Source organism: Pongo pygmaeus, chromosome 4 (genome assembly GCF_028885625.2).
Source record: "Pongo pygmaeus isolate AG05252 chromosome 4, NHGRI_mPonPyg2-v2.0_pri, whole genome shotgun sequence".
NCBI lineage: Eukaryota > Metazoa > Chordata > Mammalia > Primates > Hominidae > Pongo > Pongo pygmaeus.
In genome coordinates this window covers 135,516,727-136,648,094 of record NC_072377.2, presented here as the reverse complement: position 1 = coordinate 136,648,094, position 1,131,368 = coordinate 135,516,727, and the positions used below count along the sequence as shown (strand labels likewise).

The following is a 1,131,368-nucleotide window of genomic DNA, read 5'->3' as shown; positions in this document are numbered from 1 at the left end:
GGATCAGGATCACCAGGAAATCTCCAGACATGGAGAGCCAGTCTTTCTTGTGAGCATCCAGTAAAGGTCTGTGGAGAAAAATGTATGAGAGAGGTGTGAATTTTTCTTGTGTCTGTGACTCCCAGGAATTTCATATTCACACATTAGCCCACAATTTGCCTTTAGTAATTTAAAAAAAAAAAAAAAAAGCTCCAGTCTGCAGCTCCCAGTGAGACCAACGCAGAAGGTGGGTGATTTCCAACTGAGATGCCTGGTTCATCTCATTGGGACTAGTTAGGCAGTGGGTGCAACCCACACAGAGCAAGCAGAAGCAGGGTGGGGCATTGCTTCACCCGGGAAGTGCAAGGAGCCAGGGGACCTCTCTTCCACAGCCAAGGGAAGTGGTGAGGGACTGTGCTACCCTCCCTGGATACTACACTTTTCCCATGGATTTTTGCAATCTGCAGATCAGGAGATTCCCTCATGAACTTACACCACCAGAGCCCTGGGTTTCAAGCACAAAACTGGGCAGCTGATTGGGCAGGCACTGAGCTAGCTACAGGAGTTTTTTTGTACTCCAGCGGCACCTGGAACCACAGTGAGACAGGAGAGACAGGAGAACCGTCCACTCCCCTAGAAAGGGGGCTGAAGCCAGGGAGCCAAGTGGTCTCGCTCAGCAGGTCCCACTCCCATGGATCCCAACAAGCTAAGAACCACTGGCTTGAAATTCTCACTGCCAGCACAGCAGTCTGGAGTTGACCCGGGATGATCGAGCTTGGTGGCGGGAGGGGCATCCACCAGTACTGAGGCATTAGTAGGCAGTTTTCCCCTGACAGTGCTAAGGAGACTGGGAGGTTTGGAATGGGCAGAATTTACCACAGCATGGCAAAGTGACTGTGGCCAGATTGCTTCTCTAGATTCCTCCTCACTGGGCAGGGCATCTCTGAAGGAAAGTCAGCAGCTCCAGTCAGGGGCTTACAGATAAAACTCTCATCTTCCTGGTACAGAGTATCTGGAGGGAGGGGCAGCTGCAGTCACAACTTCAGCAGACTTATATCTTTCCTGCCTCCTGGCTCTGAAGAAAGCAGCTGATCCTGACAAGGGGGATTATGCCAGCACAGTGTACCAGCTCTGCTAAGGAACAGACTGCCTCCTCAAGTGGGTCCCTGACCCCTGTACCTCTGACGGGAAGAGACCTCCCAACAGGGATCAGCAGACACCTCATACAGGAGAGCTCTGGCTGACATCAGGCCAGTGCCCCCTGGGATGAAGCTTCCAGAGGAAGGAGCAGGCAGCAATCTTTGCTGTTCTGCAGCCTCCACTGGTGATACCCAGGTGAACAGGGTCTGGAGTTGACCTCCAGCAAATTACAGCAGACCTGCAGAAGAGGGGCCTGACTGTAGAAGGAAAACTAACAAACAGAAAGCAGCAACAACAACAACATAAACAAAAAAGATCCCCACACAAGAACCCCATCCAAAGGTCATTAGCCTCAAAGATCAAAGGTAGATAAATCCATGAAGATGAGGAAAATCCAGTGCAAAAATGCTGAAAATTCCAAAAGCCAGAATGCCTCTTCTTCTCCAACTGATCACAACACCTCTCCAGCAAGGGTGCAAAACTGGACAGAGAATGAGATTGATGAATTGACAGAAGTAGGCGTCAGAAGATGGGTAATAACAAATTCCTCTGAGCTAAAGGAGCACATTCTAACCCAATGCAAGGAAGCTAAGAACCTGATAAAAGGTTACAGGAACTACTGACTAGAATAACCAGTTCAGAGAGGAATATAAATGACCTGATGTAGCTGAAAAACCAGCATGATAATTTAGTGAAGCATAAACAAGTATTAGTAGCCAAATCACGTGGAAGAAAGGATGTCAGAAATTGAAGACCACCTTGCTGAAATAAAGCATGAAGACAAGATTAGAGAAAAAAGAATGCGGCCACCCCGTCTGGGAGGTGAGGAGCGCCTCTGCCCGGCCGCCACCCCGTCTGGGAGGAAGTGAGGAGCACCTCTGCCCGGCCGCCCCGTCTGGGAAGTGAGGAGCGCCTCTGCCCGGCCGCCACCCCGTCTGGGAGGAAGTGAGGAGCGCCTCTGCCCGGCTGCCCCATCTGGGAAGTGAGGAGCGCCTCTGCCTGGCTGCCACCCCGTATGGGAAGTGAGGAGCGCCTCTGCCCGGCCGCCCCGTCTGGGAGGTGAGGAGTGCCTCTGCCCGGCCACCCCGTCTGGGAAGTGAGGAGCGCCTCTGCCCGGCCACCCCGTCTGGGAAGTGAGGAGCGCCTCTGCCTGGCCACCACCCCGTCTGGGAGGAAGTGAGGAGCGCCTCTGCCCGGCCGCCACCCCGTATGGGAAGTGAGGAGCGCCTCTGCCCGGCTGCCACCCCGTCTGGGAGGAAGTGAGGAGCACCTATGCCTGGCTGCCCCATCTGGGAGATGAGGAGCACCTCTGCCCGGCCGCCCCGTCTGGGAGGTGAGGAGTGCCTCTGCCTGGCCGCCACCCCGTCTGGGAGGAAGTGAGGAGCGCCTCTGCCCGGCTGCCCCATCTGGGAAGTGAGGAGCACCTCTGCCTGGCCGCCACCCCATATGGGAAGTGAGGAGTGCCTCTGCCTGACCACTCCGTCTGGGAGGTGAGGAGCGCCTCTGCCCGGCCGTCACCCCGTCTGGGAGGAAGTGAGGAGCACCTCTGCCCGGCTGCCCCGTCTGGGAGATGAGGAGCACCTCTGCCCGGCCGCCCCGTCTGGGAGATGAGGAGCACCTCTGCCCGGCCACCCCGTCTGGGAGGTGAGGAGTGCCTCTGCCTGGCCGCCACCCCGTCTGGGAGGAAGTGAGGAGCGCCTCTGCCCGGCTGCCCCATCTGGGAAGTGAGGAGCGCCTCTGCCCGGCCGCCACCCCATATGGGAAGTGAGGAGCGCCTCTGCCTGGCCACTCCGTCTGGGAGGTGAGGAGCGCCTCTGCCCGGCCGCCCCGTCTGGGAGGTGAGGAGTGCCTCTGCCCGGCCGTCACCCCGTCTGAGAGGAAGTGAGGAGCACCTCTGCCCGGCTGCCCCGTCTGGGAGATGAGGGGCACCTCTGCCCGGCCGCCCCGTCTGGGAGGTGAGGAGTGCCTCTGCCCGGCCGCCACCCCATCTGGGAGGAAGTGAGGAGCACCTCTGCCCGGCCGCCCCCTCTGGGAAGTGAGGAGCGCCTCTGCCTGGCCGCCACCCCGTCTGGGAGGAAGTGAGGAGCGCCTCTGCCTGGCTGCCCCATCTGGGAAGGGAGGAGCGCCTCTGCCCAGCCGCCACACCGTCTGGGAAGTGAGGAGCGCCTCTGCCTGGCCACCCCGTCTAGGAGGTGAGGAGCGCCTCTGCCCGGCCGCCCAGTCTGGGAAGTGAGGAGCGCCTCTGCCCGGCCGCCCAGTCTGGGAAGTGAGGAGCGCCTCTGCCCGGCCGCCCTGTCTGGGAGGTGAGGAGCGCCTCTGCCTGGCCGCCACCCCGTCTGGGAGGAAGTGAGGAGCGTCTCTGCCCGGCCACCCCGTCTGGGAAGTGAGGAGCGCCTCTGCCCGGCCGCCCGGTCTGGGAAGTGAGGAGCGCCTCTGCCCGGCCGCCCCCTCTGGGAAGTGAGGAGCGCCTCTGCTCGGCCGCCCACTCTGGGAAGTGAGGAGCGCCTCTGCCCGGCCGCCCCGTCTGGGAGGTGAGGAGCGCCTCTGCCCGGCTGCCACCCGGTATGGGAGGAAGTGAGGAGCGCCTCTGCCTGGGCGGCCCCGTCTGGGAAGTGAGGAGCGCCTCTGCCCGGGCGGCCCCGTCTGGGAAGCGAGGAGCGCCTCTGCCCGGCCACCCTGTCTGGGAGGTGAGGAGCGCCTCTGCCCGGCTGCCCTGTCTGGGAGGTGTACCCAACAGCTCCGAAGAGACAGCGACCATCGGGAGCGGGCCATGAGGACGATGGCGGTTTTGTTGAAGAGAAGGGGGGGAAGTGTGGGGAAAGGAAGGAGAGATCAGATTGTTGCTGTGTCTGTGTAGAAAGAGGTGGGCATAGGAGACTCCATTTTGTTCTGACTAGGAGAAATTCTTCTGCCTTGGGATGCTGTTGATCTATGGCCTTTCCCCCAGCCCCATGCTCTCTGAAACATATGCTGTGTCAACTCAGGGTTAAATGGATTAAGGGCGGTGCAAGATGTGCTTTCTTAAACAGATGCTTGAAGGCAGCATGCTCTTTAAGAGTCATCACCACTCCCTAATCTCAAGTACCCAGGGGCAGAAACACTGCAGAAGGCCGCAGGGACCTCTGCCTAGGAAAACCAGAGACCTTTATTCATGTGTTTATCTCCTGACCTTCTCTCCACTATTATCCTATGACCCTCCCATATCCCCCTCTCCGAGAAACACCCAAGAATGATCAATAAATACTTCATAAATTTAAAAAAAAAAAAAAAAAAAAAAAAAGAAAAAAGAATGAAAAGGAATGAACAAAGCCTCCACAAAATATGTGACTATGTGAAAGGACCAAACCTACAATTAATGGGTGTACCTGAAAGTGATGAGGAGATTGGAACCAAGTTGGAAAACACACTTCAGGATATTATCCAGAACTTCCCCAACCTAGCAAGACAGGCCAACATTCAAATTCAGGAAATACAGAAAACACCACAAAAATACTCCTCGAGAAGATCAACCCCAAGACACATAATCTTCAGATTCACCAAGGTTGAAATGAAGGAAAAAATGTTAAGGGCAGCCAGAAAGAAAGGTCGGGTCACCTACAAAGGGAAGCCCATCAGACTAACAGCAGATCTCTCTGCAAAAAACCCTATAAGCCAGAAGAGCATGGGAGCCAATATTCAACATTCTTAAAGAAAAGAATTTTCAACCCAGAATTTTATATCAAGCCAAACTAAGTTTCATAAGCAAAAGAGAAATAAAATCCTTGAGAGATAAGGAAATGCTGAGGATTTTGTCACCACCAGGCCTGCCTTGCAAGAGCACTTGAAGGAAGCACTAACTATGGAAAGGAAAAACTGGTACCAGCCATTGCAAAAACACACCAAAATATAAAGACCATCAACACTATGAAGAAACTGCATCAACTAATGTGCAAAATAGCCAGCTAGCATCATGGTGACAGGATCAGATTCACACACAATAATATTAACCTTAAATGTAAATGGGCTAAATGCCCCAGTTAAAAGACACAGACTGGCAAATTGGATAAAGAGTAAAGACCCATCCGTGTGCTGTATTCAGTAGACCCATCTCATGTGCAAAGACACACATAGGCTGAAAATAAAGGGATGGAGGGATATTTACCAAGCAAATGGAAAGCAAGAAAAGTAGGAGTTGCAGTCCTAGTCTCCGATAACACATACTTTAAACCAACAAAGATCATAAAAGACAAAGAGGGGCATTACATAATGGTAAAGGGATCAATGCAACAAGAAGAGCTAACTACCCTAAATGTACATGCACCCAATACAGGAGCACCCAGATTCATAAAACAAGTTCTCAGAGACTTACAAAGAGACTTAGACTCCCACACAATAAAAAAGGGAGACTTTAACACCCCACTTTCAATATTAGATGGATCAAAGAGACAGAAAATTAACAAGGTTATTCAGGATGTGAACTGAGCTCTGGATCAAGGGGACCTAATAGACATCTACAGAACTCTCCACCCCACATCAACAGAATATGCATTCTTCTCAGCACCACATGGCACTTATTCTAAAATTGACCACATAATTGGGAGTAAAACACTCCTCAGCAAATGCAGAAGAATGGCAATAACAGTCTGTCAGACCACAGTGTGATTAGCATTAAGAAACTCACTTAAAACCTCACAACTACATGGAAATTGAACAATGTGCTCCTGAATGACTACTGGGTAAATAACAAAATTAAGGCAGAAATCAAGAAGTTCTTTGAAACCAATGAGAACAAAGAGTCAACATGCCAGAATCTCTGAGACATAGCTAAAGTAGTGTTAAGAGAGAAATTTATAGCACTAAAGGCCCACATCAGAGAGCTGGAAAGATCTCAAATTGACACCCTAACATCACAATTAAAAGAATTAGAAAGCAGGAGCAAACAAATTCAAAAGCTAGCAGAAGACAAGAAATAACTAAGATTAGATCAGAACTGAAGGAGATAGAGGCACAAAAAACCCTTCAAAAATCAGTGAATCCAGGAGCTGGTTTTTTGAAAAAACAAACAAACAAAAAACAACAAAATAGATAGACTCTTAGCTAGACTAATAAAGAAGAAAAGAGAAGAATCAAATAGACACGATAAAAAATGATAAAGAGAATATCAGCACTGATCCCACAGAAATGCACACTACCATCAGAGAATACTATAAACACATCTACACAAATAAACTAGAAAATCTAGAAAAAATGGATAAATTCCTGGACACATACATCCTCCCAAGACTAAACCAGGAAGAAGTCGAGTCCCTGAATAGACAATAACAAGTTCTGAAATTGAGGCAATAATTAATAGCCTACCAACCAAAAAAAGCCCAGGACCAGACAGATTCACAACCAAATTCTACCAGAAGTACAAAGAGGAGCTGGTACCATTCCTTCTGAAACTATTCTAAATAATTGAAAAAGAGGCACTCCTCCTGAACTCATCTTATGAGGCCAGCATCATCCTAATACCAAAACCTGGCAGAGACACAACAAAAACAGAAAACTTCAGGCCAATATCCCTGATGAACATAGATGAGAAAATCCTCAATAAAATACTGGCAAACCAAATCTAGCAGCACATCAAAAAAGTTATCCACCACAATCAAGTCAGCTTCATCCCTGGGATGCATGGCTGGTTCAACATATGCAAATCAATAAGCGTAATCCATCACATAAACAGAACCAATGACAAAAACCGCATGATTATCTCAATGGATGCAGAAAATGCCTTTGATAAAATTCAACATCGCTTCATGCTAAAAACTCTCAATAAACTAGGTATTCATGGAACATATCTCAAAATAATAAGAGCTATTTATGACAAACCCATAGCCAATATCATACTGAATGGGCAAAAGCTGGAAGCATTCTCTTTGAAAACCAGCACAAAACAAGGATGTCCTCTTTTACCACTCCTATTCAACATAGTATTGGAAGTTCTGGCCAGGGCAATAAGGCAAGAGAAAGAAATAAAGGATTCAAATAGGAAGACAGGAAGTCAAATTGTCTCTGTTTACAGATGACGTGATTCTATGTTTAGAAAACCCCATTGTCTCAGCCCAAAATCTCTCTAAGCTGATAAGCAAATTTAGCAAAGTCTCAGGATACAAAATCAATGTGCAAAAATTACAAGCATTCGTATACACCAACAATAGACAAGCAGAGAGCCAAATCATGAATGAACTCTCATTCACAATTGCTACAAAGATAGTAAAATACCTAGGAATCCAACTTACAAGGGATGTGAAGGACCTCTTCAAGGAGAGCAACAAACTACTGCTCAAAGAAATGAGAGGACACAAACAAATGGAAAAACATTCCATGCTCATGGATAGAAAGAATCAATATTGTGAAAATTGCCATACTGCCCAAAGTAATTTATAGATTCAATGCTGTTCCTGTCAAGCTACCACTGACTTTCTTTGCAGAATTAAAAAAACTACTTTGAATTTCATATGGAACCTAAAAAGAACCCGTATAGCCAAGACAAACCTGAGCAAAAAGAACAAAGCTGGAGGCATCACGCTCCCTGACATCAAACTGTGCTACAAGGCTGTAGCCTTGTAAGCAAAACAGCATGGTACTGGTATCAAAACAGATATATAGACCAATGGAACAGAACAGAGACCTCAGAAGTAACACCACACATCTACAACCATCTGATCTTTGACAAACCTGACAAAAGCAATGGGGAAAGGATTCCCTATTTAATAAATGATGCTGGGAACACTGGCTAACCATATGCAGAAAACTGAAACTAGACCCCTTCCTTACACCTTATACAAAAATTAACTCAAGATAGATGAAAGACTTAAATGGAAAACACAAAATCATAAAAACCCTAGAAGAAAAACCTAGGCAATACCATTCAGGACATAGGCATGGACAAAGACTTCATGATTAAAACACCAAAAGCAATGGCAACAAAAGCCAAAATAGACAAATGAGATCTAACTAAACTAAAGAGCTTCTGCACAGCAAAAGAAACTATCATCAGAGTGAACAGGCAGCCTACAGAATGGGAGAAAATTTTTGAAGTCTACCCATCTGACAAAGGTCTAATATCCAGCATCTACAAGGAACTTAAACAAATTTACAAGAAAAATCAAATGATCCCATGAAAAAGTGGGCAAAGTGTATGAACAGAAAATTCTCAAAAAAGACATTTATGTGGCCAACAAACATATGGAAAAAGGCTCATCATCCCACCATTAGAGAAATGCAAATCAAAACCACAATGAGATACCATCTCATGTAAGTCAGAATGGTGATTATTAAAAAGTCAGGAAACAGTAGATGGTGATGAGGCTGTGGAGAAATAGGAATGCTTTTACAGTGTTGGTGGGAGTGTAAATTAGTTCAACCATTGTGGAAGGCAATGTGGCGATACCTCAAGGATCTAGAACCAGAGCTACCATTTGACCCAGCAATCCCATTACTGGATATATACCCAAAGGATTAGAAATCATTCTACTATAAAGACACATGTACGTGTATGTTTATTGCAGCACTATTTACAATAGCAAAGACTTGGAACCAACCCAAATGCCCATCAATGCTAGACTGGATATACACCATGGAATACTATGCAACCATAAAAAAGAATGAGATCCTCTCCTTTGCAGGTACATGGATGAAGCTGGAAGCCATCATTCTCAGCAAACTAACACAGGAACAGAAAACCAAACACTGCATATTCTCACTCATAAGTGGGAGTTGAACAATGAGAACACAGGGACACAGGGAGGAGAACAACACACATCAACGTCTGTTAGGGGGTGGGGGGCAAGGAGAGGGAGAGCATTAGGACAGATACCTAACGTATGCAGGGCTTAAAACCTAGATGACGGGTTGATAGGTGCGGCAAACCATGATGGCACGTGTATACTTGTGTAACCAACCTGCACATTCACATGTATCCCAGATATCAAAGTAAGATTAAAAACTAAATAAATAAAAATGAAAAAGACAACCCCACAGAAATTATTTTTACCTGCTTCTGTGTTGCCCAGTGTTTCTTGCTTTTGTGTTCTGCTGCAGATGACCCAGTGCTCATGTCCCATTTCTCTTTGGTGGCATCTATCTTTCCTTACATTTTAGACATTTTTTTTTTGAGACGGAGTCCAGCCTAGGCTGGAATGCAGTGGCAAGATCTCAGCTCACTGCAACCTCCACCTCCCAGGTGCAAGTGATTCTCTTGCTTCAGCCTCCCGAGTAGCTGGGATTACATGCACATGCCACCATGCCTGGCTGATTTTTTGGTATTTTTAGTAGAGATGGAGTTTCACCATGTTGGCCAGGCTGGTCTTGAACTCCTGACCTCAGGTGATCCGCCCACCTCAGCCTCCCAAAGTGCTGGAATGACAGGCATAAGACACCATGCCCAGCCCGTTTTAGACTTTTTGATTGCCCTATGATCTCAGTTCTCTAATGAGTTTAGGAAAAGTTATGATTTTGTAGTTTATCTGGCTATTGTTGCTGTTAAGGTGTAATACTCATCCCAGCTTTCCACATCCTGCAATTCTTTGTGTTTTAAGAATTTTTTTAAATTTATACTTTAAGTTCTGGGGTATCTGTGCAGAATGTGCAGTTTTGTTACATAGGTATACACGTGCCATGGTGGTTTGCTGCACCCATGAACCTGTCATCTACATTAGTTATTTCTCCTAATGCTATCCCTCCCCTAGCCCCCAACTTCCTGACAGGCCCTGATGTGTGATATTCCCCTCCCTGTGTCCATGTGTTCTCATTCTTCAACTCCCACTTATGAGTGAGAACATGCAGTGTTTGGTTTTCTGTTCCTGTGTTAATTTGCTGAGAATGATGGTTTCCAGCTTCATCCATGTCCTTGCAAAGGACTCATCCTTTTTTATGGCTGCATAGTATTCCATGGTGTGTATGTGCCACATTTTCTTTATCCAGTCTATCACTGATGGGCATTTGGTTTGGTTCCAAGTCTTTGCTGTTGTGTACAGTGCCACAATAAACATACGTGTGCATGTGTCTTTATAGTATAGTGATTTATAATCTTTTGGGTATATACCCAGTAATGGGATTGCTGGGTCAAATAGTAGTTCTGGTTCTAGATCCTTGAGGAATCACCACATTGTCTTCCACAATGGCTAAACTAATTTACACTGCCACCAACACTGTAAAAGTGTTACTATTTCTCCACATCCTCTTCAGCGTCTGTTGTTTCCAGAATTTTTAATGATCACCCATTCTAACTGGTGTGAGATGGGTATCTCATTGTGGTTTCGATTTGCATTTCTCTAGTGACCAGTGATGATGAGCTTTTTTTCACGTTTGTTGGCTGCATAAATGTCTTCTTTTGAGAAGTGTCTGTTCATATCATTTGCCCACTTTTTAATGGGGTTGGTTTTTTCTTGTAAATTTGTTTAAGTTCCTTGTAGATTCTGGATATTAGCCCTTTGTCAGATGGCTAGATTGCAAACATTTTCTCCCATTCTGCAGGTTGCCTGTTCACTCTGATGATAGTTTTTTTTTCTGTGCAGAAGCTCTTTTGTTTAATTAGATCCCATTTGTCAGTTTTGGCTTTTGTTGCCATTGCTTTTGGTGTTTTAATCATGAAGTCTTTGTCCATGCCTATGTCCTGAATGGTATTGCCTAGGTTTTCTTCTTGGGTTTTTATGATTTTGGGTTTTCCATTTAAATCTTTAATCCATCTTGAGTTAATTTTTGTATAAGGTGTAAGTAAGGGGCTCAGTTTCAGTTTTCTGCATATGGCTAGCCAATTTTCCCAACACCATTTATTAAATAGGGAATGCTTTCCCCATTGCTTGTTTTTGTCAGGTTTGTCAAAGATCAGATGGTTGTGCATGTGTGGTGTTATTTTTGAGGTCTCTGTTCTGTTCCATTGGTCTATATATCTGTTTTGGTACCAGTACCATGTTTTGGTTACTGTAGCCTTGTAGTATAGTTTGAAGTCAGGTAGCGTGATGCCCCCAACTTTGTACTTTTTGCTTAGGATTGTCTTGGCTATGCAGTCTTTTTTAAGGTTCCACATGAAAGCTAAAGTAGTTTTTACCAAATCTTTGAAGAAAGTCAATGGTAGCTTGATGGGGATAGCACTGAATCTGAAAATTACTTTGGGCAGTATGCCATTTTCATGATATTGATTCTTCGTATTCATGAGCATAGAATGTCTTTCCATTTATTTGTGTCCTCTTTTATTTTCTTGGTCAGTGGTTTGTAGTTCTCCTTGAAGAGATCCTTCTCATCCCTTGTAAGTTGCATTCCTAGGTATTTTATTCTCTTTGTAGCAATTTTGACTGGGAGTTCACACATGATTTGGTTCTCTGTTTGTTATTGGTGTATAAGAATCCTTGTGATTTTTGCACATTGATTTTGTATCCTGAGACTTTGCTGAAGTTGCTTATCAGCTTAAGAAGGTTTTGAGCTGAGACAATGGGATTTTCTAAATATAGAATCATGTCATATGTAAACAGAGACAATTTGACTTCCTCTTTTCCTGTTTGAATACTCTTTATTTCTTTCTCTTGCCTTATTGCCCTGGCCAGAACTTCCAATATTATTATGTTGAATAGGAGTGGTGAGAGAGGGCATCCTTGTCTTGTGCTGGTTTTCAAAGGAAATGCTTCCAGCTCTTGCCCATTCAGTATGATGTTGGCTGTGGGTTTGTCATAAATAGCTCTTATTATTTTGAGATATGTTCCATGAATACCTAGTTTATTAAGAGTTTTTAACATGAAGGGGTGTTGAATTTTGTCAAAGGCATTTTCTGCATCCATTGAGATAATCATGTGGTTTTTGTCATTGGTTCTGTTTATGTGATGGATTACGCTTATGGATTTGTGTATGTTGAACCAGGCTTGCATCCCAGAAATGAAGCCGAGTTGATTGTGGTGGATAACCTTTCTGATGTGTTGCTGGATTTGGTTTGCCAGTATTTTATTGAGGGTTTTCGCATTGATGTTCATCAGGGATATTAGCCTGAAATTTTCTGAATACCAAACCCTAGCCTGTCTCTGCCAGGTTTTGGTATCAGGATGATGCTGGCCTCATAAAATGAGTTAGGGGGGATTCCCTCTTTTTCTCTTGTTTGGAATAGTTTCAGAAGGAATGGTACCAGCTCCTCTTTGTACCTCTGGTAGAATTTGGCTGTGAATCTGTCTGGTCCTGGGCTTTTTTTGGTTGGTAGGCTATTAATTGCTGCCTCAATTTCAGAGCCTGTTATTGGTCTTTTCAGGGATTCGACTTCTTCCTGGTTTAGACTTGGGAGGTTGTATGTGTCCAGGAATTTATCCATTTCTCAATTTTCTGGTTTATTTAGATTTCTAGTTTATTTGTACTTTCGTGGGATCAGTGGGGATATCCTCTTTACCATGTTTTATCATGTCTATTTGATTCTTCTCTCCTTTCTTCTTTATTGCTCTGACTAGCGGTCTATCTATTTTGTTGATCTTTTCAAAAAACCACCTCCTGGATTCATTGATTTTTTGAAGCGTTTTTCATGTCTCTATCTCCTTCCAATCTGCTCTGATCTTAGTTATTTCTTGTCTTCTGCTAGCTTTTGAATTTGTTTGCTCTTGCTTCTCTAGTTCTTTTCATTGTGATGTTAGGGTGTCACTTTTAGATCTTTCCCACTTTCTCCTGTGGGCATTTAGTGCTATAAATTTTCCTCTAAACACAGCTTTAATTAAATGTGTCCCGGGGATTCTTTACGTTGTGTCTTTGTTTTCATTGGTTTCAAAGAACATCTTCATTTCTGCCTTAATTTCGTTATTTACCCAGTAGTCATTCAGGAGCAGGTTGTTCAGTGTCCATGTAGTTGTATGGTTTTCAGTGAGTTTCTTAATCCTGAGTCCTAATTTGATTGCACTGTGGTATCGAGAAACTGTTTGTTATGATTTCTGTTCTTTTGCATTTGCTGAGGAGTGTTTTACTTCCAATTATGTGGTCAATTTTAGAACTAGTGCAATGTGGTGCTGAGAAGAATGTATAATTTGTTGATTTGGGGTGGAGAGTTCTGATGTCTTTTATGTCCACTTGGTCCAGAGCTGAGTTTAAGTCCTGAATATCCTTGTGAATTTACTGTCTCATTGATCCATCTAATATTGATGGTGGGGTGTTAAAGTCTCCTATTATTATTGTGTGGGAGTCTTAAGTCTCTTTGTAGATCTTAAGAACTTGTTTTATGAATCCGGGTGCTCCTGTATTGGGTGCATATACATTTAGGATAGTTAGCTTTTCTTGTTGCATTGATCCCTTTACCATTATGTAATGCCCTTCTTTGTCTTTTTTGATCTTTGTTGGTTTAAAATATGTTTTATTAGAGACTAGGATTGCAACTCCTGCTTTTTTTGCTTTCTATTTGCTTGATAAATATTCCTCCATCCCTTTATTTTGAGCCTATGTGTGTGTTTTCATGTGAGATGGGTCTCCTGAATACAGCACACTGATGGGTCTTGTTGACTCATTATCCAATTTGCCAGTCTGTCTTTTCATTGGGGCATTTAGCCAGTTTACATTTAAGGTTAATATTGTTATGTGTTAATTTGATCCTATCATTATGATACTAGCTGGTTATTTTGCCTGTTAGTTGATGCAGTTTCTTCATAGTGTCGATGGTCTTTACAATTTGGTATGTTTTTGCAGTGGCTGGTACCAGTTGTTCCTTTCCATGTTTAGTGCTTCCTTCAGGAGCTCTGGTAAGGCAGGCCTGTTGGTGACAAAATACTCAGCATTTACTTGTCTCTCAAGGATTTTAATTCTCCTTCACTTTTGAAACTGAGTTTGGCTTGATATGAAATTCTGGGTTGAAAATTCTTTTCTTTAAGAATGTTGAATTTTAGCCCCGACTCTCTTCTGGCTTCTAGGGTTTCTGCAGAGTGATCTGCTGTTAGTCTGATGGGCTTTCCTTTGTGGGTAACCAGAACTTTCTCTCTGGCTGCCCTTAACATTTTTTCCTTCATTTCAACCTTGGTGAATCTAATGATTATGTGTCTTGGAGTTGCTCTTCTCAAGGAGTATCTTTGTGGTGTTCTCTGTATTTCCTGAATTTTAATGTTGACCTGTCTTGCTAGGTTGGGGAAGTTCTCCTGAATAATATCCTGAAGTGTGTTTTCCAGCTTGGTTCCATTCTCCCCATTACTTTCAGGTACACCAATCAAACATAGGTTTGGTCCTTTCACATAGTCCCATATTTCTTGGAGGTTTTGTTCGTTCCTTTTTATTATTTTTTCTCCGATCTTGTCTTCTCACTTTATTTCGTTAAGTTGATCTCCAATCTCTAATATCCTTTCTTCTGCTTGATTGATTCAGCTATTGATACTTGTATATGCTCCATGAAGTTCTTGTGCTGTGTTTTTCAGCTCCATCACATTATGTTCTTCTCTAAACTGGTTATTCTAGTCAGCAATTCGTCTAACCTTTTTTCAAGTTCTTAGCTTCCTTGCATTGGGTTAGAACATGCTCCTTTATCTCAGATGAGTTTGTTATTACCCACCTTCTGAAACCTACTTTTGTCAATTCATCAAACTCATTCTCTTTCCAGTTTTTTTCTCTTGCTGGCGAGGAGTTGTGATCCTTTGGAGAAGAGGTTTTTTGGTTTTTGGAATTTTCAGCGTTTTTGCACTGGTTTCTCCCCATCTTCGTGGATTTATCTACCTTTGGTCTTTGATGTAGGTGACCTTCGGATGGGATCTCTGTTAGTTTTCCTTCTAATAGTCAGGGCCCTCTGCTGCAGGTCTGCTGTATTTTGCTGGAAGTCCATTCCAGATCCTGTTTGCTTGGGTATCACCAGTGGAGGCTGCAGAACAGCAAAGATTGCTGCCTCTTCCTTCGCGAAGCTTCATCCCAGAAGGGCACGTGCCAGATGCCAGCCAGAGCTCTCCTGTATGAGGTGTCTGTTGGCCCCTACTGGGAGGTTTCTCCCAGTTAGGATATATGGAGGTCAGGGAGCCAGTTGAAGAGGCAGTCTGACCCTTAGCAAAGCTCGAATGCTGTGCTGGGAGATCTGTGCTCTTCAGGGCTGTCAGGCAGGGACGTTTAAGTCTGATGAAGCTGCACCCACAGCTGCCTCTTCCTCCAGGTGCTCTGTCCCAGGGAGATGGGGGTTTTATCTGTAAGCCCCTGATTGGGGCTGCTGCCTTTTTTTCAGAGGTGCCTTGCCCAGGGAGGAGGAATCTAGAGAGGCAGTCTGGCCACAGTGGCCTTGCTGAGCTGCAGTGGGCTCCACCCAGTTTGAACTTTCAGGTGTCTTTGTTTACACTGTGAAGGTAAAACCACCTACTCAAGCCTCAGCAATGGCGGATGCCCCTCCCCCCACCAAGCTCAAGCATCCCAAGTTGACCTCAGACTGCTGTGCTGGCAGCGAGAATTTCAAGGCAGTGGATCTTAGCTTGCTGGGCTCCGTGGAGGTGAGACCCACCAAGCCCAACCACTTGGCTCCCTGGCTTCAGCCCCCTTTCCAGGGGAGTGAGTGGTTCTGTCTCGGTGGCATTCCAGGTGCCACTGGGGTATGGAAAAAAAAAAGTCCTGCAGCTAACTCAGTGTCTCCCGAATGGCTGCCCAGTTTTGTGCTTGAAACCCAGGGCCCTGGTGGTGTAGGCACTGAAGGGAATCTCCTGGTCTGTGGGTTGCGAAGACCGTGGGAAAAGTGCAGTATCTGGGCCAGAGTGCACCGTTCCTCAGGCTCAGTCCCTCACAGCTTCACTTGGGTAGGGGAGATAATTCCCTGACCCCTTGCGCTTCCTGGGTGAGGCAATGTCCCAACTGCTTCCGCTCGCCCTCCGTGGGCTGCACCCACTGTCCAACCAGTCCCAGTGAGATGAACCAGGTACCTCAGTTGGAAATGCAGAAATCACCCGCCTTCTGCATCGATCTTGCTGGGAGCTGCAGACCAGAGCTGTTCCTATTCGGCCATCTTGCCAACTCTCTCTTAAGGATTTTTTACTATAATCTATTTCATATGTTCTACTGTATACAATGCCAACTGATGTTTGCTTTTATTTATTTGCAATTTAGTGACTTTAAAAAATTGAGATTTTTGTAAAAGAATATTTCTGTTCTTATATCATTGCGGTCAAAGAATATGGGCAATAAAATTTCTGCTTTGAGAAATTTGCTGAGATTGTTTTTATGACTTTTTAAGAGTAATGTATATCCAATGTTTATATGCTATAGTGTTTAATGTCTCTCTTAAGCCAAGTTTATTAATTATTAATAATAGTCAATTTCTCTGTCTTCTTCATGAAAGAAATACGTTCATGATGTTCATTATTATCATGGTTTTATCAGTTTTTTCTTGAATTTTCTTTATTTCTTGTTGTTTTGGTTATTTTGTAAACTGTTATTCAGCCCAGAAATTGTTAAGAATGTTTGTCTTCATTCTGTATTATCATAGCAAAATAGTCCTCTGATTTCATTGTCTATTACTGCTTCTGATTTCTTATTTTATGTATTTTTGCCCATCTATTTTAATCCATTTGCTTGTGTCTATATCCACTGCTAAAACCCAAGTCCACATTTACTGTGATCCATTTTCTAGACTATTGACATAGGTTCCTACTTGGTGTTCTTGCCTCGTCTTTTACCTACAACAATTTATTGTTCATCCAGCAGCCAAAGAGAATATTTTCCAGCCAAAAGCCCTCTCATGACTTCCCTCACACTTATGCTTCTTATCATGCCTTACGTATATATGTATAAGCAGCCCACAGCATACTTCTCCACCCTCATCTCCTACTGCTCTCCTCTTTGCTCACTGTGCTCTAGACATACTGACCTTATTTCTCCTCCTTAACTATGCTGTACGTTTCCCTCAGGGCCTTTGCGGTAGCTAGTATCTGTACCTAGAAGGCTCCTTTTCATGATAAATGCTTTTTTTTCATTGACGACTGAGTACACTTGTCACCTCTTCAGAGAATTCTTCCATGACACCTAAAGTAGCCATTCCATCACTAAGTCATTCTTAGGTTTTATTTTTTCTTCAAAGCATTTATCAATATCTGAAATATTCTTGATTGTTTATTCTTTGACTCAGTAAAAGCGATTACCTTGTATGAGTTGTTGACTGTTATTTTGCTGACATCTGTGACCCTGCACATCTCAAGCAAGTGACGTGGGAGTGGGAGTTGTGATAAAGTCAAGAGTCAGGCCTAATATAGAGAATTGTCTGTCATTAAAAGGAGGTTCTCCAACCTCAGAGAGTCAGAGGAAATGGAGACTGGTCTAGCTATGTCTGAAGGTAAAATAAATGTATTTATAAACTAGAGCCACCTCTCAGTTATCTGTATGATCCCAGGCAGGAACACTTAGCATGGTTTCTGATACAGAGTTGGTACTCAGAATGCATTTCTTGAAATGAATCAGAGTATACTGACTGATTGCTATATGCCTCTGTCCTAGGTGCTATGGGAAATTCAGGGATAATAAAAGCACAGCCCATCCTACAAGGGGCTACATCTAGCAGGGGATATTAGCCATTTGAAGAGTTAAATAATAACAAAAGATTTCTCAAGAAATCTAGATGTGCTGAAAGAAGGGAGGGCTTCCTCCAAACTGGATAGTTGGGGAAGGCTTCCAAAAAGGGACAATATTAGCTACATCTTGAAGAAGTGGTTGGAAAAAGGAAAGATGTGGTTTGGGTGGACTAGAGAGTGGGAGTAACTGATAAAGATGATGTAGAGGCCCTAATCAGCATGACATGCGTGGGAGAAGTAAAAGGGTTCATCTGGGGTAGAAAAGCATACAGGGCATAGAGTACTTAGGTCCTGACCCAGTGAGCATTCATCTTGATTGCTAAGCTTAGGATTTGGGCCTTTACATTGTTTCTACAGGAAGGTACTGGAAGCCTTTGAGCCAGGAAGAAAGAATTATAGTTAGAAGTGCTTCAAGAAGTTCTATTCTGCATTAGGACAAGGGCTGTTAAAAAGAAAAAAAAAAAAAACAAAAAAAAAAACTCCATTGATGCAAGATGTCTCCTTTTGTCTTTTTCTGCCTTCACCGCATCTGCCTCCCCCCACCCCCTCCCTCTCTCAATGTGGTCTCACTGTCACCCAGGCTGGAGTGCATGGTGTGATCACAGCTCACTATAGCCTCAAACTCCTGGGCTCAAGCAGTCTTTCCTCCTCAGCCTCCCAAGTAGTTACAACTACAGGTACACATCACCATGCCTGGCTAATTATTAAAAGTTTTTTCTTGTAGAAACAAGGTCTCGCTATGTCACCCAGCCTGGTTTAAACTCCTGGCCTCAAGTGATCCTCCTGCCTCAGCCTCCCAAAGCACTAGTATTACATTCATGAGCCACTGCTCCCAGCTTGCCTCTTCTCTATTTCTTCCCTTCCCCCAACCTGGATCAGCCTCCTGGGATATTCCCTAGAGTGACCTCTGATTACTACCATCCCCAAAGCAGTAACAAGGTCAGCACCAGACAGTTTACTTGCTAGTGGCTGCTGCAGTCTGAACCCTGGCTAGCATGTCAGATATGGCAGAGATATTAGAGTTTTCCAAAGGGGAATTCTGCATCCTGGATACCTGAAATAGAGACTATGTTTGGGGATAAGTAGACTACTTTGATGCCTTCGGTGTTGAACTCATGGGGTTATGGGTAGCCAGGGGCATTATACAACATCAAAAAAGCTTTTAAAGGCAATCCCTTACTCACGAGGTATTTCCTGACCTCAGGGACAAAGCATTGATGGAACCAATACAGAAAAAGGATTTTCATCATCCAGGCCTTCTTCTACAGCTGAAAGACTGGCAGCTGGTATACCACTTTTCCCTGCAAGGATTGGGAGTTAGCAGCTTTATAGATAAGGGCAATGCTAGTGCTTGCTTCCGTTCCTTACTAATAAATATCCTTTGTGACACTTTTTTTCATAATAGGGCATTTTTGTCTGTATTAAAAACCTGTTGTGGCAGGTATCCTTTCTCCTCAGTGATTTTCTTAATGATATCTGGGAACCTGTCTCCTGCCTTTGGTCAGCAGAAACTGCTTCTCCTATTACCTTGATATTTTTAAGGCCAAACCTCTTTCTAAAATTATCAAACCATCCTTTGCTGGCATTAAATTTTTCAGCTTTAGATCCTTCACCTTCCTGTTTGTTTGTTTATTTATTTAAGACAGAATCTCACTCTGTCTCCCAGGCTGGAGTGCAGTAGTGCAATCTTGGCTCACTGCAACTTCCACCTCCCAGGTTCAAGTGATTCTTGTGCTGCAGCCTCCTGAATACCTGGGATTACAGGCATGTGCCACAATGCCCAGCTAATTTTTGCACTTTTAGTAGAGATGGGGTTTCACCATGTTGGCCAGGCAGGTCTCAAACTCCCTCCTGACCTCAGGTGATCAGCCCGCTTCAACCTCCCAAAGTGTTGGGATCACAGCCATGAGCCAGTGCACCTGGCCTCTTCACCTTCCTTTTGGTTTATGTTGTCATATAATGACTCTGCTTTTTCTCAAGTCACAGTAGGGTCTATAGTTATACCTTTCTTCTAGCAATCCTCTACCCACATAAAGCTGCAATTTCAATATGAGATAAAAAGGTATTTCACAAAAAAATGCAAGGTTTTTGCACATGGTGACATAGCTGTGGTGATGGCTTCATAAATTTCATTTTCTTTTTTAACAATGGTCCTTACACTAGATTCATTTATCTTGAAATGGTGGACACACTGCAGCTGCAGACCTCAATGTACAGTACATATTAATGGATTCAGTTTTTCTTAATGTCATGACTTTTCTCTGCTTCTTGGGAGCACTTTCCAGCATGGTTGGAAAGTTGAGGCCTCTTTCAACTCATTACTCTTTCTTCCTGGGTCCCTGTCTATGGAAAACAGGTAAGTCAAATTTCAAAACTGCACTATGGTTCCAACCATAGTTTCCTTTGGCCACTTGCTAAAGTGGGACTTCTCACTAATGGGAGTAAAAATGAAGGTTTTATCCAGATACCAGCAGGATCACACTGTTCTGCCATTCGGTTTGCTAGACTTGTTTCATATAACCCAGTTTCACTAATATAGCACCTTTCCTTGGGCTTTTCTGAAAATATCACTTGTACAAGATTTTTGTGTGTGAGCAGATTCTTGAGAAGACTTGTGGTGCCAAATGTGTTTTATGTTGCCATGGTGCTTGCTCTTAGCTTCATCTGTCATGAGGGTTTTGTTTCTCATAGTAGTGTTTTCTCCTACCAAATTCCACTACACACATCCTCTCCTACCCTTCAGTCAACCCTGCCCCAAACAAACAGAGCAATTAATCTAGAACTGTGTTGTCCAGTATAGTAGCCATTAGCCATATATGGCTATTTAATTAAATATGGCCAATTAATTAAAATTAAATAAAATTAGAAATTTAAAACTCTCAGTTGCCGTAACCATATTTCAGGTGTTCAATAGCCACATGTGCTAGTAGCTTCTATATTGGACATTGCAGATATACAACATTCTGATCACCACAGAAAGTTCTATTGGATAATGCTAATCTAGAATAATACTGCCAAATTCCAGCAGGACTATCAAGGTAGATGTAGGTACTCCAAGGCACATTCCTATCACGTTCCCTGTTGCCACTATAGAGAGTATAACTTCTTCATTAATCCAGTTGTCCATCTGGTAACTGTTAGATCAGGCAGACGTGCACATGCACGCACACACACACAAACACACACATTAATTCTTACAGACTGGATATTCTAAATTTACAAGAAGGAGGAAAAGCATTTTCCTAATTGCTCCAAAATTTTCTCTACCCATAATAAAGCGAGTACCTTACATTATTTTGCAGAGAAGTCCCTCACTTTCAAATTGTGCCCCCTTGGGCCTGGCATAAGTGAGAAAACAAACCCATTTCTGAAGCTATTTCATTTAATGAAAGGTCACTCAGCTATAAAAGGATGCAAAGAAAGCTTTTCTTATCTATTCCTTTTAAGACCTTAATTATGTTCTCACCTTCTCCCCAGTTCCTGCTGAGTCTCTAAAGGTAGGAGTGGGAAGTCTCACATTGGAAAGGCCTTCTTAGGTGCAGTAGTATTTGTTATTTTACGCCTTAACCTCAAAGGAAGTCCTTCTTTTTCTTGGGATGGAGCACTTTAGTTCTCATAACTCTTCTCTGAAGTCATTGCAGAGTGGGTGGAGGAAGGTGAGGGTGATGCTTTGGTCTGAATTTTCTTGGTAAACTTACAAGTGGATCTATCAAAACCAGAGGGTTTTTTCTTAACCACACCACCCCCAGAATTCCATTTCCTGCAGATGTAGCAGCAGCACGTCTAGCCATCTTGGCCCAGGCCTCTGGACCATGCCTTGGGACGGCTCTGCCCTCTGCCTTGAGTTCCATTAGAACTTCTCCAGTGGAAAGAGTGAGTTACTTTGCCCTGGACTGGTGGGCAGGCTTTTTCCTCTCTGACTTGGCTAAATGAAATGGGATTTAAGGTAGCTCTCCCTGTGGGTAAAAGACATTTTGCTCTGTGCTAGAGAAAGAGGTAAGTGGTGGTTTCATCTGCCACTACTACCTATGGATGTGAACAGAACCTTTGCTCCTGATGCAGACCCCTGGGCCTTTCCCAGCTCCTATTCTGTTTTGACTTCTGCACACCCCTTTTTCTGACCCTGATACTATCCCAGATCATTCTTCTTTCTCTAATCCTGCCCTTGTTCTAGCCAGTGCCCCAGACCCAAGGTGAGCTAAGGGACAGTCTCTCAAAGTCTGGACAGAGAGCCTCAGGAAGTTGGGGTGTGGCTGAGAGAGGAGGGGAGTGCAGGGGGATAGGCATACAGACTCTGAATGCTTGACCTTCTGTGGCCTTCCTTGTTTTCTGTCTTTGAACTTATTTCAACAGAGGAACCCTTATCATCTAGCCCTGTGGCTCTCTAGTACCTTGTACCTGCTTCCTGTCCCATAATTGTGGGCCTTTAGCTGTGGTGCAAATGAGAGACCCATTCTCCCACCCTCAGGAGCCGGGAAGGCCCACCAGTATGGCAGGGATGCCTAGGCAGAGATATACAGGAGAGCAGAGGTGTCTGGAGCTAGGTCACCGGTGGTCAGCAGGGCCTCCTGCAGAGGGAGCAGCCTCCTTTGGCCTTTGCTTGGCTGACTTCTAATGATCCTGTAAAAATTAGTTTTGTTTTTTAAGCACCCCAATGATGCATGAATACACTCTTTTGTCAAATCTTAAAAAGAGAAAATCCTTTCTTTTTTTTTAATAAAAAAGAAGTTATTTAGTCTTAAGATTGTAAAATTGTAAAGTTAAATAAAGTGGCCGCCCTTTGGCAGCCCTGATTCCCATCCCCTACTCCAGCTTCTACAAGTAACCCACAATTCTCAGCTAGGTGTATATCCTTCCAGATCTCTTTCTATACATTTACTTTTCCTTATTGTTTAAACCAGTTTGAGTTGTATTTTCTCTTACTTAAATCTGAAAGTGTTCATAACCAATTTAATAACAATTGCCTTAGTGCTGTTTATTGAAAGGTTCTTCGTTTCATACTGACGTAAAATGCCAGTTGTGTTAGACCCTGGCCAGGCGTGCTTCCTCAAAGACCCAGAGTAAACATGAACTGTAAACTCCAAAACTGTACAACTAGTTAAAGAAAGATTGCCCAAGATACTGGCAACAAGACTTTCTAAGGCCTAGGATTTGCATATTAGACCTGTGCAACGTGGCTTACTGAAGAACAGAGTTCTTGCTTTCTTTGGTAGTGTAAGCTCTTTCTGCTGCTCACACAGGAAGGACTGTAAAGGGCAGTGAGGGCTCAAATCTGGACTCTTCTGACATGAGGGATATCTCATTTTATGCAGGCTGCCAAGACCATTGAACTTGGAGGATGCCTTTCTGAGAAAGCAAGAAAGTCAGTGGGGAGCTGCAGCCCCCACATGCACCTTCATCTCAGGAACATCCTTTGTACTTTTTTTTTTAATATTGTGCAGAGCTGTGTTTTTTTTTTATTATACTTTAAGTTTTAGGGTACATGTGCACAACATGCAGGTTAATTACATATGTATACATGTGCCATGTTGGTGTGCTGCACCCATTAACTCGTCATTTAACATTAGGTATATCTCCTAATGCTATCCCTCCCCCCTCCCCCCACCCCCCACCTCACAACAGGCCCCAGTGTGTGATGTTCCCCTTCCTGTGACCATGTGTTCTCATTGTTCAATTCCCACCTATGAGTGAGAACATGCGGTGTTTGGTTTTTTGTCCTTGCGATAGTTTGCTGAGAATGATGGTTTCCAGCTTCATCCATGTCCCCACAAAGGACATGAACTCATCATTTTTTATGGCTGCATAGTATTCCATGGTGTATATGTGCCACATTTTCTTAATCCAGTGTATCATTGTTGGACATTTGGGTTGGTTCCAAGTCTTTGCTATTGTGAATAGTGCCACAATAAACATACGCGTGCATGTGTCTTTATAGCAGCATGATTTATAATCCTTTGGGTATATATCCAGTAATGGGATGGCTGGGTCAAATGACATTTCTAGTTCAAGATCCCTGAGGAATCGCCACACTGACTTCCACAATGGTTGAACTAGTTTACAGTTCCACCAACAGTGTAAAAGTGTCCCTATTTATCCACATCCTCTCCAGCACCTGTTGTTTCCTGACTTTTTAATGATTGCCATTCTAACTGGTGTGAGATGGTATCTCATTGTGGTTTTGATTTGCATTTCTCTGATGGCCAGTGATGATGAGCATTTTTTCATGTGTCTTTTGGCTGCATAAATATCTTCTTTTGAGAAGTGTCTGTTCATATCCTTCACCCACTTTTTGATGGGGTTGTTTTTTTTCTTGTAAATTTGTTTGAGTTCATTGTAGATTCTGGATATTAGCCCTTTGTCAGATGAATAGATTGCAAAAATTTTCTCCCATTCTGTAGGTTGCCTGTTCACTCTGATGGTAGTTTCTTTTGCTGTGCAGAAGCTCTTGAGTTTAATTAGATCCCATTTGTCAATTTTGGCTTTTGTTGCCATTGCTTTTGGTGTTTTAGACATGAAGTCCTTGCCCGTGCCTATGTCCTGAATGGTATTGCCTAGGTTTTCTTCTAGAGTTTTTGTGGTTTCAGGTCTAACATGTAAGTCTTTAATCCATCTTGAATTAATTTTTGTATAAGGTGTAAGGAAGGGATCCAGTTTCAGCTTTCTACATATGGCTAGCCAGTTTTCCCAGCACCATTTATTAAATAGGGAATCATTTCCCCATTTCTTGTTTTTGTCAGGTTTGTCAAAGATCAGATGGTTGTAGATATGCAGCGTTATTTCTGAGGGCTCTGTTCTGTTCCATTGGTCTATATCTCTGTTTTGGTACCAGTACCATGCTGTTTTGGTTACTGTAGCCTTGTAGTATAGTTTGAAGTCAGGTAGCGTGATGCGCCAGCTTTGTTTTTTTGGCTTAGGATTGACTTGGCAATACGGGCTCTTTTTTGGTTCCATATGAACTTTAAAGTAGTTTTTTCCAGTTCTGTGAAGAAAGTCATTGGTAGCTTGATGGGGATGGCATTGAATCTATAAATTACCTTGGACAGTATGGCCATTTTCACGATATTGATTCTTCCTACCCACGAGCATGGAATGTTCTTCCATTTGTTTGTATCCTCTTTTATTTCCTTGAGCAGTGGTTTGTAGTTCTCCTTGAAGAGGTCCTTCACGTCCCTTGTAAGTTGGATTCCTAGGTATTTTATTCTCTTTGAAGCAATTGTGAATGGGAGTTCACTCATGATTTGGCTCTCTGTCTGTTATTGGTGTATAAGAATGCTTGTGATTTTTGTACATTGATTTTGTATCCTGAGACTTTGCTGAAGTTGCCTATCAGCTTAAGGAGATTCTGGGCTGAGACGATGGGGTTTTCTAGATATACAATCATGTTGTCTGCAAACAGGGACAATTTGACTTCCTCTTTTCCTAATTGAATACCCTTTATTTCCTTCTCCTGCCTAATTGCCCTGGCCAGAACTTCCAACACTATGTTGAATAGGAGTAGTGAGAGAGGGCATCCCTGTCTTGTGCCAGTTTTCAAAGGGAATGCTTCCAGTTTTTGCCCATTCAGTATGATATTAGCTGTGGGTTTTTCATAGATAGCTCTTATTATTTTGAGATATGTCCCATCAATACCTAATTTATTGAGAGTTTTTAGCATGAAGTGTTGTTGAATTTTGTCAAAGGCCTTTTCTGCATCTATTGAGATAATCATATTGTTTTTGTCATTGGTTCTGTTTATATGCTGGATTACGTTTATTGATTTGCGTATGTTGAACCAGCCTTGCATCCCAGGGATGAAGCCCACTTGATCATGGTGGATAAGCTTTTTGATGTGCTACTGGATTTGGTTTGCCAGTATTTTATTGAGGATTTTTGCATCGATGTTCATCAGGGATATTGGTCTACAATTCCCTTTTTTTGTTGTGTCTTTGCCAGGCTTTGGTATCAGGATGATGCTGGCCTCATAAAATGAGTTAGGGAGGATTCCCTCTTTGTCTATTGGTTGGAATAGTTTCAGGAGGAATGGTACCAGCTCCTCCTTCTACCTCTGGTGGAATTCGGCTGTGAATCTATCTGGTCCTGGACTTTTTTTTGTTTGGTAAGCTATTAATTATTGCCTCAATTTCAGAGCCTGTTATTGGTCTATTCAGAGATTCAGCTTCTTCCTGGTTTAGTCTTAGGAGAGTGTATGTGTCGAGGAATTTATCCATTTCTTCCAGATTTTCTAGTTTATTTGCGTAGAGGTGTTTAAAGTATTCTCTTTTTTTTTTTTTTTTTTTTTTTTTTTGAGACAGAGTCTCACTCTGTCGCCCAGGCTGTAGAGCAGTGGTACAATCTTGGCTCATTGAAACCTCCACCTCCCAGGTTCAAGCAATTCTTGTGCCTCAGCCTTTGGAGTAGCTGAGATTACAGGCACACACTCCCATGCCCAGATAATTTTTTTTTTTTTTTTTGTATTTTTAGTAGAGATGGGGTTTCACCATGTTGGCCAGGCTGATCTTGAACTCCTGACCTCAAGTGATCTGCCTGTCTCCCAAAGCGCTGGGATTACAGGCATGAGCCACTGCGCCTGGCCGGTTTCTGGTATAATTCTTGATCTTATTAAGGATGCTCCCTAGTAGTCCTAGTAGACAAAGAATTTTTCTCATAAACGGATGTTTCTGTTGAGATGATCACCTTTCGATTAACCAATTATTGTGGAGAAGTACATTGGTAGATTTTCCATAATCAAATTTGCATTCCTGGGAATGACCCTGCTTGATCACGATCTGTTATTCTTTTAATTCAATTTGATAATGTCTTATTCCTACTGAGTTCTACCTCAGTAAAAATTTTCACCAAAACAGTGCCTAGCCTCCAGGCTGGGTGGCATGTTCCTTCTCTGTGCACCCAGAGCACCATGTCTGTCTTTTTCTAACACCTCTCTAGTTTTGTACTTACAATCTGGTATTATAATTACATGTCTCCCTCAGTGGAATATGCCATTGTTGAGAGGCAGACTTTTGTCTTCTTCCTAATTGTATCCTCAGTGCCCAGATAAGGCCTGACTTAAAGCAGGCCTTTGGAAAATATGTCTAGTCTGTGGGAAAGTGCTTACCATTCACCTGACAGGGACAAGTGCCAAGTCCCCATACTAGTTTAGCTTTGTGGGCAGAGCCCTGGCCTTGTTGGTCCAGCTTATCATGAAGACAACAGCCATGTCAATACTGGTGGACCCCACTTGCTGTGGGAGCTGGACAGCCAGATATGCTCACAGCTCCCTTCTCAGTTACACATAAAGCTGCCTGTGGGGAGCTCAGGACTCTCCATGGGCCTCCACATCTTCAGGCTGAAGATTCTCCATCACTTCCAAGAAAGCACACTCAAATGTGAAGGCAGATAAATCATTAGCACCTTGTGCTGGGGCTCGTTACTGTTCAACAGGGGTTCTCTTTCTGGGAACCTAAGATACTTCATGTGTACCTAGCAGCAGCTAATGGGGGTGAATGGAAGTGGTCACCAGGCATTCCAGTCACCCAGGGATGCCTGGGTCCCTTTACCAGGAAGCAGCGAGAGAGGCATAATGGACACAACTCTGTCTTTCTTATAGAAGACACCTATTTCAGGCCAGGCCTTTATCTTGCTGAAGCTGACCCCACTGAAGGGTCATTGTGCTTTGGTTAGGAAACCACTGCAACCAAAGCCATCCAGTGACAAAGTAGTGGGATCCCTCATACTGGAGCAGGCAGACACCTACTGTCCCAGTAGTCTCATGTCAGAAATAACACTCAACATACATTGTCTTTTGTGCCCAGGTTGGGAGCTGGTCTGTGAGGACTGAGGGATCCCAGGTACCTTGAGTTCTTGTAACCATACAGTGGATGGACACAGACGCAGCACCATCCTGGGGCTGGCAGATACTCCATGCTCATCGGTGCCAGCCTGCTCATCAACAGAATCACCCACCTCCATTCTGTCACCCACCAGGTATTTACTGAGACTCTTCTACATGACATGTGCCATTGAGGGTACTGGGAGAATAGCAGCAGACCTATAATACAAAAGCCCATGCCCTTGAGGGGGGCTGCCTGGTTTCCAGGTGCACCCCCAGTTTATCTCATGGTTTAGGTGGCACTATTTATGACTCGCCAAGTTTGTGACAGATGATCAGTGTCTTCCTTCTGTGGCTGCAGTTTATCTGTGCACAGATGCTGGCATCCTTCAATCCAGGTCTCAGGTTTGGGTCAGGGCTTAGCTTGAGGCAGTAGGAAGAACAGAGCTCTCTGGATGGTTTAGGCAAGCTTGTCCAACCCATGACTCACAAGCTGTATACTACCCACGACAGCTTTGAATGTGACCCAACATAAATTGTTAAACTTTCTTAAAATATTATGAGATTTTTTGCTTTCTTTTTTTTTGCTCATCAGCTATTGTTAGTGTTAGTGAATTTTATGTGTGGCCCAAGACAATTCTTCTTCCAGAGTGGCCCAGGGAAACCAAAAGATTGGACATATCTGGTTTAGAGATTCAGATGGTTTCTTCAACTTCAGTTCTTGGTGTACAGGGATGGCCTCTGACTTGCTCCACATCCTCAGTCCGGCCACCACCTGGTTTTCTGCACACAGGAAACACTTGGCAATGTTGGCTTTAACAATGAGTGAGAGCCAAGTGCCAAGTGCTGGGCTAACCTCGCTCACAGCCAATTAGGCATAAAGTAACCAGGGCTGCAAGAGAAGTAGAAAGAGATGCAGATGCTCCAAGGAGGCCAGACACTTGCCCTCCTCTCTTGGTGAGTCCTGTGCTCAGAAGGGGCACAACGGAGACGTGCTTGGGCTGTCCATGCGGCAGTCTCTCTGCGGTGGTGGAGAAAGCTCTGGCCTGTGTGTGCGGCGTGCATGCAGGGGAGTGTGCAGATGTGTGTGTATTTGCCTGCATGCATGTTCACATTGGCTCTGGTCCCCACAACAACACCATTATAGGGCCCTGCTTAGCCATCCTTTCTGCAGTTGGGGGAAAAGGGGTTCCTGACTGCTGTGTCACTTTTGGATAGTGACTGTTTTTTGTGTGCAGCACTCCTACCTCACCTACCCCACCCCTAGAGGCAGGCAGGGTGATGACTGAAGCATCAGGCCTGTGGTTTCTGTAACAGGAAGTGATTTAGATGCTGAAAGCTAATTTTAGATGAGTTGATATGGGGTTTTTAAAGAATCTTTCAGGGTTGGTTTCAGGCTCAAGGCTCAGCCCCCTGCTCCTCTTGCCTACAGGGGACAGGCAGTTTCCCATTGTCCTTATCACTGTCTAGCTGGGTAAACTTACGCCTAGCTGGGCAGGGCTCTTGGGTAGAAAGCCAGTGCTGATTTTTCCTGGATTTCAGAATGTTTACGTCATTGTTTTTGGCCTTGAACACCAGGCAGAGTCCTATGACTCAGCACAGGCCTGGCTCTAGGCCAAGGAGATACAGGACCTCTTATCCCTGGAAGAGGACTGCCTGGAGGCTCCCAAGGATCTTGTTAGGACAGAGATGTCCACCCTCACCCAGGCTGAGGCCTGGGCCAGTGGTCAGATGAGGCTTCTGGGCCAAAAAAAGTATCATCTTGGGTGGCAGACACTTAGGTGGGGCCTCTTCTCCCAGTCAGCCCTGTCCTGAGCCTCTTAGCAGGGGCAGCTTTCTGACCCAGGTGCCACACTAAGGATCCCATCCTGATTGAGCCCTGTAGATTGGGACTCCTGATAGCAGCAGACACAAAAGAAACTGAGGAGTAGGCACAGAACTCTGAGAGTCCTGTCCTCCTGGTGTCAGGGTCCCACTGGTTGGGGACCTTGGAGCCTCGTGGTTTCTGTCTCTGCCAAGGCCTGAGCACACGAAATAGAAGGTTGGGCCTCTCTGGTCACCTCTGCAAGGTTCTTCAAAGCCCATTTTAATCTGTTGTCCCATTCCCTAGGGCTTCCACAGCACCCCTATACCAGAGAATGCTGCTCCCATTATCAGAGAAGCAGCCAAATATCAGCATGCTAAGAGAGATGTTCCAGGGTTACATAGCTTCACTCAGGCAGCATTGGAGCCAGCCAGGCCAGGAGCTGACCCTGTCCCATACTACTGATGGGATGCCCAGAATTCAGGGAAAAGAGCTCACTCTGCATATCTCATCTAGACAGCAGCCAGCCTCATGAACCCCTACCACAAATCTGGGACCTCTGGAAAGCCAAGTATAAGTCTCTGCCAGTTCTTAGTCCACCCCTTGTTCTGCTTTGTGGTGAGGTATAGCTTGGGAGATGAGGCCAGGCCTATAGGTCTTGGTTGTACACAAGAAGAAACACTTCTGCCTAGAGAGACTGTTGACAGACATTTCCAGGGACACACAGCAGACAGCCTTCATGGCCTTTGTGACCAGTCGGTCCCTTGTGGAAGACAAGTAGGACAGAACAGATGACTAGCCCAGAGCCAAAACTGAACTCAGACCACAGAAGAGGAGAGCATTCTCACAAATGCTCCAGTGTTTGCAGCACAATGACATAGAGGTAGATGGTGTGAGCTAAGCCCTGTTTTGAGAGTTCCATAGAAGGTGTCTTTGACCTATTTTCAAGGGCTGTGGTGGTAGGAGGAATTTTTGGCCACATCATAAAGAGTTTTGTGGCCACCTCTGATATACCTAGCTCAGGAAGTTGTAATTTTCCATGATTAGGTTATTAGTCACCAAAGTGATTGCTGCCCCCAGACCCTGGCCCCTGTGCTGCAGGAGGCTGACAGAGATGCCCCTCCAGCACTGCAGCCCTGCCTCCCCAGCTGCAGGCCAGAAGCCAAGGAGGCCCTGAGTACTGATGTTGGGTCCTCTGGGTGCCTGCCTTGTTTGTGGAGCCCCACAGCCCCATTCCAACTTCTTGAGCACTTTGCCTACCCCAGGAGATTTAACTGGGGCAAGAAATCCTGTAAGATCTCAGCAAAGGGATGTGGGTAGAATAACTCCCACAAAATCTACTCAAGGGAAGACCCATATACTCCAAGGTATCAGTAATGGTGAGGGAGCCAGTCTGTAGCTTTCTAGGACAGTTTCATTTCATTTTAAAAATTTAAGATGAAAGAATTTATTAATGGAAGTAGTTCATGAAGCACTTTCAGGAAACCACACAGGACTCAGAGCTCCTTGCCTTTAGAAAGATGGGGCTGTGTCAGCCTGTGTGGCATTTCTACCTGGACTCCCAGGGTGGGCTTCCCTTAGGAAGGGAGAATTAGGTGCAGCACACCTCTCTGTGGGAATCTCACCTGGTGAGCCCCTTCTCCCAAACTCCTAGAGTGTCTCACCCCAGCTTCTGGGCTCGACTGGTGCCTCTGAGGAGCATACCTGCTGTTGGAATTGGCGGAGCATTGCCAGGCTGAGGAGCAAGGAGAGCCTGCCCCTGGGCCCTGCCACCAAAGCCATGGGGGCAGTCGCATGCTCTGCTTGCCAGTTGGTGGCATTTAGGTGGCATTAGGAATGTTTGTTGTTTCTAATTATTTGTTTGTTTATTTGAAAGTAATCCTTCTTTTTCCAAAGGCCTGCATGCTGCCTTGATTCTGGAGGAGCCAGGGATTGGCCCAATGACCCAAATGTTTGGAAGTCTTTAAGGGCCCTTTTCATGCCTGTGAAGTCACAGAAGTAGGTAATCACCCACCTACCCTCCCCAGGTACCTGATATTGATGTGGGTCAGAGGGGGCTGAGAAATAACTCAGCCTCAAAGCCTTAGAGCGTGTTCTCAGGGTGTAACTGCCTTCTCAGGGTATAACCGTCATCTCAGGATAGACAATTCAGGAAGAGGATGCCTTGCCACACATGAGGAAGTGGGAGTGGCAAATGAGCAGGCATTGCATTCAGGGCAGGTTTAGAGGAAGGTTTGGCAGGTGAATGATGGTTTGCGTACAAACCACAGACAAGAAATTGAGAGGACAACTGGGTATATGTGAGGTGACTACTCTGCCCTCAGAAAAGTGGAAGTCTGAGTTCATGGGGGAATGCCTCTTAAATAACACAGATGGGCAAACTCCAGACATTAGTGAAACCTTCTTTGTTAGACATTCTTTTCAGAGGTTTCTCATACTTTCCAACTTACCTTAATAAACAGTGCTGACCACAACTGTTACCTTTCTGGGTGACTCAGGGCCAGTGCTCAGGCGGGCTACCGTGCGTTCAATCCAGCTGAAGATGCAGGTGCAGCTGGAGGAAGGACTAGCCCTGAATGGGCACCAACCCCAGAAGAATCCACTGACTGTCACTTAGGCAAAAGTTCCACAGTCACATTGCTTTTGGATCCTCTGCCTCATTCTTCCTGAGAGGTATTTGGTGAAAATAGCCAGACCTCTGGAGTGGGAGACACCTGACTCCAGTTCCTGCCACTTCCTCCTTCCTACTAGTTGCCAGACCTTGGACAGTTTGGTAACTTCGAATTTGCCCCCATCAAATTCATTCATTTACTCACGCACTCACTCACTCATTCACTCAACATAAATTCCTGAGTAGCTTCCATGTGCCAGGTATTAGTTTAGGTACTTGGGAGTGATCAGTAGAGGAAATAGGTAAGTGTTCTGCCTTCAGAAATGTGTATCACAGCATGGGAGGTACAAAATAAACAACAAAGCTGTTAACAGGTTAGAAAGTGGTAAGTGCTGTGGGAAAAAACAGAGCAAGATAAGCGGTGCTTGGAGTGGTGGTAGAAGGGGCTGCAATCTTAAACAGTATGGGCATGGCAGATCTCTGAGAAAATAACATCTGAGCAAAGACTTGAAGGTGTTGAAGGCGTTAGCCCCTTTTAGGCACAGGGAAGAGCCAGCGCAAAGGCTCTGAGGCTGGTGTGTTCAAGGAGCAACATGGAGGCAAGTGTGGCTGGAGCAGAATGAGTGAGCAGAGAGGGTCACAGGGGAAAAGAGAGTGACGGAAAGATAAAGGGGAAGATGATGCGGACCTTGCAGGCCACTGTGGGAACTATGGCTTTTCTGTGGTAAAACACAGAACTCCAAGAGGGTTTTGAACAGAGGGGTATGATCTGACTAGAGCATAACAGGATCACTCTGGCTGCTGAGTTGAGAATAGATTATAGAGTAGGGAACAGGTAGAAGCAGGGAAATTAGCTAGGCTTCCACTGAAGTATATTCTAGAAGATAATAGTGGCTGGAATCATCATGGATTCAGTGGAAGTGGGGAGAAATGAGAAATGTTGGATTCCGGACCTATTTTGGAAGAAGAATCATCAGCATTTGCTGATGGCTTAGATGTTGAGTATGAGAGAGAGATCAGAGTCAAGGATGACTCCAAGGGTTTTTCTCTGAGCAGATGGAAAGAAGGATTTGACATCAACTGAGACAAGAAGACTATACGTGGGGCAGGCATGAAGGAGAAGATTAGGAGTTCACTTTCGCACACATAAAATGGGATAATTACACTTCACAGGCTGTAGTGAGGGTTAAATATAATAATATATGAAAGGTCTTAGCACTAGCAAGCTCTTAGTAAATGTCACTTTCCCTTTTTCTTTCTCAAAGAGATGGTGAAGCATGAACAGTTGGGGTCCCCAAACCAATTTGACTAATTGCCTTTCTGTAGAAATAATGTGCCAATCAGATGCCAAGACAGCCTCCTCCCTGTGGTTTTCTCACTCTTCAGGAAACTTTCACTGTTGCTAACAGGGTCTTTAGATTTGTCAAAGGTTTCTCGGTGATGTTGACACACTGGTGTGATGATGAGTTTCTGCATCAGGGGCACTGTGGCGCCCAGACAGCCTCCATCTATGTGCTCACCGTTTCCATATCAGTCACTCTGCTGGTGTCACATGAGCAAGAGGCATGATCTCTTCAGCAGAACAGTTTGGTTCTACAGACACACACCCACATCCATATCACTCCTTGTCCCCCCACCCCCAGGTTGTTATGGGACTGTTGAAAAATTACTTACCTATGAGGTAGGTACTATTATTCCCATTTTATAGATGAAGAACAAAGGTTCAGAGAGGCTTGTTATATGAATTAAGTGAATGAGTACATGCAAAAATGCTTAGTACCACTGTGCCTAGAACTTAGTAAATGCTTGAGAATGGTTAACCATTGTTAGTAAATGTTAATCATTGTCAGTAGTTCAACAAAGGAAGGATTTTCTCCAAAACTACACTTTTGTTATAAAAGATAGTAGGCTGACTTAACATTAGGTCACAACTTTATCTTAGCTATTTGAATCATTTGATTCTGAATAATACTGTTGGCATGTGGCACATTACAATTTTTAAATGAACAAAACAAAAAAGGTTATAGTCTGTATAGTAGAAGCATTTTCATACAGGGAATAATTGGATATACTTGACTTTATGGATGAGAAAATCCAGGTACCTGGAAGGATGCTACCCAAGGGCCATCTTTGGATATGGGATGCTCTTTACTTGTTTGAATTTTTAACAGTAAACTTAAATCATTCTTAGGACAACAGGCTAGTTTGTAAAGATGTCTCTGAAATGTCCGGTAAGATTTGTGTGGTACCTGTGTGATTAACTGTTTTCAGTGGTTACATTGCTTCATCTGAGGGGCCATCTGACTGTGCTGACACCATGATGGACAGCCCAAGGCAGGGTGTGTGAGATAGTGAGGCCTAGCAAAATAGATTCCTTAGAAGTGCCCAAACTTCCCTCTTCAGCTGAGGTTGGTGACTGCTCAGACCCAGAGCCGTGCACACGCTTAGTCATTTGATCACTGTCTGAGAAAGCCTTCTCTCCAGGTAGAAGCGTAAGAACAACTTGAGGTTTGTAGTATCTCTCTCAAGCTTGTCCAATCCACGGCCTGTGGGCCACATGCAGCCCAGGACAGCTTTGAATGTGGCCCAACACAAATTCGTAAACTTTCTTAAAATATTATGAGACTTTTTTGTCTTTTAAGCTCATCAGCTATCATTAGTGTATTTTATGTGTGGCCCAAGACAATTCTTCTTCTTCCATTGTGGCCTGGGGAAGCCAAAAGATTGGACACCCCTACTCTATACCTGGTTGGTGGTGAGTGAGGGCTCAGGTAAACATGAGACATCTTTGACAGCTTCAGGATAACAAAATCTTTAGGTCCAGAAGTTCTGCTTGCAGGCCTCCTGTAGAACTGGCATATCTGAGAACAGGAATCTCATCTTTATTCTGTTTAAATCCTGGAGATTTGATTCATGGCACCTGCCAGTGTGGACATTTGCATGTGAATCTCAAATACGCTGGCTTCATTAGCCTGCAAAACAGTTCAAGAGACAGGCCAAGTTCCCAAATGTTCTCTCAAAAAAGCTATAAAATTGTGCAGAAGCAAAACATTTGAGTACCTGCCTTTCAGCCATGATGTTTTCTATATTGGAAGCCTAGTATCATTCTGATTCAACAACATTTTCCTGGGCTCATTCTTAGAGTCCAGGGAAGCCCAGTTTGAAAATGGCATAATTCTCATACTCTCTGACCATTGGGGTTCCACTACCGGGTACCAAACTGTGAGGGGGGATATTACTGGATGTGTCACAGACATCCACCCTGCCCCACGCCACTGAGATTTGCTGATTGGAGTGACTTTAATGGATAATTTCTGCCCCAACACTGAATGCTCACACAAGGCCCTTGACTCTTCCCTGACATTCCCATTTATGCTTCAACTGTCCTTGCTTCCATTTCTGTCCCCTTCACCTTGGCATCCCCAGCCCTCTGCTTTGATATCTTTGTGGCTTGGATGCTGAGTGGAGAGGAGAGCTCTCTTTGGTGGTGAGCAGGAGGTGAATAGTGGACCTCTGATGACAATTGACTATCTCTCCTCCTGGCAGCCGCCTTCCCTCGGCTCTACCACTACGGCTGTTCAAACATTCCTCTCTGCTCTCCCCATGGCCAGGAGCTCAAAAGCTGCTACAGACCAGGAGGATTCCAGCTTGGGCACCTTATGACCAATGGGCTACAACTTTAGTGGGCATCATCTGGGCATCAGCTTGGATTATGACCAGGTCAAGGGGCTGAGTGCCAGGCAGTCAACAAGCAACTGCTGTGGCGTCCACCTATCAAAGTTCTGTCAGTTCAAGATACAAGACCACCAGGCTGAAGGGCACTTGCTGCATGTCAAGTTCAGTTCTTTTTATGATCAGAGTCAGAGTTCCCTGCAAGTGAGGACAGAGCCCAGCTAGACCTGGCTCCAGTGCTCCCTTGCTGTCTGTTCCCACTTCCTTCTGGATACTTCTGGCCCTGTCCCAGGGCATTTGACAGGGGCCTCCAAGTACCTAGGCCAACTGAGGAGCAGAGGTAGAGGTGTTGAAAAGCCTCCACCTGCCAAGACCTTGAGCACTGAACCCAGGCAGCCTCCTGTGCCCCAGCCTCTGTCCTCTATTCCTTTGTAAGCCCTTCTTTGACCACTTCTCCCCCTTTTTACCCTCACTCTCTGGTTCAGGCCATCAACTCTGGAAAAGCAAATATAAAAACCTTCTCACTGATCCCCTTACTGACTTTTGGCCAGCACAGTAGCCTGAGGGATCCTTTAAAAACATAAATCCACCTCCTTCTTGTCAGTCAGGTCTCAGCCAAATGTCACCTTCTCAGAAAGGCTCCCATCGACCATCTAAAATCTTCCATGCCATCATCACATATCCTATTTATTTTATTTTTATTTTAAAAATAGGTTTAAAGGGCACAAGTGTGGTTTTGTTACATGGATATATTGTGTAGTGGTGAAGTCTGGGCTTTCCGTGTAGCCATCACCTGAATAGTGAACATTGTACCCAATAGGTAATTTTTCAACCCTCTCTCCCTCCCATCTTTTGAAGTCTCCAATGCCTGTTATTCCACTCTGTATTTTATTTTATTATCTCCACTGACATTATCTTGAGCATTCTTTTGTTTACTGCTTTACTGTCTTCTTTACTACCTTGTAAGCATCAAGAGGGCAGACAATTTGTCCCACTTGGCCCTAATGCCCAGGACAGTGCCTGATAACATGGTAAATTGGTACTCAAAAAGTATTTATTGAATGAATGCATGAATGAATGAATTCATTCTTAAGAAGAGCTCACATTGCCAGTCACTGGGCTGTCAAGCAGTCCTCAGGCTGACTTGAGTGCTGAGTGGAGAGGAGAGCCTCTCCTTGTGGCGAGCAAGGCGTGAGCCTGCCATGACCCCAGGAGTTACGGGGCAAGGCCTCTTGGCCTAGTGGATGCCAGCCAGTAGGCCACGTGTCTCTTTAAAAGCAACAGGAAGCCAAGTCCTGGAGATAAGAAGTGTGGCTGCCAGTGTGATAGAGGTGGGAAGAGAGCTGGAGGGTGGAGAGGTGGGGGCTGCCGGGCACCTCTGTGCTGCTCCCTGGGGATGCCCAGACCTCTGTGGCTGGCTGGCCAGCACCACATGCTTCCTGTGGAGAGCAAGGAGAGGAGATCCCCTCCAAAGGCCCTGGAGCTGGGACTGCCCCAGCAGCCTCACCCTTGTCCTCACTGTGGTGGTGAAGACACAGGGCTACTGTCCCTCTTCTCTGCCATTCATGGACACTAGGGCAGCTGCCATAGGGCAAGTGTCATATCCATGTGCTCTCTGCACCTGGCTCCCTGTGCTCCTCTGTGTTTTAGACTCTTCATTGGTACAATGGATTCCTCCACACTGGTGATTGTGGAGTCTGGGAAGTCTGGGAGGAACTGGGGACTGGGGGCTAGAGTCTCAAGGAGGAGTGAGGGTCTGGAGGGCTGAGATACTAGATATGAGAGGCATCCCGGGTGTGGTGGATGGACTGGCAGGGGCTAGCTAGCATTTGGATGCAACATAACAAAGACCTGGCATCCCTTTCAGTGTCTCATCCTGGCTGGTTGATGCCAAGTAGCAGGAAGAGTGATGAAAGGGCACCTGAGGAGTCTCAGAGACTTTGGTTTAAGTGTTGTATCTGCCACTGTCTGGCAGACAAGTCGTTTCTCTGCTCACAGCTTCAGTGATGCGACTGTGAAAGGGGTCGTGTTCTCTCTCTCACATGATCGTGGTGAGCATTAAGGAAATTATGTAAATCATTTCAGTGACTCTTCAGGCTTCAGCTCCCCATTCCTGCTGGGGTCATCTCCTAGGATAGTGAGGATGTCTGTGGACACAAACTAAGGAAGCCAGAAAACCGCTGTCCTGACTCAGTGTCTTGCCCCACCCTGGCCTCTGGCCCAGATTCTGGAGGCCTTAGTCAGGGGGTGGGGGTCTGTTTGCCCAGAGCTGGGGTTTCCCTATAGATCCTGTGGGACAGAACAAGTGCAGCCCACTGGAAAGCCCTTGAAACAGTTGGATGTCACCCTGTCTGAGAGGAGCTTAAAGCTTCCAGAACGGACTGGTGGACTGGTTGGATCCGCCCCCTTGGGAAAATCCAGGCATGAGCTGTCACCTGGACCTGAGTACAGTTCCTGTCCATCCTGCACTAGCAAGGCCATGGGGAACGCTCAAAAGGGGAGGCGTCCCCTGAAACCTGCTCACTATACAGCCTGTCCAAAAGTCCCAGCCCCCAGCCACCTGAACTGCCAGGACTGTTCCATTTCCCTATACTCCACAGGCCTGCCCCAAGGCCCCTGCCAACAAATGTCACTTCCCCACACCAACCTGCTTCCTCCAGGATTGGTATTTTCTGATTTCTATGTCTTTCATGGCTTCTTTGATGCCACCGCTCCTGTTTCTCTTTCTCCTCTGTGACCAGTTCTTACAAGCCTCTTACACAGCTGTCTCCTCCTCTGCCCATCTTCTAGGTTTCCAAGTTCCTTGGGGCTTGGTACTTCTCTCTTTGGCTACCCTACAGGTCTCAAACTTGTGGTCTAAAGGCCAAATCAAGGTCTGCTCCCTCCAACAAGGGTCCCTACCTTTTCTTAACCTGCCACCCTACAAACAACACCTCAGACAAGTGGTGTTCCCAGACATGTTTCTGCATGCCCCTCTTTGGGGAGAAACTCCACGATTATGGAGCCATCCTAAATGCGAGCTACTAGGTCCAGATTTCTTTGATCTAGCTTCAGCCTATCCCTGCCACACCTCTTACCAGATCACCTGGCCTGGTTGAAGGGCTTTCTTTAAGGCATCCCATCACAAGCATGTTTTTCTCTGCCCCTTTGCCACCTGGCAAACGACTCCTCCTCCTTTCATAGACTGACCAAGAAACTATAGCCGCCCCAACCCAGGTGGTACTGAATCTGCTCACTACTGCTGGGGACAAAAGCTGCCTGACAGGTGTCTTTGATACCTGGTGGCTGAGATACAGTGAGTACTCAATATTAGATGGGGAGAGGGACCCTGTAGCCATTTCTCCTGAGGAGTTGAGTACCTGAGAATGGCAGGGTGAGGCTCTTCCCTGGGCTTAGAGTTGCCATAGGAAAACAACAGAATCCCAGTTGCCAGGGTTGTGGGGGGAAGCGTGGTTTGTAAGCATCAGGCTCTGACCCATCTGCCCAGGGACAAGATTTGTACAGGCTTTTTAAGGTGGTCTTGTGGATGCTGTGATACACAGCTCAGACCACCCCCCCAATCCACTTTATGAATGAAAGATTTATTTCACCAGCTGGTGGGAGAGCTGCCAGAAGACAGCCCCAGCTGTCAACCCTATTTTGAACTACTGCTAAAAAATAATTGCCTTGTGTAAGGTCACACCTGCTTCTGTAGGGAGCCCACATCTACCAATTGATAAATATGAAGGTATAAAGGCTTGGCTCCATCTCCTTCTTGAGAAAACTCTGAAGGATCATCACAGATGAGCGCTCCTGGTCTCAAGCTGGAACCTCGGCTGGAATTGCATGGTAGCTCCACTTCTCCTTTTGCCTATTCCTGTTTCAGTCCTCATTTCCACTGATGTTGACCCCAAGAGCTTTTCCTAATAAAGGTCCTGCATGCTCATATCCTACTCAGTCTGTTTCCTGTAGAACCTAATCTATGGCATCTGGCTTTAGGAGTGACAGGAAAAAAATGAGATGCTAAGATATGATTTTGGAGCTGGATCATCCGCTGTTGGCTGCCAATGAGGACTCCCATCACAGGTGGCAGGTGAAGCAGACAGCTTTTGGCCTATGGTAATAATTGTTAAAACTTTTACCTATGTTGGAAGAGAATGCATTAGGTGGTGCAGTGCCTCAGGTGTTTGAGAAATATGGGAGAATTAGCCACTGCAAGGACAATGGAATTGCTAAGGTTGACTAACTTTCAGTAAAAGATAATGAAGAGCTTAGAGTGATTAATTGGCAATGAAAACATAAGCGTAAAAGCCATAGGCCTCTTTGTGGCATCTGTAGAAAAGAAGAAAAAGAAGAAAAAGCAGAGAATCAGACCCAGACTTTTATCAAAGTAGTTAAGCTTCAAAGAAGGTTATATTCCCAACCAAGGCAGGTCTTCTATGCCAAGGGCAGAGCCCTGGTTGGGGAAGAATGAGACCCTGACACGTGGGATGAGGACCTCTGTTGCACCTGAAAATCTTGAATCCTCAGATTTCACTAAACACTCTGGACCTGCAGAAGTGACCTACTCATCCCTATTAAAAGCTAGAACTTGCTTCTTACTTTAAAAAGAAAATGCGGAGGCTTCTGTCCTGCAAGACATGCTCTCATTCCTCCAGAATTTGCTCCCATGTTACCTCTTTGTGCTAGGCCAATAACTAGGGTTAAGTCAAAACCTAACCTGACCAGACATGCTGAACTTGCTAGTGTAGAAAAGGACTATACCTCAAAGGAAATTCTGGTCATATCCAGACAGTACTAGCAGGAGCTTGGAGAGTATGCACAGGACTGGATTCTGGACCAAGGGGGTGGAACAGAAATTTGAACAAAAGAGTTTATGGATATGGGAACATTCTTCCAGGATAAAGTATTTAAAACTGTGGCAAAGCCCCAAGAGATGGTGCAAATACATCGTTTGGATGGCTCCTAGAAGCGTGGAAAGAGGATGGCCCATATTAAGTGAGGGTAGCCAGAATGGCTGTGGCAGACTATGAAGGACGTGGGTGTGCAGGAATAAATATACTAAGCAAATTCAGAATACTCGCCTGAGGGCCAAGAAGATACCAAAACAGAAATGTATTGGAAAGAAGGGCACCAGTATCACCAAGAACTAAAATGGTGGCTAAAATAGGCCTGCACTGACAGGAAATGTCACAGAACTGGGCTCACTGATAGCAGTAGGGGCGATAGGACTCTGAGATAATAGAGGCCAAGTCATAGCACCTAAACCTCACAAGTCTGATGGGCTCAGTTGTCTGGGTGGCAAGATTGGAATGGCTGTTAAGAGGGCCTGACTCCTGGGGAGTTATGGAAATGGTTAATAGAACATAGCATCTGGAGGGTCACAATAGATGGCCAGCCAACACTGCTGCGGGTTATTCTGTGCAAGAAAAAGAAATCAATCATGGATAATGAGTCCAGTCACCCCAATAAAGAGTAACCTGCCAAGTTTCCAGATCTGAACCAGTTTTCAGACTTAGAACCTACTGATTGAAGAAGAAGCCAGATCTCACAGAAGGAATAGTCCCACACCACCACAGCAAGTGTGCATGATAATGATTTCCCCAGCCCTTTCCCAAGGGGACCTGTGGGCATTTAACTTGGGTAACTACATACTAGGAAAGAGAATATCCTAACATGTGAAAGACTATTGAACCCGGGATTAGAATTGACATTGTTACCTAGGTACCTGAAGTGACACCAAAATCCTCTCATTAGAATGAGGGGTATATGTGGGCCAGGTGATAGATTCCTGGCCTGAGTTCTGCTAATAGCAGGTCCTCTGGGTCCACAGACCCACAGTGATATAATCAGATCAACACACTTGATAATTAGCACAGCCCCTACATTGGGTCCTTGGCCTGCATGGTAAGAGTGATCATAGTGAAGAAAGCCAAGTGGAAGCCTTCAAAACCTTCCCATTCCAGCCAAAATAGTAAATCAAGAACAATATCACATTCCAGGGTTAATGGCAGAAATTATTGCCACCATTATAGACCTAAAAGGGAGTCCATCATATCTTCATTTAATTTACCAGCAAAACCCAGTTAAATCCTGAAGATGACAGCAAGCTACTACCAATTCAATAGTAGCCCCATTTGCAGCCACTGTGCTTGCCAAATGTGTCTTCACTACAACAGATTAACATGGGCTGAGGTATACAGTGTGTAGCTGCTGATTTGGTGAATCCATTCTTTTCCACCCCTGTTAGAAATTGTTTGCATTCACTTGGGACAAACAACAGTTCAAATTTCCAAGGCAAAGTTAACTCTCCTGCCCTCTGTCATAACATAGTTCCAAGAAGTCTGAACCACTTGGGCATCCTGCAGAACATCACACTGGTCTACTCTATTGATAATATTATGCCAGTCAGACAAGATTGGTGGCCATGGCAAGACACATGCACTCCAGAAGATAAACCCTATGAATATTCAGAGCCTGCCACATCAGTAAAGTTTTTAGGAATCCAGTAGTCTGGAGCGTGCAGAAAATTCCCACCAAAGTATAGGACAAATCACTATATCTTGTACTTCCCACCATGAAGAAGGAAGCGGAATGTTTGGCAGGCCTCTTAGGGTTATGGATGCAACCTATATGGATGCAACCTATTACACACTTTGGAGTATTATTCTGAACCATATACCTGGCAGTGACACAAAAGCCTGCCATCTTTGAGTGGGGCCCCAGGCAGGAAAGGGCTCTTTGGCTGTAGTACATGTAGCCCTGACATGTGGGCCCTATGAGTCATCAGATAGTGTGGTTTTAAAGGTATCTGTACTGGGAAAATACACTGTCCCTAGGGTTCTGGAACAAGGCCATACCATCTGCACTGGAGAATTACATACCTTTTGAAAAACAGCTCTGCCGTGCTTCTGAGCCTTGGTAGGCCTGGAGGGCCTGACTCAGTGACCGTGCAGGAAGAACCACCATGATGAATTGGTTTTTGTGAGACCTACTAAGCCATAAGGTCAGGTGGGCTCAACAGCAATCCATCATAAGATGGAAGTGGTACAGCTGGAACCAATGAGCAGGATTGGAAGACACAAGTAAGCTGCAGGTGCAAGTGACCCAGAACCCTGTACCGTCCAACTCCAGGACACCAAAACCTTCCCCCAGCCCACATCTATGGCTGCATGGGTGATCCCTTGTGTCCAGCTGATGGAAGACGTAAAAGCTCAAACTTGATTCCCAAATAAGTTCAGATACAATACTCGGCCTCAAGGAGATCAAGAGGCCACCCCACTGCTAGTTGACTACATTAGCCCTCTTATACCCCAGAAGGGCCAATGATTCATTTTGACAAGAATAAAGACACAATTTAAGCATGAGGTTGCCTTTCCTGGCTGCAGGTCTACAGCCAACATCACTATCCAAGGGCCTTCAGAGTTTTTATTCCCCTGGTATGGGATCTCACATAGCATATCAGACTGAGGGATCTACTTTATATCAAAGAAAGTGGAAGCACAGGTCCATGACCATAGGATGTGCTAGTCATATCACATATTGCACTACTCAGGTGTTGTCAGTTTGGTAGAGTGTTGGGCAACAGCCTGTGGATGGCATAGTTGAAGCATCAGCTTGGAGTGCTACTTTACAGGATAATGAACTATCTTTCAGGATGCAGTTCTCACTACAAATCAAAGACCTTATATGGAGCTGTGTTCCAATAGGTATAATACAAGAGTTTCAGAACCAAGAGAGAAAAACAGGAGTGGCCCCCTTTACTATCATTCCCAGTGGCCCACTTGGAAAATATATGCCTCCCATGCCTGCAAATCTGGGCTATGTGGGTTTGGAGATCCTGGTTCCCCATGAGGGAACATTTCCAGCAAGAGTCCCATTAGACTATCAGCTAGGGATGCTGCCAGGGCACTTCAGCCTTCTTGTGTCTAGGGACAAGCAGGAAAGAAAAGGAGATACCATCATGGCAGGGGTACCTGAGCCTGATCATCAGGAGGAGGTAAGACTACACGGTGGAGGCAGGGAGGCATACATGTAGCACCCCGGTGATCCAGTTGGATACCTCTTTATTACTCCCTTTCCCAATTTTGACAGTAAATGGACAAGTGCAACAATCCCAGCCTGAGATGGAATCAGACCTCTTAGAGATGAGGGATTGGGTCATGCTACCAGGTAAGCCACCAGGATGAGCAAAGGTGCTAACTGAGGGTGAGGGGGAATCTGGAATGGATAGTAGAGGAGGAGATGATGAGTGTCATTTGTGGCCCTGAGATCAACTGCAACAGCGGGGACTGTAGTTCATTGTGACCCTTCCTCTTCTAAGTCTCCTCCCAGGAGTAGAAGCCTACTGGAATCATTGGTGTGCTAGAGCTGGCTACCTGCTCGTGAGATCCCATTGCTAAAATTGTTGCCAGTCTGTTTTTAAACCATTGGTAGTGCACCAATGGTGGGAGTATTTATACCATGACGGTTTTTTTTTTCTGTTTTTGGAGAACCAGTTATTGATAGCACAGTACTGGAATCCTGGAGGAGCTGCTCCCAGAACCAGTGGGAAGTGTTTATATGAAGAAGTGGATCCAGAAAGCTCAAGGGGTGGACTGTGGTGGAAGCTGTGATATGCTGCCCTGAACACCTTTCAGGAGTCAAGGTCTGATTGCCCCTGCTGAAGAAAATTTCCATGCCTAAGGTCATGCTTCCTTCCACGGGCAGCTTACATCCAATTACTGATCAAAATGAAGGCATAAAAGCTTGACCTCCTTGCCCCAACATAGGAAGAGTCTGAAGGGCCATCCCTGCTCTAGAAGTCTCCTTAGGATCAGCTGAGACTTTTGTTGTGACTGTATCTTGTCCAATTTCTCCCTCTGTTCAATCCTGCTTCCTTCCCTTCCCTTCCATGAGCAGTCCTGCATGCCAGTTTCTGTCTCAGAGTCTGCTTCCCAGGGAACCCAACCTCAGGCAGGCAGCCTGGTCATGCTTTCAGCACAACGGTCCCCTGAAAGTAGAAAAACCTCAGCTCACCCCAGGGGGGTTCTTGGACCCTACAGACTCAGAGCAGAGTGTGTTCAAGTCAGCCTCAGTCTCCGCAGCTATGAAGGGGACTAATCACCCCATCCTCACCTGGCCTGGAATTGCTCCCCTGGGTCAAAACCTTTTAGGCCCTCAGGCCTCTGGGGCCTGGAGGTCATGGGGGGTGGTGAGAAGAGAAGCCGGCCAGGTGGAACTCAACATCCTCTGATAGTCGTGCAAATGCCAGACTGTAGCCTCTGCTGGGCATCACCCCCTGTGCCCACAGAGTCTGGACTCATAGTGGTTCCTAAAAAGACCTTTTCCACGACAAGCACAGCCACCATGCTGGGAGTAGGTGGCCCCAGGAGAAGAGATATCGAGGAGGCTTTCTCTGCCCCACAGGCCAGGAAGGGGAGGAAAAAACCAGGAGAATGGATTGATTCTTGAGTCTGACTCCAGGGACAGTGAGGGCCACAGCCTGCTACCTTCCTGGGACTTGTGGGGTTGAGGGCATTGTAGTCCCAGAGAGATGGGTCCCAAGAGTCCCAGAAAGTCTCTGATCGCAGTGCCAAGGGGAGGAACCTCAAAGAATTGGGATCTGCAGTCAGGGGCTGAGGTCAGAGACAGAATGGCCACATTTTAACCTGACCACAGCTTGCAACTGCGTCTCTGTCTGTCCCTGCCAGGGGCTCTTACCAAGTCCGCCATCTCCTCTATGTCTGTCAGTCTTTCACTGCCAGCGTTTCCTCTTGTCTCTCCATCTGTCCTTTCCAGGCTCTCGCTGAGTCTAACTGTCTGTCAGTGTCTGTCCATTTACTCATCACTGCCAGGAGCCTGAGCTATGCCTATCTGTTTGTCTGCCCCTGTCATGGTCCTGCTGTGTCTGTCTGTTTGTGACTCCTGGTCCTTCAGCCTGACAGAGTCTAAGGTCAGATGCACCTTCCTAACAGGGGGGTTCATTGTAACTTGGGCACCTGGGCCCACACCCATTTTTGTTTGATCTCAGAGCCCAAGGCTGCATATCTCTGTCCCTCAGCCCCATAGGCACAAGAACCTTTGGTGTGACCATGGCCCAGGGTATGGCTCGAGGCTCTGGCAGCTTCCTCTGATTTCCACCTGGGTTCCAACACTGGTTGCTGCGCATGTCCAGGACTGGATTGGTGAGAGGAGGCATTAGGGTCTGTCTGATTCACAGTGCTGCCCCTAGCCCTGAGAAGAGAGAGAGCTTCCATTTCAGTTGAGGACTAAGAGGCACCCACAGAAACTGCCCCAGAGAGGTCCCAGTGGGAGAAGGGACCTGAGGGCTATGGAGTTCACTCAGGGACAGCTTCCTGGAGTGTGAGGGGAGAGGGGAGACTATGAGTTATCCTGTTATTGTGTTGTTTCTCACTGGCTCCAGCCCAGTTGCTGCTTCCCTGGCCTCCCTTCCCCACCCTTCCCCAGCACATGGCCTCACCCTTATCCAGTCTGGTGGAGGAAGAGGCCTGGCTAGGAGCCAGGGCCTCCACCAGGAGAGCTTGGGGCTGCCCCAGGCCTAACTGGAGGAAGTGTGACACATTCCCAGAGAGCTGGGCTTCCCTCCCTCCTGCAGCTTCCTTTGAGATGGTTCCCGAATCCGTTAAGTGGGAAAAAGAGCTGGCAGCTGTGCTGGTGTTGGGCTCCTAGTTCCCCTGGCTCCTGGATGGCCCCAAGGGCCTCCTCTTGGCTCCCTCACAGATGCTATTTTTGATAAGAAGAATGAAAACAACAGCCCTGGCTGTGTACTTTGTACCTGCTTATAGCCTGTTGCTGATCTTGGTCCCAAGAACATTTTCTAAACTTTGGAAAATTGGATGTTGCCTTTCCATCTGGACTTCTATAAAAGCTGTGTGCATTTCTTTTATTCAAAGGTGAAAAGAGGCTCACTTTCATCAGACTCTGGAACATAGTCACTGCTGGCACTTGATGCCATGCGGGGCCCTCCTCCGAGCTGGGGGATAAAGCAGTAGTTCAGAGCAGAGACCCTCACAGTCCCCTGAGGAACAGATGACAGTCCACCCCTGTGGTGTAAGAGGTGGGCAGGCAAGCCTCAGAGTAGGTGTTGAGAAAGAGGGGGCCCCAGTGCAGGACCTCTCCACCTCCCACTGGACATTAGTCTTACCCCATTGTGGGGACAGATGTCACCCATTTGGCTGGGGTGCATTCCAGGCAGGGGTAGCAGGTGATGGTGGGAGTGCTGTGGCTGGTTCGTGTTACTGGGGACCAGGGCTGATATGAAGGAGATGGATGGTGAGTAATGAGGCTGGAGGTATCTGCAGGGGCTGACGGGGCCAGGGCAGTAAGGGAGGGTCTTAGGTCAGACCAAAGGGCTTGGAGTTCATGCTGAGCTGGCAGGTAACCCTGATGACACACAGCCAGACTAACCCCTAAAGTATAAGCTCCTCAAGGGCTGGTTTCCTTTCAGAGCCTGGCACAGTTCCTGACACTTTGTAGGTGCTCAGTACATATTTATGTAATGAATTAATGGGTGGCTGCTGTGGGGAGAGAAGCAGGAAGGGTCTAGAGACAAGGCCTGTGGGTATTTGGGGTGATTGTCTGCATTAGTGAGGTGGACTGGGTGAGGGCAAAGCCATAAAGACAAAGAGAAGTGGGCAGGTTGGAAAGGGGCTGGGAAGATGAATGCACCAGGACATGGCAGGGGACTGACTAAGGGACCAAGACCTCAAGAGGAACCCAGGACAGTACCCAGGTCTCTCCACTTGGTTTCTCCACATAGGATAGCAAAACATTACAGTTTACCTGGAGCCTCCCAGAGTCTCTGAGACCTTGTAGACAAGGGCTGCACTCCACAGTGTGCTGGCAGTGACACCATCCACATCCACGTCAAACTGGGCCCTTTGTGAGCTACCTCTCCCAAAAAGGAGATGCAGGAGTAAATAACGTAGAGAAGAATTTCCGGTAATGATGGGAGCATTTGGGAAGCAGGCTCAGATCATGTGAAAGAAGAGGAGAGTTCCTGTATCTGGTGGATAAGCAGTGTCTACAAAAGGCAGGAAAACCAACAGCAACATTGTTTATGAAATACTTTTTTTTTTTTGAGGCGGAGTCTCGCTCTGTCACCCAGGCTGGAATGCAGTGGCGCTTTCTCAGCTCACTTCAAGCAAGCTTCACCTCCTGGGTTCAAGCGATTCTCCTGCCTCAGCCTCCCAAGCAGCTGGAGACTACAGGCATGTGCCACCATGCCCGGCTAATTTTTTCTATCTTTAGTAGAGACAGGGTTTCACTGTGTTAGCCAGGATGGTCTCGATCTCCTGACCTTGTGATCCGCCTGCCTCAGCCTCCCAAAGTGCTGGGATTACAGGCATGAGCCACCGTGCCCGGCCAGGGAAAGACTTTTCCTTGGGAAAATATTTAATATTTGTCAGCAGCTAAAGCTAGTATTTAGCTAAAGCTAAAATATGTATATCCTATGACCTAGCAATTCCATGTCATTCCCAGCATTTCCAGAAGAAAGGTAAACATATGCTCTCCAAAACATGAGTGCAGGAATATTCAATGAAGCTTTATTAATATTAGCCCAAAAGTGGAAACAGCCCAAATGTCTGTCAGTAGTAGAATAGAAATTTTTTTTTTAATTAAAAAAATTTTTTTTAGAGACAGGTTCTCACTTGGTTGCTCAGGCTAGAGTGCAGTGGCATAATCATAGCTCACCTTAGCCTTGAACTGCCGGGCTCAAGCAGTCCTCCTGCCTCAGACTTCCACGTAGCCAGGACTACAGGCCTGTGCCACCATGTCCAGCTAATTGTTTTATTTTTTTGTGGAGATGAGGTCTTGCTGTGTTGACCAAGCTGGTCTCAAACTCCTGGCCTCAGGCAGTCCTCCTGCCTCAGCCTCCCAAAGTACTGGGATTACAGGCATGAGCCACTGCACCTGGCCAGAATAGGGAAATAAGTTGTAGGATATTTTTATAATGGGATATTATACAGCAGTGAAAAATAACATTACAATGATGGGCAACAACTAGAGAATTACACAGACACAGCGTTGAATGAAAGAAGTCAAACATAAAAGGGTATAGTACATGCTTCTGTTTAAATGAAGTTCAAGAATGGGCAAAACTAATTTATGGTGGCAGAGGTTGGAATAGTGGCTATACTTGGAGGGAGGATACTGATTAGGAGCAGGGAAACACAAGGAAGGCTTTGGTGGTAGTGGAAAATGGTGTATGTGTTTCCCTGGGTGCCAGTTATTTACATAGGTATAAATATAAAAACTCACTGAACGATATACTTAAGATTTGTGCACTTCATTTGTACAATATTGCAATAAAAATGAAAATAACTTTTTAAAAAGTTTTTCTCCACCTACACAAGAGCTGCAGGATTTTGAAGGAAGTGCTGAACTTCCAGGTGGTATGTTAAGGGAAGGGCCTGGGAAGTTCGTGCTGATCTTCCCTTGAGGTTGACCAAAAAAAGGGAGAAAGATTTTAATTAATCATCTCTCAGGTTGAAAGAGCAGGTCTGGGCCAGAGATAACATCAGCAGCACCAACATGAAACTGTTTCGCTGCTCTTTTCTTAAACCACAGTGAAAAATAACTTTTGAAGTTGCATTTTTCCTGGCAGTCATGGTGCAGGATCCCCTCACAGAAGGGAAATTGGTCAATTGTTTCCAAGAGTGAGGCCTGTGTCCAGCAGCCCTTTAGAGGACCCAGAGAGGGGGTTTCTGTGGGGCCAGGCTCAACGATTCTGTCTAGCTCACCTCCTGTGTGGTCCTGAGGAAGTCCCTGCCGTCTCTGGGCCTTGGGGCTGGGGAGCTTCCGCACTGACAGTAGGTGAGATGGCTGCTCATCACCCCCAGCTCCCATCTTGGGGGCTGCCCCAGTTTTGACTTGCTCTGCAGACTGCATGCCATGAGTGTCTGGCCTCCCCACCCCTCTGAGGAACAGGGCACGCATCAGGGTGTTCTCAGCAGCAACAGGTTTTCCCGACTCTGCATCTGCCTGGGCTTAATGGTGTCAGGGCAAGCTGGTCTTGGGCTGGGGTCTTTCCATTTCTGCCTCACCCCTGCTTCACAGATAAGAAAACTGAGGCCAGAGAGAGACCCACACATCACATTTCTTGTGAAGCCCATGTAACAAAGTGGGAGGATCCACGGCAGGAGCCACTGGGTCCAGGGACACCAGCCATGTACCTTCAGCACAAACCAGCAGCTGGCTCAGAAGCCTGGGACAGCACAGTGTGGTGCCTGCAGCCACTGCCCTCCACTTCAATTATGTAGACCCAGCTTACCAAGCACATACATATGCAGGCAGCCAGGAACCAGGAGTAAAGGCTCCAGAACATAGCACATCTGATTACCAGGGCCAGTCCTGTCCATTTGGGGCTGGCATGGTGCAGGCCAAATGGGTAGCCCCGTATCTGTGACTCCATGCACAGGGCATTAACATGTGAGGTTAACTGAAGATGTCTGGACAGCACTTGCACCCTCTCAGGCCATGCTGTGAGCTGTTCTGCCTTTCCAGGAGGAGCAGACAGGCCTCTTCTGCTGTCTGTGCTGAAAGAGGCACCTTGACTCTTGCCCAGGCAGGAATGCTCTGGGCCTTTGAGGGAACCTGCCTCATTGTAAGCTAATTAAGATGTTCAGCATCTTGGCCGAACAGCCAACTTGTGGAATCAGTTGACACAAGGACACCACAGAGAATCTCATTTAGCCAGGGACACTGAGGATGGAAATTTTCTATAAGCACGGGGACCACTTGATGGCCACTGACCTGGACACTGAACCCCTCTCTTCAGATCAAGCCATGGGGAAAAGCTCATCTGCCATCCCACCTCCCAAGTCATCATCCCAATTCCTTTCCAGTCCTTGGCCCACATGGGGTTATCCTGGCAGCCACACCATACTGGACCTTTCAGGGATGCCTTTCCACATTGCCCTGTTAGTTTCATGCCCATCGTTTCATCTCACAGACTGACAGATTGGCCATTTCCATGGATGAAGCTTCCCTCCTTATGTGTGTTCTCTCTGGGTATGAATGCCAAGTCAAAGGATGTGGCCATACTATGACTGTGACAGAGACTGCTGTGGGGCTGCCGGTTCTCAAGGCCCAGCATATGAGAGAGGGCTGCCCTGCTGCCTTAGCGTATTTCTTAGATTTCTGGTTCCAGCCTCAATACTACTGATTTCTGTAGTGGGAGAGAGTACACAGGACATGGAAGGTGGTAGAGAGTAGAGGTGGTCCCTTGGGAGGCCCCTGTGAAAGGAGGGGCTATCCCATTGTCTTGAGAGGTCTTGATGTGTGAATGCATCTTCTCAGGCCACCAAGCCCTGCTCTTCCTCCCAGTCTAGAGCATTTCCTCAGGGCCCGACCTGCTACAGTTGTCTCCTATGGAAGAATATTGTTTGGACCTATTTCTTGCCCTCCTTGGGAAAGGGGGTACCCAGGGCCAGTCCCAGCCAACTGGGAGTCAAGACCATGCTTCTTGGGCCCAGGTATCCAGCCCAGGGCTCCAGGGATCCAGCAGGCCAGCATCTTGAGATCCTGAAGCAGCAATGCCAGCAGGCTTCTGCGGAGCCGTGGGCCCAGGCCTGCCTGGGTCTCCGGTGCAGTACCCACATGGCCCTCCCACCTGGTTCCAGCCCCCAGCAGTCTCCCCAGCCCCACTGTCCAGATATGAGTCTACCTGACGGTAGAACAAGGGCACATGGAAAACTCAGGTGGCCGTCGCTGCAGAGTCTCTTCATGGGCAGCTGTTTGGTGACTTTGACCAAGGGTTAAGGCTGTCAGAGGGATGAGGGCAGTCACTTGGTTTAGTACAGCCACCTTCCCACCAGTGCCCCTTCCAACTTCCTTGTTTACCAGAAGAGGTACCAGAAGCTCCCTGTCAAACCTTCTGACCTCAGTTTCCCCAGAGTTGAGCCAGATGCCCTGAGGTCCTTTCGCTGGATTAAAACCATGGACCTGAGTTCTGATCTGGCCTCTGGGGCTGGAGTTCACCCCGCCTTTGCGGACTCTATGGCTGAGAGACTGAAGTACCTGTCCCAGGTCACACAACAAGCTAGTGGCAGGCCAGTCTCATGTGTACCGTGCTGTACTGAACATGGCACTGAGGTGACAAGGACATACATCTACGCTCCCCACCCCCACTGTCAGGTACCTCAGGCTTTGTCAGGAGCTCAAGGTCAGGAAACCTCATGCCTGGAGAAGGTCTGGGGCAGGGAAGAGGAGGCTGGGGCAGGGAAGTGGATGGTCTCCTTGCCAGTGTGTCCCAGCAGTGCCATCCAGCTATGCACCTCATACACTCCAGAGCCTTGGGACCTCTGAGCACCCAGGTGTTGCACCCAAGGGACAAAAGCTTACAGTCTCTGGTGACTGGATCATGGGCTTTCTCTGGACTGAAACCACCCTTGGACCCTGGCCCTGCACTAGCCCCTGACATCTGATCCTGAGTCACAGGGCTACCCTCCATGTTCTAGATGATTTGGCAGCTTTTCTCGGGCACAGTTGCTGACCTCCAGACTGATGTGTTCCCTCAAGGTGGAGATGAGCAGTGGGGGTCTTGGGATCCTAGGGCAAGGGATGGGGTGGGCAGGTGTGTGGTTGGCCTGCATAGCTGCAGGTGCTGTCTGAAGCTTTACAGCTGGGCAGGTTTGTCAATGGGCAGATGTGGCAAACTCCCTGCAGGTCTGGCCTGGGCTAAGTTGTGGTTGCCACTTAACAATTATGTTCCAGAACAAATGGGTCTTTATCGGTCTTGGTCAGGTGGAGAAGCTCACAGTTGGAGAGGTTTGGATTGTAGGAAGCTGTGTGGACTGTGGAGTAATCCCAGTTGCCTCCAATAAACTCCTCAAATGATTAGAATTCAAGTTAGAGCTGAGGGTAGGGGGTCAGAGCTTTGTAGCCCAGTCTGGCAGCACTTTAGGACTCAAGCAACTGGCATTTCGCCCCAGGCAGGGCCCAGTGCTCTGCGGGTGTGGGGTGGTACTAGTCAGGGAGGGGCCATCATGCGATGGAGACACAGGAGAGTGTTGGCCAGGGCTTTGCAGGCCAAGAAAGAGGTTTTACTTTGAGGTCAGATGACTCTGTTGGTCCAGAGGAAGCCAGGGGTTTGGAGATGTCCCTGGCCTCTGTGGGCCCCCTCCTCCCCAGGTCCCACACTATGCCCAGTGCTCTGTGAGTCACCTGAAAGGCCCTGTTCCCCTGAGCCATTTACCAGGGCTGACGTTTCTGTGGCACCGCACTGGGCCTTGAGGGGGTGGCAGGGCTGGATTAGATTTAGAGCACCCCAGGAGCTATGATACAGAACAGAGGAGGAAGAGTTTTGATCTTCAAGTCCTGGCACTTGGGTCTGGAGGGGGCAGGTGCTGACTGAGGCTGGGGAGGCGGGCCTGGGAAAGGACCTGAAATCTTGAGTTCTGATGGACACAAGGAGAAGGGGGGCATAACAAGTTGATAGAGCCCCCACTGTGTGCCCACTGGCACTGGAGATGCAGTGGGGGTTCAGATGAGGTGGGGTCCCATTTGCCTCATCCACGGCCAGATGCTTTTCCTGAGAGACCCGTGGAACTCCAGGTATGGAGCCCAGAAATGGAGCCATTGCCCCCACCCTTTGCAGTCTAACAGGACTGCATCCCCACGAGGCTGGACTCCATCATGACTCTCACTCACCAGCATTTCCACATCCTGGGCTTTATTGAAGCAGCAGGTATCAGTTACAGAAATGTGTCCCCAGGCACCACCACCCCCAATACCACACCCTTGTCTGCCAGCCCAGGGCCAGCAAACTCACACCCCAACCCAGCAGTAAGTTGTTCCTGATGCTTTTCCAATCAATTTCCTGCAGTGCTAACCTCGGGAGAGGGCAGGAGCCCAGAGGCTGCCCTTGATCCTCTTACAAGATTTCCATCCTTCTATGGATGGAACACTCTCCTTGAACTTGGAGAAATGACTTTACTCAATAGTACCATTCTTGGGTGAGTCTGTTGGCTAAATGAGAAATACACATTTCAGTCATCTTCTTAGTAGGAAAAACAATGAATAAATAAAAGCAAACTCTTGTCCTTCCAGCCATCCTCTAGGAGGTAACTGGTAGGCCCTCCCCAACTGTTTGAGGGAGGGCACAGGGGCTGTGTGGTGATAGAAGGGTCCAGAGTCTGAGAACTATCCATAGTGTTGGAGAGGGAGCCCACAGGATAGGCAGGTCCCATGGCTGTCCAGGACAGGGACATAAGGACAAGCAGGCTGGGAGGAGTACCCAGGACTGTCCGAGCAGTGGGAAAAGAGGGAGAGGCAGCTCAGTCACTTCTCCAGGCATGCCCCTGCAAACTGCTGCTCATCCCCCCATCATGGGTTCTCAGTGGGGTTCATCATCCAAAAGAGGCCCCAAGGACAGGGCAAACTGGAGCAAGCTTGCACTGGCTCTCAGTTCAAGTCCATGACCTCAGCCTGAGTCCATGACCAGTCCTGCTCTGACCTGTCTCAGACCTATCCCACGCTGATCCCTGTGCATGGGGGCTTGGCAGAGAGCACAGACAGAAACCCTGAGAATCTCTGAATTGCCATTTCCTCACACCCAGCCCTCCACTCCCCACCCTCCACCCTGTGTCAGTGAGTGGACTTCTTTTAGATTGAAGACAATTCCAGAGGATAGCCACCTGTGGCCTAGGAGTAGCACCAGAGACCTTGCAGGTGGCAGGCAGGGTGTATAAAAGCCCTTTGCCTCACTGGGCCCCTGGCTATGGTGCAGGGAAATGATGTCTCAGGTTCCGCTAAGAGACAAACAGCAATGTATTTTCAGCTTTGGGCAGATTTTGGTGAGCTCTTCCATGTCCATGTAAACCTTCGTTATGTGATGGTCCTGTTTGTCATATTTGTTAATGAGACCCTTAAGGGTGAAGGTAAAGTTCCTTGTGAACTCCTCATAGCAGAGCTCCTGAAACAGGTTTGGGGCTCTGGTGCACAGCAGGGCACCAGATGACCCAGCCTCATCCATCCCTGGTCAACCTGGCTGGAAGGAGCCCTGGACCCAAGCTCAGGCCCTACCCTGATTCTCCCACAAGGAGACCTGTGGGCCTTGCAGGCCGAGCAGTGGAGGCATTGGGCATCTGGTGTCTCCCTGGGCTCAGGGCTGCACTTGGTTGGGAGGCTTACCTGCTGACTGAGCTGGAGGTTCCATCCCCACACTCTGAGCTTTCTCCCAGATTTCTCACTCCACTATCCCTTGTTGTTATCTCTTCCCTGGGCACTGACTGGTGAGATCTCTCTCTCCCTGTTCAAATGTGGTGTGAAAGGTCCTGGGGTAGCTATTTCTTACCTCACTGGTTTTCTGGGGCCTATTGAAGGAACCCTGGAAGCCAGAGAAATTGGTCAGGAGCACAAAGGGGCACTAAGAGCAAAATAACGTTTGATGGAGACCCAGACTTACCTTGTATGTGTTATTGTCAGCTGAGAGTTCTTTCTGAATCTCAGCACAGATTGCTGTGTGATTTTCGTGGGGAGATATCGTGGCTACTTTCATTGGGAAGAATGGCTTTCTGACCCCCAGAGCACACGAGCCAGGAGCACGTACAGGTGCATGGTATTACTTGAAGGTGACTCCAAGCTGGTCCAAGCCCTGGGCTTGGCAGCATTTCTGTGGAGAGGGGTACTTATATATGTGAGTCTAAGGAAGTGCTAAACCTCTTATCAGTCATCACTGGCTTACGCAGAAGGCAGAGAGGACCTTATAGCTGGGCAAGATGTGATTTTCATGCATTTTCAACAACCACAGCACACTTCATGGATTCTTGCCTGTGCTGACACTCAGGCTTCATCCTGAGCACTCACCCTGACTTCTTATTTGTAATCACACCTGAAGTCACGGTCTTTCTGCATGAGCATTGAGTGGGTCTCTGGCCAGGCCCGGCGCCGTCTGCAGGTGCTGACTGAAGCAGAGAGAGCAAGAGGGATGGTGGGCGCATGACTGCAGACAGTGCCAGGCAGGGGCTAAAGCTGCCACGAGCCAGCTTCCCCAGGCCCACCTGTCAAGGAGAAGCTGGCCCTGCTGCCCACCTAAGACTTGGGGCACATCCACTTCCTCATAGTCCTGGAAGGAGATGAGGGAACAGGTTCAGGAACAAGGCCTTGAGCCCAGCTGTCAAAGTAAGGAGAAGGAGGAGGCCTACTTTGTCTTTAGCCTGCAGGCCATGAGTTTTAGGGGAAAGTGCCTGATTAGATTCAAAATTTCATGTAAAAATAAAAACCAATTCAGAAAAATGCGGCACTACAGCCACGTACCAACAAATTATGACCTTACATTCTGACTCTCAGAGATTAAGATCACCCATTTTGGGGCAAGTTTGGTAAATAAGTTGCACTGTGACCCCTGTGGTTTGATTTGTTTTCCCCTGAACAGTTGGTCTATTTGCTGTTTACTTTCGGAGTGGTTGAATCCCAAAGCGTGAGGGGCAGGGCGTGGGGCACAGGGGCCAAGGCCTCTACAGGGCAGGTGTTTTGCCTGATGCCAGGGTGGGCCTGTTCAGCCAGTGACCAGCCAACCCCCAGGCCTCCCCAGGGAGGGTGATGCCCTTCTCTGGGATAAGAGTTCCCTGGGCTGGTCACTTGGACTTCCAGGTGAACTTGAGAGCCATTCTCTGGGGTGGAAGCCCTGGAGCATCCCGGGAAACCTGTCCAGGTGTGCAGAATTCCACACCTATGCCCGGCTCTCACCTCCCCTCTGCTCTGACAGTGTTGGCCCTCGGATAGTGCCCAACCCCTGGCAGGCCTCTGCCCCCTCTCCACCTCCCCGTTTCCTCCCTTCCCTGCCTCGTGGGAAGGCAGGTACCACTGGCATTTGCTCATGGTCGAAAACAAACTAGAACACTGGACAAGTAGGAGCATATTTTTAATAATAATTATTACGGTAAAACATCTTGAATAAATATGGAGTATGAACTTAAATAAATAAATAAATAAATATTTGAAAAATATAAATATATAAATATTACTGATTTCTGTCCGTATAAAATATTCCCATTCTTCTGCCATGCCTGTGTGAGGGTCAGTGTGGCCCAGGGCAGGTCCGGGCCACTCCCACTGTGGCTCTGGCGCACCCCTCGGTCCCTCCAAGATGACCACCCTGAGTTTCTAGCTCTTGTTTCATGAGAGAGCAGCTCCCCGGCTTGGCCAGCCTCATCCGGCCAGTCTCACTCTTGGACTGGCTCCCAGCAGTCAAAGGGGATGACAAGCAGAAAGTCCTTCAGGTTCTCTTTGAAACTTTCAAAGGTGATAATCTGGGTTGCACAGGAAGTTTCCTTTGAAAAAAGAAAAATAAAAAACACTTGAGTCCAGGCAAGTGGGTAACATGGGGGAAGGAAGCACCAGCATGTTTCTCTACTGCCTCTTAGAACACAGAGGCCAGGAGGCCCACTCCAGGACACACCCACTGACCTGGGTCAGGTGACGCTGCTGCCACCCACGTGTTCCCCAAGGAGTACATAGCTCTGCCAGTGGCAGCCAGAGTCAAGGGCCTGACTTAAGTGCCAGCCTAAGGTTGGCCTTCTGGGCAGTCAAACGCCTGCCTTTTTGGTCCCAGGGCAGAGCCAGGCAGCTGGGCTGAGGTCGTTTCTGGGCACCCAGAAGGAGTGGAGTCAAGGCCACAGACTTTGCTCCCTTCCCGCAGGAAGGAGTGCCTGAGGTCCTTGTCCATTCCAAGTAGCCTCCCTTCCTTGATCCTCTGCAATTCAAGGATCAAGCCCCATGTGGGGCCAGAGGAAAGTCCTGCCAGGAGGTGGCACTTGGGCCTGGGCACTTCCTCTGGGTCTTGGGCAGGCCCCAAGTTTCCTTGGGTTTGCCTCACCTCTGACCTCATTAACCATAATGACAATAATGACCAGGATAGGAGCAGCTCCTGCTGGGGAGCACTGTGGGCTTCAGCGCTCCGTGGCTCTGACTCCTTGGGATGAAATGGGCCGTCTGCTTCCTCTCTGGAGGGCTAATCATTACATAACTGTTGGCACGGAAACCCCCTGGGGTCCTGAACACCCACAGCCATAGATCTCTCCCCATGTCGACCCCACCCCCTAGATTAAGACATTCCTGCTGGAGGCCCTGCCGTAGACACTCACCGGGGTTGGAGGGCAGTGCTGCTTGTAGTGGCTGGCCATCATGGTCAAGGGGCCCTTGAGCTTGGTGAGGCTGCCCCGCAGGCCCTGCTTGTACAGCTCCAGGCGGGTCTGTAGGCAGGTCGGCTCCTGTGGAAAATGTCGTTCCTCGGTGAGCAGTGGCCAAGTGCCCACAGTGGTACAGGAACTCTCTACCACTCCTTTCTGCTGCTGTTCCCAGCCCCCAGGAGTAGGGCTTGGGAGGGGCACAGGCTGGGTCCAGTCATAGACCCTGCCCTGTCCATGGCAGGCACGAGCCTACCCTTCTTACTGCCCAGCCCAGGCCACCCTCAGCGGCACCTGGAGAGGAGCCCAGCCTTAGGGAAGGAGGGGACTCTCACCCCATCATTCAGGGAGAGGGGGGTGGGGCCTCACCTGGACCTGCTGGGTGGGCAAGGGTTGTTCCTGAAACCCCTCTGTGCCTCTCTGTAGTCAGCACTGTCTCAACAGGACTTGGTCTCAGGGCACAGTGAGCGCCCCAGACCCACAGCTCCTGTCTCATGAAGTGACCCCCACTTTACCACCCGTCCCCTGGTGACTCCTGGCCGTTGAATGCTAGGTCTGCCTATGGCTACTCAGCTGATAAAGGAGCTCATGTGACTGCCATAGGGGCACGGCCAGCAGCCTCTTGAGCACCCAGTTGCTACCCCTTCCTCCTGCAGCCAGCTGACTGGAGAGAAAGTGGACAACCCTGTGAGGTACCATCTAAAATGGAGTCCCCACTTCCACCCCAGGGCAGGGGCTTCTGGAAAGCTATGTCAGAGAGAAGCATCTTACCTGGAGGTCAAACATTTCTGAGACGACTTCTACTGTTTCATTCTGTAGAAAAGGAAAATGTCATGTTATCAAGCTGACAGGCGTGGCCAGTCTGGGGCCAGCTGGGTGGCCTAGGCACGGGCCCACACTCTCTCTCTCACTTACCATCTCAGCAGCAGTGTCTTTACTCAGGTTCAGGAGACGCCGGGCCTCCTGGATGGCATTCACATGCTCCCAGGGCTGCGTGCTGGGGCTGAGCGAGCGGGCGGGTGCAGAGATGCTGCAGGCCACAGTGCCCAAGAGCAGCAGGCTCTGCAGCCACATCCTCCAGAGAACTTTAGCCTTTCTCTCTGTGTACTGGGCTCACTGGCAAAAGAGCTCTTAAATACACAGAGGAAATGATTAATGGTGACCACAAAACGCCAGGGAGGCGGGGGAACTACCTGAACTGTGGAATCTCCTGGCCCTTATCAGCCACACATGGGAACGGTGAGCCTTTTCCCTAGGTGGTCAGGCTTGGGGGTTTTCATTAATGAACCTTTCCAAGAACCGACAGCCCACCCGCCCGCCTTCCTGAGGGCTCTCCAGCCCTCCCTGGGCAGTCTGAATGGGCCTGAGGCTGCCCCCTCCCTCTGAGGGGCACAGTTTGGACTTCCTGGCCCGGAATGGCTGGGGTGGGGCGTGGGAGACACTTAGGTAGGGCTCCCCATCCTGCCTGTAATCCCAGGGGCCTTTGGACAGGCTGTGCCCGCCCTGGTGCCTCATTCTGACTCCAGCTTTCCTCTTCTCTGGCCACTGTGAGAGACTGGAGTGTGAGGGGAGCTGTCACAGACCTGCCCCACTGACGGTTCACATGGGCTCCCACCCAGGACCCGGAGCAGCTGGCAACCTCAGTCCAGTAAGGGGGGACCCCTGCCCCTGTGAGCAGAGGGAATGACCACCATGTGCACATCCAGCAGCGAGACTGCAGCCACTCTCAGCAAGCTTCAGAGGGGGTGGGGCTGGGTCAAGTCAGGACTCAGAGTCTGACTCTTGGCTCTGGAGCCACCTTGCTGAGTGACTCCTCTCTCTGGTTATGTGAACCTTGATTCCCTCTGCAGAGCAAGTTTGCCTCTCTGAGGTGGGCACTACACTCCTATATGTAGCCCCCAGAAGGCACCAGGAGCTTCAGGCTGGCTCCAGGGCTGTGGCTGCACCCATCTCAAGTACAGGGACAATGGCTTCCCCAGCAAGGCCCTCTAGGCTTAATTTCCTACATAACCCCAGCATCCCCCAACTCCAGAGGGCTTTCTGTGGAAGTAGGAAATCTAAAGGCTCTTGAGGGACTGACAAGTGTTTGATTTTCACAATGGAGTTCAGAGAAGACAGCACGAGTTTGTGTTTGCACAAGGTATCTGGCTCAAGCTGCCCCGTGCCTGGGTTTCATAGCTAAAGGGGTGTGGGCCCACACGTGCCCATTTCTGGGTGTATGTGTGCTGCTGTGATTGGTTGTGTCTGTACATATAGGTGCATGGTGGAGGGGGGGATGTTTTCCATGCAGCTGCATCTATTGAGTCCTCTTACCTGCTTTATGAAAGGCTCCAGGCCTCTGAAGGTGACCCTGATACTGGAGAAGCTCCCTACCCCAGGTGCAGTGCCTCTGGGCCCGAGAGGCTGATTCAGCCTAAACCGGTGGGGTTGGACACAAGTGAGAACATTCTGCTAGACTCAGGTTGGCGAGCCTTCAGAGAGCAGGTGGAATTCATGGCTTTAGCACTGTGGTCTGAGTCTGCAGCCCTGGCCAGTTTCCCTGTACTGTGGGAGTTTTTCTGACCTTGCATAGAGAAGCCAAACCTTAGTCCTCCAGACCCCACTGTGAGGCCAGCCCCATTCATCTGAGCCCACGTAGAACACTCCTAGGTGGCCAGGCTGGGGTGGGAACATGAAATGTCCAGGCCCTGGCCCTTCCTCTACCTTTTTTGCAAGGCCTTGGCTCAGGTCTTTCCAGGGAGCTCTCGGGGGAGAGATGAGGACATGGATACTACACGTAGATATCACATGTGTTGGATAGCACCCTGGAGGCTGGAGGGCAGGGAAGGGAGCCATACACAGTGGTTCAGCTGATGGCCAGGGAGGCAGAGAGCCTGTATGACCCATCTGGGAGAGAAGGTCACTTTCCTCCTAGAAATGAGTTGTCATAGCTCAGACAGTCAGTCAACAAGTCTTTCCAATCCACACCAGGACCTGTTCTGGGGAGAAGGTGAATGGGACCCTCCCACTGGCCCTCACATTTGGCCCTTGAGGCTCTCAGTCTGGTAGGAAACAGACTGCAATGGACCCTCCCATGGTGTGACCTTGACTCGGCAGGGGGAAGTCCAGAGCTGAGGGATCCCAGAGAGCCACTTTCTCTAGCTTGGGGATCTAAGGGGACCAGAGAGCTTCACTAGAGATCCTTCCTGCAAGCCCAGGCTGAAAGGCTAGAAGTCAGGTGGGCACGTTGGGTTGGAAGGAGAGGGGCAGGAGAGGATAGGGGAGAATGTTCTGGGCACAGGGAGCCCTAGGGTTTTAGGAATGGGTATAAGGAACAGCAGGCAGACTCCAGAGGGACTGAGGAGGTAGAATCTCAACAGGACTTGGTGCTGTAGTGAAGTCACTCAGTCATTCATTATTTTTTGAGCACCTACTAGGTTCCCAGCAGGGAAAAGGGATATAAGGATGACAAAAACGGTCAGGGTCCTGCCTCCAAGGACTTTTTAACCCCATCCATGGAGGAGCAAGATTAGTCTACTCACCCCCTCCCCACCACAGTGTGCTTTGAATGTGAGTAAGAGGAGTTAGAATTACTGTCCACGTGGCTAAGGTGAGGCCCCAGGGGACAAAGGAGCAGGTCTTCAGAGCGCGAGGCCCACGGGAAGTTTTGGAGTTTCAGAGTCTGCATGTACAGGAGACAGATCTGGCAGCGGTACATGTCTGTGGTAGCTGAGGCCACGGAAGTTATTCAGGAAGAAGAGCTGAGGGCCAGCAAAGCTGTGTTTAAGGGCTGGGACATAACAGATGGGCAAGTAACAGGCCAGTGGCCAAGGGCCTAGGAGGGAAGGAAAGGAGGAAAGCAAGAGTCATAATGAGAAATCCATTTCGGCAGTGGTGGCCTGCAGGTGCCCAAGTCAGCACATACAGGACACAGATCCATGGGTTTGGTGATGAGGTTTGTGGGCAGCCACACATCTTTCTCATGGAAAGATGACATCAGGGCTGAGGCCGTGACACAGGCAGGCATTCCTAGATTGCACCGTATTTTAAACAGTGTCAACAGATAGCCAGCCATGCTGACTCAGGGGCTCCGATGGGGCTGTGGCAGGGCAGAGGCGGGGACCACGATGGGCGGTATGACCCCTCTGGGGCCCCCCTTCCTACAGAGACAGGAGAAAACCCTCTGGAAGGAGTTTCCTATGCGTGTCCACCCCACAGGCTCTGTAGGAAATGGGGGCTTGAGTCACTCCTGGATCCTTATCACGAGAGACGTTATCACAAGGGGAAGGAAATGGGCCTCAAAGTCCTTTCGGTCCCATGGCACCCCCGCACAGGCTTTGGGGCTGATCTGATCCTTCTCTGACCTGTCCAACCCTTGGTGAGGGTCCTTGTTATCTCTGGGGACATGAGATCTGGGAGACCAGTGGTCAGCCCAGTCCACACAATCAGTGACCGCAGAGCCAGAATTTGAACCCATATCCGTTCCTGCTATCCTAGCGTTTTCTATTGTCTTGGGGTCAGGAAGTTGGGAAATGCTGGTCACCTGGCTGGACCAGCAGGGGTTGGACCCAGCGTGCTTGTCCCCTCAAGGCAGCTGTAAAGAGAGATGCCTGCCAGGTGTTGGCAGGTAGGCTGGAGTGGCCTGTGACTATCCCAGGGAAGTCTGGGCTGAAGGCAGAGTTTCCCCAGCAGATCCTGCCATCCAGGCGTCTCTATGCCCCAGGCTTGGGCTCTTGCCCTTACCTAGCCACCACCGATCCCTGAAGCATAGGAAAGTCCCTCCTCCCTGAGCTTCAACCCCTGCATCTATACAATGGGTCAATGGCCACTGCCTCACAGAGGAAACTGTTGCCTGCCCCAGGAAACTTTGTGGGAGATCCTCCCAGGGAAGAGACAATCCTTCAATTTCTCCTCTGCCCAGTGCTAGGGGAGATTTCTGAAGCCCAAACTGGGCAGAGGAGTGAGGCCTGCTGGAGTTTCCAGGGACAGCTGCCCCTTGCCCAGCCCTAGCCCCAGAGGGCACCTTACTGGACACACATGGTGAGGTAGGGAGTCTGGCCTCCACCTGAGTCAGGGCTCCCGGGTCCTGCATCACCGACAGGAGATCCTAGTACCGCATGGCACCATGAGTGGTGTGTCTTTCTCTTGTCACTCCAGGCCACACCAGACATATGAAGCAACATTTCTGGCTTCTGCAGTTTCAGCCCCAGTCTGTCCCCACCTGCATCCCCTCTGTCTCGGTCCCCAAATGTACACCTCAAAAAGGGAAGCTGCTGTCGCCAAGCTCTAGTTCCAGTTTGGCCTCTTGGTATTCCTGGGTTCCTGGCACTGGGGAGTCTTGACTGGCCTGGGAGGATCTGAGGGTGATTAACCCTCAACCATGTGTGGTCTCTGCATCTATTCAGCCAAGCTTCCGGGAGGGTCTGCTGCAGAGTACGAACCTCACAGGCCCCTTGCACTCAGAGAGCTCACTTCTGGTGGTCCCTTGGGGTGGGGGACAGGGAGCACAAGGCCCACACTCATAGGCAGAGACATGGAGATCATTTGCTGTGATGGGGGAGACACAAGGTCACAGAGAGGTTTGAGAGGTCAGCCCATGCTGCACTGGAATGGCAAGTTTGAGAGGCCAGGGGACCTCCAGGAAGACTCAGTCAGTTGTGGTCATGTGGGTCCAGAAGTCAGGGCATTTGGAAGTCACTGGTAAAGAGGAGGCTCCTGACACCAGAGGGGCTGTGGAGAGTGAGCCAGGCAGGAAGTAGTGGCGGGGTGTCAACTTTTGAGGATGGCCAAGGACAATGAGACCTCCTTGTTTGCTTCTTTGTTCTTGGGGCTTCCTCGTTTTCCCTCAGGATCTGGCGACTCCACCATGCACATCACTCAGGCAGAGGAGTCCTTGTGGACACCAACACTCCATGGGTGTGCCAGGCCTGCCCACCACAGCGCCCTTCCCGACCTGTGTCTACTACTCGCCTGGTGTACTCCCTCTAGGGCCGGAAATGCATTCCCTGCTCCTGAGTCTCTGCTCTGAGCCTCATCTCTGGCTGGGAGGATCATCAGGCACCCAGAGGGGCCACTGCCTATGTGTGCTCTCTTGGGAAGAGCCATCAGGAGGTGCATTAAAAATCAAAAGCAGGAGAAATCATGAGACCAGAAGCCTGTATAATTTCTGAAGTCCTGCGGGCATCCGTTCCTGCCCTCTATGTCTGGAGCTAGAGTCTGGGTGAAGATGCCGGGTGGAAGTCCCAGGCCCTTGCCCAGCTCGTGCACCTGCATCCCCCTGGAACTGATGGGTCAGAATTGAGGTGGCAGATGTGGGCTTTCTGCTCTCAGCATGACGAGTGGTTCTGGAATGAGCCTCCTCCGAGACAGTTCTGGATCCCTCACGGGTCCCTCAGACTTTCCCTGAGGCCCTGTTTGGGCAGGCACAGCTCGCTGCATGTCCTTGGCCTGTGGCCTGCCCCTTCTGAGCCCCAGCTGGCTCACCCCACAGGGCATGCAGCACTACTTTTGCAGGCTGTTGGGAGATGCACTGGATATCTGCACGGGAAGGTGTTTCTGTTTTGGTTTTCTGTTTTGGCTTGCTAGGTGCCTCCATCTAGCCTCAGTCTCCATGTCCATCAAAGAGAGGGGAATGGTTACCAGGGTCTGCACCAGCCTCCCAGCCTTCTCATGCCCTGGAGGTGAGTGTAAATTTAGGTTTCCCTCATGGGAAGTGGGCCTGGGTAGATCCCTCCCCAGGGCCCTAAAGCCTCCCCACCCCAGCCCCAGGAGGCAAACGCCACCTGCATCCTGGTGCTCAAGCTTGACTGATGGCAAAGTGGCTGAGCCATACAGATTTTCCAGAAAGAGCCAGCTTGGAACACCAGGACAGGGAACCATCCTCCTCAGTCTTTCCACTTGTCCTGGTGGGGAGGAGGTGGTCCAGGGCTGCGAGGGGCAGCTTTTGAGTCTGGCCATCAGCCTGGGAGAGCAGGGGAGTCATGTTGATCACAGACCCACTGCATGGGGCATCCTCCCTGATTCAAGGCTCTCTGAATGGTAGTGGCGACTGCCCAGTGTTTTTATTCCTCATGCTCAGGAGGGCCTCGGCCGGGCCCATGGGATCAGGACACAGAGCACGTGCGCAGCCGGTGCTCACGAAGGGAGGCAGGGAAGGAGACCCCTGCTCTGCTGCTTGGCCTTCGCTCTGGCGCCCGCTGCCCTCTGTTGCCTCCCCGCAGCTGTCCTCCCTCCCTGACACCCTGACTTGGCCCCTCTCAGGGCACACACGCCATCCCCACAGCCTGCTGTCCTTGCTGCCCGCTGGTCTCCAGCACAGCCCACTTTCCCTCCAGGAAAGGGCTGAGTCTCCAAGTGCAGGCCCCAGGCAAGTCTCTGCCGAAGCAGGTCCCGGGAGCCCCCTGGGTCAAGGGCTCATGAGTCTGAAGAGGAGGGAAGGAGGCCTCACACCAGAAGGAGTCCATGGACCCCACAGGGCAGGGAGGGCTCATGGAGGGGAAAGGGAAGGGGTCACTCATGAGCCATGGCTGGAGGTGGAGTTGAGCTTGGGGTCTTTGGGGAGCCTGAGTGGGAGCTGGAGGAGGCCTTGACAACCAGCCATGGCAGGGGACAGCTGGGAGCCAGGGTCTCTCTCAGAAGTTCCTTAAGGCATGGGGACAGAGACAAAGAGGAGCACAGAGGACCACCTCCCTGGATCTAAGCCCCCAATGTGTGTGTTGGTTGTGGAGAGGGGTGCTGGGTAGGAGGACAGGACAGATGGACGTGTAGAGGCATTTACTGGGCAGTATGAGAGTGGCCAGGTGAGAAGCGTGGAGCTGAGGCGCTAATGCTGCGCTGCTCACTGTGGGGCTGGAACCAGGAGGTTGTAAGGCAGAAGTTAACACGGGAGGCTTGGATCCAGTCAAGGGGGACCCCAGGCACGTCCAGAGTCAGACTTAAAGAATTCCTGGGCCTCGGTGGGCATTAGTGAACCACTGTTGCTTAAGGATTCAGAGGCTCTGGATTCAAATAACCTTCATTTTTCTGCCTCAGTCTCTGTCTATGTAATGGGGATAATCACAACGTGGGTGCCTGGGTCATTGTGGGGATTCTTCGAGTCCCTTCTCAGTCCAGAAGGGCAGCAGCAACTTTGCTGATCCACCTCGTTGAGCTTGACCTGAGGCTTTCAAGGGGGAAAGTTGGGCCCCTAGCCCCGACCCCTGGTCCATACCACCTCTGCCTCCTCTCCCTCTCTCCCACCATGGGTCCCCCATCTTCCTGGGTCCAGGGATTCCCCTCTGCTGGACCACCCCCTATTTCCTCCAGCACCTCTCTCCCTCTGCCCTTGCTCTTTCCTGTTGGTGTTAAACACACAGTGTCAGCCATGGCTCCATCCTGTCCTTCTGCCTCCCTCCACCCACCCTTTCTCAGGCCACGGTCATCCAGTCTTACTGTCTCCACAGTAGCCAGGCCGGGCTGGGCTGGCCTGGGATCAGAGAGGGAGGAATGGGGAGAAGAAACTAGCTAAGACCCAGAGGTGCCTGGGGCCCAGGCTGGCTGGGCTCCAGGGGCAAAAGCAGTGACCCAGGGCGCAGCCTTCACCTTGGACACTTGGCACCCAGCCACACTCTGGCCTCTCCACTGCTTAGACTCTCCTGTGCCTCCGCTTACCTTGTCTTCTCGACCTCCATGCCCTCCTCCCCCAGGGCATCTGCCTCCTTCCTTCCCTGTGCCTTTCCCACCCTTCTCTGCTGGATGAACTTCTCTCTCAGGCCCCTTCTGTGCCACCCATAGGCAGTGCCTCCGATGAGGTCCACGCCCGTCCTTCGGTCCTGTGCTGTCTGTAATGACCCCCACCACACTGTGCTGGGCCAACTGCACAAGGCCAGGAGGCCCGAAAGGCCTGTCCCAGTGTCTTACCTATGCCCGCCCCAGCCTGGGGGAGCCGTGGAGGGTCCTCAGAGCAGTTGCTCCACTGAGTCAAATGGGGGCTTGAGGCCAGGGCAGGGGGAACAGAGCCCCTTCCTGGAGTGGGAGGATTCCTGTCAAGGGGTAAGGCTTGTTGTGCCTTCTGAGTTCTGCCCTCCTTAGGCACTTGCCTTTCTGTCAATTTTCCCTTTGTTCGATTTTTCTGCATTTCTAAGTTTTTCAGTAAAGAGTATATACACTTTCCCATTTTCCCCTCCAATGAAAAACAATAGTATTCTTTTTTGAGATGGAGTCTCACTCCAACAATAGTTTTTAAGTGAAAAATAAAATTCCTGGCTGAGAGCTGTGATCCACCTTCCCCCTGAGCGTCTGACACCTGGGATGTGGGAAGGCAGGAACTTGGGCCTTCTCTGGTGGTTCTGGGATTTATAATGGGGCGATGCTGCCCCCTGGTGCCATCTGGACACATAGACCTGGCCCAAAGGACAGGCTCCACATCCTAATACCATCACAGTGGGGATTCAATTTTAACATACAAATTTGGAGGGAACATAAACCTTCTGTCTAAAGCATGTAGAAATTCCCCCAACCTGTCCAGGAACTGACTGCCACTTGGTTCTGGCCCCAGTCTGGCTTTAAGCTGCAATCTATACTATTCCAGAAGGTCAGCAAGGAGCCCCCAGCGCATCTGAAAAGGTCCACCCACTGCCCTCTCCAGCATGTCACCTCCACCTGCTACCCTCCACCAGCCACAGGTCCTGCCGACTGGCCTCGTGCACCAGGTCTGTGTCTGATCCAACCACTAACCCTGCCTCTTGCAGGCATCAGTCATAACACAGGACCAGCAGAGGAGACGGCTGCTGACCCACTCTCCAGGGTGTGAAGAGAAGGTGGCAAGCAGCGTCTCATCTGGGAACATGGGGCTGGGGCACAAATGCTGCCTCAGCCCAGGATGAAAACAGGACCAGCTGTCACGTGTGAGAGGGAGGGAAAGTGAGGGCTGGGGGGGCTGGGTGTGCAGGAGACTTGGGAAACCGAGTCCAGAGTCAGACCTCTCACCCTACCCTCTCAGGCCTGGCTCCTCCAGGACACCTGGTGTGCCCTGAGACCAGTGGCACACACCTCCCTCTAGTGGTCAATCCAGAAACTGCAGCAGCATCCTCTGTATCTCCTCCCAGGCTAAGTCCAAGTAACATCCCCTGGTCCCCGCGCAATGCCCTCAGTGAGCCAGGCTGGGGAAAGGTGGGGGGAGGGGGAGAAGAGAGTTCTTCTGTGGAAACATGACGATTTTTTAGGGGGAAGAATTTAGGGAAATAGAGTTCTGAGCCTGTAGCAGATAAATCTTCCATCATCTCCAGTCACATTCAAGCAGCCAGGCTGTTCCTTATTCATAACCTCAAGGGAGGGATGGATCAAGGTGGAAAAGAGGAAAAAGGGGGACAGGACCCCTGCACCTGGTGTCAGCCTCTGATCCTTTTCTGGGACTTGGGAGGAATCAGAGAGGATGCTATTGCTGCTTACGTGGTGACAGAGGAAGGCCCCTCTGCCCCTCCTTCCACCAGCAGACTGAGGAGGGCCACAGGGTGGTGTGCAGGGGAGTTAGAGGGGGGCACTCAGGGCTAAAGGGCCAGGCGGCAGACTGAAGCCACACTCGGGATGTCCCAGCCTCCTGCCTTCTGCCTCCAGGCTGGTCTGCACCACCTCTGGGCCACAATGGCTGTCCCTCCAGTGGGTCCCTGTGTACCCACCTATTTTGGAGGAGGGCCCCATCCTGGGATGGTGTGGACAGTCCAGAGGTGGGTAGAGTTTGAGTTGGTCCATGGAATAGGAACTCATCATGCCAAGGAAGGACATGCCAGACTGAGGTGACAATGTGGATAGAAGCTCCGGGGCATGAAGAGAGGCTTCATGGAAGCCTGTCTAGGAAGTCCCAGCACTCCTGTTGGCTGGAGCTTTGATTAGGTGGTAGCCATGGGGGAAATAAAAGCAACAGGTGGAGGCGAGCCTTATACGTTGCCCTAAGGATGTGGACGAGGTCCAGAAGACCCCGAGGACTGGGGGATTCAGTACAGATCCACATGGTCAGATTTGCATTTTCTAAAACTCCATCTGGCTCCCTAGTAGAGCGCAGATCGTCAGGGTGTGAGTTCCAGGGCTGGCCAGGAGGCCTACAGGGTGGCTGCTAAATCATCAGGCAGGAGAGGCTGGGGGCTTAGGCAGGGGTGGAGACTCCAGGCTTGGAGGGTTTTAAAGGAATGAAATCAAGAATTGGGTGGCCTGTGTCAGCAGAACCTGCTGCATTGAGGGGGTCAGGGGATGTTGATCCCTGGCGTTGGCACTGGGAGGAGCAGGGGCGGCGGCTGCAGTTTCTGGAAGGACCACTAGGGAGAGACATGCCACAGGATTAGCGTGCTCCAGACCCCGGGGACCTGAATTCAAGCCCCAGCTGGGCCACTATCAGCTTAGGCAGTTGCTCAACCACGCTGAACTTCAGTTTCCCATGAAACGGAGAAAACATACTCTTGGTTGGGGTGAGGAATAAGTTAGATAGCACAGGTAAAATGCTCAGAACGGCTCCTGGTACCTGGTAGCAGTTCTGTGGATATTCAAGATTGCTAGAGTTATCATCACATTTCTGGAAATGGGGGTGGCAGGAGGACAGTGTGAGAACAAGCTCACCCAGACAGCATCCACGTGGCAGGATCAAGCCACCCAAGATTCGTGGCACACCAGTCTCCCCTAAAATGGTCACTAAGTCCCGAGTCAAATTGAGACACTGGGAACAAAGCAGTTGTTCAGAGTCTTGTTTATTCTCACACATCCCTAGGAACCAGCTTAAAACTCGAGGTACAAATGAATGTGCTCCCCACCCCACTCTGAGTTTTTTGCAGAAGCAGCAGGACATGGCTCCTCTGCTAAAATAAATACACTTCACACTCCAGAAGGCAATAAATAAATAAATAAATACATAAATAAATAGTCTCAATGGGATAAAAATGAGAACACAACCGCACAAGGTCAAATGGGAGCTGCACATTTCAGAAATTAGATAATTAACAATTCATCTGATGCCGCAGGAAAAGGTGAAATGCTTCTGGTCCTGGACTGTGTGAGAGATGACCCAGAAGTTTCAGAAGTTCCGCTGTTTTTTTGATGTCCCGAGGCTCTGTGGTAAGAAGGCCCAGAGAACGAGCTGGACGTTGGACTCAAGAGATCTCGACGCTCAAAGTCATCTGTTGAGCCTGTGCATTCTCAAGGGTTTTCAGATAGAACGTCAGTTTCCTCCGGAATTCATTCCAGTCACCGTCCTTGATACGGATTGGATGTCGCTATAAAGAAACCAAGAAGGTGGCATTAGGTGAGTTCAGGCTGTAATGGTGATGACTAGCTGAGGAGCAAGCCATGACAGGGGCATCTTGGGGGACAGCTTACCATGGGTGCGGCCGTGGCCATGGGCAGGCATGGCGGGAGATTCTGTGGAAAGAGACCAAAGCAGATGGTCAGAGATTCCCTTGGAAAGGGAGTGGGCCCTGCTGTCCTCCTCAGAGGCAGGGCAGGGCCAACACAGGGATACCAAACCCTCAACAGCTTCACATACCTTAAGAATGCTCTCGATTGCTGATGCGTTCTGTAAACTCTTGACAGCCTTGTTGAATGCCTCCAGATTTGGCCTTCGGAGGTTATTTTCCTAACGGGGCAGAGAATACACTTAAGCGGGAAAGGTTACAGAGTATCCCTCCCACAAGCAGGTGGAAGTCACCCCCACAGTTTCCCAAGCCCACTGTTGGGGACATCCTCGGGTTCCCTCCCAGTCCCGTTCTTGCCTCAGGTGGGTCCCTGCCCAAGGGCACAGGCCTAGAAGTGAGTGGCAGGCAGGACCTGGTTTCCTCAAGCCCCCAGTCTCTGGCTCCATGTGAGCTACATAAAGGGCCTAGGTAGGCTGGGCGCGGTGGCTCAAGCCTGTAATCCCAGCACTTTGGGAGGCCGAGGCAGGCAGATAACCTGAGGTTGAGTTCAAGACCAGCCTGACCAATATGGTGAAACCCCGTCTCTACCAAAAATACACAAATGGGAGTGGTGGTGCATGCCTGTAATCCTAGCTACTCGGGAGGCTGAGACAGGAGAATCGCTTGAACTCAGGAGGCAGAGGTAGCCATGAGCTGAGATCGTGCCACTGCACTCCAGCCTGGGCAACAGAGTGAGACTCTGTCTCAAAAAAAAAAAAAAAGGGTGGGGAGGGGGTACCTAGGTGGATCTTTCTGCACTTGGGGGAAAAAATATCTCCAAAAAGAAGCTCTACAAAAGACGGGGTTTTCCAAGGGAAGTATTTGTAGCTCAGAGGCTGATAACAGTGTTCATGCCCTGACTGAATTAAAGTCTCCTAGAAATCAAGAAGAAAATCACAGAGACCCCAGCATGGAAATGGGTGCAGCATGTGAGCTGTGAGTGCCCCAAACACAGATGGCCCAGGAACTCAGCAAAGGCTTCCACTTCTTGTTTGACCCAAGAAATGTCATGCAAAGGTGAGACAGAACCACTGCAACCAACTGGAACCATGAAAAATAACTGTAAATGATAATGCCACAGCCAATGAGGGTGAAAACACAAACTCAATTTTTTAAGGGAAAAAGAAGCTGGCACATCTGAGGGGGAAATTTATGTCTGTCAGTCCAGAGTCTGCCCTACCAAAAACTGACTTTAAGGCCCTTGGTATTCCTCACCTAGAACTGCCTTTTCATTTTCTAATTTAAAAGTCATTTTCATTATTATAGCCATGGCCGTGGCCATGTATTGAACTCTTAAGTGCCAGATGCTGGGCCAGAACATGCACACTGCCATTTGATTGTCATAACAATCCCACTGAGATAGGCGCTATTAACCCTATTTTACAGATGAAGAAAGCAAGGCTAGGTAAGATGGAATGACTTTGCTGAAGTCACCCAGGCAGGAAGTGGATTGGGATACACGGGCTGAGCTCTTACCATCAGAATGTCTTGGTCTTCCCCATTGAGGTTGTTGAAGTCCTGTGGGGGTGAAGGGAGAGAAAGGCCCATGAGGCCTGTTGGCCTGAGGCAGCCACCACCCCTCCCTGCTGCAGGCCAGTCTTATCCCAGCTACTCACCAGCAAAGGCAAAGGTGGCTGCTTTAAGTGTGTTATAATTTCGTCAATCATGTTAGAGCAGTTAACCCAGCTTGTCTTCAAGGAAGTTGTCTGGGTCATGGGAGCTTGGAGTCCGGGGCTGACCAGGAGTTGGAGCAGGAGCAGGACGGGCAGGCAGCTCATATTTGGATCGGCAGGAGGCACTGTGTCTTGTTCTGGTCCTTCGTGGGGCTCTGAAGAGTTGGCAACAGCCTCCTGCCTTATATATGCAGCAGCACGGTGCCCACAACCCCGGGCAAGGCGGGGCGGGGAGGGTTAGTGGTGGTGTGGGGCAGGCATCGGAAGGATCTTTATCTGACATGGAACCTCCATAGAAAACCACAGACGTAATTATTCATCCATGACTTTCTAGTACTCAAGATCAGTGAAACAAGAAAAAAGATTACTTAAAGGGTATCACTTCATCTTGTCAAGGAGGATGAGAGATGGGAAGCCTGGCAGCAGGTGAGAGGACCCCTGTGGCAGGAAGGGGAAGCCTGACTCAGCTCACTCAGGCCTCCTGCCCAGTGGGATCTCATCTGCCATCACCTGGACTACCCTGGCCCTCTGCTGCCCGCCCTGCTTGGTCCTGGTGGGTGGCCAGGAGGCCACTGGAACAGATGAGAGTTTGTCTGGTAGCCGGTCACGCTGCTAAACATCCACGTGCAGCCTCAGGCTCTGAGAAGTACATCTCTTGGTGCCCCCTCCCAATACAGAATTACTGGTGTTCCAGTCCCCAGTGGTTTGTCCCATGGGCTTCGGGCAGCTTGTCCTCGACACTTTGTTTCTGATGGGTGGCCGAGGGCCCTCAGGCCCCAGGTGGCCATTCTCTTACTGGTCTGCTAGCAGTGGCATGGCTGTTCCCTGCATTGTGGGACTCAGCCCCTGCAGGAGGCCTGGCTGCAGCCCCTGGCAGTCCCTCTGGTAGCACCAAGAGCTGAGCTCAGGTACCTGAGGACAGGAGCTCTGGAGGACACTGTCACTGGGAGCTGGGGGAGGGGCTGGCCTGGGAGGTTTAGGAGTTAGAATTGGCATGGTCTGAGGGGCGAGGTCAAGGGAGGAGAGGAGAAAGGAGAGCAACTCCCTGGTTTCAGACTGGGCCTCAGGCTGCTGGGGCACGGATTGGCAGGAGACAGTTGTACTGAGAGGTCTTGATCCCCGTCTGTGCTGAGCATGGATTTGCCAGGTGCAGGCCCAGTAGGCAAGGTTTGCAGAGAGGGGATGCGAGTGGGGACAGACCATGGGGAAATCCACAAGGGACCTCAGAAGCTGCAGCCAGATAGGAAGCAGGAAACCCAGAAGGGCGGGGGTGGTTATCCCAGAGGGCAGCCCCTGAGAGAAGAGGGGTCCTCCTGATACGGGCCTGTCTTGGGGCCTGCCTGACCCACCCCATGGGGTAGTGGCTTTTGGTAAAGGGATGAGTGTGACAGGGGCGTGTGGAAGACTTCTTCAAGATGACTGGCCCTGGGTGGGAGGGAGAGGAGAGCAGTAAGGAAAGGCCAGGGTCTGGGTCGTGGTGCAGTGTGTTGTGATCGGTGTGGGGGATGGCGGATAGGAGGTTATGCTGAGGCAGCGGAATTTGGGTGCTTTGGGCTTCTGAGCATAAGCAGATCAGGTGAAGACAAGGACCAGGATGTGGCTGTGGGGAGGCAGGTGAAGAGGCTGTGACTCAAGGCCATGCCGTGAGGATAATTTCTGTAGCTGATATGCACTCCTGGCTCAGCCCCAGGCTGGGCCCTGGACCAGGAGGAGCCCTAGGTTCTGGACCCGGAGTGGAGTCTAACAGGCACAACTCAACACAACACAGGGGAGCCTTAGGACCAGCTTGCGTACTCGGTAGGCACAATTCATTCAACAGACATCTACAAAGCACTTGCTGTGAATAAAACAGACATGGTAACCTCCACTAGCAGCTCAGACTTGTGGGGAGACAGATTTCAAGTCTTCTACCCTTCCTGTGTTCCCAGACCTGCAGGTCAGCCCTGCCTGGGAGCTTGTTAGCGGCGCCAACCCTCAGGCCCCAGCCCAGACTTTCTGAATCAAAAAGTGCATTTTGACAAGATCCTCGGTGATTCAGTGACATCTGAGGGGCTCTGATCTAACTACCTCAGCAATCTTAGCTCCGGTAGGGTCCCCTCTTGCCCCACGGGCCCAGAGTTTGTTCCTTGCATACTCAACTGTACCTTGGTGTTACTGTCTATATAAACGTTTTGGGGACTTGTGCACAAATAATGTGATTCCTTATAGAGAAAAGCTGTATTTTTTTTAATGTAAGTGGGCTTTTCTAGGGAATTTTAAAGTTCAATGAATTTAAAGCTGTGGAGACAAAACATTCCTGTATTTTTTTTGTTTCTTTAAAAGTCGAGACTTTGTGTTGTAACCACACACGCACACAAAATCCTGAATAGTAGTATTGTAAATCTTGACATTTGTAATGTTTGTCTCGTTTTAAAAATGATTATATACCAGCCTGAGCAATTTGGCGAAACCTCATCTCTACAGAAATACAAAAAATTAGTCAGGCGTGGTGGTGCACACCTGTGGTCCCAGCTATTTGGGAGGCTGATGTGGGAGGACCACCTGAGCCTGGGAGGTCGAGGCTGCAGTGAGCTGTGATTGTGCCACTGCACTCCAGCCTGCACGTTGGAGTGAGACCATCTCTCCAAAAAAATTATATATATACACATAGTTTATTAAAGGCAAAAGAGGTTGAGGCTTCATGCTGGGAGCATTGGAGGACTTGTGGGGTTTTCAACCAGGGGAGACGTGGTGAAGCTCAGGTGCACCTGCTGTGGGGGAATGGATGAGAAAGGTCAAGGCAGCAGGGTGGCCAGTGAGGGGATATTGGGAGTCCTCTGGAAGACAGGTGGTGGGAAGCTGAACTAGATAGGTTCTTATGGGGTGGAGAGGACTGGGTGAAGAGAAGCACTCTCACAGCTGACTTCTATTGAGTGGCACTTGTGAAGTGTGGGGAACTAAGTTCTTTTCATGGCTGAACTTGTTAATCCTCATGATGAACTGTGAGGCAGGTGCTGTTATTAGCCCAATTTTCCAGATGAAGAAACTGAGTCTCAGAAGCTGAGCTGTTGTAGCTAGGAAGTGACATCACTGGGACTGAGATAAGCAGAACAGTCCAACCCAGAGGCTGAGCACCCCCTGGGCAGCATCGGACAATGACGGCCTTAAGGGATGATGCCACGTGGCAGGAGGGGACAGCAGGGTGAGGATGAGATATAACCACTCCGATTACTGACGGGGAGATCCCTGAGGCCTCTGGCGGAGTAGTTTCAGTGTATGGTGGGGCAAAGCCTCTGGCAGTGGGCTGAGAAGCGAGTGACAGTGAGACAGAGGGTAGAAGATTCTTTGAAGTTTTATTTTGAAGGGAAGAGTGGGATGGGGCAGCCAGAGAAGTCACAGGGTCAGAGACGCACCTTCCACACAGAAGTCTGAGCTCCTTCCTCTCTGAAGGAGGTGAGCCAGGAGTGGGTGAGATGGCTGGCCGGCCAGCACAGGCAGTGCCCCACCATCAGCTGTCACGGGCTCCTCGCAGAGAGCTCAGGGAAAGGCTGCCTGGGTGGCCCAGTCCATCTGGTGGGGTAGGTGCAGTGGGGTGGGCCCGGTTGGCCCACAGGTTTGTGGTGGGAGGGGACAATGGCTTCTGTGTTCTCTGTGAAATAGAGGTCAAGTCAGCCCCTGAGGTGGGGCTAGAGGCAATAAGGGTGGTGAGGTTTTGTGGCTTGAGCTGTGACTACCTGGAGGTGACCTTGAGGGGCTGGCAGCCTGGGGTCAGAAGGCAAAGAGGTTGGGAGGACCCAGGGCCTTGGTAGGCAAGAATATGGAATGGAAGGTCCCAGAGGCAGGGTGTGGGGCCATGGGAGGAGGCTGGGATGGGCAGGGAGGCCAGCCGGGCAGAGCAAAGGAGGCAGGAGGTGGTGCAGCCCCGGACCCCGGAGAGGCCCAGTGACTGCAGCCCAACACCTGCTGCTGTTCGATGAACCAGGGAGGAATGGAGGGACATGTTCCTAAAAGCAAACCTCGTTCAGAAGGGGCTGCCAAGGATATCTGGGTAGTTGGCCACCACAGCGCTTCTGTGAGCCCTTGGACCGAGGCATAGCCTGGGTCATCCTGAGGGTCTCCTTCGAGGTTCGCCTTGACTCTATAGGAGCTTCATGCAAAATCATAGGCACCACTTCCCTCCTCCAGAGGCCACAGTCCTGCCAGCCCTTGGGGAGAGACCTGGTCCCCTGTAAGATGGTGATTCCACCCCAGGCCTTTGCGTCAACCCAGCCCAGCTTAGGGGAACCCTCCTTTGTGGGCTGGGCTGATTGCTATCAAGAAGGGAAATGAGCACACGTGCCCACCCCTGGGGCAGGCAGGAGGGAGGCTGTGCCAGGGCCCGGACAGGAGAGCCAGCCCAAGACTGCAGCTCGGGGTCTGCCAAAGCCCTGGAGGTTTCAGCAGGGGTCTCTGGACCCCTATCTAATGGATCCCTGTGGGCCTGACCCCATCCCTACAGAGTGGGCCACAGTGTTGGAAGTCCTGGTCCTCAGGGTCCAGTCCAACCAGAGGTACATGCCTCCCTCTTCCCATCACTCACCCCCACAGGCCTAGTGGAATTTTCTGGGGTACCCGCCACAGGCAAGAACCTGGGCCTCAGTCACTGTGACGAGCTCCTCCGCCACCCTCTCCATGGCATCACAAGTGTCAGATTTAGTCTGCCCATGACCTCAGTTGTATTTCCGCTGGTGGCCCTGATGATATCGCCTGGTTTTGTCACCACAGAAGGCAGCTCAGGGTTCTTGGCCAGCCAAGCAGTGCCGTCAGATTTCCCCTGCTCATCTGAGCAGAGAGCTCAGGAAAAAGCCACAGAGGGAGCCCAGCTGGAGAGCCCTGGCCTCCTGTCCCAACCTGGCTCTGCACTCCATCCCCAAGACCTACACAGCCTCCACCTGTGCACCCTCGCCTTTCTATCCCCTGCTGCAGGGACATGGCTTCCTTGGGGCCCCGTCGGTGCAGAGCAGACCCCCGCATCCCAGGCCCAGTCTAATAGAGAAGACAGTTGGAGAATCCCCATTTAGAATGATATGCCTGTGGGAGGCGGAAGCCCAGAAATGGGGCAGCCTCATCCAGCCTGCACTATCAGAGAAGACAGGAGGAAAGGACAGCTATGACCTAAAGGATGATCTGGAGCCAGGCATGCCACAGAAGAAGTGCTCCCTAGGGAGCGCTGGGTTTGGGGCTGCAGGTGCTCCATCTGTTGGCCTCAATCCAGGGCTCCAATATCTGGGTACCTGGGGTGGCCATATCGTTCCTATTGTTATTAATAAGTTATGGGCTTTCAGTGTCTGTCACTCTCTTGTTACCCACCTGGAATACAAAGCTTTGGAAGATGCATTCCTATTGCATTTATCATATCTATTGCAGACAAAACCAAGAGCTCCCCGTTCTCAAAGAAGCTGCCCCAAACTGTGAGGTGACAAGGTTGGACAGCTGCAGGTCAGAGCTGTCCAGGGAAGGGCAGGACTAGATGCTAGCTAGGCAGGGACACAGACAGGCCCAGGTGAGCTCAGAGCCAGGCTGCCTCTCAGCCGGGCCCACTCTGTCTTATCTTCCTTGGTGACGTGAGGAGAAACCTTTTACATTTTTTCCAGCCTTACTGATCTTTTCTTTACAGAAAATGATGAATAAGTTGATGTGTTTGTCGTGGAGGTTCCATATCAGAAAAGAGTATCAGTCCATCTGGGGCTTCTCCCTAAACCTCATCATCCCCGCAACCCCCACACCCCCTGAATCTCCTGCACCGCCCTCCCCCATGCTGGGCCTTTACAGAGGATGTGGGCCAGGCCACTTCAGATCCACACAGGTTAGGGAAGACCACAGTACCTCCGAGCAGTACAGATATGTGGAGACCGTTTTGCCTCTCCCTCCTCCTCATCCTTCTTCCCCTCAGCCTCCAAAAGCCCCTACCCACAATGGCCATTAGAATCCAGACTAAAGACAACTTCTTGAACATCATCCTTGAAATCCAGTGGCACCTGAGCACGCCCTCTATGAGTAGCTGGTGCCAGATGGGCACAGGGTAGGAACAGCTCCGCTCAGCCCCAGGCCAGGCACTCGTGGGTTCTTGCTGGTCCCCTGCAGAAAGGTGAGATCCAGGAGCAATGGATCCTGAGGTGAGCACACAGCCCCGAAGTCCCACTGCCCTCCCTACCAGTCATCACTGCCATTGTATTGCTGGTCACTGCTCTGGGCTTGGGCACATTTGGGTGAGGCGCACCTGCAGGGTCACACCTCAGTCAGCCTTTATCTGGCATCTTCACTGCAGATGCGTCCACCAGCCTATTCTTTGCCTCATGGAGGATGTGTGTGGTAGATGTTCTTCGCCAAGTGTGGGAGTTGTAATATTCACATTGGCACAGCTGGCCTCCTTCTTTTTGCATCCTGGAAGCTGGTTCAGAAAGTGCCCCTATACCCCAGGCCCTTGCCCAGTGCACCTGGAGCCAGGAAGCATGATGGTCCCTGCCTTTCCGGCCTGTCTCAGACTGTGCTGTGACCCGCTTGGCTGCTGTGCCCCTAAAGCAGCTGGGTTCCTCCTGGGGCCTGGGCAGGACAGAGCTGGGGGAGGTGATGGGGGAACTAGTGAAGGCCACCCCAGAAAGGAGGCAGGGGAATGGCAAACAAGGCCACGAGGACAGCCCTTCCTGGCCGTACCACACACTTGGCCCCTGTAGAACACCACCTTTCTGAAGTCTAACCTGGCTGCCTTACTGAACACCTCAAAGCTCTTGAAACCTCATCTTCTTTATCCATGTGGAACAATCCAAAGATGATTGAGGTGTGTGAGGCTGGGGAGCATCCCTCTGTCACTGGAGTCTCTGTGTTCCCAGAAGAGCCTGTACCGGGTCAGAGTGCCTGCCCTTGTCCTGCCCTTTCCCAAACAGGAGCAGCATTTCCACTCCACCTCCACCCCCCAGGTTCTTCCCCTTTCCACTGCCAGCAGCCCCTCCAGAGCTGGGCCAGAGCCACCACCCAGGACATTCTCAGTCTTTTCAAAGGGCTCTCCTGCTCTTTTTGGCTTCCAGAAGCTGACTGGCCTCTTTTGTCTCTGGCCCACAGGAACTCCTGCAAAGCTTGCCCATCTCCACACCCACATCTCAGGGAAGCTGCCACCCGGGCTGGGATGCCCACTGCCCCAGGCTGAGCAAGGTACCTGCCATGACCCTTCCACCTTCTCTACACCTGACCCAATGTTCTGGTTTCTTCAAGGGAAAAACAGCGGCTGCACATCAAAGAAAGCAATTTTAATAACTTGTTGAATAGCTTCCCGAGAACCCTGGGTGATGTTGGGCTCTTGCTACCAACCAAATCTCTCATGCCTTTGTTCAGGCTGTTGAACTCCCAGGGCTGAGAGCTGGGCTCAGGTCCTGGGTCACCAATATTCCTTCTTGATATCCCATGAATACTCCACTCCTTGTTACAGACGTCAGCGGTTGAAAGTTTAGCTCTGGAATGAGCCGCTCAGTTTTCATCTCAGGGATACTGACAATCATGTGTATTTATGTTGCAGATTACTTAACTGTTATTCACTTTGTTGTGAAATTATTTTATTTTAATAAGGGAACCCTCTTAGGAGCCTCTGAGCAGAGCACAGAGCGCGTACGAGAGCATCTACATTTCTCTGTCAGATTTCAGAAAGTTCCTCCTCCTCTGGGAAAGTGAGCACTTTGTAGAGGGTCCCTTTGTCAGCAGTGCTGCATTTCTAGAAGGCTTCTCCATTTGACTTGAGTCTGGGTTGCAATTTCCACACTCCATAGTTAATTTCTTTCATGCCACAGCTTGGATTCCTCTCAGGACTCTGTCTTTGGGGATTTTCCTGGTATTTCCCTAGCTTATGCCCTGAGTGGGCCCACCCAAACCCTGCTTGTTCTCCCTGGCTCAGTCACCCCCATCACTCCCGCTCCACCTACTCGCTCCTCTCCCCACGGCCCACACGAGCCTCTGAAGGCCTCTCTGCGCCATCTGCTTCTCATCCCTCCCATTGACTCCCCCATCCTGGTCCAGGCCTGGCCACCTTGGTTCTCACCACAGCTCTCAGGCCCGGGTTCTGCCACTGCATGTCTCCCAGTTGTCAGAGCAGCCTTTCTGGACACCTCTCTGCTCACGTCACCTCTGCTGTTGGCCCTCCACTGATTTACGGTTGGTTTCCTGGGACCAGGACCCAGGAGACGAACAAGCCAGTTCTTCCTATGGAAATCCCCACTGAGGATTCCTAGGGCTCCTTCCAGTCCAGGGAACAATGGGTCTTTTTTATTTCGTGATCCCTGCCCCACCAAAACTCCCTCACCCCTATTTAAGACTTTGATTCTCTCTCTCCCCTCCTGCCCTCCTCCACCTCCTTGGAACTATCCCTTGGGGAACTATCGCAAGGATAAGAAGCATGCGACCCGTACCATGTAAGATGAAACATGCCCCCACTTTCTTTTTTCTTTTCTTTTTTTTTTTTTTTTTTTTTTTTGAGACGGAGTCTCACTCTTGTTGCCCAGGCTGGAGTCCAGTTGCACAATCTCGGCTCACTGCAACCTCTGCCTCCCGGGTTCAAGTGATTCTTGTGCCTCAGCCTCCCGAGTAGCTGGGACTACAGGTGCGTGCCACCACGCCTGGCTAATTTTTTATTTTTAGTAGAGATGGGGTTTCACCATGTTGGCCAGGCTGGTCTCAAACTCCTGACCTCAAGTGATCCACCCGCCTCGACCTCCCAAAGCGCGGGGATTATAGGCGTGAGCCACTGCTCCCTGCCCCCATTTCTATACTCTAAAACCCTGCCGTCAGTCTCCATCTAAAGGACGCCAACTACAGACACCAGGCAACTGCAGTGTTGCCTCCTTACTAGTTAACTATCCACTAGAGCCATCTGCCTGTTCTAAACTGCCCCCTCAGTGTTGGGTGACAGTTTTAACGGGATGCTAGATAGGATTTTACCGACTGCCCTGGAAAAGACAAGCGGTACCCAACCATGTGCCTCTGAGCCAGGAAGAAACTGTTCAGACAGAGGACCCTAGAGCCTTCTACCCTCCCACCGTGCGGAGGAGAAAGGACATAGGGTTTCCCATCCCCTAAGTGGACACCTAAAAGTTAGAGGGCTTAAACTTCTGATTAAGAGGGTTGCCTTCCAGGCAAGGGGACCCATCAGGCAGAGGTTGCAGGACAACCACAGGGTCCAGAGCAGGGGGGCTCAGAAGAGGCCACACCATGGGTTTTCCCTTGATGGGGAACTGTGAGGAGGGAGGTCTCTGCTTGTTCTTATGGAAAGTCCTGTAGGATGCATACACATGCCCCATGGGGACCCACCTGCCAGACAGCCTCACAGCCAGACACGGCCAGTTCAAAAAGCAGCAACAGATCAGAGGAGGACGATAGTGTCTGTCATGTAAGAGACAGGTCTCTTTCCACCCTCTTCTTCCCTGTCCCAGTACACCACGGAAAAAAAGGTCCTAAAGAGGGAGGAGAGAGGAGAAAGGCCAGACCATGCCCTCCCCCGCACCCCCCTTTCAGCTGTCTGTGGCCAGTGCTGGTCAGCCCCGGGGAGGGGAAGAGACGGGCGTCACATTGGAAAAGAGATTGAGGCTCTAAGCTGTGCTGGATTTTTTTTTTTTTTTAATGCTGCAAGTGACTCCAGAATTGGGAATCTGCCCTAGAAGTTGACCAGGGTCAGGAGTGAGTGGCAGGAAGGGACACAGTTGTGGCTGGTGATTGGAAAAAAACAAAGTGTTCTGTGTGTGCACCCCAGGTTCCAGGCATGCCACAGCCACGTGCAGGTGTAGAGCACCTAAACCAGCTGCCCACGGCCCTGCCGCAGCTCCCCCATGCCCTTCACTCAAAGCCAGCTATTCCCATGCACCTGCCTCCCCATTCAGATGCCTGACTAACCTTTCCCCAGGGAAACCTGTCAGGTGTGGATAACCTTCCATTCCTGCTAAAGTGGAAGTCCCTGAGACTGAGAGAGGAGAATTTGGACAAATGTTTACTGCTCTGACTCACACACATCTTCCTCCAGGGCACTTCTTTGGGGAGCTAAAATCCTTCAGCCCCTGGACCATCACCCTCTTTTCTCAGAGAAAGCCCTCCTCCCAGGCCTGCTCTTTCATCAGGACTCAGCTCAAGAAGATGCCAGAGGTCTCCTTTGCAGAGCCTGGATCCACTTTCTCAAATCCCCAGGTAGGGCCCCCTATCTCAGGCCTGGAGACCTGGCTCAGGAATTGTGGGTGCAAGGGTGATGCCCACCCCCTACTGCTTAGTTTCCAGTCCATACAGTGGGTAGCTCTGAGTTACAGCAGCAGGGGAAGTGTGACAAGCAGCCCGGAGCATAAGTGCCAAGAGCCCTGAGTAGTGGTCAGAGAAAGAGGAAGCCACAGGGCCCCGGATCACGGGAGTGCTGTGTGGTCCCAGCAGGCTGGGGCTCATGTTGTATGTAATTGGGCATTAAGGGGAGAGTGACCCAGAAGTCTGGAGGACAGTGTTCCGTGACACAGGCCTGGACCACACAGGACGGGTCTCACTGCACCTCTTCATGTAAGCTCTGCATTCTACAGACTTTGCACCTTCTGACAGTGTCCACTTCTGGGGTAAAGGAGCAGGCCCATGAGAATACCTCGGGGCCGTTATAAACCTTACTCCTGATGCAGGGAGTGGGGGCTGCAGGGCTCTGTGTTTCACATGAGCTCCAGGACAAGCTCACTTGCCTCTTACTCAGAGCTCTCCAGAGTGCTCTTCCCAGATAATCACGCACATTGAGTTTTCCAAAAGGGCTTTGAGCTTTAGCGGCAAGAGGGTCATAAGCCAGACCTCGACATGGGCTGAGCGCAAGAGTGTATCATCCAGGAGGAAAAGTGTCTTTCTGTAATTTGCCCACTTAGAGGGCGAATTCTCACCCATGCAAAGGCACCTCATGCATGCTAGCGGAGATCAGCTTTGCTTGGCTGGTTGCTGTTGCCATCCTTTAATTTACATAGCTTCTGCGGTGAGCAGGTCTAACGCACACCCACCCCTGAAGGCCGAGGGAGCTGAGAGGCTGAAGTAATAAGAGGCTGAAGTAAAAGTCTGACAAGTCCAGTTTCTCAGAAAGAAGCATTTAATAGGGACTTAGGAACGGAAGTGATGTCTCTGGCAGCCAAGACAGTGGATCCCCACACTTGTCCTCCAGAAAGTACTCTTAATACGGCAAGCTTTTAGGATAAATGCATATGCAACTGTTCATATCTTAGACACTCCTGTGAAACTCCTAACCTCTGGGGGAGTTAGATAAGCATCTTTACAAGGGTTTATCTTTACTACAGGCGTTGTTTCTTGACCTTGCTGCCGAACACCTTGGTATGCAGGAGTCAAACGTCAGTCACAATGGTGGTTTTGCTTCAAGATGGCGTCACTCTTGCCATGCAACGGGCTATTTTCCTACACGTGGCTGCAATTATGGCGATTATGAACTCCCTGCTCACTGTGTGTATTTCCCCTACAGGCACCCAGAGGCAAGTAGGGCAGAGACATCTTTGCTGAAGGCCATGTGAAGCCCAAGAGCACAAGAGATTTGCCCTGGCCTGAGGGGGTTCCCAGTACAAAGGACTTTTAGCTTTAAAAAACCAGGATGGGTCCAGGCAAACCTCACTGTAGTGAGGATCTCTATGCTGTACCTGATTGGTGAGTCTCCCGTCTGTACGTAGAACCTTACATTTGGCTTCATTTGTAGGAGTTTAGTTTGAAACATTTACTTTACTATTGAGCACTAACGTTCTCCAAGCATTTTCTTGCATACTGGATCTCGCAGGTTTGCGATGGACTTTTTCGACTCTGAAAACTTTCAGATTTATCCACTGAGTTACATTCTTGTCACTCCACTGAACATGTACGGTATTCCATGAGGCTGCGGTGAGGTTTTAGCTGCTATTGAAAAGCCCATGGCCTGGAATGACCACACTTCATTTCTGCAGAGATGCCTGTGCCAACAGGGCCATGAGGTCACTGACAGCAGGTAGGAGATGGATTTGGAGTTTCTGGGTCTCTCTCTGGTCTTGGTAATTTTAACTGTACTGGCCTCTTCAATGGTTGTTTTCTTAACTGAAATTGCCTTAGTTTTTCACTTTGAAATATCTAGGCTGTATTCATACACCAATGTTCGTAGTGGCTGTCTTATCCCATTAGGGCTGCTATAATAAAATACCATACTGAGTGGCTATTCAAGAACAGAAATTTATTTCTCACAGTTCTGGAGGCTGGAAGCTCAAGATCAACGAACCAGAAGATTTGGTGTCCAGTGAGGACCCACTTTCTGGTTCATAGACAGCCATCTTCTTGCTATAACCTCACACCGAAGAAGGGGTAATGGAGTTTTCTAAGGTGTCTATTATAAAGGCCTAAGCTTATTCATGAGGGCTCTGCTCTCATGACCTGATCACCTCCTAAAGTCCTCACCTACAAATACCAACACATTAGGGCTTAGGTTTCAACATAAGAATATTGAGGCATACATATTCAGTCTGTAGCTGCAGCATTATTCACAATAGCCAAAAGGTAGAAACAACCCAAATGTCCATCAGTAGATAAATGGATAAACAAAATGTGGTATGTATATAAGTGGAATATTACTCAGCCTTAAAACGAAAGGAAATTCTGACATGTGACAATATGGATGAACTTTGAAGACATTGTGCTAAATGAAATCAGTCAACACAAAATGACAAATATTATATGCTTCTATTTATTTATTTATTTATTTATTTATTTGAGACAGAGTCCTCACTCTGTTGCCCAGGCTAGAGTGCGGTGGCGTGATCTTGGCTCACTGCAACTTCCACCTTTCAGGCTCAAGCAATTTTCATGCTGCAGCCTCCTCCTGAGTAGATGGGACTACAGGCGTGAGTCACCATGCCCGGCTAATTTTTGTATTTTTAGCAGAGACAGGGTTTCAGCATGTTGGCCAGGTTGGTCTCGAACTCTTGACTTCAAGTGATCTGCCTGCCTTGGCCTCCCAAAGTGCTGGGATTACAGGTGTGAGCCACCACGCTCAGCCTGCTTCCACTTATATGAAATACCTAAAGTATTTAAATTCACAGAGCTAGAAAGTAGAGTAGTTGTTACCAGGGGCTGGGGGCTGGGGGATGAAGAGTTAATATTTAATGGGTACAGAGTTTCAGTTTGGGAAGATGAAACCGTTCTGGAGGTAGATGGTGGTGATGGTTGCACAACAATGTGAATGTACTTCATGCCACTGAATTGTACACCTAAAAATAGTTATGTTATGTATATTTTATCACATGAAAAAGTCTAGTCTGGATGTTTTCTCAGTAGACCCTGGGACTCTTTCCAAGGTTTCCCACCACCCAAATCTCTCAGCACAGAGACAGCACCCAGCCAATCCCAGCGTCCTCCCCACCCTAACCCCTAGTCCTCCTTAGCCTGGGGTCCTTGCCCCCTTGAGATCTGATGAACGACTCTTCATGTTGAGACCCCAGTTCGTGGTCCCTTCTCTGGATGGCCCTCTCAGCCTCCCTACCACCTAGAAGGCAACACCTATCCTCCTGCGGGTCACCTCTGTACCTGCAATCCTCCCTTTTTGTTAAGGTGTCATACCAGCCTTGGAGGTTTCCATGGAGAGGCCATGTCAGTATCCTCTCTAGCACTAGGAGGCCTGGGCAGGGGTTGGAGCACATACTGGGGGAGTAGACACCAGGCAGGCACCATGTTAAGATGGCTCTAGAGGCTGGAAAACTGTAGCTCACAGCAGGATATGGCACAGCCCCAGGCTCCCCTTGAAATTCATACTCTATACATTTGACATTTGGGAATGTCAGTTAAGTAGATTTGCATTTTCCATGGAGCACCCTCAGGGTGGGAGGAAGAAAGGCCCAGTGGAAAAAGCAAGGGTTCTTGCCATCTTGCCAAACTCTCTTCATTCTAAAAGTTTTTCAAATTCTCTTTGGTTTTCCAGTATTTTAAGTGCAAGAAACATAGTTTTACTTTATTTTTTTAATTTAAAAAAATAGAGCACAAATGCATGCAGAAAAGAGCATAAAACATGTAAATAAAACCTAATTAACCTAATTTAACAAGTAATTATAAGCAATCACCCATTTAACCATGCTTAAGTCAAAAAAAAATTGCCAACGCTCCAAAACTCTCCCCATATTTGTCCTTTAATCGTGACCGCTCGCCCTTAGAGGTAACCCACTCACCTGTCTTCTATGATGATTGCTTCCTTCGTTTTCTTTTTTTTTTTTTTAACCTGGATCTCTGTCAATTTTTTTCTTCCTTGGTTTTCTCTGTGCTTTTGTCACTTACTTACACATTCCTAAACAATACAGTTTTGTTTTGCCTGTTTTTAAACTTTAAATAAATAGATTGGGGTTGTTTTCGGTACATAATGCAAACAAATCTGCTGTGAACATTATCCTGGTGCATGTATATATGAATACATTAACATGTATTTATTAAACAGAATAATACATCACATTCCCCACCCCCAAAAATGTTCATGTCCTAATCCCTGGTACCTGTGATATGTTATTTTACATGCAAAAGGAGCTTTTGCAGATGTGATTAAGTTAAGGGTTTTGAGATGGGAAGATTATTCTGAATTATCCAGGTAGGCCCAATGGAATCACAAGAATCCTTGTAAGAGGGAATTAGGAGGGTCAGATCTAGAGAAGGAGACATGACAATGGAAGCAAAGGAGAGAGAGAAATTTTTAAACACTACACTGCTGGGCTTAAAGATGGAGGGAAGGGCCATGAAGCAGGAAATTTAGGAGGCCTCTAGAAGCTGGAAAAGTCAAAGAAACAGATTCTTCCAAAAGGAATGCAGCCCTACCAATACATTGATTTTAGGATTTCTTAGCTCTAGAACTGTAAGATAATAAATGTGCATTATTTAGCCACTAAATTTGTGATTATGTATGTGTATATGTGCACATGCACACATACACATAGGACTGAAATTGCTGAATCAATCATGGGATATATTCACTTTCCTAGATAATGTTAAACAATTTCACAAACATACAATTTATATTTCCATTAGCAGTATTTGAGAATTCCTTTTGCTCCACATCCTTGCCAATACATTAAATTGTCTGAAATTGCTAATTTTTTTTTTTTTTTTTGAGGAAGGGTCTCACTCTGTTGCCCACGCTGGAGTGCAGTGGCAGGATCTCAGCTCACTGCAGCCTCTGCCTCCTGGCTCAAGCGATTCTCCTGCCTCGGCCTCCCAAGTGGCTGGGACTACAGGCGTGTGCCACCACGCCTGGCTAATTTTTGTATTTTTTGATAGAGATAGGGTTTCACCATGTTGGCCAGGCTGGTCTCAAACTCCTGACCTCAAGCCATCTGCCCACCTTGGCCTCCCAAAGTGCTGGGATTACAGGCATGAGCCACCGTGCCCGGCCCAAAATGTTTTCATTTATATCAATCTGGTATGCACAAATGTCCCCAGCACAGCACAGTTGCTCTACCAAAATGTAGCCAGACAACTTTTTTAAGCAGGTCCCTGATCCATTCCCCTTCACTATGTGGGACCTCCCAACTGGGGCCACTAGTCACCCCCAAGAGAGGTTTGAATTCTTTCTCTTATTGTGGGTTTAAATTTTCCTTGATCTGATTATGAGTGAGGTTGAGAAACTTTTATTGATTATTTGGATTTCCTGTATTATAAAGTGCCTGTTCAACCTTTGTCTGGCTTTCTATAGGATTGTCTGCATTATTTTTTTTTTATACAGACAGGGTCTTGCTGTCGCCCAGGCTGGAGTGCAGTTGGTATGACCATAGCTCACTACAGCCTCAAACTCCTGGCTTCAAGTGATCCCTGCACCTTGGCCTCCCAAAGAGCTGGGACTACAGGTGTGCACCACCATGTCCTAGCTAATTTTCTTTTTTTTTTTTTTGATCTTCCCTTTTTATTTTATTTTTATTTTTTATTTTTATTTATTTATTTATTTATTTATTTTTGATGAGTTTATAATGTATACAAATTTAATTGGTATAAATAAAATAGTACAAAAGAGGGAAAAGGGAAAAAAGCCATATTGGAACAGGTTTTCTTTTTTTTTTTTTTTTATTTTCCCAGTGAGGTTTCTGTGATCTCTTTATTAGACACAACGTGTTATCAGCTATTCAACTCATAAAGAGCTAAAAAACATGCTAGGAAAGGAGAAATATTTTCTGTCTCTCCCTTCCTGTGAAAATGTCAGATGAGCTCATCTGTGTTCTCTCCTTTCAATGAAAGATACACTCATCCCTCAGCCCTCATCTTGTTCTCATTTCCCATTGATGATGTCAGGCAGGCCTTACAGTATCTCTTTTGTGATCTTTTTTTTTTCTTTTTTCTTTTTATTATTATTATTATTATTATTATTATTATACTTTAGGCTCTATGGTACATGTGCGCAACGTGCAGGTAAGTTACATATGTATACATGTGCCATGCTGGTGCGCTGCACCCACCAACTCGTCATCTAGCATTAGGTATATCTCCCAATGCTATCCCTCCCCCCTCCCCCCACCCCACAACAGTCCCCGAAGTGTGATGTTCCCCTTCCTGTGTCCACGTGTTCTCATTGTTCAATTCCCACCTATGAGTGAGAATATGCGGTGTTTGGTTTTTTGTTCTTGCGATAGTTTACTGAGAATGATGATTTCCAATTTCATCCGTGTCCCTACAAAGGACATGAACTCATCATTTTTTATGGCTGCATAGTATTCCATGGTGTATATGTGCCACATTTTCTTAATCCAGTCTATCATTGTTGGACATTTGGGTTGGTTCCAAGTCTTTGCTATTGTGAATAATGCTGCAATAAACATACGTGTGCATGTGTCTTTATAGCAGCATGATTTATAGTCCTTTGGGTATATACCCAGTAATGGGATGGCTGGGTCAAATGGCATTTCTAGTTCTAGATCCCTGAGGAATCGCCACACTGACTTCCACAAGGGTTGAACTAGTTTACAGTCCCACCAACAGTGTAAAAGTGTTCCTATTTCTCCACATCCTCTCCAGCACCTGTTGTTTCCTGACTTTTTAATGATTGCCATTCTAACTGGTGTGAGATGGTATCTCATTGTGGTTTTGATTTGCATTTCTCTGATTGCCAGTGATGGTGAGCATTTTTTCATGTGTTTTTTGGCTGCATAAATGTCTTCTTTTGAGAAGTGTCTGTTCATGTCCTTCGCCCACTTTTTGATGGGGTTGTTTGTTTTTTTCTTGTAAATCTGTTGGAGTTCATTGTAGATTCTGGATATTAGCCCTTTGTCAGATGAGTAGGTTGCGAAAATTTTCTCCCATTTTGTGGGTTGCCTGTTCACTCTGATGGTAGTTTCCTTTGCTGTGCAGAAGCTCTTTAGTTTAATTAGATCCCATTTGTCAATTGTGGCTTTTGTTGCCATTGCTTTTGGTGTTTTAGACATGAAGTCCTTGCCCATGCCTATGTCCTGAATGGTAATGCCTAGGTTTTCTTCTAGGGTTTTTATGGTTTTAGGTCTAACGTTTAAGTCTTTAATCCATCTTGAATTGATTTTTGTATAAGGTGTAAGGAAGGGATCCAGTTTCAGCTTTCTACATATGGCTAGCCAGTTTTCCCAGCACCATTTATTAAATAGGGAATCCTTTCCCCATTGCTTGTTTTTTCTCAGGTTTGTCAAAGATCAGATAGTTGTAGATATGTGGCATTATTTCTGACGGCTCTGTTCTGTTCCATTGATCTATATCTCTGTTTTGGTACCAGTACCATGCTGTTTTGGTTACTGTAGCATTGTAGTATAGTTTGAAGTCAGGTAGTGTGATGCCTCCAGCTTTGTTCTTTTGGCTTAGGATTGACTTGGCGATGTGGGCTCTTTTTTGGTTCCATATGAACTTTAAAGTAGTTTTTTCCAATTTTGTGAAGAAAGTCATGGGTAACTTGATGGGGATGGCATTGAATCTGTAAATTACCTTGGGAAGGATGGCCATTTTCATGATATTGATTCTTCCTACCCATGAGCATGGAATGTTCTTCCATTTGTTTGTATCCTCTTTTATTTCCTTGAGCAGTGGTTTGTAGTTCTCCTTGAAGAGGTCCTTCACATCCCTTGTAAGTTGGATTCCTAGGTATTTTATTCTCTTTGAAGCAATTGTGAATGGGAGTTCACTCATGATTTGGCTCTCTGTTTGTCTGTTATTGATGTATAAGAATGCTTGTGATTTTTGTACATTGATTTTGTATCCTGAGACTTTGCTGAAGTTGCTTATCAGCTTAAAGAGATTTTGGGCTGAGACAATGGGGTTTTCTAGATATACTATCATGTAATCTGCAAACAGGGACAATTTGACTTCCTCTTTTCCTAATTGAATACCCTTGATTTCCTTCTCTTGCCTAAATGCCCTGGCCAGAACTTCCAACACTATGTTGAATAGAAGTGGTGAGAGAGGGCAACCCTGTCTTGTGCCAGTTTTCAAAGGGAATGCTTCCAGTTTTTGCCCATTCAGTATGATATTGGCTGTGGGTTTGTCATAAATAGCTCTTATTATTTTGAGATACGTCCCATCAGTACCTAATTTATTGAGAGTTTTTAGCATGAAGCATTGTTGAATTTTGTCAAAGGCCTTTTCTGCATCTATTGAGATAATCATGTGGTTTTTGTCTTTGGTTCTGTTTATATGCTGGATTACATTTATTGATTTGCGTGTATTGAACCAGCCTTGCATCCCAGGGATGAGGCCCACTTGATCATGCTGGATAAGCTTTTTGATGTGCTGCTGGATTCTGTTTGCCAGTATTTTATTGAGGATTTTTGCATCAATGTTCATCAAGGATATTGGTCTAAAATTCTCTTTTTTTGTTGTGTCTCTGCCCGGCTTTGGTATCAGGATGATGCTGGCCTCATAAAATGAGTTAGGGAGGATTCCTTCTTTTTCTATTGATTGGAATAGTTTCAGAAGGAATGGTACCAGCTCCTCCTTGTACCTCTGGTAGAATTCGGCTGTGAACCCATCTGGTCCTGGACTTTTTTTGGTTGGTAAGCTATTGATTATTGCCACAATTTCAGCTCCTGTTATTGGTCTATTCAGAGATTCAACTTCTTCCTGGTTTAGTCTTGGGAGGGTGTATGTGTTGAGGAATTTATCCATTTCTTCTAGATTTTCTAGTTCATTTGCATAGAGGTGTTTGTAATATTCTCTGATGGTAGTTTGTATTTCTGTGGGATCGGTGGTGATATCCCCTTTATCATTTTTTGTTGCATCTATTTGATTCTTCTCTCTTTTTTTTTTATTGGTCTTGCTAGCGGTCTATCAATTTTGTTGATCCTTTCAAAAAACCAGCTCCTGGATTCATTAATTTTATGAAGGGTTTTCTGTGTCTCTATTTCCTTCAGTTCTGCTCTGATTTTAGTTATTTCTTGCCTTCTGCTAGCTTTTGAATGTGTTTGCTCTTGCTTTTCTAGTTCTTTTAATTGTGATGTTAGGGTGTCAATTTTGGATCTTTCCTGCTTTCTCTTGTGGGCATTTAGTGCTATAAATTTCCCTCTACACACTGCTTTGAATGCATCCCAGAGATTCTGGTATGTTGTGTCTTGGTTCTCATTGGTTTCAAAGAACATCTTTATTTCTGCCTTCATTTTGTTATGTACCCAATAGTCATTCAAGAGCACGTTGTTCAGTTTCCATGTAGTTGAGCGGTTTTGAGTGAGATTCTTAATCCTGAGTTCTAGCTTGATTGCACTGTGATCTGAGAGATAGTTTGTTATAATTTCTGTTCTTTTACGTTTATTGAGGAGAGCTTTACTTCCAAGTATGTGGTCAATTTTGGAATAGGTGTGGTGTGGTGCTGAAAAAAATGTATATTCTGTTGATTTGGGGTGGAGAGTTCTGTAGATGTCTATTAGGTCCGCTTGGTGCAGAGCTGAGTTCAATTCCTGGGTATCCTTGTTGACTTTCTGTCTCATTGATCTGTCTAATGTTGACAGTGGGGTGTTAAAGTCTCCCATTATTAATGTGTGGGAGTCTAAGTCTCTTTGTAGGTCACTCAGGACTTGCTTTATGAATCTGGGTGCTCCTGTATTGGGTGCCTATATATTTAGGATAGTTAGCTCTTCTTGTTGAATTGATCCCTTTACCATTATGTAATGGCCTTCTTTGTCTCCTTTGATCTTTGTTGGTTTAAAGTCTGTTTTATCAGAGACTAGGATTGCAACCCCTGCCTTTTTTTGTTTTCCATTTGCTTGGTAGATCTTCCTCCATCCTTTTATTTTGAGCCTATGTGTGTCTCTGCACGTGAGATGGGTTTCCTGAATACAGCACACTGATGGGTCTTGAGTCTTTATCCAATTTGCCAGTCTGTGTCTTTTAATTGGAGCATTTAGTCCATTTACATTTAAAGTTAATATTGTTATGTGTGAATCTGATCCTGTCATTATGATGTTAGCTGGTTATTTTGCTCGTTAGTTGATGCAGTCTCTTCCTAGTCTCGATGGTCTTTACATTTCGGTATGATTTTGCAGTGGCTGGTACCGGTTGTTCCTTTCCATGTTTAGCGCTTCCTTCAGGAGCTCTTTTAGGGCAGGCCTGGTGGTGACAAAATCTCTCAGCATTTGCTTGTCTGTAAAGTATTTTATTTCTCCTTCACTTATGAAGCTTAGTTTGGCAGGATATGAAATTCTGGGTTGAAAATTCTTTTCTTTAAGAATGTTGAATATTGGCCCCCACTCTCTTCTGGCTTGTAGGGTTTCTGCCGAGAGATCCGCTGTTAGTCTGATGGGCTTCCCTTTGATGGTAACCCGACCTTTCTCTCTGGCTGCCCTTAACATTTTTTCCTTCATTTCAACTTTGGTGAATCTGACAATTATGTGTCTTGGAGTTGCTCTTCTCGAGGAGTATCTTTGTGGCGTTCTCTGTATTTCCTGAATCTGAATGTTGGCCTGCCTTGCTAGATTGGGGAAGTTCTCCTGGATAATATCCTGCAGAGTGTTTTCCAACTTGTTTCCATTCTCCCCGTCACTTTCAGGTACACCAATCAGACATAGATTTGGTCTTTTCACATAGTCCCACATTTCTTGGAGGCTTTGCTCGTTTCTTTTTATTCTTTTTTCTCTAAACTTCCCTTCTCGCTTCATTTCATTCATTTCATCTTCCAGGGCTGATACCCTTTCTTCCATTTGATCGCATCAGCTCCTGAGGCTTCTGCATTCTTCACGTAGTTCTCGAGCCTTGGTTTTCAGCTCCATCAGCTCCTTTAAGCATTTCTCTGTATTGGTTATTCTAGTTATACATTCTTCTAAATTTTTTCAAAGTTTTCAACTTCTTTGCCTTTGGTTTGAATATCCTCCCGTAGCTCGGAGTAATTTGATCGTCTGAAGCCTTCTTCTCTCAGCTCGTCAAAGTCATTCTCCGTCCAGCTTTGTTCCGTTGCTGGTGAGGAACTGCGTTCCTTTGGAGGAGGAGAGGTACTCTGCTTTTTAGAGTTTCTAGTTTTTCTGCTCTGTTTTTTCCCCATCTTTGTGGTTTTATCTACTTTTGGTCTTTGATGATGGTGATGTACAGATGGGTTTTTGGTGTGGATGTCCTTTCTGTTAGTTTTCCTTCTAACAGACAGGACCCTCAGCTGCAGGTCTGTTGGAGTACCTGGCCGGCCGTGTGAGGTGTCAGTGTGCCCCTGCTGGGGGGTGCCTCCCAGTTAGGCTGCTCGGGGGTCAAGGGTCAGGGACCCACTTGAGGAGGCAGTCAGCCGGTTCTCAGATCTCCAGTTGCGTGCTGGGAGAACCACTGCTCTCCTCAAAGCTGTCAGACAGGGACATTTAAGTCTGCAGAGGTTACTGCTGTCTTTTTGTTTGTCTGTGCCCTGCCCCCAGAGGTGGAGCCTACAGAGGCAGGCAAGCCTCCTTGAGCTGTGGTGGGCTCCACCCAGTTCAAGCTTCCAGGATGCTTTGTTTACCTAAGCGAGCCTGGGCAATGGCAGGCGCCCCTCCCCCAGCCTCGCTGCCGACTTGCTGTTTGATCTCAGACTGCTGTGCTAGCAATCAGCAAGATTCCGTGGGCGTAGGACCCTCTGAGCCAGGTGCAGGCTATACTCTCCTGGGGCACCGTTTCCTAAGCCCGTTGGAAAAGCGCAGTATTCGGGTGGGAGTGGCCCGATTTTCCAGGTGCCGTCTGTCACCCCTGGAAAGGGAACTCCCTGACCCCTTGCGCTTCCCGAGTGAGGCAATGCCTCGCCCCTGCTTCGGCTGGCGCACGGTGCACTCATCCACTGACCTGCGCCCACTCTCTGGCACTCCCTAGTGAGATGAACACGGTACCTCAGATGGAAATGCAGAAATCACCTGTCTTCTGCGTTGCTCGCGCTGGGAGCTGTAGACTGGAGCTGTTCCTATTCGGCCATCTTGGCTTCTCCCCCTAATTTTCTTATTTATAGAAGTTTTTTTTTTTTTTTTTTAACATTCTGGATACTAATGCTCTATGGGTTATATATGTTGCAAATATCTTCTCCCACTATTTTTTATCTTTTCATTCCATGGTATCTTTTGAGGAACCAAAGTTCTAAATTTTAGTGTAGTCAAATATTTTCATTATAGATACTGGAGTGTGGCCAAGATGGCCAACTAGAAACAGCTAGGGTGCATGGCTCTCACAGGAATGAAAGAGGCAAGTAAATACAGCACCTTCAACAGAAACATCCAGGTACTCTCATTGGGAGTAATCAAGGAAACAACTTGACACACAGAGGATGGAGAAAAGGAAGGCAAAATGACAGCCCACCTAGGAGCAACACGGAGCCAAGGGAACCTCTCCCAGACAAGGAAGTGGTGAGTAAATGTACCACCCCAGGAAACCACACTTCTCCCACGGATCTTTGCAACCCTTGGGTCAGGAGATCCCTTCGTGAGTCCACTCCATCAGGGCCTTCAGTGTGACACATAGAGCGGCCGCTCAGGCATGTGTGGGCACTCAGGAGTTTTACATATTCGGGCTCCAGGCTTTCTGGTAAAAGTAACTGCAACTCCAGCAAAGTGGGAGGTTAGACCCCCATACACACCCCTAGGAAGGAGGCTGAATCCAGGGGCCCAAGAAGTGACAGTCTGCAGACCCCACTTCTAGGGCACCTCACAGGATAAGACCCACTGTCTTGGAATTTCAGCCAGCCACTGGCAACAGTGTTGCTCCTACCTGGAACAGAGTTCCTATGGGGAAGGGAGGGCTGCCATCTTTGCTGTTTGGGCGACTCAACCATTCCAGTCTTTGGGCTGTGGGGAGTCAAAACCAACTGGGGGCAGAAGGGAGTCTCCAGCACAGAACTGTTGCTCTACCAAAGTTTGGCCAGGCTGCTTCTTTAAGCAGGTCACTGATCTGTTCCTCCTCACTGGGCAGGACCTCCCAACTGGGGCCTCCAGCCCACCCCCACTGGTGTTCTCTGGCTAACAGAGATTTGAATTCTTCCTGGGGCAAGTTCCCCAGGGGAAGGGCAGGCCACCATCTTTGCTATTTGGGCAGCTCAGCCCAACTCAGGGCAACAAAGCCTCTAACTCAGGCTTTGGAGAGCCCAAACTGACCGGGGCAGAAGTAGTACCCCAGCACAGCATAGCTGCTCTATGAAAGCATGGTCAGACTGCTTCTCTAAGCAAGTCCCCAATCCCATTCCTCCTCACTGGACAGAACCTCCCAACCGGGCCTCCAGCCACCTCCTCCAGTGTTCTCCTACTGACAGAGATTTGAATTCTCCTGGGGACAGAGTTAGGGGAACAGGCTGCCATCTTTCCTGTTTGGGTGATTTAGCCATTCTAGCCTGCAGACTTTGAGAAGTCCAAACTGACTGGGGGCAGAAGGGATAACCCAGCACAGCACAGCTACTGTACCAAAATGTGGCCAGACTTCTTTAAGCAGGTCCCAAATCTGTTCCCCCTCACTGGGCGGGACCTCCCAACCAGAGCCTCCAGCCACCACCACCAGTGTTCTCTGGCTAACAGAGATTTGAAAACTTCCTGGGACAGAGCCCCCAGAGGGAGGGGCAGGCTGCCATCTTTGCTGTTTGGTGCCTTTGCATTCCAGCTTCCAGGCTTTGGAGAGCCGAAGACGATGGTGGGTGGAAGTGGTACCCTGGCACAGCACACCTACTCTATGAAAGCATGGCCAGACTGCTTCTTCAAGTGGGTCTTCGATCCCAATCCTCCTGGGTGAGACCTCCCAACTGGGGTCTCCAGCCACCTCCTACAGGTGCATTTGGGCCAGCAATAGGTCCATACTTCCCAAGGAGGAGCTCCCAGAGGAAGGGGCAGGCTGCCATCTTTACTGTTTTGCAGCCTTCACTGGTGATACCTCCAGGTACTGGAAAATCTATGGTGACTAGGGACTGGAGTGGACTCCCAGCAAGCTGCAGCAAAGTGGCCAGTCTGTTAAAAAAAAATATCCAAAAGTCAGCAATCTCAGAGATTGAAGATAGATAAGCCCACAAAGATGACAAAGAATCTGAACAATAATGCTGAAAACTCAAAAAGCCAGAGTGCCCTCTTTCCTCCAAATGACTGCATCACCTCTTCAGTAAGAGTTTGGAACAAGTCTGAGGCTGAGATGGCTGAAATGACAGAAGTAGAATTCAGAATATGGATAGAAACGAACTTCAGTAAGCTACAGGAGTATGTTGTAACCCCATGCAAGGAAGCTAAAAATCATGATAAAACATTGCTGGAGCTGACAGACGAAATAACCAGTATAGAGAAGAATGGAACTAATCTGATAGAGCTGAAAAACACACAAGAATTTCATAACGCAATCACAAGTGTTTATAGCAGAGTAGACCAAGCAGAAGAAAGAATATCAGAGCTTGAAGACTGTTCTAAAATAAGACAGACAAGAAAAGAGAAGAAAGAATGAAAAGGAATGAACAAAACCTTTGAGAAATATGGGATTATGTAAAGAGACTGAATCTATGACTGACTGGTGTACCTGAAACAGATGAGGAGACTGGAACCAATCTGGAAAACATATTTCAGGGTATCATCCATGAGAACTTCCCCAGCCTAGCAAGACAGGCCAACAGTCAAATTCAGGAAATGCAAAGAACCCCAATAAGATATTCCACTAGAAGATAATCCCCCAGACACATAACCATCAGATTCTTCCAGATCAAAATGAAAGAAAAAAATGTTAAGGGTAGCTAGAGAGAAACTCCAGGTCACCCACAAAGGGAAGCCCATCAGACTAATAAAACTCTCAGCACAAACCCTACAAGCCAGAAGAGATTTGGGGGCAATATTCAACATTCTTAATGAAAAGAATTTCCAACCCAGAATTTCATATCTAGCCAAACTAAGCTTCATAAGTGAAGGAGAAATAAAATACTTTACAGACAACAAGGGAAGTCATTACTGTCAGACCTGCTTTACAAGAGCTCCTGAAGGAAGCACTAAATACGGAAAGTGAAGACCACTGCAAGCCACTACAAAAACACACTGAAGTACACAGATCACTGGCACTATAAAGTAACCACATAAATAAGTCTGCAAAATAACCAGCTAATATCATGATGACAATACCAAATCCACACATATCAATACAACCTTAAATGTAAATGGGCTAAGTTCCCTAATTAAAAGACAGAGTGGTAAGCTGTATAAAGAACCAAGACTCATTGGTATGCTGTCTTCAAGAGACCCATCTCACATGCAGTGACACACATAGGCTCAAAATAAAGGGATGGAGGAAAATCTACCAAGCAAATGGAAAGCAGAAAAAAGCAGGGTTTGCAGCCCTAGTTTCTGACAAAACAGACTTTAAACCAACAAAGATCAAAGAGGACAAAGAAAGGCATTACATAATGGTAAAGGGTTTGATTCAACAGGAAGATATAACTAGCCTAAGTATATATATGCACCCAATACAAGAGCACTCAGATTCATAAAGCAAGTTCTTAGAGATCTTCAAAGACATATAGACTCCCACATAATAATACTGGGAGACTTTAACACCCCACTGACAGTATTGGATAGATCATTCAAGACAGAAGATTAACAAAGATATTTAGGACCTGAACTTGGGACTGAATCAAGTGGACCTCATAGATATCTACACAACTCTCCACCCCAAAACAGTAGAACATACATTCTTCTCATTGTCACATGGCACTTACTCTAAAATCAATCACATAATTGGAAGTAAAACACTCCTCAGCAAATGCAAAAGAACTGAAATAATAACAAACAGACTCTCAGACCACAGCACAATCAAATTAGAAACCAAGACTAAGAAATTCACCCAAAACCATACAATTATATGGAAATGGAATAACCTGCTCCTGAATGACTTTTAGATAAATAATGAAATTGAGGCAGAAATCAAGAAGTTCTTTGAAACAAAGACACATACCAGAATCTCTGGGACACAGCTAAAGCACTGTTAAGAGGAAAAAATGTCCTTGTCAAAAAGTTAGAAGGATCTAAAGTTAGTAACCTAACATCACAATTAAAAGAGTTAGAGAACCAAGAGCAAGCAAATCTGAAAGCTAGCAGTAGTTGAGAAATAACCAAAATCAGAGCTGAGCTGAAGGAGATAGAGACACGAAAAAAACATTCAAAAGATCAACAAACCCAGGAGCTGGCTTTTGGAAAAAATTAATAAAATAGATAAACTGCTAGATAGACTAATAAGGAAGAAAATGCAGAAGATTCAAATAAACACAATCAGAAATGATAAAGAGGATATCACCACTGACTCCACAGAAATATAGACAACTATCAGAGAATATCATGAACACCTCTATGCACATAAGCTAGAAAATCTAGAAGAAATGGATAAATTCCTGGACACATGCACCCTCCCAAGACTGAACAAGGAAGAAATTGAATCCCTGAATAGATAAATACAAGTTCTGAAACTGAGGCAGTAATAAATAGCCTATCAACCAAAAAAAGCCCAGGACCAGATAGATTCACAGCTAAATTCTACCAGATGTACAAAGAAGATATGGTACTGTTCCTACTGAAACTATTCCAAAAAATCAAAATGGAGACTCCCCACTAACTCATTCTGTGAGGCCAGCATCATCCTGCTACCAAAACCTGGCAGAGACACAACAAAAAGAGAAAATTTCAGGCCAGTATCCTTGATGAACACCAACACAAAAATCCTCAAAAAAAATACTGGTAAACAGAATCCAACAGCACATCAAAAAGCTAGTCCACCATGATCAAGTAGGCTTTATCCCTAGGATGCAAGTTTGGTTCAGCATTCACAAATCAATAAATGTGATGCATCACATAGACAGAACTAAAGATAAAAACCACATGATTGTCTCAATAGATGCAGAAAATGCTTTCTATAAAATTCAACATTCATTCATGTTAAAAACTCTCAATAAACCTGGTATTGAAGGAACATACCTCAAAATAATAAGAGCCATCTATGGCAAACCCACAGCCAACATCATACTGAATGGGCAAAATCTGGAAGCATTCCCCTTGAAAACTGGCACAAGACAAGGATGTCCTCTCTCACCACTCCTATTCAACATGGTGTTGGAAGTTCTGGCCAAGACAATCAGGCAATAGAAAGAAATAAAGTGCATTCAAATAGGAAGAGAGGAAGGCAAACTATTGCTGTTTGGAGGTGACATGATCCTATACCTAGAAAATCCCATCATCTGAGCCCCAAAGCTTCTTAAGCTGATAAGCAACTTCAGCAATGTCTCAAGATACAAAATCAATGTGCAAAAATCACTAGCATTTTTATTCACCAACAACGTTCAAGCCAAGAGCCAAATTGTGAGCAAACTCCTATTCACAATTCCCACAAAAAGAATAAACTACCTAGGAACACAGCTAACTAGGGAGGTAAAAGATCTTGACAAGAACTACAAACCACTGCTGAAAGAAATCAGAGATGACACAAACAAATGAAAAAAAAATTCCATACTCATGAATAGGAAGAATCGATTTTATTAAAATGGTCATACTGCCTAAAGCAATCTATATATTCAATACTATTTCCATTAAACTACTGTTGACATTCTTCACAGAACTAGAAAAAAAATTTTTAAATTTATATGGAACAAAAAAAAAGAGTCTGAATAACCAAGGCAATTCTAAGCAAAAAGAACAAAGCTGGAGGTATCACACTACCTGACTCCAAACTATATTCCAGGGCTACAGTAACCAAAATCGTATGGCACTGGTACTAGAACAGATACGTAGACCCATGGAACAGAATCAAGAACCCAGAAATAAGACCACACGCCTACAGCCATCTGATCTTTGACAAAGTCAACAAAAACAAGCAATGGGGAAAGGATTCCCTATTCAATGTGTGGTGATGGGATAAGTGGCTAGCCACATGCAGAAGATTGAAACTGGACCCCTTTCTTACACCATATACAAAAATTAACTCAAGATGGATTAAAGACTTAAACGTAAAATCCCAAACTATAAAAACCCTGGGAGACAATGTAGGCCATACCATTCAGGACATAGGCACAGACAAAGATTTCATGATAAAGATGCAAAAAGCAATTGCAACAAAAGCAAAAATGGACAAATGGAATCTAATTAAACTTAAGAGCTTCAGCACAGCAAAAGAAACTATCAACAGAGTAAACAGACAATCTACAGAATGGGAGAAAATTTTTGCCAACAAAGGTCTCATATCCAGCATTTATAAGGAGCTTAACAAATTTACAAGAAAAAAACAACCCCATAAAAAATGGGCAAAGGACATGAACTTTTCAAAAGAAGGCATACATGTGGCCAATAATCACATGAAAAAAAGCTCAGCATCACTGATCATTAGAGAAATGCAAATCAAATCAAAACTACAATGAGATACCATCTAACAACAGTCAGAATGACTACTATTAGAAAGTCAAAAAATCACAGATGCTAGTGAGGTTGTGGAGAAAAAGGAATGCTTATACATTATTGGTGGGAGTGTAAATTAGTTCAGCCATTGTGGAAGACAGTGTGGCAATTGCTCAAAGACCTAAAGACAGAAATACCATTCGACCCAGCAATCCCATTACTGGATATATACCCAAAGGAATATAAATCATATTATAAAGACACATGCATGCGTATGTACATTGCAGCATTTTTCACAATAGCAAAGACACAGAATCAACCTAAATGTCCATCAGTGAGAGACTGGATAAAGAATATATGGTACATATACACCATTGAATACTATGCAGCCATAAAAAAGAACAAGATCACGTCTTTTGCAGGGACATGGCTGGAGCTGGAGGCCATTATCCTTAGCAAACTAACACAGGAACAGAAAACCAAATACCACATGGTCTTATTTAGAAGTGGGAGCTAAATGATGAGAACACATGGACACAAAGAGGGGAATAACACACATTGCAGCCTTTCGGAGGGTGGAGAGTGAAAGGAAGCAGAGGATCAGCAAAAAAGCACTAATGAATACTAGGCTTAATACCTGGGTGATGACATAATCTGTACAACAAACCCTCATGACACAAGTTTACCTATGTAACAAACCTGCACTTGTATCCCAGAATTTAAAATGAAAGTTAAAAAAAATACGTACTGCTTTTTTGTTTTGTTTAGGAATTCCTTCTCTACCTTGAGATGATGATATTTTCTTGTATAGTATCTTAAAAACTGTATGGTCTTTTCTTTCACATCTGTGTCTTTAATTGACCTGAAATTGCGTGAGGCAGGGCTCTGGTTTAGCTGTTTCCATATTAATACTCATTTGTTCCAGCACATTTTTTGCAAAGACTTCTTTTCCTGCTGATTTGCATTGCTGCCTCTTATATTTCAAGGGTTCATAGATACGTGGGTGTGGGTCTTTCTCTGGGTTTTCTATTATGTTCCATTGCTCTATTTGTCTCTCCTTAAACTAATATCACATTGTCTTAAATATTCTAACTTTATAATACATCTTGGTATCTACAAGAGCAAGTTCTCCCACCTTGTTTTTTTTCTTTAAGAATGTCTTGGCTATTCTTTATCCATATTCATTTTAAACTAGCTTGTCAACTTTTCCCACCACACCCCAAAATGCTGGGACTTTGAGATTGCACTGATTCTATAAATCAATTTCAGTAGAATGACATCTTTACAATATTGAGACTTCTAGTTCATAAACACGGTATTTTCACTTTGTGTGTTTGTGTGTGTGTGTGTGTCTCCCAATAAAGTTTAAAATTTTCTTAATAGAGAACTTCTTTTGTTATATTTATTCCTAGGAACTTAGTATTTTGGCATTATATTAAAAAATGGCAACTTCTTTTAAAATATCATGTTAATAAATGTCTTTTTCTGGTGTAAAGAAATGCAATTGATTTTTATAGATTGATTTTGTATCCAGCAAACTTGCTAAACTCTCTTATCAATACTAAAACCTTATCTATAGATCCTTTTGAATTTTCTACATATACAAGTGCATCACTTATGAGTAGTGACAGATTTTCTTCTATTTTTCTTAGTTTTCTATCTTTTGTTTATTTTTCTTTCCTTACTACACAGACTGGGATATCTTGTAGAATGCTGAATAGAAGTAATAACATCAGGCATCCTTGTTATAGATCTCAAAGGGAAAGATTTCATCATTTTACCATTAAGCATGATGTTTTCTCTAAGTGTATTGCAGATATTCTTTATCAGACTAAGGAAGTTCCCTTCTATTCCTAGGTTTGCTAAGAGCCTTCGTCATGAATGGATGTTGATTTTATCAATTGTTTTTTCCACATATATTGAGATGATCATATGTGTTTTCTTCTTCAATCTTTTAATGTGGTGAATCCCATTAAGTTATTTTCTAATGTTAAAATAGTTCATATTCCAGGTAGACTCAACATGGTCATCATATGTTATTACCATTTTTTTTGGTATTACTAGTTATGTGTTATATCTTTGGAGGATTTTTGTATCTGTGTTTATGAGTGAGATTTAGGGGACCACATGGCCCGATTTACCTGGAACAACTCCAGTTTACACTTGTTTTTCTGCATCATTATTGATAGCATTTACACTCTTAAAGTGCCTGGGTTTGGACGATAAAGCATATGGTCATGCTAGTAAGAATGGCCTGTGATGTTATCTTGTCATATTGTCTTTGTCCAGTTTTGGTATCACAGCAATGTTTTCTCATTCTATATTTCCGAGAACAGTTTGTATAAGATTGGAACAGTTATTTTCTTTGAATGTTTGGTAGAATTCACTGTTGAAGCCATTTGGGGGTCAAAGTTTCCTTACTGAATCCATTATTTTATAGATTATACAGTTATTACTGTTTTCTATTTTTTAGTCAACTTTGAGGTTATAATTTTATAGTAATTTGTCAATTTTTTCTAAATTGTGTTAGCATAGGGTTTTTCAAAATATGTGCTCATCTTCTTAATGTCTGCAACATTAAAGGTTCTGGTATTGGTTATTAGTTCTCTCTACTTTATTATTTCGTTAGAGGTTTGTTAATTGTTTTAGTTTTTTCAAAACACCAGCTTTGAGCTTTGTCAATCCTCTCTATTAAATGATAATTTTCTGTTTCATTACTGTTTACTATTTATTACTTCTTTCTTTCATCCTTTTTTTTTTTTTGAGATGGAGTCTCAGTCTGCCACCCAGGCTGGTGTGCAGTGGCACAATCTCAGCTCACTTCAACCTCTGCCTCCTAAATTCAAGGTATTCTCCTGCCTCAGCCTCCCGAGTAGCTGGACCACAGGCGTGTGCCACCACACCCACCTAATTTTTGTACTTTTAGTGGAAATGGGGTTTCACCATGTTGACCAGGCTGGTCTGAAAACTCCTGACCTCAAGTGATCTGCCAGCCTCAGCCTCCCAAAGTGCTGGGATTACAGGCATGAGCCACTGCACCCAGCCTTCTTTCATACATTTTGTTTGGGTTTATTTTGCTGTTCTTTGCCATATTTCTTGACATGGATCCTTAATTTTTTGCTTTTCATGATGTATTTTTTTCTAATGTATGTACTAAACCAAACATTTTTTTCTGTAAAGGGTCAGATAGTAAATATATTTGTCTCGGCAGGTGTCTGTCTGAACTACTCAATTCTGCCATTGTAGGGCAAAAGCAGCAACAGGCAATAAATAAATAGAAGTAACTTTGTCTCAATAAAAGTTTATTTATAAAATCGGGTTGCGGGCTGGATTTTGCCACATTTTTTCTAAATTTTGCTCAGTGTATTGCTTTAGCAACATGCCACAGACCTTGATGTTATACTTTTTTATTCAGTTTAAATGTTTTATAATTTCAATTTTGATTTCTTCTTTGACACATGAGTTATTTTTGAAATGTTTCTTAATGCCTAAGTATTTAGGCATTTCTAGTTTTCTTGTTTTTTTTTTTTCTTGTTTTTTCATTTGTCTGTTTTGCCACTGATTTCTGTTTAATTGCATTATGGTCAGAGAATATACTCTATATCAGTGCTATTTAAAAGAAATATAATGCAAACCTCATATGTAATTTTAAATTTTCTAGTAGCTATATTGGGAAAGTAAAAAGAAGCAGGTGAAAATTAATTGTAATAGTATATTTTATTTGACACAATATAGTATATCCAAATACTATATCATTTCAGCATGCAATGAATATAAAAAATTACTGATATTTTACATTTCTTTTTTGACAATGTCTTTAAATACAGTGTTGATACATCTTAATTGGGACTAGCCACATTTCAAGTGTTCAGCCTGTGCCTAGTGGCTACTGTATTGGACAGTGCAGCTACAGATGATGTCATGGTTTGAAATTTATTAAGATTTACTTTATTGTCTAGTATAATGTCAATTTTTATAAATGCCCCATGTATAGTTGAGAAGAATCTGTATTCTTTAGTTATTGGATACAGCATTTTATCCATGTTTATTTGTCAGGTTTTCTCACTTTTTTAAAGTTTGGTGTCCTTACTGGATTTTTGATATGTATATTCTGTCAGTCACAGAGTAGCATGTAAACATCTTCCACTATGATTGTAAATGTGTCTAATTATCCTTGTAGTTCTGTCAGTTTTCCTTTATATATTTTGAGGTTATTCATACAAATCTTAAAGTATTGTATCTTCTTGAATTGAACAATTCCTTGTCATTGAGTTTTTTGCTTCTAGAAAAGCTGTTTGCCTTAAAGTCTATTTTGTCTTATATTTCTATGGCTCCACTTTCTTTTGGTAAGTGCTTGCGTGGTATATCTATCTTCTCTAGTCTTACCTCAACTTTTCTCATGTTTCAGGTGTGTCTCTTGTAAGCAATATATAATTGAGCTTTGCTTTTTAACCCAATTGTTATCTTTTACCCAAGATGTTTGTTTTTCAATCTAATGTAATTATTGTTATATTTTGGATAAATTTATCATCTTATACAGTGATTTTCATTTGTCTTTCCTTCTCTTTTTCTTTGTTTTTTTTTGTTTGTTTGTTTTGTTTGTTTTGGTTTGGTTTTGTTCTTTTGGATTAGTTTCTTTTTTAAATCTTTTTTACCCCTCTACTAGTTTGGAAGTTATACACTGTGTTTCAATTCTTTTAGTGATTACCCTAGAAATTATAACATTCTTAACTTATCAAGGTCTAAAGTTAATTATTATTTTCCTCTTGAGAAATAGTTTGGAACATTTTAATATCATTTACCTATTTCCCAACTTACATGTTTTCATTTTTATATATTTTCCTTCTATATTTTAACTCCATAAGAGATTATTTCTGTTTTATGCAGTTTGTGTTTGTTTAGTTCTATCCCCCCTCCATGATTATACTTTCTCTGCTCTTCTTTCATCTCAAACATTCTATGTGGAATTACTTTCCTAATGCCTTGAGTGTATCTTTTAGAATTTCTTTTAGTCAGAACTAGATGGTTAGAAAATCTCTCAGTTTTTATTTCTTGAATATAAAATTCTAGGCAGGCAGTTATTTCCTTTGGCACATTCCATAAACGATTCCCCTGCCTCCTGTCTTTATTATTGCTATTGAAAAGTCAGCTGTCAGTCTAATTCCTGCTCCTTTCAAGTGAATAAATTCCTTTTCAGACTTCTTTTTAAGATTGCCTATTTGTCGTTTATGATCTACAGTATACCTATAATGTGTCTTGGTGTAGATTTATTTTTATTTATTCTTTTTGGGTTTCAATAAGTTTCTTAAGTGTGACAATTGATGCCTTTACATCAGTTTTGGAAAAATAAAATCTGTTTTGTCTCTAAATATTTCCTCTGTTTCATTCTTTCTGCTTCATCTGGAATCCTGATTAAATATAGATTAGTTCTTTTTATTTGATCCCTCATATATCCTAATTTCCATTTTTTTCCTTCCTTCCTTCCTCCCTCCCTCCCTCTTTCTCTCTCTCTGTGTTTCTTCTTTCTTTCTTTCTCTTTTTCTTTCTTCTTTCTTTCTTTCTTCTTTTTCTTTTTTTTCTGTCTGTCTTTCTTCTCTCTGGGCTATAATCTGGATAATGCCCTCTTACCTGTTTTATGGTTAAGTCTCTCTTCAGCTGAATCTAGTATGCTATAAACCTTTCCATTGAGTTTTTTATTTAAGTGTTGTGTTTTTTAAATGCTACAAGTTCTACTTTATTTTTTATTTAATTCAAAACTGCTAGATTACTTTTTATAGTTTCCTATTTCCTTCAGATATTTTCAAGCTTCTCTTCTATTTCTTTGAATCTTAACAAACATAGTTGTTTTATAATCTATGTCTGATAATTCAAATATCTAAAGTCTTTGTGGTTCTGTTTCTTCTGGTGCTCATTCACAGTGCTTTGTTTTCTCATATGCCTGATTAATTTTTACTGTGCATGTTTCAAAGTCCTTGAAAAATTATTTATGGTGATAATTGAGGTCTAAGATGAAGGTGACTGCATTAGCTTCTGCCAGATTTATTTCTGTTTCATTCTTATTCTGAAAGTGCAGGCCTCTAGGGCCACAGGCTAGTGAGGAAAGTGTGCCCTATTAGACTCCCTACCTCAGGCAGACTTGCACTTTGACTTCTGACTCCTCACTCTGTAAGACCATCAGAACTGAGGTCAAGATTTGCAGGACTGGTAAATACTCTGAGCAGAAGTGGCTTCAGTGTTCTATACACCTCTTTAGAATTTTGTTTTCCCTTTTTTCTCCCCTTCAGTTTTTACTCTACCCCTAGTTTATACTCTGATCCTTCTTGACTATCTTATCAAGTAATTCATGCCTTTTTTCAATTCAAATAACCTAGACCAGTATATTACTGTAAATGAAACCTTTTAGTTTATTTTTGTGACTAAATGCATTCTCCATTGCAAGCCTCTGTGATACTTGATAAATTCATCTGGGTCTTCTCCCATTTCCTGGGTTGTATTTACATTCTGGGTATTTTGGAGCCATCAGAGAAGAGAGAGGCGTGGACAACAACAAACCATGTAATCATGAATCGATGAGGTCCTTCAGATGTTGGTTTTCATATGTCATTGCAAAATCTTCCCTCATTCCTCACCCAGGCTTCTTCCATCTGACCCTCTCTCAGGTCACAGGCACCCCTCCATGAGGGGAAGAGGTTGGATGGCTCTGTTGCCCCTAGCCATCCTGTTGCTTCTGGGCCAAGCTGGAGGTTCACAGTGATCTCTGTGAGAGTCTCTGGCCCAGCAGCCTAGATTGGCCACTGTGTGGTCTCACCCACCTCTAGCTCCACCTGAGAAGAGGGTACCCTTCCACACTGAGATCCTTTCAATCCTTCTGGCCAAGAAGTGGGAGGGACAGGACTTTTCCTAGGGACCTTCGCTTTCCCTCTGGCTGGCCTCACCCCAAATACTCCCTCCTATCAGTCTAGGGAACCTTTTTCTAGTTGGACTAGAGGCCTAGCTCTAAATCATTTTGCATTCATTCCCTGTGTCCCAAATTCCTTAAGAGTTCGGACTTTTGAAACTCAAGTGTTTTTTGTTTTGTTTTGTTTTTCTGTTTCTGACCCCTCCCTAGAAGTCTCAGATACATCACATTCCATGGGAATTTGGGAAGCCTTGTGGATAACAATTTACCAGGGAATTACAACTGGGTAATATCCCCTAACATTTTCCTTTAATGTAATTGTCATCATACCATTTTTCCTTGACTTCTTGGGAACTAAGGAAAGTTATAAGGAGCAGAGCCCAGGGACCACAAGCAACAAGGAGGGGGATAGGAGTTTGGGTAGAAATCCTGTTCTCTCCTACTCTCATATTTCGTTTTTCACTCCTCCAGTGTGGGCTGTGAGTCCACTACCCAAGGAGGCTGCTTTGAAAGGAGCACTGCTTAAGGTCCTTGCTATAGTTGAAGCACATGGTGGTTCAATTTCAGTGAGTATCTACTCCAGGGGTTTCACTAAATGGTTTCAGAATCCTTAACCTGTTGCAGCAGCAGCCTTATTGGTTTTTCTGGTTATCCTCCTGACAGCTTCTTCTAGACTTTGTAACTTATTCCTCTGCCGCTGTCTGACTCCAAAACAGTCTTAGAACTCTACCACTTAGACCACGACAGCCAGCATTCCACAGCTCCATGACACCTCTAGGCCAGTGTCTCCCCTGGGTTGCGCCCGACCTCCAGCTTACCACATTCTAAGCTAGATCATCTTGCTCTAGTTGAGCCTCCTCTTCCCAAAGCATTTCTCACCCAGTGACTACCACCATCATCCACCCAGAAACTCAAGCCACATGGTCATCCTCACCTCCCCTGCGCCTCACCCTCACATCACCTGCTCACCTCACCTCTACCTCCAAGCACTCTCTCAATCCTGTTGGGAAGACTCTTCCTGGCCATGTCCCCTGCCCCCAACCCCATGGCTTCTTACTCATTGTCTACTACAGGCTTCGCACTAGAATCCTGCCCTCCAGTCCTGCTCTGTCAATCTGTCTCCCACCCAGAGCCAGATGTGGTCTTCTTAAATTTAACTCCAGGCATCTCACTCCCCTGCTTCTCAAAATTCTTCAGTTTCTCTATGGCCTTGTGTCCAAGGTCATGGCCCCTTGTTCCTCCAGCCTTATCTCCCGTCACTCCTGTGCCCCTGAACCCTGGGTTCACCTGGCCTGAACCACTCATGCTCCTTTCTCTCCCTCCCAGGCCTTTACACAGGTTTTTCTTTCACTCTGGAATGCTGGCCTCCGCCTCTTCTGTCCTTGTACCACCTGTTTCTCTTCAAACCATAGCTCAGACACTGCTCCCTCCAGGAAACCTCCATGTCTGGGTCAGATAACTGCCCTGGGCTCAGATAGCACCTGTGCTTACCAGGTGGATTGTAGACTTTATCCTTCTCGTTTAATTGTCATTTGCTCATCTTTCTCATGACACTGTGAGCACTGTGCCTTATTTCCTCTTATAATCCCAGCATCTAGTCAATGCCTAGACAGTAGTCCTATCATAAATGCTAGTTGACTGAAAGTGATTGAATATCTTCTTTTCTTCCTTCCTTCCTTCTTTCTCTTCTTCCCTCCCTCTCTCCCTTTTTTCGTTCCTTTCCTTTCCTTTCCTTACCTTTCCTTTCCTTTCCTTTTCCTTTTCCTTTCCTTACCTTTCCTTTCCTTTTCCTTTTCCTTTCCTTTTCCCTTTTCCTTTCCTTTGCCCATTTTTCCATTGAGGCCTCAAGTGTTTTTCTTAGAAGAGCTTCTCATATATTAAGGTGAGAAATGTTTTGTCAAATTTGTGGAAAATATTTTCTCCAGCCTGATACTTACTTGTTAATATAATTCATGATGATTTTCACACATAAAAGTTATAAATTTATACGAGCACATCTACTGGCCTTTTGGCCTTTCTCTGCTTTCTTTTGGGAGGATATTGAGTAAGACGGTGTATGAGGGAAACCTCTGGGGTACTGAAAATGTTCTAGATCCTGATTGAGTGTTGCTTACACAAGTATATACGCATATGCAAAAATTCACTGAGTTGTACACTTATCTATATATATTATTATATATAAGACATACCTAGGCCAGGTGCAGTGGCTAACACCTATAATCCCAGCCCTTTGGGAGGCCAAGGTGGGTGGCTTGTTTGAGCCCAGGAGTTCAAGACCAGCCTGGGCAACATAGTAAAACCCTGTCTCTACAAAAAAATACAAAAAATTAGCCAGGTGTTGTGGTGTATGCCTGTAGTCCCAGCTACTCAGGAAACTGAGGCAGAAGAATCACTTAAACCCAGGAGGCAGAGGTTGCAGTGAGTCGAGATCATGCCTCTGCACTCTGGCCTGGGTGACAGAATGAGACTCCCTCTCAGAAAAAAAAATAAAAAATAGAAAAAGTAAAGTTCATTCTTTCTTGTTGCTGAGTGGTATTTCATTGTATGGCTATACCTCAATTTGTTTATCCATTTATCTGTTGGTGGAAATTTGGGATGTTTCCAATTTAGGGCCGCTACACCTAAAGCTGTAATCATTCATGTACAGGCATTCATTATATGGACACATACTTTGATTTCTCCTGGATAAATTCTTTCATTGATTTTTATTTAGAAAGTCCTCTACCATTCAATGGGAGGATAAGTATTTAAACTTTTCTTCTAGTTGTTGGGCTTTTTTTTTTAACATTTAGCTTTTAGTCCAGCTGGAATTAATTTTGTTGTGATTAAGCATGAGGCAGGGATCTCAACCAGCTTTTGTTTTGTTTGTTTTGTTCCTAAAAAGCCATTTTCTCCATCACTATTAGTGAAGAATTGATCCTTTCCCCCACTGATTTGTATTCTGTAACTCACCCCTCTTCAAATGTAATTATAGCAATTGGAACAATTACAGGAATTGCTCTGACCCACACACGTCCATGCCCCTCCACCATCCCTCAATTATTTCTGAGTGTCCCCAGAGCAGTATCCATGGTCACACACAACTCATACTGATGCCCACACACACTCAGATGTTAGAATTATTCACTCCCAGGTACAAGTGACCACTGATCATTGGCAGGAGATCTTAGCAGAGCCTGTCCCGTTCATGTAGTGATGCAGGCATTGGCAGAGTGGGCAGCCTGGAGTGAGCCACAGTGAACAGGGCAAAGCAGCTGGCCAACTGTTTAGCCAGAACTTCTTACCGCTGTACTCTGCTGAACGAGGCTAGAAAGAAAGCTCGGTTGTAGATGATAGGAGCCTTGAATGGCAGGCCAAGGGCTTTAGTTTACAGATGCCTGCTCTGCCCACGATCCTGCACTGAGTGCTGAGTACACAGAGGGGGCTCATCTTTAGGCCCTACCCTTGAAGCTTACCAACAAGTAAAGAGACAGCTATGGTTCATTAATTCCACTGATATTTATTGACCGCCTCCTAGTTGCCAGACACTGTTCTAAGTGCTTAGGATGTAGAAGTAAAGAAAACAGCCAAAGATCCCTGTCCTTGTAAAGTTCAGCAAGGAGAAAGAGAGACAATACTAATACTACATGTGATTTTAGTAAGAAAATGTATGGGATGTTAGAAGCTGATAAATGCTTTGGAAAAAGTAGAGCAGAATAAGGGAACCAAGGATACTTGGAAGAAGAAGAAGGAGGGATAGCGATGTTAAATAAAGTAGTCAAGGCAGCACTTGAGGAGATCATTTGCAGCCTCATTGGGAACTACACTGTTGGCCGGGCATGGCAGCTCATGCCTGTAGTCCCAGCACTTTGGGAGGCCGAGGCAGGCAGATCACTTTGAGCTCAGGAGTTCAAGATCAGCCTGGGCAACATGGTGAAACCCCGTCTCTACAAAAAATACAAAAATTAGCTGGGTGTAGTGGCGCACGCCTGTGGTCCCAGCTACTCAGAAGGCTGAGGCTGGAGAATTGCTTGGACCTGGGAGGGGGAGGTTGCAGACAGCCAAGATTGTACCACTGCACTCCAGCCTGGGCAACAGAGTGAGACCCTATTTCAAAAAAAAAAAAAAAAAAAAAAGAAAGAAAGAAAGAAAAGAGAGAGAGAGAGAACTACACTGTCCAGGGCCTTTGAGAGCATAGAGGGGTGCTCTTCCTGATGGCAGGGAGTTTATGGAGGGCTTCCAGGAGGAGTGTCCCATGAGTGAAGACAGTGGGGAAAGGTATTCAGGCAGAGGAAGGTGCATGAAAAGTGAAAGAGAGAGTGGCTCCGCAGAGAGCCACAGGCCAATCAAGGCTTCATGAGGGCAAGGCTGTGCGCATGAGGCATGTCCAGCCTGGGTCATGGAGAGCTTGGGTGAAGAGCACAGTCCAGGGATGTTGGTCCACAGATGGCCCCCAGTACCTACATCTGTACCCCTGGCCAGGGGTTCAGTGGGGTTCCCCAGAGCCCGAAGGGTGCTCATCATACCTGTCATGAGTGCAGGTCTACCCAGAGCTATACTGTCCATCCAGGGCCAGAGCTGACCCTCCCCAAGACATCCAACTGGCTGCCACTGAATGTGCCCCCTGAATCACAGAGTGCCCACCTTGGGAAGGGCTGGGGTGGAGGTGGGGGAGTGTGGGCTGACATCACATGCCTGGCCCTGTCCCTCAAGTAGTCTGGCTGACTCTCAGCCAAGACCAGCCTTGTGGGGCAGTCACTGAGACTGTGGCTGTGGCTTCTGATCTCAGAAGAAGGCAGGAAACTGTGGCCAAGGCCCCAGTGACAACATTTGCTCATCAAATGGGAGAAAGGAAGCGTGTGCCAGGAAATGTGTACAGCAGCCCCACCGCCCCCAGCCCGTACCTGAGTGGCCTTGGTCCAGCAGAGTCCCAGGTCTGACCTGAGGCCTGCCATGGCCCACTTTGTCCCAGATGGTATCACCCACCCCATAGTGGTCAGGGTGGTCATTATGGCATCAGGAACTCCAGACCCCAGCAGATGTGGAATGCATGACCAAAGGCCTCAGGATGACTTGAGATCTCCCCACACACACCCTGCCCCAGGGCCTCCCTGAGTTGGGGCTTCCTGTGACTGCAGCCACAGAGGTTTCTCAGGCCCCTTTTCTCTGATGCTTTTTCCATAGAACATCTGGGAACTGGTGTGAACTACTCTCTGGAGCCACAGTCTCTGAAAGCCTCATAGATTCTCCCCTGAATCCTCTGCATCTGCATCTGCATCTGCACTTCCATTCTGCCCAGAGGCCTGGAGGAAAACTCTGGCTTCCAGTGCAGTGGGGCAGAAAGTCCCACACCAGTGAGGCCACAACCACCTTCTGCTTCTATGATGGCCACGAACGTTGCTGGAATTCACATTCTGTCCAAATGCAATGCTAGGACCTAGGATATAGCAAGGAACAGGGCTGGGCCTGCCAACAAGGAGTTTCCAAGGGAGGGAGAGAGACAGACAATTAAAGAGTGAACACATGCACACACAAGGTAATGTCCCATAGTGATAAGTGGTATTCATCCAACAAGGGACTGCGACAGAGTTTGGGTGGGCGCCATGAGATTGGGCCACAGGCCAGGCCTCCCTGAGGAGAGGACATCTGAACTCAGACCTGAATGGCATAGGAAGAATGTGGGTGCAGTGGAACAGGGACAGGGCCTGCGGTGGGAGTGACCAGTGAGTTTCTGAGGAAGAGGAGGCCAGTATGAGTGGGTGGGGGCCATGGAAAGGATAAGCCAGAAAGGTAGACAGGGCTGGATCGCTCATGGCTTTGTGGACCTGATAAGTACTCTGGATTCTCTCTAAGTTGGAGAGTTTCAGGCGGGCTAGTGACATGATCTCATTTAGGTTTTTCAGAGATGAGCCTGGCTGCTGTGGTGGAGTGGGAAGCAGGGAGACAAGAGTACGAGTGGGGTGACCAGTGAGGCACCTGCCACGGCAGGGCAGGGAGCTGGGGGCAGCTGCAGAGCAGCCAGTCACCCACGGACTCTGCATTTGTCGTTAAAACAGAGCTGGAAGGAGCTGCTGACCGGCAGGTGGGATGTGAGGTATGAGAAGAAAGAGGCAAGGGGGAACTGGAGGATTGCAGTTGGACTGCATAGACTCCAGTGACTGAAAAGCCCAGAGGTGGTACAGGTTCTGGCATGGCTGGGTCAGTGCTTCTCCATCGGTTGGTTTGTCCTCAGTCTGGCATCCCTCAATAAGGCAAAATGGCTGCACTGGTTCCAGTCCTGACATCCACCAGCAGAAGTTTCTGCTGTCAAACCATTAAACAAAAGTCCTGAACTTTTGTTTAATTTAGATGACCAATCACGGTGGCAATGGTGCAGGGTTCTACCAGTTGCTTTCACACCAGGAGTATCTGCGTACCAGAGCAGGAAGGGTGGGAAGGATGCCAGGAAAGCGCATCTGCACCGATGTCCATAGGGCTGTAGCTCACTGGAAAGGCCACTTGATATCCAGTGGGAGTTGCCAGAGGAAAGGTGGATGTAGGAGTCTGAAGCTCCAGAGAGAGATCAGGGTGGGAAATAAGAATTTCGTTGTCATTGGCAGGTAGAGAGTACTTGCACCTGTGAGGCTGGGAGAGGGGACCGAGAAGCATGTGTAAATTGTGCTCTGAGGACTCAGCCCCAGAGCATTCCAGCACTTAGAGGCAGGACAGCTCCTGAGGAGAAGCAGCAAAGGAGAGAACAAAGGAGCATCTGGAGAGGTGGCAGGAAAGCCTGGGGTGTGTGCTGTCATGGAAGCAAGAGAAGAAAACACTCAGGAAGCTGTTTCCCTGCAGCTGAGTGGAAGGCTGCCCGGCAAAAAAGCAAGATGAGAACAAAGACGTGGACCCTGGATTTGGCAACATGGTGGTGTTAGTGACCTTAACAAGTCACGCCTTGGAGGACAGGCCATGAGGTGGAGAAGTAGGAATAGTGAGTGTAGACAGCTCCATCAGGGAATTCTGCTGTGAATGGTAGAGAAAAGGTGCGATATTTGGGGGTAAAAATGGACTCAAGTAAGAGTCTGTCATGGCTGGAGCCAGTGCCCATGTGGTTCACAGCTGTGGTCCAAAAGGAACATCTAGGCCACAGGACAGTCATTTTCTTCTCTGTTCTGGGTTGAACTTGGACTCAGAGCAGCCCTGGGCTAGGAGCCCCTGTGCCCTATGCCTCCGAACCCCTCGGAGTCTTTCTGTCAGAGCACACAGCCCACCCCGCTGTAACTACCCATGCCCACCTCTTCTCAGCAGCCCAGGCTGGTCCCGGGCTGGGGACAATGGAGTGGAAGATTAAGCCCCATTCACAGGGGCGTCAGCACAGACGGAAAACCCAGGGCACTGACAAAAGTGATTGATAGGGAGTTGGGGGCACGGGCATCAGAGAGTTGGGGCTGGACAGGAATGGAAATAAAGGATGAGGGAGAGTAGAGGCCCAGTGGCCAGCATGGCAGGGAGAGTGGCACGAGTGCTGGACTGTCCTGAGGCTGTGTTGTGTGGGAAGTGTGTGGGTAAAAGTCATGGAAGGGGAGAGCTGGGACACAGAGGTGATGGCCTGGAAGAAGAGAGCAGGAACAGGATCCTAAAGTTCTGGGCCATCCTTGGAGGCTGGTGGTGCCTGGGCTGGGAGAAGCCCCATAAGCTGGTGCCGAGTCATCACATGTGTCATGATAAAGTTTGGAAGCATTCATCTCCTTCTGAGCTGTGTCATTTCTTCACTCATGCCACCGAACTCCAGCCCAGTGGCCCATCCACACCTGGGAAAGAAGCCACATGATTAGCTGCACAGATCAGGGCAAGATCTATCCATGGCTGACTTAGGAGCCACATGAAACCCCAAAGACTATCAGCACTCCATTTTAGGGAGGATCACCATAACCAGCTCTAGAAGATAGAGCAGGGCTGGACTTGGGGTCAAACAAGGAACTGGAGCACAGGGAGTAAGTAGATGATCTGTGCTGCTGCTGTCCTGCCCATCTGCCAAACCCACCTTAGTGTGGTCCATGAGAAGAAACAACCCCTACCGAGGACTTCCAGGAACAGCATCCTGGGCCAGATCAGGGCAGGAGGTGAAGGGAAGGTCTATGAAGACTTCCAGGACATTCGGGATTTTCCTGCTCTGGAGTCCAGAGGACACAGGAAGGCCGTATGGGAGCAGAGGCTGGGATGGAGGTTGTTGAAGGGGAATGGGGTGAGGGGCCAATGACCTGAGGAGTGGAGATCGCAGGCATCAGACTATTGCCAGGGGATTACAGGATACCCCTGAGGGTGAGCAGAGGTCAGAAAATGGGACCTCAGGCATCTCGGAAAGGGCTTGGACTGGGCTGGGTGGATTGTCATGGGTGTGGTGGGTCTGCAACATCTCAGGATGTGGGAAAAAAATCTTGGCCACCCATTACCTGGGTACTAGAAGGAACCAAAAGTGACACATTTGATGAATAAAAAGAAAACAAGCGGTCAAATAATTACTGACCAATTCTGAAAGCTAATTTCCAAAAAGTCAGCAGAGGCTCAGAAAAAAAACAACCAAAAAGGCCAGGTTAGGAAGGACTGAGTCAAGCCAGTGGGCAACCTGTCTGTCCCAGCTGCTCAGGGGAAGCCTGGGCCTCAGCCATGCCTGGGGATGAGATGACACTGACTCATGGGAAAGACGCTGTAATCAGGATCAATATGATTTTGTGGGGGAGGTTGTTTGAGAAAGACCTGCAAGATGTTCCTTTGCCTGAACTTTCTTTCCTCCCACCTCTCATCCTGTGTTATCTGGATCCCACGCCCACCTCTGCTGCTGAGATGTCCCTTCCCCAGAGCCCCCTCACCTCCATTCCCAGAGCAGCCAACTCCTGAGCCCCATCCAGCCTGTCTTCTCTGCAGCAGTGGGCAATGCATTTAGAGAAAAACAAACCCTGTGATTTTGAAAACCTGATTATTACGTATGTCTTAATTTGCATTCCTTTTTAAAAATATAACTTCATTTTTCTTTCTGACTACAAATGTGATATATGTTCATTATAGAAAGTTTGGAGAACTCAGAAAAGCACCAAAAAGAGTACAAAAACCACCCTCGATCCAGCTCAGAGGTCATTATTTACTTCTGACACATCAGTCTGTGTCTTTCCTGACTCCCTTCCAATCACATCTTCTTTTTGTTAATTGGAGCCATACCTTCCATTCTAGTTTATAAATTTCATAATGGAATGTAAGCTCCATGAGAACAGGGGTTTTATCTTCTTTGTTCACTGCTATTTCCTAGTACGTAGTAGGCACTCAATAAATATTTGTTGGAAGAATGGATTTCATAACCCATTTTAATTTAATGCAGTGCAGCCATCTTCTGGCATTATTTCCCATTCTCATATGCCATTATTTTTACTGGCTACATAGTATTTGTCCTATGGGTATGCAATAATTTATTTCTCTAATCCACTATTGTTAGATATTAAAGTTGCTTCAAACGTGTTATATTATCAGTAACATCACGGTGAACATCTTCATATATAGCTATTTTTTGTACGTATTTCCTTAAGATAAATTCCTAGAGGGGGACTTGCTGGGTTTACCATGCTTACTAAAATTTTCTATGTATTTTGCCAAATTGCCTTCCCTCCCCAAAAGGGTGATTTAAACCCATGTCCTTAACCCTTTCCAATAGAATCTATTATCATGCTTTAAACTCTGATAACTGACAGGAAAGATGTACATTATTTTTATTTTTATTGGCTTTTTCTTTGATTACTTTTGGGATTGACAAATATTTACTAGTGATTTGTATTTTTTATTTTCTGAATTGCTTAGTCAGCTTCTTGAGGGGTGTGTTTTTCCTAACTGATTTATAAAGAGCTCCTCATATAATACATATTTTTGAGTTGAAATTTTTTAAATTTTATGTGGTATTTTTATTTAATATTTGGGCTTTCTAATCAATTGATCTATCCATTTTTGTACTTGTATCACAGATTTTATTTTTGTGCTATTCATTATACTTACGTAATATGGTATTTTAATGCTTAGTATTATTCTCTTTTCACAAATGTTTCTCGGCCAGGCCAGCATTGTACATGTACAATTTTCAAATGATATTTAGATTCACATTGTTAAGTTTAAAAATGAGATTACATTAAATATAAACCTAAGTTTGGGAAGAATTAACGTCTTCATGACATTTAGTATTTTAATCCAAGAATATAGTTTACCTCTTCGTGCATTTATGTCCTTCTACAAAGTTTTATATTGCTCTTCATCTAGGTCCTGCACACATCTTAAGTTTATTCCCAGTTATTTTCTATTTTTTGTTGCTTTTTGAATGCAACATTTTTCCTGTTATTTTTCTGTTTCTTTTCGTATGTAATAAATACTCAGCCACCTCACAAACACTCCTCTTAAGTACAAAGCTTTTTAGTTGTTTCCGTTGAAGTTTCTGCCCTCCAGGCACTCACTTTAGGTCTTTCCTCTTTCTCTCTTCCATCCACATATAGATGTAGAGCTAAATTTGAGTAATCCAAAGTGGAAGTACAAAGCAGTGTGGGCTGCTGTCCTCAGAGGAGTGCGATCTTCCACCAGTGAGCTCATTGGTGCTTATCTTGGAAAGAGGAGTCTTATGTGGAGGCATAGTCTTGTCCAGGTTGAGAAAGGAGGGATACCCAGCCAGGAAACTGTGGAAATAGGTCCCCTGGTAGGAGCAAATCAGTTAGGGGAAGCAGAAAGCACATGGGGAGCAGAAAGTAGTGGTTAATATGGCAGGAGGTTCAGCAGGACCAGTCCTTGGATGCTTGGGCTGGCTGGAGGACCTGGACTTTACGCTTGGGCAGGGAGGACCCACCCATGAGGAGCATGGTGATGGGAATAGAAGAATGGCCCATGGAGGAAGAGGGGCTGAATCTGCATAGAAGGGGGCTGGCAGGAACAGAGGTGCCTGGAGGGAGGCGCAGGGTGAGTACGGACCTGTCTGCCAATGCTCCTCTTCCTTCAAGAGCAACTCTCTGCCCCTGCCCTGCTGAGGAAACCCTTTAAGAGCCACTGTCTGCCCCTGCCCTGCTGAGGAAACCAAGGGCACAAATTAGAGGTCCATCCTCCTCACTCCCAAAATGCACATGCTGACTCTGGCACAAAAAGTACTGCCCCAGGGTGAATTATTTTCTGACCCTCCACCAGAACAGGCCCTACTGGTGTTTACACCTGCTCAAGGACTTCTCTTTCATTCTGAAATTCTATAGCACAAAATTTTAGTGAATGCCTTTATTGAGTGTCTCTGGATTGCCAGAAGGCTGAGCGAGATACCATGTGCATGCTGAGTGTAGGAGGTGACGTAGTGTCAGGAAAGGGTGGCCCTGTGGGTTTCGATCTGACTTTTCACAGGTGTTTGTGGCCAAGTCACCTCCCTTACTCCTCACCTCACAGTTTCGGGGAATTCACTTTGTGAAACTGTCCTCTCTTCATTGCACACTTGGCTCAGTGTGTCTGTCCTGAGTGTCTTACATGCCATTACATTTTCCTCGTTTGGGAGTTTTCATTGTACAGATTTCACCTTTTCTTTTTGGAAATTATTTTGAGAGAGGTTGGAGTGTAGGATGTGCTGGTATTTTGGGTGGATTCCCTGCTGTTGTGTCGTCACTGAGAGCTCATGGTTGGCTCTGGTATTTCTACAAATGCAGGGGATCTTCTGTTTCTTTCCCTCTGGGGTTTGCCCCTACACAACCACAGCGAGGCTGTAGTAGCTTCAATGATGAGAGCAAAGGCTCCAGTTACTAAGGTTTCTGGGGTTACACTTGCTATGTTTTCCTACTATGAAACAGAGTGCCTCCTGAATTCAGTTTGCCTCTTCCCAAGAAATTAACTCTTGCGTTTCCTTTTCCACATAAGAAATTCTCTATTTCTAATTTTAATAGATTTTATTGAGAAAAGATGTTGAATTGTTGTGAATTCCTCTTTGTACGATCTTTGCCAGTTTTCCTGTTGATAGGTATAATGGAAAGAACACAGGCTTGGAATTTGGATGGCTTTGGGTTCAAATCTCAGGCCAGCTGTGAGACCTTGGGCAAGCTATGTCAGCTCTCTAAGCCTCAGTTTCGTCATCTGTAAAATGAGGTGTTAGTCAGTGCAGGTGACCACAAGCACCGTAACCTACTCAAGCCAGCTAAAAGGGAATTGAGATTGATCAGTCAGTCACCAGAAGTATCTCACATGTTCCAAATGCAGGAGTGCAGCTGGGCTTCCAGGGCTGACTAGAATCAGAGTTGCAGGCACAGTGGGAAATGAGGGCCACTGAAAGGTCAGACTCCATTCTGGACTGGCTGAAAACCTCTACCTGGGCTTTGAGATGCAGCATAGTTGGTTTTGAGCCCTCTTCTAGTTTGATTTTTTACACTGATTTCCCCACCTGTCATCTGCCCTATAGAGAATCTAGCAATGCATTCCTCTGTTTTTCATCTCTGCTTCTCTGGGCATATTTGCTTCACTTGTCATGTTTTTTGCAGATAAATATTCTCTGCAGAAAAGGACTAAAGTCCCAATTCAGAGTTCCCAGGGAAGAACTATGATGGGTCCAGCTAGTTATTGGACCAGTTAGTTATTGGTCACCTGGACGTTTCATAGGTGACCAGTGAACAGGGTCACACTTCTGTGACCGTGGCAGCTGCTCTCATAAAGTTATGGATGGAATGAAGGGCATAGTGAGAGCAGGCATTCTCTAAAGAAGCTGCTGCAGCGATAATCCTAGCATCCTTATATTTTAGCGTGGCTAGGGGTAGAATGTGAGTTCATCATGCAGTTGCGCTTGGATGATGCTCAACAAGTCTGTGGGTTCTGCCCCTGGCTGCTTGTTCCATATCAACCTGGCACCTTGGAGAGAGATGCTATTTTATTTTCATGGAATTTCTATTTATATAGTTAATCCATCTGTTAAAATTTCATTTAGGATTATGGTGCCTGTATTTACATTCAATATTGGCCTATTTTTAGTTCAAAAAATTTGATGTCACATCAAGTCTTAGAACTGTGTCTATATTTACCTCATAAATTGAACTGGATGACAAATAATGTTTTTATATAGTTTTAAATAATTTATATGCAGGAATTATTTAAGTTTTCAACATTTTAAACATTCTCCCTAGGGAATAATGAATGGTGCATTGGGGAGGGAGTTAGAAATCCATGATTTGGTCTGGTCTTAGTCTTAATTTTCCGTGTGGCCTGGGGCAGTTTCCTGCCCCACCTTGGTGGGCCTCTGTGGAATTAGGGAGGACAGGACAGCTGGCTCCGATGGCTTCTCAGGCCCCCGCCCTGCTGGCCTTTCTGGGTGGTCTGCCACTGGTTCTTGGGGTTGTTTCTTTTGTCAGGCCCCTTCTACACCTTTCTGGTGCCCTCTAGCAGATTTCTAGTGACTTTTTTCTCCACCTTCCTGTTACTCTCCTGGCCCTGAGGGTGTCCTCCCAAAGGACGGGTTTTGTTTTCCATGGGTCTGGGTGCAAATGGGCAGGGTCCAGTGTCTTAGGTGTTGAAGTCTTGGTTCCCTGTAATAAGCTCTGTGAGCAGGACACATTCTGCCTGCCTCCAGAGAATGCACCACCCTCTTCTGGAAATTCTCTTTTTTGACTTCCTGGCACCTGGCCGCCTCCTGGAGTTCCTCCTTCCACCACCTCTGAAAGCCTCTGGCTCTTCCCCCTTCTCTCCCTCTGTACCATCTTCCCAGGCTTAAAGGAGCTACCCTGAAAGTCCTCATGGCCACCTCCAGCCCTGTTCTCTCTCTCTCTCCAGCCCCAGCTCACTGTGGTTTTCTAATGGCCGCAAGAGAAAGGGGGACCTGGGGCAGGTGCCAAAAGACTGCAGGGTCAGAAGGTAACAGGTCCCGGGAGGAGGAACTCTCTACTCATACCCTGCTGTCAGGCAATGTGGGAGGGGGCGTCACTCTGATTTCCCTAATTATCTTCCCATGACCTGCTTCGCCTTCTCCAGCACCCCAGCCCTCACTGAACCAAGAGACACTGGAAATGGCTTCTTCTTATAATAGATTTTTCCTTGTTACAAAAATGTTTATTCATTGTAGAAAATTTGGAAAATACAGATAAATTTAAAGAAGAAAAAAGCCTTATTATCCCATCACTCACTGATAACTACTATTAACCTTTCTTCTATTTTTTCCATGAATATATAACTGCTTCTAAACATCATTTGAATAATGCTGACTATACTGTTTTATAACCTGCATTTTTCAATTGGCCGCATGCCATGAACATCTCTCTGTGTCATTGTGCAGTCTTCTGCATCATCGTTTTTGTGGGTAGCAAAGCATATGCCATCCTATAGATATCCAAAAATGTTTCCAACCTTGTGATTGGGCATTAGGGTAGCTTCCAACTTGGCACTACTGTAAATAATATTGCAATGACAATCCTTTTGAACAAATAATTCCTGATTCCCACCCCCCTCACCATATACACGCACTTTGTATTAATTCCTGAGCAACCCACCATTGATAGTCCAAAGGTAAGAATTTTTTGAGGTTTATATTACCCCTTACCAACCCCCCCCAGAAAGGGCTCTCAGGATGTCAGACCCTCAGATACACAGTTTCTTAACATCTCTATCCTGCTTTTATTGTTTAAAATCATCTGGCCTGGTTGGTGAGCTTGAGTTGCTTAGGTGGCCACTGGGGAAAAGGGTCTGAATTCTTAGTGAAGAGAAAAGTGATTGGGGTGGGTGAGGGGGTTCCAGATGGATGAGATTGGGCTTATGGAATGCTGGTCATCTCTCCTATCACAGGGATCAGCACCCTGCGATGCCACCATAGTCTCTGGAGGAGGGAGACAAAACGTACAGGCAACAGCTTCACATTTCGCCTGGGTGGGCAGTTCAGCTGAGAAGGACAGCATTTCTTTCTTGAATTGCCTGTCTATGGCTTTTGCTCTTTTGTCTTTTTCTTATTGATTTGGATTACATGTCATACCCTCTGTTGCCTGTGGCATAAATATTTTTGCAAGTTATCTATTGATTCTTTAGATTTTTGTAATGGTGTTTTTTTAACATGTAAACATTTAAAATGTGCATGTAGTCAGACCTTCAAATCTACCAGTCTTTTCCTTTGTGGTTTCTGCCTTCTCTGCTGTGCATAAAAAGACCTTCCCCATCCCCAGATGGTGTAAACATTAATCTATATTTTCTTCAAGTTGGATTCATTTTCAGTCTTTAAAATGTAGTTTGTTTCCCATCCAATTCTGACCTCGTGTGAGTGGGAGACATATGCACAGGCGTCCCCTCAGGAACCTGGAGGTGCCAGTGCTAACTCCCAGCCAGTTGACCATTGCTAACTTCCAGCCCAGTGGACTCAGGACAACTTCTAAGAGCTCTATCTTTGCCTTTCCGTAGCTCTGGGGAAATCCCAGAAGCCCTTCAGTTATTTAATTGGCGTTTTTTTAAAAAAAGAATCTCATTGGTTTTGTCTGTCTGGTTGGATCAACAGAGAATTTTCAATTAAAAGAAACCCTCCCAAATAAGCGGGGTTAATTCATGCCTGACAGATGGACAATGGCATTTCCACAGGGCAAGTGCTGTCCATGCAGGCAGGGACCTTTTGTTTGTTTACTGCTACATCCCCAGGACCTAGAACAATGCCTTGCACATAGTGGGGACTCAGCATATACTTGTTAGATGAATGAATGCATGAATGGCTCTCATGTATTCATTGTTTAAAATGTAAAGAGGTAATAACATGGGAAAAAAACTCATGTTAGGTTTTTAAAAAGCAACATAAGGGCCAGGCACGGTGGCTGACGCCTGTAATCCCAGTACTTCGGGAGGCCTAGGTGGGCAGATCACCTGAGGTCAGGAGTTTGAGACCAGTCTGGCCAACTTGGCAAAACCCCGTCTCTACTAAAAATACAAAAATTAGCTGGGGGTGGAGGCGGGCGCCTGTAATCCCAGCTACTCGGGAGGCTGAGGCAGGAAAATCGTTTGAACCCGGGAGGCAGAGGTTCAGAAGTTGCAGTGAGCCGAAATCATACCACTGCACTCTCCAAAAAAAAAAAAAAAGGGCAACATAAGATACTGCATAAATAATATCCATCATTCATTTATTCATTCAACAAGTACTTCTTGAACTGCACTACACATGGGGAAAAGACAGGGTTGATGTAAAGATTAAACAAGTTAGCATATTATATTAGGCTGCTGGAGCTGCCATAACAAAAATACCACAAACTTGGCAGCTTAAACAACAGAATTTTATTTACTTATGATTCTGGAGGCTGGAAATCCAAGGTCAAGGTGATGGTAGATTTGGTGTCTGGTCTGCAAGACCTCTCCTTGTCTTGCAGATGACTGCCTTCTCTCTGCAATAAAGTTATCACAATAAACTTTCTCGCAATAAAGTTCAGGCCTTTATTCCTGATGTCACTCTTCTTATAAGGACACTAGTCCTATTGGATTAGTGCCCCACCCTTATGACCTCATTTATCCTTACTTACCTTAAAGACCCTGTCTCTAAATATAGTCACATTGAAGGTTAGAGCTTCCATATATGAATTGGGATGTGGGGGACACAATTCGGTCCATAACACATACGTAAAGTGCTTAGAAATAATGTCTGGCTCATACTAAGCCCTATGTAAATGTTGGATATTATTATTGTTGTTAGAAAATACACAAAACTGCATTAGTTATTATTACATTCTCATTGGGGGATGAAATTACAAGTGATTTTATCTTATACTTTTCTATATTTTCCAAAATTTCTGTGTTGAACAATTTTACTAATCTGAGGGGGAAAAAACACCACTACTCAGTAAAAGACGTGGTTGAATATTGTTTGCAGCTCCCCAACCATTGTATCATGTGTTAAAAGCCTTTGCTCCAGATTGGGTAGTTATCCTTAGTGGATTCTTTGTTGGGTTTCAAGTTTTTGGTTCAGGTCTCCGAATATGTGGTTGTCAGAATACAGAGAAGCAAAGACCTGGCTCAGCCCACCCAGCCCCATCAGTCAGAGCTTCCACTAGGAGATGCAGTAAAGGGGACAGAGGATGCACCATGCTGTGTGCCAGCCCCATAGCCACACCCTCTGGAGGGCAGGAAAGACCTTCAGCAGTGGGATGGTGAGTGGATCAGTTTGAGTTCTTGGCTCCAAACTGACTAAACAAAGTCTGGACTGACTGTTGTAATCAGAAAAAGAGTACATTAAAGAACATGTTCACTTCTAAAAGGCTCAACTTTTGGGGCAGTTCAAGAAACAGGCTCAAATTTCAGTTTCTGAAATGATTCCCAGAATCATCCACCATCAATGGCTTCTGTTACCACCCTTGTGCCAGCAACATAGATGCCACGTGCACGACTTTCTCTCCCTCATTTGTGGCTTTTTTATCGAAGGCTCACGAGAGTGTGTTTCATTGGTACAGTCTAAGTCACTAATCCACTCCTAGCTGCAAAGGAAGCTGGAAAAGTGAGTTTTCTGGATTCTACCGGAGACACTTGCAACTTGGGAAACTATCAAAATGTAGGAGAGAATGAATGAAAAATGAATAAATGGGAGTCAGGAGCCCAGAACTGCTGTGTGACCTAAGACAGTTGTTCGCCTTTCCCAACGTCAGTCTTCTGCTCTGTCAAATGGGATAATATCCTCTGCATTCTTTGGGCCAGACCCCATGCCAGGGCTGCAAATAGATGATTAGGCTCCTGCCTGCCAGCCCACTCAGAGATGCTAGGCTGGGAGGAGATATGTGTGAATATGGCTGGCCACTATGGTGGCTGGATTTGCTGGCTAAGGACTAAGAGGGATATCCAAGGGCTCCCCAGCCTGGCCTGGGCATTTCTGGGCCCTGGGTTCCATGGATGCCACACCCATGCAGTCTAGGGCCTGAGTCACAGCGTCTACCCATGCCTGCCGATGGTCCACAGATTGAGACTCACAGAGAAGGAAGAAGATCTTGGGAACTCAGGACAGGAAAGAACAAGTCCCATTACTCAGTGGAAGGAACAGGCCTAGAGAGGAGAGAGACCTGGCCATGATCCCACAACCGGGCTAGGGCCTTTCTGTCCCCATCTCTCAGGGGAAGCCAAGCCATGCTCAGAGGAAAACAGAAAAATACTTGGCTAAGCCAGAATCAGTCACAGCTCCAGTACTGGTTTTTGAATTAAAATATTCACAAGTAGAAGAGACATCTGTAGGGAGAGTAACGGGATGCGACATCCTGCTGGAGGCCAAGCTAAATGTGTCCCATGACATCACTCTGAAGAGGAGGCTGCCAGAGCCGCATAGTGCCTGGAGTGCTCCTGCAGCTGAGTGCCGCAGAGGCCTGAGGCTTGCAGCCTGGCTCCTGGCCCCCTGCTCTGTGAAGAAATGCTCTGTTGGCCCCCTGGCCTATGGGGAAATTACCTGACCACCTCCCTAGACCAATCTGGTCTGGGGAGATATGTTCTTTCTGCCCAGCCTTCTGGTTCCCCTGGGTCTCCTCTTCAGTACCAGCAGATCTCCAGTTACTCTGCTGCCAGTGGGAGTGTATGGGTGGGGTGGGGGGATTCTGAAAGCCATGTTACTTGCTGGGAGGAGTCCTGCCACACAGCCCACACAGCTTTTGTCACACCCTCTTGGAGGAGCCCTGCCAAGCTTGAGATCCCAGCAAAGTCCCTGCCAGGCTGTGGCTGAGTTCAAGCTGGAGCAGCTCTCCCAGGAGTCCAGATCCTATGATGGAGAAGGTGTAGGATCCTATTGTAAAGATTGGAAGTGACTCAGAGGCACACATCTGCACACTTGCACCACTACAAGGTGCACACAGGCCTGGGCACATACGTGCCATGTACTGGTACTACAGATACAGGCCCCCACACACTCACACCCAGCTGCTGAGCTGTGAGCGCACATGCACTCATGGCTGATGGTCTCTGGTGGGCCTGAAGAGATCTCTTGCTCTTCCACTCTCTGCTTCCTGACTTCTGCTCTCTGGGTTTCTATCCTCTTCTTTCTGGGCTGTGGCTCAGCCAGCTCCTGGCCTGGGAGGGCTGCATATAGAGAAGGCCCGGCTGCCTGAGCGCTGTCCTCGGTGCTGGAGTCCTGGTGGGCTCTGCATGCTTGAGGAAAACAAGCAAGGGCATTGGGAGGAGGTGATCTTGCTTGGAGGTGCAGATGTTCATGGGGTGCCCACCAGAATGCCTACCCTTATTATTTCAGAAAATGTGCAACTGGGCTTCCTCCTTTCAATGGCAGACACTGCAACAGGTGTCCAAGCCCTCAGCCCAGCAGTGTGGGCATCTGTGGCTGTGTGTGGCTATATGGCCATTCATTGTGGCTATGAGGGGCTTCTTGAGACCTCGTGTGCCACATACAGTTGTGTATGAAGACCATGATTGTCTGTTTCCTCATGAGACACCTGTGATTCCATGTGGCTGCCTGTGACCATGTTACTACTGGTGAACACATATGGCAGCCTGTGATCACACTGAGTCTCCTGTGACCTTGCGTAGCCTCAGACCTGAACTCGTGCGTCCCCAGATGATCTGGGCACTATCTGGTCTAGTTGCCCGATTTGTCAGAGCCTAGGTGAACCCTTGCCACTCCCTCCCTTCACTGGTTTGCAAAGGTGGCACCCGGGGCTCCCCACGTCTGCAAACTCGGGTCCTAGGGGGCGTTGGTGTCAGCGGGCACCAGCCGACAGGAGTGTGTACCTCCTAGGACAGGTAACCGCGACCCGGCTGCCATTCGAGCCTGCCCAGCCATAAAACCCAGTCTGCCAGTCGCGCGGGGGCAGGGTCGCGTGTTGATGGGGTGGGTGGCGGCGGGGTGGGCTCAATGTCACGCTCTGGCGCTCGTCGCCCGTGCTCCCCCTTCCAGCCGGTTTCCGCAGAACGCCAGGTACTGACGTTGGGGAGCGGGGCCGGAGAGGGCTGGTTCGCTCTGCTGCCGGGCCCCTCCCCCGCCCGGGAGCTTGGCGGTTCCGATACCGCGGTCAGCGCGGGGCAAGCCCCAGACCCGGCCCGGCTGCAGGGCAGGGAGTAAGGCTCGGTTGCAAGCCCGCGTTGCGCCCTCCCCCTTGAGTCGTCTCCGCAGCGGCGCGGGGAGGCGGGAGCTGCGGGGCCGGAGGGCGGGGGCTAAAAATACCCGGCAGCGGCGGCGGCGGCGCGGCTACTGCTGGGGCTGCTGGGCTGCGGGGCTGCGGGGCTGCGGGCCGGGGAGGCCGGGCCGGGCCGGGCCCCGCTGACCGCCATGCTGACCTTCTTCCTCGTGTCGGGGGGCTCCCTCTGGCTATTCGTAGGTAAGTGCTCGTCCTGTCCGCGTCCCGGACTCCCATCTCCCGCAGGCTATGAGGTCTTCGCCCGAGGTGGAGGTGTTAACATCTCCGCGGCCGCCGAACCCCCATCCCCTGCTGCTGAGCTGTCCCGTCAAGGTCCCCGGGGCCGCCTAGGTACACCCTCCGCCCCCAGTTCTCGCGGGCTCCGGGCCGGGTTTGGGGAGCACCTGGGTCTGCGGAAGGAGATAGGGGGCTTGCTCTCTGCGACCCCACCACAAACCCCCGCCGAGTTCTTGCGTCCCCCTTCCCTGATGGCAAGGACCATCCGCGGATCAGATTAGGCCCTGAGCCAAGGCCAGGAACAGACATTGCGTCCTTGTCCGTCTCCTGGGACCAGAAATCGAGGGTGTTGATCCTCGAGGTCCCACAGCAGGTCAGCTATGTAACCCGGAGTGACCTGGGCTTCCTGATCCCAGCGAGGGGCTTCCTCACGACCCCTCCCTGCCCGTCCTTCAGCCAGAGGACAAGATTTCTGTAAAGTAGGTTTCACCTGGCTCCTCTGCTCTGCCCAGGGCTGCTGTGTCTCCAGTTTCCAGACCCCTCCCCTCCACCTCACAGGAGTCAGCCTCACCACTGCACTTCTTAGGCGGCTACAAGGACCCCTGCTCGATCCCGCCTCCGCGCGTACCTCCCTCAACCCCCCATACACCCACACCTGGAGTCTCACCACAGGCCCTTTTATCTGCCAGTTCTACTACCCGCACCGGCTACTTCCCCTCTCTGAGCCTGGGGTCCTCCAGAATATAATACCACTAAAGGATCTCCACCTCCATCCACCCCCACCCCCATGTGCAGATTCAGCCTGATAATTTGTGTGCAGTGCTTGATCCTTAAATTGGCCTTAAACCTGTCCTAGGCCACAGCAAATGCTCTATGAATGTTAGTGTTTATTATTATCTCACATTCAAACAGCACCATCAGAAGTGGTAAGAAAGCTCTGTGCCAAGGAAGAGGAGGAAGTTGACCCTTTCGAAATCCTTACCTGAGACTTTTTACGTGTTATTTAATATTCACGGAAAACCCTAGGAGGTCGGTGGCACCATCCCTTTTCTTACTGAGTTCAGAGGTCAATTGACTTGCCTAGTGTCACATGGATATCTGGCAGACTGGGATTCCATTCGAGGTTTTAATTGATCAACGAATGCTAAATGCTTGGCTGGATCAGGGCTGAACCTGGAGGGTTGGTGGGCCAAGTAATCACTTCCTTCACCCCCACCGTTTCCTTAAGTTAGGCCACAGGGACACTTCCCCTGAGCTGGGAGAGTGAGTGAAGCCTCCCTAATCCCCTCGGCTCCCTAAGCTCCTTCTGTCTGCCAGTGTCTGTGACCGGCTGTGCAGGGGCACTCTGGTCCTGAGGCACATCCAGCAGACAAGGGCAGGGCTAGAGCTGGGGTTGGAGGTAAAGGGCAAGGTTAATTAAAATAATAGTGATGGTGGTCGTAACAGCCACCATTTAATGCCTGAGTGATGGATGGTCTCAGAGCCTCTCCCCACTGTCAGGACCCCTTTGCCCTACCCTCAGGAGGCCCCACTCAGCCATGGGTCCAAGGTCAGCTCTCTGCAGACTTGGTCTTCTGTGGCTGCAGGGAGGTGTCTAGGGGCTGCAAGACCACTTGTGACTGGGGTCATCAGCAGCCTGTGAGAAAAAGTCCCTCACCCTGTGGGGTCCTTGTCTGTGAGCAGGGTTAGCTGGCACTGACTCAAAGTGGAGTCCTGTTTCCTTGTGGAGCATTTCCTAAAGTGGTCAGCTGCCTCCTCTAATGGAAAACTGGGGGATCTGCCGAACTGAGAGACTATACAGGGCCTCAGAACCGTCAAGCAGGAGCGATTCTTGGGGCAGGTAGTGGCTGCTTCCACAGAGACCGAGCTTCCCAATGCAAAAAGCAAGAGGCTGAGGCTGGTCTATGGTGCTTATTGGATAGAGTACCCCAGACAAATGCTGGGGCATTTTAAGTTATGTATCCACCCTCCTGGAGACTCCACCTGGCCCCCAGCCTTTCTCTGGTGGCAGAAGAGACTCCTGAGTTAAGAGCTGTAGTTCTGTGAGCACACCTGAGAACATGCTCTGCCTTGTCATCTCCAGGGTCCCATGGTCCCATGGCAGCTGCCAGATCCCTTCCACTCAGCCAGTAACAGGAGGCAATGTCTCTCTTTAGTAGAGTTATGTGCTTTTTGCCACCTAACCTGGCCCTAGGGAGACAAGGTAGGGCCAGGCAAGGGTTTCCCTCAAGGGCCCTCAGGGAGAGATGACATAAAGTCAGGGATGGGGGTGTGGCAATGCACCAGGAGGAGGAGCTGACTGTTGTTTGGGGGAGGTAGCCATCTATTCTGGGCTGTGTCTGTCCTGTTGCCTGCTGGAGAGGCCAGCAATGAGTCCTGGGCCAGCCCAGATCTCACCTGTGTGTTGAATACTAAACAAGGAGACAAGTAAAATAAGTCCAGCATGAGTCAGATGCTAGGTCTGGTTTGGGGAGGCATGCCCTCAGTGCCATAAACACCTAGAGGACAATGGGAGCAATGGATCAGAGCTTCTGCCTGCCTATACAGCACCTTTGTGCAAAGTAGGAAGAAGTCTCACTCTTGGTGGATAACCTTCTAAAAGGGCACACCTTCCTCTAGGCTAAGGCAGCCCCATTCCACAGGGTCTAATCTGTTCAATCATATACCCAACCATCAGTGACATCTGAGTGGGCTTCTGCAGCATTCAGGGGAATTTGTCAGAGATAAGGAGGCCAAGATCCAAGTGGAGGAAGCCAGACTAGCAGAGTTTGTGGAAGAACTGCAATGGGGGATGAGTCTTCAGGGTCTTGTGCCTGAGCAGTGTGGGTTGTGGGAGAAGATTCTGGAGAAGGTTTTATTTGGGTGGTAGAGGAGCCCTCCATTTAGCTGCTGAGTCAAGAGGAAGAGAGTGGAGTCCAGGAGGGTAGTAGGAGGTCGTTATGATGTTATGGATAAGAATAGATGTGGTCCAAGGATGGCTTGAGTCATGGCTGGGCTCCAGTAAGGAGAAGAGATAAGCCCCCACCCCTGGCCTCTGCCTTAGGAGAAGTGGGGCTGGCCCTGGTGGGGCGAGACAAGGTTGCCAGTCTAAAGAATGGTTTGGCATGCTCCTGGCTATAGATGCCTAGGGCAAGCATAGACTTGCACACTTTGGCTTAGTTCAGGCCCGTGAGATCCTCCCCTTACCCCACTCTGGGCTCCCGTTAGGGTAGAGAACTGACTTGAGGTCTAGGGCCATCCCAGGGTTTTGGAGATGGCAGTTATGAATTGGAACAGATGGTAGAGCTCCAGGCAGAACAGGTGGCTCTGTGGCCAGCTGGGGACATGGCTCACAAAGAAAGCCTGAATTTGTACAAGGTGCACCAGCATGGAGCAGGATTTTGCCCGCAGCACCTTCTCACAGCTCTCCAGCCTATATGGTAGGAGCATACTGACACCAGGGGGCAGCAGAACCCAGTCATTATGCTCTCCAGCTAGTGTTCTGTCCTTTGTGGTTGTAAGGATTCATAGGTTGACCTTCAGAAGGCTGAATTTGGCTCAGCTACAGCCCCAGATGGGACTCAGGACTGTCCCATACTTGGGGTGAGTGATCATGAGGCTCTGGCTTGTTTATAAAAATGGGCAAAAGTTACAGGCTTTTGTATAACAGAAGCTACACTGTGTATCCAGCCAGCACTGGGCACATAGTAGGCACTCAAATACTCATTAAGCACTAGGTGTGTGTGGAGGGTTGTTTTTATGGGATTAACTGTTGCAAACAGGCTGACTTGGCTGCTGTTTCACTGAGCACCTACCATGTGTCAAGCACCTGTCTATGATTCTCCAAACTTTCCTTCCATCCTCCCACAACACTGTGTGCTATTCTCCCCATTGCCTAGGTGAGGCCCTGAGACTCAGACAGGTTCAGTGGTGAAGCAACTTGTAAGAGCTGTGAGTCAGGCCACATTCTCAGACTTTCAGTCCAGGAAGCGACCACCAGGCATGATCAGCCAGCCATGTTAGCTAAAATTATAATAACTTGTGTTAGGCTTTCCTTAAAGGGGATCCAGGATTCTGACATGCAGAAAGGGAGGAGGAAAAGAAAAGGCATTCCAGGCCAAGGGACCTGTGTGAGGGAAGATTGGCAATAGGACTGAATGAAGTTGAAGGACCAATTCTGCTGGGCCAGTGAGGTTGCCAGAGGTGGGCTCTGCAGGCCTAGGATAACAGGCCAAGCAGCATTGGCTTTATTCTGTGCAGTGGTTGTGTCAAGGAGGTGTGGATAGAACTGGGCATGTGGATGACCAAGGTGACACTATTCCTGTGCTCCAGAAGCCTCCTCCACAAGTCCATGGTCTCCTTGAGGGCAGGGCCAGGTGTCTCATATCTATGTCCCCAACCCACAGTTGGGCACACAGGATACATAAGTGTTTATTGCATAAACTAAAGAATTCCCTGAGAGTAATTTATTTTAATAATGCGTTTTATAAGCTGTTTCCTTATCACAAGTCAATCAGTAAACAACAGATTTTGAGTGTGCTCCTGCTAGGATGCCAGGCCCTGTGCCCAGCTGGGGGATGATGCCAATATGTTAGAAGCAGTAGGGAAAAGCAGGTGTAAACTCCTTGCAGGCAGGGCCAGGTTACCCTTCACTGGAGAACCCTGAGTGCTGAGAACCAGTGCAGCCTGGAATAGAGGGAGGTGCTCCAGAAGTGTTTGCTGAATGAATGAATGAACTAGTGAACCTACAGCTTCTGGGTGACTGGTTTTGTGGAAGAGAGTCTTCTCTGAGGGCTGTTGCTTCCTTAGAGCTCCAAGGTTCCAGTCTCCTGACAGATTGGGAGCTTGGGCCACTCTGCCAAGCATAGATGAGAGGAATTCCCAGTCAAGGTCCTCACCTCACTGGATGGTCTGGTGTGATGCTCCCATTCCTTGCGTTGGCCTCACCAGAGTTCCCACTAACCATCCACTGTGTCCACAGATTGGTGGGGTTAGGGGAGTGCTGTGGATGAGATGCTGCTTTGAGCCCTTGGGGTTGTCCTTCAGGATGCCCAGGGGTGATTCCTCATCATTTGCTCGGCTGCCTCGGGAGATCCGTGGTAGGTGTGGTTATTCCTGGGCCTACTTCCTTTGTGTAGCTCCTAATTCATGTGAATCTTGGGGCCTGGGACGGGCAGAAATGGGAAGATGGGAAGTGGATTGGAACAGAAATTCCAAGCCAAGCTGAGCTATCTATTCTGAGACCCAACCAATACTCTCAGAGCCAGAAGGATTTCAAATCCCAAGAAGTCTCACCTGACCCTATTTGCCAGCTCTTCCCAGAGATACCCTTCCTCTCCCTGCACCTAATCCAGGCATGTAGTAGGGGCGTCTGGGGGAGTTGGGAATGGCTTATGATTTGCTATCTGCCCATTTAAGCCTGTGTTCCGAGATCACTGTCTCCTGGGAATTTAGAGCAGGAAGCCAGGCCAGTGAGGGAACAATCAGCATCTTAGTGCTCAGCCCCTGGTATAAGCAAATGTGGGCTGGCACCTGTTAGGGCCAGGAACAGACTTAGTAATTGATAGCTATTGGAGAAATGAGTGAGTAGGCAGGCCCAGGTTGACTGGGCAGCTCTGGGACAGACCCTATTGACCAGTGCCTGGGACCCCGCCTCACTCTCAGCACAGCCTGGCCCACCAGTGCAGGATGTGGATTCCAAGGGACTCCTTGGAATCCACATCCTGATCAAGACTCAGCTCTGCTACAAAGCCCTGTTTTTCCCTCCAACTCATGGACTGTTGTAGGGGCTGAGACTCCCCTGTGGGACTCCTCCTGCCCACACACCCCTGTCCCAGCCTTAGCTTTGCTGCAGAACATTCTAGACACTGACTGCAGATCCTGCCTCATAAATAGGCAGAAATGTCACTGGGAGAGACAGTGAGGTCAACTAGATATTGGATAGAAAGGGCAGCTAGAGGCTACACAGCAAGGACAGTTAGAGCTGGGACAGAGAGCAGCAAGGTGGCATGTGAGCAGGCCAGTGAGATTGGACAGGGAGGTTGGCTGGAGTAAGGCCTTTAGGCCAGTGAGAGGAAGACAACTGTCAGTATGGAGAAAGTGGACTCAGTGGAGACCCATCCAGGCCTGCAGTGACCCCTTTGCTTTGGAAGGGGCAGAAGCTCTGGCCACTCTGCCCTGCCACTAGAGCTGATGCTGCATGAAGCCACATAGAACCCAGGACCCTGCTTAGTGGCTGGAGAACTTCAGTGTTCATGGTGACTGTTCTTTTCAGAAGATGGGCTGGATGTGATTCTCTGGGGACACCTCCAACTCACGCATTTTTTTTCTTTTTTCTTTTTTTTGAGACAGAGCTTTGTTCTTGTAGCCCAGGCTGGAGTACAATGGTGTGATCTTGGCTCACTGCAACCTCTGCCTCCTGGGTTCAAGTGATTCTCCTGCCTCAGCCTCCCATGTAGCTGGGATTACAGGTGCCTGCCACCACACCCGGCTAATTTTTTTGTATTTTTAGTAGAGACGGGGTTTTACCACGTTGGCCAGGCTGTTCTCGAACTCCTGACCTCAGGTGATCCAGGTGATCCACCCATCTCAGCCTCCCAAAGTGCTGGGATTACAGGTGTGAGCTGCCACGCCCAGCCAACTCATGCATATTCTGCAGGCCAACTCCCCTAAGCCTAGGTCTGTCTGTAGTGGCAGGGAGGGTTTAGAGAGAAATGGAGGTTGGACCTTCCCCCATCCAGTAGGCTGGTAGGGGATTTGGGTGCATGTGTCCCCGATCTCCTTGCTACAGACCAGATATGGAAGGCTATGACCTGTGGAGCCAACTTTTCCAGGTCATTCTGAAGTGTCCTGTCTCCTCTGCCTCCCGCTTCTGCTCCCCGGACAGTTCCATGACCTCTCACAGAGACGTGCCTGGCACCTTGGCTTCATGAAGATACTGTGTGGCCCAAACGAATACTAGTTTCCCTTAGCTCCAGAGGCTGACAAGACATATCTCCCTTGGATTTCAGGAGATCTATGGAGCATCCACCAACCCACCTATTGGTTCAAAATCAATTCCAAAGTGGTTTTGTCCTAGATGTCCTCTCAGGCTCAACGGCCACATGTGTGCTTGAGATCTTGCTGTGCTATTTCTCATGGTAGTGGGAGTCTGAGTGGCATCCATGCTCCACAGGGCACAAGGTCCGTGCTGTGGTTAATAGGCAGCTCCTGGTGACCATGGGGTGTCAGAGAAGCAGTGTTCTGGCTGCTGAAAGTCAGCCAAAAAAAAAAAAAGGATAGAAGCCTGACCTTGGCATGGAGCCTTGGTTGAAGAAGGAGCACAAGCCCTGGAAGCTAGTGATCCCACACATGGGGCTCTGGGCTGCCCTCATCCCCACCTCCCGCTCGAGGGCACTTGTGGCAGCAGGAGTGTGGGCACCAGGCAGAAGACACACGTGGCCTCCATTATTAAAAGTCCTCTCTGTGCACTGCAGGGTCTTCTTGTGTACCAGCACTTTTTTCTTCCCATTTCTTTCTCCATGTTTACCATCAACACTGAAAATGACTGAAGTTTCCTTATACAAAAAAAAGGTGCTACTCCAGACTCCGCCACTACTGTTTTTGAAAAGCACAAAACCAACAGAGCCTCAGAGGGGGGCTGACCCTCTTTCTGGATCCCACCTCCATCCCTCCAACCTTACGTAGTGCTTTCCTCAGCAGCCACCGAGGCCTCCAGTTCCCTCTCCAAAGATGGTGGGTCCCTTCCAGTGGGTGCAAAGTGAGAGCCCCAGTGATTGGTGTTCACAGTGGGTCAGTGTGAACAACGCCCAATGGCTTGCCTGAGCCAGCTGGGGCCTCGTTTTGCTTTGGTCTGAAAAACATTTTTGTTTTCTGGTGAGAACAGCCCCAGCCTGGCCAGGAGCCGGCCAGCGGCAGGAATACAAACTCTTTCATGTGACAGACCCAAGTAGAGTGATGCCCTGCGGCCAGCAGCAGGCCCTCCCCTGCCGCTCCTGGGAGGCGGCCATTTGCATATTTCCCATTCATCCTGGCCTTGAAAAGGAGGCCTGAGTTCCCAGTGCTCCTGCCCTCTGAGGGCTGAGCCGCTCCAGTCTAGTGTTAACTCCGTGAACACTGTAGGCTCTCACAGGACAACAGCAGAACTTGACCGCTTGCTGCCGGAGGGAGAGCAGCTTAAGGCTGCAGCTGCTGTGCCGCCTGACCTCCAGAGGGGGGATTCAGGAGGTGGCAGATTCCCGTTGACTAGTACAGTCTTTTGCTAAACTGGAGGAAATTCAGATTTGTTTCTTCTTGTGGCATTCAGAAGAGGAATTTTGTCAGACTATGGGGATGCCAGAATATTCAGCTATTTACCAAATTTGCCAGAAAATGTGCCCTTAACCAAAGGCAAAACTCTTTTTGTCTTGCTCACTTTCCAGTCTACAAAAAAATTCAATGACTCTGGAATGGTAGGTGAAGGAGCCATGCCGGATCCTGGCTGTAGCAGCAATCCCTTTGCCAAGGATGGAGGAGCACAGCTTGCCTGGGGCACTTTTGCATCCCCAGGGCTGAGTGCCATTAGCTTGTGGGCTGTGACTCTGAAGGCATGAGGCAGATATACAGTACCCATCACCATCTTTTTCCTTTCTCCCATAGCTAAGTGCCATCCTGCCAGCCTGAGCTTCCTGCCCCAGTCCTCAGTGCAGCCAGGCCTCTGCCTCCTTCCCGCCACTGTGTGAGGGCTCCTGCCAGGGGCCCCAACATCTTAGAGACTCTTCCTGTGACTTACCAACCCACTTCTGTCCCTCTTCTATAGCCCTGTTCTCTACCCTTTCCCACCCAGCTCGGATCCTCTCCGCGTTCTCCCTCCCTGGCTAAGGATGTCTCAGGTTCTGTCTTTTGTGCATTTCTCCCCTAGCACGTGTCCCCAGGAGACCAGCAGGGCTCCTAAGTGAACAAGCAGGCAAGCAAATCCCTCTGTTGCTCCCCCCACCTCAGTGACCCCCAACCATATATTGGCAGGACCCTCCCTACTTCAAGGAGCTTCCCTCTAGCTGGAGGAGGTCGCATCCCATCCTGCTTGTACCCCAGCCACCTGCAGTTGAGCTCTGAGTGCATGGCCTCGCCATGAGCAGCCCATATGCGCTTTACTGGTTCAAGCTTAATTTGCAGTGTGTCCTAAGTTTGAGCCAGGGGCAGAAATGAATCATTGCTCCTGAGGCGAGGACACCAGCAGTCCTAACGTGGACATGGCCAGAAAGGCAAAGTATCATGTTACAGCCACATGATCTGGCTTCCTGCACAGGAGGGCCTGGCCAGGGAGTGTCCCTGTGCCTGTGAGGTGATGGTGGCCCTGGTCAGTATTCCTAGGGTCCTGCCTGCTGTCCCAGGGCTTGGCGTGGAAGGATCTGAACTCGTCCACACCATCAGTCCTGGTTATCATACCCTGTAAATATTTCCAAAGGGACTACTGCTGTTTTTTTAGCCCTTGCTGTCCCTCTTTGCTCTGAGAACTTTGTCCTGCCTGATTCATGGTGAGGGCAACCTTTATCTCAGAGCGTGTGAAAGACACTGTGTATCTGTTTGCTCCTCTGTTCTCAAGGCTATTCGTATTTTAAAGTTCCTGAAAGCATTGTTTGTGCCTGGCTTCCTGGTGCTAGCATCAGGAATGTGGACCCACATTCCCTGAGCAGGGCTTAGGGTGAGTGAGATTTTTGAGAGGTACTGTCATGAGGATGGGGAGGCCAGTGGGCAGTGGAGGCCGCTAAAGGGAGGCATGTTCACAGTGAGCTTGGGCTAGTTGCAACAGGTGGCTCTGTACTCAGTCACAGCCAGCCTTAGTTGGGCCTTTCTACATTCAAGGGGCTTAATTGAACCATCAGAACTATGATCAGGCTCCTTGGGGAGGCCTGGCAAGTGAGCCACCATGTAACCTGGCAATCCTGTATCATATCCTGGGCCTCTATCTCATGGGGGATGTACAGTGGGTCTCACCTGGCAATTCCCAAGTCGGGGAGGCTCTTTGCTCCATTTCTGCCCTGGTCTTATGTGGTTCTGCGAATCTAATTAAAAACCAAGAGGAAAATGGAGAGCAAACCCTTCTCTCACATCAGAGAAGCTTGAATCCCTGTGTGGAGAAGGCAGGTGTTGGGCAAGTGTGCGCTGCTGTGTTTGCACCTCTGCAGGTCAGGGTTGCACATGTGTGACGGTGAAGGCTGTGCATTTCTTAACCTGGCAACTGGGCTGCACACTGCTTGGGATGAAACTACTCCCTCAGCTCTATGCCTCTGGCACTCTGTGGGATTTCCCACTGACCACTGGATTTCCTGCCCCAGAGGCTGCCTTGAGAAGCATTAAAGGAAGCTTTCATATTGAAAACATCTCTGAAGATATTTGGAGAAAAGTAAGGGTCCTGCCTAGAAGAAAGGGGAAGTGACTTTCTGGGTTGATCAGGGGTCCTCAGATATTTGTTCATTTTAATCAGGGTGGGTTGGGGGAAGCTAGGGCCAAGTTCCAGATGAGGGTCGCTGAGGCAGGACGCTCTTCTCATGGCTCACCCCGATGGTAGGGTGAGTAGTGGAAGCCGTTATCAGCTCCAGGGAAGGTGTTGCAAGCCTGTGGGCTCTAGACTTGCCGGGCAATTGGGCAAACAGCTTTCAAGAGGGAGCTCAGAGCACTGGGTCCTGTCCTGGGACATTCTTGCAGCAAGGGAGCAGGGTTAAATTTGGGTGGACAGTGGCCCAGTGCAGGCAGACTCGTAATTGCCCAGAAGCACCTGATGTGAGTAGGGCCTGGGCATGGTGGTAAGCTGGGTCCTGTGGCCTAGACTTGTCTTTTACTTATTAGCAGTTGCCACCATGAGTCTAGCTGTCTATCTTATGATCAGAATGAGTGTCCAATTCAAAATACGCAGTGATCATATTTGTGTGCTCAGCCGCATGTTAGCTATGGAAGTAGTAGTGAAAATGCTATGGAAGTAGCCACCCACACCCCTAAGCCTCACAGATCTTGCAGTAGTGAGACCCCCGAGAGCCCCTGGGACCTCAGTCTCTCAGTCTGGCAGAGGTGCTGCAGGACTTCAGAGCTCAGCTTCCGTCCTAATAGGCAAGGGTGTGGGTTCTGGCTCCAGGGTGACCATTCCTGTGCAAGCTAGGCAACAGTATCTCTTAGTGCAGGCATGAGAGCAGGGCTGCCGTGCTGCCCTGGGGTCTTGTGGTGGAGATCAGCCACTATCTTCCACCTGCTGGCTCTGATCCTTGGTCCAGAGTGTCCTCACTCCCCAGAGCATCCCTAAGCAGATGTTTTATCTGGAACTGTGCCATTTCTTTCCTCTTCCCAAGTAGATTGGCTGTGACCTTGTGGGGGTGGGGAGCAGAGGCAGCCCCTGGGAGAGGCTGGAGGCAGACTCTCCCGGGTAGATGGTACAGTCGCCCTCAGTGCCAGAGAGCTAGCATCCCCATCCCCTACTCCCCACTACTTCCTGTCAGCCCCCACCCCCTACACACATAAACTCATGCTCACTGCAGTCCCAAGCCCATAGCAAAGGCCTGGCCCTAATCATTGTCTCAAATGGATGTGTAAGGAGGCTTTGTTCTTAAGAAACCTACTTGGCAAACTCCCTTTCAGAACTGCAAACAGGGTGGGGTGAGGGGAAAAGCAGGGGGGTGTAAGCTGAGGCTCTGGCACGCTGGCAGGGTGAGGGTTAAAGCTGGGTTGCTTGGCTCTGAGCTGATCTGAGCCAGCACCGCCCTGCATGCAGATGGAGGTGGGGCTGGCGGGGGCCTTGAGGGGCCAGCAACTCCTTACAGAACTGCTCTGTGCCCTGTTCCCTGCCAGACCTGCTCCCACAGCCACCAGGGAGCCTGCGCTACCACTGCTAACGCCTCTACCACCACCCGGCTTCTCAGAGCAGGCGGCTGTTGCCATCGACTGTCCCCAGGAGGGCAGACTCGGGGCAGGGCCTTCGCCACTTTTGTGCTTTGATCAAGATGTGGTAACTTCTTTCCCTGGGCCCCACAGGCCCTATAAAGGGAGGCTGGTTCTAGTGGGACGAGCTCAGCCGCCTCCTCAGTGCCAGGAGCCTGCTGGAAAGGTAGGGTGTGAATGCATCTACTTGTGCAAGTTGTCTTTGAGCCCCTTTGGCTTGCAAAGAGATGGAGTAACTGCTTCAGCTACTTACTATCTACTAAGTGTTTCCCTTACTACATGCCTGGCACTGCACTCTCTGTCCATGAGCTTGTTTGAGATGAGTCCCAGAGGGGCAAAGTGACCTGCCCAAGGCCACACAGCTATCAAGAGACTGAGTCAAGATTTGGACCCAGGTCAGTTCAGCACCGGAATACCCACTTTGGGTCCTCTCCCAAGCTCATTTGCTAGGGTCCCTGGGCCCTGGGAGAGGTTGTAGTTTTCTTTTTAGAGCTCTTCACTTGGAGTTGAGGAGATTCTTTGATGATTTGGTGGCTGGGCTTGAGCTTCCCCACCCTTTTTGAAGACCTCAGAGGTTTGCAGAGGCCCAGAACTCCATCATATGAACTCCTATTAGAGAGGCTGATACAGAGGAAGCTGGAGTGATTCAAAGGGAAGGGAAGAATCTGAGGATCATGGAGAGCCTCCGTGTGAGCATTAGTTTGGACTCTGGTCCTAAGGCAACAGGAAGCCAGATAAGGTTTTTGAGCAGTGGCATGACAGGATCCTATCCACATATCAGGAAATAACTTTGGTAACAGGACAAGCAACTGTTAGAGCGAGGAAACCTATGGAGAGGGTGGTATGGGAGTCTGGGCTGTGCTTGGTGGTGGCTGTCAGGCCAGGGGCTGTTGGGGTAGAGAGGAGTGGTCGGGTATCCAGCTAGACAGTGAAGCCTAGAGTATTGAGGTTAGGAGGCTGGACCAGCAGAGAGTTCTTGGAGCCATGTCAGGGTCCCCAGGGCCATTTCCACAGTGACTGTGCTCTGGGGCTTTGCTTCTGCCACCCCGCCACCTTGGAGCCAACATATTTCCCACCAGGGCTCCTTTCTTCCTGTTCTCTCCCATGCTGGATTGCCCTAAATCAGCAGAGGGCATGCTGAGGTGGGAGGAAGTTCCAGTTTCCTCAGCCTTAGCTACCACTTGGTATTCTGAACTGGTCTGTGCTGGAGAAAAAGATGTCGGATATTCCAGGAAGAGAGGAGGAGGTGGCTAGTTCATGTTAGGTGGCTTGTTCATGCCTGGGTCCTCCTGCCAGGTGAATATTTACAAATACAGCCACTCACCTGGCAACACCAGCACCACTGATTCCCTTGAGTGCTGGCCACACTCCTCTTGCCCCCGACACACACACAATGCACATCTCTGCTGCAGCCAAGAGAGTCTCTTGGAGTATGGAAGGAGGCAGTACGGCTGGGACCCTAGAGACCACCAAGCCCTACCCCAGGTCAAAAGAGAGGTGTGGAGGTCAGAGGAGGCCAAGGCCCTGTGAAATAATGAGATGAGACCAGACTCCAAGGCCTAGGCTCTGCCCTCCCCATGCCAAAGGCTTGGTGGCTTGGGCTGGCTCTGAGGCCCATGTCCTCAGGGGACCTGGACTCGCAGCACTGCCTTGCAGTGGCTCCCAGGTCTGAAGGGAACCTCAGTGTAAATGCAAGCAGTTCTGACTGTCTGAGAAGGTCGATAAGCCTGAAAGAACGAGACCCTCTGGTTGCTGCCCAGCCAAGGTAGGGTACAGGCCCAGCCTCAAGGCCAGAGGAGCTGCCACTGCTGCAAATACCTCCTTCAGGGTGAGCACCTAAGTAGAAGTTGTAAGGAGGAGTGGGCAGCCAAGCCCTTTGCACACTGCCTTCCATCACCCCAGGTAGGAGGAGAAGGACTCAGCCAGGAGAAGATGGTGAGTTCTTGATGTGAGGCCAGGAAGAAGCCCACCCATGTCCATAGCGAAAAATAGCAAATGACTGGCCCAACTGGCTGGTCCCCTCATACATGCTCTGGTGGCCCTGCACTTCCCCCAGCCCCTGAACCTGGGCCTGGGCTCTTCCAAGCAGCTGGAGCTGGTTGTCTGTGGGTTCAGTGCCAATGCGAAGGAAAGGATGGATTGTGGGAGTGGGCCCAGTGTTGGCAGGGGTTGGGGTGGCCATACCACATGAGGGTCTGGCATTGAGACTGCAGTCTTTGGCTTGAGTCCATGTTCTACTACTTGTTTACTGTGTGCCTCACTTGCTGAACAAGGTGCCTTCTCCAGTGGAGTCTCTGTTCTCCCACCTTAGAGGGAGTACCTGCAGCTGTTGTGAGGGTCAAACAGTACAGTGTGTAGGAAAAGGCTGCCCAGGCATCAGGAATTCAGGAATTTTAGGCCAAGTCCCCTTCTTCCTCCCACTGAGGACCATGGTAATATGGTGACTACTGAAAGCTCAGCATATCCAAGAGGCCAGCCTCACAGACTTGTAGCACTGATCTTTGTATGATATTTTGTGGGCTCAGTGCCTTATTTTCTGCACAGAATATTCTGTTCCCTAAGTGTCCCATGTGCTCTTTCAACTCCAGCCTTTGTATATTTACTTTCCTCTGCCAGGCCACCCTTTCATCTTTATCTTTCATTCTCAGGATCAATATCACTTCCTGCCAGAAGCCTGCCCTGACTCCCTCGTACCTGAGTCAGGCAGCTTTTCTGGCTCCCCATGTCTGATCATAACACTGCCCATTTCCTCATGTGTCCTTCCCATGGGACCGAGGGCAGGCCCAACTCTGAGCTAGATGAGAACAGGGACTGTGTGAGGGTCTGCCAGATGGGTGGAAAGACAGATGGATGACTTGGCTAATCTGGGCTGTGCTCTGTAAAAACTCTAGCATTGCACCGAATGCCACAATACGCAAATCTCAGAGTCTGTGAGCATCTGCCAAGGACCAGGGACTGGTGGTAATGAGGTATACTTCCAGGGTTCCCTTTAAAACTTTTGGGGTATACAGCTGAGCCCTCGTGCTAGGCATGAGTTTCTTGGTCCTTGGCTTCTCAGATCATTAAGTCAGTTCAGCTCCTTTAAGAAAAATGTGCATCAGCTCAGAACCCACACTAAGAGTTGGTGAGTGTGTCTGGATTTCTACTAAGTAGTGCGTCATTTATCTGATAGGCCTGGCTGTGATTTCATCTTCCCATCTATAGCTTAGGGAAGTAAATGTCCCAAGAAGGCCACCTAGTCACCTACCCAGAGTCTTCTCCAGAGTGATTTTCCCTGGTGAATCTACTGTGGTCTATAGCTTGGCCTCTGCTTTATTATGCAGAAGCTGAATTGGATGGATATGCTAGGAGTGGGTTGTTCCTCCAGGATGGTCTCATAACTGACCCAGCTCAAGGAAGCTCCTATTAAAACTGGATTTCCAGCTCAGGAGCTCAGTGAAAATACCACACTTGGCTGGAGGCTCACCCAGAGCCTGTGGGTGGCTGATGAGTGTTCCCAGGACTCAGCCTGCTGTGCCATCTGCAGGGCATAAACTCCTTCTGTGGGGCCACAGTGTCCAGGCCAAATCACCTCTGCCCAGTGCTTGTACCAGGCCTGCTCCTGACCCCTTTTCATGTGTCCTGGGCTGAGCAGTCCTCTTGGTTTGACAAGCATATTCTTTAGCCATCTCTTTAGTCCTCTGAATATGCCAGATGCAGTGCAAGGGGCTTTAAATGTCTAAATGGTACTGCCCTCATTTTAAAGATGGGGAAGTGGAGGTTCAGAGAAGAAGGAAAGGCTCAACCTTGCATTGCTCATAAGAGAAGGAGAAGGAATTATAACTGAAGAGTTTTTTGTGTGTCTCTGCAATGACTTTGCACATCACTGACTTCATCTCTGGTGTCATGATGTTATGGTTTAACACAAATGCCATTTATTGGGATTTCAGCAGATCTCCCCTCTCTCAGGGGTCAAGCAATTTTTTGGCTCATATCCCATGGCTGCAGAGTAGCCACTATTGCATTCTCCTTGTTTCCCTTCTTGGAAGCACAGCCATGCTTCCAAAGGCTGAGGGCCTGTGAGGAGGGTGCCTGTGGTGGTACAGGGCAGCCTCGAGCCCACCCTGCCATCACTGGGCTGGCAGACCTGTAGGTGCCTCTAGCCTCAGGTCCTACTAGGCAGTGACATGAGGGAGTTCCACTGGGGATGCCAGCACCCATCACCTGGCCCACCCTTGATACTTTCCTCAGTTCCAAGCAAGGTACAGAACCCTTGAGCCAAGCTGGCTGTGTATTTGCTCTGCCAACACTGCCTCACTTAGTGGCCAAGAGGAGGATGCTGCAGGCCCCTGGGGCCTGCTTCTCTTTCAACCATTCTCCAGTGCTTCTCACAGAGACCTTCCCTCTGTCTACCCCAGGGCATCTCCCATGTCTCCCTGATGGGCCCACTGTACCCACTTGGGCTGTAGTGGGTGAGGGTGGCTTCCTGGCTGCCATCTGTGACATGGCGGGAGATGTTGGTCCTCCGGGTGGCGCACACAGCACTCCGCTGAGCCATTTCTCTCTGAGTCATGGTTTCTCTTCCTACCTGTTTAACACCTGCTCTCCTCTGCCACTTGCCTTGCCTCTGAACACTTGCTGATGGGATCAGGGAGGACAACACAGGGCCCAGTTATGGTGGGGCCAGCTGTCCTCTTGGTACTCGCTCAGGGACAGTGCAGAGCCATAGTGCCCATACAGTCAGATAGGTCTTCACCTTCACATCATGAGGGCTGGAGTATCTGTCAGGGCTGATGTGTAGTCTTTGCCCTGCCCCCACTTTGCTCTTGCTCAGGGTCAGGGCCTGGAGTTGGGCGATTAGAGGTAGAGGGGGAGGAGCCTGCATTTCTTCACCCGTGGGCACTGTGCTGAGCACTTCTGCTGCCCTTCCCTCTTCTCCACACCCCAGGAGCAAAGATAAGTAAAATGCTATGACAGCAGTCACACAGGAGAACAGAGCACCCAGGCCTTGAGGTCCAGGAAGCATCATTCCCAGAGCTGCCAGAGCAGTGGCCCTGGAAAATATGGAAGCAGCTGTCAGCCATGGCCCAGGGCCTGAGCGTGTGGTTCTCAGGAAAAGTGGGCAGGATATCTGACTGTCAGGTGTGACGGCAGAAGGTTCTGGCCTCTTCCTGGGAAAGGCCCTTCTAGGTAGCCAGCTTCTGGGGTGCACTCTGTACATCCCAACTCCCCCAGGGCCTGCCCTGCAGTGTTTCAGACCAGATATCAGGTCCTGTGACCCAGGACCCCTCCCTAACCTGCCCGTCAGGTCTCTTGCCTCATCTGACTCTTGTTTTCAACAGAGTTTGTCCTCTCACTTCTGGAGAAGATGCAGACACAGGAGATCCTGAGGATACTGCGACTGCCTGAGCTAGGTGACTTGGGACAGTTTTTCCGCAGCCTCTCGGCCACCACCCTCGTGAGTATGGGTGCCCTGGCTGCCATCCTTGCCTACTGGTTCACTCACCGGCCAAAGGCCTTGCAGCCGCCATGCAACCTCCTGATGCAGTCAGAAGAAGTAGAGGTGAGCAGGGTAGGAGACGTTCCACTGCAGAAAGTAGGGGGCGGAGGACAGGCATCTTGGAAGTAGAAGCCAGACTTGTGGCTTATTTGACCTCACAAGGCCCAGAGAAGGTCTGTCTCCCCTGGCAGTCAGCCACTTAGCTCTGCAGCAGCCTTGGGCAGGGTCTCCTACCAGGCACTCCTTCTGCCTCTCCCAGGAACTGCCTCTGGGCAGAGCCTGACCTGGGCCTTGCACTGGGCCTCTGGTTTGCCTGCTTCTCGGGTAGGAGGGCCTTGGCTCATTGGTATTGCAGTAGGAAGCCTAAGTAGGTTCTTGAGGAGCTTCCTGGTATATTCCCTCCCAAATTCTCCCGGTCTGGTGCTGGGACCCAGGATTCAGCCCACCCCTGGCCCTGCTCTCCCTGAGTACATGGACTCACACATGGTGCCACCAGGGGGAAGACAATACAAGTGCCAGTGGACAAGGGTGTTCTAGGCTAAGCCTGGAAGGACTGGTGAGGCGTGTTTCATTATTAAGCTTATGGAATTTATTTTTGCCTTTTAAAAATTTGCTTTTTCTCCTCTTTAATTCTGTTAATTTGGAATAGATAATGTATCCTCATAGTCCAGAACAAACAAATGGAATGTACTGAAAAGCTTCTGTCTTCTTCCTTGCTCTCCCAGTTCTCTTCCCCTGAGGCAACCTGCTAATGCTCTGTCCTGGCCATGAGCAGATGTGTAGAGACACTCACCACGCTTTAACTCATATCCACCACATACCCTGTTGTGCACCTTGCCTTTTGCTCTTGACAGTGCACCTTGGCGATCATAAGCATGTTTTGCCTTGTAGGGGAGGGTGCAGGTTGAGGTAGGGGCTGGGATCTTCAGGGCATTTTTCCAGCAGAATGGTATGTGCAAAGGTGCAGGTATGTGCACATGGGGGCTTTGTGTGGGATGCTAGGTAGTGGAGAGGGGCCGGAGATGGGCTGGCCAAGTGCTGTTGAGAATGCCCTTTGGTGACTGGCAGTCCTGGGTTTGAAGCCTGGCTGTGCCTCTGAGTTGTATGGCCCTGGGCAGTTTCTTAACTCTCTGAGCCTCAGGGGTCTCAGTTGTAAAGTGTGTAATAAAAAGAGCACCTGCTTTCTAAGGTGTGGTAAAGATTGGGTGTGATGACCCAGAGAAGTCACTAAGGACAGCTGTTTTTGGTTAAGCTTGTGATTATATCACATCTGGAGAGGTCAGCAAGGACAGAGCCCTGTGAACTGTGCAGGGACCAGCAGAGGGAACAGCGTGGAGCTATTTGAGGTTTTCAGTAGGGAGAGACATGGCCAGTTTGTGCCGTAGAAAGGTGGGTGTGACAGGGGCAAGCGTAAGAAAGCAGCTGCAGGCATCTGGGTTGGAGGTGACAGTGGTCTGGATGGTATCAGAATGGTGAGAGGGATGACCCTGGCTCGTGCGTAGGGGCCACTGAGTGAGTCACCTTGTGGGTCTGGAAGACAGGACATGGGATGAAGCTAATGCCTCCCTTCCTGGAATGACTGCATCCTCCCTTGCCTCATCCCCCAGGAGCCCAGAAAGCCAGAGTGGCTGCACCAGAGTAGGCAAAGGAGACAGTGGTAGGAAATGAGATGGGAGAGGCAAGAGGGGCCGGGCCTGGCAGCATTGACTGTACCTGCTGTGTGGTGAGAAACAATTCAGATCTTGTCACCCCCTCTGGCCTAAAACCCTTTCCTGGCTCCCCATTACCCTCAACCTCAAGTCCAGATTCTACCTTGATCTGCAGCCTCTCTGGCCTCCTCCCCCACCATTGCCATCTGGAGCTCCATGAATTGCCTACAGTTCCCCAAATGCACCTGTGCCTCCTGCCGGTGCATTTGCATGTGGTGCTGCTTATACAGGGTTGCTGTTCCCTCCTCCTCACTCTGTCCGGCAACCCCCATGCATCCTTCAAAGCCCAGCTTGGCAGCTGATCGATAACACACACGCCCAGTGTTGAGCCTCTTCTGTCCCTGGCATACAGTCTCTCCTTGTACCATATCTGTTGCCCAAGTAACAGCTGGGTCTGATTGGATGTGTCCCAGCTTCTCTTGCAGGTCTTAGGTGGGCTTGGTCCTTGAAAGCACTGGCCAATCAGAACTTTCCACTCCAAAACAGTCGGGAGTTGCCTGTGGTTTTGAGTTTGGCTGTTTGCTTTCTGGTTCTCACAGATGTTTTTTTCCTTAGACCTGCTGTTCCAAGAGGTGGCAGGCTCTGGCCCAGCCCAGGGTAGCTCAAATAGTGCTTGAAGAAGAGGTGGAGCTGTGATACTGGAGAGTGGGTTTGGGCACCCTGGGGAAGGGTGACAGGGTGGAAGGGGAGGAGGCAGGAGAAGGCTGGCTCCTCGCCCTACTCACCAGCACAGAGGGGGTTTGCCACTTTCCCACTCTGCATCCGTGCCACTTTGGACCCAGGAACTTGCTGCCTGCCTCTCCTCCTCCATTGCACATGAACATAATTCAGCCTGTCCTCCCTCCCTAGCCTCCTAGGCCTCTGTGCCTGGGACAGAACCTTCAGCACAGTCCTCTAACTCACATCATTATGTGAATGATGGGTGGCAGCCTTCTTAGCTAACACCACACCCAACTGATCCTTAACTCAGGGACATAGCAGTAGATGATGGGATGGGAGATACCTTGGCAGGTTGTTCCTGAATCCAGCCAATACTCCCCACTGTGTTGTATGAATGAGCCATGGGTATATATGACTATTAACTGAAAACTCTGGACATTCTGTGTATGCTGACCTGCTGTGTGAATGCTGTATGTGTGTGTGGAGTTTGTATGTGGGGACACTGGTATATTCAGCCTTTATGCATGAGCCAACTATGTCGGAGTGTGGCTACATGCAGGTTGAGTGTGTACAGTCCAGGTGTGTGTAGTCCATGTGTACGCGGGCACACAGATGCCACAGTGCTAACTGCATGCACAGGTTGTACATCTGAGCTGTGTACAGCCTTGTGCATGCTGCAGCCCTCTCCTGGCACCTCTACCTGCCTCAGCCAACTTCTCTGGCCGGTGCTTGGCTTGCAGGACTGTGGCGGGGCACGGCGATCTGTGATTGGGTCTGGCCCTCAGCTACTTACCCACTACTATGATGATGCCCGGACCATGTACCAGGTGTTCCGCCGTGGGCTTAGCATCTCAGGTGAGAAGGGTGGGGGGTGTGGAGGGGCTGTGTGGCAGGGGTTGAGTGGGTGCAAGGGTGGGTATGCAAGCATGATACCAGGGCCATGGCAGGTGAGCTATCCCCAGGTTCAGTGGAGAGAAGCTACTCCTGGCCTTCCTCCCACCAGTCAGAGAAGCAGCTGCATTATATGGCTAAAGGGCTGACCTCAGCTTTGTTCCAGCCCTTGGGGCAGCTTGACCTTAGGCCATCACTTGGCCCACACTCTATACTCTTGGGGAGCCTTGAACTGCCAGGCCACTGGCTGGCATGGTTCTGAACCCGAACCTCTGAGATGTCTGGGTGTTCTCAGGGTAAGAGGCAAAGAGAAGCAGCCTACCACCTCCTCCCAGTGGTCCCCAGGTGTCTGTATCCTTTGGGTCTGTGATAAGGATCACCACACAAATTATGGTGGGGACTGGGCGCTGCATCATTCCCCATTTCCAGACCTCCCTGATCCCTGGGGTGATGCCGTACTTATGTGCTTTAGGCCCTCGTGGGCTTCAGAAGATTAGACAGGTAGCTGGGAGTGCAGGAGGGCAGTTCACTTGGCCCATGGACACACTACAGTATGGGATGTCCATCCAGGTTTCTGATGGGCAGATGCAGGTGGCACACCCACTCTGACCCCTCCCTGACACAAGGCTTTCTTATCTGTCTACAGGGAATGGGCCCTGTCTTGGTTTCAGGAAGCCTAAGCAGCCTTACCAGTGGCTGTCCTACCAGGAGGTGAGTGATACAGGGGCCCCACCCTGGCCACCCATACAGATCTGGCACTCAGGGCAGGTAGGGAGGGATGTGGGCACCTGCTGGGTCTCGGAGGGTCATTTATTTCCCTGGCCTGTCTGCCAAACTCCCGGCAACAGCCTCGAAGGGCTTCCAGCATACCCGGGTTGGAAGTCAGGGAGGTCCCTCAGATCTATAAGAATCCTGGCTGGGTGTGGTGGCTCATGCCTGTAATCCCAGCACTTTGGGAGGCCAAGGTGGGTGGATTGCCTGAGCACAGGAGTTCGAGACCAGCCTGGGCAACGCAGTGAAACTCTGTCTGTACTAAAATACAAAAAATTAGCCAGGTGTGGTGGCATGCACCTGTAATCCCAGCTACTTGGGAGGCTAAGACAGGAGAATTGCTTGAACCTGGGAGGCAGAGGTTGCAGTGAGCAGAGATTGTGCCATTGCACTCCAGCCTGGGTGACAGATCAAGACTCCATCTCAAAAAAAAAAAAAAAGAATCCCTCCTGGGGATCTCCTTCCCCTGTTGAAGAGTCCTTGTTTTCCCATCACTTCACCACATCTGTGTGCAGGTGGCCGACAGGGCTGAATTTCTGGGGTCCGGACTTCTCCAGCACAATTGTAAAGCATGCACCGATCAGTTTATTGGTGTTTTTGCACAAAATCGGCCAGAGGTAAGCACCCACCTTGACTGGTTTTAGAGGGATTTGTGGAGTAGGGGTTGGCTACCATGGAATAGTCCTGCTTTCACTGTTTGTAGGGCCCAGGACAAAAGAAAAAACAGAGACCCTTGGGCTATGCCACCACTCCTCTTCCCAGCCTGGCTCTGCCCCTCATCAGCACTGGCCACCCCAGCCACGCTCCATCCACACCCCACCCAGCTCTACAAACAGCTGCCCCGTGAGCCAATGGGGAGGAAAGACCTGAGGAATAGGCTCATGCGGGCCATGGAACTGTCCTTGCGGCAGTTTAGACATGAAATCCAGGAGTTACAGAATTCTCTGGGACAGGCCTGGTCCAGAAGGCTGTGGGTGAGCAGACACAACCCATTAACCTCGTGGATTCCTTGCCACAGGCATAGGGCTTAGAGCAGGGACCCTGGTTACCTGGGCCTAAGGGCAGGACAGCCCTCTAATCTCCCCTCCTTCCCCACCCCCTGCCTTGTGTGTCTCCATAGTGGATCATTGCGGAGCTGGCCTGCTACACATATTCCATGGTGGTGGTCCCGCTCTATGACACCCTGGGCCCTGGGGCTATCCGCTACATCGTCAATACAGGTAAGCCCACTGCCACCACACCCTGCCACTGGCAGCTGGCCCCCAGCCTCCAGCTTCTCAGGTTATGCTGATTGTCTGACACTCGTAAGAGGCACTTTGCTCTCAGAAAATACTAGGGGCTTACACTGTGGCTCCTGCGTTGGCTTCCTGAGTCAAGCTGTCCCTGGTCAGACTTTACCCGAAGGTTCCTTCCACAGGGCTCAGCTGCCAAGAAGGAGCCTCTGCAACAGCCTCCACACAGGGTGCAACCCTCTGAAGTTCATGACAGCTTGGCACAGATGCAGGGGGGTGGTAAATATCTCAGACAGACCTGGGATGATGGGGGCAGAGCCTGGAACAAAGGGGAGCTTGGAATCTGCTTGAGGAGATTCCCTGGCCTTCTGCCCTTGGTTCCGCCCAGGACCCACGGCAAATTCCTCTGTACACGAGGCCTGTCTTATGTATTTATTTACACATAAGCTATGGGCACACAGACCATGGAAGTGCTGCCTGGCACATGCTGCCTGCACTCATGGCCTGGGCCCACATGGCCTGACTCTCCTTGATGGCCCCCTGCAGCGGACATCAGCACCGTGATTGTGGACAAACCTCAGAAGGCGGTGCTTCTGCTAGAGCATGTGGAGAGGAAGGAGACTCCAGGCCTCAAGCTGATCATCCTCATGGACCCATTCGAAGAAGCCCTGAAAGAGAGAGGGCAGAAGTGCGGGGTGGTCATTAAGTCCATGCAGGCCGTGGAGGTGAGGGTCTGCCTCTGGGCTGTTTGCTGGGCTACTGCTGGCTGGTCACCAAGTCAGAACTTCTGGTTATCTGTCCCTCTCATGCCCTGGGGTGGCTGTTTTGGGCCCGCAGGGTATATCAGTGTCCAGACAGGGTAGGCTTTGCAAGGGCTGGTGGTGGGTGGTGGGGTTGGTGCCCACAGGCATCCTCTAGGAGATAGGCTCCATGGCTGGATCAGTTAATCCAGCCTGGCACTAGGTGCTGACTGGTGGACTGTGGTGCCAGCTTACCTCAGAGGTACTCACATAGCCTCTGGAGCTTCCTCATTTCCAGCTAGCCTCAGCCTGTCTGTGTCTGAGGACTATAGACATAGGTCCAGGAGACTGGGAGATGTTCTTGCAAATGTGATCCAGACCCCCAGCGGCCAGCAGAATGGATGTTTCTGTGCCTGGCCTCCCCAGAGACATCAGGTTGGTGGCAGTCTGTGGTCTGCTGGGGTGACACAGGACATCCTGGCCTCCAAGGCCTCAGGCCCTGCCCAGTAGCAGCTGACCCCCCACTGTGCCCTACTGGATCTAGGCCCCAGGCCCTCCTTCTCCTGCCTCGCTGTGTGCTCCCCACTCTACTGGTAATGCCTATGCATTGTACCCCTTCCTGGCACTGGCAGCTGACCTACACTGGCAGCCCCCACCTGCCCCACTAGCACTGACTGCTCATCCAGAAGCCTAGTCCACCCAGCTGCTGCATCCTGAGCATGTGCCCAGCCGTGCCAAGAGCACTTTAAGCCCAACATGCTCACACTTGGATTGCCATCGTACAGGTGGCGTGTGCACTTTGCTTAGCCTCTCCCTGGGGCTCGGGCTCCCTGTCTGTGATGTGTGGGGTGGTCTAGAACCTCTAGTCACCCTCCCTGTCTCCCAGGAGCCTCAGGCTTAGCTGTCTGTCTGAGAAGAGGCCACTGAGGTCGTGTCTGCCATGACCATCTCAGTGGCCTCTTTGGAATCTTAGACTCTGGGATTGGTGCAGGAGTGAGGCCTACTGAGCTGTTTATTCTAATTTTGTGTGTGTGTGTGTGTGTGTGTGTGTGTATGTATGTGCGTGTGTGTGAGAGAGAGACAGAGACAGAGGGACAGAAAGAGAGAGAGAGAGAAAGAACTTTTGAGCATTTAAAAACAGCATTTTCTTCTTTCAGGACTGTGGCCAAGAGAATCACCATGCTCCTGTGGTAAGCGAATCCGCCTGCAGGTCTTTATTGAGTGAGATGGCGTGCAGGGCCTGTCCTCACAGAGTCCCTCACTGTGCACAGAACAGCACCTCTGTGTTAATAAGCAACTCCCGTGTGCAAGCCAGGAAATGTCCACTCGGGTGTCCAGGACTTCTGTAAGGCTGAGGGCCCAGGGAAGGACCTGGAACAGGAGTCAGGTATTTGGGAGGGAGAAAAAAGAGCTGCCAATCCTGGCCACCCTTGGTTCTTCAAGTAACTTCTTTGGGAAGTCTTATTTTCTCACTATGAATATGGCGAACTCGCCAGAAGATGCAGTAGACAGAAGCAGCAACAGAACCAGAAATGGACTCTTGTGCCAAATGGCCTTGTGGCATCTGCTGTCTTTGTTCGTCTTTGCTTTGTGAACTGTTCTGTGCGTCATCCCCATGTGATACTTCCTGGGGTTGAGCCACAGTGAGGACAGCTGCCCCCGGGATGGGCCATGTGGGGGTTTTCAACTTTCTAAAAGGCATATGGCCTCCAGGCCTCCCTCCAGCTCAGTCCTTCCCTCTCCCTTTACACAGGCCTGAGCAGGTCACCCCTGTTTTCCCAGGGCACTGCATGGGTAGCTCCTGGTGTTTGCCCATCTCCCACACATCAGGGCTCAGTCTTAGAGAACCACTCTCCCATCCTTCAGCACCCTTTCTCTCTTCTGCCTCTGTGCCTGTGCCCAGGCTGGTTCTTCTCCCCAAAACACCCACCCACACTTCATCTGGAGAAATCTTGCTTGCCCTTCCATCTCAACTCAACTGTTACCTCCTCTAGGAAGCCATCCTCTACATGCAAGCAGACTTGATGGGCTCCTTCTGGTGACCCCAGACTATGTGCCCAGTGCCAGGGCAAGGGCTGATGCAGAGCAGCCTTGGTGACACAGTGGGCAGCTCAGTGCCCAAGCCACACGTGCTCCCAAGCTTAACCCCAGATACTTGGGAGAACATGGGAAGGAGGGAGGGAACTGGGTCACATCCACTAGAAACGTCAGAGCTTTGATAGAGACCGAGATGTGGCCATTGCAGCCCAATCCCACCTAGGATAATTCAGCCTAGGCTCAAGTAGGGGAGGCAGTGGGACCAGATGTGAGGTTGGTGGGACAGATTAGTGTTCACACTCCAGTTAGGTTTCCTCAGCTTCTTTTTCTTTTTCCTGAGCGCTCACCTGCCCACCTTTCTGAGTGCAGAACACAGGAGCATGCAGGCGTGCCCAACACGTGCTCCCACCCACATACAGCATACATATGGGCCTGGCTGGTTGGGGAGCCCAGGCATCTTGGGCCCTGGCTGGCCACACTGGGTCTCCCTAACACACTCCTCTTCTCACCCCTGCAGCCCCCGCAGCCTGATGACCTCTCCATTGTGTGTTTCACAAGCGGCACGACAGGTAAGCAGAGGCACGCAGATCCCCAGCCATGGCTACCTGCACCCTTCCCTGGTGGCCTAGTAGGTGACAGCTGGAGTCTTTGATACCCTGTTTGAAATGGGCTGAGCTTTGTCTGGTGCCTGGCTCCAGACACTGGGTCCCTCCTGCACCTCCCAGTGCCCAGAATAAGAGTGGCCAGATACAGATGGACAGTGTGCATTGGGAGGTCCAGTGTGAGGGCTTGGCACCTCCCAGAGCTGAGTCAGCAGAGTCATGGGCAGCTGGATCATGTGCTGAGGGAAGATCCTTTCTCACTGGCATCATTTCTCTCTGGTAAACAGCTCTCACTCCCCTGCTTTCTGCCTCTGCCTGACCTTTGTGTTGGGGACTGGGGAAAGAGTGTGAGGTTTGGCGTCTGAGCACCTTGGTTTGAGTCCTACCTCCACTGCTTGCTGGGGGACTGTGAGCCAGTCATTTAACTTCTCTGCCACCAGTGTCCCCAATTTCTCATCTGCTATGAGGGTGGCTAAAGGTGTCAAGTGGGAGATGGGATAGTGTGTGAAAGGGCAATGCAGATGCTCTGCGGGCTGGGGCTGGTGTGCCATGAGCAAGGCTGTCAGGCAAAGCACACAAGCAGAAATGACGCCCTCTGTGCTTGGAGCTGACAGAGGAGCACACACATCAACAGTGGCAGGAATAATCAAGGAAGGTTTCCTGGGGGAGGCAGAAAGCGCAAGAGGACATAGCACAGGCACAACCCTCTGCATTTCTATAGCATGCTGTCCACCCTCTCTCTGCACCACTGGGGCCTCAGCACAGCCTGTGAGGTGAGCAGGATTGTCACCAAGCCTGCTTGCTCCAAAGGGACACCAGCAGCAAGTAGAAGCACCAGGACCTGTGCCCTGCTCTCATAATTCCCAGGCCAGAGCCTTTCCCAGTGCTACCTTTCCATCTCATCTGATGACGTGGATGTCACTTGCCTTGCCCTGAATGGGCAGGAAGTCTCCAGCCTTCTTTTTCCAAACTGAGGATTGGCCCATCTTGATGACAGCTCTCAGTAGGCAGTGAACTGGGTTCTGCATGCCTTCTGCAGATGCAGCCTCTAAGGCATTTGACAGACCTGTGACCAGACCTACAACCAGGATTATTCATGTTAGTGGATCACGATAAACATGCTTTATCGAATATAGATAGATTTTTACTATTAACTCACATGGGTTCAAGGATTTCCATCATATTCTACTAAACTCTGTCAGAAAAATAACAACACAGCCCTTCCTCTCTAGGAGCTGACATCCAGAGCCAACCCAGGATTCAAAAATGCCCTTCAGGTTTATGTTGCTTTTTAAAGAGCACTTTCCGATGTCTTTTTGTCTTGAGTTTTACAATGTGAATTTTTGGTGACATGGTTTTGGGGAGCAGGTCACTGCTATGGCCTTATCTTTGGACCTGCCTTCAAAGTGTGCCTTCAGCCTTTTAACAGGTGACTTGGTCACAGACATTGCCCTTGGATCTGGAGAAAAACTTCATGATGCAGAAATGTGCTATTGCCTGGCTGGGGAGGGCAGACATCATGTCCAGTGCTTTTCCAGACTGTAGGAAGCTGAGCCATCCTACTCAAGCTCTGTGTGGTGGAAGCAGAATGTATGGGGCTTGGAACATAGGCTGTGATTTACTTTCCCAGACCTCCCACTCCAAAGCTATGGCTGGTGCCTGGGCAGAGCTGGGGGAGTGAGCAGGGCTCTGGCCTGATATCACCCCGCCTGGCTTGTGCACTTGGATTTCCTTGGCTTTAGGCTAAGCCCGTGCTGTGCCTCTTGTACTCATCCTCTTGTCGGGTACATCAGCCTTGTGTGTCCTCAGCGTCACAGCCCAGATACAGCTTCCCTTAAATGTAAGCTAAATGTCCTGGCTCCCAGCCTCATCAAGGGCCACATTGTTCTTTTCATGGGGAAAAATGGAAAATATGATCTGAACCTGACATTTGGCCCATGATTCTGGTGGAATCATTCCAGGAAGATTTCATTCTTGGCATGGGGTGGAAAAAATCTGTGGAGATTCCTAGAATAAGTCAGTACTTTGAAGTCCCTATTCAGGCCAAGAAGGCCTGGGAGGTGGTGAGAGCTTGTGGTCTGTCTGTACCCAGTGATGGCTGAGGGGTGGGCATGTGGTTTGCTGTTCATTTCCAAATAACTGTTAGCTGGACTGGAATCTGAACCCATTCCCACCTCTGAAAAAAAGATAATATGTGGATGTAACACAGCCCAGTTTGGGAAATTGGGTCCCTTGAATGATAGTTAGGATGTTTTATCCTTGTGAGTTCATATACCTTGTCTTCCTAGCAAAGAAAATACAGTGCTTTTAAAAAACATAACTTCCAGTCTATGTGTCTTTAGCACTCTTTTTCTAATTCATCTATATTCATTCATTCAGCTAATTTTTGTGAGTACCCACTATGCATCAGACCTAGCATTAGGTGCTGAGGGCATAGGGATGGAGAAGACATAGGTCTGCACCCATGAGCTCCCAGCTTGTGTCATCAGGCAGTTACAATATGATGCAGTCACTGCCTTGAGGTCTGCATCCCTGGTGCATGGGTTACCCAGCCACCGAGAGATCAGTACAGCAGGACAGAAAGGATTCCCAGAGGAAGTCACTCTAAACAGAGTCCTGAAGGATCAGTAGCTGCAGAAGCCAGGGAAGGGCATTCCCTGCAGGAGAAAGAGCATGTGCGGAGGCCTGATGGTAGCACAGAACATGCTGCTTTGCGGGAGTTTTGAGAGGAAAAGAGAGGGCCCAAGGCAGGGCTTGAGGGCACGAGCACGAGGGAGATGATGGGACAGGAGTTCCCAATAGAGGTCAGGCAGGAGGGGCTGGAGAGACTAGAGGAGAACAGGATCTGTCAGCATCGTCTGTGGTTAAGTTGTAACTGGAGGATGTCACCATGAAATGACCTGCTGGTGCTCTTGACAAAGGCTGGTCCTCCCAGCACTTTGGGAGGCCGAGGTGGGCGGATCACAAGGTCAGGAGATCGAGCCCATCCTGGCTAACATGGTGAAACCCCATCTGTACTAAAAATACGAACAATTAGCTGAGTGTGGTGGCGCGCGCCTGTAGTCCCAGCTACTTGGGAGCAGAGGAAGGAGAATCGCTTGAACCCGGGAGGCGGAGGTTGCAGTGAGCTGAAATTATGCCACTTCACTCCAGTCTGGGCAACAGAGCAAGACTCCATCACAAAAACAAAACAAAACAAAAGGCTTGTCCTGGGGCATGGGGTGGAGGAGCTGGTTGCTGTGGACTGAGAAGCGAATGGGAAGTAAAGATATTCATTCAGTACAAGCATGTGTACACTTCTTTCAAGAAGCTTGGCCATGCCACCAAAAGGCATGCTCCATCATGTTCACAGCAACACTGTAATAGTCAAAATCTGGAAATAATTCAAATGCTTATTTGCTTACAGTAGAACATTATGCCACAATGTTGAGCAAAAGAAACCAGGCACAAAAGATTGTATGATTTCTTTCATATGAAATTATAAAACATGATAAATTACCCTGTGGTTTTACAAATCAGGATAGGGGGTATCTTCTGGGATAATGGCACCCTGGAAGGGTGATAAGGGAGCCTCTGGGATGCTGGTGATGTTCTATGTCTTGATCTGGGTGCTGGTTGTACAGCCAAGTTCACTTTGGAAAACTCCATTGAGCTTTACACTTATTTGGGCACTTTTCCATGTGTGTGTTATACTTGAGGAGAAGTTGTGGGGGGTTTTTTTGTGTTTTTTTTAATAGTTGACTATGAAGGTATGGCAGAGAGCAAAATTGGCAGCTGGTGGAGCCAAGGGCTTTGGGGGAGGTTTGTTGCTCTTCTGGAGTTCCTGAAAGTGTTTCTTATGGCTGAGAAGGGGCCACTGGAGACAGAGAAAAGGAAGAGGATGCTCAAGCACCAAAGCCCCCGAAGCTTTGGTGTGGGCTGGGGAGAGAGGAGGCCTCCAAGTACCAGGGAGGAGATGGCCCTGCTAGGAAGGAAGGGGTAAGAGCAGAGTCTGGGAGGCCAGGAAGATGCGGGGAGTCTTCTGACGGCTTCTGCCTCCTTTGTGGAGTGGGAGTCAGAGTCCTGGCTGAGGATGAGAGGAGTCTAAAGGGGCCATTTGTTGACAGTTTCTGGGAAGAGAGCCCCTCTGGGACAGAGGCTATGAGCCTCGGGATCCGCGCTGTGGAGGGAGCAGGAAGGTTGGCAGCTGGATTGGCTTGGTGGGGTTTTCAGAATGGGATCCTTGGGGAGGCCCAAGAGCTGAAGCACTTGACAGGAGAGTTACTGAAGGGAGGGACACAGGAGTCAGCGTGGGAGGGAGGGAGGGACAAGAAAGAAGATAGGAGGGGAAGGGCCACAGGTCTGGAGTCATATGAAAGCGTCTCAAAGCATGAGGGATCAATTCTAAGCACTGGCTGTGGGGCCGGGAGGCTGAGGGGGTGGAGGCCATTCAAATTGGGGCATCCCTTCTGTTCTGAGGATGCCCATGAAAGCCCAGGCATATACAGTCATTTAGCTGAGCATGTAAGTGCCCATCAGCCCCAGAACTGTGGCTACTCAGAGGTGGGCTTTCTGGGGAAAATGTTCACCATGACCTATTCGTTTTGTGCTATTTGGTTCAAGACCTGAATGAATGTAGATATAAAATTAAATCTCAGCACTCCTGCTGTACAGCTTTAGGATTACTTAACCTCTCTTAAGCTTGTTTTCTTGGGTATTAGATGAATACATTTAACTTACTGCATAGGGCTGTTTCAAGAAATAACTGAGTTACCATGTATGAAGTGCCCAGCACAGTGCTAACATTAGTGGGTGTTGAGTACTTGGCTACTATTATAGTTATTATTTCTATTCTTACTAGCCCTCAAGTCTGATTTTTTAGATTGGTGGATATGGGATTGATAAAAGTAAGACTCAGACCTAAAGATTTGAGAGCCTTTAGCAGGAAGAGGAACACTCTACCTGCATTATGAAACTTCCAGAGAATGTCAGTCACCAGTAACTATTATAACCCACCTTTAACTATTTAAAAGCAGAAACAAGCAGCCAGAATCCCCCAGCTGGGTGGCCCAGAACTGTCCCCAAACCCACTTCCACCCCTGCAGGAGAAACCTTGAGCTTAACTCCATCCGCAGCTGTTGTCACTTGGAGCCAACATCCAACCAGGGCAGATCGTCACCCAGCAAAATGCCTTTCTACATAATAGCCACCATGGGAGGCCTGCCCAGGAACACTGACCAAAGCCAAAATGTCATTGGCAGAATGTAACACTTGGAGAGTTTTTCTTCAGTGGCTAGAGAGAAAATTAAATACAAGAATGGTCAGCTTATGAGTGGATGATGGGTAATAGACAGTGGGTCTCATACTTCTGAGACATTGGCGGCCTGGGTAGCCAGCATCTCTTACTGACATTGCACCAGAAAAGGAGAAAACCAGGGAAAATTCTGCAATATGATTCTGTAACCTTTCAGTCTCCCCCCACAATATGTTGCCAACATTCACTTCTTCTTCATCCTTTGGGACCACATGTAGAGACAACTTAAAGAAATAATTTGGGCATGTCTGGGAATGTTTTAAAATTCCATATGCCATTAGACATGTATAAATTGGCATTCATATCCACAAGAAAACTAAAGGACATGAACTTTTCTCATCATGTTGGAGAAGAAAAGGGCTTATCTAACCAAGTGGAATTGAATAACTACTGCTGTTGTATGTGTTTTGGCTTGAACTGAATGGAGGCTTTAGAATTATTTTTTATCAATGAAGACAGTTTTCCCTTGAGATTCTTACACCAGTCACCCTGAGTTCTCTCAAGCATGAACAAGTCAGCCAACTTCGCAAATCCAAAGCTCTGTAACACGGGACTCTATTTCATGACACTTCTGATTTCATACCTAGTGTTTGGGAGATATTCCTTAGAAACTTCCAGATCCTAAGAGTCAGTGGGAAGAAATTGCTAGGTGACACTTGGAATACTCTGTGGGCCCAGGTACTCTGTGGGATTTGTGTATGAGACAACTTGGATATTTCTTAATCTGAGCCTGGGTTTGAGGAAAGATGTTAGGATGAAAGAAGGATAGGCAGAGATAAAATTAGACCCCATGGCACTTTTTCTTTTCAAAAGGAAGATATTTTGACAGATATTTATTAGAGAAATGTAACTTTTTAAATCATGTCATAATCTTCTGTGTCCCCAGAATCACCTCTGTGATTTGCAATATGGGTGGAAGTGCCAGAGTGCAGGTTAAAACCCCATCCACCATACATTCAGTCAAACAGATGTGTCTTGTCTCTTGAATTCAAAGATTGGGCCATGCCTGATGCTCTTATCTCTGACAAATGGGTCACCAGTAAGTTGAACAAGTAGGCCTCCTGGGCTATAATTATGAGAGCAACTTTATTTTTATCTTCATTCGTGCCTTTAAATTTGTGCCGCGGGGGTAGTTCTTTTTCTGCTCCTGGGCAAAAACTCAGGCATCTTGTGCCTTTTCTGGTCACTCTCAGTTAATTAAAAAGTCCTATGGACCTTGCAAGTCACAAACACAGTCTTAATTCAGAATTACAAGTGTCAGTCCAAAATAGGAATCAGTACACTTCACTGAGACTCCTTCCTCTCCTGAGCGAGGGCTGGCTGCAGGCTTGGTAAGGAGGGCATGGTCCTCCTCTCCTCTGTTCCTCTCTGATGTTTTTCCTTCTCCCCCAGCTTGCTAACAGAGGTTTCTGCCCTCTCCTACCAGGTCTGAAGTGGGGTAGGAGAATAAATAAGTGGACTATGAAAGTTGAAAGATGGTTTTGGGCAAACGTCTAAAACTCCCTCTGCTTGATGGCTGCCTTCATGAGCACTCTTGATTTAGGTGGTGCCCTTCCTTGGGTTGCCTGCTGCCTGCTCCACTTCAGCTTCTGCCTCTGGTGTACTCTTGATTGTCTCCCCTCATGGGCGATGGTCCTTTTGCCCTGGCAAACTGGTCTCGTGGATAAGATTTCTTGCACCCTACCATTCCCACCACTGCTCTCTGAGACTGATGTTCTTTTCTGTAGACTCCATATCCAGACTCCCTGGGATTAATTTGGTTTTTTTTAGTTTTACAACCACAGTCTTCTTCATCTTTCTCACTGGGCCCCCCAGCTGCAGGGAGCACAATCAGGCACTTCAAGTGATCCCATTAGGGGCTGAGTTAGCTCGGGTGTTAGGTTGAGATTGGGAGAGAGGACCCTTCATTCCTCCCCTTTTGATGGGCTATGACTCAGTGTAGCTGTCTCCAAAGATAAAAAAAAATTCTCTCTCTCTCTCTCTCTTTCTCTCCCCACCCCCTCATTGAGGCAAATTTCACATAGCATAAAATCAACTCCATTTTAAAGTGAGCAATTCAGGGGCATTGAGTACAACACTCTCTTAGTCTCTACTCAGCCCTTTTATTGCCTCATTCAGCGTGAGGGTTGCAAAGTTAACATGTTGGCTTATTTGATGTTTCCTGGGTAAATTCTGCATGTAGTCTGGCCCCTCACTTTTGTGTTTTACAGCTATTGTATCTGCTGCCTCAGTGGAAGCATCTGATTTAACATCTTTGGCTGCCTCAGTGGAAACTAATTTAACATCTTTCATACCTAGATTCTATCTTTAGATCTTATAGAAGCCTGTGAGGTGGGCATTACTGTCCCTATCTTACAGGTAAGGAAACAGAGAGGAACAACGACTTGCCAGTGTTATGCTGGTAGTGAGTGGCAAGGCTAGCATTTGAGCCTTGTCAGATCTGTCCAGCAGGAACTTTGGGATTGTATCTACCCTGACAGGATATGGTGGCCAAGTTGGCCTCCCTTCCCAGCCTGCTGTGCCTGGGATCCCTAGCCACCTCTACCCTCTGAGTCATCCTAGCAGCCCCTGACTTCCTCAAGGGCCCAGAGAACTAGGCCTCACGAGCAGTAGTGAAAGGTCATATCAAAACAAAGCAAGAATATTTGTGTCCCATTTCTGCCAAGGAGCAGGCAGGAAGGGCTGCCCAGCCCTCTTGGATCTGCAGCCTGGCCTGAGCCTGGGGCCTTTCCAGGTGCCAAATGCAGCAGGGAAGTCCTCTGCGATCAGAGTTGGCTGCTGGACTCAGGAGACCAGCCCCACTCAGGCCCAGGGAGTAGTACAGAGCCCTTGCTGTACATAAGGGTACTGGGGGCTAAGAGCCTCTGCTCCTGAAGGAAGATGGGAGAGGATAAGGCACAGACCACAAGCAGTTGACCCTTCAGGCCTTGAGGCACCCCTCCTGTGCAGCCATGTCACCTGCCTCCTGATCCCATGCTGCTGGGAGCCTAGTGGTAGGCTATGTCTGTAGGATAGAGGTCCCTGAAGCAGCATTCATCTGCCTGTAAGTCTAAAGGTGGCTGAAGACAAAGGCCAGAGGCTTGGGTGGACAGCCTGGGTGTCTGGGACTGCCAACTTGGGCACTGCTCTCAAGAAGTGGCCCTTGAGTTTCTAACTAATTTGACTTCTTGCTTTCTTTTTATAGGGAACCCAAAAGGTGCGATGCTCACCCATGGGAACGTGGTGGCTGATTTCTCAGGCTTTCTGAAAGTGACAGAGGTGAATAAAGTAGAATTACTGTTGCAGGTGTCTCTTGAGGACAACCTCAAGCCTCAGAGGATTTTTTTTATTTGTTTGTTTTCTTTTTATTTTATTTTTTTCCTGATATAATCTGGGCTGCCACTCACAGGCAGGAGTTTCTGTTCTTGTTAGAGCAACCCCACTTTTACCATCACTTTTCACTCCAAATACTGAAATGATCCATACGTGACAAATCTTCAGTTGATTTCTGGGAGTACTAAGATCCCAGAAAGAAAAGCATGCAAACCTATTTTTCCTTTCTAACTTCAAATAACTTTGAAAATTGATATACCTATGGTTTTGTGTGTACCTTTATTTAGAAAGTAATCCTTAATAACTTGTTTTTCAAAGGTCAGGGTTTAATTCAGTCATTTTGTGTTTAAGGACTACTAGAGTCTGAGAAACAACGGCAACTGCTAATTTATAAGGCTGTACTTAAAGGTAAATCTAAAATCAAAAAAGCTTTGATGTCTTGGCCTGACCAAAGCATGTTAGCATTTTATAACTGGCTAACAAAGGAGGACTTTTCCCACAAGTGGTGAGTATGTCCTGCAGTTTCCTTCAGCATAAAGGAGTGTATCTTTTCAAAAAAGTTTGCCTTTTTCTCACTGTGGAGAAAGTCCCTCTCCACGTTCATGGTAGATGACATTATGGAGTGTGTGCCCCAAACACTTAGTAGAAAACTGTGAGAGACAGTTTATTTTAGTAGAAAACTGTGAGAGACAGTTGGTGGCTGAGCCCAGGTCAGAAGCCAAGGTTTGCCCAAGCTGGCCCAAAAGCCAGCACAGGAGAATGAAGGCCTCTGCAAAGGGGTGGAGAGCAGGGAAGTCCAGCAGAGGAGAGCACCTGGAGGTACAGCCCACCCGGATCCCAAGCCTTGTGCAGGGCTCCCCTGGCTGGAGTAGCCCCTGTCCCTAGGGTCAGTCCCATCTGTGAGATGTGTCCTGGGCCCTCCCTTTGCTGGCGGGGCACAGCAGGGCTCCCTGTCAGCATTCCCCTTTAAGGCCCTGGTTCCAGGGATGGCTTGTGAGGCCAGGCTCAGCCAGTGTTTGGGGTTTGGCCTTGTCTCCTCCTCTGGCTGGGGCTTGTACCCCAGCCACAGTTGCATAGACTTAGGAGTCTCTGGGCCCCTTTCTCTGCAAGGACTAGAAAGTGCTGACTAGTCAAGACCTTCTGAATCCCTGCCCAGGTAGCCCAGGGATCCTGGAGAAATGGGGTGTGGGGCAGGTCCTGCAGGTGTGGGGAGGAAGGGGAGAGAGCCGGGCTAGCGCCGACTGACTGCAAGTGAGGGGCAGGCCCTCAGAGAGGAGACTTCCCTGCGGAGCCCACTCTGCTGGTTTCTGTGTGCTTCATTTGGCTCTTTGCTTCTGCAGATAACCTAGACCCACTGACGCTGCGACCTAACACTCCGCTTCCTATGCTGCCCTGTCTCTCTGTCTCTTCTTTCTGCTCCTTTCCCCTCCCTCTCTCTCTCCCTCTCTCTCTCATTTCTTCTCTCTTTCATTTCACCTCTCTCTCTGTCCTCACCACTCCCATTCCCCTCCCCCTCTTCCTGTTTGCCCTCCAGGACCATTTTCTCTTTATTGTTTTATGATTCTCTTGTCGTCTTCCTGTCAGTGTTTCTTTCCTTTCTGTCTCCCATGCCCGTCGCCTGCAGAAAGTGATCTTTCCGAGACAGGACGATGTGCTCATCTCCTTCCTGCCTCTGGCTCACATGTTTGAGAGAGTAATCCAGGTAAGACGCCCACCTGACTGACCGGGCCTTGCCTGGGCTCCTTCTTTTTTCTTACAGAGTCAGTGGGCTCCCACTTGTGCGGATGTGCACATTTCCTATTTGCCTTTAGCACACATGTTTGAGCGAATGGTGCAGGTAAGGCCCTGGCATCAGGGAGGCACACTCTGTGCCTAGAACCCATAACCCTAGCGGGTGTCACTTGTCACTGGTGGCATGAAGTAGGACCAAACTGCCCTGTCCTCAGAAGGTACCATAGGGGTCAGAGGGCTCAGAGGACTTTAGCCACCCCACTTGTCCCTCCTGGGAGCATTGTTCCAGGGAAGCCCCCAGGCCTGCCCTGTCTTACCCATGGACACACTCAGCTGAGAGAGACCCCAGCTGATAGCATCTTCTCAGAGAGCATTGCAGCTTTGCAGAAGTGCTTTACCTTTCAAGCTCTGTGCAGTGCAGCTCCATTTATGACCAAAACACTTATGTTCCATAACTTTTACAATTCACAAACTCCTAAAAGAGAAAACAAAAGAGTAAAGTTGGGGAATGAAACTGGCATGGCTCCTCAGGCTGCAGATGGGGACTGGCCTGAGGCTTGGCCTGAGGCTGGCCCTGAGACAGGCCTTGTGGAAATACAGAGGGAGTGGGAGGAGGAATCCATATGTGATTATGGAGACAAGGAATTCCCCATATATGTGTCACTCAAGGGACCAGCGTATGAAAAAACTGTGTCTTCTAGGCCTTTCTCATTTTGCCTTGGGGGAGGTCTTATGTAATTGTGCAGGTAAGGCTCTGGCATCTGGAGAGCATGCTTTCTAGCTTTCCAGACCTGGATTCAATGCCAGCAATTACTGTAAATTAGTTTTGTGACCCTGGGCAAGTCATGTAACCTCTTTGAGCTTTGTGTTCCTCACCTGTAGAAATGCCACTTCCCTTAGAGGGTTGCTATGAGCATTAAAGAAAGGAGCATATATAAGGCCCCTGGTGTACTCCTAGTCCCATTAGGAACCAGCCAGGGGCTCCCCCTTGGCCTCCCACTAAACAGCACCCACAGCCAACTTCGGCAGCATCTTCAGTACTCATGGGGCCTACACACCTTCACCTTCCCAGAATTCCCTGGGGAAATCCAATGACTCTAAGACTTGGAGCAGACCCATTAGTAGGCTGTAGTACATCTCAAAGGCCTGAGTCCCCAGGGAGGCCCATGTCCAGGGTTTGGGAGTAGGTGAGGGGGCACACGCCAGTGAGAATGGCTGCTTTGGCATCTCCCAGAGGCTCAGGATTCCACTCCATCTTCTGCTTCATCTCCCTGTGCCTGAGTGGGACTTAGTTGGAAGGTGAGGGGGTGGGGGTCACCTCAGATGGCATTCATCAGATGGCAGCAGCCAGAGGTGGATCAGGGGGTCATGGGTGCCCTCCATGTAGGGCAGCACTTTGGACCGCTTTGGACTATAGCCAGTAGTGACCACCCTAAGGGACTCCTCCCTTCCTGTCCTGTCTTTCCAGTCTGTCGTCTATTGCCACGGAGGGCGTGTTGGCTTCTTCCAGGGAGACATCCGTCTCCTCTCAGATGACATGAAGGCTCTATGCCCCACCATCTTCCCTGTGGTCCCACGACTGCTGAACCGGATGTATGACAAGGTGAGTTCTGCAGGGAGTCTTCAGCCAGGCTGAGGGGCTGCATATTTGCTTGTTTGGACAGGGTCTGGAGCCCCAGGCAGGCTTTCAATGCCTCCACCGCCAAGTCCTGGAACTTGGCTCCTCTTTTGTAGTTCCTGACTCTTTCTCATTCTTCCTTCTCCCATTTTCTTCCTATTCTCCAAAAACCCCTGTGGGAGAGATTTTTTTCAGGAACTTCCATCTTCACAGCATGCCTGGACCCTGGCAGTGTTAACCTTCAGCTCAATGTCACACACTCAGTGACCTCCTGCAGGGGCAAAATGGAACATGGCTTCTCTGCTGGCCAGTCTGGGCCTTATTCCTGGGGGATATATCTAGAAGTGAGACATTCAGGCTCTGACAGCTGCTCCAACTTGTGTTCCTCAGATCTTCAGCCAGGCAAACACACCGTTAAAGCGCTGGCTCCTGGAGTTTGCTGCAAAGCGTAAGCAAGCCGAGGTTCGGAGTGGAATCATCAGGAATGATAGTATCTGGGATGAACTCTTCTTTAATAAGATTCAGGTAAGAAAATTAACAAGTGATTATAGAGTGACACCTAAGTATCCAACGGGTGACCTTACAGGAGAACTGGAGAAGTTCATCCCAGTGCCCTGTAATCATGTGAAATAATAACTCATTTGCTCATGAAATCAAAGCTTAAGCTATGATTGAAATTTTAAACTTAGACATTTTTGATTTTTGGAGATACGTTACATTTGAGATGAGCAAGAAGAAAACCTACTATGGATAGTAGGTCCCTTGATCTCCACAGGCAACAGTGTGGCTTTGCCCTTGGGTAGTCAGGTCAGTGCTCCACTGAGAAGCTCCTGGGCCCTGAAGGTTCTCTTGCCCCTTCCTGTAATCCTGGCCATGGTGGCTTTCCAGCAGCATGGTTCTAGCCAAATGGTTCAAAATCTTCTTTTTCTTTCCTGTGTTCTGTCCCTTTAATATCTCCCACACCAGGCCAATCTTGAATTACTCATTTCTGTACCTCCTCAAAAGTTTCCAAGCTCTGCATCATCCAAGGAATCTGTAGTCAATTAGTAGCATTATTCATTTTTTTCTTGCTACTCTATTTTTAGTTATGAAAATTAATATTTAAAATATATTGGCTCAACTTACGTAAACAAAGTGTTTCAAGTATTCTTTGTCCTCAGAAGTACATAGTAAGTAAAGCATGGTATTGATTTATACATGAAAAAAGGCAATGCCATTAAAATGGAAATTGGAAGAAATTGTCCTAAGTAATTGTTTTGGATTCTTGTCAATGATGGGAGAGTGAGGGAACAGCTGTGTATTTTAAGGAAGGGAGAAGAACCAATATTATAGAATGCCACCCAGACTAATGGTACTTATCTCAAAAGGCATAAAAGAATTGGTCATATGGTGGATTGAGCTACAGAGCTGATTGTGTTTATCATTAGGAAGGGGAAGGAATTTCCTCAGCTCATGTGTTGTACAACCTCAGGCCTTCTTTCTGATCCCAGCCCTAGCATCCAGGTAGGACCCAATTGTTGGATGTTGACCTTGGATGAAACCCAGATGGGATGGACACCATCTCAGACATCACAAAATTCAGCAGCTCTTCTCTCTTCCCACAGGCCAGTCTTGGTGGGTGTGTGCGGATGATTGTTACTGGAGCAGCCCCAGCATCACCAACAGTTCTGGGATTTCTCCGGGCAGCTCTAGGGTGCCAGGTATTGTCATTGTGTGTCCTCCCTTGGGAACAGCAGGAAGTTCGTTAGGGCAGGAAAACTACTATACCCTCTACTGCTCAGAGAAAGAACTGGGGGACAAGATTTTTGTGAGACAAAAGCTCCCTCCTCTGAGGAGGAAAAAACTCAGAGCCAGTGAAAGCCAGGATGGCATTGCCACATTCTGGATAGCCCAGGTTTATCCACTCTGGGAAATTCTTTTATCTGGACCTTTGGAAGTTTTTCACAAAGGGCAAAGGGATCAGACAAACCATAGACAGATCATCAATGTGCTGTAGAATCTGTACCACACCTATACTGCATCTCTACCTTCTTCAGCCTGCAAAATATCTTGCAACCCAGAAAAGGAGAACAAGGCAGAAAGCCCATTTATGTGTTATTTGATCTATTATGTTTTGTCATCTCTAAAAGTTTATTTCTTCATTTTCCATTCAACTCATATTTATTAAGTTTCTGCATATGAAGGGTATCATAATGTGGTTGTGGCTGACAGATTTGGAGTAAAGTAGACCCATCTTTTTCATAATTGTGCGTGCTTAAATTTTTCTGCTTTAGAAGCCTTGATCTTTATTCACTGTACTCCTATTCCACATCAGCATGGCCTAACCACTTCTAAAGGCAGACACTCCCACATGGTGTATTCATGCAAACAGGTGGGGCTCTGGAGGGGAATAGCTTATGGAGCCAAAATAAAACACAGAGTAGATTTTAAAATGTTTATCTTTAATTCATTATTATCCAGATGAAAAGTAGATCCAGTGGTTGAAAATAGGTCAGAAACCTTTACCCTAAACTATATAACCTTATCTACTAAGTGTCTGTGATAAAAATAGCACTTCTCACGCCTGTAATCCCAGCACTTTGGGAGGCCGAGGCGGGTGGATCATGAGGTCAGGAGATCGAGACCATCCTGGCTAACACGAGGAAACCCCGTCTCTACTAAAAATACAAAAAATTAGCCGGGCTTGGTGGCACGTGCCTGTAGTCCCAGCTACTCGGGAGGCTGAGGCAGGAGAATGGTGTGAACCCAGGAGGTGGAGCTTGCAGTGAGCGGAGATCATGCCATTGCACTCCAGCCTGGGCGACAGAGTGAGACTCCATCTCAAAAAAAAAAAAAAAAATAGCACTTCTTCCAAGCGAATGTGGCCATGCTTGTTGTCTGTGTCCAGTTTCACCTGGAGTTATCTACCTCCAGAGTACCTCCCTCCCTCCATCGCCCTGATCATGAAGTGGTCAGACACGCTCAGTGGGAGGTTAGCTGTCTGGAAGGGGTGGCCAGTCAGCTGTTGGAGGGTGTGTGCCCACAGTGTGGCTTCTGTGTTTTGTTTGAAGGTTTATGAAGGTTATGGCCAAACTGAGTGCACAGCTGGATGTACCTTCACCACGCCTGGCGACTGGACCTCAGGTAGGACGGGCTAGAGATGTGGGACTGGCTTGCAAGGCACTGTGGAGTAAAAGCAGCCAGCTCTAAAGCTCCCTCATGGAAAGTAAATTTGCAAGGGCACTTAGGAATAAAGCAAAAGAGATAGAAGAAAAACATTAACGGTGGTTATGTCTGGGTGGTGGCATTGTGAATCTGTAAACACTGTTGAGGTTTTTCCCTTTTTTATTCATCCTTAGCATACTGGAAGAATCTGGTCTAAATTTGGTGAGTAATCCGTGGGCTACCCACTACAGCCCTGCTTCCCCTTGGCCCTGAAGGATGAATCTCCTCAGAATGAGGGTGTGGATGACAGCTGTTCCTTTTTGAGATTGCCGCTGCCTTTGAGACGTTGACATCACAGGAGAACGTAGTTCTCAAAGGGCCTCTAAAATGGCCCTTTAAGAAACAGTACCCTGGCCACTATGAACCTGCCTCTCCTTTACACGTCAGGTCCAATTCATAGCCTGCTTCCTTCATTCTAAAATACTGTAAGCAAGGCCATGTAGTATCTAGAATCTATAAAAATCCAATATACTGATATTATAAACATTTTTCCATCTGGAGTTGTATCTTGTGATCTATTACTTCTTTTGTGCATAACTTCTATTTATCTATCAAAGAAATAGGAAAATACTAAAACCTGTGACCAAAAAAAACCACAATAATCTCCAAAGGTGGTTCCTGTGGGAGATCTACCAGCAGCAAAGTGATTAAATAATTTATTTACAAAATAGGCTTTATTCAACTATAATTTTAAAAGACAGGACTAAGGAAAAAATGCTTCTGTACTTAGCTTGGCCAAATATGATTTCAATTTAAAATCCACCTATCCTGTTTCTGCTGACTATCTCAAGGTACTCTGAAAATAATATTGCATTAAACAGCATATTTCTTTCACGTGCACATCATCCTAAAATTTTCCAGTTTGTAGTTGAGCAAACTTAAGTACAAGGAGTGGCCCCAGGCTTGGAAAGGAAGTCAGTATCCTGAAGGATTCTTTTGCTGAGTGGTTTTCAGCAAAAGGGGAAACAGGTCTGTAGTAGGCAGCCCGTGGATTACCCACCACATGTAGAGCAGATTCTTCCAGTATCTACCCCTCATGTATCCCTTCCTTTTGGACATGTATCTCTTCCCTCTCAAGTCATCCTTTACATTTTCCTATGTAAACACTGCTGAGGTTTTTCCCTTTTTTGGTTCACTCTTAGCATAAAATTTGAAAAGGCTTTTGTGTATAAGGATAGACATCTTTGAATAGTATTGTCAAAGATTTGACAGCCTCTCTTTTAAAAGAGAAACCAAGGTGGCAAGCCTCATTTTTCATATACGTGGCTCAATTTTCTTTCAGGACCTTGGCTAGCATCTGCTTAAAACCCCTCCAACTTGCCAGTGAATTATCTAACAACCACAATCATTAGAAAAATGACTTAGATGTAATTTTGTGGTAAATTTGACCAAGAGAATTTGGAGTCTTATTTTCATGGGGCAAGTTTCTTCATCCCAGCTTTCCATTCCTTTGTTATTCAACAAGTAGTGTGGGACCAGCAGCTGCATTGCCTTGGTGCCTGTAAGAAGTGCCGAATCTCAGGCCCCATTCCAAACCCACCGAATCAGAATCCACAGCTTATGATTTCTAGATTTCCAGCACATTAATCAACAGTCTGGTGGCTAGAGGAAAAGCAATGATTGCTATATTTTATGATCCCCAAACCAACACGTGTGATCTGACAATGGGGAAAATGATTTAATGTGGGCACCATTGTCAAAAATCTTGAGCCTGTGTTTGATGCCCCCCATCCTACCCTAGCCAGGACCCTGTGCACGTTGGTGCTGGGCCAGGTGTGCTTGTCCTGCTCATTAAGAATCAGATGTAAAACAAATGCCCAGGCAGAGGTTGGCCTTTGCTTTCTCCAGAACTTTGTTTTATTACCAACACTTGTCAGTAACAAATGCCCCTTTAAACGTGTGTTACTTTCATCCATAATTCCCTACTTTGGCCACTCAGAGATTTTAAGGGGCTTGGAACATCTTCAGTGCTAAAACGGATCTGAACACTAACAAATGCCATCTTGCTCCGGTGTTCCAGGGCACGTAGGGGCACCACTTCCCTGCAATCATATCAAGCTCGTTGATGTTGAGGAACTGAACTACTGGGCCTGCAAAGGAGAGGGAGAGGTAAACAAGGATTTAGCCATTCATGCCCATGGCTGCTACATGTAGTGAGTAAAAACAAACAAGAACAGTAGGGATGGAATGATTTTCCTTTTGCCTTGTGTATAAAGTCATTTTAAACTACTGATTAATTTGACTCAGCTCAACTCAGCATCTCCTCTCCTGTTTATGAGGCAACCAAGAGCTAGTGCTGGGACTGAGCTGGTCTAAATCAAGATTTGGAATTCCCAGACTTTTAAATTAATTAATTAATTTGTTATTATTATTATTATTATTATTATTATTATTATTTTGAGACGGAATCTCGCTCTGTCGCCCAGGCTGGAGTACAGTAGTGTGATCTCTGCTCACTGCAACCTCCGCCTCCCAGGTTCATACCATTCTCCTGCCTCAGCCTCCCAATTAGCTGGGACTACAGGCACCTGCCACCACGCCTAGCTAATTTTTTTCGTATTTTTAATAGAGATGGGGTTTCACCGTGTTAGACAGGATGGTCTCGATCTCCTGACTTCATGATCCGCCCACCTCGGCCTCCCAAAGTGCTGGGATTACAGGCATGAGCCACCGTGCCTGGCCCTTAATTAATTAAATTTTTAATAGAGACAAGGCCTTGCTCTGCCACCCAGGCTGGAGTGCAGTGGCGTGATTATAGTCTACTGAACTCGAGACCATAGCCTCGAACTCCTGGGCTCAAGCAACTCTCCTGCTTCAGCCTCTCAAGTAGCTAGGACCACAGGCATGTGTCATCATGCCAAGATAACTTTTTATTTTTTTTTTAGAGATTGGGTCTTGCTGTGTTGCCCAGGCTGATCTTAAACTCTTGGCCTCAAGCAATCCTTCCTGCCTTGGCTTCCCAAAGCACTGGGATTACAGGTGCTAGCCATCATGCCTAGCTCCAAATTTTGTAAAAATTCATTTTTTCCCCTAACTGTGTCATGGCCTGCTGCTGTGTGATCTGTCCCAGCAGAAACATGACCCTTTACAAATAGGCCAGATGGAGTAGATAGAGCTGGCCTGTACTTGTTCATTCCATGGGAGTAAGTGGGAATGATTGCCTGCTAATGGAGCAGGGGGCTGAAGCATCCCTGGTAGAATCAGCCAGCCATTAATATCTGTGATGAGTCCCCATCAAGTGTCACAGAGCAGCATGTGGCCAGAGGGCTCCTGAGGGAGAAGAGATGACAAAGGCCTAAGGTGGCCAGGGCAGGGGGGAAAGATGGGGAGGATGTTGCTTGACAGAAGGCAGGAGACAGTTCAGATGGCTGCTGGCTGTTCCTTGTCCTCTGTTTCCATCCCTGCCATATCCACAGTGGCTTTCCTGATGGATAGTGCACCTTATCTCCGTATGCCTGGTGACAGCTTCCCATCTCCTCATTCCTCATGATGTGGCTGAGATAAGCCATGGTTTTTGTCCCATAGATATGTGTGAGAGGACCAAATGTGTTCAAAGGCTACTTGAAAGATCCAGACAGGACGAAGGAGGCCCTGGACAGCGATGGCTGGCTTCACACTGGAGACATCGGAAAATGGCTGCCGGTGTGTACGTTTGGAACCACGGAGCTCCAAACATTTTGGCGGTGGGAGGGTGTGTGGTCCGGGTCACTGAGGCAGGAGTCTTCTCCAAATCCTCCCTGACAATGAGTCATTCAGGAGCACCTCTGGGGTCTGGGGGGAGGCTCTTCCTTCCTTGAGCCCCAGAGCGTCTTCCTCTTCTCACTCCGTCTCATGAAGGTGATGAGGGACCTGTGCAGGTGGGTGTGGCTGAGGTCTTGGAGACTGAATTCCTATCCTTAATGGTTTCCAGAAAGACATCTGACATTGTGTGGAATCTGATGTGAAGTAGGAGGAACAGGGGGTACATGTCTCTAGGACGTCTGAGAAGGGCAAGGCCTGCAAGCCCTCCAATGCTGGCCCGCAGCCAAAAGGTGGCACTGAGTGAAGGGGAAAGCTCGGAGACAGGTGGGAGAATGCCTTAGTTCCTGTGGCTTTGCCAGCAGTTGCTCATGTAACCTTGAGCAGAGCCGCATCCCCCTCTGTGGCTTCACCTTGACTCACTTATAGAAGAGGAGAACAAGCCTTCATAGCATTCCTTGCCCATGGCCCCCAGCTTTTAACCAAAACCACTTTGCCTCATTCTCTCATTTTTAAAATAGGGATCATAATGTTGCTTACCTCTGAAGTTATTGTTTTGTTGTGCAAGATCTGGACTTTATCCTTTATTATTTATTTATGAAATGGAGTCTCGTTCTGTCACCCAGACTGGAGTGCAGTGATGAGATCTTGGCTCACTGCAACCTCCACCTCCCGGGTTCAAGCGATTCTCCTGCCTCAGCCTCCCCAGTAGCTGGGACTACAGGTGCCCGCCATCCCATCCGGCTAACTTTTTTGTATTTTTAGTAGAAACAGGGTTTCAATACGTTGGCCAGGCTGATCTCAAACCCCTGATCTCAAGTGATCTGCCCATCTCGGCCTCCCAAAGTGCTGGGATTACAGGCATGAGCCACTGCACTCAGCCTGGATTTTATCCTTTAAAAATGTTTTAATAAAAGAAAGAAAAATAAAGTTGTTTTTGTGAGGAACAAATGAGATTATGCCTGCAAAGCACTTAGCACAGTACCGGGCACATAGGAGATGCTTAGATGAATGCTTTGACCAGAAAACGGCTGTCACTGACACTGAGAACTCTTGCCTGGAGCAGCCCACCCCAGGAACCTCTCCTGTGTCTTTGGGAAGTGCTAAGGTTTGGGTGGACATTTTGAGGTGTTGAGTTAATGAGGCACGTGAATGATGTTGAGCCCAAGGGGGGCTGAGTGGGCTGGTAAATGGATCTGCCCCTGCTTGGGCCTGTGTACTTCCCTTTGAGAAACCCTCATGCCTGCCCCAGACAAACATGTATCTCCAGTGAGTGCCCTGGCCCAGGGACTCTGCTTAGGGAAGATATGCATGATTAGACAGTTCCCAACCCAATGTGATGGGCATGAGTTGGGGGCACACTGGGGGCACACTCACCTCGGGAGAGGGCAGAGGAGGACAGGCACCTACTGCATCCAAGTCTTAGGATATGAGTCATGTTCCAAGAGGAGGGAGTGGGAAGGACAATCAGGGCGTGATAGTAATAAATACTGAGTAGAGGCACTAGACATGCGAAGCAACTAATTCCAACTGAAGACCCATAGGTGTGGGAGAGAGAGGCTAGAGAGGTCAGCAGGCCCTGAACATCTGCAGAAGGTGGATTTTCCTGTCGGCTCAGGGAGCTTAGGCTTCAAGCCCCCTCACTTGCATCAGCCCCTTCCAAAGCCCTGCACTTCATTTTACCTGGTTTTTCTTAAAGAGGGCCCTCAATATTGTAAAAGCTTGAAGTCTCACAAATCCCTGGATCTGCTGCTGATGCCCTGTAACTTGAATGAAACCATCCACCATTTAGGGGCTAATATGAAGCAAATAAATGAATTCATGTAAAGCACTTAGTGTTTTGCTTGAGCACAGAGCCTAAAGTTGCAGGCAGGTAGTCTGTGAGAGTCCATTTTTTAGATTATTATTTTTTAATGATTTTTGAAATTTAATTAAAACTTATTGCAGCTATTGAGATACTTATTTTTCTATATTTCTTATGTAAAGCAAATCATGCATTCTTGACATAATTCAACTTAATCATGATGTGACTTTTTAAATAATATTTTTCCTAAAAATTGTGTTTGACCTTTCCATTTATATTCACAAATGAGAATGATCTGTAATTTTCCTTTTTATATACAACCCTATTATGGTTTTGTCATCACCTTATTGAATGAGTTGGTAAGTGGGTTTTTTCCCCATTTTTTGGAAGAGTATGTTCAAGCTTTGAATGATTCATTCTTGAAATTTAGGTAGAAATCATCTATAAAGACATTTGTGCTTTTAAAAATGTTATTTTGAAATCATGTTAAATAGATCAAGGAATAAGCATAGTCTTCTTCTGGTCCAGAAGGATCAGGATCCAAATCCTGGTTCCCCAACTCCTAGCTGTGTGGCTTTGGAGGAGTTAACTAAGCTTTCTGATCCTCATTTTCCTCGTCTGTGAAACAGAGGTGACAACACCCAGCTAATGGACCATGAGGACCAAATATGCTGGGGTAGGGATAGTGCCTGATGTCTAGCCTGGGTTTTGAGCAAAACAGAGTCTGCTCATTTTTCTCTTTTGGAGAGATTGCTCTGGCACTGGCAGATCAAGCAGATGGAGTGGAGACAGAGTGTGTGCAGAAGTCCAGTCAGAAAGTGGTTTTGCTGGGAGGAGGTGGTGGATATGAGATGGATTTGTGAGCAAAGACAGGTGAGCCTGACCACTGGAGATCCCAGGAGAGGCAAACAACAAGGTCATCTCCAGGTTTGGGGTTGGAGGCTGGGGCAGGCTTGAGAAGCTTGGTCGTGAGTTTCATATAGGAGCATGTTACATCCTCTGAGACAAACAGCCTAGTTTTTGAAGCATTCCAAGGGTATTTGGGTTCTGGATCTGGAGCTCAGTGAAGAGCTGGAAGCTTGAACTGACTTGGGAGTGACCAATGAAGAGAAAACGGTGGTTACTCCAAGGTGCATTGTCAGTGGTGGTGAGGGGAAAGAGGCCCACCTAGTCACCTTGGAAGCTCAGAAAGGTCGAGGAGAGTCAGAGAGGTGAGGACGGGTCCTGGAGGCCAGTGGCACCAGCACTCCCTGTCCAAGGAGGTGACCTGCCTGCTGCAGAAGTCCTACAGGGGCCTGGGCTCCTAGTGCCATCTGGCATGTCAGGTAGGAGTCACAGGGGGCTCTGTCAGGTCTGTGCTATATGCCAGGGGATGCAGAGGCTGCTCTTTAGGGGTGGAGACAGTAGCTGGGCAAGAGACTTGAGTGTGGTCTAAGGGAGTGAACCAAAGATGCTGGTGAGAAAAAGGGCAGCTGGAACAAGGGTGTGTGCAAGAGGGGTGCCCTGATGGAAGGGCGGTGGGCCTCCAAGAAGGAGGAGGTGAGGATACCTGCTGCTAGGCATGAGGGTGGCAGTGGTGGGAGGACTGTGTGGGGGGCTAACTGCTGAGGGGAAAGGACAGTGGATGCTCACGGCCCAGCAGAACTTGGATGCCATCAACCTGAAGTACAGTGGTTCTCTCCAGCAGCCCTGCAGCTCCCTAAGAGCAGACACAACAGATGGAAAAGAAATTGGGGTGGGGTCTGCACGGTGGGGTAGGGCAGGGAGTTACGGCACTGAGGAGCAAAGGTTCAGGCTTGAGAGTGCCATGTTCTTATAAAGCTGTTTGTCCAACTCTACAGGCAGGAACTCTTAAAATTATTGATCGGAAAAAGCACATATTTAAACTTGCTCAGGGAGAATATGTTGCACCCGAGAAGATTGAGAACATCTACATCCGGAGCCAACCTGTGGCGCAAATCTATGTCCATGGGGACAGCTTAAAGGTGAGGCCCCTAGGCTTCAGCCCTTCCACATATCCTGGGCATGCTGAAAAACCCAGATTAAACATTAACCTCCAATCAGACACCAGGATTCTCCTCTGCATTTTAAAACATGAGAGAAAACTCCTTTTTAAAGGAGAAATCTTACTTATAGTTTGTTAAAATGTAATTAGGTCAAGTAAATTGTCTGAAGTAGTACTAATGAACATTCCCATTCCTTTTCACTTATGCTCTACTTACTTCCAAGGATTTTTGAGATAAAATGCTAGAGCAAGATTCAGGGTTTCTACTGTTTTTATTTTTATTTTAAAAAGTATTATTACTATTATTATTATTGAGACAGGGTCTCGCTCTTTCACCCAGGCTGGAGTACAGTGGCACAATCGTGGCTCACTGCAGCCTCAACCTCCCTCCTGGGCTGTAGCCATCTTCCCACCTCATCCCCTTCCCCCTCCCTCCCCTTCCCCAATAGCTGGGACTACAGGTGCACACCACCATGCCCAGCTATTTTTTTTTAATTTTTAGTAGAGACAAGGTCTTACTATGTTGCCCAGGCTAGTCTCGAACTCCTGAGCTCGAGTGATTCTCCTCCTGCCTCAGCCTCCCAGAGTGCTGGGATTAGAGGCGTGAGCCATCACACCTGGCCTGTTTTGATTTTTTTAATATGCAAATGAACTTTACAAATTAATGAGTACAGCAAAAAAAATGTACTAATGGTACTAATACTAATATAGGTTACTAGGATTCAGTTATTTGGAGGAGTTTTATACTTATTTTCCTTTCAATATTATTTAGATTTAAAGTCAGAAAGATCATGAGTATATTCCATGATATCTAAGATATCGAATATATTCACTCTGTCACCCAGGCTGGAGTGCAGTGGCACAATCTTGGTTCACTGCAGCCTCTACCCCCAGGGTTCAAGTGATTCCCTTGCCTCAGACTCCCGAGTAGCTGGGACTACAGGCGCCCACCACCATGCCTGGCTAATTTTTTTTTAAAATATTTTTAGTAGAGACAGGGTTTCACCACGTTGGCCAGGCTGGTCTTGAACTCCTGACCTCAAGTGATGTGCCTGCCTCAGCCTCCCAAAGTGCTGGGATTACAGGCGTGAGCCACCATGCCCTGCCTGATATCAAATATATTCTGTACTATCATTGCATTTCTATAAATATTATGAAATTATTTTCGAGGAAATGCTTTAAAAATCAAAATAGGCCTGGCATGGTGGTTCACACCTGTAATCCCAACACTTTGGGAGACCGAGGCAGGAGGATCGCTTGAGCCCAGAAGTTCAAGACCAGCCTGGGCAACATGGTAAAACCCTATCTCTACAAAAAATACAAAAATTAGCTACATGTGGTGGCATGCACCTGTAGTCCCAGCTACTCGGGAGGTTGAGATGGGAGGATCACTTGAGCTCAGGAGGTCGAGGCTGCAGTGAGCCATGATCATACCACTGAACTCCTGCCTAGGCAACAGAGTGAAACCTTGTCTCAAAAGAAAAAATAAACAAAATGAAGAAGTCTTTCATGAATGAAGATCGTATTAATGAAACCATTTCAGCGTGGTTTGGTAATCCTGGGAAACATTTTGGTTCATAGAATTTGGATCAGAGTTGTTTGCTCAGCTTCCTAAAGATGTGCTGATTTGAGATTGGCATGAGAATCGAAGGTGCCTATCAGTCTACTTTACTGATTCTTAATGTCCTTATTTTTTCATATAAAACTAGGGGAATATATCAGAAAATGAATGGTATGATATATTGGCAGAAATGTTTTATAAACATATACTTAGTTTTTGAAAAAGGTGGAGTCTGAGAATTTTAATGCTGGACCACAAATAACCACTTTAAATGCATTTGTCATGACTGTGTTCTCCTTTGGTGAGCACTACAGGCCTTTTTGGTAGGCATTGTTGTGCCTGACCCTGAAGTTATGCCCTCCTGGGCCCAGAAGAGAGGAATTGAAGGAACATATGCAGATCTCTGCACAAATAAGGTTGGTATCTTGGGGCTGTCTACTGAAAGGTTACTGAATGTTTTATGATACCACATAATGAGAAGACAGAAAAGCTGTAGACCAGTGAAATTCAAGCTCATATGAAATTTCTAACATTACTTTATACATAGTGGGGATTCTAAACCAGAGATTTGTCTTTTTGTTACTGAAGAAACTCATATTTCTTCTTAGAAAGATTGACAAATGTTTGGATTTTAAGCCAGGAGACATCACAGAAACCTTATCCAGCCCTGTTGCTTTGTGGCTTAGAGGAGAGTCCAGAGAGGGTGGTAACTTGCCCAAGGTCACAGAGCTGGTTAGCAGCAGAGTCAGATGTGAGCATAGGCTTTCTGACTCACCTGCCATGCTCCTTCAGATGTAAGGTGGATTTTGTGTCTACTGGATATAGACAGCTAGTCATGGAATAGAAAAAGTAGCACAATTCTTCCTTCTTAGAGCATTAGCTATTCACACCTTCCTGAAACCTTCTAATGGCACATCGAGAACTCTGTGGAGGAGGTCGCCGTGCTCTGACTCAGTGTAGCCCCTTGAGTCACATGGTCCATTTCTTAGTAGTAGCCATAGACCCTCCCTCTCCTACTGGACCCTGGGCCCTGGGCTCATCTAGGGGTAGCAAGACTCACCAGGCTGACCAAAAGCAAATCAACAGAATATACATTTTTTTCAGCACCACACCACACCTATTCCAAAATTGACCACATAGTTGGAAGTAAAGCTCTCCTCAGCAAATGTAAAAGATCAGAAATTATAACAAACTGTCTCTCAGACCACAGTGCAATCAAACTAGGACTCAGGATTAAGAAACTCACTCAAAACCGCTCAACTACATGGAAACTGAACAACTGCTCCTGAATGACTACTGGGTACATAACGAAATGAAGGCAGAAATAAAGATGGTCTTTGAAACCAATGAGAACAAAGACACAACATACCAGAATCTCTGGGACACATTCAAAGCAGTGTGTAGAGGGAAATTTATAGCACTAAATGCCCACAAGAGAAAGCAGGAAAGTTCCAAAATTGACACCCTAACATCACAATTAAAAGAACTAGAAAAGCAAGAGCAAACACATTCAAAAGCTAGCAGAAGGCAAGAAATAACTAAAATCAGAGCAGAACTGAAGGAAATAGAGACACAAAAAACCCTTCATAAAATTAATGAATCCAGGAGCTGGTTTTTTGAAAGGAACAACAAAATTGATAGACCGCTAGCAAGACTAATAAAGAAGAAAAGAGAGAAGAATCAAATAGACATAAGAAAAAATGACAAAGGGGATATCACCACCAATCCCAGAGAAATACAAACTACCATCAGAGAATACTACAAACACCTCTACGCAAATGAACTAGAAAATCTAGAAGAAATGGATAAATTCCTCGACACATACACCCTCCCAAGACTAAACCAGGAAGAAGTTGACTCTCTGAATAGACCAATAACAGGCTCTGAAATTGTGGCAATAATCAATAGCTTACCAACCAAAAAGAGTCCAGGACCAGAGGATTCACAGCCGAATTCTACCAGAGGTACAAGGAGGAACTGGTACCATTCCTTCTGAAACTATTCCAATCAATAGAAAAAGAGGGAATCCTCTCTAACTCATTTTATGAGGCCAGCATCATCCTGATACCAAAGCCGGGCAGAGACACAACCAAAAAAGAGAATTTTAGACCAATATCCTTGATGAACATTGATGCAAAAATCCTCAATAAAATACTGGCAAACCGAATCCAGCAACACATCAAAAAGCTTATCCACCATGATCAAGTGGGCTTCATCCCTGGGATGCAAGGCTGGTTCAATATCCGCAAATCAATAAATGTAATCCAGCATATAAACAGAACCAAAGACAAATACCACATGATTATCTCAATAGATGCAGAAAAGGCCTTTGACAAAATTCAACAACCCTTCATGCTAAAAACTCTCAATAAATTAGGTATTGATGGGACGTGTCTCAAAATAATAAGAGCTATCTATGAAAAACTCACAGCCAATATCATACTGAATGGGCAAAAAATGGAAGCATTCCCTTTGAAAACTGGCACAAGACAGGGATGCCCTCTCTCACCACTCCTATTCAACATAGTGTTGGAAGTTCTGGCCAGGGCAATGAGGCAGGAGAAGGAAATAAAGGGTATTCAATTAGGAAAAGAGGAAGTCAAATTGTCCCTGTTTGCAGACGACATGATTGTATATCTAGAAAACCCCATCATCTCAGCCCGAAATCTCCTTAAGCTGATAAGCAACTTCAGCAAAGTCTCAGGATACAAAATCAATGTACAAAAATCACAAGCATTCTTATACACCAATAACAGACAAACAGCCAAATCATGAGCGAACTCCCATTCACAATTGCTTCAAAGAAAATAAGATACCTAGGAATCCAACTTACAAGGGACATGAAGGACCTCTTCAAGGAGAACTACAAACCACTGCTCAGTGAAATAAAAGAGGATACAAACAAATGGAAGAACATTCCATGCTCATGGGTAGGAAGAATCAATATCGTGAAAATGGCCATACTGCCCAAGGTAATTTATACATTCAATGCCATCCCCATCAAGCTACCAATGACTTTCTTCACAGAATTGGAAAAAACTACTTTAAAGTTCATGTGGAACCAAAAAAGAGCCCGCATTGCCAAATCAATCCTAAGCCAAAAGAACAAAGCTGGAGGCATCATGCTACCTGACTTCAAACTATACTACAAGGCTACAGTAACCAAAACAGCATGGTACTGGTACCAAAACAGAGATATAGATCAATGGAACAGAACAGAGCCGTCAGAAATAATGCCACATATCTACAACTATCTGATCTTTGACAAACCTGAGAAAAACAAGCAATGGGGAAAGGATTCCCTATTTAATAAATGGTTCTGGGAAAACTGGCTGGCCATATGTAGAAAGCTAAGAGTGGATCCCTTCCTTACACCTTATACAAAAATTAATTCAAGATGGATTAAAGACTTAAACGTTAGACCTAAAACCATAAAAACCCTAGAAGAAAACCTAGGCATTACCATTCAGGACATAGGCATGGGCAAGGACTTCATGTCTAAAACACCAAAAGCAATGGCAACAAAAGCCACAATTGACAAGTGGGATCTAATTAAACTAAAGAGCTTCTGCACAGCAAAAGAAACTACCATCAGAGTGAACAGGCAACCCACAAAATGGGAGAAAATTTTCGCAACCTACTCATCTGACAAAGGACTCATATCCAGAATCTACAATGAACTCCAACAAATTTACAAGAAAAAACAAACAACCCCATCAAAAAGTGGGTGAAGGATATGAACAGGCACTTCTCAAAAGAAGACATTTATGCAGCCAAAAAACACATGAAAAAATGCTCACCATCACTGGCCGTCAGAGAAATGCAAATCAAAACCACAATGAGATACCATCTCACACCAGTTAGAATGGCAATCATTAAAAAGTCGGGAAACAACAGGTGCTGGAGAGGATGTGGAGAAATAGGAACACTTTTACACTGTTGGTGGGACTGTAAACTAGTTCAACCATTGTGGAAGTCAGTGTGGCGATTCCTCAGGGATCTAGAACTAGAAATACCATTTGACCTAGCCACCCCATTACTGGGTATATACCCAAAGGATTATAAATCATGCTGCTATAAAGACACATGCACATGTATGTTTATTGCGGCACTATTCACAATAGCAAAGACTTGGAACCAACCCAAATGTCCAACAATGATAGACTGGATTAAGAAAATGTGGCACATATACACCATGGAATACTATGCAGCCATAAAAAATGATGAGTTCATGTCCTTTGTAGGGACATGGATGAAATTGGAAATCATCATTCTCAGTAAACTATCGCAAGGACAAAAAACCAAACACCGCATGTTCTCACTCATAGGTGGGAATTGAACAATGAGAACACATGGACACAGGAAGGAGAACATCACACTCTGGGGACTGTTGTGGGGTGGGGGGAGGGGGGAGGGATAGCTTTAGGAGATATACCTAATGCTAAATGACGAGTTAATGGGTGTAGCACACCAGCATGGCACATGTATGCATATGTAACTAACCTGTACATTGTGCATATGTACCCTAAAACTTAAAGTATAATAATTAAAAAAAAAAAAAAATTGAGTGGTCCCTTAGCCCATTCATGGTCACTCCTTTGGCCATTTCGGGTACTTACTTGCCAGATTGGAGTGCTGCCAGGGAGTATCAGCCTCAGTTGCGGGCTGTGGGTTAGCACATGTTGGCACAATCATCAGTTGCACTTTACTCAAAAGTGTTGTTTCCTCTACCTCCATTTTGAAATGTGTTCTTGTCTTGTAATTTTTCTCATATGGTTTGATTCAGGATCTGAAGAAAGCCATTTTGGAAGATATGGTGAGGTTAGGAAAAGAAAGTGGACTCCATTCTTTTGAGCAGGTAACTGTTACCTTCCCCATACTCGTTACAGCCCTTTAGGCAGTGATGAAAATTAAATTAACCCATGGTGACCCTGACCTAGATTCCTGACTTTTCATGGTGTGGCCCGCCAGCAGGCTGTGTACCAGTGGACCCCTGAAGGCCTGTTCCAAGCTGCCTCCTGAACCAAAATAGGTCACATGTCAAAAGAGATTGCACTCGTCCTTATAATTACAAACTTTCATAAGGCTGAAATAATACCCTAGCTGTCACTAGCAAATCATGTGTACATGATCTGTCTTCCAAGCTTCCTGCATTACCGAAGACGACAGTCCTATCTTATTTTTATTTTTGTGGGGACCGTCTTCTTGGCTTCAGCAGACAAGCTTACTTGTTAGGAGGACACTGGAAAGATTGGTCTCCTCGGGCCAGTGATCTGTCAGCCCAGCATGCCCTCTGTAAAGAGGAGGAAACAGAATGCTTTGGGAGAGGACACAGCAGTCCTCCAAGACTTTTTTTTTTTCTGCAAGGTTGGGTTCTTACTGTAATTGAGCTCATAAGCATACTTAGTCTGACTTACATATATAATTTATACATCCTCTTTTGTCAAAAATTCAAAGAGAAAAATGCTTCAAATGGAAAAATATTAATATACTGATTTTTAAAATTTCCTTATATTTAAAATAATTGTTTTTCATAAGATAAACATTTCATGAAAATAATTGTTTTTCATACAAGTTTGTTTCCCCAAATTTAGTGACAGGGGTCTTCAAGTTTGACAAGAATCTTTAAATTTTGTATGTTCACTTAATAACCTAAAAACATTTAAAACCAGTTTAAAATATAAAACTCTTATAGTGCTTTAATTTGCAATTTAAAAAAATTTTCATGGATTAAAATTTTATTTTTTTAGTTTCAAACTATGGAAATCTAAGCATAGTTTCAGGGTCTAAAAATACTGTTTTTCTTTAAAAATAGATCTTTATATTAATCCATTTTGAGAAACACTGCTTTACCCTCAACTGTCAGTATGTTTTAGGGCAATTTAGGCCTGGGTAAATAAATATTTTTTAAAAGTATGGAATCTGAGGCATTCAGGCAAGTTACATTTATCTTTCTAAAAGAAAAAGGTCAATTTTGGCATACGAACTGACTTCATTGCCCTTCCTCAGTGGGGAGTTGTGTGATGGGATCCTCTGTGATCATGTAGACCAGGGACCACAAATGAGTGGTCGTAGGCCTGGTTGGTCTGGGCCTACGTGGATTTGAAGGGCTGACTGCAGCCTAAGCTGCAGTTCCCGCGGACATCCTGGTGCATTCACAAGGCCTGCACGCCCCCTGCTGGTGTTTGGATGCGGGACCTGTCCCAGGGCACACAGAGTATCATGACACCCAGATTCCTCTTCATGGAAAAAAATACCAACTCTTAAGATTATGCTTAAAAGGGACCTTTAGTTAAGTTTCCAGTGTTAACCATTGCTCTGGTTAGAACTTTCACTGAGAGGAGACGAGTTCTTGACTTTCCACATGGCGTTCGCAGAGTTTCTGCTCTAATAATCTGCCCTCACCATGGTAACCTCAAATACAGGGAAGTCATGTGGGATCTCAGAGGCCTTTAGTTTTATTGCCAAGGCTGTCGCCTTTTGATTTTCTCTGTTCTCATTCTCCTCTTTGTTGGTCTATGACATCCTCCCTACCATATCCAGTGTGTGCCGTCAGCTGACCGCAGGAAAGCAAAAACCAGGCCTCATGCCTGAGGAGGGTGTGCTCTCAGTTGTGATCCAAAGCTCAACATAAATTATTTCAGTTAATCCATAATCCATTGTCAGCTTGTCCTTTCCCTCTTCCTCAAAAATAATGGCCAATTAAGGCATAACTCTAATTAAACACACACATACACACACAAGTAACGAATTCAAGTTCAATATCCAAAGTTTAAGTCATTCAACAAAAGCTTTAGGAGTTCAGACTTACTGGGCTTGGTTGATCTGAATTAAACCTTGAATTAGAAAAACAAATGATGTAATTTAATTTCCAAGAACAGACAATTCCTAGAACTAGGCCAACCATTATTAATTTATGGAGATCTTTGGAAGATATATTTTAATGAGTAGATAGGTGGCTGGGAAGTATTTGGGCATACTTAACCATGATTTAAGCATTTGTTTGACATTTATATGCCTTATTAATTTGCATAGGCAATACAGTGTGAACTTTGACACTTGATAGATTTTTCAATTTCTGACTAATTAAGCACTTACTAAAAATATTTTATTGTATTTCCTGTCATTGAAATGAACACTTACCTAACCAATTTGCCTTTAAATAAGAAAATGAGCATTTCCCTAACTCATGTAATTGTTTTTTTTTTTACTTTATCTCTCCTGTTCTAAATTATTCACTCTGTGTTTATTATCTACAAGCAATATTGTGTTAAAGGATTTCATTAAGACCATTGAAAAACTTAAAATACTATGTCTCTAAAATTGTGAAAAGTTTATGCTTTTATGAGTTGGCATAAATGGACAATTTTGAGGAATTTTATTCCAATGCTATATTTAAATGTTACAGTATTTCTGAATTATTTTTAAAAATCCTGTAGCATCTCTTTTCAGTGAAAAGAGTATGGTTTCAGGAAGGAAAGCTAACATTGGGCATCTCCCTTTTTCTTTTCCCAACAAAAACTTTGTTAATTAAAAAATGGAAATTCCAGTTTTGTGAAGTGTGTGGCATAAAGAGAGAATAAGGACTCTCATACCTTTTTTCTAAAAGTTCACAATTCGACAGTTTGGCTTTATGAGAAAATAATTATTATAAAAAATGAACATGTGCTTTTATCATTGATTCACTTCTGAAAAAAACTATAGGTTTGTGGCCCATAGTTAAAGTCAGTGTCAGTTAAACAACTGGCTGACTCATTTTTTTCCACTTACTGCCTATATTTTTTAGTCACTCAAGCAGGTTGTATAGGTATTTTCATAGAAGGATTTAAATAGTTCAAGGGCCGTAGGTCAGACCAGACCAGGGACTGGCAGCCTACCAGCAGTGCCACTCTGACCTGCTCACTAAGGGACTGAAAGGTGAGCCCAGAGCAGGCTGCCATATTGCTTGGGCTTCTGCAAGGCTGTATTTAATGATATAGCCTCTTCTCAGGCAGAACTATTTTGTAGACAGCCACATGGAGTTGCAGATGTCCCACTCAGCCATTTAGGTTTGGGGAGGTAGCTGGCTCGGCAGATATTCCAAATCTACCTGTTGATGCTGTTCTTTCTACCTAAGATCATAATGTTTTCTTTTACATTTCTACTTAACCATATAAATGACATTATATACCTCTCCTTATGAAATCTACATTTCCAGTACTGTATTTTTTAGTAGTTTCTTCTTGTCACTGCTGGCTTTTCAAAGATACTCACCCCAAGTTCCCATACTGAACATAGACTCTTGTCCCAATTATACAATGTTCTCTACATGCTGTTAGGAATGCAGACAAACCGAAACCCAGGCTACAACACTGAGAAATTATATCTTGGCATTTGTATCTCCTTTTTAAAAGCATAGTATTAATTTTAATAACAAAAGAAGGTGGATAGATGGTTTGCACTTAACAGAAGTCTTCATGTGATAGTGCTTCTACAGAAAGAGAAATTTTTTTTGAAAAGTTAAGGATATTAGTACTGTCAATTTTTCAGTTTTTCATTTTGACAGTAAAGGTTAGTTACTACTGCATTAAATCCCGTAACTAAGATTAAATTTGATTTTGATTATGTTAATGTTTTCTTTAAGCTAATTAATTTTGTCATCAAATGGTGATGTCATCAAACTTATTTAAGTAGAACTTAGATGACATCTTATATAAAAATTGAGCATGCACAAAACATAAGAGCAGTGCTACTCAGTTTGGTTTAGGGCTTGAGCCAGAGCTTCTACACACACACTTTTCCTCCTAAGCACCTCACCTCATCTTCCCACCCTTCTCCATTTCCTTTCTACCCTTACCTATCTAAACCCCACTTCCGCACCATCCCCAGCAGTGGCCTCTGCAGATCACCTAGTTCTCAGTGCACTATGGTTTAAAAACGTCTCCCTTGGGACCTGTTTCCAATAAATATTGGGTCTCCTAGGATGGTTTATGTTTTGTAACAACAAATTAGGAAAAAAGTATATTCTACAGGGTACAAAGAACAGCAGCCCTATTCCTTACTGAATCTGTGCTTCTTTGAATGTCAAGCACACTGAGAGAGTTTTCAAACAAAACCCTTTTTACAATAACCATATCTGATTTTGAAACACTTGATGATACACATCTTTAGCCAAAATTTCCAGCTATTTAAGATGATACCTATCTTTAGCCATAGATGATACCATAAAGATGATGCCCATCTTTAGGCAAGATTTCCAGCTATTTAAATTGGATATCCTAGAAATCCCCTCAAAAACAATCTTCCCATTTCTCTTGGAGAGATTTTTCCAAAATGTGTATTCAGCCATGCCATTGCCCTAACTAAAAACCTTCAGTATCTTACTATTGTATTTGGAATAAAATTTGAGCTCCTCCATAAACTGGCTCATCTACCACTTTAGCTTCATCCCTCACACTCTTTGCCTCTTATTTTATGTAACAAGAAACCACTTAGAGTTCCCTTTTCGCACTCTGCCATTTCTCACTCCCATGGCTTTGTTTTGGTGTTGCCTCTGCCTATAATGCCCTTCTCCACCCACTTTTCCCCGTTTGCTGGTTAACTATAACCCATTATTTAACATCCATCTGATTTGGGAAGTCTTCCCTGACTGTCTCTCCCTCTCCCCTCCTATGCCTGAGATGGGTGCCCTTTATCTCATGCATACCATACTGATAATTGCCCAGTGTTTCTCTCTCTCCACTACTGGACGTGAATGTGCGCTCCCTAAGGTCAGAGGCATTCATGATTCCTCTTTGTATCCTCAGTGCCTGGCATAGAGTAAGCAACTAATTCATTTCTGTTGACTGGCTAAATGAATGAATAGGAAGGAAAAAAGTTGGCTTTTAAATACGTAAAATAGGCTGAAATGTTCTCAACATAATTTTGACTTAGCATAATGTCTGCATGTCAATATATCTACTCTCATGTGCCTGTTTGCTTTTTACTATGTATACTATAAATACTGTGTTCTATTCCTGTTAAAGGTGTATTCTGCATTTGGTTTTTAGGTTAAAGCCATTCACATCCATTCTGACATGTTCTCAGTTCAAAATGGCTTGCTGACACCAACACTAAAAGCTAAGAGACCAGAGCTGAGAGAGTACTTCAAAAAACAAATAGAAGAGCTTTACTCAATCTCCATGTGAAGTTCAATGAAAGTTCTTCTCAGTATAATGGACTGTGTAGCAATATTATAGTTATTCTTGAAAGTAATGAGTCAAAATGACACAGCTGAAAATGAATAAGCATCTGATTTTATGACTGAGCCTTTACCTGTCCCAAGAGGTCTTTAACAATATTTTCTCTATCATCAATGAGTACACTTTATTTTTATTATTAAAATGATATTGTGGTGGGCTGCTAAAAATATCGCAAATGGCAATGTAAAAATCAAGACATTTTCTCAAGAACTGTGTACCACTAAAAGTAATATATTGTCAATGTTCACAGAACTATTAAACATAAAGGAAAAACATAAGTGATATATTGTACTTAATTATTTGTGAAACAGTAACCAGATGCAGCAAATATCTAGGCAATGTGGACTACCTCATTCAATAACTGATTGTCAAAATCACAATTAAATCAGACTTCAAAAATTAAAGCTAGGTATATAGAATCATGCTAAAACAAAACATGATAACTCATAGTCTACGTAACTTCAGAATCTTTAAACATGGCAATCCATATTGTCATATGTGAAAATTTTCTCTCTGATTTTTACTTTCATTCATAAAAAATGAAAATTCAGAAATTCTTTTTTTCCTTTTTGTTTTGAGACAGGGTCTGCTCTGTCACCTAGGCTGGAGTGCAGGGGCTCAATCATGGCTCATTGCAGTCTCCATCTCCTGGGCTCAAGCGATCCTCCTGTCTCACCTCCCAAGTAGCTAAGACTACAGGCACACGCCACCACACCTGGCTAATAGAAAATTTTTTTTTTAGAGATTTTGCTCAGGCTGGTCTCAAACTCCTGAGCTCAAGGGATCCTCCTGCCTTGGCCTCCCTAAGTGCTAGGATTACAGGCATGAGCCATTGTTCCCAGCCAAATTCAGATATTATTAAAACACATGTCATATTTATATAGTAACTTACCAAGACCTTTCAATACATTTTCTCATTTATTAAGCTCATTAAAGTATTCAGGAACTACCTAGAAAAAATATAATGTAAAACTATTCAAGGATAGTATGTGTATGTTCATGGACTTCTTATCATAATGAATTCTAAAAGACATCTGTTGACTCTACAATGAATGGATCCTTGAGGAAGACTTGGGAGAAGAAACTCAGAGTTATTTCTCAGGGTAGGCAGCAATTAATGTACCTACATTCCTTGCTGGGGTCTTCTAGTCTTCCATTCCCAATGTGCCCATGCTATGCCTGGAAACCCTATATGGTTGTAATTCTGAACAATTTCACTTTTTTTCCAGTAAGAATATCAAGGCACAAGGTGGGAAGGAGGGGATATTATTTCCAGGGAAAATAGTTTTTCAACAATATAACTTTGATAAACCTCTTTAAAATGCCCCAAGAAAACTTTTTAAGTCCATAGACAAAGAAATACCGCCTAATGGCATAATTCCATTCCTAAAATCTTTAAGTGTGCCGAAGTTTAACCACTAAAACCTCCTTTCTTGCATTATGTATTTAGACGCACCGTGTATTGGGGTGTCAATAATTTCTTCTAATTAAAGTCCAGATACTATGGACAGCAATTAAGTTCCAAGCTATAGATTGTGCCTCTGAAAAAGGCATGGACCCCAGGAAGGTGTTTTTCTTCTGTAGAGACAAGACTCTAAAAGCATATGAACAATCCATATGCAATTCGTGTGTTAATTTAAAATGTATGTGCTCAGTGTTTGTAGTCTAGAAGCTCCTTTCCCTTGGAGGAATGCCAGGCAGTTTGCAAAAATAAATGCTGTTAGTTAAAAACCACATAATCACATGGGCCTATTGAATAAATATGCATCAGTGATTATATACTTATATTTCAGTCTTGTCAAAAGTGAATCACAGTTTCATTTGATGTATTTACCCAGTCTTTTTATCCAGTCTTTCTTGGGCATATTCTCTCTGAAGACCCGCTGTTGCACTTCTAAATTTGACATTTAAGAAATGAGCTAGTTCTATACACACTGATTTTTAAAGGCGTTTCTGAATAAACTAATACTTAAAATGTCCAAAGTCACATCTGTACAGCATTAGATTTTTATATTTAATATATATTTGACTAATTAAAAGTGAAAATTGTTACCTGAACTGGATATTCATACTATTTTAAGGGCAAGTTGCTTACATTTCAATAACAACAAAAAAAGAATCTGTTTCCCATTGTCCTCCTACTCAACTAAAATTCATAGTTGGCTTTAAGTCCAAAAGAATTTTGAACAATGTGACATAAACAAGTAATTTAAAACTTATTTTGTTTTATTTATACTTTATAATAGATATGACAGATTATGGACCACTTAATATGTCTTCTTTTTGGCTGGGCACGGTGGCTCACTCCTGTAATCCCAGCACTTTGGGAGGCCGAGGCGGGCAGATCACGAGGTCAGGAGATCGAGACCATCCTGGCTAATACAGTGAAACCCCATCTCTACTTAAAAAATACAAAAAATTAGCTGGGCGTGGTGGCGGGTGCCTGTAGTCCCAACTACTCAGGAGGCTGAGGCAGGAGAATGGCATGAACCCAGGAGGCGGAGCTTGCAGTGAGCCAAGATCGTGCCACTGTACTCCAGCCTGGGCAACAGAGCGAGACTCCGTCTCAAAAAAAAAAAAAAAAGCAAGATTTCTTCTTTTTGCCACTTAAAAGATCTTACATTTCTAGATTTCCACGTCTATGTGGAAATCATCACACTTGGGCCAATAAATGGGTTAGTTCAGATGTGCTGAGAAAAGTAAATAGTGTACCCTAAATATCTTGCATGTACATTTATCTATTTCTCTGTTTAATGCCACTTAATTTTGTAAGAAATGAGAAATGAACCCCTATGTATCAGTGGAAAAATCCTTCTTGCTTCAGATTTCCCAACTTTATTCTGGAGGAGAAAAAAATCTGTATTTCTCATTAACAGAGATAGAAAAAGGTGATGTACTTATGATGGTCACATTCATATTGGGCATTGGATCTATTTAAGCCTAGAAGTATAACAGATAATCAGTTCCTTAAGTGTAAATATGTTCTTAAATGTTCGGCCTTTTTATCTGTTATTCAAATGTATTAGTAATTCTCATATTTTGCAAACAGATCCTTTTGTGTATATTATAAAATATATACCAAATCTGTTTTTCCTTTTGCTGTGGAAGATGTCTTTATATAATATTGAGACTTCCCTTGCAAATGGGAGAGGAGACTCTGGTCAGGTATAGTATGTAGACCTAGCCCCATGTATGAGGAACTCATAAACTCAGAAATCCAAGGATTAAACATTTTATGTCTCCTTCATTTATGCAAGTCATGCTTTCATTCTACATGTAGTTAAAGCTACAAGTATGAGAAAAAATAGAACTTTCCATTGGAATTTTTTACAATCAGGTAATGTTTTAGCAACTTCAAATCAGCACTTAATTTGATTGTATTACCTATTAAAGAACCAATAACCTTTCCTTTTTCTGCAGTAAAGAAAAGGAAATATCCTTTATTTTCCAAATGTATGAAGCATAAATGTGATATAGTTATTTAAAATATTAAATACTTTAAAATGAATGTAAAGAATGGGAAAATATATTTTTGCATGAAAACAGACTACTTACAAATGTGCTTAATATCTCAGGAAAAAAAAGAATGAATAACCATATATAAAATTGGTAAACTATAAATTGGCTGTATTTCCTTGCCGGTTCTAATTTTAAGGAAGCATTTACATGAAAAGAAAAAAGGTTCCTAGTAGTCTGAATTTCCTCTCGAGTATGCTAGAAAATACTTTCTGTGAATTTACAATTAACCGCAATAAGAAGTGGGTTAGCATTCAAGTAAGGTCAATACCCCAAATGAGAAATTCTTCAGTTAGAACACATTAATGGTTGTAACACACAGGCAGTAGATAAATATTTGAAATGTGAGCATTTCTAAACTTGGTCCCAAATGGAAAGGGTTTCATGAGGTGACAGTGGCTTTTAAACATTCATTTGACTGATTATTCTAATTTTCCTTGTTAAATCATTGCAACAGTTGCATGGGGGAAAATGGATATTTTTTGAAGAATTGCTTATTCTACTTTCAATTTTTAAAAATCGAGGGAATTAAAATATTACTTTTTTAAATATGCATAAAAGTATCTTAACTGTAATTACATTTTCAGTTGCTTTGTTATAATAGCATGCATATTAAATATAAAATGCATTTATGAAAATTTTTGTAAAAAATAAAAGATTTTTCATTTCTCAAAGATGCTTATAATTACTATTTTATATATTTACATAATATAATACCCTCATGTGAGTATATTTGGTAATTATCAATCACAGTTACTGCTTATGATAAACATAGTATCAAGCTACATTACCAATCAGTATACTTTACATCCGTACTCTACGTCCTCTGTTAAAGTTCCACAAACTCCAAGAACTTATGGTCCATCCAGAGAAAAGCTCCTCTGCCCAAGCCTCTGTTGGAATTTTTGCTATTGTCAGATATCTCCTGGATTTAAATCATTTTTATGAATACATAACAAATAACTGTCTTCAAATTTTCCATTATGGTGGCCTTTAAAATATCATTTCCATGTATTTTACTCATATTCAGAATAATGGATACAATTTCTAAAAATAATGAATTCTGCTGTGTCCAAGATATGCAGATTCTGCCTTCTCCATGTGTTTGCTATCATCCATTCCTCCCTATTGTCACAGCTATTAGTGTAGTTTGTGCCACCCTTATCTCTTGTCTGGAATATTACAGTGCTTTCTTAACTAGCCTTCATGTTTCCACTCCAGCATCCTCAAATTTCGCCATCCACATTTCAGCCAGGGCAATCTTTCTAAATTGAAAATCTAGATAGAAAATGCCACTTTCCTGCTTAATAGTCCTTCAGTGACTTCCCATAGTTTCCAGGATAAACTTCAAACTCGCTGGTTCAGCACACAGGGTCTAGCATCTCTTCTACTCCCTCCTCCATGGAGCCTCGGCTCCAATCATACTCATTACTTTTGTGTTTCCCTAAAAGCATCATACTTTCTTGTGCCTACGTGCCTTTACACATGTAGTCCCTTTCTCCTAGAATGCCCTTTCCTCTAATTCCCCTAACTCCAACCATTCATCTTTTAAAACTCGGATTCCAGCATCCTTTTCTCTGAGAAGCTTCCCACGTGGTTGATTGGTTGATAGTCCTTTTGCCCCACCCCCACTTAGACTGAGTTGCTTGAAGTTTTATGTCCAGTGCAGCTCTGGCTAATAGCAGATGCTAAAGAAATGCCTATTAAGGAAAATCCCCTTGGTCCTTTTTCATATGTTGCATAGCATTAAGACTGCAATACCTGAAGGTATATTTCCTCTATCACTGTATTTTATTCCATTCTTGTCATCCAAGCAAAAATAAACTGGTTTGCAGTTGGATTCCCGTAGTTCACGGATAGCACCACAAAGATGCTCAGTGGGTTACTCCATAAGAAAACATCATTCAAAAAGATTTACTCTGGGCTCCGGTGAATCTCAAACCCACAAACTGGCTGTTTTCCCAAAAGATTTATTCAGAAATCTCTTTGACATTTGTTTTCCCATGGAAGTTAATATCTCCATGACTGTTCCAAGCCTAGTCAAATCCACCATGTGTTGAACTGAAATGCTGATTACTGAGTTCTGGGTCTAGGTATGGAAGCAGTGCAATGGGGAAATGGAAGAAGTTTGAACACTCATTATTGAACACTTGCACTGGTGTTTGCAGATTTGGAAGTGGAGTAGGGGGAAAGAGATGACTGAATTTGAGATATCTCTGCCCTGTCTCATCCTTTTGTAGGAGACACGTTTCTTTCCCCCTTTATAGGTTGACTCCAGGTGAAGTATCAAAGAGACCAAGTCTGTCTCTAGTTCCTTCACTTCCCCTTGCTACCAAGGAATTCAAGATCCTCTCTTTGCTCCCCCTACTTTTCTCCCAGCCATGTGTTAGGAAGAATGGGAGTATGACAAGCGCAGCAGCCAGATGCCAGGAGAACCATGGTCCCTATGCCAATCATCTGTTTTAAATAGCTTCCCTACACTCTGGTTTCCTCAGTGGCAAAATGAGGGGGCATCTAGATCATCTCTGAGGACCCTTTTGGCTAAAGAAATCATATCAAAGTTTATTTCTGGTTTTGAAACCTGATACATTAATTCCCACAAACCTATGGGAATTACTTGATGACACATCAGTGAATGTAATTCAGTATAGTGAGACAGAGTTCTAGGGAACAGGACCACCAAATGGCAGACCAGCTTTTGGTTTAACCTATTTTCATTTTGCAATGTTTCTTCCATTTCTGGGCCTAAGGCACCCCAGGCTCTAGACCTCCCAAATGTCATTTAAGAACTCTGAATTTTTTCACAACAGCCCCCAAAGGGAGAGGGGGGAGCATAAAGGCCTGGCTTGTAAACTACAGACTGCCTGCCAGCATATTATGGACACAACTAAAGAAAGGATGTTGAAAGATGATAATTGCTTTATACTGTAGCAAGGCTGTGAGATCCTTAACTGAAGGACCATTTCCGACTTACTTCTGTATCCCCAGGACCTACGACAGTGCTTAATACAGATTAAGGTGTTCAGTAAATATTGATTCAGTGACTCAAAACACTAGGTAAAACCAGGTAAGAATGCCTACCATCTGTTCTTTAGAAAGCTAGATTTTGAGGATTAATTATCTAGTAAATCGATTATCATGAATGTTTCTATGAGCAGATTTTAAATAAAATATTCAGAGTGATTATATTACAAAAATACCATGGATATATATGTGCTTATATTCGCACATACAATACTGAGGTGTTACAGAAAAATCTTTGAGCTTTTCATAGTTTTATCTCTTCAAACTGCATTTTAAATGTTATGAAATATTTCCACTTTTTAGAATAAAAAGATGGTTATTGTTATGTGCATAATATGCTCATCTGATGTCGCCAGATGGTTCAACCTAGGGTATGGAGAGAAAGGGAGGTAATTCTAACATATCTCTAATTGACAGAGCAGAAGAGTTTGTTACCGAGTAATCAATGGGCTCACTGCCTGATGAATGTAGAGGCTAATACCATGGCACCGGCTTTTGGGAAAAGAAAAGCTTTATTGCACGTGGGCTGGCAAGGAGACAGGAGGAAATGCTCAAATCTGTCTTCCTAAGCTGGGGTTTGGGTTGGTTTTTATAAGCATAGGGTAATGAGATGTGATCTGATTGGATCTTGTAATGAGGTGATGCTGGGAGGCATGATCTGACTGGATCCTGCTATGGAATGAAGCCAGAGCTCAACCTGGTTGGATGCTGCCATGCCATATCTACTTCTTAATTCAGTCCCTCCTCCTTGATCTGAGCACTTGGTTTCCCCTGTGGCTGCATGCTTGGTTCATCTAGGCATGCTCAGGTTACATGACCTCAGGGTTCATGGCAACTGAAAAACAACTCACAATTTTGTTACATAAAAGTTGAACCAAGGCTGGGCAAGGTGGCTCACACCTGTAGTCCGAAGAATTTAGGAGGTCAAGGCAGGAAGATCACGTGAGGCCAAGGGTTCAAGACCAGCTGGGATAACATAGCAAGACCCCATCTCTATAAAAAAATTTAAAAATCAGCTGGGCGTGGTGGCATGTGCCTGTAGTCTTAGCTGCTCAGGAGACTGAGGTGGGAGGATCACTTGAGCCCAGAGTTTGAGGCTGCAGTGAGCTATGATTGTATCACTCCACTCCAGCCGGGGTGACAAGCTAGATCCTGTCTTAAAAAAAGAAAGAGGGAGGAAGAGGGGGGAGGAAGGGGGAGGAAGGGGGGGAAGAAGGGGAGGAAGAAGGGGAGGAAGAGGAAGAGGAGGAGGAGGAGGAGGAGGAGGAAGAGGAGGAAGAGGAGGAGGAAGAAGAAGAAGAAAGAAGGAGAAGGAGAAGAAGGAAGAAGGAAGAAGAAAGAAAGAAGAAAGAAGAAAGAAGAAGAAGAAACAGATTGGTCTGGTGCAGCAACAAGTTGAGGCCCAGGGCACAAGGAGGAGAGCCCCTATGGAATCTTCTTCCTTAACCACAAGGATGCCCAGATGTCTAGAGATGGCTCCTGGACACAGGCTAAGGAACTGTTTGTCGTCCAGAAGCAGCCTCCTAGAGCCCGGGATCTTCAGAGGCTTGGTTAGCCTCTTAATTACCATAGCTTTCCAGTAAGTTGCAGACCCAGGGGACTGAAGTTGATTCCTCAGGGAGAAGCTCCTTGTCACTTTAAGGTGCATTCAGTCCTCTTTGTGACCTTCCTGCACTGAGGCCAACCCCTCACAAGACTGCCTGTGTTGGTGGCCTAAAACTCCATTACTAAGGCCTTATGCAGTGCTGATAAGGAGAGCTCGTTCAGAGGAAGTGTTGGGCCCACCCAAAGGAGGGAACGCCTTTACTCCTGCATGCCCAGTTGAATTAAGCATGCAGCTACAGGGGAAACCTAAGTGCTCAGACGGAGGAGGAGGGGCTGAATTAAACCTTTTTCTGGACGAGGAAAAAGTTTTTTCCAAAAAACTCTCGTTTCGCTGGAGTTGAAGGAGCCTGCGCCAGCGGCCCAGTAACCCCTGGGCTCCTACAGGAGGGCTGGGCGGCTGCCGCGTTCCTCCGTTTTCCCAGAAGCCTCTGCGCGGCCTCACAGAGATTAAAAACGCGGGAGCGAGGCCCGGCAGCACCAGTTCTGGGGCTTTTGCTTTCGCTCGATTAGTTGCTGTGGGGCTGCTCCGCGGGCCTCGCCTGGACGCTGACTCCCTGCAACTTAGCCCTGATCCTCAGGAAGGCAGGCCATCGAGAGTCCAGAGGCACCCGAGGCCTGGGGGTAGGGTGGGATAGCAATGTGGCCGCTACGGGTCTATACCCGCAAAAAGCGGGAGGGTCAGAGGCTCAATCTCACCCCGACGCCAGACCTAGGCTCTCCAGCGAAGGCGGAGGCCCCGCCAGGTACATTCTCAAAGCTCGCCCACCGTAAGCTCAGCCGAGCTGCCTGCGGGACGGGACCGAGGGCGGGCGGGGGCGCTAGGCCTCGGGCCCAGGACCCCCCCGAAGCCGGTGGGTGGGTTTCTTGCCCTGAAACGTGCCGCCCTGTCTCAGGTTCGAAGAGAAAAGGCAAAGCGCACGGCTTGTCGAAGATTGCAGAGAAAGCAGAGCGGAGCAGGCAGGGAGGTAGCGGCTCTGGGCCGCCCAGGTATGTAGCCTCGAGTAACAGCCCCATCCTAGCTGGCCGCCTCAGAAAACTTCAAGCCGAATTTTCTGCTAGTAGCCTTTATTCTCACAGTCAATGAGCAAAACAAATACAGTACTCTGATTTTGCTCTTCTCAGAACATGGACCCCAAAATTTGACTTCAGGAAGATTTATTTTTAAAAAGGGGAAGGCTTGCCAATTTACGCAAAAGGAAGTGAGATAAATTGGTCGGTGAGCTAAACGATTGTGTCCCTGCATTTGGGTTTTGGTGCAAGTCACCACTCTGGTACTTACTTCGTCCTAAAGGTGTCCCTAAAGAGCCTTTCAGATTCTAAAGAGTCTGAACAGAGACGTGGAGAGCCAAATCCAGATGGTGAAAACTAATTGTGTTGTCTGTTTGTTAGCCCTCGCTTAGCAGTTACAGGAGAGAAAAGCCTGCAAGAAAATAGGTCTAGTGAAGACATCCAGGATGAGAAGATTGCACCGTTGAGTGTATGTATGTTTCTCTTTTAGTCCTTGGATACACTTAGTGTAGAGATTATCAGTACCTGATGTACCTCCGGATGAAAGAATAAAATGGGCTTTGTTCTGTAGATGTTACATAGCTCTCCAGTATTTTTATAAACACCGATGTGTCTTTAGACAGGGCCTTGAATTTCTGACTTGACTAGATTCATAGTCATGCATTTTTGTTTTTCTCTTTCCCTTGACACGTTTTTGGAGAAACGTCCATAATTGGTGAATTTTCTGTATGACAAATACAAAATGTTACTTAATAACTCCTTTTTTCATGTTTTCCATTTGATTTTCCATTAACAACTGGAAACATTCATTACTAAGGGTTTAATATGTTACAGAGCATTCTAATGTTTATTCATTAGAATATTTTATAACTTCTTGATGTGCTGTATTTAATATGAATTCTGTGCTATATTTTAAAGCTGTACAGCACTAATTTAGGGAAACTCAGATTTTAAAAATTGCTTGTGATTCATCTGACATTAACATTAAACTTCATAGTCAAGTTCCTTTTTTTTTTTTTTTGGAGACAGGGTCTTGCTCTGTCACCCAGGCTGGAGTGCAGTGGCACAGTCTTGGCTCACTGACTGCAGCTTCCGTCTCTCGGGTTCAAGCGATTCTCCTGCCCCAACCTCCTGAGTAGATGTGATTACAGTCGTGTACCACCACCCAGCTAATTTTTGTATAGAAGGGGTTCTCCAGGTTGGCCAGGCTGGTCTTGAACTCCTGACCTCAAGCGATCTGCCCGCCACGGCCTCCCAGAGTGCTGGGATTACAGGCATGAGCCATCGCACCTGGCCAAGTTCTATTTTTTTTTAACTTAATATTCCTTTATAACATGTTTTTGGGGGAAGGCAGTTTCAACACAAGACATTTTTTTAAAAGGCTTTTATCCCATATTTTAACAGTGTAAAGTAGTCCTTGTAGAGTATTTATACTATGAAAAAATAGTGTTTTGAAAGTTTCTTAAAATTTTTATATATTTCTGTTCCTTTTTTCCTGTCTTTAAAAAAAATTACAAGTTGTCTTATTGTATATTCCCATACATTAAATATTCTTCAAAAATATGACTTTCAGTGTCTTCATAGTGTTTTGTCTTATAGATAGATATACTGTAATTTGTATTACTATTTCTCTGTGGTTGGGAAATTGAGATTGTTTCCTAGGTTTTGCTGTTATTGATATCCATAGACATTCTGTTACAGAAGTTTTTTGTGTACCTCACATTGTTACCCTAAGATAAATACTTTGCAGTGGATCACAGGTTGGATCATGTTTCAAGTTTTTTATTCATGTTGATAAATCAGCACCATCTTAAAATTTTATATATATGTGTGTGTATATATATGAAATAGATAGATAGATGAAAAGTAGCATTTTTTTACTTTTCATTTCTTTGAATGCTGGGGAAGTCGATACTTTTTTTCTCAAATTATTGGCCATTTGTACTTTTTTGTGAAATGTCTATTAAATATTAAAGATGGCTATACTTTTGTACATACATATATAACCAATGTTTCCATATTTGTTTACTTGCCTTTAATTTTATTTCTAGCATTTTAGACTTACTAGTCTTTTCTTTTGATTTATATATTTGCCTCTATAGATGGAAAAAAAGCCCCTTCCCACTAGGGAACCAGAAAAATATTCACCTCTATCTTCTATTTGCTGTCATCCCACAGTAGTTAGTTGACTAGCATATTGTTGATTACAAGATATGTTCATAGTATTATATTTTAATTTTTTTTTAGGTTTAATATTAAATATCAGATTACATCTGAACAATAAACTGAATGTATTATATATATGAAACATACAAAGTTGATGTTTTCATTTTTCTAAAATAAATCTGTACAAGATTATAATATAGAAATGAACAATCTCATAATTTTGCTATAGTTTTAATTCTTATTTCACTTAGGAATCAGTTACTGATGACCTCCAGGTTGATAGTAGTTCATCAAGTAGTGAACTAGTATCAGGTAAGACTGTCAAATGTGAACTCCCTCAGCTTTCTGTTTTTCCTCCAAACATAAGCATCCATCTGTATCTCTCCCCATCTTCCCATCTCAGTGGAAGAGGTGTCTTTTCCCTACTCCAAAGTGAATCCTTCTGACTCTGCTATAGATCTCATCCTTAAAGCCTTTAAGCACATGCCAGTAAATGTGAAATTACTTGTGATAAGTACTGTAAAAGAGATTGACTTGAGTGTGATTAATTGAGTTTACCTAGAGAAATTAGGGAAGACTTCCATGAGGGAATGGTAATTGAATTAAGATCTGAAGGAGAGTAGAAATTAACTATGCAGAGATGAGTAAAGAGAAATTCAGGCAGAGGGAAGCTCTAACATGGGACTGAGCATTATGTGTTGAGTAACTGAAGAAGGCCAGTATGACTGCAGTACAGAGAGTAGGAGGAAATGTGAGTGTAAGACAGGATTAGACAACCGGTTTGAGGCCCTGCATAGCCTTGTAGTCCATATAAAAAATATTGATGTTTATATTTGGAGCAGCAAAAGTCATTGAAGTCATTTTAATAGAGAATGATATGATCACTTTAGCTGCAGTGTGGAAGAAGGACTGGAAAGAATCAGGAGTGCAGTTAAGAGGCTGTTCAAGTAGTTTAGGGGAGAAATAATGGTGCCTTCTACTAGGGTGATGACATTGGAGATGGAAAGAAGGGTGCTGATGTGATGTGATGGCTATTTTAGGTTATGAGACAGGATTTGGCAAATGAAGAGTGAAGGAGATGGAGGTGTCAAAGATGACTACTGTTTCTGGCTTGTATAACTGGATACAAGGTAGTGTCATTCACTGAAAGAAAAACTGGTTTGAAGAAAAGACTAGAAATTCAGTTTTTAGTACATTAAGTTATGAGTGCATTTAAGATGACTAAGTAGCAATATCAACCAGATAGTTGGATATGGAGGGCTGGAGATAGAAATTTGTGAGCCATCTACATATTGGTATAATCAAAGTTATTTTGAAAACAAGGATGCCACCAGCACATCAGAAATACAGAGGAATTCTTAAAAGCAAATGAGACAAGATTGATGAACATATCAACAGCAGGAAAAAAAACCACTGCAGAGGTAAAAGTAGCCTGGAAATACTCTAAACCCTTGATCAGTAAAGCAAAAGACTGTAATAGAAGAGCTCTTGATCGGGCACGGTGGCTCACGCATGTAATCTCAGCACTTTGAGAGGCCAAGGCAGGCGGATGACTTGAGGTCAGGAGTTCGAGACCAGCCTGGCCAACATGGTGAAACCCTGTCTCTACTAAGAATACAAAGTTTAGCAGAGCATGGTGGCAGGAGCCTGTAATCCCAGCTACTCGGGAGGCTGAGACAAGAGAATCGCTTGAACTTGGGAGGCGGAGGTTGCAGTGAGCCAAGATTGTGCCATTACACTCCAGCCTGGGGGACAAGAGTGAGACTTCGTCACCAAAAACAAAAAAAAAAAAAAAGGAAGAGATCTTGAAGGAATTGTCAAGGTGATGGATTAAGAACTACATTTGAAATATCTGGTCCCTTTTTCATAATCCCCTTCTTATATTGGAAACTCTGACAGCTACCAGTGCCTGCTGCCAGGAGAAAACCCTGATAATTACTCCCAAGCAAAGTGAACTGTTGGGGGGGCTGGCTCTTAAGGGTCAATGTTGGGGCTGAGTTGATAAACAGAGGAGAGTCTGAGTAACTCCATATTGCTACAAGGATAGCAGAGGAAGAAAAAAGTAAAAGATGTAGTCAATTCTTATGTTTGTTAACTCAATAATAAAGTTAGTATGGCTCTCTGAACCGTGAGACTTCTGATACAGCAGACTTCCAGTGTGGACACTGGCCAGACAATTAGGGCAGTGCCCCCATGTCACCTACAGTACCTAAAAAATACAGGACATCCCCACCTAGAACACAAGTTCCCAGAATGTCTCATCACTCTTCCAAGATCTCCAGAAGCAAGCCACTATTTCAGAATTTTTACTTACTGCCATATAAACAGATTCTCAGAGAAACAAATAAGGCAACCAGGAATATCCAAACTTTTGAAGAAAACCAGTTCCATGGAAAAGAGGCAACAAATGCAACAAACAGAGCTAACGTTTGAGGAAATGGCACAAAACTAAATATCTGTAGATACAAGAGGCCACTGAATCCATAATATAGCAGGCTGCTATGAAAAAAATTATAGTCCCTGGGAACTAAAAATATTATCAAATTAGAACTTAACCAAAGAGTCTAATATTGGAATTAATTCAACTAAAATTAGTGAGCTAGAAAATAGACTAGAGGAATATTTCCTAGAATGCATTGCCAAAGAACATGGGAGGTGCTCAGGAAATGCTTTTCTCTCCTTCTTCCTCCTCTCCCTTCTTTGCCTTATTAACTTTTTCAAAAATAAATTCAGGAGCCATTTCTCCTGGGAAGCCTTTTCTGACTTCTCTTTTTCTAGGTGACTTGTTCTACCCTGGTAGTTCTGTGGCACTCTGTATACTTCTGTCAAAAGACTCAAAACCACAGTGTAATTGTTTTTGTCTGTCTTTAACTCTTCAAAAAGAGGAAAATGGCTCTAAAACCATTGAGAATTAGCACTATCTTTTATCTTCCTATCTCATGCTTGGAATACATTTTCAAAGATAATACAGGTTCAAATAATTGTCGAATGTCTCAAATGCTTGTTGGATGGGTCTTGTACTCTATTTAGAGAAAATACCATTTAACCATAATCAGCATTTTCTAAAATCATAGTTTAAATATATGAGAAATGTCCTTGATTACTAGGTTTATCAAGTTGACATGTGAAAGGTATAAGGAAATACAAAATTAGTTGTCTCTAACTTACAAACGGCTTGTATTCTGAGAGTGCATTTGCTGATTGATATTTGAAACTTGAAATACTTTTTCCCATAATAAAATACTGTGATGGGCTAAGTTTTGAGCAGCCCACAGAATTCTAGTTAACATATGATTTATTATTTTAATTCTACCTTAGAATCTAGTAACTTTATAACACGTTGAAAAATTAATTAAGGATTTTATATTTAATGTTGAAGATTGAATACACATTTACTTCTCTTTTCTGAACCCCTACTAAAATATCAATAAAGGCATAAAAATGTTGTAAAGCCGTAGGTTCAAAAAGAAGAGACCTCAGCTAGCAACAGATAATTAATGAAAGTTTGGAATGTGGAAGGTAGATTAATGAATTATAATTGACCTAACCGATCTTAAAAAAAAAAAAAAAGCCTGAAAACTAGGTGTCTAGAGTAGAGACAAACCAAGAAACAAATTGATTCAGGCTAAAGGTTCAGGAATTAGAGGCATTACATATTCCTGGAGGAAATCTTTAAAATAAGATTTTTTTTGAATCTTCAAAAGTAACAGATGCTTTGATCCTTTCCCTAACACACTGTGGCCAGGCAACTATGCTTCTTCCCACCCTGGTAGTCTAAGACATTGAAGCAGAGGGACTAGATTCAAGGATACTGTACTGAAAACTAGCAGTGACCGGGGAGGAAAGGGAATTAAGTGAAAGTCTATATATTTTGATGTGAAATCCCCAGACCCCTTATGCACTCAGGCAAATACACTCCAACTAGAAGATTAGAGGATTCCTCTTTTGGAAATTTCTGTCCCCAGGAGAAGACTGGAATTTGTGCATTCTGGTAGTGTGGCCTGGTCCCTGTCTAAATGCTCTTCAGTAAAATCCACTTCTTCCTAAGCCCCAGTTGTTATGCCATTTTGGTACCTCATTCTTGAACATTCAAGAATTAGCAGACATTTTAAGTAAACATTTAAAATAACCGCTACTAAATAAAAGAAACTTGAAGGACAATGACAGTACAAGAAAAATCTTTTAAAGAGCCACAGTTTCATTAATATCCTCAGGATGATGAAAAAATGTTGTGTCCATGAAACAAGTGCAGGTTCCTATAAAAAGCGTTCAGAACAAAAAGAATTCGTTAAAAAATAAAAATGTGAAATCAGAAAACATTCTGTAGAATTGCATGATAAATTTAAGGAAATATTCCAAAAAGTTGAACAAACATGAAAGAGAAGATAAAGGATAGAAATAGCATCAGTGGTGACACAACTCCATAAATGTACAAAAAAACCACTGATTGTACACTTTAAAAGGGTGGGTTTTGGCCGGATATGGTGGCTCATGCTTGTAATCCTAGCACTTTGGGAGGCCGAGGCGGGTGGATTGCCTGAGCCTAGGAGATTGAGACCAGCCTGGGCAACATGGTAAAACCCTGTCTCTACTAAAATACAAAAAATTAGCCAGGCATGGTGGGGTGCACCTCTAATCCCAGCTACTTGGAATTTTTGAGGCAGGAGAATTGCTTGAACCTGGGAGGCGGAGGTTGTAGTGAGCCGAGATCACACCATTGCACTCTAGCCTAGGTGAGAGAGCGAGACTCCATCTCAAAAAAAAAAAAGGGGGGGGGTGAGGGGTGAGTTTTATGGCATGTGAATTATATCTCAATAAAGTTGTTATTTTAACAAGAAAAATAATTAGAAGATGAGTCCAATGATTCTAACATCTAAAAAACAGTAGTTCAGACATTATAAAGTAAACAGAAGGAAAATTATTAAACACACAAAGCTAGAAATTTTCCTAGAATTAAAAATGGTCATGAGTATATTTACTGAAAGAGCCATTCAGATTCTGAATAGTATGAACAGAGATACTGAGAGCCAAGTTTGGATGGTGCAAACTGCTCACCCCAATAAATGAAAAAAAAAACCACACCAAGTTACAACATTATATAATTTTTAAATCTTCAAGATAGAGAAATGTATTAGTTTTCCAAAGAAAAAATAATCAGTTGCAATAAGCGATCAAGAATATCAGTGGCATTGGACTTCTGAAGAACAACTCCAGAAGGTAGAACATGGTGGGGAGAAAAATGTGTTAAGAATTCTAAAGAACACTGATTTTGCAGAGTCAAGATGGACTCCCACTCAAAAGTTGTCCTGGATGTCAACACTGATTATGCCATCCACACACCAAGAAGGTATGGAAAGGTATTACTCATATAATGAGCCTTTCCTTTCTCGGGAGAAAGGTGACTCCAAGCAGGACTGAAAATGACTTGAGAATGCAGGGGAAGGAGACCTGGCCTTGAGTTTTCATGATATTAAGAGGATTGGACCAGGTTGAGGTTTCCTGTGCATGGTTTGAACTTTCTACCATTGCCAAAAGATGGAACACCAAAGCTCTCTTGTCACCCAGATGTGAGGTGGGAAGGGGAAGAGGGAACAGTGAGGTTTAAAAGCTGTCACACATCAAAAAATTGAATCAGTCTCTTAAATATACTAACCTAGAATTCTTACCCAGCCAAACTGTCACTCAGTTGTTAGGATAAAGGAATTTTTAGACACATCTTCTTTGTACCTTTTCTCAGAAATGAAGCAGATGTTTGTGAACCAGGAAATAAATCAATAAAGAAGAAATCATGGGATCTAGGAATCAAAGTCTCTTATCTAATACAGGAAATATGTGAATTTCTTAGGATAATGGTAAAGGGAAATACCAAGAAGACAACTGTGTGGGATGCATGGAGGACAAACAGTCCAAATTTGAGCAAATGGATTGAGATCTCCAATAGCTATACTTTTTTAAAAAAGAAGAAAAGACAGAAGAAGAGGGAGAGAGGGAGGAAAATAAAAAATAGATAACCTGGTGTTTTTAAAAGTACTGAGAGGAAATTTATACTCTTGGAAAAAGTTGGCACAAGGCCGGGCGCTGTGGTTCATGCCTGTAATACCAGTACTTTGGGAGGCCAAGGTGGGAGGATTACTTGAGGTCAGGAGTTCGAGACCATCTCTACTAAAAGTACAAAAAATTAGCCAGGCGTAGCAGCACGCACCTGTAATCCCAGCTACTCAGGAGGCTGAGGTGGGAGGATCGGTTGAGCTTGGGAGGCAGAGGTTGCAGTGACCCAAGATCCTGCCACTACACTCCAGCCTGGGTGACAGAGTGAGACTCCATCTCAAAAAGAAAGATAAAAAAAAGTTGGAACAAAATAGTACTTAGTATTAATACTAAATAAGTACTTAGAAAACAAATTTTTAAAATTAGGTAATAAATAGCTCAAAGGAAAAGAAATTGTAGCAAAAAGGTGATGAATGTGGCTCACAGTATAGGGCTTGGCTATGAGTATATTTGAATAGTCATAATAATAGAAACATTGAATGCATTTAATTTAGAAATGTAAAGGAGCTGCCTATCAAAAGAAACCATTAATAGAGTTGAAAGTAGTCATCTCTAGAGAGTAGAAAATTATGATGGGGAGATATGAGACAAGAGATTGCAGTTATTGCTATAAGCCTTGTAGAACTATTTGTCATTTTAACAATGAACAATTTGATAAAAATATATTTTTAATTGCATTTACATTTCTAACTTGTGACACCAGAACAGCCTCCCACTGATACAGCATTAACATTTATTATTTTTTCTACTCACCTACCCAGATGGTGGGCTTTCCTTATTTCTGAGCCTGGCTTGAGTTCTGGGGCTTGGTGTTAAGGATCGCTCAGCTATGAGGGGTATTCATAAAATTTTGAGAAATGGAAGGCCAGACAGATACAACATGTGGATGGGAAGGATGAAGACAGTGTGAGAAGGATAAAAGTTAGCAAGGACAGGGACAGGACACTCTAGGGCAGTTGGAGAAGGGAAAGCAAAGGATGCTCAGAGGGACAGCCTACTACTCTGACAGTTGAGGATATGGAGAAGGATGGTAGATTGAGTCAGTCAATTTAAGTGTTGCAGTGGCAGCTGGAGAAGATGGCCAGGTAGAAAACAATTCTCATTTTTAACAAGGGAGTTGGCATAGGAGAAAAAGTTGTGGTGAGGTCTTAGGAGGAAGGACGAAGAGTTAGTTGTCTCAGGTAGGTAATGGATGAGCAGAGATAGGTGTAAGTTAGTTCCAGGACAGGAAATAATAGGTTTTCAGAACAATGCTCCCCTTTGATCTCTTACTCACCACCCCCGACCCCCGCAACCAGTTTCTATCAGTGTTGATCTCTATCTTGTCATATTGGAAATGTTTAATAAATGTAGACTAAATATAGCAGAGCACATTTTCCCTTTTCTTACCAAATCTCTGGTTCTCCTCAACTTTTAGTACTATGTTCTGTCACCATCATTTATTGGACAGTTCTTCATTCTAGTCCACTCCCATAGGAATGACTTTAAGACCACTGAGTCTGGGAAGATTCTCTGTTCAAATATTTGTCCATTTTCTTATTGAGGATTTGTTTTCTTATTATTGAGTTTTCATAGTTCTTCATATTCTCATTTTTCTTTTTTTTTTTTTCCTTTTTTTTTTTTTTTGTAGAGACGGGGTTCCACTATGTTGCTCAGGCTGGTCTCAAACTCCTGGGCTCAGATGATCCTCTCACCTTGGCATCCCAAAGTGCTGTTATTACAGGCATGAGCCACTGTGCCGAGCCAGTTCTTTACATTCTGGATTTCAGTCCATTTGCAAATGTTTTCTCCCTATCTGTAGCTTGTCTTTTTTTTTTTTTCCTTTTTCTTTTTTTTTGGATGGAGTCTCACTCTGTCGCCAGGCTGGAGTTCAGTGGCCGATCTTGATCTTGATTCCCTGCAACCTCCACCTCCTGGGTTCAAGAGATTCTCCTGCCTCAGGCTCCCAAGTAGCTGAGACTACAGGTGTGTGTCGCCACGCCCAGCTTATTTTTGTACTTTTAGTAGAGATGGGGTTTCACCATGTTGGCCAGGATGGTCTCTATCTCTTGACTTCGTGATCTGCCTGCCTCTGTCTCCCAAAGTGCTGGGGTTACAGGCGTGAGCCACTGCACCTAGCCTATAGCTTTTCTTTTAATAGTCTCTTTTGAAGGGAAGTTTTAAATTTTGCTGAAGTCCAAATTATCAGTGCTATTGTTTTATGAATCTTTTTTAGTGTTATATAAAAAAATTCTTTGCATAACTTGGTGTTACCATTTTCTCCATTTTTTAAAAGAAGTTTTAGAGTTTTAGGAGTTACATTTAGATCTATGACGCATTTAGAGTTAATTTCTTTCCATGATGGAAGGTATGAGTGCAAGTTTTTTTATTTTGTTTTTTTCATATGGATACCTAGTTGTTCCAGCACATTTTGTTTAAAAGACTATCCTTTCTCCACTGAATTGCCTTTACATATTGGTCAAAAATCAGTTGCTTATCTATGTGTGAGTCTATTTCCATGCTCTCTTATTAAATTCCTTTAATCTATTTGTGTATGTGTAGGCTTATTGTTTTTTAGATGAAATAACTAGAATCACCCTTTCCTCAGCTAGTTAGCTTACAATTAGTGGGTTACTTATATATAGAACTTAAATTTTGGCTGGGCACGGTGGCTCATGCCTGTAATCCTAGCACTTTGGGAGGCCGAGGCAGGTGGATCATGAGGTCAGGAGTTCAAGACCAACCTGGCCAACATGGTGAAACCCCGTCTCTACTAAAAATACAAAAAAAAAAAAAAAAAATTAGCCAGGACGGTGGCGCATTCCTGTAATCCCAGCTACTCGGGAGGCTGAGGCAGGAGAATTGCTTGAACTGGGACCCAGGAGGCGGAGATTGTAGTGAGCCGAAATCAAGCTACTGCACTCCAGCCTGGACTATAGAGTGAGACTCAGTCTCAAAAAAAAAAAAAAAAAAAAAAAAAATTAAATTTTTGAGCCAAGAATCACAACTGAACCAAAGTAGAGAAAAGGAGTAAGTTTTAAAACTTTGAAAAACAACAAAAGGGGATTATAACAAATTTATCACCATCAAAAACAGAATGATTGTCCAAGATCAAATTAAAATAGTTTAAAAGATTATGCCTTTTTAGTTGTATGTAGAAGCAGTTTTATGTTCTAGTAATAATGTATAACTAAGCATGTACATTTCCATACATTTCAATTTTTAGGATTTCACATCTGTTTTGTATCAAAACATTTATCCATTTTGTTTGTTCCTTTATTCTACAGGATTAAGTTTGCACCATGGTATGGCCAGTTCTCTTCTGAGCTGTTCAATCACAGACTCTTACGCAGAATACAAGAGTTCTGAAGAGAGCTTTCCATCACCTGAACTGTTCAGAAAATCAGATTATTTAGGTGAGAAAGTAATTCCAACCTTAAATTGCTCTTCTACAGAAATTATTCTTTTGTCCACAAATCCTCCAATGAATAAACGTCCCTTTCAAGAAGGCATACTCCTCTTCCTCACCACCTCACGTCCCTGACCATTACCCGTTGTGTTTCATTCTCAGTCACATAGGACTAATAGAGCAAAAGCCCTCAGATCAAGGAAGGATGAAGAAATGTCATTTAGCATTTATATGTAATACACATCCAATTATTAATCAATTTTGCACCTAATGAATATATACTTGTTCTCTTGAACCATGTGTTATCTTTTTTTTCCTATACTTATCTTAGTTTTCAGCAAATAACTTAAATGTTAGCTAGGCCAAGTCCCTGCTTGAATTTTCTCCACAAATTAAGAGTTATTTACATTTATTATACATATAAATATAGCCCTTGGTTAATGATGGCAGATCAAATACATGCCTTACTCTACAATCTTGCAATGGCAGAAAACAGCTTTTTCTTTAAAGTAATACACTCATAAGGACAAAGATAATTGGAAAAAAGAAAGTACAAAGTTTGGAAGGTTAATCAGGTGGTCTGATACAGCAGACGTAAGAAAGCAGAGTCCTAAACCAACAATGTGAATACCTCAGAAACAAGCCAATTTGCACTATAGTGTCACAGAAAAGCTCATAATTTGGTTGTGCCAAATACTTGTAAATAGATGTCAAAAACATGAAAGATGTGGTTAACTGCTCCTTTCCTGCTCAAAGGGAGCCTGGAGATTTATTCTTTAGAATATTTTGAAACAGGGACTCTAGACTGGAGAATACTAAGTCCTTTTAATAGCAGGGATACTGTGGTATTTTGAAATATCAGTCCCAATTATTCGTTTCTCTGTGGTATTATATTCATACCCTCGTAATGGGTGGAGTGTACTTTTCCACTCTCTGGCTTTGGGATTGGCCATGTCACTTGCTTTCTGCAACAAACACAATTTAAGAAAAGCTTTCAAATTGCTTAAATGGTTGGGCTTGTCTTCTTGCACTTTTGCCATTATCATGAGAATGTATCCTAATTAGCTTCTGCCTCTCTCGTGGAACCCCAGAATGAGAGTTACAGAGTGGAGCAGTCTAGGCAACCAGCTCACTTCAGAGAACTGCCCCAGCTGACCTGCAGACCTGTAATCTGAGTTACCTGAGCCAACTAATAGACATGGAAACAAAAAATAAATGCTTTTCACTTTGTGCCACTGAGATTTTGTGGTTGTTTATTAAACAGCCAAAGCTGACTGCTGCAGATAATGTACTGAATTTGGAAGAGGGAATTAAGTAAAAGTGTACATCTTAAATTATGGGATCTGCTCACCCAATGCTTATTTCCACCCCACCCCAGTAGCCCATTTTTCTTGTCAGCTTCCCAGACTTGAACCTTCTGTTGAGAAAATGGAAGATTATTTTCTCAGGAACTGAGTACCCCAGAAGAAAATATCTAAAGATACTGACCTCAGGAGTCCTCAATGAAACTGACCGGGTGGAAGACCCTACAGTGAAGCCAACTATGTGACAAGCCCCACCTAGGTAATAGGGATACCACTTAGCCTTTTAGGAACCGCTTTTAAATATGAACAGAGAGCCAAGGATCACCAGACTTCTGAGGAAAGCCTCTAACATTAAAAAGAGATATCAAAACAAAACAAAATGTGAGAATGGTGTCAGAAAGATGTTGAAACAGGAAGCCATGGACCTGCCTACTCCTTATGGACACACCAATTCAACAGCAATTTATGGACCAGTTCCCTTTGTGAAAAATTCAGAAAATAGTCGACAGGCGCCTGCATCCTGGCAAGCATGGGGCCGCCCACATCAAAGCCAGTAGGAAAATTTGAGACATCTTCACCATAATTCCTACTCCTAGCACAGCATCATACAATTGAGAGGAAACCCATACCACAGCCTTCAGCTTCTCCCTGAGGGGAAGAGCAAGATAAGGGACTTGACAATACATCCAGTGTTCTGAATTCTCTGAGGGATGCCTGAGGGAACTGATTTCAGTCTTGCCTGTGTCAGAGTGCTGATAGGACCCAACATACCCAAGGTGACTGGTGACTACTGAGAACAAAGATGACAGTTTGGTCTAGGACACAAACATTTGCCATAGGCTCTCCACCTAGCTCAGTGCAGAGTGAGTGGGGGAAAAAGGATTCCAGCTTCTCCCTCGGGAGAGAAAGAGTTGGACTTTGTGTCCAATGTTCCAACTTTTCAAGGGATGTTCTTGGGACTAGCTTCTGTCACACCTGTCTTACAATGTTGACAGGATCTGACGTATTCTAAATGCCTGGAGGCTGATAACAACAAAGATGGTGGTTTGGACTAGCACAAAGATTTGAGAGATCCCTGGGTAGGCTTATTCATAAGGATCTTCTGTACAATGCCAGTCTGCAAGACTGGGAGAAGTGGCTGTTATTTTCTAATGTGTAGATGCTTATAAAAGTAAAATTGTCAAGGAAAATTAAGAAGCAGGGAAACATGGTCCAAACAAAGGAACAAGATAAATCCCCAGAAACTGACCCTAATGAAATGGAGATATACAAATTGTCTGACAACTAATTCAAAATAATCGTTAAAAAGATGCTCAACAAGCTGAGAAGAACAATACATGAACAAAATAAGAATTTCAACAAAAAGCTTTAAAAAGAACAAAATAGGAATTTTTGGAGCTGAAGAATACTATAACTGAACTGAGGCCAGGCACAGTGGCTCATGCCTATAATCCCAATGCTTTAGGAGGCTGAGGTGGGAGGATCACTTGAGCCAAGGAGTTTGACCTTACAGTGAGCTATGATTATGCTACTGCACTCCAGCCTGGGTGACAGAGCAAGACTGCTCTAAAAAAAAATAAAAAAGAATAAAAGAAAAATTCAGTAGAGCAATATAACAGCACACTAGCTCAAGAAGAATCAAGAATTAGTGAGCTTGAGGACAGGTCATTTTTAAAGACTCCAAAAGCAATTGCAAGAAGAACAAAAATTGACAAATGGGACCTAATTAAACTGAAGAGCTTCTGCACAGCAAAATAAACTATCAACACAGTAAACAGACAACCTACAGAATGGGAGAAAATATTTGCAAACTATACATCCAACAAAGATCTAATATCCAGAATCTATAAGAAATTTAAATCAGCAAGCAAAAAAACGATCCTATTAAAAAATGGGCAGAGGACATGAATATAAAGAAGACTAAAGAAGTATGTCTTCTTCTCATTAGAGAAATACAAATCAAAACCACAATGAGATACCATCGCATACCAGTCAAGGTGGCTATTATTAAAAAGTCAAAAAATAATGTGTTTGTGAGATTGTAGAGAAAAGGGAAAGCTTATACACTGCTGGTACACAGGAGGAATGGGAATATAAATTAGTTCAGCCAATGTAGAAAGAAGTTTGCAGATTTCTCAAAGAACCTAGAACTATCATTTGACCCAACAATTCTATTACTGGATATATTTCCAAAGGAATCATTCTATAAAGACACATGAACACATATGTTTGTTGCAGCACTTTTCACAATAGCAGAGACGTGGAATCAACCTAAATGCCCATCAGTGGTAGACTGGATAAAGAAAGTGTAGTACACATATACCATGGAATACTACACAGAAATAAAAAAGAATGAAATCATATCTTTTGCATCAACATGGATGCAGCTAGAGACTGTTATCCTAAGCAAATTAATGCAGGAACAGAACACCAAATACCGTATGTTCTCATTTATAAGTGGGAACTAAACATTGAGAACACATGGACACAAAGGAACAGTAGACACTGGGGCTTACTTGAGTTTGGAGGGTGGGAAGAGGGTGAAGATTGAAAAGCTACCTATTGGATACTATGCTCACTATCTGGGTGACAAAATCCATTTGTACACGAAGCCCCAGTGACACACAGTTTTCCCATGTAACAAACATGCATGTGTACCCCCTATATCTAAAATAAAAGTTGGAAGAAAAATAAAGGTCATTTAGCATTATGCCATTAGTGAAGAAAAAAGAATGAGAAGATTGAAGAAATCCTAAGAGACTTGTGAGCCACTATCAAGCAGACCAACATTTGCATTATGGGAGTCCCAGAGAAGAAGAGAGAAAGGACTAGAAAGTGTATTCGAAGAAATAGTGGCTAAAATCATCCCAAATCTGGGGAATGAAATGGACATTTAGATCCAGGAAGCCCAAGGGACCCAAGTAGAAGGAAGCCAAGAAATCCACACTGGGAAACACTGTAATTGAGTTGTCAAAAGTCATATACAAAGATAATTTTGAAAGCAGCAAGTAAAAAGTGACTTGACATGTACAGGGGAGCCCCCATAAAACTATGAGTGGATTTCTCAGCGGAAACCTTACAGATCAGAGAGAATGGGATGATGTATGCAAAGTGCTGAAAGAAAAATTAGCAGCATTATACCCAGGAAAACTGTCTTTCAAAAATGGAGAGACAAGGAGTTTCCCAGACAAACAAAAGCAGAGGGAATTTACCATGACTAGACCTGCCTTACAAGTAATGCTGAAAGGAGTTATTTAAGTTGAAACTCAAGGATGCTAAACAGTAACATGAAAGTATAAAACTCATTGGTAAAGGTAAATATATAGATAAATGCAGAATACAGTAATATTGTAATAGTAGTTTACTATTAAGCTCTTCAGTTTAATTAGATCCCATTTGTCAATTTTTGTTTTTGTTGCAATTGCTTTTGGAGTCTTTAAAAATGACCTGTCCTCAAGCTCACTAATTCTTTATAGTACATTATTACAATAGTAATGTAATAGTAATTGTAATACTCTACAGAATACAGTAATATTGTCATAGTAGTATACCAGAATTAAATCACTTTTAGTTCTGGTGTACGAATTAAAAGATAAAAACGTTAAAAACTAACTGAAGATGTTAATAATACAACATAAAATATATAAATTGTGACATGAATAAAGTGCAGGAGGGGGAGAAGTATAAGTGTAGTTTTTGTATGCAATTGAAATTAAGTTATCAGCTTAGACTGTTACAACTATATAAGATTTTACGTAAGCCCCGTGGTCAACACAAACAAAATTCCTACGGAAGAATCACAAAAGAAGAAAAAGAAAAGCATTATCAATATATACAAAAAGCAGTGGAACACAAAGACAGCACTAAAGGAAAAAGGGACAAAACAATTACAAGACAGAAACAATTAGTGAAATGACAATAGTTAAGTCCTTACCTATCAATAATTACTTTAAATAAGTTAAACTTCCCAATCAAAACACAGAGTGACTGAATGGATAAAAGAACAAGATCTAATGATGTGATGTCTACAAATGACCCTCTTTAGATTTAAGGATACATACACTAAAAGTGGAGAGATGGAAAAAGATATTCCATACAAATGGTAACCAAAAGAGAGCAGGGGTGGCTACATTTATGTCAGACAAGATAGACTTTAAATCAAAAACATCATGAGCGACAAAGAAGAACAAAAATAATAATAAAAGGGTCAATTCACCAGGGAGATACACAGTTATAAATACGTATGCAAGCCAACATCAGCATCTAAATGTATAAAACAGACATTGACAGAACTGAAGGGAAAAATAGTAATACAATAATTGTGGGATAATTCAATATAACCCACTTTTAACAATGGATAGAACATTCAGACAGAAAACAGGTAAGCAAACAGCAGACTTGAACAGTGCTATAGACAACATGGACCTAACATGTATACAAAACATTCTACCCAACAGTGGCAGAATATATATTTCTGTCATGCACAGATAGGACATTCTCCATAATAGATCATGTTATGTCACAAAACAAGTCTTAACAAATGGAAGATTGAAAACATACCAAGTATCTTTTCTGACCATAATGGAACATAACTAGAAATCGGTAGCAGAAGGAATACTGGAAAATTCACAAATATGTGGAAATTTAACATACTCTTGAATAACCAGTGAGTCAAAGAAGAAATCAAAAGGGAAATTAGAAAATATCTTTGGATGAAAGCACAATATATTAAAACGTGGGATATGGCAAAAGCAGTACTGAGGGAATTTTATAACAATAACTAAATTTAAAAAGAAAAATTTCAAATAAGCTAATGTTACACCTCAAGGAACTAGAAAAAAAATGAACAGCAAAAAATTATCAGATAGAAGGAAATAAAATTTAGAGCAGAAATAAATGGAACAGAAAATCGGAAAAAATACAAAGAATATGCGGTGTTTGGTTTTTTGTCCTTGCGATAGTTTACTGAGAATGATGATTTCCAATTTAATCCATGTCCCTACAAAGGACATGAACTCATCATTTTTTATGGCTGCATAGTATTCCATGGTTTATATGTGCCACATTTTCTTAATCCAGTCTATCATTGTTGGACATTTGGGTTGGTTCCAAGTCTTTGCTGTTGTGAATAGTGCCACAATAAACATACGTGTGCATGTGTCTTTATAGCAGCATGATTTATAGTCCTTTGGGTATATACCGAGTAATGGGATGGCTGGGTCAAATGGTATTTCTAGTTCTAGATCCCTGAGGAATGGCCACACTGACTTCCACAATGGTTGAACTAGTTTACAGTCCCACCAACAGTGTAAAAGTGTTCCTATTTCTCCACATCCTCTCCAGCGCCTGTTGTTTCCTGACTTTTTAATGATTGCCATTCTAACTGGTGTGAGATGGTATCTCATTGTGGTTTTGATTTGCAAAACTATTGCAAGCACAAAAAACCAAACACCGCATGTTCTCACTCATAGGTGGGAATTGAACAATGAGAACACATGGACACAGGAAGGGGAACATCACACTCTGGGGACTGATGTGGGGTGGGGGGAGGGGGGAGGGATAGCATTAGGAGATATACCTAATGCTAAATGACGAGTTAATGGGTGTAGCACACCAGCATGGCACATGTATACATATGTAACTAACCTGCACATTGTGCACACGTACCCTAAAACTTAAAGTATAATAATAATAAAATAAATTTAAAAAATAGAAATCAGTGAAACTAAGAGTTGGTTTTTTGAAAAGACAAATTTGACAAACTTTTAGTTAGATTAAGAAAAAAAGAAGACTCAATAAAATTCAAAGTGCAAGATGAGACCTTATACCTGATGCCACAGAAACAAAAATAATCATGAGACTACCATGCCAAATTATAGGACAATAAATTGAATAACCTAGAAGGAAAGAAGAAATTCCTAGAAACATATAACCTATTAAGACTGAATCATGAAGAAATATGAAATCTGGACAGACCTATAACTAGTAAGGAGATTGAACCAGCAATCAAAAACCTTCCAACAAAGAAAATCCAGGACCAGATGGCTTCACTGGTGAATTCTACCAAACATTTAAAGAACATTTAATTCTAATTCTTCTTAAACTCTTCTAAGAAATTAAAGAGGAGAAGACACTTTCAAACTCATTCTTTAAGGCCAGCATTACCCTCATACTAAAGCGAGGTAAATACTACAAGCAAAGACAACTGTAAGACAATATCCCTGATGAACATAGATGTAAAAATCCTCAACAAAATACTAGCAATTGAAATTCATCTCTATATTAAAAGGATCATACAGCATGACCAGGTGGCATTTATCTCTGGAATGCAAGGATGGTTCCAAATACAAAAATCAACTAAAGTGATACACTGCATTAACAGAATGAAGGGTAACAATTACACAATAATTTCAATAGATGCAGCAAAAGGATTTGACAAAATTCAACATCTTTTATGATGAAAACTCTCAAACTAGGAGCAGAAGGCAATTACCTCAACATAATAAAGACCATATATGAGAAGCCCATAGCTAACATCATACTCAGTAGTAAAAAACTGAATGCTTTTCTTCTAAGATCAGGAAGTATGCTGAATACTTTTATTCAGCATAGTCCTAGTCACAGCAGTTAGGCAACAAAAAAATAAAAGCGTCTAAATTGAAAAGTAAAATTATCTGTTTTTGCAGATGACATGATCTTATATGTAAAACACTCTAAAGACACCACGAGGCTGGGTGTGGTGGCTCACACCTGTACTCCCAGCACTTTAGGAGGCCAAGGTGGGCAGATCACATGAGATCAGGAGTTAGAGACCAGCCTGGCCAACATGGTGAAACCCCTTCTCTACTAAAAATACAAAAGTAAGCTGGCGTGGTGGCAGGTGCCTGTAGTCCCAGCTACTCAGGAGGCTGAGGCAGGAGAATCGCTTTAACCTGGGAGGTGGAGGTTGCAGTGGGCTGGGATCGTGCCACTACACTCCAGCCTGGGTGACAGAGCAAGACTGTCTCAAAAAAAAACAAAAAACACAAAAACTTATTTGAACAATTAAATGAATTTGGTAAAATTGTAGATTATAAAATCAACATACGAAAATCAGTTGTGTTTCTATATTCTAGCAATAAACTACCTGAAAAGGAAATCAAATAATCTCATTTACAATATCATCAAAAAGTATAAAATATTTAGGAATAAACTTAAGAAGTAGAAGATATGTATGCTGGAAAACGATGAATAAAATTTAAAAAGATGCAAGCAAATGGATGCACATCCCATGTTTATGAGTTGGAAGACTTAATATTGTTAAAATATCCATACACCCAAAGCAGTCTACAAATTTGATGCAATCTCTATCAAAATCTCAATGGCATTTTTTAATAGAAATAACAAAGCAACCCTGAAGTGTATATGGAACCACAAAGAAGCTCAAGTAGCCAAAACAATCTTGAGAAGAACAAAGTAGGAACGTTATACTTCCTGATTTCAAAATACATTGCAATGCTATAGTAATTCAAACAGTATGGTACGGTCATAAGAGAAATGAATCCATACATATATGGCCAACTTATCTTTGACAGGATGGAGTGCCAAGAATACACAATGAGGAAAGGATACTTTCTTCAACAAATGCTATTGGGAAAACTGAATAGCCACATACAAAATAATGAAATTGGACATTGACACCCATACACAAAAATTAACTCAAAATGGATTAAATACTTAAAGATAAGACCTTAAGCTGTAAAACTCCTAGAAGAAAACATAGGGGAAAAGCTTCATAACATTAGTCTTAGCAGTGATTTCGTGGTTATGATACCAAAAGTATAGGCAACAAGAGCAGTAACGAGTGAGACATCATCACTTCTGCACAGCAAAAGCTTCTGCACAGCAAAAGAAACAATCAACACAGTAAAAAGATAACCTACCAAAATGGAAGAAAATATTTGTAAATCATATATCTGATAAAGGAGTAAATAATTAAAATGCATAAGGAACTCTTATAACTGAATAGCAAAACTAAGCAAAAAAGACAACCTGATTGAAAAAATAAGACAAATAACTTGAATATATATTTCTCCAAAGCAGCAGCAGCAATAGCCAACAAGTATATGAAAAAATGCTCAACATCATTAATCATCAGGAACATGCAAATCAAAACCACAATATCACTTCACACTTGTTAAAAGGGCTATTACCAAAAAACAAAAAACAAAAGATAACAAATGTTGGCAAGGGTGTGGATAAATTAGAACCCTTGTGCACTGTTGGTGGGAATGTAAAATGGCACAGCAGCTATAGAAACAGTATGGAGGTGTCTCTAAAAATTAAAAACAGAATGACCATGTGGTCCACCAATCCCTGTGTGAATATCCAAAATAATTAAAATCAGGATCTCAAAGAGATATTAGCATTCCCTTATTCATTGCAGCATTATTCACAGTAGCTAAGAGGTGGAAAAAACCTAAATGTTTGTTGATAGATGAATGGATAAAGAAAATGTGATGTATAAATACAATGGAATATTATTCAACCTTAAGAAAGAAATCCTGCAATTTGTGACAACATGGATGAACCCTGAGGACATTATGTTAAATGAAATAAGCCAGTTACAGAGGGTCAAATACTTGATATTTCCACTTACATAAGTTATCTAAAAGAGCCAAACTCATAGAAGCAGAGAGTAGGATGATGTTTGACAGGATCTGGCAGGAAGGGAAAATTGGGAGTTGCTATCAATGGGTATTAAGTTTCACTTACACATGTAGGAGTGAGCTCTAGAGAGCTGCTATAGAACACTGTGCCTTTAGTTAACAACACTGGATTGTACACTTAAAAGTTTGAGTGTAGATCTCATGTTAAGTGTTCTAACTATAAAAAGAATTTTAAATATTAAAATGTTTAAACTTAAAATTAAAAAAATCTTGAAACAAGGATATTAAGTAGGAGGAAAAAGAATCAAGGAGAAATAGGAACAAGGAGAGGAAAATATTTTTAAAAATCTTCATTGAGATAAGAAAATATGTATTTTATCCATTAAATAAGAATAGGATGCTATGAAAAAGAGGCTGTTCTAAGAACAATGAAGTGCAGAAGCAGAATGGAAAACTCAGTAAAAGGATTAAAATATTAAGTTGAGATTTACCAGAAAAAAAAATCATAAGAAAAAAAGGAGGAAAAAAGAGGAGAAAATAAAGAAAAAAATATTAAAATTTAGAGGAAAAAAGAATGAGATAGAAGAACAGTATATGAAATCCAACATCAAATAATAGGAGTTCCAGGAAAAGATAATGGAAAAAAGGGAAGAAAATTATTAAGAAATAATTCAAGAACATTTTTCTAGCTATAAATTATGAGTTTCCAGGTTAAAAGGACCATAGTGTGCCTAGTACAGTAGATGAAAAACACCAAGGCACAGCATTACAAAATTCTAAAACACCTGGGAGTGGAATAAATGGAATGAATTTATGCAATTTGGTAGCATTTGAGATTAAATAGATATAAAAATATAGAGAGACCAGGAGTGGTGGCACACGCCTGTAATCACAGCACTTTGGGAGGCTGAGGCAGGAGGATTGCTTGAGATCAGGAGTTCGAGACAAGCCTGGCCAACGTGGCGAAACTGTCTCTACACAAATAAAATATTAGCCAGGTGTGGTGGTGGATGCCTGTAATCCCAGCTACTCAGGAGTCTGAGGCAGGAGAATCACTTAAACCCAGGAGGCAGAGGTTGCAGTGAGCCAAGATCACACATCACTGCGTTCTAGCATGGGCGACAGAGCAAGACTGTCTCAAAAAAGTGTGTGTGTGTGTGTGTGTGTGTGTGTGTGTGTGTGTATAAAACTAAACAGATGAGGAAAGGGACTTGTATTGACTCCAGGAAAAACAAAAGGTGGTTTTGATATACCGCCAGAGTAAACAGCATTTTTATAACATTTTATCATAATATGTCTATATGAATATTGATCTAACTTAATATATGATATAACAATAGGGGAACAATGGGAGGGGTAGGAAAGGTGGGGATGGGCGAATATACAGGGAATAGCCTTATTCTTCCATAGTGGGAAGTCACTAGAAAGCTTAAAACTGATATTAAGTAATAGCAGTTTACGTACAGTTGTCCCTTGGTATCCATGGGGGTTGGTTCCAAGACCTCCCTTGGATACCAAAATCTGTGGATGCTGAAGTCCCTGATATAAAATGGCATGGTATTTGCATGTAACCTATGCACATCCTCCTGTATACTTTAAATAATCTTTAGATTACTTATAATACTTAATACAATGTAAATGCTATGTAAGTAGTTGTTATACTGTATTGTTTAGAGAATAATGACAAGAAAAAAAAGGCTATATATGTTGAGTATGGATGCAATTTTTTTCCTGAATATTTTCAGTCCATGGTTGGTTGAATCCACAAATATGGAACTCATAGATACAAAGGGCTGACTGTATGTTATTTAGTGATGCGATTTTTAATGGCACATAGGTATAATATATATAAAATATAACAGGCAGCTCACATGTGTGCTACCTGTCTCTTAGATCAATAATCCTTATGGTAGAAAAGTCTAGAGAGGAAGGCAGGGTAAGGGAACCAGAATAGACTGTAGATTATTTACTATATTGATCCATCAAGGCTTATTTTTTTCTGTCTCATCCAAAACCTTCAAATATAATACCATCATTTGGTATGAGCTGGGGACCTAATGTGGGGTAGGGAGTAACCCATCATTTGTAGGCTGTTGTTCAAAGTCTTACACTATTTTTTCTCTGCTGTTTTAGACTGGGAGTGTCCCAGCTTGGAAGAACACATGCAGTGGAAGAATTCTACTCTTCTGGATACCAGTAAAGCAGTAGCAATAGAGAAGGCACCACAGTTTTCAAATGTCTCTGCAATTTTAAGTGAGTTGCACACACAGGGGAACATTTCTCATCTATGTTGGAAAAGCAAAGTATTTTTTCTCTTGAATGATTTCTAAGCTAAGTCTATCAGTTGGATTGCCTTTGGCTACAGATAATATCTAATAATAGCATAAGTATGTATGAGTTTACTTTTTTATTTATTTTGAGACAGAGTCTCACTCTGTTGCCTAGGCTGGAGTGTGGTGGCACGATTTAGGCTCACTGCAACCTCTGTCTCCCAGGTTCAAGTAGTTCTCCTGCCTCAGCCTCCTTAGTAGCTGGGGTTACAGGCACGTGCCACCACAGCTAGTTAATTTTTGTATTTTTATAGATATGGGATTCCACCATGTTGGCCAGGCTGGTCTTGAACTCTTGACCTTAGGTGATGTGCCTGCCTTGGCTTCCCAAAGTGCTGGGATTACAGGTGTGAGCCACTGCTCCTGGGCACATCAAGCTAATTTAAACAATTTTTTCTAGAGATGGAGTCTTGCTATGTTGCCCAGGCTGGTCTCAAACTTCTGGCCTCAAGCAATTCTTCTACCTTGGCCTTCCAAAGTGCTGAGATTACAGGCATGAGCCATTGTACTCAGTCTTTTATAACTTTTTATTTTGAACTATTTTTAGACTTTTCGTTTAGTCTTTCTTTTTTTCTGTTTCATGATACTATCCTGGATCCCATGTCGCATTTAATTGTTATTTCTCCCTAGTCTCCTGCAGTTTGTAATAGTTCCTCAGTCTTTCAGATTACTGATGTTATTCTGTAGAATGTCCCTTACTTGGGATTTGTCTTGATGTTTCCTTGTGATAGGAATGAAGTTATGGCTGGGTGCAGTGGCTGACACCTGTAATCCCAGCACTTTGGGAGACTGAGGTGGGAGGACTGCTTGAGGCGAGGAGTTTGAGACCAGCCTGGGCAACATAGTGAGACCTCTATCTCTACAAAAAATAAAAAATGAGCCAGATGTGATGGTGCACGCCTGTAGTCCCAACTACTCAAGAGGCTGAGGTGGGAGAATGAGAGGATCGCTTGAGCCCAGGAGGTCAAGGCTACAGTGAGCCATGTTTGTACCACTTAACTTCTGCCTGGGTGACAGAATGAGGATCTTCTCAAAAAAAAAAAAAAAGAAAAGGAATGAAGTTATGCAGTTTTTGGTATACCACAGAAATGATGTTGTGCCTTTGCAGTGTATCATATCATATCAAAGGGTTCATGATGTCCCCCCATTTTTATTTGAAGAATATTATGTCTTATTAGTGGTGATGGTAAATTTCATCATTTAGTTAAGGTGGTATCTGCTGAATTTCTCCAATTAAAGATTACGTTTTCTCTTTGTAATTTTTGAATATCTACAAAAAGATGGTTTGAGACTGTAAACTCTGTTTCTGTTTCTCCTCAAACTTTATTTCACTAATTTTAGCAGCCATCAGAGGAGCCAGCTGACTTCAACCTTTATTACTGTGGTGTTTGTCCAAGGGTGATTTTTTATTCTATTCTTTCCTGCTACTTTTATTAATTGGAATTCTACTGTAAAAGAAGAACTTTCTCTTTTCTGCCATTTGTTTATTTGATTACTTATTCAGTGTAGACTCATGGATATTTATTCTATGGTTTGAAATCCAGTACTTTCATCATTTGTTCATTTATTTATTTATTTATTTATTTCTAGTATATATGTATAGAGTAGTTTCAGTAGTGTTAACCCAGGCTCCTGTAAGAAACACATTTAGTAAATAAATTACAGCATTTGTATACAGTTCTTTTTGTCTTTAGCATTACAGCATCCAGTCAAAATACTAATTTTCCAAAGTTACGTTAAGTTCATTTTCTCCCCACCTCCCTTAGCATATGAGAAGTTATTCACTTGTAATATGTATAGCTAGATTCATTTGTTATTGATTAACTTTTGCATTCACCTTTCCTGTTTGGGTTTGTTTATGTATTTAGGAATATGAAATATTACTATGGTTTTAAGAGTCATAGCTATATAAAAAGGTATTCTCCGAAAATTGTCACTTTCTCCTTCTTCCAGCTACCATTCTTCTCTTCTTTCTACCCCTTTCTCACCTGTGGTGTAACTGGTCTTTTTAGTTTTTGGCTTATCCTTCCTGTGTTTCTTTTGTACAAATGAAGAGATATCCATGTATTTCTTTATATCCTCTTCTTTGTTACATGAAGGGTACCGCGCTATATAGCTACTCTTTTTTTCACTTTGATTTTTCCACCTAACAGTATGTACTGGAAATCACTCCACATTGGTTGACATAGAGATCTTCCTCTTATTTTTTACAGCTGCATAGTACTCCACTCTGTATTGGGGAAAAATTAGGTTTTTCCCCAATATTTTGCCACCATCAACAATACTGCAATGAATAAACTTATGATATATATTTTCATGTTATTGGCAGTGTGTCTTCAAGGTAGATTTCCAGAGGTAGGATAGCTGGGTCAAAAGGTAAGTGCAGATATCATTTTATTGGATATTGCCAAGTTTTCCTCCAGAAGGATTGTAACAGTTTGCATTCCCAACAGCAGTGTGTTGAAGTGCTGGTCTCCCTATATCCTTACCAATAGAATGTGTTGTCATATTTTTTTTAATTTTTGCTACTTTTATAGGTGACAAATGGTATCTCTGTGCTATTTTAACTTGCATTTCCATAATTATATGTGAGTTTAAACATTTTTCATATGTTTAAGGGCCATTTTTATTTGAAGAATATTGGCCTTTTGTCTGTGGTATATATTATGAATATTTTGTCCCAATTTGTCAGTTGTCTTTTTGTTCATGGTATTTTTTGTCATGCAAAAATTTTTTATTCATATTGGGTTTATGTTTCTCCCATACCAGCCCAGAGCTAGTGTAGCAGTTCACTAATATCATCAAGATCATAGGGTCTTATGTCAACATACAACCAAGTGTGTTGGCTTGTTACCCCATAGTTGCAAGGTGGTTGCTAAACTCTAGGTGTCACAGCCATGTTCCTGGTAGAAAGAATGAGAGAGGGCAGGAGTAGCCCCACATATATTCTTTTATTGGAAGAAGAAAAGCTTTCCCAGAAATTCCCAGCTGACTTCTACTTTGGTCTGTTGGCCAGAACTGGGTCATGCATCTGTCTACCACCAGGGAGGCTGAGAAACCAAGTATTTTGCTTTCCTATCCTCTATTGTGGTAGAAGGCAAGGAAAATGAAGAAGGGCAGTAGGAATGGATATTGTCAGCCTACCTATTAGAGCCTGCCACTAAGAAAGGGTCATGTTAGTCAAAGAACATTGAGTTAGGGGTCCTTTATTGGAAAGTTGATAGCTGTCTGGATGGCAATATTTCTACAGTGTTTGAAGGCCTTGTCTTCTGTGTTATGTTTAGTTTGGCAACTCCTTTGCTGAAATAAAGTTCTCAAAGAAGCAGCCTGTCTCTTTAGCAAATACTTTGGTTAGGATTCTTATCCATTGCAAATGTCAAAAAATCTAATAGTATTAGGTTAAAAAGGGAATTTGTTACCACATGTACCTGAAAAATTCAGCAATAAATCAGGTACAAATGCAACTTGATCCAGGGTTTCAAATGATATCGGTAGGATCCATTTCCTCTCTATCTCTTGGCTCAGGATCCCTCTATGTCAGTTATGCTCTCAGACAAGTCCCTTCTTAGAGAAACTTTTGCTGGCTCTGGGCTTACGTAATCACAGCCTCAAATACATTGAAAAAAGTGCTTCTCTTTCCCAACAATTTGAACTGAAGTCCTGGACCTTAAACATGGGCTTCATTAGTTTATATGCCTTACCCTGAACTAGTCACTTTGTCCAGGGAGATGCAGGGCTCTCACAGCATTGAGTTATAGGCTATGCCTGGACCATCAGGGGAAAAACAATGAGGTGACTGTTACCAGCAAAAACAGAGTAGATGCTAGATGATAAGGGTCCACTGTAGCCCTTTATGTTTTGAGAACCTCCCTTTGAGGAAATGCTTAAAGGCACCATTCACTTTGTCTCCTCTTAATTGGCGAGATTTAAAAATTCTAATCTAACATAAGCAAAGTACCACAGCCACTAAAGGTTTTAATTTCTTTAGACAACTATACCCATGGTTCTTTATATTCCTAGTAATACCTTAATGTACCTGAGGCAGTCAAATGTTGGCTGGCAGAAATTCTCTTGACCAATCTATTAGTATGCATTTCTATATATTTGATACTGGACTAGTATTCGACTATGAGTTTTCTAATTTTTTTTTTTTTTTTTGAGATGGAGTATCACTCTAGCCCAGGCTGGAGTGCAGTGGCGCAATCTCGGCTCACTGCAGCCTCCACCTCCTGGCTTCAAGCAATTCTCGTGCCCCATACTCCCAAGTAGCTGGGATTACAGGCCTATGCTGCCATGGCCAGCTGATTTTTGTGTTTTCAGTAGAGACGGGGTTTCACCATGTTGCCCGGGCTGGTCTTGAACGCCTGACCTCAGGTGATCCACCTGCCTCGGCCCCTCAAAGTGTTGAGATTACAGGCGTGAGCCACCGTGCCCGGCCTAGTTTTGTAATTGGACCAGTTATTTTTTTCTTATATGTAAAATGGGGATAATAAATTGATATATTTACCTGACAGGATTGTTGTAAGAATCAAGTAAGATAATACAGGTGAAGACTTCAAAAATTATAAAGAACTATTCAAATACAAAGGAGAGATTCCTGTATCTCACAAAATTTTGCAACATTTTTTTACTTTGATATTTTGAAAATATTTTTACCTAATTTAAGTGGCAGACATAAAAACAATATTTAAAAAGTTATAAAAATGAACTGCACTTGGGGGAATATATTCATTTTTACCTAATTTTTGCCTCTGGTTTGTCTTTGAATTATATTTCTAATAGATTGTTTTTATTTTCTTTCCTAGGTACCTCTTCAGAAGATTATCAGAAGTGCTATAGAAAAACGTAAGAACTAAAAATTTTAAAATTGTTGAGCTTCTGAAACCCTGTATTATAATAGTTATATAGCAAATATGATTGTTAGTCCACAAACTCAGGTGTTCATTTATTATTTGTTGAGAACTCACTATGTGTCAGTACTGTTGTAATTGCTAGAGATATAGTAGTGAACAAAATTGATTAAAAATAAAATCTCTGCCCTCAGCAATGATAGCGAAAAGGAAAAGTTTGAGAAAAATTCAAGAGGGATAGTCAATACTTTTTAGTGACAGATTGGAAGAAGTTGAAATCCAAGTTGGCTCTCAGCCCTCTGACTTAGGAAATTGGATGAAAACTTGTTCACTAGGTGAGGGAACACAAATGAAAAAGCAAGAGTGGGTTGGGGTAATACTGAGGTACCGACAGCACTTTGAAATGGAGATGTCCAACAACAAGTTGGATGGCCTAGCCTGGAGAGCAAGGGAAAAGTCCTGGACTGAAGGCATAGTTGTCTCCTTGGGAAAGAATGTAGAGTGAGAAGAGAGTAGCGTTAGTATGATAGCCTCTTTATAAATATGCCTGTATCTAAATGGTGAGAAATTTCTGAAGAGAAATTTTCTTGGGTGAATTGTTTTTTTGGGTGAATTGTCCTTCAGTAAATGACAGTGAAAATAGTAAATATAAATGACTAAGGTGACCAGAGATGATGATGGACTCGCTTAAAAAATTCCTTCCACAATTTATAATGTAATATATTCTTAAGGAGGATAGAATGGTATTTGGATAATAATGATACCAGATTTGAGTGCCTGTTATCTACTAGACATCTGGCATTCTCTTTATTTAAGTAGCACATTCACAAAGTAAAACCCCTACAACTTTGACATAGTAGCTAATGGAGGAAGGGGGTTTTATTTATATTGCGATAACTTCTTTATAGATCCACTTTAATGACTGTTGCCTATGTACTGAAATGGAGCAAATGTAATAAAACACTTGATTATGTGTATCTGAGACTATTTCCTGTCTCACCTAAATACTGACCTCTCTTTGAAAAATAAAACCTACTACTTACATGTGTAAAGAAAATATAGCTTCATTTATTTTTTTTTAAAATAACTCATCTAAACTTCTCTTAAACCCTCATCACCCTTCGCCCCTATTTAGCTGGGAAATAATGAGTTAAACTTACTTATTGTCATCCATTTACTTCTGGTTAGAAGTCCTTTTTGGGTAAATGCTGAATCTTGGATTTTCTCCCCATTCCATAGTCCTGAGAATGGCATATTGGTAGGTGATCATATCCCTTTATCTGCCTGGGCAGTTTCAGTGTATGCCTGTTTTTCTGACATAATTCTTAATAGAGTACCCTTGTACTCTCAGAAATGTTCCAGTTTGGACAAATAGTCACCGTAAATGTAAGTGTTTAGGAATAGAGGCAGACCTTACGTAGCCTTGTAGCAATGCTGGGGAAAGGGTAAAGTTGGGATCTGAGAGTATCTGGAATCTCATAAGCTGTCTCTGGATTTTTACTGATTCATGCTGCAAGGCTTCTAGACTGATTCTATACCTGGTCTGGGCTCCACTGAAAAAATCATTGACTCATAAACTTAAGGCCTTATTTAGGACCTGAGGTCCTCCATTGCTGATTTTACCTCACTTTGGTTTTTGTTGCTTTCTCAAACCTTTTGAGTCTCATTGAAGTCCTGTATCCAGACTTTGACTAGGTGGCTTTCCACAACCTTTGTAGTAGAGTCACTTCACCACAGCACACCTATGCCAGGTGTTTTGGCTGTAAATTTGGCCACTTTCTTCATTGCCCTTGGTGTATGGAACCTTGAGAACTTGTTCTCAATGCCCAGGAATTAAGAGAATCTCAGGAGAGCTAACTGATGCCCCCTCTCTGCCTGAGCTCTTCTTGTTATGTTGTTTCCACCCTGTGTGGACATCTCCTAGAGTTCTAAACAGGGAGTTAGTACATACTCCCTGTTCTTTTGGCTTTCTCTTCATCTCTTCTAATGTCATCTTCCCATTTATTACCCCTATCTCCATATTTGGGCCTTGAGGGAGAAAAGTCAGCTCCCATTGTCTGCTTATTTTCTAAGTCTTTGTCCCCCTTCTCTTTCTAATAATGCTCTAGACTGGAAGGTGTGGAGGAGAGATCTATCTTTGTTAACTTCCTTAGCTTTTTCTGTATCATATGGTTGTCTTAGTCTGTTTTCTGTTGCTTATTACAAAATACCTGAAACCGGGTAATTTATAAAGAAAAAGAATTCCTTTCCTTTCCTTTACTTCCCTTCCCTTCTCTTCCCCCTTCCCTCTTCCCCCTTCCCCTTCCCCTTTCCCTCCCCTCCCCTCCCTTCCTTTTTTTCTTTTCTTTTTCTCCTCTTTCTCTTTCTTTCTTTCTCTCTCTCCCCACCCCCTTCCTTCCATCTGTCTGTCCATCCTTCTTCCTTCCTTCCTTCTTTCCTTTCTTTCTTTCTTTCTTTTCTTTTTTTTTTTTTTTTGAGACAGAGTCTTACTCTGTTGCTCAGGCTGGAGTGCAGTGGCACCATCATAGCTCACTGTAACCTCAAACTCCTGGGTTCAAGTGATCCTCCAGCCTCAGCCTCCTAAGTAAATAGGACTACAGGCATGTGCCACCATGCCTGGCTAGGAATTTATTTCTTACAGTTATAGAGGCTAAGAATTCTAAGGTCAAGGGGCTGTAGTTAGTGACGGCCTTCTTGCTGATGGGGACTCTCTGCAGAGTCCCGAGGTGGCAAAGGGCATTACATAGCAAAGGGACTGAACGTAGTAGCTCAGGTTTCTCTTTTTCCTCTTGTAAAGCCAATCATACCATTCCCATGATAACATATTAATCCATTACTCCATTAATCCATGAATGGCTTAATCCATTTATGGAGGCAGAGCCCTCATGATCCAGTCACCTCTTAAAGACCCTGTCTCTCAATACTGCCACATTGGCTATTAAATTTCAACACGAATTTTGGAGTGGAAAACATTCAAACCATAGCAATGGCTAATAGTAGAACTCTGTAGTTGTGTTTTAACTTACATATGTTAATAGGAACTTGAGGAAGGTAGCAAAATGTTAAATGTGGTTTTCATGTTGTCTTAGAGTTTGGACAGTGGCCTTACTGATGAACACAAATCGTTGACAAGTACCCCCATTCCTTATTCTGTGTAGAATTATCTATGTGGAGTTTGTAAAAGGTGAGGCCAAAAACCAATTCTACCAGCATTAGCTTATTACTCATCTCCAAACTAAGAAAAGGCTAAGAATACATGGAGAGGATGAAAAGTCCAAGGATGCATGTGTCTTTGATAAGAGCTATATATTGGTATCACGTGGAGCGAGGAGTCTTCTCCCTCACCTCAACACAAGAAAGGAAGCTCCAAGAGAACCATTTGGAAGGTTCAACATATGTCCCTGGGAGTTAGTTTCTGACTCATACCCGAAAAGTCTAAAGGCAAAGAGGGTCTGTTAGGTGCTTTGGAATGGCAGAATAAAGAGGAAGCTAGATATACTTTCAGAGTTTGACATGACAAAGATTTGTGCACAATGCCAATAGGCCAAATATGGATTCCATAGAAGGGGGCTAATTATGGATCATTTTGAAAGGGATTATGCCCAATATGACTTCCTGCAAAGGATGAAGTAACCTCACTCAAAAGCAGTTGGAGGTTCTATCATCAAAGGCAAAAGCTGAGGAGATGATAAAAAGCAGCAAGTGAGAGAGCTCCAGTGATAGGTAGAGCTCCAGTGATAGGTAAACCTCCAGTGATAGGTAAACCTCCAACGAACCCTTCAGAATACTTCAAGTTTAAAAGAGTCCACATTTGATTACCTGTCATATCCCAGAGATACCAATGGCACATAACTGTGTCAGTCAAGATTGAGAAAGACTTTCCTGTATGTTTTTAAAACTCCTTTCCTATAATTCACTGCCAGAGGAACCCAAAGTGTAGTTTCCAAATAGGCAAGGGAAAAGAACAAGAAACAGAGATGAGACCAATGGTGGTTGCTCTTCCCACAGCATATTCTGAGTCTAAATCATGCCCAAGCTGAGAAAAGGAAAAAATTTAAATTGCGTAAGGAGAGTTTGGATTTGTAATATTACACTGAACTTTGTGTTACCTAAAAATAGCTACTTATTACAAGAGAATGCCAGAAAGGTGTTAGTAAAAAGAAATCTACCTGAAAGTTCATTCAGAGGCAAGAAAGTACTATTTTGACAGGATACGTTTAAAAGGAAATATGAAAGAATAAAATTGTTTCTGTTTACTGAGTTCAACTATTCAGTTAATCAGTGTAGGAATTTAGAAAATTCCCTTCTCACATTTGGTTTTCAACTGCATTTTCTTGCTAGGGACTCAGAAATCCCATTTTTGTGGTCAGAGGCTGAGCTTTGATCCTTTGGTATTTATTCCTTTTGTGATAGCTAGTCCTTTCCTACACATTTAGGTAGAACTGGGGGTGGTCTAGTTTGTAGAAGTACAAAAAAAAACCCCAGCATATTAATTTCAAAAAAATATTTTACTGCAGTCTAGCCTGGGTAACAGAGCAAGACCCTCTCTCAATAATAATAATAATAATAATAAATAATAATAATAATAATAAATCTGTCATGTATCTTAAAATTCTTTCCACAAGAATCTCAGGAAACAAGATTGCTATCCCTTTTGCATAAATGAGGTAACCAAGACTCAAGACAGGCTAAGTAGCTTTCCAAAGGCCACTCAAGTGTGAGTAGTGGAACTGGAGTTTAAAGCAACGTCTGTCTTATTCTAAACACTATGCCCTGTCCTCTACGCATATTGTTTCACACTCATAAATGTATAAATATATTGCCTTTTTTATTAAACTATTTGTTCGTATAAATACCATAACATTTTTCTAAGCAACTGTATATTTTCCCACAGGATAATTAATCTCAAATAAATATCTTTATTTTAAATATTATTTGAGGGTTTTTGAAAGTTACTGAAGGATTTAGAAAATACCACTAACTAGTTTGTTCTTGTTATAGAGTGATGACCACAGCAGATCAAAATGTTTCTCCAAAAGCAAAGTGTGCTTCAAATTCAGAATCAGGTAATAAATAATGAAACTAATTATTTTATGTAGTAATTGTAATATTTATGTTAAAATACATGATTCTGTATTTATTTTTGCTACCTGCAACATGCATTAACAAAGTTAGTAGCCCAGTAAAACAAGTACTGTTTAGCTTGGTTGTATTTAAGCAATGAAGATATGTGGGATCAGAAAGTGGGTCTTTGCTATCCCCACAGCATCAATCATTTATTCATTTAATAAACATTTAATGAATGTGAACTCCATACTAGATATTGTTGTATATACTAGTGGAAGTGATATACTTTTCCTCCGCTTGTAGATTTCAGCTGTAGGAGAGGACAATAAGTAAGCATATATTGTAGTTATGCATAATGATTGAAAAATAAAGAGATCAGCAAAGTGTCTTGCAAACCCTTATGTAGTTTACTATTAGGATAAATTTAGCAAGACATTTATATCCTTATTAACCTCTACTGTATCTCATATTTTTCTGTATTTCCTGCATCAAGTTTTATAGCATCCATTTGAGAGTAAACTTGAAGAATTGCTGATTTTGCTCTTGATGGTTGTAAATGTTTGTATGAATATATATTTGCATAATCTTCATTTTAAGAAGTTATCTTAATGAGCATTTACTAAATGCCACACATTAAGTTAGGAACTGTAGGTATAAAACAATTAATATACTTTCTTTTCTAAGCAAAATTAGTCTAGTGATAAAAACTAATCTTGTAAAAGCACAAAATCCTTGGAAGGAGCAATACCTTCTACCCCGGAGGGTTAGCATTGGAAGAAGGATTTGTTTTACAGATCAAAGAATAGGGGAATGTGTGAATAACAGATAAGCACTAATTAAAGGGAAAGTGGTAAGTGTACCAAAAACAACCATGATTTTACCTAGGTTTTGCCGAATAAAAAGTGTTGCTTTAGCTGTGGAAAATATTTACAAAGCTTGGTGGTAGAGCAGAATAGTGATTCTTGAATTCTGTATGTTTTTGTATTCTTACTTTTATATGGTAACTTAAAATTTAAAATTAAATAAGCCACTTCTTACTCTAGAGATTTTTTTACACATTTCTTTTTACAATTTTTTTATTATTAATATTTGTGGATACGTAGATGGTGTATATGTTTATGGCTTACATGAGATATTTTAATACAGGCATGCAATGCATAATAATCACATCAGGGTAAGTAGGGTATCCATGCCCTCAAGCATTTATCCTTTGTGTTACAAATAATACAGTTATACTCTTTTAGTTATTTTTAAATGTATAGTTAAATTATTTTTGACTACAGTCATCCTGTTGTGCTAGCAAATACTAGGTCTTATTCATTCTTTCTAACTATTTTTTTGTACTCATTAACCATCCCCACCTTCCCTACAAACCACTCCCCCTCCCCAGCTATCAGCCTCTGATAACCATCCTTCTATTCTCTATCTCCATGAGTTCAATTGTTTTTATTTTAGATCCCACAAATAAGTGGGAACAAGCAATATTTGTCCTTCTGTGCCTGGTTTATTTCACTTATCATAATGACCTTCAGTTTTATTCATGTTATTGTAAATGACAGGATCTCATTCTTTTTTAAGGCTGAATAGTACTCCATTGTGTTTATGTACCACATTTTCTTTATCCATTCATCTGTTGATGGACACTTAGGTTGCTTCCAAATCTTGGCTGTTGTGAATAGTGCTGAAACAAATATGGGAGTGCAGATACCTCTTTGATATACTGATTTCCTTTAGTTTGCATGTATACTCAGCAGTAGGATTGCTGGATCGTATGATATCTCTATCTTTATGTTTTCGAGGAAGCTCCAAACAGTTCTCCTTAGTGGTTATATTAATGTACGTTCCCACCAACAGTATACGAGGGTTCCCTTTTCTCCACATCCTCACCAGCATGTTATTGCCTGACTTTCGGATAAACGCAATTTTAACTGGGGTAAGATGATATGACATTGTAGTTTTGATTTGCATTTCTCTGATGATCAGTGATGTTGAGCACCTTTTCATAGACCTGTTTGCCATTTGTATGTCTTCTTTTGAGAAATGTCTGTTTAGGTCTTTTGCTCATTTTTAATTGGATTATCAGATTTTTGTTTTTCCTATAGAGTTGTGTGAGCTCCTTATATATTCTGGTTATTAATCCTTAATTAGGTGGAGTAGTTTGCAAATATTTTCCCCCATTCTATGGGTTGTCGCTTCACTTTATTGATTGTTTCCTTTGCTGTGCAGAAGCATTTTAACTTGATGTAATCTCATTTGTCATTTTGCTTTGGTTGCCTGTGTTTGTGGGGTATTACTCAAGACATCTTTGCCCAGCCCAATGTCCTAGAGACTTTCCCCAATGTTTTCTTGTAGTAGTTTCATAGTCTGAGGTCTTAGATTTAAGTTTTTAATCCATGTTAATTTGATTTTTATATATGGCAACAGACAAGGGTCTAGTTTCATTCTTTTTCACGTAGCTATCCAGTTTTCCAAGCACCATGTTAAAGAAACTGGCCCTTCCCCAAAGAATGTCCTTGGCACCTTTGTAAAAAAATGAGTTCAGTGTGGATGTATAGATTTATCTATGGGTTCTCTTTTCTGATTCCTTGGTCTATGTGTCTGTTTTTTATGCCAGTACCATGCTGTTTGGGTTACTGTAGCGCCATAGTATAATTTAAAGTCACGTAATGTGATTTCTCAGTTTCATTATTTTCGCTCAGGTTAGCTTTGACTATTCTGGATCTTTTGTGTTCCATATAAATTTTAGTACTTTGTTTTATTTGTGGGAAGAATTTCATTGATATTTTGATAGGGATTGCATTAAACCTACAGATTGCTTTGGGTAGTGTGGCCATATTGACAATATTGATTCTTTCAGTCCATGAACATGGAATACCTTTCCAATTTTTTGCTGTCTTCTTCAATTTCTTGCATCAGTGTTTCATAGTTTTCATTACAGAGATCTTTCAGATCTTTGGTTAAGTCCTAGATATTTTAGTTTATTTGTTGCTCTTGTAAATGGTATTACTTTCTTGACTTCTTTTTCAGATTGTTTACAGTTGGCATATGAAAATGCCACTGATTTTTGTATGTTGATTTTGTGTCAAGTAACTTTGCTAATTTATTTATCAGTTCTACTAATTTTTTGGTGGAATTTTTCATTTTTCTTTTAAGTATAAGACCACGTCATCTGCAAACAAAGATAATTTGACTTCTTCCTTTATAATTTGGATGCCCTTTATTTTTTTCTCTTGTCTGACTGCTCTAGCTAGACTTCCGATACTATGTTGAATAATAATGGTGAAAGTGAGCATCGTGTCTTGTTCCAGGTTTACAAAGAAAGGCTTTCAGTTTTTCCCCATTTAGTATGATACTAGCTGTAGGTCTGTCATATATTGGCTTTTATTATATTGAGGTATGTTCCTTTTGTACCTAGTGTTTTGAGAATTTTTATCATGAAGGGATGTTGAATTTTATCACATGATTTTCTAGCATAATTTAAATGATCATATGGTTTTTTTTCCTTTATTCTGTTGATATGATGTATCTATTGATTGATTTGCATAGGTTGAACCATCCTTGTGTCCCTGGAGTAAATCCCACTTAGTCTTGAAGAATGATCTGTTTAACATGTTGTTGAATTCAGTTTGCTATTTTATTGAGGATTTTTACATCAATATTCATCAGAAATATTGGCCTATAGTTTTCTTTTTTTGATATGTCTTTGTCTGGTTTTCGCATCAGGGTAATACTGATAGCATTGAATGAGTTTGGCAGTATTCCCTCATCCTCTGTTTTTTGGAACAGTTTGAGTAGGATTGGTATTAGTTCTTCTTTAAATATTTGGTAGAATTCAACAGTGAAGTCACTAGGTCCTGGAATTTTCTTTACCAGGAGACTTTTTATTATAGCTTCAATCTTGTTACTTGTATTGTCCTGTTCAGGTTTTGGATTTATTTATTTATTTATTTATCTTGAGACGGAGTCTCACTCTGTTGCCCAGGCTGGAGTGCAGTGGCACAATCTCAGCTCACTGCAACCCCCGACTCCCAGGTTCAAGTGATTCTCTTGCCTCAGCCTCCTGAGTAGCTGGTATTACAGACGCACGCCACCACGCCCGGCTAATTTTTGTATTTTTAGTAGAGATGGGGTTTCACCATGTTGGTCAGGCTGGACTCGAACTCCTGACTTCGTGATCCGCCCACCTTGGCCTCCCAAAGTGCTGGGATTACAGGCGTGAGCCAACTGCCTGGCTCAAGGTTTTGGGTTGCTTCCTGGTTCAGTCATACTAGATTACATCTGTCTACTGGCATGTAGTTGCTCATAGTAGATACTAATGATCCTTTGAATGTCTGCAGTATCAGTTGTAATGTCTCCTTTTTCATCTCTGATTTTATTTAATTGGGTTTTCTCTCTTGTTTGTTAGTCTGGCTACAGGTTTGTCAGTTTTTTTTTACAAGAAACCAATTTTTTATTTCATTGCTTTTTTGTATTGTTTTCAACTTCATTTGTTTCTACTCTGATCTTTTTTATTTCTTCTACCAATTTTGGGTTTGGTTTGCTCTTTTTTAGTTCTTTAAGATGCACTGTTAGGTTGTTTATTTGAAGTTTTTATTCTTTTTGATATGAGCATTTGTAACTGTAAATTTCCCTGTTAGTACTGCTTTCACTGTATCCTGTAGGTTTTGGTATGTTGTGTTTCCATTATGATTTGTTTCAAGAATATTTTCAGTTTCCTTCTTAATTCTTCATTGACTCACTAGTCATTCAGGAGCATATTGTTTAATTTTCATGTGTTTGTTAGTTTCCAAAATTCCTCGTTATTTTTTATCTTTTATTTTAGATTCAGGTGTACACGTATCTAATTTGTTATGTAGATAAATTGGGTGTCACGGTAGTTTGGTGTGCAGATTATTTCTTCATCTATGTAATAATCATAGTACCTGATAGGTACTTTTTCAATAGTCACCCTCCTCTCACCCTCAAGTAGGCCCCAGTGTCTGTTGTTCCTTCTTTCTGTCCATATATACCCAGTGTTTAGGTCCCACTTATAAGTGAGACTGTGCAGTATTTGGTTTTCTGTTCCTGTATTAGTTTGCTTAGGATAATGGCCTTCAGATTTATCTGCATTGCTGCTGAGGACATATTCTTCTTTTGTGTGACTGCATAGCATTCCATGGTGTATATGTACCACATTTTTTTCCTCCAGTCTACCATTGATGAACATTTAAGTTGATTCCATGTCTTTGCTATTGTGAATAATGCTGTGATAAATATATGCTTGTATGTGTCTTTATGGTAGAATAAGTTATATTCCTTTGGGTATATACCCAATAATGGGATTGCTGGGTCAAATGATAGTTCTGTTTTTAGCTGTTCGAGGAATTACCACACTGCTTTCCACAATGGTTGAAATAATTTACACTCCCACTAACAGTATATAAGCATTCTGTTTTCTCTGCAACTTTGTCAGTATCTGTTATTTTTTTACTTTTTATTAATAGTCATTCTGACTAGTGTGAGATGGTATCATTGTGGTTTTGATTTGCATTTCTCTAATGATTAGTGATGTTGAGCATTTTTGCATGTTTGTCGGTCGTGTATATGTCTTCTTTTGAAGAGTGTCTGTTCATGTCCTTTGCCCACTTTTTAATGGAATGGTTCTTTGCTTATAAATTTGTTTTATAGATTCTGATATTAGACCTTTGTCAGATGCATAGTTAGCAAATATTTTCTCCCATTCTGTAGATTGTTGATTCTGTTGATAGTTTCTTTTGCTGTGCAGAAGCTCTTTAGTTTAATTGGGTCCCATTTGTCATTTTTGCTCTCATTGCAATTTCTTTTGGCGTCATTGTTATGAAGTCTTAGCCATGTCCTTTGTCTAGAGTGGTATTTCCTAGGTTATTTTCCAGGGTTTTGATAGTTTTGAGTCTTAGATATACATCTTTAATCCATCTTGAGTTAATTTTTGTTTATGGTGTAAGGAAGGGATCTCCAATTTCAGTCTTCTGCATATGGCTGGCCAGTTATCCCAGCACTATTTATTGAATAGGGGGTCCTTTCCCCATTGCTTGTTTTGGTAGATTTGTCGAAGATCTGGTGGTTATGTCTGCGTTCTCTATTTTGTTTCTCTATTGGTCTGTGTGTTTATCCATTTCTTCTAGGTTTTCTAGCTTGTGTGCATAGAGGTGTTTATAATAGTCTCTGAGGGTTTTTTGTGTTTCTGTGGGGTCAGTGGTAATGTCTCCTTTGTCATTTCTAATTGTGTTTATTTGGCTCTTCTCTTTGTTTTCTTTATTAATCTAGCTAGTGGTCTATCAGATTAATTCTATTAGAGAAGTAGCCCCTGATTCATTGATCTTTTGTATGGTTTTTTTCATCTTAGTTTCCTTTAGTCTGATTTTGGTTATTTATTGTCTTCTGCTAGCTTTGGGGTTGATTTGCTCTTGTTTTTCTGGTTCCTCTAGTTGTGATATTAGGTTGCTAATTTGAGTTATTTCTGACTTTTTGATGTGAGCATTTAGTGCTATAAACTTCCCTCTTACATTGCTTTGGCTGTGTCCCAGAGAGTCTGGTATGTTGTATCTTTTTCCTCATTAGTTTCAAAAAAGTAATTGATTTGTGCCTTAATTTCATTATTTACCCAGAAGTCATTCAGGTTTTTTAAATTTCCATTTAATTGTATGGTTTTTTTTCACTTTTTAAAAAATTATACTTGAAGTTCTGGGATACATGTGCAGAACGTGCAGGTTTGTTACATAGGTATACACATGGTGGTTTGCTGCACCCATCAACCCTTCATCTACATTAGGTATTTCTCCTAATGCTATTCCTCCCCTATCCCCCAACCCCCTGACAGGCCCTGGTGTGTGATGTTCCCCTCCCTATGTCCATGTGTTCTCATTGTTCAACTTACAAGTGAGAACATGTGGTGTTTGGTTTTCTGTTTCTGTGTTAGTTTGCTGAGAATGATGGTTTCCAGCTTCATCCATGTCCCTGCAAAGGACATGAACTCATCCTTTTTTATGGCTGCATAGTATTCCATGGTGTATATGTGCCACATTTTCTTAATCCAGCCTATCATTGATGGGCATTTGGGTTGGTTCCAAGTCTTTGCTATTGTGAACAGTGCTGCAATAAGCATACGTGTGCATGTGTCTTTATAGTAGAATGATTTATAATCCTTTGGGTATATACCCAGTAATGGGATCGCTGGGTCAAATGATAGTTCTGATTCTAGATCCTTGAGGAATCGCCACACTGTCTGTAACACTTTTACACTATTGGTGGGAGTGTAAATTAGTTCAATAATTGTATGATTTTGAGCAATTTTCTTAGCAGTTATTTCTATTTTTATTGCCCTATGGTCTGAGAGAGTGGTTGGTATGATTTCATTTCTTTTGAAATTTGCTGAAGATTCTTTTGTACCTGACTTTGTGATCAGTATTTGCCATGTGCGTATAAGGAGAATGTATATTCTGTTGTTTTGGGGTGGAGAGTTCTGTAGATGTCCATTAGATCCATTTGGTCAAGTGTTGTGTTAAGGCTCTGAATATGTTTGTTAGTTTTCTGCCTTGACAATCTGTCTGATACTGTCAGGGGGTGTTTAAGTGTCCCATTATTATTCTGTGGTTTTCTAAATCTCTTCATAGGTCTCTAAGAACTTCCTTTATGAATCTGGGTGCTCCTGTGTTAGGTGCATATATATTTAGGAAAGATAGATCTTCTTGTTGAATTGAGCCCCATAATGCCCTTCTTACATTATGTAATGCCCTTCTTAGTCTTTTTTTGATCTTGGTTAAAATCTATTTTGTCTAAAATTAGAATAGCCGCAACTGCTTTTTTTCTGTTTTTTGTTTTTTGTTTTTTGGGTTTTTTTTTAATTGGCTTGGTAGATTTTTTCTTCATCCCTTTACTTTGGGTGTGTGTCATTGTACGTGAGATGGATCTCTTGAAGACAGCATACTGTTGGGTTTTGTTTCTTTATCCAACTTGCCACTCTGTGCCTTTTAATTGGGAGTATTTAGCTCATTTACATTCAAGGTTAGTATTGATATGTGTGGATTTGGTCCTTTCGTCATGTTGTTAGTTGGTTATTATGCATACTTGTTTGTGTGGTTGCTTTGTAGTGTCACTTGTCTATGTACTTAAGTGTGTTTTTTGTAGTAGCTGGTAATGGTCTTTCTTGTCCATATTTAGCACTCCCTTCAGGACCTGTTGTAAGGCAGGTCTTGTGCTAACAAATTCCCTTAGCATTTGTTTGTCTGAAAAGGATCTTATTTCTCCTTTGCTTGTGAAGCTTGGTTTGGCTGGATATGAAAATCTTGGTTGAAAATTATTTTCTTTTACAATGCTGAATATAGGCCCCTATTCTCTTCTGGCTTATGGGGTTTCCGCTGATAGGTCTGCTGTTAGCCTAATGGGATTTCCTTTGTAGGTGACCTGCCCCTTCACTCTAGCTGACTTTAACATTTTTTCTTTCATTTTGACCTTGGAGAATCTGATGACTGTGTGTCTTGAGGATGGTCTTCTTATGTAGTATTTTGCAGGGGTTCTCTGCTTTTCCTGAATTTGAATGTTGGCCTCTCTAGTGAGGTTGGGGAAATTTTCATGGATGATATCTTGAAATGTCTTCCAGGTTGCTTGGTTTCTTTCCTTCTCTTTTAGGCATACCAATGACTCATAGATTAGGCCTCTTTACATAATCACATATTTTTTGGAGGTTTTGTTCATTCTTTTTCATTGTTTCTTCTTTATTTTTATCTGAGTTCTTTTGTACATCCAGGCTTCAACCTCTGAGATTCTTTCCTCAGCATGGTCAATTCTACTCTTAATACTTGCAATTGCGTTATGAAATTCTCAGAGTGTATTTTTTAGCTCTGTTGCATCAGTTCAGTTCTTTCTTATAATGGCCATTTTGCCTATCAGCTCCGGTATCATTTTATTATAATCCTTAGATTCCTTGGATTGGGTTTCGACTTTCTCCTGTATGTCGATGATCCTTGTTCCTATCCATATTCTGATTCCTATTTCCGTCATTTCAGCCATCTCAGCGTGGTTAACAGCCATTGCTGGGGAACTAGTGGGGTTTTTGGGAGGTAAGAAGACACTCTGGCTTTTTGAATTGCCAGGGTTTTTGCACTGGTTCTTTCCCATCTTTGTGGGCTGATGTTTCTTCAGTCTTTGAAGTTGCTCTCTGTATTATTCATTCTTGCATTACTATAAAGAAATATCTGAGACTGGGTTATTTATAAAGAAAAGAGGCTTAATTGGCTCATGGTTCTGCAGGCTGTACAGGAAGCATGATGCTGGCATCTTCCTGGTTTCTGGGGAGGCCACAGGAAACTTCTTCTTTTTTTTTTTTTAATTGAGAAAGATCTCACTCTGTCACCCAGGCTGGAGTGCAGTGGCACCATCTTGGCTTACCACAACCTTCACCTCCCAGGCTCAAGTGATCCTCCCACTTCAGCCTCCTAAGTAGCTGGGACCACAGGTGTGCACCACCATACCTGGCTAATTTTTTGTATTTTAGTAGAGACAGGGTTTCACCGTGTTGCCCAGGCTGGTCACGAACTCCTAAGCTCAAGTGATCCACTTGCCTTGGCCTCCCAAAGTTCTGGGATTGCAGGCATGAGCCATTGTGCCCAGCAATCTCAGGAAACTTACAGTCATGGCAGAAGGCAAAGAGGGAGCTAGCACTTCACATGGCTGGAGCAGGAGAAGAGAGACAGGGAGAGGGAGGAGGTACTATACACTTTTAAAGGACCAGATCTCATGAGAACTCACTATCATGATAATAGCACCAAGAGGATGGTACTAAAGCACTTATGAGAAACCACCCCCATGATCTAATCACCTTTCACTAGGCCTCACCTCCAACATTGGGGATCACAGTTAGACATGAGATTTGGTCAGGGACACAGATTCAAATCATATCACTGCCCTTTGGATTTTTTTTTTCTTTTGCCCTGTTTGATATCCTTGGGGGTTTTCTTGTTGTATAAGGTGGGTTCAGTCAACTGGTTTTGTTTCTGGAAGATTTTGTGGGGGGCCAAGGCTCAGCTCAGGACCTCTGGATTGTGTGGGCTCCAATTCTGTGGGGCTGGTATCAGGCCCCTGGCTTTGTTCTCTGGCCCCTTCAGGTGAGCAACCTGCTCACCAAGGGCCAAGGTGTTCCCAGACTGCTGGTCACAGCACTCTGGTGAGTGGTGCCAGCCAAAGCACTTCACAGGGCAGTGGCAGTGGGATTTGTACATGCCAGCAGCAGTGGCAATGCAGCAGGGTGCATACTCCTTGATTATGGCAGGGTGCTGGCAATTGTAGGGGTACCATTGTCCATGCAGGTATTAACAGTGGTGGGGTTGGCAGCATGGCACAGGGGGAACAGGCCCCACTGGGGTCCCTGTGCACATTCACACTGGTGGCGATGTTAGGACGAGGTGGGTGCTGGCAGGTGTGGGACTCTGTGTGCCATCTGTACAGGTATCCATGCAGGCAGCAGTGGCCACTCAGGGTAGGGGAAGGTCTGCCAGTCTCCCTATATAGTTTTGTGCCAATGGCAGTGTCAGCACAGGGACAGAGCATTGGTAGGTGTGGGACTGATGCCATCTGTGTGTGCATTCATGTGAGTGGCAGTGGCCTTGCAGGGTGTGGGGTAGGTCTGTTGGTCACCACATGCAGTTTCACGCCAACGGCTGTGTCAGCACAACAACAGGGCACTGGCAGGCATGGGGCTAGCAGTTTTCGTGCCTGCAAATGCTTCGACAGCAATGGCAGCATGGTGGGTGAGTGGGTGGGGTGCACAGTAAGGTCTACCCATACATACATGTGCAAGCAAAGCAATCTAGGTGTTGGACATGGGCAAATGTGTGCAGGCAAAGCCACACGAAGGAGGCTGCAGCAGGGGGAGGGCATGGGTGGGCTGGTGTACAGCCACGGTGTCTGCTCTCCTGGAACTCTATACCAGTCAGGAGCAGTCTGCCAGCACAGGAGCTATGATGCTGCTCCCCCAGGAGGCACCTCCCTGGGCATCTGAGGCTACATTCAAGCAAATGCTGCCAGGCTGGATCCCCAGGATAGGCAGGCCAACCAAGAGGTGACCAGGTAGAGCAGCCCCATCTCATAGGCAAGACTACCCTGGGCTGTTCAAGTCCAACAGTTCCCCTAGGGCTAAAGTCTCCTAGAGGAGCAAGGCAAGCCTTGGGAGATGGGCATCATTGGCTGTGCTCCACTACTCATGCTCCAACACCAAACCCTCTGAGATCCACACCAGCTGGAGTTCTGCCCCTACAGAACAAGTGTCTGTGGGGTCATGAGGTCTCCTCCTGCCAGGATTCCAGAGGCCCATGGCGAGGGTGGGTTGCTACTTGCCTGCTCAACTCACCCCTTCCCCAGGAGTCATTGGGGCCAGGAATGAGTCCAGTGCGCCTTAGCCCTCTGCAGGGTTCCCAGCTTCTTTTTCCTTTAGCCTAGCATCTATGTCTTCCTTCCATTCACTCTCAATGCCTTCCCTCTGAAGATATGCTAGGAATTCACCAGTCTTCCCAATGTCCCATTCCCTCAGCGACAGATGTTCCTCCTGGCTGTGTCTAGTCAGCCATCTTATCTCACTCTTCTCTCTTGTTATTGACTTCTAGTTTTATTTAATTGTGCTCAGAGAAGATGTTTGATATTATTTTAGTTTTTTGGAATGTTTTAAGACTTGTTTTGTGACCTAACATATGACCTTGAGACTGATCCATGTGCTGAGGAGAAAAATGTATATTCTGAATCCATTGGATAAAATTTGCTGCAAATATCTATTAGGTTTATTTGTTCTAAATAATTGAAGACAAATGAATAAGTGAAGATTAAGTCCAGTGTTTCCTTGTTGACTTTCTGTTTGGAAGATCCGTCCAATGCTGAAAGTGGAGTGTTGAAATCTCCAGCAATTTTTGTATTAGGGCCTATTTTTCTCTTTAGCTCTAATATGTTTGCTTTATATATCTGGATGACCCAGTGTTAGGTGCATATATATTTAAAATTATTACATCTTCTTGCTGAATTGACCCCTTTATCATTATATATAACCTTCTTTGTCTTGAAATCTGTTTTGTCTGATATAATTATAGCTACTCCTACTCTTTTTTGACTTCCATTGGCATGGAATATTTCTTTGCATCCCTTTATTTACAGTCTGTGTGTGTCTTTATAGGTGAAGTGTGTTTCTTGCAGGCAACAGATCACTGGGTCTTGTTTTTTTTTGTTTTTTTTTTTAAATCCATTCAGCCACTCTGTATCTTTTGATTGGACAGTGTAGCCCATTTACATTCAGTGTTACTATTGATAAGTAGAGACTTACTCCTGACATTTTGTTATTTCTGGTTGTTTTGTGGCCTTCTTTCTTTCCTTTTTGTGTTCCTATTAATGAAGGTGATTTACTCTAGTGGTATAGTTTAATTTCTTATTTTTTTTGTGTATCTGTTGCATGTTTTTTGATTTGAGGTTACTATGAGGCTTGCAAATACTATCTTATAATCCATTATTTTAAGCTGATAACAACTTAACGTTGTTTGCATAAACAAACAAGTGAAAAGAAAACTAATAAAACTACATCTTAGCTTCATCTCCCCACTTTTTAACTTTTTGTTGTTTTTATTTATATCTTATTGCATTATGTCTTGAAAAGTTATTGTAGTTATTATTTTTGGCTAGTTCATCATTTAGTCTTTCTAATTGAGATAAGAGTAGAGGTCCGTTCCAAGATGGCTGAACAGGAACAGCCCCGGTCTGCAGCTCCCAGCATGATCGACACAGAAGACGGGTAATTTCTGCATTTCCAACTGAGGTACCTGGTTCATCTCACTGGGACTGCTTGGACAGTGGGTACAGCCCATGGAAGGCAAGCCGAAGCAGGGCGGGGCATTGCCTCACCCGGGAAGTGCAAGGGACTGGGGGATTTCCCTTTCCTAGCCAAGGGAAGCCATGACAGACTGTACCTGGAAAAATGGGACACTCCTGCCCAAATATTGTGCTTTTCCCACTGTCTCAGCAACTGACAGACCAGGAGATTCTGTCTCGTGCCTCGCTCAGGGGGTCCATGCCCATGGAGTTTTGCTCACTGCTAGCGCAGCATCCTGAGATTGACCTGTGAGGGTGCAGCCAGGCATGGGGAGGGGCTTCCGCCATTGCTGAGGCTAGAGTTGGTAAACAAAGTGGCTGGGAAGCTCGAACTGGGCAGAGCCCACTGCAGCTCAGCAAGGCTTACTGCCTCTATAGACTCCACCTCTGTGGGCAGGGCATAGCTGAACAAAAGGCAGCAGAAACTTCTGCAGACTTAAATGTCCCTGTCTGACAGCTCTGAAGAGAGCAGTGGTTCTCCCAGCACAGTGTTTGAGCTCTGAGAATGGACAGACTGCCTCCTCAAGTGGGTCCCTGACCCCTGTGTAGCCTAACTGGGAGACACCTCCCAGTAGGGGCCGACAGACACATCATATAGGCGGCTGCCCCTCTGGGACAAAGCTTCCAGAGGAAGGATCAGGCAGCAATATTTGTTGTTCTGCAATATTTGCTGTTCTGCAGCCTCTGCTGGTGATACCCAGGCAAACAGGGTCTGAGGTGGACCTCCAGCAAACTCCAACAGACCTGCAGCTGAGGGACCTGACTGTTATAAGGAAAACTAACAAACGGAAAGGAATAGCATCAACATCAACAAAAAGGACATCCACACCAAAACCCCATCTGTAGGGCACCAACATCAAAGACCAAAGATAGATAACACCACAAAGATGGGAGGAAACCAGAGCAGAAAAGCAGAAAATTCTAAAAACCAGAGCACCTCTTCTCCTCCAAAGAATCGCATCTCCTCGCCAGCAACAGAGCAAAGCTGGAGGGAGAATGACTTTGATGAGTTGACAAAAGTCGGCTTCAGAGGGTTGGTAATAACAAACTTCTCTGACCTAAAGGAGCATGTTCTAACCCATTGCAAGGAAGCTAAAAACCTTGAAAAAAGGTTAGATGAATGGCTAACTAGAATAAACAGTGTAGAGAAGACCTTAAATGACCTGATGGAGCTGAAAACCATGGCATGAAAACTTCGTGATGCATGCACGAGCTTCAATAGCCGATTTGACCAAGTGGAAGAAAGGATATCAGTGATTGAGGATCAAAATAATGAAATAAATTGAGAAGACAAGATTAGAGGAAAAGGAATGAAAAGGAATGAACAAGCCTCCAAGAAATATGGGACTATGTGAAAAGACCAAATCTACGTTTGATTGGTGTACCTGAAAGTGACGGGGAGAGTGGAACCAAGTTGGAAAACACTCTTCAGGATATTATCCAGGAGAATTTCCCCAACCTAGCAAGGCAGGCCAACATTCAAATTCAGGAAATACAGAGAACACCACAAAGATACTCCTCAAGAACAGCAACCCTAAGACACATAATTCAGATTCACCAAGGTTGAAATGAAGGAAAAAATGTTAAGGGCAGCCAGAGAGAAAGGTTGGGTTACCTGTAAAGGGAAGCCCATCACACTAACAGCGGATCTCTTGGCAGAAACCCTACAAGCCAGAAGATAGTGAGGGCTAATATTCCGCATTCTTAAAGAAAAGAATTTTCAACCCAGAATTTCATATCCAGCCAAACTATGCTTCATAAGTGAAGGAGAAATAAAATCCTTTCCAGACAAGCAAATGCTGAGAGATTTTGTCACCACCAGGCCTGCCTTATAAGACCTCCTGAAGGAAGCACGAAACATGGAAAGGAACAATCGCTACCAGCCACTGCAAAAACATGCCAGATTGTAAAGAGGACCGATGCTAGGAAAAAATTGCATCAATTAACGGGCAAAATAACCAGCTAACATCATAATGACAGGATCAAATTCACACATAACAATATTAACCTTAAATGTAAATGGGCTAAATGCCCCAATTAAAAGACACAGACTGGCAAATTGGATAAAGAGTCAAGACCCATCAGTGTGCTGTATTCAGGAGACCCATCTCATGTGCAGAGAAACACATAGGCTCAAAATAAAGGCTCCCCCTCCCCCTCCCCCTTCCCCTCCCCCTCCCCTCCCCCTCCCCTTTCTTCGGTCTCCCTCTCCTTCTTTTTTCGGTCTCCCTCTGTAGCCGAAGCTGGACTGTACTGCCGTGATCTCGGCTCGCTGCAACCTCCCTGCCTCGGGCTCCTGTGACTCTCCTGCCTCGGCCTGCCGAGTGCCTGAGATTGCAGGCGCGCGCCGCCACGCCTGAATGGTTTTTGTATTTTTGGTGGAGACGGGGTTTCGCCGTGTTGACCGGGTTGGTCTCCAGCTCCTGGCCTCGAGTGATCTGCCTGCCTCGGCCTCCTGAGGTGCTGGGATTGCAGACGGAGTCTCGCTCACTCAATGCTCAATGGTGCTCAGACTGGAGTGCAGTGGCGTGATCTTGGCTCACTACAACCTCCACCTACCAGCCTCCTGCCTTGGCCTCTTAAAGTGCTAAGATTACAGGCTCTGCCCTGCCGCCACCCCGTCTAGGAAGTGAGGAGCATCTCTGCCTGGCTGCCCATCATCTGGGATGTGAGGATCCCCTCTGCCCAGCCGCCCCATCTGGGAAGTGAGGAGCACCTCTGCCCGACGGCCATCCCGTATAGGAAGTGAGGAACGTCTCTGCCCGGCCGCCCATCGTCTGGGATGTGAGGAGCGCCTCTGCCCGGCTGCCCTGTCTGGGAAGTGAGGAGTGCTTCTGCTCAGTCGCCCAACGTCTGGGAAGTGAGGAGCGCTTCTGCCCGGCTGCCACCCTATCTGGGAGGAAGTGAGGAGCACCTCTGCCCGGCTGCCCCGTTTGGGAGATGAGGAGCATCTCTGCCCGGCCGCCCCATCTGGGAGGTGAGGAGCGCCTCTGCCTGGCCGCCACCCCGTCTAGGAGGAAGTGAGGAGCGCCTCTGCCCGGCTGCTCCATCTGGGAAGTGAGGAGCGCCTCTGCCCGGCCGCCACCCCATATGGGAAGTGAGGAGCGCCTCTGCCCGGCCACCCCGTCTGGGAGGTGAGGAGCGCCTCTGCCCGGCCACCCCGTCTGGGAAGCAAGGAGCGCCTCTGCCCGGCCGCCCCGTCTGGGAAGTGAGGAGCGCCTCTGCCCGGCCGCCCCGTCTGGGAAGTGAGGAGCGCCTCTGCCCGGCCGCCCTGTCTGGGAAGTGAGGAGCGCCTCTGCCCAGCTGCCCCATCTGGGAGGTGAGGAGTGCCTCTGCCCGGCTGCCACCCTGTCTGGGAGGAAGTGAGGAGCACCTCTGCCCAGCTGCCCCGTCTGGGAGATGAGGAGCACCTCTGCCCGGCTGCCCCGTCTGGGAGGTGAGGAGCGCCTCTGCCTGGCCGCCACCCTGTCTGGGAGGAAGTGAGGAGCGCCTCTGCCCGGCTGCCCCATCTGGGAAGTGAGGAGCGCCTCTGCCCGGCTGCCACCCCATATGGGAAGTGAGGAGCGCCTCTGCCTGGCCACCCCGTCTGGGAGGTGAGGAGCGCCTCTGCCCAGCTGCCCAGTCTGGGAAGTGAGGAGCGCCTCTGCCCGGCCGCCTTGTCTGGGAGGTGAGGAGCACCTCTGCCTGGCTGCCACCCCGTCTGGGAGGAAGTGAGGAGCGTCTCTGCCCGGCCGCCCCGTTTGGGAAATGAGGAGCGCCTCTGCCCGGCCGCCCTGTCTGGGAGGTGTACCCAACAGCTCCGAAGAGACAGCGACCATCGGGAGCGGGCCATGAGGACGATGGCAGTTTTGTTGAAAAGAAGTGGGGGGAAGTGTGGGGAAAGGAAGGAGAGATCAGATTGTTGCTGTGTCTGTGTAGAAAGAGGTGGGCATAGGAGACTCCATTTCGTTCTGACTAGGAGAAATTCTTCTGCCTTGGGATGCTGTTGATCTATGGCCTTTCCCCCAGCCCCGTGCTCTCTGAAACATGTGCTGTGTCAACTCAGGGTTAAATGGATTAAGGGCGGTGCAAGATGTGCTTTGTTAAACAGATGCTTGAAGGCAGCATGCTCTTTAAGAGTCATCACCACTCCCTAATCTCAAGTACCCAGGGACACAAACACTGCAGAAGGCCGCAGGGACCTCTCCCTAGGAAAACTAGAGACCTTTGTTCATGTGTTTATCTCCTGACCTTCTCTCCACTATTATCCTATGACCCTGCCATATCCCCTCTCCAAGAAACACCCAAGAATGATCAATAAATACTTCATAAATTAAAAAAAAAAAAAAAAAAGAGTCATCACCACTCCCTAATCTCAAGTACCCAGGGACACAAACACTGCAGAAGGCCACAGGGACCTCTGCCTAAGAAAACCAGAGACCTTTGTTCATGTGTTTATCTCCTGACCTTCTCTCCACTATCATCCTATGACCCTGCCATATCCCCCTCTCTGAGAAACACCCAAGAATGATCAATAAATACTTAATAAAAAATAAATAAATAAATAAATAACTAAATAAAAGTGGATCTTGAATCAGTAGGTCCAGGACAGGATCCACGATTATGCATGTCTTATAAGCTCCAGGTACTGCCAGTATTGCTGGTCATGAACCATTCTCTTAATAGAAAATACCCATTTTCTATTATCCTATTACTTCTATTATCCTATTCTATTATTTCTATTTATTCTCATGTTAATAAATAAGAAAACATAATAACCCTAATAGACTAACATATAAAGGATGTGAGGAAACTCAAATATGAATAAATGCTCTCCAGTATTCTAAAGTTGCATGTATTGGTAATTTATTATTTTTATTGCTCAAAAGTATTCCTTTATATGTACCTATCACCCTTTGTATAATCATTCACCAGCTGATGGATATATGGGTTGTCTCTAGTTTTTAACTACTATGAATAAAGTTGCTATGAACAAACAAACAAACAAAAAAAGGGATGGAGGAAAATATACCAAGCAAATGGAAAGCGAGAAAAAGCAGGGATTGCAATCCTAGTCTCTGATAAAACAGACTTTAAACCAACAAAGATCAAAAGAGACAAAGAAGGCCATTACATAATGATAAAGGGATCAATTCAACAAGAAGAGCTAATGATAAAGGGATCAATTCAACAAGAAGAGCTAACTATCCTAAATATATATGCATCCAATACAGGAGCACCCAGATTCATAAAGCAAGTCCTGAGTGACCTACAAAGAGACTTAGACTCCCACACAATAATAATGGGAGACTTTAACACCCCACTGTCAACATTAGACAGATCAACAAGACAGAAAGTTAACAAGGATACCCAGGAATTGAACTCAGCTCTGCACCAAGCAGACCTAATAGACATCTACAGAACTTTCCACCCCAAATCAACAGAATATACATTTTTTTCAGCACCACAACACACCTATTCCAAAATTGACCACATAGTTGGAAGTAAAGCTCTCCTCAGCGTATGTCAAAGAACAGAAATTATAACAAACTGTCTCTCAGACCACAGTGCAATCAAACTAGAACTCAGGATTAAGAAACTCACTCAAAACCGCTCAACTACATGGAAACTGAACAACCTGCTCCTGAATGACTACTGGGTACCTAACGAAATGAAGGCAGAAATAAAGGTGTTCTTTAAAACAACGAGAACAAAGACACAACGTACCAGAATCTCTGGGACACATTCAAAGCAGTGTGTAGAGGGAAATTTGTAGCACTAAATGCCCACAAGAGAAAGCAGGAAAGATCTAAAATTGACACCCTAACATCACAATTAAAAGAACTAGAGAAGCAAGAGCAAACACATTCAAAAGCTAGAAGAAGGCAAGAAATAACTAAGATCAGAGCAGAACTGAAGGAAATAGAGACACAAAAAACCCTTCAAAAAATCAATGAATCCAGGAGCTGGTTTTTTGAAAAGATCAACAAAATTGATAGACCACTAGCAAGACTAATAAAGAAGAAAAGAGAGAAGAATCAAATAGACACAATAAAAAATGACAAAGGGGATATCACCACCGATCCCACAGAAATACAAACTACCATCAGAGAATACTACAAACACCTCTACACAAATAAACTAGAAAATCTAGAAGAAATGGATAAATTCCTGGACACATACACGCTCCCAAGACTAAACCAGGAAGAAGTTGAATCTCTGTGTAGACCAATAACAGGTTCTGAAATTGAGGCAATAATTAATAGCTTACCAACCAAAAAGAGTCCAGGACCAGATGGATTCACAGCCGAATTCTACCAGAGGTACAAGGAGGAGCTGGTACCATTCGTTCTGAAACTATTCCAATCAATAGAAAAAGAGGGAATCCTCCCTAACTCATTTTCTGAGGCCAGCATCATCCTGATACCAAAGCCTGGCAGAGACACAACCAAAAAAGAGAATTTTAGACCAATATCCTTGATGAACATTGATGCAAACATCCTCAATAAAATACTGGCAAACCGAATCCAGCAGCACATCAAAAAGCTTATCCACCATGATCAAGTGGGCTTCATCCCTGGGATGCAAGGCTGGTTCAATATCCACAAATCAGTAAATGTAATCCAGCATATAAACAGAACCAAAGACAAATACCACATGATTATCTCAATAGATGCAGAAAAGGCCTTTGACAAAATTCAACAACCCTTCATGCTAAAAACTCTCAATAAATTAGGTATTCATGGGACGTATCTCAAAATAATAAAAGCTATCTATGACAAACTCACAGCCAATATCATACTGAATGGGCAAAAACTGGAAGTATTCCCTTTGAAAACTGGCACAAGACAGGGATGCCCTCTCTCACCACTCCTATTCAACATAGTGTTGGAAGTTCTGGCCACGGCAATCAGGCAGGAGAAGGAAATAAAGGCCATTCAATTAGGAAAAGAGGAAGTCAAATTGTCCCTGTTTGCAGATGACATGATTGTACATCTAGAAAACCCCATCATCTCAGCCCGAAATCTCCTTAAGCTGATAAGCAACTTCAGCAAAGTCTCAGGATACAAAATCAATGTGCAAAAATCACAAGCATTCTTATACACCAATAACAGACAAACAGAGAGACAAATCATGAGTGAACTCCCATTCACAATTGCTTCAAAGAGAATAAAATACCTAGGAATCCAACTTACAAGGGATGTGAAGGACCTCTTCAAGGAGAACTACAAACCACTGCTCAATGAAATAAAAGAGGATACAAACAAGTGGAAGAACATTCCATGCTCATTGGTAGGAAGAATCAATATCGTGAAAATGGCCATACTGCCCAAGTAATGTATAGATTCAATGCCATCTCCATCAAGTTACCAATGACTTTCTTCACAGAATTGGAAAAAACTACTTTAAAGTTCATATGGAACCAAAAAAGAGCCCACATTGCCAAGTCAATCCTAAGCCAAAAGAACAAAGCTGGAGGCATCACACTACCTGACTTCAAACTATACTACAAGGCTACATTAACCACAACAGGATGGTACTGGTACCAAAACAGAGATGTAGACCAGTGGAACAGAACAGAGCCCTCAGAAATAATGCTGCACATCTACAACTATCTGATCTTTGACAAACCTGAGAAAAACAAGCAATGGGAAAAGGATTTCCTATTTAATAAATGGTGCTGGGAAAACTAGCTAGCCGTATGTAGAAAGCTGAAACTGGATGCCTTCCTTACACCTTATACAAAAATTAATTCAAGATGGATTAAAGACTTAAACGTTAGACCTAAAACCATAAAAACCCTAGAAGAAAACCTATGCAATACCATTCAGGACATAGGCATGGGCTAGGACTTCATGTCTAAAACACCGAAAACAATGGCAACAAAAGCCAAAATTGGTAAATGGGATCTAATTAAACTAAAGAGCTTCTGCACAGCAAAAGAAACTACCATGAGAGTGAACAGGCAACCTACAGAATGGGAGAAAATTTTTGCAATCTACTCATCTGACAAAGGGCTAATATCCAGAATCTACAATGAACTCAAACAAATTTACAAGAAAAACACAAACAACCCCATCAAAAAGTGGCTGAAGGATATGAACAGACACTTATCAAAAGAAGACCTTTATGCAACCAACAGACACATGAAATGATGCTCATCATCTTTGGTCATCGGATAAATGCAAATCAAAACCACAATGAGATACCATCTCACACCAGTTAGAAAGGTGATCATGAAAAAGTCAGGAAACAACAGGTGCTGGAGAGGATGTGGAGAAATAGGAATGCTTTTACAGTGTTGGTGGGAGTGTAAATTAGTTCAACCATTGTGGAAGACAGTGTGGCAATTCCTCAAGGATCTAGAACTAGAAATACCATTTGACCCAGTGATCCCATTACTGGGTATATACCCAAAGGATTATAAATCATGCTACTATAAAGGCACACGCACACATATAAACAATATGTTTATTGCAGCACTCTTCACAATAGCAAAGACTTGGAACCAACCGAAATGTCCATCAATGATAGACTGGATTAAGAAAATGTGGCACATATACCCCATGGAATACTATGCTGCCATAAAAAAGGATGAGTTCATGTCCTTTGCAGGGGCGTGGGTGAAGCTGGAAACTATCATTCTCAGCAAACTATCACAAGGACAGAAAACCAAATACCGCATGTTCTCACCCATAGGTGGGAATTGAACAATGAGAACACTTGGACACATGGCGAGGAAATCACACACTGGGGCTTGTCAGGGGATGGGGAGCTGGGGGAGTGATAGCATTAGGAGAAATACCTAATGTAAATGATGAGTTGATGGGTGCAGCAAACCAACATGGCACATACCTGTGTAACAAACCTGCATGTTGTGCACATGTACCCTAGAACTTAAAATATAATTTAAAAAAAAAAGAGATAAGAGTAGTTTACACACCACAATTACACTGTTATAATACTTTGTGTTTTTCTGTGAACTTATTACCAATGAGTTTCGTACCTTCACGTGTTTTCTTATTGCTCATTAATGTCCTTTTCTTTGTAAATGAAGTACTCTCTTTGGAATTCCTTATAGGACAGGTCTGGCACTCATGACATCCCTCAGCTTTTGTTTGTGGGAAGGTCTGTGTTTCTCCTTGGTGCTTAAAGGATATTTTTGCCTGATATGCTATTGTAGGGTAAAAGTTGTTTTCCTTCAGCACTTTAAATATGTCATGCTGTTCTCCCCTGGAGTGTAAGTTTTCCACTGAAAAGTCTGCTCCTAGTGAAGCTCCATTGTATGTTGTGTTTCTTTTTTCTTGCTGCTCTTAAGATCTTTTCTTTATCCTTGAACTTTCAGAGTTTGATTATTAAATGCCTTAAAGTAGTCTGGGTTAAATATTCTTGGTGTTCTATAACTTCTTGTACTTGATATTGATATCTTTCTCTAGATTTGGGAAATTACGTGTTGTTATCCCTTTGAATAAACTTTTTACCCCTGTCTTTTTCTCTACCTCCTGTTTAAGGCCAACAACCCTTAGATTTGCCCTTTCGAAGCTATTTTCTAGATCTTGTAAACATGCTTCATTGTTTTTTATTCAATCTTCTCTATGTATATTTAAACAACCTGTCTTCAAACTCACTAGTGCTTTCTTCTGCTAGATCAATTCTGCCATTAAAAGACTGATGGATTCTTCAATGTGTCAGTTGCATTTTTCAACTCCAGAATTTCTTATTTCTTTTTAGTTATTTAAATTTCTTTGTAAAATTTACCAGACAGAATTCTGAATTTCTTCTCTGTGTTATTTTAAATTTCTTTGAATTTCCTCAAAACAGCTATTTTGCATTATCTGTCTAAAAGGTCATATATCTCTGTTTCTCCAGGATTGGTCCCTGGTGCTTTACTTGGTTCATTTGGTGAATCTGTTTGGTGCTCTGCCCCTCTGTGGCTGAGCTGTCATGTTTTCCTGGATAGTACTGATGCTTGTAGATGTTTGTTGGTGTCTGGACACTGAAGAGTTAGCTATTTCTTGTAAGTTTTGCATTCTGGGCTTGTTTGTACCTGTCCTTCTTAGGAAGACTTTCCAGGTATTTGAAAGGACTTGGGTGTTGTGATCTAAACTGTATCTCCATTAGGCGGCACCCAAAGCCCAGTAACACTGTAGTTCTTGCAGACTTATGGAAGTACCACCTTGGTGGTCTTAGATAAGATCTGGAAGAATTATCTGGATTACCAGGCAGAGACACTTTTTCTCTTCCCTTACTTTCTCCCATACAAACAGAATCAATTTCAATCAATCTCTCGCTCTCTCTCTCTCTCTCTCTCTCTTTCAGTTCTGAGCGGCCTGCAGCTGGGGGTGGGGTAACACAAGCACCTCTGTGGCCTCCAATTCCCAATACTGAGACTGTGCTTGGTCAGAACTAAAGCCAGCACAGCACTGGGTCTCACCCAAGGCTCATTGTAACTAATACCTGGCTATTGCCTGTGTTTTCTCAAGGCCCTAAGGGTCTGCAAACAACAGATGATGAAGCCAACCAAGCTTATGTCCTTCCCTGCAGGGTGGCAAGTTCCCCCAGACCCTGGGCAGGTCCAGAGTGGCTGTCCATGAGCCAGGAATTAGAGTGAAAACCCTTAGCAGTCTACTTGGTGTTCTGTTTTACTGTGGCTGAGCTGGCACTCATACCATGGGACATAATCCTTCCCACTCTTCTCTCTTCTTTCCACAGGCAGAGGAGCCTCACCCTGCGGCCACGGCCACCACAGGCCCATGGGGAGTACTGCCAGGCTACCCACCAGTGTTCCTTTAAGGCCCAAGGGCTCTTCAGTCAGCTTGTGGTAAATGCTGCCTGGGACTCACCCTTCAGGGCAGTGGACTCCTCTCTGGCCCAGGGCACGTCCAGAAATGCTGTCCAAGAGCCAAGGCCTGGAATTAGGGACCCCCAAGAGCCCACTTGGTGCTCTACCCTTCTGTGGCTGAGCTGGTATCTAAGGTGCAAGATAAAATCTCCTTTACATTTCCCTCACTTTTCTCAGGCAGAGAGTCTCTCCCCATAACCACCATAGCTGGGAATGTGCTGAGTGTCACTTGCAGCCAGTCTCAGAGTCTCACCCAAGGGCCATGGTATACTACCTGGTATCATTGCTGGTTATTTAGGGCCCAAGGGCTCTTTAATCAGCAGGTGATGAAACCTGCCAGGATTGGGTCTTCCTTCCCTTCAAGGCAGTGGGTTCCCTTCAAGGCAGTGGGTTCCCTTCTGGCCCAGGGTGTGTCTAGAAATGTTGTCTGGGAGCCAGAGTCTTACTGCTCTTCCTGGTACCCTACCCTGCTGTGGCTGAGCTGGTATCCAGGATGGAAGACAATGTCCTCTTTACTCTTTTCTCTCTTCTCCTTAAGCAAAAGGAAGGGGTCTCTTTTGGAGCCATGAGCTGTGCAGCCTGGGGTTGTGAGAGGGATGGCACAAGCACTCCCTTAGCTGCCTTGGCTGGTGTCTCAGTAGGTCACATCCCCGCTCCCCCCCCACCACCCCACCCCGCCCGCCCCGAGTCCACTGGCTCTGAGCCCAGTTCAGCACTAGGACTTGCCTGGGAGTTACAGTCCTTGTAGCCTAGGCTTTCAAGTTTATTTAGGGCCCCAGAACATTTTATTCCACAGTGGCAAGGCTTGCTGGAACTCAAGTTCTGACTGTTGGAATGGGCGATTTCCCTTTGGCTAGGTCTGGTTTAAATACTCCCTCCATGGGTAGACACCAGCTGAGTTCAGCCCAGGTTTGCTTTCCACTTGACAGGGCAGCACTGAGTTCAGTGCAATGTCTCACAATCCCTGTACTCTCCTTCCAAATGCACAGATTCTGTCTACATGCCACAGGGCTGCTGTGGGGGGATGAAGGAGGTGTGGCATTAGTGATTCAAGACTGTCTTTCTTAACCTTCTCCAGTGCCTCTTTTAGCAACATGAAGTTAAAACCAGATCCTATGAGTGCTCATCTGAATTTTGGTTCTTATGAAGATGCTTTTTGTATGTAGATAGTTGTTAAATTGGTGTCCTTGCAGGGGCAATGATCAGTGGAGTCTTCTATTCGGCCATCTTGCTTTGTCCTTCCTTATACATTTCTTAATTCAGCAAATCCAGCTGTGTTTCAGTTGTGTGCCAGGCTTTTCTACTAAGTGTTAAGAAATTCGGAAAGGGTTGTTCTTCTTGCTGTCAATGATTGTATGGTCTAGTAATAGAGATAAACAAATAAACAAGAAAGTACTTCTCAAGCAACTCCTGTTCAGACTTGCAATCTTAATTGCCAACATCAGTCATTAAATGTGGGAGTTTTTCAAAGTTAGTTCCTAGATTCTAATCTCTTTTTATCTTCTGCCTGATATATATAGGTGTCTTGTAATAGGCTGGATTTCCAGGTTTTCTCTTAACCTAAACTCTCCTCCTCTGAGATTAAGACCATTATATGCAGCTGCCTTCTAGATATCTCCTCCTGGATATTTTAGAGGCATCTCAATTTAGTGTTCATTAATTTAGTTCATTCAGCAAATATCTATTAAGCACCTAAGTATGACATAAACTGTTTTAGTTACTGGGAAACATGACAGTATCCTTGCCCTAATAGAACAAATGTTACATAGTGGAAAAAAGATAATAAACAGATAAATAAATATATAACGTCAAGTAGAAGTAACAGTAACTAAGGAATATAAGGTAGGGTAAAGAGGTGTAATTAGGCATGCTATTTTAGATAGAGCAATCAGGATAGGCCTCTCTGAGGAGGTGAGAGCCTGAATAAAGTTAGAGAGTCAGCCTTGTGGAAACCTGGGGGGCAGAGCATGCCAGGCAAGGGGAACAATAAGTGAAAAAACCATGAGATGGGAATGTGCTTGGCATGTTTGAGGGAGAGGAAAGAGGTCAGTTTGGCTGGAGCACAGTGAATAGGAAGATGAATAGTTGAAATTGTGGTCAGAGAGCTAATCAGGTTGTATAAAGTAGAGCCTTGTATACTATTGTAAGGACTATGGATTTTATTCTAAATGTACTGAGAAATACATCTCAGATCATCTTAGAGCAGAGGGATGACATGATCAGATATATATTTTTTTATTTTACATTTTATTTCATTTTAAATGAATTTAAATAGCCCCATAGGTCGGTAGCTACAACACCTGACATTACCATTTTAGGATATTCATATATGTTGTAGTAAGATGGAAAATAATCTAAATATAAATCTGAGAAACTACTGTGTTTCACCTATTCTTTCTGCTTTATCCATCACTCCAGAGGAGCAAGCTCTAAACTGGAGAAACTCCAAGCTTCCAAGAGCCCTTGAGTTCTATGTGTCTGGGTCCGGTGCATCTGTGGTCCTAATGTTCTAAGAGGTGGTACTTTTCTATTTTCCGAAGACTCAGATTATATATTTTAGAATTATCATTTTGGCTGCTATGTGGAGAATAGACTAAGAGGGCAAGAGTAGAAGCAAGGAGACCTTATTAAACTATTACAGTGATCAGATAATAGTGTTTTAAACCATGATGGTAGCAGTGGTCTGATTTGGAATATATTTTAAAGGCAGATATACCAGGAATTTGTGATTAGGCTGGATATTAGGTAAGAGAAAAAAATAGAAATCAAGGATGAATATTAAATTCTTGAGAAATTGGATGAATGATTGTACCATTTATTGAGATGGGAGCACTATAGGGCAGACCAAGTTGGGAGAATGGTTAAGAGAATTTTTTTGGGCATATTAAATTTGATCTGTCAGCCCATACACATTAAGTTTTGTGAAAGAACACACATGTATATACTATATAATTTCATATATATAAAGTTCAAGAACAGGCAAGACTCTTCTGGGTGACATGTCAAAACAGTGGTAGTCTTTGGAAAAAGGATGCCAACAAGGAAAGAACACATAGAAAACTTCTCAGGTGCTGGAAATATTTTGTATCTTGATCTGGGTGGTAGATACATGGATGGATGCATATATACCAAGATTGTGACTTATTATATATATGGTATACTTCGATAAAATATTTAAAAACTGAAAGGCTTATTAGCTTTCAAGTGGAGATGTCATGAAGGCAGTTTATGATGCAGGAGTCTGGAGAACTCCAGACCAGAGGCTGGGGCTATGGATACATATTTGGAGTCAGCAAAGAGATGTTTTGAAGCTATAGGATTAAACAAAATCATGTAGGAGGTAAAAATAATTTTTAAAAAACATACGCAGTGAATGGGAATGGGACACTCCAGCATTTAGAGGTAGGGAAAGGGAGAAATATCCGGCAAAAAAAAAACACAAAAAAACCTGAGACCTAGTGGCTGGTGCTGTAGTAGGAAAACCAGGAAAGAATGATGAAACCAGGAGAGGAGAGTGTTTTAAGGTAGGAATAATACCAGCTATGACAAAAGTTATCAAGATTATGAAATCAAATGAGGATTGAGGACTAAGAATTGTCACAGCCAAGACCTAACCTGGTCCTACACTGTTGTCCTCCAGGTTGGTTAACAGATGTGGTTTTAGCAAACCAGAAACCTGAGGGTCATCCTTAACACTTCCTTTTTTGTCATTTCTCAGGCTAATATCTAATCTATTTCCAAATCTTGGTATTAGTTTTATCTCCTACAGAGCTCTCAAACCCAGCTGCTGCTTCTTACCCTCAAAGATCCATATGGCAGGAGTGATTAGTCTCTAGGATTAACAGATTTAGCAAATAAAGTTACAGAATACCCAGTTAAATTTGAATTCTAATAAACAGAAAATAATTTTTAAGATAAGTGTGTCCTAAATATTGCTCATGCTTGTGCTATTAAGTGTAATATACTAAAATATTATACAGTGTTTATTTGAAATTCACATTTAACTGGGCATAGTGTATTTTATCTGTCAATCCTATTAGCCTCTGTAGTGAGGCTGAGGAATACATAAGAAATACACAGATCATAAAAAGAAGGACTTTGTAATGGTAAATTAAGGAGCTTAAGTTTAACTTGGGGGCAATAGAAAGCCTTTGAAGAGTTTTAAGCAAACAATATTTGCATTTTAAGTATACAAGGATAATGGACTGCAGAGGGAGGTGAATTGAAATGCTATTGAAACCTAAAGAAAAATCTTTTGGTGCCTTAATTCAAGGTAGTATTGTTAAGAATAAAGAAAAGCTGGACCGGATATCGTGGCTTACGCCTGTAATCCCAGTACTTTGGGAGGCCGAGGCAGGCGGATCACTTGAGGTCAAGCATTGAGTTTGAGACCAGCCTGGTCAACATGGTGAGACCCCGTCTCTACTTAAAAAAAAAAAAAAATAGGCCAGGCATGTTGGCTCACGCCTGTAATCCCAACACTTTGAGAGGCCGAGGCGGGCAGATCACCTGAGGTCAGGAGTTTGAGACCAGCCTGGCCAACATGGTGAAACCCTGTCTCTACTAAAAAAAAAAAAAAAAATACAAAAATTAGCTGGGCATGGTGGCAGGCACCTGTAATCCCAGCTACTTGGGAGGCTGAGACAGGAGAATCGCTTGAACCCAGGAGGTGGAGGTTGCAGTGAGCCTAGATCGCGCCACTGCACTCCAGCCTGGGCAACAAAGAGCAAAACTCCGTCTCAAAAAAAATTATATATATATATATATATAAATTAGCTGGGCGTGGTGGTGTGTGCCTGTAATCTCAGCTACTTGGGAGGCTGAGGCAGGAGAATTGCTTGAACCCGAGAGGTGGAGTTTGCCATGAGCCCGGATTGTGCCACTACCCTCCAGCCTGGGGAACAGAGTGAGACTCCATCTCAAAAAAAGAAAAAGAAAAGCTGAATATGCAATTTAAATGCATATGATAGGCAAAATTGGCACATAGCAGATACTCAATAAATACTTATTGCTTGGATTGAGTCCAGAGAGAGGAAAAGGGAAGACTCAAGACTGAAGAAGAGACATAAAAAGGAGCCAGGTTAGAAATGTTCCAGCCTGTCGTAGTAAGGTCCAGTGAGGTAGGACAGGAAAGGTTTCTGCTGATATTGGTGGAAGTGCAACTGGATACTTTGGATTTGGAAGTAAATAGGAGGAGAGGAAATAAAGTTGGTATATGTGGACAGATCTTTTAAGAAATTTGCCTGTGGGCAAGAGGAGGTATAGGGGCTATAGCAGGAGGTAGATATGAGGTACAAGGAAAGTTTTTGATGAAAGAGGCTTGAGAATGTTTAAAATGCTGATAGAAAAGTTGCAGTAAACAGGTACACTAAAAGCCGAGGCTTCGCCACTGTACAATTTTTCCATATAACTGAAAACCACTTGTACCCCTAAAGCTATTGAAATTTAAAAAAAGAAAAAAGAAAAGATTGTAGTAGAAAAAGAGCTTGAAAATGTGGAGAGTGGAAATGGTAGGATAATGAATGAAGAATTATAATCACATGCAACTTTCCCTACTAACTGAAAAGAAAATATTTTATATATTTTTTATTTGCTTCTGTGAAACCTGGAGCTCTTAAGATAAGGATGTTTTTATTATTCAACGTACATTAATTTTTCTTGTTTAATTATTGACAAAGGTGCAGTCATTAAAATCAGGGGTATTAAAAATATTGTTTTGTTTTGTCAAATTTGAATTCTCTTGTCCTTTGGACTCATAGTTAATGACAGTTGAAATAAGTAGAATACTAAACTATGTTTTTATTTATAGATAATGCAGTTTGTGAGATTTTACTTGCTGAGAAAACTTGCCCTTCAACCCCTGAAAAAACAAAGAAAAAAGCAAGTATTGAAGCAGAATAACTACATAAATCATAATACATTTCATTAATAAAGAATATACTTTTAACTAACAGTTTAAATTTACTTTTTTTTTTTTTTTTAAAGAAATGGGGTCTCATTCTATCACCCAGGTTAGAGTTCAGTGCTGTGATCATAGCTCACTACAGCCTTGAACTTCTGGGCTCAAGCTGTTCTCCTGTTTCAACCTCCTGAGTAACTGGAACTATAGGCATGCATGCACTACCATGCCAAGCTAATTCTTAAATTTTTTTGTAGAGATGGGGTATCACTTGTTGTCCAGGCTCATCTCAAACTCATGGCCTCAAGTGATCCTACCACCTCAGCCTCCCAAAGTGCTAGAATTATAGGCATGAGCCACTGTACCCAGCCTTAACCAATACTTTTTTTTTTTTGAGACAGAGTTTCACTCTGTCGTCCAGGGTGGAGTGCAGTGGCATGATCTCGGCTCACTGGAAGCTCTGCCTCCTGGGTTCATGCCATTCTCCTGCCTCAGCCTCCCAAGTAGCTGGGACTACGGGTGCCTGCCACTACGCCTGGATAATTTTTTGTATTTTTAGTAGAGACAGAGTTTCACTGTGTTAGCCAGGATGGTCTCGATCTCCTGACCTCGTGATCCTCCCGCCTCGGCCTCCCAAAGTGCTGGGATTACAGGCGTGAGCCACCGCGCCTGGCCAACCAATACTTTCATAGGAATTCTTTTTCAGCTATTTAAGTCAATAATTAAAAGCATTTTGGGAGTTTATCAAATAGATTATTCAATTTATGAAAAAGCTATGCAGCTTATAAATGAGTATATACTCTATATAAGTTTAATGAAAGAGAATGAAAATGTATAGTAGTCCCCCCTTATCTGTGAGGAATACATCCCAAGACCCACAGTGGATGTGGATAGTACTGAACCCTATATATACTACATGTTTTTGATCTGATAACTGAGACAGCTACTGAGTAACTAATGAGCGGATAGTATGTCTATCATGGATATGCTGGATAAAGGGATGATTGATCCTGGAGTGGACTGGACTGAGGGGGATGGCACACGATTTCATCATGCTACTCAGAATGGTGTGCAATTTAAAACTTACAGATTGTTTATTTCCAGAACTTTCCATTTTATATTTTGGATTGTGGTTGACCACAGGTAACTGAAACTGTGGTAGACAAAACTATGGATGGGTGTGCTTTACATTTTTTCCAACTTTCCTTTGAATAATGCTGAAGATTACTTATGAATCATTATGTTAGTCATGGAATCAGGATCTTTCTTTTTGTTTTCTTTCGTGTTTTTTTGAAACAAGGTCTTGCTCTGTCACCCAGGCTGGAGTGCAGTGGCTCTCTCACCACTCACTGTAACCTTGACCTCCTCAGACTCAAATGATTCTCTTGCCTCAGCCTACCTAGTAGCTGAGACTACAGGCACACACTGCCACAAATGGCTAATTTTCATATTTTTGGTAGAGACGGGGTTACACCATGTTGCTCAGGCTGGCCTTGAACTCCTGGGTTCAAGCGATCCACCCGCTTCAACCTCCCAAAGTGTTGGTACAGGTGTGAGCCATCACACCCAGTTGGAATCTGGAGGTCTTTAGGGAAAAACTTGGACTTTATTTGTATATAGCAAGAGCTACTTTTTGAGTGGCTTTTCATTAATTATATGTTTTCTTTATGGTATTCCAGGCAGGTTAGTAGTTAGTTTCTGTTTGTTTGTTTGTTTTTACCTATTTTTTTAATCATTAAAAAAATTCAACTTTTTATTTCATAATTTTGCTTTTTTTAAAATTTTATTATTATTATACTTCAAGTTTTAGGGTACATGTGCACAACGTGCAGGTTTGTTACATATGTATACATGTGCCATGTTGGTGTGCTGCACCCATTAACTCGTCATTTAGCATTAGCTATATCTCCTAATGCTATCCCTCCCCCCTCCCCCCACCCCACAACAGTCCCTGGTGTGTGATGTTCCCCTTCCTGTGTCCATGTGTTCTCACTGTTCAATTCCCACCTATGAGTGAGAACATGCGGTGTTTGGTTTTTTGTTCTTGCGATAGTTTGCTGAGAATGATGGTTTCCAGCTTCATCCATGTCCCTACAAAGGACATGAACTCATCCTTTTTTATGGCTGCATAGTATTCCATGGTGTATATATGCCACATTTTCTTAATCCAGTCTATCATTGTTGGACATTTGGGTTGGTTCCAAGTCTTTGCTATTGTGAATACTGCCGAAATAAACATACGTGTGCATGTGTCTTTATAGCAGCATCATTTATAATCCTTTGGGTATATACTCAGTAATGGGATGGCAGGGTCAAATGGTATTTCTAGTTCTAGATCCCTGAGGAATTGCCACACTGACTTCCACAATGGTTGAACTAGTTTACAGTCCCACCAACAGTGTAAAAGTGTTCCTATTTCTCCACATCCTCTCCAGCACCTGTTGTTTCCTGACTTTTTAACGATCGCCATCCTAACTGGTGTGAGATGGTATCTCATTGTGGTTTTGATTTGCATTTCTCTCATGGCCAGTGATGATGAGCATTTTTTCATGTGTTTTTTGGCTGCACAAATGTCTTCTTTTGAGAAGTGCCTGTTCATATCCTTCGCCCACTTTTTGATGGGGTTGTTTGTGTTTTTCTTGTAAATTTGTTTGAGTTCATTGTAGATTCTGGATATTAGCCCTTTGTCAGATGAGTAGGTTGCAAAAATTTTCTCCCATTCTGTAGGTTGCCTGTTCACTCTGATGGTAGTTTCTTTTGCTGTGCAGAAGCTCTTTAGTTTAATTAGATCCCATTTGTCAATTTTGGCTTTTGTTGCCATTGCTTTTGGTGTTTTAGACATGAAGTCCTTGCCCATGCCTATGTCCTGAATGGTATTGCCTAGGTTTTCTTCTAGGGTTTTTATGGTTTTAGGTCTAACGTTTAAGTCTTTAATCCATCTTGAATTAATTTTTTTATAAGGTGTAAGGAAGGCATCCACTCTTAGCTTTCTACATATGGCTAGCCAGTTTTCCCAGCACCATTTATTAAATAGGGAATCCTTTCCCCATTGCTTGTTTTTCTCAGGTTTGTCAAAGATCAGATAGTTGTAGATATGCAGCATTATTTCTGGGGGCTCTGTTCTGTTCCATTGATCTATATCTCTGTTTTGGTACCAGTACCATGCTGTTTTGGTTACTGTAGCCTTGTAGTATAGTTTGAAGTCAGATAGCGTGATGCCTCCAGCTTTGTTCTTTTGGCTTAGGATTGACTTGGCGATGTGGGCTCTTTTCTGGTTCCATATGAACTTTAAAGTAGTTTTTTCCAATTCTGTGAAGAAAGTCATTGGTAGCTTGATGGGGATGGCATTGAATCTATAAATTACCTGGGGCAGTATGGCCATTTTCACGATATTGATTCTTCCTACCCATGAGCATGGAATGTTCTTCCATTTGTTTGTATCCTCTTTTATTTCATTGAGCAGTGGTTTATAGTTCTCCTTGAAGAGGTCCTTCACGTCCCTTGTAAGTTGGATTCCTAAGTATTTTATTCTCTTTGAAGCAGTTGTGAATGGGAGTTCACTCATGATTTGTCTCTCTGTTTGTCTGTTATTGGTGTATAAGAATGCTTGTGATGTTTGTACATTGATTTTGTATCCTGAGACTTTGCTGAAGTTGCTTATCAGCTTAAGGAGATTTTGGCCTGAGACAATGGGGTTTTCTAGATATACAATCATGTCATCTGCAAACAGGGACAATTTGATTTCCTCTTTTCCTAATTGAATACCCTTTATTTCCTTCTCCTGCCTGATTGCCGTGGCCAGAACTTCCAACACTATGTTGAATAGGAGTGGTGAGAGAGGGCATCCCTGTCTTGTGCCAGTTTTCAAAGGGAATGCTTCCAGTTTTTCCCATTCAGTATGATATTGGCTGTGGGTTTGTCATAGATAGCTTTTATTATTTTGAGATACGTCCCATGAATACCTAATTTATTGAGAGTTTTTAGCATGAAGGGTTGTTGAATTTTGTCAAAGGCCTTTTCTGCATCTATTGAGATAATCATGTGGTATTTGTCTTTGGTTCTGTTTATATGCTGGATTACATTTATTGATTTGCGTATGTTGAACGAGGCTTGCATCCCAGGGATGAAGCCCACTTGATCATGGTGGATAAGCTTTTTGATGTGTTGCTGGACTCGGTTTGCCAGTATTTTATTGAGGATGTTTGCATCAATGTTCATCAAGGATATTGGTCTAAAATTCTCTTTTTTGGTTGTGTCTCTGCCCGGCTTTGGTATCAGGATGATGCTGGCCTCAGAAAATGAGTTAGGGAGGATTCCCTCTTTTTCTATTGATTGGAATAGTTTCAGAACGAATGGTACCAGTTCCTCCTTATACCTCTGGTAGAATTCGGCTGTGAATCCATCTGGTCCTGGACTCTTTTTGGTTGGTAAGCTATTAATTATTGCCTCAATTTCAGAACCTGTTATTGGTCTACACAGAGATTCAACTTCTTCCTGGTTTAGTCTTGGGAGCGTGTATGTGTCCAGGAATTTATCCATTTCTTCTAGATTTTCTAGTTTATTTGTGTAGAGGTGTTTGTAGTATTCTCTGATGGTAGTTTGTATTTCTGTGGGATCGGTGGTGATATCCCCTTTATCATTTTTTGTTGCATCTATTTGATTCTTCTCTCTTTTTTTTTTATTGGTCTTGCTAGCGGTCTATCAATTTTGTTGATCCTTTCAAAAAACCAGCTCCTGGATTCATTAATTTTATGAAGGGTTTTCTGTGTCTCTATTTCCTTCAGTTCTGCTCTGATTTTAGTTATTTCTTGCCTTCTGCTAGCTTTTGAATGTGTTTGCTCTTGCTTTTCTAGTTCTTTTAATTGTGATGTTAGGGTGTCAATTTTGGATCTTTCCTGCTTTCTCTTGTGGGCATTTAGTGCTATAAATTTCCCTCTACACACTGCTTTGAATGTGTCCCAGAGATTCTGGTACATTGTGTCTTTGTTCTCATTGTTTTAAAGAACACCTTTATTTCTGCCTTCATTTCGTTATGTACCCAGTAGTCATTCAGGAGCAGGTTGTTCAGTTTCCATGTAGTTGAGCGGTTTTGAGTGAGTTTCTTAATCCTGAGTTCTAGTTTGATTGCACTGTGGTCTGAGAGACAGTTTGTTATAATTTCTGATCTTTTACATTTGCTGAGGAGAGCTTTACTTCCAACTATGTGGTCAATTTTGGAATAGGTGTGGTGTGGTGCTGAAAAAAATGTATATTCTGTTGATTTGGGGTGGAGAGTTCTGTAGATGTCTATTAGGTCTGCTTGGTGCAGAGCTGGGTTCAATTCCTGGGTATCCTTGTTAACTTTCTGTCGTGTTGATCTGTCTAATGTTGACAGTGGGGTGTTAAAGTCTCCCATTATTATTGTGTGGGAGTCTAAGTCTCTTTGTAGGTCACTCAGGACTTGCTTTATGAATCTGGGTGCTCCTGTATTGGGTGCATATATATTTAGGATAGTTAGCTCTTCTCATTGAATTGATCCCTTTATCGTTGTGTAATGGCCTTCTTTGTCTCTTTTGATCTTTGTTGGTTTAAAGTCTGTTTTATCAGAGACTAGGATTGCAACCCCTGCCTTTTTTTGTTTTCCATTTGCGTGGTAGATCTTCCTCCATCCTTTTATTTTGAGCCTATGTGTGTCTCTGCATGTGAGATGGGTTTCCTGAATACAGCACACTGATGGGTCTTGGCTCTTTATCCAGTTTGCCAGTCTGTGTCTTTTAATTGGAGCATTTAGTCCATTTACATTTAAAGTTAATATTGTTATGTGTGAATTTGATCCTGTCATTATGATGTTAGCTGGTTATTTTGCTCGTTAGTTGATGCAGTGTGGCGATTCCTCAGGGATCTAGAACTAGAAATACCATTTGACCCTGCCATCCCATAACTGGCTATATACCCAAAGGACTATAAATCATGCTGCTATAAAGACACATGCACATGTATGTTTATTGCGGCACTATTCACAATAGCAAAGACTTGGAACCAACCGAAATGTCCAACAATGATAGACTGGATTAAGAAAATATGGCACATATACACCATGGAATACTATGCAGCCATAAAAAAGGATGAGTTCATGTCCTTTGTAGGGACATGGATGAAATTGGAAATCATCATTCTCAGTAAACTATCACAAGGACCAGAAACCAAACACCACATGTTCTCACTCATAGGTGGGAATTGAACAATGAGAACACATGGACACAGGAAGGGGAACATCACACTCTGGGGACTGTTGTGGGGTGGGGGGAAGGGGGAGGGATAGCATTAGGAGATATAGCTAATGCTAAATGACGAGTTAATGGGTGCAGCACACCAACATGGCACATGTATACGTATGTAACTAACCTGCACATTGTGCACATGTACCCTAAAACTTAAAAGTATAAAAAAAAAAAAGATTCTGAACATAGAGATACAAATTTTCAGTTAAACTCTCATCTAAAAGTCAAGTTTCCATCTTCCCACTATAGATCTGCTTTTTTGTTAAATGACGAGTTCATGGGTGCAGCACACCAACATGGCACATGTATACATATGTAACTAACCTGCATGTTGTGTACATGTACCCTAAAACTTAAAGTATAATAAAAATAAATAAATAAAAAAAAAAAAAGAAAGCAATAGCAGGTAGAACAGTTTAGTTCTGCTGCCTCAGTCCCCAAAACCTGCATTGATAAGAACTAGTCTTTTATTAACTAATATTTTTTGAAAAGACTATAAATATGTACTGATTGGGAAGATTTAGAAATATATATATATATATATATATATTTTAACAAATCTAAGAAAAAATGTAGGGAAGCTATATACTTACAGCTACGTACAAGCTGTTGTTTTAAAATTGGACTGATAGTTGACAATTATGTTAAATGAGACCTCTGGGAAGCAGATACTCAGACAGTATAAAGAGTTCAAACATCAGGGGGTAATGACTAAGGAAGGAAGGCAGGGAAGAAGCAGGATTATGCAGGGATAGCCTTAGTCTTCAATGCAGATCTGACAGAAGCTCTCAACAATGGGGAGTTCTGGAGCAAAGATTGTCTATTATGAAAGTCTTGTGTTGGGCTGTTATGCCCAGACATTGGCTGGGGGCTGCTTGAAAAGATGGCGGCCTCAGCATGAAAGCTGAAGCATACTCTAAAGATGTACTTGGGGGCTATCAGCTAACTACACTCCTTGCACTGGAACAGCTGGTTCTTTGTTCAAAGAAACCTGAGCAGAGGACCTTCAGGACTGCCACAGTGATGATGATAATAGTTATCATTGAGTAGCTCCTACTCTCCAGACACCATAGGTTCTCTTTACATATATTATTTGTAACCCTTGCATCACAGTCCCTAGAAATAGAATAACCTTCATTGTTCAAATGTGAAAATTAAATATGGCTAGTAAGTTAGAGGCTGATGTGTTCATTTTATTGTAAATATACCCATAAACATTTCTGACAAAAATTTTCCTAATAAACTATTCCAGATTATGTCTTGTACCAACAATCAGTTTAAAAGCTTTTAAGCCAGAAGGGAAAGAAAGGGTGAAAGTAAGATTCCAGACTTGACATCTTACAAGAGACACCTATTCAAAAAGAACATTTATCAGAAGGATATGGTTGCTTCATGGAGTCTAAAGGCTGAAAAGGCAGCTGATTTCTAGAAATAAAGCTGCCTGTCTCTGTCTGTTTGACTCTCTATCACTCTTACTTTCTACTCTACCTTTCTACCGGTTTCTTTGCTTTTGCTATCCTGGATTTTCTCTCTCTCGCAGTCTCAAGCTCTGTCTCTTTTCCTTGGTCTCTGTCTTGATCTCTCTCACTGTCCTTCTCTGTCTCTCTCTCTCTCAATCTCTGCTCACAATCTATGTTGGTCTCTGTCTTCTCTGTCTTTCTCTTTTTTCCTCTCTCCTTCTCTTGGTCTTCCTCTTTTTCTCTCCTTCTTTGTCTTTTGCTTTTCATTCTTCCTCTCCTACCTCCTCTCCTCTTGTCTACCTCTTCCTTCATCTCCTCTCCATTCCCCTCTTCTCCCTTCCTCCCTCTCTCTCTTTTGGCCTGTCCCTTCCTCGCTTTCTGTCACTTTCTTTAGGTCTTGTATCTTGTCTGTTTCTCTCCTCACTCTGTCTTTTACTCTTTCTTGCTTTGTCTACCTGTCTGTCTGTCTGCCTCTTTGTATCTTCAAGAAGTAGAAAATGAGCCTACATCCTACTTTATAATTTCTTTAACTTTGATGTTCCATAAATGAAAGTATCTATATACATTTAACGTTATATATTTTAAACCAATTATGCTTGCTACATATATTTCACAGCTCCAGAAATAACTTATAATCTCTTTCCACGAAAAGTACAATAATATACTAAGAATTAAATGCTGAAAGTAAAATACCTTTCTTAGTAGTTAACAAAGATAACTGAAGCTCCATTGCCTAACTCAACACTCTAATTAGCTTTTCTTTCTAAATTAATAGTAATTTCAACCAAGGTATTCATTTCAACCAAGGTATTCTCATATAGTTGCTATGCCATATAGAGTTCTCTTGGACGTTGTTTGATCTAGCTCAAGTGAGAAAATTCTTTAGTTTCCTGTGAAGTGGTTTAAAATTTAATGAACAGATTAAGGATTTTCTTAGTACTGTACATTATGATCTAGTCAACTAACTTTAAATTGTAGTTTTACTGTACTAAAATAGTTTATTTCTTTCTGCTATTCAATCCCTGTTTTATAAAAACATTTATAGAAAACAAATTCCAGTACTCCTGGTAAGAAAAACAGAGGCCTTTTAACAAGTACTCCATCTTCAGAGACTGCTGGTTTTGTGGTAAGTATTAGCATTTGGCACTTGTAGTATCTGTTTTCTGGCTCCTCCTCTCCCCATTCTTCTATTTTTCTCATATCAGGGGAATATTGCCTATGGAGAATAATATCTGTGTTTTTCTGTTGCTTAAGCACACTTTCAATGAAAGTACTCTGTATACTACTATACATGCCAGAGAGAAGGAAAAATTAGAGTACTGCAGCAACAACCAGGATTCTTCCGTTTTTTCCTTTCAGTTTTAAAAATTGTGGTGAAATATATATAACATAATATTTAGAATTTTAACCATTTTTAAGTGTACAGTTGAAGTATATTCATTCACATCATTATGCAACCATCACCACTATTCATCTCTAGAACTTTTTTCATCTTGCAAAACTGAAATTCCATATGCATTAAACAGTAACTTCCTGCTCCTCCCTACCCCACCCCTGGAAACCACCATTTTACTTTCTGTTTCTATTAATTTGACTACTCTAGGTACCTCATACAAGTGGAACCATACAGTATTTGTCCTTTGTGACTAGTTTATGTCACTTAGCATGGCATCTTCAGATTCATCTATGTTACAGCATGCATCAGAATTTTATTTTTAAGGATGAATTGATACTCCATTTTATGTATATGACACATTTTGTTTATCCATTCATCTATTGATGGACAATTGGGTTGCTTCCGCCTTTTGACAATTGTGAATAATGCTGCTATGAACATGGGTGTACAAATATATGTTTGAGTCCCTGCTTTCAATTCTTTTGGGTATGTATCTAGAAGTGGAATTGCTAGAGCATATTGGATATTATCCAGGAGATATTGTTGTAATTCAATTTTTCTTTTTGAGGAACCACCACACTGTTTTCCTTAGTAGCTGTACCATTTTACATTCCCACTAGCAAAATGCACAAGGGTTCCAGTTTCTCTACTTCCTTGCCAGCACTTGTTATTTTCTTTTTTGTAATAGTCATTCTTATGGATGTGAGGTGGTATCTCATTGTGGTTTTGATTTGTATTTCCCTAATAAGGATGACGTCGAGCATCTTTTAATGTGTTAATTAGCTATTTGTATATCTTATTTGGGAAAATATCTATTCAAGTCCTTTGTTTATTTTTGAATTTTTAATTGTTGAGTTGTAGGAGTTCTTCATATATCTGGGATATTAACCCATTACCCAACATATGATTTACAAATAATTTGCCCCCTTCCATGGGTTGCCTTTTCACTGTGTTGATAGTGTCCTTTGATGCACAAATGTTTTTTATTTTGTCATAGTAAAATTTGTCTTTTTCTTTTCTCACCTGTTCTTTTGATGTCATATCCAAGAAATCATTATCAAATCCAATGTCATCAAGTCTTCAGTCAAATATCCAATGTTCCTCTTCAGTGTCAGCAATCCTCACAGAGGTCCATGCAGCAGCTTACATAGCAGTGTGGGGACTGCTCAGGCACAAGGAGATGAAATCCAGTATCTTTTTTAACAGCACTTATGCATAACATCCGTGGTCTCCACAAAGGCCATGTGTAATTACAATGTCCCTGCACTCAGGGAAACCCAAAATATTTTAGCTTTTATAGTGCAGTATTTATTTATTTATAGTGCATTTATAGTTCCTCCTAGAGATACATTTTTCCAATCAGACATTATTTTTACCATAAGCAGTGTTACCTAGTAACACAGTTGACATTCTTACACTTATCAGGTTCCTAGGGGAAAGGAGTTACAGATTTAACCAAGAGATGCTCATGATGGGAGAAAGGATTTTGTTAGTACTCTGCTCACAGTCTTTCCAGTGGCCCAAAAATCAATACTTTTTCCAGAAAATGAGTGTCTCATTTTTTATTCATTCTTGGTTGATATTTGGAGTTAAAATGTATTGATGAATAATAAATGTACCAAAATGATTTTTTTCGTGGCAAAACTAATTTAGTGACTATTTTACAAATATCAACATATTTTTAAAATTGAGGTACAATGTACATTTTATAAAACTCAGTATACTAAAGTGTATAATTCAGTGGTTTTTAGCATAATTACAAACTGTGCAGCTATCATCACGATCCTATTTAAGAACATTTTCATCACCCTATTCATTAATAGTCAGCCCTCATCCCCCCATCCCACCCTCCAGTCCCAAGAAACTACTGATTTAGTTTCTGTCTCTATAGGTTTGCTCTTTCTGAGTATTTCATATAAATGAGATCATATAACATGTGGCGTTTTGTGCCTGGTTTCTTTCACTTAGCATGATGTTTTAAAAATTCATCTATGTTATAGCAGGTATCAGTACTGCATTCCTTTTTTATGACCAATGTATTAGTCTGTTTCCACACTGCTATAAAGACATACCCAAGACTGGGTAACTTATAAAGAAAAGAGGTTTAATTGGCTCACAGTTCCGCATGGGTGGGGAGGCCTCAGGAAACTTACAATCATGGCGGAAGGGGAAGAGGCCTGTCTTACATGGCAACAGAGGAGAGAGAGCATGGAAGAGCAGGGAAAACTACCTTATAAAACCATCATATCTCAGGAGAACTCAGTCATTATCATCAGAACAGTATGGAGAAAACCACCCCCCTGATTCAATCACCTCCCACAGGGTCCCTCCCTCGACCTATGGGGATTATGGGGATTACAATTCAAGGTGAGATTTGGGTAGAGACACAGCCAAACCAAATCAACTGAATTATACTCCATTATATACATATACCATATTTTGTTTATCAATTCCATTTATGGGCATTTATTTCCATTTATTATCTATTATGAATAATACTGTTATGAACATTTGTTGACAAGTGTTTCTTAAACATGTGTTTTCAGTTGTCTTAACTATATACAGTCATCCCTCAGTATCCATGGGGAATTGGTTCCAGGACTTCTCAAAGATACCAAAATATGTGGATGCTAAAGTTCCTGATATAAAATGGCATAGTATTGTTTTTTTGCATATAACCTACGTGCATACTGCACACCTTAAATCATCTCTAAATCAATCAGTCATCTTTTCTGGAAATTTTTAATTTGGTACAGAAATGTGTGATGATTTCAGTAACCTGATAGAGAAATGGATATGGCACTTAGGAGAGAGTTCTATGTTAGAGATAGTGATTTAAAAATCTCTGGTGTATCATAGCAAACAAAAATTCCTAATTAAAAAATTACTTTAAAGTGAAAGAATGTTATAACCCATTTTACAGATTGATTTGTCTCTAAACATGCATCTTTTGAAGAGTTATTTCCAAATGTCAGTAATTACGTTTATTCAGATGAAATTGTTCCTGTGTCAAGTTTACAGGAAAATGCTTTCAACTTTTCTTTAATTACTTGAAAATCATTGCTTTTGCAATGTTTAACTTCTACAAAAGAATAATGTATTCTTTTATAGATTGATTTGTCCTCAGTGCAAAAAGCATCTTTTGAAGAACTATTTCCAAATGTCAGCAATTATGTTAATTCAAATGAAATTGTTCCTGTGTCAAGTTTGCAGGAAAATTCTTCAAATGAGGTAGTATTTTCCATTTTTCCTTCAATTACTAAAGGAAATAATTACTGTTACATTAGATACTTTGTATATGAGGTGCTATAAGAAATCTCTTAACTCATGAGAAATATAATTTGCAAATATTTTCTCCTATTCTGCGGGTTGCCTTTTTACACTTTGGTTAGGGTACTTGATGCTCAAAATTTTATATTTTTTATGAAGTACAGTTTGTCTATTTTTCTTTTGTTGCTCATTCCTTTGGTGTCCTGTGCCAGAAATCACAGCCAAATCAAATGTCTAAAGCTTTTTGCCTTTTCTCTTCTTTTCTTTCTTTTTTTGACAGAGTCTCACTCTGTCCTGTATGCTGGAGTGCCAGGGTGCAATCAAGGCTCACAGACTCACTGCAGCCTTGACTTCCAGGATTTAGGTGATTCTCTCATCTCAGCCTCTCAAGTAGCTAGGACTGAAGGCGTACACCACCATGCCCAGCTAATGTTTTGTATTTTTTGTAGAGACTTGGTTTTGTTATAGTGCCCAGGCTATTGCCCTGTATTTTCTTCAAATTTTTTTTTTGTTTTAGGTCTTGTATTTAGGTCATTGATCCATTTTGAGTTAATTTTTGTGTATGGTATTAGGTAAGGGTCCAACTTCATTCTTTTGCATGTAGATATCCAGTTTTCTCAGCATCATTTGTTGAAGAAATCGTCCTTTCCCCCGTTGAATGGTCTGGCCCCCTTGCCAAAAATCATTTAACCATATATGTGAGGGTTTATTCCTGGGTTCTCTATTCCATTGATCTATATGTCTGTCTTTATGTTAGTACCATATGGCTTTGATTACTGTAGCTTCGTTCATTTTGAAATCAGGAAGTGTGAGTCCTCCAGCTTTGTTCTTCTTTTTCATTTTTGTTTTTACTATTCAGGATCCCTTGAGATTCCATGTGAATTTTAAAGTGGGTTTTTCTGTTTCTGCAAAAAACATCATTGGAGTTTTGATAGAGATTGAATGGAATCTGTAGATCACCCTAGGTAGTAATGGCATCTTAATGGTATTGCATCTTCCAATCCATAAACATGGGATGTGTTTTAATTTATTTGTGTTTTCTTTAATTTATTTTACCAATGTTTTATAGTTTTCATTGTGTAGGTCTTTGACTTATTTGGTTAATTCCTAAATATTCTTTTGGATGCTATTATGAATTGAACTGTAATTTCTTTTCAAATTGCTTATGTTAGTGTGTAGAAATTCACCTGATTTTTGTGTATTGACTTTGTGTCCTGTTAATTTGCTGAATTCGTTTATTCTAATAATTTTTAATTCAATCTTTAGGGTCTTCCACAGTGATACCATGTTATCTGTGAACAGAGATAATTTTACTTCTTGCTTTACAATTTGGATGCCTTTTATTTCTTTTCCTAATTGCCTAATTGCTCTGGCTAGAACTATCAGTAGTATGTTGAAAATGCAGACATCCTTGCCTTTTTCTTCATTTTAGAGGAAAAGCTTTCCATCTTTCACCATTGAATGTGATGTTTACTGTGGGCTTTCATATATGGCTGTATTAGTTCATTTTCACATTGCTATAAAGAAATACCTGAGACTGGGTAATTTATAAAGAAAAGAGTTTTCTTTATATAAAGAAAAGAGTTTTCTTTATATAAAGAAAAGAGGTTGCTTATGGTTCCTCAAGCTGTATAGGAAGCATGATTCTGGCACCTGCTACTGGGGAAGCCTCAAGAAACTTCCAATTATGGTGAAAGGCAAAAGGGGAGCAAGGCATCTGACATGGCCAGAGCAGGAGGAAGAGAGAAAATGGGGAGGTGCCACACATTTTAAACAACAAGATCTCACAATAACTCCCCAACTAGAACAGCAACAAGGGCATGGTGCTAAACAATTAGGGACCACCCCTGTGAAGTACCACTCCCATGATCTGGTCACCTCCCACCAGGGCCCACCTCCAACATTGGGGATTACAATTTCACATGAGATTTGGGCAGGGACACAAATCCAAACCATATCAATGGCTTTTATTTTGTTAAAGTAGTTTCCTTCAATTCCTAGTTTATTGTTTTTATCATAAAATGGTATTGAATTTTGTCAAATGCTTTTTCGGCATCAATTGAGAAGATCACATGTTTTTCCCTTTCATTCTACTATATGTGGTATGTTACAGTGATTGATTTTTTTTAAGTCTTACCAAATTAAGCAGAAACATTGATTGGTTTTTGTATGTTGAACCATCCTTGCATTCCATGAATAAAACCCATTTAGTTGTGGCCTATAATTGTTTTAATATGCTGCTGAATTTGGTTTGCTAGTAATTTGTTGAGGATTTTTGCTTCAGTGTTCTAATGGATATTGGCCTGTAGTTTTCTTTTCATGTATTGTCCAGAAAAGACATTTTGTTTGACTTTGGGTAATGTTGGTCTCATAGAATGAGTTATGAATCATTCCTTTCTCTTCTTGGAAAGTTAGAGAAGTATTGGTATTAGTTCTTTAAATGTTTGGTAGAATTCATCAGGGAAGCCATCAGAATCAGGGCTTTTCCTTGTTGGGATTTTTTTCATTACTGATTCAATCTCCCTACTAGTTCTGTAGATATATTCTGGTTTTCTATTTCTGCATGATTTAGTATTGAGAGGCTTTGTGTTTATAGGTATTTGTTTATTTCATCTAGGTTATCAAATTTGTTGGTATACAATTGTTCATAATACTCTCTTTGTAATTCTCTTTTTGGTAGAATTGGCAGTAATGTCACGACTTTCATTTCTGACTTTAGTAATTTAAGTCTTCTTTCCCTTTTTATTAGTATTTTTTCATTAAAGGTTTGCCAGTTTTGTTGCTATTTTCAAAGAACCAATTTTGGTTTGATTGATTTTCTTTATGTTTTTTCTATTCTCTATTTTGTTTCTGTCTACTCTAATCTTTATTATTTCCATCTTTCTGCTAGCTTTGAGTTTAGATGGTTCTTCTTTTCTAGTTCCTTAAGTTGTAAAGTTAAGTTGTTGATTTGAGACATTTCTTGTTTTTCAATTTAAGCATTTATAGCCATAAATTTCCCTCTTAGCACTGCTTTCACTAAATCCCGTAAGTTTGGATATGTTGTGGTTTTGTTTTCATTTGTCTCTAAGTATTTTCTAATTTCCCCTGTGATTTCTACTTTGGCCCATTGGTGTTTAAGAGTATGTTGTTTAATTTTCACAGTTTGTTGAATTTTTCAGTTTTACAAACTCTGGTTTTTTTTAATGACTTCATTCTATTTTGGTCAGAAAAAATACTTTGTATGATATATATCTTTTAAAATATATTGAGACTTAATTTATGGCCTGATACATGGTCTATCCTGTAAAATATCCCAGTGCACTTGAGAAGAATATATATGCTGTTATTTGAAATATTGTTCTGTATATATGTTACATGTAATTGATTTATTGTGTTAAGTCCCCTATTTTCGTATTCTCTCCTGTCTGGTTATTCTATCAGTTATTGAGATGGAGGTATTGAAGTCTTCAACTATTATTATAGAACTATCTATTTTCCCCTTCAGTTCTGTCAGTTTTTACTTCATATATTTTGATGGTCTGTCATTCACTGTGTAAATGTTTATAATTGTTATATGTTCTTGCTATCTTGAGTCTTTTATTAATATATAATGTTCATCTTTGTCTCTTATAACCTTTTGATTAAAACTTTATCTGATATTATTATAGCTGCCCCTGCTCTCTTTTGTTACTATTTACATGGAGTAGCTTTTCCTGTTCTTTCACTTTTAATTTATTTATGTCTTTGGATATAAAGTGAGTCTCTTGTAAACAACATATAGCATATATTTTTTATCCATTTTGCCAATCCCAGTTTTTCTATGGGAGAATTTAATTCGTTTATTTAAAATACTTACTGATAAGGACAGACTTATTTTTGTCATTTTGCTCATTGTTCTCTATATGCCTTCATCTTTTTTTGTCCTTCACTTTCTACATTACTGTCTTCTTTTGCAGTTAATTGATTTTTTGTAGTGAAATATTTGAATTTATTTCTTATTTCCTTTTGTGTATATTCTATAGCTATTTTCTTTGTGGTTACCAGAGGGATTACCTTTAGCAGTCTAAAGTTATGATACTCTGAGTTTATTTAGCAGTCTAAAGTTATGATACTCTAATTTGAATTTATTTAGCAGTCTAAAGTTATGATACTCTAATTAGAATTTATGGTTAACTTCAATGACATACAAAAACTTTGCCCCTTTACATCTCTGCCTCCACCCCTTTCAGATGATGATGTTAACATTTTTATACATCATGTGCCTTAAAACATAAATTAATAATTTTTTTTGAGATGGAAACTCATTCTATTGCCCAGGCTGAGTGCAGTGGCACGATCATGACTCACTGCAACCTCCACCTCCCAGGCTCAAGCAATCCTCCCAGTTTGGCTTCCTGAGTAGGTGGGACTACAGGCATGCACAACCATGTCCAGCTAATTTTTGTATTTTTTTGTAGAGACAGGGTTTTGTCATGTTTGTCAGGCTGGCCTCCAACTCCTGGGCTTAAGCAATCTGCCTGCAGCTGAGATTACAGGTGTCAGCCACCATGCCAAGTCAATAATACTTTTTAAAACTTCAGTCTTTTAAATTATGAAAATAAAATGTGAGTTACGAACCAATGTTACAATAATACTAGCTCTTATACCAATAATTATTTTTTAAATTTATTAGTCTCTTAAATCATATAGAAAACAAGAAGTAGAGTTATAAACTGTTGTTATAATAATAGTAGCTTTTATAATTGCCCCTTCTATTTGCCTTTATTTAGATCTTCATTTCTTCATACAACTTCAAGGTACTGTCTAGTGTCCTTTCATTTCACCTTGTAGGACTCCCTTAAGCATTTCTTGCAGGGCAAATCTAGTGGTAACTACCTCCCTCAGCTTTGTTTATCTGGGAATGTCTTAATTTCTCCCTCATTTTTGAAGGACAGTTTTGCTGGATGTAGGATATTTGGTTCACAGATATTTTTCTTTTAGCACTTTGAATTTATCAGCCCACTGCCTTCTGGTAGGCAACATTTCTGACAAGAAATCTGTTGATTATCTTATAAAGATCCCTTGTGTGCAACAAGTCACTTCTCTTGTTGCTTTTAGGATTCTTTGTCTTTCTTTCTAAAGTTTGATTATAATAAATGTGGATGTCTTTCGGTTCATCTTACTTGGAGTTTGTTGAGCTTCTTAGATGTTTATATCTTTTATCAAATTTGGAAAATTTCAGTCATTATTTCTTCTAATATTCTCTCTTCCCCCTTTTCTCATTCTTTTCCTTCTGGGACTTTCACAATATATATGTAGGCTTGCTTGATGGTGCCCCGCAGGTCCCTTACACTCTGTTCATTTTTCTTCAATTTTTAAATTTATTTTCTTCAGACTAAATAAATTCGTTGTCCTATTTTCAAGTTATAGATTCTTCTGCCTGCTTAAATATGCCCTTGGATCTTTCTAGTGAATTTTTCCTTTCAGTTATTGTACTTTTAAGCTGTAGATTTTTTTTTCGCTTCTTTTGAGGTTTTCTGTTTTTATTGGTATTTTAATTTTGTTTATACATAGTTTTCTTGACTTTTTTTCACATCTTCCTTTAGTTCTTTGAGCATCTTTTAAAGAGAATTGTTTTAAAGTTTTTGAATACATTTATCATCAGTTCCTTTTTAGAGGCAGTTTCTGCTGATTTTCTTTTCCATTTGAATGTACCGTACTTTTCTGTTTCTTTTATGCCTTTTGATTTTTTTTTGTTAAAAACTGGATGTTTGAATATAATAATGTAGTAAATGTGGAAATGAGTCTCTCCACCCTTCTTAGACTTTGCCATCTTTTTTTTTTTTTTTTTTTTTTAAGACGGAGTCTCCTCTCTCTGTCGCCCAGGCTGGAGTGCAGTGGTGCCATCTCGGCTCACTGCAAGCTCTGCCTCCCGGGTTCATGCCATTCTCCTGCCTCAGCGTCCAGAGTAGCTGGGACTACAGGTGCCCACCACCATGCCTGGCTAATTTTTTGTGTTTTTAGTAGAGACGAGGTTTCACTGTGTTAGCTAGGATGGTCTTGATCTCCTGACCTCATGATCCACCTGCCTCGGCTTCCCAAAGTGCTGGGATTATAGGCGTGAGCCACCACACCCAGCCAACTTTGGCATCTTTTGTAATTGTTTTTGTTTTCATTGTCATAGGCTACTTGTATGGCAAAGGTCAGCTTGAGGTGTAAACTTAAGGTCTTCTTAGGTCTTTTCTGAGGTTTGCATATTTCTCTAGACATGCACAGTCACTGTCTAGCTTTCCTTGTATATGCAGTTGTTTTTTAATGTCTTAGCCATTATTGTGTACCTCCTAAAAGGAGAAAAGAAAAAAATTGAGGAAAAAAAGGGTTCTTGCCTATTAAATCTTCAGGTACTGTTCCCAATATTGTGTAAGCATTAGCACTATTTCTGCTAATCTTTTCAGATAGTTCTTTTACTGGCCTCAGATAGTTTCTTCATAAGCTTGTACTGATCAGTACTCTACTGCATACTGAACAGTGTGCATATTGCTGGAGTTCTCTCTGTATGTAGCTCTCTCCTCTCTGGTATTCCGCCCTATAAACTAAGTCATTTTGGTTTCCCTAGACACTCAGCTGCATCTCCTCAAGTCAGGCAGTCTGCTGGGTACTGCTTAGTTTTCCCTCCCTGTACTGCAGGCTAGAAATTCTCTCAAGGCAGTAAGTTGGGGAAATTGTAAGACTCATATTGTTTGTTTTCCATCTCTTGGAGATTACTGTCCTTCAATGTCTGATGTCCGGTGTCTTGAAAACTGTTGTTTCATATATTTTTTCTGATTTATTTTTGTTGTTTTAGGTGAAAGGATAAGTCTGGAATCATATAGATTGGCTCTGTGTCCTCTCCCAAATCTCTTGTTGAATTGTAATTCCCAGTGTTGGGGGAGAGATCTAGTGGGAGGTGATTGAATCATGGGGGCAGTTTCCCCCTTGCTGTTCTTGTGACAGTGAGTGAATTCTCACGAGATCTAGTTGTTTGAAAGTGTGTGGCACTTCTCCCTTTTCTTTTTCTCCTGTTGCCATGTGAAGATATGCTTGCTTCCACCTCACATTCTGCCATAACCATGTTTCCTGAGGCCTCCCCAGCCATAACTCCTGTACAGCCTGTGGAACTGTGAGTCAATTAAACCTCTTCTCTTTATAAACTACCCAGTCTCAGGTAGTTATTTATAGCAATGTGAGAACAGACTAATACAGAAAATTGATATCAGAGAAATGGGGCATTGCTATAAAGGTACCTGAAAATATGATAGCAACTTTGGAACTGATTAATGGGCAGAGACTGAAACGGTTTGGAGGGCTCAGAAGACAGGAACATGAGGGAAGGTTTGGAACTTCCTGGAGACTTGTTGAATGGTTTTGAACAAAATGCTGATAGTGATATGGACAGAGATGGCCAGGCTGATGAGGTCTCAGATGGAGCTGAGGAACTTATTGGGAACTGGAGTAAAGGTTACTCTTGCTATGCTTTAGTAATTATACTGGCAGCATTGTGCTCCTGCTGTAAAGATCTGTGGAACTTTGAACTTGAGAGAAATAATTTAAGATATCTGGTGGGAGAAATTTTTAAGCAAAGCATTCAAGATGTGGCTTGGCTGCTTCTAACAGCCTATGTTTACATGTGTTCACAAAGAGGTGGTCTGAATTGGAACTTACATTTAAAAAGGAAGAAGAGCATAAAAGTATGGAAAATTTGCAGCCTGACCAGGTGGTAGAAAAGAAGAACCCATTTTCTGATGGGAGACATTCAAGCCAGCTGCAAAAATTTATATAAGTAAAGAGGAGCTGTGTTAATATCCAAGACAATGGGAAAAATACCTACAGAGAATTTCAGAGACCTTCACAACAGCCACTCCCATCACAGGCCTGGAGGCCTGGGAGGGAAAAATGGTTTTCTGGGCTAGGCCCAGGGCCTTGCTGCTCTGTGCAGCCTTGGGACATGGCGCCCTGCATCCCAGCCACTCCAATTCCATCCATGGCCAAAAGGGGCCAAGGTACAGCTCAAGTTATTGCTTAAGAGGGTAAGCCCCAAACCTTGGTGGCTTCCACATTGTGTTGGGCCTGCAGGTGCAAAGAAGGCAAGAGTTGAGGTTTGGGAACCTCTGCCTAGATTTCAGAGGCTGTATGGAAACACCTGGACATCCAGACAGAAGTCTGCTGCAGGGGCAGAGCCCTCATGGAAAACCTCTACTAGGGCAGTGTGGAGGGGAAATGTGGGGTTGGAGCTACCATCATTTGTTAAAGAATACACAAAATAAAAATATCTTGTAAAGCATGATATCCAAAGCATAAAATGTGGAAGGGTAGAGTAAAAGCACAGAATGTATGTGATTGAAATTAAGTTGTTATCAGCTCAAAATAGAATGTTCTAACTACAAGATGTTTTATGTGAGCCCTATGGTAACCACAGAGAACAATCCTTTAGTAAATACACAAAAGATAAATAGAAAAGAATGAACACACACTATTGCAAAAAAAAAAAAAATCAACAAATCACAATGAAAAACATCAAGAGAAGAAAAAACATAATATCATTGCAATCAATGCATAAAAACCATTGACAAAATCCAACATTGTTAATGATAAAAACTCTCAACAAATTAGGTATAGATGAAATGTACCTCAACACAATAAAAGCCACTAATGATAAGCCCACAACTAATATACTCAATGATAAAAAGCTGAAAGTTTCTTCTAAGATAAGCAACAAGACCTGAGTACCCATTCTTGCTACTTCTATTCAACATAGTACTAGAAGTCCGAGCCAGAGCAATTAGGCAATGAAAAGAAATAAAAAGCATCCACATTGAAAAAGAAGATGTTGGCTGGGCAAGGTGGCTCACACCTGTAATCCCAGTACTTTGGGAGACCAATGCAGGCAGATCACGAGGTCAAGAGATTGAGATCATCCTGGCCAACATGGTGAAACCCCATCTCTACTAAAAATACAAAAATTAGTTGGGCGTGATGGCATGCGCCTGTAGTCCCTGAACCTGTGAGGTGGAGGTTGCAGTGAGCCGAGATCGTGCCACTGCACTCCAGCCTGGAGACAGAGTGAGACTCTGTCTCAAAAAAAAGAAGTTAAATTGTCTCTGTAGATGACATGATTTCATATGAAAGAAAAACTGAAGACTTCAATGAAAACTGTTAGAACTAATAAACAATATCATATTACAGGATACAAAGTCAATATACAAAAATCAGTTGTCTTTATTCACTAACAATGAGCTTCCAAAAAAGAGATTAAGAAAATAATATCCTTAGGAACAAATACAACCAAGGAGGCAAAAGAGCTATATACTAAAAATTATAAGACATTAATGAAAGAAATTGAAGGCACAAATAAATGTAATGATATACCATTTCATTGATTGGAGGAATTAATATTGTTAAAATGTCCATACGTCAAAGTGATGTACAGATTCATTACAATCATTGTCCCGATTCCCATGTAATTTTTCACAGAAATAGAAAAAACAATCCTAAAATTCATATGGAACCACAAAAGATTTCAAATAGCCAAAGCAATCTTTAGAAACAACAAAGCTGGAGGCATCACACCTCCTAATTTCAAGTTATATTTGAAAACGATAGTAGTCTATACTTGTGTAACAGTATGGTACTGGCATAGAAACAGACATATACCCCTGCCTGCTTGAATGCGCACAAAGGGTACACTCAGACCTGCACCCACTAGTGTCCCACCCCTGTGCTAACACCACCACTACCACAACTGTGCACACAGTTACCAGTGGAAACCTCCTATCCCCTAGAGCTGTGCTGCCTCCACTGCTGACTGTAAATGCCCATAGGGAGGCAGGCACCCTAGGATCCACTAGCACCCTGCTGTAGCTGATGAGTGTGTGCCCCACCACACTGCTGCTACTGCTGGCACATGAGAATGAGAATGGATCCCATTGCCACCAACCTATGAAATGCTTTGGCTGGCACCACCAATTGGATTGTAGAGACCAGTAGTCTGGGAGCACCTCACCCCCCCAACCACTCTCACCCAGTGCAGTAGGTTCCTAACCTTGAGGAGCTAGAGAACAAAGTTGGGGCCCAATACAAGTCCCTCAGAGTTAGAGCATGCATTTCAGGAGTTGGGAGCTGAGACTTGGCCCCCTAAAATCTCCCAGAAACAAAGCCAGTCAATTGAACTCACCTTATACCACAATCAAACCTTCAAGGCCATCAAATAAGATAAAGAAAAAAAACCATCTGAAGAACAGCAACTTCAAAAACTGAAGGAATATCAGCCCACAAAGATGAGAAAGAACCAGCACATGAAAACTGATGAATCAAAAAGCCAGAGTGCCTTTATTCCTCCAAACGATAGCACTACCTCTCCACAAAGCATTCTGAATGTGGCAGAGATGGCTGAAATGACAGAAATAGAGTTCAGAATATGGATAAGAATGAAGATGATTGAGATGCAGGAGTACGTTAAAAGCCAATCCAAGGAAGCTAAGTATCACAGTAAAATGATACAGGAGCTAACAGACAAAAAGCCAGTATAGAAAAGAATGTAATTGACCTGACAGCACTGAGAAACACACGACAAGAATTTCATAATGCAATCACAAGTGTTAATAGCAGAATAGACCAGGCTGAGGAAAGAATCTCAGAGCTTAAGACTGGCTTTCTGAAATAAGACAGATAAGAATAGAGAAAAAAGAATGAACAAAACCTCCAAGAAATATGGGATTATGTAAGAGAGCAAATCTATGACACACTGATGTCATTGATAGAGGAGAATGGAAGCAACTTGGAAAACTTATCTTTCATGATAACTTCCCCAACCTAGCTAGAGAGGCCAACATTTTAATTCAGGAAATGCAGAGAACCTTACTAAGATACTTCACAAGGAAGATATCCCTGAGATCCATAATCATCAGGTTCTCCAAGGTTGAAATGAAAGAAAAAAGGTTAAAGGCAGCTAGAGAAAAAGGTCAGGTCACCCACAAAGGGAAGCCCATCAATCTAACAATGAAACTCTCAGCACAAACCCTAAAAGGCAGAAGAGATTGGGGACCAATATTCAACATTCTTAAGGAAAGTGAATTCCAACCAAGAATTTCATATCAGGCCAAACTAAGATTCATAAGTGAAGGAGAAATAATATCTTTTTCAGACAAGCAATTTGTTTTCACCAGAGGGAATTTATCACCAGATGTAACTTGAAGGAGGCAAGAGCTTCTGAAGAAAGCACTAAATATGGGAAGCAAAGACTGTTACCAGCCACTATGAAAACACACTGAAGTACACAGACCAGTGACACTATAAAGCAACCACACAAACAAGTCTGAATAATAACCAGCTAACATTATGATGACAGGATCAAATCCATACATTTCAATATGAACCTTGAATGTAAACAGGTTAACTACCTCAATTAAAAGGCACATAATGGCAAGCTGGATAGAGAAGCAAGACCCAACAGTATGCTGTCTTCAGGAGACCCATCTCACATGCAATGACATACATAGGCTGAAAACAAAAGGATTGAGGAAAATCTACGAAGCAAATGGAAAACAGAAAAAAGCGTGGGTTGCAATCCAAGTTTCTGACAAAACATATATTAAAACAAAGATCAAAAAAGACAAAGAAGGGTATTACATAATGGTAAAGGGTTCAATTCAACAAGAAGATCTAACTATTCTAAATATACATGCACCCAACAGAGGAGCACCCAGATTCATAAGGCAAGTTGTTAGAGACCTTCAAAGAGAATTAGACTTTCACACAATAATAGTCAGAGACTTCAACACCCCACTGACAGTATTAGACAGATCATCAAGGCAAAAAATTAACAAAGATATTCAGGACCTGAACTCAGCACTGGATCAAATGGACCTGATAGGTATCTACAGAACACTCCACCCCAAAACAACAAAACATATATTCTTCTCATCACCACATGTCACATACTCTAAAATTGATCACATAATCTAAAGTAAAGCACTCCTCAGCAAATGCAAAAGAACTGAAATCATAACAAACAATCGTTTGGACTACAGCACCATTAAAATAGAATTCAAGACAAATAAAATAGTTCAAAACCATACAATTACATGGAATTGAATAACCTGTTCCTGAATGACATTTGGGTAAATAATGAAATAAAGGCAGAAATCAAGAAGTTCTTTGAAACTAATGAGAACAAAGATAAAGCATGCCAGAGTCTCTAGGACATGACTAAGGCAATGTTAAGAGGGAATTTATAGCACTGAATGAACACATCAAAAAATTAGAAAGATTTCAGATTACCAACCTAACATCACAACTAAAAGAACTAGACAACCAAGAGGAAACCTACCCCAAAGTTAGCAGAAGGCAAGAAACAACCAGAATCAAAGCTGAACTGAAGGAGATTGAGTCATGAAAAACCATTTAAAAGATCAACAAATCCAGGGGTTGGTTTTTTGGAAAAAAAAAATACAATGCATAGACTGCTAGCTAAACTAATAAAGAGAAAAGAGAGAAGAGCCAAATAAACACAATTAGAGGTGACAAAAGGGATATTAACACTGGCCCCACAGAAAAGCAAATAACCATCAGATAATATCATGAAAACCTCTATGTACACAAACTAGAAATTCTGGAATAAATGGATAAATTCCTGTACACATGCACCCTCCCACATACACCTTCCTGAACCAGGAAGAAATTGAATCTCTGAACAGACGAATAATGATTTCCTGAATCAGTAATAAAAAGCCTACCAACCAGAAAAAGCCCAGGACCAGAAGGATTCTCAACTAAATTATGCCAGAAGTATAAAGAAGATCTAATACCATTTCTACTTAAATTATTCGAAAAAAATTGAAAATGAGGGACTCCCCTCTAACTTATTCTATGAGGCCTGCATCATCCTGATACCAAAACCTGGCAGAAACACAACAAAAAAAGAAAACTTCAGACCAATATCCTTGATGAACATTGATGCAAAAATCCTCAACAAAATATGAGCAAACTGAATTCCAGCAGCACATCAAAAAGCTAATTCACCACAATTAAGTAGGCTTTATCCCTGGGATGCAAAGTTGAGTCAGTATACGCAAATCAATGTGATTCATCACATAAACAGAACTAAAGACAAAAGCCACGTTATTATCTCAATAGATGCAGAAGAGGTTTTTGATAAAATTCAACACCACTTCATGTTTAAAATTATCAATAAACTAGATATTGAAGGAATATACCTCAAAAAGAGACATCCAGGACAAACCCACAGCCAACATCATAATGAATAGGCAAAAACAGAAGTGATACCCTTGAAAACCAGCACAAGAAAGACAAGAATGCCTTCTCTCACCATTCCTCTTTAATATAGTATTAGGAATCTTGGCCAGAGCAATCAGGTGAGAGAAGGAAATAAAGGGCATAGAAATAGGAAGACAGGATGTCAAACTATTCCTGTTTGCAGACTACATGATCATATATCTAGAAAACTCCATATTCTTGGCCCGAAAGCTCCTTAAGCTAATAAACAACTTCAGCAAATTCTCAGGACAAAATCAATGTACAAAAATAACTAAGATTCCTATACACCAATTACAGTTAAGCCAAGAACCAAATCAGAAACACAATTCTATTCAGAATTGCCAGAAAAAGAATAAAATACCTAGGAATACAGCTAACTAGGGAGGTAAAAGATCTCAACGAAGAGAACTACAAACCACTGCTCAAAGAAATTAGAGATGACACAAACAAATGGAAACACATCCCATGCTTATGAATAGAAAGAATCAACATCGTTAACATGGCCATAGTACCCAAAGCAATTTATAGATTCAATGCTATTCCTATCAAAGTACCAATGATATTCTTCACAGAACTAGAAGCTATTTTAAAATTTGTATGAAAACATAAAAGATCCTGAATAGCCAAGGCAATTGTAAGCAAGAAGAACAAAGGGGGAAGTATCACACTACCTTACTTCAAACTATACTACAGGACTATAGTGACCAAAACAGCATTGTACTGGCATGAATAGACCAAAGGAACAGAATAGAGAGCTCAGAAATAAGGCCACACACCTACAATCATCTGATCTTGGACAAAGCTGAGAAAAGCAAGCAAAGGAAAAAGGACTCCCTATTCAATAAATGGTGCTTGGATAACTGGCTAGCCATAAGCAGAAGATTGAAAATGAACCCCTTCCTTACACCATGTGTAAAAATCAACTCGAGATGGAGTGAAGGCCTAAATATAAAACCCAAAACTATGAAAATCCTGGAGACATAGGAACAGGCAAAGATTTCATGACAAAGATGCCAAAAGCGATTGCAATGAAAGCAAAAATTGACAAATAGGATCTAATGAAACTAAACACTGTCTCCACGGCAAAAGAAACTATCAATAGAGTAAACAGACAACCTACAGAGTGGGAGAAAATCTTCCCAAACTATGCATCTAACAAAGGTCTAATATCCAGCATCTATAAGGAACTGAAACAGATTTACAAGAAAAAAAAACATTAAAAAGTAGACAAAGGACATGCACAGACACTTTCCAGAAGATGACATACATGTGGCCAAAAAGCGTATATAAAAAAAGCTCAACATCACTGATGATTAGAGAAATGCTAGTTAAAACCACAATGAGATATCATCTCACACCAGTTAGAATGGCAATTGTTAAAAAGTAAAAAAATAGCAGATGCTGATGAGGTTGTGGAGAAAAAGGAACAGTCATACACTGTTATTGCGAGTGTAAATTAGTTCAACCATTGTGGAAAGCAGTATGGCAATTCCTCGAACAGCTAAAAACAGAGCTAGCATTCGACCCAGCAATTTCATTATTGGGTATGTACCCAAAGGAATATAAATTGTTCTACCATAAAGACACATGCATGTGTATGTTCATTGCAGCACTGCTCACAATAGCAAGGACATGGAGTCGACTTAAATGCCCATCAGTGATAGACTGGACAAAGAAAATGTGGTACATATATACCATGGAATACTATGCAGCCATAAAAAAGAATGAGATCATGTCTTTTGCAGGAACATGGATGGAGCTGGAGGCCATTATTCTTAGCAACCTAACACAGGAACAGAAAACCAAATATGGCATATTCTCACTTACAAATGAGAGCTAAATGATAAGAACACATGGACATATACAGGGGAACAACACAGGGGCCTTTTAAAGGGTGGAGAGTGGGAGGAGGGAGAGGATCAGGAAAAATAACTAATAGGTACTAGGCCTAATACCTGGATGACAAAATAATCTGTGCAACAAACCCCCATGACATGCGTTTACCTAATAACAAACCTCTACCTGTACCCCTGAACTTAAGAAAAGACAGACATGGCTGGGCACAGTGGCTCATGCCTGTAATCCCAGCACTTTGGGAGGCCGAGGCAGGTGGATCACGAGGTCGGGAGATCGAGACCATCCTGGTTAACACAGTGAAACCCCGTCTCTACTAAAAATACAAAAAATTAGCCGGGCATGGCGGCAGGCACCTGTAGTCCCAGCTACTCAGGAGGCTGAGGCAGAAGAATGGCATGAACTCGGGAGGTGGAACTTGCAATGAGCCGAGATGGCACCACTGCACTCCAGCCTGGGCAACAGAGTGAGACTCCATCTCAAAAAACAAAAAAAAGACAGATATATACACCAATGAAACAGAGCAGAGTGCCCAGAAGTACACCATATACAAAAATTAACTCAAAATGGATTAAAGACTTAAATGTAAGACCTGAAATCATAATAAAACTCCTGAAACAAAAGATAGGGAAAAAGCCTCTTGATATTGGTCTTAGCAGTGATTTCTTGGATATGACACCAAAAGCACAGGCAACAAAAGCAAATATAAACATTCTGGACTACATCAAATAAAAAAGCTTCAGTACAGCAAAGAAAACAACATGATGAAGACACACCTATGGAATGTTAGAAAATATTTGCAAACCACATATCTGATGAAGAATTGATATCATATATCGTATATATATATATGTTCCATATATATATGTTCCGTATATATATATGTTCCATATATATATGTTCCGTATATATATATGTTCCATATATATATATATGTTCCATATATATATATATGTTCCATATATATATATATGTTCCATATATACATATATATATGGAACACAAAACTCTAGCAAAAAACCAAATAGCTAGATTAAAAAATGCTCAAAGGACCTGAATTGCCATTTCTCCAAAAAAGACATACAAATGGCCAACACTTATATGAAGAGCTCAACATCACTAATCAGGGAAATTCAAAACTACAATGAGAGATGACCTCATACCCGTTAGAACTGCTTATTTTAAAAGCAACAGATTAAAAAGTATGGCAAGAGTGTAGGGAAATGGAACCCTTGTACACTGCTGATAGGAATTTAAATTGGTATCATTATTATGGAAAAAAGGATGGGGGTTCCTCAAAAAATTAAAAATATAGGTTCCAGTAATTTCAACTTTGTGTATATATTCAAAAGAAATGAAATTGGTATCTCAAAGAGATATCTGCACTCCTGTGTTTATTGCAGCAATATTTACAATAGTCAAGATATGGGAACAACACAAGTGTCCATTGACAGATTAATGGATAGAGAAAATGTGACATACATTTGCCAATCAGCCATTAGAAAAGAAGAAGGGTGACATGTATGAACCTGGATGACAGTATACTAAGTGAAGTAAGCCAGACATATAATGACAAATACTGTATGATCTCACTTATATATGGAATCTAAAAATGTCACACGGAAGCAGAGAGTAGAATGGTGGTTGACAGCGGCTGGGGTTGGGGGAAATGGAGAGATGCTGGTCAAAGGGTACCAACTTTTAGTTATAAAATGTGTATGTTCTGGGAATCTAATGTACAGCATGGTGGCTATAGTTAATAACAGTGAATTGTTTACTTGAAATATAATAAGAGAACATATTTGAAATGTTCTTACCACAAACAAAAAAGGGAAGCTGTGTGTTGGTGGATGTGTTAATTTGATTGTGGTACTTCTTACACAATGTATGTGTATATCAAATCACGTACACCTTGAATATATGCAATTTTTATTTGTCAATTATACCTGAGAAAAGCTGGAAAAAATAAAATGGTGATTATAAATAAAATACAGTGGACACTTAGTACACCTCTCCTTCCAAACCAAAATATTTGCAGTCAGTTTTGTACAGCCATTATTAACATGTAAAACTGTTTGTTTTAGTATCCACTACCAGTTATCTTTCATCATAGCTCTCTCGTTTTTTAGTTGTTAACTTTTACTTATTTCTTAGGTAGGTAGAGTGTGTCTGAAGACAAGGTTTTCATGAAGAATTCAGTGATTAATTTTTGGAGTTTTCATTATCTGAGAATATCTTTGTGTAGAAACAAAGGAAAGATAAACATTTTACAAACATTTTCTTCTTAGAACTTGGTAGACATTAATTTATTGTTATATTTCAGAGGTTTCTTTGGTTACTGATACGGTTTGGTTGTGTCCCCACCCAAATCTCAACTTGAATTGTATGTCCCAGAATTCCCATATGTTGTCTGGGAGGGACCCATTGGGAGGTAATTGAATCATGGGGGCTTGTCTTTCCCATGCTATTCTCATGATAGTGAATAAGCCTCAAAAGATCTGATGGGTTTATCAGGGGTTTCCACATTTGCTTCTTCCTCATTTTCTCTTGCTGCTGCCATGTAAGAAGTGCCTTTCGCCTCCTGTTATGATTCTGAGACCTCCCAAGCCATGTGGAACTGTTAGTCCAATTAAACCAAAAATGTGGAAACAACTTTGGAACTGGGTATGAGGCAGAGGTTGGAACAGTTTTGAGGGCTCAGAAGAAGACAGGAAAATGTGAGAAACTTTGGAACCTTCTAGAGACTTGTTCAATGGCTTTGACAAAAATGTTGATCGTAATATAAACAATAAGGTCCAGGCTGAGGTGGTCTCAGATGGAGATGAGGAACTTGTTGGGAACTAGAGCAAAGGTGACTCTTGTTATGTTTTAGCAAATTAGCAAGGAGACTGGCAGCATTTTGCCCCTACCCTAGAGATTTATGGAACTTTGAACTTGAGAGAGATGATTTAGGGTATCTGGCAGAAGAAATTTCTAAGCAGCAAAGCATTCAGGAGGTGACTTGGGTGCTATTAAAAGCATTCTGTTTTAAAAGAGAAACAGGGCATAAAAGTTTGAAAATTTTGCAGCCTTACAGTTTGATAGAAAGGAAAATCTCATTCTCTGAGGAGAAATTCAAGCTGGCTGCAGAAATTTGCATAAGTAATGAGGATCCAAATGTTAATCCCCAAGACAATGGGGAAAATGTCTCCAGGGCATGTCAGAGGTCTCCATGGCAGCCCCTCCCATCACAGGCCTGGAGGCCTAGGAGGAAGAAGTGGTTTTCTGGGCCAGGTCCAGGATCCCCGTGCTGTGTGCAGCCTAGAGACTTGGTGCCCTGCATCCTCGCCGCTCTAGCTCTGGCTGAAAGGGGTGAACACAGAGCTTGGGCCATGGCTTCAGATGATGCAAGCCTCAAGCTTGGCAGCTTCCACATGGTATTGAGCCTGTGGGTGCACAGAAGTCAAGAATTGAGGTTTGGGAACCTCCTCTTAGAGTTAAAAAGTTATATGGAAATGCCTGGATGCCCAGGCAGAATTTTGCTGCAAGGGTGGGGTTCTCACTGCTAGGGCAGTGCAGAAGGGAAATGTGGGGTTGGAGTCCCCATACAAAGTCCCTGCTGAGGCACTGCCTACTGGAGCTGTGAGAAAAGGGCCACTGTCCTCCAGACCTCAGAATGGTAGATCCACTGACAGCTTGCACCGTGCACCTGGAAAAGCCACAGACACTCAACACCAGCCCATGAAAGCAGCCAGGAGGGAGGTTGTACCCTGCAAAGCCACAGGGATGGAGCTGTCCAAGACCATGAGAACCCACCTTTTGGATCAGTGTGACCTGGATGTGAGACCTGGAGTCAAAAAAAGATCATTTTGGAGCATTAAAATTTGACTGCCCTGCTGGATTTCAGACTTGCATGGGCCCTGTAACTCGTTTGTTTTGGCCAATTTCTCCCATTTAGAATGGCTGTATTTACCCAATACCTGTACCCCCATTGCATCTAGGAAGTAACTAGTTGCTTTTGATTTCAGAGGCTCATAGGCGGAAGGGACTTGCCTTGTCTCAGATGAGACTTTGGACTGTGGATTTTTGGCTGAAATGAGTTAAGATTTTGGGGGACTGTTGGGAAGGCATGATTAGCTTTGAAATGTGAGGACATGAGATTTGGAGGGGCCAGGGGTGGAATGATATGGTTTGGCTGTGTCCCCACCCAAATCTCAAATTGTATCTCCCAGAATTCCCTTGTGTTATGGGAGGGACCCAGGGGGAGATAATTGACTCATGGGGGCCAGTCTTTCCTATGCTGTTCTTGTGATAGTGAATAAGCCTCACAAGATCTGATGGATTTATCAGGGGTTTCTGCATTTGTTTTCTTCCTCATTTTATCTCGCTGTTACCGTGTAAGAAGTGCCTTTCACCTCCTGCCATGATTCTGAGGCCTCCCCAGCCATGTGGCACTGTAAGTTCAGTTAAACCTCTTTTTCTTCCCAGTCTCAGGTATGTCTTTATCAGCAGCATGAAAACATACTAATACAGTTACAATCACAAAAAAACTCAAATAATGTAAGCCAAAAATAAAAAGTGTAGGAGGAGGATTTATTGACTTCCTGATTGATTGATTGATTGATTGATTGAGACACGGTGTTGCTCTTGTCACCCAGGCTGGAATACAGTGGTGTGATATAGTGCACTGTAATCTCAAACTTCCGGTCTTAAGCAATCCTCCCACTTCAGCCTCCTGAGTAGCTAGAACTACAAGCATGTGGCACCACGGATGGCTAATTTTTAATTTTTTTTTTGTTGAGACAGCAGTCTTACTTTGTTGCCCAGACTGGTCTCAAACTCCTGACCTCAAGCAGTCCTACTGCCTTGGCCTCCCAAAGTGTTGGAATTACAGGTGTGAGCCACCATGCCTGGCCAAAAGAGGATTTATTGACTCATATAAATGGGAAGGAGAGTGTTGAATCCAAACTTTAGTGGATCTTGTTAGAAAGTCCTCTTCAACTCATGCCTGTAATCCCAGCACGTTGGGAGGCTGAGGCAGGCGGATCACCAAAGGTCAGGAGTTCAAGACCAGCCTGGCCAACATGGCGAAACCCTGTCTCTTCTAAAAATACAAAAATTAGCCAGGTGCAATGGCGCACACCTGTAGTCCCAGATACTTGGGAGGCTGAGGCAGGAGAATCACTTGAACCAAGGAGGCAGAGGTTGCAGTGAGCTGAGATCACGCCATTGCACTCCAGCCTGGGTGACAGAGTGAGACTCTGTCTTAAAAAAAAAAAAAAAAAAAAACCAAAGTCCTCCTCAGATTTGTAGGTTTTGTTTGTTCTTGTTTTTAAAATCTTAACCTATCTTTGATTGGCTTCATTTTCTTGGGCTTCCACCCAAGAAACAGACTTCCACTCACCTCTTGTGGCTTACTTTGTCACAGTCTAGATTGAAGGGGAGAGCTTTCTTTCTAGGTGTGTATGTTTTTCAGTTCTGGTTAAGGGCTCCAGTTAGCTTTGACTGTTTCACATGCCTACATTTTGGACCAATTGTCATTGCCAGGGAAATGGTAAACTATAATTGGCTAATCCTGGGTCACTTGCTTACTTCTGAGGTCAGGTGACAAAGTTTATAACCAAAAGGAAGATGAGAATCTTGCTGAGCAGATATTTTTCTTTTGAAAATGTGTTAAACTCATTTTCTGTTATATCTTCAATCATTGCCTAGTTTCATTTACTTTCTTTTGTAATGCAAATAGTCTTTAAGGTTTTTTTTGTTTGTTTTGTTTTCTGTTTCATAAATCTTTTTCTTTCAGACAGGATCTCACTCTGTTGCCCAGGCTGGAGTGCAGTGGCACGATAATGGCTCACTGTAGCCTTGACCTCCCAGGCTCAATTGATCCTCTTGCCTCAGCCTCTCAAGTAGCTGGGACTACAGGCATGTGTCAGCACACCTGGATAATTTTTGTATGTTTTTTTTTTATTGTAGAGATGGGGTTTCACCACATTGCCTAGGCTGATCTCAAACTCCTGTGATCAAGCGATCTGCTCACCTCAGCCTCTCAAAGTGCTGGTATTACAGGCATGAGTCACTGTGCCCAGTCTCATAAATCTTAAAATCAGTGGAGATTCTACCCAATTTATGGCATATGGTAAACTGTGACCACTTTTTTGTGTGTTTCTCCTAGAGTTTACTTCTTATGTTAATGCTTTAAAGATGCTTTAAAGATGCTGTAACAAAGAACCACAAACTAGGTGGCTTCTTAAAACAACAGAAATCTGAAATCAAGGTGTTGGCAGGGCCATGCTTCCTCCACAGCCATTAGGGGAGGTACTTTCTTCTATCTTCTGTTAAACTCAGACACTTCTTGGCTTGTGGCAGCATAACTCCAATATCTACCTCCCATCTTCACATGACTGTCTTCCCCCTTTGTCTTTGTGATCTTAACTTGATTAAGTCTGCAGACACCCTATTTCCAAATAAGGTCACCTTCACAAGTACTGGGGGTTAGGACTTCAACATATTTTTTGGGAGGAGAACACAATTCAACCCATAACACTTATTTTTTTATTTTTCTGTTTAGTCCCTCCTAAACTCTTTGCCGATTGCCTATATTGCCTCTCTAGATCTTCAGATTCACCAAATTTACCACAAATTTCAATTTACTAAGGAAGTCTCTCCTAGAGCATTCTTATCTGTTCTCCTGTAGGGTGCTATTGCCCTCTGTGCCCCATCCTAGGATCTCCTCGTACCATCATCCTGGGAACTCACTTTGCCAATCTTCTGTTTTCCCCATCCCATGGCTTTCTCTTTTTGCCTTAGTTTAGGAGCTAATCTTCCATTGGCTTCCTATGAAAGGGTACATGTTATAGAAATTGTTTGAGACTTTCCATGACCGAAAATGTTTTTATTTCATCTTCATATTTGATTGATTATTTAAGTTGGCTAGAATTTTAGGTGGAAATAATTTTCTTTATAATTTTTTCAGCATAACTTTATTATAGTTCTAGCTTCCAGTGTTGCTTTGAGAAGCCATGTTGATTTTTGCTCCTTTATAATGATCAACTATTTCTCTGTGGTAGCTAGAGGGATCTTCTCCTTGTCCCTTGTATTCTGATATTTTATGATGATGTGCTTCAGTGGTTTCTGCTTTTATTTTTATTGACTTTTTCCTTCTATTTTCTTTCAGCTTATTTTATACATTGCTTAGTACTGGTTTAGCTTTATCCAACAAGTTTGATAGGTTATAATTTCAGTATTATTTGGGTTTATGTAGTTTTAAATTCCATTATGACTTTTTGTTTGACCCAGGAGTTCCTTAGAAATGTGGATTTTAGAAATTCTGAGTACATGAAGACTTTTAACATATATTTGTTGTTCACTTCCAACTTAATTACATCATGGTCAGAGAAAGTGTTGCATACCTGGTATGGATTCTTTGAAATGTGCTTTAATGAGTCTTTTTCTATGTAATGTGGTAGAACATGGTGGATTCTTTTAATTTGGAAAAATAAGCACCTTGGTTTGGGGAAATTTTAAAAATCATTTTATTGATAATCTCTACTTCTTTCTTTTTTTGAGCATCTGTTGTATGGAGATTGGGCTTCCTGTATTGGCCTTCTCATCTTCCTATCTTCTTCTAAGAACCTTTTGTTATTTTGTTCTACTCTCTGGAAGATTTCCTCAATTTTATCTTCCAGATCTTATATTAGGCCAGGCATAGTGGCTCACGCCTGTAATCCCAGCACTTTGGGAGGTCAAAGGCAGGCAAATCGCTTAAGCTCAGGAGTTCAAGACCAGCCTGGGCAACATGGTGAAATCCCCTCTCTAAAAAGAATACAAAAATTAGCCGGGCATGATGGTGTGTGCCTATAGTCTCAGCTACTCAGGAGGCTGAGGTGTGAGGATGACTTGAACCCGGAGAGGGGCAGAGATTGCAGTGAGCCAAGATCCTGAGATCGTGCCACTGCATTCCAGCCTGGGCGACAGAGCCAGATGTGTCTCAAAACAAATCTTATATTAAAGCTTTTGTACTATGCAATAATGTTTTTAATGTATAGGAGCTCTTTTTTGTTCTCTGGGTACTTCACTATTTCATGGTTACTACATCTTCTAATCTTTATTTTTTATTTTTATTTATTTATTTTTTTTGAGACAGGGTCTTGCTCTGTCACCCAGGCTGGAGTGCAGTGGCATGTTCACGGCCTCAAACTCCTGGGCTCAAGTGATCTTCCCACCTCAGCCATCCTGAGTAGCTGGGACCACAGTCATGCACCACCATGCCTGGCAAATTATTTTGAAATTTATTGATAGGTGCAGTACAGCCTAATACATGGTCAATTTTTATTATATGTTGCATGTGTTTGAAAGTAATGTTTATTCTGTAATTGTTGATAGGTAAATTCTCCATATGTCAATTAAATAAAACTTGTTAATTCTGTTTTTCAATATTTCTCTATCTTTCCTAATAGCTTATCATTTAAGCCATCAATAACATAGAGGAATGTGTTGAAATTAGCCACTATTATGATGGTAGATTTATTACTTTCTTCCTATAGATCTGTACATTTTTGCTTTGTGTATTTTAAAGCTCTTTTATTTATTCCATGCATTTTTATGATTGTTATGTTTTTCTAGTGAACTGAACCTGTTTTCATTCTTTAGCAAGCCTTCCTGTTTCTAATAATGTTTTCTTTTGTCTTGAATTCTGTTTTGTCTGCTATATAGTTATCCCACTTTTCTTTACATATTTCCTTGGTGTATCTTTTTCTACCCTTTTATTTTCAACCTTCTCATAGCCTTATGTTTATGGTAGGTCTCTTGTAAATAGCTTTCCAGTTTGACAAGCTCTGTCTTTTAACTTTCAAATTTAGTCCACTTATATGTACTGTGATTATTGATACATTTGGACTTGTTTCTGTGACGATAATTATTATTTCCTTTCATCCAGTTTTTTTTGTATGCCTCCCTTTTCTTCTTAACAATTTTTGATTCATTGAAAAAACAATTTTGGCTGTTCATGATGGCTCACACTTGTAATCTCAGCACTTTGGGAGCCTAAAACTGGAGGATTGCTTGAGGCCAGGAGTTCAAAACCAGCCTGGTCAACATAGAGAGACCCTGTCTTTACAAAAGGAAAAATAATTAGCCAGGCATTGTGGCACATGCCTGTAGTCCTAGCTACTCAGAAGGCTGAGATGGGAGGATCACTTGAACCCAGGAGTTTGAGGCTGCAGTAAGCCATGATTGTGTCATTCTAACCTGGGCAGCACGGTGAAACTCTTAAAAATTTTTTAAAAAATTAACTTTTTCCATTTCACTTCTTTCCCCTACTGATTTGAAACTAATACTTTCTATTTTGTTTCTTATCATTGTATTAGTCCATTCTCACACTGCTATAAGGATACTACCTGAGACCAGGTAATTTATAAAGGAAAGAAGTTTAATTGACTCACTGTTCTGCATGGCTGGGGAGGCCTTAGGAAACTTACAATCATGGTGGAAGGTGAAGGGGAAGCAGGTACCTTCTTCACAAGGTGGCAGGAAAGAGAGAGCGCAGGGGAAGTGCCAGACACTTATCAGCCAAATCTCGTGAGAACTCATTAACTATCACAAGAACAGCATGGGGGAAACTGCCTCCAGGATCCAGTCACCTCTCACTAGGTCCCTCTTCCAACATGGGATTATAATTTAGGTTATAATTCAAGATGAGATTTGGGTGGGATACAGAGCCAAACCCTATCAATCATGGCTACTCTTGAAATTTTACGAGGTATATTTAAGTTAGTAATGTCTAAAAATAAACAATAACTCAACTTTGTTGGCAAAAAATATAAGGACCTTACAATACTTTTAAGTTCAATCATCCACTCCCAACTTATATATTTTTGTTTTACAGTATTTTGGTTCTGTCTTTTCTTTAACCCCAAATTATAATAATCAGCATTATTGCTATTATTTAGACAATGTTTGTTTATATTACATATATTTAAATTTACTAACCTTTTATTCTTGCCTCTTAGGACAGCCATCTCAGATCATTTTTCTTCATTTTGAAATTCACCATTTAGGCCAGGCACAGTGACTCATGCTTGTAATCCCAGCACTTTGGGAGGCCAAGGTGGGAGGATTGCCTGAGCCCAGGAGTCCAAGACCAGCCTGAGCAATATAGCAAGATCCCATCTCTAGTAAAAAAAAAAATAAAAAGAAAACAAGAAAAATTCACCATTTAGATTAGTTTATTTAGTGAAGGTCTTTGGTGGTAGATTGCGTTAGTTTTAAAACAATGCCTTTAATTTGCCTTTATTCTTGAAAGATAGTTTTTCTTGGTACACATTTCTAAGTTGACAGTCATTTTCTCTCTGCTCTTTGATGGTGTCATTCCACTGTCTTTTGACTTACATGTGGCAGTTACAGTTGTCCTAATAGTATAATTGTCATTGCTTTGTAAAGTATATGTATGCAGGAAAGGGTTAACTCAGCAGGCTTGCACATTCCCAAGGTCCTTAGGACTGTCCTGTGGCCAGGCTCCTGGGAGATAACCTCTGAGTCCTTGGAGTATTCTGCTTCTTAGGAATGTCTGTATGCTTGAGGTCTTGGGCCTTGCCAGATAGTTTATGCAAACAATGTGGTTTATGGTAAATACTTGTTTTTGAGGCCTGAGGTTTTGGTCCACACTATGTCTGTTTGACCTCTGGGGGCTGAGTAGCTGAGGTCTGTCATGAAGGAACTACATGCCTTTGTGACTGACCCCAAATAGAAACCCTGACCTCAAGGCTCACTGAGCTTCCTCTTTGCACATGGGAGAATTAAGTGCTGACCATGTGACTCCACTGGAGGACAACTGCTCCTTGTCTTGGCCCTGTGTCTTTTCCCTTTGCCAATTTTAATCTGTATCCTTTTGCTGTAATAAACTGTAACCCTGAGTATAACAGCTTTTCTGAATCCTATGAGTCCTAGCAAATCACTGAGCCTGAGGGTGGTCTTGGGGCCTGACACATATATCTTTTCTTTCTGGATTTTGTTAAGGTCTCTTTGTTTGGGGTGTGCTATAATTTTACTGGAATGTGTACATAAGTGGATGATGATGATTATTATTTTTTAAGACAGGGTCTCACTCTGTCACCCAGGCTGGAGTGCAGTGGTAAGATCATGGATCACTGTATCCTTGACCTCCTGGGTTCAAGTGATCCTCCCACCTTAGCCTCTTGAGTAGCTGGGACTACAGATGCATGCCACCATGCCCAGCTTCTTCCTTTTTTTTTTTTTCAGTAAAATGAAGTCTCCCTATATTACCCAGGTTGGTTTTGAACTCCTGGAATCAAGTGATCCTCTCACCTCAGCCTCTCAAAGTACTGGGTTTACAGATGTAAGCCACTGCACCTGGCTTGATTATTAATTTTGTTTGCTGTTCTTTGTAAATTCTATTTTTTCTTGGAATTGGGCTTCCTAAATCTGTGGATTCATGTCTTTCATTAATTTGGGAAAATCTTCAGCTATTATTTATTACATTCTCTCTGGAATGGTAGTTATATGTTAGGCTTCATTCTATCCTCCATGTCGTTCAACCTCTCTTCAATATTTTTCATTTATTTGTTATAGTCTGGGCAATTTCTTTAGTAATTCTTTCTTTATCTACTCTGCTTCTTAAGCCTTTCACTGAATTTTTTATTTCAGAAACTTTTTCATTTCAAGAAATTCTGGTTGTTTCTTTTTCAAATCTTCTTTCCATTCCTGGTTATTGTTTTGTTTTTTTGGGTTGTTTTGTTTTGTTTTGTTTTAAGACAGGATGTCTCTTGATGTCTCTCTCTGTTACCTAGGCTGGAGTGCAGTAGTGGGATTATATCTCACAGTAACCTTCAACTCTTGGGCTCAAGTGATTCTCCTGTCTCAGCCTCCTGAGTAGCTATGGCTGCAGGTGTGGACCACCACACCTGGCTAAGTTTTCTATTTTTTTTTTTTGGAGTCAGGTCTCATTATGCTGCCTAGGCTGGTCTTGAACTCCTGGCCTCAAGTGATCCTCCCACTTTGGCCTCCCAAAGTGCTGGGATTACAAGTGTGAGCCACCGCACCTGGCCTGCATTTTATTCCTGATAGTTTTTGGTTGCTTGTTCATCCCTGAGAACCTGGGGCCTGAGGGAACTCACCACACTGGAGGGAAAGGCCACGGGCAAGGTCTAACGCTGTGCTGGCTTCCGGTCTGACCCAGCTCAGTCCCATTGGTGGTGGTCACAGGGGTGCTTGCATCACCATACCCTCAGTTCCAGGTGGCTCAGCAAAGAGAGATAGAGATTCCATGTGTTTAGGAGAAAGTAAGGGAAAAGAACAGGAGTCTCTGCCTAGGAATCCAGGTAATTTTTCCAGATATTATCCAACACTACCAAGGTGGTACTACCAAGGTGGTACTGCTACAAGTCTTATCCAACACTACCAAGGTGGTACTGCTACAAGTCTGCAAAAACCAGTGTTACTAGGCTTGGGGCCCAAGTCCCTTGGAATACTTAAGAAGCCTTCCCGAGAAGGACAGGCATAAACAAATCCAGACTGTTAAGACTACAATAAATACCTAATTCTTGAATGCCCATACACTGATGAACATCTATAAGCACCAGCATCATCAAGGAGAACATGACCCCACTGGATCTAAATAAGGCACCAGGGACCAATCCTGGAGAACAGAGATATATGTCCTTTCAGACAGAGAATTCAAAATAGTTGTTTTGAGGAAATTCAAAGAAATTCAAGATAACATAGAGAAGGAATTTAGAATTCTATCAGATAAATTAGACAAAGGCATTCAAATACTTAAAAAGAATCAAGCAGAAATCCTGGAGTTGAAACTGCAATTTGGCATACTTAAGAATGCATCAGAGTCTCTTAACAGCAGAACTGATCAAGCAGAAGAAAGAATTAGTGAGCTTAAGACTGGCTATTTGAAAAGACAGAGGAGACAAAAGAAGAAAGAATAAAGAATGAAGCACACCTACGAAATCTAGAAAATATCTTCAGAAGGGCAAACCCAAGAGTTATTGGTCTTAAAGAGGAGGTGGAGAAAGAGATAGGGTAGAAAGTTTATTCAAAGTGATAATAACAGAGAACTTCCCAATCATAGAGAAAAATATGAATATCCAAGGACAAGAAGTTTGTAGAGCACCAAGCAGATTTAATCTGAAGACTACCTCAAAGCATTTAATAATCAAACTCTGAAAGGTCAAGGATAGAGAAAAGATCCTAAAAGCAGCAAGAAAAGAAACAACGTAAAATGGAGCTGTAATACATCTGTCAGCAGACTTTACAGTAGAAACCTTACAGGCCAGGAGAGAGTGGCATGACATATTTAAAGTGCTGAAGGAAAACAACTTTTACCCTAGAATAGTATATCTGGCAAAAAAAAAAAAAAAAATCCTTTAAGCATGAAGCAGAAATAGAGATCTCCATACACAAACAAAAGCTGAGGGATTTCATCAACACCCGACTTGTCCTATAGGAAATGCTAAAGGGATTTCTTCATTCTGAAAGAAAAGGATGTTAATAAACAATAAGAAATCATCTAAAGGTAGAAAACTCACTGGTAATAGTAAGCACAGAATAGTATAAAAACAGAATAGTATAACATTGTTATCACAGTGTGTAAACTTCTCTTGACTTAAGTAGAAACACTAAACAGTGAACCAGTAAATCATAACTACAACTTTTCAAGACATAGACAGTACAGTAAGACATAAAGAGAAAAAACAAAAAGTTAAAAAGCAAGAGGACAAAGTTATAGAGTTTTAATATTATTTTTGCATGTTTATGAAATCAGTGTTAAGTTGTCATCAGTTTAAAATAATTAGTTATAATATTTGCAAGCCTCATGGTAACCTCAAATCAAAAAATATACAACAGATACACAAAAAATAAAAAGCAAGAAATTGAAGTGTACTGCAAGAGCAAATCATCTTCACTAAAAGGGAGACAGAAAGAAAGAAAAAAAGAAAGAGAAGACCATCAGTCAACCAGAAAAAAAATAATAAAATGGCAGCAGTTAAGTCCCTAACTATCAATAACAATATTGAATGTAAATGGACTAAACTCTTCAATGAAAAGACATAGAGTGGCTGAATGGATTAAAAAAAGGAAAACAAGACCCAATGATCTGTTGCCTACAGGAAGTACACTTCAGCTATAAAGATACACACAAAATGAAAATAAAGGGATGGAAAAAGATATTTTATCCCAATAGAAACCAAAAAAAAAAGCAGTAGCTATACTTAGACAAAACAGATTTAAAGACAAAAGCTGTAAGAAAAGACAAAGCAGGTTATTACATAAAGATAAAGGGGTCAGTTCAGTAAGAGCATATAATGATTGTGAATACATATGCAACTAACACTGGAGCACCCAGATATATAAAGCAAATATTAGTAGAGCTAAAGAGAGAGTTTGGGTGTGGTGGCTCATGTCTGTAATCCTAGCACTTTGGGAGGCCAAAGTGGGAGGATCACTTGAGCCCAGGAGTTTGAGACCAGCCTGGGTAACAAAGTGAGACCCCATGTCTCCAAAAAAAAAAAAAAAAAAGCCAGGCATGGTGGCACCAGCTATACATGAGGCTGAAGTGGAAGGATTGCTTGATCCCAGGAGGTTAAGGCTGCAGTGAGCTGTGTTTGGACCACTGCATTCCACCCTGGGCAAAAGCAAAAGAGTGAATCTTGTCTCGCAAAAAAAAAAAAAAAAAAAAAAAAAGGCAGACCTCAATATAACAATAGCTAGAGACTTAAAGAGCCCATTTTCAGCATTGGACAGATCTCCCAGACAGAAAATCAACAAAGAAACATCAGACTTAATCTGCACTGTAGAACAAATGGACCTAATAGATATTTATAGAACATTTTATCCAGTGGCTTCAGAATACACATTTTTCTCCTCAACGCATGAATCATTCTCAAAGGACAGGCCATGTGTTGGGTCACAAAATGAGTCTTAAAACCCTCAAAAAATTGAAACAATATCAAGCATCTACCCTGACCACAATGGAGTAAAACTTAAAATCAATAATGAGGAATTTTGGAAACTATACAAACACCTGGAATTTAAACAGTGTGCTCCTGAATGACCAGTGGTCAGTGAAAAATTAAGAAAGAAATTGAAAATATTATTGAAACAAATAATAATGGAGACACAACATTCCAAGACCTATGGGATACAGCAAAAGCAGTACTAATGGAAATTTAGAGCTGTAAGTGCCTACATCAGAAAAGAGGAAAAACTTCAAATAAGCAATCTAATGACGCATCTTAAAGAACTAGAAAAAGCAGGAGCAAAGCAAACCCAAAATTAGTAGAAGGAAAGAAATAATAAAGATCAGCACAGAAATAAGTGAATTTGAAGAAACATACAAAAGATCAACAAAACAAAAAGTTGGTATTTTGAAAAGATAAACAAAATTGACAAATCATTAGCCAGACTAACAAAAAAAAGAAGACCCAAGTAAATAAAATCAGAGATGAAGAAGGAACATTACAATGAATACTACAGAAATTCAAAGGATCATTAGTGTCCACTATGAGCAACTATATGCCAATAATTTGGAAAATTTAGAAGAAATGGATAAATTTCTAGACACATAGAACCTACAAAGATTGAACCATCAATCAAAAACCTGTATAGACCAATACAAGTAATGTGATTGAAGCCATAATAGTCTCCTAGTAAAGAAAAGCCTGGGACCTCATGGCTTTGCTGCTGAATTCTACCAAACATTTGAAGAAGAACTAATACCAATCCTACTCAAACTGTTCTGAAAAATGGAGGAGGGAATACTTTCATTCTGTGAGGCCAGAATTACCCTGATACCAAAACCAGAGAAAGACACATGAAAAAAAAACAAAATTATAAACCAGTATCTCTGATGAATATTGATGGAAAAATCCTGAACAAAATAGTAGCAAACCAAATTCAACAATACATTTAAAAGATCATTTATCAGCCAGGCACGGTGGTTCACGTCTGTAATCCCAGCACTTTGGGAGGCTGAGGCAGGCAGATCACCTGAGGTCAGGAGTTTGAGACCAGCCTGGCCAACATGCTGAAACCCTGTCTCTACTAAAAATACAAAAAAATTAACCAAGCGTGGTGGCACATGCCTGTAATCCCATCTACTCAGGAGGCTGAGGCAGGGGAATCACTTGGACCTGGGAGGCAGAGGTTGCAGTGAGCTGAGAACACACCACTGTACTCCAGCCTGGGCGACAGAGTGAGACTCCATCTCAAAAAAAAAAAAAAACAACAAAAAAAAACCATTTATCATGACAAAGTAGGTTTTATCCCAGGGATTCAAGGATGGTTAAGCATATGCAAATCAATCAACATGATACATTGTGTCAACAGAATGAAGGACAAAATCCATATGATCAATTGATGCTGAAAAAGCATGTGATAAAGTTTAATACCCCTTCATGATAAGAACACTCAAAAAACTGGGCATAGAAGGAACATATCTCAACATTGTAAGAATTAAAGAAAGGAAAGAAACAAGAAAGGTGGCTTGCCAGTCAAGACAGGTTTATTTTAGAGAAAACAAACCTGAGAGGAGCCTTCTGGCCGAGTTAGATCAGAGGCACACTGTCTTACAGACTAAGAGTTTTTAAGAATTCAGAGTGGGAGAGTTTATTAGAAGCTTGGACTGCTTCTATGTCTCTTTGTTGTGCTTGCTTTTTTTTTTTTTTTTTGATGGAGTCTAGCTTCTAGCTCTGTCACGCAGGCTGGAAGTGAACCTCCACCTCAGGGGTTCAAGCAATTCTCTTGCCTCAGCCTCCAGAGTAGCTGGGATTACAGGCACACACCACCATGCCTGGCTAATTTTTCTATTTTTAGTAGAGATGGGGTTTCACCATGTTGGCTAGGCTGGTCTTGAACTCCTGATGTCAACTGATCCTCCCACCTTGGCCTCTCAAAGTGCTGGGATAACAGGCAGGAGCCACCATGGCTGGCCTGTTGTGCTTATCTGGGAGGGAGAGTTGTGTGTCTGTTCCCATATATCTTTCTGCAGCTGCGGGCATACCCACCCACCACCTCCCCCTCCACCCCCAGTCTGCTTTTAGCTTCCCTATCTTAGTGCACCTGCAGGGAAAGGAATGTGCCTATTAAGGCCCACTGTTTTACTGGGGCCCATTGTATGAGGGTGAAGTTTGGCAGTTACCCAAGAGACTTTCCCCCCATCTCCCTTTGTGCTGGAGCTGTCTTATCTGTGTCTTACTGTCTGCTCTTTCTGGCGGCTTGTAGTTAGAAGAGAAATGATTTCCTTGAAATGCATGAGGCTAGAAAGGGAGCTGGAACGTAAAGTGGCAGTGTTTGTCTGAGATGATGGTGCTTCTGCTCTGTCAAACATAATAAAAGCCATACATGATAGACGCACAGCTAGTATCATACTGAATGAGAAAAAACTGAAAGCCTTTCTTTTTAAACCTGGAACAAGACAAGGATGCTCACTTTCACCAGTTATTCAACACAGTATTGGAAGTCCTAGCTAGAGGAGTCAGACAAGAGAAGGAAATAGAGGGCTTCTGAATTGGAAAGGAAGAAGTTAAATTATCTTTGTTTGCAGATATGATCTTATACTTGGAAAAACCTAAGGATTCCACCAAAAAGTTATTATAACTGATAAATAAATTCAGGAAAGTTGCAGGATACAAAATTAACATACCAAAATCAGTAGCATTTCTATATGCCAACAGTGAACAATTTGAAAAAGAAATTTAAAAAGTAATCCCTTTTACAATAGCCACAAGTAAAATAAATACCTAGGAATTTACTTAACCAAAAAAAGTGAAAGATCTGTACAGTGAAAACTATAAAACATGAAGGAAATTGGAGAGGACACCAAAAAAATGGAAATATATTTCATGTTCATAGATTGGAAGAGTCAGTATCATAAAAATATCCATACTACTCAATGCAATGTACAAATTTAATGGAATTTCTATGAAGATACCAATGACATTCTTCACAGAAATACGAAAAACAGTTCTGAAACTTATATGCAGTCACAAAAGATCCAGAATAGCCAAAGCTATTGATATGGTTTGTCTCTGTGTTCCCACCCAAATCTCACCTTGAATTGTAGTAATCCCCACGTGTCAAAGGTGGGACCAGGTGGAGATAATTGAATCATGGGGGCAGTTTCCCTCATGCTGTTCTGATGATATTGAGTTTTCACAAGATCTGATGGTTTTATAAGGGGCTTCCCCCTTCGCTTGGCACTTTTCTGTCTTCTGCCATCCTGTGAAGAGGTGTGCCTTTCACCATGATTGTAACTTTCCTGAGGCCTTCCCAGCCATGTGGAACTGTGAGTCAATTAAACCTCCTTCCTTTATAAGTTACCTAATTTTGGGTATTTTTTTCATAGCAGTGTGAGAACAGACTAATAGAGCTATCCTGAGCAAAAAAGAACAAAACTGGAGGAATGGCGTTACTTCAAGTTATAGTACAGAGCTATGAAAACAACATGGTACTGACATAAAAAGAGACACATAGACTAATGGAACCGAATAGGGAACCCAGAGAGAAATCCATACATCTACAGCGAGTTCATTTTCCGTAATGGTAGCAAGGACATACATTGGGGAAAGACATTCTCTACAGTAAATTATGCTGGGAAAACTGGATATCCATATGCAGAAGAATGAAAGTTGATCCTTACCTTTTACCTTATACAAAAATTAAAATGGATTAAATACTTTAAGACCTCAGACTATGACACTACTACAAGGAAACATTGAAGAAACACTCTAGGACATTGGGCAGATATTTATTGAATAATACCCCATTAGCACAGGCAACCAAAGCAAAAATAGACAAATAGGATCACATCATGTTAAAATGCTTCTGCACAGCAAAGGAAACAATCAACAATGTGAAGAGACAACCCACAGAATGGGAGAAAATATTTGCAAACTACCCATCTGGCAAGGGATTAATAACCAGGGGCTCAAACAATTCTGTAGGAAAAAGGGGCTTAAATATCTCTGTAGGAAAAAATCTAATAATCTGGTTCAAAAATGGGGAAAAGATTTTAAAAGGTAATTCTCAAAAGGAGACATACAAATTACAAAAAGGTGTATGAAAAAGTGTTCAATATCACTGATCAGAGAAATGCAAATCAAAAGTACAATAAGATATTATGTCACCCCAGTTAAAATGGCTTTTATCCAAAACTCAGGCAATAACAGTTGCTAGTGAGGATGTGGAGAAAGGGAACCCTTATAAACTGTTGGTGGGAATGTCAATTAGTACAGCCACTATGGAGAACTGTTTGGAAGTTCCTCAAAAAACTAAAAATTGGCCAGCTACGGTGGCTCATGCCTGTAATCCCAGCACTTTGGGAGGTCGAGGTGGGCAGATCATGAGGTCAGGAATTCGAGATCAGCCTGGCCAATGTAGCGAAACCCCATCTCTACTGATAATACAAAAATTAGCCAGGCATGGTGGTGTGCTTCTGTAATCCCAGCTACTCGGTAGGCTGAGGCAGGAGAATTGCTTGAACCCGGTAGGTAGAGGTTGCAGTGAGCCAAGATCACGCCACTGCACTCCAGTGTGGGCGACAGAGTGAGACTCTGTCTTGGGGAAACAAACAAACAAACTAGAAATAGAGCTACCATGTGATCCAGCAATCCCACTGCTGGGTATATACCCAAAAGAAAGGAAACCAGTATATCAGAGATATATCTGCACTCCCATGTTTGTTGTAGCACTGTTCACGATAGCCAAGATTTGAAAGCAACCTAAGTGTCCATCCACAGATGAACGGATAAACAAAATGTGATACTTATACACAATGGAGTACTATTCAGCCATGAAAAGGAATGAGATCCTGTCATTTGCAACAACATGGATGGAATTGGGGGTCATTATGTTAAGGGAAATAAGCCCTGTACAGAAAGACTAATATCACTTGTTCTTACTTATATGTGGGATCTAAAAATCAAAACAATTGAACTCGTGGAGATAGAGAATAAAAGGATGGTTACCAGACACTGGGAAAGATAGCTGGGTGCTTGGGGTGGGGGTTGCTGGGGGGAGGTGGGGATGGTTAATGGGTACAAAACAATAGAAAGAATGAATAAGACCTAGTATTTGCTGACCCTATAGGAAATTGCCTTATGTACACAGGAAATTCAGTTATGAATTATATTCTAAGAGTTCTTGCACAAATTGGAAACAGTAAAATTATAAAAGTCTGGTATTTAACATTGTACATTTAAAAATAACTAATTGGATTGTTTGTAATGCAAAGGATAAATGCTTGAGGATACGGATACCCGATTTTCCATAGATGTGATTATTATGCATATCATGTCTGTACCAAAACATCTCATGTACTGCATAAATATATATACCTACTATGTACTTACAAAACTTAAAAAAGATTTTTTAAAATTTACATAAGAAGTTTCTGGCCAGGTACGGTGGCTCACTCCTGTAATCCCAGCACTTTGGGAGGCCGAGGCAGGCAGATCACCTGAGGTCAGAAGTTAGAGACCAGCCTGGCCAACATGGTGAAACACTGTCTCTACTAAAAACATAAAAATTAGCTGGATGTAGTGGCGCATGCCTGTAGTTTCAGCTACTTGGGAGTCTGAGGTATGAAAATCACTTGAACTTGGGAGGCAGAGGTTGCTTTGAGCCGAGATCACACCACTGCACTCCAGCCCGGGCAACAGAATGAGACCCTGTCTCAAAAAAAAAAAACAAACAAAAAAAACACATAAGAAGTTTCTATATAGACTTTATTTAAAATAACAGAAGCCCTGGATAAATACATCTCTGCTTCTGAATTCTAAAAAGCAAGATATGTCACTTCTGAAAGATATGGCATTTCTTTCCTTCCTTTCCCCCCTCCTCTTCCCTCCCTTTCCCCCCTCCTCTTCCCTCCTCCTCTCCCTCTCCCGCTCCCCCTCTCCCTCCTCCTCTCCCTCCCTCTCTGCCTCTGCCTCCACCTCTGCCTCTGCCTCAAGGAATCCTCCTGCATTGGCCTCCCCAGGGTATTGGAATTACAGGCATGAGCCACCGTGCCCAGCGGGTATTTTTTTATTCTGGAGACTATCTGCCTGATGGGAAATTGTCAGCATTACCTGAGGTAAAAAAAATCAAGGAATTTAGTGTTTAACTCAGTTAAATTTAAATTTGGGTTTTAACTCAATAAATCATGCAAACTTTCTCTCCCACTTCAGCATGCTTGAATCTCAGCTCTACCATTACTTACTCTCTATCCTTAAGTAAGTCAATCTCTCTGAAACTGTTTTCTCATTTATAAAATGGAGATAATATAATCTGCCTTGCTTGGTTCTTGTGAATATTAAATGAACATATGTTTTAAAACCAATTACTGTTAGGAGTGGAGTAAGCATTTAATAAATGCTTGCTGTTATTAATATCTAAGAAATATAGATATTAAGACTAGTTGCATTTGAAATAAAGCAACATCCAAATGTAGTATTTGGAGAAATTATGCAATAACTGCTTTTTTTCTTTTCCAGTTTCCTGCAAATGCATCAGAAATATGTTGTATTATTAGAACATCACCAGGAACTAGACAAGTGAAAAATAAAGGTGTTATTGTAAAGAAGAAGAAATATTCTCTTCCTAAGGATATCCCTCAAGGTACTGTAGTATGAATGCAGAGCATACTTTCTGGATGATATAAAACATTTTTTTCATTAAAAATGCCTTATGTACACAGGAAATTCAGTTATAAATTGTATTCTAAGAGTTCTTGCAGAAAGTGGAAATGGTAAAATTATAAAAGCCTGGTCAGGGGTGGACTCAGTGGCTCATGCCTGTAATCCCAGCACTTTGAATAGCTCAGGCAGGAGGATCAGTTGATCCTAGGAGTTCAAGGTTATGGTGAGCTATCATCAGGTCACTGCACTCCAGCCTGAGTGACAGAGAGAGACCCTGTCTCTTCATTAAAAAAAATAAAGTCTGGTCAGATTTCAGAACCAGAACCAGAGTAAAATAATTTTTTTAAAGACAGATACTTCATCTTTTGAAAAATTAGCATATGACACTGATGTAAAATCTATTTATCCAGGATACTTCCTCTTATAATTATGTGAAATTTAGTATTGTTTTGGTTTCAATTTTAGTAGCATTCTTTTTAGAGATGTGGAGATGTTTTTGCATTCACCTCATATTGGTTGAGTACTTCCTCTGTGAAAGGCACTGTGCTAAGAACCTTATATTTTATTACGACTTTATAATAGATGAGATGTGTACTGTTATTCCCATTTTACATATTAAGACTCTGAGATTTAAAGTAGTATGGAATTTGTCCAAGATCATACTTCTTCCACGTGGTAGAGAGGAATTCAATCTTTTAAGCTTTCTAAACTCCAAATGCAGTGTTTTTTTGTTTTGTTTTGTTTTTTCTTTGTTTTTTTGAGTTTAGAAGGCTTAACATCTCCCCTCATTATGCTTCAGCCAGAATGTCCAAAGTGTCAGTGGCACTTTGGAATTTTTATGAGTAAACAGCCAATGAAGCAATTGAAATTTAGTTAGATATGTACAGCTTCAATTCAACCAAGATGTCCACTCTTAATTCTTATACTTATTTCCTCCACAGTACCTGCCCTGAGCATTCTCTAAGTCTGTAGAGATCCCTCTTTTTTATAAGTTACTTTAATACTCAATTCATTGCTACTCATTTGATACTTAATAATTGTATTTGTCAGGGTTCTCCAGAAAAAACAGAACCTAAAGGAGATAGAGATATATGAGAGGGATTTTTTTTTTTTTTTTGACAGAGTCTCGCTCTGTCACCCAAGCTGGAGTGCAGTGGCCCAATCTCGGTTCACTGCAAGCTCCACCTCCCAGGTTCACACCATACTCCAGCCTCAGCCTCCCGAGTAGCTGGGACTACAGGCACCTGCCACCATGCCCAGCTAATTTTTTTTTTTTTTTGTATTTTCAGTAGAGATGGGGTTTCACCGTGTTAGCCAGGATGGTCTTGATCTCGTGACCTTGTGATCTGCCCGCCTTGGCCTCTCAAAGTGTTGGGATTACAGGCGTGAGCCACCGTGCCCGGCCAGTGAGGGGGATTTTTAATGAAAATTGGCTAATATGGTTATGGAGGCTGAAAAGTTCCATGATGTGCCATCTTCCAGCTGGAGAACCAGAGAAGCCAGTGGCATCACTAAGTCCAAGTCCAAGGGACTTAGAACTTGGGGAGTGTTTATGCAATTCCCAGAATCCACAGGCCAAGGAACCTGGAGTTCTAAGGTTCAAGGGCAAGAGAAAATGGATGTTCTCGCTCCAGAAGAGAGAGTAAATCTGCCTTTCCTCCGCCTTTTCTATTCTGGTCCTCAACCAGTTGGATGGTGCCTGACCACTTTGGGTGAGGGCAGATTTTCTTTATTCAGTCCACTGATTCAAATGCCAGTCTCTTCTGGAAACATCCTCACAGAAACAGATCTACTCAGAAATAATGCTTTACCAGCTTTCTGAGTATCCCTTATTCCAGCCAAATTGATATCTAAAATTGACCATCACAATAATATATTGCTACCCAACCTAATTTACAGTGCTGACTTTTCATATTTCATATACTTAGGTTATGAAGTTTTCAAGGAGAAAGCACGTAATTGACTTCTTTCTATCTCTATCTCTGATAACATCAGCATAGTGGTAGGGAATAGCAAGATCCTATATTTGTCAGGATCCTACAAAAGAAAAAGAGCCAATTATATATATATGGAAAATATTAAAGAGAGGTTGAAAGTTATAGAGGATAGAATAAGGCCTAACGTATGCTAATTACCATTCCAGAGAGAATAAAACAAGGAATTGACACATACAGTTATGGAGCTATAGAAGTATAGCTGGGCAAGTTTGCAAACTGTATGGCAGGCTGGAAACTCTTGGGCAGGAGCCAATGATGCAGCCTACAGATAGATTTCTTCTTGTTCAGATAAAATTCAGTTTTGCTCTTAAGGCTTTTCAACTGATTGAATGAGGCCTACCTATATTATCAGGGATAATCTCCTTCAAGTTTATGTAAAGTTTATTATAGATATTAACCACATCTACAAAATACCTTCACAGCAACACTTAGAGTAGTATTTAACTGAATAATTGTGTAATATATCCTAGGCAAGTCGTCACACACAACTAACCATCACAGCGCATTCCTTATCAACTACACATCCATTTGCATCTCCTTAAACCACATTTAATCTCCAAATAAAGACAATAATAAAGTCATACTTTTGCCTAACATGCTACAGCTGTCCTGCATAAAACTGAAAATGTGCTAACCCTTTCCCCAGAAGAGGATACAAAGTTTCGGGCAATGTTCACCCTTCTTCTTGCTATCCTGTAACTTAAAAACTGTGATAAAAGTTAACTATTATTAATACATTGTACATTATATGATAAAGGGATAAGAGAGAGAAGAAAACAAAGATACTTGCCTAACTAATCAGGTGATCATAACAGGTATTTATAACCACCTTCTTCCATTACCCATGCCATATTCCTTCTGCCTTCAGCAAGCACTTCAGATGGTCATGGTTCTTTACCTGGTGGGTGACACAAACTTTATTTCTGATGGGTCTGGGCCATTAGTAGTCCTGCCTGGATTGGGTTGTTGTAGTTTTCCATTAACCTTAATCACAGGGTATGATAAAATTAACAGATACCCTAAGAGATCTCCTGTGTTCCAGACATATTCTTCCTTACCACCATTGTGGAGTAGTAGTTCAGATTCTCTTTGGTAGTCTGGATCAGTCACCCCAGTCAACACCATAAGTCCCTTCTTAGCCTATTGACTCCAAAGTGACTGGGGGCAGTCTTAACTTCCAGTTTAATGGAATTAGTCTCCTGTGGAGGAATTTCTCCCTTTGGAACTAAGACCTCTCTAAGCCAGTGGGGCATAAAATTATGAGAACAGGAAGAATAAATTTTGCTAGTGGGTCACCAGGATTAATAATGCATGGTGCCACTTTTGTTTCTACCCCTTGATTCCTGGCTATGGAGGGAAAAAAAGTACCATTTATTGGATGCTGATTCAGAGCATATATATAGCCCTCTGGAGAACTCTGCCCTACCTGCAAGTTATTGCCACCTAGCTGGTGCTATAACTGAATCTTCAAAAGGCCATCCCATCATCCTATTAGGCCAGCTTCTTTAGCATGATAGGGAACATAGACCAGTGAATTCCAGGAGCAATGACTCATACTGCAATTCTTTTGCTGTGACGTGAGTTCCTTGATCAGAAGCAATGTTGTATGGAATATCATGACAATGGGTAAAGCATTCCATGAGACCATGGATGACAATTTTGGCAGAATTTTGTATGAGGAAGGCAAATCTGTATCGAGTGTCTGTTCTAGTAAGAACAAAATGCTACCCCTTCCATGATGGAAGTAGTTCAATGTAATCAACTACAAAGCTGACTGAGCACCCAGAGGGATAGTGCCATACTTGGAGTCAGTGTTGTTGTCTGCTGCTGACTGGTTGGGCACTCAGCAGTGGCATCCAGGTTGGCCTTGGATAGTGGAAATCCATATTGCTGAGCCTATGTATGACCTCCATTCTTGCCACTGTGGCCACTTTGTTCATGAGCCATGAACAAAGAGGATACCAGTTAGCCTTTTTTCCCAGCCCTGTTCTGACAGAGGTGGCTGGAATAGAGACTGACTGGTTTCCACCGACTTGATTATCCTATATTCACTTCATTATTAAAATCCTCCTCTGCTAAGATCACCTTTGGTGATAATTTTATGGCATACATCCTTCTTTTCTTTTTTTTCCCATTGAGAGAGGTCTGTCCTGGCTGGGTGTGATGGCTCATGCCTGTAATCCCACCACTTTGGGAGGTTGAGGCGAGTAGATTGCTTGAGCCCAAGAGTTTGAGACCAGCCTGGGCAACATTGTGAAAACATCTCTTCAAAAAAATACAAAAATTAGCCAGGTGTGGTGGTGCACTCCTGTAGTTCCAGCTACTTGGGAGGCTGAGGTGGGAGGATCACCTGAGCCCGAGGAGGTGGAGGCTGCAGTAAGCTGTAATCACGCCACTGCACTGCAGCCTGAGCAATAGAGTGAGATCCTGTCTCGAAAAAAAGAAGGTCTGTCCAATGCCTCCTCTCAAATTTTTCAGTCCACTTGTGATGGATTACTGAGTGTCAACTTGATTGGATTAAAGGATGCAAAGTATTGTTCCTGGGTGTGTCTGTGAGGGTATTGTCAAAGGAGATTAACATTTGAGTCAGAGGACTGGGAGAGGCAGACTCACCTTTAATTTGGTGGGCACCATCTATCTAATCAGCTACCAGCGTGCCAGAATAAAAAGCAAGCAGAAGAATGTGAAAGGATTAGACTGGCTTAGCCTCCCAACCTACATCTTTCTCTGATGCTGGATGCTTCCTGCCCTCTAACATCAAACTCCAAGTTCTTCAGCTTTGGGACTTGGACTGGCTTCCTTGCTCCTCAGCTTGCAGATGGCCTATTTTGGGACTCTGTGATCGTGTGAGTTAATACTCCTTAATAAACTCCCTTTTATGTATATATATTCTATTAGTTCTCTCCTTCAGAGAACCCTGACTAATACAGTGTTCTTTCCAAGTCCCTGACCGTACAGCCAAATCATTGGCTACCACTCTAGAATACAGTTAAACATCGGCTGGGCACAGTGGCTCAAGCCTGTAATTCCAGCACTTTGGGAGGCTGAGGCGGGCTGATCAGGAGATCAGGAGATCGAGACCATCCTGGCTAACACAGTGAAACCCCATCTCTATTAAAAATACAAAAAAATTAGCCGGGCGTCGTGGTGGGTGCCTGTAGTCCCAGCTACTCAGGAGGCTGAGGCAGGAGAATGGCATGAACCCGGGAGGCGGAGCTTGCAGTGAGCCGAGATCATGCCACTGCACTCCAGCCTGGGTGACAAAGCAAGACTCTGTCTCAAAAAAAAAAAAAAAATAGAATATAGTTAAACATCTGGTTATTTCTCCTTTCAACAAAGCACACAACCAGGTGCACTCCTCTCAATTCTGCCCACTGGGAGGACTTATCTTCACCAATTTCCTTTAGGGATGTCCCAGAAAGAAATTGTAGGTGCTCTAACTGTCGACTTTAATGCAGTGCCTGCATATCATAGAGAACCATTTGTAAATCAAATATGAGTTTTCTCTTCCTCAGTCAACTGATTGTAGAGAACTCCTCCTGTCATCTTCAGAGCAGGCAGTGAGAGAAAAGGTAATGTAGCCAGGGTAGGGGCCATGGACATTTGGGTCACTTCCTCATGTTACTTACTTATGACTTCAGGGCCTGCTCAAGCTCAATTTTACATAAACCACTTCCATTTGATAATGGAGTGCAGCCATTAACACCAACTTTATGACTTGGTAGGCCAGACAGCACATAGTTCATGATAGGCAGCATGGGTCACATGGTAACTTGATGGCCTATAATTAAGTGCTTAGTTGCTACTAAAGTTTGGCAATAAGCCAAAAGCTGTTTCTCAAAAGAGTAGTTTTCCACTGAGGATGGAAGGACTTTGCTCCAAAATCCTAAAGGTTCACCATGTGAGTCACCTGCAGGGACCTGCCAAAGGCTCCAAGCAGCATCTCTATCTGCCACTAACACTTCAAGCACCGTTGGATCTGCTGGATCATTTGGCACAATTTTCAGAGCAGCTCCACAGCAACCTCGACCTATTGCAGATCATTCTCTTGTTCTGGGCCTCCCTTCAAATCTAGCAGCTTTTTAGGCCACTCAGTGAGTGGGCTGGAGTGGCACACCTAAATGAGAAATATGTTAACTCCAAAATCCAAAATAGCTGACTAGGCATTGTGTCTGCCTTTTGGTTATAGGAGGTGCCAGATGCAATACCTCATTCTTCGCCTTAATAGGGATGTCCCTCATACTACTTGACCCCTGGAAATTACAAAGGTGGAAGGCCTTTGGAGACACACCAATTTCATTGTAGGAATGTATCAACTGTAATGTATATATGTGTCACCAAAAAATATCTACTAGAATATTAATAGCATCAGTGTTCATGATAGCCTCAAGCTGGAAACTATCCAAATGCCCATTAAGTAAAATCGATAAACTATGGTATATTCATTCATTAGAGTGCTAGATAGCAGTGAAAATCAACAATATAAAGTTATATGCAACTGTTACATATTACATGTTATATACAAAATTACAAACATAATGATGCGTTTAACAAAGGGTGCCAGACCCAGTAGAGTATATTTAATATTATCTACATACAGTATAAAACTTGGCAAAACTAAACTATAATGGAAATCACGATAGTGGATGCCCTTGTTGGAGTGGGGGCATTACTTGGAAGGGATTACAAGGGGGAACTCTAGGGTGCTGGTAATGTTGTGTTTCATTATCTCAGTGCTGTTTACACAGGTATGTCGTTTGTGAAAACCTATCAAGCTGTACATATGTGTACATTTCTGTGTATTTGTTATACTTTAAGAAGAAGTTGGCCGGGCTGGGTGCAGTGGCTCATGCCTGTAATCCCAGCACTTTGGGAGTTCCAGGTGGGTCAGGAGATCGAGACCATCCTGGCTAACACGGTGAAACCCCATCTCTACTAAAACTACAAAAAATTAGCTGGGCATGATGGTGGGCACCTGTAGGCCCAGCTACTCGGGAGGCTGAGGCAGGAGGATGGCATGAACCCGGCAGGCAGAGCTTGCAGTGAGCCGAGATCGCGCCACTGCACTCCAGCCTGGGCGACAGAGTGAGACTCCGTCTCAAAAAGAAAAGAAGAAGAAGTTGGCCAGGCGTGGTGGCTCATGCCTGTAATCCCAGTGCACTGGGAGGCCAAGGTGGGCGGATTACCTGAGGTCAGGAGTTTGAGAACAGCCTAGCCAACATGGCGAAACCCTGTCTCTACTAAAAATACAAAAATTAGCTGGGTGTGGTTGCAGGTGCCAGGAGGCAGAGGTTGCAGTGAGCCAAGATTGCACCACTGCACACCAGCCTGGGCGACAGAGTGAGACTCCATCTCAAAAATCCAAAATTAAAAAAAAAAAAAAGAAAAGAAAAAATTTACAAGTAACACTAGAAACTCTTAATTTGATCTTTTTGGCCTGTCATATTAGTTTCTGACATTAGATATTGTCAAAATTCTGGACTTAAGTATGCAACAAATCAAAACCAAAGTGTGTCTGGGAGGTTCTTTTGAGTGTTCAGACTGAAGTTTTTTAGTTTAATTTATAGAGATAACTGCCCTCAGTTCCCCTCCCCATTAATGTTGAACTAATGAACTAGTGGTGCCATCTCCTGGCCTCTTTCTAGGTTCTCACCGTAACAGTTGCCTCCTGTTTCCCTTTCAACCTCTGGCCGCTTGTCTCTTTCCATTAGTAAAAATAACAAAGCACCAAGCTAACTAGTGATCATGTTATTTTAAACATGCCGCAGCCTATTTTTAGTCCTGGCATTTAAAGTTTTAGCTATTTTGGCAGTAATCTAATCAGGACTACAGGGTAAAATTTACTTTTGAATTTCAGTCTAGGACTGTGATCAGTATGATTTTTGTTTATTAATAACTGGCACTATGCTGATTAAAGAAAAAACAATGGTGAAAGTGAACCAAAGAGATGTGATACAGGAGGTGGTGTGGGTAAGTCGTTGGAATAGTGACAGCCAGATAAAGGAGGCTGTAGAAAACATCTAGTCTAAGGTTTCTCAATGCGTGGTCCTTCTGACCACCTCACCAGAATAACTACAGACCTGGTAAACTACAGTCTCTAGATATGGCACAGGAACCTGCATTTTGAAAGTGATTCCAGTAAGCACAAACATTTGAGAACCATTTCATTAGTCTATTTTATTCATTTTACATATAACAAAAATGACCTGGCCAGGTTAAGTGGCTTGCCCAAATTCACAGAGCTTATTACTTGTAGAATCAGAACTAGAACAAGACACTGTAGGAACCCAAGAGAGGATACTTTAAACTTTGAGGTGTTAGAGAAGTCTAATAATACCTTTTGGCTAATCAGACAAAACCTGCAGCTATCCTTATAGTAAATTTTAAGATTTTTTTAATTTTATTTTGAGCTCCAGAAGAGACGATAAGTTATGTGTTATGAATTCATATCTCAGTCTAGTACTATAGAATCACAGTCTTTAACTGGATGCATATGTTATCTTTAGTGAGAAGTTTGATTTTCTAGATAATAATAGCAGGCAGAAGTATCACACAGATATATGACAAATGAAGTGGAAACATATTAATTCGAGTATCCGAAAGATGGTAGTAGAAATCGCTTAAGAATAGGACATCCCTAAGTTCAAATCCTAACTGTTATATAAGCACATTCCTTAGACTTTCTGAATTTTAGCCTCCTATCTGTAAAATTGGTAAAATAGTAGTTCTTACCTCAAATAATTGTTGTGAGGACTAGAGATAATCTTTGTAAAGAGTGGGATATATAATAATCACTCATTATGCAATAATTATTTGTTTTCTATAGGTTAGGTTAATTTCTCAAGTTTAGCTTTCTTCATCTCCCTTTTGAAAACTGTTCTTTGGTTTTGTTTGTTTGCTTGTTTTTTGAGACGGAGTCTCACTCTGTTGCCAGGCTGGAGTGCAGTGGCAGCTCACTGCAACCTCCGACTCCCTGGTTCAAGCGATTCTCCTGCCTCAGCCTCCCGAGTAGCTGGGATTACAGGCACGTACCACCATGCCCAGCTAATTTTTGTATTTGTAGTAGAGACAGGGTTTCACCATGTTGGCCAGGAATGTCTTGATCTCCTGACCTTGTGATCCACCTGCCTCAGCCTCCCAAAGTGCTGGGATTACAGGTGTGAGCCACCGTGCCCAGCCTGTTCTTTGGTTTTTATCAAATTGCAAAAAGCCTAAAATATGCTGACTGGTTAGTGTCATTGATGGTAAATTTGGTTATGCCACCTCATGTAAAGAATATGTCAGGTAAGTGTGTATAGTCTTTGACACAGAACCATTGTTCTAGGGAAAGTACAGAGATGAAGTATGCCAGCCAGTGCCTTGGGGATAAAGAAATCAAACTAGTTTGCCATCCTGGAGGCCTTTTAAGTCTGTTGTTTTAGGTCATATGGTTATAGAATGAAAAGATGAAGTTCTCCAGTTATTTGGTTCACTCATTCAGCAAACATTTATTGAGTCTGGATATCATATGCTAGAAATAGTTGCTGGTGATATTGAGATAAAGACATAGTTGTCTTTATAAAGTTTATAGTCTCATAGAGGAAGTCAGATATGTAAAACAAGCCCAATAGAGGTATATATGTGTTTTTATTTGTTTGTTTGAGACAGAGTCTTGCTCTGTCGCCCATGCTGGAGTGCAGTGGTGTGATCACAGCTAACTGCAGCCTCGACCTTCCAGGCTGTAGCAATTCTGCCAAGTAGCTGTGACTACAGGCAGGTGCTACCATGCCTACCTAATCTTTATGTATTTTGTAGAGACTGGGTTTCACCATGATGCCCAGGCTGATCTCGTACTCCTGGGCTCAAGCAATCTGCTCACCTTGGCCTCCCAGAGTGCTGGGATTACAAGCATGAGCCACAACACTTGGCCCAAATTTACTTTTTACTTGCTCATTCTCACAGGAAGTATAGGGGTGATTTGAGAAGAAGAAATGACCCTAGAAACAAAAAAGGCCAAGTGGGAGTTTTGCAAAAGTTCCAGTGAGCAAAGTTGAAAAATAAGTATCTGAGCTAGTGTATCTCAAAATGTGGTGCTCAGACCACCAGAGGAACTTATAAATAATGCAGATTTCCAGGTCATCGCCTCAGGGATCTGATTTAGGATTTTTGTAGGATTTAGGAGAACCAGTTTAAACTAGAAATTTTTTATTGGTATAATTGACAGGGCTTAGTGACTAACATAGGTACTGGTGCAGTGTAGTAAGAAAGAATAGTAGTTAGAGATGACTTTTGGGTCTCTAGTATTGTAAAGTGTCAGAAATGATGCACCATAGGTGATGGCGAGGGAAAATATAGGTCATGGCCTTGGATGTGTATTTGAAGACTGAGAAGTTGAAGGGTAGGTGAGACAAGATAGTTGGGTGGGCTGATTAGCCATTTGGGAAGTTACCCAGAAGTTCATGTGGAGAGGATGACTGTGAACCATTTTGCAAAGTCTTTAATGAGCGAGCAGTGTCTGAGGTCAGTAAACAGGGAGGAGTAGAGAGTAGTAAGTATAGCCAGCACTTCCCAAACTTTAATGTACTTGTGAATTGCTTGAGGATCTTGTTAAAATGGAGACTTTGATTCAGTGCATTTAGAATGGGACTGCTGATTCTACATTTCTCACAACCTTAGGTGATGCTGACATAACTGGTCCATGGACCCCACTTTGAATAGCAAAGATACACGTGTCTGGTTCTCAACTTAGCTGCACATCATACCTTCCTGGTTGTCTGATATGTGGGTCCCTTATCTAGTTGGTCTGGAAGATGGCCTAGATACCAGGATTTTAAAATCCTAGGTAGTTTTAGATGCAACAAAATTTCAGAGCCATTGATATAGGCTGATTTGGCCAGAGGATGAGGTATATGATAGTATGAAAGTGGCAGTGTTAACTAGGTAAAGCTGGTTCCACTCTGGATCTCTTGGCACAAGATGTGGGGGCAAAGGCCCCAGAATCAATCCTGTCTTCGGGATGGAACCTGGGTTCAACTGTAATAAAGGGTAGAAAATGCAAAGGAAGGATGGGCAAGAGAATATGAGAGGCTTCTTCCCGGGTGGTGGCTGAGGACAGGGATGAAAAGCACAACTGGATCAAGTGCTCCAGGTTACAAGGCTGGGGTTAAAGGCCCTGTGATGGCCACTGACAGCAATTTTTGCTGGGCTTTCCACCAGAATGTTATTGAGAAGATCTCCTTGCTTCTCCAAAGAGAACATGTCCTCAGCATGTCCTAGAAGGGATGAGCCAAATATTCCTTTTTATTTATTTATTTATTTATTTTTTATTATTATACTCTAAGTTTTAGGGTACATGTGCACAATGTGCAGGTTAGTTACATATGCATACATGTGCCATGCTGGTGTGCTGCACCCATTAACTCGTCATTTAGCATTAGGTATATCTCCCAATGCTATCCCTCCCCCCTCCCCCCACCCCACAACAGTCCCCAGAGTGTGATGTTCCCCTTCCTGTGTCCATGTGTTCTCATTGTTCAGTTCCCACCTATGAGTGAGAACATGCGGTGTTTGGTTTTTTGTCCTTGCGATAGTTTACTGAGAATGATGATTTCCAATTTCATCCATGTCCCTAAAAAGGACATGAACTCATCATTTTTTATGGCTGCATAGTATTCCATGGTATATATGTGCCACATTTTCTTAATCCAGTCTATCATTGTTGGACATTTGGGTTGGTTCCAAGTCTTTGCTATTGTGAATAGTGCCACAATAAACATACATGTGCATGTGTCTTTATAGCAGCATGATTTATAATCCTTTGGGCATATACCCAGTAATGGGATGGCTGGGTCAAATGGTATTTCTAGTTCTAGATCCCTGAGGAATCGCCACACTGACTTCCACAATGGTTGAACTAGTTTACAGTCCCACCAACAGTGTAAAAGTGTTCCTATTTCTCCACATCCTCTCCAGTTTTAATGACTGCCATTCTAACTGGTGTGAGATGGTGTCTCATTGTGGTTTTGATTTGCATTTCTCTGATGGCCAATGATGATGAGCATTTTTTCATGTGTCTTTTGGCTGCATAAATGTCTTCTTTTGAGAAGTGTCTGCTCATGTCCTTTGCCCACTTTTTGATGAGGTTGTTTGTTTTTTTCTTGTAAATTTGTTTGAGTTCATTGTAGATTCTGGATATTAGTCCTTTGTCAGATGAGTAGGTTGCGAAAATTTTCTCCCATTTTGTGGGTTGCCTCTTCACTCTGATGGTAGGTTCTTTTGCTGTGCAGAAGCTCTTTAGTTTAATTAGATCCCATTTGTCAATTTTGGCTTTTGTTGCCATTGCTTTCGGTGTTTTAGACATGAAGTCCTTGCCCATGCCTGTGTCCTGAATGGTAATGCCTAGGTTTTCTTCTAGGGTTTTTATGGTTTTAGGTCTAACGTTTAAGTCTTTAATCCATCTTGAATTAATTTTTGTATAAGGTGTAAGGAAGGGATCCAGTTTCAGCTTTCTACATATGGCTAGCCAGTTTTCCCAGCACCATTTATTAAATAGGGAATCCTTTCCCCATTGCTTGTTTTTCTCAGGTTTGTCAAAGATCAGATAGTTGTAGATACGTGGCGTTATTTCTGAGGGCTCTGTTCTGTTCCATTGATCTATATCTCTGTTTTGGTACCAGTACCATGCTGTTTTGGTTACTGTAGCCTTGTAGTATAGTTTGAAGTCAGGTAGCGTGATACCTCCAGCTTTGTTCTTTTGGCTTAGGATTGACTTGGCGATGCGGGCTCTTTTTTGGTTCCATATGAACTTTAGTTTTTTCCAATTCTGTGAAGAAAGTCATTGGTAGCTTGATGGGGATGGCATCAAGCTACCAAAAAATCACAAGCATTCTTATACACCAATAACAGACAAACAGAGAGCCAAATCATGAGTGAACTCCCATTCACAATTGCTTCAAAGAGAATAAAATACTTAGGAATCCAACTTACAACGGACGTGAAGGACCTCTTCAAGGAGAACTATAAACCACTGCTCAATGAAATAAAAGAGGATACAAACAAGTGGAAGAACATTCCATGCTCATGGGTAGGAAGAATCAATATCATGAAAATGGCCATACTGCCCAAGGTAATTTATAGATTCAATGCCATCCCTTTTTTTTTTTAATGGCCTCTGGATTTGTTTCCTAAGGCTTGATGGGCTGAAACTAGAGTGACCTGGGCATTAAGTGCTCTCTCCCCTGCAGACTGGTTATTAGTAAGTATTGGACAACTGCTTTTACACAAAGTAATCCATTGTTATTTTTTTCTCCAGATATCATAATAAAAATGGCATGAAAAAACAGCTGTGGCTGCATTTTCACTACTTTGAAGACAGGAGTGTGAAGTCAAAGTCTATAAAGCAGAATGTCTGCCTGAAATTATATGAAATTAAAAATTAAAAATTCTCCAGTTATTTGTGATACATCTCTGTGTTGAAATTCTACTGAGGTTCTTGTCATTTACTTTTAATCAGTTAAGAAAAAAAATTATTCCATATGCTTCTTAAATATATGTATTTATATTATAAGATAAAGAACCAAATCATTGGTATTAGAAAACTGTACACTAAAATAGATGATTTTAGCTATTCATAAAGAGCCTTCATCCCTGAGAGGTCTGAGAAGGAAAAAAGAAAGACAATGCCAGGGTACAATGTAACTTCCTTTGATTGTTTTTTTCCTTCAAAGTTTATCGCTAGTACGATTAAAAGTAGTAAATCTTTCTCTAAAGCAATGTAGAGAAAAACAAAAACAAACAACAAAACAAAAAAGTAGTGAAGTTATTGAAGTGCTAAAAATGAAAATGCTTATATTATGAGCTATTTTTAACAGAACTTAATTGAAACCACATGAGTGAGAGACCTAATTTCAGGTCTGACTGAAAGAAACTCTATACTCAAGGTTTGCTGAAGTAGGGAATGTATAATATGTATAATCAGTCCTACACTATTTAATACATTACCTTTTCCCCCAAAAAAACCTTCTTTAGCTAATACTATCTGAAGGATTTTTTAAAATTTGGTAATACAACTTGCAGCATCTCAACAATTCCCTTCTTAAAAAGCAATGATCCTGTACAGTGAACAGAGTCCAGTTGTATAACTTGGAGAGATTTTAACTTGATTAGTCCTTGATGCTAAAGGGCTTTACTAATATTATACATTCGTAAGAGTCAAATTTTCAAAACTTCAGGAATCAGAAAGATTGTAACATCTATGAGTTATTTTGCAGTTAAATAATCTGTATAGTATTCATTTTTAACAAGGCATCCCTATGAAGATACTCTTATAATGATTTGACAAGGCTTTAAGCCGCTAACAAAGCTATTTGTGATTTTGTGATTTCACCTGAAGATGAAATATGGAAAAGTTGTGAAGAAACATAGATGAGAACGTTAGCGATGGAGACTAGCATAAAATTTAGACCTGTATTCTAAATTAATACTCAACTAAGTCAGCAACTCTTGGGGTGGTTTTAAAAGAAGAAATGTGATAAGCAGTGGGGAAGTAAGGAATGAAATAGAAGCCCTCTTCTCTGCCTTCAAGCAGTTTATATTTCAAGTGGGATGTGAGAGAATGAAAATGAATTATTTGCTAGTTTCTAATCAGGTGTTAGGTTCCTGTGAGAAGGAAAGATACTTGATTCTTGGATTGGGCCTGGTGGGGTGGAAGAAATAAACATTTGATGGTTTCACATTGCTGATGAAGAAAATATAGGTAGCTCTGAGAGGTAAATGTTTGGCCAGGGCTATGTAATTTAGGAAGTGATGGAGCCAAGATATGGGGCAGGAGTATTTGAGTATAATATTTTTTTTCTTCTCCCCAGAAAAGGCACATTCAACATTTTTGTTTTATAGACTGCAGCACAAGGAAAGGTCAGAGGGAGGAAGGAATTGGAATTGGCATTGGCATTTAAGGCTTAGGAGTGGAGGATGTAACAACTTCAATTATGATTAAGAGCAAGGAATGGCTGGGTGCGGTGGCTCACGCCTGTAATCCCAGCACTTTGGGAGGCCGAGGCAGGCGGATCACAAGGTCAGGAGATCGAGACCAGCCTCGCTAACACGGTGAAACCCCGCCTCTACTAAAAATACAAAAAATTAGCCAGGCGTGGTGGCAGGCGCCTGTAGTCCCTGCTACTCGGGAGGCTGAGGCGAGAGAATGGCATGAACCCAGGAGGCAGAGCTGGCAGTGAGCCAAGACCGCGCCACTGCACTCCAGCCTGCGTGACAGAGCAAGACTCCGTCTCAAAAAAAAAAAAAAAAAAAAAAAAAAAGGAAAGCAGAAGAAGCCTGCTGGCTGGGGACATGAGAAGTCCAAAGAGGAATCCTATTGGCAAGTCCTTGGAAAAGGTTGTATGCTTAATCTTACATCTGTTCCAGGCCTCAGAGGTCTTTCAGTGAATCTCCCTGGAAGAATATGAAAAAAGGAATTCATCTCTTTCTGGGATGAGGGGTTCATAGTTTTTATCTATTTTCAATGTAGTCTGCGATCTAAAAAAGGTTAATGAAACAACCCTTTTACTTCAGCATGTAACTAAACTTTATTTTTAAGCATTTAAAATTATATCTTAAAATTTTATCTCATTAAAAACAAATCTCAGGTCATAAGTACCTCAAAAGTTCAGTTAAAAGTGCATGAAAGAGCCAGGCACAGTGGCTCATGCCTATAATCCCAGCACTTTGGGAGGCTGAAGCAAGCAGATCACTTGAGCCCAGGAGTTTGAGGCTAGATTGGGCAACACAGGGAGACTCCATCTCTACAAAAAAAGTACAAAAATTAGCTGGGAGTGGTGGTGCTTGCCTGTAGTCTCAGCTACTCGGGGGTCTGAGGTGGGAAAATTGCTTGAGCCCGGGAGGCAGGGCTGCAGTGAGCCATGGTCGTGCCACTGCACTCCTGCCTGGGTGACAGAGCAAGACCCTATCTCAAAAAAAAAAAAAAAAAGTACATGAAAGTTGATGTCATTTCCATTTTTAACTAGAATTTTCTCCCACCTGTCCAAGATATCATTCATCGTGGTTTGTTCAGTAATGTAATAGCCTTTTATTTTATGTTGTGTATATAGCATATGTGTTTATATAAAGGGTGTGATGCCCAAACTTTCCAGATAAAAGTTATCTTCAACCTCTCCTGCTCTACTCTTATTTTCTAATCTGAATTTTAAAATGTTTCATCATCTTACATGTTAAATCCTACCTTGACTCCATATGTTCATCTAGCTAACCTATCATTCTTCATTGGTTTGTATTCATGTTTCCTAAAGAGCGTGCTTTCCACTTTCTCACAGACCCCTCACCTTTTACCCTTCCTAAACATACCCGAACACACATAATTTGGCCTTAGCTTTGTTTCTCCACTGACGTTGTTCCCCTTAAGGCTCCCAGCAACCTCCCTGATGCTAATCTAAGGGGGTATTTTTCAGTTCTCATCTTACCCAATTTCTTCCAGCTAATGATGTTATAGACTAATACGTTCTTCCTAAAAGCCTCCAGAAAAGAATGACTTCTCTGAAACATTACCCTCCAGGCTTTCATCTCATCTTTAGCTCACTCTTTTCCATTTCTTACAAAGGCTCCTTTTTTTTCTGCCCAATCTTTAAGTTTTGGTGTTTCCTGGGGTTCTGTTCTGGGGCCTCTTCTCATGCAACACTTGCACTGGGTGATCTCATATACTCATGGCTTTAGTTACCATCTCTGTGCAGCTGACCCCAAGTTTTTGTCTCTGTTATGGATATTGGTAGTGGACATGTGTGGTGACTTCCCCTGCATTTATCCATTGCCTTTCTAACTTTATCCTAAGTGGATTTTACATTTCTCAGCCATATGGTTTAGGTGGGATTGATCCCACCCATAGTTCCAGGGGTAGGCCTTTAATGGCATAAGCCAATTCATGTTAGCCCTCTCAACTCTGGCTCAGTAATTGGTTCAGTGATGGGTCCAAGGCCTAAAATGATCCTATTGGGATTAAATATCAGAGTTTTTTTCCTGGAATGCTGGGACAGACTTTTCATCTGTCCTTTCTCTTGGACTTTCATCTGAAAGGATATATCCTGGAAGCTGCTGGCAGCCAGCTTATGTCCATGATTGGAGACACTGCCTGGGAATAGAGTCTGCACAGAGAAATCAGAGATGAGAAGAAGAAACTGAATTCTCGATACCATTGATGCAGTCCTTGGATAAAGCTGTGCCTGAACTGTTCATCTACACTAGATCCAGTTATGAGAGCTAATCAATTTCATTCTTTGCTTACGCTAGTTTTGTTTGGGTTTTCTATCATATGCAACGTAGAACATCCCGACTAATGGACTCAATCAAAATCTTTCTAGAGTTTCCTGCATCATAGCATTTATCAAAATGTACTATAATTGCCTGTCAATTTTTTATTTTATTTTTTATTTTTTGTGACAGAGCCTTGCTCTTTGTCACCCAGGCTGGAGTGCAGTGGCATGATCTTGGCTCACTGCAACCTCCGCCTCCTGGGTTCAAGCGATTCTCTTGCCTCAACCTCCTGAGTAGTAGCTCGGACTACTACTACTGGTAGCTGTGCACCATCATGTCCGGCTAATTTTTGTATTTTTAGTACAGACAAGGGTTTTGCCATGTTGGCCAGACATGTCTTCAACTCCTGACCTCAAGTGATCCGCCTGCCTTGACCTCCCAAAGTGTTGGGATTACAGGCGTGAGCCACCACACCCAGCCTGTCAATTGTTTTTTTCTCCCTAGACTGTAAGGTCCTTGATGCAGAAACTATGTCTTGTTCTTTATTGTATTGCTGGATTCTAGCACAGATACATATTAAGCATATTAAATGTTTGAAAAATATTTGTTGAAATAATTTTTGTCATAGTTTTGTGCACTTATAATAGAATTCAAGATGAGGATTTCAAGCCAATTTATATTTGAAGGAAAAGTTTGATTCCCTGAAATAACTTATCACAATCTGTAATAGCTTTTTTGTTATTTAGTTTCTTAAGGGCAGGGCCTGTACCCATCTTGTTCATATTGTATTCCTAGCACTTGGAACATGGTAGGTGCTTATTTTCACCATCCCTATTAGGTTGTTTCTGTTGCATACAAAATTCTCTACTATATTCCATCTTAAAACAAAAGAAAACCAATTTTCCCTTTCCATCTCCTCTCTGCTCCCCATCTCAGCAAAAAAAGAGGAGTTGTCTGCATTTGCTTTACCACTTCCGTTTTGCCCCCTTTATCTTTTGGAACCTGCTTTCACTCACATAACTCCATTGAAACTGTTCTTGTCAAGATATCCATATTGACAAATCTAATGAACACTTGAATTTTCAGCATCATTCAACACAGTTGACTCATGTCTTTTTAGAGACGTTTTCTTCTCTTGTCTTACTGCTGCTCCTTCTCATTCTATGTTGGATCTTTCTCTTCCAGACCTGTAAGTGTTATCCTCTTTGGGTCTTAGTTCTGAACCCTCTTCTTTATATATACACTCCCTTCACGTAAAGTCATCCATTCCATTATTTTAAATTCCGTCGGCCGGGCGCGGTGGCTCATGCCTGTAATCCCGGCACTTTGGGAGGTAGAGGTGGGCGGATCATGAGGTCAGGAGATCGAGACCATCCTGGCTAACACAGTGAAACCCCGTCTCTACTAAAAATACAAAAAAAAAAAAAAAAAAAAAAATTAGCCAGGCATGGTGGTGGGCGCCTGTAGTCCCAGCTACTCAGGAGGCTGAGGCAGGAGAATGGCGTTAACCTGGGAGGCAGAGCTTGCAGTGAGCCAAGATCGTGCCACTGTACTCCAGCCTGGGAGACAGAGGGAGACTGTCTCAAAAAAAATAAATAAAAATAAATTCTGTCTAGAAGCTGATGCCTCCCAAATTTCTCTCACTAATCCTAGCTTCTCCCTATATATTCTACTCAGTATCTCCACATGGATGTCTAATAGGCAATTCAAACTTAATACATCCAAACTTAATATGCTTGGTTTTCCTCTTAAAATCCATGTGTTCCCTGGTCTTTTAATCAGGAAATAACTTCCACTTAGTTGCTCACAGCAGAAACCTAGGAGTCATCTTTTTCTTTCCTTCGTTCCTGTTAGAAGTGTGTATCTCCAAAATAACTTGCTCGCCACCATCAATTCTCTCCTAAAGTACGAGTAGTCACCTATTTCATTTCTCTGATTCCATTCTTCCTCTTTTAAAATTCCTTCTCCACAGAACAGCCACAGTAGAATCATAAATTGTGTTATGTCCCTCTCCTGTTTCAAACTCCTCTGATAGCTCCCATCACACTCAGTCTAACCTCCTTTCCATAATTTACAAGGTCCTACATAATCTGGCCCCTTGTACCTTTCTAACCATTTCAAACCATCTCCCATTCTCAGAGTATATTTTATTTCTTCTGGCTTCCTTTCTCCTCTTCAAACAGGCCAAAACCATTTCTCTCTTAGAGCCTGTGTACTTTTTCTTCTCTTTGCCAGAATGTTCTTCACCACCTTCTTCCTATAGCTGGTTCCTTTTCATTCTTTACATCTTAGCTAAAATCACGCATCTTTGGATAGGCCTTCCCTGACCACCCTATCTAAATTTGGTCTCCATCAGTTGCTTTCTATCCATGCTTTCTTTCCTGGCTCCTAGCACACCTTGCAAACATCTTGTTTATTTTGTCTCTTCCCACAAAAAACTAAGTTTCTAAGAATAAGGACTCTCTTGTTCAATACCATATTCCCAGTGCCTAGAGTAGAGTCTGAGATGTTGGAGGGACTCAAGAAATGTTTGTTGAATAAATCACTGTTTATGTTTTCTGGTGCTTCAGAATACTGCCATTTCCTTATTATATAGCAATAAATGGTCAGTTGGTTTAGGAGTTTTTAAAAGTGGGGTAACTTGAGCCCATCTAAATGTTTTTCGGGCAGGTCTACTTGATCATCTTGATTTTGAATGTCTTGTTCTGAGATGTCATCAATGAAATTATAATTTGTTTCATGATAATTCAGCATAATTGAGACTATACTTATTAGCATGGTGGTTGAGGAAGATTTTAGTTTTATTGCCACCTTTTCCTATATGTAGTAACCAGGAAATGCCTATAGCAAAGAGTGCCTGTCTTTTATGCTATCAGGAGGGGAATCTTTGAAGCAGGTGGACAGAAATCCATAGACTGTTAGAGTTTTGAGGAGACTAAATCTTCTACCCTTGAGTGAGAGTGTAGTAGGCCTTATGTCTAATCTTTGTAACCCAAGTAGTTCCACATTGATATAACGTAGCATGAATGAGTAGATAATTATTTTCTTTCTCACATTTCCTCTTTGTTGACTCCTTCAACTTACAAAGGCTGCCTGTAAGACACCTCAGCTTCTCTGTGATAGGATGTAGTACTAAGTAAAAGGAAAAATAAAAGATAATATTCACTGATACTAAAATTGAAATATTTAAAATTTAATCTGAATAATTATGTATAGTTTTGTCCTCTTTTATTACAAACTTGTATCATTTCAGCGCTCTCTGATTCTGTGACTTTAGTATTACACTGCAGTGTAGGAGAAATGTGATGAATAATAGGAAGTAAATCTACTTTTTCTCTGTACCTTCAAGTATAAGACTAAATGAGACTACAGAAATAAAGCTATTACAAGACTAGAGAATACTGAAAGTGTCTCTTATGCAAGCAGTTATATTCTTTTCCCTTACTATTAATATCTATAATTACCCATGAAGTAATTTTTTCCCAAGACGAAAGCACACAAGGTTATTGTATTTGGAAAGTTCCTTCTGAAGGGACCTGGAACTACTCTTTTCTGTGCCAGTCATGGACAGCCATTAGTCCTTAGTGTCTTTGGTCCTGTATAGACAGACTTTGGCCTGTTTCCACTTGTACTCATTTAGTGTAACTTAACTAGCGTAAAAACAAAACTTCCCCAAATGATTGCCCCATTAATTGACTGATAGGATCTACACTTCTGTTTACTTTTTAAAAATTGCATCGACTTTATTTTTTTGTTTACAAAAACTTCATTCTTCATTCTACATTCAAATGTTTTGTGAGAAAAATATACACAGCTCATTTTACCCTGTTAGAAATCTTTCAGCATTTGATGCCAGAGGATTATCTGAAATGTCTAGGTGAAATAGTACTGCTGTTTTGATCCTGTATTGCCCAGTAGCTTCTGGACCTTGGGTAATACACAGAGCAACTGAATGATTTTCAACCTAAGCACCTCAAATGTTACCTCCTCAGACTTTGCTGACACCCTCATTTCATTGCTTAGTTCTTACTAACTTCACAACAGTAGTTACTATCTGAAATAACTTTAAATACTTATTTACTGCCTCCTCACCTAGAAAGTTAGCTCTTTTTTACTTTGGATCCCCATTGCCTAGAATGTGAATGATTGTGGAAAGAATAGGTCAATATCTTAGTCATCAATAAATAGTGCTTTAAAAAAGTCTTGGAACATTGAAACTCAGTATTTTGGTTGTTGACAAATTCTCAAAGAGATATAAATTCTGCCTATTACTTTTTCTTTTCTAAATATCTTCAGACCCTTATTTAGAGCATAAACTCTAGCTGCGAATCAGTGGGAGTTGGTAGCCACTTAAAGAAAATAAAATTTAATTTGTATACCTAATTAAATGAAATTCTCAAAAACTATTTGTTTTTTGAGATAGGGCCCCCTCTGTTGCCCAGGCTGAAGTACAAGTGGCACTCACTGCAGTGTTTACTTCCCACACTCAAGCTACTCTCCCACCTCAGCCACCCGAGTAGCTGGGACCACAGGTGTGTGCCGTGACCACACCTGGCTAATTTTTGTTTGTTTTTGAGACAGTGTCTTGCTCTTGTTGCCCAGGCTAGAGTGCAATGGCACAATCTCGGCTCACTGCAACCTTCGCCTCCTGGGTTCAAGCAATTATCCTGTCCCAGCATCCCAAGTAGTTGGGATTACAGGCATGCGCTGCCACCACGCCGGCTAATTTTTTGGAGACGGGGTTTCACCATGCTGGTCAGGCTGGTCTCGAACTCATGACCTCAGGTGATCCAGTCGCCTCGGCCTCCCAAAGTGCTGGGATAACAGGCGTGAGCCACAGTGCCCGGCCACACCTGGCTAATTAAAAATTTTTTTTTGTGTAGAGACAGGGTCTTACTGTTGTCCAAGCTGGTTTCGAACTACAGAGCTCAAGCGATCTGCCTGCCTCGGCCTTGCAGTGTTGCGATTACAGACGTGAGCTACCACGCCTGCCCAAAGTATTTTTATCCTGCCTTCCAACCATATACAAGTTATTTCCTAAATTTCTCTGAGGATTACATCCCATTGTACAAGCTTCCTCATCCTGGAGGGGGATTGAGTGAATGGATGGGGTTGCTGAAAATTTATAAGATTAGTTTGATCCAAACCCTGATATATTTTGGTTCCATGGGTTAAATAAGACTGTGAGGTCACATGTGAGCAATGTTTTTCTTTTTTTAGAAAGCGTTTCTTCCCTGTAACTTGACTAAAATTCCACAGTTCCTCCCTTCTTCACACCTAAACATTAAGATAGATTTATTAAAAATCTAAATAATTAGTGTAAAGGGTTAGATATCTGTACATATATGTCTTTAGGCTTGCTGACTTCGTTGGTTTCACCTGATTTTGTTGGTTACCAAGGAAACAGCCTAACTCCTGAGCCTCCAATCGCTAGCTCTTCCAAGAGAGTAATTCCAGGTGTCAGGGTTCTAGGCGCTAGTACAAACTGCCCGCAGTCCCTGCTCGAGGTCGTCTTTGCGGGGAGCCATGGCTGTGGCACGGGTCCCGGCAGGTTCCTTCACCAGTCCCTGAGAGCCAGCCCCCGCGCTGTCCAGATCCCAGACCTCTCGCGGGCCGGCACGGCCTTCTAAGGGCGGGCCTGGGGTCCTGGGCTCAAAGTCCAGCCTTGGCCGCGGCCCCACGGGTACGCTTGTGGGCCTTCCGTGCTCCAGGAGCCGCCAGACTCTGCCCGGCGCGGAATGGAGGTGTGAAGCCGCAGAAGCTAGGAAGGGGCTGACAAGGAAGAGTCGGTTGCCCGTAGTTCCCTACGCAACTCTGTGGGTACGGGGAGTCGAACGAAGGCTTCTGCACTCCAAGGCTCCTGGCATCGTCCCCGCGCCACCCTGGCGTACCCTCTGATGGTCGCTGACAGCCTCAAGGGGGAGGATCGAGACTGAGCCTGCTCCCGCTACACATCCCCAGCCACCTTCTAGCCCTGTTCTCTCGGCTCACGCCCCGCCCCGTGAGCTGCTACGTGACGGGACCCGCCAGTGAGCCTATGGGAGGCAGCCCCGCCCCACGCCGCCACCTTGCCCCTTGCTCCGCGCGCCGCCACGTGATGCGGCCCACCTCCAGCCAATGAGTGCCGGCCTTTCCTCGCGCCCCGCCCCGCGCGCCGTGGCCGTTTGAAGTGACTAATTTCTGTCATATGACTGAGGCGCCCATGGGGGTGGCGGGGCGGCTGTAAGAGTAGGGGCCTAGCAAGCGCCCAGCGGAGCGACCCCTGCCTGGCCGTGGCTAGCATGGCCCCTACGCTGTTCCAGAAGCTCTTCAGCAAGAGGACCGGGCTGGGCACGCCCGGCCGCGACGCCCGGGACCCAGATTGCGGGTTCAGGTAGGGCGCTGTGGGGCGGTGGTCGCGGAGCCGATGGCCTTGTGGGCTCCGGGCTCCAGGGGTGTTGGGGCCTTCGGTGTTCCGACCCAAGCGGAAGCGCCGCGCCGAGACCAGTATCTGGTCCTCGGTGGGGTGGAGCCGGCTGCGGGCTCGCGCCGAAGGGTTGGAGCGAGGTCCTACCTCTTCTTTTACCCCACCCGCCTCGCCGTTGCCCCTTCCCCCTCCTCCCGTCGGTTTGTTTACGACCTGCCCCCGGCCACGCGCGACTCTGCTCCTCCGGACCTAGCACCGCGGCCTGAGACTTTGGGTCCACACGCCTTCCTGGCACCGAGTAGAGTTGGGCGCGGGTTGGATTGGACCTCAGCCGCCGTACTCCGGGCCGCGAAGTTCTCCCCTCCTCCCCGTGACCAGTTGTCCTCCGGGCGCTGCGTTCCAGCTCCGTTGGTGTTGTGGAGAGAGCGGCACGTTTGGCCAAGCTTCTGAGTTGAGAGAAGGCAGGAGGAGCGAGTAGGCAAGGTGCCGTTCTTTCAGGTTTCTTGGACGCTGAGATTGGAGGTGTGCAGTAACCGGACCGAGCGACCTTAATGTTATCGAAGGAGAAATGTGAAACTTGAGTTTAGGGTTACTGCCGAAGCAAGACCAAATTGAATGAAATCTGGCTTTGGAATTGGCTGTAGATTCTTCCTCCTCAGAACTGTTACTGTAAAGGAGTCTTAAAAATTGAAAATGTTAGCAGAGCATTTTGTAGTGTTACAGGCTTTGTTAATTTTTCATTGTAGTACCTGTTGCTGGCAGAGTAACTTTTCAGAATTGTAAGATTTGATATAAACCTGAATTCAAGGTAAAATTTAGTCGTTAAACTGCACCTGAGGAGATTATGGCCAAACAGCCTTTATACGTATTGCAGTGTGGAAACTTGCAAATATAACTAGGCTAAATGTCAAATACCACACGTTTTAAACTTGGTAGGATAGCAAAGAGCCCAGTTGTACAGCAGTAGTAGAAACAAAAAATAAAATAAAACAAAAAATAAAAATAAAAAAGAGCATCTGTCAAATTTTGGAACAGGCAAAGTTGCCACACTGGTTTAAGAAATTTTGCTGTTCTTAAAATTATTCACTCTCTCTTGCTAATGCAGGTCTCATCAGGAAAAATTCAGTAAATGCATATGGAATTGAAGACATTTTTCTACGTAACTGTCTTTTCCCCTGAAAAATAAATGTGTCATGCTCATCTGTCTCTCTTTAAACATTTCTTTAGTGTTTTTCCTTTGAAAAATGAAAGTGCAGCTTAGATAATACTACATTGAGCCATCTAGTAACTCAAGCGACAATAGGAAACAGGTTCCGATAGGATATTTAAAAGGTGGCATTTGAATAGACAACTGCTTTCTATTTCTGGACAAAGATTGACTTTGGGTACGTAGGTTTACAAGGGTCTCAAGTCACTCATATGAAAAAACATTTTCACGTCTGTTTTTCAAAAATGTCTACTATATAGTTGCGTAATACTATTTTACAGTTACCAAAGAACTTTCTCATCAGTTATCTTATTTGATGTTTCACAGCAGTCTTACGAGATAGAGCAAGTAGCAGTGCAGATAACTATATACTTTTGCCAGTGGAAGTAAGAATTATCTGTAAGCCCAATAACTGCAGTACATTATAGAATCGCTCACTTTAAAAATAAAACTTGTGCATGTGAGAAATGAAAACTGATGAAACAGAATAGGCATATCTGAAGGAAAAAAAAACATTCTGGTTAATGTCACGTTGTTAATAACTTACAGATCTAATCAACCCAGGGTTTTTTAAAAACTATTTCATTGAGCTATAATTTATACACAATAAAGTATAAATACATTTTAAGCATACATCGTATACAGTTGTGTACCCACCAACCCCAAGAAGTTTTAGAACACTTCCATCCCCCAAAAAGTTCCCTCATGCTCTGTTGTAGCCTAACCCCTCCTCACCCGTGGCAGTCACTGATACTTTCTGTCATAGTCTTGTGTCTGGCTTGTTTGTTGCATTTATTAGTTCCTTTTTTTCTCACTCTGTCAACAGGCTGTAGTATAGTGGCGCGACCACGCTTAATGCACCGTCAACCTCCTGGGCTCAAGGGATCCTCTCACCTTGACCTCCCAAAGTTCTGGGCTTACAGGGATGAGCCACCACACCCAGCCAGTTCCTTCAATTTTATCACTGAATGGTATTCCATTGTATGGCTATACCATGATTTGTTTATTCACCCACTGGTTGGAGGACATTTGTTTTTTTTTCCAGATTTGGGCTATTATGAATAATGCTGCTGTTAATGTTTGTGTATAAATCTTTATGTGGACATATATTTTCATTTCTCTTGGGTAGAAATCTAGGAGTGGGGTTGCAGAGTCATGTGCTAAGTGTTGTGTTTAACTTTAAAAAAAATTGTCAGACTTTTCCAAAATAGTTGTACCATTTTGTATTCTCAGTAGCAATGCATGAAGGTTACAGTTTCTTCACAGTCTCTTCAATATTGATAGTTATTTTTGTTCTTTTTTAATTAAAAATTTTTATTGTAAAAAACATATAAAATTTACTTTTTTTTTTTTTTTTTAAGATGGGGTCTCACTTGTTGTTGCTCAGGCTAGAGTGCCATGATACAATCAAGGCTCATTGCAGCCTTGACCTGGGCTCAAGTGATCCTCTCACCTCAGCCTCCTGAGTAGCCTCCTAAGTATCCTCCCACCTTGGCCTCCCACAGTGCTGTAATTGCAGGCGTGAGCCACCATGCCTGGCCGAAATTTACTGTCTTAATCGTTTTTTTATTCTTTTGATTATAGCCATTCTAGTAGTATCTTGTGGTTTTAATTTGCATTTCCCGAAGATCATATTCAGCATATTTTTATATAACCCAGGTTTTTGAGTACACTAACATTTAGTTTTCATTCTAGTATACCATGCTTTCATTGCTGGAATCCTTTTTTGGGTGTTTTGTTTTGTTCTAGTCAGCCTAAGTTGTTAAATCACGCTTGGGTGTAGTTAGCCATTGGCAACTAACTAGCTCAGTCCCTAAGAGACAATTCCTAGAGTAATCAATATACAAAGCCCAGTAATTGTAAGCCACAGCAGGACTCTAGAATAGGAGAGACTGCTGTTAAAGAAGCTTTAGGAACCTTTCTGTATTGTCTTTTATGGTTACCCTATTGGAAGAGATGGCCAGGGAATACCCCCTTCCTTTGTCTTCGCTCTAAGGTCTCTTACCATATAGATTTCTATGTGCTTATCTAAGATTCTTGAGCTGGAGATGAGTTTGAAAAATATTATCGGGAGGGTATTTTTTCAGTCGTTTATAGAATTGAGACAGTAATTTGTTTTCTCCATTTAAAGAATTTGGGAGAAAAGGCTGTTTCTAGTAGAAGATATTGCTTTATGTTCTCTCCATTTTCTTCCAGTGGAAGTAAAAAGTATAAGCCTGATAACTATAGTACATATAAAAGTGATTGTTTTGGGCTGGGTGTGGTGGCTTATACTTGTAATCCCAGCACTTTGGGAGGCCATGGCAGGAGGAGTGCTTGAGCCCAGGAGTTCAAGACCAGCCAGGGCAACATGGCAAAACCCCTGTCTCTACAAAAAATATAAAAAATTAGCCAGGTGTGGCAGCATGCACCTGTAGTCCTAGCTACTCAGGATGCTGAGGTGGGAGGTTGCTTAGCCTGGGAGGTTAAGGCTGCAGTGATGAGCCATGATTGTGCCACTGCACTCTGGCCTGAGCAACAGAGTGAAATCCTGTCTCAAAAAAAAAGATTGTTTTAAATAAAATTCCTGAAAACTAATTTGGCAAAGAAGGTTGTTTTGAAGTGAAATGTTTGTAGGGCATAATTAATGTTTGTTAAATAATGTCTGGATTTTTGTTATACAGATTGAGTATCCTTTACCTGAAATGCCTGGTTCTAGAAGTGTTTTGGATTGTGGAATTTTTTGGATTTTTGAATACTTGCATATACATAATGTGTTTTTTCAGAGGTGGGACCTAAGTCTAAACATAAAATTCATTTTTATTTCATACATACCTTGTACACATAGCACATAATTTATACAATACTTTTTAATGATTTTGTGCACAAAACAAAGTGTCGACTGCATTTTGACTCCTCACATGAAGTCAGATGTGAAGTTTTCCACTCTGGTGTCTTGTCAGTGATCAAAAAAATTTTGGACTAGAGATGCTTATCCTGTATTCCAAATATATGAACATTTATTCTGATTCTTTGTATCAGGGATTCTTAATGTACTCAGCCTTTTAACTGGTCTGTGATCACTCTTGCTTTTTTCCAAACTACCCTCAATACCCACTTTTTAAAAAGTGCCAATTGTGGCGGGGCACGGTGGCTCACGCCTGTAATCCCAGCACTTTGGGAGGCCGAGGCAGGTGGATCACCTGAGGTCAGGAGTTCCAGACCAGCCTGGCCAGTGTGGTGAAACCCCATCTCTACTAAAAATACAAGAATCAGCTGGGCGTGGTGGCGGGCGCCTGTAATCCCAGCTACTCAGGAGGCTGAGGCAGGAGAATCGCTTGAACCTGGGAGGCGGAGGTTGCAGTGAGCTGAGATCGCGCCATTGCACTCCACCCTGGGCAACAAGAGTGAAACTCTGTCTCAAAAAAAGAAAAAAAAAAAAAAGTGCCAGTTGTGATAATGAACAGCAGACAAAATGAGAGAAAATGATGTATAGAATTTAATATCTTCATAACAGGTTTATTTTAAGGATTCAGAGATAAGTCATGTAAAGAACTTAATGTGGTGCTTAGCACATGGCTTTCAGGAACCAGAAGTAGTTGTTACTGTTATGTCAGTTTTGTGTAAAAACCACTTAGTTTGGGCCCAGACTCATTAAAGGATGGCTTTTGCCCATTCTGCATAGTGTGGCTTTTGCTAATTTGCTAGCCTTGACTTTTTTTTTTTTTCTTTCCGTAATGACATTTTTTTAAAAAGCCACTATAGTATTATTGTTAATAGAATTAACAGAAATTCCTTAATAATAGCCATTCTTAGTCCATATTCCAATTTTGTGTCATCTCAATTTGTCTTTTTATGGTGGATTTGTTTGAATCGGTCTTAAGAGTCTGTATATTGCATTTGCAGTTAGGCAGCTTAAGTAAATTTTATTCTATAACAGCCCTCCCCCACTTAAATTTGAAATTCCCCACATTCTGTGTTTGGCTTTTCCAGTCTTATGGTTTCCCAGCAATATGTGGTTTAAAAAGCCCCTCCAGGCAATTCTGATGCTCAGGTTTGCTGTAAGTTTGCTATAACCTATTCCTCTGTTTCTTGTCTTTCCTGAAAACTTGAAGTTAGATTTAGATATTTTATCATATTTAGGTTCCCTTTTTTTTCAATAAAATTATTTTGTAGATGTTGTATACTTCCTATTCACCAAAGTTACCTACCTGGTTGCCCCACTTGTAGTGATTTCAGGTGGTATCAGCCTTATTCTTCTATTATATAATTTGCCCTTTAACTAATGATTTTAGCATTCTTTGTTGATCCTTGCCTGAATTCATTATTTTGTTAGAGTTTGCAAAATGGTGATATCCTGATTCTCTAATTTTTTGTGCATTTATTTGCTGGAATAACTTTTATCAACTATTTGGTTACTCCTTGCTACAGAAAAGGGAGCATAAAAGATGATTTCCCTTTGTCATTTTCCAAAGTAATTGGTAATGAGCTGTTCACTGCAGGTTTTTTGTTTTAATCATCATCTTAAAAGATTGTCATGAGCTATTGGATTTTAGTGTGTTTGAATCCACTCCTGTCAAATTGTCTCATATTTGGCCAATGGAAGCCTTTTTAGGTTGACTTGTGTTTCTTTTTGACATGACCTCATTAATCTTTGATAACTTCTTGCTTTCTTCTGGCCTATGTCTTAATCTACACTCCTCCTTCTAAGAGTTTATCACCTTGGATTTATTTTAGATTCTGGGATGTGCCAAGCTGTATTGCTCCCTGTTCTTGACATAGTCCCTTACACCTTTTTGTTTGGCTTTTTGTAGTGATCATCTGGGCTTATTCTAATTACTCCTTCCTCCAGGAAGCCTTTTCTGATTTCTTCCAGACTAGAGTAGGTCTGACTGTAACTTTGTTTCATAGCTTATTGCATGTCCTTCTGTGACATCTGTCATAGTTGTCATTGTCCACGTCTCTCTTCTTTGCTTACTTGAGCCTTTTCTTCAGTGTTAAGCATCAAGATTTATTTTGTAGTCAGAATTCTGTAAATTCACCTAATGGGCTGTGTGTGGGGAATAGATGACTAGGTTTTTGGCTGGAGCAACTAAGTAGATGCCTTTTTTTTTTTTTTTTTTTTGAGACAAGTTCTTGCTCTGTCGCCCAAGTGGGAGAGCAGTGGTGCGATCTTGGTTCACTGCAACCTCCGTCTCCTGGGCTTAAACGATCTCCCCACCTCAGCCTCCCGAGTAGCTGGGTCTACAAGGTGTGGGCCATCACGGCTGGCTAATTTTGTATTTTTTGTAGACACGGGGTTTTGCCATGTTGCCCAGGCCGGTCTAGAGGCTGATCTTAAACACGGTATCAAAAATAGCCACCTTCTCCCCATTTTCTATCAGAACACACACTTTATATCGGTTATAGCTCTTTTAATAATTTATTATAATTTGTCTCCCCCAAGTTCACATTGTTGTGCCAGTGGACAGCACAGTGCCTGAGCATATGCGGAGGAAATATTTGTAGAATGAATAAATGAAATAACAATTTTAAGGGCAGAGGGAGAGGGTCAAAAGTTCTGTTTTGGATATTTGGTCTGGTTTTAATTGCCATTGAGATACCCACGTAGGGATGACAGTTTAATAAAGTCAATCTGGAGTTCACAGTAGAGATTGGGATTGGAGATATGAGTTTGTGTGTATGGTTAGTATTAAAACTACAGAATGGATGAGATCATCTAGGAAAAGGGTGTAGATAGAGAAGTGGAAAGGACCGAGGGCTTCGCCCTGAGGATGTGTTAAAATACACAGATCTGGGAGAGGAAGATATACCAAGAAGATAGATAGGGAAAAGCCAGGGATGTGTGGTGTTAGGGAAGCCAAGAAAAGGAAGTGTTTAAAAAATGATAGAGTGAGTGATAAATTGTTTGTATACTGGTTGCTGACAGGTCTCGTGAAATGAGAAACAGAAAAGTGTCCATTATATTAGTCAAGATGGAGGTAATTGGTGACCTTGATGGTTTTTTGGTAGGGAGGATAAATGTTTGGGGGGAAAAGTGAGATAGATGTGGAGTAAATGTGAGGAAATGGCCCCACTACTTAACTTTCTATTTATTATTTCTATAGGAGAAATAATCTGTAGTGCTGAGTTATTTTTTCACTTTCAGTGTTCTGATTTTATGTCACATTTTGAGCTTCTGAAGTTCTTAAAAGCTAGCTTCATAATATTACCAACAATTGTAAGAATCATGTTTCAGAAGTTTTGTTTTTTAAGTGGGATTTTTAAAAATTTGTCATACACACAAGAATTTTTATTTTACTTAATTTATTTTAAATCTATGTATTTTTAATTGATTGGATACACTTCCCAGCCTCTTGTGACCACTATTCTACTCTACTGCCATGAGATCAACTTTTTTAGTTTCTGCATGTGATTGAGGACATGTGGTATTTGTCTTTCTGTGCCTAATTTCACTTAGCATCATGTCCTCCAGGCTTATCCATATTGCTGCAGATAATAGAATTTCATTCTTTTTAATGGCTGAATAATATTCCATTGTGTATATATACGACATTTTCTTTATCCATTCATCTGTTGATGGACACTTAGGTTGATTGCATGTCTTGGCTAGTGTAAATACTAGATATAAATATCTAGAAATATAAAGATATTTCTTCGACCTACTAATTTTCTTTCTTTTGGATATATATTCAGTAGACAGATTGCTGAATCATATGGTAGTTTAATTTCACAGTAAGAAGTGCAAATATTATAATTTTGGTTGTTAATTTTATCTGCTTTTTCATCCCTAAGTAGTGGAATTAGATTTGTTTTTTAAACTGGGTTTATTGAAAAAAAGAGAAAAATACAGCTTTAAAGTGTAGTTTATGAAACTTGGATATCACTTCTTTCTTTTTTTTTTTTTCTTGAGACAGAGCCTGTCACCTAGGCTGGAGTGCAGCAGCACAATCCCGGCTCACTGCAACCTCTGCCTCCCGGGTTCAAGCAATTCTTATGCCTCAGCCTCCTGAGAAGCTGGGATTACAGGCACGTGCCACCACGCCCCAAAATTTTTGTATTTGTATGTATTTATTTATTTATTTTAATTTTTGTATTTTTAGTAGAGATGGGAGTTTCACCATGTTGGCCAGGCTGATGTCAAACACCTGACCTCAGGTGATCCGCCCTTCTTGGCCTCCCAAAAGTACTGGGATTACAGGCGTGAGCTACTGCGCCTGGCCTTGGATCTCACTTCTTACTAATGTAATAATTATCTTAAATCCTATTGATTTTATACTTGCTTAAAATAACTTCCCATGTAAAACATAAGATAACCTCTTTTATTTTAAAGGAATCCTAATCTACCCTCTCCTGATTTTGTTTCTGTTTCTGGGACCACCATTCTCTTAGTCTACCAAGTTGAAAATCAGAGATCATTGTTTATTCCTCCTGGTCTTTGATTGCCACATTTGCTCATTTGTTAAGTCCTGTTGATTCAGATTCTTCAGTAGCTTCAGTTCTTTTTCATTTTCCACTGTCATCACCTTATACAAACCGTTGATGCCTTTCTTAAAACTTTGCCATTACTTTCCCACTTCTTGTGTATTCTGTGTTCCCCTCCACACCATACTACTACTTTTTTTCAGCAGGAAGACAGGGTCTCACTGTGTCACCCAGGCTTGAGTTGGAGTTCAGTGGCGCAGTCCTAGCTCACTGCAGCCTCAAACTCTTCACCTTGAGCAGTGGTCCCACCTTGGCCTCTCAGTGTTGGGATTATAGGTGTGAGCTGCTGCACCTGGCCCCACACTGTTCTTCTAAATTGATTTTCCTAGATCATAATTCTAATAAAAACACTCAGAAATCTTGACTCCTCATTTAGCAATGAGTATTGATCTGTGCTGCACACTGTTTTATGTGCTTTACACCTATTAACTCATTTAATTCTCACAATAGCTTTATAAAGAGGTCTGATTATCCCTGTTTCATTGATGAGGAAACAGGCACAGAGAAATTAAGTATCTTACCCCATGTCACATGGCTATTAAGTGATGAAATTAAGATTTGAACTTAGATGTTTAAGTTCTAGAGCCTTTGTTCTTAACGAAGTTCAAAGTCCTCAGTTTGGCTTATCAGCCTTTTATCAAGTTGTTGCTGGTGTGATGGACTTGATGAGTTCGGATCCATGCCCCAGTGCTGCGGGGTGTCTGTGTGTGTGCTTGCATCTCTTAATTCTGAAATCAGACCACTTGGTTTTCAAACCCAAGTTCTCGCACTTAATTGCTGAGTCCTCAGGCTTCATTCTCTTTTGTCATTAGGTAATGCCAGAAGCAGTGCTTCTTGATCTGTTATCTCATACCACTCTGCATAGGAGACAAGACTCTGTACTCCAAGATTTTCAGCAAAAGTCCTAAACTCGGTGCTGTTTATATCACTCTTGAACTTATTCATGGTCATCGTGACCTGATTGGCTTAGGCATAGACTACCTATTTTAGTTACTGTGGCAAGGGGAATGGAGTTGCTCTGATTGTGGTAGTACATCTGGAGCTAGTAGTGAGGTCAGTCTCCCACAAAATGCTGGTTGAAGAGGGGGAAGCAGATACTGAAGAGATAGTCCCAGTATTTATTATACCTACCTTCTGATAGTTGTTTTGAGGATTAAATGGCATAGTAGGTACTCAGATGTTAGAATTTCTTCCCACATCCCCTGCTTTAGCTCAGTATGTGCTGTTATAACAGAATACCAGAGACTGAGTAATGTATAAAGAAAAGAAATTTATTAGGCTCATAGTTCTGGAGGCTAAGAAGTCTGAGAGCATGGTGCTGGCAGCTGGTGATCCCGTGGAAAAAGGCATCACATGGGCAAGAGAGAGTGCGGGAGAGAGCAAGAGGGGGCTGAACTCACTTTTATAACAAACTCACTCTCGAGATAATGACCTTAATTCATTCATGAGGGCAGAGCCCTCATGACCTAATCACCTCTTAATAGTCTCACCTCTCAAAATTGTTGCATTGAGGATTCAGTCTCTGACATGTGAACTTTGGGGGACACATTCAAACTATAGCACTCTAATCCCCCAGTTTCTCCTTTCCAGCCTTCATTTTAGTTTGTCCTCTAGTGGTGGCCTCTAATTAGGACCATTTGATGTTTCTTGAGAATAATCTGTTTCATATGTTTGCAAACTGCTTGGAATACTTTGGATGTGACGTATTTTACAGCTCCAATAGAACTCACGTTTTTCCTGTATTTCTTCATTGTGGCAGATACTTGCTTGTGTTTTAATTGCATTTTTATGTATCTATATTAATACTTCACTAGATTGTAAGTTCTATAAGGGCACAGCCTTTGTCTAACTTAGTGCTGTATTTCTGGTGTCCAGCTCAAAGAAGGCATTCAATAAATATTTGATGAATGAACAAATGAATAAAAATAGTCACTGAACTGAAAAAGTTCTAATTCATTTAACAAAGATGCTTCTGTTTTGAATTGCTTGCCTAAAGTTATTCATTCAATGAGCAATTTAAGCAGTTTTTTCTTTGACATCATTGTTTATCAATTTAAAGGAAAATTTTATTTATTTTGATTTTTTTTAAACATTGCAAGGGTGGCCTCATTTTCCAGAATAAGTTTCCAGAATAAGGTTTGGAATCGGATATGACTCCCATAAATAAGGATTTTGTATGTATTTTGATTAATTTGTAGTTACTTTAGAATATAAAACACAAACTGCACATTTGTAAAAAATAGACATTATTTGTGAATAATTTCAATATTAAAAAATAAATATTTTCGAAGAAACAAGGTCTCACTTTGTTGCCCAGGCTGGGCTTGAACTCCTGGGCTCAAGCTATCTTCCTGCCTCAGCCTCCCAAGTAGCTGAGACTACAAGTGTACGCCACTGTACCCGGCTAATATTTTAAATTTTTATTAACGAAATGCCTGAACATTTTTTAAAGATTACATAGTAAAGCCCCATGTTAATGTACCATCTGTGACACAATCAGTTCCAGTGATGGAACTCCTGACTGGCTAAGTGGTGGAGCTCGTTACTTGTTAATTTTTTTTTTTTTTTTTGAGATGGAGTCTCTGTTGCCCAGGCTGGAGTGCAGTGATACAATTTTGGCTCACTGCAATCTCCGCCTCCCGGGTTCAAGTGATTCTCCTGCCTCAGCCTCCTGAGTAGCTGGGATTATAGGCGCCTGCCACCACGCCCGGCCAATTTTTGTATTTTTAATAGCAGTGGGGTTTCACCATGTTGGGCAGGCTGTTCTCGAACTCCTGACCTCAAGCAGTCCACCTGCCTCAACCTCCTAGAGTGCTGGGATTACAGGCGTGAGCTACTGTGCCCGGCCTACTTGTTAAAATCTGACTCAAAATATTACGTGTTGAATTTTGCCCTGCCCAACAGCGTTATAGCAGAAATTTACTTATGATAGTAGTTCCCTGTCCCACCGTGCCTCAAACCCAGTCTTGATCTTAGAGGCAAACTGCTTTTTCAATTACTTTTGCTGTTGTTTTTTTTTTTTTTTGAGTATTTACTTTAATATTTTTGTTTTTGTTATTATTTTTTTGAGAGACAGCCTCACTCTGTCGCCCAGGCTGGAGTGCAGTGGCATGGTCATGGCTCAGTGCAGCCTTGATCTTCCGGGCTCAAGTGATCTTCCTGGCTCAAGTGATCTTCCCACCCCAGCCTCCCAAGTAGCTGAGACCACAAGCAAGAGCTACTATGCCCAGCTAATTTTTATTTTTTGTAGAGATGGAGGGTCTTACTTTGTTGCCCAGGCTGGTCTCGAACTCCTGGGCTCAAACAGTCCTCCCATCTTGGCCTCCCAAAGTGCTGAAATAACAGGTGTGAGCCACTGCACCCGGCCTTCTTTTATAGTTTCAGACAAATTGAATATACTGTTTATTATTGATTTATTTATTATTTCCTGATAATTAAAGATTTAGATCTTTAACGTATACACACATACATACCCTTCTTCATTCTTTCAATATTAGAATTTTTGGTTGAATGATCAAAATTAACTATATTGTGGTATTGTAAATGTCTGTTCACTGATGAGCTAAGTGTATTTTATGTTTTCTTTCCTTTTGAAGGTAATTGCTGAATTTTTGTGTGTTTCGTTTTCTTTGAAATCGTTAGTATTTCTATATCCTTCAACAGCTCCATAAAACCTCTAAAAGCAATTTATCTTTTAGTGAATTATCTGACAGATAATTGATCAGTTCATATTGTTTCCTCCTGGATATGTCCTTTTTTGGAACCTTCCAGCCCTCTCTGGCTCCAGTCTGGAGTGCTGGCCCTGTAGGTATGCTCCCTAGTGTTGTCAGGAGGCTTCCTTTGTCTTGTCTTGGGAATTACTTTGCCCTTTTGCTTTTTCTTCTTCTTTTGTTTTGTTAGGGGCAGATTACCCATTGACTGGCTTCCATGGCTTCTTCCTCTTTGGATTATTCCTGTGTTTCAGTGGACCATATCTATCCAGGAGATTCCTGAGAATGAATGGGTGGGAGACAAATTTTTGAGACTGCAAGTCTGAAAACGTCTTTGTTCTATCTTTATGCTTGGTTGGCAGTCTGCTAAGTACACAATTCTAGATTGAGATTCATTTTAAGTCAGTAATTTGACGGCATTGCCCTATTGTCTTGAGCTTCCAGTATTGCAGCTGAGAAGTCAAAAGCCATAACTGACCCCCAAGAAGCTTTTTGGGGGTTTTCTTGATTTTTCTCTGTACCTTCATTCTGAAATTTTAGTGATGTACCTCATGATTTTGTTTATTTTTGTTTTTTAATTCATTTGCTGATATTTGATGGGGCTTTTAAACTGGAGACATTTTAGTTCTAAGGAATTTTCTTACATGATTTGTTAGATTGCATCACTTCTTTTTAGAACTTTAGATCCTCCCTCCAGGGAGAGTCTCCCGTATTGATCTTTCAAGTTTCTTGTTTTTTTTTTTTTTTCCTCTCCTAATTTCTGACTTAGCTTTCTATTCTACTTCTAGGAGATTTCATTTTTTGGGGGGTGAAGTGTCTATTTTTATGTCAGTTACCATGTTTTTAGTTTCCAAGAGCTCATTCTTATTCCTTTTCATAATTCTCTGTTTTCAGATCTGTTTCTCAACCTCTTTCTCTGAAGTCCTAATGACCATGAGTCTGGTATTTCTTTGACAGTTTCTGAAGAGAATACACCTCTGTTCTGTGTAAAGGATGGGGCTAGGAAAGGGAACTTCATAGTATATAAGCATACATAGGTGATATTGCGTGTTCAATTCTAGGCCAGTAAATATTGCCAAAAAGTAAGCTACACAAATTTTTTGGTTTCCTAGTGCATATAAAAGTTACGTTTACACTACGCTGTAGTCTGTTAAGTGTGTAGTAGCATTATGTCTTAAAAAACAATGTGTACCTAACCTTGATCTAGAAATACTTAAGAAACGGGCCAGGTGCGGTGGCTCACGCCTGTAATCCCAGCACGTCGGGAGGCCGAGGCAGACGGATCACTTGAGGTCAGGAGTTTGAGACTAGCCTGGCCAACGTGGTGAAACCACCACACCTGGCCTAGCCTCCACTTCTAATTCTAATTCTCTTGCTATTTCCACCCCATCTGCAGTTATTTGCTTCACTGAAGTGTTGAACCCCTCAAAGTCATTCATAATAGTTGACTTCAGCTTATTCCAAACTCCTGTTAATATTGGTACTTTCACCTCTTCCCGTGAATCATGGGTATTCTTAAATGGCATCTGGAATGATGAATCCTTTCCATAAGGCTTTCTTTCCCTCCCTCCTTCCCTCACTCCCTCCCTCCCTTCCTTCCTTTCTCTTTTTCTTTCTTTTTTATTTCTTCATTGAGACAGGGTCTAGCCCTGTTGTTCAGGTTGGAGTGCAGTGACGTAATCTTGGCTCACTACAACCTCTGCCTCGTGGGCTCAAGCCTCCCACTTCAGCCTCCTGAGTAGCTGAGACTACAGGTACTGCCACACCCGGTCAATTTTTGTGCCTGTTTGTTTTTTGTTTTTTTTTTTTTGGTAGAGTCGAGGTTTCACCGCGTTGCCAAGGTTGGTCTCGAACTCCTGGGCTTAAGTGATCCTCCCGTCTCAGCCTCCCAAGGTACTGGGATTACAGGTATGAGCCACAGTGCCTGGCCTCCAGAAGGTTTTCAATTTTATTTTCCCAGATCTATCAGAAGAATCACTTATTTGTGGCAGCTATAGCCTTACAAAATGTATTTCTTTTCCTTCTTTTTATTTTTCTTTTTTTAAGAGACAGAGTCTCCATGTCGCCTAGGCTGGGATGCAGTGGTGTGATCCTAGCTTATTGCAGCCTTGAACTCCTGGGCTTAAGTGATCCTCCCACCTCAGCTTTCCAAGTACCTAGTGCTATAGGTGTTTGCCACAATGCCTGGCTAATTTTTTTGGTTTTACATAAGGTCTTGCTATGTTGTGGAGGCTGGTCTTGAACTCCTGGCCTCAAGCAGTCTTTCCACCTTGGCCTCCCAAAGTGTTGGGATTTACAGTCATGAGCCACCACACCTGGCCCTAAAATGTATTTCTTTTTTTTTCTTTTTCCTAAAATGTATTCCTTAATTAGTAAGACTTGAAGGTCAGAATTACTCCTTGAGCCGTAGGCTGCAGAATAGATGTTGTGTTAGCAGGCATGATAACAACATTAATCTCCTTGTACATCACCATCGGAGCTCTTTGGTGACAAGACGCATTGTCAATGAGTAGTAATATTTTGAAAAGAATCTTTTTTTCTGAGCCGTAGGTCTCAACAGTGGGCTTAAAATACTCAGTTAAACCATGCTGTCAGCAGATGTGCTGTCATCCAGACTTTGTTGTTCATCTATAGAGAATAGGCAAAGTAAATTTAGCATCATTCTTAAGGGCTCTAGGATTTTCAGAATGGCAAATGAGCTTTGGCTTCAACTTAAAGTCACTAGCTGCATTAGCCCCTAACAGGAGAGTCAGCTTGTCCTTTAAAGCTTGGAAGCCAGGCATTGATTTCTCTTGTCTGGCTATGGAAGTCCTAGATGGCATCTTCTTCTGATATAAATAGGCTGTTTTGTCTACATTGATAATCTGTTATTTAGTGTAGCCAGTGTCGTCAGTTATCTTAGCTAGATCTTCTGGGTAATTTGCTTTTTCACCTTGTAATTTTATGTTAATGGAGATGGCTTCTTTCCTTAAACCTCATGAACTAACCTATGCTACTTTCAAACTTCTCACCTCTCTCAGACTTCATAGAGTTGAGAGAGTTAGGACCTTGCCCTGGATTAGGCTTTGGCTTAAGGGACTGTTGTGGCTGGTATGATCTTCCATCCAGACCATTCAAATTTTGTCCCTATCAGCAAATAAGGCTGTTTCATTTTCTTACCATTTTTTTATTCACTGGAGTAGCACTTCTCATTTCCTCTAAGAACTTTTCCTTTGCATTCACAACGTGGCTAACTGGTGCAAGAGGCCTGTCTTTTGGCCTGTCTCAGCCTTCCTCACTACGCTTGATCATTTCTAGCTTTTGATTTACGGTGAGAGATGTGCAATTCTTTCCTTCACTGGAACACTTAGAGGCCATTGTGGGGTTATTAATTGGCCTAATTTCCATATGGTACATCTCAGGGAATAGGGAGGCTCCAGGAAAGGGGGAGAAATGGAGAATGGTTGATGGAGCAGTCAGAACACACACAACACTTACCAAGTAAGTTTGCTGTCTTATATGGGCACAGTTCCTGGTGCCCCCAAAACAATTACAATAGTAACATCAAAGATCAAATAATAATGAAAAAGTTTGAAATATTTTTAGAATTACCAAAATGTGACACAGAGACAAAAAGTGGCATGTTCTGTTGGAAAATGAAACCGACACAGAGTTGCCAAAAACCTTCAATTTGTAAAAACAAACAAACAAAAAAGTGGTATCTGCAAAGTGCAGTAAAGCGGAGTTCAATAAAATAAGAGGCCTACATAGACTTCTGTTCTGTGCCTTTTTCCTCCATCCTTGAAGGTACCTTATGCTTCCAGGGACTTTGCTTCTTTGGGTTCTGAGATGAATCCTGTGGTTGCTCATTGACACTCCCATATATAGACATTTAGGATGTAGTTACTTGTGTTTTTGAAAATTCATTTGCTAGATTTGCTAGTTTTCATCTTTCAGATATTTATTGAAGTCTCTACATTTGATATTTTCCTGTCATATTCTCTTTGTCTTAAAGATACATATATTTCATTTACTGTCATTTTAGTGGGATTTGAATGTGTCAGTGTCCCTTGCTTACATGGATTTCCTGAAAAATTTTAAAGCTTTTATTATTATTATTATTTTTTTTTTTTGCTAGAGACAGGGTTTCACCATGTTGCCCAGGCTGGTCTCAAAACTGCTGGGCTCAAGGAATCCACTCACCTCGGCCTCCCAAAGTACTGGAATTATAGACGTGAGCCCTGCACCCATCCCTAAAGCTTTTTATTATGAAAAATTTCTAACAAAAATGTAAAGAGCATGCTCTAACATCTGCCATTACCCAGATTTCACATTTATCAACATTTCTGGTTTTTTGTTTCATTTTTCCCCCACCTTATTTTAAATATTAATACTATTACTGTTTTTTTGGTTGGTACTGTATTTTAAAACAAATTGTAGACATCCTATCATTTCTTTTTCTTTCTTTTTTTTTCTTTTTTTTTGAGACAGAGTCTCTCTCTGTTGTCCAGGCTGGAGTGCAGTGGTGCGATCTCGGCTCACTGCAACCTCTGCCTCCCACGTTCAAGTGATTCTCCTGCCTCAGCCTCCTGAGTAGCCGGGACTACAGGTGCACGCCGCCATGCCTGGCTAATTTTTGTATTATTATTATTATTTTTTAACTAGAGGTGGGGTTTCACCATGTTGGCCAGGATGGTTTCGATCTCCTGACCTTGTGATCCACCCACCTTGGCCTCCCAAAGTGCTGGGATTACAGGCGTAAGCCACTGTGCCCGGCCATATCTTATCATTTCATGTATACATCCTTGAATATGAATCTTGAAACAATTACTAATAGATCTAAAAATGAGCAGTGATTCTTTGATATTTAATACTCAGTCCATGTTCAGTTTTCCTTGCTTGTTTCAGAAATGACTTTTTAGAGTTGGATGTTTGAAATAGGATCCCAAAGTTCACATACTCATTTGTCTATAGAATGTTCCATATTTTGGATTATGTCTGATTTCTTCCTCACAGTACACTTTGCCTTGTTCCTCTGTCTACATTACTTTCTTTAAATTGAGAGTTAGATCTAGAGGCTTGATTAGATTCAGAGTCAGGTTTTGTTTGTTTGTTTCCCAAGACAATGTCATAGGTGGTGGTATGTTGTTTTTTTGTTTTTGTTTTTGAGAGGGGGGTCTTGTTTTGTTGCCCAGGCTAATCTTGAACTCCCAGGCTCAAGCAATCCTGCAGCCTGGGCCTCCCAAAATGTTGGGATTACAAGCGTGAGCCAATAAAACAGAAAGCACCAGAAAGCACAGAACCTCTGGTTGTCACATTTCTAGTGGTGCTAAGATGAATCAGTAGGTTTATGGGGTGTCAACCTGATCCCCGCCATTATAGGGTTGCCTATCAACCATTCACCTCATGGTTTTAGCATCCATTGGTGATGATTACAATAATTATTATTTCAGTGATGCTCAAACTTTAGCATTCATCAGAATCACCTGGAGGACTAGCAAAAACTTAGAATGTTGGGCCCCACCCCCAGGAATTTGTATTTCTAACAAGTTTTAATTAGTGCTAATGTTGTTAGTGTAGGGACCACGCTTTGAGAACCACAATATGATATCATTAGTGGTTGCAAAATAATGATTTGATAGTTTGCATTTCTTCTGAAATAAGTTTTTTCAGTAAAGACAGTATATATGTTTTATTTACCAATTTTCAAAATAATGATTCAGTGTTCTAGCGACTTTCAAAGGTGACCAGTGAACTTTTTTTGGTTGATATTTCCTTTTGTTTTTTTAGTATTTGATTCAGTCTATTGCAGTCATGATATGTTTTTGTGAATCATGTTTGGCTGGTGGGAGCCTTTTAGATTGGCACCTATTTTCTTCTCACATTACCTTAGTAGTTTTTTTCGGGCACCAAAGTGTGCTATTCCAAGCATGTTTTTACGACAGGACCATTTTTCCCAGCGATTCCAGTTCTTTTTGGTAGGAACAGCATTTAGTGATCACATTGTATTCTAGAGATCTTCATTGTCACTGATCATCATTATTTCTAGGTGTTTTCAGAGGATAAAACAGAGATACAAAATTTCTCTTGTTCAAAAAAAAAAGTTAACTGAAAGTTCCAATTCAAATTAAATTTTGTTTTAATTTTTAAAATGTTATATTTCTTTTATGTTGAAAATTCTGTTTTCTAACAGTCTTACTATATTTAATTTTATAATATATATATGTGTAGTAGCTTCAGAATAATAATAGTGCACTACCATTCCCTGCTAATATATCTTAGACAATTTTTTTAGTAGACACAGAATCTCACTATGTTGCTTTGACTGGTCTTGAACTCCTCAGCTCAAGCGATCCTCCCACCTCATCCTCCCAGAGTGCTGGGATTATAGACATGAGCCATGCACCCAGCCTAAAGTACAATTTATTGAAGTATAACATGTATTCGGAAAAGTGTATGGATCATAAACATACACCTCAGTACAGTTTCTGAAAGTGAACACACTTTATATAATATATAATAAGCACCCAGATGCAGAAGCAAACTGTTACCAGTGTTCTGGAACCTACTTCATTTGCCTTTCTAGTCACTCTCCCTCATCTTTGCCTGGGGTAACCACTATCCTCACTTCTAACAGTATGAATTAGTTTTGTCTGTTTAACTCTGTGTAAGTGGAATTATGTTCCAATTTTAGTATATGTGATGTGGAAGCAAGCCCAGTGGAATCATATTGTAATCACATACTACTGTGTTTGGCTTGTTTTCAAGGTATTTCAGATTTATTCATATTGCCACATGTAGCAGTTGCTGCTGTTTAGTATTTTGTTGTGTGAAGATACAGTTTACCCAGTCTATTTATGGAGTATTGTTTTTCAGTCAAAGGGTTATTTCCAATTTTTGACTATTAAGAATAGTGCTGCTATGAATATTTTTATATATGTCTTTCAGTGGACAGATGCTGAATACTTTAGCTGATAGTTTCTCTTCAGCATTTCTGTGTTTGGAATATATGTTATATGACAGTTCCAAAGTTACACACATTGCATTCCTAAATATGTTGTGTAATACACATTGCACATGTGTCAGAATTATATGTTTAACCCCAATGTAATTATGGATGTAGAGGATATAGATAAAACTACACCTTACCATATAAAATATGCAGAAGTACACCAGTGACGTCAATTTTGCTATGGTTGCAGTAAGCAGTGCAGTTCTACAAATTTACCATTTTAAAAGCATTTTAAAATGCTTTTAAACTTTCTGGATACAAAGATGCTGCCAAGGAACTCACAGCCTAATACATGAGTTAAGATGTGAACATAACATACATTATTTTGCATTGTGCTGAAGTCATTTAAGTGCCAGAAGGAATGTGTGAAGTGCTATAGTAGATTAAAAATGTGGTATATCTATAAACAGAGATTCAAAAGGTAAGAGAATGTAACTTATAGCAAAATATTTATTTATAACTTATGTGTCAGGCAGAATTTTAAGGACTTTAGATATATTAATTCATTTAATCCTCGAAACAACTCTACAGGGCTGGGCAAGGTGGCTCCTGCCTCTAATCCCAGCACTTTGGGAGGCTGAGGCGGGCGGATCACCTGAGCTGAGGAGTTTGAGACCAGCCTGGCTAACATGGTGAAACCCCGTCTCTACTAAAAATACAAAAATTAGCCAGACATGGTGGCGGACGCCTGTAATCCAAGGTACTCAGGAGGCTGAAGCAGGAGAATTGGTTGAACCTGGGGGGCGGAGGTTGCATTGAGCCAAGAGTGTGCCACTTCACTCCAACCTGGATGAAAGAGCAAAACTCTTTCTCAAAAAAAAAAAAAATAAATAAATAAATAAAATATATATTTATTTATATTGATAAATTCAATATGGAATTATTAGATAATTGATACATATTTTATTTTTAAATGAACTGTTTTATTATCCTTACTGTTATATTTGTGTATAAAAGATGCTTTGGGATTTTACTTTTTTTCAGTAAATATATACTGATAAATGTTTACATGTTAATTTAAAAAGCTCAGAGGAAAGATTATTCAACTTTCTGAAAACATAGCATACACAATAAATAACTGTTTGCTAGGGGGCAAAAAAAGCCCTGTTGTCTTCTAGTACCAGTTGGTATTACGTAGGTTTGTTTGCTGTCTCATATCTTATTTATAGAAGTTTGGAACTGAAAACTAGATACTAAACAAACAGTAATGTTCCACTGTAGTTTATGCATTAGAATCCTTCTTTGATCATAAGTATTTTTGCATATGCTTCTGTGAAACTAGCAACTTCGGAGAAACTGGCAACTTGCTTGGATCAAATCCATTTTTATATACCTTAATACTGAAACAATATGTAGCACACCTAAATGTACTGATTTGTTTAGATAATATTTGTAAAAGCTTTGTAACATTACTAATAAGTTATAAATTAATAGAAGATACCATAGCAGTTAGAGAGCATGAGGAAACATTTATGGGTATCATATGTCTGACTTTAGAAGCTTTGCAGATTCCTTCCTCTCAAGAAAAGAGCTTCTGTTGGGAGAAATTTCAAATTCCATGACTGTGTTTGTTAAAATATTTCAGATATGTACTAAATATTCTAGGGCTCTCAGAATTTGCAAGTATTTAAAAATCATACTAGTGGATAATTTTAGTTGTGTGTTTATTCTTTTATTGGTCTTTAGCAGCTGTCTAACCTTGCTTTCCTCCTTGAACATGGAGACCAAAGCATTGGGATGACTTCATTTTAGCTAGAAGTTACCTTTATTAGTTAGCCTGATTACTCTTTTATAATAACAGAGAACCTTTGTGAATGAATTTTTCAAAATCTTACAGAACATATGGGAGGGTGTGAAATGAAAGATAGGTGTGTGACTTTCAAAAGTTGATCTGAAAGAGCTCTTAAAAATCTAAGACTTGTTCAGTGTTACTTTTTTAGAGGTAACATAAGGTGTTATATATGATATACTGCCTTTACACTATTTGGAAAATAAAGACTATTTTGGCTTTGTTTTAAAAATGCAAAGGAGGCCAGGCACAGTGGCTCATGCATGTAATCTTAGCAATTTGGGAGGCCAAGATGGGAGGATGGATTGAGGCCAAGAGTTCAAGACCAGCCTAGGCAACAAAGTGAGAACTTTGTCTCTACAAAATATAAAACAATTAGCTGGACATGGTGGCACTCATCTGTAGTCTCAGCTACTTCAGAGGCTAAGGCCGAAGTATCACTTGAGCCCAGGAGTTCAAAGTTGCTATGAGCTATGATCAGGTCACTGCACTCCAGCTTGTTAACAGAATGAGACTCTGTCTCAAAATGCAAAGGAATTAAACAATTGACTTCAAACATAATTCTTTCATTCGTTTGGTAAGCACATGTTGGGCACATCCTCCCCCTGCTCCCTCTTTTTAATGCCAGCCACTGTACTGGGCCTTCATAGAAGAATGAGATCCTGTAGAGAATGAGATTAAGAATGATTAATGATTCTTAATCATTTTTCCTGCCAAATACCCCTCTAGCAGCCTGGTAAAACCTATACACAAACCTCTTCTCATTAAAATTGTTTAGAAACACTTAAAATGAAATTCATAGAGGATTATAAAGGAAACTATGTTGAGATAGTTGTCAGAATATTAAATTTCTAATATAGTAGCACACACTATGTTTTTTTTTTCTTTTTTACATTTAATTTTATTATTATACTTTAAGTTTTAGGGTACATGTGCACAATGTGCAGGTTTGTTACATATGTATACATGTGCCATGTTGGTGTGCTACACCCATTAACTCGTCATTTAGCATTAGGTATATCTCCTAATGCTATCCCTCCCCCCTCCCCTCACCCCACAACAGTCCCCAGAGTGTGATGTTCCCCTTCCTGTGTCCATGTGTTCTCATTGTTCAGTTCCCACCTATGACTGAGAACATGCGGTGTTTGGCTTTTTGTCCTTGCGATAGTTTGCTGAGAATGATGGTTTCCAATTTCATCCATGTCCCTACAAAGGACATGAACTCTTCATTTTTTTATGGCTGCATAGTATTCCATGGTGCATAAGTAGCACATACTATATTATTAACTCGTGAAATAACAAGACCTAGCAGTGGATCTAATAAGTATTGTAATTTTGAATAGTGATGAGCATAAACACATTTTTCTAGGTATCTACATCAGCTGTAGAATGATGAAACTATCTATGATTCCTATTGGTGATCAAAGTTATAGGAACCTTAATACCTCTGAAGTTTGTTGCCTGCATTTTAATAGAAGGAAACGCTAAATGGTAGTTAGAGATTGGTGGAAATCTCTAACTACAATTCATTCCCCATCCAAGTTGACTGGCCTACCAAACCACAGATCTGTGTGGGTCAGCAGATTGCATGTTAAGAATCCCTGCTCTAGGAGCTTTAGTTTAGGCTGTGAGACTGACACTTCAGTGGGTAGTTATATAATAATTGAAACCTGAGCAGGGATTTTCTCTCATTTATCTTTACATTTTTATGATCTCACAGTGTCCAGTAAACATTAAACAGATGGTTATTAATAGAGCTAGATAAATAATTTGGGGGGTATGTATGGGAGATTACTTCTGTTAGAAGAGGTAGCATTGAGCTGTATTCTAAATTTAGTATACATTGGAATTTTCAGGTTGGATGAAGTAAGGAAGAGGTACTCAGAATTGAGGCATGCTCATAGGAAGGGTATGACAGGAAGGGTATGACAGGTTTGATGATTATTGAGAGTCAAGATAAACATTTAAGGGAATTGCAAGAGATGAGAGGTTGAGATAATGCTGGGGCTCAGATTATAAGGAGGGTTTTGTGTATACTAGGCAACTGGTAACTTACAATGATATGGTACAATCAGCTTTGTGTTTTAGGAAGTTATCTCAGTTGGTGTTGTGGCAGAAAAATGGGACAGAGTGGGAAGAGATTAGAAGCAGAGGCCAGTGAAGCACTGTTGCAGTTATTACAGGTTAGAGAGGGCAGGGTCATGATGGTAGCAGAGAGATGGGAAACAGAGATCCATATCTGGGAGAAGAGGATTCTGTGCTTGACTGAATATGGGATGTGAAGGAGAAGTTGTGGCCTCAATCTACCCTGTTGGGAGACTCGGGCATGGGCCATGGTAGTGCCAAAACATAGAGCTATTAAGGTAAGGAATGCAGGAGGGAAGAGAGGCATGGTGGAGAAGATAGAGAAATTTAGTTGTACTTAGTAAGTTTGAGGTAGGCTGAGATTCAGGTAACAGTTTTCTTAGTAGGCAATTGGGGTGAGAGATTTTGAAATTTTACCCTTTAGATCAATCACTTTTAGATCATTACAGTAATGGTTTTTTTTTATTTGAATTTGTTTTATTCAGATATAGTTTACATGCAGTAAAAATTTATTCTTTTTTAGGTTTGCAGTTTGATGGGTCTGAAAATGTATAGTCATATAACCAACACTACAGTTGAGATATAGAATATTACCCCAGCAAGTTCTCTGTACCTTTTAGTGATTCTCTTCTCCCCCACATCGAGCCCCTGGCAAGAACTGATGTGATTTTTATCCCTACAGTTTGGCCTTTTCCAGAATGTCTTATAAATGATATCATACATTGTGTAGCCTTTTGTATCAGGTTCTTTCACTTAGTATAAATGCCTTTGACATTCCTCTATGCATGTTATTCCTCCATGTATCAGTAGTGTATTTTTGTTGCAAAGTCGTATTCCTTTGTATGTGTGAAAGTTTTAAGAAACACACCTACCTGGGCTCCAAACCCTAATATATCTGAATTCAGAAGGATAGCTAGGAAATGGTAATTTCTTGGACTCCTGTCTCATGGTATGAGATAATGGTACTAGGGAGTAGAGTGCAAAGAGGTCATAGTGTCAAATGTGCATAGGTGGAATGGAACATAAGAGGCTGTGCTTAGGACTGTTTTTCATGTTTGGTTTAAAAGGGAAGGTAAATGTGACAGTAACATAACATAAAACGTTTTAAAGATAAATAGATGAAAGAAACAAATCAGAGGTATAAGGAATAGGTGAGATTTAACAGGAGACTAGAAGGGATGGATCAACTCTGTAGACGTGGAGAGGGAGAGGAATGCTTTTTTCTTTAAGGTAAAAGGAGGACTAGTATGATTGGGTGCTGTTATAAGTGAATTGAGAGGACTTACAGATTTTTGATCTGAGCATCTGGATGAGTAGACTTAGTAGGTTGACTTTAGAGAAATAAACTTCTAATTAATTCAACTACTGGTTTTCCTGTTTTGGAACATGTTCCTTTTTCATCCATTGTTTCTTAGTTTTGTGGCACTTTGCTGGTTTTCAAGCTAGTGGGCATCAAGCTTTTCTCTGGCCAGTTCTTTCCTATCCTGAAACCCTTCAGTGGAAAAACAAATCATGTTCTGCCTTAAGAGTATGATAGTTATTAAGCTATTTTGTATTCCTTGGAGGAAAGGATATACAATCCTGGGGATTCAAAGAAGTGCTTCTTGAAATGAATATGAAGTTTTAGTATCAGACTAGAGGTACAGACAATCATAATGTAGAAAGCATAGATGTTTCCCTTTCTCCAATTTTCTTTTCCTTGGGGTTACATCTTTTAATAGGTAATTCTGAGTTAACTAGTTAGAATTTATGTCTTTGTATTCTTTCTAATTAATCTTTCTTGAAAATGTTTGGTGCACATACGAACAAACTGATAAGTTTGTTTGCCTCTATACCGATGGTATACATACAGTTTTGAACCTTGCTTTTCTTCACGTGACAATCACTTTGGAGATCTTGAAGTGTGTGATGCACATTCTAAGGGTTGAAGAGAGAAACATTATCCCTATACCAATCTTAGAGGTAGTCTTACTTTATAGACAAGTAATTGAGGACTAGAGAAGTTAAGGCACTTCTCTACAATCACAGTGAATCAGTATGTGGCAGAGTTGGAATTTAAATATAAGTTTGGCTGATTCAGAGCCTATTCTTCTGTTTTTGGCATGTTGGGTGTGAGGAATGATTCTTGGTCTCAGCATATTGTCTGTTACCTTATAGATTAATAGCCCATTGTATTAAGGCATTTTTGTTACTGAATTAGTCCTATCGGGATACATACACAGATGCACCCCTTGGTTTTTCTAAAAGAACATGCTGATACATATTAAAATACAAACCCACTGAAAGACAGTGCTTGTAAAGCATTCTAAAATGTCTCTATTTCATGAACCAGCTACTTAATGTATTACAATATGGTAGTCTTATTGAGGTTTATAAATTAAAAGGTAGTATTTTCTGCTAGACTTGTCTACTTGAACTCAACACAAGAGTTCAGATTAGTGAGCCAGTTTACATACTGACCAATCTGGGCCCTGTGATTATTAGGGCCTGCTTTTCAACTTGCTTGTCAGCTGGGTAGAATACAAGCTTGCTATGGCTTCCAAGAATGTGTATGTGGACTTGTCTGAAATAGCAGAGTTGGGACATACAGAAGTTGAGAAAGGAACTATTGTGTTTTCTTGTTTACTACATGAACCTCAGTTTGTTATAGATACGGATTGTTGAAGACCTGGGTTCTAAGCCATTGGTTGCCTGAGCACTCTTACTCTGGACCAGACCTTGTTTAGTTAAAGCATCCTTAAAAAATACATACATTGGCATTTCTGTTCTGCACTAGCTGCCAGGACAGCACTTAGTTTACAGAATACTTAGATTGATTTTCTCGTAGTCATATACTTATAGTAGAAGAGATAAAGGAATTGAAAAGCAGTCGTAATTGCTTCTGTAAAAATCCCAGACTCTTCAGTGAAACAAAAAAGCAGGATGTTACTTGTGAAATGGTAGGACTGGATAGATGGAGCCTTTTGCAAAAATAGATTTTGTCATGGGCAACAGATTTCTTAAAGGCTCCCGGTCCCTCATGGTTCCGTTGCTGGGATTAAGCCTTTTTGCATTGCAGCATGGAGAGCCTTTTATTTGAGTTAAATTCAGACTTCTTGGTATGTCACCTGACAGTCTTGTGGTTTCAGATAAATATGGTTCATTGCTATTATTAACCTGGGTTGACAGTTGTGCATGACTGGAGTTTTTAGGGATTTTGAAAAGTGGAACTGCTTAAGAGAAATAGGATGCCACTAATGTAGAGCTTAACTTAATGTGATATTCAAGTGTGTTAACATCAAAATAATCCAAATCTAGTTAATAATTTGGGGATATGTTTGCTTTAAAATATCTGAAAATTTTAAATGCCAAGATTTTAGATAGACTTATTTTATTGAAAGTTAAATTATGATAATAACCTTAATTATTAGAATGACTTCTTGAAAATGTTTTAAGCAAGTATTATTGTTTTAAAATACGTAATTCATAAATACTGTACAGTATGTTGGTCCTTGGTTTATGTATATTTTATGATTCGCTTTCTGCCATTCGTTGCTCTTCTTTCTTGGTATGTTTACATGGAAACCTTCACTGCAGATTTTTGGAAAGCAGTGTGCTTTTGTGTTTGTATCCCATATATATTTATAAGTGAAATGTAAATTAAAAGCTTGACATTGTATTAGTGTATTGATCATAATCCAGTTATTTTTTTTTTTTTCTTTAAAACCTTTTATTATGGGTAGATATAAACCAATATAGCAACTAAGCAGGTTCTGACACTGGAGAAAATAGTAACATATAGTGGATCTATTACAAATTACTAAATCAGGAAACTTGTACCAGAAGAGAAATGCACAGGTAATCTTAACACGAAAAAAATTGGTGAAGGAACACAAAATAGAAAATGGAACAGAAATAGTAACAAGCTCAGCACACTGTAAGATGACTTTCTCCTAAATATAAAAGCTACGTACAGTAAAAGGCAACTGAAATAACCAATTGCTATCTACCTATCTCCAGATTTTTTTTGTTTTTTGTTTCTTTTTTTTTTTTTTTTTTTACGTCATAGTTGCATAATGACAGATTATGTTTTTATTTTTACATAAATGTGTTAATATATGTAATATGCTCATACAATATATAATAAATAATGTATCCCTTTATATAATATATTCTGAAGATGATCCTTTTTTCTTTTTTTTATTTTTTTATTTATTTTTATTTTTTTATTTTTTATTTTTTTAATTTCTGAAGTATTTATTGATCATTCTTGGGTGTTTCTCGGAGAGGGGGATATGGCAGGGTCATAGGATAATAGTGGAGAGAAGGTCAGGAGATAAACACATGAACAAAGGTCTCTGGTTTTCCTAGGCAGAGGACCCTGCGGCCTTCTGCAGTGTTTGTGCCCCTGAGTACTTGAGATTAGGGAGTGGTGATGACTCTTAAAGAGCATGCTGCCTTCAAGCATCTGTTTAACAAAGCACATCTTGCACCACCCTTAATCCATTTAACCCTGAGTTGACACAGCACATGTTTCAGAGAGCAGGGGGCTGGGGGAAAGGCCATAGATCAACAGCATCCCAAGGCAGAAGAATTTCTCCTAGTCAGAACAAAATGGAGTCTCCTATGCCCACCCCTTTCTACACAGACACAGCAACAATCTGATCTCTCCTTCCTTTCCCCACACTTCCTCCCCTTCTCTTCAACAAAACCGCCATCGTCCTCATGGCCCGCTCCCGATGGTCGCTGTCTCTTCGGAGCTGTTGGGTACACCTCCCAGACAGGGCAGCCGGGCAGAGGCGCTCCTCACCTCCCAGACAGGGCGGCTGGGCAGAGGCGCCCCTCGCTTCCCAGACGGGGCCGCCCGGGCAGAGGCGCTCCTCTCCTCCCAGACGGGGCGGCCGGGCAGAGGCGCTCCTCACTTCCCCGACGGGGCCGCCCGGGCAGAGGCGCTCCTCGCTTCCCAGACGGGGCCGCCCGGGCAGAGGCGCTCCTCAGTTCCTCCCAGACCGGGTGGCAGCCGGGCAGAGGCGCTCCTCACCTCCCAGACGGGGCGGCCGGGCAGAGGCGCTCCTCACTTCCCCGACGGGGCGGCCGAGCAGAGGCGCTCCTCACTTCCCAGAGGGGGCGGCCGAGCAGAGGCGCTCCTCACTTCCCAGAGGGGGCGGCCGGGCAGAGGCGCTCCTCACTTCCCAGACGGGGCGGCCGGGCAGAGACGCTCCTCACTTCCTCCCAGATGGGGTGGCGGCCAGGCAGAGGCGCTCCTCACCTCCCAGACAGGGCGGCCGGGCAGAGGCGCTCCTCACTTCCCAGACTGGGCGGCCGGGCAGAGGCGCTCCTCACCTCCTAGACGGGGCGACCAGGCAGAGGCGCTCCTCACTTCCCAGACGGTGTGGCGGCTGGGCAGAGGTGTTCCTCCCTTCCCAGATGGGGCAGCCAGGCAGAGGCGCTCCTCACTTCCCAGACGGTGTGGCGGCCGGGCAGAGGTGCTCCTCCCTTCCCAGATGGGGCAGCCAGGCAGAGGCGCTCCTCACTTCCCAGACGGTGTGGCGGCCGGGCAGAGGTGCTCCTCCCTTCCCAGATGGGGCAGCCAGGCAGAGGCGCTCCTCACTTCCTCCCAGACGGGGTGGCGGCCAGGCAGAGGCGCTCCTCACTTCCCAGAGGGGGCGGCCGGGCAGAGGTGCTCCTCACTTCCTCCCAGACGGGGTGGCAGCCGGGCAGAGGCACTCCTCACCTCCCAGACGGGGCGGCCGGGCAGAGGTGCTCCTCATCTCCCAGACGGGGCGGCCGGGCAGAGGTGCTCCTCATCTCCCAGACGGGGCGGCCGGGCAGAGGTGCTCCTCACTTCCTCCCAGACGGGGTGACGGCCGGGCAGAGGCACTCCTCACCTCCCAGACGGGGCGGCCGGGCAGAGGCGCTCCTCACCTCCCAGACGGAGTGGTCAGGCAGAGGCGCTCCTCACTTCCCATATGGGGTGGCGGCCGGGCAGAGGCGCTCCTCACTTCCCAGATGGGGCAGCCGGGCAGAGGTGCTCCTCACTTCCTCCCAGACGGGGTGGCAGCCGGGCAGAGGCGCTCCTCACCTCCCAGACGGGGTGGCCGGGCAGAGGCGCTCCTCCCTTCCCAGACGGAGTGGCCAGGCAGAGGCGCTCCTCACCTCCCAGAGTGGGCGGCCGGGCAGAGGTGCTCCTCACTTCCTCCCAGACGGGGTGGCGGCCAGGCAGAGGCGCTCCTCACCTCCCAGACGGGGCGGCCGGGCAGAGGCACTCCTCACCTCCCAGAGTGGGCGGCCGGGCAGAGGCGCTCCTCACTTCCCAGAGTGGGCGGCCGGGCAGAGGCGCTCCTCACCTCCCAGAGTGGGCGGCCGGGCAGAGGTGCTCCTCACTTCCTCCCAGACGGGGTGGCGGCCAGGCAGAGGCGCTCCTCACCTCCCAGACGGGGCGGCCGGGCAGAGGCACTCCTCACCTCCCAGAGTGGGCGGCCGGGCAGAGGCGCTCCTCACTTCCCAGAGTGGGCGGCCGGGCAGAGGCGCTCCTCACTTCCCAGAGTGGGCGGCCGGGCAGAGGCGCTCCTCACTTCCCAGAGTGGGCGGCCGGGCAGAGGCGCTCCTCACTTCCCATAGGGGGTGGCAGCCGGGCAGAGGCGCTCCTCACTTCCCAGATGGGGCAGCTGGGCAGAGGTGCTCCTCACTTCCTCCCAGACGGGGTGGCGGCCAGGCAGAGGCGCTCCTCACCTCCCAGACGGGGTGGCCGGGCAGAGGCACTCCTCACCTCCCAGACGGGGCGGCTGGGCAGAGGCGCTCCTCACCTCCCAGAAGGGGCGGCTGGGCAGAGGCGCTCCTCACTTCCCATATGGGGTGGCAGCCGGGCAGAGGCGCTCCTCACTTCCCAGACGGGGTGGCGGCCAGGCAGAGGCGCTCCTCACTTCCCAGATAGGGCAACAGGGCAGAGGCGCTCCTCACTTCCTCCCAGACGGGGCGGCCGGGCAGAGGTGCTCCTCATCTCCCAGACGGGGCAGCCGGGCAGAGGCGCTCCTCACTTCCTCCCAGACGGGGTGGCAGCCGGGCAGAGGCGCTCCTCACATCCCAGATGATGGGCGGCCGGGCAGAGGCGCTCCTCACTTCCCAGATAGGGCGGCCGGGCAGAGGGGCTCCTCACATCCCAGACGATGGGCGGCCAGGCAGAGACGCTCCTCACTTCCTAGACGGGGTGGCGGTGGGGCAGAGGCTGTAATCTTAGCACTTTAAGAGGCCAAGGCAGGAGGCTGGTAGGTGGAGGTTGCAGAGAGCCGAGATCACACCACTGCACTCCAGCCTGAGCACCATTGAGCATTGAGTTAGCGAGACTCCGTCTGCAATCCCAGCACCTCGGGAGGCCGAGGCAGGCAGATCACTCGAGGCCAGGAGCTGGAGACCAGCCCGGTCAACACGGCGAAACCCCGTCTCCACCAAAAATACAAAAACCATTCAGGCGTGGCGGCACGCGCCTGCAATCCCAGGCACTCGGCAGGCCAAGGCAGGAGAGTCACAGGAGCCCGAGGCAGGGAGGTTGCAGCAAGCCGAGATCCCGGCAGTACAGTCCAGCTTTGGCAACAGAGGGAGACCGAAAAAAGAAGGAGAGGGAGACCGAAAAAAGAGGGGAGAGGGGGAGGGGGAGGGGGAGGGGGAGGGGGAGAGCTAATCCAGTTATTTTTATAGTTAATGGTATTCTCTGATTTTACTGACATGGACCTGAATTTGTTTAGAATTATTTTTGATGCTTTGTGAACACCTTAAATGTGTGTCCCCACTTAGTCATTTGAGTTAAATAATTTGAATTAGTAATGGCCTTACACTAATTTAGGTACATTGTTTTTATTTTATTTTATTTTATTTTAAAATAAAATAAATTATTTTATTTATTTTAAATAAAATAAATTATTTTATTTATTTTAAATAAAATAAATTATTTTATTTATTTTAAATAAAATAAATTATTTTATTTATTTTAAATAAAATAAATTATTTTATTTATTTTAAATAAAATAAATTATTTTATTTATTTTAAATAAAATAAATTATTTTATTTATTTTAAATAAAATAAATTATTTTATTTATTTTAAATAAAATAAATTATTTTATTTATTTTAAATAAAATAATTTATTTTATTTTATTATTAGTTTTTGAGACGAGGTCTTGCTGTCTCTCCCACACTGGAGTACAGTGGCGCGATCTTGGCTCACTGCAACCTCAGCCTCCCGGGTTCAAGCAATTCTCCTGCCTCAGGCTCCCAAGTAGCTGAGGAGTACACTACCCCTGGCTAATTTTTGTATTTGTAGTAGAGATGGGGTTTCACCATGCTGGCCAGGCTGGTCTTGAACTCCTGACCTCAGGTGGTCCAACCGCCTCAGCCTCACAAAGTGCTGGGATTACAGGCATGAGCCACCGTGCTGGCCTGTTATTTATTTTAAATAAGTCACATTATACAAGTTCCCCCCCTTTTTAAAAAAAAAAAAAAACTCTGTATGACCCAGTTGAACAACTTGGATACTGGGTCTCTACTGTTTTAGCTCATTTAACATTCTTCCAGTGTTTTGCTGTAGTTTTTAAGTTCATAGGTATATAGAGTTAATGTCAGAAGGTTAAACCGCATAGGCCAGGTACATTTCAATTAGGTATATGTATTGCTGAAAAATACTAAGTAAATATGATAGCATATTATGATACATGATAGCTCTTATGGTGTAGAAATCTACAATTTGTCAATGTGCCATTTTTACCAAGAATTCATGTTAATGAATTTTTCGTGCATATAATTTTATGCATGTTAAATTGTACAATAAATATAAATGAATTTTGGAACTTTAATGCTGGTAATAGTTTATATTTTTGTTATGGTATTTTTTTCACATCTAATTTGATTAAATGATGATAGTAATACTATGGCCAAGCAGCTGACTATCCCTGTCATTGAAATGTAAATTACAGTCACTAGAATTACATTAATACCCTGAGTATAGTTGAATTTATTATGACGAAATAAGTCTAAAGATTAGTGTTCTTACAACATTTAGTATATTAAGATGTAGTTAGAGAAAAATAATTGGATATAAACAGCCTATATAAAAATCAAGATTTTGTGATACAAATAAGTCCTAAATTGATAACTAAATTCTTTGGAACCGAGATTAGCAAATCAATCATGGAATTATTTTCCTGTCAGATTAGAGAATTATAATTCCTTAGATAGAACAATGATTACTATATATACAGGCTTCCAGCATTAAAATGGGACTCCTTGAAATAGGCATTTACTCACTTGTTTAGCAAAGTAGTTGAAGTTTTATTACATTCATTATCTCTCACAGCTTCTTTCTATGGTATTTAGGTTAATTTGTGATTAACCAGTTGTCAATCTGGAAGGAATTTCCACTGCTTACAAAATCAATTTGAATTATATAGAAACTGGTACAAAATGATGTCTTGTCACTGATGGTCCTACCTGCTTAAGAAAATTTCTTTTTTTTTTTTTTTTTTTTTTGAGGCAGAGTCTCGCTCTGTCACCAGGCTAGAGTGCAGTGGCGCAATCTTGGCTTACTGCAGCCTCCGCCTCCCAGGTTCAAGCGATTCTTCCGCCTCAGCCTCCCGAGTAGCTGGGACTACAGGCGCACACCACGCCCAGCTAATTTTTGTGTTTTTAGTAGAGGCGGGGTTTCACCATGTTGGCCACGATGGTCTTGATCTCTTGACCTCGTGATCTGCCCACCTCGGCCTCCCAAAGTGCTGGGATTACAGGCATGAGCCACCACGCCTGGCCAAGAACATTTCTTTTAAGCCTGATAGTAGGAGATACTTTCAAGCGGAGCGCAGTAGAGTTGCAGTGGTATAAGCCATGGTGGTTAATGTTAGGTCTCAGCCTGACTGGATTATGGAATACCTGGAAATTAGAAGAGCATTGTTTCTGAGTGTGTCTGTGAAGGGTGTTTCCCGAGGAGATTTGGTGTGGGAGTCTGTGGACCGAGTGCAGATCAGCCCTCAACATAGGCAGGCACCATCCAGTTGGCTGGGGGCCTAGACAGAACAAAAAAAGGCAGAGGAAATCGGATTTCCTCTGTCTTTCTTCTGGAGCTGGAACATTGTCCTGCCTTTGGACATCAGAACTCCAGGCTATCTGGCCTTTGAACTCAAAGACCTATACCAGTGGCTCACCGGGTTCTTAGGCCTTTGGCCTCAGACTGAGAATTACACCATTGGTTTCCTTGGTTCTGAGGTATTTGGATTTGGACTGAGCCATACTGCTTGCATCCTGGGTCTCCACCTTGCAGATGGCCTGTCATGGGACTTCTCAGCCTCTGTAATCTCATGAGCCAATTTTCCTAATAAATCCCCTCTCATATATCTGTATATGTATTCTGTTGTTTCCACCTCTCTGGAGAACCCTGACCAGTACAGAAACCTTCTAGACTATGACATTTGGGCTTGACTGCTTCCTGGCTACATAACTTAGAAGGAGATTTAACCAGCATTCAACTGAATTGTAAATTGGGACTGGGGGAATTTAAACATTTGGATTGGAGAAGTCTCTTCTTGTTAAAGATAAGTAGGGGCAGGGCTTTAAAAACTACAGGCCAGCTGCAGTGGCTGATGCCTGTAATCTCAGCACTTTGGGAAGCCAAGGCAGGAGGATTGATTGAGACCAGGAGTTCGAGACCAGCCTGGGCCACATAGCAAGACCCTTTCTGTAGTCCTCACTACTTGGAGGCTGAGGCAGAAGGATCACTTGTGCCCAGGAGTTCAAGGTTACACTATTCCAGCCTGAGTGACACAGTGAGACCCTGTCTCAAAAAAAAAAAAAAAAAAAAAGAAAGAAAAGAAAAAGCAGTAACACTATAGAATAGAGGAAAGGGAATATTAATCTGCAGACTTAGAAAAAGATTAGGTTTCTGAAATTTACTAGTTGGAATCAAAATTTGTAATCAGATAATTTGGCATCCTCAATAGGATGCAAGAAAGAATGTTTTCTGAAACAGCAGAGCGTGAGAAGAAGATACTTGGCAAAGAAGATGTAAGATTACAATGAAAAGGGAGATGGAGAACATAAAGATTGCATAGAAATGAAAACTTATGTGACAAAATTAGGTTTTATAGGGCTGTTAATAAAAAGTAGAGTTGATAAGTGGGGTATTTAGTAAGTGTCATGAAGGTCAAGTATGAAATTCTGCTGAAATACAGAGGAAAAGGAAAAGGTGAAGAAAGTATCACCTGTTATGTGCTTTAGAGTTATGTACTGTAAAGATAAACCATTGGAACAGAAGCCAATATCAGACACTTAGAGTGAAGACGTCAGAATAGAAGAAAGGATATTTACATGCAGATTAAAAGGGTTTAATATTCTTTAAAATGTGGATTAAAATAGTTTTGGTTTCTTTTTAAGGAAAGCATGCTTACATTTGCCTTTTATTGCTGGATTTCTCAACTCATCCTAGTAGGTACTAATGGAGAAAAAAACATGTTCTAACATATCCTCAGGGTTTGCCTAAAGAGGTGATTTTCCATCAAACACTTACATTCACTGAAAGAAAACAGTTTATGATGCATCTGAAAGAAAGCATGCTTACATTTGCCTTTTATAGCTGAATCTATAAACCCATGTAATATGAATCAGTGGAAAAGGAAACATGTCTTAGAAAGGTGTTTCTCCCTCAAACACTTCCATTCACTGAAAGAAAAGTTTTCATGATGCTTTCTTTTTTTTTCCCCCAGACAAGGTCTCCCTCTGTCATCCAGGCTGGAGTGCAGTAACATTGTCACAGCTCACTGCAATCTGGACCTCCTGGGCTCAAGTGATCCTCTTACCTCAGCCTCCCAAGTAGCTGGGACTACAGGCGTGCACCAGCATACTTGGCTAATTTTTCATTTTTTATAGAGGCAGGGGCTCGCTATGTTGCCCAGGCTGGTCTTGAACTCCTGGCCTTAAGCAGTCCTCCTGTCTCGACCTCTCAAATTGCTGGAATTACAGGTGTGAGCCACCACACCCAGCCATATGATGCATCTTGAAGAAAGCATGCTTCTATTTACCTTTAAGAAAGTTTTAATTTCATCAAGTATAGTGTCATAAAGCAGTATAACAGCCATTTTCGTGCCCGAAAATGGCAAAATTTTGATCTCTGAGTGAGGATAGTTATTGTATCTAGTCCTCAATTCTACAAAAATATTGAGTACTATCTATAAACAGTAAATAATTGATGCATGTGTAGTTCTGGTTCTCAAATGCGTATAGATGTTCTTTTCAGTAGTGCTATACTAAATTCATAGTATCTTTCAGTCCTATTTTGTTAGTTACTGTGTACTTAATTTTTTAAAAACATTAAATAGGTATGACCAGATATGGAGGCCTGACACCCCTAATCCCAGCACTTTGGGAGGCTGAGGTGGACAGACTGTTTGAGCCCACGAGTTTGAGATGAGCCTGGGCAACATGGCGAAACCTCATCTGTACTAAAGAAACAAAAATTAGCCAGGTGTGGTGGTGGACACCTGTGGTCCCATCTACTGGGAGGCTGAGGTGGAAGGATCCACTTGAGCCCAGGAGGTCGAGGTTGCAGTGAGCCATGAACACGTCACTGTACTCCAGCCTGGGTGACAAAGTGGGACCCTGTCTCAAAAAAAAAAATGGTATTTTAGGCCATTCTTGTATTGCTGTAAAGAAATACCTGAGATTTGATGATTTATAAAGAAAAGAGGTTTAATTGGCTCATGGTTCTGTAGGCTGTGCAAGAAGCATAATGCTGGCATCTGCTTGGCTTGTGGAGAGGCCTCAGGAAACTTGCAGTCATGGCAGAAGATGAATGAGGAGCAGGCACTTCACATGGCTAGAGCAGGAGCAAAAAAAGGTGAGGGGACGTACCACACACTTTTAAACAACCAGATCTCAAGAGAGCTCTCTCATGCAAGGACAGCATCAAAGGGATGGTGCTAAACCATTCATGAGAAACTCATCCGCATCATCCAGTCACCTCCCTCCAGGCTCCATCTCCAATACTGGAGATTACTTTCAACGTGAGATTTTGGCAGGGACACAGATCCAAACTATATCAAAAGGTATCTTACTAGAAATGGTTAGGAATTACTGATAACAGGACCATATGTTTGCAGTTGTTTCAATTGAGGCTTGCATATTAATGGAAAAGTCAACTGAAGTGAGGAATTTAAAAATTATGTATTGTAACATTTTGTTTTTAGCTTAAAACATGTAAAATATTGATATGGTTTGGGTCTGTGTCCCTGCCCAAATCTCTTGTTGAATTGTAATCCTCAGTGTTGGAGGTAGGGCTTGGTAGGAGGTGATTGGATCATGGGGGTGGAGTTCTCATGAGACCTAAAACTGTGTAGCACCTCCCCCATTTCTTTCTTCCTCCTACTCCTGCCATGAGGTGCCTCCTTCTTTGCCTTTCCCCACAAATGTAAGTTTTCCTGAGGCTTCCCCAGAAGCCGAGCCGATGCCAGTATCATGCTTCCCGTACAGCCTACAGAACTGTAAGCCATTTAAAACTCTTTTCTTTAATTACACAGTCTCAGGTATTTCTTTACAGCAGTGTGAGAATGGACCAATAATATGCATTCATTTGCCAGTCTTTTGCTGGCCAATGTAGTCGTGTGTGTGTGTGTGTGTGTGTGTGTATTTGCATTTGCAGAGTATGTGAGATATTTTAATACAGGCATACAGTGTGTAATAATCACATCAAGGTAAATGGGGTATCTGTCTCCTCAAGCATTTACCCTTTCTTTGTGTTACACACAATCCAATTATACTTTTAGTTATTTTAAAATGTACAATAAATTCTTGTTGACTGTAGTCACCCTGTTGTGCTATGAAACACTAGATCTTATTCGTTCTACTGAACTATATTTTTGTGCCCAATAACCATCCTCACTCCCCCTGCCACTACCCTTCTCAGCCTGTGGTAACCGTCATTCTACTCTGTCTCCACTAGTTCAGTTGTTTTAATTTTTAGCTCCCACAATTAAGTGAGAAGATGCAAAGTTTGTCTTTCTGTGCCTGGCTTATTTCACCATAATGACCTCCATGTTGTTGCAAATGACAGGATCTCATTCTTTTTTTATGACTGAATAATACTCCATTGTGTATAAGTACCACATTTTCTTTATCCATCTGTTGATGGAAGTTTTGGTTGGTTCCCACTGATTTCCTTTCTTTTGGGTATATGCTTAGCAGTGGGATTGCTGTATCATACGGTAATTCTATTTTTAGTTTTTTTGAGGAACCTCCAAACTGTTCTCCATAGTGGTCGTACTAACATTCCTACCAACACTATATGATGGTTCCCTTTTCTCTACATCCTCACCAGCATTTATTATTGCTTGTATTTTGGATAAAAGCCATTTTAACTGGGGTGAGATGATATTGCATGGTAGTTTTGATTTGTGTTTCTCTGATGATCAGTGGTGTTGAGCACCTTTTCATATACCTGTTTGCCATCTGTATGTCTTCTTTTGAGAAATGTCTATTCAGGTCTTTTGCCTATGTTTAATTGGATTATTTGATTTTTTTCCTATATAGTTGTTTGAGCTCCTTATACATTCTGGTTATTAATCCCTCATCAGATGGGTGGTTTGCAAATATTTTCTCCCATTCTATGGGTTGTCTCTTCACTTTGTTGATTGTTTCCCTTACTGTGCAGAAACTTTTTATAACTTGTTGTGATTCCATTTGTCTGTTTTCACTTTAATTACAGGTGTTTCTCAGAATATCTTTGCCTAGTTCAATATCCTGGAGAGTTCTCCCAATGTTTTCTTTTAGCAGTTTCATAGTTTGAGGTCCTAGATGTAAGTCTTTAATGCATTTTGATTTAATTTTTGTATATGGTGAGAGATAGGAATCTGGTTTTATTCTTCTGCATATGGATATCCAGTTTTCTCAGGGCCTTATATTAGGAGACTGTCCTTTCTCAAATGTATGTTCTTGGCAGCTTTGTTGGAAAATGAATTCACTGTAGGATTTGTTTCTGGATTCTGTATTCTCTTCCATTGGTCTGTGTGTCTGTTTTTATACAAGTATCGTGCTGATTTGGTTACTATAGCACTGTAGTATAATTTAAAGTCAGGTAATGTGATTCCTCTAGTTGTGTTCTTTTTGCTTAGGATAGCTTTGGCTATTCTGGATCTTTTGTGGTTCCGTATGAATTTAAGGATTTTTTTTTTCTATTCCTGTGAAGAATGTCATTGGTATTTTTAAAGGGATTGCATTGAATCTGCAGATTAGTTTGGGTAGTGTGGACATTTTAACAATATTGATTCTTCCAATCTATGAACATGGAGTATGTTTCCATTTTTTAATGTCCTCATTAATTTCTTTCATCACTTTCATAATTTTTGTTGTAGAGACCTTTCACTTCTTTGGTGAAGTTCCTAGATGTTTTATTTGTAGTTACTGTGACTGGAACTACTTTAAAAAACTTTTTTTCAGATTGGTCACTGGTGGCATGTAGAAATGCTACTGATTTTTGTATGTTGATTTTGTATCCTGCAACGGTACTGAATTTACCAGTTCTGATAGTTTTTTCATAGAGTCTTTAGGTTTTTCCAAACGTAAGATGATGTCTCTGCAGACAAGCTTAATTTGACTTCTTCCTTTCCAATTTGTATGCCCTCTTTTTCTTTCTCCTGTTGAATTGCTCCAGCCGGGACTTCCTGGTCAGTATGTTTTACAGAGGGAATGATGAATGCTATTTCTTTGTAGGACCAAAAAATTAAGTGTTGTGTAAAGTAATAGAGCATTATATGACCATATACTTTGCTGTCAGAAGACATATTTAAAAGTTGGTCAGTTAACAGATTTCTTTAAAGTAAAATCTATTCAGAGGTTTTTAAAAACTCAGAAAACTTTACCAATGTTCAGAAAATATTTCTTCAATTGGCTGTGGTGCTTTTGGTTTCTGATGGTGGCCAGTTATTGGCATGTTGCTATATTGGGAATGTTTTTGGCTTGGCTCTTGCCGCCTAATTTAGCATACTTCTCTCCCTCCCTCCCTCCCTCCTTCCTTCCTTCCTTCTTTCCCTCCTGCTCTCCTTCCCTCTTTCCCTCCTGTCATCAAATTCAGAATGTTTTTCACTGCTTGGTGGTGGTGGTGGTGAATCCCTAATTCTACATGCATAGCTTTTGAAACTTGGCTCCTCTTTTTCTGTTTCACGTGGGAGCATAGGATGTTAATGGTTTCTCAGAATGATCTGTATCACCTTCCGTGTTTTCAGTGAGAAATAACAACGATGGATAAGGCCCAGGAAAGAACAACTAACATAGTGCAAGACACGTAATAGGCACTGTACAAATAATTACCCAAGTCATGAACTAAAAAAACTTCATGTTTGATAAGTATACTCTATAGTAAGACCCTCTGATGCTAACTAGAGGTGAAAATATATGGATGGTCAAATGGAAATAAGGGTAGAGAAAGAGAAGAGATTAACTGGTATTTATTTACAGGTTCATGAAATTCAATTTTAAAATGATTGATAAAGAAGAGAGTTGATCACATAGAAACACAAGTGAATTATTTCCGTTATTTTTCTTATAGGTGACAATTTTTAATGTATTGAGATACAAACTAGTGTTTAGCCTAGTATTTCTCAATACTTTTTTTTCACTTATATTCCCCCAAGGAGCCTTTTTAAAAATTAACACCCTGGTTTCTTTTTTTTTTATTTCAACTTTTATTTTAGATACAGGGTGTACATATGTAGGTTTGTTACATGGGCATATTATATGATGCTTAGGTCTGGGGTATGGATTGCATCACCCAGGTAGTGAGCATAGTACTCAATAGGTAGTTTTCCACCCGTGCTTTTTCCTTCTCCCCTCTAGTAGTCCACAGTGTCTGTTTTTCCCATGTTTATGTCAGTGTATGCTCAATGTTTAGCTCCCACTTATAAGTGAGAACATGTGGTATTTGGTTTTCTGTTGCTGTGTTAATTCACTTAGGATTATGGCTTCCAGCCGCCTCCATGTTGCTGCAAAGGACATGATTTCATTCTTTTTTATGGCTGCATATTTCTCCATGGTGTATCCGTACCACATTTTCTTTATTCAGTCCACCATTGATGAGCCCCTAGGTTTATTCCATGTCTTTGTTATCATGAATAGCGTGGTGATGAACATATGAATGCATGTGTCCTTTTGTACAACAATTTATTTTCCTTTGGATATATACCCAGTAATGAATTGCTGGATCAAATGGTAGCTCTGTTTTAAATTCTTTGAGAAATCTCCAAACTGCTTTCCACAGTGGCTAAACTACCTTCCTGCTAACAGTGTATAAGTGTTCCTTTTTCTCCACAGCCTCACCAGCATGTTATTTTTTGACTTTTTAATAAAAGCCAGTCTGATTGGTGTGAGATGGTATCTCATTGTGGTTTTGATTTATCTCTATCTGATGATTAGTGATGATAAGCATTTTTTCATGTTTGTTGGCTGCTTGGATGTCATCTTTTGAGAAGTGTCAGTGCATGTCCTTTGTCCATTTTTTTAATGGGGTTGTTTTTTGCTTGTTGATTTGTGTAAGTTTCTTATAGATTCTGAGTATTAGACCTTTGTCAGATGCACAGTTTGTGAATATGTTCTCCCATTCTGTTGGTTGTCTGTTTTCTCTGTTTATAATTTCCTTTGCTGTGCAGAAGCTCTTTAGTTTAATTAGGTCCCACTTGCCAATTTTTGTTTTTGTTGCAATTGCTTTTCGGGACTTAGCCAGAAATTCTTTGCCAAGGCCAATGTTGAGAAGGGTATTTTCTAGGTTTTCTTCTAGGATTTTTAAAGTTTGAGATCTTACATTTAAATCTTACTCCATCTTGAGTTAATTTTTTTATATGATTAAAAAGTAAGGATCCAGATAAGGCTAGCCAGTTATCCCAGCACCTTTTATTTAATAAGGATTAACACCCTTTTTTGTTAAGCACCATTCCCCCTCTATGAAATTTTAACACCACAGATATGCTGTGTGTTTGCCTATGTACTGTGGCCCTTTTGAGGGCTACATCCCACTTAATATCTAAGTATTTTTCTCTTCCCTTCCCCACCAAGAACCAGTTTGCCCTCTTGGAAGTGATCTTGTCCGCATTGAGAATGCATGGCTTAGTCCTATTTTAGTTGTCAGTAATGTGTGTTACAGGAGTTCATATGGTCTTCTGAGGTGCAGTGTCAGTGTGTAAAGGAAAGTGTCTATTCCAGCATGTTTATTTTCTATTAGCATTCTTTGAAGGTGCCAGATAAAAAAACATGCAGAGCAGATAAGCTGACACACTATAAATAACATCTGGGTAAAGTCTTAAAATAGCTTGTGGTTCATCACCGAATAGTTTTCTAACCAACGTTTAAATATGCTAAATACAATTGCTTAATAGTAATTACTAAGGAAAGTTTTTCTGTAGCATATAAATTTGTGTGAATGGTGGTGGTATACTTAACACTGTTAGTGATTTGGCTTACATTTGTCTTCAGTTAAATTTTGATAAAAAAGAAGAAACATCATAAAGTGGAAGGCAGTATCAGAAGACTTAGGTTCTGGTAAAATGAGACATCATTCTAAACACTTGAGTGCTGAGCATAAGCAAATACTAGTGAAGACAGAGTAGGGCTACAGGTGAAAAGAAGAGGCACCAGCCAGCACTATCCAGAATAGCAACTTTAGGTAGGTCAGGTTTGCTTCTCCTTCACTTCTTTCACTTGATGAAATGAATAAATTTAGAATGACTATTACCATTTAAACTTATTTGCCTATTAAAAGAGCCACTCTGTTGTGATTGTTTGTTGTTTAATATCATATTCTAAGCAATTAATTTGTCAGGCAACTTTTAGGTAATAAGTTTATTTAGTTAATTTCATGTGTCTATAGATTTCCATGTCACAACTTCTTTCTATTATAAGGTAAAGGGAATCAGAGCTTTATTAGTAACCCTTCATCATTTCAGGGACATACTCTGCAGAAGTACATATGTCTTCCCAGATGATTTTGACCAGCATTTTGTTTTCATTTTTTGTTTATGACTCTAGGGATGTCTGATCTAGACCAAAACAGCTTCACCAAGATTTGTGTTTAAACATAAAGCTGTTATTTTCATCTCTGCTTTAGACATTCTTATCTTATTCAGATATGACCCAAAATATAAGCCCCTCTATGAAGTGAGCTTTCATGTTTTACTCCATCCTTCCCTCCCCTGTCTAATAATGCGTACGCTGCCTTTTCTTTGCATCATTTAGAACTCCTTCCTTGTGTCCCCACTTTCTTCCCAATTTGTCCACCTTTTTGTTTTTTTTTTTTTTGGCTTTCAGAGGCTGTAATTCTTCCTTTTGCCCTTCCAGTGGGGAATGTTTATTTTGCCACACACTACCCAACTTTGGGCCTAGTAACTTGGCCCTGTCACTATTGCCTGGAAACTATTCTTGTCCTCTCATGAAAACCTGTTCTTTATGAGGCCTATGACATTGTACCACACTTTGCTCTATTTTGTTATTGGCATCCATGGCTGACATGTACCAGATGGTTGCCCACTGTTCATCAAGAACTCTGACACTTGGCTGATAGTCCTTCTTTCCAGATCACTTTGTGCAGTCATCTTAAGCAGCCCATACATCTAACATTCTGGCCTTCCAGTTCCTTCTCTTATTCTCTACCTTTATATGTTCTTCTTGGCTGTACCTTGAGCCTTCTTAGCTAACTGACTCTCCTCTCTTTCTGAGATCTTCCCATTCTGACCACAAGTTCATATCCTTTGATCTCTCATATCCTTATTCAGACTTGTGCTTTAACTTCATTGAGACCACAGTATGTGTTTGTTTTATACTTCCTTTTCTCCTATCAGCTCCATTCTGGCCACATTTCCTGAGCTAGTCAGTCCTGACTTTTCTTTCTCACTGTCACTCTTAACAGCCTTGCTCCTTTTGATTGAGGCTGCTCAGAAAATCTGTTAAATCCATTGCCTACTTTTGGCCCTTTCACACCTGGAATCTTCTGTGGTAGTACAGAAAATTAGTCCTATCACAGATTTAAGGCTTTCCACTCAGCTGGGCCCTCAAATATGGTTTGATAGTCCTTTTGCTTTTCTTGGGCTAGCTCCTTTCCCCATTTTCTTTGATGACTGTGCTGGACTTTTATATCTCAAATCCTATACACCAATTCAGGCCACCCACCTCACATATGCTTGTAAATATGCTTGACCCTTGCTTTTTATAAAACATGAAATGATCAGATATAAATGCTCGATTTCATCTCTCCAGCTTGCATACTTACCTGCAGTAATTTTCACCTGTGGGTCATTTTCCCTACCTCATTAAGTGTATTCTGCTGTTCATTAGGGGCACCCTTGCCCGGGATACTGTGTCTTAACTTCTCTGTGATCTTAATCCAAAAACTCTCTCTGATTACCTTTAAATTCTTTTTCTGATTCCTTCCCCTCAACTTGGAAATATTAGAAAGGAAATACATGCCTTTTTTCCTTTATATATACACCTGTGTATTTCATACACATACACCTTTTTCCTTTTTTTAAAAAAAGGGATCTTGTAGCCTCACTTCTTCTACCTGAGTGACCATGCGTCTTGGTGATTCAAGATAATTTCAGTTTATTTCTGTCTGTTTAGGATCCCTTTTTAGTTTTAAAACTGCAGTTAGGTGGTTGGTTATATGGTCACACTATTGCTTGCTGTTCCTTTTTTACATGGAATATTATATACTGTCTTTCTCAGCTCTTTCTCTTCAATCAATTGCTATATGGTTATTCCTTCCCCTCTGCCTCCACTGAAACTGTTCCAGCGAGAGTACCAAAGACACCAAATTGCTAAATTCCATGAACACTTTTACTCTTCATAAATTTTGGTCTTTCTGCAACATTTGCATTGTGCGTGATTCCTTTCTTTTCATCTTCCTTAACCTTTTTTTTTTTTTTTTTTGACACAGTCTCTCTGTCGCCCAGGCTGGAATACAGTGGTACAATCTTGGCTCACTGCAACCTCTGCCTCCCAGGTTCAAGCGATTCTCCTTCTTCAGCCTCCCGAGCAGCTAGGACTACAGACATGTGCCACTATGCCCGACTAATTTTTGTATTTTTAGTAGAGACGAGGGTTCACTATGTTGGCCAGGCTGGTCTCGAACTCCTGACCTCAGGTGATCCACCAGCCTCGGCCTCCCAAAGTGCTGGGATTACAGACACGAGCCACCGTGCCTGGCCCGTCTTTCTTAACTTTTTTAACAGTGCTTTACCATGAGTTTTCTTTTCCTCTCTAGTAGTCTGTCTTTACTGATCTTCCCTGGCTTCTCTGCTTTTCTTCTCTCTGTTCTTAAAATATTGATGTATCCTAAAATTCTAGTTTATTAGTTCTTCACATTCTTTTCTATTTTCAATTAATATGTTCTCCCTGAAGATTTCACTACCAATTGTGTGTCAGTAACTCCTGTGTCTGGAACTCTGTTCCCAGTCATTCTCCTGAGCTGCAGACTATTTTTCTTTTTCTTTTTCTTCTTCTTTTTTTTTTTTTTCTTTGAAGATAGAGTCTTGCTCTGTCACCCAGCCTGGAGTGCAGTGGCGCGATCTTGGCTCACTGTGACCTCTGCCTCCCAGGTTCAAGTGGTTCTCCTGTCCCAGCCTCCCAAGTAGCCGGAATTACAGGCACCCACCGTCATGCCTGGCTAATTTTTGTATTTTTAGTAGAGATGGGGTTTCACCATGTTGGCCAGGCTGGTCTCAAACTCCTGATCTCAGGAGATTGACCCACCTTGGCCTCCCAAAGTGCTGGGATTAACAGGCGTGAGCCACTGTGCCCGGACACCAGACCATTTTTCATCAGTCGGTTGCACATCTTTTCTTCAGCTGTCTCACAGCCCCCTTGAACTCAATCTGGCAATACCCTTATCCCAAACTTACTCTCCCTCCTGAGATATTCTTTATCTTGGTTAATGGTATCTCCTTTCATCAAATCTGAAAGCTGAGAGTCAGCCATTCTCATCCTTTATTCCCCATATAATCTTCCAGGTCCTATCTCTGCCTTCTAAATAAGATCTAGCTCTATCACTTTCTATTTTCAGTGCTATTCCTTAGTTCAGGGTATATAACATTCTTTTCTCCAGGCTTCTATCTTGTCAGTTCTTCAAGTTTCTGATTTTCTAAAATGCACAAGTGATCTTGTCAGCTATTGTTTAAAACCTTTGTTTACTCATTGCCTGGATGAAGAAGTCCGTAAGTGTGTGTTGAACTGGTTATGTCTGTTGATCTGATGCTCCAGCCTGCCTTTATAGCTGTGCCTGTTGCTTCATTGCACACTCCTGAGCTAGGGTCACTAAGAATTACAGCAGATGCTGTTTTCTTCTTCCAGAGAAGAGAATGCCCTTCTCCCCTGCCCATCACTTGAAGCTGAAACTTGAAGTATCACTTCCTACTCAAGAGGCCAAGGCCATACACAATGATTTAGATAATGGACTGAAAGACTGCCTGGAATCTAAACCCAGCTTTGACACATTTACTAGCTAGCTGTGTTATTTTGGGCAGGTTATTTATTATTTATTGTATGTCATTTATGATTTTTCTTCAGTAAACTCTTACCTGACCTGCCTATGCACACCTCTTATCTAGATTGTAAGTTTGCCTCAGTCATAGCATGTATCACATTGATAAAATCATTTGTGTGTCTTTTCTATTAGACTGAGCATTTCATGGTATGGCCATCTTTTTCTTTTCTTGCTGAATGAACGCTTTTAAGTCAGTGAATGAATACATAAAGAATGTGACAAGAGAAATATTCCCAGTACCTGGCATTATGCTGTGAGTGTGGTAAATGTTTAATATGTCTGTTTTAGGCCGGACATGGTGGCTCATGCCTGTAATCCCACCACTTTGGGAGGCCAAGGCAGGCACATCACGAGGTCAAGAGATCGAGACCATCCTGGCCAACATGGTGAAACCCTGTCTCTACTAAAAATACAAAAATTAGCTGGACATGGTGGCATGTGCCTGTAGTCCCAGCTACTCGGGAGACTGAGGCAGGAGAATTGCTTGTACCCGGGAGGTGGAGGTTTCAGTGAGCTGAGATTGTGCTACTGCACTCCAACCTGGTGACAGAGCAAGACTCCGTCTCAAAAAAAAAAAAAAAAAATCTGTTTTAATGAGATGTCCATAATGTAATGTAACTTGATGAATATAGTATCATTTTTTTTGTAGTCTTTCTCTCTTAAAAATTGAGCTATAATTTGCATATAATAAAATGCACATATTTTAAATGTATAATTTATTTTGAAAAATATATGCATCTACTTAACCAGAATGGCAATAAACATAAAGAACATTTTGATCACTCTGGAAAGTTCCTTAGTATACATTTCTCCTCCATTTCCCTCACTCCCTACCCCTGATCACTGCTTTGATTTCTATCATTGTCCATTAGTTTTACCTCTTCTACATATAAATAGAATTATCAGTATGTGCCCCATTGTGTCTGGATTCTTTCACGCAACAGTATTTTTTGAGTTCATCTTTGTTACCGTGTGATCAGTAATTCATTCCTTGGTATTTCTGAGTAGTATTTCAATGTAGGAATATATCGTAGTTTGTTTATCCATTCTCTGTGGATTTGGGGTTAAATAAAACTGCGGTGAACATTTCTGTGAGAGTATTTGTGAACATTTATTTTCATTTTTATTGGATAAGTTCCTGTGAGAGGAATTGCTGAATCATAGCTGCCAAGCAATATTCCAAAAATGGTTGTACACTTTTACACTCCTACTAACAATGTATGGGAGTTCCAAGGGCTTCATATTATTACCAACCACTGGTGTTATTAGTTGTGTCAGTTTTAGCCATTTTAATGCTTGTGGCCTTTTTTTTTGTTTGTTTGTGTGTTTTTGTTTTGTTTTGAAACGATGTTTCACTCTTGTTGCCCAGGCTGGAGTGCAATGATGCAATCGTGGCTCACCACAACCTCCACCTCCCGGGTTCAAGCAATTCTCCTGCCTCAGCCTCCCAAGTAGCTGGGATTACAGGCATGCACCACCACACCTGGCTAATTTTATATATTTTTTTAGTAGAGTTGGGGTTTCTCCCATGTAGGTCAGACTGGTCTCGAACTCTTGACCTCAGGTGACCCACCTGCCTTGGCCTCCCAAAGTGCTGGGATTACAGGTGTGAGTCACCGTGCCCGGCTGTGGCCATGTTTTAATTTGCATTTCTCTGATTAACACTGTTAATTATCATTTCCACATACTGATTATCCATTCATATATCTCCTTTTGTGAAATGCCCAAGTTGTACCTGTACCCTTTTAAAATTGGATTGTTTATTGCTTACTGCTTTGCGGGAGTTGTCTTGGCTGTTTATAAGTATTTTATCAGATATATGCATTGCAAATACTGTCTTCCAATCTCTGGACTGGTCTTTTTTTTTTTTTTTAGCTCTTTTTTTTGATGTTCAGGTTTAAAATTTTTATAAAGTCCAACTTACCAATTTTTTATTTTATGCATAGTAATTTTTGTATCTTGTTTAAGAACTCTTTGCCTAACCTAAGGTGGCATAATCACCTGTGTTTCTTTATAGAAGCTTTATAATTTTACCTTTTTCATAAAGTCCTATTTTAAATTAACAAAGAATACAAATTCATGGCTGGGCGTGGTGGCTCACACCTGTAATCCCAGCACTTTGGGAGGCTGAGGCAGGCAGATCATGAGGTCAGGAGATCAAGACCGTCCTGGCTAACACGGTGAAACCCCGTCTCTACTAAAAATACAAAAAATTAGCCGGGCGTGGTGGCCGTTGCCTGTAGTCCCAGCTACTCGGGAGGCTGAGGGAGGAGAATGGCGCGAACCGGGGAGGCAGAGCTTGCAGTGAGCCGAGATCGCGCCACTGCACTCCAGCCTGGGCAACAGAGCGAGACTCCATCTCAAAAAAAAAAAAAGAATGCAAATTCACAAGTAAGTTTGGTAATAAAGCCTTTTTTATTATTGCTGAGATATACTTCACGTTCCATAAAATTTACTCTTCTGAAGTGCGTGATTCAGTGTTTTAGGTTGGTTTGGTTGTTGTTTTGTTGTTGTTTTTGTTTGTGGTATATTTACAAAGTTTTTTGGTGACCATCACCGCTGTCTAATTCCAGAACATTTCATCTCCCCAGAAAGAAACCTCGTACACATTGCAGTCATTATGGATTTGCCTATTCTGGACAAGTCATATAAATGGAATCATCATACGTAGCCTTTTTGTGTTTGGCTTTTTTTCTTTAACCTAATGTTTTCAAGGTTCATCCATGTAGTATGCATTCTTTTTATGGCCAAATACTCCATTGTATTGACATACCACATTTTGTTTATTCATGAGTTGATGGACATGCCTTTTAACTTTTTAAAGAAAGCACATTTGTTTTTTCTTCTTTTTTTTTTTTTTTTTTTCGGATTGTGGAATCCACTCCTGAAATATTTAGTGCCTGTGATATTACATTTACTTAGGGATATGTAGTTTTACTCATTTACCAAGCTTGGGACTGGGGATTCAAAGATGAATAAGATCTTCCCTCAGGGAGCTTTTTTTTCTAGTGGAAGAAACAGGCATGTGAACAGATAAATTACAGGACAATCTGATGAAGATACTATTAGATTTATAATCTAAGGTAAAGTGTAATCCCAAAAGTCAGGAGCTAACTCTGCTTGGAGGAATGAATAACTTTTTAGAGTCGGTGACATTTAGAGCTAGATCTTTAAGAATAAATAAGAGTTTGCCAGAGAGAATGAGAATATTTCAGGTAGAAGACATGGCTTGTACAAAGGCATGGAATTGATATATCTTGGCACCTTTGAGAAGATCAGTATGATGATAATTATGGGTAACATGAAAAGAGTCTGGAAAGGCAGATCTGGGCCAGCCCATGAAGAGCTTTACATCTAAGCAAAGGAACTTGGATTTTATTCTTTGGGTGTCTGGGAGACCAAAGGAGTTTGGCCAAATGAAATGGCGTCACTGCTTATATAAGGTCTATTAGAAGACCACATATCCAGTGAAGCCCAACTTTTCATTTTCTCCAGGAAATTTTGTCCATATTAGGCACCTTTTAAAAAATGAATATATTGGCCAGGTGTGGTAGCTCGTGCTGCCTGTAATCCCAGCAGATTACTTGAGGCCAGGAGTTTGAGACCAGCCTGGCCAACATGGCAAAACCATGTCTCTACTAAAAGTACAAAAATTAGCTGGGCGTGGTGGCACATACCTGTAATCTCAGTTAATTGGGAGGCTGGGGCACAAGAATCTCTCAAGCTCAGGAGGCGGAAGTTGCAGTGAGCCGAGATCATGCTACTGCACCCCAGCCTGAGAGACAGAACGAGACTCTGTCTAAAAAAAAAAAAAAAAAAAAAAAGAAAGAAAGAATATACCTCCCCTCAACCCAAACCATTCTCTCACTACTGCTTTCTATCATAGTCTATTGACTTACCTGAAGTTATCAAGTTAATTTATTTCTTTGCTTAGCTACTGTTGTATCTTTCTTCCAGAGCAGGTTCTTTTTTATCTTGCCCTAACCACTGCTTGGCACATAGTAGGTACATATCTGTATTTAATGATTAAATGAACTATTCTAACTCTAATATCTTGAACTCTAGGATCCTGCCGTGTGATTATAGCTTCCTATTCCTTGTCCTCTCTGCCTCCCACTCTCCTTCTTTGCGTTTTTTTCAGCACTTTGACCGTACTGCCTCCATTTTCTTCTGTTATCCTTGTCCCATCACTACATTCCCTAACTAGCTTAGATCAATTCAGCTGTATTCTTGTCAGTCTTCTACTCCATGTCCATAGCCTTCCTTTTCTTTTGTTCCATATACCTGTCAAAACCCTTGCCTTGGCATGGTCTGATCCAAATTCAAGCACATGAGGTCCTACTGGAGAAAATCACCTAACTGTAGTTTGCAGCCAGTTCATCGTCCTAGTTCATAGTCTTCAACGTTATGTAGATGTACAGCATTGCCTGGAAATCTTATGTTTTCTATTCAACATACACTCATGCACCAGTGAATGATGGGGCTCTGTTCTGAGGAATGCATTGTTAGGCAATTTTGTTGTTATGCAAACATCACACAGTGTACTTATACACACTAGATGGTATAGTCTACTACACACTTAGGCTGTATGATAATAGGCTATTGCTCTTGGGCTACAAAACTGTACAGCATATTGCTGTGCTGAACACTGTAGGGAGTTGTAACACAATGGTAAGTATTTGTGTATCTAAACATATCCAAATATAGAAAAGGTACAGCAAAAATATGGTATAAAAGATAAAAAGTAGGCCAGGCGCAGTGGCTCACACCTGTAATCCCAGAACTTTGGGAGGCCGAGGCAGGCGGATCACCTGAGGTCAGGAGTTTGAGACCAGCCTGGCCAACATGGTGGAACCACGTCTACTAAAAATACAAAAATTAGCCAGGCATGATGGCACACACCTGTAAACCCAGCAACTGGGGAGGCTGAGGCAGGAGAATCACTTGAACCCGGGAAGCGGAGGTTGCAGTGTGCCAAAATCGCATCACTGCACTCCAGCCTGGGCGACAGACTGAGACTGCATCTCAAAAAAAAAAAAAAAGATAAAAAGTGGAAAAGTGGTACACCTATATAGGGCACTTACTGTGAATGGATTTTGCGAGACTGGAAGTTACTGGGTGAGTCAGTGAGTGAGTAGTCAGTGACTGTGAAAGCCTAGGACATTGTTGTACACTACTGTAGGTTTTATAAATAAGCACTGTATACTTAGGCTACATTAAATTTATTAAAAATGTTTTTCTTCAATAATAAAATTAACCTTAGCTTATTGTAAGTTTTTTCTGTATTAACTTTTTAATTTTAAAATCTTTTGAACTACTGTGTAGTAACACTTTGCTTAGGACACTAACACATTGTACAGCTGTACAAACATATTTTCTTTCTTTATGTGCTTATTCTATAAGCTTTTTTCAGTTAAATTTTTTTGACCTTTTTGTTAAAAACTGAGACACAAACACACCATTAATGTAGGCCTACATAGAGTCAGGATTATCAGTATCACTATCTTCCATCTCCACATCTTGTCCCACTGTAAGGTCTTTAGGGGTAATAACACACGTGGAACTGTCATCTCTTATGCTAATAATGCCTTTTTCTGGAATACCTCCTGAAGGATCTGGCTAAGGCTGTTTTACAGTTAATTTTTTTATAAGTAGGGGTACACTTTAAAATAATGATAAAAGTATAGTAAATTCATAAACTAGTAACATAGTCTTTTTTTTTTTCTTTTTTTTTTTTTTGAGACAGAGTCTCACTCTGTTGCCCAGGCTGGAGTGCAGTGGCGCAATCTCGGCTTCCTGGGTTCAAGTGATTCTCCTGCCTCAGCCTCCTGAGTAGCTGGGACTGCAGGTGCATGCCACCACGCCTGGCTAAGTTTTGTTTTGTACTTTTAGTAGAGACAGAGTTTTACCATGTTAGCCAGGATGGTCTCAATCTCCTGACCTTGTGGTCCGCCCACCTCAGTCTCCTAAAGTGCTGGGATTACAGGTGTGAGCCACTGCACCCGGCCAACATAGTCTTTTATTATCAAGTATTGCATATTTTGCATAATTGTATCCATAATACCTTCATATGACTGAAAGTGCAGTAGGTTTGTTTACATGAGCATCACCACAGACATGTGAGTAATACTTTGTGCTACCATGTGATGACAGCTACAGTGTCACTAGGCAATAGGAGTTTTTGAACTGCATTATAATCTTATGAGACCACCATCATATATACAGTTTGTTGTTGACCAAAACGTTATATGGTGTATGACTGTATTTTATTTCCCAACAACCGCTATTCTCTTTTTTACTCTCTACCATCCCCACATCTTACCACCTTTCCCTTACTTGCCTTCACCTGCTTGACAAAGAAAATGGGTCTCTTAGATATGGATTCCCTCCGCACCTTACCTTCATATGTACAAATCTTTCTGCACCCATGTACATCTTTATCTCTTTTCTTTCCATCCTAGTGTGAGAGTTATTTTCTTTGAGCTAATGCTTTCACTTGTGCTCTATATCCTGTTCTCTACTTCCTCAGAGGCCTTGTATTTCTCCACCTCAGATTCTGTCATCAGCATATATATAAACATGTTCAGATGTGTCATTTTTTTAATAGCAGAATATCTGTCACTCTCACTCTACTTGAGGATTCATTTTCTTTCTCTTTTTTTCTTACCAGTTGTCTGTTTTCTCTGCTCCTACTCACTCTTCAGTCACCTGGAATCTGACCTCTGTACTCTTTATTCCTTAGAACTGTCCTTGCTATGGTCACCAATGACTTTTGCTTCTCTAGTGGATACTTTTTAGTGACTGCTGTGGTACTTCTTTTTCTTTTCTAAAATGTTCTTTTTCACTGGTTTCCATGAGACCCCTTTCCGTATTTTCATCCTTTGTCAGTCTGTTCCTTTACAGTTTCCTTTGCATGGTATGAAAGCACAATTTAGTAGAAACAGTTGAGTGTGATGCAAGTCATTGTGGTTTAAGGAGGAGTCTCTGGTTTAGCCTGGATGTCTAGGTAGGTCTTTATCATTTACTAGCACACAGACATTTGCTAAAGATTAGACAGAAGAAAACCAAAATTATATTTTCTATCAGGAATTTGGGATGAAGATGTTTGATGTTGCCAGTTATACATAGTTTCACATACGTTGACAGAGTTAGGCTCTCTTAAGGAAGTGAAGAATTGTGTCTGGTGGACAACCCACACAATGGCAGAAAATATTCACAAACTGTACATCAGACAAAAGTCTGATATACAGAATCTATAAGGAATTTAAACAATTTAACAAGCAAAAAACAACCCCAATAAAAAGTGGGCAAAATATATGAACAGACAATTCTCAAAAAAAGACATCCAAGCTGCCAACAAACATGAAAAAATGCTCATCATCACTAATCATCAGAGAAAGACAAATCAAAACTACAATGAGATACCATCTCACATCAATCAGATTGGCTATTATTAAAAAGTCAAAAAATAACAGATGGTGAAAAGGGAATGCTTACACACCATTGATGGGAATGTAAAGTAGTTTAGCCACTGTGGAAAGCAGTTTGAAGATTTGTCAGAGAACTTTGAAAGAGAACTACCATTTGACTCAGCGATCACATTACTGAGTATATATCCAAAAGAAAACAAATCTACCAAAAAGACACATGCACTTGTATGTTCATTGCAGCATTGTTCACAATAGCAAAGACATGGAATCAACCTAGGGGCCCATCAGTGGTGGATTGGATAAAGAAAATGTGGTATGTATGTACTATGGAATACTATGCAGCCATAAAAAAGAATGAAATCCTGTCTTTTGCAGCAACATGAAGGCAGCTGGAGGCCGTTATCCTGAGTGAATTAATGCAGGAACAGAAAATCAGATACCGCATGTTCTCAGTTATAAGTGGGAGCTAAACATTGGATACTCATGGACATAAGGATGGCAACAGTAGACACTGAGGACTAGTAGAGCAAGGCAGGAGGGAGGGGGCAAGAGTTGAAAAACTTAATAGTTGGGTTCTGTGCTCACTCTCTGGGTGACAGCATCAATTGTACCCCAAACCTCAGCATCGTGAGACATATGCATGTAACTTGGACATGTACCCCCTGAATTTAAAAGTTGAAATTATAAAAAATAAATAGCCCATTGTAACTAATGAGAAATAGCTCCTGGCATGTCAGTTCTCCCATTTCTTCACAGCTGTCCTGTCATTTGTATTGTGTTCAGTTCACCAGATATTTGTCATTCGGTTTGTTTTCTCTTTTCCTTCTTCTGTTTTCTCTTTTCCTTCTTCTCTACTTCACCCACCCCATTAATCTTTTAAATTGTGGAATGTAATGGATATGTAGAAGTACATAAAACAAATGTGATGTACTGTTTAAATACATACTGTAAAGTAAAGATCCATGTCAGCACTATCTGGTCAAAACAGAGAACATAGTAATTGCGCCAGTTCACCTGTTATGTCCCTTTTCTGGTTACACTTTTCCCTCCACCTTACTCCTAGAAGTAATTACTCTCCAGACTCTGGAGGTCATTACTTACATTGTTTTCTTTATATTTTAAAAACTAAGTATGAACCCCTAGACAAACGTTGCATGTTTTTAACCTCTATGTAAGTGGAAAAATACAGTAGCTATCTGTGTGTGGGTGAGTCATTGTCTGACTTCTTTTGCTTGTGGTCTCTCCATTTTTGCCTATAGCTGAAATTCATTCATTGTGATAAATTTTTCTGAAGTGGAATTGCTGGGATCAACTTCATTTTTACTGGGATTTGTTTTAGTGTATGTATATATATATATTAAAAAAAACTGTTTTCTAAAGAGATTGTGCCAATTTATTTATTTTTTATTTTTATTTTTTGAGACAGGGTCTCGTTCTGTCACCCAGGGTGGAGTACAGTGGCATGATCACAGCTTGCTATAGCCCTGACCTTCCAGGCTGAAGCGATCCTCCCACTGCAACCTCTTAAGTAGCTGGGACTACAGATGTGTGCTGCCATGCCCGGCTAATTTTTTTGACTTTTTGTAGAGACAGAGTCTCACTATGTTGTCCAGGTTGGTCTTGAACTCCTGGGTTCAAGTGATCCTCCTACCTTGAACTCCCAACGTCCTGGGATTACAGGTGTGAGCCACCACACCCAGGAGTTGTGCCAGTTTATATTCATACCAGCAGCATATGAGAATTTTCACTATACTTGATTGCTTTCCACTTTTTTTTTTATTTGCTTCTTTTTTGTTTTGTAAGTCCTTTGCTATTATTTAAACTGAAAACCATTTCATTTTTCACATTTCCATATTGGAGAAATAGTAACAAAACTACTTAAAAATATGGGTTAACCTTATTATGTCATCTTGGTCCATGACATGAAATCAGTACATATTTTCATTATGTTAAATATACTTATGTATATTTATTAAGTTAATGCTTTCAAAAATCATATGAGGTAACTATATTTTATATATACTGATAGTTACCACTATTATTTTTAAATAAAAATAATTTTGTTTTGCCTTTATTTTTACTTTAAAGTTTTCAGCCATGAACTGGTTATATTTTATAAAAAGATATATATATTATTTAACAATAAGATAATTTTGGGCTTTATTATATAGATTTATTTCTAATAATGTATATGGAATATTTATTAATGTAACTCTAATGGATCTTTACTTTTCTTTCAAGTTGGCCTTTACCAGAGTTTGATCCAAGCCAGATTCGACTGATTGTATATCAAGACTGTGAAAGACGAGGGAGAAATGTTTTGTTTGACTCCAGTGTTAAGAGAAAAAATGAGGACATATCAGTATCGGTGAGCATCATTATTGATTTGGTTGACTTTTAATGTTGAATATTTTGGTAATTCCAGTATTATCAAACTGGATAATTGAGGCTGAGGGAGAAGGAAATGACTGGATATTGGGGCTGAGGGAGAAGGAAATGTTTGGTGAACCTAACATTTTGATTTGAATAGTTGAGGAGTGGTTTGATGCTTAAGAGTCATAGAATTGGAGATGGTCAAGCAGACAGTTGAAATCCAAGGCTAACTACAAATGTGATAAGCATGTCTTCTTTATTTAGACTGCTAACAACAGCTCAGCAGAACTTGGCTGAGGCTGTTTTTTTTTTTAATTATCTCGATTATTTTTGATTACTTTTTCAGCAAACATTTATTGAAGGTTTTTTTTTTTTTTGTGTTTGATAGTATCCTATTGAATTTCAGCATATGACCTCTCGTTTACTCTTAATTTTGATTAATGCTATTCATTGTGTGTTTGTTCAGCTTTTCTTTTTTATGTTAAACAGCCCTGTAAGAATCCACTCATGCTGTTTTTTGAACTCTCCCTGCATACCTTTTCTGGGACGATGCTTCATTAGTCTCATTAATTTCTCTCCTGCTGATGTATTCCTTCTTCCCTCTCAGCTTTTCTTTTTGCTTGGAAATATTCACAAAGCCTCTAAAATAATTTTTCTTTACTTTTTCCTTCAGGTTTGTGTTTGTCTAGTTCAGGCTACTATAACAAAATACTGTAGACTGGGTGCCTTAAACAAGAAACTTTTGTTTCTCCCGGCATATTTGGGTTTTTTGTGAGGGCTCTCTGGGTTGCAGACTGCTGACTTCTCACTCTACCCTTTACATGGTGGAAAGAAGGCAAGAGAACTCTTCACAGTCCTTTTTATAAGGACACCAGCCCCATTCATGAGGACTTCGTTCTTATGACCTAATCACCTCCTAAAGTCCCCACCTCCTAATGTCGCATGGTGGGTTAGGATGACATATGAATTTTGAGGAGACACATGCATTCAGTCCATAACAGTGTCCTTCTCTGTCTTTTCCCATCCCTGGCCTCTTTGTCCCTCTCAGTCATCTTTCTTGGTGTCTGTTGGTGTCTCTCATTTTCCCTTTGTCTCTCTATTACTCAGGCTCTCTAGAGTGTCTCTTCTCAGTCTCTCTATCTTTTGGTCTCTCCTTGGTCTTCTCTGTCTCTCGGTGTCTCAGTAGTAATACATTGACTCTCTTCTCAAACTATCCAGTTATTACTCAACTTTCTGAAATTTGCCTATAAACCTACTCTTCTTTTTATTGTAAAACTTTTCTAGAAACTCATCAGTGTCTAGAAATCAAACATTGTTGACTACTTCCAGTCTCATTTATTTTATTATGCCTTTATCCTATATACTGTCTCCCTTAATTGAAAATTTATCCTTCTTCAGGGTTTATTTTATCACAGCTTTATGAATCCTTTCTGGTTTTCTCTAGGTAGATTTATATTCTCCTCCATCAGAATTCTCATAGTTATTTACTCATATTCATAGCCTTCTATATCATAGCTGTATTTGTATGTGTATTTGTTACTAGACTGGGAAAAAAATCTTAAAGTAAAAAATTGTCCTGTTACTCACCTTTATTTCCTTCACTGCACATTGCCTTACATGTGGTAAGTACTCAGGACATATTTTGATCAATTGTAATTACTGTTAGGAAGTTTATTTTCAAAATCCTATAAATACTCTCCTGAAGATTTTATGTCTTCCTTTTGAACACTGCTGTACATATTGAAATACTCATTGTTTGTCCTGGATTCTATATATGGAAAGAAGAACATTGTGCTGTAAATTTTTTAAAACTTTCTACATTATAATTTGGGTTCATACATAATAAAGACATTATGTTTAAGCATTAGCAGTTTGCTGGATGTAAGTAAATTATTCAGCTTTGCTGTATTTGTACAATATTCTATTTTGCTATGGTAAATGTTGAAGTAACTTCTCATGTTCTTCTTTCTTAGTTTTAAAACACTTTTCTTAGTTTAAAACAATTTACAAGAGAGAATAAGGACTATAAATATTATTTTGACCATTTAATATACCAAAGCTTTTTCTTTTTTGAGGCAGGGTTTTTTGTTGTTTGTTTGTTTTCTTGAGACAGGGTCTCACTCTCTTGCCCAGGCTGGAGTGCAGTGGCACAATCTGAGCTCACTGAAACCTCTGCCTCCAGGCTCAAGCAATTCTCGTGCCTCAGCCTTGCGAGTAGCTGGGATTACAGGTGTGCACTACCACGCCTGGGTAATTTTTATATTTTTAGTAGAAATGGTGTTTCGCCATGTTGGCCAGACTGGTCTCGAACTTCTGGGCTCAAGCGATCCGCCTGCTTTGGCCTCATAAAGTGCTGGGATTACCAGCGAGAGCCACTTTGCCCGGCGTATTTACCAAAACTTTTATTGAAAACATTCTTTTTAAAAAAATTAGAACATAATGTCGCCATGAGTTATAAACAGAAAGTCAAGCTTTAGAATGTGAGGCTTGCAAAATTGTTTTACTCTGTTCCTTTTATCAAAAAAGAAATTAAAACATTTTCTCATTTGGAAACAGCATCTGTCTGTCCTGCTATGTTGCCCAGGCTGGACTTGAATTCCTGGGATCAAGCAGTCCTCCCTCTTCACGCTACTTGGGACAGTTTGTTATCAACCTGAATCTGAATTTTTGAAAAATGTCATTTGAAAATTGCCAAGTAGGAGTAGAAGATAGTAATATTTGGGCTCACCCAATATGTTTGAGTGTATTTAATTAAACCAAAATCCTATTGATTGTTTACTTTGAAGCTATTTCAGCATTAAAAAATAGTCGTTGTAAAAATACTTACTGAAGTCCTTTTAAATGTGTAAGACACATGGCAGTTTTCCTTGTAAAGATTATAGATGGTCATGATTCACTTTGAGTACCTTTTATCTGGAGTGTGAGAGAAGGCAATATTTCACAGTGGAATATTGATCCATTTCTGCGTTTGGTTGAACCAAAGAATTGTCAATGAAGAATATAACAGTTTATTAACATAAGCAGATCATTTTTGTATTTCCATGCAAAGCAAACATGGTGTATGTAGAGTATATTTAATGGGTTTTGGGAGAAAATTAGGAAGCTATGTATTTTATTACATTTTAAATTCTGTACAAAGTGAACTACATAAATGCTTTGATTATGTTTCAGAAACCAAAGTATTTTGCATGCTCAAATAGTGTCTTATGTAAGTTGAAATAAAATTGGTAATCAGTGTATAGCTTTCTCAGAACTCATTTTTTCAGATCTGTTATATATTTTATGAAAAATGACTGTTGAACTATAAAACCCAATTAAAGTGAATATGTGTAGTGATCTTAAAGAAGTGTTACTGGAAAGGGGTCCGGATCCAGACCCCAAGAGAGGGTTCTTGGATCTTGAGCAAGAAAGAATTCAGGGCAAATCCGTAAAGTGAAAGCAAGTTTATTAAGAAAGTAAAGGAATAGAGAATGGCAACTCCATAGGCAGACCAGCCCCGAGGCCTGATGATTGTGGGTTTTTATGGTTATTTCTTGATTGTATGCTAAACAAGGGGTGGATTATTCAAGACTCCCATTTTTTTACACCATATACTGTAATTTACTGATGTTTCCAGTGGCATTTGTAAACTGTCATGGAGCTGGTGGGAGTGTAGTAGTGAGGATGACCAGAGGTCACTCTCGTCGCCATCTTGGTTTTGGTGCATTTTAGCCAGCTTCTTTACTGTAGCCTTTTTCATCATCAAGGTTTTTATGACCTATATCTTGTGCCAACCTCCTATCTCCTCCTGTGACTTAGAATGCTTTAACCATCTGGGAATGCAGCCCAGTCGGTCTGAGCCTTATTTTATCCAGCCCCTATTCAAGATGGAGTTGCTCTGGTTCAACACTTCTGACAGAAGAACCTTTCCATGGTAGAAAAAAATATTCAGGTGTGGTTTCGATATGAACACTAACATAGCCAAATGGATCCATTGTGATTTTATCATGCTGTCATCCTTATCCTAGACATTGTTTTTATGTCAACAACAGTGCAATGCTATTTCATGAGTTCCCAGTTAGGTTATATGACCATTCACATGTATCAGCTTTCACTGATTGTAAACAAGGATAAAGTTGTACATCAGTAAATTCAGAGAACTTTGGAAAGATGATTACAGATTTTAAGATATGAGAAACACTCTGAAGCATCATACAATGCTAACTGAATAGTTGAGTCTTATTTATGATATCAAATTTGCACATAGGATTTGATTAGATAATTGGATTTAGGTTAATATACAGAAATCAGTAAGCTCAATATATGCAAATAGCTTCCAGTTTGAACACATAAAAGTGAAACATTCATTTAAAATAGAAATTAAAATGACAAAGTTGCCTATGCATAAACTTAACAAAATCTGTAAGTTTAGAACTTTAAAAGTCTTCTTAAGGGACATAAAAACGTACCTTAACAAATGGAAAGGCAAAACATATTCTATGGCAGTAGTCAATGTTATAAAGTTGTCCAAAGTGCTTTGTAAAATAATGCTATCACAGAAACAATGTTATCCTTATTTTTGTGTGTTTGGGGTGGGGGTAGTGTCTAGAACTAAATAGTGGATTCTAAAGTTCAAATGGAAAAAAATTAGCAATGGTTGTTTGGAAAACTCTGAAAAAGAAGGGCAGTGAGGATGAGCCAGTCCTGTCACATTTGAAAATACACTGCACAGTCTCAGTATCTAAAACAATGTTTTTTTTTTTTTTGAGACGGAGTCTCGCTCTGTCACCCAGGCTGGAGTGCAGCGGTGCAATCTTGGCTCACTACAAGCTCCACCTCCTGGGTTCACTCCATTCTCCTGCCTCAGCCTCCCGAGTAGCTGGGACTACAGGTGCCGGCCACCACGCCCAGCTAATTTTTTGTATTTTTAGTAGAGACGGGGTTTCACTGTGTTAGCCAGGGTGGTCTGCATCTCCTGACCTCGTGATCCACCCACCTCGGCCTCCCAAAGTGCTGGGATTACAGGCGTGAGCCACCACGCCTGGCCAAACAGTGTGTTATTGACACATAAATAGGCAATAGACTAATGGAACAAAATAGAGGATCAGAAATACATCCAAATACATACAGGAATTTTGGCATATGATTAAGGCATCATCTTAAATGGTGTTGAGATAATTAGATAGCCATGTGGAAGAAAGATTAATTTAGACTCATACTGTTACTACTTACTATTATTATTATTTTAGAGATGGCGTCTTGCTGTTTTATCCAGGCTGGTCTCAAACTCTTGGGCTCAAGCATGAGTCACTGTGCCTAGCCTTAATTTGGATTCATATCTTACGGTGTACATCAGGATGAAACCAAGTATATCAAACATTTAAATATAAAAATATAAAAGTATAACATTACAAAAGAAAAAATGAGGGAGTTCCTATATATCTGTGGAGTGGAAAAGGTATTTCTAGGCTGGGTGCAGTGGCTCACGCTTGTAAACCCAGCACTTTGGGAGGCCAAGATGGATGAATCACTTGAGGCCAGGTGTTTGAGACCAGTCTGGCCAACATAGGAAGACCCCATCTCTACAGAAAACATAAAAATTAGCTGGGTGTGGTGCTGAGTGTCTGTAGTCCCAGCTACTGGGAGACTGAGGCAGAAGAATCACTTGAGCCCAGGAAGTGGAGGTTGCAATGATCCAGGATCACGCCGCTGCACTCTAGCCTAAGTGACAAAGCAAGACCCTCTCCCCACCGGCCAAAAAAAAAAAAAAAAAAAAAAGGCCAGATGCAGTGGCTCATGCCTGTAATCCCACACTTTGGGAGGCTGAAAGCCTGAGGAGGGTGGATCACATGAGGTCAGGAGTTCAAGACCAGCCTGGCGAACATGGTGAAACCCCGTCTCTACTAAAAAAAAGTACAAAAATTAGCCGGGTGTGGTGACACATGCCTGTGGTTTCATCTACTAGGGAGGCTGAGACACGAGAATTGCTTGATCCCAGGAGCCAGTGGCTACAGTGAGCCAAGATTGCAATCATGCCACTGCACTCCAGCCTGGGCAACAGAGTGAAACTCTGTCTCAAGCAAAGATATTTCTAGCTATGAGTTAAAATTCAGAAGCCATAAAGTAAAAGATTGACAAATTTGACAGCCATTTTTTTAAAAACTTGCATGATAAAACAGAAAACAACACCATAAGGAAAGTTAAAAGACAAATGGCAACCTGAGAAAACACTTTGACAATTTAATATGCCAAGTGTTAATATAAAGAGTTCCTAGAAATCAAGAACCACTCAGTAGATAATTGAGTGAAGGACAAGAGCAGAGCGTTGATATACAAATTGCTATGACGCATTTAATAAAATCGTATGTTTATAAGATCCTCTCCCTTATCCATAATTAAGAAAATGAAAATCAAAACTATACTGAAGCTGGACATGGTGAGGTGGGAGGATCGCTTGAGCTCAGGAATTTGAGGCCAGCCTGGGCAATATGGTGAGAACTCATCTCTTAAAAAAAAAAAGCAAAAAAACCTATACTGAGATTTCAGGTCTTTCCTTTTCTAATGACAAAAACTAATGCCTGCTGATCTGAGGTGGAACAGTTTCATTCTGAAACCATATCCCCACTACCCTGCCCCAGTCTGCAGAAAAATTGTCTTGCACGAAACTGGTGCCTGGTGCCAAAAAGGTTGGCAACCGCTGTTAAGCACTAGGGAATACAAGTGAATAAAAAAAGACATAGTCCTTTTCCTTATGGAACTAACAATCTAACAGGAGAAAGAGACATTTAACAGATAATTACACAAATATGTGTAATGAAATGTGTATTCCAAGTATGTCTAATAAAAGTAATAATGATAGCAGCAGCTAACTCACGTTAGCACTTAACTACCTTTACATGTAAAGAGTAAATATGTGTAAAACAGAAGAGTACTACCATTATTATTCCAATTTATAGATGAAGAGGTTAAAGGATGACAATGTTTAAGTGAATTGCCATGAAAGGACTTCATTTAGTCTAGGGAGATCAAGAAAGTGATATTTTAAGCTTAGACTATGAGGGAAAAAATGTGTAAGAGTTAAGGTGAAAGAGGAAGCACTTGAGAGAGCTGGAAAGACATTCCAGGCTGAGGTAACCTTGCATGTCCAATCTCTGAAACAAAAGTTTGCTAGAGGAAGAAAAGGGACATACTTCAGTTCCAGGACTAAAGCATAAAAACACGCCTAAAAGTGTGTACAAAAGGATGCACATACACACACATACTATTCTCCCATCAGCTCCTCAGCTGTTGTTTCTCTACTCCCTCCCATCCTAAAGTCGTGGCTTTTCTGAAATCAAACAGCAACAACTACAGTGGCAGATGGTCCTGTAATGAGGGGACAAGGCGCAGTCAACAACAATCCCTCATGTAAGCACAGGACTTCTATAAGCAGGAGTTGTAGGAAAAAGGGTTCAATTTCTTATTATTTTACTTTGTTATCTCAGAGAAGTGATGCTGTACTTTATGTCTAGCCCACAAAAACAAATACCTTCAAATTATGCAAAAAAGTTATAAACATTACTGAAAAATACAACTGGCTTTCTATAACTAAGTTATAATTTTTATTAACTTTTTGAAACAATCACAAATAAGTTGCAAGTTCACTACAAAGAACTTTTGCTTTTCTGAACTGAATAAGAGTAAACTGCCTACTTGATATCCCATCAACTTTGAATACGTCAATGTGTATTTCCTAAAAACATGAACATTCTTCTACGTAACCACAATACAGCAAAAATTCAGGAAATCATTGATATATTATAGCCAAATAATCCTCAGATTCCATTAAAACTTGACAAGTTGTCAAAATAACATCCTACAGAACAAAAGGATCCAGTTGAGAATCTTGCATTGCGTTTATTTGTTGTATCTCTTTAGAGATAGATCTCTCGCATGCACAGTTCACAATAAGATTCAAACTCCTATGAGGATCTAATGCTGAGGCTGATGTGACAGGAGGTGGAGTGCAGGCGGTAATGCTCACTTGCCCCCTGCTCACCTCCTGCCATGTGGTCCGGTTCCTAACAGGCCATGGACTGGTACTGGTCTGCAGCCACCCTCTGGCTTAGAACACGTAGTACTTAAATACTTTTGTTGACTGATGAAATGGCGGTTTGTGATAGTGGATAAGTCAAGCCAACTGGGTTTTGTCTATAAGTAGATAACAGATTTACTAGCTCTTGTAACCTTGGTGAAGTTATTTAACCTGTTTGAGCTTCACGTTCTCATCTGTGAAATAGCATTGATAATACCTACCATGCTTAGTATTGCAGAAAATGTACATTAAGGCCTGGCATTTTGTTGGTGATCAGTAAGTAAGAAGGTTATTAAGATGTGGCAAAGGATGTCAATAGTAAAAATACCCATATTTTTATCAAGTGTTGAAACATACATGGAAATACCTAGTGAAGTCCCTGACTTCAATTATGTTAGCCCCTCATGTTAACTGTTTTCTAATAACAATTATAACTAGGTTGAATGCAGTGGCTCACACCTGTAATCCCAGCCAAGGATTACTTTGGGAGGCCAAGGTGGGAGGATTAGTTTAGCCCAGGAGTTTGACACCAGCCTGGGCAACATAATGAGACTTCATCTCTACAAAAAGTAAAATTAGCTGGATGTGGTGGCATACGCCTGTAGTCCCAGGTCTGTGGAGATAGCTAGGATATTGTAACTATTATATATAATATGTATTATATATGTGTATATATAAAATACACACACACACACACACACACATTCCCTTAAGTGTTGTTAGGTAGGGTTTTTCTTCCCATTAAACAAATAACAAATGAAGGTTTAGAGAGGTCAGTTAACTTGCTCAAGGATACAGGTTTTGAACTCACATCTAGTTCTTTTAATATATATATATACGTATATATATACGTATATGTATATATATATAATACTTTAAGTTCTAGGGTACATGTGCACAATGTGCAGGTTTGTTACATATGTATACATGTACCATGTTGGTGTGCTGCACCCATTAACTCGTCATTTACATTAGGTATGTCTCCTAATGCTATCCCTTCCCCCTCCCCCCACCCCACAACAGTCCCTGGTGTGTGATGTTCCCCTTCCTGTGTCCAAGTGTTCTCATTGTTCAGTTCCTACCTATGAGTGAGAACATACAGTGTTTGGTTTTTTGTCCTTGCGATAATTTGCTGAGCATGATGGTTTCCAGCTTCATCCATGTCCCTACGAAGGACATGAACTCATCCTTTTTTATGGCTGCATAGTATTCCATGGTGTATATGTGCCACATTTTCTTAATCCAGTCTATCATTGTTGGACATTTGGGTTGGTTCCAAGCCTTTGCAATAAACATACGTGTGCATGTGTCTTTATAGCAGCATGATTTATATTCCTTTGGGTATATACCCAGTAATGGGATTGCTAGGTCAAATGGTATTTTTAGTTCTAGATCCCTGAGAAATCGCCACACCGTCTTCCACAATGGTTGAACTAGTTTACAGTCCCACCAACAGTGTAAAAGCATTCCTATTTCTCCACATCCTCTCCAGCACCTGTTGTTTCCTGACATTTTAATGATCACCATTCTAACTGGTGTGAGATGATATCTCATTGTGGTTTTGATTTGCATTTCTCTGATGGCTGGTGATGATGAGCATTTTTTCATGTGTCTGTTGGCTGCATAAATGTGTTCTTTTGAGAAGTGTCTGTTCATATCCTTCACCTACTTTTTGATGGGGTTGTTTGTTTTTTTTCTTGTAAATTTGTTTGAGTTCTTTGTAGATTCTGGATATTAGCCCTTTGTCAGATGAGTAGATTGCAAAAATTTTACCCCATTCTGTAGGTTGCCTGTTCACTCTGATGGTAGTTTCTTTTGCTGTGCAGAAGCTCTTTAGTTTAATTAGATCCCATTTGTCAATTTTGGCTTTTGTTGCCATTGCTTTTGGCGATGTAGACATGATTAAAAGAACTAGAGAAGCAAGAGCAAACACATTCAAAAGCTAGCAGAAGGCAAGAAATAACTAAGATCAGAGCAGAACTGAAGGAGATAGAGACACAAAAAACCCTTCAAAAAAATCCATGAATCCAAGAGTTGGTTTTTTGAAAAGATCAACAAAATTGATAGACCGCTAGCAAGACTAATAAGAAAAGAGAGAAGAACCAAATAGACGTAATAAAAAATGATAAAGGGGATATCACCACCGATCCCACAGAAATACAAACTACCATCAGAGAATACTATAAACACCTCTACGCAAATAAACTAGAAAATCTAGAAGAAATGGATAAATTCCTGGACACATATACCCTCCCAAGACTAAACCAGGAAGAAGTTGAATCTCTGAATAGACCAGTAACAGGCTCTGAAATTGAGGCAATAATTAATAGCTTACCAACCAAAAAAAGTCCAGGACCAGGTGGATTCACAGCTGAATTCTACCAGAGGTACAAGGAGGAGCTGGTACCATTCGTTCTGAAACTATTCCAATCAATAGAAAAAGAGGGAATCCTCCCTAACTCATTTTATGAGGCCTGATACCAAAGGCTGGCAGAGACACAACAAAAAAAGAGAATTTTAGACCAATATCCCTGATAAACATCGATGCAGAAATCCTCAGTAAAATACTGGCAAACCAAATCCAGCAGCACGTCAAAAAGCTTATCCACCATGATCAAGTGAGCTTCATCCCTGGGATGCAAGGCTGGTTTAACATACACAAATCAATAAACATAATCCAGCATATAAACAGAACCAAAGACAAAAACCACATGATTATCTGAATAGATGCAGAAAAGACCTTCGACAAAATTCAACAGCCCTTCATGCTAAAAACTCTCAATAAATTAGGTACTGATGGGACATATCTCAAAATAATAAGAGCTATATATGACAAACCCACAGCCAATATCATACTGAATGGACAAAAACTGGAAGCATTCCCTTTGAAAACTGGCACAAGACAGGGATGCCCTCTCACCACTCCTATTCAACATAGTGTTGGAAGTTCTGGCCAGGGCAATCAGGCAGGAGAAAGAAATAAAGGGTATTCAGTTAGGAAAAGAGGAAGTCAAATTGTTCCTGTTTGCAGATGACATGATTGTATATCTAGAAAACCCCATTGTCTCAGCCCAAAATCTCCTTAAGCTGATAAGCAACTTCAGCAAAGTCTCAGGATACAAAATCAATGTGCAAAAATCACTAGCATTCTTATACACCAATAACAGACAAACAGAGAGCCAAATCATGAGTGAACTGCCATTCACAATTGCTTCAAAGAGAATAAAATACCTAGGAATCCAAGTTACAGGGGATGTGAAGGACCTCTTCAAGGAGAACTACAAACCACTGCTCAACGAAATAAAAGAGGACACAAACAAGTGGAAGAACATTCCATGCTCATGGATAGGAAGAATCAATATCATGAAAATGGCCATACTGCCCAAGGTAATTTATAGATTCAATGCCATCCCCATCAAGCTACCAATGACTTTCTTCACAGAATTGGAAAAAGCTACTTTAAAGTTCATATGGAACCAGAAAAGAGCCCACATCGCCAAGTCAATCCTAAGCCAAAAGAACAAAGCTGGAGGCATCATGCTACCTGACTTCAAACTATACTACCAGGCTACAGTAACCAAAACAGCATGGTACTGGTACCAAAACAGAGATATAGACCAATGGAACAGAACAGAGCCCTCAGAAATAATACCACACATCAACAACTATCTGATCTTTGACAAACCTGACAAAAACAAGCCATGGGGAAAGGATTCCCTGTTTAACAAATGGTGCTGGGAAAACTGGCTAGCCGTATGTAGAAAGCTGAAACTGGATCCCTTTCTTATACCTTATACAAAAATTAATTCAAGATGGATTAAAGACTTAAACGTTAGACCTAAAACCATAAAAACCCTAGAAGAAAACCTATGCAATACCATTCAGGACATAGGCATGGGCAAGGACCTCATGTTGAACTCATATCTAGTTCTAAAGCTTTTATTCTTTTTACTTTAAATTTTTGGTTAGAGATAACTGGAGACTACTACATGTAATTTTTAACAATGCCTTTGATGATGTGGGTAACTAGAAAACAATCAGTCTTCAGTAAATGTGACTTTAGTCAGATTATTTGTTCTAAAAACCTACCTGAGGTTTGTTAAATGAAAGAATGGACATACTGGTAACTGTGATAAAGCACTGGAATACTTTTAGGAATATCACAGATGTTGGTGGATTGTAACTTTGGTAGTTCTGGGCAGTGAAAGATGTAGAGAAGCTGTTGGGGAGGAAAAAGAGAAAGAGGAATTAAAAAAAAGAAATACATTTTTCTTCCACACTAGACTGCACAACCATGTGGTCCTAAGTTCATTCTCTCATTAAAATTTTATTTATTACATTACTATATTCTCATTTTGAAAGAATAAACATATGTATTTATGTATAGTTAAATCTGAAAGTCTGATTTGCATTTATCCTTTCATCCCTCCGTTTCTCCCCAGAAAAATAGGTTATTTTTTATAACAGTGTTACTTACGTCAACTTGGGTTTATTGTTATATTTAAATGAATCAATAAGTATTTTTTACATGGCCTCAGTTTTAATTTCTAATATGGGAAAATATTGATAAATATAACCCATGTACACAAAAGACTCTTGGGATCCTCGATAACTTGTAAGAATATTAAGGGTTGTTTTGTTTGTTTGCTTTTTTTTTTTTGAGAGACAGAGTCTCACTCTGTCACCCAGGCTGGAGTGCAGTGGTGTGATCTCAGCTCACTGCAACCTTCACTTCCCAGGTTCAAAAGATTCTTGTGCCTCATCCTCCCAAGTAGCTGGGATTACAGGCATGTGCCACCATGCCCAGCTAATTTTTGTCTTTTTAGTAGAGACAGGGTTTCTCCCTGTTGGTCGGGCTGGTCTTGAACTCCTGGTCTCAAGTGATCCGCCTGCCTCAGCTTCCCAAAGTGCTGGAATTACAGGTGTGAGCCACCAAGCCTGGCCCATAAAGGGATTTTGAGACCAAATAATTTGAAAACTACTGCAATATATTATTACATCGGTATTAATGAACATCGTATAGACCATGGTAATCTAGAAAATTCTCAGGATATAATAATGTTGGCCAGAAATACAAGCCCCACAAATTTTATTATAGTTATGAGACAAAGAATAGAAAATAGTACTGGAGAAAATATAGCAAAATGCAAATAGCCATATTAATGTTGTATTATTTTGAGTTGTTTCATTCTTGGTTTTTCCAAAGGTTTTTATACTTTGATGAAATTTGTATATGGTTAAAAATCTGTTAAAACATGAATGGAAATATCTGTATTTCAGAAACTCTGCAGTGATGCTCAAGTTAAAGTCTTTGGGAAATGCTGCCAACTGAAACCTGGAGGAGACAGTTCTTCCTCTTTAGATAGTTCTGTGACTTCATCTTCTGATATAAAAGACCAGTGTCTTAAGTACCAGGTAAGATCATTGATGTCATTTATTTATTCATTCATTTATAAATATTTTTGAACATCATCCAGTGGACTGTGGAGATATAATAGCAATTAGTCCTTATCTTCCTAGAGCTTGCATTGAAGCTGGAGACACAGATAAACAAGTACGTTTATGAACTTTGATAAATCTTAGAATAGGAGAAGTAGAAAGCCATAGGCATAGGTTGCATGAGTATTTTCTCCTTATATTTCCCAATTCAGATTTATTGGGTTATCAGAATAATTTCTTATTTTACATACTTTTTTATTATTGAAATATGAAGATAATTATACTAATACAGTTTCAGTTGTATGAAATTAAAGTATGATTGGAAGTATACATAATACATAGTTTTATTTTCCGAAAGTAATGTGACTTCTTGTAAAATATGGAATTAAACGTATTAGTAAGTACAATACATAGGAACTTCTCTCTAAATGTGTTACATTTTATATAAGATCAGTATTTGGTCTCATGCTTAGCAAGTGTCATCTGATGTAAATTTATTTGTGTCATCCAAGTTTGCATTAATCACAAGTATTTTATATTTACTCAGTATCAAAATAGAATCTTGGCTTTTTAATTACTGGTAATGAGATGATTGTGTTTTGATGGAAATTGATCTTTATACCGAATCAATGGGACAAGGTATGTGAAAAGAGTCTGAAATTACTAAACTCCAGTTGTATTTACTGCACAGTTCCCCCTGCCTTCTTCTATTCCACCTCCTCTTTAGGCATGATACCTTAACAAATCCATAATAGTCTTGTGCCATACAACACCATCATGACTTACACCATTTTGCACAACTTTGAAAGTTTGGTGATTTTTTAAAAATTAGCCATGTGGGCCGGGCACGGTGGCTCATGCCTGTAATCCCAGCATTTTGGGAGGCTGAGGCGGGCGGATCACCTGAGGTCAGGAGTTCGAGACCAGCCTGACCAACATGGAGAAACCCCATCTCTACTAAAAATGTAAAATTAGGCATGGTGGCACATGCCTGTAATCCCAGCTACTCAGGAGGCTGGGGCAGGAGAATCGCTTGAACCCGGGAGGCGGATGTTGCGGTGACCCAAGATTGCGCCATTGCACTACAGCCTGGGCAACAAGAGTGGAACTCTGTCTCAAAAAAAGAAAAAAAAATTAGCCGTGTGTGGTGGTGTGAGCCTGTAGTCCCAGCTACTCACGAGGCTGAGGTGGGAGGATTGCTTGAGCCCAGAAGTTCTAGGATGTGGTGAGTTATGGTCATGCCATAGCAACCCAGCCTGGATGACAGAGTGAGACCTTGTCTCAAAAAAAATATGTATATAGGGTGGCTGGCAAGATGGCCAAATAGGAACAGCTCCGGTCTGTAGCTCCCAGTGAAATCAGCGCAGAAGGTGAGTGATTTCTGCATTTCCGACTGAGTGTAAACAAAGCTGCTGGGAAGTTAGAACTGGGCGGAGCTCACCGCAGCTCAGCAAAGCCACTGTAGCCAGACTGCCTGTCTAGATTCCTCCTCTCTGGGCAGGGCATCTCTGAAAGAAAGGCAGCAGCCCCAGTCGGGGGCTTATAGATAAAACTCCCATCTCCCTGGGACAGAGCACCTGGAGGAAGGGGTGGCTGTGGGTACAGCCTCAGCAGACTTAAATGTTCCTGCCTGTTGACGCTGAAGAGAACAGTGGATCTCCTAGCACAGCGTTCAAGCTCTGGTAAGGGACAGACTGCCTCCTCAAGTGGGTCCCTGACCCCTATGACTCCTCACTGGGAGACACCTCCCAGCAGGGGTCAACAGACATCACATACAGGAGAGCTCTGGCTGGCATCTGGCAGGGGCTCCTCTGGAATGAAGCTTACAGAGGAAGGGACAGGCAGGAATCTTTGCTGTTCTGCAGCCTCCACTGGTGATACCCAGGCAAACAGGGTCTGGAGTGGACCACCAGCAAACACCAGCAGACCTGCAGCAGAGGGGCCTGACTGGTAGAAGGAAAACTAACAAACAGAAAGGGATAGCATTGACATCAACAAAAAGGACATCCACATGAAAACCCCATCCAAAGGTCACCAGCCTGAAAGACCAAAGATAGATAAATCCACAAAGATGAGGAAAAACGAGCATAAAAGGCTGAAAATTCCAAACACCAGAATGCCTCTCCTCCTCCAAAGGATCACAGCACCTTACCAGCAAGGGAACAAAACTGGATGGAGGATGAGTTTGACAAGTTGACAGAAGTAGGCTTCAGAAGATAATAAAGGTAATAAACTCCTGTGAGCTAAAGGAGCACGTTCTAACCCAATGCAAGGAAGCTAAGAACCTGGAAAAAAGGTTAGACAAATTGCTAACTGGAATAACCAGTTTAGAGAAGAACATGAATGACCTGATGGAGCTGAAAAACACAGTATGAGAACTTCATGAAGCATACACAAGCATCAATAGCTGAATCAATCAGGCGGAAGAAAGGATATCAGAGATTGAAGATCAACTTAATGACATAAAGCGTGAAGACAAAATTAGAGAAAAAAGAATGAAAAGGAACAAAGTCTCCAAGAAATATGGGACTATGTGAAAAGACCAAACCTGCATTTGGTTGGTGTACCTAAAAGGGACAGAGAGAATGGAACCAAGTTGCAAAACACTCTTAAGGATATTATCCAGGAGAACTTTCCCAACCAAGCAAGACAGGCTAACATTAAAATTCAGGAAATACAGAGAACACAACAAAGATACTGCTCGAGAAGAGCAACCCCAAGACACATAATTGTCAGATTCACCAAGGTTGAAATGAAGGAAAAAATGTTAAGGGCAGCTGGAGAGAAACATTGGGTTATACACAAAGGAAAGCCCATCAGACTAACAGTGGATTTCTCTGCAGAAACTCTAATGCCAGAAGAGAGTGGGGGCCAATATTCAACATTCTTAAAGAACATAATTTTCAACCCAGAATTTCATATCCAGCCAAACTAAGCTTCATAAGCGAAGGAGAAATAAAATCCTTTCCAGAGAAGCAAATGCTGAGAGACTTTGTCACCATCAGGCTTGCCTTACAAGAGCTCCTGAAGGAAGCACTAAATATGGAAAGGAAAAACGGTACCAGGCACTGCAAAAACATATGAAATTGTAAACATATGAAGTTGACACTAAGAAGAAACAGCATGAACAAACAGGCAAAATAACCAGCTAGCATCATAATGACAGGATCAAATCCACACATAACAATATTAACCTTAAATATAAATGGGCTAAATGCCCCCATTAAAAGACACAGACTGGCAAATTGGATAACGAGTCAAGACCCATCAGTGTGCTGTATTCAGGAGACCCATCTCATCTGCAAAGATACACATAGGCTCAAGATAAAAGGATAGAGGAATATTTACCAAGCAAATGGAAAGCAAAAAAAAGCAGAGGTTGCAATCCTAGTCTTTGATAAAACAGACTTTAAACCAGCAAAGATATAAAAAAAACAAAAAGACAAGGGCATTACATAATGGTAAAGGGATCAATGCAACAATAGGGATCAATCCAACAAGAAGAGCTAACTATTGTAAATATATATGTACCCAATACAAGAGCACCCAGATTCATAAAGCAAGTTCTGAAAGACCTACAAAGAAACTGAGACTCCCCCACAGTAATAGTGGGAGACTTTAACAACCCACTGTCAATATTAGACTGATCAACAAGACAGAAAATTAACAAGGATGTTCAGGACTTGAACTCAGCTCTGGACCAAGCAGACCTAATAGACATCTACAGAACTCTCCACCCCAAATAAACAGAATATACATTCTTCTCAGCAACACATCACACTTATTCTAAAATTGACCACATAATTGGAAGTAAAACACTCCTCAGCAAATGCAAAAGAACGGAAATCATAACAAACAGTCTCTCAGACCAAAGTGCAATCAAATTAGAATTCAGAATTAAGAAACTCACTCAAACCGCACAACTACTTAGAAACTCAACAACCTGCTCCTGAATGACTACTGGGTAGATAACAAACTGAAGGCAGAAATAAGTAAGTTTGAACAAAGACACACCGTACCAGAATCTCTGGGACACAGCTAAAGCAGTGGTTACAGGGAAATTTATAGCACTAAATGCCCACAGGAGAAAGTGGGAAAGATCTAAAATTGACACCCTAACATCACAATTAAAAGAACTAGAGAAGCAAAAGCAAACAAATTCAAAAGCTAGCAGAAGACAAGAAGTAACTAAGATCAGAGCAAAACTGAAGGAATAGAGACACGAAAAACCCTTCAAAAAATCAATGAATCCAGGAGCTGGTTTTTTGAAAAGATTAACAAAATAGACCACTAGCCAGACTAATAAAGAAGAAAAGAGAGAAGAATCAAATAAACACAATAAGAAATGATAAAGGAGATATCACCGCTGATCCCACAGAAATGCAGACTACCATCATAGAATACAATCTACACAAATAAACTAGAAAATCTAGAAGAAGTGGATAAATTCCTGGACACATACACCATCCCAAGACTAAACCAGGAAGAAGTCAAATCCCTGAATAGACCAATAGCAAGTTCTGAAATTGAGGCAGTAATTAATGGCCTATCAACCAAAAAAAGTCCAGGACCAGACTGATTCACAGCCAAATTCTACCAGAGGTACAAAGAGGAGCTGGTGCCATTCCTTCTGAAACTATTCCAATCAATAGAAAAAGAGGAAATCCTCCCTAACTCATTTTATGAGGCCAACATCGTCCTGATATCAAAACCTGGCAGAGACACAACAAAAAAAGAAAATTTCAGGCCGGTATCCCTGATGAACATCAATGGGAAAATCCTCAATAAAATACTGGCAAACCAAATCCAGCAGCACACCAAAAAGCCTATCCACCACGATCAAGTTGCCTTCATCCCTGGGATGCAAGGCTGGTTCAACATATGCAAATCAATAAACGTAATCCATCACATGAACAGAACCAATGACAAAAATCACATGATTATCTCAGATGCAGAAAAGGTCTTCGATAAAATTCAACACCCTATCATGCTAAAAACTCTCAATAAACTAGGTATTGATGGAACGTACCTCAAAATAATAAGAGCTATTTATGACAAACCCATAGCCAGTATCATCCCAAATGGGCAAACGCTGGAAGCATTCCCTTTGAAAACCAGCACAAGATAAGGATATCCTCTCTCACCACTCCTATTCAACATAGTATTGGAAGTTCTGGCCAGGGCATTCAGGCAAGAGAAAGAAATAAAGGGTATTCAAATAGGAAGAGAGGAAGTCAAATTGTTCCTGTTTGCAGATGACATGATTGTATATTTAGAAAACCCCATTGTCTCAGGCCAAAATCTCCTTAAGCTGTTAAGCAACTTCAGCAAAGTCTCAGGATACAAAATCAATGTGCAAAAATCACAAGCATTCCTATACACCAATAATAGACAGCCAAATCGTGAGTGAACTCCCATTCACAATTGCTACAAAGAGAATAAAATACCTAGGAATCCAACTTACAAGGGATGTGAAGGACCTCTTCAAGGAGAAGTACAAACCACTGCTCAAGGAAAAACAGAGGATATAAACAAATGGAAAAACATTTCATGCTTATGGATAGGAAGAATCAGTATCGTGAAAATGGCTATCATGCCTATAGTAATTTATAGATTCAATGCTATCCCCATCAATCTACCTTTGACTTTCTTCACAGAATTAGAAAAAACTACTTTAAATTTCATATGGAACCAAAAAAGAGCCCGTATAGCCAAGAAAATCCTAAGCAAAAAGAACAAAGCTGGAGGCATCACACTACCTGACTTCAAACTATACCACAAGGCTACAGTAAGCAAAACAGCATGGTACTGGTACCAAACAGATACATAGACCAGTGGAACAGAACAGAGCCCTCAGAAATAATGCCACACATCAATAACCTTCTGATCTTTGACAAACCTGACAAAACAAGCAATGGGGAAAGGATTCCCTATTTAATAAATGGTGTTGGGAAAACTGGTTAGCCATATGCAGGAAACTGAAACTGACTCCCTTCCTCACACCTTATACAAAAATTAACTCAAGATGGATTAAAGACTTAAACGTTAGACCTAAAACCATAAAAACCCTAGGAGAAAACCTGTGCAATACCATTCAGGACATAGGCATGGGCAAAGACTTTATGACTAAAACAGCAAAAGCAATGGCAACAAAAGCCAAAATTGACAAATGGGATCTAATTAAAGAGCTTCTGCACAGCAAAAGAAACTATCATCAGAGTCAACAGGCAACCTGCAGAATGGGAGAAAACTTTTGCAATCTATCCATCTGACAAAGGGCTAATATCCAGAATCTATAAGGAACTTAAACAAATTTACAAGAAACGAACAACCCCATCAAAAAGTAGGTGAAGGATACAAACAGACACTTCTCAAAAGAAGACATTTATGCGGCCAACAAACATGAAAAAAAAGCTCATTATCACTGGTCATCAGAGAAATGCAAATCAAAACCATGATGAGATAAGCATCTCACGCCAGTTAGAATGGCGATCATTAGAAAGTCAGGAAACAAAAGATGCTGGAGAAGATGTAGAGAAATAGGAACACTTTTACACTGTTGGTGGGAGTGTAAATTAGTTCAACCATTATGGAAGACAGTGTGCCAATTCCTCAAGGATCTAGATCCAGAAATACCATTTGACCCAGCAATCCCATTACTGGGTATGTACCCAAAGGATTATAAATCATTCTAGTATAAAGACACATGGATACGTATGTTTATTGCAGCACTATTCACAATAGCAAAGATTTGGAACCAACCCAAATGTCTATCAATGATTGACTGGATTAAGAAAATGTGGCACATATACACTATGGAATACTGTGCAGCCATAAAAAAGGATGAGTTCGTGTCCTTTGCAGGGACATGGATGAAGCTGGAAACCATCATTCTCAGCAAAATAACACAAGAACAGAAAAGCAGCGCCGCATGTTCTCACTCATAAGTGGGAGTTGAACAATGAAAACACATGGATACAGGGAGGGAAACATCACACACCGGGACCTATTAGGGGGCGGAGGGCTAGGGGAGGGATAGCATTAGGAAAAATACCTAATATAGATGACAGATTGATGGATGCAGCAAACCACCATGGCACTTTTATACCTATGTAACAAACCTGCACATTCTGCACATGTATCCCAGAACTAAAAAGCATAATAATAATTTTTTAAAAATGTATATAATTTCAGGTAAGTGGAACATTGTCTTTGAGTTACACAGGGTTTAACAGATTATTAGCTACCAGGAATGAGTACTTAGAATAGACCTTTTAAATAAGGCATTTTTAAAAAGACGATAATGATAATAGCATCCTTTTAATTATAAGCTTCATTGTAGATTATGTCACATTAAAATACATACCTTGCCAGTCACATTCATGGTAACTATTTAGTATATGTTAGAACAGACAAATAGAACCTTAGTAGTAAACTATACAGTGTCATAAAATTTACACAACAATTTATTAATATTTTTACTGTATTTTGCTTTCTGGGGCTTATTTTATTTGTATAATAGTAAAATCTATAAATGCCTTGGTATTTAAATTTGTATAGTTTGCTTAATACAAGAAATAAGAAATTCAGTCAAAATAACAATAGAGTTAGACGCATTATGGTAAAAATGAGCTTATAAGGGAAGGCTGCCATGTCTCTTGTTAGCCAGAAGTAATTTAGGTTGCCAAGTAATACTGGCATTGATTTTTTAAATAGCTATTTTATCATTAAAAAAATTTTCTGCTCCTTTTCTGAAATGTTGTTCTCAGTACCCAAGCCTCTTTGTCTTGAAATAAAAATTTGATCTTAACCAAATCTCAAGAATAAATTAGTTGCTTTCTATATTAGTAACCTAGGTATGACAGAAATGACTTTTTTCTTAAAAATTAACTTTGTGGGCTGGGTGAGGTGGCTCACACCTGTAATCCCAGCACTTTGGGAGGCCAAGGTAGGTGGATCACGAGGTCAAGAGATCGTTATCATCCTGGCCAAAATGGTGAATCCCCGTCTCTACTAAAAATACAGAAATTAGCTGGGTATGGTGGTGCGCACCTGTAGTCCCAGCTACTCAGGATGCTGAGGCAGGAGAATTGCTTGAACCCGGGAGGCGGAGGTCGCAGTGAGCCGAGATTGTGCCATTGCACTCCAGCCTGGGCGACAAGGGCAAGACTTCATCTCAAAAAAATGTGAAACTGATATAAAAATAGCCATGTATAAAAAAGTGTGTTGCTACTTGAAGGTGTCTTTTTAAAGAAAGGTACAAATATTTAAACATATGGATTATCTTAACCCTAATAATAGGACAATTTAACATAGGTAGTAAAGAGATAAAGGAGTAAAAGAGTCACATGATAAAACGAAAAACAGTGTGCAGCTGTATATCCTGGTCTCCAGTTGTAAAATGGGGATTCTCTTCACTTTATGGTTATTAGAATTTTCCTAAATATTTTAGAAACCATTTATTTTTTGATTTTATATAATTGCATCAGTTAAGAATGGTATTGGGACACTCTCTAAACAGTGGCTTAAACAAATTAGGGGTTGTGTTCCTGACATGATAACCCTAAAAGTGTACTATCTAGGTATGATACTGGGCTTCAAGATACCCTCAGAGACCATGGTTCACTTATCTTTCTACTTAGAGTTAGTGCGTACTTGTTGCCTTGTTGTTATAATATGACATCTCCATCTGTAGTGACTTCCATTTACATCTTACTGACCAGGCCTGTGTCAAATGCATGTGAATGAATAGTTCTGAAAATTGCTACTTCAACCATAACACTGATCTTTTAAGTATAAAAATTACTCTAAATCTCCTATCTTCAAGTGAGGCTGTGAAATGAAATTTTTTTCAGTTGTGCACATTACTGCCCTAAAACAAACTGGACTTCAAAAAATGAGGAAGAATTAGAGAATAGATACTTGGTAGGTAAAAAGTGATATTTGCCATGATATCTAAATAGTAACGAAATGGATAAGCTCAATCTTTAACTGTTGTCTGACTCCTGTGAAGACAAAGAATAATGAAAGAGAATAACTTTTTAATCAGGAGGTTCTTTGGAAACAAGACATAATGTTTCAAGGAAGTCTTGCTCTGTCGCCCAGGCTGGAGTGCAATGGCGTGATCTCCACTCACTACAACCTCTGTCTCCTGGGCTCAAGCGATTCTCCTGCCTCAGCCTCCCGAGTAGCTGGGATTACAGGCGTGCACCACCATGCCCAGCTAATTTTTTGTATTTTTAGCAGAGACGAGGTTCACCGTGTTGGCCAGGCTGGTCTTGAACTCCTGACCTTGTGATCCTCTTGCGTCAGCCTCCCAAAATGCTGGGATTACAAGCGTGATCCACCGCGCCTAGCCTCAAGAAAGTCTTTTAAAAAAAAAATTGTGGGAAGAACGAGATCTACCCTCTTAAATTTTTAAATGTACAATGAATTGTTGTCTATATGTACAGTGTTATACTATAGATTTCTAGAGCTTATTCAAATTGCTTGACTGAAATTTAATGCCATTGATTAGTAAATCCGCATTTCCCCCTCGCCCCAGCCCCTGGTAACTACCATTCTACTCTTTGATTCTGTAAATTTGGCTATTTTAAATACCTCATATAAGTGGAGTATTTATCTTATCATGCAGTATTTATCTTTTTGTGACTGGCTTATTTCATTTAGCCTAACGTCCTTAAGATTCATCCATGTTGTTGCGTGTTGCAGAATTTTCTTCTTTTTGAAAACTGAATAGTGTTTCATTCTGTGTATTTATTATATTTCATTTATCCATTCATCTGTCAATGGACATTCACGGTTATTTTCACATCTTGGCTATTGTGAATAGTGCTGTAATGAATATAGGAGTGCTAATATCTCTTTGAGATCCTGATTTTAATTATTTTGGAAAAATGCCCAGAAGTGGAATTGCCAGATCACATGGTAGTTCTATTTTTAATTTTTGGAGGACTTGCCGTGTTGTTTTCCATAAGTACAATACCATTTTGCATTCCTCCAACAATGTGCAAGGTCTCCAGTTTTCCCACATCCTCACCACTTGTTGTCTTTGCTTTTTTGATTATAGCCAACCTGACAGGTTTTATGGTTTTGATTTACATTTTTCTGATTAGAAATGTTGAGCATTTCTCCTGTATCAGTTGGTCATTTGTATGAATTCTTTGGAGAAATGTTTATTCAAGACCTTAATTGCATTATTAGTTTTTACTATAGAGTTGTAGGGGTTTCTGGTACATTTTGAAGCCAAATCCCTTATCAGATACGTGGTTTGTGAGTATTTTTTCCCATTCCATATTTTATCTTTTTGCCCTCTTGATTATTTTCATTGCTGTGCAGAAACATTTTAGTTTGATGTAGTCCCACTTGTCTGTTTTTGCTGTTATTACCTGTGCTTTGGGTGTCATATCTGTGAAATTATTGCTAAGACCAATGTCATCAAGCTTTTCTCTTGTTTTCTTCTGGGAGTTTTACAGTTTGGGGTCATACATGTAAGCCTTTAATCTATTTTGAGTTGATTTTTGTGCATGATATAGGACACCAGTTTTATTCTTTCGCATGTGGATATCCAGTTTTCCCAGAAGCATTTGTTAAGGAGACTCTCCTGTCCCCATTGTGTTTTCTTAGCACCCTTCTTGAAGATCAGTTGACTGTATACATGTAGGTTTATTTCTGGGCTCTTTGTTCTGTTCCATTGGTCTATGGCTGTCTTAATGTCAGTACCTTACTGTTTTCACTACTGTAGCTTTGTAGTATAATTTAAAATCAGGACGTGTAATGCCCACCAGCTTTGTTCTTTTTCAAGGTTGATTTGGCTCATTGTGGTCTTCTGTGGTTTCATGTGAATTTTAATATGTTTTTCTGTTTTTGTAAAAAATGCCATTAGGATTTTCATAGGCATAGTATTGAACCTGTAGATCACAGATATGTCTTTACAGAAATACAAAATAGATATAAATTGCCCCATTTATGGATGCTTCTTTTAAACAACAGGAGTAGTAAAAATTATTCTGCATATTCTTTGAATTTCACTTATTATTTATCCTGGAGAAACATTGCATATGCATAAGATGCAGTGAAGAATGCCTACTTGTGCATTATTGGTAATAGCAAAAATCTGGAAGTGACTTAAATGCCCGTGAGTAAAGGGAACTGGTCTGACAAACTGTGGTATTTTCATACAATAAAATATTGTACAGCTCTTAAAAGGAATTAGTCAAATTTATGTGTAACAACATGGTTACATCAAGAAAACATTTTAAAATGAAGAAAATCAAGTTGCAGAACAGCATATACAGTGTAGAATTACAACTCAATGTAGAATAACTATATCAAGAATTTTTAATAAAAATCAACATATGAAATAGTCATAAGCTTTTAATTAACACAGTTTGTTAATGTGTGGTTATTGTTTAGGGTTCTCGGTGCTCTTCTGATGCCAATATGCTTGGAGAGATGATGTTTGGCTCAGTAGCAATGAGCTACAAAGGATCTACCTTAAAAATTCATCAGATTCGGTGAGAGGATTTCTGATTTTTTTTTAACGAGTCCCATTTTTAGATATTTGGGTTTTTTTAAGAGAGAATTTTATATGATCTTCACTCAGATTGAGCTTGTCATACTCCATTTAAAATGTTCTGTGGTTTTAATGCTACTTCATGGCTCTTGCAGCTATGCTGTGAAACCTCTGTGACTTACACATTTTTATTTATAATAAATCCAAAAGGTCATTATATTTTAGTTTTGGTCTCTCTCTTTCTCTTTTTCTTCATAGTTCCCCTCCACAGCTCATGCTCAGCAAAGTGTTTACTGCTCGGACTGGCAGCAGTATTTGTGGGAGTCTCAATACGTAAGTGCTTATGGATACGGGGGAAATGTATTACTTTAGATGTGCAAAGTATGAAAACTAACAAACTGCTTTTAGGACTGCAGCACAAGTTCAGATTTTCTGTCTTTCCTTAAGTTTAAAAGTTCATGGAGGCCAGATTTCACTCTCAATTGAGTTTAGTTGAGAAACATGAGATGTCGTTTCTGTTTCTGTGAATCGCTAGAAGCAGTATCTGGAAGTAGAATGATGAATGGATTTCCGTCTTAGGGCAACATGCTGATTTTCAGTTTTGCGGTACCACGCTGAGTTACCTGAGTTACCACAATCTGTAGGTTGATGCCCTTCAATTTTCATATCCCCTACGAAATTAACCCTACAGACAGGACTGACCTAGGTCAGCCATATTGATATTACATATAATATATACACTATATAATGATAGCCACCAGGGTATTACAAGCTATTAATGCAAAGATTGGAATAGTGAAGCTGAAACAAAGGCAGGCCTGGTGTCAGGATCATGGGCCCTGTGCCAGAACCTAGTAAATTACTGGGGCTAAAGTTAGGCAGTAGAAGACCCCAGAGAGAGATTTTGCAGGTGCCATATCAGAGCAAGACTCATTGGCTAGTCAGAGCCCCTGGGGGTAACCCAAGGTCAAAGGCAGCAAGGAAACTACTCCAGACTACAGAAATTCTGCAGGGCCCCCATTAATTGTTAATGCCTTAAAAAGACCTGTTTGGAAGAGTTTTATTAGCTAAGTTTCTAATACCTGTAATTCTTTGGAAGGAAAGTGGGAGGTAGTCTTTTTTTTTTTTTTTTTTTGAGACGGAGCCTCACTGTGTCACCAGGGTGGAGTGCAGTGGCGCGATCTCAGCTCACTGCAACCTCTGCCTCCTGGGTTCAAGCCATTCTCCTGACTCAGCCTCCAGAGTAGGTGGGACTACAGGCGCAGGCCATCACACCCGGCTAATTTTTTTTTTTTGTATTTTTAGTAGAGACAGAGTTTCACTATGTTGGCCAGGCTGGTCTCGAACTCCTGACCTCAAATGATCTGCCTGCCTCAGCCTCCCACAGTGCTGGGATTACAGGCGTGAGCCACCATGCCCGGCCGTGGAAGGTATCCTTTAAAATATTATGGATGCCTTAAAAAATCTTGAAGCCAAAAATACTGATCTTTAAAAGTAGAAATTAGAGATCTACTAAAGTAGAAATTAAAGATTCCATGTTGGAATCACTGATGTTAGCCATAATCACCAGAGTGTTTTCACCTTTTCTAAGTTCTGATAATTCCTAAAATCTCTAGAAAGGATATTTTGCACTAAAAGCATAAAGTACTTTTATTTTTCTTATCCTGAAAGAGACACTAAAAGAAGTGATATAGGTTATTTGTAATATATTAGACTAAAGATAGTTTTTGGATATTTGCCTAATGATTTATTCTACTCTTCTTCCTCCTAGCTTCCACCTCTCCCTAACAGATAATTAGAAAATATTTTTAGGTCTAAAATATGAGGGGAAACCTTGTTTGAAATCTAAATCAGGTTCAGCAACTTCTACTTTAAAGATCCAGATAGTAAATATTGTTTGGCGCAAAGACTTGGAACCAACCCAAATGTCCAACAGTGATAGACTGGATTAAGAAAATGTGGCATGTATACACCATGGAATACTATGCAGCCATAAAAAAGGATGAGTTCATGTCCTTTGTAGGGACATGGATGATGCTGGAAACCATCATTCTCAGCAAACTATTGCAAGGACAAAAAACCAAACACCGCATGTTCTCACTCATAGGTGGGAGTTGAACAATGAGAACACATGGACACAGGAAGGGGGACATCACACACTGGGGCCTGTTGTGGGGTGGGGTGAGCGGGGAGGGATAGCATTAGGAGATATACCTAATGTAAATGACAATGGGTGCAGCACACCAACATGGCACATGTATACGTATGTAACAAACCTGCACATTGTGCACATGTACCCTAAAACTTAAAATAAATAAATAAATAAATAAATAAATAAATAAAATATATATATTTGGCTTTGTGAGCCAGACAATGGGTTGTAGTTTCTCAACTCTGCTGTTGCAGCATCAAAGCATTCATACACAGTATATAAATGAATCGGCATCGCTGTCTTCCAATAAAACTTTATTTACAAAAAAAGGCAGCAGACTAGATCTGGCACTCCAGGCTATAGTTTACCAACCTCTGATTTAAATGATTATGTTAGTTAATTTGTAATGCTAATAGGAAGAAACTGTTTTTGCACTTAAAATTTCATCAGGATGTACAAAGAATTGTCCTTAAACCATAAAATGAATTTGGAATTAATTTTTTTCTCACCCTCCATAGGCTACAAGATAGTCTTGAATTCATCAATCAGGACAACAATACATTAAAGGCTGATAATAACACAGTTATTAATGGACTGCTTGGAAATATAGGTAATGGTTCCTTTGATTTTATAAGTTTAAAAAATATTAGCAGTGGAACAAGTGTTTTTTGAAGTTATTCCTTAATAGTGCAGATCTGTCATGATAACAAAGAATTTCAAATACTGTAAGTGGAAGAGGCATTTAAATTGCCAGTATGTATAACATTTATTTGGAAAACATATTTTTCATATATTTGAACACAATATTTATTTTGTATCTGATAAAGAGTACTGCTGTAGATATATCTAATTTGTCTTCATTGTTTTTCATTGTTAAATTTGATGCATCTTTGAAAGGTGTCAGTGATAAGAAAAGCCCTTAGTAGTTCTTTTGGCTATTTCAGCTGAGGAAGACTATTACACCTTCTTCCTTCTCTCTTCCATAACCATAAAAGTTATTTTAAAATGATGCTTGTTTTTGTGACCTGTAACTCAGATGAGCAGATGTTCAAATTTGATGTTTCTTAAAAGATTTATTAGAATAACAATTTATTTAGTACTTCGGTTAGCTGATTGTTGTTATTTAAGTACTACATTTTAAAGTGACAGACTTTCTAAGATTTCCAGTCATTTTTTCTAGACAGCTCAACTGAACTGCTGCTGTATTGCGATATTTCTGGTGCATAAAAAGCTACATAGTAGCCAAGGGAATGGGATAGCAATTAGAAAAGTATTAATATTTCTTTCATTTTCTGTTTAGCAAGAACTTTTATTTATAATTAATTTTAATAAATATTTGTTATATATTAGTAGAAAAGTTTTTTCTTCCAACTTGAACTGTATGACATCCTATTATTTATTTTTTATAATTTGTGTTTATTCAAATGAACAATCACTTATAAAACACCTATTACTGTGGGCTAGTCATAGTGTTAGGCATATACTTTATAATGTATGTGTGTTATAGAAAAATAGAAGTTCTGCGTTTTCTTAACTTGCTTGATTACTTCATTGATTTTAATAAAGGAAAAATGTGACAAAGAAATAATGAAATCTTTTTTCTTTATAATTTGATGCTTTTCAAAGCTCAAGGGGCTTGTTGAAAGTTGAAAGTAATTATGGGTTTTTTTTGTTTGTTTTTGTTTTTTGAGATGGAATCTCACTCTGTCACCCAGGCTGGAGTGCAGTGGCGTGATCTTAGCTCACTGCAACCTCTGCCTCCCGGGTTCAAGCAATCCTCCTGCCTCAACCTCCCAAGTAGCTGGGACTGCAGGCACGCGCCATCACACCCGGCTAGTTTTTGTATTTTTAGTAGAGACAGGGTTTGCTGTGTTGGCCAGGCTAGTCTCGAACTCCTGACCGCAGGTGATCCACCCACCTCAGCCTCTCAAAGTCCTGGGATTACAGGTGTGAGCCACCGTGCCCCAGCCAAAAGGAATTCATTTTATAACACAAATCCATTATTACTTATAAAGGTAAATTATACTATAGAGGTTAGATATACTTATCTTCTCTTTTAATATAGAGTAGAAAATCCGTTTTACATACTACTGACTTTAAATAATGAGCAGCATTTACTTGCACTCTTTTAATTGTGAATCAAGGATTTTTGTGTGTGTGTCTACATTTCTTATTTTCTTTCAATTTCCAATCAATCAATCAATCGGTAAGTATGTGGTGAGCACCTATAATATGCCAAGCACTCTGCTAGGCCCTGAAGATACAGTGGTGAACCAGACACAGTTCCTGCCTCAATGGATTTATAGTTAGTGGAAGTCAGAAAAGTAATACAACAATTACAGTATACTATAGTAAATTCTTAGAGTTAAAAGCAGTGTGTGATTAAAATAAGGAGAAGCACTCAGTTCAGTCCTGGAGAGTCAAGGAAGGCTTCCTTGAGGACATGACGCTTAAGCTTGAAGGATTAGCCAGATGGTTAGGGAAAGAAATGTTCTGTGAAGAAGCAGTAGTACGTACACAGACCTAGGGGTAAGAGATCATAGAGTATGGAAAGAATGTGAATAAATCAGTATGTGTGGAGTACAGAGTAGGGGTAAAGTAAATGAAAAAGAAAGAATGGAGCAAAAGCTAGATCACAAAACACACTGTAGGCCACACTGAAGAATTCAGAGTTAATGCTTGGTGTAGTGTAGTTGGGCACCAGTGCAGGTGTGTTGGTTCGGGTCCTTTACCTGTTTTTTTTAACAGGTGCCAAAGACAGGATTAAATGTGCAACAATTGTATTAGGGGAAATGACTATGTAAAGGAAAATGAGGAAAATGCTGGGAAAGTCTGAGAGACCCATCGAATTGTGATGTAAGTCTGACCATGGATGAAGGAGAGAGGGATAGAATGTTGACTGGAAGTGTCTCAGCCCGCTATACAGTTCAAGGGAGGTTTAGCAAGGCCCTGGGAAGTATTTGAGTCAAAGTTGGTTGTCAGAAGTGTCCCATGTCTCCCCAAAATGGGCCTGCCTTAGTATACCTACTGTGTTCAGCCATTGGCTGGGAGCAGCCTATCAGCTATGTGTCCTTGCACAAATGTGGCAATGGATTTCAGTAGGTGTTCTTAATCAACATACTCTTTATAGTTGGAGATCTTTGAGATTTATTCTCGAGGCCACCACAGAGGAATTTTCGGAATATAGCAACACAAATTACATTTGTGTCTGTAGAAGAATATTCTAACTGCAGTAGGAATGGATTCAGATAAGTGGGATTGAGAAAAGGCCCATATTAGAAGGCTGATCATGTTACTCCAAATGACAGATAATGATACCTACAGTAAATTAGTGTCAGTGGGGATAGTTGTTGAGAAATTCACTAAGGGACATAGAGTGGACCAGATTAGCTAATTAAATAGAAGAGGTGAGGCAAAAGGAAGAATCAAGTTTGGCACTTTGCTGGCTGTTTAATTGCATGGATATTGGTGCTGTTCACTAAGGGAAATAGAAGAAATCAGAATTGATGATTTTAGGTTTAGGCATGTTCAGTTGGAAGTACCGGAATATCGAAGTGAAGAAATCCATTGTTGTTAGCTAGTTAGATAGGTATATTGTAGGGTATTCTCTTTAACATAAAAATGGATGAGTGTTTAATAATTTAAAAATAATAGAAGTTGACCAGTTAGTTGTATCTTCTGTGGATTTGAGAATCATCAGGACATAAATTATAATTGAAAGCACAGGAATGGAGGATGACCTTGGAAATGTAAAGAATGAGAAGGAAAGATTGTTGAAGATGGAGCCTTGGGGAATGCTGGCTTTAAGAAGGGTTACGAGGCCGGGCGCGGTGGTTCACGCCTGTAATCCCAGCACTTTGGGAGGCCGAGGTGGGCAGATCACGAGGCCGGGAGATCGACACCATCCTGGCTAACACAGTGAAACCCCATCTCTACTAAAAATACAAAAGAAAATTAGCTGGGTGTGGTGGCGGGCGCCTGTAGTCCCAGCTACTCGAGGCTGAGGCAGGAGAATAGCGTGAACCCCGGAGGCGGAGCTTGCAGTGAGCCAAGATTGCGCCACTGCACTCCAGCCAGAGCGAGATTCCGTCTCAAAAAAAGAAGGGGTAGGAGAAGAGAGGCACACAGACTAAGACTGAGGGGGGAAAATACAGAGAGTGTGTTACGTGGGAAAAAAGTTTACAGTGTAATATAATCAGCATCAATTACTGCTATAAGGTAATATAAAATAATATGGACTAAATTAAGCAACAGGAAGGGTTTTGGTGGCCTAGATGAGCAGTTTCAGTGGGGAGAATAGATGTCAGAATGGGACGACTCAGGGTTTGGACTTTTGTCCAAGATGCAAGCAGTCGTTCTCAAACTTTTTGGTTTTAGGAGCTCTTTACACACTTAGAAATTATTGAGGACTGCAGAGAACTTTTGTTTATGTGGAGTACAACTACTGATAAATACTTTATTAGAAATTACAACCAAAAAATTGAAGAATATTTAGTAAATCCTTGAAAAATTACACTAATACCCCCTTTCATGTTATTACAGGCCTCCAAAAAATCAGTAAGAAGAGTGGCATTGTTTTATATTTTTACAAGTCTCCTTAATTTCTGGATGAGGATACAGCTAAATTCTCATATCTGCATCTGTATTCAGTCTTTTGTGATATGTTGTTTTCATTGAAGTGTATCAAGAAAATCCTGTCTCACACAGATAGGTAGTTGGAAAATGGAGGACTTCACGGACCCCCTGAAAGTCTCGGGGACCCAGTGGGTCCTTGCATGACATTTTGAGAACTGCTGAACTGCTGTAGGATTAGATATATGGAGGGTGGTGGAAGAGACTTGACTGTGTTTAAGTGTTGACAGAAAAAGGAAGTTATAAGGAGCATGAAATTAAAGACTAGAAGTAATAATTGATAGAAGGAGGTTTTTGAAGAAGAATGGGGGATTGGGGTCCTAGCTGATTTAGAGTTAACTTTGGAAGGGAGGGAGGAACTTAGGATTTTTTAATAAGTCACTAGCACATTGTAAGGCTTGAATAACATGACAGCTTAGGCAGGAAGGAGGCAAGGATGGATGAGAGAGTAAGTTTTGAAGCAGGGTGATAGAAAAAAAAGGGTTCCAATCTGGTTAATTCTACTGTGTGTATGTGCATATATGCATGTGCATACTCTAGGAAACAAAAGTTTTATGCTGAGAAGAAGAGGTAGGGAAGGAGTTTGAAAAAGTAGATAATTTTTGAAGTAACGAGGGAAAGAAAGCTAGGACGAATTAAAGAGCTGACCATTGAGACATGGAAGGATTGCTGTACATGTGCTATAATTATAGAAGTTCTTGCTACAGAAAAATAATATCTGTTAGCAATTTGAAAACTACAGTTGGCTGGATAGAGTGGCTCATGCCTGTAATTTCAACACTTTAGGAGGCCAAAGCAGGAGGATCAATTGACCCCAGGAATTTGAGATCAACTCGGCAATGTAGGAAGACTTTGTCTCTACTAAAAAGTTTTCAAAATTAGCTGGGCCTGGTGGCGTGCACCTGGAGTCCTGGCTCATGGGGAGGGTTGAGGAGGGAAGATCACTGGAGCTCAGGAGTTCGAGCTTTCAGTGAGCTATGATTATGCCATTGCATTCCTGCCTACATGACAGAGCAAAACTCTGTTTCAAAAAAGGGAAGAAGAAACATGCAATTGTCACTTTTTAAAACAGAAAGCCCCCTATTCCATCCTAGATAAATGTCCTTCAGGGCTATTTAGACTATTTTGATGAAGCATAACTAACAGGTAACCCAGCTGCTTGCTTTCAGGGTATAATGTCCTTCTTGGGTCTTCAGACTGCAGTTACCTTTTCTTGATGAAGCATGTGGCAGCCACTTCTCTTGAACAGCTGGGAGTCCGGTCCCTGATGAGCTTCATTTGTGTTCCTCCTTCCACAGTGGCTGACTCCTGGTTTAGTAACCTTGGTTTCTTCCATTACTTTGTAACATCACTGGGTTAGAAAAACCAATTTTTAATTTGTCAGTAAGATCTCTTTTCTGGTTTTGCACCCTGTTGTATGCTGTGTGCCAGGTGCTTAGGTGGTTTTCTCCTCACTGCAGTTGTAGGCACATACTATAATCTTCAAACAACTTAAAAAAAATAAATTTATTTGGCAAATATCAGATTAGATAGATAACATTATCGTACTTTTTCAGATCTTTAAAAATACTGCTTTACATTAGAAAGGATTGAACATTTAAAATAATTTTTACTTTATATAGCAGAAGCTTGTTTTTATTACATATAGATTTATTCGTAAAAATACGTGAAGTTGTTGTTTGATATAAATCATGGCTAAAGAAACACCATCCTGTTTCAAAAATGGGAAAGACAGCTTGAATTCTTATTTAGTTTAAAAGTTTCCATCCATATTTGTTGGTCTGCTCTTGTGCTGCCTTAGCTCATCTTTTTTCCCTGACGCATTGTGGCTTCTCTAACAGTCCTCTTTCATGTGTATTTTACGTTTTTGCCATGTAGGTCTTTCACAGTTCTGCAGCCCCAGGCGGGCATTCTCTGAGCAGGGTCCGCTCCGCCTGATCAGGAGCGCCTCTTTCTTTGCAGGTTTGCGATGTGCTGTGTGGGTAGACTAGTTGGTGTGCCCCAACGGCTAGACTCTGTAGTTAAGCTGTGGAAACAAGAGAGTAGATGAATGCAATTGGTGAGGTTGTGGTTAAGAAAACATTGCTTTAGGAAGTATAAAAACTTAATTCCTTTCTACTGAACATGTTCTTAAAGTTTCCAGACACTGAATTATCAGTAGAATTGACATTTTTATGAAATTTCAGTTTGTCATTTCTCTTGTGGCATAATGATTTTAACTTCAGAATCTGAAACCAAAACTTAATATGAACTTTATTTCTTATGATACCACTTGGAATTTTTAATGTGACACTGTCTTGTTTCCATGGCTGAGTAGCTTTTGTACCATAGTTCACCAATTGCAGAAAATTATCCTATCTTGTTATTATTGTAAAATTTCTGATCTACACTATTCCATAAGAACAGTTTTTCTTGGAGCTAAGATTTAGATGAACAAGCACTACTATAACGCTCTGTAAAAGGCGTATACGACTATATTTGCTTACATAATCAAGTTGATGATTGTAGAGTGTGTTCATGTGTATATATCCAGGATTCTAATCATATTCCTTGTTTTCACACATTTTAGCGGATTACCTAACATTGTAAACTTTTAGTGGAAATTACTGGAATGTGAACACATTTACTCTTCATTGTTCTCAGATTGGCATCAATTTAGCCCTTCTTGTTTTGATTAATATTTTCTTTCCCTGTAAATATTAGATATAAAAAATATATATTTATAGAAAACTTGGAAAACACTTTTAAAAGGCAAAAATATATATTAGCCATTTTATCAGCCAGAAATACCTGCTTTTTTGTTTTTTAAAGAAAATTGGGATCATACTATTCAAACAAATATCTTAATTTATTATAGAGAATTTTGAAACATACATTGTTATAGGCAGAAACAGTAGAATGAACTGTGATATACCCACCACTTGGTCCCAGCAAGCACTCATACTGTTCAGTAGCTTGCTTTTGTTCATTTAATAGTATATTGTAAATATCTGTCACTGAATATGCTTCCCAAATATGACTTTTAGTCACTCCTTGCTTCTTTAGATATCATGTTTTAGATTCTTATACTGTGTATCAAATCTTCACAGAGCTCTCAAAGCTTGTTCAACTGAGTAATAGCTCTTGGTGTTGGGTTGGTGCCATGCTATTGAAAAAAATAAGGGAATGCAATGAGATGAGCATGATTTCGTTTGCTATTTAAAAGGAGCTGTTCATCCACCTGAATAGCAATATATTTTATAACTGACAGTTTCATCTTTATTTATAGTTCACAGCAACCCAATGGACATGCCTGGAAGAGAGCTCAATGAGGACAGAGACAGTGGCATAGCACGGTCTGGTAATGTCACGTTCTTGTATTCAGTTTTTTTATGAGATTACTGTTGGCATTGATTTTCTTTTTTATCCCTCCCTTTATTATCAAATTTGTTCATATTGATATTAGCCTTACAAGAGAACTGTGAAAAGACCAGAGCAAAGTCTTATAAATTTAACATTTTTCATGTTTACTTTTAAGTGTGCTGAGTAGAATAAAGCCAGGATGAAGTAAAGCCAGAGTAAAGTACACTGGTTGAAGCCTAGTGAATATAAGAAGAAAAGCATTGGTCAGAAAACTGCTTAGAAACCGTAGTAAAAAAAAACACACACACACACACATTTGCTTATATTTGCTTGCTGCTAACTAAAGTTTAAATTGTCATATTGTCTCTTGCCCGGAAAAGCATAGGCATTTTGAATCAGTGTTATACTTTTTTTTTTTCAAATATGTACCTGTCCAAAATTTGTAGGTCTAGCAAACATTTATTGAAACATGAAACATGGTGGACATTAAAAAAATTAAAGCCGAGAGTCTGCCCTTATGGAACACAGACGTATGGAGTCTAGTGGGAGAAAAATTAGGAAAATCATCTGTCATAGTTCATTGTGTGATGCATTTAGTGATAGGCCTGCGCAAAAAGCTTCAGAGAAAGAACACCACACTTAGCCTGGGCAAGGGGCAGGGATGCCAACGATGCTTTACAGAAGGATGATGATTAAGTTGTATTTTGAGAAATAAATAGCATTTATCCAGGCAAAAGCTCAGAAAAGCATTTTAGCTAAAAGGAAAAGTGTTTGTTGGGGCCCAGAGAGCAGCATAAGTAAAAGGAGGAGTAATTTTAGGCTTGAATTACTGTTAGATATGAGAAACTTAATTCAGTGTGATAGCATGTGTTGTTACATTATATGGCTCTGCTATCGAAATTGTTCTATAATTCAGTTTTGAGTATAAATGAAAAATCTAAACTTGCCATATATTGCAATCCCTAGGAGTGTATTAGAATAACAAAGAGAAGTTTTATAAAAAATTCAGGTGCCTGAACTCTACTTTCAAAGACTCTCATGTAACCTAGAGAAGGTATCTCTAGGCATCTCTATTTGTGAAACAAAACAAAATGCAAAACCTGACACTTGATTCTAATGGATAGCTAGGGTTGCCACCCCACTACTCTAATAAGAATAGCTTGTGTTTTTCAAGTAATCTCATCTTTCTTTTCTAATTGAGTTTCTTATTTTTGTTTTAAATAATCTAGAGTATATTTCTTTTAATACCCTTTGCTTTGATGTAATCTAGATATTTAGTCTTCCCTGGCAGGAATTTAATTCTCATTATTTTATTTAAGATTTGAGAGATGATAAATTAATTTATTTATACTTACATTCTTTATAAGTTGAAGCATCTGGCTAGACTGATCTGTTAGGCTGCTTCAAGTTATTGGATTCATATATGCCATTTAGGTTAATGTGTGTTTTCTTTTTTTTCTAATAGGGTTATTTTTAATATTAGAATGCAGTGAAATGTATTTTTTCCAAACTGAGGACAGCATTTTATTTTTCACCGAAGTCATACCCAGATTTAGTTGTACATACCCAATCTTGGACTACAAGATTTTGTAATACTAATTGATAAAATGTGGTCTACATTTAGAATCTGCGTTCTAAAGTAATTTAGAATGAGTTCATTGATGGTCTACATGTTTGCATGGCACATACAGCTTTATCCTCTATCATTGAATTTGTCAGAATTCAAATGAATAGATCTTCGTAATGAAAGTGTCTCAGTTTTTAGTGCTGGTGTCCAAAATAATTTATCATCTGGCCTGTACGTTTTTAATAGTGATGATAATAGATCCGTTTTGAATATACATTTTCAGTATGTGCTTATGATCATGAAAGATAGAAGTCTGGAATATTGCCAAACAAAAGCAAGCCCTTAATGGCAAGTCTTATCCTCTCTAAATCCAGTGGGGAAAAGCCTAATGAAAATCCCCTAGCCTAATGAAAAATCAGCAGTTGTAGCTCTTAACACCTCAAGCAATAAACATATCTTATAGATTTCAGAGAAGTGTTTTGGGAAGGGAATAATCCCCAAGATCAGGGGATTGCAGCCGTTAAAGAGTGGAGTCTGCTGGAATGTGTTTGTCACCTTAGATGCTCCAGGGAGCATTCTTTTTTTGGAGCTTAGTAGGTATAGTCATGATTCTTAATTAAAAGTGGTAGGTTTGACTACATGTGCACACGTGATCCATGAATACTTGTAAATGACCTCTTTAAATGCCATTCAGACACTTACTTTCAATAGCTTGTTCTTAAAATCCAGCTGCTGCATTAAGTTTGAATAGCATCAGATTTCCTTTAATTTAAGAACTAAAAGGATTCAACTAAGTAAGGGGACAGTCAATCCAGTGGCCAAAGGGATAATGCCTTGTTGCAAAGTATAATTTTCTTCTGGAGTCCCTAGAGGGGAATGCCAAAAGGGGATTGTCTCAGAGTTTTTTGCTGATACATTGTTAATATATGATTTTTCTCCTCTGAGACCTTGCTCCAAGAAGGATGTGTTCTTTTAATGGACATTTTAGAGGCTCATGAAGCAAATAAAGTTTAATTTAACCTATTTGTAATTTTGTTAAAAAGAAATTTGTCATTATGCTTAGTCATTATTGACTTATACTTGTTCTTCTGACTTAACAGCATCCCTCAGCAGCTTGCTGATCACTCCATTTCCTTCCCCAAACTCCTCACTTACCCGAAGTTGTGCCAGCAGCTACCAGCGACGTTGGCGACGCAGCCAAACAACAAGTTTGGAAAATGGGGTATTTCCTAGATGGTAAGTTGGAACTTTAAACACAGAACAAGATTGAGTAGTTCCTTAAACACAATTTTATATGGTTTTTTTAGAGCCTGGACTTGTATTCTGTGTATTTTAAGTTTGAAACTGAAAACTTTTAAAATTTACTACATTTTAAAAATTGTGGTAAGTTATACATAACAAATTACAATTTTAACCATTTTTAGGTGTACAGTTCAGTGACATTTATTTAAATACCTTCATATTGTTGTGCAGCCATCATCACCATCCAACTCCAGAACTTTTTCCTCTTCCCAGCTGAAACTCTGTATCCATTCAACGTAATTCCTCATTTCTCCCTTCCCTTCCTCTTGTAACCACCATTCTATTTTCTGTCTTTATGAATTTTCATTCATACCTTGTATGAATGAAATCATACACTGCTTGTCCTTTTGTGTCTGCCTTATTTCATTTAGCATAATGTCTTCAAGGTTTATCGATGTTGTAGCATGTGTCAGAAATTCATTCCTTTTTATGACTGAATAACATTCCATTGTATATACATACCACATTTTGTTTATCCATTTATCTATTGATGGACACTTGGGTTGCTTCCACTTCTTAACTATTGTGAATAATGCTGCTCTGAACATGAGTGTGCAAGTATCTGTTCGAGTCCCCATTTTCAATACTTTTGGTTATATATGCAGAAGTGGAATTGCTGGATCGTATGGTAATTTTGTTTTTAAATTTGTGAGGGACTGTCACGCCGCACACTGTTTTCCATGGTTACTGTACCATTTTACATTCCCACCAGCAATGCACAATGGTTCCAATTTCTCCATATCTTCACCAGCACTTATTTTCTGTTTTTTTTGATAATAGCCATCTTAATGAGTCTGAAGTGGTTCCTCATTGTGGATTTTATTTGCATTTATCTAATAATTAGTGAAGTTGAACATCTTTTCTATTCTTTTATTTTCTTTCCCTTTTGAGTCACCCAGGCTGGAGTGCAGTGGCACAATCACGGCTCACTGCAGCCTCACCCTCCCTGGGCTCAGGTGATCCTTCCACCTCAGCCTCTCAAATAACTGGAACTACAGGCTTGCCACCACACCTGGCTAATTTTTTTTTTTTTTTGTAAAGATGGGGTTTCGCCATGTTGCCCAGGTTAGTAGAACTTCTGGGCTCGAGTGATCCACTTGCCTCAGCCTCCCAAAGTGCTAGGATTACAGGCATGAGGCACCACATCTGACTTGAGCATCTTTTCATGTGCTTGTTGGCTATTTGTATATCTTTTTTGGAGAAATGTCTATTTAAGTCCTTTGCCCATATTATAATTGCATTTTTTTGGTTTGTTGGTGAGGTGGGGAAATTCTGTATATATTTTAGATATTAATCCGTTATCAGATATATGATTTGTAATTTTTTTTTACATTCTGTGGGATGTCTTTTTACTCCATTGATAGTGTCCTTTGATGCACAGAAGGTTAAATTTGTATGTGGTCCAGTTTATTTATTTTTTTCCTTTGTTGACTGTGCTGTTTGTGTTATATCCAAGAAACCATTGCCAAATCAGTGTCATGAATGCATGACGCCTTTACCCTTTGTTTTCTTCTAAGAGTTTTATGTTTAGGTCTTTGATTTATATACTACATGTTTTGATATTTCAGTTTTTCATGTTTTTATTTTGGCAAGGTAATTCATTCTTGAAAGATTAGTTTTTAATCTACATTAAGTACAACTGTAGATACTAAAAGTTCTTGTTTTCTCCTCTTTTTTATTTCCTTTATTCCTTCATCTTTGACTTTACTCCTGAAATCAAAAACAGAGACCAGAAGGGCCTAGAACAGGGAAAAGATTGTACCAGACTCATCTATAAATCTTAAAATTTAGCCACTTTTTGGTTGATTATGAATTGGGATTATCTACTTCTTTAGTAACTTCTAATTGGACAAAAAAATGTTCCCAGTCTGACTCTGTAGTAAAATTTCTTAGAAAAACATGAACCTGAAAGAATAGCCAGTAGATTTCTTAAAGAGATATACAATTGGTATGAAATTATAGGTTTGTTTGATAAAACAGCAAAAGACTTAGCTTGCCTACATTTAATTAGCAAGAAGACTAAATTGTGAATTTAATTATTTTTACTTTTGTAAATTAAAAAAAAACATTTATTTTTAAGGTCTATAGAAGAAAGCTTTAATCTCTCAGATGAAAGCTGTGGCCCTAACCCAGGAATTGTGCGGAAAAAGAAGATTGCAATTGGGGTAATCTTTTCATTATCCAAAGATGAAGATGAAAATAACAAATTTAATGAATTCTTTTTTTCACATTTTCCTCTCTTTGAAAGCCACATGAACAAATTAAAGAGTGCAATAGAACAGGTAAGCATAGTTATTTATTTATGTCTTTTCCTTTTAAAATCTTATTCTCCCGATTAAGCATTATATTTATTAATTTGGCAGAAAAATTAACAGACATTGTGCACGTGTCCTATAAAGTGCTCTGGTGGATGCAAATAGATTGAACCCTTTTTAAGGTGCTTACTGTCTAATAAAAGATATAAGATCATTCATCCATTTGTTCTGTAAATAAATATTTGAGGGCCTAAAATGTGGTAGACCCCGTTCTACCAACTAAAGAGAAGTGATAAAAGCAACACTTCTGACCTCATGGGACAAATAAACATATGAATATAGATGTATGTAATAAGTCCTGTGAAGAAAAATAAAACGGAGAAAGGTATATAAGGAATCCTGGAAGGAAGGATTACTAATTTTTATAGGCTAGTCAGGAATGCCCCTTGTTAAAGGACGTGTGAATGTGGTCCAGAAATATGGAGCAAGTGAGCTACAACCATCTGGAACAAGGTATTCCAGGCAGGGGCAAAGGCCTTATTGCAGGAGTAAGCCTGATACTTAAGCAGCATTATGAGGCCAAGGTGCCTGGGTTGAAGTGAGACTAGATCATGTAGGGCCTTATAAGATACCATTGTTAAGAACATTAGCATTTATTCTTACGAAAGTATGAAAGATGGGAAACCATTGGAGGGTTTTGAGTGGAGGAAGAATGACATTATTTATGAGGATCACTCTTACTGCTGGTGGATAATAGATTTCTAGGAGCAAAAGTAGATGTTGTGAGACCAATTAGCATACTGTTGCAGTAATCCAGGTGACAGATGATGAATACTCAAACCACTTTAGTGATTGAATTGATAAGAAATAGTTGGATTCTGGATATATTTTGAAAACAGAGCCAGCGTGATTAGCTGGTAGACTGAATTGGCCTATGGGAGAAAAAACCATTAAGGTTGACTCTAAGATTTTTTTAGCCAAGCAGTTAAAAGGATGAAGTTGCCAGCATTGAAGTGAGAAAGACTGCAAGCGAAACAGATTTGATAAAAGAAGATGGATATTTTATATTTGCATCTGGACATCCTTATGTTTTTATGAGTCTGGAGTTTACCAGAGAGGTCATCAGTGTGTAGATGGTATTTAAAGCCATGAAACTCATTGAGATTGGCAAGAGAGGACAGGGAATGGTAAGCCTGAATTGTGGTGCATTTTAACATTGAGTTTGACGAGATGAGAAGGAACCAGCAGAGGAGAAGGAAAAGGATTGGCCATTCAATTAGGAGAAAAAACAAGACTATATTCTTTTGGGGAAAGCCAAGTACAGAAAGTATTTCAAGGAAGGAGTGATCACTTTTGTCGGTTGCTACTGAGATAGTATATACAATACAAATATGTAAAGTAAATTGTGAAATATTAGAATCTAAGCTAAAAAGGAAGGACAAAGTTTTTTTAGAAATTTGGGGGAAAGTGAAATGACTTCCTATTGGGAAGAAGTTTCATTTGGACTGCATTTTGAAGGATGTATGGGATGTTTTGAAACATAAAGCTCTGAAAATTGGATATAGCAGAATAGCAAGAAAATCGACATTCTTGCCACCCAAAGGGAACACAGTAACTCATTGCTGAAAAATCTTATTTAGGCCTTTTTTATGCATATTGTGCTTTTACTTGGTAGGGATTGTGCTGTGTCTACATTTTTCAAATTATATGCCCATTTAAAAAAACTCAGATTGAGCAACATGGCAAGACCCTGTCTCTACAAAAAAAAATTTTAAAATTAGCCAGGCATGGGGGAGCACACCTGTAGTCTTAGCTACTAGGGAGGCCGAGGTGGGAGGAGCACTTGAGCTCAGAAGGTCGAGGCTGTAGTGAGTTTTGGTTGTGCCTCTGCACTGTAGCAACAGAGTGAGTCCCTATCTCAAATAGTAAAATAAAAAAACATCATTGTCACATACACATTTCTCAAGTTATTGTAAATGGTTCTTACATATATTTTAGTAGGTCTCCTCAATTTAAGTAACAGTTTCCCTGTTAGGCCATTTCTACTTTTGCACAATTGTTGCTACCCTATCGTTAACATCTTGGTGAATTTTCCAGATTATTTTTTAGAGGAGATTCCCAGAAGTTGAGCTGATAAAATCAGTGGCTGTCACCAAAGTTTTTTGCAACAGTCTGTGGAGGGGAAAGGATACGAAGAGGAATAGTGAGAGGTACAACTGGCGAAGTTAATGAGGACCTGATGACAAAAAATGTAGAGTGCTTGCCAGGCAGTTCTGACTTTGTCTTTAAGGCTGTTTGCAAGTTGTACTTTGGGGAGATTAACTTGGCAGTGTGTTTTATATATGGCTGCTGAAACGAGCACTTGGTAGTGCATTTTGAAGAGACTGGAATAAGAGACGAGAGGTGGGTAGACCCGTTAGAATGGTTTAGAAAGGAAAGGATGTATCTCAATAACTCATTAGTGACTAAGGATCATCTGCCTTTAGAGAAGACATAGATGTTAGTTATTCATATTGAATATGTCAAAAAATAAATAGTTCATTAGCAATACTTTTTTATTGAACAAATGAGTAAAGGCCATTTTCATTTACCTTTTCTTAAGTTAGACACTGATTACATTTCTTCAATTGGCTGCACTCACATTTTGTAGTCTAGCCAGAGTCATCACACACAGTAATAAGTTGTGGGTGAACTGACATTTTGAGTTATTTGGAGAAGTATTTCAAGCTTTGTATAAAACTTGAAATAGGCATTATAGAACTCATTAAAGATTACTTTTCAAGTGTTTTCATGTTTTAACGCTTTGATAATTCTGTAACCTAAAGCAGCAGTCCCCAACCTTTTTGGCAACCAGGGACCAGTTTTGTGGAAGATAATTTTTTCACAGACGGGGCTGGGGAGGTGGGGAGTTGCCATGGTTTCAGAGGCATTAGTTTCTCATAAGAGTGTGCAACCTAGATCTGTTGCATGCACAGTTCACAATAGGGTATGCGCTCCTATGAGAATCTAATGCTGCCACTGATGTGACAGGAGGTAGCACTCAGGCAGTAATGCTCGCTCACTCGCTTGCTCGACCCAATTCCTGACAGGCCACTGATGGGTACTGGTCCTCGGCCCAGAGGTTGGGGAGCCCGACCTAAAATGTATATTGTTAATGCTTGTAGTTGTTTGGGTATTTGTTCAATTGTAGTATCCCATTTTTTATTAAAGCTGAAAGATGAAATTAAATGAATGCTTTTACATAAATGAATGGGACTTAATTTTTAAAGTTCTATAGTAGTTACTTAATGATAGAATATTATTAAGAATAGAATATAATAGTGAATATTGTACCATCCAAAGAAGTTATCTTCTAGGGCCAGTTTTCAAACTATTTTTTTTTAAAATAAAAGCTATGGATTTTGTTTCTGAACACCTTGGCAGTTATTTTGAAGTCTTCTACCTTTTGAGATTTGTGATTTAATTTAAAAATAGCATTGCTGATAAGATTAAGGAAGAACACTACCAAATTCTAGCACAATAATATTCACTTCTTTATAAATTGCCAGTCTCTTAACAGTTTGAAAAAACATAAAGTGTGTTTCACTTTTACCCTCTGAAGCTTTTGGGTGTACAGGAACATGATTTCTGGCCTAAAGTAGGCTGACATCTTAATTATTTTTTTAGACAATATTTAATCACTTTGTAATTACATAAAGAATACAGAATTCAGTTCTCTTTGAAAAAGTGTAAAAGATTAAAGTTCTTTTTGACCTCCGTATCCTAATCCTGATCCCCCTTTTGCCTACCTAGATTAAGGCTTTTCAACCTTGGCTAAATATATTTTAAGAAAGCAAATATTGGCCGGGCATGGTGGCTCATGCCTGTAACCCCAGCATTTTGGGAGGCCGAGGCGGGTGGATCGCAAGGTCAAGAGATCGAGACCATCTTGGTCAACATGGTGAAACCCCATCTCTACTAAAAATACAAAAATTAGTGGGGCATGGTGGCGTGTGCCTGTAGTCCCAGCTACTCGGGAGGCTGAGGCAGGAGAATCGCTTGAACCTGGGAGGCAGAGGTTGCAGTGAGCCAAGATTGTGCCACTGCACTTCAGCTGGCAACAGAGCAGGACTCTGTCTTAAAAAAAAAAAAAAAAAAAAAAAAAGCAAATATTACTAACACCTTTAGCTATCTTATTGTAGAATCTTTATATTCCCTTTTTTTTTTTTTTTTGAGACAGTCTTCCTCCATTACCCAGGCTGGAGTGCAGCAGTGGCATGATCTCGGCTCACTGCAACTGCAGACTTCTGGGTTCAAGCGATTCTCATGCCTCAGCCTCTTTCATAGCTGGGATTACAGGCATGTGTCACCACACCTGGCTAATTTTCATGTTTTTAGTATAGACAGGATTTTGCCATGTTGGCCAGGCTGGGCAAATTTTTAAAGAAGAGTTAACAGGGCTGGGGGCAGTGGCTCATGCCTATAACCCCAGCACTTTGGGAGGCTGAGGTGGGTGGATCATGAGGTCAGGAGTTCAAGGCCAGCCTGGCCAACATGGTGAAACCCCATCTCTACTAAAAATATAAAAATTAGCCAAGCCTGGTGGCAGGCATCTGTAATCCCAGCTACTCAGGAGACTGAGGCAGGAAAATCGCTTGAACCTGGGTGGCAGAGGTTGCAGTGAGCCGAGATCGCGCCATTGCACTCCAGCCTGGGTGACAGAGTGAGACTCTGTCCAAAAAAAAAAAAAAAAGGAGTTAACAGAAGTGTTATCTGTAAAATAAAAGCATAAAACCATGAGTTGTTGTTATTGAGTTATCATTATGTCTTGTTCTGTTTGGGAAAAATAAGTTTTTTGTAACCCAGAAACTGTCAACATCAGTTTTTTTATGTGTTGACAGTCTGCAGTTTTAAAAATAACAGATTGAAAACAGTCAAAAATTTTGAACTTTGTTCAACCATTCATTAATTACCAAATGTGTAGAAGAAAAAGTCACAATAAATGCATTTACTTTCTTTATTTCTTTCTCGATAAGAATTTTGGTAGAGCATTGTGTAAATATGTGACTGTCTAAAAAAGACTTTTTTCCATGTTTTGCTCATGATTAACATAAGAATTAACTATCTTAATGATTGTTTTCAAGGCTATGAAAATGAGCCGGAGATCAGCTGATGCCAGTCAGAGAAGTTTGGCATATAATCGAATAGTTGATGCCCTAAATGAATTCAGGTACATATTACCCAGCTTTCCATAATGCAGTAATTCCTAGTGTACACAGGAAGATTTATTTTTTCTTTAACTTGTTCTAATAAAATTTAATTTCTTTGTCCTATAGTCATATGATGGTGTAATTCAATAGACCATTGGCTTCTATGTTACTACATCTCAAATGTGCTTGAGAGTCAAGCACATTGAGAGCCATCAGTGGTATGTTTTTCAGTATTGGGCCATTTGAGAAGCAAATATGACCAGGAAAGACCCTTGTTCTAGCAAAAGTATGCTTTATTCTCTCTTGGGACCCTAGATGTAGGGACTGTTAAGTGTTATTTAACCAGTGGTAGTAATCAGATACTCTTGAATACATGAGATACAAGGATATATGGATATAAGGAACATGCACTTGATATTCTAAATGGCTTTGTTGCTTGATCCTTCCTCTAGATATGGCACAGTGAATAGTCCTTCCGCTAGGGTTTTCTGGCTCAACAAAGCTTGTACCTGAAGCCCCAATAACTGCTGTAGCTGTCTTCTAACTATGTGACATACATATTACAAATGATCTTATGTTGGGAATTAGTATACTAAGTGACTGATATGTCTCCCTTGACAAGAGGTTCGGTTTAGGTCTACTTCATTTTCTCAATCTTTCCTCCTTTAGACTAGAGAGATAGTATAGCATAGGGAGTGAAAACTAAGACTCTAGAATCTGTCAGACAGACGTGGATTTTAACCCTGGCTCTGTCATTTACTACCTCTGGTGATCTTGGGCAAGTGCATTAGCGTTTTTGACCCCCAGTTTTCTAGTATAAAATAGGTAAATTCAATTTAGTAATAATCTAATAGATTGTTATAAGGATCAAATGAAATTGTGTGTGTAAGGTACTTAGCAGAATGCCTGACATTAGTGGCACCATTCTTTTCTTTTTTTTTTTTGAGGTGGAGTCTTGCTCTGTCGCCCAGGCTGGAGTGCAGTGGCGTGATCTTGCCTCACTGCAACCTCTGCCTCCTGGGTTCAAGCAATTCTCCTGCCTCAGCCTCCTCAGTAGCTGGGATTACAGACGCGTGCCACCACGACTGGCTAATTTTTTTTTTTATTTTTAGTAGAGATGGGGTTTCACCATGTTGGCCAGGCTGGTCTCAAACTCCTGACCTCAAATGATCCGCCCACCTTGGCCTCCCAAAGTGCTGGGATTACAGGCATGAGCCACTGAGCCTGGCCTATGGTAAACATAACCTACAGCAGTGCTTCCCCAACTTAAGTCACTTACATCATATCTTAACAATTTCACCAAATTTATATATCATGTATACTTTTTAAATTTAGTGTTTCTCTTTAAACTTGACCATCTTTTATACCTAAATAAATTTATTTCAACATGAAACTTCATTACGTTAGATAGGGAAACAATATGCTTTACCATAATAAAACTAGCTATAAAAATAAATTTATAGTAACTAAAATTAAAAATGTGTATCTGGGCTGGGCGCGTTGGCATGTGCCTGTAATCCCAGTACTTTGGGAGGCCAAGGTGGTTAGATTGCTTGAGCTCAGGAGTTTGAGACTAGCCTGGGCAACATAGTGAGACCCCATCGCAAAAATGATAATAAATGTATATTTGTATACCGCATTACACTGTGTACCACTGTGTAAATTTTATTATTACCAGTAGTCTACGTACCTTACTTTTAGAAAAACTACATTTTTTTAATTGACAACTCTCTGGTCTCTTACTGGGGCAGGGATCTTCTAGATTGTTGTTTGTTTAAATGGACCATCACATCTTGGAGTGAAAGGCTGTTTTAGTTTGTGAAACTGCAGGATTGCTCTGATGAAATTGTAGGCATGCCATACATATATATAAAATTTTAAAACTTTTAAAATATATAAAACATTTTTAAAACTGAGCTCAAGAGTGGTAGATTTAAATTGAAGTTTACTTTATGACTGTTGTATAATAATCATTTACTTGACTCAATTATTGAGAAAGAGAATAGTGTCTACTCATTCATTTGGTTTATGCATCATAATGTTTAGTATAAAAGATATGAAAAGCTAGTTAAGTATATCTTACTGTTCTGTACAGTAAACTCAGTGGTTAGGGGAAATGTAGAGAAAAACAGAGAATTTGATTTCACCTTATATTATTTTTTGGTATTAGAAATAATTTGTACAGGCAAAAACTGTATTTGAGATGATATTTGTGCCATATATTAATTTTATTTTAACATTAATTTTAGGCATTTCTTTATTATATGGAGCATGCTAACAACATTTTAGTTTAATATTTTTATTGCGGTAAAAATATCTATAACATTAGATTTAGCTTTATAAATCATTTTTTAGGTGTACAGTTCAGTAGTGTTAAACATATTTATATTGTTTTGAAATCAATCTCTAAAGCTTTTTCATTTTGGGACACTGAAACTCTAGTGATACAGTAATCAGTGTGGGTTTTTTTTTAGTTTACTGTCATCTTGACTCTTTATATCTGAATTATATGCAAAGTTATTCACAATTTCATTTCTTCATACTTAAACCATAAAGGTTGAGATTATTACATTTTGGGTGCCATTCATGATTAAATAAAAGCATTATGTGAATGTTTTTTATAGATGAAGTGTAGGAGAAATCAAATACATTTGCAGAGGAAATTTTATGAGCTGCCTGATGTACAGTCTACTTTGGCTTCATAACTTCTCAATTTATATAGCCCTGTTTGTATGTTTCTAGAAGTTATGTGAAAACACAAAATTTGATGATTTTATGAATGTAAGATGGAAATAATTTTAACATCAGGATTATTTGCTTGAGATGAGAATTTCTTTGAGTTGTATGGTTTTAATATAAATGTTTAGGTATCTTCTTTATGATTTAGGAGGTAAATTATACAAAGTTGCTTAAACCAAATGTTAATGGTTTAGGCCTGCCTAGGATACATACCCTAACCATTGATTTGATATTTCAGTAAGTGTTCTACAGTTAAGGAAAAAGAAGCCCATATTAAGCTCAAGATAAGTGGTTTTCTGTTTTCTCAATGTTGAACAGAATTTTTGAAAGCAGGTAAATTGTAGGTGATGGAATTCCAGCCAGCCAGCAGACATTTTATGTGACTACTGTGTTTTTTTAATAAACATTTGAACCTTTAGGGCTGTAGACCAGGCAAGCTTTCTTTAGTTTGGCATAGGCTGTATCTCTCTCAGTCAGTTGTATTAACCCATATATTGTATAATTTTATTCCTGCCAGGCCTCTGAAGATTACTAGTTTGTACTTCGGTTTTAGGAGTTGGTGATTTATAGCCAATAATCTAGACCTTATTCTTTTTTAATTTGTAGTGCAGTCTGATTTTTGTGCATCTTCTGATACTATCCATGTTTGTGTCTGAAGAGCTAGACCTGCACAGGCTGAATAATGACTATCACTTCTTTCTTTTCTTCTGGAATGTTGAGAGTGGGAGTGGGGGACAGCAAAACGAAACAGTAACTAAATGGTAAATTCTAAGACATGTCTGTCTCTTATATTGTCTATTTCTTGGCCACTCTGTATTATCAGTTAAGAGTATAAATAGCTGTAAATAGCTTTATTTTTCCAGTTTGATGCATGTGTTTGTGCACGCACGTGCCCACGCACACAATGAATAGACAATTTGAACAGTTTCAGATTTACAGAAAAATTGAGCAAATAGCAGTTTTTCCATATAGCCCTCTCCCCCCCAACCTACAGTTTTCCCAGTTAATGCTTTATTCATTCATTCATTCATTTATTTATTTATTTATTTATTTATTTGAGACAGTGTCTCACTCTGTGGCCCAGGCTGGAGTGCAGTGGCACGATCTCAACTCACTGCAGCCTCTGCCTCCCAGGGTTCAAGCGATTATGTGCCTCAGCCTCCCGAATAGCTGGGTTTACAGGCGTGCACTACTACAGCCAGCCAATTTTTATATTTTAAATAGAGATAAGGTTTCACTATGTTGCCCAGACTGGTGTCAAACTCCTGGTCTCAAGTGATCTGTGTGCCTTGGCCTCCCAAAGTGCTGGGGTTATAGGTGTGAGCCACCACACCTGGTGTCAGTTATTAATGTATTGCATTAGTATGATATATTTGTTAAAACTAATGAACTAATGTTAATACATTATTATTAACCAAAGACCAAAATTTACATTAAAGTTCTCTCTGTTGTATAGTTATATGGTTTTTATTAAATGTATGATGTCATATACACACCATTATAGTATCATATAGAATAGTTTCACCACCCTAAAAATCCCCTGTGCTTTACCTATTTATCCCTACCCACTAACTGCTGGCAACCACTGATCTCTTTACCTCTTTACTTTCTCTATATTTTTGTCAATTCCAGAATGTTGTATGCTTGAAATCATATGCTATGTGGACTTTTCAGACTGGCTTCTTTCACTTAGCCAGTCTTTCATAAGATTCTTCCTTGCTGGTGGTGGTGGTGTTGCTGCTGTTTTGACCTAATAGCTCATTTCTTTTCATCACCGAGTAATATTCCATTATATAGATGTAACACAGTTTGTTCATTCATTTTCATTCACCTATTGAAAGATACCTTGCTTGTAGCTTTTGGTGACTATGAATAATACTGCCATAAATATTCATGTTGGGGGTTTTATGTGGACATGTTTTCAACTCAGTTGGAAAAATACATAGGAGCATGATTGCTGGATATTATGGAAAAATTATGTTTAGCTTTGTAAGAAATGATCAAGCTGTCATCCAAAATGACTGTACCATTTTGCATTCCCACCAGCAATTAGTGAGAGTTCCTGTTGCTCTACATCCTTGTCAGCATTTGATATGGTCAGTTTGTCAATTTTAGCCATTCTAAGAGGCAGGTAGTGATGTATCATTATTGTTTTAATTTGCAGTTCCCCAATGACACATGTTGAGCATTTTTTCAAATCCTTATTTGCCATCTGTGTATCTTTTTCAGTGAGGTGTCTGTTTGGGGTTTTTGTCCTTTTTAAGTTGGCTTTTTTTCCTTATTGTTGAGTTTTGATGGTTTTTGTTGTTGTTGTTTTGTTTTGTTTTGGATACCAGTTCTTTGTCAGATTAAAAAAAAATACTTCTTACCAGTTGGTGGCTTCTTCTTATTCTTATAACAGTGTCTTTCACAGAGCAGAGTTTTTAATTTGAATGTAGTCCAACTTAACATTTTTTCTTTCCTGTATAGTATTTGGTGCTGTATCTAAAAACTCATCACCTAACCAAAGGTCATTTAGATTATCTCCAGTGTAATTTTCTGTCTACTTTATAGTTTTGCATTTTATGCTTATGACTATGATCCATTATGAATTAATTTTATTAAAACTGTAAGGTCTTTGTCTAGATTCGTGCTTTTACATGTGGATGCCAGTCATTGCAGCACCATTTGCTGAAAATACTTTCTTTTCTCAATTGAATTACCTTTGCTCCTTTGTCAAAGATCAGTTTATACTCTAGTTGTGTGAGTCTGTTTGGGGGCTCCCTGTTCTGTTCTATTCTGTTCTGTCCTGTTGATCTCCGTGACTATATATATATATATATATATGTATATATTTTTGGCTATTACCATGCTTTTTTTTTTTTTTAGTTGACAGGTAAAAAATTGTGTATCTTTATAGTGTATAAAATGATGTTTTGATATGTGTACACATGTGGAATGGCTAAATCAAGCTATTTAACATATCTGTTACCTCACGTAATTATCATTTTTTGTCATTAAAAGACTTAAAATCTACTGTCTTAGCAATATTCCAGTATATAATATTATTATTATTAACTGTAGTCGCCATGATGTGTAGTAGATCTCTTGAGCCCTGAAATTTTTTTTTTTAATTAATTTTTTTTTTTTAGACAGTCTCACTCTGTCCTCCAGGCTGGAGTGCAGTGGTGCGATTTTGGTTCACTACAACCTCCACCTCCTGGGTTCAAGTGATTCTCATGCCCCACCTTCCCAAGTTACTGGGACTACAGGTGTGTGCCACCACACTTGGCTAATTTTTGTATTTTTAGTAGAGGCAGGGTTTTGTCATGTTGGCCAGGCTGGTCTCAAACTCCTGGCCTCAAGCGATCTGCCCACCTTGGCCTCCCAAAGTACTGGGATTACACGCATGAGCCCTTATGCCAAATTTTGTGTCCTTTGACCAACATCTCCCTTATCTCCCAATCCCCATGCTATCTTAATTACTATATCTTTATAGTAAATCTTGAAGTTCAGTAGTATCAGTCCTCCAACTTTGTTTTTATTCTTAAGTATTGTGTTGATTATTCTGGGTCTTTTTCATTTCTATATAAACTTTAACATCAGTTTGTAGATGTCCACAAAATAACTTACTGGAATTCTCATTGGGATTGTGTTGAATCTATGGATCAAGTTGGGAAGAATTGACGTTTTAACAATAGAGTCTTCCTATTCATTACCATGGAAACTCTTCCCATTTATTTAGATCATCTTTGATTCCTTTCAACAGAATTTTGTAGTTTTCCTCATATAGACCCTGTGTATATTTTCTTAGATTTATACTTGTTTTTTTCGGGGGCAGGGGGAGGGAACCTAATGTAAATGGTATTGTTTTTAATTTCACATTTCAGTTGTTCATTGCTGGTCTATAGGAAAGCAGTTGACTTTTGTATATTTACACTGTATTCTGCAACCTCGTTATAATCATTTATTAGTTCCAACAGTTGTTTTTTTCTTTCGGTTGATTCTTTGAAACTTTTTATATAGAAAATCAAGTCTTCTACAAATAAAGACTTTTATTTCCTTTCCACATGTATACTTTTTCTGTCTTCCTTCTTTCCTTCCTTCCCTCTTTTTTCTATCTTTGTGTCTTTCTTACGGCCCTAGCTATAACTTCCAGTATGATATTGAATGAGAGTTGTGAGAGGACACATCTTGACCTTGCTCCCAGTCATAGGAAAAAAAACATCCAGTCTCTCACCGTAAGTATGATGTTAGCTGTAGGTTTCTTGTAGATATTCTTTCAAGTTGAGGTAGTTTCCCTTTATTCTTTGTTTGCCAGGAGTAGATAATTATTGATTCAATTTTTTAAGTAGACATAGGCTATTCAAGTTAGTCTGTTTCTCCTTATGTGAGTTTTGGCAGTGTGTGTTTTTTAAAAAATTGGTTTATTTCATCTAAATTTGTGGGCATAGACTTGTTCATATAATTCCTTAATTGTCCTTTTAATGTTCATAGTATCCATAGTGATACCCCTCTTTTGTTTCTGTTATTTATAATTTGTGTCTTTTTGTGTTTTTCTTGGTTTCCTGGATAAAGGCTTAAAAATTTTACTGATCTTTTCAGAGAACCAGCGTTTGGTTTTGTTGATATTCTCTATTGATTTTCTGTTCAATTACAATAATTTCTGCTCTAGATTTTACTATTCCTTATCTCTTGAATGCTTTAGTTTTATGTTGCTGTTTGTCTAGTTTCCTAAGATTAAAGCTTAGATCGTTGATTTTAGATCTTCTTTTCTAATATATGTATTCAATACTATTAATTTCCCTTTAAACACTCCTTTTGCTGCATTCACAAGTATTGATAAGTTGAATTCACATTTAGTTCAAAATATTTTAAAATTTCTTTCAAGATGTCTTCTTTGACCTATGTGTTATTTAGATGCATGTTTTCAATCTCCAAGTATTTGGGGATTTTCCAGTTACCTTTTCTTACTGATTTCTAGTTTGTGATTTGAGAACATACATTGTATGATTTCTATTATTTTAAGTTTGCTAAGATGTGTCTTATGGCCTAGAATGTGGTCCATTTTGGCAAATGTTCCCTGTCAGCATGGGAAGATTGTGTATTCTCCTGTTTTTGGATGAGGTATTGTATAAATGTTAATTAGATTCAGTTGACTGATGGTACTGTTCAGCTCTATTATATCCTTACGAATTTTCCGCCTGATGGATATGTCATTTACTGATAGAGGAGTGTTGAAGTTTCTAAAGATAATAATGGATTTATTTCTTCTTGCAGCTCTGTTTTTGCCTCACATACTTTGATGCTTTTTTGTTAACTGCAAACTCATTAAGGATAATTATGTCTTCTTGGAAAATTAGCTCCTTATCATTATGTAGTGCCCCTCTTTGTCTCTGATAATTTTCACTGTTCTGACCTCTGCTTTGTCTGAAGTTAACACGGCTATTAGTCCATTTTCGTACTGCTATAAAGAACTGCCCAAGACTGGGTAATTTATAATGGGAAGAGGTTTAATTGACTCACAGTTCAGCATGGCTGTGGAGGCCTCAGGAAACTTATAATTACGGCGAAGTGTGAAGAGGAAGCAAGGCACCTTCTTCACAGGCAGCAGGAAGGAAAAGTGCCGAGCAAAGGGGGAAGAGCTCCTTATAAAACCATCAGATCTGATGAAAACTCAGTCACTATCACAAGAACAGCATGGGGGAAACTGCCTCCGTGATTCAAATACCTCCACATGGTCTTGATCCCTTGACATGTGGGGATTATGGGGATTATGGGCTTACAGTTCAAGAGGAGTTTTGGGTGGGGACACAAAGCCTAACCTTATCGGTTATTCCAGCTTTCTTTCGATTAGTGTTAATGTAGTATATCTTTTTCTATACCTTAACTTTTATTTTATTTTTGAGATGGAGTGTCGCTCTGTCACACAGGCTGGAGTACAGTGGCACGATCTTGGCTCACGGCAAGCTCCGCCTCCCTGATTCACGCCATTCTCCTGCCTCAGCCTCCCGAGTAGCTGGGACTCCAGGCACCCGCCACCATGCCTGGCTAATTTTTTTTGTATTTTTAGTAGAGATGGGGTTTCACCATGTTAGCCAGGATGGTCTCGATCTTCTGACCTCGTGATCCACCCTCCTTGGCCTCCCAAAGTGCTAGGATTACAGGTGTGAGCCACTGCGCCCACCTTCTATACCTTAACTTTTAATCTATCTCTGTCTTTATATTTAAAATGGGTTTCTTGTAGACAACATAAAGTTGGTTCTCTACCTTTTAACTGGTGTATTAAGACCACTCACATTTGAAGTGATAATTGATATAGTTGGATTAATATCTACCATATTTGTAACAGTTTTCTATTTTTTTCACTTTATGTTTTTATCCTCCTCTTTTTATGTCTTCTCTGGTTTTAAGCAGTTAAACGCTTCCATTTTCCTCTCCTCTTTTAGCATGTCATTTATATTTCTTAAAAACTTCACTTTTTAGTGTTTGTCCTATAGTTGGCAATACACATTTACAACTTTCAAATAACCATGTACTGCTTCACAGGGAGTGCACATACTTCATAACAAAATATTCCAATTTCTCCCTCACATCACATCCCTTACAACATTACTGTCATTCAGTTTAATTTTCCGTTAGCTATGATCATTCGATATATTGTCATTTTTATTACCCTAAACAATTATTTTTCTATTAGTTCAATTTAGAATAAGGAAAATGAAAGACTTTATTTTACATTTATTACTTTTCGGATACTCTTTTTATGTAGATTTGAGTTTCTAACCTGTTTTATTTTCTCTGAAAAATATCTTTCAACATATATTAAATGTCATTTTTTTCTGCCATCAGATCTCTCAGTTTTTGTCTGAGGAAGTCTTTCTCTTTTCCTTTTGAATTATTTTGCTGGATACAGAATTCTAGGTTATTGTTTTTCTTTCAATGTTTTAACCATTTTTCTCCAGTCTCTTTTTTTTTTTGCATAGTTTCTAACAAGAACTCTAATGCAGTTCTTATTCTTCTATAGGTAAGGTTGTTTTTGTCCTTCTTACTTCTATTAAGATTTTGTCTTTGGTTTTCTGCAGTTTGAGTATGATATATATAGAAGTAGATTTGTTGGTATTTATCCTGCTTGGTGTTCTGTGAGCCTCCTGCGTCTATGGTTTGTTGTCTGTTACTAATTTTTTTTAATTCGAAGCTATTATTCATATATTTTACTTCTCTATTTTGTATTTATTACATGTATACTTTTGTAATTGTACCACAGCTCCTGGATATTATTTTTTATCCTTTATTCTCTTGGCTTTTCAGTTTGGGAATTTTTATTGACATACCTTCAAGTTCATTGATTCTTTCCTTGGTCATGTCCAGTCTGCTGATGTGCCCATCAAAAGCATTCTTCATTCCTGCTCCTTTTTTTTCTTTTTAATTGCTAGCATTTCCTTTTGATTTTTTAAATGACTTTCTGTCTCTCTGTTGCATTGCTTATTTGGTCTTGCATGTTGTCTATTTTAAACATCAGAGCTACAATAATCATATAAATTACATAAAATAAACATATTTATCATAATTTTCAATTCTCATTCTGATAATTCTAAAATCTTTGCCAAATTTGAGTTTGACTCTGACGCTTTCTTTGTTCAGACTAGTTTTTGTTGCTTTCTAATTTTTCATTGATAGCTATATATGATGTGTTAGGATATAGGAACTGAGTTTAATAAGATTTTAGTATGAAGTTTTATATTAACCTAGCTAGGAGCCTTAGATGTGTTTAGTGTTTGCTGTAATGTTAGTTGTAGGTGCCAGAAGCCTCACTTTCCCATAGTTTCCTTTTTTTTTAATAATTTTAAACTCCTCTTTCTTTGGTTTTCCCCCAAGAACTACTTCTCTGAATAGATTCTGTGTCCTGCAGCTCTTTTAGTTGTAATCCACATTTGTTACACTGGAGCTATGTTGATATGGAAGTAAGGTGTTGGAGAGAGGAAGGGGAAATGTTCTGTAATCTTATAATTAAATCTGATTTTTTTTTTAGTCTGAATTTCTGGGATGTGACCTTTGGAAGTATTTCTTAGCCATCCCCTCTCCCTGCCGCCTTTTTTTCTTTCCAGAGGCCAGCGAGGAAGGCTGCTCCTCTCTCAAGTCAGATAAGGCTCTGGTAAAATAGTTTTATTTGGAGGGCAGACCTTTGTTTTGGAGAATGCTCTAGGAATATTTCAAAACTGTTACTTTGTCACTACCTCTGTCCGAAACATAGCCAGATGTTTCTCTGATTTTCACCATGAAAATCTGGTAGTACCCCATGAAAGTGGGGAGGTCTCCCTCAGACTAGGCCCCTAGGAGTTTTTGTCACTGAGAGGAATTCACACTCATTCTTCAGCAGTTAGTCAATTACTATTTAAGTGTTCCTGCTGGTTATTGGCTCCAAAGGCTTCTGCTTCAGGTAACTTGATCTCAGTTGTCATTCTCTGTATTTACCCATTTTTTCAGTTTTCAGGGTGATGGTTTTCCCTCTGTCCGCAGTTTGGTGATGTAACTAAGAAAAGTCATTGATTTTTCAGTTCCTTCAGTTTTTCCCTTGTTCTGAGAACAAGAATAATGACTTCTAAGCTCTTTCCAGGTCAAAGCTGAAATTGGAAGTTCACATATTTTTAAATCAATATTTTAATGTAAGAATACATTGAACTGAAGTAAGATTTAAAACTTTGTTGAGTTAAAAACTGAAATTGGGCCAGGTATAGTAGCTCATGCCTGTAATACCAGCACTTTGTGAGGCCAAGGTAGGTGGATCATTTGAGTCCAGGAGTTCAAGACCAGCCTGGGCAACATGGTGAAACTCTGTCTCTACAAACAATACAAAAATTAGCCAGGGTTGGTGGTGCATGCCTGTAATCCCAGCTACTGGGGAGGCTGAGGCAGGAGGATCAGTTGAACCGGGAATGCAGAGGTTGCAGTGAGCTGAGATTGTGCCATTGCACTCTAGCTTGAGTGACAGAGCAAGACCCTATCTCAAAGGAAAAAACAAAAAAGCCAAACAAACCACAACCTAAATTGATCTAGACTTTTCTTTGGAATTTAAATTACGTCATAAACTTACGCTTTTTTTTTTTTTTTTTTTTTTTGAGAAAAAAAAAAAAAAGTCATTCAGGTACTGCTGTCACTAGAGAAGTATAATGAAAACTGTTTCCCAAACTCCTAGAGTTTGAATTAGTAGGTATGGGGCTAGCATCTACATTTCACAAACTCTTTTGGTAATAACTGGCTTAAACTTTATTCAGGGGCCGAGCTTGGTGGCGCATGCCTGTAATCGCAGAACTTTGGGAGGCCACAGTGAGAGGATTGCTTGGAGTTTTGAGACCAGCCTGGGCAAAAAAAGCAAGACCCTGTGTCTGTTGATAGCACAACAGGGTGACTATAGTCAATAATAATTTAATTGTACATTTAAAAGTAACTAAAAGAGTATGATTGGATTGTTGGTAACAAAGGATATATGCTTAAGATGGTGGATATCCCATTTATCCTGATATGATTATTACACATTGTACCCCATAATTTATATTACACTTACAGTGTACCCACAAAATTAAAAAAAAAAAAGACCTCATCCCTGAAGTACAAATTTTCAAAGTAGCCAGGCTCAAGTGGCATGTACCTGTAGTCCCAGCTACTTAGGAGGCTGAAGCTTGGCAGGATTGGTTGAGCCTAGGTAGTCAAGGTTGCAGTGAGTTATGATTGTGCCACTACACTTCAGCCTGGGTGACAAAGTGAGACCACATCTCTTTAAAAAAATAACAAAACTCTTTTCAAGGAGAAAAATTACCAAATTGTGTCTTTCTTCTGCGCTGCTGTAATGGAACTGTAAACCTTGTCTTACACAATTGCTGTTCAACTCTTAGCAGGGATGCCAGAGTCAGCATTTGAGAGCAGTTTTGTATTGAAATAAAGAGCAATTTCTGATTCTTCAGAGTGATTATATATGCAAACGAAGGTGTCTGTATGTTTTATTGAAATCAAGACATTTTGAACCTAATATCCTGATAAGCTAAAATACTATCAATTGGGTAAAATTGGTTATTTATTATCCCTAATGGTTTATGACAGCTTTACTCTGTATACATTCCCTTGTAGCCCAGTGCATGTGTCACCAGTGCCTGTGCTATTTACATAGCTGGAAGATTGAACTTAACCACAATTCAAACACACACACACACACTAGAGTGGTTTCTCTACCTATAAAATAGGCCTCTTATGAATATAAGTAGTATTTGAGAACTATGAAAAGTTATAGCCTTGTATTTTTCTAAATTTAATCTACAGTTGGAATTTTTTTTTTTTTAACTGGAGTGAGGCAGGATTGCTTGAAAGCTTACTCAAAGATTCTTAAGGAGCCAGGCACGTGGCTCACGCCTGTAATCCCAGCACTTTGAGAGGCTGAGGAGGGTGGATCATCTGAGGTCAGGAGTTTGAGATCACCCTGGCCAGCATGGTGAAGCCTGTCTCTACTAAAAATACAAAAATTAGCTGGGTAGTGGCGGCTGCCTGTAGCCCCAGCTACTGAGGAGGCTGAGGCAGGAGAATTGCTTGAACCTGGGAACCTGGGAGGCGGAGGTTGCAGTGAGCTGAGATCATGCCACTACACTCCAGCCTGGGCAACAGAGCAAGACTCCATCTCAAAAAAAAAAAAGATTCTTAAGGGTTTTGCTTCCCCTGAAGCAGATATTATGCCAGTAATATAAAAGAAATGTGCAATGAATAATCAGGTATTTCATTTGTAATTTTTTATTTTTTGTGGTTTAAATTGTTTTTGTTTTTGAGAGAGGGTCTCAAAACACTCCTAGGCAGGAGTGCAGTGGCAGAGGATAGCTCACTGTAACCTTGATATTTTAAAATATTTTTAAAATACGTTGTATAATGGGGTTACTATGTTGTCCAGGCTAATCTTGAACTCTTGTCCTCAAGGGATCCTCTTGCCTCAACCACCCACAGTACTGGGATTACAGGCATGAGCCACCATGCCTTGTCTGGTTTAAGTTGTTTTAGTTTACTTTGTTAACACCAGAATTATTATTAATACGTTTTATTGAAATCCAGACATTTTATTTTATTTATTGAAATCAAGACATTTAAAATTTTGTGGGTACATTATATGTTTTCAATAGTTCTTTTTGCTTATTTGCTTGAAAGAATCCTTCAGGATTCTTTTTGAGTATCACATATTGCATTAGTATAAGGCAGTGAATCTTTGCCCTTGAACTTGCAGTTAATTATACTATTGGATTGACAAATTCTTTTCTACAGTCACAAGTTTTGTGGCAAAGGCCAAAAGTCTCTGCTTGGGCTCTGAGGAAACACTGTCATTATAGATCCAGCTGAAGCTACCTGAATAGTAAATATTGTCATAAGACTCCTTCCAAACTGGATACTGATCTTACTCTTAGACTTTAAACGACTTTTTTTATTTTTCAAAATTTTAATTAAATACTTGTGAGTCAATTGCTATGGTATTATATAGTACAAATGGCCTAGACTTAGAATTTCAAGATTGCCTGGAATTTACAACATGCGAGTTATAAAATCTATAAAAGTATATGTCACGATTGTGTGCCTTTCCATTTGTATTGTTTGATTAGTTTGCTTCAGTTGCTGTGCAAGTATGAAAGGGATATTAAATATTCTTATAATATTTTATAATTTTCAATAGGAGGTCTACCTATATAAGTACTTTCACATATACAATTGATATTCACTATTTGTGGATTTTGTATTTTAGAATTCACCTACTTGCTAACATTTATTTGTAACCCCAAAATATATTTGCAGTGCTTTTGCAGTAATTTGTGTACATGTGCAGAGCAATGAAAAATGTGAGTTGCCTGACGCATATGTTCCTAGTTTAGATCAAACAAGGTCTAATGCTCTGCCTTCTTGTTTTAACTCTCATACTGTTAACAAATAGACTTTCTTGACATTTATTTAGTGCCAATTTTTTTGCATTTTTGTGCTTTTTGTTAGTGACTTTGCTGTTAAAAATGGCTTCCAAATGTAGTGCTGAAATGCTGTCTAATATTTAGTGTAAGAAGATTGTGATGTACCTTACAGAAAAAATACATGTGTTAGATAAGTTTCCTTCAGACATTATTTATGGTGCTGTCAGCCATGAGTTTAATATTAATGAATCAACAGCATCAAATAAGATATCCTTAAACAGAGAGGCACATCAAGGTTATGTATAGAGGGTTTGATGAAAATGTGACCAGAGGCTCATAGGAACCTGTTTATTTTCCTTAGGAGCAGTGATTCAGTGTTGCTAATTCAGTGCTTGAGTGGACTTTATAGAAAATAACTACCTCAAATAATGAGAATAGACCCTGCAGTCAGCCCTTTATATCTGTGGGTTCCGCATCTGCAAATCAGCCAACCTCGGATCAAAATATTTGAAAAAGAAAAAACAATAAAAATAACTGCAATTAAACACATTAAAAACCCAATGCAGTATAACAATTATTAACATAGTATTTACATTGCATTTGGTATTATAAGTAATCTAGAGATGGTTTTTTTGTTTGTTTTTTTGTTTTGAGACGGAGTCTCGCTCTGTCGTCCAGGCTGGAGTGCAGTGGCGTAGTCTCGGCTCACTGCAAGCTCTGCCTCCCGGGTTCACGCCATTCTCCTGCCTCAGCCTTCCGAGTAGCTGGGACTACAGGCGCCCCCCACCACGCCCGGCTAATTTTTTTTTTTTTTTGTATTTTTAGTAGCGACGGAGTTTCTCCGTGTTAGCCAGGATGGTCTCGATCTCCTGACCTCGTGATCCGCCTGCCTCGGCCTCCCAAAGTGAGATGGTTTTAAGTATACAGGAGGATGTGCATGGGTTACATGCAAATAGTATGCCATTTCATAAGGGATTTGAGCATCCATGGATTTTGGTAACCATGGGAATTCTGGAACCAATCCCCGAAGACACCAAGAGATAAATGTACTTCTTAAATTAAGCGATTATTTAAAATTAACAATGACATAATCTTTAAATGATTATTTGAGATCAAGTGATTAGTAAATTTTGGGCAGTTGAGAAGAGGAAGGAAATTATTTACATGTATACAGAAACCATGAAAGCTAGAGAAGCAGGAAGCATGTTTAGTTAATGTTGCTGCCTAACAAAGACGAAGTCTTTAGATTTTTATATAGACCCTAGGCATATCAAAGAAAACTAAGTCATGCCCACAGTTTCCTCCCAACCAAGAGAGTCTTTCATTGTCCGGGCACAGACTGGGAAAAATAAGGGGACAGATTACTGAAAGTATTTGCTCTTCTTACCACTGAATGATAGGGCACAATTATTAGTGGGGAAGAAAGAAATGATTTCTAGAATAAACCATTACTTCTAGATTTTTTTTTTTTTTTTTTTTTTTTTTTTTGAGATGGAGTCTCGCTCTGTCGCCCAGGCTGAAGTGAAGTGCAATCTCAGCTCACTGTGACCTCTGCCTCCCGGGTTCAAGTGATTCTTGTGCCTCAGCCTCCCGAGTGGCTGGAATTACAGGCATTCACCACCACACCCAGCTAATTTTTGTATTTTTAGTAGACAGGGGGTTTTGCCATGTTGGCCAGGCTGGTCTTGAACTCTCAACCTCAGGTGATCCGCCCACCTAGACCTCCCAAAGTGCTGGGATTATAGACGTGAGCCACTGCACCTGGCCATTACTTCTAGATTGTTAATGACAACAACATAGAGTTGTATATAGTGAGAAGCACTGTTGTGTAATTAATTTCTTTGCCTTCTTTATACTTGATAACACTCTGAGGCCATAGCATATATAATACTTTTAAACAAATATAATACTAAAATACTAAAGCAAAGGCTCTCAGTGGACCACTAATACCAGTGTTTGTGATCTGGCTCTGTCCAATGACACATGTACTTATGGTAGACGGTAATATGCTGAAGAAACTCATGAAAAACTCTTAAATGATCAGCATATTTATTTATTTATTTATACATTGTTTCTTTTAATCAAAAAGTGTATGCACATGATTAAGAAACAAAAATTTCTGAAAGGTTTAATAATTAAAAACAAATGAATCCTATCCTACTCACCCCATTCTTCCCAGACACATTCTCTTTTTAACTATTATTTCTTGTTATTTACCTCCATATTATTAAAAAGTATATGAAATGTTGCTGTTTCCTCATTTATCAGTTTTAGATCATATTTATTTTCTGCCATGATATATGAGTTTATACCTGTTTCTTGGTCCTTTATTGTCTCAGTATTGTTACAGCACCATCATGTTCTTCAGCTCTGGTAATTTTTCTACTTTTTTTTACAATTTATTCTGTTTTCTCTCTGGAATCCTTTTTTTTTTTTTTTTTTTTGGAAATTGGCACTCCTGGCTTGTTCTGTGTTCCTTTTTTTTTCATATTTTCCTTCTCTTTTTGTGAATGTTTTGTTTTTCTATCCCTTCTATGCTTTTTTTCATTTCAGCAAATCTTTGATGCTTTCTTATTTTTGGATAATCCTTTTCTTTCAAAATTAGATTCTCTACCATATTCTTTAATTTTAATGTACATTAGAGTTTTGTTTAAAAGTTTTCTTCCATTGTTTGCATTATTTCTGTTTTCCTCTGGAGTCATTTTATATGGGTGAGTATATGTGTGTTTCTGTTCTTGTCTTTTTCTCTTCTTGGAGGGTTTCTCTAAATATCAGTGTTTTTGGTTGCGCTCTGTAGTTGAGAATGAGGTAACAAACTGTAGGTTAGGAATTCTGTGCATAATCAGGCTTTTGACTGGAGACCTTCACTTCAGGGCAGTGTTTTTCAACCTTTTTTTATTATCATTACCTGAAGAAGCATATTTAGATATTTTCCCCCTAATCTCTGCTCCTCCCATACCACCCCCCCCCCAATCCCATGAAGATTTAATACTAGAAGATATACTCTATATCTGATTATATACTCTGAAAGATACAAATGCCGGGAAGAGTTTGGAAAAGGTCATTCCTCTGGGCCATTCAACTGCTATATCTACTCTCTCCTTCCTATCTGTAGTCATTTTCTGGGGAAGTGGAGAGGAGGTAGGGAGCTGCCAACCATTTATGGACTTTGAATTGTCTCCCAATTTTCAGTACTGTATCTTAACTCCTGTCATGACTTTCTCAAAAATTTGTGAGTCTTGAGCCTCTTCTTGCTTTAGTGGGGCAAATTAGCTCCCATTTGTCCATGTCTCCCTCTGTGATACTATGACCTTATAACTTCCTCTACTCTGCTACTTCAGTCACAATTCCATCGTATGTTTGTCTTCCAGAATTTCCTGAAATCTCTCATTTTAATTTTCAGTAATAGTTCCTTGGTAATTCTTTTTTTTAAATTAATTTATTTTTTAAATAATAGAGATAGGGTCTCATTGTGTTCCCCAGGCTGGTTTCGAACTCTGGGCTTAAGCAGTCCTCCTGCCCCAGTCTCCCAAAGAGCTGGGATTACAGGTGTGAGCCACCGCACCCAGCTGGTTCTTCTCTAATTCTGTTTGTTGCACTGGTTTATCTGTTTTCAAATCTTTAGGTGGTGTTTGTTTATTTGGGGCCTCAGAAACTGAAGAGAGGATAAACATTTGTCTTCAATTTTCCATCATATCTGGACACCTGTAATAAGCTTTAAAAACAAACATTTTCATATATTCCTAGTTTGTATTCTAGTCATATTTGCTCTATAAAATAACTTTTGTTTATTTTAAAATTCTTAGCAATGATTGTATGTTCTACAGAGAGCTCATTAAAGTGACCTGTTCTTATTGTTTCTATCCATTGTAATACATCATGTTTATATTGTTTCAAATTCAGCAAAACTTGTAGAGGCAAGATAATTCTTCTCTTTTTTGGCTCCTAGGTGTTAGACAGTAATACTGAGGTTGGTATTAGAATTTATGGAAATCTCAGAGAACTTTCTAGAGCAGTATTGCACAATACAATCTCAGCTGTCAGCCACATGTGGCTATTTAACTTAATTAAAATAAATTCCCTTCCTTAGTCATACTGGTCACATGTCATGTGTTCAGTAACCACATACGGCTAGTGGCTACCGTTTCAGACAGTGCAGGTTTCCATCATTGCCAGGTTCTACTAGACAGCATTGTTTTTAAAAGGAGAAAGTAGGACACCATTCTGTAGTTCTGCAAGATTGACTAGTTTCTTAAGCCTCAGGCTTTGCAGGAGTTGCTTAGTCTAGTAAATGTATAGGGCTTTGTTAAATAGATAATGATGTAAAAAGAAAATAATTAACATCTTGAAAGTATGCTTTGAAGCCTTCAGGACAAAGTACAAGTCACAGGACTAGCTATTGTCTAAATTAGTCCAAGAGACAGCTAAGAAAGCACTGTGCTAATTGTGTGATAATCTTTTCTTGTGTTGATTCAAGGAAACGCTGTAGAAGGTTGAGAGAGTCATAAAATGTAGCATGTATGTATACCGTTCTCACTGTCCTTAAGAATGTTACTAGAGTCTTAGCATAGGCAACAAAATGATGCGGATAAACTTGTTTTGAGTGGGTAGATGGATAAGCTGTTACCTCATTTAGAATATTTTCTTTTTGTATATGTAGTTGATTATTTGCAGTATGTTTAAGTACAGCATACCCCGTAGAAATGTGGAGCTGGAAGGGGCTTTAGAAATTATCAACGTATCCTTTCATTTTACAGGTATGGGAAACAAATGCTTAAAGTAGGGAAATAATTTACTCTAGGGCACACAGTCACTGGTGGGGAGAGCCAACACCAGAACCAACATATTTTGAGAACATTTCCCATGGTACTGTGTTGTTGACAAGGAAGAAGGACTTGCTCCATTGTCTTTCCTCAAAAGTTTTAATAATCTAGGTGTAAGGCCCAAGCTGGCAACATAAACTTAAAATTATTTTAAGAGTATGTAACTCTGAGAACTATACATTTCATAATGTGTCTTCCTCTTTTTAGAACAACAATTTGTAATCTTTACACGATGCCACGAATTGGAGAACCTGTCTGGCTTACAATGATGTCGGGGACTCCAGAAAAGAACCACCTTTGCTATCGTTTCATGAAGGAGTTCACTTTTCTAATGGAAAATGCTTCCAAAAATCAGTATGAATTTATTATTTATTTATTTATTTATTTATTTATTTATTATAACTAGATATCTAGATTGTAATCAAACTCAATTACAGATGTGGAAGAATCATCCATTATATTTGGAATTATTTTATATTATTAATCAAAATTAATAATCAGAATTCTAAAAAATAATTAAATGATAGGGTATGGAAGAGTATTACAGAACCTTATGAATGAAAAGCAGTGAAAATGTCTGTAATTATGTAATTAAAATTCCTGACATATTGTAGAATTATCTGAGGCTGCCCATTTTTTGTGAGTTGTATCCATTTATAGTTTTATTTCATAGAAAAGAGGTAGAAAACATGTAAGGATGGCCAGGCGTGGTGGCTCACACCTGTAACCCCAGCACTTTGGGAGGCTGAGGTGGGTGGATCACGAGGTCAGGAGATCGAGACCATCCTGTCTAACACGGTGAAACCCCATCTCTACTAAAAATACAAAAACAAAATTAGCTGGGCATGGTGGCGGGTGCCTGTAGTCCCAGCTACTTGGGAGTCTGAGACAGGAGAATGACGTGAATCCAGGAGGCAGAGCTTGCAGTGAGCGGAGATTGCGCCACTGCACTGTAGCCTGGGTGACAGCAAGACTCCGTCTCAAACAAACAAACAAAAAAAACATGTAAGGAGATGCTGGGATTCTAATGATGCATTTTCAATATGATGTTTTATCATATTGTATTATTTTAACTATTCAAGTCTTTGGAATCCAGATGAGTAATTCAGTTGTTTTTATTCTCTTTGATGATAGACAGAGTTTGCTTAATACTTTGCCTTGTTTTCCCATTCAGTAATTTGGAAATGTAAGGACCTGCTGGTTGATTCAGTAATGAATTGTGTGATTAAACACTGAAAATAATCCATAATTTTTGAAGTAAAATGTCATTTCTGTTTTGTACTTATGATCTGCAATAGCTCTTATGAATGTGTTATCTTTATTTCAAGTAGTTTTTAACTCCTCCTCAACCAGAAACTATTAACTTTCATTTTAATCCTGGTGTTACATACTTATCCTTTCCTCTCTCCTCTCCTTTTTTGGGTGCCATTTGGCCACATGAGCATATATACTCTCCTTGCTTACTTTGTCACTACATTTTACCTAAGGTTTCATGAAGGCTAATTGGAATCTGATCAGATGTATTTTGTTTTCAGATTCTTGCCAGCTCTCATTACTGCAGTTCTGACAAATCATCTTGCCTGGGTTCCAACAGTCATGCCAAATGGACAACCACCTATAAAAATATTTTTAGAAAAGCATTCCTCTCAGAGTGTGGACATGTTGGCAAAGACTCATCCATATAACCCACTTTGGGCACAACTGGGTATGTAATCTGACAACTGTTACACTATGTATTAGACTTTTTTGTAGCTATCTGTAATTATAGCAAAACCAAAAATAAATAAAATGCTTTTACCTCCTGCATTCTAAAGCATCTCTGCTTTGCTTGTCCTTTCATGTCTGCCAATTTATCCTATCCTCATCTTAGACCTGAAATCATTCCTTATAGATGAAGAACTGCAGGTAGAGCAAGAGGAGCAGGCTGATAGCTGGTTTACTAGTAACTTCAGATCTTCAAGATGTTTTATGATTTCGTACTTTGTGTTAGGTACTTTGCAAGAAAGAATAAATCAACAGAGTCACCTGTGATACCTAAAATCAATCTGGTTAGGAGGGAAGCAGTTCACTGAAGTTTCTGTCGATCCACTTTTGTTCACTTGCTAAGTCATTTTGGAAAATGTTTCCCTCAGTGTTAAGCACCACTAAACAAGTAGGGAAACAGAGGGGAGAGTAGGTGGTTGATAAGTTCATAGGCAATAGGGAGGGATTGTACCAGGGTGCTAAAGACACAGGCTGTGGAGTCAGGCACACCACATTTGCATCACAGTCCTTATTCATAAAGTAGGAATAATAATAGATGATACATACTTTAAAAGTTGTAAAAATTAAATGAGATAATACATGTAAATTGGTTGAGACTGTGTCTCGTAAACGTAGCTGCTAATTACCTCTGCTCCTACCCTGTTGCTGTTAGATGATGGGGGAAGAGTAAGATGAGAACATTTTGGTGACTGGGTAGTAACTTTCCTTAGGTTGCTGTGGTGATTGAGCTTGCCAGGTGGATTGTCATATGGCTTATCAATTCATATAACCAACCTCCATCCCTATTGGCTTTCTCCCTTGCTCCCTCCCCCATTCCCTTCCATTTAATATATTGAGTTATAATTGACATACAGTAAATGCATTTTTTTAATGAAGTCTCACTCTTTTGGCCAGGCTGGAGTGCAGTGGCACGATCATGGCTCACTGCAGCTCCAATTTCCCTGGGATCAAATGATCCCCCTACCTTAGTCACCCGAGTAGCTGTGACTACAGGCGCGTACCACCACACCGGGCTAGTTTTTGCATTTTTTGTAGAGATGGGGTTTCGCCGTGTTCCCCCAGGCTGGTCTCAAACTCCCAGACTCAAGCGATCTGCTCATCTTGGCCTCCCAAGGTGCTGGGATTACAGGCGTGAGCCACCACACCTGGCCCAACACATATTTAAAGTACATAATTTGGGCTGGGTGCAATGGCTCATGCCTGTAATCCTGGCACTTTGGGAGGCTGAGGTGGGTGGATTACTTGAGGTCAGGAGTTCGAAACCAGCCTGGCCAACATGGTGAAACCCTGCCTCTACCGAAAATACAAAACAATGGCTGGGCGCAGTGGCTCACGCCTGTAATCTCAGCACTTTGGGAGGCCAAGGCAGGCGGGTCATGAAGGCAGGAGATCGAGACCATCCTGGCTTAACACAGTGAAATCCCATCTCTACTAAAAGTACAAAAAATTAGCCAGGCGTGGTGGCAGGCGCCAGATACTCAAGAGGCTGAGGCAGGAGAATGGCGTGAACCCAGGAGGCGGAGCTTGCAGTGAGCCGAGATCATGCCACTGCACTCCAGCCTGGGCAACATGCAAGACTCCGTCTCAAAAAAAAAAAAAAATTAGCTGGGCGTGGTGGCGGGTGCCTGTAATCCCAGCCACTTAGGAGGCTGAGGCAGGATAATCCCTTGAACCCGGAGGCAGAGGTTGCAGTGAGCCGAGATCATGCCACTGCACCATAGCCTGGGCGACAGAGCGAGAATCTGTCTCAAAAAAAATAAAGCAATTTGGTAAGTTTTGCATATATGCCTCTGAAACCATCACCACAATCAAAATGGTAATCATATTGCATCACTTCCAAAAGTTTCCTTATGCCTTTTTGTAATCTCTTCCTCCTCCTCCTCCCCCTCTCCTTCTCCCCAACTTCCCTGTTCCTCTTCCACCATCCCTAGGCAGCCACTGGCCTACTTTCTGTCATGGTAGATTACTTGCATTTTCTAGAGTTTTATATGAGTAGAATCATGCAGTATATACTTTGATCTCTTTCATTCATTATAATTCAGATTCACCTATTTTGTATGTATTAATAGTTCATTCCTTTTTAATGCTGAGTAGTATTCCATTGCATGGACCTTTTTAAAATCAAATTATTAGTAGTATTTTTTAAATTGGGACATTTAAATCCTTTTTTAATTCTACAATCATTTGTTGACTGTCTAAGGCTCTGTTTAAAAAGCACAGAGGCTATAAAGATGAATGATTTGGAAATTGCCCTCAAGAAGCCGACAGTCTAAGACTGTAGGTAATATATATGCAGACAACAATAATTCAAGGAGGAACTATAACAGAAATGAAAAGTTTAGTGGGAGTTCAACAGGGGAGCCTACTTTTGTCCAAGTGAGGATGCTTAGGTGGGAAGCTATGGACTGGCAGAGATATTGAGGAAAGGGACAGGACATCACATGAGTAAAGAGTCTAGGTGTTAAAAGTGCAGAGCATATTCAGTGGTCCAGTTTAACTGGGGCTTTGTGCGAATAAAGATGATTTCTTCTTCTGACTGCCAAGAAGGAGGATAAGTATAAGAAGATAAAGCTGGAAAAGTAAAGTGGGAATCATGAAAGACTCACTTGCCATGCCAAAGCAATTTCAACTTACTTGGTAATTCGTGGGAATTGTGGGAGTAGTTTAGAACAGTGGCATGGTGATATTTGAGCCAGTATGTTAGCCAGAAGAGAAAATTTATCATAATAGTATCTATAGCTTATATTTATTTGAGACCTATTTATATTTTTTCCTTTAAAAAGTGTGAGGGCTTTGTGAAGTAAAAATAGAGGATTTTAAATATATATAGTGACAACTTCAAAAATTGAATTAAGTTGAAATTAACGGCTTTGTATTCTCCTTTCTTTTTCTTTCTTTCTTGAGACAGGGTCTCACGCTATTGCACAGGCTGGAGTGTGGTGGTGCGATCACAGCTCACTGCAGCCTCAACTTCCTGGGCTCAGGTGATTCTTCTGCCTCAGCCTCTCAGGTAGCTGAGATTACAGGTGCGCACCACCATGCCCAGCTAATTTTCTGTATTTTTTTGTAGAGACAAGGGTTTCGCCATGTTGCCCAGGCTGGTCTTGAACTCCTGGGCTCAAGTGATCAGCCTGCTTCCACCTCCCCAAATGCTGGGATTACATGTGTAAGCCACCATGCCCAGCCCTATTCTCCACAGTTTTGGCACTGAAATTACTGGTTTAATTTGAAGTATAGCATAAACATAGAAATGATAATTTCTAGTCCTGCCCCCCTCACCTCCCCTGCTTTTAACATAATGGCTAGTCATGTTTAGAATGGATTCAAAAGTGAAAATGAACTGCATGGCTGAACTTGTTGCCCTTTCTTTTCCTTTTAGTAAGGATGAGTCTCTCTCTTCCTGCCCTTTCTGGCCTATCCTGAGTACCCAACCTTCTAGGGAATGGAAGGGGAAAATAGGCTTTTACAAACATGGGAGCTGGTGGGGTGGGGTGCTGGCTAGAGGAACAACAGTTAAAGTTCAGAGATATGACTTACTTTTTTATTTTATTTCTTTTTTATTTATTTTATTTTTTATTTTTTTGAGACGGAGTCTCGCTTTTGTTGCCCAGGCTGGAGTGCAGTGGTGTCATCTCGGCTCAGTGCACCTTCTGCCTCCTGGGTTCAAGTAATTCTCCAGCCATAGCCTCCCAAGTAGCTGGGACTAGAGGTGCCCACCACACCACCTGGCTAATTTTTGTATTTTTAGTAGGTACAGGGTTTTACCATCTTGGCCAGGCTGGTCTTGAACTCCTGGTCTCAACTGATCCACCCATCTCGGCCTCCCAGAGTGCTGGAATTAAAAGCGTGAGCCACTGTGCCCGGCCCCAGAGATATGATTTAAATCAGGAATGGTTAAGTGTGTGGTGTGACTACTCTAGCTTTGCTCCATTTTACCGCTACTCCTTTCCTCTCCTTGCAAGCCAGCAGATATTGTGCTTTGTCTTTTCTTGATTGGACACAGCTACAGAATCCTTGTGTACCTAGTACTTCAGGCAGTACTTCTCTAACCAGGTAAAAATGCTCTGCATGGAGCCTGGGTTAGAGAATATTCTTGGGATATGTGAGTTTCAGAACTGACTCTTTGCTTGAGGTTTCTGAACCATAGCATTTGTTTAAAGAAGAAACCAGAAAACCCTTAAATTCACCTTTCTCTCTGGTTAAGATTATTCATCTCATCTTCCTCCCTTGAGTAGTCACTCATCTGTTAAAGAACTAAGAGTGAAGCCAGGCACGCTGGCTCATGCCTGTAATCCCAGCACTTTGGGAGGCCAAGGCCAGTGGATTGCTTGAGCCCAGGAGCTCAAGACCAGCCTAGGAAAAACTGGCCTAGGAAAAATGGCGAAACTCTGTCTCTACAAAAAAAAAATACAAAAAATTAGCCAGGCATGGTGGCATGCACCTATATTCCCAGCTACTCAGGAGGCTGAGGTAGGAGGATCACCTGAGCCTAGGAGGCTGAGGCTGCAGCGAACCATGATTGTACCACTGCACTCCAGCCAGGATTACAGTGTGAGACCCTGTCTCAAAAAAAAAAAAAAAACAAGAGTAAAACCTAAACTATTACTCATACAGTAAGAGTAGGTTTCTGATCATCAAAAATAGCTTAGCTGTGTCAGTAAAGGACATGTCCAATAACTGATTTTTTCCATTACAGGAGACTTGTATGGCGCTATTGGCTCTCCTGTACGGTTAGCAAGGACTGTGGTAGTTGGCAAACGACAAGACATGGTCCAGAGGCTACTTTATTTTCTTACTTATTTTATAAGATGCTCTGAACTTCAAGAAACGCATCTTTTAGAAAATGGAGAAGATGAAGCCATCGTTATGCCAGGCACAGTAATTACTACCACTTTAGAGAAAGGCGAAATAGAAGAATCGGAGTATGTCCTTGTCACAATGCATAGAAACAAAAGCAGTTTGCTCTTTAAAGAGTCAGAAGAAATAAGAACTCCCAATTGTAACTGTAAATATTGCAGTCATCCACTCCTTGGGCAAAATGTAGAGAACATTTCACAACAAGAGAGAGAAGATATTCAAAACAGCTCTAAGGAGCTGCTAGGAATTTCAGATGAGTGCCGGATGATTTCTCCTTCTGACTGCCAAGAAGAAAATGCTGTTGATGTTAAACAGTACAGAGATAAATTAAGAACTTGCCTTGACGCCAAGTTGGAGACAGTTGTTTGCACAGGATCTGTTCCAGTAGACAAATGTGCATTGTCAGAGTCAGGCTTAGAGCCAACAGAGGAAACATGGCAGAGTGAGAAGCTGCTGGATTCAGACAGTCACACAGGCAAAGCAATGAGATCCACAGGAATGGTTGTGGAAAAAAAACCTCCAGATAAGATTGTGCCTGCTTCATTTTCTTGTGAGGCTGCCCAGACAAAGGTTACTTTCCTGATTGGGGATTCTATGTCACCTGATTCAGATACTGAGCTTCGAAGTCAGGCAGTGGTGGATCAGATTACCAGACATCACACCAAACCATTGAAGGAAGAAAGAGGGGCTATTGATCAGCATCAAGAAACTAAACAAACAACTAAGGACCAATCTAGAGAGTATGATACACAGAACATGGTTTCTGAAGAGCCCTGTGAACTTCCTTGTTGGAATCATTCAGACCCAGAAAGCATGAGCTTATTTGATGAATATTTTAATGATGATTCAATCGAAACCAGGACTATTGATGATGTTCCAGTTAAAACAAGTACAGATAGTAAAGACCATTGCTGTATGTTAGAGTTTTCAAAAATATTGTGTACAAAAAATAACAAACAGAACAATGAATTTTGTAAATGTATAGAAACAGTTCCCCGAGATTCATGTAAAACCTGCTTTCCTCAGCAGGACCAAAGAGATACACTCTCCATTCTTGTCCCCCATGGGGATAAAGAGAGTTCAGATAAAAAAATTGCTGTAGGAACTGAATGGGACATTCCAAGAAATGAAAGTTCAGATAGTGCCCTTGGGGATAGTGAAAGTGAAGATACAGGTCATGATATGACTAGACAAGTTAGCAGTTATTATGGAGGAGAGCAAGAAGATTGGGCAGAAGAGGATGAGATACCTTTTCCTGGGTAAGTAGGAAGTTTTCACCTATAATGGGCCCTATATAAATATGTACCATTCTTTTTAGCTGTTCTCTGAAGGTTAGTATAAAAGAAGAGATCATTGTCCTGGATAGCTCTCTTATTTTCATATTCTCTTAACTCATAAGAAGGTGTAAAGGCTAAGCTCCAGAAACACCCTGGAAAGGTTTTATGAAGACCTCAAAGAAAAGTTAAAGGATCTGGTTGATAAGTATAAGATTTGTTACTGCTTAGAAGGTTTCAAGCCGTTTAGGAGTGACTTATGCTCCCCCAAAAGGACATATGCTGAGCCTGGCAGTTAGGGAACACTAATCCCTGAGATGTTAGAATGGCTGTTAGAAATAGATTTGGCCAAGACTAAGAGGAAAACAGAGAATGTATACTTTGGGTCAAGTATGCAAGGAGAAGATTCATGCTTGAGAAACATTACATACCCAGCTTTGGACTTGTGAGGCATTTAATTGTTTTGTTTTAGATGATTGTTTTCATAATCTGATTGTATTAAGAATGTGCTACAAACACAAGATACAGTTCTCTTAAAGTCTGTTAGGAAAAATTGATCCTCACTTCATTACTCAGTTGCTCATCAGACCTTCTCTGAAAAAGAAGGAGTATTTTATTTTCTGATAGAGCACTTGAGCCAGTTTTTAAATAAGGATGATTTTACTCTTGATTTTACTATTATTACCATTTTACTCTTAATTTTTATGTTTATTACCATTATATAAGGATGATTTTACACTTGATTTTAATACAGACTAGTGTTAAATACGGACAAGTAGAATTCACTTTTTTTTTTTTTTAACTGGTTAAATATATTTATTACTAATTAGATGTCTTTTGGGGACATTTTCCTTCCAGGTCAAAGTTAATCGAAGTGAGTGCTGTTCAGCCCAACATTGCCAACTTTGGGAGGTCCTTGCTGGGTGGCTACTGCTCATCTTATGTGCCTGACTTTGTTCTTCAAGGAATTGGGAGTGATGAGAGGTTCCGTCAGTGTCTGATGTCAGATTTATCTCATGCTGTGCAGGTGAGTGACCTTAACTGTTTTTGAGTTTATTTAGAAGAAATTCTGTTAAGCAGCAGAACCCAAAATTGCCTTATATTTTTGGTCATACTTTTTACAACACAATCATTGTTCTCTGAATCTATCACTTTATATTCAGTGCCCGTATCTTTGTATCTGTCACTGTGAAAGCAAATAAAGTTCCAGAAATCTATCCACATGGATATCTGAAATACAGAAAGTACTTTATGTATTCATGGATGTCCATCAACTAGGTTATTTATAGTATCAAAAATTTGCAAATGCTTAAGTTTGAATGGAATTATTTTCTTAATTTCCTTTTCAGATTACTCATTGCTTACATATAGAAGTGGGGTTGGCTTTTGTGTATTGATCTTATATCCTTTGGTCTTTCTGAAACTCTTATTAGTCTATTCATTTTTCTGTATAGGTTCGCTAAGGTTTTCTACACACAGGCTCATGTTATCAGTGAACAGATAGTTTCAAATCTTTCTTAACAATCTGGATGCCTTTTGTCCCCGCTGCCCCCAACTTTTTTTTTTTTGACTCATTGTACTGGCTAGAATTTTCAATACAATGTTGCATGGAAGTGGTGACCATGGACATCACTGCCTTATTCCTGATCTTAGGGGAAAGACATTGCATCTTTCATGATTAAGTATGATGTTAGTTGTAAGGTTTTTGTGATGCTCTTTATTAGATGGAAGAAGTTCCCTTTTTATTTTTATTTTGTTTAACCGAATACTTCTTTTAGAGACAGGCAGTTCTGTTTTATTCCTAGTTTTTAGATGGTTTGGTTTTTTTTGTCCATCCTTTAATCATGAATGAGTGTGGGATTTTGTCATATGCTTTTTCTCAATGTCTATTGAGATTGTATTGTCATATCATTTTTCATCTTAAAACTATTAATGTCATGGATTTCATTAATTAATTTTTAGATGTTAAACCAACCATTGTATTCCTAGGAAGCAATCCCCACTCTGTCATGGTATATGATTTTTTTATGTGTTGCTGGATTTGATTTACCAATATTTTATTATGGATATTGGAGTCTGTATTCATGAGAAATATTGCTTTTTAGTTTTCTTGTGATGTCTTTGTCTAGCTCTGGTATCAGGATAATACTGGCACGTCCTTCTCTATTTTCTGGAAGAGTTTCTAGAAGATTAGTACTACTTTTTTTCTCTAAACGTTTGGTAGAATTCACTAGTGAAACCATGTGCATCCAGGCTTTTAAGAATAAGAATATTTTAAATTGCTAATTTAGTTTCTTCACCTTTTATACATTTAGATTTTCTATTTGTTTCTGAGTCAGTTTTGTTAATTTTTGTCTTTTAGGAATTTATTAGTTTCATTTAAGTGGTCTAATTTACTAGAATCAAGTTGTTTATATTATACAGTTACAATCCTTTTAGTTTTTATAAGGTTGCTAGTAATGTCCCCTCTTTTGTTCCTGAATTTTGTAATGTGTGTTTTTGTTTGTTTGTTTTTCAAATGGTGAGGGCTTCTCCAAAGAGAAGTTCATTCGTGGTTTCACTTAAATTGTATATATTTTTTGCCCATATGCGTCAAGGATTAGCAAGCTATGGACAGTGGGCCAAATTGTCCTGCTTTTTATAGATGAAGTTTTATTAGAACACAACCACAGTCATTCATTTATGTGCTCTCTGGCTATGTTCATGCCTAACAGCAGAGTTGAATTACTGAGACAGAGACTTTTCAGCCCCCTAACCCTAAAATATTTCCTGTTGGTTCTTATTTTATTTTATTTTTCTTGAGACAGAGTCTAGCTCTGTCACCCAGGCTGGAGTACAGTGGCGCCATCTCAGCTCACAGTAACTTCTGCCTCCCAGGTTCAAGCGATTCTCCTGCCTCAGCCTCTGGAGTAGCTGGGATTACAGGTGCCCACCACCACACCTGCCTAATTTTTGTATTTTTAGTAGAGATGGGGTTTCATTATGTTGGCCAGGTTGGTCTGGAACTCCTGACCTCAGGTGATCCACCCACCTCAGCCTCCCAAAGTGCTGGGATTATAGGCATGAGCCACCGCACCTGGCCAAATCTGACAAATTTTGATCTGTTTTATTTTCAGTTTCATTCATTTCAAAATTTTTTTACATTTTGCTTGTAATTTCTTTGACTTATGAGTTATTTAGAAGTATGCTGTTCAATTTACAAATATTTATGGAATTCTCAAAAGTTGTTTTGCTGTTGGTTTCTAATTTAATTCCATTATGGTTGGAGAACCTACTTTGTTCACCCCTTGTAAATTTATTGAGACTGTTTTATGGCACTTGAAAAGAATATATATTCTGCTTTTGTTGAAATGTTCTATAGCTATCAGGTCAAGTTAGATAACCATTAGATAATAGTCTTAATTAAGTCTTTTATGTCCTTGCTGATTTTCAGTTTGGTTCTGCCATCAATTATTGAGAATGAAGTATTGAAGTCTTCAGCTATTGTTTGGTTGAATTTTCTATTTTTCCCTTCAATTGTACATATCACTTTAATACTTTTCTTTAATAACAAAATCTGGCCACCTCTCAATTTAAAAAGTTAGTAAAGAAATAGAGAGTCCCGGAATGGTGGCTCACGCCTATAATCCCAGCACTTTGGGAGGCCAAGGTGGGTGGATTACTTGAGGTCGGTAGTTTGTGACCAGCCTGGCCAACATGGTGAAACCCTGCCTCTACAAAAATACACAAATTAGCTGGGTGTGGTGGCATGTGCCTGTAATTCCAGCTGCTTGGGAGGCTGAGGCAGGAGAATCACTTGAATCCAGGAGGTAGAGGTTGCAGTGAGCGGAGATCACGCCACTGCACTCCAGCCTGGGCAGCAGAGCAAGACAACCATCTCAAAACAAACAAACAAACAAACAAAAAAACAGAAATGAAGAAAGCCAAGTGGGAAATTATGGATGAGAAAATGTGGCTTAGTGAGCAGCAGTCAATTGTTAGCCAATAAGGTTTAAATCTTCTGTGTCTGTAGAAAGTTACCTAAGTTGTAAAGTTTGGTGTTTTATTGGATACTAGAGAAATTATGGCAAATATAGATAAAAACAATTTGTGAAAAAAACTGATCAGAACTTGTGATCTTCATATTTAAAGGCTAGTTTGCCCAGCTTTTGAATACCAATCAGATCAATATTTATTGACCTACTGTGTTCTGAATATAGTGTCAGTACTCCAAGGGATATATGTATGAAAAAGAAAAAGTTTCTGACTTCAAGTTTTTAACTTAGCAACAGAGAAAATAAGGCCAAGTGTATGAATAAATGTAGTATAAAACATAACAAAAGTAGTGCCTGAGGAAGATGCTTGAATGTATTATTACTTCAAAGGACAGAATTTTTATTAGTTGGTGGTATGGATGCCCTTCAGGGTAAAGGAACCGTTTCTAGTTTTTTCAGTGCTTCCGTCCCAATACCTGATGTAGTGCCTACTATTTGTTGAATTACTTGGTTAAGGAATTGTATATGAGTTCTTCTAATGCACTCTGTGTCTTCTAATGCATTCTTGTCTTTCTTTATGTCTGATCCTAGTTGCTTAGTCTCTTTTCTTCTTTCATCTGTACCCATCGCCAAACACAGTATCTTTTGACTTTCTCTGTGAAATCCTGGCGTTGGAAAACATTGCTGCCTCCTACTGAAGATAAAGACAACATTTTGATTTTAAGGGTTTCTACCTGCTATTATAGGATGAATAATAATAATAGTATTTAGTTTTTATTGTTGCCTTACTGTGTCCCAGGCACTTAAGTGTACTATTTCACTTAATCTTATAATAATCCTTTGAGGTACTTATTATTGTTATCTTTGTGTTTCAGATATGACTCAGAGAAGTTTTTAAGTTACATAGATGGGGAATGGCAAAACTAGAATTCAGTTCTTAACTGCCTGTTCTTAAGCTGCTATGCCATACTGTTACTAAGACAGATGAACAAGGAGTAATACAAATAGCAAAATCACCATTACAAAGTTACAAGACTTTTGTATTAGTGGTCCCAGGTCTGTTGCTCTTGGATTCCTTCCACTGTGGTAAAAAGGAAGGAGCTATTTGTCTTTCCCCCTCTGTTTTAGTAATTGGGTTTCTAGTCTTTCCTTCTCATATTTTCATTTAGTCATGTAAGTATACTATCAAAGCACTATTATGAAAAATTTGACAAAAAGAAAAATAAAATACCTTCAATCTCAGCACTGACAAGTTGTTGAACTTTGTTATCAATCATTTTTCCAACGCATGTATAGGATTTCTAAAAAAATTATTTGGCCAGGCGCGGTGGCTCACGGCTGTAATCTCAGCACTTTAGGAGGCCGAGGCAGGCAGATCACGAGGTCAGGAAATCGAGACCATCCTGGCTAACACGGTGAAACCCCATCTGTACTAAAAATACAAAAATTTAGCCAGGTGTGGTGGTGGGTGCCTATAGTCCCAGCTACTAGGGAGGCTGAGGCAGGAGAATGGCCTGAACCCAGGAGGCGGAGCTTGCAGTGAGCTGAGATCACGCCACTGCACTCCAGCCTGGGTGACAGAGCGAGACTCTGTCTCAGAAAAAAAAAAAAAAAAAAAAATTATTTTTGGCCGAGCGTGGTGGCTCACGCCTGTAATCCCAGCACTTTGGGAGGCCAAGGTGGGCAGATCACGAGGTCAAGAGTTTGAGACCAGTCTGGCCCACATAGTGAAACCCCGTCTCTGCTAAAAATACAAAAAATTAGCTGGGTCTGGTGGTGGGCCTCTGTAATCCCAGCTACTCGGGAGGCTGAGGCAGGAGGATCACTTGAATCTGGGAGGCAGAGGTTGCAGTGAGCCGAGATTTCACCATTGCACTCCAGGCCAGGCAACAGTGTGAGACTCCGTCTCAAAAAAAAAAAAAAAAAAAAGTGTATATATATATATATATATATATATATATATATATATATATATATTTTAATCCTTGCATACTTAAAGTTTATCATATTTAACATGAAAATTTTTTTATATGACTACATGGAAAAACATGTAAGAACCTTTTAATATATAAATAATGGAAGTGATACTTTAAAAAAATACAGTCTTATTCTTCTGAATTATAAGAGGAGAGTGTCTTTTCTTTTTCTCCCTGATTTTTAATAAAGTAGCAGTTTTCTTAATGTATATTTATTATACAAAATGTTGAAATGTGAAGGAAGCCAAACACAAATTTTCCTAACTCTACCATCAGCTATCCTTATAGAGAAACTTCCTCCAGGCATTAGGCAGCATTGTGGCTTCTCATAAAACCCAGAATTGGCCACTTACTACCGGTATATCATAAGACAGAATATTTACTCTAGGAAAGCCTCAGTTTCTTTGGCTATAATGAAAGTAATACTGATGTTTATATTCCAGACTTACACTGTGTGGTGATATTAGTCACAATGTGCTTTGCATCTTCTTGTTATGATTATTATTCTGTATGTATGTATATTTATATATCATATATATGTCTGAAGCCTTATATATAAAAAGATATGCTTGTGTATTTATCTGTGTAAATATTGTGTATTTACACAGATATACATACAAGCATATCTTTTTATATATAAATACACAGATATACACAAGCATATCTTTTTATATATAAGTATATATTTTTATATAGTTGAGTTCTTATATATAAAATATATGCATGTATATGTATTTATATATACCCATATTTTTATACTCTTTATGATTTTATATTATCTGTTTTAAATTCTGCTTTTGTTACATAATAGTTAATGTAAGAATATTTCCCCATACTAACATAGTGTGTAAACATTGTTTTTAATGTATATGGATTATTGCATGGTTTTGTCATAGTTTATGTTTCTCACCATTCTCCTATTGCCCTTTTTTTTTTTTTTTTTTTTTGAGACAGGGTCTTGCTCTGTCATCCAGGTTAGAGTGCAGTGGCACGAACATGGCTTACTGGAGCCTTGAACTCCTGGGCTCAAGCAATCCTCCCACCTCAGCTTGCCCAGCAGCTGGGACTGTAGGCACATGCCAGCATGCCCGGCTAATGTGTTTATTTTTTGTGAAGATGCGGTCTCGCTGTATTATCCAGGCTGGTCTCGAACTCTGGAGCCTCAAGTGATCCTCCCACCTCGGCCTCCCAAAAATCTTGTTCTAAAGAGAAAGCCAAGTTTCACCTTTGCATTAGTGTGTTAGTAACGTTAAACCCAATTCTTAATAAAACCTTATAAACAAACTGATTCAATCTTAATTAGTTTAACCATAAGGTAAAATTTTAATAAGCCTTTTTAAATCTTTTACAATTTTCTGTTAAGCAGTAGATCAATTCACTAAGAAAACCATGTTATTCAGACACATGAGCCCAGATTTTGGCCCTGCATTAGTGTGCTCTTATTTCAGTGTTCAACATACAGAAAAATTAAATAATCCCCTTCAAATCTTAGCAAACTTGCTTATACCTACAGAACTTCCTTTATGAGATCAACCCTTCACAAACCCTCTACACCTTGCTTAAACCTTCAGTTTTGTCCCATTACTCTTTTAGGTTAAGAAAATTGTTAAAACCCTCTGAGCTAGACAAAATTTCATTCCCTTTAACAAAAACCATATTCCCATGCATTCTTATATCCTCCCACCAAAACCACATTCTTTTTTCCTTCTACACCTTGTATATAAAACTGTTTTTCCAATAGTCTCAAGTGCATGCTGCACTGTTAACTTTTAGCAAATTTTATTTTTGGTGAGAAACCTGGTAAACAAGCAATTTTAACCATGTATAATATTGTAGAACCCATGACTTTTCCCAGCCTAGCCAGGGGACCTGCCTAACTCCATATGTCTCCAGGCCTTACCTAGAATCTATTGGTTGTAGAACAGACAAACAATTAGTAAAAGTCACAGAAGCAGTTTATCACCTTAAAGCATCCAGCAAACAGTGTTTGACCTGCCAAATTTAGACTAAATATATAAACTTTGAAGACATTTTCATTTTACTTTACCAGTAATCTTCTTTTTTATTTACAAAAAGATTATTAGAGTCATGAGATCTACAGGCATTAAAGTTTCCATTTTTCTGACAATGTTTGATTCAAGCGCTTATTTTTCTTTAAGCCATTTAATTGGAGCTCTGTATATAAACATCACACACACGACACATATAAACACACAGAAACAGAGAATCAAGAAAAAATTCCATTGACTGAGAAGTTTTTGAAGGGAAGGCTGGAGCTTTCAAACAATATCTGTACATATAGCCCAAATATCAGCTATTTAATTAAGTTGATTTCTAACTATAGAGCTCTCAAGAGAAAAATTCTTCTAAAATCTTTTATTACCAGATTTCAGTGAGGACAAACTCTGACTTTTGAATCCTTTTACTAGAGGTAACCTTCTGTGTGAAATCAATAAGCCTTAACTAAGGGGATGACTTAAACAGGGATGCAGGAGATGTCTCCAAAGAGATGGTAAACGATTTATAAGATCTAGAATATCCCCAGGCCAGCCGCGGTGGCTCACACCTGTAATCCCAGCACTTTGGGAGGCCGAGGCAGGTGGATCACCTGAGGTCATGAGTTCAAGACCAGCCTTACCAACATGGCAAAACTCTGTCTCCACTAAACATACAAAAATTAGCCATCAGGTACAGTGGCACACGCCTGTAATCCCAGCTACTCAGGAGGCTGAGGCAGGAGAACTGCTTGAACCTGGGAGGCCGAGGTTGTGGTGAGCCAAGATTGTGCCACTGCACTCCAGCCTGGGTGACAGTGAGACGCCATCTCAAAGAAAAAAAAAAATCTAGAATATCTCCAAAGGTAGTTCAGAGAAAAGAAAATTCAAGATAAGAAATGAGAAGCTGTGCATGGAAGGGAAAAGAATCAATAAATGGCAAAAGTTCCGCAAGTATTAAACCAAAAAGGACTTGCTCCCAAAGGCTGGAATTGAACCCAAGCCACCCACCACTGTGGGAGGGCAAAGCCTTTGCAACTGACCTCCGGTACAAGGTGACTGCTATAGTCTTTTCCAGAAGGAGTCTAGAGCATTTTCAAGCTTGCAAAGGACTGTAACTGCTCAAGAGAATTTTCTAAGACTAACTATGTCATTATTATGCATCTTTCTTTTAATTTAACCTTTTTCTTTCAATGAGGTAGTCAGTTCCAATAGTGACTCAATCTAAGAAACCTATTAAAGTTTAGATGGTAATTTTCCAGTTTTTTTTTTCCTTTCTTTTTACATTAGAAGCAAAAGGTATCTAGGGTAGAAGAGGCATCTCCATGATCCCCAAGAATTCACTCTCGGAAATGGGCTTAAGATAGCAAAAGATGACAAATGCCAATAGAGATGGGACCTTTTCAGACAAAACTCACCCAAGGGCTTGACACATTTGGGATGAAGAATGTGCTGACTCATCTCAGACTCCCAGCCCTTTCAGGTTGGGTGCCTGACATGAACTTGAAAATTCCTGTTCTCTGGATGGTGGAGACCAAGAGAGAGTATCCCCACGTGGTCACAAAGTCATGCTCTCAAGGATGTAAAACAAGATTAGAGGGACGCCTCATTTAGTTTTTGTTTCAGGGACCCACAGCTAAGTTTATAACTGACCCATCGAGAAGTATACCAGAATCACTACAGCCTCAGATTAGCCTCTCACAGATCCTTTTTCTTATTAATAAACAGTGATTTTTACCATTCACTTATCTGATTTGCACAGAGAGAGAGAGAGGCCAGAAGCCTCACTGGTAAGAAATTCTTACCTTTTGCTGGCATGGCAGATTTCTGATTTCCGTTTCCCCCAGCGGCCCTGGCGATGTTGCTCACTGCACCATAGTCATAAAGGAAAATTACTTTTGTGTGTTTCATTGAACCATAGGCAAAAACCTCTCGACTTTGTAAGATGTCACCCAATAGGCTGTGCGGGGGGAGCGAGGGAGAGGGGCGAAAGAACGTCAAATTAACATTCTTTATCTCAGCTTAGTGAAGCACACATAACAAAACAGACACTAGTCACTTTGCTCAGCACCTAATACTGACTTATCAAGGCTCAATCCTTTTCTAGTGTGCCCCTGTCATCTTTGATCCCCTCAAGGTAGGGAGGGGTGACCTCTGACTGGGAATTCATTGGGTGATGTCTGGACAACATGAAGAGCAGAGAGTCACCCCAGGTCAAACCTGTTGAACTTCCTTCACTGCTCAGCAAATGTGACCAAATAAGGTTCTCTGAGTTAGGTCTGCTGGACTTCCATCACCAATTCCTTTAGAGATCCCCTCTAGATGTACAAACACACACACACACAGCAAAGACAAGACGGACAGAAGGTCTCCCAAACCAAGATCCCTGAGCAAGAATTCTAAGAGTATGCTTCTATTCTCTGAGAAATCTCCCTGAAATCTTCCTGATTGAGGAGAAGTCTCTCCAACCTAGACTCTTCCTACTGATTAGGAAGAGCCGATTGAAACCCCCAAAGGGGCCAAACTTAGATCCCTTAAGAAGCCAAACCAATCGGGAGAAGGAAGGAGGCATTGGCACCACCTAGAATACCCACCAGACCAGTTTAGAAATGTCTTTACAGGAGCAGTTTCTCTACTGCAATTGAATCCATGCACCATGGGTCAGCAGTGTGTTGCTGGTAGAGATAGTGCCAGCGTCAGCCCCCAGTCCAAGAGAACTATGCAGCCACTTGGGCTGGCCTCTAGATCTATTGCCGGTGGGGGACTACCAAACCGTGGGCAGGTAGCCACAAGGGTGATCCCAGACGAGCCCCCAAATTTGTAACTGCCCAGGGGTTCTTCCTGCCCACTGCATAAAGACTATGATATTGTAGTAGAGAAAAAGTTCAATAGACACAAGGCCAGCCACCCCACATAGGAGATGGAGTTCATACTCAGATCATCTCCTTAAAGCTTGTAGGTTAGGGATTTTTAAAAGGCAGTTTGGGGGAAGGGGTGGGGTGGCCAGGTAACAGGTGCTTACAGCTGATTGGTTGGGGCAGAAATAAAATAGGGGGTTGAAGCTATCCTACTGGGGCCAAATCACTTCTGGATGGGGCTACAGGAGCAGGTTGTCAGTCCAGGTGGAGCCAAGGGTGTCAGACATGCAAAAAACCTGGAAAGATATCTCAAAATGCCAGTGCACAATAGTGGTGTTATTTGCAGTTGGGAAAGTTTCATTTCTTATAATCTCCAGAATAATGTCTGTGCCTTAGCAGGACTCAAACTCCTTTCCTACTTTCAGCCTGATGGCTTCCTTTTAGCTTTACAAAAGCAGTTGAGTTTTGGGCAAGGCCTATTATCATTTAAACTATAGCCTGGACCACCAAGACTGTGTCCACCCTGCAAGCACAGAGCCTCACCCTCGCCACTCTGCCGCCCATCCACACCTGCCGCCAGTTCACCATGGATGATGATATTGCTGCGCTTGTCGTCGACAATGGCTCTGGCATGTGGAAGGTCTGCTTCACGGGCAGCGATGCCCCTGGGCCGTCTTCCCCTCCATAATGAGGCACCCGAGGCACCAGGGTGTGATGATGGGCATGGGTCAGAAGGACTCCTGTGTGAGCGACAAGGCCCAGAGCAAGAGAGGCATCATGACCCTGAAGTACCCCATGGAGCATGGCATCGTCACCAACTGGGATGACATGGAGAAGATCTGGCACCACACCTTCTACAATGAGCTGCATGTGGCTCCCGAGGAGCACCGTATACTGCTGACTGAGGCCCCCCTGAATCCAAGGCCAACCACAAGAAGATGACTCAGATCACGTTTGAGACCTTCAACACCCCAGCCATGTATATGGCCATCCAGGCCATGCTGTCCCTGTACACCTATGGCCGTACCACTGGCATCGTGATGGACTCTGGTGATGGGGTCATCCACACTGTGCCCATCTACGAGGGGTACGTGGCTGTGTCTGGACGTGGCTGGTCGGGACCTTATTAACTACCTCATGAAGATCCTCACTGAGCACAGCTACAGCTTTACCACCATGGCCAAGCGGGAAATCCTGTGTGACATCAAGGAGAAGCTATACTACATCGCCCTGGACTTTGAGCAGGAGATGGCCACGGCGGCCTGCAGCTCCTCCCTGGAGAAGAGCTATGAGCTGTCCGATGGCCAGGTCATCACCATTGGCAATGAGCTATCCTGCTGCCCTGAGGCGCTCTTCCAGCCTTCCTTCCTGAGCATGGAATCCTGTGACATCCACAAAACTACCTTGAACTCCATCATGAAATGTGACGTGGACATCCGCAAAGACCTGTACGCCAACACAGTGTTGTTTGGCGGCAACAACATGTACCCTGGCATTGCAAACAGGATGCAGAAGATCATCACTCTGGTGTGGATGGGCAGCTCCATCCTGGCCTTACTGTCCACCTTCCAGCAGATGTGGATCAGCAAGCAGGAGTATGACGAGTCTGGCCTCTCCATTGTCCATCGCAAATGCTTCTAGGCGGACTGTTACTTAGTCGTGTTACACCCTTTCTTGACAAAACCTAACTTGTGCAGAAAACAAGATGAGATTAGCATGGCTTTATTTGTTTTTTTGTTTTTGGTGGTGATTTCTTCTTTTTTTTTTTTTTTGCTAGACTCAGGATTTAAAAACTGGGACAGTGAAGGTGACAGCAGTCGGCTGGAGCAAGCATCCCCCAAAGTTCTACAATGTGGCCAAGGACTTTGATTGTACATTGTTCTTTTTTCTAATAGTCATTCCAAATATTGTGAAACACATTGCTACAGGAAGTCCCTTGCCCCCCTAAAAGCCACCCCATTTCTCTCTAAGGAGAATGGCCCAGTCCTCTCCCGAGTCCACACAGGGGAGGTGATAGCATTGCTTTCATGTAAATTATATAATGCAAAAATTTTTAATCTTCACCTTAATACTTTTTTATTTTGTTTTACTTTGAATGATCAGCTTTTGTGGCCCCCCTTTTTTGTCCCCCAACTTGAGATGTATGAAGGCTTTTGGTCACCCTTGGAGTGGGTGGAGGCAGCCAGGGCTTACCTGTACACTGACTTGAGACCAGCTGAATAAAATTGCACACCTTAAAAAAAAAAAATGTAGCCTAAATGTCTTCCGAAGTTAGCTTGGCCCTATACCCCAGGAATAATTAAGGGAAAGGCCAAGATGGGTTTTGGGTTAGCTTAGTTCACTGTTATAATGTTCTCACTAATATAACTTTTGCAAAGGCGGTTTCAGTATCACAGAAGGGCCCATGTGATAAAAGAAATAAAAATCAGTCTTGAATAATATGAACCCTTCTGCTAGATTGTCTAACGTCAGTTTGTTTTTTGGCCTTGCTGCTTTTACGTCTTGTTCCTCATTGTCTGGCACTGGTTTGGAAGCACTCATCTCTATTGAGTTGTCTTCTGTGCATTCCTCTGGTATGGTGTCTGTTAGCTCTTGAATTTCTGCAAGATCCATATCTTTTTTTTTTTTTTTTTTTTTGAGATGGAGTCTTGCTCTGTCGCCCAGGCTGGAGTGCAGTGGCGCGATCTCGGCTCACTGCAAGCTCCGCCTCCCGGGTTCATGCCATTCGCCTGCCTCAGCCTCCCCAGCAGCTGCGACTACAGGTACACGCTGCCACACCCGGCTAATTTTTTTATATTTTTAGTAGAGATGGGGTTTCACCGTGTTAGCCAGGATGGTCTCAATCTCCTGACCTTGTGATCTGCCCACCTCGGCCTCCCGAAGTTGCAAGATCCATATCTTGAAAGCCTTCACCCACCGTTTTTTTTTTTTTTTTGGCCTTATTTTCAAGCTCTTTCATGATTTCCTTGATTGGCTCTGTTGTTAAGTTCTGTGCACAACATCTGGACACAGTTCAGCAGGAAGTTACTGTTTCAGGCTTGATGGCTTTCATGGCTTTTTCTGTAACAGCAATGGCATCTTCTGTGGGGTGATTCTTCGGACTGTCATGATATTCTCTCCATTGGGGTTCTTTTCCATAGCACTGACAATCATTTTTATAGAATATTGTGTTTAATGGTCCTTATGGCACCCTGATCTAGAGGCTGAGTTAGAGATGTGTTTAGGGGCAATTAGACCACATCAACACTTTCAGTGTTAAACTCATAGGATTCTGGGTGGCTAGGGGCATTGTCCAACATAAGAACTTTAAAAGGCAGTCATTTACTGGCAAGGTACTTCTTGATTTTAGAAATAAAGCATGGGTGGGGCCAGGTGTGGTGGCTCACGCCTGTAATCCCAGCACCTTAGGAGGCCGAGGTGGGTGGATCATGAGGTCAGGAGTTCTAGACCAGCCTGGCCAACATAGTGAAAACCCATCTCTACTAAAAATACAAAAATTAGCCAGGCATGGTGGCAGGTGCCTGTAGTCCCAGCTACTTGAGAGGCTGAGTCAGGAGAAGCACTCAAACCTGGGAGTTGGAGGTTGCAGTGAGCTGCCTGGGCAACCCAGCGAGACTCTGTCTCATAAAAAAAAAAAAAAAAAAAAAAAAAAAAAAAAAAGCATGGGTGGATTCAATCCAGAAAAAGAGTTTTTGTTTTTCAGGCTTTCTTGTTCTACAATCAGAAGACTTGCAGGGCTGGTGTTTATCTTTTTTCCTTCAAGGTCCAGAGGTTAGCAGCTCTTTATATAAGGGTAGTTCTGATCTTAATCATGACTACATTTACACAAAACAGTGGAGTTAGCTTATCCCTTCCTGCCTTAAATCTTGGTGCTTGCTCCTCTTCCTTACTAATAAATGTACTTTGTGGCATCTTTTTCCATAATAGGGTTCTTTCATCTGCAATAAAAACCTGTTCAGGTAGATACCTTTTGTCCTCTATGGTTTTCTTGATGGTGTCCAAGAACTTGTGTATTGCCTCTTGGTCAACAAAAGCTGTTATCTTGATATTTTTTAAGCTAAAACTCTTTCTAAAATTATCAAACCATCCTTTCCTAGCATTAAATTCTCCAGCTTTAGATCCTTTACCCTCCTTTTGCTTTAAGTTGTCATATAATGACTTCATTTAAAAAATAATATTAGAGTTTATAGTTAGAGCTTTCTTACAGCAACCCTGTACCCACGTAAGAGCTGCATTTTCATTATGAGATTTAAAAGGTATTCTGCAAAAGTACCTGGTTTTCACACCTAGTGGCATTGCCGCAATGACAGCTTCACAAATTTCCTTTTCTTATTTTACAACCGTCCTCATGGTGGATTCATTGGTCTTGAAATGATGGGTAATCACAGCTACTTAATCTATGGTCCGTATCAAGCCATTTAAGTTTTTCTCGTAATATCTTAACTTCTCTCTACTTTTCTTGAGAGCATTTGCAGCATCACTAGTGGTACTCCATGTGGGTCCCATGATGTTATTCAGGGTTTGCTGTATCACACTAACCATGATGAAAAATACATGAGAACCTTTAGACATCAGTTTTGTTATCTTTTTGTCTTTTTGTTTTATTAGAGACAGAGTCTCACTCTGTCACCCAGACTGGAGTGCAATGGTGCAGTCATAGCTCACTGCAGCCTCAAACACCTGGGCTTAAGGGATCCTCCTGCCTTAGCCTCCCAAAAGAGATTAGTTTTGTTTTGTTTTGTTTTGTTTTTTTGTTTTTTGAGACAGAGTCTTGCTCTGTCACCCAGCCTGGAGTGCGGTGACGCAATCTTGGTTCACTGCAAGCTCCACCTCCCGGGTTCACGCCATTCTCCTGCCTCAGCCTCCCGGGTAACTGGGACTACAGGCGCCTGCCACCATGCCCGGCTAATTATTATTATTTTTTTTTTGTATTTTTAGTAGAGACGGGGTTTCACTATGTTAGCCAGGATGGCCTCGAAAAGAGATTAGTTTTTAACTGAGATATGCTATTTATTGGAGAGCAGAACTGCTCCTGCAGAGATGATTAAGTTGGCAGGGTGTTTGAAGTACATACTTGCAACACTTGAGCTCTGGGCAATAGCAACAGGAAGTGGCTACAAAACTATTACAGTAGTACAGTAGGTACTGCAGCTAGTTTTATGCAGTTATGATTTAATACTATACATTTGTTAACATTTCTCTGGGCTGTGAATGTCACCTTGTATGCCTTGTAAGTGTGTAAGTTTTTTTAAATTTTAACTTCTTATAGTAAATTTGTATTTTACAGTAGTAAATGGTAAAATATACTACCTACATTTTTTTGTTTGTTTGTTTTGAGATGGGTCTTACTATGTTACTCAGGTTAGTCTCTCGAACTACTGGGCTCAATTGATCTTCCCGCCTCTGCCTCCCCAGTAGCTGGGATTACAAACGCACACTACTGTGCCATGCATCCACATATATTTTATGTATTCATAATATGCCTAACTTTTCTTATTTTCCATATTTCTAGGCTACACGGTTTTGTCTAAGTTTTTCAAATTGTTGCAAATTTCCAAAAACTTTACTCATATATTATATTGGAAAAAATTGGCATCTAAGTGGACCTGCAGTTCAAACCCATGTTGTTGGTCAGCTGAATATATTTCACAATATCACAGATGTGTATATATCTTTGCCAAAATTATATTTCCATAATTAAGTGATGAATAACAAAGTGATTTATCCCTGGCAAGAGATGAATAAATATTTGAATACTGTTTTACAAAAAACAAATATAAATTTGGGGCTCCATGGAAAATCTTCTCAAGGTATATTTCTGGACTTTTCCTTTGCCATTCTCTTCTTATTTCTCAATATCATTTCTCACAAATGTAGCCATTTGCATCTACTTCTATTTCTGATTCTTACTCTTACTGAATTATCCATGTTCTTGTCCCATTTTTTTCACCAGTAGTCCTATCTATACACTTCAATGTCATATTCCCACGTCCCTTTCACTGCGAAACTCCCTATCACACAGATCCCGCGATTGCCCTCTACTTCCCAGCAGTTGGTTTCTGCTTCATCAGTAACACATATTTTTTTTTAAGCTAGATGTATTTATTTTGATCTCCCTCACAAGTCTATGAGTTCTGTTGTCTTTGTTTCTTTAGTTTCCAGGAAAGAGCTTTATTCAGAGTAGTTGCTCATTAACTAGGCAAAGAAATATCATTTGAGGATGCCAAACCTGGGCTTATCCAGGAGTAAACTTTTGTCCTAATTGTGGTACCTTTTCCTAATTGTAGTAACATTAAAAGTTAGAGAGGAAAAGCCATTGGTCTCAGTATTTCATATTATAGTTTTAATCTCAGTCTTGTTGCTGCTATTCCATTTGGCCAATAATAAAAAAAAATCCTTACCTTTCCAAATACAGAAAAATATTAAAGGTAGGGTCACTATCTGTTTCTGGCAGTCATGCTCTGTACTTAATTGTCATTTCTGGTCTTTGTTTGTAAACCGGGGGAAGGTAAGGACATAGCCATATGCCTTGTGGCTCTTTCATGACTATGTATATATGAGTCAAAATATTATTTTTCACTGTCTTAACATTTTTAACAATGAAAGTAAATGCTTGTGATAAAAATTCAAACAAACAATAAGGGCTGGGCGCAGTGGCTCACACCTGTAATCCCAGCACTTTGGGAGGCCAAGGTGGGTGGATTGCGAGGTCAGGAGTTCGAGACCATCCTGACCTACATGGTGAAACCCTGTCTCTACTAAAAGTACAAAAATTAGCCGGGCGTGGTGGCACATGCCTGTAATCCCAGCTACTCAGGAGGTTGAGGCAGGAGAATCACTTGAACCCGGGAGGCAGAGGTTGCAGTGAGCTGAGATCATGCCACTGTACTCCAGCCTAGGCTGGTGACAGAGTGAGACTCTGTCTCAAAAAAATAAATAAATAAAAATTAAAAAATTCAAACAGTATAAAGATATACAGAGTAAAAAGTAGAAGTCCTTCATACTCTTAACATTCTTGCTTCACAGAGATCTTCAATACTTCATACTTGATTTGAGTATTTTCTTTTTTCTATACGTTTTCATTTAGATGTAGATCTGAATTTTTAGAAACATAACTGTATGTATAGTGACATTTTTTTTTTTTCCGAGACAGAATTTCGCTCTTGTTGCCCAGGCTAGAGTGCAATGGCATGATCTCAGCTCACTGCAACCTCTGCTTCCCAGGTTCAAGCCATTCTCCTGCCTCAGCCTCCCAAGTAGCTGGGATTACAGGCATCTGCCACCATGCCTGGCTAATGTTTTGTATTTTTAGTAGACTTGGGGTTTCACCATATTGGCCAGGCTGGTCTCAAACTCCTGACCTTAGGTGATCGGTCCACCTCGGCCTCCCAAAGTGCCTGCATTATAGGCGTGAGCTACCACGCCCAGCCTGAATTTTTTTTTTTTTTCACTTAACAGTGTATCTTGGAGAACCCTGTTAGTATATTTTGATGTGTCCCATTTTTAACTGCTGTATTCATACTCTGGACAGATGTCTTAGTCAAACAGAAAAATCTAATTCATGTAGGCAGCAAAGCACTTCATGACATCAAGGAATACCTTCTCTGGTGCTGAGGGATATTAATGCCTGACATATTGGGATAGTTAGCACAGAATCTTACCATTGACTTATTTGTGTGAATAAGTCTTGTTTTTTTGTTGTTGTTGTTTTTTGTGTTTTTTTAAAGACAGGGTCTTACTCTTTGACCCACATTGGAGTGCTGTGGTACAGTTTTAGATCACTGCAATTCTTGGGTTCAAGCAATCATCTCACCTCAGCCTCCTAAGTAGCTAGGATCACAGGTGCATGCCACCATTCCTGGCTGATTTTTTAGATTTTTTTGTAGAGATGAGGTCTGTCTATGTTGCTCAGGCTAGTCTCAAGCTCTTGGCCTTAAGCAGTTCTCTACCTCAGCCTCCCAGTGTGCTGGGATTACAGATGTGAGCCATGGCATCTGTCCTGTCCTGTTCTGTTCTGTTTTTAAAATGTTTGTCTCAGGCCAGGTGCAGTGGCTCACGCCTGTAATCCCAACACTTTGGGAGGCCGAGGTGGGTGGATCACAAGGTTAGGAGATCGAGACCATGGTGAAACCCCGTCTCTACTAAAATACAAAAAATTAGTCAGGCATGGTGGCGTGTGCCTGTAGTCCCAGCTACTTGGGAGGCTGAGGCAGGGGAATGGCTTGAACCTGGGAGGCGGAGGTTGCAGTGAGCTGAGATTGCGCCACTGCACTCCAGCCTGGCTACAGAGCAAGACTCTGTCTGAAAATAAAATAAAATAAAATGTTTGTCTCTTTCAGGGTAAAAAAACATTTTCTTTCAATTGCCTGTCACGTAGTTGACACTTAATACATTTGTCAAATTAATGAATGATCAAAAGACTGTTGAAAGTTAAGTTCTGGACTAAATAATACAAAGTCCTTGTAATGAATACAAAGTCTCTATCTGTGATGATATCTATAATATGTCTCAGGGTATTTGTTAATGAGTTAATTATTCTCCTTGGTCAAGGAGATATTGAAATATTGAAGTTTAATTTTTTTTTCTGTTTTTGTTTAGTAAACCTTCATTGCTGAATTACCATTATCTTTGGAAACTTCATTTGCTAAACATAAGATGAATTATTCTTTTATTTCCAGCATCCAGTTTTGGATGAACCAATAGCAGAAGCTGTCTGTATTATAGCTGACATGGATAAATGGACTGTTCAAGTGGCCAGTAGCCAGAGACGAGTGACAGATAATAAATTGGGAAAGGAAGTATTGGTTTCCAGTCTTGTTTCCAATCTGCTTCATTCCACACTTCAGCTTTATAAGCATAACTTGTCTCCAAATTTTGTAAGTATGTGTAACAACACTTGCATTACTTTAAGCACTGCTTAAAGCTTTCATCATTGTTTTTCTGAAAAAAACCTGTTAGGGACTGAATGTTTGTGTCATTACCCGAACTCATATATTGAAGCCCTAATTCCCAGTGTGACAGTATTTGGAGATAGGATCTTTGGGAGGTATCTAAGGTAAGATTAGGTCTTGAGGGTGGGGTACTCTGATGGTATTAGTGGCCTAAGAAGATGAGGAAGAGAGATAAAGATTGTTCTCTCTCCACCATGTGAGGACACAGTGAGAAAACAGCTGTCTGCCAGCAGGAAGAGAGCCCTTACCAGAACCTAACCATAATTGCACCTTCGTCTTAGATTTCTAGCTTCCAGAACTGTGAGAAAATAAATATCTGGAGTTTTTTGTTTGAGACAATGTCTTAATCCCATCACTTGGGCTGGAGCACAGTGGTGCAATCTTGGCTCACCGCAGCCTCAACTTCTTGGGCTCAGGTGATCCTCCTGCCTTAGCCTGCTGAGTAGCAGGAACTACAGGCACGTGCTACCACGCCTAATATTTTGTATTTTTTTAGTAGAGATGGCATTTTGCCCCATTGCCCAGGCTGGTCTCAGACTTCTGGGCTCAAGTGTTCCTCCTGCCCCAGCCTCCCAAAGTGCTGAGATTACAGGCATGAGCCACCATTCCCAGCGATATATCTGTTTTGTTTTTTTTTTAATCCACCCAGTCTATGATACTTTGTTATGGCAGCCCAAGCTAAGACAGAAGGGGATGTGTACATGTCTGTATGTTCTGATTTCAGCAGCCAGAATTTTTGATCATGTGTAGTATAGTCATGCAACATCTCCCAGCTTTGTGTAGAATGCCAGTACATTCTGGATCCTCATTGTCATGTCAGGACTTTTATTGATCTCTTTATAATACTGGTAACCTCTTTCTAAAGACCCCATTTCCAACTTTCAAGGTTCTTTCTTTCACTTATTAGGAGGACTATAACATATCATAGTTAAAAAGCTCTGTAGTTCAAGATGATAAGGGATATCTATGACAAACCCGTAGCCAACATCACACTAAGTGGTGGAAGACTGAAAGTATTTCCCTAAGATTAGGAAAAAGACAATGATACCCACTTTCCCTACTTCTGTTCAACATGCTACTGAGAGTTTTAGCCAGAGCAATCAGGCAAGAAAAATACAAAAGACTTCATGATTGGAAAAGAGGAAATAAAATTATCTCTGTTTGCAGATGACATGATCTTCTCGTACATAGAAAACATAAAGATTCCACAAAAAACTGGTAGAGCTAGTAAGCAAATTCAGCAGATTTGCGTAATACAAAACCCATAAAAATAAGTTGCATTTCTGTATACTTATTTGAACAATGAACACTCTGAAAAGGAAATTAAGAAAACAATTCCACTTACAATAGCAACAAAAAGAATAAATTACTTAGGAATAAATTTAGGGAGACAAAAGACTCCCTTGTACACTATAAGGTATAAAACATTATTGATAGAAATTAAGGACATATATAAATGAAAGCACTTCCCATGCTCATGGATTGAAAGACTTAATATTATTAGGATGTCATTACTACTCAAAGTTATCTACAGATTGACTGTATTCCCTATCAAAATCCAATTGATATTTTTTGCAGAAATAGAAAAACCCATCTTAAAATACATTAAGAATCTCAAGAGATCCCAAAGAGATAAAACAATCTTGAAAAACAACAGTGTTGGTAGATTTCACATTTCTTGATTTCAAAACTTATTACAAAGCTACAGTAATCAAAACATTGTGCTACTGGCATAAGGACAGGTGTATAGACCAATGGAATAGAATGGAGATCCTAAAAGTTAACCCTCACATATAAGTTTAATTGATTTTCAACAAAAGTGCCAAGACCATTCAACAGGGAAAGGAGTCTTTTCAACAAAAGATGCTGGGAAAATTGGATAGCCACATACAAAAGAATTATGCCACGTACAGAAATGAACTCCAAATGGATCAAAGATTTAAGAGCTAAAACTATAAAACTTACAAGAAAACCTAGGGGATAATCTTTGTGACATTGGATATGACAGTGACTTCTTGAATTTGAAACCAAAAGCATAGGTAACAAAAGTAAAAAAATAGATAAAGTGGACTTCATCAAATTAAAAACTTTTGTTTATCAGCTATCAACAGAGTGAAAAGACAAACCTATAAAATAGAAAATATTTGCAAATCATATATCTCAAAAGGGATTGATACTCAGAATGTATAAGTAACTCCCGCAACTCAACAGAAAGCAAATAATTGAATTAAAAAATGGCAAAGGACTTGAATAGACATTTTGCCACAGAAAATATACAAATGGCCAATAAGCACACGAAGATATGCTCAACATCATTAGTCATTAGGAAAATGCAAATAAAACCACAGTGAGCTGCCATTCAATACCTGTAAGGATGACTATGATAAAAAGAATCCACAAAAAATAGTAAGTATTGACCAAGATGTGGTGACCTTGGAACCCTCATGCATTGTTGATGGTAATGTAAAATGGTGCCGGAGCTGTGGAAAAGTTTGGCTGTTCCTCAAAAAGTTTAACATTGTATATTACCATATGATCTATTAATTCCACTTCTGTGTTTATACTCAAAACAATTAAAAGCAGGAATTCAGGCAGTATACTCTTGTTCATAGAAACATTATTCTCAATAGCCAAACGTTAGAAATAACCCAAGCGTCCATCAGCAAACGAATGGATAAACAAAATGTGGTATAATATATACAATGCAATATTTATTCAGCCATGAAAAGGACTGAAATTCTAATACATGCTACAACATGGATGAACCTCATACGCATTATGCTAAGTGAAATAAACTAGACACAAAAGGACAAATATTGTACGATTCCACTTATATGAGGTACCACAAATAGGCAGATTCATAGAGACTGAATCTAAAATAGTGGTTACCAGGGGCTGCGGGAAAGAAGAGAATAAGGAGTTATTGTTTAATGAGTACAGAGTTTTTGTTTGAGATGATGAGTACAGAGTTTTTGAGATGATAAAATGTTCTGGAAATGGATGGTGGTGATGGTTGCACAACATCGAATGCTCTTAGGACTATAGAATTATATACTGTAAAGTGGTTAATATAGTAAATTATATTACATATTTTATATCTACATATATTCTGCAGTTAAAATTTTCTTATGGCATTATCAGCCTAAAGCATTGTGAAAAAACATACACTATAAAACCACAACCATTTGGTTGTGTTTTAACAATAATAAAGTAGATTTTTATTAGGAGCTTTTAATAACTGATTTTCATTGGAAAGGAACACTCTGCAAGAATTTAAAGTTTAGCACCTGAAACTTCTGTTTTTTCCTCAAACATGTTTAGCATCAATTCACATGATAAATCACCTATTTTAGTAAATTGAGCAAGTTAATTGACATTAAACAAAATGTATGTTTCAGGTTTTTTTTTGTTTTTTTTTTTGTAACTTTTGTCACCCAGGCTGAATTGCAGTAGTAATCATGGCTCAATGCACCTTCAAAACCCCTGGGCTCAAGTAGCTAAGACTACAGGCACGTGCCACCATGCTCAGCTAATTCTTTTTTTTGTTTTGTTTTGTTTTAATTTTTGTAGAGACAGAGTGTCACTATGTTGCCCAGGCTGATCTCGAACTCCTGGCCTCAGATGATCCTCCTGCCTCCACCTCCCAGAATGTTGCGATTACAAGTATGAGCCACCATGCCCAGATGTGTTTTAATTTTCAGTCTTTCAGCTTAGAAATTGGGGAACTACATAGCATTCTTTGTGAACTTTGGCAAACTTTTTTATTCTCCACAGGAGAATACATCCTTTCCTATGTAAATACATTTGAAAAGTATTAATTTATAAAAATTTTATATTTATCAAATTTGAAATAAAAACATAGTGAAAAAAGTTTTGGAAATGGATAGTAGTGATGGTTGCACAACATTTTGAATGTACTTAGTGCCACTGAAGTATACTTAAAAATGGTTAAAAAGGGCTGGACACGGTGGCTTACACTTGTAATCCCAGCACTTTGGAGGCTGAGGTGGGTGGATCACCTGAGGTCAGGGGTTTGAGACCAGCCTGGCCAACGTGGTAAAACTCCATCTCTATTAAAAATAGAAAAGAAATTAGCCGGGTGTGGTGTGCATGGCTGTAGTCCCAGCTACTCAGGAGACTGAGGCAGGAGAATTGCTTGAACCCGGGAGGCGGAGGTTGCAGTGAGCTGTGGTCGCGCTTTGCACTCCAGTCTGGTTAACAGAGCAAGACTCCGTCTCAAAAACAAAAAACAAACAAAAAATGGTTAAAAGGGCAAATTGTATGTGTATTTTTGCACAGTTAAAAAAAAAAAAAAGACGCTGTAGAAGCTAATCTTTGATATGAGCCAGAAAAAGGTTCACTTCTCTTTTTAGCTAAAACTACATACTTTAAAAATGTGCTCCAAATTTTAGTTCATGTTGAAATAAACAGAATTGTCAAAAACATTATGTTTTGGAGTTTGCCATGACTGAGAGTTGCAAACTGTTTTCTGACCTGGTTCTTGGTTCCTCCCTAACTACAGTGTGTAATGCATCTTGAAGACCGGTTGCAGGAGCTATACTTCAAAAGTAAAATGCTGTCTGAATACCTGAGGGGGCAGATGCGTGTTCATGTCAAGGAGCTGGGAGTGGTTCTGGGGTATGTTAATGGTTTCTTTTTTGGCTTTGCTTTTATTGCTCTGTCATCAGGCAAGGAATGTTCCTCAGAATTGCCCTTTTTCCTTTTACGTATCTTCTCCTATTAGAAGCTGGAGGCTGTTATCATTTAGGTTGCCCTGTACCATGTAATAGCAGGTTCCCTGTCATCCACTAATCTGAAAGGCATTATCCCTTGTGCCATTACATACAGTAGGTTGAGAATATAATCAGAATGAATTAAAATCTGAATTTTTGTCTCAGAAACATAAGTACATACTCATTTATTAAATATGTTGCAAACTCATTATTCCAAGTATCTGCCCTGCCTTCCAAATGAGCTGATTGAGGTAACAGAAGTCTGTAGATGGTAATATCCATATATTACTCCTTCCCCCCATTAACTATATATTATGTCTGTCTACTCCACATTATTCTCTGGCAGAAAACAGTTATCAAAAATGCTTACTGAAGGAGGAATGGGAAGTTGGTAGAGGGGGCATAGTATAGCCCTATTACATTATGTTCTGTGGTCACTTTTCTTGTGTTCTGTGGCCACTTCAGGCAGGTTCATATGAATGATTTCTTGAATTGCCATTAAAGAAAGCAAAACAAGCTAGAACTTTTATCTAATTTGACTTTTATGATGGGAAAAGAAACCAATATCACTGAGAACCTACTGTGTGTCAGAAACCAAATGAAAATTTTTTACTAGTGTTATTTCTTAATTCTTATTATCATCCTGCAGTGTGTAGGCAATGTTATCCAGGTTGGAAACAGATGATTCTGTAAGTTAACATGCCAGATGTCACACACTGGTAGGACTAATTAGGGATTTGAATGACTATATCTTTTTTACTTTAGACCCTATTTATATTCTGTAGGACCACACTGTTGGTCCAGACTTGATGATTTTGACTTGAGTTATACAGAGAGAATTGTTCTCCAGTATTTGGAAAATCGGTAACAGGATATAATCTTGTTTTTCTGGGGAGTGAGGTGTGTGTTTAATGCCTTTATGTAAAAATATTTAAGACAAGTTTTAAAAAGTAACATACATGTAACCAAAATTCACAGTGCATTTTGGCATACAATGAAAAGTAAGTCATTGTCTTCTTCCCCCAACTTCCAACCCCTACTCAAACACTGTTAACAGATTGTTTTATAGAATTTTTAAATGAATATTATTTAAAAATCTAAGTTGAGTTATACTCTTGTGTCCTTGTACAACTTGCCTTTTACTATATCTTGAATGTTCATATAAGCACATAATAATCTCATTCTTCCTAATGGCTGTCTAGCATTCCATTATATGTTGGAATTTAGATTATTTTTAGTTTTTTGCTACTATAAACCAATGCCAGACTGAATATAAATCTCTGACATTTGTAGGATAAATTCCTTGAAATAGAATTTTTGGTTAAAGGGCCTGTATTGATAGATAGTTTGACAGATTATACTGAATACTCTCCAGAAAGTTTCAAAATGAATTCCCACAAACAGTAAGAGGCACTCTTTCTGGCTATTACCAAATTTGATCTTTGCCAAGCTACTAGCTAAAAAATGGCATCTGATTTTATTCACATTTCTCTAACCATGAGGGAGTCTGATTAATATTTTCTATGTTGATTGGCCATTTTTGTTTTCCTATAAATCTGTGGTAGGATGTACTTTGAAGTAGCTCCCATTACTTCCAATACATCTTATTATAGAAACATTTGAATCTAAAACAATCTGGGTACACATTATTATTCTTTGTTTTTTTTTTTTGAGACAGGGTCTTGCTCTGTTGCCCTGCTGTTGGTACATGGCTGACTTCAGCCTCAACCTCCTGGGCTCAAGAGATCTTTCTGCCTCAGCTTCCAGAGTAGCTAGTACCACAGGTGCACACTACCATGCCCAGCTAGTTTTTAAAATTTTTTGTGGAGACAGGGTCTCATTATCTTGGTTAGGTTGGTCTTCAACTCCTGGGCTTAAGCGATCCTCCCAACTAGGCCTCCCAAAGTGTTGGGATTACAGGCACAAGTCACCACACCCAGCTATTATTACACTAGATTGTAGTTGTTAGTCATTGTGCCATGCCCCAATTCATGTTCCATCAGCATGTCATTGAGACACTTTCCTACATTTATGACGTTGTTAACTCATATCTGTAGTTCTGTGTTTCATTTACTGAAAATTTTTCCTTTTGGCCAGAGTGGCCTAGCTCCTTAACCGTTGAGGTATAGTGACCTTACAGGTGGTGGTCATTGCCTGTAGAGTTCATGTCCTCAGTACAGAAAATCAAAACTGACATTTTTTTCCCCTTTATTTCAGGATTGAATCCAGTGATCTTCCACTTCTGGCTGCTGTAGCAAGCACTCACTCTCCATATGTTGCACAAATACTCCTTTAATATACCTAAAGATTGTTAGAAATTGGTGGGAAAATAAGTAGAAACCAAGGAAGCAGACACAACACGCATTTATGGAGATTCTTTGTCCCTTTTAGACTTCCATCTGAATGAGTCAGTCACCAGGGTATTCTGCATAGCATTGTATATTCTGTGTATGTCAGATGGCTTTTTCTTTTTGACTGGACATTTGGGTGGTGGTAGATTTTTAAACAAATGAAATTAAAGCAACAATAATTTTAAAGCATTTGAAAAAGCCAAAGCGTACGATAGAAATTTCTACAAAATGAATATTATCAGGAGTTTCATGTGATCACTGCAGTGTTGTCACAACTCATAAATAGCAACAATGTCTCATGATTTAATGGCTCAGAAATAGTTATTCATTAGTTTTTAATTTTTAATTTCTAAGGCACAGAGATCTATAAAACCTTGATTGTTTGGTAGTTTTGCAATTCAAAACAGCTAATGTCTGGTTATTTCTCAAAGTAAGTATTTTAAACAGCCTGTTAATTATAACAAACTCAGAATAATGAGTGTAAATGTGTTATGTTATCCACCCAAGTGTACATATGTACCTATTTTTTTTAAAAAAGCAGAAATAGAAATACAAGATTGGTAAACATGCCTTTAAAAAATATATATTTTCAACTAGTATTGTCTATAATGCTGAAATACTACTTATTGGTGATTTTTCTGTTTCACACACTCTAAAATATAAGTAATGCCAACCTTTTTTTTTTAAGGCTGAGATTCCCAAAATGAGAATACTACTTTATACCATTTGTTTATAAGTATGAACTATTCTTATAAATATTAATATTTACATGTTCACTAATTTAACATAAATGAAAATTAGGATTAAAAATTGCACCAAAGCATTGGCAAAAATAATACTATATTCTTTAAAAGTGCTCAGGTAGCCAAGGCCCTTGCTTTTGGTATCAACCCTCATGAACCCATAGGAGCTGAATATTTGTTTCACTGCTTAATAATCCTCAATTTACACTAATAGAATTCATAACTCTTAAAATTATTCTCTTTTTTTCTAAGAGCCCCTCCCTTCCAAAAGCGTATTTTTTTCAAAGATTTTCACTTCTCAATTGTTGCCTTTGTACATACTATAGAGTGTTGCTTGTAAGAAAGGCTAATATGGAACCAAACTCCTGTAAGTAATGTAAATAGAAAGGTGGGTGGATAAAGTTTTCAATACTCTTTACTACCTCAGTTTACTTGAATACTACATTATAGTTTATTCTTTGCTTATCTGGTCTAAGAGACTTTTAATGCTAGTAGTAAAGTTGGTTTCTGCTTTCATTGACTATTTTCATCATAATTTCATTATTGATTAAAAAAAGAAAACCACTTGTTTATTCAGTTATTAAATATATTATCCATTCTTGCTGTTTAAATTTTCAATAGTTAATGGAAAGTTGTCTTTGACCTTGAATTTACAGCATTGGGTCACATTTTGCCTTGCTGTGTATGTATTCAAGAGACTTCCAACTAGACAAAGAAAAAATGGTTGTTTTAATGGAATGTAAACCTGAAATTGGTGCGTCTGCAATCTGTTTGGCCCATGACCTTTTACCTAGTCCCAGTTATTACCTGAGTCTCCCATGGATGACTTGCTGCCAAGGAGTGTTTGTGGATATATTTTCTTTGGCTTTATTTTCTTCTGTGCGTTAACAAAATTATCCAGTTGTCTAATTTTGGAATTCTATGAGTCAATCTTTTTGGCAGAATTCAGAATATTAAAAAGTTCATACATTTGCGGGCCATTGTACCTTTTTTGTTTTGTTTTTTTGAGACAGAGTTTCACCCTTGTTGCCCAGGCTGGAGTGCAACAGTGCGATCTCAGCTCACTGCAACCTCCGCCTCCCAGGTTCAAGTGATTCTCCTGCCTCAGCCTCCCAAGTAGCTGGGATTACAAGTGTGTGCCACCATGCTCAGCTAATTTTGTATTTTTAGTAGAGGTGAGATTTCACCATGTGTTGGTCAGGCTGGTCTTGAACTCCTGACCTCAAGTGATCCACCTGCCTCGACCTCCCAAAGTACTGGGATTACAGGCGTGAGCCACTGTGCCCAGCCTTGTACATTTTTTTTTTTTTTTTATTGTAGCTCTGTGTAGCACTTGGATAATGTCTGGGTGTTTCCTTAACCATCAAACTATTCTTTATTTAAAATGTTTAATTACCATTTAGAAATTCTAGTCCTCAATAAGTGGGTGGCTCATGCTATTGTTGTTCCTAAAGCTAAGCTTTGCTGGGAAGGAAATGACCTATAGTTTCTTAAAGAATCATTAATCCTTATAGGATTCCTGAGTTACTGTTTTTTTCCTCCCCACTGCTTCCCGTTCCTGAGTTTTGTAATTCCTAATCCTTCTATAATTTCTATTACCTTCATCATAGTCATTCTTTCCTTACGCAAAGCCCAAGGAATGAGCTGCTGCTACTTTAAAGTGTGGTCATTATGAAGAATGTGAAAAGAGTTTTGGCTTGTTCGAAATAATTTTTACAAGTTATGGTACAGACAGTTGTTACATATCAAAAAAACTCCTGTTTATTGAAACAGGAAATAAAAAAGGGATCTTTTACATTATAGAATTAAAACTAATTTTTTCTTGTATATAAACTAATTGGTTTGATTTTAAATATTTCTGGCTTTTATTAATATGTCTTAATTTTGAGTTTGAAAATGTTAAGTGCAATAAAAACATACTAGTACAGATTTTGTTTTGTTCCAATTGGCATACTCTGGGGATGATCACTTAACAGATTTTACATAATGCCTATTTCTGGTAGATGTCTTATGAGATTGTTCTGCTTTTTCTAAGTTACTTAGATGTTGGATATGTAAAATGTACATAATTGTTTCTTGTTCTGTATACATTTCTCAAATGTACACTTGTACTATAATAACCTCCCAGTTCTAGGGGATATTTGTGCAATAAATACACATGTCAACTTGATGGATGGTGTTAGTCTTTCTTTCATATATTAAGGTATACATAACATGGACTGATGTCTATCCAGACATCAGATGACAGAAGTTATGGACTGATATAACTTCTGTCAAACTTAGAAGTTTGATACTTCTAAGGATGTGACCTTTCCCCATTGGTATTTCCATATTGGTAATTTAATAGAATCTACTTCATGAGGTGGTTGTGAGAATCAAGTGAAATAATGAATGTTAAGGATTTAGCTCAGTGCTGGCATACTCCAAGTGCTAAATAATTTTTGGCTGCTACTTTTACCAGATAATCTGTCCAGCCTTCCTTTTGTGGCCCCCCACCTATTGTGAGAATTTTTAACATATGTTCTTATGAATAAAAACATAGTAACAGAAAATATAAGAGTATCTTCTTACAGCGAGCAACAAATTGAAAAGTTCTTTAAATGCTTTTATGAAAGCAAACCAAACCCAACAATCTAAAAACCTAGAAGTTATATAATGTTAAGAAAATTGTATTCAATACAGGCCAGGTGCGGTGGCTCACACCTGTAATCCCAGCACTTTGGGAGGCTGAGGTGGGCAGATCACCTGAGGTCAGGAGTTTGAGACCAGCCTGACAAACCTGGTGAAACCCCCTCTCTACTAAAAATACAAAAATTAGCCGGGTGTGGTGGCAGGCACCTGTAATCCCAGCTACTCCACAGGCTGAGGCAGGAGAGTTGCTTCTCTCCTGCCTCAGCCTCTAGAGGTTGCGGTGAGCTGAGATCGTGCCACTGCACTCCAGCCTGGGCAACAAGAGCAAAACTCTGTCTCAAATAAAAAAGAACATTGTATTCAATACACATTACTATACTTTACAAAAAATTGGCTGATTAGTTTGGGTTTTAATCCTCTTTGTTCACTGATTTGCAAGTGACTGAGCAAGTCTATTGTTTTCATCTGTATTGTAGGGAAATCAGCTTTGTGCCTGCTCCATAGCAGTGATTCATCAGTGAGTAGGCTTATTGGTAAGCTGTCTTGCTCAGGCTAGGTTGATCTGGGCAGTTAGTCCTGGGGGCGGGACTAGACCAGGGGCTTTTTGATGTACCTGTTTTCATATAATACTACATATTATCACTCTGACATTTAACCAAAGAGAATAAGTGAACTGTTTCAAAGCAGAGAAGTCTCAAGTATTTGGGAAACAGCTGTCAGCTATTTTAGAGGTTTAAAATTGGTAACATTTATGAGAAGATTTTTGCTAATGAGAAAAGGAGACACAGAGACTTTAATGTGATTATCTGAAGTCAGTCTGCTGTGTGTTCATCTTGTCTCTCAGACCAGAATGTTTTCTCAACTACTATGTGGTGACAGCTGTATTGTAAAGATATCCGGGATTTCTTCATTTGTCTTTGCCAATATGCAAGGTGGGGTAGGGTGGCAAGTAGGACCAAACCTGAGTTGAAGGTGCAAGGTGGGGCTGGAAAATTGCAGCTGTGAGTGGGAACTGCTTAGGCAGATAGAAATGGGGGGCACAGGGGAGTGTAGTGCTCCCTGTTATTGTTCCATACTGCAGACTGGGTTTGCCCTGTTTGCTCTAAATTTAAGATTAGTTGAGACTTCCCCTCCCCGCCCCCCCCCCCCAAAAATACAAGCAGTCCAAAACAGAATATGTTGCCACCCATTATTTGTCGGGAGGACTTTAGTGTCCTTTTGGTCTTAAAGCATGTGCTCAGTTACCCTCTCTCTTCCAATAGGTGACTAGTTCTCCTTATCTTTCTTTTAACACTAACTTTGTTTCTGGTGAACCTGAATCTAGACTGATCTCTTCATCAGGTTGCAGACACCCCTATCTGGGTTAACACAGTCTTCTTAGACATCCCGCAAATAAACCTGCATTTACTCTACGGAGAGTATTAAGTTAAAGAGGCTTGAGCGTCCTTCCTTTTCAAGTGGCTATCTTAATAAGGACAGTCCTTATATTTACCTCAGTGCACAAATTCAAATTAATGATAAAGGCAGTATTGCTTTCCTACATTGTTTCCAGGGGAAGGACAAAACTGTTGATAAATGTGTAAGTACAGGGAAGGTATTATTTCCGTAAGAATCTTGTGATATCATTCTTGGGGGGCATATTTAGTCTAGCACTCACAAGTCAATGTCCTTCTTTAGTGTGGTACAATGGCTGGGGTTAAAGATGGATCAGACTAGTTTAGAACCACAGTTATTATAGTTTAAAGTGGTTCTCAAACTTGGTTGCATATTGGAAGCACCTGGGGTAGCTTTTGAAAAATATGAGCTCCTAGACTCCCACTACCAGAGATTCTGATTCAATGATAACAGCTGACCTTCTGGATTTGAGTCAGTAAAAGCTCTTATTTGTCCATAGTAGTGACTCAATCTCTAGCATACTTCAAATCTCAATTCCTTACTTCATTTCAGGTACTGTTAAAACCAGAGCTTTTTACCCCGTTTTTGTTGGTTTGCAGTTATTCTGGAAAGATGGACATATGATTATGTCTGTTTATTGAGCATTCAGTTTTGCAATGAAACAGCTATGTAACCAGAGATGATCTTTGTCACTGGAGAGCAATCAAGTACCTCTGTTTAAAAAAAATTTTTTTTCACTCTTGAGCAGGTTCATGATATTCAAGTACCTCTCTTTCTAATAGCAAAATGCCCTCATAATAAGTTAGTCCTTAGTTGTATTTGGTCATTCAGCAAATATTTATTCAACACCTATAATGTGCTAGGGATAGGTTTAGATACTAGGGATGTGCCAATAAATAATACATTATTTCTGTTTTCATAGAGTTTACATATTTTCCTTTTGGTGGAGGGGATAGACCAAAAAAAGTTAAATACATATACATGTTACTCATATGTAATGTGCTGTCAGGTAGTAGTAGGTATAACAAAAATAAATAGTTAAGCAAATTAAAAAGTCCTTATTTTCCCACAATTTAACAAATTACTTGCATTCAGACCATTATATTTTTCTTTCAGATACAAGTTAATGCTGGTGAATCCTGTCCTGGAGGTTGCCTTTTGTCTGAAAATAGCTATTAGAACTTTACTGTCTCTCCTCACTTTTCTCTGTATATAACAATATAATACAAGATAGTAAAGGACAAGATAGATTTTGAAAATGTATACTTAAATTTAGTTATGGATAGTCACCATGTATATTAATGTAATTTTTACTGTTGCTGCCTAATGAGAAAGCCTAATTATTTTTGCATACTTTCTCTTGTGAAATATATACAGAAAACAGAGTAAATATATACTCATATAAGCATCACTAAGGCCAATAAGTAGATCATTTTCAGCAGCCCAGAAGCCTCCTCCTCCATGTGCCCTATCCTGATCATAATTCTCTACCTTCTCACTTTTGTAACTACCAACCTGACTTCATTTCCTTGCTTTCTCTTTATTATTTTACCTCTGTATTTGCATCCCTAAAAGACCTAATTTTGCTTGTGTTTAAACTCTGTCTGTGTAATTATACTCTGTATTTTGTTTTGCTTTTTTTCTCTCAACATTACGTTGGAGAATCATCACTATGTGCTATGTAGCTATGTGCCATTGTGGATGAATATTTTACAATTTATCCCTTCTAGTATTGATGGATATTTGGGTTATTTCCAGTTTTTGGCTTCTATGAATAAGGAACATTTTTGTCCATTTTTTCTATTAATAGGACAGGGGTCCCCACCCAGTCCCCAGTCCCCAGGCCGAAGACTAGTACTGGTCCATGGCCTGTTAGGAAGCAGCCACACAGCAGGAGGTAAGCAAGCATAACTGCCTGAGCTCCACCTGTCAGATCAGCAGGGGCATTAGATTCTCTAGGAACAGGAACCCTATCATGAACTGCACATGTGAGGGCTCTAGGTTGCATGCTCCTTATGAGAATCTAATGCCTGATGATGTGAGTTGGAACAGTTCCATACTGAAACCCTCCCCCCAACCCCCATAGAAAATTTTTCTTTCACAAAACCAGTGCCTGGTGTCATAAAGCGTTGGGGACTGCTGCTATAGGGCATATATCAAGGAAAGGACTTGCTGTCATAAGGTGTGTTATGTTTCAGCTTTATTACTTTTTTTTTTTTTTTTGCCAAAAGTGACTTCCCAACTTGCACTTAACCAGCAGTTTGAGTTCCTCTTGCTCCACATCTTCACAAATACTTAAATGTGTTTCTGAATTGTTATAAGTGAAAAAAACTATATTAAAAAAATCTATTCAATTATTCAAAGTTGAATTTCTACTTTAGAGGAATCACTTCCTAGGCCGGGAGCGGGGGCTCATGCCTATAATCCCAGCACTTTGGGAGGCCAAATTGAGTGGATCACTTGAGGTCAGGAGTTCAAGACCAGCCTGGCCAATATGGTGAAACCCCATTTCTACTAAAAATACAAAAATTAGCTGGGCGTGGTGGTGGGCACCTGTAATCCCAGCTACTCAGGAGGCTGAGACAGGAGAATCCCTTGAACTCCCGAGTAGTTCAAGGGACGTTGCAGTGAGCCGAGGTCACACCATTGCTCTCCAGCCTGGGCAACAAGAGAAAAACTCCGTCTCAAAAAAAAAAAAAAGTCACTTCCCAGAGGCAAAATAATGGAAATAATGAGTGGTTGGATTGTGCAGTATACTAAGTGCTTCATGTGAATTTTCTCATACTAAGTGCCTAAGTGCTTCATGTGGGTTTTCTCACGTAATCTTACTAAGTGCTTCATGTGAATTTTCTCACTTAATCTTAAGAAAATTCTGAAACAATAGGTCCTTTACTATATTCCCATTTAACATAAGGAAAATGAAGGCAACATACTAAGTGCTTCATGTGAATTTTCTCACGTAATCTTAAGAAAATTCTGAAACAATAGGTCCTTTACTATATTCCCATTTAACATAAGGAAAATGAAGTTCAGAGATATTAAATAACTTCAAGTCACTTAACTAGAAGAGGTCTAATATTAGAGACACAATTTCTAGGTCTGTTTGCCCCTAAAGTTCAAGTTCATGGTGATCATTCTTTATAGTTCTTTCTCCCTCTTCCAAAATATTGATGTGACTCTGAAAATTGATCCTTGAAGAATGGAAAGGTTAACTTTTGTTTGTGATCCTGGGCAGATCTTTGAGAGGTTATATTTGTACAAAAAATGAGGAAACCGGATCGTCTGCAACATCGTGTGATTTTTCCACATTTACTTTATTTCTACAATAGCTATGCCACACTTCCCTGGTAAAGTTTTTGCTCTATACCTGAAAAAGAGAAATGCTAATAGTATGTTGTAAACTCCCAGTTTGGGCAAGTCCCAGGACCAACAGAAAACAGCCCTTAAGTCATTGCCGGTCCCAGAAACGGTGTTGTAGCCTGAACTCTCATTGTTTTCAAATATAATTTTAACTCTTATTACGTCATTAAAATTATTGTGAATCAGTCATTAGTTGGAAAGCATGTCATAATCATAAATCACCTTGTTATTTAGTGAACTATGCTAACTGCTGTGAGAAATACCAAGGTGTACCTAGATGTAGTTACAGCCATCAAGGAGCTTAAAATTCAGTGGAAAGGTGGTGTCGCCAAAGTTAGTTACCTATGAACTTATGAGAAAGGGTAAGGAGTATCCTAGAACGATGGATTCTGGAATTGTCAGTGAGCTTATTTTTGAAACAGCCTCAGCAGCTCTCTGGCTGCTCCTAAGGGTGGTCTGTTTTTCTTACCAAGGGACCAGTGAAACAAAACTGGCTTTATTCGGTCTGTTGGGAAGCAGACTAGAATGTAAAAAGTATTGCAAAAGTTGCCACTCGAGTCCCAACCCTAAACGCAGTTGCCTGAGGGAGGGCTGCCCCGGGCATTTAGTTACATGAACGCAGTCTAAATCTAGTTTTTTGACTCAAAGGTAATCGTGAGCTGGCCGCAGCACCGGCTGCCCATCCTGGCCGTGAAAGTTTGCTTTCTCTGCCCTGGTCTCAGGACGTCCGTTTCGAATAGATCAAGCACTTCTCTGTGGGCAGCTTTCACAAGAGATCTCGTTTTATTTAAAGAGATATGAGGTTTGCGTGGACTTCCTTCTTTGCCGAATGGCGGCTTCTACTTCCGCATATTCAAAGTCGGCAGTAGAAGTTGCAGAGGGGAGCGCAAACCCGGACTTGGCCACGCCCTGCGCTTCCGGATTTGGGCACAACAGTTCTCTCCAGTCAGAACGCCTCCCCACGGTTCTGCCCCAAAATGCTATTTTTGCTCAGGTCCTCAGCGCGTTTCCGGTGTCTCCAACGGAAGGAGAAGCCGGAACCACAACGCCGAGGCGGACCCCGTGACTGATTTAGGTGAGGTCTCGCGAGGCGTCTTTAAATCTCACGACGACAGCCGGAAACGACTTACTCGCACCGCCCCAATTTTAACGTCACAGTGGAGTTACTCCCTTGGGCGTTTCTTAGCGTGCGCGTGCGTGCTGCGCATGCGCACTTACTCTCCCCCTCCCCCGCGCAGGCTTGTCTCCGGCCAGTCGCGCGTGGGTAGAGGCCTTAGGCGGGCGTTGCGAAGGGTTGTTTGCTTGAGCTTGGACCTTGTTACGGCGCGAAGTTCCCTCCTTGGGGCGAGGGAAAGGTACCGCACCCGCTACCTAGTGTGAATGTACTGTGGCGTGGGCTGCTAAGGGCAGGCTGCGGAGTACCTGGGCCGTGGCCATGAACTCACCCGTGGACCCTGGCGCTAGGCAGGCGTTGAGGAAGAAGCCACCCGAGCGGACTCCCGAGGTGAGGCTGGTTGACCCTTATGTGCGTCCCACAGTCCAATAGACAGCATCCTCCTGTCTGTCCGAAACCCGCGGCGACTGCCCTCTTGCCAGAGTCTCGCACCTGCTACTGGGAATCTGTTCTCTTGAGTCTCTTCCCTGACCCAGGCCCTTGTCGCCAGCAGGGTGCCAACCGCCCTTCCTGCCTGTGATGCGGTCTTAACCCGCGTACCCGTCCTTGTCGGGGGCTTCTGAGTGTCGTTAAGAAAGCACCATTACTAAGTCGTATTTTCTGAGTTGGGTAATATGAGTTTCGCGGTTAGATGCCCATTTGTTTAAGTAGACTATGAAAAACGAGATGGAAATTGTAAGGGAAGTATCTCAGCCATGTAATTTAGAAATAGTTTTTCTTTAAAGGTCTCTGAAATATTGTACAGTTGCCTAAAAAAAAGATAAAGTTTTCAAAGTTAGTTTAAAAGTTTACATCTAGTCAAATGGTGAATTCTGTAGTAGATGATGCATGTTTAAAGAACACCACTGTAGGTACTTTTTCAGACTGTCACTGGGAAATTTTACAGTATTTTGTGCTTGGATCCAAAATTTGCTGTGTCGAGTTAACAGTTACGGCATCAGCTTAAAAGATTTTCATTCGACCTTCATGAAGGCTAGTTTTCAGGCACATAACTAAAATCTGTTAGCTTTGCTTATCCCGGTAGAATGCTAAGGTTTTGGGGAAGGTTTTCCTTGATTTGGAGGTTTCTATAACAAGTGGGACATATTTTCTAAACAAAACACTAAACAGTGTGAGTGGATTATTGGATTGTTTTGTTTAAAGTTGCAGTAAATGAAATGAAATGCTTTGGTTAATTCTTCCTGTCACTTTGGAGTTTTTCAGATATATAGTGTTTTGCATACTGAGTCTCAGTAACGTTGGGCTTACTTTTTGGGTCGTGACAATTATTCAGGTCACAACGGATGCCATGATAGGTCAAATTATGTTATTGAAGATCCTGATGTTTGCATAGGAACAACACAAATTCTACCACTTTCCAGAGTTCTCTTTTTGAGATATACATTTATAATTCGATGAGTGTTTGTTTCCTTATGATGATTCTTGAAGTCAATGTGAGCTAATTTATGAATTTTAGTAGGCGAATTATCTTACAGCTTTTATAGCATTGGAAAGTATTATACAAGGCTTACAATGTGTAACGTAGGTTTTAATTTAATGTTATTTTATTTTATATTTGAAACAGTCTCACTCTGTCACCCAGGCTGGAGTGCAGTGGCGCGATATTGGCTAACTACAACTTTTGCCTCCCGGGTTCAAGAGATTCTTCTGCCTCAGCCTCCGGAGTAGCTGGGATTACAGGCAGGCGCCACCACGCCTGGCTAATTTTTTGTATTTTTAGTAGAGACGGGGGTTGCACCGTATTGCCCAGGGTGGTCTCGAACTCCTGACCTCAAGTGATCTGCCCGCGTTGGTTTCCCAAAGTGCTGGAATTACAGGTGTGAGCCAAGGTGCCCGGCTGCTTTTAATTTTCAACATTACTTGTGCTACTAAATTCACGTTTTAATGGAAAAATCCTACTGCTCTTTAACAGCAGAATTATTTATTTTGAAATTGCCTATTTTATTTTTTTTGAGACAAAGTCTCCCTCTGTAGCCCAGGCTGGAGTGCAGTGGCACGATCTCTGCTCACTGCAACCTCCGCCTCCTGGGTCCCGGCTCAAGTAGTTCTCCTGCCTCACCCTCCCGAGTAGCTGAGGTTATAGGCACATGCCACTATGCCCAGCTAATTTTTGTATTTTTAGTAGAGACGGGATTTCACCATGTTGGCCAGGCTTGTCTTGAACTCCTGACATGATCCGCTCGCCTCGGCTTCCCAAAGTGCTGGGATTATAGGTGTAAGCCCCGCGCTTGGCTGAAATTGCCTATTTTTGAGCCTTAGGAAATTTTCTAAACTGTTCATAAAGTTATGTTGGCCACTGTGTGCTGTGTTAAGTACTTTATTGTGTTTAATTGGAACAGCAGCATTGTTCAAGGGAATGCTAAACAGCTGCCCACAGTACACAGAATGTAGCCCTGACATCTAGCAGCATAAGAGGTTAACTGATGCATTGGTAGTGCTTTTGAATGAGTGTAGAATTTGTTTGGGGTAAAGAAGTATGAAGAAGGAAATCTGAATCCTAGTGATGATTTGTTTGTGATAAATAATTTCACAAAATTCTCGCAAGTTCATTTCTGTTTTCAGAAGGTCCTTTTACTGGACTCCCAAGGGTCTATTATGAATATATTAGCTCAGTGGTTGCTTATTGGGAGTCTAGCAGCTGAAGGCACTAGTCTGTGCACTAGGTTGTATCCATAAACAAAGCAGGTCTGCCCTAGTAAGACTTACATTCTGATAGCATGAAGAGTGGGGAAGGCAGATAATGAATATACTAAAAGGTAAGTTACATAATATGTAGCTTATAATTGCTAGAAAAAAAAGAGCAGAGTAAGAGGGATTGAAAGCAAGGGGCAAGGGCTGGGTTGCAGTTTAAATAAGGTGGTTCGTTTAACTTGTGAGAAGATGATTTTTGATCAAAGACTTGATGCATATGATGGCATTAACTATAGGGGTATATGGAGAAAGTGCTTTCCCAGCAAAGGGAGCAATCGTTGCAAAGGCCCTATGTTGAGAGCATGTTTTGATGCATTCCAGAAATAGCAAGCAGCTTTGTATGACTGGAGAAGGGTGAACAGGTGTGAGAGTAGTAAGAGATGAAGGAGGAGTGGAGATAATGATGCATAGCACAGGGCACATCCTATTTGACTTCTCAGTGAGGGGGAGCACTGAAAGATTTTGAAGCAGAGGAGTGATATTGACCTACTTAACCTTTATTTATTTATTTTTTTTGAGACAGTGTCTTGCTCTGTCGCCCAGGCTGGAGTGCAGTGGTGCAGTCTCGGCTCACTGCAACCTCCGCCACCCGAGATCAAGTGATTCTCCTGCCTCAGCCTCCTGAGTAGCTGGGACTACAGGTGTGTGCCACCACGCCTGGCTAATTTTTTGTGTTTTTAGTAGAAATGGGGTTTCACCGTGTTAGCCAGGATAGCCTCAATCTCTTGACCTCGTGATCTGCCCGCCTTGGCCTCCCAAAGTGCTGGGATTACAGGCGTGAGCCACCACGCCTGGCCTACCTTTTTGTTTTTAAAGAGCGTCTCACTATATTGCCCAGTCTGGTCACTAATTCCTGGGCTCAACAGATTCTCCTGCTTCAACCTCCCAAGTAGCTGGAACTGCAGGTATGTGCCACTACACCTGACTACCTTACTGGGTAGTCTCCTGGCTGCTGTGTTGAGAATAGACTGTAGGTGTTTAAGGGCAAAAGCAGGAGGTTAAAGGCTGTTATTGCATTAAATCAGGTTAGAGATGATGGTCACTCTGACTAAAGTGATAGTGATAGTAATGGAAGTGGTGAGAAGTGGTTAAGTTTTAGAAATATTTTGTAGGGTTAGCCAACAGGATTTGCTAATAGATCAGATGTGGACCTTGAGGAAAAGAGAAGAATCAAGCATGACTTCAAGGTTTTTGGCCTAAATAACTGGAGTGTTGGAGTTATTGTCAGAGAGGTTTGAGCTGCCATCAGCGAGATGGGAAAAGCTGCAGGAGGAGTAGGTTTTAGGGGGCAAGATCAGAAATTCAGTTTTGAACATGTCAAGTTTGAAATGTCTGTTAGAAATGAATAAGAGGTTGCATATGCAAATTTGTATTACTAAGAAGGCTGGGCTGGAGATAAAAATTTTATAGTCATCAGTTTATAGATATTGAAAGTCATGAGACTGGGTAAAATTACCAAGTAGTGAGTGTACGTACAGAATAGAAGAGGACCAAGGACAGTGAGTCCCATGGGACATGAGATCAATATAAGGTCGGGGAGAAGAGTAGAAATCAGCAAAGGAGAATGAGTAGAAGCAAACAGTGCAGTAGGAGGAAAACCGAGAGAGTGGTGGTGCCCTAGAAGCCAAATTAATAAGCTGTAAAATAGAAGGGGATAAAATTATTTGTTTGGCTTATTTTTCCTTGAATACCTACTGGGTGCAAAGTGTTGTGAAAAATATACAAAGGGATAAGAATTAGTATGTTGAAATCATTTATTTGCATCGTATAATTGATGAGTAAATAATGAGTAAAGAACTACTTGTGTTTCTGGGACAAAATGAATGATTCCTTTATTTTGAACCATCTGTCGGCCTTAGGTGAAACTATCAACTCAGGCATAATCCTAGTGAGCCAGACATCAAGTACAGACACATGTTGTAAAGTGTGCCATTTAGATATCTTTCTAACACAGTGTGTGTGTGAGAGATTTCTCCTACTTACAGATTCAGCTTCCACAGAACATTGTCTTTCCTGAGCTAGTTCTTTTTCAATTTGCAAAGATATTCTTATGGAAAATTTTAGACTTAAATACTCCATGGACAATTAAGTGCACTAAAACAACAAAAACTGTTAAGGTACAGACATACCTCCCAGATACTGCAGGTTTGGTTCCAGACTACTGCAGTAAAGCCAATATCCCAATAAAGTGAGTCACGTGAATTTTATTTCCTAGTGCACATAAAAGTTGTTTACACATATAGTAGTCTACTGTGTGTGATAGCCTTATGTCTAAAAAAAGTTATATACCTTAATTTAAAAATACTTTATTGCTAAAAAATACTAACCAGTCATCTGAGCCTTCAGCTAGTTGTCATCTTTTAGCTGGTGGAGGGTCTTGCCTTAGTGTTGATAGCTGCTGCTGACCAATCAGGGTGGTAGTTGCCAAAGGTTGGGGTGGCTGTGGCAGTTTCTTAAAATAAGACAATGAAGTTTGCCACATCAATTGACTTCCTTTCATGAAAGATTTCTCTTTAGCATGTGATGCTGTTTGATAGCATTTTACCTACAGTAACTTCTTTCAAAATTGGTGTCAGTCCTCCCAAATTCTGCTGCTGCTTTATCAACTAAGCTTAAGCTTCCGTGGTATTCTAAATTCTTTGTTGTCATTTGAACAATATGTACATCATCGTCAACAGGAGCAGATTGTCTCAAGAAACCACTTTTTTTGCTAATGCATAAGAGGCAGCTTCTCATCCACTCAAGTTTTATCATGAGATTGCAGCAATTTAGTCACACCTTCAGGCTCCATCTTCATTTCTTTTTCTTTTTTTTTTTTTTTTTTCTTTTTCTTTGAGACAAGATCTCATTCTGTTGCCCAGGTTGGAGTGCAATGGCATAATCACAACCCACTGCAGCCTCTACTTCCCAGGCTCAATTGACCCCACCTCAGCCTCCTGAGTAGCTGGTACTACAGGTGCATGCCATCATGCATGGCTGATTTTTTTTTTTTTTGTAGAGACGAGGCCTTGCTGTGTTGCCCAGGTTGGTCTTGAACTCCTGGGCCCAAGCAATCCTCCCACCTTAGCCTCCCAAAGTGCTGGGAGCCAGCCCAGGCTCTATTTCTAATTCTAGTTCTCTTGCTATTTCTACCACACATGCAGTTGCTTCCTTCACTCAAGTGTTGTACCATTCAAAGTCATTCATAAGGGTTGGAGTCAACCTCTTTCAAACTCCTGTTAGTGTTGGTATTTTGACTTCCTCCCATGCTTCACAATTTTTTTTTTCTTTTAAGTGATAGTCTCAATACATTGCCTGGACTGGTCTTGAACTCCTAGGCTCAAGTGATCCTCCCACCTCAGCCTCCTAAAGTGTTGGGATTACAGGCGTGAGTCACCATGCCTGGCCCACAGATGGTTTTAATGGCATCTGGAATGATGAATCATTTCAAGACAGTTTTCAATTTTCTTTTCACAGATCTGTTAGAGGAATCACTATCTATGTCAGCTGTAGCTTTATGAAATGTGTTTCTTAAATAACAAGACTTGAAGGTTGAAACTTTTCCTTGATCCACGGGCCACAGAATGGATGTTGTGTTAGCAGGCCTGAAAACATCACTAATCTCCTTGTATACCTCCATCTGAGCTCTTGAGTGACAAGATGCATTGTCAGTGAGTAGTAATATTTTGAAAGGAATCTTTTTTTCTGAGCAGTGGGTCTCATCAGTGGACTTAAAATATTCAGTAACCCATGCTGTGCTGTCATTTAGGCTTTGTTGTTTATTTACTGAGCACAGACAGAATAGATTTAACATAATTCTTAAGGGCCTTAGGGTTTTCAGAATGGTAAATGATCATTGACTTCAGCTTAAAGTCACCAGCTGCATTATTCTCTAACAGGAGTCAACCTGTCCTTTGAAGCTTTGAAGCTAGGCATTGATTTCTCCTCTCTAGTTATGGAAGTCTTAGGTGGCATCTTCTTCTGATAGAAGGCTGTTTTGTCTACATTAAAAATCTGGTTTTTAGTGTAGCCACCTTCATTAATTATCTTAGCTAGATCTTCGGGATAACTTACTTTTTATGTTAGTGGAGTTGGCTTTTTTTCGTATACTTCATGAACCAACTTCCACTAGCTTCAAACTTTTCTTCTGTAGCCATCTCATCTCTCAACCTTTTTAGAATTGAAAAGTTAGGGCCTTGCTCTGGATTAGGTTTTGGCTTAAGGGACTGTTGTGGCTGGTTTGATGGTTTATTTAGACCACTCAAACTTTCTCCATATCAGCAATAAGACTTTTTCACTTTTTTTTAAAATTATTTTTTTGTTCACTAAAGTAGCACTTTTAATTTTCTCCATATGCCTTTTCTTTGCATTCACAACATGGCTAAATGTGTGGTGCAAGAGGCCTGGCTTTGGGCCATTATTAGCCTTCCTAAGTTTAATCATTTCTAGCTTTTGATTTAAAGTGAGAGTTGACTCTTTTCACTTGAACACACTTAGGGGCCATTGTAGGGTTATTAACTGGCCTAATTTCCATATTGTTTTGTCTCAGGGAATAGGGAAACCCCAAGAGAGGGAGATAGAGAAGGTACAACAGCCAGTGGAACAGTTGGAACACACATATCAGTTAGGTTTGCCATCTTACATGGGCACAGTTTGTGGTGCCCCAAAACAATTACAGTAGTAACATGAAAGATTGCTGATCACAGGCCACCATAGCAAATATAATGAAAAAGTTTGAAATGTTGTGAGAATTACCAAAATGTGACACGGAGACATGAAGTGAGCATGTGCTGTTGAAAAAAATGGTGCTGCTGGACTTGGTTGATGCAGGGTTGTCATGAACCTTCAATTTGTATTTTTAAAAAAAGAAAACAACCCCACAATACCAGCCAAGCACAATAAAAACAGTATGCCTGTACTTCTTTGCGTCATTATGCCAGAATTCCTTAAAGAAGCCACAGTCATAATTAGACCTTGAACTTGGCTGTTTCTCAGCTCAGTCCACATTTAATAATATTCTTTATAGCGTTTCTTTTTTTACTTCAGAATGAACTCCTTATATTTCCCTTAATGTTTATTTCCCTCTCAGTGCTTAATGCCATGATTTGCACATATTAAATGATGAATAAATATTTTACAAGCCAGAATTTGGAAATACATTTTGTAAAGTCATCATATGTTAAAAAGTAGTACTTCCTATTCATTAGAACTGCTAACTTTGTGTTTCTTGGACAGTCTTACTCAGCAGCTTGGTTTCAGTTAGTTGTTATAGGATAATGCCTCCCAGGATTATGTTTTCCAGCTTATCCCCTAAATTTTATGTGCTTCAGCTTCATATATCAACCACCTTGTCCTCCAGGTTCTTCAACCACTTGTCCTAAATTGAGCCATCATTATTCCTCTTCCTTCATAATCTGTTGGCAGCTGGCCGAGTTGCTGTCTCTAGGAATTTGTATTATTTCTCTTCATTCCTCATAGATGCAACTTGCCACTAAACTTTATCCCCTGAATCTTTTTATCTGCCCTTACAAGTTTTACTACTCTAGTTCAGTCTGTTTTATTGTTTCTACCCCCAAATTATTGCTTGAGTCATTGAGCCTTGCTGCTAGAGTGATCTTCCTCTCAGATCTGATTATGTTCTACTCTTGCTCAGAATTTTATTTCCTATTTCCTAGGTATAGATTAACAATATGTTATTCAAATCATTTTTCTGAATTAAAAGAGAAGCTATTAATATTTATTTCAGAATAACAGGTTAAAGAGAGACTGTCCCGCTTAAACTGAGATATAGTTACCTCACCCAGATGATAACATTAATTTGTACATTCATTTAAGAAATGATATATCTGACATATTAAAAACCAAGGTTGTAGAGAGGAGTTGGGACATGGTCCCTATTCATCAATGACTTGGGAGACATAAGAAAACATAAATGTAATAAATGTTTTAGTTATTAGTGACAAAGGTATGAGTAGGGCTTTGGGGTTGCAAGATGGGGAAGGGAACAAGCTTCATGGAGGAGCATTGAATTCAGTGTTAAATGTCATGAATTGATTTCTGGATGATCAAGAGAGGTCATTCCAAGCAGAGAGGCAGGAGCAAAAGTACTGATGGTGGCAAGCCATGTATAGTTGTAGAATAAGAAGCCAATCTGTAAGTCTAGAGCAGGCATTCCCATTGGAAGTGATATCGCTCCCAAAGATGCAAAAATTGCTTTTTAGAGGAGTGGGAAAAAAAAAATCATAGCTATAGGTATGGTTTGTGGCCCTCTAAAACTCAGCCCTAAACTGACAGTGTCTTATTCTTTAGTATTTAATTAGAGATGGGGCAGTGCTTAGGAAAAATTGTCTGAAAGGTTCTTTGGGAGGGGGTGGAAATGAAAAAAAGGTTGCAAAACACTGGGCTAATGTCTAGAATGTTTGGGGATGATGGTACATGATGTCAGATGTTAAATGATGAAGCTGGATGTACTAGCAGGGTTTGGATAATTTCAGGAATTTGGACTCCATCTTATAAATAAAGGAGAAAGAACCGTTGCAGGGTTTAAAGCCTGGAAATAAGATCAGTTTTATAAAGATTACTATGTGAGCATTTTGGAGATGTAATTGAGCGGGGAGGAGCAGACTAGAGACAGGGAGGCTTATATGTATACAAGTAGACTGGACATGTATTTTATCCAAACTGGGATATTTTCCATGTGAAAGGTAAGACTACTAGTGATTATACTAAGATAATACGGAAACCAAGAAGTATGGTTTTTTTTTTTTTTTTTGAGACGGAGTCTCTGTCGCCCAGGCTGGAGTGCAGTGGCTATCTCAGCTCACTGCAAGCTCCACCTACCAGGTTCACGCCATTCTCCTGCCTCAGCCTCCCGAGTACTGGCGCTACTGGCACTCGCCACCATGCCCAGCTAATTTTTTTGTATTTTTAGTAGAGACGGGGTTTCACTGTGTTAGCCAGGATGGTCTGGATCTCCCAACCTCATGATCCGCCCGCCTCGGCCTCCCAAAGTGCTGGGATTACAGGCATCAGCCACTGTGCCCAGCCACCAAGAAGTATGTTTTGTTGTTAGAAACAAATACAGTAGTTCAGGTGTGAGATAAGGTCCTGGACCCAGTGGTGGCAGCAGTTAAGTGGGATAGTGAGGTATTAAGGAGGTAGAATTGGCCCAACCTGGTCACTGGTTGGAAAGATAATTTCTCCTCCTCCCCCAGACTTTTTTGAAAAACTTTGAAATGAACTATAAAACATGAAGTCCATATGCCCTAAATATACATTGCCAGATGATTTATTTATTTATTTTTTTTGGAGACGGAGTTTCTCTCTTGTCTCCCAGGCTGGAGTGCAGTGGCACGATCTCAGCTCACTGCAACCTCCGCCTCCCGGGTTCAAGGGATTCTCCTGCCTCAGCATCCCAAGTAGCTGGGATTACAGATGCCCGCCACCATGCCTGGCTAATTTTTGTATTTTTAGTAGAGACGGGGTTACACCATGTTGGCCAGGCTGGTCTCGAACTGCTGACCTCGTCATCCGCCCGCCTCAGCTTCCCAAAGTCCTGGGATTACAGGTGTGAGCCACTGCACCTGCGCCTGGCTACTTTTTGTATTTTTAGTAGAGACGGGGTTTCTCCACGTTGGTCAGGCTGGTCTCGAACTCCCGACCTCAAGTGATCTGCCCGCTTCGGCCTCCCAAAGTGCTGGGATTACAGGCGTGAGCAACTGCGCCCAGCCATTGCCAGATTAATTTTTACAAACATATTTTACTGTGTATATCATAATACAGAATAGAGATAAAGAATATTACCAGCACTCCATAAATTTCCCCTTTTTCCTTCTCAGTCTCCCAAAGGAAACCACTGTTCTGGTTCTGTCATTGTAGATTTGTTCTTTGTGCCTTTGAACTTAATTTGAGTGGAGTGGTTTTTTTGTTTGTTTGTTTTGTTTTTAAAGACAAGGTCTTGCTGTGTTGCCCAGGTTGGCCTCCAGCCCCTGGACTCAAGCAATTTTCCCAAGTAGCTGGGAGTACAGGTGTGTACCACCATGCCCAGCTCATTGTGAGTATTCTTTCTGGGAGCCAAGAGGACTATGAAGCTACCTTGGTTCTTTGCATTTTGCCTTTGTACTGGACTTTTAACCTCCTCTCTTGGGGCTTTCCTTGCTATTCATCTGATTATCTATCCTTTATATCCTGACACTAAAATCTCTTCTGTTTCTGTGCATTGCATAGGATGGGAACAGTATGGTACGGTGTTACTGGCCTTTGAATTTTGCATTTGGACAAGCCTACTTCAAATCTGGACTCCAGTTCTGAGAATTTGACCCTAGGCAAGTTATCTAACTTCTCTAGGATTGATATCTTTTTGGGATTCTTGTGTGGACCAAATGAGATTATATATGTGAAATAATTAGCAAAGTGTCTTGATAATAAACAGTAAATGATAGCCTACATATTAGCTGACTGTTTTCTCTGTCTGGAAAACCATCCTCTGGCCTGGCACATTCTGATTCTTCACTAAAATCTCTAGTGCTCATTTGCAGAATTGTGCATCCTTCCTTCCTCACTTTTCCACTTCTCTGTGTTCCTAGATACTTTGTGCCTTTTTCCACCATAGTAATTACTGTGCTGTGTTATGATTACTTGCATGTTTCTCTCTGATTGTAAGCTCCTTGAAGACAGTGAGTGTACCCTTATCTCCCAGTGTTCATTACACATTACTTGGTACATAGTAGATATCTAAATATTTGTAGAGTAAGTGACTTTAAAAAGAAAATCAAGGCCAGGCGCAGTGGCTCACGCCTGTAATCCCAGCACTTTGGGAGTCCGAGGCGGGCGGATCACCTGAGGTCAGGAGTTCGAAACCAGCCTGACCGACATGGAGAAACCTCGTCTGTACTAAAAATACGAAATTAGCCGGGCATGGTGGCGCATGCCTGTAATCCCATCTACTTGGGAGGCTGAGGCAGAAGAGTCGCTTGAACCCTAGAGGCGGAGGTTGCGGTGAGTCAAGATTGTACCATTGTGTACTCTAGCCTGGGCAACAAGAGTGAAACTCTGTCTCACAAAAAAAAAAAAAAAAAAAAGCAATGTGAAAACTACTGTTCCTTTACTATTCTAGTAGTGATTTCTACTGGTCTAGTATTTAAAGTGCTCAGATAAAAAGGCTTGATGAAGTTTGGCAAAATGGCAAAATGTGCTATTACTATTCTCATTAAGAATAAAGTAGAGTTGCCATAAACAGTGTTTTACCTGGCAGTTCTTGAGAGACAACTCAGATGGAGGAAACTTAGTAATATCTTGGAACAAAGACTCCTTTTCTGCATGGCTTCAAAACACATTTGCAGGGAACATCACAGAAAAATATAGATTAATGCCCATTTTAACTGTTTATGTTCTTTCACCAGATGATTCAAAACGTCTGGGCAAATTTTCATGCTCTGCTAGGTGTTAATGTAATTGCCTACTTAGAAGAAGTTTTTTTTTTTTTTTAGAACTAGGTCTTTTTGGTTATTAAAAAGTTAAAGAGGGAGCTGGGAATTTAAAAAATGTAAAATTTAGTATAATCATTTATTAATCTATTACAGAATTTAGAAAAATGGTCTTCAAATGTACACTTGCAGAGTTTTTTTCTGAATTGGCGAGAGAGCACTATTGTACTTGGAGTCATTTTGGAGTGAGTCACTGTGCACATCCCTGCTTGGCAGAACAAAGATTCTGTTGTGCTTTCCCACAGCAGATGCACATTCAGAGGGTTCCTTGGAAAGAAAAAGAACTTATTTATACTTCTGGGGCCCCTTGACCTTCATTTGTAAATCCAGTTGGATAGAAAGGGACTGTTAGATCTGGATGAGACCCGGATTATCTGGATGAACATCTTTTCCAGGCCCATCATTTTACGTGTGTTGGAGATTCCCAACTCGATGAGCTTGACTACAGAATGAGTGATTTTATTAAAAACTTTAGATTGTGGAGGCATAAGCAAAGCATGTTTGATGTTCCTTTGGCATTACATGCCAAAGGTGAGACACATTCTCCACTATTTTAATAAAATTGCTCATTCTGTTTTTATTTACAGCCAGACCTTAGTTTACCCAGACTGGTCCAAGGTAAAGTCAAATGATAAACACAATGTTATAGAGTTCACAATCAGTCTGTCCCTTGCAAAGACCAAGATTTTTGTCGTGTTGTCAAGCTCATCATGCCTGCCTCCTCCTTCCCTTTGGAGAATTCTGAGGGAAGTTCCTCAATCTCTCAGAATCAAAATCTTAAGTGTCTAAACTTCCAAATGACCACAGCTTTTCTCAAGTTAAGAAGCCAAACTAAAATAGGTTACCATCTTTTTTTTTTTTTTTTTTTTTTTTTTTTTTAGGAAAGAGTTTATGAGTGTCAGAAGTGCCTGGTGTGGAGTTTGGATTATTTATAGGATTATTAAATGACTCTCTGAGGCACAGGTGAATACATAATTTTTTTGAGGGAGATTGCCTAATGAACATTTATTTGCTCAGTAAATATTTTTTAAGCACTGTTTCATGTGCCAGGGATAAAAGATTAAAGATAGATCTTCCATCTGGGGAGGAGATAGCAAAACACATAGACAATTAAAATATGGCCTGATTAAATACTGTGATAATTATAAATATCAGGTGCTCAGAAGTTTGTAATAAGGCCTTGGGGGGGAGAAGAGGCCAGGAGTTTGAGGCCAACCTAGCCAACATGACAAAACGCTGTCTCTACTAAAAATACAAAAAATTTGCTGGGCATGGTGATGCGTGCCTTTAGTCCCGGCTGCTTGGGAGGCTGAGGCGTGAGAATTGCTTGAACCCAGGAGGCGGTGGTTGCGGTCAGCTGAGATTGAGCCACTGCACTCCAGCCTGGGCAATAGAGTGAGACTGTGTCTCAAAAAAAAAGGAATGGATTTTAGAGTCCAGTTATTTCAGTTATTCACTGGGAAATACTGAATTTCTAAATTGCCTCATTTGCAATAGTAAACGGAGATATTTTGAAAGTAGAATTGACAGATTTCTGGCCAGAGCCAATGAACCTGAGTACTGTTAACTAAATTAGGGAACCACTAATGAATTTTGCACTTGAGTTGCTGATGGGTCAGCCAGGTTGAAAGTGTTCAGTGTCCAGTAGAACATATAGTATCTAAGTTTACTGGAGAGCTTTGGGCTAGAAATACAAATATCGGAGTCATAGGCATATGTGATAGTTGAAGCTATGGATGTGGAAGGTATTCCTAACAGTAGAGAGTCTCTAGTGAATAAAAGGCAGCTGTTGGCAGTTGTGGTAACATAAACTTTATAAACATTTATAGGAGTAAGAAAAAAATGAGAAACCTATGAAGGAGACTTAGACGGAGCAGATGGACCCAAAATAACAAAAAGTAAAAACTGAAAAAAAGCAGCCGCCGCAGAAAGCTAATAATGGAAATAAAATACTGAAGACTTGGATACTGTATGGTGGTTATTGGATGCCTGTTGCTGTTATGAAAACTTTATATACATTTAATCCTTCAAGAAACCCTGTGAAAGAAGGTATTATTATCCACATTTTACATACAGGGAAATTGAATCACAGAGAGATTAATTAGTCTAATGTCACACAGCTAGAGCCAGTGTAGTCAGGATTCAAATCTAGGCAGTCTGATTTCATAGTCTGTGCTTATAATCATTGCTAAATGTTTCTCATTAGGACAAGAATCCAGAAAGAACCATATTACAGAAGGGATAGGAGAGAGAATGACATGTCAGCAGTCAAATGCTGTAGAGAATTCGAAGAGAGATAAGGATTGAAAAGTACATGTGGAATTTAGAATTAACAAGTATTAGGTGACTTCACAATGCATGGTAGGATCAGAAAAGTGAAGTGAAAAGCTACACTTTGAACTTATAAACAATTGGATGCTTAATCTTTTGATACATTGTAATTTCAGTGGTTAATTATTGAAGTCCTAAAGTTTAAGCATATCATTGAGACTTTCATTCTCAAAAATTAAAATTTTAGGGTGTAATTTTTTAAAATATACTTTAAGTTCTTGGATACATGTGCAGAACGTGCAGGTTTGTTACATAGGTATACACATGCCACGGTGGTTTGCTGTACCCATCAACCTGTCATCTACATTAGGTATTATTTATCCTAATGCTATGCCCCGCGCTCCCTCCCGCCGCCCCGCCGCGACAGGCCCCGGTGTGTGATGTTCTCCTCCATATGTCCATGTATTCTCATTGTTCAGCTCCCACTTATGAGTGAGAACATGCAGTGTTTGGTTTTCTGTTCCTGTGTTAGTTTGCTGAGAATGATTAGTAAATGCGTGAACCACCGTACCTGGCCATCTCACCTCTGATTCATTTTTCAATCCAGGGTCTAGTCAAGGTATGTTACGTTACATTTGGTTACCATAGTCTCCTTTAATCTAGAACAGTCCTGTTTTTTTTTTTTTTTTTTCCTTTCATAAACATTTGAAGGCACTTTTGAAAAGCCTGGCCAGCTGTCTTATAGAATGTATCCTAATCTGGATTCATCTGGTTGTTTTCTCGTGATTAGATTAAGGTGAAATGATTTTGTTGAGAAACTGCATAGGTGGTGGTCTGTGTTTCCCGTATTGTCCCATCACTGACACATATTGTCAGTTCTTTCCATTATTGGGCATACTAAATAGGATCATATGCATCTCTTTTGTTGTAAAGCTACATTGCTATAATTTATAAGTGAACCAGAGTTACAGTTGGAGAATGTGTGAATGTCGTGTTCTCCAACAGTGGTTTTACCTTGTGATTTCAGCATTCATTGATAATCCTCGCCTAAATTAACTATTACTTTGCTGTTACAAAGTGATAATTTTCTTTTTTTCGTTTTTTGAGACAGAGTCTCCCTCTGTCACTCAGGCTGCAGTGCAGTGGTGTGATCTTGGCTCACTGCAGCCTCTGCATCCCAGGTTCAAGCGATTCTTGTGCCTCAGCCTCCTGAGTAGCTGAGTCTGCAGGCATGCGCCATCACACCCGGCTAATTTTTGTTTTTTTTTTTTTAAAGTAGAGATGGGGTTTCCACTATGTTGCCCGGGCTGGTCTGGAACTCCTGACCTCAAGTGATCCTCTCGCCTTGACCTCCCAAAGTGCTGGGATTATAATTGTGGACCACCATGCCTGGCCATAATTTTCTGATTCTGTATTTCTTTTACATTTGTTAGTTGTTTTCTGTATAGAAGAGCTTTCCTCACCTTCCTTCCTCCTCTTTTTTCAATCACTATGAAGTAATGGATTATTTTTTGTGTTCAATATTGCCATCCTTTTTGATTATTAAAGTGCTCCAATATAGCCAGTGGAAGCCCTTTCAAAGTCAGCTCTTATGTCCTTTCGACGTGACCCCATTAGTCTTTAAGTACTTTTTTGCTTTCTGGCATAAAAAGATGTTCCAGGCCCTGACTTTCTTTGCTCTAGTACTGAAGTCAGCCATTTATCCAAAGAACTTCAATCCCCTTTAGTGAGAAATGAATTTAGAAACCAAAGTCTGGGCTCCAGTTGTGGTAAATGTTTTATATCTCTTTACTGCCATTTTGCCGAATGTTGTTTATACCTCCATGAATGAGAAAATCAATAAGTTCTATGTTTAATATATGGTATTAACTTTGGCATATTGTTTAAATCTCCAAAATGCTTTAGTAGCCTGTGTATTTTTATCCTTATTTTGTAATTTTAGAATACATTTACCATGTGATAGCCTCTCTGCTGCACATTTAATAAACATTTAAAAATTTGGTATTTTTAGTAGAGACGGGGTTTCACTATGTTGTCCAGCCTTTTCTCGAACTCTTGACCTCAGGTGATCCACCTGCTTCGGCCTCCCAAAGTACTGGGATTACAGGCGTGAGCCACTGCTAACCAGGGGTGGTGGCGGGTGCCTGTAATCCCAGCTACTCAAGAGGCTGAGGCAGGAGAATCGCTTGAACCCGGGAGGTGGAGGTTGCAGTGAGCTGAGATCGTAACACTACACTCCAGCCTGGGCAACAAGAGTGAAACTCTGTCTCAAAAAAACAATCGTTTGTGTTCAGAGATATTTTATCTTTTCCGTTGTACAGATAATAAATGTTAAGCAGATTATCCAAGTTTACACAAGTGGTAACTAACAGAGCTCAAAGAGGCATAATTTAAACACAGGGTTGTCTCCAAAGTCCAAACTGGGTTTTTGTGTGTGTATGTGGTGCTGTTTTTTAGAGACCAGGTATCTCCACATTGCCCAGATTGACCTCCTACTTCTGGGCTCAAGTGATCCCTCCCGCCTCAGCCTCCTGAGTAGCTGGGACTACAGGCATCTGCCACTGCATCCAGCTGTCTTCCACATTGTTAGACTGCCTTCCAAATGATTTATAGAAGATTCCTCAGCATAACTTTTCATTATAGAACCATAGCTGCAGAATGTATGTATGATACAATTGAATTTGTGCTGACCTTAGGATCTATCCTGGGACATTTTTCTTTGTTAAAATTCCTGGGATAGATTTGTTTTCTAGGTTAAGAAGAGAATGAGTAAAATATCTTGGTTAATGAAAGTTTTGGATAATGTTTTATTGAAAGTTTTGTGTGCCTGGGTGCGATGACTCACACCTATAATCCCAGCACTTTGGAAGGCCAAGGTAGGAGGATCCTTTGAGCTTAGTTCAAGACCAGCCTAGGCAGCATAGACCTTGTCTCTACAAAGGAAAAAAAAAAAAGCTGGGGGTGGGCACACTCGAGAGTCTCAGGAGGGAGGATCACTTGAGCCTGGGAGGTTGAGCCTGCAATGAGTCATGATTGTGCCACTGTACTCCAGCCTGGGCAACATAGCGAGAGCCTGTGTCAGAGAAAAAAAGTTGTATGTGATGAATTAAGTGTATCGTAGGTAAGAAATTCACTTGTTTTAAGCTTTAAGAACCAGAAAAATGCAAAAATTTTTTAAGCATCCCAGTTTGAGTTTTCCAAGTTTTGGTTGATTTTCTAAACACCTGTAGAAGGGCAGTCAGGAGAATTGGGAAATGGAGTTTCTGAGCTTGGCATAACATTGTAAACTAAGGAAGGGGATAAAAATTCCAACCTGCTTAATTAGAAATATATGTTTAAATTAGTAATTACTTGTTTATACAGTGTTCCAAATATGAGTTTATTTCATTTAACAACTAAATTGAAAATCCACAGAAAATATCTCCAATGAATGCTATAAGTAAGAATTGTTTAAAGGGTATACAAGAGTTGTCTTGTTACACAATGGCAGCTATCCCACCCACCTCAGCTTATCCCACCTTCACTATAAAAACTACTGGCTGAAGAGGGTGTAGCTGATCTGTTTTAGGAAGTACCAAGTCATCACCACTTCCTCACCTTCTTCTTCTTCTTTTTTTTTCTCCCCTAGGTAGAACCCATTATTTTATTCCCTAATCCTGAGCTGGTACTTGTTTTTCTAATACCCCTGGGTAATTTCTGCGTATTTTGTTGCAGTTACAGAGCTAGTGCTGAATCAGATGTTACCGATCTGGGATGTCAGGATATGCCAGATGGATAGTTTTCCCACCCTTCTCATGACTTTCCTCTTTTTTTTTTTTAAATTGTGACAGAGTTTTGCTCTGTTGCCCGGGCTGGAGTACAGTGGTGTGATCTCCGCTCACTGCAGCCTCCGTGGCCCTGTTCAAGCAATTCTCATGCCTCAGCCTCCCAAGTAGCTGGGACTACAGGTGTGCGCCACCATGCCCAGCTAATTTTTTTGTATTTTTAGTAGAGATGGGGTTTTGCCATGTTGGCCAGGCTGGTTGTGAACCCCTTACCTCAAGTAATCCGCCCACCTCTGCCTCCCAAAGTCCTGGGATTATAGGCGTGAGCCACCACACCCAGCCAACTTCCCTCTTGAAAGCTACATAGAGCAGCTTTCAAGTGCATTCAGCTTAAATGATTAGCACCTCCTTGAATCTAGCATTTAAATTTTTTACTGCCAAAGACTGTAAGACTTCCAGTCTGACTCTGTCAGGGTTCTTTCTTTTTTTATTTGTGACTTTATGCCTAATAGATAATATAGTACCTCAAGCTTATCTTGCAGATAATTGATACAAAACCCCCAAGAAAACCCTTTTCCAAGTTCAGCATTACAGACTCCACAACTCCATGCTGTCCTGTGTAAACAAAATGCCATAACCCCCACATCATATGAAAAAGAATTAATCAGCTCACCACTACAACCATTCTTTATTCTGTTTTGTGAATGCTTAGCATTCTTATGACCCTCAAACTAGGTACACAAAGAAAGGGACTAGGATTTACTAGGCATCTTAGTGCTTGTTGTCCTTCGCTATTAATAGGTCAGACAATCCAGAGTGACATAGATCCCACTTATAAACAGTGGTTCTCAAACTTTAGTGTGCAGAAGAATCACCTGTAGGACCTATTAAATCACAGACTGTTGGTTCCTACAACCCAGAGATTCTGATTGACTAGATCTGGGGTGAGGCCTGAGAATTTACATTTCTACAAAGTTCCCAAGTGATGCTGTTTGTGCTGGTTTAGGATCTCACAGGGTTATTACTTACATGCAACAGAACCCAATTTTGGCCAATCGAAAGAATTTACTGAAAGGATTCTGGGTAGCTACAGAATTACTTGGAATACTGGAAAACCAGACTTGGGGCTAGGCTTGGAATACTAGAAAAACAGGCTTGTGTCTGTGACCCTTATCACAGATTTGGTAGATACTACTGCTACTAGCAGTGAATAATGGGTGCCACAGTTTGCACTGTGGACCACCTGTACTGTCCATTGCGTATGTTGTAGACCCTTGATATGGTTTGGCTCTGTGTCCCCACCCAGATCTCATGTTGAATTGTAATCCCCAGTGATGGGGGAGGGACCTGTGAGAGGTGATTGGATTATGGGAGCAGATTTGCCCTCTTGCTGTTCTTGTGATAGTGAGTTCATTCTCTTGAGATCTTGAGTTGTTTACAAGCACGTAGCACTTTTGTTCTACTTTGCTGTCTCTCTCCTGCTGGCTATGTCGAGATGTGCTTGCTTTCCTTTCACCTTCTACCATGATTTTAAGTTTCCTGAGGCCTTCCCAGGCATGCATCCTGTACAGCCTGCAGGACCATGAGCCAAACCTCTTTTCTTTATAAATTACCCAGGCTCCGGTAGTCCTTTTCTTTCTTTCTTTTTTTTTTTTTTTTGAGACAGAGCCTTGCTCTGTCATCCAGGCTGGAATGAAGTGGCGTGATCTTGGCTCGCTGCAACCTCCGCCCCCCAGGTTCAAGTGATTCTCCTGCCTCAGCCTCCTGAGTAGCTGGGATTACAGGCACCCACCAGCACGGCCAGCTAATTTTTGTATTTTTAGTAGAGACGGGGTTTCACCATGTTGACCAGGCTGGTCTCCAACTCAGGTGATCCACCCGCCGCAGTCTCCCAAAATGCTGGGATTACAGGCGTGAGCCACCGTATCCAGCTAGGTAGGTAGTTCTTTATAGCAGTGTGAGAATGGACTAATACAACCCCGCTGCTGCCACTGGCTGCCCAAGCGGATTCTATGCAGTTCTTGCTTCTCGGTGTCACTAGCTTCTGATTTAAAGTCTGGGATGAATATGTCTAATTGGTAACACTTGAATAATTTGCCCCTGCCTTTGTCGTATGGGAGGCTGGAAAAATAAAAATTTGGTGTTTTCAGCTTTCACGGTGGGAGACAGAACTCCACCAAAACTTATAAGGTGGTCTGTTGTCAAAGAGGAGCTCTTTCATGCTTGGCCACACTGTAGCTATTTTTGACCATATGTTTCAGGAGCTAACAAAATATGACCAGCTATTTTTGTAAGTAAAGTTTTATTGGAACCGTCACACCCATTCATGTACCTGTTGTCTATGGCTGTTTTCATATTATAAAAGCAGAGCTAAATAGTTGTGATAAAAAACCATCTGGGCCACAAATATTTACTATTTGGCCCTTTATTGAAAAAGTTTTGTCAACCCCTGACAGGAATAATGCTGACATACATACATATATATATATATAAAGAGAGAGAGTGAGTCACACACAGACAGACAGACACACGGAGTCTTGCTCTGTCACCCAGGCTAGAGTGCAGTGGCACGATCTCGGCTCACTGCAAGCCCTGCCCCTGGGTTGACACTCTTCTCCTGCCTCAGCCTCCCAAGATGCTGGGACTGCAGGCGCTCACCACCACGCCCGGCTAATTCTTTGTATATTTAGTAGAGACAGGGTTTCACCGTGTTAGACAGGATGGTCTTGATCTCCTGACCTCGTGATCTGCCTGCCTTGGCCTCCCAGAATGCTGGGATTATAGGCGTGAGCCACCATACTTGGCCATAATGCTGATATTTTAATTCAGGGTCATGCAGTCAACATTACAGATGTTGTGAAGAACTACATGTTCATTTGTCCAAATTGTCCCTTTAAAATAAGGAGATTACAAACAAATATTTGAAGCTCTTTGAGGAGGGGCTTTTCAGATTTAAAGTGATAAACCTTATTAGTCTCTCTTTAGGCAGAGAACTGAAGATACATGTATATCTCAAACTTGTGAGTGAAATTCTCTTTCAGACTTTAACAATGAAAAGTTAATTTCTAATTCTTTCTCATATATTCATGGCATCGTTAATGATGTGCCAGAGATGTCCTGTAACTTGAAAAAGGAGAAAATTATATGATATAAATTTAGTTGAGAGTCTTAGAAAATTCTGGTTCCCTTTAACACTAGCCTACCCACATAGAGTAAGTCAAGTTATGGGAGTTCTGTTTGCCATAACCTAACCTTTGTGTATTACAATTTTCAGAACTTGTTTGCCACCAGAAGAAGTTGTCTTGTCAAAAATTACAAGCACATTTCCATGGGATAGACATTTTGTGAGTGCCTGCCTGCCTACACCTAACTCAGTGGTTGGGGCCCAGGCAGCTGTGTTTGTAGTACAGACATCCCTTGACTTACAATGGGGTTATATCATAATACGACCATGGTAAGTTGAAAATCTTGTAAGTCAGAAATGCATTTAATATACCTTACCTACCAAAAATCATAGTTTAGCCTACCTTAAACATGCTCAGAACACTTACATTAGCCTACAGTTGGGCAAAATCATCTAACACAAAGCCTATTTTATAATAAAGTGTTGTGTATCTGGTATGATTTTGAATACTGTACAGAAAACTGTGAAAAACAGAATGATTGAATGGATATTCAAATTATGGTTTCCCAGGCTGTTGTCACCAAAAAAAATAAAATAAAATAAATCGGCTGAGCATGATGGCACACGCCTGTAGTCCCAGCTACTTGGAAGGCCAACGTGGGAGGATTGCTTGAGTCCTGGAGATCGAGGCATCAGTGAGCTATGATTGCCGTCACTGCACTCAGCCTGGGTGACAGAGTGAGACCCCATCTCTAATAGCAAAACAAAACAGAAACATAATTCAGTGTCCACTGAATGCATATCGCTTTTGCATCATTGTAAAGTCAGGAAATCTTGTCGAACCATTGTAAGATGGGGATTGTCTTTATATGGCCACACTTACTCCGGCTGTTGTTACATAATAAGGCATGAAAAAATGGGGGAAAGTGTATAATTTGGGAAGAAAGAAATAATACTGTATTCATAGGCAGGGCCATTGTATATGCAGAGAATCAAAAAGAATCTACAAACTCTGAAAGTTAAGTGAATTTATTAACAAGATGGTTGGACTCAAGTTTATTATATAGAATCAATTGATTTATGTAAACCAGCAATAAACCAAAAAGCCTCTAGTTTAAAAAATGACTCTTTTTGAGACAAGAATCTCACTCTGTCACTCAGGTTGGAGTGCAGTGGCATGATCCCAGCTCACTGCAACCTCTACCTCCCAGGTTCAAGTGATTTTCATGCCTGAGCCTCCTGAGTAGCTGGGATTGTAGGCATGCACCACCACACATAGCTAATTTTTGTATTTTTAGTAGAGATGGGGTTTCACCATATTAGCCAGGCTGGTCTCGAACTCCTCACCTCAGGTGATATCCACTCACTTTGGCCTCCCAAAGTATTGGGATTACAGGTGTGAGCCACCACACCCAGCCAAACATGACATTATTTAAAAATACTAGAAAATTGTAAATATTTAAGAATAAATCCAACAAAAAGTATAGAAAATTTATTTACTGAATACTACAAAGTGTTTGTGTTAGTCTGGGTTCTGTTAGAAGCAGTTGTCACAACAATATTAGACACACAAAGAATTTATTAGGGAAAATGCCTATGAGCAAAAATGGAGAGAGTTGGTAGAGCATTCACACCAGAATGCTCATGTGACATTTGTGAAGGAGAGACGAAAGGAAGGCTGAGTGGAAGAACCTTAGACTGCACTGTAACAGTGGTTTAGTAAGGTGGGAGGAGAATCCTTGAACCCATCAGAGTATTCCTGAGTCTCCCAGAACAGGCATTCCTTAGTATTCTCACCAGGCTCAGTTATTGACTGGGAGTATTGCATGGGAAGCTGGGCCCCAGTTCAAACATGTTGATAAATTACAGAGCCCTGTAATAGGGATTTTGTTCAAATACACTCCCTGTAGTTTGGAATCTGAGAGGCATATTTTCAAGGCCACCTGAGCTTACACTTCACACCACACAAATCTGCTTCTTCACATAGGTTTGAAGTTCAGGGAACAACTCCTCCATGGCTCTCAATGAGCTGCTTTTCCTGAGAAGAAACTTAGACAAGAGATGGTGGTGGGAAGAATTATAGCCCCTGTATGGTTGATCTCAGGGTTGCAACTGGTACTTATCCTCTCTCCTCCACTATGCATTTTGTTTCCTCCTCACATAATGACCTCTGCAGGTCTCAGTGGCTTATATGTTGGTATGACTCAAGCTTTCTTTCCTGAAATGTCTGAACCCTTGGTAATCATTCTTCTCAGGCTAATGCTGGGATATGTCATTTACAGTTACAGTGAGGTAAAGGAATAACCAAGCGAATCATGTGGATTCCACACATTCCTCTCTGTTCACATTACATAAAAGCAGCCCTACATCCACCTACTGCTCAGGATCAGTTATCCCTGCCAAAATGGCAACTCCTCTTACCTGCTGATTCTTGGGCCCTGGTGTTTAAAGTGCCCTGGTGGCAGCTGTAAACTTGTTCACTGAGACTCTTGCACTGTTGCCTGGCAAGAGTATATGCCTTTGGAACCAGGACCTGCAAACATGCAGAGTCCATAGCTGTAGGAATGGGAAGTACAAAATCCCTTTGTGGCTCGTTGGGAATAATGATAAATGGGTGACTGTTGCTTCTACTCATTTGTTCCTGGGCCCATCTATTCTTCCTGCTGTATACACTGCTCCATATAGAGGTCTGTGGTTTGATGTATCTTCATATGAAAAGGTGTCATTCCATTATTTCACATTATTGCCTTTAAGCTAAAAGTTCAGCTATGCGTTTATAAGGTTATTACAGCGTTCTGTGAGGCCAGTTGCTTCTGGATTGTGTGGTATGTGATATGACTAGTGGTCCCAAGGTTGTGAGCATACTCCTGTGTTTGCTTTGAATTGTCCACTGGTTGGACTCTGGTGTGTGGGATTCTAGTCCTGTGGTTCAGGCATTCTGGAAGCCCCTGGATTATGATCCTGGGTGAACCTCTGAGGTAAGTAAGATAAACCCAAACCCAGAATATAGATATCTATCACTGTGAAATGAACTACTGGCCGTTCTGGGATGAGAGACACCATATATAGTCTACTTGTTATCAAATGACTGGTTGCTCTTCTTGAATAATAGAATTATATCAGGAACTCATATGGTTGGTCTCTGTTGCTGACAGGTTGGACATTCAGAAGTAGCAGTAGCTAGACAGACCTTGATAAGTGGAAGTTTATATTGTTGGAGACATGTGTAGCCTCTATCTAGTGTCATTGTGGTCAGTCTACTCATGTATTAATTGTGCCAGTTCTGGGATATCCTTTTTTATCTTCATGGTTGTTTAGTGCCTCTTCCATGTTTAATGCTTTTTGGTGGGCATTAGTGTGGAATACAGAAAACTTTATACACTTTGTGCCCATTCCCATGTCTCCATCCTGTGTCTTTACCCTATCCCTCCTTGTCCCTGATCTTTTTGTCTTTTTCCTTCTAGATCCCTGACCAGACATCCATGCACTGGAATTTACACATATTTTCACCTTGGGCCACTGTCTTAGTCTGTTTTGTGTTGCTATAACAATACTTGAGGCTGGGTCATTTATAAAGAAAGAGCTTTATTTGGCTCACAATTCTGGTGGCTGGAAGGTTCTATATTGGCCACCTGCATCCAATGAGGGCCTCAGACTGCTTCTACTCATGGCAAAAAGTGAAAGGGGAGCAAGTGTGTGCAAGAAGATCACATGGCAGGCTGGGCGCAGTGGCTCACGCCTGTAATCTCAGCACTTTGGGAGGCCAAGGCAGAATTGCTTGAGCCCAGGAGTTGGAAACCAGCCTGGGCAGCAAAGCAAGACCTTGTCTCTACAGAAAATAAAATAAATAAATAAATAAAACTAAATGGGCATGGTGTCGTGTGCATGTGCGTGTAGTCCCAGCTAGTCAGGAGTCTGGGGTGAGGCGATTGTTTGAGCCCTGGAGGTCTGGGCTGCAGTGAGCCATGTTCATGCTGCAAAAAAAAAAAAAAAGAGATCACATGGTAAGGGAGGAAGCAAGAGAGAGAAACCAAGGAAGCCAGACTCTTTTTAACAACCCTCTCTCGGGGGAACCAATTGATTTCTGTGAGAGTGAGAACTCACTTGCCCCCTCAGACAGGCATTGATCTATTCACGAGGGATCCACCCGCATGACCCAAACAGCTCTTGCTAGGTCCTACCTGCTAACACTGCTACACTGGGGATCAAATTTCAGCATGAGTTTTGGCAGGGACACACCACATCCAAACCATAGCAGCTGCTATCCTTTGGCATGACCCATATCTACTGCTCACAACTCTACCCATTGAGGAGATTTTTCCTTTTCTCTTTCTTTTAAGGCCATTCCTGAATGTGACTTCAATATAGCCTGTCAAAAAAAGAGTTAATAGAACAGATCTGAGACTGCTGTCCTTAGGAAGAACTATTTGTAAAGTTGTCTTTTTTGGCGGCTGGCATCTGGGAACTTGGATTTCAGGAATGTTCCCAGCATTTCATAACTGATAAGAATTAAAATATAGACATTCTTATCCAGGGTTAACAGACTTTTTCTATAAAGGGCCAAATAGTAAATATTTTAGGTTTTGTGGCCCAGATGATTTTTCTTAAAACTACTTAACTCTGCTTTTATAGCATGAAAAGAGCCATAGCCAATAGGTAAATGAATGGGCATGGCTATGTTTAGCAATATCTCTTCTACCTACATGATGCTAGTAGCACCACTCCCTCAAAATTGTGACAGCCTAAAATAACTCCAGACATTGCTAAATATCACCAAGAGGGGAAGAATCTACTTCCCCTCTACAGGACTACTACAACGATTTTTTCAGGTGGATCTTTACTTCACTTTAGATATTTCCAGATGTCCTATCTTATGAAAAACGTTTTATGTATTTGTCTTTTTTGTTGTTGTTTTAAATTGTTTTAGGTGAAGGGTAAGTCTAGTTTCTTTTATTTTATCTTGACCTAAAGCCAAAGTCACTTTGACATTGCAGGAGATGTCCTGACATGCCCCTAACCACTGTATCCCGAAAAACTTCACTGAAATGGCAGATCTTTTGAGTCTTCATAGTGTTTATCTCCCATCTTCTGGAGCCACATGTGTGTTACCAAGGACTCTAGGGTACCACTCACCTCTAGCCCATTCTTTTGTTCATTCTGTCCAATCAGCATGATGTAATATATGTAAATAGATCAGGAGGTTTAGATGTCTGTCCCCCACCCAACCCCCACTGACTGTGTTATGACAGAGAGCGGGAGAGTTAAGAGTCCTAAGATAAAACTGTAAGTCAATATTGCCCTGCATGAATGCAGATTTTTTTCTGATCTTCTAATTGGAATGGAAAGTAAAGTAATGGAAAGTAACACCACGTCAGTATTTGAGGCTTAATCAGCTTCAGCAGCATTATTATGGCTGAGACTGCAGGCTGTGATTAGGGCTAGAATTTGGTTCATTCTGTGATAGTCTGCACAGTCATTTTTCAGGATCTGTCTGCTTTCTCCATGAATTAAATAGAATACAATAGAAATTATTACCTCTGCGTACTTCTGAGTCTTTACTGGTGGCACTAGTCTTTGTTCTGTGCCCCTCTGGAAGAAACAGTCTTTTATTTACTATCTTGTTCTGGGGAATGGGGCAGAGGTTTCCACTTGACTTTTTCCTTTGTGACGGCTTTTACCACACAGGTCATGGACCCATTATTTAGGGTATTCTAACTGCCAAGTATATAAATTCTAATTATAAACTGAGGGAGTGGGGAATGACCGTTATTAGGTGGATCTGCAGACTCAGTGGACCCACTATGAGCCACACTTTTGCCATGACTATTTATTACCTGCATTCAGTAGGTTCTGGCTGGGTGGTTGGTTCTTCTACCCCATAGAGCCTCAATTGGGATCATTCTTTTAGTTCCATTCAGTTGGTAGCTCTAAGCTGCTCTAGGAAGGCATAACTTACATATGTAGTACCTTGGTGTTATTCCATGTGGCCTTTCTCTCTCCCTAAGGCTAGCTGGGGCTTCTTCACAACATTAGTGGTCTCAGGGTACTTGAACCTTTTATACAACCTCACTTCTATCATACTCTTTTGGTCAGATCAAGTCACAGAGCCAACCCACATCTTTGGGAGGGCACATAGATTCCAGTTTTTGATGGCTAACTGGCAGGACTGCATTGCAAAAGAGCATATGGGATAAGAAATACCTCTGTGGCCATCTTTGGAAATACAGTTTACCATGTCAGTGCTTCATCTGCTATCTTCTAAAATTTGGTAGACCTTTCTTTTAACCTATTCAAATCTTTATTTTTATATACTTAAACATCCTTTTCACTGTTATTTTAGTAAGGATTTAGCAGAAATAAGTGTGGTTGTTCAGTTCACTGTGGTTAATTGGCAGTTGTTGTCTTTGGAATTAGAGATTATTGCCGTGTTTTTTTTTTTGAGATGGCAGTCTCAATCGCCTAGACTGGAGTGCAGTGGTGCAATCTCGGCTCACTGCAACTTCTTCTTCCCAGGCTCAAGCCATCCCCCACACCTCAGCTTTCTAAGTAGCTGGGACTGCAGACGTGTACCACAAGGCTGGCTAATTTTTTTGAATTATTTTTTGTAGAGGCAAGTTTCACCATGTTGCCCAGGCTGGTCTCTAACTCCTGGGCTCAAGCGATCCACCCACCTCGGCCTCATAAAGTGCTGGGATTACAGGCGTGAGCCACTGTGCTCAGCTTGATGCTTTTCTTTTCTTTTCTTTTTCTTTTTTTTTCAGACGGAGTCTCGCTCTGTCACTCAGGCTAGAGTGCAGTGGCGCAATCTCAGCTCACTGCAAGCTCCGCCTCTCAGGTTCACGCCATTCTCCTGCCTCAGCCTCCTGAGTAGCTGGGACTACAGGTGCCTGCCACCATGCCCGGCTAATTTTTTGTATTTTTAGTAGAGACAGAGTTTCACTGTGTTAGCCAGGATGGTCTTGATCTCCTGACCTCATGATCCGCCTGCCTCGACCTCCCAAAGTGCTGGGATTACAGGCGTGAGCCACTGTGACCGGCCTAGCTTGCTGCTTTTCTTAATGGCTCTATGTTGTCTTATTAACCTACTAGAAAACAAGTTGTCTTTAGTTTCTCCCCCACTACCCTCACTATTATCTGATAATTTTCTTGGCTAGTTGCATATCAGAGTGGGAAGGCAGTGTTTGGAAGTAGTTTTCCCTGGTATAAAGGCATTATTCCTCATAGGAAATAGGAAGTATGCTTTTTATAGCAAATTTAAGCTTGTCTGCTTTTTATTTTTTATTTAGTTATTTATTTTTTATTGAAGTTTTAGGGTACATGTACATAACGTGCAGGTTAGTTATGTATGTATACATGTGCCATGTTGGTGTGCTGCACCCATCAACTCGTAGCTTGTCTGCTTTTAATCTTAAATGACATCAGTGGTACAATACCATTTGCTGTCAGGGATCTATAGACTCTTTCCACTTTCTTCTGCTATGCCACTGCTCTTAGTTGAGGTTATACTATGTCATCCTGAGGTTTTTATTGTTGTTGTTGTTTTAATGCCTAGTTATCTGGGTGAGGAATAGAGAAAGATGTTCTACCTCTTTCACAGAGTGAACAATAGGATTGTACCATTGGAAATATTTTTTATTTAGTGGTAGATTATGTCATTTTGCGTCTCTTTAGAAGGAAATTCTTTAGAAAGTCATATTTTAAGAGGAATATTGATAAACTGGGTCATCTCTAGAGATGTCAGCCAGGATATTGGATATCAAATATTTGGAGGCCACTAAAGAAGAAAAGTTTACATCTGCTTAGAAGTGAAATAATGAATTAATATACTTTCATATAAAGTATATTTTTGAATGAATAGAGGCCATTAGTCACGTTGAAGAGGAGTTCCTTTGAGAGCTGAGGGATCTCTTCTCTGCCTTTTCAAATCTTTTATGATTCAGAGGTTTTATGATTTTTCCATAGTTAACTGCTTTGCCGTAAGTGGTTGTTTGCTTAAAATCAGAATTGTGGGGTGCCTTATATTTTAAACAGCATGTTTGAAAAATAATCTAATTTTTTTCTTCTGTTCCACAGGACTTAAATACTATTTATTCTTATCTTCATGGAATGGAAATATTATCAAATCTCAGGGAACATCAGCTTAGGTAAGTGTGGTTCTGTATTTAAGAGCACACGCTGAATAGCCATTTATTCATTTATTCACCAAATATTTGTTAAGCACCTTTATATTCCTTATTGTTTTAAGCCCTTGGTATATGCATTATAGATTAGATCCCTGGTTTCCTAGAGTTTATATTTTGGTAGGGGTGATTTTGGAGTTGGGGAAAAACGCTGACAGTAAAAACTGAATTTGTTTTTCTTATTCAGTTTTTCTTAGCCATGGGACCTTAAGTCAGAACTAACATTTAACTGTGGTTTTGTCTTCAATAAAATAGGGGTAATGATAGTATCTTTGTTGAAGTATTTCAAGGATTAAATGAAAATAAGTACCTAAAGCAAAACACAGTGCTGAGGTTGTGCTAGCTAGTAAAGACAAAACTCCTGTTATCTTTTTGTAGTTTGTGTTGGTATTTATTATGCCAAATGCTTCAGCTGGGTATGGTATGTTGTATTATAGTGTTGTATTAAAGTGAAAGGAGCAGGAATCTTGATTTGGCCTAAGCTGCTGTGGACAAAACCCATAAACTTTCTGAACTTCGTTTTTTTCTTCTGAAAAATGGGCTGGCTGTCTGTCCTGGTTATCATATATCATTATGATTATATTTATAAAAACACTTTCGTGTGCTATAAAACACTTAACTATATAATATTTTAATTAAACATGTGTTCCCACCACGAACAGCTTATCCAGTGACTTTTCCTGGGTTTTCATCAAGTTTCTGGTTATTGACCAGATTGATAAAATGTAATTATTAGGGATTTATTATTTATTATATATTTTCTGTATAACATAATTCAGCTGTTAGTGTATGCCAAATAATTATATCAGGAAGAAAGAAAACTGAAAAATTAGCATTTTGTAATACTGAAAATATTTTTTATTGCAAACTGATTTATATATTCAGCAATTTTTTTGTATGTACATGCCTCTGCCAGTAACTGTTCTTCACACTGAGGATTCAGTAGTGAATCAGACAAATGTATATTTTTTTGTAATGAAAACATTATTTGGTGTGAATTGACAGATTTTATAATGTACATAAAGAGTATTAAGGTTGATACCACTGAATATTATCTATATTATTGCATTATGTATATATATAAAATATACATATATTTCTAAACTCTTTGTAGTTTAGTGACAACATACTGGTAGATTTGGTCATTTTCTGTTGTGATTATAACAATTTTAAAAACAAAATGTAAGATAAAATCTTCAATTTTTTTTTTTAATAGATTAATGTCTGCAAGAGCACGCTATGAGAGATACAGTGGCAATCAGGTTCTCTTTTGGTAAGTATTTCCATAATTCACTTAAACTAATGACTTTTATGTTTAAATTTTAACTCTTAGCATTGAAATTCATTTGATTCTGGGACAATTTATGTAGAGCACATTGAAAAATATTCGTAGACCGTGAAGTATATAACATACATATAATCCACCAAAAGTGTACAAAGCAATGAATTTTAATAAATATATACTAAATGTGTAATGACTACTCAGATGAAAATAGAGATAACAGTTTTCCAGAAGGCTCTGATCAATTTTGAAAGGTAATCACAATTCTGACTTGTATCACTGTAGGTTAGTTTTGCCACTTATGGAACTTGGTATAGAGAGAATCTTTTGGTGAGGCTTTTTTACTTAATAAATATCCAAATTTTTCTGTTTTTGCATGTGTTCTTTTTCACTGCTGTACAATATATAATTGTGTGCAAATAATGATTTGTTTGTCCCTTCCACTGTTAATAGTTGGGTTATTTCTAGTTTTCTTTTTGTTTGTTTGTTTTTTTTTTAGATGGAGTTTCACACTTGTCGCCCAGGCTGGAGTGCAGTGGCATAATCTCGGCTCACTGCAACTTCTGCCTCCCAGGTTCAAGTGATTCTGCTGCCTCAACCTCCCAAGTAGCTGGGTTTACAGGCATTAGCCGCCATGCTTGGCTACTTTTTGTATCTTTAGTAGAGATGAGGTTTTACCATGTTGGTCAGGCTGGTCTCAAACTTCTGACCTCAGATGATCCACCTGCCTCGGCGTCCCAAAGCGCTGGAATTACAGGTGTGAGCCACCATGCCTGGCCAATTTCTGATTTTTAGTATTATAAATAATACAGTTTCTATTAACATTCTGTTATTTTTGTGCCCTTATTGCTTACTCCTGTTGAGGATATTCCTAGGAATAAAATTATGGTCATGTGCTACATAACGTTGTTTCAGTCAGTGATGGACTATTGTGTCACAGTTGCCTGCAGTATTCAGTAGAGTAACATGCCGTGCAAGTATGTAAACTAGGAGCAATAGGCTATACCATATAGCCTAGATGTATAGTAGGCTATACCATCTTCTAGGTTTGTGTTAAGTATACTCTATCATGTTAGCATGATGAAATCATCTAATGATGCATTTTTCGGAAAGTATCACCATCATTAAGCAAGGCATGACTGTAGTGGAAATGTGCATGTTCAAATTCAGGAGATTGTGACAGTTTTTTAAAATTAGTTGTACCAATTTTTTTTTTTTTTTTTGAGACGGAGTCTCGCTCTGTTGCCCAGGCTGGAGTACATTGGCACAATCTCAGCTCACTGCAAGCTCCGCCTCCTGGGTTCATGACATTCTCCTGCCTCAGCCTCCCGAGTAGCTGGGACTACAGGCGCCCACCACCACACCCAGCTAATTTTTTTTGTATTTTTAGTAGAGACGGGGTTTCACTGTGTTAGCCAGGATGGTCTCGATCTCCTGACCTCATGATCTGCCTGCCTCAGCCTCCCAAGGTGCTGTGATTACAGGCGTGAGCCACCGCGTCTGGCCAATTGTGCCAATTTTAATAACCATTAGCTGTGTACAGTTAAGTTCCAGTTGCTCTACATGTTTGACAACCCTTAATATTTGTGTTTTGTTTGCTTTTATTTTGAATTTTTGCTACTCTGCTGCTGATTACATTATGTTAGTTCATTGTGATTTTATTTTACATTTCCCTGTTACTAATGATGATGAATGACATTTATGTTTCTATCAGGTATTTGGATAGCTTCTTTTATTAATTGGGTTGTCTGTATCATTTCTATTGATTTGTAAAAGTTCTTTTTGAATTCTGAATGGAAGTCCTTTGTTGGGTATGTCTATTGTCTATTTCCACTCTGCCACTTTTCCTTTTTTCTGTTTTTTTTTTTTTTTTTTTTGAGACGGAGTCTCGCTCTTGTCGCTGAGGCTGGAGTGCAATGGCGTGACCTCAGCTCACTGCAACCTCTGCCTCTCGGGTTCAAGGGATTCTCCTGCTTCAGCCTCCTGAGTAGCTGGGATTACAGGTGCCCGCCACCATGCCCAGCTAATTTTTTGTATTTTTAGTAGAGATGGGGTTTCACCATGTTGGTCAGGCTGGTCTTGAACGAGGGACCTTAGGTGATCCACCCTGCTCGGCCTCCCAAAGTGCTGGGATTACAGGTGTGAGCCACCGCTCCCAGCCACCTTTTTTTTTTTTTTTTGAAATGAGGTTTTCTTGCGTTGCCCAGGCCAGTCTTGAACTCCTAGGCTCAAGAGATCCTCCTGCTTCAGACTGCCGAGGATTATAGGCATACGCCACTACACCCAGCTCTTTTTGCTCTATTATTGGCATCTTTTGAGAAAGAGTAATTCCTTTCTCAACTTGTCCCCTTGTGATTAGGGCCTTTTGTGTCCTGTTTTAAAAAAAATCAAATCTTTCCTTTCTTCATGATTGCGAAGATTTTCTTCGTTTCTCCTCTAAAAGTTTGGTGTTTTGTTTCTCAAATATAGATCTACAATTCATCTTGGAATTGAGTTTTACTTTTGATATGAGGTAGAATTCAAGATTCATTTTTCTTAATTTTAAAAATATTTATTAGTCATTTTAAATTTAATGAGAAACCCATCATGTTTCTTTTTTTCCTTCCTTCCTTCCCTCCCTCCCTCCCTCCCTCCCTCCCTCCTCCTCCCCTCCCCTCCCCTCCCCTCCCCTCCCCTCCCCTCTCCTCTCCTCTCCTCCCCTCTCCTCTCCTCTCCTCCCCTGTCCTCTCCTCCCCTCTCCTCTCTTTTCCCTCCCTCCCTCCCTCCCTTCCTTTCTTCCTTCTTTCTCATTAGTTCTTTTCATCTCACCGTGTCACCCAGGTTGGAGTGCAGTGGCACGATCTCGGCTTACTACAACCTCCGCCTCCTGGGTTCATACGATTCTCCTGCCTCAGCCTCCAAAGTAGCTGAGACTACAGGCGCGTGCCACCGAGTCTGGCTAATTTTTGTATTTTTAGTAGAGATGGGGTTTCACCACATTGGCCAGGCTGGTCTTGAACTCGTGACCTCAGGTGATCTGCCTGCCTTGGCCTCCCAAAGTGCTGGGATTACAGGCATGAGCCACAGTGCCCAGCCTCATTACATGTTAACACAATTAACATTTATGAGAAAGAACTATTTTCATAAAAGATTTAATTATAGTTTAGCAAATCTAATATCTCTCTGACATTAATCGGATTGTCATATCTGCTGCATTCAGTCTGTTGTGATATATTTTTTGAATGAAAGAAATCTTCATACAGAGAAGTTGTAAAAAAAAAAAAAAAAAACTCAGGGGAGGTTCTTTTCAGATAAGTTGGGTATTCTTCTTTAAAACAGTACCAAAACTTGACAAGTTGCTTACAGATTAATTTCAACATGGGGTCTGAGACTTTATCCATGAACTTTTTACTGTGTTGCATTAGAAACAATTGGTTTATCTTGCACATTGAATAAATCATTTCTCTATGTTTGATTTTTGCAATGCCGTGCGTTGGCTGCTTGGAAAATATTGATGGTCCTGGTGTATGTAGTTTTTCTCATTTTGGCACTTTAAAAAAATAATTTATCAAAAATGGCATTGCTAATATCACCACCAGCCTCTTCTGAAAACTTTAGGGAAGTGTCAAGCTCACAGTAATGGATACAAATTTTCTAAAATGTAAATTGTTGATTGAAGGCATGGATTTTATTATTGGCAAGATTCATTAGGTATCCCTATGGACATCCAGTTGATCCAGCACCATTTATTGAAAAACTATCTTTTTCCCTCTTGCAGTGTCCACTTTGTGTTAAATTAAGTGACCACGTGTGTGTGCATGTGTGTGTGTGTATCTCTGGTCTCTTTATTTTGCTCAGTTGTTTATTGCTCATTTGTTTATTGTTTATTTTGCTCATGCCTATGTTCATGCAAGTACTGCCCTGTCAAGCCGTGTAGTTTGAGTTTTTTTGTTTGTTTTGTTGTTGTTGTTTGTTTTTGAGACAGAGTCTCACTGTGTCACCCAGGCTGGAGTGCAGTGGCAAAATCTCGGCTCACTGCAACCTCCGCATCCTGGGTTCAAGTGATTCTCATGCCTCAGCCTCCCGAGTAGCTAGGACCACAGGCGTGGACCACCATGCCCGGCTACTTTTTGTATTTTTAGTAGAGACAGGATTTAGTAAAGACGGGGTTTCACCACGTTGGCCAGGCTGGTCTCAAACTCCTGGCATCAAGTGATCTGCCCGTCTCTGCCTCCCAAAATGCTGAAATTACAGGTATGAGCCCCCACGCTTGGCCTAAGCTGTGTGTTTTGATATCTGATAGCATGAGTTTGTATTCAGTAGAGTAACTAAGGCTTGTACTCAGGCTTGTTCTTCAAGATTGTCTTGGCTATCACTGTTGCTTTGCCTTTCTGTGTAAATTCTAGAATCAGCTTGTCAATTTCCACACACAGTTATACACAAGAAAGCCTTTGGGAGGCTGTGGGCTTTGGATTAGGATAGCATTAAATCCATAAATCAATTCAGAGAGAAAGGACATTGTTGTTACAATGAATCTGTTAGTCTGCAAACATGTATATTCTTCCATTTATTTAGTCTTCTTTAATTCTTCACAGCAGTGTTTTAGGAGGGTGTTTTTCCTACATAAACAGTTCTAGCAGTTTTTTCTGTAACACTTTTAAGATGTTTTATCATGTTCTTGCTTCTATTTATGTTGAAGAGTCAGTAATCAGTGTTGTTGTTACTCCTTTGCAGTTAATATGTTTTTTCCTCTGCTTCTGAGATTTTTCTTGCTTTTTGCTTTTCAGTAGTTTTGTCTAATGTTGCTAGGTATGGTTTTCTTTGGATTTATTCTGTTTAGGGTTTATAGATCTTCATGATACCCTGATTTGATGTCTTTCATCGATTTTGGAAAATTTTTATAGAGTATTTTTAAAATTATTGCTTCTGTCCTGTTTTCTCTTTCCTCCTTCCTGCTTTATTTTGTCCCATATTTCCTTTACACTGTTTTCCATCTTCCTGTCCTTTTTTCTGTCTGTGTTTCAGTCTCCCATTTTCTACTGCCTTATTTTCTAATTTGTGAATTTCTGTCTTCTGCTGTTCCTAGTCTAAAATACCCACTCATGTGAATTTTTAAGTTTTAATTGTAGTTTTTCAATTCTAGATTTTCATTTCTGTTTCATAGATACCAGTTCTTTGGTTGAATCCGTCATCTGTTTTCCTTTTTTCTTGAACGTAATAAATATAGCAGGTTTTTTTCCTGTTGGTTTTAGGTTATTTGGTCTCATTTCCAGCAATGTTGATAATTTTTTTAACTTTTTAATCAACACATTATAGTTGTGCATATTTATGGAGTACAAGTTGGTATTCCAATACAGTTATGTGTTATATAATGTACAAATTAGGGTAGTTAGCATATCCATCACCTCATACATTTAATCATTTTTTGGTGGTGAAAACATTCAAAAGCCTCTCTTCTGGCTATTTTGTAATATACAGTACTTTACTGTTAACCATAATAATCCTACTGTGCAATAGAACACCAGAACTTATTTTTCCTATTTTATTGTAACTTTGTACCCACTAACCAACCTCTCCTCATCTTTCTCTCCCACCTCCCCACTCCAGTCTCTGGTAATCACAGTTTCTACTCCACTTCTATGGTACCAACTTTTTATTTTTCAGATTCCACGTATAAGTGATATTCTGCAGTATTTGCCTCTCTATGTCTGTCTTATTTCACTTAACATAATATCCTCCAGTTCCATCCATATTGCTGCAAATGACAGGATTTCATTCTTTTCATGGCTGAATGATATTCTATTGAGTATATATACCCCATTTTCTTTATCTATTCATTAATTGTTGGACACTTGGGTTGAGTCTGTATTTTGGCTATTGTAAAATATGGGAGTGCAGATATTTCTGTAACATACTGATTTCATTTCCTTTGGATATGTATCCAGTAGTAGGATTGCAGGATCACCTAGAAGTTCCATTTTTTATTTTTTTAGTAACCTCCATATTGTTTTCCATAATAACTACTAATTTACATTCCCACCAACAGTGTATAAGTGTTCCCTTCTCCTGAAATCCTTGCCAACCCTTGTTTTCTTTTGTCTTTTTGATAGTAGCCATTCTCACTGGAATGAAGTGGTGTCTTGTTGTGGTTTGAGTTTGCATTTCCCTGATGATTAGTTTATTTGAATATTTTTTCATATACCTATTGGCTATTTTTATGTCTTCTTTTCAGAAATGTCTGTTGAGCTATTTTGCCCATTTTTAATCAGTTTTTTTGGCTATTAAGTTTTTTATATATTCTGGATATTAACTCATTGTCAGAGGTATAGTTTCCAATTCTCTCCTATTTCTGTAGGTTGTCTATTCATTTTGTCAGTTGTTTCCTTTGCTGCGCAAAAACTTTGTAGTTTGATGTAATCAGATTTGTCTGTTTTTGTTTCTGTTGCCTGTGTTTTGAGGTCTTCGCTTTAAAAATCCTTGCCTAGCACAGTGTTGTAAAGCATTTTCCCCTGTTTTCTTCCAGTAGATTTCATGGTTTCAGGTTTCACATTTCAGTCTTTAATCCATTTTGAGTTGATTTTTTGTATATAGTGAGAGGTAGGAGTTTAGTCTCATTCTTCTGCAAGGAGATATACATTTTCTAAGTGTTTTTGGCACTTTTTTTGAAAATCAGTTGTCTGTTTAATTCTGGGATATCCATTCTGCTCTATTGGTCTGTTTTATGTCAGTACCATGCTTTTTTGGTTGCAGTAGCTTTGTAGTATATTTTGAGGTCTATCGATCTGTCCATTGCTGAAAGTAGGGTATTCGCGTTCCTTGCTATTACTGTATTATAGTCTGTCTCTCCCTTTAGATCTAATGATGTTTGCTTTACAAGCTTGGGCACTCCAGTGTTTGGGGTGTGTGTGTTAATATATACTGTAAATATATATATGAGACACATGTATATTATATAATGATTATATAATATATATTATAAATAATGTAATTGTTATATCTTCCTGTTGAATTGATCCCTTTATCATTATATAATCACCTTTTCTGTCTCTTTTTACAGTTTTTGACTTAAAATAAGCATGGCTACTCCTGTTTGCTTTGGGTTTCCATTTGCATGGATGTCTTTTTCTATCCTTTAACTTTTTTTTTTTTTTTATATGACGGAGTCTTGCACTGCTCCCCAGGGTGGAGCACAGTGGTGCAACCTTGGCTCACTGCACCCTCCGCCTCCTGTGTTCAAGCGATTCTTGTGCTTCGGCCTCCCAAGTAGCTGGTATTACAGGCGCGTACCACCACACCCAGCTAATTTTTGTATTTTTTAGTAGAGACAGGGTTTCGCCATGTTGGCTAGGCTGGTCTTGAGCTCCTGACCTCAAGTGATCTGCCTGTCTCAGCCTCCCAAAGTGCTAGGATTACAGGCATAAGCCACTGCACCCAGCCTTTATCCCTTAACTTTCAATCTATGTTTGTCTTTAACAGTGAGGTGAGTCTGTTATAGGCAGCATACATTTGGATTTTATTATCCATTCAGCCATTCTATATCTTTTAATTGGAGGAACTTTCCCAGTTACATTCAAGGCTGTTATTTATAGTAAGGATTTATTCCTGCCTTTGTGTTAATGGTTTTCTGGTTGTTTTATAGATTTTTTTTTCTGTAGCCTTCTTTCTCTCTTGTTCACCTCTGTGGTTTTGTGGCTCACTGTGGTGCTATACTTTGTTTCCTTTCTCTTTCTTCTTTGTGTATCTGCTGTACTTAACTTCTTTATGTTTACTATAGAGCTAGCATAAAGAGTCTTGTTATAATGCACTATTTTAAGCTGATAGCAAATTAACTTTTGTCTCTATATTACTCCATTCTCACGTTGTCATAAAGAACTACCTGAGACTGGGTAATTTGTGAAGAAAAGAGGTTTAATTTATTCACAGTTCCACAGGCTTCACAGGAAGCATGAGTGGGAGGTCTTAGGAAACTTACAATCATAGCAGAAGGTGATGGGGAAACAAGCACTCCTTACCACGGTGGAGCAGGAGACAGAGACAGAATGCGATGGGGGGAAATGCCACACTTAAACCATCAGATCCTGTGGAACTCACTATCATGAGAACAGCATGGGGGAAAATCTGTACCCATGATCCAGTCACCTCCCACCAGATCCCTCCCCTGACACATGAGGATTACAGTTCAACTTGAGATTTGAGTGGGGACATAGAGCCAAACCATATTATTCCACCACTGGCCCCTCCCAAATCTCATGTCCTTCTCACATTTGAAAACCAGTCATGCCTTCCCAGCAGTCCCCCAAAGTCTTAACTCAATCCAGCATTAACTTAAAAGTCCAAGTCCAAAGTCTCATCTGAGACATGGGAAGTCCCTTCCACCTATGAACCTGTAAAATCAAAAACAAGTTAGTTACTTCCAAAATACAATGGAGGTACAGGCATGGGGTAAATGCTGCTGTTCCAAATGGTAGAAATTGGCCAAAATAAAGGGGCTACAGGTCCCATGCTAGTCCAAAACCCAGCAGGGCAGTCATTAAATCTTAAAGCTTCCAAATAATCTCCATTGACTCCATGTCTCATATCCAGGGCACCCTGAGGCAAGTGGTGGGCTCCCAAGGCCTTGAGCAGCTCTGCCCCTGTGGCTTTGCAGGGTACAGCCCCTGTGGCTACTTTCATGGGCTGGTGTTGAGTGCCTGTGGCTTTTCTAGGCTCCTAGTGCAAACTGTGGGTCTACCATTCTGGGGTCTGAAGGACAATGGCCCCCTTTTCGCAGCTCCGCTAGATAGTGCCCCAGTGGGGACTCTGTGTGGGGGCTCCAACCCCACATTTTCCCTCTGCACTGCCCTAGTGGAGGTTCTCCATGAGGGCTCTACCTCTGCAGCAGACTTCTTCCTGGACATCCAGGCATTTCCATACATCCTCTGAAATCTCGGCAGAGATTCCCAAACCTCAACTTTTGACCTCTGCGTACCCGCAGGCCCAACACCATGTGGAAGCCGCCAAGGCTTGAGGCTTGCAGCCTCTGATTCAATGGCCTGAGCTATACCATTGGCCCCTTTTGGCCACACAGTTTTAAACTAGCAAATCTTGTGAGAGCTCACTATCATGAGAACAGCATGCGGTAAATCTGCCCCCGGATGGAGCTGGAGCAGCTGGGATGCAGGGTACCATGTCCTGAGGCTACACAGAGTAGCAGGGTCCTGGGCCCAGTCCATGAATCATTTTTGGTTGGCCTCTGGGCCTGTGATAGGAGGGGCTGCCTTGAAAGACTCTGAAATGCCCTGGAAACATATTCCCCATTGCGTTGGCTATTAACATTTGGCTCCTCTTGTGCACATTTCTGCAGCGGGCTTGAATTTCTCCCCAGAGAATGGGTTTTTCTTTTCTACCACATCATCAGGCTGCAAATTTTCTAAACTTTTATGCTCTGCTTCCCTTTAAAATATAAGTTCCAGTTTCAGATAATCTCTTTGTTCATGCATATGAACGTACACTTTTAGAAACAGCCAGATCACCTCTTGAATGCTTTGCTGCTTAGAAATTTCTTCTCCCAGATACCCTAAATCATGTCTCAAGTTAAAAGTTCCACAGATCTGTAGGGCAGGGGCAACATGCCACCAGTCTCATTGCTAAAGCATAGCAAGAGTGACCTTTACTCCAGTTTCCAGTAAGTTCCTCATCTCCATCTGAGATCACCTCAGCCTGGACTTCATTGTTTATATCACTTATCAGCATTTTGGTCAAAAGCATTCAACAAGTCTCTAGGAAGTTGCAAACTTTTCCACATCTTTTCTGTCTTTTTCTGAGTCCTCCAAACCATTCCAGCCTCTGCCCGTTACCCAGTTCCAAAGTCACTTCTACATTTTCAGATACCTTTGTAGCAGTGCCCCACTATTATTAATAATTTGTATTTGTATTATTGCACATATAATTATAGCAAAACTAGAAAACATAGGCAATGAGAAAAACTTCATCTGAAACTTTGTTGTGAAGAATAAGAATGATTTCTTTGTGGTAAATTCCTTGGGATAACATTGTGGAGCTAAAGGTTATGACATCCTTGTGGCTTGTGCTGTAGATTCCTATTTGATTTGGAAAAAGAGTTTTGGTGATTTTGATTTGCAGTATTAGTAAGCAGTGAATAAATTTTTATCACAGCCTCTGTAAAATGGATACTATGTGTGGATTTGGTTAGTATTTTAGAGTTGTTTTCATTTGCATTTTCTGTTTACTAGTGACTCTGTGTTCTGTGTACCTGTTAAGAATTGTCTGTTTTTATCTTTTGTTCATTTACTACTTGAAATAGTAATGCATTTCTGTGAGTACTGATACCTATTACAGGTATTATCTTTAATCGTATCACATTTGAAAATTATTTTCTGTTCATCTTTTTGTTGTATTCAAGTTTTAACTTGTATGTGCTAATATACTTCGGAATTAAATGTTATTTTCTTCTACAAGTGTGATACAATTCTCTGTTTTCTTTTTTTCTAGGAAACATGTTTCTTAATTGCTTTCTTAGCTTTAAAGCTTTAATTAAACTGAAATTTATTTCAAGGAACAGTATAAACAATGATTGTTTTTTGCTAAAATGTATTTCTAAAATACTTTATTCACTTTAAGTATTGGTGTTTTATAGTATGTATCTTAAGATAGTGATTATACTTTTATTTCATGTAAACGTGGTCTGTATAAAGCCTTAGGCAACAGGCAAAATATTCCAAATTTCCAGGTAGTGTTACTTAATTTTTAATTATTTGTACTATTATCAGAATATATTTCATATTGAATTCATATACATATGAACATGTGTGTTGTTTTGCTCATTTATTTACTTATTTATTTAAACAGTTCAGAAACGATTGCCAGATGTTGGTATATCCTGCTTTCTGGATCTGTGCTTGTGAAAGGCTCCATGGTCTTGCCTCCTTGCAGGTACGTTTACATTTGCTGCTTAGTGCATGTGGCAGGCAAAGTTAATGTTAAACTATTTTGTATAGGATGTATATTTTCTTTCAGTAAGTGATACATCTTTTAAATATCTTTGCTTGTTGGCACCATTGGAAATACTTGGCAGGAATCAGTTAATCTTTTGTTATTTCTGAGGGTATAATCTGTAAGCTTACACCATGACATGATATCTTCTTCCTGTTTGAAAATTAGTTTTATGGGGCTGGGCACAGTGGCTAACACCTGTAATCCCAGCACTTTGGGAGACTGATGCGGGCGGATCACCTGAGGTCAGGAGTTTGAGACTAGTCTGACTAACGTGGAGAAACCCCATCTCTATTAAAATACAAAATTAGCTAGGTATGGTGGCGCATACCTGTAATTCCAGCTACTCAGGAGGCTGAGGCAGGAGACTCGCTTGAACCTGGGAGGTGGAGGTTGCCGTGAGCTGAGACCACGCCATTACACTCCAGCCTGGGCAACAAGAGTGAAACTCCGTCTCCAAAGAAAAAAAAATTAGTTTTATGTACGATTTGATCTGATTTATCTAATGGGTTTTTGATTCATTGCTATTATTGGGTGTAGAGAGGTGATATAATAGTTAAGACATTGGTTTTTGAAGTAAATCAACTAGATTAAAATTCTGATTCCATCACTAGTTATGTGACTTTGGACAAATTTTAGTTTTCTTGGCTGACAAATGGGAATAATAATGGTACCTACTTATGTATTGTCATGAGGTGTTAGGAAACTACTACAAATGCTCTCAACAGAAGTCTATAAGGGTTCACACTCTGGAGCCAGACTTTATGAGTTCATATCTGCTCTACTATTTCTTGGGCAGATTACTTCATTTCTTTGTGCCTTACTTTGCTCATTTTACAAATGAGCATAATAATTGCTCATTTGTAAAATGAGCATAATAATACAGCCTCTTTCATAGCATAGGCTAGTTCTGAGAAATAAATGACTTATTCTACATAAAGCTCTTAGAAGAGTACCTGGCTGTTAGAAGTAATCGTTAATTATTATAACTATTATAATAATTATAATAGTAATTATATATAGTAAAAGAGAAGGGTGGTAGAAAGAAGGTCAGTTGTGGAATTCTGTTAGTAATTATTAAGATTTTAGGGCCTCAACGTATGCTTTAGTGACATAAAAATGTAATTTTTAGTGACTTTTTTCCCATAATGTTGAGAAGAAATTTCTAGGCTTTTAAAGTAAGATTTCCAATTGTAGTTAATTTAGTGGCATAACTATTTAACATAAATATCAGGATATGGGACATCTCAATTTAAATATCATTTTAGAAGTCATGCCTTGACTCCTGAAACTTTACATCATTGGCCTTTGGTTAAACGAAATGTGCTAATTGACCAGTTGAATAACACATGTAGTTGACTGTGTTTATAAATATATAGTAGTTCTTGGTTTTTTTGAGCTTTTTGCCCATTGTTCCTTTTCCCTGTATTTGTGAGACTCACATTAATGAATTTGTATTGTTATTCCCTGAGAACTGAATATGCTGGATTGATATTGCCTATGGTTATATTTTAAGATTATTAGTATTTTTCTGTTGAACACTCCTGCTGTTCTGAATGGTCAAGAATTTGTTATGAGGACTTTTAATAGCCCTTAATCAACTGCAATAATTCACTACTAGTTTGTGATGAAGACAATGAAGTTTATCTTTTTAAGTAAATAATCAGAATGTTTGAGATTTTAGAAAAAGTCATAGTATGCATTAATGTAATCATAAACTTCACAGCAAACATGATTATGGAAGTTTAATCTTTATTCTAAAGAATAATACTGATTAGGGAATTGGTATCTTTTGTGTGAAAGATTTATAATAGGCTATTGTAGGTTCATTTTTAGGATTAGTGAGTTACTATAACAAATAAACTACCTGGAATAATGCTTAGCGTATATTAAGCATCAAATAATTTTTGGCTTCTTCAGTCAGAATACAGAAACCATACCATAATTGGAACAGGTGGAGTTTGATTTTTTTATTATTATGATTTTTTAAATTTGAGACAGGGTCGCTGTTGCCCAGGCTGGAGGGCAGTGGCACGATCTTGGCTCACTGCAACCTGCGCCTTCCGGGTTCAAGCAATTCTCCTGCCTCAGCCTTCCAAATAGCTGGGATTACAGGTGTGTGCCACCATGCCCAGCTAATTTTTGTATTTTTAATAGGGACAGGGTTTCACCATGTTGGCTAGACTGGTCTCAGGCTCCTGACCTCAAGTGATCTGCCCGCCTTGGGCATTACAGTGCTGGGATTACAGGCATGAGCCACTGCACCTGGCCTGAGCAGGTGAAGTTTAATTTTAAAATTAAACTAGTTCAAGGGATTAGCTACTAAGAAGGATAAAGCAGAATACCCTACAGCTGAGGGCGAGTTCCCAAGGACAAAACAGACTTGAAAGGGAGACAGACCCCTTCCTCACGACTAGGGTTGAGACTTTGTTGAAGAATGTTAGTTGCAGCCCAATAAATAGCAGAGACATTCACTGGGTTGCTCTGGGACACAGCTGGTCCACAGTCATCTGGTCAAGTCTGGCAGGAAGGGGAAGGGAACTGCTGACCAGGAGTGGCACATAGGAGACCCCCCTTACCAGGATGCAGATGGCCCCTAAAGCTGGGGTCAGGAAACAGAAGCCCTCCAATTGCAGAGGAAAGACTTTCTTACTGCAGTGTTCCTCTAGCACCCTCTGCTGACAAAGCTGTAACATTTTCAGCTAGCAAAGGAGAACATTTGCACAATTCACATCCTTATCACAAAGTAGGACAATAAAGGGTAGATTTGAAGCTGAGAGCCAGTATGTTTGTAGAGGCAGTAAATAACTGTCACAGTCCATTCCCCTTGCTGCTTGGCTTCCTTATGAATGCTTCTAAACACACTTGAAATTCCATTCAACAATCTGTGTCTACGTAACAAGACAAAACTATCCTTTATACAAATGAAGTTCTTACCCTCTCCCCCAAATAAGGAGACACACAACAACAATCATTGCTAGCTGTATTTGTATGTAATCTGTCATAGTGCCTCTGAATATTCTGTTAACTAAAGACTACCTTATAAAGTTTACCTTCAGTATCTTATACCGTATGTATAGTAAGCAAAGAGAAAATGTAAAAAGCTACTTACTACAGTCTTTGTTTCTATAATGGGACACAAGGCTATAGTTGATATCTTTGTCTTTCACTACCCATTCAGTATTTCTTGCCTTAACTAAAACTTCAGCTGTTCTGTGTCCTTTATTTTGTGGTTGGAACAAAACTTTAATTTTGATGTGTCTTCAACTGTCCTGCCTTTTTCTTGGTTGCTGTAGTTTTTCATTAACCTTTTTTTTTTTTAAGACAGAGTCTTACTCTGTCACCTAGGCTGGAATGCAGTGATGTGATCCCAGCACACTGCAATCTCTGCCTCCCGGGTTCTGGCGATTCTCCTGCCTCAGTCTCCCAAGTAGCTGGGATTACAGGCATGCACCACCATGCCCGGCTAATTTTTGTACTTTTTGTGGAGACAGGGTACCATGTTGGCCAGGCTGGTCTCATAAACTCCTGACCTCAAGTGATCTGCCTGCCTTGGCCTCCCAGAGTGCTAGGATTACAGGTGTGAGCCACCTCACCTGGCTCTTTTCCATTAATCTTTATTGTTTTTGTTGTTGTTGTTGTTATTGTTGTTGTTTTTTAAGATGGAGTCTCACTCTGTTGCCCAGGCTGGAGTGCGGTGGCTCAGTCTCGGCTCACCTCAACCTCTGCCTCCCAGGTTCAAGTGATCCCTCTGCTTCAGCATCCCAAGTAGCTAGGACTGTAGGTGTGCGCCACCACATCCGGCTAATTTTTGTATTTTTAGTAGAGATGGGGTTTCACCATGTTGGCCAGGCTGGTCTCGACCTCCTGACCTCAAGTGATCCACCCGCGTTGGCCTCCCAAAGTGCTGGGATTACAGTGTGAGCCACCGCACCTGGCCCCATTAATCTTTAATAGTGGGCATGGCAATACTAACAGGAGCATAAGAGAATGGCGTGAGTTCCAGATGTAGTCTTTCTTGCCTACATTTTGTGCAGTAACCCATTTTTCCTCTGCTAATTGGAATCAGTCATGTGGGCCAGTGGACTAACCTCTTTTGCTGCCTGTTTGTTTAATGACTAGGTAGAAGTCTCTAGTTCAGTGGAACCATTGTTGTGTTTACTGGTAGAAGCAATACTCTTTTGTACACTAAGCCTCCAAACCAGCAGAGCTTAGAGTTGTTGGGAGGGGAAGCAAAAATTGTGTGAATGAGTTTATGAAAGGAAAATAAATCTCAGGTCCCCCAAATCACTAAGTCAAAGAGAAAAGTCAAGCTGGGAACAGCATCAAGCAAAACTGCTTCCATTTTATTCCTAAATAAGATAGCTACAAAAATTAAAAAAAAAAAAAAAAGCTACATTGTTCTCTCATAATTTGTCCATAAGGAGATTCCTTGTGGACCTAAGATCTTTACTCTAAACAGACTGAGGGAGCAAACCCAGCAAGACCTGTCCAGATTTTTCTTGGCCTATGTAGCATTCCTTCCTTCCAGGTATGGGGCAGGACCCCTCTGGAATGAGGGTTTTCAAGGGAGAAAGGAGAGTAACATTTCTAGGTTTTATGGCTTGCTTTGGGGAAGAGGAGTTCTACTTTCTATGACTCACCCTGGGAAAGAGGTTTCTGTTACTCACTTTAAGGGAAAAAGAGGGGCAAGAGAAGGTCAGAGACTTTGCCTTTGAGTCGTTTCAGTATCCTTTAAAGAACTCACCATGCCAAAGCACCATATTTTGGAGCATTGTTTTCTGAGTTCCAACAACTCCCTAGTTTTAGCTCTTTTACTGTGAAATATAATATGGGGGAAAGTGCAGATAACATAAATCTACATGTTAGTGAGTTACTATACATTGAATGTTTGTCTAATCACTACCCATATCAAGAAATTGAACATTGTCATTACCTAGAAGCAGCTTCCATGCCTTTTCTTAAATCTGCTCTCTTACTTTTCCTCAACACCAGTTTCCTGAATTTTAATCAGTCTTGTATGTCTGAAGAGTTTTGGCCTGTGGATATGTACACCTTAGTTGAGGGGTATTATAAGTAATACAGCTGTGAACACTTTTGCATATTAGATGCACATGTAGATACATTTCTGTTGTATATACTTAACAAGGAATTGTTGGCTCACAGTGTTTTAGGACTTCCTTTTAGTTCAGCTAAGAGCAGGGTCTTGTTACCCAGCCATGAAATACTAGGCTCACAGGCACTTTGAAGGATGAGAATAATGGAATTTATTGGGCAAAAAGGAAAAAGGGGAAACAAGAATTCTCTGCAAAACCAGTTTCTGCTAGTATGCTTCCCGCCTGGCAGATTGAATCCCAGGTACCATGCAGGAAGAGGAGGGGCCAGGCTCTTCCTCACAGCAAAGGGCACAGACTTCTGTGGCTCCACCCCTGTGTGTGCTTCTCCCAGTGCGCAGGCCAGTTAGAATATTTCTGGGAACCCCTTATACTTGACTGTCTCAACAGGGTGTGCCTACATTAAGCTTTGTTAATTCCAAGTTGCATTCCAAATTGATGCACTAATTTACACACCCACCAGTGGTGTGTGAGAGTTCCCATTGTTCCACATTCTAACCAACACTTAGTAATATAAGTCTTTTTACTTTAAAGTTTTTGGCTGCTTAATTTCAGTCATTCTTTTCAATTTTATAGTTTTGATTTGCATTTTAATGACTGCTGATGAATGCATTTTCATTAGAATGAGTTTTTTTTTGTTTTTTTTTTAGGATAGAGTCTTACTCTGTCACCCAGGCTGGAGTGCAGTGGCACAATTTTGGCCCACTGCAACCTCCACCTCCCAGGTTCAAGCAATTCTCCTGCCTCAGCCTCCCAAGTAGATGGGACCACAGGTGCGTGACACCACGCCCAACTAAATTTTGTATTTTTAGTAGAGACAGGGTTTCACCACTGCTGACCTCAAGTGATCCACCTGCCTTGGCTTCCCAAAGTGCTGGGATTAGAGGCCTGAGCCACTATACCCAGCCTAGAATGACGTTTTTTGTAAAGTGACTTCTCAGGTCTGTTCCTCATTTTCCTAATAAGTTGTCTTTTTGTTTTTGGGATGTAGAAATTTTTTATATATTCTGAATAAGAAACCTTGCTTGGTTATTTTTGTTGGAAATACTTTTCCCCACTCTGTCTTTTTCATTGTTGTATTCATTCTGTTAGTAATGTCTTTGGATGAACACGAGCTCTTAATTCTAATGTAGAAAAATTTGTCTTTTCTGTTTCTGAGGTTGTGAACCCCAAAAATCTGAGACAGGTCTCAGTTCATTTAGAAAGTTTATTTTGCCAAGGCTGAGGACGTGTGCTTGTGACACAGCCTCAGGAGGTCCTCATGACATGTGCTTAAGGTGGTCAGAGCACAATTTTGTTTTATACATTTTAGGGAGACATAAGACCTCAATCAACATATGTAAGATCAGCATTGGTTCAGTCTGGAAAGGCAGGACTACTTGAAACAGAGAGGGGGTTTCCAGGTCATAGGTAGATAAGAGACAAATGGTTCCTTTTTTTTGGGGGGGGGGGGGACGGAGTTTCGCTCTTGCAGCCCAGGCTGGGGTGCAATGGCGTGATCTCGGCTTACTGCACCCTCCACCTCATGGGTTCAAGCTATTCTCCTGCCTCAGCCTCCCCAGTAGCTGGGATTACAGGTGCCCGCCACCACACCCAGCTAATTTTTATATTTTTAGTACAGACGGGGTTTCACCATCTTGGCCAGGCTAGTCTCGAACTCGTGACCTCAGGTGATCCATCCACCTCGGCCTCCCAAAGTGCTGGGATTACAGGTGTGAGCCACTGTGCCCAGCTGGTTGCATTTTTTTTTTTTTTTTTTTTTTTTTGAGTTTCTGATTAGCCCCTCCAAAGGAGGCAATCAGGTATGCATTTATCTCAGTGAGCAGAGGGGTGACTGAATAGAATGGGAGGCAGCTTTGCCCTAAGCAGTTTCCAGCTTGACTTTTCCCTTTGGCTTAGTGATTTGGGAGGCTCAAGATACTTTGCTTTCACAAGGTCATGGAGATATATATGTATGTATGTATGTATATATATATATATAATTTTTTTTTTCTTATTTTCTAGAACTTTTCTTGTTTTCCTTTCACAGTTAAATCTGTAGTCTACCTGGAATTGAGTTTTGAGTATGGTATAATGTTGCGTCGTTTTCCATAGGGATACCTAGATGTCCTTTTCTCACTCATTTAGTGCCACCTTTTATGTAAATCAAATATCCACATATGTGTGTGCCAGTTTAATTTTCATGTTTTTGATGAATAATGATGTTGAACACTTTTCCTTATGCCCTTATGCTTATTGGCCATTGCTTTCTGTTTTTTCTTTAATAAAGTATCTCTTTAAGTTTTGTGTGCCTGTTGTTAAACTCCTGTTATTACTGTAACTGTCCAGTGGATTCTTCCTGCCCACTTGTACAGACAAAACCAATTCACTGAGACCATGGCATTGTAATAAAGAGTTTAATTGACACAAGGCTGGCCACGCCATGTGGGAGATGGAGTTATTACTCAAATTCATCTCTCCCAAAATTTGGAGGTTAGGATTTTTTAAGGATAGTTTGGTGGGCCAGGGAATCTGGATTCTGGGTGAAGCCACAGGACTGGTCAGCGGGAGGTCTGTGGGTCCTGGTGGCCACTGATGAATCATCAGAAATGCTAAAAACCTGAAAAGACATCTCAAAAGGCCAATCTCAAGTTCTACAATAGCACTGTTACTTGCAGGAGTAATTGAGGGAGTTGCAAATCTTGTGACTTTTGGAATAATGACTGGTAATCATTTATGTCTACAGCTTAGCAGAATTCAGCTCCTCATCCTTGTAATCTGGTGGTCTTTCTTTCATTAGCTTTACAAAAGCGGTTTAGTTATCATTTAAACTATAAATGTTTCCCAAAGTTAGGGTGGCCAGGGCCAAGGAATGATTGAGGGCAGTTTAGAGGTTAAAGGCAAGATGGGTATTGGTTAGATCAGATCTCTTTCACTGTCGTAATTTTCTCATAGTTATAACTTTTGCAAAGGCAGTTTCATTATTATTCTATAAGAATCTTTCTACTTCCAGGATGCAAGCTATCTGTTAACCATTTTATCCCATTAATTTGACTTGCATTTTAATTTATTTTTAAAACTTTATTGAAGTATAACTGACATACACTAAACAGCACGATTTACAGTATGCAGTTTGATAAGCTTTGGCATATATAAACACATGTAAAACCACCAGTATTACAAAGATAATAAGCTCTATCACTAGAAAAAGTTTCCTCATGCCACTTTGTAAACTTTCCCTCTCATAGATCCCTGCTCCCTTCCTTGGTCCCAGGCCATTACTCATTTTTCGTCAATGTAGACTAGTTTACATGTTATAAAATTTTTGTGTAAGGTGAAACATACAGTATGTACTCTTTTCTCATTTAGCTTCTTGCACTCAGTAAAATTATTTTGAGGTTTATCCGTGTTATGTGTATCAATATTTCATTTCTTCTTAATGCAGTGTTCTCTCATGGATGTTAACAGGAAAACCAAACTCTGTAAAATATTTTAAAGAGATTTATTCTGAGCCAATATGAATAACCATGGCCAGGGGAAAACACAAATTCGGGAAGCCTTGAGTAAGTGGCCCTAAGGTGGTTGGGCTACAGTTTGGTTTTATACATTTCAGGGAGGCAGGAGTTAAGAGGCAAAGACACAAATCAGTATGTGGAAGGGATACAATTAGTTCAGCCCAAAAAGGCAGGATGTCTTGAAGCAGGGGGTTATAGATGTATAGGTGGATCCAGAGATCCTTAATTGGTTAAAGGAGTAAGGCTCTGTCGAAAATTTGGAATCAGCAGAAAGGGATGTTTAATTTAAGGATGCTATGTCCAAGTCAGTTACAATAAAATGACCCGTTCAGTGACATTGTTGGTCTGCAGGTGTGACTTAATCCTTGCCATGCATAGCCTTAGGTCTTATTTATAATTTGGCATCTTATTGCCACAAAGGGTCTGTTTTGTCAGTCTTATGATCTCTGTTTTAAAAAACAATGAATACTCATTAGTTGTGTCTAAACTCCACAATGGAGGGGATATAACAAGGCATGTCTGACCTCCCTTTCCATCATGGCTGGGAACTCAGTTTTCAAGGTTTCTCTGGGGTCCCCTTGGCCAAGAGGGGGTCCATTTAGTCGATTGGGGTTTAGGATTTTATTGTTAGTTTATATGAATGTTCCACTATTTGTTTAGCATTCAACTGCTGATGGACATTTGAGTTGTTGCCTGTTATTGACTATTTTGCAAAGAATGTTGTTATGGACATTTGTGTACAAGGTATATGGTCATATACTTCCATCTCTCTGCATAATATGTAGGAGTAGATGGCTAGATTTTGTAAGCGTTTATGTGAATACGTACTTTATATATTTTGAAAAATACCTAGTAATAAGTTATATGGTCGATGCATGTTTAACCTTTAAGAAAGTGCCTTACTCTTCTCCAAAGCTGTATCATTTTACATTCTCACCGGCAGTCTATGAGAGTTCATATCTTTTATGAAGTGTCTCTGAGCCTTTGACCCATTTTTGATAATAAAATTCTTATTTTGTGCTTCAAAAGTTCTGTATGTGCTTCAGAAGTTCTTGTATGCTATATATAAGTCCTTTAGCAGGGATATCATTTGCAAATATTTTCTCCCTGTCCGTGCATTGTATTTTCCCTCTTAATTGTGTTTCAAAGAGCAGAAGTACTTAATTTTGATGTTAAGTTTATCATTTTTTTTCCCCGAATGGACTGTGTTTTGGGGGTCATATGTAAAATCTGCTATTAACCCAAGGTTGCAAATAATTTTCTTAATTTTTTTTTCTGGAAGTTTTACAGTTTTAGCTTTTACTATGATCTGTTTAGGTGTGTGATCTATTTAAACCAATTTTTGTATATGATATGAGGTGTGGATCTAATTTTATCTTTTTGCCTGTGCATCCTCAATTGTTCCAGCACCATTTGTTGATGAAAATATTTTTTCTCTTCTGGATTGCCTTTGCACCTTTATTAGAATTTAATTGACGGTGTATTTGTGGGTATATTTCCCAGCTTTTTGTTTCACTTATTTTTCTATCTTGATGCCATACCACATTACCCTGATTACTGTAGCTTTATAATAAATCATGAAATCAGGTGGTATGTGTTACCTGCATCCATATAAGAGACCACCTGAGCAGGCTTAGTGTGAGCAACAAGGCTGTTTATTCACTTGGGTGCAGGTAGGCTGAGTCTGGGAAAGGAGTCAGTGAGGGGTGGTGGGATTATCATTCGTTCTTACAGGTTTGGGATAGGTGGTGGAGTTAGGAGCAATTTTTTGCCAGCAGTGGATGGATATTACAAAGTACATTCTCAAGGGCTGGGAGGATGTTACAAAATACATTCACAAGGGTGGGGAGGATGTTACAAAGTAACATACTTTCACAAGGGCAGGGAGGGTATATTGTCACAAGGGTTGTGGGGGAGGAATGTTACAAAGTACATTCACAAGGGCAGGCAGGAATGTTACAAACTACATTTGCAAGGATGGGGAATATCACAAAGTACATTATCACAAGGGGGAATGTCACCATGGCTTGACCATGTTGTGCCCAGCTCAGAGGACCTTACATTCCTGTCTTTTTATGTTAATAATGAAGAAATAAAATGGAAAAGAGTAGTGAAAACTTGGGGTGAAAATTTTGGGGGCAGTATGGAAGGATGATGGGTGAGGTTTCTCAGGGCTGCTTCGAGCTGGATTAGGGGCGGCACGGGAACCTAAAGTGGGAGAGATTAGACTGAAGTAAGATGTTGGGGTAAGGGTGATATTGTAGAGTTCTTAAAAGCAGCATTTGTTGTATAGAGTGATTAGTGATAACCTGGTTGCAGTTTCGTAGGAATCGAGAGATTAATCAGAAGACCTAAGGCCTGAGTAAGAAGAGAAGGAGGAAGATAGGTATTAGAGGACTAACCATTGGAAGAAGCCAGGATACCCAGTTAGAGAGTAGCCAGGTGGGTCCAGTGTAACTAGTTGCCTGATTAGTGAGTTTTTGAGCTCTGTCTTTGAGTTTTTTGATGTTATATACCAAGCCAGATTAAGTAAAAACAACACTCTTCATTAAGAAATATACAGAGTCCTCCTTTTTCAGCAGTGAGTAAATCAAGGCCTCGGCAGTTCTAGAGGACAGCTGCAGCTAAAGAGTCAACCTGGGCTTGGAGGACAGGTAAAGTTTGTGATATATCTGTAATGCTAGCAGAGAAGTCATTGGAGAGGCTGTGGAATATTGTGACAGAGGTTGAGATGCCTGCTATTCCAGTTCCAAGTCTAGTAGTGGAGGCAGAAAGTCCTAGACCCACAAGTAAAGGGATTAGTGGGATGACTCTTTTTGTCGTGTTGGTGTCATGAGGGAGACAGGCAGTTGTTGGTTCCCATCTGCAAGCTGGATTTTGGGGGTAAGGAAGACTAGAGTACATGTGCCCTTCCAGTTGGCAGGTAGGCACATGTGGGTGGAAGAGGCACATAAAAAGAAGAGACCTTGTGTCAGTCAGAACTGGAAATGTAAAGTGAAAAGGTGAGAGGGTGTACTGAAAGAGGAGCCCTGCACCCCAAATCCTAGATATCCAGCAAGGGCAGCAGCCGTTAGAGGTTGTAATGGGAACTGATGTTGCAACTGCGTAGAGGGTAGAGGGAGAGGTTCTGTTCTCATGGTGTATGAGAAAGCGCATAGTGTCTGTGAATAACCTTTCACTGCTATTCATCCTGAGAGGTGACAGCGTGCTGGCGGCCCTTGCTCGCTCTCACCGCCTCCTCGGCCTCGGAGTCTGCTCTGGCCACGCTTGAGGAGCCATTCAGCCCTCCGCTGCACTGTGGGAGCCCATCTCTGGGCTGGCAGAGGCTGGAGCCGGCTTCTTCTGCTTGTAGGGAGCTGTGGAGGGAGAGGTGTGGGCGGGAACAGGGGCTGCGCTCAGCGCTCGCGGGCCAGCGCGAGTTCCGGGTGGACGTGGGCTCGGTGGGCCCCGCACTCCGAGTGACCCGCCGGCGCTGCCGGCCCCGGGCAGTGAGGGGCTTAGCACCCGTGCCAGCAGCTGTGGAGGAGGCGCCGGGTCCCCCAGCACTGCTGACCTGCCCATGCCACGCTCGAATTCTCACCGGGCCTCAGCCGCCTCTCCATGGGGCAGAGCTCGGGACCTGCAGCCCGCCATGCCCGAGCCCCCCACCGTGGGCTCCTGAGCAGCCGAGCCTCCCCAATGGGTGCCGCCCCCTGCTCCACGGTGCCCGGTCCCATCGACCACCCAAGGGCTGAGGAGTGCAGGTGCCCAGTGTGGGACTGGCGGGCAGCTCCGCCCGCTGCCCTGGTGCGGGGTCCACTAGGCGAAGCCAGCTGGGCTCCTGAGTCAGGTGGGGTCTTGGAGAACTTTTATGTCTAGCTAGAGGATTGTAAATGCACCAATCAGCACTCTGTGTCTAGCTCAGGGATTGTATGTGCGCCAGTCAGCACTCTGTATCTAGCTAATCTGGTGGGGACTTGGAGAACTTTTATGTCTAGCTAAAGGATTGTAAATGCACCATTCAGCACTCTGTGTCTAGCTAAAGGTTTGTAAATGCGCAAGTCAGTGCTCTGTGTCTAGCTAATCTAGTGGGGACTTGGAGAACTTTTTTGTCTAGCTAAAGGATTATAAATGCACCAGTCAGCACCCTGTATCTAGCTCAAGGTTTGTAAACGCACCAATCAGTGCTCTGTGTCTATCTAGTCTAGTGGGGACTTGGAGAACTTTTGTGTCTAGCTAGAGGATTGTAAATGCACCAATCAGCACTCTGCGTCTAGCTCAGGGATTGTAAACGTACCAATCAGCACCCTGTCAAAACGGACCAGTCAGCTCTCTGTAAAATGGATCAATCAGCAGGATGTGGGTGGGGACAGATAAGGGAATAAAAGCAGGCTGTCCCAGCCAGCAGGCAACCTGCTGGTGTCCCCTTCCACACTGTGGAAGCTTTGTTCTTTTGCTTTTTGCAATAAATCTTGCTGCTGCTCACTCTTTGGGTCCACACTGCCTTTATGAGCTGTAACGCTCACCGGGAAGGTCTGCAGCTTCACTCCTGAGGCCAGCGAGACCATGAACCCACCAGGAGGAATGAACAGCTCCGGACGGGAGGAGCGAACAACTCCAGAGACGTGCTGCCCTAAGAGCTGTAACACTCACCGCGAAGGTCTGCAGCTTCACTCCTGAAGCCAGCGAGACCACGAACCCACCGGAAGGAAGAAACTCCGAACACATCCGAACATCAGAAGGAACAAACTCTGGACACACCACCTTTAAGAACTGTAACACTCACCACGAGGGTCCACGGCTTCATTCTTGAAGTCAGTGAGACCAAGAACCCACCAATTTCGGACAAAATGGGGCTGGATATAAGCAAGCAAGAGGAGGTGCTGGGCAGAGAGTCAGATGAGCAGGGGGAGCGAAGCCAAGGATGGAGTGAGATGCAGAGTAGGTGTCTTCTTAAACAATAGTGACTGCTAATGTTTTTTAGTTTGTCAATAATGATAGAGGGCTTATCAGTAATGCAAAGTTGGAATGCTCCCATCTGTTTGTTAATGTGTGTGACGGGGTTCTGGAGATAAAGAATAAAGGAACATTTGGACTGTGGAAGTTTGTCTAAAGGGATTCCAGTAGGCTGTTGTTGGAAGATGCATAAAGGAGTGGCAACAGGGATAGTTGTTTGTGTGGTTAGGGGACCAAATATGGGGGGGTGGAATTGACATAAGGAGAAAGGTGCTGTAAGTAGATGCGGAGTAGTGTGTGGCAGCTTGTTGGTGCAAAATGTCTGGGGAGTTCTCACCAAATCTGTCTAGAAAGTAAAGAAGTTCCTCAGGCAGGTAAAGATGAGGGCTGTTAAAGGAGGTTCGGAGGTGCCGGGAGACAAGAGAGGTAGCCCAGTCGGCATGTAGAGTGGGGACAGCTGTGTAAGAGCAGGAAGAAAGGGAAACACATAGCCAACAATTCTTTGCTAGAGAAGGATTGGAGGCAGTGAGGAGAGAGTGGGTGCAATTGATAGTATGCTGGAGGTAACTAGGGAGGGTAGAGAGTGACTGGAGAATAGGGGCAGGGATAAGAGTGAGTAGAAAAGTTTAAAAAAAGGACTTCATCAGGATAGAAGAATTGGAGTGTACTTGCCACTGAAGATCTTCTATCCACTCCAAGAGAGAGTTAAGGTTGGCGGTTTGAGGTAAAACCAGGAGATAATCAGTTACGATGGTTTGGAGGAAAAGTGTAAACCGGCAGTGTAAACAAGGGCAGGGCGTTTACGAGTAGTTGAGAATGGTGGATAGGAGTATAACTAGACAGAAGATAGTAGGGATGACAAGTTTTTGGGGTACAGTCCAAGTAGTGGGGGTGACTGTAAAGCCATGTTGCAAAAAGTAGGGTAAGGATGAATAGACCTAATAGGATGAAAGGATGTATTAGGCTCATAAAGGTTATTACTGTTCTTCAGAAATGCGAGTGAGTTTAAGGGAAGTAGGAGAGAGTACTTGTGACTTCCAAGAGGAAGAGGCGAGATCAGGCTGGCTGTCCAATGGACACAACTTTATTCCAGAGCAGTGAACCCAGTGGGGAGGGTCCTGCAGGTGGACAGCAGTTAGGGTACTATAGATGACTAAGTAGGATCTGGTCCATCAAGGTTATAGAGTTTGAGGGGTCAGATTCTTAACAAGAACTGATCATCTAGCTAGGGTGTCTTCATATGGCTGGGAATCTAGAGTAGGCAAGAGAAGATTAGCAGCCTGGCGAATTTCCTGTCTGGCCTGCTGGAGGACTGGAAGATAGCCGCCTAGAGGGCTGGTGTCTGGCACGAGGTTGGGGCCCAACAAGAAGGTACATCCATATAAAAGTTCAAATGGACTATACCCTGTAGCTTCTTGAGGACAGGCTCTAATTCTAAGGAGGGCAGATGGTAAAAGTACTGTCCAGTCTTTTTTAAGTTGGAGGCTGAGTTTGGTGAAGTATGTTTTTAAAAGACTATTAGTTCTTTCTACCATTCCTGAAGATTTAGGATGGTAAGGGGGAATGAAGGTTCCACTGGATGCCAAAGGCCTGGGAGACTGCTTGAGGGACCTGACTAATGAAGGCCGGTCCGTTATCGGACTGTATAGAGGTGGGAAGGTCAAACCGAGAAATTATGTCTGACAGAAAGGAAGAAATGACTGTGGTGGCCTTCTCAGACCCTGTGGGAAAGACCTCTACCCATCCAGTGAATGTATCTACCCAGACCAAAATGTATCTTAGTTTTTTGACTTGGGGCATATGGGTAAAGTCAATCTGCCAGTCTTGTGTGGGGGCAGATCCTCGAGCTTGATGTATCAGAAAGGGAGGGGGCCTGGTACAGTAGCAGATGGAACCCTGAGAAAGAATTTCCTTGAGGATGGATTTCCATGATGGAAAAGAAATGAGAGGTTCTAAGAGATGGGCCATTGGCTTGTAACCCACGTGAAAAAGGTCATGAAAGGATGATAAGATAGAATGAGCCTGTGAGGCAGGAGGGAGGAATTTTCCTTGATCCAAGAACCATTTGCCTTGAGTAGGAAGGGATTGATAGGTAATAGTTTCAGTGGGAGAATAGGTGGGAGTGATAAATAAGAAGGAAAAAAACTGGTCGTGAGGGACAGATGTGGGAATACTAGCTGCTTCTTTTGCTGCATTATCTGCATAAGCGTTGCCTTGAGCAGTGGGATCTGGTGACCTTTGATGCCCCTTGCAGTGAATGACTCTGGCTTCCTTGGGCAGTAGAGCAGTCTTAAGGAGGATTTTTATTTAGGAAGCGTTGATGATGGAGGACTCGTGTGTGGTGAGAAAACCTCTTTCTGCCCATATAACAGCATGGTGATGTAGGATGTGGAAGGCATACTTGGAATTAGTGTAGATATTGACATGTACTCCCTTTGCAAGGGTGAGAGCCCGGGTTAAAGCAATAAGTTCGTCACGTTGAGAGGTAGTGGAAGTGGGCAGGGCAGTAACTTCAGTGACAGATGTGGAAGACACTACAGCATATAGCCTGCCCTTGTCGGTGACTGACGATTGGGCCTTGAAGAACTACCATCAGTAAACCAAGTGTGGTCTGGATTAGGAACAGGAAAGAGGGAAATATGGGGAAATGGGGAGAATGCCATATGGATTAGAGAGATACAGTCATGAGGTTCAGGTTTGGTGCTAGGTATAAGGTGAGAGGCCGGATTGAAGTCTGTGCCAGGAATAATGGTAATTGTGGGAGTTTCAATGAATAGTGAGCACAGTTGAAGGAGTCGGGCAGAAAGTATATGCTTCAAGTGTGAGGAGGAAAATAGATTTTGAAAGTTATGAGAGTTGTAGAGAGTAAGTGGGGAATGGTTTGTGATCTTGAGGGCCTCTAGAAGTATTGAAGTGGTGGCTGCCACTGCACGTAGACATGAGGGCCAGCCTAGAACTGTGAGGTTAAGTTGTTTGGATAGGAAGGCTACAGGTCGTGGGCCTGATTCCTGTGTAAGAGAACTCCGACCGCACAGCCTTGTTTTTCAGCCATATGTAAGAAGAAGGATTGGGATGAGTTAGGGAGTGCTAATGTGGGAGCTGTTTCTAGGGCTGTCTTTAAGGAACGAGAAGAAGAATGGGGAAAGAACTTAGGGTCTATGGGGTCAGTCAGGTTTCCCTTTGTGAGTTTATGTAGTGGTTTAGTTAGGATGGCAAAACCTGGTATCCAAAGGCAAAAGTATGCAACCGTGCCTAGGAAGGAAAGGAGTTGTTGCTTTGTAGAAGGGGTTGGGGTTTTGGAGATTAGCTGGACACAGTTAGCGGGGAGAGCACTTGTGTTTTGATGAAAGACTATGCCAAGATAGGTAACGGATGGGGAAGAAATCTGGGCTTTAGAGGGGGGTACGTGATACTCCTTTGAGAATAGATATTGAAGGAGCAGGAGGGTGTCCTGTTGGGAAGATTCGTAAGAGGGGCTGCAGAGGAGAAGGTCGTCCATATATTGAATAAAGTGAGAAACAGATGGACGGAAAGAAAGTAGATCAAGAGAAAGAGCTTGACTAAAGTAATGGGGGCTGTCTCTGAAGCCTTGGCAGTAAAGTCCATGTGGGTTGCTGAGATTGGTGGCTGTCAGGGTCAATCCATGTGAAAGTGAAAAGAGGTTGGAATGAGGGGTGCAAAGGAATAGTGAAGAAAGCATCTTTGAAGTCGAGGACAGAATAATGAGTTGTGGAGGGAGGTATGGAGGATAGGAGAGTATATGGGTTTGGCACCACAGGCTGGATAGGTAAGACAATTTGGTTAATAAAGCGAAGATCCTGAACCAAACTGTAAGATTTGTCTGGTTTCTGGACAGGTAGGATAGGGGAATTGTAAGGAGAATTTGTGGGCTTTAAAAGGCCATGCTGTAACAGGTGAGTGATAACAGGCTTTAGTCCTCTTAAAGCCTGTTGTGGGATGGGGTACTGGCATTGAGTGGGGTAAGGGTGATTAGGTTTTAATGGGATGGTAAGGGGTGCCTGATTGGTCGCCAAGGAGGGAGTAGAGGTATCCCATACTTTTGGATTAAGGTAGGGAGACACGAGAGGAGGATTCAAAGGAGGCCTTGAATCGGGTAAAAGGGCAGCAATGAGGTGTGGCTGTAGTCCAGGAATAGTCAGGGAAAGAGATAATTTAGTTAAAATATCTCGGCCTAATAAGGGAACTGGGCAGGTGGGGATAACTAAAAAAGAGTGCATAAAAGAATGTTATCCAAGTTAGCATCAGAGTTGGGGAGTTTTAAGGGGTCTTGAAGCCTGGCTGTCAATACCCACAACAGTTACGGGGGCAAGGAAAACAGGCCCTTGAAAAGAAGGTAATTTGGAGTGGGTAGCCCCCGTATTGATTAAACAGGGAATGGACTTACCCTCCACTGTAAGAGTTACCCGAAGCTCGGCATCCATGATGGTCCAGGGGGCTTCCAAGGCGATCGGGCAGCGTCAGTCTTCAGCCGCTAAGCCGAGGAGATCTGGGAAGGAGTTGGCCAAGGAACATGGGGTTTGAGCTCCAGGAGCTTTAGGAGCAGCAGCAATGTGAATTGGACAATCTGACTTCCAGTGGGCTCCCACACAGACAGGGCACAGCTTAGGAGGAATCCCGGGCTGCGGGCATTCTGAGGCCCAGTGGCCAGGCTTTTGGCATTTGAAGCAAGGTCCATGAGGAGATTTTGATGGAGCCCATGGGAGCTGTGGCTTGGATGTTCTGAAGGTTTTGTATGCTGGAGACATGGTTGTGGGTTGTCTTACAGTGAAGGCAAGTAGCTGTAATTTAGAGATACGTTGCTGCTTGGTGGCTTCTTTTCTGTTATTGAACACCTTGAAGGTGAGGTTGTTTAAATACTGTTGTGGGGTTTAAGGGCCAGAATCCAACTTCTGGAATTTTTTCCTAATGTCAGGAGTGGATTGGGTGATAAAATGCATATTAAGGATAAGGCGGCCTTCTGGCCCCTCTGGGTCTAGGGCTGTAAAATGTCTAAGGGTAGCTGCTAAGTGGGCCATGAACTGGGCTGGGTTTTCATCTTTACCATGGGTAGTTTCCTTTAGCCTGTCATAATTAACAGCTTTGTATGCTGCCTTTTTGAGCCACTTGACTAGGCAGGAGGCCATGTAATCTTGCCTAGCTATACCTGGGGAGTCCGTCTGGTATTGCCAATGGGAATGCTCTCGGGGAACTGCCCTGGTGCCCTCTTGGAAGCCTGGTTCATGAAGCTGGCGGGTATCTGCGTAGGACTGGGCTGGAAAGTAAACTCTTTCTTGTTCATCTGGGGAGAGGGTAGAGGTCAGGACGACCTCTCCATTTAAATGGAGTGACTCCATTTAAGTCACTCCAGGTTAAATTGTAGGACTGAGTTAGATATTGGAATTCCTGTATATGTTTAGTGGAGTCTGATGAGAAAGACCGTAAACGCTGGCTGATTTGGGAAAGGTCTGATAGAGAAAAGGGGACACGTACCCTGACGATGCCTTCAGCTCCAGGCACCTCTGTAAGAGGAAATTGTTGGGCGGATAGGGGAGAGCTAATTGCTAAACGAAACTGTAGGCCAGACCAGGTGTGAGGAGGGGAGGTAATAGAAGGGTCGTAGGGTGGGGGAGCAGAGGCTGCAGAAGAATTGGGACCCGATTCAGCCTGGCAAGGAGTGGCCAGGGGAGAAGGAGAGAGGTCAGAGGGGTCAGTGGAAAAGGAGGATTCAGAGGACTCTGAGCTTGGAGTGGAGACTGAAAGGAGCAGATGGGAGAGAAAGAAGGAAAATCTGGGACGAGTCGCATTGGGAGCAGAGACTAGGGAGGGAGCGAAGTGTAAAAAATGCCTGGATGTAAGGCACCTCGGACCATTTGTGCAATTTTTGACAAAAATTATCTAGGTTTTGTAAGAAGACAAATCAAAAGTGCCATTTTCTGGCCACTTGGAACTATTGTTGAGTTTGTATTGGGGCCAAGTGGTATTACAGAAGAAAATAAGACGTTTAGGTTTTAGGTCAGGTGTTAGTTGAAGGGGTTTTAGGTTTTTAAGAAAACAGGCTAAGAGGAAAGAGGGAGGAATGGATGGTGGAAGGTTGCCCATAGTGGAGAAGGTAAGTTTAAGGACGAAGGTAGAGACATGGAGAAATGGAGGTGGGCAGCTACCAGGCTTCCAGTAGGCGTCCCTGACTGAGTCCTGGGCTGTAATGTGGGTGAGCAGCCAAATCAGGCATGAGCAGCCAAAGCAGGCATCCCCACAGTTGGCCTGCCACCAAGGGAATGTGGGTGAATGATCAAGGCAGGCGTCCCTGTGGTGATCAGACACCAAGGGAAGACTGTCTTCCTAAGTCAGTAACCGACGTCAGAGTTTTTGAATGCTTGGATAAAGTGTGTCTCCTTTTTGTCTCTATCAGGAAGGGAGAGAAACTGAAATTGAAAGGAGAGAGATTGAAGGGAGGCGAGAGAGGTTAGGTAGAGAGCAAAAAAACCGCTTACCTGAGTGTGAAGAACCGCTTACCGATTGAAATTGGTGAGATGGTCCTTGGACTGGCTGGTCTGATGACCCAGGGTCATAGGTGGATCTCCTCATGGAGGGAGCGTGAGGACAGGACACTGGTCTCCCGAAGGAGTTCCTCTGTCCTGGGTGTTTGGCACCAAATGTTACGCACGTCCATATAAGTGACCACCTGAACAGGCTTAGTTTGAGCAACAAAGCTGTTTATTCACTTGGATGCAAGTGAGCTGAGTCCAAGAAAGGAGTCAGCGAAAGGTGGTGGGATTATCATTGGTTCTTATAGGTTTGAGGTAGGCGGTGGTGTTAGGAGCAATTTTTTGCAGGCAGGGGATGGATATTACCAAGTACATTCTCAAGGGCTGGGAGGATGTTACAAAGTACATTCACAAGGGCCGGGAGGGTGTATTGTCACAAGGGCAGGGAGGAATGTTACAAAGTACATTCACAAGGGTACATTATCACGGTCGGGGGGCGGGGGGAGGGGGTGGCAGGAATGTCACGATGGCTTGACCATGGTGCCGCCAGCTCAGAGGACTTTACAGTATGGATCCTCCAACTTCATAAAAATTGTTTTGGTTATTTGTTTTCGTATGTTCTTTGCAGTTCCATATGATTTCTAGCATCAGTTTGTTAATTAAAAACAAAAACACCTGCTGGGGTTTTGATTGGGAATGCACTGAATCTATAAACCAGTTTAGGGAGAAGTGAACATCTTAATAGTTGATTCTTTTAAACCATGAATGAGGTACATCACTCCATTTATTTAGGTTTTTAATTTCTCTCAATGATGTTTTGCAGTTTTCAGTGTAGAGATATTGTATATGCTGATCTTACATCTCGCAACCTTATTAAGTCACTTATTCTAATTGCTGTTTTATATATTTTTTAGTATTTTTGTACGGAAGTGATCTTGTCATCTGTGAATAAACAGCTTCACTTCTTATTTTTGAATAAGAATTTTTGAATTCAGATCTTATTTTGATCTGAATGCCTTTTATTTCTTTTTCCTTGTTGTACTAGGGGAAAACTATAGTACCTTGTTGTGACAGAGTGGAGCAAACTTCCTTGTTGTCAATCTATTAATAAAAAGTAGTTGGGGGCCGGGCATGGTGGCTTACACCTGTAATCCCAGCACTTTGGGAGGCCAAGGCAGGTGGATCACCTGAAGTCAGGAGTTCGAGACCAGCCTGGCCAACGTGGTGAAATCCCGGCTCTACTAAAAATATAAAAATTAGCCCGGTGTGGTGGCATGTACCTGTAATCCCACCTACTCGGGAGGCTGAGGCATGAGAATTGCTTGAACCTGGGAGGCAGAGGTTGCAGTGAGTGGAGATTGCACCACTGCACTCCAGCCTGGGTGACAGAACCAGACTCCCTCTCAAAAAAAAAAAAAAAAAAAAAAAAGTAGTTGGGGATGAAGACGTGGGGAGTTGGAAGTGTTCATTCAGTTTTTCACCAACTGTAATCTTAGCTCTAAATTTTTCATAGATGACCTTTATCTGGTTCATAGATGACTTTTATCTGGTTGCCCCTCTGTAATCTGTACTTTCCACACCTTCTTCATCAGACAACCACTGTTTGGCTTTCTGGAGAGAGAGTATTTTACATATAGAGAGAGTATTTTACTTAAAATTTAATTTTCTGCTATTTTATGTAAATGGAATATGTTGTACAGTTTTTTTAATCTAGTTTTTTCATTTAGCATAATGTTTTTACAGCTCACCCATGTTTTAGCACATATCAATTCTAGCATGTCCATTTTTAAAAAAAATGCTACAGTGTCTTTGATTCTTTGTTGATACTGCATTTTGTCTATCCATTCAGAAGATTTAAAAAATTGAAAATTTTAGTTGTTTTAATTTGGGGCTGTCACAAAAATGCTTCTGTCAAAATTTATATAAAAGTCTTTATATGGCCATATGTTTTCACTTCTTTATTATAGATATGCAGGAGTAGAATTGCTGTGTTATGTAAGTACATGTTTAACTTCTTGGGAAAAGACCAAATTGTTTATAAAATAACTGTACCATTTTACATTCTGACCACCACTTGGTATTGACAATCTTTTATATTATTTGCCATTCTGGTGTATATTTAACAGTGTCTTACTGTGACTTTAATTTATAGTTCAGTAGTGATGAGTGATGTAGGGGGTCTTTTTATGTGCTTACTAGACATTCCTGTATCTTCTTTGGTGAAATGCCTATTCAGACATTTTCTCCATTTTTAAATTGTACTGTCTTATCAAATTGTAAGAATGTATCTATTTTGGATCCAAGTTCTATGTCATATGTATGGTTTTCATATATTTTCTCTCAGTCTGTGGCTTTTTTTTTTTTTTTTTTTGAGACGGAGTCTTGCTCTGCTCCGCAGGTTGGAGTACAGTGACATGATCTCAGCTTACTGCAACCTCTGCCTCCCGGGGTCAAGCAATTCTCCCGCCTCAGCCTCCCAAGTAGCTGGGATTGCAAATGCCCACTACTATGCCTGGCTAATTTTTGTGTTTTTAGTAGAGATGGGGGTTGCACCACGTTGGCCAGGCTGGCCTCAAACTCCTGACCTCAAGTGATCTGCCCACCTCAGCCTCCCAAAGTGCTGGGATTACAGGTGTGTGCCACCATGCCCAACCAGTCTGTGACTTCTTAATAGTGTCTTTTGAAGCATAAAACTTTGATATTGATGATATCTAATTTAAGGTTTATTTTTGAGAATAGAGCTTTTGGTGTCATAGCTAAGAAATCTTCAGCCTCACGATTATTTAATCTTACAGTTTTTTCTAGAAGTTTTAAAATTTAGTTCTTACATTTTGGTCTGTGATCACAATGTGATCCATTGTGAGTTAATTTTGTTTGTATATATGTATTTTTGCATATGGATATTTGCACATTCATTTTACCTAGCACGGTTTATTGAAAAGGCTGTTTTTCTCCCCATTGAATTGCCTTGGTACCTTTGTTGAAAATCAGTTAACCATAAATATGTGTGTTTGTTTTCTGGACCATTTGTTCTGTCTCATTTAACTATTTTTCTGTCTTGGTACCAATCCTGACTGTCTTGATTATTGTAGCTTTATTGTAACTTCAAATCCAGCAAGTCTTACAACTTTGTTCATTTTTATAATGGCTTTGGCTATTTTAGGTTTTTGTATATTCATATACATTTAAGGATTTGCTTGTCAATTTATACTGTAAAGTCTGTTGGGGTTTTGATAGGAAATGATTTGAATCTATAGATTAATTTGGGGACAATTGCAGTCTTAACTATATTGTGTCTCCAGCCTATGAGCATGGCTTGCTTCTGCATATATTTATCTTTTATTTCTTTCAGCAATATTTTGTATTTTTCAGTGTATAAGTCTTATACTTTTGTTAAATCATTTCCAAATATTTTATTCTTCTTAATAGGATTATGAATGGAATTGTATCTTAATTTCATTTTCATTTTATTCATTGCTAGTATATAGAAATACAGTTGGTTTTTGCATATAGATCTTATATTCTGTGACCTTGATATAATCTTTTATTAGATCTAGTAGTTTATATTTGTAGATTCCTTAGAATTTTCTACATACGGGATCAGTCTACTATGATAAACATAGTTTCATTTCTTTCTTTCCAGTCTATATGCCTTTAATGTCTTTTCTTGCCTTATTGTACTGGTGAGAGTCTCCAGTATGGAGTTGATTGGAAGTGGTGAGAGTGGACCACCTTTGCTTGTTCCTGAAGCATATTGCAATCCCACAGATTAACCATCAAGAATATAACAAAAATCAGCCAGGTACAGTGGCTCATGCCTGTAATACCAGTGGTTTGAAAGGCCAAGGCCAGAGGATCACTTGAGGCCAGGAGTTTGAGATCTGCTTGTCAACAAAGGGAGACCCCTGTCTCTACAAAAAAACGTGTGTGGTGGTGTACACCTGTAGTCCTTGCTACTCAAGAGGCTGAGGCGAGAGGATAGCTTGAGCCCAGGAGTTTAAGGCTGCAGTGAGCTGTGATCATGCCACTTCACTCCAACTCAGCAACAGAATGAGACCCTATCTCTAAAAAAAAATAAATAAGTAACAAAAATAACATTTAAAAAATCAACAAAGGAATTAAAATGGGACACTAAACAAAAATATTTGACAGAAATGATGGTAGTACAGGAAGAACAGAGGAACAAAACAGATGAGACATTTAAAAAATAGGAAAATGGTAGACATAATCGAGACAAGTTAGTAATTTCATTACATGTGCATAGTCTAAATATTCCAATCAAAAGAGATTATCAGGTTCTATGACAATTCAAAATCCTATTATATGCTATATACAGGAAACACACTTTAGCTGTAAAAGCACAAATAAGTTGAAAAGGATTGAGAGATATACCAGGCAAACTATATACATGAGAGAACTAGAGCCTGAGTCAAAATAGATTTTAAGACAAGAAATATTACCAGAGACCACGAGCAAAATTTCCTAGTGTTAAAAGGATTAATACATAAGGAATACATAGCAATTTTTATTGTATATTTAATAGCAGAGCTTCAAAATATATGAAGTAAAAACTGACAGAATTGAAAGGATTAGTAGGAGTTCAACTATTATAGTTTGTGATTTTAAAAGTCTTTCAGTAATAGAACCACTAGACTGAAAATTAGTAAAGGTAGAGCTTGAAAAGTATTACCAACCACTTTGACCCGATATATAATCTTTTTTATCAAGATTTATGGGTCATTCTCCAGGATAGGGCGTATAATCTAGTAACATAACACAAGTCTCATTACATTGAAAGGAATGAAATCATTTGAAGTTTGTCCACTGACTACAATGGAATTCCGTTATAAATCAATATCAGAAATAGGAGAATTTAGATAACATATTTGTAAATGAATGATAGACGAAGGAAGACTTCAAGAGAAATTAGAAGAAAATATTTTGAACACAGTGGAAGTGAACACACATCAAAATTTATGGGATGCAGCTAAAGCAGTACTTTCAGGGAAATTTAGATCATATTTATGAGAAAAGAATGGTTTTGATCTAGTCATCTTAAGTTTCCATCTTATGAATGAAAAGAACAGAGTATACTCAAAAGCAAGCTCAAGGAAGGTTCAAGTGGAAATCAATGAAATAAACACAAGAAAAATAATAGAGAAACATCATTGAAACAGAAAGTTGGTTCTTTCAAAAGGTTAACAAAACTTGATAAACTTTGAGTTAGACCATGAAAAAAAAAAAGATACAAATTTCTAAAATCAGACATAAAAGAGGGGACATTACCATTCTAAAGAAATTTAAAATATTACAAAGGTTTTTTTTTTTTTTTGAGACAGAATTTTATTCTTGTCACCCAGGCTGGAGTGCAATGGCATGATCTTGGCTCACTATAAACTCCGCCTCCCGGGTTCAAGTGATTCTCCTGCCTCAGCCTCCTGAGTAGCTGAGATTACAGGTGCATACCACCACGCCCAGATAATTATTTTATTTTTAGTAGAGACGGGGTTTCACCATGTTGGCCAGGCTGGTCTCGAACTCCTGACCTCTGGTGATCCACCTGCCTCGGCTTCCCAAAATGCTGGGATTATAGGTGTCAGCCACCGCACCCGGCCTGCAAAGGAAATTTATGATCAACTTGCTATCAATAAATTGGGCAAATCTTGCAAAGACATACATTACAAAAAAAGGCTCAAAAAAAAAAAAAAAAAGAAAAAGAAACTTTGAGTACAGAGAGAAGTCTAGACCCAGATAACTTTACAGCTGAATGTTTTCAAACGTAAGAAGCATTATTACATACATTCCAAAAGACTTTTTATTAGGGTAATGGTAGAGAAAATGCTTTCAGCTCATTTCTATTAGTCCAGTATTACTGCTACCAATACTAGGCAAAAATCACAAGAAAAGAAAATTCCGGATTATTATTCTTCATGAATATACATGTAGAAATTGTTAACAGAATAACAGAAAACAGAGTTCTGGTTTATATTTAAAGTATTTTATACCATGATCAAGTTGGGATTATCCCAAGAATGGAAGGTTGGTTTGGCATTTGTAAGTCAGTTAACGCAGTATACTTTATTAATAAAATAATAGGCAAAAACCACATGATCCTTTCAATAAATGCAGAAAAAGCATCTGGGAAGAATCTAAAACTCATTCAGGATAAAGTATTTGAACCAACTAGACATACAGAAGGGAACTTTCTGATATAGGGAATGTACAAAAATTTTATTGTTATTATATTTTAGTTTTAATTTTTAAATTTGTATCCCTGATCCTTTTTTTTTTTTTTTCTTTATTGAGACAAGAGTCTCATTCTGTCACCCAGGCTGGAGTGCAGTGGCATGTTCATGGCTCACTGCAGCCTGGACCTCCCAGGCACAAGTGATCCTCCTGCCTCAACCTTCCGAGTAACTGGGACTACAGGCATACGCCATCATGCCTGGCTGATTTTTGTGTTTTTTGTAGAGATGAGGTTTCGCCATGTTGGCCAGGCTGGTCTTGAACTCCTGAGCTCAAGCTGTCTGCTAGCCTCTGCCTCCCAAAGTGCTGGGATTGCAGGCGTGAGCCACTATGCCTGGCTCTGATCCACTTACAATTAATTTTTGTTTATGGTGTTATATTAAGAGCTCCATCCCCCACTGCCTTTGTTTCTTCTGTATTGATATCTGGTTGTTTCCCACCATTTATAGGAAAGATTATCTTTCTCCATTGAATTCCTTTGGTACCTTTGCCAAAAATCAATTGAACATGTATTTATGGGTCTCCTTTTGTTCTCTCTATCCTGTTTTATTGATCTATAAGTTGATCAAATACCACATTGTCTTTTGAGTATTCTAGCTTTAATAGTGTGTCAGAATCTGATATTATAAATATTTCAACTTTGTTCTTATTTTCCAAAGTTGTTTTAGCTATTTTAGGCTCTTTACAATTCCATGTAAATTTTAGGGTCATTATGTCAGTCCTCCAAGATGACTTTCTGGGATTTTTATTGTGATTGTATTGAATCTGTAGAACACTTTGGAGAGAATTGCCATTTTAATCCATAAACAAGATATATCTCTTTTTAATCAAGTCGTCTTCAATTTTTCTCAGCAGTGTTTCATAGTTTTTAAATTTGTAGCTTTGTAGAAGTCTTGTATGTATTTTGATAAATGTATCATTTTTATTCTATTTTTAATGGAGTCAAAAGATTTTATTTTCTGATTGTTGCTAATATACAATAAAACAATTGATTTTTGGGTATTGCGCTTGTATTATTCAATCTTGCTAAATTAATATATTTTTGAAGCTTTTTTGTAGGATTCACTTTATATACAGTGAATTAACTTTATATAAACAGTAGTTCTAGGAACTCAAATAGTTGAGAGTTTTTCTTTATATTAGTGCCCCCCAGCTAATAAATTCAGAAAGAATGATCAAAATATAAAATACGTATTTTAATAGTCCTAATAACGCTTTCAATCTACATACTGATAAAAAAAACGCTAAAACTAATAGATGGAAAATTGAGAGGAAACTTTATAAACGGTGGGTCAAGTTGACACTGTCTGAAGCCACTCACCAATTTTAACATTACTGATAAATGGAACAAACAGACCTTATGTGTCTGCATATGTGATTTGATAGAACATTGCATTAGGTCTTTTTTATATCTCTCTGTTGTGTTCATATTTATTGTTACTTTCTTTAACATACGAAACATACATAGAAATAGCTATCATAATATTGTTGTCTGTTGATTTCTATACTTCTGATAGTTCTGGGTCTGTTTTTATTGGTTGTTTTTTCCTCTTGGTTATGGATTATATTTTCCTGTTTCTTTGCGTGCCTGGTTTGTTGTTGTTGCTTGTTTCTTTATTGATGTCATTGTGAATTTTATGTCACTGGGTTCCAGCTTTTGCATCTCTTTAGGTGGTATTGGGTTTTGTTCTAATGTATAGTCTAGCTAATTAGAATCTATTTGATTATTCTGAGCTTTATCTTTTAAATGTGTTTGCGCAAGTTCAGCACTTTAGTGTGGGACTAATTTATTTTGTTACTGAGGAAATACATTCCTGAGGACCCTACCTAGTACCCCATGTATTATGTCGTCTTTCCTCTGTGACTCTTTGTTCTCACATATCCACAGTACTCAAAGACTCAAGAGGACCTTTCTTCAAAGCATATATGCACACAAACACTCATGCATACTCTTGTGCACAATGTTGTTCTCTCTCTCCCCCTTTCTCTTTGCTGCTCCCTCTTTTCAGGAACACTGCCTTGCAAATTCTAAGCATCTTTCCCCTGTCATCCACCCCAAAACGCTTAGCTTTTCATCTCAGCAAAATTGTCAGGCTGTGTTATGCTTCTCTTGCCTGTAGGTGGTAAAATGGTGTATTGCAAGAGTTATCTTAGTTTTTTGTTTCCTCCCTCAGGAATTACAGCCCTGCCCTGCCTTCTTTTTGGTGTCTTTTAATTGTTGTTTTATATATTTTGTTTTGTTTTCTGTTTTTATCCTCAGGTGGGAGAGTAAACCCAGTCCCTGTTATTCCATCTTGCATGAAAGCAAACTTTTACAGATTTGCTTTTTAAATGTATTAGGTGATACAAGAATTTGGGGAAACAAAAGATAAGGATCTTCTGCTTAAGAAAAAACAAGTGAGGCCTGGTGCAGTGGCTCACGCCTGTAATCCTAGCACTTTGGGAGGCCAAGGTGGGTGGATTGCTTGAGCCCAGGAGTTCAAGACCAGCATAGTGAAAATGACAAAACCCCTGTCTCTACAAAAGATTTAAAAAATTCGCCAGGCATGGTAGTGCATGCCTGTAGTCCCAGCTACTTGGGACTGATATGGGAAGATCACCTGAGCCTAGGGACGTCGAGGCGACAGTGAGCCGTGATTGCACCACTGCAGTGCAGCCTGGGTGATCACAGAGTGAGATGCTGTCTCAAAGAAAAAACATAAGTGATTTTTTGGTTATGTTCAAAAGTTATTTTGTTTGGATTTTGATTAGAATTTTGTTATTAACTATTATTTGTATAGAACCTTATACTTTGGGAAATTGACATTTTTAAATATTTAGCCTTCCCATAAAAGTATTGTTATGTTACTTTAAGCGTTGTTTTTAGCCCATCAATGAAGTTGTATAATTTTCTTTATAAATGACTTATTTATTTATTAGTTTTTTTTGATATTTTCTTTTGTTTGAATGATTAATTTTTTTTTCCGTTTGGTTATTTTGGAGTAATACTTATATGTTTTATTTACTAACTGACACTGGCACTAAATTTTCATATATGATAATACTTTTGGTTGCTTTATCATTTTAAGTGCGCTCTGTATATTTCATATGTAAGTCATTTGTGTCTTGGTATAGTTGACAGGGTGTTTTTTTTTTCTTCATTAAAAAAAATTCAGGTTATCTTTTAAATGAAAACCTATCTTTTTCTGTGTGGTTGCTTTCTTTTTTGATATGCTGAGAAGTCTTTCTGAGACCAAGAATATAAAAAATATTTTCTTTTAGTACTGGTCCAGCTTTAGTTTTTTCCAAAGAGCTGTGACTCCAACACTTTCTTTTAAGAAGTCATCTTTGGATCTAACTACATTTCTTTATATATAGTTGGCACTTCATATCCGTGGGTTTCACATCCATTAATTTAACTGCTGATCCTGGGAGAAAAAAAATGGATGGTTGCATCTCTACTAAGCATATATAGACTTGTTTTACTTGTGATTATTCCCTAAGCAATAAAGTATAACAACTATTTATGTAGCATTTCCCCTGTATTAGGTATTATTAAAAATCTCAAGTTGATTTAAAGCATATGGAAGGATGCACATAGGTTATATGCAAATGCTACATCATTTTATGTTAGGCGCTTGAGCACTGGTAGATTTTTGTATCCTTGGGGATTCTGGAACCAATCCCAGTTGGATACCAAGAGACTACTCAAGTGTGAATATTTTTTAAGTTTTTTTATTTTTAGTATCTGTTGCCTTAATACTGCTCCCAAAAGATTATAGTAATTTACTTTTATTAAATTGCCTAATCAGGTTATCACTTTTATTAGATTTTTACTAAGTGTATTTTTTTCTTTGTTCAACATATATTGACAGATGTTAGAAATTTGAGATTAAACAGGTATCTTTTATAATTAATTTTAGGGACTAGTTAAAGGCAGAAGTTTAAAAAGAATTTTCATATAGTATTGAGATCAGTTATATCTGGACAATTAAGATAAAAGATTTCTTTTTTTTCTTTCTTTTTTAGAAAATCTTAATATAAATATTGTGACAGGATCAGAATTTCTTGGATAACATCTCAGGGCTTTTTTGTTGTTTGTTTGTTTTCTTTTCCTATATTGATATATTTTATTAATAACCTTTGCTAAAGAAATTGTTTTTCTGTTTTTATAGTTTTGGTAAGCAGTTTGGAGGAAAAAGAGGATGTGATTGTCTTGTATTAGAGCCTTCAGAAATGATTGTGGTAAGAACTTTAAAGAATGCTGAATTGTTTTTGATATGCTTCAGTTTTAACTTTAAATGTAGTAGGCTTTAAACACTTGAGGTTTTATTACTATGACCTTTTAGAGATTTTATCAAGTAGCATCAGAACCATCTACCAGGTTTATCTATTTCTGTCTATTCAGACTTTTTTTGATCCTCAAGAGAGTGTGAAACATGATGCACTTATATATAATTGGCAGATTTGGTATTTTTTACCCTTTCTACCAGAAAATTAGAAGTTTTAAAAGGGGACCATGAGTTTTCAAGTGATTTTTTTTTTTTTTTTTTTTTTTTTTTTGAGACAGAGTTTCATTCTTGATGCCCAGGCTGGAGTGCAATGGTGCAGTCTTGGCTCACTACAACCTCTACCTCCTAGGTTTAAGCAGTACTCCTGCCCTAGCCTCCTGAGTAGCTGGGATTACAGGCAACTGGCACCATGCCCAGCTAGTTTTTCTATTTTCTAGTAGCGATGGGGGTTTCACCATGTTGGCCAGGCTGGTCTTGAATTCCTGACCTCAGGTGATCCATCCGCCTTGGCCTCCCAAAGTGCTGAGATTACAGGCTTGAGTAACCGCGCCCAGCCTCAGGTGATTTCTTCTTTCCCATTCAATTTTACTTTTTCAATAAACTTTGCATTCTATAGTCTGTGCCCTAGACTAGAGAGAATGAAGTAGAGAAAAGTAAAAAGATATACAGTTAGATCCAAGTAAGAAATGGTGTTAGTATTTTCACTTTTTAGTTATTTAAGATAAGTTTTTATTTAGGAGTGTATTTAAGGAATAATTCTTTATTTTTTCTTAAAAAAGCTAAGTAGTTGATGTAACTTTAGAATTTTTTTTTTTTTTAAGTATTAGAAGAATCAAGAACACAGCTTGCTTTTACCTTGTTCTAAGATGACCTGACTAGAAAACAGCATATACCGAGTGGACTTATTGTCCTGCTAGGATCTCATGTAGATGACCATGTCATCTGATTAGATTTGAACTGTCAAGAAGAGAAATTGAATTCTTAATGAAGCATTTTAATGTAAGGGCTCAAAACTAAACTACTTTTCCATTTCATGGTGCTATAGTCAGATTGATACCTTCAAATAGTTTTTCTCTTTCTTAAACTGGATCATCTGTATGACCATGAACTCACTATCCCTAATTTTATGTGAGCAATTGGATTTTAAGCTCTTACAGGGCAAAGATTATGTCTTATTCCACTTGTATCTCCGAGAGTATTGCAGAGTGCTGCCTGCATAGTAAGTATTCAGTGAATGTTTCTTGAATTCAAGTTTGTTCAAGGATGGAGTATGTATTGTTTCAAATTTATTTTCTTTAAGCACTGAATATATGGGATTCCTATTAGAGCCTCAGAATTCTTTCTTTTAAATGTATGTATTGAGGAACATGGCAAGAAAACTGCCCAGGCAATATTGATTTTCTCACTTTTTAGTTGTATTTTGTATTTCTCATACTATATGCAAAAGAAATACTGCTTTTACTTCAGTGTTATACATCCTGTTTTAGTGCTTGTTGTACATACTTTATGTAATATTTTCATATGAGGAGGAAGAAAAGGAGAAATCATAGGCATAGCTATAAATGACATTGTTGGTGCAATTGATGAATTCAAAATATGCACTACAGATTGGATAATATCAAATTCCCTGAGTTTGATAACCATACTGTGGTTCTGTAAGACAAAGTCCTTATTGTTAGCAGATACATGTTGACATATTTTGGGGTCAAGAAGCATTATATCTCCAATTTATTCTTCAGTATTTCAGAAAAACAAGTATATATAATAAAAAGTCACATCAAGTATATATATTTATGGCTGGTAATTTTTAAATTTCAAAAATTTAAATTTATTGATGATTGGTATAGTTTTAAATGCTTTATGAGTTATAGGAGAAAACAATCCAAAATAGGCGAAATTTTTCAGAATTGTTAAAAATGCCTGGTCAAATGGTTTTGTCTATTTGTACAGATTTGATTAATTCCACTGGTGATTGGAAATGTCTGTTACTGAACACATTCTTGATCACCTGATAAGTTAGTCATCTTAATCTGACACATTATAAAGTAATCTCCTTGTTTTAACTTCTTTTTTTTTTTTTTTTTTTAAAGAAACAGAGCCTTGCCCATAGTAGAGTGCAGTGGTGCGATAGCTCACCGCAGCCTGGAACTCCTGGGCTCAAGTGAGCCTCTCTCCTCAGCCTCTCAAGTAGCTGGGACTACAGATGCACCCCACCATACCCAGCTAATTTGTTGTTGTTGTTGTTGTTGTAGAGACAGCCTTGCTATGTTTCACAGGCTGATCTCGAACTCTTGACCTCAAACAATCCTCCCACCTCAACCTCCCAAGTGTTGGACTTACAGGTGTGAGCCACCATACCTGGCGCAAAGTATACTTTTAGGCAAGAAGCATTATTTAATGTAAGAATGGTACTGTATAGTGATAAAAGGTTAATTGTATCAAGGTTACACAATCCTGAAGCTTTACATGTCTTCAAAATATATAAAACAAAAATTGTCCTTAGTAAAATCAGAACTAGACAAACCCGCAATCACAGTGGGAGATTTTTATTTTTATTTTTATTTTTATTTTGTGATAGAGTTTTGCTCTGTCGTCTAGGCTGGGGTGCAGTGGCATAATCTCAGCTCACTGCAACCTCTGTCTCCCAGGCTTAAGTGATTCTCCTGCCTCAGCTTCCCAAGTAGCTGGGATTACAGGTGTGCGCCACCATGCGCAGCTAATTTTTGTATTTTTAGTAGAGGCAGTGTTTTGCCATGTTGGCCAGGCTGGTTTTGAACTCCTGACCTGAGGTGATCCTCTTGCCTTGGCCTCCCAAAGCGCTGGGATTAACAGGCGTGAGCCGCTTTGCTAAGTAACTGACAAAACAACCACCACAAGTCAGTAAGTATATTGAGGATTTCAACCCCATCATGTACACATTTTACCTAAGAGACATACAGGGAACACTACACCTACCAACAACAGAGTACGGCTACTTTTCAAGTGCACATGGAATGTTTTTTAAATTTGACCACATGCTGGGACATAAAGCAAGTCTCAGAATTTCAGTATTTAAAATTTTATAGTTTCTGACCACCATGAAATTAATTTAAAAACCAATTATAAAAACACAGCTAGAAAAAAAATGCAACTGCTGAAATTCAGGCGTATGCTCTAAATCACTTGTCAAAGAAGAATTACTTAGAAAATTAGAAAATATTTTAAATGAATAAATACAGCCTATTAAAATGTGTAGAATTCAGCGTAAGCCTTTCTTGTTGTGAAATTTAAGCCCTAGTGCTATAAGAGCAAAGGCTGACAGTAAAGTATTCATGTCAGGAAATTAAAGAGCAGCATATGAATAGAAATCACAAGCCAAGAAATAGTAAAGATCAATATAAAAATAAATATCAGTGGCATAAAAGCAAACTTAGAATAATGAGGATTGACAAAGGACAAGGTTGAGTCTCAGAAAAGACTAAGAAAATTGATAAACCCGTCAAAGATCATCAAAAACAAAACATGTCATACAATCAGTATCAGGAATGAAAAAGGATTCACTACTATGATCTAGCAAACATTTTTAAAATGCTAATAAGGGAGATGGTATGGAAAGCTTAAAGCAAGTGAGTTTGAAGTTTCAGTCAAATTCCTTGGGGAAAAAAAAGAAAAAACCAAACTGGCATATACACACACAAATAGAAGATCTGCACAAGCCAATATCTAGAAAAGAAAGTGAATCTGTAATTATAAACCTTTTCATTTAGAAATTCAGACCCATGTGGCTTTACTGGTAAATTTTTCCAAACATTTAAAGAAGAAATAATACTTAGCATCTTACAGGAAATAGCAAAACTTAAACTTCTTTGCCTTATTTTATGAGCCTATTTTAATTTTTATAACAACAGCCTAACAAGGGCATTATACAAAAGCAGTATTATAGGTTAGTATTTTTAAATGAAAATAAATGTAAAAATCTTAACATTTTAGGTAGTCCAATCTCAGTAATACATACAGAGGATAAAACAACATGACTACATTGAATTTAGTTCCAGAATCACAAATTGATTTAGCATTTGAATGTGTGATTCACTACATTGATATAATTAGTGAAAAAAATCAGGTAATCATTTCTATGGATGCAGAAAAAGCTCTTGATAATCAAAACCCATTCATGATTTTAAAAGCTTTTAGCAAGCTAGGAAGAGAATGAAACTTTTATAACCTAATTGTTACCTGCAGAAACCCTATAATAAACATTGAAAACTTTCTCCCAACATTTGGGAATATATGGAGAAAGCTCACCATACCAAAACTATTGGCTAGGAGATGCATTTAGGCAGGGGAAAAAAGAGATTGGAAGAAAATGTAAAACTGTGATTTACAGATGACATGATTTGTATGTAGAAAACCCCAAATTACCTAAGTGTGAACTTTTGAAATTTATGTCATTTCAACAAGGTCGTTGGATACTTGTTCATACATAAAAATCAATTGTATTTTTCCTTACAAGCAAGTAGAAAATTGAATTTTATAAACGTACCATTTATAAACATCGAAACCATCTATATACATCAGATTAAATCTGAAAAAAGTTGTAGGAGACCTTTACACAGAAAACCTTAACAAGTTGTTTTTAGATCTTTAAATCAGTTGAGACAATATTTTTAAGATACAAATTATCTCAAAATTTATCTAAAATTTAGTGCAGTCCCCATCATAATCCCAGGATATTTTAAAAATAGGGATAAAGAAATTGATCTGTAACATATGTCACATAAGGGAAGAAGAATACATTTACAAAAACTGTTTGAGAAATACTTAAGCTGGGTGTTGTGACACACGTCTGTAGTCCCAATTATTCCTGTCTGTGAATAGCCACTGCACTCCAGCCTGGGCAACATAGACTCAGTCTATAAAACCAACAAACAAATAAAACACTTAAGATTAAACTTAACAAATGTGCAGAAATAATGTGTTTAAGTACCCCTGAAATAAAAAAATTAAACTTGAACAAAAAAAGAGATACCATGTTCTTAGGTATGGAGTTACCATAGTAAGGATATTACTTTTTGTTAGTTTACCTTATGAATATAATGAAATCCCAGTGAAATATGCCATCAGGTATAGTGTTTGTGTTTTGCATTTTGTGCCATTTAAAAGAATAAAAAAAGCAAGGAGAACTAGAAGAAACCTGAGAAAGAAGAGCAATTTTAGGGGAGCCATGTAAATCTTTTTATGTACTAAAAGCAATTCAAAAGGAGAAAAAATTTACTCTTCCCCCCAAAAAACAAAATAAGTGATTTTAATATATGTAAAATTTTGGTATAATTCCATGAAGAATTATTATTTCTGGTGACTTTAAGAGACAGTATTTTAACTGTACATTCCTAATGTAGTATGTCCCCTAGCACAGAAAGAGCCAGTTGTCTCATTGTTGGTGTTACTAGTGGTCTTTTCTTATTATTTTTGAGACAGAGTCTTGATCTGTTGCCCAGGCTGGAGTGCAGTGGCGTGATCTCGGCTCACTGCAACCTCAGCCTCCCGAGCAGCTGAGATTACAGGCACACGCCACCACTCCCAGCTAATTTTTGTATTTTTAGTAGAGATGGCGTTTCACCATGTTGGTCAGGTTAGCCTCAAACTCCTGACCTCAGGTGATCCACCCACCTCGGCCTCCCAAAGTGCTGGGATTACAGGCGTGAGCCACTGAGCCCAGCCTACTAGTGGTCTTTCTACAGTTTTCCATACAGTCATGCACTGCTGGTTATGAGTGATCACATGTATGACAATGGTTCCATAAAATTATAATACTGTGTTTTTACTGTACCTTTTCTGTGTTTTGATACACAGATACTTAACATTGTGTTATAATTGCCTACAGTGTTCAGTACAGTAGCATTCTTTACAGGTTGGTAGCTTAGGGCCAATAGGCCATACTATATAGCCTAGATAAGTAGTAGGCTGTACTGTCTATGTGTAAGTGCACTCTATGATGTTCACACAATGACGAAATTGTCTAACAACTAATTTCTCAGAACGTATACTTAAGTAACACATGGCTGTATATGTGTGTATATAGATGCACGTTATGTGTGACTAATTATAATTAATTTAACATAACACATATACATAAATCTATACATATATAAATATTAGTATCCAAGATGATGTAACCAGGATGTTAGTGGTAATGTTGATTTTGTTAATTTAAAGCAATTATATATGTATAGGTAATATTTATGTGTATACTATGAAAAATTCTATATATTATACATTTAATTGGAAATAATTAAAATTTATAATTATAGTTAATATAACTAATAGATACATAAATAAATGTCATTAGTAATCGAGATTTTTATTTTAGCATAAGAGTTGTGTAAAATTAAAGATGTTAAGAAAAACTCCAGTCTAAAATGTCAGTAGGAAATGTCAGCATTGATACATGACTATTTTTTTCTCTTAAAAGTATTTACCAAATTATTTCACCTTAAGAAAAAAAAACGTGTTTCCTAGGGTTGTTCATTGCAAAAGTTTAGAAGCAGCGATATCCAAGTAGTTAAACCATTCCTAGTGGTTATAGAGCTCAGATTTTGATGATAATGAGTAGGTACCATTTCCCCACTAAAAGGATAACAAACCTTCGTTAAGTTAATGATTTATAGCAGGTGTGGACGCCAAGAAATTTATTAGATTGGGATTTCCTTCACTAGGAATCAGAGAAATATTTAAAATTATTGGGCTTCTCTCAAAAATATCAGGATTCTGTGAACCTTAATACTTGAGGTCTGTTTCTTCTTTTTCTATATTTGACGTGAGATTCTTTTTTACCTGGAAAGACTTTTCTATTTGTATTCATTGTGACTGCTGATAGGTTTGAATTTACTTTCACCACATTATGTGCTTTTTATTTGTTCTTATTTTTTCCCCTCTTTTTTTTTGCCCTCCTTTATTTTAAGTTATTTTTTCCTTCCTCTCCTCCCCACCATATTCTTGTAGAAATGGTGTTTGGTCTCTTCTTTTAGTGCTAATTCTATTTTTAAATTCCTACTTAGGCCAAGCACAGTGGCTCCCTCCTGTAATCCCAGCACTTTGGGAGGCCAAGGCGAGTGGATCACCTGAGATCAGGAGTGCGAGACCAGCCTGGCCAACATGGTGAAACCCTGTCTCTACTGAAAATACAAAAATCAGCCAGGTGTGGTAGGCGCCTGTAATCCCAGCTACTCGGGAGGCTGAGGCTGGAGAATCAGTTGAACTCGGGAGGTGGAGGTTGCAGCGAGCCAAGATTGTGCCACTGCACTCCAGCCTGGGCGACAGAGTGAGATTATGTCTCAAAAAAAGAAAACCTACTTAAAAACACCTGAGGCTAATAAGTAGCTAAACTGATAAGAGTTTAATGCTAGTATCCAGATGTAATTCCTGTTGTCCAGTATTTTAGCTTTATGTATTCTGTAAATTTTGCCTTACTGTATTATGCAGTCATTATTTATTCCTATTTAACCACGTATTTAATGTTTTTTGCTTTTAGTTCTTTCTTATATATGAGACCGTCCTAATGGTAACACTTGTGTTGTTTAAAGTACACCCATTAAAAATTCTTTCCTGAAGATCTTTTGTTGTTAAGTATCTCAGGTATTTTTTTTCTTTTTTGTCTGAAAATAACTTTATTTTTCTTCATTCTTGGAGGATTATTTTGCCATTAATACAATTTTAGGAGGATAATTATTTTTTATTAACACAATACATTCTATTTTTTTACATTCATCGTATTTTGAGGAGTCAGACATTAATCTAATTGCCTTCCTGATCTCTTTTTTCTTTCTGGCTGCATTAAAAGTCTTCTGTTTATATTTTCTCTGTAATTTGGTATCATAGTTTTTCATTATCCTGTTTTGGATTTTTTGGACTGCTTTGGGCATCAAAAATTCTTTTTTTCCTTAAATATTGTCTTGTTCTATCATCTTGAATTTTTTTTTTTCAACCTTTCCTCTTAGCTTTCTTATTTTTCACCTCTTCATGATGACTTTGTGCTGTATGTTGAGTAAATCTTCTGGATTTATCTTCCCAGTTTACTAACTCCCTTTTTAGTTGCATCTTAATATGCCGTTCAATTCCTTCATTTTTCTTATTTAACTCTTTTCCTCTTTCTCTTTGGTAATTTTATTGTCCTATGTTTAATTTCCTTGATCTTAACTCAGTTGTGTTGAGTCTGCCAATGAGCATGTCAAAGACATTCCTCATCTCTATTACTACGTCTTTTGTTTCTAACATTTTCATTTTTATTTTATATTTTTCTTTTGTCTGCTAAAATTATCAATCTGTGTGTGTTGTCTATACCTTTTCCAGTGAACCTATAACATGTTTAATCATAGTTGATTGAAGTTCTCTGGTAGTTCCGGCATCTGGATCCACTCTAATTCTTGTAGACTGCTCTGTTGATTGCTTTGTCTCTTGGTTTTTGTTTTTTGTTTTGTTTTGTTTTACCTTTCCTTTTTTATGTGAGTTATAATTTTGGATTTAATGTTAGGCATTAGGTATAGGGCTATAGCTTTTAAGCCTAGAGATGAACACATTTCTCCTGGAGTTGCGCTAGGTTTGGATTATCTTGCTGTTACGGTGCACCAGTGGTTTCAAATTTGTTTAGTGTTACTTTGTCCTTGAGTTTGCTGGAAGATTTTTCTCAGTCAGTGTTCCCGCTCTACTCAGTTTTAGGCCTTCTCTGTGCTCTTGTGCTTCAGCAGGGTCTCTTCATGTTCTCATCTCTCCTCCAAATGTAGATTGCTATTGGTTGTTCCTCAATGTTGCTAGCCTGGCAGTGGGGAGGAGAGCACTTAGGGCTTTCTTGTCCTGGTCAAGCCTCACCTGCTTGGTTGCTGTTTATCATCTCTGGCTCATTTTCAAGTTTTCTTTTGTTCAAAAGTTTTTAAATTTTGACTTTCTGTTCTCTAATACTTTCGGTGTATTGGAGTATTTGCAAGTGTCATTCTGCTTTTTTGGGGGCTCGTTATTTTTAATTATGTCTTGCTTCTTACATGATTTTGATGTAGTTGGGATTTTTTTATGTTTGTCTATGAGTTCATATGTCTTGGAACTTTAGGTACGGTAATACTTTGAGGTTTATGTTAAAGTTGCATTTTTGTTGGCCTGGTGTGGTGGCTCACGCCTGTAATCTCAGCACTTTGAGAAGATGAGGCAGGTGGATCACCTGAGATCAGAAGTTGGAGATCAGCCTGGCCAACATGGTGAAACCCCATCTCTACTAAAAATACAAAAAGTAGCCGGGCGTGGTGGTGCATGCTTGTAATCCCAGCTACTTGGGAGGCTGAGGCAGGAGAATCACTTGAACCTGGGAGGTGGAGGTTGCAGTGGGCCATGATTGCGCCATTGCACTCCAGCCTGGGTGACACGAGCAAAACGCCATCTCAAAAAAAAAAAAAAAAAAAGTTGCATTTTTGTAAGGAAGTTTTGCATTTGTTATTTCGGATATTTTATATTAATAGTGCTGAATCTCTTTTAGTTTACTTGCATGCTTGAGGTATTGTGAATTCAAACTACAGGTCTGGATGAGGGATGGCTTGTGGTTTTGAATTCTCAGGGGAAGGCAATTTTTGTTCAGTTGCTCCCCCTCCTCCTCTTTCACCAGTGCCAGGCAAGTTTTCTTCCTGTCCCCTTCTGCTTGTATCTTGCTTACCCTTGTAATGAGGGTGTAGCTGTTTGGGATGAGCTTTATGAGTAGGTTTCTATTAGATTCCTCAACTTTGGTAGAGTCTCTTGTTTCATCTCTTGTCTGTCTCACTCCCTACAAACATCAGAGTGAAAGATCTTTTCTTTAGAGTTTGACAGAAACTGTCTGGTAGATCAAGGACTCTATTGGTTTCCCAAGTTCAAGTATTCTTGCTTTCACATCATTCTTGGTCTTTGGATTCTGTACCTTTTGTGCCATTTCAGTTGTGTTTGTGGTTTTATTTTTTTTAAATCTTATATTGTTTTTAATGCAGGCTTTAATGTTTTAAATATCACAATTCGGTTATATTCAGTGGGAACTTTGTTAAGGGCGTTTAATTCTTTATATTCCTGGAAGAAAAGTCATGATTAGATTTTTCTTTGCGTTTGGTACTTTTCCCAAGATTTTGAAACGTAGAAAGCCTTTTCCTAAATTTATTTTACTTCCATTTTTACTCTGTAAAGCCTTTATTGTTTAAATCTCTGCATTGCTCAATAAGTGGTAGATATTAAAAGACCTAAGAATCATAGAATATTGGACTTTTGTCTAAAGTAGATAATCTGTTTTATCTTTTGGGATAGAGCAATATGAAGTTGGACTTTTTAGTTACACTTGGGTTTTGAGTCCTGATTCACCTACTTGTGTGAATTAACTTTTTTTTTTTTTTTTTTTTTGAGACGGAGTCTCACTGTGTCAACCAGACTAGAGTGCAGTGACACGATCTCTGCTCACTGCAACCTCTGCCGTCCGGTTTGAAGTAGTTTTCCTGCCTCAGCCTCCCGAGTAGCTGGGATTACAGCGCCTGCCACCGCGGCTGGCTAATTTTTGTAGTTTTTAGTAGAGATGGGGTTTCGCCATCTTGGCCAGGCTGGTCTTGAACTCCTGACCTCATGATTCACCCACCTCGGCCTCCCAAAGTGCTGGGATTACAGGCGTGAGCCACCCTGCCCAGCCTGTGAATTAACTTTTATGAGACTCTGTACCATCTATTACAATAGGAAAAGTAGCTATGTAATAGGGTTATTGTGAACCTTAAAGAGATAAGCTACAGTTTCTGGTATATGGCCTTGTGTATACCTTTTGAGGACTTTATACATAATTCCAAGGACCTAATGTATTTGAGGCAAAAGGGAAAATTTAATTAAACACCCATTTTGGCAAATGTCTTGAATATTAGGTGAACAAAGATGAATATAATATTACATAATACGGTTCCTGCCTTAGAGAATTTATCTTATTAGTGAGGTTGGTATGCTTAGTGCTACAGAAGGAGTAATACCTTTCTGGAGTAGAGGAGGGATTGGTTGAACTAGGTCATAAGATGTAGGTAGGAGACCCATATGTTGGCAAAGAGGGAATGGGCTTTTAGCCAGAAGTGACAGCTGCATTATGTAAAGGTCTGAAGGCAGTAGAGAACATGTCCCATTTTTGAGAAGTCTAGGTGTGTATACACAATAAGCCAATTGAGGTCTGAGGAGAGGAATGTCTTTTGTAATTATGGAAGAGATGGCCGTTGAGATAGGTAGTGTCTAAATGATAGCACGTGAAGACAGAATGGGTATGATAACACAAATTGAAAAAATAAGTTACTTGGCAGATTATAAGTTATTTATATATAGGGGCACATGAATAGTCACATTGAGTTGGCTGCTACTTATTCTTGAATTCACACCTGAACAAAACAGATTAGACATCAACTCTTAGAAATCATTAGGAAATTTTGTATATCTAATTAGAATTTTTGTGGGAAAGCAAATAAGGGAGCAGCTTTTCCAGGATTGTACGTGTAAGATAAGGTGATAAAACTATTTTGGGGATGGAGTTTATAATGGCTTTGAATATCAAATCTAAGAGTTTAAAATTTCTTTGGTGTAAACATTAGAGGTCCATTGTGGCATTTTGAACAGGAAACCTGAGTAATGGTGATTATCTAGGTGATTTGTTTGACCATGCAGGATAGAATTGGAGAGGAACATGCCTAAAGCAGCAGGATCACCTATTGCTGTGGTTTGGGACTGAGGTGATTAAGACTTAAATTAAGGGGAGGTGGTAATGGGAATGAAAGAGCATTATGGGAGGGATTCATAGAGAATTGACGATCTGAGAGAGAATTGAACCGAAGATTTGGAAGACAAGCAGGGGTGCTGAGAATGTTGATATGATACAGTAGTCTCCCACACCCCTATATCTGCAGTTTTACTTTGCACATTTTTAGGACTGTCGTACACTGTGGAAAGAGAGAGGAGCTAAATGATGAGAACACATGGACACATAGAGGGGAACAACACACACTGGGGCCTTTTGGTGGAGGGTGGGAGGAGGGAGAGGATCAGGAAAAATAACTAATAGGCACTAGGCTTAATACCTGAGTGCTGAAATAATCTGTATAACAAGTCCCATGACACAAGTTTACCTGCGTAATAAACCTGCGCGTGTACTGCTGAACTTAAAATAAAAGTTAAAAAAAAAGAGAGACCATATTCACATAACTTCTTTTTTTTTTTTTTTTTTTAAGAGACAGGGTCTTGCTGTGTTGCCCAGGCTGGACGTTAACTCTTGGGCTCAGGTGATCCTCTCGCCCTAGCGTCCCTGGTAGCAGGGACTACAGGCATTCGCCACTGCACCTCCTCACCCCCACATAACTTTTATTGCAGTATATTATTATATTTTATTATTGATCTCTTCTGTGCCTAATTTATAAATTAAACTTTATCATAGGTATGTAAATACAGAAAAATACATGGCATATATAGAATTTGGTACTGTCTGCAGTTTCAGACATCTAGTGGGGATCATGGAATGTATCCCCCTCAGATAAGGGGGCACCACTGTGTATGGGTGGGTGCCTAGGAAAGTTTTGGTAATATCAAGAGCTCTGACATTAGCAGAAAGAGTAGTTATGGGGGAAAACTAAAACCACCATTTATTATTTATTAGATGTGAGCTTAGTTATAAAGGTAGATTTTTAGAGCATATCAATATACCTTTATAAAAATAGTTAATTTAAAAAATTATGGTATGGTCTGTGATTGGACAGGCAGTGCAGTCTTGTATCAGTGGCATAAGCTGTTGAGCTAGATAGGTCTATATTCCTCCTCACCTTTAAAAAAAATTTTTGTTTTAATTTTTTGAGACAGGGTTTTTGTCCTGTCGCCCAGGCTGGAGTGCAGTTGTGTAGTCATAGCTAACAGCGGCTTTGAACTCCTGAGCTCAATTGATCCTCCCACCTCAGCCTCCTAAGTAGCCGGTACTACAGGTGCACACCACCATGCCTGACTTATTTTTTTCCCCCTGTAGAAATGGGGTCTTGCTCTGTTGCCAGGTTGCCAACTCAGCTTTAATAAGTATCACTGTTGTGAGACTGGAATGTCACTATTATCTTCAGATTTTTCTTTGTCTACAAAGTAGAGACAGTAATACCTGCTTACAGGGCTGTTGTGTGAACTAAGTACTTAATATATATGCATGCTGGCCTATTTTAAACTCCTAACAGATGTTAATTTTCAGTTTTATTTTCTTAGAAGATGCCAGCCTTACTTGTGGCTGTTGTCATGCATTAAGTTGAAAATTAAAGAATATTGCATAAAGTTTTCTTGTTTTACTTTTTAACAATTAACTAAAACCATAACCAGGATTGTTTGCTAAGTAAAATATGTGTATAATCAGGCAGTTTGTAATTAGAGGAACTCAAGTTGTAATTATTGAATGTGTAGGTGTAGTTAACAGCCTTCATTTCTGGTAAGTGACTTTACTTAGAGGATGTATGTTTATGTGCACAAGAGAGACTGTTTCCTGGACGGAAACTGTGGTCTCCAGATCTTTATAATAACATCACCTTTAATCTTTAACTGATGAGCGTTGTGCTATACAGACTGTTTTTTTTCTTGAGGCAGTTTCTTGTAAGAAGTAAATGAAGCTTCCTTATGAGCCTGTTAAGACTCCATAGACTGTCAATAATATGGAAAAATTTGATATTTAATCAAGAATATGAACATGTGTTTCAGGTAGAGAATGCCAAAGATAATGAAGATAGTATTCTACAAAGAGAAATTCCTGCCAGACAATCCCGAAGAAGATTTCGGAAAATTAACTATAAAGGAGAGCGCCAAACCATTACTGATGATGTGGAGGTTAACAGCTATCTTTCTGTGAGTATATTTAGGAACACTTCATGAATCTTCCTTAATTTTCATATATAGTATCTTTAATTTACATGTATTTTTGGTAATATCAACACGCTGGGCTCCGTATGTAAAAGTTTGGGGCAGGTAAATATATAATCTTTTTAAATGCTTCTGTTTGGTTGAATTGGTCAGGAATGCTCTTACCAGTGGGAGTTCTGGTTTTGCTTTTTTGTTGTTGTTTAAATAGTGAAAAAAGTTATTAGGCTGGGTGCAGTGGGTCATGCCTGTAATATCAGCACTTTGGGAGGCCTAGGTGGGCAGATCACAAGGTCAGGAGTTCAAGACCAGCCTGGCCAATATGGTGAAACCCCCATCTCTACTAAAAATACAAAAATTAGCCAGGTGTGGTAGTGCATGCCTGTAGTCACAGCTATTTAGGAGGCTGAGGCAGGAGAATTGCTTGAACCCAGGAGGCAGAGGTTGTAGTGAGCCAATATCACGCCACTGCATTCCAGCTTGGGTGACAAGAGCAAAACTCCGTTGCAAAAAAAAAAAAAAATGTAAGCTGTGTCTTCAAAAGTCTTTAATTTTGTAGTTGTGAATAGCTTCTTTTTAGACTGAAAAGTAGTTAAATCAAGAAATAAGGGTAATCTAAAAAAATCAGGTGTATTTTTGAGGGGAGAGGTTTCATAGTTACCAGTTTCCAAAGTACTCACGATTTCTAGATATTAAAACAATTAGTACAGAGCATTTCCTCTTGTTTGCATTTGTTAAAAATAATAATAAAAAGGATGGTTGAATACAGTGAAATTCCCAAGGGTGTGTTTAGTTCTTTCGGTTGTCATAAACGGATATTTATTCATTCCATGTTAGGTGTTAGGAATAAGAAAGATTATTTCGAGAGTTGTTTGTACTGGAATAAGTGTTAGAATTAAGGCAGCTCTGATATTTGTCACATCTGCCTAATTGCATTGATTCAATACAAGAATATGAAATAGTCCTAAAATTTATCATATCCAGAGCCACACAAGGTTTATTTCCTGTTCTATTTAACAATTTCTTTCTCTTTTTGTATGGTAAATTTCCCATCACTAATTAAGGTGACATATTTTGCTTTACTATATAAGTAATATGTGTCTTTTTTTGAAAAATTAGAAACAGATTGTTCCCATTGCACAGTTATGTAACTGATGACATTTTGCAATTCTTGGATAAAGCTTTTCAACATACAGATAAATCTGTAAGGTTTTTGCTAACTATTAAAAACTTAAATATGTAAATTTTTATTAACTTTTAAAAACAAATATATAAACTAAACATCTTTGAATGTTGTTAAATGTTTTTTCCATTATTCCTAATGACTGCACAGTACTCCATTATAATAATATGCTATAATTTATTCAGTTCTTGATATTTGATAAGTTACATTCTTTCCAGTTCATCATTATTTATTTATTTATTTTTTTGAGATGGAGTCTCGCTCTGTTGCCCAGGCTGGAGTGCAGTGGCACGATCTTGGCTCATTGCAACCTCTGCCTCCTGGGTTCACGCGCTTCTCCTGCCTCAGCCTCTGTAGTAGCTGGGACTACAGGCGCCCGCCACCACGCCCAGCTAATTTTTTGTATTTTTAGTAGAGACTGGTTTTCACCATGTTAGCCAGGATCGTCTCGATCTCCTGCCTCGTGATCTGCGCGCCTTGGCCTCCCAAAGTGCTGGGATTACAGGCATGAGCCACAGCGCCTGGCCTTTTCCTTATTTTTTAAAAATTAAGGTGCTAAGTACAATGTATGTCCACATTTTCATTTCTGTAGGAAAAATGTCAAGAGATAGAATTAATAAATGAAAGATCTTTAATTGTAATATTTAGTTCTCCTAGTTTGAGCTTGAGTGTGTTTTGACTGCTTGCTCATTCTAGTCTCAACTTTAGTATCTTCTTTTCCCAGATTTTTTTGGTGCCCTGTCATGAATCCTAGACAGATTTCATATTTTCTCTATTAGCTGTGGATCATGCTCGTGAGTCATTTGCTCTTAGCCCTCCTCTGTACTGAGAGTTGTCGTCTTCTTGATATACTGATTTCCTGGGATCAGAAAGAGCAATAGGCATACTCCTTAGGGATTCTGTTTGTTTGGTAACGCTAAGTTTAGTGGCATTTTTGCTTGTATACCTAGTGTTAAATGGTGATCCTACTAAGTACTGTCAAGAGTTTGACAAATCACAAAAAGGAGAAATTGATTCATTTTAGACAAAACTGATTTATTAACTATGAGACCGGGTTGAGAAGCTTTTTGGTCATGTTAGGTATGTGTGCTGTTTCTTGAATTAATGGAGTTATTTTTTCCTAAAAAGGATATATTTCAGTTAACTTAGAAAATATGGTATTGAAGGTTTCATTTATTTTTAATTAATGCTACCAATTATGTAACACCTGTGCATCTGGCCAGTGTCCTGCAATATTGGCAGTTGGTCTAGGTAAGGATGCTATGTAGCAAAAATCTTAATCATGTTTATGAGATCAGCAAGTAGAGAATTGGTTTAATGGCCTTTATAGGGTTCTTTATGTCTTTTGTTCTATTGTCAGCAATTCAGAGAGAAAAAGATCAGGAGGAATCATTTCTTCTTTTAGATAGCAGTGGAAATTTGAGGGTTTTTTCCCTTAATGTGTAAACCATCATCTACTTTTTCTTTCTAGAGTGCTGAAGGGTAAAAAAAATTAAAGATGTTACTGTTGTTTATCGTAATTATTCTTTAGTACCCAACTTGTACAAGGGTTTGTATTAAAGATTTTGCCTGTATTTTAGTTATTTTCTAACTAAATTCTTAGAATGACTGAAAAAGATGATTTATTCATATGAAATATTTTTATAGTTTTGTTGTACATTGCTTTGTATAAACATGAACCCTAATCTTAATGTGACTTTTTTTAATGTAGAATGAGCACTTCTGTAATGGTAATAACATTTTTGAAGCTCCGTCGAGTATTGCCCTGAGTTTGCAACAATTTTTGTGATACAATTTCTTATCACTTTATTGAGATGTTATTAAAGTTAATGCACTACTCATATTTAAAGTGCACAGTTTGGGCCAGGCGTGGTGGCTCATGCCTGAAATCTCAGCACTTTGGGGGCCGAGGCGGGCGGATCACTTGAGGTCAGGAGTTCGAGACCAGTGTGGCTAACATGGTGAAACCCCATCTCTACTGAATATACAAAAATTAGCCAGATATGGTGGCGCTTGCCTATAATCCCAGCTACTCGGGAAGGCTGAGACAGGAGAATCACTTGAACCCGGAAGGTGGAGGTTGCGGTGAGCCAAGGTCATGCCGCTGCACTCCAGCCTGGGCTACAGAGTGAGACTCTGTCTCAAAAAAAATTTTTTTTTTAAATGAAATTTTGATTTTGATCAATTTTGACATATGTATAATAAACCTTTGAAACCATCACCATATTCAAGATTATGATTACTTCCATCACCCTAAAGTTTTGTTGTCTCCCTTTGTAATTCATCTTTTCTAAATCCCCATCCTCAAGCAACCATTTATCTGCTTTCTGTCACTGTGGATTAGTCTTAGTTTCTAGAATTTTAGGTAAATGGTATCATATATTGTGGATTTTTTTTTGGGGGGGGGGGGTGGGCTTCTTTCACTCATTATAATGATTTTGAGACCTTTCCCTGTCGTGTGCATCAATTGTATTTTTTCCCCTCTCTTGTGGGTATTTTTTCATTGTATGAATGTACCATAATTTGTTCCTCTGTTTGCCTGTTTATGAATATTTGGATTGTTCCAGTTTTGGGCAATTGCAAATAAAGCTACTATAAACATTTATGTACAAATCTTTGTTGATACATATACTTCCATTTCTCTTAGGTTAATACCCAGGAGTGGGTGACTGGTCGTATGGCAAATGTATGCTTAACTTTATAAGAAACTACCAAAATTGTTATTTAGTGTGGCTGTTGCATTTTACATAATTTGTGTTCTTTGAAAATGAGTTTCCACATCCTCACCAACACTTGGTATTGTCAGATTTTATTATTATTATTTTCAAAATTTTTAATAGGTAGTGGTATCTCATTTTGATTTTAATTTACGTGTCCCTGATGACTTACAGTGTTGAGCCTCTTTTCATGTACTTATTAGTCACTTGTATATTCATATTCTTTTGTAAAATATTCAGATATTTTTAGAGTTTGCAACAAATTTAAATGTCTTCATATAGTCTCAGAAATTTCAGAGCTTTGATCTTTGAGGCAGATGACTTTGGTATTTAGATAGCAGAAAGGTGATCAAGAGCAATATTTAGTGAGTAGGATGAGTAATCAAGCCAAGTATAAAAAGTCCAGTATTTAGATGAGCCATCTATCTTGAATTCTTGCTTCACTAACTGAATGATGAGGACAGTTCATCTAAATCTTTGGTGCTTCACCTCTAAAAATGAGGATATTGTAATACCAGGTTTGCCTGTCTTAGGGGGTGGTTGTTGAAATTTTTAGAACGTGTGTGTATTCACAGTCTAATCACTCAATAAAATCTATAGATTCTTCCTTTCACATGTTTCAGAATTTGTGCTTTTCACTTAATTTGCCCATGTTGTTTCTTTAGTGTTCACTTTTTTCTTTATAGGACTGTTGTAATAGCATCTCTCAAATTCTCCCAGCCACCTTTCACTGTAAAAGCAGTATTGTTTCATTCTAAGAGATTTTGAAAAATTAGAAAACCTGAAAAGTATTGTTTAATTTATCAGAAGATATCTACTTAATCAGTTTATTTGATTTAAAATTTTTTATCATCTCTCTGAACTTGTTTCCCTATTGCTAGCCCTGCTTTCTACATCCTCCCCTATACCCTTGCCACTAACTAGTCCATTTATTTTGCTTCTGTCAGTTCTAAGTGAAGCTCTAACAATGTCACTTGTTTTAAACTCTTAAATCTGTTTATGGCCTACCATCAGTTACAGAAAAATTCCAGTAATCTAGCATATAAGGACCTTCATAGTCTAGACCAGTCCTGTTTAATTGAATTTTCTGTTATGATGGAAATATTTTATGTCTGTGCCATAGAAATTGATAGCAGCTAGCTAGCCATAGTATTGAGCTATTGATCACAATGTACAAGTAAATAACCACATGTCCCTAGTTGGACAGCACAGATCTGGACTTTGTTCACTTCTCCAACTTTATCTTTTACCTGTTTTCTATGTATTTCCTATTTTTTGGCCATACTGAACAAATTTGCTGACCCTTGAAGAAACCATGTGTTTATGTACATCTCTTGTGTATACAATTCCTTTTACTTAAAATGTACTTTTATTCTTTGTCCTCTTAACAAAAGTCTCAAGACCTAATTTCACATCATGTCATGGAGGACTTTGATTTTTTTTTCTTGGGAAGGATTAAGCACATATCTGCACTCCCATAATATCTTGTTTATGTGCCTGTAAGCACTCATTATGCTGAGTATAATTACAGTTATTCTATATTGCAGTGTAATTGTTTATTTAAATATCTCTCTCATCAGAATGGATGCTCCTAGAAAATATCAACCATCATAATTGTAACCTTAGAGTATTGCCTGCCAAAGAAAATAAGAGTGCCTGTCCTGTCAGCTTGCTTAGTGTCCTGTGTAACTTTGGGCAAGTTGTATGACCTTTGTATGTCTGTCTTGATAGATAACTTATAGATTTATAAAAGGATTAAGCGAGATAATATATAAAAAGGGCTCTGCCTAGTGTCTGGTGCTCTGAAAAATAGTAATGTTAGTAGCATCCTGTTGCTGTTGTTGTTGTTGTAAATATTCAAAAAACCTTTGTCCTATTGCTTACAAAATACTGTTGTTATTTATTCCATACCTGGATGTAAAAAGTGCTTACCAAAATATGTAAATATATTAAAGTAAATATAAACAAGTAAGCTAAAGAATCAGAACAAAGGGAGAATAAAGGTAAGAAAAGTTAAATCAAGTTAGCTTGAAGTTAGAACAATCAGACAATTAAAATTTACCCTCAGAATCACTCACTTTGAACAAGTAATTTCTTTGTCCAATCTTAAAAGATAAAAGTAGTTACAAAATGTATATGAAAGTCACTGGATGAGTCGCTTTACTGTATAGAATGTGTAGCTAGAAGCCAATCAAATGAGATGGAGAATGTCTGCCGAGAAATGATGAATCTGATTTTGGAATTAATCACTTGTAGGCCTATCTGATAGTAGTTAGCAAGGCCATTCGTTTAGCCCAAAACAATTTCCAGAACATGGGAAGAAAATACTATTATCTTACCCTTTTAAGTTTCTAGGGATTTTGTGTATATTTCATAATGAATACAAAATATTTTGCCAGTAACACATGTATTAGTTTTTAAATACATATTATGTATGTTAGAAACGTAACTCATTCTTTTCCCCAGTGCTGTGTGTGAGTTTTAAAAGTTTTGAGGCCAAATGCAGTGGCTCATGCCTAATTCTAGCACTTTGAGAGGCCAAGATGGAAGAATCACCTGAAGCCAAGCTGTGCAACAAAGCAAGACCCTGTCTCTACAAAAAAAGAAAAAAAAAAAGTAAAAAGAAAAATTAAGAATCTTGAGAGTATATGGCATATAAATCCTTTTCTTATTTAGCTCCAGTTTATCTTTTCAGCTTTCTGGTCCCATTATGTTTGGAGGTCCCTACCTTTAGTCCTGTTCTCTTTCCCTGGAAGGCTCTTATTGGCTTCTTTACTTAATATAGTTCTACCCTTTGATGAGTCACTTTAAATCTTGCCACTTGCTCCTTTTATCCAGAATGGGCTTCTATCATGTTCTTCTGACAAAGTCATGTTCAGCTCCCAAGAGTCCATTTATCCATGACCTCTTTAGAGAAGGCTTTCCTGACATTTCCTGTTCATAGAGTGCACTTCTCCTCATTGGTCGCATAGGATAGTACTTGCATGAAGTGTGCCCATATTATTCTGCAGTATTCTGAGATAACAAAAAATGGAATTAACAGTTTATTTAAGAATGTTTTAAATGCCTGTATTTTTTATATAATGTTCATTGTTTCATTTTAAATAGCATATAACGGTAAACATTTTGAAATGTAGTGAATTAAATTTTTTTGAGACGGAGTGTCGCACTGTTGCCTGGGCTGGAGTGCAATGGTGCGATCTTGGCCTCCCAAAGTGCTGGAATTACAGGCATGAGCCACCACGCCCAGCCTGTGAATTGAATTTTTAATATTGGTACATATGTAGAGTTAAATGGTAAAATTAAACCAGGACCAATAAACGTGAAACATCTTGGTTTCACCAAGGTCAAGCACCAAGTGTGCCTTTATTTAACTTTATTCTCTAGACTATCAGGTCTCATTTGTGCTCATTTTTATAGAAATGTGATTGAGCCAAATATGAATCTGGACATTCTTCAAAGGTTTAAAAAACTTTGTTGGTGTTTGCATACTTTAGTTAAGAAATTATAGTCTTTCTCCTTTCTTTTGCTACTGTATATTTTTGTTGTTGTTGCTTTTGAGACAGGGTCTCGCTCTCTTGCCCAAGCTGTGAAGTACAGTTATGTGATCATAGTTCACCATAAGCTCAAACTCCTGGGCTCTAACAACCTGCCTTAGCCTCCTGAGTAGCTAGGACTACAGGCATGTGCCACCACAATCGATTAAGTATTTTTATTTTTTGTAGAGACAGTGTCTTGCTATGTTTCCCAGGCTAGTCTCAACTCCTGGGCTCACGCAGTCTAATCACTGCAGCCTCCCAAAACACTGGGATCATAGACATGAGCTTCTGCACCCAGCAAGCTGCTGTATTTTTAAATAGCAGTGTGCCTGTATGAGTGTTGGTTATATGTTTGTTGTCTTGTTAACTAGATCTCAAGTTCCTTAGTAGACTACATCATAATTTTTTTTTATTTCTTGTTCTCTGTGTTGCTTAGGATGCTTTTTATATTCTCAGGGACAAAATAAGGCGCTAGTCTTCCTCTCTTTCTTCAGTATAGCGTCTGCACAGACATGGAGCCAGCCAGCCCTTCCTAAAAGAACATCTGGAAAGAATGATTTCCGTGGCAGCATTATGGATTGGGGTTTTTAATTTGAAGGGTTTCCCTTTGCTGAAACATCTTTATGTATTTTCTTTCCATCTAGTCTTTTGTTCTGGGATTGTATAGTGGGTGGTAGGATGATATGATACGCTAGAATCTACTTTTTCATTTTAGGCTCACACATTACTAATGTAGCAGGCAGTTCTTTCTCATTGCTACTCGTGTGATTATATCACGTTCTCTATTGTCTTTCAGTGCTCCATGTTTTGTTTAGATTCAGAGCATATTAGAGAGTTAATGTACATTTGTCAATGCAGCTCAATAAGAGGTGATTATTAGGACACCACATCACTTACCACCTTTGTGGTGATATACCGAAAAATGGCTGGATGCTTTTACTTGACCATGGGTGTGACCTCTTAAGGTATTATTGCAAGTGTGTTTTGCTTTTATGGAGTGTGTGTGTTTGTGTGTGTGTGTGTGTGTGTCTTATTCATCAAGCCATTCCTGTAGTAAGAAATAGGTCCGTGTCCCCACCTCCTCATGAGAAACTAGAGGACTTTGATACAAACATGTGATTGCTGATGTCTCTTCATGGAGCATCAGTAAACAAAAAGTTTAAACATTTATTCAAGTCAAACTAAAGGAGATGTAAGCACTATTGTTGCATCAATCATCAGGAGAATTTAGAATTTGAACTGTTTAAATGAAAGTCACTGTTTGACGAAGAAACTTGTTAACATTGTGAACTTTATTTTGTGTTTTTGGGCTTGATAAATCCTGATTGTTTTTAATACAGCATTTCATAAGTACTTTCAGAATGAAATAATGAACGAATAAACAGACTTTTGTTACTTCTAAACTCAGGAAGTTTGCAAATGGGATCTTTGATAATCTTATTTGTATATAAGACAGTGAGTGCTGATCACACTACTACTGAGAAATTTGGAGCCCCACCTCTAACAATCTTCAGCTTTTCAATATTGCTTCTCTTCTCTATTTACAGCCCCAAATACTTTGAACAGGTGTATATTCTTTGTGATTCTTTCTACCTTAAAAACAAAAGAGGACTTTCTGTTTTTGTTCACAAGTATCTAATATCCTTTAGAATTCTCCTCCTTTATCTTCTAGGAAATAATATGGAATTCTTGATAGGTTTTTGTACCTAGTTAGAAGGTATTGAGTCCACAAATAGACAAAAAGCATAGAAGTGATACAACTAAAACTAGGAGAAATGCCAAGTTAGAGCAGATTTTTTTTTTTAATTTTGTGAAGAAATGCTTATTGTAGAAATGTAAAATATATAGAAGAGTATGAAGAAGGAAATGAATTTGCTGTCATCCTCAAAACTGAAGATAGCTACTGTCACTTAAAATTTTTTTAATGTAACATGGTCCCTCAGTATATCCATGGGGGCTTGGTTTCAGGACCCCCTGCAGATACTAAAATCCAAGGATGTTCGAGTCCCTTTTATAAAATGGTGTAGTATTTTTGTGTAATCTATGCACATCCTTCCATGTACAGTCATGTGTTGCGTAATGACAGACCACATAAATGACGTCAGATTTTGCTACCTGTTTTTACTGTACATTTTCTGTGTTTAGATACACAAATACTTACCACTGTGTTACAGTTGCCTGCATTATTCAGTAGAGTAACGTGCTGAGCAGGTTCATAGCCTGGGAACCATAGGCTATACCATGTAGCCTAGGTGTATAGTAGGCTATACCATCTAGGTTTGTGTAGCTATACTCTGTGATGTTTGCCCAAGGATGAAATTGCCTAATGACACATTTCTCAGAATGTACCCCAATTGTTAAGCAATGCATGACTGTATTTTGAATCATTTCTAGGTTACTTGTAATACCTAATACAGTGTAAATGCAGTGTAAATAGTTGCTATACTGAAATTTGTAATTTTTTTTTAATTGTTGTAGTGGTTTTTTGTTTTTGGTTTTTTAGGTTTTATTTGAGATGGTCTCGCTGTCAACCAGACTAGAATGCAGTGGAATGATCACAGCTCATTGTAGCTTTGACCTCCCAACTCAAGGGATCCTCTCACCTCAGCCTCCTGAGTAGCTGGGATTACAGGCACATGCCTCCACACCCAGCTAACTTTGTTTTTTTTGTAGAGACAGAGTTTCATCATGTTTTTCAGGTTGGGCTTGAATTCGGGGGCTCAAGCAATAGCCTGCCTCGGCCTCCCAAACTGTTGGGATTACAGATGTAATCACCACCACTGCCAGCCTCTACTATTATTTTTAATGGGATTTTCCCAAAATATTTTCAGTCTGCAGTTTTTTGAATCTGCAGGTACAGAACCCATGGACACAGAGGGCTGACTGTATATATCTTTTGATTAATTTAAATATTTTAATTAATTTAGATGATGCTGAATGTTTAGTTATGTATCCTTGTGTTTGTGTTTCTCATGCAGTTAAATTTTTTCCAAAACATTATTTTCAATATTAATATAATGCTGTATGAGTGTAACAAAGTATTCTCACATGGCTTCCAATTTTTCTCCTATTACAAACAACTTTTAGGGAAAAATCTGTACATGACTCTGATTATTTCCTTAGGATAGAGTTACAGAAATTACTGGGTTAAAGGTATGAAAATTATTTTAAGTTTCTACATAAATATTGGTACCTTCTAAATAGGCATTTTAAAATTGTCTTTATTATTCACTATGTATAAAATTCTTGAGTACTGAGAGGAGGAGGGCAGGGCATGCCCCTCTGGTTGTCTGGGGCAGTTCTTCCTCCCTTAATGGTGTGACACTAATTCAGACAGATTTGCCAAGGGAACCAGAATTAGAAAGACTTTTTATCATACTTGAAATATTTTATGGAGTAATTGTTAAAGAAGGCGCTTTTGATAATTGTTTAAAGCAACTCAGATATTAATGTATACCAGTGGTCTAAGACAATGATTATGACAGTGTTCCAGTTGAAAGGGGAATAACAACTACTCAGACATAGCAAACAAATTAATGCTGACCGTTATTGCCTTTTAGTTTGATTTGGTATGTGTTTATTAAGTGTGCTATGTTGTGTATGCGGCTTTTACAGTGCTAGAAAATGTAGTATTTAAAAGTAGAGAAGGGACGTAATGGTCATCTTTATGAACAAGGGATATAAAGGAACCCAGGAATTCACAGATAGTTTTAAATGAGAGTTCATTTTTTGTCATTTATATATGTTGCTCTCTTTTTGAAGAAAATTAATACACTGTTTTTGAAACTTTAGGTTTGCATATACTTGAGTAACTATATACAAAATGTATCCTTTTGTGCAAGTATGAAGATGCTTGATACACAGTGTAGATGGAAAGCAGAAGCATAGTGGTGCCTTTTATTGTTCTTTCAGTTTCACTGATTCTAATTATAGAAGCTTACATCACCTTGGTTGATGATGACGGTTTCTCTCTCCTTCTTGGTTTTTCTTCCTCTATTACTCCCTAAGGATGGATCATATTTCATAGTGCATGTGTGTCCAGCTGGTGGCCGTGACAGATTTTTAACAGAAATGGGGGTGATCAGTTAGTGGATATATATGACAGTATGCTGAAGCACACTGTTTCTTACAAGACAATAAAAGAGTGTTGGTACTCTTGCCTCCCCTCCTTCATGAAGGCTGAAGAGTAGGTATGCAGTTTGAAAGCAGAAGTCCTAAGGGGCACCAGTAATTAGAGTTAACTGTGTCTGGTAACTGCAGAGATGCATTTCAGATGTTCATGTTAAACATGGGGAGAAAGGGGTGGAAAAGATTGTTATGATCCTTTGAAAGGGCTTGTATGTTATCCATGATCATTTCAGTCATTTATTCATTTATTTTCCAAAAGACTTAAAGTGTTTTCACTATATAAATCAGTACAATTTAAGTTTATATTTCAAAAACTAAATATAACTAAAATACAGAAATGAGTATCCTCTTTATTTTGTAAAACTACAGAATTTTTCTTTTGTTCTTTAACTTCTTTGGAGTTTGACTTCTCTAAATTGTGGTTATAATATTTCACTGCAGATTGGGAATAAATTCTATTAATAAACATAATAAGTAAATAAAATGCCTGGGTTAGTATAAATCCAGTTTTTGTTATCATTAGTTTTGTTTGTTTTTTGTTTTTCATAATGCCTAGAATGTATATCCTCTTATGGCTTACCTTCATCTATGGTAACCTTTCTCTGTCCTTCTTTTCAGTGTTGTCACATATTGACATAAAAGATATGTTTACAGTTAGTTTAGTAACTATCAGAACCTTATCTTTGGCTTTCTAAACAATATGATTTTAAGTATTTCAGTTTGTATTTTTGTTTATAAATAATATACACAGTTAACATAAATTTTAATAACTGTATGGCATTTACACTTTTATAAAAGTATTTCATCATGATTTGAATCTTTGCAAAGTCAACATACATTGCCCTATTTTATAGTAGTGCAAAAGACCTTTCTAAAGCTAAAGATTTCATTAATAGGGGTTAGCATCATGGCATTTCATATGCAGGGGAAAGGTGTTCATAAGTGGCTATCCTGTAGTGATTCCTAGACAATAGGTAGATCAGGACATTCTCCTTTGCTGCACTTAATTCATTTGAATTGATAAGATAATGAGATGAGATCGTGATAAAATTCTAAAAGTGATGCAAGTGAAAAATAGGTTATTCACCTAGTCATTTATTTTAGTTATTTGATAAATTACTATTGTCTTCAAAGGATGTTTATTTTCTTCATTCAGTAGTTAAAAGGTGAAGTCATTATTTCCTCAGAATGCTGGTGGATCCCCATGTTGAGTATGGAATTTGGCCTGTTTCTTTTCTTGGTATTGTTACACAGGGAGATTTAGCATGATAGGTTCACTGTACAGTTCCCTGGAATCGAAGACACTATGAGATGATTGGTAGAAAAGGAAAAGGATGATGTCATCTTCACTTACAAGCCAAACTAAAGGAAAAGAGAATTTTGTTCCTTTACTGAGTTGGTGTTTACTACAGTAGGTCTAACATATGGCACTAGTGGATTGCATTTCTTACACTGGGCAGCAGTTTTTTAAAGCAGCTAAGAGATGGCTGTCTCCCTTGCCCAGCTTGAGGTCCTTCTTTCTGTGTTGATCAGCATGATTTATAAAAAGGGGGAAAGGTGTGCATTAAAATTTTGCTTTTTGATTCGGCTATAATATATTCTGTTGGTACTATACATGAATATAATTACTGTCTGGTGTTGAAATTCTTTGTATTCTTGAATCTTGCTACTGATATTTATGTGTAAAATACTCATCTTTTAGAAATTTTATCTTAAGTGAAAGTTTGTCTTCATGTACATACAAAGTACCTACTATCATTTTTCTATTTTAAAGAATGATTAACATTAGATTTTAATTAATATACAATATTAAGTATCAAGTGGAATTCCAACTCGTGTATGGTTGATTTAAATTAAACTGAAAAAAAAAACACATTGGTGCTTGAAAATCAACCCTTATAAATATTGCATATTTTATGTTTAGAAAACTAGTCATGCTTGTTTGCATTTGTGAGATTTAATTTTATACTTAAATGCAGGTATTGTGTATTTTGGTATTGTGTCTTTTGGAATTTTGGCAGAAAAACATTCTTAAAAGCTTTATGAAAATCTAAATAATTACATATTTTGAAAACATAACTTGTTCAAAATTATACTTAGTTTAACTTAAATTCTAGTTTTATAAGTAGCAGTGTAATTCAGATTGGCAGCATAGTGTTGTTCAGAAAGTGACTCAGACTTTTCTCAAAGATATTGAAGAACTTATTTTTTTTGTGCCTAATGACAAGATGTTTCTTCTGCAGTCAGTGGAGTCCTTTGTTAAAAGACCTGTCTCCCAGGTAATATCTTCTCTTATGTTGCACACCCCGTTTTCCCCAAAATAAAAGTGTTAGGTGAATAAAGCAAAATAATTCTATTGCTTTGATTTGTTCAGTGATCGTTTTTCTCATAATTTTGCCGCCTGGAGGTATAACTAACTATATTTTACTATTGGGAACTGTCTTTCTTTGGCCATTAGGAGCAACCATTGCAAGCTTAGTTGGAGTATCTAGTGCCTTGTAGCAGAAGCATGAAGAACAAGGATGGGTACTCGTGGTATTGTGTTTTCAGATGGAAGAGGGTTTGGCAAAATTAAAATCTTTTTCTGTAATTTCTATAGAAAAATGGGGCAATTTTTTTTAGTCCACACTTACTCTGGAAGCAGGTTTAATCATTTTCTTTGATTTCTTCTGAGTGAGTTTTGCTGGCTTCTTGTCTTTTTCTATGAATTGAGCACTGGGCTACAGGAAAGTACCATGTTGTGTAGATTATTCTTTCTCAAAGGAGTTGGTGCATGCTGCAACTATTGGTGTACATCTGATTTTTTTCCAGCTTCCCTTTGCAAAATGAAATTCTATTGTTTCCATTTAAATTTACTATCTACCTACAAATCTTAGTACTAGTTTGTATAGTCTTAATGTTAATTTAGAGTGATCCTGAAGGTTATATCTTTCAGAACAGTTATTTGATAAATAGCAAATTTTGCAAGCAGAAACCCCTTGTTAACAAATACATGTGACATCGGAGAACCTAGGCTGCCTTGTTTATTTGGAATGCAATGGTATCTTATCAGAGCTTATAATTTTACCTTGGGAAGACAATACTGTATTACATTTGAATAATAATAGGAAATATGGCTTTCCAAATATAGCTGTGTATCAATGTACAGAATTAAAAATCAAAATGGATTTTTAAAACTGTGAAGTAGAAAGGGTGCTCAAGCCAATTTTTTTCTTAAAGAATTTAGCTTGCTGACATGTCTCATGGAAAGGAGGATGGTGTGTGTGTGTGTGTGTGTGTGTGCGCGTGTGTGTATGTTTTCAATAAATTGCTCTTTGGGCTACATCTGCAGATACAGTAGCCAATTGATCTAATGCAGTTTCTGGAGGCTTTCTGTACAGGTGATGTCATCCTTTTAGCTCTATTCTCCTCCCACTCTCTTTCCTTCTTATTAGATATTTCATCTTACTGCAGAGCATAGAATCAATAGGAGCTTCTCCTTAGGGAGCTGCTTTGAAACAGGCAAGGACAGTAGGAATTAAGACACTAACATTCAGTCTTGCTTTAGCAGAAGATACAGTGGTTTTGTACCATATTATATAAAAATGTTTAACCAGAAAAGCTAGACTTAAATCAACAGTGCTGTTTTACTGATACATTAGAATAAGAAACAGTGCTGCAGAGCTGTAAACAGTGCATGTGAATAGAGAAAATAATTACAATTTTGGAGATTCTTAGACATTCTACAGGACAAACCTGTTACAGCATATATCATCTAACTGCCATTTGCTCTGCCATTTGCTCAACGTTTTTTTTTTTTTTAAACCTCTGGTGGTTAAGAATATAAAGAAGAAACTTTAATCTTCAGGATACAATGTTTGCTTTTGATGCAGAAGAATCACTGCAGTGCTTGTTCTACAGAATGAAATAAGTTGAAGAAAAGACAAAGCTATATTACAGAGAGGAAAGGTTTCACGGAATCCAGGAACACAGATTTGGTGCATGTTGCCTGATTTGCTTTGACTGATACTGTATTAACTGTTGTGCTACCACTCTGCATGTCTGTGCCAGGTGCCTGAGGCCGCATGTATGTGTCTGTATATTCTGAGCCAGAATTGTAAACATCTTCATTTACTGTGATTTGCTTGTTAAAGTGAACGTTTTAATTTAGAACAATACTTTACTGAAAGCTCCTGATTTCAGTTTTAATAGGGGTTTGGAGAGGCTGCCTTTATATAAACACTGCAGTGGTGTATGATTTGTAAAAAGAAACTTAACAGAATTTTATCACTGTGGCTCTGGTTTGAAAAGGAAACTACCCTTTCCAGCCTAGGAAATGGCTTTTCTTGTTCGCTGTTATGCCAATTGTCTTCAGCCATGGGCCTCCAAAGTAAGTAATTGTTATTTTCTTAGCAATTGATTTAATCCAGTTATTAAATTTTATTTTGAATTGTAAATGAGCTTTATTGCGCTATTTTCTAAACTTTAAAAATAAGAACTACAAAGTAGTCTTTCTCATTGCCATTTTTCTTTAAATTTAAATATCTAAAACATTCTAATGTGACCTCTAAGAAGATTTGAAAGGTGCCTTTTAAATCTGTAGACTTAAAATGCAGTGCATTTGAGATGTACTCTCTTCAGACTGAATTGTTTTTTGATTATGGCTATTGCTGTACTTATCAGTGATCATACTCTTGCTTCATTTTCTTAATTGGTTGATATATTTAGGTATGTTAGTCTAATTTCCAGATTATATGACATTTTTCATTAATATGATGCTGTCAGATAAATTATGATTGAATTGTGCTATTTTACAATTGAATTGTGCTATTTTACAAAGATTAGTTGGTAATTCTTAAGCAGTGAAATAATATGAAGAAAATACTCATGAAAATCAATTATGTGAAAATATTTAAATAATGATTCTAAGTATTTTCAAGATAGTAAACCATTAGCAGCTGGAGACTATTTAAGGTCATCTATCATATTTGTCATTTTTAAATAAACATAATAACTCACAAAAAAGCAAAGTGCTGTACAACCTTCCAGGCTAGGTTGTAGGAAAATATATACTCTAATTCAGTGAGTTTTATTATACACAGTGGCTATTTATATAGTCTGTAATTTGATGCCACTCAAGTTATCTTTCCTGTCTCATGTATGTATTATAAAACAGTGTTTTTTCAAAACATTTAAATTGTAACATTTATTAAGATTTTTTATGGTTCTCTTGCATACAGACAGGCACAATAGAGGCACTTCTTAGTATGGTCTGAAATCATGTCTTTGTTTCAAGGTTGTCCTGTTGATGGTGACTAAGGAAGAAATGCTATGATAGCATCATGGTGTTTTTCTGTTTTATCTGGCCTAGCTCCCTCTGCATATCTTTCTTAAAGGCAGCTTCTGGAAAGACATTTAAATTCACCCTCCATTTGGCAAACAGCTGAGTGAAATGTAAATAGATGAAAAGAAGCCTAGGTACACAATGTATTTGTGCTATTATCTGGCTAAGGCTTAAATGGCCTTTTTAGTGAAAATGACACCTATATGGCCCAAGCATTGCTGATGCTTGATAGCTGCACTGTACTACAAAGGTTTAAACCACTTGTAGAAAGGAAGTGAGTGAGACTATGTAAAAAAAACTTTAAAGAAAATTAAGAATGAGATATAGGGGTTGTTTTTAAGGTAACCAGCAAAATAAAATAGCCTTTGGAATGCTGATACCCAACTTTTGATCCCAGATTTAACAAATATGGAAGAGTCAAAATTTCAAAATCAGCTTCTAAGGTTTCATGAAATGCCAGCAAACATTATATGAGCAGGATTCTGGATTGGTATTCTACTGTGTAAATCAAGTGTTTGTAAGAGTACATGTCTCTATCCCCCTTCCCTCATGTTACTGTTGATGAAATTTTGACTCTGGATTGCAATTAAACACATAAAACTTAGAATTTTTATATAGTTCTTTTCATTTTCCAATACATTTTACCGGTTTTATTTTTGTTCATGTATTTTTGCCTATGCTACTATGTACTTGCATTTTACTACTTCTGAATTCATTAATTTTCTTGCTAAAATAAATAGTCAAAATTAGCACGGTTCTACTGGGGGTTGGGGAAGAATGAATCATAAATGCCTTCCTTTATATTTACTCTTAAGATAATTGTTTAGTTCAATATAAAATAATAAATCCAAAGTCTTTTTTCTTTAGCACTTTGGAAAAGTTACTACACTGTCTTCTGGCCTCCAGTGTTGCTGATGAGAAGTCTGAGCTCATATTTTTTTTTCCTTTGTTAATTACTTTTGTTAGTAGTTACGTTTTTGTTATTTTGCTTTTTTTTTTTTTTTTTTTTTTAAAAGAGATGTGGTCCTCCAGCTTGGCTAACATGGTGAAACCGCGTCTCTATTAAAAATACAAAAATTAGCCAGGTGTGGTGCCACATATCTGTAGTCCCAGCTACTCGGGAGGTTGAGGTGGGAGAATCGCTTGAATCCGGGAGGCAGAGGTTGCAGTGAGCTGAGATCGTGACATTGCACTCTAGCCTGGGTGGACAGGGTGAGACCCTGTCTCAAAAAAAAAAAAAAAGAGAGACAAGGCCCTGCTCTGTTGCCCAGGCTGGAGTGCAGTGGTGTAATCATGGCTCACTACAGCCTTGAACTCCTGGGCTCAAGGGATCCTCCCACACAGCTGGGACCACAGATGCACACTACATCCCTGGCCAATTTTCTAATTTTTTTATAGAGACATGGTCTCTCCATCTTGCCCAAGCTGATCTCAAACTCCTGGACTCAAGCAATCCTCATGCCTTGGCCTCCCAAAGTGCTGGGATTACAGGCATGAGCCACAGTGTCCAGCCTTTGTTTTATTTATTTTTTTAATCGTTGATGCCATGAAGTTTTGCCCTGGATTGCCTAATGTTTTGTTCCTCTATTGACACTTTTAGAGTACTCTCTCAAGCTGAAAATTCTCTTTCGTCTTCAGCTGTGAGATTACTTTTTTTTTTTTTGACAGAGTCTCGCTCTGTTGTCCAGGCTGGAGTGCAGTGGCGCAATCTCTGCTCACTGCAACCTCCACCTCCCGAGTCAAAGCGAGTGTCCTGTCTCAGCCTCCTGAGTAGCTGAGACTACAGGCACCTGCCACCACGCTCAGCTAATTTTTGTATTTTTAGTGGAGGTGGAGTTTCACCATGTTGGCCAGGCTGGCCTTAAACTCCTGACCTCAAATGATCCACCCACCTCAGCCTCCCAAAGTGCAGGGATTACAGGCATGAGCCACCGTGCCCTGCCTGTTGTTGTTTTTTAATTGCAACTCCTTTTTTTTCTTTTTTTTTTCCCTAGTCTCTCTAGAGAGAAATCAAATTGAGTTTTTTGGGTTTCTTTCAGGAGGTTGACTTCTCTTAAGTGGTTCTTAGTTGGGAGCTTATCTTCCTGATTTGTTAGAGTTGCTTGTTTGAGGTGACTGTTTACTGGGTGGAGGAAACATTACCACTTTGGGTTCTATTTCCTTCTTTGATGTGCTCCTACAGTCACTGGTCACTGGTTGATTTATCCACAGCTAAAGCTGCAGGTCATTTCTTTGCCCTTATCTTACTATACCTATCTGCAGCACTTGACACAGCTGATCACTTCCTCCTTGACAGACTTTCTTCAGAGTCAAAGTCCAAGTCCTCACCATGACCTACCAAACAGTTGATGCTTTCTCCTCCGCCTATCTCCTACTACACTCCTCCTCATTCACTGTCACCGCCCTGATTTCCTTGCCGGTTCTCAGACTTGCCAAGCATTCTTATACTGATTTTCTCCTAAATTATAGTAATTTACTTTTAGTAAACTCACCATTAAAAAATGAATATTGATTGAAAGCTTCTCTGTGATTTCGAAAATATTGAAGTGGGGAGAATACTTTGTCTTAGAATTGAAAAACTTTTTAATACTGGTTACATCATTTAGAAACATCCTTCCAACTCTCAACTTTTGGTAAAAATAATGAGTTAGGAATGTTACACATTTCTCTTGTAGTTTCACATACCTCAGGCACAGTGCTGTGATCTCTTGGTGTATATACCCAAGGTTCTCCTTTGGGGCTTTTGGGAAATGGCAAACTCCATAAAACAGGCTCCATACTGCCATATATATATACATATATATATATACACATATATATACACACACATATATATACACACACACATATATATACATATATATACACACATACATACACATGTGTATATATATTATATATATACATATGATGTATAAATATTTTATTTATATATTATATATAATATAAATATAAATATATTTTATATATTATATATAATATAAATATAAATATATTTTATATATTATATATTTTATAATATATAATATATATTTTATAATTATATAAAATATATAATATATATTATAATATATATTTATTATTTTATATATATAATAATTATTATTATTTTTTGAGACGGAGTCTTGCTCTGTCGCCCAGGCTGGAGTGCAGTAGCGCAGTTTCGGCTCACTGCAAGCTCCGCCTCCCAGGTTCATGCCATTCTCCTGCCTCAGCCTCCCAAGTAGCTGGGACTACAGGCACCTGCCACCACGCCTGGCTAATTTTTTGTATTTTTAGTAGAGACAGGGTTTCACCGTGTTAGCCAGGATGGTCTCGATCTCCTGACCTTGTGATCCGCCCGTCTCGGCCTCCCACAGTGCTGGGATTACAGGCGTGAGCCATCGCGCCTGGCCCCTAGAAGCTATCTTATAATTCTGGTGGCTTACTTTTAATTTTGTAAGGCCTCTATCGTCTTGTGCTTCAACTAGTGTCTCCTATCTCTTGTGTGTATCATTTTCTTCTATTTCACCTTCTGTGCTTCCAGAGTGATCTTAACAGTAGGTACCCTAAGAGGAATATTGAGTCATAAGGTATATATGTTTTAAATGTAACCTTACATTTGCTCTCCAAAGTGGCTACTCCTCAAATTGTTGTCAAAAATGGTTATACCAGTTCATACTCCCATTAGCAGTTTATGAGAATATTGTTTTCCTCCATAGTTTTTCCTGCATTTTGTATTATCATACTTGTTTTTTGCCAGTTTGATGGGGAAAAAGCTATTTGTTTTAGTTTTTATTTCCCTGATTACTTGCAGGGTTAACATTCTCTTCCAGCTGTTGTTTGTTTTTTTTGTTTTGTTTTGTTTTTTTCCTGCTGTTGTGACCTAAGTGGCCTTATGTTGATATGGCAGAGCCAAAAATACCTAAACAGTTTGGATATCTGAGTCTCTGTATACTAAGGCAGTTGCCCCAAAAGTTGCCTGTACACTTCACTAGGGTAAGCCTTAGTGATCTGAGGGCCCTCTATTGTAACAAAATCTAGTCTAACTGAGAAATATAGTAGCTCTTATATCACTGCCCTTCCCAGAAACCTATAGTAGCTCTATATTGTCTGTAGGAACCAAATTCAAAATGCCTAGCTTGGCATTGCTGATTATATTCTACCTCTAGCCTTTTCTCAATACCGCTCTTTCCCCACCCCCCTCTATATATACAAAGTATTCAGCAGACTTTGTAACTTCATAATGTCTGTATTCAAGTTGTTAGCTAAAAAACTTTCTTGCTGCTTCAAATAAAACTAACAGTAGGCCTTGTGGACATGTGATCTCCAGCAGAGCACAGAAGTTCAGATATAGGAAATGGATGAAGGATGCTGTGGAAAATGGGAAGTTTTGCCAGACCTGGTGGGCTGGAAGGACAATGGGGTAAATGAATTGAGTTTGCTGATGAAAGATCAGCTGTTGAGTCCAGGTGGATCAGGAAGAGAAAGAGAAAGGGCAGGTAAGCTGAGAGATAGTGGAGAAGATTTAGGGAACCAAGAACTTCTCTTGGAGGAAAAGCCTTTCCTTTTTGCTTCATTTGATACAAAGAAAAGATAAACTATTGGATGTTGTGAACTCCCAACCAAGTATCAGGAAACAACTTAGTAGGAAACAGCAATGGATTTAGTCAGGCTGCCTGGGTTTCAGATCCCAGGACCCCAGTTTCCTAGCCGTGTGACCCTGGGAAACCTTTATAACATCTCTAAGATTAGGTTTCCTACTCTATAAACTGGGTATAATCATAGTATTACCTCATCTTGTTGTTTGAATATTAGGTTAGATAATTATGTGAAAGGCATGTAGAAGTGTATGTTTGGTACAAATAGTGGGCACTCAAATGTTAACTGCAGTCAGCATCATTATTCCCATTGTGTAAGGAGGTTGAAGGAATTCCTGTGTGAAGTTTTCTTCATGAAGTAGAAAGCAGAAGCTATTTGCTTATAAATCTGTCTCCAGTGTCCGCTATTAGATTGAGCTCCTTGAAGGCAGGGCCCATATGTTTTCATTTTTATGTCATCAGCAGAGTTCCTGGCACAAAGTAGAATATAACAGAAAAATGCTAGAGTCAGACCTCGGTTTGATTCCCAACTCTACTGCTTGCTTGAGTGTATGATCTGGGACAAGTTGCTTAATCGTACTCCCTCTGTTTCCTCAGCAGTAAAATAAAAATAATAATAACACCTCCTTTTTAGGGTTTAGTGAGGGTGAAGATTGCTCAGTACATTGTCAGTACTGTGAAGCCACTTGCCAGACTTCTGGCTTTGGTTCATTGTGTTACTTTTATGAATGACATTCTTCTCCTTGGTCTTCTTACCTCTGTAGGAATTTGCAATATATACTATCTCCTACCACTGACACCCCAACCAAACACCACACATTTTAAAGCTATTTTCAGTGTTTGCCTTTCCAACTACTTCATTCCCAGGTGAGGTTTTTTTTTTCATATCTAAATGATAGAAACTAAGTGGGAGGAAGGTCTTTGAACTGTATCATATCCTCATCAATATTCTGTATTATAAGCAGTTATGAGTTTGTTAAATTTTTTTGCTGCCTTTTCTGATATACGTATTAGAGCTATAAATGGCCTCTAAGCATGACTTTAACTTATCCCACAGGTTTTCATATATAGCATCTTAATTTTCTGTTTTAATATTTTCTAATTTCCAATGTGACTTTATTGATTTATGGGCTATTTCAATAGAGGATTATTTACAATGTTCTAACATGATAGTTTTCTATTTATCTTTTTGTTATGTATTTCTACCTTATTTGCACTGTTATTGCTGAATATTCCCTGGTTTCAGTCTTTTGCAATTTGTTGAGACTTGCCTTAATTGTAAATTTTTACAAATGTTTTTATATGTGCCCTAAAAGAAAATGCGTTCTGGAGTTTTTGGTTCCGTTATTCTATGTCTATACTCTTTAGGTCGTTTGTTAATTATGTTCATATCTTTTATATCTTTACTTGTTCTGTTTTTGTGTGTTTTGCTTATTCAGACTGCTACTGAGATCTGTATTAAAAATTTATGGCATAATTGTAGATGACATTTTTGCCTTATACATTTTTTAAATTTTAATTTGTTTTTAATTCACAAATAATAATTGCATGTATTTATGGGGTACAGTGTGATGTTTTGATACATGTTCACATTGTGAAACAATCAAATCAAGGTAATTAATATATCCATCACCTTGGCCAGGCAAGGTGGCTTACGCCTGTAATCCCAGCACTTTGGGAGGCTGAGGCAGGTAGATTACATGAGGTCAAGAGCTGGAGACCAGCCTGGCCAATGTGGTGAAACCCCTTCTGTACTAAAAATACAAAAATTAGCTGGGCATGGTGATATACATCTGTAATCCCAGCTATTCAGGTGGCTGAGGCAAAAGAAGTACTCAAACCCGGGAGGCAGAGGTTGCAGTGAACTGAGATTGCGCCACTGCTCTCCAGCCTAGGTGACGGAGCAAGTCTCTCTCTCTCTCTCTCTCTCTCTCTCTCTCTCTGTCTCTCTCTGTCTCTCTCTCTCTCAGCCTCTCAGCTATATCAGCTTTCTTTTGGTTGTGTTTGCATGGTCTATATTTTTCCATTCTTTGATTATTTAATATTTTCCCCTCTGTTAGCTTGGTAGTTATACACTTTTTTACTATGCTTTTCTTAAATCAGAAATTACAGCACACATTCTTCACCTATCAAGTCTGCTACTACAGCTTCATGGACAGTGCAAGGAACTGAGAGCACTCTAATAGCTTCATTTACCCTTCTCCAGACTTACATTCTGTAGTTGTATTTTAATTATTGTATTTTGAACTTCATGGGATATTAATGTTACTATTTTATATAGTCAGCATTCATGTAGATTTACCCACACATTTCCCATTTTCCTTGGTTTTTCTTCTTTCGTGTGCCTGAAAGCTTCCATCTGGAATCAGTTTTCTTCTCCCAGTGGATTTTATTCATTGTAGGACTGCTAAGGAATTATTTCCTTCATTTTTCTTTATTTGAAAATTATTTTTTCCCCTTTTTGAGGACTGTTTTTGCTAGGTATAGAATTTTAGCTCTTGGAGATATCACTCAATTGTCTTCTGGCTTCCAGAATTTATGTTGAGAAGCCAGCTGTCAGTTTAATTGCTTCTGCCAAAGTAATCTAATCTCTCTGGGTTTTTTTTCCTGGCTACTTTAAAACTTTTATCTTGATATTCCACCTCACCCCCGCCACATGTACTCTGGTGTGCATAGGTATGGGGAGATTGATTGATTGTTTTGGGGTGGGGTTTTTTGTTTGTTTGTTTGTTTTTTTATCTTGCTGGGAGTTTTTAAACCTCCTTGATCTGTGACCTTAGGTCTTTTGTCACTTTTGGAAAATGCTTAGCCATCATCTTGCTTCTGTGTACTCGCTCCTCTCAGACTCTGGTTTTTCAGATGTCACGTTCTCACTGAATCTCCTGTGGCTCTTACCCCTTCTCTCCCGCCTTCACGTTTTTTCCTCTCCATGCTTCATTCTGGATATTTTTCAGACTAGTCTTTACTTTTCAAATTCTCTTCTTAGCTCTGTCAAATCTTTTATTAAGCCCACTTGTTGGCTTTTTAATTTCTATAATTGTATATTTTAGTTATAGATTTTTCATTTAATTCTTTTTCTTTCTTTGCTGATATTGTTAGTCTTGTATTTTTCTCTATATATAGGATAGATCACTAACTGGACCAATTCTGACCAGTGAGCTATATGACCTGTGAACAAAGAATGATTTTTACATTTTTAAGGAGTTGTTAAAAAGATAAAAAAAAAAAAAAAAAAAGCATACAACAGAAACTGTATGTGGCCTGTGAAACCTAAAATATATATTCTTTGGCCCTTAATGAAAATGTTTGCCAACCCCTGGTATATATTAAAGACAGTTATTTTAGAGACTGTGTCTGGTAACCCTGTTATTTGAAACTTCTTTGTTAGTTTCTGGAGTTTATTCCATACTTTTTATCAATGCCATCCTGTCTCATCATATGTGCCTGGTTTTATTGGACTGAGCAATGGATGTTGTATATGTGAAAAAAAATTTTTTTAATGGAGACCTAGGATGACTTTCTTCCTATAGTGAGGATTTGTGTTTGCTTCCAACAGTTGATTGGAAATACTAGTAATCCTGTATAACCTTATTTTAGCATCAGGCATTGAGGTCATTCTAAAATTAGCATCAGTTTACTTTTGGGTGACATTTACTCTAGAGTCTAATTTACTCTCCAGGGTCCCAATCCAAAGATGGCCCTTCTATCCTAGGCCTTGGAATTTAACTTTTGTCCCTTTAGCCAGTGGTTGTCACAGGTACTTCTTGGCCTTTTAGCCTTTTCTTTAGGAATCAGAAAATATTCTTAGGAGAAAAAGTAACCTCAGAGGCCAGATACTCTGTGTGTATATGTATGTATGTATTTCAGGTTTTCTGTTTATCTTAGTACTAGGATTCATCTGAATTATCTAACATACCATTATCAGCAGGGGAAGTTTGTGATGTACTTTATGTGTAATTTTTATAATTATATTAACTCCTCTTGAGATAATATAATTCAGACTCAGTCATTCCCTCAGAATACATTTAATATACACTATGTGTGTTTCTTTAATGTTTTTCAGTAGTAAAGCAATGAGAAACCCTATTTTAAAAATTAAATTGATTTTAATAGCCCTGAATAGCAAGTTTCAGAGAAATCATTTGGAAAATAAATTAGCATACTTCTTATGTAAAACTTTTACTACTCTGGAATGCAGTGGTTTGTTTATTGTCTTAATTTCTGTAGCTTGTATTTTGTGAGATGTCTCTTTTACGGCATGAAATATATTGTACAGCCTGCATACCTGATAAGAGTGTGACCATATTAAAGATGAGGTGGTGGAGTCATTTACTTTTTGTGTTTCTTGTATACCTGCGCCTAGTACAGACATTCATTAAATCGTGTTGATTACTAAGAAATCTCTCAGGGGCCAACTAGAAGCTAATTCAATATTAAGTGTAAAGATGCTCACAAAATTTTTGGAATATTGAAAGTAATCAGCTTGTTACTGGTCTTAAGTCTTGCTGCCAGTAGCTGAACTTAATTCCAAGATATTGTTGTTTTATTCTTGTATCAGTCACCATTTTTTATTAGGAGGGAAGGAGGGAGAGAGAGTGAGTGTGTGTGTGTGAAAGAGAGAGAGAGTGTGTGTGTGTGTGTGTGTGTGTGTGTGTGTGTTTAAAGGGTAACATTCCTACCCTTAAATGGACAGGTCTGATATTTTTATTTGGGAGGATAGAAGGGCCAAGTTTTTCCTCTGAAATACCATTAGTAATGGCTTTTGAAAACTGTTCAGTGAGCTTACCATTGTAGGATTGCCTAATAGTTTCAGAGAGTACCATATGGTTCTTATTTCAAAAGATCTTTTTGCTGAAAGTAGAGAACTTGGGTTAAAAATGAGATTGCACAGTAATGTACATAAAAATTTGTTGAAGTTAACGTGTCAAAACCACTTAAAAAGATAAAGCTTGACATTTAGAATAACTTAAATTTTTTTTTTTCAGCTTCCAGCTGATCTTACCAAGATGCATCTCACAGAAAACCCTCATCCACAGGTGACTCATGTGTCTTCTAGTCAGTCTGGTTGTAGCATTGCCAGTGACTCTGGAAGCAGCAGTTTATCTGATATCTATCAGGTAATACCTTAGGAATTTGTGTGCTGCATATATGGTTTTTTTATTTGCCAGATATTCTGTGCTTGTGCCTTAGATGGTTAACATATCTTTTAGAGTATGAAATTCAAGCGTAAGGTCTTTGGAAAAATAAGCTTTATATACTGTGTCAAATTTGTAAGCCTGATTAAAGATGTGATCTGTCTTTTGAGAATGATTAAGTATGGTTCAGCAGAGTATGAATTTAGTGTTCTCTTTCATTTATCAAGGTGAATCCATATTAATATCTAATGCTTGTTTTGGTTAAAAAATTAGTTCTTGGAATAACTGAACTTAAACTTATAAAAAGGCTGATTTGTGTTATAATTGACTGTATATGTCTTCTGCAGTTAGAAGTCATGAAGAAAATTAGAGCTGCTTTTCTACCATAAAGCCTCTATTGTAGTATAGCGTGAATTAAATAGCAAATTAGTGAGAATATTTATGGACTTTTCCATTTTCTAAAACCCAAAAGGAACAATTTCAAACCTACTGAGCTTTTCAGTGATCCTTGTAATAGTGGGAAGAAGGTTCTAGGAAGACCCATAAACTGAGAGAATCCTCACATGATCCTGCTGAGATTGAACCCAAGTTAGGTTCAAGCCAGGGTAATAAGTATTTCAGGATCCAGATAGTGGAACTTCTACGATGTCTTCTTTAATGCAAGTTGTAAGGGGCAGTTCCCTGGGTGTGAAGCCCGGTGGTTGATTTTGTCTGAGATCATGAGTATGGAACATAAAACAGTTTAAATAAGATAACAAGAGGATGCATGATATTGAGGGTTGGTTTAAGGAATTCAAATATATTACCTATTTCAGAGCTGTCAAATAGAAATTTAATGTGAGCCACGTATTTAATTTTAAATTTTCTAGTAGCCACGTTAAAAAATATAAAAGGAAACAGGTAAAATTCATTTTAGTAATATATTTTATTTAGTGCAGTGTAACCAAATATTATAATTACAACATGGATTTAATGTTTTAACATTATGCATGAGTTACCTTACATTCCTTTTGCATACTAAGTCATCAAAAAACAGAGTTTAATTTAAAGTTACGGCACATCTCAATTTGTACTAGCCATGTTTTAAGTGCCTAATAATCACGTATGGCTAGTGGCTACCATATACTAAGAATTGTAGAAATAGTATCATTGTCTGAGGAAAGCATTTTAGACTGGTTCTACAAAGTTACCCAGATTGAGATATTTTAGAAAAACAGCCTTCTTCTATTAAGGGAAGTTTGTAGGCAGATGCAAGATGGAACAAAGACAATACCCATTTTTTGGTTTATATGTGGCTTTTCTCAACAAAGGTAATTGCTGTCGTCATCTATATCTCCCAGTTTGCTTTTTACAGTATATAGAACAAGGAATTTTTCCCTGTTCTCCATTTTATAGTAGAGAGAACAAAGAATTAAAAGAGAGATGAAACAAGTTAATACAATAGCTCTGGGACCCCTTAGAACTTGTGTACCTATTGGGCTTCATGCATTCTACCCCTACCCAAAAGAATTATCTTGTGAAAGAAGAATTGTTGCACACCTAAAAATCAAAGTAGACTGTGTTTTTCCAGAAGAAAATGCTGAGGAAGATTGACCCTGGATCAGTGAAATTCAGGGATGTGGCTGTAGATTTCTCTCAGGACATGTGAGAATATCTGGACTTTTCTAAGACTATACACAGAGGTTTAGTGTTGAAAAACTATAGGATGGGAGTCCGAGGTGGGTGGATTACCTGAGGTTAGGAGTTCAAGACCAGCATGGCCAACATGGTGAAACCCTGTCTCTACTAAAAATTCAAAAATTAGCTGGGCGTGGTGGCACACATCTGTAATCTCAGCTACTTGAGAGGCTGAGTAAGGAGAATTGCATTAGCCCAGGAGGTGGAGGTTGCAGCAAGCCAAGATCATGCCACTGCACTCCAGCCTGGCCGACAGAGCAAGACTCTGTCTCAAAAAAGAAGAAAAGACAAGGAAACTATGGGAACCTGGTATCACTGGGATATCCACATCTCTAAGCCAGGATAGTGCACAGATTAAGATTCAAGGTCACTTGGAAAGACCAATGCTTTATTGTGAACTAGAAGATGGACTGTACACAGTTGGTCCCTACATCTTTGCAAAGATGCTCCAGGAGCTCCTATAGCATTGCACTTATATTAGCACCTGCAGATTACTCCCCTTTTAGCTGGACAACCTGAGGATGAGACTGGAGTAGTACACCTGCTGGTGTTGGTTGGAGGTGTTCTATTGCAGGACCATGGCATAGCCTATATCAATATGTAGAATATTTCCATCACCTCAGAAAGTACCCATATGACCCTTTGCAGTCAAGTCCCTTCTCCTGACCCCTATCCTATGCCCTGGCAACCACCAATCTCTTTTCTGCCCTTATAGTTTTGCCTTTTCCAGAAGGTCATATAAATGGAATCATATAGTTTAAAAAAATATGATGCAGTGAAACTTATAAATTAACCAATAAAAGTGGGAATTAATTTAGAGAGCACGAACAGATAAAAGGAATAAAATTATTAAAACTCTGGAACCAAAATAGGAATGAAGAAATTTAAAGGAGAAACTTATAATAATGTTAACATCAAATATATAAAACCTAACATAAAATTTTTTAAGAGTGGTCAAAGAAGATAAAAACTTTCAAACTCTGCTGCTGGGCACAGTGGCTCAAGCCTGTAATCCCAGCACTTTGGGAGGCAGAGGTGGGCGGATCACCTGAGGTCGGTAGTTCAAGACCAGCCTGATCAACATGGAGAAGCCCCGTCTCTACTAAAAATAAAAAATTTGCCGGGGTGATGGAGCATGCCTGTAATCCCAGCTACTCAGGAGGCTGAGGCAGGAGAATCACTTGAACCCGGGAGGTGGAGGTTGCGGTGACCCGAGATCACGCCGTTGCACTCCAGCCTGGGCAACAAGAGTGAAACTCCGTCTCCAAAAAAAAAAAAAATTTCAAACTCTGACATAACAGTTAACTTTAGGACCATAGCCAAAAGCTAGAAACAGCATAAACGCCAAAACAAAAAGAAGCCAATAAAGATAAACACAAAAGGAAAAAAATCAAAATCATAAAAATATACACCTACATCCTTATATATTTTTTAATCTCATATGTGTAAAATCTTATATATCATATCTATGAGATAAGTAGGTATATTTAACATTTTATTTATATTTCTTTAAATGAATATATATACCTGCATACTTAAATATGTTACACTTGTAGATACAGAATGTAAATCCGAGTTCAAGAGCACCAGTTAGTAACAGTGTTTTTCTACTAGTGGTGGGTTTGTGGGTAGTTTTTATTATGTTTCTTAAACGAACATTTTTATTTGTTTATTTAAGAAATATTAAGGAGGACATAAATAGATTGTATAGTTAAAAGTTGAAAAAAATTGGAAATATTTAAAGGAGAGTAAAAGGAATAAACACAGAATTATAATAGGTTGATATACCCTCCAAAGTACAAGATTTCTATAATTTTAATCCATGGGTAAGATAAATGTCTAACTAAATTGTGTGTGTGTGTGTGTGTGTGTGTATGCACATGCGCGAATGTTTCCAATCAGATCCTCCGGAATAAACAAGGAGAAGAATTAAATATCAGTACTGGACCCTTGATCTTTCCCTTCACCTTAGGCTACCTTTAGATTCCCTTTTGGAGCTATGAATATACCCCTTAGTTACAGGTGTACATTGCCAATGTATGTATCTTAGCCTGGGATAGCTGAAGTGATTTGTCTAGTTATTTGAATTTTAGCATTTGAGAGATTTTTTTAAGTGAACACCTAGCCTTTAACACCATAAACAAAGCCTTGTGAAATGATACAAGTATTTTTAATTTGGAGAGTTGAGGGGAAGATATCCTAACAGCAATTTTTTGTTAGTGTTTCTGCTTTTATTCTTCTAGAAATTTAGAAACATTTCAAGTGAAATCCAGCCTTTTTTGTGGGGCAGAAGACTATATATAGATTAATTTGGGCATTTTTTTCTAACATGGAGTCTTCTTATCCAGAAAAATGGATGTCTCCCCAATTTTTAAAAATAATTTCAACTTTTATTTTAGATTCAGGGGGTACATGTGCAGATTTCTTACATAGGTATATTGCATGGTGCTGAGTGTTTGGGGTTCGAATGATCCCATCACCCAGATAGTGAGCATAATACCCATTTGGTAGTTTTTCAGCCCTTGCCCCTCTTTCCCTGCTCTAATAGACCCCAGTGTCTGTTGTTCCCATCTTTAGGTCCATGTGTACCCAATCGTTAGCGTCCACTTATAAGTAAGAACATGCAGGATTTGGTTTTCCTGATAGCAATTCTTAACAGGAAAACTGTTTACGCTGTTTTATATGGCCAAATGTGTGGCTACACTTCTATGCATTTCCTTCTTGAGAGTTTTCATGTCTTCTGGTCTAAAAATAAAAGCCCTTGGCCCTCAAAGAAACTTCAAAATATAGCATTTACTACAGTGTGGGGGGAAAAAAAGGCAAATCAATTATTCCAGTGTGAATGTGTTTCTAATCAGCATAGATTAAAATTTTTAAGTATACATTAAGGTGTTAGAGTGTTCTTAGAATATTTTCTACATCTTCAAAGAGTACTCAAGAGAATAAGGAGTACTTCTTTCTAGATTACTTTTTGTATTTATTTCAGTCTTTTCCATGAGCTGGAAAACTGTGAAATATTGGCTCTTGAACAAAAGCATGTTGTCTTTTTGTTAACTCATTCTTAAACAACTCAAGGCACACATTTATCCACCACCTACCTTTTCAGTTTCTATGTAGGGAGTAAGCGTGTTCTTAAAAATCCCGGGGCTTCAGTTACTACCTCTATGGCAACATGATTTCCTAATGCACAGCTCTGAGTGCCAATCTCTTCAGAACCCTGGTGCCACATTTTCACCAGTATGTTCTTTTGTCACCCCGAGTCACCACATATTCTCTTCCACTTTTCTTTAATATTTCTGTTAAGAATATCATCTGAGGCTGGGTTCGGTGGATCACTTGAGGTCAGGAGTTTGAGACCAGCCTGGCTAACATAGCAAAACCCCATCTCTACTAAAAATACAAAAAAAATTAGCCACGTGCGGTGGCGCATGCACCAGCTACTCAGGAGGCTGAGGCAAGAGAATCGCTTGAACCCAGGAGGCAGAGGTGCAGTGAGCCAAGATCGCGCCACTGCACTCCAGCCTGGGTGACAGAGAAAGACTCCGTCACAGAAAAAAAAAAAAAAAAAAAAAGGATATCATCTGAGTCCTAGTCAAAATCTGTTATCATCTTTTGACTATCATTTTTAAACTCCCACTTGAAATAAATTGCTCTGATTTTTGATTACTGTTGTATTTAAAAAGCTTTAATGCTTCACTGTTATCTAAATTACACTCTTCATTTTAAATTCCAAGCCTTTTACCTCTAACTACAATGTGGTTTTATATTTTACTGTTCTCTCACTTACACATTCTAGATTCTGCCCCATCACATATGTACGTTATTCCCTGAACGTGTCTGCCTTTTCCTAGTCTTGTGTTTTAATCATGCTCTTCTACCTGTAGCTTCATGTAGATGACATTTTCATGTTATCTCCCATGTCTTTCCAACAAGAAGAGATGTCTCCTTCCTTGGAATCCCTCAGCAGTTTTTCTCTTGGACATGTCACTTTTTCTCTCTGCATTTTTTTGGTAGTTACTTGTAAACTTGACATTTTTCATCACCAGAGTAAATTTATGGAGTGCAGAGTTGATGTCTTACATTTGTATCCCATGGTGAGTCAGGCACAGTGTTGGCATTTAGGAAGTACTCTAGAAATTTTTTTTTGCATTGAATTATATTTGAAAGTAGAAACCAATATTGGCTCCAAGGAAAATGCAGATCTCTGCTAACTAAAACTTTATCATCCAGGGCAAAAGAGACTTGAGTTTGCCTGCCTGCCATGTTGTAGAGGTTATGAAATGTGTCAACCTGGACTGAAAGATTAACTTCATAGAGTTCTAACCCTGACCAGGAAGACCTAAGGACTAAATGGTCCGTGAAAAGGTTAAATGAAATACTAAACATGGGAATACAGAAAAGAGAGGCACTGAAAGTCTAAGGTTCTGGCTTAACACTTGCCCTAAATTTGAAAATGTGGTTTTTGTAGGTTTGTATAACTCTTATTTCCAACCTATAGTTCTCTTCATTGTAGCTTCATGTTTATCTAGATGGAAACAGGAAAAGGATATCCTCTGGTGGTTTATTTGGGGAAGGCCCAGTCATCAGAAAATCACCTCAGACTGTCTGCCTCACCAAATTATATTTATATATACAGAGACACATTCATATGTCAGGAAAAGAAAAAAGTTTCATGCTGTCTTAATCCTATCACCAATATATATATTTTTCCTGGACTTAACTCATTTATCATAATTAAGGGTCTCATATATCCCAGGTGCTAGGATAAATTAGTTGAAAGGCTGGGGATGAGTCTTCTGTGTACCCTACCTTCACGAATACGGAGTGTCTTTTGACCCACGTATTTCCACTCTTGATATTATGATATGAGTCTCTAAGGCTTTATTGATTTTTGTTGGCTTTTTTCTTATCTCTACTTCAGATTGGGTAGCTTTTGTTGCCCTTTCTTCAAATTTATTCTTCTTACAGTTTGTATCTCCTTACTGAGATCATCCATTTTTCATCTAATTGTTTTTCTTCTAAATTCTTGAACTTATTTATAGTAAATGTTGAAAGTTCTTGTCTCTTACTTTCATTATCTCTATCATTATTGAGTCTCCTTATAGTGATTTGTTTCCTGTTTATAGGTCACATTTCCCTGCTTCACTTATGTAGTAAGTTTTTATTGTGTGCTGAACATTGTGGATATTACATTGAAAAAAATTCTTATCTAATTATTATAGAATTAAACTTTCTGCCCAGGAACTGCATCTTCAGAAGTATCATGCAGTGACTTCTTGTCCTATGGTCGTAATCATATCTACCTTTCTCTTAAGGACCTGACTTTCCTTGTTTAATCAAGGAATTGGTCTCTACATTTTTTTAAATTCATTTTAAGTTTAAAAAAATCCTTTTAAATTTCCTAGCATGTTTTTGACCAGTCTTATTTTTTTATTCTTAATTTCTGTTTTATCACCTTATGCTCTTGTATACTGTTAGTATTTTAATAGTTTAATGTATTTTCTTAACTAATTTTATTCTTTTTATACTACTATGTAAAAAGTAGAGGTATAAGAAAGGTAGTTGTGGTTTTTGGGGGGTTTTGGTTTTTGTTTTTGAGACAGGTTTTCACACTGTCACCCAAGCTGAAGTGCAGCAGCAAGATCTTGGCTCACTGCAGCCTTTGCCTCCAAGGCTTAAGCAATCCTCCCACCTCAGCCTCCTGAGTAGCTGGGACTGCAGGCATGTGCCACCACACCCGGCTAATTTTTGTATTTTTTGTAGAGACAGGGTTTCTCCATGTTGCCCAGGCTGGCCTCAAACTCCTAAGCTCAAGCGATCTGCATGCCTCAGCCTCCCAAAGTGCTGAGATTACAGGCAGGAGCCATTGTGCCTGGCTTAGAAAGACAAATTGTAAGGGTAGATTATATTATTTCCTTTGCAGTTGGTCTTAAAAGGTTCCTATAAAAGTTCTTTTAGTAGCCTTCTCTCAGTCCCAACCCATGACTTCCATTCTTCCTAAAGAGCTGTCTTCTTGTCTTTGCTTCTCATGCAGATGATAATTAGCCTTCTCTACTGTCCATATAACTAAATTCCATCTTGCCTTTTTATGTTGTGAGCCATCTATCTTTTTATCCAACATAATCTAAAATATGGGAATGAGACCAGGTTGAAATAATGTGGGTCAGGGGATGAAAACCTTAGATTAAGATGAAGACAGAGTGATTTAAAAACCTGAATTTTTAATGCAGATTACACTTAAAAATTGATAAAATAGAAAAGGGATGTACCAGGAGTGAGCTCTCCTGCATATTGAGAAATTGAATTGTGTAGAAAATACTGCTTTAGGTTTTTTTCCCAGTCATTTCTTAGATTAAATCAGTGTATATAAATAAGGTTTTTGGAAAGTCTTTTTAGCATGTACACATATTTAAATTTAAAACTACTTGTCTTTAAAAAGGGATTATAACCTGCAAACAAGTTTGTGGTTCCATGTATTATTCAGAAATATACTCCATTTAAACCCTGTAATTTCATAGCCAGTAAACAACTCAGAGCGTACTAGTCAGTCATGAAATACAATTGCCCCTATATGATCCTGTCTTAGCCCATTCAGGCTGCTGTAACAAAATACTGTAGACTGGGGGGTAGCTTATAAACACCAGAAATTTATTTCTCACTATTCTTGAGGCTGGAAAGTTTAAAGATCAAGCCACCAGCAAGCAGATTTGGTGTCTGGTAAAAGACCTCTTTCTGATTGTTAGAGGTACCTTCTAACTGTAGCTTCACAGGGTAGAAGGGGAGAATGAGCTCCCTCAGGCTTCTTTTATACTAATCCCATTCATGAGAGTTCTCATGACCTAATCACTTCCCAAAGGCCCCACTTCATAATTCCATCACTCAAAATAAGAATTTTGAGGAGGTACAAACATTCAGACAATTGCAGACCCTTAAGAACTAGCCTGTCTAATTTAAAGATCACAATTTGAGTATTTAGTCTAGATTGTAAAATGACTATTACTTAAAGCTGTGCAGAAATCCAAAGGAAGTATAAGACATGGTCTTAGGAAACAGATCCAGACTCTTCTAGTTGTAGGTACCAGAGCCTTAACTTGAATTAACAAAAGCTAAAAGGCCAGTGCCTGTGGTCCTAGCTACTAGGGAGGCTGAGGCTACAGTGAGCTGTGATCATACCACTGCACAGCTTGGGTGACAGAGTGAAACCCTGTCTTTAAAAAAAAAGAAAAAAAAAAAGAAAAAGAAAAAAAATGTAAAGCCAGAAGGTTAGTTTATTGACCACCAGAGAAAGCAGAGGCAACTCTAGCCTCGGGGTACCTGGATGCTTGCAGGTATGTCTGCCCCATCTGCCTGTTTCTGGTCTTTTGGCTCTGTACGGCTTGCTTATTTTTCCTTGCTTGCTTTCTTTGTGACACTTTCTGTCACAAATGCTCTTTGCTGCACATGCTGTGCTCTTTCTTTCTCTGCCCTGCATGCTCTGTTTCTGTTGCTTTGTTGCTCTGAGTCTTTGTTTGACTCTCTTGTTCAGTGTCGTCCTCCCCATTCCCCTTCCTATTTCCCTGCCTATTGGTTTCATTTTCTCCTGCCACAGGAAGGCATTTCCATGAGGCTATAGGCTGCCTACTTTCAGATTCTTCCAATTTAGCAACCAGTTAAGAAAGGATGCTCTGCTTCCAGATCTAATTGTGTACAGAAATCTAGAGAAAAGCTCTTTCTACCTTAGTTTACATAGCTAGGGAACAGGGCACTCTTTCCCACTGGAATCTCTGGGTTTAAGATGGAGAGGAAAAGTAGTCCTCAAAAGAAGGAATATCAGCTGGGCATGGTGGCTCACCCTGTAATCCCAGCATTTTGGGAGGCCAAGGTGGGTGGATCACAAGAGCCCAGGAGTTTAAGACTAGCCTGGGCAGCATAGCAACCTCCCCCAAGTCTCTACAAAAATTTTAAAAATTAGTTGGGTATGGTGGTGCATACCTGTGTTCCCAGCTATTCGGGGTGCTCAGGAGAGAGGATTTCTTGAGTCCAGGAGGACAAGGTTGCAGTAAGCCGAGATCTGCAGTGCACACCACTACACTTCAGTCTGGGTGACAGTTGGGAGAACCTGTCTCAAAAAAAAGAAAAAAAAAAAAAAAAAAGATGATCTTTTTGGCAGAGAAAAGGGTAAATGTTCAAAACAGGAGATACTTAAATGAATTAAGATTCTGTAGTCTTCACTAATACTCATATTTGAGTGCTTTCTACTTAATATGGAATTCTTGTGTGTTCACTCATTTTTTCTATAATGCCTTTAATATCCATGCTTTTTCATTAACAAGATGAATCAAGTGAGTATAATATTTAGAAATATTTTTTAAGAATCTACTTAGTACCGTTTTATCTTCTAAAAGACATTTTCATTATTTTCTATGAATTTTTAATTTATGGCTTTTAAAAATTTTATAGTTTCCTTAAAATATGTGAGACTAATATGTTTCCAAATTGTAGTTATAAGTTTAAGGTCATTTTATAGAGTTCAAAAATCATAGCTTTTTGCACACTTTTAGATCCGACAGTAAAGTATTGGGAAATGAAGAGTATTTGTTCAGTCCTTTACGATGGGTCTATTTTAATGCATTTTAGTACTGTTCTTTACCTTACTTTAAACTTCTGTTCTTAATTTATATGATTACCTACCCTACTAAGCCTAAGTCTCTGTGACGAAAGAACAGTATCTTCTTCACAATACCCAGCATAGACTAATAGGTACTCATAAGGTGATTGTTGGTAAACTTTTTCTTTCCTGTACTTCATGTTTTAGTAAACTTTGTACTTTTAGGAAATACAAGTGTTTGGTGGAAAACAGATATTAATACATTTAGTGATGTTTGAGTCTCCTGACCATTTTACATTTACTGACTCTGATTTATCACCTAGTTGTCACACTGTGGAAAGATGAGCCTGTAAATTTGGGGCAGAAAGAAACCTTTTATAAATAAGTATCATTTTATTGTATTCTTGATGCAGCATACAACATTGCCCAAGTCTTTTATATTTTGTAGGGATGGGTAGTTTTGATTAATTCAGACTGTGACTTATAATATTTTTTACATGAAATGGTAAGTGATCCAGATTTCTTTTCATAGGCTACGGAGAGTGAGGTAGGAGATGTAGATTTGACACGTCTTCCAGAAGGACCTGTTGATTCTGAGGATGACGAAGAGGAAGATGAAGAGATTGATCGAACAGATCCATTGCAGGGGCGAGATCTTGTTCGAGAATGTCTTGAAAAAGAGCCTGCAGACAAAACTGACGATGACATTGGTAAGAAATATATGTGTTCACAATAAGAATTTGTAACTTAACTTATATGGTTACCAATTGCTGCATAACAAATTCTAAAACTTAATAAGTGTATGTCATGTTAAGCCATTATCTTAGAGTTTTTGTGAGTCAGAAATTGAGGAGCACCTTAGCTGGGTGGTTCTGGCTTGGTATCTCTCATGAGGTTGTAGTCAGAATTGACAGAGGGCTGCAGCCATCCAGGTCTTCCCGGGGCTGAGCTGTAGAATCTGTGTCCAAGATAGCTATTCAAATGGCCTTTGGTGCATGACCTTCAGTTCCTCTTCATGTGGGCCTCTGACAGGCTGCTTAATTGTCCTTACAACATACTTAGGGGGAACTTAGGCTTCCCCCTAAGTAAGTAATCCAAAGGAGAATAAGGCAAATGCCACAGTGTTTTTTATTATCTGTATTCAAGAGTAATGCATCATCATCACTTCTGCTAAATTCTGTTTGTTACAACAGGTAACTCTGATACAGTATAGAATGGGTCTGTACAAGGACATGACTATCAGGAGGCAGGGATCACTGGGAGCCATCTTTGAGGTTGGCTGCCACAATATATAAAATAAAAGCTTTGATTGCATTAAACTGATTTTTTCCCCTCATGTCTATAAGACATTTAAAGCACAAGCATAGTATAGTGTTCAGTGTCTGTGAATTTGCTTTTTGAAAAACTTGCAGATTTTTTAAAACCTTATATTTTTATTTCCCTAACTTAAATATATGTATGTTTTGTGTGTACTCTTTTTTTTTTTTTTTTTTTTTTTTTTTTTGAGACGGTGTCTCACTCTGTCTCCCAGGCTGGAGTGCAGTGGCGTAATCTTGGCTCACTGCAAGCTCTGCCTCCCGGGTTCATGCCATTCTCCTGCCTCAGCCTCCCGAGTAGCTGGGACTACAGGCGCCCGCCACCACGCCTGGCTAATTTTTTGTATTTTTAGTAGCAATGGGGTTTCACCATGTTAGCCAGGATGGTCTCGATCTCCTGACCTTGTGATCCGCCCGCCTCGGCTTCCCTAAGTGCTGGGATTACAGGCGTGAGCCACCACGCCCGAGCATGTGTACTCTTAAAACATTATAAATTTTTTTATGTAATAATTTACAAAACTAGTTACCATACTTCAGTTGGGAAGTTGGATGATACTAAAGATGTTAATGTTATCTTTAAGATGCAAAGATCACTTAGTGTCAAATATATATTGTTAGGATTTAATTAAGATTTTTTTCTTAGATTGCATTTTTATAATAGCTAGCATTCCAATTAGAAGATGCTGCTACTATTAAAAATCATTTATGTGAGTAAAGATCAATGTATTTGAACATTCCTTGCCATTCTAAAGATATAATGCAGTTAAATAACCTGCAGTGTGGATTTATGTTATGAACGTTATCTCAACAGAAATTGGAAGTGCAATTTTATTGATAAAGAATTGTATACTCTACTATTTTCATAAAACTTTTAAAAAATTGAAATATAGCTAATTCCTATGTCCTATTGATATGTAGCACCTTATAGTTATTCTTAATCTCTTTGCTGACTGCTTATATGTGTTTCTTCCTTATATTTATATCTTCCTTACACATATATCCATACCAGGGAGTGGCCTGAGGCACTCATAAACATTTGTTAGTTAAAGAGAGTTACCTAGTTAGTTAGACAAATCTTGAGCTAGAATTCACATTTATTATCCCTGTTTTAATTACTTTTTGGATTTTATTAATGGCATTTTAAAATACTTTTGTTTAGTAAGGACTAGACAGAAGACTTTTTCACTAACCTATTAGATCAAAGGCGATAACTAAACCCATGGAGTGGCTAGGAATATTAGATAAACTCTCCACTTTCATCTGAACCTGTATAGTCCTTGTTCTCTCTGGAGGTTGTGAATTCTGTTGTCTTCCAGTATGCCCAGGTTTATATGTGAGTCCAAATATATGTATAAATCAAATAATTGATTTTAAAAATCGATTAGTACCTTAGTCAAATAGTACCTTAGTTTCTCTACTTTAGCAACATAAATTTATAAGTTGATTGTGAAATTGGGAATTGAATTCTAGATTTCGTTGTATTTTTAAGGTATAGTCCTTGATGGTCTTTATACCAGAATTTCCGTTTTCTCATAGAACAATTGCTGGAGTTTATGCACCAGCTCCCTGCTTTTGCAAACATGACCATGTCTGTAAGGAGAGAACTCTGCTCAGTGATGATTTTTGAAGTGGTAGAGCAGGCTGGAGCTATTATTCTTGAAGATGGGCAAGAGGTAGGTCAATAAATAAATTATTTACATTTATTATGGATACTAACTTTTAAAATAATTTACATAAATTTGTCCTGTTTTTTGAAATTTATACAAATTTCTTAAATAAATGCCAAGTTTGAGTTAGTTATAATTTCTGAAGAGGTAAGTTTTTGTTTCTGCTTTGCCCTAATTTTAAATTTATTCACAGTAGACTTTGCACAAAGTCAGTGCTCCATAAATAATATTCAATGAACCAAATGTTTTTACTTCTCAAATTACATTAAATTTAAATAGATGAAATAGATTTAAATAGATTTAAAAGATTCTTAAATATTTTTCTATTTGTATAATTATATCATTATTGTTTCAAATGTTTATCAAGAATTTTTCTTATTCCTTATCTCTATTACACATTTAAAAGAAAAAGAATGAGGAACGTGTGTTGGTACCAATGCATCCTAGGGAACTGCTGACAGTTGAAGCGTTTAGGTGACAATTCTATGTTCAAAAATGCTCGGATGACAGCTTGTGGATGGGTGGAGGAAGGATGCAAAGGGATTGAAAGGTATTATTGCCATCAGGAAGTGCTTCATTATTTTTCTTATCAAATGTACTCATTTGATTAATGCTGAGATATCAGTAAATGAACATTGTCTTCTAGTGGAAATGTCAATTGGTACAGCATTTCCAGGTAATTATTTTAAAATTCTTAACATGGTCCTCCAAGTATTCACAGCTGCTAGCCTGTTATTCCACTTCTGAGTGTCTAACCTGAGGAGATATGTAGAACTCAAAGAGTTATTTCAAAAGGTGTTCATTGCAGTACATTTATAATATAAATTATATACTTATATAATCTATAAGTAAGTTATATATAATTACATAATTTCATACTATAAATATGTATAATATATAATATTACATATATTATATATATAAGTAAAAATTGGACATAACCAAAACATCCAGTGATAAGCGATGGTTAAGTAAATTATTATATAGCTGTAGGTTATAATATATAGGTATCCAAATTATTTTTAAAATTATTTGATAGTATATCTTTGAGGATCCCTGTCTGTAGGCTCTGTTTACGTATTTTCTCCCCGTATCCTAGAAAACATCTGTCATAGAGGATGGACTCCCCCCAAAAGTTTAATGAACAAATGAATATAGTATTAATTTTTTAAGCAGGATATTCTAAATATTTCAATAATATAAAATATATACATAAGAGAGAAATAAGCTTTAAACAACTGAATAGAGTGGGATTTTAAGTAATTTTTATTTTCTACAAGTTTTTGCATTCTCTTAATTTTCCAGTTGTATCAGCAAAAATTTGTTGTATGCCTACGTTGTGCCAGGTACTGTTCTAGATACGGGGATATAGTGGTGAAAAAGCCAGATACACTCCCTGTCTTCCAGTAGCTTAATCCACAAGTTGTATAGTGAGTATATCTTATTTTTAAAATAATAAAGGTATACTTTTGAAAAAAAATAGCTTATTGCCATTGATTACCGTTCAGAACTAACCGTCTTGATTTCCCTTAAATCATGTTAAAACTATTGAAGGTTCAGGCTTATAAGAGAGTTTGATATTGAAGGAGAATAAGTGATCTTTCACTGATACATAGTAGATCTTTAAAATACATCTTCTTTGGGCCAGGTGCAGTGGCTCATGCTTGTAGTCCCAGCACCTCAAGAGGCCTAGGTGGAAGGATCACCAGGAATTCAAGACCAGCCTGGGGAACATAGCAAGATCCTGTCTCTATTAAAAAATAAATTGACCAAGCATGGTGGTGGACACCTGTAGTCCCAGCTATTCAGAAGGCTGAGGCAGGAGGATCACTTGAGTCCAAGACTTTGAAGCTACAGTGAGCTATAATCATACCACTGCACTCCAGCCTGGGCAACAGAGCAAGACCCCATCTCTCAAATAAATAAATAAATAACTTCTTAGAGCATTAAATATTTCCATATAAATGAAGGCATTATTTTCTTAACATAGGAGAAATTTTGAATCTTTTGTTAGATATGCCTTAAAATTCAGGCTTTCAACTAGTCTTTCTGAAATAATCATTAGCTATCTATTTTTTTTCTTAAATGTTTGCTTTTTGCCAGGCACTATTCTAAGCACGGTGTATGTGTTAACTAATTTAATTAACATAATAGTTTTATGATAGATACTTTCCATACGACCATTGTAGCAGTAGAGAAACTGAGGCCCAGAGAGGTTAAATAATTTACCCAAAGTCATTCAGCTAGTTAGTGGCATGGTATGGATTAATATCCCAAGAGTTTGTGCTCTTGAACATTACGCTATTTTGTCTCAGAATCTGGTCAGTTATGACAGTTCTTGTTTGGTGACTAAAAGAAGAAAGAGTAAAAATAAACTTCAGTAGTTTGCATAGACTCAAAGGATAGGGTGTTACAGAGTATTTAGTAATATAACCAGATCCTCCTTTTTCCTTTTTATTCAAGTGATATATATTGATAGATTCTTTTTCAAAGTTAACATATAACTACCTTTTTTAAAAAGATTCATAAAAGCTTTGTTTTTCTCTATAGCTTGACTCATGGTATGTTATTTTAAACGGCACTGTGGAAATCAGTCATCCAGATGGAAAAGTTGAAAATTTGTTTATGGGAAATAGTTTCGGAATTACTCCCACTCTGGATAAGCAGTACATGCGTGGAATTGTCAGGACTAAAGTAGATGATTGTCAGGTAAGATTATCTCTTTGGTCAAGTCTTCTTGCTTGTCTGTTGATTTAAAGTAGCTGAGCCTGTTTTGTCTTCCTCAAAAGAAAATAGCTTTATTTGAGAATTAGGAGTTTCAATAGCTCACAGTTAATAAAGGAAACTAGATTTTCTATCTGCCTCAAATATTTGTGGCATTTAACAAGCTATAAATTTTCAAAAGAGATTATACCAAATAAATGCTGGTTTGTTACATTTCTATTTGATATTAGCCAGCTCAGAGTCCTTTGTTAAAAAAAAAAAAAAAGGGAAAGAAATAGGAACTTCTGAGTTGTTTGTTTCTAACTTACTCCTGCTTCATGTGTTCTTTACATAGTGTCAGTTCTGAGAGAAGTAGAAGTTCACTTCTCCTTTTAAAGAGCAAAATTCAAACAGATTAGACTTCTTTAGTCTCTTCATACATGAGTTGTTTCACCTTGATTTTTGTTAAAGATTAAAGGAATTAAGTGAAAAAGAACTAATGCCGCTAGATTTCTTACCTTTATGCTCTGCCTTGGTACATAGTGATATATTTATGTACTATAGGTTCATTAACTGTCCCCATGTTGTTCTTGGACAGTTTGTCTGCATAGCCCAGCAGGATTATTGGAGAATTTTAAACCATGTGGAAAAAAATACCCATAAAGTTGAGGAAGAGGGAGAAATTGTTATGGTACGTGAGCATCGGGAACTAGACCGGAGTGGAACCAGGAAAGGACACATTGTAATCAAGGTGGGTGTTTTTACTTATTATTCTAGTCACTGATTTTATTCTATCATCAAAGCTTTCATCTTGTTTTAAACCATTTTTTAAGTAGTGCAAGATAATTCATTAACACTTTGGCATCTAACTTAAATGTTGACTCTTTGTCTTTCTCAAAAAAATTTTTTTTTTTTTTTTTTTTTTTTTTTGTGATGGAGTCTCGCTATGTCGCCCAGGCTCGAGTGCAGTAGCACAATCTCAGCTCACTGCAACCTCTGCCTCCCAGGTTCAAGCGATTCTCCTGCCTCAGCCTCCTGAGTAGCTGAGATTACAGGCATGCGCCACCATGCCTGGCTAATTTTTGTACTTTTAGTAGAGGCGAGGTTTCACCATCTTGGCCAGGCTGGTCTTGAACTCCTGACCCTGTGATCCTCCCACCTCGGCCTCCCAAAGTGCTGGGATTACAGGTTTGAGCCACCATGCCTGATCTCTAAGATGGTTTTTACACATTTTAATGATGAAGGATGACTTAATGCCATTTAATGTCAGAGTAGGTAGGGTATTATTTTAGAATATACTGGTCAGAGTTTTCCTTTTCAAACTTAATATTGTATGCCACTGAGAGTGGGAGTCAATTTCATTGAAGACTGCAATATTTAGAAACAAAACAGAAAATTTAAGGACCAGTCTTATATAAAAGCATAAGTAATCCTATATTAAGATACAGAGTGCTTCTGGATCTCTGTGGCACTGAAATATGCATTGACTTCTCTGAACCTCACTTTTCTTATCTGGATATGGAGGTAATTCAAGACTTTATTAGGGCTAAATGAGGTAAATCAAAGGCTTAGCACAATTGTAGAGTCTGAGTATTAACCCCCATACTGTTTTCCCTTCTATAAGTTCTGCCGTCTCCTAATATTTGCCTTCTCGCCTCCTTGTCTCTTTAAAGACTTGGATATAAACTGAACAATTATAGTTGAAAGAGGGGAAATAAACACATAACTGTTTCTCTTTTCAAGCTAGTCTTGGCAAAATTATTGCCACTATTAATTGCAGATGAAGCAGTTTACTTAATAATATGAGGGAGTTAAATCAGAGAGATAATTTGAAGTCTGATGTCATACTTCTTCTTCCCTTAGAGTCAGGCTATTCCTCAGAGATCTTTCTTTTCCTAAACAGATGAGTGTAAGCTTTGTATGTAGAAATGATTAACATATTGGTGGAATACCATAGGCTTACACATACACTTTTTCATTTTAATTCATTTTTATCTTTTTGTGAGGACTCATGTGTTTCAGTAATTTATTTCTAATTAATTTCAAGCTTTATAGAAAAGTTGCAAGTACAGTAGAGAGATCTGTCACTGATTCCTCAACTGTTAATATTTTCACTGCATTTGCTCTATTAGTCTTTTTTTCTGAACCATTTGAGAGCAGTCTGCAAATGTGATCCCTCATCACTCCTAAATATCTTATTGTGTATTTCCTAAAAACAAGGACACTCTCTGACATAAACACCATAGAATCCTTCAAGTTAGGAAGTAAACATTGCTAAAATAAAACCATTCAGGTCCGGGCATGGTGGCTCACGCCTGTAATCCCAGCACTTTGGGAGGCCAAGGTAGATGGATCACCTGAGGTCAGGAGTTTGAGACTAGCCTGGCCAACATGGTGAAACCCCATTTCTACTAAAAGTACAAAAATTAGCTAGGCATGGTGGTAGCCTCCTGTAATCAATCCCAGCTACTCGGGAGGCTGAAGCAGGAGAATTGCCTGGACCCAGGAGGCGGAGGTTGCAGTGAGCCGAGATCACACCACTGCACTCCAGCCTGGGCGACAGAGTGAGATTCTATCTCAAAAACAAACAAACAAAAACAGATTCAGTCCAGGAACCTTATTTAGATTTTCACCAGCTATCCCAATAATAACTTATTTCTGGTCTAGAATGTTGTCCAAGAACACAGTTGCATTTAGTTGTCATGTCACTTCAGTCTATACCAGTTCCTCAGTCCTTCACTGTTGTTAATATCCTTAGCAGTTTTAAAAAATACAGATCTTATATCCTGTAGTATTACCCTCCACCTGGATCTTTCCAGTATTTCCTCATGACCAGATAGATTCAAGTCATGCTTTCCTGGCAGGAGTTCACAAAACTCAGAGGGCACACAATGTCAACCTGTTGTCCTACCAATGGTGAAGTTAGCCATGATTACTGATCATGTTGATGTCTGTCTGCCCAATTTCTTCAGTGTAAAGTCATCATTTTACCCTTTGTAACTGATAAATATTTGGTGGAGAGATGTTCTGACAGTATCAAAATACTGTCCTCAGACTTTTAGTTTATCTATAGTATGCACTGAATACAAACTTCTATTCAGCACTTTTTACTTCCATTACTATTCTTGTCTGAAATGGTGATTTTAAAAATAATTTCTCGTGCGTTTATTAACTCATTGTATTGAAGGAATGAACTGTCTCGTCTTCATTAATTTATTTATATTGGTATAAACTTATGTTACCATCATTATTGTTCTAATCCTCAAATTGTCCCAGATTTTAGGTAGTAGGACTCTTAAACTGACTCCTTTATTTTTTGACATATCCCCATCATTTGAGCATATCCACATAATCTGGCAAATAATAAGGCTCATCGTGAACTTAACTGTACCACCTCTGGAATTAGCCATTTCTCAAGAAGACCCTGGATCTTTATTCATTGTTGCTGAAGTGTCATTGCTTTTAGAGTCTTTCATCAGAGCTAGGAAATATATGTATGTATTTGTTATAAACACATACACATCTATAACTTTATATATATATTAAACAACCATGAGTTACAATTCCACTACTACCTGTACTTCCAGTTCCAGTACCAGCACCACAGTTTTCCCTAGTCTTTTCCCTTCTATATTTGTAAATACCTTCTCCAACAATGCCTCTTGTTATACTCTGTATATTATTTGCTCATTGTAAGCAGTTTCTACCATGCCAGTATAACACCACCAGCCATCTCTTCTGCTTGCTACCTCTGTACACCCTGTCTCCCAGCATCCCACCTTCTAATATATTTTACAATAGATTTTAAACACTGTTGATTTTTTTAAGTGAAAGTTCAGAACATCAAAAATACTTGAACATAAATTTGCCATGAGTTTATACACACCTTAAAATAAATGTTTCTAGATTCTCATTGCATGATGATGGGTTGCTTTTGTGACAGAAATATTGAAAATGTGTTATTTTTTACTGTACTACAATCTTCATATTCAGATTTAATTGCAAATCATAACCATCTTTTGCTCATAGAAGGATTGATCATTTGATTTTTTTTTTTTCTGGAGTCAAAGTCTCGCTCTGTCACCCAGGCTAGAGTGCAGTGGCACGATCTTGGCTCACTGCAACCTCTGCCTCCTGAGTTCAGGCAACTCTTGTGCCTCAGTCTCCCAGGTAGCTGTGACTACAGGTGCATGCCATCACTCACAGCTTTTTTTGTTTGTTTGTTTTTGTATTTTTAGTAGAGGTGGGGTTTTGCCATTTTGGCCACTTGGCCAGGCTGATCTCTAACTCCTGACCTCGAGTGATCCTCAGGTCAAGGCCAAGCATGGTGCCTCAGACATGTAATCCCAGCACTTTGGGAGGCCGAGGTGGGCTCCAAAAGTGCTAGGATTACAGGTGTGAGCCACCGCACCTGGCCTTGACTTTCTGTTTACACATAATCACCCAGAAAGCAGTTACTACTTTTCATTTCATTCATTTCTTCATTCAGTTCATTTCGTCATTTATTCAACAACACTGACTTTATGGTACTCTATGCCAGGCCCTGTGTGAGATCTGGGAGACACTAATATATACTTAGATTCTGCTATCAGTGAACTCACAGTCTTTTGAGAAAGACAAGGCAATAGTTTCAGCATGACTTGATAAATCTCAAGATGGAAGAGCAAGAGAGACATAAAAAGAGAGATCTAAATTAGGCTAGAAGAAATAGCAAGAAGTAGATGTAGGGAGGAAGGGTGGCCCAGACAGAGAAATATGCATGTGCTATATAAAATTGCATAATATATTTAAGAAAAAGCAGGAAATTTGTGTGGCTGGGATCAAGGGCATTTTGAGGTAAGATAGATTTTAGTCTAAAGAGGTAAGGGCTCATCTTTAAATAAAATTTAGAATGCATGACCTAGTCTCTATAGGTAGCCTGCCTCTGTGATTTTGCCAGTCAGAATAATGGCCTAACATGTTAATCAGTTCCCACCCCTCACTCAGCTATTCTAGGAAATGGAATTAAGTGACCCTAAATGACCCTAAACCAGAATTGGCCTGACTAATAAAACAATTTAGTACTCTTAGGCTTAGAATGTTTTGGAGGATAGGAGAATAGGAATGACCTATGATTTTCTTATCTCTTAAGGAGGTTGTTTCTGACTTCCTTCTAGAGAAACAATTTTCGTACCTTATTTTTAATTAATAAAATAGGGCCAGGCAGAGTGGCTCACGCCTGTAATCCCAGTACTTTGGGAGGCCATGGAGGATGGATCACGAGGTCAAGAGTTTGAGACCAGCCTGACCAACATGGTGAAACCCCATCTTTACTAAAAATACAAAAATTAGCTGGGCATAGTGGTGCACGCCTGTAGTTGCAGCTCCTCAGGAGGCTGAGGCAGGAGAATTGCTTGAACCCAGGAGGCGGAGGTTGCAGTGAGCCGAGATTGTGCAGCGGCACTCCAGCCTGGGCGACAGAGCCAGACTCCGTCTCAAAAATAAATAAAGTACCTTTTAATAAATAAAGTACCTTTTTATTTTTAATAGATTGTGAGATAAAGAACATTGTTAGTATTAATGTATGTTTACCATACAGTTATTCTAAACGATGAAACTCTTTGGATGACTGCAACAAATTGAAGGTTGGGTGTTATGGATAACAGTTTTTATATCAGGCTTAACATCTTGTTTGTTTCTGTATTTGTTCTTGTACCAACCTTTGAAAAAGCTACAAAGGGTAATAAACATTGGTTCAGAAGCTCAAAGAAGAGCAGTATGGAAATGTTTATATTCTTTTTTTTTTTTTTTTTTTTTTTTGAGACAAAGTCTCGCTCTTGTCGCCCAAGCTGGAGTGCAGTGGCATGATCTCAGCTCGCTGCAACCTCCACCTCCCAGGTTCAAGCAATTCTGCTGCCTCACCCTCCTGAGTAGCTAGGATTACAGGCGCCTGCCACCACACCCAGCCAATTTTTGTATTTTTAGTAGAGACGGGGTTTCACCATGTTCGCCAGGCTGGTGTTGAACTCTGGACCTCAGGTGACCTGCCCTCCTTGGCCTCCCGAAGTGCTGGGATTACAGGCATGAGCCACACCACGCCCAGCCTGTTTATATTCTTTTATAAAGTTGGAAACAAGCATTTAAAACTCTGAATTAATTTCAAAACTGTCTGTAGAACTTCTGGTTCCTCTCAATGTGGTGACCTAGCATGGAGAGGAAACTGTATGAGAGGAACTGTAGAAAAGGAAATATTTATTCTGGGAAGTAACAATAATGAAACAGGCTCTCTTGAACTGGTGTGTTCTTCCTACAGCCTGGTCAGAGAAGATTTTTGAGGTGGATTAAATTTGAAGAAAAGCTTTCTTTTTTCTTTCTTCCCTTTCATTCCTTTCTTTTTCTTTCTTTCTTTAGTTTAACTTTCACCTCTTTTGTTGCCTTGAGACAATAAATACATGCCCTGGTTGTAGGAGAAGTGGCAGTAACAGCCCACACCAGGGCTAAATTAGTGAAGTTCAAAGGTCCTGCTATGATGAAATGCCAGTGAAAACAGCTTCAGCTGAGTGAGTGCTGTTGGCTATTTATTTCTCTGCCTTTTCTGTCTCTCAGCCTCTGGGTGCTGATGGATTACAATTAAGTTTGCATTCCAATTCTCCCAGCGCTAAGGATTTAAAGGCGAAACTGTACTTTGACGATTTGGCTAATGGAGTAGCTACAAAGGGGAGTAATCAACAATAGTTCTTTGGTTCTTGGGTTATTTGTTTATTTTCTAATCCTTCCTATCCTTGGATTTTTAGGCAACACCTGAGCGTCTCATAATGCATTTAATAGAAGAACATTCTATCGTGGATCCAACTTATATAGAAGATTTTCTATTAACTTATAGGACATTTCTTGAAAGTCCTTTGGATGTTGGGATCAAACTATTGGAATGGTTTAAGATCGACAGCTTAAGAGATAAGGTTGGTTTTATAAGGGGCATGAAAGTGATTTTAACCCAAAATTTTATTCATGAAACATTTGTAGTTGATAGATTACCTATTTGTTATGATAATAAGATTCAGTACACCTAAAAACATTAGTGAACCTGAACCATCAGTATAAACATTCTCGGCTTACTTTTATGACAGAATAGCATGTTAAAAGTGGACGAGAGCCTTAAAAAGCAAAAACTGAAATAAAGCTCTGGTATAGCTATAAGTTCGGGAAACATAATAGTTACATGAGAGTATTTTAGAATTTTGCTGAAATACTTGATTGTTTCTGGAGATCAATAAAACATTTTAAAATAGATTTAATATTTTAGAAAGAATATTCATCAAATACATTTTTTCAAGAGGGCAGATTGCTTTTAAGCTTCAAAATGGGAATATTTTTATTTTCTTGAGTTACAGACTTTATAATCATTGGAAAACAATTTATCAAACCTTAATATATCTCTCCTATGACTTATTTAAATCTACCTTTTGAGTATTTTTTTGTATTAAATGTTGTTCACTATTTTAAATAAATTATCTTAGCTTATTTCATGGGATATGTTTGTACATTTAATGGAAAGACTAGTAATACCTCCTCAAATTGGTAAGAAATAAGTTGTTTCAAGAAAATAAAAGTAGGATCATAAATGTCTGGTGTGTCTTTTTGAGTTATATTTTAAAGGAAATAAACTAGTTGCAGGTAGACTGCAGAATTCTTTTATTTAGGAGACTAACATCTAAAACTACAGGCTTGCACACCTCTCACCCTTTTTCTTAGAATTAAATATATTTACTTTGGTTGCCAAGAAAATAAAGGCATGCTTTGGGAATGAACAAGAATATGATTTAGTGATAATTATCCATATGCAAAAGAATGAAAATGGATTGCCACCTTATACTATAAACAAAAATGTACTCAAAATGGGTCAGAGACAGAAGAGCTATAACTATAATGCCTTAAAGATAGGGGTAGATTATCATGGCCTTGGATTTGGCGTTGGTTTCTCAAATATGAAAATATGACACCCAAGCACAAGCAGCAAAAGAAAAAATAGATAATTGGCCCTCATCAAAATTAAAATTATTTTTGCATCAAAGGACACTGTCCAGAAAGATAAGACAATGTACAGAATAAGCGAAAATTATATATCTGATAAAGGTTTAATATCCAAAATATATAAAGAACTTTTACAACTCAACAATGAAAAGACAGCACAGTTTAAACATGGACCAAGGACTTGCATAGACATTTCTCCAAAGAAGATATGTAAATGGCCAACAGGCACGTGACAGAGATGTTCAACATCATTAATCATAGAGAAATGCAGTTATAACCTCAATGAGATAGCACTTTACACCCACTAGGATGGCTTTAGAAAAGGAGGAAAAAAGAAAAAGTAACAAACATTGTCAACGGTATGGAGACATTTAACCCTCCTCCCCACCCCCACCCTACACACATTGATGGTGGGAATGTAAAATGGTATTACCTCTGCGGAAAAAACAGTTTGAGCAGTTCTTCAAAAAGTTAAACATAGGGTTACCATATGGGCCACCAATTCTAATCCTAGGTAAATACCCAAAGAATTAAAAACAGGTGTGCAAACGAAAACTTGACGTAAATATTCGTAGCAGTACTATTGACAATAGCCAAAAGGAAGAAATGACCCAAATGTCCATCATGGATAAACAAAATGTGGTATAGCCATACAATAAAATATTGTTCAGCCATAAGAAGAAAAGAAGTACTAATACTTACTACACCATGATGAACCTTGAAAACATTAAGCTAAGTAAAAGAAGCCAATCACAAAAGGCTAGGTATTGTATGATTCCATTTATGTGGAATAGCCAGAACAGACAAATAGACAGAAAAGCAAACTAGTGGCTGCCAGGGGCTGGAGAGAGGGCAGAATGGGAAGTGAAAGCTTAATGAGTTTGAGGTTTACTTTTGGAGAGATGAAAATGTTCCAGAACTCAGAACTAGACAGTGGTGATGGTTACACAGTATTGTTAAGGTAGTAAATTGTGAACTTTAAAGTCATTAAAATGATGAATTTTATGTGGATTCTACCACGATTTAAAAAAAATGACTCATTTCTTACATTGTTAGGCATGTTATTCGAATCAGCTTACGTTCGTTAATTTTTAACTTTTATGGAGCAAAGTAAACGGTTCCGCAGTTTGAAAATTTACAGTGTTTATAATGAAAGAAGTTTCAGATTTGTAAGAGTTTTTGTTTTGTTTTTTAATTTTTATAGAGACAGGGTTTTGCTATGCTCAGGCTGGTCTCAAACTCCTTGACTCAAGGGATCCTCCTTGCTTCAGCCACCTGAGTTGCTGGGATTGCAGGTGTGAGTCACCGCACCACACTCAGATTTGTTTTTGTTACAGTTTTGGTTAAACATGTTCCTGACCATGGAAACGCTTTCGGTATGGATTTTTGATTGATAGGATTGCCTGCTTTATGACATGAAGTTTGCATTTTAAGGTGCTACCTGAAATAGACATTCTGTGTACTTCTTTTATCTTAACAAACAGGCTTGTGTCTTCTCACTGAGTGGACAGAGTCCTGGCTCTGTTACTTCTGTGCACAGGGAAGCAAAAGCTCAAATTAAACCATGCCTTTCTATTAGAATGAGCCTTTTTTACACAAGGGAGGGAACAAGAGGGTTGTCAGTTCTTCATGAGTTTTAGACATGCTTTTGGAATCTACTTTTGCAGAAGGAATGCCTCTTATAACCATATGCTGCCTCTTTTATGTTTCCACAGGTGACACGGATTGTATTATTATGGGTAAATAATCATTTTAATGATTTTGAAGGTGATCCTGCTATGACTCGATTTCTAGAGGAATTTGAAAAAAATCTGGAAGATACAGTAAGGCTCAAAATAATTTCTGTTCCTCAGAGTGTAGTGGTCCCCCCCCAACACTAGCAAACTCAGAACAGCAATAGCTTTCATTCTCTCCTGTGTCTTAAATGTCCATTTTTAGAACTTCCGAATCTATATTCTAGACTTTTGTTCATTTATTCTCTGCCACCTCAATTAAAACAACATTTACACTCCTTCCTGACTCTTCCATTTTTTTTTTATTTATATTATTTATTTATTTATTTATTTTATTTATTTATTTTTTGAGACGGAGTCTCACTCTGTCGCCCAGGCTGGAGTGCAGTGGTACAATCTTGGCTCACTGCAACCTCCGCTTTCTAGGTTCAAGCGATTCTCTCCTGCCTCAGCCTCCTGAGTAGATGGGACTTCAGGTGCACACTACCACGCCCAGCTAGGTTTTGTATTTTTAGCAGAGACAGGGTTTCACCAGATTGCCCAGGCTGTTCTCAAACTCCTGACCTCATGATCCGCCCGCCTCGGCCTTCCAGAGTGCTGAGATTACAGGCGTGAGCCACCGCACCTGGCCCAACTCTTCCATTTCTGTATTAAGACTAATGACATTCTTATCTCTTAGTTACTCAGGCTTCTTATATACCTGGTGTTATATGTGTACCCTCAGTCTCTTTTTCTTGAATTCCCTGGCCAGGATTTCCAGTCAGTTGCTAAAGTCACCTAGGTCACTGATTTAGTCATACACGTGTATGTTCACATATTTTCTTATGGTCTCTCTCAGCCATTTCTTTTTTACTCCCTGGTTTAAGACTTAATTATTTCATTATATCTGATCTATTATAATAACCTGCTCACTGATCCTAGTTCTAGTTTCTCTTCTAGTTCATTCTGTGTGGCCAAAAGATTGCTTTTAAAACACACATGTGATGACTATTATTCTCTTTGTCAGTAAACTATACTTCCTACCAAAGCAGTTCCTCACCCATATATTCAGGTCCTTTGCCTACCTTTTTGCCCTTTTTCCTGTGTACCCTAGATTATAGCCAAATCAGACTATTTTATTTTCCACTTCTGCATCCAGACCATGCTAGAATTTTCTTTTCCTCGCCTATTGAAACTGTTTCACTATCAGTGCATATCCTAAATATCAAATCTATATTAAGACTTTCTAGGTTTCTTTTCTACATAGGATTCACCTGTTCTAAATGTACAGCACCTAAGATAATTCCCTTCAAGTCCACAGTAGCTGTTCATGAATTCATTTTAAACTCCCTGTCAGATATAAAACTTTGAGCTGTGACTTGGTTGCCTGCTTCAAGCAACTTGAAATTTTAGGAAATAAGTAGTAATGCAGCATAGTGTTTTAGGAGTACAGCTCAAGCTCCACCATTTGCTAGATTTGTAAACTCAGACATTGCCTGATCTTATGCCTTAGTTGTGTTATTTGTAAAGATAGTAGTTCCTAGTTCATTGAGATTGTTGTAAGGATTATAATGAGCTGATAAGCATAACAGTCTGTACACAAAACCTGTCACATAGCAAATGCTCAAGAGCTGTAATTAATTACTTACAGAGCATAAGTGGATTGAGTTGAATGAAGTGGGAAAAATTGGCAAATTTGGTCCCTTTCGTTACCCCTTGGTTCCTATTGACTTCTTGGCAGCACATGTGCTCTATACAAAATGGGGAGAGTGAACAACACTGGGAACTTGATTAAAGGGTTATAGAGGCACTCCACTATCATTTGAGTCATCCTGTGTTGGCTGTGTAAATATTCACGGGACATCAGAATGTGGAAAAAAAGTCATGGGATTTTTTTTTCCAGTAATCAGTAAGCCATCAGGTATTCATTGCATTCTACTTCATACTCAAAGGCATTGATGTAGGATCAGAACAAATGTAAGACTTGGTGTCTGCTTTAAAAAAAAAACTTTAGCTTTTTGTTATGGACATGAGATTTGCACATATTAGTACAATTTGCAATAATTGAAACTGGAATTAGAACTGGTAGACTGAGTGTAAGGAAGAGCTAAAATAATACAAGAAGGAGGTCTTTTCTGGACGAGATGAAAACTTGAATGTTTCTTTGAACATTGGACAGTATTTAAAAAGGTGGTTCAAGTTGTTCAAGGTTTTGAATAAAGGTTTTAAAAGATTCTGGTTTTATATAACAGCCAGGAGATAAGCAAGGTGGGAGTAGAGTGTGTATTAGGAAAAGTTTAAGAAATGATAAGTAGGTCGGGCATGGTGGCTCATGCCTGTAATCCCAGCACTTTGGGAGGCCGAGACGGGTGGATCACGAGGTCAGGAGATCGAGACCATCGTGGCTAACATGGTGAAACCCTGTCTCTATCAAAAATACAAAAAATTAGCCGGGCATGGTGGCGGGCGCCTGTAGTCCCAGCTACTCAGGAGGCTGAGGCAGGAGAATGGCATGAACCCGGGAAGCTGAGCTTGCAGTGAGCCGAGATCGCACCACTGCGCTCCAGCCTGGGCAACAGAGCGAGACTCCGTCTCAAAAAAAAAAATAAAGAAATGATAAGTAATTTTTTGTCATCTCTCTGTAAATGAGACATCACTTGGAAATCTTTTTTAACCTATGATAATTTAAAAGTCTTATAATCATATTAAGAAATATTGTTGAGAGTGCTTTGGCGTGGGAGTGCCCGCTTCTTCAGTTTTGTTTACCTCAGCTTATACATATGTATTTATAACTCTAATTCTAATAATTTTAGGTGACTTTTAAAAAACCTATAGGAATAGATACATTTATATACATTTACCCTTTTCTGCTTTACAGAAGATGAATGGTCATCTCCGGTTATTGAATATTGCCTGTGCTGCAAAGGCTAAGTGGAGACAGGTTGTGCTGCAAAAGGCTTCCCGCGAGTCCCCTCTACAATTCAGCCTTAATGGAGGGAGTGAGAAGGGATTTGGTATTTTTGTTGAAGGAGTAGAACCTGGTAGCAAAGCTGCTGATTCAGGACTGAAACGTGGTGATCAGGTAAGTAAATAACCAACCACTTACATTCAAGCCTTCTTAGTATTATGCCTGCTGCTTTTGTTCTCATCTCCCAGAAAGCATGATCAGTTTAAGGAAATATTTTTCTGAGCCTTTTTTTAGAGGTAGTATCTGCATATGGTTTATTTTTAAAAGTATTTGTCATATATTTATTACTTTTAATGGAAAATTTGGTGTAGTGTGGCCAGAAATAGCATGGTCTACTGAGCTCTCTATCAACATGACCTCATTTGAATGGGCCTGCCTATCCTTCATGGATTAGGAAACTGTATAAGCTGGCAACTTGAGAATACTCCAGAACGATCAATATATGAATTAGCACCCTTGCAAGTTTTGAAGGAGACAGCACTTCTACCTCATAGTACTCTTAAATGTAAGTGGCTGCAGATTACTGAAGGTTATGGTAATCATTAAGTTATGTTCATATGGTAACATAACTATATCCATAAGCAAAGTGAGCCAAATGGGGGACTAGGAAAAAAGACACTCTTAGGAATTTTATGGTGATTTTTTTTTTTTTGGTATAGGCATTAGGTAAGTATAGAGCAGCCTATTGCAAATGTGATCTGCTGGCAACTTTGTTACATAAAAAAATGGAATTCTCAGGCTTCTCTCAATCCTGTTAGTCATATTGACCACATTCTTAAGCAATGATGTCTGAACATCTGTATTTTTAACAAAGCTCTCTAGATCGGTGGTCCCCAACCTTTTTGGCACCAGGGACCAGTTTTATGGAGGACAGTTTTTCCACGGACCAGGTTGTTGGGGCTGGGGGGATGGAGATGGTTTTTGGATGAAACTGATCCACCTCAGGTCATCAGGCATTCAGACATTAAATTTTCATAAGGAGTGCCCTAGATCCCTTGCATTTGCAGTTCTCAACAGAGTTCACACTCCTATGAGAATCTAATGTCACTGCTGATTTAACAGGAGGTGGAGCTCAGGCGGTAATGCTCACTGGCCCACTGCTCACCTCCTGCTGTGTGGCCCAGTTCCTAACAGGCCATGGGTCTGTGTCCTGGCGGTTGGGGACCCCTGCTCTAGATGATTCTCATGTACTTCAAAGGGTGGTTTCCCAAATCTGCCTGATCATCAGAATCATTTAGGAAACTTGCTTTCTCCCCATTTAAAATTTTGTTCTTTCGTTTTGGAATGTGGCTTTATTTTAACGGAGCCATGTTATCATTTTTTAAAAACTATGAGCTTATTCATATTATGAAAGGTTCTACACTCTAGAACGGTTCTCAACTAGTGGCAATGTCTGCAGATATTTTTTGTTATTATGACTTGGGGATTATTACTGGCATGTTGGTGGACAGAGGCGGAGGATGCTGCTAAACAGCCTACAATTCCCAGGACAGCTTCCACAATAGAGTTTTCTAGGCCTTACCCCAGACTACTCATTAGGAATGTCTAATAGCTAGGATCCTGTAATCAGTATATTTATTGTTCAATTATTTGTATCACAGACACATTTAATAATCTAATTCTTCACACACACAAAGTGAAATCCATTCTTGAGAATGAAATTTATCATGCTTTTACTTCTTCCTTCAGTCTTCTCAACTACTGTTGAAATGATCTGAGATTTTAAATCTACATTATTATTTTTTAACATTATGTATCTTCTGTTTCAAGAAGGCTTTTGATGTTTGCATTAAGTTTCATAAGCTTTTAAACAAGCATTTAGACATTTACACCCGCTTAACTGATTTCATTGATCACTTCTATTTCATTTGCACTGTATATCCCCATTATTTCAATTCATTTCACAGTTATCTTTGGTACTTCTTTTAGTACTTTTTTAAGGAACAGATGGGTGATACAGTATTATATGTTCTTGCCTTCCTGAAGATACTTGTGTTCAATGGAGCGTAACATTTTTTTCCCACGGTGACTTTTCCCTCAGAATGCTAAAGTCACAGAAAGTTACCACATCAACTTAATGTTGCCCAAGAGAAGTCCAAACTCTCTGTGCTGCTTTTGTAGGTACCTTTGGGTTATCATCCCACAATGATGTTTATTGATTCTTTATTCTTTCTCCTTGGAACACAGAAATTTCATTGGGATATGTTTTTAAAAATAGATCTCTTTTTATTATTTTTGCACAGTACTAGATAAGACATTTTAGTGCATAGATGCAAGTCTTTTTTTCAACTCTGGGAATTTTACTTCTATGAAATTTTTTTTTCTTTCCCTAATATTTTTTCACTCTTCTTCTTATCCTTTAGAAATTTTTATGTTGACCCCCTAGATCTGCTCTCTGTTCTGACTAGTTTTTGCTCATTATATCTTTTTATCCTTTTCCCTTAGAATCAGTACTTCTTAAAATAAACTGCTTCTATGATTCTGAGGTATAGCCAAATTGGGGAAGCCCTGTTGTGAAGGGTCAGCAGTGTTTACCTGGAAGAAGAACCCATTTCAGTTGTGCTTCTTGCTGTTTGGCTGCCTGATTCAATCAGTGGCCGAAAATCATATTAAATATATTTGGAGTACTCCCTTTAAAAGAATTACCTCTCTTTGAAATTCAGTAAATTTACATTGAGAATATTTGACAAATTTGTATATAAATTTGCAGGCAATAATTTTTATGAGCGGATCTGCCATGATTAAATGTTTTCCTTTATAAACTATCTGGTGTGGGTATTTTTTAAATTTCCTCAGTATGATCCCAGAGGGCATTAACTTTCAAAAAAAATGTTTATAGTAAAGAATTTGGAAAATACAACAATATAGAGAAAAAGTAAAACAGTAGTCCAGCTTCTCACAGAGATAACTGTTGTTCACATAGGAGTACATTTTATTCAAGTTTCATTTTGTTTATTCACTATTAAACTTTTTAAGGTTGTAGGAGTAACTAATACTGTTCTCTATTAATTTGTATTTTTTAAATACTTTTAAGATTATGGAAGTAAATGGACAAAACTTTGAGAATATTACATTTATGAAAGCCCTTGAAATTTTGAGGAATAATACTCATCTTGCACTTACTGTGAAGACCAACATTTTTGGTGAGTTTTGTTGTAAAAATTGCCTGAACTCTTTCTTCTTAATTTGGTAATAGAAAAGTCATTACAGTGGAAGAAAAGATAGTAAAATATAAACATGTTTTTGTCTAAGCTCTTCAGCTAGTTTCAGAATCTTTAGTTTTGAACTATTATGTATTCTAGAATTTTCATTTTTCATTATGTTTTTAATTATTTTGATAGAAGGTAAGTTTTAAAATAGGTGTACAGCTACCTTCAGTTAGTCATTTATGAAATTCCTATGGAGCATGCATTATGTACTCTGCTGGAGGGATACTGAATGAAAGATAGAATGACCTGAATAAAACTAAGAAGTCATAATCAGGCATTTTTTCCCCCAGCTAGTGTGCAAATTAGTCTACTTCTAATCCTTAAGCCAGCTTTCTGAAGTAATATGAATGCCAGATTAGCTGTTTTATGGAAATAAACTGAGTAAAGCATTGACTTAAGTACTCAGTGAATTACAGATTTCTAATAAGAGCATACTCTACCTTTGTGTGGAAAAATGATTACAGTGCCTCTGTTGTGTTTTTATCATGTTTATATTTAAATAAAACCAGTGACTAAGCTCATACTTTTAACCAGATCTACTGTGTGTTTTTTTAAACTTTTAGGAAGATTTACTGTGATTTGATTGCCTTAGACATTTTAGGATTTTTGCGGAAATTCTGAAAAGAGTAACAGTAAAAATCATATAGCAATTGAAATAACAAAGAATATTTAAGAGTCCTTATGAAGTAGGGAGGAAAACAATCTCTAGGTTTTTTAGGTTACAATTTGAGAAGTAAGAGTTGGCTTTAAAAGCCATGCCTATGGAAAGGAAGCGTGAGTTTTATTTTTTTCACTTTGGCTTTTTATATTGTGCTTAGTCATAATGAAAAATGAAACGTGGGGTTTTTCCTCTTTTTGAGTCCCTTTGACTGAAATACATCATGTTAAATCTGGTATATAACTGTCAATTGGCAATTTAGTATTATATTACTTTAGCACTAGAATAAGTAAGTAAGCCTTCAGAATTTTTTGATTTCCTGGAGTTTGGACTAATATCTAGAAATGCCAACTTTTAGGTTAAACGAAAGAGATTTCCAGTTTCAAAAAATATGAAAGCAGGACTTGCTCTCTTACTTTGAGCAAGTTATTTAGTCTTTCCAAGCTTCAATTTCTCTAGCACTATTTCCTAGGTTTCTTCTAAGTATGTAATACCTTTAAACCTTTTGTACCCGTCACATAAAGATTACTAACTGGTATTAAATATTCTGAATAAAAATACAGAGATAGTGTGAACCCCCATGAACTCTGGGACACAGACAAGTAGATCTGAAGGATGCAAAAGACAGAAGCCATACCCTCAGAACCCTTTGAGCAGTGGGAAGACAGTTGGCCAACAGAACTACTGTTGGCAGAGGGTAGAAGTTACATGGTGCCGCAAAGGGGGAACATAGCAGTCACCTCTTTCTTCCTTACGCTAGGTGGAAAGCAAAACACCAAGGAGAAAGCTAAATACCTCATGTTTAGATTTAGCAAATGCACCCAGAGAAGAAAACAGCTGGCAATCTCGGTTTACTCTTTCTATTCTGGAATTTTAATTTATCTATTAAATTACAAAGGAATATTTGTAAAATATTTGTAGAAATGGAGCATTTTACTCTAGATGTGGTGATGCCCATAATAAAGCCCTAATAACTCTGGCATTACCATGAAATGGAGTTGAGCAGTTAGGTCATCCTATATCAAACTCACAGTGAGGACACCTACAAAAAGGAAAGCTGTGACCAGAAGACATTGGTTCAGTGATACTGAGAGGTGAAGCCAGCTGGATTTCCTGGGTCAAGTGGGGACTCAGAGAACTTTTCTGTCTAGCTAGAGATTGTAAACACACCAATCAGCACTCTGTAAAAACACACCAATCAGTGCTCTGGGTCTAGCTAAAGGATTGTAAATGCACCAGTCAGCACTCTGTGTCTAGCTAAAGGATTGTAAATGCGCAATCAGCCCTCTGTAAAAATGCACCAATCAGCGCTCTGTGTCTAGCTAAAGGATTGTAAATGCACCAATCAGCACTCTGTAAAATGGACCAATCAAGCGCTCTGTAAAGTGGACCAATCAGCAGGATGTGGGCAGGGACAAATAAGGGAATAAAAGCTAGCCGCCCCAGCCAGCAGCGGCAACCTGCGAGGGTCCCCTTTCACCCTGTGGAAGCTTTGTTCGTTCACTCTTCACAGTAAATCTTGCTGCTGCACAGTCTTTGGGTCTGCACCACCTTTAAGAGCTGTAACACTCGCCGCGGAGATCCGCGGCTTCATTCTTAAAGTCAGCAAGACCGTGAACCCACCAGAAGGAAGAAACTCCGGACACATCTGAAGGAACAAACTCCAGACACACCATCTTTAAGAGCTGTAACACTCACCATGAAGGTCTGCGTCTTCATTCTTGAAGTCAGCGAGACCAAGAACCCACCAGAAGGAACCAACTCTGGACACAATACCAGAGCAAACCATTCTCAGTCCTTTTGTATTACTTAAAACTGATGATCAGGGATCACCAAGCCTAAGGAGAATCAGGATCATTGAGAGGGTGTGGTAGAGACCTAATGAGTGATCTTATAGATTCTGGAGAAAATATTTAAAGAAGAGAAGAAAAATATTTCTAGAACGCTGCACAGAGCAATTTAAAAATTTATCCCTTGAGATGCAGAGCTTGCAGTGAGCCGAGATTGCGCCACTGCACTCCAGCCTGGGGGACAGAGCGAGACTCCGTCTCAAAAAAAAAAAAAAAAAGACAAAAAAAATTTATCCCTTGAAACAAGAACGGGATATTAGGAAAGAATAAGCAACAATCATTGAGAAAGAAGTAACTCTTACAGACAAAAACATTCGTTTGAAAGAACAGATAATAAAGTTGAGAAAAATCTCCCATACTATGGAACAAAAAGACAAAGTAAAATTAAGCTCTATTCCAGGATATCTAAAAGAAAATGTAAGGAAGAAGATATTTAGGAAATAATAGCAGAGAATATCCCAGAGTAAAAGAAGGATGTGACTCTCATATTTCAAAGGCCTCACTATGAGCTGAGGAAAATGTATTAAACAAAACTTGTGTCAACTTTCTACTTCCAGTATTGACTGAAGACAACTTAAAAGAGCTAGACTAAATATGAAAAACTATAAACAAACATAACATTCCAAAAAGATAGTGAAAAACTCTGGATGTGTCAAAGCCTTTTCCCACTCCTGGGACCGTATCCCAAAGTGATGTCTCTTTTTCCAGGGCCATTTTCCCATCCGTAGAATATAACTGAGAGGAGCTCCTTGATAAACTTACAAGTTTGTAGTTTAGTGCCCACCAAAGGATAAAATAGTAGCATTACAACCTTTGTTAGGATTGAGACTTTGAAAACCTCTCTCTGAAGTGGATGTGCGCTGTACCCAACTGACCATCTAGGTGACCAAGAAAAACTTACAGTTTTGGCCCTGGACTTAGATTACAGGTGCCTGACAAAAGAAAATAAATATCTTCTTTAGAGGATACTAACAGCAACTTGTTATTTCTAAAAATAATTTTTTAAAAACAGAGTCAAGCAAAGATTATGAGGCACTCTTAAAAGTCAGTATGAGCCAGAACCAACAGAAACAGAAGCACAGTTGCTCCAGAATATCAGACACAGATTTTAAGTTTGCTATCTTTTATGTCCATGAAGATAAAAATCAAATTAAGTGTTCCATTTCCAGATAAGATGGAGTAAACACATACCAACCTTCATCTGCCACTGAACTTAATAGTAAACCTAGACAGAATCATGACCCACTTAGTTGAGAACTCTGAAAACCAAATAGCAACAGGCAATTTGCAAAAGAATACCATAATTCAAAGTACCACCACCAGCAATGAATTCACTATTATTTTAATTTTAGTATGCCCTAGGTTGGACTCAAGGCAACCTAAAACCTGGATGTGAGTACTGTGGTACAGACAGATCCAGGAGAAGCCTGGCTTGAGGAATGAGAAAAGGGAACTCCTACTAATAGCAGTTGTCCTGTGGAGAAAAGTGACACCGCTTTTAGGCTTCATTGAATTCTAGTTTTCATGCAAGTGCTTACAGCCGTCTAAAGTTCTCTTTCTCCTCGAAGAGTCCCTCTACCTGACCCACACCTCATGTTTAGATTTAGCAAATGCACCCAGAGAAGAAAACAGCTGGCAGTCTCAGTTTACTCTCTTCCTATCCTGGAATTTTAATTTATTCCTCTTGGCTTCCACAGCTTTCTAACATCTTTAAAAATCCCACTTCTAGCCAAGCATGGTGGCTCATGCCTGTAATCCTAGCAATTTAGGAGGCTGAGGCGGGAGGATCACTTGAGACTAGGAGTTCCAAGACCAGCCTGGGCAACATAGTGAGACCTGGTCTCTACAAAACACTAAAATTTAGCAGGGCATGGTAGCGTGCACCTGTAGTCCCAGCTACTTGGGAGGCTGAAGCAGGAAGATCACTTGAGCCCAGGAGTTCAAGACTATAATGAGCTGTGATTGTGTCCCTGCACTCCAGCCTGGGCAACGAGCAAGACTGTCTCTAAACCCAAAAATTCCGTTTCTCAGAAAACTTGTCTTTTTAAGTTTTAATAAAAGTAGTAAGTGTGTATGTTTTGAAAACTAAAATACTAAAAATAGATATACAATGGAACCATACTGTGTACAATATTCTGTGCTTTTTCACATCAGTTCATACAGACCTACTTGTTATATAATTATTACATAGAATTCTATTATTACCATAATCTGTTGAGTTAATGTCATATTGATAGATATTTTAGATTGTTTATAGTTTTTGCTATTAACAGAGATATAATAAAAATTCTTTGTACTTTTATGCTCATATAGATCCATCTATATGATACATTTCTCAAAGTGGAATTACTTTTGACAGACACTGCAGGGTTTTACTTTCTGAAAGTTTATCACGATCTATGCTTCATTCATCAGTGTATAAGAATGTCTTGGCCGGGCACGGTAGCTCACGCCTGTAATCCCAGCTCTTTGGGAGGCCCAGGCAGGCAGATCACGAGGTCAAGAGATGGAGACCATCCTAGCTAACTCTGTCTCTACTAAAAATACAAAAATTAGCTGGGTGTAGTGGCATGCGCCTGTAGTCCCAGCTACTCGGAAGGCTGAGGCAGGAGAATCGCTTGAACCTGGGGGGCGGAGGTTGCAGTGAGCCGAGATCGCACCACTGCACTCCAGCCCGGCAACAAAGCAAGACTCTGTCTGAAAAAAAAAAAAAAAAAAAAAAAAAAGCCTCTGCAGTGGGTATAATCAGTCTTTTAAGTTTTGATATACATTATTTAATAACAAGTAAGGTTGAGCACCTTTTTTGTGTGTTTTGGCATTTCTTTTTCTTTTTTTTTTTTTTTTTTTTTTTTGAGACGGAGTCTCGCTCTGTTGCCCAGGCTGGAGTGCAGTGGCGTGATTTCGGCTCATTGCAAGCTCCGCCTCCCGGGTTCACGCCATCCTCCCGCCTCAGTCTCCGGAGTAGCTGGCACTACAGGCGCCCGCCACCATGCCGACTAATTTTTTGTATTTTTAGTAGAGATGGGGTTTCACCATGTTAGCCAGGATGATCTCGATCTCCTGACCTCGTGATCCACCCACCTCGGCCTCCCAAAGTGCTGGGATTACAGGCGTGAGCCACCGCCGCCAGGCTGGCATTTCTTTAAAGTCTTTTTTTTTTTTTTTTTTTTTTTTTGAGATGGAGTCTCGCTCTGTCGCCCAGGCTGGAGTGCGGTAGCACGATCTCCACTCACTGCAAGCTCCGCCTCCTGGGTTCATGCCATTCTCCTGCCTCAGCCTCCCGAGTAGCTGGGACTACAGGTGCCCGCCACCGTGCTAATTTTTTGTATTCTTTAGTAGAGACGGGGTTTCACTGTGTTAGCCAGGATGGTCTCAATCTCCTGACCTCGTGATCCACCTGCCTCGGCCTCCCAAAGTGCTGGGATTACAGGCGTGAGCCACCGCACCCGGCCTCTGTAAAGTCTTTTGATTTCATCTGCCCCTTTTTATATTGTTACTCATCTTTTATTGACTTGTTTGAGCACTTTATAAATTAAAATAGTATCTTTCAACTCTTTTTAAAGAGTTGAAAATTTGAAAGTATTTTCCCCAAGTGGTTTGTGTTTTGACTTTTGTTTCGTGTGTTTGTGAACGCATATACACATATGTAGGAAGAGACATTTTTAATTTTTATGTAGTCAGTTTTATTAAGCTTTTATAGATTCTTTGGCACTTTTACTTTTGATTCATGTACAACGTCTGATATTGCTGTTTAATAGCATTGTAGTTATGTGTACTCACTATCCTTTCATTTTTGTCCCTATTTTTTTTAATTTAACACAATCATTTCTCTTCTTTAAAAGAAACTATAAGCTCCACAAATTTTTACATATAATGACATACTCATGTCCAGAGGAGAAATTTAACAATTTTTTTTTTTGAAACAGAGTCTCGCTCTGTTGCTCAGGTTGGAGTGCAGTGGCTCGATCTCGGCTCACTGCAACCTCCGCCTCCCAGGTTCAAGCGATTCTCCTGTCTCAGCCTCTGGAGTAAGTGGGATTACAGGCATGTGCCACCATGCCCGGCTCATTTTTGTATTTTTAGTAGAGGTGGAGTTTCACCATTTTGACCAAGCTGGTCCCGAACTCCTGATCAGGTGATCCACCCTCCTCAGCCTCCCAAAGTGCTGGGATTACAGGCATGAGCCACCACACCCAGCCAAATTTAACAATTTTTAAAAATAATTCAGTTACCTTACATACACACTACTAAGGAAATCTGCCCCTTCAAAGTTTTCCTGTTGCTCTGACAGAAAATTTGAATACTTTAGCATAGCATTATCTGGCCTCGTCTCTACCTTGTTCTCTAGTCATTTTAATTTTCTTGAACCTTCCTTCTACCACAGGGACTTTGAAGTTGAGATTTTCTCTACCTAAGATTACTCATCCTTTGCCTAGTTAAAATCTTCTCATCTTTCTGATTTCTTTTTACAAGATGACTTGCTCAAGGAAGATTGCCCTTTCCTACTGTTTTAAGTAGTTCCTCTGGTTATGTTTTATGCGTGTTAGACTGACTGTAAGTTACACAACAGGAGTAATATACAAACATCAAGTGAAGTGCCTGACCTATATTTATAGGTTAACATTTTTTGAATGAATATCTGAATTTTAGATTTAAAAGTATTGGCCAGTCGTGGTGGCTCACCCCTGTAATCTCATCACTTTGGGAGGGCGAGGCACAAGGATCGTTTGAGCCCAGGAGTTCAAGACTAGCCTAGGAAACATAGTGAGACTGCGTCTCTACAAAAATAGAAAAAATGAGCTGGGCGCAGTAGCACGTGCCTGTAGTCCCAGCTACCCAGGAGGCAGAAGTGGGAGGATCACATGAGCCCATAAAGTCAAGGCTGCAGTGAGCTGTGGTCTCCAGCCTGGATGACAGAGTGAGACCTGACCCTGTTTCCAAAAAATACATATATAAATGTACATATATACATGTACACACACACACACATAAACACACGTGTGTGTATATATTGCCATATGGCTTAAAATCAAGTGAAATTTGTAAAATATTTTACTTTATTTTAATCATGCAGACTTTATGGAAGGTAACTTCTAAAAAGTCTCCATTTTGAAAGCAGAAAAATGTGCTTTTCATAAACTTGCACTGTGCTTTGGTAATGTGGTATCATCCTTCTGTTGAAACCCTCAAATCAGTCCAGATTTTACAAGTGAATACCAAGTTGTAAATGTTTTAATCCATTCTTAAGGCTTTATCCATTTCTATCTTACTTGTAAGTTCTTTGATTTTGTGGGAAACTCTTACTTTCCTTTTCTGTTGTTTTCCAAAAAAATTCTCTGTGATTGGATTTTTCAGTGGGCATATTTACACAATTTACAACTTAAAAAATAAAAAAAGGTGCAGCCTATACTGCTCAAAGCTGTATGTAATGATAAGCTGAGTGTTTGCTTCCACAGCTCATGCAGCTGAAGCCATTTAAGTCTATTCTAAGAATACGCAACCACTATTTCTCTGTAATTCAGACTTCTTCAGGCACCATGATTCATCGTTTCTAGATATTTAACCTTATACAGATTTATCTTTGCTTTATCCCAAGGAGATGTAGCCATCCTCACAAGGCAAAAATTTGGTGTAGGCAAACAGATTGCTAAACAGGTAATTTCCCAAATGTACCTGCACCCTCATTAAGGATGAAGTAATTCACCAGACTTAGTTAGACTTGACAGAAAGATATCTGAGGCCGGGCACGGTGGCTTAACGCCTGTAATCCCAGCACTTTGGAAGGCTGAGACGGGCAGATCTCTTGAGCCTAGAAGTTCGAGGTCATCCTGGGCAACATGTCAAAACCCCATCTCTACAAAAAAATACAAAAATTAACCCGGCATGGTGGCACACTCCTGTAATCCCAACTGCTCCAGAGGCTGAGGTGGGAGGATCACCTGAGCCCAGGGAGGTCGAGGCTGCAGTGAGCCCTGATCACACCACTGAACTCCAGCCTGGGCAACAGAGTGAGACCCTTTCTCAAAAAAAGGAAAAAAAAAGGGTCAGGCATGGTGGCTTACGCCTGTAATCCCAGCACTTTGGGAGGCCGAGGCGGGTGGATCACCTGAAGTCGGGAGTTCGAGACCAGCCTGACCAACATGGAGAAACCCCATCTCTACTAAAAATACAAAATTAGCCGGCTGTGGTGGTGCATGTCTGTAATCCCAGCTACTTGGGAGGCAGGAGAACCGCTTGAACCCGGGAGGCGAAGGTTATGGTGAGCCAAGATTGTGCCATTGCGCTCCAGCCTGGACAACAAGAGTGAAACTCTGTCTCAAAATTTAAAAAAAAAAAAGCAGTATCTAAGATATGATTGGTTGTTTACTTGTTTTTACTTCAGACCACTGAAGTGGATATTTTTTTAGCAGCTTTACTGAATGACATAGCCTCATAAATGTGACCGTGACGAATCGATATATATTACCAAATTAAAATTACCAAAATTAGGCCGGGCATGGTGGCTCATGCCTGTAATCCCAGCACTTTGGGAGGCCGAGGTGGGCTAATCACCTGAGGTCAGGAGTTTGAGACCAGCCTGGCCAACATGGGGAAACCCTATCTCTACTAAAGATACAAAAATTAGCCGGGTGTGGTGATACGTGCCTGTAATCCTAGCTACTCTGGGAGCTGAGGCAAGAGAATCGCTTGAACCCGGGAGGTGGAGGTTGCAGTGAGCTGAGATTGTGCCACTGCACTCCAGCCTGGGCGACAGAGCAACACTCTGTCTCAAAATCCATCAATCAATCAATAACCAAAATTACTGCTTTTGGTAAAAGTAAAAATAAAGTCCAACAAAGCTTTTCTCATCTAAATTTTACAATCTGAACCTGACTACAGTAGTCAGGTCTCATCTCAAGTGACATATGTAGTTATCCCTCGGTATATGCATAGGGTTGGTTACAGGACCTCCACCCCATGTACACCCAAATTTGTGCATATTCAAGACCCACAGTTGGTTCTTCAGAGCCATACGCAGGTTTTTGCATCCCAAGAATACTGTATTTTCAATCCACGTTTGGTTGAAAAAAATTCAAGTATAAATGGACCCACATAGTTCCAACTAATGTTTTTCAACGGTCAGCTGTATTATAAGGAATAACATACAATAGAACCTAAATATCTGTTTCTATAAAATTAGTTGATTAGCAGTTATATTACTTATTACCTAAATAGGAACCTCTGTTTTTTTCAAACTTGCCTGCAGCCTGCCCACTTCCTTTCCCTTTCCCCCCACTGACTTTCCTTTTATTAGTGTTGGGCAAAATCAGAAGTATAATCAGGTATAAAAACTAAAGAAAGAAGATACAGCTGCTAAAGGACGGGTAAATACTTGACAGTGTTTAGTTGAATGAGACTGAGAAAGTTCAAATAATGGAAAGTCACTGTGTTTATCCTTAAAATTTGTTGTTGGTACAAAAATTTTCTGAAGAGAAGAAAAATGAAATGACACATTTGTTTTATTTCCACAGTGTTCAAAGAGTTACTTTTTAGGACTGAACAAGAGAAATCTGGTGTTCCTCATATTCCCAAAATTGCTGAAAAAAAAAGTAATCGCCATTCTATCCAGCATGTGCCAGGAGATATTGAACAGACATCACAGGAGAAAGGAAGTAAGAAAGTTAAAGCAAATACTGTTTCAGGTGGAAGAAACAAAATCAGGAAGATTTTGGATAAAACACGATTTAGTATCTTGCCTCCAAAGCTATTTAGGTAGGTAATGCCAATCTTAGCCATGCAGGGATTTTCAGTTTCACTGTAAAGTTTTTATTTGGGGTGGGGGGAGGCTTGGGTAAGTTTTGCTTTATTATATAGCTAATGTATCATAAAGCCTTCAAACAGTACTCAAATAAGAATACATTTGAACTTCTCCCTATCACTTTCATGAAGTTACCACTTTCAGATTATATAATAGCATTATTTTGAGTTTTGGGAAAGACTATCCATTTTATTTTATTAAATCTATTTTTAAATATTTTTGGTCCAATTTTAGTCTCCTGATCTCTACAAATTCTACACCTTAAATCTTGGGACTCATTCACCAGTTTTTTGTTTTTTTTTTAATCATTTTTCCTTTGCAGCACCATTTATTCCTTCTTGAATTCTAAAGTTGAGCTTTTTAATCAGACCTATTTCTATTTCCAAAATGGGATATCACCAAAACTTAGTAATACTTGAAGATTTTAAATGTAAATTAAGGTCTGTAAAATACTGATGGAATTAGTCCACTAAAGTGTCATGATTGGCGATGACTCTAGTATATATTACATTAGCAGCTTCCTGAAGCAATTACAAAAGTTCTAATCAAGAGCAGTACAATACTTAGCACATAGTAGGCACTCAGTTTTTATTTATTGAATAAGTTAAGACAGTGAATAATCAGTGAATGAAATCAAGTTAAAAAAATACGTTAAAAGAAAATACTTATTTGCCTCCTGAAAGTTCCTGGTAATTGTGCCAGATTATAGTTATAGAAACAAAAAGAGATAGTCCTTACCTCTGAAAAATTCACATCAGGAACCCTTATTCTGTACACATTCATTATATACTAAGCCAGAGACAGGAAGATAAATAGATCAAGGTTCTTATCCTCCAAGAGTTGATAATCTAAGCAAATTGCAAAGTTCTCATGTTACAGGTTGGTAAGTGGAGGCAGGAACAAACTTGTTAGGTTTGAATAGATTGTGTTTCTATGTATATAACTAGAGCCAGAGCAAGAGAAGTAGGTTACGAGGGACCTTGAATATTATGCTAAAGATAATAGACTTCATCATGTCATGACAGGGAGCCATAAGAAGACATGTGATTTGGTAACATTTGTTCTTTTAGGAAGACCTCTCTGATGGCTGTGTTAGTGATTTGGGGTTGTGGATACAGCACAATATAGCAGTGATAGCAGAGAGAACAATTGGGAGGCAACTTGGAATTGTGTCAACTCTCATCTTTAATGATAGCTATTTTTAAATATTTTTTCAATAATTAAAAATCTCGAAGATTTTCCAATCAGAAATGCTCGTCTTCCTGAATTCTTATTTCCAGTCAGGGAAACACATTTTCTCCTCATTTAATTTGGAACTCAGAGGATTAAAATACCCTGAGGTCTTTCTAAAAGTTCATTACTCATTCTATCCTTGAGGTGAGTGGCTTATAAAAATCATTACTTTAAAATACCAAAATTTTTGAATGTCGAGTGTACTGTAGCAAACACTGTAAGAAAAGGCATGGTCTCACAAATGGGGATTGAGTAAGGAGAATGTTAGAGGGGCCAGCCCACACTGAAGAGGTCAGGGACAGTTGGGGATGACTGGAAGTCACTGTGAAAAAGAGACAAAACCGAGGATCCAGAAGGCAGAAAAGAAGGCATGAGGAGAATTCCTCAGGGGGTAATGCCCTGAGTTCCACTTCCAGAAACCTTAATGGGTTTTGTCTGGAGTAGTTCTTTCTCCCATTAACTGCGTCTCATTTTGACCAGTGACACAGTTGTGACGTGTATCATCTGAAGACAGACAACACTGTAATTATAACTCTCTTCAACTTGTTACTATCACATTCTAACCAGCTGTACTCAAGTTTTAGGCAGCTAAATCAGTATCTCATCTCCACATCATCCTTTGGTGAGGGTGTGGGAATTAGTTACTGTACCTGAATTCTGTCTTTGGTTACAGCAAGAGGTGTAGAACTGAGGTCGCCAGGAACAGTCAGTTGAGTATTTTCAAGCATTATAACTTTATATTGGTACCCAAAAAAGAGGACTATCTGGTAAAAATATTTTGCTTAAACTCAGAAGGGATTATTGGGTCTCTTGCTTTGTGCCAACAAGAAAATGCTTGGTTATGAATATAAATATGAATAAAATGCTGCACTGCAGAAGTTTATATTAACCTGTCTGTCCCTTCCAAACTTGTTTCCAAGGAGTAAAATGCTAATTATTTCAGCCACATAAATACAGAAAAAATAGGTTATCTTGGAAGTCAAAGGTTTCTGGAGGCTGTTTTGTTGGGAGAGCTGTCTTACCTATCAGACTGGCCTTTTTGCATTTTTGAGAATGTATCTTATATTTCTTGACAGTCATCTGAAGTGAATTCAGACAATTCCTTCTGCTACACAAAAGTATACTACCCTTTATATATAAAGAGCTCTCAGAAATCAAATGGGAAAAAAAATCACTAAAACTTCAATGGAAAAATAGGCAGAAAACATGACTCAGATGATCTGTTTTGATATTGATCCAGGATATACAGTTTAATAGTGGATACCATTTGTTTCCTCACAGATTGACAAAAAGAATGGTCAGGGACAGAATTGAAAATGTTATAAGTTTATAAAAGTTTAGACTGGTGTGCTAATATAAAGTGATGCCTTTCTATTAAAAGCTTTAAAAGTGGCAAAATTCTGGCTGGGCACAGTGCCTCACGCCTGTTATCCCAGCACTTTGGGAGGCCAAGGTGGATGGATCACTTGAGGCCAGGAGGTTGAGACCAGCCTGACCAACATTGTGAAAGTCCATCTCTACCAAAAATAAAAAAACTAGCTGGACATGGTGGCGTACACCTGTAATCCCAGCTGCTTGGGAGGCTGAGGCAAGAGAACTACAAAAATTAGCTGGGCATGGTGGCACATGCCTGTAATCCCAGCTACTCGGGAGGCTGAGGCAGGAGAACCACTTGAACCCAGGGAGATGGAGGTTGTGGCGAGCCAAGGTCGTGCCACTGCACTGCAGCCTGGGCGACAGAGTGAAACTCCAACTCAAAATAAATAAATAAATTAATTAATTAATTAATTTTATTTTTATTAGTGACAGGGTTTCACCATGTTGGCCAGGCTGGTCTGGAACTCCTGACCTGGGACTCCTGACCTCAGGTGATCCACCCGCCTCAGCCTCCCAGAGTGCTGGGATTACGGGTTTGAGCCATTGCACTAGCCAATAAATATTTTAAAATGGCAAAATTCTTTGATTTAGTAGTTCTGTTTCTAATAGGAATTAGACGAAGATTTATATATAGATGCTCTAAGTTGTTTAAGCTATACTAAAACAAAATTGGAACACCCTAAATGTTCAACTACAAGGATTGGTTAAATAAATTCTACTATGCATCAGAAAAATGACTAGAAGGAAAAATATCAAAATGTTGATTGTGGTTTTTGGAAGGCATGGTTTCATAGGTAATTTTTCCCTTCTCTGCTTTCTTTCTGTATTTTGCAAGTTTTCTTCTTGAACATTTGTTATTTTTTAATTGAAAAAAAATGTTTAATGAGTTCAGTTTCACAATTTCTGAGCATCTCCTGTGTGCCAGACCTCTTTGGAAGAGGCACCAAGAACAGAAACTTGTTCTCTGACTTTAGCAGCACTCAGTTCTGTAAGAGTAGAGGATGAGTTGTCATAGAAAAGGAAGAATGTAAGGAAAGGACAAATACGTGAGATAAGAATAGATAATTCCAAAATCCCAAACAAACCATGATATAATTTTAAAAGAATGTTCCTAAAAATTAAAGGGAAAAATGTTACTAGTTTGAATTACATCTGTAAGTCAAGACGGAAGTATGGTTTTTATTGACCTAAGAATTCTTCACATTTCAGGAAATCTGTTCTTCTTTTTTAAAAATCACACAGCTTTTATTTTGTTTTTAAAATCACAGTTGCCTAAGTAACATTTCTGTGTTATTCATTGTAACAATCCCAGAAATAAACTGCCTTGCTTGCTTAACTGGAATTGTATTTTTCCTCCCCATTTCTTGTCAACATATTTTTTTGTTTGCTTTTTAAATATTGGGATTCTTTTTTATTTACATATTGGTGATATTTATGTAGCCTTTTTAGTTTCATAATATGAAACCAAGTACTTTTATCCTAAGTAAATTTAGTGTTGGGGAAGTATTGAGGAATTTTTTTAAACGATTTTTCTTCTGTTACTGCATCACCTTCTCAGGAGACTGTTTTGGTAAGAATGATACAATTACTTGCCAAATGGGTAAGAATGATACAATTACTTGCCAAATGGGCTTTATCAACTCAGCTTTCAAATAAGCATGGATATTTTGCCAACTAAATACTGTTTCTTTCATGAGATAGCATGGATTGTACATAGCAGTATAGTTTTCATTTATGCACCTCACACTTTAATTACTACGAATCTGTAACCAACTTTACGTATTTATAGCTATACGGTGTTGTCTCTATTGAGCATTCAGAAGCAGAAGCGATGTTAAATAGCACCAGTAAGAGCTATAAGGACTTTCCGTATTTTCTGTATGTCTTAATTTGTATAGTGATTCAGCTTGCTGCAATTGATGCAGTTAATTCCCTTTAATAGAAAATTGTAACTTTTTAACATTGTTAAAGTTGCTTCTACTTCATTATTAGTAGGACTGGACAGCCTCTTTAATGGTTTGCTTCCTTGGATTGTTGTCGCACCCTCTGTGTCCAAAAATTGATGTGTTTGTTTTCAAAAGTCAAAGACTGTTTTTAAAAAAAAAAAATCTTCATTTTGTATGTAATTTAAATACCTTTGAAAGCCCTTTTTCCTCTTATTTTCTCTTACCTAACCTTAGAACATTTAACTCTAATCTTTAGGAATACAAACCAAATTATAAGGAGTCAATTTAGAATAAATGCAAATTATTTATCAAATGAGATATCTCCTTTGCTTTATCTGTCAAATTAGACTGCCTTCTCTCCCCAGGAAAGCACTTCCTGTTTCTATAGTACCTTTACTCAGACCTGCCTCTACTTTTTAATATAAATTGAGTAAAATAAATAATTCTCCCTTCTGGGTTTGTACAATTCTCATTTTATTTTATTTTTATTTATTTTTGATATGGAATCTTGCTCTGTCACCCAGGCTGGAGTGGAATGGCGTGATCTCAGCTCTCTGCAACCTCTGCCTCCTGGGTTCAAGCGATTCTCCTGCCTCAGCCTCCCGAGTAGCTGGGATTACAGGCACATGCCACCTGACTCCTGGCTAATTTTAGTATTTTTAGTAGAGACGGGGTTTCGCCATGTTGGCCAGGCTGGTCTTAATCTCCTGACTCACGTGATTCACCCACCTCCGCCACCGAAAGTGCTGGGATTGCAGGGATGAGCCAATGTGCCCAGCCCTGTTCTCATTTTAATTTTTGTAAAAGTAAGTCCATTCTTAAGAATTAAAGTCCAGTTTTCCTTTACACCACAACATTTGCCTATATTACCTAATTTTTCAGTATTCTTGGGGGAGATAGTATTGCTCACATTTACAGATGAGAAAACCAAAGTTTATAAAGAGAACGAAATTTGCCTGAAGTCAAGCAGCTAGTAGCTCAGGTCTGCCTGACATCAAAGCTTGCCCTTGAAACACTAATCTTTGCTTTCTTCCATGTCCTTTGCTTTTCTCTGACTCTTCAGCTCTGTCATATCCTGGCCCTCTCTTTCATGTCTGGCTATTAACAGTCCTTTAGCAGTTTATTTAACAGTCTAACTCTCCATCTTGCATAGTTTTCTAATCTACATAAAATCCTGTATTTTACATCTAACATAATTTAAATGTATTCCATATTATTCATTTATAATACTATACCTTAATCTTTTTCATGATAATAGGTAAGTATTCTGTGATACTTCTGTTTGTATGTATAGCAAGTACTAGGCAGAATGCTGCATTTGATAAAATATAGACAATAATTAATAGTAGCAGAGCATTGGTTTTAATGTAAGTACAACCCTTAGAAGTAGTTTTTGGTTATTGATGTTGATGGAAATTTTTTTCACTGCTATCTTATGTTTTTGTAGAACTGTTTTGCTTAAAAGTAAGCTAAAATTTGGGGATATCTAAAACCTAAGTGACAGTGTTTGTTTCTTTGTTTTTATTTTTTCTCTAGGTGGATTTAGAAGTTGCCTATGTCACATTTCTAAAATATTTTAAAGGAAGAATATATTGTTTGCTTAAATAATTAGACTTGAGAGATTAAATAAGAAATAATGTACCCTTAGAATGAACTTTAGAGACTGTAATTTTCATAATTCTATTTTTTTTCTGGTCCAGTGTTTAAAGACCACTCTTACTTTGTCACTTGACCTTGGCGCCATTATTATCTACTACCTGCCATAGTTTTTGGTTTGAATGTAGACTCCATCTTTTTCCTAGAGGATCACCAAGATTTTCTGGAGAAAGGGAAGGAGAAAGAGAACACCTTGCTATGGTGTGGCTGTGCATTTTTGGATACATGTATTAGTGTCCACTAAAACTGGCAAATTTGAAGGGTTCCCTAAATACTCAGATTCAGTTTCTTCACCCAAACTGGTAGACACTAAATAAGACAATTTAATTAGGATGTAGTAGAATTACTTAGATGTATAAGTTAGATTTTATTTTAATGTAATTGTTAAACATTTTAGTGCCATTTTCATCATTACAATTGTCTTTTAAAAATTGCTGTAGTATTTCAATTGTTGAAATCACCTCTTTGAATTGGTTCTTTTATGCCTTAGTGCACAGGGAACAGAAACGTTTACTACTTAAGTACTCTCAAATACTTTAAAGTGATATATGACATTCTTTTGAAGTGATGGAGGCCTAAGCCAATCACAAGATGACAGCATTGTGGGAACAAGGCACTGTAGGCATAGTCTGGCTATAATGCCCATCCCTGGAACACTCTCATCCAGCAGCCCTGATCTCCTGCAGCCTACCACCAGTATGTTGGATTTTTCCAATCCTTCAGGTAATTTTCATATGTGATTTTATATTGCCATATTGGTACCAAATGAACAAATAGATGGTTAAGCCTTGTGCAGCAAGTGCTAGAGTTACTTGCAGCCCTCTTAACTCTAGATTATGACTTGATGCAAAAAACTAAAGAGAGATTGACTTGTTCTGTTGATTTGAATGGTACTTCCTCTAAAGTGAAACCGAAGTACATAAAAAAGAGACTACCTCTGGCCGGGCGTGGTGGCTTACGCCTATAATCCCAGCACTTTGGGGGGCCAAGGTGGGCAGATCATGAGGTCAGGAGATTGAGACCATCCTGGCTAACACGGTGAAACACCGTGTATACTAAAAATACAAAAAATTAGCCAGGCGTGGTGGTGGGTGCCTGTAGTCCCAGCTACTTGGGAGGCTGAGGCAGGAGAATGGCGTGAACCCAGGAGGCAGAGCTTGCAGTGAGCCAAGATCACACCACTGCACTCCAGCCTGGGCGACAGAGCGAGACTCCATCTCAAAAAAAGAAAAAAGAAAAAAGAGACTACCTCTAACCACAGAATTAGATGTCTTTTAGTAATCCTAATCTAAGCAGTAGAATGAAAACAGAGACACTTCTCAGGCAAGATATATCTTACCCAGGGTGTGGAAAAGAATAAGGGAGATTATTTTAATCTAAGTGGCCTCGCTTACCTTTTTCTGTGATACACAGAAAAGTGTTTGTAATTTTGTAAAAGCAGATTTTTCCTCAAACACCTGAAGCTAAAGTTGTTGTATTTGTCATGTATTGTTATCAGAGCATTATAGCATAATTTTCATTGTTGTTTGGACTTTCAGTGTGGGATGTCAAGTTATTTTTTTTTTTTTTGCATCTGTTTGTCTTGAGGCAAAAATTGTCGCAATTATATAATCTAAAGTTTTGTTACAAAGAAGAAAACTTTCGACTTTGAATAATTATATATCCATCATTTAAAGGATTTGAGATGGTTTTCAATAAAAGGCATATACAATTAAGCACTGAAACATATAATTGGGTCCAAGGAAAGTTGGGAGAAAAAATGTTTCTACAAAGATAAGCATAGTTCTGATTCACCTTCAATTTTGACTCTAAAATTCCTAGCAGCTAGTGTAGAAAGGGAGGAAACTTAGTTCCATCTCGGTATTAGAAGGAAATATAAGTACAGTAGTAAAGTTCATGTTTTATTATAGCAACTTAAATAAAAACCTTAGGACATAACTTAGTAACAGTTTAGTGAAGGTCATTCTGCACATGGTTTCTTCCTTTATATTTCAGTTGCCACTTAACCATTAGAGCGATTGTTAAACCAGTAAACTGTTCTGACACATGACACTCTCTACATGGCTACCAGTGTTCTTTTTAGAACAAAGATTTAATGAGTCATTACTTTCCTAAGACATTTGTAGTGATTTTTATATTAGTGAAGTGTCATTCATGAGAGAGAAGACACTCCAGTTATTTGATCCGAAGTTAATGTGAAGATTCTTACCAAAGTATAAAGTTAATTAAACTATTTACCGGAAAGGGTAAAGCAAGCACTAAGATATCACAGAGGTAAGAAAACTGCAAACTGGATTCAGTTCTTGGCACACCAGGGTGAAGAAGAAGGGTTGCTGACCTGAACCCCCTTTCTAGCCTCCTGTTCTGTCATTCTCTCACCACTATTACTTCAACCCTCCTTCCTGAGTATGGAATGAACTTTCAGAATGCCCTTTCTTTGCCCATGTTTGCCACCCATGGCCCTCTCCTTGCATGTCCAGTGAACTTTTTTATTTGTCAGTGCTGAACTCAAGTGTTAACCTCATCTGGGAAACCCACCTCCTTCTCCCACAGAGTCAAGTCTCTCCTATTGTTTGCTCTGTGGCAGGATGGGAATTTATTTCTTTGTCTCTGTGTGTGTGTTCTACAGCAGTGCTTTTCACACTACATAGAACATTCAAAAATAAAGTGTCTTCACACTTCCAAAGCACAAATTCAATATATGCTTTCATAAGACAAGTATTAGGGATCTTATGATTTGTAGTTTTAATAATTTATATGGCTGTATGTTTGCCATAGGTATATATAGGATGTGGGGCTGAGGGAATAAGGGATAGGGTTGTAGGAGGAGGCGAGAGAGAAGTAAGTTGGAGATTTAGCTGGAGGAACAAAGAGAAGTGGTTGAAATTATTAAGTTTTAGAAACTAAGTCCCCATGGAGCTGAAATTCAGACCTATAAAGAAAAGGTGTGTTACTCAACTTGATTTCAGGTTGATTACATAATTCTCTCCTTGAGAACACGTTAAAAGGACTAAAGATAAAGATGCCTTTTTAAAATCTGTTCAGAGAACATCTGGTATGTCTCAGTCTGCAACATGTGCTCGTACTAGTAATGTGAACACATATATGATAGGTATTTAACTTATATTTTTAAACCCCCAAATGTGTAATTTTGTGAAAGGCTTTTTATCTAGTGATGGATATTATTTATATTTAGATTGAAAAAAACATCAATTCCCAGTTAATTCCAAATTCAGCTTCTTATGTAATTTATACAACACAAAAATTTAAATGAGCCATGTACATCACATATGTATATTATAGGACATGTGTAACAGCCAAGTTTGATTAATGTTTATTGGTCTTGAGCTTACCTATATTTATCCTGCATTTTCAAAGTTATTACTAGATCAAAATGAAAGTGGGGGCAAAGCTACAGAACTATAAGTTTGTTTTTGATTGCTTACTTTGATTTTGCTTTATTTTTGCTGCATACAGCTGTTGGTTTTTATTGTAAGTAACTTAAAGACTATGATATTCTATTGCCCTTGTTTGTATGTATTATTTTGTTATTTTTTAAAAGTCCAATGATACAGAATTGAATGAAGTAGTGAGCACAACTTTTCTTTCCACTTAGAAGGTAGCCAGTATTAACTGGCATGTATCTTTTTAGTCATTTTTTTGAATATATGTATGTTTTTATGTTTGGATAGAATCAGTATACATGCTGTTCTGTAACTTCTGAAATGTTCTTTGGGATTTCTGACTCAATACAAAATGAATCCTAAAAAAAATTAGTAGTGTGGCTAAAAGAAATTCAAAAAGGAATTTTTTTCTAGATCTGCATGTAGAACTTACAGCTTACTTCTTTTCACTTAATAGCACAAACCCTTATTTGATTTATTTCATATAGTAAACTTAATTTTTTCTTCATTGAAAATTTATTATTGTTATTAGTTTTTAATTATAAAGGAACACAATCATAGCTTTAAAAAAATTAAACTGCCAGAATAAGATAGAATATAAAAGTCTCCGCTCCTCAGAATTTAGTTATTAATTTACTTTATGTCCTTCCAGAAATTTCATTGCACATAAAATGTGTCTGCTGTTGCTTTCACCCCAAATGAGATGTTTTACTTTTCTTCCACTTAACTGTTTCACTTTAGCAATATACCTTTGAATACTTTTCTGTTTCAAGGTGTGTTGTTCTACCACAAATTTTTAAACAGCTAACAGAATTTTTTTAACCAGTCCCCATTGGTAGACATTTACAGTATTGCCTAATCTTTGTGTTCATGTATCTTTACCTGTTTTATGTATGCATTATTATATTTTGAGTTTTGAAAAACTATTTTGTGGGAATTTGTTTTCTCATTATATAAGTGCCTAAAAAATATGTGTTTTGCCATTTGACCTGCAAAACTTAAAATGTTTACTATCTGGCTCTTTACAGAACAATTTTTTCATTCCTTAATATACCACTACCCTTTGTTTTTTTGTGTGGCGCTTTTCACTATATGAATTCTCTTCCTTACTCGATGTCTGTCTTTCGTTGAGCTCATGTTTACTCACTTGAATGTAAGTAAATTCCCTGAGAGTGGAGGCTTTACCTGTCTCACTTACCATTGTAGCTTCATCACCTGGAACCCTATTGACACATAACAGGCACTTCATAAATATTTATTCAGCAATTAACAATTTAAAGCAGAATGAAAAGTCAGTCTTTTTTTTAAAGATCATCTTAAATACCTAAAAGTTCTCCCATTTTAGTGTAATCTCAGGGTCAGTACATACATACTTCAAGTATTCATGTTTTAATTTTACCGCTGTAAGATTTATAAGTTAGCTCTCTAGAAACTTCATCTCTGATCGAAAGTCTAGATATCTGAGGTATCTATTTAATTTATTTACCTATTACATAAGATTTCTAAATATGAAATATGACCCTTGATCCTCCAAGATTTTTTTTTTTTTTTTTTTTTTTCGAGACGGAGTCTGGCTTTGTCGCCCAGGCTGGAGTGCAGTGGCGCAATCTAGGCTCACTGCAAGCTCCTCCTCCCGGGTTCATGCCATTCTCCTGCCTCAGCCTCCCGAGTAGCTGGGATTATAGGTGCCCGCCACCACACCCGGCTAATTTTTTTGTATTTTTTTTAGTAGAGACGGGGTTTCACCATGTTAGCCAGGATGGTCTCATTCTCCTGACCTCGTGATCCGCCCACCTCGGCCTCCCAAAGTGCTGGGATTACTGGCATAAGCCACTGCGCCCGACCCCAAGATTTTTTTTTGACAGAGCCTCACTCTGTCACCCAGGCTGGACTGCAGTAGTATGATCTCGGCTCACTGCAGCCTCTACCTCCTGGGCTCAAGTGATCCTCCCACCTCAAACTCCCGAGTAGCTGGGCCTATAGGCACACACTACCACACCCAGATAATATTTGTAATTTTTGTGGAGGCAGGGCTTCTCCATGTTCCCCAGGCTAATTTTGATCTCCTGGGCTCAAGTGGTCTGCCTGCCTCAGCCCCCTAAAGTGCTAGGATTATGATTCTTTTTAAATGTCTGTTTTGCCTTTAAAATTGTACTGTATTTTTGTGTGCATTTTAGCTTTGTGCCTAAAATTTGAAATGATTGGATCATTTTTTCCCTTTCGATTCAACTTTATTTGAACATATTGACCATTCATCTAAGCAATTAACATTTGAGTGTCTGCTGCATGCCAAATATTGTGCTTGGCATGTATGTGGTTTTCCTACTAACAAGAAACATGTTTCTAAAGAATATTATGTAATATGTACGTAACAATTCTAAAATAGAGGTTTACACTGTCATTAATATTAACGCAGAGAAAGATTTTCCTCTGATGGCTCTCCATTGCTTTTCCAAGTTGACATTTGTTACCTTGGCAGATTCATCAGAGTTTGGATTAAGGGGTACCCTTTAGATAATCCCATTTATGAATCTGTTCTAAAGGCACCCATTTGTGATACCTGAATCACTCTTATGTGATCATATAACAATTTGTCCTTCACATGGACAAATCACTTTAACAAAGTATGACTTTTTGACACTATGCATCAAGATACACAATTGTGTGCTCCTTCCCAGAAGATGTTACAGTATATTGGCAGCAAGGGAAGAGAACATGAAATGTGTACAAATTCCCACCCTGTCTTTGTGAATAAATTTCTCTGAAGAAAGTAATAAAAGGTATCAGAACATCTCCCCATTCCCTCAAGGTCAGTCAGTACCACTGGCTAAGGCTCAGCCCCCAAAGATATAGTAAAATGATTCAGTTCTGGAGCCCAGGATGGCTAGGACCTAGCCATGAAGAGGGTAGCAACAGTACAGGTAATAACAATATATTGTTTGTTCCTTTTTTATGGACTTAAAAAGATAGTGGAAACCCATTTGTTCAATATATTTCTCTTGGCAAATTGAAATTTCCATTTGTTTGCAATAATCTTCTAGCACAGGGTAGAGAAGTATATTAGTCCGTTTTCATGCTGCTGGTAGAGACATACCCAAGACTGGGCAATTTACAAAGGAAAGAGGTTTAATGCACTGACGGTTCCACGTGGCTGGGGAAGCCTCACCATCATGGCAGAAAGCAAGGAGGAGCAAGTCACATCTTGGTGACAGCAGGCAAAGAGAGTTTGTGCAGGGGAACTCCTCTGTTTAAAACCATCAGATCTCGTGAGACTTATTCACTGTTGTGAGAACAGCATGAGAAAGACTCATCCCCATGATTCAGTTACCTCACACTGGCTCCCTCCCATGACATGTGGGAATTGTGGGAGTTACAATTCAAGATGAGATTTGGTTGGGGACACAGCCAAACCATTTCAAGAAGTATGTCTGATTTTGGTGGATCTTGAAACAGTCTGACCTTAAGTCTTGTAGGTTTAAAAACCTGATGATGTCAGCAGCCCACTAAGGATTGGCTCATCAGAATGAAGTCTGAACAAGATGCATTTGATGACTCAGATTTCTTAATACATTGAGGAAAGAGAGTTTGATGCATCCTTCTTACAGAAGGAACCAGAGTAGGTGAAGTATTCTACTTTCAACTTGACAGGACCCAGAACATTCAACATATGTTGGCTAAGACCCCTTGTCCCTGGAATTATATTCATGTATATTCAGTTGAATCTTTCAGTCCTCAGAGCAAGTCTTTTTTTTTTTTTTTGGTCCTCAGTCTCAAGAGGACCAAAAAATTTATTTTATGAAAATATTTCCTGCCATATCTGTATCTGTTCCATTTCTCCCTTTTAACCAGGGATTATACCTCAGGACATTTTGAGATAAATTTGTAATTTTTTTTTTTTTTTTTTCCTCTAAAGGCTAACAGTGTCCATAATGCTAAGAAGGTGATGCTGGACAAACAATATAATTACTTGAGCCCCCAAAATCTTCCACCCTGCCCCCACTGCAGTCATCACACACATACAAAAAAGCCACAGTAATATATATTCCCTAATTTGTTTTTTTCCTTTTTGAGACTGGGTCTTACTCTGTTGCCCAGAGTGGAGTGCAGTGGCATGATCTCAGCTCACTGCAGTTTCAACCTCCCAGGCTCAAGTGATGCTCCCACCTACACCTCCCAAGTAGCTGGAACTACAAGAATGTGCCACCACACCCAGCTAATTTTTAAGTATATTTTGTAGAGATGGGGTCTTGCTATATATCCAGTCTGGTCTCGAACTCCTGGGCTCAAGTGATCCTCCAGCCTTGGCCTCCCAAAGTCCTGGGATTACAGATGTGAGTCATACCCAGCCTGTATTCCTAATTTTTTAAAAAGGAAACTTTTGCAACAGTAATTTATTGTCATAGAGAAAATTTTTAGCATTTGTTCATGCTATAAAATCACTTTTCACTTAAATTTAATTATATTAAATATTAGCTTATCACGTTGAACATTGGTCCAGAGTTCTATAATGACAAAAAGAAATAAGATAGAACAAGGGGGGGTGGAATATTATTATTTACATGGGCTTATCATATAAACATTGTCTCAAATTAGAATTTTTCGGGCAAAGACTAAGATTTCACCAGGTGAACATTTAAAATTTTCCTGTGTTAAAAATAAATAAAATATGAAAACTAACATTTTCCACTTCATAGTTGGACTAAGTGTTGTTATCTACTACAATACAGTAGTATTGTATCTACTACAATACATAAAGGATACCAAAAAGTATTTTTAAAAAGACATAATGGTTCATTAAACCATTATCAGTTACTGAGTCTTACCAGTAACCAAAAGAAATGAAAAAATAATGATATTATTTTTGGAGGGAGGAAAAGAATAGGGCTTATGAAATGGGAGAGCAAAACAAAACATTAATACACAGTTTTTATAAGGATGTGACCAAATTTGTTCCCTTACACTCTAGGATTATGAAATATTATAACCTCTCTGGAGAACAGTTTGGCAGTATATTTCAAAAACCTTAAAAGTATGCATGCCTTCTAATTCAGCAATTCTGTTTTTGAGAATTTTCACTGAGGAGGTAGATTGCCTGCAGAGGCTTACTTACTTGTGACGGGGGTAATGGGGCATATCATAATGTCATTTATAATAATAGAAAATGTTAAGCAATCTAAATGTCATTAGGGGTTTGGATAATTGAAATATATAAAATACATATTATGGAGTACTATGTCTTCATTAAAAATAGTTTTGTAGAAGAATATAATGGCATTAAAATGTTTTATAAGATATTAAATGAAAAAATTCTGGCTTCCAAATCATATATATAGTATGAGCCCAAGTTTTGTTTTTGGGTTTTTCTATCAATGATTTGTTATCTGAAAAAAAAAAATGGATATATTTATCAATAAATGCAGCAGTGACTTCTGTTAATATTGTGAAATAGAAATGTATATTTCAGTGTTCAGAGGGATCAGTGTGTTTCACATTGCTTTTTGAAGCGTTTAAAAGTAATTTTTTAAAAAAATAACAAGGCATACCTTTCTATTTATGTAGATATCCCTGATCAAGTTATAAGAGTTTTCAAAGTGGATCAGCAAAGTTGCTACATTATCATCAGTAAAGACACCACAGCTAAAGAAGTAGTTTGTCATGCTGTTCATGAATTTGGTTTGACCGGTGCATCCGACACATATTCTCTCTGTGAAGTTTCTGTTACTCCTGAGGGTGTCATAAAACAGAGAAGACTTCCAGATCAGTTCTCCAAATTAGCTGATAGAATTCAACTCAATGGAAGGTGAATAAGCTTATTAGTGGATGTGCTTATTTGTAGATGTGCTTTTGAAGATTTCCTGTTAAAACAGATATTGTAAGTAGAAACATCATCATGTTTTAGTGCTGCTAAATTCACTCCAGAAGACGCTTGATAAAATATCTTATCACTCCTGCTAAAATAAACTCTTAGAACCACTGATATAATCTAGTTCCTGTTTTTTTATAGAGGAAGCTGAATGATACAAATCTTCATATATATCTGAATGACTGTATCTACTAATTTATAAATTTGTTTTTAATATGGCCAGTATGTACTTTGGCAAAAGAAGCATGGTTTTCACAGTTCTTTTTCTAAGTAGTTTTCCTTTTATGAATATGCAGGAAAATTTTAAAAACTTTAAAATGTGTTCTGAAAATTATTTAATAAACTAGATTATTTCTGTAGTAAATTTGTTCCTTACTCTGGTTTATTTTATTTTATTTTATTTTTCTTTGAGATGGAGTCTCCCTCTGTCGCCCAGGCTGGAGTGCAGTGGCGCGATCTCAGCTCACTGCAACCTCCACCTCCCAGGTTCAAGCGGTTCTCCTGCCTCAGCCTTCTGAGTAGCTGGGACTACAGGCACATGCCACCATGCCTGGCTAGTTTTTGTATTTTTAGTAGAGACGAGGTTTCACCGTGTTGGCCAGGCTGATCTCAAACTCCTTACCTCAAGTGATCTGCCTGCCTCAGCCTCCCAAAGTGCTGGCATTACGAGTGTGAACTACCACGCTCAACCGCTCTGAGAATAATCTTTTTGGTAACCCAGTTTCATATGTAGAACAAGATCCCTAGAAAGCTTACAGTGACTGCATGCTATGGTTGCTGTGAAATGAGAATGAGTTAACTGTTTTGCTGGCTGTACATAGTGGTTAGACCCTGGATTCAGACTGCCCACATTCAAATCCCAGCTCTGGCTATGTGACCTTGAGCAAGTTATGTAGCTTCTTTACCTGAATTTCCTCACCCATAAAATGAGGATAATAATAGTAGAATATACCTCATGGGAATGTTGTAAGGATTAAATGAGTTACTAAGTATACCATACTTTATAATGTTAAACATTATTATATATAGCATAATGAGTTTCAGCACTATTATTTATGGCATTGTCTTAGGCATATGAACAGTCTAAAAGCAGAAAAAAGAGTTTCTTGACGGTAAAAAATGGATAGATGGATACAAACTTAGGCTTAAATCAAGGTGGATTATTAGAAAATAATGAAGTTAAAGCATGTGATACATTACCTCTTTTCCTTAGTAACATCCCTGCACAAGATGTTTCCTGTCTCTTAGCTTTTAAGTGCTGTAGAATTGTTAAGAGAAGAAAGCAAAATATAGGTCTTAATGTATGGTAACTGATAAGTGCTACTTGCTGGAATGAGGTTTTGTATTTAACAAGGGAGAAACCATTAGTGGAAGTGTTTCCTCTCCTCTGTAGATTTCATTCTTCTTGCTTCACTTGGAAATTTATTTAAAAAGGAAGTGAGTGGAGTAACTTCTGAATAGAGATTTTTAACCGTCTTGATTCAGGAATTTATTTTGCATTAATTAGAATTCATGCTGTTCATAAACAAATATTTACATAGTAGCAATCCTCTGTCAGATAAAACAGTAAGATAAAAGCTTTACAAGGGCAAGGCCAGTACCTAAAATAGTATCTGACAGATAGTTTCATAAAATAATTAAGTTCGTGACATAACAACATTATTTTTACTCTTTAATAGATGCCGGTTGGTAGAATAAGAGACAGACTTCTCAAAAATCTTTTCATTTAAAATGTTAACTTTTCATTTTATCTGTAAATGAATATTTTTGGCTAAAAGTTATTAACAGTAAAATGATATTTTACAACAACAAAAAAGAGGAAAAGTGCTCTTATTTAATCATATTTATGAATACATTTATTTAAAAAAATTTTTCCATTTAGGTATTACTTAAAAAATAACATGGAAACAGAAACCTTATGTTCAGATGAAGATGCTCAAGAACTAGTTAAGGAAAGCCAGCTATCCATGCTGCAGCTCAGTACCATTGAGGTGGCCACCCAGCTGTCAATGAGGGACTTTGATTTGTTTCGTAATATTGAGCCGACTGAGTACATCGATGACCTTTTTAAGTTAAATTCCAAAACAGGAAATACTCATTTGAAGAGGTTTGAGGACATTGTAAACCAAGAGACATTCTGGGTTGCCTCAGAAATTTTAACTGAAGCAAATCAGCTCAAACGAATGAAGATTATTAAGCATTTTATTAAAATTGCACTTCATTGTCGAGAATGTAAGAACTTCAATTCCATGTTTGCAATAATAAGGTAAGTTGGTACAAATAGGTACAAATATCTGTATGGTTTTGTCATTACATGAAGCTGATTTCCTGCTTAGGTATTAAATGCCTATGAAAAGAAATGTTCAATTAATATGCCTTTATTGAAGTGTTGTTAGATTTAATGTATTTTCCATTCTGATGGTATTGGCTTTTTCTATTTTTATTTCTTCCATCTTTCTTTTACTTCTTTTTTGTAAATGAAAGTGGGTGATTGCCTTCTAATTTTTCTTTCTCTCCCTTCACCTCCAACCCCCCGCCTTGAGTGATTATATCATCTTTGGATATGTGCCTAGTGGCTGGTGTTTATCATTAGACTTCTGTACTGTGCTTTTTTAAGTACCTGCCTCACTATGATTTGACACTGAAAAATCACAGTGTGGTATCAGTACTTTGACCTAAAGTTGCTATTTTGAAACAACAACATTGGTAATAATAATGGCAACCATTTGGTAAGCTCTTCCTGTTTGCCAGGCACTACATGAGGTATCACTGGATGTGGTGTTCCTCAAGCAAGTTAGGCCATTAGAATAATAAAAATGTTTTGACATTCATAAGCCCAGGAAGTGTAGATAATTACGTGAGCTCTCCCACTCCCTTCTCCCCACTTATTATGAGAAGTTAATTGTAGGTAATTTATTTTCTGACCTTTATTTAGCACACTGTAGATCAACAAAGGGATTCTTCTTAAAACAAGTTTAATTTTAAAAGGGAGAGGAGTTGTATTTAGGTCCATTTTTAAGGCCATGATGTGCTTATAAATCGCAGCATAATTCCATTTGAACTAATCCTACCTATACACATCCCCCACAGAATTTATAATGATTTGTTTCTACTTCTTATGTAGATTAAGATTAAAAAGTAGAATCTTTATAGCGACTCTTTATTCATGACTCTGTCATGGTAATAGGATGTGCTTTCATTAAATTAACCAGTGTCTACAATTGAACTGAACACTCTAGGAGTATTGAATAGAGATTAACAGAGTGGTCTTTAGAATCAGCTGCACCTGTATTTGAATCCTGCCTCTCCCATATAGTAGCAGTGTGTCAGTGGAAAAGTGAAGATAGGTTTTCTTATCTGTAGAATACCACCTATATCACAGTTTTTAAACAGCTAGGTCTAAAACAGGGAAATAAAGATGCCACTGATAAACACTTGGAAGGCTAGAAATTGAACCTGTTTGTAAAGGAAGCATCAAGTAAAGAATTTGAAAATTACGGGCCCAGTTTTAGAGTCCGCTATGAAGAAAATTGATTGACACTGAGAGAATAGATCTCTGTATAAAAAAGAGAGTAGAAAGAAAGTGGTAGAGGTCTAAAAACCATACCTTAGTGTGATGACTGAGTGTGAGGGTAAAGAAAAAGAGTCTAGCCAAAGAGATGGAGGATCAGTACAAGAAATAGAGTAGCACAGTTATGATGGTGTCATTAAAGCCAATGAAAGAGAGTGATTTGAGAGAATATGTGATGGACAGTAGCCCAAAGAAGGGGGTGGATAGGAAAGGGCTGAGATTTGGTTAAGAGGCTTTGTTTGGTTAAGAGATTTGTTTTGTTACAAAGAATATTTGTTCTGCACATTTTCATAGCTCATGTAAAGATCATTGCTTTGTTTCTTTTGTATTCTTTTTAAGAATTGTTTTGTATTCTTGTACTTCATATTCAGGTAGATCAAAGAATATACTGTTTTCAGCAGAGATGGCAAAGGTGAATCATTCTGTTCTGGCTATAATTAACAACTTTTTATAATTATAAAATAATTTTAACTTTTTGAATAGACATGACATGTACATGGAAAAAACTTTAAAGATACTAAAAGAGTACACAGTGAAAGTAACTCTTTCTCTCACTCAGTCCCTAATCCACCCAAATTCCTCTCCCCAGAGATACTGTTACCTTTTTTCATTCAAGAAACACTCTATGCATATAGCAAGCATATAAATATATATTTAAAACCACCTTGGCTTATTTTTTAAATTTATCTTGGAGATTATTTAAAATCAGTTCTTATAAAGTTGTCTCATTTTTTTTTAAACAACTACAGAGTACTCCTTTGTATTGTGGAGTGCACATTATGGATATTTCTAAATTTCCAGCCTTTGGCTATTTAAAACATTGTGTGGTGTTTACTTTTGCCATGTAGAAATTTTTTTATTTTTATGTAGATGTATAATTTTTTTTCCTGCTGGAGTTTCTGCATTTTGTGGTTAGTTAAGAACAAAGAATTGCCTAGGTTTGAATCCAGTGTTGGCACTTGTTAACTATGTGAACTGAGTTTCCTCATTTGTCAAATGGGAAATCCTGGTAGTTCCTACCTCATAAGGTTAAGAGTATTCAATGAACTAATACATTGAGAGCTCTTAGAACACCCTAGACAACAGTTTTTATTAATCTTGAATTCATTTTTATGTAAACAGTGAGATAAGGAAATATATCTTTCTTTGTTCCAATGACTTCTTCACCCAACATCATTAATCAATCTTTTTTTCTAAAATATGCAATGCCATCTACTATGTACTGAAATCTAATACATATTTGGGTTTATGTCTGCACTCTTTGCTTCATTGATTTGTCTATTCATTTACTGTTTTAATTGCTGAAGTGGTAAAATAGGTTTTAAGGTCTGGTAGGGCTAGTCAAACCCCTCATGACTCTCTTCATACTTTTCTTTGGCTATTTCTGGCATGTTTATTTGTTTCATATCAACTTTAGAATCAATTTATGTAGTTCTTTTAAAAAGTTTTGTTGATATCCAGGCACGGTGGCTCACGCCTGTGATCCCGGCACTTTGGAGGCCAATGCAGGCGGATCACAAGTTCAGGAGTTCTAGACCAGCCTGACCAACATGGTGAAACCCCATCTCTACTAAAAATACAAAAAAATTAGCCAGGTGTGGTGGCACATGCCTGTAATCCCAGCTACTCAGGAGGCTGAGGCAGGAGAATCACTTGAACCCAGGAGGTGGAGGTTGCAGTAAGCCGAGATCATGCCACTGCACTCCAGCCTGGGTGACACAGCAAGACTCTGTCTCAAAAAAAAAAGAAAAAGTTTTGTTGATGTTTTCATTGAGGTTACATTAAATACCTAGATTACTTTAGTAGACATTCGATAGCTTTGTAACAATGGCTCTTGCCATCCAAGAACACTTATTCCACTTGTTTCAGTTTTATTTCCTCTATGGAGTTGTTTTATTAGTCTGTTTTCACACTGCTATACAGAAATACCTGAGACTGTGTAATTTATTAAAAAAAGAGGTTTAATTAACTCACAGTTCCCCATGTCTGGGGAGGCCTCAGGAAACTTACTATCATGGTAGAAGGCGAAGGGCAAACATGGCGTGTCTTACATGGCAGCAGAGAGAGAGAGTGAGTGGGGAAGTGCCACACTTTTAAACCATCAGATCTCTTGAGAACTCACTAATTATGAGAACAGCATAGGGGAAATCTGCCCCCATGACCCAGTCACCTCCCACTGTGTCCTTCCCCTGACATGTGGAGATTACAATTCCACATGAAATTTGGGTGGGGACACACAACCAAACCATATCAATTTTTATAGTGGTGTTCATGTAAATCTTGAACATTTGTTTGAATGTTTAATATCTTTTATTGCTGTTGTGAATGGGATCCTTATGAATGGGATCCTTAAGTTTTCTAATGGTTTCTGCCTAAGTATTCTAATGCTTATGAATATCAGTGTTGTACCTAGTACCTTACTGCATTCTTCATGCTTCTAATAATTTTCAGTTAATATTTTGGGAGTTTTGAGTTAAACAATCTAATTTTCTTCGACTAACGATAACTTTACATCTCTCATTCCATTTATTAATAACTATTTCTCTATTTTGTCTATTTTCATCTGCTGGTGCTTCATATTAAATGATACCATTGTCCCTCAGTATCTGTGGGGCATTCGTTCCGTGGCTCCTCACAGATAGCAAAATCCTCACATACTTAAGTCCTGCAGTTGACCCTGAGGAACTTGTGGATACATAGTCAGCATTAGCAGGTTTCACATCCAAGGAAACTGTATTTTTGATCCACATTTGGTTGTGAATGTGGAACACTCAGATATGGAGGGTGACTGAATTCATTGAAAAAAAATCTGCATGTAAGTGGATCCGTGCAGCAGTATTCCACGGTAGCAGGAGTTAGCCTTGTATGTGAATTGTTTTATCCTTTACTTTTTCTTAGTAAATGGAGATTGTGGCAGCATTAGGGCTGCTTACACAGAGTTTCTCCCTTCTCTCCTGTCTCAAACAGATTTGTACCCAAAATGTATCACTGTGTGCTATGTCAAATAAAGGATTGTTGGCTGGGCATGGTGGATCATGCCTGTAATCTCAGCACTTTGGGAAGCCAAGGCAGGCAGATTACTTGAGCTCAGGAGTTCAAGACCAGCCTGGCCAACATGGTGAAACCCTGTCTCTACTAAAAATATAAAAATTAGCCAGGCATTGTGGTACATACCTGTAATTCCTGTAATCCCAGCTACTCAGGAGGCTGATGCACAAGAATCACTTGACCCTGGGAGGCAGAGGTTGCAGTGAGCTGAGATCGTACCACCGCACTCCAGCCTGGGCAACAGAGCAAGACTCTGTCTCAAGTAAATAAATAAAATAAAGGATTGTTGTTTTTACCCTCAGGGCAGAAAGAGTTCTGCTTTGGAGAACTGTTTGTCAGCTTTCATTGATATCTTCAGCTACAGACATTATTTTTCATCAGCTTTGCTTACTCTTGTTTGACCTCGACTATTTTTTGACAACCTTTCTAGAGTGTTGAGGAGTTTGTTATCTCTTAGTCTTGGTGGATATGAGATTTGTGTTGGTTACTTATCTTTCTTATAGTGGTTTGGGGAAATTTCTGAGAAGCAAAAGGGAACAAAGATACCTAACTCCATGCCTTAAAGTCAGAAATCAGGAGAACATTTTAAACACAGTGGTGTGGGTAAAAGTCAGATGGCTGAGAAAAAGGATTTGCTGATAAGAAAATTGAGGCATTGTATATACACTATTCATTTGGCAACCTACCTATGTGATGGTACTGTAGAGGTAAAGGATTCCTAAAGACTTGCAGCCTAACTGGCATGAATTATGTTTTCAAGTTAGGGAATATCTGAGCCTATTTAAAATCCTGTGGAAGGGAGACATTGAATATCTGGAGGCTTAGTGAACAAGATTAGAACCTAGGAATATGGATGTATTGGAATCAGGGATGTGAGTGAACAAAATCGCAGGAAAAAAAGGCTTCCTAAGGTGCAGAATTAGCCCCAGTTGTTATTTAACAGTTGTTCTCAGCATTACTTAAACCGCTTTAAAATAGGTAATGTCTCCATAAAGTTATTTCTAAGTAAAACAAGCAACATTGTGATGCTTGAAGTTTTTTTTAAGTTAAATGTATATTTTGTGGAATTATTCTGTCACTTAAATGAAACTAAAATAAATGCTATGTAGGTATACAACTATAGGCAAGCATTATAGTTTGGAAGAAGTTCTTGTAAGATCAGGGAGTCTCTTATTTATTTTTTTCTCAGTTTTTCTCTGTTTATTTCAATGTGTTAAAATATGTCCCTGCTTATTTTTACTTTTATTAGAGAAAATGGTGTATATGCTGACCTGAGTCCACCCCTTCCCCCAAGTTTCTTTTTAATGTTTCTATTCTCATCTTTGGCAGTGGCTTGAACCTGGCATCTGTAGCAAGACTCAGAGGAACTTGGGAAAAGTTACCAAGCAAATACGAGAAACATCTTCAAGATCTACAAGACATTTTTGATCCGTCTAGAAACATGGCAAAGTATAGAAATATTCTTAGTAGTCAAAGTATGCAGCCTCCAATTATTCCACTCTTCCCTGTTGTCAAGAAAGATATGACATTTCTACATGAAGGTATGAAAACATTATTTATTGATGTTTTACCATATGGTTTATCTAAAGTCTACCTGAATTGATTTTTGTGTATGGTATATTTCCTATTCTATTAACTTGGTAACTATACCTATTTTACCATTTTTCTAGTGTTGAATTAGATGTCATACCATACGTATTTGTTAATTAGTTTAATATTTATTAGTACTTTTTTCTGTATCAGATAATGCAAGGAACTTAGACCACTTAAATTCCATTTGCTCGGCTGGACGTGGTGGCTCACGCCTGTAATCCCAGCACTTTGGGAGGCCTAGGCGGGTGGATCATGAGGTCAGGAGATCAAGACCATCCTGGCTAACATGGTGAAACCCATCTCTACTAAAAATAACAAAAAATTAGCCGGGCGTGGTGGCGGCTGCCTGTAGTCCCAGCTACTTGGGAGGCTGAGGCAGGAGCCCAGGAGGTGGAGCTTACAGTGAGCCGAGATGGTGCCACTGCACTCCAGCCTGGGCGACACAGCGAGACTCTGTCTCAAAAAAAAAAAAATTCCATTTGCTCGTCTCCTGATTTTCATGCAGTTGTTGCTGTGCTTTTAACACAAGATATTGTTGCTTAATAAAGTCAGTATTTAACCTTGCCTGTATATTTACTTCTGTTGTTGTTACTACTATTTTTTATTCATTCTTGCATTTCAGAGCTTCCATATTGCTGGGCATAGTTTTTCGGCCTTATAGAACACTGTTTAGTATTCTCCTTAAGTGAAGATTTGCTGGTGATGAATATCTCTTAATTTTTGTTTATCTGAAAATGACTTTACTTCATTTTCAGAGGATTTTTGATTGGCAGCTATCTTCTTTGAACACTTTGAAATGACATTCCATTGTTCTGTGCCTTCCACTGTTAATATTGAGAAGTTAGCTTACAGTTTTATTTGCTGTTGCTTTAACTGTAATCTGCCTTTGTTTGATACTGGCTGTTACGATTTTGTTTTTTCTTAATATTTTTCTAGTTTTGCTTAATATGGCTAAGTGTGGGGTTTTGTTTTTGTTTCTTATTCTGATTGGTGTCTATAGGACACCTTGATACCTATGGTTTTATATTTTTCATCAGTTTGGGAAAATTCTCAGTAATTGTATCTTTTATTCTCTCTTCAACTGTGTCTCATTTCTGGTAAATTCATTACTGATGTCCTAATTCCAGTTACTATTTTTGTTTGTTTTACAGCTTCCTTTTTCTTTTTTTAGTTTAATGTTCTTTTCCAGAGTTCTCATTGTTTTTTCTTGTCTTTGAACATGTTCAACATAGTTATTTTAAAGTCTGCTTCTAATAATTCCATAATCTGGATCCCCTTTAGGTCTTATTCTGTGTTCTCCTTTTTTCTCTTTCATTTCTGTCATGTTATGTTTTCTCCTAATGTGCCTGGTTATTATTGAAAAGTGAGATTACAGAAATAATCTCACTTTTTGAATGATGTTCCATATCTCCAGAGTTTTAAAGTTTGCTTCTGGCAGGCAGTTAGGGGTACTAGAATTCCAAAATCACTTTAATCCATTTTGATGTAATTTAACAGAAGACTTTTATCCCAGTCTACATTCAGTTTATCCTTGGTCTCAAGATATAGCTCCTCAGAGTTTCAACCAAGCATTGGTTGCTTTTCCTTTTACCTCAAAAGACAGGGTGTCTGTACTTGGTTTTTCAGCTCATTATCCCTTTCTGAAATCAGATATACCTAGGGGCAAGCACTGGGAAATGCAAAACTTGCTTCTCTGCATTTTTTTGTACTTTTGTCCAGCTTTTCTGATCTCACCAGAAGTATCGTTCTAATTATGTAGTCTTACTGCCTCTTCTTTCATTATCACTCATTTTTCATAAGGAAATGTTATAGGCTTCAAATATGTTTTTCTGACATGTTCCTTGAAATATGTTTATATAACTTGAGAGTATGCATCATGATTACTTTGTTTCCAGCTTGTGTTGAGACCCTGAACAATTCATGCGTCCAATCTATACGTGCTGTTTACCGTATATTCCTCAGTCTTGCCTTCAGGGCCTTCGACTTTGACAGACCTCAGGGTCTACCTCAGGAGATAAATGGGGTCATGCTATGTTATAGACAAGTGTGAAAAAACAATGCTATAAACAGTCAGGTTGCCCTTTGTTTGGGATTTTTGTTTTGTTTTGTTTTTTGTGGATTTTTTTGAGTTGAGATCTCACTCTGTTGCCCAGGCTGAAGTGTAGTGGCACAGTCATGGCTCATTGCAGCCTCAAACTCCTGAGCTCAGGCAATCTTCCTGCCTTGGCCTTCCAAAGTGCTGGGATTACAGGTGGGAGCCATTGTGCCCCCAGCCCATGAAACTGGTTTTAGAAGCCATGCACAGTTTATCATTTGACTTTATTCATAACCATCACTCCTATATGGAACACAGTTCTTAGTGGCTCATTCCCTAAGAGCAGGGTTGAACCATGTATGGGTATATCAGTTCTTAAAAGCAAAATTGGCACTGTGATAAAGAAGGTCCTTCTTCGTGCCCCTCAAGATTACCAGCTTGACTTTTGCTACTTTTATGTAGATAATTTAATTTTGAACTTAAACATTTATTTTCATTCTATAGGAAATGACTCCAAAGTAGATGGTTTAGTAAACTTTGAGAAGTTAAGAATGATTTCCAAGGAAATCCGCCAAGTTGTTCGAATGACTTCTGCTAACATGGACCCAGCTATGATGTTTCGACAGAGGTAAGACATTGAAATATGTAAAAGTGTTAAAGTAGTATCAAGGGTGATATAATAATTAAAATATTTATCATTTATTGATCATATTTATTCTACCATGTGTGCTGTACAAAGTGCTTTATATATGTCTGTTTCATGTAATCATTTATCATAATAACCATAACAGGTAGGTGATATTAGCCTTCGTTATACATATTAAGAAACTGGATGAAGCTCAGAGCAGTTTTTACGTAATTTGCAAATATTTGTATGTGGATAGTTCTGTATTATTGTTCTTTAAAACATCAGCAGGCCGGGTGCAGTGGCTCACGCCTGTAATCCCAGCACTTTGGGAGGCCGAGGCGGGCGGATCACAAGATCAGGAGATCAAGACCATACTAGCTAACAAGGTGGAACCCCGTCTCTACTAAAAAAAAAAAAAAAAAAAACCAGCAAATAAATACAATAAAATTGCTGATATTCATCTTGTTTTCATCTCGTTTCTAACCTAATTTGTAAAGTATTAGTCTGTGTCTTATTTTTACTGAATATTTTTAATGTTCTGTTTCTGTTTAATTCATACTTCATTCCTGTAAACCATTTGTCTTTTTCTCAAATTATACTGTGTTTCATTTGTATATAAGTTTTTATTACATACAAATGAACAAAATTTAGAAAGTGCAAATGTAATCATACTTTACTTAAAATGAAAAATTTTATTGTGTTCTGTATTAACCTGATATTTTAAGAATGCTTTTTAAGGTTCATTTTTAATGTAATAACAAAGGCTTCCTCAGCTTACATAAAATTGAAACAAAGTATGTTGTTAAGCTATTCCTAGTAATTTTTTTTTTTTTTTTTTTGGAGACGGAATCTCGCTTTGTCGCCCAGGCTGGAGTGCAGAAGCGCAGTCTCAGCTCACTGCAAGCTCCGCCTCCTGATTTCACGCCATTCTCCTGCCTCAGCCTCCTGAGTAGCTGGGACTACAGGCGCCCGCCACTACGCCTGGCTAGTTTTTTATATTTTTAGTAGAGACAGGGTTTCACCATGGTCTCGATCTCCTGACCTCATGATCCGCCCACCTCGGCCTCCCAAAGTGCTGGGATTATAGGTGTAAGCCACCGCGCCTGGCCTATTCCTAGTAATTTTTATAATTTTCAGGGTGTAAATAAGACATTGTGGTTTTAATTTTTGATCTGATTTCCTTTTGGGCCTATGTGTATAGCTTCAGTTCATAGGGACATTAAAAATGAAATCATGTACAGGGGCCAACACAATTTCTATGGCTTAAAAAAATATACTGTGCTAAGGAAACAAAAATACTTGGTATTAGGTTGGTGCAAAAGTATTTGTGATTTTTGCCATTACTTTTACACCAACACAATACTTTAAAAGCCAGAGTTGGAATTTTCATAACCCAATAGCACCACTGATATGCTGGGTTTTTTTTTTTATTTGTTTTCTTTAAATTGTTGTTTAGGAGTCTTTGTTTTTGAGACAGGGTCTCTCACTCTGGTTGCCCAGGCCGAAGTGCAGTGGTGGTGTCTCGGCTCACTGCAGCCTCAACCTCCCAGGTTCAGGTGATCCTCCCACCTCAGCCTTCCAAGTAACTGGGGCTACAGGTACATGCCACCATGTCCAGCTAACTTTTTTTTTTTTTTTCCAGTAGAGATAGGGTTTCACCATGTTGCCCAGGCTGGTCTTGAACTCCTGGGCTCAAGCAATTCACCTGCCTCAGCCTGCCAAAGTGCTGGGATTACAGGCGTGAGCCACTGCACCCGGCCTAGGTGTCTTTGTTTTTGCAAGTAGTTGATCTGATGGTTTCTCTGGTTTAGAGATCCACAAAGCATGGAAGGAAGGGGGAGTGTGCCAGATCTCCTCTTTCCTACACATCCCACTTCTGCACCTTGAGAATCACTACATGTAATGAATGATGTCATTGCTTAACAGTGTGGAAGCGGAAAATAGTAAGAACTAGGTACCAAAGTAAAGAAGGGTTTGTTTGGTTTTTTGTTGTATGTCCTTGTACAATGACCCTAACACTCCCTATTGGCTTATATGGACCTCTATTTACTTATACATGTTAACATCCTGGTTCCTGAAGACATGATGAATTTGTGACCCTGCCAGACCAGTTTATAATATACTAAGTACTAGCCATACACTTCAGTAATGAGCAAAGGAGAAAAACTGATGAGGAAATTAATAAACATGGCTGTTTTCTTGGGAATGGCATGGATTGAATAGAATAAGGTATTGGGGAAAAATAAAAAACATCTGTATTAAAGATTGGACTGAATTTTTCCTGAATCGGTTTTGTCAGCCAGTGCTAAAATGTAATACCTTTCTTTAAGCAAACAATGTCCATTTTGGTGGTGTATGAGTATCTAGTTTGGACAAAGTAACCCCTTTTAACAGTAATCAGTTTGCAGACTTAAAAAATAGAATCTTTAGTCAATCAAACAGGAATGTAAAGATAAATAGTATTATGAAGATTTTAATGATATGTTTTTACTTACATTTTAAGTTGGATTTGCTGGTCAACATTTCTTACAAGACATCTTGTCAGAGAAATTTCTGCACTTAAAAATGAAATCTTATGTTTTTATGTCCCTTCTAATTTCATTCTGTCATTTAAACGAGTGGCCCAAAAATCTTGCCAGCAAGATGTTCAGAAATTCTATTCCTTTAAGGTCTTTTCCCTTAAAAACTTTGAATTCAAAATTTATATTATAGTAAGTAAATGTTTTTCCTTAAGCTTCTTATTTATATAAGCTTCCTGATGAATTAGGTATTTAAAATATAATTGGTCTAAAGCATATTTTTATAAAGTATTTTGGAGCTTTTTTGACCTTCAGTATATACTCATCTTACCCTCCTGCCTTCCATTAAAGTCATTTTACTGTTAAGCTATAATTTTTTCCTGATAAAATTTTTCTGTTCTTCTCTGTCTGCATAGTTTCTCTGACTCTCAACTGTTGTCTTTTTTCTGTGCTTTCCTGTTCAAACACATGCTTCAATGTTTGTGGCTCTTGCTTACAGGAAGAAGAGGTGGCGGAGTCTGGGGTAAGTGTAGAGATGAACGCAACTGGAATGAAGGTTGTGCGACTCTTAACATATATTGCATCCTTTTCATTAATGCACGCACATAAAATAGCATGAATTCTATTAACCCTGTCAGCCTACATTCCTGACAAATGCCTTCTGCTAACAAGGTGAAAGTAGTGATAGAACTAGCTATTTTTCCTTTATTTTTCCACTATTGACACCCTATAAGTCCTTTTTAGATTTTGATTTAGCTAGGTCAGTTAGATGATGATAATGATAGTGAGTATTTGTTGTGTGCTTGCTATGTGCCATACATTGTTCTAAGCACTCTAAACAAATTATCTTACTTACTTCTACTACTACCCTATAAAGGAGATACTTTTCTTTCCATGGTACAGATGGGAAAGGTTGAGTTGCCCAAAGTTTTAGTTCATTAATGGTGGATCCAAAACTAGGTAGTCTAGTTCTAGAGTTCACACCACTTTCTTTTATTCAAATGCCACATTTTATAAAAGTAAATATATAAATATATAAAAATGAATGAAAGATCTGTTCATGAAGGTTGTATTTTCCATCAGTTTTCTAAAAAGAGGCAGCCCTTATCCAAGCTGTACTATAAAATTGAACTAGAAGATGATTTCATTTCCTCAGACCCACTAATGCCACTTACTTGTAGCATTGACTGAATTTTATTTGAAATTTTTACCAGCTTTAATTGAAGACTCCCTTATCTTTAAAGTTGTGATAGAATCAGCAACTGACACTATTTATTATAGAGTTAGGTCTCTACTTCTACATAGCTAAGTGTCTATTTAGAATCATAGAATGTTAAAGATCTTATAAATCATCTATCTAGTCCTTTCATTTTTAGATGAAGAAAGAGATGACTTTTGTGGATGAAGGGATTGCATAAGAAGAATTTTGTTATTTTAAGACTTGTAGTGAACCATGAAGTTAGAAGCTTTTATTACATGTAAGAAGAATTTTTTTGTGAGCCACCTTCTTTATTCGAGTCTTGTCTCATTTGTGGTCTTGTTTTCTGTTAATGCTTGGTGAACTTGGCTTTCCTTCTATTTTCTTTCTCCCTTCTCTGTGTGTTTCCCATGTGTTTTCTTCTGGATCACAAATTTATGTCTTGGTCTCTTTTGGCTCTTCTCACTGAAAATAGAAATTGATACCTGGCATTACTGTTATAAAGAAGAATACTTGGACAATATCTTTTAGTGGGCGTTGGGTGTGTTTGAATGACTTACGTTAGCATGTTTCACGTTCATTCAGCTTTAGGGTTGCACTGTATGATGCTTGCAGACATTAGGTATATTTATTTTATATCAGCATTTTTATGTTTTCAAAGTAGTTTGGAAAACATTTTATCGACATTTATCACAATGTTTTTATTTGTTAGAATTTTGTGTCTCCTAGATTTGTCAACACCTACTTTTTTTATATTAACTAAGATAAAATCATTAAATATTTGTGTTAAAATTTGCTCCTAAATAGCTGCAACTTGATTTTACTGCATTTCTTTGAATTCAAGACATCATCAATTGTTGCGCATATTGTTATTTTATCTATTACTAAGGAAAATCACTGCAGTGTCCTGTTACCACTGAGAATTTCTACTTTATGCTTATTGAAGGAGCTCTTATGGACTTGGCCATGGATTTTTATCACAATGTCAAAACTGAATTTTTAAAAATCAATATTTTTATTCACATAAAAAGGAAAATACAAGCAAAGTAAATTGGTTTAGGTTTTCCTAAAATTTCTGTATATTCAAAATATGAATCTTCTGAAATGTTTTCTTTTAGAGTCATTAGCTTCTGGATTTTGTTTTCCAGAACCCTCCTCCCCCATACAGTATTGCCCTCTGTGCCATCCAGTGTGTTGGTAATGCACCATTTCTTTGAAAAACCACAAAAGAACCAAAAGCTGCTGGTGCTGGGCTCTCAGGCTAGCTTTGGAAATAATTAGAATTAGATTTCTCTTGTCACTTGCTTTGGGAATGTTCTTGAACTTGTCAGATTTACTACTTCCTTATAATCATTTGGTCCCTGGAGGTTAAAAGGCTAATTCACTAATGGCATTGGATTTTCTTTCAAGCCATTCTGCAAGTTTTGAGGTTTCTGCAGACGTAAATAATGTCTTGTCATAGTTTCTGCCTGGCCAATAGCAATTGAAAGTTGCCATGGAGTGTAAGATATACCCCTATTTGAAAGATCTTAAAATGTGAAAGAAGAAAAAATGCCATAACACTTTTTCAACTATATTTCACTTAATTTACAATGAAAGCATTAGGATTTTAGTGTCTGTTTTAAAGTAGATATATGAGCACTGTGGTCTTTGTATTTAGAATATTTTTATATAAAAATGGAGCTTAATTTAGAAAATCCACAGATAACCTTATTATTTTGGAATGGCAAAGTAAAATACCATCTAAATAAAAATTATATAAGAATTTTGTATTTGTTAGCCTTGTTAGAAAGGACAAACATCATTGCAGTTGCTGTTTTCCATTGGTTCTAGATGTGCAGTCGTTGTAGGATGTTTGCCAAAAAGAGTAGAGTTGGGTGAAGCTGTAGCTTGTTTGAATTGTGGTTATTTCCACCCAGCTTGCAATTCTGTCACATTCACAGGCATTACAAAAGTGATGTCCCAGATCCTCAGTTCTAGAACCCAAATATTGCCTAACTGTTCCATATGTGAGTGGAAGCATTGAGTTTTTACTGCATTCTGATTTCTGACTATATTGAATTGCATATAAATGCTGTAAATTTTCAGCTAATATGTTATTGGTAGTTCTGTGTGAGTTTTGGCCAAAATAATGGTTACTGGTAAAATTGGTTAACATGCTCAGAGTGGGCCTGCTATAATGGTAGTGGCAATAGCATGTCCAAAGCAGAACAACAAGCAAAACTACTTTAGAACCTTCATTGCTAAAGAACCCTGGTTCAGAGATTTGGCTGAGGATGGACTAGTCATGGTCCAGACTCTTGCCATATCTTCAAAGCGTGGGTGGCCTCCAGGATCAGAGGAATGCTTCTTCTTGTTACTGTTGTGCCATGGGTTGCATAGGCACAAACACAGGCCTGATGGAATATGCCACTCAGGGGGGCATTGTTACCTATTCTTTTGAATTCTGTACTTTGCCAAATCCTGTTCTTAATTCAGAACATCACCATATGTGCCAAATTACTTTGCATTAATGCTCTTCATCTTTTAACTCATTTACATCAGCATGCAATAGCATTAACAGAACAAAATCTTTTAATCTTCAATCTGCTATGCTTAGTTCTCATCTCTATAGCCCCTTATTGTGATTTTCATCTTCTTATAGGTCACTGAGTCAAGGAAGCACAAATTCAAACATGCTGGATGTTCAGGGAGGTGCTCACAAAAAAAGGGCACGCCGCAGCTCTCTGCTTAATGCCAAGAAGCTATATGAGGATGCCCAAATGGCAAGGAAGGTGAAGCAGTATCTTTCCAGTCTGGATGTAGAGACAGATGAGGAGAAGTTCCAGATGATGTCATTACAGTGGGAGCCTGCATATGGTACCTGTGAGTACAAGTTTTCATTTATGTGACACTAAAGAGCACAACAAAATAATAACTTACTTCTCTAGAATTATACCTAAGTCGCAAGAAAATTAACTTTCACTCACAAGAGATTGCTGGCATACCTTAAGCATCATGTGATCCAATTAATCACATACTGAATCCCATCCATTCCTGATGGATACACTATCCAAAAAATAGAGGGATAAGTAGATCTTTAAAAAGCTTTTTAATTCTTTTAAAAACTGGATCATTATAGAGGAGGCCTTCTGTTTGAGAACATTTTTACATTCATCCCTAAAGAGTAAACATAAGTGGAATTTTTACCTCTTTTTATTTCATGGATAATATTTACCAACTAGAAAATATAAGAAATTTGATTAAAACACCAGTGATAATAGGTAGCTTACAGGTGCCAGTAGTAAGGTAAAACAAAAAACATCAGACACATTCCGATATTAGTAATCTCTAGAAAATATGATGAAAAAGATCATGTTCTCAATATGGATTTTTTTAATTAAATACAAGCAAGAGAATGCATATATCTTTGGATCAAGGAAATTATGAGTTCTAAGAGCAGAAATCAAAGATAATGAAATATATACTGTTATAACAAAATAATTGTACATCTTAAGTTGTAGGTTAAGGCCAGGCGTGGTAGGTCATACCTAGAAACCTAGGCAGGAGGATCACTTGAGGCCAGCCTTGGCAACTCAAAGAGACCCCATCTCTACAAAAAAAAAAATTAAAATTATCCAAGTGGTAGTGCTAGCAACTTGGGAGGCTGAGGCAGGCAGGTCACTTGAGCCCAAGAATTTGAGGCTGCAGTGAGCTAAGACTGTGCCAGTGCTCTCCACCCTGGGCAACAAAGTGAGACTCAGTCTCTAAAAAATAAATACACACACACACACACACACACACACACACTCTGAGTTAAACTTGCCCATAAACACACACACACACACACACACACACTCTGAGTTAAACTTGCCCATAAAAATTGCAATAGAATTTTATTTCAAAGTTCCTAGTTGACAAGAGGTAGTAGTCATCATGGATTGACCCTAAGATTGATAAATGATATGGTATTTGCATAGTAATTTTTTAACGTATGTCAAAAGAAAGGATAGAAAACAGGAAGTGGAAATAGAACCAAATACTGATTTTTAAAAATTCAGTTTTGACAATTTTTAAATAAGGGTAAGGAGCCTTTTAATAAGTGCTATAATCAAAACAATATATTGAATGCTTCTGCATGTAAGAAAAGATTTGGAGTATGATGGAAAGAATACCTACGAAAGGATAGAGGCAGAATTTAAGTTTCATTTATTACATTTGAGTAAGGTTTTCTTCATCTTTAGTCCCTGTTTTCTCAAATGTAAAACTTGGGCAAGAGTTGGGAGTACATTTTATTTCTGTGATTCTTTGTACATCAAAGTTATTAAATTTGGAAAAAGACATTTTTAAAAGCTAACAGTTATTGAGAGCTTTCTACATTCTGGCTGCCACATGTTAAAGGTAAAAGCTGAAAGAGTATATAGAACCTTTAACATTTATTCATGCTTGAAAGTTCAAAGCCATGTACATATTTATTAAAGCCTTCTGGCCCTGCTTTGAGTCATCATCAAAGTTATTTTTTCCCAGGTAATTTGATGTAGACTTAATCATCTTATGGTTATGAAACACAGTTTATATACACCTTCATGCCTTCCTCTTTTTACACCCACCCCAGACTTGTGTCTGTTTTTTCTCGTAGCACTAAATGATGTCCCATGCTACATACTTAATATCTATTTGAAATGAGAAAATCTTTAGGCCTTTCTTTCTAAAACTGAGTTTGAACATTTAGTTAAATGCATGTTCCTTTAATTTGGTTTGAGCATCTTTATAATGCATAATTGATTTGTAAATGTTTAAATAGTCACTATCCCAAGCCCAAACAATAGTTGATTTCTGAGCATTATAGAATTTGATTCTTCCCAATTAATTAGAATATACATGGTTTTTGTCATTCATGTGTAAACTTATTTTTGAAGTAGTCTCAGGTTTTTTTCTCTGTACTGTAGCAATTATTAAAATAAGATGTCATTGATTAGCATTGACCAATCAGTGAGAGAAGGATGAAAGTATTTCATGGCTCTAACCAAAGATGATAACCTCTTGGATTCAATTAGTTGGTGAGCCACTGCAATTTTCTCCTGGGGTCCCTGTATTTGAACTCTCTAAGATATTCTCTGATTCTTATCACCCCAAATATTGTCTAGTCTGTCTTAATAAAAGCATAATAGCTATTATAGCTGTGTTGAGACAGTTTAGACATCTATTTTTGCTTTTATCTTGATGTTTAAAACAAATACTTCATGAAGTACTGAGGCTGCACCTGCATTGAAACCACGCTGGATAACCTAAGGATTAAACGTACTCCCTGATGGAAGAATGTCTTCTCCTTGGACTATAGTATTGGTTTTATATGAAGGAGGCAGCTTTTATAAGTAAGGGTTCTCAGTTTTTTATTCTCACATTCATTTTCAGAAAACCTATGGATTTATAAAAGCACTGTCTCTGGTTTTCTTGTGTTACAGCTGTTGAGATAATTTCACTTATTTATTCAACAAATACCTATTAAGCATCTGTTTTCAGTCAGTTACTGGCACATAAGGATGTAGTAACGAACAAAATGCATAGTCCTTACTCTCAAGTAGGTTAAAGCCTAATGAAAGGAACAGAGAGGATAAAGCCTAATGAGAGTATAGGACTGATGAGAGGAAAGGTAAGCAAGTCAAGTCAAGGGGGCAGGCTGATGCTAAATCATGCAGGGTCATAGAGGCCTTGTTTTAAGGATTTGGGTCTTCATTCTAAAAGCAGGGGCAAGTTAAGGTTTGTGCAGGAGAAGGGAAATGATATGATCAAATACTCATTTTGGCAGAGTCACTCTTCTATTCTATGAAGAATGCCTTGAAGGCATGCTAGAATTGATACAGCGAGAAAAGTATTTCAGTAGTAAAGATGAGAGAATGTTAACTTGACCCTCAGCAGAGTGACGATGGAGCTAATTAACATGGATTCAAGAATTATTTAGGGCTGGATGAGGTAGCTCACACCTGTAATCACACCACTTTGGGTAGCTGGGGCATGTGGATCACCTGAGGTCAGGAGTTCGAGACCAGCCTGGGCAACGTGGTGAAACCCTATCGCTACTAAAAATACAAAAATAGGCCGGGTGCAGTGGCTCACGCCTGTAATCCCAGCACTTTGGGAGGCCGAGGCGGGTGGATCACCTGAGGTCGGGAGTTCGAGACCAGCCTGACCAACATGGAGAAACCCCTTTCTCTACTAAAAATACAGAATTAGCTGGGTATGGTGGTGCATGCCTGTAATCCCACCTACTCGGGAGGCTGAGGCAGGAGAATCACTTGAACCCTTGAACCCGGGAGCCAAGATTGCACCATTGCACTCCAGCCTGGGCAACAAAAGCAAAGCTCTGTCTTTAAAAAAAAAAAAAAAAAAAAAGCCAGGTTTTGTGACAGGTGCCTGTAATCCCAGCTACTCAGGAGACTCCATTGAACCTGGGAGGTGGAGGGTGGAGGTTGCAGTAAGCCAAGATTGCACCATTGCACTTCAGCCCAGGCGACAGAGCGAAACTTCGTCTCAAAAAATTAAAAAAAAAAAAGAAAAGAAGTATTTAGGAGATAAAATTAACAACTTATTCTACAGCAGTTTTAGAGATAACATTTTTTATCTGACTCACCAAGCAATAGAGATAACATGTTATAGTACCTAACTGAAATTCCTAAGAAAAATTAATCTATTTTATCTTTTGTGCTAAAAATAGATGATTTTAAAAGTAACCATTTATTATTGCCAGTGGTGATAACCTTGCCTAAAAACGTGCAGTTACTTATTTCTTACTCTCTCCTGTTAGTGACCAAGAATTTAAATGAGAAAAGATCAGCCAAATCATCTGAAATGTCTCCAGTGCCTATGAGGTCAGCTGGCCAAACAACTAAAGCCCACTTGCATCAACCCCACAGAGTAAGCCAGGTGCTTCAGGTGCCAGCTGTTAATTTGCACCCCATCAGGAAGAAGGGACAAACAAAAGACCCTGCATTGAGTGAGTATTCACCGTTAATATTACATCCGTTTTAACTGAAATTTCCAGGGGAGTTAGAGTGAAAAATAATTACGGATGTTCAGGAGATAAGCTGTTGTAGGTTGTGTAATATAATCATCACTTCATGAATCAAAAGTGTTGATTTCATTTTGCCTATAGATGTTTGCTGACAGCATACATGTTTTAAATGCCAACATTGGATTTCCTATAATACTGAAATCTGTCAATCAATAGAAAATTTACAGCAATACATTTTGGGTACCAAGGGCTTACTGCATTCAAAGGTGTATTTAATGAAATATATAATACAGACACAACCTACAAAAACTGTGGAAATGAAGTTGCTTATTCCAAAAATGACTATACGTTGTTTTTTGTCTTTAAAGACCCCTTCTGAAAACCTAGTTGGGAAACAAGGTTTCCAACCTTGTTTTATAACTTTTATGTAATATAGACCACACTTTTTTTTTCCTGTTAGGCCATGTAGTCATTATTCATATTACTTTTATTTGTTGTTTTAACAGTATCACGATTTTAGCCTTTTAGATGAGAACCTAGATTAGATTTGGTTCCTAGCATGATTACTTAGGCTGTACATTATGTGTAGTATATGTTTAGTAGAACTTTGTTCATTTAATTTGTTTGAGATACAAAGTTGAATAAGAAATTCCCCCTCCTTGGCCAGATTTTCAGTCTGGTGATGTAGACACTCACACAGATAACTTCAATATAATGTGTCTTCTTGTTATGCCAGGGGTATATGCAGAACATATAAAAGAACAAAACAAGCGCTTTTAACTTAGACAGAGGTAAGATAGGGCTTCAGAAGAAGGCTTTTTGGAAATAACATCTAAGCAGCCTAAAAGGTTGGTGACGAAGAAGATAATTAGGCAAAAGTTCCAGAGACGTTGCTTCAGGCCGAGGAAACAGCTTGGTATGTGCAAGAAACTACAAGCACTTTGCTGACGCTGAGTGGAAATTGCATGCAGTGTTGACAGACAATAATAATTAAAGCTAACACTTGGAGAGCACTTACTGAGTGCCAGGCATGGTTCAAATTGTGCTTTACTAATTTTATATATCAGTCTTCATAGTAATGCCACAAGATAAGTGGTATTTTACCCTCATTCTACAAAGGAAGCGTAGAGGCTAAAGGAAGGCTGACTGGCTTTAAATCTTTGCCTTTAACCACTGTACTAAACAGCTTCCAAGATGCAAAGAATGAAGACAGGTATGCTGAAATTACAATGTGCCATGCCAAAGGAAAAAGTTAACAGTGAGAAGCCATTGAAGAGATTTGAACAAGGGAAGGTTACGGTTCAAATTATGTTTGAGAAGGACTGTAGTAAGGATCACAGCAGGACTGGAGATAGAGAGTTCAGATGGAAAGCTGGTCTAACAGTTAACTGGAAGTTGCCCAGGGCCTGGACTAGTTTGGTGGCTATGGAAATGAAGAGAGAATTGGGTGCAGAATTGGTGAAGTTGATAAATTTGTTGGTAGGAGTGAGAGAGGGACGAAGTTAGCTCTGGTTTTTTTACTTGAATATCACCACTTGAGAGGAAGCATTACTTGTACCATGTAGCTTTCTTTCTTTCTTTTTTTTTTTTTTTTTTTTGAGACAGAGTCTCCCTCTGTCACCCAGGCTGGAGTGCGGTGGTGCGATCTTGGCTCACTGAAACCTCCGTTTCCCAGGTTCAAGCAATTCTTATGCCTCAGCCTCCTCAGTAGCTGGGATTACAGGTGCATTCCACCACACCTGGCTAGTTTTTGTATTTTTATTAGAGATGGGGTTTCACCATGCTGGCCAGGCTGGTCTCAAACTCCTGACTTCAGGTGATCCACCCATCTCAGCCTCCCAAAGTGCTGGGATTACAGGTGTGAGCCACCGCGCCTGGCCCCATATAGGTTTCTTCATTTCTTATTGTAATATGGCTGTTTATATGATAAATATGTTTATATTACATTTAATGAAGGGTAGTGTGAGTATACTATGATCTAAATTTTTTCGTTGTCCAGTGGCTGCTTGTTACTGTGTCAAAATCCTCATCAAAGTTTGCTTACTTTGTGTTTTGGTTTTTTTGGGGTTGTTTTGAGTCAGAATCTCACTCTGTCACCCAGGCTGGAGTGCAGTGGCACGATCTCAGCTCACTGCAGCCTTTGCCTCCCGGGTTCAAGCGATTCTCCTGCCTCAGCCTCCTGAGTAGCTGGGATTACAGGCACGTGCCACTACACCTGGCTAATTTTTGTATTTTTAGTAGAGACGGGGTTTCACCATGTTAGTCAGGCTAGTCTCGAACTCCTGACCTCGTGATCCGCCTGCCTCGACCTCCCAAAGTGCTGGGATTACAGGTGTGAGCCACCATACCTGGCCACTTACTTTATGTTTTAAGAACAGTGTCTATAGCTCTTTGACATTTCTTAGAGAAGATGAATGTAAAAACGTCAAAATATTGAAACCATTGCTGATTTTGAGGTACACTAAATAGACCAGATATTGGACAAGAGTAATGATAGAACTTTAAGAAATCGTTCCACTGTGCTGCGTACTATTTTTCTATACATTCATGATTCTTTCTGTTGTTTACTTCTCTCCTGTAGTGTGAATTTAGTGCTCTTGAAAAGGGCTGGACTGGCAGCCCTGCAGCCTCTTCCGTATACCCACAGCACAGATGCACCACAGGTAGTGACAGTGCCAACATCCCCACACTGCCCCTGCCACATGCCTCACCCCGACTTGGAGAGGCCACCTCTAGAGGGGAGGGAAGAGTTTGAATCCATGCCTTCTTTTTGAAGATTTCAAATCACTATGTCAATTGTGGGAGGTGGGGCACAGCACTCAGACTGTTAAATTGATTTCCCTTATACCACAAAGCACAGACAAACTAATATAATCTGGTCCATGCTGACCAGCTGAATTTGAATGAATAACCTAGAGGTGAGAATCTCTGTATGCCATTACCCAGTCATTTAGTCCCTGTTTGTCATTTACACATTTCAATTGACTACACTAGCCATTGTGCATCATAGCGTTAGTTACGTAGTGATTTAGGCAACTATAGACATTTTAATTGTGAAATGATGCTTATTTGCATCTTTGGTTTTATTTTTAGATACCAGTTTACCTCAGAAAGTTTTAGGAACAACTGAAGAAATAAGTGGTAAGAAGCATACAGAAGACACTATTTCCGTGGTGTCATCTTTACATTCTAGTCCTCCTGCATCTCCTCAAGGTTCCCCTCACAAAGGTAAGACAAAACATTTCAAACTAGTTCTTGTTAAACTAAACAATACTTTATAGCACATATTTTGCTTTTCAATCTATAGCAATAATTATAAATCATTAAGAAAAGCATAACTCCTAATGCTTTTTGAACTTGGATGTTTTGTATTGCATTATTCGAATGCTTTTTAGGTATTATGTGTCATGTAACTAGGACTCCAGTATTCAAAGTGTGGTCCTAAACTTCAACAGACAGCAAGCATGGATAAGAATAAAGGCAGAAGCCGTAGTTTTGGTGCAAATTTTTGGTGTTGTCATTCCAGTTTCCTATATTTGGACATTTCTATGAAGTGTTTGCAAATAAAAGTTTCTGGAAGAGATTGTTTTTAGGCCAGGCGCAGTGGCTCATGCTTATAATACCAGCATTTTAGGAAGCTGAGGCAGGTAGATCACTTGAGCCCAGGAGTTGGAGACCAGCCAGGGCAACATAATGAGACCCCATCTCTACAAACAATTTAAAACTTAGGCATGGTGGTGTGCCTGTAGTCCCAGCTACCCGAGAGACTGAGGTGAGAGGATCGCTTCAGCCTGGGAGGCAGAGATTGCAGTGAGCTGTGATGGTGCCACTGTACTTCAGCCTGGGCAACAGAGCAAGACCCTGTCTCAAAAAAAAGAAAGAAACTGTTTTTAACCAACTATAAGATTTAGGAAAACAAATATGCTTTTCCTTTTTTTAGTAATAGAGTATTACCTTTTTTAAAATTAGGGCTTAAAATAACCTGTACTCTTATGGATTTTTTGCTTATACAGAATCTCATGTGGTAAAAAACTGAAATTCTTCTTGTTCATTTACATGTTTTCATAATTCAGACTGGAGCATTTCTTTTCTCGGCTAGCCTGGGCAGTGTGCAGCAGATGCCATTTCATGTTAGCTGCACATGTAGCATTCTAAATATGGTGTGTATTTCTTATATTGACCCTTCACACTCTGTGTGTACCCTGGAAAGAAAGGGGATTTAGTCCTGGCATCTTCTTCACAGATGTAAAAGAATCACATATTTAAATAATCACACCAGAGGATGGTACATGGTCAGAGGGAAGACAAGCTTATTATAATAATTCTAACAGGAGAGAGAAGCTTACAGAGCTTGCTTCAGCTTCCAGGCTCTAAGTTTCATCTCACTCTGCAGAGCTCTTTCTTATTTTTGCCACCTATGTGGCAGTTGTGTACAGTGATATCAGACCTGAGTTTGAACCGTGATTCTGTCCTCCACTGTAGCTGTGTTACTACAAGTAATTTATTTATACGGTCAGGTTTCCTGTCTGTAAGATGGGAAAAAGACCATCTAGCCCAAAGCAGGCGGATCGCCTGAGGTCAGGAGTTCAACACTAGCCTGGCCAAGATGGTGAAACCCATCTCTATTAAAAATACAAAAAAATTAGCCAAGTGTAGTGGCACATGCCTGTAGTCCCAGCTACTCAGGAGGCCGAGGCAGGAGAATCACTTGAACCCAGGAGGCGGAGGTTGCAGTGAGCCAAGATCATGCCATTGCACCCCAACTAGTTTGGTGGTTATGGAAACGAAGAGAGAATTGGATGCAGAATTGTTGCCCAACCTGGGCGACAAGAGCAAAACTCCATCTCAAAAAAAAAAGAAGAAAAGAAAAAGACCATCTATTTTAAAAGCCTCTTATGTGGTTTAAATGAAATAATATTTATAAAGCCTGATGTGTGGTGTTTAGTGAATTGGAATGTCTCTTTTCTTTCTCTACTGCCACCTCAGGACACCATAGCTCCATTACTCACTTGCTTTTTTCGTCCTCACATAGCTGAGACTGGTTAGATTTTTTTCATTCTGATTTTACTAAAGAAAGCTTAATAAAAATGAAACAGGAGATAAAAACAGTATATATAGTAGGTGTATTTATAAAACACAGATTTTGATCCTGTTGTAGCTCATATATAATTTTGTGTGGCACACAGACCTATGTCATCACTTTCCTTGTCTGTATGGTCCTATCCAGCGTGCCCCTTACCAGATCTTGCAGTGTAGGATAAGCCACAGTGCCTCCAGTCAGACATATGGTCCAAATGAACAGTATCTATATGCTCCTAATGCTCATTCAGGAACATTTACACTCCTTTCCCCTGTTAGAGGCTGCTCAGAGGTCCATCCCATTATAGGTAATTCTAACTAGTAGGATCTGATTTGGTATTTTATGCCTGAATGTGACTTCTGGAAAGAGGTATTAGGAACAGGAATTCCTCCATTGTTCTTATTCCCAACAAAATCTACACTCAACACTCGAATAGAGAAGTATTTTCTCCCTTGTCTTTCATTGTGTAGCCAACAATTGAACACCATATTTATAGATTTGTGAGCTTCTCATAGTAATGTTTAGAATTCTTAGAAGCCTGAAGAAATTCTTCTCTTCAAAACTGTTTCAGCTTGTTCTTGGATGTGTACTATCAAAACCCCAACCAAGTATGATCCTTCTATTTTTGTAGACAGGTTTTTGCCAGTAACGTATGATTGAACAAAACTGTCATTATGCTCAGAGTAAATTATTAGGATCTGTTCCTAGTTCTTATTAAACTTTGAGATCTGTTCTTTGTTTTCTTATGATTAAGAAAATAAACCTGTCTTCATGTTTTGCATGAGGATAGTTTAAACAAGAACTTTATAAAAAAGAAGTCAAGAGACCTTAAACATTATCTACCCTAGTGTTTAAGAAAAGCACTCTCCACCTTGGATCTACAACAGGATCAGAAAATGAGCTTTGTAAATATACCTATTGTATGTACTATTTGTATGTCTTATTTGGTTTTTACTAAGTTTCTTCATAGTAAAATCTACCTTACAATTCTAGACCTATATAGTTACTTTACAGAAATAATTCTAGTTACCTGATATTTTTGTCATATTTTTCCTTATGATTTTACCAGCTTGGCTTCCTTTCAACTGTTTTTTTGTTTTTGTTTTTGTCACCAGCTTGTGCTGATAATAAAGGTAATCTTTCTCCTGCATTCTGTCTTGCAATAACTGATGTGTATATGTTTTATATATAAGTGGATTTTTTCCATGCATTAAAAAATATGTTGCTAGATTTCAATTTTTCAGATATTATCAAGATGTTAGAATTTTTAAATAGTGAAATATTATGTAAACAAGGCTAATTGTGATTGACCATGTCAGGGTTTTTGCATCTCTCCCTCCAGTTGGCAGTATCATATCTGATCACAGCAGCAAGATCAGTGGCCAGAGCTGCCCCGGAATAGGTGGGGCTTACTTGCAAAAGAAAATCCTTCAGATTACCAGGAGCACAGCCAAAAGAACAGACAGTACTGAGAAGGCCACTGAGGAGAATAGAGACAGGACAAGTTGTGAGAACACAACCAGAAAAAGAATGACATCCCCGTTTAGAAGACTTAGGGAAAGAATGCTTTCAAGGGAGAGACTAGTCAACAGCCAAAAAGAGGACACAGATCACAATCAAGCTACAGAAAGCTGTGAGAAAGTGAAGGATGTTGGAAGCAACATCAAAGATGAGAAAGGGAGTGCCATCTTCAATTCAAATAGCCAAGGCAACAGTAACACTTTAAACTGCTTCTATACGCGATTCAAGTCTAAAAGGAGGAAGACACTCTGATGAAGTTCCTTATTTAATTTTAGTGTTAAGTTTGTTTTCAGTTATTAATGTATACATGGCTTAAATTAAACCATTTGTCAAAGCTTAGGCAGACAACTTAGTAAAATGCTATTTATAAACACTTGAAAATGCCTCATTTGTACATGTGTTATTTTACTAATGTATTGAGTTAGTAAATTTTATACTCTTGTTTTCTGTAGTTGACTTTATTTCCTGCTGTTAGCTGGATCTGTGAGTGAAATATGTAGAGGAGGCTTTTTTATCCTCTACTTTTTACATATCTTTGATTGAGGGAGAAGGGACTAGTCTAACATAGCAATTTCAGAATCATCTGAGAAACTTGTTAAAAAATGCAATTACTGTGTCCCACCCCAGACTTCAGAAACTCGAATTGCCAGAAATGGGATCCGGAATGTTTATTTTAATTGGTTTGCCAGGTGGTTCTTAGTATTATTATATTTGAGAAATACTGATCAAACAGACATGAGAATGAAATTATTTTTTAAACAATGAAGCAAGATTATTCTGTAGAGCAATGACTTTTTCTTTTGAAGAAGAAGGTTTTTATTTATATTTAATTTACTTATTACATCCACTTTCTTGGTCCTCTTGAAAACTGACTAATCAGCTCATGGACATTGACAAATAGCCGTGATCCCAAGTTCAGAGATGTATGATAGAAGTCAGAAGACTGGCTTGTCTTGGCTTACCCTGTTCCTGGCCACATAGGCCAAATATAAATCACACGTTTTCTAGGCCTTTTTCTCTTTGAAATAGTTAACGAAACGACTTAATAAGATTACTGTGCAACAAATTATTCCTTAAATAACTTGAGTTATATGTGAATAACTCCAAGATCCATAAACAGAGAAGGACTTGGAACTAAGGATGTTGTCATCCTCTTTCTGCATGAAGATGAGGCCCTGAGAATTCCAGTAACATACCCAAAGCCTGTAATTCTTCCTAATGACATTTCTAGGTATTGGTCCAAAGGTCACTTATCTACTAAACCCTACTCTCCTCTGTGAGCAAGAAGATATTTTTTACTTCTTTGAGACCAGTCCCTTGTTGGGATTACTAGGGCATTTTCTTTTTCTTTTATTTCTAAACAAAAATTTGGTTTCTTCCAATTATCAAAATAGATTATTACGTACATTAGCCATTCTGTTGCAGATTTGTTTTTGGGTCCTTCACCTCAGTGCATCCCTAGAATACAGAAGAACATCTCTCTAGTTGTCTGCTGTGCAGTAAGTCACAGAACAACATAGAACATGTAGAGGCTGTTTTTTTCTATAACACATTATTAAACATGTATCCACTCAGCTGTTTAATATCCTGCAAGGTTGGTGAAGAAAAAGGAAACTAAGTATGACACTAAGTTTAAACCTAAAACAATTTAAAAAACTGAAACAGGCTGGGCATGGTGGCTCACACCTGTAATCCCAGCAATTTGGTAGGCTGAGGTGGGAGGATCGCTTGAGTCCAGCCGTTGAAGACCAGCCTCGGCAACATGATGAGACCTCATTTCTGCAAAAAGTTTAAAAATAACTGGGTGTGGTGGTGCAGACCGTAGTCCCAGCTACTTGGGGCTGAGGCAAGAGGACCACTTGAGCCCAGGAGTTCGAAGCTGCAGTGAGCTGTGATCATGCCACTGCACCGTAGCCTGGGCAACAGAGCAGGACCCTGTGTCTAAAAAATAAAAATAATCTAAAACAGTGACTCTTAACTCAAGACAAGACTTCTTAGGTGGGATATGCAGAATATCTGGGGTAAGTATATATAGTTTGATAAAGCAAAAATGTAGTTCTTTCCCTTGAGTCCTGGACTCCCACCCCTACCCTTACTTCAAGATGGTATTTTGGATTCAGATCAGGTCAAGAAATATTCATATTAATCAAAGGAAGGAGCATTGGGTTAAAAAGAAGTTGAGAAACCCTAAAGACATGTACTTGTTAATATTTGTAATCTTCTTATTTTATTAAATGATTATAGCTGTGGGAGAGCCTGAGAAAGATATACCTTTAAACTAGTTTTCTGAGTAACACTGGACTTTGACTGTCTTTTTCTTGAATGTGTAGTTGTATTGGTGTGGTGTGGATAGTAGGTGAATGGATATGTAGGGGAATGTGTGGAGAAAATTGGCACCATTATATCTACATAGATGGAAACTAAAATTGCTTCTACTTTGTCTTCTGTTATTTTTGTGGGGTTTTTTTTCATCCTTTCCCCTACTACCCCCACCATATGTTCCCTTTTTTTGTAGTTTGATCAGTGCTCTTTTCTTGTTCAGGTTACACACTTATTCCATCAGCTAAATCTGACAACTTGTCTGACTCCAGCCATAGTGAGATTTCTTCACGGTCCAGCATCGTGAGCAATTGTTCTGTTGACTCCATGTCTGCAGCTCTACAGGATGAACGGTGTTCCTCTCAGGCCCTGGCAGTCCCTGAATCCACTGGGGCATTGGAAAAGACAGAGCACCCCTCAGGGATAGGAGATCATAATCAACATGGCCCTGGGTAAGCATCATTGTCTGTGTTCATAACACAAAACCCAAGCCAAGTGGCCACTGCAAGCAGTGCTCCCCACCTTGACCTTGGACCTCCCATGGGTCATTGCAGAGTTATCCATAAAAGAATATGTGGGCCAAGCACATAGTCTCTATTCTGAATATGTAAATAAGCACTATGTTGAAAGATGTATGGGTGTTCATTTTTAAAGTGTTACTAAATTCAAGTAACTTTTTATCATTATGTATCTTTCCAGTCAGAACTCAAAGTGCATCTGCTACTTATATAGGGGAGATAATTTTTGAAATTCTGGCTGTTAAGTTATAGGTTAATCAAGAAGGTTGTGTTTTGGAAAGTGCCTCGAGTGCTGTGCACATTGTAGGCAGGTTGGGAGAGTAGGACTAGCCCTTGATCTCTGTCCTCAAAGTGTAATTTGGGGAGTAAGAATAATCACCTAGCAAAGGTTAATTAAAAAAAAAAAATCAACTCTAAATTTCTATTTAGAATCAAGCAACGTGGAAATCTTTGAGAAAGTTTATTCTAACTGATAAATATTGTGAAATCTGGTCTACTTTAATATGAAAAATTTAAGATAAAGTATTACCACATTTATAAAGGTTTCTAGACTATGATCTCTACACCAGAGGTCAGCAAATGTTTTCTATAAAAGTTACATAGTAAACATTTTAGACTTCTCAGGCCATAAGGCCTCTGTCACAACTACTCTGCTATTACACCAGAACAGCCATAGACAACACATAAACAAATGGCATGACTGTGTCCCAGTAAAACTTTTTTTTTTTTTTTTTTTTTTTAAGGCAGAGTCTCGCTCTGTGAGACAGAGTGTCGCTCTTGTTGCCCAGGCTGGAGTGCAGTGGCGCCATCTTGGCTCACTGCAAGCTCCACCTCCTGGGTTCACACCATTCTCCTGCCTCAGTCTCCCGAGTAGCTGGGACTACAGGCGCCCACCACCACGCCCGGCTAATTTTTTGTATTTTTAGTAAAGACAGGGTTTCCCCATGTTAGCCAGGATGGTCTCGATCTCCTGACCTCATGATCCGCCTGCCTCGGCCTCCCAAAGTGCTGGGATTACAGGCGTGAGCCACCACACCCAGCCAAAACGTCATTTACAAAAACGAGCAAAGAGACCACCAGATTTGGCCCTGGGCTGTAGTTTGCTACCCCCTGCTCTATACTGTAAATGAGGGGTTTACAAAGTTTTTTTGTGAAGGGCCGGATAGTAAATATTTTTGCCTTTGCAGTCTACATATAGTCTCTGTCACAAATTCTTCTGGTTTTGTTTTGTTTTGTTTTGTTTTGTTTTTTAACCTTTTAAAAGGTTAAAAAACAAAACTATTCTTTGTTTCAGACCATACAAAAATAGGCTGCTGGCTAAATTTGGCCCATGAGCTTTAGTTTGGGGACCGCTGCTATAAATGATTCATTTAATAGGTAATTAGGGAAGTTGCTATTTACTTGGCACTGTACTGGGCTAACCTCAGAGGTACGTTGAACAATAAAACATGATTTTTCAAGTTGGGAACTCTTAATTCTGTATGCATGGACACAGTAGTCTAATATTGTGATGACCAAAAATGAATATGTATACTTAACATTATTCATTTCAACTCTCATCTTTACATTTTCATTTAAAATCAGTTCAAGAAAAATACTTGCCAGGCATACCTCTGGTCCATCCCAGCTGCTGGGGAGGCTGAGGCGGGAGGATCACTTGAGCCCAGGAGTTAAACGCTACAGTGCACCATGATCATGCCTGTAAATAGCCACTGCATTCCGGTCTGGGCAACAGAGTGACACCCTGTCTCGAAAAAAAAAATAACTAACATTTTAAAATTTAAAAAGAAAAATTCTAAGGAAATTTTGCTAAGCATTTGAGTTTCTTTACTGTGTCTTCTGAGTGTTAACTAAATACTTACAAGGAATTTAGTGATGAATGATGATAATATTGTTTTCTTCACGGTGTTATTTGGCATGAACACTTGTGGTACGTGCTCTGTAGTTTCTCATAGGCAGTAATAACTTGAAACAGAGAGAAGATAGTTTTTCCAGCAAGCCTTCTAATTGTACATTATCTCCAATTTTAGGTGGACACTCTTGAAGCCATCTCTAATCAAGTGTTTAGCTGTCTCATCGTCTGTGAGCAATGAAGAGATTTCTCATGAGCATATCATTATAGAAGCAGCAGACAGTGGTCGTGGAAGTTGGACTTCGTGTTCAAGCAGCTCCCATGACAACTTCCAAAGCCTTCCAAACCCAAAAAGCTGGGATTTTTTGAACTCTTACAGACATACCCATTTGGATGACCCCATTGCTGAAGTTGAACCCACTGACTCTGAGCCCTATTCCTGTTCTAAAAGCTGCTCTAGAACTTGCAGGCAGTGTAAAGGAAGCCTAGAGAGAAAGAGTTGGACCTCCTCCAGTTCTCTGTCTGACATGTATGAACCAAACTATGGGACAGTTAAACGGAGAGTATTGGAGAGCACCCCAGCTGAGTCATCTGAAGGCTTGGACCCCAAGGATGTCACTGACCCAGTTTATAAAACTGTCACTTCAAGTACAGAAAAGGGCTTGATTGGTAAGTTGTATTTTTGTTGTCTGTGGCATTTAGAGATTAAGTAGTCAAAAAATGGCATTGGGATACCTTGGCCCTGGATTTTATCATTGCAAAAATTCATTCTCTAACAACCTTTCTTTCCTTCACAAACAAGTTATTTCCCAAAAATTCATGATTTCTCAAAGACTTTGGAGCAGCTATTCAACCCTATTAAAATGAAAAGTCTGATGTGAAGGTATTTAATTAGAGGGACAACTTTGTCTTTTGTTTTTAAGTTCTTTTTGCTTTTATTGAGGAATATCATTGCATTAGTGTGCAATAGTAATAAAGGGATTATTCTCTTTGTCACCTCATAAATTGTTTGGACCACAATTGGTATGCATATGTGGTAGAAACATTGAATCTGCTATTGATTTTAGGTCGTGAAAGTGAGAGAAAATGCAGTCAGGAAGTCTAGAACATTTTTCAGTATACTCTCTTGGTGTACATCATGAGTGTGCCAACTCCTGTTTGTGAATTCCATTCCAAGCTTTCTTAGTAAACTTTTTTTTTTAGTATTTAGCCATCAAATACTTTTTAAAAATTTCTTTCCTAAACTATATAAATACGTGGATATAAAACTGCTTTTCTACTTATATGGAATGACTGTACTTTGAATTAATATCATAATCAACTCTGAAATTTATGCAACAGTCATGGTGTCACATTTAACTACTAAAAATGTGAAGGTGAAATGTGGTGATTTTATAGTTACTTGTCAAATTGCATTATAGGTTGGGTTTTTAGCTCATTCTTTTTTTCCAACTTTTTTTTTTTTTTTGAGATGGAGTCTTACTGTATTGCCCAGGCTGGAGTGCAGTGGCGTGACCTCGGCTCACTGCAACCTTTGCCTCCCAGGTTCAAGCAATTCTCCTCTCTCAGCCTCCCAGGTAGCTGGGATTACAGGTGCCTGCCACCACGCCCAGCTAATTTTTGCATTTTTAGTAGAGATGGGGCTTCACCATGTTGGCCAGGCTGATCTCAAACTTCTGACCTCAGGTGATCCACCCACTTTGGCCTCCAAAGTGCTGGGATTACAGGCGTGAGCCACCGCACCTGGCCAGAAGTAAAGTTCTTGAAGGAATTAGTTCCTCCATACCAGCAAAGTTAAAGTTTATATGCTAGAACTGAGAACTAATCTGCCCAGGAGTGCCAGAAAACATTGGTTCATGTCTCAGGGAGAAGGTGAAACAGCCCTTAAACGGATAGCCCAAATGTCATTTCTATGTAAACTCTCCCATTTTACAGAGAATACGTGTTTAGGGTGAACTTTTAAATGTTTCTGATACCTTTAGGGCTGGTGTGACTTCAGGAGTTGTCATATACTTCTGTGATATGGGGGCTGAATTGCAGAAGGAAGCTTGTCATCAGTGTCATCTCCTTCAACTCTCTCATTCCATTTAATGTTTACAGGACTTAATATAGTTGTTTATGTATTTTAAAAAGAGGTTTGTTTATTAAACTTTTTAAAAATGTTTTTGATCTGCCATCATTCAAGTTTATTCATTTTGTCTGTTTTTAAGTTCTATTTTGTCATTGTAATAAGTTTGTGGGGTGTTTTTTTTTTTCATTTCTTTTTCATTAACATTTTCATTGCTTATTTTTCATACCAGTGTACTGTGTCACCTCGCCCAAGAAGGATGATAGGTATAGGGAGCCACCTCCCACTCCTCCAGGATATTTGGGGATTTCTTTAGCAGACCTAAAGGAAGGACCCCACCCACACCTAAAACCTCCAGATTATAGTGTGGCAGTGCAGAGGTCAAAGATGATGCATAACAGCCTCTCTAGACTGCCACCAGCTTCTCTCAGTAGCAACCTCGTGGCCTGTGTTCCATCGAAGATTGTAACTCAGCCTCAGAGGCATAATTTGCAGCCATTCCATCCTAAACTAGCAGATGTGACTGATGCAGATAGCGAAGCAGATGGTATGTTGACAAGCTCTCTTAAAGGCTCTTAAATGAATTGCTGAACACATTAAATGGGCTTTACTTTGGTATTTTATGGTAATTAGTAATTGTTTCTTTAAATGTCTTAAATCTCTGTTAAAAAGTAAGAAGTTCCTGCCAGCAGGGTGCAGTGGATCACGCCTCTAATCCCAGCACTTTGGGAGGCTGAGGTGGGCGAATCACCTGAGGTCGGGAGTTCCTGACCAGCCTGTCCAACATGGAGAAACCCTGTCTCTATTAAAAAAATACAAAATCAGCCAGGCATTATGGCGCATGCCTGTAATCCCAGCTACTCGGGAGGCTGAGGCAGGAGAATTGCTTGAACCTGGGAGGCAGAGATTGCAGTGAGCCAAGATCGCACCATTGCACTCCAGCCTGGGCAACAAGAACAAAACTCCGTCTCCAAAAAAAAAAAGTTCCTAAATATAGTATGGGGGAGTGTTTTGGTTTTGTTTTATTTTTCAAGACAGGGTCTAACTCTGTTACCCAAGCTTAGAGTACAGTGGCACAATAATGACTCACTACAGCCTCAAACTCCTGGGCTCAAGCAGTCTTCCCAACTCAGCCTCCCAAGTAGCTGGGACTACAGGTGCACACCAGCATGCCTGGTTCATTGTTAAATTTTTCCTTTGTAGAGACAGGGTCTCACTATATTGACCAGACTGGTTTTGAACTCCTGGCCTGAAGCAATCCTCCCACCCCAGCCTCCGAAACTGTTGGGATTACAGGTGTGAGCCGCCACACCCAACCAGTGGTGTGGGTTGTTTGTTTGTTGAGACAAGGTCTTGCTGTGTCACTCAGGCTGGAGTGCAGTGGCATGATCATGTCTCACTGCAGCCTCAACTTCCTGGTCTCAGGTAATTCTCCCTCCTCAGCCTCCCAAGTAGGTGGGACTACAGGCACACACCACCACACCCAGCTAATTTTTTGTATTTGAGACAGAATTTTACCCTGTTGCCCAGGCTGGTCTTGAACTCCTGGACTCAAGCAATCTGCCAGCCTCAGTCTCCCACAAAGTTGGGGTTACGGGTGTGAGCCACTGTACCCCGCACTGATGGTGTAATTTTTTAAATGAAATGGGCAAGCTGCCTATTTTTGTGTGCCTAGTACCCTGTGGCTCAAATGGAATATTCTTTTCTTTGATAAAACAGTGGCTCAATCTAATGGGATAATTTTGAGAAAAAGCAGTTAACATTAATGGAATTGTATTTTACCTTAATGCATGGAAACTTGAAACTGTTTCAAATGCCAAATTATCTGAAGTGATTCTGTTGATATAGTTCCTTTTATTAGCAAAAGTCTTGACTGACTTTGTACCTGTGCCAATAGTTTGAGAAACGATTGTTTTATCGAAAATAAATGAAAATTTATGCTTTTAAACAGGAGTAATGAAGTGATTAAAAACAATGAAATTCCAGTTTATTGTCAACCTTCAGTGTGATCAGAAATCATAGGTATTATTATAATAAAATCTAGGCCTCGATGCAATGTTTGAGAGGATTTCTTTGTTGGCATTGATTTTCTAAATAGATAACTAGATTATTAGGATCTCATTAATATGCTGATCTGCCAGTTAATTGTATTTTTTTTATTTTCAGAAAATGAACAAGTTTCAGCAGTCTAGCCTTTGGATGACCTATTTGAAAACCACTGAAAGTCGTGGAGGAATGGGCAGAACCACCTCATGATTCTGGAGGCCATTGCTAACAAACAGCTCATTGCTACAACCAGTCCAGAAGTTTTATTCCCTCTACTCCGAGCAATGAAATAGACCTGAGTTATGCTTCTTTTCATTTAATTTCTGCAGATGAATAGTTTCCTGAGCAATGGATGCTATGCCTGGATACCAGTCTCCACTTTGCACGCCAGAACTGCCTTGGGACCACAGTTACAGAAAAAATTTAAACTCAGAGTGATCCTTGTGTGTATTGCTGTAGATTTTTCTTTAACAAGCTATTTTAAAGATAATGGCATTATTATTTCCAAGCCATAGCTTGGGCTGAAGGACAAATTGAAAGTGTCTGCCAATACCAAGGATATTCTTGTATATTTGAAAAATAACTTATTATTTGAATTGTTGTGGTTTTGTTTGTATTTGAGAGCTCTTGTTAGCTGATGTTCATGTTTGAGGTCATAAAATTGTCTCTCGTCTGACCAAACAGAAGTCATCTTTACAGAGGTGATACGCTTGATCTACACAGAGATGTGACTTGATCTGTAGCACCAATGCAATGTAGGTCTCAGTTTGAGAGAAATAGGAAGCCCTTTGCAGTTGAGGTGTTAGGAACCTGCTGGTCATGGTGTGGAAGGCCAAATGAAGCTGCCATAGGGTTTCTTGTCAGTCCTTTGAGAAATGGGAGGGAGTATGGGGAGGAGGGTGGGAACCCTAATTTCCACAGAATGAAATTTTGATGTTAAATGACATGTATACAAATTCTTTCTTAAAGTTATGCTGCATCGAATTGTAACTGAAAGTATAGATCCAACAAATAGAGACTGGGTTCTAGAGAGTTCTGGTCTATAGAAACCCAAAACTAAAATCTCTCATAACTCAAGTATGGAATACTTTTTTTAAAGAAATTCTTATCATGGATGTTGTAATAATGAAGATGAATTCAACTTTATGCAGTGTTCTGCAGCATGCCACCCCCACATCTCATAGCACCAGGTTGTGTCTAACCTGACATACCCTGCAGCTCTCAGCTGCCTGCAGTAACATTTTGTGGGAGAGAGAGGAGCTGGAGTTATAGAAATGATTGTCTCTTGGTTCTCAGTTTTTAGCCCTTGAGAGGACATACTTTTCCAGCCTCATGGGTATGGCACTCTTAATTAAAATTTCAGTGACTGTTTACTGGATGAGGCAGATTTTTCACATTTTTGCAAATTAAATATATTTTATATATATTAAGTTTAATTTTTTCAGTTTTTTTAATGTAAAAGCAAGTGGAATTTTAATAAACTTCTGTAATTACCAAAAAAAAAAAAAAAAAAAAAAAAAGCCAAAGCCATTAACATGCACTAACCCAGATCAACTTGGAGCCAAAATGGGTTTACTTCTGAATGGCTGTCCGTATGTGTCCACATCGGATTTAGTTGGTTTGTGGCCTCCTTTATAGAAAAGTGTTGTCTTTCCCTAGCTGTCTCTGCTGTCTGTCTTCCTGCCTATCCCCCTTCATTTTAAAATCATGAATCAGTTGTAAGTGGTAAATGGTAGTAGTTCATCTTTCCCATCAACATGATTGTCTCTTTATTTTAGGAATAATAGCATGTCAAAAATTCCTGTGGTAAAGAAACATTAATCTGAAACTTAAGCCTTAGAAATTAATCGCAGGTATGATAGAATGAGGCTTGGTGGTTCCATAGCTTTCTTGGTCCTTTGAAATGGGAAATAACCTGAACCAAAAATCCTAGTTTGAAAGTTACACTTCAGTGATTTGGCCTATAAACAGTGGTCCTATGATTATACATTTTTTCCTTCACTGATTTGCATAATTTTGTTTTCATGGCCACAGCAAAACAATGTGAAATATATTTTTGCTATACCCACTTTTTTATCAAGTTCAGATGTCTACTCTCACCATTTTATATTCATTTCTCCAGAAAAATGTGCTGTTTTCATAATGTCTTTATTTAGCGGGTCTTTCAAACCAAATGGAAGCCTTACCTGTCTTTGTCCTTAATAGTGTAAATATCTTGCACAGAGTGTTGAGGCCTATGGTTTTGGACTTGCACCTTACAGCTGCCTTTGTTTTATCTATCTAGCTTTAACTGTGAGTGTTCAGATCAGCTGATCACATTGATCAGGAGCCAAAGCCAAATGCTTTGTAGTTTGTTATGCATATGTATCCCTTAAAAAATCATGAGGTTTTGATTTTTATATTTTAACTAAGGGTACATTCCTGCCTTCTCTTAGTTTGTCATATGACTAGAACAAGAGAAGTCTTAACCTGCATTTACTCCAATTCCAGATCTCCATTTGTTTTTGTTTTATAAATTCATAATTTTAATGAAGAGACTAGTGCCCTCTCTTCCTGCCACAACTCTCAAATCTGCCAAGACTGTTGAAGCAGTTAACCCTCAGTGCAAACTTTTGCCAAATAGTAAGTTTCAACAAAATATCTTTATAGTGAAAGATTTTGAGAATTAGTAAATCCAGTACATGATTCCATAAAAGCTTATTAAAGTTAATAATTCTAATTTACTCCAAACGATTACTTTCAATATGATCTTTGGGGAGAAAAAGCCTTTAGTGAATTTTCTTGAGGGTGATAAATCACATCATTGCGATCTACATCACCTCCTTGAGAATCTCCCCCAGGCTGAAAATGTGATGGTAATCATGGGTGTTTTTAAGAACAAATCTAATTTTTATCAAGTGTTCTTTCCTCTACAAAAAAGGGAGGAGAAGAAAAAGCTTCCTTAAAACTGATTATTTTGATTCAATTTTAAGTTTCTAAAAAAGGTGATATTAAAGTATATGTATTCCTTCAGCATTACCTTAAAGGCTAGAAAAACGGGATAAATCTTCAGAAAAGTGTCACAGTACATGTTCAAATTTAAACTTGAATCCTGGTTCATCTTTGACTTTTGTTGTGCATTTTTAATGCTTCTTTATTTTTGATACACAGAATGCAGTTGACCTTGATCTTTTAAAATTGAGACATGTAAGCTAATCAGCAAAAGACAAAAACAACACTGCACATCTCTAATAATCAGATAGCAATTCTCCTGCACAATTCATTGATTGTAAGGTATCCTGTAACAAGCAATGTTTGTCTCCTATTTTTTGATACCTCTTAAACTTATGTCTTTTAGAAAGACAGTGCCTCTGTATGCTTTTTGTATTTTTACTGAGTGTAAATATTTGTTATATTTTTGGTTAAGAGAATGTAAAAATACCATTTATTATTATCATATCTACTAATACATTGGTGGAATCAATAAAGAATCTACATTAATCTTCTCTGTACTTAATTATAAATGTATGCAACTGATGAAATAATTACAAACTTAGTCATTCAAGAATGCCAGTCTGGGACCTGTGTTGGTGTGAAGGCGTTATTTTTTAAGTATCCAGAAAAATTGGAGTGGTCCATTTGTTGTTGGTTATGTCAAATCTGTGAAACACCATAGCTATTGTTTAGGTTTAAAAAATTGTGTTTGATGGCAAACCAAGTAACAGTGGCTTAAACTCAATTGGGGCTTGTCTTTTTGTTATTGTTGTCTGTTTCTTTTTCTTCTTACAGTAGAAAAGTCTACAGGCAAACTGTCCGGGGCTGATACTGTAACTCCTCCACAATACTGTCAAGGATGGCGAAAGTAGGGGTGAAAAGGATAGGCTTAGGGGAAAAGGTGCAAATATGTGTCTCTTTCTACGCAAAGAGAACAAAACAGTAGTTTCCAGAAGCTCGACTTGCATGTTTGTACTTACATCCCATTAGTTAGACCTGTGTTGCATGACTGGTAGCTCCAAGGGTGCCTTGGAAATTATCTATTTTATCTGAGCAATTGATGTTCCTAACAAATTTAGGACTCTTTTCAGTGAAGAAGTAAAGAATAGATTTCAAATGGGCAGCTAGCTGGGTCTATGAAAGCATGCCTATTGCCCCCTCTTTTGGGCAGTATATGTAAATACAGCCACTTTTATGGGATTAGATCCCAGGACCCTGGCAAAGAAGAAGAAAATTCTGCTTTAGCTCCTTTTTTAAAATCTCCTCACAGTTTTCCCTCGGTACCGAGAGAATGTTACTCCCATTATAGCTAAGACTTCTACCTTCTTCCAGTTCACCCCCTCTTCACACACCAGGTTTTCCCAGGCCATTCTGTCCCCCTGACCATCTCTCCACAGTCTCACTAGTTTCTTTATTTAGAAAATAGATTTCTTCACCGGGCACGGTGGCCCACGCCTGTTATCCCAGCACTTTGGGAGGCTGAGGCAGGCGGATCACGAGGTCAGGAGTTCAGGACCAGCCTGGCCAACATGGTGAAACCCCGTTTCTACTAAAAATACAAAAATTAGCCGGGCATGGTGGCGAGGTCGTGTAATCCCAGCTACTTTGGAGGCTGAGGTAGGAGAATCTCTTGAACCCAGGAGGCGGAGGTTGCAGTGAGCCAAGACTGCACCATTGCACTCCAGCCTGGGCAACGAGCAACACTGTCTCAAAAAATATGTATATATTTTTATCAGATGGCACTGATAAAATGAATTTTTTTTAAGTAGAAAATAAGTATAGTAGATTGAAAAATGGCTACCCCAAAATATCAAGCCCTAATCCCTGGGGAACTTGTAATTATTACTTTATTTGGAAAAAGGGTCTCTGCAGATGTAATTAAGCATTTTAGAGATGCGATTATGAGTGGGGCCTAAATGCGATCACAAATGTCCTTGTAAGAGAGAAACAAAGGAAGATACCAGAAGAAGGCAACATGAAGATGGCACCTAGAGAGATGTAGCCACAAGTCAAGTAATGTTGACAGCTACCAGGAGCTAGAAGAGACAAGGAAGGGATTCTCTCCTAGAGCCTCTAGAGGAAATGTTGCACTGCCAACGCCTTGATTTTGGATTTCTGGCCTCCAAAATGGTGAGGTGATGAATTTCTGTTGTCTTAAGCCACCCAATTTATTGTAATCTGTTACAGCAACTGTAGGAAACAAATGCAAGTTACTATGTATGTCTGATGTCAGAAATCCAGTCCCTGCAGTTAAGGATGTGGTGGTCCAGAAATACACTTCCTTTAACCTCTTCCACCCCCAAGAAGCACTTGATAGACGAAGAGAAGAATTGGCTCTCCCAGAAGCTGCCTCTGGAGAAGCCTGGTCGGCCTATTATTTTTCTCATTTCAGACATTCTGGTAAGTATATACTGGTATCTTGTGGTTTAAATTTTAATAGTGACTAATAATGCTAAGCATCTTTTCAAATACTTACTGACCATTTGGACCATTTTGTGAAGTCTATTCAGGTCTGTAATTGTTTACTATTTGTTGCTACAGTATTGAACTATTGATTTTTATAATGACCTTATATCTAGCACTCTTACTCGGTTCATTTATTAATGCTAACAATTTGTGGATTCTTTTGGAATTTTCTGCATACTCATATCATCTGTTCATAATAACTTATTTATTTCTAGTCATTTTGTATTTTCTTTCTTTTCTTGTCTTTTGTCGTTGTTGTTGTTATTGAGACGGAGTCTCGCTCTTTCGCCCAGGCCGGACTGCATGGCGCTATCTCAGCTCACTGCAAACTCCGCCTCCCAGGTTCACGCCATTCTCCTGCCTCAGCCTCCCGAGTAGCTGGGACTACAGGCACCCACCACCACGCCCGGGTAATTTTTTTTTTTTTTTTTTTTTTTTTTTTTAGTAGAGACAGAGTTTAACCGTGTTAGCCAGGATAGTCTCGATCTCCTGACCTCGTGATCCACCTGCCTCAGCCTCCCAAAGTGCTCACTGGCCAAAATGCCCAGTATGGTGTTGAATAGAAGTGGTCAGAGTGGGCCAGATCCAGTGGCTCACACCTGTAATCCCAGCACATTGGGAGGCCGAGGTGGGAGGATTGCTTGAGCCCAGGAGTTCGAGACCATCTTGGACAACATGGTGAAACCCCATCTCTACAAAAAATTAGCTGGGTGTGCTGGTGCGCAGCTGTGGTCCCAGCTACTTGAAAGGCTTAGTTGGTAGAAGGATCACTTGAGCCTAGGAGGTTGAGCTGTGATCGCACTACTGCATTCCAGCCTGGGTGACAGAGTGAGACCCTGTCTCAAAAAGTAGTCAGAATGGAATTCCTTTCTTTGTTCCTGATCTCAGCGAGAACGCATTCGGATGTCACCATTGAGCATAGTGATTGCTGTAGGATTTTGGTGGTATTTATGAGTTTAAGGAAGTTTTATTTATACCTTGCTAAGAAAGTATATACTGTTGAATTATGTCAAATGCTTTTCTTGAATTTATTGAGATGATCTAATTATTTTTCTCTTACCTGTTAGTCTAGTGAATTAATAATATATTTCATAGTGTTAATTCCTCCGTGTCGACTCCTGCCCTCCTACCTCACCATTCATTTTATTAGAATAAACTTCCTACTTAGGCATGTTGTTTCTGTGTATCTGTGGATTTATTTTGAATTTTTTTTTTTTTTTTTTTTTTTTTGAGACAGAATCTCGCTCTGTTGCCCAGGCTGGAGTGCAGTGGCATGATCTTGGCTCACTGCAAGCTCCGCCTCCCGGGTTCACACCATTCTTCTGCCTCAACCTCCCAAGTAGCTGGGACTACAGGTGCCTGCCACCACGCCCAGCTAATTTTTTTGTATTTTTAGTAGAGACAGGATTTCAGTGTGTTCGCCAGGATGGTCTCAATCTCCTGACCTCGTGATCCGCCCGCCTCAGCCTCCCAAAGTGCTGAGATTACAGGCGTGAGCCACTGTGCCCAGCTGCAATATTTCATTTAGAATTTTAGCATCTGTATTCAAGAGAGAGGTGGTGTATAATTTTCCTTTCTTTTCATACCCTTGTCAGATTTTGGTGTTAATGTAAAAATGTCCTTGTGGAAAGAGCTGGAAGTTGTTTCCTCTTTGTCTATTCTTGGGAGAGTTTATGAAAGATTGAAATGTAGCCACTTTAACCTCCCTGACTCTCGCCTCTGTCTCTTAAAATCTGGAAAAATTGGTGGACTCTGGCCTGGGTTTCCCCTCCCTTGCATTATGGCCTAGAAATGTTGTTCAGGAAATAAATTTGGGGGCAGCGGCAGGGCTTACCTCTTTTGTTTCGTGTTTGGTCAGCAGTTACTGTTCTTCAGTGCCTGATGGCCCATGTCTTAAGTGACATCATTTTATGTATGTTCAGTTTTTTAGTTGCTTCAGGCAGGAGGATAGAGTGACAGGTATTCCATCTTGACCAAAAGTAGAAGTCTATATATAAGATTTTAATACAGCTGTCTCAGTAAATGATAGAAGCGCACACACACACACACACACACACACACACACCCCCACCCCTTCCCACCAAATCAGTAAGGAAATAGTGATTGGAACAACATAGTGAACAAACTTAATCTAATGGGCCTGTATAGAACACTGTATCAATAACTGCAAAATATATGTTATTTACAGATGAACATGGATCATTTATCAAAGTTGAACAAACGTTAGGCCATAAAGAAACTTACTAATAAATTTCAGAGGGCTTAAATCATATAGAGAAGGCAGTCTGATTACAGAAGAACTAAATAAAAATTATGAAATTTGGAAGAAATGTACCTCCAAATCCAGTGGAAAATGGAAATTATTTTGAACCAAATTGAAATGAAAATATGAATATCAGAACCTTTTGGATATGATTACCCAGGCATGGTGGCGAGTGTCTGTAGTCCCAGCTACTCGGGAGGCTGAGGTACGAGAATTGCTTTTTGAAAAAATAATTGGGAAACCCTTGGTGAAAATGATCAAGGGAAAAAATGGCAGAACTAACCAGTGTTGGAGATGGAAAAGAATTATTATTTGGCGGGCAGGGGTGGGGACAGGATCTTGTTCTGTTGCCCAGGCTGGGATGCAGTGGTACAGTCATAGCTCATTGCAGCCTCAACCTCAAGTGATCCTCCCACCTCAGTTCTTGAGTAGCTGAGATGACAGGTGTGCCCGGCTACGTGGTTTTTTTTTTTTTTTTTTTAAGAGAAATGAGATATCACTATGTTCCCTGGGCTGGTCTTGAATTCCTGAACTCAAGCAATCCTCCCACCTTGGCCTCCCCAAGTGCTAGTGTGTTACAGGCATGACCCACTGTACCCAACCAACGAATTATTTTATATATATATATACACATATATGTGTGTGTGTGTGTGTGTGTGTGTGTATATATATATATATATATATATATATATATATTTTTTTTTTTTTTTTTTTTTTTTTTTTTTTGAGAAGGAGTCTCGCTCTCTCACCCAGGCTGGAGTGCAGTCGCGTGATCTTGGCTCACTGCAACCTCTGCCTCCCAGGTTCAAGCAATTCTCCTACCTTAGCCTCCTGAGTAATTGGGACTACAGGCGCATGCTACCACACCCTGCTAACTTTTTGTATTTTTAGTAGAGACAGAGTTTCACCATGTTAGCCAGGATGGTCTCGATCTCCTGACCTTATGACCCACCCGCCTCAGCCAGAATTACTATAATTACCAAGAAATTAGAGAGATATTAAGACACTTTGAGTAAGTAAAATGTACATGAAATATACAAATTCATAGAAAACACAGCTTACCAAAACTATAACAAGATGGAAAACTTCATAGTCCTCTATTAAAGAAATTAAATCCTCTTTAAAAGCTTTTCCACAAAGAAAATTTCAGTCTTGGATGACTTTGCTGGTAAGTTCTACCAAACATTTACAGAAGAAATAACAAAGCTGCGTAACAAAATCTCAGAAGTAATAAGGATTTTTTTCTTTTTTTTTTTTGAGACAGAGTCTCACTCTGTCACCCAAGCTGGAGTGCAGTGGCACTATCTTGGCTCACTGCAACCTCCGCCTTCCAGGTTCAAGCGATTCTCCTGCCTCAGCCTCCCAAGCAGCTGGGATTACAGGTGCGCGCCACTGTGCCTGGCTGATTTTTGTGTGTACTTTTTTTAGTAGCGACGGGGTTTCACCATGTTGGCCAGGCTGTTCTTGAACTCCTGACATCAGGTGATCTGCCCACCTCGGCCTCCCAAAGTGCTGGGATTACAGGCATCTGGCCAGGATTTCTTAAATAAAATAAAAGAAAATGTAACTCTAAAGGAAATGATTGATATATTTGACTATACTAGAATGCATTCACCAAAAAACACCATTTACAAAAACAAAAAGCCTGTAGAGTTGGAAAATATATTAATTAATATAACCTTCAAAGGACAGGTGTCCAGGTATGTAAAGTACTTCTGTATACCAAAGAAAAGGAACACCCAATAGAAAAATGGGCAAAAACGTTAAAGAAGCACTTCATAAAAGAAAAAATTATCTAATAAACATACAGAGAATTGCTTTATCTCATTCTATAAAACTCTACATAGGTTCGGAATTGGCCATGGCGAAGTGTTAACTGTGCTGCTGTCTAATGTGGAATGTAGTGGCAGATGAACCTGGGAAGAGGAGAAACAAGAAAAGGGCTAAAAGGGGGAGAGATGGTAGAAGAAAAAAAATACGGTGGATACAGTGGAACCACCAGGTGGCGCCATGCTACAATATGACTCTTGGAAGTCTCCTTTTAAAGAGAGAGCAAGGTAATTTCTTAGTTGTCATTCCAGATATTTCTGCAACCAATAGTGAAATATTTGGGGATAATCGTCCTTCATAGAAGTAACAAAATTGAAGCATTTCCAAAGCAGGAAATGTCATAGAATTTTAGATTCTAGTTGGATAATCTTTGGACAATAGTGAATGATAGTATGGTATTAGCAATACTCTAATATGTATATTGTTTGTAAATGTGGGCATAGGATTTGCAATACTCAGTAAGCATTGGATTTTTTCAGGGACCACAAGAGAAACCTACCAGAAAATACAAATGGTCCAACTCTGAATGGGAATGGAAAACATACCTGTACAAAATATGCACTAAAAAAAAAAATCAAAAGTCTAACAATATATATTGAACAACTGTGTATTACAAAGACTCCCTGGCAAGTTCTCATCTGTTCTGACCAGTTGGTATTTTCAGCGTTCTTCATTCACTTTGGCCATTTTGGTGGGTATGTAATGGTATTGTGGTTTTAGTTTGCATTTCCCTAGTTATTAGTGGGGTTGAGCACCTTTTTCATATTACTATAGGCCATTTCCTCTTTTATGAAATGCCTTTGTAAGTATTCTTTTCTAAATCGATTTCTAGGTGTTCTTTATATATTCTGGATCTGACTCCTTTGTCAGCTATACCTGTGGCAAATAGCTTGTCCCTCTCTGACTTGCTTTGTCATACACTTAATGGTGTCTCTTGAGAAGTTCTTAACTTTAAACTAGAGAAATGTATTATTCTTTTCCTTTATAGTTAGTGCTTTTTGTGTTGTAGGGTTTTTATTAAATCATTTTCTACTGACTTTTTTTTTTTTTTTTTGGAAATGGAGCCTTGCTCTGTAGCCTAGGCTAGAGTGCAGTGGCGCGATCTCAGCTCTCTGCAGCCTCTGCCTCCTGGGTTCAAGTGATTCTTCTGCCTCAGCTTCCCGAGTAGCTGGATTTATAGATGTCCACCACCACTCCCGTCTAATTTTTGTATTTTTAGTAGAGACGGGGTTTCACCATGTTGGCCAGGCTAGTCTCAAACTCCTGACCTCAAGTAATCCACCCACCTCAGCCTCCCAAAGTGTTGGAATTACAGGCGTGAGCCACTGCACCCAGCCTTTGTGTTCTGTTTAAGAAGTCCTTACTCCAAGTTCATGTTATATTTTGTGTTACATTTTAAATGTTTCGCCTTTTAAATTTAACTCTAAAACAGATCTGGAATAGGTGTTTATGTGTAGTGTGAGGTAGGAGTCAGGTTTCATTCCTCTACCTACAGATTGTTCCTGCACCATTTATTGAAAAGACATTGTGTCTAGTGCACTTCACTGCCATCTTTGCTGTAAATCAAGTGTCCATATATACTTGAGTGTCCAATATACTTGAGTTTATTTCTGGGGTCTTGTATTCTGTTTCATCAGCCTGTTTGTTTCTCCATTTTCCAGTACCACACTCTTAATTACTCTAGTATTATACATATCAATACCTTAATGAGAAAGTTCTCTAACTCTGTTCTCCTTTTTTGATATCTTGTATCATTGCGTTTCCAAAAAATTTTAGAACCAGCTTACCAACTTAGACACAAGTACACTTACACATATGCATACAATTGCAATTTTGATTGTGATTTTCTTGAATCTATGTATCATTTTGAAGGAGAGTAACATCTTGAAATTTAGTCTTCTGATCTATGAATGTAGTATATTTCTCCACTTAGATTTTCTATTGCTCTATTTTATTGTTTTGGTTTAAGAGTTTCATACTTTTTATGTAAGATTTATTTTTAAGCAGTATGTTTGATGCTATTATAAATAGTAGCTTCTAAATTTTCAGTTGTTAATTATTCTCTCTATTAAGAGATGGTTTCTTGCTCTGTTGCCCAGGCTGGAGTGCAGTGGTGCAATCACAGCTGACTATAGCCTCGACCTCCTCCAAGGTAGAAGGGACTACAAGTGCACACCACATGGACCCAGCTAATTTTTTAATGTTTTTGTAGAGACGGGGTCTACTATTTTGCCCAAGCTGGTCTTGAACACCTAGGCTCAAGTGATTCTCCTGTCTTGGCTTTCCAAAGTGTTGGGATTACACTTACGAGCCCTTGTGCCCAGACTTTGATTATTTTTTGTCAAATAGAAATAAAATTGATTTTTTAATGTTGTTCCAGTGTCCAACAGTCTTACCAAACTCACTGAATCCTAATAATAATAATAATCTCAGATTTTCTATATAGACATGTAATCTGCAGCTAAAGGCAGTTCTATTTCTTCCTTTCTAATTCTTATGCCTTTTATTTTTTCAGTTAGCCAGAACTTTCAATGTGATGAATAGAAGTGATGATAGAGAAAAACTGTCAACAATAAATACACTGTGTGCAGTAACTTTTATGTATCAGCTCTTCGTCAGATTAAGAAAGTTCCCTTCGATTTATAATTTGCTGGAACTTTTTAATTATTAATAAATGTCAGACTCTAGCAAGTGCTTTTTCTGCATGTATTGAGATAATTGTGGGTTCTTTCTCCTTTATTCTATTAACATGTTGTCCCAATTACTATGGCTGTGTAACAAATCAACCCAAAATTCAGTGGCATGAAATAACCATTTATTATGCTTGTTTATTGGTCAGGAATTTGCACAGGGCTTAGAAAAGCTGGCTTTTCTGTGCTCCACAGTGATTAAGGCCTTAGCTGAAAGATTCAGGCTCAGGACAGGAATTATTTGAAAGCTCATAGCTGAGAGTTAATGCTGGCTGTTGTTTGAGGCCTCTATTCCTGACCACATGAACCTCTCCGTGTGATCTCTCCATATGGGCTGTTTTGGCCTGCCTCAGATCATGGAGGTTGAGTTTTAAGGGCAAGTATCGCAAAAGAGAGAGCCAGGCAAGCTGTATCACAGTGTGTCAAGCTGTATCACAGTGTGTCACCCAGGTTCAGTGACAGGGAAGCAGAGGAAATTGTTGATAAAAAGTAACAAGGTTCTAGAAGAGCATGTCAGAGAATATTGCTGTGGCTGTTTTTGAAAAATACAGTCTGCCACCCTGGTGTCTTAGTAGTCATGCCCTTTGCCATTTTCTACTGTATCATCCCCTTGATTATGATTGAGACCTGTGAGTTGCTTCACAGCAATAGAAAATGGCAAAGGTGGTGGAATGTAGCTGCATGATTATGTTACACTGTATAAGACTCCATCTTGCTAGCGAACTAGCTCTAGGCTCTCCTTGGCTTAATGAAGTACACATGTTGAGGAGACACATGGGAACATGAACTGCAGGAGGCCTCTAGGAGCTAAGGGAGGACTGAAGCCAATAGTCAGCAAGAAGCCGGAGCCCTCAGCTCCCCAGCCACAGGAAATAGATTCTGTTAACCATTTGCATGAGATCGAAAGTGGCTTCTTCCCTAGTTAAGCCTAGACAAAAACAGGCTACAGTTCAGTGATCTCTGAAGGTAGTACTGAAAAATTCAGTGTCCTTTTGGATAAGGTGCTCATCCTTTCTAAATTTCAGTTTCCTAATTTATAATGACAATATTGTTATCTGTAGGGGTTCAAATAAAGTCCATTCCATTCTGATTGGGAGAGCACAGTATATATTTTATACTGGAATACTTGAAATGCATTTTATGTAACATTTAAAATACATATTTCAAAAATATTTCTTTAAAATTATTAATATTAAAAGTAATATTATTTAAATTATTATCAAATAAAATCTCTCTGTCAACAACAGAAAACCCAATTTAAAATGGGCAGAAGGTCGGGCAATGCCTGTAATCCCAATACTTTGGGAGGCCAAGGCAGGAGGATATCTTCAGTTCAGGAGTTTGAGACTAGCCTGGGCAACATAGAGAGACCCCATCTCTACAAAACATTTTAAAAATTAGCTGGGCATGGAGGCGCGTGCTTGCAGTCTCAGCTAATTTGGAGGCCATTCAGGAGCGTCACTTGATCCTGGGAGGTTTGAGGCTGCAGTGAGCCGTGATCACGCCACTGCACTTCAGCCTGGGCGACAGAGGGAGACTCTGCCAAAAAGGGGTTGGGGGCAGCAAAAATGGCCGAGCACTGTGGCTCACACTATAATCCCAGCACTTTGGTAGGCTAAAGCAGGAAGATTACTTGAGCCCAGGAGTTCATGACCAGCCTGGGCAACATGGTGAGACCCCATCTCCACAAAAAATTTAAAGATTAGCCAGGCGTGGTAGCGGATACCTGTAATCCCAGCTACTCAGGAGGCTGAGGTGGGAGGATCGCTTCAGCCCAAGAGGATGAGGCTGCAGTGAGCCCTGATTGTGCCACTGCACTCCAGCCTGGGTGACAGAATGATACCCTGTCTTTAAAAAAAAAAAAAAAAAAAAAGGTAAAAGATTTGAATAGATATTTCTCCAAAGAAGATATAGTTGTCCAACAAGCACATGAAAAGTGGTTCAGTGTCACTAATCCACAAGTCAAAATCACAACAAAATACCACCTCACACCCATGAGGATGGTTACTGTCAAAAAAATTGAAAATAACAATTGTTGGCGAGCATGTGGAGATATTAGAAGTCATGTACACTCTTGATGGGAATGTAAGTAATGCAACTGCTTTGGAAAATAATATGTAAGTTCCTCAAAATATTAAACATGGAATTACCATATGATCCAGCAGTTCCACTTCTGGGTACATATATATATGTGTGTGTGTGTGTATATATATACATATATGTGTATATATATATGTATATATGTGCAAAAGAATTGAGAGTAGGGTCTCAAAGAGATATTTGTACACCCTTGTTCGTAGCAATATTATCAGCAATGGCTAAAGTGGAAGCAACCCAAGTGCCTGTCAGTGGATGAATGGATAAAACGTTGGATGCATACAATGAATGAAACATTATTAACCTTGAAAAGGAAAGAAATTCTGACATGCTACAAAATGGATGAACCTTTTTACAATTGTTTTAATTTTTTTCTTTTTTTTTTTTTTTTTTTTGAGACGGAGTTTCGCTCTTGTTGCCCAGGCTGGAGTGCAGTGGCATGATCTTGGCTCACTGCAACCTCTGCCTCCTGGTTTCAAGTGATTCTCCTGAGCCTCTTGAGTAGCTGGGATTACAGGCGTGCACCACCATGCTCGGCTAATTTTTGTATTTTTAGTAGAGACAGGGTTTCTCCATGTTGGCCAGGCTGGTCTTGAACTCCCAACCTCAGGTGATCCGCCCACCTCGGCCTCCCAAAGTGCTGGGATTACAGGCGTGAGCCACCATGCCCAGCCAATTGTTTTAATTTTTAATTTTTTTTTTTTTTTTTTGAGATGGAATCTCATTCTGTCGCCCAGGCTGGAGTGCGGTGGCACAATCTCAGCTCACTGCAACCTCCGCCTCCCAGATTCAACTGATTCTTCTGCCTCAGCCTCCCTGAGTAGCTGGAATTACAGGCATGCGCCACCATGCCCGGCTAATTTTTGTATTTTTAGTAGAGACAGAGTTTCACCATGTTGGCCAGGCTGTTCTCGAGCTCCTGACCTCAGGTGATCTGCCCACCTCGGCCTCCCAAAGTGCTGGGATTACAGGTGTGAGCCACTGCACCCAGCCAATTTTTTTAATTTTTAACTTTTATGGGTACATAGGTGTATATATTTATGGGGTACATGAGATGTTTTGATACAGGCATGCAACATGAAATAATCAGAGGGAGAATGGGGCATCCATCCCCTCAAATGTTTATCTTTTATATTACAAGCAATCCAATGTAGTTACCCTATTGTGCTGTCAAATAGTAAGTCTTACTCATTCTAACTATGTTTTTGTACTCATTAATCATCCCCACCTCCCCCTAACCCCCCACTACCCTTCCCAACCTCTGGTAACCACCCTTCTACTCTCTATGTCCATGAATTCAATTGTTTTGATTTTTAGATCACATATGTAAGTGAGAGCGTGTGATGTTTGTCTTTCTGTGCCTGGCTTATTTCACTTAACATAATGATCTCCAGTTCCAACCATGTTGTTGCAAATGACACGCAGGATCACATTCTTTTTTATAGCTGAATAGTATTCCATTGTGTATATGTACCACTCTTTTTTTTTTTTTTTTTTTTTGAGGCAGGGTCTCTGTCACCCAGGATGGAATGCGGTGGCATGGTCTCGGCTCACTGCAACCTCCACCTCCTGGGCTCAAGTGATCCTCCCACCTCAGTCCCCCAAGTAGCTGGGACCACAGGCATGTGCCACTACGCCCAGCTAATTTTTGTATTTTTAGTAGAGACAGGGTTTTTGTCATGTTGCCCAGGCTAGTCTCAAACTCCTGAGCTCAAGCCATCTGCCTGCCTCAGCCTCCCGAAGTGCTGGGATTACAGCGTGAGCCACCGCGCCTGGCCTGTACTACGTTTTCTTTATCCATTCATCTGTTGATGGACACTTAGGTTGCTTCCAAATCTTAGCTGTTATGAGCAGTGCTGTAACAAACATGGGAGTGCAGATATCTTTCCTTTGTTTTGGGTATATATACCCAGCAGTAGGATTGTTGGATCATATGGTAGCTCTATTTTTAGTTTTTTGAGGAACCTCCAATAGTTCTCCATAGCGGTTGCACTAATTTACATTCCCACCAACATTGTACAAGGGTTGCCTTTCCTCTACATTCTTGGCATTTGTTATTGCCTGTCTTTTGGATATAAGCCATTTTAACTGAGGGTGAGATGATTTCTCATTGTAGTTTTGATTTGTTGCCATTTGTATGTCTTCTTTTGAGAAATTTCTATTCAAACCCTTTGCCCATTTTTTTGATTGTATGATTAGATTTTTTCCTGTGGAGTTGTTTGAGCTTCTTATATATTCTGGTTATTAATCCCTTGTGAGATGGGTAGTTTGCAAATATTTTCTCCCATTTTGTGGGTTGTGTCTTCACTTTGTTGATTGTTTCCTTTGCAGTGCAGAAGATTTTTTTTTTTTTTTTTTTTTGAGACGGAGTCTCGCTCTGTCACCCAGGGAGTGCAGTGGCGCGATCTTGGCTCACTGCAAGCTCCGCCTCCCAGGTTCACGCCATTCTCCTGCCTCAGCCTCCCAAGTAGCTGGGACTACAGGCGCCCGCCACCACGCCCAGATAATTTTTTGTATTTTTTAGCAGAGTCTGGGTTTCACCGTGTTAGCCAGGATGGTCTCGATCTCCTGACCTCGTGATCCACCCGCCTTGGCCTCCCAAAGTGCTGGGATTACAGGCATGAGCCACCATGCCCGGCCCAGAAGATTTTTAACTTGATGTGATTCCATTTGTCCATTTTATTTTATTTTATTTTATTTTATTTTATTTTATTGAGACAGAATCTCGCTCAGTTGCCAGGCTTGAGTGCAGTGGCGCGATCTCGACTCACTGCAAGCTCCACCTTCTGAGTTCAAGTGATTCTCCTGCCTCAGCCTCCAGAGTAGCTGGAACTACAGGCGTGCGCCACCATGCCCAGCTAATTTTTGTATTTTTATTACAGACGAGGTTTCACCATGTTGGCCAGGATGGTTTCGATCTCTTGACCTCGTGATCCACCCGCCTCGGCCTCCCAAAGTGTTGGGATTACAGGTGTGAGCCACCACACCCAGCCCCATTTGTCCATTTTTGCTTTGGTTGCCTGTGCTTATAGGGTGTTGTCCATGAAATTTTTGCCTAGACCAGTGTCCTGGAGACTTTCCTCAATGTTTTCTTGTAGTCGTTTCATAGTTTGAGGTCTTAGTTTTAAATCCTTAATCCATTTTGATCTGATTTTTTTATATGGTGAGAGGTGTCTAATTTCATTCTTCTGAATATGGAAATCCAGTTTTCCCAGCACCATTTATTGAAGAGACTGTCTTCAGTGTATGTTCTTGGCACCTTTGTTGAAAATGAATTCACTCTAGGTGCATGGACTTCTTTCTGTGTTCTCTATTCTGTTCCATTGGTCTTTGTCTGTTTTTATGCCAGTACCTTGTTCTTTTGGTTACTATACCTCCATAGTATGATTTGAAGTCAGGTAATGTGATTCCTCCTGTTTTGTTCTTTTTGCTTAGGATAGCTTTGGCTATGCTGGGTCTTTTATGGTTCCATATAAATTTTAGGATTTTTTTTTTCTATTTCTGTGAAGAATGTCATTGGTATTTTAATAAAGACAAAATAGATGAACCTTAAGAACAAACATGCCAAGTAAAATAAGCCAGTCACTGAAAGACAAATATTGTATGATTCCACATATATATGGATACATGAGAACATATATATGAATTTATGAGGTACTTAGAGTAGTCAAATTCATAGATAAAGTAGAATGGTGGTTGCCAGGGGTAGGGGGAAATGGGGAGTTATTTAATTAGGTATAGTTTTGCAAGATGAAAATGTTCAACAGCCATGTGAATGTGGTTGTACCACATGTGAAAGTACTTAACACTACTGATATCATACTCTTAAAAATGGTTAAGACTTCTGGGCTTGGTGGCTCACACTTGTAATCCTAGTACTTTGGAAGGCCAAGGTGGGTGAATCACTTGAGGCCAAGAGTTCAAGACCAGCCTGGGCAACATGGTGAAATCCTGTCTCTACTGAAAATACGAAACTTGGCTGGGCATGGTGGCGTGCGCCTGTAGTCCTAGCTACTCAGGATGCTGAGGTACGAAGATTACTTGAACGTGGGAGGCAGAGGTTGCAGTGAGCCAAGATCACGCTACTGTGCTCTAGCCTGGATGACAGAGGGAGAATCTGTCTCAAAAAAAAAAAAAAAAAAGACCAGGCATGATGTCTTATGCCTATAATCCCAGCACTTTGGGAGGCTGAGGCAAGAGAATTGCTTGAGCCCAGGAGTTGAAGACCCGCCTGACAACAGAGCAAGACTCCTGTCTATACAAATAAAAACTTTTAAAAATTAACTGAGCGTGGTGACGGGCACCTGTAGTCCCAGCTACTTGGGTGGCTGAAGTGGGAGAATCGCTTGAGCCCTGGAGTTAGAGGCTGCAGTAAGCGATGATCCCACCACTACATGCCAGCCAGGGCAACAGAGTCTCAAAAAGGAAAAAAAATGGTTAACATGGTAAATTTTATGTTGTGTATATTTTACTGCAGTTAAAAAAATAAAGATCTCCTGGTGCTTTGGCTTTAGCTCAAAAAAGCTTTGGATCTCTGTAAAATTCATGTTAGTATGTAATTTGATTCACAATGATGCAGAATCAGTTAGACTTCTGTATGTTTTACTTTATCCCTTTTGATCATTGTAGCACCTCTTCGTCTGTTTTATACATTGCTGCATGAGTTATTTTCTTTCTTCTCTATCAGTCTATCCACAAGATCTCTGAAGAGATCAGGTGTCCAAGCTTTGGCCCAGCAAACACATTCTAGAAACTTCTTGCCAGAGAAGCAGCCATTCTCAGCTCAGGTAAGGTTGTTCAAAGCCAACAGCAGGTGGGAAAATAGAAGGGAAATATTATGGAAATCAAGTGTACGTTAAGAATTGCCTTAGAGTAGACTTGGACACACAGCTGAAAAATGAAAATCAGACTCAATTGCCCGATGTACTTTTCTCTTTTCACATTTACATGCGTACGTGGGATAAACAGTAATTAAGACCACCTGTGCCCAACACGCTATGCCAGCAGAAATTGTTGCCTTTAGTGAGATCTTGTTAAAAAGCAGGTGTGTGAGAGCCTGACCATAATAAGAATTGGAGACCCAAAAAGAGACCATGTTAAAAGCTCAGATTTTTCAGCAGCTACTCAAGACCTCAAGACTGGGTTGTGTTTGTTCCTCAGGCAGCAGGAATTCTGCATGGCTCTATAAACCATAACACACGGGGTCTTTGTTTGCTTGAGGGCACTAAGATGATGCCTGGTGTTTTATACAGAGCATACTTGCTGTGCATTGCATATAGCAGGGACTTAATAGTGGATGAGCAGATCATGAATGGCTCGAGAAAAGCCATTTGATATTTTCAACTGAAGCCTCAGACACAAATCTTGACGTAGCATCGCGTGGAAAACACCACGTGCCAAACCCTGTGACATGGACATTGGACTTTCCTAGCCTGCCAGGCGCTAAGGAAGGGGACAACCCAGTGCAGCCAAGCCAGGAAGTCAATGAGAGGCAAACACAGTGTGGTCTAGGATTAAACAAACCTCTTAGTGATCTCCTTGACTGAGAATCTAGAATGCAGGGCAGTTCTTTGTCCTGCCTTACCTTGGCACACTCGTCTTTCTGCTTGGCAGTTTGTGAACTGAGTAGAGAGTTTTCTCTCTTGTCTCCCAGTCACCTCTTGCAGCTCTCAGACATAATGAATAATCTGAGGGCAGGCAGGCACTTCAGTCTAGCTGAAGGCTGCTCTTGTGAAAGTTCCTCAGGCCCTTGGTGTTTCATAAAATGGGGGATTTGTAAGGACTAGTGAAAGAGAAAATCAGCAACATAGGCTTTTGATGAAACAGGTGGTAAAAATGCTCACATAATTACCATCTCCATTTTCCTTCTTAAGAAAAAAACACAAAGTAGAACTTCCAGAATAGGTTCAATTATCGGTTTATTCAGTAGATTTTTTTTTTTTTTTTTTTTTTTTTTTTTTTTTTTTTTTTGAGACGGAGTCTCGCACTGTCACCCAGGCTGGAGTGCAGTGGCACGATCTTGGCTCACTGCAAACTCTGCCTTGCGAGTTCAAGCGATTCTCCCGCCTCAGCCACCTGACCAGCTGGGACTACAGGCACCCGCCACCATGCCCGGCTAATTTTTGTATTTTTAGTAGAGACGAGGTTTCACCATGTTGGCCAGGATGGTCTTGATCTCCTGACCTCGTGATCCACCTGCCTCAGCCTCCCAAAGTGCTGGGATTACAGGTGTGAGCCACCACACCTGGCCATTAGACCTTTATTAGTTCCAGATTTCTACTTTACAGCCCCAGCCTAACAAGGGAGGAGGGAGGGGAGCTCAGCAAGTTCCGGCACAGGAGGAGGGAGGGGAGCTCAGCAAGTTCCGGCAGGAGCTGAGTAAACGCAAGTCCTGTGATGGGCATGGGCTTTGCTTATGTGATCTCATTCTCACAACCATCCTAGAAAAGAGCTTTTACTCTCCCAGTTGCATAGATTATGGAACAGATGGTTGGAGATGATACATATTTTGCTCAAAGCCAAAGAGCTAATAACTAGGTATTCCCTGGAACACCCAAGGGTCAGGATGCAACACCCCCAGGGCACTTGAGCTCTCCTTCCTGCTCTCCACTTGTCATTTCAGCTGTCTGTCGGCCTCATCCTTCCCCATTGCCAACAGGTTTTCTTCACGTGCTGGGCTATAGTTATGTGGAGTGTCTGGGGTCATACAGGAACTGACCCTGCTCTACAAGCTGGAAATTCCAGGGAAGGCCTCACCCTAGCCTGCCCTCATGTACACACCTGTGGGGAGGAGAGAACTGGTTACTGTGACTTGCAGGCCCACCAGAACCCCACAGATTGGGGAAGCAATAGTTGCCCAAAGAAATGGATTTGGGGAATTGTTATAAGACAGGGAAACACAGGAACTCTTATAGGACAGAATGGCGAACTGGGGTTAAGTCTGGTAAGTTACCTGGTGCCAGTGCTTATCTCTGTTGTCTCAAAGGGGCAGCCATTTACATAGGTCTCAGAGAGGCAGATGCAGAAAAGAGGAGTCTAAGCTACTCTGCTAGACTTACAGGGACCATCTTCCTGGCTGTCACCTGGCTGGAGGGGAAAATGCCTGCAGCCTCAAATGTTTTGCTCATCAGGAGCCCAGACCCAACACTGTTCTGTGCCCTGGAAACTTAGGAGGATGTTGTATTATTTAAACCAAATAGTGTAGGCTGGACAGGGTTCAGAATGAAAGGCTTCAAACATTTTTTAATTTGAAAATAAGTACTAAAAATAGGCAGTTACCAAATGCCAGTAACAATGTAGCAGCAGTACCTACCCCAAGGTCCAGGCCACAGCCGACACTTTGTGGGCTTTGGGGAGGTCCAAGGCCAGAAAGCACATTCAGTGTCTGCTCCAAGTAGTAAGTGAGTCTACTCAGGCCTAGGCAAGACCACAACTCTACCTTCCCCGTCCTGTGCTTTCTGAAACAGAAAGAGCTCTTTGGCCTCATCTGGTCTATTTCTTTGATCCTCAAGGAAGCCATGAGCTCAAATAGAATTTAAATGCAAATTGTCTATTTTTGGTAATGATAGAAAAATAACTACTTTTAAAGCTTGTTAACTCTTTAGCATGTTATAGCTCTAGGGTTTCAGAGAAATGAACTTGACAAGCAGGAGTTCAAGCACAAGGTTAAGTTTCTCCTTACATTTTGCACTTGTACAATCTCAGTGCTGGCTAGCAACTTTATCTCTAGTGTCCTAGGAGATTTTATGGATTACATACACGTGAGAGATCACTTGGCGTTTGGGTTTATTCAATGTGTATAAATGCCTCAAACATGTTTCTCTCATGGGAGTTGCAACCCTCCATCACTGCCCACTGGTTTTCACCTCCCTCTCTGGCTACAACCCACCACAAACAGTACATGTGTTAGTCTTTCTTGGTTTGTTTTTTGGGCTTGGGAATTTTTTTGGCATTAAAATGTGGTAAAATGCACATAACAAACTGTACTTGTCTTAACCATTTTTAAGTACACAGTTCAGTAGCATTAAGGACATTCACGTTTTGCACCCGATCTCCAAAACATTTTTACCTTGCAAAACTGAAACTCTATACCCATTAACCAACTCCACAATCCCCACTGCCCCTCTCCCTTGGCAACCATCATTCTACTTTCTGTGTCTGTGAATATGACTACTCTAAATACCTCATATAAGTGGAATCATACCTGTCTCTTTGTGGCTTATTTCACTTGAAATACTGTCCTCAAGGTTTATCCATGTTGTAGCATGTGTCAAAATTTCCTTTCTTTTTAAGGCTGAATATTTTATTGTATGTATGAACCACATTTTGTTTATCCATTCATCTGTCAAGGACATTTGGGTTGCTTCCACTTCTTAGTTATTGAGAATAATACTGCTGTGAACATGGGTGTACAGATACCTCTTTCAGACCCTGTGCTCAATTATTTTGGTTATATACCCAGAAGTGAGATTGCTGAATCATATGGTAGTACTATTTTTAATTCTTTGAGGAAACTCCTTATTGTTTTCCATAGCAGTTGCATTATTTTGGATTCCCACCAATGGTGCACAAGGGTTCCAATTTCTCCACACCTCAACACCACTTGTAATTTTGTTTTGTTTGCATGGTAACTATCCTCATGGGTGTAAGGTGGTATCTCATGATTTTGATTTGCATTTTCCTAATGATTAATGATGTTGAGCCTCTTTTCATGTGCTTGTTTGCCAACTATATATCTTCAAAGAAATGTCTATTCAAGTCCTTTGCCCATTTTTAAATCAGATTGTTTTTTGTTGTTGACTTGTAGGAATTCTTTATGTATTCTGGATATTAACTCCTCATCAGACATATGATTTGCAAATATATTTTCACATTCCATAGGTTGCCTTTTCATTCTATTAATTGTGTTCTTTGATGCACATAAGTTTTAAATTTTGAGGTAGTCCAACTTGTGTATTTTTACTTTAGTTTCCAGTGTTTTCCGTATCATATCCAAGAAATCATTGCTAAATCCAGTGTCAAGAAATTGTTCCCTCTACGTTGTCTTCTAGGAGTTCTATAGTTTTCGGTCTAATGTTTAGGTCTTTAATCCATTTTAATTTTTACTTACGGTATAAGGTAAAAATTAGACTTCATTCTTTTGCATGTGGATATCTAATCCCAGCACCATTTGTTGAGGTAAAGAAACAAAACTGTCCTTTCTCCATGGAGTGGTTCTTGCACCCTTGACAAACATCATTTGACCACACATGGGAGGATTTATATCTGGACTGTCTATTCTGTGTATTAGTTTATATGTTTGTCTTTATGCCAGTACCACAATGTTTTGATTACTGTAGATTTTTAATAAGTTTTAAAATTAGAAAGGATGAAACTTACAATCTTTTTTCTTCCAACATTCTTCTTTATCAAGATTATTTTCACTCTTCAGGGTCCCTTGAGATTCCGTATGCATTTTAGGATGGGTTGGTTTTTTCCTGCAAAAATGCCATTAAGATTTTTAAAATATTTTTTATTTTTTATTTTTGTTTGTAGAGATGGGATCTCGCTTTGTTGCTGAGGCTGGTCTCAAACTGCTGGCCTCATGCGATACTCCCACCTTGGCATCCCAAAATTCTGAGATTACAGGCGTGAGCTGCCACACCCAGCCGCCATTAGGATTTTCATACCAATTGCATGAAGTCTGTAGATTGCTTTGTATAGTGTCAACAGTTTAACAACAGTAAGTCTTCCGATCCAAGAACATAGTATGTCTTTTCATGTACTGATGTCATCTTTGGTTTCTTTCAGTAACATTCTGTTAGTTTTCAGTATACATGTCTTTTGCCTCCTTGATTAAATGTACTCCTAGGTATTTTTTTTTTTAATTTCTGATGCTAATGCAAACAATTGTTTTCTTAATTTCCTTTTCAGGTTTTTTATTGTTGTGACATAACTAATTTTTTGCCTGTTGATTTTTATACCTTACAACCTTGCTGAATTTGTTTATTAGTTCTAACAGGCTTTTGGTGTTGTCAGAACTAATGGAATAATTAGGATTTTTCTACATATAAGATCATGTTGCCTGTGAAGAGAGATCATTTTACAACTTCTTTTCTAGTCTGGATGCCTTTTATTTCTTTTTCTTGCCTAATTGCTCTGGCTAAGACTTCCAGTATTTTGTTCAGTAGAACTCATGAAAGTAGACAACCATGTCTTGTTCCTGATCATAGAGGAAAAGCTCACAGTCTTTCACCATTGAGTATGATGTCTGCTGTGGGCTTTTCATATATGGCATTTATTACATTGAGGTAATTTTCTTCTTCTAGTTGAGTGTTTTTATTGTGAAAGGGTGTTGAACTTTGTCAATTTTTTTTTTTTTTTTGCATCACTTCAAATGATTATGTGGGTTTTTCTTTCATTCTGCAAATGGTATCTTTATATTGAATGATTTTCCTATATGGAACCATTCTTGTATTTCAGGGATAAATCCCACTTGGTCATGGTGTATAATCCTTCTAATGTGCTGTTGAAATCTATTTACTAGCATTTTGTTGAGGACTTTGCATTGCATTTTACTTGCTGCTTTCAAGATTTCTTCTTTGTCTTTGCTTTTTGATTATAATGTTTCTCAGTGTAGGTCTCCCACTTATTAATTGAGCCTCTCATATTTATATTTCCATTTCATTCCTCAAAGCTGAGAAATTTACAGACATTATATTTTTCACATAAGGTCTTTTCCCCTTTCTCTCTTTCTTCTGTTTGAGACCCTTTTAATGAATATATTGGTTGGCTTGATAGTGTCCCTTAAGTCCCTTAGTAACTCTTCACTTTTCTTCATTCTTTTTGTACCTGATTCAGCACCTTCAAATGTCATGTCTTCAAGTTTGCTGATTGCTTCTGCTTCATCAAGTCTTCTAGAGAATTTTTCAATTCAACAATTGCATTTTTCAGCTCCAGAATCTGGCTTTTAAAAAAATTTCTCAGCCGGGCATGGTGGCTCACGCCTGTAATCCCAGCACTTTGGGAGGCCGAGGTCGGGATCACGAGGTCAAGAGATCGAGACCATCCTGGCCAACATGGTAAAACCCCATCTCTACTAAAAATACAAAAAAAAAATTAGCTGGGCACGGTGGCGCATGCCTGTAGTCCCAGCTACTCAGGAGGCTGAGGCAGGAGAATTGCTTGAACCCAGGAGGCGGAGGTTGCAGTGAGCTGAGATCGCACCACTGCACTCCAGACTGGGTGACAGAAACTCCGTCTCAAAAAAAAAAAAAAAAAAATTATCTGTTGATGTTCTCATTTTGTTCATAAATTGTTTTCCTAATTTTATTAAGTTGTGTTCTATTTTAGCTTACTGAGCACATATTTAAGATACTTGTGGTATTTTTGTTTTGTTTTGAGACAGAGTCTCATTCTGTCACCCAGGCCGGAGTGCAGTGGCGCAGTCTTGGCTTACTGCAACCTCTGCCTCCCAGGTTCAAGCAGTTCTTGTGCCTCAGCCTCCTGAGTAGCTGAGGCTACAGTCACGTGCCACCATGCCCAACTAATTTTTGTATTTTTTAGTAGAGAGAGGGTTTCACCACGTTGGCCAGGCTGGCCTTGAACTCCTGGCCTCAAGTGATACACCAGCCTCGGCTTCCCAAAGTGCTGGGATTACAGGTGTGAGCCACCACACCCAGCCCGACAGTTGTTTACATACTTTGTCAAGTAAGTCAGAGGTCTGTGTTCTTTAGGATTGATTTCTGGAGATTTATTTTGTACCTTTGAATAGACTGTGTTTCATTGTTTCTGTGTACACCTTGTGATCTCTTTTTGAGATGTGGTTATTTGAAGAAACATCCACCTCTCCCAGTCTTTACCAGCTGGCTTTGTGCAGAGAATAGCTTCACTAATCAGCTTAGCTTAAAGGCTCAGGTCTTCTCAAGTCTTTTCTGGGGCTGTGTCTTTCCTGGGACCGTGTGTGTGTTATTTTTGTATTACTTGTGTTTACTTGTATTGTACTTAGGTGTCACTTGCATCCCTCTTCCTGTCATCTATTGCCCCAAAGCATCCGTGGATCTGGGAGCTGCCTGCTATTCTAGTGCACCAGAGCACTCCCCCTCGGCTTTGCAGCCTCTAACCATGTGTCCAAAGTATGTCACTGTTCCTATCAGTACTCTGAGTCAGGAAAGACAGAAACTAGTCCCTTAAGCAGCCCTCAGACAAGCTAGAAAGTTACAAGCAAGCTCCACCTTTTTCCTTTAGTCCCAAGGGAGAAACTGGGACTGAGGCAGTTTCCTTTGACAATACCATGCTGCACCAGGGAAGAGGTGGGATAAAAGTGACCAAAATTTCATGAAATTTCCTATAACTTTGAGTGTGACTTGTTCTTGTTTAGACATTCACTTGGTTGCCGCACCTTCTTAGCTGGTTTCTAGAGTTTTTACAAGATATTTTGGTCTGAATATTGTCTAATACAGTGTTTCCGTGGGGAAACGAGCCTGGAGCTTCCTAATCTGCCATCTTGCTGAATGTCACCCCCCTAATCTTTCTTGTTTAAAACATATTGTTATTTTGTTTTATATTACTGAATAAAATTAGTAGGATAAAGGGAATGAAATCCAAATAGTGTAGTATGGCACGAAATTAAAAATAAAAGTCCCCTTATCCACTTCCCAAACCCCATTCCCACTTCCTAAGGATAACCGCTTGTAGCCATTTGTCTTTTGAAGTCTTCTGAGGGTTACTTCCTTTAAATAACGTAAGCATACCTTCATTTCTTGATTCATCAACTTTGAATTGTGCAAATGATTTTATGCACCAAAAGATGGGGCTTGTAACAGAATCCTTGTCCTCCTCCTTCCAGTTTTTGTTATATTTTTACATCTAAATATCTGTTAGAACCTCAAATGATAATTTTAAACATAGATGTATAGAGAGTTCATGAGTTGTGAATATGTATATAAAGGAGATTGACAGTTATATTCCCCTCCATTCCTTTAACCCTACACCATCTTCTGAATTTTGTTTTCTAAAATTTACATTTTGTTTTGTGACTATCGTATTTTATGCTTTCACTTAAAAGGTGTTTAAATATATTTATAATGCACTGTACAAACAAGATATGTGATGAGCACTAAATGAAATGCAATATTTGTCTCTAAAGTCATCCCTCTCAGATGACATTTCCTTTCTTAAATTTTACAGAACATATTTACTGAGTGCCTTCTGCATGGCCCATCCTGTTCTAGGCACTTGGAGTACACTCATTAATTGCTCAAAATCATGTTATATCTTTGGACCTGTTTTTGGTTTAGACAAACATATCTAGAATTATCTTTCCTTTTTGTTTGTTGATGGTAAAATGTATGACACAGTTTGGATATTTGTCCCCACCCAAATCTCACGTCGAATTGTAATCCCCAATGATGGAGGTGGGGCTTGGTGGGAGGTGTTTGGGTCATGGGGGCGGATCCTTCATGGCTTGGTGCTGTCTTTGCAATAATGAGTTCTTGTGAGATCTGGTCATTTAAAAGTGTGTGGCACCCGACCAGGTGCGGTGATCATGCCTGTAATCCCCACACTTTGGGAGGCCGAGGCAGGTGGATCACCTGAGGTCAGGAGTTGGAGACCAGCCTGGCCAATGTGGTGAAACCCCGTCTCTACTAAAAATACAAAAGTTAGCCAGGTGTGGTGGCACGTGCCTATAGTTCCAGCTACTCAGGTGCTGAGGCAGGAGAATCGTTTGAACTCAAGAAGCGGAGGTTGCAGTGAGCTGAGATTGCACCACTGCACTCCAGCCTGGGCAGCAGAGCAAGACTCCATGTCAAAAAAAAAAAAAAAAAAAAAGGTGTGTGGCACCTCCCCCACTACACTCTCTCTTGCTCATGCTCTGGCCACGTGATGCCCCAGAAGCCGAGCAGGTGCTAGCACCATGCTTCCTATAAAGCCTGCAGAAGCGTGAGGCAATTAAACCTCTTTTCTTTATAAATCACCCAGCCTTGGGTATTTCTTTATAGCAATGCAAGAAGGCCTAACACAATGTGTTAACTATATTACTAACATCTCAGCTTCAATGTCACGGTCTCAGCATGGTGATATTTTAAACTACAATTCCTCTCCTACATCCCCAGTTATTTATCCAGAGCACTTACCTTTTTCTAATCTGTTACATAATTCACTTATTTATTTGGCTTAATGTCTTTCAGCATCCCCCCACTAGAACAAAAACTCTTGGAAGCTTAAGAAATTTGTTCACTGCTGTATCCTCAGTGTCTAAACAGTACCTGGGCACATAATGCTCAATAGAAATGTTTTGAATGCATGTTATCTTCCTGCTATTGAATGGTATCCATTTAATCATGCTTCTTGTAAACAGTTGTTCTAAAAATCTCTCATTGTTTGTTCTAATTTGGATAGAATGCCTTCTAGGTTGTCTTCAGACCTAGAAATCCTGAGATTTAATTTTATTACTGGATTTGTTCTCTATTCTTGCAGAGTGTTTTCAGGATGGGTGTGTGGAAAGTAAAGCCATTCATTGCTAGTGTAATCATCTTTATTCTGCCATCTTACTTCATTGAGAGTATGGCTGTAGACAGAATTCTAGTTCAAAATAATGTCTTCTCCAAAGTCTGAGGGAAGTGCCCCCATTACATTCCAGACCACAGTATTGCTGTTGAGAAATCTGGTAATCTTCAAAAGTTGAAGGAATAATCAGAGAAATAATATTTCCCAGAGCTGAATATGAGAGTCTTCAGAACAAAACGTCCTTGAGGGCTGTGAAGTGAGAAAGTATAAATGTAAAAACAAATTTTTTTGAAATTTCAAGACTTTTTTTTAAAAATCTTTTTCCTCTGAAGAGCATTTTCCTTGCTTTCTTTTTGTAAAACTCCCATTAATCACAGATTGGACTGCCTGACCCTCTACTGTGTCCTTCACAGTAGAATATTTCCTAGATTCTTTTGTTGTTGTTGTTGAGATGAGCCTGTGTCACCCAGGCTGGAGTGTAGTGGCATGATCTTGGCTCACTGCAACCTCCCCCTCCTGGGTTGAAGCGATTCTCCTGCCTCAGCCTCCTGAGTACCTGAGATTACAGATGTGCGCCACCATGCCTGGCTAATTTTTGTATTTTTAGTAGAGATGGGGTTTCACCATGTTGGCCAGGCTGGTCTCGAACTCCTGACCTTGTGATTCGCCCACCTCGGCCTCCCAAAGTGCTGGGATGACAGGCGTGAACCACTGTGTCCGGCCCTTAGATTCTTTTTTTAAAAAAGACAGGGTCTTGCGATGTTGCCCAGGTTGGACCCAAGTCCTGGGCTCAAGTGATCCATCTGCCTCACACTCCAAAGTAGGTGGGACTACAGACATGCATCACCATGCCCAGCTGATACTTTTCGAAAATGTCTATCTGATCATACTAGTTTCCTATAGGAATATCAGATTGAAAAGAGGGAAGAAGGGACAAAGGACTGCTTGTTTCTGTTTCTGGTTTTAGGAGTAGCAGATCCTTTTATGCTATTGGCTTAGATGGTCTGTGGCCTTAATTCCATTGTGCACAGATTGGATGTGGCTGCATTTAGAGAGGGACAGTCCAGTCCCTTATTAGGTACACTTACGCTGTACCTATCCAGAGAAAATCAAGTGAGCAAAACCTACATACACTTGTGAAAAATGATAATAGGACACAATGGACATTATGGACATTGCAAAGAGACTGAACTTAAAATTACCCCATTTGGAATCTGGGTGGTTTTGCCAAAAGACAGAAGCAGAGTGGTTTTTACCTCCTTTGCAGTATTTCTGAAAAGTAAAAACATTTTTTTGCAGAAACCCGGAAACAGCAGCTGAAATGTTTTACATACTCCCTACAGAAGCAGCACCCAGATGAAGCCCTGCGGGAGAGCACAGCAGCAGCGGAGGCTCTGGGAGAAGGCGTGGTGTCTAAGGCAAAGGACTCTGCCAGCTTACACATTTATTTGAAAGACACAGACATAAAAAGGATGAATATTATGTTTATATAACTTAAAGCAATGGTAAGAAATAGGTAACTAGGTGAGGCTCTGAAGATTTTGAAAGAAGTGTGTTACTTGCTTGCTGCTCCTTTAAGGGAGAAAAACAAAACAAAAAACATACCCATAAGCCTAGGAATTCTTTCTGGGCCCCCAAGGCAGGTTCTCAGCTGCATTTAACTGTCTAAAGCTACTGAACTCATGAGTTCTAGTGAGTTGTAAAAGCTCTAATGAACTCCATAGCTTGGATTTACAAAACAGAAAATCTAGGGGTTAGAATGAAGCACCGGTTTTCCTTTTCTGCTAAGATTACCTTCAGCTTTCTTCAATACCAAGATCACCATTCTTTGAGAACCTCCTTATAAGATCCCAGATCAAACACTTGATCTTACTCAGGGAGTAACTGTTTTCTTTAGTAAATACAAATATTTTTTTTTCTTCTAGGCATCAAAGGCAAACCAGATAGAACATTAAGATGATGGGCATTAAAAAGATGAGGTAAGGGTCAAAATGAGCCTAGAGGTTGCATATATCTACAATAAAGTTTTTTTTTTTCCTTCCTGCATAGATGGAGCAGCTTCATTGAAAAACACTTTTATTTTTTTCCTTCCTGCATAGATGGAGCAGCTCATTGAAAAACACTTTTATTTTTTCAAAGATTCAGGGTCTTCCTCTGTCACCCAGGCTGAAGTGCAGAGGCACCATCGTAACTCAAGCTCACTGTAACCTTTAACTCCTGGGCTCAAGGAATCCTGGGACAAGGTATCAAAGGCAAACCCTCATAGTCTGAGAAACATTATGAAAACCAAAAGTTAGTTAAGGTGCCACAACATAAAAAGTCAGATGATGAGTCATTTAATGGTTTCATTCTTACTGGACCATTCTGGATGGAGACAATAAGTAGAAGGTAAAACTTCAATGACTTGAGTTTGCATATAGTGTACTTCAAGCAGAGGGCACAGAATTTCCTTTGTCTTTATCAATTTTGTAGATTTTTGCATCTTCATAAATATTAGCAATTTCTAGACTCTGATACTCTATTTTATAGATTTGTCTTTTTGTGGTTATGTGCCCCTCCTTCAACATTTTATGCATATCCTTTAAAAACATAAGCTCACAATGTAATTGCTCTTGGTCTACCAACATCAGTTTCTTCAGATACTTTTTCATAGTTGGGATTGTCAGAATTTTATTTTGCAAAGAACTTCATTTTAAGCCAGTTTCTTTTTAGAATCTTTGGATATGGGATAAGGACAAAAGTTACCAGAAGTTTTGAAATAGTCTTTCCTAATATTTGTCTTGACTTTTCTGTTTTTAGAATGTTTTGTGGCAATTCTCATAAAACGAAACCTAACTCACCTATTCTCAGTATTCGACCAGCAAAACACCTCACTTACCTGTGCACATGATCTAATGCAACAAAAAGTCCCTAACAGGTTACATCTGGTGAGTATGCAGACATACAGATCTTCTTTGTCTTAAAACAGGTTTTAGCTGTGGCACTGACATTTTGGACCAAACCAATCTTTGTTGTGGGGGCTGTCCTGTACATCACAGGATATTTAGCAGCATCCCTACTTTCCACTCCCCAGATCCTGTACCACCCCTTCCTCAAGCTGTGATAACCAAAACTGTCTCCTGACATTGCTCTAATGTCTCCATGGGGAGCAAAATCACTCCCTATGGGAACCAGTGTCATAAACCATTTTAGAGGCAAACTATAAACTAACTCCCCAAACTGTGATGGTGGAAATAGTCTATAACTTCCTAATACAGCAGCTGATCACTACATGACACTGCTAAGCACCTGAAATATGGCTAAGTATGAGGAGAATTCTTAATTTCATTTTAATTAAGTCCTACATATACTATAAGGACAAGATGCTTCATCATGGAAAGCTGTGTAGATATCTGATACCTGTTAAAAATCATGTGGTTGATTGATGATAGGCAATAAAAACTTACAGAAAAGGTTTCTGTAAGGACCACCATGTTGTCCAGGCTGGTCTCAAACTATCCACCCACCTCCACCTCCACCTCCAAAAGAGCTGGGATTACAGGTGTGAGTCACTGCACCGGGCATAAATGTTTTATTAGTCCTATTTCTATCCATTTAATTTTCATTCTGTCTAGGTATTTGTTAAAAGGTGAACTGTGAAGTTAAAGATTACAATGATTGATTGATTGATTGATAGAAATTTAAATTCTCTTTTAAATCAAAAAGTTTTAAGTTGTTTTTTGCATGATAGGAATCATGACTGAAAATATAAGAATGCAAAAAAGGTGCTCTAACTGAATTCTGGTAAATAATTCCTTCCTTGAAAGAAAAGAAAAAAACTATACAAATTTAAAGGAAAGGCCAACCAGGATTGAAAGAAAACATTTATTGAATCAAAATCAATACTTTCTTTTTAATATCTACAAGCCAACACAGAACTCATTTTATTCAAGAATGAACACAATGTACAAAAAAAGTATGCTTATATTATAAAAATATGTCAATTTTATCTTCTGGGTGCTTAGCAGAAGTCATTTTAAACAAAATCAAGGCAAACTTGTTCTCTATAATGAGTCTGCTATAATTTAACAACAAAGTGAAAGCTAATGTACTCACGAAGTATTTTTAAAGGCCCACTGATAATGCTGCACTGGAAATGCTAAACCCAATGGTAACTAAAGTCAACATTTCCGCTCTATGCTTATTGGCACCACTTCATGCCTACATCACGGGAAAGTACCTCTTTCACAGAATGCAGATCACCGCTAACAATCCATGTGACTCAGTCTTCAGTTTCCCTTGCTTAACATTTGTTGTTAGCATATATTTCAGCAAAGATTAACAGTATAATGAATGTTGAGTAGTAAAATCCTATTTAATGAGCTTCAATTTAAAAATGAGATATGCTGCTATGGGAACAAATGACCTCTTGAGATTTACAACCCCATTTATAAATGTGGGAAAGCTGCCTCCCTAAAAAAAAAAAAATTATGTCCAGGGTTAAACCGTATCTTTTTTTGTAGTTTTCTTATTTCTTGATTGATTTTATTGGCACCTCCCAGGCACTTTGGCTTGTGCTCCTGTATAAAGTGTATTACTGTGCCTGTAGAGTTAGTGGCAGCTGCAGAGTAGTTATAGGCTGACAAGTCCACTTTTGGCTTACCATGGAGATCTGCTCTAACACATGCTGGTCGTTGGAGCAGCAAAAAAACCAAACCAAAACAAAACAAAAAAACAGCGATTTGGAAAAAGAATAAAATCATGAGTCAGGGAAAAGGATCATGGCTTCCCGTATTGTTGTTCCAGGAGTTATATGACAAGTAGAAAAACTGTACTAATTTAAAGTCAGTCAAAATAGAAGTAGACTAAATAGCATGAGTGCTGATAATGCCAAGAAAATCCAATCTCTCTTCTAAAGAGCTTGCACACAGCAATGTCCCTGGCCAAGAAACTGACCATGCCTGGCTGAGCAGAATGACAACAGTACTCAGGCAAATTCCACAATGCAACATCCACTTGGTGAATCAATCAGTGACAATGGATGAATTCAACTTTAGAAGTTATTAAACAAACTGCAAAATGTCTACTCTGAAGATGCAAATGTTTTTCCTTGGCAGAGATCCTCTCTGTGCTTGGGATTGACACAAAGGCTCAAAACTGCAAAATACAAAAATCAAGTAATCTGGTGCCCTGCTGTACTGGGTAAATTAAATTTTAAAAAGTGGAGGAGAAATGCTTTCACATTTTACCTACATAAACCTAATGTTTGTTCAGTTGCCTATTTTGCAAGAATCTTGGACTAAGGTAAATGAAGGCAGAAGATAAAGTGATCCCTGTTACTTTATTCAAAGTTATTTAAAGTTTTTATTTAATTAAGCCCCATTTGTTACATGAAATGTTAATCCTACCAAATGTAGTTAGATAGATAGGCTTGAATTGGACATAGGATTTAAACGTTTTAATGAGAACACAAACCACTGACTCTGGCTTAACACCACACTCTAACAGAAAATAAGAAACCTTTACAGAAGTATTTGAAATATACAAAATTCGTGCAAGGACAAACATATTTTAGAACCTGAGCAAAGGCTTCGTACAGGTTGTTTTCACTGGCAATAATTCAGCCAGGTCAGTATGTATGTTGCTCTTGGCAACTGATGTGGCCCCTAAAATATGTAGAGCACAGAAAGGCCAGTGACTCTGGAGGTCTGCAGTTAGTAGTACAGGCCAGAAGTTCAAGAAACTGCTACTGGAAACAACTGGATACCATAACATTAAAAAGAAGTAAAAATAAAAGAATGAGTGCACAAAGAAACGAACAGCTAATAAGATGAAGATGCTCAGGATCGGACTGGATGAGAGTATGACCACAACACTCAAGATACATAACCACACCTGTAACCACACCTGTTTACAACCACAGGTCCTTGCTCTCAAAATAAATATATTGAACATTTACAACAGAATGAATGCCTTATGAATGCAAGCTTTTCTTTTATTGCAATTCTAATCAGACCAAAAGGTCATACTTCTAAAATAAGCTACAAGTAATCTTTTTCTATGAAAATGACGTGACTTAGTGCCACAGCTAAACTTTATCTAGTAGCAGCATCATCAGCCCATGGCAGCAAAGAAATGTTAATTTCTGGCATCCCATGGGCTCTTACTGAAGCAACTTCATAAAGCATGCAGATATCTATTCTGCTGAAGTTTCAAACAAATAAAAATGATCATTGTGCTTGTGGGTCTCATACCTTCCAAAATATACATAAATGATGGCAAATTAACAAATAATAGCAGGTCCTTGCTTTCCAATAAAATCGTAAGGCAGGGGGTCGGCAGTGAAAAGAAAAATGTTTAAAATAGAAAAAAAAACAACTGCAAAATGGTGTTAGCATTCACAAAGATCATGCGAAGATCAGATCCATACTGATTAAACATTGAAAATTCAGTGACAATCCAAAGAACTCTCCATGAGTCCAAAGGCATGCATGCCAGCTGAGGAAATGCAGGATTCGTCTGACAGTATCTTCTTCAGAGCAGAACAGTAACATCTCACCGGAATAATCACAACAGGGTGGACAAGGTGCCATCACACTTCTTTTTTGTAATTCAAAATAAAAGAAACGCAATCACAGGACAAAAAAAAATTACAGAATAGTGGACAGAGAAAATATAGAAATTCACAATAACCCTATAAAACAAAAAAAAACTTCAAATTATTTCTACATTTTCAGGGTTTATCCTTTTTCAAAGTAGTCTTTTTAATTAATTTGAAAAGTTTATAAACAATGAAGTATTAACTATAAACTTACTACCCAAGAGATTATCTTTAGTATCAGTACTTTTTTTGAGACAGGGTCTTGCTCTGTCACCCAGGCTGGAGTGCAGTGGCACATTCTCAGCTGACTGCAACCCCTGCCTCCCAGGTTCAAGCAATTCTCTTGCCTCAGCCTCCTGAGTAGCTGGGATTACAAGCATGCGCCACCACGCCCAGCTAATTTTTGTATTTTTAGTAGAGACGGGGTTTCACCATGTTGGCCAGGCTAGTCTCCAATTCCTGGCCTCAGGTGATCGGCCCACCTAGGCCTCCCAAAGTGCTGGGATTACAGGTGTGAGCCACCACGCTCGGCCTCAATAATCAATGATTTCACTCTTGTTTAAAGGACACATAAGAAGCATCTTGTCATCAGAATCCTCCCCAACCAGATGTTTCAAAGTATTTAAAGTTCTTAATAAGGAAAAGAACCTAAAACTTACATTCCAAGTGCAGAAACTACATTTAGCTGAGTAATTTTGCCTTTCCCAGTAAGTTCACAATTAAAAAATTATATATATATATATATATACACACACATATATTTACTATTATTGGCCTGGCCATGTCTGGCCTTCAGGTCCAGACCCCAGCTCTGAGTACTCACTGGAGAAAGGACCAAGGCTATCCTGCCTTCGTATCCACGAGCTGCATCTGCACATTGGCAGGCATTCCACCTCCATAACCTCCCTTGGACTGCATTTGGTTCTGAATGGAGCTAACCTAAAACAAGACAAAAATACAACAAAACAAAATGGAAGTCAGGAAGTAGGTCCAGTGCAACTAAGTAACTCTTTTCCCAGAATTTTATTTGGGCTGCTTTTTTCAGAAGGGTACGTTCATAGACAAAAAATTTTTTATAGACAAACATTTTCTGGTTATAAGGACAAACAGGGAGGCTAGCAACTGAAACATTTTTTGCAAAAACCCCTATTTTCTCTATTTCCAAATTACAAAAGTCAGTTTTGTAATTCACAAGGCACTTGGTAACATTTGAAAAACAGTCAAAAATATATAGATCAACTCCACTTCCTTTTTTTAAGACAATCTTGCTCTGTTGCCCAGGCTGGAGTGCAGTGGCGTCATCTCAGCTCACTGCAACCTCCACCTCCCAGGTTCAAGTGATTCTCCTGCCTCAGCTTCCCGAGTAGCTGGGATTACAGGCACACATCACCACGCTCAGCTAATTTTTCTATTTTTAGGTTTCACCATGTTGGCCAGGCTGGTCTTGAACTCCTGACCTCAAGTGATCTGACTGCCTCGGCCTCCCAAAGTGCTGGGATTACAGGCATGAGCCACCGCACCTGGCCGATCAACTCCACTTTGTTTCTCAACTTTGAGTATCTTACTTTACAGATATCTCACATATATAATCACCTCAATTACTTAATAAAGAATCAAAACCAAGAAAATAAGCATGAATAAAATTGGACCAACCAAAGATAAATCTTAAAAGTCTGTGTCATAAAATGTACCATGTTAACATAGCCTGATAAAGTAAAAAAGAATCAAAGAATCCAAAGACAGATAGTCCCAGTTTATTAATATTATAACTGGGTAAACTATCCTGAGTATCAGGCTTCTTATCTGTAAAAGGGTTAAGATGGTAATCTCTCCCGACCACATTGCAGGGCTGTTTCCTGATAGAGTGCAAGATATATGAAAGTTGGGATATTTTCTTTTTGCTGAAACAAAGGCACATAAAGTCATTTGCAAACTGTGAAGTACTTTTAGCATATCATTATTATTCCAATCTTAGTTCATATAAATTAGAAGCAGTCTGGAAGCAGAGAATTGGAGAGTCAGGCTAGATTGCTAGAAGAAAGAACACAAGCAATACGATTTTGGAGGTGATGGCCTAACTAGTGGAGAGAGAGCACTAGCAATGTGGTCGAGTATTTCATGGAATCAGCTCAAAGGGCCCCGCACACTTCCACGATTTGGAGGGAACCGGGGCATCATCTATTTATCAGTCATCTGCTTATCAAATACTTACTGAGCACCTACTGTAATATAAGGCATGAAGGGTGAGGTGCTTTCCACTGGTGATTCTGAGTCAATATATTTAAAGTAAGACTTGTCTAACTCATTTTTTGAGTAAGTCAGGTTTCAATACATACTGTAATAGAACATAACAGCAAAACAGAAAATGCATAGCTTATTTAGATCAAAAGAGTCTAAATGAGAAAATGTGTTAGGCTCTTAAATGGGGACATTTTTACTAACCTGGAAATTTACATACATGGAACATCTTATTTGTATGACATCACATTATAAGGTATTGCTATAATAGTCACATTAATAAAATGACTACTTCAGGTAAGAGTGTAAGAAGAAATCTACATTTTTGTTTGTGTGTTTGTTTTTTAAACATAAACTTGCTCAGTTAATGCAGTGTGAAGAGGCTAGGGCCTGTCATATGATACCAGTTCAAATTCGTCATCTGCCCCTTTATGGTAACTAACATTAAGTTATGTGGCACAAACCTGATATCAAGTAATTTTCCACTTAACATGGCATGTTAGCTTTTATAGATATTTTGGGCCTGTCTTAAAAAACATCTTTATGACCAGGTACAGTGGCTCACAGCTGTAATCCCAACACTTTGGGAGTTCGAAGTAGGCAGATAACTTGAGCCCAAGAGTTTGAGAGCAGCCTGGAAAACATAGCGAAACCCCATCTCTACAAAAAAAATACAAAAACTAGCTGGGCATGGTGGTGCAGGCCTCTAGTCCCAGCTACTGGGGGAGGCTGAGGCAGGATGATCGACTGAGCCTAGGCGGTAAAGGCTGCAGTGAGCACTCCAGCCTGGGCAACAGATGAGACTGCATCAAAAAAGCCCAAAACCAACCAAACAAAAAATCTTTGTTTTTACACTGTGCATTCAGTAATGCCATGCAGATTCTAAAAAAAAAAGTATATTTTCTCCCAAAAGTCAATTCTTCAATTTAAAAGATTTGGTTTATCTTAAGTAACCTTTATTAAGTAACTTTAATAAGTAATCTTTCAGTGTTGAGACTGAATGTATTATTGTGACTGTGAATATACAATATTTTAACGCAAGGTTGTATTACTGAACGGGTAACAGAAATCTTTTCTGGAAAGAAGGTAGTAGAAAAAGTCTTTTACACTAAGTAAAGGTAGAAGAATAATATATTTAGAAGAAAAAAGAAATTACAAGTCATCTAACCATTCAATAATATAGTTTAGGCAAGCCTGTTTCATATGCGTCAAGCTACATTCCTAATACTAGCTGCTCAGTTCTTTTCTTTGAATAAACAGCATGTCTATTTATGGTTTTTTCTTATTTATTATTGCATTGCATAGGAGAACATAATTTTTCTCACAGAGTCAGGCTCATCAAATCAGAACTATCAATGATACTTTCAAGAAAAGTTACTCAGCCAGGCGTGGTGGCTCATGCCTGTAATCCCAACACTTTGGGAGGCCAAGGTGGGTGGATCACCGGAGGTCAGGAGTTTGAGACCAGCCTGGCCAACATGGTGAAACCCCGCTCTACTAAAAATACAAAAAATTAGCCAGGCATGGTGGTGCACGCCTGTAATCCCAGTTACTCGGGAGGCTGAGACAGGAGAATTGCTTGAACCTAGGAGGCAGACGTTGCAGTGAGCTGAGATCGCGCCACTGCACTCCAGCCTGGGTGACAGAGCGAGACTCTGTCTCAAAAAAAAAAGTTACTAATAGAACAACACCGTTCCTAGCAGCAAGAACACAGTGCTCTGTGATGGTGGGATGGATGCTGAATATTGATTTAGAGATAGCAAACTCAAATACGAAATAACTATAGAATACATCTGGGAAATACATTTAGCTCTAAAGGGCTGAAATACTTCATAAAAAGTCCACGTCAGTAGCAGAGAAGGCTGCCTGGAGACAGCAAGGTAGAAACTCTACCACAGCTAAAGTCCCATCTCGATCCTGCATCTAAGATTAAGAGGCAGGTGTGCAAGCCCTGCAAAGTACAGTCCTAAAGTTCTACCTAAACTATGAGAAGCAAAAAAATAGTATGCCAATGATAGGTTTTTCATTCAGGGAGGAATCTTAAAGGAAATTCAGAAATGTACATAAGATTTTAAATGCCACGAACTAAAATTTAATTCCTCCTATACAGTTAGATTTATTTTTTTGAGATGGGGTCTCACTCTTGTCACCCAGGCTGGAGTTCAGAGGCATGGTCTCAGCTCACTGCAACCTCCCCCATCCCAGGTTCAAGCAATCCTCCCCGCTCAGCCTCCCAAACAGCTGGAACCACATGTGCACATTACTTCACTCAGCTAATTTTTTTGTATTTTTGGTAGAGACAGGGTTTCACTACATTGCTCAGGCTGGTCTTGAACTCCTGAGCTCAGATGATCCACCTGCCTCAGCCTCCCAAAGTACTGGGATTATAGGCGTGAGCCACCGTGCCTGGCCTTATAGTTGGATTTTTTAAAAATCTGAGGTGGCAGAGACAACATCTGTTGATGAGAGAGAAATTAAAATTCATCATATATAACAAATTTGAAACAACCCATTCTGTTTATTATAGTAACCATATTAATAAAAGTAATAGGGCCTTATTTAGTCTTTTCACTCTATGTTGATGCAGGAAACAAAGCTACTGACTATTTTGACAGTAACATGACACCTCTTGCATTTCCACAAAGCAGTCAAGTGAAACAAAGTACTTTTCCTACGGATTTAAAACAAACAAGCTGTTTCCTTTCCGGGAAGGTTCAAATGTCATTCCTTTGCTTACCTAGTAACTGCAGTGACAAACGTCGTTGCTGTATCCAGGATACCCATCTACCTATTTTTAAAGTCCCTGTTAAGTCTTTTGTTAATGCTATTAAGTTGGTATACAGTGGATCATAATTTTATGTTTATAAAATCCTTTCTGGTTTTGAACACTTTAGGGATCATTTATACTTGTTTACTTTAGGCATGGGGAAAAGAGTCAGTCTGTTGAAACTCAGTGGCCTGCTTTAAGGCAAATGTGAGGAATAACTCTGATAAGAACCCGCATTTGGTGCTGCTTCTATTATAATGCATTCTGGTTTTCTCTTCAACAAAAATTAAGGACTAAAAGGTCAGCTGAGTAGATCTAAAGCCTATTCTGAAACTCACTGAAACCTCTATTAAAAGAGCGAATAAATCCTATTTCTGGTTCTTCACATCCTACTGGCAAATGTGACAAATTTTTACTGCCTTGCCCTAGAGGGATATGTGAAAATTCCAATCCTATGCTTAGTGCATGAGAACTTAGAATAAATAAATCACCAACATTCTAATATTACCGGGTAAAGATGAATAGTTTATAACAGGGGTCCCAAAACCAGAAGTGGCCTGTTAGGAATCGGGCTGCACAACAGGAGGTGAGCGGCTGCAAGTGAGCATCACTGCCTGAGCTCCGCCTCCTGTCACATCAGTGATGGCATGGGATTCTCATAGAAGCACAAACCCTATTGTGAACTGCACATGCAAGGATTTGGTTGCAGACTCCTTATGAGAATCTAATGCCTGATGAATTGAAGTAGAACAGTTTCATCCCCAAACCATTTCCCCCATGGAAAACCTGTCTTCCACGAAACTGGTCCCTGGTGCCAAAAAGGTTGGAGACCACTGGTTTATAAAGTAAAGCAATAAAAATGTGTGCAAAAGGCAACTAACTGAACTTAAAAACAAAAAGAGATTATTATTAAAAAGGCTGATATCCAAGTCTCTTTGGTGGAAGCAAGAGAATCAATAGGATATTAACCTCCATTCTGAACTCAAATCCTTTCAAGTTTCAAAGTATTTATTCGGGACAAAGGCAGCTATGAAGAGTTGCGTACAAGAAACAGAAACAAATACATAATCCAGGAAATTCAAAGAGATTAATTTTTCATCATGAGTTTGCTTCTCTCTTCTATGCTCATATTATGTATTTACATTCACTGTATACAAATTCATTTAGCATAATGCTATTAAAAATGTTTGTGCCTATCACACAGGTTTCATATGACTATGCCCCAATGCCCTACCTGCATGTCCCACCAACATACTTACTGAATTCATTCCACTGAACAGGTCTCCTGATCCAACATGAGCCGTATGCACAAAGTTTGTGGGCTCTCCAATCATACTTCTGTCAATCCGCCGTCGCCTTTTCTAAAATATGGGGAACAATGTGTTGAGAAAGTGATCTTATGAACAACTTATTCTGATGGATTTTTATACTATGACTGTTAATAAATTTGCCAAGAACACAAAAAATGCCTAGCTCTTAGACTGTCACAATTACTTCTTATGATGAAATCCCCAAGAGAAATATATGCACAAAAATGATTAGTAAAGCAAAATAACAGGTTATTATTTAGAGCTTAATAGATTATTTGGTCTAGCTTTGGTCATCCACATATTTGTATAATAACTGCTTAAGTTTTATTCTTTTTAAAAAACGAGACAAATGTAAAATTACCCTCAGTCACTATTATTGTTGGCAAAGAACACAGTGTGGTTTGAATACACTGTCTGATTTTAAACATTACTTTCTGGCTTTCATCATTAACAGATGTATTATATTTTGATGGTTATTATTCAGGTTATACCGAATTACCCTTCTATGCTGAAATGAATCTGTCATTTCAGCTGGAGGGGGTGGAGGTGAGAGGGTGACAGATTTGGTCCTAGTCCATTCACTCTTCTCTAGTCTGTTCTAGCTGGGAACTAAACCTGCTGACTAACTAGGCTGGGTCTTACTGACTCTTCTTAATTTTTTTTTTTTTTTTTTTTTTTTGAGATGGAGTCTTGCTATGTTACCCAGGCTGGTCTTTAACTGGGCTCAAGCAATCCTCGCACCTCAGCTCCCAAGTAGCTGGGATTACAGGCACGTACCACTACGCCTAGGTGACTCTTCCTAATTTTTGAAAAGCACTTCTCATGGGGTGCTGAGCCCCATTTTCCAGTAACTTTAGCCACCAGCTGGTGTCCCTGTTCTGACCAATATGCTCATCCACCCCTTAGAGACATTTCCTTACCGTACTGCTGTGTTTCACTGATTATCTAAGAGTTTTCCAGATATGAAGATTATCTTAGATCTGTCCTGTTTTCCATGACCCCTTAGATATGATAATGTTATTGGGAGAGACCACTGGCCAAGTTGGGTTAGTGTCCTACTATGGGGCTCTGCTTATCCCAGTTTACTGTCAATAGTATACTTCTCCTGAAATTGCAGCTTCCCTCAAAACCAAGCAGAGTTATAAACTTGTTGGATTAGCTACCTTTGAACATAACACTTTTATGTCCTTATCTACTGAAATGCTGGCATGATCCTGATAAACCCTAAAATTTTATCAAGACAGTCACATATGACAGCTCCTCAGGGTGAAAACATGACTTTCTACAAAACCACAAAAGTGGCGAGCCCATGCATATATTTTAGAAGTCCATATACATTGTTTTACTGTCCTCTCGTTTACATTGTCATAGGTAGAAAGAACAACCACAGAAAACCCTGACGCTTTTCCTGTGAAATACTTATGTTATTCATCCTTAGAATTCAGCAATGACATTAGACCATCTCCAAGTTTGTTGGGTTTTCCTTCCAGTAATTCTGCGTGGCACACGGTTATCTGAACACAGGTTTTCTGTATCTTAGAAAAGTTTTATTCTGTTAGTTCCTTGATAATTGCTCCATGTGTTCATTTTGCTATTTCTGGAGTTCCTGCCTATGTGGACATTTGAACATGTGTGTGTCTATAATCTTCCAAGTTTCTTATATTTTCATCCTTTATTTTATTTCTCTTTGTAATTTCACTGCATTGGAAAGTAACTCCACTTTATCCTCTTCAGAGGTCCACGCTAGATAGTAAATATCATAACCTTGCAGGCCAAATATAGTCTCCACCGTAGCTTTGACTCAACTCTGCTATCGTAGCATCAAAGCAGCTGCAGAGCACATGAAATTAAATGCGTGTAGCTGTGTTTTGGTAAAAATTTATTTACAAAAACAGGTGACTTGGCCTGTAAAAGTAGTAGTCTGCTGACCCCAGCTCTAGATTTTTTCAGTAGTAGCCACATAATTTCATTTTTTCCATTATGGTTATTTTTCAGAGACTGTTATGACATGTCATTGCAACATTTTTTAATCTCTGAAAAAGTTGTATTATAGTTTTTCACTCTTTTCCCTAAAAACACTTAACTATATAAATTATAAGTCTATAACACTAGGGAACAAAGTACTCTCATTTCTTTATTTGAACAAGTTTAGTTTTACTTCAAGCCTTTTTTTGAAAGTTGGTAAGAAACTGTCTTTTGGGGCCCTGTTCCACAGAATCATATAAAACTTGCAGGTTGAAATGGTATCATAAAGTCAAAAGAGGCTTTTGTCTATGTGTTTTAATTTTTCTATTTCCTAGCACAATGCACTGGTTTTCTATCTTTTTCTCGCATATTGCTCCCTCCGATGATCTTAGAGGTGCGTCATATGAAGACTCCCTGACCCTAATGGCAGACTTGACACCCACAACCATCCTTTGATCTGGAGTGCTGCATGCCAGCAATGCACTGGTCTTTTCCTCTGTTCCCCATCTCTTTCACAGACTCAGTTTGTCTATTTCCAACCACCCCATTCAACATACTTCTCTTCATACTATTTTTGTTTGGAATGATAAAGCATAATTCTATAAATTAGCCTTAATGCTAACTTATCTTTTTTAGGAATAAAGTAGGGAAAAAAGATGTTAACAGTTTTGTGCCTTTTTCTCTTCTTAATAATATATTGTTACATTTCTACTAAATTTCCTTATTAGGAAGCTATTTGTCTGGGCAGGTCCAGAAATATAATCTTTACCATCACAGGATATGAATTTTCTCAGCATGTGGGCAGGACAAATTATTGGGATTTCTTCCCCAGTGAGCCACTTAACTGACAGGTAGAGAGGGAAGCTTCTAGGTTCTTGTCACAGTTCCACAGGACAGTGGCATCTGCAGGACACCAGACTCTTCCCCAGGCATTTGCAGTAAACATGTCAAGATAACTGCTTCTGATATGCAGAGAGAGCCACTTGGCTCTCTCAAGCAGGGGAGGAGGTGGTACCAGAGAATCAGACCTACTTCCAGACCACTAGGAGGAGTCTTTATCAACCCTTGTCCTGTGAACCTGCAGAAGCAACTCCTAACAGTTCTCAATCTGCATCATTTCCTCCAGAAGGGTGTGTTTAGAGCTTGCCAAAAGGCTCCACTTGGTCTATACCTCCACATTATGTGATTTATTCTGTTGAGTTACTGCAGGTCTGTGTTGGGGGAGACAGAAACCACAGTGTGCTCAGGCCACCACCCATCTCACCCAAAAAGAATGAATAGATATGCTTGTGAAAGAAGGGTATTAACACATACTCACAAACAATAATTCAGCAAACATGATTACTGAGAATATTCAAAAGCTGATAACAAAACTAGTTCCCATGAAGCTACTCTCACACTGAAAAGCAAAGGATGGGAAGACTTCAGCTTACTTCTATCATACTGTGTTATTAGATAACTAATATATATGAATGTGAAAATAGTGAATATTTTTCAACTTGAACTATACTGAGCTGGGAGTCACACCTTAGTATTGGAAGGTTTCTTCATGGCATCTAATCTAACACTGTTTGTGAGATATGAAAGAAGCTTTCAGTCCTTCGCTCCCCAAGGCTGAGGGAACTCAGCTGTCCAGAAACTGAAAGGAGCAACTGTGTTGTGCGAGCATAGTAAAGGTAAACACCTAAGATGAAAACAGTAAGATAAGCAAGAACCAGATCACATAGGGTTTGTAAAGGACTGAAGTATGTGATCCTCCCAAGAACAATGGGAAATAATTGAAAGTCGTTTAAAGCAGAGGAATAACATGATTAAATAGCTTGAGAAGACTATTCCACAATAGCTATAGGTGGAAAACACAATAGAAGAGGTCAAAATAAGTTATTAATGTTGGTGAAAAGGGATTATGTGGATTCAACTAATAACACAGACAGAAAGAAGTGGATAGATTCAAGAAGTAATCAGTGGATAAAATCAACAGCACTTGGGCCGGGTGCGGTGGCTCATGCCTGTAATCCCAGCACTTTGGGAGGCCAAGGTGGGTGGATCACCTGAGGTCAAGAGTTCGAGACCAGCCTGGCCAACACAGTGAAACCCCGTCTCTACCAAAAATATAAAAATTAGCCAGGCGTGGTAGCAGGTGCCTTAATCCCAGCTACTTGGGAGGCAGAGGCAGGAGAATCATTTGAACCCGGGAGGCGGAGGTTGCAGTGAGCCGAGATCGAGCCATTGCACTCAAGCCTGGGGGACAAGAGCGAGACTTCTCTCAAAAAAAACAAAAAACAAAAAAACAAAAAACCAGCACTTGGTTGCAGGCTGGATTTGGTAACTGAGTGAGAGGGAGGAGTTAAGAAATATGCACAGACTTCAGATTTCAGCATAGAGTGTGCAATTCACTGGGTTCTGAAAGAATCCAAACTGGAGATAAGAGACTGAGAATCACCAGCATTGAGATTTCCTAGACAAACTAAATTTCTGTGGTTGGGCAGAGAAGAAGCCATCAGAGAAGACCAAAAAGAAACAGCCTGAAAGTCAGTACAAGAATCAGCAGTGTGTACAAGTGTCAAGAGGGAGCAGGCAACAGAGCTGAAAGGTGGTGAGAGGTCAATTAAAGACAAATACGTGCACTGGATTCAGCAATATCAAGTTGATGGGCACCTTAGTGAGTGCTATGTCAGTGGAGTAATAGAAGGAGAAGACACGCTGGAGGGGACTGAGGTGGGTCTAAGAAGTGGAAAAATGGAGAAAGAGAACAGAGACAACTCTGGAGAAAAGTCTGGCCTTCTGGACAGGAAGAAGACAGGTCAGTGGCTGAAAGGAGAAAAGGAGATGAGAACAGATTGAATTTTTCCCCTGTAAGGTGGCAGAGAATTCATTATGCTCAATTTCTAATGGGAAAGATCCAGTAAAAGAGGTAAAGAAAAAGAAGGAAAAAGAAAATGGGTTGTCAACATTGCAAGGTTCCTGAGAAGGCAGGAAAGGTGGATCCAGACACAGGTGGAAGTGTTCTTTACACTCTTTCCTACAACACTCTATCAAAAACCTGGATTTAAATATAAATAAATGTTCTAAACTATAAAAATGCAATATTTTCAGGCACAATGTGGACATTTAAAGAATGGCACACTTGTTTGGGGTACTGTATTAATAGTCACGGGTGGCTGGGCATGGTGACTCATGCCTATAATCCCAGCACTTTGGGAGGCTGAGGTGGGTGGATCACTTGAGGTCAGGAGTTCAAGACCAGCCTGGCCAACACGGCAAAACCCTGTCTCCACTAATATTAGCCAGGCCATAAGAATGATCAAATGGACTTTGGGGACTTGGGGCTCTGGAAGAGTGGGAGGGGGGCAAGGGTTTTATAAAAGACTACAAATATGGTGCAGTGTACACTGCTCGGGTGATGAGTACACCAGAATCCACAAATCACCACTAAAGAACTTACTCGTGTAACCAAACACCACCTGTACCCCAGTAACTATGGAAAATTAAACAAATATTTTAAGAAAAAAAAAATTAGCTGGGCATGGTGGCAGGCACCTGTAATCCCAGCTACTCCAGAGGCTGAGGAAGGAGAATCGCTTGAACCCGGGGTGGGGGTGGGGGGGGAGAGGTTGCAGTGAGGCGAGATCACACCACTGCACTCCAGCCTGGGTGCCAGAGTGAGACTCTGTTTCAAAAGAAAAAAAAGAATAGTCATGGGCAAACAAGGGGAATTCCAGAGTCATACCTCCCCAAAGAAAAACAGGAAATGGTGCACTCTGCTCTGATACGTATTAACAGTTGTAGTTAGCAGAGTCACCGTGTTTCCTGGAAACAAATTCTTTATAGGGAACTTTGTTAAGACCGTCAACCATCTGAATAATCCTTGCATCCTTAAAATATTAACTTTTATTCTGCATAAGGTGAAGGACTAGAGACCCAAATGAATTGCTATGTTAGTGTGGAGGGGACATTAGGCAAAATGTCTCTTCCCATAACTTTTTACATAATTACATCATAATTATTAAAGATAATGAACTAAACAATTTGGAGTATATCCAAGGAGGCGAGAAGCAGGTTAATTTCAAAGGATTTGCTACTGTGAGAACCTTATTTGCATTCTTATCTAAACAAGTATGTATATAACCATACTATATCTACCTCCCTCACATTTCTGGCATATGGATCAACTGTAGCTTCTAGAAAACAGTAATTACATAATCACTTAAAAGTTAAAACTTCCCCAAAGACTATTCTCTGGGCAGCTTAGTGTGCAAACACATGTCACTGAGAAGCAAATGAAGGCCAGGTCCCATCAGGTTAGCAGAAGGCCTACAGTAAGAGTAAAAGATGGTACAGCCTGAGGTAGTTCTAGAAGCAGATACAGAGTGAATAAAGAAAATAAAAATACTTGCCATCTGGGACAGTGAAAAAAGCTGGAACTTTCACGGTATAAAATAGCAATCATTTATGCAAATGTGGCCAAAGTAAATGAAAGGTTGAAAGCTATGCTGACTCAACTTTATGACCTAGAGAAAGTCAGTTGAGTTGTGTAACTAAATCCATAAATCTATGAATTAAATCTAACAAGCCCACTATTTCCAAATTGTGTCTTGGGGCATCCCAGCAAAACCCAGGGGTGCCAGGGTATTCTATTTGAGGGAAACACAGTGAGACTCAATGTGTGTTTGACACTGAGTGAACTACCAGCTTCAGATAATTTGTAACTTCAACATTAGAACATACATTCTTCTTAACAGCATATCTTTGTGAAGCTGAGTTTTCAGTGGTTACTGTGAAAAAAACCCAAGCACTACGCAAAAGTCAGTATGGAACTAGAAAAGAAGGTGGTGGTGTTCGGTCTGATTCCACAGTTTGAGAAGTTGTATAATCCTAACAGGCACAAACACACCGTAAGTATGTAACTGGTTATTTAAGAATTAAATAAAAATATTTTTCCATTTACATCTTATTTTTTAAAGGCAAATAAGTTGTTGGGGCATAAATCTTTACTAAGTTGTTTGTACCAAATTATTTAATAAACAAGTCTGTACGGTATTTCTCTTGGCCTAGAGGCACCATGAAAAAAATTACAGAACCGTTAAGGGAAGTTTGGGAACCTCTGAAATAAGCTACATTAGTTTTTTGAAATATTGACACTGTAATCAGGAACCAGGCATTTCTAAAACAAGTGGGTATTTTTTTTCTATGATGCCAGTGACAGTGATTCCCTGCGTGCGTGAGCTGCTTCCAAGTTAATCAATCTAGTTCACAGTACGGACAAAAAGGCTAACAAAAGTTGTAATAATATAAAAAATGGATTTGACATTTTTTGATGAAAATGATCTTCCTAGTAGATATTCATTGACACAAAAAATGAAAATACCTTTTATGGTAGTCATGTCAACAAACTATATGAAACACCCTTGCCCCAAGTCTCTCCCTACTCATTCTTTGAGACCCAGCTCAAACATAACATTCTGAGTTGAGGCTGTTGGTTATTTCCTGTTCTGAACATTCACAGCACATGGCTCCTATTTCAATTATAGTACTTAAAACATTGTATTGTAACTTACTTGCTTACAGTTTGATTTTCCTACACTACTAAGAGTTCTGTAACAGTAGCTGTGCCTGACACACAGTAGACAATAAATGACTGTTGAATGAATAAAAGGCTTTTTTAAAGAAACAATGTCAGCTCAGTTCTCTAAAAATTGTCTGTCTTATCTAATATTATCGCCAAATATTTCTCAAGAACCTATTATATCTGGAAGATGTAAACAATGTAATGCCAATTCTAATGAAGTTTACATTTCTGCATAAAAAATACTTATCTGCTGATTTAATTTTCTCTGTTTCATAGAAAGGCTGTGTGCTCTAGAGAGGTTTTAACTGGTAACACTGTTTTAGTTTTTATATTGGGTAGAACCTGTAAAGCAGTGGTTCTCAAGCTATAGTGTACATCAGAATCCCTGGAAGGTTTGTTGAAATACAGGTTTCTGAGCTCTAGTCACAGAAGATTTTCAGACTGAGCAAGTTTGGAGTGGAGCTTGAATTTACATATCTAACAAGATTCCAAGTGATATTGATGGCTTAATGGTTTAGAAACACTGGCTCTAAAGATTAACAGCTGAATGACTATTATTAAAAAGTCAGGCCAGGCGTGGTGGCTCACGCCTGTAAGCCTAGCACTTTGGGAGGCTGAGGTGGGCGGACTGCCTGAGCTCAGGAGTTCGAGACCAGCCTGGGCAACATGGCGAAACACCATCTCTACAAAAATACAAAAAATTAGCCAGGTGTGGTGGCACACTCCTGTAGTCCCAACTACTCGAGAGGCTGAGACACAAGAATCGTCTGAACCCGGGAGGCAGACGTTGCAGTGAATCAAGATCACACCACTCCAGCCTGAGCAACAGAGAGAGACTCTGTCTCAAAATAAATAAATAAATAAATAAAAATTACACACAGTCAAATAATAATAGATGCTGGTGAGGCTGCAGAGAAAAGGGAACACTTATATACTGCTGGTGGGAATGTAAATTAGTTTAGCCATTGTGGAAAGCAGTATGGCAATTTCTCAAAGAAGTGAAAAACAGAAGTATCATTTGACCCAGGACCCCCTTATTGAGTATATACCCAAAGGAATATAAATCATTCTACCATAAAGACACATGTACACATATGTTCATCACAGCACTATTCACAATCGCAAAGTCATGGCATCAACCTAAATGCCCATCAGTGGTAGACTGGATAAAGAAAACGTGGTACATGTACACCATGGAATACCACACAGCCATAAAAAAGAACTAGACCATGTCCTTTGGAGCAACATGGATGGAGCTGGAGGCCATAATCCTAAGCAGACTAACACAGGAACATAATACCACATGTTCTCACTTATAAGTGGGAGCTAAACATTGAGTACACGGGGACACAAAGAAGGCAACAACGGATACCAGGACCTATCTGAGAGTAGAGGGTGGGAGGAGGGAGAGGATCAAAAAATGACCTAATGGTTACTATGCCTATTACCTGGGTGATGAAATTATCTGTACAGCAGGTAATCTGTGACTCAGTTTACCTATATAATAAACCTACACATGTACCCCCTGAACCTCAAAGGTAAATTAAAAAATAAAGATTAACAGCTGAATATTTAAAAAGTAAAAATGGGTAATAAGAGTACTTATAAGATACCAGGCACAGTTTCAAGAACTTTAAAGCCATGAACTCATTTGCTAGTACCTTCTATAGCAGTATATGACATTTTACTTCCCTTCAAATCTGGGATCCTCTGGCCAACTCTCACTTCTTGTCTCGGCCATTGCTCAGAAGTCCTCATTTGTTCACCTTTGTACTCTCTATTGAATAAAGGTTTTTTGTTTTTTTTTTTTTGAGACAAGAGCCTCATTCGTCACCCAGGTTGGAGTGCGGTGGTACAATCTCAGCTCACTGCAACCTCTGCCTCCTGGGTTCAAGCGATTCTCATGTCTCAGCCTCCCGAGTAGCTGGAATTACAGGCATGTACCACCACGCCCAGCTAATTTTTTGTATTTTTAGTAAAGATGGGGTTTCACCATGTTGGTCAGGCTGATCTCGAACTCCTGACCTCAACTAATCCACCCACCTTGGCCTCCTAAAGTGCTGAGATTACAGGCATGAGCCACCATGCCTGGCCAAGATGGGAGTCTTAACATAAGTGTCCAGGTCCTGGATATTCATGTTCAAGCAGCTGAATCCAGCCTTCCCATGGGTGGTAATCTGGGTTGATAAAACTGCCTGTGGAATTCTGGTTTCTAAGAATATAACAAAAAGATCTCTAATATGTTAAGGGACAAATGAAGGAGAAACAAGGTTTTAGATACTGCAGAGACTGGAAAAATATCTGCTCTTCAATAACTGAATAGCCTACTTTGGATTCCAAATTCTCATACTTAGGTCAAAACTCAAGAAAACAATAAACTTCTTCTATACATGAACTTGTACTGTATCTTCTACGGTGGGAAAAATAAATAATTCTACTTGTCTGGCTTCTAGAGCTTAGCTCACTCATTGGAATGCTAGCAGTGGCCCTCAGGTGACAGAGCTTATATAAGGAGCTCTGTCTAGAGGAGATGAGAGTCACACCATAGATCACCACAGAGAAACCCAAACCAGCTGGTATTATAAGAGAATTATCTAAGTCAAAGTACAGAAAGGAAAGATATTTTGTGTTGGAAATATTCATAAATAAATAGGTGAGTTGCTGGTAATGCATTTACAATTCAATCTTAAGTGTGGTGCTGTCGGTATCTGTCCTTTAGGGTTTAGTAGGTAACTAACCTTTTCCTACTCAGTATGTATTTTGCAGCTTTTGACAGATGAGAAGTTTGCAGGAGAACCCCAAATTTGTTTTTAAAAGGAATCTCTAAGCAAATCTATAGTGACCTTTTCAAGGGCCAAAGTGCTAAAAGCAAAATTGAAGGAACTAGTTGTTCTCATCTCTCAGTGAGAAACCTGAAGTGAAAAGGGGTTTTTTTCTCCTTCTATTTAAAATTAGTATCTGGTTTAAGTCACATATTCCAAGTATGAAAACTGAAGCACAAAATAGGTCAAAAAAAAAAAAAGGAGGGGGGAAACTAATCTGAACTAGCTTTCAAGTATTAATGATATTGTTAATATCATTGGTGTTAAAAACCTTTCACTAGAAATTTCTGTCACTATGGGTCCATCTGGGATTGTTTCTATACACTGTATATATACAGTGTACAATGTACCTAGGAAGATATTACTTGCCAAAGTACCACAGCTAACTAAAATCAGATCTGGGAGTCTTCCTTGTCCACTGTTGTTTCCTTCACACCACTGTGTGAACAACTGTGTTTCAAAGCAAGTCATATAATTCTCCCCAAACATTTACTATATAAAATTGAGACACAAAAATCAAGTGTTTATATTAACTCTATGTGAAGAGTGTTTACAATTGAGCCAAGTACTGTACTATAATTAATTTTTCTTATACCACACTTTGCACTGGAATTGCTTCTGGCTTGCTTAGTTTAAAAAAAAAAAAAAAAAATTCTGTCACAAATTTTACACACAATGTCTGCTTTTTTTTTTTTTTTTTTTGAGACAGTCTCACTCTGTTGCCCAGGCTGGAGTGCAGTGGCACGATCTCGGCTCACTGCAACCTCTGTTGCCTGGGTTCAGGTGATTCTCCTGCCTCAGCCTCCCAAGTAGCTGGGATTACAGGCACCTGTGACCGCACCCAGCTAATTTTAGTAGAGACGGGGTTTCACCATCTTGGCCAGGCTGGTCTTGAACTCACCTCGTGATCCACCTGCCTTGGCCTCCCAAAGTTGTTTGCTTACCTTTTAATGAAACTATCATTAATTGTTCTAATACCCTCCATAAGTATCTTGTGGTATAACCGATTAAATAGCTAAGTGACTTGTCCAGATAGTCTGAAATTTCACTCAGTAGTATGGGTTCTTTTTCATTCAACCAAGAGACTACTGTTTTTTTTGTTTTGTTTTGTAGTTCAGGGAAATTTTCCCATAGTATTACTTTGATAATTTACTAGGGAAATTTTCCTGTAGTATTACTTTGATAATTTATTATCCTCCAATGCTTTTTGTCCTCTTTTTTATAACTTTAGGCAGATTTTGTACTTCCTGGGTTGATCATCTAATTTTCTTAATTTTCCCTTCTACCTTCCATTTCTTTATATTTTTGTTTTACTTGCTGGAAGAATGAACTACATCTTCCAGCCTTCTCATGGACTACTTTATTTCAGCTATCATATTATTTCCAAGCATCGTTTCTTATCGATTTGTTCCTTCTCTCTCTCGCTTCCTTTGTAGGCATGTTGTTCTTGTTTAGTGAATCCACTGTCTTATCATCTGAGACCTAGTCATGTTTTTTGTTTTGTTTTTTAGTTCTTTCCTATTGCCTGTATCATCTATTTCTTCCGAGTTCTTTTATTCAGTTCATTCCTTTTAGCTTTTCTGTTGTCTAATGAACACAGGCCATCCAAATGAGGCTTAGTGTGCATGGGTCATGCTGAACTGTAAATTCAATGAACAGTGATCAGATGGTGAGCTCACTTTTTGCTTGGGGAAACCACAATTGCAGGTTATCAGCAGATCCCTTCTGTGATGGCAGTAGGCTTTCTAGGAAAGGACCTGCTGAAGTCCAGACAGAAGAGTTCGAATCTAGTTGCAGGCATTCTAAGATGAAGGCAGGTAAAGAATGCTGGCTGGCTGGCTTGCTTATCAGTATCCCCCTCTGTAGGCAGTTGGGCAGTGGCTCACTCAGCTAAATAGGTTCCCACTCTACCATCCAACTATTTTTTTTATTATCTCTGATCCATGGTTCTCTCTCTTCACTCTCTTTTTCTTTGTAGGTTTTATCTTTTTGTTATTTAAACTCCTTTAATGTCTTGTGAAGTAGGGTTTCGGGAAGGAAGAAAATATACATATGCGGGTATATAAACCCAGTCCAACATCCTCTCTTATGCTGAGATAACTATATCTCTTTTTGTGGTAACTAACGTCAAATCAAATGAGAACAAAATATTGCTGGTAAGAGACCAGCTCTTTAAGATTTGATGATCATGTTCATTTCAAATAGAAATGTACTTGAAAATAACCAATGGAGATAAAAGCAAAATTTTAAAAGCCCATTACTTAATAAAATGAGAGCAAATTGCAATTTATCAACTCAACATCCATAATAAGAGCACTCACTGTATGCCATGCACTCTGCTAAGCACTTTACATAAATTATCTTAATATATTTTAATCCACTACCTATCTTGAATCCTATGAGATAGGTGTCATTATTCTCATTTGCAGAGATTCAATTAATCTGCCCAAGGTCAAACAGTAAATAAATAAGTACTGGCTCTGGAATTCAAATCCAGATCTGTCTGACTTTTTCTTTTTTTTGAGACAGAGTCTCACTCTGTCGCCCAGGCAGGAGTGCAGTGGCGCGATCTCGGCTCACTGCAACCTCTGCCTCCCAGGTTCAAGCAATTCTGCCTCAGCGCCTCCCGAGTAGCTGGGACTACAGGTGCGTGCCACCACGCTCAGCTAATTTTTTTTTATTTTTAGTAGAGACGGGGTTTCACTGTTTTAGCCAGGATGGTCTTTATCTGCTGACCTCATGATCCGCTCACCTCAGCCTCCCAAAGTGCTGGGATTACAGGCGTGAGCCACCGCGCCCAGCCTTTCTGACCAACTCTAATAGAGAACCAGCCCTCATATGTAAAGGGAAAAAACTTATTTGGTTTTTAAGAACCTTGGGGTTGTTAAAAATATGATCACTTCCTATAGCTAAGTACTCCTGAAAGCACATTTGCCTTAGGTTTCTTACAAATTTTATCTGTCATAAGGTAGGCCAAAAAAATGGCATTGAATAATATCTTTTTTTGCTTAATGTAGAGCAGATTCTGTTTACTTATCCCAAATGACCCACAGACAGCTAACACTATCTCCAGTATCTTAATAACTTTTGAATATATGCACATGTACATAACAGGTACATGCATAAGTATTTGTTCATGTTAAAATCCCAATGAAGACATCACCCAACTGTTACCCAGGTAGACACTGCAAGAACAAATAAAACCAAAACCAAAACAAAACAAACAGTGATAGGGGATAAGGGGGGAAAATGAAGAAATTAAAATGATAGACATGTTTCACATTAAGTTAGTATATATGAAAGCATTTGAACTAAGACAGTCTGTAAAAATGGCAGATAATAATTAACACTTGGTAGCAAGAAACGCTTTCTGAAATACTGAAACACTGCTTGTTTCACTGTAACTTATCACCTAGTGCTGTATCTGCATAGTCTCATAACTCAACTTCATATCCAACATGGGTGTTCGTTTCTATTTGGGTAAAATTTACTGAAATATACTAGAAAGAAAACTGGTCTTAAAATGCAAAAGGCTCTGCCACTAATTCGCTGATCTTAACTTAGTTTACTAATTAACTTCTTAGTATAGTTTCCAAATCCGCATGCACGCATGCCCACATGCATTTGACTACGTTTGCCTATGATGTCTCTAAGATCTAAAATTTTAAGATTGTATGAAAATTATTTTCATTTCACAAAAGAAAACAAAATCACATATAAAACAAACAATATCCCATCTGCTAAAACAAGAATGTAAGCATAACACCTTTTCAAGAAACTATAAGAAAGTTCACTAAAGTAGATGGAACATAAATACCAGAAACATCTAAGAACCAGAAGAATTTTTACTATGTGCAAAGGTGATAAGAGATGAGACCAAACTTTAGGGTACCCCGGGAACTGAGATCTGACCTAGAATTTGTCTTGCATGAGAACTGCTAATAAAATATATCTGTAATATTTTCTACTCAATATGAACAAGTTTGAGAGGATGAAAAACTGAATGATTTATACCATCTGTTTACATCACAGATGAACAGATTCTTAAAAAGTGCTTCTAAAAATGTTCAATATATTATAAACATCATAAATACCAGCCCCAGATAGTTATTAAAATACCATTATATTATCAAATCCCAGATAATTACTTAAGTTCTAACTTCCCTTTAGTCACATATACATATCAGCAAAAACATTTTATTTTTCTACAACAATGCACTACCTAGTCTTAACCTACTACTGATTTGAAAAATAATGCAATTTTGAGTTCCTTACCAGTATTCCTTTCTTTCCTATTTGTATACATCAAGGCCACGTGAGAATCAGAACCCAATCCTCACTAACTCTAGACAGACAAAGGCTTAATCCTCTTCATTCTTGTTGTGTCTAGGCTTATAAACCCCAAAAGTCAGTTTTAAAAAAAAATTTCAGGCTATTGGTGTTTTAGAAGCAACTCTTTAGCCATTTTAATAATTAGCCACCTCATGAAAAGATGGAGATTTGCATATCATTTACACAGTAACAGAATTTGTAATTAAAGGCCATGCTTTCTAAATAAACATAATTTCACAGATATAGTCAGATGACTTTCAAACAACTAAAGAAATGTTTGACCAGGCTAAGTCGCTCATGCCTGTAATCCCAGCACTTTGGGAGGCTGAGGCAGGAGGATCACTTGTGGCCAGGAGCCTGAGACCAGCCTGGGCAACAAAGCAAGACCCTGTCTCTGCTGGGGAGAAAAAAAAAAAAAGGTAAAATAAATGTTTCAGTCTTCACACTGAAAGAAAGAAATCTTCCAGTTAAGAGGAACACATAGTGACTCCACTTAACGTTGCCTATTAGATGAGGCAAGACGATATTTTCCAACGGGCATATAGAAAAAAAAATAATTGATGCTTATTTGCCATATGTATTTTTAAAATTATTTAACCGTAAGTTTCTTTTCTCTTTTGTTCATAAGTTTTTTCCCTGAGTTTCTTTTCTTTTCCTTTACATGGTAATTATTTTTGTCATAATAACGATAATAAAATACTTTTTCTGAACTCCAGAGCTCCATGCTCTGACTACTATAATCAATGGTCTACAACATGGAATGTGCTCACCCAAAGGGGGCACATAAAATGATCTGTTGGAATGTGGGAGGAAAATACTAGACCTTCTCTTTATTTTTCATCTCTTTTAAAAAATTAAGCCCTCCTAATAAGTCATATATAGGCTGACATGGATGCATGTTGGCTACTGACTACACTTGTTTCTATAAGAGTTACTAGAAACAGAATAAGCAGAAAGCACTGAATTAAATTAGTGTTTAACCATACTTGAAATTAAACATAAAAACAAAGATGCTGTCTTATAAAGTCACTTTAATCTGCTTCAGTTTATCTAACTGTGTCTTATTCTGAAATAATTAGTCTTACACTGTAATAGAAATGGAATATGCTGATGACAAAGGGTGTGGAAGTGTGGAACTGGGGTTACTTCAATAAATCTCTAATTTGTGCATAATCCTGAAGCTCACAACCTATTAATAAGTCAGAGTTACTGTTCACTCTCATATTAAAATGCAAAATACAAGGCTAACCTTCAAAGAACTGTTACTACATTCTTCCCCCAATGATAAAAATTTTAAAGTCTGAAAATACCATGTGTTGAAGAGGATATGGCACAATGGAACACTCAAACAGCTGGTGGGAATGTAAGATGGTAACATCAAGTCTAAAAGAATTTGCTTTTGCTTGGTAAAGGTAACTTCCTTAGCTGTTAGACCCAGTAATGTCACTCCTAGGTATATACCCTAGAAAAACTTGTGCACATGTTACCAGGCTACACATACACAAATGCACAAAAGAGCATTGTGCATAACAGTCCCGTACTAGGTTTATCAAAAGAACTGTGATGGAAACATCTATTATGGTACAGCCGAACAAGAAAACGTTAAAGAAAAATGAACATAAAATTTACCTATCTGCATCAATATGAATCAATCTTATAAATATACCATTGGATTAAAGAAGAAAACGCAAAAGATAACAATCAGTAATGACTCCATTTAAAGTTAAAACAGGCAAACTAAATTGTACTGTTTAGGGATACATACATAGATGGTGAAATCGTAAAACACAACAAGGAAGGGATTACCATAAAAATCAGGACAGCAGTTCCTCCAGGTGTTGGAACAGGCATGTGTGTAATTGGAAAGGACACAAAGAGGCTTCTGGGGTGCTGGCAATGTCCTATTTCTTAACGAGTAACATGTGCTTCATAATATATTTGTTTCATAACTTTTATACTGTACATTTACATGTAAAATAAATCCTTTTAAATTATTAATTTTTGGTATTATAACGGTATTGTGGTTATGTTAAATAAGAGTCCTTATCTTTTAGGGTTACTGAAATATTTATGGACAAAATGATATAATGTCTCAGATTTGGCTTCAAAGTAATAGAGGAAAGGATAAAGTGGATGGAATGAGGTGAAGGTTAGACAAGAATTAAAGTTATTGAAGCTGAGAGATGGGTACACAGGGCTCATTATACTATTGTCTACTTCTGAATATGTTTAAAAATATAAGTTTTAAAAAGCCTTTATGGAGATAGCTTAAAAATGAAGACACACCAGTTTCACAAATGGGAATTATATAGATATTCAATACAGGTCTAATCCAAATCCGAACAGGCCTTATGGAAAACCTGACAAATTAATTTTAAAACTGATATGTAATAGTCAAGGACTAAGACTGGCCAAAACACGACAAAAGGTGAACAAAGACAAAGGGATCTGCCTTCCCAGATATCAAAACAGTATTAATGCAAACTCTAGAAGACACTGTGTATCATCGTGTATTGGCACCACGATGAACAAATGGTCAAACAGAATCTAGAGTCTGACTCATGCGCATGTAGGGAAGCCTGATAATGTACACTGCATACCAGTGGGGAGGGGAAAGACTTCTATTTTTTTTTTTTTTTCTTTTTTGAGATGGAGTCTCGCTCTTGTCGCCCAGGCTGGAGTGCAGTGGCGTGATCTCGGCTCATTGCAAGCTCCTCCTCCCAGGTTCATGCCATTCTCCTGCCTCAGCTTCCCAAGTAACTGGGACCACAGGCACCCGCCACCACGCCCAGCTATTTTTTTGTATTTTTAGTAGAGACAGGGTTTCACCGTGTTAGCCAGGACGGTCTCGATCTCCTGACCTCGTGATCTGCCCTCCTCGGCCTCCCAAAGTGCTGGGATTACAGGTGTGAGCCACCGTGCCTGTCCAGGAAAGACTTCTTATGAAGTCGCTGTGGGACAGAGGGTTCCCCATATGAAAAATAAATATAATTAAATCCCTTCTTCAAAAATCCACAAAATCAACTCCAGGCTTCTAAAAAGCAAAATTATTCCACTTTTATAGGGAAATTTGGGTGAATTATCCTTATGAATGAGAGGTAAGAAAAAATTCTTAAGCACAAAAATATAAGCCAAAAAAGGTACTTTGTTAAATCACACATAACCAACAAAGAATTTGTATTCAGAACGTAAGAGGGAAGTCTATGAATAAATAAATTTTAAAAATGTACAAAAGACATGAACAGGCATGTCTTTCACACAAGAGGAAACCATACTGAGCAACAAGCACATGAAGAAGTGCTTTGCTTAACCTCACTAGCAATCAGAAAAGAACAAATACCATGAAATCCCACCTTACCCATCAGACTAACAAAAATTAAAAAGTGAAAAAACAAGCATTAATGAAGATGTTGTGAAAGTGAAACTACGCCACATTAATGTGGGAGCAGTTATCCCTTTGCAAAATAATTTGGCACTATCTTGTGAAACTGATCATGCCCACACCCCACAATTCAGTATTTCTACTTTTAGATATATATGCTACAGAAACAAGTATACTCAAAGTCATGTATATACTGAGATATGTACAAGAATTTACAGCATAGTTTGTAACAGAAAAAAACTTAAAACTAGGAACTACTCAAATGTCCACCAACAGATCATTCACCAACAGATCATTTGTATTGGGTAGGAGTTTGTATCTGTTTGTTGCTGTGCATCATTACATGATATATATATACACACACACACGTATATTTGATTGTATATTTTGACCTGTAATATATATAAGTATATAAAATTATATATATATATATATAAAATTTGTTTTTTGAAACAGGGTTTCACTCTGTTGCCCAGGCTAGAGTGCAGGGATGCGATCCTGGCTCACTACAGCTTCAACCTCCTAGCTCAAGCAATCCTCCTACCTCAGCCTCCCGAGTAGCTGGGACTACAGGCACATACTACCACACACAGCTAATTTTTAAAATTTTTTGTAGAGACAAGGTCCTACTATGTTACACCCCAGGCTGGTCTCGAACCCCTAGGCTCTAGCAATGCTTCCGCCTCAGCCTCCCAAAGTGTTGGGATTATAGGTGCAAGTCACTGCACCTGGCCTGTTTTATAATTTTTGTACCAAATATATTACAGTTTGAAAGAAGATTTAATTTTTCTTTTAAAGATTATTTATTATTTTTGGTGATGTCACATTTTAAGTAATTAAAAATTTGCAACAACCACATGGTTTACAAAGAAATGGCTTGCTTCATCTTGAGGTATGTAGTAAAAAAAAAAAAAAAAAAAAAAGAACACTCCAATCTGAACTGAATAAAAATCAACTCCATTCTGAACCAAAAAACATTAAAGCAAAATTTCTTCTCTGACATTTACAAACTTATAAAAGCATTATACTTTCAAAACATAAATAGCTTTCTACTGCCTTCTTATCCCTTTTCCCCATCTTGAACTCACATCGAATGCTATGGACACTAGCTTACCAACAGTTCTTAATTGGTTAAGGGCACAGAAAACAGTACTGGAGCACCAGAACCTGTCTGTTCCACAGTTTTGAAAAGAGCCTTTCTAGTTTGTTTTTAAGTACATATAGACAAATTCAAACTATCTCCACAGTTATATTAAAGGAGCTGAAGAGGTACAACATACAGTGAATACCATCCACTACATTCCAAAGTGACTATCTACAAGAAAATAGAATAGTCAGTTCTAAGGCAGGGGAGGTAGTTCCAGTATACTAGTCTTTAGAATTTCTAGGTTTAGTGGTACAGTTAAAACATTTGAATCAGTCTTCTATGATGTTTTTCTAAAAAGTAGGGTTTTCATTTCTCAACTGATAAGGCTAATTTTCTTTTCTTTATTTTTTTAGAATCTCTTTCTGTCTCCAGGCTGGAGTACAGTGGCGCAATCTCTGCTCACTGCAAGCTCCGCTTGCCAGGTTCACACCATTCTCCTGCCTCAGCCTACTGAGTAGCTGGGACTACAGGCACCCGCCACCACACCCGGCTAATTTTTTGTATTTTTAGTAGAGACGGGGTTTCACCACATTAGCCAGGATGGTCTCGATCTTCTGACCTCGTGATCTGCCCACCTTGGCCTCCCAAAGTGCTGGGGATACAGGTGTGAGCCACCACGCCAGGGCCTGATAAGGCTAATTTTCTTCTTTTATTAAGTATTTTCATTTAGTTTAAGCATTTTGAGATGACTATGATTTTATAATGTGACTGTGTGAAATTAAATCAGGAACATGTACATTTGTGTTTTCAGAAAAAGGAAAAAAATTGACACTTTTACTATACTCATACCTAATTTAGGGTGTAAAATGTGGTTCCTGAAAATGGAAGTTCTATACAAATCTGTGCCACATGAGGTTATTATTGCATAGTAGCTATGGAGATCCATCATATTTCAACAATCATTTTTCTGTTTTATATAAATCCCCGCATGGAGTGCCCTCAGCTAGAGTTTCCTCTAGCCACCTTTCATGGAATTGTTAGTTCATCCTCTGAGGCTGCAGTAGTAACTTTGATGTTTTCTTTTTTTTTTTTTGAGACAGAGTCTCACTCTGTGGGCCAGACCAGGCTGGAGTGCAGTGGCACGATCTCGGCTCACTGCAACCCTCGCCTCCCAGTCTCAAACAATTCTCCTGCCTCAGCCTCCTGAGTAGCTGGGATTACAGGCATGCGACACCACGCCCGGCTATTTTTTGTATTTTTAGTAGAGACAGGGTTTCACCATGTTGGCCAGGCTGGTCTCGAACTCCTGACCTCAGGTAATCAGCCCGCCTCAGCCTCCCAAAGTGCTGGGATTACAGGCGTGAGCCACTGCACCTGGCCTAACTTTGATGTTTTCTAAAATGTCTAAGGTCTTATAGCAATCCTTAGCTGTCTAACTGATCTATCCCCACTCCATTTCCTCAACCACTTCCCTTGAAGTAACCCTGAACCATCTAAACACTGAGCACACTACACTTCCTTTGTTTCACTGTGGCAAGTCCAGCACCATCACTTGCACATATCCTCATGCCCCCATCCCAACTATCATAGGTTAAAACTATACATCAGAACAACAACAAATGGCAGAAAGAAAAGCCACAAAGGGAATAAGCAACCTTACTGCAGAGCATATTCCATACTCAACTCCAGACAGCTGAGGAGGCTAAATGTGCATGAAGGAGTGAGATGGCTCACTGGACTACAGTGTGCAGTATGGTTTGTCAGTGCTCTCTGTCTGAGCATACAGTAAGTTAAACCACTAGAAAAAAAAGGTATGTTCTTCCACATACTTTGGCTTTTTGCTCTAAACCATTCAATGATTTTCTATTTCACAAAGAATAAAAACCAGTCTTTTCATGACCTGGAAGACCAAACATGAACTGGCCCTTGGTTACCTCTTAGACCTCATTCCCACCACTGGCCCCATGCCTCACAGCCACTCTGCCTTCTCTGATGTTCCACTCACACCCAACCTTGCACTTACTACTCACTGTAAGTGCTTTGCCCTAGGTATTTGTGTACTTTACTCCCTTAAACTCGTGCCTATATAGCACTTAATCTGAGAGGCCTTCACTGAACACACTATTTAAGTTAATATCCCCATTTCTCCAACATCATCCTCTCTTTTCTTGCTTTCTTTTTCCACGGTGCACTTATCACCACCTGATACTTACTATACATACTTATTTGTACAGTAAATACGTCCTCCACTAAAGTGAGAGAAGATGATGGTAAAGATGACATCTGTTGTATTCACTGTTATCTCACCTCTACCTGGCTCATTGTAGAAATACCAGAGTGTTATTGTTACAAATGTACTGTAACTGCGTACATGTCCAAAATAACACATTCCAAGGCCAGGTGTGGTGGCTCATGCCTGCAATCCCCAGCACTTTGGAAGGCTGAGGCAGGAGGATCATTTGAGGTCAGGAGTTCGACATCTGCCTGGCCAACAAGGTGAAACTCCATCTCTACTAAAATATAAAAATTAACTGGGTGTGGTGGCGCATGCCTGTAGTCCCAGCTACTTGGGAGGCTGAGGCAGGAGAATTGTCTGAACCTCGGAGGCGGAGGTTGCAGTGAGCCGAGATTGCACCACTGGACTCCAGCTTGGGAGACAGAGTGAGACTCCTTCTCAAAAAAAAAAAAGAGTAAGATAAAAAAAAGGCTGGGCGCGGTGGCTCACAGCAATAATCCCAGCACTTTGGGAGTTCGAGGTGGGTGGATCAGTTGAAGTCAGGAGTTCGAGACCAGCCTGGCTAACATGGCGAAACCCCATCTCTACTAAAACTACAAAAATTAGCTGGGCATGGTGGAGGGTGCCTGTAATTCCAGCTACTCAGGATGCTGAGGCAGGAGAATTGCTTAAACCCGGGAGGCAGAGGTTGCAGTGAGCCAAGATCACATCATTGCATTCCAGCCTAGGCGACAAGAGCAAAACTCCGTCTCAAAACAAACAAACAAACAAAAACAAAAACAAAATAACACATTCCAGATACAAGCAGCATTACAAAAAATCAGTGCTATGTAGGAAACCATTAGATGGGAAGGCAAATAATATGAATAGAAAAGTGGCTTTTTTTTTTCTGTAAATCAGGGTTCCTTGTTTTTTAAAGCTACCTTAGAAGCTGACCAGTATTCTGATGCTCAATAAGTTGGTGAAGAATTCACTATAGTTCTGTCAACAGCTAACAAATCTTTTTTTTTTTTTTTTTTTTTTTTTGAGATAGAGTCTCGCCCTGTCGCCAGGCTGAAGCACAGCAGCGCAATCTCAGCTCACTGCAACCTCCACCTTGCGGGTTCAAGCAATTCTCCTGCCTCAGCCTCCTGAGTAGCTAGAACTTCAGGCACATAACATCACACTAATTTTTTTTTTTTTTTTAGTAGAGACGGGGTTTCACCATGTTGCCCAGGCTGGTCTCGAACTCCTAAGCTCAGGCAATCCACCTGCCTCGGCCTCTCAAAGTGCTAGGATTACAGGTGTAAGCCACTGCGACCAGCCCTAACAAATCTTTTTAAAAAATTAAATTGCAGGGCAGCAGCCATCCAATTAAAAATCTACAACCTTAGCTATATCTAGCAACAGCAACTACAGCAACAGCAACTACAGCATTACTAAGTTACTAAATTTTGGAATACCACGGCTCAAAACATTGGGGCTCTATTATACCCTGCATTGTACTATATTAAAATGAAGGAGTAGGAGGAGAAAAATGATTATTCTACTATACTCAGAAAAATGCATTCTATTTTCTTCCCAATATTGGGTTGTTCCTTTTTCACACATGGAATGTGCAAGAGCAGGGGGTGATAGGGAACAAGTGGGAGAGTTGGCATGCAGCACTTTATTTCAGTAAATATTTTAGAAAACTTCAGCAGATGACCAAGCAGCTTTAAGATAAGGCAGTCTTGATATTGTTTAGAATACCAAGGATATGTCTTTGTATAATGTAAAGAAACAAAAATTATTAGTGATTCTTTACATCTGTTTCCTGATGCCAACAAGCAAGCTATTCCTCCATTATGGTAACCACAAAGCCCCACTAAGTTTTATGTAATTTTTCTCAGGAATCAAAAAGGTAAGAAATCAGATGTCCATGGAATTTTTATGGAATACTTCACATAAGTATGTATTCATTAAGCAATAACAAACAACTAACATATTAAATGTTGTATTGATATGGGAGTGCTGGGAAGGGAAGTGTGTGGTCCCTTTAAATGATATGGGAGTGGGGACAGGGAAGTGCTGGGTAGAGAAAGGCAGGTCCCTGGCTGGGGCTCCACCCCCACGGACAAACCTAGGTGAGGACAGGCACTCCTGCTTTCGGGCCCAAATGTTGCATTTTCCAAGACCACCCTGGCCCGCCGTGCCCCCATCCTGGGCCTATAAAAACCCAAGACCCTAAGCAGGCAGACACATAGGCAGCCAAACGTCGATAGGAGCACATCAGCAGAAGAAGACACAAGCGGCCAGACGGTGAAAAGACGTCGAGGGAACACGCCTGCAGAAGAGCACACCAACAGACACCAGCATGCCAGCAGGCCATCAACTGGCTGGACGAGGCGGAGTTTGGCCGGGGCAGTTAAAGGAGAGCTGGGACCACCGAGCAGCCCAACTCCAAGGGGAAACCATCTCCTTTCTGGCTCCCTCATCGACAGAGAGCTACTTCCACTCAATAAAACTTTGCACTCCTTCTCCAAGCCCATGTGTAATCCAATTCTTCCAGTACACCAAAGCAAGAACCCAGGACACAGAAAGCCTTCTGTCCTTGTGACAAGGTAGAGGGTCTAACTGAGCTGGTTAACACAAGGCAAACTAAAAAAGCACCCTGTAACACAGGCCTTCTGGCACTTCAGCTATAAAGATTCATCCCTAGACATTGTCCTGGGGTCAGAACCCCACAGCTCCCCGTCTGTATGCTCCCCTAGAGGTTTGAGCAGCAGGGCACTGAAGAAGCGAGCCACACCCCCATCGCATGGCTTCTAGGGGGACAAGGGAACTTTTCCTGTTTCAGTATGAGAGAAACTCAAGTTGCAAATCCTCTGTGTAGCAGAAAATGTATTTCTGATGTCTCATAACTCCAGAGCCTTATGCTCCTGCCATTTAAATACCTAATCTGTGTCTTCCTATATTAGCTATTGGTGAGTATACATTTATCATATATTGAAGAGAATTCACTTTATTATATACCCTTTATTATATATCACGTCACTGCACTCCAGCCTGGGCAGCAGAATGAGACTCCATCTCAAATACATAAATAAATAAATAAAATAAAATAAATTCAATGCAATCCAAAAAAAAAAAAAAATCTAAGATTTACATACGTATTATGAAATATCTCAAACAAGAAAAAAAATAAAGAAAATATAATAAGAAAACATGTAACCACAATCCAGCTTTTAAAAAAGACATCACCAATAGAGTTAGAAAAGAAGAGCTAAGAAAAAATTTCCCCTATGACACAGCAAAACATACTAAGTACAGCAATTAAAACAATATGGTAGGGCACAGTGGCTCATGCCTGTAATCCCAGCACTTCGGGAGGCTGAGGCAGGTGAATCACTTGAGATTGGGAGTTATGTGTACAATTATATTTTTAAAATTTAATCCTTATTTTTCCTCTTATGTTGTTACAAATATAAATAAAACAAAATATCAATTCATTTGTTCAGCCAGCCAACAATCAATCATGTATACCTACACTCTCCAAGATATTATATTTGATCCTGAAGATACAAAGTTAACATGGTGAAGACCCATAAATAATTCAAAATGTTGTGGGAGAGACTGTAGAATAGTTATTTACCATGCAAAAGGTTCCATGCTATAATAGAAAAATGAACTAAAGAGCTGTGGGAATACAGATGAGTATTATCTCATTCAGGGGAAAGCTGGGGAAATTTTTATGTAAGTAACATTTTATTTAGGCACCTTAAAAAATGAAAAGGAGGCCAGGTGCAGTGGCTCACACCTGTAATCCCAGCACTTTGGGAGGCAGAGGCGGGTAGATCACCTGAGGTCAGGAGTTCGAGACCAGCCTGACGAACATGGTGAAACCCTGTCTCTATTAAAAGTACAAAATTAGCCAGGCATGGTGGCACATGCCTGTAATCCCAGCTACTCAAGAGGCTCAGGCAAGAGAATCACTTGAACCCAGGAGGCGGAAGTTGCAGTGAGCCGAGATCACGCCATTGCACTCCAGCCTGGGCAATAAGAGTGAAACTCCGACTTAATAAAAAACAGAATTTGGAGGCTGGAGGGCAGGATTTTGGTAGAGGTAACAATATGTGCATATATTAGAGGGCACAAAAACAAAGCATATACCAAGAAGTCAGTCAAGACCACTTACAAGCTATATGACTCTGGGCAAAAAACCAAACCTGTTTCAACTGAAAAATAAGAACAATGATATCTTCCTCAGAGGGTTGCTCTGAGGAAAATGAGATGGTAAGCTGAGAGGAATATGATGGCAATATGGCTGTCACATCTTCCACCCACTGACTTCCAAGGCTGATTTATCTGTTTTACCTCAGGTTACTGTCTCCTTTCTCTCTCACTATTTCTCCAGAAGCTATTTGACAGCAGAACACCTCCTCTCAGTCATGTACAATGAATGGTCTAGGAGAGTTCTTGACATATAGTATTTACTTTAAAAACATTATTTCTTTTTAAACACATGTTCTGAGTTCCACTGAACATATGTGGTATTCTCTAGAACTGCTTTGCAATTACTGCTAGGATCCCAATCCTCAGTTTGAGAACTAGTGGAAAGTTTAATAAGCACCCCACCTGATGTGTCCACATACTTCATACTTACAGGCTGAGGCTGTTCTGCAATACAGCAGTTGAAACACAACCAGAATTCACTCATGCTTACAGTCCACAGTATAAATGAGCACCAATGAAGGTTCCAAATCTCAACTCAGGAAGTTCCAAAGATATGCTCCTCAATACGATGATGTCCAGTGATGCCAAGATGAAATTTTATTATTTCACCGTGTTTTTGTTCCTGGAAGTCAAGTATCTTACACAGTCAATTTAATAAAGAAAAATTTGGATTGTTTCCTTTCTTTGCTTCTGGTTCTACAGAGGCTCCTTTCTGAACCACGACGAAGGTATAAAAATTGTTGTCTTGACCCAGGGACTATAACAGATAGTCTAGGGAAAAAAAAGAAAAAGTAAAAAAAGGTTAAACTTTACTTATCCTTGAAAGCTTTTATTTCTTAAAATAAATATTACCCAAAAAAGTAAACACTGAAAAAAATCAAGATTTTAACAAACTGATATTCATTCAACAAATTATTTTTTGAGCAACTTTTTGAGTGTCAAGTTCTAGGTGTAGTAGTAAAAGTAGGCAGAAATCTTCGCCTTTGTGGGGCATCCTATTTTATGATTATAAAAGTATGGATTATTTTAATGAGTTAATTTTTAAAAATCACTAATTAGAACATTATGACTGCCACATACAAGTTTCTAATTCCAAGAAGAAATAATGATCACCATTTTCATATAGGCTTCTTCAGTTGAGTCCTTTATTCTCACAGACAACTCAGACAGTAATTGACACAGCAATGAATTATAAGGAGATAAGCAGGTGTAGTTCATCAAAAACCATAAACAAACTTATTACTTTATCCACTGGAATTAGAGCTGTACATGAAAAAGGGGTAGAGGTTAAGTTAGGCTTTCTTCTGTGAATCGAGCTATTAGATCCCTACCACTCCCACCACTCCTACCATCATTACTAGAACGCATGTTAGTCAAAATACCTTATATCCCACCATGGCAAACCAAGCTGAGTCTATCAGAATCCTTGTCAGGCAATTTTCTATCTGCAGTTAGACGAAGAGTTAAACCTATTTTTTCTTTCTGACTGCCAAGCTGTTGACTTTAAGGATGTCCTTAGTCAATAATATCCTATACCTCATGTGGAAGATGGTTTTGAGGTAATAATGCTGACAAGCAGCGGCAAAAGAGAAGTGGGAAGTCAAGATGACATGAATCTCTGATTCTAGGCATCCCTAAGACCAGTTTCACCTGTGCACCAGACGTTTGGTTTTGTAAGGCAACATATCTCCCTCTTCAGCCTGAAGTTATGATGAAGTGGGTTTATATCACTTGCAGACTACTACAACAGTCAAGTGAAGATGTCCAATAGACAGTTTGATATACAGATCTGAAGCCAAGGAGAAGTTTTGCAATCATCAAATTATGACTAAAGCAATGAATGACCTCTAGGCAAAACAGTATCATGACAAGCAAAGTGTGCTCAACAGAGTCCTCTGAGTAAGAACAGCATTTAAATCATAGGTAGAAAAAGAGAAGTCTACTAAGGAGGTTTGGGTGTTACCAGAATTAGAAGAGGAAAATCCGTTAAATGTGGTGTCACTGGAGCCTGTTTCAAGGAGAAAGTGGGTGGCAGTGTTAACTGCCACTGAGATAGGAAAGACTGAGGACTATTCCATAGACTGTGCAGCAAACACAGTGTGGCCCTGGCAACAGCAGTTTCAGTAAAGTAGTGTGGGTAGAAATCAGATTACAGGAGGTTACGTGAGTGAAAGGCAAGCAGCAGAGTCAACAAGTGTAGACAATGTTTGCAAGAAAAATGGATATAAAGTTTAAAAAGTAGAGTGGTAGAATGAAGAAAATGAGCCTTCCTTGAAATGAAAAGATCAAAGACTAAAGATGTATCAATCTGACTGTGTTCAAAGAGATGTTAACATTTTTGTCCCAAATGGCGAAATATAAATCACTTATCTGTAAATTCTGGAAAGAGACCTCATACATTTATAAGCTTTGCAAACTATAGATCAGTAACAACCACATTACAGGATCACAGAGTCCTGAACATTAAGTGAAATTAAATTCCTGCCTTTTGCTTTTTCCAAAGCCATGACTCTAAACCTGGAAAGACAGAAGTGACGGTAATTTTTGTAGCTGTACAGATGAAGATGTAATGTGAAGTTAAGGCACACATCCTCAGTGTCACAAATCTGGGTAGTATAACAAAGCATGAATTCAGGACCCTGATTCTACAGTCCAGAGGACAAGTCCTCTAACATACAGGAAAATGACATGTTAAGATTTAAGCATATGTCCAAGGAATATCAAAAGAAAGAAAAGTTTACATTTTTGCCATTAATTAAAATCCAGAACCTGGAATGTTTATTTAAGCAGAGATGAACATTCCTTATCTCACCCAAACTCTAAACCAAGGAAGTGGCAGTCTTTGGCCAATGAATTGGGTAAATACTGTGAAGTTTTATAAGCTCAAAGAATAGTATCACTTATTTCCTCCATCCAATCCTCTTAGCAGGAATATAAGAGAAAAGGCTTAAATATACAGTCTCATGAACATTATTTCAGTGCTGCTATTTAACAAGTTTAATTTCACCCTGGATCAAAAATCTTGCCCATTAAGAAGCCTTTGTGAAATTAAAAAAAAAAAAATTTTTGAGATAGGGTCTCACTGTGTTGCCCAGGCTGGAATGCAGTGGCATGATCACAGCTCACTGCAGCCTTGACTTTCTGAGCTCAGGTGATCCTCCTGCCTTAGCCTCCCAAGTAGCTGGGACTACAGGTGTGTGCTGCCACACTTTGCTAATTTTTTATTTTGTGTAGAGACGGTCTCACTGTCTTGCCCAGGCTGAGCTCAAACTGCTGAGCTCACACTTCAGCCTCCCAAAGTGCTGGGATTATAGACATGAGCCACCGCACCTGGCCTAAAGTACAATAACTTCTGTTGCTACATGTTTCCATTTAGATGATGGATCTGCTAAAATATATTTTCAAACCAAGATGTTTGCAATTCCATGGATTTTTATTTAAGTAAATATATGGATCTTAAAATGTTTCAGACATGCTTTGGAATGTGGTATCAATACATCTTCTATCTTCTTGCTTTTCTAAACAAATTTCCTTTTTTTAGAACGGTTTTCTAAAGTATGTATATGTAAAACATATTTACATATAAACACCTTCAAGGAAGTATTGAATTCTTCACAAAAAACTTCAACACTGCCACTAATAACTATACTAATAATTACTTTCACTTCTTGAGCTGAAAGCTGCTTAAAACATGACCATTTTAAAAACCTATACTTTTTGAAATCTTTAGATAACAAAAGGAGAGTCATTTTACAATAACATCAACATATAAACTTGGCTTTAAATACAGCTCAGCAAATTCCACACATAACTAAGGGGTCAGACTGGTCTACAGCACAAGAGAGTATTTTAACAACCTCATAGATTCATATAAGACATAAGATTTTAGAAAGGGAAGGGACTTTTAAAGAGAACATCATGGAACTTGGTCATTAAATAGCTTATCCAAGGCCACTTAGCTAGTGAGCTTCCTTAAATTTGCTTACAAATGAGATTGACATGAGGAGAAAAGTGCAATAGTATTCTGTACTCAAAATATTATCCACTATCAGTTCCCCTCCTCCTCCTTTTTGCCACCTAAATCAAATGCTACAGATACCAGCTTCCTACCTGCATGAAGTTTTGCTGCTGACAACTTAATGAAGTTAAATTCTAACATCCTACCCGCAATTTAATACAAATGCTTTTTCAGTCAACTTCCAAAGAAAAATAATAATGTTTTGATGTGAAAAACTAGACAGTGGGGCATGTCAGGTAACTAAGTTTTTTTTTTTTAATCTAAAATATTTTAACTCAGTTCAGGTATTAAGTATGCTCAGTTTGTGTGGAAACTGAATAAAAAATTCAGAATTTGGACTTTGAAATAAAAGATCTGTGACAGTTATAGCACTAATTTTTTAGAAATGTTAGTTCAGGCAAGTGACAAACTCTATCACTCTGTTCCCTCTCTCCCTCTCTCCCTCTCTTCTCTCTCTTCTCTTTCTCTCTTTCTTTCTTTTTCTTTTTTTGAGACAGAGTTTCAGCTGTGTTGCCCAGGCTGCAGTGCAGTGGAGCAATCCTGGCTCACTGCAGCCTTGACTTCTCAGGTTCAAATGATCCTCCCACCTCAGCCTCCGAAGTAGCTGGGACTACAGGTACATGCCACCACATTTGGCTAACTTTTGAATTTTTTGTAGAGACAAGGTCTCACTATGTTGCCCAGGCTTACCCTCAGTTTTCTTAGTTATAAAATGAAATACTGCATTGCCATTTCACAGGTCTGAAATGAGGATTAAATTAGCTAATATATATGAAGGTACAGTATATATTATAAAGAGCATACAGGCTGAATATCCCTTTTCCTAAATGCTTGGGACCAGAAGTAATGTAGATTTCAGATTTTCTTGTAGTTTGAAATACTTGCATTATACTTATCCTACTGGACACCCTAAATCTGAAAATTTGAAATCCAAAATGCTCCAGTGAACATTTCCTTAGACCATGTCAGCACTCAAAAAATTCTGGCTGGGCACAGTGGCTCACACCTGTAGTCCCAACATTTGGGGCAGCTGAAGCATGAGGATTGTGTGAAGCCAAGAGTTCGAGACTAGCCTAGGCAACATAGCAAGACCTCATCGCTACAAAACAATTTAATTTAATTTAAATTTTAAATTTTTTTTTAAGTTTTGGACTTTGGAGCATTTCAGATTTCAGATTTTTGGATTTGGATGCTCAACCTGTATGGATATAAGATGCTTTTTTGTTACCAGAATTAAAATGGCAAAATAGCATTATTCTGCTATAGCAAAAACAGGTAATTTGCTGCAAACTTCGAAGAAACAGCCTAAAATCTATCTAGAAAAAAAATGAAGAAAATGAAAAAAGGTGAATTATGGTTTTATACAAAACAAAATGAATGACAGCTTCAGGCAACACAGATGATTCTCACATGGCGAGATAAGAAACATGACACAATATACATGCAATGATTTCTTTTCTGTGAATTTCAAAAACAATTTAAACGATTTTGTTTAGAGATGCATACATAAGTATGAAATTAAAGCAAGGAAACATAATTAAAGTCAGGAGAATGGTTACCTCTAGGCCTGAGGGCAGGGATTACAAATAGGAAGAGGTGCTTATGGGCTCCTGGAATGCTGACAGTGTTCCACTTCTTGACCTGGGTGGTAGCTACACAGGTATTTGCTTTATAATTATTTGTTAAATAACACATGTATCCACTATGCAATTTTATTTTATTTTATTTTATTTGAGACAGGGTCTTGCTTTGCTGCCCAGGCTAGAGTGCAGTGTCGCAATCTCAGCTCACTGCAACCTCTGCCTCCCAGACTGAAACCATCCTCCTACCTTAATCTTCCAAGTAGCTGGGACTACAGGTGTGCACCACCATGTCCAGCTAATTTTTAAATTTTTTGTAGAGACAAGGTCTCACTATGTTGCCCAGGCTGGACTCAAACTCCTGGGCTCAAGCAATCTGCCTGCCTCCTCCTCCCAAAATGCTGGGATTAGAGGCATGAGCCACAATGCCTGGCCACTAAGTAATTTGTATGTATTTTTAAACGATAATTTTTTTTTTTTTTTTTTTTTTTAGACAGTGTTTTGCTCTGTCACTGAGGCCGGAGTGCAGTGGCGCAATCTCAGCTCACTGCAACTTCAGCCTCCCAGGTTCAAACAATTCTCATGCCTCAGTCTCCTGAGTAGCTGTGACTACAGGCGCCCACCACCACGCCCAGCTAATTTTTGTATTTTTTTTAGTAGAGATGGGGTTTCACCATGTTGGCTACGCTGGTCTCAAACGCCTGACCTCAAGTGATCTGCTGGCCTCGGCCTCCCTAAATGCTGGGATTACAGGCATGAGCCCCACGCCCAGACTTAAATGATAAAAATTTAAATGAAATGTGAATTTAAAAAGCAGGCTGGGCATGATGGCTCAGACCTGTAATCCCAGCACTTTGGGAGGCTAAAGTGGGAGGATTACATGAGGCCAGGAGTTCAAGACCAGCATGGCCAATGCAGCAAAACCCCGTCCCTACTAAAAATACAAAAATTAGCTGGGCGTGGTGGCATGCACCTGTAATCCCAGCTACTCAGGTGGCTGAGGCACAAGACTTGCTTGAACTTAGGAGGTGGAGGTTGCAGTGAGCTGGGATCATGCCACTGCACTCCAGCCTGTGCAACAGAACAAGACCCTGTCTCCAAAAAAAAAAAAAAAAAAAAAAAGTATTAATAAATACTGGGCCAGGCTTGGTGATTCACGCCTGTAATCCCAGCATTCTGGGATGCTGAGGCACAAGGATTGCTTGAGACCAACCTAGACAACATGACAAAATTCTGTAACTACAAAAACATTTTAAAAATTAGCCAGGTGTGGTGGCAAGCACTTGTGGTATCAGTAACTTGGAAGGCTGAGTTTGGAGGATCACTAGAGCCAACGAAGTCGAGGCTGCAGTACACCAAGATGTGCCACTGCAGTAAAGCCTGGGCAACAGAGTGAGACCCTGTCTCAAAAAAAAACTAACAATGAGCAGTTGATAATAATGAATTGAGGAAGATCAGAAGTGGAAATGCAAAACACAGACTCAAGTACGAGTGAACACCCTTGCTAGAGACTTTGGAAGAACTGGTAAAATTACTGGGGAAGGGGGTCTGAAGTTCCATCAGATGCCAAAGAGGTTTCTGTCAGAAATGCAAACATTAATCAATGACCAAATATAAATTATCAATAAAGCTTATTCATAGCTGTAGCAGCACTAAATCTGTCTCAAACTAGCTGAAACAGTTGATACATGTGGTACAAGACCCTTTTGAAAAAAATTAACTTATTTTAAGATGATCTTTCAAACTATGTATTTATCACACAGCTACTTCTCTGTGGTTAATCAAAGTCCAAACCATTGTTCCCTGAACTCAGTTATAAAAGACTGAGGTAGGGATGCACATATAATTATCAAAATATGAGGGTTAATTTTTTCCTTACATTTAAAATGACTGATTATAGATTAGACTTTCCTATAGTTTCACATAAATATAATTATACAGCATGCACTCTTTCACATCTGGCTTCTTTCATTCAGCATGTTTTTAAGATTTATCTATGCTGTCTCTATTAGTAAATTATTTTTTATCGCTAAGCAGATTTCCATTATATGGATATTATACAATTTGTTTACCCACCCATCTTTTGATGGATATTAATGTTTTTCCAGCTTTTTATTAAAAATAAAGCTGTTATGATTATGAACATCTGTACACAGAAGGGTTTTTGTGAGGAGGGGTGAAGGTGGTTAATTAAAAAAAAAAAAGCATTAAAAAAAAGTGTGTGAAAAGAAGTTTTTCTCTCTCCTGGGTAAATACCTAGGAGTGGAAATGCTGGTTAATATACTAAGTATGATTTTAACTTTATTAAGAAACTACCCACCAGTTTTCTAAATCAGTTTTACCACTTTGCATTCCTGCTAGCAATGTATGAGAGTTCCAGTTATTCCTTATCCTACCAACTCTTTGTACTATCAATCTTTTTAATTCTAGTCATCCTAGTGGGTGTACAGTAGTATCTTGCTGTGGTTTAAATTTGCACTTTTCTGATAACTGGTGATATTAAGTCTTTTCATGTGCTTCTTGGCCATTCATGTATTTTCTTTGGGTAAATATGTTCCAACCTTTTGCCCATTTTTAAACTCAGTCATCTTACTATGTTCTTCATATATTCTAGGTCAATCCTTTCTCCAATATATGCATAGTGAATATTTTGTCCTGGTCTTTGTCTTCCAAACAATATCTTTCGAAGAGTTAGTTTTTAACTTTGATAATGTCTTATGCATAAGTTTTATCTCTTATGATTTGCACTTTTTGGGTTCTAAAAATTTTTTCACATATCCCAAAGTTGCAAAGATAATCTGTTTCTTTTTCTAGACCTTTTAGCTTTTATTTTTATATCTATAATCTGTTTTTAATTAAATTTTATTTTTTGACAGTATAAAGGCCATTTTTTTTTTTAAAGTATGGATATCCAGTTGTTCTAGCTCATTTGCTGAAGATATCCTTTTTTTACCAGATTAATTTAACACCTTTATTGAAAATCAGGGCTGAGGCCAGGCACGGTGGCTCACGCCTGTAATCCCAACACTTTGGGAGGCCAAAGCGGGCAGATCACAAGGTCAGGAGATCGAGACCATCCTGGTTAACATGGTGAAACCCCGTCTCTACTAAAAATACAAAAAATTTTCCAGGCGTGGTGGTGGGCACCTGTAGCCACAGCTACTCCAGAGGCGGAAGCAGGAGAATGGCGTGAACCCAGGAGGCAGAGCTTGCAGTGAGCCAAGATCATGCCACTGCACTCCAGCCTGGGCGACAGAGCGAGACTCCGTCTCAGAAAAAAAAAAAAAGAAAATCAGGGCTGAGCTTGGTGGTTCACGCCTATAATCTCAGCACTTTGGAAGACCAAGGAGGGTGGATTGCTGGAGCTCAGGAGTTCAAGACCAGCCTGGGCAACTGGGCAGCAAAGTCCTGTCTCTACAAAAACTACAAAAATTAGCTGGGCATGGTTGCACACACCTGTAGTCCCAGTTACTTGGAGGGGCTGAGGCAGGAGGATCACTTGAGCCTGGGAGGTTGAGGCTGCAGTGAGCCATGATTATACCACTGCACTCCAGCCTGAGCGACAGAGTGAGACCCTCTCTAAAAAAAAAATAAAATAAAATAAAATCACTGCGTAACATTCAATCTACTTCTAAGCTGATTATTGTATTGCACTTGTCTATTTGTCAATCCAATGCCAGTACCATTATAATAAGACTTAGAAGTAAGGTAGTCATTTGTCTTCCAATTATACTCTTTTTCAAAATTGCTTTTAATTTTCTAGGTCCTTTGCATTTTCATACACATTTTAGAATGAGCTTGTTAATTTCTACCCCAAAAAAAGCCTCCTGTGATTCTGATTGGGACTATATTTATTCTAAGAATTATCTGAAGGAGAAATATATATATGTCAAATATATATATATTTATATATAAGTCAAATTATATACATATATACACAATAAATTCTGTTCTATCACTTTTAACTTTGTTTATACCGTTCATATCAGGGCGTTAAAGCCTTATGTAGTCAAATGTCAATTTTCATAATAGATGCGTGGTTTTATCTTACTTAAGAAACATTTCTTTATCTCAGGATTATGAACCAATCATCCCATTATAGTTCTGTTAAGTTTTACTTCTGTAATTCAATTTCGACATTAATATTTTGTAGGGTGTAGTTAGGTAATATTTCACAGTTTACTCAGGTTTTTTCTTTTTTTTGTATTTTTATAAATTTAATAATATATGAAAATCATTATGAATTATACCACAGAAACTGCCAAATAATTTAATTGTATACATGAGCAAGTAGGAAGTCTATTTTAATCTTTTCTTAAAAATGTCTAAATTATATGTTTCTTGTTGAAATGTTTAAAATTACCAAATTACTGCTCATTTGCTACACAGAAGGAAATATATCTTAGGTCAAGTTGATTTACAACAAGGCCCTTGTACACATTAAACAAATATATTTGATTTTTAAAAATATATCTACTTTAAACTCAATTACCCTGTAATCTATGATGTTGACATTAATCAGGATATTCTACAAATAATTTATGTTCTCCTTATTCTTGACTAGTTCTAAATCAAGTTTTTTGTTTTCACAAATTCTATTTATTATACAAGTTTCATTAAATATTTAGAAAAAAGCAAAAAGATTCAGAAAATCGCCCATTAACCCTACCTTCCTAGAATTAATAATAGTATATTAAATTTTTTATTTGTCCTTTTGTGTACAAACCTTAAAAATAACTGCATATGCATTTGAATTATCCCTAATTTTATCTCCTGCTCTATTTAACACTATGTACATTTTTCCCTTAGTCTTCATATTCATTATTTTAATACCTGTATAAAATTTCCATCATGTGACTTCATTACAATGGGTTGTTTCCAATGGATTTTGCCTACTTTGGATCATGCTCAAAACACATACTCATAGACAGTGGACCCTTGAACAACATGGCAGTTAGGGGCACCAATTCCCTGCACAGTCGAAAACCAATATATAATTGTTGATTCTCGAAAAGTTTCAGTACTAACAGGATGCTGTTGACTGGAAATTTTTTTTTTTATTATTATACTTTAAGTACTAGGGTAAATGAGCACAACGTGAAGGTTTGTTACATATGTATACATGTGCCATGTTGGTGAGTTGCACCCATTAACTCGTCATTTACATTAGGTATATCTCCTAATGCTATCCCTTCTCGCTCCCCCCACCCCACAACAGGCCCCGGTGTGTGATGTTCCCCTGTGTCCAAGTGTTCTCATTGTTCAATTCCCACCTATGAGCGAGAACTTGCGGTGTCTGGTTTTCTGTCCTTGCGATAGTTTGCTGAGAGTGATGGTTTCCAGCTTCATCCATGTCACTACAAAGGATATGAACTCATCCTTTTTTTATGGCTGCAAAGTTAGATTAGATCCCATTTGTCAATTTTGGCTTTTGTTGCCATTGCTTTTGTTGTTTTAGTCATGAACTCCTTGCCCATGCCTATGTCCTGAATGGTATTGCCTAGGTTTTCTTCTAGGCTTTTTATGTTTTTAGGTCTAACATTTAAGTCTTTAATCCATCTTGAATTAATTTTTGTATAAGGTGTAAGGAAGGGATCCAGTTTCAGCTTCCTACATGTGGCTAGCCAGTTTTCCCAGCACCATTTATTAAACAGGGAATCCTTTCCCCATTTCTTGTTTTCATCAGGTTTGTCAAAGATCAGATGGGGGTAGATGTGTGGTATTATTTCCGGGGGCTCTTCTATTCCATTGGTCTATATCTCTGTTTTGGTATCAGTACCATGCTGTTTTGGTTACTGTAGCCTTGTAGTATAGTTTGAAGTCAGGTAGCGTGATGCCTCCAGCTTTGTTCTTTTGGCTTAGGATTGACTTGGCAATGCGGGCTCTTTTTTGGTTCCATATGAACTTTAAAGTAGTTTCTTCCAATTCTGTGAAGAAAGTCATTGGTAGCTTGATGGGGATGGCATTGAATCTACACATTACTTGGGCAGTATGGCCATTTTCACGATATTGATTCTTCCTACCCATGAGCATGGAATGTTCTTACATTTGTTTGTGTCCTCTTTTATTTCATTGAGCAGTGGTTTGTAGTTCTCCTTGAAGAGGTCCTTCATGTCCCTTGTAAGTTGGATTCCTAGGTATTTTATTCTCTTTGAAGCAATTGTGAATGGGAGTTCACTCATGAATTTGGCTCTCTGTTTGTCTGTTATTGGTGTATAGGAATGCTTGTGATTTTTGCACATTGATTTTGTCTCCTCAGACTTTGCTGAAGTTCTTATCAGCTTAAGGACATTTTGGGCTGAGATGATGGGGTTTTCTAAATATACAATCACGTCATCTGCAAACAGGGACAGTCTGACTTCCTCTTTTCCTAATTGAATACCCTTTATTTCCTTCTCCTGCCTGATTGCCCTGGCCAGAACTTCCAACACTATGTTGAATAGGAGTGGTGAGAGAGGGAATCTGTCTTGTGCCAGTTTTCAAAGGGAATGCTTCCAGTTTTTGCCCATTCAGTATGATATTGGCTGTGGGTTTGTCATAAATAGCTCTTATTATTTTGACATACGTCCCATCAATACCTAGAGTTTGTTAAGTTTTTAGCATGAAGACTGTTGAATTTTGTCAAAGGCCTTTTCTGCATCTGTTGAGATAATCATGTTTTCGTCTTTGGTTCTGTTTATATGATGGATTACGTTTATTGATCTGCATATGTTGAACCGGCCTTGCATCTGAGGGATGAAGCCCACTTCATCGTGGTACATAAGCTTTCTGATGTGCTGCTGGATTTCGTTTCCCAGTATTTTATTGAGGATTTTTGCGTTGATGTTCATCAGGGATATTGGTCTAAAATTCTCTTTTTTGGTTGTGTCTCTGCCCGGCTTTGGTATCAGGATGATGCTGGCCTCATAAAATGAGTTAGGGAGGATTCCCTGTTTTTCTATTGATTGGAATAGTTTCAGAACGAATGGTACCAGCTCCTCCTTGTACCTCAGGTAGAATTCGGCTGTGAATCCATCTGGTCCCGGACTTTTTTTGGTTGGTAAGTTATTAATTATTGCCTCAATTTCAGAGCCTGTTATTGGTCTGTTCAGAGATTCAACTTCTTCCTGGTTTAGTCTTGGGAGGGTGTATGTGTCGAGGAATTTATCCATTTCTTCTAGATTTTCTAGTGTATTTGCTTAGAGGTGTTTATAGTATTCTCTGATGGTAGTTTGTATTTCTGTGGGATGGGTGGTAATATCCCCTTTATCATTTTTTATTGCGTCTATTTGATTCTTCTCTCTTTTCTTCTTTATTAGTCTTGCTAGCGGTCTATCAATTTTGTTGATCTTTTCAAAAAACCAGCTCCTGGATTCATTGATTTTTTGAAGGGTTTTTTGTGTCTCTATTTCCTTCAGTTCTGCTCTGATCTTAGTTATTTCTTGCCTTCTGCTCACTTTTGAATGTGTTTGCTCTTGCTTCTCTAGTTCTTTTAATTGTGATGATAGAGTGTCAATTTTAGATCTTTCCTGCTTTCTCTTGTGGGCATTTAGTGCTATAAATTTCCCTCTACACACTGCTTTAAATGTGTCCCAGAGATTTTGGTATGTTTTGTCTTTTTTCTCATCATTTGCAAAGAACATCTTTATTTCTGCCTTCATTTTGTTATGTACCCAGTAGTCATTCAGGAGCAGGTTGTCCAGTTTCCATGTAGTTGAGTGATTTTGAGTGAGTTTCTTAATCCTGAGTTCTAGTTTGATTGCACTGTGGTCTGATAGACAGTTTGTTATAATTTCTGTTCTTTTACATTTGCTGAGGAGTGCTTTACTTCCAAGTATGTGGGCAATTTTGGAATAAGTGCGATGTGGTGCTGAGAAGAATGTATATTCTGTTGATTTGGGGTGGAGAGTTCTGTAGATGCCTATTAGGTCTGCTTGGTGCAGAGCTGAGTTCAATTCCTGGATATCCTTGTTAACTCTCTGTCTCCTTGATCTGTCTAATGTTGACAGTGGGGTGTTAAAGTCTGCCATTATTATTGTGTGGGAATCTAAGTCTCTTTGTAGGTCTCTAAGGACTTGCTTTATGAATCTGGGTGCTCCTGTATTGGGTGCATATATATTTAGGATAGTTAGCTCTTTTTGTTGAATTGATCCCTTTACCATTACGTAATGGCCTTGTCTCTTTTGATCTTTGTTGGTTTAAAGTCTGTTTTATCAGAGACTAGTAATGCAACCCCTCCTTTTTTTTGTTTTACATTTGCTTGGTAGATCTTCCTCCATCCCTTTATTTTGAGCCTATGTGTGTCTCTGCACGTGAGATAGGTCTCCTGAATACAGCACACTGATAGGTCTTGACTCTTTATCCAATTTGCCAGTCTGTGTCTTTTAATTGGAATATTTAGCCCATTTACATTTAAGGTTAATATTATTATGTGTGAATTTGATCCTGTCATTATGATGTTAGCTGGTTATTTTCCTCGTTAGTTGATGCAGTTTCTTCCTAGCATTGACAGTCTTTATAATTTGGCATGTTTTTGCAGTGGCTGGTACCAGTTGCTCCTTTCCATGTTTAGTGCTTCCTTCAGGAGCCCTTGTAAGGCAGGCCTGGTGGTGACAAAATCTCTCAGCATTTGTTTGTCTGTAAAGGATTTTATTTCTCCTTCACTTATGAAGCTTAGTTTGGCTGGATGTGAAATTCTGGGTTGAAAATTCTCTTCTTTAAGAATGTTGAATATTGGCCCCCACTCTCTTCTGGCTTATAGAGTTTCTGCCGATAGCTCTGCCGTTAGTCTGATGGGCTTCCCTTTGTGGGTAACCGACCTGTCTCTCTGGCTGCCCTTAACATTTTTTCCTTCATTTCAACCTTGGTGAATCTGACAATTACGTGTCTTGGAGATGCTCTTCTCGAGGAGTATCTTTGTGGCGTTCTCTGTTTTTCCTGAATTTGAATGTTGGCTTGCCTTGCTAGGTTGGGGAAGTTCTCCTGGATAATATCCTGAAGAGTGTTTTCCAACTTGGTTCCATTCTCCCCGTCACTTTCAGGTACACCAATCAGATGTAGATTTGCTCTTTTCACATAGACCCATATTTCTTGGAGGCTTTGTTCATTTCTTTTTACCCTTTTTTCTCTAAACTTTTCTTCTCACTTCATTTCATTCATTTGATCTTCAATCACTGATACCCTTTCTTCCACTTGATCAAATCAGCTACTGAAGCTTGCGTATGCGTCACGTAGTTCTCGTGCCATGGTTTTCAGCTCCATCAGGTCATGTAAGGACTTCTCTACACTGTTTATTCTAGTTAGCCATCCATCTAATCTTTTTTCAAGGTTTTTAGCTTCTTTGCAATAGGTTAGAACATTCTCCTTTAGCTCGGAGAAGTTTGTTATTACCAATCATCTGAAGCCTTCTCTCAACTTGCCAAAGTCATTCTCCGTCCAGCTTTGTTCCTTTGCTGGCAAGGAGCTGCATTCCTTTGGAAGAGAAGAGGTGCTGTGATTTTTAGAATTTTCAGCTTTTCTGCTCTGGTTTCTCCCCATATTTGTGGTTTTATCTACCCTTGGTCTTTGATATGGTGACGTACAGATGGGGTTTTGGTGTGGATGTCCTTTCTGTTTGTTAGTTTTCCTTCTAACAGTCAGGACCTTCAGCTGCAGGTCTGTTGGATTTTGCTGGAGGTCCACTCCAGACCGTTTGCCTAGGTATCACCAGCGGAGGCTGCAGAACAGCAAATATTGCAGAATGGCAAATGTTGCTGTCTGATCCTTCTTCTGGAAGCTTTGTCTCAGAGGGGCACCTGGCTGTATGACGTGTCAGTCAGCCCCTACTGGGATGTGTCTCCCAGTTAGGCTACTCGGGGGTCAGGGACCCACTTGAGGAGGCATTCTGTCCATTCTCAGATCTCAAACTCCATGCTGGGAGAACCACTACTCTCTTCAAAGCTGTCAGACAGGGACATTTAAGTCTGCAGAAGTTTCTGCTGCCTTTTGTTCAGCTATGCCCTGCCCCCAGAGGTGGAGTCTACAGAGGCAGGCAGGCCTCCTTGAGCTGCGGTGGGCTCCACCCAGTTCCAGCTTCCTGGCCCCTTTGTTTACCTACTCAAGCCTCAACAATGGTGGATGCCGCTCCCCCAGCCTGGCTGCCACCTTGCAGTTCAATCTCAGACTGCTGCTCTAGCAGTGAGTGAGGCTCCGTGGGCGTGGGACCCTCTTAGCCAGGCGCAGGATATAATCTCCTGGTGTGCCATTTGCTAAGGCCATTGGAAAAGCGCAGTATGAGGGTGGGAGTGTCCCGATTTTCCAGGTACTGTCTGTCACAGCTTCCCTTTGCTAGGAAAGGGAATTCCCCAACCCTCTGCACTTCTCAGGTGAGGCGATGCCCTGCCCTGCTCCATGGGCTGCACCCACTGTCTGACAAGCCCCAGTGAGATGAACCCAGTACCTCAGTTGGAAATGCAGAAACCACCCATCTTCTGTGTCGCTCATGCTGGGAGCTGCAGACTGGAGCTATTCCTATTTGGCCATCTTGACATCGACCTACTCAAGCTTTTTCTAACATCTTCCTTTTCCCACTTAAATCTGAAGTATTTAACATCAAAAATGTATCCATTATTACGGTAGGGGACATAAGAGAGAATATTATATTGGCTCAAACATGAAAGAGTGTGCAATATAAAGAGGAAAGTAAAATATGTTGAAAACTACTCTTCCATTCTTGAATACCCACATTTCAACCACTTGTGTGAGAGTAACTGCCATGTTCATCTTTCCTTCTCTTTAATAATCTTCCTCTTTTTCCTGCCACTCTTCTTCTTTATTTCTCTCTCTCCCTTTTCCATCTCTCTCTCTCTCTCTTTTTTTTTTTGAGACGGAGTTTAGCTCTTGTTGCCCAGGCTGGAATGCAATGGTGCGACGTCAGCTCACCACAACCTCCGCCTCCCGGGTTCCAGCGATTCTCCTGCCTCAGCCTTCCTGAGTAGCTGGGATTACAGGCATGCACCACTACACCTGGCTAATTTTGTATTTTTAGTAGAGATTGGGTTTCTCCATGTTGGTCAGGCTGGTCTTGAACTCCTGACCTCAGGTGATCTGCCCGCCTTGGCCTCCCACAGTGCTGGAATTACAGGCATGAGCCACTGTGCCTGGGCCTTTTCCATCTCTTTATCCATATTCCCTAAACTGTTCCTTAGCTCCCTAGAGTTAGAAATAATGATGCTGTGACACAAACACAGCAGGTTTTCAGTGTATTATAGATGATGGACTGAAATGTGTATTTTCATTCTGACTTCTCTCTTGAGTCTACTAGACATTTATATCCACCTGCTAATAAGCATCTCTTGCAGTCTACTGGCACCACAAACCAATATATGCAAACTTGTATATACTGTCTTTTTCCTCCCATCTATTTCTATGTTACTCTTCTTGGTGGGTGGGACCATTATACACTGTTTATCAAGCAATGCATACTAAAATTCTGTCCTCCTACGTACAGTTTTCTGAATAAAACCATCCTGTAAAATGCCTTCTTACATTTAAGCAAATCTTTACTGTTATTCAAAATAATATGAGCACATAGACTTTTTAAAAATCAATGAATACTACACGTTGGAAGGCTGAAGTGGGCGGATCACCTGAGGTCAGGAGTTTAAGACCAGCCTGGCCAACACAACGAAACCCCGTCCCTACTAAAAATACAAACATTCACCGGGTGTGACAGCGCATGCCTGTAGTCCCAGCTACTTGGGAAGCTGAGGCACGAGAATCACTTGAACCCGGGAGGCGGAGGTTGCAGTGAGCCAAGATCGTGCCACTGCACTCCAACCTGAGTAATAGAGCGAGAATCTGTCTCAAAAAAAAAAAAAAAAAAAAAAAATCAATGAATAATAAAAGACTATTAACCAGGTGCAGCGGCTCACAACTGCAATCCCAGCACTTTGGGAGGCTGAGGCAGGCAAATCACAAGGTCAGGAGTTCAAGACCAGCCTGGCCAATATGGTGAAATCCCATCTCTACTAAAAATACAAACAGTTAGCTGGGCATAGTGGCGGGCGCCTGTAATCCCAGCTACTCGGGAGGCAGACGCAGGAGAATCACTTGAACCTGGGAGGCGGAGGTTGCAGTGGGCTGAGATCGGCACCACTGCACTCCAGCCCAGTGACAGAGTGAGACTCTATCTTAAAAAAAAAAAAAAGACTATTAAAAATGGCAAATCTCTGACCTGTGCCTCTCCATCTCTTAGTAGGAACTGTTTTTAACTTACCAAGCTGTTTCTTCTGGTATTTATATATATATATATATATATATATATATTTTTTTTTTTTTTTTTTTGAGAAGGAGTCTCACTCTGTCACCAGGCTGGAGTGCAGTGGCACCATCTCGACTCACTGCAACCTCCGCCCCCCAGTTCAAGTGATTCTCCTGCCTCAGCCTCCCGAGCAGCTGGGATTACAGGCATGCACCACGACGCCCAGCTAATTTTTGTGCTTTTAGTAGAGATGGGGTATCACCATGTTGGCCAGGATGGTCTTGATCTCCTGACCTCCCAATCTGCCCACCTCAGCCTCCCAAAGGGCTGGGATGACAGGCATGAGCCACCGTGCCCAGCGTGGTATTAACTTTTCTAATTTTAAGTAAAATGCCCATTGCTACTTCTCAAATTATCAATTTTTAGATTACTTGGTATAATTAGCTATCTTTTTTTTTTTTTTTGAGACAACAGTCTTGCTCTGTTGCCCAGGCTGGAGTTCAGTGGAACAATCTCGGCTCACTGCAACCTCCACCTCCTGGGTTCAAGCGATTCTCCTACCTCAGCCTCCCTATCTTTTCTTAAATAATCTTTTGTTTTCTCTGACTAACTGCTAAGCTTTCTTAATTGCTTAGTTTTTTTATGTACCTATATCAGATCTATAAAACACCCGTAATTTCCAAATACCTGAACGTATTAATAGATGTACTGATTCAAATATTCTTTTGGTTTCTTCCTAGCCTCTTGCTTCAATCCTAACTGCTCTAAGTTGGTATGCTCTGTTTCTGTGAATCATGTCTTCCTCTTCTCATCCTTCTCACTTATGTTGTAAAATCATATACATACTCCCCTGGCTTCCTAAGAAGTGGTACACAGAATGAAAATGTTTTAACTCCTTACATTCGATATTTGATTGATCATTTAGTTGAATATAGAATACCAAGACAAAAATCTTTCCCTCAGGATTTTAAAGGCACTATTTCAGTATCTGCTAACTTCCAGAGTTGTGAGAAGTCTGATGACATTCCAATTTTCCTTCCTTTGTGTGTGATGTATTTCCCTTCTAGAAGAGTTAAACATTTTTTTCCTTAACTCTTGGAATTCTCAAATGCCACAGAGATGTGACTTGGTTTGGTCCTTTTTCATCATTGTACTGGGGTCTGAATGAGCTCTTTCAAACTGGAAAATGTTGTCCAGGAAAATAATAGTACCTATACCATGGGGCTATTGTGAAAATCAAACAAAATACTTAGTATACAGTAAGTACACAATGATGCTGAGGATTAATACTTTTCCAAATTTGCCAATTTATTTGATTATTGCTTCTTGCCTCTCAATCCTTCCTTTGAAGTTCAACTTCCTTCTTCAGAAAGTACATACTCAGGCCAGGCATGGTGGCTCATGCCTGTAATCCCAGCACTTTGGGAGGCTGAGGCAGGCAGATCACTTGAGATTAGGAGTTCGAGACCAGCCTGGCCAACATGGTCAAACCCGACTCTACTAAAAAGACAAAAATTAACCGGACATGGTGGTACATGCCTGTAATTCCAGCTATTTGGGAGGCTGAGGCACAAGAATCGCTTGAACCTGGAGACTGCAATGAGCTAAGATTATGCCACTGCACTCCAGCCTGGATGACAGAGTGACACTCTGTCTTGGGAAAAAAAAAAGATACTCAAACAATTTTTCAGTAATATGTGCTCTTTAATGGTTAACTGAGAAGGTGGTAAGCTTCTCAGTTGTTTGTCTAAGACTGCAGTTTTTAATTGTAATTTTGGAATAATGTCAAACTTACAGCTAAGTTACTAATACAGAACAGAAATCGCCCATGTATCCTTCACCCAGATACACTATTAAAAGAATATCTATACAGTAGTTCCCTCTTAACCATGAGAGTTAATGCTCCAAGGCCCTCAGTGTATGCCTGAAACCATAAATATTACCGAACCCTACGTAAATTATGTTTCTGCCTACACATTAACAGACAGGTAGCATATAGAGTAGATACACTACACAAAGGGATGATACGTGTTCCAGATGAGACAGAGCATGATGATTCAAAATTTCATCATGCTACTCAAAACGGCTACAATTTAAGAGTTATGAATTATTTTTGAAATTTTCCATTTAATATTTTTGGACCACAGTTGACCAAAAACTGAAACCACAGAAAGCAAAACCATGAATACGAAGGGACTACTGTATTTCTTCCTTTATTCTTGCACGACAGTTTAGCTAAGTATAGAATTCTTGGTTGACGGTGCTTTTCCTTCAGTTCATTGCAGAAGACTTCTATTGTTGCTAATGAAAAGTTGACTATCAATATAATTCTTGGTCATTTGAATATAAAATTCTTTTTTTGTGATAGGTGTTTTGAAGATTGTCTTTGTACTTGGCTCTGATTTCACAGAATCTCTAGTTTCAGATTCATTTTTATATATTTAGGACTTTTACCTGTTTCTATTCTGCTATTTAACCCATCTATTAATTTTCTCCACAACTGTCTTTTAGTTCAATGATCATGATCATAATTTTCTTTCTTTTTTTTTTTTTTTTTTTTTTTTTTGAGATGGGGTCTTGCTCTGTCATTCAGGCTGGAGTGCAGTGGTACAATCTTGGCTCACTGCAACCTCCACCTCCTGGGTTCAAGCAATTCTCCTGCCTCAGCCTCACAAGCAGCTGGGACTACAACAGGCGCCCACCACCACACCCAGCTAATTTTTGTATTTTTAGTAGAAATGGGGTTCCACCACGTTGGCCAGGCTGGTCTCAAACTCCTGACCTGAGATGATCTGCCGGCCTCAGCCTCCCAAAGTCCTGGGATTACAGGTATGAGCAACCACGCTTGGCCCAATGATAATTTTCATTTTAATAAGTTCTATTTGGCTCTTTTACAAATTCACCTACTATAGTGTCTTAGTCTTTTATTTAGACATTTTAAATAGATATGTTTTTCTGATTATTCTGTTAAGTCAATTCATAATCTTCTAATTACCCTTTTTGTCTTGACTTTCCCTCATGTTGGACTGTTTCCTTATCATTATCTTACCATAGGAACTGTTTTTCCTGTGCAAGTCCAGGTCTCTCTGTTTGAACAAGCATTCTTTTTTTTTTTTTTTTTTTTCACACAGAGTCTCACTCTGTCACCAGGCTGGAGTGCAGTGGTGTGATCTCAGCTCACTCCACCTCCTGGGTTCAGGCAATTCTCCTGCCTCAGTCTCCCAAGTAGCTGAGACCACAGACATGCACCACTAACGCCCAGCTAATTTATTTCTATTTTTAGTAGAGACGGGGTTTCACCATGTTGGCCAGTACGGTCTCAATCTTCTGACTGCGTGATCCACCCGCCTCGGCCTCCCAAAGTGCTGGGTTTACAGGTGTGAGCCACCATGCCTGGCCTGAACAAGCATTCTTAAAGAGCAGTTCGCATTTGCTACTGCTTAGAAATTCACAAGGTCAGGCTCACAAGTTCAAGTGTACATTTTAACTTAATTCCTTGGCTTGAGATTCCTGTACCACATGGATATTATATGTTCATATTGCACACTGGTATGTAGGTAAGTATTTGGAAAGGCAGTATGATGTACTGGTTTAGAACTTAAGACTCTGAAACTACACAGCCTAAGTTTGAATTCTGGATCCCTCCACTCAGTATCTGTAGGATCTTGGGCAAGTTACTTAACCTTTGTATGTTCCAGTTTGCTGCTCTATAAAATGGAGCTTATAGTAGTATTTTCTCAAAGATTTATGTGAGGATTAAATGAGTAAACTTAAATTGCTTAGAAAATGAAGTCTCAACAACTCTACAACTTCACTTTCCAACAGGATGGGGCTCTACCTCATTTCTATCACAGTTGCAGAGATTCTTTAATGAATACCTATCATGGTAGTAGACAGGCCTTCTGCTCAAAACTTTGAAATGTCTACGAAACACTAGCCGCCTAGATTCCCATCTATCAGGCCATTATACTACTAGTGAGGCTATATAAACAAAACAATACAAAACACGAGTTGGGACCGCCATGTAGACTTGAGGAACTGATGGCATTCATCCTGGCTATCACTTCAGCTATCACTGATGACATGCTACGAAGGGTTTCGGATCAATCAGACCACAGGATTGCCATGTGCTGGTGTTAACAAGAGGTACCTACTGGCCAGTACAAAAATAACTGTGGTTGTCTTTTACAAACTGGTTGTGATTACTTGTTCATATATAACACAGTTACTAAATAATAACTTTTTAAAATGTTCATGAAGGGGGTGGAGCCAAGATGGCCAAATAGGAACAGCCCCAGTCTACAGCTCCCAGCGTGAATGACGCAGAAGATGGGTGATTTCTGCATTTCCAACTGAGGTACCGGGTTCATCTCACTGGGGAGTGCCGGACAGTGGGTGCAGGACAGTGGGTGCAGCGCACTGTGCATGAGCCGAAGCAGGGCGAGGCATCGCCTCACCCGGGAAGCGCAAGGGGTCAGGGAATTCCCTTTCCTAGTCAAAGAAAGGGGTGACAGACAGCACCTGGAAAATCGGGTCACTCCCACCCTACTACTGCGCTTTTCCAACGGGCTTCACAAACGGCACACCAGGAGATTATATCCTGCACCTGGCTCAGAGGGTCCTACGCCCACAGAGCCTCGCTCATTGCTAGCACAGCAGTCTGAGATCAAACTGTAAAGTGGCAGCGAGGCTAGGGGAGGGGCGCCCGCCATTGCTCAGGCTTGAGTAGGTAAACAAAGCAGCCTGGAAGCTCGAACTGAGTGGAGCCCACCACAGCTCAAGAAGGCCTGCCTGCCTCTGTAGACTCCACCTCTGGGGGCAGGGCACAGACAAAAAAAAGACAGCAATAACCTCTGCAGACTTAAATGTCCCTGTCTGACAGCTTTGAAGAGAGTAGTGGTCCTCCCAGCACGCAGCTTGAGATCTGAGAACGGGCAGACTGCCTCCTCAAGTGGGTCGCTTGACCCAGGAGTACCCTAACTGGGAGGCACCCCCTAGTAGGGGCAGACATGACACCTCACACAGCCGAGTACTCCTCTGAGACAAAACTTCCAGAGGAACAATCAGGCAGCAGCATTTGCGGTTCACCAATATCCGCTGTTCTGCAGCCACCGCTGCTGACACCCAGGCAAACAGGGTCTGGAGTGGACCCCCAGTAAACTCCAACAGACCTGCAGCTGAGGGTCCTGACTGTTAGAAGGAAAACTAACAAACAGAAAGGACATCCACACCAAAAACACATCTGTACGTCACCATCATCAAAGACCAAAAGTAGATAAAACCACAAAGATGGGGAAAAAACAGAGCAGAAAAACCAGAAACGCTAAAAATCAGAGCACCTCTCCTCTTCCAAAGGAACGCAGCTCCTCACCAGCAATGGAACAAAGCTGGACGGAGAATGGCTTTGACCAGCTAAGAGAGGAAGGCTTCAGAAGATCAAACCACTCCGAGCTAAAGGAGGAAGTTCGAACCAATGGCAAAGAAGTTAAAAACTTTGAAAAAAAATTACACGAATGGATAACTAGAATAATCAATGCAGAGAAGTCCTTAAAGGACCTGATGGAGATGAAAACCACAGCACAAGAACTATGTGACGAATGCACAAGCCTCAGTAACCGATGCGATCAACTAGAAGAAAGGGTATCAGTGATGGAAGACAAAATGAATGAAATGAAGTGTGAAGAGAAGTTTATAGAAAAAAGAATAAAAAGAAATGAACAAAGCCTCCAAGAAATATGGGACTATGTGAAAAGACCAAATCTACGTTTAACTGGTGTACCTGAAAGTGACAGGGAGAATGGAACTAAGTTGGAAAACAATCTGCAGGATATTATCCAGGAGAACTTCCTCAATCTAGCAAGGCAAGCCAACATTCAAATTCATGAAATATAGAGAACACCACAAAGATACTCCTCTAGAAGAGCAACTCCAAGACACATAATTGTCAGATTCACCAAAGTTGAAATGAAGGAAAAAATGTTAAGGGCAGCCAGACAGAAAGGTCGGGTTACCCACAAAGGGAAGCCCATCAGACTAATGGCAGAGCTCTCGGCAGAAACTCTACAAGCCAGAAGAGAGTGGGGGCCAATATTCAACATTCTTAAAGAAGAGAATTTTCAACCCAGAATTTCACATCCAGCCAAACTAAGCTTCATAAGTGAAGGAGAAATAAAATCCTTTACAGACAAACAAATGCTGAGAGATTTTGTCACCACCAGGCCTGCCTTACAAGAGCTCCTGAAGGAAGCACTAAACACGGAAAGGAGCAACTGGTACCAGTCACTGCAAAAACATGCCAAATTATAAAGACTGTCAATGCTAGGAAGAAACTGCATCAACTAACGAGGAAAATAACCAGCTAACATCATAATGACAGGATCAAATGCACACATAACAATATTAATTTTAAATGTAAATGGGCTAAATGTTCCAATTAAAAGACACAGACTGGCAAATTGGATAAAGAGTCAAGACCTGTCAGTGTGCTGTATTCAGGAGACCTACCTCACGTGCAGAGACACACATAGGCTCAAAATAAAGGGATGGAGGAAGATCTACCACGCAAATGGAAAACAAAAAAAAGGAGGGGTTGCATTCCTAGTCTCTGATAAAACAGACTTTAAACCAACAAAGATCAAAAGAGACAAGGCCATTACGTAATGGTAAAGGGATCAATTCAACAAAAAGAGCTAACTATCCTAAATATATATGCACCTAATACAGGAGCACCCAGATTCATAAAGCAAGTCCTGAGTGATGTACAAAGAGACTTAGATTCCCACACAATAATAATGGCAGACTTTAACACCCCACTGTCAACATTAGACAGATCAAGGAGACAGAAAGTTAACAAGGATATCCAGGAATTGAACTCAGCTCTGCACCAAGCAGACCTAATAGGCATCTACAGAACTCTCCACCCCAAATCAACAGAATATACATTCTTTTCAGCACCACACCACAACTATTCCAAAATTGCCCACATACTTGGAAGTATAGCACTCCTCAGCAAATGTAAAAGAACAGAAATTATAACAAACTGTCTATCAGACCACAGTGCAATCAAACTAGAACTCAGGATTAAGAAACTCACTCAAAACCGCTCAACTACACGGAAACTGAACAACCTGCTCCTGAATGACTACTGGGTACATAACAAAATGAAGGCAGAAATAAAAGATGTTCTTTGAAACCTAAGAGAACAAAGACACAACATACCAAAATCTCTGGGACACATTTAAAGCAGTGTGTAGAGGGAAATTTATAGCACTAAATGCCCAAAAGAGAAAGCAGGAAAGATCTAAAATTGACACCCTAACATCACAATTAAAAGAACTAGAGAAGCAAGAGCAAACACATTCAAAAGCTAGAAGAAGGCAAGAAATAACTAAGATCAGAGCAGAACTGAAGGAAATAGAGACACAAAAAACCCTTCAAAAAATCAATGAATCCAGGAGCTGGTTTTTTTGAAAAGATCAACAAAATTGATAGACCGCTAGCAAGACTAATAAAGAAGAACAGAGAGAAGAATCAAATAGACACAATAAAAAGTGATAAAGGGGATATCACCACCAATCCCACAGAAATACAAACTACCATCAGAGAATACTATAAACACCTCTACACAAATAAACTAGAAAATCTAGAAGAAATGGATAAATTCCTCGACACATACACTCTCCCAAGACTAAACCAGGAAGAAGTTGAATCTCTGAATACACCAATAACAGGATCTGAAACTGAGGCAGCAATTAATAGCTTACCAACCAAAAAAAGTCCAGGACCAGATGGATTCACAGCCGAATTCTACCAGAGGTACAAGGAGGAGCTGATACCATTCCTTCTGAAACTATTCCAATCAATAGAAAAAGAGGGAATCCTCCCTAACTCATTTTATGAGGCCAGCATCATCCTGATACCAAAGGCTGGCAGAGACACAACAAAAAAAGAGAATTTTAGACCAATTATCCTTGATGAACATTGATGCAAAAATCCTCAATAAAATACTGGCAAACCGAATCCAGCAACACATCAAAAAGCTTATCAACCATTATCAAGTGGGCTTCATCCCTGAGATGCAAGGCTGGTTCAACATACGCAAATCAAGAAACGTAACCCAGCATATAAACAGAACCAAAGACAAAAACCACATGATTATCTCAATAGATGCAGAAACGGCTTTTGACAAAATTCAACAATGCTTCATGCTAAAAACTCTCAATAAATTAGGTATTGATGGGATGTATCTCAAAATAATAAGGGCTATCTATGACAAACCCACAGCCAATATCATACTGAATGGGCAAAAACTGGAAGCATTCCCTTTGAAAACTGGCACAAGACAGGGATGCCCTCTCTTACCAATCCTATTCAACATAGTGTTGGAAGTTCTGGCCAGAGCAATCAGGCAGGAGAAGGAAATAAAGGGCATTCAATTAGGAAAAGAGGAAGTCAAATTGTCCCTGTTTGCAGATGACATGATTGTATACATAGAAAACCCCATCATCTCAGTCCAAAATCTCCTTAAGCTGATAGGCAACTTCAGCCAAGTCTCAGGATACAAAATCAATGTGCAAAAATCACAAGCATTCTTATACACCAATAACAAACGGAGACAAATTATGAGTGAACTCCCATTCACAATTGCTACAAAGAGAATAAAATACCTAGGAATCCAACTTACAAGGGACGTGAAGGACCTCTTTGAGGAGAACTACAAGCCACTGCTCAGTGAAATAAAAGAGGACACAAACAAATGGAAGAACATTCCATGCTCATGGGTAGGAAGAATCAATATCGTGAAAATGGCCATACTGCCCAAGTAATGTATAGATTCAATGCCATCCCCATCAAGCTACCAATGACTTTCTTCACAGAATTGGAAAAAAACTACTTTAAAGTTCATATGGAACCAAAAAAGAGCCCGCATTGCCAAGTCAATCCTAAGCCAAAAGAACAAAGCTGGAGGCATCACGCTACCTGACTTCAAACTATATTACAAGGCTACAGTAACCAAAACAGCATGGTACTGATACCAAAACAGAGATATAGACCAATGGAACAGAACAGAGCCCTCAGAAATAATGCCACACATCTACAACTATCTGATCTTTGACAATCCGGACAAAAAGAAGAAATGGGGAAAGGATTCCCTATTTAATAAATGGTGCTGGGAAAACTGGCTAGCCACATGTAGAAAGCTGAAACTGGATCCCTTCCTTACACCTTATACAAAAATTAACTCAAGATGGATTAAAGACTTAAATGTTAGACCTAAAAACATAAAAAGCCTAGAAGAAAACCTAGGCAATACCATTCAGGACATAGGCATGGGCAAGGACTTCATGTCTAAAACACCAAAAGCAATGGTAACAAAAGCCAAAATTGACAAATGGGATCTAATTAAACTAAAGAGCTGCATGGCAAAAGAAAACACCATCAGAGTGAACAGGCAACCTACAAAACGGGAGAAAATTTTTGCAACCTACTCATCTGACAAAGGGCTAATATCCAGAATCTACAATGAGCTCAAACAAATTTACATGAAAAAAAAACCCTATCAAAAAGTGGGCAAAGGATATGAACAGACACTTCTCAAAAGACGACATTTATGCAGCCAAAACACACATGAAAAAATGCTCATCATCACTGGCCATCAGAGAAATGCAAATCAAAACCACAATGAGATACCATCTCACACCAGTTAGAATGGCAATTATTAAAAAGTCAGGAAACAACAGGTGCTGGAGAGGATGTGGAGAAATAGGAACACTTTTACACTGTTGGTGGAACTGTAAACTAGTTCAACCATTATGGAAGTCGGTGTGGCAATTCCTCAGGGATCTAGAACTAGAAATACCATTTGACCCAGCCATCCCATTACTGGGTATATACCCAAAGGATTATAAATCATGCTGCTATAAAGACACATGCACACGTATGTTTATTGTGGCACTATTCACAATAGCAAAGACTTGGAACCAAGCCAAATGTCCAACAATGATAGACTGGATTAAGAAAATGTGGCACATATACACCATGGAATACTATGCAGCCACAAAAAATGATGAGTTCATGTCCTTTGTAGGGACATGGATGAAGCTGGAAACCATCATTCTCAGCAAACTATCAGAAGGACAAAAAAACCAAACACCGCATGATCTCACTCATAGGTGGGAATTGAACAACAAGAACACATGGACACAGGAAGGGGAACATCACACACCAAGGACTGTTGTGGGGTGGGGGGAGGGGGGAGGGATAGCATTAGGAGATACACGTAATGCTAAATGACAAGTTACTGGGTGCAGCACACCAACACAGCACATGTATACATATGTAACAAACCTGTACGTTGTGCACATGTACCCTAAAACTTAAAGTATAATAATAAAAAATAAATAAATAAATAAATGTTCAAGGTTTTTTGTATAACCCTGTACAGTCAGAATCGTGAACAATATTGGAGAAAAATGTTTTTAAATGTGGTATTTGAAATGATCTTTATTTTCATACTCAAAAAGAGCCTGTAATAATACAAAGCTTTGATAATGATGCTATGATGTGGAAGATTTCATAAACAGAAAATACTAACCAGTTATCAAAGAACATGAACTATTTCTTCTTTCTGGTCCATAAACCTACACAAATCACAGTGGGTCAAATAAGAGATTCAGTATTCTTGGATTCCCTATTCTTTTTGAATGTTCCACATTTTAAAAAACTCACAGATAGAAAATTTCCCTAGATTATAAAGAAAAGTCCAACTAGATTATAAAGCCATGATGTGGAAAAAAAACTGAATGTTAATCATATATTTCACTATATACTTTGACAAATATAATCTAATTTTTATAATCCTAAGAGGTATTATCCTTACTTTGGAAATGATGAACCCACAGCTCAGACATAGTAATTTAAGACAGAGCATTTTCTCTGTATTCTTTTTTAAGAATATAGGGAAATGTTAGTTTAATCTATTTCAATGTTATTTTAAATTATAATTATGTTGATTCTTGTAAGCATTATCGAGGTAGAATGTGAATTAACATTCTATCTCTGTTGCATTTGACTTCGGAACTTGTCTCAGTATTTACAAATAAATACTTAATACATTGATTCCAACATAAAAAATATATAGTACGTAGAATTTCCATGAATTTGACATTGGCAAAACCTGTGTTCAAAATAGATTTCACAACTGATTAGATAAGTGACATTCAATAGCCTCTCTGAATCAAAGTTTTCATTTATGAGAATTATACCAACTTTCCAGGATTGCTCTAAAGCAGGATTTCTCAACCTCAGTGCTACTGACATTTTCATTTAGATAATTTTATTTTTTTTGAGAGAGGGTCTCGCTCTATCACCCAGGCTGCAGGGCAATGGTGCAATCACAGCTCACTGCAGCCTCAACCTCCTGGGCTCAAACAATCCTCTCGCCTCAGCCTCTAGAGTAGCTAGGACTACAGGCATGCACCACCACGCCCAGCTACTTAAATTTTTTTTTTTTTTTTTTTTTTTTTTGTAGAGGCAGGGTCTATAGGTTTCCCAGGCTAGTCTCGAACTCCTGGACTCAAGTGCTCCTCTTGCTTTGGCTTCCCAAAGTGCTGGGATTACTGGAATTACAGGAATGAGCCACTGCACTCAGCCCAGACAGTACTTTCTTGCAGGCACTGTCCCATGCATTGTGGGATATTTAGCAGCATCCTTGGCCTCTATCCACTAGACACAAACAGTACCCCTTTCCACCTGTTGTGACAACCAAAAATGTCTCCAGACAGTGCCAAATGCCCCTGGGGAGTGATTCCCCCCGTAGGAAACCACTGTTATGGGGAAAAATATTATTATAAAAGTAAACTGAAAAAGAAGTACATGATATCCCTCTACTACAGAGAATCCCCTTCAGATGGGAGGGATAAGGAAAAGATTCCCTAAGCCAAGAACTAACGACATTCTCCTAAAAGCAACAATCAGGAACAAAAAAAAAAAAAACTCTAATAACCTTGTGTTGTATTAGTTATTCTTGGTTATTCCTCCAAATTCCTCCACATTAAATTCAGGTGACCTTAGGAAGACTTGTTTGACTACAGAACAAGGCTTGGATCTTAGAACGTCATAAAAAGCCTTATAGCTTCTGCTCAGATTCCAACTACCCTAAATCTGTCATGCTGGAAAGACCATGCGTAGACGTAGGCCCAACTGAACTCAGCCTTCCAGCCTTCCTAGCCAAAGCACCAGACGTGTAAATAAAGCTGCTTAGAATCCTCCAGTCCTGCCCACTTATTAGTTGAATACCATTAGCTGATGATGCTACATTTAAGAGAAGAATTGCCAAGACTTGCCCAAATTCCTGACCTTCAAGATTGAGAGATATAATAGAGTAATTGTTGGTTAAGCCACTGAATTATGAGGTAGTTTGTTATACAGTGATAGATAACTGGAGCTCTTCTTTTTTTTTTTTGAGATGGAGTTTCGCTCTTGTTGGCCAGGCTGGAGGGCAATGGCACAATCTCAGCTCACTACAACCTCTGCCTCCCAAGTTCAAGAAATTCTCCTGCCTCAGCCTCCCAAGTAGCTGGGATTACAGGGGCCCGCCACCATGCCCAGCTAATTTTTGTATTTTTAGTAGAGACGGGATTTCACCATGTTGGCCAGGTTGGTCTTGAACTCCTGACCTCAGGGGATCCGCCCGCCTAGGCCTCCCACAGTGCTAGGATTACAGGTGTGAGCTACCGCGCCCAGCCTGGAACTCTTAATTCTTATATTATTTTCATATAGCTTGTGTATGTTTTGTATGCCTATACTCTTCAATTAAAATTTTTATGTGCTTCGAGGAAATCTTGTTTAACTATCTTTCTTGGATCAAATGAAGTCATCCAATTCTTACCAAGATGAACAACTGTCATGGGCTTCTGGTCCCTTCCAACAAAATCAACCATAGGGAAGAAAAAGACAGAAATAAATCTGGATTCCAAGAACAATAATGGCAGCAACAACAAAAGGGAACAAAAACTGCTGGTGATACCAAAAGCTGTACTTAACTTTTCTGAAAGGAAACCGGTAACCTGGAGCCAGAAGCAAAGGGAAGCAGAGGTAGGACTTAAAAGAGAGATATGCTAAAAGCCCTTTAAGATTTTGTCGTTCCCTTCCCCTTGATTGCCCCTTAGCCACAGAAATTGGCAGCAACAGCCTAGATGTCTTTGTCAGCAGTTTAAAATCAGGGTGGCACAAAAGCCTTAGAGAGGAAAGCTCAGGAAAACAGACACACACTAATAAGCCATCCTCTTGGCATTCACTCTTCCTGCCCCTCTCTGTGCCCCCACCTTGTACAAGGAGCAGGGGGAGCTACAGGGCTGGTAGTGAGTTATAATCTAAGGAGATAACCTCTTTCCAGTATCCAGTATTATTTATTTATATGAGTTTAAAAACAAATCCCAATCAGAATTTGCCTGATGCAGTAGCAGACAACAGAAGAACTTGACAGCACTTCAATGGTGCCAAGTGGCTATCTGACCTGGGTCCCAAGTCCTTCCTCTCCTTAAACTCACCTGGACATAAATTCCCTAACAGATATTATTAGACTAAGTGACTAATACCCCGCAAGGGACACAGACAAATAGACACATCTAGAACATAAACTATTGTGAAAGAAAGATGACTCACTAAACAACTTATGCCATCTGAAGCAGCATTACTGGAATGAATGATCCAAGAGTGTGTCCCTAAAAAGTCAATGGAAGATATAACTATATGAAGCCAAAACAGGAAACCATGAAAAAGAATCAAGCAGAAATACTGAATATGAAAAACAGAAAATATCCAGATAACAGAGTTCCAGAAAGAGGGAGGGAAATGAAACATTTCTAGGGAAGAAGAAACATTTCAAGAAATAATAAGAATAACTTCCCAGAATTAAAGATAAAAGAAGTGAAGAGTGTAAAGCCTCAAACAGCCAAATAACAGAAGAGCCCATTCCTAGAAAATTTAAGATTATCAAAGAAAAAAATCTCAAAGGCTGGAAAAAAAAGAACACAGTAATGCCAAAAGTAAAAGAATAAGATTAATATTAGATATCACAAAAAGTGACACTGGACACAGGATGGGGTAGTGTAAATCCACAATCCTTTATCCATAATCCTTGCAGCAGGGGTTTTTTCAGAATTCAGAATTGCTATGGTTTGAATGTATCCCCCAAAAAAAACATGCACTGGAAACCAAATCCCCAAAAGATTAATGCTGTCATCATATTTAAGACTATGTGCCCCATTTCGATGGGTTCATTATAAAAAGGGGAGTTCTATCTCCTCACTCATGCTCTCTCTCTCCCTTCTGCTTTCTGTCGCAGCAACGTGTTGGCCAGTTGATCTTGGACTTCCCAGCCTCCTGAACCATGAGCCAATACATTTCTGGTTCATTATAAATTACCCAGTCTGTGGTATCTTGTTATAGCAGCACAAAACAGACTAAAACAATGATTTTTCAGAGTATATAAAGATAATACGGTGTGTGTATGTATATCATGTATTATGTAACATCCACAACAGCATCTAAGGCACTAACCCATAATTTAACTCATTAATATCTTGAAGCAAAATCTATAAACATTAACACTAAATGAGATGAATAAAATCCGTAAGCAGCCTCATACCAGTTTGGTTTGGGTGTTGTAGTCAAATAAATTATGAAAAACCCTTTGATTATTTGATTTTAGAATACTAGGAAAGGGACTTTTGTATTTTAAAAGTTTTGAATTAAAGTAACTTTAAACTTAGAATTTTACATCCAAAACATCATTCCAATATGATGTTAAGACAAAAATATTTTCAACATACAAACCCTCAGAGGGTCACATAAAGCCCACTAACTACACATTTGGAAGAATACTCAAAAGAAAAAGAAATATAGGAGGTACTCCAAGAGATAAAGAAAGTACTCCAAGAGATAAAGAAAGTAAAAGCAGTCAAATGCCTTAGTAGCCATAAAAAGTGATCTAAAATACCAGCAATATACTCACTGGGGATGGGGAGTCAGGAGACACATTAAAAGAACGTATGAGAATGCTAGAGTATCTGTCATATTTAGGGGAAGAAAAAGCCATTTTAAAAGTAAGAAATATACAGAAGTAAACTGAGGAATGGGTCTAAAGGGTAATCATCATAAGAACAAAAATAGAAAAAATTTCAACTTACCCAATGAAAAGCAGGAATGGAGTTAGGCAAAAGGGAAAGGGATGAAAATTAAACCCAATTAGAACAGTAATTACAATAATGTAAATGAGTTGAACTTGCCAATTTAAAGACAAATTAGTACAAAACATTTTTTATGCTAGGTTAAAAAATGACAGAGCAATGTGAGAAATATTTAAGAAAGGATAAACCAAACAAATATGAACCACAACAAAGCTAACATAGCAATCTTAATAAAATTTAAGGCAGGCCAACCATGGTCTCATGCCTGTATTCCAGCACTTTGGGAGGCCAAGGCAGAATGATTGAGTCCAGGAGTTCAAGACCAGCCTAGCCAACATAGGCAGACTCTGTCTCCCTAAAAAAATAAACATAATAAATAAAAAATAAATATAACAAAATTTAAGGTAAAAAAATCAAGGACAAAGTGAGATATTACATATTTATAAAAATAGTAGAACAAAACCACATAATCATGAACACATCCACATCAAACAAAGTCTCAATATATGTCAGAAACAACTGTAGAAAATGGAGGGAGAAAAAGCTAAAATCAATTGCAGTTGGAAATATTAACACTCAACTGATCAAAAACAGTATAAGCAGATATATTGAAGATCCAAGCAATAAAATCAGAGAATACATATTATTTGCATAAGCACATAGCATATACACAGATAGGTCATATAATAGCCCAAAAAGCATGGCCCAAAACACAAGATCAATACCATACACGTTGCATTATCTTACAATAATGGGATAAAACTAGAAATTAATGACAGAAAGGTGGTTTTAAAAATTTCATTTGGTCATGAGGTCAGGAGATCGAGACCATCCTGGCTAACACAGTGAAACCCCGTCTCTATTAAAAATACAAAAAATTAGCGGGCGTGGTGGCGGGCGCCCTTAGTCCCAGCTACTTGGGAGGCTGAGGCAGGAGAATGGCGTGAACCTGGGAGGCACAGCTTGCAGTGAGCCGAGATCGCGCCACTGCACTCCAGTCTGGGGGACAGAGCGAGACTCCGTCTCAAAAAAAAAAAATCTCATTTGGAAACTAAATATATTACTAACTCAGATTAAAAAGTAAAAATATTATGAAAATTTTAAAATACTCAGACGTTAACAGTAATGAAAATTCAAGACTACCCTCTAACTGGATCAATTTTGCTGATTTGGTCACTTCTGAACCAATTACTGTGACCAAAGTAATGGTATGAGCCAACAGGTTCCTTGAACCAAGACTAGGATTAGGCTGATTTGCTTAAGCCAATGGGAATCTACAAATACAATACAAGTAGCAGTGGGTAGTGAGAGGGAAATCTGATCATCATATTAGGAAGAGGAAAGAAGAGATATATGGAAGAGTAGGGAGGCAACAATGCTGACAGAACTTTAATTCCAGTTCAGCCACCATTCTCTAAGGTTAATTACCAATCATATAATATGAGATAGGATCTCAGTTTCCTTGGGTAAAAAATGAACATGATATTTAAGAGTCCCTTTATTTTAGCTCTAGGAGTTTGCAACTACATCAGTTGTTTTGTTCAGGCTAAAATAGAGCCTGGCACATATTACACCATTTGGTATGAGTGTACAGAATGAATAGTAAGTTTACCACACTCAATTCTGAGAGATTCTTAGGACTACCACTTCCAAAAAAAAAAAAAAAAAAAAAAAAAACCACTTAATGGATCTCCAATAGATATATGGGAAAAGGACGCAAATTTTAAAATCCACAAAGGGGAGGCTGGTAAGCCGCTTTTAAAATATTCCAAACATTCCAAGTTGCTAATTTAAAAAGTGAAAAATTAAAACAAAAAATTCAACTACCATTTCATATCTACTCAAATAGTCAATGTTGATAAAGAAGCAGAGAAACTAGCAACTGCATACACACTATAGTAGCTGTGTAGATTGGTAGTGCTTTTAGAAAGTATTCAAAATTTTCACATTTAATGCATCATTATCACTTCTGGAAATCCAGAAGTAATCCTGACTAGTCCAAAAGAAAGCAAAATACCTATACACATAAAAATGTTTTCTTGCAATATTTCTTATTATAAGAAGGAAAACTCCAACACAATCTAAACACGGAACAACCAGGTAATAATTAAATTATGGTTAGATAATAGATTATGTAGCCATTGTCACAGTATTCAGAGAATATATTTAACAAATTTTATTATTTAAGGGCATCTAAAGAGTCCAGTAACTGTAAGAAATTTACATTAAAACTGATATGAGCATTTGATTTTTAAAGTTTAAAACCTAAAACCTTGTTTCTAAACTTTATCTGACAAATTTCGTACCCCATGTTTTGAAAACGTCTGGACTTCACCAAGAATGGGCCAAGAACAATTACATTTTGGATATAATTCACAGAAATACTAATTTCCAAGAGTATCTGGGGTATTTTTTAATACTAAAGGAGAAGATAATATAGCTACTCTTATTGAGTGTGCAGCTTATGAGCTTTTGGACTTTTTAAAAAATATGTGTGGAAAAATTTCAGTATCTACTATGCCAAAGAAAGTATTGGTCTTATTTTTACTACATGCTTTATATTTTTATCTGTTTCATTAGCTCAGCTCCACATGAGACCAGTGCCTGCCCTGATTTCTGGAATGCTGCCCCAATTCTTTTCTCCTAGGCCTTGTTGCCAGGGTTGCAGCTGCACAACTAATTCTTATTAAAATGTAAGTCTTTGAAATGCAGGCCTATGGAAAGGGATATAAAGGATTTCATTATCTTTTCTCAAAACTCACAATGAGGATTAAACTCCCACCCTTCCCAAGCCATACCACTACTTGTGCCCTTCTCTACCAAGTCACATACCAAATATAATGAAGACAGCAGCTCAGCCTTAAATATCCAAATAAAAACAGCCATGAAGCAGAGAGCTGCACAGTAATGAACCTTCAGGTCTGGCAAAAGTTATTAAAAAATGACTTCTAATACTCCTGATGTAGTCACAGGCTACAGCTGGATATTCATACAGTGATGTGATTTTAGAAATAATACTTCTAAAGAATAAATACTTGCAAGAAAAAACAGGTACTCTGCAATAACAATTTCAGAATAATTTCAGAAACTTCAAGTCAGAAAAACAAGAACTGCAAGTAATTTACTCAAAATGTAAAATACTTTATAAGCTATTAATTTTGTAAAACACTCATACCCCTATAATTTTCTTGAAAAAGCAGGAAAAAATTTAAAGACAATTTACATTCCTTTCCATTTTTTACTAGAATCTCATGTACTTTTGTCTCTGGATAAAATTCTTAACAACTGATCTTGCTCTTGAACAATTTATGATTAAATTCATCTTGTGAGAAAAGTTAACACAACTGTCAAGACCATAAAGATAAAACTATTTTCAATCAAAAGTAAACAAACAGATCAAATCCTCTCATGTAAAATAAAATGACACAGAGTTGTTCATTAAAACACATTATTTTAAATGTTGCTACACCACTGGAATTCTAACATGCAGTACCTTAGAATTTTAACTGTGTTAGAGAAAAGAATTAAGGTTAGCAAAATTACCTGGGGTTAAGCACACATATCCTAGTCTGTTCCCTAGGTGACTCACAGTTAAATACAAAAAGAAAAAAAAAAAAAAAAAAGACAGAGGTACAATCCCTTGAGGATCTTATTATAAAACATGCACTTCAAGTTACAGAAACAAAGCACACTGAGATACAATTCTAAAAAGTGGCTACTAGTTGTATTTTTTAGTAATAAAACTGAAATCATTAACTTAAATGTACTTCATAACTTCATAAGCTTTTCAAATATAGAAGAAATATATAATTAAAATACTTGTTAAAAATATAGATTGGGGGTCAGGCACAGTGGCTCATGCCTGTAATCCCAACACTTGAATGCCAAGGTGGAAGGATTGCTCGAGCCCAGGAGTTTGAGATGACACTGGGCAACATAGAGAGACACTGTCTCTATTAAAAAAAATATATATATATATAGCCAGGTGTGGTGGCACATGCCTGTGGTCCCAGCTACCTGGAGGGCTAATGTGGAAGGACTGCTTCAGCCCAGAAGGTTGAGGGTGCAGTGAGTCATGATTGTCCATTATACTCGAGCCTGGGCAACAGAGTGAAAGCCTGTCTCAAAAAGAAAGAAGAAAAAAAAATATTTGGGATCACCTCACATCCCTTAGGATGGCTACTATGAAAGAAAACAAAACAAAACAAAAACCACACACAGAAAATAAATGCTGACAAGGATGTGAAGAAATGGAAATCTTTGTGCACTGTTGGCGATACCATAAAATGGTACAACTGCTATAGAAAACATCATGACAGGTCCCCAAAAAATTAAAAATAGAAATACTATCTACTTCTGGGATATACTTGGAAAAACTGAAGGCAGAGCCCTGAAGACATATTTGCCCACCCACATTCATACCAGCCAAGAGGTAGCACAATAGCCAAGAGGTAGAAGCAACCCAAATGTCCACCAACAGAAGAACAGATAAACAAACATACAATGGAATATTATTGAGCCTTAAAAAGGGCAGTGGCACATGCCTGTACTTCCAGCTACTTACAAGACTGATGCCAGAGTACTGCTTGAGCCCACGACTTCAAGACCAGCCTGGGCAATAAAGCAAGATCTCATCTCTTTTAAAAATAAAAAATAAAAATAAAAAGGAAGGAAATCCTGTCATGCTATGAAATGGATGAGCCTTACGAACACTATACTAAGTGAAATAAGCCAGTCACAAAAACATAAATACTGTATGATTCCCCTTACATGAGGAATCTAAAGTAGTCAAATTCATAGAATCATAAAGTATGTGGGTACTAGGGGATGGCAATAGGAAGAAATGAAAATTTGTTTTCTAATGGGTACAGAGTTTCAGTTTTGCAAAGTGAAAATGTTCTAGAGATTGGTTGCACAGCAATGTGAACGTACTTAACACTACTAAACTGTACACTCAGAAATGGATAAGATGATAAATTTTATGTGTCTTTTACCACTACTATAAAAAAAAAATTTTTCTGCCAGGTGCAGTGGCTCATGCCTGTAATCCCAGCACTTTGGGAGCCCAAGGTGGGTGAATCACGAGCTCAGGAGACTGAGACCGTCCTGGCTAACACGGTGAAACCCCGTCTCTACTAAAAATACAAAAAATTAGCCGGGCGTGGTGGCAGGCGCCTGTAGTCCCAGCTACTTGGGAGGCTGAGGCAGGAGAATGGCATGAACCCGGGAGGCGGAGCTTGCAGTGAGCCGAGATCACATCACTGCACTCCAGCCTGGGCGACACAGCGAGACTCCGTCTCAAAACAAAAAACAAAACAAAACAAAAATTTCTAATGTAGATTGGGGGTGACCTCACCCTTGGAGATTCTAATGAATTGAAAAAGATGAAAATTAGGTGAATCCCTTTTTTCCTTTTACCCAGTACAACACTTGATGATTTTGGGGGGAATGATAGAATTAAATTTCCCACCATTATCCTACCCACCCAGTTGTCTTCCCTCAATACAGCCCCTAATATTAGCTTCTTGTGTAGCCTTTCACAGATACTTTATGAATATACCAGCGTATATGTACATTCTTTTAATATTTTTATGTAGCATTATACATCACTGGCACCTTTTTCACTTAACACTTTATCTTAGCAATCAGGCAATATCAGTAACATTTTAAAGAGATGAGATCTATGTTACCCAGGCTGGATATGAACTCCTGAGTTCAAACAATCCTTCCCTATCAGCCTCCCAAATAACTAGGACTATCAGCATGTGCCACTACACCCAGCTAATATCAGTAACTTTTAAAAAACTGCCTCTTTTAAGTTTTAAAGGCTGCATTTTTATCATACTGATATAGGTCGTCTTTCACAGATGGAAGTTGAGTTGTTTCTAATATTTTACTATTACAATACTGCAAAGACTAACTCTGTATATTCACACAAGTGAGAATATGATGAACTAAACCCAAAAGCTACAGAATTTAACCATAAGATAAATTCCAAGACGTGAAACTGATGTATTAAAGAGCATGTACATTTAAATATTCAGTAGGCATTTTAAATTTTGGCAGATATTTTCCAGTCTCCTAAAGGAATGTGCCAACTTATACTCCCTCTAGTAAGGCATTAGAATACCTACATTTCTTTCAAAACACGTTTTCTAAGAAGGCTTCCCTAACTCCAAGAATATAAAGAGGAAAAATTCATTTTCTTCCTCTGAAGATAAGGATTTGATTTTTTCTCATGGCTACCCAGCTATAATATTGCCAGAAAGAAAAAAAATAATTTTCTCTACTGATCTGATATGTGCTTTCATTATATTCTAAATTTCCATATGAATTTGGGACTCTTTTTATTCTGTACCACTGATCTATCTACCAGAATTATAATGTCTTAATTACTGTAATTTTAGAATACTTTTTTTTTTTTTTTTTGAGACAGAGTCTCGCTCTGTTGCTCAGGCTGGAGTGCAGTGGTACAATCTCAGCTCACTGCAACCTCCGCCTCCGAGTTCAAGTGATTCTCCTGCCTCAGCCTCCCAAGTAGCTGGGATTACAAGCATGCACCACCATGCCTGGCTAATTTTTGTATTTTTAGCAGATATGGGGTTTCACCATGTTGACCAGGCTGGTCTCAAACTCCTGACCTCAAATGATCCACCCACCTCGGCCTCCCAAAGTGCTGGGATTACAGGCATAAGCCACTGCCGCCCGGCCAGAATACATTTTTAATATCTGGAAGAACTAGTTCTTTTTTTTTTTTTAACCTTATTTATTTACTTATTTTTTGAGACACAGTCTTGCTCTGTTACCCAGCCTGGAGTACAGTGGCACAATCTCAGCTCAATGCAACCTCCACCTCCCAGATTCAAGCTATTCTCCTGCCTCAGCCTCCTGAGTAGCTGGGATTACAGGCATGCGCCACCACGCCTGACTTAAATTTTTTTTTTCTATTTTTAGTAGAGACAGGGTTTCATTATGTTGGCCAGGCTGGTCTCAAACCCCTGACCTCAAGTGATCCACCCGCCTCAGCCTCCCAAAGTGTTCGGGTTACAGGTGTTAGCCACCACGCCCAGCCTAGTTCCTTTTTTAAATGTTCTTTTTTTTTTTTTTTTTTTTTTTGTAAGACGGAGTCTTGCTCTGTCGCGCAGGCTGGAGTGCAGTGGCGCGATCTCGGCTCACTGCAACTTCTGCCTCCCGGGTTCACGCCATTCTCCTGCCATGACCTCCCGAGTAGCTGGGACTACAGGCGCCCGCCACCACGCTCAGCTAATTTTTCGTATTTTTAGTAGAGACGGGGTTTCACCGCTTTAGCCAGGATGGTCCCAATCTCCTGACCTCGTGATCCGCCTGCCTCGGCCTCCCAAAGTGCTGGGATTACAGGCATGAGCCACCGCGCCTGGCCTAAATGTTCATTCTTCTAAAGAATTTTTCTGGACAATCTTCCTTATTTTTTTCCTTATAAATTTTAGATTCAACTAATCTTTAAAAATCCTTTTAAAAATTTTATCAGGATGTTATAGACTGGAAGAGAACAATATTTTTCAGATACTGAATTACAATGGTGAGTTTCTAAGTATTCTTTTGGGTCCTGGGTGATTCTGCTATAAGAGATCTACTTTTTGAGAAACAATACTGCATGTCAAAGAAAGAGTAGTGGTGCTTGCTAACGGGCAAAGGAAGCCAGTATAGAGTGCAAGCTGTGTCTATGGGGGGACAAGAGCCTAACTATATTAGGTATCAATATAAATTCATCCTTGTTGAGAAGACCAAGAAAATTTCTTCACAGAGGCAGAAACTATACTCCAAACTACTTTCTATGGCCCTAGGGTAAGAAAACAACCGCAGCTGAAGTGAGTGGTTTAGAATTCCATTCCATAGAAGAACTCAAAATTAGTGGTGTACTATAGGCTTGGAAAACCGGAATGAAGTGAGGCACTGAGGGTGGGGGGAAAGTCATATCGACCTTTCTCCTACCTTCCACCCCCAACTCATCCCAGCACTTTGGGAGGCTGAAGCAGGTGGATCATTTGAGGTCAGGAGTTCGAAACCAGCCTGGTCAACATGGTGAAACCCCGTCTCTACTAAAAATACAAAAAAACTTGGCCAGGAGTGGTGGCGGGCACCTGTAATCCCAGCTACTCAGGAGACTGAAGCAGGAGAATTGCTTGAACCCCGGAGGCAGAGGTTGCAATGAGCCGAGATTACGCCACTGCACTCCAGCTTGGACAACAGAGTGAGATTCTGTCTCAAAAAAAAAAAAAAAAAAAGAATGCATTATCTGCCAACCTGCACATCTGTGTCAGAGGCCTCCTTGCCTAACTCACAATTCAAGTTTTATTAAGTCCCTTGAGTTCTCATTATGCAGGTGTATAATTCAGGGTTGAGAAGGATGTATCAGCTAGGATGTTTTCACAAAAATTTAAGAGAAAATCCAAAGCCAATTGGATTAAACATGAAATTTAGAGGCTCATGCAACTGTAAGTCTAGAGGTATAGCAGCTTCAGGGAAGGGTTGATCCAGCAGCTCAAATGGAGTAACTAGGGCATGGCTTTTCTCTGCTATACTCATTCAGTGTTGGCTTCTTAATCAACTAACTTTCCTTTCATGGTCAAAAGATAGCTGCCAGGAATTCAATAACTATGTTTTCAGGTTGAAATTCATAAAAATAAGTGCCTTCATCTCAGCATTCCTAGCAAACGTCCTAAGATTCACTCTGCTTGATCTAGCTTAAGGTGCATGCCTGCCATGACTGTCTTAGGTAGGAAACATGTTCCATTCCTACAAAATATATATGAAATACAGCACATTAAAGCTGACTTTAATGATTTAAATTTCCTGTATTACTAAATAATGGTACTGCTGCATTTAAATTGATGGGTAAAGCGCATCATACAACTTTCTCTGTCTTCTTAAAAAGTTATTCTCCTGGTTGGGCATGGTGGCTCACACCTTCAGTTCCCGCACTTTGGGAGGCCAAGACAGGTAGATCTCTTGAGCCCAGGAGTTCAAGACCAGCCTGGACAACATGGTGAAACCCTGTCTCTACAAAAAATATAAATTGGCTGGGCATGGTGGTGCACACCTGTAGTGCCAGCTACTTGGGAGGCTGAGACAGGAGGATCACTTGAGCCCAGGAGGCAGAGGTTCCTGGCGTCTTGGGCTCAAACACACAGGCAAAGGCAAAGAGCCAAGATCACACTCCAGCCTGGTCAACAGAGTGAGACCCTGTCTCAAAAAAAGAAGTAGGAAAAAAAGGTATTCTCCCAGATTTTCATCAGAATCCATCAAGAAAAAAAAAGTGAATTCTTCTCTGAATGTAAATCTCTTTTTGAAGGATTCAAAATATACTACCAGATTACCTGGTAAAATCATAACACAGGTTTTATCTTTTTCCTTTTACCGTAACTGAAAGTAACACCATAGATTTTCAAGAAGAAAAAGAGGTTCTCATTCCATACTTTTTCAAGATTGTAATAACAAGATTTAAAAGAAAAGATAGAAAGAAACATTTATATCTAGAGCCAGGCCAAAAAAAAAAGTGATTTGTTTCGCAGAGCTTTAAAACATAAGCAACTAGATCATCCATCCTATGGCCCAAGATCCCTCTTACTACATCACGGCCAAACTTCCCTCCACCTCCCCCAAAACACACAGTCCTAAGAACAGAGTGGGGATGCACACTTTAGGGAATCTTTCTGTGAATGTGCATTCTTAAGCCAAATACAAATTATTCCTGAATTATGCTTCTTACTATTGACGTCCCTTATTCCTATAATTATTACAGAAAATAGAAGGCAAACTATTCTGTTTTTATAATGAAGAAGAAAGTGAAATTCCATTTATTAGACTGAAAGCCAATACTCAAACATAAAGGAGAGAACCTGGTTCTGATGGTAAAGTTGGACAAAAACAAAAGGCAACATTGTCTGGAGTAGAACCAACCACTTGAACATGTGTTACATACTGGAAGTCTTAAAGAAAAAACAAACTTCACTCATAATCCTAGAGGGAAGCAGTGGGTTAAAGAAAAGGATGTGAATTAAAAAAAAAAAAAATCTCTGTAATTATTAGATTCTACGGATTGGTTTTTCAAATACTTATCAAGTAATTCAGTTAAGCAAACATGTATTGATGACATCATTAAGAAGTATTAGAGTCAGATACAATAGGAATATAAACATACCCCTCGACTTCATAAAGCTTGTAAGGGGCTACAAAGAACATGATCAAGTAGAAGTGTGTGCGACACTAAAAAACATGGCTTTGGGTAATCAAAAAGGAAAAAATCAAACAAATCTAGATAATTTCTATAGCAAATAACAGGAAATCTCAAGGCAAAACTGCTTAAACAATAAGAAAATTCAGGTAGAGTGGCTATAGGCATGGTAAATGGAACTCTAGTTCTACTTTTCTCCAGTTCCCTTGGTTCTCCCTCCTTCACATAAGGCATCACCTTCAGGCTACTAAAAAGATGGCTCCAGCAATTCCACACATCACATCCAGATAATATCACCTCTGCGGAGAAGAGGGACCATCTATTTTCTTCCTTTTCACAAAAGCAAGAAAGATTTCCCCAAAAGCCTCTTGCAGATGTCCCCTTTGTCTCTCATTGGACAAAACTGTTTCTCATGTCCATTCCTAAAACAATCACTCCCAAAGAGAATGAGACCTACCACAACTAAGATTAGAATGGATGCTGGTAACTATCATGACCATCATTTCAGTGCTGGCTGAATATTTCAAATACAGTATTTCATGCCTTGGACTGAAGAAGAAATAATAGAGAAAAATGCCTAGGCAAAGGAAAGGATGTGCCTAACTGGAAGAAGAAAGCCAAACTCTGAAATCAGACATTAAACATGATGTTAGGGATAAAGAATTCCCTTAAACTGCACTGCTGTCCTCCTCTGTAATATAAAAATTAATGTCAGCAAATGCTAAGAATGTAGAAGTAGTCATCCTCTTTTTATGGAAAGGGTTTAGGTTATTTAATTATCAGTGGAGATTATCAGACTTACCACTCCTCAGCAATGGAGTAACACATTCAGCTACCTCTGGGTTAAGAACATTCCATATTATGCATACAGATGACTCTGCAGATTCACTGTCAGCAGTTATTCCTTGCAGATTTCTTCTCATTTGGGTTCCAGGTTTCACTCAAAAATTCACACACTCAAATCTGGCCCTATCTGCAAATGAAAGTATGCAATTAGGAGGCAAAAAGCTACAGAGAGCAATTCCCCCTCCCCCATCTATAATTAACTGATCCATATAAAGACTGAACTCAAACACTAGACTCACTAAGCACCATGTTTAACCTAAGCAACCTGCATTTCAACACCATAATGTGCTTATTATACACAGTTACCACACTTTTCCCACCATATAAATTTATTGTTGCTTCCACAGTATATCTACCCACTGGGCAGAATCCAGCAGACAGATACCTTTGGTGGACCCACACTAGGTTGTTCTGCATGGTTAAAGGATAACTGCCTACATTTATAAATCAGGACTTTACATGAAAATCCAGATTTCGGACCTCTCTTGAAAAATCAGAATATCTGGCAATACTGGCCCCACATTCCCATATGGAAACAATCTTCTGGAGCTGATTAGCAGCTAACTAACCCTGTGGATGGGGCTTTGCAGTTCTCCACAGAAGTCGCCACTCTCCTTTATGTTACAACCTGGCTCACAGTTACTTGTCTGTACCCTGCAAGCATCTGAGCTTGCGAACTCTGCTACGTATTTCTAATAGCTCCCAGGGAACATTTTATTATTGTCATAGCCAAGCATGTTTTTCTGCCTTGAGGATATAATATAGCATAAGCGGATAACAAACATGGACTTAAGAGTCAGAAGCCGAAGTTCAAATTCTGCAAATGACTAGCTGTGTGACCTCAGGTTTGTTTTTAACCTAAGATATAGTTTATTTAAAAGCGTCCAAATAAACCTATAAGCCTTAACACAGTAGACAAAACACGCCTAAAATCTACCATGTCCAACCTGAATTGACAATACTAAATCCACTGCTTCCTCAGTCTTCGTCATCTCAATAAATCACACCATAATCCATATAACTTCCACTCAAGCCACAAACATAAAGTCCCACATACTCTTCCTTGTCTCCCAAAGCCATCACCAAGGCAATTGGCTCTCCCTCCAAAACACATAACTTGAACAGATTCTTAGAATTCCAGTCATAAAAACAAACAGCAATTCATCCTTCATAATCAATTACTTTGGTGAAATTGCCTATAAATTTAACGCCTTAAATAATGGTAGCTTGAAGTGTCAAGGTTCCATATTATGAAGAATACTGGTACTTCATTAAAGGAAAAATGAAAACCATTGGGGTTGCTGCATCTCACTCCTTGCAAGACAGTGATATTACATTTTATAAGCTTACACATTTCTTCAACTCTAAACTGACAGTGAACTAAGAGTCTATGCTAACTCTGATAACAAAATTAGGAAAACCAAAAGACTACTATTAATAGAATAAATAAGTTTAGGAAGGTTGCAGGATCGATACTCAAAAATCAAGATTAATACTCAAAAATCAATTCTATTTCTATAGAACACTTGTACAAAGAATAATCAGAAGCCAGGCATGGTGGCTCATATGTATAATCCCAGCACTTTGGGAAGCCAGGGTGGAATGATTGCTTGAGGCCAGGATTTTAAGACCAGCCTGGGAAACATAGGGAGACCCTGTCTCAACAACAACAAAAAAATGTTTTAAGTTAACCAGGCATGGTGGAGCATGCCTGTAGTCCTAGCTACTCAGGAGGCTGTGGTGGGAGGATTACTTGAGCCCAAGAGTTCGAGGTTACAGTGAGCTATGATTGTGCCACTGAACTCCAACCTCGGCAACAGAGCCAGATCCTGTCTCCAAAAAAAAAAAAGGACAATCATTTAAAAAATAATTTCATTTGTAGTATAAAATATGAATTATGAAGAAATTATCAAATTATGTGCAAAAACAAATAGAGAGTAATATTATGTTCATAGATCAATGAAGTCAATGATGTTAACATGTCAATTCTCCCCAATTTGATCAATATAGTCAACACAATTCTAATAAAAATCCCAGCTGATCTTTTTGTAGAAGAAACTGGCATGTTTATTCTAAAATCCTACAGTTTAGTCGGGCGTGGTGGTGCACACCCGTAATCCCAGCTACTCGGAAGGCTGAGGCAGGAGGATCACTTGAAGCCAGGAAACAGAGGTTGCAGTGAGCCAAGATCATGCCACTGCACTACAGCCAGGGTGACAGAGTGACTCTGCCTCAAAATAAATAAAATAAATTAATTAAATAAAATCATATGGAAATGCCAAAGAGCTAGATCAATCAAAACAGCTTTTAAAAAGGGCAAAAATTTTGGAAGCCTTATACAACCAGAATTCAAGGTTTATTATAAAGCTACAAAAACATTGCACTAGCATGCGGAGAGACTTAACAGGTCAATAAAACAAAACTGAGAGTCCAGAAATACAACTACACACATGTGGTCAACTTATTTTCCATAAGGGTATAAAGGCAATCCAGCAGAGAAAGGATAGCTTTCTCAACAAATGAAGCTGGAACAACTGAATATTCATACCGCATGCCAAAATTAACTCAAAATCAATCACAGACCCAAAGGTAAAAACCATAAAACTTCCATAAAATCTTTGTGGCCTTATCCTAGGCAAAGATTAGTAAACTAAAACACAAAAGCATAATCCACTTAAAAAAAAGTCATAATTTCATTCAAATACTAATTTCTGCAATTTGCAAGACACTGTTAACAGAATGAAAGATAAGCCTCAGAAATAAAAGGCATCCAAATAGAAAAGGAAGAAGAGAGGGGCCAGGTGCGGTGGCTCATGCCTGTAATCCCAGCACTTTGGGAGGCCGAGGCAGGCAGATCACGAGATCAGGAGATCAAGACCATCCTGGCTAACATGGTGAAACCCCGCCTCCACTAAAAATACAAAAAATCAGCCGGGCGTGGTGGCGGGCACCTGTAGTCCCAGCTACTCAGGAGGCTGAGGCAGGAGAATGGTGTGAACCTGGGAGGCAGAGCTTTCAGTGAGCCAAGACCACGCCACTGCACTACAGCCTGGGTGACACAGCAAGACTCTGTCTTAAAAAAAAAAAAAGAGAAAAAGAAAAGGAGGAAGAGAAATTGTATCTGTTTGCTGACGACATGATCTTATATGTAGAAAATCCTAAAGCTTCCACCAAAAAACTGTTAGAACTGATAAACGAAGTAAAGTTGCAGGGTACAAAACCAACAGACAAAAATCAGTAGCATTTCTTTACACTAACAACTAATAATCTGGAAAAAAAATTAAGAAATCAATTCTATTCACAATAGCCTCCAAAAAGTATATATATTTAGGAGTAAATTTAACCAAGAAGGTGAAAGATCTGTATGCTGAAAACTATAAAACACTGATGAAAGAAACTGTAGACAATACAAATAAATGTAATGGTATCCCATGTTCAGGGATTGGAATCATTAATATTGTTAAAATGTCTACAATACCCAAAGCAATTTACAGATTCAATGCAATCTCTATCAAAATTCCAATGCTGTTTTTCACAGAAACAGAAAAAATAATCCTAAAATTCATATAAAACCACAAAAGATGTCAAACAGACAAAGCAATCTTGAGCAAAACAAAGGTGGAGGCATCACACTACCTAGCTTCAAAATCTACTACAAACTATAGTAATCAATACAGAATGTACTGGCATAAAAACAGAAACACTGGCCAACAGAACAGGATAGAAAGCCCAGAAATAAACCTACAAATTATGGTCAACTGGCTTTCAACAAAGTTACCAAGAACACACAACAGAGAAAGGACAGTCTCTTCAATACAGCAATCTCCCCTTATCTGTGAGGGATACGTTCCAAGACCCCCTGCGGATAGGAACCCTAGATATACTATGTTTATTCAATCTGATAAACTAGACAGCTACTAAGTGACTAATGAGCAGGTAGCATATACAGCATGGATATGCTGGACAAGGGATGATTCATTTCCCAGGCAGGACAAGACAGGACAGCACAAGATTTCATCACACTACTCAGGATGGCACATAATTTAAAACGTAAGAATTGTTTATTTTCTGGAATTTTCCATACACTATTTTCAGATCATGGTTGACCAAGGTTAACTCAAACTGAAGAATGCAAAACCACAGATAAGGTGAGACTACTATAAATGGTGCTGGGAAAACTGGATATCCACAAGGAAAAGAATAAAATTGGACCATTATCTCACACCATATACAAAAATCAACTCAGAATGGATTAAAAACTTAAATGTAAGACCTGAAACTGTCAAACTACTAGAAGAAAACATAGGAAAATAGTTACATGACATTGGTCTGAGCAATTTTTAGTTTTTTTAGATATAACCCCAAATATACAGGCAACAAAGGCAAAAATAAAACAGGACTGCATCAACTAAAAAGCTCCTGCACAGCAAAGGAAACAATAGATTGAAGAGACAATCCACAGATTGAGAGAAAATATTTAAAAACCATATATCTGATAAAGGGCTAATATCCAAAATATTTAAGGAACTCAAACTGAATAGCAAGAAAACAACCTAATCAAAAAACGGGCAAAGGACCCAACAGACATTTCTCAAAAGAAGACAATAAACAGATGAATCTCAGCAAATCACAAGCAGCCAAGCTTCAGCCAATCACAGGCTGCCAACTGATCAGACCATGTTCAAATAAGGCAAAGGAGGAACTGTTAACTAATCAATCTATATACGTACTTGCTTCTCTTTTCTGTCTATACTTACTGCCCAGGTTGCACAGCAGAGCTCTCTGAACCTTTTCTGGTTCTGACTGCTGCCCAATTCATGTACCATTCTTTGCTCAAATAAATTCTGCTACATTTACATTGTCTGAAGTTTTTCTTTTAACATAGAGACAAAAACTGGAAACAATTCATCAACTGGTGAATGGATAAACCTGTGGTATACACTACTCTCAATAAAAAAGAATGATTTTATACACCCATCAACATGGATGACTCTCAAAATAATTATGCTGAGTCAAAGAAGCCACATAAGGAGTATATACTGTATAATTTATACAAAATTCTAGAAAATAGAAACTAATCTCTAGTGGTAGAAAAGCAGATCAGCTAATCTCCTAGGAATGTGGGTGGGTGGGCAAAAGGAGGGCCTACAAAGGGCTGAGAAGAAACTTTTGGGGTATATTTTCAGTATGTTCAGTGTGGTTATGATTTCACAGGAATATACATATGCCAAAATTTATCAAGCTGAACACTTGAAATATACGCATTTAATTTTATGTTTAAATATTAATAACTGGTAGCAAGCCTGGTTAAAATGAAAAGCAAGATCCTTTTAATGCATTAAATTTGAAAATTATGGCCACAATCTTTCTCTTCAGAAAATAGCTCTTCCAAAATATAATATCTCAATGCTAAGGATCAGAAACACAATTACTAATCACAAAGAAAGCATATGCCAAAAACAGTACTCTAACTAACCTAGTATAATATAATTTGGCATGGGAAAAAGGAAATGTGGTGGATTTCAACATTGTTAATTCAATTATAGTCCAGAGTACCTCAGTCCTCCATTAAATTTGGTAGAAATTATATTTAAAATACTGTCATTTCATTGTTGACCAAAAAGACATTTTAACATAATCATTCAATGAGTGTCATGTGGATACCAATACTAAAATGGACTTCATATTCTGCTTAGAATTCATGAAAAAGTCATGAAAACAGATCCAATCTAACTGCTAAGTACTGGTATGCCTTGGTGCTTTTTGTATCATATTAAATGCCACCTCTATCCCCATCTGCCTGTTATTTATACTGAAGAGACGGAGAAAAATGAATTATTTCCTTAGCTGAATTTAACCATTAAGTTTTATTTTAGGCCAGGTGCAGTGTCTCATGCCCGTAATGCCAGCACTTTGGGAGGCCAAGGCAGGAGGATTGTTTGGGCCTAGGAATTCAAGACAAGCATGGGCAATGTAGAGAGACCCCATCTCTACAAAAAAATACAAAAATTAAAAATAACAATAAATTAGCCTGGCATGGTGGTGCATGCCTGTGGTCACAGCTACTTGGGAGGCTGAGGTGCAAGGATTGCCTGGGCCGGGAAGGTCAAGGTTGCAGTGAGCTGTGATCATGCCACTGCATTCCAGCCTGGGCAACAGAGCAAGACTGTCCCAAAAAAAAAGAAAATTATTTTAGACAGAAGCCAAAGTGTACACTCCATCTCTATGCAGAGATTTCTAGTCTCCAAGATAATCAGTCTCAGTTCCATCATATCGCTATGAAGACAAGACTGCATTTTTAAAGAAATTAAGTTATCCATGCTATGTCTAAATACTTTTAGGGCAGTCACAAAGAAAAATTATGCTAGTTTTGCATCATCCCAAATGGCACAACTCCAATGAATGAGTACAGGCTGTATGTCCTACCTATTAATACATCTTTCTGTTGTCACTGCTGCCTAAAAGTGGAATGTCCTGCCTTAGGGTATCTTTTATCAGAGGTCAGGATGTTAGGATCATGATTCAAAAGTCCTACTGATAGATGATTTAGACAAACTTTATTTAAGATTCCTTCCAAACCTCAGATCTTCTTATAAGTTAAAAATAAAATCGATTTTTAAGTGCCCAATCCACTACAATTCAAAAGTCTTAAATTTCAGCTGATAAACTACAAGAAGCCAAAGTTATAAGTCTTCCAGTAACATTTTGAGTACTTTCCACTTTTCCTCAAGAAACAGTAGCTTAAATTATCAGGTCTTGACCCTATTAAATCACTCTGACATTGAATGAAAAATAAGTACTTAAATATATGTCCCATTTTTATGCATGATCATTTAATGTCAAATACCAATTCCTTTCTTCTTCTCAAAGAAATACGGATCTGTCAGGGACAAATATAGACCTGTAAGAAATCTAGTTCGATTTCCTCACTTTACGGGCCCAGAAAGGTAAAGAAACTTGACTTAAAATCACTTAATTAGTACAATGTCTATTAGCACTGCAATAAATCACTGTCATTTATTTCCTCTGTGAATACACTGTAAAGAATGCATATAATCATTCACTTAAACAGTTTAAGTGAAAAGTCATCTGGGCAATAATGTAGCCAGTGGCAACACTAAGACTCAAGACATTTTTGTTTGATTCTTGCTATTATTTGCTGGTGCTGTTAACATTCCAAGATCCTAAAAGTGTAAGATGTAGTTGAGTTACAGAAGTGGGTACAGGTGAGGGTAGCTGTAAATGAGGCAAAAATGTTAAAGGGGAAAGAAGCTATTTCTAATTGCTGGAGTTTCAGAATCTTCTTGTCTTAAAAAAAAAAAAAAAAAAAGAGTCATGAGGCAACAAAAATGGACTACTCCTGGTAAGTCATAATGATACAACCACTTTGTAAACAATTTCGCAACTTTCTTATAAAGGTATATATACATTTACCATGCTCCCCAACAAACCCACTCCTAAGAGAAATGAAAACATGTCCAGACAAAGAATATGGCTAAAGGAGGCAGTATAGAATAGCAGTTAAGAAAAGAGGTGCTGGTAGGACACGGTGGCTCAGGCCTGTAATCCCAGAACTTTGGGAGGCTGAGGTGGGTGGATCACTTGAGGTCAGGAGTTCAAGACCAGCCTGGCCAACATGGTGAAACCCCCGTCTCTACTAAAAACACAAAAATTAGGCTGGGCACAGTGGCTCACACCTGTAATCCTGGCACTTTGGGAGGCCGAGGCGGGCGGATCACCCGAGGTCGGGAGTTCATGACCAGCCTCACCAACATGGAGAAACCCCATTTCTACTAAAAATACAAAATTAGCCAGGCATGGTGGTGCACGCCTGTAATCCCAGCTACTGGGGAGGCTGAGGCAGGAAAATCTCTTGAACCCAGGAGGCGGAGGTTGCAGTGAGCCGACATCGCACCATTGCACTCCAGCCTGGGCAAAAAAAGCGAAACTCCGTTTCAAAAAAAAAAAAAAAAAAAAAAAAAATTAGCCAGGCAGTAGTGGCGCGTGCCTGTAATCCCAGCTACTCGGAGGCTGAGGCAGGAGAATCGCTTGAGCCGGGGAGGCAGAGGTTGCAGTGAGCCAAGATCTTGCCACTGCATTGCAGTCTGGGCAAGAGAGTAAGACCCTGTCTCAAAAACAAAATAAAATAAAGTAAGATAAAGAAAAAAAGAAAAAGGAGGTGCTGCTATCAAACTGTCTTCAGGGTTTGAAATCTGGCTCTGCCATTTACTAAGTGTGTTGATTTCAGACAGGTTATTCCCCTCTCTCCATGCCTCAAAAAATAGGGGTATCAGAAAGGGAAGGGGGCTTAATATTATGATGATATATTATGCTAGCAATTAGCAAGTCAGAGTTGTTTTTTAGTCAGAGGACTTTTAACTTTTTTAATTTTTTTTTTTTTTTGAGACGGAGTCTTGCTCTGTCTCTCAAACTGGAGTGCAGTGGCGTGATCTTGGCTCACTGCAACCTCCACCTCCCAGGTTCAAGTGATTCTCTTGCCTCACCCTCCTGAGTAGCTGGAATTACAGGTGTGCGCCACCACGCCCGGCTAATTTTTGTATTTTTAGTAGAGACAGGGTTTCACCATGTTGATCAGGCTGGTCTCGAACTCCTGACCTCGTGATCTGCCCACCTCGGCCTCCCAAAGTGCTGGGATTACAGACGTAAGCCACCGCACCCAGCCCTTTTAAAATTTTTTAATGGAAATATAATTGTATATATTTATGGGGTACATAGTGATGTTTCAGTAAATAAAATGTATAGTGGTCAGGGTAATTGGCATATCCACCATTTCAAACATTTATCATTTCTTTGTGTTGGGAACATTCAATAATTCTCCTTTTAGCTATTTGAAGCTATATGTTATTAACTATAGTCATCCTCCCGGGCCACAGAACACTAGAACGTATTCCTCCTATCTAGTTGTAATTTTGTATCCTTTAACCCCATCTCTCCTCTCCTTCTTCCCCCTACCCTTGCCAGTCTCAGAGGACATTTTAAAACACATATACACACCCACAGCAACGGTGGTGTACAATACAGTATTTAAGAGTTTATGTGTACTTTGTGTATGGTCAAATAAATATAGTTTCCAATTCTGACTGCCACAGAGAATTGTTGGGAAGTTACCTCCCTGAGATTTGGTTTCACTAACTATAAAACGAAGACAATGCCACCTCAGAGAATTATTGTAAGAATGTAGTAAGATGTATAAAGTGTTTACTTATTACAATGCTTGACATATGATAGCTAAAAAACGGAAACTATTTTATTATGCAATACATACATTATAACTAGAATGACCATTCATCCTTCTTTGCTTGTGATAGTCACAATTTATGCCAATTTTTAAACATAATTTTTTTTTTTTTTTTTGAAATGAAGTCTAGCTCTGTCGTCCAGGCTGGAGTGCAGTGGCATGATCTCGGCTCACTGCAAGCTCCACCTCCCAGGTTCACGCCATTCTCCTGCCTCAGCCTCCCAAGTAGCTGGGACTACAGATGCCCGCCACCACACCTGGCTAATTTTTTGTATTTTTAGTAGAGACAGGTTTCACCATGTTAGCCAGGATGGTCTCAATCTCCTGACCTCATGATCCGCCCGCCTCGGCCTCCCAAAGTGCTCAGATTACAGGCGTGAGCCACGGTGCCCGGCCTACAACATAATTATTAATGGCCATTCTCTATCTTGATATGTTCCAGTTTAGATGATAAATTATATGGTCACCCTAATTTACAACTACAATACCGTCAAGATTTTTCCTTTATTTAGTTCTTTGTTCTCTTATTCCCTTTTTAGTGACATTTTCTCTTTCTTATCCAACTCACTATCCCCCTTTTCCAACCTCTCTCTTGCTCTCACTTGTTCTCACTCCCCTTATCCAGGTGCTTGGCAACCTCAATGCTGCAAGTCCAGGTTCTTCTGTGGTCCTAAACTCCTCAGTAATGTCATGTTTTTCAAATCTTATCTTTCTCAAATTCCCATCCATCCTTTCACTGAATTCCAGAATAAAAGCTAGTGACCCTAAAAACACTACCACAATCACCAACAATGGGATTAATATTTTAGTTCTCTAAGGATAACAACACTTTAACAGGGAACTCCGAGAGAGACAATACCTTAAGCCAAAGTAGAGAAACTAACAGCATAAATGTCAGATACTGTGACAGGCTGCATAGGATAGACCATTTGAGAACTTTACTCTTTGCATCAAATAATTTAGGTGGGTTTCTACTAAATACCTCTATCAGAACAGCCCTGATTCCCTCCTTTTGGCTGGTTCTCAGATAATCCAGTCAAAACACCAAAGGCTCAAAAACTAACATGACATTAACAGTTCTTAAGGGTTTTGTCCTATGCTCTCATCTTTCACTCTACAAATGCTCCCCTAGGTTATCTCAATCACTCCCCTGAGTTCAATTAGTATCAATGCTGATCACCAAATCTACATTTCTAGCCCACAGCTGTCTCCAGCCCAAAGCTCTCCAGCCTAGGTGTCTTTTAATTTAGCCTCACACCCAGCTGCATGTAGTACAGCTCCACAGGATGTGCTACCTCTGCTTCAAACTTTACTGAACCCTGCTTCTTAACTGAACTCTGCTTCTTCCTTACCACTACCCCACCCCATTCCTATTCAATTTATTTTCATTAAATTCCCTCTCACCTACCCAGTTTACGAAGCAAGAAACAAGCATGTTATCCTTAACTTTTGCCTTTCCATCTCATCCCCCACAGCCAAACGACCATGTTCTATTTCTCCAATCTGTTTCTCCCCAACACTAAGTCACCAGTAGACTTCTAGGCACCACCATCATCTCTAAACAAATACCATAATAGCTGCTAACTGACCCCTAGTAACCACTCTTAGTCCCTCCAATTTGTTCCCCATTTTGGCTAGAATGATACTTCTAAAATGAATGTCTGTTCATGTTATTCCTGACGTAAAACCCCCTTTAATTAGACTATTATCCTCAGGAAAGTTTCCTCGTATGACTTCTCAGGGCCTTTACCATTTGGTCCCCACATTTCTCTTCAACCTCATTTACTGCCTCTTCCATTTGACACCCCATGACTGTGCCATCCAACCATTCTCAATTTCTTTGTTGCCTACAGGACATCACACTTACTGTTCACTTCTTTCTGTCTGGCATACTCTTCAGAACTTGATATGGCTATCATTTCCTTCAGGAATCATTCCCCAATCCCCCAAGTCTATTCAGGCCCTCTTCCAATATACCTTGTACCTTCCTTTCAGGGCATTTATATTACAGAGGTTATTAATCCTGGCTGCACCTCCAAATAATGGGAGAAACTTAGTCCCAGAATTTCAGATTCAGAAATGTGGGAAAATGGCATTCAATTCTGGGTGTCAGATTTAGCTTAGCAAAAAGCACAAGGGGAAGATATGACAGCCTTCAAAGATTTGTAGGTCTTAGCATAGCATGGGAAAGAGGAAGTCAACTTGTTATGGGGTAGCAAAGATGGTGGTAACAAGCCACTATGCAGAAGTTTCAGGAAGGCAATTTTTGGTTTAAAAAAAGAAAACTATCTACAAGTCTAACTGCCCCCAAAAAGATACTGGGATGCCTAGAAAGTGGTGAATTCATGGTCATTAGAGGTTTTTAAGTATCAGGGACACTAAAAGAATTCCTATATTTGCGACGTCATACTAAATAATATCCACAGTTCAAATCAATTCTAAGATTCTATGACACCTAAATTCATAAAATATTTTAAAGATGCCAGGCGCGGTGGCTCACACCTGTAATCTGAGCACTTTGGGAGGCCAAGGCGGGTGGATCACCTGAGATCGGATCGCCTGAGTTCAGGAGTTCAAGACCAGCCTCACCAACATGGAGAAACCCCATCTCTACTTAGAAAAAAAAAATTAGCCAGGCATGGTGGTACATGCCCGTAATCCCAACTACTCAGGAGGCTGAGGCAAGAGAATCGCTTGAACCCGGGAGGCAGAGGTTGCACTGAGCCGAGATCATGCCATTGCACTCCACCCTGGGCAACAAGAGTAAAACTCAAAAAAAAAAAAAAAATTTAAAGATGACTAGACAGCAGCTGAATGAAAGCACATTAACTCACTCTAACAGGAAGCGTAACTTCCTAAAAAATTAGATTTAACTGCCTATTTTACAAATAACTCAGTGAAACTACTCATAAAAATAGCTAAATACATTACGTTTTCGTGTATTAATAAACTTTTTAAAGAAAAAAATGAAAAACTGTCATTAAGATTGGAAATAGGGAGACTCTCCTAGTTTTTATTTGATCCTGTGTGAAAAACCAAAAGAAAGCAAGATGCCAATTTGTCGATCTATTATTTCTCAAAGGGTAAAATGACATCAAAAAGGCTTTTTTAGGATGTGGTAACTTTTATAATTTTTATAATTGTTTTATTTTTATTTATTTACTTATTTATTTATTTTTGAGATGGAGTCTTGCTCTGTCACCCAGGCTAGAGTGCAGTGGCACAATCTTGACTCACTGCAAGCTCCGCCTCCCGGGTTCACGCCATTCTCCTGCCTCAGCCTCCCAAGTAGCTGGGACTACAGGTGCCCGCCACCACGCCCAGCTAGTTTTTTTGTATTTTTAGTAGAGACAAGGTTTCACTGTGTTAGCCAGGATGGTCTCGATCTCCTGACCTCGTGATCCACCCACCGTGGCCTCCCAAAGTGCTGGGATTACAGGGGTGAGCCACCATGCCCAGCCAGGATGCAGTAACTTTTAAAAAGACTTTGTACACTAACAAATATTTGTTTTCTCATGTATACATGAGAAAGAGGGAAAGATGAGAAAGAGTTAAAGGTTTCTTAATGCCTTATGTAATTACAATGGCTATGGGTACAAGAAAAACCATGGGGAAGAATGGAACTAAATAACGGCCTCATTCTCTCTGCTGTCATATTTTTTTGTATCTTCAGGTCAAAGTGATCTGGAAAGAAGCCATTTTTGCATGAGAAAGAACAAAAATGCAAAAAAAAAGAATATAAAGTATTTAATCTGAAGTCACCCTTTTCCTATGACTTTTATAAAAAGCACAAAAAAGTCTAAATTAGTTACTGTCATCTTTAACTCACTACTATTTATATCTCCATACTTTTATTTTACAACTTAGAGAAAACATTCTACTTTCATCAAAATTTTAGTTTTAATAAATATGCTGCAATCTTAGGTTGGATTTATTAAGAGGGGTGGAGTGGTCTCTTCTCCCCACAAGGAAATCTTTTATAATAATCTTAAAAAAAAAAAAAAAAGAAAAAGAACTTGCAAAACATTATCTTTCCATACAACTTTACAAAACACATTTTCATATATGAAAGACTACTATAGAGAAGCAACATAATCAAACTGGAAAGCCTCTGTTATGGGTTGAATTTGCCCACTCCTTTCCCAAAAGGATCTGTTGAAATCCTAACCCCCCTAGTACCTCTGAATGTGACCTTATGTTGCAGATGTTACTAGTTAAAATGAGATCATACTGGGATAGAGTGGGCCCCTAATCCAATATGACTGTTGTCCTTTTAAGAAGCCAACTGTATGAAAACAGAGACACAGAGGGAGAAGGCCATGTGATGACAAAGGCAAGAGACTGGAGTTAAGCAGCTGCAAGCCAATGACTGCCAGCAAACCATCTGAAGCTAAGGTAAAGCAAGAAAGGTTTCCCCTCCAGGTTTCATGGGGAACACAGCCCTGTTGACACCCTGATTTTGGACTTCTAACCTTCAGAACTGTGAGACAACACATTTCTGTTGTCTTAAGCCACCTAGTTTGTCATACCTTGTTGTGGCAAACCCAGGAAATGAATACAGCCACCATTTGATGAGGAGAGCAAAAAAAGTCACACAAATCTAAGTGTTATAATCATGTTCACTATAATCCATTACCCAATCAAAACAGGATTTTGGCCTTGCTTCAGTGTGGTCACTGTCAACATGGTCTCCAGCTCATCAAAACGGAATCCATGTTTCTATTAAATATCCCATTTATTCAGTATCTAGGCTAGACAGTTATCTAGGCCACCAAGTTTAATAAAAGTGTGTCTGTTTTCCCATGTGTTACAGGACAGTCATGTTTGTACTTTATATTGTACGTATTTTAACCAGACAGTACATACCCATAGTAAAACTGGATAAAAAGAAATGTGTTGGCCGGGTGCGGTGGCTCATGCCTGTAATCCCAGCACTTTGGGAGGCTGAGGCAGGCGGATCATGAGGTCAGGAGATCGAGACCACCCTGGCTAACACGGTGAAACCCCGTCTCTACTAAACAAAATACAAAAACTTAGCCAGGCGTGGTGGCGGGCGCCTGTAGTCCCAGCTACTCGGGAGGCTGAGGCAGGAGAATGGCGTGAACCCGGGAGGTGGACCTTGCAGTGAGCCGAGATCGTGCCACTGCACTCCAGCCTGGGTGATAGAGCGAGACTCTGTCTCAAAAAAAAAAAAAAAAATGTGTTTCACCCTCACTCTTCTGTCCACAAATCATCCTGTTCCCCGCTCCAGAGACAAACATTATTACTAGTTTATTCTATGTTTTTCCAGTAAGATTCCATGCATATACTATATATATTATGCATGTGACACATTTAAATGGTAACATACGCTACATATTCTGAACCTTTTGTTAACCACTTCACATGTGTCTTGGAGACCATTCTGTATATGTAGAACTTGTTTTTCATTTGCAGTACAATATTCCATTATATGGATGCACCATAATATATTTAACCAATCCTCTACAGATAGACATTCAGGTCACTGCCAATACTTATCTTTATCACGATGATGCTGTAGTAGCTATCTTTGTTTTTTTCGTTGTTGTTGTTGTTTTTTGTTTTGTTTTGTTTTGTTTTTCTTCAAAGTCTCAATCTGTCACCCAGGCTGGAGTGCAATGGGCATGAACTCAGCTTACTGCAACCTCCACCTCCTGGGTTCAAGCGATTCTCATGCCTCAGTCTCCCAAGTAGCCAGGATTACAGGTGCCCACCTCCATGCCTTTTTTTTTTTTATTTTTGAGACTTAGTCTCACTCTGCCACCCAGAATGGAGTGCAGTGGCGTGATCTCGGCTCACTGCAACCTCCGCCTCCCAGGTTCAAGCGATTCTCCTGCTTCAGCCTCCCGAGTAGCTGGGACTACAGGTGCATGCCACCACGCCTGACTCATTTTTTGTATTTCTAGTATAGACAGGGTTTCGCCATGTTAGCCAGGACGGTCTTGATCTCCTGACCTCATGACCTCATGACCTGCCCACCTCGGCCTCCTAAAGTGCTGGGACTACAGGCGTGAACCACCGCGCCCAGCCTAATTTTTCTATTTTTAGTAGAGACGGAGTTCTGCCATGTTGGCCAGGCTGGTCTCGAACTCCTGACCTCAAGTGATCCGCCCGCCTCGGCCTCCCAAAAGGCTGGAATTACAGGCGTGAGCCACCACGCCCAGCCATGTACTGGCTTTTTATTATCCTTTCACTGAACTCTTTCATTGCCATCCTATTTATAACTGCAATCTCCTGTTCCCTACCCTAGTAGTCACCATCTCCCTCCCATGCTTTATTTTTCCTCATAGCACTTTTTTAAGTTATCTGGCATTCTATATATTTCACTCATTTGTTGCTTGTCTACATCAACTAGAATGCAGGGCTCCATAAACACAAGGACTTTTGTTTCTTTCATTCAAAGCTAAATCCCTAGTACCTGAGTGTCTAGCAAATAGCTAGTGTGCAGTATTTATTCAATAACTGAATGTTTTTATTTGATCCCAGAAAAGGGACAACATACCTTTCCTTCAAGGCAAAGTAAGTCACAGTTCCCAAACTGATGAGTAATTTGTCCTCTTTATCTTGTATTAATTTTCTATATTATGTCAAATAAGATTATTATATTTTTGTGTGATCCAGATTTGGATCACACAGAGTATATCAGATTGGATATACTCTGTGAAGCCAGGAATTCCCAATTTAATTCAGCCTATCCGCTTAAAGATAATGTTTTCTGGTCTTTCTCAATATTGTGTGTACTTTTCAAACAGTGTATACTTGACTCTGCATCCTTGTATGTAGTGGCCCTCCTGCACTGACAATATCATTAACACACAATTTCTTCTACCAGCTGTACATTTTCACCAGAAGAGTGGCTCAGTGTGACATTACTTCCAGTAAATACAGGGGATCCTGAAATGCCAACTAGCTTATCTTAAGGCAGCCAATACATATCGAATTTGTTCCAGTTGCCTTCATAAGGAGTTAAGACACACAGTAAGTTGCATCACTCTATGGCAGAGCGATCAGTCTGTATTTCAGTCAGGACCTGGCACACCAGGGCCTAAAAGTAAAATGACTGTTGACAAACTGTTCATTGGGAAGGGGAGAAGGTAATACTTTACAGAAAAATAAAGAACATAAGAAAAGTAAGTTCTTACTTGTCTTAGCCTGTTCAGGCTGCTACAACAAAATACCATAAACTAGGTAGCCTATACACAATGAAAATTTGTTTCTCATAGTTGTGGAAGCTGGGAAGTCCAAGATCAAGGCACTGGTGGATTCAGAGTCTGGTGAGGGCCCACTTTTTTTTTTTTTTTTTTTTTTTTTGAGACGAAGTTTTGCTCTTGTCACCCAGGCTGGAGTGCAGTGGCATGATCTCTGCTCACTGCAACCTCCGCCTTCCGGGTTCAAGCAATTCTCCTGCCTCAGCCTCCCCAGTAGCTGGGATTACAAGCACCCGCCACCACGTCCAGCTAATTTTTGTATTTTTAGTAGAAACAGGGTTTCACCATGTTGGGCAGGCTAGTCCTGAACTCCTGACCTCAGGCGATCCGCCCGCCTTGGCCTCCCAAAGTGCTGGGATTACAGACGTGAGCTACCGCGCCCGGCTGAGGGCCCACTTTCTCTTAGACGGTACCTTCTCACTGTATCTTCACATGGTAGAAGGGTAGAGCTAACTCTCTGGGGTCTCTTTTACAAGGGCACTAATCCCATTCATGAGGGCCTAATCATCTCTCAAAGGCCTCACCTCCTATTACCATCACATTGGGGGTTAGAATTTCAACATATGAATTTGGGGGGTGGGGAAGAGAGATGCAAATATTCAGATCAGAGCATTATTCATTTTTGGATTATTAAAATCTGACAAATGTGCAAGTAGTATTATCAAAATATCTCTATATGTTCAATCATTCAACATTCAAATGAACAACTATGTTCTTTTGCTGTATAATAGTTTTTTTTTGTTGTTTTTTTTTTTTTGAGACAGGGTCTCACACTGTCACCCAGGCTGAGTGGGTGCAATCTCAGCTCACTGCAGCCTCAATCTCCCGTGCTCAAGCGATCCTCCCACCTCAGGCTCCCAAGGAGCTGGGACTACAGGTGTATGCCACCATGCCAGGCTGACTTTTATTTTATTATTATTTTTATTTTTTTGGTAGAGATGGGGTTTTGCCATATTTCTCAGACTGGTCTTGAACTATCACTTGAGATCTGCCAACCTCAGCCTCCCAAAGTGCTGGGATTACAGGCACAAGCCACCACACCCAGCCCTAACTGTGTACTTTTTTAATTACGAAGTTTTTTTTTGTTTTGTTGTGTTTTGTTTGAGATGGAGTCTCACTCTGTCACCCGGGCTGGAGTGTAGTCTCGGCTCACTGCAACCTCCGCTTCCTGGGTTGAAGCGATTCTCCTGCCTCAGCCTCCCAAGTGGCTGGGGTTACAGGCATGCGCCACCATACCAGGCTAATTTTTGTATTTTTAGTAGAGACGGGTTTTCACCACGTTGGCCAGGCTAGTTTCGAACTCCTGACCTCAGGTGATCCACCCGCCTCAGCCTCCCAAAGTGCTGGGATTACAGGTGTGAGCCACTGTGTCCAGCTGGGAAGATACTGTTATTATTATTTATTTATTTATTTTTTTTTTTTTTTGAGACGGAGTCTTACTCTGTCACCAGGCTGGAGTGCAGTGGTACAATCTCGGCTCACTGCAACCTCCGCCTCCCAGGTTCAAGCGATTCTCCTGCCTCAGCCTCCCGAGTAGTTGAGACAACAGGCATGCGCCACCCTGCCCAGTTAATTTTTTATTTTTAATACAGATGGGGTTTCACCATGTAAGCCAGGATGGTCTCAATCTCTTGACCTCGTGATCCATCCACCTCTACCTCCCAATGTGCTGGGATTACAGGCGTGAGCCACCACACCCGGCCAAAGATATTCATTTTTAAGATGCTTAATAATCAAGAGTTAATTCCAAGAGAACATAACAGACTGGTTTCCTAACTAATTTCTCCCCACTTCTACATATGTACAACCTTGTCTATTACCAAGTGCCAAATAACCCCTTAACTTACCAAAGAAATCATCACAAAGGCTGATGAGTCCTGGGTGGTGTTTGTTACATCAGTATTTTTGAAGGGTTATTTGTATTTAAAGAGCAGAGGGAAAAGGTAATATAAAACTTGCAAGATTACTTAGATATAAATGGCAGTCTTGATCTTATACGTATTTTGAAAACTATTTCTAAAGAAGAATTCATATTTTTAAAAAAGTTATGGCTATAAAACAATAATTTGGAGATTTACTTCTTTAATGAGAAAAAGGAGCATGCTGGACTCTGTAATATTATATTTAGTCTTTTAATGTACCAAACTGAGTTCAAGGGAAGGAGAAAGAAAAGAGTAACAAACAAAACAAAATAAGGATCAAAGTGAAAACAAATCCTTCAAAAACGTAGTTTTCGATTCCGGGTGGATAGTAAAATAAACTGGTGAGCTTCTAAAGCAATATTAATGCCAAAGCCCCACATCAGACAAATTAATCATTTCCTAGGAGTGGTTCCCAGGAACCTGTGTTTTGTTAAGGGTACCTCCAGACTATTTTAATGTACTGCCAGGGTAGGGAACGACCATTCTGAATAAATCCTTTTTTTAAAAAAAATCATGTACATAAATTCATGGACCATAATAATTCACCTTCATTATATAAACATTTTATGAGCGATTAAGATAAGACAATTTGACATGGCTAACCAAATACCATTAAGAAATAATTAAAAAACAACAACTACAGACCATAGAACAATCTTACTTATAAATCAGGCACACTTATAAATATTTCTCTATAAGGCTTCTTGTGAAAGCCCTCCCCGTACCCAAGAGTTTTTATATTGACCAATGTTTTCTCCTAGTATTTTTAAGGTTTTCCTTTTTTATATTGAACTCTGGGAAAAATCAAGAATTTACCTTGGTATGGAGTAAAAGACAAAGACACACTTTTCTTTTTTTCTAATTTTTATATTTTGGCAATCACTTCCATGAGGTTCTAATTACTATGTTCGCTGGCCTGTAAAGTACTATAAAAACTATGCTGGTTTCATCATAAAAATCAGTTATGGCCAGGCACGGTGGCTCATGCGCCTATAATCCCAGCACTCTGGGAGGACGAGGTGGGCGGATCACTTGAGCCCAGGAGTTTGAGATCAGCCTGGGCAACATGGCCAAATCCCGTCTCTACTAAAAATACAAAAATTAACCAGCCAGCTTGGTGCCAGCCTGTAGTCTCCACTACTCAGGAGTCTGAGATGGGAGGATCGTTTGAGCCCTGGGAGGTGGAGGCTGCCATTGACCCAAGGTCACGCCACTGCACTCCAGCCTGGGCGACAGAGCCATACCCTGTCTCGAAAAAAAAAAAAAAAAGAAAGAAAAAAGAAGAAGCCAGTTATACAGCTTCTCAAAACAAAACTTTCAAGGTAAAATTAAAAAGTGAAATAATTTACTTCAAAAGAGAAATACATGATACCAATTAAGGCAGAAGATAAGCTGTTCCCTTAACTCAAAGAGTCCTCAACCCAGTATAAGGTTTGATACTTTTCAGGGGGTACACAGGTCTAGACAATTTTAAGGAAATCAATTTTCAGATCGCCAACTGCCTTTTGTGCTCTTCTAAAACTGACGTATCCAAGCACAATTCCTTGTCTCTCCCATCTTTCCTTTCACAATAGCTCTTCTATGTTATAAAAGAAAGTCAAGGCCAGACATAGTAGCTCACACCTATAATCCTAGCACTTTGGGAGGTGGAGGCAGGAGGATCGCTTTAGGCCAGGAGGTGAAGACCAGCCTGGGCAACATAGTGAGACTCTGTCTCTACAAAAGTAAAATAAAATAATTAGCCAAGAATGGTGGCATGCACCTGTGATCCTAGCTACTCAAAAGGCTGAGGCAAAAGGACTACTTGAGCCCAGGAGTTTGAGGCTGCAGTAGTGAGTGAGTTATGACTGTGCCACTCTACTACAGCTTAGGTGACAGAGCGAGTCCCTGTTTCTAAGAAGGAAAAAAAAGAAGTCATTTCTCTTATTCATCTCCAGCTTTAACATGTTCCTTACCTCAAGAAATTTCCAATGCAACAAAAGGACAATTGGGAGAGACTGAGGAAAAGTCTCATGTGAGCAAAACAAGAAATATTGAAAGAAATGATGCCTTATGCTAAAAACTCTTTTTTTTTTTTTTTTTTTTTTTTTTTGAGACAGTCTCGTTCTGTCGCCCAGGCTGGAGTGCAGTGGCGCGATCTCAGTTCACTGCAAGCTCTGCCTCCTGGGTTCATGCCATTCTCCTGCCTCAGCCTCCAGAGTAGCTGGGACTACAGGCGCGTGCCACCACGCCCAGCTAATTTTTTGTATTTTTTAGTAGAGACGGGGTTTCACCATGTTAGCCAGGATGGTCTCGATCTCCCGACCTCGTGATTCACCCGCCTCGGCCTCCCAAAGTGCTGGGATTACAGGCATGAGCCACTGCGCCCGGCCTATGCTACAAACTCTTGACAAGACTCCTTGCTTTATCAATCTGTCTTAGAAATAGAAAGTGAAAGTCACTGAGTGCAGGTACCGATGTGTTTCTTAGAATTAAAAATAAAACCATTTCTGACGAGAAAACATACTCCATTTGGCTGGTTTGACTACGAGGACCAGCAATTAGATTTTATAGCAGTATTTCCCATTAAAGTGAATAACCAAAATCACTTTAAGGTCAAGATCTTGGTCAATACATTATGTAAAAACATATACAACAGACAATACACCAGAAACTACATCTTCTGCAACTTTTTAAACTTATGATGAAAAATATTAATGTCAGCTCTAAAACATATTAAGTAGTTTTTCCAAAAAAAATGGATGGAATACAGGAGCCAAAATATTTAACAATTACCTTAACTTGCTGACACAGAATACTATTAATAAATAACACTGATCAAAGAAATCAACTTGAAAAGTGGTAGGGGTAGGAGGAACAAGAACAACCCTTCAATTTCAGTGCCTGAAAATGTCTGTACCAAAGCCTCATTCCTTGCTCCTCCAATGTAGTCAATAGGCATCTCTAAAGCAGTTAAGTTTCCAGGTCCTTGCCAAAGTAGTCAGTAGGTATCTCTAAAGCAGTTAAGTTTCCAGGTCAACCTAACTTTCTGTTGCAAGCAACAAATGGTACCAGAAGCTAAAAATCCCTAATTTGCTCTCAAATACTTAGTGAAGAATCTACCAGGCCCAGTGGCTCAAACCTATATTCCCAGCTATCTCAGATACTGAGGCAGAAGGATCACCTGAAGCCAGGGGTTTGGGGCTGTAGTGAGGTATGACTGCACCACTGCACTTCAGCCTGGACCACAGAGTGAGGCTCTCTTTAAAAAAAAAAAGAATCGAAATTACAGTATTTAGAAGTTATTTAGCATATGGCTTTTTAATGAGACACTCACCATTCTGAAACTACTCAATAGGCTGATATTTCATGAAACATGGGAGGTAGAAATATCTTCTGATGAAAAAAATTACACAAGTATCTTCTAGCATTCTCAAAATTTTATGAGGAACTAAAAAGCATAACATCTTGATTCCACATTATAAGAGGAAAAGTTGCATTTATTAGTTCACATATTATTTTTAAACATTACCACAACTTCTTTTTTTTTTTTTTTTTTTTGAGGCAGGGTCTCCCTCTGTCACCCAAGCTGGAGTACAGTGGGATGATCATGACTCACTGTAGCCTCAACCTCCTGGGCTCAAGCAATCCTCCTAAGTAGCTGGGACCACCATGCCAAGCTAATTTATTTATTTACTTTTTTGATAGAGATAGAGTCTCACTATTTTGCCCAGGCTGGTCTCAAACTCCTGGGCTCATGCGATCCATCTGCCTCCGTTTCTCAAAGTGCTGGGATTATGAGTGTGAGCCACCATGCCCAGCCACTTCTCCCATTTTTGACAAAATAATAAATGGAGGTAAAATAATCAAATAATAAAAGAAAAAAATTACATATTAATTCAATTCTATAAAAGCCCAACTATTAGGGAAAAAAGTATGGAGACTTTTACATCTATTGGCAATATTTTACCTATTCAATCCAAAGAGAAACACACTACAAAGAAAATTTCGGCAGGATATGGTTCTTCACACCTGTAATTCCAACACTTTGGGAGGCCAAAGAGGGCGGATCACTTGAACCCAGTAGTTTGAGACCAGCCTGGACAACATGGCGGAGCCCCATCTCTACAAAAAAATGCAAAAAAAGAAAAAAAAAAAAAAAAGCTGGGCAAGGTGGCACACACCTATAGTCCCACTGACTTGGGAGGCTGAGGTGGGAGAATCAATCACCTGACCGCAGGAAGTTGAGGCTGCAGTGAGACATGATCGCACCACTGCACTCGCCTGGGCATCAGAGTGAGACCCTGTCTCAAAAAAAAAAAAAAAGAAAAAGAAAAAAAATTCTACAAACATCCATTTATTTCCAATGAAACACTACAACTGACACATTATGAAAATAGAACATCAATGGTTCAGATTAAAAGAAAAGAAAAATTTCTGAACAAATCAAATCTAAGTTGAATATTGTTAATCTTACCACCTTTAAAATACAGCTGATCCAAGGGCGGGCGAGGTGACTCACGCCTGCAATCCCAGCACTTTGGGAGGCCAAGGCGGGTGGATCACCTGAGGTCAGGAGTTTGAGACCAGCCTGGCCAACATGGTGAAACCCAGTCTCTACTAAAAATACAAAAATTAGCTGGGCATGGTGGTGGGCCCCTATAATCCCAGCTACCTGGGAGACTGAGGCACGAGAATCACTTGAACCCAGGAGGCAGAGGTTGCAGTGAGCCACGATTGCGCCACTGCACTCCAGCCTGGGTGACAGAGCAAAACTCCATCTAAAAAAATAAAATAGTAAATAAAATACAGTTGACCCATGAACTACACAGGGATTATGGTCCCGGCAACCTGTCAGCCCCTCACTCCATCAAAAATCTGCATGTAACTTTTGACTCCCAAAAGTTAATAGCCTACTGTTGACCAGGAGCCTTACATTAACAGAAACAGTCCATTAACATATATCTAGTATATGTATTATATACTGCATTATTACAATAAAGTAAGCTAGAGAAAAGAAAATGTTAAGAAAATCATAAGGAAGAGAAAATATAATTACTATTCATTAAGTGGAGTAGATCATCATAAAAGTCTTCATCCTCATCATCTCCAAGTTGAGTAGACTGAAGAGAAGGAGGAAAAGGAGGGGTTGGTCTCGCTGTCTCGGGGTGGCAGAGGCTAAAGAAAGCCTACATTTAAGTGGAATTTGCACGGTTCAAACCCATGTTGTTCAAGGGTCAACTGCACGCTGAGTATAAAGCCTTATTACCTAGTAAACAGAGGCTTCTGAAGGCTAGTCATGAAATACTTGGCATTCATTCCCTCTCACCACTCCCTATACATGCCTTCCTGTACCTCAGGGGCAGGAATGATTTAAAAAAAAAAAAAAAAAAAAACTGGCCAGGTGCATTCGCTCATGCCTATAATCCCAGCATTTTGAGAGGCCAAGGCAGGAGGATCACTTGAGCCCAGGAGTTCAAGACCAGACTGGGCTAAATACAGTGAGATCCCATCTCCACAAAGAACAACTTTTTTAATTAGCTGGGTGTGGTGATGAGCACCTATAGTCCCAGCTACTCGGGAGAACCTCTTGAGCCGGGGAGGACTGCTTGGGCCCAGGAGGATTGCTTGAGCCTAGGAGGTTGAGGCTGCAGTGAGCCAAGATCACGTCACTGCACTCCAGCATGGGTGACACAGTGAGACCCGGTACCCCCAACCAAAAAAAAAAAAAAAAAAAAAAAACACGCTACATTTCCCAGACTTTCCTTTACACTTAGTATTGGAAATGCAAACAAGGTTCTGCTAGTTAGAAGGCCTCTTATGAGATTTGTAAAGCAGAGGTGATAATGGAAGCTATCTTTCTGTTGTTGATTTAAGTGGTGAGCAATGCCACAAAGAAGGTTTAGAAACAATTGCGATAGCCTAACTCTACTCACCAGATATAAAGGCAACTAGAAGAAGCTATGGTACCAAATTCAGTGTTCCTATGACTACTTACCAGTTTGTTTCCTGACCTCTCAGTCACAGCTATGGGCTTATGTTCTTGAATGTATTAATATAGTGATAATCCTCTGATTCCAGCTCTTCCAGACCATGCAATGATTTTATAAGTACCAAATTGCCTACCATAAAATATCTTTCTGCCTAAAAATCCTAGAATAGAGTTTGTGTCTTGCAAGGAACTCTGAAAGATACAAAACTGTTCATTATGTTTAAAATATGCATTGCCTGTATTTTTCCTCTCCCTCATTTCAGAAGTCAAATACACAAGAATTATTCTACACTGCTATTATAAATTGAAATGTTTAGGTCAATGTGAAAAATTAAAAGTTCTCTTAGCCATAGTCAGAAATTATTTTATTTATAATATATGCTAATCATGAATCAACATAGAATATTAACACTCCTTACACTGAATGATCCTGCTTTTCTTGGCTGAATAAATTTATATCAGTAACATACAAAGATACAGCTACTGTTGGTTTTACAGTTTTGGGTTTTATTTTGGGGCAGGGGGAGCAACAGGGTCTCACTCTGTCACCTAGGCTGGAGCACAACCCGAGCTCACTACAGCCTCAACCTTCCAGGCTCCAGAGATCTTCCTGTCTCAGCTTCCTGAGTTGCTGGGACAAAGGTGTGTACCACCTCACCAGGCAATTTTTTACAGGGTTTTTTTTATGTTGTCCAAGCCGGTCTCAAGCGATCCTCCCACCTTGTCCTCCCAAAGTGCTAGGATTACAGGCATGAGCCACTGTGCCTGGTCTGGGTTTTGTTTTTTTAGAGATAGGGTCTCATTATGTTGTCCAGGCTAGACTCAAGTCCTTCGGCTCAAGCAATCCTCTCACCTCAGCCTCCCATGTGGCTGGGACTAAAGCGCACACCACCACAGGCAACCTCTATTATCATTTAAAAAAACTATTCTTTTACTTTGATTATAAAAGAAATATATGATTATTGTAAAAAGTGTGGAAAATATAGAAACATTTTTAAATTGGGGGCTGGGCCCAGTAGCTCACATCTGTAATCACAGTGCTTTAGGAGGCTAAAGCACAGGATTGCTTGAGCCCAGGAGTTCACAACCAACCTGGGCAACAGAGCAAGACCCTATCTCTACCAAAAAAAATTTAAAAATCAGCTGGGCATGATGACATGTGCCTGTAGTCCTAGCTACTCAGGAGGCTGAGGTGCGAGGCTTACTTGAGCCCTGGAGTTCGAGGTTACACCAACTATGATCACACTACTGCACTCCATCCTGGGCAACAGAGGAGACTAAGTAAATTAAAAATAAAGAAATTAATAACCATCCCCCAAAACCAGGTACACTGAACAGTTGTACACATACAATTTTGTATCCTACTTTAGCACTCTGACAATTGTTTTCCCTTGAAATCCTTCATAATGAATTACTAATAAAAGATACATGCAGATGTACCTAATTTAACGACTCTTCTTTGTTAAAAATTAAGGTAACTTTCAATTTTTTTAAATTATAAATAATGCTTCACTGAATACTTTTGGATAAAAAGCTTTTTGAAGGATAAATGTGTTATATCCATGCAATGGGACATTATTCAGCCATTAAAAGGAATGAAGTACTGATACATACCACAACATGGATAAATCTTGAACATATTATGCTAAGTGAAAGAAGCCAATTACAAAAGGCCACATATTTCCTACACGCTGATAGAAATGTAAAACTGTGCAGCCACTTTAGAAAACAGACTAGCAGTTCTGCAAAATATTAAACACAGAGTTACCATACAACCCAGCAATTCTACTCCTAGGTATACATACCCAAGATAAATTAAAACAAATCTATGCAAAAACTTGTACATGAATGTTCATATTTATAGTAGCATTATTCATAACTGAAATGTGGAAACAACCCAACGTCCATTCACTGATAAATGGACAAATAAAATACTTTATAAGCATTCAATGGAATAATATTCAGCCATAAAAGAGAATGACGGGCCTGGCGCGGTGGCTCACGCCTGTAATCCCAGCACTTTGGCAGGCCAAGATGGGTGGATCACCTGAGGTCGGGAGTTCAAGACCAGCTTGACCAACATGGAGAAACCCCGTCTCCATTAAAAATACAAAATTAGCCAGGCATGGTGGCACAGGCCTGTAATCCCAATTACCCGGGAGGCTGAGGCAGGAGAAACACTTGAACCCAGGAGGCAGAGGTTGCAGTGAGCCGAGATCACACCACTGCACTCCAGCCTGGGCAACAAGAGCAAAACTCCACCTCAAAAAAAAAAAAAAAAAAAAAAAAAGAGAATGATGTACTGATACATGCTATATGAATAAATCTTGAAACATTATGCTAAATGAAAAAAGCCAGACACAAAAGGTCACATATCGCATGATTCCACTTATATTAAATGTCCAAAGAGGCAAATCTAGAAAGAGAAAATATGTAAACGGCTATCAGAGGATGTGGGGAGGGAAGAACAGAAATGACTACTCACTTTGTTTTGGGGTGATGAAAATATAAAATTAGTAGCAACGGTTGTACAACACTGACTTATGTAAAAAAGGTGATTTTGGCCAGGCACAGTGACTCATGCCTGTAATCCCAGCACTTTGGGAGGCCAAGGTGGGCAGATCACCTGAGGTCAGGAGTTCGAGACCAGCCTGACCAACATGGAGAAACCCCATCTCTACTAAAAATACAAAATTAGCCAGGCACGGTGGCACATGCCTGTAATCCCATCTACTTGGGAGGCTGAGGCAGGAGAATCGCTTGAACCCAGGAGGTGGAGGTTGCGGTAAGCCAGGATTGCACCATTGCACTCCAGCCTGTGCAACAAGAGTGAAACTCCGTCTTTAAAAAAAAAAAAAAAAAAAAAGGGGCCGGGTGCAGTGGCTCACATTTGTAATCCCAGGACTTTGGGAGGCCGAGGCAGGCACATCATGAGGTCAGGAGATCAAGACCATCCTGGCTAACACGGTGAAACCCCGTCTCTACTAAAAATACAAAAACATTAGCCAGGTGTGATGGCGGGCATCTGTAGTCCCAGCTACTCAGGAGGCTGAGGCAGGAGAATGGCATGAACCCGGGAGGCAGACCTTGTTGTGAGCCGAGATCGCGCCACTGCACTCCAGCCTAGGCCACAGAGTAAGATTCCATCTCAATAATAATAATTTTAAAAAGGGTGATTTTTTTTTAATGTGAATTATCTCAATTAGGGTGTCATTAAGGAAAGAAAATAACCTCCTCTCCCCCCAAAAAAGAGAAAAAAAAAAAGGTTACTTCCTTAGAATAACCTCTCAGAAGTGGAAATACACACACATATGCCAAAGCGCTTTTGAAACAGGTTCCAGATTTATACTACCTCCAACAACATATTTAGTACCTGTGTCATCACTCTACTCAGGTCTGAACCAGCACCATTCCTTAAATCTTAAATCTGATAAGAGAAACTTGTTATCGTTTATTACTTTAAAAATGAACACTCTCTCTCCATATCTTAATCATAAACTTTTCAAATGGTCAGTTCTTAGCCTTTAAAATTGACTTCTCTATGTATATAACACAAATGTTTCGATTTCTCAGGAAATGTAGAAATGCACTTTCTTACAATTTTGGTCAGCAATCATTAACTCATTCCAACTCAGTTCTATTTCAGCTTTTAACATTAAAACTTTCCTTGAAGTCAAATATTTTTAAAACAGTCCGAAGAACTACTCTCCTCCTTAGACAGGGAAATTAAAATTTCCCTAAGAGATCACTACCTGGGTTACACGTTTCTAGTTTCCTGATGGCACTTAACTTTCAAGCGAAATGTCCAAGTGGCTCCCAAGACATTTTAAAACGACATGGTATTGTTGAAAGGAAATTAAACATTTATTAACATCTTATTCTACAAGCCAAATGCTTTATGTGCATTACTTCATTTAATCCTAACAAATGTATTACTCTCACTTAACTGAAAAGGAAAATGAAAATCACCAACGGTAAGAACTTGCCACGCAGCAAATATGCAGCAAAGTTAGAGATCAAATCGAGGTGTGTCTAAATTTCAAAGTCCATATTCTTTCTGCCACTTTACATTTAGCTTTCCAAGCTAAATGACCACGGAAAATCAGGCAAGACTTTGAATACTTGTTTTGCCACTTACTGTGTGACTAATTTCTAAACCTCTTCAGAGTAGAGTTTACAAAAACAAGGTCACTGTTCACAAAATAAATCTTAAAAGGGGAGGCTAAAAATTCACTGTGAGGTGAAACTTTCTTTAAATACTATTTTTTCAACAGCAAAATGTATGGAATAATTCTAAACACTTTTCTTGAATTTGTCTCAAGATTCACTTTACCTTCCAACAGAGGCACTTGCATATCCACTCACAAACATGTAATGTACATAAAAAACACTTCTTTAGGGGCTGTCAAGTCTCTTCTGTAGACCACAAATACATCATTTCTCAGTAGAAAAGGCCACATCAACTACATTGCTCTTTACTCTTCTTTACCACGAGAAATGTTTTCAGCAACATATGCACCATTCAGGAAGTAGCACAAGGGGGTAAGAGAAAAAGCTACTGAAGAGAAAAAGAACGGAGGAGCTTGTGAGCAAGCAGTGATACAACACAGAAAGGACGAGGTTAAGAACAATAAAAAAGAAGGCAAGACATCAGCCGTCTACTCTACCCCAGGTAATGGGTATCACTGTGATCAAGGAAAAATCCTTAAAGAATCTTTGATTCGCTTTTAAAATTGCTATTTAACGACCCAAACAACCATTTAACAAGTTTGGAACTGGTGATTTCCAAAGAATGCAATATACCAATATATATGAGCAATTCTTCCACAAGGATTTTTCACATTCATAAAACAAAAATCAAAGGAAACATTAACATAAGAATTCTTAAATGCTAAAATTTTTCCAAGAACTACTTCACTACTCATTCTGACACATAAAAAGGGTAGCAATATCTAATAAAATTGTCATACTACAGATAGATGAAGGCCTTCAATAAAACACAGTTTTCTTCCAACATTATTTTACTATTAAAGAATCAGTCGGACTTGGACAGACTAAAAAATATAAACTTACCTACAGGCTCATATTTTACCCTAGGGCTATTATTAAAATAATTCTGCTGTACATAGAATCCTGTACGGTTTTCATCAGCTAGTATAAAACAATCAGGCTATTGTGCAATGGTAAGAGGGCTCTTAAGAAAAAAATTACTGCTGAAGTAATTCTTCTCTCCAGTTGACTTACCACATTCTCCTCTCTATAAACACCATTGTTTTTAATCACAACTTTACTTACAGCTTTATCCTTGTCAAACAGAATTTTCACTTTCCAATACGACCCTTTCAAACTGAAGTAATAAAAAGTAATACTTTTATGATAATATTCGTTAAAGTGAAATGTTACAGAATAGTCTATGTAAGATTTTGTGAAAAAACATATATTCATATTGAGGTATCTGGAATGATGTTCATCGAAACATGACCACCGACTAGTTATTATATCTTAGGGTGGTAGGATTAAAACTTTTTCCTTAGCTTGTATATACTTTCTGATGTTCTACATTAAATACAGTTTGTGTGTGTGCCTAAAAGAAAATAATTTCAGTTAAAGGATAAGAAATGTAGACCCCATATTTTAATTCAATAGCACCAGTTCAAATCCAGTTATTCAGAATTAACAAAGCAACTGTTGCTCAAAAAATGCCAATAAACTCCCAAGCCAACAAAGTTCAATTTTTCTTTTTTTTTGAGACAGGGTCTTGCTCTGTCACCCAGGCTGGAGTGCAGTGGTGTGAGCTCAGCTCACTGAAGCCTTGACATCCTAGGCTCAAGCAACCTCCCACCTCAGCCCCCAGAGAGCTGGGGTCAAAAGCACACTCAAGCCCAGCTAATTTTTGTATTTTTTATAGAGACAGGGTTTCACCATGTTGCCTGGGCTGATCTCGAACTCCTGTACTCAAGCAATCCGCCCACCTCAGCCTCCCAAAGTGCTGGGATTACAAGCGTGAGCCAACCACTGTGCCCAGTCTCAGAGTTCAATTTTTAAACAATAAATTTTCTCCAGTCAGAAAATGGTGCCTGTAACTTTGTGTCTCTTTAAAGAACTGGGGGAGAAGGTAGAGGGAGAGTGTGGAAAATGGGCTGGAATGTCCAGGTGACCACAGGAAAGGTAACAGGAAAAAACTTGAGAAAACAAAACAAAACCATTTCACTGATTCATAAAAGAAATCACAGAGTAGCAGAAAGTAAATTATCAGAGAAAGTAAGCAAGCACTTAAAGGGTAATAAGTAAAAGCAGAAAAAAAAGTTAAAAAAAATTGAACTCAGAAGTATTTATGTAAATTATTCTGAAAAGTGAGGGGAGGAGGGCTGAGAAAATGCTATATAACAAACTGAATCAGCTCTGCTTTCTTGACCAGAAAAGGAACGCCTTTCAATAGGCTTATTTAGCATCAACAGCAAAACCAAGAACACTCTCTCAGAGGAATCTGAAGATCTTTTGTGCCTGCTTTGGAATGAACTATTAGATACACAGTTAAACAACATACAAACATATAAATAGCACATTTTATGCATTAAATGAATCTAGAAGTAATCATCAGATGTAAAGAGAACATAACTTTGAAAAAGACGGTAAAAGCACTGATATAACTCCACTGACCGCCATGAAGAAATTTCTTTAAACCAAAATAAGTAATTCTACTAGATTAAACCATAAGAAATTGCTAATATTCACCAGGTGTGGTGGCTTACGCCTGTAATCCCAGTGCTTTGGGAGATTGAGGCATGCAGATCACTTGAGGTCGGGAGTTTAAGACCAGCCCGGCCAACATGATGAAGCCCTGTTTCTACTAAAAATACAAAAATTAGTTGGGCGTGGTGGTGCACACCTGTAGTCCCACCTACTCAGGAGGCTGAGGCAGGAGAATCACTTGAACCTAGGAGGCAGAGGTTGCAGTGAGCCAAGACCGAGCCACTGCACTCCAGGCTGGGCGACAAAGCGAGACTCTGTCTTAAAAAAAAAAAAAAAAAAAAAAAGGAGAGGGGAGGGGAGGGGAGGGGAGGGGAGAGGGGAGGGGAGAGGAGAGGAGAGGGGAGAGGAGAGGGGAGGGGAGGGGAGAGGAGAGGGGAGGGGAGAGGAGAGGGGAGGAGAGGGGAGGGGAGAGGAGAGGGGAGAGGAGAGGAGAGGAGAGGGGAGAGGAGAGGGGAGAGGGTAGATGGGAGGGAAGGGGAGAGGAGAGGGTAGGGGAGGGGAGAGGAGAGGGGAGGGAAGGAGAGAGGGAAGGGGAGGAGAGAGGGGAGGGGAGGGGGGAGGGGAAGGGGGAGGGGGAGGGGAGGGGGAGGGGGGAGGGGAGGGGGAGAGGGGAGGGGGGAGGGGAGGGGGAGAGGGGAGGGGGGAGGGGAGGGGGAGAGGGGAGGGGGGAGGGGGGAGGGGAGGGGGGAGGGGGAGGGAGGGGGGAGGGGGAGGGAGGGGGGAGGGGGAGGGAGGGGGGAGGGGGGAGGGGGAGGGAGGGGGAGGGAGGGGGAGGGGAGGGGGAGGGGAGGGGGAGGGGAGGGGGGAGGGAGGGGGAGGGGAGGGGGGAGGGGAGGGGGAGGGGAGGGGGAGGGAGGGGGAGGGAGGGGGGAGGGGAGGGGGAGGGAGGGGGGAGGGGAGGGGGAGGGAGGGGGAGGGAGGGGGGAGGGAGGGGGAGGGAGGGGGGAGGGGAGGGGGGAGGGGAGGGGGAGGGGAGGGGGAGGGAGGGGGAGGGAGGGGGGAGGGGGAGGGGAGGGGGAGGGGAGGGGGAGGGGAGGGGGAGGGGAGGGGGAGGGAGGGGGAGGGGAGGGGGGAGGGGAGGGGGGAGGGGAGGGGGGAGGGGAGGGGGGAGGGGAGGGGGGAGGGGAGGGGGGAGGGGAGGGGGGAGGGGAGGGGGGAGGGGAGGGGAGGGGGGAGGGGAGGGGGGAGGGGAGGGGAGGGGAGGGGAGGGGGGAGGGGAGGGGAGGGGGGAGGGGAGGGGAGGGGGGAGGAAAGGAAAGGAACTGTCAATATTCAAGCATTTTTTTTGTCTATAAAAACAACAATTTCATATGGTCCCCCTCCCACTGGTCTGCTGATAAATATTTGACCACCTCTTTGAGAAAAGGGCCCCTGATTTGTAGCTTCTGCAGTCTGCCATGCTGTAAATGTCCCACCGTGGCCAGTTTCAAGCTACTAACATGATGTCACTGAACATGGAGCTGGAGAGAAAGGCACAATCAGCTAACCAGCTCCAGCACAACACTGGCTCCACTTACTACTCTGATCTAAGGATCATCACAACGGTTCCTAAATTTTCTCATCATTTTCTAAAGCAGGCTTTTATCTGAGTAATCCAGTTTCTTTTCTAGGTTAGGAGAAATATGCTTTTGACATTTTAAATTATTAATACACTAAAATCACTCACAAGAAAGAATAGGCCGGGTGCAGTGACACACATCTGTAATTCCAGCACTTTGGGAGGCCCAGGCGGGATCTCCCAAATGTGGATCACATTCTCAACTAGCCTAGCCAACAAGGAGAAACCCCATCTCTACTAAAAATAAAAAATTGGCTAGCGTGGTGGCACACACCTGGAATCCCAGCTACTTGGGTGGCTGAGGCACAAGAATTGATAGGACCCGGGAAGCAGAGGCTGCAGTGAGTCCAGATCGTGCCACTGAACTCCAGCCTGGGCGACAGAGCAAGACTCCATTTCAAAAAAAAAAGTGGGGGGAATAGATGAAATTGGTACCTGGCTTTATCTTCTCAACACTTTTTTTTACTGAATACCTTTTGGTGCCAGTATTGTTTTGGGCATTGTAGACAGCAAGGAATAAGACGAAGGAAGTCCCTACTGTCATAAAAATAAATTTTAAAAAACACATAATTTCAAGGACTGACAAATGGCATGAACAAATTAAAACAGTGATGGGGAGGAGCTATTTTTAACTGAGTGGTGAGGAAGTAGGAGGTGATATTTAAGCTGAGATTGGAAAGGTAAAGGGCCAGGCTAAAAAACATCTGGGAAAACACCATTTCAAACAAAGGAAACAACCAGTGTAAAAGCTCTAAGCCAAGGCCAAGAATGGCATGTTTGAGAAACTGAACAGACTAACTTGGCTAGAGTGTAGTGAGCAAAGGTGAGATAAGAGGCTGTCAGGGCCAAATTATGTACAGACTGTTGAGTTTGTATTTTCTGGGTGAGTACAGTTTATATCTTATTCTGAATGGGTTGAGAAACAACTTCACATAGTAGTTTGATAAATGTACTGAATAGAATAAATGAAGGCATAATATCATGCATTATTTTAATGACCCCTTATGAGACTGGGGTCACACCTATTAATTGTATTCAGTTTTCTCAATATGACCACTTTGATTACTTAATAATCTATACAGAACATTATGAAGTTAAAGTAGGATGGCAGGCATCAAACTATGAATACAGCTGAAATAAACTGAGTGGTAGGACTACACACCAGCTCAGAAATAAGGATCTCATTAATCCAAGATGGTTATGGTGTGAAATGCTAACATATGAATTCAACTAGGTCAATGTCAAATTCTAATGAAAATGACCTAGTCTATAAAATAGATTATTTCAAAATTGTAAAGAAACATTTCCAGTGTGTCATCTAACATGATGATTTTATTTGGTATGTAAACAGGCTTTTTAAAAATTATAATGGTCGCCAGGTGCGGTGGCTCATGCCTGTAATCCCAGCAGTTTGGGAGGCCGAGGTGGGCGGATCATCTGAGATCAGGAGTTCAAGACCAGCCTGGCGAATATGGTGAAACCCCACCTCTACTAAAAATACAAAAAAAAAAAAAAAAAAATTAGCTGGGCGTGATGGTGCACACCTGTAATCCCAGCTACTAGGGAGGCTGAAGCAGAACTGCTTGAAGCCAGGAGGCAGAGGTTGCAGTGAACCAAAATTGCGCCACTACATTCCAGCCTGGATGACAGAGCAAGTCTCCATCTCAAAAAAAAAAAAAAATTATAATGGTCATGTTTATACAAGAGTCTAAATTGTATCCGCATATTACAAAAACTGTGAAGATATATATACACACCCACACACACATTATGGCCACATAAAAGTCCCACAATACAAGCCAATAAAGACATAAATTATTGCATATTATACAAAAATGGGAAAATGTTTACACTGGTTTATATAGAATAATTTATACTTGTACACAAACATCTCTTTAATTCACCAACTTCTAAGCCACCTATTTTAACAATTTATCTAAAACTTTTTTTTTTTTTTGAAACAGGGTCTCGCTCTGTCACCTAGGGTAGACTGCAGTAGTGAGATCTCGGCTCACTGCAGCCTCAACCTTCCAGGCTCAAGCAATCCACCTCAGCCTCCTGAGTAGCTGGGACTATGGGTGTACAGGCCTGGCTAAGTTTTCCTATTTTTTTTTTTTTTTGTATACGGGGTTTCGCCTCATTGCCCAGACTGATCTGGAACTCCTGAGCTCAAGCAATCCACTCACCTCAGCCTCCCAAAGTGCTGGGACTACAGACTTGGGCTATCGCACCTGGCCAAGATTTTTTTTTTAATCAACCAACAGGAAATGAGATCTACAGCTCAGGGAAAAAAAAAAAAAAATCTTGTCTTGACAAAATGAAATACCAAAACTTCACAAGTCATTAATTTCTTTTGCACTTTCATTTCCCAACTATCAGTAAAATTGCAGTTTTAGTATGTACAAGCATTTTTAGGAACACAAATACATATATGCATTTAATAAATACTACTCAACAGAGTTGTGTACATTATTGTAGCTGCTAGTTTACCATGGAAATACAATAAATATATTTATATGCCTTTTTTTTTGAAAGGAGAGTAACTAGGCAGTACAGTAGTAAGATGACAGGCATACTAATAAATTTTTGTACACTAAAAAAAATCCCTCCCTAAAACTGTGAGACTTCTACTTGAGCTTTCAAAAAAAAAAATGCACAGGATACCATCGAGCTATCTCAGTAACAGTAAGTGCTTTTCTTTAACAAAAGAAGTTTAGCAAAAACTAGCAAAAAAAAAAAAAGAAAAATAATGAAGTTTTGGCTCCCAATCTCATTTGAGCCTATATCCCTGATAAAAAGAAAGTTATAAGGCCAGGCGCAGTGGCTCACACCTGTAATCCCAGCACTTTGGGAGGCCCAGGTGGGCAGATCACTTGAGGTCAGGAGTTTGAGACCAGCCTGGCCAACATGGTGAAACCTCATCCCTACTAAAAACAAAATTAGCCTGGCCTAATGGCGGACTCCTGTAATCCCAGCTACTTGGGAAGCTGAGGCACAAGAATTGCTTGAATCTGGGAGACAGAGTTTGCAGTGAGCCGAGATCACACCACCGCACTCTAGCCTGGGCGACAGAGCGAGACTCAGTCTCAAAAAAAAAAAAAAAAGGTTATAATATAGTCCAAATTGAAGGGTCTAAGTCCATGTAAATCACCAACACTCAGAATTGAAGAAACATCACTTTTAAAAAATACAGGGCAAGCCCAAAATAGGTTTTTTTAATGTGTTGTCACCCTACCAGCAAATCAGGTTTTCCTTTTCTTTATTCCATCGGTTTATCTCTCCTCTTTCCTTTCCTACCTCCTCTGTCCCTTACCATTTTACTGTGTATTTTCACTTTACATACACAAAAACTGATTTGAAACTTACCTTCATACTCTAAATTTGTTTCTACTTAATTCTTACAGGACTACATGGTTTTAGGTGAAATTCAAATACTTTTAGTTATAGAAACATTCATACAAGCTGTTACCAAGGACATGAGTGACAAGATTAGCAGTCATTCATTCAGGAAATGTTGAGTCCCCATTATGTGCTATCCACTGTTCTGAATACTGGGGATTCTGCAGTGAATAAAACAAAGCTCTATTCCTACGGGCACTAAAGCAACACCATGCTTGGCAAGTTCAAGACCTCAGGGAGGTCTGTATGTGGCCAGAGTGGAAGAAGCCAAGGAGAAACTGGTAAGACATGAAATCAGACAGGCAGGACATACCGACGATGAAGGGTCAAGACTTCTTGAATACTTAGGCATTAAGTATTCCGGTTTTTATAAATGATATGGAAAGCCACTAAGGGTTTGAACACAGGAGTAAAATAATCAGACTTTCATTTTCAAAAGATCGCCCTTGTTGCTGGTTTGAGAACAGAAAACAGCAGTAGCAGCAGGTAGAGACTACTAAAATAATACAGGCAAGAGATGATGGTTGCTTACAGAGGTGGCAGCAGATGAAGAGAGCAAATTGTGGTTACATTTATTCTTATGGCAGTTTTTAAGATAGATAAGGGACATGTTTTCATGCTAATTATTTGAATCAGATGTGGGAGTATGAGAAAGAAGAGAGTCAAGAATGTCTACTAGGTTTTTGGCCAGAGAAACTGAAAGATGGAGTTGACATTTAATAGGATGAGGAAGACTGGAATGGGGACAATTACTGGGGTGGAGGGGTGATAGAGAACACGGAGGACAAGGAGTTCAGTTGTGATGTTAAATCTGGGATGCCTATTAGAAATCTACTTAAAAATGCTAAGTAGGCAAATGGATACCAAAGTCTGGAGGTAGTAAATAGATCCAGACTAAAGATAACATTTTTAGTTTGAAATATATAATTCTAGGCTGGGCGCAGTAGCTCACACCTGTAGTCCCAGCACTTTTGGGGGCCCAGGCAGGCAGACCACTTGAGCCCAAGACCAGCCTGGGCAACATGATGAAAACCCATCTCTACAAAAAATACAAAAACTAGCCGGATGTGGTGGCACATACCTGTGGTCCCAGCTACTTGGAAGGCTAAGGTAGGAAGATCACCTGAGCCCGGGAGGTCAAGGCCGCAGTGAGCTAAGATCACGCCACTGTATTCCAGCCTGGAGGATGAGCAAGGACCTGCCTCAAGAAAAAAAAAAAATTTTTTTTTTTTTTTTTGAGACGGACTCTCCGTGGCCAGGCTGGAGTGTAGTGGTGTGATCTCGGCTCACTGCAAGCTCCGCCTCCTGGGTTCACGCCATTCTCCTGCCTCAGCCTCCCTAGTAGCTGGGACTACAAGCACCCGCCGCCACACCCAGCTAATTTTTTTTTGTATTTTTAGTAGAGACGGGGTTTCACCGTGTTAGCCAGGATGGTCTCGCTCTCCTGACCTTGTGATCCGCCTGCCTCAGCCTCCCAAAGTGCTGGGATTACAGGCATGAGCCACTGCGCCCGGCCAAGAAAAAGTTTTTTAATAAAAAAAAAAAAAAAAAAGGCTGGGTGCAGTGGCTCACGCCTATAATCCCAGCACTTTGGGAGGCCAAGCTGGGCAGATCACTTGAGGTCAGGAGTTTGAGACCAGCCTGGCCATCATGGTGAAACTCCATTTCTACTAAAAATACAAAAATAAGCCGGGCGTGGTGATGGGCGCCTGTAGTCTCAGGTACTCGCGAGGCTGAGGCAGGAGAATCACTTGAACCCAGGAGGCGGAGGTTGCAGTGAGCCAAGATCACGTCACTGCACTCCAGCCTGGGCAACACAGCAAGACTCTGTCTCAAAAAAAAAAAGATAAAAAAATTAAAAAAAAATATATATATATATGTATATAATTCTAGCTAGACAGAATGAGATCACAGGGGACTAAAACTAAATATAAATATAGAAGAGGTCTAAACATATGTCCCTGAAACACTGCCTCATTTTTTAGAAGTTGGGGCAATGAAAAGGAACCAACAAAAGAAACTGAAAACAGGCAGTAATATGCCAGAAACAAAGGGAAGATTTCAAATATGATGTTATCAACCACATCAAATGCTGCTATTGCTTCTACATCCACTGAGATTACGCTTGAGAACTAGGGAATTTACCACCAACAAAGTCACTCAATAATCTCAAAAAGAGCTGTTACGGTAGAACGAAAGAGAAAAAAAGCGGATTGTAGTGGATCCAAACAAGACAGGGAGCGCTGATGACAACAAATATTTACCTTTTTGGAGAGGAGTTAACTAAAGGAAGATGTGGCGTTTGGAAAGGTTTTTTTTAAAAGATGGGAGATATTTCAGTACATCTATATGCTGATAGGGATAATCCAGTAGAAATGGGGAAATGATGCAGCTCATTAGCATGCAGGAGAATGAGATGAATACTGAAGCAATGCAATGTCCTTAAGAGGAGAAAGGAGCACGAGTGGAGACCATGATGACAGAATAATAGGAAAGGCAAAGTATAGGTAAAGATACAAGGAGACGTGTAAAAGTTTTCTTCTGATTGCTTTCATTTTTAACATACAGGAAACAAAGTCATGAGCTGAAAATGAAGAGGAAAAAAGGGATGCTAGAGGTCTGATGAGAGGTGTTAAAAGTCATCTGTGGTGATTAAATCAGGAAACGTATTAGGATTACAGAAGGATTAGGCCAGGTACAGTGGCTCACGCCTGTAATCTCAGTATTTTGGGAGGCTGAGGCAGGTGGATCACTTGAGGTCAGGAGTTAAGAGTTCGAGACCAGCCCGTCCAACGTGGTGAAACCCTGTCTCTACTAAAAAAAAAAATACAAAAATCAGCCGGGCATGGTGATGGGCGCCTGTAATTCCAGCTACTCAGGAGGCTGAGGCAGGAGAATCACTTGAACCTGGGAGGCAGAAGTTGCGGTGAGCCAAGATCGCACCACTGCACTCCAGCCTGAGTGACACAGTGAGACTCCATCTCAAAAAACAAAACAAAACAAAACAAAAACAACCGGCAGCACAAAGGGCCCTCCTTAGGTCAGTGGTCATAATTTAAAGGGAGAGCCGGGTCAGCCTGGGTGTGTTTTCCTCAAAGCATGCTCAACTTCCCAGATGTATGCTGGAACAGATGGAGAACTGGACACAAAGGGTGTGGGGGTAGGGGTTTGGCCAGGTGAATTACAACAGAAGAATGCCGCAAGGGAGCTGAATGTGTATGAAAAGGAAAAATTATAATAGTGGACCACAAATTTAAGGCAGGGTAAATACTCAAGTGAGGACATGGAAGGAGGTGGTCTTGGGATAGGAAAGAGGTGATAGCAGCAATGGATTACAGATCGCAGACATACAGAAGTACTGTTGAAGAAACATTTACAGCCATCCCTCGGTATCCATGGGTGATTGGCTCCAGGAACCCTGCCCCACCCTGGCCCAAATCCCCAGATGCTGAAGTCCCTTACATACATAAAATGGCACGGTATTTGCATATAATCTAGGCGCATCCACCTGTATACTTTAAATCATCTCTAGACTATGTACACCTAATAAAATATAAATGCCATGTATAATTGTTATACTGTAGCTTTTTACCTTGTTGTTCTGTTTTTTCTTTTTAAATACTTTTTATCCTTGGCTGGCTAAATCCTCAGATGTGAAATCTGATGATTCGGAGGGTCTACTGTATTTTATGGAAGGAGTTGGAAAGACAGGATGCTGAGACCCCAGTGGAATTAATGAAATTGTGTCTATGAAATATCCTCAATAAAGCATGGGCAGTTCTGGTTAAAATGTTATAGAACTACCTTAAAGACTAAAGAAAAATCTCACCCTGGGCAAAGTGAACCTGCAAGATAAAGGAAACTGGAAGGCTAAATTGGAGCTGGAGAACTGTATCACAGGAATTATAGCTGGAGCTTCCTAGACATAGAATCCTCAACCATTTCCAGCACTCCTGAAGAAAGAGTCAGCTTTGCACAACCTGGCCAACTGAGAAGGCAAAAATGCCAGATCGCAATCAGATGAGCCACAATAAAAACGATACCTTCCCCCACCTTCCCCCCTATATCTTTTCTCTGTAATCCTAAGCTGCATCCTGAAGTGGTAGGAATACCATACTGAAGAAGACCTGGCAAAGTAAAAAGAGAAGCCCACTAAGTAGGACTCTTCCTCCAAAACAAGCTTCTAGGTTCAAAGCAGTTTTGAGCCAAAGAAAAGTTCTGAAATCTACAAGAGTTTGAACACTACTATACTGTACCTTCTAATGACTAAAATAAGACTATTATTGACAAGTGACCAGAAAACTTTTTGTTACCTAAAAGTGACTTAAAAAGCTATCTGATCAAGCTAAAAGCTCATCTAGAAGCAGAGAAAGACTTAGTCTACAGGGAGAGTTTTGAAGGCACAGTGAAAGTTGTATTTTGCTTAAACCTTACCAAGTTCCACCCATTAAACTTTTCAGTTCCACAGATACCCATAAATTCCCTCTATATATACGGTGTAAAACATACACAATGTTGAATGTACTCAAAATTCATTTTTGCTTTACTAAACAAAAAGTGAAAGTTCTATTAAGTCAAATGAAACAAAAATAATTTTATGTTGTTGTTTTTATTTTTTTATTTTTATTTTTTTCTTTGAGACGGAGTCTCGCTCTTTCGCCCAGGCTGGAGTGCAATGGCGTGATCTCAGCTCACTGCAAGCTCCACTTCCCAGGTTCATGCCATTCTCCTGCCTCAGCCTCCCTAGTATCTGGGACTACAGGCGCCTGCCACCACACCCGGATAATTTTTTCTACTTTTTAGTAGAGACGGGGTTTCACCATGTTAGCCAGGATGGTCTCGATCTCCTGACCTCATGATCCACCCGCCTCAGCCTCCCAAAGTGCTGGGATTACAGGCATGAGCCACCGCGCCCGGCCAGTTTTTTTTTTTTTTTTTTTGAGACAGTCTTGCTCCGTCGCCTAGGCTGGAGTGCAGTGGTGCCATCCCAGCTCACTGCAACCTCTGCCTCCTGGGTTCAAGCAATTCTCCTCCCTCAGACTCCCAGGTGGCTGGGATTACAGGCCTCAGCCACCGCGCCCGGCTAACTCTTGTATTTTTAGTAGAGATGGGGTTTCACCATGTTGGCCAGGTTGGTCTCAAATTCCCGAACTCAGATGATCCACCCACCTCAGCCTCCCAAAGTGCTAGGATTACAGGTGTGAGCCAGGGCACCCAGCCTGTTTTGTTTTTTTTGAGATGGAGTCTCGCTCTGTTGCCCAGGCAGGAGTGCAGTGGTGCAATCTCGGCTCACTGCAGCCTCTGTCTCCTGGGTTCACATGATTCTCCTGCCTCAGCCTCCCAAGTAGCTGGGATTACAGGCATGTGCCACCATGCTCGGCTAATTTTTGTATTTTTAGTAAAGACAAGGTTTCATAGGCCAGGCTGGTCTCGAACTCCTGACCTTAGGTGATCCGCCCACCTCAGCCTCCCAAAGTGCTGGGATTACAGGCATGAGCCACCACGCCTGGCCAATAATTTTATGTTTTAGTACAAGATACAAAAATTCGATCACACAGATTTCATATGAAATCACAGCATGAGTTTCTAAATGGGTAAGCAAGAAAACAGATATATCAGGGCTCATCATTTAGTTACTTTCAAATGTACCTAGATTTAATATGAACTTAACCTAATACTTTCTAGGAAAAAGAGGGAGTATGTTTTACCATAATCTATTTAACTAAAATACATTAACAGGTATTTTATAGTGTCAGGATTAAGACAACTTATTACCAAGTCTTTTTGGCATTTCAATTCAGGAACTCCCTTTGGATCAGGGCCCAAAGCAGTCTCAGCTAAATCCTGCACTACTCATTATTTGTTAGTATTATAGAAAGATTCAAGTATACTTAAGCTTTGAACCAAGGTAGCAGGATGCATAAAACTAATAATTTAAAAGCTAAATTCCTGGCCTGGCACGGTGGCTCACGCCTGTAATCCCAGCACTTTGGAAGCCAAGGTGGGCGAATCACAAGGTCAAGAGATCAAGACCATCCTGGCCAACATGGTGAAACCCCGGCTCTACTAAAAATACAAAAATTAGCCAGGCATGGTGGCACACGCCTGTAGTCCCTGCTACTCGAGAGGCTGAGGGAGGATAGTTGCTTGAACCCAGGAGGCAGAGGTTGCAGTAAGCCGAGGTGGCACCACTGCACTCCAGCCTGGCGACAGACTCTGTCTCCAAAAAAAAAAAAAAAAAAAAGCAACCCGGACGTGGTGGCTCATGCCTCTAATCTCAGCACTTTGGGAGGCTAAGGCAGGCAGATCACCTGAAGTCAGGAGTTCGAGACCAGCCTCACCAACATGGAGAAACCCCGTTTCTACTAAAAATACAAAATTAGCCGAGCATGGTGGTGCATGCCTGTAATCCCAGCTACTCGGGAGGCTGAAGCAGGAGAATCGTTTGAACCGGGGAGGCAGAGGTTGCAATGAGCCAAGATTGTGCCATTGCACTCCACCCTGGGCAACAAGAGTGAAACTCCGTCTCGGAAAAAAAAAAGAAAAGTTAAATTCCAAGTTTTTCCAAGTAGTATGAAAAAATTCAGAAAAAAATGCCGTCACCTAACTAGCAAGTAAGTATTAAGAATAAGCTTGACCGGGCGCGGTGGCTCACGCCTGTAATCCTAGCACTTTGGGAGGCTGAGGTCGGTGGATCACCTGAGGTCAAGAGTTTGAGATCAGCCTGATGACCATGGAGAAACCCCATCTTTACTAAAAATATGAAAATTAGGCGTGGTGGCAGACACCTGTAATCCCAGCTACTCAGGAGGCTGAGGCAGGAGAATCACTTGAACCCAGGAGACAGACGTTGCAGTGAGCTGAGATTGCGCCATTGCACTCCAGCCTGGGGGACAGAGACTCCATCTCAAAAAAAAAAAAAAAGAATAAGCACGTGCATGTACTTCTCTCAAGTTCCTCTCAAGAAGACACAGGAAAACTATAATGTCCCCCTCTGAGACTGACTAAAACATCACTAACATTAAATATTCAATAAAATGTTAAAATATTTCTTTCATGAAAATTGAGAATAAAAACAATACAGCAGATCAAAACCAATATGCATTTTTAATTTTGACAAAAATCTTTACAACAAAATATCCCAGACTCATCTTAAAGCATATGAGGAACCTAAATAAACCCTTTCATAATTTTAAAAAATACAACTGGGACTTTAAAACATAACAGCAACCTATCCCAGAAAATAATGTGAGAAATTAGTTATGAAGTATTTAAATAAACTTTAATTAAAGCTCTCATCATCTACACAGGCAAATATGAGCACAGCTGCAATATGCCATGTTAGTATCATTATTAATCACTTCATTAATCACATCTGAGGAAAAAGAAATGCTTTCTAAATCATTCTAAAAGGTCTTACAAAAAAATGAATTACCCTCTCCCCAACAGACACACATACCCTGATGAAGAAAACACCAACATTTCAAATATTCCAGCAATTATAACACAAGATAATCCTGAAATTTATTTAGCCTCAAAACATTATGAACTACTCCAAGGAAGGAACAATACTTTGAAAACACTAGTATTTTTAAGGTACAAAAAAAAAAATTATGGCCGGGCGCGGTGGCTCACGCCTGTAATCTCAGCACTTTGGGAGGCCAAGGAGGGCAGATCACGAAGTCAAGAGATCATGACCATCATGGATGGCCAACATGGTGAAACCCTGTCTCTACTAAAAATACAAAAATTAGCCAGGTATGGTGGCACACACCTGTAGTCCCAGCTACTTGGGAGGCTGAGGCAGGAGAATTGCTTGAACCACGGAGGTGGAGGTTGCAGTGAGCCGACATCGTGCCACTGCACTCCAGCCTGGCAACAGAGCGAGACTCCGTTTCAAAAAAAAAAAAAAAAAAAAAATTATGAGTTCTGATTTCTTGGAAAAATATATTTTAACGCAGCTGCTGATTGTCAAGAATTCTGATGATGTGCTTATCCAAAAAAAAAAAAAAAAAAAAAAGCCAAACACTTTTACTTAACATATCACACCTTATTTACTTGTTCTTTATCATCACTATTACCATTTACAAGTAGGTTTGTCATCAACACCAGACTATCAGTGGTACATTGTCAGGTAACTCTTCTTCCGAGAAATATACATTTAAAGAAAAAGTATCACAATTCTCTATCACTAAAATTTGAAGAATTACTTTCCTTATTTTTTCTAGAAACAACAATAAAAAGCTAACAGCACACTTTGGGAGGCCGAGGCGGGCAGATCACTTGAGACCAGGAGTTCGAGACCAGCCTGGCCAACACAGAGAAACCCCATCTCTTTTTGAGAATACAAAAAATAGGGCGTAGTGGCGCATGTCTGTAATCCCAGCTACACGGGAGGCTGAGGCACGAGAATAGCTCGAGCCCCAAAGGCGGAGGTTGCAGTAAGCCGAGATCGCACCGCTGTACTCTAGCCTGGGTGACGGAGCAAGACTTCATCTCAAAAAAAAAAAAAAAAAGAAAAAAAAAGCTAATAGCCGGTAAGTCCAAAATCTGAAAGTTCTATTTGAACGTAAACATTATCTTTAACAATGTATTAAGTATTATAAGCATTAACAGTCAAAAGAGCCCACATACAAAAGCTAACTATAAAAAAATTAATATCTACTTTATTTTATAATGATCAAGACTGACTTTGGATCACATTAGTCTGGATTCCTGAAATAAATAAAATATTACTGCGTTTTAAACATATATAAATAGATTAAATGCAATGCAACCTTATGTTAAGAATAAATGCAAAACTACAAATCTCATCCTTTTAAATCAGTATTTTATCACAGTTGCAATACTAAAAGATAAGTCCACATATGGAAACACAAATTATTACTAATAATCCTTCCCTTTTCAGCACTATCAAGTTTACATGCATTTATTTGTAAATGGTGAACACAAGGAGAAAATAAAATTCCTGAAATGAAGCTTTATTTTAAAACATTTCTTATAGAAAAGGAATCCACTGTTTATCTTTGGGGATTTTTAAAAATAGAAAATGTTATTACAAAGATTATTTACAGAAAACAGGACCAGAGGTACATTACCCTTCAATAAATACACTGTACCAAAGTCTCCTAGTAGGGACCAGGGAGAGAATAAAAACACTAGCTTTTATTAAATGTCTTCCTCCCTTCATTTTAAAATGTAGACAGATTCTACTAAACTGACAATATAAAAGCTTAACCCAATAATTTTAGCTGTACAAAGTTACTTATTAACCTTTAAAGGCTGTTATGAATTTACACTTCCTGCAGTTCACCTGCCATCTTTCCCAACTGAAATAGCCACTAGGGGTTTAAGACAGTCACCACTTGCGACATCAATAATAAGGAAATAACTTTACATTCAAGTTTAAGAAAAGGATAATTGTGGATTTTGCTTGTGCCCAGAAACAGTATGCAACACAGGTCTCAACCCATAAACAGGTGCTTAATGAATATCTGTTAAGTAAATGGTGACATTTTATTATATTAGTGCAACATTAGTTTTTTCCCCCCTAAATTTAGAGTTCTCCCTTGTTCAAAAAGCAGCAAGACCATACCACAGTCCCTTCTCAAAAACACATAAACTCCTTTATTCATAATGAAACAGAAAGCTGGGTTTCAAAATACAATCCCACCCCCTCTTTATCTTCTCCATTATTTTTAAAGATTAGAAATAAGGCCTGTTTTTAAGAAACAGAAAATGTATACCAACTTCTCTCAAACCAAAAGAGAAAATCCAAATTTGATAAATATTTTCTATGTTCATAATATTGAGAGTAAGAACCGACTGTTCATCAACAGTATGTGGGATAAAAATTTAAAAAGGAAAAATATATATTGTTTGCCGACATTCTTTCCTTAATCATAATCAAGAGAGTATGTGCCTAAATTTTACTAGATGTGAGATAAGCTTTGTCTGATATTTCAAGATTCATTCATTCAACAAATACTTTACTGAGCACGTACTATAAGCCAGGCCCTTCAACGAAACATTTAAATTTTGTAAACTGCACATAACCCCCCAAAATTCCCCTAAAAAAGCTTATAATTTAAAATAATTGCAAGCTAAAGAGGAATCCCCAATGTTGTTTCTTACACATAGTGAAGTCAGCGGATCAGGGCGCTTTTTCAGCTGTTAATGCGGCATCAAGGAGCCGCTACCTACCACACCCGTTGCCTAAAATCGCAACTCAAAGCTGCAAGCACTGGGTAAAACAACCTGTAAGAGTAGCTCAGCTCCCGCGACGAGGTAGCCAGGGGCTTTCAAGCCCGGGGCCCGGGGCGCACCGCGGCAGGACCCGTGGACTGAACGCGTCGGGCGCCTCAGGCGAAGAGTCGGGGCTCCGGAGCCAGGTGTCTTTGCTCCCCGAAACCCTCACCTAGAGACCCCGAGCCCTCCCCGCCCGCCCCTCGCACCACCCTCCCGACTTCCAGACCTGAAAAGTTGGGGGGAGGGGGGGGTCTGCCTTTCCATTTTACATCAGGCGGTCAGTTGGCTGCCTCAGCCGTCCGCCTGCCGTGAATTCTGAACTGAGCGTGTAACCATTCCTCAGAGGGAATAGAAGAAAAACCAAAGGCAGGGTCCTAGGGCATGAGGACCTCGCCCAAACCTGAAATGGAGACGCAGGCTCAGCCCACAGCCCGCAGCGCGCGGCTGGCAGGGCCGGGCCGCGCTCACCCCAGAGCCCTCAGGGACGAGGGTTCGGGGCTTCGGGACCTCGCCCAAGGGGCCGAGAGGGCGAGGCGTGGGGGCCGACGCGCGACTGGGGCTGGCACTGCACTCACCGTCGCCTTTGTCTCGGCCGCCCGCTCCGGCCGCAGCCCCTCTCAGCGCCGGCTCCGCGGCTCCTGCCGCCCCAACGCCTGCAGCTGCGCTCCCCAGCGCGCTCGCAGCTTCCTGGCTCCCACTCCCCGCCCAGGCTCGCGCGCGGGTTGGGCGGAGCGAGAGGCGGCGCGCGCCCCTAGAGCGGCTGGAGGGGCGGGCGCCGTTGCGTAGCTGCAGCGGCCGCAGTGCTGGCCCCGCCCCTGGCCAGGCCCCGCCCCCGCCGTACCTCCGGCATGGGCTGGTTGGCCGGCAGGCGGTGGGACCCCCGGGATTCGAGCCGCGCGGGTTAGGAATTGGCCTCTGTACTAACGGACGCCTGAGATCCGGGGCTGCAGCACTCGCGGGAAAGGACGCTCCGAAAGATGGCGACCAAACCTGGGCGGGAGCGTGGGGGAGCCCCTTCCCACCCCGGTCCGGGTCGCGGACATCCGTGCGGAGGAGCGACGGCTGCGCACGTTGTGGGGCGGTGGACGCGCCCAGGCAAGGGTGGGTGGGTGCTGAGCGGTTGTGGGATGAGGGGTCTGTCAGTAGCAGTTAATAGCCCATCCTCTGACCACTGCTTTTTCATGTAAAAGTCAGAATCGTTCAATCAGTCATTAACTGATTTAAGGCCGAGAGCTTCCACCTGGCATTTGAAATGCGTGAAAATTACCCATGTACTAGACTTCTGTGATTCCTTTGGGTGTGTATTTTACATATCTCAGAAATCAGAAACATGAGTGCCCTGTCTGGCAGCCAGCAGTCCACCAAAATGCCGACAAAACTTTATCGTAAGTTCAAAAGGATAGAGAGCGTAATGCAACTGAAGTAAGCTCTCAAACCTGTGCTACTTTGAATACAGTAAGTAATGTATGGTCTTCCCCATTCTAGGTTGATGGCGAGGATTTCTAGTTACTCAGGCCAAAAACTTTATATCATCCATAACTCCTCTCATACTCTCATTTTCACTTTCAGTCTGTCAAGAAAGCTTGTTGGTTGTACCTTCAAAATGGAACAGACTGGGCAACATAGCGATACCCTGTCTCTACAAAAAAAAAAAAAAAAAAAAAAAAATTAGCCTGGTGCGGTGGCGTGTACCTATAGTTCCAGGTACTCTGGAGGCTGAGGCCAGGAGTTAGGTTACGGTGAGCCATCATCAGGCCACTGCACTCCAGCTTGGGCTGGACAGAGTGACATGTGTTCCAAAAACAAAAAAATTCTTAATCTTTCCTACCTTGCCATTTTTCCTTTCTTCCCATGACACTTCCCACCTTGTAACAATCTTTATAATTCACAGTCAGCCCTCCGTATCCATGGGTTCTGCGTTTCTGGATTCAACCAACCACAGATGGAAAATATTTGGGAAAAAAACACAACAATTTAAAAATACGAATAAAAACCCATACAATATAACAGCTATTTACATAGCACTTACATTGTATTATAAGTAATGTAGAGATAAAGTATACAGGAGGATATATGTGGGTTATGTGCAATACTATATCACTTTATATTAGAGACCTGAGAGGATTTTGGTACTGGTCGGGGTCCTGGAACCAGTCCCTGTCGGATACTGAGGTATGCCTGTATTTATCTGATATGTTTAGCTTTTAGTGTCTGCATTCCCTAGTAGAAGCTGGGATTTTTGTCTGTTTTGTTCAACTGATGTATCCCAAGTGCCTAGAATAAATGAAAAATTTAAAAATTCCCTGAGATTAAAAAAAACTAAAGCAACAAAAAATGACCAATTTTTTTTATTTTAAATTTTCTCTTGGTTTCTGTTTCAGTTAACCATAACATCTTTATCTACATCATACCATAAGCGTTTTGATTTTCCAGTTACTCTGAGTACAGTGATGACCATTTACTTGACGTTTAATGCAGTTTTTTGACCAATGATACGCTACAATCCTATTTCACTGAATGAGAATAACATGATAGAGTAGAGGAAGGTTACATAAAGACTATTAATTCTAAAAATTTCCTAGAACAACAACAACAAAAAAATTCCCGAACTTGATATATGTGCTTGTAAGCCTCCCTTTGAATTACAAATGTAATAACCTTGCGTGAATGCCTTAAGTAGTAAATTTTCTATCATTTACCTATAAAGGGTAGTATTCATTATGTAAACATTTATTTTCAGATTTTTCATCAAAACATACGTGATTGAATACCATGATCTAATTTCAGTTGCTATAGCTATTCATGCACCCTTCTCATCAGTTAAAAAAAAAAGTCAATTAAAGACACAATGCCATTCAGTTGAATGACACTTTTTTTGTTGTTTTTTTGAGACAGGGTCTCACTTTGTCACCCAGGCTGGAGTGCAGTGGCCTGATCTGTGCGATCTCGGCTCTCTGCAACCTCTGTCTTCTGGGCTCAAGTGATCCTCCCACCTCAGCCTCCCAAGGAGCTAGGACTACAAACGCACACTACTACACCTGACTAATTTTTGTATTTTTGGTAGACAGGGTCTCACTATGTTGCCCAGGCTGGTCTGAAACTCCCAGGCTCACACAATCCGCCCTCCTCGCCTCACAAAGTGCTGGGATTACAGGTGTGAGCCACAGCATCTGGTCTGGATGATACTTTTTGTAGAGTATGTGTGCATAATTATTTGCTCAATGTTATATTCATAGCAGTCTCTTTACACATTTAATTTATCCTTTATGATTTAAAACAATTTAAAGCTACAGATTACATGTTACAATTTGATTTTTTTATAAAATTAAATAGACTTGTTTATAAAAAAATTGACAATGTGTTTCATCAATGTTAATCTGTAGTTTGTAATTACAATAATACCAAATAAAATTTTTCTAGAGTCATTATGATGTATCTGTGCACTGTCCTTAAAATTGTTACCAAGTAAAATCTTATTCCAAAAGAAGGACAAGGGTAAAAAATAGACACTGTTCATAATTTATTCACATAATATACAGTGAAAATACTGATAAAAGTAAATGCAACTATTATAGTCCAGAAGAAACTGTTTTGCATTCCTATTAGTCCATAACAAGTGGAAACATTACACCAAAAACAACAGGAAGGAACACATTGTTCTAACCAACTGCTAAATAGCCTTGAGCTCATATAACAGCCACATTGGCCTGATTCTGCAATCTTTTACTTAAATAAATTTTCCTTAAAATTTTTAAAGCAAATGGATTTTCCCTAAAAGTATACTATTAATTTTTGTTTTTGTTTTTGAGGTGGAGTCTTGCTCTTGTTTTCCAGGCTGGAGTGCAATAGCACTATCTTGGCTCACTGCAACCTCCGCCTCCCGGGTTCAAATGATTCTCCTTCCTCAGCTTCCCGAGTAGCTGGGATTACAGGCGCCTGCCACCACGCCCGGCTAATTTTTCTATTTTTAGTTGACACAGGGTTTCGCCATGTTGGCCAGGCTGGTCTCGAACTCCTGACCTCAGGGGATCTGCCTACCTCGGCCTCCCAAAGTACTGAGATTACAGGTGTGAGCCACTGCACTCGGCCTATTAATTTTTTTTTTTTTTTTTGAGAGACAGTCTCACTCTGTCACACAGGCTGGAGTGCAGTGGTGCAATCTTGGCTCACTGCAACCTTCCTCTCCTGAGTTCAAGTGATTCTCCTGCTTCAGCCTCCTGAGTAGCTGGGATTACAGGCGCCCACCACCACGCCTGGCTAATTTTTGTATTTTTAGTAGAGACAGGGTTTCACCATGTTGGCCAGGCTGGTCTTGAACTCCTGACCTCAGGTGATCAGCCCACCCCAGCCTCCCAAAGTGCTGGGATTACAGGCGTGAGTCACCATGCCTGGCCACTATTAATGTTTTTTAAATCTGCTTTCCAAAATTTTATAGCAGTTCTAACATTTAGGAGACATGGTGTACGGTGTCAGAGTCTGGAGTTCAAATCCAAATTCTGCTGCATAATTAGGTGACTCTAAACAAAGTTCTTTCTAAACCTATCTTTTCTTCTAGTTTAATGAGACCAATAATATTACCTACCTGTGAGGTCTGTTGTGAGAAATATATAAGAGAACTCAAGTAAAATTTTTAGCCCTAGGCCTGGCACAGGCTGTGCTGGTAAAAGCTAGCTATTATAATTACACAAGCATATAATTAAGCTCATTGTTCTACATTTGTAATACTGAGAAAATGGCTCATAAAAGGCCCCAAATGGGATGGTATGAGTTCTACATCAATATAGTGTAATGTTTAAATAAATGAACATTTTTAAAGGAGCACTAACATTTCTTCTACCACCACAACGTGCCAGACACAATTCCAGGCAACAAAGGAAGCTAAGAGAAATAAGGCTCAAACTTAACACGGCTTTACAGTTGAATGACAAGAGACATACATTTAATAGATAACTACATTCAAAGTAGTATGACCATATTTCCTGATTTATCAGGAATCTCTTGTCCTGGCTTAATAGTTATTTGTGTCTTCTTTCATTCTCAGTTGTGTCTAGGTCTGCTGATTTAAATTAGATAATCATTCCTAACTAGACGTATGTACTAACTGCTTGGGATACAAGAGAAGAAACCACCAGTTCTGTGTAAAGCTATAGAAACTCAAATTGCTCCTTTATAGGAACATCTGAATGAGTCAAGTGAATCAAAAGAAAGAGGAAAGGCAGAGGGAAGATTTAATTGTTATTATTCTGAGTCAGAACTACAAAGCTTTCTATACTTGTGCTGTGAACATTAATAGCAAACTTAGTAAATCCACTTGACCAATGTTATATAAATTACTTTTGGAATTTAGCATTTTTTTCCTAAACATATAACAGGCATACTCCAAGAAACAAATTATTCAACATGTATTTGTTTATGTATACAACATACAGTATATCTATTGAGTGTATATTATGTATACATGGTCTGTTTTTAGTGTGATAAAAGATACCAAAAAAATTATAAGGCACAGGCGAGCATCATAAAATCTAATGGCAAACCCCAGATATCTTAGCTAATTAGTCAATAAGGTAATGAGACATATGGCACATGAATTGTGATTTGGAAAGATTGAGAAAAATCAGGAATCATGGAATTTACTGAGAAAGGAGAAAATAACCAACTGTCAGAATAACCATAGACAGTGGCCCTTTCTGTGACTGAAGCAGCCAAAGATAGGAAGGAAAGCTAAGTCAAACTTTGCTTTACACTCTTACCTGTGGCTGACCCTTGCTGCTCATCAAACCACAAATATTCATTGAATGCCTGCTGTTTGCCAGGTAGCATACCGAGTGCTGTGGAAAAATTCAGTATAAAAGCATGGTCTTTGTCTTTAATGAAATGTCACACATCAACATTTGAATAAATAGACACAGTAGCTTTATGAATGTGGTTGAGGGGATCACTGAGGTCTGAATTAGTTAGAAAAGTTTTTTCAAAGGGAAAGGAATTTGAGGTGGGTCTCTGTGAAGAAGGTAGCCAGATCACTGTTTCCCAAACTATGTATTGCACACCTCTGGTGATGTGGGAGATGATTTTAGGTGATACACTTCACTGGGGTTGGGAAGTGGAAAGATGGAGAGAGGTAAATTAGGGTACATGCGGCTTGTCTAGCTTCAACACATAGCCTGTGATCCAATTGCATTGCAGCCCCTCACCTCAAAAAAAAAGTTAGGAATTGTAACAGAATGCCTCTGGGGACAACAAGAGAAGAGGAAGGGAGCCTTTTGAGGTCACTCTGCTATGTCAAGTTACAGACTAAGTAACTAAGAACTCCTTTTTCTTTTTTTTAAACAGCTAACATCTATATATGGCAAGTAATACCAATTTTACATATATGGTAGCAATACAAGTTTCCTTTATATGTTTGTTAAAGTTAAAAATATGAGTCAGCTAAAAGAGACTTAACAAGTAAACAATAATGGTGATAAAGCTTGTGGTAGATTTCACACAGAAAAAAAAAAAAAACAACAAGAGAAAGGGGATGTGGCACTAATTTAGGAAGCACAAGGCTTAGTGAGCAAAAGTTCGGAAACTGGCATCTTAAAGGTATGTTCCCAGGGAGAGCAAGAACCACAACGGATCTTGAGTTGAGTATTGGCAGGCTGGCATACAAGAGTGGGGAAAGATGAAGTCCAAAAGGCAGATAACAAGAGGGAGTGGAGTCTGCTGGCAATTAAGACTCAGCACCAGGGCTGCAGAGGAGAGGATACTTCTCCCTGTATCTTGAGGAAGCCCCTTAGCCCAGAAGAACCAGCAGAACTAGCACCAGTGTGTGTTAGGAAGCCATTCAGCAAGCACCAAGGGGTCTCCCATCTCTGTGGTTCACCAGGAATTCAGGAAGAGGAGAAACAGAGTATCCTGTTAGATGGTCTCAAATCACCAGGAGATTTGGTGCCCTTAAATTTAGCAGGTGGGGCCGGGCGCGGTGGCTCACCCCTGTAATCCTAGAACACTGGGAGACCAAGGCAGGTGGATTGCCTGAGCTCAGGACTTTGAGACCAGCCTGGGCAACATGGTGAAACCTCATCTCTACTAAAATACAAAAAATTAGCCAGGCATGGTGGTGCGCACCTGTAGTCCCGGCTACTTGGGAAGCTGAGGCAGGAGAATCGCTTGAACCTGGGAGGCAGAGGTTGCAGTGAGCCAAGATCGTGCCACTGCACTCCAGCCTGGGTGACAGAGCGAGACTCTGTCTCAAAGAAAAAAAAAAAAAAATTAGCAAGTGGAACAGAAATCTTGCCACTTCCTCCTAGCACAGAGATATACATGTTGCTTTCATAAAGAAAGTTCGTGATGAGGCCGGGCACAGTGACTCATACCTCTAATCCCAGCACTTTGGGAGGCTGAGGCAGGCAGATCACTTGAGGTCAGGAGTTTGAGACCAGCCTGGCCAACATGGTGAAAACCCGTCTCTACTAAAATAATAATAATTTTTTTAAGAAAGAAAGTTCATGGTGACTAAAAATTGGAAGTAAAGTTGGACGATGGCAAACCAGGATTCTTCACACCCATCTACACTCCTCCCCCAGCAAGTGTTACTGCCTCATAGTGATTCAGCTCTTGGTTTTGACCCCACCACTAGCTGGGCTGGGTGGCTGGGAGTGTTCTGATGCTATGTTCCCTGCCACTGTCACTGTGGTGGTGTACATGGCCTACATAATCCCCAGGACTGTGATGGACAGATTGCTAAAAATGCACCACCCTTTTCCCCCAGTACTCTGGGTCCTAATCTCCAGAACCTATGAATAGGATGAGATAGCATTCCTGTGATTATGTTAGGTTGTGTGTCATAGTTGACCTTAACATAAGGAGATTATCTGAGTGGGCCTGGTCTAATTACATGAGCCTTTGAAAGTGAAGAGTTTTCTCTGGCTGATGGCAGAAAGAGAAGTCAGAAAGATTCAAAGAATGAAAAGAACGTGATGTTTGTTGCTCACTTGAAGATGGGGGTGGGGCCACATGGCAAAGAATGCAAGTAGGCCCTAGGAGCAGAAAGTGGCCCTTGGCTGACAGCTAGTAAGGAAACAGAACCTCAGTCCTATACCCTCAAGGAACTGAATTCTACCAACAACAGAAAGAGCTTGGGAGCAGATTCTCCCCCAGGCCTCCAGATGAGAACTCAGACTTGCAAACACCTTGATTTCAGCCTGATACCGTGAGCAGAGAACCTGGCCATGCTGTGCTGAACTTCTGACCTACAGAGAGTATGAACTAATAAACGGAAGTTGTTTCAGCCCACTAAGTTTATATTAATTTGTCACACAGCAATAGAAAACACAGCCACTGTCACAGACCCAACTCTTCTCTAGACTAGCTTTGAGGTGACCCTGCAGCCTCAAGAGTGTATCTGAGTTTCCACTCCATTGTCAAGCCGTAAAGACAAAGGCATCAATTCTCAGGCATTAGCAAACAAGCCTGGGATTTTTGTTTATGATTATACAGGGGAGGGAAACCATGGGAAAAGACTGGAATTCCTGATAATTTGGCAAATGGGGACTTACTGTGTTATTTCCACTTGGGCAAAAAAGCAAATGTGACATTATTTTGAAGTAACAAGCTGGTAGTCCTCTCATTTGTGGGTGGTAATAGAATTTCTGGTAGCATATGGTGCCATTCTCTGAAGACGAAAGACAGTGGAAAGACAAAGTCCCTTAGTAAAAAGAGAATGGTCTCTAGTGTCAGGCGGATATGGGTTTGTTTTGCAGATTATCTGATCTTGGGCTTTTGGGCAATTTTCTTAACATCTTTGAGTCTCAGTCTACTCATCATAAAATATAATAATTCCTACATAATTACCTAATAAGATTTGGCAAGAATTAAATTTAATAATTCATATAAAATCTCAATGCCTACAGCACAGTAGACTATCAATAAGTTGCCTCCATTATTATGGTGGAATTTTTTTCACAACTTCCTTGCAATCTTTTTTTTTTTCCGAGACAGAGTCTTGCTCTGTCACCCAGGCTGGAGTGCAGTGGCATGATCTTGGCTCACTGCAGCCTCTGCCTCCTGGGTTCAAGCAATTCTCCTGCCTCAGCCTCCCGAGTAGCTGGGATTACAGGCACATGCCACCACGCCCTGCTAATTTTTGTATTCTTAGTAGAGATGGGGTTTCATCATGTTGGCCAGGCTGCTCTTGAACTCTTAACCTCATGATCCGGCCTGGGCCTCCCAAAGTGCTGGGATTACAGGCATGAGCCACTGCGCCCGGCTCTCTTGCAATCTTTTTATAGTAAAAGTAACTAAATTATGGCATACAATAGACCAATGTTGTCCTACAGAAATATAACTCAAGCCACATATGTAATTTTAAATTTTCAAGTCGCTACATGAAAAAAATGTAATTTTAATAATATAATTTATTTAAACTATTGTCATTTCAACATGCAATTAATATAAAATGTATTAATGATGTATTTTACATTTTTTAAACTAAGACTTCAAATTCAGAATTTTTTATACATATAGCACATCTCAATTCAGAATAGCCATGTTTCAGGTGCTCAGTAGCAATGTGTAGCTAGTGACTATGGTACCCGACAGCTTAGTACTAGACTTTAAATAAGTATTTCAGCAAATTCTCCTTTACTCTTTGTTAATTCTAAAATAAACATAAATAAATGATAAGTGATAATTATAGATATATGAGCACACACATACACATATTTCCCATTCTGGCACACAGCAAACTTAGAGGATTTTTTTTTCAACCATCAGTTCTTAGTTATAATGAGTCACACTTCAATCAGAGGATCAGGGTATAAGTGGTACACAGATTTCTAATTTCATTTCCAAAACATATGACAAATCAAAGCTACATAGTTAAAGAAATACTTGGCAACCATGATAACTAGGTTAAAACAAAAATCTATCTTGCACTGTAGAAAGCATGTTGGCTTCATTGCTTTTTAAAGTAACTTCAGTAGATGATTATATATTCATGTCATTTGCTTTTCCTTTAAAAACATTGGACTAGACTTTTGGTTCTACATAAGCTTGTTTTTTCTTTCTAAGTTAACCTACCCATTATGCAAGAATGAAGACTAAAACAAATCAGAAATGGTGGGTAATAGGAGCAATGCACAGGAGCCACCTAAAGACTTACTATTTCTTTTCTCTTTTTTCCTCTCTCTCTTTTTTTTTTTTTTTTTTTTTTCTGAGATGGAGTCTCACTCTGTTGCCTAGGCTGGAGTGCAGTGGCGCCATCTCAGCTCACTACAACTTCCGCCTCCTGGGGTCAAGCAGTTCTCCTGCCTCAGCCTCCCGAGTGGCTGGGATTACAGGCGCTGGCTACCAGGGCCAGCTAATTTTTTAATTTTTAGTAGAGATGGAGTTTTGCCATGTTGGCCAGGCTGGTCTCGAACTCCTGACCTCAAGTGATCCACCCGCGTTGGGCTCCCAAAGTGCTGGGATTACAAGAGTGAGCCACCGTGCCCAACCAAGACTTATTTCTATACACATGTGAAAAAATCTGTGGCGTGCCCCAGGGCCTGTTGGGGGGTGTGGGGCTGGGGAAGGGATAGCATTAGGAGAAATACCTAATGTAAATGACGAGTTGATGGGTGCAGCAAACCAACGTGGCACATGTATACCTATGTAACAAACCCGCACGTTGTGCACATGTACCCTAGAACTTAAAGTATAATAAAAAGAAAAAAAAATCTGTGGTGTGTCCACTGGACAGAAAGCCCTGTGCAATCTTCAGAGATGATTTAGACAGTGGTGTTTCTCCTAAAGTGGACTCAGAAAATATAGGACACATCTGAACATGAATAATGCAAGGTGGAACACTGAAAGTGACTATGAGAGATTCCCAAAAAACATAACACAAGTATTTGTCAAAAGACAATCCTTGATAGTGAGGATGAGAGGTTTCCTAGAAAAGTATCCTTTGTAAGAAGTTATTTTTTTTATTTTTATTTTTAGACAGAGTTTCGCTCTTGTTGCCCAGGCTGGAGTGCAATGGTGCAATCTCAGCTCACTACAACCTCCGCCTCCTGGGTTCAAGCGATTCTCCTGCCTCAGCCTCCTGAGTAGCTGGGATTACAGGCATGTGCCACCATGCCCAGCTAATTTTTGTATTTTTAATAGAGATGGGGTTTCGCCAAGTTGGTCAGGCTGGTCTCAAACTCCTGACCTCAGGTGATCAACCCGCCTCGTCCTCCCAAAGTGCTGGGATTACAGGCATGAGTCACTGTGCCAGGCCTGTAAGAAGTTCTAAAGAATGGTCTTTAAGAGAGAGTTAATAGGATCAATTCAATGCAACAAATTTTTGCTGTCTACCTATTGAGTGGCTATAGTAGATAGTAGGGATTTCGTGATGGAAATCTCTATCCTTAAGCTGTTGGGATGGTGATGAAGAATGGTGGAAGACAATCCAGCAATTCGCACTGTTATGTATTCCAACAGCTCTTTTCATCTCATACTACCTCTGACATCCCTTCGCCGCTGAGGTATTCCCAAGCTCATCTCCCGTACACCCAAAGAGCTTTTTGCTGCTTCTCTTTTTTTCAGGATATGGCTCTCTATCTTGACCTTGCTCTCAGACCAGCCTTACCATGAGATGAGTATTTCATTCTCCGACAGAGGTCCTGCAGCCTCATGCAGACTCTGCCCATCTTCTGCTCTGGCTCTATCTCTAGTCAGGAAGCTGCTGAATCAAGAAACTGCCACCACAGCTTCCGGCTCCAGCATTACCCTTGTGTGAAGAGGAAGTTGGGCAGCTTAGAAGTATTATCATAGAGATAGATCTAGTGGAGGAAATTTGACTTAACCTGTGTGGGTCCAGAAAGGATTCCTAAAAGAGCAGATTCTTGATAGGAATTACCCAAGAATGGAGGGAAAGTTGAAATTCTCTGTGCATAGAAGAATAACATGTATAAAATCAGGAAGATATGAGAGGCTGATGCCTTTAGGGAACTAGAGAATGAGTTCAGGGCTAGAGGAAGGGTGCATTGTGGGCCCAGATGATGCTGGACCTGCAGAAAGAGGCACTAGATCATGGTAAGGAGTTTTTTGTTGTTGTTGTTGTTTTTGAGACGAAGTCTCGCTCTGTCACCCAGGCTGGAGTGCAGTGGCGTGATCTCGGCTCACTGCAACCTCCATCTCCCTGGTTCAAGCAATTCCCCTGCCTCAGCCTCCCGAGTAGCTGGGATTATAGGCACATGCCACCATGCCCGGATAATTTTTTTTGTATTTTTAGTAGAGACGGGGTTTCACCCTGTTGGCCAGCCTGGTCTTGAACTCCTGACCTCAGGCAATCCACCCTCCTCGGCATCCCAAAGTGCTGGGATTACAGGCGTGAGCCACCGCAACTGGCCGATAAGGAGTTTGACTTTATTTAGAATATGATAATGAGCCAGGCAGGAGGACAAAATGTACTAATGATGTTGCTTTAAGAGTAAAGTTCAAATATATGAACATATGCTTAATGTATCGTACAAAACCTTTGAACTTTAAAATAGTTTTGCTTTAGTTACTTTAATTATCCTTGATAAGCTCCTTGTAACCTTCATTCATAAAGGATAGTATGTGAGAACTTGAAATTATAGTACTTAGATGATTCCTTCCTTCCTTCCTTCCTTCCACTCATTCTCTTTTTCTCGCTTTCTCTCTTTTTTTCTTCTTCCTTTTTTGAGACAGGGTCTTGCTCTGTTGCCCAGGCTGTAGTGCAGTGGCACAATCATGGTTCACTTCAGCCTTGACCTCCTAGGCTCAAGCGATCCTCCTGCCAACTCAGCCTCCCAAGTAGCTAGGATCAGAGGCGTGTGCCACCATGCCCAGTTAATTTTTATTTTTTTGTAGAGACAAGGTCTCACTATGTGTCTAGGCTGGTCTCGAATTCCTAGGCTCAAGTGATCCACCCTCCTCGGAATCCCAAAATGCTGCAATTACAGGCACAAGCCACCACACCCAGCCCCTGGTTTATTTTTTATTAATTGGGACAGTTTTATATTAGCTGGAGTTATCTCCTTAGAAGAGTAATTGCACACATATGGGATTCAACCTGGGTAATGTTATTTCCATGTGGCAGTCTGCTATTTTCATGTACTGTCTCCCAGACAATTTTTTTCTTTTTTTAGTTTTGCTTTCTCTCACAATATAAAATTGCATATTCTATCTTACTAAAAAGCATGTTAAATGCAAAGATAAAAATATAAGAACCTGTTAGAAGAGGCTGATGACTTAAAAGAGAAAGGAAGTTAACTTACTTGATGTTAACATTTTGGCTGTTTGACAAGCTGATGGGAATTTTCTAAATGGGGAAAAGATGAAAGTTTTCTTGAAAATGACTACCTTTAGTAAAAAGAATTATCTCCACAGTGATTTCTTGGTGTAGAAGAGAAGGAACTCAAAGAGGATTATTATGGCCTTCTACTCCAGTCAAGACCTGCCCAACATATTCTTTTGCACACTACAACAGAATTTCAGTTCTACTTTCATATTCTGTTAACAGATAAATTGTAATTGAATAAAACAGATACACAAAATGTTAAAATAAGTCATTTATTTGTTATTGCTAATCATTTCTTAGCTTTGCTTTTATATAGTTTTATTGTATCTATATATTCTTTTAAAATGCATTTAAAAAATTTAAAATTAATGAAATTTTTAAAAGCAGTTTTAGGTTGACAGAGTGAAAAGTACAGAGAGTTCTCATATAACCCTACTTCCCTCTCTGTCCCTCCCTCCAGTTCCCCCTTCTGTTGACATGCTGGATTCATGTGGTACATTTGTTGTAATTGCTGAGCCAATATTACCATAGTATTTTTTAAGAGACCCTGGGGTCTTGCTCTGTTTACCAGGCTGGTCTCTAACTCCTGAGCTCAAGCAATCCTCCTAACTCAACCTCCCAAAGCGCTGAGATTACAGATGGAGCCACCACGCCTGGCCCAAGCTATAGTTTTGTTAACTAAAGTTCATAGTTTTTACATGAGGGTTCACTCTTTTTATTATACGTTTTGTGGGTTTTGACAAATGTATAATGACATAGTATCATCCAGAATAGTTTCACAGCCCTAAAAATCTCCTATGCTCCACCTATTCATTTCTTCTTCACCTTCCCACCGCTCCCTACCCTGGCTCCACAGTCCCTGGCAACCACTGATCTTTTTACTGTCTCCATAGTTTTGCCTTTTCCAGAATGTCATATAATTGGAATAACAATATGATTTTCAGATTTACTTATTTCACTTAGCAATATGTATTTAAGTTTCCTCCATGTATTTCTGTGGCTTGATAGCTCATTTTGAAATTGTTGTTTCCTCTATGTAATAGTGTAGAACCTATTCTTTTCAATTAACGTGTCAATATAAGTTCACATTGTTGCTGTCACTGTAAATTACTTATTTTGATTGTTGTATAATATTTTCTGTTGAAATATATCACAGATTATTTATCCACTCCCCTGTAGATGGGCATGCATCTGGGTTGTTTCCAAGTTTTTGCTTTTGTAAAAAGTGGAGCTATGATTGTCCTTGTACCTGGTGCCTGTTGTATATGTGCAAGAGTTTCTCTTGATGTATACCTAACAGTAGAATTGTTGGCTCATAGGGTATAGGAATATTCAATTTGGAGTGATAATGACACAATTTGCCAATTTGCATTTTCTGTTTTTGTTGTTGTTTAGTACCCATTATGCCCCAGAACCAACTTTCATTTTCATAAGCAATGGATCCACAGCCTTCCCAACACTTAGCACAGACTCCTTAAGTTGTTGCCTTTTGAATAAACATAAAATGATATCTCCCTATGCTCTTTTTTTAGAGACAGCATCTCACTCTGTTGCCCAGACTGGAGTGCAGTGGTACAATCATAGCTCACTGTAACCTCGAACTCCTGGGTTCAAGTGATCCTCCCACCTCAGCCTCCTGAGTACCTAGGACTACAGGCATGCACTATCACACCCAGCTAATCTCTGCAGTCCTCATTTGCATTTTTCTGATCAATAAAGCTGTTGAACAAAAGTTTTCAATTTTAATATTGTCTAGGAGATGTTAATTACAGAGTTTTTAACTTTTGTTTTTGACAGTAAAGTCATCAAATCAAATGGAGGAGATTTTGTATATAGTGCCAGGTAGGAATCCAGTTTCTTCCTGCTATATTTATTAAATACATCCTCCTTTCCTCACTTTTCTGACATGGCATCTTTGTCATATATCAAACATTTATGTGTGGGTCAGTTTCTAAGATATCCATTCTGTTTCATTGGTTAATTTATTTTTTGTTGCACCAATCCCACACCATCTTATTAATTTTAGTTTCATAATAAATATTAATAGTTACTAGGACAAATCCTCTCTCCCTGATACTTCTTTAGAAATAAACTGGCCGGTCGCGGTGGCTCACGCCTGTAATCCCAGCGCTTTGGAAGGCAGAGGTGGGCAGATTGCCTGAGGTCAGGAGTTCGTGATCAGCCTGGCTAACATGGTGAAACCCAATCTCTACTAAAAATACAAAAAACAGCGGGGCGTGGTGTTGTATGCCTGTAGTCCCAGCTACTCGGGAGGCTGAGGCAAGAGAATCACTTGAACCCGGCAGGCAGAGGTTGCAGTGAGCCGAGATTGCGCCACTGCACTCCAGCCTGGGCAACAGAGCAAGAGTCTGTATCAAAAAAAAAAAAAAAAAAAAAAAAGAGAGAGACGTAACCTGGCTATTCATGGACACTTATTATTCTTCAATATATATTTTAGAGTAATCTTATCAAGTTCCATTAAAGCTCTTGTAGGAATTTTAATTGGAATTACATTGGATATTTTGATAAATTTGGGAACAATTGATACATTCATAATAATAAGTCTTCCTACACATTAACACAGGTGTAGCTCTCCATTTATTCAGAACTTTTTCGTGTTTCTTAACAACGTTTTACAATAATTTTCCCTAAAGAGGTCTTGGCTAACTTCTGTAAGTTTTATTCCTAGATAGTTGATATTCTCTGATATTACTGTAAACAGTTTATTCTCTCTATGTTTTCTAGTTGTTGTTGCTAGTATGTGGTAATGCAATTGACTTTTGTTTCACATCAGAACATCTTGTTAATTTGAAGATTATTTGGGGTTTTCTAGGTAAAGAATCATATCAACCACAAATACAGTTTTATTTCCTCCTTGCCAATCCTTATGCCTCTGCACTTGTTAGGACCACCAATGAAGATTAAATAGAAAAAATGACAGGGGAATCTTCATCTCATTCGTGTTTTAAAAGGGAATGCTTCTGCCAGGTGTGGTGGCTCATGCCTATAATCCCAGCACTTTGGGAGGCCAGATGGGCGGATCACAAGGTCAGGAGTTCGAGACCAGCCTGACCAACACGGTGAAACCCCGTCTCTACTAAAAATACAAAAGTTAGCCAAGCATGGTGGCGTGCGCCTGCAGTCCCAGCTACTCAGGAGGCTGAGGCAGGAGAATCGCTTGAACCTGGGAGGCAGAGGTTGTAGTGAGCCGGGATCGCGCCACTGTATTCCAACCTGGGCAACAGAGTGAGACTCCATCTCAAAAAACAATAATAATAATAAAAAAAAAAGAATGCTTTTAATATTTTCCCATTTAGAATGATGTTTCTTTAGATTTTCTAGCATAGATACTCTTAATCAAGTTAAGGAAGTTTCCATCTATTACTAATGTACTAAAATTTTTTAATTATTTTTAAAAATTGCAAACAATTTTTAAAATTATGAATAGCTGTCAAATTTTGTAAAATACTTGTTTTATGTCTGGGCAGGGTGGCTCATGGCCGTAATCCCCAGACTTTGGGAGGCCAAGGCAGGAAGATCACTTGGAGCCTGCATTTCAAGACTAGGCTGGGAAAACAAAGAAAGGACCTGTCTCTAAAAAAAGAAAATTAAAAATTAGCTGGGCTTGGTGTGCTTATAATCCCAGACACTTATGAGGCTGAGGCGAGAGTATCACTTGAGCCCAGGAGTTCCAGGTTACAATGAGTTATGATCCCGCCACTGCACTCCAGCCTGAGTGAGAGTGAAACTCTATCTACACAAATAAGTAAATAAATAATTGTTTTACATTTTTTTTTCCGAGACGGAATCTTGCTGTGTCGTCAAGGGTGGAGTGCGATGGTGCATTCTCAGCTCACTGCAACTTCCATCTCCCGGGTTCAAATGATTCTCTTGCCTCAGCCTCCAAAGTAGCTAGGATCACAGGCGCCCGCCACTATGCCCAGCTAAGTTTTTTGTATTTTTAGTAGAGACAGGGTTTCCCCATGATGGCCAAACTGGTCTTGAACTCCTGACCTCATGATCCACTTGCCTCGGCCTCCCAAAGTGCTAGGATTACAGGCATGAGCCACCTCGCCCGGCTGTTTTACATTTTTAATATGATCATATAGCATTTCTATTTTAATCTGTTGATGTGACAAATTATATACATAGATTTTCTAATATTAAACTATTGGTTGTAGGATATTACCTTTTTAAAATACATTGTTGGATTTGATTTGCTAATATTTTGTTTAGTATTTTTGCAAAAATACTAAATACTATTTGTCTCAATGAAAGGTACTACTAAAAACCTAGCAAGAGACATAGAGCAAAAGATTGAGGAAAATCTACAAAATGAAATGGAATTAAAGCAAGTATTTAAAAGGATTGGCATGCCGGGCGCGGGGGCGCACACTTGTAATCCCAGCACTTTGGGAGACTGAGGCAGGCAGACCACCTGAGGTTGGGAGTTTGAGACCAGCATGACCAACATGGAGAAACCCTATCTCTACTAAAAATACAAAAATTAGCCAGGCATGGTGGCACATGCCTGTAGTCCCAGCTACTCAGGAGGCTGAGGTAGGAGAATCTCTTGAACCCCAGAGGCAGAGGTTGTGGTGAGCCGAGATCACATCATTGCACTCCAAACTCTGTCTCAAAAAAAAAAAAAAAAAAAAAAAAGGATTTGAGTGAAAAATATAGGTATGGAAGATAAGAAAAGAGATCCAACATATGCATAATTGGTGTCCTCGCAAACATGGACCCTCACCCACCCTGAAAAAGAACCATCATACGTATTTAAAGACGTAAATCAAGAAAAATTATTTCTCCAGATAAAAGTTTACCTAACTCTATTATGGACCAACGTACGTGAAACATATCCTAGCAAAAATGTTATTGAATGTCAAAAACCAAAAAAACCTGGCAAAAATTTAAGTCACAAAAATGGTGTCTGTGATTTCTTCTTTTTATTTTATTTTATTTTTTGGGACAGAGTTTCACTCTTGTCACCCAGGCTGGAGTGCAATGGTGATCTCGGCTCACTGCAACCTCTGCCTTCTGGATTCAAGCAATTCTCTTGCCTCAGCCTTCTGAGTAGCTGGGATTACAGGTGCCCACCACCACTCCCAGCTAATTTTTATATTTTTAGTAGAGAAGGGGTTTCACCATGTTGGCCCGGCTGGTCTTGAACTCCTGACCTCAGGTAATCTGCCTGCTGCAGCCTCCCAAAGTGCTGGGATTGCAGGCGTGAGCCACCACACCCGGCCTGATTTTTTTATAGCCCTGACTAGAAGTCAGTAAAATAATATCCTCAAGGAACCCAAAGTCCTCAGGGAAAGAAAGCATGACTCAACAATTTTATGTCCAGTTAAATTGTTTTTCAGGTATAAAAGTAATAGAAGAACAATTCTCAATATGAAAGAATTCAGGCAATATAACCCCTGTGAGTTCTTCTTGAACAAACTACTTGAGGATTTACTTTCAGCCAAGTGAGAGATGGAGAAACTGCAGCAAAAGGACAAAACGTGAAGTATTGAATTCATTTAGCTGTCATAGACTGTAAAATAGACTATAGAGATTAAAACAATAGACTAAAATAAAAGTCAAGTTTATGGTTAAAGATAAAACATAAACGTCATAAATTCTGATGTTCAAAGAATGTTACTTTTAATAAAAGTAGAAACAGGAAGAAAAAAGAAGGTAAAGGCTCAAGTAACCTCAAGTAATATGATTAAGAAAATTCATCTGACATTGGGATTTTTAAAGAAGCTCTCCAGGTGATTCTAATATGCAGGAAAATTTAGGCACCATTACATTATGAGAATAACATTAATTACTCACCTGTTTAAGTCCCAGTGAACCATGGTAAGCCACCAAACACTGTTAACTTCTATCAGCCTTCAGAACCCTTTAACTAGACCAGGGGACAGCAGTGTGTAACAACTGGTATGTTAAACATTATGTGAGAAGACTAAGTACACGTTTTTTTTTCTCTTCTTGGTATGACACATTGTTTCAATGTACAATCTTGGTAAGAACAGGCTGTTCTTGACTATGAATCTGGTCAATTGTTATAGCAATCACCAACAAGGGTTACACTGAATAAACCCAGTCAGTATGTCAGTACCCAGAACAGTATCAATTATGGTGACTGACAAAAGAACAGTAGGCACGGCACAGACCAAAAATAAATAAATTAGAAAGCAAACACACCAAAACCCAAAAATAACCACTTGTAAGATCTGGTATCTAGAAAATTCAATAATGTTTGCTGCCTCCTCCTTGGGAGAAGTTGGGGACCACCTCCCAGACATTATCTTTGTCTTTTCTTTCCTGTTTTCATAATTATTTTCTGATTCCATTCTGGGTTTTCCCACCAGTCTATTGGTTGGTCTGTGGATTTGCTCCCATAAGGCCAGCTGCAATTCTGAGCAGCCACTGGTAACCACTATCTTAGCTTTGCCATTACATTTTCTTTGTATACTTTAGGAACAGCTCCTGCTGTCCCTTATCATGGTTCCCCCCAGTAATTTTCCCCCCAGTAATTCTGAGTCCCCCAACTTCAGCCATAAAAAATACACATTTTCATGTTTGTTTGTTTTTGCAGTGAATCCACCTCCCTTCAGAGTGATCTGCATATTTTTAATTTTTGAGGGCTGGTGGGCCTTGTTGCTGTGACCTAACCCAACAGGGCTTGGAGCATATTACTCAGCAGCCCCTCTTTTTTTATTTTGAGATAGGGTCTCACTCTGTTGCCCAGGCTGCAGTACTGTGGCATGATCTCAGCTCACTGCAACCTCTTCCTCCTGGGTTCAAGCGATTCTCTTGCCTCAACCTCCCGAGTAGCTGGGAGTACAGGCATGTGCCACCATGCCCAGCTAATTTTTCTATTTTTCATAGAGACAAGGTTTCACCCTGTTGGCGAGGCTGGTCTCAAACTCCTGGCCTCAAGTGATCCACCTACCTGGACTTCCCAAAGCGCTGGGATTACAGGTGTGAGCCACTGTGCCCGGCCTGAAGATGTTTTTTGTGTGCTTAAAATTGAACATGTTTTCTGCAGTTGAGGTTACAGTGTTCTCCATATGTCCATTAAGTCAAGTTTGCTAACCATATTGTTCAAATCTTCTTTATCTTTTCTGATATTTTGGGTCTTCTTATTCTATCAGTATTTAAAAAAGTAGATTCATATCACCCACTATGATTATAATTTTGTCTAATCGTATTTGTAGTTACATTAATTTTTGCTTTTTAGATGTTGGAGCCACTTTATGAAGTCCATACAAATTTAGAATTATTCTGTCTTCCTGGTATGTTATCATCGTGGAACGGTTTTCTATCTCTAGTACTACTTTTTGTTTTAAAGCCTGAAATTATTAAAGCTACATCAGCTTTCTTATGATTAGTATTTGCATGGTCAAAGTTTTTGCATTCTTTTGCTTTCAACTTCAGGATCTTCAATGAAAAAAGTGAGAGTTTACTGAATTCTAATTTGACAGCCATTCTATTGTCTTCTGGATTCCATTGCTGTTGCTGGGATCTAACTATGGCTCCCTTAAAGGTATAAACTGCAGATATGAGACTGGGCAGCAGGAATTTCAGCTCAGACAATTCATCCGCTTTCTCACGGACTGAGATTATGAGTCTGCTGAGCTAAATCAGAAGCTAAATTTACAAGCAACTTTAAATTTGTATTGATAACAGAACTTCTCTATTTTCACCAATAATCATTATTTTAGGAATGACCAAATTCTGAGACCAGGATTGGCTACATAATTTGTAGGGCCCTGTGCAAAATGAAAAATGCAGGGTTGCTTGTTTAAAAATTATTTTACTTTATTTTATTTTTTTTGAGACGGAGTCTCGCTCTGTCACCCAGGCTGGAGTGCAGTGGCGCGATCTCGGCTCACAGCAACCTTCGCCTCCCGGGTTCATGCCTTTCTGCTGCCTCAGCCTCCCGAGTAGCTGGGACTACAGGCGCCCGCCACCACGCCCGGCTAATTTTTTGTATTTTTAGTAGAGATGGGGTTTCACAGTGTTAGCCAGGATGGTCTCGATCTCCTGACCTCGTGATCCACCCACCACGGCCTTCCAAAGTGCTGGGATTACTGGCGTGAGCCACTGCGACTGGCCAAAAATTATTAAGAATATCAACTTGGCAATAGCAGAACATTAAGCCTAGTGCAGGGTCCTTCTGATCATGGAGCCCTGTGCAACTGCACATATTGCACACCCATGAGGCTAGGCTGCCTGTGTGAGAGGGACTATGCTTGCTGAAATCATCTGCACAAATGGACTTATTTGTTCCATTAGGACTGCAGTGAAATTCAAAGGGCAAGAAAGACACTCACAAAAAATGAGTCATAAAATTACTCAAAGATTTCATTTTAGAGGTCCACAGTCCCTAAAAGGACTAAGGATGCGTAAGTGCTTATTGCTCCAGGAAGTTCTCAACAGTTCTGGGATGCTTTACTAGTAATTTGCATGATTGTAAGAACTAGGCTTAGATAATTTCCTAACCAAAAATCAGTGCCCTGTGCCCTTTGTTCACAATGTTGACATGACCAGTATGACTGATACACCACCTCCCTTGAACCTTCTGGGAAGCTTTTCTCAGTGTATAGTTTAGGCACCATTACTTACCCTAGAAAAATGAAGACTACTACAACTAGAAAGAATCTTGGTGTGTTGGCCAGCATCCAGTAAGAGGTTCTTAGACCAACATAGCCATCTGACCTTTGAATCCTGGCTGCCTGAAATTCTTGGTTACATTAAAAAATGATCAAACAAGAGCATACATATAAAGTAGCTCCTGTCATTTAGGTGGTGGCTGCCAGAACTCGTGGACAGATGTGATAGAAATGAATTTTATTAATTATATAATTTTGAACTATTTAATTCAGCTAAAATGACACCAGACCCATTTGATGAATAAAAAGATTGCATGAAAAAAAGGAGTCATAAAATTTTAAGAAGAAATGGATAACCTTCTTGCAAACACGAAAACTTTTTCTAGAGAGAATATATAAACAAATGACTTCTTATGATTCTCAGCTGTTGACTTCAGAAGTCCATTTATTCTGATTATAATAAGGAAGCAGAATGTCAGAGATGAAAGGACTCGCTTTTGTTCAATTTACCACAAACATCACCACTTATAAGAAGGTAGTACTGAAGCAGAAGGAAAAAAGAATCCAGAATTCAGTTGTGTTTTCTGAACATTTTCCCATGCATTAGATGAAACAAATGCATACCGGCAAGTAAATAATAGTTGTGTGAAGTATGCCTGGAAGAGTATCAAGCCAAATTAAAATTCAGATATCTGATAAGATATCAGGCTTTCATTAGGTGGGGCAAATGAATAGCAATACTATTATTCATTCATTCAACAAATGCTTATTGAATTTTTACCATTTGTCAAGTGGCAAGATAGTGAAAAATAAAAGATTTTTATATATACAATCTTGCATATATGTAATCTATTATATATAAGATTGTATAATATATATAGTACCAGAGATTAATATAAAGAGGAAAAAGGCAGGCGAAAGGACTAGGAAGTGGAGGGGTTAAAATTTTAAATAAGGTTGTGGTCAAGGTAGACTTCACTGAGAGGATGACATTTGAAGAAACGCTTGAAGAAGGTGCAGGAATTATGAGAGTCTGGGTGTTTGTGGATATGAAGAGATGGAAGATAAAAGAGAAGAAATCAATAATGGAAGAAAGTCTGGGAGGTGAGAAGGGGGTGAATCAAGGGGTGTAGGCAAAGGGGGTGGGCTCAATAAAGGGGAAAGACAATTCATTTTCTGAGATCAGAGAAAATGACCTAAACATGAGTTAAGAATAAAAGGGCAATTGTAACTTGTTGACTTTTATACAAAGTTAAGGTCATATTAGCAACCTTAAATCCTGTGGGATGTGATGAAGTCTAAAGAAATAGTGATGATAATTAATAGAAAAAAGAAAGGTAAAAATATATAACTTTGAGGCCTGAGGTATAGCATAAGGAAAAACAAGCTTATTTTAGAATAATGCCCGGATAGGTTCAGTGTTTAATAAATTATTATGACAGCTTATAAAGAAAGCACCAAACAAAATAAGGCCATGACTTTATAAACATGAAAAAAACATAAAACCGCCGGGCGCGGTGGCTCACACTTGTAATCCCAGCACTTTGGGAGGCCGAGGTCAGGAGATCGAGACCATCCTGACTAACACGGTGAAACCCCGTCTCTACTAAAAATACAAAAAATTAGCCAGGCGTGGTGGCGGGCGCCTGTAGTCCCAGCTACTCAGGAGGCTGAAGCAGGAGAATGGCGTGAACCCAGGAGGCGGAGCTTGCAGTGAGCCGAGATCGCGCCACTGCACTCCAGCCTGGGCAACAGAGCAAGACTCCGTCTCAAAAACAAAAACAAAAACAAAACCCATAAAACCATCTGAAGGAAATTCAGGAAACTAAAGTTATCCACCATACACCAGAAATGTATCATCGATAAACACTGGTCCCCAGCAATGAAAGCAAAAATGAATTAGATTATGGCATATATTTTTCATTTTCTGACAGAAGAGTGTTTCCAAAATCACTGATATGAGCACATTGTTTTCCAGAACTAAGCTTTAGGACAAATTCACCATAAGCCCTTTTATGTTTAAAAGGAATTGGAAATATAATAGATATTTTTACCATGATTTTATTAAAACTGGGGAATTGCTACTCAAAACTTTATAAACCGGAGGCTGCCACATCAAATCATGGTGAACAAAGGTGTAGGTCACTTATTCTGTGATGATCTCACAATACAAGGATGTTTACTCTTGGAGAAACTTGCTTAATATACCCCGACGCGTTTGTGTTTTGTTTGTTTGTTTGTTTGTTTTTTTAACAAAGAAACTTGCTTAAGTTCTGAATAAAATCTGCCTGAAGTTCAAAGCAGAAGGCTAAGAGTTATGTTTGGTTTCGCCTTAATATTATAAATGCACTTTTCTGATATCTTTTATAAGGTTCTAAAATAAATGGACAGTAGATATTAGATGTAGTTTGACAGGTAACCAAACAAAAATAAACATACAAAGAAATGTTAGGAGAGAAACCCAGTACTGCTATATTTATGAATGAATGACTAGAATGGAAATGTAGTTTAGATTCTGAGCTAAGACAAAACATAACAAAAATTCATGAATTTTTAAATTTAGAAAACTGTTGCATAAAACATGGAGAAATAGTTAAAGTCTGTAACTGAGCCTATAAGAAAGAGAGAAAATTCCCTGGTGCTGGAAATTGCTGATAACTCATTTCTAGAGTGGAAAGTATATTAACTGATACTAACATAGATTACTGGATACAAATGTTCACCCCGATAGCCAGAGGGTGGGGTTTAACAATCAAAGGAGAACATAAAATATAGTCTTGACCTTTCTAAAGCAGGGATATAAAACTGATACTTCCTTAAGAAAGCAATGATCTAATGAAGGAGTTCCCCTCTAGGAAAGAGGAATAGAAAAACTGTCAAATCAGAGTCAAGGAAGCTTGCTCTGAACTAGACTCTGTTTGGGATCGAGATCCCCTTCCCCAAATGAGAAACCAAACTTAAAGTTAAGCTTCTTCCAGATGAGGAATCTGAATTTATTCTACCCCTACGGTGAGGGAAGTCCAAGCTGAGACATTAATATTAAAACTGATGCAGGACCCCAGTGAAAAATACCTAGGGTGCCTGGCAGAAGCAAACACAAAACTGCTCTATAAGGTTGTTCTTTCAACAATGGTCCATGAATTTTACACTCTAGCTAGGTTCACAATAAAAAATGGCAAAGTCACTCAAAATACACAACAAAAAAACCAACAAAACATATAAAATTAGATTACAGTCCCTCCAAACACAATAAACAGGAGGATAAGCAACCTTAAGGTCTTGAGTTATAGAAAAATATTTCTTTCTTTTTTGATACAGGGTCTCGCTCTGTTGCCCAGGCTGGAGCGCAGTGGTGTGATCATGGCTCCCTGCAGCCTCGACATCCTGGGCTCAAGTGATTCTCCCATCTTAGCCTCCTGAGTAGTTGGGATTGCATGCATAAGCTGCCACGCCCAGTCAGAAAATGTTTCTGAAAAATAATTATCTTTCAAGTTATTAAAAAGATTTTTAAAATTTTGAAAAAAAATAATAATGGTATATATATATTTTTTTATTTTTATTTTTATTTATTTATTTATTTTTGAGACAGGGTCTCACTCTGTTGCCCAGGCTGGAGTGCAGTGGTGCAATCTCGGCTCACTTCAACCTCCGTCTCCTGGGTTGAAGCGGTTCTCCTGCCTCAGCCTCCTAAGTAGCTGGGATTACAGGCGAGCACCACCATGCCCAGCTAATTTTTGTATTTTAAGTAGAGACGGGGTTTCACCATGTTGGTGAGGCTGGTCTCAAACTCCTGACCTCGTGATCCACCAGCCTCGGCCTCCCAAAGTGCTGGGATTACAGCAGTGCCTGGTGTAATAATAATTTTTAAAGATAAAAAGATTAAAGAAAAGACAAGAATCAAAATTATAGGATAATGCATATGAAAGACAACAGGCAATTTTGATTTTGAAAAACATAAAATTTCTAGAAATTAAAAACAGTTATTTGAATTGAAAAATTCAATGAGCTACTTACTAGAGTACAGATTATACACACCTGAAGAAAAAAATAGTAAAATGGAAGATAGAGAAAAAAATTATTTTTTAAGGTTTTCTTTTCTTTTCTGTCTTTTTTTATTTATTTATTTTTTTACTTTAAGTTCCGGGATACATGTGCAGATTGTGCAGGTTTGTTATATAGGTATATATGTGCCATGGTGCTTTGCTGCACCCAACAACCCATCTTTTTTTTTTTTTTTTTTTTTTTTAGACGAGTCTGGCTTTGTCGCTCAGGCTGGAGTGCAGTGGCGCGATCTTGGCTCACTGCAAGCTCCGCCTCCCGGGTTCACACCATTCTCCTGCCTCAGCCTCCTGAGTAGCTGGTACTACAGGCGCCGGCCACCACGCCCGGCTAATTTTTTGTTTTCGTATTTTTAGTAGAGACAGGTTTTCACCGTGTTAGCCGGGATGCTCTCGATCTCCTGACCTCGTGATCCATCCGCCTCAGTCCCCCAAAGTGCTGGGATTACAGGCGTGAGCCACGGTGCTCGGCCCCCGTCATCTAGGTTTTAAGCCCCACATGCATTAGGTATTTGTCCTAATGCTCTCCCTCCCCTTGCCCTCACCCCCGAGAAAATTATTTAGAATGCATCATGCAGTGGGAAAAGGATGAAAAATACTATTAAGAGGTTCTGAAACATGAAGAATAAACTGATAGGCCCAATATATGTCTGATAGTGGGTTCACAAAGAATAGTAAGAATGCAAGACAGCCTATACATAAAACATAATGGCTGATAATTTTCCAAAAATTATGAAAGAAGTAAATTCCCAAATAGAGAAGCACACTGAGAATAGAAAAGAATAAATACAAATAAAATAAGGCAATGTGCAATGGCTCACACCTGTAATTCCAGTGCTTTGGGGGGCCAAGGCAGGAGGATCATCGCTTGAGGCTAGGACTTTGGACGAAGCCTGGGCAATACAGCGAGACTCTGTGTCTACAAAAAAGAAAAATATTAGCTGGGCCATGGTGGTGTGCGCCTACAGTCCTACATAGTCCTAGCTATTCAGGAGGCTGAGCAGGAGGATTGCCTGAGCCCAGGAATTTGAGGCTGCAGTAAGATATGCTCGTGCCACTGCACTCCAACCTGGTGACAGAGTGAGACCCTGTCTCAAAAATAAATAAAAATAAAATGAAAGCAAAAAAAATGTGATGTATGTATGTCCAAACACATCACAGTGATACTATAAAATTCCGAAAAAAGAAAGAAACTCTTAAAGAAACCTTGAGAAAATATGGACATTGCGAAATACCTCAGATATAAAGAAAAATCAGAAAGGCAACCCAGAAGAACAATTTCATTGACAACAGATACATCAGTAGCAACTATAGAAATCAGAAAACAAAGAATAATTATTTCAAGGTGCTGAAGGGGGAAAACAAACATCAGCAAAGAATTCTATATCAAGAGAATCTATCATTCAAGAGTGAAAGAGAAGTAAAAAGATTTCAGACAAGCTGATTGAGGCAGTCTGCGTCTTAGACTTTTTCGGAAAGAACTTTCTTAATAGAAAGAGAAATGAATTAAGGAAGAGTGGGATGCAAAAAACAATGATGATCAAAGGATTTTTAAATATTGACTTAAATAAACAACAATAAAATGACTAAATTTGGTTTAAAATGAGGTGATCCCTGCTGTCTCCCACAAACAATTTTATTTTTTGAGAACTAGATGTGCTTATTTTAAAGTTTATGTGGAAAAATAAGCCAGAATAGTTGGGAAAAAATATGAAATAGAGGAGTAATGAATGGGAACTCTGTCTATAAGCTATTAAAACATTTTATAAAGATAATTAGGGTAATGTATGGGCAGGTAGAAAAACAGACAAATAAGTGAAATAATAGAAAGTACAGAAATTGTTGTAACATACATTGAAATTTAGTTTATAATAAAAGTCAGACTTAAGTCTTGTGGAAAAGACAGATTAAGCAATTAGTACATTAGAACAACTGGTAGCTATTAGGGAAAGAAGTAAATTTAATCGGCTGAGTGTGGTGGCTCACGCCTGTAATCTCAGCACTTTGAGAGGCCGAGGTTGGCAGATCACTTGAAGTCAGGAGTTCAAGACCAGCCTGAGCAACATGGTGAAACCCCATCTCTACTAAAAATACAAACTTAGCTGGCCTTGGTGGTGCACTCCTGTAGTCCCAGCTACTCAGGAGGCTGAGGCATGAGAATCAACTTGAACCTAGGAAGCGGAGACCGCAGTGAGCCAAGATCATGCCACTGCACCCCAGCCTCGGCGACAGAGCGAGACTCCGTCTCAAAAAAAAAAAAAAAAAGAAGTAAACTTAACCTCTATCTACCTCAAATCCCACACTAAAATAACCCAAGTGGATCGAAGATTTAAATGTAAAAAATTAAACTACGAAAATACTTCAAGAAAATATGGAAGAATATGTATTAAAAATCGTGAAGTGATGAAGGCCCTTCTAAATCTGACAAAAAATGCAGAAACTATAAAAGAAGCTATTGCTAAACTTATTACACATCAAATTATGCAAAAATTCCTGCAGGGAAAAAAGCCAAACAGGCCCATAAACAAAGTTAAAAGACAAATGACAATCTGAGAAAAAATACTTGCAATTAATATGATAAACACAAGAAAAAAGGCTAACAATTCTATAAAGAAAAGGACATACGATGTGAAGTGACAGTTCACAAAGAAGGAAATAACAATGGTTCTTAATATATGAACATATATAAAAAAAGGTTTTTAACTTAAGTCATAATAAGTGTGATGGTTAGTTGTAAGTGTTAACATGACTGGCCTAAGGGATGCTAGATAGCTGGTAAAATTATTTCTGGATAGGGCTGGGTGCGGTGGCTCACACCTGTAATCCCAGCACTTTGGGAGGCTAAGGCGGGCGGATCCACCAGGTCAGGAGTTCGAGAGCAGCCTGGCCAACATAGTGAAACCCCATTTCTACTAAATACACAAAAATTAGCCGGGTGTGGTGATTTGTGCCTGTAGTCCCAGCTACTCGGGAGGTTGAGGCAGGAGAATTGCTTGAACTCGGGAGGTGGAGATTGCAGTGAGCCGAGACCATGCCATTGCACTCCAGCCTGAGTGACAGAGTGAGACTCTGTCTAAAAAAAAAAAAGCAAACAAACAAACAAAAATAGGCCAGGCACAGTGGCTCATGCCTGTAATCCCAGCACTTTTGGGGGCCGAGGTGGGCGGATCACGAGGTCAAGAGATCGAGACCATCCTGGCCAACATGGTGAAACCCCGTCTCTACTAAAAATACAAAAATTAGCTGGGCGTGGTGGTGCGCACCTGTAGTCTCAGCTATTTGGGAGGCTGAGACAGGAGAATCACTTGAACCCAGGAGGCAGAGGTTGCAGTGAGCCGAGATCATGCCACTGCACTCCAGCCCTGGCTACAGAGCCAGACTCTATCTCAAAAAAAAAAATTAAAAAAAAATAAATGTCTGGAAGTGTCTGTGAGAGTATTTCTGGAAGAGATTAGCATTTGAATCAGTAAACTGAGCATTTGAATCAGTAAACTGAGTAAAGACTATTTGCCCTCACTGGCCAGGCACGGTGGCTCACGCCTGTAATCCCAGCACTTTCGGAGGCTGAGGCGGGCGGATCACGAGGTCAGGAGTTTGAGAACAGCGTGGCCAACAAGATGAAACTGCTTCTCTACTAAAATTATAAAAAATTTAGCCAGGCACGGTGGTGGGTGCCTATAATCCCAGCTGCTCGGGAGGCTGAGGCAGGAGAATTACTTGAACCTGGGTGGCAGAGGTTGCAGTGAGTCGAGATTGCGCCACTGCACTATAGCCGGGCGACAGAGTGAGACTCTGACTCAAAAAAAAAAAATTTGCCCTCACCAAGCATGCAATCTGCTGAGGGGCCCATTGGAACGAAAAGGTAGAGAAAAGACAAATTATTTCTTCTGAACTAGAATATCCATCTTCTGCTGCCCTTGGACATTGGACCACCAGCTTTTCCGGTTCTTTAGCTTCCAGATGGCAAGAACTTTTTGGCCTCCATAATTATTGCATGAGCCAATTCCCATAACAAATCTTCTCTTTATCTATCTATCTATCTATTTTTCTTTTTTTTTCTTGAGACAGAGTCTCACTCTGACACCCAGGCTGGAGTGCAGTGGCATGATCTTGGCACACTGCAATCTCTGCCGCCCAGGTTCAAGCAATTCTCCTGCCTCAGCCTCCCGAGTAGCTGGGATTACAGGCGCCTGCCACCGCACCCAGCTAATTTTTGTATTTTTAATACAGACGGGGTTTCACCATCTTGGCCAGGCTGATCTTGAACTCCTGACCTTGTGATCCACCTGCCTGGGCCTTCCAAAGTGCTGGGATTACAGGTGTGAGCCACCGTGCCTGGCCTATCTATCTATCTATCTATCTATCTATCTATCTATCTATCTATCTATCTATCTATCTCCTATTGATTCTGTTTATCCAGAAAACCCTAATAAGATAAGAGAAATGCAACTGAAAACTTCAGTAAGATGAATTCTTTACCTATCTGATTTGCAAAGAACAAATGTTTCTAATCATTGGCAAGAATATAGAGAAATTGTTTTTTAAAACAATTACTTGTAAAAATTAATTCAGTGAGTTTGTAAGGTGACTAGATAGGGAAATGCTAGTTGCTGCGTCAAATAAACTTCATCATTTCATTTACTTAATACAACAGAATTTTTTTTTCTTGCACATACAATAATCCAGTGCAGGATTTCCTAGTGGTAAGAGCAGGTAAGGAAAGAGGAAAAGGTAGGGATGGAGGTCTGATCCATGAAGTCATTTAGGGACCTATAGGTTGATGGTGACTTTGTCCTCTTCAACATGTGGCTTTCAAGGTTGCCCTGAGTATCAACATCCACCAATAAAAGCAGAAAAAGTATGGAGAGGGGTACATAGGAAGTTTTAATGAGGCAGACTATAAGAAGATAATGAAAGAAATTTGGAGAATTGATTGAAATTAAAACATACATGCCCTTTGATGCAGGCCCTTTAAGGAATTTATACTACAAATATACATATAGTGTGCAGAATGAGGTCTATACAAATGTATTCACTAAAATATTGTTTTTAGGCTGGGCACGGCAGTTTGCACCTGTAATCCCAGCACTTTGGGAGGCCAGGGGCAGGGGGTATCACCTGAGGTCAGGAGTTCGAGACCAGCTTGGCCAACATGGTGAAACCCCATCTCTACTAAAAATACAAAAATTAGCTGGGTGTGGTGGCACATGCCTATAATCCCAGCTACTTGGGAGGCTGAGGCAGGAGAATCACTTGAACCCAGGAGGCGGCGGTTGCGGTGAGCCAAGATCGCATCACTGCACTCCAGCCTGGGTGACAGTGAGACTCTGTCCCAAGAAAGAAAAAAATTGTTTTTAGTAGCAAAGACATTAAACAACATAAATATCCGTAGTAGGTGATTGATTAAATATATTATGCTACATGCATACAATGGCCATTTTAAGAATTTTAAAACTACTGTATTATCATAAATATTTATATAAATTATAAAGAATTATAGTTATATATGTACTGATAGGAAATAATCTCCAAGAAATATTTTTAGATGGAAAAACAACATGTAGAATAGTGTGGGTCTTATGCTATCCCTTATACGAGAAAGGAAAAAATATATACAGACCCGTATGTGTTTGTATATGCACATATTACCTTTGGTGGGATATTCAAGAAGCTGGTACTAATGGTTGCCTCTGAGAAGGTGATCTTGGAAGCAAGGGACAGAGATGGGAAGAAGCCTTTCCACTGTACACCTTTTTGTAGCTTTCAAAAAATTTTTTTCTTTTTTTTTTTTTTACTGTGTGCAGCCTAGTCGAAACATAAAATAATTAAAAATAAATTAAAATATCAGAGAACAATAATATGGAAGATGATGGGAATTAGGTAGAAAAAGCATGTTGAGAATTAGTCAAAAAGAGGGTAAACACATTTTAAACTTGAGCTATTTTAAAGACAGGATAACATTTCTTTTTCTTTTTTGAGACCGAGTCTTGCTTTTGTTTCCCAGGCTGGAGTGCAGTGGCACTCGGCTCACTGCAACCTCCGCCTCCTGTGTTGCAATTCTCCTGCCTCAGCCTCCCAAGTACCTGGGATTACAGGTGCCCGCCATCACACCTGGCTAATGTTCGGTATTTTTAGTAGAGATGGGGTTTCATCATGTTGGTCAGGCTGGTCTCAAATCCCTGACCTTAGGTAATCCACCCGCCTCGGCCTCCCAAAGTGCTGGCATTACAGGCGTGAGCCACTGTGCCCAGGATAACATTTTAAGGTAACCACTAAAAGAACAGGTATAGGCAGGGTGTGGTGGTTCAAGCCTGTAATCCTAGCACTTTGGGGAGGCCGAATCCTAGCACTTTGGGCAGATCACTTGAGCTCAGGGGTTCAAGACCATCCTGCGCAACATGGCGAAACCCCGTCTCCACAAAAAACACAAAAATTAGCAGGACACAGTGGTGAACGCCTGTAGTCCCAGCTACTAGGGAGGCTGAGGTGGGAGGATCACCTGAGTTCGGGAAGTCAAGGCTGCAGTAAGCCGAGATCAAGCCACTGCACTCCAGCCTAGGCTACCGGAGTAAGACCCTGTCTCAGAAGAAAAAAAAAAGGTAACAAATGTACAGTAATTCTAGGGTGGGCGTGGTGGCTCACGCCTGCAATCCCAGCACTTTGGGAGGCCAAGGCGGGTGGATCACTTGAAGTCAGGAGTTCGAGACCAGCCTGGCCAACGTGGTGAAACCCTGTCTCTACTAAAAATACAAGTTAGCCAGGGATCATGGTGCGCACCTGTAATCCCAGCTGCTTGGGAGGCTGAGGCAGGAGAATCGCTTGAATCTGGGAGGCGGAGGTTGCAGTGAGTGGAGGTTGTGCCACCACACTCCAGCCTGGGTGACAGAGCAAGACTCCATTTCCAAAAAAAGAAAAAAGAAAAAAAAAAGTATAACAATTCTAAAATAGAGAAAGGGTAAAGAAAAGTTAATGATTTCAACAGAAGGCAAAAAGGAAGAAACAAAAAGCAAAGGTAAGACTGGTAGTAATAAATTAAAATACATCGGAAATCACAATTAATGTGAACTGATTAAACTCACAAGTAAAAGACAAGATAATTTCAGATAGGCCTCTTTAGATTAACCAGCCAGCCAAACACCAGAGATATGAGAAAGGTCATGTTAGGTTAGACCATTCAGTCCCAACCAAACTGGCCCAGACCGAAAGAAACCATTCAGCCAACTCACAGAATCATAACAAACAATACATGTTTTTTTTGTTGCTTTTGCATGATTTGTTATGCAACAAAAATGAACTGATAGAGTTGGGATATTAAAATTTATTTTAAAATACTTTTAATAGTTTTATGCCACTAAATTTGAAAATCTTAAAAAAAGATAATGTTCTAGAAAAATATTAATTCCAGAAACAGATTCAAAAAGAAAAATATGAATGAAAATACAATCATTAATCTAAAACAAATCCTCATTTAAAGTACTAGGTTTAGTGTTTTATAGGAGATTTTTAAAAAGTCGAACGTCAAATAACAATTAATCTTCCAGAGAATTAAAAAGGAGGGAGAAGACACAAACTGGTATAACTGGTATAACTTTGATACAAAATTACACAAAGACAGCAAGGAGAAAGAAAAACTAAAGGTCGATACTGCTGATAAACATTTACGTAAAATCCCTAAACAAAATGTTAGGAAATAAAATCAAGCATGTAAATACACATATAGAAAACATATACATACGTGTGTGTGTATATATGTTTACAGATGTATCATGATCAAGTAGGCTTTATAGCAGAAATGCAAAACATGTTAAACAATGAGAAAATCTGTAATATAATTCATTATTCTCATTAAGAGATTTAAAAAGCAAAGCTATATTAACGTCTCAATAGGTGCAGAAAATGTAAACAAACGATAAACCCCTTGGAAGACTACGAATAGACAAAAACTCCCTAATGTGAAGCAGAATATTGTGAAATTTATTTGACTTTTAGTTTTCGGTTTCTTTCCGGCGTTTGCATTTTCTCTTCTCTATCACTGGAGGGCTGGAAAGCTGACAACTACATTTCCCATGTTCCCTTGCTGTGGTTTGGTTCAATTCTGTCAGTAGGAGACAATGGTGGGGATTTAAAAGGTGGCAAAGGGAGAGAATCCATTTGTTTTCTTCTGCAGCAGCCTCTAGCAGCAGAAATAGCTGTGCTGCAGCTGCTCAGAAGCACAGCCTTCCTGGGCTTGGAGTGACACCATTTTTCACTTTTTTGCCCCTTTGCCTTTTCAATAATTTTGTAATTAATTCCCCGAGCTAACTTTCCTGTTTGAAATACTTAAGTGGTTTACATTTTCAAAAATTGGTTAATAATTGAAATAGGTATCCAGTAAACTGCAACAAACATCATTATGAGTGGTGAAACAGTAGAAAAATTTCCTTTGAAGACAAGTACAGGACAAAGATGCCTGCCCTTAATGCTTTCCAGTGAACATTGTACTGGAAGACTTAGATTCAGCAATAGGATAAGCCCAAAGGAAATTACGCGAAAGGAAATTACGCGAAATTAAAAGGAGGCGACAGAATTGTCATTAGAACAAATAGGATGCTCGGCAACTTTCTAGTGCTTCTGGGTACTAGATCATTAAATAAAATCAATAGCATGCTTATAAATGATATTGGAAAGGTTTTATTTCTTAAATGAAAAGAAAGGATATTCAAAGAAAACATGGTAAAATGATAGTGTTAAATCTTGGCTCTGTGTACATAGATAGACACCTGTTACAGTTTTCTTTCTTCTTTTTTTGAGACAAGGTCTTGCTCTCTTACCCAGGCTGGAGTGCAGTGGCGTAATCTTGACTCACTGCAACCTCTATCTGCCAGGCTCAAGTGATCTTCCCACCTCAGCTCCCTGAGTAGCTGGGACTACAGGCTCGTGCCACCATGCCTGGCTAATTTTTGTATTCTTAATAGAGATGGGGTTTTCCCATGTTGCCTAGGCTGGTCTCAAACTCCTGGGCTCAAGAGATCCACCCACCTTGGCCTCCCAAAGTGCTGGGATTATAGGCATGAACCACTATGCCCGGCCTTTCTCTCTTCTTTATTTAAAAACAAACAAACTACTTTAGGTCAGAGCTCCAAGTTTTCTTAAGTTGCTAAAAAAACAATTACAGAGTAAATTAGCCAGGTGCAGTGGCACCTGCCCATAGTCTCAGCTACTTGGGAGGCTGAGGCAGGAGAATTGCTTGAGCCCAAGAGCTCAAGACCATCTCAGGCAACACAGTGAGACTCCCCTCTCAATTAAAATAATAATAATAACAACAACAAAAATAAAATTACATAGTAAATTAAATTACAGGCTACAGGAAGATATTGTATAGGGTTAATTAATGTTCAGTTTATATTAAATAAAATAAAAATAGGCTGGGTGCAGCAGCTCATGCCTGTAATCCTAGAACTTCGGGAGGCCGGGGTGGGAGGATCACTTAAGTCCGTGAGTTTGAGATCAGTCTGGACAACATAGCAAGAACCCGGTCTCTACAGAGACACACACACACACACACACACACACACACACACACAAACACATACACACACACACATACACATACACACATATACACACACACACACTCACACACACACATGCGCGCGCACACACACACATACACACACACACACACTCCATAAGGTAATTATAAGTCTATGTAGTTTTTTAAATTTCTGGTAATGAGAGCCTGGTTCCCTCCATGAGAATGAGTTGATTTTGCTCCACATAGACAGTAGCATTCTGGGACTTCAGAAACTTCAGGATACACTTCTGAAAGAACCTCAGGATTGTATTAGTCTGCTCCAGCTGCCACAACAAAATACCACACACTGGATGGCTTAAACAGCAGAAATTAATTTTCTCAGCGTTCTAGGAGCTAGAAGTCCAAGATCAAGGTTCTAGCCAATTTAGTTTCTGGTGAGAGCTGTCTTCCTGGCTTGCACACAGCTGCCTTCTTGCTGTGTCCTCACATGACCTTCCTTGGTGCATGTGCTCAAGGGAGCAAGTTAGCAAACTCTCTGTTGTTTTTTCTTATAAACCCATCCGTATGGTCACATAACCTCAATCACTTCCTCAGCGGCCCCTTACCAAACAGAGCCACACTGGGAATTAGAGCCTCAACATGAGAATTTGAGGGGGACACAAACATTCTGTCCATGATGAGGATATACACCCTAAAAGACGGTGAGGAGCTAAGCCTGCTGGTATTTGCACTATAGGAAACAATAATGTAATTTTAATTACTTTTAGAGTCATATGTCTTTTATTGCAGGGAGCAGAGCCTTGAGTAACTCACATAAAGGATATAAATCTCACAGAAGTCAAAGACTGAAGCCAGAATTCCAATGGACTTCATGGGAAATGGAAAGCTATCAGGACCAGAGTTGCTCTGTGTTTACTCTTCATTTTCTCTCTCTCTCTGTCTCTCTTTCTTTCTTGAGACAAGGTCTTGCTCTGTTGTTCAGGCTGGAGTGCAGTGGCACAATCACAGCTCACTGTAGCCTCAACTTCCTGGGCTCAAGCTATCCTCCTACCACAGCCTCCTGAGTAGCTGGGACTACAGGTACCTAGCACCACACCTGGGTAATTTTTTTTTTTTTAAACAGGGTCTTGCTCTGTCTCCCAGGCTGGAGTGCAGTGGTGCAATCTTAGCTCACTGCAACCTCCACCTCCCAGGTTCAAGCGATTCTCATGTCTCAGCCTCCCAAATAGCTGGGATTACACGTGCACACCACCACACCTGGCTATTTTTTGTATTTTTAGTAGAGATGGAGTTTTGCCAAGGTCTCTACTAACCGTGGACAGGGCCATGCTGGTCTCTAACTCCTAATCTCAAGTGATCTGCCTGCCTTGGCCCCCCAAAGTGCTGGGATTACAGGCATGAGCCACTACACCCAGGCTCCGGATGATTTTTGTATTTTCTTTTAGAGATGGGATTTTGCCATGTTGCGCAGGCAGGTCTCGAACTCCTGCACTCAAGAGATCTGCCCACCTTGGCCTCCCAAAGTGCTCGGATTACAAGTGTGAGCCACTGCACCCGGCCAAATTTCCTTTTTTCAAACTTCTTTATATCACTTCCAATTCTAGAATTCTGGAAGTTATTGAACTATCCCATATTTGAAAGCCACTAGATTTCAATAACGCAAATAAACAGAACTTTTGACTTTTATACTTGGTAAGAAATGTTGCCAAAGGATGATTAAATGTGTTGAAAATAAAATAAAATTCTATAAATTAATGTTCAACTTTAGTTTTATAAAACAAATCCACTCAATCTGACATTGAATCATGATCTACCAAATAACAGAATTTATTTATTTATTAGTTTGTATTTTAATAGAGACAGGGTTTCACCATGTTGACCAGGGTGGTCTAGAACTCCTGACCTCAAGTGATCCACCCGCCTCAGTCTCCCAAAGTGCTGAGATTACAGGCGTGAGCCACTGCACCTTGCCAACCAAATACATAATTTAAATTTAACAGATGTAAAGTCTTTCTTCCTTATAAGACTGCATCTTGTAATTATTATATTATTATTTTAGAGACAGGGTTTTACTCTGTCTCCCAGGCTGCTGGAGTGCATTGGCATGATCATAGCTCACTGTAAACTTGAACTCATGGGTTCAAGCGATCCTCCCACTTTGGCCTCCCAAAGTGCTAAGATTACAGGCGTGAGTCATCACCCAGCCTTGTAATTTCTTTCAAAATGTCATGAATATTAATGATGCGATGGTGTTCCCTCTGGACTGGCCAGCTGCTGAACTGACCAGGTCATTGGTCTTCTTTATTTTATATTTGTGCCTAACTGTACATAGCTAGAATCATATTAGCAACTCAGATAAGGTCTAAAATAGTCTTACTTAGTAATTGTATGAGTTAGGGTTTGATCAGGGAAGCAAACCAGTAAGAGCATTTATTTGGTAAGTAGAGGCAGTTGTGGTAGCTTTCATTTGGCCTTTCTACTATAATAACCTTCACTCCAAGAGTAAGGAAACCAGTGCAGGGGTACTGGTAGCTGCTGAGTAAGTCTATTCCAACTAAACATGCCAGAATTAGATAAATAACCACAGGGCGAGTTCAACAACCTACTGAACTTGCTGTGAGGCTGATCACAGCCAAAACTTCAATAATCACCTGATCTTCATTCATAAGCCCCTACTCTGGCTGGTGGACCATAGCGGTGCTGCTTTGGTCCTCTAGGAATTAGTGCCAGTTTAGAGCCAGTGTTCTGTAATCTCTACAAAGTTTGGCTATTCCACCTTCCCCAATGCACATCACCCTGGTAAATGAATGACTGTAGGCCCCTTTAGGAAGGTGAGGAGGGAGATTTATGACATAAACTTTTGGCTATGTATCAGGATTATTCCTTCAGGAACTTGGCCTCCTCTTTATTCAAGGGTCTCTAAATTTGTGAATTGGTTCAAGTGTAGGAATTTGTTAAGGGGCCCAGAATATTGTGTAATTAAAGGCAGACTTCTGCTTATCAAACCTAGAGCTTTCCTGCTTATTCAAATCATACTACATACAAATGATACTAAATTGCTATACTAAAGTGAGATTTCAGTAGACTGTCCACCTAATTCAGATTTGAGACAACCATGAGCAATTAGCTAACACCAAAGATCCCTGCAAGACAATTGTTTCTGGTTACTACTTTGCTTCGCCACCAATTGTGTCAACCATACCCATCTTGTCTTTGGCAATTAAACAGGGCCAGTTGATTCTTGCTACCCCAGGACCAATTATCCTTCATTTCCAGGTTTCAGTGAACAGCCATGGAAATGGTTAAAGCCACTTTCAGTTTCTTGAGCTAACACATCAAATCAAGAATCTCTGCTTCATGTACCCATATCAATAAATTTGGCCTGATCCTATTTTAAATTCCTTCCACCCTGATCCAGCACTCTTGGGATGCCAAACATGCTCCACACATTTTTATCAATCACAATTGGTAAGATCTTACTTTTTTTTTTGGTGTGTTTAGTTCCTTCTCATAGGTCACATTTGGTAACTGACCTCCTGAGGCCTGCTGGGATTTAAATCTGGTTGTAGGTCTAGAAACAATGAGAGATGGTAGGAATAGGTCCTGAGGAGGATTTGTCTCTTACAAAGTCATTCTTCCAGGCTCCTCATGCAAGGGGAGACTGACTTTCTCAGGCAGGGAAGTAGGGCAAGCAAAGGAGCCTTGGCGGAACATAGAGGTCAATGACCAAGCTTCATTCAAATCTTTCTGTAGACTCCTCATACCAATTTCCAAAGTCCCACTTCTTCCCAATCAATGTTGTACTTGAACAAAAGTGATCCTGTGAGGTTGTAAATTCAAATTGCCTTGTAATTCAATCACCCACAGGATTAGCCTCTATGTTTGTTTTTCAGAAATCTTGACCTTGCTACTGTATGAGACAGTTTCTTTTAGGACAGTCATAAACAAGTATGTAGTTCTGAATGTCCCTATAACTCCCTGGCTTGTAGGTACACATAAAATCACCTTAATATTTAGGCCTGAAATCCCGTTAGTTTGAAAGCTCTCACACAAGTAACTGTACAACTCTAGACGTCTTTCAAGGTTCTCTCCTATGGACACCTCTCCAGGGTTTTTAGAGGTTGTTACATAGTATCATGAATCAAGAGAAGCCACTGTGTATAATGTTCCTTTGCTTTGCTCTGGGCTTCCCCTGGCTCTGGGCCACCACTTCGATTTCAACCAGGCTGCTGCTCTCCTCTGAGCTTGGCTCAGGGCTCCACCTAAGCCACTGTTCACACTGCGGCCACTGCTTACCCTCTCTGCCTGCCATGCCCACCATAGCTGCTTCATGTGGACCCCCCATTCCCTGTCCTCCAGTCTGCTGCTTCTGCCTCTAGGTCCCCTGCTGGGTACCCCCACATGGGCTGCTGCTGGCCCGATGCCTTCACTCTACCCAGATGCTGCTTCTGCTTGTCCTGCTGCCTTGTCCTACTGCCTCGACTGACCTTCCGCTTTGTCTCCTGCATCTGCTGCGGTCACCCTTTTCTCTGTGGCCATTCAGCACGCTTCACTCTTAAAAGAGGCAATGTTGAGCCTCTTGTAAGAATTTTGACTTTCGTTCTGAGTAAAATGGGAAGTTATTGCAGGACTTTGAACAGATGAATGATAGCAGCTGTCTTACATTTATAAAGCTCACTCTGGCTGCTGTTTTGAGAATGGACTATGGAGTTTAAGTTAGAGGAAGAGAGATAGGGAGGAGGTTATTGGGTTAGGCCAGGTGAGAGAGGATGGTGGTTCAGAACAGGGCAGTAACCAAGGAAGTGGTGGGTGGTCAGATACTGCATATATTTGAAGGGAGAACCCAATAGGAACTCTTGACAGACTGGATGTGAGATGTGGCAGAGAGAAAAGATTCATAGCTAACTCTAAGACTTTTGACCTGAGCAGATGAAAGGATGCAGTTACCATGAAGGCTGCAGATGAGGTAGGTTAGAAAAGTAAGATCTGGAATTCTCTATGAGATCTATTCAGTTTGAGATACCCAGTAGATATTCGAGTGGAGATGTTGACTAGATAGTTAGATATGTGAGTCAGGAGTTCAAGAGAGAGGCTTGAGTTGGAGAAATACATTTATGAATTGTCAGATTAGAGGTGACACTTATGGCCCAGGAAACAGATGAGATTTTTAAGAAAGTGAGTGTGGAGAGAGAAGAAAAACAGGCTCAGGACAGAGCCTGGGCATTCCAACACTGAGAGGTTAGACAGTAAAGGCCAAATCAGCTAGATACTGAGAAGAAACAGAAGAAAACCAAGAGGGTATGCTGTCCTGCCAACCAAGTGTAGAGGGTGCAACAAGGAGGAGGGAATGATCAGTGTCATAAAATGCTGCTGGTCAGGTAAGATGAGGACTCAGGATTGACCCTTGGAATGATCAACATGGAGGACACTTGTTGGCTTTGATAATAGTTTTGGTGGAGTCATGTGGGCAAAAGCCTTATTGGGGCCAATTCAAGACAGAGTGGTAAAGGAAAAGTCAAGGACAGAATTTACAGATGGCTATTAAGAAGTTTAGCTATTAAAAAATTGGGCAGTAGATAGAGGGGAAAGTAGTCAAAAAGAGTTTTTTGTTCATTTTATTAAAGATGCTACAAATAATGGCATTGTAGGAGGCTGATGGAAATGATTTAGTGAAGGGTGAAAAATTGGGCTAGGGAGCAGGAACTATTGGAACAATGTCCTTTACTGGGTGAGAGGAATTAGGATCTAGTAAATAAACAGAACCGAAATAGGCTTTAAAACAGAACAGAAATAGTTCATATATGGTAACAAGCAATTTGGGTGGAGTTTTTATTTTATGTAGAAAATCGCATTTTTTGATCTGAGTTGTGATATTGATCATAAGAAAACAACAGTGTTCCCTGAATCAATGAAAAGACAGCTTCAAACTTGGCAGCTGTGCCCCCCAAGACATCTTCCCAGTACTCATCCTGCAGAAACATGCCTTATCCCAAAAGCGAAGGTCAAGGGCCAGACGACCGAAAACATGCTCCAGGTATTTTTAGGGGAAAGCTAGAGAAGGGGCATTCCTGATGGTCTGAAGATGCTCCATATTAGATTAAAATGTCTGGTGGGACTAGAGGAAAGAAAGAAACAATTACGTTTTATAGTCACTTGAGTTCCATATAGGATTGGAAAGGAAGTAAAAAAAGGGGAGAAAACAATTTTCTATTTTTAAGTAAATGGATACGATGATGATGAGTCAAATTAGCTAAGAAACAGTGCTTGGAAGTAGGGGAGAAAGTAATCTGCTATTTTAAGAAAATGGATGGGGTGCCAATGATTTAATTACATTAGCTAAGAAGCCAGTCAGCATTCATTATACCTTTCAGGGTGAGAGGGCTGGAGACTTGAATCTAGGACAAAGCTGAAAGCTTGGCAGCAGGAGCAGAGTCAGAAGCAAAGGCTGGAGTAAGTGGCAGGATTAAGGTAGCAAATGATATTGTCATTGTATCTGTCTTTCTGTGGGAATCACTGGGAATGGTATTGAGAAGCGAAGTGTGCCATGCCCTCCACTCACATCCTCTTCTGTGTCCACACCAATGCATATCTCACTGTTAAAGAAGACGCTGAGATAAAACAACTGGATAAGGAGCAGATAGCGTGCCATCTGAGGCCAAAACAAGATTGCAGGGAACTCAGCTGACAACATACATGCAGTAGAAATACAAAAGCAAGTGCAGCAACATGGGAGAGTCTCCACCTCCATTCATTTTATGTTTGTTTAAAATTTCATTTAGTAAAGTCTTAGTTTCTTTGGTTCAATGTCATTATCAAATAATGCAAAGAATAGCTAACATGTTCAGTGCTTATAATGTGCCAGGTACTGTTCTAAGTAGTTCAAATATATTAATTAATTTCAGGTAGGGACTATTATTCATTCTCCCTTTATAGATGAGGAAACTGAGGGACAGAGGAAGCTGGGGGTCAGCCCAGGCAGTCTTGTAGCAAAAGCCGATGCTTTTAACCGGTATATAAAAATCTATCTCAGGACTTAGAGACTTTTGGATGGCCAAGAACTCCTTACTGACTTCCTGTGTGCTTGTGAAAAATCCATTTCATTTTTGTATTATGAGATTCCATCCCAAATTAGTAAAATTTGAGTGAAAATTTCTTGTCATCACAGATATATTAAAGTAGAAACACTTAGCTACTCTTTCTTATGAATTCAAACAATTTCTGAAACACTCACCCATGTGAGCATTATGTAATGATGAGTCAGAGCTGTCTGAAAGGCTTGGGAGTGATTTCTTATTCACATTGCTAATTGTTTAATTATGCTAAAATTATATTGACTAAATATTCTTCATATATTATTTAAATGATTTCTGACTTCAGGTATACATATGAATGAATGGTAACTTGCTATATTCTTCTCAATACCAACATTTAACAATTAACAAAATATTAAATTTACGCAATTCACCTATGGAAAAGAGCTAATGGGAAGTGGGAAAAGGGAGAGGAAAAACTGCTGTAAATGAAGGTGAAAACATGAGAAAGAAGAATTCAACTTTGTAAGTAAGTGTTAGAAATTCTTTGTTGAGGAGAAAAAAAATGAAACAAATAAGTCAGATCCTCTGTTAGGCATGAAGCTTCTCCATCCCGAAATAGAAGTAGTGTGAGAAAGCTTAACTTTTTGGAAAAAAAAGAATGGGTATTCTAGAGCCACTTATTTTGTTTTGTTTTTTTTTCCACTGATAATGTGCTCACACAAGAGAATATTACATTGTGAATTCTGAGGGTGGGGTCACAGTTCTCACTTTTTTTGGTATTTTGTATAGTAGCTATTGCTGTGCTTTGCATACAGGAGGGTGTTGATGAATATTGATTTGACTGGAAGACAGAATAGATGAGCAGAACATCTAAAGCAGAGGTGTCCAATCTTTTGGCTTCCCTGGGCCACATTGGAAGAATAAGAATTGTCTTGAGCCACACGTAAAATACACTAACACTAATGATGGCTGATGAGCTAAAAAAAAAAAAAATCGCAAAAAAATCTCATAATGTTTTATGAAAGTTTACGAATTTGTGTTGGGCAGTATTCAAAGTCATCCTGTGCTGCATGTGGCCGTGGGCTGCGGGTTGGACAAGTTTGATTTAAAGTCTCTGGTGAGGCTGGGCGTCTGTAATCTTAGCACTCTGGGAGGCCAAGGCAGGAGGGTCACCTGAGGTCAGGAGTTTGAGACCAGCCTGATCAACATGGTGAAATCCCATCTCTATTAATAATTCAAAATATTAGCCGAGCGTGGTGGTGGGTGCCTGTAGTCCCAGCTACTCGAGAGGCTGAGGCAGGAGGCTGAACCCAGGAGGTGGAGGCTGCAGTGAGCCAAGATCCCGCCACCGTACTTTAGCCTAGGCGGCAGAGTGAAAGTCCATCTCAAAAAAAAAAAAGTTTCTGGTGAGGTACTCCCATAGACATTTTGGTTTGGCAGACACACAGATGAGCATGTAGGACTTGGAAATGTGGTCAAATGTGCATAGACACGTGCACATTCTACTGAACTGTGCTCTAGTAATCAGGCCATAGCATCATAGCATACTTGTCAGGAAAACAATACCTGGTGAATGGCTCATCCTGAGTACAATTCCAGTAACAGTTCTGCCTTGATTTATTTTGTGATCACAAATAATATACTATCTTCTGTCATTCTAGCTTGTTTTCTACATCTATAATGGAATATTCTATCAAGTGACCTAAAGTCACTTAGCTAACTATGATGCTGCAGATGAAAATAAGTGTTATATGCTGCTTGCTTAGAAATATTTTCTGGCCAGGTGCGGTGGCTCATGCCTGTAATCCTAGCACTTTGGGAAGCTGAGGTGGGCGGATCACGAGGTCAGGAGATCGAGACCATCCTGGCTAACACGGTGAAACCCCTTCTCTACTAAAAACACAAAAAATTAGCTGGGCCTGGTGGCAGACGCCTGTAGTCCCAGCTACTCGGGAGGCTGAGGCAGGAGAATCGCTTGAATCAGGAGACGGAGGTTGCAGTGAGCCGAGATGGCGCCACAGCACTCTAGCCTGGGTGACAGAGCCTCCGTCTCAAAAAACAAACAAACAAACAAAAATCTGAGATAAAGGTCAAAAGTATTTTTAAAACAGGGTCATTTTTAAAACAATGGCATAATTAAATGTAAGCATATGACCACAGCATTATGCGCTGACAACTTACATGTATAAAAATTCAGTGTTTCTCAGTAATCCCTGATCAAACATATTGGCATGAAATATAGAGGAATTAGACTGATTACAAGCAGAAGTAATCAAAATCTTATTCCAAAAGATATCTATATTACAGTTGCTGTGGCAACCCACAACTTTTTTTGTTTGTTTGTTTGAGACAGGTTCTTGCTCTGTTGCCCAGGCTGCAGTGCAGTGGTGCAATCATGGCTCACTGCAACCTCTGCCCCCTGGGCTCAAGTGATTCTCCCATCTCAGCCTCCTAACTAGCCACGACTACAGGCACATTCCACCACACCCAGCTAATTTTTAAATTTGTAGTAAAGATGGGGTTTTGCCATGTTTCTCAGGCTGGTCTTGAACTCCTGAGCTCAAGCGATTTGGCTGCCTCTTCCTCCCAAAGTGTTGGGATTATAGGAATGGGCCACCATGCCTCGCCTCTTTTTCTGCATTGTGTATCAAAGCCACAACATGATGTTTTTGTAAGTGATGTTATAGCAGCCCAAGTTCTGAGTACAATAGTTAATGACTCATCTCATTGAATTGTGTTTTTCAATCTTACTTGTTCACTATCATAGAGGGAAGTATTAAAGCCTTACAGTTCCTAGAAAAAATGGCCAGACTTTATTTTGAGTTTAAAGGGTCAGAATTTTATTATTCTGAAAAGTATATTGAGGTACATTGAGAATAAGCAACAAATGTGGGCTTATATATAAGCTGCCATGACTTAAATGGTTATTGATGATTTTTAAATCTTTAAATATTACAGGATTGTAGGCTTATCACTTACTTGTGCAATCTATACCATTATCAATAACAAAAATGCTTTTCCCCAACTATGTAATATGTTGAAGTCACTATGTCAAGATAACAAGATATAACAACCTAACATAAATTACATTTCATTTTAAAATAAAAATTTTTCTCATAGCATAACATTTTTAGTACAACATTTTCTTATAACAAATAAAAGCAGACAAATCACAAGTGTATGAGCTCAGTGAATGCTCACAATTGCATAACCTCCACTTAGATCAAAATGTAGACTATTGCTAGTACCCTAGTAATTCCTTGTTCTTTTTCGTAATCATTTTCTGTCTTTTTTCAAAAGTTAGCCACTATCTTGGCTTCTAAGACATAGATTGGCTTTAGCCTTTTAAAAATATAAGCATTTTAATTAAAGTGTAACAAATATACAAAAAGCACACAAATCATAAGCACACAACCAACAAATTTTCATAAACTGAACATCTATATCTAACCAGCACCCAGATGAAAAACCAGAACATTATCAGCATCCCAGAAGGGGATCCCCCTCCTGTCCCCATCAGGTGATTTCCTCCCCCACAACAAGGATAACCACTATCTTGATTTATAACATTATATATCAATTTTACCTGTTTTCAAACTTTCATTCTCATTGCTGTATAGTATCTCATGGTATGAATATATCATTTACTCTTTCTACTGTATTAGTCATGTGAGTTGTTTCATTTGGGTTAATACAAATTGTGAACATTTTTGTGCATGTCTTTCAGTGGACATCATTCCATACCTCAGAGTGCAAGTGCTGAGTCATAGGATATGTACATGTCCAGCTTTAGTATATACTACCAAGCACAGTTCCAAAGTTGTACCAATTTGTATTCCTATCAGCAGCATGTGAAAATTCCAAGTGCTCCATATCCTTGCTAACCCTTGGTATTATTTGTTATTTTAGTCATTTTGGGGGCCATGTAGTGATATTGCATTGTAGTTTTATTTTCCATTCTCATGATGATTAATATCATTGAACACCTTCTCATGGGTTTATTGGCCAATTAGATATCCCCTTCTGTGAGGTGTCTACTCAAGTCTTATGCTCATTTTTCTCTTTCCTTCTTCTTCCTCTTTTTTTTTTTTTTTTTTTTTTGAGACAGGGTCTTCCTTTTGCCCAGCCTGGAGTTCAGTGGCAAGATTCATGTCTCATTGCAGCCTTGACCTCCCCGACTCAAGTGATCCTCCTACCTCAGCCTCCCAAGTAGCTGGGACTACAGGCATGCACCACCCTGCCTTGGCTAATTTTTGCAATTTTTGTAGGGACTGGGTTTCACCATGTTGCCCAGGCTGGTCTCTAACTCCTCAGCTTAAGCAATCCACCCGCCTCAGCCTCTCAAAGTGCTGAGATTACAGGCGTGAGCCACTGTGCCCAGCCTCATTTTTCTAATGTATGTCTTTGTATGTTATTTGTTGGAAGTATTTATATATTCTGGATACAAATCAGATATATGTATCACACATATCTTTTTCCATTCTAGAGCTTGCCTATTCATTTTCTTATTGGTGTCTTTGGCAAACAGAGGTTATTAAGTTTAATGTAGTTCAGCTGATCAATTTTTTCCCTTATAGTTAATGCTTTTTTGTGTCATAGATGGGAACTCTTTGCCTACCCCAAAGTCATGAAGATATTTTCCTAAGTTTTCCTTTAAAAGTTTTATTGTTTTCTCTTTTATGTTTAGATCTACATACCATTCAAAATGGATTTTTGTGAGACATGGTCCAACATTTTTTCCCATGTTGATGTCCTATTCACTCAGTACTGTTTGTTGAAAAGACATCTTTTCTAAATTATGCTTTTGAGACAAGCCTATATGAGAGGCACTTTCAGAAAACATAAGCCTTTAAAAGCAGAATTATGTATAATTATGTGCCAAATTTGGAATGCTCTAAATTGCCAATACAGATAGCATAGGAAAATTAATTTCTTTGTTTCTAGACCAGGGATCAGCAGACTTTTTATGTAAAGAGATAGATAGTAAATAATTTAGGCTTTGTGGGCCATATAGTCTCTGTCACAACTACTCAACTGTGTTGCTGTAGCAAGAAAGTAGCCATAGACAATATGAAAATAATGGGCATACTTATATTCCAATCAAACTTTATTTACAAAAACAGGTGGAAGACTAGATTTGGTCAAAGTCCTGCTGTAGTCTGCCACCAAAATTATCAAATAATTATGTGTTTGTCTATTTCCTTGCATCAGTGAAAATCTGGTACAAGAATAGATCTCAGGCAGCTCCCTGGCCTGATCCTGCTTGATGATTATTCAATGGAGTTGATATTGATTCACCCAGTCTAAGCTACCTTGGCTCTTTTTTAAGTATCTATGGTAAGACTGAGTGAATCAATATCAACTTCCCCAGTGAACCCTTCCTCAGGTAGTCATGTGGTGAGAGTCTTCAGGATGGTTTGGAGGGATTAATGTAATATAAACTTCCCTTTATGGATGGAAGGGAATAGATTTCTTGAAGGAGTTGACTAGACAATCCCGCACACCCAGGTCATTTTATTGGCAGCTTGACATTTTTGTGGGACCTGAAGTTTAGGGATGTTTGCACCCAGGATTGGAAACACTACGACATCCATTGCTCTGTGTGTAGATGAGCTGTGTCCTCTAGCTAAATTAAAGGAGACTGTATCTCTGTATCCTCACCCTGTGTCGATGGCCTCTTTCTGTCAATCTTTTCACAAACCCTTATGACAGCTATACTTTTAATTATAGACTATAATGTTTGTTGTTACTGTTTTGTTTTGTTTTGTTTTTGAGACAGGTTCTCATTCTGTTGTCCAGGCTAGAGTTCAGTGGTGTGACCACAGCTCATTGCAGCCTGGACCTCCTGGGCTCAGGCAATCCTTCCATCTCAGCCTCCCAAGTATCTGGGACTACAGGGACACATCACCATGCCTGGCTAATATTTTTTGTATTTTGTTTTGTAGAGACGGGTCTCTCTATATTGCCCAGGCTGGTCTCAAACTCCTGAGCCCAAGTGGTCCACTCACCTCGGCCTCCCAAAGTGCTGGCATTACAAGCGTGAGCTACTGTGCTGGGCCTAGACTATGACTTTTATTTTAAGGGAATGTCAGAAATTGGCCTAAGCCATAAACCAATCAGCAGTCAGGAAAAACTACCAAGTGGTTTAAACACTAAGCATTTTCCTCCTCTGAAAATGTTCTTTGTGTACTGCTTGATGTGTTATTACCAGGTGAACACTATCAGTTTTGTTACGGGTCTAAACAGAAAAGTGAATTTATAAATGAATTTTGCTGAGAGTTTTCTACTTCAGCTTCCCTCATTTATTGTCACATTTCCAATAGCAATTTATATATCTTAATTAACCATCATAATTTTTAAAAGACAGTTTAAAGCATCACTTCAAGAGCAGTGAGAAAGTAATTAAAACTTATTACTTAAGTAGTTAATTCTTTAATAAAATAGAGGACTTTATAGATAACACAGTGAACATCTTGGTTGCCAAATATTCCTCTAAATCTTTTCTGGAAACTTCTCCACTGAGTTCCTTTTCTAGACACAGGTTTTTGAATGAGAGGTTGTTCTCTTGATTTAAACAAGGCCAATGAACTCTGTTCTCAGACAACACAGAATTCAGATAAAGAGATTTTAGCTTGAGTGTGGCTGCTCTACTGAGCAGAGGAGTTGAAAACTCAGGAGCGACTGTCAGTAGCTGTTTTCATCATGTAAACTAAAAAACAGACTAAGGTGGACTGCAGCAACAGTGAAGAATGACAAAAGAGCAGAGTTAGGGGGTGCAGGGCATCCCTAGACTGCTCATAGCATTCCAGGTGGTTCTGTCAGCCCAGCTCCAACACGTAGGTCTACAAGACACAAATTCATTCTTTAAACAAATCCCTCCATTCTTTTCTCTCTCTCCTTTCTTTCAAAGGCTAGCTAAAACGAGTATCTGTTACTTGCAATTAAAATAATTCTAACTAATGCATCATCTAGTCCAGACTTCTCATTTTACAGGAAAAGAAACAGAAGCCCAGGAATGATCAATGCTTTGCTCAGAGACCTATTTTCAGCAACACAGCTGTGACTAGAATTCAGTCTCCTTCTCCCTCTTTGGTGGACTTTTCTCCGGGTGATGCTAGACTGACATTTATTTAATGAACTCACCTTGAATCTCAGCTTGGAATTAGTTCTTTTTGAATGGATTTATCATTTTTCTTTTGGTTTGAGTAGGTAACAGACTGTCCCTGAGGTCCTTACTGACCAGAAGAGAAACACTCAGCTTTACAGTTTTGCTCCTCCTGCTTCAGCAATTTGAGCTAATTATGGAAAAGCCTTATTTGGTATAGTGAATTCTGTGCACCATCCAGATGTCCCCTTCAGAAACAGGCATTTATTTCCCTAGCTCCTGAGAGTGTTGGCTGCAGAAGCTGACAGCTATGGCTCTTTCTAAGAGTTGCCCCACTGACGGGAATGGTCTCACCAAGGTTACGTCTCTTCCCTGGGGCAGGCCTGCCCTCAATGCCAGGGAACAAAAGCCTGGTCCCCTTGCCTTAATTCGGAACAATTCTGAAGGCTATTTCAACTCCAGTCCCCCTCTGCAGCTGCATTGAAATTCAACTACTCCCTCCAATTTTGCTTCCCTCCCTTCCTGAGAGGACTCCCTAATTTAAAGCTCCTGTGTATAAATCTCTACATCAGTCTGTTTCTCTGGGAATCCTATCTAAAACAGTAGACTTTTTACTGTTCCATTGCCAGAGTAAAAGATAAGAGGGAAAAAAAAGGCTACATAGAGCAGTTTGTGGCAGGAAGCCTAAGATCCCTCAAAGTACTCCTCCCTCACAAACAAAATCCTGTTTCTCTTTCCAATTTATATATTTTTAATTTTTTTTCTTCTGGAGATATGGTCTCACTGTGTTGCCCAGGCTGGAATTCAGTGACTATTCTCAGATGTGATCACAGCTCACTGTGGACTTGAACTCCCTAGGCTCAAGGAATCAGCCTCCCGAGTAGCTAGGACTACAGGCACATGTCACCGCACTCATCTCCAATTGACATTTTTTAAAATGGTGTTAGGTGTGAATTATTTCATACCAGGTTATTTCTTTAAGACACTAAAAATACATCATACTGTGTTTTTATTATATTTTACAAAGCTTGTTCTAATACATTATTTTTATATTTTTAAAACACTGTATTTAGTTGCTGATTAGCACTAGTTTCATTGCAATTGCCTACTTCCTTGCTGGTCTTCCACCCTAGACTGTCTTGTCTTTGAATCACTGGCACCTATCTTTGAGACTGACCCTGGGCAAGTATTCAGTTAATCTTGGTTGAACAAACGGAGAGACTGGATTCAGTCGAAATTGGGGAAAAGATTATAGCAGAAAAAAAAACCCTAAAGGCCCAAATCACATTTCATTGAGTAAGATTTCTTATCCTCAGAAGACTAGAGATATTAACAATGAATTGCCAGAAAGACATATTAGAAACTTGCTTTCTTCAAAAAAGAATCAGTATCCAGGCTGGGTGCAGTGGTTCATGCCTGTAATCCCAGAACTTTAGGAGGCTGAAATGGGAGAATCACTTGAGGCCAGGAGTTCAAGACCAGACTAGGCAACATAGTGAGACCCTGTCTCTACAAAACTAAAAAAAAATTACCCAGGTGTGGTGGTGTGCACCTGTAGTCCCAGCTACTTGGGAGGCTGAGGCAGGAGGATCACTTGAGCCCAGGAGGTTGAGGCCGCAGTGAGCCACGACTGTGCCACTGCACTCCACCCTGAGTGACAGAGCAATGCCCTGTCTCAAAATAATAATAATAATAACAATAATAAAGAAAATAAAAAGAAAAAAAAATTGGTATCTGGAATTCTGAGTTTGGCAACATGTAGACTAAGTTAATAGAACCCTACCCACAACAAAATTATGTATGAGATTCAATTTTAATTTCCTCCAACATTTTATTTTGAAAAACTTCAAAGCTAGAGTAAAGTTAAAAGTTGGAGAACAAAAAAGAGCTTTCCCCCTTTTCCCTCTCTCTCTTTCTTTATCTTTATGAACTAATGGATTATTATTATTATGTATATATTTTTTTGAGATGAGAGTTTCGCTCTTGTTGCCCAGGCTGTAGTGCAATGGCGCGATCTCGGCTCACTGCAACATCCGCCTCCTGGGTTCAAGTGATTCTCCTGCCTCAGCCTCCCGAGTAGTAGCTGGGATTACAGGCATGTACCACCATGCCCGGCTAATTTTGCATTTTTAGTAGAGACGGGGTTTCACCATATTGGTCAGGCTGGTCTTGAACTCCTGACCTCAGGTGATCCACCCACCTCGGCCTCCCAAAGTGCTGGGATTATAGGCGTGAGCCACCACTGCCAGCCGGATTATTATTTTTTTTTAATACAATGTGCTGGTCTATCATGGTCATTATTATTTTTGATGCATAAATTGCCCCATGTTTGATCAGCAAGTCTTCCTTCGATCTGACCTCCGTGTCCTTTTAACATGATCCCACTAATCTTTTGTTATTTCTTTGTATTCTGGCACGTACTACATGGTTGAACTCACAAGAAAGGAAATCCCCATATGCCAGAAAGAAAAGAGATCTGAAAGCCAAAGTGGTGTGTAACTGTACACTGACACTGATGTAGTCCTGGAGGTAATTAGGGAACTTAGAAATAAACCCTAACAGCTACACATATCCGTAAGTGGTGAGTGTAGCAGAGAGTAGAGCTAAGTTTTTGGCTTGGTGTAAAGCTAGGACCTGTAAGTGCCATGAAAGGGGAATGAGAAACTCTATCCATAAGCCTAAGGACAGCAAGGTTCCAGGGACTTTGGGTAGCGGAAAAAATCACTGGTGAGAGATAAAAATTGCCACACCATGGCGGGCGCAGTAGCTCATGCCTGTAATCTCAGCACTTTGGGAGGCCAAGGCGGGTGGATCACTTGAGGTCAGGAGTTCGAGACCAGCCTGACCAATCCAGTAAAACTCTGTCTCTGCTAAAAATACAAAAATTAGCTGGGCGTGGTGGCAGGCTCCTGTAGTCCCAGCTACTCAGGAGGCTGAGACAGGAGAATTGCTTGAACCCAGGAGGCAGAGGTTGCAGTGAGCCAACATCGCGCCACTGCACTCCAGCCTGGCTGACAGAGTGAGACTCCATCTCAAAAAAAAAACCAAAAAAACAAAAAAACAAAAAAAAACCCTGCCACGCATGGTGATTTAAATTATTTAAATTTAATTAAATAAACTTATTTTACTTTACTTTTTATTTTTTTTTTGAGATAGGGTCTCACTCTGTCACCCAGGCTGAAGTCCAGTGGTGCCATCATGGCTCACTGCAGCCTCCACCTCCCTGGGCTCAAATGATCCTCCCACCTCAGCCCCCCAGTAGCGGAGATTACAGTCACGTGCCACCGAGCCTGGCTCATTTTTAAATTTTTTTTGTAGACATGGGGTTTTGCCATGTTGCCCAGGCTGGTCTTGAAATCCTGGGCTCAAGCAATCCTCCTGCCTCGTCCTCCAAAAGTTCTGGGATTACAGGCATGAGCCACTGCACCAGGCAATTTAATTTTAAATGATTTGTGTGGTATGGAAATCTCCAAGATACCCTCAGGGTGCCTAGCAAAGGCATGCACAAAAATCTATTTGGAGGGACATTCCCACAATCCACAACTCAATGTGTCTTCATAGAATTAACAATTGCCATTCAAGATGTACCCACAATAAAAAATGACAAGACACATGAGGAAAGAATGTGAGGTGAACAAAGAGGAGTATTGACCATGTAGTACTTGATAGGTTAGGACATTCTGAAAGAAAGTATAAAATTAGAATCTTTAAATGATGAAATAAATGAGGAACCAAAATTAAACAAATCACTGCAAAAAAGGAACAATGAATTTTCCTAACAACTTATTTCTAATAATGTAGCAATTAAAAAACAAAATTAAATGAGATTTATGAAATTAAATGAGAAATACATGGGGTGGATAAACAGCTGATTAGACACAACTGAGGAGAGTAGTGAATTACAGCAGGTACCAAATTTGTGAAATTAAGTAAATTAACCAGAATGAAGCACAGTGAGAGGTGCCCAACAAGAATTCTTGTATGAAAGAATAGAGACGGCGGGGTGTGGTGGCTCACACCTGTAATCCCAGCACTTTGGGAGGCCGAGGAGGGCGGATCACTTGAGATCAGGAATTCAAGATGGCCTAGCCTACATGGCAAAACCTCATCTCTACTAAAAATACACAAATTAGCTGGGCGTGATGGTGCACACCTGTAGTCCCAGCTACTCAGGAGGCTGAGGCAGGAGAATCACTTGAACTGGGAGGCAGAGGTTGCAGTGAACTGAGATCCGGCCTCTGCACTCCAGCCTGGGCAACAGAGTGAGACTCCATCTCAAAAAAAAAAAAAAAAAAAAAAAAAAAAAAGACTGGAGAGTTTTTGTGAGGTAGTATTTGAAAATGGATGAGAAATTTCTAGAATTGATGCACAACATAAATCCTCAGTAAGATGAAGTAGACCAAGTGTTGAGTGGGATAAATAAAAATAAAACCTCTACCTAGAATACCAAAGAAAAGACAAAAATCTTAGAAGCAATCATAAAGAAAAGGTGGATTAGCCAAAAGAATTTGCAAAGAGATAACAGACGTTTCAGCAGCAAAATGAGAGGGTAAAAGATACTGCAATATTATCTGTGAAGTGTTAAAGGAAAATAAAGCCTATGTGGAATTCTATACCAACCTATTATTCAGGAGTAAGGGTGAAGATAAATATTTTTAGGGACAGTTTCACTGAAAGAACTATTAAGAATGTACTTCAAGAAGGAGGAAATTGAATTCAAAAAGGAAGAAGGATTCAAGAAGCAGTGGTGTACAAAGAAAATGTTGAATATGTAATTATATTTTAGTAAGCATTTAGTGTAAAGTGAAAAGTTAATGACTAATAGAAGGAAGTGGTTAAAAGCAAGGTGGAACTAAATTTAAGGAGATTGACAAATATGTTAAAATAAATTGCCTCTAGCACCTCTGTTATCAGTCTGTTTGCGTTGCTATAAGGGAATACCTGAGGCTGGGTAATTCATAAAGAAAAGAGGTTTAATTGGCTCACCATTCTGCAGGCTGTACAAGCATGACACCAGCATCTGCTCCACTTCCGATGAGGCCTCATGAAAGAAGATGAAGAAGGAGCCGGCTTATCACAGGGCAAGAGCAGGAGCAACAGAGATGGGGAGACGTGCCAAGCTGTTTTAAACAACTAGGTCTCTCATGAACTACCAGAGCGAGAACACACTCATCACCAAGGTGATGGTGCTAAGCCATGCATGGGGATCCGTGCCTGTGATCCAAACACCTCCTACCAGTCCCCACCTCCAACAATGGGATTACATTTCAACATGAGATTTGAGGGTAGCAAATATCCAAACCATATCATCCTCCCCAAATTTCCTCATGCTTATTTTTAATTCCTCTCACCCACCTGTCCCCCTGCCCTCATCTCTTGGAAACCACTGTTCTGCTTTCTGTCACTATTGAGATAGGTAGGCGGGTTGGTTCCGTTTTAATGTGGTCTGGAGGAAAAGAACAAAAGCCCCTTGCTTAAGTGCTAGCTTACCTCTCAGCCAATTAGTAACAAAATGCCTAAGAAACTATTAAAAACAACTTCCTCCCTCAGGGAGCTAGGGACTTCCCCAGGGCTCTGCATGTGCAGTTAGACTTCATCTCCAACCTACAGTTACCCCTTCCTCATTTCAGTGCTAACAATCACACCCAGGGCATGAAGATTTAAAATGCTAATGCTACATAGGATGTATGAAGAAGCATGTACAGCCACTGTGCAAGTGCTAGAAAAAACCCTCCCATACATGCCCTGACCCAACCCTTCCCTATAGAGAGACTCATTAAAACTAATCCACACGCTACCCTCAGGCAGCCCATTGCTTTTGCTTTCATGGTGCTAGCTCCTTGTGCACAAGCTGAATAAAGTTTCCTTTGCTGCTATGTTTGGTGATCTCTCTTGATTTCTATACTGGGGGATTGCAAGAATCCAGGGCACCTGCCAGTAACACTATGAATTAGTTTGTAGTTTCTAAAATTTCATATAAATGGGAGTCATACAATATACATACACCTTTTTTTTTGGTCTGGTTTCTTTCATTCAGGATAAATATCTTGAGATTCATCCATGACATTGCATGTAGCTATTGCTGTTTCTTTTTATTCCTCAGAAGTATTCCGTGGTTTGGATTTGTATGGATATATCACAATTTATCCCTTCATCTGTTAATGATATTTGGGTTGTTTCCAGTTTCTGGCCATTTCAAATAAAGCTACTATAAATAAATCTTTGTATAGAAAATTATTTCATTTTTCTTAGGTAAATACTAGGAGTAGAAAATTTGGATTATATGTGAGGTATGTGTTTAACTTTTTAAGAAACTGAACAGTCAGGCACGGTGACTTACGCCTGTAATCCCAGCACTTTAGGAGGCCAAGGCGGGCAGATCATGAGGTCAGGAGTTCAAGACCAGCCTGGCCAACATGGTGAAACTCTGTCTCTACTAAAAATACAAAAAATAAAAATAAAAATAAAAATGAGCCTGGTGTGGTGGCATGCGCCTGTAATCCCAGCTACTCAAGAGGCTGAAGCAGGAGAATTGCTTAAACCCGGGAGGTGGAGGTTGCAGTGAGCTGAGATTGTGCCACTGCACTCCAGCCTGGGTGACAAAGCAAGACTCTGTCTCAGAAGAAAAAAAAAAAAAAGGAAAGAAGGTGAACAGTTTTCCAAAGTTGTTCTGCTATTTTACATTCCCATCACCAATTTATGAAAATTCCAGGCTGGATGTGGTGGCTCATGCCTGTAATCTGAGCACTTTGGGAGGCCGAGGCAGATGGATCACTTGAGGTCAGGAGTTTGAGATGAGTCTGGACAATATGGTGAAACCCATCTCTACCAAAAATACAAAAATTAGCCAGGTGTGGTGACATATGCCTGTAATCCCAGCTACTAAGGAGACTGAGGCATAAGACTTGCCAACATTTGGTATGGTCAGCCATTCTAATATTGGCCATTCTAATAGGTATATAGTAGTATTTCATTGTAATTTTTAATTTCCAGTGACTAATGATGTTGAACAACTTTTCAAGTGGAAAAAAGTGCTTATTTTCCACTTAAGTATCTTTTTGGAGGAAGTGTCTGTTCAAATATTTATCTATTTTTAAAATTGGGTTGTTTTCTTATTATTGAAAGTTCTTTATATATTGTGGGTAAAAGTTATCAGATACACAATTTATAAATATTTTCTCAAAGTCTGTGGCTTGTGTTTTCATTCTCTTAATAGTTACTTTTACAGAGCAAAATATTTTTATGAAGTTTAGTTTTTTAAAAATATATTATGCTTTTAGCGTTGTATCTAAAAAATCTTTTCCTAAAAAAGGTCACAAAGATTTTTCTCATTTACTTCAAGCAGTTTTGTAGTTTTAAGTGTGAAAGGAAAATATCTTAGGCCCCCAAAATCAGTAAGCTAAAAGGAAAATTCAAGCTAGCAACTGCTTAGGGCAAACCTGCCTCCCATCCTATTCAAAGTCATCCCTCTGCTCACTGAGATAAATGCATATCTGATTGCCTCTTTTGGAAAGGCTAATCAGAAACTCAAAAGAATGCTGCCTTTGTCTCTCATGGATTGATGTCTCATGTCTCCCTAAAATGTATAAAACAAAGTTTTGTCCTAACTACCTTGGGCACATAGCATCAGGACTTCCTGAGGCTGTGTCATGAGCACGCATCCTCAACCTTGGCAAAATAAACATTTTAAATTAACTGAGTGAGACCTGTCTCAAATTTTGGGGGTTCACATAGGTTTTACATTTAGTTCTAAATATTGATTTTTATTTAATTTTTGGGTATGGTATGAGGTATGGATCAAATTTTTTTGGATATGGAGACCTAATTTTAATCTTTGTTATGACTGATTCAGCTATTTATGGACCTTTATTATTCCTCATACATTTTTGAGTTTTACTAGTTCCTTAAATCTTACTGGAATTTTAATTTCAATTACAGTCAATGTAGAGATCAATTTGGGGGAGAATCAACATGAGCCTTCAGTGTTTCTCCAGTTGTTTCACTGAAACTGTCTTGCCAAAGTCATCAGTTACCTCCATGTTGCTAAATCCAACAGGCAAGTTTTAATCTAAATCTTACTTGGCCTCTCAGTAGCATTTGGCAAAGGGTATCATTTCCTCTTCAGTGAAACTTGGTTTCCAGGACTCTATACCAGAGATTAGCCAACTTTTTCTGAAAAGGGCCAGATAGCAACTCTAAACTTTGAGGACCTTATAATCTCTTTTGCAATTACTCAACTCTGCCTGTACTGACTACAGTGTGAAAACAGCCGTAGACAGTATGTAAACAAATAAAAGGCAGCAAGTCAGATTTGGTCTCTGTGAGCTATAGTTTGCCAACTTTTGCTCTACATTCTCCTCGTTTTAATCCTACCTTTCATTCATCCTTACCTTACCTGTTCTGTCTCTTGTGTTTGTTGCTCCTTGTTCCCTTAATCTGTTAACATCAGAGCACCCCAGGACCTAATTTTTGAACTTTCTTCTTATCTATAATAGATTTGTTGATGATATCACCCAATGTCATGATTTTAAGTATTTTATCTATGCTAATAAATCCAAAATTTATATCTCCAGCTCAGATCATGTACTGAACTCCAGATGTTATATCCAATGTCCTTTTAACATCTCCACTTCGATATTTAATAAACATCTCAATCAAGACATGTCCAGAACTCCTCTGTCTTCACAAACCTACTCTGTTTTCAACATAGTTATTAGTCAAGGTCTCCAGAGAAACAGAATCAATAGGATATATGTATATTTATACCTATGTATTGACTGATAGAGGAAATCCATTAAAGCTATTGGCTCACACAGTTACAGAAGCTAAGAAGTTTAACAATCTTCCATGTGCAAGCTGAAGAACCAGGAAAACTGGTGGTGTAATTTAGCTTGAGTCCAAAGGCCTGAGAACTGGGAGCTGACAGTGTAAGTCCTGGTCTTAGCCTGAAAGCCTGAGAACCAGGAGCAGTGATCTCAGTAGATAGATGTCTTAGTTCAAGCAGAGAGAGCAAATTTGCCCTTCCTCACCCGTTTGATTCTAGTCTGGACTTCAAAAACTTGGATGATGCCCACCCACATTGGTGAGAGTGACATTCTTTACTGAGACTACCAAGTGAAATGCTAATCTCTTCTAGAAACACCCTCACAGACACCCCAGAAATAATATTTACCAGCTATATGGGCATCCCTTAGCCCAGTCAAGTTTATCATAAACTAAAAGACAAGCCACATATTGGAAAAAGATAATTAACAAACGACTAGTACCCAGAATATATAAAGGATTGGTTAGAAAAAGCCAGACAACCCAATAGAGAAAAGAGGACAAAAGACAGAGACACACATTCATAATGGGAAACCATAATAGCCAATAAACATATGACAAGACGATCTGCCTCCCCAGTAATTAAGAAATGCAAATTAAAACAATATACCATTTTATACCCATTAGTTTGACAATAAGAAAAATCATACATAACAGTGAGGATGTGGGGAAATGGGACCTTTCACACACTGTCAATTGGAATGTAAACTGGTACAACTATTTTAAAGAGCAATTTAGAAATTTCTGGAAAAGCTGAATATGCACATACCCTAGGACTCAACAGTTCTGCTCCTTGGTGTATGTCCAGGTAAACTTTTTCATGGGTGTAAAAATCTACGTGCTGGAGTTTTTTGCAAATCGGTTTGCAACATAAAAAAACTGGAGACAATACTATCACTCATCAACAGAGACATGAATAAACAAACTTGTTTATTCTTACAATGGAATAAAACATAAAAGACCTGAATTCATGCCAAATTATGGCTAAATCGCCAAAACCTAATGTATGATGAAAAGTTGCAGAATACATGGAGCATAACACCATTCATTTACATTTTAAAATCACAAAACAACTGTTTTTTGAATACATACACGCTTGGTAAAAGTATAAACACAAGTATGGGAATGATATCCACAAACTATAAAACAGTAATTATCCCTGGAGAGAGGAGAAAGAGAAGGGTGGGGTTTAGCTTTATAAGATTTTATGACTTAGACCTTTAAACAAATATGGCAAAATGTAATAGCTATCAAACGTGGGAATTAGGTTCATGAGTGTGCTATATTATTTGCTAATATTTAAAATATTTTATAATTAATTTTATATTAAAAATCACTAGTAGCTTATTGTCTTTTAACACTTACATGTTGATATACTCACTGTAAACAATATTTAAACGTACAGGAGTAAACAGAATAAAAGTTCTCATTTACTGCTTCCTTCCCTAAATCTCTTTTCCTCCCCGATTAACATTTATCATGTATCCTTTCTACCCATTTGTACATGTATATGCAAATATGTACACAAAAATAATTTTCTTGTATATAAGTGAATTTCTAGCAATACCTGCTTAAACACACACACACACACACACACACACACACACACACGATGAATATCCGTTTTCTGAAATGCTTGGGATCAGAAGTGTTTCAGATTTCTTTTTTTTTTTTTTTTTTTTTGTATTTTGGCTTATTTGCATTATATACTTACTGGCTGAGCATTCCAAATCTGAAAATCTGAAATCTTCCAGTGGCCACTTCCTTTGAGCATCAGTCATGTTGGTGGGTCAGAAAGTTTTGGACTTTGGAGCATTTGAATTTCTGGATTAGGGATACCCAATCTGTGTGTGTGTGTGTATCCTCATCCTTTTCAACTTTTGGAAAATATTCCAGAGTATAAATAAGCCACCTTTTCTTTCATTGTACCCTAACTTTGGAAACTTAGTCTGTTTTAAATTGTTTTAAAATTATAATGTTACAGCAATTTCTGTACATATATCTGAGTACACATTTATTAGTATTCTTTGAGTTTTTGAGAAATAGACTGAATATATTTAAAATTTTGATGATGTCAATTTTCCTTTCAAAAAGTCAGGTGTGGTGGCTGGAGTCTCTACTCTCAGCTATTAATGATGTTGGGGGGATTGCTTGAGTACAGAAGTTCAAGTCCAGCCTAGACAACATGGAGAGACTTTGTCTCTAACAAAACAAATAAACAAACAAAAAAAAACCCAAAGAAACAAAAGGCCCTATAATTTATATTCCTTTAAAAATGATATGACTACAGTCTTACAACCTTTACAAATATTGGATATGATTGTTTCTTTAACTTGTGACAACTTAATGAACAAACATGTTTCATTTTAATTTACATTTCTCTCATCACTAGAGAGACTTAGTATTTTTTCTTTTGTGAATTTATTTGTATCATTTGCCCATCTTTCTATTATGTTTTGCTAATTGATTCACAGGATCAATTAACTATTTCAATCATGACATAGGTGGCAAATAACTTTCTCTAAACTTTATTTATAGTAGCTTTCACAGAATACAGACGTTTTATATTTTTATGTGGATATATTTGTCAATTTGTTGGGATTTCGATAAATGTTTTTTCTTTTTTTGAGATGGAGTTTCGCTCTTGTTGCCCAGGCTGGAGTGCAATGGTGCGATCTCGGCTCACTGCAACCTCCGCCTGCCGGGTTCAAGCGATTCTCATGCCTCAGCCTCCTGAGTAGCTGGGATTACAGGCATGCACCACCACGCCTGGCTAATTTTGTATTTTTAGTAGAGACGGGGTTTCTCCATGTTGGTCAGGCTGGTCTCGAAATCCCAGCCTCAGGTGATCCACTCACCTCGGCCTCCCAAAGTACTGGGATTACAAGCGTGGGCCACTGCACCTGGCCTCAATAAATTTTTGAAAAACTGTCATCTCCAGAATTTTCAATTGTCCTATCTAGGAACATAGTATATCTCTCCTTTTTAAGTGTTATAGCTTATTTTAAAAGTCTACTCCCAGACTTTAAAAAGTCTATTTTATAGTTTTGTTTGCAATTATAAATAGGATCTGTTTTCCATTTCTGATTGGTGACAACTGATATACAGTAAAACTATATTAATTTTGCATGTATCCACTTTGACTTCAGAAAATTCGCCTTCAGAAATGGAATCTTCATTTCTTTGTTGACTTATGGCTTTGTGTTTATGGTTAAATTATGTGCTTTGTCAATAGGTATAGAAATTCCACATATTCTTATTCTTGTGTGTTTTTTTGGTATTGTACTGATGCTGTGAGATGCATCTACAGGAAAATAAGAGCTAACTTAAACACTGTTTGACTAAAATCTTAATTTTAATGTTCTGAATTAGATGTTGTACAAACTACCTGCCATATTCCCCCAGCTTCTAATCTACATATGCTTCTCAAATGTGACTCTCCTGCTATATACCATTTCTAACTTCCGCTAAAAGATTGTGTTAGAAAGTCCTGCTGGGCCTCTGAGCCTGGATATTTGCAATTAGAATTCATATACCCCACTTTCACTAGTTCTCAATAGTCAAAGCAAAATTATATTTGGGCAACCCCTTGTGTGAATACAGAAAACTTAAAAAAAAATAACCAAATAAAAAACATTTAATTAAAGCTGGTTATGGTGGTATGCACCTGTAGTCCTAGCTACTTAGGAGGCTGAGGCAGGATGATTGCTTGCGGTCAGAAATTCTAGGCTGCAGTGTGCTATGACTGTGCCTATGAATAGCTACTGCACTCCAGCCTGGGCAACATGGTGAGATACCCATGTGTAAAAAAGTTTTCTTTTTTTCGTTTTTTGAGACGGAGTCTTGTTATCTCAGGCTGGAGTACAGTGGCACAATCTTAGCTCACCGCAACCTCCGCTTCCCTGGCTCAAGTAATTCTCCTGCCTCAGCCTCCTGACTAGCTGGGATTACAGGTGTGTGCCACCACGTCCTGCTAATTTTGCATTTTTAGTAGAGATGGGGTTTCTCCATGTTGGTCGGGCTGGTCTCGAACTCCCAGCCTCAGGTGATCCACCTGCCTCAGCCAGCGAAAGTGTTGGGATTATAGGCGTGAGCCACCACACCCAGCCATGAATTACTTTATCTAATTAAACTATTAAATAACCAGTTAAAATCCATTTGAAATATAAACATATGATTATAAGAATAGGCAGGGTGAGGTGGCTTACACCTGTAATCCCAGCACTTTGGGAGGTGGGAGGTGGGAGGATCAACTGAACTCAGCACCTGTAATCCCAGCACTTTGGGAAGTGGGAGGATCAACTGAACTCAGGAATTTGAGACCAGCCTGGCCAACATAATGAGACCTTGTCCTTACTAAAAATAAAAAAAATAGCTAGGTGTGGTGGTACATACCTCTAGTCTCAGCTATTTGGGAGGCTTAGTTGGGAGAACTTCTGAGCCCCAGGGGTCAAGGCTTTAGTGGGCCATGATCGTGCCACTGCACTCCAACCTGGGTGACACAGCAAAACTCAATCTCAAAAAATAAATAAATAAATTAGCATATGCTATATAAGAACAGAGTACCACATCTTTTAGAATTTTGTGACAGTCAAGCCTGCTGTTGACATGTTTATATACTTCACAGGAACTTTATTTATTTTTGAGACGGAGTTTCACTCTTGTTGCCTAGGCTGGAGTGCAATGGTGTGATCTCGGCTCACCGCAACCTCCATCTCCTGGGTTCAAGCGATTCTCCTGCCTCAGTCTCCCGAGTAGCTGGGATTACAGGCATGTGCCACCACGTCTGGCTAATTTTGTATTTTTTTTTAGTAGAGACGGGATTTCTCCATGTTGGTCAGGCTGGTCTAGAACTCCCGACCTCAGGTGATCTGCCTGCCTCGGCCTCCCAAAGTGCTGGGATTACAGGCATGAGCCACTGCGCCCAGCCAGGAACTTTCAGGAACTTTATTGTGTAGTCTTATGGCATGAAAGTACAATATCATATCTACCTATCTATACTAATATATCTTTTTTTTCATCTTTTTTTTGAGACAGAGTCTCACTCTGTCCCCCAGGCTGGAGTGCAGTGGCACAATCTCGGTTCACTGCAACCTCCGCCTCCCAGGTTCAAGCGATTTTCCTGCCTCAGCCTCCCAAGTAGCTGGGACTACAGGCGCCCACCACCACACCTGGCTAATTTTTGTGTTTTTAGTAGAGACGGGGTTTCACCACATTGGCCAGGCTGGTCTCGAACTCCTGACCTTGTGATCCGCCCGCCTCAGCCTCCCAAAGTGCTGGGATTACAGGTGTAAGCCACAGCGCCCGGGCCTATATCAATATATCTTAAAATCTCTAAGCCACTATCTTTAATAAACATGTGAATTATTAATCTCATCTGCTACTAATAATGACTATAAGAAAGAAATCTGGAGTTATTTAGATTAATATGAATGAAAAATGGAACCAGGGAATTCAGGTTAAAGAAAAAAAGCTCAGTGATAAAATGTTCAATAACACTAAAATATAGTATATTAAATTTAAATAACGTCAGCCAACTTTCCTCAAAATATGTCATATAGACACTAAAATAACTGTAAGTCAGCACATTTATATAGTGATTATATACTGTGATGACATTCAGCATTCTCTTAAAAGGGCAAATTTCAAATTTGAAACAACTTTCATTTTTCTCTAGGTATAATTTCTAGATACATAATAATGCTTGCATTGAGAATCTTGCAAAAATTAAAAACCCTGTATCATCATCAAATGAGAGAATTTATCAGTGAATGGGAGAAAACATACTACTCACTGAGAAAATAGCATGGCAAAGATACACCGATAAAAGAGAAACAAGAAGAATATTAAACAGGATTTTACAGTTCCTAGTGTTAGATGGTAGAATGCCAGGACCTTTTGTGATACTGCCCATCTTGTCAAGGACAGGACATGTGGAAGAAGAGAAGCCATTTAAGTTTCATTAATTAAAACGAGAATGTAGCCACCTATTACATTTCACAGTAAAGTCTAACTTGGTCTAAATACAGCTAATTCTACTAAGGCCATATTAAATAGTTTGATCAAGGGCCACTATTTCCTCTTTAAACTAGGATTTCTTTATTCCATAGTGACCTTAGGTGACTATAATATTTTATTCATCTATTTTCAGAAAACTGATAAAAAATGTCTTCATAAGAACACAGAGATACTCTCTATCTCTAAAAAGAAACTGTGCAATTACATATTAGCTACAGAAATAATCCCAGTGCTTTAGAAAACAAAGGCCACTTTCTGTAGAGAGCTGGCATACACTGTGATTTTTTTAACCAATTTAATATTTTTCAGGACTAAATATCATTTTAATCTAACAATTTAAATGCAATAATTGCATTTCACATGGCAGGAAAACTCACCAATTTGTAAAAGCACCACATTCTCAAATAGCTATGGTAAGACCAAATACTCATCAAGGTCAAAGATTGAATATATCTCCCTAAGCATTTATTTTGCTTTATGAAATTTGATTTTCAATGAAAATGAAATGTTTTCTTATCTAATTTCCTTTAGAAATACTTAATTATGTTCTTTAGTTCTCAGTAATGACCTTTTAACATGAAATTTAAATATGAAGCTATTCTGTAATTCATTCATTTTCAATATGCCAGTTCAGGGAAAATGTCTGCATTTCCAGGACTTTTGCCAGAGTTGTAGATTTTAAAGTTAAAAAGTACAAAGACTTGTTGTATTCTAGAAAATTCATTGCTTCTGAGTTGGTGCATCACAATATGGCACATTTTCTACAAGAAGGTCTTTCCTAGGGACCAGTTCTGAAAGAACAAAAAAAAAAAGAGAATAATTAACATCACTAAAATTAGAATTAAATGCAAGGACATTTAAAATAGTAAAATATCTAGTTTTAAGATAAATTTAAATTTAAAATAGTAAAATATCTAGTTTTAAGATAAATCTTCCAGGGATATTTTATTTCAGTTGATATCTAAGGTGGCATCCTTGACTCTAATTAGAATTAATAGCATTCTCATTTCAGATTATATAAAAACATATATGATCCACTTAACCCTTTATCATTAAATATAGCAAATCAAATAACTGAAGAGAATTCAGCTAAAACTTCTATTATTGGCCATTTAATTACCAATTACTGATAATGAAAACAATGGGAAATTTTGCTTATACTATCTACTATATGAAAAGCAAGATTGGTCTCCTAATTTAAAGATTCTAAATTTTAAATAACAATCGTTCTTAAAAGAGGGTGTTTTGTGTGGTCATATCAACTGGAGAATGCTACTGGAATTTAGTGGGCAGGAGCCAGGGATGCTAAACCTTCTGTAATGTGTGGTACAGTTTGGCATAGTGAAGAACTGTCCTGTCAAAAATGCCAATAGTGCCCACATTGAGAAATATCATAAAACAACAACAAAAACCTGTTGAGTCCTAGGTAAGACATCTTGCTGGAGTCAAGATAAAGCTCTTAAGATACAAATTTTTGGCCGGTCGTGGTGACTCATGGCTGTAATCCCAGAACTTTGGGAGGCTAAGGAGGGATGATCATTTGAGGTCTGGAGTTGGAAACTAGCCTGACTAACATGGTGAAACCCCATCTCTACTAAAAATACAAAAAAAAAAAAATCAGTTGGGTGTGTGGTGCATGCCTGTAATCCCAGCTACTCGGGAGAATGAGGCACAAGAACCGCTTGAACATGGGAGGCGGAGTTTGCAGTGAGCCGAGATGGTGCCACTGCACTCCAGCCTGGGGGACACAGTGAGAGTCCATCTCAAAAAAAAAAAAAAAAAGTTCCAAATTTTTGAGGAGATACATTGATTTCTTCTTCTTTTCTCTAGAAGAGCTTAACCTAGATGAGCTATCAATCAAAAAATGCTTGCACGACCTTCTATAAAATAACCTGCCTATACTTTTCAAAACATCATGGACATGAAAGACAAAGAAAGACTGAAGGACTGCTCTAGATTAAGGATAACTAAAGAGACATGATGACTACATGCAATGTGTGATCCCCAATAGGACACTGGTCCACAGGGAATTTTTTTTTCCTTTTGCCATAAAATACATTATTAGGACAAATGGAAAGATTTAAATGATAGCATTGCATCAATACTAATACCCTGGTTTTGGTCATTATATTGCAGTTACATTAGAGAATGTCCTTGTATATTTAGGAAATACATATTGAAGTATCTTTAAAAAATATACTCTAAAGTATTTCTCCAGAAGATCTAGACCCAAATGGGCTGTCATAATTCTAAAAATGTTCATTTTGGGGTAAATAGGTAGTATGTCTGCAACTTACTCTCAGAAAGTTCAGGAAAAAAAAATGAGGGAAACACAATAAGGCAAATATGGTAAAATGTTAGCATTTGTAGAATCTGGGTAAAGGAAATTCTTATACCCTTCAACTTTTGCACTTTTTTTGTAAATCTGAATTATTTCAAAATAAAAATATTTTAAAAATATATATATTTACACACACACACACACACACACACACACACACACACTGGCCAGGCGCAGCGGCTCATGCCTGTAATTCTGGCACTTTGGGAAGCTGAGGTGGGAAGACTGCTTGAGGCCAGGAGTTTGAGACCAGCTTGGGAAACACAGCGAGACTCTGTCGCTACAAAAAATTGTTTAAAAATTAGCTAGGCATGGTGGTGCACACCTGTATTCCTAGCTACTCAAGAGGCTGAGGCAGGAGGATTGCTTGAGCCCAGGAGTTTGAGGTTACAGTGAGCAATAATTATGCTACTGCACTCCAGCCTGGGAGACAGACTCTCTCTCTCAAAAAAAAAAAAAAAAAAAAAGACAGAAGACAATACTAAAACAAATTCAACCCAAAAGGCAAACTGAATATTTCACTTAATTAAAAAAGAACTGGTCTGACTAAAAATAGTGCTTTTATTAGCCAGATGATAAATTTAGCTTACTGAAATGAAAACCAGCTAAATAAGTATTATTTAACCATTGTTTATATCTCACTTGCTTTTACCAAACCTATGGAGATTTCATCAGAGAATAAATTGTAGTGTGCGTTTTAACTTGTTAACAATGGTAATAATTTGTTTCACTTATCAAACCTATATGTGCCTATATCATGCCAGACATTACATCAAGAAATTAAGATATGAAGGTGAATATATAATAGTCTCTTCAGCTTCAAGGATCTCACAATCTAATGGAAAAGACAGCTAGACAAACAACAAATTATAGTATGATGTCATGTGTTACAAAAGTGGAACAAGACTTTTATGGGAGAATGGAAAAATAAATGGTTAAATACACCCATATCATTTTAGAGTATGTTCAGCTCTGAATAACCAAAGTCCAATAAGCTGGTTTAAATAAGAGATTTAATTTTTCTCACATTATCAAGAAATACAGATTAAAGGACAGGCATGGTGGCTCATGCTTGTAATCACAGCACTTTGGGAGGCCGAGATGGGCGGATCACAAAGTCAGGAGTTCGAGATCAGCCTGGCCAACACAGTGAAACCCTGTCTCTACTGAAAATACAAAAATTAGCTGGGCGTGGTGGCAGGCACCAGCTACTAGGGAGGCTGAGGCAGGAGAATCGCTTGAACCCGAAGGCAGAGGTTGCAGTGAGCCGAGATCGTGCCACTGTACTTCAGCCTGGGCGACAGAGCTAGACTCTGTCTCGGAAAAAAAAAAAAAGAAATACAGATTAAGGCAGTTCTGGGCTAGTGCTTGTCCTTAGTGATACTAAGGACCCAGGCTCTTTCTCTCTTCCTGTTCTACCTTCCAAGAGTGGTTTTGTCTTCACTGCTGCTGTCATATCACATCTGCACTCCAGATGGGAAGAAGAGAGAAAAGGGCAAAAGGAGAGTGCCAACTCAGCCTGTTCCTTTTAAACAGGAAAACAATGACTTTCTTGGAAGTAACACCCAATAGACAGGGTTTATATAGACCAGAAAGGTGTCACATGGTCTGGAAAATAACTTTTTTTTGCTTGGTACATTGCACCCTGAACACAATTTTTCAGTTAGTAAAAAAGAACAGGAGAAGCCAAGCGCGGTTGCTCACACCTATACTCCTAGGACTTTAGGAGGCTGAGGCGGTTGGATTGCCTGAGCTCTAGTCCCAGCTATTCAGGAGGTGTGAGGCATGAGAATCGCTTGAACCCGGGAGGCTGAGGTTGCAGTGAGCCGAGATCGTGCCACTGCACTCTAGCCTGAGCGACAGAAGGACACTCTATCTCAAAAAAAAAAAAAAAAAAGAACAGGAGAATAGATACTGGAGAGGCAACAAGCACCACCCCTTTGGCTATGCAAAATGCATATACATCCTTCTTTCCATCTGTAGCATACATCCACTCACTACCTGTCCCCTCAGGTCTCATCCAGACTGAAATCAAGGATGTTTGGTTACAGTGCTAGTGTTTCCATTAGGTCCCGCTGAGCCTCATTGTTCAGCGGGTGGAACATATTGGGTGGAGATATTGGGGAAGATGCCCTTCTTTGGGGCTTTAAAAGCTTTCATAGTCTACTTCCTGGTGATAGGAGTTTAGGGGCCCAGGGGTGGCCTTAAGAGGCGAAAAGAGCTAGCCAGGCCTGGGGTTTCTTGGCAATAAAATTCACTCAAAAACTTTATAAGCTTCAAATTGGTTTCCAGTCATTTCCATGCACAAGTAGCCACAGAAAAATAAGCATGAAGACTGTCATCCTTTGGTAGCAGCCTCTACGTTCTGCCCATCTCCCTAACCCTTACCTTAGGGGCCACCTCTTAAAGCAATGAAGAATAGTAAGCTCCAGTCAGTAAATGAATCATATATCTAATCTTTGTCTGGAAGAACGAGAAAGTCTTGAGGCATCGATCTTATTTCATGTTACAGCTCAGAATTTCCCTGCTTGTATTGGCTTTAGTTTTAGTGGATAAGAACAATTAGCATTTTTAACTCTCCAAGGCTCTAAATTATGGGACTCTTAATCAATTAGACTGTAGGCTGTAGACAGAAGCATGCCTTTTAGCAAAGTAATACTTCTATCTCTGCTTTGTGGGCTAGCTTAATCTGCATTCAACCTCTTTTTCAATTTTATTTATTATTATTATTTTTTTTTGAGACAGAACCTTGCTCTGTCTGTCGCCCAGGCTGGAGTGCAGTGGCTGTGATCTTGGCTCACTGCAACCTCCACCTCCCAGGTTCAAGCGATTCTCCTGCCTCTGCCTCCCGAGTAGCTGGGATTACAGGTGCCCACCACCATGCCCGGCTAATTTTTATATTTTTCAGTAGAGACGGGGTTTCGCCATGTTGGCCAGGGGGCTGGTCTCAAACTCCTGACCTCAGGTGATCTGCCCACCTCAGCCTCCCAAAGAGCTGGGATAACAGGCGTGAGCCACCGCTCCCAGCCAATAGGCCAATTTTATTTTGCCTAACTCATATCACCAGGAAGTGGACTATAAAAGCTTTAACTGTTGGTCTTTGTTACTAGTCACAGAAGCAGCCTCTGGCTGCTTAGAAGCTGGAAAGGCATTAAACAGGTTGTTTCAAATTGTCCAGAACCAGGCAGTCTTGAGACTAAGCTTCCAGGAACGATGACCAAAGCCATACCACAGAAATAGGCTAATGATAAAAACTGCTTTTCTCTCGTGGGGTGCCAGAAAAAAATGCCGCCATTTTTACCCTCATGGAACACAAGATGCTACACTTCGGATGTTGCCAGAAACCAACCTTACTATGTCTGCTCTTGCCACCATACCAATGCTACTTCTCTTCTCCATGAGGAACTTGATCCTGACACCACTGATGCTACTCCTGCCAGCAAAACAGATTCTGTGCTGAATACAAGTGAGTGTGCTTCACCTAATCAAACGCCTGTGCCTGAGCTACAAAGGAAACTGAGGAACTTAAATTTTCTAGGTTCTGTCTTAGGGATTTAGAATTCAGGTAGATGGAAATTCTTGAAACAAAGCAGGGTTATTTGAAGAGTAGTAAATTACCAGAAAACCTGTCAAATATCCACTATTCTACTTCTTTACTCAATTCACCTTATTGGATAATCTTTGGCATCAAAAGATATTTTACAACTGAATTCTTCTGTATTCATTAACTGTTAACACTTTAATTAGGTCAAATGCACCCCAAGTATATTTATATGCTATATACTGTTTTTATTATAATTTTGTCTTATAGATTATAAAATCCCTGACTTTTGCTTTCCACATTAGATACTGAGTACTATAGCAGCCTTAGTTTGTTGATGTTGCCAGATCTTTAAAAAGGAACTGCATTGAGATCATGGTTTATTTCCTCTACTTTAGGGCCCTGAAACGCCTTATCTACTCTGGTCATATTAAATATATCAATAAAAAGCAATTTCTTTTTTTTTTTTTGAGACGGAGTTTTGCTCTTGTTGCCCAGGCTGGAGTGCAATGGCGCAATCTCGGCTTACTGCAACCTCTGCCTCCCGGGTTCAAGCGATTCTCCTGCCTCAGCCTCCTGAGTAGCTGGGACTACAGGCATGTGCCACCATGCCCAGCTAATTTTGTATTTTTAGTAGAGATGAGATTTCTCCATGTTGATCAGGCTGGTCTCGAACTTCTGACCTCAGGTGATCCAACTGCCTTAGCCTCCCACCAAGTGCTGGGATTACAGGCGTGACCCACTGCACCCGGCCAAAAAGCAATTCCTTGAAATAAAGTCTTTATCTCAATTTTGGACCAAAATACGAATTTAGGTAAAGATTTTAAAATAAACTATTATGGATAGCATAGTTTATAATAGTGTGACAATCATAGAGATATTTTGAATCCAAATAACTTAAAGGACATTAAAATATTTCACACTGAAGTTCCAGAAACACTTCTAAATATTTCAAGCACATTATGTATATTATATAAATGATGACTTCAAATTGGGGAAACTGTAACACAAAAGTGTTTTCTTCCAAGAACCCGTCCCTAACTCATCAAGTTTGGATCTGTAGCTCTGCTTACGTGCCTCAGCAATCTCTGCCTCCTATCCTGGCATTGCAAGAACTGTAGCTGTACATTTAATTGCCTGTCTTTTACACAGCACTCTAAGTTCCACTGGATAGGAACCAGATCTGTCTTGCCCATTGTTCTATCCCTGGCATCTAGCATAACAGCGATTCAATGTTTGTTGAGTCACATTAACATGTCTTAGAACACAAACCATAAGATAGTTTTAGACAATGACAAATCTAAATAAACCAAAAGGCAGAAGTTTAAAATACATCTAAAGAACAGCTTCTTGGAGCTTTTTGTTTTTTTAACCGTATCATTCGTTTAGAAGTACATCCCTATTTTTTCTTACATATATGCCAGAGAGGAAGTTAAAAAATATAGATACTATTAAAAAACTAAGTACCATAAAAAATAATGACCTGAAGTCCTGGGTTTTCTTGGGACCATCTTTATCGTAAATTTGTATGAATGAAAATATATGTTTGTTAAAGGCCAACACTGAAACCAGGTGACTAATATCCACATTAGAAAGAGGGTTTTGACAAATGTTAATAATCAAACAGAAAGCAAGTATAGAATAATGAATAACCTGAGTATTTTTCTAACTCATAGTTAAAGGCTATGCTAGACCAATCATGAATGATATGAATAAAAAATTATGATTTATACAAATTCAGGCACCTGAGATAATATAAAAAATAGAGTAGAAAATATTTGGAAAGAAAAATAGTTTCCAAAATATTTTTTAAAGATTTTAAAAATAAGGAATTATTTCAAATGATGAAATTATGCTTGTAATAAAGAACCTTGAATTCACCGGCAAGGATAAAGGAAGTAAATGTTTCCTTTTATTATTTTTAACTGATACATACTAAATATGCATATTTAAGGAGTACAGTGATAGTTCAATGCATGTATATGTGTGATGATCAAATCAGGGTAATTAGCATATCTATGACCTTATTGATCATTTCTTTGTGTTAGGAATATTCAAAATTTGCTCTTCTAGCTATTTGAAAATATACAATAAGTTGTTAATTATAGTTACCCTACAGTGCTATAGAACACTAGAACTTATTCCTCCTAGCTAATTGTAATTTTGGACCCATTAACCAACCTCTAGTATACCCCTCTGACCCTTCCTGGCCTCTAGCAACCACTATCTGCGCTCTGTTTCTATAAGTTGAACTTTTTTAGGTTCCACATGAGTGAGAACATGCAGTATTTGTCTTTCTGTGCCTGGCTTATTTCACTTAACATAATGTCTTCCAGGTTCATGTATGTTGTCACAAATGACAAGATTTCCTTGTTTTTATGGCTGAATAATATCCATTGTGTGTGTGTATGTGTGTGTGTGTACATGTGTGTGTGTATATATACATATATATATGTATATATACACACCACATTTTTTTTAATCATCTGTCGATGGATTCTTAGGTTGATTCCGTATCTTGGCTACTGTGAATAGTGCCAAGATAAACATGAGAATGCAGCTATTTCTTGGATACAGTGATTTCCTTTCCTTTGGATACATACCCAGTAGAGGAATTACTAGATCATGCAATAGTTCTATGTTTAGTTTTTGAGGAACCTCTATACTGTTTTCTATAATGGCTATCCTAATTTACATTCCCACCAACAGTGTATAAGAGTTCTCCTTTCTCCATATCCTTGTCAGCATTTGTTATTTTTTGTCTTTTTGACAACAGTCATTCTATCTGGGGTGAGATGATATTTCATTGTGGTTTTAATTTTCATTTCCCTGATGAGTGATGTTGCGTATTTTTTCATATACTTGTTGGCCATTTGTGTGTCTCCTTTTGAGAGATGTCTGGAAGTGATTTTTAAAAAAAATTAAAAATGAGAAATTGTTTAAGATAAAGAGTTCCTGCTGGGATTCAAAATTTAATTTCCACTGTAGATATTATTTGAATGGAAGAAAAAGAGAGATGGATTTAGAATTCACGCATACAAGGTGATTACTCTTCCAAATGAAGTTTCATTTTATTACTTTCAATTTCTATTATTTTTCATTTTGAGACATTATATGATATTTTTTAGAAACACATAATCACAACTCTCCATTTTCTAAACAAGAAGCAGAATTTTTATTCTTGTCATTTCTATGTGACAGTATAGACACTGCTAAAATATTTGAAGGAATTTTGCTTAAAGTAACTTTTAGAAAGAGAGATTAAGGAATCAAATTTCTTACATTTTGGACCTCTACATATATACATGCATATATATATGCATGTATATATGCATGTATATATGTATATATGTGTGTATACATATATACACACACACACAAAGAATGAGGCTATTATTAAGGCAATATGTATTAATACTCATAAAGAGTCAAAATATTTAATTCTGTGGGAAAATTAAAATATACATAAAACCAAAGGATAAAAAGAAATCTAAACAATATTCAATACTGTTATATCTAAAACCAGGCATTTGAAATATAGATACTAAATTTAGTTATTTAAAATAACCTAAAACTTTATTCATATGATAAAAATAATATAGATCTGTGATTACCTATATAAAATGTTGGCTATACTACACAGAATCTCTAAAGATCATTATTAAGATAAAAGCTGATGACTACACATCTTAAATTTAGGATTAACTATGTTTTCTGCCCTTATAAACATAACTTAGATCAGCCAGGTGCAGTGGCTCACACCTGTAAACCCAGCATTTTGGGAGGCTGAGGCAGGTGGATCACCTGAGGTCAGGAGTTCCAGACCAGCCTGGCCAACATGGTGAAACCTTGTCTCTACTAAAAATACAAGAATTAGCTGGGTGTGGTGGCAAGCTCCTGTAATCCCAGCTACTTGAGGGGCTGAGGCAGGAGAATCACTTGAACCTGGGAGGTGGAGGTTGCAGTGAGTGGAAATCATGCCACTGTACTCCAGCCTGGGGTGACAAGAGTGAAAATCCATTTCAAAAAAAAAAAAAATGGGCGAGGTGGCTCACGCCTGTAATCCCAGCACTTTGGGAGGCCAAGGCAGGCAGATCACGAGGTCAAGAGTTTGAAACCAGCCTGACCAACATGGTGAAACCCCGTCTCTACTAAAAATACAAAAATTAGCCAGGTGTGGTGGTACACGCTTGTAATCTCAGCTACTCAGGAGGCTGAGGCAGGAGAATTGCTTGAACCTGGGAGGCGGAGGTTGCAGTGAGACAAGATCACACCACTGCACTCCAGCGTAGGAGACAGAGCAAGACTCCATCTAAACAAAACAAAACAAAACGAAAAAACCATAACTCAGATCTAATAATTTCTTTTTTTTCTTTTCTTTTTCTTTTTTTTTTTGTGAGACAGGGTCTGGCTCTGTCACCCAGGCTGGAGTGCAGTGGTACGATCTCGGGTCATTGCAACATCCGCCTCCCAGGCTCAAGTGATCCTCCCACCTCAGTCTCCCTAGTAGCTGGGGCCATGGGTGCACATCACCATGCCTGGTTAATTTTTTGTATTTCTGGTAGAGACAGGGTTTTACTATGTTGCCCTGGCTAGTCTCAAACTCCTGAGCTCAGGTGATTTGCCCACCTCAGCCTCCCAAAGTGCTGGGATTACAGGTGTGAACCACAGTGCCCAGCCCAAGATCTAATAATTTCTGATAAGTCCCCATTAATTAAAAGTAACTTTAAAAGCCCTTTGGACTTATACGGTAGTATAAGTATAAGGTAGGAAGATCTATTATAAGGCTGTAATAATCAAGACATGAAGGTAATGATGCAGGACAGAAAAACAGATTGAAGAGATTATAAAGTCCAGAAACAGATGCACACATATATAGTTCTTAGATTTTATGACAAAGGTGATCCTGTAGAGTAGTAGGGGGAAGAGTGGTCTTTTCAATAAGTGTTGCTGGATCAACTGGATAGTCACATGCAAAAAAATAAATCTTGAGCCCCACATCTCATATCATATACAAACCAACTCTAGTTGATATAAACAACCAAATGGAAAAGATCAAACAATATAGCTTTTTTTTTTTTTTTTTTTTTGAGACAGAGTCTTGCTCTGTCACCCAGGCTGCAGGGCAGTGGCTCGATCTTGGCTCACTGCAAGCTCTGCCTCCCGGGTTCATGACATTCTCCTGCCTCAGCCTCCAGAATAGCTGGGACTATAGGTGCCTGCTACCACGCCTGGCTAATTTTTTGTATTTTTAGTAGAGACGGGGTTTCACTGTGTTAGCCAGGATGGTCTCGATCTGCTGACCTCGTGATCCACCCGCTTCGGCCTCCCAAAGTGCTGGGATTACAGGCATGAGCCACCGCGCCCCGCCTTTTTTTTTTTTGAGATGGAGTCTCACTCTGTTGCCCAGGCTGGAGTGTGGTGGCATGATCTTGGCTCACTGTAGCCTCCGCCTCCTGCATTCAAGTGATTCTCCTCCCTCAGCTTCCTGAGTAGCTGGAATTACAGGCATGCGCCACCATGCCTGGCTAGTTTTTGTATTTTTAGTGAAAATGGGGTTTCACCATGTTGCCCAGGCTCATCTTGAACTCCTGACCTCAAGTGATCCACCTGCCTCAGCCTCCCAAAGTGCAGGGATTACAGGTGTGAGCCACTGCGCCCAGCCTACAATAAAGCTTTTGGAAGAAAGCATAGGAGAATCTCTCCACGATCTTGCTTGAGCTAGGCAAAGATTTCTTTAATAGAATTAAAAAGCACTAATTATAAAAATATCCATAAATATTTTTATGTGAATATTTTTAAGTGAAAAGGAAAGCCACGGAGTAGAAGATTCTTGTAATACATATACCCACCAAATTTCTATATTCAGAACATATAAAGAAATCCTTTAAATCAACACTAAAAAGGCAGACAACCCCTTAGAAAAATGGACAAAAGACTCGAACAGGCACTTCATAAAAAAGAATATCCAAATGTCCACTAAACAACTGAAAAGGTCCTCATAGTTCATTAGTTACCAGAGAAATATAAATTAAAATCACAATGTGATACCACCATATATCCATCAGAAAGGCCATTTTTTTTTTTTTTACATGTGGCTTGTTGTGCATGTTGGTTACATGGGTATTCATTTTATGAAAATTCACTGAGCTATACAATTACAAATTGAGTACTTTTTTGTTTGTATGTTATGCTTCCATAGTCTGCTTAAAAAACAAAGCCTTTCAATATATATATTTTTTGAGGCAGGGTCTTACTCTGTCACCCAGGCTGGAGTACAGTGGCATACTCATGGCTCACTAAGGCCTCAACCTCCAGGGCTGAAATGATCTTCCCACCTCAGCCTCCCTACTAGCTGGAATTACAGGTGTGCACCACCGCATCCTGATAACTTTTGTATTTTTTGTAGAGGCGGGGTTTTGTCATGTTGCCCAGGCTGGTCTTGAACTCCTGGGCTCAATCTAGACTCCTGCCTTGGCCTCCCAAAGTGCTGGGATTACAGGAATGAGCCACTGCACCTGGCCAACAATTTTGAATGTCATCTTTTTGTTGTTACTGTCCCCAAAGATACTTTAGAGAATAAAAACAAAACATTATGTGAAATGAGATTTTGCTGAAGCACCATCTGGAGTCTCGAGGTATAATGGAGGATCTCAACTATATTTCCATTTCCTATAATCCTAAATCTTCCGAATTAAAATAACTAATTATAGGCCAGGTGCGATGGCTCATGCATGTAATCCCAGCACTTTGGGAGGCTGAGGCAGGTGGATCACCTGAGGTAAGGAGTTTGAGACCAGCCTGGCCAACAAAGTAAAACCCTGTTTCTACTAAAAATACAAAAATTAGCTGGGCATGGTGGGGTGTGCATGTAGTCCTAGCTAGTTGGGAGGCTGAGGCATGAGAAATGCTTGAACCCAGGAGGTGGAGGTTGCAGCAAGCCAAGATTGCACTACTGCACTCCAGCCTGGGCGACAGAGTGAGACTCCATCTCAAAAAACCCAAAAAAACAAAAACACAAAAAACAAAACTCATTATAGAGTAAAAGGCAAAGAGATAGTCTAGGTAAGTGATAAATGATGCCAGAAAAATTAAGAACTGTAAATAAATATGATAAAAATATACAGTTGTACTGTCTTTGTAATTAGTTTTGAAATATAACAAGATAAAAAATAAAAAATAAAAATTAATTAAAAGGGAACAAATGTGGCAAAACAAAGTTTCATAATTCAGTATCATAGACTATAACCTTGTAAAATATATATGCTATGTACCACATTGTCTGGCAAAATCAAGCTGTTTTACCACTCAGCATTACATGTGCTATAATTATTCAATATTTTAAAACACACTGCAGTTAGAAACCATTTTTCTTTAATTTTACTTACTCAGTGTATTGTGGTCTGTGTGAATACCTTGTATAACAGATGTTCTGAGTAATAATTCAACATCAGAACCTATTTTCATTAGCTGTTAAGAAAACCAAACAAATAGAATAAGTCCTTTAGGTGTTTCATATGAATGTACTGTTTTTGAAAACGATAGTTTTACTATAATTTCTTTTCAGTAACACAGTAGTTTCTCCTTATCTGCAGTTTCAGTTACCCGTGGTCAACTGCAGTCTGAAAATATTAAATACAAAATTCCCAAAATAAATAATGTATAAGTTTTTAATCACATGTCACTCTGAGTAGCATGATGCAATCTCACGCCATCTGCTCCAGCCTGTCTGGGATGTGAATCATTTATTTGTCTAGCATATCCATGTTGTATACACTGTCCACCTGTGGTCACTTAGTAGCCATCTCGGTTATCAAGATTGACTGTTGCCATGCTGCAGTGCTTATATTCAAGTAACTCTTATTTTACTTAATAATGGCTCCAAAGCACAAGAGTACTGTGTCTAATTTATAAATTAAACTTTACCATAGGAAAGTATATGTAATAAAAACATAGTATATAGGATTTGGTACTATCAGAGATTTGAGGCATCCACTGAGGATCTTAAAATGTATCCCCCAAGGATAAAAGGGGACTACTGTACTGCTTTTAACTTTTTATAACCATTCCAACTAGTATAGAAAGCTCAGATATGCATATAGTTTTAGCTTTTATCTATCAATTCTATATTTTCTTCCAAAACAGATTTAGAGTATTTTTTGTTACAATGTGTATTTTTAAGTGTGTTTAAAATGCACATTTTGGGGAGGGCAGTTGAATGTTTCTTCACTTGAACTCCAACTTTGGCTGTATCATTAAGTGTATGGCCTTGGGTTAATCACCTACTCTCTTTGAGTTTCAGACCTCATCAAATAATATGTACTTGAGAGACCCTGAGACCCTTTCAGGGATCTGTGAGGTCAAAATTACTTTCGAAACACTACAGCCTTTTGCATGGTTTGAGTTGTGAGCAGTAGAGCTTTCTCCATCAAAATACCATTTTTTACTTGACAGAACCACTCACAAGATCATTCAGACTTAGCTATTTGGCAGACATTTTCTTATTTTCTTAGAAAAGTAGAGTGTGTCACTTCAAAGAAAACAACTGACAGTATTTGCTGACAATGACAAAACTGAAGCTTTCAAGCAAATATCAGAATTCTGGAGAATTTGTATCTGCCAGGGTAAGCTTCATAGCTTCACAATACTTAAATATTTTTTTCTTGCTTTGTTTTTGAGACAAGGTCTTGCTTTGTCACCGAGGCTGGAGTGCAGTGGTGTAATCATAACTCATTGCAGCCTTGAACTCCTGGGCTCAAGCGACCGTCCCACTTCAGCCTCCAGAAGTGTTGGGATTACAGGTGTGAGCCACCATGCCCAGCCTTAAAGATTTTTCTGATGAGATGGATATTAGTATTGATAGATATAATTTTAAAATATGTAATGAACTATGTCAACATCTGGAGGATCTGTAGTATTTAATGAACCTGTATTTTCTAAATCATCACTGCATGATGTTACAAAATCATGCATGGGTAAAAAATCCATTCACAGGGAAATATCAATTAAAGTTCATTGTCTACCTAAATGAAGCTTTGAGGGCATGTGAGAGAATATCCCAAGAAGAGGCAACAGCATAACAACCCTAAGTGAGGAAACTTTTTGGTAAATTCAAGGACCCTCAATGAAGGGGCTGAGATTGGAAAAGTGAGGGGGATGTGGTTCAAGTTGAGGGGGCAAGGTAACAAAGGTCAGATGACAGACAGTCTTGTAGGTCATGTTAGACACTTTAGATTTTTCTTGAATGAGATGAAGAGTCATGGGGTTGTGAGTAGTAGAGTGCTGAGATATGCCTTTTTTTTCTTTTTTTAAGGTTTATTCTGTTTTCAAAAGTACTGAGAATAGGCTGTAGGGAGTGCGGCTGGAAGCAGGAGGCCCATTAGGAGGCTGTTGTAACAAGAGAGATGATGGTGGCTTGGACTCGGAGATAATGACAGGGAGGATGAGAAGTAGTTGAATTCTATATATATTAATATTTTGAGATTTAAGTCAACAGGATTTGCTATCAGATTGGATATAAGTGTGAGAGAAGAATAGCCGTCAAGAAAGCACCAAGGTTTTTGGTCTGAGCATCAAAAGGAGGGAGCTGGAATTAAGTGCCATGGAGAGAGCTGTGGGAGAGCAAAGCCTCATCTCCTGACACCTGGGAAGGGGCTTAGCAGGGCAGAGAAGGAGAAAATAATGGGTCTCCTCAGCCATTGGAGGTACATAAACTGAGTCAAGTCCTAGATATAAGGCTGGAAACAAGGCCAGTTGAGGAATAAGGGATTAGGGGGGTCCAGAGGAGATGAGGAGGAGGTGGTCTGCATGAATCCTGGAACTGCCCCCTCCAAAAAAATTCCACTGGTCTGACAGATAACAGAGTTGCACATTGGAACTAACCTTTAACTAGGTGACAGAGTGAGACTCCGTCTCAAAAAAAAAAAAAAAAAAAAAAGAAATTACCTCATGCCAAGGCGTAGTATTAAAAAATATTCACAATTATGTGGCTTATACCTGTAATCTCAGAACTTTGGGAGGCCAAGGCAGGAGGATCGCTTGAAGCCAGGAGTTTGAAACCAGCCTGGGCAACAAAGCAAGACCTCATCTCTACCCAAAAAAATAAAGAAAAAAAATCACAATTATCTAAAAGGCTGTTCTACTCTTTTCCAACTACAAATTTGTGTGAGGCTGAATTTTCTTCATATACTTCAACCTAAAAAACATAATGCAGGGGGCTGGGCACAGTGGATCACGCCTGCAATCCCAGCACTTTGGGAGGCTGAGGTGGGTGGATCACCTGAGGTCAGGAGTTCAAGACTAGCCTGGACAACATGGTGAAACCCATCTCTACTAAAAATACAAAAATTAACCAGGTGTGGTAGCATGCACCTGTAATCCCAGCTATTCAGGAGGATGAGGCAGGAGAATAGATTGAACCCGGAGGTGGAGGTTGCAGTGACCTGGGATCATGACACTGCACTCTAGCCTAGGCAACAAGAGCGAAACTCCATCTCAAAACAAAAACAAAAACAAGACAAAAACAAAAAAACCAATACCACTCTTCTCACTAAATTTTTAAAAATAGTTATTTTTCATAAATATCATGTTACTTTTTAACATATAATGAAATTATTGTTATTTTAAAATGAATTAATCAATATATATTTTTTAAAATTCTCAGTTTACATTTCTAATATGGTAAATATTGATATAAACAAAGCTTTTTGGGGTCCTCAATTTGTAAGAGTGTAAAGGTTCTTTGAGATGACCAAGTTTGAGAACTGCTGATCTAGAGAGGATGCCTGAGACTCCTTTTAGTGCCAAGACTCTATCAACCCTCTAATAACAATGCAATTATTTAAAAATTACTAAAATCTTAATATTTTTCAGTTGCAGAAAGTACAAAATATACATTTGTATATAACAAATATGCAATTTCTAGATGCTTAATGTTAAATTAATGCTCTATAAGTAAAATGAATTTGGGAGATTGTAGTTCATTTTCCCAGTTTACTTAATATAAACAGACCTCAATTTAAAAGTCTTTAATCATAATTTCAAAATTAAAAAATTATCATATTGTTATGAATTAGTCTACTGAATAGCAAACAGTACAAACTTCCTCATATATCTTTTAACCTCCCTTCAAGTTATGAGTTAATTATACTGTCATTTTAATTTCTGCCATGAATAAAAATTACATATTCCCTATTTGCCCTATCATGTTTCAGCAAAATCTTTCCCTTTTTGTTTATTTTTTAGAGAGAGAATACTTAGGCTATCTCATTTTGTCTCATGAGCTCCATTATTACAGGTATTTACTATTTCAAAAATAGCATTTTCTCCACTAAATATAAATGCATTTTTTATCAGTTTTTTTTTAAACATCTGGAAATTCTATAAACATGGAAGAATTTCTCTAGTTTGTACCTTCCTTTACCCTTTTTAAAGGAATTAATTCTTGGAACCATATCAATTCTTGGAACCATAACTATCTTGCAAATTATTTTCCATTTTTTTGTTTTGTTTTCTTCCTAAGGGTCCTTTCCTTATCTTTATATAGTTAGACACAGGAAGCTGAGGACAGAGATAATATGTATATGCCAGAATACATAACATATAGGAAAAGAAAAATTGTGCACTTTTTTCAATGAACTTTTACTAGGAGTATTAGGGAGCTGAGAGAGTAGTGTCTGTATAGTGTCTTCAACTAGAGCAAGTGACCAAAATGTAAATACAGAAAGCAAAGCAAGAATAGTTCATACTGCGGCTGTTTGTCATTGCCAAGATGGGATTAAAAATAAATATCTAACTGCTTAGTTCAGTTAAGAGTAGAAGTTTCCTCTGTAGTTCTGAGTTACTACAACACTCATTCTCTTTAGTTCCAGTCACTTGCTTTAAGTGAGGATAGAAGTTCTGTAGGTTTCTGAGTTTGTTCAGCTGTTCTGGCTTTGACCATGGCTATTTCCATGTTCTGTTCATGGGGTACCTTGCTGTATTTTGGTGTTGGCAGATGAGCCTGAGGAGGTGAGCCACACCAAATAAGTGAAGGTTATCTACAATTGTGATGGCCTTAACTATCAAGTAATGGTTTTTATTTTACATAACCCCTCTATCTTCATCATTTCCTCTTTGACAAGATAATTGTATAAGTTTTACTATAACTGAAAAAATTACTGTACCTCTTCTATTTTCTTAGGAGAAGTTTCACTTTTATTTTTTTTGAATTCTTCATTTATCTTTATTCTGGCTGCTACAAAGAGAAAAGTACATATAGTTATTCGCTTTTGTAATCTATAATTCCTATCTCAATAATTTACACGTTATTCACTATGAATGGCTACTTCTCTAGTATAGAAATTGCCCTCATGAAAAACAAAGCATAAGAATAAGAAATTTGTTAATGAAGTCCCTTGGAGAGCTTTTGACAGGATGACAAGTTTGTAGGTAAACCTACCATAAACCTTTGGCACTCTAATATTTTTTCTTCCACTGATTTTTACTCTCAAATTCATTTGTATACCTATAGCTATTGAATTACAATAAATCTAATGTTTTATTTTTACAAATCTAAGGATTTCTATTAAAATGCTTTTTTAAGATGGTAAAATTCAATACATACAAGTATGTTAAACTACATACACACATACACAAAGACTGGCAGCAAACAGGATACATGTGTACATATATGTAAAATTTTAAGTGTCTTGGCTGACATACGAAGTGAGTGACAAATAAAACTTTTGTTTACATATACCACTGAGAATTTGATATCATTATAGCAGCATAATTTGGTAGAATCTCACTGGCCTTATTGTGCTGGTGTGAGCATTTAATGGAACAATCCATATAAAGTGCTTAGCAAATATGCAACCAAATTGTTAGCTGTTCTTATAACTGTTTCACTTAAAAAATTTAAAGCAACAAAAATATTCCATGTTGATAATTACCATAAAAACTTCCTTCTATGTTGTGTGTGTGTGTATATATATATATGTATATGTTATATATACATTTTTTTTCTTTTTTCCTTTTTTTTTTTTTTTCCAGATGGAGTCTTGCTTTGTCGCCCAGGCTGGAGTGCAGTGGCGTGATCTCGGCTCACTGAAACCTCCGCCTCTGGGTTCAAGCAATTCTCCTGCCTCAAGGGATTACAGGTGTGTGCCACCATGCCCGGCTAATTTTTGTATTTTTAGTAGAGGCGGGGTTTCACCATGTTGGCCAGGCTGGTCTCAACTTCTGACCTCAAGTAATCCACCTGCCTCCGCCTCCCAAAGTGCTGGTATTACAGGTGTGAGCCACTGAGCCCAGCCTATGTTGCATATATTTCAATACATAAGGTGGTTTAAAGTTTGGACTTTTGAATCAGACTGCTTAGACTAAATCCCAGGTCCACCTTTTACTAAGTATGACATGGGACAGATATTTTCACATTTTGTCAATTTTCTCATTTGTAAAAATAGGAATTATAACAGCAACTATCTTACAGAAATATTACAATAATTAAATCAGGAATTCATGTAAAGTATGTATAATACAATACATACATCTTATTTGTTTAGAAATTATATTTGATGAGTTACAAAAACTTAAATCCCTGGAAACAGTGGGGACACTTTACCTAGGTGCACTCTTAAGGAGGTTCAGAAATGTATGAGGAGTGGAACTGAACATGAATAACACAGAACCTAAATTTCAGAGCCTGTGACTTCCAGATTAAGATAGAAACTACTTAAAACAGGGAGGTACTGAATTTGGAATCATTTGGGATGGATTCTCTTTCACAGCTGCTCTTTTAGACTGACATAAGACATTAACAACATGGTAATATCTGGTCCTAGAGAGTGTGAAAATTTGGTTATGTAACAGAAAGTTCAATGGCTTGAATATAAGGCAAGCAATGATAAACACTGAAATTCTGGTCCCTCGCCTTTTTTTTTGACCAACTTTTTATGAAGACTTGATCTTTAAAAATTTTTCTTTAAGTAGATATTTCTCAAATAAGTGTAATATAAGCTAATCTTTATAAAAGATATTAGAGAGAGATAGTGAAGGTCATTCCCTAAGATGGGTCTTGACCACACAGGGTTTCTCAGACAGATTAGTAGTCATCTAAAAAGTAGACTGGCTCCGAAGGGGTAAAGAACATACTTACCTTCTAATGCTCTGGCATCATTTTTAAAAACTTGTTGTCTGGTCCTGTGCAGTGTTTTAAAGAGCTGTAAAACCTGTTAAGAAAATCAGAATTCAAGGCTGGGCACAGTGGCTCATGCCTGTAATCCCAGCACTTTGGGAAGTTGAGGTAGCAGGATTGCTTTAGCCCAGGAGTTCGAGACACTGGGCGATATGGTGAGACCCCCATCTCTACAAAAAAAGAAATTTTTTTGACATGGATCCTCACTCTGTCGCCCAGGCTGGAGTGCAGTGGCATGATCTTGGCTCACCACAACCTCCACCTCCTGGGTTCAAGCGATTCTCCTGCCTCAGCCTCCCAAGTAGCTGGGATTACAGGCACCTGCCACCAAGCCTGGCTAATTTTTGTATTTTTAGTAGAGACAAGGTTTCACCATGTTGTCCAGGCTGGTCTCGAGCTCCTGACCTCAGGTGATCCACCCGCCTTGGTCTCCCAAAGTGCTAGGATTACATGAGTGAGCCACCGCACCCGGCCAAAATATTTTTTAAAAATTAGTCAGGCCATGGTGGTGTGCACCCGTGGTCCTAGCTACTTGGGTGGCTGAGGTGGGAGGATTGCTTGAGTCCAGGAAGTTGAGGCTACAATGAGCTCTGACTGCACTACTACACTCCAGCCTGGGTGACAGAGCAAGACCCTGTCTCAAAAAAAAAAAAAAAAAAAGAAAAGAAAAGAAAAAGAAAAAGAAAATCAGAATTCAGACCTCAAAAGGAAAACATTTCACATTTTACATAAATCGTATTACAAGGATTAAACAGTATTCCTTTTCTGTTTGTTTCATAGACTATTTTTAAAAATAGTTGGTGAAAACCAGGACTTGCCAAAATAACTTTCCTTTGATTATTTGTCTCTACATTAAAAACATTTTTAGCCTTATTTACAAAAATAATACAAAGTTCTTTGAAATAAATAAAACAATATAAGGATGGTTAAAAAGTTAATAATCCTCATGCTAAAAACCAGTCTGCTACTTTACCAGTCTGGTATGTATCTGTTCTCATTTTTCTTAACCTATTGAAGTTTTAATCCGCTCTTAATATCATACACACACATATACAAAATTATGAATTTATTGCATCTTAAAAGAGGCCACAGAAGGAAGATGTTTTAGACAATTTAGACAAATTTAATTGCTATTCTTTTTTTTTTTTTTTTGAGATGGAGTCTCACCTTGTCACCCAGGCTGGAGTGCAATGACACAATCTCGGCTCACTGCAACCTCCGCCTCCCAAGTTCAAGCGATTCTCCTGCCTCAGCCTCCCGAGTAGCTGAGATTACAGGCGCATGCCACCACGCTCAGCTAATTTTTTGTTATCTTTAGTAGACACGGGGTTTCACCATGTTGGCTGGGCTGATTTCGAACTCCTGACCTCGTGGTCCGCTGCCTTGGCCTCCCAAAGTGCTGGGATTACAGGCGTGAGCCACTGTGTCTGGCCCTTTTAATTGCTATTTCATAAAAGATAAGTGAAATGTGAGACTTATGAATATTCTGAGTCTGTATTGAAAAAAAAAAAGAGAGAAAAGAGCCTGGCATTTTGGTAAAAGACAGATTGTGAAGAGGCTTTAGTCATAGGCTGAGGTCACTTCACACTTCTCAAGTCCAGAAAGGTACTCAATATTGTTCTCTCAATATTGCTCTTCCTCCACTCTTCTCTATTTTACTTATTGGAGGCCACCAAGTTTCTGAAGCCAGAAATCTGTAGGTCATCCTTTTATTCTACCTTACTCTTGTTGTGGAAACTTTAGGAATGTCTCTGTAATCTTTCTTTTATCCTCTATCAACAAAACCACTTACGTCAGGCACTCCCCATCTCTTAGACTATTTACAAAAGTTTGTCACTTTGCCACCACACCCTCCTGTCCTCCAGTCTGTTCTACAAATAATATCTAACATTTACTAAGCATACTGTGTGCTAGACACCATTTTAAGTGTTTTACATATATTAGAAAACCTATAACATCAAAGGCAGACATGAAAACAGAAATAAGAAACAGAGCAAAAGAAGTTAAAAATAAAAACCAAGCAGCCATAAAAAACTTCCTCAGAAACATGTTATCACAGAGATGGAATAACATCAATAAAAAGCTGTAGTAAATTTAAAAAGAAACATTCCAAAAACTCCCAAAAGCTCTTGGCTATCGAACAGGTGAAAGTAAGGATTAAGTTGAGAAAAATTGCCCAGAATGTAGAATAAAAGTTCAGAAACAGAAACTGAGGAGAGGAAAGACAAGAAAATTAAGGGAGAAGGCCCAACAGCTAGATTAGCAGAAGGGCCAACAAGAGAGAAAAGAGAAAAGGGAGGGAAGAAATTTTAAAATTTTCACTTAATATTTGGGTAAAAGGGAAGGAAAAAAATTCCACCAAGTAAGGCACAAGAATTACAAGATAGAAAGGGTTCCACCAAGTGCCCAACATAAAACTCATAACACAGCACAGCATGATGTAAGTTCAGTGCAATGCTGATAATGAGAACTATCTCAGAGAATAAACATTTCACATGTAAAGGATGGAAAAAATCAGAATGGTACCTGATTTCTGAATAGCACCACTGTAAGAAGACAATGGAATAAGATATTCAAGTTTTGAAAAAATGTCTGCTTTAGAACACCATAGATACTCAAACTATCACTCAAAGACAAGGGCAAATACATATTTTCAGAAATGCAAAGTCTCTTATCTGTCATACATACTTTATTGGAAAGCTACAGAAGAATATGCTCCACCAAAATAAGGAAATGAACCACAAAAGGAAAAGACATGGGAACCCGGGAGACAGGTGGTCTAACATGGGAGAGGCAAAGACCATGGGGAAGGACAAATGCTAGTCAACATTTGTGCAGCCAGACTAGAAAGCAACTAGGCAGGACTATAGCAAAAGACTGAATTGCTCCAGGAAAGGTATTGCTAGGAAAAATGAAACTGGTAGACTGGTTTTGCCTAGAATTTGGGAATAGATATCTAGGATATCTATTAAAGGATATTTTTAAAAAGTAATAATTTTTAAAAGGCAGTTATTAATTTAAAGATGAAGAATTGGGAAAAAAGACAATCATATAATGTACTTAAAGGGCTCAGCTGTGGGTAATTTTTATAGCAATAATAACATCAAAGATGTTAAAAGTACTAGGTGCTAGTAGAACTGTGAGGGCAGCTGTTTGCTTTATAGGACACAAATGAGAAGATGTGGTGTATATATACATCACAGAACACTAAAAAAGAATGAAATCATGTCCTTTGCAGCAGCTGCTGGAGACCATTATCCTAAATGAAATAACTCAGAAACAGAAAATCAAATACTGCATATTCTGACTTATAAGTGGGTGCTAACCAAAGGGTACACATGGATAGAACGATGGAAATAATAGACAGTGGAGACGCCAAAAGGGAGTAGGATAGGAAGGGGTTGAGGGTGGAAAAATTACCTATTGGGTACAATATTCATTATTTGGGTGATGGGTTCACTAGAAGCCCAAACCTCACCATTATGTAATTTACCCATGTAATAAACCTGCATGTGTACTCTCTGAATCTAAAATAAAATTAAGAAAAATAAAAAGTCAAAGGATTTGAATAGATATTTCTCCAAAAAAAAAAAACCCATAAATGGCCAATAAGCCATGAAAAGATGTTCAATGTCATGTGCCATCTGGAAATACAAATCTAAACCTCAATGAGATACCATTTCATCCCAGTAGAATGGCTACTGTAAAAAAGACAGTCAATAAAAAGAGTTGACAAGGACATGGAAAAATAGGAACTCTTATACATTGTTTGGCATTTAAAATGGTACAGCTGCTTTAGGAAACACTTTGGCAGTTGCTAAAAAAAGTTAAACCCCCAGTTATCTTATGACCCAGAAATTCTGCTACTAGGTATATACTCAAGACAAATGAAAACATGTTCACACAAAAACATGTATGCTAATGTTCATGGTAGTATTAGTCATAATAGCGAAGAAGTAGAAATAACCTAAATGTCCATGAACTCATGAACGGGGAAGTGAAATGTGAAATATCTTTATTAATAAGAACTTAATTAGTTCTTAATAAGCTAATGCAGGCTGGATGCAGTGGCTCACGTCTGTAACCTCAGCCCTTTGGGAAACTGAGGTGGGTGGATCGCTTGAGCTCAGGAGTTCAAGACCAGCCTGGCCAACATGGTGAAACCCTGTCTCTACTAAAAAATACAAAAAATTAGCTGGGCGTGGTGGTGGGCACCTGTAATCCCAGCTACTCCGGAGGTTGAAGCAGGAGAATTGCTTGAACCTGGGAGGTGGAGGCTGCAGTGAGCCAAGATGGTGCCACTGCACTCCAGCCTGGGTGACAGAGCGAGATTCCGTCTCAAACAAAACAAAACAAAACAAACAAAAAACAAAACAAAACAAACAAACAAACAAAAAAACCAGCCTGGCAACATGGCCAAACCCTGTCTCTACAAAAAATAAAAAAATTAGCCAGGCGTGGTGGAGGGTGCTTGTAGTCCCAGCTAGTCGGGAGGCTGAGGTGGGAGGATCTCTTGAGCTTGGGAGGCAGAGGTTGCGGCGAGCCAAGATGACGCCACTGCACTCTAGGCTGGGTGACAGAGTGAGACCCTGTCTCAAAACAAAACAAAACAAAACAAAACAAACAAACACACCCAAAAAAGGCCGAGTGCGGTTGCTCATGTTGCTCATGCCTGTAATCCTAGCACTTTGGGAGGTCAAGGCAGGCAGATCACCTGAGGTCGGGAGTTTGAGACCAGCCTGACCAACATGGAGAAACCCCATCTCTACTAAAAATACAAAATTAGCCGGGCATGGTGGCCCATGCCTGCAATCCCAGCTACTCAGGAGGCTGAGGCAGGGGAATCGCTTGAACCCGGGAGGCGGGGGTTGCGATGAGCCGAGATTGCGCCACAGCACTCCACCCTGGGAAACAACAGTGAAACTCTGTCACCAAAAAAAAAAAAAAAAAAAAAAAAAAGATTGCAGCTGGTGACTTTGAGTTGAAGCCAATGACAATTTGTCATTCCAAAATCCTAGGACCCTTAAGAATTATGCTAAAACTACTCTAGCTCTACAAATCAACAAAGCACATCTGTTTAAAGCATGGTTCACTGATATTTTAAGCCCACTGTTGAGATCTGCTCAGAAAAAAAGATTCCTTTCAAAATATTACTGCTCACTGACAACACACCTCATAACCCAAGAGCTCTGATGGAGATGTAAAAGGAAATTAATATTGTTTTCATGACTGTCAATACAACATCCATTTTGCAGCCCCACAGGTCAAGGTCAAGTAGTAACTTTGCCTTTCAAGTCCTTTTTTTGAGACAGGGCCTTGTTTTGTCACCCAGGTTCGAGTGCAGTGGTACGATCATGGTTTACTGAAGCCTCGATCTCCTGGGCTCAAGCGATCCTCTCACCTTAGCCTCCAAAGTTGCTGGGAGCACAGGCGCATGCCACCACATTGAGCTAATTTTTGTACTTTTTGTAGAGACGGGTTTTGCCATGTTGCCCAGGCTGGTCTTGAACTCCTGACTCAAGCAATCTGCCCACCTCAGCCTCCCATAGTGCTGGGATTAGAGGCGTGAGCCAGACTTCTAAGTCTTATTTAAAAGACTCATAAGGCTATAGCTGCCATAGATAGTGATTCCTCTGATGAATTTAGGCCAAGTAAATTGAAAACCTCCTGGGAAGGATTCACCATTCTAGATGCCATTCAGAGAATTCAAGAGAGGAGGTCAAAATAGCAACAATAACAGGCATTTGGAAGAAACTTATGTGAACACTCATGGATGACTTTGAGGGGTTCAAGACTTCAGTGGAGGAATTAACTGCAGATACGTGGAAAGTGCAAGTGAAACTAGGATAAGAAATGGAGCCTTAAGATGTGACTGAATTGCTGTAATCTCAATAAAACTTAAATGCATGAGGAGTTGCTTCTTATGGATGAGCAAAGAAAGTGGATTCTTGAGTTTATGAAGATCATCACTCACATCACTTCACTCCTGGTGAAGATGCTGTAAACATTGTTGAAATAACAACAAAGGATTTAGAATATTATATAAACTCAGTTGATAAAGTGGTGGCTGGGGTTGAGAGGATTGAATCCAATTTGAAAGATGCCCTACTGTGGGTAAAATGCTATCAAACAGCACCGCATGCTACAGATAAAACTTTTGTGGGTGAGGGAGTCAATCAATGTGGTCAACTTTACTGTAGTCTTATTTTAAGAAATTGTCACAGTCATCTTAACCTTTAGCAACCACCAATCTGATCAATTAGCAGCCATCAACATCGAGGCAAGATCTTTCATCAGCAAAAAGATTACAACTTTCTGAAAGCTCAAATAATTGTTAGCATTTTGTAGCAAAAAAAGTATTTTTTATTTAAGGTACGTACTTCCTTATTTTTTATTTTATTTTTTGAGACGGAGTTTCGCTCTTGTTGCCCAGGCTGGAGTGCAATGGTGCGATCTCGGCTCACTGCACCCTCTGCCTCCTGGGTTCAAGGGATTCTCCTGCCTCAGCCTCCCGAGTAGCTGGGATTACAGACACGTGCCACCACACCCAGCTAATTTTTGTATTTTTAGTAGAGACGGGGTTCCACTGTGTTGGCCAGATTGGTCTCGAACTCCTGACCTCGTGATCCACCCACCTGGGCCTCCCAAAGTGCTGGGATTACAGGCGTGAGCCACCTTTGCCAGCCAACGTATGTACTTTCTAAAGACATAATACTACTGCACACTTAATAGACTACATTATAGTGTAAACATAACTTTTATGTGCACTGGGACCAAAAAACTTCTGTTACTCGCTTCACTGCAATATATACTTTGTTGCCGTGGGCTTGAACCAAACCAGCAGCATCACCTAGGTATGCCTGTATCTGAAAATGTGGAAGTGGCTTTGGAACTGAGTAATGTGCAGAGGCTGGAATAATTCTGAGGTGCTTGATAGTAAAAGCCTGGATTGCCTTGAAGAGATTGTTGGTAAAAATACGGGCTTTGCAAGCATCATAGAATCCCAGGGACTTTAATATTGCAAGAGCAGAGAAGACATGCTGCATGGGATTAAAAAAATGAGAAGTAAGTAAACCTAATGGTTTTACATGCTATTTAAAGTACAACATTAGTACAACAAATTAGCATCCCTAATTTAAGAGGACTAGTGTAAGAAAATGTTATCATTATTGCCATAGCACTATTGGAGTTAACATTACCTTGAAGCAGATAAGCTTTTATTAAAATGCAGAAAGCCAGGTCACAGATTGTATTCTCTTCCTCATTTACTTATACTGATTGGACAATTCAGGCAGTGTAGATGAAAAGTGGATTCTTTATAGTCAGATGAGTTTGAATGTGAGATTGTCACTTAATGTAAGCTTGGACAAGTAACAGTCTTCTTGCCTCAATTTTCTTGAATAATGGATTAATTTTAAGGGTTATAATTTCTGTGCTAGGTTTCACTTTCCTATTTTTTTTTTTTTGGACGTAGGGTCTTGTCACCCTTGTTGGACTGGTCACCTTTGTATCTTCCCACATGTAGCATAAGTGCCTTCTATACACTGTAGGCTCTACCAAAAGTGTTTTTGATATGAATCCTACTTAATTCCATTTGTATCCAAGTGTTCCAACCAAATCCCCACTTCAAGGACTTTCCATGTGCTAGCTGCCCTTTCTGGAATACTTTTTTCTCTCCTCTAGCTAATTTCTAATCAAACGTCAGGTCTGAACTTCCTTGAGAGATTATTTATTTACTTATTTTTTGAGATGAAGTCTTGCTCTGTCACCCAGGCTAGAGTGTAGTGGCGCAGTCTCACCTCACTGCAACCTCCACCTCCCAGGTTCAAGAAACTCTTGTGCCTCAGCCTCCCGAGTAGCGGGATTACAGGCAGCCACCCCTATGCCCAGCTAATTTTTGTATCTTTAGTAGAGATGGGGTTTCACCATGTTGCCCAGGCTGGTCTCGAACTCTTGACCTCACGTGATCCTCCCGCCTCGGCCTCCCAAAGTGCTAGGATTACAGGTGTGAGCCACTGCACCCAGCCCCTTGAGAGATCGTATGTGAAATTCTAGTTATATGCTCACAAAACACTGTAGTTTCAAATCAAAGCATTTATTACAACTGTAATGAAATAACTGTTTAAGCTCTCCCCACCTGCTAGATTTCTTTGTGAAAGCAAAGATGTTCAGCTTATTGTTGCATCCACTATGCTTAGACAATATAGGCTAAATGTTGGTTGTTGGCTATAATAATAGCTATTATGGACATTCAAAGAAATTTTTGAATGAATAACCCTGAGCAATTCTGTTTCTATTGGTGCTGTGACATTATGTACAAAAGTACATGAGGGCTGCTTGGTGGTTCCCTATTATTGACTAGATGTAAACACTGCTTTTCTTCGCCATATTATAGCGGGCCATTTCCCCATGTTTATGTTTCAGCCAGTGACAACTACAGATCCCAACTGGCCATGCTGATGTTAAACGTTAAAGGATGGCTGCCAATGAGAATTGTGCGCCGGGCAGGAACGTGCATCATGCTTGGGAGTGATAAATGAATCTGAGACCAGGTAGGTACTCAGAGAGATGATCCGAGCACAGCCACCACATCCCAAGCTCAGTGAGCTCAGGTCTCACCAGTCCCTGCTCTGTCTTGCTATGTTACTTTTGACAAGTAATTTTGCTGGGGTTCGGTTTCCTTGGCTGCTAGACTTCTGTGCACCTTCTGTTTATCTGAATAAACTTTCACCTCATTGAACTGCTGTTGCTCAGGTCAGCCTTTGGCGTCTCCTATACTTCCCAGGGATGTGAAATGGGTCCCTCAGACAAATACTCGGTCTGAAGATTAAACGAAGGCAGAACTCAAGTCGCGGATTTGTATCATGGATAAACACTGCGTACCAAGTTAGTACCAAGAAGTAGGAACCACACTGGTGCCTCCCGCTCTCCGCACCTGCACAAACCCTCAACTGCCCCTCGAAGTTGGTCATCTGGCTTCTCTGGGGTAACAGCCACATCCTCCGTAAAGGGTCCGGAGCCCCAGCCTCCAGAGACTCCAGACAGTTTTCTCAAGGCCGCGAACATACCCTCCCCGACGGCATCGTCCCCACCCCTTCTCGGGCCCTGTCACCTTGACTGCCTGTCCCATGGCTCTCCTCACCGCGGCCGCTACCTCCGGAGCAGTCGAGTAGCCCCGCCCCTCAGCAACCAATCAAAGACTTAACTGTCCAACTCCCTGTAGCGCGATACTAACGCGCCACAACCAATCACCAGGCAGCATCTCCCTTTTAGCCCCGCCCTCCTCCAAAGGAGGGAGGAGGTGTTTGCTAAACGGGCGTTTGCTAAAGGCGTTTGCTAAAAGGACGGGAACTGGTAAAATCGCGAGGAGCCGCAGAGCCCAATTACTGGCCAGAAGAGAACGGAAATCACCTGGACGCCATGTTAGTTAGGGGCACAGTCACTTCCGGCGCAGGGATCCTCTGCTAGGCGGATTGGGTTTGTATTTAGTGGATGGCGTCGGCACCCGCGTTTTGTTACCTCCTGTTTAGGGTATAGGATCGCCTGTAAAAGAACCTTTATTTTAACGTTTCCCAGTTGCGACTATCTCTCTGGAAATGTGCATAAATAAAAGCCAAGTCCTAACAACTGCAGCGGGCATTGATTGAAACACTGACTCCTAAAAATTTTATGCGTATATTCTCTCATTTATTTCCTCAGAAGGTGAGGTTAAATTACTCGCTGAAGTTCGCACAGCTAGTAAATGGAGATCTGGGATGCAAATCTGCTATGTCTGACCGTAAAGCTTAGTCTTACCCTTTACATTTTGCCTATTCAACTCTCTCTACAACTTGGTTTTGCTGATAAAGAGGTCAGAAATGGGTAATTAATCAGCAGCATCATAATTAGAAACAATCATAAGTATTTAAGTGCGTTTTAACTTACGACCTTGCAAGCATCAAGAAAAAACTCTGTAGTCACGTTAATAACGCGCCACAACCTTTTCCTATTGTTCCTACTGCATAATTTTTCTCCTTCCCTACCCGTATAGCCTTTCAGGTTAACTTTTAGGTAAAATTGACTTCTTATTAAAAATGAAAGATCTGGACCAATGGATTTCCAGGCCCTTTTCCTTCTCTGTCATCTATGTTATTTTAAGGAATTATTGCAAGTCATTCTGAGAATAACAAGATAATCAATTTTTTTAAAATTAAGATGCATTCTATTTGCAGAACATTTAACGTAATGAAGCGATTAAACCAAGTATAGTGGATATTGTCTTTTATCTGAGAAACAATAAACTAGATGATCTTGGACCTTGCATTGTGCTTTCTGAATGCTGACAGTGATTTAAAAGATGCCCCGTCCCCGCTCCCCCATTTTCACTGTAGACTCATAGTGCAGCTTCCTGAAAATTCATAACTTATTGTGATGATTTCTTGCTAGGTACTGTCCTGCATTCAGTTAACCAAAGTCCCTCATCTGCTGATATTTTAAAACAGTTCTATAATGACAGAATCAGTTCAGTTCTGTGGCTCCTCTTTTCTTAAATAAATTTGCATGTCTCCTTTAACTGTTCCACATATGAGGTGGGCTCTTCACTATTCTAGTTGTTCTGGGAACATGGCTTGGTTTGTCTTGTCACCCCAAAATAATCAAAAGGCTAAGGATCCAGTTAAAAAGGTTTATTCAACTGTAAAGTATGAGGGCAGTCATATGGGAACATGTAGACACCAAAGAATGGTGATCAGTGCTTCCAGTGTAAGGAAAATTGAAGATGGTTTATATAAGACAAAATGGAGATGCCGAACAGAATTACAACATTTTCCAAACAATGGATAACATCCAGATTTAAGATCTGATTGGCTAGTATTGATTACACTCTAAGGTGGTTGCTTAATAGTATTGATTACACTCTAAGGTGGTTGCTTAATATTCTATTGTAAAAAAGTAACAATCACAAGGGTCTACAGCTCTAATATTATGTAGTCTAGGTTTGAAATGAAGAATAGGGAGTCTGATTAATGTATAACATCTCAACACAAAGGTCTGGAAGCAACAATAGTCATGCACCAGAGAAGAAAAACAGCTGTATTACATGACTCAGTTTTCAAGGCTTAACTTTGCCCCCTTGGCTTAATAAATTTGGAAGGTTCTGAAATTTCGTTGTCTTTTTAAAGTTTGCATTTCAAAGTATAAGTCGCAGAACTGAACAGGAAATTCCAGCATGTTCATCATGTAAGTTCACAGAACTATGTAGTAGGCAGAATAATGGCCTCCAGAAGATGTCTCTGTTCAGATTCTGGAAGCTCTGACTATGTTATATATGACAAGAGGCTTTGAAGATGTCATTAAATTAAGTATTTTGAGATGGGAAGATTATCCTGGATTGTCTGGTGGACTCAGTGTAATCATAAGGATCCTTATAAGTGAAAGAAGGAAGCAGAGTCAGGGAGAAGTTTGAAGATGTTCTGCTGCTGGCTTTGAAGATGGAGGAAGATGGAGGAAGGGGCCACAAACCAAGCAAGCCTACTCCAGAAATTGGAAAAGGTGAGGGAATGATTTCTTCCCTAGAGCATACAGAAGGAATGCACCCTTGCCAACACTTGATTTGATTTTGGCTCAGTGAAACTCAATTTGGGCTTCTGACTTACAAATGCTACCTGTTTTTGGCTCCTTCCATTTTCTTTTTTCTTTTTCTTTTTTTTTTTTGAGGAGGAGTCTCCTACTGTTGCCCAGGCTGGAGTGCAGTGGCACGATCTCAGCTCACTGCAAGCTCCGCCTCCCATGTTCACGCCGTTCTCCTGCCTCAGCCTCCTGATTATTTGGGACTACAGGCGCCTGCCATCACACCCGGCGAATTTTTTGTATTTTTAGTAAAGACGGGGTTTGATCGTGTTAGCCAGGATGGTCTCAATCTCCTGACCTCGTGATCCGCCTGCCTTGGCCTCCCAAAGTGCTGGGATTACAGGCGTGAGCCACCGCGCCCGGCCCAACTCCTTCCATTTTCAAAGCCAATAATGGAGCTTTTTTCTTTTTTTTTTTCTTTTTTTGAGACAGAGTCTTACCCTGTTGCCAAGGCTGCAATGGTGCGATCTTGGCTCACTGCAACCTCCGCCTCCCAGGTTCAAAGGATTTTCCTGCCTCAGCCTCTTGAGTAGCTGGGATTACAGGCGCCTGCCACCACGCCCAGCTATTTTTGGTATTTTTAGTAGAGACAGGGTTTCACCATGTTGGCCAGGCTGGTCTCAAACGCCTGACCTCATGATCGCCCACCTCGGCCTCCCAAAGTGCTGGGATTACAGTCGTGAGTCACCACACCCAGCCGAGCATTTTCAAATCTCAGACTCTCACCTCTGCCTCTGTGGTCTCATCTCCTACTCTTACTCTCACTCTTCTGTGTCTCTCTTTCACTTACAAGGGCTGTTGTGATTACTTTGGGCCCACCTAGATAATGCAGGAACCTCCCTATTCCAAGATCCTTAACTTAATCACATCTACAAAATCCCACTTACCAGGTAACATATTCACAGGCTCCAGGGATTAGGACATGGGCATCTTCTGCCTAGCACACTGAGTTTGCGTGAGGCCAGTCAATAAGGTTGAAATGGAAAGAAATGAGGTAGAAGCAGCAGCAATGGGCCTGATCACACAGGGCCCTATAAGCCAAGGTAAGGGTGTTGGATTTTATTCTGTGATGTTATACACTAGCATATTACCAGCAGGAGAGTGACATTATGATTTATATTTTATAAAGATCATTTTGGGTGCTGTGTGACAAATTAACTACAATGGAAGCAGATAGGTTATCCAACTAGGAGCCTTTCAAAGTACTCCAGGAAAGAGATGTTAGTAGCTTGGATTAGAGTAGTGGAGGTAGAGGAGATAAGAAGTGATTAGATCCTTAGTGATGTGTGTTGAAAGTAGAGAGAGAAGATTTAAGGATGATTTCAAGGCTTTTTGGCTGGAGTAACTGGGTGAATGGTGGTACAGCAGATACAGAATCCTGCAAAAGGAGGTTTTGGTTTGTTTGTTGTGGAGGGAGTCAAAATAAAATCGCAGTGCCTGGTAGCCATCTAAGCGGAGGTGGTCAATAGGCTGTAATGTATATCACAGACCAGTCTGGGATTAAGGGAAGAGGTAGGTCAAGAGATAAATACTTGAGAGTCACTACTATATAGATGGTAAAGCCTTCAGATGGAATGAAAGCTGACCATATTATTTATTATCCAAACCAGCACACATTTTTTTATTTTGACAATTTCAGACACATAAAAGTTGCAAGAATAATACATAGAATTTGCATATGCCTTTCACTCAGATTCTCCAAATGTTTATATTTTATTTTAATTGCTTTATCCTTTTCTATTTCTCTACTTACCTATAGACAGACACTTTTTCTCTGAACTATTTGAAAGTAAGTTGCAGACATGATACCCATAGCCTTAAATACTTCAGTGGGTTTTTCCTACAAAGACATTCCCTTGTATCAGTAGTTCTTCAAGTATGGTTCCTGGGCCAGCAGCAACTGTATCACCTGGAAAGTTAGAAACCTAACTTGTAGGGCCCCACCCCAAACCAACTGATTTTGACAATTTTTCTGTGGTTATGAAAGGAAATTAACATGACTTCAAAACTATTATCTAATTTATAGGCATTATTTAGATTTTACCAATTGTCCCAGTAATGTCTTTGATAGCAAAAGTACCAAATGAACACTTTTGAGATTAAAGGGAACCACATTCAATAATTTTGCCAAGACAGAGTAGTAGTGTAATCATAAAAGGCAGTTGAGCTCACACCTGTAATCCCAGCACTTTGGGAGGCTGAGGCGGGTGGAACATCTGAGGTCAGAAGTTTGAGAACAGCCTGGTCGGCATGCGGAAACCCTGTCTCTACTAAAAATACAAAAATTAGCTGGGTGTGGTGGTGCGCGCCTGTAGTCCTAGCTACTTGGGAGGCTGAGGCCTGAGAATCGCTTGAACTCAGGAGATAAAGGTTGCAATGGGCCGAGATTGTGCCACGGCAGTCGAGCCTGGGCGACAGAGAAAGAATCTATCTAAAAAAAAGGCATTGAGGAGCCATACTTTTTCTTAATACGTACACTTAGAGGTCTAGTATGATAACTGGAATTGTCTATAAGATTTTATAAATGGATGTCCTTAGTGACCTTGACAAGAGGGAAATGGACTCAAAAATGAAAGATAAGAAAGCTGACGAGGTATGTAGAAAACTTCTTTATAAAACGAGCAAAGATATGGAGGGGGATGTGGGATTAAGGAAGGTTTTTTTTTTTTTTTTTTAAAGTGGGTCATTTTATTAATACATTATGTTGATTGCTGCTGGGAAAAATTCTTTGCAGAGCAGTCTAGGGAGGTTTACAAACTACTGATGCCTGGAGCTTATCTCCAAAGATTCTTATTTAATGGATCTGGGGTGCAGCCAGGTTCACGGGGATTTTTAAAAGCTCCACAGGTGATCTTAATGTGTAGTCAAGCTTGAGAACCACTGGTAGAGAGAGAAAAAAAATCTGTTGAAGAGAGGGCTTAAAATCTGCTACAGCTGCAAGACCTTAAATAATCTAAGTGCTAAGTTGCAACCAGCACCACTTAAATTATCAAATCTTGTCAGTTACAAGATTTGTAACTGAAGGGTTACAGTTACAGTAACCCTTTGCAGACGAAGGGTTTATACCAGTAACTGCATTCCCCAGGAGACAAGAAAGGAGGATAGAAAAACGACTTAGGAATCTCCTTAGAGCTCAAGACTAGAAACTTCCCCAAGCCGGTCCCTGCGGCAGTTCCTGCGGCGCTGCAGCTCGCTGGCCGCACTCGCAGCCCAGGTCGCCAGTGCGCACGCGCAAGATTAGGTGGGGCGCCAGAGCCGGGGCACCTGCGCAGGCTTGGCTGCGCCCTCTCGCGCCGCACGCTCAGCGGGTTCCTCACTCCTCCCGAGCCTCTCCTCTGGCCGCCGCGCGGGAGAGAGGCCGAGATGGCAGATGAGATTGCCAAGGCTCAGGTCGCTCGGCCTGGTGGCGACACGATCTTCGGGAAGATCATCCGCAAGGAAATACCAGCCAAAATCATTTTTGAGGATGACCGGGTAGGTACTGGGCACCACCTCGCTCGCCTGGTAAGGGGGGGTATCGTCCGCGGATCCTCGGGTTTCTCGCGGAGGGAGAGGAGGGGTCGCGAGTGCATCGGCGACGGGAAGGGACCTGGCCGCCCTGGCCCAGCGGGCCCCCAGCCAGCGGACAGGGCCCGGGCACGCCGAGGCGGCCTGCCGGCGCGTGCCGGCGCTCCGGTTACTTGTTATCTGCCCCGGGCGCGGGCCAGGCCGCCGGGCGCCCTGGGGCCCCCGCGTGGAAGCCCGCCGGCTCCCCGGCTGCCTCGGACCTTGCCTGTATCAGGAATCTCGAAATCTCGCCAGCGCTCTGCCTGACAGAGAAACCCGATCGCTCCCTGACTCAGGCCCAATCTCCGCGATCTCCCGCGCACAGCCGGCCTGCCAGGGCCCGGCGTTCCTGGGCGCTGCTCAGCAAGGCATTGTGCTCGAGGGCCCCAGGGGCGCTGGGAGGTGCGCGGACCGGCTGGGCCTGCCGGCTTCTTCCGCGGGGTGCGGCTTGCCACCGTCACCCCTACCCCTACTCCTATCCCTCTCTCCACCCCAAGGCCTACCCTGGGCTAGCGAGGCGATCTCCTGAGATAAGAAGTGGGCCCGCGTCTGAGATTTGCTTTCCTTTGACCTCTCCCGCTGAACATTTTGGACTTACAAACAGCTGAATGATTCTTTTTGTATTCAACAGGAAGTAATTTTATGCCAAGAGACTAAGACTGTAGTTTTTGTTGACTTCTTGTAGGTGAAATCCCAGTTGATGTGACTTTGAGATATCTTGTGTAAATTATTTAGTGGACAGTTGTATTTTTGGGATTGGATCTCAGATAAAGCTGGGCAGATTGGCTGATTTAGATAGAACAAATTTTGTAAACAGTTTTGTTAAATTTAGGAAATATAAAATATAAGAAAAACATTTATTCTACTAGTGTCATTTAGTTAGATTCAAAACGTTATCAAAGATTTAATTAGGTTCCTCTAGGTGAATTTTTAAAAAAATACTTTGTCTCTACTCAGGGGAAATTCTTTGGTTTTAGAAAAAATATTTCTTTTTAAAGTTTGCAGTTGCCTTTGAGAAGTGGTTGTTGAAAAATTTACATTTGAACCACCGAAGTCCAACTGTATAACAGCAGGAAGCATTCTAAATGAATCAGCATTTTGTAGGGAGTACCCAGTAGAATTACTCCTGAGACAAATAAGTGTGGATGGGTTTTATTAAAACAGCTTTCACTTCAGCAGTGAGCAAGAGATACGAAAATATTCATGTCGTATGTGTATTTACAGACACTGTTTTAAATAATTAGTCTAAATGCTGAAGAATGTGTATCATATATAGACTCTTCAGCTTTACACAAAAGGATAGGTATATTTCTTAAATAGTTGAGTAAAGTGAGAATAGATATTAATCAAGTATCAGACAAATATGTAGTTACAAAACTCATTGCTATCATAAAGAAAAAAAAAAAAAACAGGAAATTGCACAACTAGGACTCTGACCTGGGAGTAATGGGACGGGGAGGGGAATCAGAGGTTTTTTTCTGTTTTTTTTTTTTCTCCCAGAAATCATGTATGTGCTGGGAATGGAATGGAGGAATGTCTAGCAGTTTAAGTTAGACGGAAGTTGGGGTTTGGAGGGGGAGAGGATCATTGAAAAAGCTCTGAGGGCAGAGAGCTCAGAAGGTCAGTTCCATGTGAAGAGCTGCAGGAGATCTGGAGAGGCAGACAAGGATTAGCATGGCCAATTTCTATGCATTCATTGGCTCCCAGTTTAAATGTCACTGCCTCAGAGTTGTTGTCCCTAAACACTTAATCTAAATCAGGCTTTTCCTGTAATAATCATTCATATTTTTCCTTTGTAACATGTGTGACCTTTGGTGATTATACCTTTATTTAAAGTTGGTCTTCCCGTAAGACTTCCATGGAGTCCGAGTGCAGTGGCTCACGCCTGTAATCCCAGCACTTTGGGAGGCCGAGGCGGGTGGATCACCTGAGGTCAGGAGTTTGAGACCAGCCTGGAAAACATGGTGAAACCCCGTCTCTACAAAAACACAAAAATTAGCTGGGCATGATGGCATGTGCCTGTAATCCCAGCTACTTGGGAGCTGAGGCAGGAGAATCGCTTGAACCCAGGAGGCGGAGGTTGCAGTGAGCTGAGATCATCCATTGCACTCCAGCCTGGGTGACAGAGTGAGACTCCATCTCAAACAGAAAAAAAAAGACTTCCATGGAAAGGACCATGGCACCATTCGTAATGTGTACACTTCTGTTTTCGTAGCATCTAGTGCCCCCCATGTAGTTACTGCTCAGTAAATACTTGTTGAAATAAGTTTTATCCTACCAATATACTAAAAGTTTGATTTATTTATTTCTTTCCCTTTTCCCTAGTGCCTTGCTTTCCATGACATTTCCCCTCAAGCACCAACACATTTTCTGGTGATACCCAAGAAACATATATCCCAGATTTCTGCAGCAGAAGATGATGATGAAAGTGTAAGTACATTTCTAACATGATTTATTTTCTTGCTTTTTAAATTGTGAGATTAATTTTGTCCTTAAAGTGCTGTCACATTTTCATCTTCCTAAGGTCGTTACTAAGGAAAAACCAGAAAAACCATTAGGACTTCCATTGCCCAGCTGTTTTCCAAAGTTACTGCATCATTTTGTATCCCACCAGCAATGAATGAGCGTTCCATCTTCTCCATATCCTTATCAACACTTGCTATTATCTTTTTTTTTTTTTTTGAGACAGAGTCTCGTTCTGTCGCCCAGGCTGGAGTGCAGTGGCATGATCTCTGCTCATTGCAAGCTCCGCCTTGCAATGGTTCACACCATTCTCCTGCCTCAGCCTCCCAAGTAGCTAGGACTACAGGCACCTGCCACCACGCCCGGCTAATTTTTTGTATTTTTAGTAGAGATGGGTTTCACCGTGTTAGGATAGTCTCGATCTCCTGACCTCGTGATCCGCCCTCCTCAGCCTCCCAAAGTGCTGGGATTACAGGCGTGAGCCACTGTTCCTGGCCTATTATATTCTTAAAGTAAGCTAGAAAAAAGGTTAAGAAAATCATAAGGAAGAGAAAATATATTTACTATTCATTAAGTGGAGTGAATCATAAAGGTCTTCATCCCTGTCATCTTCATGTTAAGGAGGCTGAAGAAGACGACGGGTTGGTCTAGCTGTAGCTGTCTCAGGGGTGGCAGAGGCAGAAGAAAATTTGCATATGAGTAGACCTGCACGGGTCAAACCCATATTGTGCAAGGGTCAGTTGTATTTACTTGGGGATACCTTTGTAAAGTGAGACATTATTTCTGAAACTTAGAAACTTCAGGGCATTAATTTTTAATTCAATATATTTGTACAAATCACAGAGTTCAAAGATTAGAGCGAGCACTTAATGGTAAAATACCATCTTATATGCAGTAACATTAAAACCTCAGAATACATTTTTTTCTTTTTTTTTTTTTTTTGAGACGGAGTTTTGTTCTTGTTGCCCAGGCTAGAGTGCAATGGCACGATCTTGGCTCACCGCAACCTCTGCCTCCGGGGTACAAGTGATTCCCCTGCCTCAGCCTCCTGAGTAGCTGGGATTACAGGCATGTGCCACCACACCTGGCTTATTTGTATTTTTAGTAGAGATGGGGTTTCTCCATGTTGGTCAGGTTAGTCTCGAACTCCCAACCTCAGGTGATCCGCCCACCTCAACCTCCCAAAGTGCTGGGATTACAGGTGTAAGCCTCCATGCCCAGCCCCAGAATACAAATTTTTAACATTTAGTATAATTAGACAGTCATGGCATTTTAAGGTCAGAGCTTCTTACTCAAATGCAGCTCTTTTCTGTAAGGATAATAAAATGTTAATTTTTACTCAGTTAACATTCTAAATTAGTGTTTTAAGGTCATCTCTTTTACTTAGAAGACAGTTGTTTGCCAGGAAACGTTTACTGAACCAGCTTTAAAACTGTGCTAATTCATAATTAAATGTTGTGACCAGTATAGGTATCTGCTGTACAAAATTTTATATAGATGCTCATCAACTTAAGATGGGGTTACATGCTGATAAACCCATCATAAGTTGAAAATATTGTATGTCTGTTGAAAATGCATGTAATACACCTAACTTACTGAACATCACAGCCTAGGCTAGTCTAATTTAAGCTTGCTCAGAACACTTAACATTAACCTACAGTTGGGCAAAATCACCTAATACAGAGCCTATTCTGTAACAGAGTGTTGAATATCTCATGTAAGAGTATTTTACTGCATATCACCAGTCTGGAAAAGGATCAAAATTTGAAGTATGGTTTCTCCTGAATGCATATTGCTTCCACACCATTGTAAAGTTGAAAAATCATAATTTCCCCAACTTACACTTTCTGTCCGTTGTCCATCTGTACAGTGGACCTTACTGCATGAGTAAGGTAAGCAGAGTCCACTGTCCTGGGGCTTACTAAGGTAATGGGAATAGAAACGTAAGATTCTCTCCCTTCCCTCTTTTCTTGCCAAAGGAATTAAAGGAGTTCCCTTTCCTGAGAGCTTTTTAGAATGTTGAAGTTAACCCTCCCAACTTTTTTCTCTCACAATGGGAAAGCATAAGCAGTGAAATGGGAGTTAAAGTTCTTTTCTCCTGCCAACCTTCTCCCCTTTAACTTTTATTAGGGAAGAAAGCTGGCAACACACAAGTGGACTCCATGTGTAAATAGAGACAAATTGACTGTAGATAGAACCAAAAAACAAACAGGATGACACAGAGTGAGACTAGGTATTTGCCACAGGATCCTACAAGTCCCCAGACAATGCAATAGATCTGGCAGTGTTCACAGGAAAATCCATAATGGTCATAAGGAAGTCATAAAGAAAGCAAGATGTCTTGCTTTATTAAGAAAACTTAAACACCACTTGGAATATAATTAAATTTTTTTTTTGGTTGGGCATAGTGCCTTGTGCCTGTATTCCCAGCACTTTGGAGGTTAAGGTGGGCAGATTGCCCGAGCGCAGGAGTTCAAGAGCAGCCTAGGCAACATTGAAGAAGCCCCATCTCAACAAAAAAATACAAAAATTAGCCGGGTGTGGTGGCATGTGCCTATAGTCCCAGCTCCTTGGGTGGGTGAGGCAGGAGGATCACTTCAACCTGGGAGGTCCAGGCTGCAGTGAGCTGAGATCGTGCCACTGCACTCCAGCGTGAGTGACAGAGCAAGACCCCATCTCTTAAAAAAAAAAAAAGTTTAATTGAACAGCAGATTTTATTTCTAATTTGTTTCTTGAAATTAGTAATGATAAATACCTAAGCTTAATGGGTCTCCAGTTATAGATTATGCTCTGTTGGGATTAAGAGTTTCCAAATATTTGCTCAAAGGGGTGTATTTCAATGAGAGTTTTAAGATTTGATATTTCAGCTTGACAGTTTGTTATTTAATGGCAAGAAGTAATAAATTGCCTGTGCCTAAGAAACTTTTTTTTTCCTTTTCCAGCTTCTTGGACACTTAATGATTGTTGGCAAGAAATGTGCTGCTGATCTGGGCCTGAATAAGGGTTATCGAATGGTAGTGAATGAAGGTTCAGATGGTGGACAGTCTGTCTATCATGTTCATCTCCATGTTCTTGGAGGTCGGCAGATGCATTGGCCTCCTGGTTAAGCACGTTTTGGGGATAATTTTCTCTTCTCTAGGCAATGATTAAGTTAGGCAAGTTGCAGTATGTTAAGTAACACACTTATTTTTGCCTGTGTATGGAGAGATTCAAGAAATAATTTTAAAGCCGCATACATAATAAAAGACATTGTTGCATGGCTTATAGTCTCGCTGAATGTTGCATTTGATTGTTATTTTAAAAATATATTTGTTGGAATATGTGAAGGTGGGTTTATAATTTTGGACGTTTCTTGCTTTTTCTTCCCAAGGAGGACTCAACATATGAACATTGCATTGTTTTAATGGTGTTACTAGTCTTTGAAGACAAATAATGAGAGTTTATAAATTTAGCTTTAACTTTGAAATATCTTTCCAGGCTAAAATAGGTCCAACTTAGATTTTTAAACTAATTCTCACATTTTCTAAGAACATTGGAAATTGACCATTTTGGGTTTAGAAACAGTGCTTTATGTTCAGCCCACATTGCCCCTGGACTCTGGGCGTAATTTGGAAGGGATGAAAGTAGGTTTGTGACATAATCTTTGATGACCATGTGAAGCCATACATTGGTATTTCCTTGCTATTTAAACTCCATCTGAATATTTATTATAAAGACTTGAAAACATTTTACGTATAATTCATTTTTCCAATTGAAACCCCACTGTTCTAAATGTGTATGCTCACATTAATAAACATATTTAAGTTGTGCACAAATCTGGCTACGTCATATAGAGTAGGAAAGGGAACTTGTCAGGGTCTGAGTTTTCATGTAGACTGACAACCAACCTTTTGTTTTTAGTCTCACCATGTACCCTGGCCTTTCTAAGGTTCTGTTTTTTTTAATTTTTTTTTTTTTTTTTTTTGAGACGGCGTCTTGCTGTTTCACCCAGGCTGCAGTGCAGTGGTGTGATCTCAGCTCAATGCAACCTCCACCTCCTGGGTTCAAGTGATTCTGCCTCACCCAGCCTCCCGAGTAGCTGGGATTACTGGTGTGTGCCACCATGCCTGGCTAATTTTTGTATTTTTGGTAGAGATGGGGTTTCACTATGTTGGCCAGGCTGGTCTCGAACTCCTGAGCTCAGGTGATCTGCCCACCTTGGCCTCCCAAAGTGCTGGGATTACAGGTGTGAGCCACCACTCCCGGCCTCTAAGGTTCTATTTAATACAAGGTTAATAGCTTTGCTTTTTTGCTTTTCTTTGTGTGGGCACTTTCCAGCTTCCAAAATTTAATAATTTTTTTTTGTTTCTTCTCCCATTCTCTTCATACTTACAGGTTTTTTCCTTTTTTTTTTTTTTTTTTGTGAGACAGAGTCATCCTGTCATCCAAGCTGGAGTACAGTGGCACGATCTTGGCTCACTGCAATTTCCGCCTCCCAGGTTCAAGCAATTCTCCTGCCTCGGCCTCCCAAGTAGCTGGGACTACAGGCGCACACCACCATGCCTAGCTAATTTTTGTATTTTTAGCAGGGATGGGGTTTCACCATGTTGGCCAGGCTGGTCTCGAACTCCTGACCTCAGGTGATGCACCCACCTTGGCCTCCCAAAGTGTCAGGATTACAGGTGTGAGCCACTGTGACCAGCCTTCCATTTTTAATCTCTAAAAAGATTGTTGTAGGATTTTGACACATTTAATTGAAAGTTGTTTTTCTTAAAATTTTATTTCCTGTTAGTGATTTTTTAAAATAGTTTTTTTTTTTTTTGGAGGTGGGGAGACGAGGGAAATTGGCTCTTTATGTGCAACACATAATTTTTTCCCAATTTGTCATTTGTCCCCTTACTTTGTTTATGGTGTTTAAAATGTTTATATAGTTAATATATCCATCTTAAATTTATTTCATAAGCCTTTCCCACCCTAAGAGGATTTTAAAATATTATTCTTTTTTTTCCTAGTACTTTTTTTTTGAGACTGAGTCTCGCTCTTGTTGCCCAGGCTGGAGTGCAATGGTGCAGTCTCAACTCACTGCAACCTCTGCCTCCCAGGTTCAAGCATTTCTCCTGCCTCAGCCTCCTGAGTAGCTGGGATTACAGGCATGTGCCACCACGCCCGGCTAATTTTGTATTTTTAGTAGAGACGGGGTTTCTCCTTGTTCATCAGGCTGGTTTCGAACTCCCGACCTCAGGTGATCCACCCGCTTCGGCCCCCGAAAATGTTGGGATTACAGGCGTGAGCCACTGCGCCCGGCCTTTCCTAGTACTTTTATGACTTTACATTTTATGTTGAGGGAAGGTGTAGGGAGGAGTTTTGGAGGGATTTGTGCCACAGTAAAGAATGAAGTAATGAGATGCATTTGTATTATGTATAAGAGGGTTGGCTGGGCTTTTATCATGCATATTGTCTTTACCACTGATTTAGTTAAGCTGATGTTAATAAATCAGGTAGACAACCACCAAGTTGTCTTGCTGGTTCTGTCTGTGACCTCTGCCCAAAACTGTCTTGTGGCATATATTCACCAAACCTCATATAGTAGCCAGTCTCCAGGATAGCCCACAAGGATCCTCACTTTTGGTATTTGCACCCTTGTGTTTCTCATTGAATCTGATTCATAATAAACAGTATGGTACAAATGATAGTATGATTTCTGAGGCTGCATCACAGAAGGCATTATGACTTAGACTGTGGTCTCTTGGATTGCTCACTGCTATTGACTGAACATTTATGTTTCCCAAAATTTGTATGTTGAAATTCTAACCTCCAATGTGATGGTATTAGGAGGTGGGGTCTTTGGTAGGTGATTAAATGATGAGACCAGAGCTTTTATAAGTGGGATGAGTGCCTTTGTGAAAGAGACTTTGGAGAGCTCCTGCCCCTTTCACCATGTGGGAACCCAATGAGAATAAAGTCCTTACAAACCAGGAAGTGGGCTCACCAGACACTGAATCTGCTAGTGCCTTGATCTTAGACTTCCCATCCTCTAGAACTGTGAGAAATAAATTGCTGTTGTTTATGAGTCACCCAAGTCTATAGTATTTTTTTTTTCTCCGAAACAGGCTTTTTCTTACTCTGTTACCCAGGCTGGAGTGCAGTGCCATGATCGTGGCTCCCTGCTGCCGCGACCTCCCTGGGTTCAGGTGAGCCTCCCACCTCTCTTCCTGAGTAGCTGGAACTACAGGTTCATACCATCACACTGGGTAATTTTTGTATTTTTTGTAGAGATGGGGTTTCACCATGTTGCCCAGGCTGCTATGGTATTCTTTTCTAGCAGCCAGAACAGACTAAGATACTTGGGAAAGCCAGCTGCTATGGCCAGGGACACTCAAGCAGCCCACTGGAAACGTGTTATGTTGAGAGGAACTCGGCCTGCCAACAGCCAGCAATATGTCAGCTACGCAAATAAACCATCTTGGAAGCAGACCCTCCCCAGCCCTAGTTGAGCCTTCAAGATGACTGCAGTCCTGATTAGCATCTGACTGCAACCTCATGAGAAGGACCCCACAGTACAAGCACCTGTCTAATCTCCCAAATTCCTGATCCACAGAAATGGGGTGATAATAAAGTCACCAAGTTTTGGGGTAATTTGTAACAGCAATGTTAACCAAAATACCTTGTTGTCTTAATTTTTTTTTCTTTTTTAGCATACAGCTAGACTGCATTTCCCTGCATCCTTTCAGCTGTGTGGGGCCATATACCTATTGTCTGGTTAATGAAATTTGTGAGGAACTGATGTATGTCATTTCCAAGACCCTGAAATATCTCCCATGCACTCCTTTGCTTTTTCTTTTCTTTAGTTGACAAGATGCAGAAAGGACTCAACAGAGGAGATTGAGATGTTTGATGGAATGAGCTTAAGTCTCCAAATGACTGCATGGGGGAGTATTTGCCACACTCCTGACCCACATTGAATTTTATTTGTTAAGCCACTGAGATTTCATGGTTTGGGTAATAATACTTAGGAGTATTTATTGTAATTAATATCAGACCTATGATTCAGGAGTGATGAAACTTTTTTATATAAGGTGGCTTGGGATTTTAACAATCATAGCAGCCTATTTGATTGTTCTGCTCTTAGAAATAGCTCAGAGGTTGAGATTGCCAGGGTAAAGAGGGGTTAGAACTTGGAGATAACAATTGGGCTTTTAAGTAGAGTGTAAGCCAGTTCCTGTGGGGACCATAGCACCACATTTTTTTTTTTTTTTTGAGCCAGAGTCTCACTCTGTTGCCCAGGCTGGAGTGCAGTGATGTGATTTTGGCTCACTGCAACCTCTGCCTCCCAGGTTCAGGTGATTCTTGTGGCTCAGCTTCCCAAGTAGCTGAGGTTACAGGTGTGCACCACCACTCCCAGCTATTTTTTTTTTTTTTTTTTCATTTTTAGTAGAGACAGGGTTTCACCATGTTGGCCAGGCTAGTCTCAAACTCCTGACCTCAGGTGATCTGCTCACCTCGGCCTCCCAAAGTGCTGGGATTACAGGTGTGGGCCATGCACCCAGCCAATACCACATCTTGATTGAACTGATCTGAGGAGGCTATGTGAGAAATGACTCTTATGTTTAATATTAAATGTTATATTTTAGAACTGAAGTGATAAGTTCAGGTCATTTGAGGAACTTAGTTTATCATTGAAATAATTTCCTTGAGTAAGCCACTGAGAAAATCAGAGTGATCTTTAATCTTTATTTAATATGTGTATTCTTGCCAGTTGTGGTGGCTCACGCCTGTAACCTCAACACTTTGGGAGACCAAGGTGGGAGGATCAGTTGAGCCCAGGAGTTCAAGACCAGCCTGGGCAACATGACGAAACCTCGTCTCTACAAAAAATAGAAAAAAAAAAATTAGCTGGTATGGTGGCGTGCACCTGTAGTTCCAGCTGCTTGGGAGGCTGAGGTTCTGGGAGACTGAGGTGGGAGGATTGCTTTAACCTGGGAGGCAGAGGTTGCACTGAGCCAAGATCATGCCACTGCACTCCAACCTGCATGGCAGGCGAGACCCTGTCTACAAAAAAAAAAAAAAAAAAGCATATTTTTCATTTATGTAGGTTAGAATTAGCCTACACAATACAAAAAACAAAAACAAAAACAAAAAAACAGATTTAAATGGGATAATAAAGGCTTATTTTCTTCTTTCAAGTTATAGAACCCCCTAAAGGTGGCAATCCAGGGCTCTTTTGTCACCTTCTTGATATCAGCAAAAATTCAGGCTCCTCTCTTCTCTACCATCGTTTATATCCTCAAGGTCACTTCATGATGCATGGATTGATGCAGCTCCAGCTTTCAGATTCCCCCATCAAAAAGAGAGGGAAGCAAAATGGCAAAAAGTCATGCCAGCATTATGGCCCTTTAAAAAAGAGCTTTTACGGAGGTCCTTCAAGACCTTCTGCTTATGTATTATTGGTCACCCCAAGATATAAGACAGGTTGGGTATCTTGCTGCCCAGAATTAAACTAGAAAGGAATAAATCTAGAGTCGATACTGACAGGTAGGTCACAGTATATCCCCCATCACTGATAGCCAGTGTTCATGACTGTGGAAAAGCAGCCAGGCATTCTTAGACCTTGCCAAGGTGCTGAAAGGACTGATTAGGTAGTTGCAATTTGGCTATATTCACTCATTTCTCCAACACTGAGTCAAGACCAGGAGGCATTTTGTTGACCATCCCCTATTTTCTGTGAATAGTGGGTGCAACTGTAATTCCAAGCAAAGCTCCTTCTTTGCTGCACTCATTTCTGGTGCTTTATCATACTGATTACATTTTTTTGTCTATTTACATTATGGCTTACAAAATAATAAGTAAATTTTCAAAAGCCGTCCTCACTATTTTTCATTTTTTTTTTGAGACACGGGCTCACTCTTACTCAGGCTGGAGTGCAATGGCACAATGACATTTCACTGCAGCCTCAACCTCCCGGGCTCAAGTAATCCTCCTACCTCAGCCTCCTGAGTAGCTTCACCTGGCTGTTTTTCTATTTTTTATGGAGGTGGGATTTTGCTTTGTTGCTCAGGCTGGTCTCCAACTGCCGGACTCAAGTGATCCCCCCTCTCAGCCTTCCAAAGTGCTGGGATTACAGGCGTGAACCACCATGCCTGGTCAAAAGCTCTTTTCTTATGGCACAGATTTTAGTTAAAAAGAACAAGAGTTGGTTAAGTCCTTCTCTTTCAAATATGTATTGCAAATATGTCAACAGGTTATTCAAAGTCTGCATATCAGCCTTCTCATTCAACCGTAAAGCAAACTGAGAGCACTGGCTGATGATAGTAGCTGCTCCTTGAATTGCTTCCTATGATATACAGGATCATTTAATAAAGAGATTTCTGCCTATAACAGCTTATTAAGTTTTCTCCCTATGTTTATTATAATTATGTTCTATAAGCTTCTCAGAAAGAGTGTGACTTGTACATGCATTTGCTTATTTAGAGTAAAATTTGATGTTTCTATAGCTGATTTTGCCCCTTTATTTCATACCAAAGGTTATTTTGCACTTGTCCTAAAAAATACACAGTTGGTTTAACACAGATTTATTGTGCTTTGAAAATGACCTGAAAGCTTGAGTGGCTTCATGTTACTTTTTTAAAAGTCAGGACTTTTGAAGCATTAGTTATTAATACAATAAAATCTACCCATAAAAAGTGTACAGCTTGATGAATTTGACCACAATCAAGATAGAAGATGTTTTAATCATTCCAAAAAGACTTGTTAGGAGACCATTTTATAACCCACATTATAGATGATGGCTTGGTCCAGTAGGTAGTGTTAGAGCCGATGAGTAGTGATCCTGTTCAGCATGTATTTTGAAAATAGAGCCGGCACAATTTGCCAATGGACAAAATATGGGAGTGACAGAGAGAAGTCACTATTTATTATTCCTCAAGATTCTATAGACCAACTGGGTGGTTTCTGTGCTGTTTTGCCTGATCTTATTCATGCCGCTGTGTTCTGTTGAGGGTTAGCAAGTCCAAGATGACCCCACTCAGATGTATCATGGTTGGTACTTGCAGTCAGCTGGGGTCTCTGGAGTCCTCTCTCTAGGGCCCCTCAGTCTCTTGTTTCCTTACATTGAGGTCACACAGTAATAAACAATCCCAAACTTAGTTTAAATTAATTACAATTTATTATTCCTTATGATTTTGTGGGTCGTTTGGGCAGTTCTACTTATTTCACCTTGGCTCACTCATGCAGCTACATTCAGCTAGGGGGTTGCAGGGGGACGGATTTAGCTGGGACAGTTGGCATGGTTTAGTTACACACCACAGGCTCTTTGGCTCCCCATGTAATGGAAATTAACAGGGGGACAAGCAGATTTCCCAGACAAGTCTTTTTTTTCTGGGCTTGTGCTTAAAAACAAGGGAAAGCCTGGGCGCGGTGGCTCATGCCTGTAATTCCAGCACTTTAGGAGGCCGAGGCGGGTGGATCACCTGCGGTCGGGAGTTCAAGACCAGCCTGACCAAAATGGAGAAACCCCCTGCTAAAAATACAAAATTACCCTGGCGTGGTGGCGCATGCCTGTAATCCCAGCTTCCCAGCTACTCAGGAGGCTGAGGCAGGAGAATTGCTTGAACCCAGGAGGCGGAGGTTGCGGTGAGCCGAGATCGCACCATTGCACTCCAGCCTGGGCAACAAGAGCGAAACTCCATCTCAAAAAAAAAAAAAAAAAAAAGAAAAAAAACAAGGGAGACAACAGAGGCGCAAGGATCCTCCAGCTGACTCTGAAAAAAGCCTATAGGGAATTTTTTTTTATCAGGCAAAGTGCGGGAATTGACATCAGGGGTAGGGTATGAAGGCTAGGCTGGGCAGAACACGTAGGGGCAGGGTATACAGGTTCCCATATCTGGTTGCAATGCTTATATTGAGTAATGGGCCACCTGGTAGTCTGGCCAGAGGCAAGGAGGCTGTACATCAATTATTGTTCAGCATTCCTTTCCCAGGTGAAACACTCTGCAACCTTTGTTCGATTTTAGATCTAAATCAGTTTCTGGAATTCTTTAAGTAAAAGGCATGGTTAAACATTAGGAGTGCACAAAAGAACAATATAGACTGGCTATTTTCTGTATATGACTATTAGCGGAAATAGTGTCAGTGAGGTAGTGGTGTGGATTTTGTGATCAGTGGGAATCATGAAAGAATGCTCTTGGGGTGAGCTAAAGCCAAACCCTGTCCCTATTCTGTCTCAGTTTGGTTTCTTTCCATGTTGTCTTTCACCTTAAGCTTCTACACAGATTACTATTCTCAGAGCAGCAATCCAAGAGGTCAAAGAAATGCTGGAATATCTCTTGAGACCTAGGCTTCAGAACTTGCGTAACATCACTTCCACCACATTTTGTTGGTCACAGCAAGTTAAAAGGCCAGCCTAGGTTGAAAGGTTTTGAGAAATAGACCTCATGTTTGCATGTGAGAAGGAGAAACGTCACATTGCAAAGGGGCGTGCATACTAGGATGGGAGGAAGATAGAGCCATTAAAGAGTCTACCCTACCACCATTATGCTGTTGACTCAGCTACTTTCTCTCCTGCCATTAAGACTAATTGTTTCCGTGTCTTTGTGTGACTTGAGTTCATACTTTCTAAGAGAGGACAGGGGCTCCTGAGGCATAAACCTCAGGGGCCAGATCACCTCATAAGCTACAGATAGCCTGCAAATGACTGATCAGTGTTCACTGCGGTGAGGCAATCTGGTATGGTGGCCAGTGTGTACAGACCTCTTAAAGGCTTATGGAAAGGGACTGGGCGCGGTGGCTCATGCCTGTAATCCCAGTACTTTGGGAGGGCCGAGGCAGGCAGATCACCTGCGGTCAGGAGTTTAAGACCAGCCTGGCCAACAATGTGAAACCCTGTCTCTACAAAAACAAAACAAAACAAAAAAAATTAGCCAGGCATGACGGTGGGTGCCTGTAATCCCAGCTACTTTGGAGGCTGAGGCGGGAGAATTGCTTGAACCGAGGAGGCAGAGGTTGCAGTGAGCCGAGATTGTGCCATTGCACTTCAGCCTGGGCGACAGAGGGAGGCTCCGTTTCAAAAAAAAAAAAAAAAGAAAAAAAAAAAACTTATAGAAAGGGACAGGGCATGTGGCAAGTCCTCTGTAGCTTTCCTGAAAGGGTCCAATAGGCATCTTGCTTGACCAGTACAGTACAACTAAAACTTGGTATAGTGGTTACAAATATCAGCCTGCCATTCAAGTGTGTAATAAATATATCTCTTTTTGTTTTTCTGTAACAACTTTTCTGTTTTGAGTCTCTGATCCATTATGGTGAAAGATACTTACTTTTAGTCAATTTGGAGTTTTCCCCCTCCCGTCCCTGGGGTGCTACTTAATTTCTGGAAGGTCTTATATAGTGCCATGGGATCCGGAGGGGCCATCTAGTCCTCTTTGTCATTGGTCCCTACAGTTTACCTGAGACTTTTGTTACCTTATTTAATCCTTTTTCATTGATCCCTGTAGGTTGACGTTTTGTAATAATGATGACCATGATTATGATAGTATTATGATAGTAATTATGAAAGTATTATGATAACATTAATGAGAGTTGCTATTTGTTTAATGCTCACTATAAGACAGGCACTGTGTTATATGTATTAAAAATAGTATTGCTGGCCGGGCACGGTGGCTCACGCCTGTAATCCCAGCACTTTGGGAGGCCGAGGTGGGAAGATCACGAGGTCAGGAGATCGAGACCATCCTGGCCAACATGGTGAAACCCTGTCTCTACTAAAAATACAAAAATTAGCTGAGCGTGGAGGCGTGTGCCTGTAATCCCAGCTACTCGGGAGGCTGAGGCAGGAGAAACTCTTGAACCCGGGAGGCAGAGGTTGCAGCGAGCTGAGATGGCACCACTGGACTCCAGCCTGGTGACAGAGCTAGACCCCGTCTCAAAAAAAAAAAAAAATATTGCTAAAAACAACTCTGTGTACATGTTATATCCTGTGGCATTTGCACAAAGCATATGTTTAATGGACATTTGTAATTATCAACATCCAGCTTTTGAACTCTCTTCCTATTTGAGGGATTCATTGCCTCCAAAAAGAGAAGCTGAAATGAACAGACACCTAGTATTCTAGCTCCTCTGCCAACTAGGATGTAGGCCCTTGACCTAGGCTCTGCCGATCAGATGCACTCATCTGGGATTTTGAATTTGAAACTAATGACACAAAGAAACAAGGACAGTGGAGATTTCTTTCTGGTGTCAGTGGCAGCAGCATCGAGTTGGCAAGCACAGCAGTGTCTGTGTTGCCAACCCTTGGATCCAATGTTGAATACCAAGGATGACAACAGTGCAAACTGCAGTTCCTGTGTTCAGTGGCAGTGGTAGCAGCATACCAGTAGACTGGCTCTCTGGTTCTATGTTTTGGTTTTTTGTTTGTTTGTTTGTTTGTTTCGAGACAGAGTTTCGCTCTTGTTGCCCATGCTGGAGTGCAGTGGTGCAATATTGGCTCACCGCAACCTCCACTTCCCAGGTTCAAGTGATTCTCTTCCCTCAACCTCCTGAGTAGCTGGGATTACAGGCATGTGCCACCATGCCCAGCTAATTTTGTATTTTTAGTAGAGATGGGGTTTCTCCATGTTGGTCAGGCTGGTCTCGAACTCCTGATCTCAGGTGATCCACCCACCTCGGCCTCCCAAAATGCTGGGATTACAGGTGTGAGCCACCATGCCTGGCCCCTGGTTCTATTTTTGTTTGTGAAGTTATCTGCATAGCTTCTCTTTATTCCTGCCTATTTTCCCAGTTTATCTGTGAGCCATTCATTAGTTTCAAGAAATTAGCTGATGGAGAAATTCTTAGCAGGAGTGATTGCAGGCAATAGGGAAAGGGTAGGTGGAGAGCTTGGGGTTGGTTAATTGGCCTGGTTTGGGATGGAGGCAAGGAGAACCCAGCTAACATTAAGGAATTGGATTTTCACAGCACATGGCAAATAGTAACAAAATAGGGTTGGTTTTTTTTTTTGCGACAAGGTCTCCCTCTGTCACCCAGGCTGTAGTGCAGTGGGATTATAGCTCACTGTAGCCTTGAACTCCCAGGCTCAAGTGACCCTTCCAACTCAGCCTCCCAAGTAGTTGGGAGGATAGGCCCATGCCATCACACTTGGTTCAAAATAGCTAATTAAATCATTTATTTGATCACCTGCAGTGACATGCCAATTGAAGGCAAGGCTTTGGGTTTCCAAATCCTATTGCCATAGGATCATATAAAGGGTAGGCATGGAATTTGAGGGTTGTGCAGGTTTTGTGACTGCTTCTAATATTGCTGAACATCTTAAAAAGTAATAACAAGGCTGGGTGCCATGTCTCACACCTGTAATCCCAGCACTTTGGGAGGCCGAGGTGGGTGGATCACTTGAGGTCAGGAGTTCGAGACAGCCTGGCCAATATAGTGAAACCCCATTTCTACTAAAAATACAAAAATTAGCCAGGTGTGGTATTGGGTGCCTGTAGTCCCAGCTACTTGGGAGGCTGAAGCATGAGAATCACTTGAACCTGGGTGGCAGAGGTTGCAGTCAGCTGAGTTGGGGCCATTGTACTACAGCCTGGGGGTGAAAAAAAAAAGCCAAGATTTCTAAATTATTAGCTCAAGTTATCAGAGAAACCCAAGGAACTTCTGTGGCTCTGCTACAAAAATCTGTAAGAGATTTTGCAAGACATAAACTCTTGCAGCTGAAGAACTGAAGCAACTGTAGGCCAGACACAGTGTTTGATCCTCAGGGTTGCCAAATTTTATTGGTTTAATTCATGGACTTTATATATAGTCTCTTATGAGGAAGCCAGGATGTTGATCAAGAAAGAGCAGTATCTAAATATTTAGAATGAGCTAAGTTGGAGAATTTAGCTGACTCAGACTACCTCAAATTCCCAACCTACTGAGCCTCCGTTTTCAGCTGAAGTGTCCTTTTCTCTTGTGTGGAAGCTATTTTTGGTTGCTTGAAGACCCTTTCTTAATTATTTCTCTTACATACTACAGCTATGCCTGTGCCTCTCTCTTTAAATGGAAAGGCAACTCTCTCATACCTGATTAACTTCCTTCCATGCACCTCTTGCATTTATTTCTCTCCCTCTTTCTTTATAATTGTGTATTAGAAGATCCGAGGAGATCCTAAATGGTACATTGGGACTATCCTTAAAACTTTAAAAAGAAAAATTGCCAGGCAAAACTAGCACCTTCTCTTATTATTATTATTATTATTTTTGAGACAGAGTCTCACTCTGTCGCCCAGGCTGGAGTGCAGTGGCATGATCTTGGCTCATTGCAGCCTCCACCTCCCAGGTTCAAGTGATTCTTGTGCCTCAGCCTCCTGAGTAGCTGGGATTACAGGCGTGTGCCACCATGTCTGGCTAATTTTTGTATTTTTAGTAGAGACAGGGTTTCACCATGTTGGCCAGGCTGGTCTCGAACTCCTGACCTCAAGTGATCTGCTTGCCTCGGCCTCCCAAAGTGCTTGGAATACAGGCATGAGCCTTCTATTATGGATAGGGATGAAGAAAGACTGGAAACATCCAGGAGTTAATAATCTAAAAGTAAACAAAGAAGATAGAAAAGCAGACCCTGAAATCAAACACAAAGAGAACGAAATGAAGTAAACAGTGGATAAATATTAAAAACATAAACACACAGAAAATATAATCCAAGTTTCTTTTGAACACAGCACACTGACCCTGTATCCTTACTAGGACAAATTCTAAGGACAAGGAACAAATGCAGAGATTTTGAATTTTATCTCATAAACTTGTTGTTGTTGTAATGGTGAAATTATTTTTTGTCTGTATATAGTAGATAGTCCAAATGAGTAAAGATATTGGTTTGAGTGGGAATCAAGGTTTTCATTATGGAAGAAGGGAGATAAACACGTGGGATGGAAAAGTTGATAAAGAACCCCTGTAAAGTTGAGAAGTATGTCTATGCTGATGACTTTTTTTGAAAAAAAAATCTAGCTCTCTTTACTGTCAAGGCCTAGTCACAATAAACGCTACATAACACTCAGCTCTTGGTTTTTAAATACGATTCGCTACTAGAAGGCATCAGGTTTCTGTGAAAGAAATGGCTGATTCCAGGTGTGGGGCAGGGAAAGTTCAAGGTGAGTATGGAGTGTCTTGCTGTGGTTGTAGCCTGGGAAGTGGAAGTGCTCAAAGACTGAGAGGTTATGTCAAAAAGACATAGGAGTTAGGTTGAAGGGGTTCCCTTTGGCCAAATTCGGGACAACATGAGCATAATAATGATTAATAACGGCCTGGGCATGGTGGCTTTTAATCCCAGCACTTTGGGAAGCTGAAGCGGGTGGATTGCTTGACCTCAGGAGTTTGACACCAGCCTGGGTAACATGGTAAAACCCTGTCTCTACTAAAAATACAAAAATTAGCCAGGCGTGCTGGCATGTGCCTGTAATCCCAGCTACTTGGGGGGCTGAGGCCGGAGGATGGCTTGAGCCCAAGAGGCGGATGTTGCAATGAGCCGAAATCAGACCACTGCACTCCAGCCTGGGTGACAGAGTGAGACCCTGTCTCAAAAAGAGAAAGAAATTAATAATGGTCATAATACACAAAGACATAAATCTGTAAATCTATATTGATAGGAAAGAGAGAAATGCTTTTTTTAAAATAAAGTTCCAACTAGTAAACATAGAAGAAATGATCAAATGAAAAAAAATAACTATTTTTCTTTTCTTTTTTTTTAAATTATACTTTAAGTTCAAGGGTACATGTGCACAATGTGCAGGTTTGTTACATAGGTATACATGTGCCATGTTGGTTTGCTGCACCCATCAACTCATCGTTTACATTAGGTGTTTCTCCTAATGCTATCCCTCCCCCAGGCCCCCACCCTCCGACAGGCCCTAGTGTGTGATGTTCCCTGCCCTCTGTCCCTCATTGTTCAGTTCCCACCTATGAGTGAGACCATGCAGTGTTTGGTTTTCTGTCCTTGTGATAGTTTGCTGAGGATGATGGTTTCCAGCTTCATCCATGTCTCTGCGAAGGACATGAACCCATTCTTTTTTTATGGCTGCATAGTATTCCATGGTGTATATGTGCTACATTTTCTTAATCCAGTCTATTATTGATGGACATTTGGGTTGGTTCCAAGTCTTTGCTATTGTGAATAGTGCCACAATAAAAATACGTGTGCATGTGTCTTTATATTAGCATGATTTATAATCCTTTGGGCATATACCCAGTAATGGGATCACTGGGTCAAATGGTATTTCTAGTTCTAGATCCTTGAGGAATCGCCACACTGTCTTCCACAATGGTTGAACTAATTTACACTCCCACCAACACTGTAAAAGCATTCCTATTTCTCCACATCCTCTCCAGCATCTGTTGTTTCCCGACTTTTTAATGATCGCCATTCTAACTGGAGTGAGATGATATCTCATTGTGGTTTTGATTTGCAAAAAATAACTATTTTTCAACTCACAACATAAAAATTGATTCAGGCAAGGATTATCAATGCATGCTAATACCATTGGGTGAAAAATTTGGGGGACATGGTCTCAAAGTATCACTTCCAAGTAATTTATTAATTGCAAAGGGGAAAGATACACTTCATTTATGATGAAGAGGTCTGATAGCACATTAAATATGTTAACAAAAATAGCATCACTAATGGTGATACAATAAAATACATAACATCATCTAGGTATTATTCTTGCCAGGAATGTTTAATCTGAATCTAGTAATGGGGAAACAATCAGATATTAATAAACCCTCAAATCCAGAATGTGGGGCATTTTATAAGAACATTGGGCTGAATTGTTAAAACAAAAAGTCTGTATCATGAGAAATATCAGTATCACCACCAATACCAACCTCATAAACAACAAACACTACCACCAAAAGGTATGAGAACTGTTCTAGATTAAAAGAGGCAAAAGAGACTTAATGTAATGCAATGTACTAATAATGATCAAATCTTGGATTAAAAAAACAGCTATACAAGCTAATAAAAAACATTTCTGGGACAGTTAGGGAGATTTGAATATAAATTGTATATTGGATGACATTATTGATTTGTTAATTTTCCTGGGTAGATAATTGGTTGTGGTTTTATAGGAGAATGTCTTTATTCTTAGGGGATGCATGACTAAGTATTTAGGGATAAAATGAAGTTTAAAGACTTCTGCAACTTACCCATAGAAAGTCACTCCCCATTTCCTCTCAAACCCACCTATCCCCAGCCCTAGGCAATCACTAATCTATTTTCTGTTTAAAAAAAATTTTTTTTTATTATACTTTAAGTTCTGGGATACATGTGCAGAACGTGCAGGTTTGTTACATAGGTATACATGTGCCATGGTGATTTCTGCATCCATCAACCCATCATCTACATTAGGTATTTCTCCTAATGCTATCCCTTCCCTTGCCCCCAACCCAGTGTGTGATGTTCCCCTCCCTGTGCCCATATGTTCTCATTGTTCAGCTCCCACTTATCAGTGAGAACATGTGGTGTTTGGTTTTCTGTTCCTGTGTTAGTTTGCTGAGAATGATGGTTCTGTTTTAATGGATTTGCTTATCCTGAACATTTTATATAAATGGAGTAATGCAGGATATATGGTCTTTATGATTGGCTTCTTTCATTTAGCATCCATGATGTGATATCAGTAACTTCATTCTTTTTTCTTGCTAAATAATATTCTGTTGTTTAGATATGCCACATTTTGTTTATCTATTCATCAGTTGAGGGACTTTTGGGTTGTTTCACATTCAGCTATTATGTATGATGCTATGAACATTTGTGGGCAATTTTTTGTGTGGATATATGTTTTCATTTCTCTTAGTTGCATGCCTAGGAGCGGACTTGCTTTTATGGTTACTCAATTGGTCATATGGTTACTCTGCATTTAACATTTTGAGGAACTGCTAAATCTTTCTAAAGTGGCTGAGCAACTTTACAATCTCACCAGCTTTTGGTATCATATCTAAGAAACCATTGCTTAATCACAGAGTTTAAGATCACAGAGTTTTATACCTATATTTTCTTCAAAACCTTTTATAATCTTAAGTCTTAAATGTACATCTTTGATCCATTATGAGTTAAATCTTTGTATGTTGCTTGAGGTTCAACTTCATTGTTTTGCATGTGGCTGTCCAGTTGTTTCAGTATCATTTGAAAAGACTATTCTTTCCCTGTTGTCTTGGCACCCTTGTCAAAATCAATTGACTTTATAAATGCGAGGCTTTAATTCTGGACTCTCCATTCTATCTTGTTGACCTGTGTGTTTATACTTATGTCCATACCACGGTGTCTTAATTCCTGTAGTCTTGTTTTAAGTTTCAAAACTGAGAAGTGTGAGTCCTCCAACGTTGTTCTTTTTAAAGATTTTGCATTTCTATATGAATTTAAAAAAAAAACCTTTAAAGATTACTTGACTTGCATTTCTATATGAATTTTAAAAAATAACCTTTAAAGATTACTTGACTCGCATTTCTATATGAATTTTTAAAAAATAACCTTTATTTTTTAGAGCAGTTTTAGATTCACAGCAAAATTGACTGGAAAGTACAGACAGTTCCTACATACCTCTCCTGGACTTTATGTACATCCTCCACCACTATCAACATTCTGTACCAAATTGGTACTTTCTTATAATCCATGAAGCTACATTGACACATCGTTACCACGCAAAGTCCATAGTTTTATGTTACAGTTTACTCTTGGTGTTGTATGGGTTTTGACAAAATATAATGACATGTTATAGTATCATACAGAACAGTTTCACTGTCCTAAAAATCCTCTAGGCTCTGCTTTTTCATTCCTTCCTCCCCACTAACTCTTGGCAACCACTGATCTTTTTACTGTCTCCATACATAGTTTTGCCTTTTCCAGAATGTCAAGTAATTGGAGTTAAAAATGATATACCCTTTTAAGTTGGCTTCTTTCACTTAGCAATATGCATTTAAAATTCTTCCAGGTCTTTTTGTGTTTTGATGCTCATTTCTTTTTAGCACTGAATAATATTCCATTGTCTAGATGTATCACATTTTATTTATTCATTCATCTACTGAAGGACATCTTGGTTTGCTTCCAGATTTTGGCAATTATGAATAAAGCTGCTATAAAAATCCATCTGCAGGTTTTTCTGTGGGCATAAGTTTTCAACTCATTTAAGTAAGCACCTAGGAGCATGATTGCTGCATTGTTTTTTGTAAGAATAGGTTTAGTTTTGTAAGAAACTGCCAAGTTGTCCTCCAAAGGGGCTGTACCATTTTGTATTCTCAGCAGCAATGAATGAGAGTTCCTGATGCTCCTCATCCTCACCAGCATTTGGTGGTGTTGGTGTTTTGACTTTTGGCCATTCTCATAGTTAGTGGCTTTTTATTTTTTTGAGACAGAGTGTCCCTCTGTCACCCAGGCTGAAATGCAGTGGCGCAATCTCAGCTCACTGCAACCTCCACCTCCCAGGTTCAAGCGTTTCTCCTGCCTCAGCCTCCTGAGTAGCTGGGATTATAGGTGCCTGCCACCATGCCCAGTTAATTTTTGTATTTTTAGTGGAGATAGTGTTTCACCATGTTGGCCAGGCTGGTCTTGAACTCCTGACCTCAGGTGATCTGCCTGCCTTGGCCTCCCAAAGTGCTGGGATCACAGGCATGAGCCACTGCGCCTGGCCCTTTTGCCCATTTTCTTTTCTTTTTTCTTTTTTTTTTTTTTGAGATGGAATCTCGCTCTGTTGCTGAGGCTGGAGAGCAGTGGCATGATCTCAGCTTACTGTAACCTACGCCTCCTGGGTTCAAGCAATTCTCCTGCTTCAGCCTCCTGAGTAGCTGGGATTACAGGCACGCGCCACTACGCCTGGCTAATTTTTGTATTTTTAGTAGAGACGGTGTTTCGCCATGTTGGCCAGGCTGGTCTTGAACTCCTGACCTCAGGTGATCCACCCGTCTTGGCCTCGCAAAGTACTGGGATTACAGGTGGGAGCCACTGCACCTGGCCCTTTTGCCCATTTTTAATTGGGTTGTTTGTTTTCTTGTTGAGTTTTAAGAGTTCTTTGTATATTCTGGATAACAATCGCTTGTCAGATAGGTCTTTTGCAAATATTTTTCCCAGTCTGTGGTTTGTCATTTTATTCTCTTGACAGTGTCTTTCACAGATTAGAAATTTTTAATTTTAATGAAGTCCAGCTTATCAATTATTTCTTTCAAGGATTGTGCCTTTGATGTTGTAGCTAAAATGTCATTACCAAGCCCAAGGTCATCTAGATTTTCTCTTGTGTTATATTCCAGAGGTTATATAGTTTTGTGTTTTACATTTTCGTCTGTGATGCAATTTGAGTTAATTCTTGTGAGTGATGAAAGGTCTGAGTGTAAACTCTCCTTTTTTTTTTTTTTTTTTTTTTTGCATGTGGATGTCCATTTGTTACAGCACCATTTGTTGAAAATAATTTCCTTTCTCTATTGTATTGCCTTTGCTTCTTTGTCAAAGATCAGTTGAGGAGGTAGAAGAGGTGAGCAAAGAAAAAAATACCAGCTGACTATATTTATGTGAATCTTTTTCTGGGCTCTCCACTCCATTCCATAGATCTGTCTATTCTTTCTCCAGTAGCACACTATCTTGACTAATGTAGCTTTATAGTAAATCCTGAATGAAGTTGGATACTGTTAGCCTGCTGACTTTTCTTCTCCTTAAATATCATGTTGGCTATTCTGGGTCTTTCTTGTCTCCATATAAACATAAGAATCAGTTTGTTGATAACCACAAAATAACTTGCTTGGATTTTGATTGACATCGAATCTATAGATTGTAATTCCTCAATTCTAAACTTTCTAAGCAACTGCCAAAGGTCAGTTAGTCCCCACTTATTTCTCATCCCCTCACAAGCAAGAACTTCAGTGCTAACCTGATTTTAATCATGAGGGCACCTGGGCCACAGGTAAAGTCTTTAACAACTGGCTGCTATGCAGGAGGAAGATCAGACTTGTAGTGTCTACTGATTTCTGCGGTATATGTACTCCCACTGTGGCTGATTTCAAGCTGCTAACTGAAAGCGAAGTTGAGAAGAGATGTACAGTAGCACACCATTACACAGTATGTCCACCATGCAAGCACAATAGATAAAAATAACGTCAAGAACATAGATGATAGCAAAGTTGTAGTAAAATAATTAGTGATTATGTTTGAGTATTTATTACTTTAAAGAACTTTTACTTTGGAACTAATTATACACTCATAAGAAGTTACAGCACAGCACATGGAGATTCTGTGCACTGTCAACCTAAATAACAAACAGAAAGATGCTCTCTGAAAGAAATTTCTTTGGAAATAGAGCATTAAAATGGTCATGCACATGCCATAGTAAACTACTTGCATATTTTGGGGGGGCAGTAAAGGAAGACACAGATTTTTAAAGGAAAAAATGAGGAGGATTTCATAATTGTTTTGAAATAATTATCCTTGTTTAAAAAGATAAATACCAAGGGTGACACTAGTTTGAGGTTGGACAGGCAGTTGCTGGGCAGGATATTATTGCAGAAAAATTTTTTTGTGTAAGGTTGTGATGGCCTTTGTGCAAGCTTGTGTTTTTTGTTGTAGATTTGTTATCAAGCATACAAGCATGAGAACATCTCTTCATGGCCTTCCTTGGTTCTATTTGTCAGGGTTTTCTTAACATTAGTGATCCTGTTTTGATTCTGACAACATTCATAGTACGCATTCTCCAGATTCCCACATTGGTAAGTACCCATTCTCCAGCTTTCCACAATGGTAACTTTTTTTTTTTTTTTTTTTTTTTGAGACAGGGTCTTAATATGCTTTGTCATCCAGGCTGGGGTGCAGTGGTGTCATCATGCATGGCTCATTGCAACCTCCACCTCTGGGGCTCAAGCAATCCTGCTGCCTCAGCCTCCTGAGTAGCTAGAACTACAGGTGTGCACCACCATTCCCAGCTAATTTCTTGTATTTTTTGTTGAGATGGGGTTTTGCCATGTTGCCCAGGCTGGTCTCAAACTCTTAGACTCAAGTGATCTGCCTGCCTCAGCTCACAGGTGTGAGCTACCACACCCAGCTGGTAATATCTTACTTAATTATATTTTACCAAAACCAGGAAATTAGATTTTATTGCCTTTTTATTTTTTAATTTTAAGAAAACTTTAAATTGTTGTAACATACACATAGTATAAAATTTATCATCTTAACCATTTATTAGTATGCAATTCTATAGTTCTGTAGTTTTAAGTATATTCACATTGCTGTGAAACAGAGCTCCAGAAATTTTTCATCTTGCAAAACTGAAACTCTGTACCCATTAAACACTAACTGCTGTCCAGTCTACAGCTCCCAGCGTGAGCGATGCAGAAGACGGGAGATTTCTGCATTTCTAATTGAGGTACTGGGTTCATCTCACTGGGGAGTGTCTGAAAGCGGGTGCAGGAGAGTGGGTGCAGCGCACTGAGCGTGAGCCGAAGCAAGGCAAGGCATCGCCTCACCCGGGAAGTGCAAAGGGTCAGGGAATTCCCTTTCCTAGTCAAAGAAAGGGATAACAGACAGCACCTGGAAAATCGGGTCACTCCCACCCTAATACTGCGGTCTTAGCAAATGGCACACCAGGAGATTATATCCCACGCCTGGCTTGGAGGGTCCTACGCCCACGGAGCCTTGCTCATTGCTAGTACAGCAGTCTGAGATCAAACTGCAAGGTGGCAGCCAGGCTCGGGGAGGGGCACCCGCCATTGCCGAGTCTTGAGTAGGTAAACCAAGTGGCCAGGAAGCTCGAAATGGGTGGAGCCCACCGCAGCTCAAGGAGGCCTGCCTGCCTCTGTAGACTCCACCTCTGGGGGCAGGGCACAGCCAAACAAAAGGCAGCAGAATACTCTGCAGACTTAAATGTCCCTGTCTGCCAGCCTTGAAGAGAGTAGTGGTTCTCCCAGCACACAGCTGGACATCTGAGAATGGACAGACTGCCTCCTCAAGTGGGTCCCTGACCCCCGAGTAGCCTAACTGGGAGGTACCCCCCAGTAGGGGCAGACTGACACCTCACACGGCTGGTACTCCTCTGAGACAAAACTTCCAGAGCAACGCCCAGGCAGCAACATCTGCTGTTCACCAATATCTGCTGTTCTGCAGCCTCTGCTGCTGATACCCAGGCAAACAGGGTCTGGAGTGGACCTCCAGCAAACTCCAACAGACCTGCAGCTGAGGGTCCTGATAGTTAGAAGGAAAACTAACAAACAGAAAGGACATCCACACCAAAACCCCATCTGTACATCACCATCATCAAAGACCAAAGGTAGATAAAACCACAAAGATGGGGAAAAAACAGAGCAGAAAAACTGGAAACTCTAAAAATCAGAGCGCCTCTCCTCTTCCAAAGGAACGCAGCTCCTCACCAGCAATGGAACAAAGCTGGAAGGAGAATGACTTTGATGAGTTGAGAGAAGAAGGCTTCAGACGATAAAACTACTCCGAGATAAAGGAGGAAGTTCAAACCCATGGCAAAGAAGTTAAAAACCTAGAAAAAAAATTAGACGAATGGCTAACTAGAATAACCAATGCAGAGAAGTCCTTAAAGGAGCTGATGGAGCTGAAAACCAAGGCACAAGAACTGTGTGATGAATGCACAAGCCTCAGTAGCCAATTCTATCAACTGGAAGAAACGGTATCAGTGATGGAAGATGAAATGAATGAAATGAAGTGAGAAGAGAAGTTTAGCAAAAAAATAATAAAAAGAAATGAGCAAAGCCTCCAAGAAATATGGGACTATGTGAAAAGACCAAATCTACGTCTGATTGATGTACCTGAAAGTGACGGGGAGAATGGAACCGAGTTTGAAAACCCTCGGCAGGATATTATCCAGGAGAACTTCCCCAATCTAGCAAGGCAGGCCAACATTCAAATTCAGGAAATACAGAGAATGCCACAAAGATACTCCTCGAAAAGAGCAACTCCAAGACACATCATTGTCAGATTCACCAAAGTTGAAATGAAGGAAAAAATGTTAAGGGCAGCCAGAGAGAAAGGTTGGGTTACCCACAAAGGGAAGCCCATCAGACTAACAGTGGATCTCTCGGCAGAAACTCTACAAGCCAGAAGAGAGTGGGGGCCAATATTCAACATTCTTAAAGAAAAGAATTTTCAACCCAGAATTTCATATCCAGCCAAACTAAGCTTCATAAGTGAAGGAGAAATAAAATCCTTTACAGACAAGCAAATGCTGAGAGATTTTGTCACCACCGGGCCTGCCCTAAAAGAGCTCCTAAAGGAAGCACTAAACATGGAAAGGAACAACCAGTACCAGCCACTGCAAAAACATGCCAAATTGTAAAGACCATCAAGGCTAGGAAGAAACTGCATCAACTAACAAGCAAAATAACCAGCTAACATCATAATGACAGGATCAAATTCACACATAACGATATCAACCTCAAATGTAAATGGGCTAAATGCTCCAATTAAAAGACAAAGACACAGACTGGCAAATTGGATAAAGAGTCAAGACCCATCAGTGTGCTGTATTCAGGAAACCCATCTCATGTGCAGAGACACACATAGGCTCAAAATAAAAGGATGGAGGAAGATCTACCAAGCAAATGGAAAACAAAAAAAGGCAGGGGTTGCAATCCTAGTCTCTGATAAAACAGACTTTAAGCCAACAAAGATGAAAAGAGACAAAGAAGGCCATTACATCATGGTAAAGGGATCAATTTAGCAAGAAGAGCTAATTATCCTAAATATATATGCACCCAATACAGGAGCACCCAGATTCATAAAGCAAGTCCTTAGAGACCTAGAAAGAGACTTAGACTCCCATGCAATAATAATGGGCGACTTTAACACCCCACTGTCACCATTAGACAGATCAACGAGACAGAAAGTTAACAAGGATATCCAGGAATTGAACTCAGCTATGGGCCAAGCAGACCTAATAGACATCTACAGAACTCTCCACCCCAAATCAACAGAATATACATTCTTCTCAGAACCACATCGCACTTATTCCAAAATTGACCACATAGTTGGAAGTAAAGCACTCCTCAGCAGATATAAAAGAACAGAAATTATAACAAACTGTCTCTCAGACCACAGTGCAATCAAACTAGAACTCAGGATTAAGAAACTCACTCAAAACCGCTCAACTACATGGAAACTGAACAACCTGCTCCTGAATGACTACTGGGTACATAATGAAATGAGGCAGAAATAAAGGTGTTCTTTGAAACCAACGAGAAAAAAGACACAACATACCAGAATCTCTGGGACACATCCAAAACAGTGTGTAGAGGGAAATTTATAGCACTAAATGCCCACAAGAGAAAGCAGGAAAGATCTAAAATTGACACCCTAACATCACAATTAAAAGAACTAGAGAAGCAAGAGCAAACACATTCAAAAGTGAGCAGAAGGCAAGAAATAACTAAGATCAGAGCAGAACTGAAGGAAATAGAGACACAAAAACCCTTCAAAAAAATCAATGAATCCAGGAGCTGGTTTTTTGAAAAGATCAACAAAATTGATAGACCACTAGCAAGACTAATAAAGAAGAAAAGAGAGAAGAATCAAATAGACGCAATAAAAAATGATAAAGGGGATATCACCACCGATCCCACAGAAATACAAACTACCATCAGAGAATACTATAAACACCTCTACGCAAATAAACTAGAAAATCTAGAAGAAATGGATAAATTCCTGGACACATACACCCTCCCAAGACTATACCAGGAAGAAGTTGAATCTCTGAACAGACCAATAACAGGCTCTGAAATTGAGGCAATAATTAATAGCTTACCAAACAAAAAAGGTCCAGGACCAGATGGATTCACAGCCGAATTCTACCAGAGGTACAAGGAGGAGCTGGTACCATTCCTTCTGAAACTATTCCAATCAATAGAAAAACAGGGAATCCTCCCTAACTCATTTTATGAGGCCAGCATCATCCTGATACCAAAGCCTGGCAGAGACACAACCAAAAAAGAGAATTTTAGACCAATATCCCTGATGACCATCGATGCAAAAATCCTCAGTAAAATACTGGCAAACTGAATCTGGCAGCACCTCAAAAAGCTTATCTACCATGATCAAGTGGGCTTCATCCCTGGGATGCAAGGCTGGTTCAACATATGCAAATCAATAAACGTAATCCAGCATATAAACAGAACCAATGACAAAAACCACATGATTATCTCAATAGATGCAGAAAAGGCCTTTGACAAAATTCAACAACCTTTATGCTAAAAACTCTCAATAAATTAGGTATTGATGGGATGTATAATAATAAAAGCTATCTATGACAATCCCAAAGCCAATATCATACTGAATGGGCAAAAACTGGAAGCATTCCCTTTGAAAACTGGCACAAGACAGGGATGCCTTCTCTCACCACTCCTATTCAACATAGTGTTGGAAGTTCTGGCCAGGGCAATCAGGCAAGAGAAAGAAATAAAGGGCATTCAATTAGGAAAAGAGGAAGTCAGATTGTCCCTGTTTGCAGATGACATGATTGTATATCTAGAAAACCCCATCGTCTCAGCCCAAAATCTCCTTAAGCTGATAAGCAACTTCAGCAAAGTCTCAGGATACAACATCAATGTGCAAAAATCACAAGCATTGCTATACACCAAGAACAGACAAACAGAGAGCCAAATCATGAGTGAACTCCCATTCACAATTGCTTCAAAGAGAATAAAATACCTAGGAATCCAACTTACAAGGGACGTGAAGGACTTCTTCAAGGACAACTACAAACCACTGCTTGATGAAATAAAAGAGGATACAAACAAATGGAAGAACATTCCATGCTCATGGGTAGGAAGAATCAATATCATGAAAATGGCCATACTGCCCAAGGTAGTGTATAGATTCAATGCTATCCCCATCAAGCTACCAATGACTTTCTTCACAGAACTGGAAAAAACTACTTTAAAGTTCATATGGAACCAGCAAAGACCCCGCATTGCCAAGTCAAAAGAACAAAGCTGGAGGCATCATGCTACCTGACTTCAAACTATACTACAAGGCTACAGTAACCAAAACAGCATGGTACTGTTACCAAAACAGAGATATAGACCCATGGAACAGAACAGAGCCCTCAGAAATAATACCACACATCTACAACCATCTGATCTTTGACAAACCTGACAAAAACAAGCCATGGGGAAAGGATTCCCTATTTAATAAATGGTGCTGGGAAAACTGGCTAGCCATACGTAGAAAGCTGAAACTGTATCCCTTCCTTACACCTTATACAAAAATCAATTCAAGATGGATTAAAGACTTAAATGTTAGACCTAAAACCATAAAAACCCTAGAAGAAAACCTAGGCATTACCATTCAGGACATAGGCATGGGCAAGGACTTCATGTCTAAAACACCAAAAGCAATGGCAACAAAAGCCAAAATTGACAAATGGGATCTAATTAAACTAAAGAGCTTCTGCACAGCAAAAGAAACTATCATCAGAGTGAACAGGAAACCTACAGAATGGGAGAAAATTTTTGCAATCTACTCATCTGACAAAGGGCTAATATCCAGAATCTACAATGAACTCAAACAAATCTACAAGAAAAAAACAAACAGCCCCATCAAAAAGTGGGCAAAGGATATGAACAGACACTTCTCAAAAGAAGACATTTATGCAGCCAACAGACATATGAAAAAATGCTCATCATCACTGGCCATCAGAGAAATGCAAATCAAAACCACAATGAGATACTATCTCACAACAGTTAGAATGGCGGTCATTAAAAAATCAGGAAACAACAGGTGCTGGAGAGGATGTGGAGAAATAGGAACACTTTTACACTGTTGGTGGGACTGTAAACTAGTTCAACCATTGTGGAAGTCAGTGTGGTGATTCCTCAGGGATCTTGAACTAGAAATACCATTTGACCCAGCAATCCCATGATTGGGTATATACCCAAAGGATTATAAACCATGCTGCTATAAAGACACATGTACACGTATGTTTATTGCAGCAGTATTCACAATAGCAAAGACTTGGAACCAAGCCAAATGTCCAACAATGATAGACCAGATTAAGAAAATGTGGCACACATACACCATGGAATACTATGCAGCCATAAAAAATGATGAGTTCATGTCCTTTGTAGGGACATGGATGAAACTGGAAACCATCATTCTCAGCAAACTATTGCAAGGGCCAAAAACCAAACACCGCATGTTCTCACTCATAGGTGGGAATTGAACAATGAGAACACATGGACACAGGAAGGGGAACATCACACAGTGGGGCCTGTTGTTATGTGGGGGGAGGGGGGGAGGGATAGCATTAGGAGATATACCTAATGTTAAATGACGAGTTGATGGGTGCAGCACACCAACATGGCACATGTATACATATGTAACTAACTTGCACGTTGTGCACATGTACCCTAAAACTTAAAGTATAATTAAAAGAAAACAAAAACAAAAGCAAAAACAAACACTAACTGCCTATTTTTCTCCTTCCCCTACCCCCTAGCAACTACTCTCTACTTTCTGCCTCTATGAATTTGACTACTCTAGGTATTTCATACAAGTGGAATCATATGGTATTTGTATTTTTGTGAGTGCCTTATTTCACTTTGCATAATGTTCTCAAGGTTCATCCATGTTAGAGCATATATCAGAATTTTCTTCGTTTTTCGATTAAATAATATTCCATTGTACGTATATACCACATTTTGCTCATCCATTCACCTGTCCACGGACACTTGATTGCTTCCACCTTTTGGCTATTGTGAATAATCGTGCTAGAAACACAAATACCTTTGTATTTAATATGACTTATTTAATAATAACTTTTTTTTTTTTGAGACAGCTTCTCTCTCTGTTGCCCAGGCTGGAGTGCAGTGGCATGACTTCAGCTCCCTGTAACCTCTGCCTCCCAGGTTCAAGTGATTCTCCTGCCTCAGCCTCCTGAGTAGCTGGGATTACAGGTGTGTGCCACCATGCCTGGCTGATTTCTGATTTCTAGTAGAGATGGGATTTCACCGTGTTGGCCAGGTTGGTTTTGAACTCTTGACCTCAAGTGATCTGCCTGCCTCGGCCTCCTAAAGTGCTGGGATTACAGGTGTGAGCCACCACACCTGGCCAATAATAACTATATAATTTAATTTTTAATAATGCCTGTTTTAACAACTAGCTTGCAAAATTCCTGAAAATTTAACAATTGGCTACTGAGGGTCACTATGCCAGCTCCAGCACACCAATGGATCTGAGTCACCACTTCAGGCATGAGAATAGGCACTATTTGTTTCAAGATAGCCAGGGAGGAGAAGCCAAAACAGAGCTCCAGCGTTTCCCCTCCTCTTCTGTCCTTTCTTGCTGGACTGCCCTTTGTTCCAGGCCAAAGCCACCATACCCTGCACATACCATTTCAAAGCATTTCCCTCATCAGGAATTTCTCAGTCTTCCTTCTCAACATTTTTGGGGCTGATCTCGTGGGAGGGGAATAAGAATAGAATGCCTGTCCCCTTTTATGGGAGTATAATCTTCTAATGCTCTGCTCCATGCTTGCTGGTGCCCTTATCATGGAGGAGAGGGTGTCTGTGCTTTGAGAGAGAACCTTTCTTCTTATCTCAAGGGGATTTGTAGGACATAGGTGTCTTTTCACTTGTTCACAGTAATTTTGCTCTTCTAAATTGTCAATCTCTGGCTGAAGGGACTCATCCTGGGAGGCTTTGTGGACTGCATTAGTTTCTCTGAATGACTAATGAGGGAAGAGAACTGCTGCTTCAAATTGGGAATTGCAAATTGGGAGAATTCGTTAGGAATTCATAAAGATATGGCTCAAGTAGAGCAAAGAAGGCCTTACTTTATTCACAGCTTGTACGAGCATTAATTTTCCAGAAAACTTTTGATGTGTATGCTTTTCTTAAGTGCAGCATACAATTAGAAGCTATAGTAGGCCACTTACATGACACAATTATACATTTGGTGACTGCTATTCATAAATATTAGTCATGCACTTTGGGGACTCATTAAATTTGATTTAGGTGACACATTAAAGAAACTCATGGATTTGATAGGATGTCGTAATTAACCTCTGTTTTTCTGCAGAGAGGAAGTCAATAAATGTAGCATTTTATAACGCATTAGTGAGAAATTAAATAGAGGGAAAACCTCAGGAAGGCAGATGTGCAGGACTAGCTGGCAAGTCTGTAGGACCCAGAAGGACGTACCAGGAGATATGCAGAATGGCCGCCTGATTTTCTAAGGCTCACTGGAGACTGCACACGTAGCCAGCTGGACATGTTCACTTTTTCCTTTTCTTCTTTAGGGGATATATGACAATGTTGGAGCAAGAGAGCTTCTTTCTCTCCCTGAATATTGCTTATGACTCAGTACTTTTGCCAGTCATTTTAGTAAGCTTTACAAGTGTGTTCCTGTGCATCTTTTGCTGATTATACAGCATGTATCACCCAGCACATTTTTTTTTTTCTTTCAGACAGAGTCTCTGTCATCCAGGCTGGAGTGCAGTGGCCTGATCACAGCTCAAAACAGCCTCAGCCTTCTGGGCTTCCTACCTCAGCCTCCCAGGTAGCTGGGAATACAAGCATGTGCCACATGCCCAGCTAATTCTTTGGTATTTTTAGTAGAGATGGGGTTTCACCATGTTGCTCAGGCTGGTTTTGAACTCCTGGGCTCAAGCGATTCAACCACCTTGGCCTCCCAAAGTGCTGAGATTACAGACGTTAGCCACGCCCAGCCTAGCATGTTTAAAAAAGTTTACTTTTGGGCCGGGAGCGATGGCTCATGCCTATAATCCCAGCACTTAGGGAGGCCGAGGCGGGCGGATCACAAGGTCAGGAGATCGAGACCATCCTGGCTAACATGGTGAAACCCCATCTCTACTAAAAATACAAAAAATTAGCCGGGCGAGGTGGCGGGCGCCTCTACTCCCAGCTACGTGGGAGGCTGAGGCAGGAGAATGGCGTGAACCCCAGGGGGCGGAGCCTGCAGTGAGCCAAGATCATGCCACTGCACTCCAGCCTGGGTGACAGCGAGACTCCGTCTCAAAAAAAAAAAAAAAAAAAAAAATGTACTTTTGAATAGCATCATATATATATATACACTATTTTTTTTCAATCTCCCTTTTAACTTTTAAGTTCAGGGGTACGTGTGCAGTTTTGTTACATAGGTAAACTTGTGTCGGGGGGTTTGTTGTACAGATTATTTCATCACCCATGTATTAAGCCTAGTACCCATTTGTTATTTTTCCTGATTCTCTCTCTCCTCCCACCCTTCAAAAAGCCCCAGTGTGTGTTGTTCCCGTTTATGTGTCCATGTATTCTCATCATTTAGCTCCCACTTATAAGTGAGAACATGCAGTATTTGGTTTTCTGTTCCTGTGTTTGTTTGCTCAGGATAATGCCCTTCAGCTCCATGCATGTCCCTGTAAGGGACATGATCTTGTTCTTTTTTATGGCTGCATAGTATTTATGGTGTATATATACCACATTTTCTTTATTCAGTCTATCATTGATGGGCATTTATGTTGATTCTGTGTCTTTGCTATCATGAACAGTGCTACAATGAACATATGCACGCATGTATTTTTACAATAGAATGATTTATATTCCTTTAGGTATATGCCCATAAAGGGATTCCTGGGTCGAATGGAATTTCTGTCTTTAGATCTTTGAGAAATCGCCACAGTGTCTTCCACAATAGTTGAACTAATTTACACTCCCACCAACAGTGTATAATGTTCCTTTCTCTCCACAGCCTTGACATAATCTGTTATTTTTTGACTTTTTAATAGTAGCCATTGTGACTGGTATGAGATGGTATCTCACTGTGGTTTTGACTTGCCTTTCTTTAATGATCAGTGATGTTGAGCTTTTTGTCATATGATTGTTAGCTGCTTGAATGTCTTCTTTTGAAAAGTGTGCTCATGTCCTTTGCCCACTTTTTAATGAGGTTTTTTATTTTTCCTTGTAAATTTAAGTTCCTTATAGACACTGGATATTAGACCTTTGTTGAATGCATAGTTTGGAAAAATTTTCTCCCATTCTGTAGGTTGTCTGTTTACTCTGTTGATAGTTTCCTTTGCTGTGTGGAAATTCTTTAGTTTATTTTTATTATTTTTTTATTATACTTTAAGTTCTAGGGTACATGTGCACAACGTGCAGGTTTGTTACATATGTATACATGTGCCATGTTGGTGTGCTGTACCCGTTAACTCGTCATTTACATTAGGTATATCTCCTAATGCTATCCCTCCCCCCTACCCCCACCCCACAACAGGCCCCAGTGTGTGATGTTCCCCACCCTGTGTCCAAGTGTTCTCATTGTTCAACTCCCACCTATGACCGAGAACTTGCAGTGTTTGGTTTTCTGTCCTTGCGATAGTTTGCTCAGAATGATGGTTTCCAGCTTGATCCATGTTCCTACAAAGGACATGAACTGATTCTTTTTTATGGCTGCATAGTATTCCATGGTGTATATGTGTCACATTTTCTTAATCCATTCTATCACTGATGGACATTTGGGTTGGTTTCAAGTCTTTCCTATTGTGAATAGTGCAGTAATAAACATATGTGTGCATGTGTGTTTATGGTAGCATGATTTATAATCCTTTGGGTACATACCCAAGTAATGGGATCACTGGGTCAAATGGTATTTCTAGTTCTAGATCCTTGAGGAATTTCTACACTGTCTTCCACAATGGTTGAACTAGTTTTTTTTGTTTAAGTTCCTTGTAGATTCTGGATATTAGCTCTTTGTCAGATGGATAGATTGCAAAAATTTTCTCCCATTCTGTAGGTTGCCTGTTCACTCTGATGGTAGTTTCTTTTGCTGTGCAGAAGATCTTTAGTTTAATTAGATCCCATTTGTCAATTCTGGCTTTTGTTGCCATTGCTTTTGGTATTTTAGTCATGAAGTCCTTGCCCATGCCTATGTCCTGAATGGTATTGCCTAGGTTTTCTTCTAGGGTTTTTATGGTTTTAGGTCTAACATTTAAGTCTTTAATCCATCTTGAGTTAATTTTTGTATAAGGTGTAAGGAAGGAATCCAGTTTCAGCTTCCTACATATGTCTAGTCGGTTTTCCCAGCACCATTTATTAAATAGGGAATCCTTTCCCCATTGCTTGTTTTGTCAGGTTTGTCAAAGATCAGATGGTTGTAGATGTGTGGTATTATTTCTGTGGGCTCTGTTCTGTTCTATTGGTAGAACACTACCATGCTGTTTTGGTTACTGTAGCCTTGTAGTATAGTTTGAAGTCAGATAGCATGATGCCTCCAGCTTTGTTTTGTTTGTTTGTTTGTTTGTTTTTAAAGAGTGAGCAGCAGCAAGATTTATTGCAAAGAGCGAAAGAACAAAGCTTCCACAGTGTGGAAGAGGACCTGAGTGGGTTGCCCACTTTGTTCTTTTTGCTTAGGATTGTCTTGGCAATGTGGGGTCTTTTTTGGTTCCATATGAATTTTAAAGTAGTTTTTTCCAATTCTGTGAAGAAAGTCATTGGTAGCTTGATGGGGATGGTATTGAATGTATACATTACCTTGGGCAGTGTGGCCATTTTCATGATATTGATTCTTCCCATCCCTGAGCAAGCATGGAATGTTCTTCCATTTGTTTGTGTCCTCTTTTATTTCGTTGAGCAGTGGTTTGTAGTTCTCCTTGAAGAGGTCCTTCACATCCCTTGTAAGTTGGATTCCTAGGTATTTTATTCTCTTTGAAGCAATTGTGAATGGGAGTTCACTCATGATTTGGCTCTCTGTTTGTCTGTTCTTGGTGTATAGGAATGCTTGTGATTTTTGCACATTGATTTTGTATCCTGAGACTTTGCTGAAGTTGCTTATCAGCTTAAGGAGATTTGGGGCTGAGATGATGGGGTTTTCTAGATATACAATCATGTCATCTGCAAACAGGGACAATTTGACTTCCTCTTTTCCTAATTGAATGCCCTTTATTTCTTTCTCCTGCTTGATTGCCCTGGCCAGAACTTCCAACACTATGTTGAATAGGAGTGGTGAGAGAGGGCCTCCTTGTCTTGTGCCTGTTTTCAAAGGGAATGCTTCCAGTTTTTGCCTATTCACTATGATATTGGCTGTGGGTTTGTCTTAAATAGCTCTTATTATTTTGAGATACGTTCCATCAATACCTAGTTTATTGAGAGTTTTTAGCAGGAAGGGCTGTTGAATCTTGTCAAAGGCCTTTTCTGCATCTATTGAGATAATCGTGTAGTTTTTGTCTTTGTTCTGTTTATATGATGGATTACGTTTATTGATTTGGATATGTTGAACCAGCCTTGCATCCCAGGGATGAAGCCCACTTGATCGTGGTGGATAAGCTTTTTGATGTGCTGCTGGATTCGGTTTGCCAGTATTTTATTGAGGATTTTTACACCGATATTCATCAGGGATATTGGTCTAAAATTCTCTTTTTTTGTGTCTCTGCCAGGCTTTGGTATCAGGATGATGCTGGCCTCATAAAATGAGTTAGGGAGGATTCCCTCTTTTTGTATTGATTGGAAGAGTTTCAGAAGGAATGGTACCAGCTCCTCTTTGTAGCTCTGGTAGAATTTGGCTGTGAATCCATCTGGTCCTGGACTTTTTTTGGTTGGTAGGCTATTAATTATTGCCTCAATTTCAGAACCTGTTATTGGTCTATTCAGTGATTCAACTTTTTCCTGGTATAGTCTTGGGAGGGTGTATGTGTCCAGGAATTTGTCCATTTCTTCTAGATATCCTAGTTTATTTGCATAGAGGTGTTAATAGTATTCTCTGATGGTAGTTGGTGTTTCTGTGGGATCGGTGGTGATATCCCCTTTATCATTTTTTATTGTGTCTATTTGATTCTTCTCTCTTTTCTTCTTTATTAGTCTTGCTAGTGGTCTATCAATTTTGTTGATCTTTTCAAAAAACCAGCTCCTGGATTCATTGATTTTTTTGAAGGGTTTTTGTGTCCCTATTTCCTTCAGTTCTGCTCTGATCTTAGTTATTTCTTGCCTTCTGCTCACTTTTGAATGTGTTTGCTCTTGCTTCTCTAGTCCTTTTAATTGTGATGTTAGGGTGTCAATTTTAGATCTTTCCTGCTTTCTCTTGTGCCCAAGTAAGGACCCTGTGTGGGGGCTCCCTCCCCACTTTTTCCTTCTGCACTGCCCTAGTAGATGTTCTCCAGGAGAGCCCTGCCCCTGCAAGCAAACTTCAGCCTGGACTTTCAGGCATTTCTATACATCCTCTGAAATCTAGATGGTGGTTACCAAACCTCAATTCTTGCCTTCTGTGTACCCGCAGGCTCAACGCCACATGCAAGCTGCCAAGGTTTGGGGCTTGCACCTCTGAAGCCACAGCCCAAGCTCTATGTTGGCCCCTTTCAGCCATGGCTGGAGTGGCTGGGACACAGGGCACCAAGTCCCTAGACTGCACTCAGCAGAGGGACCCTAGGCCTGGCCCACAAAAATGATTTTTAACTCCCAGGCCTCCAGGTCTGTGATGGGAGGAGCTGCTGTGAAGACCTCTGACATGCCCTGGAGATATTTTCCCCATTGTCTTGGGGATGAACATTTGTCTTCTCGCTACTTATGCCAATTTCTGCAGCCAGCTTTAATTTCTCCTCAGAAAATGGGATTTTCTTATCTATCACATTATCAGGCTACAAATTTTCTGAACTTTTATGCTCTGCTTCCCTTATAAAACTGAATGCCTTTAACAGCACCCAAGTCACTTCTTGAATGCTTTGCTGCTTAGAAATTTCTTCTGCCAGATACCCTAAATCATTTCCCTCAAGTTGAAAGTCCCACAAATCTCTAGGGCTGGAGAAAAATGCTACCAGTCTCTTTCCTAAAATGTAACAAGAGTCACCTTTGCTCCAGTTCGCAAAAATTTCCTCATTTCCATCTGAGACCACCTTAGCCTGGACTTTATTGTCCATATCATTGTCAGCATTTTGGGCAAAGCCATTTGAGCAAAGGTATTAAAGGAACACACCTCAAAATTATAAGAGCCATATACAACAAACCCACAGCCAACATCATACTGAATGAGCAAAAGCTGGAAGCATTTGCCTTGAAAGCCGGCACAAGGCAAGACTGTCCTCTCCCACCACTCCTATTCAACATAGTATTGGAAGTCTCTAGGAAGTTCCAAACTTTCCCACATTTTTCTTTCTTCTTCTGAGCCCTCCAAGCTGTTCCACCCTCTGCCTGTTACCCAGTTCCAAAGTTGCTTCCACAGTTTCAGGTATCTTTTCAGCAATGCTCCACCATAGTGGTAACAATTCACTGTATTATTTCATTTTCACACTGCTAATAAAGACATACCCAAGACTGGGCAACTGATAAAAGAAAGATGTTTAATGGACTTAGAGTTCTACATGGCTGGGGAGCCTCACAATCATGGCAGAAGGTGAAAGCCATGTCTCACATGGTGGCAGCCAAGAGAAGAGATAGAAACTCCCATTTTTAAAACCATCAGCTCTCATGAGACTTATTCACTATCACGAGAACAGCATGGGAAAGATCTGCCCTCATGATTCAATTACCTCCAACTGGGTCCCTTCCACACACATGGGAATTGTGGGAGTTACAATTCAAGGTAAGATTTAGGTGGGGACACAGCCAAACCACATCATGGTGTAAGGAAATGGTTCAGTTTCTATCTTCTGTATATGGATAGCCAGTTATCCCAGCACCATTTATTGAACAGGGAGTCCTTTCCTCATTGCTTGTTTTTGTCAGCTTTGTTGAAGATCTAATAGTTGTAGGTGGGTGGTCTTATTTCTGGGTTCTTTGTTCTGTTCCATTGGTCCATATGTCTGTTTTTGTACCAGTACCATGCTGTTTTGGTTACTATAGTGTGTAATATAATTTGAAGTTGGGTAGCATGATGCCTCCAGCTTTGTTCTTTTTGCTTAGGATTGCCTTGGCTATTTGGACCCTTTTTTAGCTCCATATGAATTTTGAAATGGTTTTTCTATGAAGAATAGCAGTGGTAGTTTAATAGGAATAGCATCAAATCTATAAGCTGCTTTAGGTAATATGGCTATTTTAACAATATTGATTCTTCCTATCCATGAGCATGACATTTTTTCCATTTGTTTGTGTCATCACTGATTTCTTTGAGCAGTGGTTTGTAGTTCTGCTTGTAGAGATCTTTCACTTCCCTAGTTAGCTGTATTCCTAGGTATTTTATTCTTTTTGTAGCAATTGTGAATGGGAGTTCATTCATGATTTGGCTCTTGGTTTGACTGTTTGTATATAGAAATGCTAGTGAGTTTTGCACATTGATTTTTGCATCCTGAGACTTTGCTGAAGTTGTTTATCAGCTTGAGGAGCTTTTGGGCTGGGACTATGGGGTTTTCTAGATATATGATCATGTCATCTGCAAACAAGGATAGCTTGACTTCCTCTCTTCTTATTTGGATGCCTTTATTTCTTTCTCTTGCCTGATTGCCCCGGCCAGGACTATGTTGAATAGGAGTAGTGAGAGAGGGCATCCTTGCCTTGTGCCAGCTTTCAAGGTGAATGCTTCCAGCTTTTGCCCATTCAGTATGATGTTGGCTGTGGGTTTGTTGTATATGGCTCTGATTATTTTGAGGTGTATTCCTTTAATACCTAGTTTATTGAGAATTGTTTTTAACATGAAGGGATGTTGACTTTTATTAAAAGCCTTTTCTGCATCCATTGAGCTAATTGTGTTTTTTGTCTTTACTTCTGTTTATGTGATGAATCACATTTATTGTTGAACCAGCCTTGCATCCCAGGGATACAGCCTACTTGATTGTGGTGGATAAGCTTTTTGATGAGCCTAGTATATTTGACCATTTATTCAAAATAGATTTATTTTGATATTCTCACCACTTATTCTACCAATGTGTTATATCACCTTAGGGAATAGACATTGCTTCCTGTGGCCAGATGCAGTGGCTCATGCCTGTAATCCCAGCGCTTTGGGAGGCCTAGGCAGGTGGATCATTTGAGGTCAGGAGCTCAAAACCAGCCTGGCCAATAGGGCGAAACCCCGTTTCTACTAAAAATACAAAAATTAGCCAGGTGTGGTAGTGGGTGCCTGTAATCCCTGCTACTCAGGAGGCTGAGGTAGGAGAATCGCTTGAGCCTGGGAGGTGGAGGTTGCAGTGAGCAGAGATTGCACCACTGCACTCCAGCCTGGGAGACAGAGTGAGACTCTATGCCAAAAAAAAAAAGACATTGCTTCCTGTCTAATAAGCAGGTTTTGGGCAGAAAGTCCTAAATGTAAGAATATTATGATCATTGTTAAGGGGACGTCGCTTCCAAGATGGCTGAATAGGAACAGCTCTAGACTATAGCTCCCAGTGAGACTGATGCAGAAGACAGGTGATTTCTGCATTTCCAACTGAGGTACCTATCGGGGGAACCTGCCCCCAATATTTCAACATAGGTTCTTCTATTTTCCATAAGTGTTGGCTGACTGGGAAATAAAGAGAAAGAGTACAAAGAGAGGAATTTTACAGCTGGGCCTTCAGGGGTGACATCACGTATTGGTAGGACCGTGATGCCCACCTGAGCCTTAAAGCCAGCAAGTTTTATTAAGGATTTCAAAAGGAGAGGGGATGCAAGAACAGGAAGTAGGTCACAAGATCACATGCTTCAAAGAGCAAAAAGGAGAACAAATATCATATGCTTCTGAGCAAACAGGACGTGGGCAAATTCAGAACTACTGATAAGGGTCTATGTTCAGCTGTGCACGTATTGTCTTGATAAACATCTTAAACAACAGAGGACAGGGTTCGAGAGCAGAGAACTGGTCTGACCTCAAATTTACCAGGGTGGGGTTTTTTCCCCACCCTAATAAGTCTGAGGGTACTGCAGGAGACCAGGGTGTATTTCAGTCCTTATCTCAACCGCATAAGACAGACACTCCCAGAGTGGCCGTTTATAGACCTTCTCCCAGGAATGCATTCATTTCCCAGGGTATTAATTATTAATATTCCTTTCTAGGAAAAGAATTTAGTGATATCTTCCCTACCTGCACATCCATTTATAGGCTCTCTGCAAGAGAAAAATATGGCTCTATTCTGCCTGACACCGCAGGCAGTCAGACCTTATGGTTGTCTTTCCTTGTTCCCTAAAATCGCTGTTATTTTGTTCTTTTTCAACGTGCACTGATTTCATATTGTTCAAACACACATGTTTTACAACCAGTATGTACAGTTAACACAATAGTGGTCCTGAGATGACATACATTCTCAGCTTATGAAGATAACAGGATTAAAAGATTAAAGTAAAGACAGGCATAAGAAATTATAAAAGTATTATTTGGGAATTGATAAATGTCCATATTAAAATGAAATCTTCACAATTTATGTTCAGAGATTGAAGTAAAGACAGGCATAATAAATTATAAAAGTATTATTTGAGAACTGATATATGTCCATATTAAAATTTATGTTCCTCTGCCGTGGCTCCAGCCGGTCCCTCTGTTTGGGGTCCCTGACTTCCCGCAACAGGTACCTGGTTCATCTCACTGGGACTGGTTGGACAGTGAGTGTAGCCCATGGAGGGTGAGCCAAAGCAGGGCGGGGCGTTGCCTCACCTGGGAAGCACAAGTGGTCTGGGGATTTCCCTTTACTAGCCAAGGGAAGCCATGAGTGACGGTACCTGGAGGAACGGTACACTCCTGCCCAAATACTGCAATTTTTCCACGGTCTTCGCAACCAGCAGACCAGGAGATTCCCTCCTGTGCCTGGCTTGGCAGGTCCTACGCCCATGGAGCCTTGCTCGCTGCTAGCACAGCAGTCTGAGATTGTCCTGGGAAGCTGGAACTTGGCAGGGGGAGGGGCGTCTGCCATTGCTGAGGCTTGAGTAGGCGGTTCTATGCTCACAGTATAAACAAAGCGGCAGGGAAGCTTGAACTGGGCGGAGCCCACTGGAGCTCAGCAAGGCCTACAGCCTCTCTAGATTTCACCTCTGGGGGCAGGACATATCTGAACAAAAGGCAGCAGACAGTTTCTGCAGACTTAAACATCCCTGTCTGACAGCTATGAAGAGGCCCAGCATGGTGTTTGAGCTCTGATAACGGAAAGACTGCCTCCTCAAGTGGGTCCCTGACCCTGGTGTAGCCTGACTGGGAGACACCTCCCAGTAGGGGCCGACACACACCTCATAGAGGTGGGTGCCCCTCTGGGACGAAGCTTCCAGAGGAAGGATCAGGCAGCAATATTTGCTGTTCTGCAGCCTCTGCTGGTGATACCAAGGCAAACAGGGTCTGGAGTGGACCTCCAGCAAACTCCAACAGACCTGCAGCTGAGGGGCCTGTCTGCTAGAAGGAAAACTAACACACAGAAAGGAATAGCATCAACATTAACAAAAAGGATATCCACACCAAAACCCCATCTGTTGGTCACCAACATCAAAAACCAAAGGCAGATAAAACCACAAACATGGGGAGAAACCAGGGCAGAAAGGCTGAAAATTCCAAAAACCAAAATGCCTCTTCTCCTCCAAAGGAACACAACTCCTCACCAGCAAGGGAAGAAAACTGGACGGAGAATAAGTTTGACGAGTTGACAGAAGTAGGCTTCAGAATGTTGGTAATAACAAACTTCTCAGAGCTAAAGGAGGATGTTTGAACCCACTGCAAGGAAGCTAAAAACCTTGAAAAAAGGTTAGACGAATGGCTAACTAAAATAACCAGTGTAGAGAAGACCTTAAATGACCTGATGGAGCTGAAAACCACAGTATGAGAACTTTGTGAAGCACACACAAGCTTCAATAGCCGAATCGATCAAACAGGAGAAAGAATGAAAGAATAACAGTGACTGAAGATCAAAGTAATGAAATAAAGTGAGAAGACAAGATTAGAGAAAAAAGAGTGAAAAGAAACAAACAAAGCCTCCGAGAAATATGGGACTATGTGAAAAGACCAAATCTACATTTGATTGGTGTACCTGAAAGTGACGGGGAGAATGGAACCAAGTAAGAAAACACTCTTCAGGATATTATCTAGGAGAAATTCCCCAACCCAGCAAGGCAGGCCAACATTATAATTCAGGAAATACAGAGAACACCACAAAGATACTCTTCAAGAAGAGCAACCCCAGGACACATAATTGTCAAATTCACTAAGGTTGAAATGAAGGAAAAAATGTTAAGAGCAGCCAGAGAGAAAGGTTGGCTTACCCACAAGGGTAGCCCATCAGACTTAACAGCGGATCTCTCTGCAGAAATCCTACAAGTCAGAAGAGAGTGGGGGCCAATATTCCAACATTTTTAAGAAAAGATTTTCTTTTCTTTCTTCCTTTCTTTTTTTTTTTTTTTTTTTTTTGAGATGGAGTCTTGCTCTGTCACCCAGGCTGGAGGGCAGTGGCACAGTCTCGGCTCACTGCAAGCTCCACCTCCAGGGTTCATGCCATTCTCCTGCCTCAGCCTCACAAGTAGATGGGACTACAGGCACCACGCCCGGCTAATTTTTTTTTTTTTTTTTTTTGTATTTTTAGTAGAGACGGGGTTTCACTGTGTAAGCCAGGATGGTCTCGATCTCCTGACCTTGTGATCCGCCTGCCTCAGCCTCCCAAAGTGCTGGGATTACAGGCGTGAGCCATTGCACCTGGTCAAGAAAATAATTTTCAACCCAGAATTTCATATCCAGCCAAACCAAGCTTCATAAGTGAAGGAGAAATAAAATCCTTTACAGACAAGCAAATGCTGAGAGATTTTGTCACCACCGGGCCTGCCTTTAGAAGAGCTCCTGAAGGAAGCACTAAACATGGAAAGGAACAACCGGTAGCAGCTACTGCAAAAACATGCCAAATTGTCAAGACCATCGATGCTATGAAGAAACTGCCTCAATTAATGGGCAAAATAACCAGCTAGCATCATAATGACAGGATCAAATTCACCCATAACAATATTAACCTTAAATGTAAATGGGCTAAATATTCCAATTAAAAGATACAGACTGGCAAATTGGATAAAGAGTCAAGACTCATCAGTGTGCTGTACTAAGGAGACCCATCTCACATGCAAAGACCCACATAGGCTCAAAATAAAGGGATGGAGGAATATTTACCAAACAAATGGAAAGCAAAAAATACCAGGGATTGCAATCCTAGTCTCTGACAAAACAGACTTTAAGCCAACAAAGATGAAAAGAGACAAGGCCATTACATCATGGTAAAGGGATCAATTTAGCAAGAAGAGCTAACTATCCTAAATATATATGCACCCAATACAGGAGCACCCAGATTCATAAAGCAAGTCCTTAGAAACCTAGAAAGAGACTTAGGCTCCCACACAATAATAATGGGAGACTTTAACATCCCATTGTCAATATTAGATCAACGAGACAGAAAATTAGCAAGGGTATTCAGGACTTGAACTCAGCTATGGACCAAGTGGACCTAATAGACATCTATATAACTCTCCACCCCAAATCAACAGAATATACATTCTTCTCAGCACCACATCACACTTATTCTAAAATTGACCACATAACTGGAAGTAAAACACTCCTCAGCAAATGTAAAAGAACAGAAATCACAACAAACTGTCTCTCAGACTACAGTGCAATCAAATTAGAACACGGGATTAAGAAACTCACTCAAAACTGCACAACTACATGGAAACTGAACAACCTGCTCCCAAATGACTACTGGGTACATAACGAAAGGAAAGCAGAAATAAAGATGTTCTTTGCAAATGATGAGAAAAAAGACACAACATACCAGAATCTCTGGGACACATTTAAAGCAGTGTGTAGAGGGAAATTTATAAATGCTCACAAGAGAAAGCAGGAAAGATCTGAAATCGACACCTTAACATCACAATTAAAAGAACTAGAGAAGCAAGAACAAACAAATTAAAAAGCTAGCAGAAGACAAGAAATAGCTGAGATCAGAGCAGAACTGAAGGAGATAGAGACTCAAAAAACCCTTCAAAAAATCAATGAATCCAGGAGCTGGTTTTTTGAAAAGATCAACAAAATTGTTAGACTGCTAGCAAGACTAATAAAGAAGAAAAGAGAGAAGAATCAAATAGATGCAATAAAAAATGATAAAGGGGGTATCACCACCGATCCCACAGAAATACAAACTACCATCAGAGAATACTATTAAAACCTCTGTGCAAATAAACTAGGATATCTAGAAGAAATGGATAAATTCCTGGACACATACACCCTCCCAAGACTATACCAGGAAGAAATAGAATCTCTGAATAGACCAATAACAGGTTCTGAAATTGAGGCAATAATTAATAGCCTACCACCCAAAACAAGTTCAGGACCAGATGAATTCACAGCTGAATTCTATCAGAGCTACAAGGAGGAGCTGGTACCATTCCTTCTGAAACTATTCCAATCAATACAAAAAGAGGGAATCCTCCCTAACTCATTTTACGAGGTAAGCATCATCCTGATACCAAAGCTTGGCAGAGACACAACAAAAAAAGAGAATTTTAGACCAATATGCCCCATGAACAGTGATGTGAAAATCCTCAATAAAATACTGGCAATTCGAATCCAGCAGCACATCAAAAAGCTTATCCACCATGGTCAAGTCAGCTTCATCCAAGTGATGCAAGTCTGATTCAATATACACAAATCAATAAACATAATCCATCACATAAACAGAACCAAGGACAAAAACCACTTGATTATCTCAATAGATGCAGAAAAGGCCTTTGACAAAATTCAACAGCCTTCATGCTAAAAACTCTCAATAAACTAGGTATTGATGGAACGTATCTCAAAATAATAAGAGCTATTTATGACAAACCCATAGCCAATATCATACAGAATGGGCAAAAACTGGAAGCATTCCCTTTGAAACCGGCACAAGACAAGGATGCCCTCTCTCACCACTCCTATTCAACATAGGATTGGAAGTTCTGGCCAGGGCAATCAGGCAAGAGAAAGAAATAAAGGGTATTCAATTAGGAAAAGAGGAAGTCAAATTGTCCCTGTTTGCAGACGACATGATGGTATATTTAGAAAACCCCATCGCCTCAGCCCCAAATCTCCTTAAGCTGATAAGCAACTTCAGCAAAGTCTCAGGATACAAAATCAATGTGCAAAAATCACAAGCATTCCTATACACCAAGAACAGACAAACAGAGAGCCAAATCATGAGTGAACTCCCATTCACAATTGCTTCAAAGAGAATAAAATACCTAGGAATCCAACTTACAAGGGATGTGAAGGACTTCTTCAAGGATAACTACAAACCACTGCTCAATGAAATAAAAGAGGACACAAACAAATGGAAGAACATTCCATGCTCATGGATAGGAGGAATCAATAATATGAAAATGGCCATATTGCCCAAGGTAATTTATAGATTCAATGCTATCCCCATCAAGCTACCACTGACTTTCTTCACAGAATTGGAAAAAACTACTTTAACTTTCATATGGAACCAACAAAGACCCCACATGGCCAAGACAATCCTTAGCAAAAAGAACAAAGCTGGAGGCATCATGCTACCTGACTTCAAACTATTCTACAAGGCTACAGTAACGAAAAGAGCATGGTACTGGTACGAAAACAGATATACAGACCAATAGAACAACAGAGGCCTCAGAAATAAAACCACACATCTACAACCATCTGATTTTTGACAAACCTGACAAAAACAAGCAATGGGGAAAGGATTCCCTACTTAATAAATGGTACCAGGAAAACTGGGTAGCCATAAGTAGAAAGCTGTAACTGGATCCCTTCCTTACACCTTATACAAAAATTAACTCAAGATGGATTAAAGACTTAAATGTAAGACCTAAAAACCATAAAAACCCTAGAAGAAAACCTAGGCAATACCATTCAGGACACAGGCATGGGCAAAGACTTCATGACTAAAATACCAAAAACAATGGCAACAAAAGCCAAAATAGGCAAATGGGATCTAATTAAACTAAAGAGCTTCTGCACAGCAAAATAAACTATCATCAGTGTGAACAGGCAACCTACAGAATGGGAGAAAATTTTTGCAATCTACCCATCTGACAAAGGGCTAATATCCAGAATCTACAAAGAACTTAAACAAATTTACAAGAAAAAAACAACCCCATCAAAAAGTGGGCAAAGGATATGAACAGACACTTCTCAAAAGAAGACATTTTTGCAGCCAACAGACATATGAAAAAATGCTCATCATCACTAGTCATCAGAGAAATGCAAATCAAAACCACAATTAAGTTCCATCTCATGACAGTTAGAATGGTGTGAAAACAACAGATGCTGGAGAGGATGTGGAGAAATAGGAACACTTTTACACTGTTGGTGGGAGTGTAAATTAGTTCAACCATTGTGGAAGTCAGTGTGGCGATTCCTCAAGGATCTAGAACTAGAAATACCATTTGACCCATTACGAGTTATATACCCAAGGGATTATAACTCATGCTACCATAAAGACACATGCACATATATGTTTATTACAGCACTATTCACAATAGTAAAGACTTGTAACCAACCCACAAATGTCCATCAATAATAGACTAGATAAAGAAAATGTGGCACATATACACCATCAAATACTATGCAGCCCTAAAAAAGGATGAGTTCATGTCCTTTGCAGGGATATGGATGAAGCTGGAAACCATCATTCTCAGCAAAATATCACAAGGACAGAATACCAAACACTGCATGATCTCACTCATAAGTGGGAGCTGAACAATAACAAATGTACAGAGAGTGGGGAACATCACACACCAGGGCCTGTTGGGGGGGGTGGGGGCCGGGGGGAGGGATAACATTAGGAGAAATACCTAATGTAAATGATGAGTTGACGGGTGCAGCAAACCAACATGGCACATGTATATCTATGTAACAAACCTGCACGTTGTGCACATGTACCCTAGAACTTAAAGTATATATAAAAAAGAATATTGCTTATTACGTAAAAGTATATTGTGTGTCTCTCCCCTTCCCCACCACCTCTTGCATTGTTTGCAAGGGAGTCTAGATTTCAGAAACACTCGCTCACTAAATCGAAAGAACAAACTATTTGTAGCTTACAAAAATGGCAATCCACCATTCTAGTTAGATGACATTTGAGTCAGTTTTGATTTAGAAAAAATATAAGATGTGCCTCTGTTTTGTTAAAAGAAGCTAGAATGTTCCAACATTCATGGCTTTTCTTGGAAAGCAAGGCTTTTAGGAACGTCAGTCTCTTTTTAGATTGTGTATGCAAACTTGCTTAGCTGGATGCTGTAGAGTTAGGCTAAGGGTAGGATGTCAGTTTTTGTGACATCGGGTGAATAAAATTTATTATTTTAAAGTTAGGAGGAAAGTGTTGATTGTAACTACTCTATAAGTGTCTTATAAAAAGACATGCACACACTTCACTGCTTATGAGAATCTTATTGCCTGTGGTAGAACTTGGAATGTTAGGTAGTCTCTGGCTCAGAAGAGAAGGGGGAGCTGTTGGGAAAACCAGAAAAAGAGCGAGGGAGCTCAACTTCATCCATACATACCCTTTTACACCATTACACTTTTCTCCAAAAAAATTGCACCATTCTTCCTTAGTTGTCCATGTCATCTTTTCTTTTTAACTGCATTAATTTCTACAGATGAATATTTATTTGGGTGAAGAAGTATTATCATTAAAAATATGAAAAATCTGGAGAGTTAAAAGACAGTCATTTCTAGACAGGGTGAGTGAGTCCTTTTGCTTATTCTTCCTGAGTCACATGGAACTCTGCTCTCAGGATAATCTATTCCGCTACATCGTATTTACTTATTTAGATTATATAAAAAATTTGTGAGTTAATGTACATTATAAAAAGTCAAACAGTTTGGGTATATATGAGTAAAAATGTAATCCAGTTATGTATCTTCTTAATTTCTTTCCCTTCCATAGATCTAAGCACACACACGTTTTTCACTTAATACTGTGTTTTGAAGATATTGATTAGTTAGAATTTAAATAAATTGTTGCATGAGGCCGGGCATGGTGGCTCATGCCTGTAATCCCAGCACTTTCGGGGGCCAAGGCGAGCAGATCACCTGAGGTCAGGAGTTCAGTTCAAGACTAGCCTCGCCAACATGGCAAAACCTCATTTCTACTAAAAATACAAAAATTAACCAGGAGTGGTTGCACGCACCTGTAATCCCAGCTACTCGGGAGGCTTAGGGAGGAGAATTGCTTGAACCTGGGAGGTGGAGGTTGCAGTGAGCCGAGATTGTGCCACTGCACTCCAGCCTGGGCAACAGAGCGAGACTCTGTCTCAAAAAAAAAAAAAAAATTGTTGCATGATATCGCATTAGGTGGAAATAAAAAATTATAAGCAAAAGTTCAGCTTTGGTTAAAATGAGAGTAAAGAGAACCATAGTTTTCAAGTCTCAATGGTATATAATAAGGAATCTTGAAGAAAATAAAAGGATGAAGGTGTTTATCAAGTTAATTTCCAAAAGGAAGGAAATGAAGGAAGATAAAGTATGCTTATATTTGGTGATCCTAAGAACATAATGGACAAGATTTGCATCCAAAAATTCTTTAAGGTTAGTAGTTTAATTTAGTTTTTTCGTTTTTTATTTTTTGAGATGGGACCTCACTCTGTTGCCCAAACTGGAGTGCAGGGTACAATCACCACTCACCGCAGCTTTAACCTCCTAGAGTCAGACGATTTTCCTGCTTCAGCCTCCTTGGTATCTAGGACCAGACGTGTGCACCACCATGCCTGGCTAATTTTTTAAAACTATTATTTTAAAAAGTAGACCTTGTAGAGATGAGGTCTCACTATGTTGTCCTAGCTGGTCTCAAACTCCCCGGCTCAAGTGATCCTCCCACTTAGTACTCCTAAAGTGCTGAGATTACAGGCATGAGCCACCCATACCTGGCCTGTTTCTTTGAAATTTCAATGTGTGATAGCAGCTATTAAAGGTTATAACCTATAAACTTAAGTAAATACAGAGTAGACTTTTTGTAGGAAATTATAATTTGCTCCATGGAATTGTATTTGTTCAGGAGATTAAAATTTTTCACTAACTTTGTGATAATTTACCCATTAATATGATCTCACTCATCTTATAAATAATACATTGATATATACATTATGTAAATTATCTTTCCAGGCAATGGAAAATATCTAGACTCAGAATTGTAGATAGCCTTTTCTTCTTGCCAGTTGAACCAAGTTTAAAAATTTTGTGTCTCTAAAATATTTATTTTATTTTTTAATTTTAAAATTATTTTTTAAAAATAATTTCAACTTTTATTTTAGATTTAGGAGGTACACATGCAGGTTTGTTACACATATTTATTTTTCAAAACAAGACACAAAATTTCATTCTTTAACAATAGCATGAAAGTACCATAATCTATTTAATCACTCTCCTACTGATGAGCCTTTGGGTTGATTTCTATATTTAACTATTACAACATCCTGCAACTAACATCTTTATACAGATTTTTGTAATTGTGTGTAGATATGTGCAAATAGGAGAGCTATCTAGAATTGGAATTTCTATATCAAAGCATATGTATATTTTACCTTTTCAAAGAGAAACTGCCCTCTTGAAAGGCTGTGTATTTCCATGGGTATATGAGACATCAGTTGTCCAGTACCATTACCAATAATGCATTTTAAAAAATTACAGCTTTATTGAAATATAATTAATATACCATAAAATCCACCTGCTTAAAGTATACAATTCATTTGTCTTTATTATGTTCACAGAGATGTGCCATCATTGCCACACTCGAATTTTAGAATACTTTCTTTACTCCAAAAAGAAACCATGTGCCCTTAGCAGTCACTCTACTTTCTCCCAACTGCTAGTCTCCTAGCACTAGGCAATACTAATCTACTTTCTGTCTCTACAGGGTTGCCTACTTTGGACATTTCACATAAGCAGAATCATACAGCATATGGTCTTTTGTTTCTGGCTTCTTTCACTTAGCATACATTTTCAAGGTTCATCCATGTTGTAGCTTATATCAGTACTTAATTCCTTTTTAGGACTGAATAATATTCCATTGAAAGGATATATCACATTTTGTTTATCTATTCATCAGTTAATGGACATCTGGGTTGTTTCCACTTTTTGGTTGCTATGAAAATGCTGCTATGAATATTTGTGGATAAGTTTTTTTGTGGACATATGTTTCTATTTCTCTAGGAGTGGAATTGTAGTACATAGTAACTCTATATAAATTTTTGAGAAACTGTCAAATTTTCCATAGTGGCTATACCATTTTACATTCTCATCAGCAAGATATGAGGGTTTCAATTTCTCTGTATCCTCATGAACACTTGTTATTGTCTGTCTTCTTAGTTCCAGCCATTCTAGTGGGTGTGAGGTGGTATCTCATTGTGATTTTTCTTTCTTTCTTTTCTTTTTTTTTTTGAGATGGAGTCTCGCTCTGTCACCTAGGCTGGAGTGTAGTGGCAGTGATCTTGCTAGCTGCAACCTCTGCCCCCCAGGCTCAGGTGATCCTCCCACCTCAGCCTCCCAAGTAGCTGGGACCACAGGTGTGCACCACCATGCCCGGCTTTTTTGTTTTGTTTTGTTTTGTTTTTGCATATTTAGTAGAGACAGGGCCTCATCATATTGCCCAGGCTGGTCTCGAACTCCTGGGCTCAAGAGATCAGCCTGCTGCAGCCTCCTAAAGTGTTGGGATTACAGGCGTGAGCCACCGTGCCTGGCCAAGGGCTTCCTATTGACTAATTTGTATTCCATTTTCCCCAGGTTGAACAGATTTTCATATATTAGCTATTAATACTGCTTCTAATGTGTGTTTCCTGGTTCTGTATTTTGCCAAGTTTTGTTTGATCCTTTCTTTTAAAAAAATCTAGCTAACATTTGATTAAAACATTCTGTTCTGGCTTCCTTCCTTGCTCATATAACTTAGTAAGGATCTGGAAGGCTAGGTTCAGATTTTTCAGACTCATAGGGGATCTCTGTCAGAATGTGGCTCTGCAGGGAGGGCTGGCTCCCAGTGCAGCTCGAAGTCCACGGGCCACCCCCTTTTTCCTTCTGTTCCAGTGGCAGCTCTGCCCAGCACCTCATAGCGAGAGGCTAGTGCACAGCGTGCGGACACTGCAACTCTCTTGACCATGCTTCTTCCATCTCTCCACCAGACACCTCCCTGCTTACGCACCCTGCACGCTAGGCAGCGCAGGTACCTGTAGAAGGGGCCGACTTCGGGTGGGCGTGTCCCACGTCCCTGTGATTTCCTAGCTCCAGGCACAGGCAGAGGGGTGAGCAGGAGCAGGTTCAGAGCAGGATCTCAAGATGTGGGGCCCGGGGGAGGGGCCTATCTTGCAGGGGTCTAATGATTAAACATTTTGTAACAACAACAACGACAACAACAAGCTTTACTAAAAGTAAATGCTATTACTATTAGCTTTTAAATGGGAAAACCCAGCGGGGCGCGGTGGTCAGGCCTGTAATCTTAGTACTTTGAGAAGCCGAGGTGGGTGGATCGCTTGAGGCCAAGGGGTTGGAGACCTGCCTGGGCAACATAATGAGAACCCATCTCCACAAAAAAATAAAAAATTAGCCAGACGCGGTGGCTCCCGTAATCCCAGCACTCTGGGAGGCTGAGGCGTGTGGGTCACTTGAGGTCAGGAGTTCGAGACCAACCTGGCAAATATGGCGAAACCTCGTCTCTACTAAAAATACAAAAATTAGCTGGGCGTGGTGGCAGGTGCCTGCAATCTCAACTACTCGGGAGGCTGAGGCGAGAGGATTGCTTGAGCACAGGTGGTTGAGGCTGCAGTGAGTCCAGATCCTGCCACTGCACTCCAGCATGGGTAACGGAGTAAGACCCAGTATGGGGGGGGAAGCTTTTGCAAATTTATTTATTATTGCTGGGCGTGGTGGCTCATGCCTGTAATCCCAGCACTTTGGGATGCCGAGGCGGGCGGATTACCTGAGGTCAGGAGTTCGAGACCAACCTCACCAACATGGAGAAATCCTGGCTGTACTAAAAATACAAAATTAGCCGGGCATGGTGGCACATGCCTGTAGTCTCAGCTACTAGGGAGGCTGAGGCAGGAGAACTGCTTGAACCTGGGAGGTGGAGGTTGCGGTGAGCCCAGATCGCACCATTGCACTCCAGCCTGGCAACAACAGCAAAACTCTGTCTCAAAAAAAAAAATATTTATTATTTTGTAAGCCATAATGTAAATAGAAAAAAAAAAAGTAAATGAATGGGAAAACCCATCACAATTTCCATTCAATTGACTTGCCAATTAACTTTTTGTAACCCACTTATAAGTTTGAAACTGTGTTCTATCAAGTCGGTGTTAACTTGATCCTAGTCCTTTTATTTGTTCATTCCTGGTAGTAGTTGTAAACTGCCATGAGCACAGTCAATCTGGGGTAGGAATTTTATTTTTGAACATATAAAATATCTTGATTTCCAGGAGCTTACTGAAGAAATAAAAATTTAGTCTGGAGTTTTCAAAACGTGTTCACAAGATTGAAGGTTACAAATCTAAATGATGGTTGGTGTTATAGCTCCATAGTGACCAAAGAAACAAAACCAACAAAAACAAAAACACCAGACAAAACAAAAACCAAAGCAAAAAAAAAAAACTAAACAAAACAAAATCCAAAAACAAATAAATAAGCAAACAAATAAGAACCAGGCAGAAAGTAGATGCCTTGTGAAGACCAAGCCATAGGAACTCCTTGGGAACTCTCATATGGATGTCTAGATTTTAGAAACAGGATTTAATTATGTTCGATCATGGGGGAAAATATATAAACTTTGGGAAAGTAGAATCATTTCAAGTTCATTGTGTGCCTTCAGATAAGACTTTAATGGTAATCAACTTACTGTAAAGTGAGCCTGCTTAATATATAATGGAATAAATAATTGTCATGCTTTTTTTAAATAATTTTGTCAGCATCTTTTTCTTTCAATATTAAAAACAGTAGGAAGAAAACATGTAATTGTCAGATGCGGTTGCAATACTTTCTGTTTATTCAGTTTTGAAAGTTCTTAATCAAGGTTAGTCTGGTAAATGGTTTCTCTTCAGGGCTGTGAACCAAACATCTTTGTGTAAGTGAAATAAATGCTGTACTAGGAGGTAGGATACTTGGACTTGGATTCTGACTCTCACTTGAGAAGTGGTCTCGGGCTTATGTATTTACCTAAAGGTCTTTGAGGTGTCCTGTGTACCATGAGGTTTCCTGTCTCCCTCAGAGTGTTGTGTATGAAGATTAAAAGAATTAATATTTGCCTGGTGCCTGACATATAGCAATCACTCAATCAATGTTAATTATTACTGTTATCCCTGTGTTTCACTTTTAAACTTGTAACCATGTTTTATACACCACCAAGTGACATTTCACATGGAAGAAATAGAAAATAAGTATATAGATAACATTAAATTCAACTTTAAAAGTGGATGAATTTAAAACTGACATTTGTAAATCACATTCCAAGTCATTTATATCTTATCATTTTGCATCTAGTGACACTATACTCAGAAAATATAAATATTTGGCATGGATTTCTTATTAGAAGAGAAGCCTCTGGATTTTATCTGTACTTAGCCTTTTTCTCTAACTAATGGTATCTGTATTAGTTGATTCTGAATTCTGAGCATCTTCTCATGCACTTCTCAGTATTCCCACAGAGGGGCAGAGCAGCACTATTTATTAAATTAACACTAATTTGCTGATTCTTAACTGGATTCTGCAGTCTAATATGAAACGCTTTGTTTGAAGTTGTGCTTGTTAAATTTACAAGTCTTTCCTGAAAAGCTTCCATGCCCTCTGACCACTTTGTGTGTGCATGTGTGTATGTGTGTGTGTGTTCAACATAATCAGAAGGACAATTGAATGTTTACTCTGAATGTTTATATAACTGTCTTTCATTTTGCCTGATGGATTCCTCTGAGGAAGGTGAGAGAATCCTAGCCTTGTGCTTGGGACAACCGCTGGTTTTGCTGTTGTGACTCAGAAGTATCCCTCTGGGAAACCAGGAACTTGATACTGATGCTGGTATTTTCACTCCTTAAATGTAGAAGTGAAATTACAAAGAGATGTATACAAGGTTTACACATGTTGTCCCTTACACAGGGATCAAGATATCTTGTTGAAACTACCCCTACAGTCTGACTTCTAGACTAATCTGTAGGTAGGTCTCTGGGAGGACACTGGTAAACTAAAAAAATGCAAAAATATGTATAATAAATGAGGACACGTGGGCAAAATGCCCAAATGACTAGTTTTAAGCCTACTCACTTACTATTTGCTTTATTTGAAAGATAGCATTTACGGCCAGGCGTGGTGGCTCACGCCTGTAATCCCAGCATTTTGGGAGGCAGAGGCGGGCAAATCACGAGGTTAGGAGATCAAGACCATCCTAGCCAACATGGTGAAACCCCGTCTCTACTAAAAATACAAAAATTAGCCAGGTGTGGTGGTGTGCGCCTGTAGTCCCAGCTACTTGGGAGGCTTAGGCAGGAGAATTGCTTGAATCCGGGTGGCGGAGGTTGCAGTGAGCCAAGACTGCGCTACTGCACTCCAGCCTGGGCGACAGAGCGAGACTCCGTCTCATAAAAAAAAAAGAAAGATAGCATTTACCTTGCTACCTTATTCCATAAAGCCTAGGACCTTCACTGACACCATTATTTTTCTATCATTTGATTAATGTCAAAAAAAGCTTTGTAGCTCTTAATTTGAGCAAGATATAGTTTTTGTTTTTTTTTGTTTTTTGAGGGAAGGCATTTGTATGTTTAAAGTCTTGCTTGGCAGGCCAGGCATGGTGGCTCACACCTGTAATCCCAGCACTTTGGGAGACCAAGGCAGGCATATCACTTTTGCCTGGCCAACATGGTGAAATGCTATCTCTATTAAAAATACAAAAGTTAGGTTGGCGTGGTCGTGCACCTGTAATCCCAGCTACTGGGGAGGCTGAGGCATGAGAATCGTTTGAACTTGAGAGGTGGAGGTTACAATGAGCCAAGACGGTGCCACGGCATTTCAGCCTGGGTGACAGAGTAAGACTCTGTCTAAAAATAAAATAAAATAAAATAAAATAAAATAAAATTCTTGCTTGGCAGACTTGTGTACAAATCAAAAAGTGCTTGTTAAATGTCATTGTATTGGGCTAGGTGTGGTGGCTCGTGCCTGTAATCCTGGTGCTTTTAGGGGCTGAGGTGGGATGACTGCTTGAGAGCAGGAGTTTGAGATTAGCCTGGGCAATATGGAAAGACCCCGGTCCCTACAAAAAATAAAAAATAAAATAGTCTGGCATGGTGGCATGTGCCTGTAGTCTCAGCTATTCAGGAGGCTGAGGTGGGAGGACTGCTTGAGCCCAGGAGTTTGAGGCTTCAGTAAAACCATGTACCGAACATACTGCTAACCTGGAAGATTTCAAACAAGCAAGGAATACAGACTTCACAAATGTGCAGTTTGGGGCCAGGAGCTAAGATATAGTGGATGTTGAACAACTATTAGCATCCTAAATTTTTATCATGCACTGAGGTTTTTCCAGTTCTAAAATTTTGTTTCTATAATTTTGAGGATAAAGAAAAGATATATAAGCAGATGTTAAATTTTATGGCACAAATCTAAGTACTGCTTGGGAAGATTAACAATGATGATAATGATTAACAGTTGATATTTTGGTTTCAAAATTTTTGCTAATGATTAATTAGGGTACAAAAGGAAGAATTTTTATCTTTTTCCTTCCATTTTGAGAAATAAACAACCCAAACTTTTCCAGCTTCTTTGGGCTTTCTACTATTTCCCAACAGTACTTACTTAGGATAAAAACTGAGCATTGCAAACTGTTCTCAATAACTATTTTAGTTATATTAATTATCTTAAAAGCTAGCTCTCATCTGAATTCAATCAACAAGTATTTTGGGAACCACTTACTATGTGCAAGCCACAGGGAATGCAAAGACAAGAAGAAGTCCTTATTGTTTTACATTACACAGATCGACTTTATTATATTTATTGTGTTCTTTAATGAAAAATACTAGTTGTGGAATATGCTCAGCCTACTCTTCTCTCTCTTGGGATAACAAAAACATAAGGCATGATTTTCTTGTGTGTCCACATAAAAGAGCCACAATATCTGTGACTTCTCAGAAGCCAGAAGCTGTTCTAGGACCATAGTTTCAATATTGGCAGAAACTTCTATACAAATGACTTCGAAATCCACATCCCTAACTTTGAACACTTCTGAATTCTAGTCATAAATCTCTAACCACTTGGTGGAAATGCACTTGGATCCTCTGTTCACCTCAGCTGAACTTGACCATAAACTGTCATCATCACACCCCTACTCACAAAAAGACTTTTTTTTTTTTTTTAAATGGTGAGTACTATCATCGCTGTGTTCACCAAGGGTTGAAACTTATGTTACTGTAGATTCCTTGCTCTTCCTTTTACATCATGATCAGTCTGTCAGTTCGTACTTCATAACATCTCCCATATTAGACTCTTCCTCTTGACTTCTGAAGTCATCACTCTAAGTTTAAACCCTTATCATCTGTCACTTACCTTCTCACCTCTAGACTCTCTGTCTTCTAATCTAGCCAGGCATTATTTCCATATTAGTCTTCGAAAGGTGCTACTTAGATCTCTAAAGGCATTTCCAGTTCAAAGATATTATTACGTTTTATATTGTGCAATTCCAATTGATTTTTTTTGTTTAAAAGATTTTAACTGACAAAAAATTATATATATTTATCATGCACAACATGTTGTTTTGAAATATGTATAATTTGTGGAATGACTGAATTGAGCTAATTAACATATGCATGACCTCACATACTTATCACCTTTTTTTTTGTGGTGAGAACAGTTAAAATCTGTTTTAGCAATTTCCAAGACTACAATACATTGTTATTAACTACAGTCACCAAGCTGTACAATAGATTTCTTGAACTTATTCTTCCTATCTAATTGAAATTTTGTATCCTTTGACTAACATCTCCCCACTCCCCTCCTCCCTGCAGCCCCTGGTACACCATCCCACACTGCTTCTATGAGTTCAACTCTTTTAGATTTTACATATAAGTGAGCTCATGCAGTATTTGTTTTTCTGTGCCTGGCTTATTTCACTTAGCATATTGTCCTCCAGGTTCATCCATGTTGTTATAAGTGACATGATTTTCTTCTTTTGTAAGGCTGAATAGTATTCAATTGTGTACATATGTAGTACCTTTTTTAAAATCCATTCATCTGATAATGGACACAGATTGATTCCACATTTTGGCTGCTGTAAATAATGCTGCAATAAATATGGGAGTGCATATATCTCTTCCACATACTGATTTCATTTCTTTGGATATATAGCCAGAAATGGGATTGCTTAATCATGTGGTTAGTTTTATTTTTTATTTTTAATATTTTTGAGAACCCTAGTTCTAATATAATTCTATTATTCTTCTACTTAAGAACATTAGAACTTCTCTGTTATTTAGAAGATTAAGCCCAAATTGGCATTCAAGGATTTCCACAGTCTGGTTCTAGCACACATTTCCAATGCTGTCTTCCATTACACCCTTATCAGGACCCTCTGCAGCAGGTTTAGCAGTGCATTCACGCCATAGTACACTTTCGTACTTTATTTATCTGTTTTGTTTTTTCTCTGTATCCATGCATTTATCACCTGTCCAAGCTAAGCCCTGGTATCTTTTTTTTTCTTCAATAAAATCTTCCTTGTCTACTCTATTTGTAGCGATCTCTCTATTGGCTGCACCAACAGCAATGTCTATGCTTCTCTATGGCCTTGCTGCATGTGTGATGTTTATAATTCTCCTATTTAAATGGAGGCTGCCCATTATTTTCTATATCCCTAACCTCATGCAGATAAAGCAGCTCTCAGTAAGTGCTTGCTGACTAGCCAACTGAATGATTTAGTAAATGGAGAATGAATGAAGAGTTGGGACAAGCTGACTTTTGACCACTGAAAACTTTAGGAATGGCATTATGTTCTTCCCAAATGCTTACACTGGACTGTAATCAAGTCAGGAAGAAGAGATCATCTGTCCCTCTGGAAGAAATTCGAGGCTGGGAAAGTTAGTCAGGAAATTTCTGTTGGAGTGCCCAAAGGGCATATGTAGTCCTACATCCTTATGAATCTCAAGTCTCTGAATATTTTGTGAAGACTGTAGACATTTGCAGAGAGATAAAAAGATTTCAGGATTTGCTTTCATTGTCTGGAATAAATGGAAAACCAAAGGTTTCCAATTTTCTTACCAGACTTTTGGGAAATGCCTCTGCCTTGAAGGCACTAAGCATTCCTCCACACTGGGTCAAGAGGCTTTGAAAAATATTCACTGACCTGTATTGGATGGTTATCATTAGAACTGTCAGCTGCAGTATGGGATGCCACATTCTTAGAGGTGTTCAAAGGCTTGGCATAATTAGGATTACCTTGGGGTTCGGAGCTAAGAGTTTATCTGCCCAGATTGGCACACAAACAAGTCCACAGAATACTTAAAGGGTCTATTAAATAACTTTCTATATGTAATGGAACTGAGAGGAAAACTGATTTATTCTGTATCTTTTTTTTTTTAAGACAGAGTTTCACTCTTTTTGCCCAGGCTGGAGTGCAGTGGTGCAATCTCAGCTCACTGCAACTTCCGCCTCCTGGGTTCAAGTGATTCTCTGCCTCAGCCTCCCAAGTAGCTGGGATTACAGGTGCCCGCCACCACGCCTGGCTAATTTTGTATTTTTAGTAGAGATGGGGTTTCACCATGTTGGCCAGGCTGATCTCGAATTCCTGACCTCAGGTGATCTACCCGCCTTGGCCTCCCAAAGTGCTGGGAATACAGGCATGAGCCACTATACCCGGCCAACTCTGTATCCTCTTTACTGACAATATTATGTACCATGTAGGCTTGTACATTTGTATGGTGTAAGCATGATGAAATATTAAAAAGTTATTAATTTTAAGATTGTTTTATTGTGATGTGGTTAAAAAGTGAAATGAAGAATTTGTCTGAAGACCTTCATTCTGCTACTAATCAGTTAGTTGTGTACATGGTTAAGATATTTCCCCTTGGCCAAATTTTCATCACCATCCACTGCTTAGGATCTATGTGATTGTTGGCCAAACAAGTTGACTCTGTAGAAGCTCTAATTACACAACTTTCTATAATTGGTTTTCTATATGGCAGTAGAAAGAAGACTTCTTTTTCCCCTTTGCACGCTTTTTTTTTGTGAGTCAGAGGAATGATAAAAGCCTTTTCCTGACAATGTGATGGTGGTTTAGTGTGAGGCTGGGCTTTCACAATAACCAAAGAATACATACACTATTTCTGTGTTCTCAGGTAGGTATTCTGAGCCTGAGAATATTCCTCTGTTCTTTTTCTTAGGAGGTTCACTGAAGATCAATGTTTCTGAGACTTGCTTCTATTTCTTCTTTAATGCTCAAGCAGAAGTCTTAGGTTTACTCAGTCTTTCCCTCAAAAAACACACCCTGTAGAACTGTATTACATTTCTTAGTCTTTGAGAATTTCCAGGGCACCATGACTTCTAATGAATCTTTGTTAGTTTTAAACAGATGACTACTTAATATCAGTACCACAATGGTGACAGAGGCACCTCGTTAAGAAATTAGTAACATCAATAAATGATTGATTAAAGATGAAGGTGGGTTACTAAAGATGACCCTTTTGACTAGAAATCACTCATTCCTTTAACAAATGGTTTCTGAATACCTACTTTATGCACTATGCACTATGCTAGTAACTGGGGATACACTGGTGAACAAGGTAGGAAGATTCCTTAGATTTGTGGATCTTATTTTATTTATTTTATTTTTATTTATTTATTTTTTTGAGATGGAGTTTTACTCCTGTTGCCCAGGCTGGAATGCAATGGCACGATCTCAGCTCACTGCAACCTCTGCCTCCCGGGTTCAAGCTATTCTCCTGCCTCAGCCTCCTGAGTAGCTGGGATTACAGGCGTGCACCACTACGCCCAGCTGTTTTTTATTTTTAGTAGAGACAGGGTTTTGCCATGTTGGTCAGGCTGGTCTTGAACTCCTGACCTCAGGTGATCTGCCCACCTCGGCCTCCCACAGTGCTGGGATTACAGGCGTGAGCCACTGCGCCCAGCTGGATCTTATGTTCTAATAGGCAAGACAAACAATAGACAAGTAGAAAAGTGAATAAATAACATAATTGCACATTCCACTGTGTTATTAGTGAAATAACCAAGCATTGCAATTGGGCGATCATGGAAGTCTTTTCTGAGGAGGTGACATTTATGCAGAAACTTGATGGCCATAGGAAAGCTAGATGCATGAAAAGTTAAGGAAGAGCTTCCCAAGAAGAGGCATCAGCAAGTGTAAGGGCTTAACTTAAGGGTGGAAATGTTGGTATTTTCTAGAAACTGACAGATGACTATGACTACAGCATAGCGAGCAAGGGGAAAAGTGAAACTAGGTGAGGTGGAGTGATGTGTGGGATCCAAATTATTTAGAGAGAATCTTGAAGGGCAAGATACGAAAATTGTTCATTATGGAATTCTAAGTGGAATGAGACAGGCTGAAGCACAGTCCATTTTAATCAGGGTAGTAAATTTTATTTTGAAGAATCATTCTGATTGCTGTAAAGAGTTGGGCGTGGAAGAAGGTTAAAAGCAAGGAGGACAATTAGGATATATATATACCAATGTCTTCTGTTTTCTCCTAGAGATTCATCTTGTGGATCAGCCTAGGAGGCTGATCTGTAGTATGATTAATTAAACAGGGTTCCTAGGCTCTCTGGCTTCCAATACCATGTGACCAACACCCATCTAGGGATGGGAGAAAAAGTGTGAGGTTAGGCTAATATTCTCCTGGCTTCTTCACTACAAGGGCTGTTTGCTTCAATTAAGATCCTTGCATCTCTCAAGGTGGCCTTCTCTATTGAACTCTTTCTCCTTTTGGGTTCTAGTACCCTTCTTGCCTCATCTCTTCTGACCAAGTTTGATAACAGCTCTGCTGCTAGGGTTCCTGCAAGCCCTATTTCCCTACACCTGTATGTTTGTTTGAAGATAAACCTTGAAGTTCTAGATCATCCATGTTGGACATATTCTTTCAGCTGAATCATGCCCCAGGATTCCTTCTTTCACTTTGTACAGAGCAGAACACCATGCACTAGTTACTAATGCCAGGGAGGACACCAACTACATGGAGGATAGCAAAGATCATCACCGTGTCAACCACCAGGAAGAGAAGTCCAATTTGGCATTGGAGTCACCAAGGAAAACAACACAGTCAAGCACTGGATGGGACAGTGCTTTTACTCACACAGAGAAGACATAGAGCAAGATCAGCTCCAATAGCATGTGTTGCTTCCCATGGCTAACAGGTCCCCTGGCAGCTGACAGACGGCAGTTGCCCTACATACAGCTCTCTTGTGTCACAGTAGAATGACCCCTTTTTCACCCCTGTGGACTCTGAAATACTGAAAGATGGGGGTATGCTTGAGAGCCATTGACACACATGCTTAAGCAGAGCCAAGGAGCATACATTGAGCTTGAAACAGAGGGGTGGGAAACAGGCTCACTGAAACCTCTGCCTCCCGGGTTCAAGTGATGCTCATGCCTCAGCCTCCTGAGTAGCTGAGATTACAGGGACCTACCACCATGCCAACTAATTTTTGTATTTTCAGTAGAGATGGGGAGTGCAGTCCAGTACATCTCAGCCTTATTTTACCCAGCCCCTATTCAAGATGGAGTTGCTCTGGTTCACACACCTCTGACAACTCTAGTGAAAGGGAAAACAAAAAAATCATCATAGCAAAACTGAAATTCAGAAAAAGTACTAGTATAGATTGCAGATATTTGTAAGAAAAAAAGAAAGGAATAGCTAAAAAGGTTAAAAGAAAGGCTTAGGGAGATCTGAGACTATTTAAAAACATCTTTTTGCAATCTTGCAATCTTAGGATATATATTCACACACACACACACACACACACACACACACACACACATAATGAAAGTTTTTGGAATCAAAATGAAGTCACTTATGCCAAACCCTAACAAAATGAAGTCAGAAGGCCATAAAGAAGGGGCTCTCACACACACATTCCTATGATGAAAACTATTAGAAAGACTCTCTGAAAATCACAACCTTGCGCAAAGGCCACTGCAACTTTATACAATGACTACTTCTGGAAGTGCATCTGCCCAACAACTGTCTAGTCAGCCTTGAACTGATGCCACCCTTGTTATTGATCCTTATAGCCAAAGATAATTATTTCAAAATAATGTACATAACCTTCCTCATTTTGCCTTTGAAAACCGTTGCCGTCCTTTGCCTCCTTAGAGGCCTGTGCCCCTCCATGGTTCACCATGGCATGTGTATTCCTGGATTGCAATTTGTCATTTATTCCTGAATAAGCTAATTTTAGAGCCACTCTCTCTGTTGTTATATTAGGTTGATAACATATATATATACATGTATATCATGAATGAAAAGGATACAGATATTTTACAAAAGCCCCAAACTAACCAAAAGAAAACTCTAAACTGCAACATATGATGTGTCTAATAGACCCTTTACTGAAAAAGTGTCTCCCAAGAAAATTTGAATATTAATCAACTGAGGGGAACTGTACAGCTTACAAAGTAAGGCAACAAGTGTTGGCCCAAGAAACAGTATGGGGTAAGATTTGCAAGAGGTGCCCAAGGTTCTGAAAAGCATCACAGGGAGAAAGCCTTGTTAATTGTCCTGATAGAAAAGGTGGGCTTACATGAGAAAAGGAAAGAATTACTGAACAATTTGTGGGCAAAGCAATTTTTTTTTTTTTTTTTGAGATGGAGTCTTGCATTGTCGTTCAGGCTGGAGTGCGGTGGCACAATCTCGGCTCACTGCAACCTCTGCCTCCCAGGTTCAAGCAATTCTCCTGCCTCAGCCTCCTGAGTAGCTGGGATTACAGGCACCCGCCACCACGCCTGGCTAATTTTTTGTATTTTTAGTAGAGACGGGGTTTCACTATGTTGGCCAGGCTGGTCTGGAACGCCTGACCTTGTGATCCACCCGCCTCGGCCTCCCAAAGTGCTGGGATTATAGGCGGGAGCCACTGTGCCCCTCACATCAATTTTACCGTCTGAGCAAAGCAATTTTACCGTCAATCTAGAAGGTGTTTGCCCTGTGAAATTGCCATTGGGTGTGGAATTAGGCTCTGGGTAGGTGTAGGAAACCCATTTTGCAAAAATATACTTTAACACTTAAACTACTCTATGAGAAAAGGTACTTCCAGTTATTCATGTAGGCAAAGGAAGAAGAGCAGTAGGGTTGATGATCCTAATCAATGACCTAATATTTGAATTACTTTAGATCACTGGTTCTGAACAGAGGGTGATTTTGCTCTTTGGAGGATTTATAGTAATGTCTGAGTGCATTTTTGGTCATCACAACTTGAGGAGGTTTTATTGGCATCTAGTGGGTGGAAGCCAAGGATGCTGCTAAACATCCCACCATGCACAGGACAGCCCCCACAATGTAGCATTATCTGGCCCCAAATGTTAATAGTGCCAAGGTTGAGAAATCCTGCTTTTGGATAACCTATTTGAGAAACTGATTATTATTTTATTTTCCTGACATACAGCTTAGGCTAATTGCATTAAAACCCAACTACTTGTGTTTGGGAAAGAAATGACTTATATATTTCATGTTGTCCCGCAAATCTGTGGGACAGCAAGTTATCCCATAATAGGATTTTACTGTATGAAGCTTTATTACAATCCATAAAGACTAACCAATTGACACCATGTGTGTGAGCTTTTTTTTTTGGGTGGGGAGGTGGAATAGGGCAGAAATATTGTATGCAGAAGCAATTTGGGGTTTCCTAATTTGTTTTGGGTAAGTCACAACTTGGGTGATAAACCTACTGATAATTTTGGTTTGATTGTCTTAACATTTCCTTGGATTTATGAGAGATTTTTTATTTCAAATTAGTTTGAAATAAATAAAATGTATTCATTAAATTACAGGATCTTTGGTTTTTGTTTTTCTAAAAAAGGATATAATTTTTTACTAGGATATAATTTTTTTCTGGAGTATATACTTAACTCCACTTCTTTGATGGGTAATTTTCACCTCAAAAACATCAAAGAGTTTTCCCATCCCATCTAGAACTAGAAAATTTGTAACCTATGTTTTCAGAGATTTTAGGGGCAATGTACAATGAGTAATTGCTCCAGCTGAAGGAGCAATGTGGAAATGGATTGATCACAGTTTGAAAAATCAAGCTAGACTGACACAACCTCTAGCCAAGAAATACATTTGACTCAAGTATTCCATTGGTATTATGAGCTTTTGAAAAATGAAGAGTCTTCCTGGCTGCAGAGTAAATATACTAATTCTCCACTTCCATTTCTGGAGGCTTCTCAGAAATGTAAATGCACAGAGAAAACATAATAAATGTGCTCCCTTGGTGAGAGTGAAGGAAAAGTTCAGCAGTAAATAACTTACTGAGTTCATTGTAAATTCTTAAAATCTCCTTTCCATCATCATATTCTTTGAAATGCAAACTCAAAGCAAAAAAAAAAAAAAAAAAGCTCATCTCAGGCTTGTCTTTTATGACAGCAGTGTGGGAGGATTAATAAATGTTATGAGATTTTCTGAAGAATAAAGGCACTTTTCAGAGTGAATAAAAGTAGTTTTAATAGATACAAATACCATTTTCCTCAACATCAGTTTTGAATTTTCCCTAAGGTGAGTAGACAGATAAGGGAGACAGCCAGGGTAACCGGTGGGTTGTTTTACTGTGGATACCCCAACATGAATGGCAGTCCAAGGGTTCAGTTTTCAGTGTTGTCTGTCATGGTACCTTCTCCGTTGTTATGCTCCCTATATATTTCTAATATTTTCTTCCTTCTAACCAAGTTGATGCCAGAGACACAAAGCTGGGAGAGCTTGCTCCAAATTACCATACATATTCTATGTATAGACTTTTGAGGTGTATAGCGATAAGTTTTCTAAACCTCTGATCTACATAATATTTATCCCTCCCTCCCCACCATACCTTGGATACTTGCATCAACATTCCCATCTATGCTCAAGTTCTGTTGTCAGAATAAAGCCTACTAGTTGAGTCTATGTGATTTAAGTCTGTGGTCTCAGATAAAGAACTCCTGGGCTCCTTTTCTCCTCCTCCTCCCTCTCCCTCTCCTTCTCTTCCTCCTTGTATCTTCTTGATGATTTGGTGTCATTAAACCCACCTGAGATTCTTCCTGGCTACATAAGACTTTCACTTGCTTATTTTGGGGTATGGCTGCAGCTGATAGGTAACTGTGTCTATTTCCTCCTTCAGTATATTTACTACCATGTACCATTCAAACTTTTCCACATACCTTCCCAAGACATTTTCAAATATGTGTTTCATTTGCTTGGGGATTATTCTAAATTACGTAGAGCCCAATGAGAAGGTCTGCTAGAGCATGACAGAGTTTGATCCTGGGTCTGAAAGTGTCAGTTAGCTAAAACCTCCCTGTAGTTCCAAGACGCACGATATTATTGCTTATCTGCTTCTTCTTTAATCTTTCTAGAATTTGATACTTTTGGATTCAATAATCTTATTCCAACTCAGGAGAGAGTTGAATTGGATGAAGTTAGAGAAGGAGTAACTGTGAGTATTAGTTCTTGCTATAGGTAAAACAATAGAACAGCAAACAGCAAGACGGATATAACTTAGTCAACTTAAAATGTATTTTTTGAGATATATGCTATTGAAATATAATTCACACGCCATAAAATTTACCCTTTTAAAGTATACAACCCAGTGTTTTTTTTTTTTTTTTTTAGGATTTTCACAAGGTTGTGCCACTCTTACCACTATGTAATTTTAGAACATTTTCATAATCCTAGACTTATTTTTGACCTGAAAAAGTACTTTTGCCTTGTAATGGCTTAAGAGGGAGAAAGATGATGTGGTAGGAAGAATAATGGCCCCTCAAATATGTCTACATGCTAATTTCCGGAACCTGTGACCATGTTAAACTACATGGAAAAGGATATTATAGTTGTAGATGAAATTACAGTTGCTAATAATGGGGAGATTATTCTGGGTATCTGGGTGGGCCCAATGTAATCACAAGGGTCCTTGAAAATAGAAGAGAGAGTTCAAGGAGTCTGTCAGAGTCAGAGAAGGAGATGTGATGATGAAAGCAATGGTCAAAGTGTTGTGATCATTGATTCAAAGATGCAGAAAAGGCTGCAAGCCAAAGATTCCAGATGACATCTGGAAGTGGGAAAAGGCAAGGAAACAGATTCACCATAGAGGCTCCGGGAGGAATGCAGCTTTGATGACACATTGATTATAGCCCAGTGAGACCCACTTTGGTCTTCTGTAACATAGTACATTTGTGTTGTTTTAAGCCACTAACTTTGTGGTAACTTGTTACAGTAGCCATAGGAAACTTACACAGATTGAGAAAGATGGTAGGCGGGAGAGTGACGGAAGCAGGAAGGGAGAGAGAGGGAGGATCAACCATTAAGTACTATTTGTATATCTAGCCCCATTTGATGATGTCTCAGACTAAGAGCTGGCTTTGTCATTTCACTTGATCCTGTTGGTCTTTAAAAGAGTGGTTGACAGTAGAGGCTCTTTCCTTAAATGCTTGTAGATCATTTGATATGTTTCTTTTGGTTACAGCGCAGAAATTCCACTAATGTTGATGTGAATGGACTAGAACTTTGACTAGTCTTGATAATTTACTGGGTTTCTCAAGAAACTGTTGGGAAGTGGAACTTGTTAATCAGGGTGAACAAAGAGCTGTACACCTCCATTCCCACCTACTGACTCCACTTCAGGTGAAGCTAATTGCACAAGAGAAACCCCTTGATATCAAGAAGGAGTCAGGTATTAACTTGATTATAGTGCTATGACTCAGTTTTGCTTATGAACGGTTTAAAACATCAAAGTCTGACAAAGTTTAAAAGTAGAAAGAACATGAATGGTAATGTAGTGTGCTTTTCATTTCTTTTTAAGAAAAATTTTAAAAGGTTCTGTAAAATCTGTTGTTAGCTTTTTTTCCCTAAAAGCAAAAAGGAAATAAATATTAAAATTAATTTTTCATTTTTCCTTTCTAAAATAAAAATATATTAAGGGCTGGGCACAGTGGCTCACAATTGTAATCCCAGCACTTTCAGAGGCTGAGGTGGGATGATCGGTTGAGCCCAGGAGTTGAAGACCAGCCTGGGAAACACGGTGAGACTTCATCTCTAAAGAAATTTGAAAAATTAGCCAAGTGCAGTGGTGTGTGCCTGTAGTCCCAGCTACTTGGGAGGCTGAGGTGGGAGAATCACTTGAGCCCAGGAGGTTGAGGCTGCAGTGAGCTGTTTTCACACCACTGCACTCTAGCCTGGTCAACAGAGTGAGACCCTGTCTCAAAAAAAAAATTAAAACAAAATAAAAATAAAAAGAACAGGCAACCTACAGAATGGGAGAAAATTTTTGCAATCTATCCATCTGATAAAGGGCTAATATCCGGATTCTACAAGGAACTTAAACAAATTCACAAGAGAAAAATAACCCCATCAAAAAGTGGGCAAAGGATATAAACAGATACTTCTCAAAAGAAGACATTTATGCGGCCAATAAACATGAAAAAAAGCTAATCATCACTGGTCATTAGAGAAATGCAAATCAAAACCACAATGAGATGACATCTCAAGCCAGTCAGAATGGTGATTATTAAAAAGTCAGGAAATCACAGATGCTGGCGAGGCTGTGGAGAAATAGGAATGTGTTTACACTGTTGGTAGGAGTGTAAATTAGTTCAACTATTGTGGAAGACAGTGTGGTGATTCCTCAAGGATCCAGAACTAGAAATACCATTTGACCTGGCAATCCCATTACTGGGTATATACCCAAAGGAGTATAAATCATTCTACTATAAATACACATGCACACGTGTGTTTACTGCAACAGTATTTACAATAGCAAAGACTTGGAACCAACTCAAATGCCCATCAATGATAGACTGGATAAAGAAAATGTGGCACATATATACCATGGAATATTATGCAGCCCTAAAAACGGTTGAGTTCATGTCCTTTGCAGGGACATGGATGAAGCTGGAAGCCATCATTCTCAGCAAACTAACACAGGAACAGAAAACCAAACACTGCATGTTCTCACTCATAAGTGGGAGTTGAACAATGAGAACACATGGACACAGGGTGGGGAACATCACACACTGGGGCCTGTCGGGGGTGGGGGGCAAGGGGAGGGAGAGCATTAGGACAAATACTTAATGCATGCAGGGCTTAAAACTTAGATGATGGGTTGATAGGTGCAGCCAACCACCATGGCACATGTATACCTATGTAAAAAACCTGCACATTCTGCACATGTATCCCAGTAAAATTAAAAAAGAATTTTGGCAACAACTGGAAATATAACAGAAAACACAAGAAAGCTGAGGGTTCTGGGAAGATGGCTGAGTAGGATGCACCAGGAATCTGTCTCTCTACCTAACAACAATTGTACTGGCAGAATCATCTGATGCAACTATTTCGGAAGTCTGAAGTCTATTGAAGGCTCACAACTTTCTGGGGAAGGCTTAAATAGTAAATTGTAGTTAATTTGTGTCAATTTTGGCTTAGTAAGGTTGCAACTACTCATTCTCTACCCCTCAGCTACATGGCAGGCAGGCATGCATGTGTTTCTGAAGCAACCTGCACACAACTTGCAAGAGCCAGAGTGGGCAAAAAGGACCCCGTGCTCCACATGTTGGGGATCTGTGCTCTGATTGCTGATGGCTGCTTCTGATCAGAGAGGTGCAGATAAAGAGGCAGGCAGTCATTGTGGTTGCATTCCTCTCACCCCACATTGTTGCAAGCCTCTCCCTCTCTGACTGAAGTAACTTCCAGGGAATTTAAAGGGCTGGTACCTTTTCCCCGCTTATTTTTTTTCTTTGTTTGGGAGCTACACATGAAAGACTAGGACATTAAAAAGCAATTGCATATACAGGGAGAATTAGAAAGTGACTGCACATGCCCAGCGAAAGGTGCAGGCTCAGAAAAGAATTGAGAAGACCTTAAGTTTGCACCTCAGTGAAGTTTATACCTCACAAGTTTAATCCTTGGCACAGAGGTAGCCTACAACAATAATAAAAACAACAAAAGGCAGCAAGCACTGGGGAAAGGATACAGTATAATTTCCAGAATTACCACAATATTAGATTCAAATGTCCAGTTTTCAACCAAAAAGTCACATGGCATACAAAGAAGCAGGAAAATATGGCTCACTCAAAGGGAAGAAAAAAATCAACAGAAACTGACCAATAAAAAGACGTGATGGCAAATCTACTAGAGAAATACTTTAAAATATTTGTTTTAAAGAATGCTCAAAGAACTAAAGAATATGTGGAGAAAGTCAAGAAAATGATGTATGAACAAAATAGAAATATAAATAAAGAGAAAACATCTAAAAAGAAACCAAAAGAAATTCTGGTGATGAAAATTACAGTAACTAAAATGAAAAATTTACTAGAGAACCACACTAAGACACATTATATTCAAACTTAAAAGCCAAGGACATGGACAATTATAAAAGCTAGTATTATTGTAACAACAGTTTGTTACTCCACTTTGTGTTTTCTACATGATGTAAGAGACTAATCCATTAAAAAAATTTGAGGCTGGGCACTGTGGCTCATGCCTGAACCCCAGCATTTTGGGTGGCCAAGGTGGGAGGATTGCTTAAGCCCAGGAGTTTGAGACAAGCCTAGATAACACAGGGAGACCCCATCTCTACAAATGAAAAAAAATTAGCCAGATATGGTGGCATGTGCCTGTGGTCCCAGCTACTTGGGAGGCCACAGATTAAGCAAATTGGAACTCAGGTGCACTGCTCATTGAAATATAAATGGATACAGCCACTGTAGAGACAGTTTGGTGGTTTCTCAGGAAATTAAAACTAAAATGACCACATGATCCAGCAATTTCACTTCTGGGTGTATACTCAAAAGAACTGAAAGTACGGCCTCAAACAGATAATTTGTACACTCACATTCATAACAAACATTCAGCTAAAAGATGGAAGCAACTTAGGTATCCATCAGTGGATGAACAGATAAGCAAAATGTGGTATATACATGAAATATTATTCAGGCTGAAAAAGGAAGGAAATTCTGACATATGCTACAACATGGATGAACTTTGAGGACATATTAAGTGAAATAAATCAGTCACAAATGGAAAAATGCTGTATCATTCCACTTATATGATGAACCTAAGGTAGTCAAAATCATAGAGAGGGAAAGTAGAAGGATGATTTCCAGGAGCTGGGGCAGAAGAGGAATGGGAGTTATTGTTAATGAGTATGGGGTTTTAGTTTTACAAGACAAGGAGAGTTATGAAGATGGATGATGGTGATGGTTGCACATTATGAATGTATTTAAATTATTGAACTGTAAACTTAAAAATGGTTAAGATGGTCAATTATGTGTTACAGTACATTTTATCACGATTGAAAATTTAAAAAAAATTAAACAATGGAATTACCATATGATACAGAAATTTCATTTGAGTATATACCCAAAAGAATTTAAAGCAGGGTCTCAAACAGATATTTGTATACTCGTGTTCACAGCAGCGTTATTCACAAAAGCCAAAAGGCAAAAACAATCTGACTGTCCATCTATATAAAGACTCTCTAAGCAAATATGTCAAAAAAAGAACAAAACAAAAAAACCCCAAGATAAATGGGCAACAAAATGTGATATTACATACAATGAAATATTATTCAGCCTTAAAAAGGACAGAAATTCTGACACATGCTACAATGTGGATGAATCTTGAAGATATTATGGGGATTGAAACAATCTAATCACAAAGGACAAATATTATATCATTCTACTCTCATGAGGTAGTCAAATTAGAGCAGTCCAATTCATAGAGACAGAGGTAGAAGGAAGGTTTTCAGAGAATGAGGATGGGAAGGAGACTAGTGAGTTATTTTTTTAATGGGTACACAGTTTCAGATTGGGAAGATAAAAAAGTTCTGCAGATGGGTAATGATAGTTGCACAACTATGTGAATTTACTTACTGCCACTGAACTTTACACTTACAAAGGATTAAAATGTTAAAATTTATGTCATGCATATTTTACCACAGTCAAAAATTAATCATATTCTTATGTGCTAGCAATAAAGATATTTAACATAATCATCTGGTGGGTCTTCCAATTACCTTCATTATATCCACTCCAGCATGCCCACTTCCCCGAGTTACAAAGGTGCCAAGAACACACAATGAGGAAAAACACACGATGGTGAAAGGACAGTCTCTTCATTAAATGGTGTTGGGAAAACTACATGTCCAAATGTAGAAGAATGATATTGGACCAGTATCTCACACTATATAAAAAATAAACTCAAAATGAATTAAAGGGTTAAAAGCTAGGACCTGAAACAATGATACTAGAAGAAAACATAGGGGAAAAACTCCATGACATTGATCTGGGTAATGATTTTTCGGGTATTACTGCATAAACATAGGCAACCAAAGCAAAAACAGACAAATGGGATTACGTCAAGCTAAAAAGCTTCTGCACAGTGAAGAATCAGAAGAGAGAATGGGAGAAAATATTTGTAAATGATAAATCTGCCAAGGACTTAATATCCAAAATATATAAAAATCTCAAACTCAATAGCAAGAAAACAGGTAAGTTGATTTAAAAATGGGCAAAAGACCTGAAAAGACATTTCTCAAAAGGAGATACACAAATGGCAACAGGTACATGAAAAAATGCTCAACATAACTAATCGTCAGGGAAATGCAAGTTGAAGCCGCAATGAGATATCACCTCATTCCTGTTAGAATGGCTATGATAAAAAAGACAAAAGACAACAAGTTTTGGCAAGGATGTGGAGAAAAGGGAACCCCTGCACACTGTTGGTAGGAATGTAAAATGGTGCAGCAGCTATGGAAAAAAATATGGTGATTCCTCAAAATATTAAAAATAAAATTACCATAAGATCCAGAAATCTTGCTACTGGGGAGCAATGTCTCTATCTAAAGGACATGAAATAAAGAGCTCCTGGTTCTATAATGATGGCATAGAAGCAAGCTGGATTCACTGCCCCCGAGAAAACCAAAACAAATATACATAGCTGAGTGTATCACCAGCAATTGACCAGAATTTAATATGAGGAAACAGTTCCTGGGGCCACCGAGAGGTAAAAAAACTGAGCAGATGGTAAGAGAATTCGAGTTCCATATCTGCAGTTCCTGTCCCCCCAACCTACCTGGCACCAGCACTCGGAAAAATTTTTCCTGACTCATGGTTTCTACATTGGACAAAGTAAGATCGAGGTGAACAATGAGCTTCCTCACCACCTGGGTTCCTTGGCAGGAGACCTTTTCCTGTCTCAATCCATGGGAATCACTGGGAGTGCCTGAAGGGAGAAATATCCCTGAGGACAGCCAGAGACAAAGTAGGGAGTGGGACTACCAACCCCAGCCGTAGAAACTGTGCTCTGTAACTTGGCCAAAGGAGATGACAAATCAGAGTGACTGTTAGCAGCACCATGTTGTAGGAGGTTCATTTCACAGATTGCCTGGGCAGAGACCCTTAGCCAGCCTTCCTACACTACTGGGATAACCAATTTGCAATCTCCCCCATTTTGGATGGGCAGCATTCTGATTGTATACTAGAACTGAGGCCAACCTGGGTTTAATGTGCTATCTAGTGCTGAAAAAGAGGCAGCAACCTAGCAGAAATAAATAAATAAATAATAAAATAAAACAAATCACCAGGTAAAGTATAAAGACTCTAAGCAAATATGTTAAAACAAACAAAACAAACAAAAAAAAACCCAACAAACCCCAACATGAGCCAGACAGAGAAGACCGGAATAAGTAACTAATCCTTCAATGCAAAGACATAGATGCATATCCACAAGAAACAACAGCAAATAGGGAACCATGATTTCCTCAAACAGACAAAGCAAGGAATCCACGACTGAATCTAAAGAGATGGCAATATTTGAACTCTATGACTAAGAATTCAAATAGTTTTAAGGAAACTCAGTGATCTCCAGGATAACACAGAAAAACAATTCAGAATTTTATTGGAGAAATTTAACAAAGGGGTTGAAATAATAAAATAAAACTAATGGAATGGATCAAATAGAGGAAAGAATAAGTGAACTATTTGAAAATGCAGTCAGAGGAGAAAGCAGAATGAAAAGGAATGAAGATTGCCTACAAGATATAGAAATTCACCTCAAAAGAGCAAATCTAAGAATTATTGGTACTCAAGAAGGAGTTGAGCAAGAGCAAGGGGTAGAAAGCTTATTCAAAGAAATGACTATGGCAGTAAAGTCAGTATGGTGAAGAGTATCTACACTTCCATGTTTATGGCAGCACTATTCACAATAGCCAAGGTAGAGAATCAACTCATGTTCATCAACAGATAAATGGAGAAAGAAAATGTGGTATATACATACGATGAAATACTGTTCCACTATAAAAAGAAGAAAATTCTGTCATTTGTGACAACATGTATGAACCTACAGAACATTATTTGAAGTGAAATAAGCCAGATATAGAAAGACAAATACCACATGATCTCACTCATATGTAGAATCTAAAAAAGTTGGACTCATAGTAGTAGAGAGCAGAATGGTGGTTACCCAAGGCTGTGGTGCTTAGGGGGAGTGGAGGATGGGGAAATGTTAAAGGATATATTAATATAATTAGATAGAAGGAATACATTCAAGAGATCTATTGTACAGCATAGTGACTATAGTTAATGAACATATATTGCATTCTCGAAAAATGCAAAAATAGTGGATGTTAAGCATTCTCATCACGAAAATGGTAAGTATGTGAAGTAATGCAGTTATTAATTAGCTAGATTTAACTATTCCACAATGTATATATACTCTAAAACATTATATTGCACATGATAAATACATTTCTAAAAAAGTGGGAAGGGCTAAATTTCAGAAAGGTGTAGGGCTGCTAAAACGTGTCAAGGAAAGAAGAGGATTATTTCAGTTTCCTGGTACCATTAAATGCAGCTGAGACTGATGCCCAGGATCCTATTTTAGTAGTTTTTGCTTCCTCTAGGCACAGAACTTTAGCTTCTTCTTATCTCTCCTATGAGACCAGGTAAAGTTTCTGGTAGTTTACAGAGAATGGTTATTTTTTCATAGGAAGAACAAAATCTGACTGTATTGTGCCAGGCTTACACATGCTTTGGTTGAGATATATTAGGACAATCAAATATGCATAGTTAGTCCCTCCTATACTTAACAGTGCCACTATCCTTCCTTCTAGGTGGCTTTGCTTCTTCCTAGCCTGATAGTGTCCCCAGAACATATCCACTAAAATACGAGGTTTTGTAGAGAGAAAGTAAGAAAAAGAAACCTGGTGACTGAGAGCTACTACTGCTCATGGTTAAACCCTGGCCTATACCTCTTGACTTTTCCTCTCCACCCTTTCTCTTTACCATGTCCTAGACAACGTCCAAATATATTTCTCTTGTAATATGAGTAAATTCCAAAGGCTCCATGTTGCCCAGTCTCAGCATGCTGCCACATTCAAAGAAAGACTTGATCAGGCTGGGCATGGTGGTTCATGCCTGTAATTTCAGCACTTTGGGAGGCTGAGGTGGGAGGATTACTTGAACCCAGGAGTTTTGAGATCAGCCTCAGCAACTTGGTGGGACCCTCCATCTCTACAAAAAATAAAAAAAATTAGCTAGGTGTGGTGACACATGCCTGTGGTCCCAGCTACTTGGCAGGCTGAGGTGAAAGGGTCACTTGAGCCTGGGAGATTGAGGCTACTGTGAGCCATAATCGCCCCACTGCACTCCAGGTTGGGTGACAGAGTCAGATCCTATCTGGAAAAAAAAAAAAAAAAAAAAAAGGAAGAAAGAAAGAAAGAGTTCATCAGTCAAAAGTATGTAATTAAAATTAATTCAAATCTTTACTTATGCCTCTCAAAGAACATTAATGGAGATCCAATTCAAAATTCACAGGACCACTTTTAAAGCTAGTTATTTTCCCATTCTTCTCACCGTCCAGTTCTCTCACAGCCCCCATGCTTCCATGGATTATGAATCCCTGTCAGATTCCTTAGCTCCCTGTGCTCACTGATGACTTATTTCTGCACAATAGGGTTGAGCGGTGGTGGGGGAAGAGACATACCAAAGTTCCTTAGTGGACTGGGGTAGGAAAGTGTATTGGTTTTGATTATAATGTCCTTGAACTTTTAACACTTTATTGAAATTAATTACTTACATGTTTTTCTCTAACACTTAGATCAGCAGTCTCCCACAGAAGTATCCTAGTCCACTAATGTGTGGGAATCAGGCTGGAGTTATACTATTGTTCAGGGAATTATGTATAACTTTCATGGTATGCCAAAGCCTGAAATGAGTGACCATTAAAATCTGGATGATTAAAGCAGTAAAATTTTACACAGTAAAATCTGAAAGGGTAGGGACAGCCACCACATGCATTCCTATTCCTTAGCTCTAGAAAGAATGAATATATGCACTTTCATCATGTAGACTGGGATTTATTTATGCCTTAAACTACAGTAATTATAATATAGTTCTTAATCACAGATCAGTTTCTTTCAGCTTGAGGTTATTAACACAAATTTTATGACCCACATGTTCCTAAAAGGAATGAATTGGGGCGGAGGAATGAAGAAGAAAGAAGGCAAAGGCCAATTCTTAACTCAGCTGATGGATACAACTTTTGGGAACTTTACTTTTTTTTTTTTCCCCAGGAAGGATAATGAGTCTCACATTATCAGTTCAGATCTCATGATGCAGGATGTGCTTGAAACCCAGCATGATATTTGCTGCTAGAGATTTCATATGACTCTGTATTGGTTCTGTACTAAAAGGATATAGAAAACTTGTTTTAGACAAATAGTGAACGTGTGCTGGGTGATTTCTCTCTCTTTCTCTCTTTTTTTAAACTTTGCTTTGTCATATATTATTGCTAAACTCCTTGTGCTTATGTGCTCACGTGGCTATGTTCTCCTGGGTAGCGTTCCATCTGTTTGATTTATGAAATCTGTGATGCTGTCCCTTTGGCTTGGGAAAAGTAGATGTGGTTTGGGTGCTAGAATATGAAAATTCAGTTTCTGCTAATGTACATATCAAATCAGCAAATCACCAGATAAGTCAGTGGCAGAGAATTAAAAGTCACACTCTTGGACAACAGTACAGACTTTTGCAAATAAACATTAATTTTTTAAATCAATTTTCCCCTCTTACAATATCAGTACATTTTTGGAGTGGCGTTAACAGGAAAAAATTTGCCTTGATCATTCTTTCATGTGACATTTTAGTGAATATCTTTTGTTGGATTATTTAAATAGAGAATTACAAACTATTTTACATTATAAAGACTTGCAAAGGAGTTGTAATCTTTGAAAAATAGCATAGGGATATTCAAACCCATCTTGCCAACTGGTCTGAATTATTGCAACTCCACATAGCAGCTATTCATCTTTTTCTTATTTTTGATTGCATTGGATTTATCATAAATTTAATATGTTTATATTTAGTATGTTTCTCTTTTTGTTCCAAAAACAAAAAGGATATTATTTTTATGCTTTAATTTTGGAATTTTATATATTTTTAATGTTAGACCTTTTTTTCAGGTGAATACCAACAAATATTATTTAAACCAGGTAGGAATTCAACTGATGGAGAAGTGATTTACTTTGTTTATTACAGGTCTGCTCCTGTAGACAATCTGTAGTTGGGTCTTTTCCTATCCACTTTGCCAGTCTCTCTTTCTAGTAGTATGTTTAGACCACTCAAATGTGAAGTGATTTTTGATATAGTTGGATTAATCTCTGACCACATTTTAACTTCTTTATTTCCTTGTTCTTTGTTTCTTTTTTTACTCCTTTCACTCTTTTTCTGCCTTCTCTGGTTTTAATTGAACATTTTATATGATTTAATTTTCTCTCTTGTTTTAGCATATCAATTATACTTCTTTAATACATTTTTAGCGGTTGCCCTACAGTTTGCAGTATATGTTTACAACTAATCCAATTCCACTTTCAAATAATACTGTACTGCTCCATGAATAGTGCAAGTACTTTATGAGAGAATATACCAATTCCTCTCTACTGTCCTTTATAATTTTTTTGCTGCTATTCATTTCACTTATCTGTAAGCTATAGTCATTGAATGCATTGTTGCTACTATTATTTTGAATGAACGGTTAACTGTTAGATCAAATAAGAATAATAAAAACAGGCTGGGTGCAGTGGCTCATGCCTGTACTCCCAGTACTTTGGGAGGCTGCAGTGCGAGGATCACTTGAGGCCAGGAGTTCAAGACCAGTCTAGACAATATAATGAGACCCCATGTTTACAAAAAATTAAAAACAATTAGCCAGGCTTAGTGGTGCTCACTTGTAGTCCCAGCTACTTGGGAGCTGAAGTGGGAGGCTTGCTTGAGAGCCCAGGAGTTGGAGGCAGCAGTGAGCTATGATTGAGCCACTGAAGCCCAGCCTGGGTGACAGAGCAAGACAGAGTTAGGCTGTGTTTATTGTTTGCTGTGGCTATGGTGTCAGGGGCTACAATTTCCTCTGGTGTCCCTGTTTTTGTGTTCCCTCTTGTCTTTGGGTTTTCCTAGAGACTATACAGAAGCTGAGGCATGCAGTGTTTTTTAGTGGTAATCCTCTGTTTTATAGAGGAGCCCTATTAATGTGGTTGTAAGGTTGTGAGGGGAAAGCATTCTATAGGCCTGTGATTAGGCCTCAGTCTTTTAATGAACCTGAGTTGGGTATTCTCAACGCACATGAAAGGCTGGAGAGGGCTGGATGTTATTTCCCTTCTCCCAGGTTGGCTAGGCTCTGGTAAAACCCCAGTCAGTTAGGCTCTGGTAAGTTTCCTTTGAGGGTAGCCCTTGTTAAGGAGAACAGAGAGCTCTGGGCATATTTAAAAATGGATACTTTTCCCCTTCTCCTGTGTTGGGCTCTCCCTAAGCCTGGGTTCCCTTGGAGTTTTAACTCTCAAGCTAGTCTACCATTGAGTCTCGAGCAATTTGTCAGTTTTAGTTTAAAGTGTTCCTAGTGATATTGGCTCAAGCTGCAGGCTTTTGCTCCTGCTAAGCTGTGATTCTCTGTATATGCCTGTCTGTCTCTCCTCTTTTCCAAGCAGCAGTTTGACCTGTTTGCTCAATTCTCGGATCAAAGAAGAGTTGTTAGTTTTCAGTTTGTTCAGCTTTTTTCTTGTTATGAGAACTGGATTGATAAGTTCAAAGCTCTTTACATGTCAGACTGGAATCTGTAAGTCAACAGGCCTGCTTTAAAGGAAAAGAAAATAAAATCCTTAACATAAAAGCAGTAGTCTATGGACAATTCAGAATAAGAATTATCATTTGACTACTAGTCTAGCATTTAATCACTTGCCTGTTAATATTAGTAACATCCAGAGTATCCACATTATAGTTGTGTATGCTATTAGGACATAAATATGAAGAGTAAACCAGGCTTTGAGACTATAATTGATGCCTTCAAGTCCCAGAATTGGTTAGGTGTTCATTTCCATCAGACTCTCTGTATATGCTATTTCCTCTGCCTGGGATACCATTCCCCATTAAATGAGACTCTGGCAGGGGATGGGGGCAGGCAGGAATCTGTATTCTCCAACAAGTTCCCTAAGTGATTCTGATAATAAACAGGGTTCTGGAACTATTGGAAGACACATAGTTTTCTTTTATTACCCCGACCCCCAACACAGGGTTTTTGGGTCCTTAGCCCCTTCTCTAAAATTCCTTTATCTTATTACTCACCATATTGCACCATAGTGACATCTAATGACCTATGCCTTTGAATTCTGTGAGGGCAGGGCCTCTATCATAACCCCAGTTATTTGTTTTAATGCACAGTAAAGTGATTATGTCCTGGTTTGATCAGAATAGTCCCAGTTTATGGCAGTGTTCCCAGCATAAACTCCCTTCACTCCCACAGCCCCCTGGTTGTGATGATAAATTATGATTACTCTGGTTATGAGAATCTTTTGTCAAATCCTTCATAAGAGCTTGAAGATTTTTAGTCACTCATGAAATAATTTTACTGTTTTCCCTGAAGCAGGTGTAATTAACAGACTGTGACTGTTGTTTATTATTTTTAATTTGCCTATTATTGTAACTTATTAAACCAAGGTTTGTGTGTCCCTTTCCCAGAAGATAAACAACACTAAAATGGAGAAATATAAATCTTGCTGAATCCTAGCATTTTTTTTTGTATGTCGTACTGGCTTGACTTTGATCTATTGAAAAATAAGAAAATAAAACAGCCCTATCCATTAGTGCCTCAAATTAGGTAACAAATTTGTGATAGGATATAACCCTTAAACTTTTACTAAATGTTGTAATAGGATTAGAACATAGACCCATCATGTCTGCCCAAGGAGACATAACATTAACCTAACCTAACCTAACAAAAATTAACATTGCCAAAATGCCTTGTGTCCCTGAAGCCCTTTACCTGGTTGTGACCATATGGCTTGACTAAGATTTTAAGCAAATCTCTCTCATTGTTTTTATAACCAGTTGAGCTCTTCTAGGTTGGGGACCCAGACAACTCTGGCAGTAAGCAATCCTACCTATAGCAGAGGGCAAGCAAACATTTGAGTATTTTTTTGGCATTGTGTCAGAGAGGATATAAAGGGATGGCATACCTGTTTCTGGCTCTTAGGAGTCTGAAGTGTCCATCTAATTGTGACTAAAGACGAAAGGAATTTCTAACATTGGCAGATTATAAAACAAATGATATATAGTAGATAATGTAATACAGAGTTATCAAATGAATGAATAAAGACTCACCACCAATGTAGGACTTTATATATTCTGTCTGGGTAAAAAAATAAAAGTGTAAAGTATAAAAACAACAACAACAAAAAACCACCCCCTCTCCCATTTTTGTCCTGAAAGCCTTAGTACATTCATGGGTATAGAGTAAAAGAATGGAAAGAAATTTGGTAATTTTGATATTCAGTCAACATAATTATGGTGAACAGATGTTCTAAAACCTATTTATAGGTTTAAGCAAAATTAACATGATATTCTATGAGAACATTTTATTTCATAGAATGATTATGCTTGATGAAAAAGGGTTGTCTTTTTTTCTTCTTAGCTTTCACACTAAATAGAAACTGAAATTGATAGTAGAAGTTGAAAAAAATTAAATGATCTCATATTTAGTGTTAAGAAAATCAAAATTATTGAAAAGTTAGTTACAAACCAAGCCTCATTATCTATTTTCATTTTCAAGTTGCAGTCAGTTGCCCTACAGAGATAATATGTTACTTGGCATGCTAGTGATATGTATAAATTAATACAGCTTCCCAATGTGCTCAGCTTCTTCAATATATTACCTTGAAACATCTGGATAGAAACTTGGTCTTTTAATCTACATGCAATAAGTACTAAATTTGTAGGTTGAGGAAAAAACCTAGATGTATAGGTTTATTTGGTTTCTGTTACTAAATTTTTGTATGATTTGGCAAGACACCTAACTTTTCTGAGCTTCAATTTCTGAGCCTATAAATGTAAGGGGTTGGTATAGGTAATGTTTGACATTGTAAAAAATTCAAACTAGCAGATAGGAAGACAGCTGTAGGACTAAATTGGCTGATTATACTAGCATGGACTCACTACAATCACATAGAAATGTTTGAAAAACTACAACAAAAAATTAAAATAAATCCATAGCAAAGCTAAAAACAAATAAATATAATTCCCAATGAAATGAATAGGGAAAACGTAGTTGGAGTGAAAAGTGCAGGAGCTGTCTCTCTGGCTACCCATGTGGTTGGAGGACCCAAATACAGGCTTTGGAAATGAGAGGCTACAATTTTATCACACCCTCCTGGACAGAAGATGTGTTGTTAGAACTGCACAAAGCTGGGGCCTAACCCTTAGATCTCTGCATAAAACAAGGACTTTGAAATATCAATCTCTCTTGGAAAAGGGAGAAGAAAAGCTGCCCAGTATTTCAATAAAGCTGCAAGAAAGCTTTTATCTGGTTTGGGATCTGTATAGAAAAAAGGCTCATGTGATAATTCTGAGCCTTATTTCTATACTATGCCCAGGTTTAGTCAGAATTTATAGTTCTCATGTGGTGTGGGAGACCTGGGCCAACAAATTAATATAAAAACAATCCTAGATTAGTGAACTCTCTGGAGCATCTGGAAGAAATGATTGTAAAACACTTTTGAGGAAATATTTTTATGAAAGATACATAAAGCTTTTATTTTAAAAAGTTTATAGTTGAGTTCTCAGTAAAAAATTACAAACCACATGAGATAGCTTGGATATTTGTCCCCTTCAAATCTCATGTTGAAATGTGATCCCCAATGTTGGAAGTGGGGCCTAATGGGAGGTGTTGGGTTATGGGGGTGGATCCCTCGTGAATGGCTTGGTGCCCTCCCCATGGTAATGAGTGAGTTCTCACTCTATTAGTTTATGTGAGAGCTTGTTGTTTAAAAGAGCCTGACACCTCCTCCTCTCTCTCTTGCTCCCTCTTCCACCATGTGACATGCCAGCTCCTTTTCCCTTCTGCCATGGCCAAAAATTTCCTGAGACCTCACCAGAAGCCGAGCAGATGCAGGTGCCATGCTTATTGTATGGCCTGAAGGACTGTGAGCCAAATAAACTTCTTTCTTTATAAATTGCCTCGTCTCAGGTATTCCTTTATAGCGATGCAACTGGACTAACACACCACATGAAATAAATAAGCATGTTTTATATGATTATTGGTATACAAATAAATTGAAGCAAAGGGTAAGAAAATAAATATTGTGAAAAATAGAAAATAAATATTGTGAAAAATAACTAGGTAGATCTTTTTTGGGGGGAAACGGGAATAGGGTCTCATTCTGTTACCCAGGCTGAAGTGCAGTGGTGTGATCACAGCTTACAGCATCCTCAATCTCAAAAGGCTCCGGTGATCCTCATGCCTCAGCCCCTTGAGTAGCTGGGACTACAGCTGCACACCACCACACCCAGCTAATTTTTGTATTTTTAGTAGAGACAGGATTTCGCCATGTTGGCCAGGCTGGTCTTGAGCTCCTGGACTCAAGCAATCCACCCGCCTTGGCCTCCCAAAATTCTGGGATTACAGGCGTGAGCCACCATGCCTTGCCTTAGCTATATCTTCTAGAAATAAAAATATATAGTCATAGAAATTAAAAATGCAATAATTTGGATTAAAGAGCAGATTAGATGTAGCATCAGAGAGAGCTAAGGAAACTAAATAGAATATAGCATTTAGGGTTGAAGAGGAAAAAAAAAAATGAATGAGAAATGTGAGAGTAGAGTGAGAAGATCCAGAAAGAGGTGATAGAAAGAATAAGGAAGAAGCATTATTCAAAGTAATAATGATTGACAATTTCTCAAAATTGATGAAAGATATGAAACTTAGCTTGAATAAACACAACTAATTCTGTGTAAAATAAAAAATAAACTCATGCTTTGATGTATCAGAGAAACTGCAGAACACCAATGACAAGATGAAAAATCTTAAAAGCAATGAGAGAGAAATGACAGATTATTTATAAAGTAATGGCAATTTGACAGCCTATCAATATTCAGCAACAGTAGAGGCTAGACAGCAATGAAACAATATCTTCAAAAGACTGAAGGGAGATAACTGTTAACCTATCTAAAATATCATGTAAGAATAAAGTGAAAATAAAGCTATTTTTAGATGAAATCTGAAAGGCTTTACTGCTCACTGACTCTAACAAAAAATAATACATTCACTGACCCTAACAAAAAATAACTCTTAAGTAGGGCACTGAGTACAGAAGGAAGGAGTGGGATGTAAAATGCAAAGTAAATATTAAGTGGAGTCACTTAAAATTGTTGATATTTGGCTAATTTTGAAATATAAAAATGGCAATTAGGCCAGGCGCGGTGGCTTACACCTGTAATCCCAGCACTTTGGGAGGCCGAGGAGGATGGATCACTTGAGGTCAGGAGTTCGAGACCAGTTTGGTCAGCATGGTGAGACCCTGTCTCTACTAAAAATACACAAATTAGCCAGGTGTGGTGGGGGCTTCCTGTAGTCCCAGCTACTTAGGAGGCTGAGGCAGGAGAATCACTTGACCCCGGTGGCAGAGGTTGCAATGAGCCAAGATTGCACCAACTGCACTCTAGCCTGGGCAACAGAGCAAGACTCCATCTCAAAAAAAAATTAATATGGTCTAACCTAGTACTAATAAGTATTGACTCTAAATAACAATAATAAAGATTAATTTTGGAGGATTTAAAAATAAAGTGGAACTAAAATACAAATTGTCTATAACAATTACATGCAAGAGGAGAGGTCTCTTGATTTCTTAGGTCTTTATAGTTTTTGATAGATGGTATGCTTTGTTAAATGAAGTACGTAAGTAAACTTTAGGAATATCAGCAACTAAATAGAAAGAGTATATGCAATTTTTAAAGCAGAAAAGTGTAAAAATGGCAAGGAGAGAGACCAAGGAAAAAACCCTCTATTAAAGTGATAGAAGGCAAAAAGAAGAAAAAGAAGCAAAGACAACAATGCTAGATACAAACCAGAAAAATGTTGATAGGAATATTCTAATATAGTGATATTCACAGATTGGATTTATCAGTTAAAGAACAGAAACTGAGACTGATTTATATGATATCTAGCTATATGCCATTTATAAGAGGCACAACTGTAATGACACAGAAAGTTTGAGAGTGAAGAAATGAAAAAAGGCATACTTGGAAAAAACAAACTATGACTAATGCGGTAGAGCAATATTAATTTCACACCAAACAGACTTTCAGGCAAAATCTATATCAGAGATTGTGGAGATAGAATTAATTTACAGCTGGAAAGGAAAACCATCATGTTTATCTCTGGGGATGATTGGCTGTCTGGTTTTTGACTTTTGGTCAAGATAAGGGCAGTGGAATTTGTGATGTGTCATTTAAGGTCCAAAACTCCTATAGCGACTCTCAAGGTCAGTTTCTTCATCAGTGAATTCCAGCTGGCTTAACTGGTGTGACAAGCTGGTTTGATTGTGGCCAGAAGGACTTAAAGCCCCCCTAACTGAAAACTTCTCTTTGAGTTCTTCTGAAACTAAAATTCCTTGCATACATCTTGGTGGTTAAAGTTGGGCCCTGAGGAGCTTGCCTGCAATCACTTTCTCTTGCTACACTGTGTTCTTTAAAAGCCCTACAGGCATATATAGATGCTCCTCAATTTATGATAGGGTTATGTCCCAATAAACCTATTTTAAGTTGAAAATATTGTATGTTGAAAATGCATTTACTATACCTAACCTACCAAATATCATAGCTTAGTTTAGCCTACCTTAAATGTACTCAGAACACTTACTAATGCCTACAGTTTGGCAAAATAATCTAATATGAAGCCTATTTTATAAGAAAGTATTAAAAATCTCATGTAACATTAAATACTGTATTGAAAGTAAGAAAAAAAAGTAAGAAACAGAATACTGTATTGAAAGAAAGAAACTTACTAACGTCTACAGTTGGGCAAAATAATCTAATATGAAGCCTTTTTGTAAGAAAGTGTTAAAAATCTCATGTAACTTATTAAATACTGTTTTTAAAGTAAGAAACAGTATGGGTGCTCAACGTACAGTTTCTACTGAATGTGTATCACTTTCACACCATCCATAAAGTAAAAAAAAAAATTAAGTTGAACCATTGTAAGTCAGGAGCCATCTGTATTCTGGGAAGTCTGGTGAGTCCTTTCAAATATCCAAACTGGAGCAAACTTTACAGAGGTAAAAAGGGTCAAAATATAATGAAAAAAGAATATTTTACCTGGATGATGTAGCAATTACTCAACCTGTATGCGCCTAGAAACATAATCTTAACATACATAAGGCAGGCCAGGTGCAGTGGCTCATGCCTGTAATCCCAGCACTTTGGGAGGCCGAGGTGGGTGGATCATGAGGTCAGGAGATCGAGACCATCCTGGCTAACGCGGTGAAATGCCATCTCTACTAAAAATACAAAAAAAAAAATTAGCCGGGCGTAGTGGCGGGCGCCTGTAGTCCCAGCTACTTGGGAGGCTGAGGCAGGAGAATGGCATGAACCCGGGAAGCGGAGCTTGCAGTGAGCTGAGATTGCACCACTGCACTCCAGCCTGGGTGACAAAGCAAGATTCCATCTCAAAAAAAAACAAAAAAAAACAAAAACATAAGGCAAAAATATAGAAGAATTACTCAGAGGACAAATCTATAATCACTCCCCCTAGAAACTGTTAAATCAAGTACATTAAAATTAGTTAACATAGTTATATGGCGGAGTTGCATCTGTTCTCTCTCTCTCTCTCTCTCTCTCTCTCTCTCTCTTTCTTTTGTGTCTCACTCTGTTGCCCAGGCTGGAGTGTAGTGGCGTGATCTCGGCTCACTACAACCTCCACTTCCTGGATTCAAGTGATTCTCTTGCCTTAACCTCCCCAAGTAGCTGGGATTACAGGTGCGTGCCACCACACCTGACCAATTTTTGTATTTTTAGTAGAGACGGGGTTTCACCATGTTGGCCAGGCTGGTCTCGAACTCTTGACCTCAGGCGATCCACCAGCCTTGGCCTCCCAAAGTCCTGAAATTACAGGCATAAGTAGTGTAGGGTTGTGGCTGGGAAAATTATGTAGTTTTTCTGCTCCTATGTTCACTTCTTGTGACTGTTTCTGCTTCCACAGCCAAGGCATGGGAAGATAGGGAAAAAAAAAAGCAACATGTATTTCCCCCATGCTTTCCGGCCAGAGAGAAGAGCTCTCTTCCCTTAGAGTTTTAGGTGCTTGCACAGCTGCCACTGCCTCTATGTCTGTTGCTCCAGGGGATTGCTTGGGGGCAGCAATAAGAGAGAACAGAAAAGAACACCCCAAGGGATTTTCTTCACTCTGATCCTTAAAGGCTCCCTTTTCTGCTTTTTGGACCAGAATGAGAGGACTTCTCTTACAGATCTTTCTATTTGCACCTACTGTGGAGTTCTGGGTTTTGGGATGCTTTTGAATCTAAGGCCAGAAAATAGCGGGAGAGGAGGACAAAACTCACCAGTGGATTGATCTTACATTGAGTTCTGTTTTGTCTCTCAAACCAGTCTGCTATTATTTACTTTTTAGAGTCCCCAGATAACTGCTCCCTGCCTTCTGTGCAGGGTTTTTAGTTGCTTCATTGAATGAGGCAGGGTGCATCTTACTTCATCTTAACTGCAACCACCTACTGGAATCATTATCTTTTAATTGAAAATCAGTGGTTTTACATTTTGTTCTTCCAGAGTGCATTTAACATGAGCCCAAGGCATCTCTTCTTTCCTTAGCTTTTTCAATCTTCCATCAGGAATAAACATGAGATGATTTTAAAAAATTTACTAACTACACATATTCTTTTTCTTGTATATGGGCACAAGATACTAGAAGGAGAGGAAATCACTACCTCAGTGAACATGCATGTACTTCAAGACCTATTTGGAGTTTTTAAGAAAAGATTTCTTCACTCATTGCACCTAGGCTTTCAAATGGAAAAGAATAGCCTGAAATGCATTAGAGCAGCAAGTTTCTCATGTGAAACTTCATTTCCTGGCAGCCTCTTTCTGAAGAGACCAAGCAACATCCTATGTTGCTCTGAAAGCATGGGGCAGCCACCCTAGGCTGTCAACCCAGCCAGGCTCCCCTTCAAAGACTGACTTACAATGCTAGTTCAGCACTTAGCAATTAACATTGCACAGACCACATGGCTGACCTTTATTTTGAAAGTGTTTTTACAGTTTCAGAATGTATCTAGAGAAAGAGCTTGTAATATATTCTTCAATTAAAAGCAACAAAGAGAAAACTTGCTTCTCATTTCCAATAGGGCATGACTCTTGTGTATAAAAAATTCAAAATTCAATAAACAACTATAAGGCATTTTTCATATGTACACAACCACAATAAAAACACTGTCTTAAATTTGGCACAGCATAATTTCTTGAGAACAAAGAGTCATTATTATCACCATCACCACTACCACCACCACAAGGCAGGGGGCCAAGGAAGGGGAAGACAGAGAAAGAGAGACAGAGAGAGAATATAATTTAGTTGATTGGGCCTTTTATTGTTTGAGAAATGATCATTAATTGCAGTTTGTTCTTAAAACAGTAGATGGCTCCTTAGACCTGAAATAGTTGAGAATATATATATATATATATATATATTTTTTTTTTTGAGATGGAGTCTTGCTCAGTTGCCCAGGCTGGAGTGCAGTGGCGTGATCTCGGCTTACTGCAAGCTCTGCCTGCTGGGTTCATGCCATTCTCCTGTCACAATTCAGCCTCCTGAGTTGTGCCCGCCACCACGCCCGGCTAATTTTTTTTGTATTTTTAGTAGAGACGGGGTTTCACCACGTTAGCCAGGATGGTCTTGATCTCCTGACCTCATGATCCACCCGCCTTGGCCTCCCAAAGTGCTGGGATTACAGGTGTGAGCCACTGCGCCCAGCCGAGAATGATATTTTTGTAAGGACAGTGTAGAAATGTAATTCAAATAGGGAAATCTGGTGCTGGGTCCTTTTATTAGAAAGGGAATCTATTGTACATTATGAGGTCAGGCAGTCAGAAATGTATTATCGGAACTTCCCAGAATTGGTGGTGTTAAGGGTGAATCAACGATAAGGAGTCATAAAATCCAATTTTGTTATCCTTTTGCTGTGGGATCTAGCATAACATTGTTGGTATTCTTGCCATGGGTGCAATTGTCTCTAGGGTCAGGAGATGCCTCAGTAAGCGCAAAACTCTCTAGCCGTAACAGATGAAATAGGAAGAATTGCCACTAAATGAGCTCTTTTGAAAGAGTTGGAGTTATTTTCTGTTTTGGGAATAAGAAAGAAGAGTATAGAATTTGGCAATATTAACAAGATGAAACTTCCTCATGACACCATAAATTTATTCTAAATAAAAATGGAGAGGTTGAACAGAGATCTTTGGTTTTAATGCAAATGCCAGAGAATTACTTTGTAACAGAAGCTTGGGAAGCACTAGTTTGTAACCTTTTTGATGAGGGAATCAATATACTTGGAGGTGAAAGATTCATGCACATTTAGAAATAAGCAGTTGGGCCTCTGGAAGAACAGGAATGGGAAGTTGGGTCTACAGTCAAAGCAATAGGAGTGTCCTGCCCTTAATTTGACTCATTTAGCCTTTGTCCATCTGCTTCTCTCTATTTTGATAACAAACATCTCCTTGATCCTCTGCTCTAATTTTTTAAATCTTCCTCCTAACTTCTGCTTACTCATGGTTTTGTTTCCCTCGTAATTTCTGTTTGAACATGGTCTGTCGTGGTTTTCTTGCTCAATTTCTACATTAGATAATCTCACTTCTGCTTCATTTTGTTGACCTCACCTTTCTTTTGTTACTTCCTTGGTTAAAATTCCTGAGGAAGAGAAATTGATGAGCTGATCTCAATTCTTGTACCAGGACTCCCAGGACACATTGTATTTTGTTGGCAATTTTTGGTTTAACATTCTTTTGGGTCAGGTGTCCTCCCATATATCTGGCAAAGCTGGAAAGGATATAAAGCATGTTTGCCTAAGTCCAGCTTCTTCTGCATGGTGAGGGACAGGGTAAAGGACCTAGAACCAGAAATTGGTTTATTTAGAACTAGGGTGACCACATGTCCAAGTTTTTCTGGAAGACTCACAATTTCAATATGCTATCTTGCATCCAGTATAGTTTAGTATTTGTCTCAGGCTTTTCATTTTTTAATAAAATTAAAAAAATTAATACTTGTGGTGGTGGACATGGATATACATTGCCCAAATCTACCTTTCAGGAAGGATTTGCTTTCTAGCTGGTGGAGTGCAGTCAAAAGAAACCTCCAGCTGTCAGCTTCTTTGGGATTTGCTTGAGCTGCAGTGAACTGCATCATCCAAGGTCATATCTTTTCCAAGGCAGCCTGTGTCTGGTGACTGACTGAGGTGGGGGAATAAAGTCCTGGCCATTTCACCCTAATGGGGGAGGTCCCTGTATTAGTTTGTTTTCATACTGCTATAAAGAAATACCAGAAACCAGTTTACTTATAAGAAAAGAGGTTTAATTGACTCACAGCTTCACAGACTACAAAGGAAGCATGGCTTGGGAAGCCCCAGGAAACTCACAATCACGGCTGGTGTTGAGTCCCTGTAGCTTTTCCAGGTGCACAGAGAAAGCTTCTCATGGATGTACAATTCTGGGGTCTGGAGGATGGTGACCCTCCTCTTGCAGTTCCACTAGGCAGTGCTCCAGTGGGGACTCTGAGTGGGGACTCCAACCACACATTTCCCCTGCGCATTGCCCTAGTAGAGGTTCTCCATGAGATCTTTGCTCCTGCAGCAGACTTCTTCCTGGACATGCATTTCCATACATCCTCTGAAATCTAGGTGGAGGCTCCCAAATCTCAACTCTTGCCCTCTGCACACCTGCAGGTTTAACACCATGTGGAAGCAGCCAAAGCTGATAGTTTGCATCCTCTGGAACAGAGGCCTGAGACATATTTGGGACCCTTTTAGCCATAGCTGGAGCTGGAGCAACTGGGATGCAGGGAGCAGTGTCCTGAGGTTACACAGGGCAGCAGGGCCCTGGACTCAGTACACAAAACCATTCTTCCCTCCTAGGCCTCTGGGCCTGTGATAGTAGGGGCTGCCATGAAGTTCTCTGAAATGCCTTTGAGGCATTTTCCCCAGTGTCTTGGCTATTAACATTCAGCTCCTCTTTATGCAAATTTTTGCAGCTGGCTTGAATTTTTCTCCAGAAGATGGGTTTTTCTTTTCTACCACATGGTCAGGCTGCAAATTTTCTAAACTTTTATGCTATGTTTTTCTTTTAAATATTAGTTTTAGTTTCAGATCATCTCTTTGCTCATGCATATGACCAAATGCTGTTAGAAGCAGCCAGGCTACTTCTTGAATGCTTTGCTGCTTAGAAATTTCTTTTGCCAGATACCTTCAATCATCACTCTCAAGTTCAATATTCCATGGATCCCTAGGGTGGGGTAAAATGCTGCCAGTCTCTTTGCTAATGCATAACAAAAGTGACTTTTGCTCCAGTTCCCAATAAGTTCCTCATCTTCATCTGAGACCCCCTCAGCCTGGACCTCATTGTCCATATCACTATCAGCATTTTTAGTCACAACAATTTAGCAAGTCTCTAGGAAGTTCCAAACTTTCCCTCATCTTCCTGTCTTCTTCTGAGCTCTCCAAACTGTTCCAACCTCTGCCCATTACCCAGTTCCAAAGCTGCTTCTACATTTTCAGTTATCTTTATAGCAATGCCTCCCTCCTAGTAACAATTTTCTGTATTAGTCCATTCTTGCACTGTTATAAAGAAATGGCTGAAACTGAGTAATTTTTAAGAAAAAAAGTTTAATTGACCACAGCTCTGCAAGCTCTACAGGAAGCATGCCTGGGGAGGCCTCAGGAAACTCACAATCATGGCAGAAGGTGAAGGGGAAGCAGGCATGTCTTACATGGCTGGAGAAGAAGGAAGAGAGAGAAGCGGGGGTGCTTTGCACTTTTAAACAAGCAGATCTTGTGATAAGTCACTCAATACCACAAGAACAGCAAGGGGAAAATCTGCCCCTTGGCCCCTCCAACCAGGCCCCTCCAACACTGGGGATTACAATTTGACATGGTGGGAGATTACAATCTCCCACCAGGCCCCTCCAACACTGGGGATTACAATTTGACATGAGATTTGGGCAGGGACACAAATCCGTACCATATCAGTGCTGCATTCTGACTGGTAATATTTGCTCCAGAGATCTTTACCATGTTGACCAAGCCTTTGTCAGGCCTGCATCACAGTTCAACTTCTGCCTCATTTGCTCTCTCAACCCTTCCTTCACAGGTATTGATCCCTCCTAAACATCTTATACCCCAAACTCTATCTCAGCATCTACTTCTAGAAAACCTAACTGGTGGTGGTTGCTAGCAAGAGTTGTCTGAAAAACCAGATGGGGTTTTGAAACTGGATGACTCACTGCCTGTCTGGTAAAGAGGACCCCATATTGGTGGTGAGTGGAGCACAGACAGCCCATGGTACTTGCTACAACTCATCGGTGAATTGGGAAGGTTTGTCAGAAGGGAATGCACTTACAGATGCACTGTATCAAGTATTTAAGAGTTTTGGATAAATTTTGCAGATATAAGGAAAAATTGATTGCTTGCTTATTGCTAAGAACCATGGATGCTCTTCAGGAAGAAAAGGAACCACTGAGTGTAAATAATACACACTTGAAAGCCAGGTGTGAAAGACAGGGTGGCTCTTCAGGTGCAGACAAAAAGCTCTCATCTCCTACAAAGGCAAAGCAAACAAAGTTGAGGGCCAAGCTGGGACTTAGTAATAGTCTGATTGCTGAACTTCAAAGAAGATTAAATGCCCTATCAAGGCAGGTATGTTATGCCAAGGTCAGTCCTCTGTTTCGGAAGACCTCAGAACCTGACCTGTAGGATGGAGATATCTGCGTGACTGTTCTCAAAGATTTCGACTCCCCAGACACTTTTGAACCTTTTGGATCTACAGAAGAGGTCCACCCATTTCTAGTAAAAGCTAACATCCCCCTGTGTTAGAAAACAATGTGAAGTCTTGTCCTTTGAAAGACAAAGAAGATCTGCCCCTGTCAGGATCTGCCCCTATCTGCCTTTCCAGCCACTGAATCTTTAACTCAACTCTCAGTACACCTCAGCTAGGGATATGCTGGGACTGATAAAGGAGGAAATGGACATATCTCAAAGGAGCTGCAAGACCTAGGTAACATGTACCAGGAAGAACTGGGGAACATATATAGGCCTGGATTTGACAGGTGCTTGATCAAGGGAACAGAACATAAAATTGGATAGGAAAGAGTTTATTGATTTGGAAGTACTCTCCCAAGATCAAAGTTTGCTTTCCTGGCAAAGTCCTCAGAGGTGGTGAAAACTTGCCATTAGGATACATGGAAAAAGCGATGGCCCATGCTGAACAAAGATGAAATGCCATGACTTCTGTGGCAGATGACAGAGGAAGGGATTAGGAGACTCAGGGAAGTAGGCATGCTGGAGTGGGGATACTGGAAGACTCAGCAGATGATTATGTTTCATATCTTTGTTGTAGCACCCAAGAATATGACTGATTTAAAAAATTGTGATAAAATATCATAAGTTTACCATTTTAATCATTTGTAAGTGTACAGTTCAGTGGCAGTAAGGACATTCACATTGTTGTGCAACCATCACCACCATCCATCTCCAGAACTTTTTAAAAAGCTTCCTAAACTGGAACTTTGTATCCATTAAACAATAATTCACCATTCTCTTTTTCACCCCTAGCCCCTGAAAATCATCCTTCTACCTCTGTCCCTATGAATTTGACTGCTCTAATTTGATTACCTCATAAGAGTGGAATAATATAATATTTGTCCTTTTGTGACTGGATTCTTTCAGTCAGCATAATATCTTCAAGATTCATTCATATTGTAGCACATGTCAAAATTTCCTGCCTTTTTAAGACTGAATAATATTTCATTATATGTACACACCACAGTTTGTTGCCCACTGATCTATCAATGGACACTTGGATTGCTTCCACCTTTTGGCTTTTGTGAATAAGGCTTCTATGAACATGGGTGTACAAATATCTGTTTGAGGCCCTGCTTTTGATTACTTTGGGCATATACTCAGAAATGGAATGGCTAGATCATATGGTAATTTTAAATTTTTTTCAATTGTGGTAAAATATAATACCTAATTTATTATCTTAACTACTTTTAAATGTATAGTTCAGTGATATTAAATACATTCATAATGTTGTGCAACCATCACCACCATCCATCTTCATAACTCTTTTCATCTCCTAAAACTGAACTCTATACCCATTAACAATAACTTCCCATTCCTTCAGCCTAGTTCTTGGCAACCACCCTTCTACTTTCTGTCTCTAAGATTTTGGCTACTCTAAGTACATCATATAAGTGGAGTCATGCAGTATTTGTCTTTTTGTGACTGGTTTATTGCACTCAACATAATGTCCTCAAGGTTCATCCATATTGTAGCATGTGTCAAAATTTCCTTCCTTTTTAAGGCTCAATAATAATCCATTATATGTACACACACCACAGTTTTCTTATCCATTCATCCACTGATAGACATTTGGGTTGCTTCTACATTTAGGCTATTGTGAATAATGTTGCTGTGAATATGAGTATACAAATATCTGTTTGAGGCCCTGCTTTTAATTCTTTGAAAATTGATAGATCATATGGGAGTTCTATTTTTAATTGCTTGTGGAACCACCATACTTTTTTCCTACAGTGGCTGTACCATTTTGCATTCCCAGTAACAGTGTATAAGTGTTCTAATTTCTCCATATCCTTGCCAATATGTACTATTTTCTGTTATTTTATTTTATTTTTTTTGAGACAGAGTCTTGCTCTGTCACCCAGGCTGGAGTGCAGTGGCGTGATCTTGGCTCACTGCAGCCTCCGCCTCCCAGGTTCAAGTGATTCTCCTGCCTCAGCCTTCTGGTAGCTGAGATTGCAGGCATGGGCCACCACGTGCAGCTAAATTTTTTTTATATTTTTGGAAGAAAGACAGGGTTTCACCATGTTGGCCAGGCTAGTCTGGAACTGCTGACCTTAAGTGATCCGCCTGCTTCGGCCTCCCAAAATGCTGGGATTACAGGTGTGAGCCCTGGTGCCTGGCATCTTTTCTGTGTTTTGATAGTAGTTATCCTAATGCGTATGAGGTGGTATCTCATAATAGTTTTGATCTGCATTTCTCTGATGATTAGCGATGTTGAACTTCTTTTCATGTGCTTTTTGGCCATTTGTATATGGAGAAATATCTATTCAAGCCCTTTGCTTATTTTACGTCCTTTGCCTATTTGCAAATGTTTTTGTGTTTTTGTTGTTGAGTTGTAGGAGTTCTCCATATATTATAGATATTAATTATCTTATCAGATATATGATTTGCAAATGTATTCTTCCATTATGTGGGTTGCCCTTTCTACTCTGCTGATACTGTCGTTTGATGCATATAACGTAAACATTCTCATGAAATCCAATTTATCTATTTTTCATTTGTTGCCTGTGCCAGTAATCCAGCATTTTGAGAGGCTGAGGTGAGAGGACAGCTTAAGTCCAGGAGTTTGAGACCAGCCTGGGCAACATAGTGAGACCTTGTCTCTACAAAAAAATAAACAAAATTAACTGGGCATGGTGACGCATCCTGTAGTTCCAGCTACTCAGGAAACTGAGGTGGAAGGATCACTTGAGCCCAGGAGTTTGAGACCAGCCTGGGTGACATAGTGAGCCCCTGTTTCTTAAAAAATTGGTGTGTTTTTTGGGGTAAAGAGGATCCAAGGCTTCCTACTCCACCATGTTGTGACATAACTCCCTAGAATTTGGCCATTTCATCTAGGTTATCTAATTTGTTGGTGTATAATTGTTCATACTGCTTTCTTATAATCCTTTTTATTTCCCTTTTAACCATTAAAACCATTTTTAGCTTTAAATTTTATTCTTACTATATATATTTAAGGTATAGAACATGATGTTCTGGTATACGTATACATAGTTAAGTGTCATGCCAATTGTCCTACTCATCATCTCACACAATTACATTTTTGTGTGTGTATATGTGGTAAGATCACCTAAAATCTACTCTCTTAGTAAATTTCAGTACACAATTCATTATTATTAACTATGGACCTCATGCTATAAATTAGACCTCTAAAATTATCCTACATAATTGCAACTTTGCACCATCTGACCAATCTCTCCTCAATTTTCCTTCCCTCCCCACCTGCTTCTGGTAGCCACCATTATACTCTCTGTTTCTATGTGTTTGACTTCTTTATAGATGCTGCATATAAAAGAGACCATATAATACTTTTCACTCTGTGTATGGTAGAATACCCTTTTTAAAGACTGAATAATAGTCATATATATGAACATACAATGTAAGAATATTTATATATATGCATTTATATCTCACAATTTCTTCATCCAGTTATCTGTTGATGGACACCTAGGTTTTTCCCACATCTTGGTGATTGTGAACAATGCTGCAATGAATGTGGGAGCACAGATATCTCTGTGAAGTGCTGATTTCATTTCCTTTGGTTATACACCCAGAAGAGGGATTGCTGGGTCATATGGTAGTTCTATTTTTAGTCTTTGAGGAACCTTTATTCTGTTGCCTAGACTGGAGTGCAGTGGCACAATCCTGGCTCACTGCAACTTCCGCCTCCCAGGTTCAAGCAATTCTCCTGCCTCAGCCTCCTGAGTAACTGGCATTACAGGCACGCACCACTACACCTGGCTAATTTTTGTATTTTTAGTAGAGATGGGGTTTCACTATGTTGGCCAGGCTGGTCTCAAATCCCTGACCTCAAGTGCTCTGACCACCTCGGCCTTATTTTTTATAGAGGCTTTACTAATTTACATTTCCAACAACAGTGTACAGGGGTTCACTTTAAAAAAATATCCTCACCAACACTTATTGTCTCTTTTTGATAACATCCATCTTAACAGGTATGAGGTCATATCTGGTGGTTTTGATTTGCATTTCCCTGATGATTAATGACATTGAGCACCTTTGCACCTTTTCATATGCTTATTGGCCATTTTTATGTCTTCTTTGGAGATATGTCTATTCAGGTCTTTTCCCCATATTTTGATTGAATTATAATTTTCTTTTTTGCTATTGAGTTTTTTGAGTTCCTTATATATTTTGGATGTTAACTTCTTACCAGGTATATGGTTTGCAAATATTTTCTTCCAATCCATAGGCTACCTTTTTATTTTACTGATTCTTTTCCTTTACTATGGAGAGCTTTTTAGTTTGATGTGGACCCCATTTGTTCAATTTTGGTTTTGTTGCCTCTGCTTTTGGTTGTCCTATCCAAAAAATACATTGCCAAGACCAAGGCCCAGGAGATTCTTCCCTCTGTTTTCTTGTAGGAGTTTTATAGTTTCAGGTTATACATCTATGTCTTTAACAAATTTTAAGTTTTTTTGTATATAGTGAAAGATAATGGTCCATTTTTATTATTTTACATGTGGACATCCAGTTTCCCAACAGCAATTATTGAGGAGGCTGTCCTTTCTACATTTTATCTTCTTGGTGCCCTTGTCAAAAAATAGTTTGCTATGCAGCCTCCAACTCCTGTGACCCCAGATCATTCTTTTGCCTTTTTCTGCCATTTGAGGACACAGAAAAAGGATGGTTTTCTATTATCCAGGAAGCAAGCCCTCACTAGACTCAAATATGCCAGCTCCTTTATCTTGGACTCCTCAGTCTCCAGAACTGTGAGAAATAAATATTTGCTGTATAAACCACTCAATATGGTGTGGTTTTTGTTACAGCAGCTGAATGGACTAAGACAAAGAGTAATATTAAGAAGTAGGGTGCTGCTTGGAAATCATCATTCTCAGTAAACTATCGCAAGGACAAAAAACCAAACACCGCATGTTCTCACTCATAGATGGGAATTGAACAATGAGAACACATGGACACAGGAAGGGGAACATCACACTCTGGGGACTGTTGTGGGGTGGGGGGAGGGGGGAGGGATAGCATTAGGAGATATACCTAATGCTAAATGGCGAGTTAATGGGTGCAGCACACCAGCATGGCACATGTATACATATGTAACTAACCTGCACATTGTGCACATGTACCCTAAAACTTAAAGTATAAAAAAAAAAAAAGAAGTAGGGTGCTGCTGTAATAAACACCTAAAAATGTGGAAGCGGCTTTGGAATTGGGTAACAGTAGAGGGTGGAAGAGTTTTTAAGGAGCATTTTAGCAATATGGATGTTAAGGGTGATTCTAGTTAGAGTGCGGAAAGAAAAGAGAAGAGCTGGAAGGAAAGCCTCAATCTTCTTACAAAATACTGTCAGAGCACTGGGCACTGATTACCAAAGCCAAGGAAGGACTCCAATTACATGGAGGATGGCAAAGGTCATCAAAATGCCAGCCACCAGGAATAGAAGTCCCAACACTTCTGCCCACTGCAACTTGGTATCAGAGTCACCAAGGAAAACACAACACAATAAACTACTGGATGGAACAATACTTCACTCACACAGAGAAAAGACAGAGGAAGATCAGCTCTCATAGTATGCACTGGTCTGTCATGGCTAGTGGGTCACCCCAGTAGCTGACACAGGGCAATTGGCCTACGTACACCTTTCTTGTGCTACAGTAGAAGGACCCCTCTCCTCCCCTGTGCTGTCTGAAATACTGAAAGCTGTAGGCATGTTTTAGGGCCATTGATATACGTACTTCAGCAGAACAAAGGAGTGTACATTTAGCTTGAAACAGGGAAAGATATTCCCGCAAAGGCAATATGCCTATCACAGAATGAATGGACCCTGTATCTCTTGATAAGGAAATATTCCAGGCCCCAAGGCCCATTATTTTGCAGATGAGTGAGGGGTCAAAAAAGACTACATGCATAAATTGTCCTTCCCAACAAATACCTAAGTATGATAAACTGAATGTTGGTAGAAACATGGATGGTAAAGGCCATTCAGATTAGGTCTTGATGGAAATAAGGAACATGTCATTGGAAACTGGAGGAAAAGTAATACTTGATATAATGTGACAAAGAATTTGGCAGAATTATGTTTGTGTCTTGGTGTTTTGTGGAAGGTAGAACTTGTGAGCAATAAAATTGGATATTTAGCTCAAGATATTTCTAAGCAAAGGGTTAAAGGTGGGGCTTGGCTTTTCATGACTACTTTTGTAAAATTCAAGAAGAAATAAATGACTTAAAGACAGAATTTTTAAGCAAAAAGAAAGCAGAACTCAAAGACTTGGAAAATCCTCCACCTAATCACACTGCAAAAAATTAGAACACTAACAGAGTGTCCAAGTGACTGTTTGATAAGGAAATTATTATATATAAGCCATCTCAACACAAGTCAGATGCTATTCTTTAAGACAATGGAAAAATGACCCTGCAGGTGATTCAGAGATCATCAAGGCTGCCATTCCCATCATAGGCCACAGTGCACAGGCCCAGTGGCATGGTTGCTTCAACCTAGGTTTCAAAGGATGAGGCTGCCTGGAGCCATGGGTGTGGGACCCCAGACCAGGAGAGCTGTGGGGCTCTGGCAGATAACTGTGTTGGGGATGGGGCTCAGGCAGAGAGCCACTGCAGGGCCCTCCTGTCAAGTATCGAGGGTGAGGTTGCCACTCCAATGGACCTGGAAGGCAGAGCATCTATTGCAAGAGGATTATTCTTCAGTCTTTAAGTTTACTATGAGAAGCAAGGAGGTGGCCATCTATTAAACAGGAAGTGGGCCTTTACCAGACACTGAGTATACTGATGTCTTGATATTGAACTCCCCAGCCTATATGCGTATTTGTTGTGTAGGCTACACAGCCTATGGTATTTTTGATACAGCTACATAAATGGACTAAGACAGACCCATTGGTTAACAATGTGTTAATTTCCACATATATATGATTTTTAAAGTTTTTTTTCCTGCTGTGGATTTCTAGTTTTATTTCATTAGGATCAGAAGAGATATGTTGTATGATTTCCATCTTTTAAGATATTTTGAGATTTGTTTTGTGGTCTAACATGGTCTATACTGGAGAATATTCCATGTGCTCTTGATAAAAATGCATATTCTGCTGTTGGATGGAGTTTTCTATATATATATCTGGTAGGTCCAATTAGTCTATAGTGTTCAAATTTAAGTCCTCTGTTTCCTAACTGATCTTCTTTCTTGTTATTCTATCCACTATTAAAAGTAAGGAATTGAAGTCTCCTCCTATTGTTTTAGAGCTGTCTTTTTCTCCCTTCAATTTTTTCCATTCTTCATATATTTATGGGGTCTGATGTTTGGTGCCTATATGGTTATACTGTCATGTGCTGCATAACAATGTTTTGGTCAACAACCTACTGCATATATGATGGTGGCCCCATAAGGTTATAATACAGCATTTTTACTTGACTTTTTCTATGTTTAGATACAAAAATACTTACCATTGTGTTACAATTTCCTGCAGTATTGAGTACAATAATATGCTGTATATATTGGCAGCCTAGGAGCAATGGGCCGTACCATATAGCTTAGGTATGTAGTAGGCTATACCATCTAGGTTTGTGTAAGTATACTTACACTTTGTATGCTGTTCACAGGATGAAATCCTCTAATGATGCATTTCTTAGGATGTATCCCCTTTGTTAAGTGACACGTGACTGTAATTGTTATATCTTCTTGGTGAACTGACCAATTTATCATCACATAATTTTCTTCTTTACCTTTGTAACAGTTTTCAACTTAAAGTTTATTTTGTTTGAGATTAATATAGCCACACCAGATCTCTTTCTGTTACTAATCATATGGAATATCTTTTTCCATTCTTTTACTTTCAACCCATGTATGTACTTAGATTTAAAATGAGTGTCTTATAGAAACCATCTAGTTGGACCCTGTTTTTTTTTTTTTTTTTTTTAATTTAAAATCATTCTGCAAGTCTATGTCTTTTGATTGGGGAGTTTAGTTCATTTATATTTAAAGTAATTACTGATAGAGAATGACTTTACTATTGCTATTTTGTTATTTGTTTTCTGCATATCTTGTAGCTTTTTTGCTTCTCATTTCCCCTATTACTGCTTTCTTTTGAGTTTACTTGATGTTTTACAGTGACATGTTGGATTTCATTCTCATTTCCTTTTTTGTAAATTCTACAGATTTTTTCTTGGTTTTCATAAGGATTACACATATTATTCTAAAGTTATAACAGTCAATATCAAACTGATAACAACTTAATTTCAACCACATGAAGAAAATCTACTGTTTTATAGCCCTCCCAGTTTGTTTGTTTTTTTTGAGATGGAGTCTCACTCTGTTGCCCAGGCTGGAGTGCAGTGGTGCGATCTCTGCTCACTGCAAGCTCCGCCTCCCAGGTTCATGCCATTCTCCTGCCTCAGCCTCCCAAGTAGCTGAGACTACAGGTGTCTGCCACCAGGTCTGGCTAATTTTTTTTTTTTTTTTGTATTTTTAGTAGAGACGGGGTTTCACCATGTTAGCCAGGATGGTCTCAAACTCCATGATATAGTTTGACTCTGTGTCCCCACCCAGAATTGTACTAATCCCTAGGTGGATTGTAATAATCCCTACGTGGCATGGGAGGGACCCAGTGGGAGATAATTGAATCATGAGGGCAGGGTTTCTTGTGCTGTTCTCATGATAGTGAATAAGTCTCATGAGATCTGATGGTTTTATAAAGGGGAGTTCCCCTGAACATGCTCTCTTGCCTGTTGCCATGTAAGACATGACTTTGCTCCCATTCGCCTTTCATTGTGATGGTGAGGCTTCCACAGCCATGTGGAACTGTGAGTTAATTAAACCTCTTTCCTTTATAAGTTACCCAGTCTTGGGTATATTTTTATTAGCAGCATGAGAACAGACTAATACATTGCATTTTTATATGTTGAATACCCATTAACATAGATCTATAATTTTTAATGTTTTTGTCTTTGAAATGCTGTAGGAGAATAGGAAGTAGAATTACAAACCAAAATTACAATAATATTGGTTTGTATATTTTTTCATGTACTTACCTTTACCAGAGAACTTCTTAGTTCCATATGGCTTTAAGTTACTGTTTAGTGTTCTTTCATTTTAACTTAAAATACTTTCTTTAGCATTACTTATAGGGCAGGTCTAGTGGTAATGAATTTTCTGAGTTTTTGTTTAACTGGGAAAGTCTTAATTTTTCCCTCATTTGTGAAGGACTGTTTTGCCAGATATAGTATTCTCGGTTGACAGCATTTTTTTTTTCCTTTCAGCATGTTGACTATATCATCCCACTGCTTTTGGGCCTGCAAGATTTCTACTGAGAAACCTGATGATAATCTCATTGTGGATACTTTATATGTGACAGATTGCTTTTCTCTTGCTGCTTTAAAGATTTTTCTCTTTGTCTTTGGTTTTCAACAGTTTGATTATAAAGTATCTGAGCATGAAGCTCTTTGGATTTATTCTACATGAACTTTGTTGAGCTACTTGGATTTGTAGATTCATGTATTTTCTCCAATTTGTAAAGGTTTTGGCCATTACTTCTTTAATCTCATTGCTCCTTTCTCTCTTTCCTCTCTCTTTAGGACTCCCATAATGCATATTTTTGTATGCTTGATTTTTACTTCATTGGTCCCTTAGGTGCTGTTCAATTTTATTTATTTTTCTTTCTATTCCTCAGACTGGATCATCTCAACTAATCTATTCCTGAATTCACAGATTCTTTCTCCTGCCTGATAAAATCTGCTGCTGAGCCTGTCTAGTAAAATTTTCATTTTATTTATTGCACTTTTTGATTACAGAATACTTAATTGGTTCTTTTTAAAACATAATTTTCATCTATTTATTGATATTCTCTTTTGTTTTGGACATAATTCTGTGCTTCCTTTATTTCTAGACCTGGGAGTCCTTTAGGTCTTTGAATATATTTATAATCATCAATTTTAAGGTCTTTCTCTAGCAAGTTCTATGTCTGGGCTTCCTTGGGGACAATTTCTATGAGTTATTTTCATTCTGTATATGGGTTATTCTCTTGCTGAGAAATGGACATTTTGGATCCTATAATGCAGTATCTCTGCATATCTGATTGTCTCTTTTCCTTATGATATATTGTTGTTGAAAGATTGTTTTTGTTTGTTTAGTGAATTTTCCAAACTAATTTTTTAAAGTGTATATTCTTTGTTGTGGGTGGTCACTGAGTCTTTGTTCTGTTATCTTAGTGGTAAGTGAATGATTTGACAGAGATTTCCTTAAATTTCTAGAACAAAATCCTAGTCTTTCCAGAGTTGTTTCATATATGCTTTGGGACAAATCTATAGAACTCTTCCAGGCAGTTGACACTTCTGTTTTGAAGTCAGGATAGGTAAAAGGCTTGGACCTTCTCAGGTCTTTCTTGAGCATACACACAATCCTTGACATATGTGTGTCCTTCTAGATTTCCAGGAATATGTCAAAGCTTTCCAAAGCCCTTATTCCCCAAAGCATCACATTCTCAAGCCTTTTACTTCAAGCTTTTTGGTTAGCCTATTGCTTGCCCTGACTGTTTATCATTGCCTCAGGCAGCAGTGACTAAAACATTTGCTTTGTTCAGATGCTTCTCAATTTATGATGGGGTTATGCTCTGACAAACCCACTGTAAGTTGAAAATATCATAAGTCAAAAAATGTATTTAATACACCTAACCTACTGAATGTCATAGCTTAGCCTAGGCTACTTTAAATATGTTTAGAACACTTACATTAGCTTGTGGTTGGGCAAAATCATCTAACACAAAGCCTACTTTGTAATACAGTGTGAATATCTCATGTAATTTATTGAATACTGAAAGTGAAAAAAGAATGGTTGTATAGGAGATCAAAGTAGAGTTTCTACTGAATGTGTATTGCTTTTGCACCATCATGAAGGAAAAAAAATTCTATTGAACCATCTTAAGTTAGATAATGTCTGTAAATGTTTTCAGCAAATGCCCTCTATAGTGTGTTTAGCACCGGATGAGTTCCAAATTAGTGAGGTAAATTCAAACCCATTGAGCTAGTTTTCCAGGCAACCACCAGATAGACTAAAACAAATATTTACAATTCTTTGTAAATTAATGAGCTCTTCTATATTTTCTCTGGTGGTAGAAATGTGTGTGGTTATTTTCAAGACAGCAAGGGAGGGTATTACAGTAAGGTGAAACATCACAAAGCTTATTATTCATATTGAGATTCAGTCTTTTTTTCCTGAATGAGCACTTCCCAGGTTGCTGCAAGCTTTTGGTTAGTTTTCATAGCTCTGGTTTTCTTCCCCCATTTGTTCCCATTGTTTTTATGAAAGAGGAGATTTCAGAGTTCCATACTTGCCATTTTTGCTGACATCCAGGAGCTTTTATTTTTAATTCAGCAAATTATTATTTGCTTGTGCAGTATTCAAATTAAATTGAGAAGCCTATAATTGTAATATCTACATTTGGTAAAATGTTCAACGTAATCATAATTAGGATCTTATTAGATGAGTTCTGACTTGTAAAAATATTTTTTGAAGAAAATTATCCTGAATGATACAAAGAAGACAAGACTTATAAAAATATTTGCCTGAAACATTTACGCATTTCAAAAGGAAAAATTTAGAATTGACAATATCTTTCTTTGCGAAAAAATTTGTCTAAGTTTACTGGGTAAATCAGCACCTGTAGAGAGCATATTTTCTCAGTTAAAAATTTGATCTAAAGAGAGGAATAAATTAAAACCATTAAAAAATGTAAAGACAGGGTCTTGCTCTGTTGTGTAGGCTGGGGTGCAATGGTGCAATCACAGTTCTCAGCAGCTTCAAGCTCCTAGGCTCAAGCAATCTTTCCACCTCAGCTTCTGGAGTAGCTAGAACTACAGGCGCATGCCACCACGTTTGGCGAATTATTATTATTATTTTGTAGAAACAGGATCTTGCTTTGTTGCCTAGGCTGGTCTTGAACTCCTGGCCTCAAGTGATCCTCCTGCCCTCAGTCTCCCAAAGCACTGGGATTAGATACATGAGCCACAGTGTCTGGCCAGGAGTTAATTAAAGGTGTCAGAAATTTCAAATCTCTTAACTGCATAATTCAACTTTATAAAAATTGCAGGTAATTTTTTTTGTAATTTGCCTGTTTTTTTTTTTAAATTATCATTATACTTTAAGTTCTAGGGTACATGTGCACAACGTGCAGGTTTGTTACATATGTATACATGTGCCATGTTGGTGTGCTGCACCCATTAACTCGTCATTTACATTAGGTATATCTCCTAATGCTATCCCTCCCTCCTGTACCCACCCCACAACAGGCCCTGGTGTGTGATGTTCCCCTTCCTATGTCCAAGTGTTCTCATTGTTCAATTCGCACCTATGAGTGAGAACATGCGGTGTTTGGTTTTCTGTCCTTGTGATAGTTTGCTGAGAATGATGGTTTCCAATTTCATCCATGTCCCTACAAAGGACACGAACTCATCCTTTTTTATGGCTGCATAGTATTCCATGAGGTATATGTGCCACATTTTCTTAATCCATTCCTAATCATTGATGGACATTTGGGTTGGTTCCAAGTCTTTGCTATTGTGAATAGCGCCGCAATAAACATATGTGTGCATGTGTCTTTATAGCAGCATGTTTTATAATCCTTTGCATATATACCCAGTAATAGGATGGCTGGGTCAAATGTTATTTCTAGTTCTAGATCCTTGAGGAATCACCACACTGACTTCCACAATAGTTGAACTAGTTTACAGTCCCACCAACAGTTGAAAAGCATTCCTATTTCTCCACATCCTCTCCAGCACCTGTTGTTTCCTGACTTTTTAATGATTGCCATTCTAACTGGTGTGAGGTGGTATCTCATTGTGGTTTTGATTTGCATTTCTCTGATGGCCAGTGATGATGAGCATTTTTTCTCTGTTGGCTGCATAAATATCTTCTTTTGAGAAGTGTCTGTTCATATCCTTTGCCCACTTTTTGATGGGGTTGTTTGATTTTTTCATTTAAATTTGTTTAAGTTCTTTGTAGATTCTGGATACTAGCCCTTTGTCAGATGGGTTGATTGCAAAAATTTTCTCCCATTCTGTAGGTTGCCTGTTCACTCTGATGGTAGTTGCTTTTGATGTGCAGAAGCTCTTTAGTTTAATTAGATCCCATTTGTCAATTTTGGCTTTTGTTGCCATTGCTTTTGGTGTTTTAGACATGAAGTCCATGCCCATGCCTATGTCCTGAATGGTATTGCCTAGGTGTTCTTCTAGGGTTTTTATGGTTTTAGGTCTAACGTTTAAGTCTTTAATCCATCTTGAATTAATTTTTGTATACGTTGAAAGGAAGGGATCCAGTTTCAGCTTTCTACATATGGCTAGCCTGTTTTCCCAGCACCATTTATTAAATAGGGAATCCTTTCCCCATTTCTTGTTTTTGTCAGGTTTGTCAAAGATCAGATGGTTCTAGATGTGTGGTATTATTTCTGAGGGCTCTGTTCTGTTCCATTGGTCTATATCTCTGTTTTGGTACCAGTACCATGCTGTTTTGGTTACTGTAGCCTTGCAGTATAGTTTGAAGTCAGGTAGTGTGATGCCTCCAGCTTGTTCTTTTTGCTTAGGATTGTCTTGGCAATGCGGGCTCTTTTTTGGTTGCATATGAACTTTAATGCAGTTTTTTCCAGTTCTGTGAAGAAAGTCATTGGTAGCTTGATGGGGATGGCATTGAATCTATAAATTACCTTGGGCAGTATGGCCATTTTCACAATATTGATTCTTCTATCCATGAGCATGGAATGTTCTTCCATTTGTTTGTGTCCTCTTTTATTTCGTTTAGCAGTGATTTGTAGTTCTCCTTGAAGAGGTCCTTGAAGAGGTCCTTCACCTCCCTTGTAAGCTGGATTCCTAGGTATTTTATTCTCTTTGAAGCAATTGTGAATGGGAGTTCACTCATGATTTGGCTGTCTGTTTGTCTGTTCTTGGTGTATAGGAATGCTTGTGATTTTTGCACATTGATTTTGTATCCTAAGACTTTGCTGAAGTTGCTTATCACCTTAAGGAGATTTTGGGCTGAGATGATGGGGTTTTCTAAATATGCAATCACGTCATCTGCAAACAGGGACAATGTGACTTCCTCTTTTCCTAATTGAATACCCTTTATTTATTTCTCCTGCCTGATTGCCCTGGTCAGAACTTCCAACACTACGTTGAATAGGAGTGGTGAGAGAGGGCATCCCTGTCTTGTGCCTGTTTTCAAAGGGAATGCTTCCAGTTTTTGCCGATTCAGCATGATATTGGTTGTGGGTTTGTCATAAATAGCTCTTATTATTTTGAGATACATCCCATCAATACCTAATTTATTGAGAGTTTTTAGCATGAAGGGCTGTGGAATTTTTTGAAGGCCTTTTCTGCATCTATTGAGATAATCATGTGGTTTTTGTCTTTGGTTCTGTTTATATGCTGGATTACATTTATTGATTTGTATGTGTTGAACCAGCCTTGCATCCCAGCAATGAAGCCCACTTTATCATGGTGGATAAGCTTTTTGATGTGCTGCTGGATTTGGTTTGCCAGTATTTTATTGAGGATTTTTGCATCGATGTTCATCAGGGATATTGGTGTAAAATTCTTTTTTGTTGTGTCTCTGCCAGGCTTTGATATTAGGATGATGCTAGCCTCATAAAATGAGTTAGGGAGGATTCCCTCTTTTTCTATCGATTGGAATATTTCAGAACGAATGGTACCAGCTCCTCCTTGTACCTCTCTGGTAGAATTCGGCTGTGAATCCATCTGGTCCCGGCCTTTTTTTGGTTGGTAGGCTATTAATTATTGCCTCAATTTCAGAGCCTGTTATTGGTCTATAATTGCAGGTAATTTTTAATGAAAGTGTTAACAGTAGTATAACCTATTTGAAAAAGTTACATTTCTTAGGTTACACAGTATATTAGTTTTCAAGGGCTCCTGTAGCAAATTACTACAAAGTGGGTGGCTTTGAAAAAACCTAGAAATGTATTCTTTCATAGATCTGGAGGCTAGAAGTCTAAGATTAACGTATTGGCAGGGCCATGTTTCCTCTGAAATCTCTGGAGAAGAATCCTGATGGTATCTTCTAGCTTATAGTGGTTGCCTGTAGTCTTTGGGTTTCCATAGCTAGTAGGTGCAACACTCCAATCTCTATCTCCATCTCTAAATGGCCATATCCCCTGTACATCTATGTCTCTATGTCCAGATTTCCCTCTTTGTATAAGATAACAATGTAACATTAATCATATTGAATTGAGGGTTTACTTTGATCCAGCATGACCTCACATTAACTGGATTACATCTAGGAAGACTCTATTTCCAAATAAGGTCACACATTTAGAGCATCTGGGTAGATATGAATTTTTGGAAAACATAATTCAGCCAGTGCACATGACATTAGAAACAAATGTCAGCTGAGAAAATTATTAAATATATAAATATATCAAGAACACTTATTCTGTTTATGTCATCTTTAATGTTTAGGTCATCAATAAAGAGGGTTAACTTTTTTTAAAATTTATTTTACTTTAAGTTCGGGGATACATGTTCAGAACATGCAGGTTTGTTACACAGGTAAACGTGTGCCATGGTGGTTTGCTGCACCTATCAACCTGCCACCTAGTTATTAAGCCCTGCAAGCATTAGCTATTTGTCCTTGCCTCTCCACCCCGACACACCCCAGTGTGTGTGGTTTCCCTGCCTGTGTCTATGTGTTCTCATTTTTCAACTCTCATTTATGAGTGAGAACATGCAGTATTTGGTTTTTGGTTCCTGTGTTAGTTTGCTGAGGATGATGGCTTCCAGCTTCATCCATGTACCTGCAAAGGCCATGATCTCATTCCTTTTTATGGCTGTATAGTATTCCATGATGTATATGCACCACAATTTGTTTATCCAGTTTATCATTGATGGGCACTTGGGTTGATTCCGTGTCTTTGCTATCATAAATAGTGCTGCAATAAACATATGTGTATAGGTATCTTTATTTTATTTTTGGAGATGGAGTCTATTTCTGTCACCCAGGTTGGAGTGCAGTGGCACAATCTTGGCTCACTGCAACCTCCACCTCCCAAGTTCAATCAATTGTCCTGCCTCAGCCTCTTGAGAAGCTGGGACTACAGTTGTGTGCCACCTTGCCCTGGTAACTCTTTGTACTTTTGGTAGAGATGGGGGTTTCATCATGTTGGCCAGGCTGGTCTTGAACTCCTGACCTCAGGTGATCTGCCATCCTCAGCCTCCCAAAGTGTTGGGATTACAGGCATGAGCCACCATGCCCAGCCCTTGCATGTATCTTTATAGTAGAATGATTTCTATTCCTTTGGGTATATACCCAGTAATGGGATTGCTGGGTCAAATGGTATTTCTGGTTCTAGATCCTTGAGGAATCACCACACTGTCTTTTACAATGGTTAAACTAATTTACATTCCCTCCAACAGTGTAAAAACATTCCTATTTCTCCATAGCCTCGCCAGCATCTGTTGCTGCTTGACTTTGTAATAATCACCATTCTGACTGGCCTAAGATGGTATCTCATTGTTGTTTTGATTTGCATTTCTCTAATGATCAGTGATGTTGAGTTTTTTCATATGTTTCTTGGCCATATAAATGTCTTCTTTTGAGAAGTGTCTGTTGGTATCCTTTGCCCACCTTTTGATGGGGTTTTTTTTTCTTGTAAATGTGTTTAAGTTCCTTATAAATTCTGGGTATTAAACCTTTGTCAGATGGGTCAATTGCAAAAATTTTCTCCCATTTTGTAGTTTGCCTGTTCACTCTGATGATAGTTTCTTTTGCTGTGCAGAAGCTCTTTAGTTTAATTAGATCTCATTTGTCAATTTTTGCTTTTGTTGCAATTGCTTTTGGTGATTTCATCACAAAATCTTTGCCCATGTCTATGTCCTGAATTGTATTGCCTAGATTTTCTTCCAGGGTTTTTATGGTTGTGGGTTTTACATTTAAGTCTTTAATCCATCTTGAGTTAATTTTTGTATAAGGTGTAAGGAAGCGGTCCAGTTTCAGTTTTCTGTATACGGTTAGCCAGTTTTCCCACCATCATTTATTAAATAGGAAATCCTTTCCCCATTGCATGTTTCTGTCAGGTTTGTCAAAGATCAGATGGCTGCAGATGTGTGTTGTTATTTCTGAGGTCTCTATTCTGTTCTATTGGTCTATATGTCTGTTTTGGTACCAGTACCATGCTGTTTTGTTTACTGTAGCCTCATAGTATAGTTTGAAGTCAGGTAGCATGATGCCTCCAGCTTTGTTATTTTTGCTTAGGATTGATTTGGCTATATGGGCTCTTTTTTGGTTCCATATACATTTTAAAGTAATTTTTTCTAATTCTGTGAAGAATGTCAATGGTAGTTTGATGGGAATAGCATTGAATCTACACATTACTTTGGACAGTGATATGGTTTGGCTGTGCCTCAACTCAAATCTCAACTTGAATTGTATCTCCCAGAATTCCCAAGTGTTGTAGAAGGGACCCGGGGGAGGTAATTGAATCATGGGGGCTGGTCTTTCCCGTGCTATTCTCGTGATAAGTCTCATGAGATCTAATGGGTTTATCAGGGGTTTCCACTTTTGCTTCTTCCCCCTTTTTCTCTTGCCACCACCATGTCAGAAGTGTCTTTTGCCTCCCGCCATGATTCTGAGGCCTCCCCAGCCATGTGGAGGTGTAAGTCCAATTAAACTTCTTTTTCTTCCCAGTCTTGGGTATGCCTTTATCAGCAGTGTAAAAACAGACCAATACAGTAAATTGGTACAAGTAGAGTAGGGTGCTGCTGAAAAGCTACCTGAAAATGTGGAAGCGACTTTGGAACTGGGTAATAGGCAGAGGCTGGAACAGTCTGGAGGGCTTAGAAGAAGACAGGAAAATGTGGGAAAGTTTGGAACTTCCTAGAGACTTGTTGAATGGCTTTGCCCAAAATGCTGATAGCAATATGGACAATAAAGTCCAGACTGAGGTGGTCTCAGATGGACATGAGGAACTTTTTGCGAACTGGAGCAAAAGTGACTCTTGTTATATTTTAGCAAAGAGACTGGTGGCATTTTGCTCCTGCCCTAGAGATTTGTGGAATTTTAAACTTGAGAGAGATGACTTAGGGTATCTGGTGGAAAAAAAATCCTAAGCAGCAAAGCATTCAAGAGGTGACTTGGGTGCTGTTAAAAGCATTCAGTTTTAAAAGGGAAACAGAGAATAAAAGTTTGGAAAATTTGCAGCCTGACAATGTGATAGAAAAGAAAAACCCATTTTCTGGGGAGAAATTCAAGCCAGCTGCAGAAATTTGCATAAGTGACAAGGAGCCTAATGTTAATCTCCAAGACCATGGGGAAATCATCTCCAGGCCATGTCAAAGACCTTCATAGCAGCCCTTCCCATCACAGGCCTGGAGGCCTAGGAGGAAAAAGCGGTTTAGTGGGCTGGGCCCAGGGTCCCTCTGCTGTGTGCAGCCTAGGGTCTTGGTGCCTTGTGTCCCAGCTGCTCCACCTGTAGTTGAAAGGGGACAATCTACAGCTCAGGCTGTGGCTTCAGAGGGTCCAAGACCCAAGCCTTGGCAGCTTCTATGTGGTGCTGAGCCTGCAGGTGCACAGAAGTCAAGAACTGAGGTTTGGGAACCTCTGCCTAGATTTCAGAAGATGTATGGAAACACCTGGATTCCCAGGCAAAAGTTTGCTGCAGGGGCAGGGTCCTCGTGGAGAACCTCTGTTAGGGCAATGGAGGAGGAAAATGTGGGATCAGAGCCCCCACACAGAGTCCCTACTGGGACTTTGCCTGGTGGAGTTGTGAGTAGAGGGATACCTTTCTCCAGACCGCAGAATGGTAGATCCACTGACAGCTTGCACTGTCCACCTGGAAAAGCCACACACACTCAATGCCAGCCAGGGAAATCAGCCAGGAGGGAGACTATACCCTGCAAAGCCACAGAAGCAGAGCTGTCCAAGACCATGGGAACCCACCTTTTGCATCAGTGTGACTTGGATGTGAGACCTGGAGTCAAAGGAGATTGCTTTGAAGCTTTAAAATTTGATGGCCCCGCTGGATTTTGGACTTGCATGGGCCCTGTGGCCTCTTTGCTTTGGCCAATTTCTCCCATTTGGAATGGCTGTATTTACCCAACACCTGTACCCCCATTGTATCTAGGAAGTAACTAGCTTGCTTTTGATTTTACAGGCTCATAGGCAGAAGCAGCTTCCCTTGTCTCAGATGAGACTTTGGACTGTGGAGTCTTGGGTTAATGCTGAAATGGGACTGTTGGGAAGGGATGATTGGTTTTGAAATATGAAGACATAAGATTTGGAGGGGCCAGGGGTGGAATGATATGGTTTGTCTGCGCCCCCACCCAAATCTCAACTTGAATTGTTTGATTCAAGGCCTCACGTATTGTACTGTATGATTCGGAGGCCTCCCCAGCCATGTGGAAATGTAAGCTCAATTAAACTTCTTTTCCTTTCCAGTTTCGGGTATGTCTTTATCAGCAGCATGAAAATGGACTAATTCAGGCAGTATGGCCATTTTCATGATATTGATTCTCCCTATCCATGAGGATGGAATGCTCCTTCATTTGTTTGTGTCTTCTCTTATTTCCTTGAGCAGTGGTTTGTAATTCTCCTTGAAGAGGTCCTTCATGTCCCTTGTTAGCTGTATTGCTAGGTTTATTCTCTTTGTAGCAATTGTGAATGTGAGTTCATTCATTATTTGGCTGTATGCTTGTCTATTGTGGGTATATAGGAATGCTTGATTTTTGTACATTGATTTTATATCCTGAGACTTTGCTGAAGTTGCTGATCAGTTTAAGGAGCTTTTGGGCTGAGATGATGGGGTTTTCTAAATATAGGATCATGTCGCCTGCAAACAGAGACAATTTGATTTCCTCTCTTCCTATTTGAATACAATTTATTTCTTTCTCTTGCCTGATTGCCCTGGCCAGAACTTCCAATACTTGTTGAATAGGAGTGGTGAGAGAGGGCATCCTTGTCTTGTGCCCATTTTCAAAGGGAATGCTTCCAGCTTTTGCCCATTCAGGTATGATATTGGCTGTGGGTTTGTCATAGTTCTTATTATTTTGAGATATGTTCCATCAATACCTAGTTGATTGAGAATTAACAGGAAGGGATGTTGAATTTTATTGAAGGCCCTTTTCTGCATCTATTGAGATAATATGTGTGGTTTTTGTCATTGGTCCTGTTTATGTGATGGATTATGTTTACTGATTTGCCTATGTTAAAGCAGCCTTGATGAGATGAAGCCGACTTGATTGTGGTGGATAAGCTTTTTGATGTGCTGATTCAGTTTCCCAGTATTTTTTTGAGGATTTTTGCATCAATGTTCATCAGGAATATTGGCCTGAAGTTTTCTTTTTTTCTTTTTTTTCTTTCTGCAAGGTTTGGTATCAGGATGATGCTGGCCTCATAAAATGAGTTAGGGAGGAGTCCCTCATTTTCAAGTGTTTGGAATAGTTTCAGAAGGGTACCAGCTCCTCTTTGTGCCTCTGGTAAATTTGGCTATGTATCCGTTTGGTCCTGGGCTTTTTTTTGGTTGGTAGGCTATTGATTATTGCCTCAATTTCAGAAATTGTTATTGGTCTATTCAAGGATTCAGCTTCTTCCTGGTTTAGTCTTGGGAGGGTGTATGTGTCCAGGAATTTATCCATTTCTTCTAGATTTTCTAGTTTATTTGCATAGAGGTGTTTATAGTATTCTCTGATGGTAGTTTGTATTTCTGTGGTGTCAGTGGTGATATCTCCTTTATCATTTTTTATTGTGTCTATTTGATTCTTCTCTTCTACTTTATTAGTCTAGCTTGTGGTCTATTTTATTATTTTTTTTCAAAAAAACCAGCTCCTGTATTCATTGATTTTTTTGAAGGTTTTTTTTGTGTGTCTCTCTCTCTTTCAATTCTGCTCTGGTCTTAGTTATTTCTTGTCATCTGCTAGCTTTTGGATTTATTTGCTCTGCTTCTCTAGTTCTTTTAGTAGTGATGTTAGGGTGTCTATTTGAGATATTTCTAGCTTTCTGATGTGGGCATTTAGTGCTGTAAATTTCCCTCTTAACATTGCTTTAGCTGCATCCTAGGAATTCTGGTACGTTGTCTCTTTGTTCTCATTGGTTTCAAAGAACTTTTTGACTTCTGCCTTCATTTCATTATTTACCCAGGAGTCATTCAGTTGGTTAATTTCCATGTAGTTGTGTGATTTTGAGTGAGTTTCTTAATCCTGAGTTCTAATTTGGATTTTTTCTTCTTTTGGCTATTATGAAAAATGCTGCTATGAATACTCATGTACAAGTTTTCATAAAGACATATGTTTTCATTTCTCTTTGGGATCCATCTAGACGTGAAGTTGCCGGATCATATGGCAACTCTATGTTTAACTTTCTGAGGAGTAGCTAAACTGTTTTCCAGTAGCTGCATGATTTCACATTCCTACCAGCAACATATGAGGGTTCCAAGTTCTCCACATCCTTGCTAACATTTGTTATTTGCCAGTTTAAAAACATTATTGCCATCCTTGTGGGTGTGGAGTAGTGTCTCATGGTTTTGATTTGCATTTCTTAATGGCAAATGATGTTGAGTATCTTTTCATGTGCTTATTGGCTATTTATGTATCTTTTTTGGAAAACTGTCTATTCAAATCATTTGATCATTTTAACATTAGTTTTTTTAGGTTTTTTTATTATTGAGTTGTAAATATTTTTTATATATTCTTAATACAAGTCTCTTATCAGCTATATGATTTAGAAATATTTTCTGCCATCCTATGGATTGACTTCCCACTTTCTTGCAAATAGTTTTTAGCAAAATTATTTTATTGTTCAATATAACAATTTATTAGTCAATAAACATTCCAAAATGTACTGTGATAAAACAGAATAGCAATGATACCTCTATGTGTAGCTTCATGTTACACTTAGGAGTTTACAATGGGATAGCAGAGGGGAGAGTATTGCTTCATGTGCATGCTCATCTGCAGAATGTTCAGATGTTTAACTAAAGTATGAGCCTCCTATTTGTCTTGAATTTCACTGGACTTCGTAGTTGAAACAGAGAAGACTTTGGAACTGGTGGCAGTTTTTCACTTATAGGAATTAAAATTCTTAAGCAAATATAGGAAGGAAAAGAGGCTACTGTGAATCATACAGGCAATTCCCTTTGTGGATGTGCAATTGAACATGAGGCACATGGACAAAAAGCAAAAAACGCTGAGCTCATTGCAAATGTTCAATAAATGACAGCTGGGTGAATAAATGAATCAATGAGAGTGTGTGAGGTGAATGCCTTGGCATCCTACGTTTCTACTTTTTGCAACATCATGACCTTGATTGTGCCTGTCTAGGTCACTGTGTACTGTCTAAGGTTTGTGTGTACTTGGGGAAGAAAAAATATTTCTAAGGCAACCTGGATTATCATAAATAAGTAAATTGCCCAACTATTATGCAGAATGAAAATTTTATTTTCTGAAAACTTCATTCTGGGCACTTAAAATTTTTGCCCTTTTATAAAATGAGCTGCTTGGTAGTTAATGCAAATTAAATACTTGCTTGATGTTCAATATCTAGAAATGGTGCAATTTAGGACAACCTAGGAGCAAGATGCTTAAAGCAGGGGTATGGTCTATGTGAGGTCTCATAGCCAGTTTGAGACAAACTAGTGACACTGGTGCAGTTGGGATGACAGCAACTGCGATTATGTTAATTAGAGGGATCAAACAATTATTTTCTGTGCATATTCTTAAGCATGGCACTTTCAATGAACAAAAACCTCCACTGGTAATAAATAAGGAAAGTGGGCCTAGTACATTACATTTTGTCTTAGTCCATTTGGGCTGCTATTATAAAATACGATAGTCTGGGTGGCTTATAAACAACAAAAAATTATTTCTCCCAGTTCTAGAGGTTGGGAAGTTCAAGATCAAGGTGCCGTCATGAGTGGGTTCTGGTGAAGGCCCTCTTCTGGGTTGCAGACTGATGACTTTTTGCTGTGTCCTCACATGGCAGAAAGGGCAAGGCAGCTCTCTGAGGCCTCTTTTTTTTTTTTTTTTTGAGACAGAGTCTCACTCTGTCACCCAGGCTGGAGTGCAGTGATGCAATCTGAGCTCACTGCAAGCTCTGACTTCTGTTCACGCCATTCTCCTGCCTCAGCCTCCCAAGTAGCTGGAACTACAGGCATCCGCCACCATGCCTGGCTAATTTTCTGTATTTTTTCATAGAGACAGGGTTTCACCGTCTTAGCCAGGATGGTCTCAATCTCCTGACCTCATGATCTGCCTGCCTCGGCCTCCCAAAGTGCTGGGATTACAGGTGTGAACTACTGTGCCCAGCCTCTGAGGCCTCTTTTTTAAAATAACTTTTAATAATTATTTTAAATTGAGAATTAAAAAATTATATGTATTTATGGTATACAATGTGGTGTTTTCATATATGTATACATTGTGGAATGGTTAAACCAAGCTATTAACATATGAATCACCTCACATGCTTATCATTTTTTTGTTGTGAGAACATTTAAAATCTACACTTAGCAATTTTCAGGTGTACATTATTATTAACTACAGTCACTGTGCTGTATAATAGATCTCCAGAACTTAATTCCGCCTAACTGAAACTTTGTGCCCTTCGATCAACATTTCCTCATTCCACACCCCCTTCTCCAGCTCCTGGCAACCACTGTTTTACTCTGCTTTTATGAGTTTGACTTTTTTAGATTCCACACAAAAGTGAGATCACCCAGTGTTTGTCTTTCTGTGCCTGGCTTATTTCACTTAGCATAAGTCGTTCAGGTCTATCTATATTATAACAAATGACAGGTTTCCCTTCTTTTTAAAGGCTGAATAGTATTCCATTGTGTATGTATCTATCACATTTTCTTTATCCATTTATCCATTCATGGACATTTAGGTTGAGTCCAAATCTTGGCGATTTTGAATAATGCTGCAGTGAATGTGAGAGTGCAGATACCTCTTTGATATCCTGGTTTAATTTCCTTTGGATGCATAGCCAGAAGTGGGATTGCTGGATAATATAGGAGTTCTATTTTTAATTTTTTTGGGGAACTTTCTTAATGTTTTCCATAATGGCTGTACTAATTTACATTTCCACCAACAGTATACAAGGGTTTTCTTTTTCCATAAACTTTCTAACATTTTTTATCTTTGGTCTTTTTGATAATAGCCTGAGTCCTCTCAGATAAGGGCACTAATCCCATTCATGAAGACTTTGTCTTCACGACCTAATCATCTCCAAAGGCCCCACCTTTTAAGATCATTACGTTGATCATTAGGTTTCAACATATAAATTTTGGAGAGAGACACAACATTCAGGGCATAGCAATTCATTTCTTGAATCTTTTATGTTCTGTAGCAAATGCCCCTTGGAACATAGGATTCAGAGAATAGCACCTTATCAATATCTCTTATAAAAATCATCTCTTACTTTTAGTGAATCTTAGTTAACACATGCTTATGATACTAAAATACATTGAGACATCGATGTTACAATGTAAGAATAATTGTCTTTTGGGGGCTTTGTATCCTTCTGAAACTGATATGAGCAAAATGAATAAAAGGGTGATACTTATTTGCCTTTAACACCATTTCTTACCACTTTTCTCAAAACATGGGATTGCATTCTATACAGGTCATGCTTCTATTGATTGCTTGTTCATAGACCAAGCTATGATAAGGGTGCAACCTGATCATTAGCCATCTAACCAGTTGATGGCATTCCTGAGCTTGCCTGATATAGAACAAAACAATTCTAGCTTTTTAATTCTGTAGGAGCTTTGCTCTGAAAATACCTTGGGACAGAAAGACATGAGGCCAAGACTAAGATAAAAATTGAGGAAGTAATAGGCCTTTTGGGAAAATTAATGCTGGCATGCCAATTAACTGAATTTTTCTTTCCTGATTTTAATAGGTCCTGAAGAACCGTTCCAGCAGTGTTTGTTGCTGTTGTATTAAACCAGAGCCATTAAGGTATCAGGCCAATAAAATGTCACCTGATTAATTTGCCTGGATGTGGCTATGAACTTATTTGAAATCAAAGAATTATTGCATTGAATTGAATTGTGTACATTAGGAGATTTAAAATATTATTACTAAAATATGTTTTAATTATGTATAATTTGTTGTATAATGTTTTCAATTTATCACATTATATTAGCCTTCTTTTTTGTGATTGCAGGAAAGAGTCATGTCAGTTAACAAAGGCATAGCTTTCAATTTTTCAATTGAAAATTTGAATTGAAACCTACAAATTTTTCAATTGAAACCTTCAGTTTTTGGAACTGTTTACTGCAAAATAGTCATAGTGTTATAGTTGCATTTAGACGTGTATGAAAACACATCTGAATATTAGCTGCATTATACAATGCTAATAAGGAAATAGTCTTTTTTTCTTCTCAGGTAATATGGGCTAAAATATAGTGCTGCATATAAAAAAATCAGAATGGTAGCAGAAAAAGGCTTGGAGTTCATGGTTAATTTATTCCTGAAAAATTCCCCATTTTCAATTGAGATAAAGATAATATAAAGTGAAATGCTCAGATGTTACATGTATCATTTAATCTTCTTTGATGAATGCATATCAATAAACAGAACATTTCCATCTTGGAAAATTCCTTTTACCTTTCCTAGTCAATCTCCCCAGGAGCAAAAACTGATTTCTATCCCCAAAGATTAGTTTTGCTTATTCTAGAATTCATATACTCTAGCTGGAATCATACAGATATACTTTTTTTGTGTTTGCTTATTTCATTAAGCATAGTAGTTTCATAATGTTTCCTTTTTTATTTTTTGAGATAAATTCTTGCTCTGTTACCCAGCCTTGAGTGCAGTGGCATGATCTCAGCTCACTGCAACCTCCACCTACCCCCTGGGTTCAAGTGATTCTCGTGCTTCAGCCTCCCAAGTAGCTGGGATTACAGGCATGTGCCTGTAATTACATCTGGGTAATTTTTGTATTTTTAGGAAAGACAGGGTTTCACCATATTGGCCAGGCTGGTCTCGAACTCCTGGCCTCAAGTAATCCACCTGCCTCAGCCTCCCAAAATGCTGGGATTACAGGTATGAGCAATTGCACCTGGCTTATCCATGTTTTAATGCATGTCAGTAATTCATTCCATTTTATTGCCAAGAAGTACCCCATTATATGAGTATACCATAGTTGTTGTATGTTCTGCCACATTACTAAATTTATTCCTTTTAGTAGTATTCTTGTAAATTCTTCAGAATTTTTGTCAAACACAACCGTGTCATCTGAAAATAAAGACAGTTTATATCTATCTTTTGAATCTTTCTGCCTGTTTTTTTTTTCTTACCTTATTACACTATCTGGGACCTCTAGTTCAATATTGAATAGACAGGTTGAGAGCAGGGATCCTTGCCTTGTACATTTACTTGGTGACGATCATCTGGGTTGTTTCCAGTTTTTGGCTATTATTAATAAAGCTGCTGTGAACATTCATGTACAAGTGATTTTGTGCATATATGCTTTCATTTCTCTTGGGTAAATAGGAGTGGAACAGTTAGAAGGAAAATATGAGTGCTGGATCATCAGGTAAATTTATGTTTAACATTTTAAGAAAATGGCAAATGATTTTTTAAAGTTGTTGTAGCATTTTATACTTCACTAGCAATGCATGAGAGTTGCAGTTGCTCCATGTCTTTTTCAACATTTGGCACTTTTTTTTTTTTTCATTTTAGCCAATCTAATGAGCATGCAGTGGTATCTCATTATGGTTTTAACTTGAATTTCTCTGATGACAAATGATAATGAACACTTTTTCCACAAATTATTGGCCACATAACATTTACATATCTTTTTTTGTGAAGTGTTTAAGTGTTTTAATTTTTAAATTGGGTTGTTTGTCTTTTTGTTAGGTGATACAGATGTTCTTTGTATATTCTGCTATAAATACTTTGTTAGTTTTATGTATTATGAATATTGTCTTCCACAGACATGGCTTTATATTTATTTCTCAATGATGTTTTGTGAAGAGCAAAACTTTTTAGGTTTTAGATATAATTTTGATAAATTATAAAAATAAATTCTTTTTCTATTATGATTTGTAATTTCTGTGCACTTGCCAAGAAACCTGTGCCCTTGCCAAGAAACCTGTGCCTAACCCAAGCTTTCAGTTTTTCTCCTATATTTTCTTCTAATAGCTTTATTGTTGTAGTGTTTGTATATGAGTCTATTATCAATCTTTGATTTGGAGTATGGTGTGTAGTAGGTATCAAAATTATTTTATTCCAAAGGGAAATTCAGTTGTTCCGTACTATTTATTAAAGAGGGGTTCCTTTACCATTGATTAGCTATACTGCTCTTATTAAAACCAAGGTTCTATTTCTGTACTGTCTATTCAGTTCCATTTATCTCCTTTTTTCAGTGCTATTTTTCTGCTGATTACAGTTGCTTTATAAGAAGTCTTAAAGTCAGGTAGCATAAGCTCTACATTTTTCTTCTTTTTTTCCCACTAAAGGGAATTTTAGCTATTTTCATCCTTCGCCTTTCAGATAAATTTTAAAATTATCTCACCAATTAAAAAAACTTCTATAGATTTTAATTGTTATTTCATTGAATGTGAAGATAAGTTTGGGGAGAACTGACATTAATATTGAGTCTTCTGATTCATGAACATAGTATTTATTCATTTATTTAGGTTTTCTCTAGTTTCTGTCAGTGATGTTTTATAGTTTTTAGTATAGAAATCTTTTACATCATTTACTAAGTATACTTCTAAATAGTTGATGCTTTTGATGCTATTGTAAAATTTAACATTTCATTTATTTATTTTGAGAGAGAATCTCACTCCACCCAGGCTGGAGTACAGTGGTTTGATCTTGGTTCTTTGTAACCTCTGCCTCCTGGCTTAAAGCTTTCTCCTGCCTCAGCCTCCCTAGTAGCTGGGAGTACAGGCATGTGCCACCATACCTGGCTAATTTTTGGATTTTTAGTAGAGATGGGGTTTCATTATGTTGGCCAGGCTGGTCTCAAACTCCTGACCTCAAGTGACCCACCCACTTCGGCCTCCCAAAGTGCTGGGATTACAAGCATGAGCTACTGGTGCCCAGCTTAAAATTTCATTTTCAAATGGTTAATTACTAGTATATAGGTAAATAAATGTAGTTATTTTTGGATCGTGACTTTATGTTGTGCCACATTACTAAATTTGTTTATTACTTTTAGCAGTATTCTTGTAAATTCTTTAGAATTTTTGTCAGACACAACCATGTCATCTGAAAATAAAGACAGTTTATATCTATCTTTTGAATCCTTCTGCCTGTTTTTTTTTTCCTTACCTTATTGCACCATCTAGGACCTCTAGTTCAATATTGAATAGATGGGTCGAGAGCAGAGATCCTTGCCTTGTTTTGATCTAAGGAAAAAAATTATTACTTTAGTGTTACATACAATATTATCTATAGGCTTTACTTACATGCTGCAATGGTTTGAATGTTTTGTGTCTCTTCAAAATTTATGTTGAAACTCAATCCCTAATGCAATAGTATTAAGAGGTGGAGTCTCTGGGGGAAGTGATTAAGTCATGAGCCCTCATGAATGGATTATTACTCTTATTAAAGGGCTTGAGGGAACTACCTATGCCCTTTTTTTGGCCCTTCTGTCCCTTTTGCTATGTGAGGAGACAAAGTATGCCCCCTCCACAGGATGCAGCAACCAGGTGCCATATTGGAAGCAGATAACAGGCCCTCACCAAACACCAAACCTTCTTACTTAAATTAGAATCAGAAGAAATTGATTTTATATCTTCATTCTTTTTTTTTTTTTTGAGACAGAGTCTCGCTCTGTCACCCAGGCTGGAGTGCAGTGGCACAGTCTCCGCTCACTGCCACTTCTGCCTCCCAGGTTCAAGCGATTCTCCTGCCTCAGCCTCCCGAGTAGCTGGGATTATAGGCACCCACCACCACACCCAGCTAATTTTTTGTATTTTTAGTAGAGATGGGGTTTCACCATTTTGGTCAGGCTTGTCTTGAATTCCTGACCTCGTGATCCACCTGCCTCCGCCTCCCAAAGTGCTGGGATTATAGACGTGAGCCACTGCGTCTGGCCTATATCTTTATTCTTTTAAAAAGCATAGACATTTAAAGCTATAAATTTCCCTCCAAGAAGTAGTTTTTCTGTATCATAAAAATTTTAACATGTTCTGTTTTCAGTGAGTTCAAAATATTTTCTAATTTCTTTTGTGCTTTATTTTTGAGCCATGCGTTATTTATTAGTGCATTTTAAATTTCAAACATTTGGGAGATTTTCTAGGTTTCTTATTGATTTCTAATTTAATACCATTGTAATCAGAGGACATATTCTGTATAATTTCAACTCTTTTAAATTTATTGAGGCCTGTTTTGTGGCCCATTACATGGTCTATTTTGGTGACTGTTTCACGTGCACTCTGTTCTTCTTGGATGCAGTGTTCCATAAAAGTAAGAGCAATTTAATTAGTAATATTGTTCTGATATTCTATATCTTTACTGTTTTCTTTTTGGTTCACTGGTTCTTTCTATTAATAGGAGAGAAACATTAAATTTTCCAACTATGAATGAGAACTTGTCTATGGTTTCCTTTAGTTTTACCTTTTTTTTTGCCTTATATTTTGGAAGTTTTAATATTAAATACAAGCACATTTAGTATTTTTGCATTAGTTTGATTAATTAGCCCTTTTGTTAGGTCTTTCTGTCTCTGATAGCATTTATCTTAAATACCCATCTGGGTCCTTACTTCTTATTTATCTGGCCACATTAGCTTTATTATGCATAGTCATGGGAGGGTAAATAGTTTTTTTCCTTTTAAAATTTCAACCTATGTATATCTTTTTTTTGAAATTGGGGGGTGGAGCCAAGATGGCCAAACAGGAACAGCTCCATTCTACAGCTTCCAGTGTGAGTGATGCAGAAGACAGGTGATTTCTGCATTTCCAACTGAGGTACCGGGTTCATCTCACTGGGGAGTGTCAGAAAGTGGGTGCAGGACAGTGAGTGCAGTGCACTGAACATGAGCCGAAGCAGGGCGAGGCATCGCCTCACCCAGGAAGCACAAAGGGTCCGAGAATTCCCTTTCCTAGTCAAAGAAAGGGGTGACAGATGGCACCCGGAAAATTGGGTCACTCCCATCCTAATACAGCACTTTTCCAATGGTCTAAGCAAACGGCACACCAGGAGATTATATCCTGCGCCTGGCTCAGAGGGTCCTACGCCCATGGAGCCTTGCTCATTGCTAGCACAGCAGTCTGAGATCAAACTGCCAGGCGGCAGTGAGGCTGGGGGAGGGGTGCCCGCCATTGCCGAGGCTTGAGTAGGTAAACAAAGCAGCTGGGAAGCTCGAACTGCGTGGAGCCCACTACAGCTCAAGGAGGCCTGCCTGCCTCTGTAGACTCTACCTCTGGGGGCAGGGCATAGCCAAACAAAAGGCAGCAGAATCCTCTGCAGACTTAAATGTCCCTGTCTGACAGCTTTGAAGAGAGTAGTGGTTCTCCCAGCACACAGCTGGAGATCTGAGAACGGACAGACTAACTCCTCAAGTGAGGCACCCCCCAGTAGCGGCAGACTGACACCTCACACGGCCAGGTACTCCTCTGAAACAAAACTTCCAGAGGAATGATCAGGCAGCAACACTTGCTGTTCACCAATATCTGCTGTTCTGCAGCCTCTGCTGCTGATATCCAGGCAAACAGGGTCTGGAGTGGACCTCCAGCAAACTCCAACAGACCTGCAGCTGATGGTCCTGACTATCAGAAGGAAAACTAACAAACAGAAAGGACATCCACACCAAAACCCCATCCGTACATCACCATCATCAAAGACCAAAGGTAGATAAAACCACAAAGATGGGGAAAAAACAGAGCAGAAAAACCAGAAACTCTAAAAATCAGAGTGCCTCTCCTCCTCCAAAGGAACGCAGCTCCTCACCAGCAATGGAACAAAGGTGGACAGAGAATGACTTTGACGAGTTGAGAGAAGAAGGCTTCAGACAATCAAACTACTCCGAGCTAAATGAGGAAGCTCGAAGCCAGGCAAAGAAGTTAAAAACCTTGAAAAAAAATTAGACAAATGGCTAACTAGAATCACCAATGCAGAGAGGTCCTTAAATAACCTGATGGAGCTGAAAACCATGGCACGAGAACTACATGACAAATGCACAAGCCTCAGTAGCCGATTCGATCAAGTGGAAGAAAGGGTATCAGTGATGGAAGATCAAGTGAATGAAATGAAGCGAGAAGAGAAGTTTAGAGAAAAAAGAATAAAAAGAAACGAACAAAGCCTCCAAGAAATATGGGACTACATGAAAAGACCAAATCTATGTCTGATTGGTGTACCTGAAAGTGACGGGGAGAATGGAACCAAGTTAGAAAACACTCTGCAGGATATTATCCAGGAGAACTTCCCCAATCTAGCAAGGCAGGCCAACATTCAAATTCAGGAAATACAAAGAATGCCACAAAGATACTCCTCAAGAAGAGCAACTCCAAGACACATAATGGTCAGATTCACCAAAGTTGAAATGAATGAAAAAATGTTAAGGGCAGCCAGAGATAAAGGTTGGGTAACCCACAAAGGGAAGCCCATCAGACTAACAGCAGATCTCTCAGCAGAAACTCTAAAAGCCAGAAGAGAGTGGGGGCCAATATTCAACATTCTTAAAGAAAAGAATTTTCAACCCAGAATTTCATATCCAGCCAAACTAAGCTTCATAAGTGAAGGAGAAATAAAATCCTTTACAGACAAGCAAATGCTGAGAGATTTTGTCACCACCAGGCCTGCCCTAAAAGAGCTCCTGAAGGAAGCACTAAACATGGAAAGGAACAACCAGTACCAGCCACTGCAAAAACATGCCAAATTGTAAAGACCATCAAGGCTAGGAAGAAGCTACATCAACTAACGAGCAAAATAACCAGCTAACATCATAATGACAGGATCAAATTCACACATAGCAATATTAACCTTAAATGTAAATGGGCTAAATGCTCCAATTAAAAGACACAGACTGGCAAATTGGATAAAGAGTCAAGACCCATCAGTGTGCTGTATTCAGGAAACCCATCTCATGTGCAGAGACACACATAGGCTCAAAATAAAGGGATGAAGGAAGATCTACCAAGAAAATGGAAAACAAAAAAAGGCAGGGTTGCAATCCTAGTCTCCGATAAAACAGACTTTAAATCAACGAAGATCAAAAGAGACAAAGAAGGCCATCACATAATGGTAAAGGGATCAATTTGCAAGAAGAGCTAACTATCCTAAATAGATATGCACCCAATACAGGAGCACCCAGATTCATAAAGCAAGTCCTTAGAGGCCTAGAAAGAGACTTCGACTCCCACACAATAATAATGGGAGACTTTAACACCCCACTGTCAACATTAGACAGATCAACGAGACAGAAAGTTAACAAGGATATCCAGGAATTGAACTCAGCTCTGCACCAAGCGGACCTAACAGACATCTACAGAACTCTCCACCCCAAATCAACAGAATATACATTCTTTTCAGCACCACACCACACCTGTTCCAAAATTGACCACATAGTTGGAAGTAAAGCACTCCTCAGCAAATATAAAAGAACAGAAATTATAACAAACTGTCTCTCAGACCACAGTGCAATCAAACTAGAACTCAGGATAAGAAACCCACTCAAAACCGCTCAACTACATGGAAACTTAGCAATCTGCTCCTGAATGACTACTGGGTACATAACAAAATGAAGGCAGAAATAAAGATGTTCTTTGAAACCTAAGAGAACAAAGACACAACATACCAGAATCTCTGGGACGCATTCAAAGCAGTGTGTAGAGGGAAATTTATAGCACTAAATGCCCACAACAGAAAGCAGGAAAGATCTAAAATTGACACCCTAATATCACAATTAAAAGAACTAGAGAAGCAAGATCAAACACATTCAAAAGCTAGCAGAAGGCAAGAAATAACTAAGATCAGAGCAGAACTGAAGGAAATAGAGACACAAAAAACCCTTCAAAAAATCAATGAATCCAGGAGCTGGTTTTTTGAAAAGATCAACAAAATTGATAGACCGCTAGCAAGACTAATAAAGAAGAACAGATAGAAGAATCAAACAGACACAATAAGAAGTGATAAAGGGGATATCACCACCAATCCCACAGAAATACAAACTACCGTCCGAGAATACTGTAAATACCTCTACGCAAATAAACTAGAAAATCTAGAAGAAATGGATAAGTTTCTGGACACATACACCCTCCCAAGACTAAACCAGGAAGAAATTGAATCTCTGAATAGACCAATAACAGCCTCTGAAATTGAGGCAATAATCAATAGCCTACCAACCAAAAAAGTCCAGGACCAGATGGATTCACAGCCGAATTCTACCAGAGGTACAAGGAGGAGCTGGTACCATTCCTTCTGAAACTATTTCAATCAATAGAAAAACAGGGAATCCTCCCTAACTCATTTTATGAGGCTAGCAACCTCCTGATACCAAAGCCTGGCAGAGATACAAGAAAAAAAACAGAATTTCAGAGCAATATCCCTGATGAACATCGATGCAAAAATCCTCAATAAAATACTGGCAAACTGAATCCAGCAGCACATCAAAAAGCTTATCCACCATGATCAAGTGGGCTTCATCCCTGGGATGCAAGACTGGTTCAACATATGCAAATCGATAAACATAATCCAGCATATAAACAGAACCAATGACAAATACCACATGATTATCTCAACAGATGCAGAAAAGGCCTTTGACAAAATTCCACAGCCCTTCATTCTAAAAACTCTCAATAAATTAGGTATTGATGGGACATATCTCAAAATAATAAGAGCTATCTATGACAAACCCACAGCCAATATCATACTGAATGGGCCAAAACTGGAAGCATTCCCTTTGAAAACTGGCACAAGACAGGGATGACCTCTCTCACCACTCCTATTCAACATAGTGTTGGAAGTTCTGGCCAGGGCAATCAGGCAGGAGAAGGAAATAAAGGGTATTCAATTAGGAAAAGAGGAAGTCACTTGGTCCCTGTTTGCAGATGATATGATTGTATATCTAGAAAACCCCATTGTCTCAGCCCAAAATCTCCTTGAGCTGATAGACAACTTCAGCAAAGCCTCAGGATACAAAATCAATGTGCAAAAATCACAAGTATTCCTATACACCAAGAACAGACAAACAGAGAGCCAAATCATGAGTGAACTCCCATTCACAAGTGCTTCAAAGAGAATAAAATACCTAGGAATCCAACTTACAAGGGATATGAAGGACCTCTTAAAGCAGAACTAGAAACCACTGCTTGATGAAATAAAAGAGGATACAAACAAATGGAAGAACATTCCATGCTCATGGGTAGGAAGAATCAATATTGTGAAAATGGCCATACTGCCCAAGGTAATTTATAGATTCAATGCCATCCCCATCAAGCTACCAATGACTTTCTTCACAGAATTGGAAAAAACTACTTTAAAGTTCATATGGAACCAAAAAAGAGCCCACATTGCCAAGTCAATCCTAAGCCGAAAGAACAAAGCTGGAGGCATCACGCTACCTGCCTTCAAACTATACTACAAGGCTACAGTAACCAAAACAGCATGGTACTGGTACCAAAACAGAGATACAGACCAATGGAACAGAACAGAGCCCTCAGAAATAATGCTGAATATCTACAACTATCTGATCTTTGACAAAGCTGACAAAAACAGGAAATGGGGAAAGGATTCCCTATTTAATAAATGGTGCTGGGAAAACTGGCTAGCCATATGTAGAAAGCTGAAAGTGGATCCCCTCCTTACACCTTATACAAAAATTAATTCAAGATGGATTAAAGACTTAAATATTATACCTAAAACCACAAAAACCCTAGAAGAAAACCTAGCCAATACCATTCAGGACATAGGCATGGGCAAGGACTTCATGTCTAAAACACCAAAAGCAATGGCAACAAAAGCCAGAATTGACAAATGGGATCTAATTATCTAATTATACTAAAGAGCTTCTGCACAGCAAACGAAACTACCATCAGAGTGAACAGGCAACCTACAGAATGGCAGAAAATTTTTGCAATCTATTCATCTGACAAAGGGCTAATATCCAGAATCTACAATGAACTCAAACAAATTTACAAGAAAAAAACAAACAACTCCATCAAAAAGTGGGCAAAAGATATGAACAGACACTTCTCAAAAGAAGACATTTATGCAGCCAAAAGACACATGAGAAAATGCTCATCATCACTGGCCATGAGAGAAATGCAAATCAAAACCACAATGAGATACCATCTCACACCAGTTAGAATGGTGATCATTAAAAAGTCAGGAAACAACAGGTGCTGGAGAGGATGTGGAGAAATAGGAATGCTTTTCAACTGTTGGTGGGACTGTAAACTAGTTCAACCATTGTGGAAGTCAGTGTGGTGATTCCTCAGGGATCTTGAACTAGAAATACCATTTGACCCAGCAATCCCATGATTGGGTATATACCCAAAGGATTATAAATCATGCTGCTATGAAGACACATGCACACGTATGTTTATTGCGGCACTATTCACAATAGCAAAGACTTGGAACCAACCCAAATGTCCAACAATGATAGACTGGATTAAGAAAATGTGGTACATATACACCATGGAATACTATGCAGCCATAAAAAAGGATGAGTTCATGTCCTTTGTAGGGACATGGATGAAGCTGGAAACCATCATTCTCAGCAAACTATCGCAAGGACAAAAAACCAAACACCGCATGTTCTCACTCATAGGTGCGAACTGAACAATGAGAACATGTGGACACAGGAAGGGGAACATCACCCACCAGAGCCTGTTGGGTGGCGGGAGGGGGGAGGGATAGTATTAGGAGATATAGCTAATGTTAAATGATGAATTAATGGGTGCAGCACACCAACATGGCACATGTATACATATGTAACTAACCTGCACGTTGTGCACATGTACCCTAAAACTTAAAGTATAATAAAAAAAAAATTCCAAAAAAAAAAAGAAATTGTGCTTACTATAAAAAACATAACTGGGTCTTGCATTTTCATCCAGTCTGACAATCTCTGTCTTTTAATTGTAATAATTAGTACTCTTACATTTAGTTCAATTGTTGACAAGTTTGGTTTCTATTTGTCCCATCTGCTTTTTATTTCTCTCTTCCTCCTCTTCTGCCACTTTTTGGGTGAATCAAATACTTTTTAGTGTTCCATTTAATACCTCATTTTTATTTGTATCTCTTTATATTATCTTAATAGTCTTGCAAATAGTTTTCAAAAAGAATTTATCATAGAAATTATTTTAAAATTTCTTCTGGATGTTTTCATACCTTTTTTTGGGTGCTTCCACTTTCCTTCTTTTTTTTTTGTATGTCAAGCTTGAGACCACATAAAGCATTGTCTGCAACAGAGACTCCAACAAGTTCTCCTTGCATCCCCACATATCATCTCTTTTCGGTTTCAAAATATGTATTCCCACTAAAGAAAGAAAAGAAGGGCTGACTTTGTGGGACAGAAACATGGAGGTGGAAACAGAGCAACAATAAATGAGAAATGGAGACTTTGCTATTTCTTCAGACTTATTTGCTGAGAAAAGTAAACCTTGTCAGCAGTTTTATATAGTGGATTAAAAACAGAAATAACTTCATATAGAGCTGTGCTCAAATGTGGAATTTTCTGCCTTTTAACTAGCTGACTTTGGGCAAGTTACTTCACTTCTTTGATCTTTACTTTTCCACCACTTAACAAACATTTATTATTTATTAAGTTGAGACTTGAAATTTACTCTTAAAATAAGAACCTAATTTGTTCACTTTTATTATCAAGACAAAAAAAGCAAAACAAAAAATACTTAGTTATATAACCTTGTAAGAATCTATTAAGGTTTAATCAAGCTATTTTAATTTTTTTCCGAAGTATCAAGCTGAAAATTCAACAAGAAGTTGGGGCCTTTCATCTCCATATATTTTTCTTTAATTTTTTTAATTTCAATAGCTTTGAGTTCATCAATTTTTAATGCTTGTCTATAACTATGGATTTCAAATTTATGACATTTGTGTATTACTTAGGCTACATGCATATTGTTATTAAGAAAGGAAAATACAGTACTTTCTTTTTTTTTTTTTTTTTCCTTTTATTGTAATTATTATTATTATTATTATTATTATACTTTAGGTTTTATGGTACATGTGCCCAATGTGCAGGTAAGTTACATATGTATACATGTGCCATGCTGGTGCACTGCACCCACCAACTCGTCATCTAGCATTAGGTATATCTCCCAATGTTATCCCTCCCCCCTCCCCCCAACCCACAACAGTCCCTGAAGTGTGATGTTCCCCTTCTCTATTATAATTTTTATCTCATTTCTAATAACAGTTCATACATTTGATACACTAAATCATGTCCTGTTTTTTTCTGTTATGGTTGAAGGTATTCAATGATTTGTGAGGCTTTTTTCCAACTTGCTAGAGCACATTTAAAAAATGTGAATCCCAGAGGGCATGCTATGAATTTCTCAGCAGAAGTCATTGCTTTGTAACACGTTCTTTAGGAGATTATTCTTCAGGGATCAGGATGTGCCCATCTCATAGCAGTTCTGCTGTAGATAATAATGTTCTGATAAGACTGTATGTAGATCCCTCTAAAGATCTGTTTTTAGATCTTTTTTATACCAGGAAGGATATAATTTTTCTCTCTAGGTCAACTGAAGCACTGGCTGTTTTGGGAAAACTTATGTCCCTTGTTAGGCATGGAAAGCATTACTATTTATGTTAGAGATCAGTGACATCTGTGTACTTCATGAAAGCTCTATGAAACAATCAAGACAAATGCAGAGAATGACTTTTCTTCTGTACCTTAAGTAGTGTTATTCTGCTTTCTTTGTTTTACATGTATAACAAAATGTAAAAATAATTATCCATCAAGTGATATATTAATATATTTTCCCTCAAAAGGAAAAGTTTTGTATGTGAGAGTTATGCATAAAAAATAATTAAAATGGAAATTTTACTAAAACCCCCAAAGTGAGGATGACTGGGACCATGGGATAACTTCATAGTAATAAAGACCCTTCTTTGCAAATGCCTCTTCACAGAGAACAATAGGCATGTGATACTAATGGTTATAAGGGGACCACAGAATCATGAACTTTTTGCCAGATCCTTCTAATTTCTAAGCTAATCCTTCATTGGAAGCCTTTGAAAGTAAATTAAGTCTCCTTGTTCACTAGCTCTGGGAATTGTTATCCCAGATACGAATAAAAAGCAATACAACCTTTGAAAACTTGCTGTCTCTTGGGGCCTGTTTCCTCATCTTTCTAAATAAGAAGGAATAATAAACTACTTTAAGTTGTAATTATAGAAATAAATATTTATAAAGTGCGTTGATGGAGAACAAAGGAAGATGATATGAAATGCCAACTACTGGTATTATTTAATCACATTCAGCACCTAAATCGAAAGATTAAATAATGGTTGGCATAACAACTATTCTGCTTCATCTCAGTAAGTAATTTTTGTGAAGTGTTGATTAGTATGTTCTTAATTCATATGAATTTAGCTATTACAGTCTGCTCTTGAACAATGGCGGATGGAGGGGAGGGTTAGGGGTGCTAACTTCCACATAGTTGAAAATCTGCATATAACTTTTGACTCCCCCAAAACTTAACTACTAATAGCCTACTGTTGACTAGCAGTTTTACCAACAACAGAAACAGTCAATTAACACATATTTTTATGATACATGTATTATATACTGTATTCTTAGAATAAAGTAAACTAGAGAAAAGAAAATCATAAAAAAGATAAAAATACATTTCCAGTACTGTACTGCTTTTATTGATCCCATAAGTTTATGTCATCTGCTTACAAGTTGACTCTTTTGTCTGAAATGGTGGGCAACTGCAGCTGCAGACCTCAATCTACTATACACATCAAACGATTCAACCTTTTCTTGTAATGTCATGACTTTTCTCTGCTTCTTGGGACCACTTCCAGCATCACTAGTAGCACTTTGTATAGGTTTGATGGTGTTATTCAACGTTTACAGTATTGCACTAAACATGATGAAAAATACATGAGAACTGCAAGAGATCACTTTTTACTGTGACAGCAATTTACCAGAGAGACAAACTGCTCATTTGGAGATATCAGCGTCACACTGCACTTTAAGTGGATCCTCACGGCACTGGAACTCACTGTAATAGCAAATGAAGATGGCTACAAAATTATTACAGTAGTATATGTAGTATGTACTGTAGATAATTTTATGCAGTTATGATTGAATACTGCAGCTTTACATTTGTTTACATTTCTCACTACAACAAATGGTGCCATGTATGGTATGTAAATGTTTCTGTGCATTAGTTTTGACAAATTTTAACTTTCTGTAATACATTTGTGTATATTTTATGGTAGTAAATGATAAAATAGGCTACTATTTACATATATTTTATGCATTCACAACATACTTAACTTTTTCTTATTTTTTTTTGATACTTTTGACTACATGGTTCATCTGCAAGTTTTTTCAAATTGTCACACATCTCCAAAAATTTTTCCAATATATTTATTTTAAAAATTCATGCATAAGTGGACCCATGCAGTTCAAATCCCTGTTGTTCAAGGGTCAACTGTAATGGTTTCATTTGCTTGGATAGAAAACAAAGCTCTTTACAAAGCTACATAAAGTCATGACTTGAAGGATTGCTACAAATCTTTTTGAGTTCTGTTTCCCAAAGAGATTCTTAGTTCAAATTAATGGTATATTTGTATCTTCATGCCACTACAACTATTTTAAGCAGAAAGTAGGTTTAAAGCTAAACTTATTTTTATTTCTTGTATTTTAGAATTTAGTTTATACACTAAATTTAAAGCATTTGAACTTGCTAAAATGAAGTAAATTAATTTTACAGCTATATCATTATTATTTCTAAGTCCATCCATTCAGTCTTCTGAGTGGGTTAATGATATAAATGTAATCTAGTAGCGTGAATAAGATTGGATAATCCCCACAAAGAAGACTGAGCAAAAAGTTCATGATGCCTGATCACTAAAACTCCAGAGAGTGTTAAGACTATTAAATTTAAAAATGTTCAATAAGTATTAAAAATAAAAATAAAATGATTTATTAATAAAGTATTATTTATTTTAAAATTATTTACTTAATTGATTTATTTAAAAAACTGTGGAAGTAATAAGTATTTATTTTATCATACACAAACATTGCAGGAGCACACAGAATAGGAAGCAAACATTCCCTATCCCACATAATAAATATACTTGAACATGAATGTTGGCACTTGGTATGTATAATTCTGTAGGAAACAGCTTGAGGCAGAGATAGCTGGCTGTTCCTAATATGTTTTCCCCCTTTTCTACTGTTTTAGAACTTTTAGTGGGGCATATAGTTGCCTAGAATGAAGACTTCATTTCCCAGCCTGCTTCGTATCTTTTTATGGCCACATAACTAAATTATGGACAGTGGATTGCTAACGGAAGTATTTTGTACCAATTTCAAGAAACATTTTTTTCAGAGACAAATGGCATGTGCACTCTGCTCCCCTTTTCTTGATTTGTTCCTCTGTCCTGCTGCCTGAAATGTGAGTAGTTCCTTGGGCCATAAGCATGAGAGTTGTATCTTAGGGAAGAGCTGATAATGACCTAGATCTCTCAGGACATCATGGGCCAGAACCACCAGGGCAGTCTTGGCTTTCTTACCTCCAGACCAATAGAAGAGAAAGACAGAAAGTTCTGTATTGTTTAAATCACACATTCTACTTTTTCTACATTTGCAACCCATTCTAATCTTCACTCATGGAGAGTTCTGAAAGTTTTGGATATATGCAAATATAATTTAAATTTTTGACAGGTGCTTCCAAATTTTCCTTACAAAAATTATTTTACTTCATACTTTACTAAGAGGTCTATGCAAATACTTTCCCCTCATAAGCTATTATCAGGATTTTAAATATTTTCTGAATAGGTTATTAATGTACTTTCTTTTTCAGTTTCTGCCCCTTTCGTTTTATTTTCTTATCTTGCCCTACATTTTTATAGTTGTTTCTCTCTCTAGATTCTCTAATTTTTTTTTCTACCTCTGTTGTGACTTTTTTGTCTCCAGCCTCTTTCTTAGCTTTCTCTTTTCTCCAAAGGGCAGATTGGAGTATTATTTTTTCTCTTCCTGAGGATATGCCACCTTGGATCTACTCCCTGGGGCTGGTTCCAGGGGTCTTAAAATCTGAAAAGCGTTCAAGCATACTTAGTAGTTGTATTCTTGATGAACTGTGAACCACCACTATTGCGACATGTATGTATATCCTCCAAATTTCCAAAATTCAGATTGCTTATGAAAAATGCATACACACAAAATGATTAAAAAAATAGCAGTCTAGAGCTCATTACCACCAATTTGTATAAAGCAGGCCTTCGTGAGACTTAGGAAATCATTCTACTTTTAAAAGACAGTATTATATGCAACTATTTTCTCTATTAATAAATGTGAGTCTTCCATTGTTTGTTACAGTGAAGGAGACTTTCTTTTTTCTTTTTTTTTTCTGTTCCTTCCAGAGCAGGGCTAACTCTTAGGCAGTGTGCCAGAGTCAGCCTAAGGAGAATTTTGACTGCTTTCTTTCCCGTGCTCTTCCTAGCAGTAATTCTCCATGTGACATTGTTAGTGTCTAACTCTCTCCAACAATCCCAAGCTGTCATACCCACAACCTTACTTAAAGAACAGTCCATATACATTTTCTTACCCACAGGTCACCTTCATTTGTCTGCTTAAACTTGACATACTGGCCACAGCTGGTTTCTTCAAGGTTTACATCTGATCCTAAGGCAGCCATCTGGACTTGCCACGGTTACTGAGGCAAGCAGGTTCAAGGGCTTGATAAAAGGAGTCATGTAAGCTTACTCAATTGCATTTTAAAAGTCTGAATGGCACACACTCATAGACACACACACACACATTCAAGGGGCTGGGTAAAGGGAACTCCCAGAAGGAAAGGAATAAGGATGCCTCATGTGATAGCAAGAAGGAGACTGGAGAGAGGATATTAACTATGGCAGGGGAAGTAGACACAGTATAGGGGAAACAGACACGAGATAAGCTGCCACAGGTGTGCTGTAGTGGAAATACTAAGCAGAGGATGAGAATGGATGGATAAGACATTACAACTTCTGTGATCTTAAAAAAAATTTCAGTTTTCCAACAGTCCAGCTGTGTACCTTTTGAAAATGTTTTCTGTCTCATCTTCTTTCTCTTGTCCTTACAATAAATCGTACCTACTCAGGTAAATTCGCGTATCTTTTTCATCATAATTGGAAAGAGCCTAACATATTTTTAATGTCCCTGTTTGCATCTTATTAAGCTTGTTACAGAATATATTTCTAGTTTTTTCTGTTGGACTGTGCTCTTGCTCCAACAGGAAACAGTTTAATATTCCTCAGATTCGAGGTAATGATCCTGTCTCCTCAATTCTGTGGTCTTCCTAATGGACTGTGCTAGGAGAAGAACAAGCAAAAATTAGACACCAAATTGTTTTAAGGCTTGGTAGTTACTTATTTATTGTTTATTGTGTCACTGGTCTTTATTTAGTTGTTCTAGACATTCTGTCTACTCTCACTTACACAATTTTTATTTTTCTCTTTATGGATCATTCTCATCTGCTTATAAACATATTATTCCTCACATCTGAATAAAACTCTTTTCTTGATTTCACTTTCCCTGTTACTGCCACACCATTTCTTTGCTTTTCTTGGCAAATTGAAAGCATTGCCTATTTTTATTATTTCCAGTTCTACTTCCATTCTCCCTTAATCTCACTACAATCCAGGTTTTCTTGTTTCCATCACTCCACTAAAACTGATCTCAATAAAGACATCAGAACTTCCACATTGCTAAGTCCTGTGGTTAATTTTCACTCTGTATTTTATTTGACTTAGCAGCATCACATGACGCAGTTAATTCACCTGGCTTCTGCAAACACTTGATTTCCCTCCTTCATTTCCTGCTTACTCAAATTTTCTGCTTTCTCCCCTTCTTTGCAATCTTTTAATCATGGGAAAGTTCTGTTCTTAGTTCTCTTTTCAGCCAAGGAGAGAATAGAGTTGCTGTGTTGCGCAAATGCCATGTCAACAATTCAGTTCCCATTAGATTATTCTTTTGATCCAAACAGTGCAGAAGAATGAAAAGTGAGCTCCCCACCCTGGGCCCTTGGTCCCACTTTGTAGTCTTGAAGTGTGGATGTTCTAACAGAAATTTACCATAAATTAATGGATACAAGCCAATACTTGCTGTGCTCTCATGGTCATCTGTGGATATGCACAGAGTAGCAACATATTTGAGTTGCTCAATGTGCTTGTTTGCAGCTGGGCTTGCTCTACCTTCTTGTTCCAGCTCTTATACTGGAAACAAGAGTCCTTTTCAGGGTCTATTTAGTGCCATGTTTTCCTCACTTTTGTGTTTTGGAGGTGATTTTACTATTTAAAGTGGCCCCAAGCATAGTGGTAGAGTGCGGCCTAGTGTTCCCAGTCATAGGAAGTCTCTGATGTGCCTTGTGGAGAAAACAGATGCATTAGATAAACTTAGTTCAGGCATGAGTTCCACTCCTGTTGGCCATGAGTTCAGTGTTAATGAGTCAACAATGTATATTCAATAAGGTGCTTTAAACAGAAACACATGTAAAAGAAGGCTGTATATTGACCAGTGAGTTGATAAAATGGTGGTGACCAGACACTAGCAGAAATCTAGCCCTAGAGGCGATTTATTCAGTATTTCTGCTAGGAGCAATGATTTAATATTTGCCAATTCAATGTTTCTGGAGACTTTACAGATCATAAGTACCGAGAATGAGAATCAATTGTATTTGCAAATTTGATGGTAACAAATTGACTTCTAAGGTGTCTGTAATAATTTCTACTCTAATCAACAATATATGAATGGCTATTTGTTTATTCCTTCACTAACAGTGTGCATTAGAAAATGTTAAGTCTTTGTCAGATAGGTTAAAAAGGTGTATTACTCTTATTTTAATTTATATATCTTTATGCATATTTATACTTATGCATGCGTGTGCACGCATGTGTGTGTGTGAGAGAGAGAGAGAGAAATGTTTGCTCGTATCTTTTCACCCATGTTAAAAATTAGGTCCTTGGTGTTTTTCCTTATAGATTTATGAAATCACTTTATATATTGAAGAAATTTATCCTTCACTATATTGGTAGAAGATTTTTTTTCTCAATATGTCATTTGTCTTTCAACTTTGATTAAGTTTTTTTTGACCATTAAAAACTCTTTATAACACTATATAAAAAGTTTTGAGATACAGCTGGAGATTATGGCAAACAGGAGGCAGGACTAGATTGCAGCCACTTGAATGCACAAAACAGTGTGTGGAGGCTCGCATCATGAACTTTTGCTTCAGAACGATTGCAGGAATACGTTAGGAAAGCCAAGAGAACCTACAGAGCCTCTGAAGGAAGCCGACTGCTCCTACAGGACCCAGGAAACACTCCAAATACTGTGAGTGCCTAAACTGTGGAAGTGGGAAAGGGAGATCGTCTGCCCGCAAACATACACCCCCACCGGGGAACCCTGAAGGTCTAGATTACAGGAGAAGATTCTTACCTTACTTGGAGATGGGTCAGTTTAGAGAACTGAGAGAAATAGAGGAGTACAGGAAGCAGCAGGAAAATCCCTGTGGGCTTGCTGGATCCCCTAGAAGGCCCTTTCTGCCTCGCCTCACAGGGGTCCTTGAGGAGGGCTGCCAGAGGCACTGGGAAAAGGCCACAGGGAGAAGGAAAGCTCCAGCTGAACTTTGTAACAATTTGAACCAATCAAGAAGTCTCCTGGCCAGAACTCTGGGGAGGGCGTGAATCTGGTGTACAGACTCCACAGGCCGGGGAAGAAGGAATGTCCTACTTACTTTCGCAGCTGGGAGGTGGGTAGCCTGGGGTAACTTCCTGCTTGTCCACTACCTGGAAACAGACTTGGTGCTGTTGTGGGGGGTGGGCATGGTGGGAGTGACACTGGCCCTTTGGGTTGCTTGGGAGCTGGGTTGGATGAGGCCTGTGACTGCCAGCTTTTCCCCCACTTCCCTGACAACCTGCATGACACTGCAGAGACAGTCATAATCCTCCTAAGAACATAACTCTATTGACCTAGGAACCACACCTCCATCCTCCACAGCAACTGCAGCAAGACCCACCCAAGTAGAGTCTGAGCTCAGACATGCCTAGTCCTGTTGCCACCTAATGGTCCTTTTTTCACCACCCTGGTAATTGAAGACAAAGGGCATATACTCTTGGGAGTTCTAGGGCCCCACCCACTGCCCCTTCCTCCCGTACTACCACAGCTGATGCTCTCTTGAAAGTGCCACCTCCTGGCAGGAGGCCAACCAGCACAAAAATAGTCCACTAATCAAAGCTAAGGACCCTCACAGAGTCCATTATACCGCCCTGCCACCTCCACCTGGAGCAAGTGCCAGGATCCATGGCTGAGAGACCCACAGATGTTTCACATCACAGGACTCTGTGCAGTCAACCCCCAGGACCAGCTCAGAGCCTGGCAGACTTGCTGGGAGGCTAGATCCAGTAGAGAGATAACAATCTCTATAGCTTGGCTCTCAGGAAGCCACATCTCTAGGAAAAGGGGGAGAGCACTACATCAAGGAAACACCCTGTGGGACAAAAGGAACCTTGAGCCCTAGACCTTCCCCCTGACAAAGCCTACCCAAATGAGAAGGAGCCAGAAAATCACCTCTGGTAATATGACAAAACAGGGTTCTTTACCACCCCCCAAAAATGACACTAGCTCACCAGCAATGGATCCAAACCAAGAAGAAATCCCTGCTCTACCTGAAAAAAAATTCAGAAGGTTAGTTATTAAGCAAATCAGGAAGGCGCCAGAGAAAGGGGAAGCCCAATGTAAGGAAATCCAAAAAATGATACAAGAAGTGAAGGGAGAAATAGTCAATGAAATAGATAGCATAAATAAAAAACCATCAAAATTTCAGGAAACAATGGACACACTTATAGAAATGCAAAATGTTCTAGAAATTCTCAGCAATAGAAATGAATAAGCAGAACAAAGAACTTCAGAGCTTAAGACAAGGTTTTCAAAGTAACCCAATTCAACAAAGACAAAGGAAAAAGAATAAGAAAATATGAACAAGGCCTCCAAGAAATCTGGGAATATTTTAAATGACCAAACCTAAGAATAATCAGTGTTCCTGAGAAAGATGAGAAATCTAAAAGTTTGGAAAATACATTTGGGGAATAATTGAGGAAAATTTCCCTGGCCTAGCTAGAGAACTAGACATTCAAATACAGGAAGCTCAAAGAACACCTGGAAATTCATCACAAAAAGATCATCACCTAGGCACATTGTCATCAGGTTATCTAAAGGTAAGATGAAAAAAAGAATCTTAAGAGCTGTCAGGCAAAAACACCCAATAACCTATAAAGGAAAACCTATCAGTTTAACAGCAGATTTCTCAGCAGAAACCCTACTAGCTAGAAGGAATTGGGGCCCGATCTTCAGCCTCCTCAAACAAAACAATTCTCAGCCAAGAATTTTGTACCAAGTGAAACTAAGCTTCATACACGAAGGAAAGTTATAGTCTTTCTCAGACAAACAAATGCTGAGAGAATTCGCCACTACCAAGCCAGCACTATAAGAACTCCTAAAAGGAACTCTAAATCTTAAAACAAATCCTGGAAACACACCAAAATAGATCTTCTTTAAAGCATAAATCTCATAGGACCTATAAAACAAAAATACAATTAATAAAACCCCAAAAAACAAGAAACCAAGGTATATGGGCAACAATAGCATGATGAATGGAATGGTACTTCACATCTCAATACCAATGTTGAATGTAAATGGCCTAAATGCTTCACTTAAAAGACACAGATTGCAGAATGGAAAAGAATTCACCAACCAACCATCTGCCTTCAAGAGACACATCTAACACATAAGGACTCACATCAACTTAAGATAAAGGGATGGAAAAAAACATTCCATGCAAATGGACACCAAAAACGAGCAGGAGTAGCTATTCTTTTATCACACAAAACAAAGTTTAAAGCAACAACAGTTAAAAAAGACAAAGAGGGTCATTATGTAATGATAAAAGGCCTTGTCCAACAGGAAAATATCACAACCCTTAATATATATGCACCTAGCACTGGCACTCCCAAATGTATAAAACAATTAATAATAGACCTAAAAATGAGATAGACAGCAACACAATAATAGTGGGGGACTTCAATACTACTTTGACACCACTAGACAGGTCACCAAGACACAAAGTCAACAAAGAAACAGTGGATTTAAACTATACCCTGGAATAAATGGACTTAACAGATATTTACAGAACATTCTACTGAACAACTGCAGAATATACATTCTATTCAACAGCACATGGAACTTTCTCCAAGGTAGATCATATGAGAGGCTGCAAAACAAGCCTCAATAAATTTGAGAAAATTAAAATTATATCAAGCACTCTGTCAGACCACAGTGGAATAAAACTGAGAATCAACTACAAAAGGAACCTCCAAAACCATGCAAATACATGGAAATTAAATAACCTGCTTCTGATCACTGGGTCAAAAACGAAATCAGGAGGGAAATTAAAAAATTCTTTGAATTGAACCACGATGGTGACACAACCTATCAAAACCTCTGGGATACAGCAAAGGTGGTACTAAGGGGAAAGTTCATAGCCCTAAACACCTTCATCAAAAAGTCTGAAGGAGCACAGACAATCTAAAGTCAGACCTCAAAGAACTAAAGAAACAAGAACAAAGCAAACCCAAACCCAGCAGAATAAAGGAAATAAGTAAGATCAGAGCAGAACTAAATGAAATTGAAACAAACAAACAAAAATACAAAGTGAAACAAAAAGCTGGTTCTTTGAAAAGATAAATAAAATTGATAGACCCTTAGCAAGATTAACCAAGAAAAGAAGAAACATCAAATAAGCTCAATTAGAAATGAAATGAGAGATATTACAACTGACACCACAGAAATACAAAACATCATTCAACCCATATGTGCATAAACTAGAAATCCTAGAGGAGATGGATAATTCCTGGAAAGATACAACTGTCCTACCTTAAGTCAGGAAGAATCAGATACTCTGAACAGACCAATAACAAGCAGTGAGATTAAATGGTAATAAAAAAATTACCAACATAAAAAAGTCCAGACCCAGATGGATTAACAGCAGAATTCTACCAGACATTCAAAGAAGAATTGGTACCAATCCTGTTGACACTATGCCACAAGATAAAGAAAGAGGGAACCCTACCTAAATCATTCTATGAAGCTAGTATAACCCTAATACCCAAACCAGGAAAAAACATAATCAAAAAATAAAACTGCAGACCAATTTCCCTGATGAACATAGATGCTAAAATCCTTAATAAAATACTAGCTCACCACATCCAATAACATATCAAAAAGATAATCCACCATGATCAAGTGGGTTTCACACCAGGGACACAGGGATGGTTTAACATATGCAAGTCAATAAATGTGATACACCACACAAACTGAATCAAAAACAAAAATCACATGATCATTTCAATAGAAGCAGAAAAAGCATTCGACAAAATCTATCATCCCTTTATGAGTAAAACTCTCAGCAAAATCTGCATACAAGGGACATATCTCAATGTAATAAAAGCCATCTATGACAAACCCACAGCCAACATAATACCGAATGGGGAAAAGTTGAAAGAATTTCCTCTGAGAACTGGAACAAGACAAGGATGTTTACTCTTACCACTCTTCTTCAGCACAGTACTGGAAATTCTAGCCAGAGCAATCAGGAAAGAGAAACAAATAAAGGGCATCCAAATCGGTAAAAAGGAAGTCAAACTGTCGCTGTTTGCTGATGATATGATTGTTTACCTAGAAAACCCTAAAGACTCCTCCAGAAAGCCCCTAGAACTGATAAAAAAAATTCAGCAAAGTTTCTGGATACAGAACTAATGTACATAAATCAGTAGCTCTTCTATACACCAACAGCAACCAAATCAAGAACTCAACCCCTTTTACAATTTTGCAATTTTCAATGCAATTCCCATCAAAATATCACCTTGATTCTTCACAGAATTAGAAAAAACAACCCTAAAATTCATATGGAACTAAAAAAGAGTCCTCATAGCTAAAGAAAATCTGGACTAGCTAAAGCAGAACTGGAGGCATCACATTACCTGATTTCAAACTATACTCTAAGGCCATAGTCACCAAAACAGCATGGTACCTGCATAAAAATAGGCACATAGAACAATGGAACATAATAGAGAACTCAGAAATAAACCCAAATACTCACAGCCAACTGACCTTTGACAAAGCAAACAAAAATACAAAGTGGGGAAAAGGACACCCTATTCAACAAATGGGGGTGGGATAATTGGCAAGCCACATGTAGGAGAATGAGATTGGATTCTCATCTCTCATCTTATACAAAAATCAACTCAAGATGGATCAAGGACTTAAATCTAAGACCTCAAACTGTAAAAATTCTAGAAGATAACATTGAAAAACCCATCTAGACATTGGCTTAGGCAAGGATTTCATGACCAGGAACCCATAGCAAATGCAATAAAAACAAAGATAAATAGCTGGGACTTAATTAAACTAAAGAGCTTTTGCAGAGCAAAAGGAACAGTCAGCTGAGTAAACAGACAACCCACAGAGTGGGAGAAAATCTTTACAATCGATCTGACAAATAACTAATATCCAGAATCTGTGATGAGCTCAAACAAATTAACAAGAAAAAATCAAACAATCCCATCAGAAAATGGGCTAAGAACATGAACAATTCTCAAAAGAAGATATGCAAATGGCCAACAAACATATGAAAAAATGCTCAACATCACTAATGATCATGGAAATGCAAATCAAAACCACAGTGAGATACCACCTTACTACTCCAAGAATGGCCATAATAAAAAAATAAAAATAAAATAGATGTTGGCGTGGATGTGATGAACAGGGAACACTTCTACACTGCTGGTGGGAATGTAAACTAGTACAATCACTATGGAAAACAATGTGGAGATTCCTTAAAGAAGTAAAAATATATCCATTTGATACAGCAATCCCACTACTGGGTATCTACCCAGAGGAAAAGAAGTCATTATATGAAAAAGATATTTGCACATGCATGTTTATAGCAGCACAATTTGCAATTACAAAAATGTGGAACCAACCCAAATGCCCACTAATCAATGAGTGTATAAAGAAACTGTGACATATATATATGTCACACACATATATATATGTCACAAATATATGAGTATATACCTATATATATTTTGGGTATATACCTATATATGTCACATGTATATGTCACAGTTTCTTTATATATATATATATATACACACACACACACACACACACACACAATGGAATACTACCCAGCCATGAAAAGAAATGAATTAATGGCATTCGCAGCGACCTGGATGAGACTGGAGACTGTTATTCTCTTAGTTAAGTGAAGTAACTAAGGAATGGAAAAACAAACATCATAGTTCTCACTCATATGTGGGAGCTAAGCTATGAGGATGCAAAGGCATAAGAAAGATACAATGGACTTTAGGGACTCAGTGGGAAAGAGGGGGAAGGGGGTGACGAATAAAAACCACAAATTGGGTGCAGTGTATACTGCTCAGGTGATGGTTGTACCAAAATCTCACAAATCACCACTAAAGAACTTACTCATGTAAGTAAACACAACCTGTTCCCCAATAACCTATGGAAATAAAAAAAAATAATAAAAAAGTTTTTATTTAGTAGAATTTATCAGTCTTTTCCTTTCTGGATTTGAGCTTTGATTAGAAAAACCTTAGCTCTATGTGAAAATAGTTTTTAAATTTATTTTGCTTTTTTAGATATTTTAATTTTTTATTTTACGTATATACATAGGTGTGTATATTTCTGGGGTACATGAGATATTTTGATACAGGCATACAATGCATAATAACATCAAGATAAATAAGATATCCATCACCTGAAACAATTATGATTTCTTTGGTTACAAAGAATCCAGTTATAATCTTTTAGTTATTTAAAAATGTACAATAAATTATCGTTGACTGTAAGCACCCTGTTGCACTATCAAATACTAGATCTTATTCATTCTATCTAATTATATTTTTGTACCCATTAACCATCCCCACTCCTCCCCCACCACGATTCCCAGCCTCTGGTAACCATCATTCTATTTTCTATCTCTGTATGTTCAGATGTTTGAATTTTTAGTTCCTACAAATAAGTGAGATAATATAAAGTTTCTCTTTCTGTGCTTGGTTTATTTCACTTAACATAATGACCTGTGGTTCCATCCATGGGTTGTAAATAACAGGATCTCATTCTTTTTATGACTGAATAGTACTTCATTGTATATATGTTCTACATTTTTCCTATCCATTCATCTGTTTATGGACAAATAGGTTGTTTCCAAATCTTGACTATTGTGAACAGTGCAGCAATAAACAAGGGAGTGAATATATCTCTTTGATATACCGATTTCCTTTCTTTTGGGTATATACCTAGCAGTGAAATAGCATATGGTAGTTCCATTTTTAGTTTTTTGAGGACCCTCCAATCTGTTCTCCATAGTGGTTGTGCCAATTTACATTCCTACCAACAGTGTGTATGAAGGTTCCCTTTTCTCCACATCTTCACCAGCATTTGTTATCACCTCTCTTTTGGATAAAAGCCATTTTAACTTGGGTGAAATGATCTCATTGTAGTTTTGATTTACATTTTTCTGACAATCAGTGGTGCTGAGTACCTTTCCATATGCATGTTTGCCATTTATATGTCTTCTTCTGAGAAATGGCTACTCAGTTATGTGCCCATTTTCAAGTCAGATTATTAGATTTCTTCCTATAGAGTTGTTTGAGCTCCTTATACATTCTGATTATTAATCCCTTGTCAGATGGATAGTGTGCAAAGATTTTCTCACATTCTGTGGGTCATCTCTTCACTTAGTTGATTTTATCCTTTGTTGTGAAGAAGCTTTTTAATTTGTTGTGATTCCATTCGTCTATTTTGCTTTGGTTGCCTGTGCTTGTGAGGTATTGCTCAAGTAATCTTTGTCCACTCCAATGTCCTGAAGAGTTTTTCCAGTGTTTTCTTTTTTCTCTTTTCTTGCTCTAATACAGCCTGGTGGCCTTTTTTTTTTTCTTGCCAGAGTCTCACTTTGTTGCCCAGGCTGGAGTGCAGTGGCATGATCTCAGCTCATTGCAATCTCTGCCTTCCAGGTTCAGGTGATTCTTGTGCCTCAGCCTCCTGAGTAGCTGGGATTACAGGCATGTGCCACTACGCTTGGCTAACTTCTGTGTTTTTAGTAGAGATGGAGTTTTGCCTTGTTGGTCAGATTGGTCTTGAACTCCTGACCTCAAGTGATCCTCCTGCTTTGGCCTCCTAAAGTGCTGGGATTACAGGTGTGAGCCACTGTGCCAGGCCCCCAAGTTTTCCTTTAGAAGTTTCATAGTTTGAAGTCTTAGACTTAAGTCTTTAATCTATTTTGATTTGAGTTTTGTATATTATGAGAGAGAGGTTTTAGTTTCAGTCTTCTGCATATGGATATGCAGTTTTCCCAGCATTATTTATTGAAGAGATTCTCTTTCTGCCAATGAACGTTCTTGGCACCTTTGTCAAAAATGAGTTCACTGTAGATGTATGGATTTGTTTTTGCGCTCTCTGTTCTATTCGTCTATATGTTTGTTTTTATGTGATTAGCATGCGGTTTTGGTTACTATAGCATTGTAATATAATTTGAAGTCAGGCCAGTTTTGTTCTTTTTACTCAGGATAGCATTAGCCATGCTAGGTCTTTTTTGGTTCCATCTGCATTTTAGGATTGTTTTTTCTACTTCTGTGAAGACTATCATTGGTATTTTGATAGCGATTGCATTGAATCTGTAGATTGTTTTGAGTAGGATGGACATTTTAACAATATTGATTTTTCCAATTCATGAACATTGGAAAGAGAAGAACATTCTTTTCTTTCCAATTTGTTATGTCCTCTTCAATTTCTTTCATCAATATTTTATAGTTTTCATTGTGGAGATATTTAACTTATTTGGTTAAACTGACTCCTAGGTGCTTCATTTTATTTGTAGCTATTTTAAAAATGGTATTACTTCCTCAATTTCTTTTTTCAGATTGTTCACTGTTAGCATATAGAAATGCTACTGATTTTTGTATGTTGATCTTGTATTCTGTAACTTTACTGAATTTGTTGTCAGTTCTAAGAGATTTTTGGTGGAGTCTTTAGTTTTTTCCAAATATAAGATCATGTCATCTGCAAGCAAGGATAATTTGACTTCTTCCTTTGCAATTTGGATGCCTTCTTTCTCTTGTCTAATTGCTTTACCTAGGACTTCCAGCAGTATGTTGAATAACAGTGGTGAAAGTGGACATCCTTGTCATGTTCTAGATCTAGAGGAAATGCTTTCAGTTTTCCCCCATTCAGTATGATATATATGGCTTTGATTGTGTTAAGGTATGTTTCTTTTCTACTCAGTTTTTTGAGGGTTTTTATCGTGAAGGGATGTCGAATTTTATCAAATGCTAAATGCTTTTCAGCATCAATGTAAATGATCATATGGTTTTTGTCCTTCATCCTGTTGATCTGATGTATCGCATTGATTGATTTGCATATGTTGAACCATCTTTGCATCCCAGGTATAAGTCCCACCTGGTAATGACAAACAATCTTTTTAATATGTTGTTGAATTTGGTGTGCTTGGATTTTTTTGAGGATTTTTGCATCAATGTTCGTCAGACATACTGGCCTGTAGTTTTCTCTTTTTTTTTGATGTGTCTTTGTCTGATTTTGGTATCAGGGTAATACTGACTTTATACAATGAGTTTTCAAGTATTTCCTCCTCCTGTATTTTTTGGATTAGTTTGAGTAGGATTGATATTAGTTCTTCTTTAAATGTTTGATAAAACTCAGTAGCAATGCAATTGGGTCCTGGGCTTTTCTTTGTTGGGAGGTTTTTAATATAGCTTTGATCTTGTTATTTGTTATTGATATGTTCTTGTTTTGGATTTCTTCATGGTTCAATTTTGGTAGATTGTATGTGTCTAGAAATTCATCATTTTTGCTGAGGTTTTCCAATTTATTGGCATATAGTTATTCATAGTAGCCTCTAATGATCTTCTGGATTTCTGCAATATTGGTTATAATGTCTCCTTTTTTAATCCCTGATTTTCTTTATTTGGGTCTTTTTTTTTTCTTAGTTTGTTTGGCTAAAGGTTTGTCAATTTTGTTTATCTTTTCAAAAAGCCAACTTCCTTCATTGATCTTTTGTATTTTTTTTTTCATTTCAATCTAATTTATTTCTGCTCTGATATTTATTATTTCTTTTCTTCTACTAACTGAGTTTGGTTTGCTCTTGCTTTTCTAGTTCTTTAACTTGCATCATTAGGTTGCTTATTTGAATTTTTTTTTTTTTTTTTTTTTTTTTTACTTTTTGGATGTGGATGTTTATAGCTGTAAACTTTCCTCTTAGCACTGCTTTTGCTGTCTCTCGTAGATTTTGGTATGTTGTGTTTCCATTATTATTTGATTTAAGAAATTCTTAAATTTCCCTCAACTTCTTAATTGACCCACTGGTCATTCAGGGGTATACTGTTTAATTTCCATGTGTTTGTATAGTTTCCAACATTCCTCTTGTTATTGATTTCTAGTTTTATTCCATGGTGGTCATGGAAGATACTCGATATTATTATTATTTTTTAATTTTTTAAAGAGTTGTTTTGTGGGCTAATACAAAGTTTATTCTTGAGGGTGATTCATGTGCTGAGGAGAACGATTTGTATTCTGCAGTCATTGGATGAAATATTCTGTAAATATCTATTAACTCCATTTGGTCTATAGTGCAGATTAAGTCTGAAGTTTCTTTGTCGATTTTCTGTTTGGATGATCTGCCCAATGCTGAAAGTCTGTAGCTAATTATTGTATTGGGTTCTTCCTCTATTTTTAGCTCCAGTAATATTTACTTTATATATCTGGGTGCTCTAATGTTAGGTGCATATATATTTATAATTGTTATATGTTCTTGCTGATTGACCCCTTTGTCATTATAGTATGACCTTCTTTGTCTCTTTTATAGGTTTGTTTTGAGATTTATTTTTGTCTGATGTAAGTGTAGATACTCTTCCTCTTTTTTGGTTTCTATTTGCATGAAATATCTTTTTCCATCTCTTAATTTTCAGTCTATCTGTGTCTTTGTAGGTGAAGTGTTTTTCCTGTGGGCAATAGATTGTTGGGTCTTAAAAAAATCTCTTCAGCCACTCTATGTCTTTTTTTTTCTCAGACATATATTTAATAACTGTAGAAATCCAAAAGAATTGGCATCAAATCTTGAAGTTGTGAATGAAGCTGTGGGTTGGCTTGACTGGGCTCAGCCACTGAGCTGCCTCATCTGGCCAAGGAATGGGATATGACAACTATGAGGACTTCTATATTGTCTTAATCTCATTATATGTATTATGTATTTAGTTTCAATAAAGCATTTGTACCAGTGGCTCTGGAGCTTGGAGGAAGACTAAAGGAATATGTAGTTATTCTGAGTAAGGTGTAGACCTACACAGCAGAGCTATAGGGGAAAAGATTAACAAAGTCCTTTCTTCCAATATCAGGACAGTCATGAGTGTCAGTCCCATCCAAACAGGTCACTAGGGCTAAAAGGCTGGACCCTGCCCTCTCTGTCTCTGAACTATGACAGGTTCTTGCTCACTCTGGGGGAGGCAAGGAGCTTGCAACTGGGAGTTTTCAGTGAATGAGCACCATGACACAGTCATTTCCGATCCCTCCATCCAGCTGTTGTGAAAAGATGAAGCAAAGGAGGCAAGACAATGCTTAATCTAGCAGAAAAGAGAATGGATAGTGCAATCCTTGTTTGTGCAAGTCATTGGGTGATACACCACTTTTCAGCTCCATGAAGCTACTTGTTTCCCTTCATTTCCTCTCTTTCCATTTATTCCCTTCAGTTATGGTCTAGAATCAAACAATTCTAAACCTCAGTGTCTTATAAAGCTGACACTTCAAAAACTGCAAAAACAGGTTGCCTTTGAGGTATTTAGTCACACCAAGTACAGCTAGAGCAGTCATAGACAGTGTAGGTTTGCAGAGATCCACCTCCTTGCTTACTAGCAATTAGGGAGTTAATACTCTAAAATTGAGGGGACTGTTGCCATTTTATGGAAGCCACATAAGTTGGGCAGAACTCCACAGGAGCTGTCCAAGGCCTGATGATGGCAAGAGATATCTCTGAGTCATGAAATCTGTCTACCATCAAAGATTCTACGCTTCGCCTGAGAAATAATTCTAGTGTGAGTTCTAGTCTCTCAGGACATTATAAAGGAAGGAAAATGATGTAAAGGAAAGAAAGAATACCAGAGTGGGAATCCAGTTTTGCCTCAAACTAGCTGGGAGACTAGGCAAGTCATGGAAGGCCTCTATTTCTCTGCAAGTGTTATATTGGACTGGATGGTCATGAAGCCCCTTTCAGAGCCAGAGATTTTGTATGGATGCTAAAATGCTTACATCTCTGAGGTCCTAAAGAAAACAGGAATACCCCTCCCCACCAATTTAGACTGGATTTACTGAGTGTGGTCTTCTAGTCCTCCAAAACTTCCTCTGATCTGCCCTGATTGTCCAGGGAGGAATGAAAGAAAGGGTTTGTGGCATACAAAAGTATAAATGTAGTGACAGCTGACCATTTAGTAGAAATGAGCCTTGCCTTTACACAGCTTTGCATAACAACTAGAAAAGGCTATGTTTTCTCTCTCCCTGCCCCCAAGCCTACTTCTTTAGGCATGCAGGTAACTGCCCCGGCCTCCAACCTCCTCCCATTTCTCCTCATTCCACCAGGGAACCCTGACTAAGGAACGAAGAAGTCCTACAAAGAGGAGGTCTCTCTTATGTACCAATCTGCAGCCATTTGATGATGGCAGGTAGGTCTCATGCTAAAAAGAGGTTGTGTCCAGTAGAACCCAATTCCACAGGAATCCAAGCTCCAAGGCTGGGAGGCAGCAGGTGCTGGGGACAAGCTCACTCCTGAGAGTTGGCCTGGAGGACTCACTGGAGGATCTCATAGTGGCGCAGACCCTGGAGCGCATTGTCATAGATGGTGTTCACACTAGTGCAGAGGGGCTGCGCTCTGTCACCCAACAAGCAAACAGCCCTCCCGCCACACAAAACAGTAGCAGCAGCAGCAGCAGCTTCAGCAGAGCCCAGGAATGAGTGTGCTTCTGGGGTGGTGGCTTGCGGGGATGGGAGCCGGACTTAGATTTTGGGGCCTGATTTGTTTCCTTCTTAGGTTTCTTCTCCTGTTCCCGCTTGGCTGCTTTGAGTGCATCATACTCCTTTCTTTGGCGCTCCTTCTCTTCCGCCTTCTCCCGCTTCTGCGCTTCCCACTCCTGAGGTTCCTTAGCTCGCTGCTTGGCCTCAAGCTTCTTCTCTGCCTCACGTTCTACTTAAAACTGCCGCTGCCTCTCCAGCTCCTGATCCTCCCGCACAGCCTTCCTGTGCTGTAACACCGTGTCTGCACACTGCTTACACTGCTTCTCATCCAAGCAGTCACTTGCCACCTTGGCCAGGATAGGATCGAGGGAGTTATCCTTCAGGTCCAGCCACTTCAGGTTCTTGAGCTGAGCAAAGCTGACAGGCAAGGCGACCAACCTGTTGTTGAGGAGATCCAGGTGCTGGAGGTTGACTAGACGGCCGAAGTCCGCCTGCAGCTTGTTCTTACTCAGGTGTAGCTTCACCAGGTGTGTGAGGCCACAGAAATCCGACAGTAGAGTAGTCAGTTCATTACAAGACAGATCCAGGATGGTAGACTCTGGAAGGGCAGCCAGCTCCTTCACTGGGACTTCATTCACTGAGACTCAGGTCCAGTTCGTTGCAGTCCAGCTTGTCGCGGAGTTTCCCGCCCTTGCTACTGGCCTTGGTCATGGTGACACTGGCTGGGCGGGTCCCTGCTCTGGGGTTCCGACTGGCGGAAGAAAGGAGCTGAAATATAAGGTGTAAGGAAGGGATCCAGTTTCAGCTTTCTACATATGGCTAGCCAGTTTTCCCAGCACCATTTATTAAATACGGAATCCTTTCCCCATTTCTTGTTTTTCTCAGGTTTGTCAAAGATCAGATAGTTGTAGATATGTGGCATTATTTCTGACGGCTCTGTTCTGTTCCATTGATCTATATCTCTGTTTTGGTACCAGTACCATGCTGTTTTGGTTACTGTAGCCTTGTAGTATAGTTTGAAGTCAGGTAGTGTGATGCTTCCAGCTTTGTTCTTTTGGCTTAGGATTGACTTGGTGATGCGGGCTCTTTTTTGGTTCCATATGAACTTTAAAGTAGTTTTTTCCAATTCTGTGAAGAAAGTCATTGGTAGCTTGATGGGGATGGCATTGAATCTGTAAATTACCTTGGGAAGGATGGCCATTTTCACGATATTGATTCTTCCTACCCATGAGCATGGGATGTGCTTCCATTTGTTTGTATCCTCTTTTATTTCCTTGAGCAGTGGTTTGTAGTTCTCCTTGAAGAGGTCCTTCACATCCCTTGTAAGTTGGATTCCTAGGTATTTTATTCTCTTTGAAGCAATTGGTATACAAAAATCAATTCAAGATGGATTAAAGACTTAAATGTTAGACCTAAAACCATAAAAACCCTAGAAGAAAACCTAGGCATTACCATTCAGGACATAGGCATGGGCAAGGACTTCATGTCTAAAACACCAAAAGCAATGGCCACAAAAGCCAAAATTGACAAATGGGATCTAATTAAACTCAAGAGCTTCTGCACAGCAAAAGAAACTACCATCAGAGTGAACAAGCAACCTACAAAATGGGAGAAAATTTTCATAACCTACTCATCTGACAAAGGGCTAATATCCAGAATCTACAATGAACTCCAACAAATTTACAAGAAAAAAACAAACAACCCCATCAAAAAGTGGGTGAAGGACATGAACAGACACTTCTCAAAAGAAGACATTTGTGCAGCCAAAAAACACATGAAAAAATGCTCACCATCACTGGCCATCAGAGAAATGCAAATCAAAACCACAATGAGATACCATCTCACACCAGTTAGAATGGCAATCATTAAAAAGTCAGGAAACAATAGGTGCTGGAGAGGATGTGGAGAAATAGGAACACTTTTACACTGTTGGTGGGACTGTAAACTAGTTCAACCCTTGTGGAAGTCAGTGTGGCGATTCCTTAGGGATCTAGAACTAGAAATTCCATTCGACCCAGCCATCACATTACTGGGTATATACCCAAAGGACTATAAATCATGCTGCTATAAAGACACATGCACACATATGTTTATTGCAGCATTATTCACAATAGCAAAGACTTGGAACCAACCCAAATGTCCAACAATGATAGACTGGATTAAGAAAATGTGGCACATATACACCATGGAATACTATGCAGCCATAAAAAATGATGAGTTCATGTCCTTTGTAGGGACATGGATGAAATTGGAAATCATCATTCTCAGTAAACTATCGCAAGAACAAAAAACCAAACACCGCATATTCTCACTCATAGGTGGGAATTGAACAATGAGAACACATGGACACAGGAAGGGGAACATCACACTTCGGGGACTGTTGTGGGGTGGGGGAAGGGGGGAGGGATAGTATTGGGAGATATACCTAATGCTAGACGACGAGTTAGTGGGTGCAGCACACCAGCATGGCACATGTATACATATGTAACTTACCTGCACATTGTGCACATGTACCATAAAACCTAAAGTATAATAATAATAATAATAAAAAAAAAAGAAAGGAGCTGAAATGCCGCTTGTCAGTTCAGCGGGCCCCCACCCAACCGACTACCCCTGAGCCCTCCGTCGCCGCGGGTGCGATACCGCCTCCGCCCGTCCGCCCGCCTGCTGCACTCCGAGCCCCGCGCCTACCTCCCACCGGTGCCCACTCTATGTCTTTTTATTGGAAAGTTTAGTTTAGTTATATTCAATCTTATTATTGATAAGTAAGGATGTATACTTTTGCCTTTTAAAATTTATTTTCTGGTTGTTTTGTGGTCTTCCTTCTTTCCTTCCTGTCTTCCTTTCAGTGAAGGTGATTTTCTCAGGTGGCATATTTTAATTTCTTGCCCTTTTTTGTGTATTTGTTGTATGTTTCTATTTGAGGTTGCCCTGTGGCTGGCAAATAATAATCTGCAACTCATTATTTTAAACTGATAACAACTGAACACTGCAAAAACAAACAAGCAAACCTGCAAACAAGCAAGGAGAAAACTAATAAGTAAAAACTCTACACTTTAACTTTGTCCTGCAGCTTTTTAACTTTTTGTTATTTCTATTCATATCTTATTATACTGTCCATGTATTGAAAAGTTAAAGTTGTTATAGTTATTATTTTGATCAGTTTATCTGTTAGTCTTTCTATTCAAGATATTAATAGTTTATACACTGCAATTATAGTGTTATAACATTGGTGTTTTTCTGTGTACTTACTACTACCAGTGACTTTTCTATCTTTTGATCATTTCTTATTGCCATTAATGTCCTTTTCTTTCAGATTGAAGAACTCTCTTTAAGATTTCTTTTTTTTCTTTTTTCTTTTTTTTGAGATGGGGTCTCGCTCTGTCGCCCAGGCTGGAGTGCAGTGGCGCGATCTGGGCTCACTGCAAGCTCCACCTCCTTGGTTCATGCCATTCTCCTGCCTCAGCCTCCTGAGTAGCTGGGACTACAGGCACCTGCCACCACGCCCGGCCCCCCTTTAAGACTTCTTGTGGGACAGGTCTGATGATTAAATCCTTAAGCTTTTGTTTGTCAGGGAAAGTCTTTATTTCTCCTTCATGTTTGAAGGAAGGATATTTTCACTGGATATACTATTCTAGGATAAAAGTGTTTTCCTTCAGCACTTTAAATGTCATTCCACTCACCTTGTCTTGGCCTGTAAAGGTTCCACCGAAAAGTCGGCTGCCAGATGTATTGGGGCTCCACTGTTGTTTCTTTTCTCTTGCTGCTTTTAGCATCCTTTCTTTATCCTTGACTTTTGAGAGTTTGATTATATGATGCCTTGAGGTAGTCTTATTTAGGTTGACTCTGCTTGATGTTCTATAACCTCCTTGTACTTGAATATTAATATCTTTCTCTAGGTTTGGGAAGTCTTGTTGTTAACCCTTTGAATCAGCTTTCTACCCCTATCTCTTTCTCTACCTTCTTTTTAAGGCCGATAACTCTTATCTTTGCCGTTTTTGAGGCTATTTGCCAGATCTTATAGGTGTGCTTCATTGTTTTTTTATTCTTTTGTCTCCTCTGACTGCATTTTCAAATAGTCTGTCTTCAAGCTCACTAGTTCTGCTTGATCAATTGTTGTTAAGAGACTCTGATGCATTCTTCAGTATGTCAATTGTACTTTTCAATTATGAAATTTCTGCTTGATTATTTTAATTTATTCCAATCTCTTTGTTAAATTTATCTGACAGGATTGTGAATTTCTTCTTTGTGTTATCTTGAATTTCACTGAGGTTTCTCAAAACAGCTATTTTGAATTCTTTGTCTGAAAGGCACATATCTCTGTCTTTCCATGATTGATCCCTGGTGCCTTATGTTGGCTGAGGTCATGTTTTCCTGGATGGCCTTCATGCTTATGAATATTCATCAGTTTCTGGGTATTGAAAATTAGGTATTTACTGTGGTCTTCACAGTCCAGTCTGGCCTTGTTTGCACCTGTCATTCTTTGGAAGGCTTTCCAGGTATTTGAAGGGACTTGGGTGTTGTGATCTAAGTTTTTGGTCACTACAGCCATATCTGCATTAGGGGCACCCCAAGCCCAGTAATGCTGTAGCTCTTGCAGACTTTTAGAGGAAGAACCTTGGTGGTCTTGGATAAGATCTGGATGAATTCTCTGATTTACCAGGCAGAGACTCTTCTCTTCCCTTACTTTCTCCTAAACAAACCGAATCTCTTTCCTGTGCTAAGCTGTCTGGAGCTGGAGTAGGGATGACACAAGCACAACTGTAGCCACCACAATGGGGACTGAACTGGGTCAGATGTGAAACCAGCAAAGCAGTGGGTCTTGCCCAGTGCCCATGGTATCCACTGCCTGGCTACTGCCTATGTTTGCTAAAAGCCCTAAAACTTTACAACCAGTAGGTGGCAAATCTAGCCAGCCTTGAGTGCTTCCATTCAGGACAGCGAGCTCCCCCTATCTCTGGGCAGGTCCAGTGATGACATCTGTGACAAGGGCCTGGAGTTGGAAACCTTAAGAATCTACCTGGTGCTCTCTTCTACCGAAGCTGTGCTGGCACCCATGCTGCAAGACAAAGTTCTTCTCACTCTTCCCTCCCCTTTCCATAACCAGAGGAATCTCTCTCCATGGCCATTACCACCCCAGTCCTGTGGTGAGTACTCTCTGGCTATTGCTGATGGTTCACTCAAGGCCCAAGGGTTCTTCTGTCAGCTTGTGGTCAATGCTGCCAGGCCTGTGTCTCTCCCTTCAAGGGGAGTGTGCTCCCCTCTGTCCCAGGGCAGGTCCAGAAATCTCATCTAAGAGTCACAGCTTAGAATTGGGAGCCCCAAGAGGCTGCTTGTTGTTCTGCCTCACTGTGGCCCAGCTGGTACCTAAGCTCAAGACAAAGTTTGCTTCACTCTTACTGTTTGTTTCCTAAAGCAAAAAGAGTCTTTCCCCCTAGCTACCACAGCTGGGAATGTGCTGGGTCACAAGCCAGCACATCTTTGAGTCTCACTCCAGCCCATGATGATTACTGCCTACCATTGCTGATTATTCAGTGACCAAGGGCTCTTCTTTAGAACTTTCAAGTTTTGGGCATATAGGTGGTTTTTAGTTATATGGATAAGTTCTTTAGTGGTGATTTCTGAGATTTTGGTGTACACCAAACAGTGTACACTGTAGCCAATATGTTGTTTTTTTATGCCTCACCAATCCCAATCCTTCTCCCTGAGTCCCTAAAGTCCATTATATCATTCTTATGCCTTTGCATTCTCATAGCTTAGCTTCCACTTATAAGTTAGAACATACGATATTTGGTTTTCCATTCCTGAGTTACTTCAGTTAGAAAATGGCCTCCAGCTCCATCCAAGTTGCTGCAAAGGCTATTATTTCATTCAGTTTTATGGCTGAGTAGTATCCCAAGGTATATATGTACCACATTTTCTTTATCCACTCGTTGGTTGATGGGCATTTAGGTTGGTTGCATATTTTTATAAGTGTGAATTGTGCTGCTATAAACATATATGTGCAGTGTCTTTTTCATGTAATCACTTTTCCTCTGGGTACTCAGCAGTGGGATTGCTGGATGATTGGTAGTAGCTCTATTTTTAGTTCTTTATCGCCATAGTTTCCATAGTGGTTGTACTAATTTACATTCCCACTAGCAGTGTAAAGTGTTTCCTTTTTACCACATCCACACCAACATCTATTATTTTTTGATTTTTAAATTATGACCATTCTTGCAGGAATACGGTGATATTGCATTGTGGTTTTAATTTGCATTTCCCTTATAATTAGTGATGTTGAGCATTTTTCCCGTATGTTTTTTGGCTGTTGGTGTATTTTCTTTTGGGAATTGTCTATTTATGTCCTTTGCCCACTTTTTGATGAGATTATTTGTTTATTTCTTGCTCATTTGTTTGAGTTATGTGTAGATTCTGGATATTAGTCCTTTGTCAGATGCATAGTTTGTGAATATTTTCTCCCACTCTGTGGGTTGTCTGTTTACTCTGCTGATTATTTCTTTTGCTGTGCAGAAACTTTTTAGTTTAATTAGGTTCCATTTATTTATTTTTGGTTTTGTTGCATTTGCTTTGACTAAGGGCTCTTTAGTCAGCAGGTAATGAAACCTGCAAAGACTAGATCCTTCCCTTGAAGGCAGTGGGTTCCCTTCTGGCCCAGGATGTGTCTAGAAATGTCTGGGAGCTAGGCCTAGAATGGGGGCCTTGGGACTCTGCCTGGTGCCCTATCCTACTGAGGCTGCACAGGTACCCAAGTTGCAGGACAAAGTCCTCTTTACTCTTCCGTCTCCTGTTCTCAAGTGCAAGGAAGGATCTCTTCCTGGAGCTGTGAGGTGTGCTGGCTAGGGTTGGGGGAGAGGTGGTGCAAGCACTTCCTTGGCTACTCTGGCTGGTGGCTCACTAGGTCACGTGCCCCTAAGTTTAACTGCTGCAAGCCCAGCATAACATTAGCACTTGCCCAGGAATGGAACACAGGTTTCAACCTCTGGGATGGGTAATTCCCCTCTGGCATGGGCTGGTCTAAATGTCCCCTCTGTAAGCGCCAACTGAGTTCTGCACGGTGTTGCTTTCCACAGTGATAGGGCAGTGCTGAGTTCCAATGCAAAGTCGCACAATCACTGCACTCTGTCTCCCCCAAGCACACAGATTCTCTCTTATACAAGGAGGCAACTCCTGAGGGATGCGAGAGGGGTGGCACTGGTGATTCAAGACTGTCTTTCCTACCCTCGTCAATGCCTCTTTCAGTAATGTGAAGTTAGAACCAGATACTGTGATTGCTCACCTGATTTTGCTTCTCATGAAGATGCTTTTTTTGTGTGTGGATAGTTGTTCAATTTGGTGTTCCTGTGGGGAGGACAATTGGTGGGAGCTTCTGTTCAGCCATCTTCCTCCCCTATGAAAAATTAAATTAAAAAAAAGTCTTCCATATTTTCCTTGAGTCTTTTTAAATTTCATAATTTAATATTTAAATATTTAATTTGTCTAGAATTTATTGAGTCGTAGGTCTAGCTTTGCTTTTTTTTCTTAACAGCTAGCTGTTTGACACAACCATTTAAAGAACAAACCTAATTTAATTAGCTTGATTTAACCATTCTACAATGTATAAATATATCAAAACATTATGTATATCATAAATACATAAATTTTTGTCAATTAAAAACATTAAAAAGAAAAAAGAAAAAGAAAATACTGTCCATTTCCTCCATTAGCTTGAAATGCCATCTTGGTGTTACATACTAAATTTCCATATATACTTACATCTTTTATTTTGGCACAACACATTCCCAATTTTGTAAAGAAAATTTATTTCCTTTTGCATAGAAAAGACAGAGGAAAAATACATTGTCATGTTTATCTCAAATAAATGAAGTAGAGCCTTGATAGTGAGCCTAACTGGGCTGGCCTATGATGTTTTCCCAGTGTTTTAACCTATTATTTCTGTGGCAGATTCTGAAACCAATAGAAAACTAATATCAGATGATGCTTTAGTCCTTAGGGCTCTTGGTTGAAAGTAAAACAGAAATGTCTTAAATTTAATGGTAAAAATTTTGTAAATTCTCTGCATACTGTCACTTCTGACAGGTCAGTATGTAGTGAAATACTTCAGTGTGATGAAACCAGTGTAACAGTCAAGTTAGTGGGAATACACTCACTTTCCTTAGTTAAATCTCACATTATTTGAAAATGTTAGTTTATTACTAAAAAATCCATGCTAGCCTACAAGGCAAATAATAGCCTACTAAATATAACAGACCCCAAACATCCCTGTAATTCTACAAATTAAGGGTTTCATGCATAGAGAACCCCTACCATGGTCAAGGAATCCAAATTAGTTATTTTTGCATGCCTTTCTAAAACCGAGTCCTTGAGGAGGCAACAGAAATTAGTGATGTTGAGCACTAATAGTACTAATCCCACTAACAACCCTCCAATTTTAAAAATAATTGGGTACTTCTTCAGTTTTCTGTGTGGCACTCAAAGTTCACAGCTCCTTAAATACTTATCTAACACCATTCTTGGGCGGATCTTTAAGAGTTACCCTTCCTACTCCCCAAACACCAGAACTAAGCCACAAAAGAAACAGTAACAGAAGTAAGATCCTATGGTTTTACAGAGTGGCTTCTTTAGAATTGATGTTAGGTAATATTCTAATTCATTTTTTTTTGCTGAGCAATGATAGTTGTTGAGGTAACTCAAAATTCCCATCCACTTAATGAACTCTTTTCACCAGCAAATACAACAAGACCAAAATCAGATCATCAGCCCAGTGGTTTCCCTGTAAACTCCTTGGCTAGAAGATGAGATAATTAACTGGATCTCTTTTCATATAAAAAACAGCTTCTATTTTGGAGAGGTGAATTTGTTCAGCAGATCTTGTTTGCTTTTTGTACTAGGTTTGATGGAGCCAAACTCCAATTACCTATCAATATTTCTCAGTTGGAGATCTGATGGTTCCTTATGATTTTGTCGAAGGAAGCATCTTCAATTACCTTATTATCATAAATATTAAGAGGAATGTACATGTTGACTTTTTGCCCATCTAATTCATTTGGGTGTCCTGTTGGGCCAACTGATAACTTGTCAGTAGGCTATCTTTCAAATTCTTTAAATGTTGAATGGAGAAATGTCATGCCTTATTTAAATCTTTCCAAATATGTTCCCTCAAACTATATCTTTCATGGTTGTTGGTAAAGAATAATTAGATGGGATTGAAAGTTGTATATACTCTTCCAAAGATAGGCTATATACAGTATTTCAGTTATCTACTGCTATATAACAAACTAGCAAAAAGTGTGGTGAATCAAAACAGTTAATTACTGTTTCACAGTTCTGTACCTTGATTGTGCTTATCTCAGCAATTTTCACCTTCTTTCATGCAGTTGCAGGCAGGTAGTGGCGCTGGAGTCATCTGAAGTTCAACTGGGCTGGACATTCAAGATGGCTTCTTCCCTTGCATGCCTGGAGCCTCATTGTGGATGGCTGGAACAGTTGGCCACTGGCCAGGTGAATCTCCGACTGGTCAAATTTATGAAATAGGAGACATGGTTAAATCCATCTTTAGGAAACTTATTCTTATCTGTCTGTGATTTCAAGCCCCCGTCCAAGTTTTATGCACTTAAAAACCGACACTTTGTAATGTCTGAGAAGCCTTTTAAGCAGATTGGAAGACAGGCACTCTGTAATAATGTGCAATGTCTTTTCTTGTTGCTTAGAAGGGTATGCACAAATTTTTACTAATACTGCAAACTCAAGCCTTTGGCACAATGTTCTTCAGTGTTTAGATATTTGTATTTGTTTCATTAAAAATTAAGAAAATTTTCCTATGAATCCCAGATGAGCTTACCCTTTAAAACATTTCTAAAAATAAGAAGCATGTCTTAATTGTTCCTTTGATATACTGTTGGAAATTAGATTGTAGCTGTATAGAATTTAATTTTTTCATATTCAGTTATTTTTCTTAATTGTCTCAATTTTTGCTTGCAAGGAACCATATGTATGCAAATTACTTATTTTCTCTAGATCTTGAAATCTAGGTTATTTGTACCGTTTTAAACCCATTAATTTTTTTTTATGTGTTACTGAAGAGTATCCTGTGGTTTTCACTGTAATTTTTCTCCAGGACACAAGTTAATTGATGCCTGGAGGAATTAAAAAAATAGATATAAATATGCTACATTATAATTCAGTATAAGTTTAGTATCCAATCTCTGCCTGACTGCTGGAGTTGAGACATAAATCTTCTGCTTCAGTGCTCCTCCAGACTCAGACTGGAATGTACAGTATTAGCTCTCGTTCTCAGGCCTTTGAATTACACCGCTGGCTTTCCTGGGTCTCCAGCTTGCAGTGGGACTTCACGGGATTTCCCAGACTCCATAATCAATTCAGTAACACTGAATCTAAACCAGATAAGGCAATTTCAGCTCTTAAGTCAGACCCCAGGATTGGCATGCCAGGTTCAAAACTGAGATGCTCTTCTGAAATTGTCTTTGTTAAGAAGTTGAGATGCCTGTGGAAGCTCAAGCCAACAGGAGATACCTAGCAAGTGTGCTGCTATTTGAACCTTAAGCCTTTATGGGAATTGTGTTGGAGGTTTACATTTGAATGAACGTAGACTTTAGGGAGCAGAGTTGAAACACTGTTGAATGAATGTAGCCTTTAGGGAGCAGAGTTGAAACACTGTTGGATGAAAACACAAGAAAGATTGAGGAGAGCAACAGGAAGCCAGCATTTCAGAGATATCTGGAAGTTGAGAAGCCTTCAATGTTCACTGACGAGGACTTGTCAGAAATGAAAAATTGGGATAGTAGGGTGTCTCTGGAGCCAGGAGAACAGAACAATGGTTTTTACACTGTGCTCCCCAAAGTCCCACTAGGGGTTACCACATTTTGTAATAGCAGAGAGGAGTAAATAGATGTGACTCTATGCCTCTCACTAAAATCAGAGCTGTGAGTACACTAAAAAATCACTCCAGTGACTTTCATCTTTGATTACAAGTATAAAAGATGAAGAAAATTTTATTCACTCGACCTTATCTTAGGAGAAAACTGCCTGATTGCAGGAAGACAGACAAATCTCAAAAGCATGCTCCAACAAAATAAGATGCTAACTGAACTACTAAGCAGGAGAAAAAGAGAGAAATTGTTTTGTTTCTGAAAAGAAAGAAGAAAAGAAAGAATGAACAAAGAATTAAGGGAGAAAAATGGGTAGCAAAAGAGAAGGCAGATCTTATGGTGTGATTCTATGACTCAGATATCATCAATAATGTTTCTACACATACATATCTTTTTCTTTAAATAATGGATAAAGGTTCTGAATTTTATGTTGTGCTAATATAGAGCAAAATAGAGAGATTTGGGCTAATATAGAGCACAAATTTTATGTTGTGTATAGAGCAGATATTTGGAGAAAGTCCCATGATTATGTAATATTTGGGAATTCAAAGAGATCGTGAAGAGGCTTTGAATTTTCACAGGCCAAGTGTATTTGAAATAGGACTTTTTATAGTAGCTCTGACCAGCAGAACTCTAATATGAGCCACAAAACACAAGCCACATATGTAATCTTAAATGTTTTGTAGTTGTCACATACAGTTTACATGCCCCAACATTATAATCTTCACACCTGAATAATTTTTTTTCTAATATGTTTCACCTTAGTGGATGACACCACTATTCTTAAAATTAAGTAAATTATATACCTGGGAGAATTTACTGTCTCCCTCGCTCATCCCACACCATCTTCATAAATTAACGAATCCTCCCAAATACTTTTTAAATTTACCCCCTGTGGTAGACACAATAATGGCTCACCAAAGATGTCCACATCTTAATCCCTCAAACCAGCGAATATATTTCCTTAGATGGCAAGAGAAGATTTTGCAGGTGTGATTAAGTTGAAACTCTTGAGATAAGGAGGTTATTTTGGATTATCTGGATGAGCCAAACCCAATGTAATCACAAGGGTCTTTGTAAGAGGGAAGTGGAAGTATCACAGACAGAGAAGGTGATGTAACAACAGAGAAAGAAGGCAGAGGGACTCAAGGAAGAGGCCTTGAGCCGAGGAATGCAGGAAAACTGGAAAAAACATTGAAATAGATTTACTTCCCTAAGATAAAAAGAAGAAACACAGCTCTGCTGACATTTGGGTTTCAGCCTCATAGATCCATTTCCGACTTCTGACTTCCAGAACTAGGACACCTAGGTGTGATAAGGTGGGGAGGAGGCAGAGATTGTTCTTTTGCATGCCTAATGTTTGCTTCCATGTAAGAGCTACACTAAAGAAATACTCCTGGCCTCCTTCTAGAACAGCAGTGTCTTAATCTTATTGGCACACCTGGATGATACCAAATTATTCTTTTAAGGGAATCAATGTATCACTAAAAATGCATAGAAAAACATCTGGCAATAACATTTCAGGGCTGTGGAGCTACAGTATAAGTACATATGCGTTGGTGTGCACACACCTGACTTTTATGTTTGGAACTGAAGCCAGCCATCTTCCCTAGGACAAATCTTTAATCTGCTAAAGAAACACAAGAACAGGATTTACTTTCAGCTAGTCATTTATAATGATTCAGTTTTCTTCACTTGATCAAAGGAATATAATCTAATACTTGAAAAATGGTGTCAAAACAGCATTGTGAGGAAAATATTTACAGCAAATATTTATAATTGTATAAGAATCATTCCTTTTTAAATTCAAATTGTGTTTTAGCTTTAGAAGTCTTTACTAGAGCTTTTAAAATCACAATTAAATATTTGAGACCCTATGTAACCCCCCAAATTAAAAATAGTATATTAGTTGTTTTAAACAATATTCATCACTTTTACTTTTTGTTATAATAAATTTATGTATGTAAAAATTTAAATGTACAGCACATGTAGTTTGTGTGTGTGTGTGTGTGTAGCATTATAAAAATATGAGGAAAAATTTTACTTAGTATAAAAACATGTATATATAAATAAGTGTACAGGAGAGTTTTTGAATTAAAATCTGCTTTACATAATACCATTTTGAATGAAAATTATGGATATCGATTCCCTGATTAAAGGACCTCTGTCTTCTCAAAAAAAAAAAGTTTCATGTCATGGCTGGTTTTGAATCACCTGGAAGGAAGGACTTTTTTTGTAAGAATTAAACTGCATGTTTTACATTTGTGCTGATCATGCCACCTTTGCTGCCATCTGGTTTGATGTGATATCCAGCCTATCTAATTCCAGCACCTGGAAGTTTAAAGTGCTTTCTTTCTAAAGAAAAATAATGCTCCATCTACATCTATAGGCTTTGTCAGATAGGGGAGCACATGTTATAAGAAACATTTACCAAAGAAAGATTGAAAAATTCCAAGGATTTATTCCTAAATTAGGTTCTAATGATCACTCTCCCTTTCCAGTTCATCTCTGAGATTTTTCCCAGATTTGAGCACTTTGGTTAAAAATTAAAAAAAAAAAAAGCCCAGCTAAACAACTATGTTGTTCCAAAGACTTGCTAGCTATTCTGTTCTGTGGCCAATATTTCCTTGGTCACCACATCAGTGCAAGCATGATTTAACTGACAGTTAAAATAGTGATATTTATAAAGACTCTATGTTTAGAGGATAAGACATTGATAGTACACCAATGATTTTGAACATAGGCTCTGGAGAGAGCTAGATGCTAATTTTGACTCCTTAACTTAACCATCTGACCTTGAACTAGTTACTTAGTCTCTAGACCTCGATTTCTTCATCTGCAGAATGTGAATAATGAGTGTTCTTGTGCAAATTAAATGAGATATGTATTTATACTAGACATTGTCATTTTTTCCTTCAGATCCACTGTCCACCTGCTACTCCTTGGTCTCCCTTCCAAGGAAGCTGACCTGCATGGACCACTACAGGCTCCCTTGTCCTTTGCTTTTTTTTTGGTTTAGCCAGTAGGGTGCCCAGACAGATCAGAGGGAGGGCTGAGAGTGAGGTTGGGGATTTATCCTGAATGCTTGCCCTGCAGCATTGCCTTAGGCTGTCACTATTCCTCCCCAGAAGCTTTCTAGGAGACTCTCTCCTTCTGTGTTCTGGAAAGCTACTCCCTACCCTCTTCCCTTCAGGCTTAAGGACAGGTAACAGCCCTGCCATTACTAGCTCCAGGGCACAGCATCATCTCTACAACCTGCCACATCTTTGCAAATAATCCCTTTATTAAACTTTCCTAAGAAAATCCCAATTTAACCATGTCTCCTTGTTTTTTTTTTTTTTTTTCTGGGATGTTGATTGGTACAATGTGTTTACCATACTGCCTTGCACATAATAAATGTCCGACACAGTGATATTTATCATTAAGAAGACTGAAAACATGTCATCATTCTTACAATATCTATACAACTGGTATGCTGAACAAGTGTGGTGCTTGGATTGTGACAACAACACAGCTTAAATAAAAATAATCTTACCACTGTGTGTTTAAACTTCATTTGGTGATGATAACTTCCTCTCCCTGGGGGAAAACTCTAGAAGTCCCATGATTTCTCTACTCATTCTTTTTTTTTTTTTTGGATGAGCACTGGGACTTTATTACACAGCACGGCACTCGTGACAACGGGAGGGGTGGACAGAAATACAGGTCGGAACATGCCACAGTCCAGGGACGGCTGGTCATTCAGAAAGTACGTGTTTCCAGAACACTCAGTAGTAAGACCGTCTGGAGTTGTTCCGGGGGGTTGGGCCGGAAGCGGTAAGCCGGCATCATCCTCTTGAGGAAGGCCTAGTTCTCGTCGTCTTCCTTGGAGAGAGCGGCTGGCCGGTCAATACCGAAACCGGCGCCAGCCACTGCGGTGGTGCCCTTGTTGACCGGGTTCTTGATGCCCTGGCTCGCCGAGGCCCTCACCCTCATCAGCATCTAGTAGCCGATGTTCTCCTCGGTCAGCTTGAATTTCTTGTACACCGAGTAGTCAGGCTCGCGACCCTCCTTCAAGGCCTTTAAGGTCTCCATAAACTTCTCCAGCCTGTCTGGAGGCAGGAAGTCTCCGATGAAGTGCTTGTCTCGGCTCATCTTCGTCAGCTGCTCGGCCCATTCCCTCGTCTTGTTCATCTCCATGCGCTGCAGCTGGTGCTCCCAGGTGCGCAGCTCGCTGTTCACCTCCTCGTCGCTGTGGTAGCCGTGCTGGTGCTGCTGCACCGCCTTCTCCCACAGCAGCTGCATATCCTGCATGGCCCGCTTGTGCTGCATGATCATGTCGTACATCTGATGCATCTCCTGCTGGTCCTTCAGCTGCTGATTCTGGGAGCACGATAGCTCCGTGAGGCCCGCTAGACCCACGGACTTCCCGTTCTCATAGCCGAGCCCCTTGAGGTCCTGAACTGACAGAGGTGAGGGAGAGGCATCCACGTCCCTCTGCACCAGCTCAGCAGGTAAGAGCTCTATTTTGTTCTCTTCAGGCCTCCACCGGCTCTTCGGCTTCCTCTTGACGGTGGCTGCGGAGGCTGGCTCCCCGGGGGCGCCTGAAGCGGGGATGACGGGGGTGGGCACAGGCGAGGACGAGGCGGGGCAGGTGGTTGTCGGGGGCGAGGGCCCTGACAGGGCCTCAGGAGGGGACCTGCGCTTCAGGCCGGGGTCTGGTGCCATGAGGGTGCCTGTGGAGCCGGCATTGGCTTTCCGGAACTCCTCCAGCTTCTGTCAGTAGCAGTTGGACGCTTGGCTGTTGGGCTGGCTAGTACAGAAAGCTGAAGGCCTGGTTTTCGCGGTTGTTCTGGAGGGCGATGGTTTCCACCTCGGGATCCCCGCCCGCTATGAACCCGGCCAGCTTTTCTGCAAGGTTCTTGACCTCTTCGTCCTCTGGGGGTGAAACTTTCTGAGAGGCTGCCTGCGACTTCTGCCCTTCCTTTCTTATCTCAGCCACCTCCTTTCTGTAGTAGAGGAATTGCCTGCTATTCTTACCGTGCAAAAATGGAAACGCCAGGTTATCCTTGTAGTCCTCCATAGTCACTTTTTCTAACTCGGGGCCTGCTTCTGCCACAAAGGGGCCAATTTCTCTATCACTTTCCGAGTCTCGACTCCCTCTGGGGGTGAAACTTTGATCTCCAGCCACTGCTTCTAGTCCTCCTCCTCACCCTCGTCGTGGGACTGGAAGACACTCGGGCGGTGCGCCACAGGCAGCTGCTTGGCATGCGAGTAGCTCTTCACCGGCCTGGCGGGTTGGCCAGCCCTAGGCCTGTCCGCCTGCTGATGAGGAGGGATCTCTTCCCGGCGCAGGAGGTAGGCGTGCTGGGAGGGGCACTGGGCGCCCTGGCATTGGGGGTGGGGGGCATCTGTGCTGGTCTGTGCCGTCTGCAACTTCAGAAACTGCTGCAAGAAGCTACCGTCGTTGGCAAACTTGTTTGAAACGCAGGAAGAGTTGTGTGCATTTGTGATTTCGCCGGGATGTGGGGACTGTGGGCTGGCCACCTCAGTCTGCTTGGCTTTCTGTTCCATTTTGGATCCAATTTCCCCTTTCTTCTGAGCGATGAGCTAGCTGTTCCTGGTGAAGGATGTTCATGTTCATTTTTCCAGATTTAGGGGGAGAAACCCCAAACCACTGGTTAGCCTTTCCTGCAACATCCCGGTTGTCCATCTTGAGACTCATGCAGTCCCACAGTCTCTCTGCTCAGTCTCATGTGACAATCCTATAGTCACTTTAGGACATGAACACACTCACAATTCAGTAATTAGAATGTCCTGACCATGGGATAACAAAGATCTGACCTTGGTCCCCTCTTCTCCTGTTTCCCAGGTTTTACCTGCTCCAGGCTGCTGCCTGCTGGAGGGACAGGGTGAGTTCCTGGCTCTCTCTCATCTCACCTCCTTCCTATCTTGCAAACTGCTGTTTTGGAACTGCCAGTGTTAAGGGTAGGAGAGAGCAGAGGTGTAGGGGAGGGCACTGCTTGGCTAGGAAGCTTCAGCTTCTCTGGACATATGGATGGTTAAAGCTGATGCTCCAGGGTGGATCTGAAGATGATGAAGCCGATGCTTCTCTCTTGGGTTCTTCTTGAGCTCTTCAGAGGTTTCTTACTGGGCCCTCTCTTATGCAGCTCCCTGGACTCAGATGGATTGCTTCCTGGGCATCCACCACACACCTCAGCCTCTTTCTGCTCTTCCTTCCTGTAAATAGTCCTGTTGACTGAGAAGGAGGATAACCTCTCCCTGACACTCTGTCCCTCCTGACACACACCTGAGGTGAAACACAAAGCATCATTTCGCTCAGTCCTGATGCCGTAGTGATCTCTTGGCTTCTCCATCCAAGCAGTTAATGAGCTTCCAGACTTCCTAGTCCCCAGACCACTTGAGCTTCATCAGGCTAAGTCAGGCACCAGTCTTTCATGTCTCCAATAGCAGGGAGCACATTTCCAAGCTGTTGCAGGGGTTCCCTGAGACTCCCCAACTAGGTTTGGGGATAGAAGGCAGCATACCTCAACCCATCCTCTAAAGTATTAGAAATGAGGAGAGGAGAGCCCTCTCCAAAGAGATCTTGTCACCATATCCTCAACCTACCAGTGTCTCCAATCTCTTTTATGTCCTTGACTGGACTGAGGGATCCAAGAGTCAGAAACAAGTTCTGGTAGGGCTCTTACTTGGTATATAGCTGCATAAGATATTTGGTGTGTGATGTCTGTCGTATCAGCCTCATTGCAGAAACACATATTTGACGATATTAGCCAAAATTGTTTAGTGTTTTTTATTTTTTAGAACAAAACCTTAATAATT

At 40.4% G+C, this 1,131,368-nt stretch overlaps 9 protein-coding genes, 2 long non-coding RNA genes and 3 pseudogenes across 36 annotated transcripts; 7 read left to right on the top strand and 7 right to left on the bottom strand.

Moving 5' to 3' along the window:
- Positions 1–56,335: 56,335 nt before the first annotated feature.
- On the bottom strand, positions 56,336–58,725 carry CSF2 (colony stimulating factor 2). The gene is made up of 4 exons (XM_054489465.1): positions 58,532–58,725; positions 58,388–58,429; positions 57,575–57,700; positions 56,336–56,761 (listed from the first exon to the last, which is right to left on the bottom strand). The coding sequence occupies exons 1-4, from the start codon at positions 58,688–58,690 to the stop codon at positions 56,654–56,656; spliced, it is 435 nt and encodes a 144-aa protein (XP_054345440.1). The 5' UTR covers positions 58,691–58,725; the 3' UTR covers positions 56,336–56,653.
- A 10,569-nt stretch (positions 58,726–69,294) lies between these two features.
- IL3 (interleukin 3) lies at positions 69,295–71,838 on the bottom strand. The gene is made up of 5 exons (XM_054489464.1): positions 71,625–71,838; positions 71,485–71,526; positions 70,101–70,190; positions 69,935–69,976; positions 69,295–69,831 (listed from the first exon to the last, which is right to left on the bottom strand). Exons 1-5 carry the CDS (start codon positions 71,784–71,786, stop codon positions 69,709–69,711), a joined length of 459 nt encoding a protein of 152 aa, XP_054345439.1. The 5' UTR covers positions 71,787–71,838; the 3' UTR covers positions 69,295–69,708.
- Positions 71,839–127,181: 55,343 nt separating this feature from the next.
- On the top strand, positions 127,182–192,286 carry ACSL6 (acyl-CoA synthetase long chain family member 6). 9 transcript variants are annotated; one of them, XM_054488172.1, is made up of 21 exons: positions 127,182–127,307; positions 144,811–144,926; positions 148,078–148,192; positions 148,875–148,939; positions 149,515–149,616; positions 150,120–150,219; positions 150,778–150,956; positions 152,129–152,161; positions 153,526–153,577; positions 162,088–162,161; positions 163,840–163,917; positions 165,415–165,549; positions 165,955–166,089; positions 167,169–167,264; positions 168,615–168,687; positions 170,789–170,877; positions 172,294–172,410; positions 176,152–176,295; positions 178,191–178,292; positions 182,663–182,734; positions 187,905–192,286. In XM_054488172.1, exons 2-21 carry the CDS (start codon positions 144,837–144,839, stop codon positions 188,040–188,042), a joined length of 1,989 nt encoding a protein of 662 aa, XP_054344147.1. In that variant the 5' UTR covers positions 127,182–127,307; positions 144,811–144,836; the 3' UTR covers positions 188,043–192,286. The 9 variants fall into 9 exon arrangements, with proteins under 9 accessions (XP_054344147.1, XP_054344141.1, XP_054344140.1 ...); XM_054488166.2 differs by lacking the exon at positions 163,840–163,917 and adding an exon at positions 163,975–164,052 and having other exon boundaries at positions 127,236–127,307; positions 144,811–145,031; XM_054488165.1 differs by having other exon boundaries at positions 127,236–127,307; positions 144,811–145,031.
- Positions 192,287–196,719: 4,433 nt separating this feature from the next.
- Positions 196,720–323,198, top strand: MEIKIN (meiotic kinetochore factor). Its single transcript, XM_054488162.1, has 13 exons — positions 196,720–196,984; positions 197,135–197,228; positions 197,631–197,718; positions 199,667–199,727; positions 208,730–208,858; positions 220,937–221,056; positions 225,939–225,978; positions 230,985–231,049; positions 260,540–260,610; positions 269,395–269,475; positions 272,857–272,976; positions 309,621–309,744; positions 323,052–323,198. Exons 1-13 carry the CDS (start codon positions 196,879–196,881, stop codon positions 323,072–323,074), a joined length of 1,122 nt encoding a protein of 373 aa, XP_054344137.1. The 5' UTR covers positions 196,720–196,878; the 3' UTR covers positions 323,075–323,198.
- Positions 323,199–330,728: 7,530 nt separating this feature from the next.
- On the top strand, positions 330,729–491,534 carry FNIP1 (folliculin interacting protein 1). 2 transcript variants are annotated; one of them, XM_054488159.1, is made up of 18 exons: positions 330,729–333,368; positions 388,847–388,973; positions 402,312–402,446; positions 413,886–413,986; positions 414,244–414,318; positions 416,656–416,747; positions 422,648–422,731; positions 424,038–424,109; positions 426,779–426,914; positions 429,061–429,262; positions 434,359–434,444; positions 454,097–454,243; positions 455,425–455,594; positions 460,350–461,769; positions 462,643–462,811; positions 481,265–481,462; positions 486,060–486,175; positions 488,488–491,534. In XM_054488159.1, exons 1-18 carry the CDS (start codon positions 333,277–333,279, stop codon positions 488,564–488,566), a joined length of 3,501 nt encoding a protein of 1,166 aa, XP_054344134.1. In that variant the 5' UTR covers positions 330,729–333,276; the 3' UTR covers positions 488,567–491,534. The 2 variants fall into 2 exon arrangements, with proteins under 2 accessions (XP_054344134.1, XP_054344136.1); XM_054488161.1 differs by lacking the exon at positions 422,648–422,731.
- Positions 468,688–475,261, top strand: LOC134739631 (actin, cytoplasmic 1-like; annotated as a pseudogene).
- Positions 491,535–497,958: 6,424 nt separating the features above from the next.
- Positions 497,959–708,788, top strand: RAPGEF6 (Rap guanine nucleotide exchange factor 6). Of its 7 annotated transcripts, XM_054488152.2 has the most exons (29): positions 497,959–498,254; positions 527,312–527,382; positions 528,635–528,691; positions 539,528–539,611; positions 570,100–570,169; positions 583,927–584,070; positions 610,538–610,669; positions 621,484–621,661; positions 623,804–623,940; positions 626,485–626,643; positions 627,236–627,388; positions 633,411–633,575; positions 636,363–636,470; positions 639,238–639,441; positions 642,362–642,470; positions 652,556–652,796; positions 659,620–659,777; positions 668,018–668,258; positions 670,204–670,587; positions 676,270–676,481; positions 679,073–679,196; positions 682,215–682,238; positions 685,558–685,778; positions 689,698–689,886; positions 692,998–693,132; positions 699,048–699,276; positions 701,373–701,863; positions 703,495–703,809; positions 705,429–708,788. In XM_054488152.2, the coding sequence occupies exons 1-29, from the start codon at positions 498,186–498,188 to the stop codon at positions 705,452–705,454; spliced, it is 4,830 nt and encodes a 1,609-aa protein (XP_054344127.1). In that variant the 5' UTR covers positions 497,959–498,185; the 3' UTR covers positions 705,455–708,788. The 7 variants fall into 7 exon arrangements, with proteins under 7 accessions (XP_054344127.1, XP_054344128.1, XP_054344130.1 ...); XM_054488153.2 differs by lacking the exon at positions 682,215–682,238; XM_054488155.2 differs by lacking the exon at positions 703,495–703,809 and having other exon boundaries at positions 497,979–498,254.
- Positions 708,789–711,025: 2,237 nt separating this feature from the next.
- Positions 711,026–738,787, top strand: LOC134739632 (uncharacterized). Its single transcript, XR_010126478.1, has 5 exons — positions 711,026–711,157; positions 714,858–715,067; positions 715,320–715,531; positions 724,315–724,414; positions 735,414–738,787. It is a non-coding gene; the product is annotated as an uncharacterized LOC134739632 (long non-coding RNA).
- CDC42SE2 (CDC42 small effector 2) lies at positions 733,488–917,940 on the bottom strand. Of its 8 annotated transcripts, none has more exons than XM_054488147.2 (7): positions 917,583–917,940; positions 889,767–889,862; positions 816,621–816,791; positions 773,027–773,367; positions 746,959–747,060; positions 741,518–741,633; positions 737,965–740,787 (listed from the first exon to the last, which is right to left on the bottom strand). In XM_054488147.2, exons 4-6 carry the CDS (start codon positions 773,078–773,080, stop codon positions 741,535–741,537), a joined length of 255 nt encoding a protein of 84 aa, XP_054344122.1. In that variant the 5' UTR covers positions 773,081–773,367; positions 816,621–816,791; positions 889,767–889,862; positions 917,583–917,940; the 3' UTR covers positions 737,965–740,787; positions 741,518–741,534. The 8 variants fall into 8 exon arrangements, with proteins under 8 accessions (XP_054344120.1, XP_054344122.1, XP_063521553.1 ...); XM_063665483.1 differs by lacking the exons at positions 889,767–889,862; positions 917,583–917,940 and adding exons at positions 853,837–853,953; positions 863,579–863,723; XM_054488145.2 differs by lacking the exons at positions 737,965–740,787; positions 889,767–889,862; positions 917,583–917,940 and adding exons at positions 733,488–734,363; positions 863,579–863,758.
- Positions 917,941–922,332: 4,392 nt separating this feature from the next.
- LYRM7 (LYR motif containing 7) lies at positions 922,333–956,825 on the bottom strand. Of its 3 annotated transcripts, XR_010126477.1 has the most exons (6): positions 956,608–956,706; positions 947,457–947,529; positions 945,484–945,554; positions 940,708–940,789; positions 926,730–928,228; positions 922,333–925,629 (listed from the first exon to the last, which is right to left on the bottom strand). XR_010126477.1 is itself a non-coding variant. In XM_054488139.1 (5 exons), exons 1-5 carry the CDS (start codon positions 956,623–956,625, stop codon positions 928,158–928,160), a joined length of 315 nt encoding a protein of 104 aa, XP_054344114.1. In that variant the 5' UTR covers positions 956,626–956,825; the 3' UTR covers positions 922,333–928,157. The 3 variants fall into 3 exon arrangements, 2 of the variants coding, with proteins under 2 accessions (XP_054344114.1, XP_063521550.1); XM_054488139.1 differs by having other exon boundaries at positions 922,333–928,228; positions 956,608–956,825; XM_063665480.1 differs by having other exon boundaries at positions 922,333–928,228; positions 956,379–956,652.
- Positions 956,826–962,309: 5,484 nt separating this feature from the next.
- Positions 962,310–970,599, top strand: HINT1 (histidine triad nucleotide binding protein 1). Its single transcript, XM_054488138.2, has 3 exons — positions 962,310–962,576; positions 964,974–965,078; positions 968,054–970,599. Exons 1-3 carry the CDS (start codon positions 962,466–962,468, stop codon positions 968,216–968,218), a joined length of 381 nt encoding a protein of 126 aa, XP_054344113.1. The 5' UTR covers positions 962,310–962,465; the 3' UTR covers positions 968,219–970,599.
- A 68,486-nt stretch (positions 970,600–1,039,085) lies between these two features.
- On the bottom strand, positions 1,039,086–1,101,449 carry LOC129036672 (uncharacterized). Of its 2 annotated transcripts, none has more exons than XR_008502620.1 (5): positions 1,101,299–1,101,449; positions 1,098,128–1,098,257; positions 1,092,705–1,092,852; positions 1,084,701–1,084,777; positions 1,039,086–1,039,751 (listed from the first exon to the last, which is right to left on the bottom strand). It is a non-coding gene; the product is annotated as an uncharacterized LOC129036672 (long non-coding RNA). The 2 variants fall into 2 exon arrangements; XR_008502621.1 differs by lacking the exon at positions 1,039,086–1,039,751 and adding an exon at positions 1,082,478–1,082,654.
- A 12,016-nt stretch (positions 1,101,450–1,113,465) lies between these two features.
- Positions 1,113,466–1,114,368, bottom strand: LOC129036669 (leucine-rich repeat-containing protein 59-like; annotated as a pseudogene).
- A 13,945-nt stretch (positions 1,114,369–1,128,313) lies between these two features.
- On the bottom strand, positions 1,128,314–1,130,250 carry LOC129036666 (SURP and G-patch domain-containing protein 1-like; annotated as a pseudogene).
- Between the last annotated feature and the right edge of the window lie 1,118 nt (positions 1,130,251–1,131,368).

Excerpts from the sequence above, each read along its gene's own strand:
- ACSL6 (XM_054488164.2), top strand. The coding sequence starts at position 127,519 with ATGCTGACCTTCTTCCTCGTGTCGGGGGGCTCCCTCTGGCTATTCGTA. Across the intron at positions 162,162-163,974 it reads GCTTTCTGAAAGTGACAGAG|AGTCAGTGGGCTCCCACTTG; the intron begins GTGAATAAAGTA and ends TTTTTCTTACAG. Across the intron at positions 165,550-165,954 it reads TGAACCGGATGTATGACAAG|ATCTTCAGCCAGGCAAACAC; the intron begins GTGAGTTCTGCA and ends TGTGTTCCTCAG.
- CSF2 (XM_054489465.1), bottom strand. The coding sequence starts at position 58,690 with ATGTGGCTGCAGAGCCTGCTGCTCTTGGGCACTGTGGCCTGCAGCATC. Across the intron at positions 58,430-58,531 it reads AAGACACTGCTGCTGAGATG|AATGAAACAGTAGAAGTCGT; the intron begins GTAAGTGAGAGA and ends CCTTTTCTACAG. Across the intron at positions 57,701-58,387 it reads CAGAAATGTTTGACCTCCAG|GAGCCGACCTGCCTACAGAC; the intron begins GTAAGATGCTTC and ends CATTTTCCACAG.
- MEIKIN (XM_054488162.1), top strand. The coding sequence starts at position 196,879 with ATGTGGCCGCTACGGGTCTATACCCGCAAAAAGCGGGAGGGTCAGAGG. Across the intron at positions 269,476-272,856 it reads CAGAGACTGCTGGTTTTGTG|ATTGATTTGTCCTCAGTGCA; the intron begins GTAAGTATTAGC and ends ATTCTTTTATAG. Across the intron at positions 309,745-323,051 it reads TCCTAAGGATATCCCTCAAG|ATATCATAATAAAAATGGCA; the intron begins GTACTGTAGTAT and ends TTTTTTCTCCAG.
- IL3 (XM_054489464.1), bottom strand. The coding sequence starts at position 71,786 with ATGAGCTGCCTGCCCGTCCTGCTCCTGCTCCAACTCCTGGTCAGCCCC. Across the intron at positions 71,527-71,624 it reads AGCCACCTTTGCCTTTGCTG|GACTTCAACAACCTCAATGG; the intron begins GTGAGTAGCTGG and ends TCACCCCCACAG. Across the intron at positions 69,977-70,100 it reads CAATCGAGAGCATTCTTAAG|AATCTCCCGCCATGCCTGCC; the intron begins GTATGTGAAGCT and ends CTCTTTCCACAG.
- HINT1 (XM_054488138.2), top strand. The coding sequence starts at position 962,466 with ATGGCAGATGAGATTGCCAAGGCTCAGGTCGCTCGGCCTGGTGGCGAC. Across the intron at positions 962,577-964,973 it reads TCATTTTTGAGGATGACCGG|TGCCTTGCTTTCCATGACAT; the intron begins GTAGGTACTGGG and ends CCTTTTCCCTAG. Across the intron at positions 965,079-968,053 it reads CAGAAGATGATGATGAAAGT|CTTCTTGGACACTTAATGAT; the intron begins GTAAGTACATTT and ends TTCCTTTTCCAG.
- RAPGEF6 (XM_054488152.2), top strand. The coding sequence starts at position 498,186 with ATGAACTCACCCGTGGACCCTGGCGCTAGGCAGGCGTTGAGGAAGAAG. Across the intron at positions 539,612-570,099 it reads ATGGTCTTGCCTCCTTGCAG|TTTTGGTAAGCAGTTTGGAG; the intron begins GTACGTTTACAT and ends CTGTTTTTATAG. Across the intron at positions 668,259-670,203 it reads AGAATTCAACTCAATGGAAG|GTATTACTTAAAAAATAACA; the intron begins GTGAATAAGCTT and ends TTTTCCATTTAG.
- CDC42SE2 (XM_054488147.2), bottom strand. The coding sequence starts at position 773,080 with ATGAGTGAATTCTGGTTGTGTTTCAACTGCTGTATTGCAGAACAGCCT. Across the intron at positions 747,061-773,026 it reads TTGCAGAACAGCCTCAGCCT|AAAAGGCGACGGCGGATTGA; the intron begins GTAAGTATGAAG and ends CCCATATTTTAG. Across the intron at positions 741,634-746,958 it reads TGTTCAGTGGAATGAATTCA|GTTAGCTCCATTCAGAACCA; the intron begins GTAAGTATGTTG and ends GTCTTGTTTTAG.
- FNIP1 (XM_054488159.1), top strand. The coding sequence starts at position 333,277 with ATGGCCCCTACGCTGTTCCAGAAGCTCTTCAGCAAGAGGACCGGGCTG. Across the intron at positions 388,974-402,311 it reads ATGAGGACATATCAGTATCG|AAACTCTGCAGTGATGCTCA; the intron begins GTGAGCATCATT and ends TCTGTATTTCAG. Across the intron at positions 422,732-424,037 it reads GAGCGCCTCTTTCTTTGCAG|TTCACAGCAACCCAATGGAC; the intron begins GTTTGCGATGTG and ends CTTTATTTATAG.
- LYRM7 (XM_063665480.1), bottom strand. The coding sequence starts at position 956,561 with ATGTTCGCGGCCTTGAGAAAACTGTCTGGAGTCTCTGGAGGCTGGGGC. Across the intron at positions 940,790-945,483 it reads CTCCTAAGAAAATAGAAGAG|CTAATGAAAATAGGTTCTGA; the intron begins GTACAGTAATTT and ends TTTTCTTAACAG. Across the intron at positions 928,229-940,707 it reads CACAGACCACAATACACTGA|AACTGGTCCCTAGGAAAGAC; the intron begins GTAAGTAAAATT and ends TTGTTCTTTCAG.